Below are 1044848 nucleotides of genomic sequence, written 5' to 3'. Positions count from 1 at the left end.
CTATGCCAAGCCGTGAAAGTGATCGCGATCAAACATCAAAGCGGCCGTGCGGCCCCGAAACCGAAAGTAATCGCGGTAAAGCGCGGCGCGCGCGCACATGCACTGTAGCTCTAGGCTGGCCTGTTAGCACTTTTTGGAGCCCTCTCAATAAGTCTCGACAAACCAGCGCATGCGCTGGGTCAGGCGAGACCTAAAAACTGGCAAACTGAGAGAGCGTGACTGTGACTGGCCTTCAGGTTACTGCAGTTTGAGCCCATGGTTTTCGGTGCTCGGCACCCACACCTGCACTTAAATCTCAACACCAGCACTCGTTACAGTCTGCCACAAGATGGCGCTATCTGGCTAATTTGGAGATGACCAAACAACAGTTCATTGTTATTTCGATATACATTAACCAAATGACCATGACTGCCCTTCAAGACTTTCTTATATCTTCGAAGGCCTGTAAATAATCAGACTTGTCACACTTGTGGGTGTGTAATGGTTAGTAGTTGTGTTGTTATTATCATTGGCAGCATGACAGGGGCAAACTGCAGTGGCCTCCTGACGACAGCCCTGGCACTTATTCTTTTTACAAATTAAGCACTGGTTACTGGCAGTACATACTTGAAGCCACAGAAGACCAGTTCCTGTCTACAAAAGCCCATAAATGCCAACCCTCCGGATTCAGACGGGAAACTATTGATTTCAAGGCTAGTCTCCTGCCTCCCGATTCCCACATGTAAAAACACGATTCCTCAGCAGGCTTCAGATAGTAGGGGCTGGATATGTGTAACTTGGAATATGCACTGCCAATAACCTGCTCCTGCAAGCAAGTGCACAACGATTTTGTCACGCTTTCTCTGCCTGCCATAGCAATTTCACAGTGCTTCTGACAGGTATGGAAATACATTATGATAATTGAATTTCTGATCCTGCAGCAGCACACTTGTCAGTCCCATACACGCCGATAGACCCAATGCAGGCCGTAATAGAAGTAAATGGGAGAAATACATTCTTTGGATTATTTAAAAAAAATATTCCACTGTCCTCTTCCAAAATGTTGGCATGTATGGGAAGCCTGCTGAGGAATCGGGTTTTTGCAGACAGAAATCGGGAGACAGGAGGCTAGCCTTGCAATCAGTAATTTCCCGTCTGAATCGGGAGGGTTAGCATGTATGCGTGCACTGGTGAACGGCTACACACGCTCAAGGATGGGCTTCCATGCCATTTCATGAAAATATGATAACGTTGTGTGCACATGTGTCATGTGAACAAAACTGTGGAAGTGAGAGACTCTAGGGTCTGGGCATGGAGATAGCAGAAGAGTGCATCCAGAATACTGTCTCTGTGACAGCAGGAATACAACATTTTCCAGTTATCGCGACAAGAATTTTAGATTTTATTAAGGACACGGAGGCGAGGATTATGCTTTCTCAATTCCTTTACTGAACTCAGCAGCCAATGAAAAATGAACTACATAAGTAAAAAACATCATATCCCATGAGGCTTTGAACCACACCTCCTCATAACAGCCAATGGCAACCTTTCAAAGTATACAAAGCAGAGAGACACTTCCTTGTCTTCCTCTTTCTTTGCGAAAAACCAGTCTATAAGTCCGAATGAAACATCACACCAATTCGACTCTCAACGGAGAGATAAACAGTTTCCTTAGAATTCTCAATGGAGAATATAGTCACCCAGTCCTGAGATCAACATCTTCTCCCAAGGGGGCTCCATTTCCAGCCAGAGTATTACTCCTGTTCTTGTTACAGTCATTTCTCAGTCCTGAGATCCACCCCTTCTCACACCGGGAAAAGCCATCTCCAGATGGAGTACTACGTCAGTTCTTGTTAGAGTCATTTCCTAAAAATAGAAACAAGGTTGAAAAAAGGGGAACCCACAAACTTGATTCCTTAAGGGTGGGCAATAATCTGTTATGAATATAACAATAATACAATTTAACAGTTGATACAACTGTCCCAACGGGTGGGATAATCCTCGCCTCCGTGTCCTTAATAGAATCTAAAATTCTTGTAGCGATAGCTGGAAAATGTTGTATTCTATGTCAGGACCGGAGGCTTCTGATTATGCTGGTTCAAAGCTCATCAACAACAACAGAAGAAACATGCGATATAGGCTTATAATAAAACATTTTGAACATAAAATCCGTAGACCAGTCAGCCGTTCTCAGGATATCCTCGAACCGAGAGCCCAACAGATACGCTTTAGAAGCCATAGCTCCTCTAGTAGAATGAGCACCATATACAGAGACATTAATACCAGCTTCTGACATGACCCACCTAACCCATCTGGCCAAGGTGGCGGCTGAAACTGGTCTATAAGGCTTTTGGATTGCAATTAACAACTGCCCCAACAGGTCCGACCTATGGGCATGTGTGCGTTCCTCATGACTTTTCATGCAATGCAAAACACATAATTTATTATTATGAGGAAAAGCAGGATACTCTACCGAACGTGACATTGTCTTTGTACGCCTTGTGATGATAAAAGAGACACCCTGTGGAGAAAACATTCTGCCCGCCAGATCCAGAGCTCGCACATCTGAAACTCTGCGACAGGAAATCAGACATAACAGAATAGTGAGCTTGGCCGATAATTGTTTTAAGGAAAGCTCTGGATTATCCGGCCAAGACTCTAATAAAGAGAGTACTTTAGAAACGTCCCACAAGGTCAAGTACCTGGGACACGGGGGATTAGCCACTCTAACTCCTTTAAGAAGCTTGCACACCAGGGGATGCATCCCCACAGGTTTACCATCAATAGAGTCATGGCCCGCCGAGATAGCAGATCTGAAATTATTAACCGACCTGTAAGCAAGTCCCGATTCCGCAAACTCCGATAGAAAATTCAAAATCTCAGTCACATCCGATCCCACGGGATCCACCTGCCGTTGAAGGCACCAACCCACCCATCGCTTCCAGGAAGCTGAATATCGTTTTCTGGTGGACGGAGCCCAAGCTTGTCGTATAAAACTGGCAGCTGCCTGTGAAAGGCCCTCAATGCTCTTGTGTCTCCCGAGAGGGTCCATGCTGCAGATCGGCGCATATAAAATCTCCCTGCTTCCACAGACAGAGTAAATTTACAGTCACACGCACATTCATACATCATACGCTAGGGCCCATCACACTAAAACTTATACTATTTACTCTATCCACGCTGAATAAAGGAATAAACCAATCTGCATCTACAATGAGGTCAATGTAACCATAAGGTTATTGTCCTGAGTCATGATTTTAAACATAGGAAATACATTTGAAAACTCAATAATTGACAAAGAAATAACCACCCGGGAATTCAAACAAATGCTTATTTATCTAAATTAGTTCAGAATGAAAGTCAATCAATATCAAAATCATTATTCTCATAATTACCTATTCTAGCTAAAATGGGTCAGGACAGGTCTCTCGGTAAAGTCTCTCGAGCTGCCGTCCTCAGCATAGGTTCAGGAAGAAGTCCAAACGCAAATGAACGCAATGAACGCGATGGACGCAATGGAAACCCAAAGAATGAACGAACACAGACCCTCTCTAGTCTAACATATTTATAGGAAAAATAACAAATAAAAGTAACAAACAAATGTTGATTATCCGTTGAACCACTGAGCAAAGCGAGCAGGAAAAGAAGTCACTCAGTTACATTTAAGAAACCTCCGCTCAGGAAAAATCACAAAAATAAAAAGACGGAATTAGGAAACTCGAGTTTGCAAATGTATCTTTCGTAAATGTTCTTTCCTTGATATCTTAGCAGAGCCACCGCAGGCTGGTTATTGTCCATTGTGACTTTATCCTAGTCCAAGGGCAGCTGGAATCGTTCCCAGAGCTACTGTCCTCACGGAAAGTTTTCTAACCAGGCAAAGGCTGCGATCAGGTGACTCCCGACCATATTCAGCAAGGCCTTTCATCAAAATTCAATCACTCGAGTGCAGGCTGTAAAAGGCAGCCATCTTGTTTTAGGCCAAACGGACCATCTTAATTAAAAGAAACACAAAACAACGTTACCACAGCATAATGATTAAACAGTGTAAATCCCCACTAATACCCATATGTGTATGTAATTATCTAGCCTTCTGCAACGCAATAAAGCATTAGTACACGTTATTTTAAAAAGCGTTTGTGCTTTAAACAAATAGCACTTTGCAACATTCATTTAATTAGAACCGCACATTATTATTAAGCAACAAATATGCATTCCCACGTGTAGTTTCTCTCATTAGTAATGTTGGTTAAGCTGACCATAACAAGACAAACTATTAATTAGTAATTATAAACTAGTATTTTTAATCAAAACATATAAACGAAACTGGAGCTTAAAACCCGATAAATTTTCAACAGAAAACTCTGCTCCAGCATCCACACCATGAGAGGTAGTTGGTCTTGTAGGACTAACAGGTGCCAAGCCCCTACTGGGTCCTGGAGAATCATCGGGAAGTTCAGGAGTTGGAAGGGAAGATCCACAGACAACTCCAATAGTGTGGGAAAGTGGGAAACCACGACTGAGTCTTCCACAACGGTGTCACCAACACTATTGAAGCCGTCTGACGACGGACAAAAGCCGCCACTCTCGGGATCAAGGCAAACGGAGGGAAGGCATAATTCCTCTGCGGGCCCCAAGGCTGAAGGAACGCGTCCGTTCCCATCGCCATCGGGTCCAGTCTCCAACTGAAGAATAAGGGAATCTGCGCGTTGAGACGGGAGGCAAAAAGGTCTATCCTGCAAGGACCTCGCATACTCATGATCTCCGCAAACAGCGTGGGATGCAGCTTCCAATCGCTGTAATCCCTCAGGAACCTGGAGTTCCAATCCACTACCTGATTGAATTTGCCTGGGAGGTATTCTGCTATGACTGTGATCTTGTGATTTAGACAGAAATGCCAGAACTCCTTCACAATGTTGACCAACATTTGGGACCTCGTCCCTCCTAACCGATTGATATATCTCACTGCCGACACATTGTCCATCCGGAGGAGGATACAACCTTTGCTCTTCAGGGGAGATATTGATCGTATCGCAAACGAGCCTGCTAACAGGCAGTTGATGTGCAGCTTTATCTCGTCGGCAGACCATCGTCCGCCTGTGGCAAAATCTACACATCGAGCGCCCCAGCGACTGGCGTCGGATTCGATAATTACGTCAGGGGAGGCGCCGAAAATCGCTCTCCCGTTCCAGGCCGACATGTGTTCCAGCCACCACAGAAGCTCCTCTCGAGCGTCCGGCGATAAAGGAATGAGTTGGTTGTAATTAAATTTCTTCTGAATGTAGTGTATTTTGAGCCGCTGAAGGGCTCGATAATGCAGGGGACCCGGGAAGATGGCTTAAATAGAGGAAGCTAGTAAGCCCACGATCCTCGCCAGTACTCTCAAGGAGATCATCTGTTTGGACAAGGTGGATTTGATTTCCCGTTTGATAGACCTGATCTTGGGCAGAGGGAGGAGAAGTTGGGCAGAGACCGAATTTATTTGGAAACCTAAAAATTCTATCTGTTGGTTCGGAATCATCATTGACTTCTTGATGTTGATGACGAACCCCAGATCCTGCAATAGGGACATTGTCCACTGCAAGTGAGTGAGTAGAAGATTCCGATCCTGGGCCAGGAGCAACATGTCGTCGAGGTAGACAATCATACGCACCCCCATTTCCCGTAATCGGGAAACCACCGGTTTCAAGAGTTTTGTGAAAACCCATGGGGCTGACGATAGGCCAAAGGGAAGGGTCCGATACCGGTACCATTGACTCTTCCATTGAAATTGAAGAAATTTCTGATGGGAGGGACTAATTGGGACCGTGAGGTAGGCATCTTTCAAGTCCAACCGGACCATCCAGTCCTTTTCCAGCAGGAGATCCCTTAGAAGATGGATGCCATCCATCTTGAAGTGCCTGTAGACTACAAAGGGATTGAAATCTCTGAGGTTCAACACTAGTCTCTGACCCCCTCCTTTCTTTTGCACCAAGAAGACGTTGCTGCAAAACCCTCCGGGAATGAAGGGTCCTACAGCAATAGCCTGTTTGGTCAAAAGCTCTTGAAGTTCGGAGTCTATAAAATTCTGTTCTAGAAGGGAAAAAAGGAGAGGTCGAGGTGGAGTCCGTTGACAAGGGGGGTCTAGAAGCTCTATCTGATAGCCCTGAACTGTCTGCAAGATCCAGACATCTGTGGTGAGACAAGCCCAATTTACAACAAAATGCAACAATCTGCCCCCCAGGGGAATCGTAGGGCACACAGGACTTACCAGAAGAGTGGGACTCAAAGTTTTTGTAGCCTCTGTTGACACCTCAGTTGAAACGGCCTCTGTATCCACACAATCTGGAAGGGTGGAAGCCAGCCTGTTATGGTTCTTGGGTATAACCCCTGCGTCTGGGCGCAAAACCTCTTTGAGGACTGGGGTTGGAGTAGCGGCCGGTCGAGCGTCCTCTGCCACGCCCGGCCCTACCAGAGACCTGATAAAACATTCTCTTCAAGTAGGATTGAGACTTGTCGAGTGAGGCAAAAGTGTTCACAAATTTAGCAATGTCCTTTACGAATTTGTCCCCAAAAAGCTGGCCCTCTGCTAGTGGGCCCGGTTCTGCCATGGTCAGTTCCACCAGTTGCGAATCAATCCTGAGAAGGACAGACTTGCGCCGCTCGGAGGCCAAGGCGCAGTTGGCATTACCCAGCAGACAGATTGCTCACTGGGCCCATCCCGCCAAAACTTCAGGATGGATGGCCGCGCCTGTTTCTTGCGCCTGTAGGGCTAACTCGAGAATTTTTGCTAAACGGCCCGCAAGGTCAATAACCTTATCTTGACACGCCCTCAGGGCGCGATCAATCCCCTTCTTTGGATCCTTTTTGTATTTTTTAAGGAAGGTGGTCATGGAGGAATCTATGTCAGGGGTAACTGCGACCTTATGGGGTAAATCAGGATGCGGGCATTCAGACTTTAGATGGGCTCTCACCTCCTTATCAAAACATTTCCTTAAGTGAGTTTGCATGTACTCGGCCACTGCTGGGGGTGGGACCCAGTCTGCAGAGCGCGGATGGACAATATCAGAGGGGTCAAACAGGAAGGGGGAGGGCTGGACAGGAGACGAAGAGTGTTTGCGCTTCTTCGCACGTTTACAAGGCTTGGACTCCAGAGAAGAGTGGGTGTCAGTGTCGGGGCCTGAAGTGGTGTCCACTACTGGAATAGGAGAGGAAGGTTTAGGTGGGGGGGCTGTGGCGCCCTCATGGCGTGTTCTTGGGATCTATAGAGCTTAGAGTAAGAGTGTGCATGTGGCCAAGGGGTACTAGAGGGCGCGGGAGGGGGAAGGGGAGCCGAAGCAGGACCAGTGCCAGAAGGAGAAGGGCTCGGGGTAACCAGGCGATCTAACTTTTGAGCAATAGGTAATAAGGCGGAGGAGAGCGCCTTATCTAGCTTAACGTCCAGCTTCCTATCGATCATATCCTCCATGGAATCGTCATAGTAGTAATCATCCTCACCCTGGTCCTCACACGCAGCCACCTCCTCTTGGTAGAAATCGCAGTCTGCCATACTTCAGGTGAATAACTGGTATTCAATCAATAAATCCCCAGAGGGAAGCTCAATTATCCAACCCCAACTTCAGCAAGCTAGGGTGTCAGTTGGGAGCAATGCAGAGACAAAAAGAGCCAGTGAGTACATAAAATCCCCACCGGGATTGCAATAGACCGGGCACAAACCGGGACTAAAGGGGGAGGGAATGCTCCCACCAGCCTGGGTGAGCAGGAGTTCCCAAAAATTTGTTTCAGGCCTCCAGGACCTGTAATGGAAGAGTTAGTGCTCTTGAATCACCGAGGACATGAAGCGCTGCTTTAATCTATTTAATTTTTTCCGTACTCAGCTCTAATTTGTCAGCTGCGTTAATCCCCTGTGCAGCCCGGGGCAGGGCGTCTGATCGGCAATCCAAAAGGGAGTCGCGCGCGCATCTGCGCGCGTGCGAGCTCCCAAGGCACACGCCGGAAGCCGCTCTGGCCTCGGCGTGCGTCTCGCTCCCAGGGAAGGGGGGGCCAAACCCCTCCGATCGCGGACCGCGATCAACACAGCCGGCGGCACCGGCAGCAGCGCAAGGACACGGGGGCAGACACGGAGGAAAAAGCAAACAGCGCAACACGCGCTGGAGAAAACCAAAAAGTACCGGTAAATGCTAACACGTCGGAGGACGTAGAGCGCGAACAAAGCAGGCAAATAGGTAGCGCACCGGAAAAACAAAGCAGCAGCGATGCAAAGTGACACAGCCTAGGATAAATCAAGTATCATGAAGCCTAGACAATAAGCATTAACTCGCTAACATTTTGTTTCAGAATCAAGATATTCCAAAGAGAGAGACACTTATCTTGACTGCGGCGCAGCAAAGAAAGAGGAAGACAAGGAAGTGTCTCTCTGCTTTGTATACTTTGAAAGGTTGCCATTGGCTGTTATGAGGTGGTGTGGTTCAAAGCCTCATGGGATGTGATGTTTTTTACTTATGTAGTTCATTTTTCATTGGCTGCTGAGTTCAGTAAAGGAATTGAGAAAGCATAATCAGAAGCCTCGGGTCCTGACATAGAATTGTGCATAGTTGTCTGTGTGCAGAGTACTGTGGTTGTAAGAGTTCAAGGGAGGCCCCCATGTTTGGTATCGGTGGTCTGAAAGCAGGGTCACTGTGTACACACTGTGTGCAGGAAAGGGTTTTCGGAAGAGAGCTCAGGCACTGTTTGGCGCCAGGTCAGAGGTGCTCATTGCAACCAGTTGTGCATAAAAAACGCTATTAGATGGTTGGGACCGACATCGCCCAGATGTGGAGCGCATGCAGCTTAATTGCCATGTGACTGCTTGTAAAAACACACGGACAAGGAATTAGTGCATCAGCATTTCAATTTGAAGTTCCACAGTCAGAAGGAATGACATTCGTTGACTGTTTTTGCTGCATTTTTAACCAAGAATAATTAAAGAATATCGAAACTGGCTTTGTGGACTTTATTGTGTATTGATTACATTGAAAGTGTGCTTTTCCTCAACCATGCTTCAGAAACAAAGTTTAGATTTTTTTTACTTTTAAACAAGAGAATATTTGGGCAATTCCCCATCCTTGCACCAGGGCCCATGATACCCTTGCCCATTCTTGAGAGCAGCTGTGTACACACGTGTGCACGTGACCTTACCCTGTCTCCGAGAGGTCTCAGTGCTCCGTACGGGACTCTTCACGCAGGGCAGCACCTGGAGAGATTCAATCTTGAGGGCTGGTGTTTGCTTCCAGAGCACGCTGTTCAACGACTGCCTGTGAAATGACCGCCTGCGTCTGTGGCTGAGAAAAATGTTGAAGAAAATGCAAATTTATGATAAGCCTGCTCCAAGAAGTGTCAACTACAAGGCGGAGCGTGCTCTGGGAAAGGGAGAGAATGTGTGAGTGAGGAGGGTGGGGTGCTGCGGTGCGCATTCTGTGGGCAGAAGACAGGGGCGGCTGGTGACATTTGAAAGTGGTGAGGCGTAAAATGATTGGCATACTGCACCGTAGCGCGCGAGTGAGCCCAAAGAACCTAAGAGAGGTTCGGGGGGGTTCTCCCCCCGAGAAAATTTTGAAAAAAGAGATGAAAAATGGTGCATTTTCAAGCAAATTTGAGAAAGCAGGAAAGTTAATAAAGCAATTGTGAAAGTGCAGTTATTACATTAATAAAGAGATTGTGACGATCCGTCTCAGACTTGACTCTCCTCAGGATTCAGGCGAAGCTATAGGGGGTCCACCTCTCGATGTCCCCAACTCCTGCACTAAAGGCACGGAAGGTTGGAGCAATCAAGCGAGGGAAGGGAAGGATGGGAACAGCGGGGAGTAGAACCTGTAAAGAAAATAAACATGCAAACAATATGCCAGGTTATAACACAATTGCTACTCTCATGAATTCTCGCTAGTGCAACCACATTCTATGAGAGAGTTCTGCGGATATTGGAAGGCCTTTGTGTCGTTAGCATTATTACATCATACACATACAAACACTCAACCTCAGCCAATACCCCTACCACAGTACCAAGTGAACACTGGCTTCTACCACTTATGCGATATCTTTGATTGCCCCTTGTATCGCAACCACATGCCAATCTTATGACTCTCTCTCAGAGCCCATGGCGTAGAACTCTATAAGTTCCGATTTGGACACTTGGAAGATCTCTCAGGACAATCGTACCGCACATTAATACAGTCATGAGAAGAGAGCCTGAACGCTCTGGTGCTCGATTGGCTAGAAGCTGAAAGGTGCCTTATGCTACCTTGCCTCCATGTGCCATGCCTCACTGTCCTCCTGAGCAACTGGCTCTTCGAGTCTTACTCACCCCTCGTGGGTAAGGAAGGTGGATAGGGTGATAGCTCCCCCCTTGGAGGCTGAATCGGAGAGCGGAATACCCTTTGGGTTTCCTGCGAAGCACCCGTACTCCCGTGACCTGACACCACCAATGCCCGTGTCTGGGTGCGGAATCAGCAGGCCCCTCCGGTCCTTTTGCGGGACTGGGGCCGAGAAATACCTGTGAGTCTTGCTCCTAACCCGAAGCGTGGATTATGTTCGTCAGCCTCTGCACGAGTCCCCCTGGTTGGCTACGGCACCGTAGAAGGGCACACGGTCAGTGCTAGTCCTCACGATCGGAGACCCCGGAATCGGGCTCAGGAATATCGGGTCTCCGGTCCATGAAATAGCCATTCTCCGGAACTCGCCAGCAAACAAACGACGAACCCGCCATCTTGGAATTACGCACAGCGTCCTGCATGCGTCTCGTCCCTTTTCTAATCGAGGCACCGCCCACGCCATTCCCAGGGATTCTGGGGATTGTAGGCTGGGTAGGTGCTTCGCCCGAATCATGACAGTAGGTCCCTGTCCCGGCGCCGCCTAGACCCAGGTTTGTCCGGGTGTCGGCGATAGAACGCTCTGATCTTGGCTGGGGCGTGCACGTTATCACAGGGTACCCAAGAATCCTCTTCGGAGGTATACCCTGTCCAGGATATCAGATACCATAATCTGTTCCCTCGATACTTGGCATCTACCACGCGCCGTACTTCGTACTCTGGTCCCTCTTCGGTGACCAAGGCGGGGGTTGGCTTCCTCACCCCGCCTAGGGCAGGCTTCAACAGGCTACAGTGGAAGACAGGGTGGATCCGCAGAGAGCCTGGAAGCCTCAATTTATAGGCCACCGGATTTATCTTTTTCAGTACTCGATAGGGGCCTATATACAGAGGGTGGAACACGCTACGTAATTTGAAGTGTATGTTCTTTGTTGACAGCCACACTCTATCCCCTTTTTTATACTGGGGACCCTCTACTCGGTGTCTATCAGCCCAGCGTTTATAGGTCAGTTTTGTAACGCCCTGAACGTCTCAGGATCGTTTAACAGACACGATAATGAGAACGCAACCACTTGTGAAGGTTTAGTTATTTTAATGAAGGCAAAAATAATACAAGGAATAACAAAGGTTATAGTCACTGGAATCCTCCAGGCTAAGTACGTTACCAGCCCACAGCACGGATGGTCCTAACCGTCCTCTGCATGTACGCCGATCCCGGCGTATGCCAACAGAGGGCAGAAATGAAATGGCCGACAATGCCAATCGGTAGGCTGTGAGGGGCACGAAGAGTGTTGGGGAGAATCGAGGAGTCAGGGAAACACCCAGCCGGGGTCTCTACCTGAAGGGAGCAGCCGCTCAACCTCTTCCTCAGACTGCACCGGGACGCGGAGTCACCTCCTGGTGATGCGTCACCGATACCCCAATCACAAGCAAAGAAGACTGAACCGAGAGCAGCCGCTCGATCGATCCTGTGGACTTCAGAGTCTGTAACGCGGCAAACACCTCCTGGTGTGCGTTACAGCTGGCAGTCCCTGTATCTCTGGTCGGGCTGGGAGTTACGACTCCAACCAGCAAAAGCGCCACTGCGCTTTGACTCAGCCGAGTCAAAAAGCGAAGCTCAATGGTTATCCGGTAGAGCTTCCGGGTCCTTCACAGGTGACGATGGGGCAAGACACGGCCCAGGGAGTAACGACTCGACCTACCTCCGTTCTTGCCTTACTGGAGCACCACTCCGGAACACTGCTCTTCACTAAGCAGGTACGTCGGTGTAAACACAATATCCGACAGCGTTGTACCTCCCGGTTCCTCCCTTTATAGGGCGTGTTTTCCTTGAGTTATGTAACAGCTCTCCTGTTTACATAAGGGCGTGTTTTCCTTGAGTTATGTAACAGCTCTCCTGTTTACATAAGGGCGTGTTTTCCTTGAGTTATGTAACAGCTCTCCTGTTTACATAACCTCTCAACCGCTAAGCATCCTGGGAGATGTAGTCCGTTTTCGCTGGTACCGTTTTCCTCCCCTCGCATGACAGGAATTCTTGACAAGTTTCGCCTTGGCCAGAAGCCTCCGCACCATAGCGTGCCCGTGGCGTAACTCTCTCATGTGAGCTTGCACTAATGGTTGAGCGGTGATTCGTCTGGGTATGATAATCGGCAGAATCCGGGCATTGTATCCATAGTTGGCTGAAAAGGGAGAGACCCCGATGGAACTATGTGTGGCGTTGTTATAGGCTAATTCAGCCAGCCAAAGCATGGCCACCCAAGATTCTTGAGCCTCTTCAGCATAGCACCGCAAGTATTTTTTCACGGTTTGGTTTAACCGTTCAGTTTGTCCGTCGGTCTGTGGGTGAAAGCTTGACGATACAGCTGATTCAATACGCAGGGACCTGCACCATCCTTTCCAGAAGCGAGCTATGAATTGGGGGCCCCTGTCTGACACGATGACTTGCGGGATGCCGTGTATCCTCACCACATGTTGGAGCAATAACTGGGCTGTCTGTCCAGCCGTGGGTAGCGTTTTACACGGGATGAAATGTCCCATCTTTGTTAGGCTGTCTATCACCACCAAAATAGCGGAACACCCCTGATCCAGCGGAAGGCCCATTACGAAATCTAAGCTGATGTTAAGCCATGGCGTCACCGGCGTGGGCCAGGGAAGGAGCAATCCCCTCTTCGGTGAGTTGTCTGATTTTCCCCTTGCACAATCCTTGCATTTGGATACCCAAGTCCGTACATCCGTGACTAAGGAGGCCCACCAAAAATATCTTTGCACTAATAAGGTTGTTTTCTGTATGCCCGGATGTCCGGCTAACGGTGATCCGTGACACCATGTAAATGCCTTTTGTCTAAGTGCTTTAGTAGGCAGATATAGTCTCTGGTTCCTAAAAGGCAACCCATGCCTTATCGTTCTCTCCGGCTCCTTCTCAGCCCACCGGCTCCAGGCTTGTGGACTCTTGCTTTTCCTGATGCTATTCATATAGTCCTCTGCCTGTAACGCACAAACTACTTTGGAGGAAGGGATGATCGCCTCTTCCACCACTTCTGTGTCCATTTCCGTGGCCAGCACCCGGGACAGTGAATCCGCCTTGCGATTGTCGGTGCCTGGCCTAAAGGTAATGATGAAATTGTACTCCTCGAAGAAGAGCATCCATCTCATTTGTCTGGGGGAAAGCCTGCAGGCCGTCTTTAGATACAGCAGATTCCTATGGTCAGAGTAAACGGTAATGGGGAACTTAGCCCCCCACAAGTATGGACGCCACTCCTGAAAGGCCTTTTTGATGGACAGCAGTTCCTTCTCAGCTATGTTATAGTTCCGTTCCGCTGGGAGAAGCTTTTTGGAAAGATATGCCACTGGGTGGAGCTGCCCAGTGTCTCTATCCCTTTGTGACAATATCGCTCCAATAGCCTCGTTGGAGGCGTCCGCCTCCACCATAAAAGGTGCATCAAGCTGTGGGTGTCGCAACACCGGTGCCGTGGTAAAAGCCCTCTTTAGATATCCGAAAGCCCTGTCCGCTTCTGGGGTCCATTCGAAAGACACGCCCTTCCTGAGAAGTCGCGTGATAGGAACGGCCTTCTGGGAGAACCCTTGGATGAATCTCCTATAATAATTGGTAAAGCCCAGGAAGCATTGTACTTCTCGGACATTGCGGGGAGTCGGCCACTCCAGCACCGCCTGTATTTTACGCTCTGCCATAGATAACCCCTCAGGACGGAGGATCACCCCCAAGAATTCCACCTCAGACACCCCAAACTCGCATTTGCTCAGTTTACAATATAAGCTATGCTTTCGTAATGCCCTCAAGACCTGTAACACATGTTCTGTGTGACTGCTCATGGAATTCGAATAGACCAAGATGTCGTCAATATATACGACCACCGTTCTATCTATGTACTCCTTTAGTACGTCATTCAAGAAATACTGGAATGCCGCCGGGGTGTTGCACAACCCGAACGGCATTACCAGATATTCGAAAAGACCATAGCGGGTTTTAAAAGCGGTCTTCCATTCGTCCCCTTTGCGTATGCGTACCAAATGGTACGCTCCCCTTAGGTCTAGCTTCATATAGACTGTGGCCTCCCTAACCTGGTCCAACAAGACGGGTATCAGAGGCAGCGGATATCGGTTGCGAACTGTGTTTTTGTTCAGCAGCCTATTGTCGCAACAGGCTCTTAGCTCTCCATTGGCTTTTGCTATAAAAAACAAAGGGGACGCCGCTGGGGATCTAGAAGGATGGATAAATCCAAGTTCTAGGAAATGGTCCAGATATTCCCGGAGGTGTTTGGTCTCCGGCTCTGAGAGCGCATAAACCCTACACATAGGGAGGTTCGCTCCTTCCACCAAATCGATCTGGCAGTCGTATGACCTGTGAGGAGGAAGCGACTCTGCCCTTGTTTTACTAAATACATCAGAACAAGAGGAGTATTGTTGGGGTGAGCTGACCTCTTTTTCGGCTGCCGTCGCGACTGTGAACGAGCATGCCAATGCCTCCACCCGGGGATCCCCCACGAGAACCAGGTGCTCCTGACATGCCACAGACAAAAACTGAACGGTCTTTTCCCAATCTATGGTGGGATTATGGAGGCTAAACCAAGGCATTCCCAAGATCACCTCGTACTGGGGGGCCTCTATGATATTCAAAGCCAGTGTTTCTATGTGTCTCATGTCCCCTGTTCTGGTTTCTAACCGTAGAGTCTCTGTTTGGTCAATGAGAAGCCCCGATGTCAGTGGTTTGCCATCGACCGCCAACACCTCTTCGGGTATGTCCCGCGACACCTTCCTTAGGGCTAACCAGTCCACCAATCCTCTATGTATAAAATTACCTGTGGCTCCCGAGTCCAACATGGCTCTAATCTGATAAGAGTGTGATCCCTTCCCTAGCCACATTACCAACTCTATATGTCGTTCGGTGTCCTGCAGTTGAGCAGTAGCCAAAGAGGGGATTCTCCACGTTGGCGACTTCTCCTCTACTGAACTACCCAACAACCCCGGGTCTGAGTTGTTGCTAGCCACTGAGGCTAGTGTCTTTCTATTCTTATTATACCCCCTGTCCTTTTTGGTCGAGAGGGACACTCACGGACATAGTGTCCCTTCTTCCCACAATACATACACAACCCCTGTATTCTCCGGCTTTCCCTTTCCGCCCTAGACAATGGAGCCCTCACAGCTCCTACTTCCATGGGCTCTGGGGGTGTATCTCCACTGTTTGTTTCTTTCCTGCTCCTCTCCTCTCTAAACCTGTCACCCCCTCGGTCTGCGATCCGCCCATCCAACCGTAAGGCTAGGCTCACCAGTGCGGTGCAGGTGCGAGGTTGTGGGTCTATGCGGGCGATGACATCCTTTAATTCATCACAGAGGCCCTGGTAAAACAGGGACATCCTCTTCTCTTCTGGCCAGGCTGCCTCTGCTACCAAGCGATTAAACGAGGTCAAATAAGTCACCAAATTGGTTTTCCCCTGTTTGAGCTCTAGAAGCTCTCTGTCTGCACTAAATGTGGTGCTTCGTCTGTCGAATACCCCTTCCAACGCGGCCCTTAACTCATCCCAATCGGATAACACCGGGTCGTTGTTTCTTACCAACGGTACAGCCCAATTTGCGGCATCTCCAGCTAAATAGGAGATGGCAAAAAGCCACCCTAGAATGGTTATTCGAGAAGGAGGAAGGCCTGCAGGAAAAATGCATCAATATTTGGGTGATGAAAACCTGTATTTTCTGGGGGTCACCGGTATATCGTTCCGGGTTAGCTAGCGGAATAGGTGGAGGCACTGTGACCTGGATTGGAAGCGCCCCTGCACCCGCGTCAAAAGGATTTCTCGACATGCGTTCCACCCTTTCTCGTAGTGCCGCTGTTTCAGCCCTAGAGGCTGCTAACTCCTGCTGCACAGTATAGAACAAAATGGTCCCAGCACAACATGAACAATATAAATCAAACATCAACGAATAAATAGACAGAAAATCTGAAGAAAAAGTTCAAGTGTTATTTAATCACACTGAACTTCAATTTTCATGTATTCAATTCACAATTTAAGTAAAAAACATTCCACAAGACATAGTAGATGTGCCCAAAAAAGGGGGGGTTGGGGAGGGAAGGGTCAGTGAATTAGTGTGACAATTGAGGGATAAGTGAAAGGAACAGTATATACACTTATTGACAGGGATATTTGACGGGAGACGCGGAGAAACACGTGATCTCCGTTACCGTGCCGCCGCTAAATGCCGGTCTTAAAGTATGAAAGGGGAAGGGAAGACAGACTTGGAACTAGCGCTTGGTGCGAGTAAACGCTTTAAGTGTTCACATCCCTAATCTTAAAATCAGTAGGGGAATGGAAACAAAGGGCTATGAAGTCTCTCTTAACAATACATATACAGATGAATGTCAGGTAAGTCATAATACATTAATTTTCCACAATGTAACATCTTGAAGAGTGCTCATGGTAAACAAATGCAATAAAAGAGAATCCAATTTGAAACCTCAGTTACGCAAAGTTGCTGAATTAAGCGCTGAGAGGTTATATTAACATTGATGATGGCTCGGTGAACAACAAATTCACATTACCTCAATACAGATATTACAAAAATATTTTGGAAATACGTTAGGACAGGTCTTAAGAGACAGCATTTATACCAACGTTTTCATATCAGAAAAAACACAGACTCTAGAGACTTCAATGGATGCACATGTTGAAAGGCAGGGGGAAGGGGAGGTTCATTGAATTCATCAGAAACTACAATGGTTAAGAACAGCCCTCAAATGCCCCCTGAGGAATCTACCACCCTAATAGATATGTAAATATGAGCATGTGATGGGATTCAGAGACAAATTCAGGTGTACAGACATGCTAGTTGTGCATTACTGCAGTCGAGTTCGTTTAGCCCATTGGCTATTGTGTCCAAACGTATCATCCATTTCGATTCCCTCAGGTTCAAGATCGCAGACAAATTACCGCCTCTCGGCCCCAACTTGACCTTTTCAAGTACCAACCACTGTAGATCTTCTGGGTTATGGTTCTTCAGACCGCAGTGTTCCACTAATGGGGCCCCTACTACGGTGCATCGAATCCTACTATGGTGCTGAAGAATCCTAGATTTAATCTTCTGTTGCGTTTGACCTATGTAAAGTGACCCGCAGGGACAGATTATGCCATAGATCACATTGACCGAATTACAGTTTGTAAATGAATTGAGAATGATTGTATGTTCCTTGTAGACAAAGGTTTTTGTAGCAATGGTGGTGTCACAGGCCTTGCAATGTCCACATTTAAAGTGTCCAATCACTGGTTGAAGGTTCCAGAGGGATTGAATAGTTGGTTTTTTGACGGTCTCTAGAAAAGAGTGGACCACATGATCCTTGACGCTCATAGCCTTCTTAAAAGAGTGCATTGGTGGATTAGGTTGATCAATATCGTCTGCTACCAAACTCCAGTGCTTGTTTATTACTTTTTTGATTGCATTACTTCTTGTGGAAAAAGTGGTAACGCATATCATTCTCTGTAGTGACATGTCCTTTTTGTCTTTGGGTGTCAGTAGTGTCTCTCGAGGGTTAAACCAGGCTCTTTTCTGTGCCCTCTTTACCAGTCTTCTCGGGTAACCTCTTGTTAGCAATCTGTTGCTTAAGTCCTCGGATTCAACCATGTAGTCCTCCTTCTTGGTGCAATTCCTGCAAATCCTCAGGAATTGGCCCACTGGCAGGTTGTCTCTCAATCCACGTGGGTGATGGCTGTTATATCTGAGAAGAGAGTTACGCTCAGCCGGTTTACGATATAATGTAGTGTGCAATTTATTTTCTTCACAATAGATCTTAATGTCAAGGAAAGCTAGCTCTTTACTGTCCGATTGTACCGTAAATTGGATGTTGTGGTTACATTGGTTAAGCCAGCCGTGGAAAATGGCCAAATCAGTGGAATCGCCGTTCCAAATGATCAGTATATCATCAATATACCGATTCCACAGATTAACCCGGTGGGAAAAGGGATTGTTCTTAAAAACAAACGATGTCTCGAAATGGTCCATGTAAATGATTGCCAGATCTGGGGCGAAGGCTGCTCCCATCGCGACGCCCTTTGTTTGTATGTAGTATTCTCCTTGAAAATAGAAGACATTTTTCTTCATAGCAATCGTCAATAGAGTAATGATAAATTCTGTGGGTACTCTCATAGGTGATGGTCGTGTATTCAGAGCCTCTCTCATTATTGTCAGGGCCGGTTCTTGAGGGATACTTGTATACAGAGATACAATATCACATGTTACAAGTAGTTGACCGCAGGGATTGAAAGGTAGTTGATCTATCAAAGTGATGGTTTGCATGGTATCCCTTAAATATGCGTCAGTGTTCTCTGCCAATGGTTTAAGAAAAAAGTCCATATATTTGCATAGTGGCTCAAGCAAAGTGCCACATCCAGAGACAATAGGGCGTCCCGGTGGATTGCACATGTCCTTGTGGATTTTGGGCAAGGTATATATTGTTGGTAGTCGAGGGTGTTTCTGGTTTAGGTAGTCAAACACCAACTTGCTCAAAACACCTTGTTCATGTGCTTCAGAAGTGATTCTCAGGATTTCATCCGCCAGCTCGTTTGTGGGGTCCGACCTCAGTTTAGAATAGCTCACCCCATCTTGGAGCTGTCTCATAATCTCCGCTCTGTAAGCTGTTGTGTCCTGGATCACGATTGCGCCGCCTTTATCTGCAGCTTTTATGACTATGTCCTTGTTGTTCTTAAGATTTGTCAAGGCTGTCTTCTCCAATTTGCTGGTATTCGGAATCGTGTGTTTGTGCGTTGACAACAGTTTCATCACATCCATCAGTACCATACTTTCATATGCTAGAATCCTATTGGTCATAGTGTTTGTCGGGGGGACAAAGGTGGATGGAACCCTTAATCCTGTCACTGAATGTGATGGATTCGTCGTGGAGTGTTTGAAAAAGTATCTAAGACGGATTTTGCGGAAAAAACTGTGTAGTTCTATCCTTGTAGCAAAATTATTCGGGTAAGACGTGGGTACAAAAGATAAACCGTTAGACAGGATTCTTTGTTCATCTTCCTTCAGGGTATAGGATGAAATATTAACCACAGGGTTATCGTTGGCTCCTACCATCTGTATACCTTGCGTCGTGTCGATATTTCCCCGTGGTTCTCCGGTTGGAAGCGAACCTGTTTCGCCGTGGAGGCCCGGCCCCTCTCCCAGTTCGTAGTAGTGGGTTGACGGCCTCTCTGTGCACCCCTCTGCCAGTTGCCTCGTCCTCTGGGCGGTCTCCATTGGCCCTCGCCTAAAAAAGGAGGATAGTAGCCTTGTGGGGGATACCAGTTGTCCCGGTAACTCTGATCAAAACTGGTGCCTGGTTGTTCCTTATCGCTTTCAGAGCTCAATGATGAATCAGAGAAGGTGGTAAAATTCCTTCTGCCTCTATAGGAGCCCCTACCTCTGCCGGTGAATCTTCCCTTTTTTAGGTGATATTTGGTATACCCAATCCATTTATATATGTTTATATTAAAGCGACTAAATGATAAATGTAATGATTAAAACAGTGTGCTGTGATAAACTAACCAACCTTATTAATCAAGAGAATATACGTGGGAACGCATTTGCATGGCTAAATTAATAGATGAACTAAGACTGTACGCATATTAAAATTATATGTTTAGTTTAAGCAATGTTTATGTGATTTGCGCCTAAATAAACCTGCATTTAACGGCTTTAATTGTCGCATATGGCTAGATAAATGCATACACATAAGGGTATTAGCAAGGGAATAACATTATTTTATTCATTTCCATGTATTAATTACGTTTTGTGTTTCTTTACCTTAAGTTGACTATTTCGGCCTTCTAAAAGATGGCCGCCAACTGAATCCATACTAAAGTACATGACTTCATGCAATTGACAGCAGAGGAGGGCGTCTGGACTGACTACGTAGCAACCTCTCCTTGAACCCCTGTACCAGGTCAATGAAGACTACTCTGGGCGAGATGCCAGTGTCCCTGAACACGGATGAAAATGTTGCTAGTTTGGAACCAAAAGCCACCTTTTCCACAATAGACTGATACATTCCTGACCTGGGAACGATTTTCCCATACGCCTGGTTGAATACATCATCCGAATGTGAACATTAAATATGTTACTTAAATTCTTGGGACGGGGCTGAATTCAGCCAATGAAATGACTAGAAATTATAAAATGTTTCCTTTATATGCAAAATTTCAGTATAAATATTAGTAGTCCAGAGAGGGAAAATACCGCTTACCACCCTACGATCTTGAGACGCGCCCTGATCGATGCTATTCACGACGCTGACAGCAGAGGACGGGACGTTAGACTCTTTGATGATTTTCTGAGGACCCGATTCTGACTTAGAGAACGACAATTAGCCAGAATAGGTAATTATGACAAAAGATAATATTGCATTTATTAGGATTTAACCTGAACTTTAATTAGATAAAGAAATTGATTGTTTAAAGAACTGTGTCGGGTGGTTATTTCTTGAAATGTATATTTTATTAGCATAATAAATTGAAGTGTTTATCATCACCTCCCTAGTCAACTAAATGATCCAATTGGCCTCTGGATGGAAGAAATGTCAGGATAAAATTAAATAGATGTGGTCTCCTCCGTCCAAGGGAAATAAAGCTGTAGTTCGGAAGGGAATTTGAAGACCCAATCTCCACTGTAGGCACGGATAGATTGATGTGAATGAATGTTGGTGTTATGGGCCCCACCAGCGTGTGATGTGTGTATGTGCGTGTGACTGTGAAATCCTTCCGTCCGTGGAAGCAGAAGGAGATTTTGTGTTCTGAACTGCACCAGTTTTCTTGGTAGCACGATGATGGTTTTTATTGTCTAGGATTGATGAGTTGTGTATATATAGTTACCAGTATTTTGGGAAGCAAAGAGATGAGTTATTGTTTTAATTGATGATTTTGGCATGTATATATAGCTTATTGATTATCAAGTGATGTTGATATATGTATTAACACTATATGTTGAAGTTGTATTGAGTTCTATGTAGTCTGTACGGCTTCTGGGATGTAAGAAGTCGGTGACAATTCCGTAGTAGGACAGAGGTAAGCGCTGTTCTCGGGAAAGACGGGATTGTGGTTGCCCGTAGGTACACGGGGAAACGCGTAAAAATTGAAGTTGCGCATCGCATTGTCTGGGTTCGATTCGGTGATATCACTGTATGTCACCATTAGAGACAATTTCTGTGTGAGAGAAGTATATATGATAGCAAAGAGTTATTTGTGAAATTTCAGTCTAAAGTACCAGGAAACCAATAGGTATGCCGATAACGCTTTTTATTGAAAAGGTAGCAGGTGTTCTCTGAGCTTGTTAGAAGGACAGAGTAGAGGTAAGCGCTGCTTTGTTAACGAATGTTATAATTCTGTAGTAGGACAGACTGTACGCTGTTCTCGGGAAAGCAGGATTCTGTGTGAATGAACAGTACTTCTTTGTGTGAAAGTGCGTGAATGAAATAAGCATTTGAATTAATTGCGGAACTCTGGTGTTACTTCTCAGGAGCATTACGTTTCCAACTATGTGTTTTAATTCCGGAGAGAACAGTTTGCCAACGGACGTAATAATTCTGTAGTAGGGCAGAGGTAAGCGCTGCTCTCGGGAATACAGGATTCTCGTGGGAAAGGTCTTTTGCTATTCTTTGGTTAAGCGGAGCAGACAATGGAGATGTTTGTACGTTGTAACTAACCAGTATTGTAAATTTGAAACAAAGTCTACTGAGTAGTTTTGTAAAGGAGGGGTAGACTGAGGACAGGAGTCAGGTGTAAAAGCCGCTGCAGCGACTGTAGACGTCAGAAGGACCGCGCTGGGATTGGACAGCTAGTCAGTGACGTAGACGCTCCAGGATTGGTGCGTTAGTGTGAGTCGCGCAGGGATTGGAAGTTGTGACAACAACATAGACGCTCCAGGATTGGTGCGTTAGTGTGAGTCTCGCAGGGATTGGAAGTTGTGACAGTGACGTAGACGCGCCAGGATTGGTGCGTGAGTAAGAGTTGCGCTACTATTGGATAAAAAATCATACCGAGGTATAGAAGACTAAAAGAGTTCACGGAAGACGGGAAAATGTATTATCATTCACCCGAGAGAAAGAAAAAGTCTGTGTTCAGTAAATTGAAGAATTTGTTTGTGAAAGACAAGAAAATTGTGACGAGGGAAGGACAGTTACTTCCTCCGGCAAAGACCCCCGCATCCTTTATGGTTGCGAAATATGGGTACCATACCTGTATTTGGTTGGACAATTGGGCAAAGTATACCAAGGAAGACGGAGTTCTAGCGTTTCCAGAGGATGGGTCTTTTAATTTGGCCATATTGAGGAACTTGCGGGAAAGGATGATGAATTTAGATCCGCGACCTAGGCCTACGCAGTTTGAGGCATTGACAGAGTGGGAAGATGAGATGCATGAGCGAGAAAAGCAGAGAAATGGATCCAAGTACCGGTACATGTTCGGGCGGCCGAACGATAGAGAAACCCATAGCGATAGAATGAGGAGGTGGCGAAATGCCAGTATGACAGAAGGATTATTTCCACTTAGAACAGAAGGAGAAAGTGGAGGAAGAAAATGTCTAGAAAAAAGAAATCATGTAGAAACCCGGAGGTATGGGGCTAGTGATACAGATGACGATGTTTTAGATGATATGTTTTACAAAAGCCCACCTCCATACAGACAAGAGCCAGAAACGCCCGCTACAGGAACACCAGTGAGGGAGACCCTGAGAATCATTAAAACAGAAGTTATGACCCCAGAAGTAAAACGGAGAAATTCACTTAAAGAGAAGGAGACTAAGGTTGAGAATGAAAAATCTAGAGAACTAGCGGAAACTACCTTAGAATTAACTGAGAAAATAAGGGAACTAACGAAAAATCTGGAAGCAGTTACAGTTCCTGTGACCATAGGTCCTGTTATGCCTATTTTTGAGAAGCAGAAAAACAGTGAGCAGGGACTAATCGGTCCGTATGTGAACCAGAAACAGGCAGAACAGCCCCTGATGAAAACAAAAGAAAATTCCTGGGAACAGGCTATGGGTAAAAGAGAATTACCTGTGTCAAAGAATCCATTTTATTGTTCTGATACTGTTGAGAGAAACCGAAGGGTAGAGGGATCAATGTTAGAACCACAGAGACTGACAGAACCAGGGAATGCAGAAAAGTCAGTGAGCATAACTACTGAAGATTTGAATGATTGGCTAAAGGGTTTGCAGGATAAAGAAAAAGAATCACATACCATTGATGTTGCGAAATTGAGGATGGTGTTAGAAGAATTGATAGTAGGGACAATTCCCACAGATAAGCTGAAAAACTATCAAGATGAGGAACTACTGTTCCTCTGCAAGAGCATCACCTGGAGAGCAAAGAATTTACATGACAGACTAGCAGAAATAGCAAGTAAAATGGGAATTGACATGGACAAGGTAAAGGCATTACAAAAGCCCTACCGAGTGGATTTTACAGAAAAAGACATTGAGAATCTGAACTCTGCAGGACGAATAGGGCAAATTAGGGACATAATCACAGTATTAAGGAAATGGGGAGATGTGGGTAAGTGGAAGAGCAGGTGGTATAGAAAGCGAGATGACAACTCAGACAGAACCTTCCCAGCGTTTCCTGTGAGGGAAAAAGAAAAAGTGGTAATGGAGTTACCTATGAGAGAAATTCCAGGAGGAGGATATGTGCATGTCCCATGGACCAGACAGGACATTTTGTCATTTACCAATGATTTTCCTCGATTACGGGAAAAGCCGGTCGAGTGGTACCGACAGGTAGACAGATTTGTGAAACTGTCAAAAGTGTTGTGGATTGATCTAAATAGCCTGTTTGATATAATAGTGCCAGCAGACTTGTGGACAGAATGTAAGATAGTCATAGACTGGCCCACTAAAGAATACCCGAGAGATCCCAAAACAGGAGCTCCAGACCCGGAGGTCATGAAGAAGTATGAACAGGTCATGGCCTTCTTGAAGAATAAAGTGCCCCCAAAAGAAACAGATTGGGTTAAAATAGATCGAACACATCAAGAAGCGAAAGAGTCAGTCCACGCATATTATGAGAGGCTAATTCTGGCGTTCAAACAGTTTAGTGGGGATGACAGCCTGGGAGAAAAGGACCTGAGTCATTTTGTGTACAGATTTGTGTATGGTCTGCGTCCTGAGATTGGGGACATGATCAGGCAGCACACCGTGGACTGGCAAAGTAAGAAAATAGATGAGATTCTGAGACATGCTAAATATTTTAGTGATGAAATTGAGGCAAAACAGCGAAAACTAAAAGAAAAGGCAATGTGGGCTCAAGTAAAAGTTGCAGAGAGGCAAGAAGCTCAGCTAATAGAACAAGCCAATAATCCAGGCATAAAATCAAAGTTTGGTCCAGGAAAGGGAAAGGGTAACATTGAGGAGGCAAAGAAGAAGTTCCCTTGTCACAACTGTGGCAGGCTAGGGCATTGGAAATCCGAGTGTAAAAATCCACCTCTTGCTAATGATGAAAATCCGTCATTAAATCCACAGGTGCAGTGTGAGGGGAGTGGTCCATCGCCGCAACAGCAGAAGGCTGTCGGTCTACAGAATCAAGTGCCAAAACCGCCCTTACCACAGAGCCGAAGTACACAAAGGTATAGCAAGGAAACGGGATTCTACAATGAAGAACAGGTAAACAAACCGCAACGCGCGAGCGCTGTGTCACAATATTGGATGCACAATGATGAAAGTGAGCCAGAAGAAATCTATTGACGGTGCCGAAAAGAGGAAGCAGAGTGCGTACTTGGCACATCTCTCGAAATAGATCAGACAGTACCATTTGTAGATGGGAAAGTTAATGATGAAAACATTACTTTCTTAGTTGACACTGGAGCTACACGATCCACTGTCAGATCAGCAGATGTGAAAAATCTTCCTCTTTCGGATGAAACAATCCAAGTAGTTGGTGTGTCAAACACCCAGATAAAAACCTACCTTACTGATCCTGTAAAGGTCAGAATAGGGAAATATTCAGACATGCATAGATTTGTGGTGTGTGACACCAGTCCTGTGAATCTATTAGGAAGGGATTTGTTGTGCAAAATGAATTGCACCATATTCTGTACACCAGACGGAATAGCTTTTGAAACACCAGATGAGGATGTCCTGTATAAAATGACCATAGCTAATCGAGAGCGTGAGGTTGCTGGAACCTATGCTGTATTCAATCCAGATGAATTGCCCCCAGAATTGAAACAGACAGTAAAAGCAGCAGTCTGGGACTTCACTGGGGAAGATGTGGGCCTAATGAGAAATGTAGACCCAGTGAGAATTGCTGTAAAAGAGGGAGCTGTTTACCCCAACATTCCACAGTACAGACTGACCCCAGAAATAATAGCAGGGGTAACCCCTTTAATTGAGAAAATGATCCAGCAAGGAGTGCTGAGGGAAATAATGAGAAGTCCATGTAATTCGCCTATCATGGGACTGAAAAAGCCAAGTGGGAAATTCAGGATTGTACAAGATTTGAGAAAGTTTAACAAAATTGTCGTTTCCTGTTGTCCAATTGTTCCAAATCCTTCAGTAATTTTGTATCAGATCCCACATGATGCGGAATGGTATACAGTAATTGATTTGTGTCATGCTTTCTTTTCCATACCTTTGCATCATGACAGCCAGCCACTTTTTGCATTCAGGTTTGGAAACCGTATTTTGGCATGGTGCCGAATCCCACAGGGGTACACAGAAAGCCCTTCCATTTTCAATCAGCTGTTAAAGAAATCTCTGGAAAGCCTTACCATGCCTGAAAATTCAGTTTTGGTACAGTATATTGACGACCTATAGGTGGCGTCAAAGACACGTGAAGCCTGTGAAACAGATACCATAGCTTTGCTAAATCATCTGGCAGATGGAGGACTTAAGGTATCTCCAGCAATACTGCAGTACTGTAAGAAGGAAGTGACATACTTGGGTCATAATATTGAGAAAGGCCTGAGGAAAGTAACCATAGACAGAATCCGAATCATTAGAGGAATGAGAGCTCCAATGACCCAACGAGAAGTAAGAATGTTCCTAGGAATGGTTGGGTACTGTCGTCAGTGGATAAGTAATTTCTCCCTGATTGCCAAGCCATTGGTGAAATTGACAAAAAGTGAGGTGAAAGACCCCCTTGAACCGAACAAAGAAGAACTAGCAGCATTCAAACAGCTGAAGAAAAGTCTTTGTGAAGAACCTGCACTATGTATGCCAGACTATGAAAAGGAGTTTGAGCTATACTGTAGTGAAAGAAATGGGTGTGCACTTTCAGTGTTGATACAGAAACATGGAAGACAAAGAAGGCCAATAGCCTATTTCTCATCAATGTTAGATCCAGTGGCAATAGGTCTTCCAGGATGTCTGAAAGCGGTAGCGGCTACATGCCGAAGCCTGGAACAGAGTGAGGGAATTGTGATGGGGTATCCAGTAAAAGTGTTTGTACCCCATAGTGTGGCGATCCTTTTAACAAGGAGTCGAACACAGTTCATGTCACATAGTCGGCTGACTAAGTATGAAAAGGTCATTCTAGGTGCGAACAATGTGAGTCTGGAAAGATGTGTGAATGTGAATCCAGCTACACTTTTGCCTGATGCAGAGAGAGTGGAGATAAGAGAAGAAGCTGATCATGATTGTCTGGATGTGCTTGATTATTGCACGAAACCTCGTCCTGATATAAAAGACTTACCACTGCCAGAAAGTGATCATGTGTTTTTTGTGGATGGATCCTGTCTGAGAACGGAAGAGGGGTGTTGAGTGCAGCCTATGCAGTTTGTACAGTTGCAGCAGTTATAGAGGCATCACCCTTGAAAGGAGTTAGATCCGCTCAAGTAGCAGAAATAGTGGCATTAACCAAAGCATGCAAGATTGGGAGAAATGCAAGAGTGACTGTGATGACTGACAGCCAGTATGGCTTCGGTGTTGTCCACGATTTTGGCCAACTATGGCTGCAAAGAGGTTTCCTGACCTCAAGTGGAACTCCCATAAGGAATGCAGAAGTGGTGGGAAAATTGCTTGAAGCGATACAGATGCCCAAAGAATTGGCTGTGGTGAAATGTGCGGCTCATGGACAGGGTAGTTATTACATCACTACTGGAAACCGGTTTGCAAATGACATGGCTCAGTATTGTGCCCGAAACAAATATTCAATCAATCGGTCAAAGGAAAAGGAAATGTCTTTTTGCTCCATAATGTTTACTAACGTTGTGGGAACATGGGAAGAAGTGAGGCAACTGCAGGATGAAGCAGGGGATGAGGAAATGAGACAGTGGGTAAAAGCAGGATGTGCCCCCAGAGAAAAGGATCATGTGTGGGTATATCGAGATGGAAGACCAGTAATGCCTGATAGCATGATGTCAACCATGGCACGGATGTATCATGGCCAAGGACATCTGGGAAGGGATGCCATGATAAGAGCCTTTAAACAGACCTGGTATAATCCAAAATTCAGGACAATTGCAGAAAGTCTCTGTCAAAGATGTTTGACATGTCAACAGTACAATCCAGGAAGAAAAACAGTGGTGAGTCTGGGTACCATAGGTAGGGAAGGAGGACCTTTCACTAGAATGCAAGTAGATTTTATTGAAATGCCCCCTTACAACAAACTGAGGTATGTTTTGGTGGTGAACAACCTTTGCAACGCAACTGTTACAACGCACTACACTTACAACGAAATTTTTACAACGCAACATCCACTACAACGCATTCCATTACATAGCATGACACTACAACGCATGTTTAAAAACTACCTTTACAACGCATTCCATTACATCGCATACTACCTTTACAACGCATACCATTACAACGCAATCCAACACTTACCCTACTGTTGCACCCCCTGGAGTTAGAATAGTAATTTTTACCCCTATACTATGCGTTGTAATGGTATGCGTTGTAAAGGTAGTATGCGATGTAATGGAATGCGTTATAAAGGTAGTTTTTAAACATGCGTTGTAGTGTCATGCTATGTAATGGAATGCGTTGTAGTGGATGTTGCGTTGTAAAAAATGCGTTGTAAGTGCATGCATTGTAAAAGTGTGCGTTGTTATGACATACATCCGTTTTGGTGGTAGTTTGTCTGTTCTCTAGGTGGGTGGAAGCATATCCGACCAGAAGAAATGATGGAATCACAGTGGCCAAGCTGTTGTTGAGGGAATTCATCCCAAGGTACGGGTTCCCAATAACCATTGAATCAGACAGAGGAGGACATTTCTACAATGAGATCATGAAACTGATTTGTGAAGCATTAGGTGTACAACAGAAACTCCATTGTGCCTACCGACCAGAGGCTTCTGGTGTGGTCGAGCAAATGAATGGTACCATCAAAAATAGAATTGGAAAAATGTGTTTAGCCACAGGGTTGAAATGGCCTGATGTCTTGCCTCTGGTTTTGATGACCATTAGGTCTACTCCCGATAGAACCACAGGTTTGAGTCCACATGAGATCATCATGGGCCGTGCCATGAGACATGTGTTTGTGCCAGTCAACAAGCTGATGACTATAACTGATGACATGATTTTGGATTACTGTAAAGGCCTGGCTGACGCAGTTCATTCTGTGTTTCACCAGGTTGGAGCGGATGCCACCACTCTTGAAAGAAAACCAGCCCATGATTTGAGCCCAGCGGACTGGGTAAGGATAAAAGTGCACAGAAGAAGAAACTGCCTAGTTCCAAGGTGGGGGAGGCCAAGACAGGTCATCCTGACTACAACAACTGCTGTGAAGTGTGCAGGACTGAAGAACTGGATACATGCTAGTCACACTCTGAGAGTTCCAAATCCAGCAGAAGGCATTGGAAAAGAATACTTTGACGGATCAGAATCAAGTGATGAGTCAAGCAGTGAAAACACAAGAACAAAAGAAAACCCTGAAAGGGGGGAAAATGAGCCAAGACTAGTTCAGACTCCCAGAGAGGAAATTCTGAGAAAAAGATTGCAGATTTCAGACACTTCAGATTCTGGAGACGTGCAAACTGCAAGTGGTGAACACCGAAAGAAGAAAAGAAAAGAAAAGAACATTCAGTCAGAAGTAACATTTACACCAAATGAGAGAGTAGAAGAAATTCCACCTGAGAAAATACTGGAAGAAGAAGAGGAAGGGACGGTTGTAGAAAGAGAGGGACAGATTGCGGAAGATCCCTGAGGAGGTGTAGGGAACTGCAACATACAGACAGGTGAAGGGACAATAAGTCAGCAAGAAGATTGCGTGCCGGAGACCCGAGGAGGGACAGAAGTAGGGCCAACCAAAGAGGTGGAAAAGGAGACTTCTGAAAAAGAAAAATCAAATGAGACAGAATCTGAGGACAGCGAAACAGAGATTCCAGAAGGTCGAGTTCTGAGAAAGAGAACTTGGATCGAGGAAAGAAATGGCAAAGACGGCAAAACAAGAAGGAACGCCAAAGGAGATATTTGGCCAAATAAAATTAAGAAATTAAGATACAGATTGACACGAACTAAACCCTCAGAGGCTGAACAAGTGAATGAAGTAACTAGTCAGCATCCAGAAAAAGAGGGAGAAACAGAAGTGTCAGAAGCAAACAAACGAGCAAGGAAGCCAAATCAGAAATATAAGTCACCTGAATGGACGTACGTGGCCCTGCCTCAACAAGGAGAAGAGGCAGATAGTCAAGGAAATCCAGAGGAGACTTGGCTGAAACTGATAAAAGAAGAAGAGACTGGGGAAATCCTGAGAGTTATCTTATCCGACATCGGAGAAGAAGCAGAAGATCAGGAAATCCTGCATGTGGATGACGAGCAAGAAGTGAAAAACGACGAAAGACCAAGCTGAGTAATTTAGGTGATCTTTGTAGGAATACAGAGGATTGAATAAGAAAAATTGCAATATTTGGACAACCTGTAAAGTTTAGCTTTAAAAAGCTAAAGGAGGCGGAGTAGAAGAGGCTAAGTCAAAAGACACGGTTAGATCTAACAAGATGGCTAACATAGATGATAACAAGAGTAGATGTACCTTCATGAGAAGATGGTGCAAGACATGTTGCTGTTGTACAGGACTATTAATGCTTCTTTGGAGCGTACTCGCTCTTTTGATCTCTTTCAAAGTAACTCTAGATACATTAGCAGGACATACTGAGAATATGACTAATATAGTGAAGAACTCACAAAAAGTAATACCGGTTAGAACAAGCACAGAGCATGTGCATCAAGATAGGTCAATAAATGATTTCTCTAGTAATGTGTTTTGAAAATTGTTGTATGAATATGTTAAAACAATGGAAGTAAGGGATTGCTACGTCTGCATGCAATTACCTGCATCTGTTTCAGAAGGGGTGACTTATCATCACCTCCCAGCAACTTATGGAATAACATGTAGCGTCTTAACTAGTATATTTTATCAAGTAGGAAAATTAGAGTACAATTTGTCTAACTTAGATAATATTCTTGCACGATTGCCCATGAATAAAGAATTAAATCCAGCTAAAGAAGCTAATACATTAGGAGAAATTTTTATAGAAACTAAAGGACTAACACTAGAGTATATTTTTAAGAACAATTTAACTTGTAGTTTGAAACCAGAAGAGAAAACATTCTTGGATATGGTTGAGGAGAGAAGGTTGAAAATACACAAGAATGCAGAAGGACATAAAGAAGGAGAAAACATTTGGGCAATAGATGGGAACAAGGAAACACAAGGTGATGTTAGACCAACCATAGCTATAGATTCACCACAGAAAGGCAAATTATGCATCATGAGAGAAAGATCCCAGTATGATTACATATACATAGGGACAAGTGAGTGTCATAATACATACTTCATTGTATCCGGATGGGGATTTAGAGGTGGAGAAGACCCAGTTTTCCCTGGATTGTATTATATTTGTGGGAACAAGGCTTATTACAGGCTGCCTGACCATTGGTATGGCACATGTTATGTAGGCCTGGTCTTTCCAAAGATCTTTCACATGGATAGAGTAGAAAATAGTGGACCAAATAACCTACTAATGCATAGTAAAAGAGAAACTTGGTTAGAAATTGTAGGTGATATTTTTGGAGCCTTGATACCAGCAGTGGGAATATCTTTGAATGCAAATAATATTCGGAAGCTGTCCACCATAGTGGATCGTTTATCAACAAGCACAGCTGGAGGATTTCTATTGGTAAACACTGAATTGGTTGCCATGCGTGCTATGATTATGCAAAATCGACTTGCCCTTGATATACTATTGGCAAAAGAGGGTGGAGTCTGTGGAATGCTGAAAGTTCAACATTGTTGCACTTACATTCCTGACGAAAGCAGAGATCTAAAATTCTATATCAAAAATATTACAGAATTGCATGACGAAATAAAACCACTGGAGGTTGAAAGTATCTGGACTAGAATTAGTAATAAGATGGCTGCTATAAAAGCTTTCTTAGGTAAATTAGGTAGTACTATAATAGGGAAAATATTATTTCCATTAACCTGTGTGATTTTTGTATTATTACTACTTAGATTAGGATGTATGTGTTGTAGATATAGGAGAAATAAAAAGAAGGTTAAAAGAGAAATTTACAAAAAGAGAGAAAAGAAACCAGAAAAAGATCTCAATGAAATAGAAATGGAAGAATGGAAGGAGAACATGTATGATAGAACCCAAAGAGAAGATGAAAGGGAAACTGAATTTTAATTAAGCAAAAAGACATTTCAAATTTCTGCAAAAGGGGAAACCAAATTGAAATTTGTGAGTTGTTTAGTGGTGATAAAATCACCAAAGGGGGGATTGCTGGAGCGGGTAAAATAAAAATATTTGGTATACCCAATCCATTTATATATGTTTATATTAAAACGACTAAATGATAAATTTAATGATTAAAACAGTGTGCTGTGATAAACTAACCAACCTTATTAATCAAGAGAATATACGTGGGAACGCATTTGCATGGCTAAATTAATAGGTGAATTAAGACTGTACCCATATTAAAATTATATGTTTAGTTTAAGCAATGTTTATGTGATTTGCGCCTAAATAAACCTGCATTTAACAGCTTTAATTGTCGCATATGGCTAGATAAATGCATACACATAAGGGTATTAGCAAGGGAATAACATTATTTTATTCATTTCCATGTATTAATTACGTTTTGTGTTTCTTTACCTTAAGTTGACTATTTCGGCCTGCTAAAAGATGGCCGCCAACTGAATCCATACTAAAGTACATGACTTCATGCAATTGACAGCAGAGGAGGGCGTCTACACTGACTACGTAGCAACCTCTCCTTGAACCCCTGTACCAGGTCCATGAAGACTACTCTGGGCGAGATGCCAGTGTCCCTGAACACGGATGAAAATGTTGCTAGTTTGGAACCAAAAGCCACCTTTTCCACAATAGACTGATACATTCCTGACCTGGGAACGATTTTCCCATACGCCTGGTTGAATACATCATCCGAATGTGAACATTAAATATGTTACTTAAATTCTTGGGACGGGGCTGAATTCAGCCAATGAAATGACTAAAAATTATAAAATGTTTCCTTTATATGCAAAATGTCAGTATAAATATTAGTAGTCCAGAGAGGGAATATACCGCTTACCACCCTACGATCTTGAGACGCGCCCTGATCGATGCTATTCACGACACTGACAGCAGAGGATGGGACGTTAGACTCTTTGATGATTTTCTGAGGACCCGATTCTGACTTAGAGAACGACAATTAGCCAGAATAGGTAATTATGACAAAAGATAATATTGCATTTATTAGGATTTAACCTGAACTTTAATTAGATAAAGAAATTGATTGTTGAAAGAACTGTGTCGGGTGGTTATTTCTTGGAATGTATATTTTATTAGCATAATAAATTGAAGTGTTTATCATCACCTCCCTAGTCAACTAAATGATCCAATTGGCCCCCGGATGGAGGAAATGTCAGGATAAAATTAAACAGATGTGGTCTCCTCTGTCCAAGGGAAATAAAGCTGTAGTTCGGAAGGGAATTTGAAGACCCAATCTCCCCTGTAGGCACGGATAGATTGATGTGAACGAATGTTGGTGTTATGGGCCCCACCAGCGTGTGATGTGTGTATGTGCGTGTGACTGTGAAATCATTCCGTCCGTGGAAGCAGAAGGAGATTTTGTGTTCTGAACTGCACCACTGCACTATAGTGCCGTGCTCACTCAAGCTGCCGCAGCACCCCCCCCCCCCTTTCGGCGCCGTCTGATTGAGCAGGGCTTGTCCTGGTAGCAGTTCAGCAAGACTGCGCTGCAGCGAGATTGCTTTGTTAACTTTCTTACTGAATTAAATGTTAGCGTGACCTATGACCTTCGTCCATATGGCTTAGTGGGGCAAGGCCCCAACGCGCCAATGGACGCACCGCCCCTGGCAGGCAGAAGAGAGGTCAGGTCTCTGCCCTAATCCCTTCCCTGAGGAGATATCCCAGGACAGAGAATGAGAGAAGGCCTGTGAAGGGATTAGGGGATTCCCAGAATGAGGGAATACAAGACGAGAGGGGAAGGAGAGGCGTGCAAAGAAAGAAGGAGGAAAGGTATACCGAGAGAGAAAATATTAAGAGTCAGAGAAGGTGAGGACATCAAAATAAAGAAGAGGCAAGGGGTATTTGGATGGCGAGATATGAATAGGCAAAGGAGGTGGGGCGATGTGAAAAAAGTGGAGAGTGCAAAGATAAGGAAGAGGAGAGGGGAACATATGAAAAGAGTAAAGGGAAGGGACAAATTAAAAGGGAGTAGAGAGAATATGAAGTGAGCAGAGGGAAGAGTTAACGAAAACGGTAGTAAAGATAACAGGGAAGAACGCTAGAAAAGTGATTGAAGAAATGAGAGAAGAGGGTAGAGATAAAATAGGGAAGAGAGATGAGACTTGAGAAGTGTTGACAAAGGATGAGATAAAGAGAGAGAGTGTGTGAAGAGACGAGAGCTGGGACATTGAAAAAGGAGACATAAAATATACACACCGAGTGGAGAGAGAAGACAAAAAGAAAGAAGAGAGAAGGGACACACATAAATAACAGGGAAGATGTAAAGAGAGAAGAGAAAAGGAAAAATAAACAGACGAGAGACATGGAGGATGCATATAGAAAGGACACAAGAAAGAGGAGAACGAGGAACGTGCAGGTGAGTGAAACTGTACTTAATGGTGAAAAGAAGAAAGATTAATCAAAACAGAAAGAATGAAGGAGTGAAGAGATGGAATGCGGGGAGGATGCTCATACTCTTGAGCTGACAGGGAAGACTGGATCCTGGGCTCGGGGGGGACAATAAAGGGAGAGAAGGGGAAGTATAGTGGTCTGGAGAGCACGCAGGTTAGAGGGCGCAATAGCAGGTTGTTGAAGGAAGAAAGCCAAAGATAAGTCAGTGGGTCTGGAGGGAATCATATTTGGGGGGAGAGAGCAGAGGAGTAAATTCTCGGGTTGAGAAATATGTTGGGGGAGAGCATAGCTGGGTAAAGCTCTGTGCGAGGAGGCATACAAGACTGTTTAAGTGCTTGCAGTTCAGGCAGACAAAAGAGATAAGGGTTCATTCAGGTGGGAAAGCAATTTGACCAGGAACACCCAAGTGGTCTAGCGACGAAGCCAATATCTCCTAAGTCTACAATTTAGTCACTGAGAAAAGTGCGTTGTCCAGATGAGGGGATAGGAAGGAATAAGTGATATGGAGGGGAATAGATATAATGAAACTGAAAGAAACAGCGAATGCTAGATGTGATGCGGGGGAAATGGGCACATAGAGTGGGGTTACAAATTAGGAAACTGGGAGGGGGTGTCTGTGGACATGGAAGCGTGAGGACAAGAGGGGTGAATGGAGTGCTGGTGCAGTGAGGGGACAAATGGGGGAGATTTGCAAGAGAGAGGGCGCAGGGAAAAGGAATGTCCAAAGGCAGTGGGTATACAGAGGCGAGTGTAGAGCGAAAAGGGGGGGGCGACCAGATGAATGGAGAAGAAATGAGGGGGGAGTCGCCTGTTTAAAGATGGAGGTAGGGAGAGAGGAGGGGAAGACTAGACGTACGAAGGGAAGTGGAGGAGGTGCAGAGAAATTGGAAAAGGAGAGAAGAGCCACAGAGTAAACAAGATGTACAGATACCCTGGGAGAAGGAGAAAGAGGAGGGGAGGGGCCGCACATGTAGGAAGTGTGTTGGTAGTGGAAGGAAAGAGAAGAGGGAATTGGAAGATACCAAGGAGGGTGGTGGGGAGGGAACAAGGACGGGGTAGGGGTTGGGGTTGGTGCAAAGGGGACAGCTCAAGGAGAAACGGTGGGTGGGAGGGGAAACAAGTAACACTGGTAACAAAGCTGTGTTTGTTTGCCTCTGTCAACCAACAAACAGCCTTCCAAGAGCATAAGCCAAGGCTATAAAAAAATATAGTGCACAAAACAAACTGAAATTAACAGAAGCAAAATGAGACATGTAACAGGGGCATGGAAGGTTCCAAAACACCAAAAGGAGAGACTAATACGTATATTTACCGGACAAAAGCAGGCATTTACAAAGGGCAGTAACAGGCACCAATGAAAAAGATGGGGGTTGCTCTTACCCATATAGTAGATACAGCATGTCTTGAAGAGACAGCGTATCCCTTGCATGCACTGGCTAGGCGAGACTTAAAAATAACTTTATGTAATTTTGCGCTGTGGTGCCATTGGGCCATATACACGCTATATTAAACTGCTATTAAAAAAAACAAGTTACATAAAGGAAGCGAAAGGAATAGCTCCCTCTATTTCCTCAGAACATCCATTCTTGTTTGTGAGGCTCTGGGGTGGCCATCCACAGAGTGCCAGGATCTTGTCCCAGCTTGTTGCTCGTTTGAAGCGGAAATGAAAGACATAAAACGCCTGCTACTCACGACTTCGCTGTAACACGTGTATTGGAAACCCAACATGAGCAAAACCCCTGGGATTTGCCAAATAACTAGAAATAAGCTTTTAAATAAGCTTTATACAGGTAGCACCGTTTGGGGTTCTAGGGAAACACCTGTGCGCAATACCACTGAACAGTTGTTTAAAACTTTTTTTTCCAATCAAACATATCCTCCTCCTTAGTCAAGAACTGAAAACTTCCGTCCTCACCAACTTTTTTACCCCAGAAATTCACGTAAATCGCACTGTGGGTGAGTGCAACTTATTTATGAAAGCAAATCCACAAAAGTGCAATTGCTAAATGAGCATACTAATAGTGATGTTGAGCTTCTTTTTGCCCAATATTAAGAAGGCAGCCATTTCTAAGGTGATGGCCGTGTTAAAATGGCATTTTTTCTTTAAAGCACTAGTCACTTCTGCAGTAAGGAAGGGAAGTGATAATGGCCAGAGCTGCCTATCTTAGAGCTGGAGAACCAGGTTTCAATCTCAGCGTTGGCTTAACACTCTGGGATTCTGGGCAAATCACTGAATCTCCTGTGCTAGAAAATAAGAAAAACTTTTTTTAACTGCAATAATCAAACGTAACATTGCAATGACATCAAGAATCATAGTACAGTATATTGAGAAATTGTCCAGCAATGGGCGAACTGTATCAGTGTCCACACAGTCAATGTATCACCAACTCACCAACATTTCAGAGGTTTCCCGCCCCTTCAAACAGAGTTTCTTCCGACATCCCCACTGGATCAACTCAAGCTACCGATTTGCATCACAATTCTCTATATTCGTTCCACTTTCCCCAAATTTTGGTTCATTTGTTCGGGGAGCCTCTACTCTTGTAAATCACACTCTCTGCCCGCATAGACCAAATTATATCCTCCTTCCACTCCCTCAGGGTAAGGGCGGATAAAGTCCTCCACATCTTGGCTATGTTGCGTTTGGCCACTATAAAGCCAATGTCACCCAGAGGAGATCTATGATATTCAGATCCGTAGCCTCCCATATATTCATAAGACACCACTTTGCCTCTTTTGCCATGTCTCCACCACGCACATTCATGACACAGGACGTCACCGCCTCCCAGTATTCTTGGAGGACCGGGCAATCCCACAGCATATGAAAGAATGCGCCCTTGTGTCCACACCCCATGAGGCACATCGCCGACTCAGCCCTGCTCATCTTAATCAGTGTCGTACAGGCAAAGTATATTCTATGTAGGACTTTGAGCTGTATGAGTATAAAACAGGAATGTATGGCCACGTCCCTGGGGGATGCCAATGCCTGCTGCCATTCGTCACTCTCCAACTGTCCCACATCGCCCTCCTACCTTTCTCAAAGACATGACAAGATATCAGGGAAGTTGTTTAGGATTTTGCGGTAAGTTAGGGAGATTGCCTTCTTCTCCATATAGTCATCATGTAGTCTCTCTTCCAATGGGAGGACTCAGGAAGTTCTTCTCCCCTTTGTAGTGCCCTTCGTAGTGCATGACTGATCTGGAGGCAGCATTACGTGTCAGTGTGTGCTAGCTGATAGTCTCTCTGTAGACCCCCAAAGGGTATCACTCCTCCCCGTGCCTCAGATCTCCCACTCTTGAAAGGCCTATTAGGTCCCACTTGTCTAAGCCCTGATACTCGCAGCTTCCCCAGTTGTGCTGTGTCCCATAGTGGGGTCGCCTGAGTGATCTTACCTAGCCACCCCAATGCCGCCAGCGTAGATTGTAATGTAATGTATTGTAATAGACATTTCTAGAGCACACAGCTACCTCAGATGAGGTGTCCCGGCGCTAACAGCAGACTAACGAGAGGGTCAAGCTGGCAGTTATACCTGAAGAAAGAGCCAGGTTTTTAGAGCCCTCCTGAATTCTAATTCTGTTTCAATCAGAAGAAGGTGGACAGGCACAGAGTTCCAAAGTTTTGCTATTTTTACCGTAAAGGACCTGCCACCTCGCCAGGCTTTTGAGAATTGTGGAACCCGAAGGAGCTACCGGTGGTTGGATCTCAGGGCCCGCTCCTGATGATATAAATGCAACCTCTGCCTGAGCTACCTAGGGCCTGTGTCTCTGATGGCTCTAAAAGCCAAGGTCAATGACTTAAACTCTATCCTCCTGGTTACCGGGAACCTGTAAAGTTGTCTCAAATGAGAGGAAGTATGATGCCGGAGAGGTACGCGCTAGGGTTGGATTGGGATAAAAGATCGGCCCGGGCACACCAAAAAAAAGTGGCCCACATTTGCGTATTGCCTTTCAGCAAAACACTGCTTCAGCAAAGTTTTATGAAAAGAAAGGGGGTGGGTGGCATGTTTTATTAACTTCACTTAGATAAACAAATATGCACAGATAAGCCACACATGAATGCAAGTGAGACCACTTCTGCTGAGGCCCCCTGGCCCCGCTCAATCAGCATACATTATTGGGCCGGCCCAGCAAGAGAAAGGGAGTGATACCTCCGCCCATCTGTCTTTACAAAGGCCCCTCAGGCACCCACTGGGCCGCTGGCAGCACAGACAACCCCCAGGCTGCCCAAAAAAGCAGCCCACAGCTAGAACTCGGCTACCAGTCCTTCGGCCATTTCCTGAGTGCCCGTGTTACCAATCCGACCCTGGTACCCGTTGAATCAGTCTTACCGCAGAATTCTGAATTATTTGTAGCCTGCAAGTCAGGTATAGGGGTAGCCCCAGATAGAGGCTGTTGGCGTAGTCCAGCTGTGAGGTCACCAGAGAATGGACCATAATCTTACGCCATTCCTCCCACAGTAAGTGTATAAATTTCCTAATGGGTCTCAGCTTCCAAAAGCACGTAGAGGAGATGTGACGCACCAGAGTAGTAAAGGATAGGTCCTTATCCAGCCTGATTCCCAGGTTCCTAGCTGAATCTGCCGGGATTGGGGGCAGATTCAGCTCTATAGGCCACCAGAGATTAGATGGAAGCGGTGATGCCTGCCTAAAAAACAAGACTTCTGTCTTGCCATATTTGGATCATTACTGAGGTCGGGTGGGAAATGATTTGTAGCCAGTCCTGCCATAGAGTGCTCTGAGGTAGTCTCCCAGTTGCATGTTACGTCAGTCCATTCTATGCGGAGTAAGTGAACCCAATGGTTGACTGCAGTGAAATGGGCTGCCCAGTAGTACTTTTGAAGGGCCAGGAGTGCTATTCCACCATCTTATCAGCCTCATGCCAGCTTGGGGTGGGATATTCTGAGGGCAACGCCATCTCAAAGAAGTCTACGCACCGCGGCTTGAACTGCAAAAAAGTATGTAGGTGGTACTGGGTATGCGGTGTTATGGAGAAAATATAGAAAACAGGGCAAGGCCATCATTTTATGGTTTAAATCTTTTTATTGATTTTGAAGATGCATAGATTAACATAAGCCGCCACCTACATCCCATGGCCGGTGGGACACAATAGAGAAGGAGTTATGGAAGATAGGATAACAGGAAAGGAACAAGAAGCAAACGTATAAGAGAGGAAAGGTGGGAGTTCTGGTGCCTGGGGAGGGTTTCAGTTTACACAGGGCTGACAGAGAGCCACAGGTGGGATTATTCTTCTATTTGGGCATGATCTCCTGAGTGGGAGGTCATGGTGGGGAGTCGGAGGACTCTGAGGTATGTTCGGCGGGTGAGTTTCATAGATTCGGAGGAGAGGAATTCGATGGTACTGCCCCATGTGTTTTCGAGTGTGGGACAGACCAGCCGTTATCTTTTCCATGCCCAATATTGCTCATACCTTGTATAGCCAGTCTATCTTAGTCGGAACCTCTTCCGTTCCCCAACGGGACAGCAGCACTTGCTTAGGGCGCCCAGTGTTAGAGTGATGGCCCATCCCCGATTTGACTTAAGAGGGTATGTTAGGTGGTTCGGCAGCCCCAGTAGGGTGTAACTGGGAAATCTGGGTATTTCGGTGCGATGAATGGAGTCCACATCCTGCAGGACTGTGTTCCAATAGGCCTGTAATTTTGGGCACTGCCAGAGAATATGGGTAAAGGTGCCCAGTTGCCCACAGTTGCGCCAAAACAAATCGCTTCCCCTGTGTTTCCATTTTTCACTTCTAACCGGTGTAGAGTACAAATAATGTGCGATCTTTAAGAACATTTCTTTACCCAAGGTACTGCAGGAGAAGGCTCTGGCCCTGTGTATTATATCCTGCCACTCTTTGGGGGAAAATTCCCGTTCCATCTCCGATTCCCATCTTCGCTGCAGTGGGGTCTTAACGATATGTTTGGGTCTATTCAAAAAGGAATAAATATCTGAGAGCAAGCGCTTGTCTGAAGTGCCTGTGATGTACCATATGTCAAATTTTGTAAGGGACCGGCCAGCATGGGGTTGCACCTGAGGTTGTCTTACCCAGTGTCGGATCGCCAGATATTGCCAATAGGCGTCGTGGGGAATTCCAAAGCCTGATACCAACTCAGGGAAATTCATAATCCCCTTCTCGTCAAATAAGTCACCTATCCTCTTACAGTTCAGGTAATTATAACAGAATATCGTCCCCTTAGAGGGAGATTCTATCCTCTAATTTCTATGACCATTTTAGTCCCCTAATTAGCAGGTCCCCCCTTATTTAAACTGCAAGTGGTTCTAACACGAAAGCCGTAAAACCGTCGATATAACCCCATTCACCGTTACTTGGGCCAGCAGACCAGAATATAAAAGCTGAATCCAGGCCAAGAATCGCAGGCCCAACCCCTGTTTTTCTAGTACTACATACAAGAAGGGTCATTCCACTGTGTCAAAGGCCTTCCTTGCATCCAACGATATCACCGCTGCATCTTCACTTCACGGATCGTAGCCTACCGACCCAGCACCCCATATAGGCACCTCAAATTGAGTGCTGTGTTCCTGCCTGGCATAAACCGGATTGGTACGGATGGACCAGTGACCGTATGACCTAAGTCAGTCGGGTTGCCAATAGTTTAGCTAAGAATTTTACCTTTGCATTTAGTAGTGAGTTCGGCCTGTAAGAGGCGCAGCTGTCAGGCGGTTTACTGTCTTTATGGATTACTTCTATATTAGGTAGTCTTTGATCTGCAGGTAATATTCCAGCCTCTTGGCTCTCCTGAAACGTATGCAGGAAGTAGGAGGCAATGTTTGCTGCAGTGAGTTGATACAGTTCAATGGGCAGGCCGTTCTGGCTGCCAGCCTTCCCAAGGTTCAGTACACGTATGGCCTGCAAGACCTCCTCCTCTGTGAGGTCCCGTTCAAGAAAGTCCCTGTCGGCTGGTGCAAAGCTTGGTCTGCAGAGGTCTAAAAGCACCTCCTGTGCCTCTTAAATTTTAGCAGCGGAGGACGGTGTGTATTTTTGCGTGTAATAAGCCGAGAATGAGTTGGCTATTCCCTGTCTATCTCTAATTCGGCTGCCCTTCTCCCCACGACTTCAAACACCCATCTCAACGCCATCTCCCGCCTTTCCAGCCATACCAAGAGTTTGCTCGCCCTAACCGCTACTTCATAGAGCCAGTGATGGGTTCCACAGCATCTGACCTTGGACCCTTCTTCAGTGCGTCCTTATACTCCCACCGCTTAAAAGCCAAGCGATGCAGCACTGCGGCGTGGTCGCATGCCCTGCTGGAGTTGGGACCGTTTGTCATTCTCCCGGTCCCGGAGTAGGAGGGAGGGATCACTGGAGGACAAACCGAGACGATGTGGAAGCTTCTCAAGCATCTGGTGCTCGGAATCTACTGGGGAAGCTTATATTATAATGACTACCTCTGCGTGGGGGTCAGGGTAAGAGAGCAGGCCCTAGTGGACTTTGCATCTGGTAGAATGTGTCATCGCAGCTACTAGCACACATATTATTAACAAACAAATAGCATAAACCGCTGTTGCAAACCCCTCTCCCTGCATCTCTGCATGACAGACTTAAAACTACCCCCCAACTGTGCAGAGCGCCTTTTATCACAACTCATGTAACTTACTACGAGGGAGGCATGGAACCATTCTACCACTGCTTCACCATACCCCTCAATATAACATGCATTATTTGTTACTGTTTAGTTGCACTCAGTCCCACAGAAGTTCTTAATGTCCACAAGAGATTACCCTCACCTTAAGTGAGGTAATTAGTAGATTCAGCCTGTGTCACTCAAGGATCAGACCATATAGCTGTGTAGAGAACCAGCTGATGCTTCCCTTGGCGATTCGATGGCCCGTGTCTCTTATATAAGGATCCTTAGGATTCCCGAGTTGTTTATAGTTTGTGGACATTGCAGTGAGCTCTCAGGCCCTTTCCGCGCTTGGTCTGTTTTGGGTGAGATCGCTTATCGCGGACTGTCCACCAGCCAACAAGCCAGCTCCAGACCTCCTCTGCATTGTCTAAGAACCAAGTCTTATCCTCCACCACCACTCGCAATTTTGCAGGGTAGAGCATAGCATATTTCAGCTCACATTGCCTCAAGACTTTTTAGTCTTCCAGAAAGGAGCACTGCTGCTTCTGTACCCGAAGGGTAAATGTTGGAAAAAAGGTTGCGGTACTGTTTTCCCACTTGAGCAGTGATGCACTCCACGCCGTCTGCAGGATGATATGTCTGTGTCTGTAATTTAAAATATGTGCCACAATAGGGTGCAGGGGTTCCCCTGGTCTCGTCGGGCCTCCAGGCACTCAGTGCGCCCACTCTATTGAGAAATAGGTTGATAGGCCACGGAGTTGCAAATGTTTGAGTACTAAATCTTCCACAAATAGGTGCACTGTCGTTCCGGACTTCCAATTATGGGGATATTGTTACAGCTTGATCGCCCTTCAAAGTCCTCCCCTGTAACCTCCAGCACCTCTGTGCTGGCCATCAGTTCCTTGACTTGGGCCTTTAGAGTTTTCGTTTCAGTCTGCAACAAGGTTATAGAGTCCTCCTATTTCTTGACTCCGGTGCCCATATTCCGCAGATCGGCATGCATTAGTGTGACCTTGGTCGTTTCTGAGTCTATTTTACCCTCCAGGGCTGTTCTAATGCCCTAGATCACTGTCATAATGTCCTGCAAAGTTGGGGTCTCCGACCGTTGGAGCCGTCCCTGACAAAGACTGTGGTCCCTCCGATGTTGAGACTGGGGCATCTGGCTTGAGCTGTGCATATTTTTCCATGTTTGTCTGGTGGGCTGTATGAGGTCCCTTGCCCCGACATCTCCTTCCGTAAATTCTAGAAGAGTCACCTCTCGAGTCACACCGCAGGTGCAGAGTCACAGCTGGGGTGGGCTCTGTAATCACCACCACCCACCAGAGTGCAGGGAAAAGCACCTCTGTGGCCTGTCGGGTTTCTATCCACCACCCCACAAGCAACTGTGTGGTACAGTTGAGCTCAGCTCCCTATTAGATGCCTTGAGGTTGTCACAGTGAGGCCCAAATTAGCACTACTCCTCTCTCAGGGATGAGTTTGTGAGGACAGTTGCTGGCAGCAGCTACACATTCTGGCTTATGAAAGAAAATGTGCTCCCCCGCGGGGTTCAGGGGGGCTTCTTCCACACTTCAGGGACAGTTCAGCCAAGAGCTGCTCCCAACTAGAGCTCCGCCAGTTAGGTCCAGTCACAAGGAGGATGTCTTATGAGAGTTGTCTGGCCCACGGCCAGTCCTCCCAGCAGTAGGCCTTGTCAGTAAAGGGCAAAAATTCCCCAGCAGGAGAAATATTGTTCCGAAGAGGCCCCGAGCACCCAGCCGGCAAGGGCGGCACTTTCTCAGACCCCGACTCTCCCCTGAGTCCCCTCACAGGTCTGTCCCGGTTTACCCAGGGCCCCCGCAGGCCTCGGAGACCTGAGCCTCTGCTTCACTGGAATTGGATGCCAGCTCGACTTTTCTTCCACAGTCGGCCTCAGCGGAGCCCCAGGATCACTTTTCCGCCCTTCGCGCAGTGGCTCGAACTCACTTCACTTGCGGCTTTTGTCGCCACTCCTATCAGCCGTCTTCCACTGGATGGAATAGCACGTCAGTCAGGGGTCATGCCGCACAGCATAGGCCTTTACTGTCGACCCCTCCTTAGGGCACTGGAACATGGATTGAGGGGCTTAGCTGATCTCCCCAAAGGGGTAGCGCAGCTCCTCCGCTTTATAATATTAACGGCTTACTGTGATTTAAACGGATATTTGGGGGGAATATGACAGCGACTGCAGGAGCCCCATCAAGAAGCAGCCATTTTGATAGGCAGTTGGCCACGCCCCCTCCAAGCTAGAAAATATGTACCTATCCATGTCTAATGTAAATTCAGTGGATCAGGTACATTTACTTATACTAGCCAAAAGGCAGCATGGTACGGTACATGGTCAAAGGTAAGTACAAGTTCAACGAGTGATAAGAAAGGTTCCTGGGTTGAGGATGTTTAATGCATTTTGATGTAGTGGTCTTTCCCATTTTTGGGTATTTGGGATAGTTCTCCCTTAGGCCTCATGAATGTGGGGATATAAAGGGTTTGTAGGTTTTCCAAGAACACAAGGTACCCAGAGCACATCTTAACTGTAGATTACAATGGTTTTTCATTGTGTACAGGGTATAGAGCAATTCATATGGTAAAATATAAACACTGAAAAATGGGTATCAAGGAAAACTATGTATTTATGAAATCAACATCAGATATGGAGTTTATGAGCAGTGCGTATGTGTACATTTCTGAATTTGTGGGTACACATAATAGCATGAGATTCAGTAAGAATTTTTCAAAATGTCTTCTTTCTTATACACTGGCATACATTTGGAAGGCCCAAATACAGATAAATACAATTGTCAATAACAAACATTCTACTATTCTGTATTACCATATGTCTGCCGATAAAAATAGTACCTCAATTGTGTGGGTAGGCTTAGTATCTGCAACAGTAAAGGGCCCTAAACACAACATGAATACATCACATTTTTTTCATTGAAAAATGTGCCTTTTTTCAATGTAGGTAGCTGTGGAATTTGGGACCTAGGTCAGCCGGTACCAAGAGATACACAACAAACCTATACATTGTTTTAAACTAAACACCTAGGAAAATCCAGAGTAGAGTGACCTGTCTGTCTCCCACCAGGTTGTCCTAACCAGAAGCCCTTGGAAATATCAAACATTGACTTTAAAAACACATATTCCTCCTATTTCTGTGATGGAAAGTTCTGGAATCTGCAGAGCGCAACACATTTACTACCACCTACCATTCCTCCAAGTCTCCAGATAAAAATGTTACCTCACTTGTGTGGGTAGGGCTAAGGGCCGCAATAGAAAAAGTGTGGCAAAACACACTATGGACATATCACATTTTTCCACTGAAAATGTACTCTTTTTTTGTAACGAGTATAACTGTGGATTTTGGGCTCTAGGTCAGCTGGGGTAACTTGCATGGGTCTTACCAGGTTTTATCAGTGGTTCCCAAACTTTCTCAACCAGAGGGTGCCTTGACCTATTTGCTGTTGGCCAGTGCTCCCCCTTTTGTTATCTTTTTTTGGCGAGTGAGGGGGATGTAAGCTTGGCCTTGGGAGCACCTCCATTACTGTAAGAAAGTGGCTCTGTATATACTGCACCAAAGTAAGGTTCAGTGTACACAGATTCCACAGTCCCCAGAGGTTTGGCAGAGGCTAAAGTTAGATATAATCTTACTCTCTAAAGTGGTAGCTTGGTCGAGCAGTAAGGCAGTATCAGAGGACAGTGTAAAGCATTTGTTGTACACACTCAGTCAGCAAATGGTCTCACAAATGGTCTCACACACTCACAAACTGAACTCTAGGCCAATTGTTTTGTATATAAAAATATATTGTTATTTTATTTTAGAACCACAAGTAGGTATTAAAATACTTTCTCAGAATGAGATGCTTTAGTTAAATACTTTCAATAAGCAATAGACTTTTAAATGCAATAGTTACAGTTGTTGCAATAGGCAACACAAGTTAAACACAATTATAACATTGAGCTCAATGGGAATTTTAAAGTAAACGTAATATCAATTACTTTGCATAGGTTTTTCTTACTCAGGGCTGGATCCTAGATTCAGCCCTGGTGCATCTCCTGTCAACAATTGAAAGAAATCGTTTTTGTTAAACAGGCGATTTTTAAGGAATATTAGTATGTTTCACAAATTGACACTTAGAGGAATTTCTGGCAAAAAACAGGCAATGTTATTGATGGAGCGGGTAGTACAAAATGTTGTATACCCCCCTATTCTGCATGAATATACTAATTATCTAATCTATTAATTGTAATATTATTAAATGAATTTGCATGAGTAATTAATCAATATTATTAATATATGAACTACACGTGGGATTTGCATGTTGCATGGCTAAATAACCTTTACGACTAAAATCCGTACGCATACTAGCAATAGTATATGTAGTAAATAGAATACTGCACGCTATATGTTGCTTTTGTGATGTCTTTGTATTGTTGCCCCAGATGACAGCAAATGGGTGAATATGAATGCTTTAAATGTCGCTATACGCTAGATAAATACATACACATAGAGGGATTAGTAAGGGGTTAACATTAGATTCATTACTCCTATGTATTAATTACTTTTTGTGTTTGTTTTGCTTAAGTTATCCTTTGGGCCTAAAATACAAAATGGCCGCCGACGTGACACGAGGTGATGGCCACTGTTCCACGAGGTTTGGGGTGAAGTGCGCCTGTGCGACATTTTGTTCCTGTGACCTCGTCGTGACCTGTGCCTTCGTGTTCCCGAACAAGGCCACGGTGGGACAACAGCCAAGTGGCAGGACAATAGATGTTTACAAAAGAAACCGGAATAAACTGTACTGTGACCTCACCCCTCAAACTGTGCTAAACCCCATCGGATGATCCCAACCCACCAATCACGACTGTACGAAATTATCGAAATGTAACTTTTTACTGTGATTTTGTTATATAGGTACATGGTAGAATAGAGAGAAAAACCTTTCATCGACAAATCTTTGACGAAGACGACGGTGACGCTACGCGACGCTACTACTTAGGGTGACTGCTGCGTTCCTGAATCTTTGACGGACTAAATGCTGCCCATCATCTGATGAACTACGAACTTATCTAAACCTATGGGCATAGGTACATGCTTGCACGTCTCTGGACCTTGCCCATCCTTTGGGTCTGTAGCGTGTTGAGCGAAGAACTCTGATTTGCTATTGACCAATTGACTGCCAATTTGACTACGCTTTGCTAATGACTTAGAGGACCCCCAATAGCCAGATTAGGTAAATATGGTGTTCTGTGATTTATATGAAATTTGATATAAACTTGCTAAATGCTGATTTAAACTTTTCAATAATTATTAGATAAACAGATATTGATTAACAAGAAATGCGTTAGTGTGATTTATTGAGAGAGGTAAGATCAAAATCTTGAAATGTGTTTTAGCTGGTTCTAAATCACCATCAACCAATCCAACTAATTTGATCCATTGATCAGGTGGGAGGAGTGCCTTGATGTTTAGGATTGAGACCTGTAGGCGAATGAATATTAATGGGTAGATATGTAATATAAATTTTCTTTCTATAGGTTATAAGTTATTCCCCAACATGTCAAGCGCCTGAACCATTCATTCCTCCTGAGCTTGCAGACCGGTGTGGAAGTTATGTGTGACTGTTGGTGTTATGGGCCCCACCAATGACTGCATGTGTAAAGAGTTAGTGTGATGGTGGGTCTGTGACGTAGGGAGGATATTGATACGGGTCTTGCCCTTACCTAGGGTTTCGGCGCTGCAACAGTTTTTCTGGTAGCAGAGTTATGGTTTTATTGTTTTGGTTTAGTGATTATTGCTTGTACATTGCTTATTGATTATTGATTGGTATTGGTTTGTGTATTAACACTCTATGTTGAGTTGTGTCGAGTTCTATGTTGTTTGCACGGCTTCTGGGATGAAGGAAGTCGGAAGTTTGTAACAGTTCCGTAGTAGAGCAGAGGTAAGCGCTGCTCTCCGGAAAGACGGAATTGTAGTTGCCCTGTAGGACACAGGGAAAACGTGTGACGACTGGAGTTGCACGACGCATTGTCAGGGTTCGATTCGGTAACACCGTCGTGTGTTGCCATTAGAAGACATTTTCTGTATGAGAGGAGTGCATGGTAGCGAAGGTCAGCTGTGAAATTTTGGTCTTAGGTACCAGGAGTCCAAAAGGAGCTCTGATTACGCTTATCACTGGAAAGGTAATAGGTGTTCCCTAAGCTTGCTAGAAGGATAAAGTAGAGGGAAGTGCTACTTTGTTAACAAGAGTGATAATTCTGTAGTAGGGCAGACTGTTCGCTGCTCTCAGGAAAGACAGAATTCTGTGTGAATGTACTACATTTCTGTGTAAAAGTGCGTGAAAGAAAAGGCATTCCGGTGAATTGTGAAACTCTGGTTTTATTTCTCAGGAGCATTGCGTTTCCAACTAGGTGTCTTAATTCTGGAGAATCCGTTAACTGATGCTTGTTAGAAGGGTAAGGTAGAGGGATGTGTTACTTTATCAACGGAAGTAACGATTCCGTAGTAGGGCAGAGGTAAGCGCTGCTCTCGGGAAAGACGGAATTCTTGTAAGAAAGGTCTTTGACTATCCTTGGTTAGCGGAACAGACAATGGTGGCATCTTTATGTCGTTACTAACAGATTTGTGAATTTGAAGAACGTGAAAAGCTTACCGATAGGGGTCAACAGGAGCAGGAGTAAGAGCCGCGACAGCGAGCAAGGCTGACGTCAGAAAAGCAGCGCTGGGATTGGCTAACAATAAGAGAATTTAGACGCTCCTGGTTGGTGAGTTAGTGTACGCCACGCTAGGATTGGAGAATTACAGGGTGACATCAACGCTCCGAACTGGTGCGTTAGTGTGAGTCGCGCTGAGATTGGATAACTACAGAAGTGACATAGACGCTCCGGATTGGTGCGTTAGTGTGAGTTGCGCTACGATTGGTTGAAACAACAGAATAGTCATAGGAGAAAGCTAACGATACACAGTATAGACAAAATTATGTGTTACGATCCACCAGAAAAAGAAAAAAAGTCCTGGTTTGGAAAAATTAAGAATTTATTTAAAAAGGACAAGCCGATTGTGACTAGGGAAGGACAGTTGCTTACCCCACCGAAAACACCCGCATCCTTTATGGTTGCGAAATATGGATATCATACTTGCATTTGGTTGGACAATTGGGCGAAATACACCAAAGACGACGGAGTCTTGGCATTTCCAGAGCATGGTTCGTTCACTTTAGCGGTTTTGAGAAATTTGAGAGAGAGAATGATGAATCTAGAGCCTAGACCTAGACCAACACAGTTTGAAGCATTGATGGAATGGGAAGATGAAATGCATGACAGAGATAGACAGAGGAGTGGTGGAAGATATAGGTACATGTTTGGTAGATCATATGGACATGAGAATCATGATGATAGACTGAGGCGATGGCGAAATGCGAATATGACTGATGGTTTATTCCCTGTGAGACATGTTGAAGAAACTGGTGGTAGAAAATGTACGGAAAAGAGACACACTATAGAATCACGAAGGTATGGAATGAATGAATCGGAGGATGATATTCTTGATGACAAGTTTTATAAAAGTCCACCCCCGTATCAACCAGAATCTGACATGTTAACTCCATGTGCCCCAATGAGAGAGACTTTGCGAATCATTAAGACTGAACCAGTACCCCAAGAGTTAGGGAAGAGTAATTCTTTCCGAGAAAAAGAGAGAAAACAGGATGATAAAATGAGTGGTGAAAATTCGGCAGAATTAGCAAAAACCACTTTAGAATTAACTGAAAAGATCAGGGAATTAACTAAAAATTTAGAAGCCGTAACTGTTCCAGTAACTATAGGCCCTGTGATGCCTATTTTTGACAAACAAAAGGATAGTGAACATTGCCTAACGGTCCCTTATAACAGTAATAGACAGATTGAGAAGCCAAAGCAAAATTCAGATGAAAACCTACGGAGACAAACAGTGAGTACGATAGAGCCAAATATTCCTAAAAACCTGACAGTAAACCCAAATGTAGTAGAAAAACATACAATGACTATAGAATCTGTATCGGAGACACCGAAAGATTTAGGACAGGGTAATGAGGAAAAACCCGTAGGCCCCACGTCAGAAGAATTAAGTGAATGGCTGAGGAGTTTGCAGAGAAAAGATAGAGAATCACAATCGATAGATGAGGCCAAACTAAGAATGGTCTTGGAAGAATTAATAGTAGGGACCATCCCCACAGAAAAGTTAAAAACATATCAGGATGAAGAATTGCTATTTCTGTGTAAAAGTATAACTTGGAGAGCAAAGAATCTGCACGAAAGATTAGAGGAAGTAGCAAATGAAATGGGTATAGATATTGAAAAAGTAAAAGCTTTACAAAAACCATATCGAGTAGATTTCACTGAGAAAGATATTGAAAATTTGAACACCACAGGACGAATAAGTCAGATTAAGGACATAATTATTTTGTTGAGAAAATGGGTAGATGTGGATAAATGGAGGAGCAGGTGGTACCGAAAATGAGATGATGCTTCAGAAAAGTCCTTTGCAGCTTTCCCTGTAAGAGAAAAAGAAAAGGCAGTAACAGAATGCCCTATGAGAGAAATTCCAGGTGGGGGCTATGTACATGTCCCCTGGACTAGGCAAGATATTTTGTCATTTACGAATGATTTTCCTCGACTACGCGAAAAGCCCGTCGAGTGGTACCGGCAAGTGGAAAGATTGGTTAAACTATCGAAAGTTTTGTGGATTGATCTAAATAGTCTATTTGACATATTAGTACCAGCAGACCTATGGACAGAATGCAAGTTAATGATTAATTGGCCTACACAAGAGTACCCTAGAGATCGAAAGACGGGAGCCCCTGACCCTGAAGTCATGAAGAAATATGAACAGGTTATCGCCTTCCTGAAAAATAAAGTGCCTCCCAAAGAAACTGATTGGGTAAAAATTGACCGAACTCATCAGGAGAGTAAGGAATCGGTACATGCATATTACAAAAGGCTAATACTCGCGTTTAAACAGTTCAGTGGAGACGAAAATTTAAGTGAAAAGGATTTGAGTCATTTTGTATACAGATTTGTATATGGTCTACGTTCAGAAATTAGTGAGATGATTAAGCAACATACTGTGGATTGGCAAAATAAGAAAATAGATGAAGTATTAAGACATGCAAAGTATTTTAGTGATGAGATTGAAGCCAAGCAATGTAAATTAAAAGAAAAAGCCATGTGGGCACAAGTAAAGGTAGCAGAAAGACAGGAAGCTCAGCTAATTGAACAGGCAAATAATACAGGACCAAAACCAAAATTTAACCCTGGAAAAGGAAAAGGACATTTTAATATAGAAGAAGCTAAAAAGAAATTTCCATGTCATAATTGCGGAAAAATAGGGCATTGGAAATCCGAGTGTAAATTTCCCCCAAGTACTAATAATGAAAATGCATCATTGAATCCACAGGTGCAGAATGAGGTGAGTGGTCAACCGCAGCGACAGCAGCAGGTTGTTACCCAACAGAATCAGGTGCCAAAACCGCCTTTTCCGCAGAGTGTAAACTCACAGACAGGATTCTACAACGAAGAACAGGTAACCAAGCTGCTGCGCGCTAGCGCTGTCTCGCAGTATTGGCACAACGCGATGAAAGTGAGTCAGAAGAAGGTTATTGACGGTGCCGAAGGGAGGAAGAAGAGTGCGTACTTGGCGCAACTCTAGAAGTAGACCAGACATGCCCATTTGTGGACGGAAAGGTAAATAATGAAAATATTACTTTCCTTGTAGATACTGGTGCTACTCGATCAACTGTTAGGTCAGCTGATGTTAAAAATCTTCCTCTCTCGGACGAGACAATCCAAGTAGGTGGCGTATCCAACAGGCAGATTAAAACGTATCTTACAGAACCAGTAAAAGTTAGTATAGGGAAATTCTCCAAAATGCACCGCTTTGTTGTGTGTGATTCAAGTCCTGTGAATTTGTTAGGTAGAGATTTGTTGTGCAAAATGAATTGCACAATATTCTGTACCCCTGATGGTATAGCATTTGAGACCCCTGATGAAGACGTGCTATATAAAATAACTATGGCAAATATGGAAAATGAGGTTACTGAAGCCTATGCTGTATTCAACCCTGACAAACTACCAAAAGAATTGAAGCAGACTGTAAAAGCCGAAGTTTGGGATTTCACAGGAGAAGATGTAGGACTAATGAGAAATGTAGATCCAGTAAAAATAACAGTGAAAGAAGGGATAAGCTACCCAAATGTTCCTCAATATAAATTGACACCTGAGATAATTGAAGGAGTTACTCCCATAATCGAGAAAATGGTAAAACAAGGTATTTTGAGAGAAATAATGAGTAGTCCATGTAATTCACCAATAATGGGACTGAAAAAGCCTAATGGGAAGTTCAGTATAGTACAAGATTTGAGAAAGATAAACAAAATTGTTGTGTCACGTTGTCCCATTGTACCAAATCCATCTGTGATTTTGTATCAGATTCCCCATGATGCAGAATGGTATACTGTAATTGACCTATGCCACGCTTTCTTTTCCATTCCATTGCACCATGATAGCCAGCAAATTTTTGCGTTTCGTTTTGGCGAACTTATTTCGGCTTGGTGCCAAATCCCACAGGGCTATACAGAAAGCCCCTCAATATTTAATCAGATACTGAAAAAGTCTTTAGAAAGTTTAGAAATGCCCGAGAATTCAGTACTGGTTCAGTATATCGATGACCTGCTTGTGGCATCGAAAACTTGAGAAGCCAGTGTAATGGACACCATAGCCTTGCTGAATCACTTGGCCGATGGCGGACTTAAAGTGTCACCATCAAAACTACAATTTTGTCAAAAGGAAGTTCACTATTTGGGCCATAACATTGAGAAAGGACTAAGAAAGGTAACGATAAACAGAATCAGGATCATAAAAGGAATGAGAGCCCCAATGACGCAAAGAGAGATGAGAATGTTTCTTGGAATGGTGGGGTATTGTCGTCAGTGGATAAGCAACTTTTCCCTGATTGCAAAGCCTTTGGTACGCTTGACAAGAAGTGATGTGAGAGATCCCATTGAGTTGAATAAAGAGGAATTAGCAGCTTTTAAGCAATTGAGAGATGGGTTGTGTGAAGCACCAGCACTAGGCATGCCTGACTATGACAAGGAATTTGAGTTGTACTGTAGTGAGAGGAATGGATGTGTACTCTCTGTATTAATACAGAAACATGGAAAACTGAGAAGACCAATTGCATATTTTTCATCTATGCTAGACCCGGTAGCTGTAGTTTTACCTGGGTGCTTAAAAGCAGTGGCTGCTACCTGTAGGAGTCTGGAACAGAGTGAAAGAATTGTGATGGGATATCCTGTGAAAGTGTTTGTACCGCATGATGTGGCAATCCTTTTAACAAGGAGTCGCACTCAGTTTATGACACATAGTCGGCTGACTAAATATGAGAAAGTCATATTAGGTGCAACGAATGTGAGCCTTGTGAGATGTGTGAATGCGAATCCTTCAACACTATTGCCTGACGCTGAGAATGTTGCAGTAAGGGACGAAGTGGATCATGATTGTCTGGATGCACTCAATTTCTGTACCAAACCACGTCCTGATATAAAGGATGTACCATTGCCAGAAAGTGATTTTGTGATGTTTGTGGACGGGTCTTGCTTGAGAACAGATGATGGAATGCTGAGTGCAGCATATGCGGTATGCACAGTTGCAGCAGTGATGGAAGCATCCTACCTGAAGGGAATAAAATCAGCCCAGGTAGCGGAACTTGTTGCTTTGACCAGAGTATGCAAGATAGGAAAGAATGTGAGAGTGACTGTGATAACTGATAATCAGTATGGGTTTGGTGTTGTGCATGATTTTGGCCAAATATGGCTACAGAGAGGATTTTTGACTTCGAGTGCAACTCCCATAAAGAATGCTGAAGTGGTTGGGAAGTTGCTTGAGGCGATACAGCTGCCTAAGCAATTGCCCGTTGTCAAGTGTGCTGCACATAGCCAATCAGGAGATTACACTGCAGTTGGCAATTAATATGCCAACGATATGGCTCAATACTGTGCACGAAATCAAAATTCCATAAATCGTGCAAAAGAGAAGGAAATGAATTCTTGCACCCTAATGTTTACTAACATTGTGGGTACCTGGGAGGAAGTGAGAAAATTGCAGGAAGAAGCAGGAGATGAGGAAATGAGACAGTGGGTAAAAGCAGGATGTGCACCAAAAGAAAAAGATCATGTGTGGGTTTATCGGGATGGAAGACCAGTTATGCCTGATAGCATGATGTCTGCCATGGCACGGATGTATCATGGACAGGGACACATAGGGTGGGATGCGATGATTAGCTCCTTCAAACAGACCTGGTACAATGCAAAATTTAGGCTTGTAGCTGAAAGCCTTTGTCAAAGATGCCTTATATGTCAGCAGTACAATCCTGGAAGGAAAACAGTGGTAAGTCTAGGAACGATAGGTCGAGAAGGAGGGCCTTTCACCAGAATGCAGATCGATTTCATTGAAATGCCTCCTTGTAACAGGCTGAGGTATGTTCTAGTAATGGTCTGTTTCTTTTCTAGATGGGTAGAAGAATACCCCACAAGAAGGAGCGATGGAATTACAGTAGCAAAATTGCTTTTGAGGGAATTCATCCCTAGATTCAGGTTCCCAATAACAATTAAGTCAGATAGAGGAAAGCATTTCCATAATGAGATCATGAAATTAATTTGTGAAGCATTGAATGTACAGCAGAAACTACATTGTGCCTATCGCCCAGAGGTTTCTGGTGTGGTGGAACAAATGAATGGCACCATTAAAAACAGAGTGGGAAAAATGTGTTTAGCCACAGGTTTAAAATGGCCTGATGTCTTGCCTCTGGTACTCATGACTATTAGATCCATTCCAGACAGAACCATGGGGTTAAGTCCTCATGAGATTATCATGGGGAGAGCAATGCGTCATGTATTCATACCAGTCAACAAGCTGTTGCCTATAACTGATGACTTGGTGTTGGATTACTGTAAGGGCCTGGCTGACGCAGTTCATTCTGTGTTTCATCAGGTTGGAGCGGATGCCACCACCCTTGAAAAGAAGCAGGCTTATGATCTGAGCCCAGGAGACTGGGTAAGAATCAAAGTACACAGAAGGAGGAACTGTTTGGTCCCACTTTGGGGAAAACCACGACAGGTGATTTTGACCACAACAGCTGTGAAGTGTGCTGGGATCAAGAATTGAATCCATGCTAGCCATACATTGAGAATCCCAAATCCAGTGGATAACAAAGAACAAGAATACTATGAAGAGTCAGAAAGCAGCTCTGAATCAGACACTGAAGAAGTAAGAACAAGGGAAACTCCTGAAAGGGGGGAGACAGAGCCAAATCTGACCATTGCTCCAAGAAGTATCACCTTAAGAAGGAGGTTACAAATTTCTGACACCAGCTCAGACTCAGAGACTGAACAAGTAACTTTACATTCAAGAAAAGAAAAGGACAGTGAAAAGACAATTCGAAAGATTGTTAATAAGGAAATTCCAGATGAGAAACTGAGAGAAATTCCACCCGAAATAACGAAAATAGATGGACAGGTGACAGAGAAAGAGGGAAAGAGTCTTGCGGAAGACCCCCGAGGAGGTGTAGGGAATTCCAACATCCAGTTAGAAGAAGGGACAATTAGTCAGCAGGAAGATATTGTGCAAGAAACACGAGGAGGGACAGAAGTAGGGAAAACAAAGGAAGTAGTGGGAAGAAAAGCTATTGAAAGTAAAAAGCAAGTTGAAACAGAATCAGAAGAGAGTGATGAAGAAGTACCAGAAGGTCGAGTCTTGAGGAAAAGAGCATGGAGAACTGAAAAGAATGATAAAGGAAGCAAACTGAAAAAGGTCAGCAAGAGATGAAATTTGGCCGAACAAGATAAAAAAGTTAAGATATCGACTGACACGAGTAAATTCACCAACAGCTGAACAGGTGAACGAGGTATCTAGTCAAGAAAAATTGAAAGACGAGAAAGTAACTACAGTGGAGGAAAGCAAAAGAACGAGAAAACCTAACCAGAAGTATAAGTCGCCGAAATGGTTGTATGTGTTCCTGCCTGAAATAAAAGAAGAGGCGGATAGCCAAGAAAACCCAGAGGTGACTGTACCAGAAGTGGTTGAGGAAGACAAAGAATTGGAAATCCTGAGAGTGTCCGGTCCCCACAATTCTTACCTTACCGTTGTGGAGAGATCCCACAGGGATGACAAGGACAACCCCCTCCTGCACCCTTTTCCTCTTGGAAGGACCGAGTACACTAACCAGGCCAAAGAGGGAACTGGGGGGAGGCTGCCAGGAAGCCGGTGAGGGTGATGTGTCGTGCTGGGGCACCTCCCGTGGTTTTTGGGGTCTTGGGTCTGGCGCGGATCTCACCTAATGACGACAGAGAGGATAGGGGTAATCGCTGTGCCAAGGAAGAGGAAGAGGAAGAGACACATGCACTGGTGCACAGTCACTAGCAACACTCACTAGCACTCACTGCAATTGTTACCTGAAAGGTGGCGCTCCTGCGCAGGGAGGATGAGGCAAGGCGTCAAGCACTCCAGCGTTTGAAGCGAGAGAAGGCTTCAGCCTGACAGAAACATACGCTCCAGCGCTGTTTCACAAGGTCAATATGGGTGCGGTGAGTCGCGGAATGGGCAGTGGTGAAGCGCTCCTGCGCTGTGAAGGAGGGGCAAGGTGAGTACAACTCCGTGCCGTCGCACGAGTTGTGAGTGACCAAGGGTGGAAGCACTCCTGCGCTGAGGAAGAGGGGTAAGCTGAGCCCGACTACGTGCCGTCGCACGAGTCGCGGAATGGCCAAGGGTGAAAGCACTCCTGCGCTGAAGGGCAAGGAGAGTACGACTCCGTGCCGTCGCACGAGTCGCGGAAAAACCAGGGATGACAGCGCTCCTGCGCTGTGAGAGTAGGACAAAGGAGAGAGAGACTCTACACGAGTCCCGTTAGCAGCAGCTGTAGGCGCCCTTGCGCGGTCCAGACGGAGGGTCTGGTTGCGGTTAGAGCCTTCGCTACGCTCCTGCGTATCCGGCGAAGCTCCGTGGAAGGAATCCGAAGCGCTGGTGTGGGCGTCTTTGGGATTCAAATACGCAATCCGCCGGAAGTGCTGACCGGCCAATGACATCAGCTGGGTCGATCTCAGCCACTAGACCGCTACCCTGTTTGGAGCCTGTAGAGGGGAGGAGTCTCGTACTGGTGGGGAAGCCTCGCTTCCGTTCGTCGGGAGCGAGGAAGCGGACGAGATCATGACAGCACCCACCCCTAAAATAGCCCAACCCGTGTTTCAAAGAGGGATAACAGGACGGGGTTTAAGGGGTTGCCTAGCATTGAAGGCACGAACTAAGGCAGGTGCGTTACAGACATGCAAAAGGGGCTCCCAGGAGCGTTCCTCAGGGCCATACCCCTTCCAATCCACCAGGTAATAGAGTTTCCCCTTTGTTCTACGGGAGTCAAGGATGGCCCGCACCTCGTATTCCACGTGGTCATCCTCAGGAACCGGAGGAGGGGGCTCCGCTATCAAGCAGTCAGGATGGGCAGGACGTAAGAGAGAGACATGAAAGATGGGATGGACTTTCATGTGAGAAGGCAGTGATAGCCTCATGGCCACCGGGTTGATAACCCGTGTTATGGGATAGGGACCTATGTATCGGGGCAATAGTTTCTTAGGCCCCCGCGTGTTAAGGTTCTTGATAGACACCCACACCCTGTCCCCCGCTACGTATGTGGGTTCGGTTTGTCTGTGTTTATCTGCATGTTGTTTGTACGTTTCTTTGGCTTTGGCTAACTCAAATCGGGCTTGCTGCCATATGGTACGGAGGAAGGCATGATGCTCCTGTATGGTAGGAATTCCACAGGTTTGTGCCTCTTCCCAGGGGGTCGTTCTGGGATGGTACCCTTGGAGACAATAGAACGGAGACACCCCAATGGCAGCGTGTTTGTTGTTGTTATAGGCGTATTCCACCATCCACAACACGTTGGACCATTCTGTGTCAAAGGAAAGTAGCAAGCAACGGAGGTATTGTTCCATGGTACGATTTGTTCGCTCTGCCTGTCCATACGTTTGGGGATGATAGGAGGATGACAAACGGGCTTCCATGTGCAAAAGAGAGCAGATTTCCGTCCAGAACCTGGACACGAACTGAGTTCCACGGTCTGTTATCAGTACTGAAGGGATTCCATGTAGTCGTACCACGTTCTGCATAAAAATGGTTGCCAATTCCGCAGCTGAGGGTAGGCGTTGTAGTGGTACGAAATGTGCCATTTTTGTTAGGTGGTCCACGATAGTTAGGATAGTCGTGTATCCCATAGTGGTTTTAGGAAGTTTCACTACGAAGTCCATCGAGACCGTGTGCCACGGGCAGGGGGGAACAGGAATGGGACGTAATAGCCCTACTATGGGTTGTGAGGTCGTCTTTCCTTGAGTGCAGATGGTGCAGCGATCTATGTAGGCCTGTGTGTCATGGTTCAGGGTAGGCCACCAGAATTGTCGTTGCAGCAGGTCTTTGGTCTTCTGGTATCCAGGATGACCGGAGTGGGGGTGATCGTGGCATAGAACTAGAGCTTGTTGTTGGTGGGTAGGTAGAGGTAAATAATACCGACCTTCTTTCAACAGGAGTCCATCTTGTTCTGTAAGGTCTTGGATGTCTCCAATCCAGTCGTTTGGTCTTTTTTGTTGTAAATCGTGGTGCAGCTGGGATAAGAAGGAGGATGAGGTCACCGTCCCCTGGAAGCATCGACTGGGAATGACAGGTACTGGGTCTGTGGTGGGTGCCTGGTCTTCGGTTTCCTCTAGTCTGGACAAGGCGTCAGCCTTGGCATTCTCCCTCCCGGGACGGTAGGTGATCTGGAAATCGTATTCATTGAAGAATAGTGTCCATCGTAGCTTTCTCGCCGTTAAGGCTCTGGCTGATCGAAGGAACCGTAGGTTTCTATGGTCGGTGAATATTGTTACCGTGTGTTTAGCGTCTTTCAGGTAGTGTCGCCATTCTTCAAACGCGGTTTTTATGGCCAAGAGCTCCCTATCTCCAATGGAGTAATTACATTCAGCTGGTTGTAGTTTCCTGGAATAGTAGGCTATTGGGTGGAGCAGATTGGTTTTGCTGTCTTTTTGTGATAGGACACCCCCTACGGCGTTCTGTGAGGCATCAGCCTCCACTATAAAGGGGCAGTTGGGATCAGGGTGCTTCAGTATCGGAGCTGATGTGAACCTGTTTTTTAGGTCCTGGAAAGCCCGTTCTGCTCCGGCGTTCCATTGGAAACGTGTCCCTTTTCGCAACAAACATGTAATGGGGGTAACAATCCGGGAAAAGCCCGCAATAAAACGTCGATAGTAGTTTGCGAATCCAAGGAACCTTTGGACTTGTTTCACGGAGCTTGGGGATGGCCACTGTAATATGGCGTCGACTTTTCTGGAATCCATTTGTACGCCTTCTGGTGTTAGAATGTGTCCCAGGAATTCCACGGTTGTGGTGTGGAATACGCTCTTTTCTAGCTTCACATACAGCCCATGTTGCTGTAGTTGCTGGAGTATCGCCCGTACATGTTGAAGGTGCTCCTTCATATCTGCGGAGTAAATCAGTATATCATCGATATACACGATGCAGCATTTGTCAATGAATTCCCTTAGCACCTCATCAATGAAATATTGAAAGGCGGCTGGGGCGTTGCAGAGTCCGAAGGGCATGACCCGATACTCGAACAGTCCATACCGTGTTCGGAAGGCGGTTTTCCACTCATCCCCTTCACGGACTCTGACAAGATGATAGGCCCCTCGTAGATCCAGCTTAGTATAGATGGCCGCGTCTTTCACTTGATCCAGCAGGTCGGGTATTAACGGTAAGGGATACCTGTTCTTAATGGTTATGGCATTCATCGCCCGAAAGTCAATACACGTGCGTAGATCGCCTTCTTTCTTTGCCACGAAGAAGAGAGGGGAAGAGACAGGAGATTTGGAGTGGCGAATAAACCCATTCTGTAGGTACTGATTGAGATAGGCGCGAAAGTGCTCGTTTTCCTTCTCCGTGAGGGAGTAAACACGGCTGCAGGGAAGCGTGGACCCCGGTATTAAATCAATACGGCAGTCGAAGTGACGATGTGGAGGTAGGGTGTTGGCGCCTTGTTCGTCAAATACGGGAGACAGGTCTTGGTATTCCTTGGGTACTGTCTTGTGTGTAATTATTTCCATTCCATCACGTGGCAGAGTACAAGCCTGGACCTCCCTCGATATGGCTTTCTTCTCCGAGGGGTAGCAATAGCGAATACAATGGACTGAGTCCAAAACGGTTTTGCCAGTTGCCCAATGGATCAGGGGATTGTGCTGGATCAGCCAGGGAAGGCCCAATATGAGCCGAAACTGAGGAGCATCAATGATGTCAAAGGTGATAGTCTCTGTGTGCTGATTTTCCAGCACCATTACCAGATCCTCGGTTTGGTATCGGATTAGTCCTGAGGTTAAATCCGTGCCGTCCACTGCTTTCACCGTTTACGGCTTGCTTTTGGTTCGTTTTTGCATGCCCAGGCCCGTCATGTACTGGGCATCGATGAAGTTTCCGGTTGCTCCTGAGTCAATCAAGGCTACGACGTGCGATGATGGACCTATCGATGAGTGCAAGACAACCGGCAAGCCCATGTGATGGTGGTTGGCACAAAGGGTTGGGGTCTGTTTTTCCTCTGCCAACAGTCCCAGTAGACAGACCCCGTTCACTACTGGGAGGTCCCGTTTCCCAACCCGTCTCCTCGGGTAATCGGGAGAACTGACGAAGTCCTCTCTCTGGGTTGGCGGGGTTTTGCAGGACGCTCCCGCACGAAATGGCCGCTCTTGCCACAATAGAGGCATAGATTCTGTTTCCGTCTTTTTTCCTTTTCTTCTTTTGTCAAGGGGGCACGGATACCCCCGATCTGCATAGGCTCAGGATTATCACGGGGTTTTGGTATGTCTCTATACACAGGGACTCTGGCTTCTCCTCCTTTGTTTTTTTCTGGTCTCCGCTCTTGTAGGCGATAATTCTGTTTTACTACCATGTCCATGAATGGACCAATCTCTTCTGGTGGGTCGGTCATTTGCGAAATGAGGTCTTTTAACTCTTCACGTAGGCCCCTATAGAACAGCGACACTTGTTTTGAGTCTGGCCAACGGGCTTCCACCACCAGACGGTTGAAGGTGGTAATGTAATGTAGTAGGTCGGTGTTGCCCTGTTTTAAATTGAGTAATTCATTATCTGCAGCTTGCACGAATGTATGGCGGGCAAACATACGACGCATGGTTTCCTTAAAAACCGGAAAGTTGTATAGGAGAGGTTCGTCGTTCTCTACCAATGGAATGGACCACTGCGCGGCGTCGCCTCCCAAATACGATAGGACAAAGGCGACCTTGGAGGCGTCATCAGGAAAGGCCGATGCTCTGGCCATGAAGTGCAGATGGCATTGGTTAAGGAATATACTATATTTCGCGCTATCGCCATAGAAATGTTCTGGTGCGGCCAGCTGGGCCGTGGGTTGAGCTATGACCTGAATGGGTGCGGAAGCAGTCGAGAGAGATGGCGGGGGGCCCCCCGGGTTGAATATAGGAGGCCTTAGTATTCCTTCTTGCCGGGGGCGTGTGGAAGAGGGACCCCAAGGTCCTATGTTTCCCGCACCTACTTGCCCTTGTAAGGTGGTTATGTCGTGTCGCAGACTACGATTCTCGGTTTGGATGCTAACTAACATGGCTGCTATGTCCTGCAAGGTAACGTCGGGGTTGTCCATGTTACCCGGGTGGGATATATATACGTGGGCTTCGGATTCTGTCCGGTCCCCACAATTCTTACCTTACCGTTGTGGAGAGATCCCACAGGGATGACAAGGACAACCCCCTCCTGGACCCTTTTCCTCCTGGAAGGACCGAGTACACTAACCAGGCCAAAGAGGGAACTGGGGGAGGCTGCCAGGAAGCCGGTGAGGGTGATGTGTCGTGCTGGGGCACCTCCCGTGGTTTTTGGGGTCTTGGGTCTGGCGCGGATCTCACCTAATGACGACAGAGAGGATAGGGGTAATCGCTGTGCCAAGGAAGAGGAAGAGACACATGCACTGGTGCACAGTCACTAGCAACACTCACTAGCACTCACTGCAATTGTTACCTGAAAGGTGGCGCTCCTGCGCAGGGAGGATGAGGCAAGGCGTCAAGCACTCCAGCGTTTGAAGCGAGAGAAGGCTTCAGCCTGACAGAAACATACGCTCCAGCGCTGTTTCACAAGGTCAATATGGGTGCGGTGAGTCGCGGAATGGGCAGTGGTGAAGCGCTCCTTCGCTGTGAAGGAGGGGCAAGGTGAGTACAACTCCGTGCCGTCGCACGAGTCGTGAGTGACCAAGGGTGGAAGCACTCCTGCGCTGAGGAAGAGGGGTAAGCTGAGCGCGACTACGTGCCGTCACACGAGTCGCGGAATGGCCAAGGGTGAAAGCGCTCCTGCGCTGAAGGGCAAGGAGCGTACGACTCCGTGCCGTCGCACGAGTCGCGGAAAAACCAGGGATGACAGCGCTCCTGCGCTGTGAGAGTAGGACAAAGGAGAGAGAGACTCTACACGAGTCCCGTTAGCAGCAGCTGTAGGCGCCCTTGCGCGGTCCAGACGGAGGGTCTGGTTGCGGTTAGAGCCTTCGCTATGCTCCTGCGTATCCGGCGAAGCTCCGTGGAAGGAATCCGAAGCGCTGGTGTGGGCGTCTTTGGGATTCAAATACGCAATCCGCCGGAAGTGCTGGCCGGCCAATGACATCAGCTGGGTCGATCTCAGCCACTAGACCGCTACCCTGTTTGGAGCCTGTAGGGGGGAGGAGTCTCGTACTGGTGGGGAAGCCTCGCTTCCGTTCCTCGGGAGCGAGGAAGCAGACGAGATCATGACAGAGAGTCATCTTATCCGACATTGGAGAAGAGACGGATGTTCGGGAAGTGCTGTATCCAGATTACGAAGGAAAGGTGAAAGACGATCAAATGCCAAACTGAACAAGACAAAATTGCTGCTAATGGAAAAACAATAAAATATTGGAAAAGACATAACGGATAGAACCAAGTAGGTGCTTAGAGCCTTGGGCTAGACAAACTAGTTGTGAAGTAGAAGAGGCTAAGTCAAAAGACACTGATCATTCTTACAAAATGGCAAACACAGAAAGTAGAAAAGGTAGATGTGTATTTTGAAGAGATGGTTTAAAATGTGTTGTTGTACAGGATTACTAATGCTTTCATGGAGCGTGTTAGCACTGATGATCTCGTTTAAGATTACTATAGACACAATAGAAGGACATAGTGAGAATAAAACTAATATAGAAAAGATTCAAAAGGTATATCCAACTAGAATAGACAGAAATTATCTACACAAAGACAGGTCTATAAATGATTTCTCTAACAATGTGTTTTCGAAGCTTTTGTATGAATATATGTAAAAACAATGGATGTGAGGAACTACTATGTCTGCATGCAGCTACCTGCATCTGTATCAGAGGGAGTGACCTACCATCACCTTCCAGTAACATATGGAATAACATGTAGTGTAATAGTTAGCCTGTTTTACAAAATGGGGAAACTAGAATATTATTTTTCAGATGTAGATAACATATTTTCACAAGTACCTGCAATTAACAAACTAAATAAAGAAAAGCCTGCTAAGGTATTAGGTGAATTTTTCTTAGAGACTAAAGAATTAACATTAGAATCTATATTTAGAAACAATCTGACTTGCAGCTTAAAGAAAGAAGAAAAGATATTTTTAGATATGGTTGAAGAAAGAAGATTAAAAATGCAAAGAAAAGTACATGAGGGAACAGATGAAAAGACAGTGTGGGATGTGGAAGTAGAAAAGCACTTGAAAGGAGAAGCTAGTCCAACTATGGCTTTAGATTGGCCTCAGAAAGGAAAATTGTGTATTAGAAGGAATCAAACTGCACATGATAATTACTTTGTAGGTAACAGTGAGTGCCATGATACATACCGAATCATGGGTGGATGGGGATTTAAAGGAGGAAATTATCCAGTTTTTCCTGGGTTATATTTTATCTGCGGGAACAAGGCATATTATCGTTTGCCAGATCATTGGTATGGCACATGTTATGTAGGTCTGGTTTTCCCAAAGATATTCCACATGGGAAGAGGAGAAGATGGTGTACATAAGTTAGGTAGTTATTTAGCAAGAAGAAAGAGAGAATCTTGGTCAGAAATTGTAGGTGATTTCTTTGGAGCATTGATACCAGCAGTGGGAATATCTCTGAATGCACACAAAATTTGAAAATTATCAACAGTAGTGGATCGCTTGTCAACAAGCACTGCTGGAGGATTTTTATTGGTAAACACCGAAATGGTTGCCATGCGAGCAATGGTGATGCAAAATCGACTTGCCCTTGATATATTATTGGCAAAAGAGGGTGGAGTCTGTGGAATGCTGAAAGTTCAACATTGTTGTACTTACATTCCAGACGAAAGTAAAGATCTAAAAGTCTACATGAAAAATATAACTGATTTGCACGAGGAAATTGCACCACTGGAGGTTGAGAGTGTTTGGGAAAAGATTGGAAAGAAATGCTCTTCTATTAAAGACTTCTTAGTACATTTAGGTAGTACCTTTATAGGTAAGATCCTATTTCCATTAACTTGTGTGATTTTCATAGTATTGATTCTAAGATTAGGATGTCTATGTCATAAAAGGAAGAAAATACAGGAAAAGTTAAAAAGAGAAAATCTGAAAAGAAGACAGAATAAAAGACAAGAGAGGGAATTTGAAGAAGTAGAATTAGAAGAGATGAAAGAGAATATGTATAAGACAGCTAGAAGAGAAGAAATTGAGGAAACTGAGATGTAAATTAACACCCAAGAATTCATTTCATTTCCTTGACAAATTGATACAAATTTGATGGTGTGGTGATAAAATCACCAAAGGGGGGATTGATGGAGCGGGTAGTACAAAATGTTGTAGACCCCCCCTATTCTGCATGAATATACTAATGATATAATCTATTAATTGTAATATTATTAAATGAGTTTGCATGAGTAATTAATCAACATTATTAATATATGAACTACATGTTGGATTTGCATGTTGCATGGCCAAATAACCTTTACGACTAAAATCCGTACGCATATTAGCAATAGTATATGTAGTAAATAGAATACTACATGCTATATGTTGCTTTTGTGATGTCTTTGTATTGTTGCCCCAGATGACAACAAATGGGTGAATATGAACACTTTAAATGTCGCTATACGCTTGATAAATACATACACATAGAGGGATTAGTAAGGGGTTAACATTAGATTCATTACTCCTATGTATTAATAACTTTTTGTGTTTGTTATGCTTAAGTTATCCTTTGGGCCTAAAATACAAAATGGCCGCCGACGCGACACGAGGTGATGGCCACTGTTCCACGAGGTTTGGGGTGAAGTGCACCTGTGCGACATTTTGTTCCCGTGGCCTCGTCATGACCTGTGCCTTAGTGTTCCCGAACAAGGCCACGGTGGGACAACAGCCAAGTGGCAGGACAATAGACGTTTACAAAAGAAACCGGAATAAACTGAACTGTGACCTCACCCCTCAAACTGTGCTAAACCCTATTGGTCATGACTGTACGAAATTATCGAAATGTAACTTTTTACTGTGATTTTGTTACATAAATACATGGTAGAATAGAGAGAAAAACCTTTCATCGACAAATCTTTGACAAAGATGACAGTGACGCTACGCGACGCTACTACTTAGGGTGACTGCTGCGTTCCTGAATCTTTGACGGACTAAATGCTGCCCATCATCTGATGAACTGCGAACTTATCTAAACCTATGGGCATAGGTAAATGCTTGCACATCTCTTGGACCTTGCCCATCCTTTGGGTCTGTAGCGTGCTGAGCGCAGGACTCTGATTTGCTATTGACCAATTGACTGCCAATGTGACTACGCTTTGCGAATGACTTAGAGGACACCCAATAGCCAGATTAGGTAAATATGGTGTTCTATGATTTATATAAAATTTGATATAAACTTGCTAAATGCTGATTTAAACTTTTCAATAATTATTAGATAAACAGATATTGATTAACAAGAAATGCGTTAGTGTGATTTATTGAGGTAAGATCAAAATCTTGAAATGTGTTTTAGCTGGTTCTAAATCACCATCAACCAATCCAACTAATTTGATCCATTGATCAGGTGGGAGTAGTGCCTTGATGTTTAGGATTGAGATCTGTAGGCGAATTAATATTAATGTGTAGATATGTAATATAAATTTTCTTTCTATAGGTTATAAGGTATTCCCCTACATGTCAAGTGCCTGAACCATTCATTCCTCCTGAGCTTGCAGACCGGTGTGGAAGTTATGTGTGACTGTTGGTGTTATGGGCCCCACCAATGACTGCATGTGTAAAGAGTTAGTGTGATGCTGGGTCTGTGACGTAGGGAGGATATTGATACGGGTCTTGCCCTTACCTAGGGTTTCGGCGCTGCAACATTATCCTATGAAGGAAAGTTTGGTTATCGGTAAACAACAGTTGTAATTGCTTTGCAGGGTCAGTGCTGGGTGCAAAGATCCAGCACTGGGATCTCTCCTGATAACAGGTGAGTAATTTCGTTTTCGTTGATCGGGTGATTTTTTGTGAATATTTTAAAGTTTCAAAACTCGTCACTGAGAAGAATTTCCAAGTGAAAATCAGTCAATGTTATCCTATGGAGAAAATGCAAGTTACCGGCTTTCAGGTAAGTACTCGACTGGCAGAGTTAAGGTTCTGGGCATAGACTCAGGGGTCTCCCAGGGTCAGGTAGGTACAGTAGTTACACCCTCAGCGGCACAGGGGCAGCCGGGTGCAGAGAGAGTAGGTTCAATGTTAGCCTATGGCGGGCAGGGGGCCTTTGGTTGGTGGCTGCTTGCAGGCAGGCCACGCAGCTGTGGGAGCTGAGCTCCTGGTCACTTACACAGGGCAAGTGGGGAAGTTAGATAGGATAGATGTTGCACTTCCAGGGGCACTTGGGCAGCTGGGTGCAGGGTGCTTTTGAGCCGTCGGGCGCTCAATGTATTTCAATGGAGAAGCTGCAAGACGAACAAAGGCTGCAAGCTCGGGGACGAAGATTCTTCAGGTGCGACCACCACTTCGAGAGGTAAGTTGGGGAGCTGTAGGTTAGGTAGGCACCCAGGAGTTGGGCACAGGGGGCCGGAGGGCGCCGGGTGCAGGGGTGCCTTTTGGCGTCGGGAAATCTTACCCTCAGCTGGTCGCGGTTGGGGGGGGTCCCCATGTTGTGAGGCTGCAGGCGTCGTCAGGAGCGTCGAGGAGGGTCCTTGGGTGCTGGATTTTTGGTCACAGAAGCCGGGGGGATGTCCTTGTTGTCTTTGTTCAATCAGGCACAGGCCGGGCTCGGCGGGTGCAGAGTGGGCTGGATTCGCAGTTCCTGGCATGGCACCAGGGTTTGTTGCTTGTTTGAGCAGAACCACTGCTCGTGGGAGTCCCAGTCTTTTTAGAGGAACAAGGCAGTCAGGTCCTCCGGGGTTTTCGAGGTTGCTGACCACTGGAGACGCCGGGGTTTAGCAGGTTCGAGGGTCGACAGGCCTGTAGGGCTGGGGACAAGTCAGTTGGTGTCGTCCTCTTGTTAGCAGCTGCACGGCAGGTCTTCTTTCTTCTTGTTTTTCTTGGTAGTTTCGGAATCTGGATCTGAGGAAGGAAGGTTCAGGGTGCCCCTAAATACTAAATTTAGGGGCGTTACAGGTAGGTGAAGGTCAGGGACCAATGGGTCCCTTCCCTGGGGTGGGTACACCCCTTATCCTGACACTCTCCAGTGGGAGGGGGCAGGAGCCTAGTCCTGATTGGGTAGGGCTCCCCATCCTCAAAATGGCGAGAGCCCGGAGTTGTGCCTTACCTCGCCTTCCCTACCTGAGGGGTGGGGTTGGCAGAGGCTGGCACTCACCCTTTCCTCACTTAGGTTTTCCCGCCGATCTTCCCGCCAGAGTGGGGGTCAGAACCGGTAGGGGCCAGTTGCTGAGTACAGCAAGTGGCCTGGAGAAGCTCACAAAGGCGGCAGGCCTTTGAAGCTTCCCCTGCTCATCCTGGGGGAGGAGACCTAGCACCTTGCCCAGGACGTGCATTGTTGCAGACCCACGAGAGTGGATGGCTCTCTACCCAGGGGTCCAACAACATGTCTCCTGGGTGGCAGCCTAGGCAGCCTCTCAGTCAGGACGCTGGTTGTTGGTTAGGTTCAGGGGGCATCTCTAAGATGCCCTCTGTCGTGCATCTTACATTAAATCCCACACTGGCATCAGGTACTCAAATCAGAACAGAGCGGGCTCATCAACTTCCACACAATACTGGCCAATTAGAGGGAAGCAATGTCTGACATTTGTTGATGCTCTCATTTGGACTGAACGGAGCACAGACAACACCCTTCAGAGGTTAATGCACCCAAATGGTGGTACTTATAAAGAGCAGTGTTCACCCAATATAGGCATTTGCAGTGGGCAAGGACCTAATCCGGGACAATGGCACCCAACTCCAGAATAATTCAGTTGACAAACAGATGATCAATCCTATAAGGGTGAGTGATTTAAACATGCAAGTGATTTAAATATGTAATTTCCAAGAGGCGTGGATGAAACATACAGGAAAATCCCCATAGGTGTAGGCAGCACTAAAGGGAATTGTCACTTGTGGAAAGACTGAATATGCAGCGTGCCAGGGCGTGCTCAGGTTCAGGACAGTGAGGAGCTGGTGCACATAAATTAAAATCCCTCTTTTTCCAGGGGCGCACAATGGTTGAACCCGTACCTCCCAGGGCAGGCTGTAAGTGAGTCAAGACAGCAGGGTTACCGTAGGAATGCTCGGAGTAGGTAACACACTGAGATGTGATAAGAGCATCATTCCTGGTGTAGGAGTACAGTGAGACTCACATGCAGACAGGTGGGCAGAAGGCACCCATTAGGCCTGCAGCTGCTCTTGGATGAGCCCCTGCCAGCCCCTGGCATCTTATGCATGTTGGAAGGCTCCATATACCACACTAAACAGATGAACCCTCAGAGGATGACCCCTAAGGCAGGATGCGGGGTCATCCTCTGAGAGTTCAGGCAGGGGCCAGGAGACAGGGCTTCCATTGGTGGACATACATCTATATCAAGGACAGGCAGGGGTGAGCACAACAGTACACTTTACTCTCTAAGTTCTGGACCGCTCCTAAGGCAGCTGAATGGGTACCAGAGCATTGTGCAGAGGGTGGAAGAGGTGCAGTGCAGCAGCCAGGGTTCCTGACTCCGGACCATGGGGTTCACAGTTCGATCGCCGGCAGCAGGTTAGCCGAGCACCATGTGACTCTGGGCAATAGCTCGCTTAATCTTACCGACGGCCCCCAGCGCCAGGACACCTCTCCAGAAGTAGCTGTGCACTTTACAAATGCTGATATTTATTTATTTTCAAGTCAAAGGCATGTGGCACACATCTGTAGACGTGCCAGATAGTGCCCGGTGGAAAGGGGCAGACTCTGTGTTCCTCCAGGGTAGGGGCATACATCTAATTACTGGCCAGGCTCAAGTGTTTGTAAATTAAGAATGTCAATGAAATTATCTATTTCCCTAAGTTGAGAGGTCTGTTTTGGGATTTCAAGAGTTTGAGGCCTGGTTCCCCAGCAGCCACCCTGTGTTATCACGGACTTCTGTCCTTGATTGTCATTCCTCACATAACTATGAGTATTTATATCCAGTCCAAGGAGCCAAAAGTGCTGTTTTTCAAGGACAGATTTACAAAGTTTCTAGAAAGTAAGGTCACCCATTCACCAAGACCACTTCACTAGCAGACCAGTCTCGCCCAGTGCTGCAGTGGAGAGAGAAGTGATGTACATGGTAAAGCAGCAGCGTTCATCAGAATGGCTTTTGAGCGTCGCTTAGTGAAGGAACATGAGTCGCGTCATCATTGCCGATCCAGCTACAAACTACTGAGTCTGATTTAGAAGTTGAGGGAAATGAAAAAGTTCTAATTCCTGGAAGAAGCGGCGAAATCCGTAGTAGAATCCACTGGCGCAATATCATCTTCCATACTAGCTCCATGGGAGAGGTAATTATGCAATCGGGCTTTTTATCAGATTTCGCACTGCAACTATTGAATACCTTTAAAAGACTGTAGACAACTCTTTACCTTCAACCCAGAGGAATGCAAAGTGCAAAGCACATCTGCTTGAGGCGTCCCTAGCTTGTTTTGACGGCGCACCAGAGAGCCATGGTGCACAGATTGGGAACCGCAGCTTTAAGAAAAAACACATTTTCCTCATATTTCTGTGATAGAAAGTCCTGGAATCTGCAGAGAGCAACATATTTATTACCACTTACCATTCTCCAAGTCTCCCAATATAAATGGTACCTCACTTGTGTGGGTAGGGCTAGTGGCCACAAAAGGAGAAGCTCCAAAACCCAACATGGACACATCACATTTTCCACTGAAAACTGACCTTTATTTGCATTGTGGCTAGCTGTAGGTTTTGGGCCCCAGCTCAGACAGCACCTAGGGAAACCTGTCAGACCTGTAAACTTTAAAAAACTGGATACCTAGTGTTCTCCAGGGTGGGTGACTAGTGTGACTCCCACCAGGTTTCCCTACCCAGAAGCCCTTGCAAACCACAAAGTGAGACTATAAACACCCATTTCCTCACATGTCTCCAGATGAAAATGTTTCTCACTTTTTTGGATAGGGTTGGCACCTGCGACGGGAGAGACCCCAAAACACAACATGGAAACATCACATTTTTCTACTGAAAACTGGCCCCTATTTTGTAATGTGGCTAGCTGTGGAATTTTGACCCTAGCTCAGCCGTCACTAATGCAACCCGGAAAACCTGCACATATTTAAAAACTAGACATTCAGGGGAATGCACGGTGGGGTGACTTGGGTGGCTCTCACTAGGTTTTCTTACCCAGAAGCCTTTGCAAACCTCAAACTTTGACTAAAAACACATTTTCCTCAGATTTCCGCAATGGAGAGTTGTGTAATCTGCAGAGAGTCACAAATGTCCTACCATTCCTCCAAGTCTCTTTGTGAGATGCTGGCTTGGTATATGATGCACACTTATGTAAGTGGGCACACTGCACCAAACCAGACAATCCTTATAGTGATTTTAGTGGTCTTAGACAGCCTTAGAAAGCTCTCTAAGTGGTAGCTGTGGAGAGCAGGCTTCAGGCGTAGTCCAGAAGAAGTTTAAAGCTGCTTGTTTTCCCAGAGTATAATCTTATTGGTATATATTAAGTGAAAAAGAACCACACAGTATATTTATAAAAATAGGTATTTATTGTAAGATACTCACTAACACATTCAGATATCTCCTACCCGGAGATATACACAATGCACATAATACTTTGCAATAAAAACAGGTAAGTAGCACGAATACACAGTGGTCGCCAGGGGGAGACCAAACCATATATTAAAATAGTGGCATGCGAACCACAACTTATGTCAAGACTATACCCAGAAGACGTAGAACTGCAGGGGACCCAAGGAACCACCCGAGGTAAGTAACCAGGAACCCTACGGAGGCGACGTGCAGAGTGGGAACACGACCGCGGGCTCAATACAAGTCAATGGGTAAGTCGCAGTTGCAATTTTAAAGAAGAAGGACCCTTCCCAGTGGACCCTGAAGAAACTCTGTGGAGGTTGGAGAGCCACCCCTCCCAGGGATCTCCTAGGAACCAGGATACCTACACCAGGGAAGCCGGGTGCATAGGTGTGAAGTAGCATCGGAAACCAATGTCAAACTCAATGGAGGACTTCAGGAAGATGCCGCTGCTGGGGAAGGTGAAAGTGTCAGGTGGAACCCAAAAGTGGATTAAAGTTCAGACAGTACCTGCAAGCAGAGGGGACAGAGTCTATGCCACTCAGGAGTGACCAGGAGGCACACAAGACAAATGCTTACCAATGTCAAGTGTTGCAGGAGAGCTAACGCTGACCTTGCCGCTGTGTGGACCAGGCAATGCTGTGGCAGACCAGGAGCTATGCACGAGCTGTCCCACATCAGATGTCGAGAGTTGAGGGGTCGGTGTCCGTCAGGAGCACCAAGAAGCCTTGCAAATGCAAGCAACGTGGAAAGTAAAGAAGGTTCATTGTCGGGACCAGCAAGGTCCAGGTGACTCACCACAAGCAGGGGAGTCAGAGCAGACCACGAGCAATCAGGAGAGCCCACTGAATTCAAAGATGATCCTCAGGAGGGCACACAGGCTGGAGGCACTGGAGTCGCGAGAGGACCTTGAGCAGCTCACCAAAGATGCAAGTCCACGATGCAAGAGTTGCAGTGAGGACAAAGATCTTGGTCACTGGAGAGGCTTGCGGTTGGGGCTACTTGGAGCCTGAAGATCTTGGAGGAAGGAAGCCTACAAGCCGCTGCAATGGCAAGTTTACACGGTGTACAGGGGTTCAGTTCCTGTGGTTCCCACAAGGGATTCCGGCCTCAAACTTGGTGAGAGGACTGGGCAGGACTTGAGGGATGTGAAGAACCACCACCTGTGTTGCTGAGCCTTTCGGAGTCTTGGTAGCTTGGATCAGCAGACCGGTCAGCTTCGATGCTGTACCTGCAGATGCAGGGAAGTGACTTCTTCACTTCAAGGGAAATTCCTCAGGTGTCTTGGATGTCCACACAGCTTGGTAGGTTCCTATATGAAGTAAAGGCGCAGAAGTTGTAGCAGACGAGCAGGGCAATGAGACCAGGAGCAGCAGGAGTCTTCCTAGTTGCAGTCTTGATGCCCAGAGCGAAGTCCAGAGTGACCAGATGGTCGAAGAAGAAGTGTTGTCTTGAAATTAATCTTGCCCCATGATGAATCTAGGGACACACCTACAGGCAAGCCCTTAAGTACCCTAAGAAAAGGGTTGAGACGATTCAGGGTTCCCTCCCAGGGGAGGGCTCAGACAGTGGGGAAGATATTTCCATGTTCTCTGTCCAGTTTTGCACCAGAGCAGGAGCCAACAGCTCCCTGAGCCGGTTTGAAGTGGACTATGCAAGGAGGGCACCAAATGTGCCCCTCCAGCAGACTGAGTGGCGCTGGCAAGTGCTCCCACCCAGCCCCAATACACTAAACCCTGTCTGGGAGGTTTACTGGCAGGATAATGTCACGTGTACCTCGGCGGCTTCTCAGGATCGGTTCGTTGCTCAAATGGGTCCACCTATTGACACCCTCAATTCCGATCTGCCATTGTAGCACGGTAGATTAAGGTGGTCAATCGGGTGAAAGAATGGAAGGAAACAGCGGGGAGGGAGATCTGTGGAAAGAAAGACTTGATTATAACACTGACTTTAGAAAACAGTTTAAACAGATCTTACAGTCACTCATAGGTTTCCTAATCCCTTTATACCTGTAAAGGGAAAAAACAAGCTCCTGCAGTAGCCTAAGAAGGACGATTGGAATTCATCGAGCACTTCCAGTTGGCTAAAGCATCTTCTATAGAACCGTAATGTATAGTTCCAAATGACATTCATAGAGTACTGTGAACAGAAACGATATGATTATGCCAAGCTTAACAGGTGGATAACCAAACGATTGATAATCTTTCAAATCAAGTTAGTATGCACCAATGTTTGTGCAATGCCTAACATCACAATGGGAGGAAAGATAAGGCTTGGCTTCAACCTCTCACTGACCCCCTGCTATATTCCGAACAAAAACATACAACATTTAACACATACAAATGGCATATGGTTGTTCACTTTGGGTAAAGCTTCAGGTGGATTATTGGCATCATAACACACCGTCAAGTCAGTAACAGCAGTTGAGTAAGTAGAAAAGGAACTTGGTATAGTCTTTCGAAAGCAGACACTATACCACCTGGTATCTACGAAGGTTTAGCAATTCTTTCTTTTTTTCAGAACGATATGCCAGAAATAACAAACTTGTGGCATATACACTAGCCGTGAAATAAAGGTACTAACTCCTGGATTCCATTGCAGTTCAAAAAAGGTTTGCTACGATAAGGAAATGCAGCTTGCCCCATCTACCGGCCACACAGGAAAGGAACAGGGGAGGCGGTGTCAGAGACACCCTTCCCGCACTGGACACTCTGTAACACCAACTCCTTCGTCCTCAGAGTTCCCACCAAACAGGAATAACATACAATGTTTCCACCATGTGTGCCGGCTTTCATAGCCCTCAGGGTCACGGAGTGACATCATTTCCTTTGTGTGGGCCTTCCCCTGCTCGAGCTTGGCTCAGCAGCAGGAGGGCAGAATCTTGTGTCTGGTCGGCAGCAGCTATTTTGTGCTGTTTGGGTCTAGAAGACTGGTACCGGGAGCACTGAAGGCCTCCCAGAGGACCTTTACAGTGCATGGAATCATACCTTCCACACTGTTTACAGTGTGGGGGTATGATTCCAACATGTTGTGATACCAAACATGACAGGGTTCGTTACAACCAGTTTAGAGTTAGCCATCGCGTAATAATGCATGGCCACCCACTCTATATATGATAATGGCTGATGCACACAAAACCCAGGAGAATGGCCTGCGAAGGTTGTAGGGGTGTCCTTCTCATGCAGGGGCACCCTCACACTTAGAACTGAGCACCCTGCCTTCAGGATTGAAAGGCCTGCCTTAGGGGTGGCTTATAGGTTTTAAGTGCAGTGACCTCAGATATAGGGAAACCTACATCTGTCGTAAGTGGTGCTAGCACCAGCTTACACAGGCTGCAATGGTAGACCCATAGTCACAATGTGAGTGGTCTCTCATGGGTGGCATAATACATGCTGTAGCCCATGGGAGACCCCTGGTGTACCTATGCCATGGGTACCTCAGTACCATATACTTATAATTGTAGACCAGTAGCCAATCTGGGAGGTACTTAAGTACTCACTGTAACCAATTTAGGGGAAAAAGCACAGAGACTGAGGTCCTGATTAGCAGGATCCCAGTAAGACTAGTCAGAAACACCATAGCAACAGGCAAAAAGTGGGGGTACCCATAAAAGAAGATCCTACTTTCCTACAGTCCTGATAAAAATTATATCTTATTTGTGTGGCTGGGCCAAATGCCAGCGACAGGAACGTATCAAACAAAGGTCAATAAGTGTCGCTTTGCGAAGACTCTTATTGACCTTAGTTTGATACATTCCTATCACGGGCACTGGGCCCAGTCACACAAGTGGGGCAGCATTTTTATCAGGACAAGTGGGGGAACTCTGGGTGGTAGGAATTTGGTGGATTCTTTCTAAATCAGGAAGATGATGTCACAGAAATATAAGGAAAACGTGTGATTTTAGGCAAATTGTGAGGATCGACAAGAGACACACCACCCTGTATTTCCCTGTGTGTCTGGTTTTCAGGAAAGCCTGGGTTTAGTAGTTTTCCCTGGGTGGCTGCAGAGCCCAGGCCCAAAAACTGTAGCTACCACTTTTGTTCATGTTGCCACATTGTGTCATGGACCCTGCACATTTGTGGGTGCTAGGCCCACCTACACAAGTGAGGGCCATTTGTATTGTGAAACATGTGCGTACTCATGGTGGCAGGACATTTGTGGGTCCTTGCTGATTTTTTAGAACAGAAATTGGAAGAAAAGTTGTGTTTTTAGCCTATCTTAAAGGATTGCAAGGGTTTCTGGGTAAAACAACACCTTTTTAATCCATCTCTTCCACCTCTGATTGTGTTACTGTCAAGTTTAGCACCAAGAAACTAATCAGTGTTAGCGCGCTTAACAAATGATTTAATAACATAACATAACATAACATTGTGGGGTCCACGCAAGACACACCCTCTTGCAGTCCCCGGTGTCTAGTTTATGGAAATATCTGGGTGGATTAATTTTCCCTAGAGGCAATGTACACCCTGGCATAGAAAGACAGAAAAGACAAATATTACTGCACCACCATCTACTTCTCAGGTACACAATAATATGGTTGGATTTAGCACTAGGGTGATTGAAAAAAGTAAAAAATATATATTTTATTAGCAAAAGAAAACTTAGAAATCACTGTTAATAAGGACATTTTAAATTGGTAAGACTAAACCAGTGACTTAAAGCTCATAAGATGTAAAGCCACAACAAGGCACCAACCCCTCTACAGACCATTGACCATTCACATATTTTTCATGCGTCACACACACAAGATCATTCCAACCAGGGCCGGATCGGCCATAGCAGGCAACGGGCACTTCCCCGGTGGGCCACCAAGGTGGGGGCCGTTTTTATTATAGGGCCATTTTTGCAGCATAGCTGCAATGTCGGCCCTTGTAACAAAATCGGCTGAAACCGGCCCTGGCAAAAAGTTCAGCCGCACCCCCCCCCCGTCCCCGAGCACTTTGCCAGAGCCGGGTTTGGTTCCCAGTCTGGCCCTGATTCCAACTGCTGTTACCCGTCACGCTTCCTGTCTTTGTTCAGTCTTCCCGCTCCCTACACTACATCTCCCATAAAGCCCTGTGTCTGGGGGTGGAGTTGTGCGCCTTCCCATGCTGCCTTGCGCTGCCTGTTTAAACTGAGCGTTTCCCTCGGTTCGGCGCTTGGCTTTCCTCAGCTATGCTGGACCACGCCCTGTGTTGATTTCCTACTACCGGTTACTCGCCTTACTGACCTTGGGGAATACGCTTGTTACGTTCGCCTCCTCCACCGAGAATCCTGCCTGAACGGAACTGAGTATTCTACAACCTTGTACCGAGACCTGATACGGCTTTCTACCTCCCTCCTCCCTTCCTGAAACCTCGCTACCTCGCGGCCTCGTTGTCTCGCTGCCCCGCTGCCTCGTTACCAGAAAAGGAAACCTTCTGAGAGCTCCGCGTACATTTCCAAGAGAAGCCGTCTAGGATTCCACGAATCGTTGCCTGACCCGTGATTCAACGAGGTCTTTCCCTGCCACGTCTCCCTCGCAATAATTCCAGGCTCGCTTCCATGCCACGAAACCTTCACACTGGACGGTAGGAAGAATACCAATATCGTTTGTTTGGTGCTGTTTGTTTTTCTTTTACTTTACAAACATTGACTTTGGCTGGGACATTTGATACACTAGCGCTTTGTTGATTCATAACAGCTCCACGACTTCTTCCCTGTTTCTATTGCAGTAAGGAGACTATTGCTTTGAACATTTATCTTTGGAGACCTTGAGTGATTGCTAACTCTGGGTCTGTGGAACGCTGTCCTATGTTTTACTGTGCACAATTAATAGGAGTCATTGAAGACATGCGCTTGTCGCAATTACGACTATACCTGGCTCTCACCTATATGGACTCCAAATACTTATGTGGTGAGCCTGTCACAACCCCGGATCTGAGTATCTCTTTATATGACAGAGTTCTCTCAGGGATATTTTGAGAAGACCTGCATCCTTGCTTATTCTTATGCGCGCTCTGTGAGTATGGGAATGTGCACAACTGTCCTGGTCATTTCATTTTCATAGTCTTGTCTCTCTACGGCACTAACCAGTATCTCCTCTTTGTCTCTCCAGTTTGTTATTTTCTGTGCTACAGCATTTTCCCACCAGCCCACTGCTGTCGTCCTGGTTACGTGGTCCTATGATCATCTCCTCCCTCCCTAGAGGTATCTTTCTCTGGTCGTGACTCTTACTAGTATCGACCAGTATCGACCAGTAGATCTACCTTACGGGAGAGTTGAGAATTTATCCTCGCTCCTGTGGCCCTGGTTCTTCTCCGGATCTCATTTCCAGACCCGACAACTGCCAGCCATGGACCCAGCACATTGCAACACTCAGTTGAAGGGCAAATCACTATCAAATGCCCACAGGACTGACACCGCAATCACACCGCCTGGCAGCTGGCGGAGTGTGTAGACTGCTGTTTAGATGGCAGTGTGTGTGAGCTGGCGTTTGGCTGACAGTGTGTGCAGGGCCACACTGGGAGCCCAAAGCAGCCTTAGCAATTTTGTTGGACCAGCCTCTACCCCCGGGGGGGGGGGGGGGGGCAAGCGTGAAACACTGCTGCTCAACAAAACCAGCCTCCAGCTCTGTTGCTTTTGTTACTAGGGCCGATATTGCAAAACTGGCCTCAGTAACAGAACTGGCCTCCATCCTTCCAGCTTCCTGAGCAAATGCCTGATGCCTGCTATGGCCAGTCCGGCCCTGAGTGTGTGTGTAGTGACCAGCAGCAAGTAACTATACATAAACACCACCAGCCAGATACTGGTTCACACACATCACCAGCTAGATGACAGACACACACACCATCAGCCAGACGCCAGTTCAGACACAGCAATCACACTACCACCCAGCTTGCTGAATGTGTGGACTGGCATTTCGCTATGTGTATACTGACTTGCTGCTGGTCACTAAACACACACTGGCAGCCAAATGTCAGTCCACACAAACTAGGAATACTTGCCTGCTCAACTGCAACAAGGCTGCCTTTGAGAGACTGCTGAAACTGTACAAAGGTCATCATGGATTCTAGAGAATGATCTTTGAAAACAACGTAAGCATTGAAGGATGCTAAATGAAATAGATGAACAGCCAACTTCTTGTACCAGATACAGGACTTTCAAGAAGCATTGTAAGGCTCCAACCTTTGATCTACTCTGTCTATACCTCCTATGTGCTTGTTGTAGTCTAGAGTTCTCACTAGTTTGTGCAATTCTGCAACATGACCCCAACCAGTAACGGCCCAGTACTTTCATCTTGAATAGTTGTGGCCATGTGGACTTCTCTTCCATCTGAAGAAACACTAGTAGTGCACATCATGAAATTAAATGCATATATACATCTTAATACCAAAATGTGCTCTCTTGCTGGAAATGTATTGTCTGAAAACTAAATGTCCCTTGAACAACACCAGAGACGTATCTATCTCTCCCTGGAACAGAAATCTCTTAGAAACAATCTACTAAATGGTCAAGGACAGGCAGAGGTTTGAAGAGACAGTAACAATCAGGGTGATCTTGTGGAAATTCTGTAGCATTATCCACAAAATGCAGCTCCCACTGCAGAAGCAAATACCTACCTTGACTCATAGTTGCTGAAAATATAACAGTTGCCATCAAGGGACTAGTTAACCAATATAAAGACAGTGATGGCTTCCTTATCAATCCCATCAAAAAAGTTAAAACCCTCATGGAGATTTGTGGTGGTCTACTGGGTAGCTCTGAAATGGGTCTTAAGTGTGGCACTGCTGTCCCTCCCAAACTGTCCTTCATACAAAATAGTCTGCTCAACAATATCATCCAAAAACACATAATCAATAAACAGATGGAAGAAATTGAAAGGCAAAACTTTTTCTGTATTGACAAGCATCAAAGATATCCCACTGAAAAGGAAAAACCACAAACAATGACACACAAAATAATACAATACAGATATTTCACAAATCTAAACATGATTATGAAAAAACAAAATCATAAACTAAAAATGCTACAATTTTTGCAAAAAATAAAAAAAAACATTGAAGCAAGGCAACTATATTCATTTGAAGTAAACATTACAAAACGTTTCCTTACCAAACACATGGAACTACAAAATTGCATATTTACCAGTGCTAAAACCGCAAACAGGAGTTGCCACCAAGGAAATCAAAAGCTTTGCACTACAAAAAAAGGAGAAATAAAACATTAAGATCACAAATGCAAATGATGGAAAGAAATAAAACAGTTAACATTAAAAAATACTACGAAGACTGCCCCTGGGGCAGATCGGCCTCCCAAACGCCTGATGTGCCCCCAAGGAGGGCGCAAAGCAAAAGCAAGAAATAAGTACCCCAGAAGGGAGTGACCTTTAACCTAGCCGCCAGCCAAACACAAGTGAAACACCCGTTCACACACACTACCATACAAATGCCAACCACACACACTGCTGGCTAGCAGCCAGTCCACACACACTCACAGCCAAAAATCCAGTTCAAACACACCATCAAACCAAGTGCCAGCCGCACGCCAGTCTACACACACTGCCATCCAAATACCAGTACACCCACTTCCAGCCAAATGCCAGTTCACACACACACACAGAAACGTATTCCCTGATGTCTAGTTGTTTTCTGCCCCCACCTCCATTCCATGGCTGATCTGCCCCCTGGAAGAGCAGAAAACAAAGGACATGTGTGGGCAATACTGAAGAGCTAATCAACAACATACATAAACAATAAAATTCCTGGTGTCAAGTGATTTTCCACCCCCATGTTGGTGGCAGGTCGGACATTTTAAGGCAGGGGTGGCAGAAAACAGTCTAAACATATCACTGGAAATGGGAAGCAACCATTGCCCAATGGGACACTCTTAAACATTCATAAACAATACACTCCCTGGTGTCTAGTCATGTTACGCCCCATTGAGGCAGATTGGCCTGAAAAATAAGTGAGCTAGATAATGGCCAAAGCATATCACTAAAAATGGGGAGAGACTGTTGCTGAAGGGGCCACTCCCTAATGTTCACAAATTCCACACTCCCTGGTGTCTGGTAGTTTGCCACGCTCTTCGGGAGCAGATCGGCCTACAAAATGGCCGTTCTGCACCCAGAAGGGCGGAAACTGGCCAAAACATGTGCCCAAAGAATGAGGAGTGATCTTTGCCCAAGGGGCCACTCCCTGCAACAAAAAGACATCTCTGATGTCTAGTGGGTGCATTCCTGCTGCACGGTGGTCGGCATCTCACCTGTGATCCTGCAGTTCGATTGCACTGAAGAGAGACACTGGGGGAAAAGGAAAAACTCTTTCCTTTCCCCCGGTGTCTCTCAGCCCTCCTGATCCCTTCTGGGAGAGAAAACTTACCTTCTTTCCTGGAAACGCTGAAAGGAAATGGCATTCAGCACGCCTCTGGCCATGACATTGGCACTGTGCGCACTGACTTCATCAGATCGCATGGGGAGGGATCAGGGGTGGCATCCTTGGTGGGGCATGCGGTGAGGGTCGCACACCAGTGCTTCCCTTGTGGGGGGAAGTGCTCGGAAGTGTTGCAAAAGTCCTTAGCACCCAAGCGCCAAAGCTAAGGACATGTTCAGCACATCCTTAACACCCAAGGGGTTAACTGCGACGTGAGTCTTCAACTCTTTCCTAAATTGGAGTAGTGTTGAAGCAGGACTTGATCGATAGGGGATTTTGTTCCAGCTCCTGGGTGCATTGATGAAAAAGGCTTACTGCCTTTTTTCTTTTTCCCCCTTCTTAATATGCAATCTGGTGCTGCCTTGACTATGGGTATGCCTAGAAGCATCAGAGATGGTGAGCTTGTCTGCAAGATAAGCGAGGTGCTAGGCATGATGGCTTTGTAAATGATGCCGCTAGTTATGAAGATGATGTTGGTTTGCAGTGGGAGCCAATGGAGTTACATCAGAATCAGTGGGCATCAAAGACATTTTTTTTAAATGAGAATTAAGAAAACAGTACAAAGGTCCTCTTAAATAGTTCTAATATCTGGTATACATGGTTATTGTATTGCAGTCAGGACCTTTTGCTTACATGAATCAATTTATTTTATTTGAGGTTCAGTATTGAACAAACTTGACTCAAGGGCCTTAGAATGCTTCTTTAGAGAATGGGTAGATAACATATAAAGGATTGTTTATTTTGCAACAGTTATTGTTCAAAGAAGGCAGAGAAAATAGCCATAGTAAAAACAGAAAAGTCAAATCTCTAAGACCTGGTTTGCTTCATTTAAAGTTTTTCTGAAATAAGAGGATTTTCAGTTCTTTTTTGAAGGAGACATGATGTGCTGTCCTGTGTAAATGTCACACTCCCTGGCTCAGTTCTGTCTTGGACTTGGTTGCCCCTTTTAGAGTGACTCAGAGACATAGGAAGCTGCCAACAGCCCAGTGTTTCTCTGACCACCATTATACTGCTTTTAATCCTTAAAACCCAAAATACTTAAAACTTGCTCACTTGTGCTCTCCCATGCACTGCGGGGGCACTGCCTCTTATTTTGCCTCACTTTTGCTCGCCGGTCGTCCACGGCTTGTCTGATTGTGTGGAGAGAGCAATTGTCCTCTGTCCCACTTCCTGGTTGATGTGTTAGCCGCCATTTTGGGCAAGGCAAGTCCCTCTGCGCCTGTCCATGATTACACCATGCACCAGAAAACCTGGTTGGTTTGCACCAGAAGAGACCCCACGTTAACTTACTTGCGGCGCGCAAGAAATTGTGGTAAAACACTACTAAGCTGCTCTCTGTTTTACATTAACGGACTCTGTCGGAGAGAGGTACTGACCTGCAAATCATGCGGGTTCCCAACCTGGATTGCTCATCCCTCACCTGGTGCGCCCAACCAACCCCACAGTAATCTAGAGAGTGGGCCACTAAAGAAGGGAGTAGCGTCAAAGAAGAGAAGTTTAGAGAGTTCCTGATTAACGCTAGGTCATTTATCAAAAACAATATAGAATTTGTGTCCTACAACCCTCATTGTGTCCTAGTTATGGAAACATGGCCTTGTGACTCTTCTGGCCCTGAGTTGGTGGATGCCATTCCCCCGAGGTATATGACACTCAGACAATGAAGAAGAAATAGACAAAGAGGAGGTCTTGTAATTATCCATAAAGTAAGGTACCACCTCTTTATGAAATCTCTACGGGATTTGATTCCCTGTGAGGTTTTACACTTCACATTAAAAAATCTAGCCCACAAAATCCATTGGCCAATTGACTGAACCATACTTAGAGAAAGCTAATTTCACAATATTAACGATTATAACTTTCATTTAAAGGATGCCACATGCAAAGAATCTGTGTCACTTCTTGACACCGTGTCTTGTTTCGGTCTTTCCCAACTGGTAGATGCTCCCACACATAGCGCAGGGTATATACTGGCTGAAATCTTTGCCAATGGTTCCTGGCTGCAACTTGGTGAAGTGCTCCCTTTTAGCTGGTCGGACCACTATGCTGTTGGTTTTACACTATCTTGGAAGTCTATGTATGAGGACTCGAGCAGAGCCAACAACAGAGTGGTCAACAAGATTGGAAGGGTCTATTAGAAGACACCTTCTCTACTGCCCTTAGAACTAGCAGCAGAATTGAACCTGAGGATGTTGATCTGGTCGCAGTAGAGTTCTCATCCTGGCTTAGTTCTGCCTTGGTCTTGGTTTCCCCTTTTAAGACCACTCAGAGGCATAGGGAGCTGCCAACAGCCCCATGGTTCTCTGACTGGCTCAGGCATCTTAGACAAGCATGTTGGTGGCAAGAATGAGACTGGTGGAAATATTATGGTGCCCAGGAAATAATTGAACATAGAGCCTTCATTAGGGACTACAAATTAACAATTATAAAGGAGTAATCAAACTTTTCCACCAACAAAATGATTACTGCCTTCTCCATTAGAGAACTATTCAAAGCGGTAAACCTTTTGTACTCACCTAAAGATCCTATCAAAATGGATGGATCCCAGGAGTCCTGGGTTAAATTGGCAAACTGTTTTCAAGCGAAGATCCTTACCATCTATTCTGAATTCGATTCACCTATTCATGATACACAAAAGTCTGCAAACTCTGATTCACAGGCAAAGTTAAACTGTAGAGAAAGTAGAGATGGAACTACAGAGAATGAAATGGTCCTCTCTTCCTTCATGCAAATATCAGAAGATCAAACAGAGCTCCACCTTCTTAACGTCAAGTCATGGCCCCCGTTCGAACCGTGCTCACCTAATGCCATCCAGTTATTTGCCAGCACAATTGCCCCACCTTTCACCTCAATCATGAACAGGACCATCACCACAGATCGCTACCCATGCTGGTGGAGAGAAGCAGCAGTTAGGCCCTTGTTGGAAAAAACTAATTTTAGATACCAACGGTTTAAAAAACGATCCCTCTATATCTCTGCTCCCTCCACCCACAAAATTTTTTGAATAACATCTGCATGTCTAGCTATGTCCTTTATCGAGGAGCAGGAACTATTGGACTCCTCCTGTTAGTCAATATGGGTCAGGCTGCGGCACTGATCCTATTGGATCTGTCCGCAGCTTTTGATACCATCTCCCCAACCCTACTGACTGACCGACTACTACATGTAGGTATAAAGGACTCAGCCTTACAGCTTCTGAATCTTCCCTAACAAAGAGATCTCAAATTGTAACCTATAATCAATTTAAATCGAGCTCTTTTACTCTGCCATGTGGGATACCTCAGGCATCATTCCGAAGCCCAGCATTGTTTAATCTGTATCCCTGCTGGCTAAATTAATTCGGTCTTTTGGTTTACAGGCATTCTCATACACAGATGACACACAGATAATTACGTCTATCACAGATGAAGGACATTTTATATCCCCAGCTTCAACAACTGCATGAAGGATGTTGCCAAATGCATGAGGACAAATTGTCTAAAATTAAATGCTGACAAAATGGAAGCCATCATTTTTTTAGGTCAACCATCTATTGGGAATAATAACTGGAGGGAATATATGTTGGAAACCTTGCAGCACTTGCCAATTTGGCAAAAAAAGTGGGTGTTCTTGTAGACCTACATCTTGCTTTTGATCTGAAAATTAACTGAGACATAACAACATACTTAATATGATCATGATTCTCTGCAAAGCTTTTCCTTACAGCCTGGTGTCAGCGCGCAAAGTAGTTTTTTCTGGCCCTGATTTCCTCACGACCTGACTATTGTAATGTGCTTTACTTAAACCTTTGACCAAGCTCCAAACTTGTTGAAATGCAGCAGAGAGACTGATAATGGGTATCCCCAAATGTCAGTCAAACTCAGAGGAATTAATCAAGCTTCATTGGATCCCAGTGAACTAACACATCATGTTCAAGCCCATGTGTATTGCACACAAGGCCTTATAGAACTCAGGGCCTAACGCAATCAGAGCAATGTTTCCCTAGTATTTGCCAACCAGATCTCTTTACTCGTCTACATAACCTGGTGGTGGTCCTCAAATTATGGAAAGCGAAATGGAGCGACAGATCCTTCTCGGTAACCACTAAGTTATGAAACACCCTTCCTCGTCACCTTACGAGCCTGAAAAGCCACATGGCTTTTAGGAAAGCCCTTAAAACTTACCTCTTCACTATATAAGCCTTACTGAGGACTCTAGTTTGATAGTCTGTCCTTTCATCTGGTCTAGCACTGAGGCCTTGAGCCTTCAGGTATTCACATGCATTTTATAAATGTATTTCATTTCATTTAGATTGACCGTAGCTAATGTAGGCCCCATTTTTAAAATGTCTAATTTCTGGTTCCCATCTTGCTTTCTTAACGTGTCTGTTAATTCCAAGAGAAGTCGACTCCACTGGTATTATCTCAGTGTGCCCCTGGTGTTCTGTTCTCATATGAAATGCTTTCTGTTATGCAATCTTAGTATACTGTACTTGCCAGCCGTTGTGATGCACCTGCAGAGCACAGCTTGTTCCAATGTAACACATTATGTTGCAAATAACTGCAAGTTTTAGGGGCAGTCTCATTGTGTAGTAGTTTGAATAACTAATGTGTAGATGTATTAAATGTTGAAATTGTATGATTTAAGCCAATACAATGTAGAATATTCAGCAGCATCTTCTTTGTCTGACTCTTAGATTGATACCCTTTTTCCAGATTTCTCAGCCGAACCTCTCCCTGACTTAACAGAGTAGGGTATCCCATTTATGAGAAAACTGATCTTGCTTAACTTTTCTTTTGTGAGACAACTTTGAAAAGTTTGTCTTTGTCTATTACTTTTGGATTTCTTTGAATATATTGACTAATGCGTTCATGTATTGATTATTGAGCATGACTAATTTGATGATTTGAGTTTGTCACTTTGCTAATCCTTTAATTAACCTTTATGGTTTGAAACTCAACCAATCCCTGTCTTCCTTGTTGAGCCTAAAGTGCTTCACTTTATTTAAATGTATTGGATTTTGATGTTAGTCTCAGTCAGAACTAAAGATTAATCAGAGAGCTCCTCATGAAACTGAATTTGCACCATACTTTGCACATAGCAAAGCGCTCTAGCAAGACTTTAAGCTTCCTGGACAGATAGGAGAACATAAAGTTATGATGTGTCTTGTGAGTGACTCTGTGTAATTTTCTGTGCCTTTTAGCTCTGGTTTAGTCATCAAACAGATATGCGCCACTGGTCGTATGGATCATTGATTACTACCTGAAAGTGTATTCAGTGCAGAACAACAGTTTCAAATTACAGTGAAACCAATTTGTTACACAAGAATGACAAAGAGGATGGCTTCCAACCTTAAATGTTTGTTAACAAATTAGTCAAAGTTACAAGTTTATTCATTCAGTAATCAATTAATCAAATAAGGATGAAAATCCAGGGGGCACTAGGTGGCTCACGAGCAGAATGGCGTGTAAGGCTCCCACAGTTCGGCGCTTAAATCCGTCAATTATCCTGGTTCCAGAGTAGTGATCTGCCCGTGTACTACGGGATCGTGCAGCTCAGCAAGTACGGAGCACTCGGTGCAAGTCTCGGAAATATCCAAGGTGATTTGATGAGGAGCGCTGAATGCCCCCTGGTGAGAGATGTCCTGATATAACCACTAGCCGGAGGAAAAAGTGCTGTCGAGCCGGGTAACTGCTGGCAAACACCGCGCTCAGACAGAATTGGCAGGTACTGGTGCTGCAGATCGGCGCATATAAATTCTCCCTACTTCCACGGACAGAGTAAACCTACAGTCACACGCACATGCACTCATCATACGCTATGGCCCATCACACTAAAATTCACACTATTACTCTATCCACACTGTGTATAAGAGAGAAAACCCAAACCAATCTGCATCTAAAATGAGGTCAATGCGACCATAATGACATTGTCCTGAGTCATGATTTTAAACATAGGAAATACATCTGTAACTCAATAAATGACAAAGAAATGACCACCCGACACTGGAATTCAAACAAATGCTTGTTTATCTAAATTAATTCAAATAAAAATCAATCATTAGCAAAATCATTATTCTCATAGTTACCTATTCTAGCTAAAAGGGTCAGGACAGGTCTCTCAGTAAAGTCTCTCAGATCTCCGTCCTCACGAACAGCATCGGTCCTCACGAACATAGGTTCAGGAAGAAAATGGCCAAAATCGGAAAATGCTAAGCTAAGACCCTCTCTAGTCTAGAAATATTTATACTGAAAATTAGCATACTAAAGTTACAAATAATCTTTTTAACGTCCGTTGTCCATTGAGCAGAGCGAGCAGGAAAGGATGTTGCAACATTTAGAAAACCTCCGCTCAGGAAAAATCACAAAAATAAAAAACACGGAAGAAGGAAACTCGAGTTTGCAAATGTTACTTTCATAAATGCTCTACCTTGGTACCATAGCAGAGCCACCGCAAACTAATCATTGTTCATTGTGGCTTTATCCTTCTCCAAGGACAATTGGAATCATGCCCAGAGCTGCTGGAAACTTTTTATTCAGGCAGAGGCTGTGGTCAGGTGACTTTCAACCATGTTCAGCAAGGCCTCTCGTCAAAAATTCAATCACTCGAGTGCAGGCTGTAAATAGCAGCCATCTTGTTTTAGGCCAAAACGGACCATCTTAATTAAAAGAAACACAAAACAACGTTACCACATCATAATGATTATACAGTGTTATTCCCTACTAATACCCTTATGTGTATGTAATTACCTAGCCGTCTGCAACACAAGGAAGCATTAGCACACGTTATTTTTTAAAGCATAAACACAAAACAAATAGCACCTTTGCGACACTCATTTAGTAAATCCGCTCATTATTATTAAGCAACATATATGCATCCCACGTGTAGTTTCTCTCATTAGTAATGTTGATTACTTTGGACTTTTAACAAAACAAACTATTAATTAATGTTTTAAAATTAGTAATTTTAATCATAACATATTGACAAAACTGGAGCTTAAAACTCGATAAATTTTCAACAGAAAACTCTGCTCCAGCAATCCCCCCTTTGGTGATATCTTATCACCACAAAAACCAACCCAAAAAAAAAAAAATCTAGTCCCAATTTTGAGGAGAAATTGAAAATGTCTTTTATAACACAACATTAAACACCAGACTCTCTCACATCATCCCTCTTTGACTCCAAGTAAACACTCTCCCTCAATTCTTCTAATTCTATTTCTTGTGGGTCTCTTTTTGACCTCTTTTGTTTCTTTGCAGTATTTTGCCCAATTTTCCTCTTTTTCCCTCCCCTGTTTTTACAACACAAACACCCCAATCTTAGCAACAATAAAGCAACAATTACACATGTCAAAGGAAATAATATTTTACCAATAAAGGTACTACCTATCTTAGCAATAAAACTCTTAACAGCAACTATCTTATTAGCTACTTTAGTCCAGATACTTTCAGCTTCCAGTGGTACTAATTCTGCATGCAAATCAGTAATATTTTTGATATAGACCTTTAGGTCTTTGCTTTCGTCAGGAATGTAAGTGCAACAATGTTGAACTTTTAGCATTCCACAAACTCCACCCTCCTTGGCCAATAGAATATCAAGGGCAAGTCGATTTTGCATAGACATGGCACGTACGGCAATCAACTCCGTATTTACCAAAAGAAACCCTCCAGCGGTACTTGTCGATAAGCGATCCACCACTGTTGACAGTTTCCGAATCCCATATGCATTTAAAGAAATTCCCACTGCTGGAATTAAAGCTCCAAAAATATCACCCACAATTTCTGACCAAGTTTCTCTCTTAAAACGTGTTAGAAAATTAATATGTTCTACATCTTCTATCCTATCTATATGAAAAATCTTGGGAAAAACCAGGCCCACATAACACGTGCCATACCAATGGTCAGGCAACTTGTAATAAGCCTTGTTCCCACAAACGTAATACACTCCCGGGAAAACTGGATCTTCTCCACCTTTAAAACCCCATCCTGTTGCAATGAAGTATGTATCATGACACTCACTAGTCCCAACAAAATAAGTATCATATTGGGATTTCCTTCTGGTAATGCATAGTTTACCCTTCTGTGGTGCATCTAAAGCAAAAGTTGGACTAGCCCCATTCCTCAATTCCTTTCCCATCTCAATGTCCCAAATTGTCTCACTCATTTTATATTTCCCTGCCTTCTCATGCATGCTCACCCTTCTTTCCTCTACCATGTTTAGGAAAGCCTTCTCCTCTTCTTTCAAACTGCAAGTTAAATTGTTTCTGAAAATGTAATCTAATCTTAATTCTTCCTTCTCAATAAAAATCTCACCAAAAATGTTAGCTTCTTTAGCTGGATTCAGCTTTTTATTCATAGGCAATTGCCCAAAAATGTTATCCTTGTTAGACATCTCATAATCTATTTTCCCTAACAAATAAAAAACACTACTTAACACACTACATGAAATCCCATACGTAGCTGGTAAATGGTGATAAGTAACACCCTCTGAAACGGATGCAGGTAACTGCATACAGACGTAGCAGTCCCTAACTTCCATTGTCTTTACGTATTCGTACAACAACTTTGAAAAAACATTGCTAGAAAAATCATTAATTGACCTATCTTTATGTACGTAAATGTTACTACTTCTAGTTGGAACTACTGTCTGCGAACTCTTCCCCATATTAGTCATATTCTCAGTGTGTATTCCAAAAGTGTCTATTGTAACTCTAAAAGTAACTAGTAAAGCTAATACACCCCATAATAGCATTAATAATCCAGTACAGCAGCAGCACATTCTACACCATCTTTTCAAAAAGGCACATCTACTTTGATTATTCTCTGTGTTAGCCATTTTACTACTTTGGCAGTGTCTTTTGACTTAGCCTCTTCTACTCCACTACTGAGTTTTGGAACTCTAGATTATCTCACACAGTTAATTTCAGATTTTTCTACTTTTCACTTTTCTCCAAGTGACTCCTTTTGTTCACTCAGTTTGGATTTTCATCACTTTTCACTTCTTCTTCAGCAATATCAAATTGTATCAAATCTTCAACAACATCCTGTGCATCCGACTCTTCTCCAATGTCAGTCAGGATAACTTTTAGGATTCCAACAGATTTTCCCTCTCCCTCAACCACTTTTCTCAAGATCCCCTCCGGATTGACTTGACTCTCTGCCTCTTCTTCTTCTCCTTCAGGCAATGCCACATAAGTCCATTTCGGTGACCTGTACTTTTGGTTGGGTTTTCTAATTCTTTTGATCTCCTCTGGTTCTTTTGATTTCCTTTGCTCCTCTTCCTTCGCTTGATTTTGACTCGACACCTCGTTCACTTGTTCAGCTTTTGATGAATTCACTCGTGTCAGTCGATACCTCAGCCTCTTTATCCTGTTAGGCCAAAGATCTCCTCTTACACTTCTTTTCGATCTCACTTCTTTATTATTTCTTTCTCCGATCCAAGTTCTCTTTCTCAGAACTCGACCCTCTGATTTTTCATTTTCACTCTCATCTGATTCTGTCTCATTTGCCTCTTGTTCTTCAGCAATTTTCTTTCGCTCCACAGTCTTTTCCACCACTGATTGAGACTTCCCTATTTCTGTCCCTCCTCGGGTCTCCGACACGCAATCTTCTTGCTGTCTACTTGTCCCTTCACCTAGCTTATCAGAAGTGTTCCCTACACCTCCTCGGGGGTCTTCCGCAATCTGTCCCTCTCTATCTTCTTCTGTCCCTGCTTCTTCAGGCGTAATCTCAAGTGGATTTTCAACCTCCTCATCTGATTCAGGAGTAGTCTCTGTGGAATTGCTCTTTTCCCTTCTTTCTTCTCCACTGCTCGTTGGAACTTCAGGCACTCTTACAGAATCCGATCTCTCCTCTGAGACTCTCAATGTTTCTCTTGAAACCTCTCTTGGAAAGAAAGAATCACCTGACTCTCTTTCTCCTTCACCTCTTTCAGGATTCTTTTTTCTTCTCACTGGTTCAGTGTCTGGATCATCACTGGAATCTGATTCTTCAAAATACTCCTTACCAGTCCCATCCTTTGGATTTGGAACTCTCAGAGTATGACTCGCATGAACCCAGTTTTTCACACCAGCACACTTTACTGCAGTCGTCGTAGTCAGAATAACTTGTCTTGGCCTTCCCCACCTTGGAACCAAGCAATTTCTTCTTCTGTGTACTTTAATCCTCACCCAGTCTCCTGGACTCAGATCATGAGCTTGCTTCTTCTCAAGTGTGGTAGCGTCTTCTCCAACCTGGTGAAACACAGAATGAACTGCGTCAGCCAGGCCTTTACAGTAATCCAAAATCATGTCATCAGTTATTGTCATCAACTTGTTGACAGGCACAAATGCATGTCTCATTGCACGTCCCATTAAAATTTCGTGCGGACTCAAACCTGTGGTTCTATCTGGAGTAGACCTAATAGTCATAAGCACTAGAGGCAAGACATCAGGCCATTTCATTCCAGTGGCTAAACACATCTTACCAATTCGGTTTTTTATTGTGCCGTTCATCTGTTCAACGACTCCAGAAGCCTCTGGTCTGTATGCACAATGTAGCTTCTGCTGTATGCTCAATGCTTCACAAATTAAACCCATGAGCTCATTATAGAAGTGTCCACCTCTATCAGACTCAATTGTCACTGGGAACCCGTACCTAGGAATCAACTCTCTTAACAGTAACTTTGCAACTGTTATTCCATCATTCCTCCTAGTCGGATAGGCCTCCACCCATCTTGAGAACAAACAGACTACCACTAGAACATACCTCAATCTGTTCACTTGGGGCATTTCAATGAAATCTATTTGCATTCTGGTAAAAGGACCTCCTTCTCTGCCTATTGTTCCTAGACTCACCACTGTTATCTTTCCAGTACTGCTGACAAATCAAACATCTCTGACAGATGCTCTCTGCAATTAACCTGAACTTTGCATTATACCAGGTTTGTTTAAAAGACCTAATCATTGCATCCCTTCCCAGATGTCCCTGGCCATGATACATTCTTGCCATTGTCGACAGCATGGAGTTGGGCATGACTGGTATACCGTCTCTATAGATCCAAACATGATCTGTCTCTCTTGGGGCACAACCTGCCTTGATCCAATCTCTCATTTCCTCATCTCCTGCCTCATCCTGCAACTGTTTCACTTCATCCCACGTTTCTAGGACATTAGTAAACATCACAGAACAAAAAGACATTTCCCTTTCTCGTGCCCTATTAATCGAATGATTGTTCTTTGCACAATACTGTGCTATGTCATTGGCAAAACGATTACCAAGAGTAACAAAATCATCTCCTTGTCCATGAGCAGCACACTTCACAACTGCTAATTCTTTAGGCAGCTGTATCGCCTCAAGCAATTTTCCAATCACTTCAGCATTCTTTATTGGAGTCCCACTCGACGTCCAGAAACCTCTCTGTAGCCAAAGCTGGCCAAAGTCATGAACGACTCCAAATCCGTACTGGCTATCAGTCATCACAGTCACTCTCAGATTCTTCCCAATTTTGCAAGCTTTTGTCAATGCCACCAATTCAGCCACTTGAGCAGATCTCACTCCTTTCAAAGGCGAAGCTTCCATAACTTCTGAAACCTTGCACACTGCATATGCTGCACTCAGCACACCATCATCAGTTCTCAAACATGATCCATCCACAAACAGCACATGATCACTCTCAGGTAACGGCAAATCTCTTATGTCCGGTCTGGGTTTTGTGCAGTAATCAAGCACATCCAAACAATCATGATCAACATCATCTCCCACATTCACATTTTCAGCATCTGGTAACAACGTTGCTGGATTCACATTCACACATCTCTCAAGAGTCACATTTGATGCTCCCAGAATGATTTTCTCATATTTAGTCAACCGACTATGTGACATATACTGAGTCCTATTTCTTGTAAAAGAATTGCCACATCATGAGGTACGAATACCCGTACAGGATATCCCATTATTATACCCTCACTCTGTTCCAAACTTCTGCATGTAGCAGCTACCGCTTTCAGACAACCTGGCAAACCCACAGCTACGGGGTCAAGTGTCGATGAGCAGTACGCAATCGGCCCTCTCAGTTGTCCATGTTTCTGAATTAACACTGAAAGTGCACAACCACACCGTCTGCAACACAAGGAAGCATTAGCACACGTTATTTTTTAAAGCATAAACACAAAACAAATAGCACCTTTGCGACACTCATTTAGTAAATCCGCACATTATTATTAAGCAACATATATGCATCCCACGTGTAGTTTCTCTCATTAGTAATGTTGATTAATTTGGACTTTTAACAAAACAAACTATTAATTAATGTTTTAAAATTAGTAATTTTAATCATAACATATAGACAAAACTGGAGCTTAAAACTCGATAAATTTTCAACAGAAAACTCTGCTCCAGCACTGGCGCCAGGAGCTGCGGCAACTCCGCAATGCAGGCAGGCGGCAGAGCGGCGTTAATTGACAGGCTCCTCATAAGCGGCTCCCTGTAGGTGTGTCGTCGCTAAGGTGGAAACATGAACGGCACAATAATACACTTGGGGGCTAATACCTGAGCAAGGCACCTGGATAACTCGCATCAGTGAAGCCATAAACTGAATTGCTGCAGCGCTGACTGAATCGCAGGGCAGAAGGTGGAGAGGGGGCGAAAGGTGGACGCATTGACAATAACGTGAGGCCAGAGAAGGTGCTTCGCCTACGCCGCCTGCACTAGCACAACAGTGGCGCCTACTGAACTAGCAAATAGAGCAGCATATTTTGTTGCAAGTTCTACTGTGACCACGCCTCATACAGCTGGAGGGGCACATGGTGCAGTTCTACTTATTGCACTAAAAAGGGGATCAGGCCAGGATCTTCAGCCGGTCCGGCAAACTACTACTGCCATCACACCAGGTCGCAAAATATCCGCTACTGCGGACGCGGGCACTACGATGGGGAAGGTGGATGCACGACAGCCGCGGCTCACTTTCGACACCAAAAAATCCACTCGGCAGCAGCAGGCGGAGGCTGACGCTGAGGCTGAAGGGTCGCAGCCGGGATCACAAGTAGCACCAGGAGATGATGTGACATCGATCCTCTCAGAGGTGCGGCAGGGCTTTGCGACCATCGCGGACAAGATGGACATGATGGCATCACGAATGGATGCAATAGTGTGGAAAATTGAGGGTCATGAGACGCGCATAACAGATGCCGAACACCGAATCTCGGGGGTTGAGGACGTCACAACCCAGGTGCAGGGTGCAACGGCACAAATAGAAAAGCTCCTAAAGGTCATAGCGGCCAAAAATGAGGACATGGAGGCGAGAAGTAGAAGGAACAATATTCGCATATTAGGTATTCCAGAGACCCCAATACAGGCAAAAGGGAGGAGTACATTGAAAAGTTGCTAGTAGCGGTTAAGTAGGAACTGAATTCTTGTCTCCTCACTTCATCGTGGAAAGGGCTCACCGCTCCCTTGGACGGCGACCTCCCCCTGGTAGCGCTCCCAGGCCTATTATCGCGCGCCTACTGAATTATAGAGATAGGGATGTGGCTCTGCGGGTGGCCAGGGAGAAAAAACAGTTGCATTACGATGGGGTGCCCTTCACAATGTACCCGGATTTCACAATACAGGTCCAAGAGGAACGTCGCAAATTTCTTGCAGTCAAACAAAAGTTGAGACAAGCCCAAATTGACTATGCTCTTCTTTATCCCGCCCGCCTCCGAATCACGCATCAGGGGACTCAAACGTTCTGCACGAAGCCTCAACAGGCCGAGGAATTCCTCAAGCAACTTAAGAAACAAAAGAAGATGTCGCCTACAATGGAAGATTCGCTTCGAGCAACAACATCAGACGTTGAGTGACAGACGTTATGGAACGCAACTATCTGATTGTAGTTTTTTCTTATGCACCATGAATGCAGTACTGGCTGCAGTGCACCAAACGTCCACGGAATAACCCACCGTGCCCTTGAGAAGTGCGACCCGGAAGATGATGCTGATAGTGAATGGAACACACACTTGGCAGGCAGCCGATCGCCCTCGCAGCCTATTCAGGGACAACGATGCAAGATACCTGGACTGGCGAGAGGTACCCGTGGGCCACCCAGCTGCGTTTCCCCAAACGGGTGTACCCCACTGTTTTTCTTTCATTGTATCTGTTTCTCTTTGATTTTTCTTTAAAGCTGCTCTGGGATGGAGAAGGGTCAATGTTTGTTGCAGTTAAGTTTTGGGGGTCTAGGGAGAGGGGAGGGTTGCGGACAACTGGCATAATTGGGATGCTTCAGTGGGAGGGGGAGGTGGGGAGATGGGCAGATGAATGTTGCAGCAGGAATAACATGTGATTTGTTTTTCAGGTTAATTACTCTCACATTGCATGCATATGGTGCCATACAATCTCGCAATACATCTGTTATGGCTCAATAGGTTGTTGTGATGGTGCTGGACGATAAATCCATACTGAGGGTGCTATCTTGGAATGTCAGGGGCCTTGGCGATCCGAGGAAACCCGGGCAAATTTTGGCCTACCTGTACAGACAGTAGATACAAGTGGCTTTGCTACAAGAGACACACCTTAACCCAAAACCACACTCGACTTGTCCAATGGTTTTTATTGCCATAACATATCCCCTCATAGTTATGAGTGGACCGCTTTTACTTCGGGTGGTAAACAAAAAGTGTTCAAAAGGCTCCCAATGGGCTATAAAAATAGTCCTGGGGTATTTGCTGCCCGTGTGGTCTCTCTCTGAGAGATGGTAGACCCGGAGGCATACTCGTACGTCGATGACATCTACTTAACAGACGACGAGTTGCTTCCACACCTTGCTCGCGTGGACAACATAATTACTATGTTTGCGGACTTTGGTTACAAGTTTAACTTTAAGAAGTCCCACATTGCCGAGTACACAGTTTTATTCTTGGGGTACGAACTCAACAATGAGGGCCGCGGCTTGGCTCCGCAGTTCCTTGAGAAGTGCGCACGCCTTCGTATCCCTGCGACACTGAAACAACTACAATCATTGCTGGGCTTTCTGAATTTCGGCCGGACCTACATTCCTGAATATGCCCAGCGTATCAAGACACTAAATGCCTTGGTGCAACCTACTTTTACCAAATCTTGCTGGCTGCCAGAGCATTCGGCTGCATTGCACTCTTTGCAGTCTGACCTTCTTACTGCGAAATATTTACAAACTCGTGATAACCACACAAACCTGGTCATAAGAATTGTACCGGGTGTGGAGGGGTTCACGTACTTAACATACAATGAAGGTGACACTGTCCCCATACCATAAGTGGGTACTGCATCTCAAAGAGCTTTGGGGTGCTTCGGGACATACAGAGGACAATCAGGAAACTGGAACAGGAGTTGAAGGAATTGGAGGGACGGATGGAACGGGGGAAGCAGGCCAGGTGCAGCAAGCTTTCCCTGAAACGCTATCAGAGTATACAGACACTGCACTGAGGGAGGTGAAATTTAAGGGGCGTTACTGGGTAGCCCGTACGTACGGCGAGGGGGAGCAGCCGGGAAAAGCGTTAGCCGAAGTGACCAGATGTCCACGTTTCACAACACATATATTAGAGATTGAAGGGCCTGGAGGGGAGATAAAGCGTGATTCACTTAATATACTTGAGACGTTCACCACCCACTACAAACAGCTATATACGTCGCATAGACAGGGGATGGTGGATCTGGATGGTTTCATGGGAGATGTGGCACTAGGATGGCTCAGCGACATGCAGAGGGCATTCCTGAGCCTCCCTTTTGAGTTAGATGAAATCAAGTAAGCAATAATGCAATTGAAGAATGGGAAGGCACCGGGATCGGACGGGCTCCCTGCCGAATTTTATAAACAATATATTGATATCATGGCACCGGTGCTTAGAGAGGTGTATGAGGAATCCCTTGAAGTAGGGATACTCCCCCCCTTGATGAGGGAAGCGATGGTCACGTCTTTTCTGAAGCCAGGAAAACCCCCTAGATCATGCGACTCCTACCGGCCCCTGTCATTGATAAATTGCGACACCAAGATATTGGCTAAAGTGCTTGCCAATTACCTGACTCTTATGATGGACAAACTCATACTTCATGACCAACCAGGTTTTGTTCCAGGTAGAGCTACTACCCATAATCTATGCACTCTATTCTCGTTGATTCAGACGGTGGCACCCGAGTTCCCACTTGCTGCAGTATTCCTGGACGCCACCAAGGCGTTCGACTCTGTGGAGTGGGACTATCTTTTCGGAGTGTTGCAGCGTATGGGCTTCCCGCTCCTTTATATATCTTGGATCAGATTATTGTACCATCAACCCACTGCCAAGATATTGATAAATGGCCATTCCTCTCCTCCGTTCTCCATCTCGAGGGGCACCCGGCAGGGATGCCCGCTGTCCCCACTCCTATTCGCCAAAGTGATTGAGTGACTGGCCTCCAGGCTCCGTCATTGCCACCAAGATAAGGCTTTCCGCTGCTGTCTGCGTCAGCTCCTGATTTCGCTGTATGTGGATAACGTGACATTATACATTAGGGACCCCCAGCAGAACATGAATCCCCTATTACGGGAATTTATTGTGTTTGGCAGATTGTCTGGCATCAATATTAATTGGGGCAAATCTCAGGTCTTCCCTCTCACGCCGGCAGTCCCTCAGTTTCAGCTTGACTTTCCTTTGGAGTGCTGTAACACGGATATCCGATATCTTGGTATACAGGTGGCTAGAGACAGAGAGGATACGATACGGCTCAATTATGGCACAGCTATTACGCGTCTGTCTAGTAATGTCACGCGTTGGATATCTCTACCTCTCTCGTTTGCAGGTCGAGCATCACTCATAAAAATGATCATACTGCCGCAGTTCCTCTACTTATTTCTAAATATACCTTATCACCCTGGGTCATATTTGTTTAAGACTCTACGGGCAGAATTACTCAGATTGCTCTGGGGAGGTAAACAGCCACGACTCAAATGGTCTACACTCACGAAGCCATACGATCAAGGTGGCTTTGACATCCCAGATTTTGAGGTCTATTTTATGAGCGCGCAGGTGCACTATGCCTATTATTGGATATACCCCCCCTAGATATATGCCGCACCCTATACCATTGAATGGCATGATACATGGCCCTACTCTTGTCGGGCGACACCACCCACCACGATGACTGGCACGGTTGATGCATGGAACTGGATAAACGAGCTCGTCGCTTCACCCTTCCTATACTCCTCTAGACTCCCACTATCTTATCACCCCAGTATATCGCTACTGCAAGAAAAAGGATTTCTTAATCTATGTAAGCACACACACATTAGCACATGGGGAGATCTCTTCCATTAAGGATTATTTAGCTCCATGGATCATGTCTTCCAGGGGATACAGCCTACACCTCTAGATGTGTTCTTGTACGTACGCCTGAGACAGGGGATACGGTTGGTGATCCCGGACTTTCCACAGGAACCTCCAAATCTCACCCTATTACACCAATTGCTGGGATCCACGGACAGGAAACACCTGGTGTCGGGCCTATACGCACACAACAAGTGGAGGTCACTAGCTCAGCCCGTGCACTGTGGTGGGAAGAGTTGAGACAAGAGATAACGGATGAACAATGGCGATATTGTTGTATCCAAACCGGACAAATCTCTGCCAGTTGTTGACTGCGGGTTATCCATTATAAATTTCTGCAGCGTCTCTATTAATGTCGTAAATAAAGTATTACGCACTCAGAATTTCTATATGTATCAATATGATCATGCATAAAGCAAGAGGCTGAGTCTGTGGTATCAGGTTCAAAAGGGCTTTATTCAAATAACTCGAGTTATAGGGAGAATAGTTCCATCACCACAAGGGATCAGGACGGGTCTGGGATTTCTCAATAATTCTCAATCTTTTATTCACAGAGTACAGTATATATACATTCAATATTATACGTAAGCAGGAGTGCTTCAGGCAGAGCAAGAGAGAATGAGATAAGAGCATGTGGGTGTGTAAGTAGGCGTGAAGGTGGGCGTCCATGTGGGCGTCCACTTGATGATCATAGGTGAATGTCATAGGTGGGTGGATACCTGGAGGGGGTTGCGTGATCAGCTGGAACTTTACTGGAACTTTGCCTTACTTGTGCTAAACTCGAGCATGACGTGTAACTGACGTGGGGAAGGGCTGCTGTGTAATCGGGGAGTCTGGAAGTGAGGCCTTCAGTGTCAGGACGACCAGCACATCTTGTATTATCTGATATCTAAAGTCTGGGGCAGGGACTGATTTGTGACATAGGTTGCCCATCACCAAGAGCCAATGTGGCATCTATTTCTTCATTCACTGCTTAGGCCTTACATGGGGGCTATGGGCTTTTCACTGACGTGAGCTTTGCAATCACACGAAAAGAGACAGAAAGGCTAGGCTCTCTCCTTTGCAGACGGGTCGTGTTTCTTCCTCCTTCTCCAGGCAGGAATGTGGTTCAGTAGGAGTAAGCAGATAACCGTGCTCAATCCTGTCTCAGCACCTCAGACAGGGCCCCTTTGGCTGAGGCCCAAGTGTGCAAGGCCAAGGATACGCAGCTGCAGCTCTCAGAGCGTCTGAGGCCTGAAACCTCTTTTCGGTTCTGGCTGAGCCACAAACATGGGTTTTCATGAAAATGCGGGAAAACATGATGCAAAACGTGTAGGCCTCAGTGCAGATTTGTCGTTTCTCTCATGGGAGACTGGATGATGGCAGGCCACGTTATAGCATAAGCATCATGATAGACAGGCCATACAGGGGAAATGCATGGGTTACATGCATGTGTACATAAAGCGTTGGGGGGCACATAGGGGACACATAGGTCTCACAATTTTTATTTCCTCATTCCCTCCTTGTCCCCTAGTGGACCCTTCATGTCACATCTATTCTCATGAGACAGTCAATCTGTTCTTGCAGCATTATTTTTCCATTTTCAATGCTCTGTAAATGGGGATGTGGAACACATGCAGTAGCACACAGACCGCAAACGGCCGGGCCACACTGCAGACATAGACAACAACTGAATATCATTAGTAGTATTAATCCACAGACGGTCAACACTTTCCATCCCCATGCCGATATTTTTCCCCAGAGCCAACTGGACCAAGTCCACGTGCCTGGGTCTTGATGTATGCTTTGGGCAATCTTGTGGAGCCTTGTTATTGCTTTGTATACAGACGGTGCGTTATTAGGGATGAAAACGCAACAGCTGGAGCCGATGACCCTACAAGCCCCGCCCCTATCCGCCAGGATGACGTCAAGAACAAGACGATTCTGAAGAACGACCATTCTCATAGCAGACTGTTCCTGGGTCAAGTTCCCCAGGGCTGATGCAGTCTCATTTGCAACTGTTTCTAGAATCCTTGTTAGCCTGCGGATAAGTTTACTATTCTGGACGGGACCTATGAAGAAAAAGAATCCTTTGTTGAAATCTGTATATTGCTCCCAAGCTGTCTCAGTCTGGTCAATGCCGGAGGCATCGAGCCCTCGTCTGTGTCTGATAAGTGCTAGTTGGAGATCTTGATGATAGTTCGATGGGGCCAAGAAAACGGGTGGTAAAAGAAATGATATGTAGCACATCCCACCCCAGTCTAAGGGCAGTTGCACATAGGCTGTCTGGCCACAAATAAAGTAGGTGTGTCGTGATGCTCGGAAATAGGACTTTCCTTTGTCTTTAAACACTATTATAGCATTACACTCGCTGTGCCCCAAATGTACTTAGCCTTCTTTTCTGACACACAAGTTCCCTTTTACTGGCAGGACTGTAATTGAGGATGGACCTAAATTGTGTATGGGCTTGACATTCAACACTATAAAGTCGAGGGTCGCATTTCCTTGCAGATACTCTTCATTTTCTAGATCTGTACCTTTCCTTTGGGGAAGACCTTCTTCATCTGGGAAACATGCTTCATTCATGACTTTATTCAAGTTACCCCATACCCAGTCGCCCCTACACTCCTTGTCTTGACATTCTTTGGCATCACCGTTGATGGATGTCATTAAGGCAAACCATGCTCCGCAAGAACCATTATGGGAGAACGGAAAAGGGAAAAGAGGCAACACTCCCTTCACCTTCTGATACGGGGGAAGTCGGCCACAGACCCAGCAGTCTGTAGCATTGCTAGTCTGATGTGAATGGTGCAGCATCTGAATAAAAGTATTGTTGCGTAAGGCAAGTCGATATGATAGCTCTTGGGATGGCAGATCACTAAATGTGTGCTTTATGGTATCATTAGTGGAGGAGTGTAAGAGTGAGGCAATAGGAGGAAAAATAGCATGTAGTATTAAGCTGATATATATTATCGTGATGCACAGAAGAAATAGAAAAATCAAAGTCACTATACATCTACCACGTAATATTTTACAGTATTTGCTTTTCATCTTGCTTTTTTTATCATTATTATTGTCCAAGATCTTATGCAAGCCAGAATACATGTTCAACCGCTTCACCACCTAGTGGACTTAATTGATCAAACGGGTTCTGACTTTTTAGATCTAAGTTTAGCTATGCACTCCTGCTGGGGAGTCTCCTCTAGTAAAGGGGGCTCAAAGTCTGAAAAGTTTGTGTCTTTTTTTAAAAGAATCGTTATTCCCGAAGTAGCGTTTACAATGATGAAGATGAACCCATCCTTTCCGTCCTTCGACTTTAACGGCTGTCCTCGTGGTTAATAACACTAACTTCGGCGCCTTCCACCTCGGCTCAAGAGGGCTCGATCTATCAAAGTTCCTTATTAGGACATAATCCCCAGGAGCGATGGAGTGTTCCTTGACCTGGGTGTTGTCAGGGAAGGCGGCAGCAACCTGCGAACGACAAGAGAGTAGTGCAGACATCAAGGAAGCCAGGTAATCTGTCAGCATGTTACTATCAACATCAGTAATCTTTTTAGGCATTGGAGTGCCCCACATATTCGGTGGTCTACCAAAGACCACTTCATAGGGAGATAAGCCTGTTCTAGAATGGGCTACCATTCGCATGTAAAAGAGGGCAACCGGCAGGGCTACCATCCAATCTACACCTTTGTCTGCGCAAATCTTTGCTAGTTTTATCTTTAAGGTCTGATTGTGTCTTTCTACAAGGCCTGCTGCCTCAGGATGTCGTACACAATGGAACTTCCAGGTATACCCTAACAGAAGGGACACCTGTTTCATGAGTTCAGAGGAGAAAGGCTGACCGTTGTCGGAATATACGACACGCGGTAATCCATAACGTGGGAAAAACTCTCGCACCAATTGTCTGGCGGTAGTTACAGCAGTATAATCAGGAAGTGGATAAGCTTCTGTCCACCTTGTCAGTGAACATACTACTACCAGGACATATTTGTAACCTCTACATCTGTCCATTTGGATATAATCCATCTGGAGGACTTCAAAAGGGTGGTCAGGTGGATGGAATCCACCTTGTTCCATCGGAATGCCTTTACCTGGATTGACTTGGCAACAGATCATACATGTTCTGACCTTTTGTTTCGCTGCTGCACGCAGGTGCTTGTTGAACCATATATTCTGTAAGCTGTCTAGCATTGCTTTCTCTCCTAAGTGTGCAGGACTATGTGCGGTATTTATGATCACTTGTACCATCGAATCAGGAAGAAACCATGTTGTTTTGCCCTTAGTCATCCAACCCTGATCAGTCAGTACCCCTCCTTGTTCCGACCATTTCTTTAATTCGTCTAGAGTAGCATGTGTCTGTATGTCTTGTACATCCCTGGAAGGATCCCTAACTGTCATGGCTTTGGTCATTGATGGTATCTGTGAGTTTGTCATGTCTAGTGGGGTCTGAGCTGTCTGTTTAGCAGTTCGGTCGGCCAGATCATTGCCTTGAGAAATGGTATCTGTGGCTTTAGTATGTGCTTTGCATTTCAGGATAGCTATGGCTGTTGGTAAATGTATCGCTTCCAGAAGGGCTTGTATAAGGGGGCCATGCTGTATCTTGGCCCCGTGAGAGGTCAAGAAACCTCTTTCTCTCCACAGTACTCCGAAGTCATGAACTACCCCGAATGTGTATTGTGAATCGGTGTAAATGTTTACTCTCAAGTGCTTAGCACTTATGCATGCTTTTGTCAGGGCGATGAGCTCTGCTGCTTGTGCTGACAGTATGTCTATTCTTTTAGTCTCTATGATTTCAGTAGTAGTGGTCACTGCATATGCTGCCTCTAATTCTCCCGCCCCCGTCCTCATGCATGAGCCGTCAACATAGAGTGTTAGGTCAGGGTCTGGGAGTGCAACATCTGTCAAGTCTTGTCTTGGTTTAGTCACGGTATGTATCACTTCAACACAGTCATGTGGTGGAATGTTTTCTGTACTGGAGGGCAAAAGAGTAGCAGGATTCAGTATGTTGCACCGTCTGATCTCTATGTGTGGTTGAAATAACGTCAGCTCATAACCTGTCAGTCTCGCTACAGTCAGGTGTTGGGTTTGTGTTCGGTTCAAGAGAACCTCCACTGCGTGTGGTACTTGTACTGTCAAGGGGTGGCCCAGCACTATCGAGTCACTTTGCCTTATGGCTAAGGCCGTTGCTGCAACAGATTTTAGGCACGCAGGCAAAGCCTGTGCTACTGGGTCCAATGTACTAGAAAAATAAGCACAGGGCTTGTGTTTTCCTGCATGATCTTGTGTTAGGACAGATAGTGCTGTTCCATCCCGCTCTGTCACAAAAAGCATAAAAGATTTGTTGTAATCAGGGATCGCTAAAACGGGTGCTTGACAAAAAGCTCTTTTTAATTCTTCAAATGCCACAGTGTGTTCTTGTGTCCAAGGGAGGACATTAGTAGAAGCTGCCTCCTGTGTCGTCAACTGTATTAGGGGCTTGGCTATGTAAGCATACTGGGGGATCCACTGCCTACAATATGAAGTGAGGCCAATGAATGCACGTACCTCCTTTTGTGTCTTGGGCTGTGAAAGGCCAGAAATCAATTGAATACGTTCTGGTGTCAGTCGCCTACCCTCCTTGGATAGCAAGTGCCCAAGGTACGCCACTTGCTGTTCACAGAATTGTAGCTTCGAAGGGGACACTTTGTGCCCCTTGTCAGCCAGGAAGTGTAAAACCGTGAGTGATGCTTTTTCACAGTCAGTTTCCGATCTTGCAGTGATGAGAATGTCATCTACATACTGTATCAGTGCTGTAGTGGTAGGCATATGAATACTGTCTAGTTGTCGTTTGAGTGCCTGACTGTAGATGCTAGGACTTTCCGTGAAGCCCTGTGGTGCTCTTGTGAATCTGAAGCTGCGGCCTTTTAAACTGAAACCAAAAAGATATTGGCTGTCTGGATGTATTGGGATACTGAAAAATGCGTTCTTCAGATCGATAACTGTAAAGAACGTAGCCTTCGCATCAATAGCAGTCAATAATGAAGAAATGTCCGGGACCACAGGGTACTGTGGCACCACACATTTGTTTAATTCTTGCAGGTCCACAACTAATCTATAGACAGGTGTTGTATTGGGATCAGTTCTTTTAAGAATAGGAAGAACAGGTGAGTTGCATATGTTTGAATCCGTCTCTACCACCACCCCTTGTGCAATGAGTTCATCGATTATTCTCAGTAACCCTACTTCAGCCTCAGGTGGGATTTTGTATTGTCTAATCCGTGGCAGCACTACTCCTTCCTTGAGGGTGACCTGGTGTGGTGTAATGTTCATGAAACCTACGTCAGTCGGGCCTTGTGCCCATAGGTGCTGTGGTACATTTCGGAGCCTGATGTCAATATCTTTTATTACAAAATGTCCCTTGAAATCAGGTAAATACAGTCGCACTCCTTCTGGCGAGCAACAGATAATTGCTCCCAGTTCCTTTAATGTCTTTATACCAAGTATGTTTTCTGGACATGATTTAGTAAGCAGTAAGTCTGTTGTATGTATTAGTGGACCAACTCCTAAAGAGACTGGTTCTGAAACCTCATTAATAATAGGCTTTCCTGAAAAGCCCAGGGATCTGCTCTTTGAGCCCGAGAGGGGTGCCCCTGGAACCTCGGAATGACTGATGGTAGTTCTACTCGCCCCAGTGTCAATCAAAAACTTTTTATCTTGTCCTAGTAAACGTGCATGTACATAGGGACCCTCTTGGTCCACAGGAACTGGAATAAGGGGCAAGTCGAATTCCCTCTCTGGGCTGCTTCATGAATATGCTTGGTATTCTGGATAGTTAGTTTGAGCGTGCTCATACATTTGTGTTGTGGCGTGGGCTGGTGCAGGTGCATGGACAGGCGGTGGCGGCGGTGGAAACGTATCTGATGTCTGATGTGTGTTATTTTCCTTGGGAGGATAAGGACGTGGCTTTGTTTTACCTATAGCTATATTGTGTTTCAGGACTGCACATTCATTTACGAAGTGGCCTGGCTTCTTGCAATAATTACAGGTCCCACTAGTTTGTTTCGTGCTATTCTTGTTCGTGTTTGTGTTTGCCGGTGTCGATTGGGCCACCAGCATCTTCATCTTTGTGTCTTTCATGCGTCTCTTTTCCTGGTCGTGCTCTTCTCTAATTCTGTTCTGGTGATATTGTAACATCTGTAACATTTGGGAAGGGCTGTTTGCTTGCCAAGTACTCTCAACCTTCAGTACCCTATACTTTACCTCTGGTAGGGAATTTTCTACTAGTTTGCTCAAGAACAGATGGGGATATGAATCGCTACCGGGCTTAAGGCCACTATTGATAGTAAAACATTTCTCAAACCTAGAGTAAAAATCGCTAGTGTCCTCGTCTGGTTTCTGTTTACAGGCTGAAATAGCATCCCAGTCTTCTTTCTTAGTAACTAATAATCTAGGCAAAATTTGTACAAGGAGTTCAGGTAAGTCTTTAGCTCGGGGACCCAGACCAACCCCCGGGCCTCTTTCTTCTTCCTCTGTTTCCAACAGATCCCAGCTAATCTTTTTCTCTCCCACCTCCCAGTCCTTTCCTTTAAGCTTCTCGTAAATACCAGCAGGCAATAGTACTTTTAATAACTTTAGAATGTCAGCATATGTATATTCTCCTAAGCGGAGAATGTCTTTTAGTTCTCGGTGAAAACCCCCCGGTTTCCAGTATCTCTAATTTTGACAAAGGGGTGTAGACAGGGGTGTAGACATACACCCGTTGCAGCACATTGTTTGCATCCTTTACAGGATGAACCTCTCGTAGGGGGTTCAGCTTGTCGTAAAACTGTCCCTTATCCTGTGGTGGAGCGGGAAGCAGGGACCTAGTCACGTTTACTATATATTTGTGTCGCTGATCCAGGATGACATTAATCAATTCAGTACCCATGTTCATCCACCTGTCTAGTATTATGTCGTCCAGCAACTTATACAATAGACCAGGACCAGAATATTGACTCTCATACAACGTAATCAAATGTTGGACCATGTAAACACCAGCTATGCGCTGTTCGTTTGGTGGGAGGCTCAAGAACGTCTGTGCTACGATATCATTATTATATGTATCATATTGGGATACCCACAGGGTGGCTGACCGTGCTAATTCATTTTCGGTCGGGGTGAGGGGCTGATCGTTACCTAACCATTTATTCACCGCTTTTTCGGTGATTTGGAATAAACTTTCAAGGGAATATTTTTCTTTTATAGCCGTTCCCTGTTTACGGTGATTGAGGCCCTTGGGCCTCTCGAACCGTCGGGCATGGCCCACATATAGTACTCTGTCTTTGTCCCCTGCTTCGTCATCAGAGGCTGACTCAGCCTTTTCGTCCGGTCCTGCTTTGTGTGAGGCTATTATTGCCTTTCGGATTTTTGCCAACATGTTGTCTGTCTGACCTGATTTATCATTTTGACCGGCATCTATGCGATCACTCCAACCAATATAACAACGGTCTACGTCCCCGTCACCTTCGTCTTTTTCCCTGATCAGACAGTTAATCAGGAAGCGAAGGATATAGTTCTTAATAATTACTTTTCTATTTTGTATGGCTTCTGCTATGCACTCAGGACCTTCCCCTGTTCTTATGAATGTGTACATTTTCTTTAGATGTTTATCCATATCTGGTAATTTTTTCAAATCTGCGACTGCTCGTCTAAGCCTTAGTGAAAACACGAGCATTCTGCCCTTTCCTGGATCTGGATCATATATACATTCGGGGATGTCTACTTTTACTGTCGGTCCCCCTCCTGATGTTGTCCCGGATCCTCCCTCCCCGCCGTCCTCGAGCTCCTGGAGCTGGGATTGCGTTGGGGGTGCAGGGAAAGATCCGTCCACGTATGCTGGTGGGGATTCCTCTAGGTAGGTGTTAATAAACTTTTCGGATGCTGTTGGTTTTATTTTTCGGGGTACTTGCGGTGGCACTCTAATGGGTCTTTCTACTGGCGCCACTCTTGCTAGTTCCACTGAAAGGACGGGATAAATACCAGCAACGACAGTATTTCTTTCTCTTTCAGTCTGCTCTCTTTTTACCCGTTCCCCTTCCTCCTGTAATTTCTTTTCTTTGGCTTTTTCGGACTCCTGTTTACTTCTCTCTGCTTTGTGGAACTCTTTCTCTGTTCTTCTATGTGACTCCTTGCGCCAAAACTCAATGGCATCCTTCTGAGCAGGTCTACATTTTCTCTTCCATAGCTCTTCCTCTACCTTCATGATGCATTCCGCATCCCACGTTCCCGTGATAGGCCATCTATACTTTGTCTCTAAATCCTTCGTGTAATCCACCCATAGTTCTAAAAACAACACGGCATCTAAACCATGCTTACAGTACATGAAATTTCCAGGAGTGTCTCTAGGCGGAATGTTAACTGGTTCCTCTAGTACACCTTTTCCGGTACATATCTTACGCAGTTTCGAAAACAACGGCATGTTGGAATGTAACCGAAAACAAAAATCACAATGACACAATGACTCAAAAACAAAAATCACAATGAAACAAACTTACATAAAAACCTGACACATTCAAACCTAACTGAACCTGACTAGGACAATAACATTCATACAGTTATATCGGTGCACCTGAATACTTGGATTACTTTAATTCTTTAATACTTGATGCATGCTCTTGAATACTTGAAAACTTGAAAACATACCGGTCTCACAAGTGAGACACGTCTTTACCGTGTTCAGTAAATGAACCCGTCTTTATGCAACCCCCATAAAAAACTCACCGGGAAGCAGAACTTGAAGGCCTTGGACACTTGACACTGCGCAGGGAATGGCGTATCTTTGGTGGATCTCTAGAAACCTCGGACACAGCTCTCTCGCAGGGTGGGCTCTGGGTCGGGACGATCCGCAATCCTCACCGCCTCGTATGGATGCCTGGTCGCAGTCCGTCTCCTTCGTTGGCCTGAGGGAGTTGGCGGGAAAAATCCGCGACGTGTACACTTGAAGTCCGTCACGGCTGTAGAAGGGGGCAAAACTGGACCTTCATCTCCGGCGTGTGGGGAAGGAGATTTGTCCCTGTTCGGGCGCCATTAATGTCGTAAATAAAGTATTACGCACTCAGAATTTCTATATGTATCAATATGATCATGCATAAAGCAAGAGGCTGAGTCTGTGGTATCAGGTTCAAAAGGGCTTTATTCAAATAACTCGAGTTATAGGGAGAATAGTTCCATCACCACAAGGGATTAGGACGGGTCTGGGATTTCTCAATAATTCTCAATCTTTTATTCACAGAGTACAGTATATATACATTCAATATTATACGTAAGCAGGAGTGCTTCAGGCAGAGCAAGAGAGAATGAGATAAGAGCATGTGGGTGTGTAAGTAGGCGTGAAGGTGGGCGTCCATGTGGGCGTCCACTTGATGATCATAGGTGAATGTCATAGGTGGGTGGATACCTGGAGGGGGTTGCGTGATCAGCTGGAACTTTACTGGAACTTTGCCTTACTTGTGCTAAACTCGAGCATGACGTGTAACTGACGTGGGGAAGGGCTGCTGTGTAATCGGGGAGTCTGGAAGTGAGGCCTTCAGTGTCAGGACGACCAGCACATCTTGTATTATCTGATATCTAAAGTCTGGGGCAGGGACTGATTTGTGAAATAGGTTGCCCATCACCAAGAGCCAATGTGGCATCTATTTCTTCATTCACTGCTTAGGCCTTACATGGGGGCTATGGGCTTTTCACTGACGTGAGCTTTGCAATCACACGAAAAGAGACAGAAAGGCTAGGCTCTCTCCTTTGCAGACGGGTCGTGTTTATTCCTCCTTCTCCAGGCAGGAATGTGGTTCAGTAGGAGTAAGCAGATAACCGTGCTCAATACTGTCTCGGCACCTCGGACAGAGCCCCTTTGGCTGAGGCCCAAGTGTGCAAGGCCAAGGATACGCAGCTGCAGCTCTCAGAGCGTCTGAGGCCTGAAACCTCTTTTCGGTTCTGGCTGAGCCACAAACATGGGTTTTCATGAAAATGCGGGAAAACATGATGCAAAACGTGTAGGCCTCAGTGCAGATTTGTCGTTTCTCTCATGGGAGACTGGATGATGGCAGGCCACGTTATAGCATAAGCATCATGATAGACAGGCCATACAGGGGAAATGCATGGGTTACATGCATGTGTACATAAAGCGTTGGGGGGCACATAGGGGACACATAGGTCTCACAATTTTTATTTCCTCATTACACGCCTGTCAAAAAATACTGGTTTAATCTAGCGGATAACGATAGATGCTAAAGGTGCAGGAGGCCTGGGGCAGGTTTCTTGCATCTGGCGTGGGAATGTCCTGGGGTGCAATAGTTTTGGGAGCGGGTCTTCTGGGCTCTTGAGACAATGACAGACAGCATACTGGTGAGGGATCCCTTGGTGGCGCTTTTGGGATATGCAGCGCAGGTACCCAAATCATACCGGAAATTTCTTGCCCTCTCATTACAATTGGCCAAACGCAGGGTAGCTTGCAGATGGGGAAGGGGAAGGGGTCGTGCCCCAAAATTTATGGTTTGGCTAACAGACTTGATATACTGTCAGGAGCAAACGACTACATATGCTGAGACTCCCGAGACCCTCCAAGCCAAAGGATATATGGGGCCCATTGCAACGGTATCTTCTTCCACAAATCCCCCGGTGAGACAGACTCTATTCCCCGTGATCCTGGGTGATTGCTTTGTGATAATTTATATTGGGTTTATTGTCGCCATCACGCATGTACAGGGTTAATATTAGATGTGCCTGGAAAGGGACGGACTGTGCCCTTTGGGGGTTTTGCCTGAGATAACACTGCATAACAATAGTCATCTGCCCCTGGAACTCCAAATATGTTATGGTAGCACCGTCTATATTTCTCTTTTACAACAATGTATACGAGAGACTACTATTAGACAATTGAAGCTTACTACATGTTTGATACGCTGTACTGTTATTATGTATGACAAAATCATAAATAATAATTATTATTATTTTTTTTAAAAGGATAATAATCCAGTATTGTTGATCAGTCTTCCAAGATATATTCAGTAAAGGACATGCAAATCAATATAAAGTACAACATGTAAAATAGAAGATATATTGTACCATAAAGGAACTGCTCTAACATCTGAAAGTGGAAAATGTGCCAGCCTGCAGTGAACCAAGTAAAGATTCAGGGTAAAAGGCAGAAACATTCAAGAGTCTAACTTGAGAATTTAGGAAAATGGGGTATCCAGTAGCAGAGTTAGGGCAGCCCTTGAAAAATCATAATAATGTTATCAGATCTGCAAGACTAGTGACTTAAATAATCTACTCAACCTAATTTTAGTGCTCTTGACCCATACATTATGTGATCCTAGGCAAACATTTTAATTCATTGAGCCAACATTTCCCTCCTCATCAAATATGATAGCACCTTCAAATATGTTTGTTCAGCATGTCTACTGTAGAAAAACTCTTTTGTTTGATTTAATAGGCTAAACGTTTGTTCCATATATAATACAAATCTAGTAGCATTTAGGATACACATGACACCTGACTTGCCTCTTAGTTTATTAACAGCATTGTCATCAGGACTGGGGCAAGAATGTTTCTCAAATCATGTGTAAAAACTACAACTTTTAATAAATACAACCAACAAACAAATTGCCCTCAAAACGAATCGCACTTCCAGGCAGGTTACAGGCTTTTAATGAGGATTACAGCAGAACCAACATGAGCAAGAAATCCATACTCGGAGGCCTTACGTGTTTCGACTGCCACGCCCTTGTTCACAGGCTTTTCTAGAGTTCAACAGCCAAACGATGTAGTCACCTGTTACATTTTTAAAGGGGGATGTCCCACCTACACTCCCTGCTAGGTGTAGTGCCTTCTGGTATTTATACTGCTACACTTGTGTTACCCCAGTGGGTTTTGGTTTCGCTCGCCTTAAAAGCAAATTTCTACCCTAGTGTGTCGTACTTTAGAATTTGGGACCGCGTAGGAGGCAGGGCCCTACCCCTGTCTATTTCGGTAATAGTGAACCGCGAATGGTTAATGCGGTATGTACAAGTGCTTTGTGTAACGTTTTAGCTATGAATGCACTGTGTATACGCTATTTTACATCACTGAGTGGGTTCCATTTTGTATCGGTGGCCATCTTATGGTTGCCCTCACATAGGCTATATAGCATGAAGCGAATACGGGCCTTTTAGAGCACATGTGCCTTTCTTTGACTTTTCTGTGACCTGGGCAGCTTGGCTCCGCTGCCCCAGGTCAAACTGGTCTCACGAGTTCCCCGTCCTCTGGCCACCTGTGATTAGCATCAGGGCTTGACACACCATAAAGTCCTTTCATCCTACACAAGCCTCCAGCTAATCTCTTTCACACCTGACTGTTCCTGCTTTATGGCTTGTTTCCCAAAACAGGAGATGCTCATGTTTATTGGGGCCTATCGATATCTGATGTGGGATCTGAGCCTTGCTGGGTAAATAATTGCGGGCTGGCTTAACTGGAATGTGGGATGGTCATCATGACCCTGCCTTTTCGTTTGTAATATATACTTTAAATGACCATACCATAAACCTAGGAATGTATGCCTGAGGCAGGAAATTCTGTATTTAAGGAGAAGCCCGTTTCTGTGATTTTCAGCAGTCTCCTGAGAACATACACGCTGTTGTACTTCTAGGACGCCTGTAATTGGTCTGCAGCCAATAAACTGATCTTTGACTTCACCCAGAAGACTCTGTGTTTCTGTAGGTCTGAAACGAAACAGGAAGAACCCCGAAGTCATAGGGTGTGTTCCCCTGCACCGCTGGGCTTAAAATACCCAGTACTTCAGTTGGCGCCCAACGTGGGGCGATTTCAGCGGTACCGGTCCAAGCCAGAGGTTCGTGAGGAGCTTCGTGTGGAAATTCTGGAGGAAGGCCGCCACTTCATCGACCCCTGCATGTCGACGTTGTCCGAAAGTCTTTTCTGCGAGGTTCTCCGCGTCCCGACGGCTACGAAGGACTGCTGCCCTGATTAATCGCCCTGTTTTGGACCCTTGACGATTTTGGTAGAGCGAAACAATCGAGAGAGTCTTCTGGTGACGCCATTGATCATCAATATTCAGTTAAGTATAAGTGGAGCGTCTCCCAGTTTGAATTTGGTATCCTTCGGGATCATTTTGATTTGGTGCTTGCAAGTCCCAAAGCCAGAGGACTCGTGTATTCACGAGGCTATCGTATTCGATAATCCTTTGACGTTTGAAACTAGACTAGTGAGCGAAGATGCCTGGTGCTAGTGTATTTGGTAATTGGTTTTGTTTGAGTTGTAGAAGGGATTTCCAATTAGAGGATTCATGTCCGGTTCCTCCTATTGGAACTCCAACTTATGAGCTTTATGTAAAACATGGCGAGGGCCCCATTGCATATAATGAAGTATGGATCCGATACACCAGAAAGGACGGTGTTTTAAAATGGCCCCAAAATGGTAGTTTCGATACAGATATCTTAGATAATTTGGAAGTTAAATTGTTTAAAAAGAAAGCCCGGCCGGCGATGTTTGATTCTTTCCGCCTATGGCGAAAGGAAGCCAAACAGAAGGAAATTAAGCTAGCGAAAAGAGATAAGAGAGAGAGAGGTATGTCAGTGAAGCAAGCAGCTGTGCAATTTAAAGATAATGAGGAGGAACAAATGGAGGAACAAATGAAGGAACAGTTACAAAGACAGCGCAAACTAGGGATTGATAAATGTTACCCTGTTTTGTCACCCCTTGTGCAAGATGAGACAAAAGAGAATGAGAAGGATTCCCTAATGTCCCATTTGTTAAGTTCGCCACCCCCATATGCGCAAAATGCCACCGCACCTCCACAGCTTGTAAATGTGCAGCCTCTAGTAAATATGCTGCAAGCCTTCCCGCAGCTGCCAGCTCCTCTTCAGCTGGCTCCTATCCCTTTAGTGCAGCCCTCTCAAGGACCGCCAGTTTTGCTACCTGTTACCCCCGCGCTTTCTGCGACTTTGCCTAGCACGCCCAGCGGTCTCCTCTGGCGCTCCTTCCTGCACTACCCCGGTACCTGTATCTGAATATGTTTTTCTTCCCTCTGTCTATCCCCCTGTTTTCGCCTCAACTTCTCCTTCAGCACGACAACGACTAGCTAATGTAGTTACTAGTCTAATGTCGCCTCTTTTTGGATCATCTAGTGCGACTCCCGCCTTACAGCGTAAGCAATTGCGCAGTCAGCTGCCTGGTTCTGACGAGAAAGAGGTGTTAGATCATCTGGCGCGTAGGTGGATTGGTTTCCCTTCACTCTATGATGTGGAATCAGTTGTTAACGTTTTTCACCAATGGGATGCCCCAAAACAGAGGTATGTCTTTGATAAAATGTGTGAATTCCTCTGTGAGGAATTGGAGGATAAGGGTGCAAACCCAAACCCACAGGAATTGTGTCGAGTGCGATTTGATTTCGAAACAGGTGTAATTGTGGGCCCCAAGGTAGATAAAGCAGTCGCGACTTTACTGTCCCTCAGAAATGGCGATTGTCAGCAATCATTGTTTGACCAAGATTTCCCTGTGGGGAGAAAGGGAAAAGCGCGACAATACCCTATGAGAGAAGTCCCTCCGGTATGGAAGGAAGCTGTTGCGGCTGATGCCGCTCATGGTATTGCTGCTATGCCAGCACATTTTCAGCGTGTTTGGGTATATGTTCCATGGAAGCGATCTGAGGTGTTAGCACTTAAACAGACATTGCCTGATCCCCGTAAAAACCCTGCAGGATATTATAAGGAGTTGTCGCAAACTGCAGAATCTTGTGTAATGAATTTGGCCGACATAGATATGCTGTTTGGGAATGTGGTCCCACAGCCTTTATGGGGATCCATTCGTAATATAGATCACGCTGTAGAATTGGGTGACACATGGGCTAATATCGTTGCTGCAGACGCTAGACAAGTTGGTGGTGCAAAACCTGAGCCTTTAGTGGCAGAACTCCCTGGTCGAATTATTACCTACATGAAAACTATAATGCCTGCGATGCGCGTAAATTGGGACAAACTATCCGCATGCAAGCAGAAGAAAGATGAGACAGTGTCTGATTTCTTCACCAGGTTTGAAGAAACGTTTATTGACCACAGTGGCCAAGACATGAGCACTGAAGGTGGCCAACGGTTATTCGTTGATAAATTTGTGCAGAATCTACTTCCCGAGTTGTGTAAGAAATTAAAAGACTCAGAAAGTTCTTGGGCTGTTTCCTCTTCAGCGCAAATACTGGCTACTGCACAGTATTATGAGAATTGAGACAAAGATGAGAAGGATAGAACAGATAAGAAAACGAAAGAACTAAAGACAAAGGTCCTTTTACAGCAGGCCTATCCGCCACGTGGAGGACAGAGTAATTATAGGTAAACACAAGGTATCTATCAGCAGCCCCAACAGTTTCAGAATAGTCAGCAAATGAATGGGTATTATCAACCACGAATCCCTGTAGGTCCCAACCAATGTTCATATTGCAAAGAGGAAGGTCATTTTAAATATAGTTGCCCTAAATTAATGCAGCGTAACAGTAATGCGTATGGAGCAAGAGGTAGAGGTGGTCAGCAAGCTCCTAGGGGTAGAGGGCGTGGAAATGCTCCCCAGAACGCGCGTCCTCTTCCGCCTCAAAATACCATAAATCGCTTTGATCAGCAAGCCAACGCGACTGGTAATACAGCTCAGTATTACAATAATGATTATTATGCAGAAGACGACAATGTAGAAGATAATGATTACTAGGACAGCCGTAGACAGAGAGAGGGAGTTGTTTCAGTGCCAGTGGATCAGAGCGGACCTTATGTTAAAGTAACTACAGCAAATGTAACGGAGCCCTTTCTGCTGGATACTGGTGCTGCAAAGAGTTCAATCATGCATTCAAAATTCCCTGGCGCGCCTTTGTCTGGCGAAATGAATGTCTCAGTAGGTTTTTCTGGCGCCCCAGTTAAGAACCCGATTTCTAGTCCTATGTCACTTTCTGTTGGACCTTGTGAGCTAAAAGCACCCCTCATTCTAACAACAGGTTGGGGTGAAAATTTGCTAGGATTAGATTTGCTAAAAAGATTGCATGCAACGCTATATTGTTCTCCCTCAGGAGTACAACTTACATTAGGTAAGAAAGTGATTTCCCCGATGTATTTGTCTAAAAATGCAATGCCACCTGAATTGTCATCCCTTCCGGATGTCCTTTGGGCTACTGGTCCCAATGATGTGGGTCTTTTGGAAATACCGCCATATGTGGTCACTTTAAAAGCCAATGTCAGATTGCCACGCATTCCCCAGTATAAGATCTCTAATGAAGGTCAGAAAGCGTTGTTAGAAATTGTCAGCGATTTGATCAAGAAGGGTGTGATTGAAGAGACAAGAGGCAACGTTTGCAATAGTCCTGTTTTACCTGTCTTAAAACGAACGGACCCTTCACAGCCACCTGTTTACAGATTTGTGATTGATCTTAGAGAGGTTAATAAGATTGTTGTGCCACAGTTTCCAGTTGTCCCTGATATAACTGCCTTGTTAACCTTGATTACAGCCTCCGCTGCATGGTTCTCAGTAATCGATCTAAAGAATGCTTTCTTTAGCATCCCAATTGCAGAAGAGAGCAGAGACATTTTTGGCTTTAGTTTAGGAGGTCGAAGCTTCCGCTTTAAACGCGCTCCTCAGGGCTACTGTGAAAGTCCATCAATATACAGCCAAGCTTTAAAAGCACAGCTTGATGCACTGGTTTTACCCAGTGGCGCTATCCTCATTCAGTACGTCGACGATTTATTAATCGCCGCGGATACTGAAAAGATTTGCAAAAACGCTACCTTGTCATTGTTGCGTCATTTGTCTGCCTCCCATCACAAAGTGTCTCTCTCAAAGCTGCAATATTGTCGACAAGAGGTGACCTACCTAGGTCATCTCTTATCGAAGGAGGGAAGGAAACTGACCCCAGAAAGAATTCAAGCCATTGCACAGTTGAGTGTGCCAAGAACACAGAGAGAAGTGCGTGCTTTCTTGGGTATTACTTCATACTGTAGGCATTGGATTCCTAATTTTTCTTTGTTGGCAAAACCGTTGTTAGCATTAACATGCAAAGACACACCGAATCCTATCCCATGGTCTGAAGAGTGTCAGAAAAGTTTTTGGGAATTGCATAATGCATTGTGTTCACCTCCTGTATTGGGTACCCCTGACTACAGCAAGCCTTTTACATTGTATGTTCATGAGAAAGATGGTTGCGCATTATCAGTGTTAACACAGCCTTTTGGCGACAGACCGCGTCCATGCGCGTATTTTTCGTCAACCTTGGACCCGGTAGCGAGGGCACTGCCAAGTTGTCTGAGAACCACAGCCGCCGCAGCTATGTCTATTCGACAGTCTGCTGGCCTAGTAATGGATAATACATTGATTGTTATGGTTCCACATGCTGTGGACACATTGTTAAACAGGACTAAGACACAACACTTAACTAGTGCGCGATTATCTGGTTATGAGCTGACACTGTTAGCAAATCATATACACATAAAGAGATGCAACACGTTGAATCCAGCTACATTATTGCCAATTCCAGCAGATCTAGATGAGATTGAGCAACATGATTGTCTGTTCAGAACAGAAGAAGAGACGAAAGGGAGAGTAGATCTCAAAGATACTCCCCTGACTGAGTGTGATGGTGCTTTATGGGTGGATGGTTCGTGTTTCAAGCTTCCAAATGGTGATACAACTGCTGCATATGCTATCACGACTTTGCACACGATTGTTGAAACTGCGCGTGTGCCACAGAATTCGGCTCAAGCAGCAGAATTGATTGCCCTTACGAGAGCATGCGTGTTGTCTGAAGGAATGAAAGTGAACATATATACAGACAGCCAGTACGCCTTTGGCGTGGCTCATAATTTTGGGCGATTGTGGAAAGAACGTGGGTTCCTGACTTCGCATGGAGCTAAGATTCAGAATGGCAAGTTGGTGAATGACCTCCTTGAGTCACTGACCCTACCGTTGCAAGTTGCGATTATGAAATGCAGTGCGCACAAGAAAATCACCGATGATGTTGGTCGTGGTAATGCGTTTGCTGATGAAGTCGCGAAAGAAACAGCAAAAGATGTAAAGACTCGAATGTATGTTGCAGGCCCTGCCAGATGGGTTGGTGATGTTGGAATGTGTGAAAACACAATAGAAAGTGTAAAGTCCCTTCAAGCTGAAGCCACAGAGAAAGAGTTGAGCAAGTGGAGAGAAAGTATGGGTAAGTTGGATGAGAATGGTTGTTGGATTGATTTGTCAGAACATAGGCGATGGTTGCTACCTGATGCATATGTGCTTCCAGTGGTTACTATGGCACATGGAATGGCACACATCAGTACGAAAGGAATCTGTAAGTTGTTGGCTCCAGTATGGCAGAATGCTGGAATTCCTAAGTGTGCAGAGAATGTGGTCAAGAATTGTATGGTATGCTTGAAGTACAACCCTGGTAGGGGAACCCCAACTCCAGCTGGTCATTTTGCGCCTCCATCATATCCATTTGAAGTTTTGCAGCTAGATTTTATCCACATGGAAAGGTGCAACAACCTGAAATATGTATTGGTGGTTGTTTGCGCTTTTTCAAAATGGATTGAGGCCTATCCTCTAAAGGATAACACTGCTCTGTCCACAGCCAAAGCCCTTGTGAAAGAATTTTTCCCTAGGTTTGGAATGCCAAGAATGGTGTGGAGTGATAATGGGAGTACGTTTGTGGGCCAAGTGATGAAGAATGTGTGTGAGGGACTAGGTATAAGGCAGAAATTCCACGCTGCAAATCACCCCCAATCAGCTGGATTAGTTGAGCGCTACAACGGCGCACTAAAACTTAAACTGGCCAAAATCCAAGCGAGCTCAGGTCTTAAATGGCCTGACGCTCTGCCTCTAGCACTCCTATCCACAAGAATGACCGTACACTCACGAGTGGGACTTAGTCCTTATGAGGTTGTTTTTGGCCGCCCGGCCAATGTATGGGGTGTGCCAAGGCCGACGAAATTCAGTGAAATCGAGCATCCAGTACTGTTTGATTACTTGCACGAATTGACAGCTAAACTGCGTGTTTTACACCAACAGGTGCATGATACTCTCCCCCCGGCTTCTGAAGCTCCTGGACACCCTATCGATCCAGGCACGTGGATCCTTGTGAAAAACTTCCAGCGGGAAGCCAACGATGAGCCCAGCTGGATTGGCCCTCACCTCGTGCTACTGTCTACAAGATCAGCTGTTCGAGTAAAGGGGAAAAGGAACTGGATCCACGGCGCCCACGTGAAGAGGATCCCTTTGCCTCTGCCGTATGACCAGTGGGTCCAGGAGGGTATCGCAGACTCTGAAACAGACACTGTACCTCGTTTTGTGCCGTTCAGTGATGCACGCATAAAAGGCACAACTTCAGCGCAGGAAAGTGACGATATTTTGCAAGAAGCTGTGCCACCATCAATTCGATTGGACACTACCGAGCCTGAACTCTTGTTTCAAGATCAGACAGTACCTGGCCGTTCTCGTTACGATCTAAGGCCAAGGCCCATGGACAAATAAATATTCTTTTCCTCACCTTTTTGTTTTTTGATACCATAGCTCTCCCATCTGAAGGACTTTCTTGATTTTTGTTTTTCGAACCACCATCCGGGTTCAGCCGCAGGGTCGCGGTGCCAAGACTTTGCGGTACAGGCCGAAGACGTTAGGTCGACGGTTCTGGTTGGTCTAGGGCGTTCCCTGGACTGACAGGCGTACTCCTTAGCAGAAGATACTCACCCGCCGCGAGCGGCACGATTAGAGGATGGAGTTTTTTAAGATGGAGAGACTCACTGAGGAAATGAACTTTAAAGCAAGAATGTGTAAAATAATGAAGAGCAAACGTTTTGTGTTTTTATGCCTGTTTGTATTATGTAGTATGATAATGTTTACTGTAGGATTTGTATTCTTCTCCTCTCAAGAGCCCATTGCCCCCACTGTACAGCCTATACCTCCTCCTACTATCTCCTCACACTCTTTTCACCCTCTGCCTGAACATGAACAAGTTAGACAATCAGAGTTTGTGAATAACTCGTTTATTCAGCTCCTGCACCAGCACCAGCTAGTCATGAATACAACCAATTGCTGGGTGTGTGGTTTAATGCCACATACCATTAATAAGGGTATTCCTTATCTAGTGCTGCCGTATAGTTACAATGGATCGTCATGGGCATTCCAGACCATGTTTCTCTATGCACTAGATGCGTACTCCCCGCGACAACCACGTTCCATCAGACCTAGCACCAATAATAAAGCTTTAATGAAAGGAGTTGCCGATATGAGTAGAGATATCGATGCATACTCATCCATTCCCAAAGAAGAGCTGAGAGCTTATGTAGGGTGGAACGCGACGGGGTATAGTTTCAGTCTAGGTGAAAGACAGCGGAAAATCTCATCCCCAATCTGGGTCGTACCCCACATAGGTCGGTTCTGTTTGCAAGGTAATGGTCAGAATCCTAGGGCTCAACTGGGAAGAAGTGACTGTACTGAAACGTACACTTTTCCGTCACAATTTTCCCCTGCGTTTTTGGCTGCCAAGGGTACATATTTTATCTGCAATGACCGAGCATATACATGGTTGCCCCCTGATTTCTCGGGCACATGTTATATTGCAAATCTGCTACCGCCAACATTTACTGCCGCCTCTGACTATCACAAGACCAGAGTTGTGAGAGGCGTGATTAGTAAGGAGGATACTGCCGGTCAGGAAGCGGGAGATTTCTTTTTGGGTTTCCTGCCGTTTTGGGGACCTATGGTTAATAGTAGGAACCTGAGACAACTGACTCGTGTGGTTGAATCCACTGTTAATGTTACGGCTGGTGCCCTTGGTAATTTGACAGCTGAGCTCCAAGCGGATCGCCTCATGACTTTGCAGAACCGCATGGTTCTAGACGTCATACTTGCAGACCGTGGTGGGGTATGTAAGGTTATCCAATCCAGTTGTTGCATTTTCATACCAGACAACGCTCCAACAGTTTATCAAGCCATCTCCAAACTACATAAAATATCTGAGTCCATACACGTGGATAAAGGAGATTGGTCACTGGTGGGGTGGTTCTGGGAACTGATATCTGCCTGGGGTTGGAAAGTTCTGATGGTCATTGGAATGATCTTAGCCATCCTTTTCCTGTTCTGTCTGTGCGTACAGTGTGCTCCCGCGATATGTGGCCTCTGTGCTACATTATGTGTAAGGAAACCTGTATCGAGGGACGAGCTAAGTAATAGGATGATGCTACAGCAACATCTCCATGACTTCGTGAATATTGACCTAGACTCGGATTGAAATGAGTATAGTTATTGCCTATGTAAGGGCAAAAGGAGGGTCTGTCGTACTTTAGAATTTGGGACCGCGTAGGAGGCAGGGCCCTACCCCTGTCTATTTCGGTAATAGTGAACCGCGAATGGTTAATGCGGTATGTACAAGTGCTTTGTGTAACGTTTTAGCTACGAATGCACTGTGTATACGCTATTTTACATCACTGAGTGGGTTCCATTTTGTATCGGTGGCCATCTTATGGTTGCCCTCACATAGGCTATATAGCATGAAGCGAATACGGGCCTTTTAGAGCACATGTGCCTTTCTTTGACTTTTCTGTGACCTGGGCAGCTTGGCTCCGCTGCCCCAGGTCAAACTGGTCTCACGAGTTCCCCGTCCTCTGGCCACCTGTGATTAGCATCAGGGCTTGACACACCATAAAGTCCTTTCATCCTACACAAGCCTCCAGCTAATCTCTTTCACACCTGACTGTTCCTGCTTTATGGCCTGTTTCCCAAAACAGGAGATGCTCATGTTTATTGGGGCCTATCGATATCTGATGTGGGATCTGAGCCTTGCTGGGTAAATAATTGCGGGCTGGCTTAACTGGAATGTGGGATGGTCATCATGACCCTGCCTTTTCGTTTGTAATATATACTTTAAATGACCATACCATAAACCTAGGAATGTATGCCTGAGGCAGGAAATTCTGTATTTAAGGAGAAGCCCGTTTCTGTGATTTTCAGCAGTCTCCTGAGAACATACACGCTGTTGTACTTCTAGGACGCCTGTAATTGGTCTGCAGCCAATAAACTGATCTTTGACTTCACCCAGAAGACTCTGTGTTTCTGTAGGTCTGAAACAGGAAGAACCCCGAAGTCATAGGGTGTGTTCCCCTGCACCGCTGGGCTTAAAATACCCAGTACTTCAAGTGGGTTGATTTTCATAACTCACATGCAAATCCGCTGCCAATACTAAATAGTTCATTGAGGCCCCACCAGTCAGAATGTGACAGTCGCTCGTAGTCATCTCAGATCAGCTGTCTCTTGCGGCGGCGCAATTCCCAGACGGACTAGCCGTACACATCCAACAAACAAATTGCCCTCAAAACAAATCGCACTTCCAGGACCGGTGGGGCCGCAATGAATGATTTAGTGTTGGCAGCGGATTCGCATGTCAGTTATGGTCGGTTGCAGGAAGAGGACCAGTCAAGTCCAGGAGACTCACCACAAGCAGGTGAGCCAGGGCTTGCCCAAAGCAATCAGGGGCGCTCATAAAAGACATAGTTGACCCCCAACAGGACCTACAGGTCGAAGACACTAGAGTCGCAGGAGGACCTCCTGCAGCTTTACAAAACAACAGGCCATGGAGCACACGGTGCGAGGTGGTCGAAGATTTTTGCAGGAGAAGTTGCCAGAGGTTGGGGATGCTTGGAGCCTAATGCACTTGCTGCAGAATTGCCAACAAGCATTTGCACTTGTAAAAGTACGCGGTGCATAGGGATTCAGGTATTGCAGCCCGCATGAGGGATATTGGCCTCAAACTCGGTGAGAGGACAGCTCAGGCCTCGAGGGATGTAGAAACCCACCTCCTGTGTTGTTGAACCCTTCAGAGTCCATAGGAGCTCTAGGTCAGCAGACCAGTCAGCAGTGTTGTGGTGCCTGCGAATGCAGGGGAGTGACTCCTTTACTCCAAGAGAGATTACTTCGGTAGTCCTTGATGCTTCACAGGCCTTGGAAGGTTCCTGTATGATGCACGGGTACAGACAATGCAGCAGACTGGAAAGGAGACGAAGTCAGGCCCAAACAAAGTCTGGCGAAGACCGGAGTGCCCAGGCGGTAGAAGTGTAGTGGTATCTGTTCTGAATGTTATTCCATGACAAATCTATGGACCTACGCTGAGGTAAGCCCTCAAGAACCATAAGGAAAGGATTGGAACTATCCAGGGGACCCTCCCTGGGGAGGGTCTAGACAGGGGAGAGTTTACTCCCGTGTCCTTTGTCCAGTTTCGCGCCAGAGCAAGAGCCAACGGCTTCCAGGACTAGTTTGAACTGGACTATGCACAGGGATACCAAATATGTCCCTCATGCAGACTTTCAGGCACTGGCAAGAGCACCCACCCAACCCCAATACACTAAATCGTGTCTGGGAGGTGGTCACAGCTCCCTGTGACAGAATGCCTATTGTTCCACCTTCCTCTGCTCGAGCTTGGCTCAGCAGCAGGAGGGCAGAAATGTGTCTCTGGTTGGCAGCAACCATTTTGTGCTGTCCGGGTCAAGAAGGCTGGTACCGGGAACACTGAAAGCCTAACAGAGGGCTCTTCCAGTGCTTGGAATCATTCCTCTCACACCGTTTATGGTGTGGGGGTATGATTCCAACATGTTTGATACCAAAAATGATAGGATTTGTTGCAGACAGTTTCTAGATGGTTATCACGTAATTACGCGGTGCCCCTCTATATAGTATATGGCTGCTTCACTGACAACCCAGTAAAATGGACTCTGTAGGCTGCAGGGGTGTCCTGCTCATGTAGGGGCACCCTCTCACTTAGAACCAAGCACCCTGCCTTCAGGATTGTAAAGGCCCGCTTTAGGGGGGACTCATACGTTTTCAGTCCAGTGACCCACAGATATAGTAAACATATATCTTTAGTAAGTGGTGCAAGCACCAGCTTACACAGGCTGCAATAGCAGGCCTGTAGGTCCTTTTTGAATGGTCGCTCATGGATGGCATAATACATGCTTCAGCCCATGGTGGACCTCTGGGGTACCTATGCCCTGGGTACATGGGTACCATATACTAGGGACTGACAAGGGTACCCCAGTATCCAATCTGGGATGTACATAGGTACTGAACACAACAGTTTAGGGAGAAAGCAGATATACTGATGTCCTGATTAGAAGGATCCCAGTCAGACTAGTCAAAAACAGCATAGCACCAGTCAAAAAGTGGGGGTACCCATGCAGGACGATTCTACCTTCCTACATAACCCCTTCCCGAATGAAAGGCGATAAGGCTAACCTTGCCTAGTTGAGACTTTATTTCCTAAGTGGCCATATAAGGAAGGGCCTGCATGTCCATGGACACTCTCTGTCTTATGGACCACTGAGAAGTTCCTCCCCTGTAGAGTCATGAATCTTCACAAACGTTTGGGGTGTCTACCTGACATCTGTTGGTGCCAAGAAATAGGGTGGTGGAGTGTCTGATTGGGGAAGTGAGGCCCTAACAGGGTTGGTCTCAGCTTCCTCAGAGCACTGGCCACCATTGAGGCCTTTTTCTTCATGACTGACTTATACATATCCCTAGGGGTCAACCTCTGGCTGCCTATAGCGTTTAGTTGATCCTGTCTGGTTGGAGCAATGGAGGGCCAGTGAAGGTTTGGAACAGCCTTGTCCTATGTTTTACTTTGTCCAACAAAGTCCATATGGGGGATGTCATTTGCTAAGGGTAAGAGGGATCTCTCAGATTGCTGAGGGGTATCCACCTGGCTAGTACTAATAGGATGGGGTCTCTAATCTGTGGATGAGGAAATTCCTCTTGGCAGTGGGCCACTAGGGGTTCACTGACATCCCTAGCGTCTGCAGCTCTAGGCTGACGAGGCTGGGTAGAGAGTGGCAGTATACATGCTCCAGACTGGGTACCTCATTGGAAGGCTTCCCTGCCCTCAGTGGCTCTGCCAGGCAAGCCTGACCTCCTCTGGGGTAGTTACTTCACAAGGGGTAGGGTCAGTTCCCTGAGGAGGCTAACCCTCACCTAAAGTCTGGGGGGAGAAAGACTTGTCTTTCTCCCTTGTGCTATCTGGTAGAGCAGGGTGGGCCATTCCTTCAGGCTCCACTGCTCCTGAATTTCTCTGTGGTTGGACTGGGGCCCTCCGGGTCTCACCAACCTTCTCAGAGAGGCCTAACATTCCTAGATGGGCCTTCAGTTCCTCTTCAGCCCAAGCATAAGTTTCCAAATCATTGCCCAAGAGGAAATCTACAGGCAAGTTTGGAGACACTGCAACCCTTTCCGAACCAGTGACCCCCTCCTCAGCTGAGATTGACTATGGCCATGGGATGATCTGTTCTAACACCATCAGTGTTGGTCACCTGGTACTTGTACTCAGGTAAAAGATGAAGTGGGGGAACCAGGTTCCGTCCCCATGGTGACACTAGCCCCTGTGTCCCTATAGGCCACAGCTTTCTGACCATTAATCAGAGGCTACTGTCTGTGCTTGCCCAAAGTATTGGGACTCTCAGTAAAAGTGGCAAACCCCATGCCACCATCACAGGCTAAGGAGGCTTGTGGGGGGATCTGGCTAAGCCAGTTTCCACCTCTGTACCCCTTGAGAAACCAACTAATCTTTTGGGTGGGTTACTACTACTTGGGGGGTTGCTACTTGGAGCACTTGATGGTGTGCTATAGTATTAGGAGGAATATTTACCTTTATGCTGACCTTGGGGCAATCAGAATAATGTTTCCTGTGGGCTTGCTTTTTACAAACAAAGCAATAAGGTGTCTTCCCAGGGGAAGAAGGAGTTTGGGAACCACCCCAAGAGAATGACTTTTGGGGACCTTCAGAGGACTTCTCTTTAGACTTATCCCCACCTTTATCTTGGGTTTTGGAAGTATCTTTCTTCTGTTCACCACCACCCTGGTTCTTGTGCTTAACCCTGGTTCGGATCCATTTATCTGTCTTCCTTCACAATTCTTGGGGAGAACTCAGATCTGAGTCCACCAGGTACTAGTGCAAAGGCTGGTTTTGACAATTATGAAGGATCTGCTCCCTCATAATCAAATTGTACAATCCTTGGTAGTCCTGCACTTTGCTTCCAAGTAACCAACCTCCCAGAGCCTTCATGGCACTATCCACAAAATCTAGCCAGTCCTGAATCTGTGCCTTCTGGGTGTCTCTAGACGTAATCCTGTATTGCTCAGTGATTAAGCCAAACCCATCAATGAGAGCACTCTTCAAAACTGAGTAATTGTCAGCATCCTTTTCTCTAACATTGAGGAGTTTATCTCTACCTTTGTCAGCAAAGGAGAGCCACACAATATCTGTCCACTGCTCTTGAGGGACCTTCTGCACTTTACACGCCCTCTGTAAAGCAGTTATCCATTTGTAGATGTCATCCTCAACATGGTAGGGAGGGACAATCTTGCTCAGGTTCCAATGGTCAAAGAAATGTTGCTTAATTCTAGGGACACTGTTTCTGCCACCGTGGGACTCTAGTCCCAATTTCTTCCTAGCCTTCTGGACTCTCTGTCAAGGGCCAACTGTTCTTTCATGAGCCTAAGCCTAGTTTTCTCAAGTTCAAGCAGCTTGTACTCCCTATCCAAAGAGTTCACTCCCTTACTAGCAATGGAGGTTCCTACTGACTTTCCTGAGGCATTGGATTCTCTAGAGGAGGATCTAGACCTCCTCTACTCTGCACTCTCCCAGGAGGAACAAAGGGGGCACCTTCTGGGCTCTCTACTGCCTCCTCTGAGAGGTCGGAGTTCTCCAGGTGGAAGCTATCATGCTCCACCTGGTCAGGGTTAGATTCAAGGTCAAAGAGGGGTCCCCCTCCTGCCCTATCTTCAGTCCCCTGCCCACCCACTCTGTCCTGTTCATCTGACCCAGAGGCTTTCCTCAGGTCATCTAACAGTAACACCTCTACAAGGCTTTGAGTGTTGGCACTTCTCCCTGTCTTCAGCTTTCTAGAGGCACACAGTGCTTTCAGTTCTTGGAACGAACGTTCACTGTATCTAGAAGGCAGAGAGCCACTGGCATCTCCTTTAGTAGACATACTAAGTGTGGTGCGGTGTTGCACCTACCTAACCCAGTGTGAACTAAGCTCTCTGAGGTTGGAGAAAGGGTGTGCTAGATCCTTGACTTACCCAACCCTAAGTTCATTATAACTTACTATTCTAAGCTTGTAATTATATGTGCCTAATACTAGTGGTTTTTCACTTAATCAATACAAAGATTTAGTTGATAAAACAATGCAGGCTTGAATCCCAACCGCTACACTCCAATGTGAGAAGTTGGCTTGGTATTTGATGTCCAGTAATGTAAGTGGGTACCTTGCACCAGTCCAGACAACCCTTATGGTGATTTAAGAGGTCTTAGACAACTACAGAAAGCTCTCTAAATGGTAGCTGTGGAGAGCAGCCTTCAGGCTTAGTCTTGAAGGAGTGTAAAGCAGCTTGTTTGACCAGAATGCAATCTTATAGTATGGACTAAATGAAAAAGAACCACACAAAGTATTTATAATAATATGCATTCAGTTTATAACACTCTCTAGTACATTAAAGTATCTCCCACATGGAGATAGACATGAAGCACACAATACTTTAGCAAATAAATCACAATAAATAACATTAATACACTGTGGGCCCCACGGGGGAACCAAACCATATACAAAAAAAAGTGGTATAAGAACCACGACTCGAGTAAGGACAGATGTCGATGACCTTGACTCTGTAACTGTGGGAACAAGGAAATGCTGATGACAACCAGGAGCCGGAAATGAGCTGTCCCACGAAGGATGTCTAGTGCTGAGGGGTCAGTGTCCAGTGGGAGCACTAACAAGCCTTGGCAAAAGCAACCCATGCAGGAGGTCAAGAAGTTGCAGGAAGAGGACCAGCAAGGTCTAGGAGACTCACCATAAGCAGGGGAGTTAGGGCAAGCCCAGGGCAATCAGGGGAGCCCAAAGAAGAGTAGTTGATCCCCCACAGGACCCACATGTCGCAGACACTGGAGTCGCAGGAGCACCTCGTGCAGCTTTACAAAACAACATGTCAGGGAGCACACGGTGCAAAATGTTTGAAGATTTTTGCAGAAGTTGCCAAAGGTTGGGGCTACTTGGAGCCCAATGCACTTGCTGCAGAATTGCCAAAAAGCATTTGCACTTGCAAAAGTACACGGTGCACAGGGGTTCCGGTATTGCAGCCCCCAGGATGGAGACTGGCCTCAAACTTGGTGAGAGGAAAGCTCAGGCCCAGAGAGATATGGAAACCTAGCTCCTGTGTTGTTGAACCCTTCAGAGTCCTTAGGAGCTCGGGATCAGCAGACTGGTCAGCAGTGTTGCGGTGCCTGCGAATGCAGGGGAGTGACTCCTTCACTCCAAGGGAGAATACTTTGGTAGTCCTTGATGCTTCACAGGCCTTGGAAGGTTCATGTATGATGCACAGGCACAGATGATGCAGCAGACTAGAAGGGAGACGAAGTCAGGCCCAAACAAAGTCTGGCGAAGTCCAGAGTGCACAGACGGTAGAAGTGCAGTGGTATCTGTTCTAAATCGTATCCTGCGACAAATCTAGAGACCCACACTCAGGTAAGCTCTTAAGTACCCTAAGTGAAGGGTTGGGACGATTCAGGGGACCCTCCCAGGGGGGGGTCTGGACAGGGGAGAGTTTACTTCCATGTCCTTTCTCCAGTATCGCACCAGGGCGGGAGCCAATGGCTCCCAGGCTGGTTTGAACTGGACTATGCACAGGGACACCAAATGTGCCCCTCATGCAGACTCAAGCGCACCCACCCAGTCCCAATACACGAATTCCTGTCTCGGAGGTGGTCACACCTCCCTGTGACAGGATGCCAATTCCAATTGTTCCACCTTCCTCTGCTCAAGCTTGGCTCAGCAGCAGGAGGGCAGAAATGTGTCTCTGGTCGGCAGCAACCATTTTGTGCTGTCCGGGTCAAGAAGGCTGGTACCGGGAACACTGAGAGCCTAACGGAGGGCTCTTCCAGTGCTTGGAATCATACCTCCCTCACCGTTTATGGTGTGGGGGTGTGACTCCAACATGTTTGATTCCAAACATGATAAGATTTGTTGCAGCCAGTTTCGAGATGGTCATCATGTAATTACACAGTGCCCCTCTCTATAGTATATGGTTGCTTCACTGACAACCCAGGAGAATGGACTCTGTAGGCTGCAGGGGTTTCCTGCTCATGCAGGGGCACCCTCTCACTTAGAACCAAGCACCCTGCCCTCAGGATTGCAAAGGCCTGCTATAGGGGTGACTTATAGGTTTTAAGTGCAGTGACCCTAAGATATAGTAAACCTATATCTTTAATAAGTGGTGCAAGCACCAACTTACACAGGCTACAATGGCAGGCTTGTAGGTCAGTTTTGAATGGTCCCTAGTAGGTGGCATAATACATGATTCAGCCCAAGGGGGACCTCTAGGGAACCTATGCTGGTACATGGGTACCATATATTAGGGACTGACAGGAGTACCCCAGTATCCAATCTGGAATGTACCTAGGTACTGATCACAACAGTTTAGGGAGAAAGCAGATAGACAGAGGTCCTGATTAGCAGGATCCCAGGCAGACTAGTCAAAAACCAGCATAGCACCAGGCAAAAAGTGGGGGTATCCATGCAGACGGATCCTACCTTCCTACACTACTGGTTTATTGTCAGACAGCTCACTTTACACAAAATTATCTAACTGCAGTAAGAGAAAGAAAAGTAAGCACAAGTTTCCAGGACAAGACAAATGAGTCAAGATAAAAACACGATTTAAAGGCATTGTTATTGCTCATTCACTTTCTGAATGAGCAGAACGCCTGTTCCTTTCCAGGTCAAATTTACTCACCAGAACGGAACTGTAGGTCCTAAAAATAGCTAAACGTGATACAATCTGACTCACCATAGCAAGTAGATTTTTCGAGGCCTGTAGGGAAAGGTCTTTACTCAGCAAAGTCAGAATAGAATCTGCCCCCATTAAACTAAGACTCACAGTAAAAATAATACAATTAGTTCAGTGCTCTTTCCCATGAACTCCCAAAAGATGGGGTCAAGCAGGTTACGCTGCCCTCTTGGTGCAGGAAAACTCCCCTTTTTCTCATTGGCAAACAAAGGCGCACACAGCTGCACAACCTTGGAAAACCACAGTCCAGATTGGGTGGTGCAGGACGCTCTTCTAATCCCATATGCACGGTGTAAATCACAGTAGGCTATAATTTAAATGAACTACTCTACAAGAAAAACAATGAGCTACTCTTTTTAGCTATCTAAGGTTATCACATTCATCCAAGGAAAAGAAAAACATGAAAGCACATCTTCAGAAGGAGGGAGATTAACAAAATTCTGAAGAATTTATCTTCCATTAATTTGCATTAAAACTGGGACACTTACGAGCGAGAAACAGCTACATTAAAGCCATTTTGGCTTCAACAACCGTGAGTCTCCCACCTGAATTGGCCTGTTGTCTTATATGGACCATGTAACTAAAATGGCTTCAAATGATAATTAATATTTTAATACATGTTAAATAAATGTAGAAACTTTCAAAGGTGGACAGCTCTTAAATGTACATCACGGTATTTGTAAGCATTTTTATGGTCTGGCTTGACAGCACAGCTGTCACCAGTGATACAGCGCAAGGGTCAAACTGTACATATTCTCCCTATGTCACAGATTCGTAATCACAACAACTCATTCATACACTCATTCATTGGTGGGGCCCATAACACCAACACGCACTCATCATTCAATAATTCTCACTTGAATCCGTACATAGGAGAAAAAGCGCTGGACATGTGGGTACCTTATTACCTATCAGGATTAATTTTCTTTACATTATATACATTTTATACATATGCACCAATAGAATCCTGACCTTAACATCAAGGCACTCCACCACTTGGTCGCTGGACCAATTAGTTGGACTGGTTAATGGTGAATTAGAACCAGCTAAATCACAATTAAAGCCTAGGAAACATTTTATTATTTTCTGTAATCAATTAAAGAACCACAAACTAATTTCTTATTAATTCAATTTTGTTTATCTAATAATATTTCTCTGTGTTAGCATTTATTCACTACAGTTCATAATATAAATTCAGTATTATTTTAAAAGAGAAAACAGAATTTAGTAAATAAGCATAAATTTAGAAAGCGCAATTGATTAACCCCTTCGCTGCCAGGCCTTTTCCCCCCCCGTGCCAAGCCTTTTTTTGGCTATTTGGCGTAGTGCGCGCTTAGGCCCCTGTAACTTTTTGACCACATTAGGTATCCACGCCAAATTTGTGTCATTTTCTTCCAACATCATGGGGATTCTAAAGGTACTCAGGGTTTGTTGATTCCCCTGGAGGGGTAACAGAAATGAGCCAAAATACAGCAAAATTTTGTTTTTTTTCGGAAAAATTGGAAAAACAGGCTGCAAATGAAAGCATCTGAGTTTTTCCCTGCAAATGTTATCAAAAAAGGGTTTATGGGGTTGAAATCACCATTTTCCCAGATTTTCGGGGATACCAGACTTTTGTCAGAAACCCAACATTTTTTACACAGTTTTGGCATTTTTCTGGGACATAGCCTATTTTTGCTATTTTTTGTGCTTTTGACCTCCTTCCAGTTAATGGCAGAAATGGGTACAAAAGCAATAATGGATCCTGGAAAGCTATACATTTTCGAGAAGAAGACAAAATTCTGAATTCACCAAGGGGTCATTTGTGTAGATCCATCAAGGTTTTTTTATAGAAACAAACAGTTAAATATAGGATAAATTGAAAATTAGTTGAAAAAAACAGCCTTTTGTGTCAACGTTTTCACCTGTAACTTCTTCTAATTATGACAGCTCTTTGAAAGCAATATACCATTGCATTTGCTGGACATTACTGGTTGTGGGGATATATAGTACTTGTAGGTTCACCAAGAACCCGACGAGCCCAGAGCCAAAAACTGAGCAGCAACTTGCAATGGTTTTTTATTATGTACCGGGTATATAGTAATTATTCTGTAAAAATGTGTACATGGAAAAATCGGTATGAAAGACACCTATGTATTTCTGAAATGGGAACAAAATATAGAGTTTAGAAACAGTAGATATTTGCACATTTCTGAAATTGGGAATACTCATACTAGCATGAGAATTAGCAGTCATTTTTTAGAATAACTTATTTTTTACACAATGTCTTTCATTTGGAAGGCAGAAATGCATCGAAAGTCAATAGATAATAACAGTTTCTTTACAAATCTGAATTACCCTAAGTCTCCCGATAAAAATGGTACCTCACTTGTGTGTGTAGGCATAGTGCCCGTGACAGCAAACGGCGCAAAACGCAACGTGGTCACAACTCAATATCGCAGTGAAAATGTACCCTTTTTTGGCAAAGTGCCTAGCTCTAGTTTTTTAACCCTAACTCTGCGGGCACCTTGGGACACCTAGCAAACCTATACATTTTTGGAAACTAGACACCCAGGGGAATCCAGGATGGGGTGACTTGACTGCTTCCCACCAGGGTCTGTTACCCAGAATCCCTTGCAAACCTAAAAAATTGTCAAAAAAAACACATTTTCCCCACATTTCTGTCGTGGAAAGTTCCGGAATCTGCGTGGATCCACAAATTTCCACCCACCTCGCGTTCCCCAAAGTCTTAAGAGAAAAACGGTACCTCACTTGTGTGGGTCGGCCTAGTGCCCGCGACAGGAAACGGCGCAAAACGCAACGTGGTCACACCTCAATTTCGCAGTGAAAAATGACCCTTTTTTGGCAAAATGTCTAGCTGTAGTTTTTGAACCCTAGCTCTGCGAGCACCTTGGGAAACCTAGCAAACCTATACATTTTTTAAAACTAGACACCCAGGGGAATCCAGGATGGGGTGACTTGACTGCCTCCCACCAGGGTCTGTTACCCAGAATCCCTTGCAAACCTAAAAAATTGTCAAAAAAAACACATTTTCCCCACATTTCTGTGGTGGAAAGTTCCGGAATCTGCGTGGATCCACAAATTTCCACACACCCCGCATTCCCCAAAGTCTTACGAGAAAAACGGTACCTCACTTGTGTGGGTTGGCCTAGTGCCCGCGACAGGAAACGGCGCAAAACGTAGTGAGGTAACATCAAAATTGCCTATCTCAAAACCACCTGGTTTTGCAAGGGGGGTCACCTGGGTTTTTGGCCCGGTGCTCGGCGGCCATCTAGGGAAACCTACCAAACCCATACATTTCTGAAAACTAGATACCCGGGGGCTTCCAGGGAGGTATGGCTTGCATGGATCCCTCAACGTTTCCTTACTCAGAATCCCCTGCAAACTTCAATGTTAGCTTAAAAAATCACTTTTTTCACACATTTTTGTGTGGGAAAGTTGTGGCATCACCGGGCTCACTCAAATTTCCCACCTCCCAGCATTTCCCTGGGTCTCCCGGTAAAAATGGTGCCTCACTTGTGTGGGAGGCCCAAGTACCCGCGACAGGCAAGGGCCCAAAACGTAGTTAGGTGACATAAAAATTGCCTATCTCAAAACCACCTGGTTTTGCAAGGGGGGTCACCTGGGTTTTTGGCCCGGTGCTCGGCGGCCATCTGGGGAAACCTACCAAACCCATACATTTCTGAAAACTAGACACCCGGGGGCTTCCAGGGAGGTATGGCTTGCGTGGATCCCCCAAAGTTTCCTTACCCAGAATCCCCTGCAAACCTCAATTTTAACTGAAAAAATCACTTTTTTCACACATTTTTGTGTGGGGAAGTTGTGGCATCACCGGGCTCACTCAAATTTCCCACCTCCCAGCATTCCCCTGGGTCTCCTGGTAAAAATGGTGCCTCACTTGTTTGGGAGGCCCAAGTACCCGCGACAGGCAAGGGCCCAAAACGCAGTGAGGTGACATCAAAATTGCCTATCTCAAAACCACCTGGTTTTGCAAGGGGGGTCACCTGGGTTTTTGGCCCGGTGCTCGGCGGCCATCTGGAGAAACCTACCAAACCCATACATTTCAGAAAACTAGACACCCGGGGGCTTCCAGGGAGGTATGGCTTGCATGGATCCCCCAACGTTTCCTTACCCAGAATCCCCTGCAAACATCAATTTTAGCTGAAAAAATCACTTTTTTCACACATTTTTGTGTGGGAAAGTTGTGGCATCACTGGACTCACTCAAATTTCCCACCTCCCAGCGTTCCCCTGGGTCTCCCGGTAAAAATGGTGCCTCACTTGTGTGGGAGGCCCAAGTACCCGCGAAAGGCAAGGGCCCAAAACGCAGTGAGGTGACATCAAAATTGCCTATCTCAAAACCACCTGGTTTTGCAAGGGGGGTCACCTGGGTTTTTGGCCCGGTGCTCGGTGGCCATCTGGGGAAACCTACCAAACCCATACATTTCTGAAAACTAGACACCCGGGGGCTTCCAGGGAGGTATGGCTTGCATGGATCCCCCAACGTTTCCTTACCCAGAATCCCCTGCAAACCTCAATTTTAGCTGAAAAAATCACTTTTTTCACACATTTTTGTGTGGGAAAGTTGTGGCATCACCGGGCTCACTCAAATTTCCCACCTCCCAGCGTTCCCCTGGGTCTCCCGGTAAAAATGGTGCCTCACTTGTGTTGGAGGCCCAAGTACCCGCGACAGGCAAGGGCCCAAAACGTAGTGAGGTGACATCAAAATTGCCTATCTCAAAACCACCTGGTTTTGCAAGGGGGTCACCTGGGTTTTTGGCCCGGTGCTCGGCGGCCATCTAGGGAAACCTACCAAACCCATACATTTCTGAAAACTAGACACCCGGGGGCTTCCAGGGAGGTATGGCTTGCGTGGATCCCCCAACGTTTCCTTACCCAGAATCCCCTGCAAACCTCAATTTTAGCTGAAAAAATCACTTTTTTTACATATTTTTGTGTGGGAAAGTTGTGGCATCACCGGGCTCACTCAAATTTCCCGCCGAGCACCGGGCCAAAAACCCAGGTGACCCCCCCTTGCAAAACCAGGTGGTTTTGTGATAGGCAATTTTGATGTCACCTCACTACATTTTGGGCCCTTGCCTGTCGCGGGTACTTGGGCCTCCCACACAAGTGAGGCACCATTTTTACCGGGAGACCCAGGGGAACGCTGGGAGGTGGGAAATTTGAGATGGACTTCAGTATGGATTGTGGTGGACAGGCCTTCAAGGTTAACCCACAATTGACACCACTAGGGTACACCTGCTTGTGCTAAGACATCAAGCCTTCTAAGGTCTAGTGGGGCCTTCAACGGTCTAGCATGGGAATGTGCTCTCTCAGTACAGTGGTGTGGTGGACTGGTCATGAATGCGGAACCCGGTTCCCAAGTTCCAAATTCCACAGCTCTGGCCATAGTGCCACATCCCTACTGAACACCATACTTGCCCACTGAAACTCGCACTGCCTTCAGCTGTAACCTAATTGTGCCCGCTATAAACACTTGGATGTGGCTCAGTTCAAATTATGCACTTGATAAGAGTAATATGCTGCCTAAAAAAAAAAGAGCAACCACTCATAGGGAATGCAAAGCATGTGAAATGTAAGCAGAAACAACATGGTTACCTAAACGATCTCTCACTAACTATTCAGAAATCAGCGAGTGGTTTCACCTGAAAAGGTATGGACATGACTAGAGGGCCCTGAAGGGAACCGTTTCACTGTCCATTGCTTACATCCTTACAAAACGTAAGCAGTATGGTATAAAAAGACCACATCCATAAACACAGAGCCATGGTACACATTATGTTTTCCAATCCACCCATCAACCAGGTATTGCAGTACCTCCAGGAATGGTACACTCTCCCAATCTGGAAACAACAATGCTATTCAAAGAAAGACGAGAAAATGAAAGTAGCACTTCACTGGCAAACTCTGTAAAGTGATGCTGGTGTATTTGGATGTACAAAAAAACTATCTGGCCCCTTTGCAACCCCTCTGTCTTGCTATTATTCTCATATAAGAAATTCTATTTCTCTACATGCTGCTGCACTTTGGATTTGAAAAAAAGAAGGGCATTTCTCGGCATTTTTGGATCCATTTCACTGGGAAGCAACTAGAAAGACGAGCGCTTTTCAAATTTGGATCCATTTCACAGGGAAGCAACAACAGGCACACAGGAACGAAGCCGAGCCTCGTGGCATGCCTGGGCATACCAAAGTGCCCCCACCCTAACCCAAACCTACCGATGCAAAAATCATGCTGCTGCACTTTGGATTTGAAAAATTACAAAGAAGGGCGTTTCTCGGCATTTTTTAATCCATTTCACAGGGAAGCAACTAGAAAGACGAGCGTTTTTCAAATTTGAATCCATTTCACAGGGAAGTAACAACAGGCACACACGAACGAAGCCGAGCCTCTTGCATGCCTGGGCCTTCCATAGTGCCCCCACCCTAACCCAAACCCACCGATGCAAAAATCCCCCCTCCCCAGCCCCAAAACTCACCTTTACTCTCCGACGCGCAGGAAGCAAATAGCTTCCTGCGCCACGGAGAGCAAACGGGAAACCTCCAATGACGTCAGCGCGGCTCGCGCGCTGATGTCATTGATGACGCGGAGGGGGGCGGGGGAGGCAGGGGAAGGTCTTCCCCTGCCTTTCCAGTAAAAAAAAAAAAGATCGACCACTCACGGGGGGAGCGCCAGCGCTTCCCCCGTGGGTGGGTGCCATGACGAGCTGGACTCGTCATGGGCACAGCGCGACTGTGCTCCATGACGAGTCCAGCTCGTCATGGGCACAGAAGGGGTTAATTACCAATTAGCAAGCGTCGGTGACTTTCTGAGTAAACAGAGAGTTATCCGCATTCTCTGGTACAATCTCCGAGATAGTCTGTCTGACCCACAGCAAAGATCAAACCGTCAGAAGAAATAAATTCCCGAAAACCAATTAATTAATAATTAATTAATTAATTATTCTGCCATGCAATTAGCATCTTAGTCCCACGTGTATCTCGTGTTTATCAAGGAAAAGTTGATTAGTAAAATTTCACTGCAAACCAGTTAGTGCAAGTTAATTTTAGAATGATTACGTAATTAATTTCATGCAAATTAGAGGAGGTATACAACATTTTGTTTTACCTGCTCCATCAATCCCCCCTTTGGTGATTTTTAACATCACCACTATTCACTAAATTTTCGAAATTTCTCTACGGAAATGGTTTTATTCAGTCCCACTTGCATTTGTTAGAATAAATCATAGCGTTCTCCATACTGTTCTCTTTTGTTTTCTTGTACACATTATCTTGCAATTCTTCTAATTCAATGTCTTCTATCTCTCTTTCCCTTATTGCCTTCTCTTTCCTTTTCTTGTTTTCTCTTTTTATCTTATTTTGTAATTTTCTTCTTTTTATGCACACACATCCTAATCTTAATAGTAACACTAAATCAATCACAAAAGTCACAGGTATCAATATTTTTCCCACAAAGGAGCTACCTAGTTTTGTTAATAAAGTCTTAATAGTGGAAAAACCCTTACCAAGTTTCTCTCATACACCTTCAACCTCCAGTGGAACAATTGCTTCATGCAAATCAGTTATATTCTTAATATATTTCTTTAAATTCTGACTTTCGTCAGGAATATAAGTGCAACAATGTTGTACTTTCAGCATTCCACAGACTCCTCCCTCTTTGGCCAATATAATATCAAGGGCAAGTCGATTTTGCATTATCCTCGCTCTCATGGCAACCATTTCGGTATTTACCATTAAGAACCCTCCAGCTGTTTTGTTGATAAACGATCCACAACTGTATTCAATTTTCTAATTTTATGTGCATTCAGAGATATTCCAACTGCTGGTATCAGTGCTCCAAAGATATCCCCTATAATTTCTGACCAACTTTCCCTCCTTCTACGTGTTAGTTGTCTACCTATTTCGTGCAAACCGTCATCTCCTCTTTCCACATGAAATATGTTTGGAAAGACCAGGCCTAGGTAACATGCCCCATACCAGTGGTCCGGTAACCTAGAATTAGCTCTGTTCCCACAGATGTAATATATTCTTGGGAATACTGGATCATTTCCTCCTTTAAATCCCCATCCTCCCTGATTTTGTATAAGTCATGGCATTCACTTGCACCTACAAAATAGTTATCATATACAGTATTATTTCTACTAATGCACAACTTCCCTTTCTGGGGCTAATCTAAAGCCATTGCTGGATTTGTTTCTCCCTTTTAATGATTCTCCTTCCCCACATCCCAAAATGTGGTTTCCATCTTTTCCCTAGACACCTTCTTTTGCATTTTAACTTTCCCCTCCTCCACCATGTTCAGGAAAGTTTTCTCTTCTTTTCCTAAACTCCAAGTAAGGTTATTCTTAAATACTTTTTCTAAAGTTAATTCTTTTGTTTCCAGGAAAAATTCTAGTGTTCTACCAGGAATCACTTTGTTTAGTTCAGGAACTACAGGAATTTGTGAGTAAATATTATCTACATCAGTGTAATAGTATTCTAATTTTCCTGTTTTATAAAACAAACTAGCTAGGACACTACAAGTTATCCCATATGTCAAAGGAAGGTAATGATAAGTGACACCTTCTGATACAGATGCAGGTAACTGCATGCAAACATAACAGTGTCTAACCTCCATTGTTTTCACATATTTGTACAATAATTTTGAAAAAACATTATTAGAAAAATCATTTATGGACTTATCTTTGTGAAGTTCTGTTCTATCTACCAGTTTTGTGACATGACTTTCATCAGTCTTTTCATTATTAGTTCTGTTTACTGTATGTTCATCTATATTTTCAAATGTTACTCTAAATGAAATTGTTATTGCTAATATGATCCAGACAAGCATTAGTAATCCTGTACAACAAAAACCCATTTTACACCATCTTCGGAGAAACCCAATTGTTGGATTTCTATTTTCACTGTTTGCCCATTTCGGTAATGATCAGTGTCTTTTGACTTAGCGTCTTTTCTTCAACAATTTACCTTTGTCTAAACCTAAGGCTTTGGTTGCCTACTTGGTTCTTTTCTGGTCACGTGTCTTGTCCCGGTTTTAATTCCTTTTGATTTTCCTTTGCCACTCAGTCCATGTATGAATCGTCTTTGTCTTTAGGTTCACAGTCTTTGTTCAGAATTTCCTGATCATCCGTTTCTTCTCTGGCGTCAGACAAGATAACTCTCAGGATTTCCGAATCTTTTTCTCCTTTGTCTACTTTCTGCACAGTCACTCTTAGACTTCCTTAGCTATCAGCTTCCTCTTGGATATCAGGAAGTGCCACATATGTCCATTCCGGTGACTTGTACTTCTGGTTTGGTTTCTTTATCCTCTTTGCTCTTTGCAAGTGTTTCTGATCAGTGGCTTTTTGTTTTTCTTGACTAGACACTTCATTCACTTGTTCAGCATTATCAGATCTTATTCTGGTTAGTCGATATCTCAATCTCTTGATTTTGTTGGGCCAAATATCTTCTTTCAAAGGCCTTTTCAATTTCAATCTGTTCCCTTCTCGCTCTGTTTTCCAAGCTCTTTTCCTCAAAGTTCTTCCACCTTTGCTTTCTTCTTCACTTTCTTCAGATTCTGTATCGGTCTGGACTTTACCTTCTTTGGATTTTATCCTCAAGACTTCAGGTTCACTGTCTGTATCTATCCCTCCTCGTGTTTCTTCCACACAATCTTCCTGCTGACTATCCGTCCCTTTTTCTACCTGTGTGTGTTGTGTCCCTACACCTCCCCGGGGTTCTTCCGCAATTATCTCACCCTCCCTTTCTGTATCTAATTCCTCACCTTCTTTCTCTATGATTTTGGGCGGAATTTCTCTTGTGCTGGTACTCGGGATTTCTTTTCCAAAGATTGCTTGTTTAGTTTTTCCAGTGTCCTCATTTATTCTTTCTTGTATTCCCACTGGTTCTGTCTCAGAGTCCGAACTGGTATCAGAAATTTCAAGGTGTCTTCTTAGTGGTATATTTTCTTGTCCAACAATTTGACTTAAACCCGTTTCTCCTGGTTCTGGGGTTTGTCTTGTTCTCGCTTCTTCTGATTCTGATTCGGAACTCGTATCTGATACTTCTCGTTGTTCCTCTTCAGATTGATCTTCTGGATTTGGGACATGAAGAGTGTGACTGGCATGAATCCAGTTCTTCACTCCTGCACACTTCACAGCAGTTGTTGTTGTCAGAATCACTTGTCGTGGTCTTCCCCAGTGTGGAACCAGACAATTTCTTCTTCTGTGTACTTTTGTGCGTACCCAATCTCCAGGACTCAAGTCATGAGCTGGCTTCTTTTCAAGAGTGGTCGCATCTGGTCCAACCTGATGAAACACAGAATGTACCATATCAGCCAATCCTTTGCAATAATCCAAGACGAAGTCATCAGATATAGGCAGGAGTTTGCTGACGGGAATAAAAACATGTCTCATTGCTCTACCCATGATAATTTTGTGAGGGCTCAGACCAGTCTTCCTATCAGGAATTGATCTAATTGTCATGAGAACTAGAGGCAAGACATCTGGCCATTTTTGACCTGTGGCCAAACACATTTTTACTAATCTGTTCTTTATGGTGCCATTTATGTGCTCCACCACTCCAGAAGCCTCTGGTCAGTAGGCACAATGCAGTTTCTGTTGTACATTCAATGCTTCACAAATCAATTTTATAACCTCACTCTGGAAATGTAAATGCACAGGAGGTTCAGCACTATGTACTATGGTTGGATCTCCAAGTACCCAAATTCTTTTGTATCGTTAACAGTAAACGAGTAAAATTCTGATGAAGCACACGACACATTAAACATATAAGTTTTTTTCTCTTTTTCTTCTTTATTAATTTTGTATGCAGATTTCTTCCATGTCATATTTCACATTTTCATAGCCAACGCGTTTCGTCTCCCATGAGACTTCTTCAGGGCTCAATGATATGATGAATCTAATTCCTTTATATCGTGTTGTTCTTTAGGGTATGGTTTCCAAAATTCTAGTATTGTTTTCAGCGATCTAGTAACCACCGACTGCGGACATCATTTCAGCGAAATGTGTTCCTCTATCTGTTTCAATCGTTACCGGGAAACCAAACCTAGGAATGAACTCTCTCAGTAGGAGTTTTGCTACAGTAACTCCATCATTCCTTCGGGTCGGGTAAGCCTCCACCCAATGTGAAAACAGGCAGACAATCACCAGTACATATCTTAGCCTGTTACATGAGGGCATTTCAATTAAATCAAGCTGCATTTGAGTGAAAGGACCTCCCTCCCATCCTATGGTTCCCAAGCTCACCACAGTTTTCCTTCCTGGATTGAATTGCTGGCATATAAGGCATCTCTGACAAAGGCTCTCAGCTATAAGCCGAAACTTTGCATTATACCAGGTCTGTTTAAAAAGTCTAATCATGGCATCCCTGCCTATGTGGGCCTGTCCATGGTACATCCGTGCCATAGTAGAGATCATGCTATTAGGCATCACTGAACTTCCATCTCTGTAAACCCAAACTCTGTCTACTTCTCGTGGTGCATATCCTGATTTTATCCACTGTTTCTTCTCCTCTTCCCCTGCCTTTTCCTGTAACTGTCTCACTTCATCCCATGTACTTACTGTGTTAGTAAAAAGCAAGGGACATAAATCCATTTCCTTCTCCCTGTTACGATTTAATGAAGTTTGGTTTCGTGCACAATACTGTACTAGGTCATTGGCAAACTCATTGCCTGCTGACACGTAGTCACTTCCCTTTCTGTGTGCGCTACATTTTATAAAAGCGATCTGTTTAGGCAGCTGTATTGCCTCAAGTAATTTCCCAACTATTTCTGCATTTCTGATTGGAGTTCCACTCGATGTCAAGAAACCTCTTTGGGACCAGATTTGCCCAAAGTCATGCACCACTCCAAACCCATACTGACTGTCAGTAATCACAGTGACTCGCAAATTCTTTCCCAACTTGCATGCTCTAATCAGTGCAAACAACTCAGCAACTTGAGCAGATCGTACTCTTCTCAAACAAGATGCTTCCAATACAGTTGCTACAGTACACACATCATATGCAGCACTCAAAATCCCTTCTCCAGTTCTTAGGCATGACCCATCCACAAACATCACATAGTCACTCTCTTTCAGAGGCACATCTTTTATGTCAGGACGCGGTTTGGTGCAAAAATCAAGCACTTCCAAACAATCATGATCAACATCATCTTTCACCTCCGCATTCACTGCATCAGGTAGTTATGTCGATGGGTTCACATCAGTGCATCTTACAAGACTCACATTTGTAGCACCCAAAACCACCTTTTTTAGTTAGACGGCTATGTGTCATGAATTGTGTCTTACTTCTTGTCAAAAGGATCTCCACATCATGGGGAACAAACACTCTCACAGGATATCCCATAACAATTCCTTCACTTTGTTCCAAGCTCTTACATGTGGCTGCTACGGCTTTCAGCCAACCAGGCAATGCTACAGCTACTGGATCATTTCATTTCATAAGGCTTTATTCGGAGCTTAAACACAAAGTCCATAAAAGCACATACATACATACATCAAATACAATATCATAATAACCATAAGTTAAATATACAGTACAGGATACAAGATTAAAAAAAACATTTCGGATTCCATACTTCATAAAAATAGGTTTTAAGAAGGCTGAGCGAAAGTTACCATACAATTTACATAACAATAAAAAGTGCATAGTGCTTTGTGCGGATGAATGATCGCATGGACATGGGCCGATCGGATATTTTTTAGTACAGGGGAAGGCCACCAAATGGTGCACAATCCCCAACCTTAATCTAGTTAAAACAAACTGGTGGGAAGCTCTAGTAACATAACTCAAATACGGTTGGTAGCCCACAGTCTCACTATATCTTCCATAGAGCATACATGTGGAAGAATTGCCACCAATCCTCTCCCGCCTCTCTGATTTATGGCTCATAGAGATGATCTTCATCTCACCCTTAGACAAACTGGAAGCAACATACATGTCTTTTCTGATATCAAATTCATAGATCTCTAAAAAACTATTGACAACAAATTTAATCCAGGGAATCTTCAAGTGGTCATCAGTTAAAAAACAGTCTCGGATGATGGCTCTATTTAGGAAAGTCTCTTCCTTCGACCAGATGGCGCGCCATAACATTAATGGTCTTAAGGTAATTTGGTCTGAGAGGTGTTGAATCCCAAGCTCTTTATGCGCCAGATCGTTAGAGGCAGATATGGGCAGACACAAAAGTCTCTTAAGAAAGAGATTTTCCTCCACTTGGAGACTCCGGGCCGAGGAGTGACCCCAAACCCCAGCACCATAAAGGGCAATCGAAAGACATCTCATTTGATAAATTGTTAACATGTCTTTAATCCGTTTATCCCCAATTTTACTAGCAAACTTGAACACCCCATGTGCACATTTAGCCATCTTGGCCCGGACATAGGTAATCTCACTGGACCAGCAACCATTCTTAGTAAAATTGATGCCAAGATAGTTAAAGGAGTTCACTGTTTGCACCTTATGCCCATCAATGAAATAGAATGGGGTTTATTACGCCCCAAACCACATTCCATGATGTGGGTTTTGGATTTGTTGATCAGCAGCTTTCTGTCCTTGATGAACAGAGAAAACCTGTCCATCAGACGTTGAAGGCCAATGGGGGTCCTGGACAGGATCACGGCATCGTCTGCGTAAAGTAATACCGGGACGTAAAAATCATTGATTTTCGGGGCATCTGCCGCCACCGTTTTTAGGGCAGAGTCGACTTCATTAAAAAAAAGGGTAAAGAGTAGGGGGGCAAGAACACACCCTTGTCTTATACCACGCCCAATCTTAAACTTAGGGGTACGCTCCCCACCCGGTCCATAGCGAACACTAGTACTAAGGTTGGAATAAAGTCGTGCCAGGAAATAAACGATGCCCTCAGGTGCCCCCATATCAAGCAGTTTGGCCCATAAAATACTATGGTCCACCATATCGAAGGCACTGCTCAAATCTGCAAAGCAGAGATAGAGAGAGCCTTTCTTAGCCCTCGTATATTTCCCAATTAGGAGGTCGAGGTTAAAACATTGTTCAATGGTCCCTCGTCCCTTCCTAAAACCGTATTGGCAATTGGCCAGAATGTTATTGGAATCTGCCCACTCTTCCAACCTGACCAAGAGCACCCTGCTCATGATCTTCACAGAGGAATCAAGAAGGGAGATTGGGCGATAATTCTTCACGTCACCCCTGTCTCCCTTCTTATAAATAGGAATGATGATGGATTCCTCCCAAGTAGATGGGACTCCATTGCATACTGCAGCGTTAAAAACATTTGTTAACAATGGGCCCCACAGCTCAGGGACTAATTTATACAAATCGATTGGCACCCCATCGGGCCCCTGGGCCTTCCCACCGTTGCTTAAGATAATACTTCCCTGTACTTCAGCTGTAGAAATGTTCAGATGGATGATAGGCCAATCATCTTCATGCACACCCCTCTGTCTATCTGAATCGAATATCACAGAGAAGTGGGAGACACAGTTTTCCTCACTGACGTTAGCCGTCAGTTCGGGCATCTTATCATCCTTTAAGAACGGGCAGTTAACCGTTTCCCAAAATAAAGAGGAATCTGAAGTAGCCGCTGCCTGATCTAGTTTGTCCCAGGCCTCTTGCCTTAGTTCGGACTTCCTGCGTTTAACTGCAGCCTGATAGGTGGCTCTAAGATCTCTAACCATGCTATTATCTCTTTGCTTGGCTGCCAAAGCGGCTTTAAGCCCCTTGAGTGCGATGGTACTAGCATGGTCAAACCACCCCTTTTGTTTAAATGACTTGGCCTTTCCATGTTTGGTAAATTTGTTATCTATAATATGGTTGATGTTGGTAAAGTTATGCACAATTTCATCGGTAACCTCCTCACTTTCTAAAATGGTAGTGATTTCTATCAAGCAACTTGAGACAATGGAATTTGACACAAGCTCCGCTTTATCCCCTTTCCATCTAATTCTGGTTCCATTTGGTCGATACGGTTCAATATTACCAATGGTACAAATGTTAGGGTCATGCTTCGCCTTCCAGAGAAATGTCTCAATGGTGATACAATTGTGATCGATTGTGATCGCTGAGCGCGTTATCCACGACCACAGGGGTCAGACACCATGAACTAAGACTAGAGGATATGCAAATAAAATCTATTACAGTATTTGCATTCCTTCCCGTAAAAGTGGGGATTATTTCTCCAGAGTCATTTTTAGCGTTAACCAAAATTTCCAGATCATAAGTGGTCAGGATTTTATTCAAAGCATCCCCATAGTTGTTATGGGGGAAGTGGAGATCATCATCTCCTAGACTATCATTAGATCCACAGACCCTTTGGGAGGAAAGGGGACAAACAGCAGTATTGAAATCTCCCACCCAAATATAATCAAAATCAATATCAACCTCCAAAATGATGTCAGCCAAAGCGGTCTCAATAGCTAACACTACCTGGTGCCTAGTACTGTCAAAAATATTGTTATAAAAGTTTATTAAAAGAATATTTCTCCCATGCTCCTGATAAAGCTATAGAATCTGGGAATGGACCCCAACCAATACATGTTTTTTAACAATAATGGGAACTTCCACTGAGATCAGAACCAGGAGCCCACCCTTTGCCCTACCCAAGGGTAACGCCACAGCTGGTAATTGATATGAAGCGAACCCATTATAATTGGTTGGATCCGTACACCAGGTCTCTTGGAAACAAATAATGTTAAAAGCATTGATAAACTCCAACCAACCCAAGGAGGCATCCTTAGATGAGAGACCTGCTACATTCCAACTAACAATTGAACATAACCGCGGGTTAGAATTTTTAATGGGCGTAAAGCTCAATGAAATTGGTCCACTGTGACCGTAAGGAACACTAGTAAGGGAAGAATATCCACCCCGATCGTCAGAAACCAACCTCCCGTCTTCACAGCATCTGTTGTCATTAATGGAATCAACAGTAGGGCTACAGTTGGCACTTGGTCCCGCAGGGTCAGAAACCCCCAATGTTACATCGCCTCCCCCACCTCCTAAAGAAACAGCTTCATCCCTTGAGTTCTTCTGGACAGGACCCAGTCAGTCGTTGGAATCCAGTCCATTCAGAGACTGGAATCTATTGGACGTAGCAACATTAAAGGTAGTATGCAGGTTTAAATCTCTTACCCCCGCCCTAATGTAGTCGGAATTAGGCTGATTATATAAATGCCTATAAAAATAACCTAGGGGACGAAGGGAAATCCCTTGGTCTCGGTGGGGGAGAGAAGTGCCTCTTCTCAGAACAGTGGAGGCGAGTTGGGGATTTCTAAAATTAACAACTATACAATCGCCATCACAGTTCTTGCGCGAGCTACCTATCCAATTAATTCTTCTGGTACTTAGAATTTCATCTGCTAGGGCTACTGGGAAACCACACTCCCAAAGAAGCCAGCCCACAGTCTTATTTTTCAAAGAGGCATGGGATTCACTATATGTATTATTGTATCCGGTCTCTCTATCTGGGGGGACATTGGTTAGGACAGCCACATAAGGTTCACAGTCCGGTGGTAAATCAGGCTGTGAGTTGACATTAATTTTGGCTTTTCCAGTACTATGTGCCACCTGGTTCCCTGAGGCTAAATTAGACAAAGAATTTCGACCTGTTCTCAACGGGGGGTTAGACACAATGGGTACCTTCTCACAAAGACCCCCAGGGGAAGGCATAGGGGTATTGGACATAACCGTAGGGGTAATCTCACTAGCGCTCTTGGGAGTATGGCCTCCGGCTTCCTTATCCTTAACTAGGTGACTTATACTGGGATTAATAAATGATTCCAACATACCTCCCAGTCTAACTACTTCTGCATTAACCAAGTCAAGCTTAATCAATAGGGTTTGACAATCAAGTCAAACTTGGCTTCTAGGGTACTGATTAGGAGATCGAATAGCTCACTATCTAAAGTGGCCGAGGTAGAGGCCGATACTAGATTAGGGTCACCCACAGCGCTGGTTAAAGGTGAATCCACTCTCTTATTTGAGCGATTCGTCCCCCGCTTTAGTTGGGCATTCTTGTTATTATTCCTACATGCCCGTGGAACTCTCTGCGATCTCGTGGCCGTTGGACTAGGTAACGGTGGATCTGGATGTCCAACCAAACTTGATTCTAGGTCAGTAACAGCCCCAGGATTTAAACCATCTGAACAAACTTGGTCTGGAAGCACCTCCAAGATGGGGCTATCCAAGTGGTTGGGATTATTGACGGACATGGGAGAGTTAGACGGGGAAATAGATAAAATAGATGGGGGGGAAGAAATATCAAGGGACTCCACACGCCCCAGGGACTTTTGGCGCTCTTGGTTGATTTTATCCACCATTTTAACCAGATAATTGTCCAAGGTGGCCGTCGCAACGGTGTTTTTCGCTTTAGACATAGTAAACTCAACCCAACAGCCTTATTAATCCAGTTACCTAGTACAACAAACAGACAGGCGGGGTACTATACAGTGACGTTTAAACGCAATCCCGCAACCACACCCCCTCTTAAACTGGTGGCTAACCGCTAAAGGTCACAGTTGTTAATACGACGATGGGAGGCACAACAATCTTACCAAGGCAACCGAAGTGGTTGAGTACCTTAGAGCTACACCCACACAACTGGGTCCGGCTCAGCCTCCTCCAGCCCCCTCCTGTCACAGACTGTCCGCCCTTTGTCCGGGCTTCGTCCTGGGCGTCCCGCGCGGGTCCCGCACAGCGGTAAATGAGGATATATGAAGGGGGCAGGAACCAATAGGCGGATGGGCGGGCCTCGTTACAGCTGGGAACACGCACGGACTCCTGGATGCTGGAGTCCCGTGCGGCAACCTTCCTCGACCACAGCAGTGGCGGCAACAGCAAACACAGCCCCTCCAGGGGTAGCGGCAGCACAGTTCACAACTTGCCCCCAAGGACGAAGCGGGACCCGCGCCAGTGGGGTCCGAGAGGTGTTTTAAGTGTTTGTTGGCGGGTGGGCGGGCCTCGTTACAGCTGGGAACACGCACGGACTCCTGGATGCTGGAGTGCCGTGCGGCAACCTTCCTTGACCAAAGCAGTGGCGGCAACAGCAAACACAGCCCCTCCAGGGGTAGCGGCAGCACAGTTCACAACTTGCCCCCAAGGACGAAGCGGGACCCGCGCCAGCGGGTTCCGTGAGGTGTTTTAAGTGTTTGTTGGCAGGTGGGCGGGCCTCGTTACAGCTGGGAACACGCACGGACTCCTGGATGCTGGAGTCCCGTGCGGCAACCTTCCTCGACCACAGCAGTGGCGGCAACAGCAAACACAGCCCCTCCAGGGGTAGCGGCAGCACAGTTCACAACTTGCCCCCAAGGACGAAGCGGGATCCAGTACAGCTGAAAAATAAGCAATCGGTTGTCTCAATCTTCCATGGCTCTGCACTAATACGGAAAGAGCACACCCATCTCTCTCACTGCAATATAGCTTGAATTCTTTTTCATAGTCAGGCATTCCAAGAGCCGGTGCTTTATACAAGCTGTCTCTCAGTTGTTTAAAAGATTTCATCTCTTCCTTATTCAACTCAAGGGGATCTTTCACATCACTCTTTGTTAAACGTACCAGTGGTTTTGTGATCAGTGAGAAGTTGTTGATCCACTGTCGACAATATCCCACCATTCCAAGAAACATTCTGACCTCTCTGTGTCATTAGTGCTCTCATTCCTTTGATTATTTTTATTCTGTCCATTCTTACTTTTCTCAGGCCCTTTTCAATCTTATGACCTAAGTATTGTACTTCTTCCTGACAAAACTGTAATTTTGATGGGGATACCTTATGTCCTCCATCGGCCAAATGATTTAACAGAGCAACTGTGTCAATCACGCATGCTTCTCGCGTCTTCGATGCCACCAATAGGTCATCGATATATTGCACGAGCACTGAACTTTCGGCCATTTTTAAATCTTCCAGTGACTTTTTTAGAATCTGATTAAATATTGATGGACTCTCTGTATACCCTTGAGGGATACGGCACCATGCCAAAATACGCAAACTGAACCGAAACGCAAACATTTGTTGGCTATCAGGGTGCAATGGAATAGAAAAGAAAGCATGACACAAGTCAATGACTGTGTACCATTCTGCATGAAGGGGAATCTGATATAGAATTACCGAAGGGTTTGCCACAATGGGACAGCAAGGAACAACAATTTTATTCACTTTTCTCAAATCCTGTACAATCGTTTTTCAAACCCATGATCGGAGAGTTACATGGACTACTCAATATCTCTCTCAGAATTCCTTGTTCAATCATTCTGTCTATTACAGGTGTTACTCCTGCAATTATCTCTGGTGTTAATTTATACTGAGGAATATTCGGGTAATTGACTCCTTCTTTTACAGTTATTTTCACAGGATCTACCCTTTTCATTAATCCAACATCCTCTCCTGTGAAATCCCACACTTCTGTTTTCACTGTTTCTTTGAACTCTTGAGGCAATCCTTCCGGATCAAATACAACAAATGCCTCAGTAATTTCAGGCCCTAAATTTGCCATTGTCATTCTATACAGTACGTCTTCATCGGGAGTTTCAAAAGCTATACCATCAGGTGTACAAAAGATGGTGCCATTCATTTTGCACAACAAATCTCTCCCCAACAGATTTACAGGACTAGTGTCACATATGACAAATCGATGCAAATCAGTGAATTTCCCTATTTTAACCTTTACAGGATCAGTACGATAAGCTTTTATCAGACTCCAACTACTTGGATTGTTTCACCCGAGAGAGGAAGATTTTTCACTTCAGCTGAACTAACAGTTGAACGAGTAGCACCAGTATCCACTAGGAAAGTAATGTTCACTTCATTCACCTTTCCATCCACAAAGGGTCCTTTCTGGTCTGTCTCTAGAGTTGCGCCAAGCACGCACTCCTCTTCCTCTCCTAGGCACCGTCAATAATTCTCTTCTGACTCGCTCTCATCGCGTTGCAGCCAATACTGCGGAACGGCACCGGCGCGCGGTAGCTTTGTTACCTGTTCTTCGTTGTAGAATCCTGTCTCATTACTGTATCTTTGAGGATTTACGTTCTGTGGAAAAGGTGGCTTTGGCACCTGACACTGTTGGGCGGTTGCCAACTCACCTTATCCTGCACCTGTGGATTCAATGATGAATTATCACCATTAGCTCTCTGTGGCAATTTACACTCGGATTTCCAATGCCCTAATTTTCCGCAATTATGACATGGCCATTTCTTTTTAGCTTCCTCTATGCCGATCTGTCCTTTTCCTTTTCCAATATTAGGCTTTTGTTTTGCTTGCCCCATTCCATTAGCTTGCTCGATTATCTGGGCTTCTTGTCGCTCGGCTACCTTAACCTGTGGCCACTGTCAAGAATTCCTGTCATGCGAGGGGAAGAAAACGGTAACCAGCGAAAACGGACTACATCTCCCAGGATGCTTAGCGGTTGAGAGGTTATGTAAACAGGAGAGCTGTTACATAACTCCAGGAAAACACGCCCTTATGGAAACAGGAGAGCTGTTACATAACTCCAGGAAAACACGCCCTTATGTAAACAGGAGAGCTGTTACATAACTCAAGGAAAACACGCCCTTATGTAAACAGGAGAGCTGTTACATAACTCAAGGAAAGCACGCCCTTATGTAAACAGGAGAGCTGTTACATAACTCAAGGAAAACACGCCCTATAAAGGGAGGAACCGGGAGGTACAACGCTGTCGGATATTGTGTTTACACCGACGTACCTGCTTCGTGAAGAGCAGTGTTCCGGAGTGGTGCTCCAGTAAGGCAAGAACGGAGGTAGGTCGAGTCGTTACTCCCTGGGCCGTGTCTTGCCCCATCGTCACCTGTGAAGGACCCGGAAGCTCTACCGGTCCACCATTGAGCTTCGCTTCTTGACTCGGCTGAGTCAAAGCGCAGTGGCGCTTTTGCTGGTTGGAGTCGTAACTCCCAGCCAGACCAGAGATACAGGGACTGCCAGCTGTAACGCACACCAGGAGGTGTTTGCCGCGTTACAGACTCGGAAGTCCACAGGATCGATCGAGCGGCTGCTCTCGGTTCAGTCTTCTTGCTATTTGATTGGGGTATCGGTGACGCATCACCAGGAGGTGACTCCGCGTCCCGGTGCAGTCTGAGGAAGAGGTTGAGCGGCTGCTCCCTTCAGGTAGAGACCCCGGCTGGGTGTTTCCCTGACTCCTCGATTCTCCCCAACACTCTTCGTGCCCCTCACAGCCTACCGATTGGCATTGTCGGCCATTTCATTTCTGCCCTCTGTTGGCATACGCCGGGATCGGCGTATATGCAGAGGACGGTTAGGACCATCCGTGCGGTGGGCTGGTAACGTACTTAGCCTGGAGGATTCCAGTGACTATAACTTTTGTTTATCTTTGTATTATTTTTGCCTTCATTAAAATAACTAACCCTTCACAAGTGGTTGCGTCCTCATTATCGTGTCTGTTAAACGATCCTGAGGCGTTCAGGGCGTTACAAAATATCCGACCTTAATACACTAACTGTCTCCCGGTCGATAACAGACATGGCAACACTTGATGATGTGCTGGCTGCTTTAGCGACCGTGCAAGTTGAATTGGCTGCCTCTAGGCAAGAAACAGCCGATGTAAAAGCCAGACTGGATGCTATCCACTTGGACCCGCTCACGCCCAGCACCTCCCTCACGGACCAGACCCCTGCTGTAGTAGTGGAAATGCCGGTAGCCGTCCCCTTGGCAACACCGGAGAGGTACAGTGGGGATCCTAACACAGTGCAGGTATTCCTCACACAAGTGGCGCTACATTTATCGTGCAAACCAAAGGCGTTCCCCACGAGTCAGGCTCGTGTGGCTTTCCTTATTTCCTATTTGGCTGGAAACGCGGCACAATGGGCCGTATCTCTGGTGAGCAGGGACGACCCCATCTTATGTGATTGGGGTGCTTTTCGCGAGGAATTCCTGAAGGTATTCGACAGAAGGGCTGACTCGTACACGGCGGACCGTGAAATGCTTGAGTTGAGACAGGGATCCAACGACCTGGTGCAGTATCTCAACGCGTTCCGACGGCTGGTTGCGGAAACCAAGTGGCCTGTTGCTAAACAGACGGCGCTCTTCCATCACGGGCTGTGCGATGAGCTCAAAGACGCCGTGGCTCATATTGACCCTCAACCCAAGACATGTGAGGGCCTTATCAACCTGGTATTACGGCTGGAACATAGGCTAAGTGAAAGAAAAGGGGATCATGGGAGAAAAGGAAAACCCCTTCCATCCTATGTGACGGTGGGAAGTCCTGAAACTTCCACCGAATCCAAGGGAGAACCCATGGACATCGGCGCAATACGAGCGAGCCTCACAGCCACGGAGAAAGAGTCACGCCGTAAACAAGGATTGTGCCTATATTGTGGCAAAAAAGGCCACTACGTACGGGAATGCCCTGCCAAACCGAAGACGTCACGTTATCGGGCCAACCGGTCGGTAACAGCCGTGGTGGACATACCGGCGGAAAACTAGAGGACTCCCAGACCAAAGAAGGGGCATCTCGGAGTCACTCATCCATCCCTTCACTTTCCAACTCGGTCACTAAGGGACACCGACACCTGTTTCTCACGGTGCACGTGGGAGTGCATGACCAGTGGATACCCGTTGTGGGCATGGTGTATTCCGGGGCCACTGGCATGTTTATGGACCACAACGAGGCATGCAGGCTAGGGCTAGTGCTTCTTCCCAAAGCTGTACCCGAAGACGTCTATGCTGTAGACGGAAGGCGATTGGTGACGGGGCCCATCGGGCAGCACACGGGGGTCCTTCCGATGCGATATGGGAGGAACCATTTGGAACAAATCGATTTTAACATCATCCGAGCGCCCCAATATGGCGTCATATTGGGATTGCCGTGGCTACAGAAACACAACCCCTCTGTGGATTGGCCAACACATCGCGTCGAAATGACGTCACCGTATTGCATCCTGCATTGTGGAAAAAGAACGGAATCCCTTGACGCAGATGAGAGCGGGAGTCAGACGGTGGCTACAGCGGCAGAAAAAGATGTGGCTCTCCCCCAGGCTTATCACAGTTTTGAGGATGTATTTGATGAGGTGAAGGCGGAAGTGCTACCACCACATAGACAGTTTGACTGCCAGATCGACCTGGTGCCAGGGGCCAGCGTTCCCAGCGGCAGGCTGTATGCCCTGACGGAGCCTGAAAACGTGCATCTCCGGGGGTACCTGGATAAACTCCTCAAGCTAGGATTCATCCGCCCGTCCAAGTCTCCGGCCGCCTCGCCACTCTTCTTCATCCCGAAAGCTAATGGGGAGCTGAGAGCCTGTGTGGACTTTAGGGCATTGAATGCGATAACCATAAAGAATCGGTACCCCTTGCCTCTCATCAGTGTACTTCTGGAACAGGTCAAGAAAGCTCGTATCTACACCAAGTTGGATTTGAAAGGGGCATACCATCTGGTGCGCATGAGGGACGGAGACGAGTGGAAGACCGCCTTTAAGACCAGGTTCGGCCTTTTTGAGTACCTCGTCATGCCGTTCGGTCTGTGCAACGCCCCGGCAGCCTTTCAGTACTTTTTGAATGAGGTATTCAGAGAGGAGTTGGATATCTACGTGGTCGTATATATCGACGACATCCTCATCTACTCGTCCAGTGTGGAGGAGCACGTACACCACGTCAAAGCGGTGCTCCAAAAGCTGAGGGAAAACAAGCTGTTTTGTAAACTCAGCAAGTGTGACTTCCACGTCACGTCCGTGGAATTCCTCGGAGTGATGCTGAGTCCAGAGGGACAGGAGATGGCAGAACGAAAGATCAAGGCGGTGAAAGAATGGCCGGTGCCCCAAAGCGTGAAGGACGTCCAAAGTTTCATTGGCTTCGCCAACTTTTACAGGCGGTTTATAGATGGATTTTCAGGATTGGTGGCCCCAATCACACAGCTACTGAGGAAGTCCAAGGAGTTTGTCTGGTCCCCTGAAGCGAACACAGCCTTTGAGGCCCTGAAAAGCGCCTTTGGTAAGGCGCCGGTGTTGGCTCACCCCGATCCGGATCTCCCCTACGTGGTGGAAGCGGACGCTTCGGATGTGGCGCTGGGGGCTATCTTGTCCCAACGCAACCACGACACAGGGGTGCTTCATCCCGTTGCGTACATGTCCCGCAAACTCAACGACGCCGAACGCAACTACCATATTGCGGAGAAGGAGCTTCTTGCAATCAAGGACGCCTTCACCGAATGGAGGCATTGGTTGATGGGGGCAAGACATGTGGTATCGGTGTACACGGACCATCGGAATCTACAGTTCATGACGGCCGCAAGACACCTTTCTCCCAGGCAGCTGCGGTGGATGATCTTCTTTGCGGGGTTCAACTTCCGCATCACATATCGGCCGGGGACGGAAAACCGGAAGGCGGACGCCCTGTCCCGTCAATCTGCAGTTAAGGAACCGTTGCCTGCGACCGAGCGTTCCATCATTTCCCCGAGGATGGTATTGGGGGTTATCCAACCGGATACTTTCCTGAGGGGAATAAAGAGAGGGATCAGGTCATTCGCATGGCGGAGGTGGCTCCTCAGTCACAGAGAATGGCAGCTGAAGGACGGGATACCCCTGAAGGGCAGGTGCCTATTGATACCCACGCCTAGGCTAAGGAAACAAGCATTCATCTGGTGCCATGACTCTCCATGCGCAGGTCATTTGGGCTTTGAAAAAACGGTGGCTAGCATGGGACGGCATTTCTGGTGGCCAACCATGAGAGTGGATGTCAGGAGGTGGGGACAGGAGTGTCCTACGTGTGCTACCATGAAGGCCGACCAAGGCCGAACCCAAGGGCTCTTACATCCACTTCCGACCCCGGATAGACCATGGGATAGCATATCACTGGACTTCGTGGTGGGCCTACCGGTAGACCAGGGGATGACGGCAATACTGGTGGTGGTGGATTACTTGACGAAAATGGGGCACTTCATCCCCTGCAAAAGAGTCCCTACGGCCGGGGAATTGGCGTCACTACTACTAAAGAATGTGGTACGACTGCATGGATTACCTGGGGTGATCGTGTCGGACCGGGGGTCGCAGTTTACTGCGCAATTCTGGAAGACTTGGTGCACTGCGCTGCATGTTAAGACCGCCCTGTCCACCAGCTACCACCCTCAAACGGACGGCCAAACCGAGCGCCTGAACCAAACGCTCAAACAGTATCTGCGATGTTTTGTGGACCAGGGCAGGGAAGAATGGGTCGACTTGCTATGGGTTGCAGAGATAGCCTATAACAACGCCACTCACAGCTCCACACAGTCATCTCCGTTCTATAGCAACTATGGCCAACATCCCAGGTTCTTGCCATTTCTACATCCGTTCAGAGAGGACAGGATTCCCGCCACAGCGGACAGGGTGGCACACATAAAAGACACGTTGATGCGCTCAAGGGCTGTCCTAATAGAGACCAAGAGAAAATACAAGGCTGCGGCAGACAGGAAGAGAAGGCCCGGGCCACTGTACCGCACTGGAGACTACGTCTGGATATCCACAAGAAACATGAGGTTTCGAAAGAACAGTGTGTTCCATCCCAAGTACATGGGTCCCTATCGAATTGCCAAGTGTATGGGTCCCGTGAACGTGAAGGTGTGCTTGCCCCAGTCCTTGCGGATTCACCCTGTCTTTCATGTATCATTGCTCAAACCTGCACCCTCCAAGCCGTCTGGGACACCTAGGCCGGTATGCGTGGAGTCGGAGGTGGAGTATGAAGTATCGGGCATACGGGCGTCCAAATGGCGCAGGGGGAAGCTGTGGTACCTGGTTGCGTGGAAAGGCTATGGCCCGGAGGAGCAATCATGGGAACCGGCTGAAGGGGTTCATGCTCCGCGCTTGGTCTCCTTGTTCCATCGGCGTTTTCCTGCCAGCGCTGGACCCGTGGGGAGCCGCTGAGAGGGAGGATGTACTGTCAAGAATTCCTGTCATGCGAGGGGAAGAAAACGGTAACCAGCGAAAACGGACTACATCTCCCAGGATGCTTAGCGGTTGAGAGGTTATGTAAACAGGAGAGCTGTTACATAACTCCAGGAAAACACGCCCTTATGGAAACAGGAGAGCTGTTACATAACTCCAGGAAAACACGCCCTTATGTAAACAGGAGAGCTGTTACATAACTCAAGGAAAACACGCCCTTATGTAAACAGGAGAGCTGTTACATAACTCATGGAAAGCACGCCCTTATGTAAACAGGAGAGCTGTTACATAACTCAAGGAAAACACGCCCTATAAAGGGAGGAACCGGGAGGTACAACGCTGTCGGATATTGTGTTTACACCGACGTACCTGCTTCGTGAAGAGCAGTGTTCCGGAGTGGTGCTCCAGTAAGGCAAGAACGGAGGTAGGTCGAGTCGTTACTCCCTGGGCCGTGTCTTGCCCCATCGTCACCTGTGAAGGACCCAGAAGCTCTACCGGTCCACCATTGAGCTTCGCTTCTTGACTCGGCTGAGTCAAAGCGCAGTGGCGCTTTTGCTGGTTGGAGTCGTAACTCCCAGCCAGACCAGAGATACAGGGACTGCCAGCTGTAACGCACACCAGGAGGTGTTTGCCGCGTTACAGACTCGGAAGTCCACAGGATCGATCGAGCGGCTGCTCTCGGTTCAGTCTTCTTGCTATTTGATTGGGGTATCGGTGACGCATCACCAGGAGGTGACTCCGCGTCCCGGTGCAGTCTGAGGAAGAGGTTGAGCGGCTGCTCCCTTCAGGTAGAGACCCCGGCTGGGTGTTTCCCTGACTCCTCGATTCTCCCCAACACTCTTCGTGCCCCTCACAGCCTACCGATTGGCATTGTCGGCCATTTCATTTCTGCCCTCTGTTGGCATACGCCGGGATCGGCGTATATGCAGAGGACGGTTAGGACCATCCGTGCGGTGGGCTGGTAACGTACTTAGCCTGGAGGATTCCAGTGACTATAACTTTTGTTTATCTTTGTATTATTTTTGCCTTCATTAACTCATTAAAATAACTAACCCTTCACAAGTGGTTGCGTCCTCATTATCGTGTCTGTTAAACGATCCTGAGGCGTTCAGGGCGTTACAGCCACATTGCCTTTTCTTTCAGTTTACGCTGTTTGGCTTCAATTACATCACTAAAATATTTTGCATGTTGTAACACTTCGTCTATCTTTTTGTTCTGCCAATCTACTGTATGCTGTTTAATCATTTCACTAACTTCAAGCCTTAAACCATAAACATATCTGTACACAAAATGACTCAAATCCTTTTCACTTAATTTCTCATCTCCACTGTATTGTTTAAAAGCCAACAATAACCTTTCGTAATACGCATGCACTGATTCTTTAGCCTCCTGGTGAGTTCTGTCAATATTTACCCAGTCAGTCTCGTTCGGAGGTACTTTATTTTTCAAAAAAGTAATTACCTGATCATATTTTTTCATTACTTCTGGATCGGGGGCTCCCGTCTTAGGATCCCTAGGTTATTCTTGTGTTGGCCAATCTATTGTAATTTTACATTCTGCCCATAAATCTGCAGGTACAATTATATCAAAAAGACCAGATCTATCCACAACACCTTTGAAAGTTTGACAAACCTTTCTACCCGTCGGTACCATTCAACTGGGTTTTCTCTTAACCTAGGAAAATCATTGTAAATGACAAAATATCCTGTCTAGTCCATGGAACATGCACACATCTTCCTCTAGGAATTTCTCTCATGGGACATTCTGTTATCACTGGCTCTTTTTCTCTCACTGGGAAAGCTAGAGAGGCCTTATCTGTAATTTCCTCTCTCTTTCTAAACCATCTACTTTTCCATTAATCCACATCACCCCATTTCCTTAACAATGCAATCAGTTCCTTAATTTGGGTCAATCTCACTGCAGTATTCAAGTTTTCAATATCTTTTTCAGAAAAATCTACCCTATATGGCTTCTGTAATGACTTTATTTTCTCAAAATCGATTCCCATTTCACTCGCTGTCTCTTCTAACTTTTCATGCAAAGTCCTCGCTCTCCAAGTAATGCTCTTGCATAAAAACATTAGCTCCTCATCCTGGTATGCTTTTAGTTTTTCAGTAGGAATTGTTCCTACGATTAACTCTTCTAATGTTACTTTTAATTTTCAAAGTCAAAGTCAAAGTAATCTTTATTTCGGTCATAGACCTTAAAAGAAGAGTACATCATAAAAAAGTATTTCATCAGAATAAAAATTCGTATTAAATACAGACATTTATCATACCATCGATTACAGAGACCAAGAATTTAAATAGTTAAAAAAGATAAAACAGTACAAAAAGCTAAAATTTAAATTTTGTCGATATCTATTTAAGAAACCGGTCCTAGGAAGCTTGTTTCCGGTCCAGGGAAGGCATGGCTTGGCAGTTCGGGCTGGACTGTTCCCATGAGGCACAGGGTCAGACTGATTTGCATATGGCCATGTCTGAACTGGGGTGGCAGAGTGGGCTAAAGAATGGTGATGGATCAAACCCAGATCTGTTGACTGGGTGTGAGTGTTTGATTGGCTCTGATGCTCCGTCCGTCACCACCCCCTTTTGTACCGCTTTGTTCGCCATAAGTTGGCAGGGTATGCTCAGACGTGAGTCCCTTGCTCACTTTGCCACTGGATTCAAGCAAGCCTGGCTGAAGACGGCTGTAATGCCAGAAACCGGTCCTAGGAAGCTTGTTTCCGGTCCAGGGAAGGCATGGCTTGGCAGTTCGGGCTGGACTGTTCCCATGAGGCACAGGGTCAGACTGATTTGCATATGGCCATGTCTGAACTGGGGTGGCAGAGTGGGCTAAAGAATGGTGATGGATCAAACCCAGATCTGTTGACTGGGTGTGAGTGTTTGATTGGCTCTGATGCTCCGTCCGTCACCACCCCCTTTTGTACCGCTTTGTTCGCCATAAGTTGGCAGGGTATGCTCAGACGTGAGTCCCTTGCTCACTTTGCCACTGGATTCAAGCAAGCCTGGCTGAAGACGGCTGTAATGCCAGAAACCGGTCCTAGGAAGCTTGTTTCCGGTCCAGGGAAGGCATGGCTTGGCAGTTCGGGCTGGACTGTTCCCATGAGGCACAGGGTCAGACTGATTTGCATATGGCCATGTCTGAACTGGGGTGGCAGAGTGGGCTAAAGAATGGTGATGGATCAAACCCAGATCTGTTGACTGGGTGTGAGTGTTTGATTGGCTCTGATGCTCCGTCCGTCACCACCCCCTTTTGTACCGATATCTATTTAATACCCCCGGTGAGAGGTGCAACGAGGGAGCAGCGCCTCCGCCAAACAGCATGTAAAAAGCGAGACACCGAGAATACTATAGGTGTGGAAGTATCGGTCTTCAGTATTCTATGTGCCTCCTTACAATGGGTGGTACCCAAATTTCTACAAAGTTGTGTAAGCCAACGTTTTCTTATGGACTTATAAGTCGGGCAAAAAAACAGGATGTGGATCTCTGTCTTGTTTACATCACCACAGGTTGGACAATCGGTGATGTTGTTAGTTGACCACTTTCCCGTTAAAGCTCTTATGGGAAGAGTACCATATCTATATTGTGTGTAGAGCTTTCTTGAGGCACATGAATCAATTTCATCAAGAAAGGGTTCTAGTTTAAACTCTTCCTTGATGTTAAGGAAATCTGTGGTCAGTGTCCCCTGCCTATTGTTGGAGAGCATTTTGGCTTTCTTATTTGACCAGAATGTTTTAACCAGGTCAGCTTTGGAGAGTTTTGCGACAGTTGTTGCTGGGTTGTACCAAAGTGCCGGAATTCCCAATGTCGTAAACTCCTTTTTTTTTTTTTTTTTTTTTTGAAAAACCTTTATTGACGTTTCAATCATTTACACGTATGGGCCTACAACCCCCCGGGGCCGGCCGCTAAGCAATCAGAACAATAAAGGCAAATGTAAACACAGGCGGCACCTCGGGGAGCAAAGTCCACAATACAATATAGTCCGGCCAATGAGCCGCACAGGTAGGACACCAGGAGAGAAAGGGTTTTTCATTTTATAATAAAACAAAACAGTAGGATCAGGTGCCAAACAATTTCCCAACAGCGACAAGGGGCAAGGATAAGAGACGTAAGCAGCAAGCAGCAATACATTGAATCAATGGCGCAGACACGGGAAAGTACGGATGGGGAGAAATATCAAAGATAGTTGCGCCTACAGGTCCCCGTACCTAAAGCCCAGCGAACCCCCCGGAAACTGTGGCACACATTAAGAGCAAACGATGCACAATAAGAGAGGTGTACCGCGCTGATCCCAGAAAAAAGCAAAAAGAAACAGAGAAGAAAAAGGAGGCCATGGAAAAAGAGATAAAGACTAAAGAGTCCCCTCCCCCATCCCCCCACCCTGCACCTCTGCGAATGAGTATGGCCCCACCCCCCAGCAGTGTGCCTGTCGCCCTGGAACTAGACCCGAAATACAGAAGAGACAGGGAAAAAAGGAGTAAGAAAGAGCCCCCCCAGACGGGGGGGCGGAGAGAATGTAATAAACTGGAGGAGGGCCTTTAAAACATACCCCCGGCTTCTCCCTCCCGCACGGCGAAGTCTCCCCACAGCAAACAATTAGCAGCACCAAGTTGATCATATCAAAAGAGGGGGGGGGAGTGGGGAGCATTATGCACCAACTATGCGAATAACCATGAGAGCACGCAACCATGAGTCCGCCTGTCTACTAGGTGACCACTCCCGAAGGATCAGCCTCAGCCTTGACCGCTCTTTGCGATTCTGCCCATGCCTGCCCCTCGACCCAGCACCATGTCCAATGTCCCAAGGTACAGGAGTGTCCAAAAACAGTCGGGAAGCGACGCACACAGGTGGGGTGGAAGTCTCTGAGCATCGGTACGGACCGCTTCATGGGGGGGCGTCTTTTCCAGTGCTGCCCCAGGATCTGCACTGCACACAAGGTCCAGACAGGCTGAAGCAGTCAAATGAGACACACGTTGCTGGAATCGTCCCTGGACCGCCGGAGACCGCGCACGGGACAAGGCCACCATCTTCCGCGCAGGTCCAATACCTCCGGAGCAGATCAAGCCCACAATTAGCCGACCACACGGTAGCATACTGTCCGGAGTGTCCGGCTGTACACTAATCGCGGGGGGGGGCCGCAACATCTTCCTCCTGTGTGCAGTGTGGAAAGCCACTGTGTACTTGTAGACCAGCATGCCGCCACTGTCCCAACGCTGATACCACACCATCTAGCTTCCTCCCCAGGACCCCGGCGCCATGAGCCAAGGAGTAATGAAGGGCACCAAGGGCCTCCAGGAGGTCGCCGTACCCTAGAGCAGCTCTCTCCGATCGCTCTGCCACACTCCCGACCGTCACACACCCCCAGTCCCGCTGCGACCCAGCGGACAGGATGGTAGGCTGCATAGTGACAAAATGGCCGCTGGGAAGGCCCGACTCGTATTGGGGCCAGGACCCCGGGACCAACGCCTCAAGGTCCACGTCGCTGAAGACAGGGATCCTGGGGCAGGCACAGATTCAGCCGTTGCGCGGTCACGGGCAACAGTCGTCTCCGCCACGGACCAGCTCCCGCGAAAAGCCGGGAGCAGCCCGCGAGGATCAGGGCGAGCCAGGGACGGCGTCTGGGCAGCTCACCGTCAAAGGCAGGGGCAAACACCACAGAATCCGGGAATTGCACACCCGGGCATGTCCTCGGTCCGCAGCGCTCAGCAGGGGGGAGCGACCACAGCAAAATGCAGGCCGAGGGGAGCACCACTCCGGCGGACCGACTCCACCCAGTCACCACAGGCCGCTGTTGTTAAACTGCCGCCTGGCCAAGGCGTCCACTCGAGGTCCCGGCTTCGGGACCGCACGGGCCGCAAAGTTCAACCGCTGATTTCTCCGGCGGTACGGCAGTCAGAAACCTCAGGGTCACACGATCGGTTGCCACTTTCGTTTACGAACACGATCTCGTAGCGCAGAATAAGGATCTCATGCAGGATATCCGTGCGGGATGCGGAGGTTCACGGAGCCGGGAATCTACGCTGCCATCCCGGTCGCCATCTTGGCTCCTCCCCCCGTAAACTCCTTTTTAATAAAAGCAAGCCAGGGTATTTTGTATGAGCCGGGAAGAGCCAACAAGGCTTTTAGGTCATTCTGATAATTTATCAGCTCCGGTGTTGCCCACACCCTCCGCCAATACATTAGGGGCTTTAGGGAGAGTTCTTCCTGTATAGGTCTAACGTCCAAATCCAGTCTTAAAGGGAGGAGTGGGGTACTAGTGGGTAATGCCAGTAGGGATCTTAAGAATTGGTTTTCCTGGCTAGATATATCTCCAACTGTACAATGGCCCCATAACTCTGCCCCATAGAATATTGTGCCACAGGCTTGCATTTTGTAAATCTCAATAATGGGTGCCACAGGCTTAGAGGTGGAGGCTCTATGCATCTTGAGAACCCCACCACAAATTTGGGTGAGGCGAAGTTTAGCCTTGGAAATTTGTGGGCCCCACTCCATTTTATCGTTGAGGGTAACGCCAAGATATTCAAAGACAGTTACCCTATCCAGTATGACACCATTGAGAGAAGGGTTGGGGCACGTTGCCTTGGGCGGATTATATACCATAAATTTTGTTTTTTGTGAGTTTATCTCGAGCCCCCTTGTAGAGCAGAATTCAGAGAAGCTTTCTAGGGCACGTTGTATCCCCATGGGAGATTTTGACACTAAAAGAGTGTCATCAGCAAACATTAGTGCCACAACCTGCTCGTTATTAAGTTTTGGGGCATCGATATCTTTTACTCCCTTCAGATGGGCCACTAAGGCGTTGACGTACAGGGTAAATAAGGTAGGGGCCAACACGCACCCCTGTCTAACACCTCGATTGACCGGAAATTTAGAAGTTAAGTTTCCCCTTTTGCCGTACCTTACCTGGGCAAAATTGGATATATGAAGTCGCTTGATAATCGCAAGTAGACAAGTTGGCATCCCCATCTCGGCCAATACCGCCCATAATGTCTGGCGTGGGACCAAATCAAAGGCCGCTTTGAGGTCGACGAAGATAAAGTAGAGGCTGCCACCCTCTACTTTCACGGTTTTCCAGTATAGGAGTTGTAGACGAAGGAGCTGGTCTACCGTGGAAGTCTTCACCCTAAATCCTGCCTGGTAAGGAGTCAGTATTGATTGGTCATCCACCCAGGTCTGCACTCGGTCTAAAATTATACGTGCAAACAATTTCTGACTGACATCAATCAAACTTATCGGGCGGTAATTAGTTTGAAGCAGTGGGGAGCCTTTCTTGAATACTGGGATTATTTCAGCGCCTGCCCAGGTGTCCGGAATGGGTGCGCCATGTAATATGGCATTGTATAGGAGGCATAAATAGGGAATCCAGATCTCGGGTTGGTGCCTATACAGGTCCCCAGGGATCTTGTCCAAACCTGGTGCCTTCCCAGTTGGGAGCCTGTTTATTGCCCTTTCTACTTCCTGCTGGGTAATTATATCAAGGTATTCTATCCTCGGCAGAGGTGCCTGTATAATGGCGCTGTCCAAAGAGAGGGGGGCATATAGATTCTGGAAATAATTGTTCCATTGCTCTGGGGCAATATTTGGGTCATCTGCCACAAACCCTTCTTTAATGCCTGACCTAATGATTGCCCAAAATTCTCTCATGTTTTTCTTTGTCAGGGCGTTTTTAACGTCCTCCCATTTACCATTTTCCCAATTTTGTTTAGCCTCTTTTACCATTAGTTTATACTCGTCTCTTTTCTTTGTTACCTTTCTTCTGTCACCAGATTTTATTGATTTAAGAAGGTCTTTTTTAGCCCTTCGACAGTTACTGTCGAACCAGGTTAGAACTTTTGGGTTAGTGGGAGGCTTAGAATTGACTGGGTTAAGCAGGTCGCCCAATGTTATAACTAGTCCTGCATGGATATTAATGATGTCATTTTCCAGTTTTTCTTGCCCCTGTTCAAGGGAATAACTGAGCTCTGAAAGTGCATTGTAAATTGCTATATATAATACGCTCAGTTTTTCAGGACAGTTGAGGATCACAGGCCATTTAAGTCGCCTTCTATTATTTGAGAGGAGACAAGGGCTTGGGTTGCCAATGGTGCTTTGGAGCGATGAAGCCATCGCTGGTAACACGAAGTCCACAACCAGGGCGTTGTGATCGCTATCATGGCGTGGAATAACTACAAAGTCCTTGACCCTATGCCAAGAGTCAACCTGTACCATGATATAGTCAATGCGTGAAGACTGTCCCACTCGGTTGAAGGTATGGGTTCCCTCCAAATCCGATTGAGTACGCCCATTACAGGCTCTCAGGGAATTAGCCAGGGTGAGAGAGTTTATTTGGACTGCTAGAGGTGTACAGGCCTTAATTGGAGGGTATAGGAGGGCTGGTATAAGCCATTGTTCGTCCTCCTCTCTAGTGATGGATTCGATTGTACCGGGCAGGGGCTCATATTGGCAGTTGAAATCACCAGAAACAATTAGGGTACCCTTGTCTGCTACAGTTTGAATTAGATCATTTAGAAGTTCCAGAGTGGGAGATTCTTTCCCCATCGATGTAGGGCGGGAGTATACATTTATTAGGACCAAACTAAGTTTGGAAGGGAAAGTTAAAATGATACATTGTAGGTCTGGGCTACAAGTAATAATTTGTGTTATTGTGCAGCCCAGATGTGAGCCAATAAAAATGACAGTCCCCCATAAGGTCTTCCTCTTACACCAATAAGAGCTAGATGGTTGATAATATGGAAGCCCTTTATTGAAAGTTCCTCAGAAAGCCCAAGTCTCCTGGATACAACAGATATCGTGCTGATCAATAAAGTGGCTCCAATCTGGGCAGAGAAGCTTATTGGTAATACCTGCGACATTCCAGGAGAGGATTTTTAATTTTGCTACATCTAAGGGTTGTGGTTCTGTATCTTTTTTCTGTAAACTTCTTAACCAATCACTTAATTCTTCTGATGTTGGTCCTACAGGGGTTGTCTCTATTCTCATTTTATCTATCATTCTCTCTGGGGTTTCGGTTGCTGATTCTGTTGTCATAGGTGTCTTACTCGCTGGGCTTTGATTTACAGTTACATTTTTAGGGGTACTTAATCCTGATGTTCCTGCCATAATCTTCCATTCATTTTCTCCAGAACCACTCCTTTCTTTCTCCTTTTGCATACCGCAATTATATGGGACTGTTAAGCAATGCTCACTATCTTTTTGTTTATCAAAAACAGGTATCATCGGTCCTATAGTTACCGGTATAGTCACTGCTTTCATATTCTTAGTTAATTCTCTAATTTTCTCAAGTTAATTCCAGTGTAGTTCCAGCTAACTCTGCTGAATTTACATTTTCAGTTCTTACGGTCTGTGACATTTCTGAATCTTTAAATGGATTATTTTCTCCCAAATTAGGTGGCATTTGCTCAAAATTTTTATTCATCACAGTCTCCTTTGCCGGTGCACTCAGCGTCACCAACGTAGAATTCTGTTGATATGGAGGTGGGTTTTTATAAAACATGTCTTCCAGCACCTCATCTTCCGATTCACTCACTCCATATCTGTAACCTTCTGGCCCTGTGTTATTTCTCTTTTGTGTGCATTTTCTGCCACATTTATCTCTCCAGCATTTCTCAGAGGAAACATACTGCTCCAGCGAAAAAGGGCAAATTTACATTTCCTCCCTATGTCACAGACTCGTCACCACACTACTCATTCATACATTCATTCATTGGTGGGGCCCATAACACCAACACACATACGTCTCACTCGAATCTGCACACAGGAGGAAAAGAAGCGCTGGACATGTGGGGGGTACCTTGTTACCTATCTGGAGTAATTTCTTTAAATTATAGACATTATATACACCTGCACCTATAGAATCCTAACTTTAACATCAAGGCACTCCACCACTTGGTCGATGGACCAATTAGTTGGACTGGTTGATGGTGATTTAGAACCACCTAAAACACATTTAAAGCTTCGGAACCTTTCGATTAGCTTTTCAATGCCTTATTAAAGAATCACAAACCCGTTTCTTATTAATTAAAGTTTAGCTTATCTAATTTGGTCACTTTGTGTTGGCATATTCGGGATTACAGTTCAACAATTTCTCTATTGAGCGATTTCCAACCTTTGATCTTTAACATAAATTGACATGACATGTATATTTAACTAAATTTGGACATTGGCGACCACTTTCAGAAAAACCCGTCAACCCACAGCAATAATCAAAATCCCTTCAGATGGAATCGTCCTTTTTTAATCAAAGGAAACCCAGGTAAGTCCAGGAAATCTCCTTCAGCACGACGCAGTCCCCACGATTTAGCCAAGGGATCAGGCGATCGCACCAACGAACCAACAATCCAGCAAATCGACTCTCCACACCAACAGCCTACCCCCTCTTCCCAATCCCCTTCTTTTATACCCTTTTCCTCCTTACTTTTAGGACAATGCGCAACAATTTAGGGGTAGAAAGTGTTCTGATTGGCTAAACCCTCTGAAAATTGTAAGTCTCTTCAATATTTCCATGTTTGCCTGTTTCCCATGAGACCGGGCATGACATCTTCTCAATTGTGTTCTTTTTAGTAGTTTCCCAGGTGAAAGTTCCGAAGTAACAACATGTAAGCCCTCTTGTACAGGTCGTTCATTGTCCTCTCAGTCATTCACACTAGTCTTTGTCTTGGTGGCCACTTCCGAACTCCATTTTAAGTACTGCGGCCTAATAGGCCCGAATGCCAACTTAAGCAAAAACAAACATAACAGTAATTAATATATAGAAATGAAGATTCTAATGTTTAAACCTGCACTAATCCCAAAATATATTAGTATTTTCCTAGCGTGTAGCAACATTTAAAGCAATAATACTCACCATTCTGCAGCACTGGAAGCACAAACCATCACAAAAGCAACATGAATCATGCAATTCCCTATTTCAACACATCCTAAAGTTAGTTTGCATACCACAGTTAATAATTTAATTATTAGCCATGCAATTAGCATTTTAGTGCCACGTGTATCTCGTGTTTATTAAGGTGCAATTGTTGGTTAAGCATACCACTCTATACAAATTAGTACAAGTTGATATTTAGAATGAATTAAATTTCATGCAAAATAGAGGAGGTATACAAAATTTTGCTTTACCTGCTCCATCAATACCATCAGTCATATTCGCATTTCGCCATCTTCTCATCCTGTCATCATACTCTCTTGACCACAATGTCTACCAAACATATAATTATACCTTCTTCCACTTCGATGCCTTTCCCTTTCATACATCTCTTCTTCCCATTCCGTCAAAGCCTCGAATTGGGTAGGTCTGGGTTTTGGTTCTAACCTCATCATCCTTTCTCTTAAGTTTCGTAATACTGCCAAACTAAATGAACCATTTTCTGGAAATGCTAGTACTCCATCATCTTTGGTATACTTTGCCCAATTCTCTAACCAAATACATTTATGATAACCATATTTCGCTACCATAAAAGATGCAGGCGATTTCGATGGAGGAAGTATCTGTCCATCCCTAATCACAATCGGCTTATCCTTTTTAAATAAGTCTTTGATTTTACCAAACCATGATTTTTTCTCTTTCTCAGGTGGATCGTAGTACATCATTTTTAATTTTCAGAGTTCTTAATCAACTAAGCTTTGTAAATCACTTCCTGCACGGCTTCTCCGTATTTTGTCCAATCCCAGCGTGACTCACACTAATGCACCAATCCTGGGCGTCTACGTCACTCCTGAAAATCTCCAATCCTAGTGTGACTCACACTAACGCACCAATCAGTGGAAGCTTCATCTTTCTACAGCTGACCAATCCCAGTGCGGTCTTTCTGACGTCAGCCTTTCTTGCTACTCCTGCTCTTGCTGACTCCTCCTTTACAAAATTTTATCTGCAAACTTTTCATACGTTTTCTTTACTCAAAATCTGTTAGTAACAACATAAAACATCTCCATTGCCTGTTTCACTAAACCAAATAGATAGCTTTGTTCATTTACACAAAAATTCTGTCTTTCCAGTAGGCAGCGCTTACCTCTACCCTACCACAGACTTTTCCGTTACGCCGATAAAGTAGCACTTCCCTCTACCTTACCCTTCTATCAAGCAAAAGGCAAACTGTTTCTCTGGGGATAAAACACATGTGGAGACTACAATGCTCCTGAGAATTAAGGCCAGAGTTTCACTTGAGAACCTATTACAATGCCACTCACACACATTCACACAGAGATTTCCCTAACATAACATAATTCCGTGTTATCACAATTCATGAAACCAGACAATGTTCAATTCTATGTGACTTCTCTTGCCACATAAATCCACTCCCTACTTCCCGGAAGCTTCACATTTCCTACTACATTTAACGTAGACAATACTCAACATAAAGTGTTAAACATAAATCAATAATCACCAAACCAAAACCATCCTCTGCTACCAAGAAATTTGATGCAGGTCAAACTTTACATTTTCTCCCTATGTAACAGATTCGTAATCACAACAACTCATCCATACACTCATTCATTGGTGGGGCCCATAACACCAACACGCACTCGTCATTCAATAATTCTCACTCGAATCCGTACATAGGACAAAAAGCGCTGGACATGTGGGTACCTTATTACCTATCAGGATTAATTTTCTTTACATTATATACATTTTATACATATGCACCTATAGAATCCTGATCTTAACATCAAGGCACTCCACCACTTGGTCGATGGACCAATTAGTTGGATTGGTTGATGGTGAATTAGAACCAGCTAAATCACAATTAAAGCCTAGGAAACATTTAATTATTTTCTGTAATCAATTAAAGAACCACAAACTTATTTCTTATTAATTCAATTTTGTTTATCTAATAATAATTCTCTGTGTTAGCATTTATTCACTACAGTTCATAATATAAATTCAGTTTTACTTTAAAAGAGAAAACAGACATTTAGTAAATAAGCATGAATTTAGAAAGCGCAATTGATTAATTACCAATTAGCAAGCGTCGGTGACTTTCTGAGAGTTATCCGCATTCTCTGGTACAATCTCCGAGATAGTCTGTCCGACCCACAGCAAATATCAAACCGTCAGAAGAAATAAATTCCCGAAAACCAAAGAAACCCAAGGCAAACCATGGAAATCGTCACCAGCTCAATGTAGACCCAACGCCATGAAAGATCAACCCGGTGTGTGCCCCCCTTTGGCAGATGAGGGCATTATATACCCTTTTTCCCTCTTACTTCATCTTAACATGCAACAATTTAAGGGTAGAGAAATGTTCTGATTGGACAGTTCGGGGTTATTTGTCAGTTTTCTAAAAGTTTCCCAGGGTAAATTGGTTCTTCATGAAGACTTGGCATAGGAAAGCGGAAATTGTATATTGTTCATTTTGCTCCCAGGCGAAAGTTGCGATTGTAACATTTAGAGGAAGAGAAGTCATTCCTCCACAGGTTCTGTATTGTCCCTTCCGCTGTTCTCACACCGTCGTCAGTTGGCAGGCAAACCCGGTCCTATCCTTGACAAGGAACATGGTGTCACAGCTCTGGGGTCATTTGGAGATCTCCATAGCCATCCAATTTTGTGCAGAAACCATCGTGCTCACATGGTGGCTTTTTCGGTAGAGACTCCATCTTGGGTACTGCAGCCTAGTAGGCCCGAATGCCAACTTAAGCAAAAACAGACATAACAGTAATTAAAATATAGAAATTGAGATTCTGATGTTTAAACCCACACTAATCCAAATATATATTAGTATTTTCCTAGCTGTAGCAACATTTAAAGCGATAGTACTCACCATTTTGTAGTCTTGGAAGCATAAACAATCACAAAGCAACATAAATCATGCAATTTTCTATTTCACTACAATCTAAAGTTAGTTTGCGTACCATAATTAATTAATTAATTATTCTGCCATGCAATTAGCATCTTAGTCCCACGTGTCTCTCGTGTTTATCAAGGTTCAAACGTTGATTAAAATGTCACTGCAAACCAGTTAGTGCAAGTTAATTTTAGAATGAATACGTAATTAATTTCATGCAAATTAGAGGAGGTATAAAAAATGTTGTTTTACCTGCTCCATCACCAGACAATTATGTGATCATCTCTAGAGAGGAGCGTTGGCACCGCCTATACCTTGGTAGGCAGGAGTACATGCTCTGATTGGGCAGAAGTTGTGTGCTTCCACAAAAAAGTGCTTCCCCTCCAGGCAGTTGTGATCACTTTGATTGTTTATCGATCAGCTTAAGTTTGAACTTATTGCTTCAATAAAAGTCAGTGGGAGAAAGGCATTCTCCCGAATATATTTTAAAATCTTTCACTTTCCTCTTCTAAAATGTTTGCATGAATGATATTCTTACCCATGCTATTTACTTGTAATGCTTCACATTGCCATGAAACATTCCTTTAATGCCAGACCTGTTAGTATTGCCAGTGCTTGTTTGATATTGTTGCAAGGGCAGGAAGCATGCAATGGTTTGGGCTATTTTTAGTAGGGTTACTGCTTGTTTTGTGCTTGTTTCCAGAGGGGATTGCGCTGGTACTGTATTTTTAGAATCTTCAGCAACATTGGCATCCAGGTCCGGAGCAGCTGGGGTTATATCTGCGCATAGTTCTGCCTCCGAAGTCGTACCCTTGTAGTGGGGTAATCTGCATACATGCGCAGTGTTTGTTGGTATAGCCGTCGTCTGCTCGGTGCCCGCAGCAGTCGGAGGGTACACACCGGTGCGTTGAATGCAGGTGAGAGGCTCAGTTTCTTAGTTGGTCCGTATTGCCACCTTTCCTTCAGGGGTCCACTACTAGTGCTAGACCCGCTCTTATGAAGGGGGGCAGATTGTGGTGCCGGAGAATACAACACCAACCAATTAGTAGGTGGAGCACTTTACTGTCATCCTGTGGGTACAGGGCAGAAAGACAGTTTCGCGCTGATGCGGTTCCATCGCAGGGCATCTCGTGCCACAGCACAATGCCAGGGGCCCCTGTTTGGAGTTTCTGCGTGGGTGCGAGTGGTAAAATAGGCTTGATCTCTACGACTTATTCTTCGTCTTTGGTAGACCTTTTTGCATGTGCATTGCATGTAGTAGGCCTCACCAGTCCTTGCAATGTTTTAGGTTGTTAGCAAAAATTGTTGCAGTAGCGAAAGTTTGAGAAGACGGCTCTTAATTAACATGTAAGGTGGGTAATAGTGTTACTCTGGCAACATTGTTTTCCTGGTCGGTGATTGTGAGGAGTGGATGAAGTAATTTTCCAGATAGGTTAGAGACAACTAGATCCGTGCACAGTTCCCTCCGAAGGCCAGTGTATTTTGTTGGTGTGAGAAAATTAGTGGGCTTTACATTTTGCTTTAAATATATTATTAGATTTACTTGTTACTTTTATACATTTAACCATATGAATGCAGTAGTAAAGTGCAGGTGCCATGGGCCTTAGTGAAAGTAAGGAAGGTGCCACCTATTCTCTTGTTGGGCATTAAGAAACAGTAAAAATGTGGATGTACTTGACCCACACCACCCAAAATCCCCGGTCCTTGTGCGACTACATGCTACACCATTGATAGTTACATTATCATCATAACTTTATTTCGATCACAAGGATCTTTAAAAGTACATTGAAAAAGAAACAAGCTAAAAATTCATGAGAACCATTAAAAAATAACATCTCTTCCATATATGGATATAATTAATCCATAGAGCTAACAAAACTGTAGCTAAGTCAAAGGCTAGTACTCTACGGGTTTCTGTAGATAAAATTCTCAGCACATCGAGGTAGTGGCCAGGACCGATCAGCCTACACAATGGAATTATCCGCTTTCTTCTCAAGGTCTTATAAAGGAGGCAGAAGAATAACAGATGGACTCGGGATTCCGGGCTTCCTTTACGAGCTGGATATGGTTCATCAGAGGAATCATTGGTGCACCACTTATTACAAAACAGTCAAGTGGCAAGGGATTTTTATTATTATTATTTCTATCTGAATTGGAGGAATACTTTATGTGCGTGGGGAGGAACAATTTCTTCGATTGTTTCCTCCAAACAATGGAAGAGGTTTAAAGTTCCGAAACTCCTGGGTCAGAGTGCCCACCGGATTTGTCACATCTTTCACCAGGGTGGACTCCCAATAGAGGGTTTTGACCCTGCACTTCGGAATTGAACGCAACTCCTCAGGACTTGACCAATAAACCTCCATCCCTAATTGTCTCAACAGATTTCTCAGAGTACTAAACCAGGGGATTGTTATAACCTTGGACTGTGTCAAAAGGTCACAAATCACCACTTGGTAGGGGGCAAGCTCCTCAATTGTCCATAGGCGATGCCAGAACATTAAATGCTTGTAGACCAGCTTGTGGGCCAATTTTCTTTGGGCTTTGATATTATATGTTGCTAATGCTGGGGCAACTTTCCTAGCCACTGTATTTTTATGAATCTTGTTTATGTGGGCGGTCTGCTGGATTAGGGACAACTGTGCTTTATCTATATGGAATGCCCAGGGTAAGTGTGGAGCCTGTCTGTTTTTTTTTCTTAGTGATGGTGGCTTATGTTTGTCATTCGTAAGAATGCTCTTGTACAGCACTGTGTGTTTGTGGGCAGTGATAGGAAAACTGAAGCATGCAAAAGAAATGACAGTGTGTCTGCAAATCTGCCCTCATCTGGTATCTCTCGGGAGGCAGCATAGCTCAATCCACACCCTTAAGCAGCCATCCATGAATGGCTCAGTGTCCTAGCCAATATTTGTGATCTATGAAGAGTTGTAAATCTTGTTACTATACATAGAGAGAGTTGTCAAAAGTGTAAGAATGTGTAGCCAACCTGATGCTTCCTATTTTGGTCCCCCAACCCCTCCCCTGTCAAAACTTCTTGAAATCTACCTCTTTTAGTCACTTTCCTCATTTTCTGATGTGCCACTGCGCCATTGGAGACACTCTGACTCGAAAATGTACAAAAATCTCTGCTACTTCCTTCATAACAAGTATGTTTGTTTATATTTTGTCAGACTCTGATTTAGTAATCAGTCGGCTAGACCGGGAGACATGTCCCGGCTCCAGGGCATGCCCGTTAAAGTCACAGTCATAACCTGAAACCTAGCAAATTGTAAAAAGTGAACCAAAAGATATAAACAATGCCTCATGGGTCATGCATTTTTGTTTTTAGTGAAACACAGGAATGGAATACTCGTTGTGTAAGGGCATTGCCCTTTCTCCAGCCAATTAATTTACAGCATCTTGCATATTAAAAAATGGTGTTTTCCATTTCAAACTTGATATATTCTCAGTATAAACAAACAAGTTGGGTGGGGGCACGGCAAACAAAGCAGCTGCCCAAAGTAAAACACAAACATGGCTCCTAAAGTAAAAAAAAAAAAACAAGAGCGTGGCGGTCGTGAAGAAAGATCAAGCACAGCAAATAAAGCAGCGGTTACCCTTTCATGAGGCTGGTGCACAAAGTAAACTAAACACTAACACTTAACATGAGCAGGGGCAGGCCAGCAAAAATGGTGCTCTTAAAGTATCCTAAATAACATGAATAGTAAGAACACATGTAACGGGAGCAGTCCTCATCGGAGGATACAAAATTCCAAAAGGAGGGACTACTAAGCGTATTCACTAAACGAAAGCTGGCATTTACAAAGGACAGTATAGGAACCAATAAAAAAGGATAGCCAGTGCTAGAAGCCCGTATTGTACATACAGCATGTCTTGAAGAGACCGCTGCGGTATAGAAATGCTGATTGATAATGCAGGCAAGGGCCACAGGGTTGCATAGCAAAATACACCCATATTTGGGGTGCACTGGGCCCCGGTGCTGCTATACCTACTGCACCAGCAATAGTTTTCCTGTGGATGCTCGTCTGTGCACTGGCTGAACAGCTTGAGCTAACCGCTAAATGACCCATGGACAGTCTGAAAAGCTCAATAACCTGTCTGGAAATGTTAATATAGCAATATCTCCACCAAAAATATGTCCATGTGTTGTTCATATGCTGTTTCACTGGAAGGGCATTATCACCCATGTGCACTGCATAGAATCATGACCATAATTGCGGAACAACACACAGAATAATATGCTGCAAAGTTAAATACTCATAAGGTCCCAAAGGCATGACCTATTGGCTGTGCCACTGCTTGTTACTTTGCGTTTCTCAAGTTTGAGTGGCAATGGGAAAATAACCATCTAAGCGGAGGCATGTCTCCCTCTTCGTCTCCTTTTTCTTCAGGGAAATCTAGATCAGGATGACATTCTGCCTCTCCTTTTAGGTGCTGAAAGGGCAAGACTACCAATGACTGACAAATATTAGAAGAATTACACTAAAGACATTGTCTTTTCTCAAAAGGAAGATGACTGGTAAAAGCGATTTTGATGACACCAGTATTTATTCTGATGTCTTCTTATCTGGTGATTCAGAAAATTTCTAAGCCCCTACACCAAATTTTAAAGGGAAATATATCTCTACAGAAGCATAGCCAGAGAGTTTAAATCATATGAAATAGAACCTGGGATTTCTAGTTGATGAGATTCCTGGCACTTCTAATGACTCTGTTGTGCGTCATTTCATGGCAATTCATGTTTATTTATTTTTTTCACCTTTTTGTTTATTTTTTTTTAACACAAATAACAGTACATTGCAGTCATGGAATTAACACAGCAAAAGGAGTAGGCACAGCTGGCAGGCATATCACATTCCTTCATCAAATCGCATTGTACGGTGTCGATTACATACATAGTGTGCACACTATTTCAAAGCACTGTACCTGATCTATTGTAGCAGTTAATGGAATGTTACACAGGCGAGCATGATGGTTTCTCTGATTTGGTGAACAGATGCTCTGGTGTGGCGCACGATATGTATGTGCTACTTGGCCCTCAGGAGCACTCATATTATGTTTGGACCCCGGGTACGGGCTGCGCTGCGATAGGGGGTTGCGTGCCTATTTCCTCTTGTGGTGTGGGTGTTACATTTTCCTTTTGTGTGTTGGCCCATGTCACAAATGGGGCCAAATTTCTTTTAGCCTGGATGCCGTAGGCATTGGGTCCCAGTAAGATGTAAGCTGTTCCTGGCAGTAGGTAATGTCATGAATCCAAGTATCAACTTGAGGTGTCCTGATTGATCCCCAGTGCATTGGCTAAGAGTATCATCATGGCCGACAGACGGCTAATGCCAGGGGCCGATTCTTTGATATATCCCAATAGGGCTACTGTTGGTGTACGGTCAAGGTGGGATCCAGTTACTTCGTTTATAGCTTCAATTACTTTGTTCCAGAACTGAGATATGGATGGACAGTCATGCAAGGTGGAGGAATAATGCTTGTGTAGATTTGCATCTCCAGCAGTTCGCGTCTAGTCGCAGTCCCATTTTGTGTATTTGTATTGGTGTGCGATATTATTCAGTGTAGAAAGTCTCAGTCTGTAATTAGGGCAGAGGTATTTGAGCTGAGAAGGCCCATTGTTCCTCAGTAGGGGGTGGGTCTATATCCACGCACCATTGCTCTAGCGCTTTAGTCATCGTAGCCGGTGAGGCCATCTGCGTGATATTGTATAGGCGTGTGATAAAATGTTTGGGGGATGGATTGACTAATATGTTCTCTAGCGCCGTCAGTGCCGGTGGTGCAGTGGGAAAGAAAGTATGTATGTGTCTGCAGTTGGCTCTAAGTTGGTAATATAGAAATAGTTCCAGGTTAGGTTTCTGGGAATCATCAGGGCTTTGTGGGTGGAGCAGGAATGAATTCCCCGGATAAAGGTCTCCGAAAGTCGCTAGTCCCATTTGGTGCGCTCGTTGTATAGTTCCTTGGTCGTGTAAAGGGGGAATTAGCGGGTGATATGCTAGCGGCGTTGAAGGTGACTCAAGTATGGGGACGTTTGCACATCGACTGAGTCCCTTCAAAGCCCACCGCATGGTTTCCACTGTATTTATCTCCTCATTTGGTCTTTTGAAGGTATAGTCTATGGGGACCTTTAGCGGAGCAGGCGCAGCAACCTCCTTTTCCACAGCTACATGGGGTTGGAAAGGGATTGGGTGGATCCAGTAGTGGAGGTATTGAGCATGTGCACATAGCGCATATAGCTCGAAATCCGGTGCCCTCATCCCTCCCTGCGAGAGTGGTAACGTCAATAGTTCCTAGGAAATCATGGTTGTTTACCCGTCCATGCGTGGGTCACTAGTAGGAATCTCAATTTCTTTAAAAAAACTTGTGTAAGTGGTAGCGGTTTGTTTGAAAATAGGTATAAGAACTTGGGTAATAGTAAAATTTTTGCACTAGCTATTTTACCTGCCAAGGATAGCGATAATCTAGATCAGGCCGGTATTTTGCCTTCCATCCACTCCATCAGTCAGCCATAATTCAGGCGCCATATTTCTTGCAGGTCTCTACTGAGCCATATCCCCAAATATTTAACTGCTCCCTCGGCCCAGGCTAGTTGGGAATTCAAGGTCCAGCACGATTGGGGTTGCCGATAAGGGTAGGACCCTGATTTGGCCCATTTTACTTGTATACCAGACACACCTACAAATTGGAGGATCTCAAGCCGTGCAGGATTAGGATTCTTCTCGAGTTCTTGTGTGTGTGTATATATATAGAGTAATGTAATCAGCATACATTGATATTATTAACCCTCTATCTGAGAGTCCCAGCCCCCTTGCCGTATGGTGCTATTGCATCCTGGCAGCAAGAGGCTGCATGGCTATTGCAAAGAGCAGGGGTCAAAAGGGACACCCCTGTCTGGTGCGCGTGTAATCTGGAATGAATCAGATATCAAATCGTTGGCGCTAAGTCTGGCAGTGGGCTGGGTGTATAGCAATTGGATTAGCTGCATGAATTTGGGGCTAATTCCCATTCTCAGCAGTATAGTGAATAGATATGGCCATTCTAGTGAGTCAAACGCACCAGAAAGGCTGTGAGTGCTGGCAGTTGCGGGTCTAGTTGATGTAGTATAGAGAAAAAGGTACACAAATGATGTGCTGTGGACCTGCCTGCGATGAATCCTGATTGGTCTGGCCTGGCAATGAGTTGGAGAAGAGGTAGCAGTCTAGCAGCAATCAGCTTGGCAAGAATTTCGGAGTCCATGTTAATAAGTGAGAGTGGGCGGTAAGAGTCGCATTTATTAGCTGGTTTGTCTGGCTTTAGGATCGAAATGATCACTGCTTTGTGCATTGTCAGGGGTAGAGTGCTGCGCTCAAGCGATTCCCGATATACCGCCAGTAGGTGGGGTGCGAGTTCTGTTGCATATGCTTTATAGAATGAAGTTGGCAGTGTGTCTAGTCCCGGGGCTTTGTCTCATGGCATGCCATTTATAACCTGGGTAATGTCTTCCACTGTAAATGGCTCATCAAGATAGGCACGGTGTGTAACACTTAAACACTCCAGCTCAATGGAGTCTAGATATGAGTTCAGTTCGAGGTTCGGGCTGTCTTGTTTGGCAGTGTGACGAGAAGGATAAAAGTCAGTTAGTCTTTCTAGTGTTGCAGTCTGCGCTCTTATTGGATTAATCGTTATCTAGTAGTTCGGTGATATAGGACGAGGTGCGTGATTGCTTGAGTGTACTGGTTAGGGCTCTGCCTGGGTGGTCTTCTTCTTCATACCTGCGGGCGTGGGCCTGCTTCCCCAGAAAGAGTGTCTCCCTAACTGCCTCTTCGTCGTAGTCCGTAATTTTCTCTGGAATGGTTATAAGGTGCTTGGGTGTGCCACTTTGGTAGTATAGAAGTTCGGCAATGCGAATATCTTTTTCTAGCCTTACCAGTGTCGTTCTAATTGATTTTAGTACCCCAGATGGCTTGGCTACGCATGCTATCCTTATAACCACCTTAAAGGCCTCCCATAGTGTGGAGGTAGAGTCCACTGACTTTTCGTTTATGTAAAAATATTGTATGATCTCCGAGCATATCTCTTCCCTGAACGCTTCGTCACTGAGGGTGCCTGGGGGCAGGCGCCAGCAGAAAGACCGCTGGCTGGACTGTGGAATGTTTCGACTGATCAGGACTGGGACATGATCAGACAAAGTGCGTGGCATGTGGCGAATGTCTGTAGTCCAAGTTGCTATATCTCCGGTGACAAGCCAAAAGTCTAGCCTAGACCAAGCGTTGCGGCACAAGGAGATGCACGTACCCTCCCTTGCGCAGTATGATTTTTGACCAGATTGTTTAGAAAAATCCAGGTGCATTTATATTAGGGCAATAGACGGTAACCAGTGTCACTGGGGTAGTGATCAATGTGCCACTTAATATCATGTATCGACCCTCCGGGTCAAGTACCTTGCGAGTGATAGTCCAGCCAACGTCGCGTCTGATCAGTATTGCTGTTCGACGCGCATAATTAGAATATGTCGCTGAGAGTGACTCTAAGGCCCCCCCCCACCCTAGCTTTTCCTGTGGTAATTTAATCTCCTTATGTTCCATGTTAGGAACTTAACTGCTGTCATCTACTTGGATCGGTCATATGGTAGATATGCATGTGATGCTCTGTTACACGCATGACTATTGTCAGGTACTGTGTGCTATTGCAACGATAAAATGCCTTTCCTGAGCTGTGTGTTCTGCCTCTTTGTCTGCGTGCATAGTTGACAAACGAACAACTTTGAACCCTTAACCCCCCCCCCCCCCCCCCACCTTCCCCCAACCTTGCTATCTACCCTGGCCTCTCCTCCACCCACACCGATCCTCCAACTAGGTTGTGATTTCCTCTTCTCCCCCTCCCCGCAGTCCCATAAGAAAAAGCAAACTTATTCAGGCATGGGAGTTCTCCCATCAGGGGCAAGGTTCGCCGGCATACTGCCCTACACTGGTGGGAGGGTGGACGGGTCTGGTTTCCAGTTCAGGGTTTCACGTAGTGTAAAGAGCCATATAGTTAGTTAGCACAAAGTTTGACAGTAATAGCGGGGTATATCTCCCTGCTACGTGTAGAGCATATATTAGTTATGTTAGCATTTATCAAGTATTGTTTCCGTCAATGTCAGTCGGTCATGGTGCATTCAGTCATTATCACTGAGCTCTTGATCAGTTCCAGTCTGTTGGGAGGAGCGGGGCGATTATTTCTTGGTGCTGATATGTTTAGCGAACTTGAGGGCTGATTTGGCGTCCGTGAAGAAGTGGGATTGTCTGCCGTGTGAGATTTTTAGTTTTGCTGGATATAGCATGGCATTAGGGATTTTGGCTTGTTGCAGGAGACGTTTACTGGGAACAAATTCTTTGCGTGCGGCCTGTACCAGCGGGGGTAAAGTCTGGAAAAAAGGAGATGTTGTTTCCTTGGTGGTTGATGGGGCCACGTACTCTGGGCACTCTTAGCACTGAGTCTTGGTCTCGGTAGTGTAGCAAACGCGCAATTATAGGCCTAGGTTTTCACCAACTTTTGGTTTAGGCCCTAACAATTCACAAAGCAGTGATTTGATGTATGGTTCCATTTTGGGTATGGCTGTAGTCTCTGGTATTCCAGCTATTTTTAGATTGTTGTGCCAGGAGCGCTCTTCCAAATCTTTGTTCTTTGCTTTAATTACCGTTAAAATCTTTTCCATGTTAGGGAGATGTTCCTTGGATTGTAGTTGGTAGTCGTGCGCATCTGAGGCGCGATTTCCAAGCACATCCAGGTGGGTCTCATGGGAGTCCACTTGTTGTTTTACCTTGTCTAGTCTGGAGGTGAGAGCCTCTATTTTGGTGTTTATGTATTTTAGGTTGGTGTGGACCTCAAGCATTATCGTGCGCAAGTCTTCTTTCTGTTTTGTCTCCGCTATCCCCATTGTTTATTTCTGTTTCCGGTTCTGAACTTGTTTCTGTGGTGCGGGTGAGGCGCTTGTTCTCAAAAGGGAGTTTGGACTGTTTGGTATCGTTTTCCCCCATGTTTGTGGCGACTGGGGTTCCAGGATGTAGGTCCAGTTTGGTTTCCACTTCTCACAGAGCACACCTCGCCGGTAGTTCTAACAGGCCTTTCAGGTTGTGTATCAGCGTGGGATGGTCTGATGGGAAAGCACACTTGAGTGCCTGTGACTCCTAGCTGGCAAACCACTCTTGAGGTTTTAGAGCTTCCACGAGAGCAGCGGGTCAGCGTCCAGTCTCTGAGGGCACACGGCCGCTCTCTGGACTTTGGCCGAGCCAGCAATGCCGGACCACCTGGGTGCCGGGTGCTCTGAGCTGCATCCCGCCCACGTCAGCACGGCTTTGCTTTCTACCCCATGCCTCACCTCAGGGCCCCTCGGTCTCCCGCCTCAGCCGCTGGTCCACGGGCTCTCCCGTCCACAAGGGGAAGACCGATATACGGTGTCCCGAGTGGGAAGGGAGGCCTGCCTGCCCACGCCAGCAACACCCCAGGCCCTAAGGCGTACTCGTGGGGTCCGCGTCCTGCTGGCTACCTCACTCGCTGTCCGGTAGGTGGTAATGGGTGCCCAGCAGGTCGCAGTGTCTCCGGAGCTCATCTGACTCCAGTCCTGGTGAGTGCCTGGTTGTCCTCCGCCGATCTGCTTGTGACGCAGCACCCCGTGCTCTCAGGCTGGCCCCACGTCGCTCCTGGCCTCAGCCAGACACCGGGTGCTGGGTCCCAGGAGTCTGCTAGCTCAGCGCCTGTATCGCTCGCTCGGTCCTCTCTGTATCCCAGTGCGTACAACACTGCCTGAAAACTTGATCCTGGGATATATCGCAGCGGTTCATCTACGCTGCATTTATTACTGCATGGGCGCTGCAGGGTCAGCTTACCCTGTTCCGTGTGTTGTATCATCACGCCATATTGATTATGAACAAGGGGAACCCATAGCGTAAGAAGGACCTAGGGTATTTAGAAAGACAAACGGTCCAGCACCGCGCATTGCGAGGTTAGTATCTGTGACTGTAACTGGTGTAACCATCACTCGTAATCATCACTCGACTATTCCCGTCAGTCACTCTCCATATGCTTATTCATTTTATATTTCCGTGTCTTCATCACACGTTATGGTACCGGCTTGCGTTTTCACCTTACTCACCTTTACCCGTTTTAATCATCACTCGATTATTCTCGTGAGGCACCCTTTCATATGTTCATTCAGTTTGCATCCCCGTGTCTTCATCACACGTTATGATACCGGCTTGCACTTTCACCTTACTTACCTTTTAGGAATGCATCACACCTTCCTCACTCTGGTTGGCCTCTACAAATTTTAAGTCCTACAAATAGAGGTTTCGTTGCCATCTCCGGTTGGCCTCGACAATGATTAAGCCATACAAATTGAGGCTCTCCGGTTTTATCAAGCTCTGTGATTCTTCAGTGTTAATTCACTTCAGATATGACACGCACCGTCATAATTTGCACTATTCAGGTTAATGTGTGGTACAGTTTTTTCTATGTTTCTTCTATACGTGTTGAGAAATTAATGCCTTCTCCCTCCTGCCTTTCCTCTTGCTCTCTCTATTTTTTACAGGCAGTGCGCTCTCAGGCTTGTCATTAATTTAGTCCTGATGATGATCTATATATTCTTGAAATAGATCGAAACGTCGTCGACCTGTTATACAGCATGCATGTTAAACACATGAGTTAAGAATTGTGCATGACTGTTAACTGTCTTCAAAGCTTGCCCTTCCATTTTCTATCGGCGATAAGCTTGTTTGGTTAGCCTGAAAATGTTTTCTTTTTTTTTAAAAACTATGATTGTCCTTAATTGTTTTGTTTGTTGAAGGTTCACAGGACTGTGGCCCACTCTAATTTGTCGGTTGTATATTCATTTATCACGTATATTATTAAATTATATGTCCGGCTGGACATTTTGTACTAATATAGAGCCGACTCTGGTCTATATTGTTTATACATTGTATCGTTTTTGAAGGACCGTTTGTCTTTCTAAATAGTATCATCACGCCAAGCACCTTATCATAGCCCCCATGTTCTCCTTAATGTGTGCATCGATGGCTTGGGTTCAGATCACCCCAATGTTAGCAGATATATACAGGATTGTGGGCCCGGCCGGCAGAGCCCTCTTAGCGAGCAGCCATCCTGCTGCTCGGCGAAGCCATGTCCCCATGCCAATTCATGATTATGTCATGGAGGTTATTTCAAATAAATGGAAGGATCTTGATAAAATCTCGGAAGATTCTTGGCCAAGTTGTATCCTCTGGAAAAAATGGACGAGAATTTGTCCTATTGTGTACATTTGGACTCAGTTGTGGCAAGCCTGTTTGCCAGATCTTCAGTGGTGGACCACAATATTTTAAAAGATCCTGCAGGAAAATTTAAAACCGCTCTGAAAAAGTCTGTGCTGGTGCATATTTCTCTTTGAGGCCCGGAGTGTTGAGTGCTTACACATCTTCATATTTGCTATCAAATTTTAAATCTTTTTTTTTTTTTTAGAGCTATGTAGGAAGGTCAAGACTCCTTGTTCCTTCTTGATGAAATTGAAGTCCTGGTAGAATTCTTATCCAACAATTCCTTATTTTGTTTTTTTTTTAATCGAACTGGTTATATTGAAATTTCAGGGTTTCAATATCGCACATTACATTCGCAAAACAAAAGTATACAAGATGTGATCAACAGTGCACTAATGATAGATACATTTTATCATAGATACACTTGACAATTTCACTGAGATCATTTAGTAAAAATAACTGTGTAGTGGAGCAGTATGTCTCCAGCCAATAAGGTATCCCTTTTCCAACTAGATTTTAACATGTAAAACAACAAGAATCAACCAAATAATAAAAAAATAAAAGAATATGCACAGTTCGATCAGTAACCGTAAGCTACTTCTATAGGATCGGGGCATTAGGGCTCTTTGTGTTCGAAGCTTAAGAGTCCAATGTCGAAACTTCGAGGACCTGCAGGTAAAATACAAGTTGGTAGACGGAGAGAGGTTCCGATATCTACAACTGAGGCATGCCCTAAGGTGTCATATATGGGAGGGAGAGCGGTTCCCGGACTACTCCCCACTAGAGGACAGGTTGCTGTTGGACCCAATGGTGGGCAAGGCTGTTTCGCTCACATACTGCAAGATTATGAATAACTTACCTGATCCTTGGGCCCATGGGGAGGCGTGGAAGACGGACTTGGGATTGTTGGAGGGCGATGACTGTGCGGAGGCTGTGCAGAGCCCGAGAGAAATTGCTATGAGAGCAAAATTTAGGCTAATCCTGCTCAGGACTTTACATAGGTCATACACTTCCCGTATGCTGCAGCAATGGTAAGGCCGCTGCACCTCCAGTCTATGTGCTAGGAGCTGTGGAGAGGAGGGTAACTTCTTTCACATCCTCTGGGCTTGTCCCAAGTTTCGGCAGTATTGGGAGGGGGTATCTCGAGTGATGACAGATGTGTTGGGTATGCAGGTTCCAATTGAGACACTTTGGCACTTACTGGGGGTGACAGGGGAGCTAACCTGGCCCAAGCATAACAAAACATGGCTAATGTTCGCCTCGGGTGTAGCAAAAAGGAATATTGTGAGAGCATGGGGTGCGACTGATCCACCAAGGGTGGGGGCATGGAAGCAAGACCTAGATTGCAAATAGTCGAAGCCCTCGTGAGTATCATTCATTATATCCGCCATGTGTTCTAGCGCAAGGGCTTGCCAGAGTAGAGTATGCCATTGGGAGATCGACAGCATGTCAGCTTTCTTCCAAGCTGCCGCTATGGTGATTTTAGAAGCCCCCAATCAGAGCCATAGAATTGAACAGTCTCCAAAAGTCGGGTATTTCAATAAAGGGTCTCTTAGGCCTAACAGAACGTATTCCGAGTCGTTAGAAATCGTGTAACCTAAAATTTCCCTTATTTGTGAAAGGATTTCTTTCCAGAATGGCCAAATAGATGGGCAGTCCCCCCATATATGTCAATTGTCTCTGTCATCCCACAACCCCTCCAGCATGTGTTCAACGTGTTTGGGGAAAACATTTTGCATCTTGTTGGGGTATAAATACGAATTGAGAAGGAGTTTATAATGTGCTTTGCCAAACCCCAGGGGCCCGACTATGTTTACAAATGTCTCTATAGAGCATACACCAGTGTTTAACTTCTATTGTGAATCCTAGGATGTTTTCCCAAAATATAACATGGCGGGGAAGGGTATAAGTTTAAGAGTAAATAGAAGATGCGCCAAATATGAAATACAACACCGGGTTGTCCCCGCATTCCAGACAAATCTCTTGAGCCTGGTGGCTGCTAATTTCATGTGAGACTGTAGTACCTAATGTTTTAATTGAATGTAGTGGAATCTTTTGGAGGAAGGAAGTGTAAAATTTACGGCAACAATAATCAAATGTGAGAATATCCTCACCGTGAAGTAGGCCGGAAATGGTGAGACATCGTCCGCCACTTGTCAAAGGGCCCTGGAGATAGTGCAGGTGAAAATGCTGAGTTATAATTGCTTGGAGTTTATGGGGATGTAAAGGACATCAAACCATATCATTTAACCACTGTGCCCCATAGCTTAAGCGTACTTGAAGTCTGTATACTCAGGTATGCGTTTAGATGGCGGTCTCGTTTAGATTTCTATAAGACATCCCAGATAATCTGTCCAACTATAGCTTGCTTCATATGGAGCCAGTGTTTATCCGAGGCTCTAAGAGGCCACACGGATATAACCCTGAGTTGGACAGCTCTATAGTAGGTTAATATATCAGTGAAAGCTAGGCCTCCTGTATCCTTTGGTTGGATTAGAACTTTGTAGGAGATTCCAGCCCATCGGCCGCACCATACAAAGTTTGTAAACCGTGTGCGTAGTTGGGGAAAGAAATCCCTGGGAACCTCAATTGGCAGCCCCTGGAATAGATAAATGATGCGTGGAAGAACTGTCAACTTGATTACGTTTATGTGGCCCTTCCAGGTAAGGTACAACCTAATCGGCTTTGAGTTGTCGTATCGTAGGGGGGAAGTTTGCAGGGGGAAGTTTGCTCTATCTAGATCAGTAGTGTTAGACGTAAGCTTGATCCCCCCCCCCAAGTAAGTAATTTCTTTCCTAGCCTATTGAAATGTAAACGTAGCTGCCAGGGCTTCCATTTCAATTGTGGGGATCATCAAATTTAAGAAAGAGGATTTAGAGAGATTAATTCTTAATCCAGACACTTTTTCAAACGTTTGGAGTTCCTGCTGTAAGGCGGCCAATGAGGTGTGTGGAGAAGGGACGGGAAGGAGTATATCGTCCGCGAATAACGTTACTTTATGCTCAGGGCAAAGGTGACTACCTGGATGTTGCAATTTGCTTTTATCCTAGCTGCTAGGGTTCCTATACCCAGGGCAAAGAGAATGGGAGACGGGCAGCCTTGTCTCGTCCCCCTTGTCAGGTCAGAAAACTCAGAGGTTGTAGATCGGGTCGATGGTATATAGCCTTGACCATATATAGCCATGACCAGATTTATAAATCTTTCTGCAAAACCAAATCGATGAAGTGTTTTTAGTAGAAAGGCACAGTCTACATGGGTTTTTTTTTTTTTTTTTGAAACCGTTTATTACAGAATCCAAAAGATATACAAAGATGGGCCTACAACCTTCAGGCCGGCCGCTAGCAAACAGTAAGAGCATATAATACAATCAGTAAACACACGCTGCGGCGTGAGAGAGGTCACAGGAGTTGAAAGAAGCGTTGGCAGCCACACCGTCTGGACCCCCACATGACGGTTTCATTTTTATATAAGAAACGAAAAACAAATCCACAAGGCAGCCAATAGTCAAAGCAGCAGCATGAGCTCCCCTGGGGAGGACCCTACCGATCCACAGGAATAGCGGGGGGGGGATAGGTCAGGACGGAGACAAAGTGAACTCAATGCCCAGAACCAGGGAGACAAGCAGACTAAGGAGACGGGGCCAGTGACAGATCAGGCGTCAGCGGCGGGGTACAAATTCCGCCACGGTAGGTGTTCCAGGGGCCCCACACTTTCACCCACTTCCCAGGCTTACCTCTCGCAACATACACTACCTTTTCCCGAAACATACACCAATCCATGTTGTCCTTCCACGCCGAGACCGTTGGCAACCTCTGGGAACCCCACAATTGTGCAATATCACGCTTGGCCACCATATATCCCAGAGTCACCCACCACGTCTGCGGCACTGAATAGTCGGTCGGCTCCCACACATTTAGCAGACATCTCCTCGCCTCGGGAAGCAGCGTCACATGCGTGACCGCCTGCAACACCGCATGCACACCACGCCAGAATCGCGCCAACTCGGGCATTCCCACAAAATATGGTGGAAGGTCCCTGAAGAACCACACCCACGCCTACACAACCCGTCCACGGCATAGCCCATACGCATCAGACCCGGACCCGTAACATAGACCCTATGGAGTATCTTGAGCTGGACGAAGCGAAGGCGAGCCGGTATGGCCACCTCTTTCGGGGATGCCACCGCAGACACCCAGTCCTCGTCATCCAGCTCCAATCCATCAGCCCCCCACGCCTCACGAAGGCTAGTCAGCAGTCCCGAGCGATCATTGATGAGCTTTTTGTAAATTAATGAAATCGTGCCGTCCGGTACATGCCCATCCAGCACTCTATCTTCCAGAGGGGAGTACTCCGGGATGGAGGCAACATCCGGGAATACGGAGCACAGCGCGTGATGGACCTGTATATATCGAAAGTACTCCCTGTCCTGCAACTGGAATTCCGTCTGCAGCACCTCGAACGTTTTGAATCCCCCCCTCGTCCAGAGATCGCCCACCTTGCTGATGCCTCTCATGTCCCACTTCTCAAAGCCCTTCGAGGTCCACAGGGAGCCCAGCCGCTCAGATGCATACAGTGGCGTCGCCCGGGTCAACCGATCCTTCCACCCCATCGCCAAGTTTGCCGCGTGCCACACCCGTACCGCGACCCGCGTAGGGCCCGTCAGACGTGCGTCGAGCGACCTAGAATAAAGCGCCCGACTATAGTCGCCACCCGGCAGTAACAGTTTATCCATTTCAAAGGCCGGGTTAAGGGCGGGCCCATAAAGGCCGTGGTTTATCGCAGCCAGCTGGGAGGCCCAGTAATACCGTTTGATGTCTGGGAGGGCGACCCCCCCCGTCGTACCACGGGAGCGTCAGCTTCGCAAGGGCGATACGCGGCCTACCCTCCCAGAACAGGCGTCGCTGCAGACTCTCCACCTCGCGAAAGTAGCGCGCCGGGACAACGTCCATCGTGTACTGTAAAGCGTATAGGAAACGTGGCAGCGACATCATCTTAAACAATGCCGCACGGCCGAGTGGTGAGAGCGGCAAGCGCCTACAACGCACCACGTCATCCTTCAGGCGCTGGAGGGGGGGGAGCAAGTTCTGTTGATATCGGGCCTCAGCGTCCAGGGTAATGAAGATACCCAGGTACTTAAATCCCTGCGGAGCGATCTGGATAGGACAACCCCGCGGAAGGATAGGAGCCTCCCCGGAAAGGACATACACACAATATTTAGCCCAGTTGATGACTAAGCCGGAATTGCGGCCAAATGAGTGCAAAATATCAACTAGTACAATCAGTGATTTACGCGGGGAAGCAAGGTATAAAAGAATATCGTCAGCGTAAAGAGATACGCGATCCTCATACTCGGGGGTCCATCGGAGACCACGGATAGAAGGGTGCCACCGCAGCCACTCCGCCAGGGGCTCCAAGGCAAGCGCGAAGAGGAGCGGTGATAACGGGCAGCCCTGCCGCGTGCCCCTGCCCAGCTCAAACGGAGCCGACACTCTACCGTTCACCGCCACCTGCGCCAGCGGTCCGGAGTACAACAATTTCACCCAACCAATGAATCCCGGGCCAAAACCAAACTTCGCCAGTGTCGCCCAAATATATGGCCACTCAAGCGTGTCGAATGCCATAGTGGCGTCCAGGGACGCCAAAATGGCCGGCTCTCGTATGAACGGGACCCGCGCGAGCACCCCATGCAAACGCCGCAGGTTGAGCGCGGTGTTGCGATGAGGGATAAAGCCGGACTGATCCTGGTGAATCAGATCGCACACCACGCCAACCAGCCGATTAGCCAGCACCTTGGCGAGAATTTTGGGTTCCGCATTCTGCAGCGAAATGGGCCTGTAGGACGTGACCCGATCCCGCGGCCTCCCCTCCTTATGAATAACCACGATAGTGGCCAGACGCTGGTCCAGCGGGAGGGAACCCGCCGAGCGGGCCGCGAGGAACATAGCACGGAGATGCGGCGCCAGCGTATCCGGTCGTAGTTTATACAATTCGATGGGAAGGCCATTAGGACCCATGGCCTTGCCGGAGGCGACCGAGCGTATGGCGAGGGCAATCTCCTCAGATGTTGGGGTCGCGTCCAACAACACTTTATCTTCCTCCGAAAGGGAAGGTAGCGCAATGTCTTTAAGTAAGGCATGGGAGTCCTCTTCCGAGCGGGAAGATACCGGGGAGTACACCCCACGGAAATATTCTGCAAAGCAATCAACAATTTCTCCTGGGTCAGTGACACACACACCATCCAATTTCTCAATCGACGGGACAACTTGACTCGCTCTCTCCTTTTTATCCAGCCACGCAATCAGTTTACCAGCCTGATCACCCACATCATACAGTCTCCCCTGTTGCTCTCTACTGAGGCCCCTGGCTGCCTACGTGACGAGGGCCCTGTAGTCCGCCTGCTTGAGTCGGAGAGCATGCAATTTGTCCTCCGTCACCCCACACTCCAAATCACCCTCCAGCTCAGTTATCTCAGTTTCAACACGGGTCACCTCCTCCCGCTCGCGCCTCCGGGAATGGGAAATAAGGGATAGGGCCTCCCCCCGGAGTACCGTCTTAAACGCCTCCCACAGAGAGACCGCAGATGACACAGACCCCACATTGTCTTCAAAATATCGCTTAAGGGATTTAACCAAATCTGTGCGAATTGTGGGGTCACGCAGGTACCAGGGATTAATCGGGACCACCCTCCCCTCCCCCCTCGGGACAATGTCGAAGTGCAACAGGAGCGGGGAGTGGTCTGAAATACCCCGCGCCAAATGTCGTACCTCCCCAACCCTCCCAGCCTGTGCCGCTGGCATTAAGACCTAATCAAGCCTCGAAAGACTGCCATGAGCCCCGGAATGAAAGGTGTACTGTATCTGCGTAGGGTGTTTCAACTGCCAACAATCCACCAGCCCCAAGGTGTCCAAGAGGCCGGACAACCACGCTTGGGCACGGGGGAGATCCCTAGGGGGGTGACGAGCCTCCGTCCCGGAAACCACAGCGTTAAAATCCCCCCCAACCACTAAAATCCCCTCCGGAAGGCCAAGGAGGAGGCGCCCCAGATCCGCAAAAGTAGTCGTTTGCAACCCTGGCGGGACATAAACAGAGACGAAAACAATCACTCTACCCTCCAATCTACCCACCAGAACCGTGTACCGTCCCCTGTCATCATGGAGCACCTCATCAACTTCCAACGGGAGCGAGGTCTTAGCCATAATGCCCACACCCCTCGAACCAGACGTGAAGCCCGAGTGGGCCATAAGGCGATAGCCCCGTCTGTTCATGGCACGAAAGGAGTTTCCAATGAGGTGTGTTTCCTGCAGAAAGACTATATCAGGTGAAATTCGTTTTAGGAACTGCAGGACCACCCCCCGTTTTATCCTGTCCCCCAGTCCGTTAACATTCCAGGACAAAAGACTCAGTCCCCTACCCCCATCATAGCCGAATTCGATCAATCGCCCCCCAGAGAGCACTTTAGGAATAGCACAACAATACTTTTGCCTTGTGGTACAAATAAACAATACCCAACCCCAACCCAACAGCCCCAACAAAACTCCCCCACCCCTGCATGAGCCCAGACAGCCCCCCCAACTTGCAGTGTGCCTGTCGCCCCTATGTAATTTAAACTACTAAGACCCCCTAGAGGAGGAAGGAGAACCCCCTTGAGACCCCGCACAACCTCCAATGGAGGGGAGACAAGACACAACAGACAAAAGACCCTAAGCTTGGCCGAAAGTGGCATCATCCGGAGTGAGCCCCCGTGTCAGTACCTCAGACCCGGTCCGGTGGGCACTCTCCTCCCGCTGCCCCCCCCCCCCATCATCCCGACCATGACCCCCAGACAAAGTGTCCAGCCAGTCCCCGGCCGTTTCAGGACGGTCAAAAAAGTGAGTGCGACCATCCACCTCCACCCGCAGCCTGGCCGGGAAGAGCATGGCGTATTTTAAGTTCATGCCTCGAAGCCGCCGCTTGACGCCCAGGAAACTCAGTCTCTGCTTCTGGACCGCCTGGGTGAAATCGGGATAAAAGTTCACCTCCATGTTCTCCAGCTTAATCGGCCCTTGCAGTCTGGAAGCTTGCAAAATCGCATCCCTGTCCCGAAAGTTGAAAATACGGGCAATAAGAGGCCGCGGAGGGGCTCCGACCTTCGGTCTGTCTCCGGGAACTCTATGGGCCCTCTCCACAGCAAAGAATTTACTCAGTCCTCGAGGCTGGAGATGGGTAGTGATCAGGTCCTCCACAAAGAGATCCGCCGCCGACTCCTCCCGTCCCTCGGGTACTCCGATGATACGGATATTATTCCTCCGGTCCCGGCTCTCGGAGTCCTCCAGGCGCCGATCCATGAGCGCACTTGCCTGACGGAGCCGGTGCACCTCCGTTTGAAGGGCCGCCACCTCAGTCGTGAGGCCCGACGCGGTGTGGGCCAAAGAGTCGACCCGGTCATTAGTCTTAGAGAGATCAGCTCTCACAAGATTGACATCAATGAGGACCGCGTCGAGTTTGTGTGCCAAAGTGTCGAATTGCTGGCCCACTGAGGCCTTCATCTCAGCAATAGCGCCCATGACGTCTTGCAAAGTCAGATCCGTAGGCAAATCCGGGGCATCCGGGGGGCACTCGGAGGACTTGTGCGATCCGCCGGGAGACCCCTTCGGGAGGGTGTAGCGGTCCATGATGTTGGCCTGATGTGCGGTGCCACGCCGGGTCGACTTGGCCTTCAACCGATCCCCATCCTGCTTCGTTGCCATCGTCGCGTGCCTCGCACTCGCACCAGCCACGCAGTGGAGAGCAAGCAATCAAGGCCGAGAGCCCCGGGGGCCACCCCAGGACGGCAGAGCGGGTCACCGCAGGCAGGCAGGCAGGGTCTCCCAGCGAGGCCACCCCAACACAAAGAAGCGCCGTGATCCCACTTGCGATAATGGCAAGGGGACTCGAAAGTGAAAGTGTGGGGTACGCGACCCGCCAGGCCCAGCCCGTCGTTGTTGTTCACTTCGCCACTGGGTCGCCCCCAAACTCGAATCCGGGGTCAGGAGAGAAGTAGGCCGCAAACTTCAGTCGGTGCTCACTCCGGCACCCGGGGTCCGATTCGAGAACGGAAAACGGGTACCACCTCGGCTCAGGCTCACCGACACAGTCCCCTCAACCGATGCAGGATGAAGACAGGATAAACGTAGGAGGTTGCGGAGGTCCTCGGGAGCCTCGCACCTACGCGGCCATCTTGGTTGCGCGCTAGGCTCCTCCTCACAGTCTACATGATTGAAGACTTTCTCAGCATCTAGTGCCAACAAAACCAAAGGAATTTGCTTCTTATTTACTTTATCTATCAGATGGATGACACTTCTCAGATCATTATGCGTTTGATGGCCTATAATAAATCCTGACTGGGCATGGTGTATTGGATCAGGAAGTACGTCTTCTACTCTAGTAGCCAGTATCATGATGTACAATTTAGCGTCCAAATTAAGCAATGCTACAAGCCTGTAGGAAGCTCAAAGCTGGGGATCTTTTTCCTGGTTTAGGGATGATCGTAATTATTGCTTCCCTCATTGATGGGGTGACCTCTTGAAACGGACGCAGTTTCTTTTATGGAGCGTCTAAATTGTGGAACACCCTTCCTTTTTCCCTCAGAAATGCTAGCTCCTTGACGATTTTCAGGAAACAACTGAAAACTTGGCTCTTTCAGCATTAGGGGCAAGATAGTCTTGTGTCACTGTTATGTCTAGCGCCAAGACACCCCCGGGTATATGTGCGCTCTATAAATTTTCATAACATAACAATATGGCGATGTGATTAAAAAGTTCAGAAGATATAAAAGTGGGCATTAGGTCAGTCGGGCCTGGGGTTTTATGAAGTATGAGCGAGTTTATGGCATCCAATACTAATTCACTTTTAATAGGTGGGGGTGCCCTTGGCAGCATAACTGTCTCCAAAAATGCAGATTGAGTTTCGAAAGGCGAGGAGTTGCAGTGTATAATTGTTAGTAAAAGAGTCTAAATGCTTGGGCTTTCCACTTCAGTCATATGCAGTAGTCCCTCTTCATCTTTAATATGTTTGATATATTTCTGTTGTTGTTTAATTCTCAGTTGTTTAGTAAAGCATGGGGCCAATTTTATTACCCCAGTGTCTAAGTGTAAGAGTGTAGTTTTGCCACTATTAGTATAATTCGCCTGAAACTTCCTTTTCAGTGCAGCTACTTGTCTTCGTAGGATCAATGACAGGTTGGCCTTATGTGCTGCTTCCACTTGAAGTTCTCACTCCAAGTCTTGTCTATCCGCAGATTTTTGATTACTGAGAGTGGAGATGAGCGAAACACATTTACTACGTATGACAGCCTTAAAGGTGTCCCAGGTGTTAGAGTGGGAGGTGTCGCCTGGAACATTTAACTAGAAGAATTCTTTTATCGTTTTATATAATTTGTTGCGAAATAGCCTATCTCGTGTGAGTACATTGGGGGAAAAATCATCTACTACTGCTGGGGGCCGGCCCTGGCCAGTCACAGGTAATCTCCAATGGGGCATGATCTAAGATGACTACAGAATGGATGTCCGCCCTCTCAACTGTGTTAAGTAGCCGTTGACTTAAAAACATGTAATCTATCCTAGAGTAGGACCTATGTGAATGTGAAAAAAAGAACAGCTGTGTGTGGTGGGGTTGAGATTTCTCCACGTATCCAGTAACGTTACTTGATGAAGCACGGATTTAAAATTTTTTTTTTTTTAGAAAACTCCCGTTTGTGACCTCTGGAAATGGGTAGTATCTAGGGTGGTGTCCCAGATCAGGTTAAAGTCCCCCCATTAGGAGTAAATCTCCCTCAGCGAAACCTCCCATTAAGGACAGTATGAATTTCGACTGGCCCATATTGGGGGCATAAATCCCAGCTATGGTCCATACACGGCCATTAAGAGTGCCCTTGACCATCACAAACCTTCCTTACTGTTCTTTTTTGCTATCTTGCTGTTGGAAGTGAGCGGATGAGCGAAACAGCAAAGCCACCCCATTGTGTTTGGTGGTAGCCGAGGACCTATATATAAGGGAATATAGTTTATATAGCAGACGTTGGTCATCTCCCCTCTTCAAATCTGTTTCTTGAACAGCCAATACATCGATATGGTGATCTTTCACATACCTCCAGAGCTGTTGCCTCCTGTTAGGAGAGTTTAGACTTTTGAGTTTCTAGGACCAAAACGTAAGTGTTCTGAATCAATGCTAAAGGACAGTTCCCACAACCCCTTTGCAACCAGCATCCCAAAAGATGCTGACCAACATTTCCATCCACCCTAGTCATCCCTATCTCCCCTCTCACCTCCTCAATGCCGACACCCCTTGTCCCACTGTGAAAACCGCAAATAAAGTAAGAAAAATATTCAAAACAAGTGAATGAATAACCACATGAGCTGATAAATCTAACTTAGTCGAAATCCGTCCTCATATTCCCTGATTGTGACAGGGGTGGACTCACCTCCGCTTTCTCACCCCGCTTAGCAAAAAAAAAATAGTTGACTTTTATATTGGATCAAGATTGATCTCCAACGTTGAAAACAAATAGCCAAAGTGTAAGCAACCCACCCGGTTAGGCATTACAATGTTTCATTGTCAGTTTATAGAACTCCAGTTACCAGCCACCCAAGGAAACCCCTGAATTCACAAGGCTCCATGACTATCTAATTAGATTCAAAGAGATAAGAGTAGCAGTCATAATAAACACTAATACCAGGGTATCCATGCTAGAATTTAAACTGAATACAGAGGGGAACGTCCATTCACTTCTTATGTTGCCTGCCCCCTTTCTTCACAGTTTGCCAGTTCCTGGCGACTCCCCTCCATCAACTGGCAGCAAGCCTGCTGCTTCTGCAAAGTCTGTAAAGTGACAATGTTTATGCTTCTATTCAGAGGCGATGTCAAAAAGGGAATGTCCATCTTTACTTAATATGCTTTGTTTGCAGTACCTCTGACACTGGGAAGAATTGCTGTCTGCGAGCTAGTGTAGCCGGAGCGATGTCTTGGAATAGGGAGCAGGTAGCCCCTTGAAACTCCACCTTATCAAGCTTTCTGGCTTGTTGAAGAACTCTTTCCTTAATTTCAAAGGAGCTTAATTTAGCAAGGATGTCCCTGCCTTCTCCGCGCACCAGTGGGCCCACTCTATGGACTCGCTCCAATTGTACCTCCAGAAGGTCGTCGCCCCGAACGCTTGAGAAGAGGCCAACAATGAAGGTCTGTAAAATCCAGGCCTTCGACTCCCTCCTCCATATCTCTAACTTTGATATTATTGCGCCGGGAGTGATTTTTCCAAATCTCCACATTTGAGGAGGGCGGTCTGCAACTGGAAATGTGGTGTATCCTCTTCCATTGGGGTTAATCGTCGTCCCATGTCTTGAATTTCGTCTAGAGCTTGGGTGCCCACCAAATCCACATCAGACTGAAGGTACACCCTCCGGCAATTGATTTCAGCTTTGAAAGATTCGTGGGAAGCTGTGATATCCACTTTAAGTTCCTCTCTCAGTTCTTTTTTGAAGTCTCAAAGGGATAGGAGGAGGTCCTCTTTTGTGAAGGCCATGGTGCCGTCCACCAGTGAAATGTCACTCACCACTTTCGGCACTGCTGGTCCAAAATAACTAGAAACTCTATTGGTCTACATCTTTCTTCATGACATAGGCGCATACGGAAGTACTCTGCGCTGGACACTCTGTACGATTGGTATCTGATTTAATTGTGGGGATCAGCTTGTTGTTGGAAGACCCTATGAACTCCCGCCTGCGTGCTCAAAAAAGAGGGTCTGGGGGGGCTTGTGTGGAGCCCCACTACCATACACTCATCCTGGCTGTGCTTAAAAACAGCTGACCAGGGCTAAGAAGCAGGCATTCCCGGGGTGGTATCCGGAGCCACACGGCCAGGATGGTTGACCACGCCACCCCTCCCTTTACTTATTAACAGTATATTGATAATATTTTAATGCTTCTATATTATTTTACAACAAATTACCAAACTGGCTCTCTCCTCTCGCTCCAAGACCACTTTCCTTCAGACATTTCTTTTGACGCAGTAGGAACCTCAGCCTTAGCTTGTGTACCCTCTATTGCTTATTGTTGAAACCTTTTCTTAAAGGATTGGAACACACTTTCCTCACGAAGGGCAACTTCTTTAAGAAATACATTTGAAGGGAGTGGGGTGGCCACGTGAATAATGGAGTAGGACGTGTTTCTATCAAGCTCCGTCTACCTGAGGCTGGAGGAGGGGACCTGCAGCCGCTATCTTGATTCCGGCGCCCGCGGCAAGCCCATTCCCTCCGGCTGCACGGAGACACTTTGCTCCTCCCGACCAGCACACCAGAGGTGAGCCCATTCCTGTTCCATCCCGGGGCCCCCCCCAGCTGCTGGTGAAATTGACAGAGGTGGCGCCCGGCATAGCGATGACTGCAGCTGGCGGAGCGGGTTGATGACCGCGCTGCTTGGAGAATAGGCCTCGACTGGGCCCTGACACACCTATCCCCTGCTGGGCACAGCCCGAGACTTCCCCTGCCTACACGCGGGACCGGAGAATCAGATGGCCCCACACCGCCCATTGAGCTGCACGGGAACCCTGGGCCAGAAGAGAATAACCCAGCACAACGACGCATAGAGAGCTGCAAGGTGGTAGGCCTGTGAAGCGGTCTGCCGCAGAGCGGAGATGGTTTGAATTCCATCTGGTTGAACCTGGTTGGACTCCCATCCGGGCCCAGGGAGAACCAGCTGGTGTAGAGCTGACGACCGGTGGGCTGATTTGAAGGTGGGCCTCCCGAAGTGAACTTGGTACGCCCACGCATGGGATGCCCCACTCTAAGACATCTAAGGACCCTTCAGTAATGTCCCTTTAGGGTAAAGCTTCACAATCTGGGCAGCCCCAATTACCCATGGGTATATGGACCACTCTCTCCAGGAGATACAAGCTGATATCTAATCTATCAGAGACTACTTTAAAGCGGGTCTCCGGGACATTTGAAAAGAGGTGTCGGAGATCGGAGACCGGGTGGATGACCTAGAGCAGACTGTTGATATGCGGGCTGAGAATCAGGAGATGATTTGGCACCGCCTCAATGCGCTAGAAGAGCAGCACATTGAACTGCAAATCAAACAGGAGGACTTAGAAAATCGGAGCCACTGTAACAACATCCGCATCCGGGGTGTCCTACTGGGTGCAAAGGGATCGGACATTATGGCCTTTACGGCAGAGTTCCTACAGGCTGTCCGGGGAGATGACGACGCATCCCTTCCTGCCCTAGACTGGGCTCATCGACTCTCTCTGAGAATGGGGAGAGTGAGCGGTGGACCTGATATCCTGACCAGGGTGCACTTTTACACCGAAAAGAGACGATCATGCAAGCGGCAAGGAATAAGGCTGAACTCACTTTTCAGGGCCACAAGATCCAACTCCACCAAGACCTCTCCCCAGTTACACTCCGGAAGCGCCATAACTTCAAGCCTGTTACAGACAAGCTGCGCCAGCGGGGCCACCCCTTCGCTCTCCTATTCAATGGTAGGGCAAACGCCGCTCACTGATTTCGCTGGCAGAGGCCAAGATGCTGTTGAGGCTTTAGGGCTGCCATATGAACTGTCGACCAGTGATGGTCCTCCCTGACCTGACGAGCTGGGGCACGATCTCAAGCCCAAATGGACTACGATCCCGCAGCGCCGTGCCAGCAAACAGCAATTTGGTCACTCCTATCAAGATGCCAAGCAGGACATAATTAATTTCCTTTGAGCGCTTGTCGGAGAGTCCCCTCCTGATCGCTCCACTGCTGGCCCCCTGGGAGTGCACAGTAATCCAAAGGTGGACCCAAACTGACCCTGTAGCTGCATCCTTCCTGTGCTTCTCCAGTGTGGATTGAGGCGGGCCCCGGGGTACCCAGGGAGCTCTGAAGATGTAATCTTATGGTTCCCCTTGGACTGCTGATGGCTGCAGTGCACAAAGTCTCCCTCACTGTTTGTAATGGCGCCACAGACCACGGCCGAGCGGGGTATCAGCCTAGGCTCCACGTGGACACCCCCAGTGGTTGCGTAGTTCGTTACGCCCAATATGCTTTCGGAAGCTACAGATTATTTTGCTGTGTGTGAAGGTAGGCTTGCGGCTTGGCAAGGCTTGTGATCTTTTTTGTTTTCCCCTTCCCTTGTTTTCCTGCCAGCCACGCGTATCCCTGTATTGCAGGAAGTTGTGAGCAGTGGTATATGGTGTGCGCCAGGCTGGAATCGTTAACGGAGTCACAAAGGTCGTGCCGGTATGTTAGGTGCTCCCAGTTGGGATTAGTCACAGCCAGTGATTGTACGCTGACATGCTGGGACAAGGTAGGTGGTTGCATCTGAGCCTGATACAAATGGCGGCGCTACCGGATGCTTGCCTGCGTTTGCGGTGACAAGGGGCAACGCACCGTAGGCAACAGAGAGCAGTGACGGGTCCCTAGATCTCGGGAAGCTGAGCTCGCAGAGGGTGACAGGCATAAGCGGCAGTATGAAAGTTCGGTCACTCACCCTCTGCTATCAAGAACGTCACCGCTGTGCAGGTGTGCGGCCTGGGTGTCACATGGGCACTATGGTGCTCACGTACCTCACGCTGCCTGAGATGGCTCTAGGGACGACAGACCGCCTGTACTGCCCAGTTGGTAAAGGCGTTGGTGCTGCGGAAAGGGGCGTCTAAATTGCTCTGTGCTTACGCCTCACGGACTCCAGGTCTTGCTGATCTACCGGGCATAGCAGCTTATATCCTAGGATCTCCTAGGCAGGATAGTTGAGCGGATTAGTGGACCGAGCTGCAGGAGCCTGACTCTTGTGCAGCCATCCTGCTCGTGCGCCACCTAGCGCCCCCCCCCCCCCCCCGTAGCAAGCATTAATAATGCAATAGGTCTCGCCTTTTATTAAATTAAAGCCATTTGCTTTGCTGTACAATACCATTAGCAAAGCAAATGGCGTTAACTTAATCAAAGGCGAGACCTATTGCATTTTCAATGCTTGTTTATTTCAATGATGGGGTGCAGCCTGTACATATTCTGCATGTGATGTCTCATTATGCGTGGTCTGGTTTTAAGACTTGCTCACTTTTGAAAGCATCAGATTTAATTGTGCATCTCAGCAGTTTACCTTGCAGCAATCTGTGCGCAGATTGCAGGGCACGATTTGAAAGTCTTCAGAAAACCTTTATCCTTATTCGGTAGAGAAAATTGGTGTTGGTGAATGGACAACAGCAGTATTGTTCATTACGAAAAGCTTTGGTAGTTAGTTATTCAACAGTTGTGTCTTATACCTATATCATACAAGTCCCCCTTTCTGCATGTTAATTCACAGACTAGTGCAGTGGGCCTACTATGCAGCCATGTTGGTTGGGGCTTGTGTCACGCTGCCTTTAGCTGCTGTGGAAGTCCTATGAGCTCCATGAATTAGTACACTTGTCCTCAGAGGGGCTTAAACAGGGTCTAGAGTAACGCCTATTAAATGTAAATGGAGGTTTATGCGCCAGATTATGGTTTTATTGGGAGAGCGTTACACATTTACGAGTTAGTGTTGAGGATGCAAAATTGCCAGTAATGTGCAGGACACCAAATATTAGGAGTAAAATTATCAACATTTTTTTTGGTGGACACATTTTTCCGATTTTGAAAGCTAAAAGTCCTGCTTTTTGTTGGGTAAATGTGTTGTGTTGCTGCGCCTCTTTAGGTCTCGCCTGACCCAGCGCATGCGCTGGTCTGGCGAGACTTTTTGTGAGGGCTCAAAAAAGTGCTACCACTGTAGCCTAGAGCTACAGTGCATGTGAGCGGGCGCCTCACTTTCGCGGCCGCTTTGATGTTTGATCGCGATCACTTTCACGGCCGCTTTAATGTTCTCCGTGAGCCAGTGTTTTTTTTTTTCCTATTTATTACTTCTATGTAGTAATGGTGGTACCCGCCCGCCGCCATTACTACAGAGCAGAAATAAACAGAAACAAGCATTGGCATAGCCAATAGGTCTCGCTTTTGGGACCTTATAAGTGTTTAGCCATGCAACAGTTGCATAACTAAATACTTATAAGGTCCCAAAAGCGAGACCTATTGGCTATGCCAATGCTTGTTCTAGGGCAGCCTGGGCCCCAGGTTCACTGATTTCTAGTGCTGGCCTGGACATGAATTTAGATTGACCTCAGGCCCAGTTGTAGGTCAGCCTCGGCACTGACCTGGAACCTCTTTTGCCTAAATTGATGACTTTGAAATCTGGTGTTCATTGCTCTAGCGTGTGCAGGATATTCAGTTAAGAACACTTTGGGGAGCACAGAGTTGGTCGGTAGCATGCTGGACACCAAGCGTTCGGATATCATTTTCAGGATTTGACAGACCGCATTTTGCACCATTTTGAATACCAGATGTGCACTTTTGTGGCTCTTCTTGCAGGTTTAATGATCCCTGTGTGAGAGCAGCAAGATACAGCACAGCTTTTGAACCCACCTGGCACCTAATTTAGAGCGCCGGGAGATTTGCTGTATAGCAGTCTGTAATCAAAATTAGAGCAACCTTGGGCTTAGATTTACAAGAACAGTAGAGCTATTGTCCGATTCAGAGCAGCTTGGGTCCTGGGTTTAGTGTCACCGAGGTTCACATTCAGGAAAACTTGGAGGACGGATTTAGAACACTCTGGGGCTCACGTTTAGAGTTGTTTATGCCCAGAATCTTCCAGGCTTAAATTGGAGCCTCAGTGTGTGACTTTTGTTAAAATAATAGGTAGACCCAGTGCTTAATTTGACCCGGTGGTTACTGATGGGGCCCACCGCCACGCATTTTTGGGGACCACAACCGTACTTTTCCTCAACAGACTTTCATCCATAGCAATTGAGAGAAACACCCAATGGGGGGGGAAAGTATGAAGAGAAAGACAGGAAAAAATATGACAATAGCAGAAAGCAGAGATGAACAAGAAGCTGCAGAGGTCTCATCCAGTGTGTCTCGGGTGAAGTAAAGATGCATGGGGTGAAATCCAGACTACACAGCCTTTCTAATCGGAACCCTGACTTTTGATAGCACTAGCCGCGGCCTTCTGAGCCCAACTTTGGGCCCCGGCACTGCATATTTGACAAATTAAGCACTGGATGGTTCCATGCATTAGCATAGCTCACATGTTTAGGCTGGAGGCCGAGTTTCCATACTGCCCGAACTAGATCCACAAACAAGAACTGTTGCATTTCTAAGTTGTAGGGGCGCTCTTGACTGCAATTACAAGTTTACTAGTCAAAAGTTGGCTTCCCTTTCTCACATACGAAGAACGTGGATTTCTTTCACCACTGACAATAATAGGTAAGGAAGTGTACATCTCGCTGTGATAATGTATTCCCGTGTCTTTGTAACACAACAAAAGGAATGCAAAGGAATACAAAGAGTGACATAAAACAGAAACTTGGAACTTTCTAATGCGACCTGTAATCGAAGATGCAAGAGACACTGGCGGGTCTCCCGAGATGAGGGTCTCGCAAGAGGACTTGACACTTCGCTTTCAGCAGTGGGGATAAAGTGTCATCGGTGGGCCTTCCTACGTAGGGCTACTGCATTTCGGGCAGTCCTGTTTTCTGCATTTCTGGTGCGTACCGGTGGTGGTCCGAGCCAGCCCTCGCTACAGGAAACTCTTATCAGAAGGCAGCAGGAGCCATTCCGCGGCTCTGGGAGGCGTCTGATTAGACGTCGCTTCGAGAGACACATTTTAATCCTCCCGAAAGCCGGCAGTAAAAAGCTGAGCGTCTGCCAACTCTCTCCAATATGTTACACTTGTCCTGTTAATTCCAGGCTCTTGGCATTGTCACTTTGAATGTCGAGACGCGGTGCGAAACTAAAGGGCAAAGGCCTGCTTGCGGCGTCATCGTGTCCCCAGTTTTCAAATCGGCAAGCCTGGCGGCTTCGTATATGGCCCGTTGGTGCCCTTACCTGTCAAGGCCCCGTTTCAGATATTCCTGATTGATAGGAAGCGCGCCCCTTACCTATTCTCCAAACCTCCCATTGGCGCCCAACCGTGCCCTTTCAACAGGACTCAAAATTAACATTGAAGTCTGATTGTACCTTGATGCCACGTGTAGCACTGTTCGTTAAGACCCTCATTACAAGTGCCCCCTTGAACCTCACAGAGCGGCTACCAGACGCTACCGGCACCACCGGGTCTGTAAGATCCGCTGGAACCCCATGAGTGCACAGTTTTTCACCTGGCACCAAGCCTTGTCCGGGTGAAACCTTTTTATTCATTTAGGATAACATTGAAAGCGGGTTTAGATTACTATGGGGCTCACGTTTAAAGTTGCCTATGCCCAGAGACCCAAACACGTCCAGGCTTAAATTTGAGCCACAATGGGTGCATTTTTTTAGAAAAATAAATAGTTCGTTCCGGTGTAAAGGTATCGGAGCGCTTTACATGAGCACCAGTTGCTTTACAGACGGACACACAATGTTTTATTTTGTTAGGTACGGAGATTAAGAGATTTACCCAGAAACACCAGATGTTGAGCGTCCCTGCCGAGACTCAAACCCTGTTCCCCCAGCTTCGAGGTCGACCGCTCTAGCAGTTAGGCCACGTCCAATCCTTGAATAAATGGTGAAAACGTGTGGCAATCTGCGCAGAAACATGGCTTTCAGTATATGTGCTCTCTCTCCCAAATTGTGCCCCAGTGAAAAGGAGCTCGGTTGTGCCTGTGGAATAAGTGACTCTGGTGACTTATGGGGAAATGTGTTTCAACGTCGGTCACTGCTCTGAGGTAATCCGCAGTAGTAATCACAGCAGGAGCAAGGTGAAGGAGGATGACCCGGATAAGGAAAGTGGCAGTGTAAGTCGAAGAAATTGGCCCTCCCTAATTCTTCCATTCGGTACTTGAACCTTTCTCCCCTTTCTGCCTCAGAATGATTCCCCTTCATGTATTTGCAGTCGTCTGGCATTGCACGCTGGCTGACTCCTGCACCCCCATCGACTATTTGTGTCATGAGCTTGTCCGATTCCCTGTGTGGCCCCTTCTGCCGACTATTTTGGGCATTTCGTATTTTGGCACCACAGCTGCGGTCATTGGCAGTGGCCTAGTTCAGTCTCTCTCGGCTGGCATTTAATTCCACTTTCTCCCCGCCTGACCAGTTGTCAAGAGCAGACCATGAAAATGAATGCCTTCCCCCATCTGTCAGGTCTATGATATGGAAATCCAAGTCCACCAGCACGAAGGGCGCAGCCGTGACCGGACAGGCCCTTTATACAACAACATGGAGAGCAGGCTGCAACCTTGAATTCATTCTGTGCCTCTCCTGTTCTGTGCTCCCTCGCCCATCCCCCCCCCCCCTAAACACTTGCAGTACATTACAAGGCTCCCACAAAAGGAAGGCTAATTGAAAACAGATTTCTTTTCGATTACTGCTGGATATTCCGGAGTCTCATTATATACAGAGCTCCCTCGGATGCGATCTCTTACGAAATGGAAATAACAAGCACGGTCCGCTTTCACTTTCGTCCGTCGTGAAAGCTTTCTTGTCATTATGGGGCCATGTGTTTTGAAACACATGGCCCCATAAACATAAGAAAGCTTTCATGGCAGAAGGAAGGCAGACGAGCCTGTCCAAATGGGATGGCTCAGAAAGCCAAACGAAAATGTCACCAACACCTCTTTTCCAATGGCTGGACACTGTTTAGCAAAAACGGTGACGCCGGCCAATGGAAAAGAGGGGCGGGGCTTAATGCCCTTTACAGAAAATACCCCAAATCATTAAATATCGCCAGCAAAACTGCGCATGTGCGCAGCCCACGCCAGGCGAGACCTAAAAAGGAGTTGTGTGTGTGGTTGAAAAGTATGTGTATGCTTTTCCCATAGGGTGCATATGTCGCCAGGTATCTATCCATCCCAATCCCTGTGTCAGCGCGTGGAGTTTTGACTCACGCGTGTCAGTCTGCTGCCCTGCACCCTCTATCCATGGAGGGATGAATAACGTCGTTCCAATCTCCGCCAGCCAGCAGTAGACCCTTTGGAAGCTCAGCCCAAAGGGAGGCAATCCGCTCCACCAAGGACAGCGATTAAAGGAGGGGGGGGGGCATACACACAGACCAGAGTGAGACCTTCACTATAGAGCATGCCTGACACCGCCAAGTACCTGCCCTGAGATTCAAACCAGGACTGGTCATGAACAAATGCCAGTCTTTGGTGGATCAATAGCCCCACCCCTGTGAGCCCCTAGTGAATCCAGAGTGGTAGGTCTGAGCGAATCCAAAGTGCACTAGGCAGTGCGTCTTATTACCTAAGAGGTGTGTCTCTTGCAGCATTAGGATGTCAGCCCCGTTTCGCTTAGCCTGGCGGAGCACCGCACCTCTCTTAATCTTATCCAGTACGCCGTGAACATTCCAACTGATTATGGTCTAGCGCCTAGCCTGCGCGTCCGTCATGTCGGGTATATGTCATGCAACTTGACCAGCAAGCGGATATAATGCGCGGGGAGCCTAAAAAGGATGTATAGCACTGTGACATAAACAGAAAGCTTATGTTTACCCAAACCCCCCCTCCTCACCCCCCATACCTCAATAACGATGAAGCATCTGTCGCAGCATAGCAAGCCTCTCACCCCCAACGGGGGGGTAGGGTCAGCTCCCAGCCAATGGATCCCAATAAAACATAATGTGTACATTGGAGCATCCACAGTCTCACCCCAATGTACAGGAACCTAGGTAGACCACATATGAGTTGCCATTGAGGGAGATATGACACGGGTACGATTCGAGAATGTTTCTTTCTCATGTAGGCGACTGGGATTGGCGACCTTCCGTCGTGCGTCTGTGAGAACTTTTACAAGGTTGCAATTTCCGTCTCGAGTGTGACCTGTGCTGTTACTACACGTTGCGTCAGGACGGGTCCTGGCCGGAACACACCAATGAGGCGTCGGAGTCTGCGCCAGGAGGGGTGTTGGTCTTGCGCGGAATAGATTAGTCCGTCCAGTTGAAGACTTCTTCAGGTGAGTCAAAAAAGTAGGTTTGCAAGTTGGATGAGACATGGAGATGGGCTGGTAATAGTAAGGAGTACTGAATTTTCAGGCTGTGTATGCGTGCCTTGGCCTCAGTGAACGATTGCTGCCACTGTTGAACCAATTTTGTGTAGTCAGGGAAGATCATGATGGGCTGGGAGGCATAGGTAAGGACTCCCTTGAGCCGAGCCTGTTGGATAATCCTATCCCTGTCTCTGTAGTTGAGAAAGCGGGCGATCAGCGGACAGGGACGTGCCCCCGGGGGCGGCTTCTGCTGTAACACACTATGCGCCTGTTCGATGCTGAAGCAAGAAGAGAGGGTGTCAACCGGAAGCCACTCCGTACGCCATTTAGTTAGGAAGGCAGCGGCATCGTTGGTCTCTTAGCCCTCCGCAAAGTCCACGAAGTGGAGGTTGTTTAGTCGAGCTCAGCCTTCCGCGTCCATCACTCTAGCTGCCATGCAGCGCGTCAACGATTCCAGGTTAGATACCTTCTTTTGAAGGGTGGTCACAGTATCCTCCGTGGCGGTGATCCGCATTTCTGCTTCAGTAATTCTTTGAACTGCGTTGCGAAGGTCCTGGCGAAGGAGGATGACCACGGACCCCACTGCGACAATTTTGGCCTCCAACGCATCTCTTGACTGTGTAATAGCAGCCAGGAGTGCGGGGTTGTCAGTCAGGTTCTGCGGCCGTCTCAGGATCCGGTAGCTGGGCAGCAGCCCCCCATGTATTTTTCCATAGTTGACTGCTTAGACGTGGCCCTGGTAGGCTTCTCCTTGGCCATCCTGGAGCAGGCTGAGGGGGAGAGAATTAAGGATGCCAGTCCAGAACAGGTGGTGTGCCAGTAGGTCTCCAGACCTCAACTCGAAGCGCAGGAGAATACCCTAGGGCAACTGGGAGTAGCGACTGGTGGGGGGCCCGACACCCACAAACCACACCAGCATCCATCCATCCATAGGTGGTGATTCCCTCCCTCCCCCCCACCCCCCCCCCCCCCTGTCGTACAGCAGGCCTCAAGCGGGAGTCACCCCCGTCCAAGCAGGTGAGGAAGTCAGTGGGGTGCATAACAAAAAGCTGGACGGTCGTGTTCTCCAGCCCCAAGTGGGCCACCAAACATGTAGGCCAGGAGTCGCCGAGGCAGCACACCAACCGAGAGGCGCCTGGTCTCCCGGAGGTAGAGACAGCAGCAGGGGAAGCACGGAGGCCCAGGGCACTCACCAGAGCCCCACTAGAGAAGCGCAGGGCCCATATCGTGCACACGCTCCACACTGAGCTTCCACCGCAGTAATGACTCACAGAGGGCACTGCCAGGACAGTCCCCGGGGATCCGGAGACGCCACTCGCACCTTCGAGAAGCCCGCAGTCTCAGAAGGGGCCTGCAGGACGGAACTCAGTCAGCGACAGGCCGCACGGTCAGGGCCCCCGTTGCAGGTGAGGAGATGGGAGGTGGGCCTCGCGCACCCAGGCCCACCGCAGCACGTCCAACAGTGGACTCTGCCTCCCGAGGCAAGCCTGCGATTCCGAAATCCACACCCGTAAATGAAGAGGGGGCAGCTGGCTCGTGGTTTGATCTGACAGTCAACGTCGCACAGGCAAGCCCTGGGCTCTGCCGGGCATTGGCGATGCTAGAGGTCCGGCCGGCGGCCCCCACAGCCCAAGAGCAGGCAGTCTCCAATGATCCGTTCAACACGCAGATGGAGCACGGTAGGATCCTCAGCCTGCAGGCAACCACATCCGCAATTAGGGCCGGCTCAGGACAGGCCCAGAGGCAGGTACAGTCCGTGCCAGCCCACCGCTCGCGGGGGCGCAGTATGCACGTAGGCCGGTTCCCGGGCCCATGCCCACAGACCTGGACGTCCGCACTGCGGCGGGAGTGGCACCCAGAGTCAACAGCGCTGGTGTTCCCCAGCTATGCCATGTCTCCTTGATGCTCGGCGTAGTGCATTGGCTGCGGAATGGCAGGATTAATGGAGGATTACTGGTGGGCTACAGGGAGCGACGTTACAGCGCGTCCGCCATGTCGGACCGTTTGGCCGCGTCCCCCGGAATGATATGCTTTTAAGGACTCATTATTACAGTTTGAGAATTGATCTTTCCCTGTATAGCCTTGAGAAAGTTCAAGGTTGGACGAAACGAGTGTCGACTGAATCATCTGTAATTTGTCATAATTGTACCAACTGTATTAAATGTCTGATCATTTCAAGAAAGAAGAAAAAATGATTTACCACTTTTTATTTATCATGGACTTTGAATTCAAGAGGACCGAATAAAGGCCACAAATGTTACTCAATGGCCTTTTTTCTAACTCAACAGGGTGCCAGTTTACAAAATACTTACAAGCATAAATGAGTGCTCCATTATTTATTGTTTTGATCTCAGTAAAATCCTTTTTCACTTGTGAATGGTCAGAAGCAGCAACGAGGGGAGGTCTGTTTTAGTTCCAGCGTTCATTACTGTGTCTGCACTCTAAATGAAAACTCTTCTAGAGTATGTTCTATATATGTGAGAGGAATGTATATATTTCTGTCCACTGGCTGAGGGTCCTCAACACATCCTAATTTTTTCCGAAATTCTACGAGTAGCACAAGTGCCATTCCACCGCTTGAATACCTGTTATGCACATTCCTATCAAATGTAGGCTCCAGCACTAAGAAAGTCAACCTGTCCATATTAGTTAAATTACCATTTTGTTCTTGATCAGATTCAGTGATAAGGCTAATAAATTATCTTGGTTTACATTAGGTGGATATGAGACTGCAAAAGTCACTGATTTCTCCTCCAGGTTACCCCTTGAGGATCACATAGCAGCCCTCCTCATGATCCCTCACCGTCTTTCCCAATGCAAAGTTGACATCCCTATGCATTGCAGCCATGACCCCGCTCCCTTTAAGATTCGAGGATGCAAATGTTAATTCTAGCACAGCCTCTTTAGACTTGTACACTTAACTACGAGGCATGTTTCCTATAAAGAAATATGTGGTGATTTTTAAACTAGTGATCTCTCTATCTTGTGACATTGTGCCACTGAATGTATCTCTTAAAATTTCTATAAGGTCAGTCTTACCATAAATAAGTTTGTATTGGAGTGCTACACAAGGCATCAACTTAAACATCACCCTTTCCTAACCTACCAATGTAGATGAAATTGCTTAGGAGCGAACACTCCTAAATCTTGCCAACTGTCCTCTTAACCCAACCTTTTGTTACAACTGTCATTCCATATTCAGCTAACCTTCCAACCTTGCTACTACTGACGGATCAAAACTGCAAAAAAAAGAGGCCCTAACCCGCCAGATTGACATGAGCGCCAACCTAGCCAAGGAACTCTTTACTATTGTCAAGTAGTTCACCAGCCCGCCAGCCAAAGAAAACGTTATCCCTGCATCACAGAAACTATGCGACGCCCTCGCAATTCCACAACAAGATAGCAACTGTCTATAAAAACATAGACCTTCAACCTCCTCAGTAAACAAACTATCACCTCCGCCGACCCCTCACTTGTCGCATGGGAACAACGCACTATTCTGTACACTAACACTCTGATGAAAACCATCCACTCTGGAGCACCCACCAAGCCGTGTCCCTACCAACTCTTCAACCTGGATGAGCAAAAATGACCTCAAGCTAAACACAGATCAGACGAAAGTCCTTATCTTTGGCAAACACACCACCCCTGGGGACCACCCCTGGTGGCATGCAGAACTCAGACCCACCCCGCAACCTCCGCATCATCGACGACAGCAAACTATGCATGGAATGGCAAGTTGATGCAGTCTTCTCAGCCTGCTTCCTCATGCTCCGCACGTGGCTACCCACCAGCACCAGGAAGACCATAACATAGGCTCTCCTCACCAGCCGACTAGACTACAGCAACACACTTTATGCAGGCACCACCTCCAACTTCATGCAAAGCCTTCTATGTGCTCCAATTAGTGTTTCAAGCTGATCCTCAACCTGCCCAAGAGAACCCACATCACCCAGCACCTGAAGGACCTCCACTGGCTACCAGTTTGGAAGAGATGCAAATTCAAGCTCTTGATCCATGCCTACAAAGTCCTCCACAACATAGGACCTACCTACTTGAACACTGCCTGCCTTTCCACTGACCACCTAGAAACCTCCACTTTGCTCACCTCACCCTCCCAGAGATCCCTCGTATATGCCACAGCCGTACCGTACCGGAGGAAGATCTTTCCGTCGCCCATCTCGCTTCAAAAGCCTGGAACACCCCCACAGGTTCCCTTCCCTTCCACTTTTGCACTGCACCCTCTCTCACCAACTTCAAGAAGGGGCACAAGACCTAGCTTTTCGACTGACCCCAGCAGCAAGTGCCTGGATACCCTCACAGGTGACAAACCGTGCTATACAAATTTCTCTTTATTGATCGATTCCAGCCTCGCTTAGGTCCAGGAAGCGTGTTGATGCAACCCAGAGATATAGAACACTCTGGCTCCCTCCCCCCCCCCCCTTATGTCTTCTCCAGGGTTATTAGAGTCTAGTCTCGCTATAAGAAGCTTAGTGAGTGTTCCAGCTGGCTAAACCGCCACTTGATTGTTGGGTGAGTGTGTGTTGGTGGTAGCAAGTCATTACATGACGTTGCAGGAAGCTCACTGCCTATGCACCATATTCGCTCCAGCCACTCCACACAATTTGCACAAATCTCAGGGTACACATTCAAGAAAAGTTGCATAATGAATCCTACAAATGTTCATGTTAGGTTATTAAGATCATGCTTTCCCGTATATGACAAAAGGTAATCAGAGTTGATATTTGAATCCTTGCATTTCATTCTTTAAATATTGTATTATTTTGCTTTGTGCTTATGAATTTTTAAACATAAACAGTTTAGATCAGAAAACCTAGTATAACAGTAACCCCAAAACATTGCCTGATCCAAGGGAGCGGGAATCCTACTAATGGGAGCAACGGTGGTGTACTTGTTTTGTTAGCCGTTGAATGACCCTAAGGGTGTTGACCACCTGTGCTAAATCCATAAATAGTCAGAACGTTTCTGACTTTCTGAAGGGGTCGCCCTACTAATATTCAAATCTGTAGGTTATTACAGTATTGAATGATATTTGATCAGGTTGAACCCCCTTTATACATTGTGGACAACAGGATTTTTTTTAAATATACCCTCGCTTGCTTTACTTTGCATATGAACTTGACCACTAGATCATGAACAGCTTTTATGTCTATGGGGAAAATCAAGGTAGGCAAAGCTTGACACAGATATTGTAAGTGGGGGAGGAGGTTAATTTTTACTTCATTGATTCTCCCCTTTCAGGAGATGTAGTGGCCCTTCCATATATTTAGATATGACCTTATCTAGGCTTTAGAAAAGGACCAAAAGGACCAATTTACTGTAGTCCATGTTTCTGCTGAGCCTGTAATGTGCACTCACATACATTTTATGAGAAATATTGTCCATTTAATTGGGCAGAGGGTTCGTACTACTACATATCTATTTTTCGTCATCATGATGTTTACAATCTAGGATTTATCTTTATTGATTTTTAACCTTGAGACCCTCTCAAAGTCTTCTGGGCGCTTCGATCTCTGGCAGAGCGGTTTCATGCTTTCTCATTTTCCCCTTTGGAATTTAAATTTGTCAGAGTCAAATCCACTGACTTAATTTTGTGCTATAGTTGTGCATAGTTTAGCAGAATTTTTTTTTCATGATTGGACCGGACCCAATTGTATCCAGTATCGCTTTGAGGAACTGAGGAAATCCCAACTCACTCTGTCAAATGCTTTTTCAGTATTGAGCGAAGCTAGGAATGTCTGGATCCATTTTCGTTTACATTTTTCTATCCGATGAGCCACTTTCCTGACGTTATCAGCATTCTGTCTGTCTCTAACAAAGCCCACTTGGTCTGGCTTGTGTAGTGCCGATAAAACCTTGTGTAATCTACAAGGTAGGATCTTGATACAGAGCTTAATATCAGTAATAAGCAGAGCTATCTGTCTATATGATTTAAAATCAACGCATGTTTTGCCCTTCTTAGGGATTACAACCACTCCACCTCACTCATAGTGGAAGTAATGCCTGGCTCATCTTTAAAGGTGACCTGTTTAGTAAGGAGTTCCATGAGATGGGGTGCAAAATCTCAATAAAAGCCTATTGTGAGCCCAACTGGGCCTGGAATGTTGTTGGGGGTGCATGGGCTTCATAGCTTGTAGGTTTCCCTGTGTTAAGATCGGTTTATCTATTTGTTATCTCTACACTGGTGAGACAGAAGTGAGCTGGGCCCTAGCCATTTAGGCCTGGACGTCCTCCCTACTCTCTGGTTCCATGTTGTGAATATATAGGATTTAAAAAAAAAAACACACACAATTTTCTTTTAAATGGTTGTTTCACATATTTACATGTTTCAGGCACAAGGAGATAAATGATGTGCCTAAAATCTTGTAATGTCCTACTATGTGCTCAAGTTAGCATCCCAAGCTCAATCTGGCTACTTAACCTCCTTTCTTCAGCTTATTTAGCAAGCCTAAAAGTAGTGCCCTTTGTGTTGGTACTTTAGTATGTATATTATTGGTTTATTCACCCTATGTCAATCCTTCTTGCTTTGTCCATTGTCCCATCTTTATAGGGTGAACCTTTGATCAACCTACTTAAGTGTTCGCTTGCAGGCAGGCCTCTGCAATTAGCAAAGCTGACCAGCCTTTGCTCAATTTAGGATCGGTAAATTGAGTAGTGTTAAATCGAGTAATTTTAGCATTTGCTATGTACGCTACTTAGAAAATGTCAGGAGTGAAGTCTGAAGAAATATTCAAAGTGCCTTAATAGTTTTAGCCTTTTATAAGTTTTTCTTGAGACTCTCAGGGGGCGTATCGTACTCCACGTACCTGAATTGAAAGCTTGCTTCATAGTTACTTGGTAGGCAGTTTGCCACCCCTTTCTGTTGTCTTCTAACTTGACCCTTTAGTAGGTAGCTCTGCTTAGTTCACATTAAGGATTGTTTCAAAGTGTACAGCAGTGATGGAACGTTGTTGGCTGGCAGTCGAGAGCATGGGGGAGGGGGCACTTTGTAATAAATTATCAGAGGGAATTAGCCAGCCTATTTCACCCCTAAATTTAAATTAAGTATCTGCTAGTAGTGCTCAAGTTGGTCTTTCCTTTTTAGGCCTCACCTGAGACCGTGCATGCGCTGTCTCATGCAATGATCTGTTTATTTTTATTTAAAAAGGGAGCTTTTAGCCTGCCATTACATATCATTGATTGGCTTTGTTGTCCTTCTATTTTCTTTCTCTTCATTGGTGAGCGTGTGTCAGCTTCACTTTGTCTCAGTGTGTTTGTTTTCTTCCCTGGAGTATGGACCAAGTACTGATTGATTTCTTGTTTGTTTTTTCACGCAGCTTGCGCTCGGATTGTGTTGTACTTACCTGCATGGTAAAGTACTGCATGGTCTGGTAGGACAAATCTTGCACCTCCTTTAAACCCTCTCCTGGCTTCACCCTAGCACTCCTAAATGTTTTGGGGGGGGGGGGGGGGCACTTTTAGTTGTTTTGTCCTGAAATATGTTTGGTGGGCACAATTATGTCTTTGACAGTTTGGTACCCCTTCCCCAAGCCCTATACTTTGGGGGTCACCTGGTGCCATGCATGATGTGCTGTTGCTTGAGACATTTTGTTTACTTACAGGAGGTCTAGAGCCTGCACATTGCTACCATTGTTTGGCTTAATTTTCACTCATTTCTTTGCTACTCTTTGGTCCGCTATTCAGCTATTGCTGGCTTCACTTCTCTTTGTGTGTTTGTTCCTGCACTGGAGCATGATCAAAGTACTGCTTCTCTTGCCCACTGTCATTCCACTACTTGCTGCTTTCAGATGAACTTTTTTCCTGTTACTTGCACCCACTTATTACCCTTGGGCACTGTTGCTTGTTCCACCCCCCCTCTCCCCCGTAGAGGCTTGCCCTTGGCCATCCCACCAGAAAAAAAGCACCCAAAAGTCAGGGCAACAAGTTTGAAGATGTTGAATAATGCAGACGTGGGTCTTGTTCTCACTGTGCCACTGGAACCAAGCTATACCTGACTGATCATCTCTAATAAGGAAGAAACTGGTCTTGGATTGTTTGCGTTCCGGTTCAGGGTGGACCTGGCCTGGCAGTTTAAAGTTTTCAGTTTCACGACTGATTTGCATATGGCTGGGACCAAACTGGAGGCAGCATGGTGGGTGAAAAAAACGATAAACTGGTATGTAGCCACGAGCTCTCGTCCGTGGCTGACATTAATTCAAGTATTCCATCCATCTCCTTGTTACAAAAATGCAGTCAACTGTCCACTCCTTGCTCTGTGTGGAATTTTTGGCACTGTCTTCATGCGGGCCATCAGGACAAATTTCAGCTTGGAGGTAAGATAATTAAACAAAGTAGTTTTTTTTTTTTTTTTTCTTCCTTGTATGCTTTTTCTGTGTTTTGAGTTTGACATCGCAGCCATGCCAGGATCCTTCATGCTTTGGACAACTTCAGACCGCTTTAAGTAGATTGCACGCCTCACACTCATTTATGGATAGGGGTTATCTTTTAGTTTTGTTATTATTGTTTAATATTTGTTTTGCCTAGAACCCTCAGTCATTGGCTCAAGTTTCCTACCCGCATTAAAAGAGAATAATGCATAAATGTGTATTTTAATTTCTTGTTGGATTGCATTTTGGTTTTGCTTCTAAGGTGCTAATTTCTTACTGAAAAGTGTTTATTTTTATTTTTGAATGTAGAATAATCCCATACGAAGAAAACGGATCACTACCCCTCGTGATCAACACTGGCTGCGTCGTAGAGCTTCCCCCCTTAAATTTGAGACATGATGGGCACCATGCTCTGACATTAGCAAAGCCAATAGCTCTTGCGTAGGCAAAACCTATTGGATTTGACAGTGGTTGTTTGTACTGGCTTGCAAGTTTATAAAACAGCTTACCTCTGAGTCTTGGGGTCCTATTGCAGCCATGATTAGGTGCCAGTACTTACTCCTTCCTAATCCCAAGTTGTATATCAAAGCAAGTGTGGCTGAAGTTGGACCACAGAAGCTGGGTGCAGCCATAGATCCTGTGTACATAAAAAAAAAAAAAAGAAAAAAAACAACTAAGCATATTATTGGGAAAACATGCAAGATATAAAACAATTATTATTATTAAAACAGCAAGTCAAAAAAAGCGATAGAAATACATAACTGTCCAGTTGTAGAGTCCAAGAAATTGTCTAAGCGCGGGGTTGGGGGGAGGCGTGGTTACAGGTGATCCTCTTTTACCTTTTGTGTCTGTTGGGGAGCTTGTATTGATGGGTCCGGGCGAACATCTGTGGGGTGGATCATCCATTGTTTCCTTTCAACCACTTTGGTAGTTGAGCACATGGTTGATGTCACTGTGAAGGGCCCTTACAATTTTTGATCGTCCACTTGTGAGCATAGTGGCGAATGTGGACTTGTTGGCCAGTTTTCATGGGGTGGACCTGTTGGTCATTGGTAAGTATCTTTCTCCAGGACACCTGTTTAGGGAAGAACTTAGCAGCCTTTGTTAGTTCACACAAATATGACCTCATTTAATTTCCTAGTACATCTGCTGTGCGTATCTTTGGTGCTTAATCTACAATGGCCTTTTGACACCTGTATCTAAAGCGGCAGAGACATTTGAGATATATATATATATATATATATTACCTACTGGCGGTCGCCAGTAGGTAGTTATAGTTAGAACCCTGTTTCCATAGGAAAACCGCAACATTCTATTTGGAATAACTTTGGCGCCGGTCGACGAATCCTCGCGAAATTTTCAAAACTAATGGGGCGCTACGCTCCGCTCCTACCCTGAAAGTCTCGGGGGGATTCGTCAAGCGGGGGCTGAGAAAAAAGGGGGGTCCCAAAACGCGTTTTTCCCATGCATTTTTCCATAGGACCTTTAGACACAGCTACAGCCCGAACGGCTGAACAGAGTTACTTGAAATTTGGCAGAGAGGTAGTCCTCAGGTCAAGGAAGTGCCTTTTGTAGGTCTGGTGTAAATCTGTTCAGTAGTTCCTGAGAAAATAGCATTTAAATCAATATATATATCTGTGGCAGCTTACGGTGCGCTTACGGTAAGCTTACCGTACGCGTACGGTGCCGTGCGCGAGCGCGCATCTGATTGGCTGTTAGATCTTAGTAAACATTCGAATCGGTCGAAACCAGTAAGTTGCGGCCGCCATTTTCTCTCTCGCACTCTGAGACGGGGTTGAAAAACAAAGGGCAAAAACATGTAAAGGGGCTGTTTAGACAGCTCCCAAGCACCTAGCCATGTTGAGGGAGTCCCCAAAGATCCCCCAAGGCCAAAAAGGGAATTTTAATTTTTTCAAAAATTTCGCCGCTTACGCTTACCGTACGCGTACGGTAAAAAATATTTAAAAAAAAAAAAAATTATCCACACTCTCCCCACCCCATGTGGAAATGCTGCCCGAAGGGCACCATTTGTGCATGGCATGTCACACAAGTGAAAAACTAAAATATTACCTGTCACAACGATGCTCATCATATGTCCTCCATGTGCGCACGGTGCGTGAAGCGCATCGTGCGTTCATGGCCCATCTAGCGTAACGTGGGCACGCGGTGCGCGTAGCGCACCGCGTGCCCACCGTGCGTGCACGGCACTAACTGCGTAAAGTGGGCGCGCGGTGCGCGAAGCGCACCGCGTGCTCACTGTGCGCACACGGTGCGCGAAGCGCACCGTGCGCGCACGGAACGAACTGCGTTAAGTGGGCGCGCACGCCACGAATGGCGTAAAGTAACTTGGCATTTAAAAAACCGTACAAATTCACTGAAAAAACCATAGGTTTCACACACGTTATAGTTAGGAATTAGCATTTAAAAAACCTTGCAAATTCAGTGAAAAAACCATAGGTTTCACACATGTTATAGTTAGCTGGACATTATACTGATAAAAAACCATTGAAATTCCCCCGTTATAGTTAGTGCAGGCAACTATAACTCACGCGACCGCAATCCTCTGCTGATGACATATGTGTCTTTATGAAAAAAAAATAATTGTAATATATGTATAGATAAAATTTAATGGAAGAAGACATGGGCAAATAAGTGTCTAAATACAGTATTAGCATCAGCAGAGGATTGCGGTCGCGTGAGTTATAGTTGCCTGCACTAACTATAACGGGGGAATTTCAATGGTTTTTTTATCAGTAAAATGTTCAGCTAACTATAACATGTGTGAAACCTATGGTTTTTTCACTGAATATATATATATATATATATATATATATATATATACTTAAAAAACCATAGGTTTCACACATGTTATAGTTAGCTGGACATTTCACTCGTGAAAAACCATTGAAATTCCCATGTTATAGTTTGTGCAGGCAACTATAACTCACGCGACCGCAATCCTCTGCTGATGACGATATTACATCACTGTATTTAGACACTTATTTACCCATGTCTTCTTCCATTAATTTTTAGCTATACATATATTACAAATATTCTGTTTTCAGAAAGACACATCTGTCATCAGTGATGTAATATCTGACGTCATCAGCAGAGGATTGCGGTCACGTGAGTTATAGTTGCCTGCACTAACTATAACGGGGGAATTTCAATGGTTTTTCACGAGTGAAATGTCCAGCTAACTATAACGTGTGTAACCTATGGTTTTTTAAGTGAATTTGCAAGGTTTTTTAAATGCTAGTTCTGAACTATAACGTGTGTGAAACCTATGGTTTTTTCAGTGAATTTGTACGGTTTTTTTAAATGCTAAGTTATGTAGTTTTTTTTTATTAAAGTTTTTTCACCGTACGCGCACCGTGCGCGCGCAGTGGGCGCCTGGTGCGCTTCATGCACCAAGCGCCCACGATGCGTTGTTCGTGCCGTGCGCGTACAGTGCCTTTTTACCCTTGGGGGTCCTTCAGCGACCCCCTGACAAAGGCTAGGGGGTCAGGACCTGTCCATCCTGCCCCCTTCTCACGTTTTCCCCCTTTGTTTTTCATTGCCTCAGACTGCGAGAGACAAAATGGCGGCTGACACTTCCTGATTTCGACCGATTCGAATGTTTACTGACATCTAACAACCAATCAGAATTGCGCTCGCGCACGTCAACGTGCGCGTACGGTAAGCTTACCGTACGCGCACGGTGCGCGCTTATAGATATATATATATATATGCTTTTAACTGCAATTTTCTCAGGAACTAATGAACAGATTTACTCCAGACCTGCAAAAGGCACATCCCTGAACTGAGGACTACCTCTCTGCCAAATTTCAAGTAATTCTGTTCAGCCGTTCGGGCTGTAGCTTGGACTAAAGGTCCTATGGAAAAATGCATGGGGAAAACGCGTTTTGGGACCCCCCCCTTTTTCTCAGCCCCCGCTTGACGAATCCCCCCGAGACTTTCAGGGAAGGAGCGGAGCGCCCCACCTATTTTGAAAATTTCACGAGGATTCGTCAATCGGCGCCAAAGTTATTCCAAATAGAATGTTGCGGATTTCCTATGGAAACACGGTCCTAGCTATAACTATCTACTGGCGACCTCCAGTAGGATGGAGATATATATATATATATATATCTCCTACTGGCAGTCTCCAGTAGGTAGTTATAGTTAGGACCTTGTTTCTATTCAAAAAGCGTTTTTTGTTTTATCAATATCTTTTGCGCCGGAAGACAAAACTTTGCGAAATTTTCAAAACTAATGGCCTGCTCCGGTCAGCTCCAGTCTTGAAAGTTTTGGGGTGATTCGTCAAGCGGGGGCTGAGAAAAAAGGGAGGGTCCCAAAATGCATTTTCCCTGTGTTAATTTCCATAAGAAACTTTAGATACAGCTACAGACCGAACTGCTAAACGGAATTACACCAACTTCGGCAAAAAATGAAAGCATGCAAATGGCCAAAGGCAGGTGCATGTCCCACCTCTCTTCCAAAAGTTAACTTCCACAGCCTTTGACTCTCGGGAGCGAGCAGCAGCTCGCAGGCAGCCAGCTGAATTCCTCCCTCGTCGTGGATCATGTTACTAATTGAACACAGCGCGTTTTGTATGTGATATCTTGTTTTATTTCATTTTCCTAAGCCGCTTTTCACGAGGCCGCTAAAGGCCGGGGATCTTTTGTTTGCCAATATTTCCCTGCTGAGAACAGCTTAATAATGCCTATTATTGTGTGTTTTTGTCGGGCACAGCGCTTCGAGGCGAAACCAGCGACCCAGGAAAATAGAGGGCCAATAATGTAGCAGCATCCACTGGATAGGTGCTCTGGAAAATCAATTAGAACTAACTACACTTAATTAGCTTGCACTTTCAGCAGAGGTCTCTGGGTGTGGCGCATGTACATTTTGTCAATTCTGACTGATTGACACACATTTGACCCTGCTTCTATACCCAAGCAGTCGATGTTTTATTCTTTTTCCCTTTGTAGTAATCCGTCGATATTCATGGAATCGGCAGGTTTTCGATGCCAAGTGCTTCCAGCCCCTTCAGGCGCTAGGTCCGTACCATAAGAATACACAAACAATTAAAAACAAATGTGCCCATGCACGCTCAAGCTGTCCAAAACCCATAATTCACCTCGACGACACTATACAATTGAACAAAGTTGCATCATGTCTTTCGGGTAAACTCTAGTTTTATTTTAATTCGACGTTCTACACTCTGGTTCCTTGGGTCCGACTCCCATCTCGCCAGCTAATTAGTCAATAAGCATGACATTGCTATTAAATAGTGCTTTAATGAACATCCCCTCCGTGAAAAAATCTCTGTTGGCAGAACAATGCAGAGAGCAGCTGCAAAACCTGCCAAAACTACGGAGAAGTACTTCACAAGTCAACGCGTCTTTGCTAATGTCCCAGCATTTGATAAAACATAATTAAACATTTTTCTATTTTTCACTGCAAAAAAACAGATGTTAGTTATTAACCTACCTTTTTCCCACCTCGATAAAAGTTATAGAAAGCTACTTTACAAGTTAACTGTGCCTAAAATATGTAATATAAAAGTGCTGATTATGGCTTTAATTATTGTCGAGGAAAGCTGTATCGAGGTCCTGGAGACCTGTACAATAATTGACCTGGTGGTATCATGTTCCCAGAAACCCTTTTATAAGTATTATTGTTCCATAGTACCGAATAGTGCACACCCTCCTTCCAAATATAGTGTCCAGTTATCCAAGCATGTAATGGAATTGATGGCAGGACAGGAAGTTTTATGGAATGTGCTTTTACAATTTTGAATTCATTAAACTAAGTAACTGTCCTTTTCCGAGTTATTCAGCAGTCCTCTTTTTGTTTTAAATATAATTGTACAATTTGCATAAAATAAAATAGTTCGTGTACGCCCCTTGTAAATGTATTGTGCGGTGCAGTGGTCGCCAGCAGTTTTATTAGCCAGAGTAGACGCTTACAACACCGACTAGAGCTTTGCTTTAGCTGGTTCTAATTCCGTTTCTCATAGAGTGCTCGCTTACGCAGATTTTTGGAATTTTGTCGCTATAATTAAGAGTGAGGATGTAAATCGACCTGATGAGCGACTATCAGCATGATTACACTGCAAACTCGAGTGTCTTTTGAAATGCTTCTCCGCCGAGATAAATGCACTGTGTGTTAACGCTTTAACTTGCCAATTTTAATAGTTATTTGTTTGGTGAGAGTTAGCTTTTTCTAATTTAAGCGTTGCACGTCTATCGTTTCAAACGGGACTGATAAGGTACTGCTTGGCTGAAAGACATCCAGAGATTGCTTGATGGTGTATGACTGGCGAAGCACTCATGAGTAAACTTGGAGTAATACTACTGTCTACATACAAATATTGACAGCATTCACTGATATCTGCTAGACTCGCGTCAAAGTGGCTGGAGCTTTAGTAGAAGTGCGAAACTCGGGGTGATTCTTTTAAAGTGACCATAGGTTTTTATTATGTGGCCGGGATGTAGTGTGTGTTGGGAGGTAACGGCCCCCACCCCCACACAATGCAATAGGTCTCGCATTTACGCGAGTTTGAGCTATTCGCATTGTAAATTACAATGTCTTTTTATTTATATTTTGGTTTTTGCCCACTACGCAACCCCAGTTCCAGGGAAGACATGGCTTGGCAGTTCGGGCTGGACTGTTTCCATGAGGCACAGGGTCAAGACTGATGTGCATATGGCCATGTCTAAACTGGGGTGGCGTAGTGGGCAAAAGAAGGATGGATTTAACCCAGATCTCTTGACTGGGGGAGAATGTCTGCATTGTCAGCATTCCGTCCATCATTTGTTTGTTGTACTGCTTTCATGCTGTCAGTAGCATGAGAGCATCATAAGGATTGGCTACAGGGAAGTCTGGGACCCTGTGCTGCAGTGAGTACTCGGGGCTGAAGGGGCAAAGCTTATATTTCCCCCTTTTTTTCGCGTATTTCTTCATCTACTCCTGCCCTGTCACTCCGCCCGCACACCAGCCGCTACTAAGCCACAGTGCAACACCTATTAAAAATTAAATACAACAGGCAGGGAAGACCAAGGTGAAACAGTGTTTTAAATAAATAATTGGCAAAAAAGTAAAGATATCAAAGACCATTATCATTTCAACTGACAGGGGCTCACGCTAGAAAAGCGATCAATGGGCAGTGAGCTAAAACATGCAAATTTCGATCTAGTATGTATACATTTTGGACTATTACAAATCAATGTGATGTGGTCATGTAAAAACTATTTATTAGTTTAAGCAGAAAGGTACATAACATACAAGTGTCTGTAACTTTTCCTCTAAGGAAGCACCTGAATGACCTCGGAAGGAAGATAGTGTGTATATCCACAAATACGGACTCTATTCCTCGAACAAACCCCTGCGTCCCTTTCCAGATTAGAAAATGAGGCTGCTCTTGCTAAAATTTGGAATGTACTTCAAGGGACGTTGTCGGTGAACCCAATACAGTATAAAGCTTAAAATCCGAATGAAATGATTGCCTTGAAGCTGCACACAGGGCGTACATGTATCATAGTGTGATAGGCGTTGACAGACTTCCTTTTATAAATAATATATAGACTGCATTTAATCATTTCTCTTCAGACATATACTGAGTATAAGATAGCTGTTGTGAAAACATATTCTATTATGCTATCTTTTTATTTATTTGGAGGGTTTATTGTGTATGTGTTTATATGAGCGTCTCTACAAGTGAGCAGTGGTATAGCAGGGAGTCTCTACAAGTGAGCAGTGGTATAGCATGACGTCTCTATAATTGAGCAGTGGTGTAGCAGGGCGTTTCTACAAGTGAGCAGTGGTGTAGCAGGGCGTCTCTACAAGTGAGCAGTGGTATAGCAGGGTAGTAAAGGCAGCCTCAATTGAGGTACCGTGGGCACCCCTTGCACGTGGGCCCTGGTGCCATTTGTAGCCATGTCTGCATAGATTTGGTGGAAGAGTGATCATCTTTGCCTGTGCATTTATTTGGATGTTTGTATGTGTGCACCTGTAGTGCCTCTATATTTTAATTATGCATCCATCTGGAGTGTATGTGTACATCAGTATATGTGCAAGTCTGTGTTTCTGGATATTAGTTTTTGGTGTGTCTGGTGTGTGAATGTGTGCTTTCACGTGTGTGTGTGTGTGTGTGTGTGTGTGTATTTTTTGGGGCGCGTTTTGTTTGCATGTTTCTGATGTGCGTCCGGACACCTCTCTTTATGTGTATTTTGCCTGTGTCTCTCTATTCGGTGTGCGCGCATTTCTACTCGTGTGCTTTTTTTGTCATTTATTTTGGTGTGATAGTGTGCAGTAGTATGTGTCTGCGGTGCTGCCTTCTGTATCTGTTAGCGTTTGTAGTGTATTTACGTGTGCAGCTCTGTGAGAAGTGTATATCTGGATGTCTCGTTTTTCCAGGACTCTCACTGAATCCTATATTTATCAGTAATCGAACGCGAGTCAGAAAAGGTGCGTTCCAAATTCACGGGAAATAATAGCGGTTCCACCGAGGCATGAAATGTAATCCATTTCCTTAAGAAAAAATATGTTAATCATAAAAATGCAGTTAGCCTCGCGTGCAATAGTGGGGTACAGTCCTTTCTCCATCGCTACTCAAATTACTGAAAAGACTGCGCTCGGAAATTTTTGAAAAATCCTAAATAGAGGCACGCCACTGTTAACACCCACCGCCCCCTGTACCCTCCCAGTGCAATTCGACCTTGATTTTTAAGTGTTCACGGCCAGTGGCGTGGCAGAGTTGTCTCGGGCCCTAGTGCAAAGAAGGAAATTGGCCGCTGTCTGAACTGTGAAATACAGTCCCAGTTGGGGTTTAGTAGACCTCTCGGCCCAGGGGCTACTGCACCTGTAGCACCAATGGAGGCCAGGCCCCTATGCGCGGGTTGTGCGCTGTTGCTGTATTTGAGCTTCTGCACCCAGGGTGGACCCAACGGGCACTTGTCTTCTCAGAAGGGAGACTCTCCCACAACCAGCGAGAGACGTTCAGAGATACGCCGACTCTGTGTGCACTCAAAGGAGAGCGGCACCCCATAACTGGCTGAGCACATCACTCGTACACGCGTGTGTCTGTTAAGAGTGTAGCTTCTCCTTTTACCTGTAGTGGTGACATTTTGGGCCTAGTGTGGTCAGGAGAGGCCCTTGGATACAGCATTGTAAGGTCAGAGACACCGAGTACTTTAAATGGAACTATAAACACGCTACCCCAGAGCGCATGCCTGCTTCTGAAAAGTGGCAGGACGCTCCCCTTAAAACCATTGCACCAGCAGTACCGAGAAGCGCAGGCACTCTCCCGTTCAAATGAAAAGGGTGCAGGTACTCCGTGCCTGAGGTGCCTGTACATTTAAAGCACCAGAGACGCCCAGGCGGGCATAAGGGGCTCCAACACAGGCCTTGTGGGGTCAGAGTGCTGCCCCTGAACATGCAGACTGTGTCTGCATTCAAGCCATGCAGGCGCTGGTGACCGGGACAGACGGGAGTACAGATGCAGGCGTAAGGCACAGGAGGTTGCAAACAGGCGGGGGGTTGAAGGCAGAAGGTGTACCGATTCAAGTCTTTTAGGGTCAAAGACGCCCAGGATCGGACTGGGACAGAAAATACACCGGTCACTGAAATAAAAGTGGTCCCATTAGCGAATCGGCTGAAAAAGTGGCCCATGTTTGCACATAGGGACAGTTTTGGAAACGTTAAAGACACAAAATGCAATCATTCGTGCTTACTGCAGACGATGTTTGCGGGAATACCAAAGAAATAAAAAGTATAATCTGGCCCAGCAGACCTTAAAACAAGCCCAAAAACAGCCCATACATTGACCTGTCAGAGCCGCCCTTCCCCTATCGCCAGACTGCCCAATAGGCCAGCCCAACCCTGAAGACACCGAAGCGGGCAGAAAGGGGCAATGCAGGCCCTGTGGTGGGGTGATGGGTCATGGGAAATGCAGAAAGGACTGGTATACAAGTGTTGTGGACATGTTGACCGCATACAGATCAAGTGGACGACAAGGGCTGGGACCAGCAGAAGGGGCCTGATACAGGCCTTGTGGAGGTGTGAACGCCCAGGGTCACAGGGTGAGGTAGAGAGGCTTGGCAAGCAGAGACGTCTTAAGGCATAGGCGAAGGGGCTCCGGCCCAGGGCCCCAGTCACCAAGGGTCCACTGATATAGCCAGCTCTGTACTGCAGATAGTCTTGCCCTGATGACGTTGCATAGTTCTTAAAAAGATTGTTTTACATACTTTTTCGTCTTTAATTAATTAATTTTTTTTTTTTTTATAATTCTTTTTATTTGCAAAAATCAACTAGTTCGTCATTACCCATATATAATCACATTTCTTGCATTGTTGCAGACGCAGATTTTTATACAAAAACATATCACTGTAGGTGTCATATTACAAACGCTGTTGGCAGTACAGAGGTCATTACGGCGTTAATGGTTCGTCAAGGGAGGGGGATCATGGGAGGTTCACACAAGTTTCCACGGTATTCATTCCATTTTGACCAAACTGCCACCCATTTCCAGGGACAACCCCGGGCCACATAGACTGTCTTCTCTTGCAGCATACACCAGTCCATATCTTTTTTCCACTCACTGAGCGTTGGAGGTGTGCCCGCTCCCCATAGGCGTGCTATATTGCATTTTGCAATTACCTGTCCGAGCATCGCCTATAGTTTTCCCCTTGCTGATAGGTCCGTGGGCTCCCAGATGTTCAAGAGGCACCTTTTAATTTCGGGTCGCAAGTCAACCTCCCAGACTGTACGCATACAGTCATGCACCCGCTTCCAGTATGCTTGTATTATAGGGCACTCCCAAATTATGTGAAGATACGTCCCCACACTGTCTACAGAGCCCGTCTGCACTCCTCCCCATCAGTACTAGTCGTGTACCTGAGATATAAACTTGGTGCAATATTTTTAGTTCTATCAGCCTCAATTTTGCCGATATCGCTACTTATTTGGGGGAGGAAAGAGCCTCTCCATTCCTCGTCATCACTCTCTAGACCGTCTGCCTCCCATTTCCTTCTAAGTGCCAACAAGGGGTCAGGGGTGTGGTGTATGAGTTTTTTGTACATAAGGGAGATAGCCTTTCCCGGTAGATGACCGTCAAGCAGTCTGTCCTCAAGGGGTGGCGGGGGGAGGACTCCGGGACCGTCGTACCGGGTGGTATGTTAGTCTGGAGTGAGTGCCTGATCTGCATGTACCGAAAGTACTACGTTTACGCTAAATCGTAGGTTTGCTGTAGTGAGGCAAAAGTCACCAATCCCGATGGGCCCCCATAGATCTTTTATATGGGAGATCCCTATCAGATCCCAATTACGAAACCCTTTCGTACGCCCCAACGTACCCAGCCTTTCGGAGATCCAGAGCGGGGTAGCCAATGTGAGTTTGTCATCCCATCCCAGTTTGCGGCTCACAGTATGCCAAAGCTGGACCGAGTTGGTCCTGTGAGTGGGTACTTATTAGGTTTAGAGTAGAGCGCAGCCTCGAAGTTTCCCCCCCCCCCCGGGAGGAGCCACCTGTCCATGCCATACCCGGTATCATCTCCACCACTGTACGTGCCCTGGTTTATGGCCGAGAGATGTGCTGCTCAGTAATATTTCCGAATGTCCGGGAGTGCTATCCCCCATCATACCACCCCAGTGTCAGTTTTTGAAGCGATATGCGCGGCGTTCCCGCCCATAATAGGTCCCTCTGAGTGGCTTCAATATCTGCAAAGTACTTTTGTGGGACTAAATATGGGTAATTTTGCAAGGCATATAAAACACGCGGCAGTGCCATCATCTTAAATAGAGCTGCCCGACCCAGCAGGGACAGCGGGAGCTTCTTCCAAATGGCGGTGTCCCTCTTGAACCTCTGCAGAGGTGGTAGGAGACTCTTCTCGTAGCGAGTCGCCACATCCGTGGAGATAAAGATTTCAAGGTACTGGAAGCCCTCCGTGGCCATCTTAATCGGGCAGTCACGTGCTATTAAAGGGGGGGGCACCATGGAGGACATAGAAGAGTGATTTCCCCCAGTTGATGCTGTAACCCGAGTTTCTCCCATAACTGGCGACAATATCTAGTGCAACTCTGAGGGATTTGGAGGGAGAGGCGAGGTATAAGAGGATGTTGTCTGCATAGAGCGAGATCTGGTCCTCCCACCCATCTGCCCATCTAAGCCCCCGAAATGAGGGGTCTTGTATCCAGGCCGCAAGAGGCTCCAGGGAGAGGGGGAAAAGCAGGGGCGAGAGGGGGCAGCCCCGGCGCGTCCCTCTCTCCAGAGTAAAAACCTCAGAGACCTTGTTATTTACCACCACCTGGGCTAGTGGCTCAGTGTAGAGGAGGCGTACCCACCCAATGAAATTAGGACCGAAGCCCATCTTTTTGAGGACCGCCATCATATAGGGCCACTCGAGCGTGTCGAATGCCATAGCGGCATCCAGCGATACCACAACCGCGTCTTCCTGGATCATATGGCTGCGTCCCAACACTCTGTGGAGTCGTCGTAAGTTGAGCGCTGTGTTTCGGTGCGGCATAAAGCCCAGCTGATCTGGGTGGATCAGTTTGGTGATGATCGGCTTGATCCTATTTGCCAGGAGCTTCGCGAGGATTTTGGGTTCAGCGTTTAATAACGATATTGGCCTATAAGAGGCGCACAGCTCCCTGGGTTTCCCTTCCTTAGGGATGGCCACCAGTGTGGCGATAAGTTGGTCCCTCGACAGTTTCCCCAGAGCTTTACTATCCTCGAACATATTCTTAAGGTGTGGACCCAGGCAGTCGGGTTTGAGCTTGTACAGCTCGATAGGGAGACCGTTGGGTCCTAGAGCTTTCCCAGGCCGGAGGTCCTTGATTGCCTTGGTCAGTTCTTCTGAGGTGAGTACACCTTCCAAGGTCTCCCGGTCGTCATCCGAAAGGGCGGGCAGCCCAATATCTTTAAACAGCTCTGAGGAATCTTCCTCCGGCAGCATAGATCCCTTACTGTATACTTTTTTTAAATGTGATGCAAACTCACTAATTATCTCCTGTGGCTCAGTAAGGAGGACGCCCGCCTCAGTCTGAAGCGCAGATACCACCCTCTGTGATATCTGCTTTTTATCCAACCAGGCTATTAATTTGCCCGCTTTGTCCCCTTAATCATACAGCCGGCCGTCTCTACCCCTTGCTATGGTTTTAGCGGCGTCGGTGGATAGTTCCTTATATTCGGCCGCCTTGAGCTGCATCTTATGCAGAGCCCCCGGATTCCCGCCAACTTGCGCTGCCCCCTCCAGAGCGAGGAGGTCGCGCTCGATGGTAAGCATTTGTGTCTCCTTTTCTTTGCGCTGTCCAGCAATTATTGAGAGGGCTTCACCCCTCAATACGGTCTTAAATGCTTCCCAGAGGACAGCAGGGGATTCCACCGTCCCCACGTTTTCTTGGAAGTATTGGTCTATCAAGCGGTTGATCTTCTTCTTGGTCTCAGGAGTACATCAAAGCCAGGGGTTGATGGGCTCCACACAGCCTACTTTCTGCTCCCCAATAGTGAGGTGTGCTCATATAGGGGAGTGGTCACTTATACCCCATGCCAGATGTTTAATCTCTCGAATGGTAGTGTCGTGCTGCAGCGGTGTAAGGATATAGTCTATCCTAGAAAAAGTTTGGTGTGGTCCAGAGAAGAATGTGTACTGCTGTAGGTGAGGGTGGCGCATACGCCAAAGATTCACTAGTTCGAACGCCTCCTGGAGGTTGGAGAGCCACATATGTCCTGTCGCCATGTCTCGGGGTGGGTGCCTATCTAGTCTTCCCGACACTACTGCATTGAAGTCCCCACCAATTAGAAGCTACCCCTCAGGAAGAGAAAGGAGAAGTTTACCGAGATCGTGGTATGACTGGGTTTGGAGACCTGGTGGAATATAGACCGTCACCAAGTTGAGTATGCGGCCCTCCCACCTCCCCGAGAGCACAGCATAGCGCCCCAGCGGGTCAGTCTCTGAACGTTCGGTGACAAATGGGAAGTTACGGCGCAGCAGAATGCCCACCCCGCGGGATCCTGATGTGAAGCCGGCATGTATAGCCAGTGTATATCCCCATCTGTTGAGTGCGTAACAATTGTTGCCAATGAGGTGTCTCTCTCTTGCAAGAGGACAACATCTGGGAGGTGTCGCTTAACAAATTGAAGAACTATACTCCTCTTGAGCTTGTCCCCTAACCCATTGACTTTCCAACTAAGGATCTTAAGACTATTATCCCACCTTGTAGCCATCACTGGAAGCCATCTGAGTATGCAATCTGTAGCTCCTGCAACACCACACCGTTCCATAATTACATTCCTTGCCATACCAACTTAAGCCCCAACCTCCCCCACGCATAACCAGTCATCCATAAAGAACAATGAAACCGCTGTCACCCCCGCCTCCCCCCACCCTGCAACCCTGCCACGTAGGTTTACAACGACCCACATCCCCAACTAGCAGAGTTTAAATTAATTTCTAATGTTAGTAAGTCTATTACTGACATTTTGCAGAGAAATGTTGTGTTTATGTTGCATGCAACATCCATAAAAAAGTTTCCTTTAGATCAAAACAGGGTCTCACATATGAGAAATGGGAGGGTGTCACACAGATTATTTGCAGTGATATTAGTGAGCTGCTACTGTGTTGCAATATTGAAATACAAGTTATCTTACTATAACAACTTTAGAATTTGGATGAATTCTCTGTGCAGGGTCTGTAACCTTGCCAGAGCGGGCACGAAAGAGCTGAAATTGGATTATAAATTCCCAAAAGGGCCCTCCAAAATACATTCTGCCCCAGGCCCCCCCCCCAAATCCTTAAGATGTCCCTGCTCGCAGGGTCAGCGTGAGAGGTTGAAAGAACCAGCATACAAGCATTGTGGGAGTCGGTGACTGAAACAGGCTGGGAAAAGGTGCCCGGATACAGACCTTGTGGAAGTGTGAAGGGACCAGAGTCACACGGTGAGGCAGAAAGGGCTGGCAGGGTCACCATTAGAGGCAGAAAGTCCTTGCAGCATCACCAGGGAGGGCAGAAAGGACCCGCATACAAGCATTGTGGGCGTTGGTGAATGGGACAGGCAGAAGGGGCCGGTGAAAGACCTCATTGGCATAAGGCTGACGCTGACAAGCACTCTGTGCCCGCAAACAGGTCTTATGGCCATCTGGCACAGGCAAGAGGTCAAACACAGGCCTAGCGGGTCAGAGGCACCAGGAAAGGAAGAAGGTGCCCGGATTCAGTGAGGCAACAAAAAAATGCCAGTACTGCACTTCAATTCAATAGTTTCTGCTAATTGAGTAACAATCCTCAATTCGGAAAGACCAATCTTTTAGTCTGGTTTCTTATGAACATTTCTTTTTATTTTGGATTTTATTCCTAAAGTTTTTTTCTATTTTTTGTTGGACCTTTTTTAAACAAAAATTATTTCACAACAAATAGAGACTTGAAAGGTATATACAAAAAACATCCAATATATACAAAGACATCAAAAAATGTCACAACTCACATATAATGTATATCACTTTACAAAATATTTAGTGGACACATTAAACATTCAAAGGACAACATTAAGTGCACTTAGAGACATGAACATACAAGACTAAACAAATTGACGACACATTAACAAATACAGCCTGTTCAGAAACAAGTGTAAACGCCCTGTGTTAAATAAAGTTTTTTGAGAACAGGTGCGGATACTAGTGATTAGTACAAAATTTGTTTGTTCATATTTTCATATAATAGACCATCAGATAATTCAATTTTTAAGTTGTAATCCTGGGGAGATTGGTCTATTTGAGAGAACGGAGGTAAAGAGAACAGGGGTCGACGCGTTTCGAATCCCTTATGTAGCAGGGATTCTCATCAGGACCGTGAAGATTCAATCTGTATTTATGATTCAGTGGTCGGTCTCCCAACAAAGTGTCTAATCGTGTAGATAGAGATGCGGTATGACCGCGTGGTCAGTTACTTATTGTCAGTTTCTTCAAACAATTCGGTATTAGTTTCTCAAGTCTCCTCCATACGCGTCTACGTCCATCACTGAGGCGCCTCAGTGATGGACGTAGACGCGAGATGAGAATCCCTGCTACATAAGGGATTCGAAACGCGTCGACCCCTGTTCTCTTTACCTCCGTTCTCTCAAATAGACCAATCTCCCCAGGATTACAACTTAAAAATTGAATTATCTGATAGTCTATTATATGAAAATATGAACAAACAAATTTTGTACTAATCACTAGTATCCGCACCTGTTCTCAAAAAACTTTATTTAACACAGGGCGTTTACACTTGTTTCTGAACAGGCTGTATTTGTTAATGTGTCGTCAATTTGTTTAGTCTTGTATGTTCATGTCTCTAAGTGCACTTAATGTTGTCCTTTGAATGTTTAATGTGTCCACTAAATATTTTGTAAAGTGATATACATTATATGTGAGTTGTGACATTTTTTGATGTCTTTGTATATATTGGATGTTTTTTGTATATACCTTTCAAGTCTCTATTTGTTGTGAAATAATTTTTGTTTAAAAAAGGTCCAACAAAAAATAGAAAAAAACTTTAGGAATAAAATCCAAAATAAAAAGAAATGTTCATAAGAAACCAGACTAAAAGATTGGTCTTTACGAATTGAGGATTGTTACTCAATTAGCAGAAACTATTGAATTGAAGTGCAGTACTGACATTTTTTTGTTGACTCTTGTATTGGCGCAGCCTTACTGCGTTGGAGCCAGAACCCCTATTGTTGCCACGGATTCAGTGAGGGGCACTGGGTGGTGTCCGAACTACGGCTGGGACAGTGTGGGATGCCAAGAATCGGCAGTGAGGCGGCAGGGCCTCTGCAGAACTTCGGACATTCGTAGCAGCGTGCATTGTTTGCAGTTTTATAAGCGAACTCAACCCAACGCAAAGATATCGGGGCACTGTGCACGAGCACCAGCCACATTACACAAGGTCACATTATTTTTTAGGCACAGTGAGATTAGGTGAGTTGCCCAAAATCACAGGATGTGAAGCCGACGCGGAGACTCGAACCTGGCCCCCAGCTTCAAAGTCGGCAGCTCTGACCCTAACGCCACTTCTGGACCCTTTATAATGCAAATATTAGTTTCCTAAGAAGGCAGTTAGTTGATATGTATCTTTCGAGAAACATTCTCAAAATACTCTCGAACATTATCTGCACAGAATTGTCCCAGTAACGCGGGGTGCAGGCGCTGTGCTGCTGTTCAAAGACTAGCAACCTGAGGGGGCGACCTGGCCAGCCTCCCGCGCCCCCTTTAAAGAAGTAGAGGCACCCGAGAAGGCTGGCGACTGAACCGCCCCAGGTGCCACAGAGTTGGTATTCGGAACGCCCCAACGCCGTCCTTCACAGATGCACGTACCACCGAAGATAGGGGCCGTGTTTGTAGCGCCCCAGAGTGACCCGTCACAGATGCCCAGGCTCCTGAAACGAGGGGGAGGGGTAACCCCCTCTCTGACGTCTTCACTTTCAGGATCTTGGTTTATCACCGGCCCCAAGTTATAAATGGAAATCCCGATTGCACACCTGAACGTGTAGATTTTCAAAAACCCTCCTTTCCAAAGTGTGTGCAGTTCCAAACACCTGCGTGGTGCTTACCTGGTACGCTCTGAAACACCCGGCTTCCGTAAAAAAGAAGCAACAAACAAGCATCAATCTCTTGTCTTTATGGGGCCATGTGTTTCTAATTAGAAACACATGGCCCCATAAAGATAAGAAACTGCTTTGCGACAGCAGGAAAGCAGGCCACCGAGTCGGGATCGGAGGCGAAAGGGCGTGAACCAAAAACCCTCATTTCCTATGGCAGCCCACCGTTTAGCATAAACGGTGACGCCAGCCAATGGAAATGATGGACGGGGCGTCAAGCCCTCTACTGAAACTCCTCGTTACCAATAAATCTCGCCGAGGCGAGCAGCGCTTTGACCTGCCGCGCAACGCGAGACCTAAACATACCTCCTACTACCCCATTCATTAGTGTGGAGCTTTACAATTATTGTTCAAGTTATACAACCCCCAGAAAACAACCTTCATGCCAGGGGCATGCACAGGGTGAGGGAGGAGCGCACCGAACTCTTCTGGGCCCAATGAACCCCAAGGCAAGGCCAATGAATATTTGTAATATATGGGATGCTCAGGGTGTCCTCATCCCATTCTTCGCGGGGGAGAGGCAGGGGGACGACAACACTGCACATTACTCCGCTGCTTCACACTTAAGACCCAACATTTAAGGTGGAGGTTTAAAAAAAAAAAAGTTCCTTTAATGTCAGTAAGCGGTCTTCATGATACACCATAATTTAAAATGCATCTATCAATCCGTATATTTTTTTTTTACAGTTTCTTATTGCGTAAATGTATTCTCTGCTGCACATCACCTACTGCTCATTAGGAGTGGGTGACCGCAGTCCTCTCTGGAGTGAACCTCAAGTGTCTGCTCAGTTTTTCGTTGCTATCTACCAATTATAAAGGCATCCATTGTCTTTAAACAAATGTGTTCCTCCTTGTTTTATCTAATTTCTGTTCACTGAAACAAAACTTTAATTAAGGTTGATGGAGGATACCGGCTTCGATTTATAAACCCTCCAAAAGACATGAAATGGAGAAGCTAAGGTACAGACTTAACCTAAATTCCAAGCTACAATGGTAAAGGTGTAAGGTGGTACTGCATTGCTAAACACTTATAAGGTCCCAAAGGCGAAATCTATTGGCTATACCAATGCTTGTATATAAATGATGTAAATCCGTTCAGTAGTTGCTGAGAAATAAAAAAAATAAAAAAATTATATATCTGAGCACCGAGTAGGAGTCGCAACTCCTCCTGAGCACGCGCGGACTTCTGATCAACACTCCAAACCAAAATGTGTTGGCAGCCAACTTGTGACTTGGTAACCGAGTGCTAAGGGCTGGTCCCGGGGGATGTGGGGTCCCCGGGGCCAATAGTGGCCCAGAGAAGGTGTGCGGCTCCCCCCCCCCCCCCCCCCCCCCTATACTTCTTTTTTTTTAAAGCAGAAAGCTGGCACTGGGGGATGGGGTCCCCAGGGTCATAATTGGCCTGAGGAGGGGGGCTACGTGGCCACGCAGCGCCCCTCCAAATTTATTTTTGAAAAAAAGTGGTTATTGTTAGGACCTAGTTACTATAGGAAAATGGCAACATTCTATTCGCAATAACTTTGGCGCTGATGGACGAATCCTCGTGAAATTTTCAAAACTAATTCTTTGTTGAGATCAGCTCCTAAGTTGAAAGTTTGGGGGTGATTCGTCAAGGGGGGGCCTTGAAAAAAGGGGGGTCCCAAAACGTGATTTCTCCATGTTAATTTCCATAGGAAACTTTAGACAAGGCTACAGGTCGAACGGGTGAACGGAATTACCCCAAATTTGGCAGGGAGAATGGTCTTGGTCTAGAAAGCACGCTTTTGTTTATTTGGTGTAAATTCGTTCAGTAGTTTTGGAGAAATATTGAAATTTACAGATATCGATATTTGGGAATTCTGCCATCTGATCGGCTGAGGCGTTACGAGCTTGTTGCTGATTGGCTGCAAGCGGTTGCAACTAGGAAGTGTTGGCCGCCATTTTGTGATTCCGTTGAAGCGACTAAGGTGAAAAAAGGGGGAAAAAAGTGGGAAATAGGAAGGTAGGAGCACTGTAACCTCTGTGGGGTGTTTAGGGTGTGCTATAGAGGAGGTGCGAAGCAAAGTATTTACCCCTACTGGTGTGTAAGTGGTGGGCTATGGAAATTAAGTGAGGTATTGGGTAGAGTCTGATGTGGGTAAGGTGAGCTGGTGCGGGACTCGGGGATTAAAGCGTGAGCCCAAATGATGTGTCTTATGCTGTGAAGTCATGTGCCGTGGCTGCTGCACTACAGTTGTGGAAGTAGTGTCCGGATGTGTTTATAACTACTAGGACGAACTACTGACCCGTACTGGTATGAAAGTCCTGGGGTACGGAATATATGTGAGGTATTTTCTAGAGTCTTGTGTTGCTAAGCTAAGCTGAGCTGCTGCTGGAGTCTGGGATTAAAGCGTGAGCCCTAACTGTGTGTCATATGCTGTGAGGTCATGTGCTCTGGTCACTGTGCCACATCTGTGCAAGTAGTGTCAGCATGTAGTTATAGGTACTTGGATGAACTTTTGTTTAGAACGTTGTAGCTTGTGTATGGTGCTTAGGTGGTGTTATATAGGGAGTGCAAAGGTAAATCAATATGGTATTTTTAGAGCGCAAATTACTCACCCCTATGGGTGAGTAGAGCTGGGGATCAAAGCGAGAGGTCTGTGCTGCAAAGTGAGATGGACTGGCCGCTGCGCCTGCGCCACAGCTGTGAGGAGAATACATTTTTGCGAGGGTGCGGGAATTGGCGTTATATGGTCCTAAAATAGGGGGGGCTAAGTCGTAAGTTATAAAAAGAGCCCTTGGGTTCATTAGTTGGAGCTACATATAAGTGCGGATGCACAGCTTCAAGTTATTAAGGAAAACTCGGTTTCCCGGATCTGTGAAGTGTACTCCATCACTTCTGTATATATCCTCCATATCAAAACGTATGATGTTGTATATGGACCCCATTTTGTGGTCTCTGAGGTATGCAGAGACAGCTTTGTTGACTTTTTTCCGAGATTTTTCAATCTGAGGACAAAATTGTTTGGACCATTTCCACTTCTGTCTTTGGCATATATTGGAATATACAAAGACAGTTTGAGGCAAAAGTAACATAAATTGTCCAAAGGTGTCCTTCATAAGCATTTCCAAATCTACCCCAGTCAATGTGCCTAGGTCGTTTCCACCACAGTGCACAATCATGAGGTCTGGGTGTTGGAGATGTAAACAAAGGCAACAATTGGTGTCACTTCAATCCTCTCTGTCTAAACCATTTAATGTCCACATTTTCTAAACCTAGGTCTAAGTCAATACGTCTCTGTTCTGCATACCTCTTGCACCAGAAAACATTGCTGTGTCCTACGATCCACACTAGCATTTTGAAGATATGGCTGGAAGGTATGGAAAGATGTCTGTAGCTCATGCAGTTCCTTCGTAGAATAAGAGATGTTTAAAGATGGGGAACTAGTTTCTTTTCGCATACAAAACGGTACCTGATTGATTGGGAGATGAAAAGCATTGTTTTTTAAAAGTAGGGTGCACATTCGTTTTGTGGAAAAGTATGTTTGTGATTGGTTCAGAAAAAGCAGTTTGCACGTATATATTATAGGATAAAATGTGCTCAACTCAACCACACCTGCTACTTGTATTTGGAAGGCAATGTTCGAACTTAAAACAATCGTGAACTTTTAACCTGCACATGCTGTTAAACGTTCGAGAAAATGTTGCAAAAAAATATTGTTAGGTTTAAAGAAAATTGATGAACTTTTAACTTCCACGTGTTGTAGAATGTTCTAGAAAGTGTGTTGATAGAATACGTTGCATTTCTGACTTCGATGTGTACTTGAATATTAAAAATCTATTTATATGGAAAAGAAGAAAGACAGTAAGAGAGAATTTTGTAAGCTAAAAGAATCAAGGAACTATTGTAATTTGTTCTTGATTACCTACTGGCGATCGCCAGTATGTAGTTATCACTGTTAACGGTCTTCAAGTGCGGTGTTGGTCAGAGTGGCATGCTGGTGATATGATATTGGCGCTACACTCTGGTATAAAACCGAGAGTCTAAACCGTGAGGTCGTTGCTGTAAAGTGATGTGGTCTGGAGTTTGTAGCATACGTGTGCAAGTAGTGTTAGCAGGCGTTTATACCATACAGGGAGTGGGAAGCGAACTACTGACCGCTACTGTGTGTTGATAGTATACCGGAAGCGGAAAGCGAAGTAGTTACGCCTACCGGTGGGAAGACTTGGGGATGAAACCAAGCTGATTGCTGTAAAGTGATGTGCTCTGGGCGCTGTAGCATACTTGTGGAGGAAGTGTTAATTTACGTTTATACAATATAGGGAGCGGGAAGCGAAATTCTTACCCCTACCGGTGTCAAGACTCAGGGATGAAACTATGAGCTCATTGCTGTAAAGTCATGTGCTCTGTGTAGTATTCCATTGTAAGTCATAGTAGAATGTTAGTATGTAATTCTACTAGAATCTAAGGGGCATATTATCAAGGAACGGCGTTAAAATTATCGCCGCTTTAGCGGCAGAAAACTGCAGCTAAAACGTCGATAATGGGCTTGATAATATGCCGTTGAGAATTCCAATAGAAGCCCATGTTAACATGAGAACTCCTGGAACGCTGTATGCAGGCCTTCAACCTAGGTGAAGGGTACATACGGATGGTGATGGCCCTGTACCGGAAGCCATCAGCCAGAATAGTGGTTAACGGTTCACTCTCTGACCCCTTCACACTACAACAGGGCACCAGACAAGGTTGCCCACTGTCCCCCTCACTATTCATACTAGCACTAGAACCTCTCATCCAAGACATCAAACTAAATAAGAACATAAAGGGCATAAATATCAACGGCACTGACCTAAAAGTTGCCGCCTACACTGACGATATTTTAATAGTAACAGAACATAAGTCCTCAGTTGTGGCCTGATGCAATCGATAGCAGAATACTCCGGGCTCTCTGGGTATAAATTAAATAATGACAGATCAGAATGCAAACCTCTAAATATCCACTGCACAAGGGATAGTCTGGGAGAGTCGGGCCTATCATGGCAAGTGGGGTGCATCAAATACCTGGGAATTTGGCAATGATCTAATTGACACACTGCTCCATAACGAGAAAATAATGCTAGAGAAGATTAAGAAACTCCTAGAATCATGGTCCCCAAAATTTATAAAGTGGTGGGGAAGGATAGAAACGATCAAAATGATGATCATGCCAATGGTTAATTATCTGATCAGCATGCTCCCACTCCCACTCACAGAGGATTTCCACCGCAAAATTGATATTATGATCACAAATTTCCTCTGGTGTGGAAAGAAAGCTAGGATAAGCATTAAGAAACTAAGACTGGAGAAAAAACTAGGGGGAGTTAACCTAGCAGACTACAAAACTTTCCAACTAGCTTTCCTAACATAAAAGAAGGATCCTACTGGATAGCGCCTCCGGAGGGCTACACACCGGCATGGTTGCAGGTGGAGAAAGCCAACCTAAACCCACTCGCTCTACTAACAGCAAACCGATACCCTTATACCTCAAAGCCTATCTTTAAAACACCAAAATCGCCCTATTAAAGGTAGATAAAAAGCTAGAAAACATCATTAAAGGGTCAAAAAACAAATCACTTTGGGCCAATAGCAGGATTCTATAGAAGGGGAAAAGTTTAACCTTTGAATCATTGATAGAGAAAGGGATCTACTACCCTTTACAATTTGAAAGCGAAAACTACCCCATCACCTTCGCCACCCTTAAGGAAAAACACAATGTAAATGATATCTAATTTTATAACTTCCTAAAAATCAGATCAGCTTTGTCCAAAACCAAATTTTAATCTCGCAGCCATCTATCTTCCAACTAGTATCTAAAATAATTAAATGGGGCACCAGGTCTCATACCTCTACAAACTCCTCCGCCCTAACTCCACCAAGCTTAACAACAAGACAGCTGCCTACTGGAATAATCAAAGTAAAACCATGTTCAAAGATCAAAAGTGGGCCACACTGTGGTCGTCGGCATCGCGAAGTAAGATTTCCCCAGTACTCTCACAAACTAAGTTTTGGTTGCTGCACAAGGCGTTTTGGATACCTGCATGATTACACTCATTAGGACTCAGGGAGGAGGATGTATGCTGGAATGGTAGCAACGAAAAAGCGGATCTTGGACACCTTATCCTGTACTGCCCAGCTCTTAAAACATTCTGGGGGGAAATCTTTAAGTTTTTTAAACAAAATGTTTGACTGCACTCTAACTAAAGAATTTTCCACTATCACCACGGGATTTATGTGCACTGACCTCAAGTCAGCAGAGGACAGGGACCTTCTGGACTTATTGCTGACATCAGTGAAAATGGTTCTGACAAACTGGAAAGACACTTCCAAGACATCGTACAAAGGATGGTTCAATTGGATCACGCATCTCAGAGGAGCAGACAATTTATCCCTACAGAGTTCACCCTGGAAACCGGCCTCAAGAAGGATGTGGGGGTCCCTGGACACGTTTCTAGACTCTGTTCAGCCGCCATGAAAATGTGTGACCGGGAAGGACACATCCTGGCACCCCAAATGCAGTAACACCCCCAACAAGATTGTGCCCGGGACCTAATGGTCAGATCCAATGTCAGACGAAATGTATATGTTCTACAACTCTCGCGTGCCTGTCTTCTATCTCTTCTTTCATCTCTTAGCTCTTTTGCTCCTTTCTATTTCTCCTTTCTCTCTGGAACATTAACACAAGTAGGGTACGCACAAAACGGTATGATATTAGTAATTTGATGTGGCGTTGTAAACCCTGTTAGAGATCTACTTATGTGTTCCTGTATCTTTTTTTATAAAAAAAAATGTGTAATAAAACTTGTTGAAATGAAAAAAAAGAAAAAAGGAAATTGATCTTATTTTTTGAATTTCTCAAAAACTACTTAATGGATTTACACCATTTAAAAAAAAAAATGTCGCGTTCTGAACCAAGCTCTACCGTTCAGCCAAATTTGGGGTAATTCCGTTCAGCAGTTCAGGCTGTAGCTCGTCGCTAAATTTCCTATGGAAAGTAACATGGGGAAAACGCGTAAACAAATTTTTGCTGTATTTACCCAAGTTATAATTTTGGTTCCCAAATTATTGTTAGTTTTTACTTTTTTTCGCCATATCAGACTTTATCTGGTTGCCGCTATGGGGGCTCCACTATCCGAGGGTTGGGTACAGGAGAAGGTGGCTTTAAGCGTGTGCCCATCTGTCGCCACTTCTCGAACAAGAGCTTGCTATCCTTGGGATCGGTTTTTCCTATTGCTGCTGATGGTCTTGCAGAGTCAATGGCCAAGCAAAAATATGGACGGTCAGTCGAGCGGAACATTGTCACCACGAGCCGCGGCGTCTCAGAGTCATGTCAGGAAATGATTAGCATAGGCTTACACTGTTGCAAAATTCCAGGTGCAGCCAGATGGTGTAGAACTAGGCTACGAGAACCAGTCAGTCGTACGATGCAGCCAGGGGCCCGCCTCCGATGTGGAGCGTGTACTTCCCCCTGCAAAGTAGGAGGCTGGAGTAAAGGCACAGATGAAATTAATTTAAGATGTCATCCAGGACAACCCGGTTGTGAAAGCAGGCCTTAGATCTATAGCCAAGGCTAATGGGATACAGCATCATCCAAGGTATCCAGTTGCCTAGAAAGATTCAGCTTAGGGAGGTGTTTGCATGGCGGGGCTCAAATAAGAGCAGCAAGTATAGGCCCTGGATGGTGAGGGACAAGGCCCAGGACTAACAGTCTGCAGGTCCAGCAGGCTCTAGTAGGATTTGGGCTTTGTCGCACTACCTTGCCAGCCGGCCCGAAGCAGGGGTTATAAGGAGAGGTAGCGGTTCAGGTTCTTCTCCCTCTACGTTTCAAGGCCGTGGGGGTCTCACTGTAAGCCTTCTCTGTCCCTATAGGTAAGCCCAGCAGCAGTTGCCCCACTCAGTTAGGTTGTACGGCACCCTCTGCAGCTCATGTCCAGGCCGGGAGTATGAACTGGGGCTGCTCTCACATGGGTGTCCCAAGGTCTTCGAGGACGACATCATTCAAAATAAACGTAGCAGTAGAATTAGCGCTTCCAGTGGCTAAATTGGCAGGCACCAAGCAATACACACATATATATATATATATATATATATATATATATATATATATATATATATATATATATATATATATATATATATATATATATATATATAAAATGTATATGTGTGTATCTGAAAGAGACACATTAGTGATAGATCCCTTACCTTAGAATATTCTCCAGGCGTCAGTCTGGATCCGGAAAGTTTTCTGCTTAGCAGTACCTCTGCGCGTCAGTAGGTGGCACCGTGCGGCTCCGCCCCCATCACTGGCTTCGTGCGCACCGAGATGACGTCACGGAGGCTACTTAGGCGCCACCCATGCGCGCTGTCAGTTCTTTATTTTTCTGCACCGAAAGCGCAGATCCGGATTGAGCACATACCCCGGTCAATTTCTGACCACTTTTCTGAGACTCTTGTCTCATTCTCTTGTCTCCTGGTGCACGTAGGGATGCCCGGCTTTAAGTCTCGTGGGTCATGCCGCCGTAATATGTCGGTGGCGGACCCCCATCATGTCTGCCTCTACTGCCTGGAGGCTGACCATGACTCCCGGGATTGTCGGGACTGCCGTGCCATGGCGCCGCAAGTTGCTAGAGGTCTGGCACTCCTCTCACCGCCGCTCCCGGTCTAGGGGCCATTCGCGGGACCGGAGCCGTCGCTCCTCGGACTCTTAAGTCTTCGACTTCTTATGGCATCGCATACCAGAATCAGAAGGTGAAGAAGCGTGTTCGCTCTCCGATGTCCCCCCGTCGCTCCCCGGAAGCGGACGAGGGGGACAGGGGCTCTGCCCCCGCGGCTCCTCCGGAGCCTGGGATTCCCGCGGTCTACCCGCTATTCCCAGGTCCGCCGGCGACTCCCGAACAGATGCAAGAGTTTCTTGCTGCCATGGACCTCCTGTTTAGGCCTCGGGCTCCCGCCGCCGCGCCTGCTGGCCCGCGGTCCCGTGTCCAGATCCTGTTGACCCGGTGGCACCGCCTGCGGCACCGGCCCCGGAGCCACTCGATCCAGCGCCCGTAGCTCTGGCGCCACAAGGTGCAGCACCGCTGGCTCCATCCCCGGCGCTGCCCTTGGCTCCGGCCCCAGCGCTGCCCCTGGCTCCGCCACAGGTGCCGCACTGGGTGCTGTTTATCCCGCCCCGGTTCTTGGACCATTTCGTTCCGACTTGGGATGTGGTTCCGTTCGGCCCCGGCCAGCGCTGCTCCCGGCGCCGCTGACCCTCTCCGGCTCCAGTCCTGCCGCCGCGGCAGGCTCCTTCTACCCCAGAGCCGGATGAGGACTGGGACGGCTCCGAGGACCCCCTTGCACGGCAGTGTGACTCTGAGCAGGATTGGGTGGGTGACCTTCAAGATGCGGGTGAACTTGATGTGTCTTCTGACCCGGGGTTTGCCTCCCCTCCGCCTACTATGGAGGAGGGCGCTTCCTACACTATGGTGCTGTGTCGAGCTGCAGGGGCTCTCCATCTCGACCTCCCTACGGTAGCCCTTAAGACCAACCTCCTTATGGAGGTGCTCCAGACGGCGTCTACGTCGTCGGAACCGCTGCTCCCTTTCAATGAGGCCCCTACCTAAGTCCTCTTGGGCACTTGGTTGCAGCCGTCCTTGGGGGCAGCGGTGGATAAGAACGTCGCTAGGCGTCATCGCCCGGCCCCTGGTGACCCTGCCTTCTTGACCACTCACCCCACGCCTGAGAGCCTGGACATTCAGGCCTCGACGTCGCAGAGTGCCTTTCCCACGGCTCCGACGGATAAGGACTCTTAAGAAGCTGGACCACTATGGCAAGAGGTTGTTCTCCTCGGCCAGCTTGGGGTTGCGGTTGGTTAATACCGCCTGCTTGTTGGGCCGTTACTCCCACGCCATGTGGGATACGGTAGCAGAGGTCCTGCCTCAGTGTTCTGAAGAGGTCCAGGCCGTCCTTTCCCAAGCGATTGCGGAGGGCAAGAATGCGGCGAAGTTTGCCATCCGGTGTGGTCTGGACACGGCTGGTTCCTTGGGCAGTGCGATTTCCACGACTGGCGTTGCGGCGTCATGCCTGGTTGCGGTCTACCAGGTTCTCGCTTGATGTCCAGAGCTCGCTCATGGACATGCCCTTTGATGGCTCTTGCCTCTTTGGCGACAAGGCGGAGAGTGCCCTGGAGCGCTTTAATGACTCGCGAGACACGGCTAAGTCTTTGGGTCTTTCCACTAAGAGCCCTGCCACGCCTGGGTTTCGTTCCTGTCGTGGCCTGGGTAAAGGCGCCCAGATGCGCTCCTCCGCAAAGCCTGTGCAGAAACTGTCTCAGCGTGGCCGCGGACATGGCTTCCGCAAGGGCGAGTCTGGTAACCAGCGGGCGGGGCAGTCCACCTCCGCACTCGCTGCTTCCACCTCCAAGCCTTCCTAATCCGAGCTTCAGGGGGCACCCCACGCCGCTAGGAGGCAGGGTCCGTCACCACCTCAACCACTGGCGCGGTATCACTTTGGACAAGTGGGTGCTGCAGATAATCTGCCAAGGTTACTCGCTCCCCTTTCTGTCCTCCCCTCCAGCCATGCCACCTCGGTACCACCGCATGTCGGGGGATCATTTGGCTCTTCATCAAGAAGTCACGGCCCTCCTGGCCAAGGGGGCAATCGAGTACGTTCCCGATCACAAAGTACGGAGTGGTTGCTATTCCCACTACTTTCTGAGAAGGACAATGGGGACCTGCGTCCCATCTTGGACCTCCGAGACGTCAATTGCTTCCCCTGGAAGGAGAAGTTCAAGATGCTGACTCTGGCTCAGGTCCTCTCTGCCCTGGAGACTGGATGGTAGCGTTGGACTTGCAGGACGCTTATTTTCACATTCCCGTCCTGCCGGCCCACCGGCGTTACCTGCGGTTCATGGTAGGCCAAGAGCATTTTCAGTTTGCCGTGCTCCCCTTCGGCCTTACCAGCGCCCCGCGGGTGTTCACGAAAGTGATGGCGTTCGCAGCTCATCTGCGCAGGTCAGGGGTGTCAGTCTTCCCCTACCTCGACGACTGGCTGTTGGAGGTGGGTTCGCCCCAGGCAGTTGTCTCCCACCTCCCGACTACGGCCGACCTCCTGCATCTGCAGGGGTTCTCCATCAATGTGCCGAAGTCGCACCTAAGTCCCTATCAGGAGCTCTCCTTCATCGGCGCGGTTCTGGATCCGATGCTGTTTCGGTTTTATCCTCCCGAACAGCGAGTCCGGGATATTCAGGCTATGGTTCTGCTCTTTCAGCCTCTATCCCGGGTTTCAGTCGGGATGACCCTCCAGCTTCTGGGCCTGATGGCCTCCTGCATCCTGCTGGTGCTGCATGCCAGATGGCATATGCGGGCTCTGCAGTGGGACCGGAAGTTACAGTGGGCACAGCATCCGGGCAACCTGTCCGATCTCGTTCAGATCTCGGAGGGCGCTGCATGACAGTTGCAGTGGTGGCTCACGGATCACGATTGGGTCAGTGGCAGATTCCTCTCCCTTCCCCAACCGGAGCACACAGTAGTGACAGATGCGTCTCTCCTGGGTTGGGGAGGCCACATGGGAGAGGCGGAGATCAGAGGCCTCTGGTCTCCGGCGGAGTCCTGGCTCCATATCAACCTTCTGGAGCTGCGGGCGATCCGGCTTGCACTGAAGGCATTCCTTCCCTCTGTCCGGGGAAGTTAGTGCAGGTGTTCACGGTCAACACCACCGCCATGTGGTATTGCAGCAAACAGGGAGGTGTGGGGTCATGGACCCTATGTCAGGAGGCTCTGCGCTTCTGGACATGGCTGGGACATCAAGGCATTACCTTGGTGGTTCAACACCTGGCAGGTTCTCTGAACGCCAGGGCGGGCGAACTCAGCCGCCGGTGCATGGTGAATAACAAGTGGCATCTGACCTTGGACGTGGCGTAATATCTCTGTTTGAGGCATATGAGCTGCAGATTACACACTTTTGCATATATCGCCATCTGGTGTTGGGCCCGGATGTTTGCAGTTTGTTTTTCCGCTTGGAAAGTCTTTGGAAGTCACAAGGTCGGTGACTTCTCCTTTGGATTGTATTGCGCATGGGCTTCGGCTCCATCCTCAGATTGGTTTTTTCCGCCATCGGGCTCGGATGTAATCTTCGCGCTCCGGTTCCGAACAGCTTCCAGTTCGACGATCCACGCGCAATCCTCACCCCAATTGCTGTATTGTTTTTGATCACGATCTCTTCAATCAACGCGCCTTCCCATCGACGCAAACCTTCGATTCCAGTCGTTGTCGGCGGCCTTCGGGCCTACCCAGGCTCCGGTCCCGGCTCATGGAAAGAACTCCATTTAAAAAGTGCCCTCGATGTGGGTCCAAATTTCCCCACACCGATCTTCATGAGGTATGCAACCTTTGCTTCTCCCCTGAACACGAGATTCGAGACTGTCTGGCCTGTAAGTCTTTCCAGTCCAAAAAGACTATCCGGGACCGAAGAGCCAGAAGGAACATGGCACACTCCTCGACGTCCATTCCAGTCGACATCTTCGGAGACGACATCGACGATCCGGAACATCATCGCATCGAAGAGGACCTCGTCAGCGCTTCCGAGGCCGACGAGTCTGATGTGGAGGATATCACTCCAGCGCAGAGGGTCGTGAGTACCAATCTACCCCCTCCCACACCCGCGCCGACACCCAAAAAGGCTTCGGTCACGCCTTCGCCTCCGGGCCTAGGCAAGACCAGAGACACTGCTTCACACACCCCACCTTCGGGCCCGGTGAAGAAGCCAAGTAAGCCTTCCGGCGGCTCGGGCTCGAGCCAGCCTACCAGCGGTGCCGAGAAACACACTTCGGCACCGAAAAAGAAACCGGCCTCCACCTCGACACCGAGCTCCGCATCGAAGCCCTTGGGGTCAAAACCCAGCTCTTCGGTGCCGACCAAACCACACAAGGCCACCGGCACCGACACTTCCAAGCCGAAGCCCATCTCGGCGCCGACCAAGAGACCGGAGGGTCCCAAGCCGGGTTCTAAACATCAAACCGGCACGGAAAAACCTAAAAAATCATCGTCCCCGACGCCTTCGGCGCCGACGGACCAAATTACCTCAACAGAGCTATTTACACTGGATCCCTTGCAAAAAACTCTTACCAAGGATCCAAAAACTGGACATTTGACACTCTTTACTAAGAAGAGACATTTGGAGAAGCCTGCTCCGCCGCCACCTCCAAAGAGGAAGGACTCTGCCACCTCTCCGTTCAGAATACCTTCCCCTCCCCCTCCACCTCCACCTCCACCCCCTCCGCCCTCTCCACCCCCACCTCATCGTTCTCCTACTCCGTCTCCAGACGATGATGATCAGGGGGACCCATATGATGATACAGGGGATGTGCCACAAGACCCCACCCCTACAGGATCTCCAGATCCATGGGACGATTACAATATACCAGATATCCCCAACGTCCCACAAGATGATATTTACCCTTCTAGACCATCTCCACCAGAGGATTCATTAGGGTTTAACCATCTTCTGCAAAGGGCAGCACATTATCACGGGGTGGACATGCATAATGACCCTGTGGAGGAAGATTTCCTCCTAGACACATTCGATACTTCACATAGGTCCACCTCCATACTGCCCATGCTGAAAGGGGTGGTAAAGCATGCGGCAGAAGTTTTTAAAGACCCAGTTAGAGCCAGGGTCCTTAACCCACGTATTGAAAAGAAATACAAACCTGCTCCCTCAGATCCCTCTTACATCAGAGGACCAGCGCCACTAGATTCCTTAGTGGTTTCTACGGCACGTAAAAGGGCAAACTCACAAGCGTCAGGTGATGCACCACCACCTGACAAGGAATCAAAACTACTAGATGCATCAGGCAAGCGCACAGCATCCCAGGCCGCCAACATATGGCGTATAGCAAACACTCAGGCACTGCTGGCCATTTATGACAGGGCTCATTATGACGAATTAGAAAGCAAAATGCACCATCTCCCTGTAAAACATAGTAGCGCCAACGAGTTAATTCCAGAGGGTAAAACAATCACAAACTCCTCTATACGTTGTGCCCTAGATGCAGCAGACAGTCTCCAGGGCCATTAACACCAGCGTCCTTCTCCGTCGTCATGCTTGGTTAAGGGTAGCTGGGTTTAAACCAGAAGTACGAGCCTCCATCCTTAACCATCCCTTTGACCAGGAACATCTATTCGGGCCAAAGGTGGATGAGGCCTTAGAAAAGATGAAAAAGGACATGGATACCGCAAAATCCATGGGGGCCTTACAGTCTCACCCACCCAGACGCTCCTTTCGCCGCTCCTCGTTTCGGAGTGCGTCCAGAGGCTACTCCTCAGACACAGCGTCCACATCGTACAAATCCCCTACTCAAACCACCTTTACAAAAGGTTACCAAAGAGGCGGTGTGGTATCTCATGTTATGAGGTATTGAGGGGTTGACATTCTCATGACCGAACTTGCTGATGTCATGGACTGGTGTACATTACAATGTTCTGAAAATCTACAGTTATTGGACTGACTGCTGGCTGTTGGATGGGATCTTCTCTATTACAATAAACTTCCTATCTATCATCAACCTGTCTGTCAAGTTTATTGTTCAAGATACTTCACTGGCGTAGTCGGCACTGGAATCGCGAGGAAGATCTCAACACAAGAGTTATTGAAAAGACTCTTTTCCTCAACTTTGTGCGGAAAAAAAAAAAGAAGAGGAAGCCACAAATTTAATTGGATTGTCGTCATCAAGCATTGGATTGTCGCCATGAAGCAGGCATGATTTCAAGGATTATCTGCTATACTTGGATCAAGGATATCATGGTCTAGGCGGATTGAATTGCATCATGCGGGTTCTCCTTAGCGTGTCAGCTGTTTTGTAAGGTGACTTAACAACCGTAACTACAATCAGCCTGCGTTGGATGGTTACCCTCGCTCAATGTGCGAAGCTCAACGCGTGAAGTTTTCACTTGCTGCAAGACCTTCACTTGATGTGGAATCGTTGTGGTGGTCTACCTATCGTGTCTGCTGTGCCATCTTGAGGGAACTAGTTGTACAGTTGGTGAATGGTAATGTGAGGGGAATTCATGTGGAACAATCTGCTGCTTGAGTTTACATCATGGCCATCGTTGTTATTTTAATGGCTATCTCGCGCGGCAGTCATCAGCATGGAATATTTTAAAGATAAACATTGCCTTCCCAACGGCTGAAGAGCGACATACCTGGAACTTGCTTGTTACTTAGAACGAGATCCACAATTAACTTGCTTCTGAACTCCATGTTGCGTCCCCGCATTCGGAGCTTCTTGTTTCCTGGAAGGGGATCTGCAATTGACTCCATCTAGGACTCCGTAGTGCATCACCGCGCGTTACGCTATTGTAAGCGTGCGTGGTGGCCATCTTGTATACGGTTGCATAGCAACCGGGAGTGTTTTTTACATCGCGTCTTTCCGCAACTGGTCGCGCTTCTTTCACATCGTGTCTTTCTGCAGGTAACAACTTTGGATGGATCGGAGCCATAATATTAGACATAGCCCATGACCAGCGGGATTTCAGTGGATTATCGCTGGTTGGTCTCAGTGAACAATATTCTTTCATCGGAAAAAAAAAAAAAATAATAATTTTTAACTGCTGAAAGACTATGGTTTAGATACTATTTTAAAGTAAAGAATTAACTATGTGTAATAACAGTGATACATAGTATTGTGAATGGGGTATACCTGTAAAAACAAGTGGTATTACATTATTTTTGGGCTAAGATTTAGGTGAATCAATTTGAGGGAATTATGGGCATAGCATTCCTTTGAGAGAATACAGGTAAATTTACTAATTGATTCTTGTAGCTATTTAAAGGTTTTTTGTTTTTTTTTGCTGTGCAATCATGCAAAACGTTACTGCAGCACCTTTCTTTTTATTGTGTCCTGGTTCTCCTCCAATTAAATGGAAAAAGTGGAAGGTAGTGTTTGAAAGATATTCCAGGGTCTGTGGTCCGTCATTAAGTGCTGAAAGACGGTCGTCCTTGCTACTCCACTGTTTAGGATCTGAAGGCCAAGATGTGTTTGATAATTTACCGGATCTTTCAGCTGATGAAGCTAGGGGTCTGAATGCTTATGAGATCTGCATTAAGAAGCTTGATAAGCATTATTTGCCCAAAGTTAGCACAATCCTTGAAAGGTATCAGTTTGCAAAGAGGATGCAATCTACCGATGAGTCTATTGAGGATTATATAACTCAATTAAGAAAGCTTGCCTCCTCATGCAAGGTTGAAAATTTAACTGAGAACGCATCAGAGACCAATTTATGTTTGGTTGTAGCATGGAAAAAATTGGAGAAGAGTTGTGGTTGAGAGACAAACCGTCTCTGGATGAGGTTTTGATTGTTGCAAAACGCATTGAACATTCTTTGAAATGTGTTGCTGTAATAAAGAAAGATGCCAAAAAGGGGGCTAATATTGAGGTAGTAAAGATTAAAACAGAAAAACGTGATTTTAATGATAAAACACAATCTGACAAAGTAGGGTTGGAGAGAAAGTGTTATAGATGTGGTAAGACGGGAAATTTGGCTAACGATAAAAAATGTCCGGCTCTCAGTCAAACATGTTCAAAATGCAAATTAAAGGGGCACTTCACTGCTTTCTGTAAAACAAAACCCAAGACAAAGGTCAAAGAAGTGGAAATTTATCAAAGGGATTGGGGGGGAACCTAATTCTGAGAATTTAGTTTGTGGGCAGATTGTGGTGCAGGTTGAAGCAAAAACTGGTAGGAAATCAGGTCCATATGATGAGATTGTAGTAGAAGGAGAACGCACTAAGGTATTATTTGATTCTGGTGCAAAAATTACCATAGTATCAAATGAGTTTTATGCCTCTAAACTCAAGGGAAAGATTACACTTATGAAACCAGATATTATTCCTTTGGCTTATGGGGGGAACCCATAAAGATACATGGATACTTCAATGGTCTTATAGAATATAAAGACCGGCTGATTAATAGGAAAATCTATGTTTCAAAGCATGGAGACAGCATTATTAGTTGGCTACATCAAGGGGATCTGGGGGTGTTTTCTAGGCCCAAATGCGGATTTTCCGATACAGTTGAGAGAAAGGATTCAATCTGTGGATAAGAATGCTGATGACATATATGCTCACATACTTAAATCTGAATTTCCGAATGTATTCAGGGAAACCTTAGGATGTTTGGAGGGGTATCGACATAAGATACAGTTAAAAGCAAATGCAATTCCTGTACAATGTAAGGTGAGGAGTGTTCCTCTATCGGTTAGGGATGACATGAAAAAGGAAATAGAAAAACTGAGCAGTTGTGGAACATCGAGGAGGTTGAGGGATCGGAGTGGTGAGCTCCGGTGGTTGCAGCACGCAAACCCAATGGAAATTTGCGTTTGTGTATCGACTTGAGACCACTTAACAAGTGTGTTGTGGTGGACAGATACCCATTGCCTAATATTACTGAACTGTTGACCTTACTTGATGGAGCAAAGGTTTTTAGTACGTTGGATCTGACCTCGGCGTATCACCAAATTGAACTGGATGAGTCGTCTCGAGACTGTACCTCGTTTATCACCCCATTTGGTACCTTCAGATTTAGAAGAATGCCTTTTGGTTTGGTGTCTGCATCCTCAGTATTCCAAAGGGTAATGGAAAGAATATTAAAGGATCTTCCCGGAGTATGTGTCTACCAAGATGACATATTGGTCTTTGCAAAAAATGACAGGGAACATGACAATAGGTTAAGATCTGTGCTGAAAGGTTTGAGCAGGCATAATCTCAGTCAAGGTTGAGAAATGTAAATTTAGATCTAATACCATCAATTACCTAGGATATAGCATTTCTGGGGAAGGTGTGAAGCCCAAATCTGAGTTAGTTGAAACCATCACAAAAATGAGTTCTCCCACCAATAAATCTGACCTAATGAAATTTTCAGGGATGATTGAATATTACGCCAAATTTGTAAAGGGGTTTGCTATAGCAACTGAATATGAGAAAATTACTGCGAAAGGGTGAAGAATTCTTGTGGTCTGACAAGTGTGAAGATGAGTGTGTGGCTATAAAGGAAAAGCTAGGGCTAGCTCCTTCATTGAAGAGTTTTGACCCTTCTGGTAAATCTATATTGGTGACTGATGCGAGTGAGAAGGGGCTGGGAGCCGTGTTGAAGCAGTGTGGTCTTAACGGCATGCAAACCATTATGTTTCTGTCCAGAAGTCTTAGAGATCCCGAGACTCTGTATTCAGTTGTTGAGAGGGAAGCTTTGGCTGTGTTTTGGGCGGTGAAGAAACTTAAGAAGTTTTTGTGGGGTGTAGATTTTGTGGTGCATACGGATCATAAACCACTAGTTGAGATTTTCAGTAAGAAAGGTTTGGATCTAGTTTCTGGTAGAATAACCAAGTGGGTGATTGGTTTACAGGAGTATAATTTTATGATCAGGTATATTCCTGGTATTGAAAATGGAGTAGCGGATGTCCTTTCGCGTTTGGTGCCTTCTGACAATTTGCATGAGGACAATCCTGAGTATGAAGAGGATGATGAAATCGTTTGTGTAGTGGATCAGGGCATCATTTCGGAAGATAGGTGGTTGGAAGAAATATAGAAGGATGCAACATTGTGTGAGGTGATAACCTTGTTAAAAGTAGGGTGGAACTCAAATAAAGATGTGTCGGAGGATGTAAAATGTTTTTGGGGTGTACGGAATGAATTGTCAGTGGACAGTAATCTTGTTTCGTGGGACAAGACTAATTCCTCCTAGTAGTCTCAGAAAGGAATTAGTGGACTCAGTGCATGTGGCTCATTCGGGGCTGACTAAGTGTAAGGAAAGACTGCGCATGTCTTATTGGTGGCCGGGTATGGACCGAATGGTTGAGCGGGTCATTAGAGATTGTGTGTCGTGTGCCATCAGTGACAAATCTAAGTGTACGCATGAACAACCCATGGTTTTAGGGAAACGTCCAAACGGACCGTGGCAAGAAATTGCTTTGGACATTGTTGGTCCTATTCAAGGGAAAGAATCTCAAACATATCTGCTAGTGGTCATAGATATGTATTCTAGGTGGCCTGAGGTATTCTTCTTATCGTCTGTCAATACTGGTAATGTGATTGAGTGTTTGAAGTGCTTATTTGCCAGGGAAGGTTTACCTATTTCTATTTTGTCGGACAATGGTATCCAGTTAATTTCAAGGGAAATGGAACAATTCTTGTCCTCTAAAGGGATTGTCCATAACACCTCTGCTCTCTATCACCCACAGGCAAATGGGATGGTAGAAAGATTTAACAAAGTTGTTAAAGATACTATTGCTTTGGCGAAGAGTGTTGGAATGGATTGGAAAAAAGAGGTTATTGGGAAAATTGAGGAATATAGATTGGCCCCACATACAACAACTGGGAAGACCCCTTTCTTATTGTTTCGGGGTAGACTTCCTAACACGTGTGTTGAACCATTTTGGGTCAATAAGTATGAATTGTTAAGAGGAAAAGAGAAGGAGTGTGATGGTGAAAAGATGTTGAGAGTTGAAGAGGAAAAAGGGAGAATAAGGAAAGCATACTTTGATTAAAAAAAACATGCTGTTAAGAAAACTATTGTACGCGTTGGAGATTGGGTCAGGATCAAGCGTCCTGGTATGCTAGGCAGCTCTTCGTCCAAGTTCATGAAACCTATTAAGGTGATTAAAATATTCAACAATGCAATTCAAACTCAGGATCATCGCATTTGGAACTTGAATAGGGTAGTTGTGTGTAGTGGGGAGTTGGAACGTGGAGTGAGGATTGATTCAAAGATGGACAATAATATTTCAGTTCATGATGGTGGTGAAGTGGGTGAGAGATTGAATTGTCCTAGGAAATCTTCCAGGGTGGTCATGAGGCCTATTTACTTGGCAGATTTCATTTAACCTTCATTGTTTTGTATTTTGCTGATTTTGTTTAATGGTATTGTTTTCTTCATTTGGGGAAGGGAGATGTGTGGTATCTCATGTTATGAGGTATTGAGGGGTTGACATTCTCATGACAGAACTTGCTGATGTCATGGACTGTTGTACATTACAATGTTCTGAAAATCTACAGTTATTGGACTGACTGCTGGCTGTTGGATGGGATCTTCTCTATTACAATAAACTTCCTATCTATCATCAACCTATCTGTTAAGTTTATTGTTCAAGATACTTCAGGTGGCTACAGGTGTAACAACAACAAGGGCAGAGGCAAAACAAACCACGCCCGTTCTGCCACACCTACTACCCAATGACTTTTCCCCGCTCCCCCCCAGACCATTCCACTCCGGTCAGGGGCAGACTCCAAAATTCCCTTCATGTCTGGGAGACCATCACCTCAGACAAATGGGTGACTCAAATAATTTGGTCCGGCTACTGCCTGGAACTAACATCTACGGCCCCAAACATTCCACCCAGGCAACGCCCAATGTCACAAGAACATTCAACATTACTAAAGCAGGAGGTAATCTCCCTCCTACAAAAACAGGCAATAGAACACGTTCCTGTCAATCAACAAAATTTGGGGGTTTACTCCCTATATTTTCTAATACCAAAAAGGGAAGAGACTCTACGACCTATTCTAGATCTCCGGCCCCTAAACACATACATACACTCAGACCATTTTCACATGGTAACGCTTCAGCAGGTACTTCCGCTCTTCTCCCAGAACGACTTTCTCACCACACTGGACTTGAAAGACGCATACTTCCACATTCCAGTACACCATGCTCACAGAAAGTACCTCAGATTTGTAGTGGACGGACAACACTACCAATTCAAAGTGCTCCCGTTCGGAGTCACAACAGCACCACGGGTATTCACCAAGTGCCTAGCAGTGGTGGCGGCACACCTGAGAAGACAGCACATTCACGTCTTCCCATACTTGGACGATTGGCTGATAAAAGCCACTTCATACAATCAATGTGTACACCACACCGCCACCACAATCCAACTACTTCACCTACTAGGCTTCACGGTGAACCACCAAAAGTCTCAGCTAACACCATCCCACATAAAACAATACCTCGGTGCCACCATAGACACCTCAAAAGCAATAGCCTACCCCAATCCGGCCATGATTGCAAGCATTCAGGCTTAGCGACAAAAATTCATACCTCAACACTCCCTTCCAGCACGAGTGTTCATGCAACTGTTCTGCTTGGGTTTTCGGATCAGATAGAACCCGCTCATCAGAGCCTCTCTAACCCAGCCAGAACGTTACCCTCTCCCTAGGGCCTATTCACAACAAGTAACCACAGATATATATACCACCTAAGGACAGGGAATTCCTACTATATATATATATATATATATATATATATATATATATATATATATATATATATATATATATATATATATATATCTAGACCTCTTATAATACAAGTGGCAGCCTCGCGATCCCAAACGGACCCAGGACTTCCTACCCCCCAGGCGGCAGCCTCAGCCTCGCGATCCCAGACGGACCCAGGACTTCCTACCCAGACGGCAGCCTCAGCCTCGCGATCCCAGACGGACCCAGGACTTCCTACCCAGACGGCAGCCTCAGCCTCGCGATCCCAGACGGACCCAGGACTTCTACCCAGACGGCAGCCTCAGCCTCGCGATCCCAGACGGACCCAGGACTTCCTACCCAGACGGCAGCCTCAGCCTCGCGATCCCAGACGGACCCAGGACTTCCTATCCAGACGGCAGCCTCAGCCTCGCGATCCCAAACGGACCCAGGACTTCCTACCCAGACGGCAGCCTCAGCCTCGCGATCCCAGACGGACCCAGGACTTCCTACCCAGACGGCAGCCTCAGCCTCGCGATCCCAGACGGACCCAGGACTTCCTACCCAGACGGCAGCCTCAGCACAAGTTCATCCTATGATTACCATAACATACAACTATTTATCGGATCACACAAGAACTGCCAGTTTGAGCACAACCTGTTCTCTGGTTCGAGGGGCTCCTCTCTCCCTTATTCAGTTACCACTTACCTGATCAGGGTTAACATCTGTTCATGTCAAGTCACAGCTGACTAGAAGAATAGGCTACCCTCTTATACAAGAACACGCAGCACATGTTGATTCACTACAAACTGGATACTTTATTACTCATTACACATACAATCACATAACATTACGATATAACACATAACCTGCAAGGAAAAGTGTAAGATTAAGTTGTACACTCTAATAAGAAAGGGTCGACATCACCTTAGTAGTATGTAGCCTGCACTCAGTGGTCATCTAGGCTCCCTTCTCGTCTGTGCCTCGGCTCGCCTGGAATCACCCTTCTCCGAGTCACTGGGACCTCTTCCTTATCGGCTACTCTCTCCTCTCTGGCTATTCTGTTAGGAAAGCATCTGTCTCTCGGTTCTTCTCTCCTTCAAGATGGCGTTTGTCTTCCCTGGAATAAGTAGTAGCTCTACTGCTAACGGCTAGATGCCGCCTACGGACTGAACATGTAACTGCCTCAGACTTTCACTAATATAGAGGTGCATTTCCTCATGGAAAATTCCGGCCCGTAACCTGCCGCCCACCAAATTCTTGTACCTCCCCGTACCAAGGACACGTTCCCAGCCGGCCGGCCTGATGTAGTGTCTTCGGCATGAAGAAAAATACAATCCTTCGATAAGGGCCGGCCTGAACCGGTTCTCTCCAAGCGAATAACACCTCATAACTAAAACATAACTCTTGACCTAGAAGAATCCCAAGCTGCCGGAGCAGAAAGAAAGATGGAGTCTCTCCCGTTTGAGGCCTACCAGGCCTGAATTCAGCACGGCTCCATGAAATACCCTCACTACAGGACAGGTTATCCCTAATACTAACGAATCTATCCCCTAGGATATGTGTGCAAGCCCTGATCTATGGGGAAGAACACAGGATCATGTCGAAGTGCTTAGTAAATAGGCTCCATTCACTACTCTAACCCTTAGGCTTGAATGGTAAGAGACTGAAGTCACACTAGTCACCCTTTAACACAAAAAGGCCGGGAAAAATCGAGCAGTACAGCAACTAATAGGGATGATGGCCTCTTGCATTTTTATAGTGCCCCACGCAAGACTCCAGATGCGTCCTCTCCAAGAGTGCTTAGCGCGCCAATGGAACCAGGCCCAGGGGCAACTGACAGATCTGGTGTTGGTAGACGGTCGCACCCATCGCTCTCTGCAGTGGTGGAACACCACAAACCTTTCCAAAGGTCGACCGTTCCTGGACCCGGTTCCCCAGATAATACTAACAACGGACGCATCGCTCTCCGGCTGGGGAGCTCACCTATTACACCTCGCAGTGCAGGGCACATGGACGCCTCAACAAACGTTACTCCATATCAACCATCTGGAGTTACTAGCAATCTTTTTAGCCCTGAAATCTTTTCAAACACGGATTTCAGGCAAGGCAGTCCTCATTCGCACAGACAACATGACGGCCATGTATTATATACAAAAACAAGGCGGCACACACTCTCCACAGCTCTCTCAATTAGCACAGAGCATATGGAGATGGGCAATTCCCCACAAAATCTTTCTCCTAGCTCAACATGTCCCAGGAGTCCAAAACACCGTGGCAGATCTGCTCAGCAGACAGACACAACAAATCCGCGAGTGGGAACTTCACCCACAGGTTCTTCATCCATTCTTTCAAATGTGGGGGCATCCGCAGATAGACCTCTTCGCCACCCACGAAAACACAAAATGCCCAAGCTTTGCCGCCAGATACCCACACCCATTGTCCAAAGGAAATGCGATATGGATGAACTGGTCAGGCAAATTTGCGTACGCTTTTCCGCCTCTCCCACTCGTTCCATGAGTGGTGCGAAAACTACAGCAGCACTCCCTCACACTAATCCTAGTAGCTCCAACGTGGGCCAGACAACCGTGGTACACCATGCTGCTGGAACTCTCGGTAGTACTACATCAAAAGATACACCTCTCACCATGCCTCCTAACCCAGAACCATGGAGAGATCAGGCACCTGGACCCAGCTCAGCTCAACCTTGAGATCTGGCTCCTGAAATCCTAGAATTCGGGTACCTAAATCTTCCCCCTGACTGTATGAACGTCATCGGAGAAGCTAGACGCCCTACCACTAAAGCCTGCTACGCTGCCAAGTGGAAAAGATTTGTTGTTTATTGCCATAACAACACCATCACTCCTCTGGACGTGTCTATCCAACACATCTTAGGCTACCTACAAAAGTGTAATCTAGCCTATACGTCCATTCGACTACACCTCGCAGCAATTGCAGTCTACTTACAAAACAGGCAAGATCTATCACACTTCAGAGTACCTGTCATTAAAGCCTTCATGGAAGGCCTGAAAAGAATAATTCCCCCCAGAGTACCACCCTCACCTGTGTGGAACTTAAATATCGTTCTCACTAGGTTGATGGGGCCTCCCTTCGAACTGTTGCGTAAATGCGAACTGCAATTCCTAACATGGAAAACAGCTTTCCTTGTAGCCATCACTTCCTTTAGAAGGGTCAGTGAGATACAAGCACTTACCATACAACAACCTTTTCTTCAAATGCACCATAACAAGGTTGTTCTCCGTACCAACCCAAAATTCCTACCTAAAGTCATTTCCCCTTTTCACCTAAACCAATCTGTAGAACTACCAGTATTTTTCTCGCAACCTCAGAACGTTGCGGAAAGGGCTCTGCACACGCTAGATGTCAAACAAGCCTTACTTTACTACATCGAGAGAACACAACCTTTCCGAAAGACCAAACAACTGTTTGTCTCTTTCTCTCCACCACACAAGGGCAACCCCATCTCAAAATCGGGGATAGCTAGGTGGATTGTAAAATGCATCCAGATTTGCTACCAAAAAGCAAAACAAACGCTTTCCGTTCCCCCAAAAGCCCATTCTACACGAAAGATAGGGGCTTCCATGGCATTTCTAGGGAACATACCATTAGACGATATCTGCAAAGCAGCTACATGGTCAACACCGCACACTTTCACCAAACACTATTGTGTAGATGTGCAAACTAAGCAACAAGCTAGTGTGGGCCAGGCTGTACTTAAAACACTATTTCAAACCACTGCAACAGATACCAGTGGTCGCCGCTAAGGTTGGGAACTGCTATATAGTCTATGCAAAAGTGTGTAATCTGCAGCTCATATACCTCGAACGGAATATGCTACTTACCAGTATGCCTCTGTTCTTGGCATGTAGAGCTGCAGATCTACACACGCCCACCCGCCTCCCCGGCTACCTGTATCTGTTCTAGTTTATCTTATTTAGATACACACATGGGTTTCTTCACTGTTATTACTACGCTCCATCTTTCCCTGCTGGCGAAAAACAATCTGAGGATGGAGCCGAAACCCATGCGCAATACGATCCAAAGGAGGAGTCCCCGACCTCGTGACTTCCAAAGACTTTCCAAGAGGAAAAACAAACTGCAAACATCCGGGCCCAACACCAGATGGCGATTTATGCAAAAGTGTTTAGATCTGCAGCTCTACATGCCAAGAACTGCATACTGGTAAGTAGAATATTCCTTCTGCGATGGGGAGAGCCTTGGTTATATCTATTCACCACCGAAGAGAACTCGCAATGTCCTCACTTCTGCACGTTGGAATTTCCAAGGCGGCACTTGCTCGGAGACGCTTTTCGTCTCGAGTGGAGCTGCGGTCTGTTGTACGCCTTTCCGCCTATACCACTTCTGCCCAGAGTGCTGAAGAAGATCGGGCGCGACCGGGCCCAAGTTATTCTTGTGGCTCCGGACTGGGCTCGAAGAGTAAGATATCCCGAGCTACTCAGTATGAGCATCGATCCCCCAATCCGTCTGCCTCTTCGGAAGGATCTTCTGTCGCAGCAGCAGGGGACGATCCTCCACCCGAACCTGTCCAGTCTCCACCTTTATGCTTGGAGAGTGAGCGGCGACAGTTGGCACCTTTCGATCTTCCTCCCAAAGTCTTTGATGTCATCCTGGCAGCCAGGCACCCCTCCACTAAAACGGTGTACGCCTGTAGGTGGAACAGATTTGTGGCATGGTGCACTGCTAAGACTGTGGATCTCCTTTCTGCCCCTCTTTCTGAGGTTCTTCTGTTCCTTCTCTCTTTGGCCCAGCAGGGCTCTGCTCTGGGCACTGTTAAAGGTTATCTTTCGGCCATCTCTGCCTTTCTACGGCTTTCAGATCTGCCTTCTCTTTTTAAGTCCTCGGTTGTTAACCGTTTTCTTAAGCGTATTATGCATACGTTCCCACCTGTGCCCTTCAAAATGCCTCAGTGGCACTTGAATCATGTCTTGACTTTTCTGATGTGCACTCCCTTTGAGCCCCTTCATAACTGTCCCTTACGTCATCTTACTCACAAGAAGGCTTTCCTGGTAGCTATCGCCTCTGCCAGGAGAGTGAGTGACCTCCAGGCTCTTTCTTCCAAACCTCCTTTCCTTTCAGTTCATCCGGACAAGGTGGTTCTGAGGACATGCCCTTCTTCCTTGCCAAAGGTTGTCACGCCCTTCCACATCGGGCAGACCATCACTTTGCCCACCTTTTTTTCCGCCTCCGCATCCTTCAAGGGAAGATGAGCGGCTCCACCGTCTGGACCCAAAACGTGTGCTCGCATTCTATCTGCAGCGTACACAGCAGTTTCGGGTGGCTGATCAGCTCTTTGTTGGCTATGTGGGCACCAAAAAAGGTTGGGCGGTGCACAAACGGACCATCTCCCGGTGGGTCGTTCTGTGCATCAAAGCCTGTTACTCCTTGGCCAAGAAGGAGCCTCCCGTGGGACTGCGTGCCCATTCGACCAGGGCAACTGCAGCCACTACTGCCTTGAGACGCGGTGTCCCCTTGTAGTATATTTGTCTGGCAGCTACGTGGGCCTCGCTGCACACGATTACTAAGCACTTCTGCCATGACAGTCTGGGCCGGAGAGACGGCTTCTTTGGCCGTTCTGTGCTCTGTGACTTTCTGGTGTAATCTTGTTCGCGGACCCACCACCGGGGTTGATATTGCTGGGGTATCTATTCTAAGGTAAGGAATCTATCACTAATGTGTCTCTTTCAGATGCACAAGTTACTACTTGTGTAACAATATATCTGTAAGATACATTAGTTAGTGATAGATTCCTTACCGTCCCACCCATCCTCCCAGTTCTGCATACTGATTACTAGGGTTAAGGCCATCTCCTTTTAGGGCCCTAGTTTTATGCACCAAAGGTCAGTTTCTTGCATGGCTCTGCGTTTCGGCGCGGAAAGTTGTGTACAGAACTGACTTCAGCGCGCATGGGTGACGCCTAAGTAGCCTCCGTGACGTCATTCCGGCGCACACGACTCCAGTGACTGGTGTGGAGCCGCACGGCGGCACCTAATAGCGCTCAGGGGTACTTCTAAGCAGAAAACTTTCCGGATCCAGACTGACGCCTGGGGAATATTCTAAGGTAAGCAATCTTTCACTAACTAATGTCTCTTTCAGATTATCGGTACACAAGTAGTAACTTATATATATATTCACTGAAAAAACCATAGGTTTCAGGCACGTTCTAGTTAGGAATTAGCATTTAAAAAACCTTAAAAATTCACTGTAAAAACCATAGGTTTCAGGGGCGTTATAGTTAGCTGGACTTTTCACTCATACAAAACCATCAGTGATGTCATTTGAGATGTCACTGACCATGTCATGAGTGATGTAATATGTGACGTTATCAGCAGTGCATTGCGGGCGCGTGAGTTATAGTTAGCTAAACTAATTATAACGGGGGAATTTCAATGGTTTTGTATGAGTGACAAGTCCAGCTAACTATAAATTGATAACTTGTGTTCAGCATGTTCCATACAAGTTATTAGTCTCTGTAGAAAAAGTTTCCAACAGGGCAAAGATTCTACATACAACATGCAAAGTATTGTAAACAGACTTTAGTTATTCGACCGAACTGCTCAGCATGATAATTTCTACGTAACATAGATGACTGTGCGCCAGGTATTAAGCTATGCACATGTGCTTAATTTACTTCAGAAGATGGTTTATCTGTAAAGTTTTCACCACATTATGAAGGCTGCCGGTAATATAATCACTTGACCGCGAGTTGGTGAGAGACACTCAATACAGTATTTAAGGAGGTTTGTGAAGCAAGCACTGATGGACTTTGGCATCCATACATGACGATCTCTAAGGACTGAATACTTTTGAACCCACTATCCCCTGGAGGCCGAAGAGTACATCCAGAGGGTTACACAGCTAAAGCTTGAAAAGCTGGTTGATTGATAATCCTTGAATAAAAACTCCTTCTGTGCTCAGAGTGAACAGATTTAATCTTGTGAATTCCCAACCACCAAGGGCTGTCGCACTTCCTTCTTTTGTCCTGAAGAAGACCCTACTTGATGTATCTACAAAAACACACACACACCCACCACCACCACCTCCTCCTCCTCGGCTCACGATAGCAATTATTTTATTAAAAAAATAGGACTAGCTAAAGTGAAAAACCTGAAAAGGACAGAGAATTTGTTATTGTCACCCATTTGCACTATATGTCACCACAGTCGCCCATTGAATTGTCTGTGTATTTGTTAGTGTGTGTTCTTTGTCAGACAGCCCTCATTGGTATTATCTGTTTGTATAAAATTGTTTACCCAATTGGCAAGAAAATAGAGAAACAAAACAAATAATTTAATATATATATTTTTGATAATAACTTGCTGAGGCATGGTACATTTTATAAATGTCTAGCACAAAATCACTATTGATTGTTTAAGAAATAAATGGGTTCGGAACCAGTACCCGTGGTACTTACCCAACAGAACCACTTGTAGCTTTATAAAATGTAATCTAATCGTTAACACCTTCAGAGGTTGCTTATTTTAACCGAATTGTGTCTTTTTTGCCAAGTGTTGCATAGAGTGTACAGTGTTCTTAGTAGATACTTTTTAATACTCTGTAATGTATTTCTCATGAGAGTTTCATTGTCTGCAAACAGTGTGGTACAGAGTAAACTCTCTCCATAGAGTGAATACTGTTTACAGTACCCACTTCTCTATTCGTATCCACTTTATTTCTCAATGTAGGTTCAGTGACTGTTAGGGGTTTGATACAGACATTCAGTATTTTTAGGAACCTCATTTTCTCTGTACAGGTTGAACACCATCTGCATTGAGGGTTTCTCCTATATCTATGGTTGATTGTTGACGTGAACTACGCTACCTGTAAAGTGTAGGGTCAATTATGCACATAAGCAGGGCCACTTGAATTGTATCATTATTCAGTTGGCGCATTTTCGAATAGTTAGAGATTTGCCAACATATTCCATTGTTCTAAAAAAAAAAGATTTTGCTTCTAACACAAACTGTTCTAAAGTAACTAAAAATGCAGTAACACTTGCTGCCTCGCCCTAGAAGGCCCTTTGCAAAGGTTGACTGTTTACCTTTCTGTCGCTTATTGCTATAGTTGTGTGTTAAACTGGTACTAATGTGTTGCAACCAATGCTCACAGTGTTAACAACAGTAAAAAAGACAAAATAATGAAGTAATACTGTCACAGTATGTGCCACGTTATGCAGCACAATTTACCTTTTCTTGTCACATAATCTACTCAACCCTGCTGCATAATTTGGCCCTCCACTGCGGCGTAATTCTAGTGGCCCGGCACCTAACCCATGCTTACTAGATTAATGATGCCTCCTATTCTCTTGAGCTGTTTTGTACTTACTTTCAGGACTCTCATTCCATACTAATTTATAGAGCAATATGTGCAGAAACGAAGCTTGGATGATGTCATCAGTGATGTCATGAATTGTAATTTGTGAAGTCATGAGTGATGTAATATGTGAGACCATAAGCAGCACATGGAGGGGGTGCAAGGTATAGTTTTCTATGTAAAGTAATAATATATTACCATACATGAAGTCAACCCCCCTGCCGCGCACGACAGGACCTGTGATAAACTTGCCCACAAAACTTTGTTTTTTAAAGGGGAGGGAGGCCATGTGGCTCCCCTCCCCAAGCCTTATTGGGCCCTGATGATCCCATCTCCCCAGGGCCTTTTAAAAAAAAAATTAAAAGAGGGGCACGTGGCTCCCCTCCCCAAGCCTCATTAGGCCCCAGGGGCCCCAACCCTCAGGGCCTTATGTTTTTTAAGTGGTAGGGGACCAAGTGGCTCTCCTCACAAGGGTTGTGTGATGGAAGATTGCATGCCTCAACAACCCGTGCCTTAACCACACGATCTAAATCCTGACTGGGTCTTTACCACGAAATTGCATGGTAAAGGCATGCGTGGTAAAGACATGCATCCGAACCTGTACATGCTGCACCTCCATGCTTGAAGATTAAGCAGTGACAGTTGAGGGCTTTTGATCTTCCTTCCTGAACCGGCATCCCTCAAGCAAGTCTGTATATGCCTGCCTTTGGGACAAGTTTGTGGCTTGCAGGACAACTACACAGATTGACCCACTTCATACCAAGGTGCCCGAAGGGGTGGTGTTTGTTGTCCCTAGTCCAACAAAAAGTTAGTTTGGGCACTGTTAAAAGTTATCATGTCAGCTGTTTCTGCCTTTTTACTGTTGCTGGACCATCATTTGCTGTGATGTGTTTTCTCAAGGGTTTACAATAGGTTTCCCTGTTCTCTGTTCATTCTGCCCAAATGGGATTTAAAATTTGCTTTTAAATTCCTCATGTGTGCTCACTTTAACCTTATGCACAGCTGTCTTCTCCGGCTGTTTACCCTCAAGACATTATTTCTTGTCGCCATCACATCAGCAGTGCTGTTGAGCGAGCTTGAAGCCCTCAGTTTGTTAACCCAAACCACTTTACACATATGCAAGGAGGTTCTACGAACTCTAGCCTCCTTTCTTCTAAAGGAACAGGCTCCATTTCCTATCTGCCAGAACATCATGCTTCTGGTGTTATTTGCTCCACCTCACCCCTCCAAGGAGGAAGAGTCTGCATCAGTCTGATCCAATGGGACGTTTGTTTCTATATTGATCGTACCAGACAATAGCAGATGGACGATAAGCTCTTTATTGCATTCACCAGAGTGAGAAAAAGCAAGGCAGTGAAGAAGAGCACCATCTCTCACTGGATTGTACTCTGCATTAAGATCTGCTCCGTATTGGCCAAGACGCGGCCTCTGAAAGACATGCAGGCTCACTCCACCAGAGCAAAAGCTGCTACCACTGCATTGGCATACGGGGTGCCTGTCCTGGATATAATTGCCAAATAGATCACTAGTATGGGGGCTTGTGTTTGCTAAGCGCTGTTCACAGGTGTGTAACCAACATTGTTTAAACGTGTATGCACATTTTTTCATTTATTTGCTTATTGAAAAATCATTTCAAACCTTAATTGCAGAATTTTGCATACATTTATATTAGATAACATAAAACTCAATAGTTAGTTGAGAATTACAATGTTCATGTGCTTCAACAGAGATCATCAATACAGTTGCAAATTTACAAAATTATACATTCATGGGTGCTCATGCCCAATGCATTTCGGAACATACAAGTTCCTTCCTCGGGGGCAATTCTGGAATGAAAAAATAAAAAGATAAGGAATAATTTTATATTATGTCTGTCCAAATGGAGGCTCAAAAAGCTGTAGAAATCACAATTTGTTCAAGTGTGTGTTTGCTCAAAGTGTTTTCAGAGCGTATTGATAAGTCATACCTTTAGTAGCCAGTGTATGTCTGCGTAAACCGGTAGTCCTTTACTGGATATAATCTAAAATGCCAAATAACAATGATAATAGCTTAATGCCGCTAAAGGCTTAGAATCGTGAAGCAAACATTTTTGTAAAGGCTTACCTCATAGAGGTTTACCGAACACGTTGTCTAAAATACAGAGCCAGAAGAAATCTGATGTAAAAACCATGTAACTAAAGCAATCCAATCAGCAAGGTAGCATTAAGGCGTTTAAACGACATATCCACTAAGTGAACTGCCTTACCTAAGTGGCACCCATTTCTTCTGATATCTAAACGGAAAAACAACATAAATCGAGGTTGGGTCTTAACCATTCCTCAGTAGATCATACAAAAGCCGCGTGTGATTATGCCTAAGAAACCGGTTGAAAAAATGCCTCATACCTGGGAATGATGTGATCGCGTTCAACGAAGTGACTTCCGTGATGCTAATATGGTATCTCCTTACGTTCACATTTAAATCGCGCGATCAAGGCGCGGACTGTAAACAGTGAAGACGGACCACTGGCGTGAAACTAATCTTGCTACAGTGCGTGCGCGGGCGCCATATTTCAATGTTACCTTGGCCAAGATGTGGCCGCTACCATAGTATTGTTTTTTGAGAAATAGACCGGAATAACGGGAGAAAATAAAATAAAAGAAATCTATGGCTCCTTCTAATGAAACTGGTATTCAAAAAGGAAAACGGTGTAGAAGACATAACAACATGATAACATAATGGCTCGTCAAGCTCAAACGCAATGCATATATAAAAAAAAAAGGCGTTGCAACGTCTCTATGAAATGATAATAAAGAGAACCTGTTTGACCGGGGCTATACGTGAAACGTATCAAGCCTGAAGGTAATGTAGAAGTAAACAATCAGATCTAGTGAAGTGCCTAAAGTTTAAATAAATAGCGCTGTTCTATGGACGAAAGGATAATGATGTGTAATAATTATAATGATGCTAATGGTCAATGCATGGAGACCTGGTATTAATGTAGTGGAAGCCAAGTGATGGTATAGTGAAGGAGTGTACAGAATGACTAAAATGATCAGAATATTTATGTTAGTGCTAGTCATAGCTAAGCAAAGATATGGCATATGGTGCTAAGTGAAGAGAGAAAATTATATGAAAAGATAGTCTATGTTGTAGGTACACCGTGTCTGTAACACTATATGAAGCATGACATATCCAATCTATCATTCATTCCTATTGGAACCATAGTATCCAAGGTCTTAATCCAGTAAACCTCACGTTGAAGTAGTTTGTTTTTGTTATCTACCCCTGGTAGGATTTTGACTCTCTATAATTTGAAAACGTAGTTGGGAAATAGAATGATTTACCTCTATCCAATGAGCAGCCAATGATGAATTCAAATTCTTGGTTCTTATTCGGCTTTTGTGTTCGGTCAGTCTGATTTTAATTTTTCGTTCTGTTTTGCCAATATAAGTTTTCCCACACGGACATGTTATTCCATATATCACATTGCTAGTGTTGCAATCACTCGTGTGTTTTAATGGAATTGCTTTTCCAGTGGTAGGATGAGTAATGTGGTTGCCAAGGATTACATTGTTACAGTGAGAACAGTTGAAGCATCTAAGGGTGCCTTTAGGTATAGTAGGGGTGTCAACAACATGAGTTTGAGATAATAATTCTCTCAAGTTCTTACCCTTGTGTAAGCATGTAAGGGAGGTTCTTTGAATATGTCCTTGAAATCCGCCTCATTGGCCAGTAACTCCCATCTTTTATTAATGATTCTTTTAATTGCTGAAGAGCTGGTTGTGTATTTAGATACAAATACTATGTTATTGCTCTTTACTGGTTTATGCTTATCAAACAAATCACTTCGTTGTTTAGTGGCAACTCTCTGTATGCAGTCTTGAAGAATAGTATCCGGATATCCTCTTTGGATGTATCTTTGTCTGTACTCTTCTGTTTTTTCCAAACATACTTGGGGGTCAGAACATATACGTTTGATCCTTATAAACTGAGAATACGGTAAATTTTTAAAGAGACTTCTTGGATGAGCATTGTTGCGATCCGTAGGTTTAGTGTAGATACAAGTTTCAAGACGTGCATCAACAGGATTTTTAGTGATGGTAACATCCAGATATTCAATCTTATTTTTGTGAATTTTATGGGTGAATTGTATTCTAGGATCAAAAGAGTTAATTGTTAGAATCATGTGCTCCAATGTTTCACTACAATACATCCAAATGAGAAAAATGTTGTCTATGAAGCGACCGTATAATCCAATTTTAAACCACCAATGTGGGTTACTCATGATATCTTGATGTTCGAAAGAAGCCATGAAGATATTAGCATATACTGGTGCCCCAGAAAAACCCATTGATGTACCTGAGAGTTGTGCATAATATGTTTCATCCCATTTGGATATGTCAGGAAGCCGCCATGTGGGCAATGCTCCATATGTTCTTGAAGCACTGCTGTCTGGACAACCAAGTGCGTCGAGAGCGGCACTTTGCCTGCATGGTCAAGCAGGACTTTTCTGTCTGAGCCTGTTCACACAGCCTCCATCTGTGAGGTACTGCTTTGCTATCTATTCAAATCGTGAGGAATCTGTAGTTAAAGGATTAGATGAACAAGTTACTTGCCTTTGGTAGTGGTCTTTCTGGAAAAGACTCTAACCGCAGATTCCTCACCAACCCTCTCAACCTCCCCATTCTGTGATCTGGACTCTCATTAAAAATTGTACCAATTCGAATCCTGCACGCTGTCCCTTCCAATCTGGAGATTGGATTCCGTGTCTGAGGATATGGGCGGTTCAAAAAGAAACTAATGTCCACATGCATGGGTGGCACTTATATAAGGCCCTGCATATCACTACTTGAGTCTTATTCTGTAATTGTTGGGAGTCTTCATGGTCAAGCAATTTTTCTTTAGTGATTGTCATGTGTATGCCTTCTGTACATTTTCTTAGAAGAAACCTGTTGTTAGTGAGTTGTTGATCAGGTTTCTGTTTGGGATGACTGCAGATGTTGCTAAGATGTTTTTGGGGGACATGGTTCAGATGAACAGGCAGTTTGTTTGCTTGATTTGACAAGTTCCTAGCATTTGCTCTTTGACACAATGTGTGGTAACACAGAAGGGGTAATTCTAACACTTAAGGAGGTTTTTCTGAGTATTTTGGGGCACATGGTCGTGTGTTAAGCGTGACTCCAACATATTGTCTGCTATAGTCAATCAATGAATTGTCAGTTAATTACAACTAAGCCCGGGCAGTGTTCGTGTAGCCGCGCTATGCGGAACGCCGTGAAGCGGTAAAAGAACTGGGCCTGCTACGCGGAGTTTCACAAGCATGCGTAGTTGCTTGTTCCGCATGCCCGCAAGAACTTTCTGACGCTCGGAAACGCGGATTGCTTGTTTGAAATATAGCGCGAACTTAACCAAGCAGTTTCACATGGGTGCGGCCATCTTGTTTTTCTTGTCTGGTTATGGGGCCTGTTTTTCAATTCTCCCTATATCTTTCCAATCCTTTGTCCCTAAAACTTTTTTTCTGATCTTTTTTATTTAATATCTATCCCTCTCTCTTCCCAAGTGTATTTTTTATATAAATGCTTCTACTTTTTGTGTGTTTTACTGCGTTTTGTACTACTTTTCTATTACTTGCTTTTTATTTTTATTTTTTACTTCCCTTCTTTTTCTCCCGACTTAATTTTTTACTCTTACATTTTATTTTCTGCCCCTGCCCCCCAGAACCATGGCAAAGACTACGAAGAGTGCTTCCCCAGTCCCCGGGCAAACAGGAGGAGCCACCTTCTGTGCAGCGCACGGAAGGGGTGCAGCCCCGGGCCTTATTTTCCGAGATGGAGGTGGCTGCACTCGATTTTTTTTTTTTCTGTGCAGCGCCACCTCCCCTTAACCCTGGCAGCAGGCATGGTGTGGGGTACGGGATCCAGGAGCATCACCGCCAGTGGACGAGGGTGCGCCCGACAGTGTTTTTTCACTGTGCCACTTGAATCAATCTATCCTGGCTGATGAGGGGTTGAAACCCTGAAACTGGTCTTAGGATGCTTGTTTCCGGTCCAGGGATGACCTGGCTTGGCAGTTCAGCCTGGACTGTTCCCATGTGGCACAGGTTCAAGACTGATTTGCAAATGGCCTGGTCTAAACTGGGATGGCATGGTGAGCAAAAGAGTGATGGATTTAACCCAGATCTCTTGACTGGGGGTGAATGTTTTGATTTGTTCTCCATTCCATCTATCATTTGTGTGTCTTTTGCTCTGAGGTCCGGCGCACTCATAACCAACTGACGCACAGGTGGTCCGACATCCTGGACCGGAAGCAGGACCTGCTGAACCTGCTAGGTGTTGAGGTCATGGGGCTTGGTGAGTAGCTAATTATATTACTATTGTGTGTTCGTTTCTGTGTTATTGCAAATATAATTTTTATCCCAAATAGCAAGAATGCTGCTGCTGCTGCTTACATGCAGGTAAGTTACGTTAAAAAAATCTTATATTATGTGATGGTTACTCTTCTAGACATGTGCTCGGCGCTACTAATCTTACTTGTTTGCAACTTTGCGCTCGCTTGGGTTGATTATGTAAGAGAGGTTAGAGAACTTAACAGGAGTGTGGAATTCCTATAGGTAGACGCCCAGGACATTCTTTGGGGTCAAGGGCAACAAGTTGTAATGTGTATTTTGCCCTTGGGACCAGTAGGCCCAACCCCCTGCAGCTCAAACCCTTCGGCTGCCAGTTTGCAGTACCACATTTTAGATCAGGGAAGGGCATTGTCTACAGTTTAGGTAATGTATGTCCATGTGTTAATGCTGTTCAAACTTGTATTTATGGTTCATTAATTGAATTCCTTTATTATTAGGGTGAGCGCTCCAAGTAAATGTAAGCTCGGACTGCACTACTGACAGTGGTTTCAGTATAAGATTGAACACTCGTTTTCAAAGTTTAGTAATATGAGGCTATGTATAATGCTCCCAGAATGCTCTCTGATTATATGCAAATATTTGCAGAAGCTTGAAAGCAAGAGTGATGATTCTTTGCTTTCAAAATAAAATGTTCACAAAGAAAATGCAAGTAGGAAAAAAACATTTCGATAAACTAATGTAAGATTTTAGGTACCATATTGCTTACCACTATCTTCAGCCCCAGTATGTAGACCTGCAGAAACATGGCAACATAAGGGAATTGCTAGTATTCAAACCCTACTATGGTACGAGCCTTGTCAAAATCAGAGAGGCTATTTCAGAACTCTATTCTGATGAGATTGCTGCCGTAATTTATCACCGCATTGCATGCCACAAAAGGGACAAGTGGATTTTATTACATGACCAGTAGATATATGAAGCAACCTGCCCCATGGACAAGTAGATATTTTATTAAATTCCACACCCCTGACTTAAGTTGGGTAATGCAGACTAGAGAGACTCTTTTCCTATGTCCTGTCACTAAGAAAGTGGTAGGTAGGTAGTTAGTTACTTAGTATTAGTGAGTGAATAATCTAGCAACACAGCATGCAACCAACAATTTGGTGTGTGCTATATGCATGCGTCCATCTACGCATTTTTGAGTACTAAAATAAATGCTGACTTCGTGAATTGGCTCGTCAAAGGGGGTTGATGATTGCGAATTAGATCATATAATTTTTTAGGCAATTCATTCCAAAGTCTTTGGAATAGGCAGGCTAGGTGGTATTTAGGTTTAGGATTCTGGAATCAGAATGGAACTGTTGGATAATAAAGATAGGATGATCTGTGACAGCGATACTAGTCTACTACTAGTCGATCTGATTGGATAGGTCAATTTTATTGCAATGCGTTTCCTGTCAAAATCTTTTTGGAGCGATTTCTTTATTTTAAAAAAATATATATTTATTTCACACCAATCCGTTTTTGTCTCTTTAATTATGTCTTACATGATCAGCATCCAGGGGCAAGAAGAAGACTGGGTCTGTTGAGGCTGGAGCTGTAGGTGCTTCCCAGGATCGCCTCTCTGCAGATGGCTCTGCCGGTCCCAGTTGGTCCTCCTGTTAATATACATTTCCCTAATTTTTACCGCACCTTATTTATTTCTAACTATTAATTCCGTTACCTAATGCTATTTTTTAGCAAATCTTCTTCGATCTATCTTTTTCTAAATTCTTGTTATCCCTGCATTACCTACCAACTTAGTAATTTATATTTCTTGTGTCTTTTTTTTCTTTTTTCTTTTTTCCAAATCAAATCTAACTGCCTCTGGCTCTGTACTATTAGTATGTCTGTAGCTTGCTTTATTCTGGTTTTTCACTCCGCTTTCTCTCTCCCGTTATATTTTGTGGACTGGCTAGTGGTGGTAATACTGTAAGACTCAGAACACATTGGTCCTTACTACTACTACTCTGTGGTGCAGATTGCATGCCCAACTAAGGTATTCTACGCATGTTTGTTGAGATTGGAAGGCTTTCTTTTACTTTCTCTCTCATGCTCAATCAGTAAATAAAATGATGGTCACGTTGGACACCCCAAACCAGTCTATTTTACTTTTGCTCATCTAGGCCTAGTTCTATTATTAGCAGCAGTTGATGGTGAGCAACTGATTACCGTGCACCGTGGCTGGAAGTAAGTATGAGGAGGAGGAGGAGGGCATTATTATATTTTCCAACCAAGAAAGAGGACTTGAGAGACCTCCTATCCTATTGTCTGCCCAGTTGGCTACCCTTTTTCTTTTCAAAACCTCAGATTCACCAATAGTTCTAGCCACTGAGTCCATTCCTTTGGGTTGTCCTCTTCTTGAGAGGCTTTTAGAAACTTTCCACCAACAAAATGCCCAACCAGATATATATTTTTTTATTGGATAGGACATACTGTCTACTCTAGTACCCGATTTGTACTAGTGATGTGTGTGGTTTATGTATTTATTGTATATTCGATCTTGCTGGTGAAAGTAAATAAATGGGTGGAGGCATATATGGCATCTAAAAAATGGCTTTGTTTTTTCAAGGCGAACCGACCTCCAGTGCTGGTGCCAGCAGCGAAGGCGACGCCAGTAAGGAGGGAGCAGCAGATGGGGCAGCTGCAGGAGGTAAGTTGTATTCCTTACTTATTGACAATACATTCGCTGCAAGGGTGTACACTGTACTGTTGAGAGAGTCTAAGTTGTTGTGAATGATTGTTGTAGAAGACACCCTGTACTTAGCATTAGCAATAACTTTAGCGGTGGGAGTTGAGTAACTTATGGCCTCTTCTGACTTCCACTCAACTGGGAAAGTTCTATGAAGAAGTCTAAGAGACAGATGACCTTGATAGATGGGTTGAACGAAAAGGGAAAGAAGGATGGAAGGAGGAAGGGCGGGTGACATGCAATATATGACTGGCAGAGAAGGATGCATGGTTGAAGGAAGACGGCCTGGAAGGCATAGTTGGCTGATCGGATGCATGAGTGGTTGAAGGATAGGTGAAAGAAAGGACGCCTGCCTGGTTGGGTGAAACTGTATGGGTGAAAGGGATCCTCCGGTGGGTTTGATGGGTCAAACGTAAAGGGAAGCAAGGACGCATGGGAGGTGGTTAAGAACAAAAGTCAAATGTATGTTGTTGGTGAAAGGTTTGTTGAGATTAAAAAGAATGATAGCCATGTTTACTTTGAATGGATGGATGCCTGGATGGTATTTAATCATAGCATAAGTGGAGACTGGATTTAGAGAATGTAAAAGAAAAATGAACCGTGCCAGAGAAGCAAAGGGTGAAGATGAGAATAAATAAATAATGCTAGAAAAGCACTGCAATGATAAATGAGAAAATCGTTGGGAAGAAACGAGGACTGTTTTTTGTCAAGATTTTTGATTCAAGGTTGTATTTCAGAATACTCTTTACTCGCAGTAGTTTGCAAGCACAGCATATATATATATATTGTGTGTGTATGTATGTACCCACCCATTATCAATCGCCTCCCTCCGACTCAGAGACCCACTCCCTACCCATGTCATTTCGACCATGTCAGCCATGAGTGGCCTATCGGCTGCATGGTTGCAGAATCAAACAATAGTAGTACCTTTCGTCGTCCTGTATATCATCATTCATATTAGTAATCCGATATCATCCGCCTTGTTGTGGTAGTCCGAGTGAAAGTGAAATTGAGCAGTTGCCATTGAATTAACAGAGTATGGCCAATATGGAAAAATAGATAATTGTGTAGTACAGCTGCCCTACCTGCAGACAGTAGTAAAGTAGCGCGAGTCTGCGACTGCGACACGAGTATGTCTGTCTAGGGCGCAAGCTGACTGAGCTGGCATGCCTTCAAGGTTAATTGAGCTAAACAAGAAAGAGAAGAAGACTTGTCTACTCCATAGTGCCTAGTAATGCCTGAAACTCACACAAATGTTAAGGGCCAATGAAGTGGGTGGATACCACAAATGTTCTGTACTCTGCTTGCTAGTGCTACTGTGCCACTATCATTTTATGTGTATCATTTTGTGTTACTGATTTGCTACGAGTATTGGTTACAATTGTCTTTTTTTCTTCCTTGATATAGCTACTCCTTCCCTACCAAAACAACCCACCAGGCAGGACTTAGCAGCCAGGGCCCGGCAATGGACGCTGGAGGCCATCTGGGACGAATATCAGCGGCTGGTGGTTCTGGCACAGGAGGCAGCAGCTACAGCCTCTTCCAATGCCTCGGACCCCATCCAGGCCCCTCCAGTACCTCTGGTGGTACGGTGCCCTGGTCTGACAGGCAACCGCCGCACTTCAAAAACTGCAGCCCACCCCTGTTGTTCATGAAAGACATTTCAGCTCTGCATGCTTTTCCGGACGGCGCGCCTAGAGGCCAGCATTGAGGAACGGTTAAACACCCTAGAGCGGAAGATCCGGCGAGCTCGCCGCTAGACCTCCATCTTGCCCCTTGCCCCTTTTTTATCTATTTTTTGGTGGGTGGAAATTGGGTTAAACTTGTTTTTTTAATGGATATTTTGATGTTTTAATTTATGGACAATTGGACTTACTGCTGGGCATTGATTGAGCTTTAAGGAGAGGGATGGGTCAGGTGTTGTGTATTTTTTCATTCTAGTTTGTTACGGGAATAAATTATAGTTTACTTATGATGTAAATCTTTTGTGGCGTGTTACTCTTTTACTTTGTACTGTTTCCTTTGCTGCAGAGCTGCAGCCAGTGTCTGATTGAAATCTGCTGATAGTGTAACATACCAACAGATAGATGCGGTACCCTCACGTGTCCTTCTAGTACTGTCAGTCTTTCCTCCTAGTCTATGCAGTCTGCTACTAAAACCCTTATGAACTCGTAAGGGTGTGGGTGTGTAAATTAATAAATTTCAATAGTATATACATTATCCCTCCCCCACACTTCTTCTTTTACCCGTGATTGATGTGTATACTTTATAGGCGAAGCAATGGCTGCATGGTGATAGTTTGGTTTCCCAAGGTGCCATAGTGGTGGTGGTAGTAGAAGTAGTAGTAGTAGACCCTGACAGTAGCATTTGCAAAAATAGAAACTGAGACAGTCCGTCACCTGAGGGAGACTAGTGAACGAGTAGTAGAAGTACAGTACACAAGAAGACTGCCAAACCAGGAACCAGGATGATAAGTAATGTTAAAGTAAAATAAAACAAAATAGAGGGCTAGCCTAGTACAAGTTACAAACTGAAGTCGACTCGAGCTATGAAGTGGACAAGCGGCTGCGTAACATTTAGTGCTGGAACTAGGATGATTGATGACATGATTTTGGCAATTATATTATGATGAAATATGTTCCTCTGGGATTGATTATCGAATACTGTACACGGGTGGCCAATCTAATCTCTATATATATATTGGAAGGCAGTCGAACACTTTAATTAAGATCCATATTGCACAGATCGTGTCCCGTTCAGGGGTGGAGGAAGAAACATTTAAAAATCATGGGCTTATGTGGCCGCCTTACGGCGCTTAATAACTGCTAAGATCAATGAAAAAGCTTTCCAAACCCAAGCCTTGGTCTGTGAAATAGATGAAAAGTCCGGGAAGCTGTTGGCATGTTTAAGCAAGCTTGACCTGCAGAAAACTGCCATCACTCAAATTGGCGACATAGCTGGCTGGGTTTGGACTCGAGGCTCCAATATTCTATTGATGTTTTCTGCATACTATGTTTCACTCGATCAGTGAGCAATCAAAGTCATTCGGTATTTCCTCAGACCTTTAAACTGGAAACTGGGGATAATACTATGCTTAGTGAGGAGTTCTCCAAAAAGAGGTTCTAGATGTAATTTCTAACTTGTCGGCAGGGAAATCCCCCAGGACGAGATAATATTCTGTCCGAAATCTACAGGATTAGGGTATTTATAATTACCCCATTCTTCTTGCAGGTGTTAAAGGAAATTCAGACTTTGGGCTGTACCCCTTCCTCTTGGAAGGAACTCACAATAATAATATTTTTGTAAAAAGATAAGGACCCTGCCGAATGTACCTCTTACTGACCTATTTCACTCCTTAATACCAATTCCAAGATCTTGACAAAGCTGCTGGCTAATCTGATCAATAAGTTTGTTTCTTGGCTTACATCACCCAAAAAATATGGCTTCTTTCATGGCAGGGGACACAACTGCGCTTACAAACCTCATCACTACCCTGATTGACTGACCTGAATCTCTGCAAGAACCTTTGAATATAATACTATTGGATGCTCAGAAAGCATTTGACAAGGTTTCATAGAAGTTTCTCTGGGAACTACTAGCACAATTCAATATTCGCCCAAATTGTATTAAATTGATTCGAGCTATATATCAATAATCTAAGGCCCATATTAATGTTCAACAGGAGCTTACTCCCTGCATTTCTTGTACTCTAGGTGCTCTGCAGGTCTGCCTGCTCTTTCATGCCCGCCCTCTATGACTTCTAAATGGAGCCTCATATTAAGCTCTTACGAAAGTAGATCTCCACTAATCTGAATTTAGCATTGGCTTCGCCTTTGTATATGCAAATGATTTTTTTCCCCACATTGCAATGACCCAACAATTAGCATAATTGAACAGACTGCTTTAGAATTTGGCAAAATCTCTGGTTCTAAACTTAATGCCCACAACTTATTATGGTAGGTGGCACCACTGGTTCTGAAGCCAGGTATCTTGGTATCACTATTGCTCCCACAATCTCATCTGAGTACAATTACATTTCACAACTGTGAGAAGTTGGCCTGGTATATGATGCTCACTAATTAAAGTGATCACCTTGTACCATGCCAAGCAACCCTTATGGTGTGGTTGTAAGTCAACCTTTTCGGACTAGCTGCCCTAGTGGTAGCGTAGGCTAAGCAGTCTTTGAGGCTAAACTCGTGATGCGTGTTAAGCCAGCTGTTTTACCAAATGCAACCCCCTTTTATACCAATGAAAGGACACCACACAGATATATATTCAAAATATATATGTATTTATTTCTCAAAGTAACCCCTAGTCTCTTTATGAGCACAGGAGCACAAATCGTCAAACAAGATTATCACAGAATACACAGAAGTTGCACTTTATATGGATAGGCCCTGGTGGCCACTCGAACCATATACTAAAATAGTGGTATAAGTACCACGAACAGAAAAGGGAAAAGGCCTAGGGCCTCTAGAATCGCTGGGCCTACAAGGAGCTAACTTCAGTTAGTGACCAGGAGGTCCACGGGTGGCGTGTGCAGAGCAAATAGTCACACGCGTGCTCCCATAGGTTTCAATGGGTGCGTAAAAACTACAAAGTTACTGCAAAGAGGATCTTCCGGATGGACTAGGAACTCAAGATTTGGAACACAGGCACTAGAGATGTAATACTACACTTGGGCACAGGTGTGCCAGCTTTACCTCACCCACAGGAAGCGGGTGCATAGGCCTCGAAGTGCGTCGGGTTTCTTCTATCTGTTCCGTGGAGCTTGTAGATGCTGCAGGCGGTCGGTCCGGGAGAGATGCAGTGGATCCAAGAGTGGATCGGAGATGTTGAAGACCTGTAAGCAGAGGGGACAGTGTTCACAGTCACTAGCCAGTGACCAGCGTGGCACCAGGTGGGTACCAGGCAATGTCGGGTGCAAACAGGAAGAAAGGTGTAGCTTGTCTCTGCAGCCACGTGGTCCCTGGAGGTCGACGACGTCCAGGAGTCGGTTCACGAGCTGTCCCACGCAGGCTCTCGCTGTCGGCGGTGTCGGCGACTTGATCGAAGCAAACAAGCCTTGGCAAAAGCAATTGTTGTAGGAGATGAAATAAGCTGATGGTTCTGACCAGCAAGGTCAGAAGGACTGCTCCTTTGGAGGGGAGCAAGGGCCAGTCTGGAGCAACCAGACCAGCGGTGTGTTTCGTAGAGTTCGTCGCCAAGATGGCTACTAGCCAGCGGGCCAGCAACCGGTTAGGCGCGTCGAGTGGCAAAATGCAGAAGGGCCCCACGCAGATCATGGAGATGCTGGAGGGCTCACCTTTGGTGCAGATGCTGCTCGGGTGTTGGGCTTCTCAGATCCCAAAGCACAACTTGGAGGGAGCCTCGGTTGTTGCACTTGTCAGCTTGTCGTAGTCGTTCCAAGATGGCTGGCTCCACGTGTCTCGGTGCCTCCACGGGTCTCCTCTTTTCAGGGACTGTGGATCGGGCGGTGAGAGGTCTGGAGGTCCAGGTCTTGTCAGTCTCTGGGCTCGGGCTCCGGCGGGAGGCGGCGGCAAAGCAGACGTTGATTCGCTGGATGGTGCTTGCGTTAGCAAGGTGGTCACTCCCTGACCACAGGGGAGATTGGCTTCAGTCCTCTGTGCAGCAGAGCGTCGAAGTTCCCGTCTTCCTCTTAGTGTTAAGTTGATTCCAGGATGTCTGAAGTCTTAGGACACAGCTCCTACCTTTAAGCGGATTCTAGGGGCCGGACTACCTGCTAGGTCCCTCCCTATGGGTGGGACCAGGAAGGGGGGTGGTTACACCCCCAATCCTTTGTCCAGCTCGCCCCAGGCCCGGGACTGGTGTGCCCCAGGACCGGTTTGAACTGGCATATGCACCGAGGCTCCTTGTGAGCCACAGGCATGTCTGGTTTCTTTCAAGCCCTACCTGACCAATACACAAAATCCTGTCTGGGGTGGTGCACGCACCTCCCCTGGCAGGAAACCCTTTGTCCACACCTCCCAAGCTGGAAGGACTCCCAGCAGCAGGAGGGCAGACTTGTGTCTGTGGTGGCAGCATCCATTTTGTGGAGCTGAGGCTATGTCTGATTTTACCCGGGTTTCAGGTACTGTACATGTCGTGTCCCTCTAGAAGGGTGGAATGCTAACCCCGTCGCCAGAATTGGCGAGGGGTTAGTATTCCAATTCGTATGACACCTTACTCGACATGTTTTGATAAAGCCAAACCAAAGATAGCATTTAACCGCGAGGTTCATAATGCACTTAAGAGTATATGGTATGACGATATCTGGAAACAGTAGAAGGAAGTTGTTCCGACCACTGCAGACAGGCTCAGCTCCTGCCAGAGCACCATCTCACATGGAACCAAGCACTCTGCCTTCAGGATTGTTAAGGCCTGCCATAGGAGTGACTTATAGGTTACCAGGTGTCCCATTTAAGGTTAGGTATAGGTATACTACACCTAAGTAAGAGGTGATTACACCAACTTACCCCAGCTGAGTGATCAGCCAGTTGTGTCAAATTGTTAGGCCAAGCCTGGGGTGGCATAATACATGCTGCAGCCCCTGGCAGGCCTTGGGTACACCAATGCCCTGGGTACCTAGTGTACACTGGTACAGGGGCTGACAGGGTGATCCACTTCCAATTGGTTATGCACCTAGGGTGCATAGTTTTAATTTAGTAGAGAGAACAGCAGGCTGGGGGTCTGATTGGCAGGCCCACAGCCTCAAAATGTCAAAAACCAGTGAAGCAAAAAGCAAAAATTTGGGGTGACCATAGGATAGCAGACCCTACTCTCCTACAACAACTACAACAGATCAAGGCACAGTTGGTCGAGTGGATGTGTTTGCCCAGTTCTCTAATTGGCCAAATTAACTTGGTTAAGATGAATATCCTTCCACATTTTTTTCTCTTCTACGCACTACCTTTGTATATCCCTCACAAATATTTCAAACAACTGAATTCAACACTAACTCAATTTATTTGGTAAAGGGAGAAAGAATTTGGTGCTCTTAAATTCGTAAAATGACCTACATTCAGGGGTAGATCGCAGTTCCGGATTGGTGTCTTTGTTATTGGGCCAGTATCGCTAATCGGTTTCTATTACTTCACCTCTCTCATTCCAATAACTGGCTCATGGCCATCTTCATCATGAAAAACTAGGAGTAAATTTAACAGGGAGAGATTTTTCAAGGCCAGATTGAAGATGAGCGAGGCTTTTACCAAGATCTGGAAAAATGTTAGTAGGTTCTTGGGGATACTTCTTCTTCATGACCATACTCCACTATTGGATAACCCTGCACTACCGGAGTGCTTTATGACTCCGTATTTTGATACCTGGAGTCAGGCCGAAGTTCTAAATCTTGGGGATTTGTTTGATAAATGTGGGTTGATATGGAATTTTCATTACTTCGAAATAACCTCATCAAATATTTACAAATTAGACCTCTTGGCTTGGTATTACAGCTCACTTGATTCAGTCAGAATTCGCACAATTCATCTTTTATAATCGTCAAGCTAACATCTCTGAGAGGTATAAATGCCTGATGCAACACTGTTCAAGTGACCTGGGATCATGGACTGATAAATGGTCTAGAAGTGTAACTGAGCATGTTACAGACCAAGAGCTGGCTAGTAGCTGTGCTCGCTTTTGTAGGGTTATTACACCAATTACACTATGAGGCCAGGTCTATCGCTTCTTCATCAATTTTTATATATTAGCCCCTCTAAACAAGTGGTACAATTACTGCGCACACTGTTCGAGCACAGCAGCTGACAATCTTCATATGTTTGTAACTTGTCATAAACTTAAAGAATTCTGGTCTTCTATTTTCTCACAAATAGACTCTATACAATATACAGGACCTCATTTTCCCTTAAAATGGTTCTGCTAGGTATAGGAGTAACAGACTGGGCTTTCTATGATTTAACAATTGCCAGGCTGATGATTACAAGAGTTGGAAATCTGCTTCTTCTCCTAATTATGAGTATTGGTGGAAGGAAATTATGGCGGCTTATGAATTAGAATTTCAAATGGCTAAAATCTGAGGATCAATTGGGGTTTTGGATTTCGATATAATGTATGATTTATGTGATGACTTTCAGCTGCCATGATTGATTTTATTTGGTATTTGTATGATGAGTTTAATTTAATGAATTAACTTTCGAGGCAAAACAAGCATTGGCATAGCCAATAGGTCTCTCCTTTGGGACCTTATAAGTGTTTAGTTATCCAGCACAATATCCTTAGTGCAACACTATTAAGTGTTGCATTGCTAAACCCTTATGAGCTCCCAAAGGCGAGACCTATTGGCTATGCCAATGCTTGTTTTGAGTGAGTGACTCGTGCAGGTATGCTACTGTGAGGTAAAGATACTGCGAGTGCTTTTACAGGAACGCCTGTGACATTGCGCCTCTTCAAAATGTATCTTGGGTCTGGTGTAATACTTCTAGCCCCTATTCCCGTCTTCTCGCACCTAATGCATCCTTAAATGTCCCATGTACTTGACACTCCTATTACTCCTGCCCTCCAGTGACACTTTACCTGTCACAGGTGGTGGTGGAGGTCGTGGACATGGTGGTTGGGCACGTGATGGTCGTGGACGTGATGGTGGTGGAGGTGGGCGTGGTGGTAGACGTGGTGGTGGTTGTGGATGTGGTGGTGGCCTTGGTGGTGGACATGGTGGCGGAGGACAAGGTGGCGGAGGACAAGGTGGCGGAGGACAAGGTGGCGGAGGACAAGGTGGCGGAGGACAAGGTGGCGGAGGACAAGGTGGCGGAGGACAAGGTGGCGGAGACAAGGTGGCGGAGACAAGGTGGCGGAGGACAAGGTGGCGGAGGACATGGTGGTGGTGGTGGACTAGGTGGTGGTGGACTAGGTGGTGGTGGACGTGGTGGTGGTGGACGTGGTGGTGGACGTGGTGGTGGTGGTGGTGGACGTGGTGGTGGTGGACGTGGTGGTCGTGGTGGTGGTGGTGGTGGACGTGGTGGTGGTGGACGTGGTGGTGGTGGTGTTGGTGGACGTGCTGGTGTTGGTGGACGTGCTGGTGTTGGTGGACATGCTGGTGTTGGTGGACATGCTGGTGTTGGTGGACATGCTGGTGTTGGTGGACATGCTGGTGTTGGTGGACATGCTGGTGATGGTGGACGTGGTGGTGGTGGACGACATGGTGGTGGTGGATGTGGTGGAGGGCATGGTGGTGGTGGACGTTGTGGTGGTGGACGTTGTGGTGGTGGACGTTGTGGCGGTGGACGTTGTGGCGGAGGACATGGTGGCGGAGGACATGGTGGCGGAGGACATGGTGGCGGAGGACGTGGTGGCGGAGGACGTGGTGGCGGAGGACGTGGTGGCGGAGGACGTGGTGGCGGAGGACGTGGTGGCGGAGGACGTGGTGGCGGAGGACGTGGTGGCGGAGGACGTGGTGGCGGAGGACGTGGTGGCGGAGGACGTGGTGGCGGAGGACGTGGTGGCGGAGGACGTGGTGGCGGAGGACGTGGTGGCGGAGGACGTGGTGGCGGAGGACGTGGTGGTGGTGGTGGTGGTGGACATGGTGGTGGACATTGTGGTGGTGGTGGACATGGTGGTGGTGGACATTGTGGTGGTGGACGTGGTGGTGGTGGTAGACGTTGTGACGGTGTTGGTGGACGTGGTGGTGTTGGTGGACATGGTGTTGTTGGTGGACATGGTGGTGATGGTGGACGTGGTGGTGGTGGTGGAGGACGTGGTGGACGTAGTGGTGGACGTGGTGGACGTGGTGGATGTGGGGGTGGTGGTGGTGGACATGGTGGTGGTGGTGGTGGTGGTGGTGGAAGTGGTGGAAGTGGTGGTGGTGGTGGTGGTGGACCTGGTGACAAATAGTGAGAAAAGGTAAAAGCAAAACACAGTGAATGATAGCTGTGCACAAGTGAATAACTAATGCTGCTATTTTAAAGCACACACTTGCTTGTCACAGTAAAAGTAAAACACACTGCTGGCACTGCAATCCTGTGTTTGCTGGCCCGGGAGTGATGTGTGTGTGTGTGTGTGTGTGTGTGTGTGTGCGTGTGTGTGTGTGTGTGTGTGTGTGTGTGTGTGTGTGTGTGTGTACACGCGTGTGTACGCACGCGTGTGTGTACGCACGCGTGTGTGTGTACGCACGCGTGTGTGTGTACGCACGCGTGTGTGTGTACGCGTGTGCAGGCCGCTCTTTTTGGAAGCACATACTCGTGCTTGTGGGCGTGCCCCTGCTTGCTCCCGCAAGGAGGATGCCGCCACAAGCACGAGTATGTGCTTCCAAAAAGAGCAGAGCGACGGCTAAAGGCCCTCCTATGCAGCGCATATGCGCTGCGTAGGCGAGACCTAAAAAGGAGTTGCTGAAAGCATGAGGCTGTGATCATAGCTTTTGAGGCTAGCAAGGATGTTGGTTAGGTTCGAAATAGAACCATTTAAGTGGTAGAGCGTAAGGTCTAAAACAAATACTAATTAAGAGTCGTACTAGAGTTCAAACAGACCTATTTTGATACACCAAGTTTGTTTAATGGAATCTCCTTATGACAGTACAATTCCGAGGGGGATTCTTTGTGTAACCTCAGGCTACGTTTACCGCTTGAATACATCCAGCAAGTAGAAAGCCAATACCTAGTGAAGCTAGGAATCTGTCTGTTGGTTGCCACTGAAATCAATCGAAAATAGCGTTTTTAAAATGTGCTTGGCAAAATAGGACAGTGAAGTACTAAAATAGGCAAAGATAAAAATGTCCTCCTTTATATGGGGATTCCAAAATGTTTAGTTATATAGTTGCTGCAGAAGTATAAATAAAATGTAGGAACAATTTACACCTGTTCAAATAACATCACGGTTATAGCAGATAGGTAAAATATGTGAAGTTTAAATGGACAGGAGTATGAAGGAAATACCCGACGCAAGTTCACAAGACCAAACTGTTATTATGCTAATTCCAGTGGCTTCAGTTAAAAATAAATAAATAAGAGAAGTAAGGCAATAAAGTGTGCTAGGCCCAGATATCTTGCTAATGTGTCTTGTAATTAAATCTATCATTAGTGTCTATACTACAACCTTTTTCCATAAATACATTTACTGTACCAATGCTTTCTACCAAAGTAGTTCGATCTTGCCTATTTCTTTAAGAAATGGGTAATGTTTATGCTATAGATAAAGAAACCTATTGTGTGGCTGTGCTAGACTGGAGATGGTCTTAACATGAAAGTAGTTTTTGTATGTTGGGGATAAACTCCATAAATTTATATGCCACTGTCTAGCTGAATTATGCTTATATAGTCTTACAACCTTTGTCGACTGTCAAAGGCCTTAAAGCATTTGTTTTGTTACAAAATATCAATAGAACCTTTTAAGATGTTGTACTGTTTAGTAATATTTGTATTTTGTTATTTATAAACCATTTCAATGTATGTCACTTTACTTCTTAATATAATGTGCATTTGGAATTTTAAGTTCTCTTAAAGTGTTTATATACCTCTCAGGACATTCAAAATAGATGCAGTGCTTTCCTAAGCAGCTCTTGTTTCATTCTGGTAATGATTTGCATATTCTCCCATCCAGACTAACAGGGATGCCAAAAGAAAAATATGATCCTCCAGATCCTCGCAGAATTTACACAATTATGTCAGCAGAGGAGGTGGCTGATGGCAAGAAATCGCACTGGGCAGAGTTAGAAATCTCTGGTGAGTAGAGTTTAAAATCTGTAGTTTATCAGGAGCTATTGTTTGGAAAATGGTTATCAAGCATTGAAAAATCAAGGCTGAATGTAGCAATGTTTCTTATCTGCAGTAGTAGGAAAAATATTCTGTTTCTCCTAGTGAAAACTTAGTTGGAATTGATACTGCAAGTGTGTTTCTTTTGTTTTTTGTTGTGAAACCTCAACTTTTATGGGGTGGTTTGGGATGTGGAAGGGATGGGTTGCGGGTTGGAAGGGGTAGGTGTGGGTTTGGGAGGGGTGAGTGTTGTAGGGCTCAGGGCAAGGCCTAACTGAAGACTTTAACTGGGAAAATGGGTAAGATGTTCAGGAGGGGGTTGAGAGGCAGAGGGATGGGAAGTGTCTGTTGTGCATGTGTCTGTTGATGGTGTAGGTGTCTGAGGGTCTGGTGTATGTCGTGATGGTTTGCATGTGCCTTGCTTTGTTGGTGTGTGTTGTATGGGCGAGTGTGAGCATTTCTGTTTTTAGGGTGTGCTGTGGAGGTGCTGGGATGGGTCATGGTCAATGTGGCTGTGATGGTGGTAGTGGTGGATGTGTCTCCGGTAGTGAGTGCAGTGTATATGGTTGTTTAGTGGAGACTGGTTTCTATGTGCACACATTGCTATGTTAGCATAAGCGCGTTAGATGTAAAATGCCATCTTGCCACTTTGTTGCTTTTGCACACGACACTGCAGGTAGCTGTTATTACAAGAAAAGCTGCTTGTTTGGTTTTTCTTCACATGAGAACGATCTGTTGTTCACACCCCTAGATGTGCACCGCGACCTTAGTCTGAACATTGTGTACAGAAGCCGTCAAGGTCAAATAACAATGTATGCTTTTGAATTCAGGTTGACGGCCCACGCTCTAGCCATAACACGCACACAGCTGCAAATATCTGAAACTCTGGTGCCTTTAATATTGCATTTTGCATGCATGATTCAGACACTTGGAGAAAACCTTTTCCAGACACAGAGCAGAGCTGATCCTGTGATATGATTTACCTACGCTAATATTTACGGTATGGGGTTCCCCATTCAAGCCTAGGGACCTTCTACTAGTTTCATAAAACTAGCTTACTAGCGAAGGGAGGGTGGTTGCTTTCCACTATCATTTGTAATGATTTTTCCCTTCATTTTCGATGGTATTGTTACAATGCTGATGATTTTGTTTTTAATCATTTGTCTGCTTATGTTAGCCAAAGTACTGCACCTTAGGACACGTAGTTAAAAATAAACATTTTAAACTTTACCGTGTTGCTGATTACTCTTGTTGTGGACTGATATGAGAATAACAACGAAAAGGTGTTTCTGATTCCCACCATTCCTGAGAGTATTCTAAGTCGCTTGTTCTGGGTTGTCTAATCATTGGTAGCTTCGAAATGATACGGAGAACTAATGAGACACGGATGCTAGTCGGATAGGGGTTCTAGGTACTGAGTTGAGTTTTTGGTACACTGCAATTCACTGAGGTCCTGGTTTCCTGCTCATAGTTCTGTGCATGAGCAGAATCCCTGCAACATGGCGCACCTAACGTTTGGTCTTATGATTGAGACGCCTTAGTAGTGCTTATATTAGTCCACAATACCCTCACTCTTGTTTCTGGTTTGCGGGAGTGACGGTTTCAACCTACCTACTTACTTAATATATAGGTTCTTTCAAGCTTGACAATTAAAAAGGTTTAGTTTTATCTGATACCCTTTTTGTGCTACCGTTTATATAGATTGTTTTTCTTCTCTGTGTCCTTATGGCTGAAGTCGCTAATGCAGCGCATAGTCGCACACCCCTCCGGCATCATTTGACGCAGTTCGGGGTGCCTGACGATGGGATGTCTATTATCTTTGTAGTGAGTGCCGATGCATTGCATCCCTATGAGCTATTTTACTCTTGGGTTATCTTGCCGGATGTGAATGCGGATGATAATACGTTTTACTCATACACTCCTACGGCAGTCCCGGCTAATTACACACCATATAGGACGCAGGAAATCCCAATTTCTGCTTGGCAGCATCGTATTTGGTTCAATAGCGCCCTCCCCCACACGGTTACACCGGTTCGTTTGGGCCCCTTGTCCATTCCAGGGGCCACTTGGCCAGGTTTACACCACATCCACGTTATTTGCAAGCCCCAGTGGATGAGTTATGTCAACTCTATACCGTCCTGATTACGGTACATAGGGCTTTAGTGCAATACGTTTCATGCAATGTCCAGGTGGGGGCACCTGGGGTTGCGACGCAACCAGCTGGCCAGGCTAGGATTACTATTAGTCACGTCATGGTTAATTCGGTAATGGGCAAGCGCCCTCAAAATGAGAACAATATTCCTTATTGGCTTGCTGAGAAATGTGACCAGCTGGAAGCAGTTTTTACAAATTCTACTCCTGTGGAAAAACACAGGATTCTCACCATTAGTTTGCAAAAAGACTTGGTCCCCAAGGTAGCTGATTGTGATAACTGGGGTAAAGTGTTTGCAGCAGTCTACTTTAAGTGCTTCGGCATCCTGTCTGGCTGTACTGCCCTCCGTGATCAAACGTGTTCAAGATCAACACGGTCCGGAGGCGGCGGTCGAGTTATGAATGAGGCTTTTCGGCATAGTTGCCACGCTCATCCTTGCTAATGTCAAGGGAGATGCGGTTAACTTTCAAGTGTCAACTGCGCTGCGCCTTGTCTACAACGTCGATAAACCCCGGCAGTTACCAAAGATTATTGCGGAGGCTTATAAGACCATTGGCCGCAATAGTTTAGGGGTTAAACCTTTTGTTCAGACAACAACTACGCAACCGCAAACTAAGACAGGGACGTCTCCCAAAGATGACCGTCCATCTTTTCCTAAACAAAATTGGAAAGCTAAAAACCAGGGGAAGCGGCTACAGAAACAGGGGTCTCGTCCCGCGTCGCCGGTCCAAGCGACTACTGAACGCACATATGATCTGTGCGATCGCACTAGGATTAGATCTCCTGATAGATTTCAGGTTCCTGAACAACGTTCTCCTTGTTCTTCACAGGAAACATCGGTCTCACATTCCGGTGGAGGAGAACGTGGCAAAGGTCGGGTGTCCAACAAGGACGTGAGCAGCCCCGCCAGACTGACGGTAAAGGCAAGCAGGACGAATTAGCACGACAACGACCCCCGTTTCAAAAGAAAAAAATTGCTGCACTGACAGCGAGGTATGCCACAGATAGTGAGAACGCAGCTTCGGAACCTGACAAAGGCACGAACGCTGCTCGACAGCGCAGCGGAGGTTACAGTAGTGCGGCAAGCACTGCGTCCATATCTGAAGGCGACAGCAACTGACACATTCATTACTGTAGAAACTGCTGATACTAGAGTGGCTCACCCTGACAGACTATATGACATAGTCCTTTTAATAGAAGGTGACATACATCATACCATAAAAGGGATTTTGGGGGAAAATCTGACCTCTACATATGACAGTCTGTTGGCAGAGGCAGACTGCCCCCAGCTTTCGTTTTGGCTGCTCCTAGAAGGGAGGAGGTAACCCTCCCATCTTTCGTGCACACAGTGCTGAAGGATCAGGCTCAGAACTTTGCAGAAGAGTGGGCTCAGGTACTTGCTCCGGCGTTGTACCGTACTCTGGTTGGGTGGAACAAGTTGTCGCCAAGCCATCCGATTCCATTACGGTCTACGCCCCAGCCGGAACCCCAATATCCCATGCGCTGCGAAGCTAGATCTCACGTCTCAGAAATCCTTGAACAATTGGAATATCAAGGTGTTATTGAGACGTGTCACCCATGAATAATCCTCTGTTCACTGTAACTAAACCTGATGGGTCGTACCGCCTAGTTTTGGATTACCGACATTTGAACTCTGTCGGACCTGTGCCGTACAGAATACCCACAGTTCTGCCCTCGTTGATAGTCTCGTGAGAAAACGGTTTAAGACCACACTTGACATCTCCAATGGCTTTTATAGCCATAATCTGTCCTCGATTAGTAGTCAATGGACAGCCTTTACTTCCGACGGCAAGCAAAAACAGTTTAAAATATTGGCCATGGGCTACAAAAACAGTCCAGGCGTCTTTGCCGCTTGTGTTGTCTCTCTGTTGGAGAGCATTGACCCTGATGCGTACTCGTATGTTAATGATATTTCTCTCCCAGACGACGAATTATGGCCGCATCTGTGTCGCATTGAACGCATCATTGTTATATTTGTGGACTTCGGTTACAAATTCAACTTTGCAAACTCACACAGAGTATACAGTTTTGTTTTTGGGCTATGAACTCCACAACGAAGGTTGAGGATTAGCCCCTCACTTCCGTGAGAAGTGCGCATGCTTTCGTGCTTGACAACACTGAAGAAACTACAATCTTTGCTGGGTTTTTTTAAATTTCGGGCGTACTTACATTCCCGATTATGCCCAGCGTATCAAGCCACTATTTTTCCAAATCTGGCTGGCTGCCAGATCATTCTGCTATCCTGCAATCTTTGCAGGCTGATCGTGCTTCAAAATACTTACTGACGCGTGATAACCACACTAACCTGGTAATAAGAATTGTGCCTGGCGCGGTGGGTTTCAAGTACTTAACGTTCAATGAGGGCGACACAAATCGCACTTGTACACATCGGCTGAAATGCGCTTTTCCACTGTCGAAAAAGTTTTGACTGCAGTGCAGATGGCGATTCTGAAGGAGAGAGCGCTGTCTCAAGGGAAACGCATGTTGGTTGTCACACCGTATCCTGCCCTTGAGGCAGTAACGAAAGCCAGTGTACCTAATTCTAAAGCTTTGCATCCACGTTGGATACAATAGACCACTTCTCTGACATCGCCGGATGTCACTTACATCTTCGATGCCTCATTGCAGACTCAGGAGTACTTGCTGTATGAATTTGTTCATCCAGCTCCTCTGTCCTTGCTCCCGCTTGAGGATTAACATTGTGTCATTTACACTGACAGTTCGGCGCAACCGGGGATGGAATCTAAGCATGCTTATTCAGCGGCCTACGCAATAGTGGCTGGTACTTTCGTGAATGGTGAATTCAAATCTGATTTCGTGCACACACAGACGTTGGGTGATTGTACCGCCCAGTTGGCAGAGCTTCGTGCTCTGGTGCTTGCACTGGAGTTTGCTGATCCTCGAGTTACTACTCTTATAGTGAGTGACTCTTTTTACTGTGTTCAGTCTTTCAACGACAATTTATTCTTTTGGTCTCAAAATGAGTATTGTGATTCCAAAGGTAGCACAATCAAGCATAAAATGCTTTTGGTTCGAGTCGCAGACCTTAAACAACATCTGCTGCTCGTGAATGTAATTCATACTCTTGGGCACCAGCGAATAGGTGTCCACGCTGTCGGAAACAGCTTAGCTGACGAAGCAGCGGAAACAGCAGTGGCAACATATCTAGTAGCAGCAGTTACAAGATCCAAAAGTAAGATTGATGATGACATCTTGGCAGCTATTGCTGCAACAGAGAAGGGATGTGATTACCCTAGAGGTTTCCCTTCTCGGTACTCTTATCATTTAAGTCCTGATAAAGTTCCCTATGTGAGAATTAACGACGTTGCTGACAGATTGATTCCCAACGCAGACTGCAGACTTTCCTTGATAACAGCAGCTCACAAAGGTATGGCTTCTGCCCATGCCAGCGTTTCAGCGACTTTTACTCTCTTACAACAACGTTACTGGTGTCGCGGATTGTATAAACAGACTCGTGCTTATGTTCTTAACTGTGACATCTGCCAGCAGATAAAACCTTCAACTGCTGCGCGCCCACCTCAAACACAGTTGTACATATCTAATAAACCACTTGGGTGAATTTATTTAGATCACTGCAGTCCTTTCTCTTCTGATACTGCGTATAAGTACATCTTAGTTGCAGTGGATTCGTGCACACGTTTTCTTTGGGTCTGGCCACAACGGAGTGCTGATGCTCGAACTGTCATCAGGGATTTGCGTGTCTTTGTGGGAATTTTTGCATGTGGTACCCTTCATTCTGACCACGGTCCTGCGTTCGCCTCTAAGGCGTACAAAGATGCCATGAGATCTTTGGGGGTCCAAGTCAATTTTTCGTCCCCATACCGGCCTGAGGGCAATAGTGTTGTGGAGTGAATGAACCATGACTTAAAGCAATCCCTAACAGCAAGGGTTTTAGGTACTGGCAGGAACTGGTTTGCCCATCTGTATAGCGTTCAACGTGCACTTAATAATCTCACTAGAAGGTCGCTGGGTGGGCGGACCCCATATGAAATGCACTTTGGTATAAAGATGTTTGTCCTGGACCTTGATGGTCTAGACATTGCAGCGTCAGCCGCACCCTTTGACGTAAATGAACACTGTGCTGTATTACAGAATCTACAAGAGACCAGAGGCAGTCTTGCAAAGGAACACTTGCCCTCCACAACTGATGCTGTGCTTCAGATTCCGGTAGTTGGTTGGCCACCTCGAGTTGGTGACCTGGTCCGTGAGAAGGTGGAGAACAAGAAGGAGTTTGGCCCCTCTTATCGTGCTCCAGTACCAGTGCTTGGCCTGCAGGGTACAAGAACATTCATTTTACCTCCACTTCCTGGTCGCAAGGATAACGGGTACATCTTCATTGACAATGTCCAACTACAACGGGTGGCCGATTCTTCTTCGTATGACTCCAGCGGTTTCTTGTCCAGCAATGCTGAGAAATTCTGTTTTGGATCCGGCAACTACCAACAGGCCTGACATTGTCATCGAGATGCATACAGTTACTAATCCTTTATTGCCTCCACCGGCTGGTGCTCCAACTGAAGATACTGAATATACTTATCCCACAGATGTGTTGTTGCCTGGTTTACATTCAAGTGCAGTTGACCAGTCTCATTTTTCATTTGACACTAACTCTATGACTTCCAATGCCCCATCGAAAATTTCTATTTTTGCTGCTTGGTTTAAAAGACATTTTTTAATTCCCCCTTGGACTTACATTTGGCTGGTGCCCATAACTGTTTTTTTGTTTATGTCCTTTGGATTTGTGGTTGAATTTTTTTGTCTAGTAAATGGACACTATCTCACCGAAAGATCTACAATTAAATTAATTGATGGAACTTTGGCCCCCCACTCCTCATCACACACCATGAAAAGGGACCAGACTTTTGTGAATATTACTGCCTGGCCTGTGTTGTATGGGATTGTATGGGATGCTGTTAAATTTCAAATTCATGGTCCCACAGAGGTGATTAATTTCCCCAATGTACTTTGTGTTTCTATGGGGGATGTTGTTAAACAAAACATCTGTTCTGATGATTGGGATGTCCAAGCCGTAGGGCTCTTTTTTCTGATTTGAAATATTATGCTGCTTTTGATGCTGAAGATTTGTATTTAGACAGGGCTAATTATGGGGAGTTGTTTTGCTACCAACACTATGGCAATCATTTCCTGCATCAAGCGAATACATTTAGAAATTTTGTCAATTATACACAATGGGAACATTGCCCAGCACCCATTGAAGGCAGCTCCAAAACTCTAGTGAATAAATTCACATATTTTACTGAGTTCAGTGTGACTGAACCTGAAGCCTTTTATTTTAAAGTGGCTGCTGAGTCAGATTCCAAAGTTAGACTGACCAACACTAAATTATTGTATTCTAAGTCCTTTATGGATGAATTGGCTATAGGGGTCTATGAGCTGTGGAAAGATACCATTGATCTTAAATCGGTTTGGGGTTCTAAAGCATGGCAGGTACAAGGTACAGAAGCTCTGCATCGTGCTTGCCTTATCCCAAACCAAATGTTGTTTTTGAATTCTACTATTTTTCAAACAACCTGCTTTGGATTGGCTACTTCTAAACAGATGAATTCCCCCTCTATTCCTGATCTGGGCGCTTAGCCAAATGGAATAATCACACAGATCTGTCCCTTGTTACATTGCAGTCATTGGTTACTAATACATCCTTCAACATTTCCAACCAAGACCCTGAAGGGTGGTTGATATGGCAGGAGAGCTCAGATTCCTGTCAACATCGTTTTCTGGGCCTATACCCTGGCTATACACAGGTTAGAGTGGACCCTGATTAGAATCTTCCCATTCTGTTACTGCTTATTCTATAGGGAAGTTATGTCAGAACTGGCTGCAACATTCCACCTTGGCATCTGTTAAACTTAATTTATCAAAATTGAACGACAAAGTGGATTTGAATGATTTTGTTAAGGGTCCTGTGGGTGGCAGGTCCAAAAGATGGGTGTATGCTATTTATAACGAAGTCTGGAAATTATCTCAAATTGAAGCTGCTTCCAGATTAAGGGCTATTGATCAAGCAAATTTGGAAAAAGTGCTAGCTGTCATCGATAATAGCATTAACACCCTTTCTTCCAGAATTTACACATTTGATAATATTGTTTCATCTTTTGTGGATATTGTACAGGATGATATGTCTGTTTTATACCATGGTCAAAATCAATTGCGTACTATTATGCAGTTTGCATGGACTTTACAAACATTGAAGGCTGGGAAAGTTCCTTGGGACTATATGAATACATCATCTTTATTCCTGCCGTTTAATCTGACTGCAAAACAACAGTTCATGTCCATGAAAGATGCACCATACTCATTATTGCATATTGAAAAGTTGGAACCTTTACCTTTCCCTGTGGCCGAATCGAACTCAGCGGTGTGGCTTATCCATGGTTTAATAACCTTGCCGTTTCCATTGTTTAAGTTCAGTTCATGTATGAAACATTATGCCCTAGGTAGATATGAATCATTGGGTACTGCTTTTCTGCATTTGGTCGCTCCCATTTACATACAGGTGCATGAGAGAGGGTAAAGAAGTTTATTTAAAAGGAGAGGAATGCACTTCCACACCTGATCACTCAGTAGTCTGTAGGAACATGGCGCCTGCAACGTTCAGGCACCAAATTTAGCTTGCATTCTGAAGGGAAATCCTATGCCAGCAATTACACCGACTTTTACATTATTAGCTAACGGTAGCTATTTGCTTTTAAATAATGAGGCATGCTGCGGGATGCTAGTGGGGATTCCGTACATTGTAACTGTCTCACAACGCGTAGTCTGCTGTAAAAATGTCCTTTTCCCGCCCCCGCATGGGAGACTAGATGTATCCATCTGGCCTTCCATCCCAAACTTGAAGGCAGAGTTCAACAAGATGAGCAGAATAAGGGCTCTATTGTCTCAAAAAGAAGTTGCTCTGAGTTTCTCCCGTGAAACATTAGTCCTTCACGTGGCAAACACCCGCACCGAAGTGCATGCGCTTTTAAATACTGATCTCCCCCTTCATTTCGATGCTCTGATTCATACTATATTCAATGCCTCATCAACAACTGGCTTGGTGCATTTTTTCAAAGTTGTGGACTCCGGCCTCGTGACCTCCTTCCAAACAATATTTGGTGGGATACCAGCATTTTTTCATTTTATTTTATCCAGCCTCTTCGGCGGGCTACCATTGATTCTTACCCTGACTGCTGGTGTGTTCCTGTTGGTTTGTTTGCTCTGTAATGGCTGCACGATCTGTATCACATGACAACCCACCGCAGCTGTTTCAGCTGCGCGACCGGATGCTTGAATACTATGGAACAATACCGCTGGCCACTTTAGGCGTGGCCTATGGATTATCCTTACGGTTCTCTTACTTTACTTGCGTGCAACCTGTTTTCCATTGCCTAGATTGTCCATTCGAATGGGCTCTGGATTTGTGCCTCTCAAACACGGTGTCTCCTGCCCCGGATTATGATTGACTAATAAGTCCTTTGGTGGCTCATGATTTGGACTGTTCTGGCATCTGGATTATGGCCTGTGGAGCGGCACATGGAGTCCTAGGGAATTGGGATATATATGCAGCAGCATATGACTTCTTGGTGAGAAGTTATCTTGAAGAACACGCAAGTTGTCCTCTGATTGTGCTAGAGGCTCCAGTTATCGAAGAACAAGTATGTTCATTTACTTTACTTGACTGGATGGCTGAATCTTTTACAGAACATTATAATGACTTCCTCTTAGAGGCAGTTGCTACTCATTGTGCCAACACGTTGATGGATTAACTTGGAAGTTGTCCACCTTCCGCAAGTCCAAACCCATATTTTAAAAAATTTCTTTTTACTCCACATTAGGCTCGTTCATGCCTCTGCGATGTTTTAATTTTTTACTTTTTCGAACAAATTTTTCGAACTGTCACTACCAATTATATGGATTGGCAATACATGAACTTGGTTCTGTCTCAATCGAACTTGAACTCTGGGTTCCTACTTTGCTTCCCTATTTTGTTCGTGGTCCGATCAAGGGAGGATGTAGTGGAGACGGGGTTCTATGTGCACACATTGCTATGTTAGCATAAGCGCGTTAGATGTAAAACACCATCTTGCCACTTTGCTGCTTTTGCACACGACACTGCTGGTAGCTGTTATTACAAGAAAAAGTGCTTCACATGAGAACGGTCTGTTCACATCCCTAGACGTGCACCGTGACCTTAGTCTGAACACTGTGTGCAGAAGCCGTCAAGGTCAAATAACAATGTATGCTTTTGAATTCAGGTTGATCAGCCCACGCTCTAGCCATAACACGCACACAGCTGCAAATATCTGAAACTCGGGTGCCTTTAACCCCTTCAGCGCGGCGGGAATTCCCCCGCGGTGCTGAAGGGTTCGAGCGCGGGCGGGGCCATGACGGAACGGTTCCGTCATGAGCACAGCGCAACCGATGCTCATGACGGAACCGTTCCGTCATGGGCATGGAAGGGGTTAATATTGCATTTTGCATGCATGATTCAGACACTTGGAGAAAACCTATTCCAGACACAGAGCAGAGCTGATCCTGTGATGTGATTCACCTAAGCTGATATTTACGGTATGGGGTTCCCCATTCAAGCCTAGAGACCGTCCATTAGTTTCATGAAACTAGCTTACTAGCGAAGGGAGGGTGGTTGCTTTCCACTATCATTTGTAATATGATTTCTCCCTTCATTTTCTATGGTATTGTAACAATGTTGATGATTTTGTTTTTAATCATTTGTCTGCTTATGTTAGCCAAAGTACTGTACCTTAGGACATGTAGTTAAAATTAAACATTTTAAACTTTACCGTGTCTCTGATTACTTTTGTTGTGGACTGATATGAGAATAATAACGAAAAGGTGTTTATAATTCCCTCCATTCCTGAGAGTACTCTAAGTCGCTTGTTCTGAGTTGTCTAATCATTGGTAGCTTCGAGATGATACGGAGAACGAATGAGACACTGATGCTAGTCTGATAGGGGTTCTGGGTACTGAGGTGAGTTTTTGGTACACCGCAATTCACTGAGGTCCTGGTTTCCTGCGCATAGTTTTTTGCAGGAGTAGAATCCCTGCAACAGTTGTGCTGGTAGTCGTGAATTTGGGTGTGCTGGGGGGGGGGGGGGGGGGGTGGATGTGTCTGGTGGATGTGTCTGGTGGTGGGTGCAGTGTCTGGTTGTGCTGGAGGTTGAAGTGGTGCCAGTGTTTTTTTGTGTTTATGTGTGGGTGTCCTGCTTGTGTCTGTTTGAATGGGTGCTTGCAAAGTTGTGAGTGTGATTGGGAAAGGTCTGGGAATTTGGATGGGGTGGGAGGTAGGGCTTAAGGTTAGGATAGTTGGGAGACTGCAGTCAGTGAGGAGGCTAGACCTTGTAAAGACCTCCGTAGGCCAGACATACCACTGTGAATTCATTCCAAGTAGGCTACAATTTGTTACAATTGGATTGGATGCCAAGCCTCTGGATGGCATTCAGTGGTGCAATCTTGTCTACAGAAATATTCCTGAGGAGGTCAATAGCCTCCTCACTCAACGCAGCTGGGGGAAGGGGCAGAGGGTGAGGTGCTTGTAACGAAGGAGATAACAGGCCTGGGTAGGCTAACTGAGGGGGAAGGGCACGAGGGAGGGTGGAAATGGTATTCTAGGTGGCGGACAAGGATGCAGGTGTAACTGGAGTAGTAGGGTCTGCTACCACCATAGAGTGTTTGCTGGAGGAGGCCTCTGATAAAGATGTTTAGTCACTGGTGGCCTCTGTTGCATTCCCGACTGTGTCCCTTGGTGTCGGTACAGGAATCGCTGTGGCCAGCTGCTTCCCCACCTACATAGCAAAACCAAAGGGGATGATTGATGGAGTGTTGAAAATTGCAAGCACTCGCCCCCAATCAACTGATCTGGGTTTAATCATTCTTTAGCACACTCCACCACCCCAGTTCAGACATGGCCATATGCAAATCAGTCTGACCCTGTGACTCATGGGATCAGTCCAATCCAAACTGCCAAGCCATGTCTTCCCTGGACCGGAGACGAGCATCCTGGGGCCGGTTTCTGGCTAATCAGCCGCCATCAGCCAGGCTAGCTTGAATCCAGTGGCAACGTGAGCAAGGGACCCACGTCTGGGCATACCCTGCCAACTTAGGGCGAACAAAGCAAAAACAAAGGGGGCGATGGACGGATTGTTGAACATTGCAAGCACTCACCCCCAGTCAACTGATCTGGGTTTAATTCATCATCATTCTTTAGCTCACTCCACCATCTACATTGGCAACTTCGGCTGCTCCGGATGATGCTGAAATGACCAATACAATAATGTTATTGGATCTGTGTAAATTGAACAGATCATGAACTTTGACCACAAAACAGTTACCAAGATTTCAGATTTCACCTGCTTCAAGCCTCTCAAACTTTGGTTCTACATTAGCATAAGCAAATGCATGTAGGCAACATTTTCAAAAGACACTTGGTCACAATTATATTCCCCACAAGCACTCCTACATCACTTATGATGTTGTCTCTTATCCATTATTATGTGTCTCCAGTAACTGTTCCACACCTCCAGAATGATTGGCCTTTGTTGCTTAGACTAAGGAACTGATGTCACCAAAAAGTATATACACCAACAATACCTTTGTACTATGTTCAGCAGGCCCTAAAATCTGCATACTTATTAACAATAAGTAAAATATGAATTAATGTCTTTGTACATATACTGCAATGTTGTACCAATATTAGCAAAAACTGAAAACAGATTACCTTTGGACATTTCTTGATGGTAACACTCACTTCAAGTCACTAAATTATATGTCAAGTTAAACCAATTATACATGAATTCTGTACTGAAGTAGCTTAGCAATGTATCACATACGATCTACATACCTATGCTGTTAAAGACAGTCTGAAAGGAATATTTGTGGGGATTGACAAATGACTTTTACAACATAAGTAAATACATAGCCCGTGAAACATTTCTAGCACACTTCAGTACGGAGCAAAAGCATCTTCACATTTAGCTCCTCAATATCTCTATTTGTGTAATGGTTTCACTAAATATGCTGGCTTTCACTTTACTGAAAATGTTGTAGAACATCACACTAATCATTCGTGTTTGATATTTACTTCAAAGACTGAAATGTGAATCGCAACATATTATACCTTTATACACTTCAACATTTGCATAATGATTAATAATGAGTTTGTCCCGAATCTCATCTTTCCTAATGGGATACTCATACATATATGTAATGGATCACTCCATCTTCCAAAATACCTTCAATTTTCTCATTTTCATCTGGACATGACAAAGGACATTGAGGAATAGCTTTGGGTATTTGTTACTTCACCACTATTGTGTATACATTACTGTCTGTTTCCTCAAAAATGGTGTGCATATCAATTATTTGGCTGAAAGCAGACTGCCTTACAGACATTTGTGAAGCAGTAAAACATCATGCAAATCTGTCACTGTTTAACATGTATGAAAGAGTATTTCTGATGCTGAATACAAGTTGGATGTCTTGATACCAATATGTAGCCATCAATTCTGCAGTCACTAGTCATTTTGGATCACATGCTCACTCTGGTTTGCGTAGAATCCCAACTTAACAATGTAACGGTTGATACATCCACTGTATCATAAGTGCCTAGTTTGCGTGTCACCTGTAATAGGCGTAACATTACCCCATCCGCGAAGGAGCAGAACACCTGACGCAATAAAGATTTGCCTGTTTGGTACAACTGTCCCTCATGACATAAAACAGCATGATGTATATGTGGAGTCTAGGCAGCCATGTGTCTGCTCAGAACACTCCATTGGTTGGGGTCAGAAATCAGGTGGGGTAATTATCCAAAAACGAGAGACAAAGCACATCATCATACACCTTGTCCAAAACTTACACCTTGAAGAACTCTTCTTGAGCGTTGGAAATGGGTCACCCTGCCTGATGATGGCAAACTGTCGGATGTCAATGGCATATGCAAGTGATGAGCCACTAACCTCTGAGGATCGTCAGCGGGAACAATGATGAGCAGTATATCCTCCCTCGTCCCCAAAGCACAGCGGCGCATAGGGTATGTACAACTCCTAGGCGACCCTGCACCCCGGGGAAAGGGGAAGTGGATAAAACAAGAAAAAAGGCTGCCGGATGTTCTCCGTCTCCTGTTCTCCCTCTCTGGCCCTGGGGGGATGTGTAGAAGTCGGGGGAGCAGGAAGATTCTGTATGCACACAGGAGAGAGAGTAGGGATTAATACAAGTAATGGTGCGTACCCTCGCCTACTATTCTACCTCGGCAGTTACTCACCAAGAACCATGGCAAGCAGCACTGAGAACAGTGTAGTCCTCACGGGAAATGTTCAGGAAGACTATACTGAATCCGGACACAGAATCAAACAAAACAGCGCAACCGCGCTCAGCTCCAAAAGTAAAATACAACCTAAATACCTGAATAATCCAAAGATGTGCACGGTGTGGGAAAACACCCACTGAGACCAAAAGTACGTGGCTCAAGGAGCTACAGCAGTCCTGCGGGGAATACCATCCGCTCTGCTTGACTCCGGACCACCGCTGCGGTCCCCACTGCCTGTCGTGAAGAATCAAATGAGGAAAAAATGGTAGCGGCTTCCGTACTGGAATTACGAACCGCAGACGTTCAGAGCAGCGGAAAAGCGGGTTGACCCATCCGCTACGAGGCAGCTAACTGGAACGGCGGAGGTTTACTCAGCGACAGGGAATTGTGGCATAGAACGGGAAAGGCTGGAAACTGGCGTCCAGGCAGTTTGCAAAGCCCCGCGCTAAACCAGAGGCGGGGCTTTGTAGCTTCGAAATGCAAGCTTCCCCTTCCGGTGATTCCGCGGTGGGGCTTCTGGGAGTTGTAGTGTTCTATGACCTGAGGGATCCGAACTCGTTCTATGTAGTTCATAATGTCTCTTCCTGGCGCTCCACCTAAGGGAACGCAGGTAGGACCGCCTGCCCCATGTCGAGAAGCCAGTGAGCGCTACAGAACCCCCTCTCAATAACCGCCGTCTCGGTGGTTGACCTGGTTTCCCGGAATTTTCCGCATGAAACCTGTTCAACAAGAGAGGGCAATGCAAATTATCCACGGGTTCCCAGGTTCGATCTTCTACTCCAAACCCCTTCCAATCTACCAGGTACTGCACTTTTCCCCTGACCATGCGAGAGTCTAGAAGTTTGTGTACTTCGTATTCTTTCTCACCATCTATGTTGATGGGAACGGGTTTAGGAGGTAACCGTGTAGTAACCGGGCAAGGCAGAAGTAGGGACACGTGAAAGACAGGATGGATGTGCCATGACGCTGGAAGAGATAGGCGCATTGCTACAGGATTGATTACTTTCTCTACGGTGTAGGGACCAATGTATTTGGGAGCTAATTTACCCACCCCTTTAAGATGGAGGTTCTTTGTGGCCAACCATACCTTATCCCCTACAGCATATGAAGGTGCGGGGGCCCTTTTGGTGTCTGCATGTCGTTTTTGAGCGGTTTGGGCCAAGATCAATTGGTGTTTGGCGTCGATAAGCACCGCTCGTAAGTGAGCGTGATGTTCTTGTATGCTGGGGTGATTGGATCTGACAGGCCAGTCAAAGGGGAGCAGGTTTGGGTGTGAACCATACATACAGAAGAAAGGGGAGCAACCCAGGGTGGAGTGTTTTGCATTGTTGTAGGCGAATTCAGCCATCCAGATAAGGGGAAACCAATCAGAAGTGTTTTGGAGTGTGAAGCATCTAAGGTATTGTTCTAGGGGTTGATTAAGCCGCTCCGTCTTACCATCAGTTTGAGGGTGATAACTGGAAGATAGACGAGCTTCTATGTTTAATGTGCTACACAGCTCTTTCCAAAACCGTGAAGTGAATTGTGTTCCCCTGTCTGTGATAAGTGCTCGGGGTATTCCATGGGCCCTGATGACATGTTGCAAGAACAGAAACGCAAGTTCGTGGGAAGTGGGAAGGTGTGTGAGTGGAATGAAATGTCCCATCTTTGTTAAATGATCGACTATCACTAAGACTGTGGTATACCCCTTGCACGGTGGCATTTCAACTATGAAGTCCATTGATACTGTATGCCATGGAGAAGGGGGAATCGGAATGGGTTGTAGCAAGCCAGCAGGTTTGGTGTGTTTAGCTTTTCCTTGAACACAGATGGCACAATCCTTGACATATCTTTCTTCAACGTGGGCCACCAAAAATGTCTTTCCATCAAGGCGATGGTTTTTGTTTCTCCCAAATGTCCTCCTAGCGACGAATCATGAGCCCAGGCCAGTACTTGTTGTTGCAGGGATGTGATGGGTACATACAAAGCGTGATCGTGGTACGCTAAATCGCCGGTCGTGCTCCGCTGGTCTGGATTGATTTGAACCCATGCAGGGACATCCAGGGTTGTTAGAGCACTTTTCAACTTGTCGAGGAACTCCTGTGAAAGAATGGTTACCAACACTTGTGCAGGGAAGGCAGAGACGGGAAGAATGGCTGGTGGTTCCTTCAGGTCTTCCTCAGGTGGATCTCCAGAATCATTTCTCCGTGATAGGGCATCTGCCTTCCCGTTTTGTGGTCCAGGTCTGTACTTAATGACGAAATCGTAGTCAGAAAAGAATAACGACCATCGTAACTGGCGAGGAGTTAAGGCTTTTGCAGTCTTGAGAAAAAGGAGATTGCGGTGATCAGTGTAAATTTCTACTGTATGAAGTGCTCCCAAGAGATAATGACGCCATTCCTCACATGCCCGTTTAATGGCCAGCAATTCTTTATCTGTGATGGAGTAGTTTATCTCACAAGGTGTGAGTTTCTTTGAAAAGAAAGCAATCGGATGTAGTTGACCGGTTGTAGGATGACGCTGAGATAGAACTCCTCCTAAGGCGTACTGTGAAGCGTCGGTTTCCACCACAAAGGGCGCCCCCGGATCAGGGTGACGTAACATGGGGGCCTGGGTAAACCGTTCTTTGAGCTTTTCGAACGCATGGTCGGCTTCCTTGGACCACACAAACGGGGTGTTTTTCTTCAGCAGACCAGAAATAGGTTGTATGACTTTTGAAAAGTCTTTTATGAACCGCCTGTAGTAATTGGCGAATCCCAAAAATCTCTGAACAGCTTTAACGTTTCCTGGAGCCTTCCATTCCGTGATGGCTGTCACCTTGTTGTTGTCCATTTGAAAACCTTCGGCATTGATGATATAACCCAGGAAGGCAACTTCATTGACGTGGAACAGGCATTTTTCTAACTTGGCGAACAAGGAGTGTTGTTGTAATCGCTTCAATACCTTCTTCACATGGATGATGTGCTCCTGACGGTTAGCAGAGTAAATGAGAATATCGTCTATATAGACAATGCAAATAGTGTCCAATAAGCCTCTGAGCACTTCATCCATGAAAAATTGAAACGCGGCAGGGGCGTTACATAAACCAAAAGGCATTACTTGGTATTCATATAATCCAAATTTTGTCCTGAACGCTGTTTTCCACTCGTCCCCAGCTTTGACCCTTACGAGGTGGTAAGCGCCTCGGAGGTCCAATTTGGTAAAGATACGTGCTCCTTTTAGTTGATCCAGCAACACCGGAATCAATGGTAATGGGTACCGATTTTTAATGGTTACTTTATTTATGGCTCTGTAGTCGATGCATGTTCTGAGCTCATCGCAGTCCTTCTTAGAAATAAAAAAAAGGGGGGATGAAGCCGGCGAAGATGAGTGGCGGATGAATCCGGAGGCAAGGTTTTCTTCGAGATAGGACTTGAGATAACGTGTTTCGGATTCCGTGAGAGCGTATACCCGACTGCACGGTATGTCGGCACCTGGAATGAGATCTATACGGCAATCGTATGGTCTGTGTGGTGGTAACTGGGTAGCTTTCTGTTTGTCAAATACCTCCTGATAATCTGTATACTCCACAGGTAGGGAGGTTGAGCAGCAGAACTTCTTCTCTTCACATCCGGTGGACAGCAACCCAGCTTGGGATGTCATGGTGTTGTCCTGTACCGGGGCACTCCTATAGCAATGCTCTTGACAGAACGGAGAAGTTAAAGAAACAGTACGTTCCGTCCATCTGATGACTGGGTCATGCAGGGTTAGCCAGGGCATTCCCAGAATGAGGCGAAAATCCGGGGCATCTATCAAATCGAATTGAATGAGTTCATAATGGTCCTCGCCCACTCGCATTTTCAAAGGGGTAGTATGAAAACGTACCGGACCCGAAGTCAATGTCTTGCCATCTACCGCTTTAACTACTTCTGGGATGGTTTTACGTTCACACAACACTCCTAGATGTTGGGCGTATTGTTGATCAATAAAGTTCCCGGTGGCTCCGGAGTCAATCAGGGCAGCGACACATAGAGCCGTATCGGTGGACACCCAAACAGTTACGTTCAGATTGATGTGTGCCACGGAGGGCTGAATGGTGTTGGCTAACATAGAGGGGATCTGGTGTGATCCATAACCCAAGGAGGCGATCCCGTCCATACTTGGGTTCATTAGTTTTCCGTCTTCTGAAGGGCAGATTTCTGTGGCTTGGCCTCTGTTCCACGGTCGGGTCCTCTGGTTCGGGCTCTACAGTCCTTGATAAAATGGCCGCTTTTGCCACAATAGAGACATAGCTGACGTTGGCGCCTCTTCTCCCTTTCTTCCGGTGTAAGGGGGCCCCTGATCCCCCCGATCTGCATTGGCTCTGCTCCGTTTGCCGTCTTTGTCTGTTCTTCCTGAAATGCACGAGCCCTGGGTGTAGGGAAACGGGAATCCCCACGGCCTCGATCACCCTTTCTCTCTTGCAGTCGATGATCCAATTGGACGGCTAACTCTATCATTTCCTCACACGTATTTGGTAGTCTTACCACTTGGGAGAGGACGTCTTTCATCTCACTCCGCAGCCCCTGATAGAATAGAGTGGTCCTTTTTTCTTGTGGCCAATCGGTTTCAACAACAAGACGATTGAAGGTGGTAATATAAGTGAGCAAGTCCTGAGACCCTTGTCGAAGGGTAATCAGTTCTTTGTCTAAGGCCATCATGTGCGTCTTTCTATCAAAGAGCTTCCGCATCTCGTTACAAAACTCAGGAAAATTATGGAGCACCGGGTCATTTCGTTCCATTAATGGGATGGTCCAACTTGCAGCGTTACCCCCCATGTAGGACATCATGAATGATGTTTTTGATGCATCGTCCTGGAAGATTATCGGTTTACACAAGAAATGAAGTCTACAGTGATTAAGAAATATCTCAAATTTTTTCGGATCGCCATAATATCGTTCAGGGGGTGCTAAAGGAATACCGGGGTTCTGCACTATGTGTACGGTGGGTGAAGTGCCCTGGGCTGGGGGTAGTGACGTTGGGTCGGGTAGAAAACTAGCTCCCTGTGACGGTACCCCTATAGAAGAGGAAGGAGGGGGAAGAGTACTGTCCTTGATGTAGGGACATTTACCAAAGGCATATGTTTTCCCTGCTCTAGAAATACCCGCTACCTCTCTTCTTAATGACCCTACCTCGTTTTTCAATTCATGGGTTTCAGCCCGGGAAGTGTGTAATTCCTGTTGGAGGGCGGTAAGGCTATCCAACAGGGAGGCAAGAACCACATTGGTATCCATTGTTCAGGCTGACACGTAAACGTGGGCTTTGCAATCTGTCGGATGTCAATGGCATATGCAAGTGATGAGCCACTAACCTCTGAGGATCGTCAGCGGGAACAATGATGAGCAGTATATCCTCCCTCGTCCCCAAAGCACAGCGGCGCATAGGGTATGTACAACTCCTAGGCGACCCTGCACCCCGGGGAAAGGGGAAGTGGATAAAACAAGAAAAAAGGCTGCCGGATGTTCTCCGTCTCCTGTTCTCCCTCTCTGGCCCTGGGGGGATGTGTAGAAGTCGGGGGAGCAGGAAGATTCTGTATGCACACAGGAGAGAGAGTAGGGATTAATACAAGTAATGGTGCGTACCCTCGCCTACTATTCTACCTCGGCAGTTACTCACCAAGAACCATGGCAAGCAGCACTGAGAACAGTGTAGTCCTCACGGGAAATGTTCAGGAAGACTATACTGAATCCGGACACAGAATCAAACAAAACAGCGCAACCGCGCTCAGCTCCAAAAGTAAAATGCAACCTAAATACCTGAATAATCCAAAGATGTGCACGGTGTGGGAAAACACCCACTGAGACCAAAAGTACGTGGCTCAAGGAGCTACAGCAGTCCTGCGGGGAATACCATCCGCTCTGCTTGACTCCGGACCACCGCTGCGGTCCCCACTGCCTGTCGTGAAGAATCAAATGAGGAAAAAATGGTAGCGGCTTCCGTACTGGAATTACGAACCGCAGACGTTCAGAGCAGCGGAAAAGCGGGTTGACCCATCCGCTACGAGGCAGCTAACTGGAACGGCGGAGGTTTACTCAGCGACAGGGAATTGTGGCATAGAACGGGAAAGGCTGGAAACTGGCGTCCAGGCAGTTTGCAAAGCCCCGCGCTAAACCAGAGGCGGGGCTTTGTAGCTTCGAAATGCAAGCTTCCCCTTCCGGTGATTCCGCGGTGGGGCTTCTGGGAGTTGTAGTGTTCTATGACCTGAGGGATCCGAACTCGTTCTATGTAGTTCATAATGTCTCTTCCTGGCGCTCCACCTAAGGGAACGCAGGTAGGACCGCCTGCCCCATGTCGAGAAGCCAGTGAGCGCTACACAAACATCCTGGCTGTAACAAAACACAATGGCTCATGTAAAGTGTAAATCTGATGAGAACTTACCCCCTTGTTGCTGCTGTTGGGCCCTCAAGTGCCAATCAAGCTGCGGATGGGCCACCACAAAAACGTGGGCCATTAGGGTGCGGTGCGCGCCCCTTACACGTTGGGAGGACTTCTTCAGCTGGATTTCAGTAATCATATGGGTCCAGTATCTTGGGTCCTCCCACCTCTTGCGGCAATGGACACTGTGCCGCTTGTAGACTCCCACCTTCCTGGCGATGGCCTTCTACATGTCATGCTTCTGATGGGCTTTGACCTGTATGGACACATGAACGGAAAGAACAAACAATTATATTGTGACTTTTTGTCTGGATTGTGGTCACAAAAATTGTCTACAGCCATCAGTAGCATAACTCTTAAGTTAACGTACAACATGTGTATTGTCACGAGCTGACCTAAGCCAATACCCTCATACACACTTTAATAGTGACCAGTTGCCCATTCTCATCCCATGTCATGATCTAAATACACATATCCAGGCCTGTGACATCATCTAGATCAGTGCAAAAAATTGTGAACTACTAAAGGCTAAACATTCATAATTATAGCACAGTGAATAGTGGTCACTGTGAATATGGAGCCTAAATTTTAGACATGAAATCCTTTGAAGTGTGAGCCAACTGAAAAGAAATGTTAGCTCAAGAAGTTGGAGAACTCTCTCTCTTAAGTGTTGTCCATTTAAAAGTATTTAGGGGCATACTTTAAGAACACCTCAAATTTTGACCTGCAAAGGATATATTTTCTTGACAGCTGTACCTCAGTGCTTTGGTTGTATGACCCTGTGAGTCTGCCTCAGCCTGACCAATAATTCTGAATGAGCACTGCTAAACGACAGGCCTTACAATCTGTAGCCTTATCATGATGTCACATGAACACCACCTTTCCTCAACTTTTACATTACAAGGGTCAATTTGTGCCCATCCAATGAGTGACCTCAAGGCTGTGTGCTACTCTGAAAGGGTCTGGGAGCTACTGGTAGCACCAGAACTACAGTTTGGAGAGCCCTGATCTAGACTGAGAGATTTATGGGACTATACACATAGCTAACGTAATTTTGTATTGTTTTTACACAATACATACATATCTCCAAGTGTAAAGAGTATATAATGTGTTAACTATTTACCATGTTATTTGGCAACTTATCACAAGTAACTTAAAATGTATATATGCAAAGATCTCTACGTACACACCAATTTTAATCTAGGGCATTAAAAACACAACACATATTGATGGTGTTGTTTATTTGAAATTGGCGAATGCTTACAAATCCAGAACATCATTGTCCTATGTAACGACCACATTATGTCACACTTAACATCAATCACTACAGTTCACTATGGAACTCAAAGGGGCATTGTAGCCTGTGTATACAGGAAACAACTTCTTTTGCCAGCAACCATACAGGGAAAGGACCTCCTTTCCCAGCAACTTCAGCAACTCCCGCTCCTCTGGCATGAAGGCTGGGGCCCTCTAACCTGTTGGACTTGACATGGTTGCTCTCAGAGGTAAATAACAGCAGCAAAAGTGGTGGAGGTCTTGATAGCAGCAGTGTTAGGCGTCAAACAAGCTTTTTTTCTAACCGCCATGTACATGTAAGTGACATATGCGATCTTCTACTGAGATGGACATAGCAATTGGTCTTCTGCCTTTATGTTAAGTATTGTTAGCCTATGGCTGTGTCAATCGTTGAGTTTACCGCCCACTGCTCCATTGACTTCTGCTGCTGCTATCGGATTCAAAATGTCCTATCAGCGAGGTCAGGCACCAGGGTACCGAAGTACTTCCCATAACCAATTTACGTGAGAAAGCACAGAGACTGGGGTCCTGATTAGCAGGATCCCGGTCAGACTAGTCAGAAATAGCATAGCACCAGGCAACACGTGGGGGTAACCATAATAGCAGATCCTACAGATTGGTACTATGGACATATTTTATCCTACAGAGAATTGAAATGGAGAAGCCAATTATTTTGCTATGCAGGTATGGTTACTTGAGATGCAACAGTGAGGTGTTGTATGCTGTAGTATAGGGAAGTGTGATGCAAGAGACAGAGAAATGTATGTTTATGCTCTAGTACACACTGCTATCAGCTGCTGTGCACACCTTATTATGTGTGGATGTTGCCATTGAGAGGTGTTTGAAACGGAGGTTAGTTTGCCTCCACAATGAAATATAGACACAAGTTGTCCAAGACACAGTTCGGAACAGAGAGGTTACTCCATTTTATACTCTACTATGGACATTCACCAGTATGGAGAGAGAGATGTGCAGAGAGAACAATTTCTGCCCACAGCCTAGTTTGGACATATGTTACTCTGTGGAGATGACTCCCCTGAAGAGCAGTGTGTTTTCATATCATAGTCTCTGTAGTTGTTATGCAAGACATATTTAAAAGTAATGTCAGCTCTATACTTTACTTGTACATCTGTCATACCATGCTGGGGAGAGCTATGACCGAAAAGGTAAGCTACTTTTCCCACCCTTTATTGCACAAGCATTATCCAAGAGACAGGTCACAGGAGAGAGACCAGCCTCTCCCCACACTATACTACGCAGAGTTATCATGCTATAGACCTGTCAGGAAACAAGGTAGTTTCTCCCCACAGTCTACAATACATACCTGTCAGTATGAAAAGAGGTATGATTATAGAGATGCATTTTTTCTCAAATGCTACTACTGACCCCTCTTACCATGGTAAGATGTGTTAGCAGAGAGGTGACTCCATTCCCAGGCAGCACTGCACATGGCTTTTCTTCTAAGACGAGGTGTGTGCACAGAGGCCTCTGTTTCACTACACCATACTGTACATCCAAGTTGTCCTGGAAATAGGTATTAATACAGAAGACAGTTTTTCCCTACATACTACTGTATATATCTTTGATGTTGGGGAGAGCTGAGAGTGGACAGTGAAATCCTTTTCTGCACACTAATAAATAGGTGTCAGTGGGGAGGCTAGTGCTTATACTTTGTATGGAATAGTGAGGTCTTCTTATATGTGAGGCGAGTACCATCCCCAACCTACTTTGCATACTACTTAACCTGGGGAAAGGTATGAATGGAGAGGCAGTGTCTCTTTTCATCCTACTCTACACACTAGTTATCTTCATGCAAGGTCTCAGTGGAGAGGCCAGTATCTTACCGTAGTCTAGTAGTGGGGATTGTAATAGATAAGTATTGTATTGAAGAAAAATGTAAATTCTTCCTCTAAAGTAATTTTACAATCTCACAAGAATCTTGCAGGAACGTAAAAAAAAAAGATGAATAGCGAAAATCTGGTGCATATAATGTATACATATCACAACAGAATATTTTCAATAAATATACAAGATCCATTATGAAAGTACGCTCTTGTGAAATGCACCCGAGCGTAATGGAGCAAACACTTCCCCTTCGAAGTGGTCACATAGGACTGTGCGCCTGGATCTCCCAAGCCTCTTGCGAGAGTCCCCCATGCTATGTATGAGAGCATCATGGCTCTCACAAGAGTCACCAAGAGGAAAAACAAGCATTTTTAATGCAATAGGTCTCGCATTTGCGAGAGTTAAAGCTATTGGCATTGTAAATGACAATGCCTTTTATTTATCTGTTTTGTGAATTAACACATAAATATAAGGCAATATCATTTACAATGCCAATAGCTCAAACTCTTGTAAATGCGAGACCTATTCAAAGAAGCGTCCGCCTTTGTCCAGGCTGTTTGGAAAGTGAAAGCCCGCATGCCGTGCTGAATGTTGCAGGAAAGCATGTTGTGCCTGCAGTAGGAGAAACTCATTAAAGAAAATATTGCTTCCAGACTAAAAGACATACTGTGTAGCAACGAAGTAAAAGGGCCAGTCCTCATTGGAGGTTACAAATGAAGACAAGCTGGTACTAAGGCGGGATTAACAAGCCTATTTACTAACCGGAAGCTAGCATTTGCGAAGGACAATGACACAATCCAGTAACCAATATGGGCGGAGAGTGGGCGGGGCTTTTATTCCATACTCCAATACAGCATGTCGCAGAGCAGCGCATGCGCTGCCCAGGCTTGACCTACAAAAAGGTAGCATTATACAAACAACATACATAATGAAATTGTGGGTAGCTTTGAAAAGAGTTTTTTTTTTTTAGTAATATTTTTGAACAAAATGTTTTTCTGTTTTTTAACATTTTAATCTTTTTTGTATTTTTTTTTTAAAGAGTACAACTAACAAAAAACTGGGTGTAAAAAAAATCCCTTTCAAAGTAAAGTGGAGAACAAAATGAAAAAAAAAATGTTTAAAAAGGAAAAACACTACTGCTAAAATGAGCAATTATCTTGGACAAGCTTGTCCTGTGTAACCCTGCTTGTCTCAGAAGAAAACCTAATCTGTTTCCATAAGCAGCATAAAAGAGCTTTGTTCAAATAAGCAGGGTTGATATCTGTGTGTGAGTATAGGCAGAGTATTACCAGGTTGAAAAGATGTGGGCACCTCTGCAGTACCGGGTAACTCAGCCCGAGCAGGGCGTTGAGGGTACATAGCCCTCAAATTTTGCTACATCTCAATGGTATTCATGTGGTATTGCTTGTTCCTGCTGAACTTTTTGCAAATTTTGCATATGACATATTTGGCTGATTTGTTTTATTTTGTTTTTCCCCACCAGGCCTCATTCAAAAACAATTGCCACAGCAAGAACTCCTTGGGTGGCTGAGGTAGCTGATTTGTAGGAAGAGCACTGGGCTGTTCATCTGAATCGGAGCTTGACGTTCTAGTGACAGACAATTTGCAATTTCAGAGAGCTAGCCAAAAAGGTCTAATCAGAGCTAAATCCAATTGATTGGTAAATGAAGCAACGAGGAAGGAAACTTTCTTTGCTAAATAAAGACATCCATATAAACCATCATAATCCTTCCTTGGAATGTCTTTCCTCTCCCAAGTGTCTTGCAAGAGGCTCGCAAAAGATCATAAAAACAGAATTTTCTTTATATCTGTAATCCAAAAATACATCAACTTTTTTTTAACTTTAAACAACACTTATCATGTTTTACTTTCTCAAAATTATAAAAGATCATTGTTATAAACTTAATACCAAATGTACGATCTAGCAAGCGAATCGCGAGAGCCGAACAGGAAGTACAGCCTCCTCGTAGTCCCTGCAGTAGACTGTGTGTTTGTCTCTTGCCATCAGCTCACGAGAGCCCTAAGTTTGTAAACCGAAAAATTACTATAATATAAATATTGTAATGACTCCGTTATCAAAAATTAGTATTCAGTAATAACTGACCACATGAAAAAGAACTCTGTACAATAGATTAGAACGAAATGTATAACTCTACAATCAAGATCTATCCCACACCTTAAAAATGGATGTTCATAAAAAAAACAAATAGTTTATAGGTAAAACTGATTTAGTGTCTTTGTGAAATATAGATATGAAGTGTATGTAAATATAGATAATACGACTATGAAAACTGTGCAGAGAACATTACTCAATATGTGAGTTACAGAAACTAAAAAGATAAACATTCTTGGAGCAATTATAATTGGAGGAGTCCAATTCTATCTATATATATATTCACTGGTAAAGCCGAAGGTTGACGTAACGTTATACTTACGTGTTTGATAAAAAGAACTTTAAAAAAAAACTTAGACATTCCCTGACTAACCAAATGTTAAAGTAACGTTATAGTTTGGTGAATTGCTCAGTGACAACTTTAACGTTTTGAACTAAAAAAAGAAAATGGAAATTTACTAGTTATCACTAGCAGCACGAATAACAACTTGTGCCTCCGCCATGACGTGCTTATGACTTCACACATGACCTCACTCATGAAATACCTAGAATTATAGTTATATCCAACAACTATAACTCATGCTTTAAGGTAACTATAACTCACTCCCCAGCCATGCAGTTTTCTGATCAACAATTTCATTGCAAATGTTGCAGTGGTGTGTTACCAATGATGTCATAGAAGATGTACTGAGTGATATAATATGTGGGGTAATTAGCAGTGCCCTATGGCCAATTCCTCCCAAACCCCCCAGCATGCAGCCAACCCCAAGCTGCACACGGCCTTTGCAATTAAGAGGGGGCACGCAGCCCCCCCTCCCCAAGCCTCCTTAGGACCGACGACCCCTTCGCCTATGGCAACATTTAATTAATGAGGGAAGCTGGGGGCTGTCGCCTCCCCTTGCCCCATGGCTAAATTCTTTTTTTCTTAAATTTTTTTTTTATTCGCTTGAAAACACAAAGAATTAATATAATCTTGTTAAAAAACAATAGAATCTATTACAGAGGTTTGGGACAAGCAGTCCCCCGTTATTTAACAATAGTTAAAGAGCAGAAAAAGAAAAACAGTACATTTCATCATTTTTTTTTTTTTCCCCCCTTTTTTTCTTTTTTTTTTTTTTTTTTTTGGCATTAGCAATATTACCAAGAATAGAACAAAGTCAAATTAACGTTACATGGGCCAGTTAAATTTCACTTAGCCTTCCAACCAATGTGTGAATGGGGCCCATGTTAATGTGCCCCTTTCCCGCCTTCTTCTGCCCCCCCCGTGAAAAAACGGCTGACTCCAGCCTATGGAGTGCTAGGATCCTTGCTTTCCAAATCATAAAGGTTGGGGCGGCAGAATTTTTCCAATCTGATGTGATGCATAATCTGATTTGCGACATAGCAATATATATAAAAGCGATGACATGGCTCGTTCTATTCAATGATGTATCAGTTTCACAACCCATGATAACTAATTCAGCTGATAAAACCAATGGGATTTTAAGGCTAACAGTAATAAATGTTTGAACTTCTTGAACGAATTGGGCCAATTTGGGGCAGGAAAAGAACATATGGACATCATCAGCCGCTATTAAACCGCATCTAGGGCAGCTGTGGCCACCGCTACCACCCCATTTATGTATTTTAGCTGGGGTGTAATAAAGGTCGTAAAGGGCCATATAACTTTGGGAACGTAAGCTCCCAGAGATTAGAACCTTGGCAGAGAGATCTAAGGCCAGAGCTATATCAATATCCGGCTTACAAAATTTGACCTCCAGTTTAGCCTTAGATTTCAATAAATCATCAGGAAAGACTAAAAGTAAGTTTCTATAAATTGGTCCAATTCTTGAGTTTTTAAGAATTAAATCCATAAGTGTGTTCCTACAGAATAATGTTGGGGTATTGGATAGAAGTTTAAGCAGACAACTGCGAACCTGCAAGTATTTAAAAAAATGATGAATATCTAGTGAAAACTTTTCTTTCAAGGAAAGAAAAGTGGCCATATTACCTTCGTATGCCATATCCCCTATTGTCTTAATACCTGCGGCCTGCCACCTTATTGTAACGTTATCTTGAAAAATTGACGGAAGCATTCTGGCTGCTGACAAGGGGGTATAAAAATTTATATTAGTAATTGGCCAGCTACGACGAACCTTCCTCCATATTGAATACATGGAGATAATAACTTTGAACTTAGTCTTTTTGTAGTAGCTGGGCTCAAGAATTGAGGTTAATATCCCTTTGGCAGCATGTCCTAGCCCGATCTCAAAAATAGATGGTGACCTACATGGAGGAAGTTTTGCTCTGTCCCCAAACAATGGAACAGCAAGATATTGAATAAACGCTGACCAACTGTATAGAAGCAGGTTGGGAACAGACCACCCCCCTCTATCCATTGGGAGCTGCATCCATTTTGCGGCCCTTCGAGGCTGACGATAACCCCATAAAAACCTGTTACAGCATCTTTCGGCCCGAACGATGCTGAGCTGTGCAAATTCTAGGGGAATAGTCCTAAATAGGTATAAAAATTTCGGGAGTATCAGCATCTTTAAAACATTACGCCTGCCAAACAAGGACAGATGTAACTTATCTAGTCTGCATAACGTAAAATTAACTTTATCAATGATGGGTAAGATATTCTTATCAGGCAAACTTTCAGTTGCGGCTGTGATTTCTATCCCTAGGTAACGAGCACTGTGAACTACCGGTGCAGTAGAGGGGCCCATTGCGGTTGTTTGAACTACCTGAGTTTTCTGGGCGTTAAGCTTGTAGCCCGAGTACTGACCATAGTATTGAGCTGCAGTTTTTATTGCTGAGAATGAAGTGGACACATCTGACGTAACCACTAAAATGTCGTCTGCATATGCTAAAGCTTTAAAATCAACTGTATCGTTTTTAACCCGAGCTATGTTTGGGCAGAGTTCAAGTTTACTGAGAAATGGGTCTATATATAGAGCAAATAGAAGGGGGGAACAGGGACAACCCTGTCGAGTACCCCTACTAATTGGAAAAGAACTAGAGCTCTTTCCAGATATGGATAAACTTGCACAAGGCGTTATATATAAAGATTGCAAAGCATGAGTAAAATTAGGACAGACCCCCTTCCAATGTAGGACCCGCCAGAGAAACCCCCAGGCGACCCTGTCAAACGCCTTTTCGGCGTCCAGCAGGATCGCCCCAAAGGGGGAGCCCGAAGCCTGGGCCCAGTCTAATAGTGCAATAACCCGACGGACGTGATCCGTCGTGTCCCTACCAGGGATAAATCCGTGTTGCCGAATAGAGACTAATGGAGTTATCACCCGTGCTAGCCTTGTTGCCAAAATTTTTGCAAATATTTTGTTATCGGTGTTGATTAATGAGATCGGACGAAACGAAGCAGGATCCAGCTCTGGTTTGTCCTTCTTCTTGAAAAGAATTATGGTTGTATTGCACCAAGAATCTGGTATATGACCTAGTTGTGCCTCTCTTAATACTTTCAGGAAATCATCGCGGATCTCGAGCCGGAATATTTTATAAAATTCCAGCGGAATCCCGTCCGGACCTGCAGCTTTGCCATTTGGAAACTCTATAATCAGGTTCTTCACATCAACTACCTGGAGCTGCTGGACGTCTAGCTAGCACTCAAGTAGTTCCTCATTCAAGCTCAGCACAAGCTAGTTCTCATTCGCACAGACAACATGACTGCCATGTGCTACCTACAGAAGCAGGGATGCACTCTTTCCCCCCCCCCCCCCCCCCCCCCATATGCCCCCCCCCCCTCAGCACCCCACGTTGTCTGAGTTAGCTCTGGGCATTTGACGGTGTGCACTTCATCACACAGTCCATCTACTACCAGAATATCTACCGGCAGTGGACCATGACTATGCAGACCTGCTCAGGAGGATGCAGCAACAAGTTCACAAGTGGGAATTCAACCCATAAATCCTACTCCCATACTTCCGTTGTTGGGGGTTCCTCGATGTAGACCTCTTTGCCACCACCGAAAAAGAGCAGTGCCTAATCTTTGCCTCCAGGTATCCACATCAACAGTGCATGGGCAGTGCACCATGGATGAATCGGTCAGATATTTGCCAATGCTTTTCCCTTCTCTCACTTCCTGCTTTTGTGGTTCGGAGACTTCTGCAAACATCCCTCCCTCTCATCGTAGTGGCATCCTTGCAACTGCCCTACTTTACCATTCTCCTCGACCTCTTTCTTGTGCCTCACACGAAGCTGTCCAAGTGGCCAGAACTCGTGCAGAGCCAGGGCACTCTCAGACACCCCAATCTCAAGCAGTTAAACTTGAGATTTGACAACTAAAGTTTTACAATTTGGCTACCTCAACTTTCCTCCAGAGTGTATGTTTATCCTCAAGGAAGCATGCTTACAACAAGAGCCTGCTATGCAGCCAAAAGGAAAATATGTATGCACTACTGCAGTCCCAGGCACATTAACCCTTTCAAGGTAGTGGTCCAAGATATTGTCTGCCATATGCTTCACCTGCAAAAGTCAGGCCTTGTTTACACTTCAATTAGATGTCCCCTGACCTTCTTTGCTGCCAACCTCCAGAACAGGGAACACACTTCACTTTTTAGAGTCCCAGTCAATAAGGCCTACATGGAGGAACTGAAAAGAGTAATTCCCCCCCCCCCCCCCCCCCCCCCCCCCCAGGGTGCAACCTGCCCCTGTGTGAATTCTCAACATAGTTTTCACCAGACTTATGGGCCCTCCTTTTAAACCACTTCACAGATGCCTTTTGCAGTACCTATCTTGGAGGGTAACCTTCCTAGTGGCCATCATCTGCCTCAGGCTTGTCATTGAACTTCAGGCTCCATGCCTGCAAAGATCCTTCTTCCAAGTTCATACAGATAAGGTCCCATAAGACAAACTCCATTTTTTTTCCCTAGGTGGTCTCTTTTCACCTCAGTCAAACTATTAACTGAGGTGGAAAGAACTAACTCCCAGTGTTCTTCCCACATCCAAAGTTGGTAGCGGAGAGAGCTCTTAAAACACTGGATGTCAGAAGGGCCCTTGTGTTACATTTATCAAACAAAATCTTTCCAAAAGGTACAACAACTCTTCGCCTCAATTTCCTAACCACATAAATCTGTGCTCTCTGTAAAGTGGGATTGTCGCTTTGGTTAATCAAATGTATCCAGACCTATTATGGTAAAGCCAAATCGTCTTTGCCTGTCCCCCCCAGACCCCATTCTACTTGCAAAAAATGGAGTCTCGATGGCTTTCCTGAGGCAGCATTCTTATAGCTGACATCTGCAAAGAAGCTACCTTGTCCACTCCAGACACTTTCACCAAGCATTACTGTGTGGATGTCTTAGCACTCCAATAAGCTAATAGTTGGCCAAGCTTTACCCCGTGCACTCTTTCATTCCTCTGCATCATACTCTGGCTAGCCACCGCTTAGGGGAGAGCTGCTTTACAGTCTATACACAGCTTGTGTATCTAGAGGTACACATGCCAGAAACAGAAAATGTTGCTTAGCCTGTAAGCATCTGTTTGTGGCATGTAGTGCTGTAGATTTGCCTGCACCCACCCTCCTCCCAGGAAGATTTTGGTTGTTGCAGGGGGCATTCTTTCTTCACTCGCTGCATGGTCATTTTATTCTGTATCTCTATGCAAATTAGGTTGCACACATCAGTTCTTATTTTAGGAGGTCAGTAGATGATATTAAAATTAGTTTTTTGTTGTATTTGGAAAAAACTGTAGGATGCATGCTGGATGAAGTAATGAATTGAAGTAGTGATGAAGACATAATGCTTTCAATTTCATTACCTAAAACGTGTAGTGCTTTTCTGCCTGCTGAGTTTCGTTTGTTTTTCAGTCAAGTCAGTCAAATTTAGCTTGCAACAATTCTTTCAGGAGTTATGTTTTGAAAGAAGCTTTGTTGCAAGTAAATTGATTCAGGTGTGTAAAGTAAAGATAATTGAAAGTTCTGAGTAGCTTCTGATGTGTTTAGAAACCTAGTGCTATTATTGTGACATGGACAAAAAATGAAATACTGGTTGTTAGAGAATTTAAGTTGCTGTTAATGTGTTCTTGTAGCTTAACGTGTACTGGAATTGGTTTAGTGATAAAATTGTTTTTAAATTCTTCCTTTTTTTCTTTTTTCTAGGTAGAGTGCGTAGTTTGAGTACATCTCTTTGGACCTTGACACATTTGACTGCTCTCCATCTCAGTGATAATAACCTTTCACGAATTCCATCTGACATTTCAAAGCTTCACAATTTAGTTTACTTGGACCTGTCATCCAACAAGCTCCGAAGTTTACCAGCAGAGCTCGGAAACATGGTGTCACTCAGGTAATATAGTGAAAGCCACGATAGAACTTTCAACGATCTGTGATTATGTGCTCCAAAGGTGTATCTTTGCTCTTACCTTAGTCAAAGTCTCATTTTGAGTATAAAATCAGAGACAGGATTTTTACAAAGGCACAAAAGTTGAATAGTGGGAAATTTCTCCACTGACCAATAACCTGGTAGACCCTTGAAAAAGGCAAAGCAGGTTTTTTTCCTTTGTTTTTTCCTCATAATTAATGTTTTCAAACTAGTTTCTTTGATTTTATTTATTTTTATTTTATTTCACATACTTCAAAATGTGTATTTAAAAAAGAAAATCTTTATATAGATTTTCATGCGGCTAGAAATTGCTTAACTAGTTGAGAAGCAGTACATAGTAATTGATCAGTTACATGCATCTCACATCCCCATTGTCTGTTTTCTTTTTGTTGTTTATTTTTATAAAATTTCTTAGTTTTCAGCTCTGTGTTAACAGATTTTGTGAGCTTCTGTTTTAAAGAGTTGTGATGCAAAAATAGGTCAATGTGTTGATTGTCATTAACGATCCACCTTAGAAATTGAGCTTCCTTTTTTTTATAAAAAAAATCTCTCTCCCAACCACCTCTCACACCGCTCCTCATTTCAACTTAAGAACTTGATATAAATTGTGTATCCAGCATCTCATAAAGTCCAGTGATGAGCTTACCCTAAAACAAAAATAATTTTAAATAAATTACATACACTTCTGTCCTATTGTACTGATTTATCTAGTAATCAAGGAATTTGTTCCATATTTCATCAGGCTACTTCTTAATCTCCTCTTCTAAAAAATCTTCGTCACCTATGCCTTCCATTCCCCTTGTTCATGTTACCAGTCTTATAAAAATCAAGATCATCTTTCTTTTTTCTTATATTTGACCACATAACTAATACTATTAAAAGTATGTAAGTCACAGATGGGTTTCTACAAATCTCTCCTCTATGAGATAGTGAAATATTCTCTTTATTCACTTCTTGTAAACACCTTGCATCCTTGTATCTCACAATTTATCAAACCATTTTCTCTAAACATCCTCTTAAGTAGGGTGGAACACAAATGTATGAGGGAATTTTAGAGCACTGACCAATCTAAAACAAGCTCCTGCTTTCTCGTGCCCAAACATCTGTATTCTGTTGTGGCTCTAATTTAATCTTGAATATAAAATAGTGAGGATTGTTTTGAGATTTGAATGTAAGACAACTTTTTACAGTTTTATAAACTACTTTCCACACTGTACAGTCTCTACCTCATTCCTAACTCTTTCAACCATGTCTGCAATATTATGGTCTTAATTATGTAATTCCAGTCATTGATTAGTAAGTAGAATAAAGCTACATGCCTTTGGTGGTGATCAATAATGATATTCTGTCCTGGAGGGAGAATTTGTAATTAATACCTTAACTAATAAAATGTATTAATTCTATATAGTATTGATCACTTGAAGTATATAGTGTATGGTTGGTTCTTCCTCTCACCTATAGTCTGAGTTGTTGCCAACACTGACTCAACCTGGATAACTAAACAGCACATTTGAATTGTTTACTTTGGTCTCTTAAGTTTGGTTTTCCATATATCCCTGTGCATCATAAAATATTTTCCAGGTGCCAGACTGGATCCCGAAAATTGTGTAGCGATGCTCCAGAACACCTCCATGTGACATCATGTGGCTCCCTGTTGGTGCCATACCAACTTGGAAGTGTTGGAGTAAAGCCACATATAAGAGCCATCCCTGCAGATCCACATGCGTTCCTTTCTTTCTGTACCTATCAACATGGATCTGACGTTATTCTCCCAACCTTATTGGTTGGGCGAAAATACCAAAAGCGATTTCCTAAAGTGCTAGGAAACGATTGTCCCACCAAAAATGACCGACTTAAAGCCCTGCTGTGACTGTGAAAGCAGATGTGTGTCACAGACCCACACAAGGTGAGTCTGGCGCCTGGGCTCCCGACACAACTCCTAGTTGTGTGACAAGTGCTCCCATTGTATCTGATTTGAGACAAAGTTGTATGTCGTTGAACTCAGGAAGTAGTAGCTGCAGACTTGCAGATCCTGCTCCATGTCATGGGTCCTGTCACAGTTATGGTGCCACTCCCATTAATGCTCCACTTTCTGCCCAAAGTCCTACGATAAATTCAGGTCCAAGCACAAGCATAAGACAGGGAAGTGAGAGTTGACCCAATCTCACCCCTCTGACTTTACAGAGAAAGAGCAAGGGCATCAAGATGCAAGTCCCACTCGCTTAAGATCACCATCCATTGAATGGATCCCTGAATTGATCCTGAAGCGCCTCAAATTTCCAAAGTGTCAATGACCTCACGCACATCAAGGCCTTTAAGGAGATCATGCTGCAGATTTTCAATGCGTTCTAGGCTCTGCCTCTGGCTCAGCTTTGGCCCCTGTGAACAGAAGGGCCTTCCAGTTGGGTAACCACAGATGGGTCCCTTTTCGGTATGGTCTGTCTAACTTAGACCAGTTTCTTGGCCTATACCAACTAGAGTACAGATTTAAACTCTGGCCACGAGACCCACTCTCGGGTAGCAGAAGTGTTGGAATTATAGCTGCCGTCCTTTGAGATTAAAACAGATGTTTTGACCAAAATTATACAGCCTGGGACAGCAAAATTTGAGCCCTTCCTTTGAGTTAGTGATACCCTCACAGATACTCTGATGGCTGCTTGGTTGACCCCCATCTTCTTGCTTATCTGTTGCGAAGCTAGACACATGCCATGTAAGACACTGCCAGGTAGATCTTGCCACCAGTCCCGGAGGATCTTTTGGCTTCTTTGGTCTCAAATGATACATGAAGGGCAGATCATGGCGAAGTATGTTATCTGTGCCACTTTGGATACCACAGATTGCATTGGCAGAGGGGTCAGTATTAATACTGTCCTCCGTAGACCTACCTGGCTGATGTCCACCGGTTTCCATGGCAATGAATATGCTTTGCTAATGTATATGCTCCTTCGTGAGTCCAGGCTATTTTGTGGAGTAAGGGGGACTCAAGCTTTGAAACGCTTTAAAGAGAGAAGAGCTATGGCACATTCCTTGGGGCTGTTGTCTTCCACCAAACAGTTTTCACACCAGTTCAGGAAATTTAGGGGCTATTCTAAATGTAGGCAGACCGAGCCTTCCTGGCCAGTGATGCAGTAGGTAACAAAGTCCTTCTGGGGCCATGGATGCTGTACCGGCAGACAGCTTTTTGGCCAATGGGGGCATCAGACCTCTAACTCCTCTTCTCCTGCTAGCATGGATAGCAAACTGCTTTAGTTTTCCCTTAGTGTGCTTGTCCACCCGGTGGAGGCAGGATCCACAACGTCCTCCTGGGTTTGTGATTGAGTACATGTTGCAGATTGTCCTTGTAATTGTTCAGAAATCCTACATCCCACCTTTTTCCTCCTCCCGACCCAATAGTTCTCCCACACTAGAGTTTACAGTTAAGCATTTGTCCATGTTGTTGCATGAGATATGCCTGTTGCTCTTCTCAAGGTGCCATTGAGTGGGTACAGGACTTGGAGGCAGAAAAGAGTTGCTTTTTCTGTTATTTACCTGTCCTGAAGAAAGACAGAGGCCATAGGCCTATCTTGTACTTCCAAACTCTGAACGCGTTCCTGTCTAAGGACAAGTTCAAGGTGCTCACATTGGCCCACATCCTATATGTTATGGACCAAGTTGACTGGATTGTATCCTTGTACTTGCAAGAGGCATATTTTCAGATAACCATCCTGAATTCCCCAGATGTTACGTGTGGTTCAAGCTGGGCCAGAAGCATTTTCGGTTTGCCGTGCTCCCTTTCAGCCTTACCAGTGCCCCTCGCGTATTGACAAAAGTGATTGGGGGGGTGGGATTTGCTGCCCGTTTTCTGAGGTCAGGTGTTCCTGTACCTCGATGGCTGGCTGCTGAAGGTGGGCTCAGCGCAGTCCATCATTGACCGCCTCTGGACGACATCAGAACTTTTCACATAGGTTTCACCATAAATGAGCTGAAGTCTCAACTGACTCCCTCTCATGGCCTTTTATTGATTGGGACGATCCTAGACACAGTAGAGTTAATGTTTTTTTTTCTTCACTGCAACCAGTCCAGGAAATTCGGGTTTTGATCTCAATGTTTCAGGCTCTATGCCGGATCCAGGTGAGGGTGTCTGAGGCTTTTTTTTTAAAAAACAAATTTTATTGTCAGATGCACAATAGACGCAGGGCTCTGCACCCCAGAGACCGCTGCAGCATCAAGTTATACAGTGGCATGACCGCAAAGTCTTTGAGGCTTTTTAGCCTCTTGGCTAAGTGCATCCTCCTTGCCAACTAAGTCAGTTTAAACGTGCCAGGCCTACATTGCAACTTGAAGTCACAGTAGGCCTATCATCAATACCTCCTCCCAACACCACCCAGATCCTGGATGGTACATCTCAAGAATTACAGTGGTAGGTGACTGACTTAATTTTGTCCTGCATCAAGCCACTCTCCCTCCCTGCCACTGTTGAACATGCAGTATGAAGTATTTAGTGTTAGAATTTCCACAAGAACACTCATTAAGAGATGCGTTCCAGCTGCAATGAAATAAGGGGGGGCATTGTACACCTTCCCTCTACTACCACTCCTGTAGCGAGTTCTGAAAATGAGCAAGACCGATCAGGCCCATGTCTGCCTAGTGGCCCTGGATTTTGACCCAGGTGAATCGGCAGCCAGAACTCTTGGTCATGAGCATCTGTCCTATAATAGGCTACCACTACGCCAGGACCTTCTGTCTCAGCAACAAGTCAAGGTCCTCCACCCAAATATATGCAGGTTACACCTCCATCCTGGAGATTTAGTGGGAGCAAGTGACTGCATGCGATTTGGTGCCTTAAGTGGTGTATCTCATCCTCGCCGCCTTATGCCCTCTTTGAAATACATCTTCGCTGGATGTAGGGATAAGTTCATAACTTGGTGTGGCGCCAGCAACACTCGCCCCTTACAAGCAAAGCTTTTGGATTTACTTTTGTTTGCTTTGCTTTTATCTCAGCAAGACTTCGCAGTGAGCACTGTCAAAGGGTATTTGTCAGCTCTTTCGTCCTATCTATATTTGCTGAACAGTCATTGATCAAATCACCTGTTGTGTTTAGATTTATTAAAGGTTTAAGACTCGTGTTCCCCCCCCAAATTTTTGTAATGCCACAGTGAGACGTTATTTTAGTCTCAACGTTCCTCATTTATACATCCTTCGAGACTAAGCATATCTGTTCTCTGCATCTCCTAAACTTTAAAACTGTCTTCCTCATTGTGATTTCATCAGCTTGTTACAGGAGTGAACTGTAGTTAGAACCAGTGCTACCATCCTACACCACGTTTTTCAGCAGACAACTTGGTTCTGAGGACTCCGGTGGCCTTCTTGTCAAAAGTTATGTTGCCCTTCCACATTGGACAGTCGATCACTGTATCAGTTTTCTTTGCTGTGCTTCACACCTTGAAAGCAGAGGAGGGACTACATTGGGTGGATCCTAAAATACAAAGGATTATCAAGTAGAAAATAAACTTTTTGTGGGGTTCTCTGAAGCGAAGAAAGCAAAGGCTGTACAGAAGTCTTTGTCACAGTGAATAGCCCGCTGCATTAAGATCTGCTACACATGGCCAAGAAACAGCCTGCAGTAGATCTGAGAGCCCATTCCTTCAGAGTAAGGCCACTTTACTGTGTTGGCACAAGGAGTGCATATCCTTGGTATCTGCCAGTCTGCAAAGTGGCTGTTGGTTCACATGTTCATGTAATACTACTGTCTTAGCACCCAGGCCAGACGACAAGGTCCCCTCGTCCATTCTGTTCTGCAACCCTTTTTGGTCCAAGACCTTTGAGAGGTACTGCTTTGGTATCTATTTCAAGGTGTAAGGTGAGGAATCTGTAGATAGAAGTACCCATCAAAAGAAAAAGGTACTCTTCTTTGATACTGCTTTTTATCTATAATTATCTAACCACAAATTCCTCACTGCCCTCTTTCTGTGGAGTGACCTCTTTTTAACATTTGAAAGGTCTTAAGTTAGTAGCCTGCACATTGTCTCTAAAAGTTGTTAGCACTCTCCTTCTATGAGCGTGGAAAGGGTAAAGACAAAAAACTTACGTCAGCAGGGGTGCTGCTTATTTTGGGCTCCTTTGTCACTTCAGGGACAGTATGGACCCAGTGAAGAGCTCCTACTGGCATGCAGGAGCACTGCTATAAACTTCTCCAGATCCAGTCAGGCTCCAGAGTGATATTCTAAGGGAGGAATCTGTAGGTAGAGTATCCACCAGAAGGAGTATTACCAAAGGTAATTTACTTCTTCATCTAAGGCCATCGGAATTGGTAGTCCGGAATTCTAGGGTCTTTTCTAGATGAATGTGTATCACCTTGTCACCCACATGCATTTGAAATAGTAGCCCATGTTGGGAGATTCCTTTGAGCAAGAGGCCTATAAATTTGCAAAGTGAAATTGATGGGTATAGCCCTTGGGGAATTCCTCATGTAACGCATTTGTAGAGGAAATTGCGCTAACAATATTATTGTGATGGCTATGCTCAATTTAGGAAGGATTTGATCAAAAGTAGGGCTATCCCATAAATGCCCGCCCCTTAATGCCATTCTTTAGTTTATTGTAGTTAGGTATATGATATACTAAACAGAAAAGAGTAAGGAACAAAAATGCTCGCCAATCTCCCCTAAATACATGTACCAACCAATGAGAACTATCTGAATACTAAATCATTTAACTAGAATCTGGTTAACATGAAGTTGTCTCTCAGAAAAAAAACCTTTAGGTTTTTTAAAGAACCCTCACCCACCAATCTAGTTGGTGGCATACTTTGTCATTAGTTTCCCACCTAGGGGGCCGAGTGCCTCTTAGGTGTGCTGCGATGCCTAATTACAGCAAGCAGGATTTGTCTTAGTGCCCAAGTGAATTTAGTGAGTGTGAATCTTAAAAGTACCTTCAGGATACTCTCCCTGATCAATATGAATTATTTATTTATTTATTTTTTTATTAGCTTTTGAAAGGTATACAAGGTAAATACAACCATAACATTGTGGTCACAGTACAATAGCATCCATCATCCGTGTTAGAGTCTTAATCAAAGGCCCTCCACACCCTTCGAACATCACTGTATTTAGAACATGCATTTAGTTCACCTGATATTGCTGCAAGTATCGGGTCAAGTATTTCCAGTAAGCTCGCGGTTTCGACCTGGTAGGTAATTCTTCTTCATACGTCTTTAGTGTATCCTTACAATACGTTAAATCAGCAATCCAGTCTTTAAGTTTTGGTGTCCTCCTGCCATTCCAGCAGATCTATACTCTCCGTTTGGCCAATAGTAAGGAAATCACACAAAATTTGCGCTTTTGAGCCTTCACACCAGGCAGTAGACCTAACAAACATGTGCTAACATTGCAGCCCACCGCTCCACCCACCATATCCCCCAGCATCTGCGTCACCTGTGTCCAATATTCCATAACCTCCCTACAAGACAATGCTAAATGGATAAAATCCGCCCCTTCCTTATTGCAGCGGCCACACCTAGAATCCGATCGTAGCCCATATCTGTGTAGTCTAGCAGGTGTGTAATACGTCTGGTGTAGGTACTTGAAGTGGAGAATGCGCAGATTGCCATTAGGTGTTAGCATACCGGTCAATGTGCAAGCTATAGCCCAGTCTTCCTCAGTTAATGGAACATCTAGACAGCAATTCCATCTTTCCATAGCTTTATGTGTGTTTGCCGCAATGTCGCTTTGTAGTTTAGCATAGAGCGTGGACACCAAGCTTTTCGCCGTAGGTGTGGTAATTATCCACTGAAGAGCGGACAGTACCGGCGGTTCATCCGGGTATGTTGGGTACAATTTTTTTATGGCATTTTGTATCCTGTGATAATTAAATTGGAACAGTAGTGTCTTATTACTAATAAATGTCAGATTTTCAAGCGTTTTGAAACTACCATCTTCATAAAGATCCCCCAGAGTGTCGATACGAACCTGTCGCAACAGTCCGACCCCCACCGCTTCTTGGGTGACCGAAATCTCTGGATGCCAGTGAAGCCGAAGTGCCGGGGCGTATAGTCGCAGTTTATTAGCTTTTCTGCCCATAATATGCCAGGCTTTGTTTGTGGCATTGATCGTGTTGATGTCATTCTTATGTAATGGTGGTCTACGATGTGTTATAACTGCTTCCAACGGGATCGGTAGGGCGTCCCCTTCCTCAATTGCAGTATGTGTGAGGTATGGGACTTTGTGATACCAAAAATGCGCATATTGCGCTTGCGCACAAAGGTAATACAGCAAAACATCAGGAACACCGAATCCCCCCTGGCAGTATGACAATGTAAGCGTCTGTAAGTCAACCCTAGCCGTTTTACCCGCCCAGATTAGCTGGAGGACCAGCGAGGTGATGCGACGAAAGACCTCAGTGGGGGGCTGGATGGGTATGTTGTTGAAAAGGTACAATAGTTTCGGCAATATCACCATTTTAACAATGGCAATGCGGTCCGCCAGAGACAGCGGTAGTTGAATCCACCTCCGCACTTTCCCTTCCAGCGCATCGATTGACCTTCCATAGTTTGTCCTAATAACGATTTCAGGGTCACGGTGATACCACACACCCAAATATTTCACCGGTTCGGTCTGCCATTCCAAGGGGTATTCCATGGGGTGCGGTTGCGTGCTGTCCGTCAAGGGAATAATCAAAGATTTAGCCCAGTTTATATGTATACCTGAGTGATGTGCAAATTTGATATATTCCCTTAGTAATGGGTTCAGATTTTCCCCGGGGTCCCTCACATATAATAACATATCATCGGCATGCAGTGATATGTGCAGCGGTCTTTGCGCAAATTGAAGAGCCGAGTAATGATGTCCCTGCCTAATTTTACATGCTAGTGGCTCTAGCGCTAGGGCAAACAGTAGCGGGGACAAAGGGCACCCCTGTCTAGTCCCCCTACGGATATCAATGGGCTCTGAGATGTATTTATTCACCCGAACTCTCGCCACTGGTGCATCATATAGCAATTGTATCCATTGGAGAAACATGGGCGGAAAGCCCATCCTCCGTAGCACTGTATTTAGATATGGCCACTCCAGCGAATCAAAGGCCTTGGCCGCGTCTAGAAACACCGCTGCAGCCTTGGTCGTGGGTGTCAGGTAGTGCGACAGTGCAAATAGAGTCCGTGTATTGTGTGCGGTGGAACGCGATGGGATGAACCCAGATTGATCAGGCAATATCAGCTTAGACATTAAGGGGTTCAGCCGCGCAGCAAGCAGTGTGGCCAGTATCTTATTGTCCACGTTTATAAGAGACAAGGGTCTGTACGAGTCACAGAGCTCTGGGTCTTTTTGCGGCTTGAGCAACGCCAGCAGGAGTGCCTCGCGTAGAGTCGGAGGCAAGCTCTGCTGTTCGTGGGCATTACCATACATCTCCACCAAGCGAGGTGCTAGCTTATCCACGAAGGCCTTGTAAAATTCGCACGTAAACCCATCTGGGCCCGGGGCTTTACCATTTGGCAATCTTTTAATAACTTCCGTGACCTCTTCTACCGTGATAGGCAGAGACAGGTATTCCCTATGCGTGTCCGACAGCCACGCTATCGCCACATCTTCTAGATACTCCATTATCTCGTCCGGGTCCGCCGTGGGTCTGGAGGCATATGTTTCACCATATGCAGTCACAAACTCGCTTAATATTTCCTGTGTGCCAAATCTTTTTTCCCCCGGTTTACTGCGTACCACATAAATGTTCTGCGGTACGTGACCTTCACATATTTTAGCTGCCAGGTGTCTGCCCGACCTACCCCCCTCCCCGTAAGCCCTCGCTGTCTGCCGTTTCGCCGTGTATTTAATTTCATCCTCCGCATAGTTTTGATACTCAGATAGTATTTTTCTGATGTCTCCTAATATTTTGGTATCTTGTGTTCTCTCATATTCCCCCTCCAGTATTCGCAGTTTGTCTTCTCTCACCTTTAGCTGTTGCCTTATGTCTTTTAGGATACCAGCGTTCGTGCTGATACAGACACCGCGGATCGTTGCTTTAAAAGCATCCCACAGTACGCCGGGATCTTTCATAGTAGGGGCATTATGATCAAAATATTCCTGTATCGCCTGCTCGATCGTGTCTACATACATTGTATCTAGGAGAGCTTTTGCGTTAAATCTCCAACTGAAGGGAGGCGGCACATAGTGTGGGAATTCCAGGGATAGGAGCACTGGGTTGTGATCAGACAGTGTTCGTGGCAAATGTCTTACCTCCCGAGTCCATAAAGCAATGTCCCCAGATACTAACCAGTAGTCGATGCGGGACCAACTACCGTGCGCTGCCGATGCGTGCGTGGCCTCCCTCCCCTCAGGACTCCTACTTCTCCAAATATCAATAAGTCCCCTATCTACCATTATATCCTTCAATACATGTAGCGCCCGTTTGTGAGGTTCAGTCGTCGACCCAGATCTGTCTAGGTCATCACATAACGCTATTTTGAAGTCTCCACCCCATATCAAGTGCGCAGCTTATAGGTCCCTCAGCTTGCCCCATATGGAATGATAGTATTGCGGACCATCCACATTTGGCCCATATGTGCTCGCAATGGCCAGTCTCTGCCCCCGCAGTATACCTGTAACAATCACATAGCGTCCCAGTTCATCGGCCACAGTATTTTCTATCTTAAACTGTAGTCCCCTTTTAACCAGTATTAAAACCCCTCTGGCATAGGATGAGTACTTAGAGTGATGCACTGACTCAGCCCATCTTCGCCCCACACTAGACTTATGCGTCGGCGCACAATGCGTCTCCTGTATTAGTGCGATATCTATGTGCAGCCTATCTAAGTATGCCAGTGTCTGTCTGATTTTTTGGGGGTTATTAAGCCCCCGCACATTCCACGTCAGCAATTTGAGGCACCCAGCCCCTACCCTTGCGTCCACCATTTATCAATAGTGCTAGTAAGGCATACCCAATACAAGCATTCGATTAGTGTGTTCCAGTGATTATCTGATCGCAAAGTGACCTCATTGTTTCCCAGTATAATTATTCGGATTTCAGCGATGCATCTCATGCACTGCGACCAACAAACCAACTTTCCAACTCCTTTTCCCTTCCCCCCCACCCACTTCAGCACCCCAATGACATGCCAAAGACATACCCCACACAAATAACCTAACCTAAATTAACGGAGGTCGGGGATCACCCGCTTTGGGGTATCGCCCAGAGCACACATCTCCATCCAACTAAATGGATGTGGACGGGAATACAATAGGAGTCGGAGCCTAGAGTTTATCATGCTATTACAGGTAGCGTATTGTCGTATGACATATCTCACAGTGACCATGTAACCAAGTGTTTCCGACCGCCCCACAGTAGTGCACACCCGCTTTTTGGTGGACAACGCCTCATTAACATCCCTGCAGCCAACCCTGTAACCCCACATGCATCAGGGGACCACCGCCCATGGGTGGCGCCCTACCTCCAACATCTGGGCCATCAACTCTCAGTCCCTCAGGCCTATTAGGCCACACACAGGTCAAACAGTGCTTGCCAATAGTGCAGTCCCGAGTCTGTGGTGCGTTACCCCCCAGCAATCATCAAACAACAGTCTCAAGGCCCATCCGATCTGCATGCACGTGGAGGTGCCATAGTTCAGCAGATAGTGCGTAAGGGCAATATAGTTCACACCACTCGTAATTACAGTCTACAGCAGATCAGAGAAGTCCCACAGCCAGTGCAAGGCAGCGTTGCTCTTTCCCCGAGGTTCCGGGACTGGCTTAGGGCCGTCACCTTGCAAAGTGCGGTCATCTCTTCAGCCTCGCACGACTGGCTTTGCCGCCTTCCGAAGCCCGCTCCTTTTCCGCCTTCTAGTCTGCATCCGGATTCTGTTCCTTTCTCTGCCGCTCTTTACGTTTGGCGCCAATTTGTTTGACGAGATCTTGCGCTGCCTTAGGCGTGTGACATATTGCTGCTCGGCCCTAGTGCGTCACTCGGAGCCTGGCTGGGTACAGCATGGCATAATCAATTCCAAAGTCACGCAGCCTTTTCTTAACGGGATTGAATTCCTTCCGCGCCAGTTGGTCCGCTACTGTGAAGTCCGGATAAAATTCCAGCGTATTTCCCTGATGCGTTATCTGCCGCTTTTCTCGCGCCAGCCGTAAGATGTCATCTCGATCCCTATAGTTAAGGACTCTAGCCACTATAGGACGTGGGGGCGCTCCAGGCTTCGGCCGCGGCGCCAATGATCGGTGCGCTCGTTCAATTAAGAACATCGGGGAGAGGTGCTCCGCGCCAAAGACACTGCGAATCAGCTCCTCCACATACGTTTCCATTCGCCCAACGTTGGTGGATTCCGGAACCCCCGTGATTCTTACGTTGTTGCGTCGCGACCGTGCTTCCAAATCCTCCGCCTTATTTTTTAGCACGTCCAGCAGCTGCTCAACCTCCGCACATTTTTGAGCCGTGGCCTGGGAAACCTGTTCCACCACTCCAATGCGATTTTCCGCCTCCACCAGTCTCTCCCCATGTCCATCCAGCTTTGCCGCCATATTGTCAACGCGTAGCGTTATAGTGTCCAGTTTGCCATTTATGTCCTGCAGGCTCTGCTGGATGGCCTGCAGCACCCCCTCCATACCTGTGGCCATCGCCTCTCCAGCATCAAGGGCAGTGTCCGATAGCGTTGCGGCGCCTTTCGCTTGGCGTTTGGATTCAAAAGGGAGCTTAGATTAGGCCTTATCCGGTTTCCCCATGTCGCTCTCCTCCACCGTCGGCCACCAGAAAAAAATCAACTGCAAGGCTCCCCAGTTTAGGCGTCGCAGTCCTCCACCCGCAGTCTCAATGGACCCCGGTCAATCCACGTGCAGGTCTCCGACGCGTTTGCAGCGCCCTGGATGTCCGCGCCCGCACCAACACCCGCCGTGTAGTCCACTCGCCTCCAGCCTCCTCCAGCCACATTAGCCTTGGTGGTGGAAAGTGCACACAGCGCCCCTCTGACTCGTTCAGAATCAAGGAGGCCACACAGCAGGCGTGCAATGTAGTGCAGGACAGCCAGCAATCCAGGCCACTTCCAGTTACCTCGCACGCCCCAGGATCAGTGAACATTCGCAGTAGCCATTCTGGTGCACTCACGTTTTCTAGCAGGCAACGTTGTAAGCGCCGAGGATCAGACCCCCATCTCCGTCGGCGTGACGGCGGCCGTCGAGACCAGTAATCCGCAGGTCACCCTCGCTGCAGCCTCGCCCTCCCGTAGTCATGCTGGTCAGCCCTCAGATCCCCGATACCACAGGGAGTCAGTGCCTCCAGGCAGGCAGGAGCACAAGTGTCACGCGGGCCATGTTCACTTTCGCCGCGCTCATGGAAGCAGTGTGTGGCAGGGTCTTACGTGGTGCCAGTGTCGCCAGATACCGATGTCTCAGACTACATCCGACGCCACTCTCATCCGGATCGGGAGTCCGAGCCGGTCGCCGCCGCCATTTCTTGCCTCACCAGTCGTCAGCAAATATTGCTCCGGAGAGCACGAACCACAATCGCAGTACCAGCGTCCAGAGGCAGTGGCATTCTTACAATCCCCAGTGCACAGGGGCAGCCCGCATCGGTGATTTTATCGGCTCTTCGCCACAGCAGCCCTCGGTCTCTCCGGGCGGCGCCATCTTGCGTTGCAAGAGCCTCGATTCCAGCCAGATGGTCAACAGTTCATCTCCTAGCCTCCAGCGCCGGTAGTCTGTCCTGCACCCCAGCCACGCGTGGACGCTCGTGTCCGATTATTAATACCGCGATTTTCGCTGTTTTTCAGCCCCTCACATGCTCGGTTGTGTCGTTGCTCGTCCCCTTCCGGCGGAGCTGTCTCACAAGGCAGCCATTCCGCTGTGCGCCCTCTAGCGCCCCCGATCAATATGAATTTAATAGTGAGTTCCTGGGGTAGGATTCAAAACAAAGGTAGAGGAGAAAGAGAAAAAATAATCTCACACATCCAGAAATTGTCTTCATCTGTCAGCCAATCCAATCTATGTAAGGTGGCTTTCTTCAGAACCAGTGCTGTTAGGGCTGGCAGCGACCCTAAACAAGCTGTCCCCTACCAGCTGCCACTGTAAATAAGTGAAGTGATGGGACGCACCCTTAGGTGTGCGTAAGTGGGTGGATTTGTAACTTACGATTTGCATCCAAAGTGGTATAACTAAAAGAAAATCAAGAAGAGACATACATCATAGTTTAAAACAACAGTTAGGATGGATGCAGAGTTTGGCGCAGCTTGTGTTTCCAGTGCGCCATAGTCCTTCTGCCACTGGCTGGAGGTCTGTATTGCTACCATGCTCTTGGGCTGAGTTTCTAGCCACATGGTGCCTTTGCCGCCACAGAATTGTGTGTGAAAGAAAATCTGTGCGCCAGTACTACTGTAGTGTAATCCACTCGTATGCATCAGGCGTAATCATGATCAACGAGATCAGAGCTCATGCTCATCACGTGCCATTCTTGGTGACTGAGAGCATAGTTTTGCAGCGTGAATCTTTATGGATTCACTATGCTGTGCATTATTCCGCGATCTGGTGGTTGGGTCCGGATTCGTAGTCTTTCTTCTTCTTTTTTTTAAAATTTTTTTGTAGCCCATGTGGGCGTCGACATCCCACCATTTGGTGCACCTCTCGTGACGTCGTCGTGCTTCCTGCGGAAGTCCCACCTTTGGGGCGCCATCTTCAGATTCTTTTTTCCGCCGTTGGGTCTGGATCGTCATCGAGAAGCTCCAGAGTTTGAGACGAAGGAAGAAGGAAAAATACGCGAGAGTCATTGAAGGAAAACCTTTAGAAGACTACAGAGAGAAAGGTATTACAGCCGGGACGACGAAGAAGGAGGGGATCCTCGAATTCTTCGACGCACATAGGAAAATGCGCACTCAGAGGCTCTGAGCGCAATGGACAAGACACCATTTAAGTTCTGCCCTAACTGCCACCACAAGTACGCGCAGAAGGACCAACATCCGGTCTGCAACCTTTGCCTACCGTTCGACCACGAGAACAAGGACTGCAACGCCTGCTCCGCTTTCACGCCGTAGACTCTCCGGGTGAAAGAACGTCAGATGAGAGCCAACTTCAGCATGGAAGGCAAGGGTAAGGCACTGTCTCTGTACGATCTGGGCCTCTCCACCGACGATGAAGACAACATCGCCGAGGGACCTGATGTCTTCACGGTCGCAGAGACCGATAAGAAAACGTCTGACGAGCTAAGAGACACGTCGAGTTCAAAACCACCGAAAGGGCCCCGAAAATCGGATGGTGACTCTCGAAAAAATGAGTCAAAGTCCTCGAAGGAAACACCGGCGCCGAAAATTTCGACGTCCGCCAGTGGTTCAAAGGACAAAAGGCCGAGCGGATCCTTCGACAAGGACTCCCAGGGGCCGAAGACCGCCGAGAGGCAGAGTTCGTCTAAACAGACCCACGAGGTGGGACGTTCAGCGACGAAAGACAAGACCGCGTTGACGCAAGCTCCGTCGAAGAGACCTGCGGTCGATGCGGAGCACATCTCAAGCATGGAAAAGAAAAAGAGAAGGCTTGAGGCGGAGATGAAGAGCATCCTTCAGAGGAAGAAGGAGTTCGACGAGAGAATGAAACAATTCAAGATCCCAACGGTCCCGTCGACGGATGTCGTGGAGATCGAGGAAGAAGGAGATTTCGACACCGAAGAGCAGTCGAGGGGTCCTGAAGGAAGAAGGCACCTACTATGAGGGAGAAGGTGATGAAGAGGATCAGCAGTCGTTCTACGGCTCGGCGCCGACAACGAGCCAGGAGCTGGAATGGCAGGACATCGACACCGAAAACCCCGAAGAGCCCGTGGACTCGTATCCTTCGAGGCCTTCGCCGCCTGACGACATCGGGGCGTACAACATGGTCGTAAAGAGTGCTGCAGCGGCCTTTGGCGAGAAATTGGATGAGTAGAAGCCGAAAGCAGACTTTCTACTCGAAACTCTGCTTCCCATCCAGACAAGGAGCCAGTTCCTCCCCATGCTCCAAAGCGTGATGAACCAAGGGAAGGAGGCGTTTATGGACCCGGGAACATGCCGGTCTATCACGCCCAGAACGGAAAAGAAGTACAAGCACTCCTCGCAGGATCCTCCTTACATCAAGGGATCGGTCACTGCAGATTCCATCATTGCTTCCACGGCCAGGAAAAGAGCCAATGTGCCGGCGACATCGGGGCCACCTCCTGATAAGGAGAGCAGAAGGATGGACCTCACTGGAAGGAAGGTAGAAAGAAATGCCGCAATGCACTGGCGCATGGCGAACTCAAACGCGCTACTGAACAGACACCAGTACCAGCACTGGGATGAGATGGGGGAACTAGTCAAGCATCTCCCAGAAGAGAGGAAAGGGCTTCCCATCTAGTGGAGGAAGTGAAGAATATCGCCAACTCATGCATCAAGACTGCATTGGACGGGGCGGAAACTTCGAGCAGACTGATGGCCATAGGGATCACTAAAAGGAGACAGGCTTGGCTCAGAATTTCTGGATTCAAGCAGGAAGTCCAGAATAACATACTGAGCACCCCTTTCAACGGTGAAACGCTGTTCGGGGAAACTGTGGACAAGAAGCTCACCCAACTGAAAAAGGAAAATGAGACGGCAAGATCCATGGGGGCCCTGCAATTCAGAGGGATGCGAAGAGGCACCCCAAATCGGAGACCCTACGGAAGGGGAGGAAGCCAGCAGGGTACGTCGCACCAGACATTCCAACATGGGCAGCAGGGTGACAGTCACAGCCAGCAGGGACAGCAGAAGCAGAACTGGCAGTACCAGCCTCGAGGCCAGTCCTTTCGAGGGAGAGGAAACGGACGTGGCCAAAGGAGGAGAGGGGGAGACCAACCCTCATCTAAGTGACTACACATGCAAGAGGATGCTCACCCACAGCATACCCCGAAGGGTGAAGCGCAATGTAAGAACACCAAGGGGGTTACACAAAACAAGCGCCTACGAACATGCAACACCGGTGGGCGGAAGAATGGGCCTCTACCTACAACAATGGCAACAAATAACCTCAGACAAATGGGTTCTCAACGTCATACAGCACGGATACTGCATAGAGTTAGAGAGAAAGCCTCCAAACAAGAAACCAAAGAGAAAACAGCGCTCGGGTCAAGAGCTCGCTCAACTCAGGGAGGAGACACTTCAACTACTAAAAAAGAGAGCCATAGAACCAGTGCCATGCAGAGAAAGGAACAAGGGAGTGTACTCAAACTACTTCCTTGTACCAAAGGTGGACGAAACACTAAGACCCATCCTGGACCTAAGATTCCTAAACAAATTCATAAAGACCCAAAAATTCAAGATGACATCACTACAAGAAGTGCTACCCCAAATGCGAGGCGGAGACTACATGTCCACCGTGGATCTCAAGGACGCCTACCTGCACATCCCAATGAACAGGCGACACAAAAACCTGCTAAGATTCAACATCAACCAGGATCATTACCAGTTTACAACCCTAGCATTCGGCCTAAAGTCAGCCCCAAGGGTTTTCACAAAATGCCTTGCAGCAGTAGCAGCGTACCTACGAAGGGAAGGGATTCATGTGTACCCTTACCTAGACGACTGGCTAGTCATAGCAAGCACTCGCGAAAAGTGCGAGGAGCACGCAGAACGGGTGACCAGAACACTAACAAACCTGGGGTTCTCGATACACTGGGGGAAGTCATCGATAGAACCAGAACAGGTGAAGATCTTCCTGGGGTCGAAGATCAACAGCATAGACGGAACGGTGATGCCCAGCGACAGAAGAACAATAGCCCTGCTGAACGAGACGCGTCTCTACCAGAAGGGGCGAGTTCTGACAGTGAGAGCAGTGAGCAAGATCATGGGGATGATGGCGTCATGCATCCACCTAGTCCCCAATGTACGGCTTCACATGAGACCATTCCAAGAATGGCTGCAACAGCAATGGTCACAAGCAAGCGGGAGTTGGGAGGATCTAGTGGTTGTTACGCACGCAGTGCAGGAGGAGATAACATGGTGGAACAGGGAGAACTTAACTACAGGAAAGACCTTGAAACCACCAAACCCAACTGTGACCATTACCACGGACGCATCACAAATAGGATGGGGAGCACACATGAACAAACTCAGGGTGAGGGGTCTGTGGACTCCGGCAGATGCGGTCAGACACATCAATTACCTGGAATTGAAGACTGTCCTGCTAGCCCTGAAGGCCTTCCAGAAACAGCTATACAACCAGAAAGTTTTGATACAGACGGACAATACCACTACCATGTTCTATATCAACAAGCAGGGAGGGACACAATCGTTCCCCCTTTCCACTCTGGCACAAGAGATTTGGAGATGGGCCATCCCACTCAAGATAGACCTGCTGGCCATACACCTACCAGGGAAGGACAATGTGGAGGCAGACTGGCTCAGCAGACAGACATCGGCATCCCACGAGTGGGAGCTCAATGGACAGGAAACACAGAGGCTATTCCAAAGGTGGGGAACACCGACAATAGACCTGTTTGCAACACGCCTGAATGCAAAATGCCAAAACTTCGCATCCAAACAACCAGAACAGCAATCGCAAGGGAATGCCCTATGGATAAGTTGGTCAAAGACATTTGCCTACGCTTTTCCACCGATACCGCTGTTACACAGGGTGCTCGACAAGTGCAGGACCAGCAACATGACACTGATCCTAGTGGCACCACAGTGGGCAAGGCAAACTTGGTTCTCTCAAATAGTGGAAATGGCACAAGGCACTCCTCACAAATTCACAAGAAGAAAGGACCTGCTCTCCATGCAGAACGGAGAGGTCCTGCACCCAGAACCAGAGAGCCTCAGCCTGGCGGCATGGCTCCTGAAAACTTGGAGTTTGCGCACCTGAACCTACCTCAAAGCACTATGCAAGTGTTGCGGGAGGCAAGGAGACCTACAACACGAAAATGCTATGGGGAAAAATGGAAAAGGTTCACATTATGGTGCAGCAGAAATAAACTACTGAATAAAATGACAACAGAGTCAACGGTGCTTAGATATCTCACACACCTACTAAAAAGTAATCTATGCTCATCCTCCCTAAGGGTACACCTAGCGGCAATCGTAGCTTACACACGAGGGGAGAGAGGAGGAAGTCTCTTTACGTCACAGGTAGTAAAGAGGTTCCTGGAGGGGGCGAAAAGAATTGCGCCTCCAAAGAGGATGCCGCCGCTGGCATGGAACCTCAACGTGGTCCTAACCGAGCTTATGAAGGCGCCCTTTGAGCCCATCCACAAGACCACGCTGCAAATGCTGACAATGAAAACAGCCTTCCTGGTAGCAATAACCTCACTGCGCAGAGTGAGCGAGCTGCAAGCACTGACACTGCAAGAGCCCTACATTCAGATACACAAGGATAGGGTGGTTCTAAGAACGGACCCACACTTCATGCCTAAGGTGGTGTCGGCATTCCATATGAACCAGACAGTTCAGATACCGAGTTTCTTTCAAAACCCCACGACAAGCGCTGAAAGGGCACTGCACACTCTGGACGCTAGAAGGGCAGTGATGCACTACATTGAGAGGACAAAAGAGCACAGGAAGACCAAGCAGCTCTTTGTCTCTTTTGCAACTAGTTTCCTAGGTAGACCCGTGACAAAAGCCACCATTGCACGATGGATTGCACTGACAATACAATTCTACCACAAACAAGCAGGGCAGGCGCTATCGGAGGGGCCACGAGCCCACTCCACAAGGAAGAAGGGAGCAACTATTGCCTTTCTGGCGAATACGCCCATTCAAGACATATGCCTGGCGGCAACATGGGCTTCAGTGCACACGTTCACTAAGCACTATTGCGTGGACGTTCAGATGAACAAGGAAGCACAAGTAGGACAGAAGGTGCTTCAACACATATTCAACAGCCAACACTCATCTACCACCCAGCCGCCACAAAGATAACAAACCGCTACAAAGTCTATGCACAGCATAGTGAATCCAGAAAGATTCACACTGCAAAACGAATAGTTTCTTACCTGTCGGTGTAGTTTTGCAGCTGGAAGATCTTTCTGGATTCACTAGCGAACCCACCCACCTCCGCCAGGAAGATGAGGATGGAGGAAGAGGTGGAAGGTCATGGAAGAACAGAATAATTGAAATACTAAAAGAAATTGGAAAAGGAAAATTAAGACAACGCCTAGGGTAAAAAAAAAAAGGGGAAAAAAGAACCCGAAGGTGGCGCCCCAAAGGTGGGACTTCCGCAGAAAGCACGACGACGTTACGAGAGGTGCACCAAATGGTGGGACGTCGACGCCCACCTGGGCTACAAAAAAAAAAAAAGAAGAAGAAAGACTACGAATCCGGACCCAACCACCAGATCGCGGAATAATGCGCAGCATAGTGAATCCAGAAAGATCTTCAAGCTGCAAAACTACACCGACAGGTAAGAAACTATTCGTTTTATGTTATTGAATTACACATTCTTACAACAAAGTTTCATAGTCCGGCAAAGAGCCATGAGTAATGGTGGCAAAAACACAGTACTCATAGGGGCCTATATGGTGTGGTTTTGACTGGTCGCCCCTTTAATCGAAAAAATGTGATCCGCTTACTTTGGTTGCGATCATTCATGGAACTTGGATCCTGGCGTGAGGCGGTGCCTATTTTCACTCTGTCAGGAGAAAGTCATATGAGTATCTTAAAACCATCAAGATCAAAGCATTATGTGTAAATCGTTGTTGCCGTATTTAAGAGTACGCATATGCGGAAGTCCTCCCCCTGCCCGCTTACTTCATCAAGAGTTTCCGCCTGCTTAGTTACCTACTGCTGCCCTGTACGGTATCCCAGAGATGCTGTGGTCCCGACCGCTGGTGGCTAAGTAGCAGTGCTGGCATTACCGTGACTCAGCGTACCAGTGCGTGGTGATGTCACTACTTTCGGGCGCCTAGCACGGTTGGTCTGTGATGACGAACCCCTAAAAATGTTACCCCTTTAGAGCTGAGGAATACTGCGAATACGACACAGCCTCTGTAGCCGGCATCACCATTATTATATAATCTGTTTATTGGCATTTATCAAGGTTTACAGCACACATTAAAGCCAGGACAACTGAAAGCAATAGCGATGTCAATTACATTAACCCAAGCAGAGATACATGAAGTATCGAAAGGCAGGCATATGTCCAACTCTCGTAGCAGTAGTCATGGCATCTCAGTTACAAGGAACCAAGTAGTCCCTGTCCAACTCCTGCCGCAGAGAAACCTTCCTCCCATAGGGCCCTGGCTACATTCCGGCTGCCTTTCCCAGATGCCTGTCCATAAACAGTGAATGAATCAAGACATAATGGGGTAGAACATCAAATACCCAAGCAAAACAACAACAGCCCCAGCAACATCTGACATATGTTCCATCGTCATGTAACTCAGTCCCCAATCCCATCCCCCCCCCCCCTGTCTCGCCGCCCCTTGTATGACCATTCAGTCAGCAATGTCATATTTGTTGTGTGCCCCCACCCATGTGGCTATTCCCTTGCCACCATTCTGTCTGCCTCATCCCCGGGCCGCTCACTTTCCAGCCCCTCTGGGGGAGCGCTCATCCCGCTCCCGTGACCGAGCCCTGTACTCTCCCCGTCTAGTCTCACCATGGCTTGCAAAAGTGCCTCCCACTGATGTGCTATGGGCGTCTTCCTGTCAAGAATTCCTGTCATACAAGGGAAACACGCCCTTATGTAAACAGGAGAGCTGTTACATAACTCAAGGAAAACACGCCCTTATGTAAACAGGAGAGCTGTTACATAACTCAAGGGAAACACGCCCTTATGTAAACAGGAGAGCTGTTACATAACTCAAGGGAAACACGCCCTTATGTAAACAGGAGAGCTGTTACATAACTCAAGGAAACACGCCCTTATGTAAACAGGAGAGCTGTTACATAACTCAAGGAAAACACGCCCTATAAAGGGAGGAACCGGGAGGTACAACGCTGTCGGATATTGTGTTCACACCGACGTACCTGCTTCGTGAAGAGCAGTGTTCCGGAGTGGTGCTCCAGTAAGGCAAGAACGGAGGTAGGTCGAGTCGTTACTCCCTGGGCCGTGTCTTGCCCCATCGTCACCTGTGAAGGACCCGGAAGCTCTACCGGTCAACCATTGAGCTTCGCTTTTTGACTCGGCTGAGTCCAAGCGCAGTGGCGCTTTTGCTGGTTGGAGTCGTAACTCCCAGCCCGACCAGAGACACAGGGACTGCCAGCTGTAACGCACACCAGGAGGTGTTTGCCGCGTTACAGACTCGGAAGTCCACAGGATCGATCGAGCGGCTGCTCTCGGTTCAGTCTTCTTGCTTGTGATTGGGGTATCGGTGACGCATCACCAGGAGGTGACTCCGCGTCCCGGTGCAGTCTGAGGAAGAGGTTGAGCGGCTGCTCCCTTCAGGTAGAGACCCCGGCTGGGTGTTTCCCTGACTCCTCGATTCTCCCCAACACTCTTCGTGCCCCTCACAGCCTACCGATTGGCATTGTCGGCCATTTCATTTCTGCCCTCTGTTGGCATACGCCGGGACCGGCGTATATGCAGAGGACGGTTAGGACCATCCGTGCTGTGGGCTGGTAACGTACTTAGCCTGGAGGATTCCAGTGACTATAACTTTTGTTTATTCTTTGTATTATATTTGCCTTCATTAAAACAACTAACCCTTCACTAGTGGTTGCGTCCTCATTGTCGTGTCTGTTAAACGATCCTGAGACGTTCAGGGCGTTACACTTCCTGAGGCCCAGTGTCTCCTCCCTTGAAAGTGCCGTACCCTCCGCCTTGGCCCACACTAGGAACGACCTCCGCCATGCGCGCGCATGAGGCGGGTCGGCTGCTTTCCATCACTTAGTAAGCAGTCGCTTCGCCACCACCATCCCCAGGTCGATAAACCTAGAGGCGGTCTTAGTGGAGGGAGTCCTGCGGAAAAGGTGCAGCAAAAAGGTACGCCATTCGAACGGCATGGTATGTTCCGTGCATGCGCAAAGCGCCCCGTGTACCACCCGCCAGTACGAGCTCAGTGCGGGACAGCTCCATAGCATGTGAACCAATCCGGCATCCAATTCTGCACAGTGAGGGCAAGCCGCGTCCGCACGGTGGAAATATCTGTTGATGGACTCGGGCGTAAGGTACGCTCTATGGAGAATAAAAAATTGTATTTGGCGGAAGCGCATTTTCCGGGGAACCGTTGTTGGGCCCTGCAACACTCTGCCCCACTCTTTATCAGCCATAGGACGGGCCAGATCCGCCTCCCACTTACAACGCAGTGGAGTCAGACTGATCGCTGCATGAGCACGCAGGGAGGCCGCGAACCATCTGATCAGATGCCTCCCTCGCCCCATCACATGGAGGTATTGCACCGTGAGGTGTTGTTACGGCTCCTCGTGAACGTCTCCCCACCGACTCGTGAGCGTCTCCACTAGGGACCGGTGACGAAGGAAGTGGCCAGACGGAAGCCCCGTCTCCTCCGCCAGGGAGGCGAACGGGAGAAGGGCACCATCTCGATAAAGGTCCCCCATCGTTTGTATATCTGCCGCGGTCCAGTCCGCCAGTTCCAGGGCACTAAGCGCACTCAGCCCGCTGGGGGAGCCCTCAAGCGGTGTAGCCGGTGCGTAAGGGGTGCGAGCCCAGGTAAGGTAGAGAGCGCGACGGTAGCACTTGTAGGTCACCACCATAAGGAGGGGCACAGGCCGAACTGCTTTCGCAGCCGGATGAAATAGGTTGAGGAGATCAGCCAGAGGGAGGGGAGCCGCAGTGGTCGCCGTATCGTCCCGCCCTCTATCCGCCAGCCATCGGGCTATCCATTGCAGCTGCGCGGCCAGGTAATAATGCTCAAAACACGGCATCGCAAGGCCTCCCTGGTCAGTTGGGAGGTATAGCTTAGGCAACGCAACTCTATGACGGGCATTACCCCATATGAAGTCCCGGAGAGTCCCTGTGAGGGCTGTAAAGAAGGAGGCCGGGATATAGATGGGCAAATTGGCGAAGTAGTACAGAAGCCGGGGTAGAATCACCATTTTGACTAGAGTGATTCGCCCCGTGACTGCCAAGGGGAGGGTGCCCCAGAACCGCATCTGGGCCTTTGACCGCTGTTACTGCTCTGCCCTAGTTGCCCTTCACAAGATCCGCCGGCCGCCTATATATCTGGATACCCAGATAACGGAAGGTGTCCGGCTGCCATTTAACCTGCACACCTCCGAGGTGGTAGCATGATTTAGCAGCGTTCACCCTGAGGCCCGAGAGAGCGGCGAAGTAGAGTAGAATTCGCTCCAGTACGGCCGGAATGTGCGTCACATCCCTGACAAAGACCAGTAGGTCGTCTGCATAGAGCGATACCTGGTGTGTCGCGTCCCCCAGCGGAATTCCATCGGCCAGCTCCCTGCGGAGCGTGGCGGCAAGCGGCTCTATTGCCAGTGCAAACAGGAGGGGTGAGAGCGGGCACCCCTGCCTGGTGCCACGACATATCCGGATGGCGTCAGCTATATATGGCCCTGTTCTCACCCTCACTGTGGGATCCTTGTACAATAGGGCCGCCATTTGAACAAACCCGAGGCCCAGCCCGTAGTGCGACAGTGCCGCTACCAGATATCCCCACTCCAGGCAGTCAAAGTCTTTCTCCAGGTCTAGGACCAGACAGCCCGCCCTAGGCCATTGCTGCGCACTGTCGTGTGCCACCCGAAAAAACCGCCGCAGATTGAGAGAGGTACAACGCTTGGGCACAAAGCCATTTTGGTCCCCATGCACTAGCACCGACACCGTGGGGGCCAGCCGCTCTGTTAGCACCTTAGCCCAAATTTTGTAATCCGCATTAAGCAGAGCAAGCGGCCGGTATGAACCTAGATTGGTGGGGTCCCGTCCAGGCTTAAGCAAGGACACCAAGTGAGCCTCTCGCATAGAGGCGGGCAAGGTGCACTCTTTAAGGGCCACAATGTAAAGAGCGTGCAACCTAGGCACAAGTGACTCTCGATAAGCCTTATAGTATTCTGCGGGGAGCCCGTCAGGCCCCGGCGCCCTCCCAGAAGCCAGGGAGGACACTGCATCCCCGATCTCCTCATCCGTGAGGGGGCCCTCAAGCGTTTCCTGGTGCTCCTCAGGGACCGTAGGCAGGCCGGCATCCTCCAGAAACCTGTCCAGGTCCTGTGCCTGCCGACGCCCCGTCGAACGGTATAGGGCCGCGTAGTGTTCCGTCATTACCGGATGTATTTCCCACTGCGTGTGCACGAGCGACCCATCGGGCCTACCGAGCGCGTCTATCGGCGCGTGAGCAGACTCCTGTCTGAGTAACCAGGCCAGTAACCGCCCCGCCCTGTCAGATGTAGCGTGGACGCGAGTGGGCAGCGTAATTGTGGCAACGCAAACGCTCCAGCAACTCAGCGTGACGTGCCCGAAGCCGCACCAGTCGTGCCGAGTCACGACCCCCACCCTCACCATGAAGCTCACAAGGGAGAAGGCGTGTCTCCAGGCCCGCAAGCGACAGCGCGAGCTTCCGTCGGATGTTCCACGTCGCTCCCAGACAGTGTCCTCGGATGGTGGATTTGTGAGCATCCCACTCTACTAATTCATTACTCGCTGTTTCCTCATTCAGGTCAAAGAATTGCTCAATCGCTGAGCCTAGGGAGGCGCGAAATTCAGCATCCTCCAAAGCCGCCGGTTGGAGCCGCCACGTAAGGACAGGAGGCCGCCCGGAGTCCCACGTAAGACGCAACTTAAGAGGGTTGTGATCTGAGTGGGTCCGACCCAGATACTCCGCCTGGCCCACCAGGGGGGATCAAAGAATGGGAGCCCACCTTCGGTCTATACGAACGTGCAAATCATGCACCACTGAGTAATACGAGTAGACGCGATCGTCAGGGTGTAAAGTGCGCCACATATCGTATAACGCCTAACGCGACAGCCAGTCGGTGAGGGTCCGCGCATTAGAGACCGCCTGCGTGTTGCGGAGGGGCAGAAACGACCTATCCAATCGTGCATCAAGGACAGAATTAAAGTACCCACCCAATAACCAGGGAAAACCCGCATATGGCGCCAGCACTGTGGACAGGTGGGCCAGAAACGACGGCTGGTCGACATTCGGGGCGTAGACTAAGCCTAGTAACCTATGTTGGCCGTTTAGTTTCCCACAAACCAGTGTATATCGCCCAGCTGTGTCAACTACCACCTCCTTGCAGGTAAACGGAATGCCCGCCCTCACCCAGATCAATGTACCACGAGCATGCGCAGAGTATGTGGTTCCAAATAACTGGCCCCTCCAGCGAGCGCGTAGCCGGTCAAGCTCAGGCTGCGTCATGTGGGTCTCTTGAAGAAGGGCAATGGCTGCTTTATGCCGTTGCAAGTAAGCGACAATTGAATATCGGCGTGCAGGGGTGTGCATCCCCCGTTTATTCCATGTGATTACGTCGGTGGCAGCCATCTAGAGCGGTTGAGATCCCCAGCAGTCACTGGGGCGGGAGCAAATCGGACGAAGGGGCAGATGTAGGGTCTATGTGTCATGTCAGTGTGCTGTGGCAGAAACCCCCCGAACAAAAGAACACTTAGGAACTGCTGAGTGCGTGTAATGAGGAACAATAACAATGAAACTACCAGGGCAAACCCCAAAGAAGACATTCGTCCAAACTTCAAGCTAATCGCTTCCTGAGCAAAACTAGGCCAATGGATGCCTAACGGGTGCGCTATGTGACTGTAACTAAGGCAACCTGTCCTATCACAAATGGTGCGAAGTATGTGCGGGTGGCCCCATCGCACCTCCCGACATCGCCTTCCGCCAACCCACCCACCGCATTCAGTCCCCCCCGAGCAGGAGCTCCCCCCTCCTTCCCATCCCCCTAGTAGGACCCAGCAGACATGTATATGCCCACGTCCAACACTGCACCTCATCTTGCAGGAGGAGAGGGCGAGACCTCCCCAGCTATCTCCGCCACATCTTGCCCCAGTTAGTACGGCCCTCGCTCCAACAGTTGCCACTGCCCCAACACCCTGGGCTCACACAATGTGGTCAGCAGTTTGGGGCGTCACCAGCGGGAGGGCCTGGTCATCTGAAAGTACAGTAGACTGGGAAGACGACCTACTAGTTCCAGGCTCACTATGTTCATGAACAGCTGTTGTACCCAGGCTGCTTGTGCACCCCAGAGTTGCCACCGCTTCCAGGGCTTCCTGCCGTTCTTGCCGCATCCTTTCCGGGCTAGGCGCCGCGGCGGGGCCCGGGCCCACCGCCCGCGGGCCTCTTTCCGTCGTCGCCGTCTCGGCTGCCTCTCCTTGCGCCCACTAGCTCCCGGTTCCATAGGTCTCCGGCTCCCACTCAGACCTGCCTCCTCCAGCCAGTCCCAGACGTCAGATGGGTCATCAAAGAACCGGGTCCCGTCTTTCGAAATCACTCTGAGGCGAGACGGGAACAGCAGGGAGTATGGGATCCCCAGGTCCCGCAACTGGTGCTTCACCGCCAGGTAGTTACTTCTCCGTTTTTGGACTGTAGCGGTGTAATCCGGGAACAGCATCATCCTACCTCCGTCCACCGTAATGGCATCCAGTTTCCTGGCCTCACGAAGCACCACATCCCGGTCTCAGAAGTTAAGGAGTCTGAAGAGAAAGGGACGTGGTCGCGCCCCGGGCGGAGGCTTCCGCTCCGGGACCCGGTGTGCATGCTCCACCACGAACTGTTGCGAGAGCACCCCCGGGGGAAGGATGTCGCGGATCCACCCTTCTACAAACTGCTCTGGGTTCCGTCCCTCCGCACCTTCCGGCAGTCCTACCACTCGCACATTGTTGCGGCGAGAGCGCCCTTCCGCGTCCTCAGCACCGTCTTCCAAGGTGTGGACACGGTCAATCAGATCCTGTAGGGCCGCAGTGTGGTGGCGCACCACGGGGTGGACCTCCTGGAGCGCTTGACGCTGCTGGGTGACAGAATCCGCTAACTTACGGTGGTCTGCGTGGAGGAGGGTGAAGTCCACCGTGACTTTATCTATTCGGGACTCCAACGAGGTCCTTGTCTGCTCCATCGCAGGACCCAATCGCTCCACCGCCGCCAAGACTGTGTCCATTTTCGCCTCGAGTGCCGTCGCCAGAAGCGTCATATGGCCATCCGGACGCCCAGGTGTGGTGCCCAGCTTCTCCGCCTGTGGCCGACCCACGAGCAACTTGTTCCGTAGACGGCCCATGGCCAGTTGCTGTGCGGAGGGCATTCGACGCCAACGCCCGTCCCAGACGTACCGTCCAGCCGCCTCCGTCCGCCTCGCCAAGGCACAACAGGGTGTGTACTAATAAACTCTCACAGCTGTGTACTGCCTTAATACACTAAACAAAAAAGAGAGGGAGGAACACAAATGCTCGTTCTTCTCCCCTAAATACTTGTACCAAACAATGAGAACGAGCTGAATACCATTTCATTTAACTAGCTTCCTGCTAACATTAAGTAGTCTTTCAGAAACAAAAAACATTTAGGCTTTTTAAACAACCCTCACTCACCAACCTAGCTGGTGGCATGCTTCATCATCTGGTTTCCACCTAGGCGTCTGCGTGCCTCCTAGGTGTGCTGCGGTGCCTGATTACAGCGGAAAGGGATGTTTCTTAGTGAACAAGTGAATTTAGTGAGTAGGAACCTTTAAACTACCTCCAGGTTACTCTCCCTGATAAGGATGAATTTTAAAAGTGAGTTCCTGGTGTAGGACTAAAAACAAAGGTGAATGAGAAAGAGAAAAAATGATCTCAGACATCCAGAAATGGTCTATGTTTCATCCAATCAAATCTATGTAAGGCAGCTTTCTTCAGGATCAGTGCTGTTGGGGCCTGCGGCGACCCTAAACAAGTGAAGTTAACGCGCACACCCTAAGGTGTGTGTAAGTGGGGTGGATTCGTAACTTACGATTTGCACCTGAATAAGTATATCTGGAAAAAAATCAAGAAGAGACATACATCATAGTTAAAACAACAGTTAGGGTGGATGCAGAGTTTGGCGCAGTGTGTGTTTCCAGTGCATCATAGTCCTTGTGTCACTGGCTGGAGGTCTGTCTTGCTACCATGCAATTGTGCTGAGTTTCTACGTGCATGCAACCTTTGCCTTCACGATCACAGAATTGAGTGTGAAAGAAAAAGCTGTGTGCCTGTATTACTGTACTGCAGTCAACTCTTATTCATTAGGCGTGATCACGATCAACAAGATCAGTGCTCTTGCATGTCACCCGGCATTCTTGGTGACTGCGAGCATAGTTTTATGTTATTGAATCAAACATTCATAAAACAATTTCTCATAGTCGGGCAAAGAACCATGAGTCGTGGCAAAAACACAGTGCTCATAGGGGCGCTTATGGTGTGGTTTTTACTCGTCACCTCTTTAAATGGAAAAATATGTTCCATCTGCTATGGTTGCGATCATTCCTTCAACATGGATCCTGGCGGGAGGTTGTATCTATTGTCACACTCGGTCGGGAGAAAGTCACAAGAGTATCAACAAACCATCAGGGTCAAAGCATTATGTGTAAATTGTCATGGTCATATTGAAAAGATTACGCATACTCTTTTTTTCTGAGAGACTACTTAATGTTAACAGGATGCTAGTTAATTGATCCAGTATTCAGCTCATTCTCATTGTTTTGCTGTATGAAATCCCATAGACAAATCCAAGTGAATGAGAATCTCCGAATGATACGCATCCAGCAGGGTAGGGGCGCCTTCCTTATGTTTGTCAGTGTGTTTTTGATGGTCTTTGCCAGATCTGACATTTGATATCCTATCATAGCATTGTGATTTCTCTCATAATTCTACTTTCTTAACATGTTAGTTTCACAATCTCTATCCATGTCTTCCTGAGTTAGGTATATATCACCTTTCTATGCTTTTCTTTTAATGTTCTCCGGGGAATTACTTTTAAAATTCTAATCTGGTCTCTGTTTTTTTCTGCAGGGAATTACTTTTAAATAACAATCTGTTACGGGTTTTGCCTTATGAACTGGGAAGACTGTTCCAGCTGCAGACACTAGGATTAAAAGGTTAGCATATAAGTAATTCTCCTGTTGCCTAATTTTGTTTTCCTTCTGCATTTCTTGTGCCCTGTTGCCTAATTTTGTTTTCCTTCTGCTTCTCTTGTGCCCTGTTGCCTAATTTTGTTTTCCTTCCGCATCTCTTTTGCCTGGTTTTCCCTTCGCTCCCCCCACCGTACCTCACCCGCTTCTTTCCCGTCCCTGCGGCCCCGCCCCCCTGCTCTCCCATTCGCCACCCCGCTCCCGCATCCCAGCTGCACCTCCCTCCCACCTCCCCTCATATGGAGGCCGCGCAGCGGTGAAAGGAGCGACCTCTGACCCTGCTCGTAGGCAGGCCGCTTCCCACGCTGCGCTGCATTGCTTTGCCAGACTTTGCCTTGTTTACTTTCTTGTGCCCTGTTGCCTAATCTTGTTTACCTTCCGCATTTCTTGTGCCCTGTTGCCTAATTTTGTTTTCCTTCCTCATTTCTTGTGCCCTGTTGCCTAATTTTGTTTTCCTTCTGCATTTATTGTGCCCTGTTGCCTAATTTTGTTTTCCTTCCGGATCTCTTGTGCCCGGTTTTTCCTTAGCTCCCTCCGCAGTCCCTCACCTGCGTCTTTCCCGCTGCTGCGTCCCTGTGGCCCCGCCCCCCTGCTCTCCCATTTGCCACCCCGCTCCCGCCTCCCAGCTGCTCCTCCCTCCCACCTCCCCTCATATGGAGGCCGCGCCGCTGGTGCGCCAAAGGCGCACCTAACGCAAGCCCGTCTGCGCCCGTCCGCGCCTGGACCGCGGCTAGTGCAAGACCCCCTGGCCCCCGCGGACGCCACGACGCCCAACACCGCTACGATGCCAGCACCCTCCACGCACTCAACACCGGACGATCACACACTTGCTTCCTGGCCGCACCGAAAGGCACCCACGGACCTTTCACCTGCCGGAACTACAGCTTCACCAGCATCCGCCCCGCCAAGCTGCCGACCAGGAAAGAACCCATCTACCTCAGATGCATCCTCCTCAACACCCACTCCGCACGCAAACACGCCGTTGAACTCTGGGACCTACTCGACTCAACATCCCCAGACGTCGCCTACCTGACAGACCTGGCTGAACCCCTGCCTCAGCACCCGACATCGCCATAGCCGTCCCGGAAGGCTACAAGATCACCCGCAGGGAGCGCACCAACGGAACAGGAGGAGGAATCGCCTTCGTCCACAGGAACACTCTGAGTCTCGACCAACACCGACGACACCCTCAGCACCGCCGAACACCTGCACTTCCAGATCCACTCCGACCCCACCACCACCCTCAGAGGAACCCTCGTTTACAGACCCCCCGGACCCCGACCACAGTTCAGCGACTCCATCGCCGACTTCGTCAGCGCATACGCCCTCGCCTCCACGGACTACATCCTCCTCAGGGACCTGAACTTTCACCTCGAGAACAACGACGACACCAACTCCACCACCCTGATCGACAACCTAGCTAGCCTCGGACTCAGACAACTCGTCACAACACTAACCCACGCCGCCGGCCACACGCTTGACCCCATCATCTCCGCAAGCCCCCACGCCGCCTTCACTCACACCACCGAACTCCACTGGACTGACCATCGCTACATCCACTTCACCATCAAGAAGCCCACCACGCACCACCGCACCCAACAGATGCCTCGCTGCTGCTGGAGCAAAGTCACCGAAGATCAGCTAACCACCACCCTCGCCCAGAGCCAACCCGCTGACCTCACCTACCCCGGCACCACCGCACGCAACCTCAGACAGTGGATCGACGACTGCGCCAACACCCTCTCCCCGTTCAAGAAACTCTCCAACAGTCACACCAGCAAGAACGCCAGCTGGTTCACTGAAGACCTCCAGGCCTCCAAGCAAACCTGCTGAAAACTGGAGAAGAACTGGCTCCGTGAATGAACACCGGACAGCTACGCAGCCCACAAGAACGCCACCTGCAGACACCATCACCTCATCGGATCCGCCAAAAGGGCCTCCTTCAAAGACCGCCTAGACAACAACGTGCACAACAGCAAAGAGCTCTTCAACATTGTGAATGAACTCTCCAACCCCAACTCCAACCCCAACGACATCCCAACCTCGCAAGACGTGTGAGACTCGCTGGCCACCTTCTTCCATCACAAGATCGCAGACATCCACGACAGCTTCAACACAACGACCGCCCCGACAACCACTGAGACACCCGCTCCCACTACCACCATCCGCACCAGCAGCCTGCTCTCCTGGACCAAGATCATCGACGACAACACCATCAAGATCATGAACACCATCCACTCAGGATCGCCGTCAGACCCACGCCCACACCACATCTTCAACAAAGCCAGCACAGCCATCGCACCCTATCTCTGGAAAGTCATCAACATCAACCTTCCCGGAGAGCTGGAAGCACACAGAGATCAACGCCTTACTCAAGAAACCCAAGGCGGACCCCTAGGACCTCAAGAACTTCTGGCCCATCTCCCTGCTCCTGTTCCCGGCGAAGGTCATCGAGAATACCATCAACAATAAACTGACCTGCTACTGAACTCAGACAAGACGGAGGTCCTCATCCTCGGATCCACCCCTTCGGCCTGGGACGACTCCTGGTGGCCGACCACACTGGGAACAGCTCCAACACTCACCGACCACGCAATCAACCTAGGGGTCATCCTCAACTCCACGCTCTCCATGACTAAGCAGGTCAACGCCTTCTCTTCTTCCTGCTTCAACACCCTCCGCATCCTCCACAGGATCTACAAGTGTATCCCCACCAAAACGAGAAGAACTGTCACCTAGGCCCTCGTGAGCAGCAGGTTGGACTACGGAAACGCCCTCTATGCAGGAGCCTTGGCCAAACTCCTGAGACGGCTGCAACGCATCCAGAACGCCTCTGCACGCCTGATCCTCGACATCCCTCGCTGCAGCCTCATCACACCCCACCTTAGAGACCTGCACTGGCTCCCCGTCAACAAGAGGATAGCCTTCAAGCTCCTCACTCACACAAGGCACTCCACAACACCGGACCAGCGTACCTCAACAGACGACTCAGCTTCTACACTCCCACCCGCCAGCTCCGCTACGCAGGCCTCGCCCTAGCCACTGTTCCCCGCATCCGAAGAGTGACCTCCGGCGGCAGATCTTTCTCCCACATCGCCGTCAAGACCTGGAACACCCTCCCCATCCACCTACGGCAGACCTAAGACCTGCTGACCTTCAGAAGACTCCTCAAGACCTGGCTTTTCGAGCAGTAGCAGTATTCCCCACCCCCAGCGCCTTGAGACCCTCACGCTTTACAAATGATATGATTGATTGATTAATAGTAATTTCGAGGGTTTTCATTATCCATTAGATAGGTGTTGTGTGCATCATTTTATGTAACTTTCAAATAAAAACGTTGTCCTCCATGTCCTAGCCACCCAGACTAGTATTTTCTGTTTATGGTAACGTCTTTTCTTATCTTAAATTACTCTTCATCATTGAATATCACTGTCTATGAGTGGGATCCGAACCACATGACAATATGGCATTTTATTTTTATTAAAACTGTCTTAATGTACTTAATAACAGTATCACTTAGATCAATATGAATCACAACTCGACATTTTTACGGAATTTAGAATAAATAAATAAACTAAAATATAACCCAGCCTACACCTATCCATAGGCAAATAAAGCTTAACCAGTGCCACCCTGCAACAGGTGTTGTGCCAGAAACTCCTGAGTCAGTGTTTTGAGGGATTAAAAAAAGGGTGCCGTGATATAAAAGGGAAAGGTGGTGAAATATTACAACTGAAAGGGCAGCATGAGTAATTTAAGGGTTGCTATGCGGCCCCCCACAGAGTGCGACAGACACCTCCAAAACCTTATCTTTACCCGTAACCATGGCACTGCACAAGTAAGGTTTGCGTTGAAAAGGTGAGCAGGGGTGTGGTAGACGTGTATACCAAGATAGCGAATTATGGTGGGCTGCCAGGTCAGTCGAACACCATTGAGGCAAAAGGAAGGGTCTGGTCTCATGGGGGTAAAAAGAAAGAGGCATGATTTGGCTCAGTTGACCCTAAGGCCCGAAAGGTCAGTTACCCATGTGTTATTGAGTGGAGTGGATGTATGTGGTGTGGAGTGGAATAATGTGGGTTATGTTAGCCCACAGGATTTTGTGCCACAGGCCATGTAATGAGCTTTATAGAAGTTAGTCTCAAGATCCAGGTTATCCATAAATGGGACAAAGTTGTCAATGAGGCCCCTAAGATCACTGAGGGTTCATGATAATAGTACTGCGTCATCATCAGATAATAGAGCCGGAACTGGAGTTGAGTTAACCACAGGCATATTCTTCCCTGAGGAGAGTAGGAAGGCGTTAAGGCCATTTACAAATAGGGGCCAAAATGCAACCTTTGCAACACCCCCACACCACAGAAGCCGCTCCTTCATTTACGAAAATCCGCCATCCATGCAGATTTAGTAGAAGTGTTACTAGTTTAATAAGTTTGATCAGAGCATCAACGATAAGAATAAGGAACAAAAGGAGGTGGCTGACTACGTTTTAATTTTCATTGTGAACTAACTTATCTGCATTTGGATTCACTAAAAGAATGTCCGATCTTATACCTCAGAAATAAGAAAAGACATTGCCACTTTTTAATTCATTTTTTATGTTTTTTATGACAAGAAATGATGTGTTGAATATTATGTACTTTTTTAATAAAATGATGATGTTATTAAGAAGTGATTATTAAATTGGAAATCTATTCCGGACACTTCTCTTTCTGTTGCGATTTACATAATGCAACAACTGCTGATATGAACGATATCAGTCCCAGGATGCATCACTCCATGTGAGATGAAAAATCATCGTACTCAAAGTTTAATCAGTAATCCATAATTTTATTATTTATAAAGTTGGTTGTAGAACGAGGTATTGACAATATTCAAATGCGTGCATAATGCTCAATCGCCTTTAGTGCAGCATGTTGAAATACCCAGTCCCGTTAACAGTGGTGAAAAGTATAATCCAATGTATTTCGGGCCATGACGGCCCTTCGTCAGGGATACTTTTCTGAAAAGATATTAATCAAACGAATTGGCATTAGTATTCTGTGAACATAGGCCCACTTAAGCAATTAAGGAATAATGTGGGAGGGGTTACATCGTCAATATAAGGTCTGTTACACATGAGGGTGAATACCATCAGAGCAAAGTGGGAAGCACTGCGTGTGCATTTGAGCAGCATACGAAGGTATGAGAGACCCGTTTTATTTAACCTTCGGGGAATAGCAGTGTATATCTTTGTAATTTCTATCGGTCTTGAACTTTCCACAATGAGGGAGGGCTACTTGGTAGCACATGTTTAGATCTGTTAATTCAGGTTGAGAGGGAAAGCGTCTGTTAATGTACAATTGGTTTAACATTTATAAAAGGAGCTTTATGGTCTTTGTAATTAGTTCACAGAATACTAATGCCAATTCGTTTGATTAATATCTTTTCAGAAAAGTTAATACCTCGTTCTACAACCAACTTTATAAATAATAAAATTATGGATTACTGATTAAACTTTGAGTACGATGATTTTTCATCTCACATGGAGTGATGCATCCTGGGACTGATATCGTTCATATCAGCAGTTGTTGCTTTGTGTATTCGGCGCTTCAGGACGTAGCGTTAGCCAGGATTGCTTCCCTTTAAGGATTACCATTGGATTAAAATGAACAAAACATGGAGTGCGGGACCAAGATTTGTCTTCATATAATTGCGATTTACATAATGACATTTATTGTGTTCCTTCAAAACTATTCAATTGCCTAGGAGTTACTTTTCTCATACATATTTACCCTGTCTTAAGAATTGGTATATCAATTGTTCAGGGGGTCCTTGTTTTTTTCATTTGTTTCACCCCTTCACTAAAGCCATATTGGACCACTAACAAGGCTTGGTGTCTTCAGCCCATGCTTCTATCTTATGGAGTATAATTCGGCCAACTACTTTAAACGATAAAATCAAGCTGGAAAATTGGTCGATAGCAGCAGCGATCTTTTCTCTTTCCCTTTTTATAGACAGGAACGATAATTGATGTATGCCAAGAGGATGGTGGTTTAGAGCGCTCAGCTGTGTTTAATACATTAGTATTGGCGGGACCCAAAACTCAAATTTTTCTTGTAGTTTCATTGGGAGCCCATCATGGCCAGGGGCCTTTACATGATTGGAGGCTAGTGATGCCTGTGACATCTTCATGTAAATCAAATTTGATTTCAAGTGAGAAGCTGGGGGGCTGTATCAGTGTATGCTCAGTACCCATAAACGGATCTAAAATGTCAGCCTAGATGTTGGTTTACAGGCCATTCGATTTGCCAACATTGATTTTGTTTGAGTTCTTTATCTTCCAGAAGGCCTGTGCACTTTTTCTTGAGCAAGCTGTTAGTAAATTTGTCCAGGTTTCTTTTCAAATTGCACATTTTCACTTCTTTATCTGCAATTTTTACTCAGACCTGGCTCTTGCTATATCTGTCTGAACGCTAGGTATTGTTAAGTGCCACTCGCAGTCATATATTGGCCTCTCTACATTCTTATTAAGCCAGTTTGTGTCAGTAGACTTTTTTTTTTCTTCTTCTTAACAGGGGCCAATAGAGACATAATGGCCTTGTGTAATAAATGTGTCAACCATTAGGGCTTTTGGACAAGTCACAGATAAAAGATAGAACATGGTCATTCATCAAATTCAAGTTGTCTTTGACAATGTTTAAAAATAAACTAGGTGTATGAGCTGTCCACCACCTGATCCTCAGCCCCTTATATGCTATCGCGGGACCAGTTGAACCCTTCTCATACTGTTTATTGGTTATAACTGATTGGGTAAATACTAATTCATTAGGATTGTGATCACTGTAACTGCTGGCACTAGTACCCTCCGCCAGGAAAAATTTGTATTCATGAGTCACGATATATAAATCTAATCAGTAACAGTAGCTTGACCCCATCCACATTAAGGTAACCATTTGACTATCTTGACACACAATATCAGCAACATTACAAAGATTGAAATCCAATACGTTTTAATATAGCCTAACTCCCCTAATATAGCCTACTGTCCATTGTGCGCTTATAACACACTGTATCCTCAGTCAGCAAAGGGTCAGAGAGGGAAGAGGCAGCACCAAACTTGCCGTTAAATTCTCCTCCTAGGATAATATTGAAACACTTAAATGTTGAATAGAGACCTATTCCTTGAAATATCCATAATGAGGAAAAAGGCATTGATGCTGCGGCTTTTAGGCACAAGAATGTACAGCAATCTAAAAATTAATAAGAAAGGAATTTCAATAATTAGAAATGCAGACCCAAATTATTTAGATTCCGGAATGTGTAAGTGCTACAGGTACATTCTTAGGACCTAGGGATGTCCAAAATAGAGTGGCTATGACCGTGGCTCATCCTGAGGGAAAGGGAATTAAAGAAATACAGTGACTAAAATAAACATCTTAAACAATATCCTCTGTGGCCCAGGTTTCCTTCAGCATAATAAAATCTAAAATGTTAACATGGCTGAGCCAGTCATTATCGGGCATCTTGGAATTGATGCCTTAAATGTTCCAACAAATAGATTAATTTGTGTTGGTTGACAGCAGGTCCTGGAGAATGACAGCCTCGACAATGTAACCATATTCACAATAGTATTAGCTCCATCCAACTTCATGTTTTCCATTCTGTGTCAGTCCAACTGAATCATATTAGAGAGGGGATAAAAAACGATGTTTGCCCAACATGTCTCCTGGAAGGGAAGAGGGGTTAATTAGATGGGTCATGCATGTATCACAGGCCACCGTTGCAAATGTTTATAGAAAAAACTCACCGGTAATAGGCTACTGTTCACAGTTGGGACCAGGCCATAAGGATTTTGAGATAGAAGGCAACAAGCTAATGCTGGTTGTTTAAAATTTATAATCACACAATCTTTGGCAAATTGCTTGTGTGTAGGCCATACCCATATGTTATATGCATTTTATCATTGCCATCATGTGGTAATAGATTAGCAGAGCATAAATTAGAAGGATGAGAAGAAACTGTACAGAGGTTGTCAAAGCCATGTTGGCTGGCCCCCTAATGATGGGCATCATGCTTTGAGCAGACAGTTTGGAAATTGGTTGCTCCAAGTTACTCAGAAGCTCCAAGTTACTCAGAAACTCCAAGTTACTCAGACGCTCCATCGGAGCACCTGGCTCCTTTGCTGTTTTTTTTAGCTAAAATCTCTTTAAAGCATCTATCAAACAAACTTTTTATGTTTGATTTGAGGTTATTTATTAAACCAGTTTAAGATTTTTCATATATTTTTTAGCAAAACGTTATTTTCAAAAAGTAGGAAAAGATGATCCACATATATATATCAATAATCAAAAACAATACGTGAAACAATTCACAAAATTACATTCATAGACAAAACATTGAAAAAAGGACATTGGAGAATTGCAACAATCCATAAGAGGAACATTGTGTTCGAGGCATATGAGCTGCAGATTACACAGTTTTGCATAGATCGCCATCTGGTGTTGGGCCCGGATGTTTGCAGTTTGTATTTCCTCTTGGAAAGTCTTTGGAAGTCACGAGGTCGGTGACTCCTCCCTTGGTTCGTATTGCGCATGGGCTTCGGCTCCATCCTCAGATTGTTTTTTTTCCGCCATCGGGCTTGGATGTAATACTTCGCGCTCCAGTTCCGAACATTCCAGTTCGACGATCGAAGTGGAATCCTCGCTCTCCGCGGTATTGTTCAGATACTGATCTCCTCAATCACCTTCTTCTTCGACACACCTTCGATTGCAGTCATCGACGGCGGCCTTCGGGCCTATCCAGGCTCCGGTCCCGGCTGATGGAAAGAACTCCATTCAAGAAGTGCCCTCGATGTGGGTCCAAATTCCCCCACACCGATCTTCATGAGGTGTGCAACCTCTGCCTCTCCCCTGACCATGAGGCTCGAGACTGTCCCGCCTGCAAGTCTCTTAGATCCAAAAAGACTATTCGAGATCGAAGGGCCAGACGAAAAATGGCGCACTCCTCGACTTCCTTTCCAGTCGACATCTTCGGGGGCGACGTCGAAGCTCCGGGACAGCAGCACACCGAAGAGGACCTAGTCAGTGCTTCCGAAGCCGACGACTCTGATGTGGAGGACATCACCCCGGCGCAGAGGGTCGTGAGTAAAATACCCCCTCCCACACCCGCGCCGGCACCCAAAAAGGCTTCGGTCACGCCTTCGCCTCCGGGCCGAGGCACCAAAGCCCTCGGTGTCCAAACCCAGCCTATCGGTGCCGACCAAACATCGTAAGGCCTTCGGCACAGACACTCCCGCGCCAAAGCCTGTCTCGGCACCGAACAAAAAATCGGAGGTTCCAAAAAAGCACGGCACAGACAAGCCTAAAAAGCCATTGGCCCCGAAAACATCGGCGCCGACCGAACAACCAGTGTCCCAAGAACTTTTTACACCGGATGCTTTGCAAAAGAAACTTACCAAGGATCCAAAAACTGGACATTTGGCACTGTCGTCTAAAAAGAGACATTTGGACAAACCAGCTCCAGCTCCACCTCCACCTCCAAAGAGGAAGGACTGTGCTACCTCCCCTTTCAGAGTGCCTTCCCCACTTCCTCCACCTCCTCCACCCTCTCCACCTCCGCCCCCTCCACCTTCTCCACCCCTGCCTCATCGCTCTCCGACCCCGTCTCCAGACCATGATGATCAGGGGGACCCATACTACGACCCAGCATATGTGTTACAAGACCCCACTCCTACAGGATCCCCAGACGTCAGGCGAAGCACCACCGCCTAACAAAGAGTCAAAGCTCCTGGACGCGTCAGGAAAACGCACTGCGTCACAGGCAGCCAATATATGGCGTATCGCCAACACTCAAGCGCTATTGGCCAGATACGACAGAGCGCATTATGATGAACTAGAAACCATCATGCACCATCTCCCAGAAAAATATAAAAATAGGGCCAATTAATTAATTCAAGAGGGTAAGACCATAACTAATACCTCTATACGCTGTGCCTTAGACGCAGCAGACACAGCCTCCAGGGCCATTAACACTAGTGTCCTCCGTCGACACGCTTGGCTGAGAGTTTCAGGCTTTAAACCTGAGGTACAAGCCTCCATATTAAACCATCCATTTGATCAAGAACATTTATTCGGTCCAAAGATAGATGAGGCCCTTGAGAAAATGAAGAAAGACACAGATACGGCGAAATCTATGGGAGCCCTACATTCACACCCTCCTAGGCGCTCCTTTCGCCGCTCTTCCTTTCGGGGCACAGGCAGAGGCTACTCCTCAGATAGCGCGTCCACGTCCTACAAATCCCCTCCTCAGTCCACCTTCACAAAAGGTTATCAAAGAGGCGGCTATAGAGGCAATAACAATAAAGGCAGAGGCAAAACAAATACCGCCCGCTCTGCCACACCGCCTACCCAATGTTTTTCTCCTGCTCCCTCCAGACCATCCCTATCCGGTCGGGGGCAGACTACAAAATTTCCTTCACGTCTGGGAGTCCATCACATCAGACAAATGGGTGACCCAAATTATTAGTTCAGGGTGCTGCCTAGAACTCACATCCACCCCCCCCCCCCAACATTCCACCCAGGCAACGCCCAATGTCACAAGAACACTCCACGTTACTAAAACAGGAGGTAGTCTCCTTCCTACAAAAACACGCAATAGAACAGGTCCCCCACGATCAGCAAAATGTAGGGGTCTACTGCCTATATTTTCTGATACCAAAAAGAGACGAGACTCTACGACCTATCTTAGATCTCCGGCCTCTAAACACATACATACATTCGGACCATTTTCACATGGTAACACTTCAGCAGGTACTTCCGCTCCTCTCCCAGAACGACTTTCTCACCACACTGGACTTGAAAGACGCATACTTTAACATTCCGGTACACCATGCCCACAAAAATTACCTCAGATTCGTAGTGGACGGGCAACACTACCAGTTCAAGATGCTCCCATTCGGGGTCACAACAGCACCACTGGTATTCACCAAGTGCCTAGCGGTAGTGGCGGCACATCTCAGAAGACAGCACATTCACGTCTTCCCGTATCTGGACGACTGGCTGATAAAAGCCGCGTCCTACAACCAATGTGTACACCACACCGCCACTACAATCCAACTACTTCACCAACTAGGCTTCACGGTGAACCACCAAAAGTCCCAGCTAACACCATCCCACATAAAGCAATACCTCTGTGCCACCATAGACACCTCAAAAGCCATAGCCTACCCCAATCCGGCCAGGATTGCAAGCATTCAGGCTTCAACACTCCCTCCCAGCAAGAGTGTTTATGCAACTGATAGGGATGATGGCCTCTTGCATTTTCATAGTGCCACATGCAAGACTCCAGATGCGTCCACTCCAAGAGTGCTTAGCGCGCCAATGGAACCAGGCCCAGGGGCAACTGACAGATCTGGTGTTGGTAGATGGTCGCACCCATCGCTCTCTGCAGTGGTGGAACACCACAAATCTTTCCAAAGGTCGACCATTCCTGGACCCGGTTCCACAAATAATCCTGACAACAGACGCATCGCTCTCCGGCTGGGGAGCTCATCTACTACACCTCACAGTGCAGGGCACATGGACGCCGCAACAAAAGTTACTCCACATCAATCATCTGGAGTTACTGGCAATCTTTCTAGCCCTAAAATCCTTTCACACACAGATTTTAGGCAAGGCAGTCCTTATCCGCACAGACAACATGACCGCCATGTACTACATCCAAAAACAAGGCGGCACACACTCTCCACAGCTCTCTCAACTAGCACAAAGCATATGGAGATGGGCAATTCCCCACAAAATCTTTCTCCTAGCCCAGCATGTCCCAGGAGTCCAAAACACCATGGCAGATTTGCTCAGCAGACAGACGCAGCAGATCCACGAGTGGGAACTTCACCCGCAGGTTCTTCACCCGTTCTTTCAGATGTGGGGGTGTAGGAATGCCGATAGCCTGACACGAGGTATGTATGGAGACCAGGCAGCATATGAGGTATTGTAATCCTTATTTAATAGGAACAAGCCACAGGGTACAGGATTTCCTCCTTTCTTTTAACTACAAATGAACTGAATGACCAAACAGGGGCATCCACAAGTTAGCACCACAGGTTCAGGGCTGAGCCAGCGTATTTCTGCTATCGCTCCTTCTCTCCTCCGATGGTTGCAGTGACCTTCTTGCCCCCTTCTCTGGTTCTTCTCACCCTCTTCGTAGGGGAACCTCCAAAACCTGGGCAGCCCCAAGGGAAAAGAAAGAAACGCTCTGGTTAGGTTCTCCTCACTTCTCCTATTTGCCTGTGCCACCGCCACCAAACGTCGTGAGAGGGGAAAAGGAAAATTAGGGGTCAGGAAGGAACGGTAATGTGAGAGGGGTGAGGGATTCCGATTCTACTCCGACTGTGACTGTGTTGCTTTTTCTATGTACAAGCACCCCAGGTACCCCACCAAAAAGACCCTTTAAGGGGCACTTGCCTGTGGCCACGACCCGGGTACCGGGCCGTGGCAGCTGGACCCGGGGCGTCCTTTCCCTCTCTCGGGCCGCCGGGCTTGTGCGCAGTGTACGCTTCCTCCCTTGAGGGTACGGCTTCCGAGGTTTCCCCGTCTGCTTCACTGGTCGTCACGGGTCCCGCTCTTCTCCGAGTGCCGTCGCTGACGTCTCCGCTGGTCGTCTGTGGCTCCGTTGTTCTCTCTCCCTGGTTCCGCTCTTCCTCCGCGCTGTCCTGGAACAACGCCTTCCGGGTACCGCCCTCCTTATATTCTATTGGCTGCAGTGTGCTGACGATGCGCGTTCCGAGTGCAACTAGACCGCAAACTGTTTCCGGCACTTCCTGGTCGTCGTAGTCCGTTTCACCCACCTTCCGCCTGGCTGCGTCGTCGTCTTCCTCCTCACAGGGGGCATCCACAGATAGACCTATTCGCCACCCACGAAAACAAAAAATGCCCAAGCTTCGCCGCCAGATACCCACACCCATTGTCCAAAGGCAATGCGATATGGATGAACTGGTCAGGCAAATTTGCATACGCCTTTCCACCTCACACTAATTCCATTAGTGCTGCGAAAGCTACAACAGCACTCCCTCACACTCATTCTAGTAGCTCCAACATGGGCCAGACAACCGTGGTACACCACGCTGCTGGAACTCTCAGTAGTGCCACAGCAAAAATTACACCTCTCACCATGCCTCCTAACCCAGAACCATGGAGAGATCAGACACCCGGACCCAGCTCAGCTCAACCTTGCGATCTGTATGAACGTTATCAGAGAAGCTAGACGCCCTACCACTAGAGCCTGCTACGCTGCCAAGTGGAAAAGATTTGTTGTTTATTGCCATAACAACACAATCAACCCTCTAGACGCATCCATACAGCACATCATATGCTACTTACTATATCTACAAAGATGTAACCTAGCATATACATCCATTCGGCTACACCTCGCAGCAATTGCCGCTTACCTACAAAACAGACAGAACCTATCACTTTTCAGAGTGCCTGCCATTAAAGCCTTCATGGAAGGCCTAAAACGAATAATTCCCCCCAGAGTTCCACCCTCACTTGTGTGGAACTTAAATATAGTGCTCACAAGGCTAATGGGACCGCCTTTCGAACCTTTGCATAAATGCGAACTGCAATTCCTCACCTGGAAAACAGCTTTCTTTGTAGCCATCACCTCCCTTAGAAGGGTCAGTGAAATACAAGCACTTACTATACAAGAACCTTTTCTCCAAATGCACCCGAACAAGGTTGTCCTCCGTACCAACCCAAAATTCCTACCCAAAGTCATCTCACCCTTTCATCTAAACCAATCGGTAGAATTACCAGTTTTTTTCTCGCAACCTCAAACTATTGCAGAAATGGCTCTACACACACTGGATGTTAAAAGGGCCTTGCTTTACTATATCCAGAGAACACAACCTTTCAGAAAGACAAAGCAACTGTTTGTTTCTTTCTCTCCACCTCATAAAGGCAACCCCATCTCTAAATCAGGGATAGCTAGGTGGATTGTAAAATGCATACAAATTTGCTACCACAAAGCAAAACGCACGCTATCTATTCCCCCTAAAGCCCACTCTACAAGAAAGATAGGGGCTTCTATGGCTTTTCTAGGGAACATCCCATTAGATAATATCTGCAAGGCAGCTACATGGTCAACACCGCACACTTTCACTAAACATTACTGTGTAGATGTGCAAACCAAGCAACAAGCTAGTGTGGGCCAAGCTGTACTAAAAACACTATTTCAAACCACTGCAACAGATACCGGTGGTCGCCGCTAAGGTTGGGAACTGCTATATAGTCTATGCAAAAGTGTGTAATCTGCAGCTCATATGCCTCGAACGGAATATGCTACTTACCAATATGCATCTGTTCTTGGCATGTAGAGCTGCAGATCTACACACGCCCACCCGCCTCCCCAGCTACCTGTATCTGTTCCAGTCTATCTTATTTAGATACAACACACATGGGTTTTTTCACTGTTAATACTACGCTCCATCTTTCCCTGTTGGCGAAAAACAATCTGAGGATGGAGCCGAAGCCCATGCGCAATACGAACCAAGGGAGGAGTCACCGACCTCGTGACTTCCAAAGACTTTCCAAGAGGAAAAACAAACTGCAAACATCCTGGCCCAACACCAGATGGCGATCTATGCAAAAGTGTGTAGATCTGCAGCTCTACATGCCAAGAACAGATGCATGCTGGTAAGTAGCATATTCCTTTTTAACACCATGTTCATTAAACACATAGTAAGCCTTCTGGCTGTTACTTAAGCCAAAAATGAAGGCAACGCCTAACACATGGAACTTCTTTCTGCATTAAAGGGAGGAGTTTATTTTATAGTCCTATTCCCTCAACTACAAGAAATATTCTTTTGACAGTTCCTCGGTGTTAGTAGATTGCCAACGCATTTCAAAGCAAAGGCATCAAGTACTGTGCATCCTACATCTTCCTCACTGGCTGAGATCAAAAGCAGGCACGTTATGCAGGTTATGCGGCAAAGGGGCAGAAGACATGCTGCACCTGCTATGCTCGTGTGAGGAACTGCACGAAGAAAGGAAGCACCTGCTGAAACGCCATTTCATTCTACAGGGGGTACGCACACGAAGGAATGCAGTGCTAACCTGCTTTTCAGCACAGGACCCTTAGCTGAGCTGTAGATTTGTGAAATTTTTAAAAGTAGTAGAAAAAAAACTACCAAAAATTGATCCATGATTAACCCAGAAAAACAGGACATTGATTTAACTTACACAGATGAATTATTTATGCTGTAGATTTTAATGAATTTTATTATGTGTTATTGTATCGCATTGGTTTTAATTAACTGCGCAATAAATTATAAACTGAAACTGAAAAACTGTGCCTATCTTCAGGGCTTCTTATTCATGATTATTTAGCGAAAATCTGTGGGGACTTGGTTGCACTTATTATGGAAACAAAGTCATGAGTCTGCGTCTGCTTTGAATCAAGACGACAGGGTTTGGTGATTTAAACTAAGGTTGTAGGGGGTATCATATTTCGCTTTCCATGGACGGAAGTTTTTCGCGTCCCTCGCGGGTCTCGATTCAAACGTGTCCTGAATTCTTGTGACACACTTGTTTGAATCTTTCAGTCATCATTCCACCAGCAAGTTACTTGAGTGGGGGCATTTCTCGTCCGAACATATGCGCGTGCCCCCACTCGAGTAACTTGCTGAAAAATTCAAACAAGTTTATCACAAGAATTCAGGACGCGTTTGAATCAAGAACCGCGTTCGCTGCAAAAAACTTCCGTCCATGTAACTCTTGAAGGAGGAGAAAAGAAACGCACGTCTCAACTGAAGTGAGTGTGCATCCAAAATGACAGCTTATATTCAAAAGGGGCATTACCGCGCGCCTTGCAAGTTGAATTGTTACACTAAAACTCAGAGGGACAGGGTTTGAATTAACAAAAATGAAACTCAACTCGCAAATTCCTCACTGGGACTGAGCGTAGGAAACATACCTGACGGCTGCTGGGACAGACAGTGAAACAGCTAACACTGTGGCCGATGTAAGGAACAATGATTAAATAGCAGGATACGGCGTGCACGCTGGGTACATCCGTTGTGAAAGCCAGGGACTTTTATGACCCATTTCCTTCCGGATGGAGTTTGGGGGAAGTCATGCTAAGCCCTTAGTTTGCCCTCAAAATGACGTACTTCATTTCCTGTCTGCACAAAGCAGCTCACAATTTGGCAAAGGGGAAATGAAGAATCATAATACTTTGGCCAGAGCGCAAAAAGGTGGTATTTGGTTATGTTCGAGGCATGTGGGCGGCTGAATTCATATCTGTGCATAGATCGCCGCCTAGTGTTGGGTCCAGATGATTGCACATTGTTGTCCTGGAAGAGTCTTCGAAGTATCACGAGATAGGTGGCTCCTCCCCTGGACTACAGTGCGCATGGGCATCCTCTCCATCCTCAGATTGTTTTTTTCCGCCATTGGGTTCGGATGTGCTTATCTTAGCTCAAGTTAGGAAAACTTTATTTAAGGCCAAAAGCCTTTAGGTATCGTCGGTATTGTTCGCATTCGGTATCGACAAATTATTATACTTGTTCTCGGACTTATTCACACTTCTCGGACCTAGTTTCGGTCCGAACATCGATCGACGCTCGAGGATGGAATCGAGGACTCCCTTCAAGAGATGTCCTTTATGTCATGCGAAATATCCACACATCGATGTCCATCCGGTGTGTAACAAATGTTTATCACCGGATCATGATGAGTCCAGGTGTATGGCCTGCGCCCGGTTCCGGTCAAAGAAGACACTTCGGAATCGACGGGCGGCTAGATTGGAGGCCAAACAATCGGCGCCTAACCCGGTTAACATATTCAGCACCGAGGATGAAGAAGTCAAGAGCGTCGAAGAGATAGACTCGAGCCATGCTTCGGAGCATGAATCCCAATCTGACGAGGATGATGAGGTGATCTTCGAGAACGAAGACGTCGTCGACGAGGTAGGAGACGACGATGAGGCCCTTGGGGCCCGAGGAAGATAGCTCGGGCGAGGAGCTAGGCCAATCCGTCGATGCGGAGGCCGAAGGAGACAGTCTTGATAAGGCTCAGGTCGAGGGATCGCCTGCGGGCCTTACCCAAGATCCCTCGGATCGTTCTACAGCCCCGCCTAAAGGCCCGGCTTCGAACATTTCACAAGAGCCAACAATATAAAAAAAGACTGGATTCGATTCAGTGAAAGCGAAACCAAACACAGCACCGGTCAAATCGAAACCGAAAGTGCAACTGGTTCAGGTCGGACCGAAGGCATCGAAGCCCTCCAATCCGTCGACACAGAAAACGGACATCGGAGCCGACCAAAGAAAGAAGGACTTCGGTACCGAGAAACCAAAAAAGGGCTTCGGCACCGAGACACAGAAGAAGGCCCTCAGTCCCGAGAAGACGCACTGGCCTATGGCACCGTAGGTTGGGGCACCAACCACCAAGGTCACGGTGGTCGATCCGACTACGTCGACACCGAAGAGTGCGGCGACTGCCAAAATATCGGCTCAACAGGGCGTCGATCCCAAACTTCGGATCGAAAACCCGAAGGCTGGGAAGAAACCGGAGACCGCGTCGAGACCGGTCTCCAAAGAGCCTATCGGTTCCAAAGCACCGTCTGCATTCACGTTGCAACAGGTGTCGGAGTCCCTAAAACGCATCAGGGAACGGGCAACCCTCGAACCAAAAACTGGTCCCGAACCACACAAGGTCGCCAAAGCTCACCCGGCGCCGGCACCGATCAAGTTTGGATTGCCGCCACCAGGGGCACCGAAGATGTTCGAACTTAGGAGGAGTGTCGAACAACCACGAACAGTGTCCACGGAAAGAACCGAAAGAACCGATGTCGAGCACTCGCAGGACCAGTTTATCGACAACGACACTGGTAGGTTGTTCCGCAAGCGGAGAATTGTTCCAGAGAAGGCTTTGGACTCATACAAGATTCCACTAAAAAGGATACTATCATCAGGAACCACCATCCTTTTCTCCTACCCACTCGGAGGCGGATGCAGGAGAGGGCTATATTAGGGATGATGCCACTTATCCTGTGGATAATGACCCTGATGACCAACAGCAAGACCAAGATCAAGCATGGGGAGACCCTACTGACCATGGTGACCCACAAGATGCTCCTGACACTCATCTTTATAATATCAAACCATCTCCCACTGAAGATACTGCTGCTTTTAACGCCCTCATTGAAAGGGCAGCTGCCAATCACGGAGTGGAACTCCATTCTGACTCTGTGGAGAAGGATTTCTTGGTGGACACGTTCTCCACATCTGAAAGAACGGTCAAGACTCTACCAATGTTAAAAGGGGTTCTTAAACATGCTAAGGACATCTTTAAGGAAACGACCAGGGCACGGGTATTTAACCCGAGAATAGAGAAGAAATACAAACCAGCACCCGGAAACCCAATGTACATTAGGGGTCAATTGCCGTTGGACTCCATGGTAGTTTCTAATGCTCGCAAGAGAGCTAACTCGCAGACTACGGGTGATGCTCCTCCTCCAGACAAGGAGTCCAAAGTGCTAGAAACATCAGGCAAAAGGGTAGCAGCACAAGCAGCAAACATCTGGCGCATGCCAACACTCAGGCACTCCTGGCCTGATACGACAGGTCACACTACGATACACTAGAAACACTGCTAGAACACCTACCAGATGAATACAAAGAAGGAGCGGAGCTCCTCATCAGAGAGGGACAACTCATTACAAATGCGTCCATCAAATGCGCACTAGATGCAGCTGACACTGCAGCAAGGGCAATCAACACTAGTGTGATGTTGAGGAGGCACGCATGGCTGAGAATATCAGGCTTCAAACCTGAGATTCAAAATAATATCTTGAATCAACCAGTCAACCCAGACTTTTTATTTGGCCCCGAGGTTGACACTACACTGGAAAAGATTAAAAAGGACACAAACTGCGAAATATATGGGGGCTCTACAGTCGCAGCAGTTTCGGAGTGGCTCCTTTTGTTGCCCCGGGAATAGAGGAGTAGCTAGAGGTCAGGGGTCCCAGCAGCAGTACAGTAAAGGAGGTACCCAGAGTACCTATAATAAAAACAATAGGGGTGGATACCGTGGATCCAGCACCAAAGGCAGAGGACGAGGACACAACAACACCAGGTCCTCCGCCAATAACAAACCGTGACGTCTTGTCGCTGCCCCCCGCCCATATAACACCGGTCGGGGGGAGACTCCAACAGTTCCTGCCAGTCTGGAGATCCATCACCACCGACAGGTGGGTCAGAGAAATTGTCCAGTACGGTTATTGTCTGGAATTAACATCCAATCCACCCAACATACCACCAAGACACCGTCCTATGTCCGCAGAGCACTTGACATTATCGCGGCAAGAAGTACTAAATATGCTGCAAAAAGGAGCCATAGAGCTCGTGCCTATGGAACAGCGGGGGTCAGGGGTGTACTCTCTGTACTTCTTAATACCAAAAAAGGACGGGTCTCTACGACCTATACTAGACCTCCGCCCTCTCAACCAATACATTCTGTCAGAGCATTTTCATATGCTCACCCTCCAGCAGGTTCTGCCGTTACTCAGTCAGGGAGACTTCCTAGCAACACTAGATTTAAAGGATGCTTATTTCCACATACCCATACACCCATCACACAAAAAATATCTCCGGTTCACTCTTCAGGATCAGCATTATCAGTTCAAAGTACTCCCTTTCGGAGTAACAACAGCGCCCAGAGTCTTTACCAAGTGCCTAGCGACAGTGGCCGCACACTTAAGGAGACAGCACATTCACGTCTTTCCTTACCTGGACGACTGGCTTGTTCAGGCAAAGTCAGCCCAGCAGTGTGCCAGCCACATATCCCACACCATTCACCTTCTTCACAGTCTGGGATTCTCACTGAATTATCCAAAGTCACATCTCCAACCCGCCCACGTATGGCAGTACCTGGGCGCAACTATAGACACTCTGGCTGCCAAAGCTCAGCCAAATTTTGCGAGAATCAACAGCATGCAACTGCTGATAAAAAAGTTCAGACCACAACACTCCCTTCCAGTGCGAGTGTTCATGCAGTTGATAGGCATGATGGCTTCCTGCATCTTCATAGTCCCGCACGCGAGACTACATATGCGCCCGCTTCAGGAGTGCTTGGCACGTCAATGGAATCCGACTCAGGGACAGTTGAAAGACCTAGTGTTGGTGAGCGGTCGGGCATACAACTCTCTGCATTGGTGGAATCCACAAAACCTTTGCAAGGGCCGACCGTTCCAAGAGCCTGTTCCACAGATAATACTGACGGCGGACGCGTCTCTCCAGGGATGGGGAGCTCATGTACTCAATTACACAGTGCAGGGACTATGGACGACACAGCAACAGAAGATGCACATCAACCTTCTGGAACTGATTGCTATCTTCCTGGCAATGAAGGCATTCAAAGTACACTTGTGCAACAAAGTCGTGTTGATCCGGACGGACAACATGACTGCCATGTACTACATACAGAAGCAGGGAGGAACACACTCTCCACAGTTGTCTCATCTGGCTCAGATCATGTGGAAGTGGGCCATTCAGAGGAACATGTTCCTCATGGCGGAACACCTCCCGGGCAAGGACAACCAGATGGCGGATCTGCTCAGCAGACACAGCCACCAAATGCACGAGTGGGAGCTACATCCATCAGTACTTCAACCGTACTTCCAGCAGTGGGGTCATCCAGAGATAGACCTATTCGCCACAAGGGAAAATGCCAAAGCTTTGCCGCCAGGTTTCCGCATTCACAGTCGCAGGGCAATGCGATATGGATGAACTGGTCAGGCAGATTTGCGTACGCTTTTCCCCCAGCGCCATTAATACCGCTAGTGGCACGCAAACTACGGCAACACTCAGTGACACTCATCCTGGTTGCTCCAATGTGGGCACGCCAGCCATGGTACACCACGTTACTAGAACTGTCCTTGGTGCCGCCTCAAAGACTGCGGCTAACACCCAAACTTTTAACACAGAACCATGGCGAAATTCAGCACCCAGATCCGCAACAGCTGAACCTGGCGATCTGGCTCCTGAAGTCTTAGAGTTTGGCTACCTGAACCTGCCTCCAGAATGTATGAATATCATCAAGGAGGCCAGGAGACCCACGACCAGAGCTTGCTATGCGGCTAAATGGAAAAGATTTGTCATTTACTGTAAAAACAATGACATTAATCCGCTGGATGCATCCATTCAGAACATCATATGTTACTTGTTACACTTATACCGATGCAATCTGGCATACAACTCCATCCATATACATCTAACCGCCATAGTGGCCTATCTTCAGAACAGGCAGCACCTCTCTTTATTCAAAGTGCCTGCCATCAAAGCCTTCTTAGAGGGACTCAAAAGAGTGATTCCTCCAACTCACCCACCGGCACCGGTGTGGAACCTGAATGTGGTCCTCACCAGATTAATGGGTCCACCTTTTGAACCTCTACATTCATGTGAGATTCAATTCCTCACCTAGAAAGTAGCCTTCTTAGTGGCAATCACTTCGTTGAGAAGAGTTAGTGAACTCCAGGCACTAACCATTCAAGAGCCATTCATACAGGTTCACGCAAACAGAGTTTTACTACGTACTAACCCCACTTTCATGCCTAAAGTGATATCGCAGTTCCACATGAATCCAACTATTGAACTGCCTGTTTTCTTTCCAAATCCACAGAATGTCGCGGAGAGAATGCTCCATACACTAGATGTAAAGAGGGCCCTCATGTACTATATAGACAGAACAAAGGATTTTAGGGAAACAAGACAACTGTTCGTTGCCTTTTCTCCACAACACAAGGGCAACGCCATTTCCAAAGCAGGGATGGCCAGATGGATCGTTAAATGTATTCAAATTTGCTATGAAAAAGCTAAACGCACATTAACGATTCCTCCCAGAGCCCACTCAACACGAAAGTTAGGGGGGTCCATGGCTTTCCTAGGGAATATTCCTTTACAGGAAATATGTAGAGCAGCCACATGGTCCACTATACATACATTTACAAAACACTACTGTGTAGATGTACATTCCAAACAGCAGGCAGCTGTAGGACAGGCTGTTCTCCAGACACTTTTTCAGACTGCTGCAGCTGGCACGGGCAGCCGCCGCTAATGGAGGGACTGCTATATAATCTATGCACAGATATGAATTCAGCAGCCCACATGCCTCGAACTGAATATGCTACTTACCAGTATGCATCTGTTCTTGGCATGTAGGGCTGCTGACATTCATATCGCCCACCCTCCTCCCCGGTGCCTGTAGCGGCTGCAGCACTCAGAATTACTTTATAGCATGGTCATCACTTACTGTATCTACTCCATCACTGCCACAATGGCGAAAAACAATCTGAGGATGGAGAGGATGCCCATGCGCACTGTAGTCCAGGGGAGGAGCCACCTATCTCGTGATACTTCGAAGACTCTTCCAGGACAACAATGTGCAATCATCCGGACCCAACACTAGGTGGCTATCTATGCACAGATATGAATGTCAGCAGCCCTACATGCCAAGAACAGATGCATACTGGTAAGTAGCATATTCAACACATATTTCAAATTGAAATTACAGAGAAATGGAGGAAAAGATGTTCAAAATGTTTCAACAATATGTACAAAACTGCCAACATTCTATATACATTTCAGGTTGGTATATGTATTCCAAACGGAGACACTAAAAAGATGTATCTTTCTTATTCACCAACATAGAAAGCATTATGTAAAATATTATGCAAAGCATGTATATTTCAGGGACTCGAGATAAAAACGGTGTATACCATGTAGCTGTCCAGTTCCAAAGGCTGGTGCACAATCTGGGACTGCAGGTCCCTCATATGGTTGGGTAGCATTCACGTCTGACATGAGTTCAGCTGTTAGTGTGTGTATGTTAGTGGATCCTTTAGTCCCTATTTAATGTAGACAGTTGGACATAAGTTACATCAATCTCTTTCAGGCCATTATGGACCGAGTTGAAACGGTCCATCCATTTGCATTCCAGCACATTCAAAATGGAGCTTAGGTCACCACCCCTAACTCCCAGTCTAATTTCTTCAATAACCAACCACTTGATGGATTCTGGAGGGTGATCACAAGTTTGAAAATGTTCGACTAGGGGTGCCCCTGTTGTTCCACACCATATTCTGCTGCAGTCTTGCAGTACACAGGCCTTGACCTTCTGGGTTGTTTGGCCTATATAGACTTTATCGCAGGGGCAGAGAATTGGGTAGATTACATTGGATGTGTTACAGTTGGTGTGGGTTTTGAGATCAGTTGAGCAATTGTTATAGTTGAACTGTTTTGTTTTAATTGTCAGGCCGCAGGCTTTACAGCTCCCACACTTGTAGTGACCTACTACCAACAGAAGTTGCCACATAGATTGAATGGTTGGTTGAGGAGGGGGCTCAAGGAATGACCTGACCACATGATCTCAAATATTTTTACCCTTCTTAAAGGGGTGCATGGGGGGTTTGGCAACTCCAATTCGTCTGCCACCAGTGGCCGGTGTTTGTTAACAATCTGTCTGATTTCATTACTCCTTGTGATAAAAGTTGTCATACAGATAAACCTGTCCATATGGTCATTAGAATGTTCTTTAGGTGTAAGGAGCGATTCCCTCGGGTTATGCCAGACCCTTTTTCTGGCCCGTTTGACCATTCGCTTAGGGTATCCTCGTTCTACCAGTCTGTTGATGAGGTCGTTAGATTCCGTGAAGTAATCTTCTTTTAGTGTGCAATTCCTTCTAATCCTGAGGAATTGCCCAAAGGGCAAGGTTATCGCGTAACTTGTGGGTGGTGGCTGCCATATCGTAATAAAGTGTTCCTTTCTGTAGGTTTCCGGTAGAGAGTGGTGTACAGACAGTTGTTGGCAGCTTTTATAGATATGTCCAGAAAACCGATGGTCCATTTATCCATGTGAATGGTAAACTGGATGTCAGTGAATCTTTCATTCAACCAGCCAAAGAAAGAGAGGAGTTCAGAGTTACTTCCAGTCCAGATCATGAAAACATAGTCTATATAGCGCTTCCAGTATGTAACCTGGTGTTTAAAGGGGTTCAGGTTGTTGTAGATGAATTCTTCTTCAAAGTTATCCATGTACAAAATTGCCAGATCAGGGGCGAAGCTGGCCCCCATGGCAACTCCCTTGGTCTGCACAAAATGGTCCCCCTGGAAATAAAAGAAGTTTTGTGTCATGGCTATTTCCAGCAATTGTAAAATGAACTCCGTCGGGACTAATGCAGGTAGAATCCTCTTGAAGCCTTGTAGCCCTCCTAGCAACTTAGGAGAAACTCGAACATTTTGGTACTGCTCTGTAGTCTAGGCCACTGCCCAAAGTTTGAAAACGTATGAAAAACACACTTGTATGCATACAAACTACTTAGATTCCGGTGAGAGATGGAAACATGGATAGTCATCTCCTGGACCTAGAAAAGGTGCAGCATTGCTCTGCTCGTGGAAAACTGCGTGCTATAAGAGTGCTATTTAATAGATGAAGATCTAACATATGCTGGACATGGTTTAGAAGCACATTTGGTTAATAAAATGAAGGGTTTTATTTAATTTATCTTTGTAGTTTTGTATACTGCGAATAACGTCTAATGGCTATCAAAGCGCATTGGACAGACCAGAAAAATATGAGTCTGAACATAAAATAAAGACAAGCATGGGAAAACAGGAAGAGGAACAGCAATATTTAAAACAAAGTACACATGGAAAATCAACTTTCAAGAGAAGACAGCGAAAACGTGTATGCACCATTTTCAAAATGGTTCGACTAAATATGAAATTGTGGTGCATTCAATCAGGGCTTCTTTCTTTAGATAGTCAGTTATTCACACATTCCTCACATTAATTTACATTACCAGTTACTATTACTAGTCCTTCCATGTGTGACAGAAATCAGCTTCTCTTACTTGAAGCAAGAGCTTTCACTTAACTTTGCTTTTGTTCAGCTGATGATGGTTTTTGGGCAGTGATTATAGTGGAAGCCCCCAGCTCTCAAGCCGCACCTGACAAGCGGGCCACCTGCGAGAGCCGGGCTACCTGCTGCTTCCTGGCTGTTGCTGTTCAGTGTTCCTGGTTGCTGCCGGCCAGATCAGAACCAATGCGGAGCAAGGTCCTGGGAGAGAGGCTGCAGTCGATTCCCCGTCATCTGCTGCCTTCACCTCTCCACCGCCCTCACTGCTGCTGTGCTTGTTGGGCAGGGGCAGACAGCGGCCGACAGCAAGGCCAGAATAGCCCAGCCGGAGCAGAACAGGTTCTGGGATGCCTCCAAGAACGGCCCCATACTGCAGGTGCGGCGCCACAGAGGACCATCCAAAAGTTCTCTGCAGCTGCCTACTCCTGCCAGAGGCAGAACAAGTGGCAATGGATCAGTAGAGGCAGTGCTTAATTTGAGCCGGAGCTTTCCGGTGCTGAGCACCGGCACTTAATTGGTTTCTGGTGCTCGGCACCGGCACCTAATTGTCAACACCACACTTAGGGCAGTCTGCCACAAGGTGGCGCTGCTCATGTAATTTAGAAATGAGCAGTATAATAGTTGTTTTTTTTAAAAACCTAGTTTATTGGTTTTTTGCGCAACCACACATAAAGCCTTACACAATTTGTTTCACCATACTTCCTGAAAATAAAGCACAAGCCCCCCGCCAATCATACAATACCTAACGCAGGGTCATAGAAATCCCTCCCAGTCTATACCACGCATAAACCAATAAGCTACATAACAAAACCTCTACCCCTAAACACTATGAAACTTCTAAATTCCCTCCCCCTCCCTCAGTCCTCATCAGCAACGCATGCGGCCGTCTCTGCCCTCTGATATCATACAGTCCAAGGAATACCAATGTGTCGAGTTATGTGATGTGCCCAGTTTGCTCCGGGGTCATCCCCTGCTCGGTCGTCTCCCTCCCCGCCTGGCTCATAATCTCGCAGTGCCTGCACTAACGCCTCCCACGCAGCTGCCGCCTCCAGCGCCTTATCATCGTTGCGCCTATGAGCCCATTGATATCGCAACGCGCCCTCGCCGGCGGCCCATTTAAGAAATTCGCAGTATAATAGTTGTTTAGGGAAACAACATACATTAAAAAAATTACTAATACCTGCCTCCCCAGCCATTCCTTTAACTTTGGGGACCTGGAATAATCTGAACTGTCACATTTACATACGAGAGAGATGGTAAGTACTAGTTTTGGCAGAGATGACAGGGGGGATGGGTGGTGCAAGCTGCAGTGGCCACCTGGTCAGAATCCTGGCACTTAATATTTTACAAATTAAGCTCTGAGTAGAGGTGAGCGGGCCAGACCTCTGGGAACCCGCTGGTCTGATTGCGATGATGGGCATGCCGTGGCCGGTCAGGTCGTAGATCGAGGCTCTTCCTCTTCCCCTCGGCATCCTCTGCTCCAAGGCATCGATCCTGCAGTGTATCGAGATCCACTCAGCACAGCGTAAGGCGATAGTAAAGATCGCCTACTCACAACTATAGCTGTAAGAGTGACGTAATTAAGAGGCCATTAGGGAACAAACCCAAATTCTGGTTTCATAATCAACACCACCAAGTCGCATGGGAAGGGCGTAGTCTTCGAAAACTGGTTCAGTTGGATAGCAGGCCCAGTAAAATACCTGAGGGTCTAATTTTCAAACACAACAGCAGAACTGTTGGTTAGGCACACAATAAATACAGTGGTTTGTTATAAGAGATATGACCCCAGTAGAATAAATGTTTCATAACTAAAAAAAGAGGCAGGAACTTGTAGGCTTTGCCTTTTTAATTAATGATTTATGGTCCAACTGAAGACGCTTGTACATGGTAGCATGATCTAGCTGTTGAGTTTTCAGAAGAGGTATGGCACAATAAATGGGTAATAGCTTCAAAAAACATCTATTCGTGCTCACCTCAAGGGAAATGCTAAATAACATTTTGCCTGATGATATTTTACTCCAGTAAGATTGAAAGCTATCTTTGGTGGCTTAGATCAATGCTGGTGTGAATGTGGTAAGATCAGAACCAAGGCCCATGTGAGGTGTACATGTTATCAAATCCAGACTTACTATAACCAAATACTATCTATAATAACAAAGGTAACAGGAGTGGAACAATCACTAGAGCCCCCCCATTATACTATTTGAGGCTCGGGGCAAGGACTGTATTTACAGAAACACATCATTGGGTAGAATATTAACTCACCTGCTGCTAGCAGACAGATTGAATATAGCTCACCCTTGGAAGCATCAATTAATGCTGCCACTGGACCAGTAGTGGTTAACAAATTGGAATATTTACGGTATAGAGAATCTGTCAGCATAATTGTGTTATATGTTACATAAATACGCTGGGGTATGGCATCAATTTAAAACCTACATGAAAACCCACATTGGGATGGGGCCAATTAAATGCAGAAAATAGTTCAACTATGTCAATTTTGTTATATGTTGTGATTGCCCGAAGAATAAACTACACCAGACAGACTTTTCATGTGTACGTTTTAAATTCAGTTTAAGGTTTGTAGAAAGGTGGAAGATTTAATAGCTAAATATTTAAGGGAACTACTTGCAGAAGGTAGCTGCATAGGACAATACAAATATAGGCATAGCGTTATGACAATAAATCAAAAACAGATAAGTTTAAGACATTCAACGCTATTAGGTTTATGTTTCAGTATTACCTTAAATGTGCAACTTCTAGCATCGAGGATATAGTATTGAATATAAAATTCTACTTAAGCATGCAGATCATACAAAGTGTAGCAGGGGTAGAATGTTGACCCTCCAAGTAGTCTATAGTCCCAGGCACTAGTGGACGATGACCCAGTTTAACGGGAGTGGGGAGGAGGACAACATGCTTAAATTATTACACTGGGTCGGTTGTATTATCGCCGCACCCCTTTCAGTAGAACTAAGGGGTCTTGCCTGTTGCATACCCATGGCTGTTAGAGTTTAAGGGGTGGGGGGTCATCGTTATTCTTTTTAGGTAAGTTCAATACTGTTGTATCCCTACTAGTTATTTGGGCATGGCTGTGTTTGAGCCTCCATCGAATTGCATCTGTGTAACAACCTGCTTCTTCCCATCTGTGTAGCAACTTATTCCATTGTTCCAACATTGGAGGATCGCTAGCCTTCCATTTCTTCTCAAGGAGTCTTTTGGCTAATGTAATAGCCAGCTGAATAAACCTTGTGTCAAATCTTTTGCTTGAGTTTTTTGGGATGGGGCAATAAACCCAGCAAAAACTTTTTCCTAGATCCCTTTGTGTGTGTATATTGGTTACACTTTGTATTCTTCTTCTTATGCATTCCCAAAAATGTTGTGGTTTGATGCATGTGCAATACATGAGCAGGCGATCTGCTTTGTTTGCATAACTTCTTGAGAATCTATCTGTGACATCTGTTTCCAATGACGCAAAATATTCAATTCAATCAAGCAAGCAATTAGTATTCACAGTGTCTGACATTTTGTTTAATTAGATTAAGGCGGGCATTTCTTGATGCCATTTTGGGGTAACCTAAAGCTTTGCGCCATCCATGCTCCAATTTTTCTGCTTCTAAATAGCGCTCCCAGAATGATCCTTTTTGTAATGGAATTCAGGCTTGGTCATTTGTGTTAGTTGTATGTAGTCAGCCGTCTTAATGCCACCAATTTTCAAATATGATTTTGAGCACTGTGTGTGTCGGAGAGAGTACAGTATGATGTTGTCAGATTTTTCTTGTTGATACTTGATATTGTGTTGAACATCAGCAATTGTCCTGTTTAAATGGAATATTCCATTTGGAGTGTTTGGAAGATGGGAGTACAGTATCAGTATATAGATCTCCTATTTTAGTGTTGTCCGCTTCTGCCCAGATCTGCCTATAGGTGGTTGATATTAGCTTCCTAAGTTTAGGATTACACCATAAAGGTAAGTTAGGAGTGTAGGCTACCATTGTTTTCATTTTATGCAGTGCTCTAAGTCAGCAGTGAATTGCCACTTCTGGCCGAATGTATCCTACCTGTTCACAAACTGGAAGTGGTTTAGCTCCCAGGCTCTCCTAAACTTTTATAGCCTCAAAAGACAGATGTTTATCCATCCAGTGCACCACCCACTGAAGATTTGCAACAAGGTGATATTTTTTTCAGTTGTAACCGCAAGGCTACCCTTGTAGAAAGAGTACTGAAGTTCCTTTGGTCACTCCAGATCATGTCCCTTAGGTCCGCATCAAGTTCCGCTAAGAAGTGAGCTGGAAGATGAACTGGAATTGTTGCAAACAGATAAAGAAAACGGTGCAGTACAACAATTTTAGCAACAACAATCCTTCCCATTACTGATAATGGTAGTTCCCTCCTAAATGTCGTAGATGCTCAAGCGCTTGAAGGAGATTTAGTAAAGCTACACTGTATTAAGACCGATTTCTGTTGCTAAATCCTAACCTCCAAATATTTACCAGAAAGTGGATTTAACAATGTCAAAGACAAAATGCTGTTGATGCTTGATGAATATATGTTATGAATCTCAAAAGCCATGTCCAAAAGTAATTGGAAAGGTTGAAATGTAATTTCTGTAAAATCAAATAAAGGAAGTCGTTACATTTTTTTTTGATGGGTGGCCTTATTTGGTGTGCTATATGAAATTCTAATGGTTTGGGGAATTGCATGTTCAGCTGTCTGGAAATCATTTTCAGTTGAAAGATCGTATCATCAGCTTAAGCTTGCTCTAATACTCTGTTAAAGTGATTTTTGTCCAAGGTGTAGTCCTCTAGGTTGATGGTCTTGCCCTTATGCAGGATCTCCATGCCTCAGGCTGGGCAAGTATTAAAAAACTGTTGAGTCCTTGTCTATATTGCTTAGACTCTTAGGAGGTGAGGCCAGTTCCACTTGCATAGATGTTACTTCTGATGATATTTCTGATATTATACTATTGTTCCTATTCTGTATCATATTGCAGAGATTTCTTCCAGTATTATGCCTTTGATGTCATGGCTTGAATATTTATTTATTCACTGATCGTGTCAAAAAAACACTTTCAGTAGACTTCTGGTATTTTCTTGAAGCGTTTAATAAATCTCAAAATGACCAGTGATAGTATCTAGCTACAAAGTTTCAAGAAGCTCCTCGGTTACACAAATTATGACATTTATATACACTCAGCGGTATATATGTGATCATTACACAGCCAATCAGTGGCAATATTTTGTAATACAAGCATTACTGTAACAGATGCTGTGGAGAAGCTAAATCACGCCTTCTATTGTTTGACATTGGTGCATAGGTAATGAGTTAGTTTAAACCAGCATGGCAACAACACATCCTTCCCATATTTGGGTATCAATTGTACCTTATGAGCGTGTCAGTCTACTGACCAAATTCCATTAAGGCCTACCTGATCCCATGCCCCAGGTCACGGGCGTGCTTCTCATAAAGGGTTTTCTGTTAAACTGCACTCCCTCTTTCTTTCCTAATTCTCACAGGACCATAGTTCTATCACCTTCTGCTCAAACTTGTTTAATGCTACTGTGGACAAACTTAGTAGAGGAGTGTGTGCTGACTACCGCAAAGGTTGGTTAATTGTCGATGTGCAGGTGTTAAAAGGTGGGAGTCAAAGCAGTTCTTCAAGTGGCATTATGAAAAAAATGTGAAGGATAGTTTCCTTGCATCGATCCACGAGTAGTTCTTCAGGACAATGCCCCTACTCAAGTATAGTACTTCTGTGTTGTTGGCAATGCCAGCTGCATTGGGTAAGTATAGACCCACAGCACAATGCATTTTATACCATAGGGGTCTTGCCTTTCTTGGTCGAGCAATTTAGTGTGACAGTTTTAAGTCTTCCCAGTTTTAGGGTACATGTGGCACAGACTGGCTTTCAAGTAAAAATCTCACTAGTGTGTCTCTATGACGAACCGATGTCTCTAGCTGGCTCGCAGCTGCAGCCCAGCCTGCGTGAGAATCAGCGCAGCCTCACCACTAATGCTCAGTGAACCTGCTCTAGGATGGTGCAGGTGGCATTTGCCCTTTAACCCATTCATTAAGCAAACATTACACTAGGTTTTGTTTTGTTTCTGTGCGGAGGCTTCCTTTGTCCTTGGTGTTCTTCATTAGAAATTTGATTGATGTCTTGTTTTTTTCTTCCTGTTTTCTTGTGGTGACTAGTTCCCAAACTTTGGAAATGTGAAGTAGCCACATGCAGGAACAAACATTTGCAATGCAATAGGTCTCGCATTTGCGCGAGTTTAAGCTATTGGCATTGTAAATAACAATGCGTTTTATTTATGTTTCAAAAACCAAAAGATAAATGAAAGGCAGTGTCCTTTACAATGCCAATAGCTGAAACTTGTGTAAATGTGACACATGTTGCATTTCAAATACTTGTTTTTGCTGCTACAAAGAGTATATCTGCTTGCCGAGGCCACCATTCTAGGGCAACTCGCCGTTAATGTGACTATTGTTCATTATGGACCCTCAATAGTCCACTGTGTCTTGATGGAGCATTCACAGGAGGCTGTCTGGTGATCCTATGTCAGTCCTCTGGGGAACTTTGTTCGATGTTGGGTGCAACCGAAAAAAAAATGTGAAAGGAGAGAGTAAAACGGAGGTAGACAGAAGATTCATACGGGGTAAGAAAAAAGAGCGTAAGAATACTTTCCAAGCTGAAAATCGGGATAGGGCCCTGAAATAAATAAAAGAAACAATACAATTTATAGTTAAAATACATTGAAGGTAATCACACCCTAAAACATCCAAAGAAATGAGCTAGGGCAGTTGTCTGAAATAAGGGAGATCTGATAAGAAGGGAGAAATAAGAGCAGGAGATTGGGAAACAAGAAAGGACAGAGAAAGAATGGAGAAAGAGAAGGAGAGATAAGCGATACGGAAAACAGGTTGGACTAAGTGTGTGAGAGAGGATACAGTAAAAGAGATTCAAAAAAGATAATACAAGCACAACATTAATGAATGGAGACAAGAGGTAATTAAAAGAAAGAATGATTCAAGTAAGAGACACAGACACACATTGGACGAGGAACTAGATAGAAAATAGAGGGGGAATTAAATTATAGACTTGGTTTGAATAGGGGAAAATAAAAGGTGAAAAAGAACGAGAAAGGAAAAATGAAACACAAGATGAGAGAAGGTGGAAACCAAAAACAAAATAGGGAGATGTAAAAGGGACATGAGTAAGGTTGTGAAACAGAGGTTTAGCCAAGAGAGTTAGCGAGGGTGAGAGAGGAGATGGCAGGCTTTGGGAGCAGGATATAAAGTGACAGGGAGGAGGGGCTGACTGGAAGGCAGGAGAGAGATGGGACACTAGGTTGTACAGAAAGGATAGGAAAGTAGCGTAAAGAGGGCATGACTTATGAGTGAACTCCTTAGCAAATAATAGGCGAGAGAGGAAGGAGGAAAACGGGGCTTGGGAGGTATGACATCCGAGAAGCGAGTGACTCCTCCTTTTGAGGGGTGACTTCAAGGCTGCGATGGGGGTCAGAGTATCAGAAAGGAAGGACACCGCTTTATCAGGCGCAGTAAAAGGAGGGGGCGGGCACGGAGAAGTGTGAGAAGGGATAAACAGAGGGCGGGGTAAGAAAGGGAGGGGGTGAGAGGGAGTTCAGCTACCGAGGGAAGCCGAGATGAGAGATCCTGGCACCGGAGAGGGGAGCTTGTGGACGCCGGGCTGTGGAGGCGGGCTGAGGTACTACAAGAGCAGACGGCCGGAAGGTGGGAGGCAGAGGACGCGTCAGACAGAAGGGGAGCCACCCCCGACGGGGAAGGCGCTTTGAGCTGGAGAGAGAAGACTTGCGCGAAAGTGACAGAGTGAGGAAGCAGTTCATTAAGAAGATCCCGCTGCAGAAGAGCCGACTGTGGGAGGGCGGGTCGAATAAACAGACGAGGAGGCTGTATATAGGATACCCTTCGGTGACTTTTATTCAAGGCTTTACTTAAAGGGCTCAAGGGAGTTGGCAAGTCTTTAGTGTCCTCGGAGTTCTTTTCTTTTTCCGGGGCGACGTCTCGTCTAATCAGGCCCTCTCCCGGCTGGTCTTCTTCTTCTGGCGAGGTTCTACCACGGAGGCTCATGAGCAAGAAAAAGAAAGAGGAGCCGTCAGTTTTATATGATATCTGACCGTTTTGTCAGGATAGTCCCTTCACCATACCCAGGGGTGAATTAACGCGTCTCTTGTGAGGGGAAGGATGGCTTGTGAGGGTAGTAAACTTAGAAATATCTGTGACTATGAGGAGGGGGAAGGACACAGTGAATATTCGGGGTATTGGCTTCTCCGGCTGGTTTGCAAGTGTAGACGGTCCGTTTACAGGGAGGGGTTGGTGCATGCGGAGTAGGTGCTTTTTACGGCCATCAAGCGTGCCCTCTTTCTCACTCCAGCCCCGATTCCCCTCCTTCCCCTTTTGTGTCTGCCCCACCCTCTCCTGCCCTTCCCAGTTCCGACCCACTCACCGGCTCCTCCGCAACTCTCCCGAGTTGCGGCCGCTCTCCAGCCTCCTCCTCTGGCGACCACCAGTCTTCACACCACCTCTCGTCTTCGGTTTCGTCTTCTTCCTTGGCTTCGGCCGATTCCACGTCTTCTTCGGACTCTCCCTCGCCGTCTCGTCCTCTCCTAGCTTCCTCCTTCCGGCTTCTTCGCGCCGGTCTTCCAGGGATTGGTCCGTTTTCTTCGCGCTTCCATCATCACTTCCGGGATTCTGCCCACCTCCTCTCGCGATGTTCTGTGCGAGTGGTTCCTGTAGGGGCGGAACATAGAAGGAGTTGTTTGTTTCTGAAGGCTGCCTGCCGTATCTTGGGACTCTGGGTCTTAGCGCCGGTAGGTGGGAGTTCGTGAGTAGGCAATATGGGCCAGGGATGTGACACTCTCGGCACTTCCCCACACCGACATTAGGGGAAAGTGGAGCGAAATAAAAGATTATTCCCAACCTGGCACCACAGGGAAGCTGAGACAGAAAACATGTGGATAGCTTGGGCAGGGGCTTGGGGAGTCCTTGGAAGATCCCTGACGACCTGCAACTCCAGAGACAGGCAGGCATCTTTTCGAATGTGCTGCAGCATGGGGAGTACATGAACTCGAATCAAAAGGGGTTATCACACAGGTACCTTACCTCCCATCTTCTTCCTTCGGAGCCTGCGCACAATCTCCTGTCCGAGCAGGCACGGCGCTTCGGGCTCTGAGCAGCACTGGCACACAATGGAAGGAGGAGGGGCCCGACGGGGGGAGGGAGGGAAAGCAAAAGCATGCCATGCACGCGTTGTACTGAAACGCAGCAACCCATATGCGTGCACATCTCCTGTCTGTACGCGTACACATCTCCTGTCCCCCTTCGGAAGAAATATCAACGACAATAGATCTCGCCAAGCGAGCAGCGCATGCGCTGCATCGCTAGGCGAGACCTAAAAAGGAAGCTTTACCTGCCTAGTAAGATTGGGCTTCTAGTTAAGTAGGATCCTTCACAGTAGCAATTGTAGTCTGAGAGCTAATAGACTGGCAAATGTTGGATAGAAAGGTTGCATAGGTACTTGTGTTCCATGTCAAAGTCTTAAATGAGTAGACCAGCTCTTTAACTGTTCTGAGCTAAGTGGTCTTGATGTGAAGGACTCTGAAGGAGTGAGCGTGTGCCAGAGTTTGGCACATGTTCTTTCTGCACTGTGCACTAAGTTTTGCAGTAGTAGTAGTACACACTATAGTATGCTGTACTCCGCATGGAGGATAGAACAGGAAATACGTATGCTACACCTTTTGTTTATCAGCTAAAGAGTACTAAAGAATAAATATGATACTGGGCATTATGTTGTTAGGCATAGCTTAAACATTGCACACCTACCTAGGGTTAACCAGATTGATGCTTAAAAAAAGATGAAAACCTTAATTATAGAATTTTTGTAGCATAAAAAACATGTCAATGAAACTGCCAACTGCACATGCCTACCAGACTCTCAAGTACAAGAATGTTCATGCAAAGTTTATATGGAATTTCAAAATTCAAAATTATTCACACAAGACTGACTCCTGTTTTCCCTTTAAAATAACACAGACGTCTATGTATTCCACGTTTTTGTTTTCTGTGCCTTTCTTTATCTGACATCAAGGAATTTATGAATCTAACATTAGTATAACATTATTCAACAAAAATATGTTTTAGTTTGTTCCCAATTGTATTCTGTTGTTGGCTTCCGTACATGTGTTTTCGAGCATGTAGGAACAGTGTAAACGCCATGAAACTTCACAAAGACAGGTACACCTGCAATGCAAGCAAAACCTGCAAAAGTGAGTATTTGGCTATTTTACGTAGATATGTCTATCATACGGTAAACACTGCTCTAGATCTCAGAAATTGAAACACATGATAATGCCTGTCTTGTGATGGGTTGCTTTATTGTTCATTATAGAGTTTCATATTTGTAAATGCCTGTTTACAGAAAAGTTGAAAAAGTGTGCAAGATGGTGATCTGATGTGATAAGTTGTATAATGTTTCATTCATCTATCTGACAGCAGTTCAGCCTTGGTTAAAGATGTGCTCATGTTCACTATCCACGTGAGAACCAGTGAGCAGCATAATGCCTAAATGATATCTAGGAACTGATAGCTTCTTTTACCGGACAGTGACGAAGAATGAAATGATACACTTGTCAATGATTCAGTCTGCAGGTGTTTTCGCTCTTCGGCGTTTTCTCTGTCATGTCCTTGGTATTTGTTTCGGTTTTGGACATCCTCCTTCAGCCCTCCCTACTACCACTTTTCTTTTTCTGTGTACCTTACAAGTTTTGCTATCCCTGTTTAACTTCTGCTTTTATCTCTACTTCAGGTCTCTCTCTTCCTGTGTCTTGCTTCTCTAACATTAATAATTATTTCCGCCAGATTACCCCATCTCCAGTTCAACCGCTCTCTGTGATAATTCTTTCTCCCTCCGGCACCTCTTTCTTGATCCTGTCATCCTCCTCCTCTCCTGGTTATCTCTTTCTCCTCCTTAATCACAACTCTTGCTATTCCATATTCACTTAGTCTGCAGTTCCCGATTTTGAACCCTTTTGTATTCCACTCCCCACCTTTGTCAGGACCACCTGTACTACTGTTGGCCAGTCAAAAAAGCAATAAACAAGAGCTATGACTAGCAAAAAGAACTGCTTTGTTTGCAGCTGCTAAGCCCCATTTTGGGGGATATTGAAACTCCCTGCTTATCATTTGTTATTTTGACTTCCCCACTTTTTATACCTCTGCCCAACCACTGATTTCATTATCTATATAAATTCCACCAGCCTGTGGTTTTAGGTAGGTATATATTGTAGGAAAGTAGGATCTTTCTTGCATAGATACCCCCACTTTATTCATGGTGTCAGTGTGTTTTCAAAGTAGTTTACTGGGATCCTGCTAACCAGGATCTCAGTGATGGTGCTCTCTCCTCTAAGTTTGATGGTAAGTACTTTGTATATCCCACAGTTGGCATGATGGGGTACCAGTACAAGTCCCTAGTATGTGGTACTGAGGTATCCAGGGCATTGTTACACCAAGGGTCTCATGGGTTGCAGCATGTATTGTGCCACCCATGGTAGTCCATGGAAACTGTCTGCAGGGCGGCTACCGAAGTCTGGGTTAAATGGTGCATGTACCTTTCACTTTAGATATAAGGTTTCCCTTATATCCCGGTCACTGCACTTTTAACCTATAACTCACCCCTAAGGTAGGCCCTTCAGTCCAAGGGCAGGGTGCATGGTTCGAAGTGTGGGCATGAGCAGAAGTACCCCTACAAGCCCCGGACTCCATTATCTGGGTTTTGTAAGTGAGGGGCAGCCATTTTAAGGTATGTAGTGGACAATGGCAAGTCGAGCTGACCAGCAACATAATGGCTACTCCAAACCTGGTAATGTTTGGTATCCAACTTGTTGCAATTATTCAACTACACCGATTCCAGTGTTGCATGATCCCATGTACTGGGGGCTCCCAGCTTCAGACACTGTTCTGTCCCCTGCTGATGAGCCTAACTCGGGCAGGGGAAGTTGAACAAAGGATTTCCTGTGAAGGACAGTGAGGACCACCTCTCCTTTAGACTTAGTTTGTGTGAAGGCGCTTACAGGCGCCACCAGACTGCATTGAAGGGCACATTTGGTGTCCACCTTGCATAAACCTGTTTGGCCCAGTTCAAGAGCTCTGGCCCGAAACTACACGAGGAACAGGGGAGTGTCCACCGCCTGTCCTGCTTCTCCATAGGGATCTGCCCGGAGCTCCTCCAGGTGGCCACTTGATTCTGCCATCTTGGATCTTGGCCCCTGAGAGCATCTGACAGGCTAGGCCAACTGAGTTGCGTCCCTTACCTCCCCAATAGGTGGGTCACCGGAGAAGGTTACCTTCCCCCTTTAAGGGTTCTTCCCCCTTTTATGGTTACTTAACGGCTCCCCTGAGGGTAGGTTCTTGTATTTGTCTCAACTCCACCTTCAAGAACAGACTGCTTGTCTTCTGTAGATCGTCTAAAGACTCTTCTGCTGTTGGACACTGAAACTCTGCTGCTGTATCGAGCCAGGACCAGAGACAAGACTGCTGTGGTGGGAAGTTCCCTGCTGCAACTCCGTCTCTGTGCTCTTCCAAGTTTCTGCAAGTCCGTGGCCATGCATCCTACGAGTCAGCAAGGACTCTGCATCCATCCAAGCAAGAAGGAAGCTACCTTGGAGGTGAAGGAATCAATTCCCTGCATCCACAGGCACCTCACGGTCAACTGCCGGTTTGCTGATCCTGCTGTCCCACGGATACCCCCCAGCTCTGCAACACAGGTGGTGTTTTGTTGGCTCTCCAGAGGCCTGACCAGTCTTCCCAGCAACTTGGAAGATAACACTCCCTCTCCAGCCGACTTGAACCGCATCCCTGTGCACTGTGTCTTGTTGTCGTTGCCAAAGTTTAGACTCTCCTCATTGAAGATCTTCGAGCTCCAAGAAGTCCCAGCCTCTAGCACTGCACAGCTCCAAGAACAACATCCTACCTACATCCTCTGCATCTTCTGTGTATTGCTGAGGCTTCCCTACGACTCCCTGTGCATGTCAGCTGAGGGTCCTCAAGTGGGGTCCAAAAATTCCTGCCGGCTCTTCTGCGTGCTGAGGGCCAGCCCTGACTTACCCTGATGGGTTAGTCCCACAGACCTGGCTTGTCTTCAGCCAAACATATTTTTTCTTTGCCTGACTTTTGTGGTTGCGAAGGCTTGTTGGTGGCCCTGCAGACCACTGACCTTCCTGCATTCTCCATCTGTCGTGGGACAGCTCATTGACATCTCCTGTTCTCCTGCATCATCACCTGGGCTCCTCAGGCGCTTCATCAAGACTGTCGTGCTGTAGCAATTACCTCCGACAAGGGGTGGCATCATACACCTGCGCCTCTTGGACACCTCCAGGTGGTGTGGACTCTGTTCCCTCTGCTTTCATGTACATCTTGTTCAGAATCCATGTTTTTAATTACATTTTGGCAGTCCACACGGCACCCCCTTACACTGACCTGCTGACGAGAGGCAACTACCTCGAAACACGTGTCCAGGGATGGCTAACGCAACACATACTGTTCTTTTTACACATCGTGGCATAGGCGTAACCGCCGTCGCCACTACATTTCCCACAGTCCTTTGGGGCAACTTGCTGGTGTGACGAGCAGTGTGCGACCTACTTTTGCACTTGTTCAGAATCCATGTTTGGGTTCCACCGTCCTGGTGCGTGAGTCGCTGCAGCCGCCCAACTTCCAAGGCCCTCCATTGGACTCTATGGATGGATCCAACACTACTTTGCACATATGCACCTGGGCTCCCTGGTGTAGGTATCCTGGTTCCCTGGGTATCCACTGTTGGGATGGCTCTTCAACTTTCCTTGGTCAAATTGGTGTCTTCGGGGTCCTTTGGGAAGGGTCCTGAAACAAGAAAATACTAACCGTAACGTACCCTGTGTTATCCTGTGTACGTTGACTTGATGTTACCACTCTACACCCGGGTGCCTTGGACTCCCCAGCTATTCACCTTTGGTTGGAACGCCCTCCCGCTCCACCTCAGACAGACAACATTGCTCCCCATCTTCACAAGAAACCTCAAAACCTGGCTCTTCGACAGACCTCCCTCCTTGATGGACTAGAACCTGCACTCGCCCCCAAGCGCCTTGAGACCCTCACGGATGAGTAGTCATGCTTTAACAAACACCTGATTGATTGATTGATTGTGGTTCCTTGCTTCCCCTGGGCTCCTCCAACCTTGGGTATTAGTCTTGTTTTGGTACATACCTCTTATACCACTTTCTTAGTATACGATTTGCCCCCCCCATAGGGCCCCATGTGGTTTTCTATTGTATTTACCTGTTATTGAAGTACTTCTTGTGTATTTTATATCTCTGGTTTGGAGATGTACCAAGTTAGTAGCTTGTGTTGTGTAATAAATACTACATTATTTTTATAACTTCTTGTGTGGTTCTTTCTTGTGTGACTATGTGTTAAATGCACCCGCTTTACACCTTCCTGAATACGCCTTAGCTGCTCTCCACAAGTACCCCTTGAGAGCTTTGGTTATCTGGGACCTAAACTCTATCACTGAGGGTTGCCTGGATTCAGTGCACAGTGCCTCACCATAGGCGGACACTATATACTGAGCCAGCCTCCTAAATGTATATTATACTCTTTAAAGTAAATAAATAGAGTTGAACAATAAAAATTAGGTATCCTGTTGGTGGCCATCACATAGCACTGGGCTGAGTCTATATGTACCAGTGTAAGATAGACTACCTCAGGAGGACCTAGACCACTTTGACACATTCATTTATGGGGAAGAAATAACCTCCCCTTTTAGCATCAAACCTCTTTGTTCCCTCCTTGTTTTTTTTAGTACCTAAGTATGACCAATACCATTCTAAGTGTTCATGTTCTAATTACAAAAAGAAGACGGTCGAGGCATAAGATCAGGGCTGGATCTGTCTTCATAAAACTAAGCCCAGTGTTAATAAATGAAATCTCCACAAAACAAGCATCGAGTCAAAACCATAAGCTTTATTAAACATTAGGTTCATTATAAAAGGTAAAAAGTTGTTAATTAAATCATGGGGACTCAGCAATCATAATAAGTCAAAATCAAATAATGCAAGTAGCAGCCAGGACCAAAGTATACTTAAGCAAGAGGACCAACATTGAGTCTGCCACCAATGAGTACGCCAAGAAGACTAAGCATAAAATAAGTAAACAGATATGCGCAGAGTGTGCTTTCTAAGCAAGTACAAAACATTCAGTGTACAAGCCAAATTACAGAATGTCATAGAGGCTGAACAGTTAGGAAAGCAGGGAATTTCTAAATCTAAATTAATAGACAGACTTACATGGAAATAAAGCAATATACATCAAAAGTAACATAATACACTGGCGAGGACTTGCGTAGAATATTCTTTACAATAAAAACCAAGGAACAATGGGGGTATGACAAAGATGTAACAATATGCTTCACAGTTGACTTAATACACCGGAAGAGACTTGCTAATAGTATACTTTTCAGCGAAAACTAATAAAAGATAGGGGTACAAATTAATGTGAAGGTCTATTAAACATATTTATTAGGGGAGTTTCACCAAAGGTGAGCGACCAAGTGTATGAGGGTGGTGAATAAGCAGACCCGGAGCATGCGATTTGTAAAGACATTTTATGCATGCTGGTGTAGCAAGTTGAATATGCATTAGGAATTATGAGATGTCGCTAATGGGAGTTGAGGATAATAGACGTTCAACTCAACTAAATATCAGGGGGAGAACCGGGTACGGGGTCTACACAGTTTAAAAGGAAGAGAAGGGTCTGGCCCATTTCCCAATTCATCATCTTTCATATGGTTTTAGACCGAGAAAGCCACACACTCAGTATGGTCTAACATGTGCTAAAAGGGATGGATTAAGAAAGGCGCATTCATGTAAATCACTCAATTTTCAATTACACAAGATTCATCAAATACGATACATCTAGTAAACGCCGACTTTGCTGCATATTAATAAAGAGGTGTGCATAGGAAATGAAGGGGATGACATGGCATTTATATAGTGCAGGAATATAATAGAACAGAAACATCCTGGTCATGGCTTCCTCGTGAGAAAGGCACGTAAATACAAATATATTTTGCACAGTAAATACCACCACAAATGAGGCTTCTATTTTGCTGTTTTTCTGAAATGGAAAACACTCCGAGAAGCACATGCAAGATGCTGGTTAGCACCACATTTAAAGTGCACTTTATTTCTGCAAATGTGAAATTATGTCAATGTAAACTGGTTAGGACTTGTCTTGGTAAGATTCACAAATCTAAATTAAGCATTATTTTCTTATTACTAAAAATGGTCTCACACCTCCCTCACCCAATAATTTCTTAAATTATCATATTACACTATACTTCAGTACTTTGTTCAGCATTTTCTGAATCTTCAATTTCATCTCCTGCAAGGGCGTCAAATTATCAGATATCTTTGCTTTAAGGTTATCAAGTTTGAATTCCTCCTTCGTCAGGTCATCTTCTTGACTTCCATAAGTTTCAAGTACAAGGCACGTTATGCTTCATATTATAATCAATAGGCTTAGACTTTACTTTACTTTACTATTCTACAACCAATACTTCCAAACCATTCACCCACCTGACAAAATCCTTCATCAATTTTCCTAAGCCATTCACCAACAGATTCACAAGCACTGGCTTGTCCCAAAGAATAAACCTCTTTCGGAGTGTTAGTTGTATTATCAATATATTTAATAATGGCCATGCTGTTATCAGGGATAAAAGTGCAGCACTGCTGACCCATAACTACTTAGGCAAGTATTAACACATTCAAAACCTGCTATTGAAACAAATGATGTTCAAGAATTCTTCAATTTAATATTTCATAACATTGCATGAATATGATGACAATTCCGAAGTGTGAAAAGGTGCAGTGAAAGCGAAAATAAGTGTAAAAGTGCATATAACCATAGGATATCTTAACGAAGAGGGCAAATGTTTCAGGGTAAAAAAACCTTTTAAGTGAGATAAATAGATTGAAACGGTTTCCCAAAGTCCTGCAATTAATGCAAATTCAGTAAAGATATACAAGTCGACTTTTCCATCCCCAATGATTATTTAACAGGGTCTTCCTCAGGACAGAAAGTGTAGCAACCTGACACAAAAAGATGACTCATGACAATTACTATCAAAAGAGAACCAGACGATTAGTGTCCTACAAAAAGGCATAAATTACGTTAAGCGCATAGATCTTTCAACCGGATTGTTTGAAACACTCCTTATCAACCTTTTTGAAAGAATTTTCTCAGAGCCATTTTCTTTGTCATTTTTGCATCACAACACTCACGACATCACTTTGCATAGGCAAGGATATTATCTAATGATTTTTCTTGCTAACATATTGCACTGAGCTGTATATGTACACTGGCTGTCGGATGTAATACCAACACAAAAGCTGAAAAAAATCCTGGCACACTTTTTATTTTGCTTGATTATCGACTCCACTTTGCTGCCCGTAAATTTGCATCAATCCCTTATAATAATCATGCATGGACTCATCAGAATCTTGTGTCGATCCCATGATTTTCGACCACTTGACTTGTTTCTGAGGCAACTTTCCTTTCAAATGCTCAATAATCTATTTGTTTTCACATGACAATTGGAGAATGCTTAGTACTCCGAACAACTCTCTGGTCTTCCTCGGGCCACTGAACTTTAGTTTTAAACTCTATCTACGAATAAAAAGGTACTACAATGGAAAGCAATGCATCTAAATCCTCCCAAAGCCCTCTTAATTCTTTTCATTTCTGTATACCACTTTTCTAGCTCCTCTGGAAGCTTCAAATATTTCTTGGTAAAAGTCCACAGGTCACTCATTGACCAAGGTACATGCACATATGCTCCTCCAAGCAAGTTCCTTAATGGAAATTATTTTTCAAAAACCACTTCGCATTCAGAATCACTCACACTTGTAACTGTTTTTGATTTATGTTTTTTCAACAACAAAAAATCACTTGCTTTGATCTACTGTCCGTTCATCTTTAGATCTCCTCACATTCTCCCATTCTCTAGTTATGTTTGGTAACTTCTAGATTCTCTTAAAAGTTACCTTTTGTGTTTCTGCAATTCAGTTTTTCTCAGTTAAATTCTAAAATTCTTACAAATTCTTATTTTATTCAAACCCACTTTCAATTCTCCCGCCAATTTTTCAAGCCTTTCAAATGTACGATGAGGACCCTTTCCTGCTTCTGCACTCGTAAATGCCAATTCATCTTTATTATATTTTGATTTTTTTTTAATTAAAGTTACTGTTTCTTCTATGATTTCTAAATCCTCATTTAGTTTGAAAATGTTAATCTCCAAAACGTTTGTCTCTTTGTAATGGCGAGCTAGCGGTTTATTCATCCCTGCTTACTCTCTGTTCTCCTGCTCCTAATTCTCTTTATACAGGATGGTCTTTCATCAGTTAACAGTCTCTGAGCTCGTCCTGTTTCAGAATCACTCTTATTCTCTTCCCTTTCATTCTTTTGATCGTTTTAATTTTACTTCTGTCAACGTTTGATTTCAGAATCACCCGCAAGCCCTGGAAACACACCCACAGTCTCCAGCACATCCTTTCTCCATGCCTTTTTCAGTAAACACAATCTCATATCAAGCCATTGGTTAACCGCTTATCACACTTACTCCCACTCATTCTCAAGCTGGGTCTGGTGACTCAGTGGACTAATGCATCCACTGCAGGGCCTGTGGTTGACCTCATGGTCACAGGTTCAAATCCCAGCAGGTCCACGCAACCTTTCCTCCATCTGAGGTCGATAAAATAGGTACCATTGAGCTGGGTAACAATAAACATCTGTTATTCAGCGCGAAGATACTTACGGTTGAACGTGTGCTTTACAAATACACCTGTTATGTTATTCAGTGCTTCAAACTGTGCTGGTATTGGCTACGGCTTCATTTCAAACATGACATGCCTCAAATTGTCAATATTTTTCACATCATACATAATATTCACTGGAAATTGCAACTTCTTATAATTCACTGTCATTTCATGCCGTTCTTTAATCCACAAATGTGTGCATACCCTGGTCCATCAGCATTTCATAGGCTGGTATATCAGCTGAAGGCTCTGCCTCTCCTCCGCTAGCAAGAATCTTTGACTTATTCAGTAGCGCACTCATTGTAATTTCAACCAAGCCTCACAATATACACAATATTAACACTGGCAATCTCAATATGATTACAGAACAAAACACAATTCAGAAAATGTGATATTAGTTCATCAATGCACTTAAATCTTTGTCTGCCTATTGGGACTTGAGAAGAAAATCAAACACACTACAGAGAGGAATAGTAACTGGTTGCACTACCAATCACATTAGGATAGCTTTTTGACTAGCACCAATCTACCCTTGGAGTCACCATATCTACCCTCCTGTACAGAATAAACACCCCCACTCAAGATTAGTTTTCATTCACAACTAGACTATTACTGATCTGTGTAAGCTAATCAACTCAGGACAACTTACACACTTCTTTATTAAACAGTTTTTGTTATTTTAACTACTCAAAAACGTATTCATGAGGAAACCCATTTTTTTTTCCTGGCACTATCCAGTGAGCCCAGCATTTAATTATTTGACAGGTTGCCAGCCTGTTCCCTCAACGACCCTGGTGCAGTGTTAATGAGTGCAAACAGTGAAACACCAAAAATCTTTAATAAATATTGCTATGGTTATTTTTCTTTTATAAGTATGGAAAGCCTCCATTCTGAATTATCTGCCACAATATATAGGTTGTTTAGAAATATCTTATGACTGATATGGTGCAGGAGTTGAAAGTGTGACAAATGTTGGCCGCTGCCTGGTTGATCACATAATCTTTATACAGTATTTACATTACTTAGAAATGTAGCATTCCTGCTGTAAACTGTTTGTACTTGTTTTGTTTGTATGTTCGAAACTATTAGTTTAACTTGATGTACTGGTTTCTTTAGCTTCAAATACTTGCAGACTTTGAGCAAAGCCTAATGCCTAATTTAATTTAGTTAAGTTTAACATATTATTTTGCAATGCGCACAACTCGACTAGAGTTTATCTAGGAGTTCTTGTTTGTGATAAGTTTTAATTATAGCAAGGACAGTATTTTTCTCTATTGTTGAGTGTCATATAATCTAACTTTTACCCAAATTTTGCGCAGATTAGTGAACTGGTGTAAAAGGCCCCCTTTTCCAACTAAATATTGGTATTAAATTTGCATTGCAAACATTAAACTCATACTAACGCTTCTTTAGTACCAGCAGGATGCATTGCTTGGTACATCAAGGCATATTTAGTATTTTATTGTAATCTGACTTGTATAAAGCACCTTTGACCTCTTACTGCTGAAGACGTCTGAGATTATTTTTTGGGGATGTCGAGTTCAAGACCACCTTTGTGGCAAGAAAAATAGCACAGCTGTTAATGGTATCGACACAAGTTAGTCTCATTGAAGGTGGGACTTTTTACTGACGTCAGAGGAGTGGCTGCATCAGATAAAATTGTTGCTAGTCATAGAGAAACTGACACTTGTGTTGGAGCCACTTGGGGTCCTTTACTAGGGTTCTGGGCCACAGATTTTAAAGAGCACCCGCCTCCAAAATTCTAAGCGTTTTCCAGAACAATTTTTGACGTGATAAGTCAAGGTGTCTTAGAGTAATCCCTGCTTGAAGACGCTTTGAGGTATGATTCTTTATATCCATGATTAAGTGAGCGATGTCAAAAGTGCAGGATATTATATCTGCCTTTAGGCAAGGTGAATGAGAAAACTGGTTAGGTCGGGGAAATGTTAAAATGAGGGAGAAGCTTTTTTTTCTTTAGTGATTTTTATTTTTCACCCTCATATATTGAAATTACAACACAAAATGTAAACTTAAATTGACATGTTACCCTTTCGTTTAAATAATTGAATGCTACCTTTCCGTGGTTAAGTGTTTCAAGTATAATGAATAATTCATTGGATATAAAATGTGATCCACTTTAAAATTTTCTTGGCTGTAAATCTTATTACAAATTAAAAAGTTCCTAGGAGTCTTAACGGAAAGTTTCAAGTCTATTAAGGACACTGAGTCGAGCATTATTCTCTCACTTTCTTCCTTTATTTATTTCAGCAGTGTTCCACTTTAAACTACCTTTCACATCAGTCGCCATAAAGGTCATGTGCATATCCTCGATTAAGTCCTGGTCAGCCTCCTCTTTCTTTCTTTTTTTTCTCATATCTTTTTATTATCTTTACTAACAAGAAAATCAACTCTCGGCAAATCACATATGACAGAGAATAATGACATTCGTTTATGGCAATTCATTTGAGACACAGTACAATTGCAGAAAACAACCTGTGGACAGGATTGAAAAATTAGGGAGACAAAGCTTCGTCGTCATGCGGTAGCATGGGAGCAACACCGATATCCCCTCTAAATGTGTTCCACTTAGCCCAAACTCAGGACCAGTTTTGGGGACACCCTCTTGCCATATAGACTGTTTTCTCCCGAAACATGCCCCAATAAAGATTTCGCTTCCACGCTGCTACAGTAGGGGGTGACAGCCCACCTCGCAATTGAGCAATGTCCCTCTTGGCCACAGCCACACCCTGGGTGACCCACAGCCTCTCCGCCCCTGTCAAGTCCGTAGGCTCCCATACATTAACGAGGCATCTCTTAGCCTCTGGGTGGACAGATTTATGTAGAACCTCCCTCCTAACCGTATGTATCTCCCTCCAGTATGTCTGAATCTGTTCACACTCCCAAATGACGTGCATGAGGGTGGCAACCTGCCCACACCCCTTCCTACAGTCCGAGCTGTCCCCACGCCCCATACGGACCATCTGCGGTCCGTGATATAAACCCTATGTAGGATTTTCAACTGCACTAGTCAGAGACGGCTTCCCTCCACTCCTCGTCGCCGATCAAAAGGCCATCCCCCTCCCACAGCAGACGAAATTTGGCCAAGGGATCCGGTGCGTTATTAGCAAGCTTTTTGTAGGTCAACGAGATTGCCTTCTTCGGTAGTAGCCCATCCAGTCACCTATCTTCTAAGCCTCCTCTTTCTTGAGTGCAACAAAAGCTGCTCCAGAACTGAAATTTACTCCCTTTGAGAAAACTCCAAACCTGGAAAAATAACAACTGTCACTTAGATATCCAAGGTAGAAAACCAGCCAACGTAATCACAACGTCTAACAGTGCATTTGGACAGGTTAAACACAAATCGAATAAGACTCTGAACTTCTAGTCATGAGTGAATACACGCTTAGACCTTAGGCTCACTCAGACTATAGATCATAATTAATGGTCATTGCTTTAGGAGAAATAACCAGAATCCATTGTGTGGAAAGTTTGTGGAAACCTGGGCAGGAATAATCCTCACCTCCGTGTCCTTAATAGAATTGAAACTTTCCATTACGACTGCTAGAAAATGTTTTATTGTGTGTCGGGGCCGGAGGCAAGAATTATGCTCGTTCAAAGCTTGTCAACCACCAGAGATGCTATATCAATCTCCAATTTAAAGTAAACCCGTTTGAACATAGAGTCCAAAGACCAATCAGCCGCATTAAAAATATCCTCTAGTTGAGCCCCTAGAGTAAAGGTAAATGCTTTTGAGGCCATTGCCCCTCTTACGGAATGAGCTCTGAAATGTGACACATCAATGCCCGACTCCTGCATGACCCAACAGATCCACCGTCAATGCTATTAACAGTTCTCGTTCCCCTGGGGAACAGAGTTTCTCCGTCATAATTTAATAAGCCTTTAAGCATTGAACCACACAAAGCTTGAGGGATTTATCAAACTCGGGGTAAGAAATCACTCATGAGTTGGATTTTGTTGTTCGTGAAATGATGAATGTAACTCCCTGAGTGGTAAACACTCGCCCAGTAAAATCGAGCGCTCTCACATCGGAAACCATGCGATAAGAGTTTAAGCACAGCAGCATCTCTAATTTCATGGACAATTCCTTCCGTGACAAAAAGTCATCATGCTGCCAAGTTTAAAAAAGATGTTGCACCTTGTTGACTGTAGACCTCTCACAAGGTTAAGTATCATGGTTCCGGGGGAAGGGCCAGACAAATCCCCCTCATCAACTTACACAACAATGGGTATTTGTCTACATTCACACCTTGAATCGGTATGTAGCCTGCTGAAATAGCCGACGTGCATGAATTAATTTTGTGGCATGGCAGTCCCCTAGAAACCAAGGAGGTCAAAAAGTTTAACACTGGGATAACATCGTTCCCCAAGGGATCTTCACCGAATTGAGTACACCAGCGAACCCATGTAGACCTTGTGGATTTGTATCTCTTCGTGGTGCCCTCTGCCCATGTAATGGCCAACAAGTTCTCAGCTTCTTGTGAACGGCCTGGGACTCACCAGTGTTCCCTGTTATGTACCACACAATGAGAAACCTTCTCTGCTGCAACATGAGTGGGTGACAGTTACCCAAAGGATCCCGGAGGTGATCCGTAGTGTGGGGTAGAAATATTGGAGAATTCCAGGAAAGTTCCAGAAGAACTGAAAAACATACTTGAGATCTCCAATATGGCCTGACCAAACCATGGCCGACTGTTGACGTCGTACTGCACGAGAGGCGCATGATCATCGCTAAGGGGTGAAACCCGTACCCCTGCTCCGTTGACCATTCCTCAAGGAAAGCGTCTGTTGCCACCGCTAGCGAGTTTGGCCACTTGGTAGTCCAGCTTGGACGCAAATAGGTCCACTCTGAATGTGCCCCAGCGTTCTTCCAACCTCTTGAAGACCCTCTGGTCTAATTGCCGCAGACTCGAGTCTTAACATTCTCTCGAGCACCAATCCGCCATACTGTTGGATGCACCGGGGAGGTACTATGCCGTCACTGTCGCATTGTTGGGCAAGCAAAAGACCCAGAAATCTCTGGCTAGGTCCACCAGGGGTTTCGATCTGGAGCCCCCCAGATGGTTGATGTAGCAGAACGCGAAGCGATTGTCCATCTTGAGAAGAACCAACTTGAAAGTTTGTCTTTGGTCCAACATTGGACTGCGAAGGAGCCGGCCATGAGCTCCAGTCAATTTTTGTGTGGTGACTGCTGTTCAGAAGACCAGTTTGTGCCTGCATATGACTCCCGCAGCGAGCGGCCCATCCGGACTTGCTGGTGTTAGATCTATAATCAGTTCCGAACCAAAAATGGCCTGCTTGTTCCATACTTCCATGTGCGCCAGCCACCATCTCATTTCGGCCTTGGCTTCTTCCGTCAATGGGACCTGTTCTGAATATTGGAGGCCCATGTGGAGGTGTAATGCTTTGAGCGGCTGAAGGGCCCTGTAGTGCAGCCATCCCGGAAAGATCACGTGGATCGAGGAAGAGAGGCGGCCTACCACACTTGCGATCTGTCGTAATGAAGTTGTGGGTTTGTACAATGTCTTCCGCAGCTTTTGTCGGATTTTGAAAGTCTTTCGAGAAGAAAGATTTAGGGTCCTCTCCTCGGAGTTGATCACAAACCCCAAAAAGGTGGTCTGCTTTGAGGGGTTCATCAGAGACTTCTTCTCGTTGATAACAAACACTTAGCTTTCCAACAGATGAATTGTGGTCTGCAATTGTTGGGATAAGGTAATTGTACTCCGATCCATCAAATTAAGATCATCCAGATAGATAATCAAACGATAGCCCTGGGCCCTTAGATTCTCTGTGACCGGCTTCAATACCTTGGTGAAGCACCAAGGGGCAGAGGAAAGTCCGAATGGTTTTGTCTTCAACTCGTAAACCTGATCTCACCATTTGAATTGGAGGAGTTTGTAACACAGGGAAAAAATGGTGGCCGTTAAGTACGCGTCCTTGAGATCTAGACGCACCATTCAGTCGTCTGGTCATAGGAGATGGCGCAGAAGATGTATGCTCTCCATCTTGAAGTTGCGATACACTAGTCATCCGTAGAATTCCCTGAGGTTGATCACAGACTGCTGACCCCTGTTGCATTTCTTCACCTAGGAAAGGTTGCTGAGAAAGCTGCGTGGATGAAGAGAAGCAGGGGAAGTCGCCCATTTCCGGAGCAGGTCTGTCACCTCCTCGTCTATCAAAGCTGTATGAGTTTTTTTTTTTTTAAGATCAGTGGGCGTGAATGTGAGACCTGAACGGGGAAACAGTAATACAATATTTTGAAACCTTGTATGCTTTGCAGAACCTTAGTGTCCGAGGTAAGTAGCCTTCCAGATGTGCAAGAAAAGAGCCAAGCAACCTCCCACCATTAACTCTGAAGACTGGAGCACACTCACCTGCTTGAGACGACTGGAATTGTCTACTGGAGGCGCTGCTGTGGTTACGGCCTCTGTATCCTTTCCTGGTGAGGAAAACATCCCCAGAGCGGGTCTGGTCCTGTCCTTTGCGGAAGCCCTTAATTGTGTATAGAAACGACCAGGTGTGTGCCCCCTGCCACGGCCAGCCCCCACAAAAATTAAAGGGGGATAGTTTCTTAATTGAGGCTTGCGCCTTATTGAGGTAGGTAAAGGTGACAACAAATTTACCTAACTCCCTCCCTGTGCCACAGACCCCGCCTCTGTTGTGGCCAAATCTCCCAATTTGGGGTCCACCTTGATTAACAAGGAGTGGTGTCTCTCAGCTGATAGGGCACATTTAGCATTTCCTTGGAAAATGACTGCGGGCTGCGCCCAACCGGATAGGGACTCTGGGGAAATCGCAGAACCAGAAGCCTTGTCCTCCTCTGCTAATGCCAAAATTTTTGTAAGGGGCCGATGACATCCAATAGTTTGTGCTGACAGGACTGTTGATCCCTTTCTTGGGGTCCCAGATACGTTTTTGAAGGAAAGTGGCCATTCTGGTATCAATTTCCGGTGTCCAGGTCACCTTGCCAGCAAGGGTGGGGACCGGACATTCTACCCGAAGGCCGGTGCGCCCTTCCTTCTCAGGGGGCATCCTAAGTCTAGCTGCGACATAATTTTCCCCCTTAGCCCATGGAAACCATTCTGCTGAGCGTGTGTTCACAAGCTCATCAGGATCAAGCATGTTTGACATAACCCCTGTTGGAATGGAGGTTTTCTCATTAGGAGGATCAGGAGAGGGATCCCATGCTCTGGAGGGACCGGTCTCATTGTTTGAATTGAGTCCCCATCCCCCTAATGGGAATGGGTGGGAGAAAGCAGTTCAAGCAGCACGCCAAGGGCATCCTCCATTTCCTCTTCAGGGGGATCTGTGCATTCTAGGAAGGCCTTCTTCAGCCTATCGAACACACTGAAATCCATTGAGGGGTTCCCTTAGTGTTTGTGGGGGTGGAGCTCCATTCGTTGCAGGTCTGGTAGCGCACTGGAGGAATTAACCCTGGTACGAGAGAGGTCTAACGGGCAGGCATATGAATGCGCCATTTGCATTATGCGTCTTTCAAAGGGGCCCATAGCCGCTGACACTTCCAGGTGTATAGAGGCGTCGTTTGCCTCACAAAACTCGTCATCAATGTCGATGGGAGTGACGATTTTGGTGCAGTTGGTGGCCCAGTTGTTGAAGTTTCTGACGTTCTAGTCTAGGTTGTTAGAGGGGATGGGGCGATTAATGTTGAGGGCATTGATCCATGTGTCCTTTGAGAGTTTGCTTTAGCTGTGGTCGGGAGTATTGGAAAGACTTAAAGGCGAAGCTGTAGATGTATAAGTGGACGATGGAGTGGTCGTTCATGGGAAGTTCCGTGGTGTGGCTGCACCTGATGCGGTCGCTGAAAGTGAGGATGGGGTTAAGAGAGTGACTGCTGTGTGTGGGGGTCATGGGCGAGTTGGATAGGTCAGATGTTGTCAAGTAAGTTGGTAGTGTTGGTGTTTTGGCTGTCTAGTTAGAAGTTGAGGTCGCCATGGAAAATGCAGTTGTTGGAGTGGATGAAGTCAGTGATGAAGTTGCAGAAGACCGGACGTGGTCATGGAGGACGGTAGACGAAGATGCCCCTGATGGTAGTTTTGCTGTCTGTTTGGAGTCAGAAGTTGATGTGTTCCATGGCTGGGGTGATGTTGTCCTATTTGGTAGATGTGGTTCAGATTCTATTTTATTATTACTATTTCGTTTCAAGTGTTGTGCTTTATCATTCGATCTCAACTAATACAGCAAGAGGAAGGAGGGCCAGAAAAAGACTGTGGGTCAGGAGAATGCCCAAAGGAAAATGTGCGAGGGGAAGCATAGCAGGAGCATGAGTGAGGATGTAAGAATAGCCTTTATGGGGTAATGTGGAACTGTCAAACTGTAGAATAAAAATAGAGAATTGATGGGGATTCCAACCAAGATACAGCAGTAGAAAAGCCACAAAGGATCGCGAGTAAAAAGAGGGCAATGTAAGGGTCGCCCCAAGTAAATAGCAACAATGGAATTTATGGGGGCAAAGTATGTATTTCTAGAGCTTCACTAGGTTGGATTCAACCAGTTGGTAAAGGATTTATTTTTATTCAGAAGAAGTTCGCATTGCTGTTTGTGCTGAACCAATTTTGTGCGTGATCGATTCTTACATTTTTCCTGCTTTGCTGTACCTGTTCTCTTTGAGGAATGTTCACACTTTAGCTACCAGTGCTGTACCTTTTGATCATTTGGGTGAAGTTTACAGTGCCGTTTTTATTGCTACTTCTATTCCACATACAAAGTGACCTTGCTCTAGAGTGCCTGTATGTTACCTCGTCCCTGTGTGCCTATATGTCTGCCTTTTCGGTAGATGTAGCTGTGTCTGACAGAAGCTTAGTAAAGCGTTTAGTTGAAAAGATTTGCTTGTGAATCAGAAATCTTTATTCGGTTTGTTGAAAATCATACAAGCAATACAAGAGCAATGCCACATATAATTAACTATATAAACTACAACCAGAAGGTCCAGCCTATAATACACTTCACATCAAAATACACTCATTAGGTATGAAACAGGAACGGATGCAGTTAAAGCATAAACTTTGAGCACTTAAATCCTGAAAATCCTAAATTTTAAATACTTAGAAAACCACTCCTTAGGGTCTATCATCCTTCTATTGGTTTCCTGCTACTTACAGTTGATTTAAAAAAACAGAACAGCTAACCCTATAGCACACTTCGAGCAGCCCATGAGCCGTGAATAGGATAAGGCATCAATGCACCTATGAAACACTAAAGGTTTTAGAATGGGTTTAAGAAAATGTATGAAATAAGCCTATACAATTTACAAAAAAACAAAGTGCAACATAGATTGTGCAGATGCCCTATCACAGGAACAAGCAGGTAAACTATCTCCCCAAAGACTAGCAACACCTAGGAAAAATATCTAGTGCCTGCCCTAAAGTGGAAGAGAAGTGGTCCCTCCCACCTCGTTCGTTCCAGGGTAATATAAAACCCAGGTTCTACAGAAGCTAAAGATAAAAGGTAATCTTTGTTGGAGAATTTTCTTGACACCATGTACAATCTTTGAGCAAGACGGTGATATAAAACACAGGATTTCACAAATTCTTTATCAGAGATGGTTAAAGTGACCGTTGCAGAGGATAAGTCTGGCAGGCTAAGTTCATGAAAAGACATTTTTACACATTTTACGCAGGGATTAGGAAAGGCTCTATTTAATTTAAGGTGATCCAAAATCACCTCCCCCTTAAAACTGGTCTCCTTATTGGTCCACGTTCTTACTCAAAGTAGGAGTGGAGCCAACTTTGCCTTTTCAGACATATAGGGTAGATTAGCACGGAGTGTAAGATAGAATGACATCTCGCAGGAGGAAGATTGAAAAAACTCTAAAAATATGTTTTTCTTCTATTAATAAGGGGGAAGTATTGTGGTAACCCCAAACCCTAGCGCCAGATAAAGCTGGTGAGACACACTTCTGATTGTATATTTTAAAGACAAGGAAATAGACCCCTGGCAAGTTGTCTTAGAGAGATTAAGAATTGCTCCGGCCGCCCTGCTAAGTTTCATGCGGGCAATATTGACCTGGGGCTGCCATGAAACCGCTGAATCAAATGTAATCCCAAGAAATTACTCACACAGATAAGGGGTTGCCACTAACTGCCAGAATCACAGTATGCTCCAATTATTTAACAGATCTAAGCCGCCCCTAAAAGAAACAAATATTCCACTAAAATATGCAAGGAATCGTGGCCATTAAAACAGCATCATTGGTGTATAATAACGCCTAGACCAACTGATTAGCAATTTTTAAGACATTGCCGGTGGCTTCTGCCAAATGAGGTTTTAGGTTATTGATATAAATAATAAACTACAGAGGTGCCAAAATGCAACCCTGACGTACCCCTCTGGCTAAAGAAAAGGTATCCAAGATTTTTCCCGCCACTCCATATCGCACCTTTCTGTATAAATTCTCATACAGGCTATACAGAAAGTTCACCAGGGTGACATCAACTCTCAACTCCAGCAATATCAGTCAGAGCTTTGCCCTTTTCACGCAATTGAAAGCAATGGATAGATCCACAAAGGCTAGGTATAGTGGGCTGCGTCTGGCTATCATACGTTTGCCCAAAATCTGATGCAAATTCAGACACTGTTCCATTGTACCCAGCTCTGGCCGCAACCATATTAATGGGGGCATAAAATGCTATTGTCTCTTGACCAGGATCTCCGGCGATTAAAAATCACCCTACCAATAATCTTTACTGTACTATCAATAAGAGAAATGCGGCGATAACATTTTGGTGAGTATCGGTCACCTTTTTTAAAGATAGGGACTTTGATCGAAAGCGCCCTAGGTGCTTGGGATCATGAAGCCCTTTGAACCCAATGGGTGTTGCGCATTCCCTCGTAAGGATGGTGAAGTACGTCCTCATCCTGATAAAACTAGATAATTTTCGCTGCGAAATAATAATTCAACCTTTGTGATTTGATGCCATGTTCATTAAAATTTTTAATTAAGAATGTTTTTCTTTATGTGCAGGCAATCCCTTATCGCAGGATATCCTTGGCTTATATCAGGAGCCAGATGGGACACGAAAGCTACTGAACCACATGCTTGACAATCTTGCAGGTAATAAGTCTTCATACATTTAATTTGATAATATGCCTTTGTGAGGAACTTTGGAAGCCCATAGATTTTAGAAGTGCTCCCAAGCAGAAAACCAATTTAACAGTATTTTTCTATATCTAGTGAATGCTGCATTTGAGTATTTTTAACTAAATGCAAGTGTTTTTGATTTTTTTAAAACAGATTTTATTGAAGGTTTTGACAACAATGCAGCAGCTTACCATTAAGGACACATCACCTCATAGGCCTTTACAGACATCTCCACGTTACATAACCTAACAGATTATAACATAGATAGTTGTCAGAAGCCTAATTCTCTCCCCCACCTCCCTCCATGAGTCACTTCCAACATACACCAAAAGTGTATTGAGGGCGAGCACATCACAGGCCGCTCAGTCTAGTGCTAGGTGCGCACCACTCGTAATTGGAGGGAGATGGTTATAAGATATGGGTCATCTAGAATAAAAGTATAACCAAGGCTCTAAAGGTGGAGGGGGAGTCGGCAAAGGTGAGCCCTCTGGGGTTTGGGCACTCACATCTAGGTCTGGGTCCCTCTGTTGCAGGGATTCTGACCAAAAACAGAACTATGGGTAGGATTACGGGACCTTAGTGCATAGAGACTGAGTCATTCTACCACCTTAGTACCCATGAGCCCAGGACCGACTAGCTATAGTGTCTCACTTGCTCTCCTACTCACTCACAGAGAAAAAATGATTAGACATCCCAGAACACAACAGAGAAACAAATGATTAGATACCCCAGAACACAACACTCCCCAATCTCTCAGGAATCTCTGTTGCAAGACACACCTTTTCACTCGCACTTTTGTACTTGTCCACAATAAGATCTAACAGAGACACAAACAAGTTTTAAATGTTTATTTTAACTAACGTGCTCTAATATGCAGTATACGCGCCACAGCAAGCAGAAAAATGGATAATACAAATACTGTCAGCATAGCAATTAGTCCATAAATCATGAAAGGAGATGTCATTATGAAAAGACTGCATAACCTAACCTCCCTCCCCTTGCATAAAATAAGTATTATTATGTAGTAGAAGATCTTTGGGCTTTGTCTGCAGATCCCATACCTTAGCCTATAAATGGTAGATCTACATCATAGGTGCTGTCTCGCTCTTCTCCCTAGAAAGATCCCTTTCCAAGTGTGTGCTACCTATTCGTGTATTCAAATAAGACCAAAGTATGTTGTTCCAAACAGCAGCTGCATCGGTATGTTTTGTCTAGGTGCTAAGGCCTAATAACAAGGGGCATTGTTATTTGACCCTGCTCACAATGTGCAGACTATATCCCAGGAACCAGCAGAGAGCGAACACAACATTAGGTTCTCATGTGAACACGGCAAAGGAGACATTTGCAAAAATTAAGTCATGTAGTAACATGCGCAAAGCAGCGGACAATCTGCTAACTTAGGTAAAACGACAATGTCCCCATGGGCCATGTGACACCTCAATGACTCCATCAGTGTCTCACAAGCCTGTGTTATGTCAATGGAGCGGATACCCCTCTTAGCTTCCCTTAGTAACACCCCCCTTTTGTAACCTGCCAGTATTATTCTGGGCACCTCCAGGGGCTTTCCAATTTCTCGTGATCTCATGCTTTGCCAGGATAAAAGCCAAGTCCTGGAGCCTGCTAGTTACCTTTTTCCTGGTGGTGTGAGTGAACCAGTGTAATATTCAATGTCCCATTGTGCAGGGGACCTCCCTGGAAATGATGTTCGCTACTACTTCTGTGACCTCTACCCAGTAAAGTACTAATGTAGCAGTCCCAAAACCATGTGCCTGAACTCCATGTCTCGGGCAGGCCGCCTCTAATGTATGAGGAGTATTTATTGATATGTCCTGGGGTCATATATGCTCTATGTAGGGCAAATTTGTTTCTCAATTTAATTCGAGCATTCCTGGAGACTTTTGGTACCCCTGTTAAAATGTTACCCAATCTGTTATTGGAATGAGGGTCCACATGTCCTCCTCCCACTGAGCCTTCAGGGCCTCCAGTGGCTGTAATATATCTCCCGGTATCGCTCTAGACTGGCAAGTGAGTGCCTTTATAGTGCCTGCCGCCCTTATCATGTAATGACATATGTTGTGTAGGTGTGGTCCAGACATAACTGATTTCCAATGCGCTTGAATCGCTCCTGTCACCGCCCTATGCAGTAAAAAGTGGCTCAATGGAGATCAAATTCATTGCAAAACTTGTCAAATGGAAGAAGTACACGTACGCCAAACAGGTCGCCCATCTTCTCTGCTTCTGCCTCCACCCACTCGTTCAGGTCCTCCCAGCTATCAACATGAGGCAGTCAGTGTAGTATCTTCAAGGGGGTAGCCAGTGAGTAGGGGATCACAATGCGTGTATTTTGTAAGTATCATGTCCAGTATCTCTGCACTAGCTTACATTTCTGCATAGCAGGGTTCTCCGGAAGATTCGTATGAGCTTGGGGAGTACTGGGACGAATGGCACTGTGCTGCCTGGGGATGGTCTTCCTGCAAGCCATTGAGGTACCAATGGAATTGGGCTGGCAAATAATAAGTTTCAAATTCTGATACCGCCAGTCCTCCATTATCCAACTGGCACTGTAATTTATCGAATGCCACCCTCCTGCACCCAGAGGCCCTGAGAAACATCGACAAGTCAAACTCCTGGAAGACTGCTCTGGGGATCGAAATCGGCAGTACTATGAAGTAGTACAAGAGCCAAGCGAGGGCCACCATCTTAAGCCGGGCCACTCTGCCCACCATTGAGAGCGGGAGCGTTCTCCAAAACCAAGTATCAGTGCGTAGAGTTCTGACTTCCAGTCCTATGTTACCACCTAGAAGTTTCTGTCTGTCTTGGAATATCAATGATGCGATTTTCTACATGTCTTAATCCACATGTTACATTTTACATTCATCATTTCAACAATCATTGAACGGGTCATCAACATAGTGTGGTAACAGTCACTGCATATTCCTCCTATTTCCTCCCCAAAATCCTTGATAAACCTGCCAGTTCCCCCAAATCTTTTCCCATTTCCTCAGACACCCGCTGCTTAGATATATAATGTGCTCCGCTTGCCAACGCCAGTCTATATCAGTTTTCCAGTCCACCACTTTTGGTAGGGCGGGTGCCCCCAGCTCTTTGCCACTACAGCTGCTAACTTCAGCCACAGTTTCATATATTTAGGCCAGGCCTCATCCCCGGCTCAACTGGGACCTCCACCACTGCCAAAGCAGCCATAATCCTCCCAATTTCGCACCAGTATTGCTGTCTCACTGGACATTCCCACAGCAGTTGGTAGAAGGTCCCCTCCCGCCCACACCCCTTATGACATAAGGCAACCTCCGCGAGGCCCAGTTGATGTAATAACTTTGGGGAATAGTATATTCGATGTAAGATCTTTCATTGAATTAGTTGAAATCGAGAATGGATCTCTACCTCTCTCTGGTCCTGTATGGCCTCCTCCCAATCCTCATAGTCAATGGGGCCCACCTCACCCTCCCATGCTGCTCTCAGCGGTCCAAGGGGGTCTGGGGTATTAGTCACTACTTTCCTGTATATTAATGATATTGCTTTTTCCTCTAACGGGTCAGTCAACAGTTGGTCTTCTGGGGGGTGCTTCTGTATGTTCTCACCCCCTCGCAGATATGGCCCCGAAGCACATGCCCCAACTGCAGAGATCTCAGCAACTCTCCTTTCCCCATATCGTACTCCTGTTGAAGGGTGGCAAATGTAACATATACCTGCCCTCTCCAGACGTCGCTTATTGTTTCCAAACCGAGAAGTTCCAATTTGCCAAAACTATGCAGCCTGCCCACCTTGCCAAGCGGATCGTTATCCCAGATCAGGGTCATCGGTGTTAGCCTACCCTCCCAGCCCAGGTACTTCATCACTACTTTCCACGCCCTTACGACCGTTGGTGTGTGGGCCGGGAGACCCCGCTCCGGTTTTTTGTCAATCAGCAAGCAGAGGTAGCCCCTGGCCCCCATGACCGACCTGTCCACTCTATATGTCGCTCCCCTCGATCCCCATAGACCCAATCATTCACCGTGACCAGTTGAGAGGCCCAGTAATATATCTTTATGCCGGGAATCGCCAGTCCCCCCTCATAGACGCCCCTCTGCAATTTATGTAGTGCTATGCACTGTGTTTTCCCTCTCCACAGTCGGGTCTCCAGCTCGGCATCTGATATCTTTTGACAAATGACTGGGGGAATGTGATAGGGTGTGTTCTGCAAAATATACAGTAGGCGTTGGAGTGTCCACATCTTAAATAGGGCCTCACGGCTCATTAATGTAAGTGGCAATGACCGCCAGCACTGGGCATCCCTTATGAACCTGTCTAGTTGGGTCGCTAAATTCCGCTCATAAAAGTCCCGGGGATCTCTTGTTATGTTTACCCCCAGGTATTTGAAACACTTTGTCTCCAGGGGAACCTCTCATCTGAATGTCAGGCTGGAGGTCCCTCCCACCAATGGGAACAGCAGGGATTTGCCCAAATTTATGCAGTATCCTGAATAGTCTCCAAAGATATGGAAAATTTGAAGTATTCTGTCTATGGACTGCCTTGGTCTCCTCATGTACAGTAACATATCATCCACATGTAAGGAGATGCTCTCATCCCATTCGTCTCCCACCAGGATGTCCCATATCAGGGGTTTCTGTTGTACTAATGCAGCCAGGGACTCCAGGGCCAAGGCAAGTAATATTGGGGGCAAGGGGCACCCCTGTCTAGTCCCTTTCTGTAAAGGAAACACCCAGGACACCGACGAGTTGACCCTCACCCTGGCCAATGGTTGTTCATATAACAGTTTCACCCAACCGATGAAATTCAGTCCAAACCTCAGGCGGTGCAGGACAGCTAATAGGTACCACCACGCTATCAAAGGCCATTCTGGCGTCGAATGAGAGGACGGCCGCAGGGTCCAAGAAACCTGCTTCCGTGACATGTAGGATCCCAGATAATCTACGTAGGTTCAGCCCGGTTCCCCTGTGGGGCTTAAATCCAGATTGGTTTTTGGAGGCCCGGCAGCTTGCTCCGCGTCGTTTGAGGTCCCTGTCAAGAGGAAGGTTTCGGGACCAGTCGCGGAGCCACTGCTACTCGTCATTAAGTCGAAGCACAAGAAGAAGGTGAAGAAGCATTATCGCTGTTCGCCTTCTCCCCATCTGTCAGGTGACACGATGTGGGACCCGGAGCGTCGTCTCTCTCCGGCTCTGTCCAGCTTTTTACGGAGCGCTTCACAGCATCTTTGGGCAGCCTGACTCCGCCGGAGCGCCTTCAGGCCCCGCTGACTTGGCTGAGGGCCCTGGGCCTTCGATGCTGGCGGCTCAGCGCCGGAGGGCCCCAGAAGATCCAAGCCTGGATCCGGATGGGCGTCAGTTGACCTCACGGTACCTTTCCTGGCGCCGATTCCAGTAACGCTCCCCCCCCCCCCCCCCCCAACCCCCCCCCCCCAACCCAGGCCGGTTGAGCCCTCGACCTGTGTCGACTTCAGCCTCACACCCGACTTGGACACGTAGCCGGACCGACGTCACCCGAAGTCTGTTCCGGCGCCGGAGGGTACTTTTGTACCGCTGTTCATCCCTGGCGTTCCCTATCGCCCTGAGTAGCAGCCAGAAGAGGGTGAGGCGGACTGGGAGGGGTCTGGAGACCCCTTAGCCGACCAGCTTGAGGAGCCAGACTGCTGAGAGGAACTGGGTGATGCTAGAGGTTTGGATACCTCACCAGACCTCGGCATGCTCTCCCCCCACTACCGTGGCTGCGGAGGAGGGAGCTTCGTACGCAGTGGTATTGCGTATGGAAGCTGAGGCCTTGGGCCTGGAGCTTCCTACGGTGGCAGTCAGGACTAACCTCCTGACCGAGGTACTTCAACCGGCAGCAGTCTGTTAGGAGCCCCTGCTGCCTTTTAATGAAGCCCACACCGACGTCCTTCTGGGCACTTGGTCCAAGCCCAGCACAGGGTCTCCTGTGGACAGGATGATTGCCCAATGCCACCGCCTGGCCCCGGTCGACCCACTTTTCCTCTCCTGACACCCTACCCCTGAGAGCTTGGTGGTCCAAGCCTCGTCTTTTAAGTGTGCATTCCTCACTGCTCCCCCAGATAGGGAATCTAAGAAGCCGTACCACCTTGGGAAAAATATATTTTCTTTCGCCAGCTTAGCGCTGTGGTCGGTGAACACCGCATGCCTCTTAGGCCGTTATACCCATACGGTGTGGGATACTATTGCGCAAGTGCTGCCACCGCGCCCGGAGGAGGCCCGGGGCAGTGGCAGAGGGTTCGGGCACAGCTAAGTTCACTATTCGGTGTGGGCTGGATACCGCCGAATCTCTGGACGGTTTGCACGTTGGTAGCCTTGAGGCGCTACGCTTGGTTGAGGATGTCTAGTTTCTCTGGGGATGTCCAATCCACACTTTTGGACATGTCCTTTGATGGTTGGCGCCTGTTCGGTGACGAGGTTGACTCAGCGCTTGAGCGCTTAAAGGATTCTAGAGCGCTTAAAGAATTCTAGGGCGGCTGCCTGATCTTTGGGCCTCACTGCAACCTCTCGCCCCACGCAGTCCACCTTTCGCCCCTTTCATAGCTACGAAAGGGGTACCTCGCCACGTTCCACCAAATATGGCCTCAGGGCCACGCAAGCTACCCATTATCTGCGTGGCCGCGAACGTGGGACCCAGCGACGCGGGTTTAGGGACCAGCGGGCAAGCCAATCCACCTATGCACCCCCATACCCCCTGTGCAGGAGCCTTCAAACTCTCCTAGTCCAACTTTTCATGGCCACCATCGGCCGGTGGGTGGCAGGATTTGCCATCACCGCCTTCACTAGCAAAGCTACACATCGGACAGGTGGGTTTTGCAGATAGTCTGAAGGGGCTACTCCCTCCCCTTTGAGACTACTCCTCCCTCCCTGCCACCAGCACTCCCATCGCATTTCGGAGGATCACTTGGCCCTTCTTCACCAGGAAGGTGCAGCTCTCTTGGCCAAGTGAGCTATTGAAAGGGTCCCTGTGCCAGAAGTAGGTTGTGGTTGTTACTCCCACTACTTTCTGGTACCCAAGAAGAACAAAGGCCTGCGTACTATCTTAGACCTCAGGGCCCTTGACCGCTTCTTCCAAAAGGAGAAGTTCAAAATGCTCACGTTGGCTCAGGTCCTGTCAGCCCTTGATCCCGGAGACTGGATGGTAGCGTTGGACTTGCAGGACGCCTATTTCCACATCCCCATCCTGCCAGCCCACAGGCATTACCTACGTTTCACGGTAGGCCACGAGCATCTTCAATTTACCATGCTCCCTTTTGGCCATACCATTGACCCTCGGGTGTTCACGAAAGTGTTGGCAGTGGTCGCAGCTCTTCTGCGCAGATCAGGTGTTCCAGTCTTCCCCTATCTCGACGACTGGCTGTTGAAAGCGAGCACACCCCAGGCTGTCATCTCCCACCTTCAGACTATGACGGACCTCTTGCACTCGCTGGGGTTCACGATCAACGTCCTGAAGTCACACCTGATTTACCCTCCGAAGCTCTTTTTCATCGGAGCAGTTCTGGATACAGTGCAGTTTCAGGCTTATCCTCCAGAGCAGCGAGTCCGGGATATTCGGGCTATGATACTGATGTTTCAGCCTCTATCCCGGATTTCGGTGAGAACGACCCTGAGGCTGCTGGGTCTCATGGCCTCCTGCATCCTGCTGGTGGATCATGCCTGGTGGCATATGCGGGCTCTGCAGTGGGACCTGAAGTTCCAGTGGGTGCAGCATCAAGGGAATCTGTCCGATTGTGTCCAGATTTCGGAGGGCACTGCACAACAACTGCAGTGGTGGCTCATGCACCAGGATTGGGCCAGCGGCAGATCCCTCTCCCTTCCCCTGCCAGAGTTCACAGTAGTGACGGATGCGTCACTCCTGGGATGGGGCGTCTGCCTGGTAGAGGTGGAGATCAGGGGTCTCTGGCGGAGTCCGGTCTTCACATCAACCTTTTGGAGCTCCGGGCGATCAGTCTTGCATTGAAGGCATTGCTTCCTTCTGTCAAAGGAAGAGTAGGGCAGGTGTTCACAGACATCACCACCGCCATGTTGTCCTGCAACAAACCGGGCAGGGTGGGGTCATGGACCCTATGTCAGGAGGCTCTTCGCCTTTGGACATGGCTGGAATATCAGAATGTATCCCTGGTGGTTCAACACCTGGCAGGTTCCCTGAACGCCAGGGTGGACAAACTCAACCACTGGTGCATGATTGATCACGAATGGCATCTTTACTCGTGGAAGGTCTCTTTCGGCAATGGGGAGAGCCTTGGTTAGACCTGTTTGCCACCGAAGAGAACGCGCAATGTCAACAATTCTGCGCGTTAGAGTTTCCAAAGCGGCACTTGCTCGGCAGCGCTTCTCGTCGCGAGTGGAATTGTGGCCTCCTGTACGCCTTTCCGCCTGTACCACTTCTGCCCAGAGTGCTGAAGATCAAGCGCGACCGGGCCCAAGTCTCTCTTGTGGCTCCGGACTGGGCACGAAGAGTCTGATACCCCGCGCTCTTGAGCATGGCCATTGATCTTTCGATCAGACTGCCTCTTCGGAAGGATCTTCTGTCGCTGCAGCAGGGGATGGTCCTCCACCCGAACCTGTCCAGCCTCCACCTCCTTGCGTGGAGATTGAGCGGCAACAGTTGACAGCTTTCGACCTTCCTCCCGAAGACTTGAATGTCATCTTGGCAGCCAGCAGCCCCTCCACCAAAAAAGGTATACGCCTGTAGACGGAACAAATTTATGGCATGGTGCACAGCAAAGGCTGTGGATCCCCTTTTTGCCCCTCTTTCAGAGGTTTTCCTCTTCATTCTATCTTTGGCCCAACAGTGCTATGCTCTGGGCTCTCTTAAAGGCTACCTTTCAGCCATCTCTGCCTTTCTGCGCCTTCCTGATCAGCCTTCTCTTTTTAAGTTTCCGATTGTAAATAGATTTCTAAAGGGCATTACTCGTCTCTTTCCTCCCTCTCCTTTCGTTATACCCCAGTGAGACTTGAATCTTGTTCTTACTTTCCTTATGTGTGCTTCCTTCGAGCCACTACATAATGGTCCTCTTCGTCGTCTTACCTTGAAGATCGCTTTCCTGCTTGCCATCACACCTGCTTACAGGGTGAGTGAGCTTCAGGCTCTTTCCTCCAGGCCTCCTTTTCTTGCAGTTCATCCGGACAAAGTGGTTCTTCGTATTAGGCCCTCTTTTCTGCCCAAAGTGGTTACCTCTTTCCGCATAGATCAGACCATCACTTTGCCCACCTTCTTCTTGCCTTTGCACCCTTCCAAAGAGAAGGAGAGACTCCACTGTCCTGACCCAAAACGTGCACTGTCCTTCTACCTTGACCACACTAATGATTTCCGGGTGGACAATCAACTCTTCATGGTTTATGTTGGTGCCAAGAGAGGTTGGGCCATGCACAAACGTGCCATCTCGCAATGGGTTGTCCTATGCATCAGAATCTGCTATTCTTTGGAGAAAAAGGAACCTCCAGTATGACTGCGCACCCACTCTACCAGGGCGAAGGCAGCCTCTTCTACCTTGGGACTTGGAGTTTTGTTGATTCCTGTTTGGAAAAAGCAGCCAGTTGGATGGATGCCTCCTATCTGAAGCTCAATGGAGCTAAAACAGAAATTATGCTTCTTGGTGAGGTAACCCCTCTGAACATAGACTCCAGGTGGCCTATCAGCCTTCACCCCCCCCCCACATCAAAAAAGTCCATAAAAAGTCAAGGAGTCGTCTTAGATGCCAACCTAGACTTTAAGGAACAGACACGGAAAGTCGAAGGTACCTGCTACGGCCTTCTGCGGATGATCAGGAAAATTCTCCCCATTCTTCCTTTCCTGGCCAGAAGACTGTTGGTACAAGCGCTTATCCTGTCAAGGTTGGACTATGTGAATGCTATATATCTTGGAGCTCCGCTGTCCACCACTAAAGTACTACAGACTGTGCAAAATTGTGCAGCACAGCTTCTATTGAATGTCCCGAAACATACCTCAACCAAATCTGCCTTATCCTCATTGCATTGGCTTCCCATCCAGGAAATGATTCAATTTAAGACCATGTGCATCGCACATAAATCATTGACAGGAAAAGGATCTCGGCTGATCCAGGCTATGGTTCACCCTTATCAGCCTAAAAGAGCTTTAAGATCAGAGGGCAAACATCTGCTAATCGTTCCAAAAGTGAAACGAACCAGATGTGGAGGCCGTATGTTCTCATACTGTATTGCCAAACTCTGGAATAAGGTCCCTCTCCATATTCGTTCTCAACCTAACCACTGTCACTTTCGTAAACCGCTAAAAACCTTTCTTTTCCCGTGATATGTTATGAGTTGGATCTAGTGTCTTCTTAGCGCGGGGATGCCTTCGGGTAACCAGGCGCTTTACAAATGCTTCTTCATTCATTCATTCATTTACATCTGGCAGGCAACCACGTGAGCATCACTGCACACGTTCATAAATCATTACTGCCTGGATAGATAAGTCCAGAGAGATGGCTTTTTTAGCCGTTCTGTTCTCCAGAACTTTCTGGTGTGAACTTAGTTCGCAGACCCTCCTCCGGGGTTGGCATTGCTGGGGTATCTATTCTAAGGTAAGGAATCTATAACTAATGGTCTCTTTCAGATGAACGAGTTACTTGCCTTTGCTAACAATGTATCTGTAAGAGACATACATTAGTTATAAATTCCTTATCCTCGTCACCCTTCCTCCACGTTCTGTGAACTGACTTCTAGGGATAGAGACTCCCTTCCAGGGCTCTAGTTTGGTGCACTAGTGGTCAGTGTCTTGCATGGCTCTGCTCTTCTGGCTTGGAAAGTCGTGTCAAAACTGACGTCAGCGCGCTGGGGCTGCGTCTAAGTAGACACCTTGACGTCATCCCTGTGACCACGATGCTGAAGACGGTTGCAGAGGTGACTGACGCCACCTAACGACGCGCAGGGATACTTCTACAAAAAAATTCTTCGGATCCAGTCTGACGCCTGGAGGTAATTCTAGATCCCTCCTCCTGTCATAACTAATGTATGTCCCTTACAGATACATCGTTACCGAAGGTAAGTAACTTGTTCACCACTCCCGCAAAGCTTCTCTTAGATCCGATCCTCAACTCCTCAATCAAACTTCTTTACTCTGACTGAACTGTCTAGCCCATAACAAGATATTGAATTGATAACTATCTAGAGTCTGTGTTAATTAGTGTACTGTGATTGTTTATGGTAACTGTTGTGTATGTTGCTGTAAAGCGCTCTGATCCCCTCAGGTAGTGTCAGCGCTATATAAAACTCCTAAAATTAAATAAATAAATATAAATGACGACCTTGAAGGCATCCCATATACTCACCGCACTATCTACTGAAAGTTTATTTGTTTCAAAGTAATTAATCTTGGTTCTCACCTCCTCCATAAGAAGCCCATCATGCAGCACAAACAAGGACAAATTCCAGGAGAGTGCTCGATGTTGGAGATAGGATAACTGATGTACAAGGTGCAGTGGGGCACAGTCAGAGAAGGTGTGCAGAAGGAATTCCACTGTTTCGCTCCATGTAAGATACTGCAAGGTAGTTAGAGTCTTAGGCATTATGAGTATGAGTAATCAGTTATCTTGGTTAGCATAATTCATGATTGACTACTTTCTTGATGTATTGGCTGTGTGTGGTGTGGGCATATGTAATTTAAGCAAGGAATACGATTCTCTGTGGGGTCAATGCAGAGTGTAAAACAACGAAATAACAGCCAACTCTCCACACTGATCACCCCAACTTGTCAGTGAAGAAAATACCACCATTTCACCCACCCACCAAAAAAAACCAGAAGAATCCCTCAAGCTCAGTGTGGTGAAGTACATGGGGTGTGTTACAGCACTTTCCAGTGAAAACCGCGAGGGCCAGCGGACCAACACCTCCAACAGGGATGTGCCTGCCGGGGTAGAAAAGTGTTATCACATCGATGAAGCATACTATGTGCAGCTGAGCAACCAGGGTGGGAGCATTTGCCTCCCAGGGTCACAACAGGTTGACAAATCCCATTATGAATCACCAGTATGCAAGCCACCAGTCGTAATAAAGGTGAAATCTATTAGTGAGCGGTCCCAGGTAATGATTGCCCCTGGAGCGCATGGAGGTCAGTCAAGTGCAGCATCCCCAAATACTGACATCAATACATAGTAAGTAGCAACAGGGTCCGTAGATGACCTCACTGCACTTCCATACTGCACCAGTGGTACCTACACAGAGAGTAACAGGAGTTTGGTATTGCAACAAATTAAGTGACAATAAAATTGCAGAAGAACAAGAAGATACATCAGGTAGTCTGAGCGCATTGAAAGGAGGCAGATTCAGGTCGACTAAGTCTCAGGCAGTCACTCACCACTCAAGTTAGTACTCTGCATTGGAGAAGCCAGATGAGGCACCCTTGTCCGTTTACATGATTTGTTTTATAAATGGGTGACATTCTGCGGAGCGCAAAAGATATGCGGATTGTTTCTATAGGTTATATTCAAGGATGTTGGATACAATATGGTGTATGGGATTCTGCCTTGCAACATCTTATGCTTTAAGAGGAAGTATTCAGCGAGTACCCGTTGTGTGACAGTGACTGCTTCTCAAATGCCAGCCGCAGCATCATATCACGGTCTCTAAATTTGAGCTATTATGGGGTGCAGGGCAGCATCCGGTGGCGGATGGGGTCCCAAGGAGTGGTGAGCCTAATTAACTGCAAAAAGGTTGGAAAACTGCTCAGACCCAAACAAATTTGTGAGGAGCTTTTCCATGTAGGTGGCGAGGTCTCCAGTGTTGGTGGACTCTGGGAACCCAATAAAGTACAGGTAGTTAACGACTGGATCTGGCCTCCAAGTCGTCATTCTAAATGCGGATCACACTCTGTCCCTTTCCGATACAGAGCAATTTCTCAGTCGTTACGAGTTATCCTTGAGAGTTGCCATGTGTGATTCTGTTGTTGAAAGACGCCCCTCTTACCTTTCCAAAGTGATTTTCATGATTTCCTCTGAGCAGGCTTTTCTGCATCAATAGAAGAAGCGATTTGATGTCTGTGTGTTCCATGTTCGCCATTACAGCCTGTTATGATTTGGGTGCCCCCTCACCCCCTTAGCAAAGACTAGCAGAAGGTTTGGTGAAGCCCCACCAGTAATGGCACACCAGGCAAAGCTAGCAACATTTCACTCCAGGGGGATACCACACGAGGGTATTGAACAAACAGGCTGCCAGATGTGTAGGAAATCTGTAGTGTCAGTAAGCAGTAATACACGCATGAGGACCTCCAGAACCCGCACCCAAGTGCTAGGCCTCCAGGTCGGCTGCAAAAATGGGAAAGTGTCAGAAGTGGGAGCTGACCAAACCCACCTCCAAAACACATTGCTGCAGGGGCACAAGGATGCCCGTAAGCCCCCGTGCTCAGCTTAAGAGCACTCAACACACCCCGGGGGCCAACCTTGGAACACTGGAAGGTAATTCTCCTCTCGGCATCTGAAGCAAATGTTCTGCACACCATGGGGACACTCCACGGGCACCTGCAGAACCCAGCCATGTCAAAACAAACTGGTCAGGCACTGACTCCCTGGCCGGTGGTTAAGGTGGGGACGGCACTGTCGGGGTGATGTAGCGGGGGGCTACCTGGCAATGTCGCAGTGAGCGGCTGGTGGACATAAGCCAAATTCGGGAAGAGCATCGGGCAGATGATACCTTCCGCTACATGCAAGCTGCACACACTGCTAGGTCACTCCGTGGGCCTCCCCTCCTCAGCAGCCTCACTCAAGCAATATTATTGGGATCCAGGGGCATTGACTGAATGTTGTTAATCTCGCCATGCACATTTTCAACAATGGGTACATATAGGGGGTTTGATAGGCAGATGATGTCCGATTACAAAAAGAAGACATACGATAATGTGGCTATCTTAGTGCCAGGTAGTCTACCCCCTCTTCCCCCCCACCGGTTGCTAATGTATCGGTGGGCAGAGAAACGTTATCATTTTATAAAGTTGTGATACTTTTTATTATTCTGTTGGATGACCAGATGAACTTTAGCATAGTTGCTCTTTGGAGTGAAGACATTCTAGTTGTGGAAAGCATCTAATTGTGGAAGTGAACTAGTTGTTGCTGATGTATAAATTGTACCCCGGAATTATTCTACCCACTGGGCAATAGCCCTCAAATGCCACCAGTGCTATCAGCAGCAACTCCGCCTCTGAACATGATGACATAGCAGACCTCAAAAAATCTAAATTTTGTACTTCTTTATCATGTTTTACATCATATTTGTTGTGTTCTGGCTTTTAGAGCCACACCACACTATTGGCACAGCTCTTGTTTAGCTGTCCCTATTAATTTGAGGGTATGCTCACCTCTTCTGGTATCATACTTGACACGGTTGACTTGACTATGGCAACTGCCCTCTCAGCACCATTGTGGCACGCTTCAGTGGTGGTCTAAGGCCTTCTGTTAAGTTGTTCCCGAATCCTAATGATAATTATCGGGTGGCTAGTAGTACCTCTCTTTAAAGGGAGGTCGGGTGGGGTCTGTGTGTGAGCACGAATTTCCTCCCTTTCTGGGCAGTGCTTATAAAAAATAGTGGAGGTACTAATTTAGATGGGGCGAGTGGTCAGGGCTAGGGGCGGGGCTATGAGGAAGACCTGCTGATACCTATTGACTTTAATACTAGTTGCAGCACATACCAAAACACATGAGAAATGCGTTTCTATAAATAAAACAGCTTAATTTGTTATATAAAAACGAAAGCCATATGCGGTGATGTTTTAACATTTCCTTGTTTTATAATATTTGCAGCTTCCATACTGTTATTTGCTGTTGCTTGGCACAACACTATATATTCTCGAGCGTGCACACACATAAAAAATCAAGCAGACGTGCACACACAAAGCATTCCACGCATTTCCTTCAATATACCTCCCAAGAGTGTATTGGTTCGCTCCCTCTTTCTCTCGATTTTTTTCCTCACACAAAAACGCCTTTAGGCAAACAGACAAACATAAGCAGACACTCACGCAAAAGAATCAGGAAAGATTAAAGCCATTGTAACCTCCTTACCTTTTATGGCTTTCTTAATTGCGCTGTCACCTGGCTGCCTCGATCCTGTGTTTGCAACACAGCTTGATGGCGAACACCAGACGTTATGCAATGAGCCCACGCTGAATTCACCAGTCACTGCTACAGAACTGCCTTGGCTGTCAGAGACAGGTCACCAGCACTAGCAGCCAATGCGCCTACCGTTTATGAGTACCGGTACTCTCCTTGGCAGTAGAAAAGTGCTGGTACTCAGAGTGCTAAAAATAAGATGTGCCGGTACTCAGTACCTGTAATTACCAGCCCATTTAAAGCACTGCTTCTGGGTATGATCTGTGCGGGCGTTACGCTTTTTGTGATGCAGGTGGTTGGTGGAGTACTGTGAACATGCAGCCCCTCTTGGGGCAAGCAGAGAGACCCTCTGCTCTACGCTCTGAATTGGCTGGAGGGCGGAGTAATGGGGAAGGGGATTGACTGTATTCTGTTTTGTGACCCAATAAAGTCTGTTTAAAAAAAATTTAGATCAGGATGTACACTGTATAAAAGCCTGTCTTGTATATTGTTTAATAGATCATAATGTTGCCAATTTATAACCATGAAAGGCCTTGTAGAGGCCGCACAAGACAACTGGCTTTCCTCTTGGATCACTAATAAAATTGTTATCAAGGCAGGAGGGGAACAGAATACGAGACTGTACAATGTCTAATCCGAATGGTATTTAAATCCTGGATTCCAAGCATGACCGAACATTGTGACCCTAGCCAATTACTTTTCTTCACTGTGCCTCCTTTTCCATTAACATCGCATCTGAGGGCACCTTCAAATAATTACTTTCAGATTGCGCACTGTACAAAAATATTTTAGGTATGGTTCAATATGCCATAATGTTTCTCCATCTATAAAAAAATAATAATAATAAAGGCTTGTGTAGGAGAAACAAAGCAAATCTACTTGCCTCTTGAGTCATCAATAAAAAGCAGAAAGGGTGCAGTTTGCTTATTATAATTTAGGCCACTCAATATGGTGATATAATCTTAGCAATCAAAAAGACCCTCTTTTATGTAAAAGTTCTTACCTCATAAATAAATAAAGTGACAATCCGAGACACTTGCAACAGAACAGGATATCTAGGTTAAGCCAGGAGTTGTTACCTTCTGCCTCAACAGTTTCAGTTTTACAAACCGGATGCAATATAGATGGGCCCACAGAGAATATGAGACCCGGGCATCACTGTCTCACTACCACTGAGTTGTTGGTGCTGGTAGCTAGCAAGGAGATGCTTTAGTGCTGGGTGCATGGTTTGTGGTCTCTAGGCCCAGGCACTCTCTTACCACACCCAGACAGCTACAATTGTGGGCTGTCAGTGAGCGCATAGTCTCTTACAAAGCCTCTCCAAGAAGTAGTCCAGAGGACGTTTGCCGTCCCACAAGCCTACCTTCCAAGGCTATTGAACATTACCTTTGAAGCAGGGATTGTTGCACAATATTTGTGCAACACTATATTCCTGGGGAATGTGCCAGACTCCACAGGGTCATTATTTGAGCACCAAAATATGTCCATGTAAAAGAGAAGTTGGATCTACTGCTCAGCCCTCCTGTTTTTAATATTGTGATGAGGAGACACCAATATAAACATTTTAGCTCACCCACATAGGACTTTAATATACATCTAATAATGTCTTCATAAGTGGCATAACCATACCCAAGCCACGGAACCTATAACTAGAGAATTGTACAACCAGTGAACAGTAGTACTCTTAAAAGGCTTCCCAGTATGAAACCCACTAATGAAGCATAAGGTAGGTGAGTGTTCATTATCCTATAAGGGTACATCATTGTCATTAGCTCTTTATTTCGATGAGCATCAGCAATCACAAAAATAAAGCGGTGAGAGGCAAGATGGCGGCTGAGTGAATGCTGTCGAAGCCGCTCTCCCTGCCGCTGGATTAATGCGGGCATATCGCCGGTAAAAAGCGGACATTCACTTGATAGGAAATAGCCTCAGAAAACACGGCTTAAAACCAAGTTAAAACTTACTGTAAGCGATTGAAAAAGGAAGAGAAGTGCCCCTGGGAAGCTGATCAGCCTCGGATGAAGTCGGTGCGTGGGGCCAGTATTCTGTTGGCAGTTGCAGCCAGTGTGGTGAGGCGAGCTTGCCTCTCTGCAGCCAGAGTGAGGCTGGTGTTTTCTCGCTGGGCTTGGAGGACTGCGCAGGCTTTGGTGCCTCTCCGTAGGAGCCGGGGTAGCCTGGATACTCTCAGACGGGGTGATAGCATGCCACTAAGGCTCAAGGTCACTCCGAAGGACTTTGGTGCGGCTGGCGGCAGTCTGAAACGTGCTCCCTCGACCCGACGTGTGCAAGCTACTCCGAAGGTTGCGAACACTGCTCTCCCCGCCGGCCAGAGCGAGGAGGGGCCAAACGCGAGGACGCCTTCGGGGGAGCAATGTCTTGTCGACACAACAACTAGACCGAAGCAGCAGCAGATGCTTCCTGGTATGTTTGCAGGGCATGCTACGGTGGACTATTCAGGGAAAAAGTCTCTGAGCAAAGGCAAATATAAAAATAATTTACCTAAGGCAGCAAATATTTCTGATGTATTGGAACCTACAAGCGGGGATTCAATTAAGGAAGCTCTCACTATAAACGAAACTTCTTCGGTGGCAGTGATAATGTCTAAAGTACCTATCAATATAGAAAACAAAGAACCAGGCTTGGGTGACCCGAATGTTAAATCATGGAACATAAACACAGAAGAAGAGGAAGAAAGGGCTGTTAATACGGAAACTCAAGGAGATATCTCTAATATACCCGGCACTCGCGGCTATCGGGAGTCAAAGTTAAAGAATATGGACTCTTCCCAGATGGATCATAAACACTCTGGGACTCCAGAGGGTGATACATTTTTTTCGCTGACAGATGACTCTGAACTTACTAATAATAGCGAGAGCGAAAGCTCTGATCATGAGTTCTCTGGAGTGGATAGCGGTAGCCCTCCCTTAAAACCTCAAACCCAAAGGCGACTACTAATTCGCACTAAAAGGCGGAGCACCCGTGACAAGGAAAAAACCTTAGAGTCTGATAACAGTCAATTAAAGTGGGATTACTCCACCACTCACTTTAGGATAGAAACTGATGAAGAAACTGGTTTTCAGTCAGATCCTCCTAAAACAACAGGGGAACCAGAAAGCAAAATCAACCTGGAACTGCCTCCATCGATGGAGTTAATTCATTCAACGTTAAAACAAATGCAGACAGAAGCTCGCCACGAGCATAAGAGAGCCCATCTAGCTACTAAGAAGCTCCAAGGAGCTATCCGTAAGGTTAATAAAACATGCTCCGAAATTAATGAACGGACCACAGCACTCGAGGAACGTATCGTCCAACTTGAGGCAGGGGCCGATAATACAGGACAACAAATAGCGTCAAATGAGAGCAGGATGTCCGAAGTGATTTGGAAACTTGAAGATTTTGAAAATCGGCAGCGCCGTAACAATCTCCGCTTACTTGGGATCGCTGAAAAGGCAGAAGGGGATGATATTCGAGGATTTGTCCTTAAACTTTTTAAGAGTGCTGTTCCCGCACTGACTCAGTGGAACTGGGAAGCGGAGATTCAAAGAGTGCATCGATTTCCGCTGATGTTGAAGAAGAGAGCTGGGCAGGAGGAGAAACCCAGAGCCATACTTATATTTTTGGGAAATTTTTTGCTACGTCAATCTATTTTTGAGAAGGCTAGACCGGATGCGAGACGGTCAGCCGAAGGGTACTCCTTCTTTGTTCGCCCTAATTTTTGCCATACCACCGTAGAGAGGAGATGGAGACTTCGGCAGTTAATAACCCCTTTCCAGAAACTGGGCTGCGAGGTCTTCTTAATGAACCCTGCTAGACTTAAGGTTATGTTTAAAGGCACAAGCAGAGTATTTATGTCAGAGATACAAGCCCAGGAGTATATGCATGAACTTTCTCAGAAATAGTGTTTTTTTTTTCCTTCTCTCTATTCTTTCTTCTCTCTTTTCTAGGGGGGCTATTCCGATTCTACTATACGGTTTTGACTTTTTAGTATGTTCTCTTGGCAGGGAGCGGCTAGGGGCACAGCATGACACAGGAGGCATCACAAGGGTCCACGGACCCTTTTTGCCTTTTTGTTTGGGTTGGGGAGGGGGTCAGGGGGGAGGGGGTCCAGAAGGGGGACAGGGGTTTTTTCTATACACATTGGTATTGGTTTTGGTTGGATAATTTTGCGGATGGGTAAAAATATCTTTTAATGAAGAAACTAAGAATAGCAACAATTAATATTTGTGGTTTGAATAATCCCCAAAAGAGACAGAGAATCAGTCTAGGTATTCAATTTCTACAGGCAGATATTCTTTGCCTGCAGGAGACACATATAGAAGCTAGCAGGAGTGGGCTTTTGGAGCTGGCTGGCTATCAGCTGATTTCTTGTACTACACAGGATACTAGGACCAGAGGGGTGGCCATACTGGCGATACAAGGGTTAGCCAGATTTCCACGATCTTATGTTGATAAAATGGGTAGGTGGATAATCATTCAATGTTGTGTGGAAAATACTACTTTTACACTTTGTTCAGTCTACGGATCCGTACTTGATGATTCAGCACTGTATGACTGGCTCAAGATAGAATTGGTACGTTGGCCTCTACCCCTTATAATCTGCGGGGATTTTAATATCAATATGACTTGTCAGATCTCCAATCATTCCGACGCAGTGTATAATGGTCGTAAACCAAAAGTATATAGAGCTATTTTACAATTAAAACTCTTGCATGGGTTAGTAGATGTTTGGGCTAAACAAGAAGCCAATGATCCAGGCTTCACGTATTATTCTGCACCACATAGAACACGTGCTCGGTTGGATTATTTTTTTGCGTCACAGGAGTTCTTACAAGGAAGTAGAGTTAGAAAATTCCCCAGAGTTATGTCTGATCACAACCCGTTGGTGTTAGAAGTAAATACTCAGATAAAAACTCCACTGTCTCGATGGACATTTAATAGGACTTTATTAAGCCAGGAAGATTAAATATCACATATGGAGAAGTGGATTCCTAGGTTTATTGAGGAGAACTTGGGAAGTACTAGTATCTGTATGGTTTGGGACACCCTAAAGGCTGGCATTAGAGGAGAGACATCTAAGTTTTGGTGGGAAACACAATGGAGGGGAAAAAAACTGCTACAGACATTGTATGACGACTTGGCAAGAGCAGAAGTTGATCTGAGTGAGACTCTATCTAGTGGGGGCGACCCGGTGTTAGCTCAGTCTAGGATTAGATCTTTTAGATCAGCTATTATAGAGATTTCGACTCAAAAGGCAGCTGGCAGATATCTGGCCTGGCGGAGCAGGGCGTATGAAAGCAATGAAAGGGTTAGAGACATGCTAGCAGTCCGTACGCGGGAAAAAACGATTCAAACTCGGATCAGCGAAATCAAAGACCCCAGTGTGGGCATGGTCTCGGACCCTGGAGATATTCTCTCTGCTTTTCAAAATTTTTATCAGAATTTGTACACAGATGATATCCAGATAGGGGATCAAGAGTTTAGAGATTATTTTGCTGGGCTAAATACAGAGAAGATTTCCCTAGAGGAGAGAAGAAGACTAGAAGCACCAATCTCTATTGATGAGATAATAAAGGCAATTGATTCTATACCGTCCGGTAAAGCAGTAGGTACGGATTTGATCCCAGGGGAGTTTTATAAAAAGTTTAAAACACAGCTGTTAAGTATTATATCTGAGCTTTTTCTAAATGCACAATTAAGGGAGATGGCTCCGGAATCATGGAAATCCGCCAATATTGTCGTATTTCCAAAGAAAGATAAACCTTTAAATGAATTAGGATCATATCGCCCTATAACGTTGGTTAATAGTGACACAAAAATGTATTCGAAGCTGTTAGCTAATAGACTCGCCTCAGTGATTCAGAAAGTAGTCTCTCCGTATCAACATGGTTTTGTCCCTGGGAGAGGAACGATAGACCATATTCGGCGTACTATTGCCCTATTCGATTCTTCTAAGGTTACAGGAGACCCTATGGCTCTTATACTTTTAGACGCAGAAAAAGCCTTTGATAGGGTCTCCTGGCCTTTTTTATGGGTAGTTATGGAAAAAAAGGGTCTGGGCAATGGATTTATTAGGGCAATCAGCAGCATGTATCACGAACCTGTTGCTAGAATTGCCATGATGGGTGCTACGTCTGAAATAATTCAAATTCGGCGCGGCACGCGACAAGGGTGCCCCTGTTCTCCTCTATTGTTTGCGGTTTATATCGACCCCTTAATAAAGAAAATAGAGGAGAACCATATGATTGAAGCTTTATATACTATCGGAGGGGGCACCAAGATCTTAGCTTACGCGGACGATTTGGCAATTATAACACCAAATCCGAGAGAGGCTCTTATAGAAATAGAAAAGGAAGCAACTTTATTTGGCAAAATCTCAGGGTATCATCTTAATGAAAGTAAGACGCTAATAGTCAAGAATGATAAAGTTGATTTGGACGATGCCAGAGTAGTCGGAAATGCTAGGTATTTAGGGGTTAAAATTAGCGCTAACGTAGATGAAATTGTTAATATTAATCAGGAACCTCTGATTCAGAAATCTAAGATAGAGTTTGACAGGATGAATAATCTTCATTTGACACTACTAGGCAGGTGCAATGTGATCAAAATGTTGTTTTTACCCAAAGTCCTATACTTTTTTAGAGCCATTCCTGTGGAGATAAATAAATCCTGGTTTTTGTTGCTGAATCAGATGATCACTAGATTCTTATGGGCCGGGCAACGCCCTCGAAGGGCATTGAAATATATGACATTGTCTAGAGATCGTGGAGGCTGGTTAGTTCCTAATTGCCAATTGTATTATTGGGCTTCGGCACTTCAGCAGATGTCTGTGTTACTGGGAAGACATAGCGGGACAATAAGAGAAACAGCCAATGTCTCCATATATGAGCTAATATTTGGGACCGAAGCCCGTGGCTGTCTTATGCGACATATTGGTTTTGCTTACTTTAAGAGAGTCAAATTTAAGGTACTGATCGGAGCGTTTAGGGTGTGGACTGCAGCTCGGAAAAAACTGGATATTGGTAGAATCCATAGATACTCCCCCTTAGAAAATAATGATTTGCTCCCACCTATATTTCATGATGGTTATATGAAAGTATGGGTGGATAAAGGTGTTAGACTTATTGGGGATTTAATGGAAGATAAGAAGGTATATTCTTTTGATATTATTAAGGACAGATTTGAGATAGGGAACAATAATTTTTTTAAATATTTACAACTGAGGGATTTCTTAATCAAAAAGTTAGCCATTTGCAGCAAAGTTCCCCTTTTGGAATCACTGCTTGGTGCTTCTCCAACCTTATCCACAATTTATAAATTACTTAATAATGAAATGGATGATGATATAAACAAACATATAACTCGTTGGCAGGAGTCGCTTCAAGCAGACACCGAGGAATGTGAGGTGTCACTTCGGTTTAGCCAGACGGCATTTATCTCGGCCAATCTTCAAGTGCAGTGTTTTAAAACCTGGCATAACCTATATATTACCCCAGCACGGATTTTTAGATGGGGCGGGACGTCGGGAATACACTGTTCTCGCTGTGGTTTTTTAGCCGCCGATAGCGTGCACATGTTTGCCACTTGTCCTAAACTTGATTCCTTGGTAATTACGCTGGATAATTACTTGAGAAATATACTAGGTTTTGAGTTAGAGGTTACACCGCAAGTAATAGTCTTGGGGGTAAGTAAACCGGAAATGGCAGAACCAAATCAGATTTTGTTATTTACTGCTATGACGGTGTTCAGGCTATGTTTAGCCAGTGCATGGCTCGACAAAGAACCCCAGTCTATACATGTTTGGCTGGGGAAACTACTAGCTACATACCGGTGGGAGAGCGCAGTATACAAGCGAAGGGGATTCAGAGCGAAGAAGAAAGGGATTGCTGTATGGGCACCAATATTTAAATGGCTCAACAAGGACGCGGCACCCTTGATGGCAGAATAGCTTTATTATTCTGAAATCGATCTAGTACAAGGGGATGCAGAACGTATTCTCATCTTTTTTTTCTTCTTTTTCTCTTTTTTTTTTTTCTTTATACCTTTAATCTGTTAAATTAAATGTCTTACTTTTTTCGAATGTACCTTCTCTGGACCTGAGGGTGGGGGGTGCGATGTGTAGGGTTGGGGTGGGATTGTGGGTTGGGGGGGGGGGGAACTTTATAAGACATCGAGAGATCATGTATGGGCTAGCACTTGTCGTGCTTTTTTTTTTTTACTCTTTGTTCTGCCTGATGTCGAAATAAAATTTTTAAAAAAAAAAAAGCAATCACAAAAAAACAATTAAAAACGTAAATAAATCCATGACCATAGCATAAAAATCAACAGAATTACAATATCATACACAAGCCTCCCTTCTAAGGCTGTTGAAGGTTCCCTTTGAAGCAGGGATTGTTGCACAATATTTGTGCAACACTAGATTCCTGGGAAATGAGCCAGACTCCACAGGGGCATTATTTGAGCACCAAAATATGTCCATGTAAAAGAGTAGTAGGGTCTGCTGCTCAACCCTCCTGTTATTAATATTGTGATAAGGAGACACAAGTAAAAACATTTTAGCTCGCCCACATACAACTTAAATATATATCCAAGAATGTCTGCATAAGTGACAGAACCATATCCAAGCCAGGGAGCCTATAACTAGGTGATTGTACAACCAGTGAACACTAGTACCCTTAATTGCTTGCCAGTATGGAACCCACTAATGAAGCATAAAGTAGGGGAGTATTCATTATATTATAAGAGTATATGAATGTAGGGTAATTCTGTAAGAGGTTTGGCTGTTTATCCAGGTTTTTTTTACTCTTTGTATGTTTTTGTCTGTTTATAGGAATCTTGGAACAGTCCTTATCAGTGTTTTACCTGTCATATATGTGTGTTAAAAATGTTTGATTTCCCTTTTTGTACTTCCACCTACTACCACCAGTCCTTAACTTATTATTTGCTTTAGGGAAGGTTGCACTGCTAATGTTTGTTATACCTTTATTGTGTTGTGAAGCTTGGTATAAAACTTCATTCTACACATTAGAAAAAATTATTCAAATTGCAAGTGCTTGTTTTAGTGCATAATGTAAGTAAGCGGGTGAATCCTTACAAAATTTGTGAACAGTTTACTTTTGGTCCACACATGGAAAAAAACATTTTTGAAAGGAGTAGATGATTGTGTAAAAATGTAAAACATAACAGATGGGTAGCTTCATGTTATGTATAAACACTTACACTGGAATTATGCAACAAAGGAAATTATGTGGCAAATTATGTGGCTCAAAAAAGCAAGTTATGTGACATAATGTGGCACACTTTCTGGTAGTATTACCTAATTGTTTTGTAATTTGTACTCATTTGTACAGTGGTAACACGGTCTGGGAAAATATGTCACTTTATATTAGCAATTTAACCATGTTGATGTTCATGTTGCAATGAATGCAAACCTTATCCACCATGTTGCAGAACCATCAGATCGCCATGGTTTAGGGGCCGAATTTGGAGGAAGCGCCCTCTGTTTATGAAAACCAAGCAGAGACCATCTAGAGGTGGCACAAGGTCATTCGGCAGCGAGAAGCAAATTAAGTAGTGTCAACAGCATAAACATTTGTGACGCCCAGTAGACTAACCAGGAGAGGTTTAAAAAATACTTTTTTACCACTGTATAAATCAGAGGGCTGCAATGACATATTAATCGTAAAAATATACTGAAGCCTCTAAATTGCTTTGAATTAAAAGATATCAACTCTACATCTTTGTTAAATGTGTGCTTCCTTCAAAATCAGAAAGCTAGGATGACTGGTCAGCGCAATCTACAGTCACAAAAATATGGGCACGGAGAGGAGATCTTGTGGACTGTGGGATCACGGTATCACAACTCAAAAAACCTAAATATCCTTACTTCCTTAAGTATAGACAACTTCATCAAGTAACTTCAATCTCCCCACAACAGATTGCCCCAAATTAAGACCCAACTCAAATATGGCATTTGTAAATTTAAAGATTGCAATAAATGGATTATCATTTCATGAGCCAGCAGTGCTATTACCAGATGATTCCTGGGTGCAAAATCCATTGACAATTTCAACCATCAGTGAGAATTCCTAGTGACACTAGAAGCTGTAAAGGAGATTGTGGTGATCTATCTTTAATCTCCTGGAATATAGCAGGCCTAGATAGATATCTCAATTTAACAAGGAAAAATCTGTTGTCATTTTTTAGGTCTCACCTGACCCAGCGCATGCGCTGGTCTAGCGAGACATTTAGTTGGTGGGTTTAGAAAGTGCTACCCACCTTTTTGTGCTGGCGACAAGCTACAGTGCACAATGGCGTGCACGTGCACAGCTGCTCCCCGCATTCCCCCCTCCCTTCTCGCCCAGCCATCCTGCGCCAGCCTTCAGCACCATACCCCTCCCCCCCGCTGCGCGCGCATCCCTAGTGTGCATCATCGCGATTACTTTCACTTTCACAGTGATCGCGATCGCGATGAGGGATTGTCAGTGTGAGACCTCATGCCAGCACACATAATCTAACCTTCATTTTTGCTCACTTACCTCCAGCACCTCTCAGTCCGACAACCAGCTACGACCCAATACTGCCACAGAGTACACTTTACACTTTGACCGCCATTGCTGCTGTTGTGTCCTACCCACTGATTGGCACCCTGTGGAAGAAGGGCTACACTGCTGTGCCTGTCGATTGTTCCTTCCACTCTTCTTTTCTGTTGGTTCCGTTCTTGAGCAGTCATAACACGTTCGACATATCAGCACTACGCACACCTTTATCCGAATCCACTTCGCCTTCTTTACTTTCCCGATGTTTCCATTGAAACTATTGTCTCGTCAAATTAAATTCCTGTAGTTGCACCTTTTATCTGCATGAAGGTAAGTTTCTAAAGATAAACTGGCATTGTATCTGCCTGCACAATATACATATCAATACAAGGTAACGGAACATTAAAAAGAAGTGATTTGTATATGCCTTTCTCAATATATACTTGAGATTCAGTCAGTACTTAATTTGAGCGGTACTTAATCATCAACACCAGCGATTTTTGTTAGCACCAGCTAAGGATACATTAATTTATGAGGAGATTAAGTGTGACGTTGAACCAACGCCGCAACTCAAACTTGGTTCCCCAGCGCCGAAGTCTGAAGCTCTGGCCATTATGCCACATCTTTCATGGAGAGTAGTTGGGGGCATATTATCAAGGACGGCGTTAAAATTCCTGCCGCTAAAGCGGCGATAATGTTAACGCCGTCCTTGATAATATGCCCCTTGGTTCTGTTTAAGGCTGCGCTAACAGGAGAAATGGAATGGTGCAAGCTGCCTCCTTACGAGAGCCCCGCCACTTATTTATTTACCAATTAACCACTGGATTCAGTGCATGCTATCTGTAACAAACACTTGCTAGAAGTGATCACCACTGACATTTTTAAGCAAATTATTTATCTCTCAAGGCCAGGGCTATATTAATTTATAGAAATCAGTTAACTAAAATGATTTCAACGCTATAGTTAAAAAAAAAAAAAAAAAAAAAAAAAAAAAACAGAAGAGGCATCCACCATTTTTTAATACTGCTTATCTTATATTTGCACTTTCAGACTACCACGAAACTGTATTAAAAAAATAGCACCTTACTGCACGAGAAAACATAAGCAGTGTAATTTGTGAATAGCTATGTAATCACATTTAATCGATTTCCCGCTACTTTTAGCATCCATTTTTTCACATCAAGATCTCTCCTAATTAATTTCCCTCTTTCTCAGAGGGCAATTACAAATTTTGCAAATCACCAATTTATAGCTTCTAAACATAGCTACAGGCACGTGCACAAGCATCACACATTTTCCAAAAGTCGAGGTTTTCCCTTTCAGCAGCTTTTAGCAAAGGACTTACCATACGATGCTACATTGTTAGGCGCATTTCGCTTTTGCATTTAAAACAAGCATTGGCATAGCCAATAGGTCTCGCCTTTGAAACCTTATAAGTGTTTAACCATGCAATAGTTAATGTTGGTGCACCAAGGATATTGTGCTGCATAATTAAATACTTATAAGGTCCCAAAAGCGAGACCTATTGGCTATACAAATGCTTGTTAATAACAAGTGTGTAGTGTGTTTGCAAGAAACATGGAAATCTACAAATATTTCATGCAACCTTAGCAGAACTTTGCTCCCTTTTGGGGAAATTTGGTCACCTGTTTATCATGATAAACAGACTTTAATCAAAATCATCTGTCTCCCGCATTACCAATTTGAGCGCCTGTGGATCCTGTCTCAGCTTATAAAATCCCCTTAGCGCACACACATTTGTCAGTGAAGAATAAGTGTTTGACTCCATTAACAAGATGCACTTAAAGAAGAATAAATAAATAAATAAAAGAATCTTCTGTTTGATTCCGAATATAGGTCACTTAACTTTATTTTTTTTAATTGAAAAAATACCTGTTATATCCAATAATAAATACATTTTCCATTAACATATTAATAATAATCAAATATACATAGTTCTAATACATATACAATCATACAATCACGCAATACATTATACAATGAATAAACTGAGGCATGGCTTTCTAAAATAATTCAAAAAAATTAAAGAATATTTCATTATTACAAAATGGACCTAAGCTGGTATCTCCATACCAAGGATAAAAAATACATATCCGACATCCTTCAGATGGTATCCCTAGGGCTTCTTTACAAACTGGAATCCCTCCAACCCTTAATAGGAGCCCAGATATTTAATCCTAGTTCCCTCATTTTCCTACCCCGATGCCTATATAGAGCGATTCAATATTGTGTATTCCGAGGAGTCTAACCAACCACATATGAAAGGAGGGTGCTACAGTATCCTTCCATCCTGTCGCAAGTGATATCCTGAGGACCGCCGCAGATATAAATACAAAAGCTTCCACCTCATTATTAAGCCCCAAATTACTATCTGTTCCTATTACCAGTAGGGTAGGGGATAGGTTTATTTTAACACCTAGCAGCCCCTTCCAAAATTTCTCAATTTCTCCTCGAATTACACTTAATTTTTCACAGTGATAGAACATATGCAGTAAATCAGCAGGCCCAATCATACACCGCGAGCATCTATCATCCTCCCTTTTGCCCCACACACATAATTTAGCTGGTGTAACATATAAATTAAAAAGAGTCTTATAATGTTGGGCTCTTAAATTCGTGGAGCGGAAGAGTTTCCCCGCTAGTTGCAATGCCTTAACTATATCCACATCAGGATCTCCAAGTTTCGCTGCCCATGGGGCTTCCCCTTTTTACCAAATCATCCTGAATCCCTGATAACAGAGACCCATATATCAATTTAATCCTGGTTCCACCACCTAATAAATCATCCACAATATTAATTCTACCCCCAGGGGTGATCCGTGGTCTAATACCCATCAGAGTCTCATGAATCTGAAAAAACTTAAAGCCTTGATTATCCGGGATGCCGAATTTCTGTTGAATACATTTAAATCTCATCAGGCTACCCTCCTCAAAGATATCACCTATTCTTTTAATTCCATGGTGCTCCCAGAGCCTCTCCAATCTGTCATTACTAAATTGAGGGAACATACTGGAATTCCATAATGGTGTATAGTAGTTAAATTTGGGAATTTTCATTGCTTTCTGCACAAGTTTCCAAATCTCCCAAACACCCTCCAGAACTTTATACCGCATTTTCTTATAGTAACGCCTATCGGTTTTCCGGAGAAGGAGCCCAAGAGCTTCTCTACCCAGCAGTAATTCAAAGATGGAGGGTGGGTTATTATTACCAAATGGAGTGTCCTCTAGATTTGTGGCCGGGTCAAATAAAATCGCCATCTGGCTTAGCAAACAAGCCCAGTGATAGAATCTAATATTGGGGATTGCCAGCCCTCCCTTTTCTTGTGGAAGATACAAATATCTCATAGAACGCCTAATCTTGCCGTATTGCCAGATAAAATTCATAAAAACTGCCTCTATTGATTTTATTAGACCTTCCTCAATCATAAACGGGATGGAACGAAAGAGGTATAATACCTTGGGGAGCATAGTCATTTTAAGTACATTAGCTCTCCCTATTAAAGATAAATGCAAAGCATCTATTCTTCTAAGATCTGTTATCATTGACTTAAGAAGCGGGGTAAAATTATCTTTTATAATTGTTTCTGTTACAGAGATTATCCTGACTCCCAGGTATATCGCTGAATCAGAATATCTAGCATCTCCCCTTCTAATATTATTAGTACATGTTATCTGAGATTTACTTTCGTTCAACAAATACCATGTCCGAATTCCATAGTGATCCCTGTAATAGCGGTCAGTGCCATATCTGGTTCCGGCGTAATTATGGCCAGATCGTCAGCGTATGCCAACAGTTTAGTCTCAAACCGATTAAATACTACCGGCTTGATATTTTTACAACCCAATAATCTCCGTACCAGCGGATCTATATACAGGGCGAAAAGGATTGGTGAACAGGGTCAGCCTTGACGCGTCCCTCTGGAAATATAAATTTCTTCCGAGCTGCCTCCCATTATCTGAATTCTAGCCCTAGAGTCGGGAGTACATGGCTTTAATAGCCCCCATTATTCTAGGTCCAAAACCCCTTCGGTCCAATAGCCCCCACAAATACTTCCACGTTACACGATCAAAAAGCCTTTTCGGCGTCTAGAAGGATCATGGCCATCTGCCCCACGGCGGCAGCTTGCACATCAAACAGTATAATGGCCCGCATAATGTGGTCAGTTGTTCCCCGACCTGGAATAAACCCATGCTGCCATGGAGAGACCAGACCGGCCACGACCCTTCCCAGCCGTCTAGATAGAATCTTGCCATAGATCTTAGTATCTATGTTGATGAGGGATATTGGACGATATGACCCGGGATTCTCCTTCGGCTTCCCTTTCTTATGAAACACAATAATATTTGTTTCCTTCCAGTAGTCTGGAATTAAAATGGAGCATATTATACCATTAAATAAATCCAATAATATCGGGGCAATCTCATTCTGGATACTTTTATATACTTCAAGTGGAATACCATCCGGCCCTGCAGCCTTTCCTGCTGCTAACTCCTGTAATGATTCCACCACTTCACCCATTACCAAGTAGTCCTCCAGCATATCTTTATCCATATTACCCAGCTGGGGGCCTATATCTTCAAACCCCAGACTAGCATCCTCAGAACCATCCTCTTCTTTATACAATATTTGATAAAAGTTTTTAACAACTTTCAGTTTATCGGATGGTTCCGTGTACTCCCGACCTCCTTCTTCTATTTTTGAAATTATATTTCTACTACTTTCTTGCCTGATCCGTAGTGCTAATAACTTGCCCGCTTGTTCACCCGTCTCATTCATTTTACCCCTTTGTGTCTGATACTCATCGGCAGCTTTCTGGGCTAGCCACTTATGCAGCTCTGCTTTAATGGTAAGTATCTTCTGCTGACTCCCAGCGGACTCGCACCCATGCCCAATATCCTTTATATGTTGTTCTTCTGCTGCTGCTAGCTGACAGACCAATCTCTCATTCTCTAGCCGAACCTCTTGTTTTAGCCTAGCCGAAAAGCTAATCGTCTCGCCTCTCAAGGCTGCCTTAAACACATCCCAAACATTATTTCTAGATGAGCTATAACGATTCATATCAAAATACTCCTGAGCCCATTTCCTCAAATGCTCTACAAATCTGGGATCGGCTAATAGTTTCCTCTCAAAAGTCCACCTTGAATAACTTTTAATTACAGTACCTAAATCATATTGCAAAATAAGTGGGCTATGATCGGACAAGACTTTAGGCAATTTTTTAATACTGACTTTCTCTAGTTCAGATAAAGACATCAGACAATAGTCCAACCTAGTATATTTCTTGGCAGGACATGAGTAAAATGTGAAGTCCAGATCAATAGGCTCCTTATACCCCCAAATGTCTGCCAAACCATGCGACTTTAATAATGAGGTCAAAGCTCGAAATACCCTAGGCTTACGGCCTGCATAAACAGCATTATGTGTAAAATTAGCAGAGATATTCAAGTCTCCGCATACCATAATGGGTCTCGGCCAATTCAATAATTCCACTTCAAGATATTCAAATACCTCGGGGTCATCCTGATTAGAACCATATATCGTACATATTGTGAAACCTAAATCATGTTCAGCCAGTGCCCATCTCCCACGGGAATCTGCCAGATGGCGCTTATCCCCTCCCAAAGTGGATCTGGCCAGTATTGCCACCCCTCTAACTGTGGATGTCTGTGAGGAGCAGGCCAAAATCTCAAAACCCCTTGTTCTTAGCAGGTGTTTTTTTACCCATGGTAGATGGGTCTCCTGTACACATAATACATCTATATGATTTGACCTTAGAAAATACCCCATCATTTGCCTCTTCCTCCAATTATTTAGGCCCTAAATATTAACCGTGCATATATTCAGTTTCCCCATTTAGCCTTACTGAGATACCAAATTTCTTTTGTAACAGCCCATACATCTGAATAAGAACAGAAAGCCCTAAACCATTAAAAAAATAAAACCAGGTATTTTTCCTTTTCTCCATTTTCCCCATCTTCTTTCCCCCCCCCCCCCTTTCCAACCCCACCAACCACCATCCTTCCCTCCCCACTCCCACCACCCATAAGAAGCGCTCAGACCTAGGTCTGTGCATATGAAGTCTGCAGCATTAGCGACTGGGTCTTCCTAGGCAAATCACCATAACTTCCTCTTACCCCCTTAATCCTACTAAATCATGAATCTAATACACTAAATTAGCCCCAACCTAAAGTTTATAGAACTCTAACATTTAACATCCCCCATCACCCAACTTCTAGTTGAATCATACAATCACCAAACCCAGGGAGTTTTATTTCCCTTTCCATCTCCCTTTCTGCACCTCCCAGCCGAGCTTTTTATTTATCTACCGCGTCCAGATACTCTCTAGCTTTTATCTCTGAGGTAAAGTAGCATGTACGTCCCTCATGAATCACCTTAAGTTGTGCAGGGTTAATTGGGTATATCTGGATATTCTTTTCCTGGAACGGTTTTATTAACTGTCTCAACCTCCAACGTCTCTTTACCGTTGAATGGCAGAAGTCAGGGCGAACAAAAAATGAGACCCCCCCCACCCTCACTAGATCTCTTTGCTTCTGGTCTGGCCTTCTCTGAAATAGCCTGTCGCAATAGAAAATGCCCTAGAAACACCAGAATTGCTTGTGGTTTATCTCCCTCTTTCACTGGGGCTCGTAATTTAAACTGGGTACGGTGTGCTCTTTGAATTTCGACAGTCCAGTTCCATTCCGGCATTTCAGGAAAGGCGGCCTTAAACAGTTCAATTATATATAGCCTAACGTCCAGCCCTTCCACTCCCTCTGGCACCCCCAATACCCTAAGGTTATTTCTCCTCTGCCTGTTCTCAAATTCTTCAGGCTTCCATTGAATGCCTTTTATCTGTGAGTTTTGAGCCTCCACCTGGGTTGATGCGCTGGCTGCCTCTGCCTCCGTCGCAACTATTCTTTCCTCAAGGTTCGTCACTCTCTCACCTACATTAAAACATGCCTTGGAGAGCTTCCTGACGACCCCTTGCAATTTTCTCATGGCATCCTGCGCCTTGCGATTATCCTGGCGCGTTTCTTCCCTGTGGGAGAGGATTGCCTGATGTATAACCTCCAGCATAGGCGGAATGATGCCAGTTACCGGGGGGAGCTTACCAGAGAGTGGAGTGGCAGATGAGTAGTCCCATCTTAAATCTTTCCCTCCTCGACCTTGTATATCTTGCTGCGCCTTAGGCTTCTTAGTTACTGTAGGGAGGTCTAAATCAGTATCCTCATGGTCTGAGTCCAAATTACTCCCCTCTAGTGATAAATTTCAATCATCATCAGACCACTCAGCCCCTTCGGAGACAGAGAAAAAACAATCACTGGGCTCCTTATCTTTATCCATATCCAACCTGTCCTTGCTTTGAGGAGCTTCAATAGACCTGCCCAGGCTCACCTCTTCATTTCGCTTTCTTCTTGTGTTCTTCCCCGTATTCTGGACCAGCACTGTCCCGTCAAAACCCCCCCCCCCCCCCCCCCCTCCCCCCACCTCCGCCTGTTGCTCCTTGCTCCGCATCAGCATATTGACTACCGAAGGACCAGCTGGACGGGTCTTCCCCGGAGCCCCGCCTTTCCCCTTCCTCAGCTGATCCGGAGTACGCGTCTGCTGCTGGTCACTCGCCGTTCGTTCCAGGACACTCTGCTCCATCGCTGCAGAACCTGCGGCAGGCTCTCCACGCAGCTTCCGTGCCGCTGCCTTGGAGCCAGCGGCATTTCCCGCCATCTTCGGGGCCATCCCTCCGCTATTCCACACGCTCAGGTGAGTCAGGTGAGATAAGAGCTTGGATATAGAGCACGAGTTTTATAACAGGTGCCCAAAGTCCTTCACGAACGTCCCGGATCCCCATAGATGGAAGGAGGGGAATTTTTTCCAAAATCCTTCAGGGGCTAACCGTGTTCTTTAAGCCTGTAGGGGTCGTCACATACCCTGACCCAGAGCAGCTTCGCCAGTGCTGCACTCGGCCTCTAGGCAGTGGCCATCTTGCTTCGCTCAGGTTCGAAAAGGTAGTGAGAGCAGGATATAGGTCATTTAACAGTAAGCTAGTAAACGACCAGCCTGCTAAAGTAAAATTTTGGGGACCGATTGGGCATACCATAATTGACTACACTTTTATTCACTACACCAATTTTCACCTTTGATAGATTTTCGAGATAATAAGGAGATTGAGAAGTGATTACGATCCCCAGAGGATGGTCTTCTATTTCATATTCAACCAATTCAAATCAGCAAAGACTGCCAATAATAGAAAATGATGGTCACAAATTTGAAAACGCTAATATGGAATGTTAAGCTGAAGAATAACGCCTCTAATGTGAGAAACAAGCTCCTTCAGTTATGGCCAGACTTGGAGCTCGACAACATGCCTAATAGAGACTGGATTCTAATCTGGTAACAAGCAGCAGAGAGTATTCTGAATCTTTTAAGGACAACGGTGTAAGTGGGTGGAAATGTAAACCTCATGCACTGATTAATGACTCTGGAAATAGTTAATGTAAAAATGGTTTCGTGATTAATATTAATACGACCATCATCTATGGACTGTGATGCTAAAATTAGCAACAGGGGATCTTCCCAGTGAAATTGGTGCATGAGCTGAGTGTATGTATGCCAGTGGGGAATATGTGAATGAATACAATGTATAGTGCACTCCTTTATAATTTATATTATTCAAAGAAATTCTTTGAAATGAACCTCTTTGTGTGCAGCCTTGGACCATGGTCTGTCAAACACACGTAAACTGATTTGCAAAAATACCCAAGCAACAATTTTGATTGGAAACAATGCGCACTACTAATAAATTTATCGATTATAATATATTCACATTTTCAAGCAATATTTATGCAGTTTCACTGCAATTTTGTTAATATCTAATAATTCGTACAGACACCATTCAAACTGTCTAGAACTTTAAACATTCCTATTTAACTAAAGCACTTTTGAGCCATTGACAAAGAATCCTTGGAAATTTCAATGGTGGACCTTCGGCCAATACATTTCAGGATCAAAACAGTCCCTTCTTAAGGGACAACTGGAAACAAAGATGGACGAGTAAGGATGAAATTCACTGAGTACACTCCAAAACACAAACTCAGTACATACATAAAACGCGTGCAGCATTTGACATAATGTTACTAATAATAAGTTCACACAAAAAATAGAAATCAAACCCTGAGAATTCCATGATGTTTCATGCTTCAATAGAGAAAAGAGAGAAGAAAAGAGATTGCACCCAAAACATGCTGCACCTGTCAAAATATTACTAATAGTGAATTCAAGCAAAAAAAAGAATCCGACCCTAAGGATTCCATAATTCTTCATGCTTCAAAGAAAAAACATTATTGCTCCTAAAGCACACTGTGTTGCAACGAAGTACATTGTTCAAAAAGTTCTGTGAAAAAATGAGAGAACTCCTTGCTGACCCAAAATACAAAACCCTTCGACCGCATGTCATTCCTGTGTGACAACTACCCGAGATGTATAAACGCTATATAGCTGCCATGTGTGAATACAGACTCACTCGTAAAAACATCCAGAAAATATATGTAATCAGGTATTTCTAACAACAACGTCAGGGATCTGGTCACTAATCTGCAATCGCGGAGTATCTGTGGTAATACCAATGAACATACAGAATATTATATCTGCTGACTAGTTGAAAAATAATGTAATCAAATAAAAAAGCCACATACCTAAACATGTACATGTGACCAAATGGTTCCAAGGGATCTGTATCCAATTCTCCAACTCACTTCAAATATCAAGCATCATGCATGTAATCCTTCAGCCATTCAGAATGTAGACTGCACTTCTGCGAAACACATGCAAATAACATAAATAAAATAAATATCAATCATACAACCCCCTCCTCAACCTGCCATCTTTGTAAAAGATCCCTTTGCTGTGTTACTTACCTATTGGCCGTATTCCCAATCGCAGAGCAGCAAAGTACACAAATTGTTACTTCACATTTCGTGTCCGCCGAAACCGCCGATATCCTAGATTAAATGCATGTTGGTTGAAATACACACCGAGCCCAATACTAAACATAGTAAAAGAGACTGCTGCTGTCAAGCCCCCTCCAAATGATTCTCAAAACAGTCGCAATATTGGTGCAATTTTATTGGCGATCAACCCACCAATAATAACAATGCTAAACAAACACCCATCCCTTTTATAATATGAAATATAGTAGCGTAACCGTGCATGCGATGATATAATTTGTTATATGTACCGCTCGAGAACGACCCGAGAAAATAGGATAGCCAAAAACATCATATATAATAAAAGCCAGTTACTTAGAATGAAAATATTGTGTACACAAAAAAAATCTTGTCCTAATTATGTCTACTGATGACCAAACTGAGTATAAGGAAAACTCTTATTCTAACCTAATTGAAAACCCCATATTGCTTATGCTGTTACAAGAGAACTTAATTCCAATTTATCCTTGAGTCCTCGTGGGGTTGACATGTTTAATCGTATAATCCAATATATTTCCTTTTGTGATGGAATTTTTAGATAGTGCATAACCGACTTGATCTCCAGTACTTCAAGAACTTGAAAAATTAGTTGAGCTTGATTGTGTTTCTACGCTATCCAATATGCTGCCAAATTAGAATTCGGTATTTTGTTACAGGTCCTACATTTGTGCTCCCTAATTCAGATCTTACTTTTCGTTTCTATTTTGCCAATATACATAGACCACAAGGACACTTGATCCTATAAATTACATTAGACGTGTTGCAATCAACTGGATGCAAAAGATTCACTGTTTCCCCAGTCCTGGGATGTGTAACTGTCTTCCCTGTGATCACGTTGTTGCAATGAATACAATTGTTGCATCTCTTGGTCCCTGTCTGTTGTTGATTAATAACATTCATGGGTGAAGTCAAGATTTCATTAAGATTCTTAGATCATATTTACGCGAGCAAGGGTTTCATCTGAAATAAACCATGGAAATCTGATTCCAATTGTAACAGCTCCCACCTCTTACAGATCATTCTTTTGATGGTTGTAGACTTTGTTGAGTACCTAGATACAAATACATTGTGATCAGATGTCTTGTCATTGGATTTTACTAACAGATCATTACTATCCAATGACAAGGTTTTACTGGCTGCTTCGTCCAAGAATTTCTTTGGATACCCTCTGGCTTCATATAGTGCTTTTTGCTCTTCCATGCTAGCTTGGCACATGGAAGACTCCAAAGTAATTCACTTGATCCGTAGAAACTGAGAATAAGGCACATTTTGTATCAAAGAAGGAGGCTGGAAACTTTTATACAAAAGGCAATTATTACAATCAGTCGGTTTATGATAAATGCTGGTCTTTTTGCCTTCATTATGAAGTTCTACCATTACATCCAGAAACGTTAGTTTGCACTTATTGATGATGTGAGTGAATTGTAGCCTTGAATTTCTGGAGTTGAGACTGCTTAAGTTTGCTTTCAAATCGTTATGAGTGCTATTCCATATAAAAACAATATAGTCTATGAATTGACAATATGTTATAACATTCTTGTTGCATTCTGATCTCATGAAAATATAGTCATACTCAGATTTCACCATGAACGTGTTTGCATATGCTGCCGCTCCTGAAAAGCACATGAATATCCCATTTTGTTGTAAGTAAAGCCGATCTTCCCAAACAAAATCACTGTGGTTTAAACAAAAAATGTAAAATCTCCAGTAGAAACACTTTATTTGCTCTTAATTATGATTGTTTAAGTAGGGCCTACTCCACCACTTCAAGACCTTCCTGATGGGGACTAGATGTGTATAACGCTGTCACATCTATGGTGCATGTATCCGTTGTTTACCTCTTTCTGTGGAAGCTCTTTCAGGCGTCTCAAAACATCTGTAGTGTCCTGAATGTAAGACTGCCATTGATGCACAAAAGGTTGAAGAAAATGATCAAGATACTTCCCTAATGGTTCATGGAATGAACTACATCCTGAAACCGTTAGTCTAAGTGGTGTGTAAGTTGAATTCTTGTTTATTTTTGGCAACATGTATAGTCGAAGTCTTCATGGAAACTTAACTGTAAGGAATACTTGGGTAGTTGCACTAATCCATTCCAGTTGTACTGCCTTATCTAGAATATTTGATGAAACATTTTTTAGTTTATTGGTAGGAACCTGGTCTAATAGTAAATAGGTTGAAGTATCCGCAACATGTTGACTTTTTAAACATAATAGTTCCGGTTCATCATAACCAATGCCACTCCTTTGTTTGCCATTTGAAACACAACATTAGGATTCTTAGCCAAAGAACTTAAAATGTATTTGTTTTTGGAAACATTTCTCTGTTAAGAAGATTGAAATCTAATAGCTCGAAAATCTTACTTTAGAAGCATTTCAAAAGTATCCAACGTTTTATGGGTAAACCGGAGCTCTAGTGCTTTTATGTTTAAATTCAAGATATTCCGGTTCATTTTTCACGACATCAGAGGGTGCAACATTGACAGAAAAAAATACTTAATCGCAGAGATTTCATAAATCTGTACAGTGCTATTTCGCATTCCAATTCATTCGTATTGTAAGTTGGAACAAAAGATGTTCCTTTGTTTAATATCGCCACTTGTCGTGAGGACAATGTTATTGATGATATGTTGATCGCTAAATGTTATGTTGACTCCTCAAATTTTACCTACCTTTTTCTTTGTCCTTTTCCTCTGTGTGTTCTCCTGTGGATGTGTGCGGTTTCAGGATACCAGTATCTGGCGGTTAGTCTGCATCTGGGCTGATGGACAAAAACTTTGCTGATGTTTGAAGTGGGTTGTCTGGTTTTGTAGATGTTGATGGTTTATCCTGAATTTGTGATGTCACCCTGATAGGATGGTGTGATGGGGCTATATCTTGATCTGATACCACACTTTCCTCAGATGATGATTCTGTTTTTTAAATGTTCGTTTATGGGCATACACCTCTGTGCATGTGTATACTTAGTTCAACTTGTAATAGATTGTATCTCTTTTAAATTTCCTCTCGAAGCTCTCTGCCGTAACACTCTAATTTCACGTATATTTCGTCCAGTATAATCTTCCATGCATCCATCTGGTTTTGTCTGTGAGGCCAATTCTCTTTTTACGTCATGAATTTCTTCGTCCATTTCGCGAAGTGTTAGTGAAAGTTTCTCAATCAATAAAAGGATGAGATCCAATGAACATTTATTGGGTATGGCAAACCATTTTTCCATTATGCTCATATTGTATGGGAATCTAAATAACATAGGTTTGATGGCCAGTCTTAGTACACAAGGGATTCTTTGTGGTATTGTATAAGGGTTGATGCATGGAGTCTTTGGTTTAATGCTCTACTAAATAGATACTCAAGTTGTTTCAGTTGTTGTGTAACTGAGCCTCCTTGTGTTCCATAAGTATTTGTTTCCTGTATTAATTCATATATTTCTAAAGCATGTTCAGATGTATATGCTCTAGTATCAATCCGATTTTCAGTGATATTCGAAATTGGTTCAAGACATTGTGTGAGTGCAGAATACTGATTTGACAGATATGATAATTGAATTAATACAATGTATAGTGCACTCCTTTATATTTTATATTATTCAACATCTTTTGAAATGAACCTCTTTGTGCGCAGCATTGGACCGTGTTCTGTCAAACACTCATAAACTGATTCACCATAATACCCAAAGCGTGGATATTTTTGTGTGGAATATATGACATGAAAGATGTAGTGTGTGTCCAATGAGAATGTTCAACCTGGCATCCTTATGGTATTCTTCCCCCAGACTTTTGCCTTTTACCTCCTATATTTGCTGATTCTTTTTGTTGGCATTTGGACTCTGAGCACGTTTACCACTGCTGACCAGTGCTAAAGTACATGTGCTTCTCCCCTAAACATGGTTAGCTTGGTGTATACACAATTGACATATGTAGTTTACTTGTAAACCCCTTGTAAAGTGGTATACCATATACCCAGGGCCTGTAAATTCAATGCTACTAGTTGGCCTGCAACACTGATTGTGCCCTCCACACCAGTAGCCTCTCAAACCGGTCTCAGGCCTGCTACTACAAGGCCTGTATTGCAGTTTACTGTCACTTTGACTTGGCATTTAAAACCCTTTGCCAAACCTTAAACTACCCTTTTATTACACATAGGTCACCCTTAAGGTAGGCCTTGGGTACCCAGCAGGGCAGGGTTCTATGTAAGTAAAAGGTAGGACATGTACTTTTAGGTTTTGCATGTCCTGGTAGTAAAAAACACCCACATTCGTTTTTCTCTCCTGTGAGATCTACGCCTCTCATAGTTTGACATTTGGAATTCCTTAATCCACTTTTAAGCTGTAATTCCGGATTAGTAAAGAGTAGATGTGTCGTATTTTATATCTTTGGAATGTTAATGATAAATCATCATTACTGGTGAAGTTGAATTTAACATTACTATTTTAAAAACAACACTTTTAGGTGGTGGGCATTTCTACGATCTTACTGCTCTGTGTGCCTGCAGCCTGTCTCCAATATATGTCTAGCATGACAGCGCCACTTTGTGCATTCCCTCTAGACAGCCACAAACACAGTAAGGTTAGGTATGTCTGAGTAGTCATCTGCATTATGATGGCTCTACCGGGCAGGAAGGGAGGGAGGGGCTGACACTCGCATCTGAATAGTTAATGGCCTGACCCCACACAAAGGGCTAATTACCCCCACAGATAGTCTTGGGCCAGGGCTAAAGAAGAAAGGATACTTGTGCAATTCAAAGACCCTTCTTTGGAGTCACCCCCACTTCAAAGGCACATTTGGGTATAATTATTGGGTCTCTTTCCCCACCAAATCAGACACTTCTGGACCTACAACTGTACTATATTAGAAGAACTGCTGTGCCGCATCAAAGAATGACACACTGCTGGACTGCTGACATGGAAGACTTGCTTTTCTGTTGTGCTGTGCTACCCTGCTGCTCTCTGACTATGCTGAGGAGAGCTGGACTCTGCCTTGCATCCAAGTGTTCTCGAAGGGCTTGTTGGCTTTCCTCCTGTTGTTGAGACAAAGGGAATTCAAAGTCTCTCCCCCTGCTCCTGTGCCTAGTTAACTGGACGTGGACTCAGATACTTGCACCGGTGAAATCAATGCATCTCCTGTCTGCTGGAAGCATAACTGACGCATCAACCCTGTTGCGGCAGTAGAATCGTCTCATTTGCATTTGAGGCCTAAGCAGCAGTAACGGGACCGCCTCATTGCCCGACTCATTGTCTCCACCACTGAAGGGTGATCGATGAATTCCTTCGACAAGCATGGAGAAGCCCGGATCATCGGCTTTGGAACTATTGCATCACAACTCTGACACACATCTTCAGACATCAATGCATCACCATAAAAGCGTGTGTGAAATCAACTCATCTCCCTGACTGGGGGAGTAACATCAGCCCCGCATCTCGTGTTTGCGACCAGAATCAAGGTACTCTGTTCCCCGGGCATACGTGGATCCTGGACCCGGCCCGCGCTCTATCGCGGTCAGCTTAAACTGTTGACCTTGACCTTGCCCCGGTCCAGCACAACCCCAAGTAACCCCTAAAGCGATGTTTGCTTCTAAGTGCTATTTTTACACTTAGTGTTTTAAAAATCATATATCGACTTCTACATACTGGATTTTTGTTGTTTTGGTCTAAACCTACTCATAAAGTTGTCTGTTTGTCTAATTCTGTGTAGAGTTTTTCTGTGGTGTTTTCATTGTGTTACTGTGTGTGTGCTGCACAAATACTTTACAAATTGCCTCTTTAGATAAATCTGACTGCTCTGTGCCAAACTACCAGTGGGTGAGCACAGGTTATCTTTTAGTGTGTTTAGTGTGTATCTAGCTCACCCTGACTAGGCTTGTGGTTTCTGCTTAGACTGGTGCATACCTCTGTCAAGCAGAAACACCCAATTTCTAACATTGGTGATCACTGGTGAGAATAGGTCTTGTGTTTGTGCAATACCATATAGTAACTAATTGTTCACTACAACTCTATACTAAGACCAATTTGAACACCTTTAAATTCTCTGATTGGCTTTTTGATTTTTTTCTCCTAAAAACATGTCTCTCTGGAGAAGCATCACCTCTATCAGCAATAATTGATTTTGAGCTGGCTAGTTTAGAGTCTTACACAGTGCCCCAGCCCAAGGATTTCTGTAAGATTTTCAAGTGTCTACTAGGGGTTTCTCCAGGAAGGTGGAGCTACAGAAGTCTCTCAGAGCCTGGGCGGAGACCCAGGTAGCAGGGGATGACAACCCTGGGGAGGAGGAGCGGGAAACTGCTCAGGGGGAGGATGTACTGATTCTGGATACCAATTTGGATTTTGGACTGTAGTGAAGATCGTTATCTACATATGTACAATGCTAAGTTAGCACAACCGTGTTAGATGTTAGAAAGCCATCTTGCCGCTTTTGCTGCTTTTGCACAAGACACTGTAGTCACATGTTATTAAATTGAGAAATGCTTACTCGACTTTGCTTCACATGAGAACTGTCTGTTGTTAACATCCCAAACAGTGAGCAGCGACCTTGGTCTGTACACAGTGTAAAGAAACCGTCTAGGTCGCTAGACGGGGCATGTTGTTGAGTTCAGGTTGATCGGCCCACTAGTTTAGCCATAACACGCAAGCAGCTGCAAATACCTGAAAGTCGGGTGCTTTTAATATTGCAGTGTTACATGTTTTCATTACATTCGGAAGAAGAGCGTTCCCAGGAGCAGAGCATAGCTGATCTGTGATGTGAACTCACTGAGCTGATCTTTACGGTATGGTGTTCCCCATTCAAGCCTAGAGACCTTTTATTAGTCTAATAACACTATTAGTGTGTTAGAGAAAGGAAGGTGGCTTAGATCCACTGTCATTTTAGTACGATTACTCCTTTCATTCTCTATGGTATTGTAACTATGCTGATGGTTTTGATTTTAATCGTTTGTCTGCTTATGTTAGCCAAACTGCTGCATCTTAGGACACGAGGTTTATAAAATAAACTCTTTAAACTTTTACTGTGTCTCTGTTTATTCTGTTGTGGACTGGTACGAGAATAATTACGAAAAGGTATTTCTGTTTCCCACCATTCCTGAGAAATATACTGAGTCGCTTGTTCTGGGTTGTCTATACATTGGGACCGCCGAGCTAAACCTCGGATAACGAATGGGACACTGATGCTGGCCGGATAAGGGGTTCTGGGTTCTGAGGTGAGTTTTTGGTACACCTCAATTCACTGAGGGCCTGGGTTCCTGTGCATAGTTCTGCGCATAAGCAGAATCCCTGCAACATGGCGCACCTAACGTTTGGCCTATTGATTTGAGACGCCTTAGTAGTGCTGGTATTAGTCCACAACACCCTCACTCTGGTTTCCGGATAACGGGAGTGACGGTTTAACCTACCTGTGTTTCGACTAATAGGTTCCTTCAAGCTTGATCATTAAAAAGGTTATTTAATTTGAACCCTTGTGCTACTGCTAGACTACGGTGTAGATTTTCTATTTGTGTCCTAATGGCGGTCGATAATCCGGCTCATAGCCGTGCACCCCTGAAACGTCATTTGACGCAGTATGGGGTGCCGGACGATGGTATGGCTGTGATTTTTGTGGTAAGTGCCGATGCGTTGTTTCCGTTTGAGTTGTTCTACTCTTGGGTTACTTTGCCGGCGGTGAGTGAAGACGATGATACGTTCCACTCCTATACTGCCACGCAGCTACCAGCCAACTATACGCCATATAGGACTCAGGAAATTCCTATTTCTGCCTGGCAGCATAGTATTTGGTTTAATGGCGCCCTTCCCCATGCGGTTATACCGGCGAGAATGGGCCCTTTGTCAATTGCAGGGGCCACATGGCCGGTACTGGCCGGATATACGCCTCATCCCCGCTATCTTCATGTGACGGTGGCTGAGTTGCGTGTACTTCACACAGCCCTTATTACAGTACATAGGGCTTTAGTGCAGTACGTGTCACGCAACTTGCAGGTGGGGGCACCTGCTGTTGCGGGACAACCGACGGACCACCACGCGGTGGTTATTAGTCCTGTTATGGTTAATTCGGTTGTGGGCAAGCGCCCCCAGAATAGAGATGATTTCCCTTATTGGCTTGCTGAGAAATTTGACCAATTGTAAGCGGTGTATCCGCATACGACTCCTGTGGAGAAACACAGGATCCTTACCATTAGTTTGCCGAAAGATTTGGTCCCAGATATGGCAGATTGTGAGAACTGGGGCAAGGTCTTTGCTGCGACATACTCGAAGTGCTTTGGCACTCCGTCTCTGTCGGTACTGCCCTCCGTTATTAAACGTGTTCAAGAGAATCACGGTGCGGAGGCTGCCGTAGAATTGGGAATGTGGCTTGTCGGAGTGTTCGATGTGGTTGCTACCATAATACTGGGCAACCTCAAAGGAGATGCTATGCAATTCCAACTGCTTAATAAATTAGACGCAGTGAACGAAGACGACAAGCCGAGGGAATTCGCGAAAATTATCGCGAATGCCTATAAACAAGTTGGTCGTAGCGCTTTAGGTGTTAAACCAACTGTGAAGAATCCTGATGTAATACAGCAAACAAAGGCAAACTCGTCTGGTAAGGACGAACGCCCTAATTTTCCGAAACAAAATTGGCGGGTGAAGAAACAGGAAAAGCAGCAACAGAAACAGGGGTCTCGTCCTGCCTCTCCAGTACAGTCAGGTAGTGAACACACTTATGATCTGCGCGATCGTGCTACTATTAAGTCACCTGATCGATTTCAGGTTTCTGAACAACGTTCTCCTCGTTCTTCACAGGAAACTTATGCTTCACAGTCCGGTGGCGTAGGCGGTGGCAAAAGTCGGGGTGCCCCGCAAGCACGTGAGCAATCCCGACAGACTGACGGCAAAGGCAAGCAGGAGGAATCTGCACGTCAATGACCCCCGTTTCAGAAGAAGAAAGTTGCTGCGCTGACAGCGAGGTATGCCTCAGATGGTACGGACGCAGCTTCAGAACCAGACATGGGCGCTAACGCTGCTAGACAGCGCGGCGGAAGTTACAGTAGTGCGACAAGCAATGCGTCCATATCTGGTGGCGACAGCAACTGATATATTTGTGAATATTGAAACTGCTGACACTCAGGTGTCTCCCCCTGATAGACTGTATAATATAGTCATTCAAATTGAAAGGGACATACAACGTACAATTCAAGGTATTTTTTGGGATAATCTGACCACTTCCTATGATATTCTATTGGCGGAGGCAGATTGACCCCCGGCTTTCGTTTTGGATGCTCCTAGAGGGGAGGAGGTAATCCTCTCGTCCTTTGCGCACACAGTGCCTAAGTTCCTGGCTAATAAATACGCTGAGGAATGGGCTTGGGTGCAAGCGCCTGCGTTATATCGGAATCAGGTTGGCTGGGATAAATTGTCTCCCGGCCATGAGATTCCGTTGCGGACTACGCCCCAACCTCAACCCCAATACCCCATGCGTCGCGAAGCTAGACCTCACGTCGCGTCGATCCTTGAACAATTGGAATATCAAGAAGTTATCAAAACATGTGCGTCACCTATGAATAATCCCTTGTTCACTGTGACGATGCCTGACGGGTCGTACCGCCTAGTTTTGGATTACCGGCACCTAAACTCTCATTGCCAGACCTGTGCAGTACAGAACACCCACAGTTCGGCTCTCGTCGATAGTCTCGTGAGAAAAAGGTTTAAAACCACACTTGACATATCCAATGGCTTTTACAGCCATAACCTGTCCTCTCTTAGTAGTGAGTGGACGGCGTTCACCTCGGGTGGCAAACAAAAACAATTCAAAAGATTACCAATGGGCTATAAGAACAGCCCGGGAGTCTTTGCCACTCGCGTGGTCTCCCTCTTGGAGGGTATAGACCCTGATGCGTACTCGTATGTGGATGACATTTATCTCGCTGATGACGAGTTGGACCCGCATCTCCGTCGCATTGATCGCATTATTGTTTTGTTTGCTGACTTTGGTTACAAATTCAACTTTGCAAGTCACACATTGCGGAATATACAATGTTGTTCTTGGGGTACGAACTCAACAATGAAGGTCGAGGATTGGCTCCGCACTTTCTAGAGAAGTGCGCATGCCTCCGTGCTCCCACGTCACTGAAGAAATTACAATCTCTGAATTCCGGTCGAACTTACATCCCGGATTATACCCAGCGTATCAAGCCGCTTTATGCCTTGGTACAACCTACTTTTTCCAAATCTTGTTGGCTGCCAGAGCATTCAGCTATATTGCAGTTATTGCAAGCTGATCTTGCTTCTAAATACTTACTGACGCGTGATAACCACAATAACCTGGTCATAAGAATAGTGCCCGGCGCAGTTGGTTTCACATACTTAAAGTTCAATGAGGGCGACACCGTCCCCATTGCTTACAAATCTCACTTGTGCACTTCGGCTGAACTGCGTTTTTCCGCTGTCGAGAAAGTTCTGACGGCGGTGCAGATGGCGATTCTGAAAGAACGAGCGCTGTCGCAAGGAAAACGCATGTTGGTGGTAACACCCTATCCTGCCCTTGAGGCGGTGACAAAAGCAAGTGTACCGAATTCTAAAGCTTTGCATCCAAGGTGGATACAATGGGCCACTTCCTTGACCTCGCCGGACGTCACTTTTATCTTTGATGCGGCACTTCAGACTCAGGAGTTTTTGCAGTATGAATTTGTTCATCCGGCTCCTCTGCCCTTGCGACCGCTCGAGGATTACCATTGGTGTCATATACACTGACGGTTCTGCGCAACCCGCAACTAGGTCAAAGCACACCTATTGTAGTCGGTACTTTCGTAAATGGTGAATTCCACTCCGATGTCGTGCATACGCAGTCATTGGGTGATTGCATCGCACAGTTGGCGGAGCTTCGGGCTCTGGTGCTTGCACTGGAGTTTGCTGATCCCCGAGTCACTACCCTTATAGTGAGTGACTCCTTTTATTGTGTTCAATCTTACAACGACAATCTACATTTTTGGTCTCAAAATGACTACCATGATTCGAAAGGTAGCACGATTAAGCATAAACTGCTTTGGGTTCGAGTGGCAGATCTTAAAGAACGTCTGCCTCTCGTGAATGTAATTCACACTCTTGGTCACCAACGAGTTGGTGTCCATGCTGTCGGCAACAGCCTAGCTGAAGAGGCAGCAAAAACAGCAGTGGCGACATATTTAGTAGCAACAGTTACAAGATCCAAAAGTAAGATCGATCATGACATTTTGGCAGCTATTGCTGCTACAGAGCAGGGAACGAAGCCACCGAGAGGTTTCCCTGCTCGTTACCATTATCGCTTAAGTCCTGATAAAGTCCCATTAGTGAGGATTGATGACGTTGGTGACAGGTTGATTCCCAACTCGGACTGCAGACCTTCTTTGATATTGGCGGCTCACGAGGGCATGGCGTCCGCGCATGCCGGCGTTGCAGCTACTGTATCTCTGTTACAACAACGTTACTGGTGGTGCGGTTTGTATAAACAAGCCAGAGCTTATGTTCTTAATTGCGACATTTGCCAGCAGATTAAGCCTTCAACTGCGGCGCGCCCACCACAAACTCAGTTGTACATATCTAATAAACCAATGGGTTGTGTTTATTTAGATCATTGCGGTCCTTTTACCTCTGATACTGCGTACAAATACATCTTGGTTGCAGTTGATTCGTGCACACGTTTTCTGTAGGTGTGGCCACAAAGGAGTGCTGATTCTCGCACTGTCATAAAAGATTTGCGTATCTTTGTTGGGAGTTTTGCATGTGGTACCTTTCATTCTGATCAGAAATTTGGGGGTCCAAGTCAAATTTTCGTCTCCATACCAGCCTGAGGGTAATAGTGTAGTGGAGTGAATGAACCGTGACTTAAAGCAATCTTTGACAGCCAGAGTTTTGGGTACTGGCCGGAACTGGCTAGCCCACTTGTATGACGTGCAACGTGCACTTAATAATCTCCCTAGAAGGTCTCTGGGTGGGCGGACCCCATACATGATGCTCTTTGGTGTACGAATGTTTGTTACAGTCCTTGATGGTCTAGACATGGCGGCGTCAGCTGCACCCTTTGACGTAGATGAACACTGTGCTGTATTGCAGAATCTTCAAGAAGCCAGAGACAGTCTAGCGAAAGAACACGTACCCTCCTCATCTGATGCTGAGCTTCAGATTCCGGTAGTCGGCTGGCTACCTCGAGTTGGTGATCTGGTCTGTGAGAAGGTGGAGAACAAGGAGGAGTTCGGCCCCTCTTATCGTGCACCAGTTCCGGTGCTTGGAGTACAGGGTACACGTACAGTCATTTTACCTCCATTTCCTGGTCGAAAGGATAACCGGTACATCTCGATTGACAATGTCAAACTACAGCGAGTGGCTGATTCTTCTTAGTATGACTCCGGCAGTTTCCTGCCCTTCGATGCTGAGAAATTCTGTTGTGGCCCGTGCTTCTAACACAGTGCCTGATGTTGCCATCGAGATGCATACCGTTACTGGTCCCTTGTTGCCATCAACACCTAGTGGTATGCTTGAAGAGGTTGAGTATGCTTATCCTGCGGATGTTACCTTGCCTGTTTTACAATCCACCACAGTTGCCCACTCACAAGACTCTTTTGATTCTTGTTCAATGACTTCCATTGCCCCGTCCAAATTTTCGATTTTTGTGGCCTGGTTCAAAAGACATTTTTTAATTCCCCCTTGGACTTACATTTGGCTGGTGCTCATATGTGTTTGTCTGTTTATGTCCATTGGCTTTGTGGTAGTGTTTTTTAGACTTCTCAATGGACACTACCTGAAAGAAAGATCAACGATTCGACTAATTAATGGAACTTTGGCCCCCCATTCTCATCACACATTATGAAGAGGGACCAGACTTTTGTGAACATTACTGCCTGGCCTGTACGTGATGGGATCGCTTGGGATGCTGTAAAATTTTAAATTCATGGCCCCACTGAAGTAATTAATGTGCCAAATGTATTTCGTGTTTCTATGGGTGATGTCGTTAAGCAGAACATCCACTCAGATGACTGGAATGTTCAGGCAATAGAAGCACTGTTTTCTGATTTGAAATATTATGCTGCATTTGATGCTGAGGATTTGTATTTAGATACTGCTAATTATGATGAGCAATTCTGTTATCAACATTATGGCAATCATTTCCTGCATAAAGCAAATACGTTTAGGAATTTTGTGAATTATACGCAATGGGAACACTGCCCCGCCCCTAGGATGGGCAGCTCTGCCACGTTAGTGGAAAAGTTCACCTATTTTTCTGATTTTAGTGTGTCAAATCCGGCCTCCTTTTATTTTAAAGTTGCGCCTGAGTCTGCTTCTAAAATTAGACTGACACACACCAAATATTGTATTCCAAATCCTTTATGGACGAGTTGGCAATTGGCGGGTATGATCTGTGGAAAGCTACAGTCGATCTTAAATCGGTTTGGGGCTCCAAACGATGGCAAGTACAGGGAACAGAAGCTTTGCATCGTGCCTGTCTTATCCCGAATCACATGTTATTTTTAAATTCGTCCATTTTTCAGACAGCCTGTTTTGGATTGGCTACTTCTAAAAGATTAAATTCTCCCTCCGTTCCGGGTCTGGGTGCTTATCCCAATTGAGGTAATCATACGGATCTATCACTTGCTATGTTGCAGACACAGGTTTCCAACACGTCCTTCAATATTTCTGAATTGAATCCGGAAATGTGGTTGGTGTGGCAAACGAGTTCAGACTCCTGTCAACATCGGTTTCTGGATCTGAAGCAGGGGTATACACAGGTTCGTGTGGACCCCCGTTTTGAATCTTCTCACACTGTAACTACCTACTCAGTAGGGAAGTTATGCCAGTCTTGGCTGCAACATTCCACTTTAGCGTCTGTTAAACTTCATTTAGCACGATTAAATGACAAAATAGATTTGAATGATTTTGTTAAGAGTCCTGCTGTTGGCAGGCCCAAGCGATGGGTGTATGCTGTTTATAACAAAGTTTGGAAGTTATCACAAATTGAGGCTGCATCCAGATTACGTGCTATTGATCAAGCCAATATGGAAAAGGTGTTGGCTGTAATAGATAATAGTATTAACACCCTCTCTTCTAGAATTTATACCTTAGATAATATTGTATCGTCTGTGGTAGACATTGTGCAGGATGATTTGTCTGTATTGTATCATGGTCAAAATCAGTTGCGTTCTATTATGCAGTTTGCATGGACGTTGCAAACTTTGAAGGCAGGGAAAGTCCCTTGGGATTACATGAATACTTCATCTTTGTTCCTTCCTTTTAATTTAACTGCAAAACAGCAATTCATGTCCATGAAAGATGCTACGTATTCATTACTACACATTGAAAAGTTAGAACCTTTGCCTTTCTCTGTTGCTGAATTGAATTCTGCTATGTGGCTTGTACATGGGTTGATCACGTTACCGTTCCCCCTGTTTAAGTTTAGTTCGTGCATGAAACATTATGCTCTAGGCAGATATGAACAACTCGGTACTGCCTTCCTGCATGAAGTTTGGTCAATCCCATTCACATATAGATGTGTGAGAGACGGCAAGGAGGTTTACTTGAAAGGTGAAGAGTGCACTTCGACTCCGGATCACTCTGTTGTATGTAGGCACATTCAATTGCATGGTGCATGTAATGTGCACGCCCCTAATTTAGCTTGCGTCCTGAAAGGGATTCCTGTACCAGTTATAACTCCATCTTTTACGCTGCTTGCTAACGGTAGTTATTTGCTATTAGATAATGAAGCTTGCTGTGGGATGTTATTGGGAATTCCCAACATGGTGACCGTATCACAGCGAGTAGTTTGCTGTAATAACGTCCTTTTCCCACCCCCGCATGGCCGGCTCGATGTATCCATCTGGCCTTCCATTCCAACCTTGAAAGCAGAGTTCAACAAAATGAGCAGAATAAGGGCTCTATTGTCTTAAAAAGAAGTCGCGTTGACTTCATCCCGGGAAACATTTGTCCTTCACGTAGCGAACACCCACACTGAGGTGCAAGCGCTTTTGAATACTGATCTCCCACTTCATTTTGGGACCCTGATTCAGACTATCTTCAATGCCTCGTCAACAAGTGGCATGGCTCATTTTTTTTAAATTGTGGGCTCCGGCCTCGTGACCTCTTTTCAAACTATTTTTGGTGTGATCCCTGCCTTTTTTCATTCTATTTTTTCCAGCGTCTTCGGGGGTCTCCCTTTACTTCTCGCCCTCATAGCTGGAATACTGTTGTTGATCTGCGCCCTGCGCTATGGATGCACAACTTGCGTCACACGGCAACATGTCCCGGCTGCTCCATCTTCGTAACCGGATGCTTGAATACTATGGCACTTTACCACTGGCAACTCTAAGCATAGCCTATGGATTGTCCTTCCGGTTTCCCTACTTTACTTGTGTGCAGCCCGTCTTTTATTGCCTAGATTGTCCGTTCCAATGGGCTCTGGATTTGTGTCTGTCAAACTCGGTGTCTCCTGCCCCGGATTTTGATCGGCTAATGAGCCCCTTAGTGGCTCATGAGTTGGACTGTTCTGGCGTCGGGATTATGGCCTGTGGAGTGGCACATGATGTCCTTGGGAATTGGGACATCGGAACGGCTGCGATTGACTTCTTAGCAAGAAGTTATCTTGAAGAACACGCCAGTTGTCCTCGTCTGGTGCTGGAGGCTCCGGTGGTTGAGGAGCATGTATGTTCCTTCCCCTTCCCCGTCCTGAACTGGATGGCAGATAATTTTGCGGAACGTTCCAATGATTTCCTCTTGGAAGCTGTTGCAACTTATTGTGCTTATACATTAATGGATTGACTTTGCACTTCGAGTTTGTCCTACATCTATTAATGAGTTTTTTATTTTTTTTTATTTATCCTCTATATGGGTTTTTTCACTCGTTTTCAAATTCTTTTTTTTTTTTTACTTCGAACTTTTTCACTTACCTTATATGGACTTACAGTTCATGCCCTTGGTTCCGTTCTATCAAACTTGAACTTTGCGTTCTTGCAAGTGCGCCCCTACTGGTTAGTGGTCCGATCAAGGGGGGGTGTAGTGAAGATCGTTATCTACATATGTACAATGCTAAGTTAGCACAACCGCGTTAGATGTTAGAAAGCCATCTTGCCGCTTTTGCTGCTTTTGCACACGACACTGTAGTCACATGTTATTAAATTGAGGAATGCTTACTCGACTTTGCTTCACATGAGAACTGTCTGTTGTTAACATCCCAAACAGTGAGCAGCGACCTTGGTCTGTACACAGTGTAAAGAAACAGTTTGGGTCGCTAGACGGTGCATGTTGTTGAGTTCAGGTTGATCGGCCCACTAGTTTAGCCATAACACGTACGCAGCTGCAAATACCTGAAAGTCGGGTGCTTTTAATATTGCAGTGTTACATGTTTTCATTACATTTGGAAGAAGAGCGTTCCCAGGAGCAGAGCATAGCTGATCCTGTGATGTGAACTCACTGAGCTGATCTTTACGGTATGGGGGTCCCCATTCAAGCCTAGAGACCTTCTCTTAGTCTAATAATACTATTAGTGTGTTAGAGAGAGGAAGGTGGCTTAGATCCACTGTCATTTTAGTATGATTACTCCTTTCATTCTCTATGGTATTGTAACTATGCTGATGGTGTTGATTTTAATCGTTTGTCTGCTTATGTTAGCCAAACTGCTGCATCTTAGGACACGAGGTTTATAAAATAAACTCTTTAAACTTTTACTGTGTCTCTGTTTATTCTGTTGTGGACTGGTACGAGAATAATTACGAAAAGGTATTTCTGTTTCCCACCATTCCTGAGAAATATACTAAGTCGCTTGTTCTGGGTTGTCTATACATTGGGACCGCCGAGCTAAACCTCAGATAACGAATGGGACACTGATGCTGGCCGGATAAGGGGTTCTGGGTTCTGAGGTGAGTTTTTGGTACACCACAATTCACTGAGGGCCTGGGTTCCTGCACATAGTTCTGCGCATAAGCAGAATCCCAGCAACAGGACTACCTTTAGATGGGGCTAACAATGTGCTGGAAGCAGTAGTGGTTCCCAAAGCAGGAAGCAGTGTCTCCTCCAAGAACCTGTTCCCAGAGAAGCTGGCAGACAGGAGGGAGGAAATTCAGCTCAAATTGGAGCTTACAAAGTTGAAACTGGCTCTTGAGGAGAAATATTGCCCCATGAGAGTCTGTATACCCAAGGATTTAGTGCCCAGCTATGTGGTGGGAGATGACATATACTAATGGATTGCAGCCTATGAAGTGGCTCTGAGAGTGCACAAGATCCCAGAGGAGTCCTGGGGTGGTAGCTTGTGGAGGTACATGCCCATAGTGGGGAGGGATACACTTCTACCATTAGAGGTGGGGGACCAGACAGTGCTATGCAAACCATACTAGTCAACAAGTTTGGGCTGACACCTGAGAAATACCGACAGAGGTTCAGAGCCAGTCACAAGATTGCATCACAGAGCTGGTTGGACTGCTTGGACTATGCTAGCAAGGCACTGAAGAGGTAGGTGAGGGGCAGCAAAGCAGATGATTATTCAGGGCTGTACAATTTAATTTTGAAGGAACACCTGCTTGATCTTGGTTTTACAGAGCTGCACCAAATCTGATAGTAAACGTTCTGAATCCAGGAAGCTTGCTGGGGAGAGGGACATCTGGGTCAGCACCAGAGTGTCCAAGAAGGTATCGGAGAGGGAGTGCTCCCAAAAGGGTGGTCAGAGGGCCTGATTTAGATTTCGGTGGACGAGTTACTCCGTCTCAACAGTGACTGATATCCTGTCCACCAAAATATAAATCCCATTATATCCTATGGGATTTATATTTCGGCAGACGGTATATCCGTCACTGCTGTGATGAAGTAACCCATCCACTGAAATCGAAATCCGATCAGAGTTCACTAAAGGTCCCCAAAACAACCCATAAGGGAAATAATCTGGTTCTCATCCCCAATCTGGCCACCAGAAGAAAAGCTACCCTGACAAAAGTCAGCTGCCCAGAACTCTCTAGTGCTATGAGAGCGGAGAGTATGGACACTGCAAGGGGGATCCCAAGTGTCTAAAAAGAGAACAACCTCCCACGGGAGGAAAAGTCCCAGGGGTGGTGAGCATAGTGGTGTCTTAGTTAATGGGGGGGTAGTTTACTCAGGTTAAGCTAGTGTCCCTGAGTGACCAGGGGATGGATTCTAAAATCCATGTGCCAGCAAATGCTGCAAAGTATAGGCAATGGGTTATCATCAATGGGCATGGTGTTGAGGCTCTGAGGGGTACAGGTGCCAGCATGACTATGGTAAGGAGTCTGCTGATGTTCCCAGAGCAGGTGATTCCGAAAGTATTACACCAGGTTGTGGTGGCTGCCAACAGAGAGGATCACTTTCCAGAGGCCCTTGTTCCGTTTGAGTGGGGTGGGGTTTCAGGTCTTCTGACGGTCGCTGTGAGCACTGCCATGCCTGTGGACGGTTTGCTTTGAAATGACCTTGAGAACACTACCTGGAAGGAAGTGGAATGCAAGGCTCTTCTGGGGATGTTGGAGTGATATGACTGGATCTGTGCCACAACAGGGTCCATGGCTGTCTGGGATGGGAGTAAAAAAGGGCTGGAGCCTGAAACATTGACTCAGCCAGCTGCTAAGAAGGGGAAAAGCAGAGTGCATGGGAAACCAGCCCCTGAGTGTCTCCCAGTTTAGGTGGATGGAACACCTCCGATGGCCGTCCCGAAGCCCACTGCGGAGGACATGGCTTCCCTTGGGGATTTGCCTGAGGTTGCTGGATGGCATGTGGAAGGAGGACTCACCAAGGAAGAGTTATGTAGAGCATAGAGAAAATGTCCAAACCTTGACAGCATGATGCAACAGGCTGAAGCACAAACAGCATGTGATGCCTCTTGTATTCATCACATTTACTGGGAGGACAACCTCCTTTAGAGTGAGCCTAAGGCTTCTGTGCATGGGACAACATGGCCATTAGTAGTCTTCCAATGCTACAGGGCCTTCCTACTGGAGCTGGCTCATGGAATTCTTCTGGCAGGACTCCTAGACCAAGACAAGTCCTTTGCAAGGCTTGTCTCCTACTTTTATTGGCCTAGGATCAAGAATGCCTTGGATGCGTTCTGTATGACCTGTATGACCTATCAGGCCAGTGAGAAGATGGAGTAGAGGTCTAAAGTCCCCTTTAATCCCCTGCCTGTCATTATTACACCCTTTGAGAGGGTGGGCATCAACAATGTTGGGCCTATGGATCCCCAGACTGCTTCAGGCAACAGGTTTATACTGGTCTTGGTGGATCATGCCACTAGGTATCCATAGGTAATCTCTCTGAGGACCACAATTGCACCTGCATTCGCAAAGGCCCTGATGGGGATTTTTACTCAAGGGGTGTTCTCCAAGGAAGTTGTGTCTGACAGGGGCATCAACTTCATGTCTGTTTATATTCAGTCAATGTGGAAGGAGTGTGGGGTAACCTACAATTTCTCCGCTCCCTACCATCCACAAACAGACTTGTTGAGAGATTCAACAAGACCCTAAAGGGCATGATCAGAGGCCTGCCTGAGGCCTTGAGGAAAAAGTCGGATACCTTTCTGCCACGCTGATTGTTTGCATACAGAGAGGTGCCACAGAAGGAAGTGGGCTTCAGGAGCCAAATGGCTAAGTTGTGGGAGCAAGCTTTAGACAACTGAGAAGCCAGGCAGGCTGTAATGAAAGAGTGGTATGACCAACATTCTACCACTGTTGCATTGCAGCCTGGGCTGAAAGGGTGGGTTATGGAACCTGTTGAACCCTAGGCCTTCCAGGACCCTTGGAGTGGGCCTTATGAGGTAATTGAGAGAAAGGGGGAGGCCACCTACTGGGTGTACCACAAGACCCCTAGGCAACCCCACAGGGTGCTACATGTCAATTGCCTCAAACCCCAGATTGAGAGGTCTGAGATCGCCATGCTGTTGGTGACAGGTGGAGAAGAGGTGCTTGAATTTCTCCCCGACCTCTTGCACTCCAAGGAGAAAGATGATCTGTGGAGAAAGGGGTTCTCTCCCCAAGTCTGACTCCTGAAACAGCAGAGGGACTGCCCCCAAAGTGTTGGGGCAGTAAGCCTCTGTTCTCCCTCATCCCTGGCACTACCTGCCTATGTACCCATGATGTTGACACAGGAGACCACCTCCCTGTTAAGAATAAGTCTTACAGGTTGTTGGATAAGGTGAGGGCCAGTATTAAGAACATAGTTTTCAAAATGCTGAAATTGGGGGTGATAGAATCCTCCAGTAGCCCCTGGTCCAGCCCTGTTGTACAGGCACCCAAAGCTGCCCCAGCGAACATCACACCTAATCTCCGTTTTTGTGTGGATTATAGAGGGCTAAATTCAGTCACAAAAACAGATGCTCTTCCCATCCTCTGTGCTAATCAGCTGATTGACAGGTTAGAGGCTGCCCAGTACTTAAGTACTTTTGATCTTACATCAGGGTACAGGTAGATCACCCTAACAGAAGGTGCCAAGGAGAGGTCAGCTGTCTCCACTCCAGAGGACCTCTACTAATTTTGTGTAGTGCTTTAGACTCAAAAATGCCCATGCCACCTTTGGGCGTTTGGTGGACCAGGTCCTTGCTGGTATGGAGGCCTTCTCTGCTGCCTATCTGGATGCCATAGCTATCTACAGTAGCAGCTTGAAGGAGTACCTTTTTCACCTCCAGGAAGTGCTTCATACTCTACTAGAGGCAGACCTGACTATCAAGGCCAGAAAGTGCCAGATAGTGCTGTGATCCGTGGTGTATTGGGGACAATTGGTGGGCAGGGGTAAGGTGCAGCCCCTCCGGGTCAAGATAGAGACTAATATGGCCTGGGAGCCCCAAATACTGAGACTGGGGTCAGAGCATTCTTGGGCCTCACTCGGTACTACAGGAGATTCATTGAAGGATATGGCCCCATTGTTGCCCCTTGACAGAGCTGACTTCTAAGAAGCACCCCAGAAATGTGATTTGGACAGATGCATGCCAAAAAAACATTTGATTCCCTTAAGATGCAATGTGCATAGCCCCTCTGCTCAGGGCTCCTGACGTCTCCAAAGATATAGTTCAAACAGATGTCTCAGAACATGGCATAGAGGCAGTACTGTCGCAGCTAAATGAAAAGGGTCTAGACCAATCTGTAGCCTTCATCTCCAGAACGTTACTTCCCGATGGCGTGCAATAGAAAGAGAAGCTTTTGCTGTGGTTGGGGACTGAAGATGTTGAGACCATACCTTTTTGGTACTCACTTCCTGATTCAGACTGACCACAGGACCCTCTGGTGGCTCATGCTAATGAGGGGTGAGAATCCAAAATTGTTGTGGTGGTCCATTTCCCTACATAGTATGGATTTCAGGATGGAACACAAACCAAGGGTAGACCACACCATTGCTGATGGTCTATCCAGGTTTTTCCGCGTTAGTGATGAGAACTCCCTAAAGGTTGGGTAGCTCAACCCACTTTCAGCTGAGGGGGGGGCATGTTAGACCTGGCATCCTTAGGGTGGTCTTCCCCCAGATGTTTAACTTTTACCTCCTGTTTTTGCTGATTCTTTTGGTTGGCCTTAAGACTCTGAACATTTTTACCACTGCTTACCGGTGCTATAGTGCATGTGCTTCTCCCCTAGACTTGATAACATTGGTGTATAGACAATTGGCATATTTAGTTTACGTGTAAGCCCCTTGTAAAGTAGTGTACCATATGCTCAGGGCCTATAAATTAAATGCTACTAGTGAGCATGCAGAACTAATTGTGCAACCCACACAAGTATCCTCTTACACCTATTTTAGGCCTGCCCCTGCAAGGCCTGTGTGTGCAGTTTACTTGCCACTTTGACTTGACATTTAAAACCCTTTGCCAAGCCCTAAACTCTCCTTTTATTACACATAAGTCGCCACCAAGGTAGGCCCTAGGTAACCCACTGGGCAGGGTGCCTTGTAGGTGAAAGGTAGGACATGTGCTTATAAGCTTTGCATATCCTGGTAGTGAAAAAATAGCCACATTTGTTTTTCACTACAGTGAGGCTAACTCCTTTCATAGGTTATTGGAAACTCTTTAATCCACTTTTGGTTAACATTAGGATTTCTTGAATCCACTTTTGCGCTGTGATTCCTGATTAGAAAGGGGTAGTTGTGTCATGTTTTATATCTTTGGATTTGTAATTAAAAATATTCTTTACTGGTGAAGATGGATTTGACATTACTATTTAAGAATTTCCACTTTTTGAAAGTGGGCATTTCTTGGCTTATTGGCTTGCCTTCTGTTGTTGAGACGCAGAAATCAAAATCTCTCCCCCTGCTCCTGTGCCTCGTTCGCTGGAAGTGGACCACAGGTAATTGCATGAGTGAAATCGACGCATCTCCTGTCTGCTGTAAGCAGAACAGACACATCAACCCTGCTGTGGGAGTAGAATCTGCACATCTCATTTGGGGATGAGCAGCATCACCAGAACCACCGCATCAATTGACTCGTCGCTGCCACCACCGAAGGACGATTAATGCATCCTTTTGACAAGCATGGAGAAACCCGGCACATCAACTTAGGAATCAACTCATCGTGGCTCCCACACCCGTCTTCAGAAACCACCCCATTGCCATAAACGTGTGTGAAATCAACGCATCCCCTCGACTGTGGGAGTGACATAGACGCAATGACCCTGCATTTTGTGTTTGCGACCAAGATCAAGGTACTCTGTTCCCTGGGTCTGCGTGGCTCCTGTACCTGGCCTGCACTCCATTGTGGTTGACTTGAACTGTTGACTTTGCCCGGGTCCAGCACAACCTCGGGTAACTGCTAAAGGGCTATTTGTTTCTAAGCGCTATTTTTACACTTATATTGGCATTTTTTGTTGTCTTTTTGTCTGGGTTTACTCATAAAATTGTCTGTTTGTAACCCTATGTGGAGTATTTTTGTGGTATTTCATTGTGTTACTGTGTGTGTTGCACAAATACTTTACACATTGCCTCTTTAGATAAGCCTGACTGCTTTGTGCCAAGCTAGCAGAGGGTGGGCACTGGTTATCTTTTCCTGTGTTTTTATAGTTTACCCTGACTAGGATTATGGTTCCTGCTTGGACAGGGTGCATACCTCTGCCAACCAGAAACCCAATTTTTAACAGAGAGCATGGGCTGGGTGTATGGGGGCATGTACAGTACATGAAAGGTGAAGTGTTGTGAGGCACGCATATGGTGAGTGCGTGTGCTGAAAGTGTGTATGTTTTAAAATAAGCACACGTTTGTTGAATATAGAAAAGCTTTAGTGCTGAACAGTGCACACAGACTAAGTGTGTGTGCTCAATGTATGTGCTTGTTAGGGTACAATGCATAGAAATATTAGAGCAGGACAGTACGTGAGTGTGCACTATGTGAATGTGCCTGCAAAGGTGCATTGTATGTAGGACCCTGGGTTCCTTTGGGGTAAGCCCAGGCCTTCCTGGTTAAGACATAAGGAGCAGAGGAATCCCCCCAGAAAGATTTGTGGATTGCTGCATTCCTGTGAGCTAGAAGGGGGACACGCTGGAGGGAAGGGAGAGACTTTCTTTGCTCTTCAAGAAGTTGCTCTTTAATTCACATCTCAATAAGGGAGATGGGTGTGAATAGGGAATCATGAAGAGTAGAGCTGGGAGCCTGAGATTACCTGCTTTGTCACATATCTCTGTGTCTGACATCCAGGTGTGAACTCTGACTCTAAATCGCATTTGGTGTCTGGAAAAGGACTATAAGAAGGGGAGGTTTAGTCCCCAAAAATTAATCATATGCCTATAATACAGCTGGGCTGTGTGAGGAAAGAAAACTCTGCAAGACTTCTACCTGTGACCAGGACTGGGGCCAAGGCCTGTTAGTCCCCCTGCTAGTTGAAAGGATATGACCCAGGGAAACCAGAACCACCTGCCCTGGAGTACCAGCGCCTGCTTGCTTTTCAAGACCAGTGTACCCTGTGAGGAAGAGGAGAGTGTTGGAGGGAGCGAGGTCCAGTGGAGAGACCTACTGTGAGTAGTCCCTGTGTGAATTGTAAGGATCTGAAAGAAACACGTTAGTTATAGATTCCTTACTTTAGAATTATCCCCAGGCGTCAGACTGGTTCCGGAAAGATTTTTCGTCAGCAGTACCTCTGCGCGTCGGAAGGTGGCGTTAGTCAGCTCCGCGTTCGTCGCCGTGGTCGCTGGGATGATGTCTCGGCGGCTACTTAGACGCCGCCCTCGCGCGCTGACGTTAGTTCTTTCTTTTTCCACGCCAGCCAGCGCAGATCCAGGGAGAGCGGTACCTCAATCATTTTTTGACTACGTTTTTTCTCGACTTTTGTCGACTTCTAGTTTCGAGTCTCCGACTCTGAACAGGTGCACGAGGGATGCCCGGTTTTAAGGCCTGCGATTCCTGTCGGTGACGGATCTGCACTGCATGTGCCTCATTTGCCTGGAGTGCGACCACAACCCCAAGTCGTGCTCTGACTTTCAGTTGTTGCTTGAACGACGGCAGTCTGCTCCATGCCGTTCGAGGTCCCGGTCGAGAGGGAGATCGAGGGACCGCGACTGTCTGGTCGCGGAGCCAGCATAGTCACTCTTCGCCTTGTGCTAGTCGGTCGGCCGACTCGATGAGGCACGCGGGTGGTGCCACTCCCGTGGCTCCGCGCGCAGAGCCTGAAGGGTCGACTCCAAGCTTCCCTCTCTTTCAGGGACCCGGAGCGACCCCCACCCAGCTTCGTACGTTCTACGAGGCGATGCATGCCATCTTTGGGCGGACCGACCCCACCGGTGCGCCTTCGGGCCCCGCGGTCTTGGTTGGGGGACCTAGGTCTTCGCTTCCGACGGCACCACTACCGTGCCCGATGCCGGTCGGCCCCCCGGCCAGCGTCGTCCCCAGCCTCCTTCCTGAGGTGGACACGGCGCCGGACCGGTGTCAACCGACGCGCTGCCGGTCAGGACTAATCTCCTGACTGAAGTGGTTCAACCGGCGGCGGGCTCTTCAGAGCCCCTGCTTCGGTTTAATGAGGACCTCACTGACGTCCTTTTGGGCACCTTGTCCAGGCCCAACACAGGGTGCTCCCATGGACAGAGGCCACCGCCCTACTCCGGGCGACAACACTTTCCTCTCCCAACACCCCACCCCAGAAAGCTTGGTGGTCCAAGCCTCCACCTCCAAAAGCGCCATCCCTACCGCCTTACCGGACAGGGACTCCAAGAAGCTGGACCATCTTGTGAAGAAAATTTTCTCTTCCGCCAGCTTAGGGCTGCTGTCCGTAAACACCGCATGTCTCTTGGGCCGTTATTCGCACTCCGTGTGGGAGACAGTGGCGCTAGTGCTGCCTCAGTGTCCGGAGGAGGCGCAGACAGTGCTCTCCCAGGCTGTTGCCGCCGGGAGAGATGCAGCCAAGTTTGTGATTCGTTGTGGACTGGACACCGCTGACTCTCTGCGCAGGACCATTTCAACGTCAGTAGCGCTTTGCTGCTACGCCTGGATGACGTCCACTGGCTTTTCAGGGGATGTCCAGAACACCTTGATGGACATGCCTTTTGATGGCCGTTGCCTTTTTGGCGACAAAGCAGACCACGCCCTAGAGCGCTTAAAGGACTCACGGGCTATGGCCAAGTCCTTGGACCTCTCCTCCCGTTGGGCGCAGTCTGCTTTTCACCCCTTACTTGGCTACAGAAGGGGTGCCCCGCTACGTCCCACCCAGGGCCACAGGCCGCAGCAAGTTACCCAACCTTTGGTTCCGGGGGCCAGGGGGGCAGGCCAGTCCACCAACCCCCCGTGCAGCAGCCTCTAAACCCTTCTAGTCAGACCTTTCAGTCCCATGAAACGGCAGTGGGCGGCAGAATTCGCCATCACCTACCCCACTGGCACACCATCACTTCGGACAGGTTATTATTATTTATTATTATTTTTTATTTATATGGCGCACGAATCATCCCCAAGGGGCTCTCTCGGCGCCTGGGAGGCGGGCTTCTGCAGCAAAATGTATCCGTTGAATAGCCAGGTTTTTAAGTGCTTCTTAAAAATAGTTAACGAGGGGCAGGAGCGCAGTTCTAGATGCAGCGAATTCCAATGTTTAGGAGCCAGATAGGAAAAGGCACGGCCCCCTGTCTTCACTTTTTTAATTTTCGGCACTAGGAGAAGCTTTCGGCTGCTAGACCTCAAGAGTCGCGATGGAATATACCATTCCAACTTTTCCAAGAGGTATTTAGGTCCCTGTCCCTGTCCATGGAGTGCCTTGAAAGCTAGGCACAAAAGTTTTAAAAGTGCCCTTTTTCTAATGGGCAGCCAATGATGCTCTTTTAGCAGTGGCAAGGATGCCGTCCGCGGGGGTTTGTTTAAGGATTAACGGGCGGCCGTGTTTTGCACGACTTGTAGCCTAGAAAGTAGGTCTTCCCTCAACCCCACCAGGAGAGCATTCCCATAATCCATTCTACTTACCAGAAGTGCCTGGATCAGCGCCCTTCTGGCGGAGAGAGAAATCCACGGGAAGACCTTCCTTAACATACGCATCAGTCCAAAACATTTACCCGATAGGGTTTTAACCTGTTCTTCCATGGATAAATTGTTATCCATTAAGATACCTAGTTTTCTTACCCCTTTTTTGGGGAGGGGAGATGATCCTAATTCCTCCGGCCACCACTCATCTGTCCATGTCTCTGCTGCTTTGCCAAACAATAAGATCTCAGATTTGTTGGAATTTAGCTGCAGATAGTTGTTTTTCATCCATGTGGATATTTTCATCATGCAGCTCTTAAATCTGTCTCTGGTCACCATGGGGTCCTTCTCTATGGGAATGATCACCTGAGTGTCATCCGCATAGGATATGGTTTGGAACCCACAAGATTTTATAATGGTGGCCAGAGACGACACATAGATGTTGAACAGGGTGGGCCTTAAAATAGAGCCCTGAGGAACCCCCTTATCCACAGCCAAGGTCTGCGAGACAAATGAGTCCAGTTGAACACATTGCGATCTATCCGATTGGAAACACTGCAGCCACTCTAATGCCCTTCCAGTGACACCAATCTCTCGCAGTCTATCCAACAGAATTCTGTGAGAGATGGTGTCAAAGGCTACTGACAGATCAAGAAGGACCAGCACCACGGGGTCCCTTTGTCAAGCAGCATTCTGATGGTGTCAGTTACCTCTACCAGAGCGGACTCTGTGCTGTAACCAGCACGGAAACCCGACTGCGAGGGATCCAGGAGGTCATGCCGCTCCAGATGATCTGACAGTTGGCGATTAATCAGAGTTTCCATGATTTTAGTGCAGCCTGGGAGGAGCGAAATCGGTCTATAGTTCTGAAGATCGGCACCATCTGCCGTTGGTTTCTTGGGTAGGGGTTTAATGAAGGCCTTTTTCCAACTAGCCAGAAAAGAGGAGGTAGCTAGGGATAGATTACATATTTCTGTAATGGGATCCGCTAGTTCCATTGCTAACTCCGAGAGCACATATGGGGGAGCTATGTCAGACGGGTAGCCTGACTTAACGCATGTCAAAAGTGGTAGCACCTGCTCCCTAGTGATCAGTGCGAAAGTCTCCAGCTTTACCATGGAGGGATTTAGTGTGAGAGAGATTCTTTCCCCCATTGACTGATCCCTGCTCAAAAGAGTCATATATGTTATCTATTTTATTTTTTAAATGCGTGGCTAGATTATCGCAAAATTCCTGTGAGGAGGGGCAAGTAGGAGCTGCTACTCTGGGGGGTGGTGAATTCCTTAAGAATCCTGAAAAGTTATTTCAATGAGCCCTTTGCCTCCTCGATACGAGTGGCTAGTAAAGTTCTTCTCGATGTATTACAGTTTTTGAGGTACAACCTATGTGCTGAGTTATAGGTCAGTCTGTCTACTTCGGTTTTTGTTTTTCTCCATTTTCGCTCCTTAACCCTGCAAGCAGCTTTCTCCTGCTTTATGCTGACTGAGTACCAGGGTGCCGGCCTCAATCTCTCATAGATTGTAGTTGTTTTACTAGGGGCGATCTTGTCAAAAGCCATTATAACCTCTGACTCAAGTTTTCCTAGGGCTACATTGATGTCTTGGCATTCATTACCCATAGGAGGTGAAAAGACAGTGCTAAACGTTTTGGGAGTTATTTTCCTCCATTGCCTGCGTGTGACTTTCCGCCCTCGTGGTTTTTCCCTGCCTTTAGGCGCAGAGAAAGAAAAACTAAGGGCCATATGGTCCGACCAGTTTACTGTTTGCGGTGGTTCTGCGCTCAAACTGGAAATGTTGGTAAAAATATTATCCAGCTTATGTCCTGCTAAATGGGTTGGACAAACAACTTTAGGCAGCAAGTCTAACAACTCCATTGCTGCTAGCAGGTCGGTAGTGTCCGTATTGGCCTCCATGTCAAAATAAAAATTAATATCTCCTACCAGGAAAAAATCTTTTGTTTGTAAAACAAACGGGACAAGTATTTCTAATAAGGAGGTGCAAAAAGCCTTCTTATTTTCCCCTGGGGGGTGATATACAACTGCTGCTGCTACCTTACAGCCTTTGACCGGTTCTATGGCTAGAATCATCAACTCCAGCCCGGGAGATGATACTGTGTGCAACACTTTGGGATTTAAGGTGGGACGAGTCGCTATGGCTAGCACACCGCCTCTTTTCCCTGTTCTATCTAGCCTTACTACCGAGTACTCTGGCGGAAAAGCAATAGCTAGAGAAGGAGAGGAATGTATGTGTAGCCATGTCTCCGTGAAAAGACAGATGTCGGGTTTGTGATCATCCAACAGGTCTCAGACTTCTGTGGCATGCTTGGATATGGACCTTGCATTGATATATAGCCCTTGAAGGATGCCACTGGCCATCCTATCCTTGATTAGGTCTTCCTTAGGGGTCATGTTAGTCAGAGGTTGACTTCCAGAAGGTGGATATAAAAATTCCAAGAGCCTACTGCTCCTTGGGGCTGACTGACCAATAAGTTACAGCAGGGGCAACAATTTGTAAAGGCTCGAGTCCAGGCAAAACCTGCCATCACACTGCTGGTTAAATCTGTTGGTCCTCATCTCCAGCAGCGACTCCCTTGAGTAAGTTAGGGGCAACATTGTGATGGGCGCAGGAACAGGCAGAGGTTTTTGACAGCTGGCAGCGTGGGTTTTGCAAGTAGGTTTTGCAAATAGTCTGAAGGGCCTACTCCCTCCCCTTCGAGACTACCCCTCCAGCCATGCCACCGCGATACCACCGTATATCGGAGGATCATCTGGCCCTTCTCCAACAGGAAGATACGGCTCTCTTGGCCAAGAGAGCCATCAAGCATGTTCCTGTCCCAGAAGTAGGTTATGGCTGCTACTCCCACTACTTTCTGGTTCCCAAGAAGGACAAGCCTATCAAGGGCTACCTTTATTCCGTCCCTGCTTTTCTTCGGATGCCAGATCAGCCTTCTCTTTTCAAGTCCCCGGTAGTTAGCCGTTTCTTTAAAGGCTTAATGCATCTTTTTCCTCCAATTCCATTTGTTATGCCTCAGTGGGGCTTGAATCTTGTTTTGACTTATTTGATGTGCGCTCCCTTTGAGCCGCTTCATAACTGTCCTTTACGTCTCTTGACTCTCAAGACTGCTTTCCTGGTAGCCATCACTTCTGCTAGAAGGGTGAGTGAGCTCCAGGCTCCTTCCTCCAAACCTCCTTTCCTGTCTGTCCATCCTGATTAGGTGGTTCTCAGGACCCGTCCATCCTTTCTTCCTAAGGTGGTCACTGCCTTCCACATTGGGCAGACCATTACTTTACCCACCTTCTTTCTGCCTCCGCATCCTTCAAAGAAAGAAGTGCAGCTCCACTGTCTGGACCCAAAGCGTGCGCTCTCCTACTATCTGGAAAGCACAAAACAGTTCTGGGTGGATGATCAACTTTTCGTTGGCTACGTGGGTACAAAGAAGGGTCGGGCTGTACACAAACGCACCATTTCTCGATGGATCGTGTTGTGTATTAAGGCTTGTTACTCTCTGGCTAAAAAGGAGCCTCCAGTCGGGCTACGCGCGCACGCCACCAGGGCGACTGCAGCCACTACTGCTTTGGGAAAAGGAGTGCCTCTGAATTACATGTGTCAGGAGGCCATGTGGGCATTGCTGCACACATTTACAAAACATTACTGCCTGGACAGCCAAATCCGGAGAGACGGCTTCTTTGGCCGTTATGTTCTCCAGGACTTTCTGGTGTGATCTTGGTTCGCAGACCCACCTCCAGGGTTGGTATTGCTGGGGTATCTATTCTAAGGTAAGGAATCTATAACTAACGTGTTTCTTTCAGATGCACAAGTTACTTACCTTTGGTAACGATATATCTGTAAGAAACATTAGTTGGTTATAGATTCCTTACCGACCCACTCATCCTCCCCGCTCCGCAAACTGATGTTAGGGTTAAGGACATCCTTTCAGGGCCCTGGTTTTGTGCACCAATGGTCAGTGTCTTGCATGGCTCTGTGTTTCTGGCATGGAAAGTTGTGGATAGAACTGATTTCAGCGCGCAAGGGTGGCGTCTAAGTAGCTGCTGCGACGGCAACCACGACGACGAATGTGGAGCCGACCGACACCACCTTCCGACGTGCATAGGTACTGCTGATGAAAAATGTTTCCAGATCCAGTCTGACGCCTGGGGGTTATTCTAGGGTAAGGAATCTATAACTAACTAATTTTTCTTACAGATATACAGTTACCGAAGGTAAGTAACTTGTGCATTTGGCTGTGCATGAATCGGGCTGTAGTTCTTGTGCAGTACTGTTTTTGTTCGTCCCAGTTTGCCCGGCCACCATAGACTGTGCCAAGTATCGACCGCAGTGCAGAGGGCACGGAGCCCACACAGCTTCGCTGCGGTGACCCCATATGCCAGAAGACGCCACCATTGAAGATGTGTGACCAACATTCCAGGAATCTTGAACGCTTGAGCTGTGACCTCAGTTTGCCAGGAGGTGCTGCTGTGGTGTGGGTGATTGCATCTGAGGAGTCTGCGTTGAGTCCAAAAGGTACCTCTGCATCCCCGTGTGCCAGGAGGGACGGCTGGGATCAAATCCCCAAACTTTGGGCCATCACCCGAGACGGATGTGAGGCTGTGGCCAACGGGTTTAGCCGCACCGATAGATCTGTCCTGACTGACCCCTGAGGACAACAAGTACGCTGAGAAGGATGACCACCCTTGTGGGACTCCAGTCAGGAGCGTACGATCTGAATTCCCCCCTACTGGGGAGAACTTGACTTACAGCATTGATGTGAGCTGGAAGCTGCTCCAATCGCTGGGGAGAGTGTCTGTGCCACTCGGGAGAGTGAACCTGAAGCTGCTGCATGTACTGCAAGTAGTCAGACTTCTCCAAGCAGGGTCTGATCTTGTGAGTGCCCGTGCTGTAACGCTGAATGCTTCTGTGCTGCAGGTTTGGGTAAAACTTGAACTAGGGCTTGTGTTCCCTGAGGGATTCGCTACTGAAGATGCTGTAGCACCATAGACACTTTTGATTAAAATCCTGAAGATGCAAAGTAAACTCTTAAGTACGGCCTAATAGTGTGCATTTCCTGGATGTGGCCACCGTGAATGGGGAATAACCAGAACATGTTACATGAAGGAGGGTGGGACAGGGATTTGCCTGACAACTACTAGAGCCCTGACCTCCGAGACTGTTTCTCATTTGAATGTTGCATTTCTTTGCCAAAGTAGGTGAAGAAAAAGTTCAAGACAGCTCCTGATGATCCAGTAAACCTATGAGGCAAAGTGCCACCTTACTCCCTCGTAGTTCGCACTGGGAGGAAGTGTGCCTCTGTGCATGCACCAGGAGGCACTACCTTCCCCAGAGAAGTAGAGTAAGAGGATTGATGTGGCAGGAAGCGTGTCATGGCGGCGGCTGCTTGGGTTGGTGAAATGCCAACGCTTTTGGCTTTCTCTCAGAAAATGATCACAATCACAGGGAGGAAATGAAGAAATTCATCAAGCACCTTCCCAAGGCCCACAGAAAAAGGGTGCAGAAACTGGTAACTGACGTAAGATGATTTCCAACCCAAACATTAGGTGAGTTGACTGCTGGAGACACTGCCTCCTGGGGAATAAATGTCTGTATCCTTTTGCTGCGTCATGCTTGGCTCTGGTTTTCCTGGTCTAGCCAGAAGTGCAACAACATCTACCTAATGTGTCATTCAATTGGGATCACCTTTTTCAGCTCTGTGTTCGATGAGATGGGAAATATTACGAAGGACACAGAAATGGCCAATGCAATGGATGCTTTTCAGACCCCGGCTCCCAGGTCTACTTTTCGTAAGCACCAGACCACATGGGTGCCAAAACAGCACTAACAGCCCAAAGAGAGAGACGCCCACTCCAGCAGCTCCCCTTCCATGACATGTAACCCTCAAAAATATTTGCTCGAGGTGGATACAGTGTCAATGGGTGAGGCATGGGAAGAGAGTGAGCCAATCGGGGCACCTCTGCCTCTATCCAGCGACTCTCCCTCCTCCCTGGTCACTATAATAAACAAGTAGACAAAAAGTCACCTATTGGTGAATACCCACAGTGAAATTTCTCAACATACAGCCTATGTAATAGACAAATCAACAAAATACAAAAAAAATGTTAACAAAGATTTAAGTTTTATCAAAAGATATATTTATTAAAATTCATACTGCAAAACCCACAGATATCACAATAAAAATGACAATTAAAAATGACTCAATAAAAAAAAAAAAATTGTTACATACAAGGTGAAACAATAATGAATTAAATGAGAATTTTAGTGAGAGCACTATACAATGCAATACAACAAAACCATAAAAAAGAGACAAAACAACAGACAATATACTTAGTCATTTGCAAGTACATATCCATTTACACAAAGTTGTAGCTGAGTCCCGAACCGGCCTAACTTGGGTATCTATGGATCCAGCCACTGATATGGATTTTGACGGCGTGGATGCGTTTCGATGGATTGACTGTTATAGTTCAATCTTTATCAAGACATCAAAATATAGTTCTCTCAATGAATGTCAGCTTTAATCCTTAGTACACCACTATTTGCCCACAGCTTGTTGATCGCTGCCTCAATGGGGATCCAATTAATCAGGGATCTTGATAATTAGAGTATCTTTGCGAGAATCTGCTTAGGGTTACTCCATTGTCAGATTCATAGGTAGCTCTACATAAAGAGGATCCCTTACAAGGTTTATCCTTCTTTTAGAATATGATCTTCTATTTAGGTATATCCCGGTCCAAAGAAAACTGGCTCTGCCCACCGTCAGTAGATCGGTGCTAATACACGGACGTTATGCTGAATGGGGCCAGCTTAAGATTATTGGGCGCTTAATAGTAGCTCCGTGATATTTGGCTGTCCAGCAAAGCGCGATACAGATTCCACCATCAAATCTCATTTCACTGCCGGCGTGTAATTCTTTTTCCGCGCCAGTCAGCGCAGATCCAGAGAGAGCGGTACCTCCAGTCGTTTTTGACTGACTTTTTGCCGACTTTTGTCAACATCGATTTTAAGTCTTTGACTCATGGTGCATGTCAGGGATGCCCGGTTTTAAGGCTTGCGGCTCCTGCAGCTGGCTGATGTTGGTGACGGATCTGCACCACGTGTGCCTGTTTTGCCTGGAGCGCCACCACAACCCCAAGTCGTGCTCCGACTGCCAGACCATGAACCCGAAGTCTTTGCGGGAGCAGTCCCAAAAGCTTCTCTAGGCCCTGCAGTCTGCTCAGTGTCGTTCGAGGTCCCAGTCGCACGGGAGATCGAGGGACCGGTCGCGGAGCCACCACCAGTCTTCTTTAAAGTCTTCGCACTCCTCAGGTAAGTCGAAGCACAAAAAGAAGTCGAATAAGCACCGTCGCTCTTGAACTTCTCCCCGTCAGTCGGCCGACTCAATGAGAAATGTGGGTGGTGCCCCTCCCGTGGCTCCCCGCGCGAAGCCCCAAGGTTCGACTCAGAGTTTCCCCCCCCTTCCCGGGACCCGGAGCGACCCCTACCCCAGCTTCGCACCTTTTACAAAGCAATGCATTTCATCTTTGGACAGACCTACTCCGCCAGCCCGCCTTAGGGCCCTGCAGACTCAGCTGGGGGCTCTGGGCTTTCGACGCCGGCGGCTCCGGCCTTGGCACAGCAGGGCTCCTTTGGATTTGGATCGGCGCTGGTCGACCTTGTAACACCTCCACCGGCGCCGATTCCACCGGCACCATGACCCCAGGCTCCACCCCGATGTAGACATCGACCAACGCCGGATCCGACGCCAATGGGTACTTTTGTGCCCCTGTTCTACCCTGGAACTTTGAGACCAGATTGGCAGCCAGAGGAGGGTGAGGAGGACTGGGAGGGGTCTGGAGACCCTTTGACTGACCAGCTAGGTTACGAACCGGACTGGAGAGAGGAACTGGGGCAAGCCAGTGGTCTGGATAGCTCACGAGACCTTGGCTTGTTGTCTCCTCCTACCATGGCTACGGAGGAGGGAGCGTCTTACGCCGTGGTGTTGCGTAGGGTGGCCGAGGTTCTCAACCTTGAGCTACTTACGGTGGCAGTCAGAACTAATCTCCTGACAGAGGTGCTTCAACCGGCAGCAAGCTCTTCGGAGCCCCTGCTACCGTTTAATGAAGCCCGCACCAACATCCTTTTGTGCACCTGGTCCAGGCCCAACACGGGCTCCTATGGATTGGATGATCGCCCGATGCCACCGCCCGGCCACGGGCGACCCCTCTTTCCTCTCCCACACCCCACCCCTGAGAGCTTCCAAAGGTGCATTCCCTAACGCACCACCTGATAGGGAATCCAAAAAGCTGGACCACCTTGGGAAGAAGATGTTTTCTTCCTCCAGCTTGGGACTGCGGTCGGTAAACACTGCATGTCTGTTGGGCCGTTACACCCACTTTGTGTGGGATACGCTGGCGCAAGTGCTGCCCCAGTTGCCGAAGGAGGTCCGGGTCATACTCTCCCATGCAGTTGCCGAGGGGAGAGACGCAGCAAAGATTACAATTCGCTGTGGCCTGGATTCTGCCGACTCGCTAGGCAGGATGATTTCCACGTCGGTAGCCTTTTGACGCTATGCCTGGCTGAGGTTGACTGATTTTTCAGGGGATGTCCAATCCACTCTTATGGACATTCCTTTTGATGGCCATCGCCTATTCGGCGACAAGGCGGACAACGCGCTAGAGCACTTTAAGGACTCTCGGGCTACGGCCAAGTCCTTGGGCCTTTCCACCACCCAACCTGCGCAGTCTGCTTTTCGCCCCTTTCATGGCTACGGAAGGGGTGCCCCACCATGTCCAACCCAGAGCCACAGGCTGGTGCAAGCTGTCCAACCCCTGATCGGCTGGGGACGTGGGAACGACTGCTGGGGTTCTTGGGGTCAGCGGGCGGGCCAGTCCACCACAGCCCCCTCTGCAGCAGCCTCCAAACCCTCCTAGTCTGACCTTTCAGGGCCACCATTCGCCAGTGGGTGGCAGGATTCACCATCACCTCCCCCACTGGCGCACCATCACGTCGGACAGGTGGGTCCTTCCCCTTTGAGACTAACCCTCCATCCATGCCACCTCAGCACCATCGCATGTCGGAGGATCATCTGGCCCTTCTCCAACAGGAAGTTATGGCTCTCTTGGCCAAGGAAGCTATTGAACAAGTTCCTGCCCCAGAAGTAGGTCGTGGTTGCTACTCCCACTACTTTCTGGTGCCCAAGAAGGAGAAAGGCCTGCGTCCTATCTTGGACCTCAGGAACGTCAACCGCTTCCTTCAGAAGGAGAAGTTCAAAATGTTGATGCTAGCTCAGGTCCTGTCTGTCCTCGACCCTGGAGACTGGATGGTAGCGTTGGACTTGCAGGACGCCTATTTTCACATCCCTGTCCTGCCAGCCCACAGGCGTTACTTACGGGTCATGGTAGGCCACGTGCCTTTTCAGTTTTCTTTGCTCCCCTTCGGCCTTACCAGCGCCCCTCGGGTGTTCACGAAAGTGATGGCGATGGTCGCAGCTCATCTGCGCAGATGAGGGGTACCAGTCTTCCCCTATCTCGACGACTGGCTGTTGAAGGCGGGCTCGCCCCAGGCTGTCATCTCCCACCTCCGGACTGCGGCCGACCTCCTGCATTTGCTAGGGTTTTCCATCAATGTGCTGTAGTCGCACCTGACTTCCTCTCAGAAGCTCCTCTTCATCGGAGAGGTTCTGGACACTACGCATTTGCGGGTCTATCCCCCGAACAGCGAGTCCGGGATATTCGGGCTATGATTCCGATCTTTCAGCCTGTATCCCGGGTTTCGGTCAGCATGACCCTCAGACTACTGGGCCTGATGGCCTTCTGCTGGTGGACCATGCCAGATGGCATATGCAGGGTCTGCAGTGAGACCTGAAGTTCCAGTGGACTCAACATCAGGGGAACCTGTCTGATTGCGTCCAGATCTCGGAGGGCACTGCACACCAATTGCAGTGGTGGCTAACGAGCCAGGATTGGGTCATCAGCAGATCCCTCTCTTTTCCTCAACAAGAGTTCACAGTGGTGAATGATGCATCACTTCTGGGATGGGGCAGTCACATGGGGAGGCGGAGAGCAGAGGCCTCTGGTCTCCGGTGGAGTCCGGGCTCCACATCAACCTTCTGGATCTTCAGGCGATCCGTCTTGCACTAAAAGCATTCCATCCCTCCGTCCGGCGAAGAGTAGTGCAGGTGTTAACGGACAACACCACCGCCATGTGGTACTGCAACAAACAGGGCGGGGTGGGGTCGTGGACCCTATGTCAGGAGGCTCTCCATCTCTGGACATGGCTGGAACATCAGGGCATATCCCTGGTGGTTCAACACCTGGCAGGTTCTCTGAACGCCAGGTGGATGAACTGAGTCGCAGGTGCATGATGGATCACAAATGGTGTCTTCACTTGGAGGTGGCGCAAGGTCTCTTTCAGCAGTGGGGAGAGCCTTGGTTAGATCTCTGCACCACCAAAGAGAATGCGCAATGTCAGCAATTTTGCGCGTTGGAATTTCCAAGGCAGCACCCGCTAGGCGACGCTTTTCGTCGCAAGTGGAATTGTGGTCTTCTATATGCCTTTCCACCTATACCACTTCTGCCCAGAGTGCTAAAGATCAAGCACGATCTGGCCCTAGTCATCCTTGTGGCTCTGGATTGGGCACGAAGAGTCTGGTATCCGAAGCTGTTACACATGGCCATCGATCCTCCAATCCGACTGTCTCTTCGGCAGGATCTTCTGTTGCAGGAGCATGGAACGGTCCTCCACCCAAACCTGTCCAGCCTCCACCTCCTTGCGTGGAGATTGAGCTGCAACAGTTGACAGCCTTTCACCTTCCTCCCGAAGTCTGTGATGTTATCTTGGCAGCCAGGCGTCCCTCCACTAAGACAGTATACGCCTGCAGATGGAACACATTTGTGGCATGGTGCACAGCAAAGGCTGGGGATCCCCCTTTCTGCCCCTCTTTCTGAGGTTCTTTTCTTCCTCCTTTCTTTGGCCCAGCAGGGCTCTGCTCTGGGCACTCTTAAGGGCTATCTCTCAGCCATTTCAGCTTTCTTAGGCTTCTAGATCAGCCTTCTCTTTTCAAGTCCCCTGTTGTAAATCGCTTCCTTAAGTGCATTTCTCATCTTTTTCCTCCTGTTCCCTTCGTAATGCCTCAGGGGGTCTTGAACTTGGTTCTTACCTACCTTATGAGCGCTTCCTTTGAGCTGCTTCATAACTGTCCTCTCAGACTTCTTATTTTAAAGACTGCCTTTCTGGTTGCCATCACCTCTGCTCGCATGGTGAGTGAGCTCCAAGCACTTTCTTTCAACCCTCCTTTTCTGGCTGTTCATCCGGACAAAGCTGTCCTCAGAACCAGACCTTCCTTTCTTCCCAAGGCGTTACTTCTTTCCACATTGGTCTAACCATTACTAAGGAGGTAGAGAGGTTCCACCGTCTGGATCCAAAATGTGCGCTTTCCTTTTATTTAGATCGCACCATGCAATTCTGGGTGGATGACCAGCTCTTTGTGGGCTACATGGGTGCCAAAAAAGGTCGGGCCATGCACAAACGGACCATCTCTAGGTGGGTTGTTTGTGCATTAAAGCTTGCTATTCTTTGGCAAAGTAGGAGCCTCCAATGGGACTGCGTGCCTATTCCACCAGGGCGATGGCAGCTACCACTGCTTTGGGACGGGGAGTTCCCCTCAATGACATCTGTCAGGCAGCTATGTGGGCATCTCTGCACACGTTCACCAAACACTAATGCCTGGACAGCCAAGTCCGGAGAGACTGCTTCTTTGTCTGTTCTGTTCTCCAGGACTTTCTGGTGGGAACTTCGTTCACAGACCCACCTCCGGGGTTGGGATTGCTGGGGTATCTATTCTAAGGTAAGGAATCTATAACTGTCTCTTTCAGATGAACAAGTTACTTACCTTCGGTAACAAAATATCTGTAAGAAACATAGGTTAGTTATAGATTCCTTACCGTCCCACCCATCCTCCCCGTTCTGTGAACTGACTTCTAGGGTCAGTGAATCCCTTTCAGGGCCAAAGTTTTGTGCACCAGTGGTCAGTGTCTTGTATGGCTCTGCGCTTCTGGCGTGGAATGTCATGTAAAAGAACTGATGTCAGCGCGAGGGCGGCATTTAAGTAGCTACCGCAACGTCATCCCGGCGACTACGACGCCAACGATGAACGCGGAGCCGACCAACGCCACCTTTCGAAACGCAAGGAACTGCTTACGAAAAATACTGCGGATCCAGTCTGACGCCTGGGGGTAATTCTAAGGTAAGGAATCTATAACTAATCTATGTCTCTTACAGATATATTGTTACAGACGGTAAGTAACTTGTTCATCAATACATCCTCTCTGAGAACTTCCGAAACATTATTGTGCTTCCCTGACGAGGGTACTTCATGGCTCCACTTGACTTAAAAGACTTCATCTTATAGATCACAATAATCTGGGCCACCACCGGTACCTGTGCTTCATCGTGGGCTGATAAGACTACCAGTTTAAAGTTCTGCTCATTGGAGTCACATACGGGCCAAAGGTTGTCCACAAAGTGTTTGGCTGTAGCCCTACCGCTTCTGTGGAGAAATAGCATTCACCACTTACCATACCTCTACAGCTGCCTGATCATGAGCAGCAGCTGAACACAATGCACACACTCGGACAGCGGTGTTCTTGCTCCACAAGCTAGTGTTCACCATCATTGCCAAAAAGTCCACCTTCAGCGCGAACAGATCCAGCTCTTCTTTGGGTTGATCCTAAATGCTGTCAAGGGGAAGGCATACTGCAACCAAAAGAGGGTGAGCCATTCCAGGAGCTGATGCCTCTTTTTCAGCCAGGGTGACCTCCCACTGTAAGAACGGTACTGGGCTTGTTTCAGATGATGGCTTCGAGTATCTTGGTAGTGCCACATGCTAGACTGCTCATATGTCCACTGCAAGAGTGCCTTGAGAGGCAGTAGTCACAAGCGAAGGGTCACTGGGAAGATCTAGTGTTGGTAAAAGCAACAAGTCAGCACATTCACCTTTGCTTTCACAGCAACAACCTGTTGCTCAGCAGGCATTTCCCCAACTAACATCCGCAGGTGGCCATTGCAGTGGATGCTTCACTTATGGGTTGGGGAAATTCCCACAACCATATGAGTGTTCAGGGTACATAGACCCCACAATAGCAGGGATGCCATGTCCGCTACCTGGAACTCTTGGCCTTCTGTCTAGCCCTCAGAACTTTCTTAACAGTCGTCTTGAAGACCGACAACATGACATCCATGCATTACATCCAGAAGTGGGGGAATCCCTTCGCACCAGCTGTCTTCACTCTCCCAGGAGATATGGTACTGGGTTGGACAACAACTTTGTGGACCTGCTAATCGGGCATATCAACAAGTCCATAGATGGGACTTTCACCCGCCAGTTCTTTAAAGGTATATTTCTGTCAATGAGGCACTCCATCCAACTAGTAGTTTCCCACCCCATAAACGCAAAATTCAAAAAATTGTCTCCAGGTACCCACAGTCAGTGAACAATGCACTATTAATGAATTGGTCCAAGATTTTAGCTTGTTTGTTTCCTTCTCTCTCTCATACTGTATGTGGTGAGAAAAATGAGCCTAGTATCCATGATCCTCACCTAGTGGCACCAATGTGGGTCAGGCACCCCTGGTACTCCATGCTCCTCGAGATGACAGTGTTGCTACACAAGAAACCTTTGCTGAGGCTGGACCGTCTCACTCGGCATCAAGGTCCGCTCAGGCATCTGGATCCCAGACATTTCAAACTAGCAATCTGACTTGTGAGTTCTTCGAGTTTGGTTACTTCAAACTCCTAGAGGAGTGTTTGCAAATCCTGTGTGAGGCATCCCACCACATGCACCTTTTGTGCAGCCGAATAGAATCAGTTTCTCCACTAATGGATCAGCAAATACATCACCCCCTTAAAGTCTCTGTGCAGGACTTAATCTGCCACCTCTTACATTTGCAGAAAGTGAGATTGTCCTTCACTTCCATTTATTTGATATTCATATTTCATATGAATGAAGAAAGACAGATACGCAGAAGCACAGAAAGGAAATGGAGCCAGCTCCCATCATCTCATCTCATCCCCTCATCTAAATCAGCTAAGAAAGATTAGGAAAGCCTACAATAAAAGCGTACTTCAGTCAAAAAAATACTTTTTTAGAAAACTCTTCGATCTATTAAAGGATCAGTCAAACAAATTGGCTAAATCCTCTCAACTAACAGATCAATCGGCTCTGAGCTGCGAAGACTCTTCAGCATTTTTTACGACCAAAGCTAGTTCCATGGAGAATGAACTCAAGGTTATCGTGGATTATCTGGTGACTCAAAAGAGCACTCAAGTGATGCAGACAACCCAGCTTGCCCAAACCATGCCCAAAAATAATGCCCATTGGTCAGCCGTCAAACTTTATGATCAGGAAGACATTGCAAAAACCTTATTAGCCTTAAAACCGAACAACCACTACAATGATCTTCTTCCCGCTAAATGTTGGCCTACGGTCAACCACATGGGCATCCATAGCTGGACTAAAATAATTAATGCTTCGCTTTCCCAAGGTTCTTTTCCCGACTGTCTGAAAACAGGCCAGATCATCCCTCTACTAAAAAAACCTACTAAGAATCCTTCGGACCCTAACAACTTTAGGCCGGTAATAAACATTATCTTACTGGCTAAGGTGTTGGAAAAATGTGCCCAACAACAACTGAACCGTCACATCTCGGAATATAAGCTATCAAATGACTGCCAATCAGGGTTCAGACCAGACCACAGCACGGAAACGGCAATTATGCACATAGCTGATGACGCTTTACTTGCTCTAGAGCATAACGTAACCGCTCTACTAGTCCTCCTCGACCTATCTTCTGCATTTGACACCGTAAACCATGGCAAATTATTAGACCTATGGGAGAATAGGATGGGTTTTTCAGGGACAGTCCTAAAATGGTTTCACTCTTTCTTAGAGAACAGATTGCAAAGGTTCTTAGTGAACCACAATCTATCCCTTCCATCCCCGAGTCATATTGGAGTCACTCAAGGCTCAACTCCATCCCCATCCCTATTATTTCTGTACATTGAGCCACTCCCAGAAATACTGCAGCAGGCGATCATCTCCTTCCACATGTACGCAGATGACACTCAGCTGTATATGAAGATCACATCGCTTGAAGAGATCAAAATAATGAACCAACAAAAGACCGTCCATTGGCCTTCTCTCAATCATCTTAAACTTAACTCACAGAAAACAGAATTCCTTCTGATCTCCCCCCTAAATACTCCGTGATCAAGGAATGGACCAAAAGGATCACGGCTCTAAATGGTACTCCAATTCTAGTTGACTCTACCAAGTCTCTTGGAATCACGCTGGATAAGGATTTAAACATGCGAGCACACAGCAACAACATGGCAAAAACGCCCGATTTCATTTGAGCATCTCAGAAAATTGAACCTTTCATTGACGCTGCCGACCTGAAAACGTCTGTTCAAGCTTTGGTCATCTCGAGGATTGAGTATGAATGCACAACTCTAGCTGGGCTCCCTAAGATCTCAACAGCCCCACTAAAAGCCTGCTTCAATGCTGCAGCGAAACTCGTAACGGGTAGAAGAAAATTGACCACATCACTCCACATCTGAAAGCGCTCAAATGGCTACCGTACGAGGCAAGAATTCAGCTAAAGATGGCGTGTATTACACACAAAGCTTTACACTACAAAACACCGCTTTATCTTGCACAGAAAATCAAGATTTCTGGAGGCCTTAGATCATCAAGGGGGGCCGCAGATTTCCTACTGAAACCAGCAATTTTCCGCAAGAAAAGAACATATGATAAAGCATTCTCGGGAGTGGCACCAAGAATTTGGAATGCGCTTCCACCAAATATTAAAATAATTACTTCGGTCTCGCAAATAAAAAAAGAGGCCAAGACCTTTCTCTTGAGTAAATTTCTCCCGTAACTAACTACGGCCCTTTTGTGACTCTTGTGAGACCTTTAAACATCCCTAAATATACTATTTTCAGATGCCTGAACAGGTGGAGATAAGCAGGATGACTGTACTGCGAATATCAAAGAAATGGCTTCTGGATAGCACAAGTCAGTGTGTTTTCATCGAGTCTCACCCATGGACCTCTGTCAGGCCTGCATGGATTCTCAAATCCATATGCTAGATTCAAGGATGATAGCTAATGAAGATACGCGCGCTAGAGTCAAGGGCTAATGTTGATACTTCTATCAAGCAAGTTGGTTACTGATATGTTGCCAGTAACTGTGCATCCAGTCAGAATCCAGGTTTTCTTTAGAAAGGATATTCATTGTACATTACTTTTTATATGCAAGTATGTCATGACGTGTATTACTATTACCCTAGTGGCCGCCTAGTAAGATTGAATATGTTATTAACGTAAATTTGTCAAATGTGATCAAAACTGTTTGGTGCTGATTTGAAAAGCGTTCTGACACCCAGGAATGGGTCACGTGTGCACTGTAGAAAACACTAAAAATAAAAGAAAATATTTACATTTAGCTGTAGTGGCAGCATACATGCAAAACAGACTGCATTTTTTTCCCCTTTAAAATACCTCTTGTTGGGGGCGTGTCCAGGATGGCGACCGTGCACATAGGAGTTCTGCTTCGCTCCATGGTGCTGACCTGGCAAACTGCACACTGAGTTGCCCAAACTTACCCGAAACCTCGCGGGTGGGTGGCGGAGCCTGCCGAGAGTCGCATCATAGGCAGCGGCTGTCTGGGGGACCGTGGATTTCTAGTGGTGATCGCCGTGATTGCTAACCTTGTGGCCCCACTGCAAAGATGGCGGCCGTCTTGCCTCGCAGCAAGCTGACTCTGCTGTGCTGCTGGAGCTGAGCATGGGGAGATGTAGCCCGGGGGAGCAGCACTCTAACCCTCCAGATGTTGACCGCCCCTTGCGTCCTCCGGGGGCCAGATGAAGTCGCATCGGGGCATAGCAAGACCTTCACTGGCGGCCACAGGGGCTTGGCGGTGTGAATGTGTCTCATCTAGGCCCGGTTTCCTAGCACACACGACTTCTTCACCCGGGGACATTGGTGAGCACCGAAGGCTCTGCCCTACCCAGGCTGCAGAGACCGCACATGCTGACTGCAAAGATCCTAGACAACTACCTGTGGTGGACCACCAAGATAGTGTGGTCTAACCATCGGGGGCACACCATGAGGCGTAAGTGTGACTGGAAGTGGGGAGGACTCGACTGTGCCCAGCCAGTTTGCTACACAACTGTGTGGGGCTACTGCAGGAGGGGTGATGGACAGAGAAGCACTACATAATTTATTGCAATATTCTGCAGCTATCCAGCAGGCTCCCTCCTCCTCTTCCCCCTCCACTACCTTTCCACTCCACATCGGCTGCTGCATCCCTTAGTACCAGACCAAGGTGGCAAGACAATAGCAATGTCGGCCCATAAATCGAAAAAAGACTCCACCCTGAAAGATATGCTGTCTAAGACTGCCACTAGAAAACCGGATCTGCCACCCAGTATGCAGTTTCCCAACTACACCCCTCAAGACCATGGCTGCCGACTGCTGAGCAGGAGACCCCAGATCCACCCATCACTAGCTTCTACCTTGAGTCCGTCTTCAAAAAATTACAGGAAGTCTTTACGACCCTGGGGGATGAAGTGGCGGCAGACATGAAAGAGGTCCGGAGGGAGGTGGCAGACTTAAGCCAAGGAGTAGCCACCTCAGAGGACAGTAGTGACGCCAAAGAAGAAGAACTGGACAACCATAGGCGAGCAATCCTGGGCCGCAGGAACAGAACTTAGTTTTGCACTAACAATTGGAGGGCCAGGAAAGCAGAATGTGCCAATCCAGTATCGGAATTAAAGGCATGCCCCTTAAAGCAGAGAAAGGAGACCGCAAAGGCCTAGTCACACGCCTCTTCAAACCACTCCTTATTCAGCGAAACCGACATAGTCCTTGACCACACCCACAGAGCAGGACAACCTGCTGACTCTCCTGGTATGCCTCATGACATTCTTACTTGCCTCCATTATTATAAGCAGAGAGAGAGAGAGACACTCCAGACTGCAGTGATGACCCACACCCTCCCTCGTGTTCGAGGGCAATCAGGTCCTGGCTCTACCTTTCTCTCACCCTCCACAACGCAGCCGTTGCCTTTGTGGGTTGACCACTTTCCTTTGAGACAAAGCAGTTAAATGTAGATGGGGCCAACCCTTTAGACTTCTCTTTGTCTGGGACAAGGAGACCAGGGCAGTACGCACTATGGAAGAGGTCCAGGCGGTCGTAGGTTTGGATTCAACCTCCCATGACTCAGACCTCAGACCTCAGTGCAGACATGAACAGGCCTCAACCCCGCAGAGTGCATGGGGCATGCTGGCAGTGGTCGCTTAGAAGGAAGGTCTGCGGTCCAACTGACGCAGACTCCTGTAGAGAGCACTCTGAGCTCCTCAACCAGCTTTGCAGTGGAGCCTGCCCAAAGCCTAAGGGCCACCCTCAGGAGACCCTAACCGCTCTCACAGACTCCTCCTGAACCACCCAGGAATAGCAGTCTGCATAGTGTGCGCTAAATAGTACTAGTTCTGGCTTTACATGGGTGCCCACGGAATGTGGGCATTCCCCTCCGAGTTCACCCCATCAGCGAGTTCACCCACCTCAGGACAGTTGTGATGGCTCCCGTTCTGGAAGCATCCAAGTTCTACAATTTCCGATCCAGTTTGAGACCTTCTTGCTACCGGCCCAACCTCCTCTACACTTGCCCATTCAATGCATGCATCTTCCCTTTACGACTAACGAGTCCCAACAAACCCATACTGAAGATCCCAACCTCACAACTTGACTGCTACTCTACCTCATAGAGAAGATAGCCCCAACGTTAGAGGGCTTATTGCACCAGTGAAATGCCTGGCAACACTTTTTTTTACTGCAAAAAGGCTCAGACTGTGACATCTGTATTTTGCAAGAAACCCACCTCCTTAACTGCAATTTGAAAAGACTACGATCATGATGATTCCTGACATAACACTTATCCTCTAGCCCCAGCAAACAGGCCAGAGTAGCCATTCTCTTTGCCAGCAAATCCCAGGGTGCTTGCCATCACTACGAATCACTTTTGGTCAATAGTCCTTTACCTTGGCCTCCTTATTTGCAGCCAGTGCCATCAGGAACAATTTATCACTACAGCATTCAGTCAGGTTCTCCTCTCAACAGATAAGGACCTCCTGGTGGGAGGGGATTTCAATCTGGTCTCGCATTCCCATCAGGACCGTTGAGCCCAAAGAACGGGACTGACTGGGACACTTTCTTCCAACGGGATGGATAGGCTGCAGGAAAAGGGGCTTACGGACATTTGGCTGGGATGCCACCTGACTACAAGCACCTACACCTTTTTCCATGCCGCTCACCAGACGTAAGCCAGATTAGACTACTTCCTGGCAGCCTTCGAGTGGGCACAGCGACCTCTCAGGGTGACATGGGAGTGGGTGCGCTCTCCGACCATTCTGTCTTACCTTCAAAGTCCCCTCACTCCTGGTACCTAGCCCACCGTGGCAACTGACTAGCTAACTAGGGCACAGATAGCACGCTGTCCCACGCGGACTGGCTACAAAAACTGTGGGGACTACTGGGGATGGAAAAACTCAAAGCGGCCATAGAGTCCACCCCGCTGCAGTTTGACAAAATGTGGACACCTTGTGTGCGCTTCTTGGCGCAGGACTTCGAAGAATTTTCTTGCCCTCACTACCTACAGGTCCTTTGACTCAGAGCAACTGAATACTCTCTCCTCCGTGCCTAGAGACTGAGTTGGAGCTCTATCCCGCCTGTGGACGATTATCTCCTGCCCTCTTTAAGGACTTGTCCCTACTGGAGATGTTTGCACATTGACCCTTCCCTACTTCCCGCTTTTCCCCCCACCCGGCCTCCCTTCCCTCCTCCCTGCCTTGGTCCCACCTCTCTCTTGAGTTGATTCTCCCCTCACAGGTTCTCCCCATCACCAGCCTATTGGATGTAGGTGAGGTATATGTTCGTTATCAAACTTTAATTAAAAGTTTTGAACCATAAAATACCTTTTGTTGAGGCCTTCATGGAGAGCCCCCAAAAATTCATACCAGAACACCGGCAGCCTCTTTTTGGAACTTAAATATAGTCCTCACACGGCTCATGTTTCCTCTTTTGAACCACACTATTCCTGTGACATAAAGTAAGTTTTGTCTTGGATTATGACCTTTTTGAGTGGCCATCACCTCTGCAATGGATCAGTTAGATGCAGGTGTTGACCATAGAGGATCCCTTTATTTAGGATAGGTAGTCCTTTGAACTAACCCCACATTCCGTCCCAGAGGCCAACGGTGAGTACAGATGTTTTCCTTTCCACTTCATTAGGTTATGCTTTCTTTGCCTTCGACACTCCACTCCGCTTACACTGCTATCCCACTGAGCAGAAAGCAATCGGATGAGTCGTTTTTAGGTCTCGCCTGACCCAGCGCATGCGCTGGTCTGGCGAGACTTTTTGTGAGGGCTCAAAAAATGCTACCATAGCCAGCCTAGAGCTACAGTGCATGTGCGCGGGCGCGCGCTTAGGAGCAGAGGCTGGCAAACCGCGTCATGCTCATTAAGCGCCCGCGATCACTTTCACATTCGCGCGCGATCACTTGCGCGGCGCCCCTTTGATGTTCTCGTTCAAAGAACATCAAACATCAAAGAACATGTTGTGTTAATGTTTGCTGCGCCCGTTTGACTTACAATGTGCTTTCTCTTTGCAGAAACTCGATGTTTGTGTTCCTTTATTTTGAGATGCTTTTAGTATTACTGTTTTGTGACTTAAAGAACATTAAGGAAATGTTACTGTGAAACTGGACAACGTTCACAGTGTTTATTTCTGATGGCAGCGGCTGCTTCATGTCCGTTGCACCATTCAGGGAGTCCTTTCGTTGGGGCTTTCATGAGGACATGATGAGGAAGCTGGAAACTTTTGTCACATTCTCTTTAAAAGCACAGCATGTTGGCGACTGGTTAATCGATTAGACCTATGTAGCACTTTGGATCTCAAAGTGCTATGGTGGGTGCAGCAGTTACAACTCATGAAATATGGGGTGCAACTCACAAGGAGGGGGCAGGTTTGAGTGCACATTGGCTGCAATCCAACTCTTAAGATGATGGGCTGTGTGTATCCATTATCAGCACTCAGTCTTCACTAAGTGATTTTGTTTTGTTGTGTTAATGCTTTGCTGCACCCGTTTGACTTACAACGTGCTTTTTCTTTCCACAAACTCGATGTTTGTGTTCCTTTATTTTGAGATGCTTTTAGTATTACTGTCACACACACACAACCTCACACACAACCACACATACAGCCACACACACACAACCACACACACACAACCACACACACACACAACCACACACACACAACCGCACACAACCACACACACATGTACAACCACACCCACAACCACACCCACACCCACACCCACACCCACACCCACACCCACACCCAACCACACACCCAACCACACACCCAACCACACACCCAACCACACACCCAACCACACACCCAACCACAACCACAACCACACCCACACACACAACCACATGCACTCAGACAACCACATGCACTCAGACAACCACATGCACTCAGACAACCACATGCACTCAGACAACCACATGCACTCAGACAACCACACACACTCAGACAACCACACACACTCAGACAACCACGCACAACCACACACGCACAACCACACACGCACAACCACACACGCACAACCACACACGCACACCCACACACGCACAGCCACACACCCACACATGCACAGCCACACATGCACAGCCACACACGCACAGCCACACACGCACAGCCACACACGCACAGCCACACACAACCACACACACACACACAACCACACCCACACCCACACCCACACAACCACACACACACACAACCACACACACATACAACCACACACACACAACCAACCACACAACCAACCACACACACAACCAGCCACACACACAACCACACCAAGCTGTGGCATAGCCAATAGGTCTCGCCTTTGGGACCTTATAAGTGTTTACCATGGAACAGTTGATGTGGTTGCACCAAGGATATTGTGCTGCATAACTAAATACTTAGAAGGTCCCAAAAGCGAGACCTATTGTCTATGCCAATGCTTGTTGTTCTAGAGCATTGTGGACTGAGAGTTAAGCTAGAACAACTTTGAAGTGTGAACGTCCAGGCACAAGAATAGCTGACAAGAGTATGCAGAGCACATGATTATACAGCACTACACGCTACGAAAAAATCGTTGCAGGCTAAGTAAAATTTTGCTTTCCAGTCATGATTCTGTGGCATATGTTTTTGTTTGTGTTAGTCTATATATAAACAAACAAAGGATGGAACTGTATATAATCCGATAGATATCACAGTTGCATTCCTCTGAAGGTTAAAGTCAGAGCTATATATTTTTCTAATTGTATTTTTTAAGTTTTTTTTTATTGGTTTCATTCTGAAATATTACATTTTTACAAGAGTAACTTATATCCCCATAGGTCACACATTTATGATGCTTTGTGCTTATTTAGTACAGTTTTGCAATGACAGTTCTGTTACAGACTCATTGTGCTCTTACTTGGTTTGAAGCTACTTCATTCTTCCTTGGTATGAGTTTGTTCTTTCTAACTCGGATAGTACATCCTCCTGATGGTTTGGTTCCCTTCATACTGCTTCTCAAATCATTACTCCATTTGCCTCCCCTGTATGGTGTTGCAACTTTCTCCTCACTCCACATTCCGCAGTTACCCATTTAACTTGGACTGTCTTCCAAGTCTTAGTTCTTGGTTTCACCCCTCTTTTCCACTGTAGCCTGATTCTTATTTTAGCTTGTGTCTCCCCAGATCTGTCACTTTTGACATAGTTAGGTTGCCTTTGCCATACACAAGTCCCCTTTAACCATGTGTTTTGGTCAGGAATCGTTTTGTTTTTGGTCAGTAGTGTGCATGAGTTTGGTTCCATTTTTTTTTTTTTTTTTTTGAAAACCTTTATTGTGCACATTTATGTCGTCTTACAACGCACAGTCACCGTCCAGGTGGTAAAGCAGTTAAATAAAGTGTACATCTCCAGATATGAGAACACAGCCATTTAGCCGACAACCCGGAGGTCCGGCGGCATTATGCAGGATGACATGCGCGCAGAAGAGGGGGTGTGCGCGTTGTGAAGGGAGTAGGCGCGGAATGTTACGTATGTGCTTTTTAGTTTTAGAGGTGTCTCAGGTGCATGCTATCAACGGTAAAGGATGGCGCTGTGATCTAGCCCACTCCACGGCTATGCCGGCTGCCACCCAAGCCCCAAGCCAGTGACCCAACGGACGTCGCCATGTCCCCAGGATGTAGAGGCCTCCGGGTGGCCGAACGCCAGCAGCGCGCTCAGGGTGCGGGCCGAAGCGCGGCAAGGATAACCCAGTATAGCTCACAGCTACACATACGGCAGCGCATAGAGCTGGCGAGCCTGGTATGCAGCATCATAGTCCTTATATGAGTTTGGTTCCATATACATCCATTGTATACATTTACAATTAATCATCTGCAACTCAGCATTTCTGGTTACGTTTTGATAGTTTGTGAAGATCTTTTAATCATTATTCAATGTTTCTTTTGGTCGCTCTATTCTGAGTAAACAGGCCCTGTATAATCTGGTGAATTCTTTTTCCATCTCCTATAATCTGGTGAGTAATTTGTCCCCTTTTCCTCTTTATCTCGTGTATATGCTGTTCCATGGGTAAGTCTGACCAACTTTTCCGATTGTCACTGTTCTCACATACGTATGTAGTTGGCATTTTCAGTCTCCCATCTGGTACAGAAGTTTACAAATCCCCCTCAATCGCCCATCTTCATACGCCTTCTAGTCTCTGAAGCTTCCTGTTGCCGACAGCTATATATTTGGATAGGGTAGGGCACAGGGCTTACCACCATTTTGATGACTGTAGTATGTACATATATTTGTGTTCCTTTTGCACTATTGTTTATTCCAGGCATTTATTATGGTTTCTGTATGTTGGTGTTTTGGTCTGTTGTTTGGTAGCACTGGTAAGGCAGTCACAACTATTGGCTGTATTGTTGTTCTTATTAATATGCAGGTTGTGTCTCGGGCACTATATTGGAACTGTGCAGCTCATTAGTACAGTACAGAAATATATTTTTGTTGTGTGAATCTTGTCTAGATTCCTATTCTGTGCATATTACAATAAATGTTTTATTCTTTCCAGGTGTGCCTGATCTTAACAGAACTGATTGATGCACTTACTTCCACGCCTTCCTTTTGTGGAATATTTGTATTTAAACTATAAACATAGTACACTTTAACCATTCATTCTCATTTTCATAATTATGTAATTTCTTCAACAAAATCCTTTGTTTCTTTGTTTAATGACTCTCTGTGTTTCACTACCTGTTGTGGAGGGGTGAATAAAGATAGCAATAATTTGAATGATCAAATCCGGTCCCAGTACTAACTGTGTAAAGGATAGATCTTGTGTGTATTATCACTGGCATGTAAAATATGACTTTATGATTGCCTTTTAATAAGAATTATTTAGTGCCACTCTTGAGCCATCCGATTTCCTCGGCCGTGCCAATGACCTATGTAATCCTCAATGAGTGGCTTGAGTTGGATCATATTCCAATGTTATGTAAGTTGTTTCATCCGATAAATGTTGAGCAACCTTATGTTCATAGTATTCCCTGTGCATTAGGTGAGTGGTGCCACCTTTCTCAGCTTCTCTGACAATTCATTTCTCACATAATCCTACATTTTTTAGGGTTTGCTGTTCATGTAGTGACATATACGTTATTTGTTTTGACTCCTTTTAACAAATCCATTCACTTTTTTTTGCTGTTCCCCCAAAGTTGAGCGGTTGTTGAGAAGAATAGTTTAATTTTCATCTTCCTGATGAGTTTAACAAAAACTCCTTGATGTTAAATTATGATGTTGAAGAGATCTCTTCCAAGCTCTATACTCTGATGTCGATAAAAGGTGTGATAACACATTTGCTATGAGGTCTTCTTTAATCTCAAATCTTTTATTCTCCTCCCTTCCTTGTTTTTTTTCTTTGATTTTCCTCTAAAAAAAGAAAACTATTACTGATAAGATGTTCTAGTCTTTTTTACACCAGAAGGCCTTGGGTTGTTTAGTGACAAATTCTCATCACATAAATTCACAGGAGAAAGTATCTTGCTTATACGTTGTCTTCTTTAACCTAATGTTCTCCAAGTAATATCTGTCTGACCAACTGTATACTTCATTGTTTAAGGAGTCAAATTGTCACAACTCTATTTATGAATAGTTCTTTGTTCGTCATCATATTTATGGTTATCCAGTCTAATTTTGTTATAATTGTGAGGATTTTATCCCATTTTGAATCATCCAGTTACTTCTATAAAGTATTTTTCAGAGATTTGATTTCATCAGCAAGTTCAGTGCGAGTTTTGCTAATTTCTCTTTGGTTAATAGTACTAAATACAGTGACTTGTTTTTTATACAGTTTATTAAAAAATTCCTTAGGATCTATTCTAAAGGTAGGCTTTAAACTTGAACTTAAACCGCCTGGTATACTTTGCACTAGGGAGTATTCACCAAGAGTACTAAAGTATTGTATTTCTAATCTTTTTTGATGGAAATAATCAATCCATTTCAATTGCTCTTCTGGTTGTGTTTTTTTGATATCGACATATTTTCATCATGTCAAATTGTAGGTGCAGGAAAAAGGGTATGGGGAAACTCCGACCCTGCATATTTCAGTTTGCTTTTTTTCTACACATTTATGGATTTTGAAAATAAACAGTGCTGTTTAGACATAATCTTGCTACAAATATTTAGAATTCTTGGGGAGACGAGTTGGCCTAACGGCTAGGGCTGTCGACCTCGAATCTGGGGAACTGGGTTTGAGTCTTGGCAATGACGCTGAATATACTGATATTCTGGCTAATCACTAAATCTCCCCGTGCCTAACTAAAAATAAATCCCCCAAAAAAATCAATGTGTCCTCATGTAACGCAAATGGTTCTATGTAAAGCGCTCTGTTACCCGATACCTTCGGGTCAAGTTTGCGCTATATAAAACTCGGTAAAATAAAAAAAATGTAGAACCATGTTCTTTGAGGAGCAAGTTATAGTTATATTTTACTTATCTTCAGGCTATGAACGTTTTTGATGAGTCATTTTATTACTAGATGCTAATGATATGACAGCAATGCTCAAGATTTGCTCACATAAAGTAGTTACGACCAATGCATTGACAATTCATGATGTCCACAGTATTCCTGCCTAAAAGCCAAATACATTTGAAAACAAGCACTGATGCTTTTTGTTTAACAGACCTGTTATGTTTATTTATTCAGCCCCTAGCTTGGCCTATTTATACGCTGCTTACTTGTTACTTTAGGAATGTTTGCTTCACAAGTTATATTCCCTTCTACAAACGTGGCTGGTTTTCCTTATTCTATATTAATCTTGTATTTCCTATGCTTCTCTTAGTAAACGTAAGAACATCTAGTCACACATTTACTAATACTTGCAATGTAGGAAATGGAGTGTAAATGTTATCACTCACTATGACCGTGTAAAAAAAACCAGATATTAGTAGCTCAGGATAGTAGCTCAGTAGAGAAATATTGTATGGTAGGGTACACTAGGACGGACTGAAGAGCATCACGCCAATGAACTTGGCATATTGGCAAAAGGCAGGCTGAGTTCTCAGCAGCCAGCAAGAGGAACAGGTATGGGATATTGGGATACATCTTTGAGAAATCAGTAGCATCTACCACAGAATTTTAGAAGCCTCTATCTAAAATTTCTGATGTATACATCTAACCGCTTATTCCTCACCTTGTGAATATTCCCAAGTACCAGACTGGCTCGGGAGATTTTTCCCATGTGCCTGGAGATGCTGTTGTGCGGCTCTGCCTCTAAACGGTCTGGCCACGGTGTTGACTTAGGGGCCCACAGTATAACTACACACACACACTTCACTTTCCTTCTGAGCCTTCTGATGCTGATCCAAAGCTCACTTCCTCGATCTGTCACCTTACAGAAAACTATTCCCAAAAATGTCTAGTTGGCAGGGTACATGTGCCCCCATGCGGTCTCCCCCACCAACACTCTCCTTCAGACAAAAGGCTTCAAACTGTGTGAGGATTGCCACTAACAGATGCCAGTAATAAACCCTCACTAGGTCCGTCCCTGGTGTCTTGGCTCCTCACATAACTCGAAGTCGTGCAACAAATGCACTTGGATGATTCTGAAGGCCATAAGGATCCATAAGGTCAAACTCTACATTGCCGAGCACCTTAGGAAGGCCCAGAAGGCCTAGTAACAGTTGAAGTCGAGGATGCAGACGCATTCCTGGTCTCATGGCCTTTCTGTAGAGAGATAGTCATCCCACTCTGAATCCTCAGGTAAGTCCAAAATAAAAACCTGAGGTCCAAACTTGACTCCCCTTCTTCCCACCATTCTTGTCAGAAGTCACATGGATGTTGGGGTACCTCAAATTATCTGTCCCTATCGCCTACCATGGATCCAACTCTCTCTCTAGTCCTGATCAATCCCGAGTTCCTTGGTTCATCGGCATCACCACAGCAGTTTCTAGCTTTCGAGGAAGCTGTGTTGCATATTTTTTTAACCCTTCTGGGGCCCTTTGTTGTGCCTTGGGCCCAATGGATCCATGGAGACCTTCAGTCTGGTTACTGCTGTCTGATCCGTCTCAGACTGTGCCTCTCAACCTCACTCTGGGGTGTGCCCGACTCTGGGACTGACACCCTCTCTGATTCTACATACAACACTAAAAATGATGTTGGTTTCCCTTGTATCGACGCCAGCAGCAACAATGCGAGAGGAAGAGCCCATAGTCCTTTCAAACTAGTCCGCAAATCTGCTGCAACCGCGAGCAAAGTCTTGCCCTCCTCCACCTCTTGTGCAACCCTTTTCTGATTCTGACACACTTTCTCTAGCTCACCGATTTTCCTGTCCAGAGCCACATGAAGACGATGTTGGAGATGATATATCGCAAATGTATGATGATGAACTCCTTTTTCTAGTCCTCCATGAGGCCAGTGGCCTCAACACTTCACCTGGCACTGCCCTCAATTCTCAACCTGGGCTCTCAGCAGAGAATTTTGCCTCGTTCACTAGGGTTTTTAATAAATTTATTTTACGGAGTTTTATATAGGGCGAACTTGACCCAAAGGTATCGGGTATCACAGCGCTTTACATAGCACCAGTTGCGATCAATGAGGACACATTCATTTTTGGTAGGCATGGGGAGATAAGGTGATTTGCCCAGAATCACAGGATATTCAGCGTCATTGCAGAGACTCGAACCCGGTTCCCCAAATTCGAGGTCGACCGCCCTAGCCGTTAGGCCAACTCCTCTCCCCAGTGATCAGGAAAGGGGCAGATGTTCTTTAGTTTCAGCTTCCCACAGTGGAGGTTAAAGCAAATGTACTTGGTGAGGTTCTGCAGCCAGGGCAGACCTCTTCGGAAGCACTCCTTTCATTTAATGAAGCCCTCCCAGACACTCTTTTGAGCACCTGGGCGAAGCTAGGATCTTACCCTCCTCTTAGCAGACAAATAGTCTGACGACACAGGCTATCTCCCACGGACCCACCTTTCCCCCTGCAGCACCCAACATCAGAGAGTCGCATGGTTCAGGCTTCCATCAATCAGCTGTACCCAACTGTGTTTCTCACCACTCCACCATACAGAGTCGAAACGGTGGACTAATTCGATGAATGGATATTCTTTGCCAGCCTTTCCCTCCGGTCTGTTAATTCAGGTTGCTTTTGGGGTGTGTTGTGGGCCTTGGTGAACGATATCTTGCCTGCAGTGCCAGATGACCTTCAGTCCAACCTTCAAGAAATAATTCTGAATGATTAATCGATATTTTCAGACGGACACTAATTTAGGGGGGGTCAGAGTTACCTCATATGCTGTGGACTTGCGGACATTTGGGAACGTACTGGAAGGAGGTAGTCGAACTGCTTTGTGGAATTACAGAGCGCCACATAGACACTGACATGGGTACCTGTATATTACATTGGTTTCCATATACTCCTAAGACAAAAATCAAGAGCAAGTTTCTGGACCTAGGCCTACTGCTGGCTAAGAGAGAGATCACGGCCCAATGGAAGTCACGACGAAGGCCTACTATAGGGAAGTGGAAATCTGAGCTACTCAAATGGGCCAAAAGTGAGAGTACAGTTTGATTGCAACAGGCTATGCGTGCTAATAATGAGAAGGCGATGGAAGCAGCAAGAGCGTGGGAATCCCTAGTGATAGGATTACAAATACCCGATACTGACTAGGAGGTGGGCCCTGCAGGGGAGGCTTCAGCGGGTTCCCCTTGATCGATCAAGGAGCAGAGATGGTAATAAGGGCCTAGCCCTGTGGTGAGTGAATGGGGAAGTGTGGGATGTACGAAGAGCAGTAGGTATTGTCCCCCAAAATATTCCAAAAAGAGATTTGAAGGAACTGATAAACATATTAGATTATGCGATTAGAAGTCTGGACACACCGGAGGCAGAGGGAGGGGGGAGGGGGTTTGATTGCGATGGCTTGTTGTTAATTTTATGGCTTACATTGCTAAAAAGTTAGCGTAAAAGAACTGACAATGTGATCCTATTAATGCAGGTGTGTGTACATCCAGCTCTCTTCTGTGAAGTGACCTATATTGTATTAGATTGTAAAGAAGGAATGGCTAGTCATGAGAAACTATGGGAGCACAGGGACTGGCGATATGATGTAAGGTACAAATGTTAATCACTGATGTGCGATTGCAATGTGTGGATCTATAAAACAATAAAAACAGATTTTTTTTTTAAAAAAAAGAATAATTCTGAATGCCCAGGATGTGGCAAAGTTTGTGGTTATGTGATTTGGTTGGGCCTTGACACCTCTGACCTCTGTCTGGGTAGGGCAGTTATTACCAGTGTGGTGCTTAGACCCCATGCACGAATAAGGTTCACAGGCTTCTCTAGTGATGTTTAACAATCTCTCATGGATGTGCCATTTGATCACACCAGTCTTTTTGGAGACGAGGTAGACTCCGTATTAGAGCACTTCAAAGACCGCAAATCAACAGTGTACACTCTTGGCCTTGCACCAACTGTACGGAATTTACCGCCAACAGTATTGACCTATTCGAGACTTTGGAAGAGGGATACTGCAGAGGCTGCAACAGATTTTGCCATCGTAACAACAGACCTCCCATTCTTTTCTAGGTAGAGGTCGGCAATGAGGCCAACAGAGTCCAGGTCCCCAGAGGCAACAAGATACCCAATCCCCTGAGCCCCTTCCCCGACCTCTGCCCCTGCACTCCATTTGAGCAAATGCACAGTTGTACTTTAAGTTGACTACCCCTGAAGACCGTGTTCCTCATAGCGATCACATCTGCTCGTCGTATGAGTGAGCTACTGGCACTTTGTCCAGCAGCCAAACACCGCTTCCTTTCCCAATGAGCTAGCACTACAGACTAAGGTGACGTTCCTCCTGAAAGTTACCACACCCTTCCACATTGGACCGTTTATTACTCCACCAGCGTTCTTTGCCCCTCCTCAGCCTTCCAAGGAACAAGAAAGACTCCATTGCTTAAACCCGAAGAGCTCTGAGCTTCTATGTTGATCACACCAGGGGCCATCAGGTAACAATTGCCATTTTAATGGGTTCTCTGGAACAAAGAAGGGTAGAGCAGTACAGAAACCAACCATCTCAATGCGGATTGTCCTTTGTATAAAAATCTGCCACATATTGGCCAAGAAATATGTTCCAGAAGGCCTGCAGTCTCATTCCACCAGAGCCAGGGCTGCCACCTCTTCACTGGTGTGTGGAGTGCCGCTCTTGGACATCTACCAATCTGCTGCATGGGAGTCAGTCCACACGTTCACAAAGCACTACTGCGTGGATAAGCCAAGTCCAGTGGAAAGCACATTTTGCCTGTTCAGTCCTGAAGCTTTTTCTGGTCTGAGCAATTCAAAAGACCCACCTAGGGAGGTGCTGCTTTGGTAACTATTCAGGTAAGGAATGTGCCGTTGGAGGTATCCATCAGAAGAACAAGTTACTTGCCTTTGGTAGTACTCTTTCTGGTGGATACTCTATCTTACTGCTGATTCCTCACAGACTCTCACCTCCCCACTCTATGGAATGGACACCTTTAGTCCATATTAAAAAGATTCATTTTATAGATCCACACAATTGATCATTGAAATCTCTGTGTCTGATGGCGCAGACAGATATCGGAAAGAAACTGACTTTGATGTATGGTGGTGGTGGTTATATTGTGGCCCGATATCACTTTCAGTGCAGGACAGACCCGACACAGAGCCTCACAAAATCTCCTACAAGCGTGCTAAAATCTCCGGATCCAGTGGGGCACCTAGGGGTTTTGACAAGGTGAAGAATCTACAATTGATGGAGTATACACCAGAAAGAGTGTTACAGAAAATAAGTAACTTGCTTGTTTTTTAGGTCTCGGGACCATCCGGTCGGCAGACCGGAAGTCCGGAGATTTAATGTCTTTGAGAAGAGGGGCTTGCACCCGCCCCTCTTCTCTCCTGTTCTCCATTGGCTGGCCTCTTAAATGCTGGCCAGCCACTGGAGAAGAGGTCCAGTCACTCCGATTATGCCCCGTCCTTTTCGGATCGGGGGGGCGTGTTTTTTGCGAGAAGTCTCAGGGAGGAGACAACAGCAAAACACGCCCCCGAATCCGAAAAGGACGCTCCCTTTCTCCGAGGCAGTTCTTCTCAGCCTCGGAGAAAGGCGGTGGTGTCTTCCGGTGCCCTAGCTTGAAAACAGACTCCGTGTCACTGAAAGCCTGTAGTGTTCTGTCCTTTTTTTTTTTTTAAAGATTCTACATTATACATATCCCTTTTTGAAACCCAGGAGTTTACTTTAGTGAGCCCTTACTGTCATTGTATTGGTTTTACGTTACATTTGATGGTTTTATCCATTTACTGAACACTGAAATATCACTTTTTTTGTTGAAGATTTATATCGCGCTAGCTCGACCCGAAGGTTTTGGAGCCCTTTACATGAGCACCAGTTTTGTCACACAAAAACGAATACATTTTTGGTAGGCACAGGGAGGAGATTAAGTGACTTGCCCAGAATGCTGAGCCGACGCCGAGAATGGAAACCGACCCCCCAGCACCAAAGTCAACAGCGCTGATCGTCACGCCACATCCTCTCCCCATTTCACACCAGTGTTGGGCAGAGGCACTACAGGGAAACGAAACTCTGCTGATGCTTAACGCTGCTGCCTGCCATAGGCTAAGAAGCCTGGATTCCATGAACAGATTCAGCCATTGAGGTGCGAGGAGCGGTGCTTTCCCTAACCACAGTGACTGCACCGGTATGCTGGGATTTCCCCTGGTTGGCTGAGGCCAGCTTTTGGTTGTTTACAGCCTACAGTGTCCTCGAGCAATTCGAATAAAAAACAAACCCCCTCCCGGCCTCCCCTTGGATGTGCTTGAAGGAAATGTTTTTGTTTTTTTTTCTACAGGGCGAGCGAGTCTGTGCTGGAAAACAACGTGCCACGGTATTTTTTCTGACCGGTACTTTTGATTCAGTGATTAACCGCATGATTCATAAATAATTACGAGTTGTTGCAAGCACCCTCCCCGCCCTCCCCACTCCCTGTGAAACCCAGGAGTTTACTTTAGTGAGCCCTTAGTGTCATTGTATTGGTTTTACGTTAAATTTGATGGTTTTATCCATTTACTGAACACTGAAATATCACTTTTTTTGTTGAAGATTTATATCGCGCTAGCTCGACCCGAAGGTTTTGGAGCCCTTTACATGAGCACCAGTTATGTCACACAAAAACGAATACATTTTTGGTAGGCACAGGGAGGAGATTAAGTGACTTGCCCAGAATGCTGAGCCGACGCCGAGAATGGAAACCGACCCCCCCAGCACCAAAGTCAACAGCGCTGATCGTCACGCCACATCCTCTCCCCATTTCACACCAGTGTTGGGCAGAGGCACTGCAGGGAAACGAAACTCTGCCTACGATCACACGTTTTCAGGCATGTCCTCTGACCTGGCACGCGTGTTCTCTAAATACAGCTGACTGGCTCTCACGCATGCCTTTATATAGCACCTAAGCCTTTCAGAATAAAAGCGATGTAAATGCAGGTTTATTATTCATGCAATATAATTAGTGCTAATTCTTCCCATTTCGGAGGATTACATACTTTGAAATCCAACGTGCAGATGTGCGGCACCCCCTTTTACAAATGTTGACACCTTAAGCCACCCAGGTTTGGAGGGGGGGGGCATTCTGAAGCTTGTAGTATCTTTGAGTAAAGGCTAAAAGAATTCGATCTAAGAATTTCATTGGTTTTTGGCTAAAAAACCAAACCTTACGAAACGTCTCACTTATGACGTGGAGTCAATTGGCAGCTGTGGTTGAGGTGACTCCTACCACAATTTAAAAGGGTTCTCCCACGGGCTGGGTGGAAGGGTTAGGCATAAACACATTTCCTTTCCGTTCACTGCAGAGCTCTTGTTTACTGACCTCCGCTTCTTTCGAAAGGGGGCTGGCGCTTGCACCCGTCGCATCTTGTAAACAATGCAGGGAGGAGCCTAGAAGGGGCCGATTTTCTGCAGATGTGGTGGAACAGCGGCAGTGATATCCTCACGTTATCGTAACTCTTCGCTTTTGTAACAGATGTGGCACGATGTATTGAGGGGGCCTGAGACCAGCGAGTCACCTCCTAGCTGGTAAGATAGTACAAAGTGGTAAAATGCCCGGCGCTGGCTTCCTTTGCTATTTGACGACTTGCTAGTTAATGTTCCCCCATGACCCTCCAGCTGGTCCGACATAATTGCCAGGCCTACTTTGGGGTTCCAGTTCGGCCCTGTTGTTGAGTATCCTACCCAGGGCTTTAAGTGGGATAAAAAAACATGGGTGGGGGACGGTGTTGCGCCGGGTCGATACGAATTGTATTTTGCTGTCTCTTTTGTCATTGCAACCAGGCATATTGATACAGCAAGTAACATGCTACCTACAACAAGTTAGGACTATTGGCTTTGTCAATCGTTGTTAGTTGCATAAGATAAATTAACAGTAACTGTGGCTTGTATATAATATTGAGAAAGCATCCACTTGAAGCCCTAGTGACACCACGACAATGTTACTGCTCCTGAGTTTCAAAAAGAGACAACAATATAATCATGCAGTGGCTGAACTCGACAGATTAAGAAATATATCCCAAATTATATATAACAGTCGGTAGACGCATGCCTCTACAGTGTTCTATTGTATTTTGAAACCAGAATTGCTCAAGTTCGTATCCTTTCAAAGTTCCCTTTTCAAACAATCATTATCAACGCCAAGTCTGGCCCTGGCACGGTAGTGCGATTTTTGTTTAGTATTAATAAAATTTGACACTTCAGAGAGCAGTTTCAGCAGAGAGGACAAAGAAGGAATGGGCATGGGATCCAAATACTCATCATGCATATTAGTCTGGGCCACGGGCATTTTGCGATGCTGCAGCGTTTTCCTCATAATTATGGGTTTGCCAAACTTCCCAAATAATGCTCGCATAATAAATCTCGCTTTTGAGAGTGATTAAGCTATTGACATTGTAAATAACAATGCCGTTTCTTTAAATGCAACGGTCTCGGCATTGTTAAAGTTAGAGCTATTGGCTCATTGCTCATGACAATGCCGTTTCTTTAAATGTTTTAAAAACAAACACATAAACAAAAATAATGTCATGAGCAATGCCAATAGCTCTAACTTTACCAAGGCCGAGACCATTGCATTGTAAATGCTTGTTAGGGATTGTTTCTTAGTTAACACTCGTAATAATTGCATTAATTAATGATTTATAGGTTACCTGTTATTGTTGTATACTCTAGGTTAGCGTATTTCTAATTGTATTTCATTGTGGTATTACCCGATATTTTTGATGTCAAAGAAGCCCCGGGTATAAAATATAATCCTGTAAGAGTATGTTGCAAATGTGAAGAATTCTCAGTACGTATGTAGCCACCGTGAAACGGTGAGACATAATCTGTTTTTTCAGCTCTGGAGGCTCACATGCTATCTACTCAACTCTGTGGGTCATAGCATATCCATCCGGCTGAGGGTTAATGCACATAAATCCCTTGGCTCGTATCACTTTTTGCAAATGAATTTTTGAAACAAAGATTTCTTTTTCTCTGTACGTTGCACTGATTTTACCTCATTTCCCTCAAAGAAATGTGAAAGTTACCAGATATTTTCATTTTTTTGTCATGGATTAGCTCTGCTTCTACTGATAGAATGTTTCTAATAAAGAAGCCTATTCTGCTCATTGCTGCTGTTCTGGCTAAACTCTGTGTTGGTGAGCTTCACAGGGTAACACAATGAACCTCATTTGACATACTTGTCAAGCGTTTTGCATGGTTACAGGTTACTTAGTGACTCTGAAATATTGGTCTTTATAATCTTAGTTTTTGAGAAGCAAATTGCATGTATATCTGTGATGCTAATCTATGTTTGCACATGTGTGTTTTCTACTGTGTGCAGTAACAGTAGGACTCCAGAGAAGCTTCCGTAAATTGCGGTTTATATAGCAGTGAAGCCTAAATACATAAGTTGAATGTGTAGCTTTAGTGTCTACGTTTTTAACCCATGTTTTCTTATAATAAAAAGCTATTCATCTGTTTTAGTTCACCCAGAACAGCTTCCCCAGAGGCCATGGATTACGTTAAAAGAGCGAGACCAAATTCTGCCTTCAGGTAACTTTGTTTTTTCCCGGTCATTTGTTGCCCTAAAATGCATTCATAGGTTAAAAATAATAAGTGTTTTTCTCTTAAATTCATTTTCTGAATATTGCTTTTGATCTGCTTTTTTGGACTGAATATTGTAACGTTATCTTCATTCTTATAAAGAAATGTGTCAGAAGTAGTCTTTCCTTTTTTTTTTTTTTTTTAAACCTTTTATTGGCTTTAATTCAGATGTAACAAGATAAACAGACCACAAAATTGCAATTTTAATTGAAAGCTGTACCTGCTACATCATTAGTGCCAGCGTAGCACAAATATGAAAAATAACTTGTCCCCCGCTCCCTCAAACCTCGCCATACCCAATTCCTTGGCAAAGATAGGACATCCTGTGCGTGAATAACAGCAGTTCCTTGTATCCCCTTGATTTTCACATCCAAACATGTGTAAATTCTCTTCACATTCCACTAGAGCGATCGCCTCTTGGTCGAAATATTATAATACTCTTAATCTGGATGGGCATATAGTCTGCAGCTACAAAGTCATTGATGTCTTTTATTATGTGGGCTGACAGCCTTTCAGGAATCAATGTCTCCCAAACTCTTCAGCACTTTGCGTGTCACATTTGGCTAGATTGTTGGTTTCATTATGTAGCTATTGTCAGCCTCGCTGGTTGTGTCACACTCAAGTCGCCACTGAACTGTAGATAAATGTATTACTTCGGGAAGGACGTGGAACTGTCAAATCTTCATCCACTTTGACAGAGCTAAACACGTCCAAGACGGGTCGGCGCTGACATCGAAGAGAGGGGAGAGGAATAAGGGTATGAGAAAAGGCACCCAAGAGACACTTCCTGTTCATAGTCGCACAGCTTGCCTGATCAGGTAAATTTTTTCTGTGATTTTCTGCAGTGTCACATATGTGACTGCTTTTCTGTACTGGACAGAAAACAAGACTACTTGTACTCCATGCTCTTACATCAATATAAAATGCTCAGTTTTTCCATTTGCGTGCATTTTGCATGAATGGTAACATTCTAAGGAAATAAGACCTAATCAGAATGTACTCTAGGAACGGATGCACTATGGTAAACATTAGGTCTGTGCGAAATTTAAATTAGGCCTACTTGGCCTGTGACATGTTTCACTGAGTTTGCAAACCCACACTTGTCCAATGGGTGAATCGGCCTTGAGAATAAAATGTCACTGAAAACGCTTATTGTAAAGGAAAAGCCACTGGTGATTTTTAGCCAAGACATGATTTTGAAGTCGTCAAGCTGTGCCTGCCAGCCCTCCGGTCATCTGGTTGGCCACCCAGCAACCATATGACCTGGCGATTGAAGTGTCCAGGTCCACCTTAGGCGCTAACTACCAGAGTGGCCATGCACTCTGAAGTAAGCGCTCAGGAGGCTCCTTCATACAGCCGTCTCCCTGTGAATGTGCTGCTTCTTAGTCATTTAAAGTTTGCGAATAAGTTGAGATCATTTTTTGTCCTAAAACCTCTGAATATTTGTTTTACCAGGTAAAGCTAGGGTTTCCCAGTGCCAACTATTCTGAGGAAAACTTCAAAGGGAACCAGCTTTTAGATGGTTCAATTAGTCTTTTACCCCTACACCTAGGTCGAATGATTGATTTGCACGTCCAGACCACTATGGAACTCCACTTCAGTTTCTTCTGGCTTTGCCCTGCCCAGGCATAGTTCCCACATTTCGTGTCCTATCACACCGTCTCATGCTCCACCGGGATGCCGCCTGCAGGAAAAGAGTGACCCTAGGCAAAGGTCTCACTAAAGGCATCTCCCCTCCTGGGAGACCGACCTTCCTGCTGTGTTTGAATCTTCCAGGCAGACTGCATGTACCTCATCCGTTTACTTTGTGACGGTTTTACACCCTCTTTAACTCTGTTGCAAGTTCTTTGCAACTTTCCCTTACAGTACTTGTTGGTTTTTGGTCTCACACCTATATTTAACCTTAGATGGTTTTTACCACCCGCTTTGGACTGCATTCCTAATAACCTGACTCCGAGAAAGACCGGATTGTGGCGCGTCGAAGACCCTTACTGATTTTAAATCTTTATGCGGCATCCGTGTGATAAGTTGCCAACGACTGTCACATTAAAAATATCTTAAAATAACATTAAAAATGCTTGCAAATTATACAGACACGTGTGTACAACCCAGCAATCACAGTGCTTCATACAATTTAACAGGCATCATGCCAAGGATGTAGGGGACATTATAATCATAAAACTGTTGTCAGTGAATCACATACCAGGTTGACATAATGGTCATAAGCCAAGAGCAAGTCAATTAGGCATGTTGTGACAACATATAATACACTTACATGCATTTTGTCGCTAATCATCCCACTTATAAGGTGGTACAAAACGCAATATCAAGTGCAGGGTTAACATATTAATCTCAAGCCATGAGCGAATCAACTAAGCATGTAGTAGCAGCACATCATATAGTTATATACATTTATTGCTGAACTTCTCTCAAGAAACGAAAAAGGAATTTGTAGTATTAGAGCAGTACTTGAGAAGGAATGGCATTTTTAGGTACAGTCAACCACAAGGAAATTGCTGTGTGGTGCCTAGGTAAAATTTGCACATGTTCAATTAGTTGCAAATGGGTAGGTCAGCTCAATGGAACTATGTTTAAATAATGGTGCAAAAGCGGCAAAGTTTAAAAGTGCAAGGGTTGACAGGTTAGTCTCAGAACTGAACACAAGTTCACTAGATGTATAGTGACCGAAAACATGCGGCTAAACACCTGTCTGACAGCAGAACCTTTTGTTTGAATGAAGCAGCTTAAGATATTCAGACCTTTAAAACTGGTGCAAAGTGCCAATTTTAAAGTGCTAATTAGCCATAAATCAGAACCAAAGATCAAATTGGGAGGATGGGTTAGGAATAGACCAAGTTTGAGGTACTTACTTGTTCTCCAAAAACCTTATTATGGTTTTCTATGTATACTGGCGTGAGATCCCAGGGAAAAGTATGGGGAGAGGATGTAGCCTTATGGCTAAAGCGGTTGACGTTAGGGAACCGGGTTCAAGTCTCGGCAACGATGCTCAACATCCTGTGATTCTGGACAAATCACTTAATCTCCCTGTGCCTAACAAAAATGAATGTGCCCTTGTGTAATGAAACTTTTGCTTTGTAAAGCGCTCTCATACCAGATATCTGCGGGTCTAGTTTGCGCTATATAAGGTGGTGGTGGAAGAGGTGTGGCGCCGCGGCCAGGGCGACTGACTCCAGAATCTGGGGATCACCATGTGACTCTGGGCAATAGCTTGCTTAATCTTCCCAACGGCCCCCAGCGCCTAGAGACCCTTACTGGTGATTGTTCGCGCTTTACAAATGTGGATTATTATTATAAACCTCTTAAAAATAAAACTCCTTCCTTTTCCCCGCAAGTCAACCGCGGTTGCCTTAACCACACAAATGCCTTAACCATGCATATGTGTGGTTAAAGCAGTGCGCAGAGTCAATGCTGGAATGGGCCAGAAGGATCGGGAGAGGATGCGGTCCATGGCGTTTCTTCAGGACCAATGAAGTTAGATTCCCTACCCTCACTCAGGGCGGAGTCTGTGAATTAAAAACTGGGTTAAGTATAATGATCTCTAGTGGTGAAACAGGTTAATAGTACCTAAGAGTTGATCACCCTATTGCGATCTCATCATCCAACCTAAAATAAAAAGAAAAGAAACAGGCAGTTTTAGGCCTCAGGGCAGGAGGGGGGCTGGCTCTGGGTAGTTTACAGGTGTAGAGGACAGTTGTTAGGGCTCTGGGCAGGGGGTGATTGGGTCAGGGTAGTTCCTAGGGATTGGGGTCAATTTTTAGGGCGGGGCACGGAAATGGGACATTTTTTCAGGGCTGGGGCAGGGATGTGTTCTTTACCACACGTCCATTTACCAATCATGTCTTTAAAATGAAATTGTATGGTAAAGGCACGCATGGTAAAGACACGGTCATCGTTGAGACCACGTGGTTCAGGCATGCATTGTACCATCATACAATTGAGATCCCAACTTGTGTGGGTTGGTATATAGAGCACAGTAAGTAGTACTAGTTACTTCCATAGGAGCTTTTGAAGCTGAATAGGCTAAGGATATTAAGAGTGTGTTGCAATCTCTTTACAACTTAGGAGCCACGTTCTTCCCAGGAATTTGGCTACTGCACAGACAAACAATTGGCTAGGATCTGTTCTTAGAATTCTGTAGCCATCAGAAAGTATCCTAGTTCCCATCTGAGAGCAAACTGGTTTGATCCAGGACAGACTCAGTTGAGTATCATTATGGCAAAAAAACACTCCCAGGACCCTTACAAGCCTAACACAGGCAGAGTGAGCCATTACTAGGCTGTCTTGAACCCTTCAAGCAATATCATGGAGTTGGTCTTTTGTATGTCATGTTTTCCATGCCCCCCGCCAGGCGGTGATCCGGCGCTGGGCTCCTCGCTAGCCCTTACTCAGGGAATCTAGGTTTATTTCCTTTACTAAATGTTAATCGGTCACCACATCTGATCTTAAGTCGTAGTTGGATGCTTAAGCATGAGTGAGCCAAACCAATCTCTGTGCTGCAGAGAGGGGTCCCCCTCTTTCGCAAGGGGTGTGGCGGCAGTGCACACTTTCCCAGATCAGAGAGTAAAGCCCACTGGGTACAGCGCTTAAACCAACACCTGTTGATGGACAGCGCCGACTTTCGAAGTGGGCGCTCCGGGCTGTATGCACAGCTAGCCATGGGACACCACAGACAGCCACACACAGAACACATCCAGGTGCCCAGGCTGTGAAAAGAAACGGTTAGTGGAGAAGATGCTCCCATGGCATAACTCTGTCAGGGGGGGCGTCCTGCGACAGGCAACCAGAGCCTGAGCTTGGGGGGGGGGGGGATGGAGCCTCCTGCGGCAGCCTCAGCCACACCTGGGTGATTGACCTTCAAACGAGCCTCAGTGACCTAGCCCCAGGAGGAACCTGCAGTACATAGGTGCGTTCAAAGTGTTGATAATCAACGTGTCCTGCAATTTACACTAATATTCACAGCTAGGTGCGTTTTTCATTGATATTCGAGCCAAGCGATCCACCTCCAAGAGTCATGGGCAACTTTGGCGCACCTATGGGTGCAGGTGAAGTGGAAGGAAGGCAACAATGCTAATTCGCCACCTACGCAGCAAGATGGCCCGCAACCTGTCAGGCCTCCCCTCTGGAAGTCAGCCTCAGCCATTCAACAAGTGTTTAAAGGTGCTCGGCCCTGGAGCCATACCTTGCTGCCGCAGCAGGCAGGCGAGTGAACGGCTCCCACAGCATCAGAGGCGGGCATCTTCACCACTGGTTGTCCCAGACAGGACCTGCCTGGCTTCACAAATATGGGTCACCAAGTAAATGGCAACTAAGGAGGGTCGCTGCACTTGCACATTGGCCATACACAACGCACTAGGGTCGACCGGAGCCAGGGCTAGACCCCCTGCACGACAAGAGTTCCCAGTTTAGGCCACAGCCCGGAGCCATGCAGGTGGGCTGGGGGCCCCTCTTTCCTGGTGGGAGACACAGAGGGGAGAAGAGCCAGGTTACCACACGCCATTAATGCGACTCGCCTTCTTCCCGCTGTGGGCGCATGTGTCGATACCGAAGTAGATGTGGCAGCTTCCCCTCCTACCCCTCTAATCAGTTCTCAATGGCTTAGAGAGGCACGCCATCTCTGTCAACAGGAGTAGAGGTTCCTTGTGGTCCCAGCTCGTTTTCATCCAGGCTGCCCTGCTACCTGAGATGGACCACTCCTCTGGCAACAGGGCCTTTAGGGGTTCCCAGCCAGGGGAGGAACTGCGCTTCAGTTTCTCCCGGGGTCGTGCTGGGTGAATGTGTGTTTAATCTCGGGAGGGCTGCCTCTTGCAACGTGCCCCTGTCGGAGACACTTGGGCCACCCATCCCATTCTCTCATGTGTCGGTAGGGTCCTCCTGGGATGGAGGAGCCCGACCCATGCCCGGTTTGACACCTAAGTGCTCAGCGGCTGTTGACCACTGCTCCGGCCTGTGTGCAAGGTGAGGGCTGAGTTCTTTGGCTGGTAGCATCGCGGGTTCGGACTGGCATGGTCTTGTTGCCTGGGCTGCTCTGTCATTAATGATCCTTCTGCAGGTTCACTTACTTGAATCATGCAACAACTTTTACTTCGTCTAGATAGTTAAGATTGCTTGTCTTTGTATCATATAGATATTGCAAAGTCTGATATGTACTTGTAACTATTGAAGATGTCAACAATAAAAAGAATTATAAAAAAAAAAAAGATTGCTTGTCTTCTCTGTGCTCTACGAGACCTATTGCTAACCCTGGCGGCGCACGAGCTAGGGCCTCACACAACCATCCAATGAGAAGTAGCGACAAGCAGTATGCAAGCTTAAGACCCTCAGCTGCTGGGAATTCGTCTTTCATGGGAAATAATGGCTATCCCCAACTTTATCAGAAGCTGTGTTTAGCGGGTAAACCGGCACCTCTCGATAAAGGTCAAACACATGCTGGTCCATCCAGTGTAGTATGTATGCAACCTCAGGCATCTAAGGCCATGACAGACCTGTTATTGCTCGCTCTTGTGTGGATGAATGTCATTTGTCCCTCTAAGAAGTTGAACTCATGTAACTGCGTATCCTGCAATAGGATGCATCCCCCTGGGCACAAATGAGCCCTGTTGCGGGTTACTTCATGAGTTAAAACTTTTTAGTTTCCATTGTGATAAGAAGAAGTAAGTAGAGGTAATCACTCCAGATGTTTTGTAATCTTTCAGAAGATTTTAATCTGTGATACACAATTTGTCTTGGTATTTCAATAATTATGCGACTGTCCCTTCAGTGTTCCAATGCATTTTGGGTGCTATACCCTTCATCGAGGAACTAGGGATTCTAGTTGCTCTATACTATTATAACCGGTCCAGTGGTGGAACAAAAACCAATTAGCCTCTAAGAAATTGAACATCGACCGCTGGGGGCAGCTTAACTAGTTTGGATGGTGTAGTCTTGTTCATTATTTGAATTAAGCAGACAAATCACTCCACCAACTAAGAACACATGGACCACCATCCACAGAAATGTCAAAGAGCTGTTAATCATTAAATCCTTTCCATGTCATGGTGAGGTTTCCCATGTTGAGTTAAATTAGGCCTCAAGCTCAACTCTTGGTGTGCCCTTCCAGCAAACCCTTTAAGTTTCAGCGTTGTGACCATACTCTCCCGGAACCCAAAAATGTTGGTTTCTAGGAGCTACTTGGTGGGTCATGGGATTAACACCACGGTGGTATCTGATGGTCTTTGAACCTCCGACTTTAGCTTTTGTTTAATAAAATCATTGTAGGACAGTGCTTTTAGCTTTGATTCATCTTGCACCAGTCCAAGCAAGTTTCAAGCAGTAGGTGCAGTCGATGGTCACAAACACACCCTTCACTAGAGAACAATTTGGCTCAGCAGTAGACGACACTCTTGAGCAAATAAAATAGGACAATGAATTGGCAAAAGCCTTAGGGGTCTTTACTATTTCTCGGTCCAATTAAGAGAGGGTGTGCACTGATAAGGAGAGCTGTGTGAAGAGGAAGCTTTCAACGACAAGAAGCATTTGCTATGCAAAACAGCGACCCCCTACCCACCCATAATGGCAATTCTCCACATTGCCACAACATTCCTTCAAGGTAGAGGAGATGACCGATCCCTAAAGTGTCTCAGGGCCCAGGGGCTAGTGACTGTCAAGCCAAAGACGCCCAAGTTAAAGCACCAGTATGGGTGCAAAATAGGGGTTTCTCCGGGAATGTAGACAATCCTCTTCGACAGGTGAATATGAAACATTGTATGACATGCATACTGTATTGGACTGTTACAAAGGCCACCAACAAGGAGGTTCATATCAAAGAAGAATCCGCTTGATTACAGCAAGAAGTGGAAAAACTCTAAAAGCAAACAATAGAATAAGTACCAATGAAGGAGATCAACCAGGGAGGGTACTCTGTCTATTTTATTTCAAGTACCAAAACTGGACGAAACACTAATCTATTCTAGACTTTCAGTTCTGATCAGGTTGAAGATTACTACACTAAAGGAGGGATATCATGTTATGACTGAGAAATGGGGACTAACCTGGTCAATCTAGACCTCAAGGATGCCTGCCTGCAGGCATCAGTGAACAGCAATCACAAGACGTTCCTCAGATTCATCCTGAACCAGGTACTCCAATCCGTTAAGGCTGCTAACGTTTGGGATAAAGTCAGCACCCAGAGTGTTTACAAAATGTCTGACAGAGGTAGCAATGCATGTAAGGCGGCAGGGGTTACATGTGTCCCCTGCCGAGACCATTGGCAGGTAAAGGCAAACTAGCTCATGCAAAGCCAAAAGGGTATTAACACAGAAATGCAAACGCCACACAAATAGGGTTTTTCACTAAACCTACAGAAAAGACATTCTTGGGAGCAAGACTAAATTCCATTGAGGTTTAAGCATTCCAGATAACCAAGCGAATCCTGGCATTGACAGAGCAAACTCTAATATACCTTTAACAGTGAGAACTGATGTGCACGATGGCCTTCCTCATCCTACTAATTCTTCATGCCAGGTTACAATTAAGACCAATCCAAGAGTGTCTCTGGTGCCAGTGGTCGCAAACAACCTGAAGTTGGATCAAGTGGTTGTTAGAGGAGATGCAGAAATGAATACAATGGTGAAACTTTGAGAACATCACAAATACACAGTCTTATTAAACAACCAACTGTCTCTGTGTGCTTTACTACAGATGTGTACCATACTGTTTAGGGAGCACACATGGGAATTCTGAACATCAGGGGTCTGTGTAACCCAAGAAAGGCAGTAAAACAGGTGAAATGTGTTGGAACTAAATACCATTTTCTTGGTATTGAAAGCCTTTCGGGCACCGGTCAGGGGGAAACCAATGTAAATAGAGGTGGAAAACTCAACCACAGTGCCTTACGTCAACAGAGAGGGAAGGAAAAGGTCACATATGCAATCAAATGTATCCCAAGACATTTGGAAATGTGCTGGTCATTGACACCACACTTATTTCCACACTTCTGCCAGGTGTACACAGCATGGAGGCATACCGACTAGACAGACAATCAAGCACCTCACACGGGAGGTAAAACAACAGATAGTAGAAATGATTTACTAGTAGTAGAACCTACCAGAAATAGACCTATTTGCAACACAAGAAAATGCCAAATGCCAAACTTTGCATATAGGCACCCAACCGCCTGTCCCATGAGAATGCTGTGTCAATAGATTGAGGAATACAAAAAAGTGATGGATGGAATGCTTGAATTAATCTCAGCCACTGGTAATTACCAAGGGCCATATCTTAGTCTCAACACTTTTTGCCCACCATGCCATCTCGGATTAAAGCCAGTGATATGCAAATCAGCCTTGCCCCTGCTCCAATAAGAAAAGTCCAGCCTGAACTGCCAAGCCAGGTTCTCTCTGAACAAGAACACAAGCAACCCAAGAATGGTTTTAGCCTAGTTAGGTCTCTTCAGTTGGGTTCCTGTTGGTTCCAGTGGCACAGTGCACAAGGGACACAGTCTGGGCATACCCTTCGCCCCTTACGTTGTCGCACTGAGGAACAGCAATAAAATGGTCAGGGAAATTTGAATTCCATTGATACCACGACTTTTAAACAAGTGCGGACTACCCTGGCTCAGGGCACGGTGATGAGACCACCAACTGCCCAAGACCTATAAACAGCATAGGTAGAGCAGATATACCACAGGACAGGGGCCAGTATGGCTTTCTAGGAAGCATTCCATTGGCACACATTTACAAGCCACTACTTGTTAACGAAACACATGTGTAGCAAATGGGATCAGCCTGTTCAATCCCCCAGGATTTTTTGCACATTTGACCGCCTGTTGTTTGGACTTTTACTTTGTGTGAGCTTCAGCACCTGAGTCTCACTCACAGTAAATTCATGTAAATGGACCAAGAGCACTAATCACCAGTGTCCACCTTTTAAGATGATGCCACTGCTGCGCAGCTAGGGTAAGAGGCTCTGGGCTGGTTACACATGTACACAGTACACACGTGTGAGAGACTTGTGTCTTGTGCAACCAGATATCTGCGCAGAGAAAGCCTTCAAAGATTGGTAGTGACTTGGGAGGGATAGATCTTATAATGTGAGTGAGCTTTTATGGTGTAGGTCTGTAGTGCATACTGAAGATGTGTAGTGCTTAGACTGTATTATACATTATTGGTGAAATCAGCACTTAAGTACACTTTTGCCTCACTTAGACCTGTAGGGTACAGCGAAGTATCAATCTAGGGGTAAACATGCACCCAAAGTGTAGATTCATACTCCTTCACTTTATACGTACCCTCCTTATGACACTTTAAGATTTGTTCTATAGCCTTGGCTCTGATCCTAATCAGATTCTAGGCCTCCCTTCCTCCCAAGTTAATTACTCTGCTTCCCAGTAGGAGTATCAAAATCCTCCCCCACACACACCCACACAGTGGGGCCATTACAGTGCTTGGCTCAGTTCCCTTGAAAAGGAAGGGGTGTAGAGGAAATCAGCAGCTGGTAATTAGCTTGTAACACCGCACCTGGGCTGGTACAGCCCAGACCCCCTGAAACAAATGAGGAGAGACATACCTATGGAGCCAAACACAGGAACATAGGAGGGGCTCACCTTTTATGTTTTGGTGGAAAGGGGCCAGATTGGTGGTTCAGCTAGGGGTGGAGTAAGGCTCTCAGGGAAGCTCCTTCCACATACAACTTGAAGTCGCCATATTGTAATGTCCCAGAAAGCTGTGCAGGTTGGCTTAAGGGAGGAATATTGATGTGGCACTCTAGAATTGACCAAGGTCTGTGGTTCTTAAACTGACTTCGTAATCATAATAACATGTTATTGTACAGTTAATTAAAAACCATAACAATAAGTATAAGATAAACCAACAATCAACAACAATAGTCTAAATTGTCAAATACTTAATTAACACTAAAATCAGTGATATTCCATTATTCAGGTAGTCAGCACAATATACCTTACTACCTTCTCCAGCGGGGAATAACAAACTGCAAAGGTTCCCATAAAAATACCCACCATAATCTTCTTGTAGGGACCTTAAAAGGCCAAATATTCCATCTGAGAAGGTTTAATCCGCGCTATCGGGGAGCATCCATCCTAGGGGGGGCACTTTTCTCCAAATCCGCTCTTACTTACTGTTGAGCAGGTAGCCCAGTACTAATTGTGAATGATGTAATTGTTAACTGACGTTGTTTTAGTGGAAAGGCTATCGCCTGGGCATTTGACAATAATTGATTTAAAATATTCACAAATTTAGGACATCTCCCCAGCCTCCCAGGTGGACTACTGCTAAAGGAAAAGGAAGATGCCTGTGCACAAGAACGAACTCCCTCTAACAATAGTCTCCTTTGATGTTCTAGGGCAGGGCAACAGCATAACAAATGGAGCCATGATTCTCGATAGTTGTGGCATAGCCTTACAATTGATGTCACCCCCTAAGCCAGCCCAACGCGGGTTAAAATCTCCTATTGGTAGCGCAAGCACTCTCATGTAAAGGATTTGATTCCTAGTATTTGCATTAATGAAGTCCGAAAAACATTTTTTGTGGCTTCCCAACATGATATGACTCCATAAGGGGCTGTGCCAGTCCTCGGCACTCAACAGTACGTAAGTCTTGTTCCCAGGAAGCCTCTTTCATTTGCTTGTTAATAGCGGTCTTCCATGCTCTGTGGGACATCACCGTCCCCCAAGGCGGACTCCTCAATCTTAAGTATCCAAATCACCTCATTAAGTTTTCTAGACGTTGGGTTATCAGGTTTTTTCATAAATCAATTTCTAAAGATTTTTTTAGCAAATTCTTGGGAGCCATCCTACACTTAATAAAATATTTTAACATGAATGCCTTGCACTCTCTTGATTGGATTACTGACTTAAAAACTCCTTTATATGAGAGAGACGAATGGGAAGATACTGGGCCATGCAGTAAGAATAATGGAAGAATGCTCAGCTAGAAGGAAGCTAAAGCCATCTGATACCCCTGCAAGGATGAACTTTCTGACTTTAACTTCAGCTGGCCACCAGGACTAGAGTGGTTTTTTTTTTAGTGCCAGTGTTGCTGGCTCCCTTATGCCCCTGAGTAACTGTTAGGGAAATGAACCTGCTGGGGTCCAAGGATGATTCCTCTGGGACTAGCCCTTGACTCTACTGGCATATAAGTGCCCTGCAAGTAACTTGGAGGCTGTGGTGCTTGGGGACTACGTCAGGGAGAATGTTTTGCTGGATGGCGGTGGAGGTGTGTGGAAGACATCCATAAGCAGGAGTGAGCAGTAGGTGCCCAGCAGAGAGCGGGTCTGATGGAGGGAGCAAGAAAACCCAACTTCCAGTAAAAAGTACCCTTTGGAAGCCAGCAAAACAAAAGTAAATGCTCCTGGTGGTTATGACTTGCCACCACTAGCATAGCGAGACCCTGAACAGCAAAATCAGCCCTTCGAGGTCCGTGGTTCGGCATAATTTAATAAATTCCTCTTTGGGAGAAGTGGTGTGTGTAGGGTCTCTTCCCCCAAAATCAGTTGCAACCCTGGCACCCTCATCTCACTGCGGACTGGCGCACTGAAGAGAATGTCCCAGGTACCCGATCCACATTGTCACAGTGACTGGGCGCATAGCCTGCCCCTCTGTTGGGTGATGGGGCCTTCATGCCCAGCAGCACGATTTCTGCCTGTTGTGGGTACCAAAGTACAGCCTGCTCCCACCCATGCTGGAAATCCAGCAGACAAGATGGCAGGATGAGGGTGCCGGATCTTCACAGCATACAATGACTTGCTGGGGTAGAAGCCAGTAGGGGCCGTCAGGGGTATTGGGGCCCGCAGACCCCAACAAGGGAAAGATGCCCCTGGGTACCTCTTGTGGGACTGGGGCACCCGTAACGAAAAAGGAATGTGGTGGGAAGTTGCATCTGTAATCGGACAAAGCACTTCACCCAAGTGTGAGAGCCCCTCCTCTGCTATTCATGGATTGGGCGAAGGAGCACTACATAAGCCCTTGCGAAGGCATCCCTTTGCATGTTTCTCTTTCAGTGGTGCCCCAGAGAAGCTTGGTAGCACAGGAACCTCTGTAGGTGGACCCTACAGAGGTAGTAGCAGCGCACTGAAGTTAAGAGTCTGGGACACTTGATTCATTTTAAGACTTCATAGATAAAGTTGATGATAAACAATGCAGAGTTCCACAATTAATTTAATGTTACTGATTGTAGGTACTACTCCCTATTGACTTTAAAGGTGGGTTTTAGCAGGTATTGCATGATGGGACTGTCCCCATTTATTTCATTGGTGCTGGAATTGTGAAATATAACATGGTGCTGCTTTTACAAATGTGGTGACACCCAGATAAAGCCAGTAGACCTGTCTTATTGATACATTCTTATATTGTGTTATTGTATCAAGTGTAGGTGAAAGGTATTGTTATGAGGTTGAAGACCTACTAGGGGGTTAACGTGGTATGAGGGTGTCACTAAAGGTATTTCCATTTATCTGGTTTTACATATTTGTAATGTAATGAGTAGTATTAGCATAACCCCTTGAGCCGCAAAATATAGTTGGCAAACTTTCGGCTTTCTTGCGAGGAGCAACATGAGAGTAAAGAATATAAACAGAGGGAAAACCACAGAAACTATGTTCAGAAACTAAAGGGCTGAGGGGGATTGAAATACATGTGTGGGATCCAGGTGCACATAAGGTAGGTCTGAATGGATGTATTATTGGGAGCAACAGACATCTAACATCTGAAATGTACTCAGCAAATAAACTAAGGCTATGGGGCATGATAGAAGGACCGAGGGGTCACCCTACAATCTGTTTGGCCTGTTTTGCTCGTAGGAGCTGAGAAGAGTTGATCAGGGTGTCTGGGGAGGAGTGTATGTGGCAACTGAGGAATGGTCTTGTATTTGCTGATAGGCAGCAGCTCTAGAGAGGAAGGTTATCGTCTTTAGAATTGGTGCGAAAAGCTATGAGTATTTCTCCCCAGCCCTTAGAGAGGGGACTTCAACTCTGATCCCTCGCCTTCTCCTTTTGTAGTGCTCTTCTCTCTGCTTCCACCCATATTGCGACTTAACTACACTACATAAAGGCCTGAGGGGCTGCCCTTGCTTCCAATGTAGGGCTAGTAGGTGTTTTGCAAAAAGCGAAGCAAGATGTAGGAAGCGGGCCACGAGCTCAGTCTTCTTTGTATAGCTAAACAGCCCTAAAGCGCTGGCTTCCCAGCTATGCTCTGGGGCATTTCCTGTAGCCAGGTTAAGGTGTGTTATAATCTCTGCCCAGTACTAGGTGCGGGTAGGTTATGACCACAGCATATGTTACAGATCAGCTCCAAGTAGATGACACTGGAGAGAGTCGAAGTCAGTGCCTGCAAAAAATTCACTTTATTATGAGTCAGGTAGGCTCTGTGCACCAGAAAGAACTGAATAACCTGGCGTTTCTAGAGACTGTGGTCTGCTATGCCAATAGCATCCAATTCCTTATCGTTAGGGGCCTTTCCAAAGTCAGTCTTCCATTTATCCTACAGTCCAGTCAACAATACCTGAATATTCTCCATCAGTTCCTTATCTAACCTCCTAATCAGATGTGTGCCAGTGCTCAGAGTGTGAAGAGTCTGCTAGACCACATGTGTGGCTGCTCCATTGAAGTAATGTGCTGATCCAGGCTGGGTGTGTAGGACAGGGCATTATATGTTAAGAATTTACCTCTTTGGACTTCATATTACACAGCTATCTCCTCAAAGGGTAGGGGAAGACCATCTTGGAAAAGGCTGCCCGTAGTCTAGAGGCCAGCAGAGTTCAAGCACTTCAGATTTTCTTCAGTGAAGACTCTCTTGTCGTTCTTTAGGCTTAAGAGAAGGAGGCTGGTGCTTAAGGAGAAGTTTGATAAGTGAGGCACAGTCCACTTTTAAAGCAGTTGAATGCAACTCATAGCAAGCGGGCTGTCCTATGCTTCGCATAGAAGAAGAGCTGTGGCACAGTCCCCCTTCTGCAGCGGGGCTAATAGCGAGGCTGTGTCATTTAGATGCAGTTCTTGTAACCAGAGGAAGACCCAATTTAGCTGGAAAGCCAAACAGTAGTATTCGAGTTTCGGTACTCCTAGGTCTCCGCAGTCAATAGGATACAAGATCTTAGCAAGAGTTCCCCTTACGGTGACTGCCGCCCTGTCCCCCCATGCCCTTAATCAGATCGTAGAGCATTTCAATTTGGGAAACATTTCCCATGAAGGAATGTAGGAAGGTTGAAGAAATAGTATAGGGTCCTGGGAAGCATAATCATTTTTGGAAGACTGGTCTTCCCTATTACTGACAGAGAGTCAGAAGGTCACCTGGCTTCTTAGTGCTACAACTGCTCCTATTTTGTTGACATCAAGTAGGTCGAGGTCCAAGTGATCGATATAGATCCTGAGGTAACAAAATATCATTGGTTGCCAGTGGAGAGGTCCTCTTCACAGCCCAGACTAATCTCTGGGGTATCGGGCAAAAGAGGAAATACGCTGGACTTCTGCCAAATGGCTTTCAAGCCGTACACCCCATGGAAGGTACAAAAGACGTCCTACGCCCTAGTGATCCTCCCTTAAATCTATCAGATAGAACAACATGCTGTTGGCATAAAGGGAAACAATATGGGTTTTATCACCAAGTGGAATACCCCAGGTCTGTCCTCCCCAATGAAAGCGAATAGCAATGGGTTCCATTGCCAGAGCAAAGATAAGAGGAGACAGTGGGCAGTCCTGTCTAGTGCCACAGCTTATTTCAGAAGTGCTAGAAATAAGACGTCCGTCCTTACCTGACCCCGGGAAAAGTGTAAAGCAGTTCAATCATTTGAAGTAAGCGGTCGACAAGGGTTATTCTCCGTAAGACTTCACACAAACCCAATCCAAGGAGTTGAACACCTTCACCAGGTCCGGGTCATGGTATTCGGCTCGAAGATGGATAGGACCTATAAGTGGACTCCATCACCCTATGTAATCTAATGAGATTCATCGTCGACCCCTGTCTGGCACAAATCCATTGTGATCTTAGGGTATTGGGTGGGGGAGCAGGAGGAGTAGATGATCTGATAGAATTTTACTAATCACCTCATAGTTAGAGTTTAGGATCGTGAATGGCCTGTATGAAGAGAGACCAGATGCATTCTTGCCCAATATGAGGACAGACCCAAGTCCTGCCTCCAAAACTGTAGTTAATTTGTGAGAAAAAAAAGTGCCTGGCTCTTGTCAGGAGGCGGCTTGCCCAGCCCATTGCTCCTATCACCGCCTATAACAAACTTAACTACTAACCATGAAACCCTAGTGGGGAGAGAATGTGGCGTTACAGCCAGAGCTGCCAACTTTGTAGCTAGGGAACCAGGTTTGAGTCTTGGTGTAGGCTCAGCATCCTGTGATTCTGGGCAAATCCCTTAACTCCCAGTGCCTAAAAAAAAATTAATGTGTCCTTAACTGGTGCTCATGACTAGCGCTCCAATTCCTTTGAGTCGAGTTTGTGCTATAAGTGCCGGTGTTGACGATTTAAGTGCCCGTTCTGAGCACAGGAAACCACTGGCTCAAATTAACCACTGCTTCCAAAGAGAGGGTGGGAGAGTACCTTCAGCAGCAGCAGCTGCTGCTGCGTTGTTTTGCTCCACCTCTGTGACCAGGAAGTTGGGGTAAGCCCCAAGAAACTCCTACTGCACCCGGTCAGAGGCAGGCGTCTTGCCTGTTGCCAAGAATCGTATTGCTTCTCTGATCTCCACTGAGAAGATAGGAGTATCTAACTCCTGGTGCTGCTTTGGGAAATTTGTGACGGATGTAATCTAACAGAACTGCTAGGCCCTCTTGGGGAGTGCTGAGGGGGCGTGTACAATGCCTGATCATGCCGGAAAAAAGCATTGTGTATTTCATGCTTGTGTGTACTTAAGTGTTGTCTGTAAAGAAGTGATGGGGGTATGAGCATCCTCTTGTCTAACAAGCCAAGCCAATAAGGTTTCCTGTGTCTCGCCACTGGCATAGGTTTTCGCCACACGTGCCATATAGTTGACACATCAGTCATTCAACCAGTGCAGCATGTTTTGTGTGGGCTTCAGTAAGGGATCGGAGATTTGCGGTATGGTAAATGAGCTCAGTTTCAAGTCGGAGCAGGACTTTCTCTGTTTGCAGCGCTGATTTTAGTGTTTGTCTTGCACCCACCACAGCGTTTATGCAGTGCCCTTGCAGAGTGACATTTAAGGCTTCCCATTCTACGGTATTAGAAGTAGCGGTGTTGGTATTAGGCTCTAAGTAATCTGTTTCTTTCATTCAGAGTGGCTTGAAGGGGGTGTCCTCCATGAGAGAAAGCTGCATACGCTCGGTTGCAATTGGAGGGTGTGGTAAACTCCAGCTGAAGTACAGCAAAAGCGAGTTGTGGTCTTACACCTTGCGGCCCAAGTAGTGCATGTGTTGCATAAACTAAGACTCTGGCATAGCTCTACAAGGTTTGGTTTTACAACCACAGGTACCATATGATTACCAATATAAAAGCCAAAACCCCTTTCATAATAGCAGCCACAAGAGATCGCAGAAAAGCTTAAACAAATACGCAATAAAAGTGCAAGTGCTAAACGAAGTCTAGAGAGGCGAGAGACCCCTTTGCCTATCTATACTAGAATTAAAGTGCAAGACATACAGGTTCCCACTAACAATAAGGTCGCCCAGACCATCCAAAGGGGACCATTCACAGCATAGTATTATGGGCTTTGCTCTCAAGATGTAATCTTTTTGAGCATTGACAAGGCGGTTGTCATAAAAGTAATGAATCTTGCTGTCAATTGGCACGAGTCATCTTTCGGGCATTCAGTTACAGCTGTTTTGCAGACTCTTCTGTTAAACTGCCTGAAATTTGGAAGAAGATAATATTGTCTGGTTGAGTTTAAAAAAAGGCAAAAACGTGTAAAAGTGTCTTCTGCTTTTAACCACAGCCCCTACCTTGGAACGTTGGAGGTGCCAGTCAAATGGCCATACTTGTATGCTTTGAGTGGTATCAGGCCAGACCTCAAGTGCAATAGTTGGGACTTTACTGTGTAGTTAATAGGAAGTGACAGCTACTCCAGAAGAGATCAAGGCTGATGTATAGACATCTTTAAATCAGCATGCTTCTTGATGTTAATATACCATAAATCCTCTTGAGCTGACAAGAGCCTTGCTTACTTCATCAGTGCTTTTGCCAGGGTTTTGGGGGCAAAGCAGTCTTCAAAAGGTCTCTGGCAACCAGATGGTCTGTGGCTACCTATATAAGCTTGTGGGTATCAGATTGCTGATCCTGTGTTATGTCCCACAAGAGGTTTTTTCAACGACCCTATATCAGTTAGTGCAAGTTTGGAGCATATGGATAAGAAACTGGTGAACGATGTATAATTTTGTTGAACCAAGTTGAACTCCAGACTAATATGAGCTTGTGCAGAACATGCCAGTAGCTTAAATAAGCACCTTAAGCATTGACGTTGAACCCAGTCAAGCCAACTTGTAATACGATTTAGATGAACAAATGCTCCGTATGCCAATGTGGGCATTAGTTTTATCCAATGACTTAGCGGACTGAAGAGATTTCAAAATTGACGCTAAAAAGCAATGGTAAGGACCTTAGCTGATGTTGCTAGAACCTCGATGTGCGGGTTGGGCAGGCTGCGCTCATTAAACTGCCAGGTACTTGATGCAAGATGCTCTTTCAATTTTCTGGGCTTTTATATACCAAGCAGCTTTTTAAAAAAAAAATTATTCATGAAGACTCCCATCTTAGTTTTTGATGTATTAATACTAAGTTTATTTGTCTCACAATACTCGGCCAGAGATGTTAAGGCCCTTTGAAGACCAACTGCGTTTTGATCCATAAGTATCGTGTCATCGGCATATTGTAATATCTGCACTGTCTTCCCATGGAGTTTTGGTGGAAAGCAGTTCGCTCTGCACCAGCATTTGAATGTGAAAAACCAGGTCCTTAAAGCCGCATTCAACCTCACTGAATACATAGTTGATGTGGATCCATGCTTCCTAGGTTACTAACAGTCCCTAAAGAGGGACTCGTGGAAACAGTGGTAATTTGAAAGCCTAATTTCATTCTTTAGAATATCACACACAAATAATGCACTAAGAAAAGATGCATTATGCTTAAAAGTGTTATTAAAACATCACTAAATCATGTTGTGAACAACAAAAACAATATGAACATTTCCACCATAGTGTAAATATCAACTAGCAACCTAAAACCCTAAAACCTACTTCTTTGTGCTGTACTATGAGAGCACTGAGTAGTGTAATTTGCATCTAGAGTTTATTAGAAAGAACCAACGCACTGCATATCTGTTTACAGCAGAAGGCTGTAGTTATCAGTAGCTGGGAGACCATGTTTCCTCGAAAAGAAAACATGCATCAGCTTCCCTCCTCCCAGAGTTGGCTTGATATCCGCTTTCAGCGCAGAATGGGATGCTGCAGCATGCCAGCAGTCTAGTAGTCTCTGTCTGGATCTTCTGGTAGTATCTTGCATGATAATCTGGGGCGAAGGACCTCTCCTGCCAAGTAGTCACTTGACAGGCCTTTTATGTGGCTTATCTGATATTGGATATTCTGACATAACATTAGGGATGTCTGGCATAATCTGTATGCATAAAGATGCTAGTCTTAGACACATACAAACAGCTAAGGTAAAAAATAGTAAATTCAGTCTACATTGTGGATGGTATTATTATCTGACCTTGAAATAGAGATAACAATGCATTTTTTCGAGACTGATGTCACATCAGGTGTCTTATCAATGTCATTGTTTGTGCATCAGGTGTCCTATTTATGTCATTGTCTGAATGACTTGACATTTTCACAGGTTCCTTGGAAAGACAAGGACAGACTGCATCTGTGTCAAAGGCAGCCATGATGATGATCAGGCGAAAATAGAGAAAATGAAGTCTCAACTTGCTCAATATAGAGTCTAGCCTTAGGGACTTTACGTCACATGAGTGTAAAAGAAGAGCAGATAGGTGCAGAGCAGAGAATGCAGTTGAACCTGAACCCAAATCATGAGGAAGTGAATAAAAGGAGTATGTTTTCGTCTGGGGATTGTGATGCTGCCAGGTATCTATAAGATACCAATGCATAAAGTGCTTAGCTTTGTGTGCTGTCTTTGCCGGGGGAAAGGGGGGCAGGGGCGGAGGGTAGGATCTGTCCCAGGACACATGCAAGATGCAGTTAAAATATCCCCCCCAGTATCCAGGGAATTTTGCTCACTGCGCAAGATGGCCAGAGAGTGCGGATATGAAAGAAGGCGATTCAGAGTTTGGGGCTTTTATGCACCTTAGTACCAACAGGATGACTTCTATGAGCCCTTGTAGTAATACATATCTGCACTCCAAGAATGGTGTTGTCCCAGTGAAACGGGATTGCCACCCTGATCCATAGAGGCACCACAGCAGCAAAAGCCAAAATGTTTGTTGAAAACACATGACCTCACCAGTGCTACTGAAGTCTCAATGCTTCAACCTTGATGAAATTAGATTTTTGTAACATAGCTATGTGCATGTATCTGCACTTGAGGTAGGCAAAGACTGAGTAATGCTTACTGGCAGTTGCCCCTGATATTCTACGTGATAATATTTAAGTCTGTTGGGGGCCTTATGTTGTTACCTGTAGAGTGGTCCGGAGTAATGTATTATGAGCCATAGGCTATGGCCATCTGATAAAGCAGATTGCTCAAGAGCTCTTTGCAGAGTACATAACGGAGACCGTCGCTGAGAAGTAGGAACACTTCAAATATGGTCTAAGAAGTTCGGCCCTGGTAGTGGCAACATAGTTCAAAGCAATTTGTCAGCTTTCTAAGGAGTGACCACCATGGATCCCCCATCTCACACACAGCTGTTGGGAGACAGACCCCGTCTTTCTGGAGGAGTCACTTAGTACAGTGTCTGCTGCTACAGGGGGACCCTCTATCCCGACCTCTTCTCCACCTCAGCCAGTCTCAGCGTTATGGCATGCCTGTGACGATTCCCATTCCACGGATGCTACAGGTTTTCCCCTGCTGTGGTTTCACCCGCTGCCGACTGCTGCTCAACCCAGTCCTAGGCATCAGAAGGGTTATCAAAGAAGTAAGATTTTTGGTTGGATATAATTTTGAGTCTTAATGGAACAGCAAGGATCACGCAGGCCCATCTCACAAAGTTTACACTTAACCCCAAGAAAGGAGGAGCATTTGTGCTGAATCTCAGTAGTGTAGTCTGGACAAAGTATGATACGATTTTTATGGCTTTATAGTGGGTCCATCGAATAAGGCTCCAAGCTGAGGGAGGCCGTCGCGCCAGGACCCTGTGAGTCCTCTGTATTGTGAAGAAAGTGATATGCTTGTGGAGGGTCATATCAAGCCTTTGATCCAGGATTCCAGGTATGTTAAAGGGTCTCAACTCTCCAGTGATATAGCCACAGATATCATCCACGTTCAGTCAAGAGGCAACAAAACAGCGTTGTAACATGTGGAGTAGTTCTACATGGGGGGGGGGGGATCACAGCTGAGCAACGGTCTGTAGCTCACAGGGGAGAGTCAAGTGTTTTGCAAAGCAAGCAAATTCAAGCCGGAGGAAGGAGCAGCTGCCAACAGCAACTATCGGACACCTGGGGCTCCGTGGTAAAAGACACGCAGCTCTGGTCACCTTATAGCCCTCTAGGAGAGTTCCAGACTAGGTCAAGTGGCGAAGAAAGTCCAGGTCTGGGAAAGGTCCATTGCAGGTCGGGCACACCTCTCTTCCAGGGCTACAAGGTGACATGAAGAATATAGGGGAAGAGCCCCCTGAGTTCACAGGCAGCTTGCAAGTCCTTCCTCCAGTTGCAGATCTCTCGGTCAGTGTCTCGAGGCCCAATCAAAGGTCTGACAGTGGACTGTCACAGCACTAAAACTGCTCCAGATGTTCAGCCAAGCACAATATAGAAGAAAAAAAGAGGACTGGTGTGGGAGTGGAGAGCGGGGGGGGGATAATTTGTCCCATCGAGTTATAGCAGTGTTTCAGGGTTACTTGAGAAGGAATGCAGTTAGTGCAAGAATGGGGTAGAGGCATCAATGACACTCACCCGGTCTAGTCTTTGGGGCTGGAGCTTACCTAAACCGTCGTAGACCCATACCAATGGCTCGTCATTGGTTTGGGGAGAGGCAGTGGCAGCACCCATCTGGCAAAGTCTCACAGATCAGGCAGGAGGACTAGGCTGCGGGCATTACCACAGGCAGTCATCACCCTTCATTTGCTGAAGACATCCAAAATCCGGTCTATTCCTTAGGGTGTTGCAGAAGCCATCAGCCCTGCACTCACATCTGCAGCCTGCGGTAATCCAGACTGGAGCCATGGCCACAGTCCCACCCACCAGGAGCTTTGGAAGAATGGCAACACTTGCCTGGAGAGGCCTCTCCAGGCCGCTGGGCCTCCCTGCAGATGAGTATGTTGCGGCAAGGGTTTCGTTCCAAGAGCACTTGCTGGATGTAGGTGCAGCACTGCGGCGATGCCGGTGTGTTCAGGTGATCTACTGTGGAACAGATAAATGTAAGATAAAGGGCCACGGCACTAGAGTAGCCTGGTTATGTCTCATCCAAACAGTTGCTTTCTTCGCCTAGGCTGTGTCCTCTCCAATCTCCATGGATTTCAAACCGAAAAATACAAACAGGAACAGGCTGACTGAATGTACACCCTTCCAATTTTGCCCAAGGTGCAACAAAAAATATACCACAACAGGAGCTGAAGAAGGATAATAAGACAGAGGGGCGCCCTCCTGTCAGTAAATTACAACAACACAGCCCGAATGTCGTTCACCCCACTACTCTTTTAAATGATCACTCTAACTAGAGACAGTACTCTTTAAAAAGACCACTGTAAGTGGAGACCCTATAACACATCAAAATTAGGGCTCAGTACTGCTCCGATGCAACTCCGAGTCAGACCATTTGTCGCGGTGTGATCCTTAAGCAACAGGGTTTGGTGCCTATGGACCCTATACAAACAATATATAAAATTATAGGAAGTGCCTCATAGAAGCGACCACCATGAGCCTCTTGGCTAATGGTGGTCAACTGGCTTGCTGTATCATTATTGGCACTTTCCTACAGTAGCAGGAGGACTTAACAAAATGAGTATCTCTATTTATGCTTGCTGTGTACCATAACTGCTCAATGTTCTCAAAAATATACCACCCTCTTGCATCCATCAATCAGAAAGTCCTCCAAAAAAAAAAGGAGGGATAAATACATCCTCTCTTAAACCTTAAAAATTAATCCAAAAGGTATGTCATACAAGCTCTACTATATTCCCAGGTTCATGATTTAAAACATGGAGAGAGTGCGGTCTACTAGGTGACTTCCAACACATCTGGTGGGATTGCCCTACAAAAAGGCCTTTCTGGGAAGAGATCCTCGTGCAAATTAAAAGCATATTGGGCTACCCCATACCGACATCTGTAGAGGAAGTACTCTTAGGCATTAGGGATCCATCTTTAGAACACCAAACTAAAGCAGACAAAGCCATCATGTGGACCTGCATAGGAGCCGCGAAGGTTGCTATAGCGGCAGCGTGGAAGAAGAAAGCAGCTCCCACCCTCTCGATGTGGCATTCTCGACTCTGGAAGCTACTCTGTCTCGCGAGAATGACGGACGTTTTCCGGGACAATAACACAAATTTTTAATATAAATGGGGTCCACTAGTCACCTATCTCACACGGGGCTTATCATTGGGACTGTATCTGCCCTCTCTCCGAGCTTTGCACCTCTTTCAGTTCTAATACCTCACACGTAGATAGCCTACAGACTACATTGCGAGCCATTCAACACCACCACTTACATGGTTTGTTGGGAGGGGGGTGGGTTTTTAGTTATAGGGTACCTTCCCGGGTGGAAGGATTTGTTTAAAACCTGTCGCAAAAGAAAGATGGGTTGAGCATGTAAGTTTTCCTTTTATGGATGACCTAATACCTTTACAATTTTCGAAACTGTACCTGTTACTATTTATACTTCACAAAGATCGGTCTAGGTTTATGCTATATGTCAAGGCTCAACCTCAGCACAATTCAAAATTTATACTTTGTATAATTGCTGTGTCTCCTCATATGCTGTACCGCTACGAAGTAAATATCAAATGCTAATAAACATAAGTTTGACAAAAAAAAAAAAAAAATCAGACCAGAATGTTTTGAATGGCCAACATGTTTCATTAGCAGGACCAACTTACAGGCAAACTCATCAGGGTATGAGTTCCCATACGTAATTCAACTGTGTGCCATACTTAATTTTAAGTAAACAGACAGAGAGTGCAAAAAAAAGATAACAACAATATCAAAGGAGAATTATGCTCACTTTCAACAGAACCCCTTCCATTGGTAAAAATGTATATTTACCATATCACCACCAGGTGAACGCCTACCAGTGAACCATGGGAGTAACTTCAGGGAGGAAAATCATGAGTGAATGTCAACACAACCCACAGCAAGAGTCGTCTTCCTGTGTCCCACTCAGGACCAAGCTCACATCTACACCTCTATGGCATAGACACACTTGCAAATTGAGTGGAAAAACCACCTAACCATTTTTTTTTATTCCAGAGTTTTATATAGCGCAAAATTGACCCGAATCGGGTATCAGATCGCTTTACATAGCACCAGTTGCATTACATTAGGACACATTCATTTTTTTGTTAGGCACGTAGAGATTGTGATTTGCCCCAGAATCACAGGATGTTCAGGGTCATTGCCGAAACTCGAACCCAGTTCCCCAGATTCGAGGTAGACTGCCCTAGCTGTAGGCCAACTCCTCTTCCCATTACTTAATATCACAAATTTACACACCAAGGATTTCTGTCCAAAAAACCTCCCTTGAGGTAAAGGTCAATCAATGCGATGTCCATAACAATCACCAGAAAGTTACAACACACCCAGAGCACTGCAGTTAAGCAAATAAAGGTTCTGGGGTGAACCACATCATACACTAGTATTCCATTAGACTCCCAACTCTCCGGTCACCATCTTAGAAGGAGGGAAAGTTAAAGATGGTCGGTCAAGAAAGTGTTCGGGATATAAAAAGTCTAAATGTGTGTTTCTGGAGCACTTCCTGTGATCTCCGAGCATCCGTTTTGTGTGTAGCATACTCCTAATAGGGCGCTGTGTCCAGTAGTGCTCTAGTCTATTGGCTAGCTAATTTGGGTCCTATCCCATTCTCTGGATGCTGTGATGGAGGGCATTTGCTCCCCTCCTTGAATTGTTTGATGAGTGGTTATTTATTTCTATGTAAACATTTGTTTAACAAAAAAACAAATACAGTACATGCATTTAGATCAAATTCATCAAAGTGCTCCTGTTTAGTAAATACTGAATACATAGAGTATCATGTTTCTAAGGAAACAAAAATTAAAAGGAATAAGACCAATACAGTACCTACATTGGATGAAATACGACACAGTGCTACTGTGTACTAAATACTGAATACATTAAGTATCACAAAGATATGTTTTTCTAAATTTTTAGCATATGCCAAATAAAAGAGGCGACCATGCAACATATGAAAGGGGTATGAAGTTGCTGTAGGAATAAAAGAGCATTGGTGAAAGACATTTTTTTTTTGGAATAGGCAATAAAATTTTCCGTCAAGCAGTTTGCTGAAAGAAACAGAAAATCATAATATGGGGCGTCGACTGAACCAACTTCCTGTCACGGGCAAAGGCTCAGGTCGAAAAGCGAGAAACAGCTAGGGGGAAAACCGACCATCAGGGGAAACGGATTAAAACGGAACCTGGTGAGCACAAAGCATTGCTGTCTAGTTTGGATATAGGACAGGTATGGTTGAAGGCCATCCTGCTTGCAAACCACATTATGGGATCACACAGTTGGCTTCCAACGGTCACCCCAATCTCTAGACAGCCTTACCTTTTCGTAAAATAAAGGTTTTAATTTTCCTACACTTATAGAAGTGCAAGAAACCGGTGTGGCAAGTAGTCCTGAGGGGCCAGTCTCAAATCAAGATTGCTTCACATAAGCTAGCCATGAAATACGTAGTGCAGATTGTGGGCTAAGACAATAATTTAAGTTTAATTCATATAAAGAGGTCTCCTCCCTTACCCAAACAGAGTGTCAGTGTACAAGGGGTGATAATATAATTCTATCCTCAATATAAGGGATGACTAATTTGATATGACAAATGGAATTAGCTCAGTTACGTGGCATCACCAATAGATAATTTCAAAACGTTTTTCCACTTGTTGCAGAGGTTATATATTGGAGATACCACAAATGCCTGCTCCAAATGTTGTGATTGCCACGTATTTGCTAGTATAGATAATAGCAATCTTCTTTAGTGGTTTTATACCCAGTTATTTACAAAAAGTATTTATACGATTGATGGATTTCTCACATCTGCGAGCTCAGTTTACAATTATGTTTCATGTCAAATAAAATTCTTATGTAGGAGAATTGCATGGTTGAGATATTTTTGGTGTTATTGATAAAATGTGGGGGTTTTAGTTAATCTGTGACCTTAAACCATGGAAAATGTTTTACTCTCGTTCACCCTCAGATCTAACTCATCCATTAATATAATAAAATCATCAATTAAAGTTTGTAGCCCTCTCCTGGTTCTAGCTATTAAAACTGCATCATATGCGTACAGTCAAATGGGTAAAGGACGTACCACAAAGTAAAGGGTGTCCTTCGCTCTCACCTTTAAAAAAAATCTCTACCCTATTTATATAGAAGGTAAATAAGAAAGGGGCCAAGATATATCCTTGTATTAAGCCCCTGTGGATCATAAAAGTGTCTGTGAATTCGCCGTCATTACCATATCAGACACGCGACGGGCCCCTTATAAAGATTTCTTATAAATGATAAGATACCCTGATCAACTCCCATCTCACGCATGGTATCCCATTATTCTGAATGGCTAACACAATCAAAGACTGCTGACCAGTCCATAAAGGACAAGTACAGAGCCCCCTTTTTAATGAGTGTATATTTACCAATAACTAGGTTTAAATTTAGGTACTGATCAATTTTGCCTAGGCCTTTCTTAAAGCTGTACTGGGTATCGGAAAGATGTTGTTCTCAACAGCCCTTTCTTCCAATTTATTTAAGAGGTTACAACCCATAACTTTAGCTATTGCGTCCTTCAGGGAAATCGATCTGTAGTTCATGGGGTGAGCTTTAGCCCCTTTTTAGGTCGAGGACTACCGGTCTGCCGAAAGGCAGAACCGGAAGTCGGAGATTTAATGACTTGGAGAAGAGGGGCTTGAACCAGCCCCTCTTCTCCCCTGTTCTCCATTGGCTGGCCTCGTAAATGCTGGCCAGCCACTGGAGAAGAGGTCAGTCACTCTGATTAGGCCCCGTCCTTTTCGGATCGGGGGGCGTGTTTTTTGCGAGAAGTCTCAGGGAGGAGACAACAGCAAAACACGCCCCCGAATCCGAAAAGGACGCTGCGTTTCTCCGAGGCATTTCTGCTCTGCCTCGGAGAAAGGCAGCGGTGTGCTTGTTCTGGCCTCCCCCGGGCCCTCCCTTGACCTTCGTGGCACGTTTTCCCCACTGCGGCACATCCGCGAATCTTCTGGCACCAGGGAGCCTCGGTAGGTTAATTTCCCGGCCCCTTGTGCCCCCTGCGCGGGCTGGCCTTCGTGATAAAATGAGCAGTTTGGTCACGGCCAGCAGCGTTGCTGGGTAGTGTCGCCAGCTGCGGCCGGTTTATTAGTCATTAAGCCTTCCGACTCCTCTGTATGTTGAAATTCACTTCTAGAGAAAATCAGCAAGGAGTTTGTAAAATGTGCATGGAACTGGAAAATATGTTCTTCGAAGTAATGCTAGGGACATATTTGACTGTTCTTACTGCTTGCTGTGACTGAACCCCCGCCCCCACCTCAAGCGCTTTATCAAACAATTTCCTTCTCTTTCTGTATCACCTGCCCCGTTTCTCCAATCCTCTGCTCCCCTCCTTTCTCTCACGCATCCTGCTCTTAGTTCACTGTTTCCGTCACTCCTCGTTGTTCTTTAGACCCACTCCCCACTTCTGCCCCCAACACAACTCACCCCACGTAACTCCGTCCCCCCCCTCATCTACACCACTTTTCATTCATCAGATCACACCCCGACTTTCCTCCAGTCACCCTCCTACGCCGCGCTCGTGACTCCCCCCCCCCCCCCCCCCCCCCCCCCCACCCCATCACTACTGCAATTTCAGCACATCTGGCCTCCGCCCCAGGAGGGGAAGCTCATTCAGTCCAAGGCTAGAGTGATTGGCGGGAAATCCGGTCTCCTTCCGAACAGAACTCCTCACCGAGCCTGCCGCATCTGAACACCATTTGTCCACCATTCGCTGAACAATTGTCAAAAACAGCTACAACACGATAACGATCAGCAATCCGTGTCTCGACCGGCTGGGAACATAACTATTATTAAATATTACCTAACCGTTTGAGCAGGCAGACAATACGGCGCTTTACACTTTTTGTAGTTAATAATCAAAACGTTGCACTTTAGCCTATTCGCTCACAATCATTTTGCGTAACCACGTCGTGTCGTATCGCCCTCTTCCACAGCTTTAGGTTGGCGTATGCGTCACGGCATGCAGATCTATGCATGGCCAACAACGAGCCGGTGACAACTCGGTGCTGGCAAAATCAAAGCCCGCCCCCTCCCCTCCCCCCCCCCCCCCCACGCCAACCTCCCGCTTTCCTGCCATCCGAACTCCAATGTCTCGCCCCATCTTCCTGAAGTCACGAACAGTCAAACATGGCGCTCATCTCCGACTCTGAATGGAGCTTGGCGCCTGCAATATGAACAATCGGGGGCCGCCTCTTCCAACCCCACGAGTCCAGGAGCACACTAATCTGCGGCCATGAGACACATCTGGCATTACCGATTGTCCACTCGGGGCTGAACTGTGCAGCAATCACGGGGGGCCTAACATCCCTCGCCAGGTCATCCCAAAGCTAACAGACTGGCAAGCTTCAAACATGTGGAAACCTAATCAAAGAGCACAGTGCTCGCTGGGACTTTCCCCCCTCTTTGATGTAGCCCGAATTACCTTTAAATATATTCAGCTTGGTACCTCCTCCCCAAAGCAATGCTTTAATTCCCGAGAAAGCGGATGTCTGCCAATGATATCAACAAATTGCTGCATTGCCACACAGCCCTTTGAAACCCTCTCGTGATCTCCTCCCCCCAACCACTCATCTCCGAAGAATTCTCACCACTGTTATTCTAGTGCCATACCTTCTGCTTCCATGTCGTCCCCATACCATTCCTCTCCACCCAAGTCTCCTGCCACTAACATTCTTCACCAATAACCTCCTGTTTGCACCATTCTTCACCACACTCTCCCTCGCACCATTCCTCACAACTCCAGCCTTTACCTTAAGAGAATTTCTCAACATTCTCATCCTCCAGGCACTCCTTGCGCCTTCCACCATACCCGTGAGCGCGTGTCCATATAAGGCACTTGGAAACATTACTCAATCCCCCCCCCCCCAAAAAAAATCTCCTTGCATAGAGTACAGATCGAATCTAACAGGGCACAGCAGTTAACAGAAAGCAACACCGCACCTACCAGTGAGCAGCAGCGACCCACAAACACCACCGAAATTAAACAGGATACGACTCCACAGCCGAAGGGGTCATAGCGAGATCGCGGACTGCTCTTTACATCTAGCCGAGAAGTTGCACGTGTTATACAGAGTATGTGTCGAAACAGCTGGCTACTCTACAGTGCATGTTATCAACAACACCGCAAGATACGGTCCAGGGAAACTAGACTTAGTTATCCTCGTCCTACATGCAAATTAAGACAACCCTCCCCAGTCTCAGACCCCAAGGCCCGGGTGGACTCGGGGACGAGGGCCAGGATGCGAAGATGTGCAAGCTGCGATAAGCTCGGCTTCAAGGAAAGTAATAAACACGGCTTTATGTTCACAAAAAATCCCCTCACAGTCTCTCTTTGCCGCCTCATTATAGGAACAAAGTGACAGAGCAAAGCGTATTACTTTAAGTTATGAATAATGGGTTTTCAATTAGGTTGAAAGCATTTCTATTGGACACGGACTACATACGGGTCAATAAAGCCATTTCCACCAAGACGGGATTTCGAGAACAAAGCCCTTAACTAAGGAGAAAACAAGCATTTACAATGCAACGGTCTCGGCATTGTTAAAGTTAGAGCTATTGGCATTGCTCATGACAATGCCGTTTGTTTAAATGTTTTAAAAACAAACACACAAACAAAAATAATGTCATGAGCAATGCCAATAGCTCTAACTTTACCAATGCCGAGACCATTGCATTGTAAATGCTTGTTTAGGTCTCGCTGAGTCAGCGCGCATGCGCGGCTCGGAGAGACATTTTGTAGGTAAGTTTTCAAAGTGCTGCTGGCTGGCCTAGCGCTTGTGTTCACGCGAGCGTGCACGCGCGCGCAGCCCGCCAGCCTTCAGCAGCACTTTGAAAACTCACCTACTAAAGCATTTCTTTACTTTTGGTGTAATCGCGGCACCCGCGCTTTACTTTTAATGTTATAAGTAAAGCGCGGGTGCCGCGATTATACCAAAAGTAAGGAAATGGAAAAAAACATATTTTTCTTAACTTTTGCTATAATCACGGCACCCGCGCTTTACATTTAACATTAAAAGTAAAGCACGGGTGCCGCGATTATATCAAAAGTAAAGAAATTGAAAAAAACATCTATTTCTTTACTTTTGATATAATCGCGGCACCCACGCTTTACTTTTAACGTTAAAAGTAAAGCGTCGGTGCCGCGATGCTTGTTTTATTTTTTGGTGAATGCATCTCTTCTATTCACAGTTGAAGCCCCACTGTAACTGTGTGCCAATTTACAGCTTTGGAGACCAGTTGTCGCTCTTTCAACAGCCAATGAAAATGCTGGTAAACAAAGAGCCGCACTGTGGTAGGGCGCACCTCTAACCACTAAACTTACCAACCAACCGAGTGCTGGCTCACGGACTGGAATGCGTTGCCCACAAAAAGAATGTCTAAATTCATGCAGTCAGAAGAAAGCAATTCAAAATAAAAGTGAATTTTTCGCTAACAAACCCCGCTGAAACACCCGTTTATTATGTAAATCCACCCATCTTCTGCATACCCACAGCGCCTATATGCTCTCCAGTGCAGGTTATTTTATTGTTTAGTGAAAACACTTTTAGTGCGCAGTCTGTTCACTAACATCCGCATTTTGCTTCTTTTTGGAATGAAGGAATATTGACTTTGTTGTAGCAAATCACATTAACACCAGTGAAATCATTTAATTCAAAAAGTGCCTTTTCATAAAATGTTCGTACTTAACAGCACCAATGTGTTATGTCCTAACATCTTTGCGTCTCTCGCGTTCCTTGCTGGCTTCAGGAACTTGACACAGCGACAGCTGGAAATGTAACACTTTATTTTCAATGTACACTTAGTTTGAATAGACATCCAGAACCTCTAATAAACTATGCAGTTATAGTATTGTTGGTGCCGCGGTACAAGGACAAACTTGTATTTAACAATATCATGTCAAAGTTTACAAATCCTTTATTGTGTATAACAACCGTTGCTGTTAGAGCTCAAGCGGCATTACTTAAAACGCCTTAAAGACGCGAAAAGCTGCAATCATTTGTGATTTGGTAGCTGTCCGTGATTCTTGATGTACTTATTCTGAACTTTAGTGGCCACTAATTTTTCGAGCACTTTACCCTTCCTTGTAAAATAATCCGTTAAATATTACTAATTGTATCTGCTTTTGTGTTCCATTTTTTTGGGACCGTCAAAAATGAATATTTGGTTCAAATGACACCTTGAAGTAAATGTATTTGAATCAAACATGTGTACACAAACCTAAAGCTTGCGTTGCACAATCAAATAACTGCTAGAGTGAATACTGTTTGAAATACACATTTTCTTACTTCAAGGCGCTGTATTTTCTTTTACTTCTTTGTTTAAATCAGTACGGTTCCAGGAACGATTTTTTCTTTTGTTTTTCATGTTCCTCTTTACTTTTTTAGCAAATAAAGATGTAAACATGTAAAATGTTTGTGTTTTTCTTTTTTTCCCTTTCGAAAGTTTTGTTTCTTCTGTAAACTAATCACACCCACTGAGTCCGGAAAAAAATGTATAAAGCAATGCTTCTGTGTGATAAATAATATAATAACAGCTGGTTTCTAGGTTTCTGGGGCATATGTATTTGGTTAGTTCAGTAAAAGGTCTCACAATTTGGAGTTTGTAAACAGTTAGTTCTTTTCACGAGTATGCCAATGCTAAAGAGACTGCTACCTGGGGTATCATTTATGGATGGCAGGGGGAATCACGTTGCTGCTTTTAACCCTGTTTGACTGTTTTTCAATCTGATTATTGTTGTTTTTTTTTCCAAAGGAAGTGTTCTTTACTATTTGCTATTTTAAGTAAACTTTGTGACACCTGTCAATCGCAAGTTATTATTGTGATACATCCAAGGCTGCCTATTCCTTACTACACCTCTTGCCTACTCCTTCCACCACCTCTCACTTCCTGTTTCTTTATCTCTCTCGTGCAGGTTCTTTTTTTTCCCTGCTTTCTCGTAGTCACTGTTTAGGTCTCGCTGAGTCAGCGCGCATGCACTGCTCGGAGAGACATTTAGTAGGTGAATTTTCAAAGTGTTGCTGGCTGGCCTAGCGCTTCAGTTCATGCGAGCGTGCACACGCGCAGCCGGCAGCATTCAGCGCCCGAGGCGTACCACTCGCGTGTTTGCCTGCGCGCACCCCTTTTATGCTTTTCGCGCGATCACTTTCCTTTTGCTTGTTCTCCTAGTCCCGGGCCTCCTTGCACCACATTTCACTGCACATTATCGGCATCCTGCCCATGGACCTAGTCTGACTTCAAAGGCTCAACAGTAACACGGTTCAGCTCCACATACAAGCCAGGGCGGTGTGGGCTACATGTGGGAACCGGCCACGAGCCAGGGCCAGCTGCGGATGAGATCTGGAGGTGCCGTTGACTGATTTATGATCCCTTTTTCTTCAGGGCACGTGAGTCTTGTGATTTGAATCTCAAATGAAATATTTTCAGTGTTCACTGAGAGCAGCAGTGCTCTTAAATACTTCTCAGTTAGAATCCTCCATCAGGCACTCCATTTTAGGATCCGATCTTTTCTCTCCCCCATGTCCGTTGAAGTTTATCACTGGAATAGCCTTGGAGGTGCCATACCTAGGATCCCAGCGGGTCAGGACCCGATCAAGCCTTCAAAGCTGCTGGGGTTTTAGGTGAGGGATGGGCAGTGGATGCGAGCGTGACTCTGTGCTGTCTCAAGCCAGAGGCCCACAATGCTCTCCATTTTTGCACTGTGCAATCCTGTCACATGGTAGCACAATACCATATGATTTACCAGGAGTTTAATGACACCCTCACCAGGGTAGGAAGCAGAGAGGTAAATATGTTTTGGTATCCTTACAATGTTGGAGAATGCAAAGCAGTCTGGCTCCCACTAACCTCCTTTTGAATCTCGAATGCAGGATTAAAACAAGCCCAAACACGTAGCATGTAATGTTTTGACTAATGCCAGATTTGTGCAGTGAGGTTTTAAATCCTTATAGTAAGAATTTACCTTGCTGCACACACTTAACCCCTTGTTGACCATTAGCGGCTATTCTTTCTTAATTTATGGTCGCTTTGCTGGAACACCAGCCAACTTTAACAAGCATTGGCATAGCCAATAAGTCTCGTCTTTGAAAACTTATAAGTGTTTAGCCATGCAACAGTTGATGTTGTTGCACCAAGGATATTGTGCTGGATAACTAACCACTTATAAGGTCCCAAAGGCGAGACCTATTGGCTATGCCAATGCTTGTTTATAGATGGGGAGGATTACAGAGCTGTTCCAAGTGGGTGAGAGGCCTACCTATGTCACAGCGTTGAACACATTGGTTAGGAGAGGGTCCAAAAGTCAGGATTATCTAAGTAAGCATCAACTGGGGCCCCACTGGACCTGGGGCCTTACCTTTCTTACCTTCCACCAGTGCCCTACAAACCTCAGGGAGTTCAAAAAAGCAAGGATGGGCTAATTGCCTCCGTATTATTCCTTGTTCTATTATCAATCCATGCCCTTTCGGAAGATGAGTGGCAGCACATCAGACCATGCATGGCAGGAGGGAGGAGGCTAGTCCATGGATTCAGACAACAGAGGATAGGGAGGAGGTGGATGGGGCAGCAAGCTAACTGTTTAGAGAAGGCGGGAAGGCCAGTGGCAGAACAACGGCCACACAGGGCTGTAATAAGGGAGCAGGGACATGGACTTGGTCAATGGGTGGCTAGGAGGAGGGAAGGCAGGAGCAGCAAGCTTGGGTGGGGGCAGCACAATGCCAGACCCTGCTTCCAACCCCCCCACCATCCATTGTGATATGCATCTTACTTACCGTTTAAAAAAAAAAAAACTAGAAATTTGCTGAAAAAACAAAGATTACAGGGATGATATAGTTAGACTCAGATTTCACTCATACACAACCAGTGAAATTCCGCCGTTATAGTTACCTGAGCTAACTATAACTTACGCCCCCGCAATGTACTGCTTATGACCGCAGACATTACATCATTCATGACATGGTCAGTTACATCACTCATGACATCTCAAATGAGCTGTGAATGGAATGGAACTATAATCGCTAGAACTTTATTTAGGGATAGTGTGTGTATATTAACACCCTTTTTTAGGTCTCGCCTGACCCAGCGCATGCGCTGGTCTGGCGAGACATTTTTTGAGGGCTCAAAAAAGTGCTACCAGGCCAGCCTAGACTTACAGTGCAAGTGCGCGGGCGCGCGCATCGCGCTTTACCGCTATTACTTTCACTTTCGCTGCCGCTTTGATGTTTGATCGCGATCACTTTTCCGGCCGCTTTCATGTTCTCCGTGAGGCTTTAATAGATTGCAGCAGTTAAAACAAGCATTGGCATAGCCAATAGGTCTCGCTTTTGGGACCTTATAAGTGTTTAGTTATGCAACTGTTGCATGGCTAAACACTTATAAGGTCCCAAAGGCGAGACCTATTGGCCATGCCAATGCTTGTTTTCCTTTTCTTTCGTGTAAGAACCATTATAATACACAACGTGCCCAGATTAATATGGCCGATAGCCTTTCACTTTAAAGTAATGTGTAGCCCATTGTTTATGTTGATGTTTGCAATTCTAAGTATGTTTATTATGAATAAGTCACGTTGACAAACATACAGGTATGGCGGTCACGGGGCAAGATATGCTGAAATGACGTTGTGTGCATATTAACACTTGTTTTCTTTTCTTTATTGTATCAATCATGAATTTTCACATCGTGACCAGGCCAATATGACCGCCAGCTTTTTAGATTAAAGTAATGCACTGCTGATGACGTCACATATTTCATCACTCATGACATGGTCAGTGACATCACTGATGACATCACTGATGACATCTCAAATTACATCACTGATGACATCATCTAAGTGATCATCTGATGCACCTCCTCACACCCTAAAATACAGACTACCATTCTCGAAACCCTAGACACACCAATACTAGTACAGCTACAATATTCTGTGCACTATGCATGCAGACCTCTAATCAGCTACAAAGCTTTGATACAGTCATTTAAACACTCGGCACCTATGCAGTCTAGGAATCCTTCTGTCTGTCCCATGCACTTCTCCATTCGACCATCCAGCACTATCTACGTATCCTATCACTCTGCCAATACCTAAGCACTAATACATTTAGCATGCACTCTCTTTGCAGCACTGAAATTACTCCAGTTATCAGTCTGCTTGACCCAGTGTGTAATAATTGAACAGCTCTCCAATCCCTAATGGCACCCTGTAGGTCTCCCCATGAAGCCACTGTTAAATGCGTCGGCTGATTTTTCCCATTCGTTTCGTACATCACACAGTCTTCCATTCCACAGTCTAGTCCTTCTTGCCCCCTGCTGCCTCTGGGCACATGACTCCGCATCACCTCAGCAAAGCACCAACTCTGCATCACTAAGCACTACCTGAGCACCAGCGCAGCACCACCACCACCGCATCACTCAGCACCACCTCAGTATCACTCAGCATCACCTTCGCACCAGCACTAAATAGTTCTGGCTAAACATTTATAGGGTCCCAAAGGCGAGACCGATTGGCATTGCCAATGCTTGTTCCTAATTGTCCTCAACAGCAAGCTACTTAGCGGCAATGCTGGATATGGGCTGTGCAATGGTATAATTACAAATTTGGAAAGCCCAGGTCCCCCAATTCGTGGTCCATAAATAACACTTCCAACACAACCCTACTTCGCCTGTTAGCCCACACCAGAGACACAAGCTTGCTGTTCAGTTGCTTAAAAAGAGGGGATTCAGGCAGTGTGGCAAAAGGTCCATCTTTTTGACTGCCAGACGTCAAGTGATGGATTGAAGAAGTGTGCTCCAAAATCCCACAGAAGAGTGCAGCCCTTCTAATACACTTCCAGTGTTGTATGAGTATTATCTATCGTCCATCAATGAACGTTGATACCCAAGTATCTAAATCTACCCACTTCCCACCGAAAGTGTAGGTCAGGGAGGTGCTCCTTTACCTATCATACCAGCCCTCCCAAGGGGAACAGTATGCTCTTGGGTTGAAGTGGTACTGAGACTGAGCGCGCCTTTATTCTTTCTCTGCAGTAATTTGCATGCTGTTTTAGAGGCGCCTTCATTTATTCACCCGCCCCCTCCCTCTTTGTGTCCTGATGTTCGTTCTCTTCACCTTAGGAGCATCAATGAGCCCGTCCACCGTATTATGCAGCCTGACTCTCCTCGCTGTTTTCCAAACCGGTAAATAACGCTTTGTTGCACTTTGCATTCACATTCGATCATTAGTCACTTTTTTTACTACAATGGAGTATTCAATTTACTCTAGGGGCTCCCTTTCTGTCCGGATGAAGACCCCATACTAAGGACTTAACAACCTTGAATACTTGAAGGGGCGAAACATTGACTTTTACTCCCTTTTGCAACAAGCTGTGACTGAGATTTGTTATCAGGGTCCTCTACAATGCTATGTATTCTTCTTTTTTTTTTTTTTTTTTTTTTTTTTAAATAACAATTTTATTGAGAACAAAATCCACAACATTGCAGCAGTCATGACACTTAATTAGCACCTACACAGGCAAAGTATGCATTCGGGCATTGGAAACGACAAGTGATACACCCAGGGCAGTAAGCTTTGAAACAAACCAATCAGTGAAGCATTACAAAGGTGGTTACATATACATGTTAGGATCAGGGGCCCCCCCGCACACAGTATACGAGTGGTGGCCTTAAGATTTCAGGTCACCGCGCTTGCCCCCATTTTATCCAGGATAGCCTGTCTCTCCCTTCTAAGTTCCACCGTTGGAGAAATACAGATGTCCCCCCGATATTTATTCCAACGTCCCCACTTGTGGTCCCACTTCCTAGGGCAACCTCGAGTCTTGTAGACAGTTTTCTCCGCCACCATAGCTAGATCCATATCAGTGGCCCAAACGCGCAGCGGCGGCATGGTGGCTACCCCCCACTTCTGGGCAATATTCCTTTTAGCAATGGCCCAACCCACCGCCGACCACTCCTGCTCCGCCTGGGTGAGGTCCGAATCTTCCCACACATTAAGGAGGCAGAGCTGAGGAGAGGGGGCGATGGGCTTACCTATGGACCTCGCCATCTGTCGGGTGACTTCTATCCAGTAGTGGTGAATAAGGGGGCAAGCCCATAGAATATGTAGAAATGTACCTGTCTGGTGACATTGTCGTAGGCAGAGCTCGTCTGGACGTCTTCGCAATTTACACAACAGTGTAGCATCAAAATACACACGGTGCATTACTTTGAGCTGAACTAGGCGGAGTCGCATCGGTATTGCCACCTCCCGAGGGGAAGCTAGCGCTTCAATCCAGTCCTCGTCAGCCATTTCTCCCAAATCCGTCTACCACCTGGCTCGTAATTTCCGCATTGGGTCGGTACGATTATTAATTAACTTCTTATACGTCAAGGAGATAGCCCTGCGGTCCATTGGATCAACAGCCTGTCCTCCAAAGGAGAGGAGTCTGGAAGGGGTGCACCGGCGAGAAGGGCGCCGTCGATAGCATGGCTAATTTGAAGATATCGATAATACTCTGAGGGTGCGAGCTGGTATTTAAGCTGAAGCTCCGCGAATGACGCCTTCTTGCCTTTAATCCATACATCCCCCACCGTAGAGATACCAATAAGGTCCCATTTATCGAAACCTGCGCAGGTGCTCAGCCGCCCCAGACAATCCGGCTCCCAGAGTGGGGTGGCCTTAGTCAGCCGCCCATACCAACCCATGCGTCTCTGAAACATGTGTCAGGTTTCCACCGTCCTTGCCGTAGGGCCAGTCAAGCCCAGATTTTTGGGGCTTGAGTACAATGCCCTGTTATAACCTCCCTTCCCCAAAAGCCAGCGGTCAGTACGGAAGCTAGGCTCATCATAAGACCCGAACACCCGCTGGTTGACTGCGATCAATTGTGCTGCCTGGTAATAAAGGCGTAAGTCCGGCAATCCTATCCCACCGTCGTACCAGCCCATAGTCAGTTTTTGCATTGCGATACGCGGCGGCCCAGTATCCCACAACAAACCTCGCAGTGCTGCCTCAATCTTCAAAAAGGATTCTGGAATCTGGATGGGCGTATTCTGTAGGGCATAGAGAAAACGGGGGAGGGCTAGCATCTTAAAAAGGGCTGCCCGGCCCAGGAGTGTGAGGGGCAATGTCTTCCAGTGGACCACATCTACCCTGAACCGCTGCAATGGGCCCACTAGGTTTCGCTCATGAAATAGGGATGGGTCTGATGTTATGAAGATGCCGAGGTATTGGAAACCCTGTAATGCCACCGGAATGTTATACCCCTTAGGACTATGCGGCGGGTCACCCCAGAGGGGGTACATCTGGGATTTGGACCAGTTGATCTGGTACCCAGAGTGGGCCCCAAAAATATGAAAAATATGAAGTACCCGACGGACCAAGCGCACCGGGGAAGCCAGGTACAACAAAATATAGTCCGCATATAAAGAAATACGGTCTTAATGATCTGCTGTCCATTTAAGGCCCCTGATTTCAGAGTCACTCCTGATCCAGACCGCGAGTGGCTCAAGTGCCAAGGCAAAAAGAAGCGGCGACAGTGGACAGCCCTGTCTCGTGCCACGGCATAGGGAGAAGGAGCTCGAACGGTGGTTGTTAACTGATACATGGGCCGTGGGCGAGTTATATAGCAGTCGGATCCACCCTATCAGCCGGGGACCCAACCCCACACGGGCCAGGACAGCGAAGAGATACTCCCACGCCACCGTATCAAACGCCATTTTGGCATCGAGCGCGAGCAAAAGTGCTTCTTCTTGGAGTGTTGCAGCACGGCCCAGTGCCCCGTGAGCACGGCGCAAATTACGTGCAGAATTACGGCCTGGCATGAATCCCGACTGGTCCGGGTGGATCAGTTCAGTGAGATATGGAAGCGGACAATTGGCCAGCATTTTGGCCAGAATTTTGGCCTCGACTGTGATCAGGGAAATGGGTCGGTACGATGCACACTCGTCCTCTGGTTTACCGGGTTTGCGGATAACCACTATGGTGGCGGTGCGGATATCGGCTGGGAGGACGCCAGTCTCATAACACTCATTATACAAATTCAGCAAGTGGGGCGCAAGTTTCAGAGCCATAGATTTCATGAGTTCTATCGGGATTCCGTTGGGGCCCATGGCCTTGCCGGACCGGATATCTCGAATGGCTTTTTGAATCTCCTCAATTGAAATATCCACCTCCAGAGCCTCCTTATCTTGCTGGGAAACACAGCGCATTTCAATAGTGGCAAGGAGGTCTGCCGCCCATCGTGCCTGCGAGTTCTGCGGCGGAGTATATATTTGCTCATAATACTTTGCAAACGTTTCGGCAATGTTTTGAGGGTCAGTGATCAGCACACCATCCGGCCCTTTGATCGCGCCCACCCACCGCGCAGCCAATTCCTTACGTTCCAGCCATGCCAACAATTTACCGGTGCGTTCACCCGGCTCGTATATTCTGTGCCGGGTGGCAAGGGCGCGTCGGTTGGCATCTTCAAAGAGCAGTTGCCTATAATCCTGTTTCTTAACATTAAGTATGTGTTGGGTCTCGTGGGTAGGGGTATGCGAAACCCCGCGCTCGAGGTGTAGTATCTCCGCCTCCAACTCGCTAACTCGTCGCCTACGTTCAGTCTTGTGTCCCACAATCATGGACAACGCCCGTCCCTTGATAACTGCTCCGTCAGCGCCCCATAGCGTTATCGCCGACGCCACCGACCCCGTGTTTTCTTCAAAATAGTGATCCGTGTCTTGCCGCAAGGAATCTCTAATGTGCGAGATTTTCAGCAACCAGGGCTGAATCATGATGGGGCCAGGTTGCCGTACCCTACTGGCTCCAAAGATAGACTTTACCGGGGAGTGGTTGGAAATCCCCCGTGCTAAGCTCGTGGACTCAGTGAAGTGTTGAATATGTTGCGCCTGTGTGAACAGGTAGTCAAGCCACGAGTGACTGCCATGAACGCCAGATTGAAAAGTGTAAAGTGTGTCTCGGGGGTGTGACCATCTCCAGATGTCTACCAGGCCGAACGCGTCTGTAAAATTGCGCAGTGGCGAGCCTTGCGGAGCTTCCCGTCGGGGCGGAGTGCGATCTATGGCCCCGTCCATCGTCAAGTTAAAGTCGCCGCCCACAACCAGGGCACCCTCCGGCAAGGTCATCAAGAGTGTCCCCACATCAGCTAGGGTCTGGCGTTGAAGGCCCGGTGGCGCATACACTGAGAGCAAATTGAGGACCCTCCCAGCTACCTGAACAAGCAACATACCTACCCTGCGGTTCAGTCCGTGTAGTGTGAATCACATAGGGGCAACCCTTACGTAGGAGGATCCCCACCCCTCTGGATCCCGAGGTAAAGCCAGAATGCGCTACCATACGATACCCCTTTCGGTCCAGGGCCTGACAGGAGTTACCTATGAGGTGTGTTTATTGGAGCAACAACACGTCTAATCGGTGCAGATGAATATATTGTTGCACTATACCCCGTTTGATTTTGTCGCCCAGCCCATTGATGTTCCAGGTCATTAGGCTAAGTGCCTGAGTCATAGCCATAAGACCCCAACAATAATATGTGTGAATGGTCGGAGTGACCATTGCAGAGAGGTCCTTTAGCCACCACCCTAAATACAGCACCAGCCGCCACCACGCCCTTCATGAAGACGAAGGAGAGGAGACCAGGAGCCTGTAGGTGAATACTCCGTGCCACGTATTGATAAAGAATGCCATTTAGTACTGCTGCAAGAAAACAATAAAAAACAACCCCCCAAACAAACCAAATCAAACAAAGCGATACCCCTGAAAAGGCATCTCCCACCCTGCCTCCCTGCATAACGGGACTAGAACCGCCCGCCTCCCCCAACATGCAGAGCGCCTGTGGCCCCCCCGTAAACAATTCGAGGAAACGTGTGCCGCCCCACTCCCATCATATCGACTGACATCGCATAGGATTCGTCCCCTCCCCCCCCGACCACATCCCCACTAGGAAAGAAAATTCTTAGCACTGCTTGGATTGCCAGAGCCCCTCCAAACCAGCCCCATCATAGCTGCAGTTGTCACACCCATATCTATCTAGAAAACCGTTCTGACGAATAAGTACACATTTGAGGAAAGCCACTCTATGATTGTGGAAGCCAGGCTATCGTCCCCCCAATATCTGCAATGGAGGCCCATGGTGACAACGTACCAAAGGGGTGAACACTCCCCACATCTCGGGGCCCACCCATACTAGTCATCCTATCATCGTGAGAATATTAGTCCGCCTTCTGACACATTCCGGGGAGTTCCGATGTGGCCATACAAAACACTATACCAACTTACCAATGTCCAGAGTTAGGGTTACGCAGCAGGGCCCGGGGCATCAGAGTCTGAGTGTGAAGGAGAACGCCTTTGCTGGCGCCAATCTTCGGCCATATCCGCAGCCGATGGTCCCTCTTTCTTCCGTTTGTCCACAGTGCGCCAGCCCTCCAACCAGTCCCAAGCATCCTCCGGGCACGTAAAGAACCATGATTTGCCATCGGCCTTCACCCGCAGCTTTGCAGGGAACATCATTGCGTACTTGACTTCCTGTTCACGAAGAGCCTTTTTTACCTCCAGGAAGCTACGTCTTTGTTTCTGAACTCTTAGGGTAAAATCAGGAAAGAACGTGATTTTGCTGTTCTCAACAGTGACGGGTGGAGCCGCCCTCGCCGTTTGAAGAATAATGTCTCGGTCACGGAAATTAAACACTCGGGCAAGAAGTGGTCGAGGAGGGGCCCCCGGTCGAGGGCGACCACCCGGCACCCGATGGGCTCTTTCAATTGAAAAACACTTTGAGAGCCCTCGAGGCTGTAGGTGTTTGAGGACCAAGTCCTCGACAAAGAGGTCCACTGCCTGTCCCTCCGCCCGTTCCGGGACACCAATAATTCGAACGTTATTCCGACGCATCCTGCCTTCATAGTCATCCAACTGCCGGGCAAGTACCTCATGGGAGGCACGCAGGTCAGCGACCTCTCATTTGAGAAGGCCAGTGTCGCTTGACAGTTCTTTGGTAGCACTTTCCACTGCCCCCACGCGGTCGGCAATCTTTCTCACATCCTCACGAATCAGACCCACATCGGTGGCCACGGTATCGATCCGAGTTTCAAGGGACGCCTTGACAGCAGTGATAGCATCCAGGAGGTCTTTATTCGTCGGTTCTACCTTGCCGTCTGAGGCCGGCATCCCGACCCGATCACCGCCCTGCTGGTGTTGCCATGCGACTTTCTCCAGTTTAGTCTGTGTCGCCGTTTTGCTGCTCTGCCCGGATGGCATGGTCACAATTCAGGGGGCGCTCCCCAGCTTATAGGGCACAGCCGCTATTCCCCGCCGCCTGCGGTGGAGAATTCCACCCGGCCTGTCGGCTTTCGCTGGCTACACCCCACCCTCGGGACACCACACTAGGCCCAGATACCCAGCAATGGAACACGGATATGGCAGGCCTCCGTCCTCTGCACACTCGAGTCGCCTCTTCAGTATTGTTGCGTTCCAGCCGTCAGTGCCAACCCAGGGAAGCCAGGCGTCGCCGTCCGTCGATCCACCTCAGTGCCTAACCGTCTAGAAAGTCGTCTCTCCAGTCCCACGGCCCACTCGCCGTCCATGTACCACCGGCGTCCGAGGCCCACCACACCGCAGGAGCGGGGAATCGAGGACCTCCCAGCCGGTCCCTCACGTTACGTTCAAGCAGCGCTGTGTAGGCGTTGGGCCCCCCCCCCCCCCGGATGCCCTCACTCCCACCGGGTATTATCCAACAACCCGGATCGGACTGCTGGGGCAGAGGAGCCGGAGGATCGCCCCCATCGCTCGGGGCAAGCGCGCCAATCGTGCCGGAACCGCCGTCTTTCACGCCTTAGCGGGACATCCAGCCTCCGGGGAGAACCTCCACAACGTATCAGCCAGGCCACATCAGGGCAGCAGTCCGGTCCCTCTTCTCCCCGCTGGGCCCTCGCCGCAGCCTACAAAATTTATAGATGGTGATCTGGCGGGGCGCCCGTCTGCTCGCACCGGGTCCCACCACAGTATCAACGAAGGCACCAAGCTCCCCGACCCTACCTCCAGGAGCGGTCGATCGCCTCCACAACCTCACTCCGTTCACTCCCCGGTCGGGGCGCATCCTCCACAGGCAGTGTATCGGCCGAAACACCGGGCCAGGAGCGCCGCCGCGGCGTCTCCTCAATTTTGCTGCAGACCGCCCCGTGTAGCAGCTGGAATCCCCGGGGCACAGGGGCGGCCACAGGACCCTGCGGAACAAGCTACCGCAGTGTTGGAGGCACCGAGCCTCAAATCTCCACTCCCCGGAGACACCAGGCCGCGGCCGCGGCCTTGCGTAGTCGTTGTGTCCGTCAGGGCAGCGTCTCACCCAGCCCGGCCACCGTCCAGCACTCGGGGAAAGTAACCCCGTCTCGGCCCCACCTCCGATCAGCCCCAAATTTCGCTGCCGGGTCGGCGGGTGCCTCGGAACCACCAGGGACACCTCACAGCACGGGTCGGGACCTCGGGGCACGAATATTCAGGATATTGCGGGAGTGGCGCTGCAGAGCCTCGCTACTGAGCGGCCATTCCCGTCGGCAGCAAGCCACGCCCCCAATGCTATGTATTCTTATGTAATAGGTTGCCTGTTATAGGCTGGACAGGTTTCATTATGTAAATATAATGTATATATGGCACATTACCTCTCCCTTCCTTACAACCCTCACAAACGCACCTTTTTCCCCTGAGCACTGTATTTTCTCTCCTTATGCTGAGCACCTTTATTTCAAGTGTATAAACAATGATGATGTTTTCTATAATCAGTTGATTTTTTTATAATAAATTGCATCTGTTGCAGACACATGAAAGACATACAGTGATTGCCTTTATCGATTCTCTTTGAAATAGTCGCTACTGTGACCATTTTCCTACTGTACTGCAGTCTTACCCGGGTCTGGTAGCATTTCGGGTTACCCCATTGATACTTAACTCAACAACACTGATAGAGCAGGATAAATCAAAACATCATGTTCAGCCTAGAAACCTGAGACTTAACAGTAGAGTCAGGAGCATGGCCTGGACGGCCTAGATGGTGGGCACAACCTTGTGAGATCCAGAGCCCGCAACTCTCCTGCCGCCTATAACAGGTGCTGGCGTGCCCTAAACACATGTTTTGCCTCGACAGCAGCCCGTCAAGGGGTGCAGAAGCTTTGGACGCTGCAGCAGAAATAGTGATGACTTTGGAGCTGAGCCAACGCAGCTGCAACCCGACTCGTGACTATCCCAAGATGGCAGATCGGGAGTAGCCACGTCAGTTGGACGACCTGTACCGGTGATTGGTAGCACATGCATCCTTCATCCTGCTCCGAGGACTTAAGTTGGGGGTGCTGATCCATGCCACCAGGCGCTCCCTTAGGTCTGCGCTACTTTGCCTGCGAAGACTGGCCTTCCAGGTACGGCGACTGGGTGAGGGTGGCCCCCAGGAGTGTGTCCTCCCCCATATGGGTTGTTGGGCTACCCGCTGTATCTTGCCGGTATTGCGCGCCACAATGGGGGCTCGTTTACTGCATAGTTGGGCAGAGGTGTCCAGAACTGTTTACTTAGGAGGATATGGGTCCAGAGCCTCCCTGAACACAGCATGCTCCTGTAATGTAGAGTGTGGCATCTGCCTGGTGATGGGGCCTGGTCCCCACTCCAGGCATTCAGTATACACTGTCTCCCCCCCACACATCAAGATACCCGGAGGGGGTGAGAGTGCCTGGACTTCAAGGCCTTGTGCAGTCTAAACCCACCATCTGACACCTAATGGCCCACCATCGAGCCTGTGCAATGTAGCCCACGGGGACAGGTGGCAGGAAGAGCGAGGTCAGAGCATCCCTGAGTGAAACCCCCGGGTGCCAAATTATTCTCCCCCACACACATACTCTGAATAATGTATTACACTGCTCATTGGCCTCCACGGTTCAACAGCTACTGCCTGGGGCTAGTGAAGATGGCCTGACACTGACTGAGGTGCTGCCCTGAACTCTATTCGTAGTGCAAGCGGGTCGGCTCCTGCCTACCTTAGAAGTACACCATCATGCAACTCTGCCATTTTAAGGTCACCTGATCAGCATTTCGACGCCCTGTGCCTTCCTTCCTGACAAATCTTTCCCTGGACTTTTGGGGGCTGGCTGGATTGTATGTAGTACGGGCCGGGACAAGAGTGCAGCAGGCAAAGCAAAGATGGACAAATACACAGCATCATTGGGAGGGTCAGATGGGCTTCTGAGAAAGGGACCAAGACTCCTATGCAGGGTGTCATCACCTCTCTCATCTTGCAAGCCATTCACGACTCCAGGGCCAAGACGAGGTAAACGTTTACGTAAACCTACTTCGCCAGGACCTTCGCCAAACTGCTGAGAGGATCTTAGAGGCAGAAGAGAGGATCTCAACCCTAGAGTACACTGTGAAGCACCTATCCTCTGAACTATCCCAGATATCTTGAGACACTAAATCTCTCCAGGACCGTGCAGAGGATGCTGAATACGGTGCCTGCCGCAATAACCTCTGTTTTATCGGCTTTCCTGAGAGCTAGAAAGGCCAAGCGCCTCAAGAATGTTTCAGAAGTAGATTAGATCCTGGCTCGACCCGAAAACACCTTTCTTCTTGCTTCATCATTGAGTGTGCACATCGCTCCCTTGCCCAGAAGCCTTTTCTCGGAGCACCGCCTAGACCAATGATAGCAAGGTTCTTTAATTATAAAGACTGGGACGCTGTTCTCCAGAATGCCCGAATGAAGAAGGATCTTCTTTTTGAATCTGGACTTGTTCTTCTATTTCTAGATTATAACTGCTGGGTACACATGCAGTGCATATCCTTAGAACAAGTCAAACTCAAACTATGCCACATGCATGTTCCCTGCATGCTTGTATAGCCTGCCAAATATCGGATCATCCACCAAGACAAATCCATTTTCTTGGAGTCTCCTAAAGCGTGGACAAGGCTTACAGAGCAACCGCCGCTCATAACTAAATCACCACCCCCATGGGGATCCTCCGGAGCGTCTAATAAATCAGACCTAAACCCTGGAAGGTCGAGAGGTGGGTACCAGCGGAAACAGTCACGTCGCAGACATTTGGGTGGGCAAGAACAGGACTTAACCTAGGACTCCAATGGAGAAAGAAGCCAACAGTCAGCAAGTGCAGATCAGGCAAACCTGGAGTCATCAGACCCCCTATGGACCAGGGTGTGGACTGAACAGTCATAAAGCAGTTTCGTAATTTCTCACACGCCAGCACCAATATGTCCTACTCGGTTATTGATAACTGCAGTTTGGAGGGTTTAGGGAAGGGGGTTCTTGACCTGACTAGGTACACCTACCCCTCATAGTTTTTTAGTTGGTTCTACACAGCCGACAGATGCTTTTGGGGGCAGGAATATAGGGCAGGGGGAGCTGGGGGATAGGGATGTTGGTTTATATGTCTTTTTCTTGGTTTATCTCGGTTTGTAAGGCCTTGGTTGATAATTTATCCAGTGTTGCTTCCCTGTGGTTCGTAACCCTACAGTGGAATGGCTGACCACCCCACCCCTGGGCTGGTCCCCCACCGGGGCTGTCGGGGGGGGGGGGGGTGGGGGTGCACAAGGACTCACATCCCAAGTGTCATGTTTCTTACTACAGCCATGTCTCAATCTTTGACATTAATGACGTGGATTGAATTAAACGTGGAGTGATATTCCTCTTTTTACAACGCCACAGGCCCCCAGTAGTCCTCTCATAAGAATCTCACCTGCGGGGACAGATCTGCCCCTTCCCAAGCCTGTAAGGGGTACAATAGGGTACCATGCAGGGCACACTAGGGGGCCACGGTGGGTTGCTATTCTCCCACATAAGTCACTGCCTTTGGCCATTACCAAGGTCGCACATGACCGCTTAGGACAATATATAATACTCAAGGGCACATTAGAGGGTGCTATACACAATATAGTAAATGTCTATATCCCTCCTGCCCTACACCGGACCATGCTGAAAGTCCTCAGGACACTCATAGTAGTGCTCCCTCAGGGGTAACGATATTGGAAGGGGACTTTACTGATGTCATGGGGGATAGAGATTGGTATGGCCCAAAAGATAGTCACAGCAGAGGCTTGGGAGGCTGGGCACAGGGACTTGGCCTGGGAGATGTGTGCCGATTGTTGCATCCAGAGGCGTTGAAATATATTCAAGTCTCCGTGGCCCACAGGTCCAGATCCCGAATGACCTCCTGTCCCTCCCTGCGGATGATCTCCTCCATAGTTATGAGACTCAAATCCTACCCCGGGGACTGTCAGATCATGCCCCAGTCCTCCTTCGTTTTGATTCCACCCCCATTGACACACGCCCAATATGGCGACTTAACGCCTGTTTCCTTCAAGATGAAAATCTAGTGGCCCACCTGCTAATGGAATGTCAGGTGTTCCTTGAGCAGAACATGGGATCTGTGTTCTGGCAGGGGGGCATGTGAGAAACAGGTAAGACCTTTCTTTAGGTGTGGCCCACTCTTATCAGTGCACTCCAGCAGGACAAACTCAGTCGTGTGGCGGAGTTGGTAGAGTCAATACTTAATAGTGAGCGCAGGGATCCAACTGCTCTGTCCACCTTGGAACAGCATCAGCTGGAGCTGAACAGAGCTACCCTTTGCCAGCTATGTTTATATGCGGCACACCAATGTTGGATGGCGTCCCTACAACAGGTGTATTGATGGGGGGGGGCGCGGCAAGTCCAGAAAATGATTGCACTGGCTCCCCTCACGCCAATCTGAATCCAAGGTTGGATCTGGGGTATGGATCGAGGATTCCCTGGAGATCTTAGCTGCATTTGTCTAATATTATGAGACTCTTTATGCCCCTGTGACCATGCCAGAAAATGACAAGCTCATACAGGGCTGCTCTTGATCAAGCCATCTTCTCGGAGGAGATCAGAGAAGCCTTGTCGGACTTGAACCCTGGCAAAACACTGGGTCCAGGCGTCGTCCTGGTCGAGTTATATCATAAGCTTTGCCCTACCATTATTCCCCCTTTGTTCAACCTGTACTCTGAAGCTATTGACAAGGGCCACTTCCCTGAAAATATTGATCATGCCTCAATTGTGGTCCTGCCCACTCGAGACGCTCACTGGTAGCCTGCACCTCGTTCCGATCAATCTTCCTAATGAATAGCAAAGTTAAACTGTATGCCAAACTGCTGGCCAACCGGCTTACAGATATTCCACACCTTGTTTACCCAGACCAGTGCGGAGTTATCCCTCACCGGGGGACCAGTCATTGTATCCGTAGAGTCCAGATAGCTTTGGCCCGCATAAAAGCTCTATGGGGCCCAGCTTCCCTCCTTTTAATTGACTTCGAAAAGGCATTCGATCCGGTCGAGGAAGTCCTGGTAAAACTGTGTTTTAGGGTCCGATTCCGTGCGTATGTCAGGGTCCTCTACGTCTGACCATGAGCTTGTGTGGGTTAATGGCATTCTCTCCTGCAAAATCCCCATCTATAGGGGCACCAGACGAGGTTGTCCCCTCTCCTGGTTATTAATTATTCTGGCTATAGAGCCTTGGCCGCCTGGATCAGGTGTGAATCCCAGCTGTGGGGCTTTGACGGGGGCCTGGCCATGGAAGACCTAGTGGCACTCTATGCCGATGATATATTGCTATTTACGTATCGTCCGGCTGAAACGTGACCCAGACTCTTCCTGATACTGGGATTGTTTGTGAAGGACTTGGGACTGCGGGTTAATTAGAGCTAGTCCCTCTTGGTCCCACTAAGAGGGGACTGGCAAGATGAGACCTGGCAGTCTCAGATCCGGATATGACGCGTTCACTTTCAATATCTTGGGGTTCACATCTCCTGGGAACCAGAACTCACCTGGAGCCTAAACCTCCATCCTGATACGTGCCGAATGTAGGAAGATCTGACATGCTGGAGCACTCTGCCTCTTAATTTTATGATAAAATGATGGTTCCCCCTAGACTGCTATGTCTCTTGCAAAACTACCCCTACCATATTCTGTGTACATGGTTTGATACACTGCAGGCCTTGGGATGCAAGTGTATCCAGGCTAGTAAGGTTCTTCTGGTGGCCTGAGAGAAATGTACTTGAGCGACATATGATGGTGGGTTGGCAATGGCTGATATGCAACTGTATTACTGGGTGATGCACCTTCTTTTTTTTAATGACTGGCTGCATGGAGGGTGGAACGATCCAGCCTATAGAGGTAAATTAGCACTGCTGGGCCTGGGCAGGATTTTGGGCCTCCTAAACGGAAATCCTGTCCCCTCCTCTCTCTCAGATAACACAAGCTGCTATTGGTGCATAAAGAGGCATGATTCACTGGACTGGCTAGAATCGTAAACTTAAACTAGAAACTCTGCTGTGGGAGGGTAGGTGGTTGGAGCAAGTTTCGTCTCTGAAGGGCTTTCGGGGTTGGGATTCTTTTGGAATCTCAAGAGTGGGTGATATGTAGGAGAAGGATCATATGAAATCCTTTGAAGAGCTAATATCTGAGTTTCAGATGCCAGCTTCCCAGTTTTTTTTTGCTATCTTCATCTTTGCCATGCCATCCCCCCACCTACCAGGCTGAACTGCATTGTGTCCCTGAATACAGCTCCCTAGAATGCAAGATACTGATGGGACATCTGGCAGCGGATGGGATATGTCAAATATACAAATGCCTGGTTATCCACTCACCTACAACGCAAGATGACCTGAGGGTTATATGGGGGAGCTGTGTTGGAGAGCTGGTCGAAACCGATTGGAGAGATGCATGCATGTCCTCGGATCCTGGAGATATCCTGTAGACTCTGTCTCATACAATAGGGTTATCTACATCAATCCTATTTATCACCACGTCGCTCACGGAGGGCCAGCATGCTTGGCTCTCCTGCCTGCCCTAGGTGCCACGACCCAAGGGGTGATTTCTTCCATATGGTTTGGTCGTGAACAGTGATTCTCGCCTATTGGTCTATCATTTTCTGTACCCTCTCTGCAGTGGTGGGGGTTCCCATCCAATTGAATCCATGCATTACACTGTTGGGTATCATGGAGGATGTTGGAGAGCCTAGGGGGGATAGATCTCTCATTGGTCTTGGTACACTCGTAGCAAAACATAACATAGTTCGCAACTGGACATCCCCCCACAGCCCCTGCTGTGTCAGCCTAGACACGAGGCATGGACTAATGTGGCAAATTGGAAGAAGCAACTTATGAAGGGAGGGGCTGCCCTCAGAAGTACATTGGAATATGGAGGAAATGGTGGGACTAATATTGCGTATGTTTGTAAACTGAGCAGAATCATTGTTTGTGATACCTTGTTTTTGAAAACAATAAAATCTCTCTAAAAAAAAAAAAAAAAATCAGTGGAAGAGATGTAGAAAAATATGTAGCTATGTTGTCATCGAACATTCACCTCTACTGAAACGTGGATACAATACTCCGCAGGGCCATAAAATTGAACATTATCCAATGTATCCCACGTTTCAGCTAGGGTATGTTTCATCACCAGCTCTTTCATCTAGGCTTCTGGGTATTCCATTTCTCGCTGCTGAGCCTCGACAAGGTTACTCTCCTGAACCATCACTTCCCTCTGTAGTTAATTTTTTACTCTGTACACCTTATTCAGGCAAATGTCTCATCACTGCCTTCATTGCCGCGCATTCAATCGCCCTTGTGGTCGTGGCGCCCCAATTGGTCCCCAAGTAAGCAGCTAGAGTGATGGAAAGATCATCTGGACACACCTAGTCTGCCACATGTCTGGTGGCATTCTCCAGGTGGAGCTGGACCCCAGTGTTGCACCTCCATTGACATTCCAACAACAACAGGAACTTACCGTTCAAGAATCTACCCAGATATTTGGCAGACTCCAACTGAGACATGCCCACACAGTAACTAGAATATAAGTTGGCTGTATGTGTTGTGTGTTAAGGAGTTCTGCTTATGCCAAGTGGATACAACCAGTTTAATCCAATGGCTATGGGATGTGTCGCTGGAAGATCTGAAATTTAGATCTTGGTGCCCTCACACACCTGTTAGTGTCATGCTTCATCATTGGGCATTCCTTGTCTGGCCGGCGCTGCAATACCTGAAGGGCCTGGGGCCTTCTTTATCAGAGAGTTTTTGATCTGGAGATGCCGTATAGATGAATGCAAGTGACGGTAGATAGGGTTTTTTGAGTGAGTGATAACTAAAATAGACTTAGGTAGTCTAAAGAAATTTTTGTGGTAAAGGAAGGTTACCAGGACTAAAGTAAAAAGAAAGGTGCTATCATGTGGTCTTCAGGTACCAGGATAGCTACTAGTCTAGTGTGGTCACTAGTATGGTGTGGTCAACATGTTTCGTGCTTCGGGTGCCCCAAAATCGGGCGGCACTTCATCAGAATCTGTTTGTGCCCCTTTTCGAGGGCTAGGACTCTATTTTCTAACCAGGATGGCCTATTGTGTTAACCGGTGATCCCGAGGTGGGTGCCGATCAGTGATTCCACCTAAAAGAAGGAGAGACAAGGTGGAAAAGTACCAGCGACACAATCTAGACAAAATTTCATTAGGCTACCAGAGTCTATTTTAGTTATCACTCACTCAAAAAAAAATGATTTCCCCCTCCCTTGTGTTAATCTATACGGCATCTCCTGATCTAAAGATCTCAGATAAAGAAGTCCCCAGACCCGTCCGGCATTGCAATGCCGGCCAGACGAGGAGCACCCAGTGATGAAGCATGACACTCTAACAGGTGTGTGAAGGCACCAAGATCTGAATTTCAGATCTTCCAGCAACACATACCATAGCCATTGGATTAAACTGGTTGTATCCACTTGGCATAGGAGGAACTACCCCTTTTTTGATAACTAATTAACTACTCTCGGGAGGATTTAGGGTGTAGGACTTCTGCAAATGATATTGCTCTTCCTTCCCTCCATTTGATTTATAGTGTGTTAAGGAGTGACCGGAGTATAAAACGCTCCAATTATCCACAAAATCTACATTAGTCATTATGTTGGCTAAAACTACCGTCATTTCTGGTTTAGTGGGCTGCTTCGTGGCATTCTTCCATTGTGACGCAATTGAAATCTCCTGCCCAAATCGTAGGCTCCCCGTGTACTCTATCAATAAGTCCTACATTCTATACTAAAACCTCGCATCAACGGCATTAAGTGCATAGGAATTAAAGATGCATACCTCCCTCCCGTTTAGTGGACCAAAAATGAGTATGTATCTACCTTCTATATCTGTCTTAGCATAATTTATTCTTTTTTAAATATGTTTTCATTGAATGGTCATGATGGATTCATTTCAGGTACAAGTGCGGTCATGTGACATTAACAGCATTGAGATCAGCATCTTATTATGAAAGACCAGATTTTTGCAGATGATGAATTAGACAATCATTAATAGTAATAAATGTGGCAGCCGTCAAGAAGAGAGTATGCATCTATTGTCTGCATGTGTGGCCGGGGGAGTTGTGGGATCAGAGAGGAGGATATCCATCGATATTTAAAGGTGTATGTTTGTCTTGGGGGGGATTTGGTGATGTATATTATGCACCCCTAGGAGTTGCGGTCCATACATTCATGTTCAGATATGTCCCCATGAGTCCCTGGCGAGAGGGGCGCCACCCACAGGGGGTGCATTAACTGTGGAGGGCATAGATAGCTTTTGTAAAGTGTGGTCCACTTGTCTCTACGTGTATCCTCACTGATTTCTCTATCATATGCCCCCTATTCTTCTTATCAGCTTGCAGGTGTGGCTCCCATTGCCCCCTGTCTTTGCATAGTTAAGATGAAAGGGTACCCGTGGAGCTATCTACATGGACACTCAGCACAGTTCCCCAACTTTAAGAGACACCCCAACATTGCAATTATCTCCTGCTCATCTCTTTGACCTCCGAATAAACCGATAGAGACAGGAGTGGAAGCTCTTTCGATGTGACCGAGACCATATTGCCTCCAGGTGACATCAGTGGATCCTCCCCCTGCGAGCCAGAAGGCCCATCAGTTTGAACCCCCCCCCCCCCCCCCCCCCCCCCCCCACACAAAGTCAAATATGGGCGTACACCCCCCCCCCCCCCCCCCCAAAGTCAAATATGGGCTTACACCCCCCCCCCCCCCCCCCCAAAGTCAAATATGGGCTTACAAAGACCGACATCTCCATTATGTTGGAGAGAGTGTCCCTGACCCAAGTTCCCCCAGTAGCCGCCCAACCAACCAGCTACTGTATCTTACGACTGCAGAATAACATTACCATGCACAAACTGGCTCCGTTCAGTATTGCAAAGGTACAAGCAGTTTTCACATTACAGTTCACTGTTGCGGTCTGAGGATGAACGACTCAGAGGAAGACCTCATCAGGTTGCCACGGCTCTGAGCTGGATGGCACCCGCAGGTGTCTCTGATAAGTCAAGCCCATCATCTTGGTAACTGTCGACAGGAGTAATGTTCTTCATAGGAGAGGGCAGCTCCTCATGTCACATAGTACCATCCTTTTGGACCAGCCCACGCGACCCCAGAACTTGTCCCCACTTTGTCCCCTCAACCAATGATCAGTGGCGGAGCCACGAGCCATGCCAAATCCCCGTGCAGCACTCTGTCCCAAAGCTCTAGCCAAGCACAAGTCTCCTCTGGATGATCAAAGAAGTGGGTTTTAAATTTGATATCACAAGCAATCGTGCCAGGTAGAGGAGCATGTAGTTCAAGTTCAGGACTTTGAGATTTTGCTTGACCTCCAGTAACGATTTCCTTAGTACTTTGTGTGAATAGTCCGGATAGATAGTAGATTTATGATTATCATACTGCAATAGCCCAGCCTCTCTGGCAGCCTTTAGGATGCAGTCCCTGTAGTGGAAAATACAGGTGATGAGGGCTTGAAGATAGGCCCCCGGGTGGGCAGTGCCCTATGTGTGCACCCCGCAGAGGACATAGTCGATAAGCCTTGTAGCCACAGAGTCTGGCAGATCCAGTCCTCAATGAAGCGCTTAGCAGAGGGCCCATCCTTACTCTCTGGAAACTCCTGCACGAGGATGTTGTGCCTCAAGCTCCCCTCTGCATCCTCTCCCCTGTTCTTCAATGTTTTGGTCACTGTCTCCATCCTCACAATGCATCCTCTAAGGGCAGTGACTTCCATGTGGAGACTTCAGTCGACTCTTCAGCAGCAGTGTCTGCCACTTACTGGTGGTAAGTCTGAAAAAGGTTCATATCTATAAAGAGAGTCTCTATTTTTCCCTCCAGTGATGTCAGATAGCCCTGTATATCTTCCAGAACCTCTGCCCTCGTGGTTCCCCTCCACAGTCCTCTGCTGCTCTGCAAGGTGAGACCATTTTGAAGCATGAGTCCTAGTGAGGTCTCCTGCAATATGATATATATTTTTTTTTAATAGTCTTTTTATTATACTGTTGAGTGGAAGCCAGTGAGGCCACTTGACATGCACATACAATGGTGACATATCAAATAATTGTTGGATAGAGATCACACACAATCTCCGCAGAACTTTAAGTCAGATCAAGATCCGTGTCCACCTCAGCCCTACGTAATTCCTCAGTTGGGGATACACAGAGATCGCCATGGGACACATTCCATTTAGCCCATTTGTGATCCCATTTCTTATGGCAACCCCTGCGTTTGAAAACATCTTTCTCTGCGATCATCGCATATCCATGTCATTGGACCATTTCTGATATTTGGGCAAATTCCCTGTTCCCCATATTTGAGCTATATTCCTCTTGGCAAGGATAAATCCCAGTGAGGCCCACATGCGCTCAGTTTGGGTCAGATCGGTGGCCTCCCGTATATTTAATATGCAAAGTCGCGTGGAGTTGGCGATGTTTTTCCCAAACACCTCTGTAAGTGTGGAGAGGATTCTTCCCCAGTAAGATGGAATGTGTGGACATTCCCAGAGCGTGTGGATAAAATGTACCCTCCGCGGCGCACCTTCTAAGGCACCCAGCACCTGGCGAACGCCCCATTTTTACCAGTGTCTGTGCAGATAGATAGGTTCTGTGTAGGATTTTGAGCTGGACTAAGCGTAGCCTCATCGGTATAGTGAATTCTTTGGGGGAGTTTTGCTTCCTGCCCGTCGTCGTCTTCCAAATAACCAAGATCCGATTCCCACAACTGCCGGAGATGTACCAGTGGGTCCGGACTTCTGTTGATTAACTTATGATAAGTAAGTGATATTGCTTTGCAGGAAACGGGACCTGCTAATAGTCTATCTTCCAGTGGGGAGGCTTCAGGTAAAGTCTCACCACGTGCCACATTGGTAGTGATTGCATGGCATATTTGTAACTATCGGAACGTCTCTGACCCTGCCAGTTGATATTCCGCTTGTAGGACACTAAAGGGGGCCATCTTGTTGCGATTCCAGAGGTCACCTACGGAAGAGATGCCAATTAAGTCCCACTTTTCGAAGCCCGGGCATTTACTCAGTGTGCCAAGTTGCTCGGATTACCATAGGGGAGTGGCCAGTGTTATTTTTGTGTTCCTCCCGAGTGTTCTTGTTGCACGATGCCAGATTGCAACTGTTTGGGCCGTAGGACCTGTGAGGCGTTGACGTTTAGGATCAGAATAAAGTGCATGCTGATACCCCCCTAGATTCATTATCCTTGTGTCCGTGCGGTATGCCAGTTCGGACAGCGCAATTTGATGTTTTGAGTAATGGTGTTTCCCTGTTGGGACTTGGTTTTATTTCTACCCAAATCGTCTCAGTAGGCACAGGCTAGCCACAGTGCAAATCTCCCCAGTGACATGCTGAGTAGTCCAACCCATGGATCTCAGCTCAGTGGGCCAGTGATCAGACCTGCCTAGTACCAAACATCAGGCATTAGACTAACACATTTTAATGTGGTGGGCATTATCACCGCATTAAGATGCATTAGTCATGTTTTTTACAGCTGGCTTGACCACCTGCGCACTGAGGGTGAAGCAGGTAAAGTGACCATGATCCCTGAAGCTGCATTTACAGCAGTGTAGTGTCGGAGTGCTCAAAGAGAGCTGGGGCAGCCGGCTCCTGCGGCAGAGTGCCTCTGGTATCATGACCGTATTACTAAATTTGTGAGCCAGCCTGTCGGAGTTGAGCAAAACCTTTGGAACGAAAACAGGGAAAGTGTGATTACACACACTCTGGAGCTGGACTGCAGAAACACTCAAGAAGTCACAAGCCTGCAGTTTGTGCAACACATGCCCCACTGATTGAGTCTAACACTATTTCCTTCTCTGCAGAGGCATGTAGCAAACCCACGGCAAGGCTGGGATCTCAGAGGTGGAGCTTCGCGAGTGTCTGAGGGCAGGGCTCTGAAAACTGGTTTGGAACCGGATCCTCCATGTCTGCCCTTTCTCAGGGTTAATGGCACGCAGGTGCTGGGAGGGGAGTTAGTGATATCCAACTTCTGTGATAGTTCTTCAAAACGGAACGAAAATGTTGCATTAACGAAGAAAAGGATCATATGGTACTTGGAGAATGCAATGTAAAATGTATCTATCTTCATGTTTTCAAACTCGACATGTCACATGGATTCACGGTTACTCACTGGAAAATCGATTCCAGGAAGAGAGTTTTGTAGGTGAATCCTCAAGTATGTCCTCCTACCTAAAAGATCAATACAATAATAGTGGATGTTTTAGTCGCTACTGTTCAATTGCAGTTTGGACTTAGGAAGACGGGTCATCAAAAGATATTTGAGAGGTCATCTCACCCTTAATGTATCAAGGAATGCTTCATCATTGGCGACCTCTCACACTGGGTTAGGAATGGTAACTTATGGTTTCAAGATGGCCAGGTGAATGATTGAATTTCACCATATGATGATTTTTGGTGTTTCTCAACGATATCAAGGGTACTCCCCTATAAAAGAAACCTTTGGGTATATGTAGGAGAGTGGCATCGACTGCATAGTTGCCCCCAACTTTTTGCTGATGTTTTGACTGTTTTTATGACTTTAGCCAGGCTGTGGCCCTGCTATCCAGGACCCCAGCCTATCTGCTCCCTCTGGTAAACTATGTGAGTACCCTAGGTACCAACCAATTGGATGCTGGGCATGCCCTACCAGTCCCTTGTAGATGGTACCCTAGGTACCCAGGGCATGGGTCCCCCAGTAGGCCTACCAGGGCTGCAGCACTTATTGTGCCACCCTGGGACAGCCACCCAAACTGACACCACCAGGCCACTACTGTAGCCTGGGTAAGGCGGTGCTAGCACCCCTTACAGGGATGTAGGTACCCTATGTCCCATACCATACAACACATATACTCTCATAGGTCACCCCTATGGCAGGCCCTGGTAATCCTACAGGGCTGGGTGCTGAGGTATGTGTGAGGGGGGACCCCTACGTGAGTAGGACCTCTCTGCAACCTTCGTAAAATCGTTACTGGGTTGTTTGTAGTGTAGCCATACCATATACTCTTAACCGCATTATAAGTTATTGCGTCATCGCTGTAATTTAGGAATGGCTACACAGAACCATATCGTGTTTGGTGTCAAACATGAAGGAATCATACCCCCAGTCCAGCCATGGGCATGGGGGCACGATTCCCCCTTGCTAGGAGGGTGATATGGGAAAAGCGGTAGAATTTGGACACCAATTTAAAAGTGCACATGTACCACAAAATGGCTACTGTTCGCCACCTACACGACTCTGGCTGGCTGTTGCTGGGGAAAACCCCAGCCTCGCCATCTGGACAATAGGGCTCCTGTGGCAGGGAGGTGCCAGCACCTCCCCAGACAGGATATGTGGATTGGAACAGGGTGGGTGCACCAAATGTCCTTTCAGAGTTGCACGTAGGCAGCTGCAGAGCCCCAATTCTGCATACACCGCCTGGAACCGGTTCAGGGGCATCCTGCCCCTCGCCCAGGCGGGAAACACACAAAGGGGAGTGGGTGTAGCCACCCTTTCCCGCCTCTACTCTGATTGGTAGGCTCTCTTTTGGACCATCCCCTAATCTTGGGGATATATGGGAATAACTTTGATTCGTACAGGACTTCACAGAACTGACCTTCGACGAGCTGCTGCCCAGCTGACTGAAGAAATCTCCCTTGGGATAAAGGAGTTATCCCCCTGCTTGGCAGGCACCTAAAAGACTACAAGATACCCGGTTGGAACTTCGTTGCTCTCACGACCTTCGACGCCTTCCAGCAACCTCGAGGTGGGTCTCCAGTGCATCCCAGCGTCCTGTGAGTGTGCCCAGCAAGTCTGAGCACCCTGGACCACGTGGGTGTCGAGACCCCCGCATACCCCGAGACACCGGCCACCTCTTGTCCAGCACACGACCCCGACCAGTGGGGAAGTTGTGCTTTGGCCCATTCTTGAGCCAACCTTCAAGCAGCATTTGTGCCGACCCTCAGCTCCCTGGCCCGCTCCGGTGGCCCGTGGGAGCCCTTTTACGCACTCCATTTTGCTGCCTTCCGCGGTCCCTTGTCCCTCGACTTGTGGGCCCTGACGGAGGACAATCTTCTTTTCTAAGAGTTCCCCTGGTTGCTCCAGGCCTGCTCTACGCTCCCTGCAAAGGAGAGCACCCTCAGACCCCGTGGGTCTGCACCAGCAGCTGCTTTGTCCATCTTGCGTGGGTTGCGGTTGCCAATGCTTAGTGGATCCAATCGGGACACTAACACCGCAGCGACCCTCAGCCGACGTGGGACAGTCGCCCTCCAGAAGCTGGCCTTCCTTGAAGCCTCCCGGAGCCCGTGACTGCAGAGCCCAGCTGTACCTTCCACACCTGAAGCACCCGACATCCACGAGCTCCTTCCTGTGAGCTCCCTGGTCACTGTGCTGTGACCCAGACTCTGTCCCCTCTGCTTTCAGGTTCATCTTTGTCTTTTCTTCAACTTTAATCTTCACGACTTCAGCGACACTTCCAGCTAGCAGCAGTTTGGACTCCTTTTCCATAGAAAATCAGCCCGCGACCCGACACCAGAATCGACCTATGCACCCGGCTTCCCTGGGGCAGGTAACAGTGGTACTTCGGTACTTCCATGGTGGTGGGCTCCCCAAAGCCTTAAGTCTCAAGCCTTAACTTTGTACTGTTGTTAGAAGTGTCCTTAAACCTTAATTATTCAACCGCGACATTCTCCATAGGCTAACATTGCGATCCTGATAGCAACTTCTCGCACTGCACACGCCTCCCGTGGGTCCCCTTCCTCTTAACTGTGGGTGGATTCTTAAGGGGCCAGCGATCCTGAATGCCCTAGGCATTGCCTGTAGAATTGTCGTGGTTCTTATACCACTATTTTAGTATATGGTTTGGTCCCCCCCTGGGGCCCATTGATTTCTGTGCTATTTATTGTGTTTATAAATGCTTGTTTGAAGTGTAACTTTGCCACTAGCCACATAAAGTGACTGTGGGATTCTGTCTAGAATAAATACATATATTTTATATATATACCTGTGTGGGCTACTCTTTCATTTGGTTATTCAAGAGGTTATTATGGTAAAACAATAAGCTTAACACTCCTTCAAGACTTAGCCTGAAGGCTGCTCTCCACAGCTACCACTAGGATAGCTTTCTTTAAAGGTTGTCTTAAACCTATCATCAATAGGAGTCGAATTGGACTGGTGCAAGGTGTCCCTATAACTAGGAACAGCATATGCCAGGCCAACTTCTCACAGTATAACCATAGGTATTTTGTTTTTTAAAGTTAAAACGTTTTTTATTCTCAAAAGTATAGATAAAGAAAACCAAAACGGACTGATACAAAGTAGAAAATATATGCACACTACAGAGTAAGGTTTAGAGCTATATTATAGTTAGTTGGAGAACAGTGTTAAAGTACATAAAGTCCGGTATTTGGAGTAGAAATGACAATAATGGGATGGGTGGCTGAGGGGTTACCCATGGTAGAGGTGAAGTCGAAACATGTCTGGTTGAACCTCATTGGGCAACCCAATGGAAGGGGACAGAAAGGTAAATACCTACTAAGTGTGCATGAGGTTAGAACAGGGAGTAAGACAAAGAAAGATAGAAACTAGAGAGAGAGAGGAGGGTGGGATTGGGGACATTGGGGGAGGGAGGTGCGGGATGGTTTCCTGTTGTGTGTTAGAGGCTGGGTGTGATGGGTGAGGGTAGGTCTGCTAGGCATATAACATGAGGGTATGTTATTAGCTCTGATGTTGGGGACATTAGGATATGATGTTACCACTGGTGCGTTGGGTTTATGGAGGGTCCACTTTTTGGAGATAAAAGTCGAGGCTGGCCCATAGGCTGCACAAGCGTGGGAAATTGTGTATTTCTTTTTATACTTGATGTCAGTGCTTCTGGTTGCACGTAAGATGTTCCACCATCTCTTGAATGAGACTTCCGTGGTGGATTTTGACTCCAGCAGGATAGTTTTTTTACCTAGGGCTAGCATGAGGTCGAGTAGTAGCGAATGTTGGGGTGGTGAACCGCTAGGCCTAGTGTATAAGTCTGTAGGGTTGGGGAGAAGATTATTTTGAAAATGTCTTGTATGGTTTGTTGTATCTTGGACCATAGCAGCTTGGATCATTTTGCATGTGAAGAACATATGTTTGATCCACCCAGGTGATTCCCCACAGCACCAGCATTAGACGGGGTCCAGTAGGATTTTTGCATCTACCAAAATCTGGATTGCTCGGTTGTCGGTGAGATTTTTGCTAGAAAAGGAGAATGCCAGATTTTGTGCCAGGTTGAGTCGGAGAAGTGTAAGATCACATCTTCTGATATATGTGGAAACCATTTATTTTCAATGCTTTTAACGAAGTGTAGTCGCGGGGTCTCTAGGAGTTTATTTATGTGCGATGCAACATGACCTATTCTTTTTAATTGTTTTAGGAGATCGGTAAGGTCTGGATTGGTTTAGGGAGCCTCCTGGTTGCACTTTTGAGTTTTAAGAAACTAAAATTCAATTGGGGGAGCCCTTAACCAAACTTAAGTCCGCACAGTAAATAGGGTTTAGTGTAGTACCTAGGTCTCCATTGGAGTTAATGCCTCTTACAACCCAAACTTCCCAGAATAGGGTTCTGCCTTCTAGTTTGATTCTGTGGTTATGTCATAGAGAAGCTATGGTAGAATCGGCGAGACTGATGGACAAATATTTATCAAGGCGTAGAAGGGTAGCTACAGTTTCTGCCATTATAGTTGAAGAGTGAGCCATGGATTGTAGGGGGAGAGCGGAGAGTAGCTGGAATTCAATTTATAGCTGGGGGGACAGAGCCCATGATCTTGTTAAGCCACCAGTTACCCTGAGTGGCTAGAAAGGCTTGCTGATAGCTATGGAAATCGGATATATTTAGGCCACCACTGGTTTTGTTCAGTTTTAGAGTAGAGCCGGCAATCCTAGCCCTCCTCCCTCTCCATATGAACTTCAAAATCGGCTTGTCTACAGCCTTAAAGAAGTGGTTTGATAAGTTTATAGGGATCACACTTTAGAGAAAGTTGACTGGGGGGGGCTATCATCATTTTTGATTATTCCGCCCTGCCCCACCTAGTTAAAGGTTTGGGGGACCAGGAGGATAGTAGATCTGTAATTTTGGAGAGTGTTTTACTCTCGTTGATTGAGACGGAGGTGTGTAGGCCCTTGCCAAACCAAATGCCTAGATATTTTAGTACCACAGGTTGCCATTTTAGGCCAGAGTCGCCCAGGATTGTGGGAGTACTGTGAATATTCATTGGGAAGATTTCTGTTTTAGAGCGTTTTATAGTGTAGCCAGATACACTGGAGTATTTATCAATTTCAGTCATGATGTGTGGGATGGCTTGGTCTTTGTCTGTCTCTTCAGTAAAGATCAGGACATTGTTGGTATATGCTGCAACTAGTTGCCTGCTTGATTGGAAATGGACGCCTTTGATATCTTTATTCGCTTTTAGGGAGCATAAGAATGGTTCGATAACTGCAAGGAATAAGAGGGGAGAGAGGGAGCATCCCTGTCAGGTGCCTTAGACTAAGAGAAGAGTTGGATAGGCAGCCGTTTATCTTAACCTTTGCCACTGGAGCTGTATAGAGGGGCATTACTATACAGATGAAGCAGTCGCTATGTTGGAATTTGCTGAGATCCTCGTGTAGGAAGGTCCATGAGACCATGTCAAAGGCTTTTTCTAAGTCGAGAGCCAACGCCATGGTGGGCAAGGACGATGGCTGAGCCTTTTCAAGGGCATGGCGGAAGACACAGATGTTATCAGCGGCTAGCCTGCCTTTCAGAATTCCTATTTGGGTTAGGCCAATGAATTTCAGTAGCACTCTCTCTAGTCTTCGTGCCAGGATTTTGGCTTATGATGTACAGTTGACATTGATCAGTGATATCGGCCTGTAATTTTTGACGTCCAGTGTATCCTTCCCTTCTTTCAGGATCACAACTATTATAGGCTCAGCGGTCATGCCAGAGACGCAGCCAAAAGAAGCGTAAGACTGGAACAAGGCAAGTGGGGGTTCTGCTAGAATGGCGGGGAATGTTTTGTAGGTCACTGTGTACTCGTCTGTACCTGAGGCCTTGACTAATTTGAGGGTTTTATTGGCCAAGTGGGTTTCCTCAGCTGAGTTTGGGACGTTAAGCAGGGGTCTGTCCTTTGCTGAAGCTGATGGGAGTGAGCAGGAGTTGAGATACAAAACGCAGACTTTGGGGTTGATTGTATTGTTTGGGGTATAGAGGTATGAGTAGAAGTTATGGAAGACTTCTAAAATCTCAGTAGGAGAGGTTATTGTGCTGTGATTTGTATTTAATGGCAGAGGTGATGTTTTCGTATTTAGATATTTCAGGTAATTGACTAAAACCGTCCCAGCTTTGTTTCTAGTGGTTGATTGTTCCACATTGGCGATGTCCACCCATTTATGCGCTCTGATACAATCGTATTTGATTGTACTCATATTGTAGGTGGCGCAGCTTAGAGATGTGATGGGAGCCAGCGGAGTGTCTGATTGATTCATTTATTGCTTTAATCTCTGACTTGATAAACTTAGGCCAAGGTGATAATCTTTTGGTCTCCGAGTTAAACCTTATTAATCTTTCTTCTAAAGAAGAGTATGACTCACCCATAGCCATCTTGAATTTTAAGGAAAGAAGTAATAATACAACTATTGATTATATTTTGGTATCTGCAAGCCTGCTTCAGTTTTTGGTAGATTTTAAAATAGTATGGAGTATTTTTAGTGAGCACAACCCGATTACGGCAGTATTTGGTTGGTTCAATCCTGCGGCCAAGGCTTCCATTATTTATAAAGACCTGCTTACACTTAAATCTCAAGGGAGGCATATTAGCTGGGGGAAAGTCCTTCCGGAGGACTTTCTAAGGAATTTGGTCCAGAGGTGTAGCCATGAGTTTGAGGTGTGTCTACAATACTGATGCGCATGACCACACCATTTTAGATTATTTTTCTATTATTTGCATTGAGACCCAGCGAGCCCTGACTAGACAGAACATCAAGATAAATGACCCAGGACCTAAATGGTTCAATAATTACTGCTCAAGGGCCTATAAAGATCTAAATTTAGCCCTTAAGTTAAAACCAAAACACAAAGCGGCCAGTAGGGCGTATGTGTTAGCTCGCAGGAATAGATTGGTTTGGTAAGTTGGTTTGATAAGTACACTGAAGAGGGAAGCCTGGGATAAGCTTAAGGAGGCATGTAATACAAGGAATATTGCAGACTTCTGGAGAGTACTTAATCAGCCATTGTTCAAATATCTCTCAGCAGCTCCTGCGTGCCAAAGACATAGATTACATACAGGACAGCTATAAGATTTGGACACCACATTACTTGTAAGTTCATTCTGACAATTGACTGACGACAGTCACACTGTTCTATTTTGTTTGGGACATCGTTTGTCAGTTTGATTTTTATACTTTTCACAGACCACTTGCCCTTAAAATACTGAGAGCAGTAGGCCGTTCTATAATAAGTAAAGGTAAGCTGATATACGCTAGGGCTCAATGATTTAATGAAAAAAGCACAGTTTGGTTTTTAGATTAGAAAGTAAGAGATGGTATCTGTTTGTTTTTCAGCCATTTTGGTCCTGAAGGGAACCCTCAAAAGGAAGGGGGTTCGAAACGCGTCGACCTTGAGTTGTTTGCCAAACAAACGTTTAGTAATAATTTGGCTTTTGTGCACTGTAAATATTTTGTTACTTTGGGAATTTTTGTAAATGTTGTACTTTAGTGCACTAGAAAGACTGGTGTAGAATTTGTGCGGTTGTTTGGCAGTGCCCTCTGGTTTTCAAAAACATTAATTAGGGTTGGTCAACCAGGAAGGGTCTGTGTCGGATGGTTGGATTGTAGTATGGGTTATAAATGGGTTTGAATGCAGATGATTGGATGTGAGAAATAGATGATTAAGTGAGAGTATGGTGTCTGTGGATAGAAAGCTGTTTGAGATTTTGTATATTGTATTTATTTAAAAGTTTGTCCTGAAAAAGAAAAAAAAAAGTTTCATTAAGATAAAAAGAAAACAAGAATTTCAAAATAAATTGTAGAGGTTAACTAGTATTTGAGGCTGTCATAGATTCATTTCTATGGATTGTCTAAATAATAACTAATTGATTATCAGTATTGACATTGTTGGTTGGTTTGGTTAGAAGGGCTCAGCCTTACTGATAGGAGCCAAGACCCATCGTTGTTTTATTGTTCAATGAGGGCACAGTTCCAGATTTAAGTGTTACCATACCTGCGCAAAAATGGGAAGATAATTTTGGTCGCTTATATATAGGTGACAGTGATTTCATTAATATAGCCTGTCCTGCTGAAGGAGCCATAGTCTCTTTTGAAGTGGAGAGGTGAGGTAAAGCATTATGGAACTGTCATTGGGGAAGGCATCAGGCCCAGATGGACTTCCAGGTGACCTTTTTAAATTGTGTATAGATTTGTGGGTCCCATTGATTACCCAACATCTGAATGTGGCAGCACAAGGTCACCTTTTAATTGAAGCAATCGGTGATAGTACCCATTTTCAAAAAACGTAATCGAGCTGATCCAGCGTGCTACCGTCCGATTCTTTGATAGACGCAGAAGTAAAAGTACTGGATAGGGTCTTGTTGAAGCGTCTAACAGACTGGGCTAAGAATAATAATATTTTTTCAGAAATTTAATGTGTGTTCAGGTCCAGACGAGGCACTATAGAACAGAATTTGAATTCATATCTTTTAGTTAATAAATACACTGTGGTTAAAAAAGAAAGCATACATTTTGCCTTCATGGACCTCAGCACAGCCTTTGACACAGTGGTGATATCTAAGCTGTGGGCTGTGCTGAGGGACATGGGGGAGGGTGAGGCCTTAGTGGTGTTTCTGGATAATGTGCATACAGCACTTGAAGCATTGGTAAGATATGGTCCATCAGGGTAATGCACTAAGCACTTTCAGTTAGGGAAGGGGGTCCGGTAGGGTTGTATTTTAGCTCCTTTTCCTTTCATATATAAATCAATTAGCTTGGTTCTTAAGGGCACAATTTAAAGATGTCCTGAGGATAGGACATAGAACGGTCCCCACTTTGTTGTATACAGATATTTCCGTTCTTATCTCCCGCACAGCTAATGGCCTGCAACTTTTATTATGTCGATTTTATGATTTTATGGAAAATGTGGGACTAAAAATCAATTATTCGAATACATATACTATGATCATAGGACCAAGAGGTACCAAGACTAAAACCTATGTAATAAAGGACAACAACATAGGTAAGGAGGACAACTTCAGCTATTTAGGCATTCTGTTGGACGACAAATTGTCTTGGGACCCATTACTGAAAACACAAAATCAATAGTTTACTAGGATTGCCTTTAGCACTGATGCATTTTCCAGTCGTTTAGGCTACAGTCATATAAAGTCTATATGACACCTCTATAATGCTAAGTGTGTTCCAACTGTAGCCTTTGGAGTGTAGATATGGGGCTACAAATCTTTTACTTCTATACAAACGACAGAACATAAGATTTTAAGGAAATTGTTACGAATCCTGCTGAATGTCCCTGCAGAATTAGTACACGATGAGATAGGGGCAGGTTTTATAGCTGATTACATACGTTTGCGCCCTATACTTTTATGGTGTTCAGTATAGACCAAAAAAGATTTAGAATATAACAAATGGACTTTAGCTTGTGTATACCCTGGTTGAGTTACATAAAAACTACCCTGACAAATTTGGGCTTAGCACATCTCTTTAATTCGCCAGAGCTTATGTCCAAATCAGATATTGTAGGAGTTAAAAGAGCATTTAAAACCATATACCCAAGAAGCTAGAATGTCAGACTCACAGTCAAAACATTGCTATACACATTATGCCACAGTGAAATCTATAGATAAAATGGAATTATATTTAACATTGGATATGCCGGTCACTCACAGAAGACTTTTAACATATTTTCGTTTGGATATGTTCCCTCATCTAGTAGCAGGATAGCATAAGCCACTGGACCCTCCCATTTGCACGTGTGATGCATTCTCTGCATTAGACCCTTTAAATATTGTTTTAATTTGCCCCAAAATCGGCCAAGCTGCGACATAAGTATATTCACAAAAATCCAATTGGTCGCACACTGCTCGTCCTACCAGCGTGTTACCCCAAAGCTTTGTGGTCCATGAAGTAAGCATCGGACCTGAGAATATGTTTTGGCAGCCTACGCAGCGACCCTACACACATGCCTATACCCTGCTGATGAGAGGTAACAACCTCGAAACACGTGTCCAGGGATGGCCAACGCGACATTGATTTTTGCTCAAGACTCTGGCAGAGGCGTACTCGCTGATGCCTACTTCATGGACCACAATGCTTTGGGGTAACACGCTGGTAGGACGAGCAGTGTGCGACCAATTAGATTTTTGTTTATATTCAGGCTCCCTTGAGCCGGTGGGGCTGACGAGCTCATGGTTACGCACCTGCGTGCCACGAGCGGTACCGGACCTGAGAATATTTTTGGGCAGCCTACGCAGCGACCCTACACACATGCCTATTCCCTGCTGATGAGAGGTAACAACCTCGAAACACGTGTCCAGGGATGGCCAACGCGACATTGATTTTTGCTCAAGACTCTGGCAGAGGCGTACTCGCTGATGCTTACTTCATGGACCACAATGCTTTGGGGTAACACGCTGGTAGGACGAGCAGTGTGCGACCAATTGGATTTTTATAAGTATATTCACCCTCTACTTGAACCTTTACATTTCAACCAAACAAGACCAGTTCTATTATAACTTCAATTTTTAGACAATTTTACTGTTTGCTGGCATTTATCCAGATTTTTATCAGGCGTGTAATATGCTTAAGTTTGAAACTGAACTTTTTATTGAACTTTATAATATTGAATGATACGTTTTTATGTTTTTATTTTACTTTTATGATTGCTGATGCTAATCGAATAAAAACTGAAACTCCCTCTCCCCCCCCCAATTAGTCCTTTTAACTCTGGGGGTGGACATCAGGTAGGCATTGGCAGAACGAAGCAATCTATTAGAGTACCAGCTTGAAATGGTCCCAAAGAAATTATGGTCCTTCTCTGTGCAAAGCCTTATGTGCAATGCAAAGAGCCTTGAATTTGACTCGCAGACCAACTGGTAGCCAATGCAATTCCTAAATCCCCTCTCTGATAGACTGGTATTTGGGAGCATCCAAGACCAGTCTAGCTGCGGCATTTTGTACTGCCTGCAACCTTCTAAGTACATTGGATTGCAAATTAAGATACAACCCATAACAATAGTCCAGTTTTGATAAAACCAGGGAGGTTAGTACTGTTTTTCTGGTATTTAAGGGGATAAAAGGCAGTATCTTGCGCAAAATTCTAATAGTAAGAAAGGAAGAGGACACTACCTTAGAGACTTGGCACTTAAGATTGAGTTTCATCTATAATGACCCCCAAATTATTTGCCTTGGCTACTGGCATGGGAGGGGGGCCCAGGGTGTCTGGCCACCAAACTAGCGACCACTGAGATGAAAGGTTACCAAACACCTCCTCCGTTTTGCTTGAGTTCAGCTTCAATCAATGCATGCACCATCCAGTTGCTCAGGGTGACTATACAGTCATGAAGTTTGATGGAATAATTAATTACCTTTTCGACTGCTGAGATAACCAACTGAGTATCATCAGCATATGAGGTGGGTATTAAATTAAAACTTCTAATCAGGGGAGCTAATTCGGAGACATAAATATTAAAAAGCGTAGGGCTTAGCGAGGACCTCTGTGGCACCCTGCAAGGTATAGTAAAAGGAGCTGACTTAAAATTGCCCTAGTGCACAGATTGAGTTCTGTCCAAGAGGAATGAAGTGCATGGTCCACGGTATCAAACGCCGCGGACAGATCGAGAAGAACGAGGGCTGCCGACCCTCCACTATCTAGAGCCTTACGGATTTCCTCTGTAGTTTTTATAAGTGCCGTCTCGGTACTATGACCCGTTCAGAAACCAAAGTGACTCTTGTCTAAGATGTTGTTCCCTCTGTAATGAAAATAGAGAGTTGTGTTTAACAGTTTCTCAATGATTTTAGCGGTAAATGGGAGCCTTGCGATAGGACGGCAGTTGGCTGGATCAGTTATGTCGAAATTTATTTTTAGGTCTCGCGCCTAGCGATGCAGTGCGTAGCACTGCCCGCGCGCCGAGAATCCTTTTGTCCGGTGTTCCAAAACAGACCCTGGAATTGTACACGCTTGTGCGTGTGTTTTTACTTTTGTGGCCTGTTATTGGCATTTGTCTGCGTGTTTGTTTTAAAGATAGCACACAATAGGCCAAAGGCAGGCGGATTACTCCGCCCATGGCCTATTGGTGTCTATTAAGCACATTCCTGCCATATGGTTTCAATTATCGTGCCCAGACACGGGCGCGATAATTGAAACCATATGGCTCGCTGTGGCGCACGCACCACTCGCGGGCTTCTTTGTTTTTGAAGCGATCGCAAAAGTGAAAGCGATCGCTTTCCCTGCCGCTTGTTACCAATAGGTGGCGCTCTTACACCCGCTGTAATTCATCTGCACGGTGCTGTCTACTAATGTTCCCTGCGTCAGATTACACTTTATGTAACACAGGACGGCGGAGCTCCCCTCCTGGTACACGCATATATCTACTCACATTGCAAAATCGCCCACCACGTGCAATTGTGTTTAACATGAGCTTAGTGCCTACAAAGGGAGCTTACAAGAGCATCGTGGTGAATTTTAGATATAGGTAGTTGATTAATCTGACGTGAACACGCCGTCCTATTTTGACATTCAGGCTGTAGACGCTGCTTGGCTCCTGCCTGCTCTCGTATATTCCTCAATTACTTAGAGTCCAACCCTTCAGAGCGGCATAAAACGAGGAGCGGGGTATGATTAGATTCCATGTACATTAGGCCTATTCTCAACACCAGTTATTACAGTTGGTACGGAATATTAAAAACAGGATTACGGATGTCTCTCTCGACGGAGGGTGGCGGGCCGCATATCCTGTTTATGACCTGGGCTCGCGCTGAAAAATTCACTTATCACTAAGTCATCGGTCTTACCACTGGTGTACAAAATAACATCTCTTCACGCCGCATAAATGCAGTGATTAAGGGAATGTGAGCTGCAGAGGAAGGAGCAGTAGGCGGAGTGCGTGCACCAGAAGGTGCGGGGGCAGCATACAGCTTTCCGGGCAGCGGGGGTTGAAGCTGGTCCGGCATCACTGCGGTGTCCGCCGGTCTGCGGTTGTATAAGCGTATGTAAGTAGCAACACGACCTACAGTGATGTCATTGTCTTCAGAGACAGGGATGCCCGCAGTGTCTGTGGCAGTATCAATGTCTGCTGTGACAGCGTTCATATGACAGCTTGTCCTGTAGAGACATCACTGCCTTAAGTGACATCACTCTACATTTTGTTTAGTATCTGTGGTGACATAAGGGTATGTCGAGACTCTATTACTTACAGTTTTGGCACTGCTTTCTGCAGTACCTTCAGTATGAACAGAGATATAAGTGTATGTAGCGTCATTACAGTCTATAGTGATGTCACTTTCCGTGTCATCGTCGCCTGCAGTGTCTGTAGCAGTATCATGAGTGTTTATAAGGACACTTTACCTGTAGTCATCACATTATGTCTTCAGTGACTTCCTAGTACGCAGCGATGATCCTGCCTGTAATGGCATCACTTCCTGTTGTAGCATAACTCTCTTCAGTGACGCCATCGCCTACAGTAATGTTATTACCTGTAGTGTGGTATCACTGGCGGCAATGGCACAGATGTCTCTCACAGGTTTAATATGTTCAGAGGCACCATTTTGTAGTGACATCATCGTCAACAATGGCATCACTGTCTGCTCTGACATCTCTGATAACCATGAAATCACTGTATTGCACGAGGGCACCCGTTTGTTGTAACATGGCAGTGGTATCACAAGCTATAGTGACATCATGGCCGCCAGTGTCCTCACAGCCTTCAGTGACATCAGTGTGCATGGGGGTTAGGGGAGCAACGTCACTCTTTGAAATATGATAGAATCAGAAGGTAATGGCAGTCCCTGCAGAGGTGTTACCCGGAGATGAAAAGAGTTAAAACAAGCATTTGCAATGCAATAGGTCTTGCATTTATGCGAGTTTGAGCTATTGACATTCCAACTAACAATGCCTTTTATTTATTTTAAACAATAATAAAAGGCATTGTCATTTACAGTGCCTTTAGCTTAAACTAGGGTAGCTGCGAGACCTATTGCATTGCAAATGCTTGTTTTTAAGAGCGGCAGTATACAGGCTTGTTTCCACCGAGAAGGGAAAGGCCCTTGAGATAGCATCAGATTAAACATGTTAGTTAGCAATAGGCTAATAATATGACTAATGCTTTGAAGGATCCTGGGAAGGCAGGGATCGTCTGGGGGTCCTGATTTGGTTGTTGAAAGGAGAATAGTAAAGAATTGAAACCTTTTTTTTTGTTTTAAGCATTTTCTTATTTTTTTTGATAATCAACGTTATTTCATTTTTAGCACAACAATAAATCGGTAGCAAATCAAACACATCATCGGGACAAATTACAATCACAGTGAGCTGACCGAGACTCCCATAGCACAGATAAAGTAAGTAAGACCTTTGTTTACCAAGATGTAATTCACCGACAAACCCAGACCCCCTCAAGTGTGCAGTAAGTTGAACCACTTGCCCCAAATTCTGCCGAAGAGTTCGGGATGTTTTAAACATTTTTTATTAGCATTTTGTAACTGGTAATCAGCATTACATAGTTAGCAGTTTTAATGGCACATACATGGTGCAATAAAGAACCATAAAACACAGGTCTAGACCATTTCAATCCTTCATCATTTACATGTCTATTCTACATGGGTAACATAGCTAACTTGTGTGATCACAATCATCGTTATAGCTGTTGGGCCCTGATTGGTTAGTCACTGACATCCGATATCCGCTCCTCTCGTGGGGGCTCACATATATTGTCCCAATAAGCATTCCACTCTCCCCATATCCGAGTCCATTTCTTGGGGCACCCTCTATGTGCATAGAATGCTTTCTCTGCCACCATCTCAACGTCTATGTCACAACACCTTCTACGACATGTAGGAGTAATCCCAGTTCCCCAGTGTTTGGCTATATTTCATTTAGCTATTGTCATGCCTAACGTTTCTCACTCTTGAGCCATTTGGTTCAGGTCTGTAAGCTCCCAAATATTGAGAAGACATCTCTTGGGTTCCAGTAACATTTTTAATCTTAAATGTAACTAGTGTTTTCACTTTGACAAATCTGTCTGACTTGATGTTTGTATTCATAAACAGTGTTGTGTTCTTTAACACAGTAATATAGGTTAAGTTGAGTGTATCAGGTACTTACTGTGTATGTAGCCTGCAGATAGAACCTTCTAAATGCATCAAAATATCTCAGGGGGCGGATCAGACATAATCTTATTACCTGTGTCACATACTGTCACAGTGCTGTGTGTGCAGACTATGCTGCAAGTGAAGCTTACTCGTAGCAACTGTCAGCTGTCTGCTTGTGTCTGCACAGTAAGTTTAATTAATAATGACTTACTTCTTAGGCTTTATATAACACCGAGTGGAGTAATTTCTTATATTTAATTGTACGGGGATTTTTTTCATTATTTTATTCGCAATTAGCTTTCTCACAGTGTCACACACAAAGCATGGAATGTCACACATAAACACACTTAAACCATGGTAATGTCACACATCACCAATCTGAAACTTGGCAGCTATGACTGATGCACTGCACCACTTATGAGACTCACATAACACAGACTGGCACCAAAACAGTGGTTTCCACCTTGTAGATGTTATGAGTGCCCAGTCACTCAAAGGAGTCCAAGTCCTCTCCTCCCTCAAGGAGAGATATTAGTAGAAACACGCCTCTCCCCAATAATATACCGCCAGATAAGGGGAGACCCACAGGTGTGGATATCCATTATGGTTGTGTAGTTCACCCTCTGGGTGGTCTGAGAATCCCACTCCCAGGCCTCCCGCTTAAGCACTCCTTACAACCACAGATGCTATCACAGCTGTCGGTGTCAAGTGCATGGTGTCAATCAAAGAGAGGACCAATATCAGCAGTTCCCATTGTATATGGTACTGGTAACTGACCCTGAGCACAAGCTCTCATGCCCTTTTATTACATTCCTACCAAACACCACAGTGTCCATCAGCATTTAGAACCGATCAGCAGTACAGCAGTGGACATGGGGTGATGACACAGACTGGCAAAGGACACCTTCACCTGCATCCATAATTTAACCTGAGGGGTTCAGGACACAAATACTGGCTTGGATACGTCAGCAGCACTCTGCAGCATACCAGTGGAAACGTGTCCATGATCTGAACTGCTCCTCTCCGCTGACGCTGTGGACGATCCGTGGTAGGTCTCAGTAGCTCAGAAACGTGGTGCATCAAGAGTGTGGTCAAAGCCCATTGTAAAGGTTTAGAATAGTGTTGCTTGATCCAATAAAGACAGTCTTGCCATGCTGAAACTAACTGGAGTCTGTGTTGGATGGCCTTGCTGCCTTCCTGGAATCCAACGTTGGGGCAACATGAAGTCCATCTCTCGCCCTTAAAGGGTGGGGGGGGCCTTGGTTGTTTTGTCACATGACTCCTTGTGGGCTGCTCTGGGGCTGTATGTGGCTATGTCGAGGCAGCTGCAAGACCTCCAAGGAGCCGTTGCCTAGTAGCTTGCACAACCTCAGGGGTAGATGGTTCCTTGTCAAGATGTGCTCTCGCTACCGGGATTCGGATGCAAGCCAGGTGAGCAGGTAGTCACCGGTTCTTCAGATTGTCACTGGTGCTTCTTGTCAATTGGCATGACAACGGCGTAGGACTGCAGGTCGATTGTTCGATACTCCAGGGGTGGGAGTGTTGACGCACTTAACTTGGGCTGGCATGATGGCGTTTCCGGCTGCGTGGTGTACCTGGACAACAGATGGTGACGACTCGCCTGGATGATTGCAGGCCTTCTTTCTTGAATCGTCGACAACTGGGAGTGATGGTAGCCAGGGATTTCCTTTCTTCATTAATGGAGGCATTCTGGCGCCTGGAGGTTTCAGGAAGCTTGAGGCGTGAGGCAGAGACTCTGTTCGCGCATGCTTGTGGATTATTCTCAGGTCTCCCGCCATTAGGTTGCCAGGTTGTTCTTGTGTCGTGTCACCTTGGTAGCTTGCTGCTTGTGTGTCTGGATGCGCTCCATCGGCAGCTCAAGTCTTCTTGAGCATGCCTTTCAGTCCCGGCCTCTCACGATTTTCTCTCCTGAACTTGATCGGTCGTGGGGCATGGCCACACAAGCGACGAAGATGGCCGCTTGCTGTTGAAGCTCCGTGGGCCGGCCCAGCAATTCCTACATTATCCCCGACGAAATTGGAGGCTATGGCCCTAAACTCGACTGCTCTGAATTGCTAACGGCGCCCTGACTCCTTCGGGCTGACTCCGTGGACTGACGACCCCGCCATATCCGAGATACCGCCACTGAGGAGTCGAAGCGCGGTGAGACGACGTGCGGCACCCGAGGCTTTGAAGACACCGGCGGGCTGTGCTGCAAAGAGACATGCGGAGGGAGTCGCAGGTGAGTGACGGCTCGCTGAGGTGGCGGTCGGACCGGTCACATGGCGGCGGTGACTGCTCCCTGCTGCCCACCTACACTGCAGCTGCGGTGCCCGATCCCACCACTGATTCCCAGGACTGCGAGAGGCCTGCATTCGACTGCGGAGGTTGCATTGTACTGCGTGAAAACGCCTGCGCCATCACCTATGTCCAGCCTCATACTCTGTCCGCCCGATTAGCCCACCTGCTACATCTGGCCTGCTCCGTTCATCTGGTGAGGACCTGTGATCTCCACGGACTGGTTGTTGCGCCTAGCCCCACCTAACATCGGGACACGGGGTGCTGGCTTGTAGGGTCACCACTAAAATCCACGACTTGGGGCCCCACTGGAGAAGGGCTTTCCCCAGGCCTGTGCTGGGGGCGACAAGGCCTGAGGGAGACGTCGGATCCTGTAACTAGAGCCTGCTCAGGACACTCGAACTACTCTCACTTCGTCAGGGGCCCAGCGACATCCCATTTTTTCTGCCCTGGGTCAGTCCCGGATTGCACCGTTTGCTTCCTTAGCCTTGACGCTTCCTGGCATGCGGTCACTCTGCTCCCTGGAAGTCCAGCCTGGCATTTGCATAGGTCCTTGCTGCGCTTGGCTTCTCCATGGCTGCTATCCCGCAGCGGCCCGAGGTATGGGCAGCAAAGACCCCAAGTAGAAGACCCTGCCATTTGAAAAACTCACAGACAGGCCTTCTGAAGACGGCTCCACCATGGCGGAAAACGCACAGGGTACAGAACATCAAAACGACCTCCCTGCACTGGCAACATCTATGCTTCAAGAGATGAGGGCCGGCTTCAGGGCCCTTGATGGGCGGTTCGACACATTGGATAAGAGCCTGGCAGACATGGGGGGCCAAAATCTAAGCGCGTGATCGGTGCCTTGATGTGGCTGAGGCTCCCATTTCGGATATCGAAGATGGCATGGCTCACTTCCCTGAAACGTTTAGAGCGTGTTGAATGCATACTCAAGGAGGAGGCCATAAAGAACGAAGACCTTGAAGCGTGCAGTAGGCGCAACAACATTCGTATTTTAGGTGTCCCTGAGTCCACGGCTACAGGCCGCATGGACATCCTTGTCGAGACTGTTATCCGACCTGTTTGGGAGAGAGTCTTTCACCCCAGGGTTTGTGATAGAGCGCGCACACCAGGTCCCTGGGGCCACGGCCTAACCCTGGTTGCCTACCCCCCCAGACCCATCATCGCACATGTTATGAACTTCAGGGACCACGATTCAGCATTGCGCTTCGCCAGGGAACGAGGCGACACTATATGGCAAGGCTCTAAATTCTCCTTATACCCAGACTTCACTGTGATGATGCAGGACGCTCGCCGGAAATACAACAGGATCAAGGCCACCCTAAGGAACCTGGGTTTAAAGTATGGCATGTTCTACCCGGCCAGGTTGAAGGTGGATGTGGGAGGCCGGGCCCGCATATTTGACACTACCACAGAGGTGCAAGGATTTTGCCAATACGTACAAGCAAAGTAATAATCTGGCTCTTTTGTGAATACTCTTTTGGATTGGTAGACCACTGAACCGGGATAATGTACATTATATTTCTGTAACATTTCAGATAGATGGCCGACTTACGTGGCGTTGCCATCCCTCACGGTGTATACCTTGGGTTTGTACTTGTTCCTACGAAGGTACCCTTCTTGGGGTTCTTCATTTAACTGTAAAGTCAATTGGTACTTCATATTCTCCTTTGGTTATGGATCTGCCTCTGGGACGTATTGAAGTTGGGTGGGGTAACTACTTATTGTTTCAATGTTTCTAGTTGCATACAGCAGTGGTCACTGTCACGTTTTTCCATTATTCATTGCTACGCAATTACGCCTTGCTTAACACGTACACCTGATGGCCCAGTTAGGGAACGTAGACGGTCCATCCGACATGTCCTTAATGTCTTGGAATTTAAGGGGTCTGAATGACAATCGCAAGCATTGGCAGGGTATTCATTATTTACCGAAACACAATATGGATATAGACTACTTGCAGGAAACGCATTTACCGAAATACGATAAGGCCCGCTTTGCTGCCAGTTGGAGGGCACACAGGTATTTCGCTAACTACAGCAACTACGCCAGGGGCACGCCCATCCATTCACTGGAGGGTTCCTTTCAAGCCCCGCTCAGTGATGGGGGAAAATGAGGGCGGATACATCATTGTCACGGGATCACTCATGAGACCACAGGGCACTGGTATGTGTTTATGGCCCGAACACTGACTCCCCATACTTTTTCCATGCACTACAAGCCCAATTAGTAAGGTTAGAACCAAGCTTTCTTTTGATAGGGTGGGATTTCAGTTTACTCCTTAACCCCAGACTGGACAGCACTGCCACTACTACTGACGCCAAGCCACAAGCGTGCGGCGTGCTGCTAGTGTTATGTGAACACTTATCCCTGCTAGACATCTGGTGCAAACACTACCCCACTCACACGGAATACACCCATTACTCTGGTCAACACAACACTTGGACCAGGATCGACTTTTGGCTAGTTTCCCCAGGCATTGCCGGCTGGTTCCAGTCACTGATGACGCTGCCAAGAACGTATTCTAATCATGCCCCGGTACAACTCCATATATGGGTCCCACGTCCGCAGTGCTTTGATAGACAATAGCGCTTTCCGAGCCGCACCCTGCATGATGACCTTTTTAATACCGAGGTGCGCAACGCCATGGACGACTACTTCTCAATTAATACAGGATCAATAGACACTCAGGCGGTCTTTTGGGAGGACTTCAAGGCATACATCTGCATAGCGAAACACACCGGAGTTCTTAAAGATCTTCGAAACACACTGGCACGTATAGAGCGCGAACTCGCTGAACTAGATGACACATCGGCCCACTCCACAGACCCGGACAGGGAGGGAAGACGTTTGGCTCTCCTCGTTGAATTCTGGGAGGCGGCGGACCGCGAGATATTATACTGGGTACATATCAGGCGGCTCGGCACTATGGCAAGGGAGAACGTCCCGGTCGGGTTTTTGCGCAGATGCTCCGTCCCCCGTATAGCAGAGCTTACATCACCGAACTTCACACCTATACAAATCAAACTCTCACCTCCACCACAGACATTTGTGACAAATTCTTTGACTATTTCAAGGCCTTATACACTACCAAAGTCGGGAACGACTCCTCTGCCCAGGAGGCTTATCTGTCCGAGATTGCGCTGGTGTATCTAGAGAAAGGCATGCAGGATTTTTTTTTTTAGCAGAACACATATCAGAGGCGGCTGTCCTCTATGCCATTGATTCACTACGCGGCTCCTCTGCCTTGGACGGGATCACAGGGGATTTCTATAAGGCATACAAGGACGTACTGGCGCCGCAGCTGATAGAGATGTATGCCGAGGCACTTGAAAGACAAATACTGCCCCCAATGCTACGTGAGGCGGTCATTATTCTTCTTCCCAAACCGAGCAAAGACCTGTCCCATTGCAGCTCATATAGACCCCACTCATTTTTAAACTTAGGTTGTAAAATATTGGCAAAGGTCATCGCTAACCGTCTCTCCCAGCTGATGGAGTTTATCATCTCCCCGGCCCAATCGGGTTTCGTCCCACCCTGCTCCACCTCCTTAAATCTAAGAACGCTTTTCTCGGTACTTCATAGAATTGATACGGAAGTTCCCGCTGCCATTATTCTTTTAGACGCCGAAAAAGCTTTCGATTCGCTGGAATGGTCCTTTTTCATCTCCCTGATGCGCCGTATGGGCGTGCCCATGGGATTCATTGCCACCACCGCTTTATTGTATAGCAAACCAACGGCGAGATTTCACCTGAATGGTACCCTGTCCAGACCCTTTTCCCGTGGTACCCGGCAGGGCTGCCCTTTATTCCCTCTCTTGTTTATCCTGGCCATTGACCCTTTAATTCGCCATTTCCAGGAGAGACATTTGCATAGGGACTGCAGTTTAATACTGGTCCTCTGCTAGTCTCGCTCTATGCGGATGATACTATCTTCTATGTTGGAGATCCTCAGGAAAACTTAGAACCGCAAATTAGAGAAATACTTAGGTTAGGCTGCTTCTCTGGGTTAGGCATTAACTGGCACAAATCAGGGATCTTCCCATTAACTACCAGTACAGCTCCATGGGATTGTGGATTCCCTCTCGAGTGGTGCAGAGACTCATTTAATTACTTGGGCATACATATACATCGGGACACTGCCCAGATCATTAGCTTGAATTATGGACGTGCAGTGTGTGCCTTAGAGGCTCAAGTGGATCGATGGTTGCGTTTACCACTATCAATGGCAGGTAGGGTTGCGATCGTCAAAATAGTAGTACTACCCACATTTTTATATCTTTTTAACAATATCCCCATACTCCTTACAAATGTTTTTTTTTTAACATTGCGCACACACCTCAACAAACTGGTATGGGGGGAAACAGGCGCAGGTCCCCTGGCAGGTTCTGACTCTCCCATATGATAGAGGGGGATTTGGAGTCCCAGACCTACACTTGAATTACTTAGTGGTCCAATGTTGCTACGCATATGCCTGGTTCCATCCTGACGCCCGGATCCCATTTCTGCGCCCTGGGGCAGACTTTGTATTACCCGAAAAGCTGGCCACGGTGCTGCCGAAGGGTGTCCCTAGAGACCTAACCCCCTCTGGTTGCCAATTACAGGCGTAAAGCTGGTGCTATGCACCTTAGCGAAATTCAACATCACCAAAGTGGGATACTTGTATCCGGAAGGGCTTGTCTTCTCAGTGGCAGAGGACGCCCGTTTCCAGGACGTCCCTTCATGGATAATTTCATATTAGGGCGAATTAGTTCGGCCCTGCACACCACACTACGCACTTACCCTGTTGAACCCGACTCTTTCGCGCCGCTAACATTGATCATTGAGGGAGAGACTGGTGCACATCTCATCTCTAAACTATACAAAGCATGCGCAGGCATGCGTCCGGTAAGCGATGATAAGGTCCGCAAGGAATCGGAAAATGACCTGGGTCGAGACATTACTGCTGAACACTGGGTCAAATGCTGTGCGGGTACGAGGGAAGTCTCTCTCAACAGCAGCTGCAAGCTGCCCCACTTCAAGTATTGACGCCGCATTTACTGTACTCCTGCCAAAACACACAGGTTAGACCCCTCTAGGCCACATAACTGCCAGAAATGCAACGCCCTGCATGCCGATTTTGCACACCTAGCATGGACTTGTCCTAGATTGCAAACTTATTGGGAGCAAATACACTCCGTACTGGGAACCATGATTAATTTCTCTCTTATTCCCACGCCTGAAGTGGCGTTGTTAGGGTACACTGTTAATTTCCCCAAGAAAGTCCGAAGGTTCACATCCCTTGATCTATTACTGGCCAAAAGAGAAATAGCTTTGATGTGTGGCCGCAGGACGGCTCCCACTCTGCAGGAATGGCTACGTAGCTTGGCCTACTGTAATGTTAATAGCGATGTTTATGCCAGCATTATGGTGAATTTGTGCCGCCCCCAAATACATATGGGGCCCTTATCGGTCATGTGTGGAATCCTGACGACAAAATACAAACTCACTACTGGTAAGCGGTTTGGTGCCGGAGGGTGTGGGGGGGATGCAACCTGGCCGTTAGATTGGATGCTACATGACTTTAGGACAGATCACTATGGCCATGCAAATACACACTACTTGCATTTTCACGTATATGTTAAAGGTGGACCAAAGACGGGTGAAACCAACAGATGTTGGTTGGAAAATGAGACATTAAGAGACGTAGGGGCTATGGCAGTAATCAGGCGCAGATTCGGAAGCTTCAATATCGAAGATGTGTTAACAGAATATTGTGATAATATGTGACTACATTGAATATTGTTATGTAACTTTGTATGACAGTGAACCAGCACTTCTGTATTGTGGAGATATGAGAAAATGTGGGGGGAAAAAAAACTTGCTCGGTCGTCACGTTCCTTGTGTAGATCAGCAGGTTACACTTCCAGCTCTTCTTCTGGGTGCAGTGGCATGCACCTTCTCCAGGGTTGGCCAAAATAACTTCGCAGTGGTCGACTGTTTACTTTGTCCGGCCACCAGCCCCGGGTGTTGGGCTCTGCCTTAGTGAGGATCATGACAGTTGCAGATCTGGTTGTCCTCTGGTCATGACAGTTGCTGATGCTGTGTGGTGTTGAGCTACATGTCTTGGGTTCCCTTTTCAGCAACCTTCTTGAAACTCCTATTCTAGGTGTTCCCTCTTCAGGGAATTGCTTCCGCAGGTAGTAAGGAGCTGTGGTGGTGGCAGCTTGCCGCTCAGGTGTGAGACTCTCCATTTACCTGTATTGGGCCACTGGCCTCTCCATTTTAATGCAGGAGGACACTCTTGATGCAGTCTCTATCCCACTGTGCGACAGTGCTAGTGCAGTTAGGGTGAACACGATCTCCTTCCTGCGTTCGGGCCACATGGGGCCCCTCCTTTGAGATCTTCTTGGTGCTTCCTTTGTAAAGGGAAGGCAACCTCCCTTCCACCTTCTCTGCGCTCGAGGGCAGACTGCTTCCACCTCGTGATGGCGCCATCATGGCACTTGTTCCTGCATCAGTTCAGGCATGCTTGGCAGGGTATGTCACTCCGTGTGACAGTGCTCAAGGACAGGTCAACAGTGGCCATTAGGTGCTGGAGGCGGCTAGCTGGTGCGGCCTCTTCTCTCTCGGGGCTCTCTGATGCAGTCTTGCATTGTCTCTGAGCCCTTTAAGACCGTGCCAGTAGCTGGCTCCTTGCGTTCCTGCTTTCCTCTTACAGTGGTGTCAGCCAGTCACTGTGGGGCATGCACAGCCTGTGAAGCTCATCACCTGCGGTGGCGGCAAATAGCAGCTTCAAGGTGGGTAAGGTTCACTTCTCTCCGTATCGGGAAATTTAGGGCTTCTTCCTATTTGTCCTTTGCCTTCTGTCCCTGGGCTGGCTGCGGCACCTCCCCCTTTTCCTTGGCTCACTCTAATGTCGGGGTAGGTAGGCGTACGAGTTTACTGCAGGACAGGGGTTTCACAGCGGGCATACAACCCGTTCACCCCCTCCTTCTGGTGCACTTGCCTCGGTTGTGCCGAGAGTGAGTGCGGGGGCACCTCATGCTCCGGCCATCCTGCCCCTCACGAAGCCCCAGTCCCTTGATGAGTAGATAGCACATAGCAAATGAATCTATTACTACAACACACACTGCAAAAACATTGTTTCAATTACGTAAAGCGGTTTCCTGCTGGTTCCTTTATCTTTTCTGTGGCGCCCTTTTTTGCCTTTCTGGGCATAATTCTCGCTAAAGAAATTTCATAATTTATGTATATTTGACCATTTACATAGTTCCGAAATAGGTGAAATGAAAAAGTGCTGTGCAGAGATTGAAGTAAAAGAGTATAGAGAAGATGGACAAGGAAGAGGATGCAGGTTAGACAAGGTGGTTTCAGAAGAGGCAGTTATGTATTGCTTTGAGAAGGAGGGTCTTTGCTTCTTTCCTGAAGATGCAGGAGTGAAGGATCGCAACATGTTTGGTGTCTGGACACTAGGTGCCCAGAAAGAGATGCCGTGGCGGTCTGTCTTCCCCTTATTATGTTTTTTTGTCTCAAGGATGTTTACGTTGGTCCTGCGAGTGCTACAAATCCCGCCATCATAGTCTTGTTGCCACTGTAGGATGCATGATCAACTAACACAAATAATCAATAACTTATCTGCATTTGACCCTGTAATCAAGGCCCAGGGCCAGAAACTCTAGCGTTTAATGCTTTGTAAGTATTATAGTTGACCTTTAAAGTGATGCCATCTACTGGAAGGATAGGAACAAAAATGTGATGGGTGAAATGCTTGAATTAATCTCAGACAGTGGTAACTAATAACCCGGTGCCATTTTCCAGTTCATTCTGTTTTTTTGCTAACTGAGCAATATTTGCGAATTGTGATACTTTACTTGTAAAAATTGCAAAAACGTATAAAAATTTAACCAGCGTTTTAATGTCAACCTTTTAGTATCGATTGTTTCCCTTTCTGCATGTTCGAATTTTGATTATTTTTTACCCCTTTTCTCCCCTCTAGCGTCCTTTACTATCATGTGCTACAATGTACTATGTGATAAATATGCCACCAGGCAGCTGTATGGATACTGCCCGTCCTGGGCGTTAAATTGGGAATACAGGAAAAAGGGCATCATGGAAGAAATAATCCATTGCGATGCAGAAATCATTAGCCTTCAGGTAATGCACATAAAATCCTCCTGAAATGTTACACGGTAACCGAAACAAAAGGTTTGGGCAGTAGCTCATTGTGGTCAAAGTTAGGTTGGGCTTTTTAAAGTGGAGAGGCTTCGATAAAAGTTTTATGATTTGTGAATACTTAAAACCATTATCTGTGTGTATTTCAGTACTACAGTTTAAGAATAACTGATGCACGATCTATGTTATCAATCTGCAGTGTCAAAATACTTGAAGGACGCAAATTTAATGGGATAGATTGGCTTAATTTTAGTGTCTGTTTAGACAAGTATGCCGTGAAAAATGAATGTGACTGTCGATGATAAGTGGTTATATTGTTTGGGTATAGCACCAGTGAGCTTGAGCATGGCATCAACAATATAAAGAAAGGGTTTCTGAGCCAGATCCTTTAGTCATTGCTAACAGTTTGGATCAGCTTATAGTAGTATTGTGTAGATTTATATCTTAAAGTAGTGATTAGCAGAGTAGTTTGTGTGTCGGACATTGTAGGAAGGTAGGATCTGATAGCGTGGTTACCCCCACTCTTTGCCTGGTTTTATGCTGGTTTTTGACTTGTCTGACTGGGATCCCGCTAATCAGGACCCCAGTCTATCTGCTTTCTCCCTAAAATGTTTGATATGTACTTTGGTACACTCCAGATTGGATACTGGGGTACCCTTATAAGTCCCTAGTATATTGTACACATGTACTCAGGGCATAGGTACCTCAGAGGCCTCCCATGGACTGAAGCATGTATTATGCCACCCATGAGAACTAAACTGGAACTACAGGTCTGCTACTACAACCTGTGTAAGCTGGAGCTTGCACCACTTACTTTAGATATAGGTTCACTATCTCTATAGGTCACTACACTTAAATTTAGAAGTCACCCCTATAGCAGGCCTTAACAATCCTGAAGGCAGGGTGCTGGGTTTTACGTGAGAGGCTGCACCTGCTAGAGCAGAGCCCCTCTGCAGCCTTCGGAGACTATTCTCCCAAGTTGTCTGTGACTCAGCCAGACATATAGGTAGAGGTGCATTATAACCTTGTGGTAAATGCTATCTCAAACGGCTGCATAGAAACATTTGTGTTTGGTATCAAACACCTTGGAATCATACCTCCACTCCGGTAACCGGTGTGGGAGGTATGATTCCACCCTTCTGAAGCGAGCTTCGGGGTCACTGGTCTATCCGGTGCCAGCCTCCTTGACCGGGTCAGCACAAAATGGATGCTGCCGACCAGAGACACATTTCTGCCCTCCTGCTGCTGAGCCAAGCTCAAGCAGAGGAAGGCAGCACAATAGGCATCCTGTCACACGGAGGTGTGACCACCTCCCAGACAGGATTTAGTGTATTGGGGCTGGGTGGGTGCACTCTGAGTGCCTGAAAGTCTGCACGTGGGGCACATTTGGTGTCCCTGTGCATAGTCCAGCTCAAACCAGTTCTGGGAGCCGTTGGCTCCTGCTATGGAATGAAACTGGATAAAGGACATGGGTGTCTGTCCTGATCCTCCCCTAGGAGGGTCTCTCAAATCTGTCCAACCCTGTCCCGTGGGTACATTAGGGCTTACGTGACTGTAGCACTTTAGATTTCATGTGGACAAGATTCTACAAGAAGAAACCAATGACCTTCCACCGACTGTCTGGACACTCTGGACTTCGACTGGGCCCGACTTAGTCTCCCTCTCCGTCCAAAGCTTTGTCTGTGCCCTTGCTCCATACAGGCCCCGTGCAGGACCTGTGGTGCACTAAGGACAACCGAAGAATCTCCCTTGGGGTGAAGGAGTCACTCCCATGCATTCGCAGGCACCTCAACGCAGCTGACCAGTCTGCTGCTCCCGAGCTTCTGAGGACTCTGAAGACTCCAACAGCAGTGGGTTTCGAAGGTCCCCGAGTTTGATTTTATTTATTTAGAACCGTATATAGCGCACAGCTACCCCCAATGTGGGTGTTCCGGCGCTGCGAACAGTAAGCAGTTGTGAGTGTCTCTATGCGACTATGGGTTGGTAAACAGCCAGGTTTTTAAATTGCGTCGAAATAGGCATTCCGATTCTGTCATACGGAGTGACAGTGGCAAGCTGTTCCAGGATCGAGCAGTGATAACTGTGAACACTCTGCCCCCCCATTCTAGAACGGCGAAATCGGGGAGTACGTAAGAGGCAAAGATGATTTGATCTGAGAGATCGGTTGGACTGAGCATGTTCAGTCTGGCTTTGAGATAGGCAGGCCCCTGACCCTGCATTGCTCTATATGCTAGGACCAGAGATTTAAACTGAATGCGGCTAGTCACAGGCAGCCAATGTAGCTTTTTTAAGTGAGGAGAGATTGAATGACGATATGGGATGTTACAGATCATTCTTGCCACCGCATTATGCACAATCTGCAGACGTTTGACCAGATAGGCAGGCACTCCGGCATACAGGCTGTTTGCGTAATCCAGGTGTGAATGTTATAAGGGCGTGAATAATGGTTCGGCGAGCATCCAAAGGAAGGAAAGGGAGAATTTTCCAGATCATGCGGAGTTTACCAAAACATGCAGAAGTGACCTTATTTATTTGAGCCTTACAAGATAATTCATTATCAAATAGGAATCCCAGATTTCTGGCATAAACCACCGGCACTGGGGGGGGGGGGGAGGCAGCGTCTGAAGTTCGAAAAACTGACGTCAGAGTGATCTCTAAATGAAAACACTAATTATGTGTCATCAGCGTATGAGATCACTCTGACCCCTCAGAATTCTGCCACCGTGGCCAGCGGCGATACGTACACATTAAAAAACAGTGGGCTCAGGGCAGAGCCCTGGGGAACACCACATTTAAGTGGTTTCTTCTCCGAGACAAAAGGTTGAAGGTAGACCTGTTGGGTATGATTGCTTAAAAAAGATCTAATCCATGCCAAAGGGGTGCCCTGAATCCCAAGACTATACAGTCTTTCAATCAATATGGCATGAGAGACCGTATCGAATGCTGCGGATAGGTCGAGGAGCACTAACATTGCTGCCTCGCCTACATCCACGCATTCGCGAATAGTCTCTGACACCTCCAGAAGTGCAGTCTCGGTACTATAGCTGGATCTAAAACTGGACTGCGAGTCATGAAGTTGCCCGGACTCAAGGTAGTAAGAGAGTTGTTCTTGCACTACTTTCTCCAGGATTTTGGCTGGTTTAGGTAAAAGAGAAATGGGCCTGTAGTTGCTAAATACCGATGGGTCGGCTTCAGGTTTTTTTAGGATGGGGATCAGCATGGCCTGTTTCCAAGACAAGGGGAAATTACCAGTATGTAAGGAGGTGTTCCAAAGCAAGTTCAGCAGAGAGATGGTAAGAGGGGTGAGTGCACTGAATAATTGTGCCGGACAAGGGTCCAAAGGGGAGCCCGATTTGCATGGCAACATCTTTTGAGAAAAGGTATCAATAGAGACAGAATTAAAAGAAGTAAAAGCCTCCTCCTTAGTTACCCTGGAGCCGAGAACTGGGGTATCCACGGACTGGTTGAACGATGAAAAAATGTCTACGATTTTTTCATGAAAAACGTTAGATAAACCATCACAGAGTCCTTGGCTAGGGGGGGTCGAGCTAGATAATGCAGATGGTTTAGAAAACTCTTTCACTATTTTGAACCACGTTTTTGAGGAATTATCAGCGGAGCTGACTTTCTCAATGTAATACTCTCTCATTATGGTACATTTCACTTGTGGAATGTCTTAATGACAGTTCTGTAAGTAACTTTTGCTTCAGGATCATAGGATGGTCTCCAGCTCCGTCCAAATTTTTTACTGTGGCTCTTCTCAGCACACAAAGCGGAGGAGAACCAAGGAGTGGAGGGTTTTAATCTGGAAGAATTTATCGGTTACATTAAGGCAATCACGTTTATGGCTGAGGAAAGCCAGCCATTAAACTGCCCACTCAGCAGGTTTGAGGCCAGTATTCCTCGTGGGGACTGCATAACCCAAACCTGTGTGCACCGCGTCTATTTGCAAGTGCATATGCTTATTGGCGATTGCAGAGCGTGTGCATTGGACTCCGTGTAGTCCTGACCCTAAGCAGTATTTCCACCAAAGAACTCCGGCCTCCTCGCACCGAGTGCTCCATTGGCTGGTACTTTGTGATCTTGTTCGAGGTCCCCTCGCGACTCCTGGTCATTCGGCCTGGTGGGTCCTCCTGAGGGTTATCTTGAATTCTGTTGGACTTTCCTGGTTGCTCCAGACGTGCCCTGACTCCCTATTGTTGAGTCCCCTGGTCCACACCGTAACCTGCTTGACCTTCCTGTGTGGGTTGCTTTTGCCTCAGCTTGCTGGTGCTCCAGCCGGACAGGACCCCTCAGCACCCGACATCCTTTTGGACAGCTCGCATCTGGCTCCTGGTCGTCGTCGACATCTCCTGGTCCTCATGGCTGCAGAGTCAAGCATCCCTTCTTTGCACCTGAAGCACCCGACATCGGTGGGCATTCGTCTCCCGAGCCCCTGGTCACTTTGAAGTGACCTGACTCTGTCCCCTCTGCTTTCAGGTTCTTTTCTTCCAGAATCCCAGCTGGGATTCCACCGGACCCTTTTCACCTTCACTGCAGCAGCACTTCTTCTCAGCCCTCCATTGAGAACGACGGCGGTTTCCGACACCACTCCAGGCTTATGCACCCGGCTCCTCTGGGATAGGTACCTCTGGTACTATGGTATCCACGGGTGGGGTGGCTCTCCAACCTCTTAAGTTCCAAAGGGTTTCCTCGGAGTCCTCCTAGAAGGGTACTTAAACTGTAAAATTGCAACCGCAACTTCCCTATAGAATTGTACGGAGCCCGCGTCATGTTAGCACACTACACCATCCTCCGTGGGGTCCCTATCTACTCACTTTGGGTGGTTACTTGGGGTCCCATGATTCTATGTGGTCCAAACCTTGTCTTGACCCGAGATGTGCGTACTATACCACTATTTTAGTATATGGTTTGGTCTCCCCCTGTGTATTGTGCTACTTACAACTGTTCTATTGATCTCGTATTGTGTGCTTTGTGTTCTATGCTCGGTTAGAGGATACTAGAGAGTTTTATATTAATAAATACATAATTTTATATAACTACTGTGTGGTTCTTCTTTCATTTAATTAATTCAGGAGGTGATATTCTGGCAAGACAGGCTGCTTTAAATTCCTTCAAGATTAAGCCTGAAGGCTGCTCTCCACAGCTACCACTAGGATACCTTTCTAAAAGTTATCTTTGACCTCATACATCATAAAGGTCATTTGGACTTGTGCTAAGTGCCCAATTTAATTAGTGGACAGCATATACAAGGTAAAATTCTCACGGACATCATGTATTTAAAAGGGCCTCAGGCTCTCAGCAGTCAAAATGTGTCTGTTCTCCTCACTGTGTATAGCTTCTGGCCATCCCTGGAGCAACTTCTACTGGCTCTCCGTATCCTCAGCCAGTTGACTTCCTCTAAGAACCCAAGCAAGACTGATATATTTTACTATGCAATTTCACAAAGAGTAAAAGTAGACTTGAATAGGACTACATACTCGTAATATTGCTTAACTATGGACACAACTTCCAGGGGGGATGTCGTTATCACACTCTTATCAGTGGTGATACCTAAAAACTGTCACTAATTTGAGCCCTTGTGACCCATGCCAACAACCTGCCTGGCTGATCCCCTTCCCTAAATTCTCTGTCTCGAGCCTACTTGCTTAATTTAAGTACCTCTTAACCGCCAGCATCTGACCCTCTGAGAAGGGGTGAGATTGACTGACGTGAGCATAACTGGCAAATGGTCCAAGTCCTGGGTAGGGTACCTACCTAACCTCCCGAATGATATTCTCAATTAAAGACTGTGACGCTCACCTGAGATCTAAACGAAAAATAATGTAATGTGCAGTCTAGTAAAATGTGTACTCAGCCGCTGCAGTATGCTTTGAGCGCCAAACGTCAGCTAAATAGTACAATTGCATAATGTAGGATACTGTGACAATTGCTTTAGCGACACCTCCAATAGCGCAGCTCGTCGTTGCAGGTCCTCCACCCATTCCTGCTGTGTAAAATGTACAGTCCTATGTATAAGAATGTCCACCCTTTTTGGAATATGTAGAATGCGCAGATAAATATTTATACCCTCCCCATGTGGAGGCCAAAGTGGATTGTGCCGCTGGTGAGCTATGCATCTTCTGGAGTAAGGTAAACACAAGTCATCTTCGCGGCAGGGCAGAAGTATGCCAGGCTTCCTATTTCATCTTTGCTTATTTTGAGTAAGACAGATGCCGGAGTGTAAGAAAAATACAGCGCAGTGCACACTCCTCACAACTGCCCAGTTGCTTATCCGCCATCCCAGAGGTGTGCATTGCAAGACTGAGGATGAGAGCAGTTGAAAACCACACTCTTAAGAAGGACGACTCACTGCAACCTGGGACTAGAACATTCAAGGAATCACAGGGTGTGCCCTTTCTTTGGACCCACTTCCCAAAAGGAAAGCTGAGAAGTTTGTGTCGAGTCGTTTCTTAAATGATACTCCAGGAACGTAGAAATATACTGCTTTGTTACTTGAATCGGGCACATTTAAAATGTATCAACAACTTCGTATAGTACTTCCCCATGCTATCACAGCGGGGCAGGTAATATGCGGCAGCACAATTTTGTTACATTGAGAACATTTTGTAGTGTTTTGTCCAGAATTCAATCCAGGGGACAGATTATACAAAAGAGATTTATTGTAATCCAGCACAGTACAAACGACTGGTCTGGACCAATGCTCCAGAGAAAACCAAGATATGTAGTAAAATTTACTACACCACGGTAGCAAAGAACAGAAAGACATTTTGAATAGAAACAAGTAGGAAATGAATAAATTAAAGAAACAGCATACATATAAATAAGAATGTAACCCATTTCTTGTAAACATTGCCTCTTTTCCTCCTTAGCCAAGTAAGTGAACCTGTTAAATTGTGTCATTTTATCTGCCGCTTCTCCTTCGCATCCCACTACTCCCCACCCTGCTTTCCCTTTGTTCGGATAATAAAAAGAGCAAGATAAATATTGAGGGTGGGCATTGATTTGGAACTTCTGCTGGGCACTTGGCAGAGTCAACTGAAATACAGCCAGACAGCAGTTTTTTAAACCATGCAGGGTCATGTTGGTACCCAGCCAGCGAATAACATACAGATGAACAGCAGAAGCATCATGGAGAAACCAATAAGCATGCAGAATGACACCATACTCATCTTTGAAGTGCACCTTCCCCATACGTTTTTCACTGTATGGAGAAAATGTCAACATTTTCTCAGTCCTAAATTGGAAATGTGCAGGTACACGTTTCACCAAATGCATTCAACCTGATTGTTTTTATTATTAAAGTTATATCTAGGTAAGGCATGCACCTTCTGTACATTATTTTGCTTTATATCTTCACTTTAACAACAGCGGCCATCGCCGTACAACAGGACATTTTCTGAGCATATCTAACTTTTAAATTAAGCCATGTATTGTAATAGGACAAGGGCAACTGCCAGTATTTAAAACAACACTAGAAAAAGCCATTAGCTCTGACCTGTAACTCAAAGCGTCTCTCCATTATCACATGGGGGCTGGGAGAGTTTATTGATACAAGGGCGAGTAGCTGAATTTTAAGAAACGGTAAATGGGTGAGTATTCTACCCATGCACTCTCATTATATCATCCAATGACTCATCCTTGCACATGATCACTTAACTATGCGCTCATACACCCATTCATACACTCACTCATTGACCTAATCGCCCATTCACAATCTCATTCACACACAAGCTCACCAACTGCCTTTGTCAGTGCTCATGGCGTTTGCCTCTTCCAGACCCTTATCTTTCGTTTTGGCAAGTTTGTAGCCATTTGACAAGGACAGATCTATTTTATTATTTTTGCAGGTTGCTTCATTGCCCCTGTATCCTCTGCTTAAGAACGCCTGAACTAAAGTGTGATTTCCATTGCCAACCTTTTCATATCCACCTTAATTCATCAAAGTTAAGAAATGACTGTGTGTGGAAACTCATGTTTGAGCTTGTTGGGGCCATGTGTGAGAATCCCTGTGATGGAGCAAGGTCTCGTAGAAAAGAGACTTGCCCGGATGCAATCCACTCGTTTAACTTACTAACAAAGTTATTAATGAGTGTCGTGAATAATTAATACGCACCACATGAACACACGGGTTAGTGAAGCTTGCATATGTGTGTACTAATGCGGATAACAATGAAGACAGACTACTACCGCTCTAAACTGGGAACTTTTCTGCGCATGCGTCAACTGTATCTATGCAGTATGACGAACTAACACTTGGAGGGAAATTCTGGCGCATGAGCAGAAGATACTAAAATGGAGTCTTGAAGACTCGCGTGCATGGCATCTGCTTACTTGAAAGGAAAACAAGCTATTATACTAATGCTAATGCGGGGAAATTAATAAGTAAAGGGGAACAGAGTAGAGGTGGGAGGTATACAGTGCGACCACTTTATTTGTGAAATGAATATTTGTCTTTCTGACTTTATCACTAGTGCATATTTGGGCCTCTCTCGTATAACCGAATTAAGCTGAGTAACGTGAAGTCTGAGCATGTCCACTGAAAGTTAACCCGAAATGATGACTGAGAGATTGAATGGGAGCCAAGGATGAGTGTTACACCCTTGGAACGGACGGTGAAGAGTTCAACGATGACGACTATTATTCAAAATGTTATTGTATTGTTTCAAAGTGAAATGTGAAAGCATCTGAGAATCCAATTTAAGGGGATGGGTTTGCGAACAATAGTCTAACTGATTTTAATGACCTGTACGCATGGTGTGATCGAGCTTCCCCCCCATGCCTAACCAATCGCATTTCATATTTTTATGATATTGAAACTTTAGTGGGTGGTTCATGGAGAAACGAAGGTATAATTAAGAAAGCTTTAGTTAGTTAGAGAAGAGAGCGAGCGAGAGCGCTTTGCTGGTGGAGAGCAAGAGTTATGCTGACGGGAGAATTGCTGGGGGAGAAGCTGTTGCTTTCTATCCAACAACAACAGTCAACAACAGTCAACAACAACATCCAAATTAATTGGGTTTGATCAGAAGATCGCGGAAGAATCTCGAGGAGGAAGAGAGTGTCAGAGAGGGGTGTGACGCAATCGTCGATATTCTAGAGAGGTCATCTATCCTATCCTGAATCCTGTCCTGAAGTCTGTGTCTCCTGACCTATCACGGGGGACCCTTACAAGCTCTTTGGCCAGGGGGTTGGTCTTTCACACCATCCTTGGTAAATATAATTTCTAGTTATTTGCTGATGTTCTTTTCTCTCTGTCCTCTCCCTATCTGTGCATTTGATTATTGTATGGGTCCGAAGTATATGCTTGGTGGTTATGAATTGAATTTTCTCTCCTATGAATGTCGGTGACTGCACTGTATTTGGAATGGTTCACATACATTTATTTTAGATAAAGATTTAAAACTCTCCTGAGTCTGTGGTTATTTACTTTAAATAAAAGAACAGTTAGTTTTATGTTATTCTCACCATCAACTAGTTGAACTAATGGCCCATTAACCAGAGGAAAGAACTTCTTGATCAGTGAAGGGTTAGTTAGGAGTATTAGATAACTAATCCTAAACATTGTGTAAATTACAAACTTGACACCAGCGGTTTTACGCACTCTCAGTTTATGGGTCCAGGTGAGTATATGATAGTGGAGTATCTGTTGTTAAACCGCTGGATCACCTGCACCTGTAATGTTTCACCATACTTCCTCCAGCAAGACGTCCATGCTTCCATGCTTGGAGTGATAAACATATGTCCTCTCCACAAAAGAATAAGCTGGTAACATAGTATACTCCCTACCAAATCTGTTACATTTGTTTGTAAAGCATTGCTTGTTAGCTAAAATGTAAATAATTAAGTGTAAGCAGCACCATGCACATTTACTCCCTTTTTTAGGTCGAGCCTAGAGGCTGCACGCATGCTGCTCTGCGCGGTATGATGTAATCCTTCTTTGGCTTTGAACCAGTTTTTGATTGTTTGTTTGTTCTGCCTTTACAAAATCCATTGCTTGTGTTGATGAACAGTCTAAATTGTCCCGCCTTGTGTCTGTTTTGATAACGCCCTGGCGACCACCCTAGCTACATCAATCCTTTCCGCAGTGGCCATATGTGTGCTTTTACTGCACTACTTTTTTTCTTTACACCGTTTCCTTGCCACTTGTGGGTGTACGGTGCTGCTTCCAGAGCCAATTCCCTTGATCTCCTGTGCCTTACCCCAACACCTCCGCTTGTTTCTTCACAAGAATCTGTTCTTAATTGTTCAACATTGCGCACCTTTATTTATAAAGGGCTTTGCATCTTGACTGTTATCCCATCGGGTGCTCATGACGGAATGGTTCCGTCATGAGCACCAGTGGTCCTGTGCTCATGACGGAACCATTCCGTCATGAGAACAGGGACACTAAATCCCTCTGCTGCAGACAGCAGAGGGATTTCCTTTTTAGGTCTCGCCTAGCTATTTCGTTTACGCAATCGCTATGCGAGACTCTAGTAAGAGGGGCATTTCAAAGTGCTCCCAAAAGTGGATAGCATGGCGAGCACGTGCACAATCACGTGCATCGTGCCGCCATGCAATCCGTTTGGGGAAGTGCTTCAGCCCACTGGCGCGTGCACGTGTAGCCACAGCCTCGGCATCATACTTCAAAAGGTCCGCTCCCCCGCCTGGAATGCGCTTCCCCGCCCCAGCATGCCGAGAGATTGTTTCCTCATGGCGCCTCTCACAAACTGTCCCTCCCCCAGCACAGGGCTAGTCTCACGGACGCATTGCCATCCATCGATTTCACTTTCATGCCCGTGACAACTACATAGCACCCCCCAGTTTTTTCATCCCACTTAAAGCCCTGCCCTTGGGGGCTTATTGGAGCTGCGAGGTGTGGCAGATTGAGCCACACCAGATGGATGTGCGAAACATGAACTCCGGGCGCCTGTTCACGAGTCCTCAGCGCTCACGGAAGCTGCAGCGTGTGTCCCACAGCTCCGCTTTCTTTGAAGACTTTCTGGCCAAAGCGGCTATGAACTTAAAATGAGGGCCTGGCAAGTAACTCCCATTAGGAAAGTAATATATATGTGTTCTGTTTCCAGCCCCAAGTTGAGCAGCTGCTGACATCTGGATGCCTTGGTTCAGGATGGCGCAACACAGTGTGGTGTGCCACTTATTCAAGGGGTCTGTTCCACACCACAATCGTCACAGGCTGCGTTACAGCTCAAACAGGAGCATTTTTAGTATCATTTTTTTGCTAATGTAGGCAACTTCCGGGCGATCTGAAGAGTTATCAGAGGCCGGGCACCTTACAATTTCAACTCAATAAAAGACGCACAAATTTAAATTTTCAAACAAGATGGCACTGTGCATTGAGTAGTTCCTTTCATTGGGGTCAGTCACAATAATCAAGTTACTCAATTGTTGGGGGTCATTGGAGTCCTAGTATACAATTTAAGAGTGAAATGGATAAAACAAAGTGAGCTGTCCTATTGCTTAACCAGATAGTATTTCAATGCCCCACCCTACCCCCCAAAGAAAACAAGACTTTCTCCCCCCCCCCCCCCCCCCTCTCCCCCCTCCAGGAGACAGATGGGGGCAATAGCCCCTGATCTGCACCCGGGGGGAAAGAAAGCCCACTAAGCACCAGGTATTTTTTTTTTATATACGTAGCGGTGGGGGCTGCCCAGAATGGGCATATCAATGCTCCCCCCAAAATGCTAGTCTTTCTGCCCCCCGGAAGGCAGATGGAGCATTAGCCCCCAATCTGCCCCCTCCCCCCAGGGGAGGGGCAGAAAGCACCCTAGATGTCAGGGATTTTTTTATAGGCCAGTGGTGGGGGCTCCCCAGAATGGGCATCCCATTGCCCCCACCCTACCCCCCAAAGAAGGCTAAAGACTTTTTGCCCCCCCCCCCGAGGCAGATGGGGGCAATAGCCCCTGGGGGGGGCAAAAAGTCCACTAGGCACCATGTTTCTTTATACGTAGGGGTGGGGGCTGCCCAGAATGGGCATGCCAATGCCCCCACCCAAAATAAAAATGGTAGTCTTTCTGCCTCCTGGGAGGCAGATGGGGCAATAGCCTCTTATCTGCCCTCGGGAAGCCCACTAGATACCAGGGATATTCTTTCTCCGAAGTTCAGGTGGGTGCTGCCCCCCCCCCCCCCCCCCCCCGGGAGGCAGATGGGCAATAACCCCATATCTGCCCCCCACGGGGGGAAGCCCACTAGGCACCAGGGATTATTTTTTATATACTTAGAGGTGGGGCTGCCCGGAATGGGTATGCCAATGCCCCCCCCCTCAAAAAATGCCACAGTCTTTTTGCCCCTCCAGGAGACAGATGGGGGCAGGAGCCCCTGATCTGCACCCCAGGGGGTGTCAAGAGAGCCCACTAGGCGCCAGCGATTACGCTGGATTTTTTTATGCATGGGGGTGAGGGCTACCCAGAATGGGCATACCAATACCCCCCAAACAAATAGCCACAGCCTTTCTGCCCCCCTTGGGGGCATATTGGGGCCACCCCCCTCCCCCCTCCATTCCCCCTCCCTGGGAGTCAGAAAGCCCACTAGGCACAGACTATTGTTTTTAGCAATGGGCCCTAGTGCAGTCCGCACACAGGGAAACCTAGCAAACCTGTAAATTTTTTAAAACTACACACCAAGAGGAATCCAGGATGGGGTGACTTGTGTACCTCTCACCAGGTTCTGTTTCCCAGATTACCTTGCAAACCTCAAACTTTGTAAAAAGAAAACAAATTTTCCTCCTATTTCTGTGATGGAAAGTTCTGGAATCTGTGTGAATCTGCAAAATTCCACCCACCCCGCATTCCTGAAAGTCATCTGAGAAAAATGGTACCGCACTTGTGTAAATAGGCCAAGTGCACGCGACAGGCAAGGGCCCTAAACGTATTGCGGAGACTTCAAAATTAACTATCACAAAACGACCCGGTTTTGCAAGTGGGGGCACCTGGGTTTTTGGCCCCGGGCTCAGCTCCCACTAGGGAAACCTACCAAACCCACGCATTTCTGGAAAGTAGACACCCGGGGGAGTTTAGCGATGTATGGCTTGCGTGGATCCCCCAACGTTTTCCTACCGAGAGTCTTCTGCAGACCTCAAATTCAGCTGAAAAAAACTCATTTTTCACATTCTTGCATGGAATCACTGTGGCGGCACAAACGTCCTACCCCACAGCATTCCCCTCAGTCTCTTGAGTAAAATGATAACTCACTCATGTGGGTGGGGCAAGGGCCTGTGACTGTGAAGAGCCAAAAACATAGGGATTAAGGGTATAGCACCAAGAATTCTAAGCGATGCATTTTTTTTAAAAATACGATTTTAGCCAATTCTGCATTGGACAGCCACACAAGTGAGGTATCATTTTACTCGGGGGACTGAGGGGAACACTGTGGGGTAGGACATTTGTGCAGGCACGGTGTTTCCACACAAAAATATGTGAAAAATGTGGTTTTTTCAGCTACATTTAAGGTTTGCAAGGGATTCTGGGTAGGAAAACGTTGGGGGATCCATGCAAGTCATACCTCACTGGACTCCCCCAGGTTTCTTGTTTTCTGAAATGTGTGGGTTTGGTAGTTTCCCAGATGGCCGCCAAGCCCGGGGCCAAAAATCCAGGTGACCACCCCCTTGCAAAACCAGGTTGTTTTGTGATAGGTAATTTTGATGCCTCCTCAGTACATTTTGGGCCCTTGCCTGTCGCGGATACTTAACCCACCCACGCGAGTGAAAATAACAGATATGCATCTAATCGTAACAAAACTATGGTAGCATTGTATCTGGGACTGCCTTCCGTGCCCGAGGGTTCAAACTCATATCTGGCCGTTGTGACTAACATGCGTCATTGATAAGGATTAGTGCGTTTTAGACTTAATCTCATTCCTTGTATGTTGGGTTTTCCCGCGGGAGTGTACATAAATAGTGAACTGCCAGTATGTCCATGTGATTGTATTTCCCTTCAGTCTAACCTTCATTTAATATTTTTTTGCAATTTTTTTACTTTTGAGCCTAAAAAGTATATTCGCCCAATATTCCAGAAATATAAATTTGCCCAATTTCTCCCAGCCCTCTTCTTCCTTCATGTGTTACCTGACCCTTTTTGTATGTTTTTCCCTTGCGTCTTTTTTATGTCTGTCCCTAGCAAAGCGGAGATGGATCGATTAGCCTATAGTGTGCCCCTAGTGGATGATTGCACTGTTGAGTATGTAGTTTGTATATCTAAAATAATCTATTAGTGTTTTATTAATTGTATTTTTAACCTAACTTTTTATCGTGCTTTTTACTCGTCATTACTGATGATTTATTATGAAAATGAGATATTTTACTTGATTGTATGCTTGACTTTTTATACTTTTATGACCTGAGCTGAATGAGGTACCATTTTTATCGGGAGACCGGAGGGAACGCTGGGTCGTAGGAAATTTGTGGTTTCATGCAGATTCCAAAACTTTCCCACACAGAAATTTGATAAAAATTAGATTTTTTTCCAGCTAAATTTGAGGTTTGCTGGGGATTCTGGGTAGGAAAACATTGGGGGGTCCACGCAAGCCATACCTTGCTGGACTCCCCCGGGTGTCTAGTTTTCAGAAATGTGTGGGTCTGGTAGGTTTCCCAAGATGGCCGTCATGCCCAGGGCCAAAAACTCAGGTGACCCTCAACCCCCCCCCCCCCCGCCCCCGCCCCCCTCCGCAAAACCAGGTTGTTTCAAAATAGGACATTTTGATGTCTCCACAATACGTTTTGGTCCCTTCCCTGCTGCGGGTACTTGTCCCACGCACATAAGTGAGGTACCATTTTTATCGGGAGACTTGGGGAAATGCTCGAGGGTAGGAAATTTGTTGTTTCTTTCTGAAGCGTGAAAATTATGGTACTGTAATACAAGGAATATGTGACGGTCACATTTTGAGGTTTGCAGGACATTGTGGTGAAGAGAACTTGTTGGGATTCACAAGAGAGATATCACCATGTACTCCCCAGAGTGTTTAGTTTACGAGAATATCTAGAGTTGGTAGGTTTATCTTCGATTCAATGTACCCCTAGGCATAGAAAGACAAATATTACTATCCAACCATCTATTTCTAAGCACACACACATACTGGTTGGATTAGGCACAAGGGTGAGTGATGGTTCAGTGTATAACATTCTATTAACAAGAGATTTCACAAAAATGAAATGCACTGTCAGTAATTGAAAGGACAAAATCGGAACCAGTGACTCACAGTTCATGAGCTGTAAAGCCGCATCAAGGCCCCAACCGCTTTACAGGCCATTCACACATCTTTCGAACTTGATACATACAAGACCATTCACACCACCAGGCATGTAACCAACACATTACAACATTCACAAAAAGGGACAAGGTACATCCTGCTTGAGAAAGACAGAGAAGACTAATATTACTACAGAAACCTCTATTCCTCAAGCACACACATATACTGGTTGGATTTGGCACGAGGGTGAGTGGTTCAGTGTATACAATTTTATTAACGTGATTTCACAAAAAATAAATGCACTGTTAATAAGTGAAAGGACAAGAAACTGAACCATTGACTCAACAGATCGTGAGCTGTAAAGCCACGACAAGGCACCAACCTCTTTACAGACCATTCATACACCTTTCATTCCTGTGACACATACAGAACCATTTACACTGCCAGCCGCGGGCCCAACAAATTACAATACTCTTATCAGCAGACGGCGCCATTCAAGGGCCCATCACTTTCACACGCCCACATGCCTGACACAGCAAACACACCAACTGACGGATTGCTTGGACTGACGTTTGGCTACCAGTGTGTTTAGTGACCAGCAGAAAGTCACTTCTCACACACCGCCTGCCAAACGCCAGTCCACGCACACCGCCAGCCAAATGCCAGCCATGCACACCCCCTGCCAAATGTCAGTCCATGCACACTGCTTGCCAAGCGCCAGACCATGCACACACCCAGCCTAGTGCTAGACCACCCATACTGCCAGTCCACGCATACTGCCAGCCAAGCGCCAGTCCACGCACAACGCCAGAAAAGCGCAAGCCTACGCACACTGCCAGCCAAGCACCAGCCTACACACACCGCCATCACATTAAGGGATTTTGTATAGAAAAAAGAGAACACAAACAAATTGCAAATAGATACAAATCTACTAACACCAAATCTGAAACTAAATACATTGCCAACATTTTTAAACAATACAGACAAGGCAGTTCTCTTTACCACTCATGGATGCTCCCAAAAATTATTTTGCGTGTGGTACATTCTAAAACAGGCAGGCACACACAGCACAGGGTTAGGACACTCTGGTCAGTACATATGAGTCTCCTTCCGCATACCTTTTCGCCAACACACTCTACATCTTCTACTGGGAAAGTCTTTTGAGGGCATTGGAGGAATGTGATCAGGAAAGTGGCGATATTTCAATCTAGCCACATCCTCCACCACTCCAACTCTAGGAACACTTGCCTGTTCCACTACAACAAGGCTGCCTATTACAGACTCCTGAACCTTAGCAAAAGTCATATTTGACTCAGGACAACAATCCTTAAATACAACAAAAGCATTAAAGGTTGCCAAGTGGAAAAAATGGATAGCCAACTTCTTAAACCAAATGTAAGCCTTACGAAGAGCAGGTGTAAGGTTCCAACCTCTGATCTACTTTATCAACACCACCCATGTGCCTATTATAGTCTAAAATGCACACAGGTTTGCGCACTTCAGCAACTTGACCCCAAACAGTCACACGTGAAGTGCTTTCATCATGGATGGTAGTCGGCATGTAGACATCTCTCCTCTCTGCAAACTTCTCAGCTAGAAGTTCCTTGTTATGCAACGCACTGCACTGTCCCCACACAAGCTTCTGTCAAACAAGTTCTTTTGGGAAACCTTTACAGTTAGAGCGGATTGTGCCACAAGCAACAGTGCCCACTTTGGCCAATTCCCTGAACAACTAAACCATTATCGACAAATTGCAGCATCCGAAGCAGAAGCAGATACCTATCACGACTCATGTCTACCGGAAATATAGCCGTTGCCATCAAGGTACTAGTAGACCAATATGAAGACATCGATGGCTTCCTTAGCAAGCCCGTCAAAAAAGTTAAACCCAAGAACTTCTTCATCTCTTCCAGCTTGTGTCTACTGGGTATTTCTAGAGTTTGGCCTAAGGCTGGCACTGTTGTCCCCTAAAAAAACTGTTCAGCATACAAAGTAGTCTGCTCAACAATCTCGGCTAACAATACATCGTCCATAAACAACTGAAGAAAATGTATTGGCAAAACGGTTTCAGTATCCACTCTACACCCTGAAACACCAGTAAAGTCTGGCAATGTCAGCTGCACGATGCCTGGGGCAACCCAGAGGTCAGCACTTCCAATGGGAGACCTTGCAGCCCCAGGCTGCAACCCAGATGCTTCTTGCTGCTCTATCGGCAGGCACATCAATGTCCTCCTCTAAAACAGGCACTTCGTCTGCACTGAGTGTCTTCATCATCCGATGATTCCTCCTGGACAGAAAACTCACTGCCAGAATCTTCCACTGCCTCCTCTGCCTCAAATGCAGAGTCAGTCTCTGAACCATGGTCAGAGGAAGGCTCAAAAAGCATACTGTGACGAGACGAGCTGCGAAGACCGACAGGAGTACCCCGGGTGCACCAAGCCGACGCGACTGGTGCTGACTCTGGCAACGGCCAGGGGGTGGAGCTTGGGCGAACAGAAAAACCCGGAAGAAGGAGCAGCCGGTGTGGAATGCCGAGGTAGCGAGGAGCCACACGGAGACCCAAGACGCGAGGAGGAAGGCGAGAGGATACCGGAGGGGGAGACGGAGGAGTCCGGTCCGACGGGAGCTCGAAGCGACGACTGGAGGATCCAGAAGAGAATCAGGATGTACCCCGAGGAAGGTGCCACGGACGAGACGGGTCCCGGTTTCAGGCAAGTGATAGGGAAGACAGGGCGCACGTTGGTAGGGTGGTGGCAAGCGCAGTCCGGCTTCTCCGGTCTGTAAGGAAGAGGGCCGTCCGGACAGCAGGGGAATAGCGTAAAGGGCGGGAGATTTCTTTTCTTTTCCTCTTTAGGGGCGGGCACCAATGGGGGCCAGGGAACACCCACGCTCACCTCCAACGGGAATCTGCCTGAAGAAAGTGCCCGGGGACGGGAGAGAGGGGCTAAAACCCGAAAGGCAACACGGGTTCCACTGGGTGATTGGGGAGGGAGAGAGAAACCTTAAAAATAGCGCAAAGCCTACGCTCATAAGAATATTAACATGGCGAGAAAAGACCCTGACCGTCTCGTACTTTCTTTACCGAGGGGACGCCCGGCAGGACAACCCACGGAAGCGGGAGAGCAGCGGAGACCGACAGCGGTGCACGGAACCGACAGAGCCCAGGGGATACAGACCACGGCTGAGAGCCGACTTCAGCACCGACAAGTTCCACAGTCCCTCATCTGTACACCCCAATAAAGTCTATACATCAAGCTCCTTTGCCTCGTCCGGTCTGTGGGGGCGTGACAGTGGTGTCAGAAGTGGGATCGCCCGGACCACCACGCCCACAACCCAAAGGGACAACCCCATAACAGTTCAGGATGACACAGCCCATCAGCCTGGACGAAATGCTTACGCAGCAGTTGGTGGTGGAGGCCCAGTCCACAGAGGCCAAAAAGGACAGGGAGCATCTCCAAGAGGCCCTTCAAGCCCAAGCAGGCCTCATGGCACAAAACCGAGCAGTTCAGGATACGGCCATTCAGAGACTGACGGACACAATCGCAAGTACAAAGGTACACCCAAATGTGCCGAGCTCGGTGCTCCAGAAATACCGGGCGGGAGAGGATCCGGACTTCTTTTTTACTAATTTTGAAAGCGTGGCAAGCACGGCCCAATGGCCCATGGAACGGTGGGGCCAGTACATTGCCCCTTTGCTGTCTGGTGAGATGCAAACAGCTTATCAAGCGGCTAATCCGGCAGGAACCACCCCTTACGAAACCATAAAGAAGACCATCCTCGAACGTCTTGGGTGTGACCAAGAGCAGTACAGTGCCAGGTTCAGGAAGGAGAAATGGCAGGCTCAGGATAATCCACAAGCCTTTTTCTACCGGATCCAAGACCTCGAGACCCGGTGGCTCCAACCCCATGCATCCAGCATGGAAGAAGTGGTGGATAAGATTCTGCTCGAGCAGTTTGTAGAGGGCCTCCCCGCACCCACCCGGGCGTGGGTAAGACAACACCACAATCTGACAGTAACCACGCCATAGAGCTGGCGTGTGCTCACCAAAGGACCCTGGAGTCACGATCCTTCAGGCCTAGAATTCCTACATCCATTGGCCACCTCTGGAGAGCGTCTGCTCCAGGCCCAATGGCACCTCCCCCCGTCCTCTTATTGATCCACGTTTCCTGCCACGCCCGGGCCGTAAAGACGGCAGCCAGGGACCCCAGTGCTTCAACTGTGCCGAATGGGGTCACATATCGCGCAACTGTCGCCAAAAGACTGCAGGTGCTGAACCCATGGACGTAGGGTATGCAAGAGGAAGGGTCCTATGGGCGGGAGAAGGTAAAGAGGCATACCAGCTGGCTCTTACAGTGAACGATTATGTTACCAGTGTCCTAGTCGACTCCGGGTGCCGACACTCGGTTATCTCCCAAGAACGAGTGCGCACACATCAGTGGCAAGAGGGAGAGAGTGTGTATCACCTGTGTCCATGGGGACCAAAAGAGCTACCCTGTCACCATAGTGAACCTAGGGAATGGAGAACAGACAACCCTGATCCGGGTAGGGGGCATTCCATGAATGGTCGAGGAAATGATCATTGACACTGACTACAATAAGAGAGAAGGAGACACAGGGGTGGTTTAAGGACGCTCCGCTGTCAAACACCGAGATAACCCTGGGTGCGTATAAGAGAAAAAAGACCCATAGGGAGAAAAGAGAACAGAAAACGCTAGCGAATTGAACGGCCAAGCTACTACCCCCCTCTCCCCCCTCCTCAGGTACAGACGGAGGGGCAAAACCCGCACCTAGCTTTAGGGCCGCACAGAAGGAGGATCTGGCGTTGGGACACGCCTGGGCCCGTGCCACAGTCGACGAAGACGGTCAGGTAGGCCCTGTTTTGTTACCATAAAAGGTCTTTTATATAGCAAGATAACAAAACCAGAAGAGACGATACGACAACTCCTGGTCCCTCTGTCGTTTCGTAACCAGGTCCTCTATCTGGCTCATAACCAGGCAGGAGGGGGTCACTATGGACGGTTATAATGGCCTGGGGTCTTCTCAGACGTCCGGAGGTATTGTGCTGCTTGCCCCAGGTGTCAACTGGCCAACCCTCCGCACATACCCAAAGCACATCTGCACCCCCTCCCTATAATCGAGATGCCCTTCTTCCGGGTGGGAATGGACTTGGTTGGGCCCCTGATCACCTCCTCACGGGGCTATCAGTACATTCTGGTTTTGGTTGATTATGCGACCCCGCTACCCCGAGGCCATCCCCCTCACGAGCTTGACCACAACCAGTGTCGCCCAATCCATGAGAGCGTTCTTCAGTAGGGTCGGGTTTCCCAAGGAACTCCTTACTGACCAGGGGACGCCTTTCATGTCTAGGCTTACGGCCCAGATCTGTTCGTTGTTTGGAGTACATCAGATCCGTACTTCAGTATACCACCCACAAACGGACGGCCTCGTAGAAAGGTACAACCAGACCGTGAAAACAATCCTTAAGAAAACGGTCTCTGAAACCGGAAGGTATTGGGACCGACAGCTACCCCTGACCCTGTTCGCTATTAGAACCCACACAAAATCCTCCCCCGGGTTCATCCCCTTTGAGCTGGTGTTCGGTAGAAAGCCCAGAACTTTGGTGGATATGGCAGCTGAGAGATGGGAGGAAGAGGAGGATGAGGGGAAGACACTACTGGAATATGCAACCCAGCTAAAAGATAGGCTAACAACCCTCTGGGATCGGGTCAGGAAAAACCTAGACGCAGCCCAACAAAAGCAAAAAAAGGCATACGACCAGCACACCACCTTGAGACACTTCTCCGTGGGAGACAAGGTCTTACTCCTTCTCCTCTCTTCTGACAATAAACTCTTGGCACACTGGCAAGAGCAGTATGTGGTTCTCGCACAAGTCACGCCGTCACATATAGAAAACCCCCCAGACATCCCCTTTCCGCAAGTGGGCAGCCCAAACACAGCCGGAGTCATCCCCAAAGGTCCCCAGCTAAACCCCGAGCAGAACGCCGCTCTCCTAGGGCTCATCAGCGGTTATCATGACGTTTTCTCAACAACACCCGGAAAAACCCCCCCTTGTACAACACGACATCATAACGGATGGGCCAGACCGATCAGACAGAGGCCGTACCGTATCCCTGAAGCAAGACGACAGATAGTGGAGAACGAGGTGACTGACATGCTTTACGCAGGGATCATCGAACCTTCACACAGCCCATGGTGTTCTCCCATCGTATTGGTGCCAAAACCCAACGGCACTGTGCGTTTTTGTGTAGACTTTAGGCGCATAAACGCCGTGTCTCGTTTCGACTCGTACCCCATGCCTCACGTCGACGAGATGATTGACCGGCTAGGGACTGCCCAATGCATGACAACGCTTGACTTAACAAAAGGGTACTGGCAGATAGCACTGACACCCGACGCCCAAGACAAAACCGCCTTCGCCACCCCCTCGGGCTTATACCAATTCAAGGTTCTCCCCTTTGGGTTACATGGAGCCCCAGCCACCTTCCAACTCCACATGGACATCGTGCTAAGGCCACACCACAAGTACGCGGCCGCGTACCTAGATGACATGGTTATCTTCAGTACCACATGGGTCAAGCACCTCTAACACCTCCGGGCCGTCTTAGACAGCCTCCGAGAGGCCGGTCTAACCGCCAACCCAGACAAATAAGAGGCCGGTCTAACCGCCAACCCAGACAAATACATGCTAGCGACCAATAACATCAAATACCTGGGGTACCACATACAGGACGAACATATTAGACCCCAGATAGATAAAGTGGACGCGATTAAAGCACTGAGGAAACCCACCACAAAAAAGGGCATTAGGGCGTTCTTCGGACTAGTTGGCTATTACCGAAGTTTATACCCCACTTCTCAGAAGAGGCCGCCCCACTCACAGACATGCTGAAGAAAACGTCCCCAAACGCGGTCGGGATATGGACCCCGAAACAAACCCACAGCTTTGAGCGCCTCAAATCGTGGTTATGCAACAACCCTGTACTAACGTGCCCAGACTTTACACGCACCTTCACACTACAAACGGATGCCTCAGACAGGGGCCTAGGGTTGTCCTCTCGCAGACAACAGCTTCAGGTGGTCTACACCCCGTGGTGTACCTCAGCCGCAAGCTCATGCCCAGGGAAGCGCGCTACTCCACTATAGAAAAGGAGTGTTTGGCAATCCGTTGAGCGGTCCAGGCCCTGCAGTACTACCTTTTAGGTCGTCCCTTTACTCTACTGACTGATCATGCCCCGTTAGTATGGCTAGCGAGACATAAAGACACTAACCCCGTGTTCTCCGGTGGTTCTTAGCCCTGCAACTTTTTTCCTTCCAGGTTTCCGATCGGCCGGGGCCTCTGCAGGCGAACGTGGACTTCCTCTCGTGCAGCCCGATTTCCTCATGGCCCGATCGGCCATGCCTGGTGGGGAGGTACTGTGACGGGACGAGCTGCGAAGACCGACAGGAGTACCCCAGGGGCACCGAGCCGAAGCGACTGGTGCTGACTCTGGCGACGGCCAGGGGGCGGAGCTTGGGCAAACAGAAAAACCATGAAGAAGGAGCAGCCGGTGTGGAACGCCGAGGAAGCGAGGAGCTACACAGAGACCCACAACGCGAGGAGGGAGGCGAGAGGATACCGGAGGGAGAGACGGAGGAGTCCGGTCCGACGGGAGCTCGAAGCGACGACGGGAGGATCCAGAAGAGAACCGGTACATACCCCGAGGAAGGCGCCACGGACGAGACAACCGGGACCCCATCATCGGGTCTCGGTTTAAGGCAAGTGATAGGGAAGACAGGGCGCACGTTGGTAGGGTGGTGGCAAGCGCAGTCCAGCTTCTGTAAGGGGGGAGGGCCACCCGGACAGCAGGGGAATAGCGTAAGGGGTGGGAGGTTTTCTTTTTCTTTTCTTTTCCTTTTTAGGGGCGCGCCCGAACTGGGGCCAGGGAACACCCACGCTCACCTCCAACGGGAATCTGCCTGAAGAAAGGGGACGGGAGAGAGGGGCTAAAACCCCAAAGGCAACACAGGTTCCACTGGGTGATTGGGGAGGGGGAGAGCAACTTTAAACATTGCACAAAAGCCTACGCGCGTAAGAATATTAACAGGGAGAGATAAGACCCTGACTGTCTCGTATTTTCTTTACCGAGGGGACGCCCGGCAGGACAACCGACAGAGCCCAGGGGATACGGACCACGGTAGAGAGCCGACTTCAGCACCGACAAGTTCCACAGTCCCTCATCTGTACACCCCAATAAAGTCTATACATCAAGCTCCTTTGCCTCGTCCGGTCTGTGGGGGCGTGACACATACCAACAACCTGCTGAGCAGTAAACCTGTGGCTAGCCATAGGCCTTACAAAGAAAGGAGACTTCACAAACAAGTCAACAACAACAAACACTGTGCAAATAAGTAATAAAGTGTGGCTTTAGCACAGAGATCTATATACTCAAAAACAATATGACTCACTTGCCAAAGATAGCTACACTCACCAGCACCTACTCTGCAGAGACACAGCAAAAAGCAACGATATCCCAACAGTGGTCTTCAAACTTCTAGATGTCGAGACCCCCTTGTCAAACCTTTTTAGGCATAAGGATCCCTTCTGACAAAATTTTCTAGAAACTGGTTCTCCTCATCATTATCATCTATCAACAACTATAAATGCTCCTGTTAAATCTGGCATCTTTTGGCATGTTTCCTATTGTAAACTGTATTATGGATTGGTGTTTCCATGATTGGCATGTTTCACTTACTAGTAAGTCCCTAGTAAAGTGCACTGAGGGTGCCAGGGCCTGTAAATCAAAAGCTGCTGGTGGGTCTGCAGAACTGATTGTGCCACCCACCCACGCAGCACTGAAAAGGGTTTTCAGACCTGCCACTGCATTGTCTGTGCGGGTTGTAACTGCCATGTCGACCTGGCAAGTGCACCCACTTGCCAGGCCCTAATCTTTACTTTTCTTACATGTAAGTCACTCCTAAGCAAAGCCCAAAGTCCCCTGTGGGCAAGGTGCCGTGTATATTAAAGGTAGGACATGTACTGGTGTGTGTGATATGTCCTGGTAGTGAATTACAGTGTGTTTTATTTTTCACTATGGAAAGGCTATCTGTCCCATAGAATAGAATGAGAGTTTACTTATAACATCTTATAAGCATATCTTCCAATTGGGACAACATAGAGAAATGGGGATTAGTATGCCAACACTCAGAATATAAAAATGCTTATTTTAGTAAAGATAATTTTTATGTTCTGTGTTTGAAAATACCACTTTTAGAAAGTAGTTATTTTCTTGCTTAGCCATCCTGTGTGCCTCTGCTGGGTTTGTGGATTTACTGTCTGGCTTTCGAGTGACAGGGACTGGGGATGTGCATTCTCATCAGACAGCCACTGGGGGGGTCAAGGTGTGTCCTGACTTTCCTGGATGATTCAGGGCTGGGCTGAATAGACCTGGGCTGTATTTAGTAGTGGGAGGAGATTTCCTTGCACCTGAATGGGCCTGGTCTGCCTTGGATAATGCTGTCTCCACCTCCTGCCAGGAAAGCTGGGCCATTGAGGATGGAACTGTATCACAGCAACAAATTGGTTATGGTTTAGACTTTGCCTGCACACTGTCTGTCCCAAGTGTCTGAATTGTGCTCACTCTTTGGGTCAAAAGAAAAAACCCAATTTTATCAATACATATAACTACACAAATTGAGGAGCACAAAGTTTAGAAAGTCTAAAGATTTTTTTTTTAACTCTCAAAATGTCTATATTATAAATTACATGACATATGACAGCAAAACCACTACTTCAGGGCAACACTTCATACTGTGGAAATTCTAACTTCAAAGACCAAGTGTATGTTGAACACTCTGAATGGAATCTGTATCAGCTGTTGTATTCTCACGTGCTTCCACTGTGAGTTTAGCACATATTAGTCACGCCGAAAACACTATCCATTTTATTCGCGATTTCTTCATATTTCAAAAGCCAGGCAGTCCATAGGTTTTAAAAATTCATTTTCATACGGCCTCAATTTAAACGGCGCCTTCCTACGCACATCTGCGCTCAAAGAAGCATGTAAGGCCTCCTATTCCTCTCAACGGAGCAGCCATCAACGTATCACGGTCCAAAAAGATGTATGAAGTGTTGCCCTGAAGAAGTCCCATGTGAATAGGGACGAAATGCGTAGGCTGTTTGTTTTGGACATGTCATCCTGTTTTTTCCAAACAATTGAAGATTTTGTGAATAAAGACGATGGAAAAACAATCTGAATGTGAAAAAATCTGGTTATTGTACTTTAAGTAGTGGTTTTGCTGTCATATGTCACGTTATGAATAATATATACATTTTGAGAGTTAAAAAAAAAATACTTTAGACTTTCTAAACTTTGCGCTCCTCAAAGAGAGGATGGAACTGGTTTGGACTGGGCACAGGCACTCTCTGTCCAAAAGCAGAAAGAGAAACTGAGTATAAATATTAGGATCCAGACCCCAGAAATGTAGAACTCGCTGGAATCAAGGAACCTGTCAAGAAGAGCTGAAAGCACTGCCAAGAGGAGTACTGCAACTTTGCGGTGTTGTTGCTTTGTAGGTTTGGTCTGCAGTTGCTTCTTCTGCTTTGGGCAGTGAAAGGACTGGACTGTACTTTCTTTACTTGTTGCTGAGTATCTCCAAGGGCTTGATGTAGAGCTTGCCTCCTGTTCTGAAGTCTCGGGGACCGCAAAGCCTTCCTGACTTCTGGGTACCACCTCTGGAACCATGGTTTCAGTTGCCACAGAGGGGGGGGAATAGCAACTGACTCCATCACTGACTCCTCTGTTGGCTCCGTGTCCTGAAGGCACTGCAGAGGGCACCTCTGCATCTCGCACCGCAACCCTGGTCTCACTGACGACGGCTGCCGAGCTGCTGCTTGCACTGTGACCTGTGGGCACCGCACTCCGCACTGTCTTGCTGTACTTCACCACCCTGGTCTCACCGATGCCGTTGCTGACTTTAACAACCGTGACCATACCATGGCTTGGGGGAACTGCACGGAAGTCTTGCGACACACTGCCCCATCCCTCAACGCAGTCCGGACTGACCAATGCCAGCTCCCCGCAAAGTGAATATTTTTAAGTACTGTATGTTGGATTTTTATAGTTTTGAATATATAAAGTATTGGATATTTTTCTAAAGTGTTGTGGTGTCCTTTTGTAGTATTTTCGCTGTATTACTGTTGGTTATGTGCAAATCCTTTACACACTGCCTCTGAAATCAGTCTGACCGGTCGTGCCAAGCTACCAAGTGGGTGAGCAGGGGTTATTTCAGTAGTGTATCCCTCTTACCCTTACTAGAAGGAAGGGTCCCTACTTGGACAAAGGTGCAAACCATTGCCAACTAGAGACCCCCATTTCTAACAGCCCCCAATTACCACAGCAAATCATTTTTATGGTGGGGAAATGATTTTAAACAGTATTTAGCAAACCAGAGGTGATTGAGCGTAGGGATGTAGCCAAAGGTGTAGCTACAAACAAAGGGCCTCATTTATGAGGAATTGGCATAGGGCAGTGCTGCAAGTCTTCTTGCGGCGCTGCCCTATGCCAATGTGAAAGGGCAGGAATGCACCGTATTTATGAAATACAGTACCTTCCAGTCTTTTTCCCTTCACAAATTGTTGCCTAGCACCAACATACGCAGGATTGTTTTTGTACGGGAAGAGGCTCCTTCCTTCACCAAAACAATCCTGAGGGGCGGTTTCCTATTTCTATGTGAGCTGCAGAATGCAGTACACATGGAAAGAGAAAAAAACAAGGAGAAATGAAAACATTTCTCCTCATTACGCCTCCACTGGAGAGACGTCCGTTTTTTTAGCTGCCCCAGGTTTACGTGGTTTTGTAAATATGGGGCAGCATCAAAATCCATGGCCTTTGCGTGGAAACCCAAACAACGCCCAGTGAATACCTCCTTGACGCAGAGTAAGGCAACGCAGTGACTTGCGCTGCTATGTCTTGCTCCATATCTATGAGGCAATGCAAAGCAATGCAATGTGACTTTGCACTGCCTCATAGGTATGGTTGAGATGCTTGCGCCGCCGGAGCATCAAAAAAGTAATGCTCTGGCGACGCAAGCCTCTCATAAATAAGCCCAAAATATTCTATAAGTTTTTTTTATGTCTTTCACCTTCAGGTATCTACATATAAAATAATGGGCAGCGTAAATGAAAAATAAATTTAAAAAAGTTATTGCACAGTGGGAAATGCACTGTAGTACATTATGAAACCTCTATTAGTTACTGCATTGCAGAGGTCTGTGTGTAACCAGAGAACCACAGAATTCATCTTGATTGGTGCAGTGGAGAATAGTGACGTGCGTTTTTAGTGCTACGAAGTCACAGCCTGTGAAGGAAAGCACTGTGAATATGTAAGTTAATTTTTTATACTCGCATTACACATAGGGTAACAAAGAATGCTGCAAAACGTGCAAATAGTTTTACAATAAAATGGTGCTGTCAAAATGTAGGTTTTCGTAATACCAGAGCGTATGTAATGCAGTTTTCTTTTTATACATAACTGGCCCTTTAACACCTCTTTAGGGGCAGTAAGGGCTGTTTAAATGAGGTTAAAATTAAAAGCAATAACTTCCCAGCCCAGTTGTTAACTCTTTGCACTTCCATTCAAAAAACACATCTTTGTCTTCACAAAGAGCCAGAACTGCTCCCAAGCGTCCTTTAAACTTGCAGATTAACAAATAAGGCACATTTGCCTTTCATTCATGCAAGCAGCTGATAACGATCTCAATTAGCAACAAAATACACATCGAGCTTTAATGCAAAAAGATTTTGACGCTCAAAAAACAGAAGCCAAACTTACTGCTAATATTACATCATTTGCAAATTCATGCAGGGAAATGAAACTCATTTAGAGTAAATAGTACAAAACAAATTCTCTTACCAAACACATGCAACTACACAAACTGCAGAACCACAAGTAACAAAACTGCAATTTGGAACAGTCTAAAGAGCAAAAGCCTTGAACTAGAATAAAAAGGAGACATAAAACATTACAACTGCAATTCACAAAAAATAAAACAATTAGCATTATAACACGCTATGTCACTATACAAATGGTCAATCTGCTAAATGGGCCTTCAAATAGGGCAGAGAAAAATGGGGGGTGATCTTGCCCAAGGGATCTGGTGATCTTTCCTGCCAGGCCGATCTGTTCCCCAGGTGGGGCAGAAAATAGCAGACATAAATTTGCCCCCATTGCAAAAGAAATAGATCCCTGGTGCCTAATAGGGTTTTCTGCCTCCCCCCTCCCGCCTAGGGCAGAAAGGCCAAAAAAAGGGGCAGATCTGTCCCCAGGAGAGGCAGAAAAAACAAACAAATGTTCCCCCCTTGGAAGCAACTTTTGCCCAATGGGTCACTTCCATTACACACAAAATAAAATCCCTGGTGCCTAGTGGGGTTTTCTGCCCCTCCCCCTCCCTGGGGGCAGAAAGGCCAAAAAAGGGCTGATCGGCCAAAAAAACATACACAGGGAAATTAACGCTGTGCTCACCATAGGAACGATGTCCCACAATGCATCAATGAAATCATGCACTATGCAAACACTCACTGTGGGCCGGAATTTGAATAAATAAATGCTGAAAATGAATGGTGAGCTGTTGGTGCGTCATTTTAGCAGCCCATGAAGAAGGGGACTTGAGCCCTGAAACGCGTCGGCAAAATATGCAAATTTTGAAAGATCAAGGCGAGTTGCGCTGGGAGTGCCTTCTCAATGCTTCGGGCATATTGGTTAACATATATATTTGGCGATCGAAACGCGTCCAGGGCGGACACTTGTCTGTTTTTACTACAATGGCTGAATAAACTACGACTAAGAAGCCACCCCTGTTGTTTGAAGCGGTTTTTGTAACATCTTGAAGATTTTAAGTGGTTCGTACCTGTGTGTTGGGACAGTACAGCAACTCAGGCATCAAAACTATATATATATATATATATGGGTGTTAGCGGTGGGGTGAAGGGTCCAGGATAGCCGCTTTTCTTCCACAGCGTAATCCAGGCGAAGGAGGGGAGGAAGCAGTCACCGCCCACATGGGGAGTACTCACGATGATTGTCTGCTTCAGGTGAACTCGGAGTACCGGGTTTTGGATAATTCCCCCCCCCCCCCGATACCTGTCACAGTGCTTCAGCCAATCGTAGAGAGGGTGTCGTGTACCTCACAAGACTCACCTTTGCTTGCGAGGTGATTCCGCAGAGACGACAAGAGCACCCGTCCCTGTACCCACCTGACCTTCGTGAATAGTAGTAACCAACGGAGATGAGATGGACGCAGGGAAGGGAGCCAGAAAGGACGTAGTGGCTGGGTGTGGATGTATCCTGGGGGCCCTATGGAAGACAGGAAGAACTATTCGATAAGGAGTCCTAACCCCTGTTCTACAGCACCCACGCCAACCCACACACAGAAAAGAAAGTCATTCCGGGGACTCACCGATGCTTCTTCGGATCAGGGCAACCAGAATCAGCGCTGCTCAGGGCGAAGAACTCCTGGACACTACTCCTTCCGAAATCAAAGTAAGGCGCTCCTGCGCCGGTGAGTTGAAAGAAAGGTCAAACCATGCGCAAAGATGTTCTTGCGCAATAAGGCGGCAAACTACGGGGGCAAGCTATAACAAAAGGCAATGTAGGTGCTAGAACACAGTTCCAAAATGAAGTGGGTACTTTGTCACAGTAGCGCTCCTGCGCTATGGACACTTCAGTACCCCCAGAAGCACACCCACGCTGAAGTGATGCAAAACCAAGAGTATCCCACCAACGCTCCTGCGTTGTAGGATTGAGGAAAAACCCCCAAGCGCTCCTGCGCTATGTAAACCAACTGTGCTCCCTAAGCGCTCCTGCGCTAAGTAAACTAAAGAGCTCCCTAAGCGCTCCTGCGCCGAATAAACTAAAACACCCCCCCAAGCGCTCCTGCGCTAAACGAACAAACAGGTCTCCAATGATATATACAAGTATCCCATGAGCACTCCGGTGCTCTGGGATTCAGGCAGCCTCAGTGGCCGGAATTCTCGATACCCAGTGGGGCGCTCCAGCGCCGAGGGAAGGAATGCACAAGCACGCCTTCAACTTACTGGAACCAGGTTGCGGGGGTCGGAACTCCGCAGTCACGTCTTCGGGGGATTCAGTAGAATACGAAGCACGGAGCCGGCGGGAAACGCGCAGTGTAAGCGTTTCCCCCGGAAGTGTTCCTTCGACCTCTCGTGCGCCGCAACCACTAGACCGGGACTCACCCTTCCAACCGGAAGTGAGTCTCCCGGCGTTTCTGTGTGCGCGTTTGCGGGGCACCTGACAGAGGGACACTGTGTATAATGTGGACTTTCGTGAACATTTCATTTTGGCGGCATTTGAAAAAGTCATTATCGACGAAACGCGTCATGCCTCAGCCTGTTCATTAAAGCGTTTCTCCTGATGTACCCGTGAGGGCTCGTTCTTTTCAAAAAGGGAACTTGGTTTGATATATATATACTAAAAAAAACTATAGGTTTTAGGGACGTTATAGTTAGTTGAACATTTGACTCTTATAAAACCAGAGAAATTCGCCTGTTATAGTTAACCTCATCCAGTGAATGTGTGTTTCTATAAAATGTAAATGTTTTATATATATATATATATATATATATGCCAAGGTGTATTTAAGAATGAATGCATTTACAAGTGCCTAAAGGAATTATTTTGAATGTGTGTGACTGACTGTATAAGTGAGTGATTGAACATGTCTTACTGAATGCATGGGTTACTGACTAAACTGTGTAACAGTCTGTATTAGTCTCTCCATTGGTGTGTAAGCAACTGCATGGGTTGCTGAATACCTACATGAGTGTCTATATAGGTTATTGATTTGTTGTCTTAGTATCTGTATGGGTCCCTGAATGTCTGTGTGGGTGGGTGGGTGTATGAGTCTGTGCATAGATGTCTGAGTGGGTGATTCAGTGGTTGTATGGATTAAAAAGTGCATCTGGAAAGGGCTGTATGAGTGAGTTAGTGTGTCTATGGGTGTGTTGGTGAGTGAATAAATGTCTCAGTGGTATATCTGTGACTAACTACATATGTTTTAAGCCACTATATGTAAGTGTTGGAGTATATAAATGAGTATATGTGAGACTAAGTTATTTTAAGAGTGGGTGTATAAATAAGTGTCTGCTTCTATCAGTGATTGTATAAGACAGTAAATATGTGTTAGTATCTGTATAAATAAGTGATGTGGTATGTCAAAAAAATAACGAAGTTGGTGTGTATAACTGTATACATGATTAAATGGATATGTGATTCATTCTTTGCATTACTGACTAGGCGTATGAGTAACTCTAGGGATGAGTGGCAGCGTGTGACTGCATGTATAGATGTATAAGTGCATATTATAGTCCTCTATTGATGAGTAACTACATGTATAAGTGACTGGATGTGTGTGTAGACCTAGGAAATAGTGAGTGCTATGTAGTATATGGCATTCTTCTGTGTATGGTTTCAAAAATAGTAGTCAGCATTTTAGAATGGGTGTATCAAAGTTTATATTAGAGCATCAGTATGTGAATCAGATTGTCACGTGGATGATGTCATCAGTGATGTCATTTGAGATGTCATCAGTGATGTCATCAGTTATGTGACTGACCATGTCATGAGTGATGTAATATGTGACATCAGCAGTGCATTGCGGGCGCGCGAGTTATAGTTACCTCAACTAACTATAACAGGCGAATTTCTCTGGTTTTATATAAGTCAAATGTTCAACTAACTATAAGGTCCCTGAAACCTATGGTTTTTTTTGTGAATTTCTAAGGTTTTTTAAAATGCTGATTCCTAACTATAACGTCTGTAAAACCTATAGTTTTTTCAGTGAATTTCGAAGGTTTTTTAAATGTTAATTTCATATTTTAATGTTTATAAAACCTATATTTTTTCTATTATATTTTTACATATTTTGGAACTCTATTATACTTAAAAATTCATGTAATGTTTTATATCTTCCCCCAAAAACATGTATTTTTTTGGGGGGGAGAAAACTGCACTCCCATACTGGTAGCGTACCAAGCTCCATCACCACACAAATCCTATCCGCCATATTGTTAAAATCGTAAAGGACGCGCATTTCGTATCCAACGAGTTTGTGGCACCGCGTCCCGCGTAACATCATATACGCATGAATTCATCCCAGGTACTACTTTGGTATCCGGGTACGCAGTACCAAACCACATGTTACATCATGTACGTATGGGGTCGCGCCTGCTGCGATTTGCGTATTCGACGAGTACACGCTGCCAGGCCCTGTGTTACGTCACAGATGTATAGTATCGCGCCGGGTACGCCATTCCCTTTTTTTTTTGTCTCAAAAGTATATCTAAATAACTTTAAACAGTATATGAGAGTACGCGAAAATCTAAATTATTTAAAACATTTGTATATTTCTAACTGTAATAAACTTATATTATGATAAATATATTTTGTCAAAATGGCGTTGGGTGCGGCCTCCTTGCGCGCTCGGTGCGCGATTGCCGTGTGACCTTAAAAAAAAAAGCATTTGATTGGTTCATAACATTTCCCATTGTAACAGTTGTACGACCCCACCCATTTTACTCATTCTTTCTACAGCGTTTGATGAGAGACACCTCTTCTGCTTAGAAAGCTTTTTTGAAAAGTGTTTTCCTGTATACACATCTTATACTACACACAACATGCAACGATCATCTTGATCAGTATTCATGCTCTGTACATTACCCTCCACGTGTGATTGCCATGCCTCTCAAACGTTCCATCAAAAGACAAATATGTGTTACACGATGCCCTGGTGTGTGTGGCTGCACATTATTGTGCTGCCTTTCGGCCTAGGTATTGCTGGTTCTAAGGAGCATCATCAGCCACGGGCAGACTGCACATCCTAGATCACATGCCATCTGATTAACGATAGTTTCTGCCCTCCCGACACATGCTACACTAATCTAAATTGCACACTCTGCGAGGTCAAAACTACAAAAGAAACACACATAAGTACACTTCCTGGCCAGGCAGGAACTGAACAAGGTCCAAGTCCCTGGAATAATTATTCACACCCCTACGCTAGACTGGCGTACGCACGGAGGCATACAGAGGCGAGGAAAGATCCTTTATCATTGTTTATTCAAGGCATCTTTCCCTCCAGTGCAAGCTCATGAAGCCCGATTATCACTCCAAATAGTATACCAAGTTGGTTATAAAATAGAGGGGTCAATGTACCCTTAATATACCTTCTCCAGACCCACACCGAAGATTGTGAAGAAAGAATCTCACACTCATAAAGGTCATATAAATTTCATGTTTTGATTATCCCGCAGAGAGAAAAATGCGCAGAAACACTAAGCCAGCACAAACAGAGTCCAAACCGGAAGGTTAGAAAGCAAAAAACTCAGGGGAAACACGCCAAAAGATGCCAAGTCTAACAAGGAGAAATTAGGTCCCAGGAGTTCTGACATTGACAACTGTGTTGAAAATCGAGGAGGTGAGTTGAGGTATTTCTTAGGCTCAAATGACCTTGTTGATTTAGTACATTTTTCTTTGGATGCTGGCTCGAGTGTATCTACATTCTGGGGGAGGGGCAGTTTTCCATCATTGATTATATCTTTGTTCCAAGGAGCCTCCTTGAGTGGCTCTCCACGTGTACCATCCTGGAGTCACATTGGAGGGGCTCATAACCCACTATGTTTAGAAGGTGTCTTTTTTCATGAGAAATAATAAACTGCCAGGAACTAGTTTAAGAAGTAAATCATCATACAAGGGATGGGCTTAGGCTGATTTGGTTACTTAAAGACCCTAAGCACACACTCATTCTTAACCTTAAACACTTGCCTGTATTCATTGTTTGTCTTACCGAGACACGGGTGGACGTTCTTTTTGGAGTCTTCCAGCTCCTATGTTCCAGTATTAAAAGCCATTTAATGAAACCTCTCCGTCCATGCTCAGACTGTCTATGTTGGTTTGATGGAGCCTGCTTTGCAGCTTACGGCTGTCTAAGGAAAGCTCTCCCTGAATATCCAAGAGACAGAAAGAAGATGTGGAAGATTATTAGTGTGTAGTATTGTACCATCAAGGACAGGAAAAAATATTTAAATAATAGGGATTGGGAGGAGCTGGCATTGGTTGCCTCACGTAATAACAGTAAAATTCTTTTGGAGATTGTAAACCGGTTCTGCCAGAGGGATGCATCGCCCAGCCACCGTTTGGTCTGTAACATATACGGTGCGAAGTGGGTCGAGCACTTTTCAGCAATCTATCTGTCAGTGGAAGATAAGACTCGTAAAATCCTACTGAGGCTTCGTTTGGAAAATTCCCCTCCCCCTCTCCTGGTCTCTTTGGAAGAAGTAGAATCAGCCATCAGGCAGAGTTCGACAGGTAAAGCCCCTAGGCCAGGTAGGATACCCATGGATCTTATCAAGTGTAGCACCAAGTTCTGTGGCCTCTTGCTCAGTAACATTTTTTTTACCATTCCTTTTGCACTAGGTTACCAAGATCTTGACCACTTTAACGTATTGTTGCTTTCTTCAAAAAAAGGGACAATAGGTCACCAAAGTATTATCGGCCAATGTCGCTTATTTCTTTTTTTTTTTAAAAGATGTTTTTATTAATTTTCACATTAATAAAGGTCACATTCGTATTCTAATCGACAGTTTAGCAAATTACACAGAATTGAAAGCCATTAGGGAAGAACCATCAGTTACAATCCTGGTATAGCCATGTGTCGTTCTCCCAGTGCGCTGCAATTCCATTTCCACTGATGGGAAACGCATAAGTCACCTCGGTAGGCGTTCCACTTGCCCCATTTCTTGTCCCATTTCTTAGGCAACCCTCTTTCTTTAAACACCTCTTTTTCTGCTATCATGCATTTATCATATTCTCTTACCCATAGTTTGAGTGAAGGTCTGTCCGCCACCCCTCACCTCCTCGCGATCTCACGTTTAACCAAAGTGTATCCCAGTGTTGTAAGTTGTTGTTCTAAGTTGAATCTTGTTGGCAGCCCCGAAGGCAGAGCGCACTCGTCCTTGAGCCTATCCTCGCTAGGGTTAGTCCAGTCAGATAAGATCTATGTAAGATTTTGAGTTGGATAAGTCGGTAACAAAGGGTGATGGCAGCCTCCCGGGGGGACATTAGGGCCAGTCGTCGTCGTCAATGGGCCCAACGTCCACCTGCCACTTCTCCCAAAGTTTGTGGAACGAGTCGGGTAGGTTGTTGCATAGTTTTTTGTACGTTAATGATATGGCTTTGGTGAGCAATGGTCCGTCGAGTAGCCTATCCTCTGGGGGGACGAATCTGGTATTTCGGTCATGTCAGGAAGAGCAGGGGTGAGGGCGTGTCAGATTTGTCCCCTTGGGCCATGTCATATTTCTCTCTTAATTCTCCAAATTTAAGGAGTGCACCCTTTTCACCAAGTCTCCTATAGTGGAAATCCCGATGTTATCCCACTTATTTGGTTGGTTGGTGACACAGAAGTCCCAGTCTTTGGGTGAACCACAATGGTGTGGCTTGGGTGAGGACATTTAACCAGCCTAGACGGGAGTTTGCCTTGTGCCATATTGCCACTGTATGGGCTGTGGGGCCGAAATATTGTCCTTTCCGAGCCTTCGAGTACAGTGCTCCCAAGTATCCCGCGCTCCCCATTTGGTACTTGTCCAACAAGTAGGCTGGATCAATTGGGGAGCGATAGATCCAATGATTCACTACCATTAGCTGTGATGCCCAATAATAGAGTCTAATGTCCGGGAGGGCAATGCCTCCGTCCTACCACCCCTTGGTTAACTTGTTCATAGCTATACTAGAGGCTCCACCATCCCATAGTAGCATCCGGACTTCACTCTCCACTCCTGAGAAGTATGCTTCTGGGACCCTGTGAGGACAGTTCTGATGGATATAGAGGAATCGTGGAAGGGCCAACATCTTAAAAAGAGCCGCTTGACCCACTAAAGATAGGGGCAGAGATCGCCAGTGCTTTACATCTGTACGTAGCCGGACAAGAGCAGCGGCAAGATTACGACCATAAAACAGTTGGGAGTCCGGGGTTATAAAGATACCCAAGTATCGAAAACCCTCTGTGGTTGCCACTACCTTGCATCCCGGGGGGGAGCCGGGGCACCTGGCCCTTGAGGACAGACAGTATTGACTTGCTCCAATTTATTGTATAGCCGGGGTATTTCCCAAAGTTTGTGAATATATTTAGTACCCCGTGTATGGATCTATAGGGGGAGGCTAAGTAAAGTAATATATCATCGGCATATAACGATATCCGGTCATCCTGCCCTTCCGTCCACCTCAACCCTCTCACCAGAACGTCCCGTCTGACCCAGGAGGCTAGCGGTTCCAGCACTAAGGAGAAAATTAGGGGGGATAGGGGACAACCCTGTCTAGTGCCCCTTTTTAGTGAGAACATTTGAGACGTGTAGGTATTTACTCAAACTTGCCCCCGAATATCCGTATATAGCAGCCTCACCCAGCCCGTGAATTTCGGACCAAAGTCCATATGTCTCAGAACTTCAGATAAGTATAGCCATTCGATAGAATCGAACACCATTGAGGCATCAAGGGATAGTACCACTGCGTCTTCCTCAATAAACTCTCGGCGCGCGAGCATGTTATGAAGACGTCGGATATTGAGCGCCGTATTTCTCCCCGGCATAAAGCCAGATTGGTCTGGGTGGACTAATGATGAAATGACCATGACCAAGCATAATGCTAGTACTTTTGCTTGGATTTTCGCTTCCTCGTTGATCAGAGAAATGGGCCGGTAGGAGCCGCAATCGTCAGAGTGTTTCCCCGGCTTTCGGATAACGACGATAGATGCTAGTCGCTGATCCTCTGGTAGGATCCCCGTCTCATAGCTCTCGCCATATATGGCCCGCAAATGAGGCGCCGCCTAGGTGGCAACCATTTTCAGGAATTCTATGGGGATCCCATTAGGCCCCATCGCCTTCCCCGATTAAATTTTACTCATAGCCTGTTGGAATTCGTTGTCTGTCAAGTTTTCATCTAATGCTTCTCTGTCACTATCAGAGAGTGTCAGCAGGTCACTATCCGAGAGGAATTGGCAGGAGTTCTTCGTCATGTATGTGGTGGATGGGGTGTAAATTTGTTCTAGGTGGTCATCGAATGCATCCGCTATATCTTTTGGGTGTATGATCTGCGACCCATCCCTAAGAGTCAACCTAGGCACCCACCTCTCACCGTGTTCCCGCTTCTCCAACCATGCTAATAATTTTCCCGCCATGTCTCCCAGTTCTTACAACCTATTTTTAGTGTGGAGGGTTTGGCCTTCATCTGTTCTCTAACCAGGATCTTAAATTCCTCTTGTTTAAGCATCAGGCGATGCATGACCTCCTCCGAGGGGGTATTGATACTTTCGTCTTCTAATTGCTGGAGTTCACCTTCCAAGTGGACTAGTTGTTGCTGCCTTTTTTTGGTATACCCTACCTTAAGGGCCAGGGCTTGACCCTTCACTACCACCTTAAAGGCATCCCATACGATCTGTGCCGAGTCTACTGACCCCACATTTTCTTTGAAGTAGTTGACGGTCTGTGTGAGTAGTTCCTTTTTGATAGCAGGGATCATTAGTAACCAGGGGCTGAGAGTTATTGTAGCCCGCGGTTGGCAGTCAAAATTTGTAAGTTCAACCCTCACTGGAGAGTGGTCTGAAATACCTCTCGGGAGAGCGTGGGGATTGTGGAGGTGACCGATGGATGCCGAATGTGTTAGGAAATAGTCGATGCGGGATGAACTCTTGTGAGCATTGGAGTAATAAGTATGTTGAATTCCATCTGGCTGTATTGTACGCCACACATCAGTGAGACCTATGGCTGTAGTGAACTCCTCTATATATGTATGGGGTCGGGACAGTGGCCGCTGTGGATATCTATTCCTCCGATCGTCCATAGCCATATTAAAGTCCCCTCCCACTATCAGGGTGCCCATGGGAAGGTCAGCTAATATCTTCCCCAAGTCTACCAGCACCTCTTTACCCAGTGCCAGTGGGAGGTACACCGAGACCACATTGAGCACCCTCCCCTCCCATTGCGCCTCCAATACTGCAAACCTGCCTCATGAGTCCGCCCATGTGTGCGTCGATGTGAGTGCCAGGTTCTTTTTGACCAGGATACCCGTCCCATGGGATCCAGAAGTATAATCAGCGTGTATCAGTAGTTTGTATCCCCACCGTGCAATGGCTTTGCATTTATTGCCCACCAAGTGTGCCTCTTGCAATAACACCAGATCGGGGGCCTGTCGTGTTAAGTATTGCTGCACTATACCCCGTTTAATTTTGTCCCCCATGCCATTCACATTCCAAGTAAGCACGGAGAATGACGCTTCCATATTAACCCCCATCATCTGATGTCTGTACAGATGGACCTAAGAGCCCCATAACTCTCCAGGGCTTGGTGCCTGCAACATGAAGGTGTGGCCCCCAAGCATATATTTGCCAGAACAGATGCAGGCATATACAGCAACACAAATTGCGTCTAACTTCCCTTTAAGGTTACTGTTGATGGTAGAAATTAGACACAACATTATTTGACCTGTGACTTGCATACTCAAACAATCAAAAATCCCCAAACCCACCATCCCAAACTTACATCCCTCCCTCCTCCCTGCCCCCCTGCCTGTGGATTTAGAACTACCTAAACCCCAACTAGGCTGAGTGCCTCTTTACCCCCCTGATTACTCGTAGGTGCTGGCTGGCAGCTCTCGCTCCCTCGCCATAGGCGAAATCTACCGTGTTACTCAATACAATATCTGAGGCCTGCTCTCCGGCATCACCCATGTCCCCTCTCAACTCCGCGGTGCTCAGCTATACACATGCAGACAGTTCAATTTTATCTCCTGGCCTGTATTTGTCCTTTGGTCAAGAGAAGCATTCAGAATTCACCCCCATTTCCCCGACCCCAATAGGTCACTTATCTGCGAACAGTACATGTCTGTCCCAATCCAAGGATCAGTCCGTTCCACTGCGCGTCATCTCTTCCATTTCCACCAGGGACGGGCCTTCTCCCTACTCCGTCCGCTAAGTGGAGTTGTTCGGTCGGAGTCCACCATTTCGTCCCCTGCGCAGGCTGCCAACTCTGCGCCAACCTTCCAACCAGTCCCAGGCATCTTCCAGTGAGGGGAAGAACCACGTCTTACCCTCCGATTCGACCCGTAGCTTCGCCGGAAACAGCATGGCATATTTCACTTCATGATCTCGGAGTTCCTTTTTCACTGCCAGAAAGCTACGTCGTTGGGCCTGGACCTTGCCCATGAAGTCAGGGAAGAATGTGATCACACTATTGTCTAGTTTGAGGGGAAGACTAGCTCGTGCCGTCTGTAATACTATGTCTCGGTCACTATAATTGAAGACACGTGTGATGAGGGGACGTGTGGGGCCCTGGCCTAGGACGCCCCCCTGAGACCCGGTGGACTCTTTCAATAGAAAAGTAACTCGAAAGCCTTTTGGGCTGCAGGTATTTCAGGATCAGATCTTCCGCATAGAGGTCCGCCGCAGGCCCCTCTGCGTGTTCCGGCACACCTAGGATGCGTATGTTATTCCTACGTGCCCTTCCTTAATAGTCGTCCAGCTGTTTTGCCATCACTGCTTGTTGGTCTTGCAGTTCTCTTACTTGTTTTTGGAGTTTGGATGTATCTGTCTGTAGTGCAGTCGTCGTGTTCCCCAGGTCTTTGACTTTGGCATCTATTTTGCAGAAATCTGCAATGAGTAGGGACACTTCCACATTTACATGTGGGCTTCCAGGGAGGTACGTAACCCCGTGATGGCTTCCATTATATCGTGGAGAGTGAGATCCTGCTGTGATTGAGGGCGGCGTCTTTTATCCTCTGCTTCCGTCGGCACTTTGTCCTGCTCGTCCCCTGCCTTGAGGCAAATTTGGCCAGCTTATTTTGGGCCGACGCTTTGGGTCCCTTGCCACTCGCTATGATCGGGCTGCAGTACGGCGAATGTAGTCTACTTGCCAAGACCTGCCCCGGTAGTCTCCGCCTCCTGCGCAGTGGAAAGGACAATCCCACTGGCAGCCTGTCGGGTTTCCCAGGCACTGGCCTCGAGAGGATTTTGGGGTGTTTTGTCTTTTATTTCCACCGTTGAACCTCCGCCGTCTTTTACGTGGTGGGCTCGCAGGGTCTTGGATCACGCCAATGTCCAGTTAAATCCCAAGTCACCCCTCTGGCTTGCAGCAGGGCCCTTATGTTGTAAGTGGGGTGCCGAAGCTCCCAGTCTTCCTTTTCACCTCCTCAGTGTGGTTGTGTCTCCAGCAGTAAGGTCGTTAGTGGGGCTTCTCTTCTTCCAGGAGCACCCGGTCTTGCCCAGGGGCCCCCCTCAACTTGTCTTGTGGGATAGCAGCCCTGCAATGGCCACCAGCGCGTCACCTCCCTCACGCTTGCAGATGCAGTCTTGGTGCTCTCGGAGGGAGGTTGGCGTCCCCAGGGTTCCTCCTCAATTGCCCTACCAGTGTCTCACGTGTGCAGGCTTGCAGCGGAATTGCCGTCAGGCGCTCTGGGTCCACAGTGGGATCACGGGGGGAGGGGGGGGACCACGCACAAGGTCCGCGCTACCTTTCACTGGCCTCACAAGCCCTGCAGGCCGCTCCTGCCGGGGCCTCGATTTCTGCCCGCCTCTACTTGTCGTGCGCTGCTCTGCCTCCGGCCTTTCGCCACCTCCCTTGCGCCTTGATTGCTCCTCAGGAGTTTCTGGGAGCCAGCATTGGGCACAGGGGTTCCGGAGCTCCTCCTCTGTGTTACGCTGCCGCCGCTATCTTCACTGCTGGTCCGCTGCAGTCGCTCGTCTCCTCTGCGTTTCTGTGCACCGCGGAGCCTTGCCGCTCAGCTTTTCAGGTCTCATGGGTGCAGAGACCTATAGACCCTGTGAACCCAGGGTCAGTACACGATTTTAAGCAGGATATATGCCAGATTAGTGGCGAGGGCTTGGGAGACTCGCTAGAGAGCCGCCATTCTCCTCGGCTGCTAGCCCCCCTCCCCCCTCCATGTCACTTATTGACAGTTCAGTAAAGATTTTGGGGAGGTTAATTTTTTATTGCATGCAGACTTGGAATAATATTAACAGTGGTACGGTGGACCAGTGCCTGAACCTGTATTTGGTTGTGGGGAAGTATGCCAGCGCTTGGCACTGCTCACTGTACCTGGCCTTTATTGACCTGCCTACGGCTTTCGACAGGATCAGCCGGGCAAAATTGGGCCTGATTTTATTGGAGCAGGGAGTGGAGGTCCCCCTTATGAATTTCATGTATACCCTGCATGAGATTTTTGGGGCCAGGGTATGTTATGGCCGTACAGGGGAAACTACTGAGGGTTTTTCTCCATCCAGCAAGGTTCACCAGGAGTGTATTGTAACTTCTTTACTCTTTATTATTTATGTTAATGAGTTAAGCAGCCATTTGACTGTAGCCACCAGAGATGTGCCAAAAATAGCTATTGTTTTTGTCCCCTCGCTTTTATATGCGGATAATGCTGTTTTAATGCCACGCACCCCAGGCGCACTGTGGATTTTGATAGTATCATTTGTTGCTTTTATGGGAAATTTAGACATGTCGGCCAATTTTGGGAAGCCCCATATCATGGCATGTGACACTGGGAAAAAGAGCATAGGCTCCCTACAGATTGCAGACCAGTCTTTCAGCTCTGTACAGAACTTTAAGCACCTCAGGGTTACTTTTAGTTAATCAGGCTCCTGGCAGCCGCTGGTAAATTCCGCGTTTTTGAAACTGAGCAGTGGCCGGTTCTTTATTTAACCTTGTGCGCGAGCAGGCCATGGTCAAATCTTTTACTGTCTTAAGGTCTGTAACTTGAAGTGTGTCCCCACTGCTACGTATGGGGTTGGGGTGTAGGGTTTTCATAATGTCTCCCCTGTTCAGGTTGAGAAGAATCGAATATGCATACGGATACTGAATCTCCCACCTACCAGCTCCAGTTGTAATCTGCATTCAGAGCATAATTTGCAATATGTTTTGGACTCCATTAAGTTGGCACCACTTTTGCTGTGGGTTAGGATATGGAGCAGTGCTAGCCATCGTTTTAACACGGAGGTTGTTCTGGACTGCCTTAGCCTTGCAAAGGGTTTGTCAGTTCCTTGGGTGAGGTATATTAATAAGGCTTTCAATGATATTGGTCTCCCAGAAATGTTTGCTGCCCTGGCAAATATAAAGAAGTCCGATAAGGGGCTGGTGAAATCTTGTCACACACAAATTTGTTCCTTACAAAGATTGGAGGGGGGCTTTATTAAGTGCCATCAGCATGATCATTTTATGTTTTTAGCCTTAGTAAAAATGGCTCATTATCTTCAGTTGATACTCACAATGGGAAAGGTTACTACTTTTTAGATTTGGGGCTGGCACAGTGTGGCGTTTACTGTGTTTCCCTGAGGAACCTATGGTCTGGAGGAATCCCCCACCAGTCTGCCCTTGTGGTGGGTCTGCAGAACAATCAGTATTGCATTATATCTTTTTTTGTAAATTTTACCCAAATTTTTTCTTGATGTGTCTTAAACACATCCTGAAACCACTGGCATTCTAGAAATGTACTAATGTCTTATTATATTTACAGTCGTTAGGCAGGCCGAACGTCTGTTATGGTGTATGCTGCTTTTTAGAAATGGCTGTTAAACACAGGAATCCTATGGAAGGTTAATGAGTGTTTTTATGTTTTTCTTCTTAAGTGTAACACTTGTACATTTAAGGGGTTGCTTTTAGATGGTGCAGATGTACTCCATCTTTTCACACGCTGCACTTTTTCGGGGATCAAGCTCCTCTGGACAGAACTCTGTTACCATGTAATCATTCATTTTATTTATTTGTTTTAATGGACGCCACTCCTCCAATGTAAGATATCTGTTCTGCATTCAATTTGACTCTTGTATGATTTCATTTTTAAAATCGATTAAAGAACTTTTGATGATGATTAGAGAGATTATGAGTCTACGTCTAGAGCCACACTTCCCTGGACTCCCACAGGAGTCTAGTTTTCAGTTATGTCTGGGTTTGTTATGTTCCCCTAGATGTCTGCAAGCCTGGGACCAAAAACAAAGGTGCCCACCTATCTATCGCAAAACTACATAGTTATGCGTGGGAGTCACCTGCGTTTTCTGTTCTGGGGTCACCGGCCATCTAGGGAAACCTACCCAACCCAGACATTTCTGAAAACTAAACACAAGGGGGGGCCAGGGAGGTGCAGCTTGTGTGGATCTCCCACTATTTTCCTACCCAGAATCCCCTGCAAACCTCAAATTTAGCTAAACAAATCAAATTTTTCTCACATTTCTGTGTGGGATCACGGCCCGGCACAAATTTCCTACCACCCAGTGTTCCCCTCAGTGCCCCGATCAAAATGATACCTCACTTGTGTGGGTTTCCAATGCAGAGCCAGCCTAAAACGTATATAAAAAATATATAGCGCTCGGACCTCGCTCTGCAATTACTTCAATTTCTACGTTTTTGTCCCACCCACATATGGGAGGTATAATTTTATTCGCGAGTCCAGGGGAACGCTGGGTTGTAGGAAAGTTGTGCCGGCGCGGTGACCCCACACAGAAATGTGAGAAAAATTTGATTTGTTTAGCTAAATGTGAGGTTTGCAGGGGATTCTGGGTATGAAAATGTTGGTTGATCCACGCAAGCCGCACATCCCTGAACTCCCCGGGTGTCTAGTTTTTTTTTTAAATGCCTGGGTTTGGTAGGTTTCCCTAGATGGCCAATGAGCCTGGGACTAAAAACACTGGTGACTCCCTCTCAAAACCAGTTATTTTTGCGAATGACAATTTTGAAGTCTCAACAGTACGTTTTGGTCCTTTTCCTGTCGCGGGCGCTAGGCCTACCCACACAAGTGAGGTACCATTTTTATCGGGGGACCTCTGGGAACGCTAGGTGGTAGGAAAATTGTGACGATCCGGTGATCCCACAACTCTGCCACACAGAATAGTGAGTAAAATGTGTTGTTTTTTTTTTTAGCTAAATTTGAGGTTTGCATGTGATTCTGGGTAGGAAAATGTAGGGAGATCCACGCAAGCCGCATCTCCCTGAACTCGCCTGGGTGTCTAGTTTTCAGAAATGTGTGGGTCTGGTAGGTTTCCCTAGATGGCTGCTGAACCCGGGACCAAAAACCCAGGTGACTCCCTCGCAAATCCAGGTAGTTTTGCAATCGATAATTTTGAAGTCTCCACAGTATGTTTTTGGTTATTTCCTGTTGCAGACACTAGGCCTACCCACTAACATGAGGGACCGTTTTTTTTAATGAGACTTGTGAGGAATGCTGGCTGTGTGGGTGGAGGTTTCTGGTTCCCCCCTGATTTCAGAACTTTCCATCACAGAAAAGTGAGGAAAAATAGTTTTTTTTTTTGTTGTTTTACAAAATGGGACGTTTGCAAGGGATTCTGGGTAACAGAACCTGGTGAGAGCCACACAAGTAACCCCATCCTGAATTCACCTGGGTGTTTAGTTTTCAAAAATGTACAGGTTTGCTAGGTTTCCCAAGGTGCCAGCGGAGCAAGGATCCAAAATCCACAGCTAGGCACATTGTGAAAGAAGGGTAATTTTTCATTGGAAAAATGCGATTTGCCCAAGTTGCGTTATGGGCCATTTCCTTTCAAGGGCAGTAGACCTACCCACACTAGTGAGGTACCATTTTTATCGGGAGACTTGGGAGAATGTAGGGTGGGTGAAAGTTTGTGGCTTCCTGCAGATTCCTGAACTTTCCATCACAGAAAAGTGAGGAAAATGTGTTTTTGTTTAAAAAGTTTGAGGTTTGCAGGGGATTCTGGGTAACGGAACCTGGTGAGACCCACAAAAGTCACCACATTCTGGATTTCCCTGGGTGTCTAGTTTTTAAAAATGTACAGGTTTGCTAGGTTTCCCTAGGTGCCAGCAGAGCCAGGGTCCAAAATCCACAGCTAGACACATTGCAAAAAAAAGGGTCTGTTTTCACTGGAAAAATGTGATATGCCCAAGTTGCGTTTTGAGCTGTTTCCAGCCGCAGGCACTAGGCCTACCCAAACAAGTGAGGCACAGTTTTAACAGAAGCGTGTGGTGTCCTGAGCCTTCTTGTCATCCACATTCTACAAACCCTAAAAAATGTAGGACTTAAGGTTAATCCAAACAAAGGCCACTTGGCCAACAAACAAGTAAAATACGTGGGCTACTTATTAGGAAAAGGGCTCATCCAGCCCCAAGCGGAGAAGGTGATGCTATCTTCCAAGTACCTTTCCTCAAAACTAAAAGAGATCTACGAGCATTTTTGCGTTGATGGGTTATTACCAGATGTATATTCCAAGATTTTCCCACTGGGCCACTCCTTTAACTGATCTATTCAAACAAACCAGAGAATCTGAAATAGAGTTAAGGGATTCCTCTCCCAACATCTTAAATGCTTTTTTTTTTCTTCAAAACTCTTTTTATTAAGTCAGGAAATATAGTAATTGTAGACAGTACAAAATCAGTATAGTATACAAGTACCCATTTATCGAATATTGAGCAGGTGACTATTACATGCTTATAGTAAAACAAAAAATTGAACCAGTTGGGCCTGTAAACGACAGCCCTGAACATTTCAAAACCCTGTGTCATATACTGCAAAACAATAACTCAGTCAAGCCCCTCCAGCCCTTCCACCCGCATCATAGCTAACTGTACATTGTAACAACCCAATGTATTTTCGATTTCGGCTGGGTGTGGCGAGGGTGGTTCCAATACAAGGCCCCCTATAGTTGGCCCATCTTTTGCATATCTTAAAGTGTTTCTGAGGGCACCTTTGCGCTTTAAAGATGGGTAGTTCCTGCCCCATACACCAATCAAGACCCTCCCTCCAGGCATGCAATTTGAGTGGAGACGGATCCTTCCACGCCTTCACAATATTCCTCTTGGCCAGGGTAAGACCTAAGAACAATAAATGCCTTTTATAAATGTTGTTCCCAATTTCGTCTGTAATATGCAGGAGAACCAACCTAGGCGAATGAGGTATAACCCAGCCCAACACCTCAGACAAACATCGAAGAACCCCCCCTCCAGGCCCGACCCAGCGAATCACAGCTCCAAACAGTACGCAATAGTGTACCCTCTGCGCCATCATATCTTAAGCACCTGGGGGAGTCGATTAGTCCCGCTCTCCAAAGCCGGTATCAAGTGAAATAAGTATGATGTAAGTACTTGAATTGAATGAACCTAAGACTGGATGCAATTGCCGCGTATCTTGGCGACTCCAGGGCTTCTCTCCAGTTATCACTGTCCAGGGAACCCAAGTCTGTCTGCCATTTCTCACGAAGGGGATAAAAGTGTTGTGGTTAGGTTTGTCACTAGCGTTTGGTAGGTCTTTGTTGTTTTTTGGTCCCCAAAGTCTCCCATAAACACTTTAGCCTCAACAGGGTTGAATTCGGGAAGGGAGTCCAGGTGAGCTATATATGGGGTTAAGACATGTCGCAGATGTAAGTACCTGTAAAATTGCATATGGGGCACATCATATTCATGCCTAAGATCCTGAAACGATTTCAACGTGGTTCCATGCATAACGTCTCCCAGGGTAGATATACCTATAGCGTCCCATTGTTTAAAACCGACCAGCGTGGTTACCTGTGGCATAAGGCCTCTTTGTCAGAGGGGGGGGTCTCCCCCGTCCACCACCACAGCCAACCCATCCACCACAGCGAATCGGTCAACAAACAACTCGAGTAGCAGGCAGTAGCTTGCGTTGCTCCCTCTGCGTGTAGAGCAATTGGTGTGGCAACATGTCCCCCATCAGCCATTTCTCAATCCGGTATGCCGGATCATTGCTAATACCATATCACCAGTCATTTAAAACTAGAAGGTGGTAGGCTGCATGCTATGATTGGATATCCGGTGTCGCGATACGTCCACAATAGGTTGATTGGAAGCATGTCTTAAGACACACCCTAGCAGCTTGATTGTGCCACAAAAATCTGCTGAGCCTAGAGTTCAGCTGTCGGAACCAGGAGGGCGCTATCAGAAAGAGGTGATTCTGTAGTTCGTATAGGAGACGCGGACGGGATACCATTTTAAATATGGCTGATCTGCCCAGTGTAGCGAGGGGCATAGGCAACCACGACTCCATCTCGGCCTGTATGCGCGTCCAGATAGGGGCTATGTTCCTTTCCCATGAAATCGATTGGGTGTCTGAGATGTACACCCCAAGTTATTTGAAACACGTGGTAGCCACCGTAACCTCCACCGTCCAGGCGCCATATCTCGGCCCCCACATATCCGCCACATTATAGATTTCCTAGTGTTCATATATAAGCCCGTATGCTGGCCAAAAATCTGCATTATGCGGAGGATGCGCGGTCCCATCCGATGCGGGTCCGTAAGAAAAAACAGGACTTCGTCACCTTAGAGAGCGATCTGATCCGAGAACCCTCCAGGCCATTCAAAGCCCTTAACCTGGGCATCGATACGAACCCATGCGGCCAATGGTTTCATGGCTAGAGCAAATAAATACGGGGAGAGGGGGAAACCCTGACGGGTACTGCATCCCATGGGGAAAGGAGCAGATACTGCACCATCTATTCGGACAGAGGCCGAAACGTCTGTGTATAGGAGTTTAATATATGACAGTCGAGGGCCAAAGTTCAAACGCTGTAAGGGAGCGAACAAATACGTCCAGCCTAGCAAGTCGAATGCCCTGTTGATATCCGCTGGGAGCAGGGCCGTCGGGCCCTCGAGGTGATCAATGACCGCAATCGCATTATTTACCAGTCTGATGTTGTGACGGGTAGCCCGCTGGGGCATAAAGCCGGCCTGGTCCGGATGAACCAGTTCTGGCATATGCAGGAGAATGCGGTTGGCCATTGCTTTGGCCAAGAGCTTGGCCTCAACATTCAACAAAGAACTTGGACGATATGAGGAGTATAGTTCTGGGGGCGGACCCTGCCTGAGAAAGACTGCGATTTAAGCGTGCCGCCAATCCGGTGGAAGCATCCTATCTTCAAGGTTTGCATGTACCGCTCCCAAGTAGCGAGGGAGGAATTGGGTCTGAAATGACTTTAAAAAACTCACAGTGGAAGCCGTTTGGGCCCGGCGCCTTCCCTGACCGTAGGTCGACCAGTGCCACACTCAACGCGTCCACCGTCAGTGGAGCATCCAAGTCTCCCCTCACAGCGTCCAAGAGGGCCTTGGGAGGCAAGTCGTCAAGGTATTGCTGAATCAGGGGTTCTGGGAGAGCGTCCCTAGGTGCATAGAGCTCCGTATAGTATGTTGCAAAGCTAGCAGCAATTCGCGTGCGGTCCGTGAGCATTTGGCCCTCCCCATCTAGAATCCCCAGTACACTAACTGGGCGAAGAGCGCGCTGGCACAAGCGGTGCAGAAGAGACCTGGATTTGTCACCCTATTGATAAATTCTACTGCGGAATGCCAGCCAAGCCTGTCAGGCCTCGTCATGCAGTGTGTCCGCATAGGTTTGCTGAAGCAGAAGCAGCAGGCCATGGTTGGACACACTGTGCTCGCCCCTACATGTCCAATCTAATAGTATGATCTGGGCCTCGGTGTGGAGCAGGGCCTCCCAGCGTTTTGTCCGCTGAGCGGCACAATATGCAATATCGACCCCCCCTGATGGTGGGCTTCATAGCCTCCCAGAGACGTGGCTGGTGAGTCCAACGTGCCCGAGTTGTCAGCAAAATATGTTGAGTGCCTGATGGAGGTGTGACGTGTATTGCGGGTCCTGGAGATGCCACGGAGACAGGCGCCATTGAAAATGAGGGCGCGCCACCTCTAGACGCAGTGATACGGCCACAGGAGAGTGGTCCGATAAACCTCTAGGTAGGATGTCAGTCACAGCAATTCGGGAATAATAGGAGTGTAGTATGAATATATAATCTAATCTGGAAAAAGAGTCATGGACGGCTGAATACTACGTGTAGCCATGCGTGCCTGGATGCAGATGCCTCCATGTGTCCAACCACCCCATATCCCCCACTAGCATATGTAGCCTCGTATTTCTAGGTACCTCGGGTGCTGTGCTCAACCTCCACCTGTCCTGCGCCACATCATTCCAGTCTCCACCGATGTTGGAGAGACCTAAGGGCATTTCTAATAGTAATGTCGTCTGTCGCTCAACAAATGAGTCAAATGAGAGTTGGGGGGGGGGGGGGGCGTATACGCTGCCCAGGAGAATGGCCTCTCCATGTAATGTCCCTAACACGAAAACGTATCTGCCTTGGGGGTCAGTTCATGTCTTAGAGTGTAGATAAGGCACTCAGTGGTGAACGAGCATGGCCACCCCTCTGGAACCTCTAGCGAAGCCCGCATGATAGACTTGTACATAGCCTTAGCGAGCAAGGCACAGCGCCTTAGTACCCATAAGATGGATCTCCTGTAGTAGGAGAACATTGGCCGATGTGCGTTTGGCCTGCCGGTCTGGCCAGACTCTACTAGCCCATTGGTCTGAGCGGCCGGCAGTAACTGGGAGGCTGGGCATGTTCTCTACTGGGCTGCACAGCCTAGCAGAGAACATGCCAAGTGGGCATGACTGTTTGGACGACCCCAGAGGGCCGACCAAGCCGTCATTTGCACGAAGGGAGGGGGTGTAAACCACTCCTGCTCCCTCTGATGTTGGGGAGCCCCTATCCGCCCTGCCTGACCTGGCTGGAGTCGGAGTCCCACTAAGAAAAATAAAATTATAATACCTTCTTGTTACTATCGTTTTATTTTTATTTTACACTGTTCAAGTGGGATGGAGTGTGAAGCGGAATCTGGATGATGGGGCGGGTGAGGAAGCTGGAGGAGATGAGTGGTGGTTGCAGCCTCTCCATCCGTGGACTCACCTTCCACAACTCGGGAGGGTTGTGGCTATAACGGTGTGTGAACAAACCTAGCCATTCCAATTAGGAAAAGGGGGATGCATGCTAGGGGAGGGAAAGGGTAGATTTCAACTACCCAGAACCTCTGCTAAGACACTTGGGGAAACGCTGGGCTTGGGAAGCGGTAACCACGGTGTGAGGGCACTTGGGACATAACCATAAAATAGGGGCATGTCCATTCACTGTTTATTTTCTTTTTAAATCTCCCAACCACCTCCATTTTAACCTAGCGGTATGAGATTCAACAAAAGGGGAAGAGACGAGTGAGTCTCGATCATATCTCTGTGAGGAAGGGAACAGTAAATGGAGAAATCACAGGCACTAAAAGAAAACGGAGTGCAAATAACAAAAGCCTCCTCGAACAAATAAGGGCATCCCACCTGGTAAGTCCACCAGCATTTAATGGGATGAACAGTGGAGCACAGTGTGGAAGCGGATAACTTAGCTCCCATTTCTTTCCTTTGTTGCTGTAAACAAAATTACTTATTATACGTTATTTCTCCCGCTGCTCCCCATCAAGCCTTACTCGTATGTAAACCCAGTGCTCATGAGAATCCTATATTGCTGCCTTCCTCAAAAGTGTTTTTATCCTGCTTACCTTGACCAAAGTTCTGATAAAAGGATATCCTGTTGCCATTGTACTTGATATCTTGCTACTTGCTTTCCAATAGTCTTCTGGTCTTATTGATTTCATGTTGAGTTGGATCATATTCTTGAAGGTGCACCTGTCATTGTGTTTTGTCAGCATTTAGTGAGCTCGACCAGGTTGTATTTCCACTAGAGCAATGTTTTATGTAAACAGTTTCGATATCAACTTCTCCAGTAAGAGGTCCATTGGATATGTTTGTGAGTCTTCCGACAAGTTCAAGTAGTTAGACATTTTCCTTTTGAATCTGTCCTCGTGATCCATTAACTTCTCTTCCTGCTGTTCCACTGATATTTGTTTCTCTATTTGCCTTTTCTTGGTTATCGTCACATCCTCTACTTGGGATATTCTATATTAGCTTCAGTTGTATACTTTTGCTTCTTGATTATTTATTTCTGTTTCTGTTTTCTGTGATGGCCTAACCATATATTTTCATGTCTTTGTTTGATAACATCCAATAGTATGCCTCAGAATTGCGGGGTGTCTGGGCCTAGTGCAGATTTCCCCATTCATATGTCCTGTCCACTTGAGTGTTTGCCATTTTAGTGTTGCAGTCTTTTACTGTGTTGTGTTTTTTGGAATGGATGTATGATGCCCTTGCATCATCAGCACCCTCGTCTATTATTGTAATCTTATCTCGCTTGGTGCTAAGTTTAAGAAAAATCACCTCTGCAGATTAAACTTGAGTACAATTTTCATTTTTGTAATTTGGTACTATCCCCCACTCCTGGTATGTAACTGCAGTTTCAATTGTGTAGTGTGTATATATACATTGAAGATGTCTTCTAACAACAAGGTCATTTAACACCTCACACCCACTGACCATAGCGGTGCCTCTCAGTGAAGGTGCATTTGTCAAATCTCCCGAAGTTGTAATTGACTTATTGACTTATTTGTTCTATGCCTGAAGCAACTGTCTATTGTTTCTATGCTTCTAGTCCCCAGTGAAACCGTCTGTTTCAGCTTGGCCCTACATGCACCTTGCAGCACTTTGCCAAGACTCTGAAGTCTGATTTTGTTTAGGTGATCTGGTAGATCAGTAACTAGAGAGGGGCTATTCCTCTCAGCTTTTACACCTTTCTAACATGGCCACCGCTTTACTCTTCCCTGCCGGTGGCCATGTTGAGTTCCAGGTCTCACTGCCAAGGTCGGCCCTGTGGTGCTATGCCATCTCTGCATCGCTGCATGCAGGAGTCCAGACCCAAGACCTTCACAGGAGGCTTGCCCACTCCTCTGGGCCTGGAGCCCCTTGTCCTGGCCGCCTTCTCCTTGAGGTCTGTTCTCTCTTTCTTGAGGTAGGGGACGAAGCATTCTCAAACCTGCAGCAGTCTGACCCCACTCCCCAGCAGTGCACCGCCTTCTCACAGCAGTCAGCAATATAGCACTCTTGGCTTCCTTCCCAACTCCGCCTGATTTGGTGGACCAGAGCCTTTCGCTACCCTCCAGTCATCTTGCTGGGATTCAAGATTGTTCCAGTGAATATTAGACTGCTCTATAATGATAAAGGAAGTGGGGTCGGAAAGGCATTTATTGTGGCAGCTGCTACCAGTGCTGTCTGTACCTCTTGTATTTGTACTATTGTGTTTTTCCTCATGCACATCTGTTATTATTTGACAGAGCATCTCTGTTCTTGTGACTCGAGCTGATGACCTGCTGAAAAGTGAATTAAATATGGTTCAACTTTATAAGGTCCATCTTAAATGTAAGCCTTTAATGTAATGTCTCCCCTTCTGTCATCTTCAGGAAGTTGAAACCGAGCAGTACTACGCACTGTTCCTGCCGGCATTAAAAGAACGAGGATATGATGGGTTCTTTTCCCCAAAGTCACGTGCCAAAATCATGTGTGAGCAGGAAAAAAAGCATGTGGATGGCTGTGCAATATTTTTCAAAGTCGAAAAGTGAGTTTTAAATGTAATCATCTTTATTTTTGATATCTGCCTTGTTATAGCTGACATTCATATACTACTGAAAAATATTCTTTTTCACATGAAGCTTATGATTAGGGCTCCCAGTTTTCCGAAAATAGGTCTTCTTTGGTTGATTTTTGTCTACGGTCAATCATGAGTGCCAGGTCAGTAGGTACACAGATTGAGAGGTAGGGGAGATGAGAAAAGACAATATATTTCCTAATTAAGCTGAATTAAGTGCAGATCTACAGTTATTTATGCCATTCCACAATGCAAGTGTTTTCAGATGCTTTTGCACTGTATACTGCTGAAACCTTTCGGACATTCAAATGCGAGTATACGTTCCTCAGTCAAATGTGGAACAATTCCCATTGCAGCTTCATTTATACAGAAAACACAAAATAAAAATGGATAAATACAGAAAAAGATTAGCAAAAAATAAATATGGATACATACAGACGAAATGTTGAAAAAATAAATACCATAAAACTGGGAGCCCTACTTATGATACATACTAGGCTTCCTGTAGATGAATGACTTGTAAATTCGTTGTTAAGAAGCTAAATGGAGGGGGTGTGGCTAGTAGCATCAAGATGGCGGTCTCACTCTAAGAGTGCTCCAGACCCCTCTATCATCCGCTCCGTGATCCGCCGCCATCCGCCCTCATCCAGCCACCCTTATCTGGGGTCAGCGCTCCTGCTTCTGCCGGTGTTGTCAGATGACCGGCGCCGCCAAAGATTGCTGTCGGGGAGGCCTCGCTCGGAGGCAGACTGTGTCTGGGCCCGGGACAAAATGGTGGCTCCTCGCTCCCGGCTTCTGCGGTGGTGACTCCTGGCCCCCTGCCGGCGGGGCAGCGTGACGGACTCTTCAGCGGTGGCGGGGGCCGGTCCCGCCCCTTTCCCGGTGATCTCTGGCGCCGCTTTGCACCGTGCTCCCCAGGTGCGGGCCCTGCTTACTGTTGCCGCTGTGGATCGCGGCCGGGGCCTGCGGCGCCTGGGTCGCGGAGGTGGGGCCCGGGGACCGGCTGCCGGATTGGGCAGCGGGGGCGCCAAGGATGCTGGTGCTCATTTCCCCCCCCCCACCCACCCCTCGGAGACGCGACTTTAGCGACATCCTTGTTGCCTCCTGTGTCGTCGGATGAGGCGGCCCCGTGATCTAAGGCCCGGAGGTGAGCGGGGAGGTGCGGCGGCGTTAGAGGCGGCTAGGCGGGGATCTTCTGCTGCCGATTCGGGCAGCGGCGAGCAGATGCATTCCCCCTCACATGACTCTGGACCCGGGGCCCGCGACGGTGCTCGGGCCTTGTGACTGCTGCAGTCTGGAAGCTGTTCCTTCAGCGCTGGCATCTTTGTGCGCCCTCCAGGGATAGATTTATGGGACTGAGCTACGTGCTGCCTGATAACCTCTGGGTGCTTTCCTGCTGACTTGACCTGGGCTGCGCCGTTGGAGGGGGTGCCATCTTCTCACCCCCTATAGTCTGCTGTGGTGACTGGACCCTTTCTTTCGACCCGGGCGGGGCTGATCCCTGCGTGCCCGGGGCGCCTCGGGTGCTTCTGCCGCGGTTCAATGGGCCCCATCTTCGCCTTGTGGGACTCCCGCGGCCCGGCATCGGCTGACCTGGGGTTCCCCGTTGAGACTTGGCCGGTTGTCCCCCGGACTGAGATCCCTGGTCTCCTTGGACTTGTCTCGCAGTCCCCCGGGTCGCCGCTGGAGTACCGCGCGATCCTGCCCCAGTCGGGACCCTGGACTGCCTTGTTGGGGGTGTGCCCTTGACTCTAGGGGTGCTCCCGGAGCTTTGGACCGGTTGCTCGGGTGGGGGCGCCCCTGAGTTGCAGCTGTGGCCTATTCACCTACGGAGTCACCGAGCTGGGCTTCCGGAGTTGGGGGGGGGGGCCTATTGGGCGCCCGGTCCTGAGCATCGTCGGCCCGGGTGTTGGAGCTCCCCCTCCTCCTCTGCGGACTGGTGGCCCTCCGGGCCTGCGCTGACGGGATCTGACCCCGGTGACCATGGGCACCCAGCAGGCTTCGGCCCCCCCAAACGAAGATGGACCGCTTCACCACGTCAAAAAAGGACCCCGGTGGTGCCCCCGGGAGCGACCTCACCGCCATCCTGCAGGCGATATGTGCCTCGCAAGCATCTGTCGAAAATAAGATCGGAGAGGTGCGCGTTGACATCGCCCTCCTTCGCCAGAATCTGCGTATTGCGACGGCCCGTGTCTCGGAGGCGGATGCCCGTATCTCTACAGCGGAGGACGACATTGGCCAACTTAAGACCCAGGTGGCGCGCCTTCTGTCCCGACCTCGGAGCTCCATCGCCTGCCTGAAGATGCCGAAAATAGGTTGCGACGCAATAACCTCCGCCTCGTGGGCTTTCCGGAGGGAGTGGAGCAGGGTCGAGTGGACACCTTTGTGGAAACCTGTGTGCGTTCCTGGATGCCCAAGGACTCCCTCTTGCCCTGGTTTGTCATCGAGCGGGCCCACCGTTCCCTGGCGCCTAAACCCCTGCCGGGGGGCCCTGCTCGTCCCATAATCCTCATGGTTCTCAATTTCCGGGATAGGGACGCTATCCTAGGGGCGACTAGAGCACGGGGCCCGCTACAGTTTCAAAATACCCGGGTTATGGTCTTCCCGGACTACACCAGGGAGGTGCAGGCTCAGCGGCGAACCTATGACTAGGTAAAACGGAAACTCCGGAGCCTGGGTCTACGTTACGGCCTTCTCTTCCCAGCCCGGCTTAAGGTCCTGTTTCAAAACCAAACTCTCTTCTTAGATACCCCTCAGGCGGCCTGGACCTGGCTCATGGAGGAGTGGCCTCTCTTGGCTTGGTCGGTCCCCTCTCCTGTGCATCGGACCCCTTCACAGCCGCTCCTGCAGGCGCCTCGGCCACAGAGGCATCGGACCAGATCCCGCAAGAAACAGGACCGTCGAGAGGGACCATCTCTGTCGCTGGGTGTGTCGCCCGGGCGGCCATGTGCTCAGACTTCGCCCCCAGGCTCCGGTTCCCCGGGCCCCCATCTGCCGGACCCGAGTGGCGGGCTGGGACCCGTTGAGGCCCTACGCCCTCCGATATCTGACTCTGATTTGTCCAGGAGTCCGGTGCTCCGCGGCTCTGATGACGATGAGGCAAACAGCTCTTGTCGCTTTCTCTTCCCCTTGTGTTGACGGGGGGGGCCTGTTCCCAGGGCTCACACAGGACGTTTATCCTACTTCTTTAACTCCAGGGACCTTCTCGCAACTTCCACCGTAGGTGGTTCTGGATGTATTGGTAGCGGATGGTGTGTCTATATCCGTACAAGAGGTGGGGGGTCCATCTCCACCATGCCATATTCTGCTTATCGTTTTAGCTTAGTCTCTAGTTTGCCTTAGCACTGTTCTTCTTTTTCGGGCGACAGATGCTTCATTTTCAGAAGTGTAGGGTGGGGGGAGTGGAGGGGGGGAGGGCCGTTGTCCTCCACTGGTTTGTTGTTTTTGGCTGCCCACGGGGCCGCCGTTTTTTGTTTTTCTTGGCAGACGCCCATGTACAATTGCCCGCGATGTGGGTAGGAGATCCACCAGCCCCCGCGCCCCCGATATAACGGCCCTAGATGCAGACTCTGCTGTCCCTTGGGATCTGGGGGTGCTCGAGCAACCCCTTTCCCCTGCAAACACTACGCTTAGCGATGGCACCTGCTTTACATAGAGCCCTACACATCCTTTCTTGGAATGTTAATGGTCTACTGGACCGGATCAAGGGCACCGCGGTCCTTCGCAGCGTCCAGCGGCATCCCCCAGACATCTTGCTCCTGCAGGACACGCACCTCCTGGGCTCCCAGTGTAACTTCCTTGCTCGGTACGGTTTTGACAGGGTTTGGCACTCTGGTTTCACACGGGGCTCCAGGGGGTGGCCATACTGCTCCGAAAGGGGCTTCCATTCACCCTGTCGCAGGCTGTTTCTGATTCGCAGGGCCGGTATGTGGCCCTGACGGGCATGATCGAAGGGCATCCCTTTAATCCTCTATGTGTCTAAATTCCTCCCGCCAGCATGGCTTCCACTCTTAGTCAGCTCACTTCGGTGTTCACTTCCCTTCCCAAGGGTCTGACGGTGGTGGGGGGAGACTTTAACGCGGTTTTGCAGCCCTACCCGCGACACGACGGGCACCACGTCGGCGTCTCATCTGCTTCTGGCAGAACGGTTATCTAACTGGGCCTCTGTGACGCCTGGAGAATATGGAACCCTCGTAGGGAACAGTATACGCACACCTCAGCGGCTCACCACACGCACTCTCGTATCGATCTGCTTCTCCTATCTGACATTGACTGTCCGTTGGTGTCCGGGGCCACGATTCTGCCGAGGGGTATCTCCGCTCATTACCCTGTCTCTCTCCGTCTCGGTGCCCCCTCTAATGGTACTCTCACAGTATGGCGGCTGAATGCCTGGTTCTTGCAAGATGCGCATTTTGTTGAATCCCTCGGGCAGGAACTGAAACACTACTTCTCTGCCAACACGGGCTCGGTCTCTTCTCCGGGGACCCTGTGTGATACGGGGGGTGGGTAGCGGTCTGGTTCACGCAAAGCGTGCGGAACAGTCCGCTCGGCTGGCTCAGTTGGAGGCCCTGGCGACGCGTTCGGGAAAGCGCCCAAACGGAGCACGATGCTGCCGATTCCACTCGCCAACTTACCCTGATACGTGACGAGATCTATCAGCTCTCCATGGAGTCCGTCCTGGCGCTCCTCGGACGCGTGTGTATTCGTTTGGGGTGACAAAAACGTCAAACTGCTGCATAATTTGGTGTCTTACCCTAGGGTTAATCGTATTATTCCAGAGGTCCGGGGTGAAGGAGGGGGGCCTCATGCACCACCTCCCTGGCCACTGCCCGCGCGTTCGCCAGCTATTAAGCGAAGCTCTATACTGCTCGGGCCCCTCGGTCTTCCCTAGCATCCCTATTAGTGGACACTGGGACCCACCTACCCCGTCTGTCCCCGACGGACTCCGAATCTCTTGACCGTCCTATCTCAGCAGAGGAGATCCAGGGAGCCATTTCACTGCTGCGTTCTGGCAAAATGCCCGGGCCTGACAGTTACCCCCAAGAGTACTACGCGACAAACCGGGACACTCTGGTTCCATACTTGTTAGAGCTGTTTAATCACGTCATCGAGGTGGGGTCTTTCCTGCCTGAGACAGACATGGCTACTATTGTCGTTCTCCCTAAGACGCAGCCGCCGTCCCTCGCTTGTGCGGATTACCGCCCTATCTCCCTCATCAACATGGAGATCAAGCTCTTTGCGGCGGTGGTGGCTCAGAGACTCTGGCCCCACTTGCACATGCTAGTACACCCGGATCAATGCCGCTTTATGCCAGCCCGGGGTACTAGGCATTGTATACGCCGCCTTCACCTCGCTTTGGCCCACCACCTCACCCCGTATTTGACCCTGCTCTTCGTAGACTTCGAGAAGGACTTTGACACGTTGGATTGGGAGTATTTGGAGGATGTGTTGGAGTGTGTGGGTTTTGGACCCACGTTCCGAGGTCTCGTCCGGGTCCTGTACTCCGCGCCTCGGGCTAGAGTCCTCCTCAATGGTGTGCTCTCTGAACCCTTCCCTGTCCGGAGGGGCACTCGCCAGGGCTGTCCGCTTTCCCCGCTTCTATTTGCCCTGGCAATGGAGCCACTGGCATGCCTCGTCCGGCAGGATCCCTTCATCCGGGGTTGGACCTGGGACCAGACCCATATTGACAAAATAGCTTTATACACGGATGACGTTCTCCTCTTCCTGGCTGACCCCGAGGGCTCTGGCCCGAAATGTCTGCAAGCTCTTGAGGCCTTTGAACAAGTCTCTGGGCTCCGGCTCAACCCGGCCAAATCTACATTGGTCCCCTTGCACCCCTCGCGTGCGTGCTTCGACTGGCTAACATCCATCCCCCTGCGTCGGCAATCCTTTAAATACCTGGGGGTGTGGATCGCCCTACATCCAGAGCTTGAATGGGTCTTGAACATCACACCTTTTGTTACCAGGGCGAAGGCGGACCTTCGGAAGTTGCAATCTCTTCCTCTCAACCCTCTTGGAAGAAGTGCCCTTTTTAAAATGATGGTCCTCCCCCGCTTCCTATACATATTGCAGAATTTTACTTTGAGCTGGTTCCGGGAGCTGGATGGGACCCTTATCTGCTTCTTATGGGGAGGGAAGAGGCCACGGCTGTCTTTGGCGCACTGCCGTATACCACCATACGATGGGGGCATGGGGGGTGATCAATCTGCACCTCTACTACCTGGCTACACGGCTCCTTGTGATCCACGACTGGTTTGCGGGCGGCTGGTCCGACCCGGCGTACCGAGTGGAACTCCGAGCAATGGAGTTTCCACGGCTCCAGGCCTACCTGTACGGAAGTCCGGTGCCGCAGGATCTTCGCCCCTGTTACCCGGGCGGTGCTTGTGGCCTGGCGAGCCGCGCTGCGACATGTAGGGTGGAATCAGAGACTGACCAAGCAGACGCCCCTGTGGAGTGGGACATGGCTGGCGGAGGTCTCCTCTTTACCAGACTTCCGTAGGTGGGATCTCATTGGGATTTCGCTCTTGGGAGACGTTTGGGTGGGGGACCACATTAGATCATTCGCAGACCTGCAGCACCGAAATTCCCTCCACTCTTCCCAATTCTATAAGTACTTACAACTCCGGCATGCCCTCCGGGTCCATATCCCCTCCCCCACATCCCTTCCCGAATTCAGTCCACTGGAGGCCCAAGTGATGATGGGGAACTTGGGTAGAGGGGATTGTCGCGGATTTACCGCTCACTTGTAAACAATGGCCCTGCGACCCTAGACCGTCTTCGCGCTCGCTGGGAGGGGTGACTGGGTCCCCTGGACGAGGCGGACTGGAGAGATGCCCTCATGGCCCCCAAGCTACTGACGACCTCCTCCAAGCTGCGGCTTGTCCAGCTTTTCTACCTGCATGCGGCGTACCTTACTCCAGCGCGTTTGTTTAGAGCTCGCTTGCGGCCCTCCCCATCCTGTACGCACTGCCAACAGGTCACTGCTGATTTCTATCATATGGTATGGCAATGCCCGGCCCTCACGCCCTTTTGGACAGGGGTGGAGCTTGAGCTTGCGCGGGCCCTTGGGTGGGAGATTCCCCACGACCCGCTGCGCTTGATCCTGGGGGTGTTGGACGGCTCCCGGGCTGATAGGCGGTTTTTGGGAACGGCGGTGGCAAAACGTGACATTGCGGCACTTTGGTCCCAGGCTACACCCCCGACAGTTCGGAGGTGGAGACGGGGGGTGGACTGGTGCGGTACCCAAGTGGAGTCCCTTTTTGGGGCTAGAGGTTGCCCCGAACTCTTCGACAAGGTCTGGGGCAAATGGTTTCAGTTAGTGCGGTCATGAGATTGCCGTGGCTAGTGTCTGTGACTGTAGATACGCTGGTGGTCTCTATGCCAAAGAACTTTTATGGATCTCTGTCACTCTTAAGATCTGCATTGTACGTGTCTATCGTGTCTGTAATGTTGTTAATGAATTTATTGCTGTTCTCAATTACAATAAACTTGATTATCAAAAAAAGAAGCTAAATGGAATGTGATTTTCCAAATGAACCACATTAGTATTGTATTGCTGCATTTATATAGCGCTTATAACCCCTTTCTGGGGTGCTGAAGCACTTGCCTACATGCGTAGCGCACTACAATGTGTAGGGTGTGTAGTGGGAAGTGTGTTGTTGTTAATCCTGTGTAGGAAGTGTTTCTGTGCTGTTCGTGATGACAACCGAGGTGTGATTATCGTGTTATGGGATGCAGCTTTTAGTAATGTGATGCATTAAGAAGTGTGAGACAGGTGCACAGTTTATGATTTTTGGTAATCCAGCAGCTTTGAACACTCTTAAAGTGCCTTCATAGTATTTCTTCTTTTCATAGTCTACTTAGCTTGTTACTGCATTGGGTTGACCATACGGTCCTGACCTGGCGTTCGTTAAAGGGTGAAATGGATACATGAGCTCAGATTTACTTGGTTAATATTTTCTTGTATCTGAATGTCATTGTTTGATGTTAAGAAGCGGTTGTAGTGCGTAGCTAGTTGGGACCTACAGTGGTATACTAAATCAAAGTCCAGAGGGGAGAACAGGTAGGCTGAGTGAGAGAATGGGAAGGCCGAGTAGGATTGTGGACAGACTGTGGGGAGAGGAAGAACAAGCAGGCGGTGAAGATCAGGCATACTGGGGAGAGAGCAGACAGGCTATTGGTAGAAGTTGGCAGAATATTATAACATCTAGGAGAGTGGCTAGTGTGAGACAGAAGGCAAGCAGACTAGGAGGGGTGAGCGGGCAGGCAGACAGAGGGGAGAGTGGTTGACTTGAAGAGCAGGCAAGCTGGTAAGAGAGTAGGAAGCGACAGTAGAGGAAATGAGCTCACAGGGAGAAAGAGCAGGGATAGTAGGATTAGACTTGGAATACTGGGAGCAGAGCAGGCAGGCTGAGGGGGGAAGTGGTAGACTGGAGGAGTGCAGGCGCAGTGTGAAATGGCCTGGGATCGTGGTCAGGGTGTGAGGTTGAGCGGTTAGGCTAAGGGCGTGAGCAGGCAGGCTGAGGGGAAAGCGGGCAAGCTTTAGAAGAGCAGGGATAATAATGCAGATTGGATGGGGAGTGGACCTACTGGGAGGAGAGTGAGCAGGAGTCGGTAGTCTGAGCCGGAGCAGACAAGCTGGAAGAGAGCTGCTATAACCAGAAGAGTGGGAGGGCAGGTTGAGGGGCAGTGGGCAGACTGGTTGAAGGAGAAACAGAAGGCTGAGGGGGGTGAGCATGAAGGCAGATCGGGACAGCGGGCTGGCATAGGGAGGTCCGATTAGCTTGGGGGAGAGAGCATGGAGAATAAGACTGGAAGGAGAACAGGCATATCCGGAAGAGAGCGGGCATAGAAAGAGGGAACAGGCAGGATGAAAGGAGAACTGGAAGACAAAGGTAGAGTGGGACAGTGTTATAAGAGCTGGGAGACTGAGCAGACCGATGTGAGATGGCGAGGTTTGGGCAGACAGTATGAGCAAGAGACTTGGCATGCTAAGAGGGTCAGTGGGGAGTTTGAGAGGAGAGCCAGTAGGTTTGGGGGACGAGGAAGACTGAGGGGGGAGTAGGTAGGTTGAGGGAGAGAGGGCTGCTTACTGAAGAAGTGGCGGACTGGAGAAAATGGGCACAGTGTTAGTACCGTTGGAGAGTGGTTTCTCTGAGGGGATCAGTGGGGTGGCTAGGGGGTAAGGCGGCATAATTTGGGGGTCTCACGCACATACGCTGGGGAGAGCGGGCAAGCCTTGGGGTGAATGGGAAGAACACACAAACATGGAAGATAGCAGGCATACTGGGACGAGAGCTGTGGAGAGAAGGGGCAGAGAATGGGTGCAAAGGTAGAAGAGCTGGGATAGCCTGAGGCTGTGAGTGGGCAGTCTGAGGGTAGAGTGAGCCTAATGTTATAATAACTGGCATAGTTATCTAGTTTAGAGGTAAGTGGACTGGTGTCAGAACCAGTCTTGGGCACCAACGGCCAAGAAAGAGTTACCGGGCTACAATTGTGGTGGTTGAGGCTTTTTACAGCTGCTGTCCTGGGACCAGGCCTACTAAAGGGCTGCAAATTGAGCACCATGTTCGCCTTACAACATTTGACCCTCAGAATAGTGGGGTGAGCAGTCCAAGACTTACAGTGCGGCACAGTGAGGTGGGGGGTTAGAGACTCCGAGCTCCGCAATTACCAAATAGCATGCAATAATGGTTTTCCAATTCAGTACTTATGTTTTATAAAAAGAGAAGTACTTTATTAAACCAAAATTAAATACCCTATAAAGGAATATATTCATGGGCATGGGGTTTTCTCTAACTGATACTACAGGGGAAAAAAGCAAAAATGTGTCACAAGTGCAGGCTCTCTGGGATTGTAATACCCCACTCACTGTCATTCCATATTACAGCTTTTCCCACAGCAAAAAGAAGCCAAATATCCGGTGAGCGCAAGTTCTGAGGTGCCAGAATTTCCTCAGTGTAGTTAGTGGCAGCGAGGTCCGCAGAGCAAGACCCTCCCGAAAGGTGTGCCTGTGCCAGAGTCCTATTCAGAAGCTCTGTGCAGACTTGACTAGTCAGTAGGTGTTGTTGCAGATGCCAGAGGGGGAACAGCCCTCCAATGAAAGCCCCTCTCCTAAATAAGAGACCACCCTGGTATAATCTTCATATCATTTCCTTTTAGGTATCCCCTTTTGCGTTATACATGTCCGCTTATTCAAATATACGTTTTCTACATGGAAATGCACGATTGTGAATGACGTGAAAACTTCTGTTTAATTACAACGGGATAATTCGGCTTGCTCGAATATTTTGTTTAATGCCTGCTTTAGCCCGGTTTGATATTTGATTTTCTTGTTATTCTGAGACAATCAACAAGGTTTCGTAGACTCTAATATGGTAATTTCTCTGTTGTTCCTTTTAAACAGTCAATAATGTTTCACGGAACATAATTAGGTGACAGGCAAGAAAGAGTCGGTTCTGTGTTAATTGTTTCTTTCAAAACATTTAGCAATGTTCAAGCAGTGTATAAGCTACGTTAAAGCATTGTTAGCTAGAGACGAATGAATCTTCGATTTAGGGATTACAGACTGAGGGTCACTTGCAGTCTCAGATCATGTTCTTTACTTCCTGGGGCCTGAAGGCCAGCACAACAAGCTTTAGACAGACTTTGCTGGCTTATTTTCCCGTGGGCAGTATAGCTGTGGAGGGAGGCGCAGATACAGAAGCTAAAAACTATAAAAGTTTTGAGACAAATATTCGGGGAGAAATGTTTTGAAGAAGTGTGCATTTTTGTTTTTGAAGATGTTTGATTTAGGGGATTTTTTTCCCTTTCCCCCACCATTATTAGAACATTCTCCCACATTTGGCTATTAAAATAAAAGTTTAATCTTGCCTTCTGTTCTTATTGCTACCCATTATGCCTATATTTACATAGCAAAAAACATTCTAGCTGACTACGTTCACAGCACAAACCTAATGAAACTGCAGGGCTGCTAAGCCATTAAAGAGAAAACTGAGAGACCGCCCCAACTTCTTGAAACCTACTATTATTAAGGTATTTTTTCGTTCTCTCCTCCCACAAACCCCTCCCCCGTCGGGTTATCTTTGATCTATCTCTCGTTCCATTTCTTTGTAAACGTTTTTGCATGGAAAACCTTATGTAAGTGGCAGTCGTTTGATCGTAATCGCCGTTGTGTAAAATTACCTATATAGTCTATATAAATACATTCAATAAAACTAAATGAAATAAGCAGGAGCAAATTTATATTTTAATGTTCTCCTTTGCACAATATTAGCAATATTACTACCAGTCCTGAGCATTTTCTATTGCAGTGAAGGACCTAGAATACAGATGTCTTTGCTTTCTGGTAGTTATGATGTAGGCATTTGATATGCGCTCTGCATGCCATCGGCCTGCTTAAAGGTGTGGGGCATGGCAGTCGGACCTTGAGTCAAAGAACTATTCCTTGAGGAAAATTAAACCAAATTTTCACCACTTATTCTGAGCACCCACCTCAATATATTCTGCTGCATATCCTGGAGACGTTCTGTCTTGTGGCCTCCTTCATAAAGTTTCCTGCTTTTATGGACAATGGGAGTAACTGCCCTGTTCTTGTAGTTTCGCAGACACTTAGCATCTAAATATTAGCCATTGGCAAATGGACCAGGCAAAGGTCTTTGTAATTGAACCCATGCATAAAAAGCAACCAAACTTGTTCCGCAAGGCATCGAGAGATGCTACTTTTCTGTCTCTCTCTGAAAAGACAGTGTTGGACACCATTGCTCCTTCTATTTGTAGGACACATTCCTGTAGAAAATTGATTAATGTTTAGCCATGATAAAATGAGTGCTCAGATCAGCAGCAAGCTATGTGAAATATCTATAGATGGCAGAATGTTTATTGCTAACTTCAGCTGAAAGTTAATTATTCTTGACCTCAAAGTCTTTCTCCATCTAGACCCCCCGATATTTGCCAACAGGTGTTTTTGGGTACATAGCCCAACATTGTAAGTCACGCAAATTAACCTGGGAAGCCCAGCTTAATATTACTGAGTGAGTGAAGTTACATAACATCTGTACCTTGCTCTCAGCAACCTGTATCATACCATGTCTGGATAGTAAGAGTAGGCCAGAGTGAGAGAATGCATGTTATTATTAAGGACCATTTATATAGTGCTCAGTTACCCAGTGGTGGTTTCCCAGTGCCTAAAGGGCAGGTCCTGTCTATCCAGTCTGGCTAACTAAAAACAACCAGGTCTTCAGGTGTTCTCGAAAGGTCGTAAGCGAGGGACAGCTTCTCAAAGGTTCTGGGATGGTGTTCCTGAGCTTAGTGCCCTGATATACAAAAATCCAGCCTACTATATGTGTGTGTGTGTAACTGTGGGGACAACGCACAGGGAAAGTTTGCAGGTGTGAAGGGGACAGGCTGGTTGATGAGATCTAGCAAATTCATGAAGATATCGTGGGCCAACCCCTGATCATGCTCTTTGCACATAGCACAAGGTTTTAAAGTGAATGTGCTTCTCTACTGAAAGCCAGTGGAGCTCTCAGAGGAGACGAGAGACCCAGGCATCATCATATTATCTTTATTTCGACATACATATGTTATAAAAGAATTAAATACAATCTAACAGTAATCATTAACAAATTCGCAATGTGATAGACATTAAATAACATAATTGACCACAATAGTAAAATCATCATTACCTGTGAGAGATACTACTCCATCATTGTTATCATATGCAATGAAAATAATATCATTAGGAGATTAAACTTCTTCTAATGTTCCACATTGCAGCTAAACATTTACTGACAACAAAAACAGTCAATGGAGATAAATCTGATTTTAGAATACGATATGCATCCAGATGTTTCCTGAACCCCCATTTTCTGCATATGGGAACAATCCACTTTTTCCTGGGCCTCATATAAGAGGGACAGAAAAACATTACATGGATATCGTTCTCCAATTTTTCTGAACAGGCAGGACAATTTAAGGTAGTTGGTGGGTGCCATCTACTCGTAAGAGCTCTGATTGGTAGGGAATTGTATCTCCATTGAAGGAACAGTTTCCTGAGACCGATAGGGTTAATGTCATCTAACACTGTCTCCAACTTATAGTAATCTTTCATCAATAAAAATGAGCTTGTCATTGAGCCCGCTTTACCACTTGATAGATGAACAGACAGATTACATTCATAATAGATGCTAGCCAAGTTCTTTCGAGAAATATTCATACAAGCCTCTTCCGGATTGGACCATAATAAAGGACAACCCAATCTCTGAAAGTCATTCTTTTTTTTTTTTTTTTTTTTTTTTAACCGTTTATTACAAAATTCAAAAAATATACAAAGATGGGCCTACAACCTTCAGGCCGGCCGCTAGCAAGCAAGAGGAGCATGTGGTACAAACAATAGCGCGCATGCCGCGGCAAAGGGAAATGCACAGGAGTTAGAAGCGGTGGTAGCCACACCATCCGGGCACACAACGGTTTCATTTTAATATAAATAACAACAAAAGAACAAATCCACAAGGCAACCCACAATCGGAAACAGCAACATGTGCTCCCCTAGCGGGGGGGACCCTACTAATCCATAGGAGTAGCAAGGGGGGGAAAAAGGTCAAGACTGGGATTAGGTGGACTCAGTGCCCGGGACCGGGGGGATAAACTGGCTAAGGGGATGGGGCCGGTGACAGATCGGGCAATAACGGCGGGGTAAAGATTCCCCCGCGGTAGGCGTTCCAGGGGCCCCATACGTTCACCCATGTCCCAGACTTACCTCTCGCAACATACACCACCTTTTCCCGAAACATGCACCAATCCATGTTATCCTTCCATGCCGAGACAGTCGGCGACCTCTGGGAACCCCACAGTTGAGCAATGTCGCGTTTGGCCACCATATATCCCAGAGTCACCCACCGCGTCTGCGGCACCGAGTAGTCGGTTGGCTCCCACACATTCAACAGGCATCTCCTCGCTTCGGGCAGCAGCGACACACGCGTAACCACCCGCAGGACCTCATGCACACCACGCCAGAATCGCTCCACCTCCGGGCATTCCCACAAAATATGGAAAAAGGTCCCCAAAGAACCACACCCACGCTTACACAACCCGTCTACAGCATATCCCATACGCAGTAGCCTTGGCCCCGTAACATAGACCCTATGGAGTATCTTGAGCTGGACGAAGCGAAGGCGGGCCGGTATGGCCACCTCTTTCGGGGAGGCCACCGCCGATACCCAGTCCTCGTCATCCAGCTCCAATCCATCGGCCACCCATGCCTCACGAAGGTTAGTCAGCAGTCCCGAGCGGTCATTGATAAGTTTTTTATAGATCAATGAAATCGTGCTGTCCGGTACATGTCCATCTAGCACTCTATCCTCCAGAGGGGAATACTCCGGGATGGAGGCAACGTCCGGGAATACGGAGCATAGCGCATGATGGATCTGCATATACCGAAAGTACTCCCTGTCCTGCAACTGGAATTCTGTCCGTAGCATCTCGAATGTTTTGAATCCCCCCCTCGTCCAGAGATCACCCACCCTGCTGATGCCTATCATGTCCCACTTTTCAAAGCCCTTCGAGGTCCACAGGGAGCCCAACTGCTCAGATGCGTATAGTGGCGACGCCCGGGTCAAACGACCTTTCCACCCCATCGCCACATTAGCCGCGTGCCACACTCGTACCATGAAACGCTGGGGCCCATCAGACGTGCGTCAAGCGAGCTGGAGTAAAGCGCTCGGTTATAATCACCACCCGGCAGTAACATCTTATCCATTTCAAAGGCCGGGTTTAGAGCGGGCCCGTACAGGCCGCGATTAATCGCAGCCAGCTGGGAGGCCCAATAATGCCGTTTGATATCCGGGAGGGCGATCCCCCCGTCGTACCACGGGAGCGTCAGCTTCGCCAGGGCGATACGCAGTCTACCTTCCCAGAACAGTCGGCGCTGCAAACTCTCCACCTCGCGAAAGTAGCGCGCCGGGACGACGTCCATTGTGTTCTGCAGCGCGTACAGGAAACGCGGCAGCGACATCATCTTAAACAATGCCGAGCGGCGAGAGTGCCAAGCGCCTCCAACGCGCAACATCCTCCTTCAGGCGCTGGAGGGGGGGAAGCAAGTTCTGACTATATCGGACCTCCGCGTCCAGGGTAATGAAGACACCCAGGTACCGGAATCCCCGCGGGGCGATCTGGATAGGACAGCCCCTCGGAAGGATAGGGTCCTCCCCAGAGAGAACATAGACGCACGATTTAGCCCAGTTGATGACAAGGCCGGAGTTAAGACCAAATGAATGCAACACATCAACCAGCACTATCAGTGATTTACGTGGGGAAGCCAGGTACAGGAGAATATCGTCAGCGTATAGAGATACGCGGTCCTCATACTCGGGGGTCCAGCGGAGACCACGAATAGAAGGTTCCACCGCAGCCACTCTGCCAGGGGCTCCAAGGCGAGCGCGAAAAGGAGCGGCGATAACGGGCAGCCCTGCCGCGTACCCCTACCCAGCGCGAACGAAGCCGACACTCTACCGTTTACCACGACCTGCGCCAGCGGGCCAGAGTACAACAATTTTACCCAACTGATGAATCCTGGGCCAAACCCAAACTTCGCGAGCGTCGCCCAAATATAAGGCCATTCAAGCGTGTCAAACGCCATAGTGGCGTCCAAGGACGCCAAAATGGCCGGCTCTCGTATGAACGGGACACGTGCGAGCACCCCATGCAAACGCCGCAGGTTAAGCGCTGTATTGCGATGAGGGATGAAGCCGGTCTGATCCTGGTGAATCAAGTCACACACTACGCCGACCAGCCGATTGGCCAACACCTTGGCGAGGATTTTGGGCTCTGCATTCAATAACGAAATAGGCCGATAGGATGTGACCCGGTCCCGTGGCCTCCCCTCCTTATGGATAACCACGATAGTAGCTAGACGCTGGTCTAGCGGGAGGGAACCCGCCGAGTGGGCCGCGAGGAACATAGCACGGAGATGCGGTGCCAGCGTATCCGGTCGCAGTTTATACAACTCGATGGGAAGACCATTAGGGCCCATGGCCTTGCCGGAAGCGACCGAACGTATGGCGAGGGCAATTTCTTCGGAAGTTGGAGCAGCGTCCAACGACACTCTGTCCTCCTCCGAAAGGGAAGGCAGCGCGATCTCCCTGAGCAGGGCGTGGGAATCCTCTTCAGAGCGGGAGGACACCGGGGAATACACCCCACGGAAATAGTCTGCAAAGCAGGAGACAATTTCTTCTGGTTCAGTGACACACACACCATTCTGTTTCTCAATCAACGGGACAACTCGACTCGCTCTCTCCTTTTTGTTCAACCATGCAATCAATTTACCAGCCTTATCACCCACATCATACAGTCTCCCCTGTTGCTCTCTACTGAGGCCCCTGGCCGCCTCCGTGACGAGGGCCTTTCAAGCAAGTGGCTTATGTCGGAGAACATGTAATTTGTCATCCGTCACCCCACATTCTAGATCACCCTCCAACTCGGTTATCTCAGCTTCAACACGAGTCACCTCCTCCCGCTCGCGCCTCCGGGAATGGGAAATAAGGGACAAGGCCTCTCCCCTGAGTACCGTCTTGAACGCCTCCCACAATGAGATCGCCGATGACACAGACCCCACATTCTCGTCAAAGTAGCGCTTAAGGGATTTAACCAGCTCCGCGCGAATGGTGGGGTCACGCAGGTACCAGGGATTAATCGAGACCACCCTACCCTCTCCCCTCGGAAGAATATCAAAGTGCAACAAGAGTGGAGAGTGGTCCGAAATACCCCGTGCCAAATGGCGCACCTCCCCTATCCTCCCAACGTGCGCCGCCGGAACCAGGACATAATCTAGCCGTGAGAGACTACCATGAGCCCCTGAATGGAAGGTGTACTGCAGCTGCGTGGGATGTTTCAAACGCCAACAATCCACCAGCCCCAAGGTATCCAAGAGGCCAGACAACCATGCCTGGGCACGGGGGAGATCCCTAGGGGGGTGACGATCCACAGTTCCGGAAACCACAGCATTAAAATCCCCCCCCCACCACTAGAATCCCCTCCGGAAGGCCAAGGAGGAGGCGCCCCAGATCCGCAAAGGTGGTCGTCTGCAGCCCCGGCGGGACATAGACAGACACGAAAACGACCACTCTGCCCTCCATTCTACCCACCAAAACCGTGTAGCGTCCCCTGTCGTCATGGTGCACCTCATCAATCTCCAACGGGAGCGAGTTCTTAACCATAATGCCCACACCCCTTGAACCAGACGTGAAGCCCGAATGGGCCACAAGGCGGTAGCCCCGTCGATTCATGGCACAAAAGGAGTTGCCAATGAGGTGTGTCTCCTGCAGAAAAACTATATTGGGCGAAATTCGCTTCAAGAACTGCAGGACCACACCTCGTTTTATCCTGTCCCCCAATCCATTAACATTCCAGGACAACAGACTCAGTCCCCTACCCCCATCGTAAACAGAAGCCATCACTCGTCCCCCAGAGAGCACTTTAGAAATGATACAACAATGCTTTTGCCTTGTGGTAGAAACGAACAACACCCCACCCCAACCCACCCACCCCAATAAAACTCCCCCCTCCCTGCACCCCTGCATGAGCCCAGACAGCCCCCCCCCAACTTGCAGTGTGCCTGTCGCCCCTATATAGTGAAACTAGCTAGACCCCCTAGAGGAGGAAAGAGTACCCCTTCTAGACCCCACACAACCTCCAAGGGAGGGGAAAGAACAAAGACAGAAGCTTGGTCGAAAGTGGCATCATAGTCGTCCAGAGTGAGGCCCAATATCAACCCCTCAGTCCCGATCCTGTGGGCCGTCTCCTCCCGCGGCCCCCCCCCCCCCACCATCTCGATCACTACCCCCAGGCAGAGTGTCCAGCCAGTCCCCGGCCGCTTCGGGACGATCAAAAAAGTGCGTGCGACCATCCACCTCTACCCGCAGCTTGGCCGGGAAGAGCATGGCGTATTTTAAGTTCATGTCCCGGAGCCGGCGCTTAACACCCAGGAAACTCAGTCTCTGTTTCTGGACCGCTTGAGTGAAATCGGGATAAAAGTTCACCTCCATATTTTCCAGCTTAATCGGCCCTTGCAGTCTGGAGGCTTGCAAGATCGCGTCCCTGTCCCGAAAGTTAAAAATCCGGGCAATGAGAGGCCACGGAGGGGCTCCGACCTTCGGCCTTCCCCCGGGAACTCTGTGGGCCCTCTCCACGGCAAAGAATTTACTCAGTCCCCGAGGCTGGAGATGGGTAGCGATCAGGTCCTCTACAAAAAGATCCGCCGCCGCTTCCTCCCGTCCCTCGGGTACTCCGATGATGCGGATGTTATTCCTCCGGGCCCGACTCTCGGAATCTTCCAGGCGCCGATCCATAAGCGCACTCGCCTGACGAAGTCGGTGCACCTCCGTTTGGAGGGCCGCCACCTCAGTCGTGAGGCCCGACGCGGTGTGGGCCAAAGAATCGACCCGGTCGTTGGTCTTGGAGAGATCAGCCCTCACCAGGTTGACGTCAACTAGGACCGCGTCGATTTTATGGGCTAAGGTGTCAAACCGCTGGCCCACCGAGGCCTTCATCTCAGCAATGGCGCACATGACGTCTTGCAGAGTCAACTCTGTGGGCAAATCCGGGGCATCCGGAGGGCACTCAGAGGACTTGTGCGGTCCACCGGGAGATCCTTTCGGGAGGGTGTAGCGGTCCATGATGTTGGCCTGATGTGCGGCGCCACGCCGGGTCGACTTGGCCTTCAACCGATCGCCATCTTGTTTCGTGGCCATCGTCGCTGGTCTCACACCCTCACCAGCCACGCAGTAAAAGGCAAGCAATCAAGGCCACGGGCTCCGGGGGGTCACCCCAGGACGACGGAGCGGGCCACAGCAGGCAGGCAGGCTGGGTCACCCAGTGAGGCCACCCCAACACAAAGAGCGCCGCGATCCCACTTGCAAAGATGGCAAGGGGGCGCGAAAGTGAAAGTGAAAGTGCGGGGTACGCGACTCGCCAGGCCCAGCCCGCCGTTGTTGTTCACTTTGTCACCGGGTCGCCCCCAAACGCGAGTCCGGGGTCAGGAGCGAAGGAGGCCGCAAACTTCAATCGGTGCTCACTCCGGCACCCGAGGTCCGATTCGGAAACGGGTACCACCTCGGCTCAGGCTCACCGACACAGTCCCCTCAACCGATGCAGGATGAAGACAGGATAAACGTAGGAGGTCGCGGAGGTCCTCGGGAGCCTCGCACCTACGCGGCCATCTTGGTTGCGCACTAGGCTCCTCCCCCCCTGAAAGTCATTCTTTATGTAATTTATCCAAGGAAGTTTCTGAATAATTGGATATTTTAATAATTCCGCAAATTCTTGCCGATAGACGGTGAGTTCTGGGGTTACCCATAATCGCCTCCAAAAAGATAGGGGTTTTAAGCCTAGTTCCTCCTTTATCAATCTAATTCCCAAGTCAAGCCTGAGAGGCAAAAGGGGGGAACTGGTAGGAAGGGACAGTAAATTCCTAAGGAACTTGTTTTCCGTTGCAATAATTGCAGGAGCACAGTCGTGTCCCCACAACTCGCCGCCATAGGTTACTGACCCACGAGCCTGGATTTTATAAATCTCAAGTGGGGGACCAATAGGTTTTATCTGGAATTGATTCCAGAGTTTAATAATTCCCCCAACCTTTTGAGATAACTTTAAATGAGATTTAATCTGATGTTGAGTCCAGGCCAAATTTTCATTTAGGGTCAATCCCAGATACTCAAACATCTGGACTCTTTCCAGGGTTACACCATCTATAGTCGGATTTGGGCGAGAGGTCTTGGGAGGATTAAAAAACATAAACTTTGTTTTGGCTGTATTTATTTCCAGCCCCCGTTCATGACAGAATGAGACAAAACCATCCAAGACTCGCTGTATGCCCATAGGTGACTTAGCAAGTAGGAGGGTATCATCAGCAAACATGATCGCTGAGATCCCTGTGCCAGCGAGTCTTGGTGCGTCTCTGTTGGTAACCTTATTCAAATGGGAGATGACCCCATTTACATAGAGACAAAACAGGGTTGGCGCCAGGACACAACCCTGTCTGACACCCCTTTGAACGGGGAAACTAGATGATAAATTTCCATCTCTTCCACATCTGACCCTTGCAAAGTTATTAGTATGAAGTCGTATTATAAAATCCAAGAGTTGTGGTGGGATGCCTAGGTCCCGTAGTACAATCCAGAGCTTCGTACGTGGGACCAAGTCAAAGGCCGCACGAAGATCTACAAAGACGGTATATAGGGAACCACCCTCAACCTTAACCGCCTTCCAAAAAAGCATCATTAATCTAAAGATTTGGTCAGTAGTTGAGACACATTTTCTAAAACCCGCCTGATAGTGGCTGAGAATCTCAAATTCCTCGACCCAATCCAGGAGACTATCTAAAATCAACCTCGCAAAAAGCTTCTGGCCGACATCTATTAAGCTGATGGGCCTATAATTTACCGGGAGCAGAGGCGACCCCTTCTTAAAGATAGGGACTACCTCCGCTCCAAGCCAAGTAAAGGGGATCGACATACCCTCAGCAATTGCGTTGAACATTGCTAAAAGATACGGCGCCCATACCCTGGGCTGGTGTTTATAGAGGTCTCCAGGGACCCTATCCAGCCCTCGAGCTTTGCCAGCAGGAAGCCTAGATATAACGGTCAAAACCTCATCCAAGGTAAAGGTAATCACTGGAGTGTCGGCAACATCAGTCGTCAACAATCGTGCCGATAAAACCTCCCCACAGGAACGGTCCCCCCTATAAAGCATGCTAAAGTGATCTTCCCATACTTCTGGAGCAATATTCGGGTTAATTGCTGGATCGGGTTCAACTGAACCAGTAGTCACGATTTGCCAAAACCTCCTTGAGTCCCTATTAGCTAAGGCAGTTGTAAGAGCAGCCCAGTTCTCATTACCCCATTCAAGCTTGGCGTGGTGAATTCGATATCGATAAGCACGTCTCTTAAGTTGGATGACTTCCTTTTTTGAGTTTTCTTTTAGGGCCTCCAACAATTCACTCTTCGCTAATCTGCATGCCTGGTTATACCAGGAGTGCTTTCTTCGAACAATTCTTCTACTGGGAACTACGGGATTTAAAATATCTATTAGGGTAAGTAATAGTGCCTTGTTAAGTTCACCCAGTTTTCGAAAGAAATCAGACTGAGCTTGTTCCTCCATGAGAGCCACCATATCTTCCAGAGCTAAACTAACCCTAGCCTATATTTTTGCCAAGTCATCTCGGTTACTCTCCAATTTTTCCCATCTTACCCTACGTCTATTGTTAGAGAGAGTAAGACTGCTAGTTTTGTTAGGTTGAAATAGGGCTTCATCCTTGCGCAAAGCTGGTAGTAGAAAGTCCAAGATTAGGGGGTTGTGATCGCTCTCTCCTCTGGGGAGCACCCTAAAGTCCTGGACTCGACTCCACTCCTTGCATTGAACAAAAATGTAATCAAGACGAGCCTCCCTACCAAATTTATTAAAGGTGGGCCTGGGGGGCTTATCAGATTTTGTTCGTCCATTACATGCTCTGATCGAATGAGCCAGTGCTAGAGAAGTAACTTGGACAGCCAAAGGTGCCCAAACTCGTACTGTGGGGCTTGAGACAGATGGAATTTTCCATAGATCATCCTCGTCCTGGTTTATGGCGTCCAACAAGCCTTCGAGTGGTTCAAAGTGAGAGTTAAAGTCTCCACCCACCACTATCAGAGTATCATCCGGAATATTAGTCAATACCGTAGATAACTCTTCAATGGTCCTTGCTTCTGCAGAAAAACTGACCGGTCTTGAATAAACATTAATCGGGGCCATTCGAAGGCCGGAACGCCAGTCCAAGAATACACACTGGACGTCCTCAGACCCTGTATTTAGAACCGTAGGACTACAACCCAGATGGGTAGCGACCCAAATTGTTAAACCCCCAGATGGTCGGCCCCTTCCTCCCCACCTAGCTGGAACTGAGAATGAAGCAAACCCCAAACGATGGTGCTCTTCCCTTGCCCATGTTTCCTGGAAACAGCATATGTCTTGGAGGTCTATAAATGAGCCCCAATCGGGGCAATTAAGCTTGTTAGAGAGACCAGCTATATTCCAGGAAAGGATTTTTAATGGAGGTGGGCAACTATGAATAGCAGGGGACTTTTCAGAGGGAACTTCAATAGTTGGGTTCGGGGTTAGTCTATAATCCCTCGTATCAAGAGGTGAGGCCACCGGGTGCAATTTTATACCATCAAGTTCAACTCTCCCACTCCCGTTCTCCAACTGAAGTCAATCAACCTCCTCAAGGCAACTAAACCTGTTATAACCAGAAAGGTCATCCCAAGTGGGGACATTGTACCTAGTATGCCTATGCCTTCTAATTTGGGAAGTGGATCCCACCCTTGTCCATTCTTTGATATTCCCTGAGTGGGCACCTGTATTTTGTGGTGGATAAAAGAACGATAGCGGGAGAGGTTGGATAACTGAGGCTCCTATATTCCCCACCCAATTAAAAATATATGACACAATCTGTGGATTTCTGAAATTCACCAGGACACAGTCACCCTTGATTTTCTTCGGGGTATTTCCCAGCCAGGTAATCCTCCTAACCATCAGGACATCAGCTCTCATGGTCGGAGGGAGTGGTCTATGAATGTTCAGCCAACTGGTCACTTTGTTTTTAAGTGAATCATGGGTTTCTAGATCTGGTTTAGCAATCTCAGGAACACCACTCAGGACTATTACATAGGGGGCTGCCTCCGGGGGGAGGTTCACAACATTTTTCCAAGTTAGTCTGCCTAAATCTTGGTTGGTGATGCCATAATTCTCATTAGAGACTTTCCCTGGTTCATTTAAATTTAATTTGGGTAAAGAAATAGAGGACCTTGCAGTAGATATTAATTGTTTATGTGGGAGTGGCGGCATGACAACAGTTGTGGATGGTTCATTTGAGGAGGATAGGGGTACATCTATTGGGATGATTTGGGTAGCTATTGTGGGTTTTGACAGCCCTAAAGAATTGGTAGCAATAGGGAAGAAAGGTTCAGCCATGTTCGCTCATGGGACGCTACGTGTACCATTGTCCCTTGGGCAGTTATCAGTAACCCCTAGAGCCTTTGCAACTTCTTTCAATCTGACCTCAAAAGTAGCTAGTCTAGAGATTAGAGGGTCTAAAAGGAGTTTCAGGGCATTTGTGAGAGCATTAATTATACGGTCCTCAACTACACCACTTCCCTTTCCCAATAAAGGAGAGGGAGGCTGCAATTGATAAAGGGTTTGCACAGGAGTTGGGGTAGGTATTACAATTGAATTTTCAATCACTCTTTTATCCACTGAGGATGGAATTAACAATGAGGCGTCAGAAGTACAATCTATTTTAAGCTTTTTCCCCCCCTTAAGCTTCCTTGCACATTTCCTTTTAGATACAGCTCCCTCCCAAGTCCCTCGTGCAGATACTAAATTGAATTCACTCTCCACGATTGGAACAACTTCAGGCAAAGGGACAATTGCACTCTCGAGAATCGGTTGAAGTGAGTCTCGTTGTGATGTTGTACTAGTTCTAAGTTCCTGCAAAACTGATTCGATCGTCTGGTCAATGCTGTCCATTAGGGCAGTATGTGAATCATCCATACCACCCGGGGATCTAACAGTTGCAAGCAAACCGAGGGAGGATCTTCTAGTACTTTCAATACCCTCAGAAAGACGTCTTTCTAGAATATTTAGCTCATTATTCATTACTGAGTTAGCCCTCATAAGAAAACTATCCAGAGTGCCTGACACCAGTGGGGTTTGGGGCACAGTTTTCTTCCGCATACTTTTGGTTGACATTAGCACGTACTAATAACGGAGTGTCGACGGCAGCCAAGAGGGGGGAGCCCGGTCCGGTCTTAACCGTGCTTGAACGGGCTTAAACGGGCCCGCCCTTTGCCCGGTCTGCGCCCCGCATGCGCGAGACTAAGTGTGGGTAAAATAGGCAGAGGGAGGAGTCGGGAAGAGGAACCAGGTGCAGCAGGTGAGTGGTACGCAAGGCGCCCTGGTCCTCGCAGTCCCGAATGTGAAATGTTCAAATTAAAATCACCGTTTCCTCTGAGAGCAGCGTGTCGTCGTCCGCAGCCGCCGATCAGGTCTTCAATTAAAAGCCCCGCCGGTGAAGAACAATGCCAAAGCCTGCGAGCGGCTCCCGCGAAGCGGGGGCCGCGAGGTGTGAAATAGATGACAGGGGAGGAGTCGGGAAGAGGAACCAGGTGCAGCAGGTGAGTGGTACGCAAGGCGCCCTGGTCCTCGCAGTCCCGAATGTGAAATGTTCAAATTAAAATCACCGTTTCCTCTGAGAGCAGCGTGTCGTCGTCCGCAGTCGCCGATCAGGTCCTCAATTAAAAGCCCAGCCGGTGAAGAACAATGTCAAAGCAGGAAATAGGAGTGGTCCAGTGGCTGGAGCTTCCCTCCGTAAGTGCTGAAGTCTTATGCCCCCTAGTGTCCTCGATAGGCTGTGCACTGAGGATCCAGTCGCAGATCAGTCCTAAAGGGATTCTCTAAAGAAAAAGCAGAGCAGAGGGCTGATGACGCATGGATAAATGATATCTCGAAGTGAAGATAGTCCGGGTCCAGGTGTTCTGAATGTAGGCTGATCTGAAAAGAACAAATCTCGTCAGAGCAATAAGGAAGGTCCAGATGAGGCGAGAGCTAATAACTTCAAACACACTCCTAGAGTCGCGTTAAGACTCCAGAAGAGAACATCTCAGGCGATGAAAATGTACGTGCAGCCGTCACAGAGCCAACTACGGACAGACTTGGGCTGACGCAGTGAATTGTCCCAAGAAACGGGAGGGAAACGGCGTTCTCCTTCCCAGGCGGCGGCAGCAATTCGGCGTCCGGAGCTTCCGGGAGTCTATAGAGCATCCTTGCTACCGAGTTCTGGCCCACTTGCACCCATCTGAAGGAGGCTTTATAACCCCCTCCACAGATAAATTACGTTGCCATAATCCAGTTCAAAATGAATGCCTTAATAGCCATCCTTTGAGCTGGGAATGGGAGTAGCAAGGTGATTATCCACAGCAATTTCAGGATGGCGAAACAGGTGGCAGCCACCTATGCCGCCTGAGGCTTAGTGGGCAACTTGTTGTCCAGCAGGAATCCAAGGTTCTTGACCTTGGTTGGCTGGATCCTGAAGAGGGCCCAGGTTTTGTGGCCAATGCTGGGACTTTATGTTGTCTCCATTATGTTTAAGTGAATAGTTGTTCATCTACGCCACGACCAAGCCCAAGCAGGAGTTCGAGGTCGCAAAGTTGTGGTTCTGAGCAGATTACAGGGAAAATATGATTTGCATGTCATCTGCATATGAAAATAAGGTAAGGTCCCAACTTCCTACCAAGTCAGCCAATGGGCACACATAGATGTTAAGCAGTGTTGAACTTAAGAAGGATGTCTTCCAGGAAAGGGTTGTTCCCTGGAGACCTAGATTGGCCAGCATCTTTTAGAGAGTGAGATAAGATAGTGTTGAAGGCCACGCTGAGATTAAGTAGGATCAGCAAGGAAGTCTCGCACACATCAAAGAGCCATCTAAGATGTTCTGTGACTTCTAGAAGTGCTGATTCGGTGTGTCCCATCCTAAACCCAGATTGAAGGACTCCATGAAACTGGAGTTTTGTCTAATAACATGCTTCTCCATGATTTTAGCCATGATGGGAAGAATAGAAATTGATTTAATTAGACCAATTGGCAGGTTCCAGATTAGGGTTCATGAGGAGGGGCAAGACCATGGTATGTTTCCATGCCTGTGGAATATGCCTCTCCATTAGGGAAGAGTTGAGGATTCCCACCAGAAGCTACAGAATGACTGGTTCTAGAGTATTAAGCATCTCTTCTACCATAATGTATTTTTGATGCAGCTTGGGACAGCACTACTCCTTTTTTCATTATTGTATATTAGTATGAGCTTCTTCATTATCTTTTATCTCAAAAGAGGGTAATGTGAAGGACACTGTCAGAATGTTATGGTTATGTATGTAACTGGTGGTGACCCTGCTGTCTGCCTTGTTTTGCAGTACTGGTTATTAGTAGCAAACTGGTATAATTAGGGTTCGTGGGAAATCCAAGGAGTGTGAACGCGGTTTGCAAGATAACTTACTGAGTAAAGATGTAATTGGCCATAAGGTGCAATGGTTATCTGTGTTTTTCTTGTTTATATAGTTTCTTTGTTATGTGCTATGTGGACAAATTAGTAACGAACACTTGTATAATGCATGCTGATGTGTCAGTTATTCATCATCAGAAAAGCTTCATAATCACCAGTATCATAAAAGCACATAAAACACAATAAAATCAACAGTTAATTTTACATAACGGTCATACAAATGAAACAGAAAGGGTAGAACATATACAGTGAGAGTTAATTGATCCTATACAATGCAGTCAATCAGACTTCTAGTACTTTTGGACAAAAAAGCTGTCAAAAAATGTTGATAAAAGACACAGAAGACTGTCTAAAACCGGGATGGTGGGGGCATTGCCAAGATGGCGACTGAGTAGAACGTGCCTACTCGTCGCTCTGGCTCCGATCCCGGGCCCTGGCTCCAAATCTGCTCTTCCGACCCGCAGAGACCACATACTGTCCCGCGTACCTGCCTGAACCCCCCGGGAGCCGGTGAAAGAGCAGAGAAAAGTGCTACGAGCAGTGGTGTGGAGCTCCGGGGACCGCTGGTCCTCCACTGCAGGGCCTATCATCTACAGCAGGGAGTGCCAAGACCTCCCCCGCCTCTATGAAGAGTGAGGCCTGTGGAGAGTGTGGGATGCGGCCGTGACTTGGCTGGGGACGGGGCGGCTGATCTGTCTCCGGCGAGTTGAGCACGGAGCGGTGCGCTGCCGACTGTCCCCCTGACTGCACGGCTCGGAGTTGGAGGCGAGGGGCGTGCGGCCTGAGGACGAGAGGAGGGACGCTGGCAGGAGCTCCCAACTTTTAGCACGGAGCGGAGAGGGGTGCTGTTGATGTTCCTCCCTCTCCCCCACCTGCAACTGCATCGGCATTGGACACTTATGTAGCCCCGAATGGAGACAGTCGACCAGGTGAGGAGGAGTGAGCTATCGCCGGGTGGCAGGCTTTGTGTGCATGGTTCCTGAGCCACCCCAGGCGTCTGGAGAGAGGCTGGAGCAGAGCCTCGGCCTGCGGGCTTCGTGCAGGCGGTGTCGGTGCTCAGCCAGGAGGCCCCCTAGTGTTGCTGGAGTGTTGACCAGGTGGGGCCTGCTTCGCCCGGGGGGCAGCGACTTGGGTCCGGTGGGCACCTACGGGGTCCCCGGAGCGCGGGCCACTCTCGGAGCGGATGCAGGCTGAGCCAGCACGCCCCCACACCTGAACTGGTCTGAGCCAAGCCTTGTCAACTGTGCCTTGAGAGACCCAAGCCATCAGACGGAAACGACTGGGCAGAGCAGCGTGAGGCGCTTTCTAGCCATAGCCGTTGCTGACCACCCGGCGGGTGAAACCAAAGAGCGGGGTTGACTCCCTAGGGGACGGTGGATTGACACACACCCTCCAAGCCCTGCCCAATATTTTCTGAAAACCAGGGGAGCGCCAACCATTACGTCACTTAAATCAAGCGCTGCTCTATCCACCGAACGTTGTCCTCAGCATCCCAACCCCCGGGCTCAGTGGCCGGTGGCCGAGGTGAGGGAGCCACGGGCAGGTCCCACATTGGAGACCCCGAATATGGCAACCTCCAAGGGGGGAAGAAGTACAGGTTCGTTAAGTACCTACTGCTCAAGCCACAGGTGCCTAGCGTATTGGAAAGCACTGACCCGGTGGACTCTGGGGAAGCAGACGCTCCACTCACCCGGGCTTTCATCGAAACTCCCTTTGCGTCACTTCGGAACGACTTCAAGCAGATGACGGCCAAAATTGCGCAGGACATCCGGGACGTCGGAAAAGATGTGGACTCCCTGGGAGACAGGGTTGACACCCTCGAAACTCAAAGCACGAGCAGGGATGAGGGGATCAAGCTCCTCCAACAGGAGGTGCTGCACTTGAAAGATCAGCATCTGAACCTCCAGGCCCACGCGGAAGAGCTGGAGAACCGCTCCAGGCACAACAACATACGCAGCCGCAATATTCTGCATGGAGCGAAAGGTCAGATCATCACAACCTTTGTTGAGAGACTCTTTAGGTCGATCCTTGATGCCCTGGACGACATGGAAATCAAGCTGGACCGCACGCACCGAGTGGGCTTGGGGAGACTTTCCCCTGGCGTTCCCTCCCCCCGGATATTTTCACATGCGTGCACGATTTTCAATTAAAGGAAAGAATCCTCCAACGAGCTAGGGCCTGCGAGTCCTTGCAGTTGCAGGGTCATCGGCCCCTTCTGTTCCGGGACTTAGCGGCATCCACCCTCCAGAAGAGGTGAGACTTCCGACCTGTCACAGCGCACCTCCGGCAAAGTTATATACAGTATTCCTGGGGGCATCCTTTCCGCCTAATCTTCCGCCACAATCTGAAGATTCAGCAAGTGTGATCCGTCAAAGAGGCCTGCCAACTGCTCAGCATATCTGAGGCCGACGCTGACGGTCCACCCACGCCTTCCAGGTCTGGGAAGGGTGTGCGACATGGTAGCTGGAAGTTGGTTGACGCAAAGACTTTGAACTCACACCCGGATCCTGACACAATTGCTAGAGAGAGGCAGGCAGTACTGGCTTCATTGGGAGACAACGCCTCTGGCACAGGCTGAGGGCATAGCTGCTACAAGTCTTCTTCCCGGTCAGGGCCGGGTTTAGTGCTGGTGGCACCCTGTGCAACATTGTTTGTTGGTGCACCCCCCAATGACCACCTCCACCACGGACTCTCTCACTAGCACCCTTTAACAGTGACCAAGTCTCCATAACCACACTCTCTCAGATGCATTGAATTAGTTATATAGCGCCACTCATACCAGTGTAGGGTGTCCGAGCACTTTGCCTCACACGCACATTACACAGAGGCAATCAATCATCTGTTACATAAGCCAAAGGACTAAAAGTGTAGGAGTCACATGTCACCCATACTGGTAGGCAGTATAGTTTAAGAGTGCTTGGGATGGAGAAGCACAAACGCAGAGTCGAAAAATAAACAGCATAGTTGGGAGTTTTCTTTAAAAATCAGAATCGATTTCTAGCCAAATTAACACTTCTTGCAATATTATTCAATGTTCTAATAATGTATACTTTGCAGTGTGTATGCAGTTCTAGGATGAAAGTTAATAGCTCACTATTCTATATTAGGACTTTAACTTATAAATTGCAAGTAACAAAAGGATGTCTCTTTTGAAAGCAGTAACCTGCTGATCTTTTTACATCATACTCACTCTGTAATCTACTTGGTACACGTTCTTTACAGCAGGAATATTAACCCTCTGCACTAACTTCGCATAAGTCAAAACCTTAACTATACAAAACACTGATCTCTCTCCAGGAAGATAATTAATCACACAAGTTATCTTGACATTTATGTGAGGCCTGGTAATTGCCGGGGGAAAGAAACGCTGCAGCAGGTGCTTCAAAAGAATAATAAACTTTCAAACATGGCGCCCCAAGGAAGCCAGCACCCGGTGTGGTGGCACCAGTCGCACCGCCCTAATGCCGGCACTGTTCCCGGTTATGTGTGAGTAGCTGGGTGCACGCTGGTTGACTCATGGGTCCGGGGCCCGGAAGACCGGAGTGTAGTATGGGTTAACCACTCCCTATGTACAACGCTAAGTTAGCATAACCTCGTTGGCTGTTAGAAAGCCAGCTTGCTGCTTTTGCACGCGACACTGTTGTTACATGTTATTCATTCGAGAACTGCTGACTCGACTTTGCTTCACATGAGAACCGTCTGTTGTTTAACATCCTTAACAGTGAGCAGTGACCTTGGTCTGTACACCGTGTAAAGAACGAGTCTGGGTCACTAGACGGTGCGGGTTGTTGTGTTCAGGTTGATCGTACCACTTCTTAGCCATAACATACATACAGCTGCCAATACCTGAAAGACGAGTCCTTTAATATTGCAGAGCAGCATGTTTTCTGTTACATTCGAAACGATGAGCTGTTGCAGGAGAGAGCCTAGCTGATCCTGTGATGTGATTCCACTAAGCTGATCTATAAGGTATGGGGTCCCCCATGCAAGCCTAAGAGACCTTCTATTAGTCTAATAATAACCTATTAGTTGCTAGAGAAAGGAGGGTGGTCGCTTTCCACTGTCATTATTATTATGATTGCTCCTTTCATTTTCTATGGTATTGTATGCTGATGGTTCTGATTTTAACCATTTGTCTGCTTGTGTTAGCCAAAGTACTGCATCTTAGGACGCGAGGTTTATAAAATAAACTCTTTAAACTTTTACCGTGTCTTTGTTATTCTGTTGTGGACTGATATATAGCTACCAACGGGTATTTCAGATTCCCACCACTCCTGAGAGTATCTAAGTCGCTTGTTCTGGGTTGTCTATACATTGGGACCGGCGAGCTAAATCTCGGATAACGAATGTGACACTAAGCTAGTCGGATAGGGGTTCTTGGTTCTGAGGGGAGTTTCTGGTACACCACAATTCTCTGAGGTCCTGGTTTCCTGCGCATAGTTCTGCGCATAAGCAGAATCCCTGCAACATGGCGCACCTAACGTTTGGTCTTTTGATCTGAAACGCCTTAGTAGTGCTTTTATTAGTCCACAACGCCCTCACACTAGTTTACGGACAACTGGAGTGACGGCTTAACCTACGTAGGTTTCGACTAAAGGTTCTTTCAAGCTTGATAATTAAAAAGGTTTTCTTTTTCTTAACCCCAGTGCTACTGTAGAGCTTGTTGTTGTTCTTCTGTGTGTCCCGATGGCGGTCAATGTTGCCGCGCATAGTCGGGTTCCCCTGACCGCACATTTACAGGTCTATGGGGTTCCTGATGATGGGTTGGCTGTTATTTTTGTGGTAGGGGCTGATGCGGCGTTCCCATATGAGTTTTTTTACTCTTGGGTGACGTTCGATGCAGTGGATGCAAACGACAATTTGTTCCACGAATATACTCCCACAGCGATGCCTGCAGCCTATGCCCCTTATCGGACACTTGAAATTCCTCTCACTGCCTGGCAGCATACTATTTGGTTTAATGGCGCCCTTCCCCATGCGGTAGTACCGGTGAGAATGGGCCCGTTGTCTATTGCAGGGGCCACATGGCCGTTGCTGGCCGGTTATACACCCCATCCCCGCTACATGACTGTGGCGGTGGCGGAGTTACATGTGCTACACACTGCCCTGATTACGGTCCATAGGGCGTTAGTGCAGTACGTGTCTCGCAATGTACAGGTGGGGGCACCTGTGGTTGCGGGCCACTCGACTGACCATCACGCGGTGGTCATCAGTCCAGTTATGGTTAATGCGGTTGTCGGCACGCGCCCCCAAAATAAGGATGAATTTCCTTACTGGCTTGCTGAAAAGTTTGATCAATTAGAAGCCGTGTTTCCGCATACTTCTCCTGTGGATAAACACAGGATACTCACTATTACTTTGCCAAAGGACCTGGTCCTGGATATTGTTGACTGTGACAATTGGGGCAAGGTCTTTGCTGCGACCTATGCGAAGTACTATGGCACTCCGTCTATGTCCGTACTACCCTCTGTCATCAAGAAGGTCCAAGACAATCATGGTGCAGAGGCAGCCATTGAGTCGGGAATGAGGCTTGTGGACAGCTTCGATGTGGTGTGTTCCATGGTAATGGGCAACCTCAAAGGAGATGCCATGCAATTCCAAGTGTGCAATATGTTGGCACTTGTGGATCCGGCCGACAGGCCAAAGGAATTCGCTAAAATTATAGCGAAAGCCTACAGAATGGTGGGTCGTAGCGCCTTGGGTGTGAAGCCCACCGTGATCATTCCTACTGTAGTACAGCAACCTAAAGTGAGTTCGTCTACCAAAGACGAAAAGCCCAACTTTCCAAAACAAAGTTGGCGAGCCAAAAAACAGGGGAAGCAGCAAGAGAAACGGAGGTCTCGTTCTGCGTCGCTGGTGCAGATGCAAAGTGAACGCACGTATGATTTGCGCGATCGTTCTAATATTAAGTCACCTGATAGGTTTCAGGTTCCTGAACAACGCTCTCCTCGTTCTTCACAGGAAACATCGGCTTTTCAATCCGGTGGCGGAGATCGTGGGAAAGGAAGGGGTGCTCAAGGTCGTGAGCAGCCCCGTCAGACTGACGGTAAAGGCAAGCAGGACGAATCTGCACGTCGAAGACCCCCGTTTCAGAAGAAAAAGGTTGCTGCTCTAACTGCGAGATATGCCTCAGAAGGTACGGACACAGCTTCTGAACCAGACATGGGCGCTAACGCTGCTAGACAGCGCGGCGGAAGTTACAGTAGTGCGACAAGCGCTGCGTCCATTTCTGGCGGCGACAGCAACTGATACATTTGTAAGTGTTGAAACTGCTGATACTCGCGTATCTCCCCCTGAACGGATGTTTGAAATTGTCCTTATAATTGAGGGTGACATACAACGTAAAATAAAAGTGGTATTTTGGGATAATCTAACCTCCACCTATGATATCCTTTTGGCGGAGGCGGATTGGCCCCCGGCTTTCGTTTTAGATGCTCCTAGAGGGGAGGTAGTGATCCTCCCGTCATTTGGGCACACAGTGCCGCTGGAACATTCTAACAGGTTAGCCCGGGAGTGGGCGCAGGTGCTAGCGCCTGCGTTGTATCGTACTCAGGTAGGCTGGGACAAATTTTCTCCCAACCATACGATTCCGTTGCGGTCAGAACCCCAGCCACAACCCCAATATCCCATGCGTCGCGAGGCTAGGTCTCACGTCGCGTCTATCCTTGAACAATTGGAATATCAGGGAGTAATTAAAATGTGTGTCACCCATGAATAATCCTTTATTCACTGTGACGAAGCCTGACGGATCGTACCGCCTAGTTTTGGATTACCGGCACTTAAATTCGCATTGCCGGACATGCGTGGTACAAAATACTCACAGTTCAGCTTTCGTCGATAGTCTCGTGAGAAAACGGTTTAAAACCACACTTGACATCTCCAATGGCTTTTATAGCCATAATCTGTCCCCTCATAGTTATGAGTGGACGGCGTTTACCTCGGGTGGCAAACAAAAGAAGTTCAAAAGGCTCCCGATGGGCTATAAAAATAGCCCCGGGGTCTTTGCTGCTCGTGTGGTCTATCTCTTGGAGATGGTTGACCCGGAAGCATATTCGTACGTAGATGACATCTACCTAACGGACGACGAGTTGCTTCCACACCTTGCTCGCGTGGATAACATAATTACTATGTTTGCTGACTTCGGTTACAAGTTCAACTTTGCGAAGTCCCACATTGCCGAGTTCACAGTGTTGTTCTTGGGGTACGAACTCAATCATGAGGGTTGAGGCTTGGCTCCGCAGTTCCTTGAGAAATGCGCACGCCTTAGTGCTCCTACGACACTGAAGAAATTACAATCTTTGCTGGGTTTGCTGAATTTCGGTCGTACCTACATTCCTGATTATGCCCAGCGTATCAAGTCGCTTTATGCCTTGGTACAACCTACTTTTACCAAATCTTGCTGGCTGCCTGAGCATTCTGCTGCATTGCAATCTTTGTAGTCTGATCTTCTTGCTTCGAAATTCTTACAAACTCGTGATAACCACACTAACCTGGTCATTAGAATCGTACCGGGTGCAGTGGGTTTCACCTACTTGACGTTCAATGAGGGCGACACCGTCCCCATTGCCTACAAATCTCATCTGTACACTTCGGCTGAGCTGCGCTTTTCCGCTGTCGAAAAAGTACTGACAGCAGTTCAGATGGCGATCCTGAAAGAGAGAGCGCTATCACAGGGGAAGCACATGCTGGTGGTAACACCATACCCTGCCCTTGAGGCGGTCACTAAAGCCAGTGTACCAAATTCTAAGGCTTTGCATCCAAGGTGGATACAATGGGCAACCTCCTTGACCTCGCCTGACGTCACATATATCTTTGACGCGGCATTACAGACACAGGAGTTCTTGGAGTATGAATTTGTTCATCCGGCTCCTCTGACTTTGCGCCCGCTCGAGGAGTACCATTGTGTCATTTACACTGATGGGTCTGCGCAACCCGCGACTGGATCAAAGCACGCCTATTCAGCGGCCTGCGCTATTGTGGTGGGTACTTTCGTGAACGGTGAGTTCCAATCTAATGTCGTGCATACGCAGTCATTGGGTGATTGTACCGCGCAGTTAGCAGAACTGAGGGCTCTAGTGCTTGCACTGGAGTTTGCTGATCCTCGAGTCACTACTCTTATAGTGAGTGACTCGTACTATTGTGTTCAATCATACAACGCGAATCTACACTTTTGAAGTCACAATGACTTTCGTGATTCGAAAGGTAGCACAGTAAAGCACAAAACGGTTTGGGTTAGAGTGGCAGACCTTAAAGAAGGTTTGCCCCTCGTGAATGTAATTCACACTCTTGGTCACCAACGGGTTGGTGTCCATGTTGTTGGTAACAGTTTGGCTGACGAGGCAGCAAAAACCGCGGTGGCAACATATTTAGTAGCAGCAGTTACAAGATCCAAAACTAAGATTGATGATGACATCTTGGCAGCTATTGCTGCGTCCGAGACAGGGACAGCCTTTCCGAAAGGTTTCCCTTCTCGCTACCATTATCGCTTAAGTACTGATAGCGTCCCGTTAGTAAGGATTAACGACGTTGGTGACCGATTGATTCCCAACGCGGACTGCAGACCATCTCTGATTTCAGCTGCCCACGAAGGTGTTGCGTCTGCGCATGCCGGCGTTTCGGCTACTGTATCTCTTTTGCAGCAACGTTTCTGGTGGTACGGTTTGTACAAACAGGCGCGAGCTTATGTCCTTTTATGTGACATTTGCCAGCAGATTAAACCTTCTTCTGCCGCGCGTCCACCACAAACGCAGCTGTATATATCTAATCAACCACTTGTGTGTGTTTATTTAGATCACTGCGGTCCTTTTTCCTCTGATACTGCGTACAAGTACATCTTAGTTGCAGTGGATTTCTGCACACGTTTTCTGTGGGTGTGGCCGCAAAGGAGTGCTGATGCCCGGACTGTCATCAAGGATTTGCGTGTCTTTATTCGGAGTTTTGCATGTGGTACCCTTCATTCTGACCAGGGCCCTGCGTTTGCCTCTAGGGCTTACAAAGAAGCCATGAGAAGTTTGGGGGTCCAAGTCAAATTTTCGTCTCCATACCGGCCTGAGGGCAATAGTGTTGTGGAGAGAATGAACCGTGACCTAAAGCAATCTTTGACAGCAAGGGTTTTAGGTGCAGGCCGAAGCTGGCTAACCCACTTGTATGACGTGCAACGTGCACTTAATAATCTCCCTAGAAGGTGGGCGGACCACATACATGATGCTCTTTGGAGTACGAATGTTTGTTCCGGACCTTGAGGGTCTAGACATGGCGGCGGCTGCCGCGCCTTTTGACCTAGATGATCACTGTGCTGTATTGCAGAATCTTCAAGAAGCCAGAGACACTCTAGCAAAGGAACACGTACCCTCTACATGCGAAGCTGAGCTACAGATTCCGGTAGTCGGCTGGCTACCTCAAGTTGGTGACCTGGTCCGTGAGAAGGTGGAGAACAAGAAAGAGTTTGGCCCCTCTTATCGTGCACCGGTCCCGGTGCTTGGAGTCCAGGGTACACGTACAGTTATTTTACCTCCACTTCCCGCAAGGATAACAGGTACATCTCAATTGACAATGTCAAACTACAGCGGGTGGCCGATTCTCCATAGTATGACACCTTCAGTTTCTTGCCCTTCCATTCTGCGAAATTCTGTTGTGATGCCGCCCTCGAACATCATGCCTGAGGTTGCCGTTGAAATGCATGCAGTTACTGCTCCTTCTGTGCCGCCTACTGCTGGTGGTTTGCCTGATGATTCTGAGTATGCTTATCCTGCAGGTGTCCCGTTGCCTCTGTTACATTCGACAGCGATTAACCAGTCAAGTTCTTCCTTTGACACTGAATCAATGACTTCCACTGCCCCTTCCAAAATTTCTGTATTTTTTGCTTGGTTCAAGAGAGATTTTTTGGTGGCACCATGGACTTACATCTGGCTGGTGCTAATATGTATTTTTTTGTTCATGACAATTGGCTTTGTGGTAGTGTTTTTTAAACTTATCAATGGACACTACCTGACTGAAAGATCTACGATTAGATTAATTGATGGAACTTTGGCCCCCCATTCCTCATCACACATTATGAAAAGGGACCAGACTTTGGTGAACATTACTGCCTGGCCTGTGCGTGATGGGATCGCTTGGGATGCTGTTAAATTTCAAATTCATGGACCTACCGAAGTGATTAATGTGCCTAATGTCTTTCGTGTTTCTATGGGTGATGTAGTTAAACAGAATATCCGATCTGATGATTGGGATGTACAAGCAATAGAAGCACTATTTTCTGATCTAAAATATTATGCTGCATTTGATGCGGAAGATTTGTATTTAAATTCTGCTAATTATGGTGAACAATTTTGTTATCAACATTATGGCACACATTTCCTACACAGAGCAAATACCTTTCGTAATTTTGTTAATTACACACAATGAGAACACTGTCCGGCCCCTTATTATGGCAGTTCTGCCACATTAGTGAACAAGTTAACATATTTTTCGGATTTTAGTGTGTCTAGACCAACCTCCTTTTATTTTAAAGTGGCGGCTGAGACCGCCTCTAAGGTTAGGTTGACACACACCAAATTGTTATATTCCCAGTCCTTTATGGGCGAATTGGCTATCGGAGGTTATGAGCTATGGAAAGCTACTATCGATCTTAAATCGGTTTGGGGTACTAAACCATGGCAGGTTCAGGGAACCGAAGCTTTGCATCGCGCTTGTCTTATCCCAAACCACATTTTGTTTTTGAATTCATCTATTTTTCAGACAACCTGTTTTGGATTGGCAACATCTAAAAAATTGAATTCCCCCTCGATCCCGGATCTGGGTGCTTATCCCGGCTGGGTTAATTACACAGATCTTTCCCTTACTAGGTTGCAGTCCCTCATTTCCAACGCCACCTTTAATGTTTCAGCGTTTAATCCTGATGGGTGGTTGGTATGGCAAACTGGTTCAGATTCCTGTCAACGTCGATTTTTAGCCTTGGCACCTGGGTACACTCAAGTCAGGGTAGATCCTCGTTTTGAATCATCACACACTGTAACTACCTACTCTGTGGGTAAGTTATGCCAGTCATGGCTGCAACATTCCACGTTAGCATCTGTTAAACTTCATTTGTCATGTTTAAACGACAAAATTGATCTGAATGATTTTATTAAGGGTCCTGCAGTAGGCAGGTCCAAAAGATGGGTATATGCTATTTACAACGAAGTTTGGAAAATGTCGCAAATTGAGGCTGCGTTCAGATTACGTGCTATTGACCAGGCCAATATGGAAAAAGTATTGGCTGTGATTGATAATAGAATAAATACCTTGTCTTCTAGAATTTACACTTTAGATAATATTGTTTCATCCGTCGTAGACATTGTGCAGGATGATTTGTCTGTATTGTATCATGCCCAGAATCAGTTGCGTTCTGTTATGCAGTTTGCATGGACTTTACAAACGTTAAAGGAAGGGAAGGTCCCATGGGATTACATGAATGTTTCCTCTTTGTTCCTCCCTTTTAATTTAACTGCAAAACAACAGTTTGTCTATGAAGGATGCTACATATTCATTATTGCACATTGAGAAATTAGAACCGTTGCCTTTCTCTATTGCTGAGTTAAATTCGGCCATGTGGCTTATCCACGGAGTGATCACTTTACCTTTTCCACTTTTTCAGTTTAGTTCGTGCATGAAACATTATGCTCTTGGCAGATATGAACAACTTGGTACTGCATTCCTGTACGAAGTTTGGTCGCTCCCGTTCACATATAGATGTATGCGGGAGGGACAAGAGGTTTATTTGAAGGGTGAGGAATGCACTTCTGCCCCTGATCATTCTGTAGTGTGTAGACACATACAATTACATGGTGCTTGCAATGTACACCCTCCTAATTTGGCTTGCGTCCTGAGAGGTATACCGGTGCCGGTTATAACCCCTTCATTCACGCTGCTTGCTAACGGTAGTTATTTGCTTTTAAATAATGAGGATTGCTGCGGGATGCTAAAGGGCATACCATACATAGTGACTGTTTCACAGCGTGTTGTTTGCTGTAAAAATGTCCTTTTCCCACCCCCGCATGGCTGACTCGATGTTTCTATCTGGCCTTCGATTCCAACCTTGAGCGCAGAGTTCAACCAGATGAGCAGAATAAGGGCTCTTTTGTCTCAAAGGGAGGTCGCATTGACTTCGTCCCGTGAAACCTTTCTTCTTCACGTGGCAAACACCCGCACGGAGGTGCAGGCGCTTTTGAATACTGACCTCCCCTTCCATTTTGGAACATTGATACAGACTATCTTTAATGCCTCGTCTACGACTGGCATAGTTCATTTTTTTAAACTTGTGGGCTCCGGCCTCGTGACCTCCTTTCAAACTATTTTTGGTGTGATTCCCGCATTTTTTCATTCTATTTTTTCCAGCGTCTTTGGAGGTCTCCCTTTGCTTCTCGCCCTTATAGCTGGAATACTTCTATTGGTTTGCGTACTACGCAATGGCTGCGCAACTTGCGTACCGAGACAACATGCCCCGGCTGTTACATCTGCGTAACCGGATGCTTGAATACTATGGCACCTTACCCCTGGCGACCTAAAGTGTCGCGTATGGATTGTCCTTCCGGTTTCCATTCTTTACTTGTGTGCAACCAGTCTTTCACTGCCTGGATTGTCCATTCCAGTGGGCTCTGGATTTATGCCTGTCAAACTCGTTGTCACCTGTCCCGGATTTGGGTCAACTAATGGGCCCCTTAACGGCTCATGAGTTTGAATGTTCTGGTGTCGGGTTTATGGCCTTGGGTGCGGCACATGGAGTCCTTGGAAATTGGGCCATTGAAGAGGCTGCGATTGACTTGCTGGAACGAAGTTATGTCGAGGGACCTTCCTGTTGTCCTCGTGTGGTGCTGGAAGCTCCAATTGTGAGTGAACACGTGTGTTCCTTTCCCTTGCTGGATTGGATGGCAGATAATTTTGCGCAACGCTCCAATGATTTCCTCTTGGAGGCTGTTGCAACTTATTGCGCCTATACCTTGATGGATTGACTTTGTCTTGGTCAACTCATGGTGCATCCATCGATGTCATTTTTCCCCATTTTTTCATGGTTTTTTCCCTGACGACATCATTTTCCATTGTGACATTTTTTTTAAATTTTTTCCTTTCGAACTTTACACTTACCTTATATGGACTTATAGTTCATGCCCTTGGTTCCGTTCTTTCTAACTTGAACTCTGCGTTCTTGATAAGTGCGCCCCTAGTGGTTAGTAGTCCGATCAAGGGGGGGTGTAGTATGGGTTAACCACTCCCTATGTACAACGCTAAGTTAGCATAACCTCGTCGGCTGTTAGAAAGCCAGCTTGCTGCTTTTGCTGCTTTTGCACGCGACACTGTTGTTACATGTTATTTATTCGAGAACTGCTGACTCGACTTTGCTTCACATGAGAACCGTCTGTTGTTTAACATCCTTAACAGTGAGCAGTGACCTTGGTCTGTACACCGTGTAAAGAACGAGTCTGGGTCACTAGACGGTGCAGGTTGTTGTGTTCAGGTTGATCGTACCACTTCTTAGCCATAACATACATACAGCTGCCAATACCTGAAAGACGAGTCCTTTAATATTGCAGAGCAGCATGTTTTCTGTTACATTCGAAACGAAGAGCTGTTGCAGGAGAGAGCCTAACTGATCCTGTGATGTGATTCCACTAAGCTGATCTATAAGGTATGGGGTCCCCCATGCAAGCCTAAAAGACCTTCTATTAGTCTAATAATAACCTATTAGTTGCTAGAGAAAGGAGGGTGGTCGTTTTCCACTGTCATTATTATTATGATTGCTCCTTTCATTTTCTATGGTATTGTAACAATACTGATGGTTCTGATTTTAACCATTTGTCTGCTTGTGTTAGCCAAAGTACTGCATCTTAGGACGCGAGGTTTATAAAATAAACTCTTTAAACTTTACCGTGTCTTTGTTATTCTGTTGTGGACTGATATATAGCTACCAACGGGTATTTCGGATTCCCACCACTCCTGAGAGTATCTAAGTCGCTTGTTCTGGGTTGTCTATACATTGGGACCGCCGAGCTAAATCTCGGATAACGAATGTGACACGAAGCTAGTCGGATAGGGGTTCTTGGTTCTGAGGGGAGTTTCTGGTACACCACAATTCTCTGAGGTCCTGGTTTCCTGCTCATAGTTCTGTGCATAAGCAGAATCCCTGCAACAGGAGCGACTTGGTGAACTGGACCTCTTCCACCCCCATCCCGTGGGAATACATACCCAGGATATTTCACCTTTCTTGTGTTCTGTTTTATTTCTCAGTTGTTTGTTGGGGGGGTGGTTCTTTTAGGTTCGGGACCCTCTGTAGATTTGCTTGTCCGCTTCCCTCACATGGCTGCGAATTGTATTTGGTTGGTATCTCCAGTTAGCTTGTGACCCTCTCAGTAGGGACCTGCCTTGCAGCGCCACAGTCACCTAACCAGAAGTAGTCCCATGACCTGACCTCTTAAGATCTTGACCTTGAACGTGAAGGGGTTATATAATCCGGTCAGGCGCCGAGCCATACTGTCGTATTTAGAACATTCTGAAGTCCATGTATGTTTGTTGCAAGAAAGGTACCTTCTCCCTTGGGACACCCATGGATTTCGCTCCCGTGCATTCCCGCAACAATTTTTCTCTTCACTCTCCATGAAGAAAGCAGGGGTTGCCATTTTGATCGTTAACAAGTTCCCGGGTAGATAAGGGTCTAAGTGCGCTGAACAGAAGGGCAGACTCCTCGCTTACTCCTTCATTCTAGGTCTGCAGTCACTCACCATAGGGTCAGCATACGCACCGAAAGAGGGCCAGGAGAACTTCCTGAAGTCGGTGGTGCAGGATTTAGGTGCATCCTCCGACCGAATGATTCTCTTGGGAGGGGACCTGAGCATAGTCTTTGACGGCACCCTAGACAGATCAGCCCAAAGGCAGGGGCACTCTAAAAAGAAGGGAAACAACTGATAATAAGTGCAGGGCTGACCGACATATGGCGAGAGCAGCACCCAACCTCACAGGAATATTAATTTTACTCACACTCCCACAAAACGCACAGCCGGATTGATCACTTCCTTGGTTCATTGAGCCTATTGCCCTTGGTTACTAGCGTAGATAAACAGCCCCGCACCCTATCCGACCACTCTGCAGTCACATTAGCCCTCCTCCTACCAGGGGAGCGCGCCGCTCCGCGCACGTGGAGGTTTCTGGACACGCTGCTACATAAGCCAGAGGTGGTCCAACAGGTCTCTAAGGCTCTGAGGGACTATCTTGCGGTGAAAGATACCCCTGACATACAAATTTCTACCCTCTGGGATGCCTTTAAGGCGGTGCTGAGGGGCGAATTCATTGCAATCTCGGCCCTAGACAACAGGCAGTGTAGAGACAAGAGAGAGCTCCTGACGCAGCAAACGCAAGAGCTTGAGCGCATCCACCAACGGATTGGAGCCCCGAGGGTCTGAAGGCAACTCGAAGCGACGTGCTCTCAACTTGCTGCACTTGACTTGGATCAGGCAGAATATGCTGCATTGCGACTTCACCATAATATTTATACTGGGGGGGATAGAGCAGGGTGGCTGTTGGCGCATAGACTCAGGCTGCAGAGACAGGCTTCGACAGTAGATGCGGTTCTGGCTCCCGACTGGGAGGAGGTGGCCACTGATCGGCAAATTGCCAATGCTTTTCGTCAATTCTATGCAGATCTATACACCACGCAGAATTTGTCTGCACTGGCCCAGAGTCAATATCTGAGGGGAGTTCCAACAACCACAGTCACTAAGGACCAGGCGGAAAAACTAGCCGCCCCAATTAGGATAGAGGAGGTAGTCGCGGCCATCGCCAGGCTTAAGCCGCTGAAGTCTCCAGGACAGGACGGCTTTTCCGCCGCGTTTTATAAAACCTTTTGTCCCATGTTGGCTCCCATTCTCAGTAGAGTATATAATGCTGTTGGAGATGCATCTGCTCTTCCTCGGTCGATGCTAGAAGCGTTGGTGATCGTTATTCCAAAGGCTGGCAAAGATAAGCATCTTTGCGCCTCGTATCGGCCAATCTCTCTGCTCAACCTCGACTTCAAGCTTTTTACAGGTATTCTCGCATCCCGCTTGTCACCGATACTGCCTGGTCTGATCGACCGTGATCAGTCTGGCTTTGTGCCGGACCGTCAGTGTGCGGACAATACAAATTCATATAATTGACAAATCGCAACGCTTCGATACAGAACGCTTACTCCTGTCTCTAGGTGCTGAGAAACTGGTTGACAGAGTTAACCGGTCATATATGAAAGCTACGCTACAACACTTTGGGCTCCCAGAGCGGTTCATAGCCTGGGTCTTTAGTTACTCAGACCCTGTCGCAACAGTCCGGGTCAGTGGTTACACCTCCACCCCTTTTCCCATACAGAGGAGGACCCGGCAGGGTTGCTCCTCTCCCCCCTGCTCTTTGCTCTTTATATGGAGCCAATGGCCCAACATATTCAGGACAGCCAGTTGATCTCGGGCATTCGCTTTGGGGGGATCTGCATACACTTAGCATGTGTGCCGATGTTGTCATTGTGTCGCTGGAGAACCCTCTGGCCTCAGTCCCGGCGGTCTTGACAGAGCTAGAACCCTTCTCTACGGTTGCCGGTTTCAAGATCAATATCCCTAAATCACAGGCCTTAAATCTTACCCTGCAACTGCAGAAGCTCTCTTCTTTGCAGACTCCACTCCCTTTCCAGTGGGCTTCAGAGACAATTCACTACTTGGGGATACAGCTGGCGGCATCAGTGTCGGACACGGTGAAGCTCAACTATGCAACTTTACTCAGACAGGTCAGAGACTACATACGCTGTTGGAGGCCACATGCGCAGTCTTGGCTAGGCCGGATAGCGTCTTCTAAGATGTCTATATTGCCCAAAATCCTGTTCATCTTTCAAACTCTCCCACTAGAGCCACCTCAAGGAATGCCGAGCACTGTTCTGCAAGAGCTAGAATCTTTTATATGGGCAGGCAGAAAGCCTAGAATGCAGCGAGACCTGAGCTATAGACCTCCAGAGGAAGGGGGCCTGGGAATCCCCAATCTTCAGGATTACTTCTATGTGGCCCAGCTTAGAACCTTCGTGTAGTGGTCGCGCTCGGAATCAGAGAAGCATTGGCTCTTCATAGATAGGGTGCTAGCGGGTAGATCGCTATGGCAGATACCTTTTCTTCCCAAAGAGGCTAGACCAAAAAATGTATAACCATCGTATGTAACGAGGACCCCCCTTACGGGATGGGATAAAATAGCTATTAAAATAAATCTTACCACCTTCCCATCCCCTCTGACTCCAATTGTAGCCTATCCCTCCTTCTCCTTGGAGCTCGACGTCAAAGCTTATGTGCGATGGACAGAAGAGGGTCGCAGATCGTTTGGCCATCTCTTCGACTTTGAGGGCCCGCTTTCTTTCGCGGACTTACGTCGCGAGACTGGGCTCCCTGAGTCGGAACGCTTTCGATACCACCTGATAAGAAACTGGGTCACGCACCCTGAGACTGGACGGCAAGCCCGCCATCTAACCTCCAATGAAAGATGGCTTTTATCGAAGTCAGATGACACCCACCTGATATCACAGCTGTGCGGGCTAATCTGGCAGCCCATCCTGCCCCACAAGTCCCATAGCCAGAAGAGATAGGAAGCGGAGCTAGAACGCACTCTCACCCAAGGAGGATGGCAAGACATATACTATAGGGCCAAACACACGGTGCACAACGTGGCCCGCATCAAGACAGCTACTAAAGTTGCTGCATACTGGTACTACACTCCTGTGCGTCTTCACAAATACAACCCACTTAAGAGCCCTCACTGCTGGCGCGGATGCGGTAAGCTAGGCACACTTACTCACGTTCTGTGGGGCTGCCCTAGGCTGCAATCCTATTGGGATCAGATGCTACGAGATATTAATTCACACTTCGACTCAGAACTGCCTCGGTTTCCAGCTTACATTCTGTTGGGTTTACCTAACACTCTTACATTTCCTTCTAAGTCGCGAAGGGGCCGTCAAATCGCATTGGCACTGGGGGCATCTCTACAAAATATTCTCACACACTGGGGCTCGAACCGCATACCTTCATACACAGGCTGGTTGCACCGCATGTGGTACATTCTGGGCATGGAAAGGATAACCCTCTCATTGGCCGGCAAAGGAGCTTCATTCCCTGACATGTGGGGTCCCTTTCTAGCATTGCTATCCTCTGAATTTATTGAAATGACTTGCCCCAGGTACCTGAGGCCAGTGGTGGCTCGCCGAGGGAGTGTTGCGGTGGGGTGGGGCGGGGGAGGGTCAGGGTGAGGGGTAGTAAACTCCGGCATACGGTGGTACGGAGTTAAGTAAATAAAACAATTTACATAGCGCGCGCTGCAACGCCAACTCTGCAATGTAAATTGTTTTATTTACTTATTTATTTACTTAACTCCGTACCTCCGCATGCCGGAGTTTAATACCCCCCCCCCCCCCGCCCTAACCCTCCCCCGCCTCACCGCCCCGCAGCACTCCCTCAGTGAGCCGCCACTGCCTGAGACTGTTACGCCTTGCCGAACCAGTGCAGGAGACTTCTCAGAACACGCAGTAGCCGGGGTGGATGCGCCTACAAGGGGGCGGCGGGGAGGGGTTGAGTGAACATTGGGAGGGTCCTGGGGTGAGGGGTTGTCAGAAGGGGTGTTTAGCAAGCTTCTATGGCTTATCCCGCCTCGTGGGACATCAGTATGTGTATCTAAATATGCTAAGGTTCGTTGGTTCTTTGTGGAAAAATGTAATAAAGACATTTTAAACCTAAAACCGGCATGGTAATAAATATATGAAAACTGTACATGTCGGAAGCACCTACTAAGGCGTTGTGGAGAAGGGCCAAATAGCCACAAACATATACTCCCTCTAACCCCCATATCTAAGCAAGGTACAGTAGGCTGCATGTTTTACTTATGGACCACAAATGGCTCACATTTAACAGACCTTTTGCTTCTTGTGGCCTTAGGAGCATAAACACAGTGGCAGCAACATAGCATTAAAACACAATTTTCCATATAGGCTCATCCTCATTATTCTGCCATTCCAAGGAGACAGGGTCGTCTTAGGGCAAATTTCAGAAAGGGCCTAGCAAATCATCTAAGACAGGGGTTATTTCCCCATGCTCAATGGTCTACCAACAAATTATTAAAGTGCTAGTTGAATTGAGGTGCATCATTTTATAATTAATAAAGTACAATAGCACACAGTTGGGCTTACAATACAAAGCAGGTGGACAACATAGGCCTCTCTGCAGCAAAATAAAATGCCCATGAAGTTGGACTCAAACAACAAGTGGATGATGGACGGAGCGCTGAAACTTTTCAGACACTCACCCCCAGGCATAGATCTGGGTTGAATCCATCATCGTTCTTTAGCTCACTTTACCACCCCAGTTCAGAGCCAGCCATATGCGAACAATCTTGACCAAAGTACAATCGCACACTATCGAGCTTGCAATGCAAAGCAGGTGGAAAACATAGGCCTCTCTGCAGTGAAACAAAATGCCCATAAAGTTGGAATGCAACATTTAAAGAAATTTAAAGACATGCCTTCGGATACAATCGAGCCAATGGTGCTTCCTGTGAGTACTGAAAATGCACGTGGTATCTCAGCCAAATGCATCCACTTATGTTAACCCAGATTTACATCATTTCCTGTCAGCTTGCTAGTAAACATTTAGAGCGCCAGATCCAAGCAGATAGAAGGTATCTTGTGACTGTGAATACCACCACCCTGGAGCAGTTGGTCCTTAATATCCTAAGAGCCTCCAGGTGTCTCCTAGTACCCAACTTCCTACACAACAGCAAAATCCATTTCTTTAATTGAGTACCATAGGCTGGGCAAAATGATAAAATGTGCGGTAAAGACTCCGATGCGCCCCTGCAATCTGGGCACCTGTCTCCCACAGACTGAGCGTGTGCCCACTTCTTGCAAAATGATCTAGTGGGCAGAGACAGATACCGAAATTGTATATACAGTTTCCGGGCCAAAGGGAGCATGAACTCCTCTATTGAGCTTTCGTACATAGTATTAAAATTGATAAACTTGGTAATTAAAGTGCCTTTACTTCTATGTATGGTTTAAACAGACACACATTCCCAATAAAGTGACTTAATGTCCATTTTTGTAAATGAGTGAGACTCATCGGACGTAACCAGAGCCTCTCCAGCCCCAGGGATCTCAATGCAGTTCTGACGTACATAAGCCATGGGAATTTTTGGTCGGTAGATAGGACCAAAATATCCCTTAACCGTATTGCTGCTCGCAAAATTTCTTTGCTGTGCGGGCGAATTCTGCACATGCGCAAATCGGACGACCCCCAGCTGTCTGATGCACACGCCCACCTTGACGTCAGACGGCCGGGGGCCGTCCAACGCATGGAAGAGGTTAAGGCTTTGCGGTAGGCTCCCAGAGACGCAGAAGTCCATAGCCTATGCCAATAGTGAAATGGTTTATCCTCTGCTTTCGAGGGTATTGTCTTTATTGCCATATCAAGCTGCAGGGAAATCATAGGGGAGCCCTTAGGAAGAGCAAAGAGCGCTCTAATAAATCTATTTCCCACCAGGATAAGTATACTGCAGTTCACGTGTTCCCAAATCTCTGAACCATACAGAACAGCTCCCATTGCCTTCACATTATAATCTTCCATAGCCGGTACACCTCTCTTTGAATATGTATCCTTAAAAGCCTTTAGGAGACTTGTGTAGTGTAGTTCAGGACACGTGACTTTTGGACCCTCAAAGACCAATCCAGACGAGTTAGTCTTAGCCCCAAACAGTCAAAGCTAGAGACCTGTTCTGTAAGGTCACTACCAGTGTGTAACTTACAATTGATCTTTTTACCTTTTGCGGGATTAAAAATAATAAAGTTTTCTTTGTCCTGTCAAGCTCAAGCCCGCGCTCCTTAGAGAATTTATTAAAGTAATTCAGGAGCTGTTGTAGGCCTTTAAGGGATTTGGAATTCCGCAGGGTATCCTCCGCAAACAATAGGGTGGGTACCCTCCTACCTGCCACTTTAGGGGAATAACATCCATCCCTATCCACCCCGACCACTACATCATTTAAAAAACTTTTTTTACATTTTATAACATCTCTTTATTCACTTTATTATATAACGCTCAGTACATCATAACATGACTTGAAGAATATTATACATGTATAGATTGTCACACCTGCTAACACATTTGACCGTGAAATGAGTATGATGCTTTTTATTCCATTTTTATATCAGTTTATAGTCTCACTACCCCACCCCCATGTCCCCAAATTTGCTTACAGACCTCGATATTTTTGCCATGGGCCACATATTTTGTCCCATTTCTTAGGGCAACCTCTTGTTAGATATATTGCCTTCTCCACACTTGCACACCAGTCCATGTCTGCTTCCCAGTCTTTTGATTTTTGCACGCAATTGGACCCCCATAACCTGGCAATATTTTTTTGGGCCACCACTGCTGCTATTTTGAGCCATATTAATGTATATTTAGTCCATTTATCCTCTCCAGTTACACATAGGAGCAACCAACATGGCTCCACTGTGACCTCTCATTTTGTGACTCGTGACATTATTCTGGTTACATCCGTCCAATAGGCATGAACCCTTCCACAATCCCAGATTATATGGAAAAAGGAGCCAACCTCCGCGCAACCCCTCACACTCTAACTGTAAGCACCCAGACCCATGTGTTGTATCCGTCTTCTGGATGTATACGACCTATGCAGGATGAGCAGCTCTATAAGACGAAATCAGGCTCTTATTGCAACCTCTCTTGGACTCTGAATCGCCTCTTCCCAATCATCGTCTTCGAGGAGTCCCACGTCCATCTCCCACGCTCCCCTTAAGGGATCCACCGGGTTAGGTGAGTTATATAGTATTTTTCTCTATGTTAGTGAGGTTGACTTATTTCTCATGGGATCGATTAGCAACCGGTCCTCTAGTGGTGAATACTCTGGAGGAGTTTCCCCCTCTCTGATGTGTCGGCGCAAAACGTGTCCCAATTGGAGATATCTGTATCTTTCTGAGCTGGCCAGGTCAAATTCGGCTTGCACATATTCAAACTTTATTTGCTCGTGTCCTCTCCAAATGTCGCCCAATGTTTCTATCCCCAGCATTTCCCATTGTTTGGAACCAGACAGTGCCCCCACCTCCCGAAACATGTCGCTGTCCCACAAGGGTGTCCTCCCCGTCAATCGGCCCTTCCATCCTAGGTGTCTAGAAGTTTCTCACCAGGCCCGTACCACTGATTACGTGTGTGGTGGAAGCTGTTACTCTCCTCCTTTGCGATAGAGTGCTGCCAAATATCCTGTCTGTCCCATTGCCCAGTGGTCTCCTCAAAAAGCCGGGTTGTTACGATCCATGAATGCCCAGTCATTCATCACTGTCAGTTGTGAAGCCCAGTAATATTTTCTAATGTCTGTAACAGCCAGCCCTCCCTCATAGACCCCTCTTTGTAGTTTGCCTAGAGCAATTCTTGCGCAGCCCCCATCCCCTAGAAGCCTACGCAGCTCGCTGTCAATACCTTGGAACACGGGTGTAGGTATTTTGAATGGGGTGTTTTGCAAAACATAGAGTAGTCTGGGCAGCGACATCATTTTAAAAATTGCGACTCTTCCCATTAATGATATGGGCAACTGTCTCCAGATATCTACGTCGCTTTTTAGACACTGTAGCTGGGAGTGTAAATTATCTGTTAGAAACTCACCCTCATTCAGCGAAATTTGAATTCAAGATATGTGAACTTGCGCTTGGGAGTAAGCGGTATTGTAGCGGTCAGCCGCTGTGTGATACTACCCTTTAATGGAAAGATCAGGTACTTGCTCCAGTTGATCATATAGCCCGAGTAGCTTCCAAACAGCTTAAAAATTTGTAATACCCTGTGCACCGACTTATACAGATTTGTCAGATATAACAGTATGTCGTCCGCATATAGAGATATTCTGTCCTACTAAACACATCCCCCCTTCTATTCCTGAGAGGACTGGATCATTCCTCACCCATGCTGCCAACGGTTCCAGAGCTGAAGCAAAAATCATTGGCGAAAGTGGGCTTCCCTGTCGCGTGCTCCTCCTGAGCGGAAAGGAACGTGAGACTACCGCATTGACCCTTACTCTGGCCTTCGGATCTTGGTCTAGCAGTTTTACCTTTTCACAAAACCTAGGGCCAAACCCCAATCTGTGCAGTGTTTCGAACATGTAATCCCATTCCACGTTATCAAATGCCATTTGCGCATCTAGTGCTAATATCACAGCCTCTTCTTCTTGAGCAGTCTTAGCCCAGTGTAGCGTACCATATAACCTCCTAAGATTCAATATTGTGCTTCTATGGGGCATTAATCCCAATTGGTCCGGGTGGACCAACTCAGGAATCCCTGTCTGGAACCTAGTTACCAGCGCTCTTGCAAGAATTTTCACTTCCACATTCACTAGTAAGATTGGCCTATAAGGTCCACACTCTGTCAGATTTTTCCCATGCTTCGGTTTCGCCACTATTGTGGCCTCCCTGACATCCGCTGGGAGTTCCCCTTTTTTCCTGGACTCTTGATACATATTGAGTATGTGGGGTGCGATCCTACTTGCTACACATTTATGCATCTCAAACCGGTATTCCATTAGGGCCCGCAGCCTTCCCAGATTGTAAATCCATAAGGGCACTGCATATTTCTTCTATCGTTGGGTCCTGTTCTAATGCATCTCTGTCCTCAGTGGTCAGGGATGGCATGTGTATTTCTCTAAGTAGTTCTGCACAGTCTACTGCAGTTTGAGTCGACGAAGGAATATAGTTACTTGTAGTACTGTGGAAAGGCCTCTGCTATCTTTTTCCCTGTATTATATATGTCTCCCTCGGGAGTCTGGATCTCTAATACCCAGTCAAGGTCCTCAGTGTGTTTCTTCTTCTGCATACCTATTTGGGCCTGTATATTTCCCCTAATCACAGTTTTATATGCCTCCCACAGGGTGGACGCCTCCTCCACCGAACCCTAGTTCTCTTGAAAGTATTGTGTAGTGCATTCAAGTAACTTGTCCTTACCCTGTATGTCCCTTAAGTACCACGGGTTCAACCTCGGCAGCAAACCATTGTTTCTCATCTGCCCCCGTAGCTGGAACTCCACTTGGAAATGGTCCGAGATCCCGCGTACCGTATGGACTGCTCCCCTAAACTGGTTCATCTGGGTCTAGAGTGTAAACAAGTAGTCTATCCGGGAGTGTCTGTTACGTGCAGCCGAGGAGTGTGTATATTGTCGAGTCTGAGAATGATGTGCCCTTCATGAGTCTGCAAGCCCATTGTTACAATGAATCCCTCCAGTGGCACTCTACCTCCTGGTCCCGCTGCCCCTGAGAGTTTGTCCATCGCTGGATCCATAACTGAGTTAATGTCACCACCCAGAATCGGTGTTCCCACAGGCATCCCAAGTATAATCTCACCTAGTGTTGGGAGGGTGTCCGTGTGTAATCTTGGGGGGGACATAGACGTAGCATATATTCAATATCCTGCCCTCCCAGCTACCAGATAGGGCGACACATCTGCCCATTTTGTCGCACCAGCTCTGACCTGGTATATATGGGATTGTTGCCTTGATCAGTATCCCCACCCCCCTAGAACCAATAGTGTAGTCCGCATGCGCGAGAAGCTTATACCCCCCCACCCCCCCCCCCCCCCCCCATCTAGTGCCTTACAATGATTAACTTTCTGGTGTGTCTCCTGGGGTAGCACAATGTCAGGGATGTGCCGTTTCAGGTACTGCAGCACCAGCGTACGTTTTATTTTACTACCCAGCCCATTGACATTCCACGTTAAGATTTTTAAAGACATATCTCGTGGAAACTTACAGCTGTTCCTTTCCGGTCATGTGAGAGGTGTCGTCTGCCCAACAGCCCAGACCATTTGCAGTGTCCCCTGCCTACCGAGACTCTCAGTTGTGTGAGCCCATATCGTAGATGTCTAAGCCATAACAACGTAACAAAATGAAAACCTTGCCCAACGTGGCTGTCTATCTCCCGCAACTTGTATCGCCCACCCTGCTGGACAGGTCTAGAACCATCCTCCCCCCCCCCCCCCCCCCCCCCCAACGTGCAGAGAGTCTGTTGTCCTTTTGGAAACTGCGCCATGCTGGGGTGAGCTGGCGCCCTCAACAACAATACTACATCATGCCCAGTTATCACATGTGTGCCCTTTACTATACATCCAGGTGGTGTTTTCCCGTTTTGTACCACCCTCCCTCTCTGGATCCCCACCCCAACTCTCGAACTGTCTCAACGGTTGCACTTAGACCTCTGAAGTCCTCAAAGCTTAGATTCCTCAAAGTTCAGTTCAGTCACCAGTGGCCAAGTGTCTGTCGCCTCCCCCATCTTTCGCTGCACTATTTTTGTCCAGTCTGTTGTCTCCATCCGGCCTCCCGTGGGTTTGTTGTTCTTTTGCTTTCGGAGCCTTGGGGGTCACACGTCTCCAACCCTCCAGCCACTCCCAGACCTCTTCCAGAGTAGCAAAGAGCCAGGATTTCCCTTCTGCCAATATTTTTAACTTTGCCAGATATAACATAACATACTTAATGTCCTGTTTACGCAGCTCTTTTAACAGCCTTTGAAGTTGCACCTCATCTTTTGGACCTGCAGAGTAAAGTCTGGGAGGAAGCGTATCGTCTAATTTTCATGATGCAAGTCTCCATGCAGGCGTGCAGCTTGTAGAATCGTGTCCCGATCTCTGTAGTTTAGGAGTCTTGCGATTATTGTTCGTGGTGGCGCCTCTGGTCTCGGTTTTTGGGATTTGGGCTATGTGTGCTCTTTCCACCGTAAAGTGAGTGGATAATCTTTTAGGGCGCAGGTGATTCAATATGAGGTCCTCCAGCAAGAGGTCCACACTTTGGCCCTCCATTCCCTCCGGTACGCCCACCACTCTTATTTTGTTGCGTCTTGCTCGCCCCTCCTGATCTTCAAGCTTCGCCACCATCACGCTCTGTTGTTGTTTCAGCTGCTTAACCTGCTCCTCAAATTGCTCCATTGCTGTTTGCAGCTGCGCTATATTCCCTTCCACTGATGTTACCTTGTAAGTAGTTTTCCGGAAATCCACTCTCATAAGATTCACTTCAATGGTGACTGTGTCTATCTTCGACTCTATTGTGCCTCTCAGGTCCACTATAGCCGCCATTATAGATGTGAGCGAGGGCTCTTCCATTTTCCTTTCTTCCGTCTGCCCCTCCGGGGCTGTGGCTTGAGTTTTCGTTATTGCATAATTGTCCATCTTATTAGTTTGTGTGGTTGAGGGGATCTATGGTTTCCCCATCGTGTATTATGCAGCTGTTCGGGGGGGGGGGGGGGACGTCCCCCTTGCCTCCTTACCATACCCCTTCTGCTTCCCTTGATTCAATGGTGTTACACTCTTGTTGCACTGTAGGAGCTATTCTCCCCTGTTGTCCCGTTCCCTCTGGTGCCCCACCTTCTGTGTGGGCAGCCCTTTGAACTCCCAGCGCTCCTGGAGACTCGATCTCTCCCAGGCTCTGGGATTAATGGTGACCCTTTCAGTCGGTCGCCTTGAGTCCTGCGCTTGCCTGGACTGTCTCCTCAGTCCTGGGTCCCCTCCTGTTGCCACTGCAGGCTCTTGGCTTCTGGATTAATCTCCCCCTCCCCCCTCCCTCCCCGAGGTTTAGGGCCAGGGGCTCATTTCTCCATCCGGATTATTCGGTGTGGTAGCGTGCTGACGTCTTTCAGATTTACTGCTCGGCGGCCGTCAGTCGGGCCCTCTTGTCTTCCCCCGCCAGGCACTTTTTCTGAGGAGGTATCTTCTCCCCACACTCCTCAGGGACGGGGGTCTTTAGTTTAGTTGCCGTGCTCGGACCGGTGTCGGGCCATCTCTCCACTCTTCACCACTTTCATTCTTGTTCACTGGTCCCAGCGGTTAATATGCTGGAGCCGCTGTTGCCATGCCCCCTATACTGTGGACCGCAGGCAGGCACAGGCTGAACTAGGTCTTCTCCTGTGGTTGGGGGGCCTACGGGTCTTATCTCTGCCCTCTGTCTCCGATCTCATACGCAGCTCTTCGGCTGGCCTCCCGCTGCGCTACGCCTTCGGCGCCCCACACCGCTTATTTCAGTCTGCCGTAGCGGGGCCTGGTGCGAGACTTCCGGGCTGCAACATCACTCTCCTCCGGTCCCTGCCGAAGCCCAGGATGTTCCCTGTCTACTGGTTCTCTGACTGGCGTCCCCGCCTCTCCCTTCTGTACTGGGCGGGCAGCGCACACCCGGCCTACCTCGCGGCGTCTTGCACTTCTGCTCCACACGGTCTTTCGGACTCCAGTTCACCGTCTTTGCAGTCGGGGGGGTTCTTGGAGTGGGGATCCAGTCTTCACAATAGATGCATGTCCATTTTTAGTGACGGATTTCGGGCTATTGATGTGGGCTTTTGCGGAGCTGCACTCAAGCGCGGCCATTTTCGGTGGCTTCTAGCCAAGCCCCCGACCACTACATCATTAATATATAGTGAGAACAGGGTGGGGGGGACCAGGACACATCCTGGTGTGATTCCCCGCAAAATCCTTATTGGACCCGATTGGTTCTGTTAGTTGCCCCCAGTAACCCTACCTGATCCTTGCAGTATCATCCTTATGCAATCAGATAAGAATAGCCAATATGTTAGGCGGCATACCAATCTTGTGCAGAGGGGTGGCTCTTGGGACTAAATCAAAGGCTGCTTGTAGATCAAAAAAGGCAACCAAAGGGCGTCCCTTATTGATTGCTACGATTTTCCAGATAATGCAATTAAATAGAATTACCTGGTCCACCGTACTGATCCCACTCTTGAACTCCGCCTTAAACGCAGATTGAATACTATTCTCCTAATCCAGCCCAAAAGGTGCGCTAGCACTCTTTTGCATCTATTAAACTGATGGAGCGCTAATTATTTGACATATTATGTAAACCCTTTTTATAGATTGGGATGATCTCTGCAGAGAGCCAGGATGCAGGGATATTCATGCCCTTTAAAACTATATTCGAAAGGAGATTAATGCAGGGGCCCAGACTTCCAGGTGGGTCAGGTAAAGCTGAATTGGAATCTTATCGGGCCTGGAGCTTTAGCTAGAAGGCTCAACTTAATTGCCTCCACAGATTCCCTGATTTCAAATTCCAGTGGGCTGTGGTCCTTTAGTTTGTCAGCCAACAAACAATCAATATCATCCCTCTGTAAGTCTAAGTCTTCATTACAGAAGTACAGACTCCTAAAGTGGGATACCCAGTCCTGGGGCTATACAAAGTTTTACACTTCCTTCCTGAAACGATTTTCTCTAAGTGCCAGTCTATTCCAGAGGCTTCTATTATCTCTATTGTTTTTTGTTAAGGTCAGCGCTTCCCATGGCAATTCCTCCCACTCCCTTTTGGCCTTGGCCAATTCTCTTCCATATTAAACCCTGCGCAGCACTTATTGTGCCCTGTTCTTAGATTTAACTGCAGCTAAACGCACCTTCAAGCCACCCTACAGGCTTTGGTATACCATTGCGCTTCTCTTGGTTTCTTGATGGAACACTTCTTATCCTGGGCCCAAAAATCTCTAATCTTGTTAAAGAAGTCTACCTGATTATTCCCCTGAACCCGCCCTCTCTCGTTCGGGCATAGACTGCCTAGGCTTACCAACTGTTCCTTGACTGTACTCACCACCCTCCCCATAGCCTCCAGATGCTTCTCGACCCATCCCCACCTAATGGCTTTCCCTTTATTGGTAAGTGCTACATCCCCAACTTAGGTATTACCTTGGTATTGGTGGCATTTACTAAGGAACCCAGCAGCGTTAGGCTAAGAGCATTGTGGTCGCTGTGGACCCTATCCAAAACCTCCATATGATGTTCAAATTGCCAGAACTTCTAACTAATTAAAAAATAGTCAATCCAACTGGGGTGACCTGGTATTTTAAATGTGTTTCCCCTCAGCATCAGACAAGGTTCTCCCATTTGCTGCGCTTATTCAAATTTTAGGGACACAGCATATAGTTTTGCCGCCTGGGGACCATATCGCTATAGGGAGATTAAGGGTAGGGATTCTCCATTTTGCATCCTGATCAATTAAAAGGTTTAAATGAGTGACCTCAAGTTGTTCGAAGGTAGAGTTAAAATCACCAGCTACTATTACGTCCCCCATGCCATTGTACCCCGAGAAAAAAATTCTCAAGTATACTTTTAGCTTGAATTGCCTCATTCTGCCCCTCCACCCGGTTGTATACTGAAAAAACGTCTGGGAATTACCAGCATTAAAATCTACCCTGATAGCCAACACATCCTTGGACTTGATTGGCAAACTCCTTATTGAGCATTGCAATTCCATCGTAACCCAAATTGCTAGGCCCCCTTACGGTCTTCCCCTGGATGGCTTAGTTGTGTTAATACAAAATGAAGTATATCCATTCCTAATAGCTGGACTAATGCTCCACATTTCTTGGAACAGGCAAATACCATAGCTATTCATATACGACCCCCAGTCCATATCCTTCAGCTTAGGCCCAATCCATCCCACATTCCAGGACATCATTATAAACAAATTACTCATATGGTCTGTGGGTACTTCCTGGGCACATAACACAGCAACCCACTCAATCACACAAATACTATTCAGCACGTCGTTGTTTGTTTCCGGGCTAACCCCCCTTCTGGCCCTCAGGTTGCTGCTAGCAATTAGTCTGGATGCCTGCTGGGAGTCAGCAACAGGCAGGGGAGTCACTCTCTTCGTGAGGATATACTCCATAACTTCAGTCACACTAGGGGAAAGAGTTTTGGGGGGCCCAATCTTGTCCAATGTGCTCAGTCAATCAATTCCACCGGCCTGATACGGGCTCTGCTAATCTTGGGGCACACTTTGTTTCTAATACATCTCTATTTGATCTGGATTTGGGTATTAGTGGTGCAGATTCTACGGGCATGCATGGACAAAAGCCCATCCACCAGAGCTTGGACCTTCAGAGCCTCTCTCACCAAATCGCACGACTCACCAAGGGAGACAATTCTCTCTGCTCTCAGAATGTCACTCCAAATAATTAAACGACATTTTTCAATATTCCGAAACCAGTGGTTGACTTTATTAGTTAGGTCGCCCTATCCTTCTCTATACCCCTGAGTGACTTCAAGGACTTGGGTTTGAAGGGTCTGGCCCTGGATTGGAGATCGTGTGATAAGTAGGTGACTGCCATTGCACATATCCGGGAACACCTTCTTAGTTCTTTTCTTTTGGATAGGGCTGTGAGATACCCTTGCTGAAAACATGGGAGCAGGTGTGGTAGGGGGGTTTAGTATCTCCTCTACTTCCACCAAGAGGTCATCAATTCTATTCATAATGCAGTTCCTCCAGTCGATTTAGAGCCTTTCCTTGCTGTTGGAGGAACTGTGGCTGCTTCCGCAGCCTTCCTCTTGCCCATTAGAACCGGGCAGATAGAGAAATAGTAATAATAACACGGAAGAAAATAACAATGGGGAGCTACAAGCCCACTGGGAGCATTAAACGGGATGTATGAAAAGGGGGGTACCTGGGAAATAATAGGTGCTGATGACAGTACCTTTTTGGCCAGATGTCAGGGGGGTGGCCCAGCCTCCTTCGGACGCTGCCGGGCATGGATGGCCTGACCTTGGCCCGAGTGCAGCCTTCACCGCGGGCAGGGAAGATGCGCTTTATAGCGCTGAAATCAGCTGATTGGGGGCGTCCTCCTAGCTCCTGGGACTTGTGGGCCCCAAAATTGCACCGTTTTTGTCCCGTTCCACAGGCAGGGAAGATGTGCTTTATAGTACCAAAATCGGGAGTAGCTGGTTGGGGCATCCTCCTAACCCCTGGACCTTCAGGGACTCGTGGCCCCCAAAATTGCAGCGTTTTTGTCATTCAGTGCACCTGCAATGTACTAAGAGCAACAAAAAAAACCTAAGAGTACAAGACCTGTCTGGAATCATACAGTATAGTCATGGGTCTCTATGCATATTACGTACAACTGCAGGAATCAGTAGGAAAAGTGTACATAATATCTCGAACTAGCTTATCTACAGAGCATCCTCCTGGGATTGGGGGTTTGGAAACATGGGCGCAAAGGAATGTTTTAGTTTGAACAGCCTGCAAAATATCCGTTGTAGGTGAGCCCTACCGGGGGAAGTAGAAGTTGAGACTTGGGACTGATTTCCCACTTGTTAATGTTCTGATCGAATTTGCTGAGAAAGTAGTCTGTTGCTGGCAGGTGTTGCAACAGCAGGGGAATGTGTGCTTGTGAGTCCAGCACCACACCTTCTGTGCTGTTAAGGAAAGGAGTAGGGAGTGAGCCCCTCCATGCTTCTGAAAGTAGTACACATCTGTCATACTGTATATGAGTAACAGAATAATTTTGTCCTACATGTGTTTAATTTTTGGTTTTGAGGGCGTATATTTGGAGGTTGGTATGTGAACTCGATAGAGTGATTGTTCCACCATGGGCAACACCCACTTGTCAGAGCACTTCAATGGTGAGGTAAATTCCTCATTCATCCCCTGACCTGTGTTTTGTGATAGTGGGAATGCACACAGAGACAGTGTTAGTGCAAATGCGTATTTGGAGACAACAGACCGCCTGGAATGAAATCCTCTTCTGCAGCCTTTGTTGTTTCAGGGGGTACCCGTGCTGCTTCGACCTGCTTTCTTTGAATTGGTAGGATAGCGTTGGGCTTGTGTCATAACTTTAGTTGCTCTCTGAAGGTCCAAATTAATTTGGCTGATGGACCTCCTATATCTTCTTCAGGCTTTAACATCTTGCCAAGGAAGAAATATTCTCCAGTTCTCCACTTGAACAATAATTTTAATTCCTTGTATAGTGTTTCTACAATGTGGAGCTACATGAATGTGATAATTGGTCGCACAGTAATTTAATTTGCCTGGGGTGGAGATTGGCTGAATTTAGAAACTGGTTACATGTAAAATCCAGCCTCAATTGTCTGCTTGTAGTTCTAGGCAACCAAGACATGTGATCATCCTGCTCCACTCCAGTTTGAGGTCATGGTCGCCTGTCCTTCGGAGATTTCTTTTAGCAAACATGTGGGTTGATGGTGCGTTTTCAGAAATAAATAAATTATCTAAAATACTTTGAGTTTACATAAAGTTCAAACAGCTCAATACGTGACTGTTTTATATCGACTTGGAGAGCTAGCTCACTTTGTAACTCGTTTTCTTATGTTGTCAATTTTAGCAGCTAGCTGTTCCTTTCTTTACGACACAGAGACCTCTTTTGGTTGTGCGACACTTGATAACTTGCCTCAAAGTTGCCATGCAATTTGTCAGCCATTGTTATAAAAATATGTAAAGCATCTTACATGGCTTGCATTGGATCAGAATCTTCTTGAAAACTGATAAGTTCAGCATTTAGCCCCTTTTGGCCGTTTTGGGTAGCTGTCACGTTTTACAAGGAACCTATTAATTCATTCAATATTAGTTATGTATGTTTAAAACAGTTATTATTTGGCTTGAAAATTTGTTGTCACTGAAGCCTTTATTTAAAGGCTAGGAACGTTAAACCCACCTAGCGCATGCCAGTGTGTAAGTGGGATCTTAACATTGTCCTAACCAAACTTGTGAGTCCACCTTTTGAACCACTATATTCCAGTTCACTACAGGCGTTCACATAGAAAGTGGTAATATCTGAAAGAAACACGTTGGTTAGATTCCTCACCTTAGAATATCCCCAGGCGTCAGGCTGGATCCGGAAAGATTTTTCGTCAGCAATACCCTTGTGCGTCGCTAGGCGTCGTCTGCAGCTCCGCGTCCGTCATCTGTGTCGGGATGACGTCGTCGGAGTACTTAGACGCTGCCCTCGCGCACTGACGTCAGTTCTTCTTTTTTCCGCGCCAGACAGCGCCGATCCGGGAAGAGCATACCCTTTTAGTAATTTTAGACTAACCTTTTTGGACTCTTTTGGTCTATTCTCGTCAACTCGACTCTGGTGCCGGTAGGATGCCTGGTTTTAAACCTTGTGACTCCTTTCACCGACTGATGTCGGTTACGGACCACCATCGCCGGTGCCTCTACTGCCTTGGGGCCGACCACGATGCCGAGTCGTGCCTCGACTGCCGGGCCTGGACTTCGAAGGCTAGGTGGGAGCGGTCCCGCAAGCTACTTGAGCTCCGGCAGTCGGCTCCGCGCCGTTCACGGTCCCGGTCGAGGAGGAGGTTTAGGGACTGGTCGCGAAGACGCAGCTATCACCACTCGTCTGGTTCCAAGTCTTTGGGTAAGTCGAAGCATAGTAAGAAGTCCAAGAGGCGACATCGTTCTTCGGGCTCCCCTCACCGGTCGCGCGACTCGGCTGAGGGTTCGGGTGGTACCACCCAAGCGGCTCCGTCGGAGCCGCAGGAGTCACGTCCGTCCCCATACCCGCCAGTCCCTGGGACTGACGCGACTCCGGTGGAAATCAGTGCCTTCCTCTCAGGCCATGAGAGGCCTGGCTCCGCCGTCCACGCCTGCCGGCGTGCCTTCGGGCCCCATGGGCTCGACTGGGAGGCCTAGCGAGCCGGCGGCTCCGGCGCCGTCGTCGACTCCGGTCCCGACGCCGCAGGTCCCTGCGGGATCCAGGCATGGATCCCAGTCGTCGCCGGTCGACCTCACGACCCCTCCGCCGGCGCCGATGCTGGTGGTGGCACCAGCACCACCTTCGGACGACTCTGTTCCCCGGTTCAGTCCCGGTCCGGGCCCGGCGTTAGAGCGGCGCCATCCGGCGCCGCACCCGACGCCGATGGGTGGCAATTTAATCTTCCGCCCGGCTCCGATTATTCCACCTGTCTACCAGGAATCGGATGACGGTGACGACTGGGAGGGGTCTGATGACCCTCTGGCCCGGCAGGGCCAGTTATGACAGGACTGGGCAGATGGACTGGGGGATGCTAGTGGCCTTGACACCTCCCCTGACACTGGCTTCATCTCTCCTCCGACCGTGGCTTCAGAGGAAGGTGCTGCATTTTCTGTGGTGCTGCGCAAGGTGGCCGAAGCCCTTGGGCTGGAGCTACCTGCTGTGGCCGTGAGGACTAACCTCCTCACAGAAGTGCTCCAACCGTCAGCAAGCTCCTCGGAGCCTCTGCTGCAGTTTAATGAAGCACTAGTGGGCGTTCTGAAGGGCACCTGGTCCAAGCCCTCCTATGCACCGGAACGTGGCCCAGCGCCACCGCCCTGCACTGGGCGACCCCAGTTTTCTGTCCATGCACCCCACGCCCGAGAGCCTGGTTATCCAGGCCTCTACTTCCCAGACCTCCTTCCCGTCCGCTCCCCCGGATCGGGTATCCAAGAGACTAGAACAGTTTGGTAAGAAGCTGTTCTCCTCCCTTAGTTTGGGATTGCGGTCTATTAACACCGCTTGTCTCTTGGACCGTTACTCCCACTCCCTGTGGGATACGGTGGAGGACGTGCTGCCCCAGTGTCCGGAGGAGGCCCAGACACGGCTCTTGCCGAGGGGCGGGATGCAGCGCGGCATGCCATCCGATGTGGACTGGACACTACGGACTCGCTGCGTAGGGCATTGTCTACCACGGTGGCGCTTTGTCGCCACGCCTGGCTGTGGTCCACGAGTTTTTCTGGGGATGTCCAGAGCACCCTCATGGACATGCCCTTCGATGGCAGTCGCCTTTTTGGCGGCAAAGCGGATAGTGCGCTGGACTGCTTTAAGGACTCCAGGGCTACGGCCAAGTCCTTGGGTCTCTCGGCCCCGCGCCCGCAAACTTCCGCTTTTCGCCCCTTTCGTGGCCAAGGAAGTGGGGCCCCCTCACGTCTGCCTAGCCACAGGCTGCTGAACCAACCTCCACGCGGTTGTGGACGTGGATTCCGCCGAGGCGGTACAGGGGGACAACGTGTCGGTCCGTCCACACCTACCCCAGCAGCATCCGCCTCAAAGCCCTCCTAGTCCGTGCTTTCAGGCCCATTCCACGCCAGTGGGAGGCAGAGTTCGCCATCACCTGCTCCACTGGCGGTCCATCACGTCGGACAGGTGGGTGCTGCAAATCATCCGAAGGGGCTACTCTCTCCCCTTCGAGGCGACCCCTCCAGCCATGCCACCGCAGTGCCACCGAATTTCGGGGGATCACTTGCAACTTCTGCAGGAAGAAGTTACAGCCCTCTTGGCCAAGGGGGACATCGAGCGCATTCCTGGTCCAGAAGTAGGTCGTGGTTATTATTCCTACTACTTTCTGGTTCCCAAGAAGGGCAAAGGGGGCCTTCGCCCTATCTTGGACCTCAGGAACGTCAACACCTTCCTCTGGAAGGAGAAGTTCAAGATGCTCACTGTAGCTCAGGTTCTGAATGCCCTAGACCCTGGAGACTGGATGGTAGCGTTGGACTTGCAGGATGCATACTTCCACATCCCTGTCCTGCCGGCCCACCGGCGTTACCTGCGATTCACGGTGGGCCAGGAGAATTTTCAGTTTAACGTGCTCCCCTTCGGCCTCACCGGTGCCCCTCGGGTGTTCAAGATAGTGATGGCGGTGGTCGCAGCTCATCTGCGCAGATCAGGGGTTTCAGTCTTCCCCTATCTCGACGACTGGTTGTTGAAGGCGGGCTTGCCCCAGGCAGTCGTCTCCCACCTCCAGACTACGGCAGACCTCTTGCATTCACTGGGGTTCTCCATCAACGTGCTGAAGTCGCATCTGAGTCGCTCCCAGCAGCTCCTCTTCATCGGAGCGGTTCTGGACTCGACGCAGTTCCGGGCCTATCCTCCGGAACAGCGGGTCAGGGATATTCAGGCTCTGATTCCAATCTTTCGGCCTCTATCCCAGGTTTCAGTCAGGTTGGTGCAGCGGCTTCTGGGTCTGATGGCCTCCTGCATCCTGTTGGTGCATCATGCCAGGTGGCGAATGCGGGCTCTGCAGTGGGACCTGAAGTTTCAGTGGGCCTGCATCGGGGCAACCTGTCCGACCACGTCCTGATCTTGGAGGGCACTGCGAGACAGTTGCAGTGGTGGCTCACGGATCGCGATTGGGTCAGTGGCAGATCCCTCTCCCTACCCCAACCGGAGCATGCAGTGGTGACGGATGCGTCTGTCCTAGGATGGGGAGGCCACATGGGAGAGGCGGAGATCAGAGGCCTCTGGTCTCCGGCGAAGTCCGGGCTCCATATCAACCTTCTGGAGCTGAGGGCAATCCGGCTTGCACTGAAGGCATTCCTTCCCTCTGTCTGGGGAAGTGTAGTGCAGGTGTTCACGGACAACACAACCGCCATGTGGTATTGCAAACAGGGCGGGGTGGGGTCGTGGACCCTTTGTCAGGAGGCTCTGCGCCTCTGGACATGGCTGGAACATCAGGGCATCACCCTGGTGGTTCAACATCTGGCGGGCTTTCTGAACGCCAGGGCAGAGGAACTCAGCCGCCAGTGCCTGATGGATCACGAATGGCATCTAAACTCGGACGTGGCGCAAGGCCTCTTTCGGCAGTGGGGAGAGCCTTGGTTAGTTCTATTCGCCACCAAAGAGAACGCTCAATGTCAGCAGTTCTGCGTGTTAAAGTTTCCAAGGCGGCACTCGCTCGGGGACGCCTTTCGCCACGAGTGGAATTGCGGTCTGTTGTACGCCTTTCCGCCTATACCACTTCTGCCCAGAGTGCTGAAGAAGATCAAGCACGACCGGACCCAAGTCATCTTGGTGGCTCTGGATTGGGCACGAAGATTTTGGTATCCCGAGCTACTCAGTCTGTCGACCGATCCCCCGATACGACTGCCTCTTCAGGAGGACCTTCTGTCGCAGCAGCAGGGGACGGTACTCCACCCGAACCTGTCCAGCCACCACCTCCATGCGTGGAGATTGAGCGGCGACAGTTGATGCCATTTGCCTTGCCTCCTGAAGTCTGTGATGTGATTCTGGCAGCCAGGCGTCCCTCCACAAAATCGGTATACGCCTGCAGGTGGAACACATTTGTGGCATGGTGCACAGCAAAGGCTGTGGATCCCCTTTCCGCCCCTCTTTCTGAGGTTCTTTATTCTTTCTTTGGCCCAGCAGGGCTCTGCTCTGGGCACCCTCAAAGGTCATCTTTCTGTTATTTCTGCTTTCTTACGGCTTCCTGATCAGCCTTCTCTTTTCAAATCCCCTGTTTCTCGCTTCCTTAAGGGCATTACTCACATGTTTCCTCCTGTCCCTTTCGTAATGCCTCAGTGGGATTTGAATCTGGTCTTGAGGTTTCTGATGTGCGCTCCCTTTGAGCCACTTCATAATTGTCCTCTTCGTCTCTTGACGCTTAAGACTGCTTTCCTGGTAGCCATCACCTCTGCTTGCACGACGCAGACGACGGACGCGGAGCCGCAGACGACGCCTAGCGACGCGCAAGGGTATTGCTGACGAAAAATCTTTCCGGATCCAGCCTGACGCCTGGGGATATTCTAAGGTGAGGAATCTAACTAACTAATGTTCCATACAGATATATCGTTACCGAAGGTAAGTAACTTGTTCTTTAAACACAGTTACTTTCTTTCGTTGTAGGCAAGCTCCATGCCCTAATAGTTTAAGTTGAAAGGAGATTCCTTGAGATACATAGAGATATTGGTCTTCTGCACATATCCTCAACTCCTCCCAAAAGTTACACCTCCTTTTTTTTTTTTTTTACTTTAAGCAAACCATTGAACTCCAAACATTCTTTCAAAATCGTTCAAGCAAAGCATAAAAGGCTCTATATACACTAGACGTTAGTTGAGCAATCATGTATGACATCGAAAGGAACAGCCTTTATGCAAAACAGGCCAAATGTATTGTTTACTTCCACATGCCTTGGCTATCCATTTCATGGGCAGCGTAACAAGTTGAATTGTGTAATGCATTAATGTTTAATAGTGCATGCTCAAACAGACAACTGTCATTCTGCACATGCATTCATTGCGTAAATAAGGGGCCACCCTGGCTTATTTTAGCAACATCCCACTTATGGATAATTTCAAGGCAGCAATAGGTCATCTGTTCAAGCATCCAGAAAACATTACTGTGTTCATATTCATGCAAAGAATAAAGCTCAAGTGGGTGAAACACTTTTAAAAGATTATTTACTATAACGATTACTTCTTAGCTTCTTTTAGCATTAATGGATGTCAGACTTCTATTAAGTCGGTGCACAGTATATGATCTAGAGCAGTGCTACTTTCATGAAACCAACATTTTTCTGCTTGTCGTGTTGTTGTAGATTCACATGCACCACCCACCGTGATCTCCTACTCTAATTACCACACAAAGCACACACACCTATTCCGATAGGGAAACAATGGCAGAGTTTAAATGGAAGTCTGCGGGGGCGTGGCCAAGATGGCGGCAGGATAAGACGTGCCTCGCCGCCTCTCCTCCGACCACCGAGATCCAGAACCGGCCCCTGCACGGAAAGTGACCTGACACTACACACCACCAACCAGGCGAGGTCTGCACTAACCTGGGAGCGGCTCTGGTGCTCTGTGGCCATGCCCCGTGTTTTTGGTCTCCCTCCGGGCCTCGGCGGCGAGGTGGTGACAAAAAAAAACAAGTGGCGCTACTGCGACGGAGGTCGCTGAACCCGGCTCCTCTGATCACCGGGCAGTATCAGCTCGTTGAGGACTCCGTCGGTGACCCGGGACTCTCCCCGCTGCACTGGACCTTAGAGTGGAGTGCTAGGGGCAGCGATTGATCGTGCCAAAGTTGAAGGCGCCATCTTGCCTTGGGCGGAGGACCCTCCGGTTCGGAATCCGGGCCAAACAGGATCACCCATACACTCTGGGATCGGCGGAGAGTGGAGACGACCCGCGGGGACCCGCCTCATCCTTAGCTCAAGGGAGCGCCTGGGAGTGCTTCCGCAGTGAATCTCACCCACCTTTGACCTTGCATTGTCGCTGCCGCAACTCACCCGAGGCTCCCGCGAAGCCGCGCGGGCCTCGCCTGCACACGTGGCACTCCGGCAATGCTTGTAGGACTGCAGCTGGGCCCTACGCCTCGCAGGAGGAGTACTCTGCCTTGGCTTGCCGCGCTGGGGGGCTGCTGCGCTGGTTCTTCCCCATGGTTGCGACCTGTGGTGTGGGCGAGGGGCTGGTCCTGGCGCCGCCGCTCCGCCATCTTGCTGTGCAGCGCTGGTGGTGACCTGTGCTGAGTCATCAAGGGAGCCCTGAAGCTGCTGGCTGTTGTGCAGACTCCTGCTACGTCTACTTGCCCGCCGGGGGGTGGCATTCGACTACGCTCCCCCCTGATACACCGTCGCATCCCCATGAGGTATGGACCCAGACTGATGACAGGCTGCCGGCTTTACCACTCTTCCTTCACCTGGCCTACATGGAGGCGCGGCCTGGGTGGGCTTGGGACTCGGACGGTGAGTGCACCCCCGGTAAACTGCCAGAGGCCCTACTGAGCGAATGCCGATGCGGTGACTTATCACGTGCCGAGAGGGGGCCCACAGCGACCGGAGTGTTCGACACGGCGGGATCTTAGTGGTGAGCTTTGGGACTCTTGAGCCACGCGGTGCTATATTATCGTGGGCCTTTGTGGACCCGACTTCTGGAGACTGGCACCGGCGGTGTAGATGGGCGCTGAGCGTGACCTCCACTCGGGTCAAAAAGGAAAAATCAACCACCAGAGAAAAAGCACTCGAAGACCTCTTCGCGCAGGGTGGGGAAGCAGTGGATCCTGGGCGGCTGGACGCTGCGCACAGATGGCCGTTGCAGCGCTGTGAGACGATCTCCAAACCGTGAAACGCAATCTCATGGCGGAGATCAAAGATATTCGCAAAGATGTAGACGACATAGGGGAACGAGTGGCATCTCTGGAGGACAGGAATGACGCCCGGGACACCAAACTATCAACTATGCAGCAGGAGGTGCTTCGCATCCATGATCAACAGGTAGACGTTTAATCTCATCTAGAGGACCTTGAGAACCGCTCACGCCGCCATAACATCAGAATCCGTGGGGTGCAATCCAACGAAGAGGCTGGCGAAATTTTCACATGCGTGAGGGAGCTTTTTAATCATATCCTGGGTAACGCGCTAGACACTGACCTTTAGCTGGACCGAGCACACAGGGTGGGCCCGGGTGGGCCCACCCAGAGCGGCGACTGCACCCCCGGCGGATATTCTAGTCTGCGTTCAGGACTTCCGCGCTAAAGAGGAGATTCTGCGTAAAGCTAGAGCGCTCCATCCGATCACCTTCTGAGGCCAGTCGCCTATCCTCTACCAAGACTTAGTGGCTCTCACGCTTCACAAACGCAAGACCTTCGCGGAGGCCCTGCGCCAATGTAATATCTCTTACTCCTGGAGACACCCGTTCCGCCTTATCTTCCGCCATGATGGCAAGCTGTACCAAATTCGTTCTCTGTCCAAAGCAAGTTGACTATTGGGAATCACCATTCCGGAAGACTCTGATGATAGTGAGAACTCCGACCATGGGTCCGGGGACGGTCGACCGAGATGAAGGCAGCAGGGGCGATGAAGTCGCACCACTCAACTGGACCCCATGCTTTCAAGAGAGCAACAGGTCGTTATCGAGGCTCTGCCGGGGGCCTTGGCCAAGACGTCGACCATATGACTGAGCCTGCACGACAACCCGTTGGACTCTACTTCTGCTCACCTCTGGGTGACGGACTGATGGCCGAATTGCAGACTTTCTTTGGCGCCTGTTGCGCCTTTTTTTCTTTTTCACTTTTTACGGGTCTCTTATTCACCTCTTCTCTTTACTTAACCTTTCCTTTACTCCTTTTTTTCGGGCGGGGCCTTCGGTCCATGGAGTCTGGCTCCTTTCATGTTTTCCAGCTAGCGCTGTGAGTTCTCCTCTGCTGGTCTTGCCTGGGCTCACGCCTCTCAAGTACTTTAGATCCGCGACATTTTCACCTCCAGGACCTAGATGTCACTGCCCTCAATTAAAATCCTCACACTTAATGTGAGCGGGCTCAATAACCCCCTCAAACGCAGATCCATCCTTTCTTATCTAGAGAGCACGGGGCGGACATCTTCCTCCTCCAAGAGACACACCTGCTCCCCAAAGACTGTCACAGGCTCAGGTCCCGGGCCTTTCCGATACAATTCTTCTCCTCCAGACCCTCAAAGACTGCAGGGGTGGCACTCTTGGTTTCAAGGATTTTTTGGGGGAAGGTGGTACAGAAGGAGGCTGATATAAAAGGTAGATTGCTCACTTACCAATTTGCCATAGGAGACTACACGCTATAGGCTCTATTTATGCACCTAATGAGGGCCAAGAACGGTTCCTACACAAGGCCCTTACTGAGGAGACCGCTACTCAGAAGCACCACATACTGATTGGAGGGGACCTCATTTTGGTATTTGACAATGACCTCGATAGATCTGCACAGCGCTCAGGCCAGGTTGGTGCCCTTTCACGCTCTGGGCTCTCTAGGCTACACAATCTTAGTGTGACAGACCTGTGGAGACAGCACCACCCTCAGACACGAGAGTTCTCTTTCTACTCTAGTGCTCACAAAACTTATGCCAGGCTGGATTATTTTCTAGGCTCGAGGGCCCTTCGTGACATCACACTCTCTACTGACATCCTAGCGGCTGCGCTGTCCGATCACACTCCGGTAATGGTTGCCCTGGCTGTCCCGCAGGTGCAACGGCCAACCAGACATTGGCGCTTCCGCGACACCCTCTTACACCGTCCTGACATGGTGGCTCAGATACAGCGCACCCTGGACGATTATCTGTTGCACAATGATAACACTGATACTTCAGAACCTTGGGGCAAACACTAGAACTGTGTCATCAAACAGCGGAGCCCTCCCTACCTGAACGTACTCATTGCTGGCCAGGTCTCCCTCCCGCCGCCGCCACCGTCACGGCCGCTGTGTGGAGGGGGGACCACAACTCCCAGACTCCTTCGCCCCTAAACTCCGGAAGCTGTCATCCCGACAGTCGCGCCTGGAGGCGCTATAAAATCGACTGCACTCCCCGCGTCGCGGGACCGCGCGCGGGCTAAGCCCGGGCAAAGGGCGGGCCATCTGTGGCCGTCCGGGGCAGGAGGAGGCAGGGCTGGGCCCCTTCTCTTTGTTTTGCCACTCGGGACGATTAGCGTAAGACTCTTATGTAACTACTGTTGTCCTATTAAGCATTTAGTACTTGTGAGTCGGTACTACGGTTTAATTCCCCCTGTATGAGCTTTGCATAGCGATTTATGGTACTTTAAGCAGCACAAGTATATATCATTTTAAGTATGTCGTCCTGCACTTCCCAAAGCAGACCCTCACATTTAGGAGGGTCAGTTCGAGGAACCCTGGATAACTTTATCATAAGGGCTGCTTCAGTACTTGAGAAAGAAATTGCCCTGGTGGAGCGACGCGTTTCGGCTGATCATTTATTGAATAAACGCTCCTCGATCGGATCAATCCAGTTGGCCATTTCCCCGGACATTGCACCACCTTTGTCTTGTTTGGGGAATAACTCATTGAGCGAAGCTAGTATTCCCTTATCCATGCAAGATAGTAACCCTTTGGAAAAAACCCACACTTACTTAACAGGGCCTGTTCCTAACCTACATTTAGATTCTTCCTCTGACCTTATCACTTTAGAGCCACAGACACCTAGTGATGACGTCGTAAATGCTCTGGTCAAGAAGGGCAACGAAAATACCACCTCAGGCCCGCCATCGAAAAAAAGGAAGAGGTGAGGGAAAAAACATAATAATAAAAATAATATAATTAGTAATAATAAAATTAAATCAGTGAAAGCTACTAAAAAGTCTGTTTCCCCAGACGTCACAAAGCCTCAGCGCTCCGAAACTCTTTTGGACCTTCATTATTTTGATCCTTTAATTAATGAGTTAACGGGACGTTTGGAGACACTTGTTAGATCACTTTTACTCCCACTTCTTGAAAGAATGAAGGGAATGTCTAAACAACTTGGGTCACTGGAGGAGTCGATCCTAAGTAATATCGATCAAATTAAAAATCTATCAATTAACAGAGCCATACATCCAAATAGCGTCTCACAAAAAAAACATTCTTTATTGATAGATGACAGACAGACTAAGTCAGTGGCCTTTAAAAGCCTACCCTCTTCATTGAGTCCAAAAAACCCGATACCCCAATTGAAGGATGACACTCAGTTAGGAACTGGGCAGATAAACTCTAGCGCGCAAACCCATGGTTCTGATTTGCATAAACTAAATGAAACCGTATCCATTGTGCCGGGAAAGTCTCAAGGTGCAAATAGGCAACATATAGATTTGCCCCCGGAGGCGGTCCCATATGTTGTGGTCTTAGCAGGAGTCCCAATATTAGAAAAAGGAAAAAAAGAAGGATATTACGATCTAAAGAATAAGGTTGTACATTGGTTAGGACAGAATAGACCTTTACCGCCTAATATTGACGGTGAAATTTTAAATGTACGTAGACTCGGCTGGGTTGGATCCCGGCCGAAGGAAATTAAAGGGGACCTGATCATTGTTAATTTTAGAGATCGCAGGGCAACAACGCACATAATAAATTGGTTCCAAGGGCAAGAGCAGAGCATTATTAAAACTTATGATTTGACCTATTTTTATCTCCAGACACTAGTGAGGAACCCAATACAGCTTAGAGCTTATCCGCGGCACCAACTTGGGGGCTTAAATTTTAACATTCCCATTTCCAATCGCTTCTCATCTCTTAGAGGGCTGGAGGACGTAGATTGACTTCCTATGGTGGGAAATAATCTGGATTCTCCAGAGTGTCGAGACAGGGTACCAGTGAATAGTGATTCCCTCCCCCCCTGTCCAAACCCCACCATAGTTCATCATAGCTTCCATCATTAAACATTATAACTGGCCACAGTCGGGAGACCATTAAGCCAAAAATTGATGCTGTTTTTTGGAACGTAGCTGGTCAACGTTCCAAATTGGGAAACGATGTCTGGACTAATTTTATTTCAAATTTTAACATTCTGTGTTTACAGGAGACATGGTTGACTACAGCGATCCACGTTGATGGCTACAAAACCTATTTCTCACCTGCCCAACCTTCCAAGTCTGGTAGGGCTAAGGGAGGTTTAACTACTTACATATCAAACTTAATTAATACAGATGAGTTGAGGGTAATAAAACTTGACCACAACTTCCAGATTCTTAGCTTTCGTATAAATACGAAGGACACTTTCCTGCTGGTAAATTACTATAACAATCTTCCCGAGACAGAAGCAGTGGAATTAGCAAACTCCATCTGCTCCCTAATATCTTCTTTCATAAAGAAATTAGCCAGGGAGGTAATTACCATATGGGGTGGTGATTTTGATCATACTCCTTGTCAAGTGACTAATCAACTTCTATGTGGCCTAAATGACGAGAGAGATAACTCTATCCCTCATTTTAGCCACACGAGTCTAGGTAGCTCCCTAAATGAAATCATGTTCAAATTAGATCTAGGAATCGCCAATAACTTGGTTAACCCGAACATGGCGATGGCCCCTACTTTTCACGGGAGAGGTTTTCATTCTACCATTGATTTCATTTTGATATCAAATGGAGTAATAAAAAGAGTTTTTTCTACTTACATCAAATTGTTCTGAGTGATCATTATCCTCTGAGCGTCACCATTCAACTCTCCCATAGGTCCAACCCTAATATCCATAGTCTACTGGATCAAAATAATCTAGTATTAGACAGATTTAATGGCTACTCTCTCAAGTGGGCCCTTGTTGACCCAGCTGAAATTATTAAAACTGTGGTAACCAATGCATACTCGTCCATTCAGAAATGTTTAGATTTGGATACCACAGATGTTGACGTTACCATCAACTTTGGCACTGTGATTAAGGCCATAAATGAAGCCTTAATGGTGAAAAGGAATAATACCACAAGGAAAAGACGGGGCTGGTTTAATCACAGGTGCACAGTAGCATATTCAAACCTAAAATCTGCATTACGTATGACAGTTAGTGTTCCCGCCGAGATTTCTAAATTGAGGAGGGCATATAACTCTGCCATAAAAGAAAGAAAATTGGAGTTAAAACAACTCTGGGACCAATTGCACGAGAGCTGTCTATATAAAAACAGTGTTGCATTCTGGAAAGTGGTAAAATCACCTTTTTTGAGTGATAACGGTGGCTTTCCCAAAATAGAGGTCGCTATTGATGAAAAAGACTGGGTAGAGCACTTTTCAAAAAAATTTTATGGATAACCCATCATCTTTTAACAATATCGAAAATGACTCTCGCTATCAATGGTCTTCCCCGTTTCCTATTGACCTGGCCATTTCATTAGACCAGGTCACTCGGGCTCTAAGCACATGTAAGATAGGGAAGGCCCCGGGCCCCGACGGGGTCCCAATAGACTTTTTTAAAATTCATACTGATCTTTGGATCCCTCTTTTGACCAGGGTCCTTAATGCATTGCGCATTGTGGGACTTCCGGAATCCTGGAAAAAATCTATACTGGTACCGATTTTTAAGAAAGGGGATCGAAGCTCAGTATCCTGCTATCGCCCTATTTCCCTATTGTACTCCCTGGGGAAAATGATGGGTCGGATAATTCTTGGCCGTTTGCAGGAGTGGGCGGTGGATAATAATACCCTATCCGATTTACAATATGGGTTTCGTGAAGGTCTGGGTACCATTGACCAAGCCTTGAATCTATCACTTTTGATGGATAAATACGTAAATATCAAGGATGGAGCCCTCCATATGGTCTACGTCGACCTATCAGCCACATTTGATTGTGTCAGTCATGCTAAGCTCTGGTCCATCTTGTTAGAGATGGGGGTCGAGCAGGGTGTAGTTACCTTTGTGAGGGAACTATACGCAAATGCGACTGCCAGGGTGAGGTTTGGGACCAGTGGAGAACTCACCGCGTCATTTGGAGTGGAGAGGGGCGTCAGGCAAGGTTGTGTCTTGGCTCCCTTCCTCTTCTCCCTTTATACCAATGGTTTGGAGAGGGAGATGTTGAAGGGGCCTCCCTATGGAAGCCAATCGTCTAATTCCGGCCATTCTTTACGCGAACGACGCGGTGATACTGGCCCGCACCCCAAACGAACTACAGAGGGCTTTAACCAGGTATTCATCCTTCATGGCCAATCTGGATCTTAAGGTCAATATTGGAAAAACCTTCGTTATGAAGGCGGGGGTTGGTAAAAAAAATAAAACTAGGGCTATTTACTTGAATAATGAAAAACTGGCGACCACAGACAAATATCCCTATTTAGGTGTTATGATTGACCAAAAATTAAGCTGGAATGCGGCAGTCGACGTGAGAAAACTTCAATTTATGAGAACCACCACTGCCCTTGTAAATTTCTCTAGGAAATTAGGCAAAAAAGCTCCCTTGGAAATGGTTAAAATCTACAAAGCCAAATGTATTACAGTGGCTCTATATGGAGCGGGTCTGTGGGGCCACGCAGCTGTTGATCCTATCCAGGGGGTAGAGAACTCTTTTTTGAAGTACCTTCTCGCTTTACCAGGCAGCTCTGCAAATTTCTCTTGCCACTTGGAACTGGGTCTTCCCTATGTGGCAGATCTGGCGAGAATACAGCCATTTTTATTATGGCACCGAATTTGGTCGTCGGAAACATCAGTATTCTCACAAACAATTATTCAAGATTGCAAAATTCTGGAAAATGCACACAGATCTAGTTGGCTAGCCTATGTCAAAAGTTTTCTAATTGATTTAGGGTTAGTAAAATATTTCCATGATCCCTTTTTGATTCGGGAGATGTCAAGGAAGGCTTTTCAGAAACTTTGTTTAAACCACCTCGAAGAATTGCGATTGACCTCAGAGCTCACGAAGCAATCAGTTAGACATAGTTTGATTGTTCAGACGGCATTTGGGATGCAGCCTTACCTAACTTATAGTATTACTTCCTACGAACTGTTTCTTTTGGTCAGGTTTAGGCTAAATTTTTTCCACTGTTTAGTTGTTTTTCAGTTGAGAAATAATTGGGCCAAAAAACGACCTCTTTGTCCTTGTGATGGGACTTCGACCCAATCTACAATGCACACCATCCTCTTTTGTAATTATTACATGGATCAACGAAAAAGACTACTTATCCCATTGTTAAAACGAATGGGTTTTCGAACTTGTCGTCCAGCTTTGCTTTTCTTACAGCTATTGGAGGGGATGGGGCTGGTCTATATTGTTTCCAATTTCCTGCAGTATATTATGCGCCATAGAACGAATTTAGGATGATTTTAATTGGGGTTTTAAACATTTAGGTCATGCTGATGATGGGATGTGAGCGTTTATAACCTATTTTTATAATATATTTGATTTTATTATTCATCAGTTGTTATAATATTATTGATGCTCTTTACCCAGAGACTTTATACGCACTGTCACTTTAGTCGTAATCAACTTCCTGTTTTTATGAGATTGTATGTTTATCTGTATCTTTTATGACCTGTCTTCGGAAGGTCGAATAAAGAAGTTTTTGATTTGATTTGATTTGATAACACTGACACAACTCTATCCGTCAGATAGGAAGCTCTGAAAGCAGTTGTTAGGGTTGAATTCATCACTATCTCCTCTGCAGACAATGCAGAGCATAAAAGGAAGAGGGAGGAATTGACTCAAACTGCGGGAGTTGGAGCAGATGCACTGTCGTACTGGAGCGCCATGCATCTGTCGCCAGCTGACCGCAGCTCGGGGCCATTGACCGTGACAAAGCGGAATACGCCGCACTATGTCTGCGGCACTCCTATGTTGGGGGTGACAAGTGTGGGCGACTGTTAAAGCACAAGCTTAGGGAAGTCCGACAGCGCGAGGGAGTTCATGAACTTAAGGACCACACGGGTGCACTTAGCTCTGACGATGCCGTTATCGCCGAGACCTTTCATTTTTTTTACGCCCACCTTTACAATGAGCAACCTCTAGAGAGGGCGGACATAGATGCCTATCTGACACAGGCACGTCTCCCTGCTTTGACCCCGGAACAGGCGACCCACATGGAGACCGAGATTAGGCTGGAGGAAGTAATAGCGGCCATAGCGCACTTGAAGCTAGCTAATCGCCTGGCCCTGACGGATACACGGCAGCTTTCTACAAGCAATTCTGCTCCACACTTGCCCCCTTGCTCAACCGGCTTAGTCCCAGAGAGTGGGAGGAAGCATGCTTTAGGGCCGTCACACAGCGACTCTAAAAGGTCTTACTGAAACATTTACCACGCTTGTCTACTACTGGTACTAGACCCCGGAGAGACTCCACCATGTTGACACTACACAGAGCCCTGACTGTTGGAGGGGTTGCCGGGAGAGGGGCACACTAGTTCATCTCTTGTGGGAATGCAAACATCTACAGGCCTATTGGACGCAGATACTCGATGTAGATAAACACCTCGATCCGGAGCTTCCCCGGCTTCCTGCTCATGCTCTACTGGGGTACCAAACCCACTTACCCTCTGAAATCCAGGAGAGGGAAGCAGATCGCTATAGCACTAGGTACAGCCATCCAGAACATATTGGTACACTGGAGATCTCCACGCATGCTGCCGTACCGCTATCGTTGGTCCACCCGGAAGACCGCGAGGTTGAGAAACAATTGACGGAGAAGGGACTCTAAAAAAGAAGATGTAACGCGTCCCCGTTTGAAAGACTAACAACATAGCTCTGGATACATTCGATTGGGACATCTATATTACCGTACCGCTATCTTGGGTACATCTATATGGTTTTTGGAGGAAAAGAATTTCTAATATAAAAGTGCTGAGGTGTTGCTAGACACAACAGGATAACGGCTGCAAACTTTGATGATTAACTAATAATGAATACGACTCCGGGATCGAATTAAGAGTTATGAATCCTTTCTATCGAGCGTATGACGAGACATTCTGAACAGAATACCTTTTAAAACAAGTTTTCCCTGGGCTTTATCGTTTCTGAGTACATCTATGGTCCTGATGAAGGTGGCACCTACGCCATCGAAACGTGTCGACCATTGACTTGACACCACTACTCTGCGTCTGCAGTTGATTTGTTAGTCACAGGAGGTTATTGTGTATCTTGTACCTCCAATATTCAATTAACGATAACAAAAAAAATTATGCCTTTTTTCGATGTTTTTATGAGATGTATATGTATGAATGTGGAATGATGTGGGATGTGTGTAGATGTGACTGTGGGATGAGATAGATCCTTCGTGATCTATATTAGGTTGTCCCAGGGACTACTGCTAATCATTAATTAATTTAATGTACATTCACTGTAATGCATTTAGTCAGTGTAATTTAAAAGTTTGAAATTTATTTTTGTGATAAGAAAAAGAAGTATATTGAATTTTTCAAAGAAAAACATAAAATGGTAAATGATAAAAAATAAAAAATAAATAAATTGAAAAATATTTCTTTGTGGTTTGTATCACTATTGTGTAGGCCCTTACGTTTCCCTTTCACAATTAAATTGTCTTCCATTAATAGAGGTCGTGAGGGAGTTTCTCTGCTATGATCTCCACGCATCCCAGCCCACATGGGGTGGCTCCAACGATTGTGGCATGTCCTGGGTCTGGAAAAGATTTCACTGATTCTGGCGGGGAAGGGCTCCACCTTTAGTGACCTTTGGCAGCCATTCTTGAGTCTGCTTGCACAAGAATTCCGGGGGCTGATTAGCCCCAGGTACTTATGCCTCCTGCGTCTCTACGCTGGACCTCTCTACATAACCGAGCCTAACTTCACAAATGATACCTAGTGCCACGCAGCGACACATAGCAGTTAATGGACCAAGTGGGGGGGGGGGGGGGGGGGTCTTCTCTGTGGTTTCCTCTGCTTTCTCTTTCATCCTTTTCTTTGGGAGGCAGGTGGGATTGTGTCAGTTATTCACTCCTTCTTTACTGTATGAATGCAATTGCTAGTACACAAGGTGGGGCCCTGCGTGGTCCGTGCTGATGCTCATTCATTTCTTGCATTACTCAATAAAAAAATTTCAACCATAAGTTCAAGTCTGCATGCTGTTTCATGATGGGCTTTGGGTACATAAACCTGAGTCATTGACAAAACCAATACATGCCTTTGGAAGTAAACCACTTACAATATTCGAAACCCACCTATAGACGTCAGGACAGTGTGCAGCATGTGGCTGTACAACACAGCAAGTCACAAACTGTAGGTTACAGGTAAGTAATATTTTCTGTTCTCTACAGACTCAATTCCGCTGTTTGTATATCTGAATGCCCGTTTGTGCTAGCATTGGCTGTATTACTGTTAATGTAAAATAGTCCCATGTTATCTGAGTTGTGACATCATAACCATATAGAATTCAGAGTAAACATTAAACAATTACTTTGCACATGCACATCTTCCAATTAGCAATTAGAGTAAAAGTAGCAGAGCCGAGACTTTCTTTGGCTTTTGAGGTATCCTTGCTTCATTATATTTGGAGAGTGCTTTCACTGCTGGAAGTTTTAGTTGAGTCTTACACTTAGCAGATTTTTCCGAAAACCCCACCAAGGCAGTGATTGTTTTGCAACTCGTGTTAGCATCAATTTGCCTTTCCAACTGTCATTCATCTGTGACCATTGGTCTCTTTAGCATTGTTGCGAAGGTCTCCTTTTGAGTCTGGGCATTTAGGGCAATGACTATGCATGATGCCATCGACCCCAGGAGGGGATAACCTGTCTTGCTCTAGAACAATTAATAGTCTGAAGATGCTGGACGTCTGAATGATTGATAAAATTGTTTTCCAAAGGAAACACTTTTTTTGTGTGTTTCAGGAGCCACCTGGATATGTCAGGATGTAATTATGGGCCGTAAACTGCAACTATTCCAATATCTTTTTGCATGACTGAAGAAACGCAGGGACTTCCAAACTGTCACAGGCTTCTTGCGTACTCACGAACATCCCATACCAATGAGGTCATTCTTTTAGACTGCAGTTCATGAGACAAGAGAAGGGAACTGCAGTTCAATCCTTGCAAGATGGTTATGAAATCTTGGGCCCAGGTAACGTTTGATCTACTAATGTGGTAGAAAGTCCGACGGAGAAAAACCAGTTGGCCACCATCCAGTATCGTCATTGTAAAAGCAAAAAGAGAGACCCTGCAGCACATCTGCTCCAGAGATGGTGTGCCACATGGAAGACAGAGAAAACTGCCAGCTCAATCCCAGGCCAATCCAGGAAAGAAAACTCAAATGACACCGACTGCTGGTATTCTCAGGAAAGGGAGCAGCTAGTTATTGAGAAGGCTTGGAAGGAGTAAAGAAGTAGGGGGATATATACGGAGTAAGAGAATGAAAGAGAAACAGTGGGATCAGATGACACAGAGGAGGCTGGTATATATACCTGAAATAGGCAAAGGAAAAAGTCAGAGCAAGGTTTTGTGGTTGATGGAAATTAGCGATGGGGTGTCAGACGGATAGGGGTATTAGGGTGGGGTCACTCAGCTTCTTGAAACTTAAACCGTGGATGCCAGTGAGGGGAGAGTGGTGGGATGTACATAACAGAGCAGTAGTGGTAGGGAGAAGATAGGTCTGCAACCATCGGCAATCGATCAGTGTAGCATTCTGGCCAATTGTTTTTCGCACACTGCTACTCTAGGCAAAGACTCACCCTGTGCAAATCAGTGCTGACCTTCCCGTATGGGAATAGTCCATTCTGTACTGCCAAGCAAGGCCTACTCCAAAAGTGAAGGAACACCAGCAACCCCAAAACTGCTTTAGCCTTATTAGACCTTGTCCGTGAGGTATAGCTTCCTGTGGCACAGTGAACAAGGAACCTACTTCTAAACATACCCACCGCTACCTAGGGCGTTACATCAAACACACAAAAGGTGATGGGAAGATTCTTGCAAATAGTCTAACCACCGACAATTGTTCGGATACCATCCCTGTTCATAATTGTTTGCCCACTGTGCCAATCTAGACAAAGGCCCCTCTTATGCAAATCAGTACTGACCCTGCTCCTCATGGAAACAGTTTATCCTGTACTGCCAGTTGAGGCCCCTGATGAAATGCACTAAGTAGTCATTGAGAAGCCCAGACATGGGGCCCGTGCTCAGTGTGCCTCTAGAACCAAGCTTCACCTGACAAAAGAGGCAAAACCACTCTCCGATTGCATCCTATTGCAGCAGGACTAAGGCTAATCTGCTCATTTCTTCATCTAATCTGAGTTGGCATGTAGCCAAAAAAAAGATGGTGTGTTGGAATACTAACCAAAGCAATGCAACTGTTTAGACTATTTGCATGCATTTCTCAATCAACTTTTGTGAGTTTGGCCAACTGTACAAAACATTCTTGGGTGCGAATGACACAGATTACATAAGAGACCTGCTGTGGGATTCTTGAAAGGTCTGCTGTGCTAAGGACACCCTCTGCTTAGGTTTCAAAAACAATTGAATGAGGAAAAAAATCACCACTGTTTTTGTTTTTTATTGGGTCGGTGGGTATTTCCTACTTTAATTTCTACTTGCTTGCAAATTGTTACGAAACAGGTGTGAAATAAGCGGCTGAATCTGGAAGGCTGCGCATTTCTGAAAACAAGATAAAATTCGTAGTTCAGCAGAGGTCACTTGTGAAGGTTGCACTCGTTTTTCCTAAATAAACTAATTGTTGAAATGATAAAATAGTGAATGCAAGTGTGGAAAAACAAATAAGCAACAGTGTCTCATCTTGAACCTTTTTCTCTGGGAATCAATCTACGAAAGTAATATACTGTTAGCCCACTCCGTTTTTTAATTGACAATATTGCAAGATGAGTTTGAGTTTATTTCAGAAAGGCTTTTTGTGGTAAATCATTTACAATGGGAAAATGAAAATATAAAGAAATGTAATAGATGGTGGCAAATGTCTGTCTTCAGTGTTTCCACACTTTGATAAAAACTTGTTTTTTGGGATTTGGGTAATTGTATTTGGGCATGTGCTCAGCCTTCACTTGGGGTAAACTAGAGCCTTGGGTTGTCCAGGGTAGTGTTTTGTATGAATGACACCACATTTTGTTACCCGTAATGCTTAAAAGCTTTGTTTTAAAAACAGAATTGCTTAATTTTTCTGTGACAAAGTTCAGGAATTAAAAATGTCCTAACTAGTAAAGGAAAGTTTCAATTCTATTAAGGACACTGAGGCAAGGATTAGGCTTTACTCTCTTCACTTTAATAACATAAAGTTACTCCAGCAGCCATTTTAAGTTTACAGAAGGAAAAAACACTACAACTACATCTCCCATGAACTCCAGAGAGTGACATTAACATGTTCCATCCAATAGCATTACAGTCCAACGTATAACATCTTGTGAGGATCTTCCATATTCCTCTTTCTTCCTGCGACAGTCGTCAATCGTTATTCTTATTGTTCCTGTTTGTTAGACTCAGTCCCTGAAAGAAAAGGGAAGTCCATTATTTGCCACGGTAAGAGAAACTAAATCATAACACAACAAGATTCCAAATTAGAACAGCGTGATCATAAAGCAACACAGTTTATATCCTGATCCAGGGCATACAGACTTCATATCCTAAATATTCCATAGTTATAACAGTTCATCTCTAATCCAGAGAAAGGGAGAAATTCTTCCCAATAATTCCCAGGGTGGGCGAATCCTTGCCTCCGTGTCCTTAATAGAATTGAAAATTTCCTTTACGTTAGTTAGGAAATTTTTCATTCTATGTCAGGACCCGGAGGCGAGGATTAGGCTAGTTTAAAGCTTCTCCACCACCATGCTTGCCAGAGAGGGAAGTGGTCTGAAATAAAAAGTCTTGAAGGTGGAGTCCGTTGACCAATCTGCCGCGTTGAGGATATCCTAAAGACGGGCTTCCAGACAAAAAGCTTTTGAGGCCATGGCCCCTCTGACTGAGTGGGCTCCAAAACGGGAAGTATCAATCCCTGCCTCTTGCATGACCCACCTGACCCATCTGGCAATCCTAGGGGATGAAACCACTTTGTGAGGTTTGGTAAGAGCTATGAGGATTTGTTTCTGCCAATGAGCACGGAGGTCCTCCGTCATCACCTCATAGGCTTTAATAGCACGGACCACACTTAACTTAGGACTGCCTCGTAAAGCTGGGTAAGAAACAAATGTAGAGTTAGATTTCGTCTTACGAGTAATATGAAACAAAACTCCTTCTGGGGTAAATACTCTACCTGTTATATCCAGGGCTCGGACATTAGAAACCCTGCGACAGGATAAAAGACTTAGGAGCATTGCCAATTTTGCAGACAATTGCTTCCTGGATAGATATTTATTGTGGGGCCAAGACTGAAATAACTCTAAGACCTTATTAACATTCCATAAGGATGTATATTTGGGTTCAGGAGGAACCGAAAGTCTAATCCCCTTCAACAGTTTTCTGACCAATGGATGTTCCCCATCCGGGTGACCATCCACATGCAAATGCCCTGCGGAGATTGCTGACCTATAGGTATTGATAGATCGATAAGCGAAACCTTGGGAAGCCAGATTCGCTAAGAAATTGACCACTTGGGCAACATCTGCCCCCAAGGGATCAATCTGGTGTTTATGACACCAACTTAACCATCGCAACCAGGCGAAATTGTATCGTCTGTTTGTAGCGTCTGCCCAGGCCTTAGCGAGCAAGGACGCAGCTTCTGACGAAAGGCCATGAGACGAAGAGACCCGGCTAGGACCAGCGGGTGAGGATTGTCTTGAGGATCTCGTAGAAGAGTCGGAGACTGGGGTAGAGAGATTGGAAAATGCCAGGAAAGTTCCATCGTCACTGGAAACCAGACCTGAGATCTCTAAACTGGGGTTATCACCACCACCTCTGCCTTCTGCTTGCGTACTTGAGCTGTCACTCTGGTAATCATGTCGAAGGGGGTAAATGCATACGGTTGATCCTTGCTCCAATCCTGCCAGAAGGCATCCAAGGCTGTCGCCTGTGGATCCAATCTCCAGCTGCAATTCCTGCTGAGCTGGAAGTCCAATCTGGATGCAAATATATCTGTGGAAAAGGGACCCCACCTGTCCTGGATTTGCCACAATATCTGTGGATTCAATTTCCACAGGCTGACACCCCTCCAAAGGCGGGAGTGCCGATCGGCTACCTGATTGGAGCTGCCAGGAAGGCGTTCCACTGACAAGAAAATCTGGTTGGTTAGACAATATTCCCAAAGGGTTCGAGCTAGATCTGACAATGTCTTCGATCTTGTCCCTCCTAGGTGATTGACATAGCGTACTGCTGCCACATTGTCCATTTTGAGAAGAACGGAGCCCTTCACTTGTTGTTTGGTCCAACAACGGATCGCGAAGGAACCTGCCATCAACTCTAAACAGTTGATGTGCGGAGATCGTTTGACGGCGGACCATTTTTCGCCTGTGGAGAAATCCCCACGACGTGCGTCCCAACCGGAGCTGCTGGCGTCTGATTCGATAATGAGATCGGGTTGAGATTCGAATATCGCTCTGCCATTCCAGGCTTCCATGTGGCTTAGGCACCAACCCATCTCCTCCCTCGCCTCGAGTGATAGAGGAATCATCTTTGAGTACGACAGAACCTTTCGAAGATGTTCTATTTTCAATCGTTGCAGGGCCCTGTAGTGAATGGGGCCCGGAAAAATTGCCTGGATAGAGGATGACAGAAGGCGGCCTACCCGTTCAACTGTCAGAGCGACACGTGAGTCTTTGATATTGTCCTCCGCAATTCGTGTCGAATTTTGGAAAGTTTCCTCAGCGGTAGAAAGAGCGTTGCTTCGGTTGCATTCACTACGAAACCCAAACTTTCCATCGATTGGGAAGGGGTCAATGCCGACTTGCTCTCGTTGATTACGAAACCCAAAGACTCCAGCAGATCTACTGCTGTCTGTAAGTGTTTGGAGAGCTGAATTGGGCATTGGTCCAAAAACAGGATATCGTCGAGATAGACAAAAAGTTGCGTCCCCTGAGCAAGCAAATGTTCGTTAACCGGTTTCTTCAGCTTGGTGAAACACCAAGGAGCCGAGGAAAAGCCGAATGAAAGGGCGGTGAACTCGTCCCCCAGCACAATTGTAGTTGGGGAAAAATGGGTATCGCCAAATAGGCATCCTTCAAATCCAGTCAGACCATCCAATCTGAAACTTGGAACAGGTCTTGCAGGAATGTGAATATCCTCCATCTTGAAAATGTCGATAGAGAAGCTAAGAGTTGAACTCTTTGAGGTTGATCACCGTGCGTTGAGCCCCGTCTCTCTTTTCCACTAGGAAAATATTGCTGACAAAACCCTGAGGGTGAATCACGGAACGGGTTATTGCCCCTTTCCGCAGAAGGCAGTTCACTCCTGACTCACCATCACTCTCTATTCAGGAAGAAAAAACAGGGGAGTGAGCAGATGGGCTTGGGTCGGGGTCCCGTAAAATTCAATGTGGAAACCAACTATCTTCTGTAACACCCATGCATCTGAGGATAACTTCCTCCAATTCGACTGAAAGCGGGCCAACTGCCCCCGATAGAGATCCCCTTAGAATCTTGAACTCTCACCTTGAGTGGCGTTGAAGTTGCCTTTGTGGCGGCCTCTGCCTCCCCGATGACGGGGATAGGACTTTGTTTGGTAGAAATTTCAGAATTTCCCTGGATCCTGCCACTGGCCACATCTGGAGTCTTCGCCCTTGGAGGCTATTTGGAATGGGTGGCTGGACGAGCGTCCCCTACCTCGTCTGGCTGAGACAAAAATATGGGGGTGAAGATTCTTTTGATTGAGGATTGCGTCTTTGTCCAAAGAATTGAAGGTGTTAACAAATTTGCCAAATTCTTTTATGAACGGGTCACCAAATAAATTTCCCAGGGCCACAGTCCCTGCCTCTGATGTGGAGAGCTCCCCCAGCTTAGGTTCAATCTTAATGAGGAGAGACCTCAGTATCTCTGGGGATATGAGGGAGCCGGAGGCCTTGGCATCTTCCGCCATATCCATGATCTTTGCCAGGGGTCCGGCGACATCAAGTAGTTTATCCTGACACGTTCGCCAGGAACGATCGATCCCTTTTTGGGGATTTCGTACAAACTTAGCAAGGAAAGTGGCCATCTTGCGGTCTGTCTCCGGCGTCGTGGCCACCTGTTCCACTAGGGCAGGACGAGGACACTCTGCCTTGAGGCAGCCCCTCACTTCCTTGTCCAACGACTTCCTAAGCCTATTGGCCATATAAGCTGCCACTTTGGGAGCTGGGCACCACTCTGCTGATCTAGGGTGGAGTAGGTCATCTGGATTTAGCAAGTCCCCTTGGTTGACTAAGGCGGTGTCTGCAGGGAGGTCTGACCCTCCCAGGGAGGTGGCCGTCGGGCGCCATGGTCTAGAACCATCTCCCTCTCTGTCCGAGTTATTAGGTGAATCATCGCCATCCCCTAAATCTGTCTGCGGCGGTGAGAGAGGAGCCACCCCCGAAGGACCTGGTGTTTGGGCGTCTAGGATGGGTTGGGCATCCAGAAAGGCCTTCTTAAGGTGTGCAAACGCATCCAAATCGATGCCAGGGACACTGGCTTACACTTTTCCACACTTTGGGGAGGGACGGAAGGTGGAGAATCCGCATGTCCAGGAGGTGGGGGGGGGGGGGCTAGGGGCCCAATAGGGTTCTTCCCTCGCTTTGAGGGGTTGCTGACACTGTGCCTGGAGTGCCCCTATTATCTCCTCCAGTGGGGCCACCACTTGCGTCACCGCCCTATTTATGAAGGCGTCCATGACCTCACAAAATTGGTCGTCAATAGGAAGGTAGGTAACTTCATCCTCCTCCATGTAGTCCCCAAATTCCTCATACTCCATGAGGGTTAGTGGTAATCAGGGAAAGTTTCCCAAGTAGGTTGAGGGATTTAAGGTCTGCAAGACCAATTAAATATTTCTAGTCTTATAGACCCGAAGAAGTGTAGGGACTGCCCCCTGTGTTTTGTAGGGGTAAAGTGCCTGGGGTGTCCCTTTTTTAATTAAATTAATAGCCTTACCCTGCAGGTTGTTCTCCCTTTAGGCTCCGGCTCGTTGGCCTGGATGAATTCACTACATGAGCACAGAAACCGCTAACTACTATCTATTCCCTGCAGCCAGTGTAGGAATTTGTGTCACTTTCAATGCTTTGGGTGCGCGCACTCCTCGGTCATCCCCCGCATGCGTTGAGGGCCGCAGGAACTATGCGTCCGTTTCAAAGCCAGAAACTGATGTGTTCCAGCCGCCGGGAAGAACAAAGAGCGCGCCGCACACAAAGATCACAACGCGGGTCCCCTGCCAGTCGAAAGACCACACTGTATGACACTAGCCTCATCAGAAGGAACCGCGTAGTAGCGAGGGCTCCCGCGGTGACAATTACCACTACAAAGCCCTAAAACCATTAAGGGAAACACAGTATAATTACAGCATAGCAGATACCAAACAGCAGCGTAGGAGCGAGGGCTCCCGCTGTGATAATTGTCACCAGCATTCAAAACAGCCGCTTAGGAGCGAGGGCTCCCGCTGTGATAATTATGTCAACAGCAATCACTAAGAGCGATCTCGAAGCTGTAAACTCCAGTAGCGCACACCAAAAAAAACAGAATACGGAGCACTTATCTCCTTGCTGCTGGAGCAGCGAAGAAAGCGGAATATGGAAGATCCTCACAAGATGGTATACGTTGGAGTTTAATGCTATTGGATGGAACATGTTGATGTCACTCTCTGGTGTTCATGGGAGATGTAGTTTTTGTGTTTTTTCCTTTTGTAAACTTAAAATGGCTGCTGGAGTAACTTTATGTTATTAAAGTGAAGAGAGTAAAGCCTAATCCTTGCCTCATTGTCCTTAATAGAATTGAAACTTTCCTTTACTAGTTAGGACATTTTTAATTCCTGAACTTTGTCACAGAAAAATTAAGCAATTCTGTTTTTAAAACAAAGCTTTTTAAGCATTACGGGTAACAAAATGTGGTGTCATTCATACAAAACACTACCCTGGACAACCCAAGGCTCTAGTTTACCCCAAGTGAAGGCTGAGCACATGCCCAAATACAATTACCCAAATCCCAAAAAACAAGTTTTTATCAAAGTGTGGAAACACTGAAGACAGACATTTGCCACCATCTATTACATTTCTTTATATTTTCATTTTCCCATTGTAAATGATTTACCACAGAATAGAATTTGTGGTGAACTGCGAATGCCATACCAACCAGCAGTCCCACACCTAATTGATACACATGTGTTTAGGGGACATATTGTCTGAGGGAGGAAAGTCCCAAAACTGTGACCTCTCACAGGTTTTCAAAAATCTTTTTGTGGGGATGTTGGTTGCTACCGTATTTGAGGACTGGGTTGTCCGGCACTCAAGGAAACCTACAAACCCAAGGCATTTCTGAAAAGTAGTAGCTCTTGGGAGCCCATTGTGATGAGCTTCTACAGTGCGTGCAAGTCACACCTCCTTACATTGTCCTGAGATTTTCCTGAGTGCTAAGCTAAACATGGGACAAAATTTATAGATGTGCCATTTTTTAAATCTCATGGATTTAGGTTTTGAGTGTTCATCTCCTCTGTGGCCTGGCATATTCTGTTTGATTTGATGTGTGAGATAGGGGAACAATTTGGGTCAGGCATTAGAATACTGTTAACAGGTCCTGCAAATTTTCCATACGTAGAAAATAAATTATCTATTGTACTTTATAGATCTCATCTCCCCTAGGGACCAGGGCAGGAGTAGCAATGGTGAGCAGAGGCCTGAAATAGGCATGTTTTGTACCAGGAAACTCATTTGTCCACTCAATTTAAATGATTTTAATTTTTTAGTTTTTTGATTGGCCTCAGTAGAGTCATGGCAACAGAAGTATTTCACCCCCAACCACCATACGCAGTGTATGTGCCTTCTATCTTCTTCCCATTCCAAACATTGCAGATTTTCCTGAGTATATAGTTTAGCTTGAACAAGATGGTGACATCTCCTTCTCCCCAATTTGGCTGGCATTTGGCGGGGCAGTGTGACCTTTCAGGGGTATTGAGCTGCCACTCTGGGCTGATCCGCAGCGGATAGTAGCAAAGGGAAGTGAGTGCAAGGACATTGTGGGATGTGATAAAATTCTCATAGAGGCAGCCCGAGTTAAGAAAATGAGAGAAGCATTGCTATTGAGAACAGAGCTGAGAGGCAGAAGAGTGTCACAAATGTACACAATCTCAAATGTTGTGAAAGAAAGTTGTGGCCCCTGCAGGGACAGGTCAGGGTGCTGGAAATAGACTAGGCAACATATAAAAAGAGGCACTAGACAAGGGAGTGCCATTTTGCCCCTCCGATTTGCCATTACTCTGAAACCTCAGCCAGAAAGAATTCGAGCAGGTGGAGTTGTGTGGCCTGGATGAAATGGAAAAATAAGCTGGGGAAGGTTTTTAAAAACAGCCAGGAGGAGCTTTAAACAATTTGATGTATCTTTCTCGCTCTCTCTTTGTAATTGTCGATGACGTTTTGACCCACTCCGAATACGTGGTCTCTTCAGGACAGCGTTTCTGGGGACTATAGAAGTTTGTCTGGATCTTGATCGTATGATCCCACAAGTATGGGGACGGGAACCACTGGACAATACAGGGCTGCAATTGGATCTAGGTACATAGTTAGCAGGAGTACGTTAAGAATTCGGAACCCTCTATTGAGAAGTCCGGCCCAACGACGCTTGATTCGTCACGGGACCCTATTTTACCGCATCCCGCCTCCACCATTGACTGACTCCTAATTCTACCGAGGTACGTTTGCCTTGATGCGCTAATTCTTAACGTGCTCCTGATAACTACGTACCTAGATCCAATTGCAGCCCTGTATTGTCCAGTGGTTCCCGGATTACAGATATTATACATTGTGGTAATTTTGCCGTGACCAAATAGAGTTAAGGTCCTATCTTAAATTGTATATATGTTTTTTGACTAAACCTGATGCAAGTATCTTTAGCTTGCTAAATTAGCAATGTGGCTTGAAATGAGTTCCTTGTCAACATTGTTCTTTGCTTCTATGCAATACCCAGTTCAGAAGGACGTATGGGTTGCTCTTGTTTTTTAAAATACTGGAAGAAATGGAGCAGAGCTGCATACAATGGCCACCCTTGTGCATGATCAGTTTTTTTCTTTCTTCACCCTTCGACACAGATCTTGAACACCACTCCCCACTTTTTCGGTTTTCCGACTGCTTCCAATTCACAAAACCGTGTGCTAGGGCATGATGTCCCCACCGAAAATGACAACATTCAAGTTGTGACAAGATTGCAAAAAGCAGATTTCAATAATGGACCTGCACAAATATAAGTTATGGTTCTGTCCCTGAAGACCTCAGGGCCTCACTAACCCAATAAATACATGATGGCCTGGATGATGCCAAGCATATATTACGAGTTAACTTGAACACTGGCAATTGCACAGGCAGAGCTATTAGAATTATTGTCATGCTCAGAAAGGCACAACTGAATAGAATCAACTGTGTTTTTGAGACTTGCAAGCATCCTTAATGGATATACTTTTTGATGACACTGGATTATTTGAAGAAAAGTCTCATTTGGCATGGGAAAGATTTAAGGGCATTCATGCCACTGCTTGGTCCTTCAGAGTGTTGACGCCAGCACAGCAATTTTCTTGACCATTAAGGAAATTCCAGGGGGTTAGTTTAGAGCTTGTGACTCAGCAACAGACTCAGCAATTTAGAGGCTTAGGGAATGGCAGCAAATGAAACCATTTGTAGAAGCAGGGACCACAGTCCTCCCATTCCTCCTCCCCTCTTGCGACAGCTTCCTAGCCACTTTAGTTTGCCCTTAGACAGTTTTGTCTGCAAGCATGATGCAGAATACAGCATTTCGTCCCTGACTGGTGAGCCATTATGTCAGACAGGTGGATCTTGCAGCTCATTCAAAGAGGCTACGTCTTACCTTTCATTTCTTCCCACCCCATCTTCTTCTCACCCCAGAGTGTCTTTCAGAGGAGCACTCTGTAGTCCAAATGCAGGAAGTCCATCTTTTACTGCCCAAAGATGCCTTGAGCGGGTGCCTGACTCTACGAGAGGAGAAGGCTGCCTTTCTCAGTACTTCTTCTTTGAAGGAAGACGGGGAGCTTCAGGCCTATTCTGGACTTCTGACAGTTGAACGCCTTTCTAAAAAATGACAAATTTAAGATGTTGACTTTGGCTCAGTTCTTTTTGTCTTTGGACCCAGGAGACTCGGTTGTGTCCTTGGGCTTGCAGGGCACATATTTCCTTTATACCCATCCAGTATTCCAACAGGCGTTATCTACTGTTCAAGGCGGGGTCAGATTGCTTCCAGTTTACTGTGCTCCCCTTTGACATTAACGTGTCCCCTTTGGTGTTCACAAAAGTGATAGTGGTGGCAGTGCCCATCTTCTGCAATTGGGGATGCATGTATTTCCATATGTAGACAACTGGCTGCTAAAGGTGTGGTAGCTACAATTTGTCGGGGACCATCGTAAGATGACAGCTACACTCCTGACAACATTGGGTTTCACCATCAATCAGCCAATGTCTGACCTGAGACCCAAGCAGAGACTTTGCAGAGACTTTGCTCCATTTTGGCAGTCCTGGACATATGGCTTTTAAGGCCTTCCCACCACCGTAACGAGTCCAGGTCATTCAGGATATGATCCCAGTGTTTCGGAACTAGGCCTGGGTCTCTGTGAGAGTGGCTCTTAGGCTTCTTGGTCTTTTAACCTCATGCATCCCACTTGTCCCAAACGCCAAGTGGCACATACTGGACCTACAGTGCAACCAGATATCCCAGTGAGCACAACATCAGGACTGCTTCTCCGACTCCATTCAGATCTCGGAGGAGATGGCTCAGGATCTACAGTGGTGGCTTACAAGCACTAGCCCGACCTGCGGCAGGCCACTCTCCCTCCACCACCCAGAATTCACACTTGTGGCAGATGCATCACTGTTGGGTGGGGGGGGGCAACTGTGAGGGATGGAAATAATAGGTCTTGTGTCCATGGCCGAGAGCAGGCTCCATATCAATCTTCTGAAGCTTTGGGAGCTCAGTATGGCCGTGAAAGTGTTCCTAACATCCATCAAGGGGAGGCTGGTGTAGGCCCTCACAGATACCATGACCAGCATGTGGTAATGCAATAAGCAGGCTAGGTGTGGTTCTGGATGATGTGGCAGGACCAGTAGAATTTCTCTCTGGTAACCAATAAGCTAGCAGGATTCCTTAATTCCAGAGTAGGCAAAGTATGCAAATGTAGCCACGCAGATCACAAATGGTGCCTCCATCCCTAGGTAGCACAGGACATCTTCAATTGAGATTCAAGGGGGGGCAGACCCACCTCTGAATGGCACATAAAAGATGGAGTAGATTGAGGGACAGCCAATAGCCGTGACAGAAATTTGTTCTCAACCTGCTGTAGTAGCATGGCACCCTTGTACCCCCAAATACCTGCTCCATATGTCGGTAAAGAAATACACTTACTTTTAAAGATGTTAATAATTTCTCGAAGCAGCTTGTGCCTAAGCTGGTGAGCAAAAGTAAAAACTGACTCCACAGCGACAAACACAGGAAAGATAGGTGTGTCCGAGTATCCATCTACATACATCTGCAATCTGATGGCCCTGCCTGGGCAGGATGGTAGGGAGGGGCTTACATGTCACTGAATAGGTAATGTCCTGTCCCCACACAAAGGGCTGATTTATCCTCCATAGATAACCTGGCAGACAGTGCTGGATTGAAAGGATACACACTTAAAATTGCATAGGGAGCTAATTGGGACAGTAATATGCCAAATTCACAGATAAACATCTAATAATTGAATTTTCATTCTAACTTATTCCAGGCACTTTGCCAAAGAAAATAACAGAAAAACATTATTCAGAAAACAATGTTCGACATCATTACAAAGTGTTTCCACAAATAGTTACAATTGACTTGTTCCTAACATTCAACATTTTCAGCTAACACTTGTTTCACGGGGATACATGCCACTTCTTCAGGGCTGAAATAGCGAAAAACAGGAAAAGAGAACATTGTTTATTGTCGTTCATATACTTTTCATATCAATGATATAACCCACGTGGTTCAAATATAAAAAGAAACAAAATCTTCATATTGTGTAACCATTCGGAAGTCCTCTTTAGTGTTCTCATCAAACTCTTCTCTAATGCATTTCTAACATATTGCATTCCAAAGATATTCAGTTATTATCCTGAAATTGGATATTATCTCTAGTGGTTGTCTCAAACAATTGGCACTAAGTCTCAAAGTACACTCACTCAACAATATTGAGGTGGCACCTATCTTGTTTAGTAGAATCCTAGTATCGCTTGAATGTTAGCCCTCTTTCTGCACACTTGTTTTTTTCAAGGTATCACTAAAGAGAAATATCTCATTTTAGTACTATTTTCCCATTTTCATTTACTCCTGATAACAAGCAACTTTAGTAATACTATTCTTACCAAGTTCTTGTATAGTGTAATATCCTTGTTCTTGAAGTTTTGATATAATCTTCCTCTTAGGTCAATCAAGAAAACATATATGAATGTCTTACTGAATGAAAATACAACAAACGTTAGAAGCACAGAAAAAGGTGAGACACCATCTTGTCTACTCTTAATTACATTCAACCATTTTCAATTTATTTTGAATACCTACCTACTCATATAATATTTTTTTAAATTATCTTGCTGTCTCCAAATATAAACACGTCAAATCCCAAAAAAGGTGTCTATAAATTAACCAAGACTTTACAAAATCCTGAGGTCTATAACATTTCTTCTTCACATTCACTGGTCTTTGCAACTGCCTTGTTCAATCATAATTATGTTATTTTCTTTCAACCTTTTATAAAACTTTATTTAACACATCAATATAGCTCATGAAGGCAGCACATCACTCCAAACAGCCCACTGCCACATTCTACAATAATAATGAGTGATCTCTCACAGATTGCAGACGGTGGCCAGTAGCGGGTAATTGCTTTTGCAGTATATACCGATTTCCCAAAATTAAGCTTTCTCAGCAGTATTCCTTTTCTAGACACAAGAAAAAATCAAATTAAGATATGCTACAAGGTAATCTAGATAGGGCTAAATTATATTGTATTTCACTGGAGCCATGTTTCACTAACGCAAACTCATTGGTGAAGAACACTTAAACTGAAAAACACCAATTCATACTCCACACATAGGTCTCTCAAAAGGCCCTAGTTTACAATATAACCTTTTTTTTTTTAATAAACAGACGGTAAAGCTTAACCAAATTTGAACTCATAAGATTGTGAAACCGATGCAAATAGTACAAAATTCTTTGAGGTGAACCTAACAAAAGCACATTGCTGCTTCCTTATACACCTGACTTCTTAATTTAAATACTGAAACGCACGAAGACCCAATACTGGTTAAATACTATGTAGTATTACCTTATGAACTTACCACCTGAGTTGTAGAAAACATCACATGAAACCCCTCAATTGAAACCAAATTTGAACTGATACCTTTGTAATAAGAGGACCTGCCTAATACCAAGGACAAAATTCAAAACACATACCGAAACTCTTGCCGCTCCCTTGTGCGCTCAATATTTAAATATTCTATTAACCAAAATAAACCAACCCCGAGTGAGTTAGATACAAGGTAAATAGTCTATCTTTGCAGTACATTTAACGACGTTCCCGCCCTGATGTTAAATATACCGTGATCAACTGTGTTGCTGCCTTCCCGTAACCGTGCCGCATGCCACTGATTCCTGAGCACTACTCCCTTTAAATACAATTCAAAAAAATCCTAATATGTTCAATTTGAAATGTTAAGCTGCTTCCAAGAGACAAAACGGATCGTACAATCTACCCTATTTAAAGTAAAAAATCATCCAATTTTTTGTTAACCCTTTAGCAAATTTAGTATTCTAACTTGAAACTCTGCGTACCGCAGTCCCCTCTTTGTTCAAATTTATCAATAGTTTAAAAAAAAAATCATCCAATTGTTTTAGACATTAAGTACACCATTATATATATATATATATATATATATATATATATATATATATATTTTTTTTTTTTTTTTATGTATACCCCCCTATGTTTGGTTCCCTTACTGTGTGGCCCAAGCCATTCTGTGATCCTCATCCCAGCCATCTTAACATAATCAGTATTCGCAGTACTTGATTTGCAAAATAGTAAGTGCCAGGGCCCTGACCAGGAGGCCACTGCAACTTGCACCACCCATCACCCCTGTCATCGCTGCCAAAACAACTGCTAACCATCTCTCTCGCCTGCAAGTGCGACAGTTCAGATTATTCCAGGTCCCCAAAGCTAAAGGAATGGCTGGCATGGTAGGTATTAGTAATTTTTTATGTATATTCTATTCATAAACAATCGTTTTTCTGCTAATATCTAAATTAGATGGCCAGCGCCACCATGTTGCAGACTGTCCTAAGTGCTGTGTTGACAATTAAGTGCCGGTGCCGAGCACCGGAATCCATTTATGTCCCGTGCTGAGCACCGGAACCTACCTGCTAAAATTAAGCAGTGTTCGTAACTTGAAAAACTCCATGTCCAAGGTCAACTCATATAGCACATTCTTAAAAAATATTAAAATAGTGGGGGTTTACATGTGTTTACAACATGTACAGGCCTAAAATTAACCCACTGCGTTTGATTGAAAGGATACTTTTGCACTTTTCTTTGAAGTCACCCTCACTTCAAAGGCAATTTTAGGTATAAGTACTGGGTCTCTTACCCCCTAAAATGAGACCCTACCGGACTTGTAACTGAAGCTCTGCCAGAAGGACTGCTGTGCTGCTTAAAGGACTCAACTGGATCTAGAGAGGCCTGCTTTTCTGCTTGTTGCCTTTCTGCCTGCTGCTCTCCGACTTTGCTTAAGGAGAGGTGGACTTTGCTTTCACTCCAAGTGTGCTCCAAGGGCTTGTTGGCTTGCATTCTGTTGTTTGGAACTCAGGGATATCAAAGTCTCACCCCCTGCTACTGTGCCTGGCTCAATGGAAGTGTCCCAGATACATGTGACACAGACTTTGACACCAACCTGTTGCAAACCAATATATTTGATGTAATTTTGTGTGTTCTTTTCGTTAGCTCGGCAAGGACTTGGGGTGGGCACATTAAAAAGTTATATGTCGTTCCTTTTTGTGTTTGCCTGATGAAACATCTTTGTTTGGGTCTCACCTGGCGTTGGAGCGCACATGCGCTCCTCGCCTGCGAGAGCTATAGTAAACAAGATTTAGAAAGGGAATTGAAACCCGCCCCTCTTTTCGATTGGCTTGCGTCATCCGTGATGGTAAACGGTGACGCGTGATTGGATATCGGGCTTTGTTGTTACAGCCCTTTTGCCTTTTGGGACAGCCCATGGCGACTGGTTCACTCCATCTTTGTTTCGGTAGCTTGTTTTTTTTATCTTGAGGTGCTTTCTTATTTATTTTGTTCTGGGTTGCGTGGAGGAGGAGAGCTTGGAATGCTATTGTCTGTCCCTCGCAACGCAATCATTAAGCAGGCAGGATTGCAGACAGCAGTTGTCCACGGCACGGAAAGAGCTTAGTCACAAACGCTAGGTGGAGAAGGGCCCTGTGAAGCAGCAATGCCATAAAATGGCCTTGCACATGATGAGGGAGCTCTGGCATGAAAGAAGGGGGCAGAGATAAACCACGCTTCCCTTGGCGACGGCACATTCTTCGAAAGGCTGGTGTAGTGCGCGGCGCTGATGTCTATACCCGGTATCACCTTTGCAAAATGATGCACTAGTTGCAGAGTGTGTTCATTGAAGCCCTAACAGGGACTATACCCCCCCCCCCCCCCCCCCCATTCCGCCTTCTGCTCCTGCACCCTCACCTCCCCTTCTCCACTATACCCCTGTCCGCAGTATAAGTGCAGACAGTACCGCCTGCAACACACTCGAAGCCACCCCTTTCCAACCACCCGGATTATACCTAATAATGCATGTGCAACAGTTGGACAATACCCCTCCTTTATTGCTAATATTATTACTAATAACAATGGTAATAATTGTAACAGCAACAATGGGGCCCTTTGAAAAAGCCCCACTGGGAAGTATTGACAGGGAGAAAGAAGTATTAATTTGGTAAACCTTTCAGTACCTGACCGGTGCCAGTCTTCAGAGAATAGCGCTTAATTGACAGATTTGTTTTCTAGCACATTATTTACATGTGCAGACTTACCAACGCACCAGCACATGGAATAACAGAGACACACAACCTGGAGTCCAGGAATACGGACCGACGCACAGCCAGCACCGCTCATAAAAATGCGTTTCCGCATTGAGACTGTCGATTTTTGTCAGTGATGTGCGTTATTACAAAACAATACAGAACCGCTCTGCTCATGTTTATTTATTTTTCACATTTTTATAGCGCACTGTTACCCGGAGGTGTCCTGGCGCTGAATGGCAGAAGTGTGAATGGGCAGAGGGATTAGTGTGTGAAGAGCCACGTGACAGAAATTGTTATTGTGTCATAGAATGGTATGTTGAGTGGACCAGGAAGTATCACCCGAGTTACCCTGCACCCCCCCCATGCCTCTAGATGACCCAGGGTACTCTTCTCCTGTTGTTGCCTGTAATTCAGATGGTGAACGCCTATCTGAGTTTGTATGTTTAATTAGCCATTCTCGCCTGCAATTGGTATATGTGGGTGTGCGAGGTCACCTCTAATGCACATATGGGGCCATGTGTCTGTGCATGCACCTTCTCCTATTTCAGAGTATGTGTGCGCGTGCCTCTTTGCTGACAGGCTGTAATGCACCTATCGATGTATACATTTTTGCTTCTGTATAGTAGGCCCGGTATCTTTTTCCATGACGTATGTTTATGCATGATACACCCATCAATGCAGAATTTACAGTATGTGTTGGTGTTGCTAATGACCATATTGTGTTTTCATTCGTTGGTACTCGTGAGCACATTTGTACTTACTTTTCAAAATCACGAGGGGATTTGCAAGTCTGTTGTACAGCAGGTACAGGGTATGCCTAAGTTAGGGACCGTTTATGGTTGATACATGTCTCTCACTGAGTTATGACATCGTGTTCCTCAGGGCTGTTATTCCTGATTTATGTATGTATTCACACATTTCTCTCTCTCCCACACACGTGCGCAAGCGCGCACAGCCCCTCCCGCCTCAGACTGTTTATGATAATTGAATCTCCAAACAGACTTGCTCCTATAAAGTGAGAGACAGACTGGTGTATCTCGAGCCACGTGTGTTTTTATTTACACTTATTTCACCCACACATACGTCGCTAGTATGTAGCACATTATTGAATTGTAATATTGCAGACTGCTGGGGGGTTCCCACTGTGGTGCCTTCGCGGGCTGCACACAGAACATACTTTGCCACGCCTGGACATGTACGCATGCACCCGGAAGACACACTGTAATTATTATAATTCTAACCAATCGCCTTTTCAATAACCAATAATGCACAGTAATTGATGACAATGGATCTCGGGAAATGGCAACGAGGAATGCATGGACGGAGAGCAAACTGTGCCTCGGGTTACATACCGTTACCTGATTTAGGCTCCTTAACCAACTGAGCCAGGGGCGGACTGACGTATAGGGCAACCAGGCAGGGAGGGCCTCAGAGCTGGTCTGGCAAGGCAGTGTGTGCACTGTTTTTTCTGGCTGTTAGTTGGCCTCTTTTATGGGCTGCTAGGCCAGGTTTTCTGTTGATTTTCCTAGTATTAAAGCAAACATTGCCTGCAGCAAGGTAATATCCATGCAGACTTCCAGGCACTGTGCCTTTCCAAGTTCCAAACTGCCGAATTAGAAAATATGGGCCACTTTTTGAGCCTTCTAATTCACTAACGAGGGGCACTTTTATTTTTGTGCCCAGGCCTATCTTCTGTCCCAGTTTGACCCTGAACTGAGCTATCTTAATGCTCAGTGGTACTGGGAGCTAAATAGGTAGAAGTTGGAAGGGCCATTATAAAACAACAGAGTGTCAGAGAGAACTGCACAGTGATGTACTGGTAACAATGCAGCACGGGTAAAGCCCTGATGTGTAAAAGAGCTAGTAATGCATGGTTTATAGGTCACCCAATATCCCTAAGAAAACGTGTGTAATTGCAATATTTCACCACAACGGTATCCCCTATTTTTAAGTCAAGCATTCAAGATCTGTTGTAAATACTTTAGTCCCGCTTAGGAACTTTTTTTTCTGCTCAACTGCCTCTATTTAACTGCCTTGATAGAAAACGATCAGTAGAGGTCAGTAAAATACCAAAATTGCTTTCTGCTGAGGGACTTTCTTTTTTAAATTTTTCTGGCAACTGCCTTTATTTAACCTTCTTGATAGAAAACAACCAGAAGAGGTCAGTAAAATACCAGAATCACTTTAGTATTCTCTAGATTCCAGTTAATAGAAATTGTCTTCCATGAGCACCCATAGACAATAATATTTTTTCAAATCTTGTATTTTCAGTGATATGACCACCGAAGGCCCTGATTTTATATAAAAAAACTGAGCTTTGGACTATACCATTTCCCGCTGAAAGGCAATATTTCTCTCCATGTGTTCCCATACCTGGCATGTCACACAGTTTGGTGCTTACTTTCCCTCCATGTTAAAGAACAGTAGATGTTTCAGCACCCAGGCTAATGTGTTGCATAGCTAAATACATAAAAGGTCCCAAAGGTGAGACCGATTGCATTGCAAATGCTTGTTATTTACAGTTGTGATGTATTTTTATAAAAGGTTTGACTTGCATGTTTTCTCCCAAACCACTTGTTATACAGGTATGGGACATAAATTTGTTATACATTTTTCTCATGCGTACGCCCTTTGAGAGCATGCACAGCTGCTAATTAGGACTATTTGTGAGAAGTTGGCCTGGTATGCTGTCCACTAATTAAAGTGGGCACCTTGCACCAGTCCAAATGACCCTTATGATGTATGAGCTCAAATATAACCTTTAGAAAGCTATCCTAGTGGTAGCTGTGGAGACAAGCCTTCAGGCTTAATCTTGAAGGAATGTAAAGCAGCTTGTTTTACCAGAATATCACCTCCTGAATGACTAAATGAAGGGGAGCCACACAACACTTATATAAAAGTAGGTATTTATTAATAAAACACTCTCTACTATCCTATACACGAGGATAGAACACAAAGCACAGTTGTAAGTAGCACAATACACAGTGGGCTCCAGGGGGAGACCAAACCATATACTAAAATAGTGGTATAACCGTCACGACTGAGATCAATACAAGGTCTGGAGCACGTAGCATTGCTGGGACCCCAAGGTGAGTAGATGGGGACCCCACGGAGGCCGGGTGCAGTGTGGGAACATGACCGTGGGCTCCGCAAAATTCTATGGGGAAGTCGCGGTTACACTTTTAACGTTTAAGGACCCTTCTAGGAGGACTTCGAGCAAACCCCTTGGAACTTAAGAGTCTGAAGAGCCACCCCACCTGTGGATACCGAGGTACCAGAGTTACCTATCCCAGAGGAGCTGGGTGCATAGGTCTGAAGGAGCGTCGGAAACTTCCATCGTTCTCAATGGAGAGCTGCAAAGAAGCACTGCCTCCATGAAGGTGAAAAGGGTCCGGTGGAAGCCAAGCCTGGATTCTGGAAGGAGCGAACCTGAAAGCAGAGGGGACAGAGTCTGGGTCACTTCAGAGTAACCAGGGGCTCAGTAGACGAATGCCCACCGATGTTGAGTGCTTCCGGTGCGAAGAAGGGATGCTTGATTCTGCAGCCACGAGGACCAGGAGACGTAGAGGACAACCAGAAGCCGGATGTGAGCTGTCCCACGAAGGATGTCAAGTGCTGAGGGATCGGTGTCTGGCTGGAGCACCAACAAGCCTTTGCAAAAGCAACCCACGTAGGAAGGTCAAAAGGGTTAGTGTGTGCAAGGCCCAAGGGACTCACTAAGCAATGGGGAGTCAGGGCACGTCTGAAGCAACCAGGAAAGCCAAGAGAAATCAGGATGACGCTCAGGAGGACCCACAGGCCAAATGACCAGGAGTCGCGTGGGGACCTTGAGCAAGTTTGCAAAGCACCAGGCCACGGAGCACTCTGTGTGGGGAGGCCGGAGTTCTTTGGTGCAGATACTGCTCAGGGTCGGGACTACACGGAGTCCAATGCACAAGCTCGGGAATCACCAACAAGCATATGCAACTGCAAATGAACGCGGTGCACAGGGGTTCGGGTTACGCAGTCCCCACAAGGGATACTGGCCTCAAACTCCGTGAGAGGGCAGATCGATCTCAGGGACCTTCAGAAACCCACCTCCTCTGTTGCTGAAATCTTTAAAGTCCGCAGGTGCTCAGGAGCAGCAGACCGGTCAGTTGCAGTTAGGTGCCTGCGAATGCAGGGGAGTGACTCCTTCACTCCAAGGGAGATTCTTCCGTTGTCTTTAGTGCACCACAGGTCCTGCACGGAGCCTGTATGGAGCAAAGGCACAAACTAAGCTTCGGATGGAAAGGGGGACGAAGTCGAACCCAGTCGAGGTCCAGCGAAGTCCAAAGTGTCCCGACGGTCGAAGGTCAGTGGTTTCTTCTTGTAGAACCTTGTCCTCATAAAATCTAATGTCTTACAGCCAAGTAAGCCCTTTGTACCCACGAGAGAGGGTTGGACAGATTCAGAAGACCCTCCTACGGGAGAGGTAGGGCAGAGGGGTGGTTAAACCCATATCCTTTGTCCAGTTTTCGTGCCAGAGCAGAAGCCAATGGCTCCCAGAACTGGTTTGAGCTGGACTATGTACAGGGACACAAAATGTGCCCAAGGTGCAGACTTTCAGGCACTCTGAGTGCACCCACCCAGCCCCAATACACTAAACCCTGTCTGGTAGATGGTCACAACTCCCTATGACAGGATGCCTATTGTGCTGCCGCCTTCTGCTTGGCTCAGCAGCAGGAGGGCAGAAATGTGTCTCCGGTCGGCATCCATTTTGAGCTGTCCGGGTCTAGAAGGCTGGCACCGGTTAGACCAGTGACCCCATGAAGCTTGCTTCTGAAGGGTGGAATCATATCTCCGACACTAGTTATTGGTGTGGAGGTAGGATTCCAAGGTGTTTGATACCAAACACGATATGTTTCTATGCAGCCGTTTTCGAGAGAGCATTTACCGCAAGGTTATAATGCACCTCTTTATATGTCCGCCAGTGTCACAGACAAACCGGGAGAATGGTCTCCGAAGGCTGCAGAGGGGCTCTGCTCATGCATGGACACCCTCTCGCTAAAAATCCAGCACCCTGCCTTAAGGATTGTTAAGGCCTGCTATAGGGGTGACTTATAAGTTCTAAGTGTTGTGACCAATAGATATAGTGAACCTATATCTGAAGTAAGTTGTGCAAGCACCAGCTTACACAGGTTCCAGTAGCAGACCTGGAGTTCTATTTTGCATGGTCTCTCATGGGTGGCATAATACATGCTTCAGCCCATGGGAGGCCTCTGGGGTACCTATTCCCTGGGTACATGGGTACCATATACTAGGGACTGATAAGGGCACCCCAGTATCCAATCTGGAGTGTACCAAAGTACATGTATGTCAATTTAAGAGCGAAAGCAGATAGACTGGGGTCCTGATTAGCATGATCCCAGTCAGACTTGTCAAAAACCGTGAGACATCAAGCAAAAGAAATGGGGGTAACCATCAGAAGCAGATCCTACTTTCCTACACTATTAACATTGAAAACCTTCCTCCTCGTTGCCAGCATGTTGGCATGCCACAGGAGGGAATTGCAAGCGGATTCAGTGCAACCGCCCTACACTACTTTCTTTCCAGACAAGTTGGTGCTGACGACCTGGATGGCCTTCCAGCCAACATTTGTGACCCCCTTTTTACATTAGCAAATCACTCTGCCACCATTCCTTGCTCCTCCTCACCTCTTGAAAATGAAGGAAAAACCCCATGGGCGTGAACCTTAGATTGGTTTAAGCATTTGCATTAGCTGAATAAAAACCATTGCATTGCGCAGATGATCAGCTTTCTGGGGGTTTCTCTAGACCAAAGAAATGGAAGACAGTGCAAAAGAGGATCATATCAAGGTAGGTAATCCTCTCTAGCTGAATCTGCTATGCACTGGTCAAGAAGCACACCCCTGAGATCCTGTTGGCACACTCCACCAGGGCCTGATCCTCCGGAACTGCTTTGGCGCGAGGAGTACCTATGCTAGATAGATGGCAAGCGCTGACACAGACGTCGGTGCATACGTTCACGAATCACTACTGCCTTGAGAGTTAAGTCCAATGGGAAGTTCACTTTTCCCGAATCAGTTCTAAAGGATGTTTTAATCTGAGTCCATTCCAGAGGCCCTCTATCTAGAGAGATGCGGCTATTGTATCTGTCCTAAAAGTGATTTATCTGTGGTTAAAATTCTCCAGCTGAAGAATAGGTTACTTACCTTTGGTAGCGCTCTATCTTCTGTGGAGTATCCTCTCTAACATCTTACAGGGTCTCAAGTTAAAAGCCAGCACATTGTCATTGTTAATTTGTTCAAACGTCTGCGCCTGAGGGTGTGAAATTATAAATATGAGTGAAACTGAAGTCGGGCGCAAGGGTGGTGCTCATTTTTAGCTCCACTCCGTCACGTTTGAGGCGATAGTCATCACAGTGCTGTATGATGCCATCTACTTGCACACGGGAGCACTACTAAGAAAAATCTCCAGCTCTGGTTGAGTGCTTGGAGATATTTTAAAGATGAGGTCTCTTAGGGTTGATAATTTATCCACCAGAAAGAGTATTACCAAAGGTAAGTAATGTGTTTGATTTGTAACAGCTGCAGCTCAGAGAGCCATTTCCCATAAGTGTACGGTGTTTGGCATGCCAGAAAAAATGGGAAGGAATCACATAAACTCGTTCTTATAATTTTAGCGGTTTTATTTTTTACTTTATAAATGATTGAGGATATCCATTTTTAATATGTTAACAGTGGAGTCCAATCTTAATAACTGGTTGAAATTGAATGGACGCTATACAGGGTGTGGCACAGACAAATGAATACACCACAGTTGGGATGGTGGAATTAGATGTTGATTATGTTTGACGAACGTTGCACTGTGCCCTTTTGAGCTTGTTGTGAATTGCAATGCACACTATTCTTCACTAGTGAGTTAAGGTGTAAATTCTATTAAAACACAGATACATATTCTGAATTAAGCCTCAGTTCTTGTTACTCCAGCAGCAACGATAACCTGTACACAGTAAAAAAGCACGGAGAAAGAAACCATCCTTTCCCAATGTAAACCAATTGGAATACAGGCTACATTTGAAAACAAAAGGGAGCAGCTGAGATGCGTGGAACTTTCTCCCTCCTTACATGAACTATAGTCCTCCTAATAATGGAGAAAAGGGGAAGTATAATATCTGACCATAAGTGAAGGAATACATTCCATGCAACTGTCTTTGGGTCAAGCTTCCTATGGAGATGAGAACGAATATACCTGCATTGGGGCCAAAGAGCATTGTGGCATATTCAGAGAGTTACGCACCGTCTCCCCGAAAGGGTTCTGTGAAATCTGTGATAGTGTGATAGCCAGCCCCAGGGAGCAAGGCATAATCCCGTGAGAGGTCAGCAAGCGGAATAGTAAGGCATTCAGACTGAAAGGAATTTTTATTTTCCAGATGACAGCCAAACCACTTTGCGCAGACTAAGTCAGTTACAGCAAATTAATAACAAAGTATTCCAGCTAGAAATTAGGTGAGCTCTTACAGCCTGCAAAACGAAAGATTTGGTGTAATAAAACGAATATGTTTTCATTCAGATTTGAAGGCACCAAGGTCCTTCTGGCGATAACAAGAGGTGAATTTCTTGTTACCACTGGTACTTTTATTTAGGGTTGCAAATCCCATGTTAGTGTGCATTCTCTTTATTGCCCTCTGTCTATCTGGAATAATGTTTGAGCCGTTTCTTTAGCTGGTGGAGGTAAGAGCTGTCGTTTTCAGACAGGCTAGTTGTACATTCAGATGATTGAGATGAACTACAGTTTTTAATCATTATGTTCGTTACTAGTTTCCCCTCTTCCTACGTTGCCCCAAGTACCAGGAATGGGGTTATTGAATGATACAGTGGAGTGCCTCAGAGCTGTGTTTTTGTTACATTACTTGAAAGTTGACCCGTGTATTTGCTTTAACCAGCGCTTCCACAATAACATGTTTGAAACCAGTCTAGTCAAGTAAACTTTATTTGGCTTATTAAAAACCTTAAATGCACACACAATTTTAAAAAATCTATTCTTAGGCATAGGGCTTAAAACTTCACAATTTCAAATTCAGCAGCACAAGATATAAATCACCAGAAGATCAAAAATACACATGATTACATTGACCCATATCTGTTTCTGATCCCCATCACAGAATGAGCAAAAATTGCCACAGCAATGCACAGATCTTTATTACACAATTACTGCAAGAAGGCTGAGGCCTCCTTGGAGGTCTAATCTTAGATGCACGCAGAATTATGATCATAAAATCTTTCCTTGCATAAGACTATAAGCCTCAAAAAGAATTAAGTGCATTGTGCTTTGTAAGGAACATTAGCATATGGGCATTTTGGCAGGGTTGCCATCCAAACAACTTCTTAGGAAAAGCCACTGACAAATGCAACATATTAAAATAAAATCTTGTAATATAAAACCTCGAATTCACATTGTCAACTGATAACAAATAAAATTCATAACCCAAAGAAGTTTTGATTAAATTATAGTTAACACTGGAACTGAGTTAATCAAAATTCATCTTGATAAAATCTACCTTGCATTTCCTTGAACATCTTTCACCTGTAACACTGCAGATGTTTTTATATTCTCAGGTTTCATAAAGATCTTTGTAAGACCTAGGTCTGTGAAACCCGATTTAATGTACTTGATCCAGGGAATCGCCATAGCATTATCCAGGGAGACAATCTGCCAAAACGTTCCTTGATAAGTGTGCTCCCCAAATTCTGAGCCAAAGGAGTAGGAGTTCCAGCTTTATTTTGTCCTCCAAGGGGGACCTACCTCAGAATGGCACAGAAAAAATGGAGTAGATTGAGGGACTGCCAATAGTCCTGGCAAAAATTTCTTATCAACCTGCTGCAGTGGCCCAGCACCCTTGGACCACAAACACCTATTCCATAGGTCACCAAAGAAATACTTTTAATAGATGTTGATAATTTCTCGAACCGGATTGTGCCTGAGCTGGAAAGGAAAAGGTAAAAACAGATTCCACAGCTCTTTGGCATTGACTAGCCCTAATATTATATAGGCTATGCTAATGTGAAGTATAGTCCAAAGGAAAGCCAAGGTTAGTAAAAGTCTTCACTCTAAGAGTTTCTGTCCCACCCAAATTAAAAACGCCCGTGATTTAACATTTTTGGGACCAAAACTCACTGCATAAGATTTGGCGGGATTAGTTTTAAGATCCACCCCCCATAAAGCTATGAAAAGCATCTAAGAGGAGTTGCAGGCTATTTGCAGGTCTTGAGATTAGCACCGCGTCATTCGCATACAATAATATTGGTATAACACTAGACTTTATTGTGGGTCGATCTTTCCCTATTTTGCCCAAATAGTATTCTAGGTCATTAATATAGATAAGGAACAGTAAGGAGGCCATCACACAACCTTGCCTGACTCCTAATGAATATTTAAGTATAGGGAAATGTTCACTGTCTGTACCATATCTGACCGTGCCGTTGGTATTCCAATGCATCCTTTGGACCAATCCAATTATAACCTGATCAGTTCCCATCCATACCATAATGTTCCAGAGCTTCACTATGTTAAGCAAGTCAAAGGCACCGGAGAGGTCCATAAATGTAAGGTGAATGGAACCCCTCCTGGGCCTAACATACTTGCTGCAGATTTAGGCACGGTTATATCGTGGTATCTGCAATAACATCAGCTGATAATTGGAAGTAAAATAAATTACTCTGGTAGAGAGAACTGTGACTTCACAGAGAGCAAGATGGCTAGACTTCCCTTAGGTCTTCCTGCCCAAAGTGTAGAAAAACATTGACACTAAATTCCTCTATAGACCAAGTTTCTTGGAATAAAATAATTTCTCCATTATGAACTACAGCGAGACAGTTAGGATTGAATAGTTTCGTGTGGATTCCACCACAATTCCATGACAGAATTTTGAGGTCTATTTTATCAACCGTAGTTTCTCTCAAAATGCAACTAGAGACAGCTGAGACCATTGCAGAAACTACAAAGTAGATCTCCCCGCTTTATTTCTTAAGCACAAAGCGCACATGTTTCTAGTTCTAAAGAAGCAATTAATAGAATTGCATGTGCTTAGAAAATATGTAGATTTCGAAAATCGTTTTTAACACTGGGTGCAAAGAATGCCCAAATGTTGGAGATTCTTAGGTGAGGGAGTGGAAACCCAAAAGTGACCTTGTTTCTGTTACTCTTTTTAATTATTTAGATTTACTTTAGTGCAAAAGCACACTGTTGAATTCAACCAAGTGGCAATGGCAAACTCCGACGGTTCAGAAGCCATGTTGAACAGAGTTATGACGAAGGACAACATTGGAGTGGCTGTTTTGTTGGAGGTCCATAAAGATCTGTTTACAGGAGGTGAGCAATCCTGGTTTCTTATTGTTTTGATTGCATTTTTTTAAATAATTGTAGCCAATATATAAAAGTACTCCCCTTGTCACTACAGGCCAATCATTGATTTAGTGCCGAGAGGGAGGCCAGAGTAATTGTTAAATGCTGCGCTATAGAAATACCAGATAATATAACAGCTAATGGTGGGTTAAGATCTTAATACATGTTTAATAGAGATCCTGTCTAAAGAGTGCTTGCTTTATATCCTACGTAAAAATGGACTAGGTAACTAAAGACTGATTCTTTTTTTACGTTTTGGAGTCTTGTGAAGCAGGCCCCGGACATGGATGTTTTATAATAGTGTATGAACATGGCATAGGAAACCTATTGGCTAATGCAGTCAAAGCACACACATTTCTCACAATGTCTGGTTGATAGCGTTCTAGAAGAATACCTTTTTTCCACATATTCTTCACATTATGAATTATCATGTCAAGCTTCTGACTTGTCCGGAAAATCTTTTCCCAGCATTGCTTTCCTTAGCCACCAAATGGTGCAATGCCACCCCAGCCACGTCTCCACACGTGGACATGACGACACCAAAGTATATTGAGTGCCATCTGGAGAGCTGATGTTAGCCCCCATTTTTCTGTGCTTCATTGACACTGATCCACTGCACGCTGTCTCACTGACAAAATTCCTCCACATTAGAAAGTGACTAGGTAAAATGGTTCTTCCAAAACTTTGATGTTGTCACAGAAGCCACATGATGTCCCTTTCGGATTCAAATGACAGCTGCGAGTTGGGCCTCAGATAGAAGTACATCACTGCAGCCTGTACGATTAGTATCTCTGTGCAACTAAAAAGAAGCTGTCAGTATTGAGTCCTAGAAATGTAACAGTGGCAGAGGAAGAAGACAAGTAGCAGAGAGAGAGGAGCTTGTTGAAAAGGTTCGCATGTATGTATGAGCTAGACCATTTCAGTGGTGTGGTGTGCTGAAAATGTAGCTATATCTCTAACTAATGATTCCCTCAGATTTTGCCGAGTTGATTTTTAAAACCCACTACTACTTGGAAGCTATCAGATTCTCTTAATAGGTGTGTTGTGGACGTTGTATTGTCAGGAAAATATCATCTGCAAATAATGCGTATTGAAAGTATCGATTACCAATAGGATTCTTTCAGTACTCCTAATGTATTTAATCCTTCACCCACTTTTTTAATGCACATTGTGAAAAGCAACGAGAATAGTTAGCACCCATGCCTTGTACCTCTGTAGATGTATGTTAGTTTTGGCAATCTCCAATTCAATCTCACTGCAGCACTAAGTGATGTGTATCCCACTAGGACCCAGTTTATTAGCCCTTCCTCAAAGCCCTTTCATGTTAGTACTGCCTTCACTGTATTAACGCTCAATCAACACTAACAAAGGCTTTGTCGATGTGCCAGGAGAGCAGAGCCATTCATTTCTCTTGCTTCTATGCAATGTCCATCAGGTGTAGGGCTTTCTTTGTTATCCCTGGTTTCTCTCCCTTTTATGATGCCGACTTGGTTGGGGTGCGTTGCTCGGATATGAATTTACCTTAAATAAATGAAAAGACAAGAGTCGTTTGGCAAAACAGCAGCAAGTTGGTTTAATTCAACAATGTGGCGTGGAGAGCCTGGACAGAGTTTTGGCCATCAATTTATACAGTTCATGAGGTACAATAAAATTGTCTCTACATTACTTAAGAGCATCTTAGTTGTAAATCAATCGAATGTGTGCCTCTGATAAGGACACAGATGGCTCTCGACTTCAGTGAGAGCTAATGTGGGCCAGTGTGTATGTGTCCAGACGTCCGGCATGAGGAGCGTGTGATCACTATGTTTGATGTGCATGTCGTGTCCTGATTGGTTTAGTGTACCTATCTACATGTGGTATCTAGCTTTGTGGTATTTCTGGGGAATACGAGCCTTTGGCCAAACAAGTTTTATTGGGGCCAATTATCTCTGCTTGTTTGTGGTGCAACTATCCATCTGTGGAACGAATGAACATTTTCCCTGGGTACGCGTGTTTGCCTTTATTTTATGAAGGGCCTCACCAATGACCTGCTACTAAATGGTGTGGTCGCAGGACCAGCCTGCCCACGTTTCTCTGACTCGGGTTGATGGGGAGTTCAGTTTGGGTGAATCCAAAAGCAATGATGTGAGTTCGTTGGAACTCCTAAGAATAATATGGCAGCCACTGGTATCCATTTTATTGACATTATCAACATTGCACATACAGGTGTCATCTTGTACACTGACATCGTTCTTACTGTTATTGACATATGTTTACTTTGGTCTGTGCGTACATTGACATTGTTCTTTTTGGCAACAATAATATTATCGTACAAGCATGGATTTTGACCTACTTTGTTATCATTATTGCTGATGTCGGCGCTGCTCTTCGGGCACAAGTTACGGTATACAGTGACATTGCAATGACGTGGTTATGTGGGCACAGGCTATGGCATACGTTCACACTGCATTTATTGATATTGTCAGGCCTTCACATATCTTGATATGCATTGACCTCGTATTCACCCATTCCAACAGGTGAATCTACTTCAACAGTATATCTAATGTAGCGACTTAAATCCCCACAAATATCTTGTAATTTATGTTCAGCCAGATATTGTCCTGTGGGAGGCATAACAAGTAGAGTATTCTCCAGGTGTCATTAGTAGCGTGACTGCGCATTGATCATATTGGATGTTACAGGGGTTGTTTCTCAAAATGGGTTGACTTACTCCAGGAGTGGTTTTAGTGAGTGTAGAGTAGAGTTTTTATAGAACCTGGCAGGGTATTTGTCCAAGCCTGGAGGTATTCTAGGGTTGAGATTTTTTTATGGCTGCTCAGAACTTCTGCTTATTTATCAGCTATTCAATTTGCCCCTGTCCTCAGTCCTTCACCTTGGCAAGGCCACTCCTCCTAGCTATTCACTTCCGTCTACTGCTCTGCTTTCCTCTTTACTGTAAGGTTTCTGGTAAAAGGATCCAAATACCTCTTTTTTCCCATGTTTTTAGTCTTCCCACCTCCCTTCATGGTCTCGGATCTCCATTATCTGGTTACGGGTACAAGCTGCCCTGAGTTTTAGTAACAGGTGACCCCACCTTATTGCCTCTTTCATAATAATTGTAGTGCAGCGGCTTTTTCCAGTTCTAGGGGCCTAATCTGGCTTCTTTTGCCACTAATTTCCTTCACGGTATTGTGATTAGGTTTACTTGCGTTGCCCCTCTCAAAGCAAGAATTCTTGATTCAAAGCCGCTATTTGTGTGTTCTTTCTCTTTTAAGACTTGCTGCTTCTGCTTTTAAACTACCCCTAAATATAGTCTTCAAAGTACCTTTTCTCGTTGCTGCAAACACTTCCCCAGGTTAATTATGTGTGTAATGATTCCTGATATCTTCCCTAATCTTTTGGGTGATTGTTGCATCTTTGAGTAAATGGCCATTGCACTTCCACCTAATGTTCTTTACCCCGATACTCTCTTTTATATCTTTAAGTGTATTAGTCGCTGACATGTGATTTGACAGTGTAAGGGGTTCTTACTCTGCTTACCAAAGAGTTCCTAACATGCATTTGTCAATTAAAATGTATTGTAAATGAGTATAGGACTTGTTCACATGTGAATTGAGAGTAGTCTAGTGTTAGTGGGTGTTTGTATCTTCAGCTGTCCATTAAGCCCAAGTCCTCCGGAAGTCCCACCCCCTTGCTAAAATGGAATATGTAACCACCAAAGCTCAATTACTTCCATCTCTGCTTGCATAACTTACCATGTTTAGAGCCCCTTCTAGTATAAATGGACCCATAACCTTCTCTATGACTCTCTGTAATGTGTTTCAGATAAACTGATCTACATATGGGGTCTGTTAGACCTGTCAGACTAAGGGTGGTCTTCCCCAAACGTTTATCCCCTTCTCCTCCATTTTGCTAAACTTATTTTTGTTAGCCTTAGGACTCTATGCACTTTACTATTGCTAACCAGTGCTATAGTGCTTGCGCTCAGACCCCTAATACATGATTCAATTGGATTAAGCCAGTTGTCCTACTTAAGTGACTTATAAGTCCCTTGTAGAGTGATATAAGCAGGGACTGTAAATTAAATGCTACCAGTGGGCCTGCAGCACTTATTGTGCCACACACTTAAGTAGTACCTTAAAACATTTACCAGGCCTGCCACTGCAACCTAAATGCAGCTTTAAACTGCCAGGTCGACTTGGCATTAAAACCCCCTTGCCAAACATTAAATTATCCTTTTATTATATATAAGCCACCCCTAAGGTAGGCCCTGGGTAGCTCATAGGGCAGGGTGACTTTTTTATTGAAAGGTTGGGCATGTACTTTGTAGTTTTACATGTTCTGGTACTGAAAAACTCCCAGATTTGTTTTCTACAAATTGAGACCTACCACTCCCCTGGGATGACATTGGTGATTCCTAATTACATTCAATAAGTAATTTCCAATTTGGTGCAGGTAGCTATATCCTGTTTGGCGTCCTTGGAATTGTAACAAAAATCCCTATTTAATGTTGGTCTGTTTTTTTTTTTTTTACTATTGTGAAAATGCCACTTTTAGAAAGTTGACATTGTTCTGCTTTGTAGCCCTCTTGTGCCTGCAGCCGGCCTGGGTCACATGACTAGGTGTAACTGACAGACTTTGTGGACTCCTCCCCGTCACACAATATAGGGATTAGGTGTGCCTGAATGGACCATCTTCTTTCAGGATGAGACGGAGCTGAGCACGGCCTCACTTGCAACTGAATAGGGAGTGCTCTGCCTTTACACAAACGACCTAAGACCTCCACATTGTCATCTCGGCCAGCTTGGTGCCAGGGCAGGGGAGTCCGGAAATTCCTTGAACCTCAAAGCCACTGTCTAGAAGCTTTTTCCACCTTCTAGAAGGAGGGCATCAGGGTATAGAAAAATACCTCAGACACCAGCTCTTCAGTTCACTCTTGGGCCTGTGGAAGGACTCTCAGAGGACTGTCTGCTGCTGTGACCTGCTTTGCACTCTGCCAGACTGCTGCTGCACCTGGAAGGATTGTTTTGCTACCTGAAGCCTACCTTGAACCTTCAGAGGCCAGCCCTGCTGTTGAGCCGTGCATCTTCATCTGGACCCAGGACTACCAGAGTGACTCCAAGGGCTAGTTTCCTGTTAAGAGCTACAGCGACTACCATCTTGAAATAACACCTGGACCTACCCTGAGTGAGCGCTGCACCCCCAAGTGGTGTCCCATCAGTCCTTGGCCTTGGTTGTGTTCTGAAGGTGCCCAGATGGCCAAATCTCAAAACAAAGGACTTAAAAAAATATTCACCTAAGAACTGCTCTGAGAACCAGGAGGAGACTGAGACCAACATGCTCGCCTATTCACTTGAGGTGCATTGCCTGTCAGATTGACTTCACGGCTTTTCCCACCATGTTCTTCTCCACTGTAGAAAATCTTTTTCAGCAGTCTTCCGCAAAAAGTGTATCCAGTATTGTGGAACTGTCTTGGGCTACAGCCCTCCGCTTCGTCCTGCTATAGATTTTATACTTCTAAAAAAGATACCACGTTCAAATGTACAAATCTTCACTGTGAGTCTGACCCATGGCTCCCCTACGATGACACTTCCACCATGGACTTCCTGCAACCTTGCTGGGCTGAATTTTACCTTCTCAGAACATTTTTCTCAATTTCTTGCACTGCCCGGACCCAATCCACTTCTTTTGTATCGGAGCCGTGCTCCATCGCGGTCAGCCATATTTTTCCACTTTGAGCTGGTCTCGCATGACTAGATGTCTGCTGTTGGTCTTTGATCTTTTAAAAGCCATTAAAACATTTTTTTTCAAAGTACAAAATTCATAACTACGTTCTACTGACTGAATTTGTTTAACTTTATTAGGATTTGTGTGTAGCATAAATACTTTACACATCTACTCTAAGTTAAGCCTGACTTCTTTTTGTGCCAAACTACCCTGGGTTAAGCAGAGGTGAATTTAGTGACTTTTTTGTTTTTCATGCTACAAGGGATTGTGGCTGTTAAGTGACCAGGTCTCACACTCAAGTAAAACAGCAACTCAATTTGTTACCGAGTCCTAGTCGATTCTATAGATGGCTGTATCCCAGCAGAGTTGCCCCATTTGGTAATATTCACCTCTCGGCTACGTCTCTAGCAATACTTTAAACTGTAAAAATCACCCACTCTATGATTCATCCCCCTCCTCCCACTTACCGAACCCCACTGAGTTAGAAAATATAAAATAATAAAGACCTAGAGGGTCGAGGTGAAGCGTCCTTCTATGTTGAATACATTGTGCTGTGCTTTTCTGCAATACTGTCCTTTATTTTTCGTAGTCTGTAGTCACTCCTTCGTATGGTATGTAGCTACATAGTCACCTAGTCTGATGTTTGTAAGGATTTGTAGGGTTCACTGTCACCTGACAGTCTATTGCACTGAGTGATCAGAGATGAAGCAGACAGTTATTGTTATATTCTTGTTCTGTTATGTTCTTTGTTGATTGCCTTGACAACATGATGCTGTTCCTCTGCAAGAGGATGCTTCAACTACTGGAATTGAGTCTGGGGTTCCTGAGCAGCTGGAGCAGTCAGTTGCTGAGGATCAGAGGCTTGCTAGGGGTCGTTGTATGTGGTTGACTAAATGCTTATATTCTGCAATTACCGTGTCCTGTCATTCCAAAATTGGCGAGTAGGATGAGATGCTTGTGAAGAGGACACGAAGAGCCCTGCAGTGAAAAGGAAGGTTTTATTTGTTTTAATTGATTTCCTGAATCAGCTGCTTTTGGTATTGAAAGCTTACTCTTTACGACCCCTGGCCTTGAAATACGTCAAAAGCTGAGCGGTTATTCATGCGGGCACATTTGGAGTGTGTACCACTTCCACTTTTGAGGGAACATGGGAGGTGTGGCACAAGCTGGTCTGGGTGAGCAGTGTTTGAATTTGAACTTGGTGGTGACCACGCGTGTGTCTGCGAGCACGTGTGCCTCCCTGCCTGGGGCATGCTGAGCACGAGAGCATACCAGGCCCATAGTGGTTCTAATATTGCACAACTGGTTGGGCATTTTTGTTGGAGCCTGACAACACGTGAAGAACTTCCCGTCCCTTGCGGCAGATCTAGGAGCGTCACAATTGTAACCTTGACTTCTCGTTGAGCATCCAGTGTAACCTGGAACCTAAGTGAGCGCACAGTGATGTATTTGTCTGTGTGTGCCGACTGTTGCCAGCACAACCTGCATGCTACCATTTTGCATGTGTTTTGATGTTGTTCTTGCACATGTTGTCAACTGTCGCCATGGCTGCTCCGTGACGCCTGCATGCTGTGTGTGCCACCATTTTGCACAATCCCCGTCATCAGAAGTGTGTGGTTTATTGAGGATTTGGAAGACAGGCTTACTCCAGTCTCTGAGCAACTAGAGGGAGAATCCGCAGCAACCTACATGCCAGTAAAGGGTTCTTCAGTGACGGGCACACCACCTGTCAACCAGTTCATTTCCCTGAAAGGATCTATGGGTGACAGGCACATCACATCCAGGTTCTGTGCATTCCTGTGTTTTGCTTTGCCTCCAAACCAGTTCTTCAGTGACATGCTCGCTGCCTATCAGCTTGTCCTACTTCTTCAAGGGAATTTCTAGTGTCTGAGAATCTTTTTAAGGTTTATTACCATAGGTTACTAGTACTATTACTTCACTATTTCACTGTGGCATTACAAACCATCCTACCTCCTCTGCATTTTTACTAGAGCCAGCCCCACCACCGTGTATGGGGTGGGAAGAGTGGAAAGGGCCCTTTGTGACGTATTTAGTGGCTATAGGTGGCGATTTGTATGTGGCAAGGACGTAATTGGCAATCCTCAAATGTCCTGAAAACTTTGCCGAAAACTCTGGTAGAAGGTAGTAGTGCAGATGCGGGGTCAGACAGTGAGGAAGATGACGTTTGAGTGTGCTTTCGGAGCACTGGAAGAAAATTATGTGAAAAAAATTAATATTGTGGTGGCGAGACATGCATTTTGTTCCCGTGTCCAAGTGCAAGGCAAAAACATTGTGCAGTATGTAGCTGCTTTGAGAAGATTAGTGGTTATTTATATAAATTTAAGAATCTTAGGGACAAGATCATTAGAGATCAGTTGATAAATAGAACCAACAGCTTGAAGATCCAAGAAAAGTTATTGGACCTAAAGGACCCCTGTTAGATAAGTCTATAGAAGTAGCCAGGCGCATAGAAAACACTTCACGATATATAAAGGAAGTGGGTGGCCCTGGGTCTAAAAGTAACTTGGAGGCTGAAAAAGTGTCAAGTGAATACAAGGAAAAACACCCAATCTGTAGGTGACAAGAATGATGGAAACAAACAAGATAATGGAAAGAAGAGAGGGTGTTTTAGGTGTGGTAGCATTCGGCACACTGCTGTGGCTAGTCATTGTCCTGCAACCAGAAGTAGATGTTTGAAATGGGTAATTTTTCAAGGGTGTAAAATGGATGACTTTTCTAAGGCAAAGAAATTTGAAGGTTCCGGGAGCATACAAGTGTCCAGAGGAGTCAAGTTTCAGTTATGAGGATGATGTTGAAGTACTGGTGGTTAGTAATGTGGATGCTCAAACAAAGAATCACTCTCTGGATATATGCAATGTTTATCACCCTCCAAAATGTACAATATGCATAAATGACAGGGGTGTGCATGTTTGTGCGGATTCTTGTTCGCCTTTCACTCTCCTAGATAAACATATTTGGGAAGGTATAGATATCAATTAATTGAGTACTACTGACGTTGAACCAGAGGGTTATTGTGGCAATAAGTTGCCTGTGTTAGGATATTTTAGAGCAAATTTGGAGTTTCAGAGCGGAAAAGCATGTGGCAAAATGATGTGGTTGAGAAAGGAAGGTCACTTTTGGGGTGGGAAGAACAAAGAGTTTTTGGAATGATGCCTAACCTCAACCATCCTCATCATGTGTTATTGACAGACTCTCAAGGTGGGTGTGACTGTGCCACAATATTTCTCAACCTCTTTAGGAATGAGTTAGGATGTATGAAACAATTTGAGCATCGTATTGTACTCCAAAAGGGTGCTACACCCAAGGTGTGCAATGTGCTGCTAGCCTTTAGAGGGTTGCTAAAAGAGGAACCACAGAGACTGTGTAAAGAAGGTGTGATAGAGCTCACAGAAGTTTCGGAATGGTTAAGTTCCATTGTGATCGCGATAAAACCCAATGAAAACATCCGCATGTGTGTGGATTTGAGGGATTTAAATGAATGTATTTGGCTATACCGGCATCCTCTGCTCCATATTAATGAGATGCCGGCGAGTGTGTCAGAGGGGGACGGGATGCTTTACCACTCAGGAGCTATGCAGTACTTACCACCAGGTACGGTTGCAGGCTGAATTCAGACATCTCAGGTACTTCATTACACCCGAGGGAGTGTATTAGTTTATTCGCATGTCCTTTGGACTGGCTTCCTCATCTGCTGTGTTCCAGTGAGTGATTCAGGGTGTTTTAAAGGACGTCTGACATCTTGGTATTCCAGGATGATGTGTTGATCTGGGGAAAGGGCAAAGGTCAACATGACAAAGTCTTGAGTAAGATGCTGGGTAGAATGGGAAGGGCTGGTCTCACAATTAGTCTGCAAAAATGCAAGTGCAGAAGGCCGGAAGTGGACTATCTGGGGCACACGTTAACTCATAATGGGACAAAACCCAGGTTCAGCTTAGTTTAAACTCAACAGAAAGCTATGCCCCCTCAAGACCAGGACCAACTAAGGTTGTTTCTGGGTCTAGTGGATATTATGACAAGTTTGTGAATCATTTTGCTGAGGGAGTATATCAATTGCGGGAACTAATGACAAAAAGTGCACAATTCCAATGGACTGAGGAGTGTCAGAGGGCTTTTACGGCAGTGAAGAAGGCTATAGTGGGGGCGGTGAGTTTGAGGCCATTTGATCCCAATGATAGAACTATTGTTGTGACTGATGCTAGTGTTTATGGACCAGGAGCTGTGCTTATGCAGGAGCACGAAGGGAAGGAAAGGTTGGTTGCATTTGCGTCGAGCACCCTCAAAGGGGCAGAAAGAACCTTCTCCACTGGGTAGAAGGAGGCACTGGCTTGCTGGTGGGGGATGCAGCATTTTCGTATTTTTGTGTGGGGTGTACATTTCGAGCTTCGAACTGACCATAGGCTGTTGGTGGACTTGTTTTCCATGGCAGGAGCCGGTAGAGCCTCTCCACACATTGCAAAATGGTTGTATCATTTACAGGAGTTTGTTTTCAGGGTAGTATGTATTTGGTGTGAGAAATATAACTGCGGATTGCTTATCCAGATTACCTTTGGAGGGTGAGAACGTTAAGAAAGTACAGAGATCTGGGCCTAAATCCATCGTTTTTTTGCTCACCATGCCATTCCAGTTTGGTACTGGTTACCATTTTTTTGTCGGTGACCCCTTTATCATTTCATTCCTTTCTCGCCTTTCTACTTCTTTTGTTCTGCTCCTTTAGTTTCATACTTTCTTTATGTCCTTAATTTTGATTTGCTTATTCACCCTTCCATCTATCATTTCAAAACTCTTGCCATCTTGACCCCACTGTGCTCTTACTGCTCCCTTTTTGCTTCAGGCATCACCCTTTACTTCTTGGGTCCTTGCCTCATTATTCACATCTCATCATGTACTCCTCCGCTCCCCTTGGGTACCTATACCATGCGTTTCTGTTAGCTTTTTACTCAAATCTTTTCCACTGGTTCTTGCCTAAGGTCATGGGTCTTTGACCATTAGCGCAGTGCACTCAAACATCCCTTTCTCGTTCCCTTTCTACAATTATGCTACTCCTTCTCTTCCCTTAATTTCCCCCTTTTATATATATTTTTTCACTTTACACATTTCTCATTCGCCTCATTCTGGAGCGAATATGCTTTCCTCCTCTTGTTCTGGTCAGTAATACTCCTTTTAATGTACTCCTTTCGGCTTTCATGTGATAATTGCGCCGTTATGACACAATTGCAGTTTTTTAACTCACGTTACGGTCTTGTTTTTCGTGGACTGTTGCTACTTTTTTTGATAAACAAGTTTTTATGGACTGTTGCTACTTAAAGGCACTTCCAGTTCCCCCTCTGTTCACTTCTGATATAGAGGTGACCCAGTGCCTTTGCCTCGCTCTAGCATACCCGCTTCAGGTAAACCGGCTATTCTCACCCTTATTTGACACCCTACCCCTTCTGGCATATCCTCAGATGCTAAGCCCCTGAGCTCTCTATGTTTCAGATATGGTCAACGGCACATCCGCCTCTTAACCGTCGTTTTGCAGTTCTAAGATCGCCGGTGCCCCGGTAAGATCTTTGTCACACTTGTACTCTTTCCACGTGCTGCCTGTTTTGATGTTTCATTCACTGTATGTCACTTATATATTCTTACGCTTTTCTTTAATCCATTGGATTACCAATTCTTTTCTAAACCGAACACAGCCTGTCCGGTTTGGAATTATCACCAGATAGACGGTGAGAAGTTGTCTCTAGTCGCTTTTGTGTAATTATTATTGCTCCTCCCATGAGCGCTTCGCTATACTTATCCTGTGTCACTTTTATCCTTTTCAGGTTGCTCAGAAGGCTCTCTTTGTGCTTTTGCAGGTAGCTCTTTTTCTTACTCTACGCAGTTGTTGTCTGGATTTCTGGTTTTGACTTACTCTCTTATCAGTTCTCGTTGGCATTATTTCACTACTCATGATTTCTACGCTCCTTATTGTATGAGTACAGCTAACAAGAGTTGTTACAGCAGATTTTGAGTTTTCAGGCTGTTTCTGCTTCCGACTTAGACTTTCATTGGCTCCTTTTGGCTGTATTTCATTAGTCATGATTTCTCCGCCACCCTATTGTGCGACAACAATCTTTAAGAGCTGGTTCAGCTTACTTGGACATTTCAGGCCCACGACCCAGGCTATCTTTATACATTACGACTCCGCCTACTTTACGAGGCTTAAAAGTAGGGATTCCTAATCACTATGGTCGCATGAGATGGATAATTTGGAATATTGTTGATAATAATTGTGTGCACTGCTACCCTACCTGACAGCAAGGTTGTTCACTTCACTTTGCACCACACAATTGTTTGCTGTTGTGCTATCATGTGAATATGCATAGAAAATTCTTTCATCTAGGTTAATCAACAGTTATGTTTGTGGTTGCACACAGTCACGCAGCACTCAATTCATTGGCCTGTGTTGTTGTTTTTTCCTTCCCAATTACGAGTCACCATTATATGTTTAAACACTTTTTCTTTTAGTGTTTCCACTACTTAAGGGTGTTCTTTCGTATAACCACCAATGGTACTAGGGTACACTCCAGTGCCTGTTTGCATTGTGGGCTACCCAAGTGCTTATATTATATTTTTTTGTATCCTTCCCAGCCCTGAAGAAGTCACGGGATACTTCCCGGTGTGACAAAACACGTGTTGGCTGGTCGTGCTTTCAATACCTAGGAGTAAAACGATTTGAAAAACGTTCCAAAAGGACTTGAATGGACTAGTTAAGAGGATATTTTGCGATTCATGAAAACTTTGCTACTTAGCACATTTATCCTAATAACGTTTGCCCAGGGTCTTGCTTTTCTCATTAAGTGTGGGTCTTTCCCACACACGTATAGGGGTTACAGGGTACTTTCCCTATCCTGGTAGCACCGTGTTACACTCAAACCACACACAATGCAAACATTGCAGGCGTCACGCTTCCTGGCTCATCACAAACCCTATCTCGCAGACGGATCCGAAAGATGTTCATAGCAGCTCTCCAGTGCATCGGTAAGTAGGGTTGTGCAGCATCATCAGGTCTGTATCATCCGTGATTTGACGTTGGGGCCAACATATACGCGCCACCTCTGTGTACTCACGTTAGTTCCTTTCTTTCTGGGCCTTCCGACTGAGATACGGAGCTCACTCCTCGCTTCTGTCAGAGTTCTGACAATTTTTTTCCTTCAGAATTTTCCAGTGTACACTGAATATATCCCCACCTAAGATGACATGACAGGGTTTAAACTGTGTAAGGATTGCTATAATAAGATGTCAGTGACAGACCCACACAAAATCTGTATCTGGTGTCTAAGCTCCAAGCACAGCTTGGCGTTCTGTGATCGGTATGCAAATATGAAGCTGAAGGCCACCGCGGCATAAAAGTCTATGTTCAGGAACACCAAAAGAATTTAAAGACCGGAGTGATCATAGTCAAGGAGATGGATACACTCAAGAATCTGCTCTTGTGCCCAGTTTTTGTTGCAGTTGTGGTCTTCAGGTAAGTTCAAGAAATCTAAGGAGCATAAGCTGTTCAAGCATGGTTCCACTTCGTCCTTTCACTCCCACCAGGTAGACTTGTGCAGTGGGCTGGGGTACCTCTAGGCCACAAACTCTGTCTCCGACCCCTGAACTGATTCTGACTTTGGTTCAATTGCTCTCTAATATCCCAATCTCCTCTGTGGCGCAGCAGCAAATCTGGGAATTTTGTGAGACCATGGAAAGGATATTCTGTCCCTCTGGCACACCTTCGGGCCTTAAGGATCCGAGGTGGCCTCCAGTTGATCTACCACTGAGAGCTCCATTCTCCGCGCTGACTGTGCCACTTTACCTTTCCCAAAGGTCAAAACAGATGGACTCGACCACACTCCCTACATCTTTAGCAGTGCTGCAACACACATCCCAACCCTAAGCGTTGATGTAGACGCCGGAGGTGAAGCTGATAGTCTTATTGAACTCAGAGGCAGATCCAGAGCGATTTCCATGGACATCGCACCATATTGAGCCATATCCTCTTTCAGACCCTGAATTGCTAACACACCGCTTGCACGTTTATGACGATCACACTCAAACTGACCTCTATAATGACAAAAACCTGTTTATGCACCTTTAGATGCCAGTGGTTTAGACACCTCGCCTGACACTAGCCTCTACTCACCTTTACCTGGTGTAGTCACAGAAGAATCTTCTTCTTTTGCTACATTGCTGATATCGACTATGGGTTGACACTGTGTTCCCCTGACCTGGGCTTCATGCAGTATGCTACAAAATGGTTCTGCCTGATTGACTTTACAAACAACTTTTTTTAACACAAAGGCTAGAATCCAATCCCCTGTCTTCTCAAATCTGACTAAAGGGTCGCACAAAAGAGTAAAAGTCAAAAAAGCACTTTATAACAGATGTATGTTGAAGTATTGATATAATACACAATTGAACTATGAAAGATGCTGCATGTATGGTGCAGATGTGCTTGTGCAGTGTATCAGAAGTACATAAACAAAAGTAAAAGGCAAAACCTCTAAATAGTTTTACAAAAAGCCTGATCACATCAAAGTTTATCAAAGTCTTGTATGTTGGGACTGTCCACTGATCCACAACATTCTTTGCCCAAAATGGTGATTAGATGTAGGTACATTTTAACATTCAAGGACGTTTCGACCCGCCATATAGAAGTGTGAATTGTACATAAAAATGGGGTCTTCATCAGAACAATGGAATAGAGCACCCTGCATGACAAATGAAAATGTGTAAACTCTTGTGTGTATAAAATGCAAAACTAAATCCGAGAGAGACTCCCAGATTCTTCGTGGTCATTGAAAAACTTTAATACATTCATGTCTCCGGGTAAACATCAAAATGTAATCCTGCATTATAAGTGAAAATAGCCTCTCGTAGGGGAGTCCATCAAACCTCTGAGTCAGTGTGGAAATAGGGTTGGGAATACACTCAACATCAGGAGAGATGCACTTGACAAACAGTCACTTCTATCAAAAAGTTGCATCCAAGGTGAGGGCGTGACTTAGCATGGTGAGAGTGGCGGGACGAATTGGATGTAAAGTGAATCTGACAGAACAATTTTGTAGTATCCTTTAGAAAGGTGATCAGGACAGAAGCTGAAGTTTTAGATTTGTCTCACCTCTCGAGTGAGGTTAATACTGATGTTCTTACAGAGTTGCTAAACCCGGGACAAATCTTTCATTGGGGGCATTGACAGACACACTGCTGGGCACCTGGTCCAAACCAGTATCTTGCGTGCAAGTCAAGAGGCAGATTGCAATGCGGCAGAGACCTCCTCCAGGGGGCCCTGCCTTCCTGCTGCAACAACCCTCACCCAAGAGCCTCATAGTGTGGACCTCTTCAAGTCGATTAAGCCCCGAATACGTTTCCGACCACCACGTCATATATAGAGAATCGAAATACGAGAAGAACTTTGCAAAAAGATTGTTCTCCTCAAGTAGCCTTGCTGTGAGGTAAGTCAAATCCAACTGTCTTCTAGGGGAGATACTCACAAGATCTGTAGGACATGGTGAAGGGCATTTTGCCAGCCATCCCAGAGGTGTTAATCCAAACCCTACTATGTCTTATTCAAGATGGCCAAGATGCTGCAAAACTCCATCCTGCCTGGCCTGCTCAAGACCAATTGTTTGGTATGACAGTCAGGGTTAGCGTGGTGCTTAGGTGTCATGCTTGGATCCACTCCACTGGCTTTTCCAGTGATTTCAAGCAGTCCTTGATGGACCTGCCATTTGATGGCACCATTAGTTTTGGAGACAAGCAGATTCTGTGCTAGAGCGCTTCAAGGATAACAAAGTAACAGCATGCTCTCTCAGACTGGCAAAGCCTGTATGACAATTCTCAAGCAGGTTTCAACAGGCCTTCCAACCTTTTTAAGATAGAGGCTGGGTAGCTGGTGGCCAACGTCAAGACCCAGAGGGACAGTGCACTTCCTAATCACACTGCCACCCCAACTCCTACAGCTACCACAAAAACTCTTTCATTTGTACTCTGCGGCGCACGTTCGCTAGGTGGTAGGTCACATTTTACACCCTTGAGTGGAGGAGCATTACTTCTGACTGATGGGTCCAGACTGTGGAGAACAGTTACTCCTTACCATTCCTGTCGCAACCACATGATATGGCTCCTACTTTGCAACACCTCCTGGAGGACGATTTGTCCATACTCTGTGAAGTTCTTTTGGCCAAAAGAGCCATCGAAAGGGTGGCAGCATCAGAGATCACACTGGCTGTTACCCCTGCTATTTGCTGGTGCTGGAATAGGATGGAGGTCTTTGCCCCCATCCTAGATTTTCGCTCTGAACTTCATCCTCCAGAAGGGCTAGTTTAAAATGTTCACCCAGGTGCAAATTCTATCTGCCCTGGATCTAGGAGAATGGATGATGGTGTTGGACCTGCAGAGTACCTATTTCCACATTCCCTTCCTGCAGTCCCCTCGGTCTACTTGCAGTTTCAGGTTGGCTGCAAAAGGAAGCCAATGAATAGCTTGCAGCAGGCACTATAGAGGTATGCAATGGTCCGTACACAGGCGTACAAATCACACCACAGTAACAGTGTTCCCGGGGTATAAACAACTCTTGCTAGGCGTAATGACTCATCAGAACAAGCATTTATAATGCAATAGGTTTTGCATTTACGCGAATTTAAGATATTGGCATTGTAATGACAATGTCTTTTATTTATGTTTTAAAAATAAAAATAAAAGGCATTATCATTTACAATGCCAATAGCTCAAACTTGCGTAATTGGGAGACCGATTGCATTGCAAATGCCTGTTTTATAGAATCAACATGCCACATTTCTGCCCATTCATACTGCCAGTAAACATAGCAAACTTTATAGTTGGTGCTGAATGTAGCACAACATACAGAGCTGCGGACTTTGAGACGGGGGACCGCGTTTCGAGTCTCAGTGTCGGCTCTCCCCTCCTTGATATAACAAATTAAATACTAATTCAAATTAGACATCACCACATAAGAGGAAATGAAACAATGCCGTATTTGTATATAGTTGAACTTGCTGAAGCTGAGACACTCAGGTAAACAAAAGCTGTTAATTTATGCCGTGTCATGGGGAAGCATTATGATGGGATGGCCTAGGAAAGGATGGGCTACATTCCCAGGCGGGAGGATGGCCCATTGTGATGTGAAGGAGCATGAGGAGGTGAGATCGACGCCTGTTGCGACGACCAAAAGAAACAATTTGTGAAATCGCCATGGGGCGGGAACAGACAGAGAATGGAGGGACAAACACCATTGAAATGCCACAGGTACCATCCAATGGCAATTTATGGACGTGCCACAAACTAACATAAGAGATAACAACAGGTCTTTCAGACAGTGCATGCACTGTCTAGGCTCGACCTAAAAACAGAACTGGGGTGCAGAAAGAGAGAACCTATGTGTGAAAACTACATGTGCAGTAAATGGGGGGTGTGGGATTAAAAGTAAGTGTTCTACGTGACCTTTAACGGGGGGGTACAGCAAAGTGCCAGGGTATGTCCCCTGGGTGGGGGCTGTGTATATCCATCTGTCGGTGTGTGGAATCGGAGGGGGAGGAGAGCTCTACCAGGCCAAGTACTTCGGTCCAGGGGTTATGGTTAATCCCTCTCGTATTCTTGTGGAGCATCGAGCTTGTGTGCGTCCAGAAACAAGGCCCATACCTGGGCAAATGTCTCTGTTCCTGTTCTGCATCCTATAAATAAGGTGTTTGTAAGTTGCGTTTTTTATTCATTGCGGTCAGCCATTCCGAATTGGTTGACTTTTGGAGGGAGCGCAAGACAAAAATCTTTACGTCCTTGATGGCCGTCAACAGCAAGCCTCTCACTGGGTTAGTCAGGGCGGCTGTATCATGCAGAAAAGCCAGTTTCAAAGAAAGGTGGGACAGGTATGTCCAGCACTGTAGTCAATATGGTTCGCAGTGCGGACCAGAATGACCTCAGCTGTGGGAAGGACTTCTGTGTTCCCATTAAGAGGCGGTAGCCGATCGTCATTATGCCCTTAAAACACTACTCTTTACAACCTATGGGGCAGTCCCCCACCAGAGTGATTGCATTGTGCCACATCCTAGCACCTTTATGAATGTGGGCATCTGTACAAAACTGTGTGTTGGAGTTCTGCCGTTGGTGGAGGGCTGCGGAATAGTGTATCACGCTTGGAAGACTCAGACATCCAGTGTATCTGTGAGCGAGCAGCTGGACATTCACAGCCTAGGTTTAATGGGTTCCCAGATGAATTGTTTAATCCCATGATAAATGTCCCTCAGGGTCAACGTTTGCATCGCAATTGGAAACATCCCCAGGACATAGGTAAAGCGTGGAACCATAACCATCTTGACCGCTCGTACTCTGCTCCATGGGGATAAATTCAGTGTGGCCCATTTGGAGTCATCCACATCAGTTTTGGCCATCAGTGGGTAAGGGTTAACTACAGTCTTTCTGTCCAGGCTTCTGATTACGTAGTTCCCCGGGTTTTTTAAATGGTCCGGGCACCATTGGAATTGGTACGGCAGGATTGCCACCCTCATTGTGAATCAGGACAGAGGCAACGCTTTACTCTTGTCCCAATTGATTTGATAGCCTGAAAAAGCTAGAAGCGTATTGAAACAAATACAGAAGAATTTGTACTAAAACCACGACCTTTAGTCTTGTATTTAATTTACATAAGTTCAATTGATTTGCATGTGGAATTACAGATAATGAAACAATAATCAACTTAACAAAAGGTGATGTCTAAGTGTTGGTACCCCCTTGAATTTCTTCTGCCATTTATCCTCTGAGTTAGAGGTACACCCAGTACGGGGGCATATCAAAGACTCTACCAAACTTACTTATATTACTTATCGGGCCACTGGAGATTCCACAGGGATGTGAGGTCCAGTCCCCAGTATATACTCTGTGAGAGTGGGTCTGAGGCTTCTTGGCCTCTTTGCTCCTGCATCCTGCTTGTGGACCACAGCAGGTGGTGCTTGCGGACTCTGCAGTGAAATCTTAAGTCTCCGTTGGATCAGCACCAAGGGAACCTTTTTGAATTCCATCCAGGTGTTGGACGAGACTGCAAACAAGCTGTAGGAGTGGCTGATTGACCACAATTACACCGGTGGCAGACTCCTCTACCCATTTGCCCCAGAGCCAACAGTTGACGGATGCATCGTTTCTGGGTGGGGGAGATCACCTACTAGAGATGGAGATCAGAGGACTTTGGTCTCCGGTAGAGACAGGATTCCACATCCACTTACTGCAGGCATAGAAGGTATTCCTCCCAACCATCCGTTGGATGTGGGATGGAATGGGTACAAGTGCTCATGACTGCCATGTGGTATTGCACCAATTGGGGTGTTGCAGAGTAGTGGGTTCTGTGGCAAGAGCCCTTGCCCCTCTAGAAGTGGCTGAATGCTCAAGGCTTCTCCCTGGCCGCACAGCACCCGGCAGGATGTTTAAAAGCTAGGGTGCACGAACTAAACAGACGTTGCCTATTGGATCACACATAGTAATTAGACTTCGAGATGGCACCCTGGATTGATTTATTTGCCACTATAGAGATTGCATAGTGCTTACGTTTTGCCAGTTGGACTTCCCATGGCAGTTTTAGCTTGGGGATGCTTTTCAGCTAAACTTGGGCTTGCAACTCCTGGACACCTTTCCTCCCTACCACCTCTGTCCAGAGTGCTGAAAAAGATCAAGAAAGATCAGGCCCAAGTTATCCTTGTGGTTCCAGACTGGATGAGAAAAGCGTGGTACCCAGAACTTCTGGCCATGTGCAGAAGTCCTCTAGGACCTCCTGTCGCAACATTAGTGCTGGGTCCTCTGCCCGAGCCTGTACAATCTACTCCTCTGTGCATGGAGATTTAACGGCAACAGCTGATGGCTTTCGATCTTCCTCCTGAAGTATTTGATGTTAATCTGGAGGTCAGGCATCCATCCACAAAAATTGTATATGCAGGAGGCTGGGAGAAGTTTCTTGTCTGGTGTTCCTCGCTTACTTTTTCTGAAGGAAGCCGATAAGAAATCTCTTCCTGATAGCATTGTGTCCCATGAGCATGCATTGTCTCGGAATCTGCCCAGTCACCACTATGTATGTCTGTTGTCCAATGTTTACGTCCGCGCTAATTTCATTTTACACCTCCCTGAAACGGTTTCTCCAGAATTAGTCTGAATTTCTTCTTTGACCTGTTGCTTGCTTGACAACCTAGTTACTTTGCAACGGATTACTCCATACGTAAACCATAGACAATCTACAGGGTAATTAATACCACTGCTTAATCTGGACATGCCGTCTCCTGATATTACTCAATATGCATAAATGTGTAAGTTGGTTTACTATTAAGCTACAATTCATAATCATTTAAAGTAGTGCATGCGTGTCTTTTATCAAGGTGCTTGTTAGAATGCAGTGTTTGATTGGAGCTTCCACACTTGTAACAGAGACAAAGCTCTGTAAAATGTCTAGCACTGCCAAACTCATCGCATCCGACAAACCCGTAATCAGGCCCGATGTTATTATGGTGGCATGATAGCTCATAATCGATATTCCGTACAACCTACATCAGGATGCTGCGCCCTTCGTGTAAGTTAAATTTTTTTTTTAGAGTGGGCTCGCAGTGTTGCCCAAGGCTATGTTTTTTTCATAGCTTGACAACTTGACCGAGTTAATGCAGATATGAGAAACATTTGTCCAGCCAAATGGGAACATCTGGAAAATATTGTTAAAAGCCTAATTAAGTATGTCAATGACAAACTGCTGTAACAGGAAGTATTTAGGAAAAGCACATAATTGAGCTCGAATTCCAAAAAACTTGTGTCCCAGAGACTCGCTGTAGTTTTAATAGCCTTGAGGGATTTGTTACGGAGCAATCCCTTTGAGCAGCTCGGGGATCATGTGGCACATATTTGTTTTGTCGCATGAATGGTGCAGAATTCCACTTCCTGCTGTAAGGACGTGAAGCATCCGTCATTCACAGCCACATATCACCTCCTGGCTCTGCTCACGATGGGGCTGCAATATAATGGTGCAAATTCCGCACCCACTAATGAGCTTCAGTGTGTTAGTCCCCAAACTAGCAGAACACAAATTGCGCCTCCTTCCAGGCTTTACGCCATGGAAAGTGAAATAAAGTACCAATAGCAAATGTTATTCCCCATTCCACCATGTGCGACATTTTCTACCAGGTCTTGCACCCACATTGTAATTTTGTTTTGGATGAAAGGTGGAGTTTGAATAGGAAACAGAATTACTGGCCCTATTGTTATTAAGTCCTCTTTCTCACACTTGATGCATCCCACTTAATTTTCGCCCGTTAAAACTTGCTAGAGGAAATGTTTAGTTGTGCCATGCATTCCTAATTTAGGGCCCAACTCAGAAATATTTTTTGTGTATGTTACTCTTACAGTTTCTATAGAATATGTCCTTAGAAATGGCACCCCTGCTTATCATGCAGATAATATCTCCAGTTTGGTGGATCTTGGCGCAGCCGCAGCCAGGACAACACCAGACTGCAGACTGGGAAATGTATGAAAGAAAAACAAGCATTGGCATAGCCAATAGGTCTCGCCTTTGGGACCTTATAAGTGTTTAGTTATCCAGCACAATATCCTTGGTGCAACAACATCAACTGTTGCATAGGTAAACACTTATAAGGTCCCAAAGACGAAACCAATTGGCTATGCCAATGCTTGTTATCTAAGCTAGTAGTTAGCAGCTTGTAGTAAGATTTGTAATCCATATTGTCAGGATCTATCTCGCTAAAAGAACATAAAATATATCTGTGATTGTAGTACTTATGTTTAAGTTTCTTTTTTTTTAATTTTTCAAAACCGTTATTGACAAAGTTAGAATTACCGAAATACAATTCTGCATCAAAACAGAGCATCGTACACATCAGACCATGGATGGAGTACATCAAAAATAGGGAAAATCAAACAGACAGAAGCATTAACTTGTATAACACGGCTATAGCACCATTAAACAATGCATAGCTGTAGGATGTGATGACAGCACAGTAGGGGAAGGAGCAGGTCCGGCCGGGGAAAGGGTGACAGGGAGGGAGGCAACTAATGACCTGCACCGGCGACCGCCGCGGGCGGAGTGCCGGCGAGGAGCGCGGTAGAGTCAGTCTGGCTCGGATGTGATCGGTTATGAAGGTATGTCACTAGGGGGCCCCATATGTCAGGTGGGCGAAATCTCTCAGGCATAAGATCCCAAAATTCAGATAGAGTCTGGCATCTCGAAGCATCTTCAAGCCATTGGGCAAACTTAGGCGCTGGTCTACGATCCCAACACATGGCCAACCTACGTCGCGCAAGGACGAGCAGCAGAGCGACCTATCAGCGAGAGGCATCCGGGCAAAACTTAACAAAGCTCATCAGGCATAACAGAGGGTCGGGCTGAACCAGTGCGGAGGTAATCTCAGAAAAGGCGGCACAGACCCCCCGCCAGAAATCCGACACCCTTGGGCATAAACAAGCTAGATGAGAAAAATCTGCGGCAGGGGCAGAGCAAAGCAAACACCTATCGTTAGGGATGAGTCCCAGTTTATGAAGCTGAACGAGGGTGCAGAATAGCCTGTGCAAATATTTGAAATGTATAAGACGGAGGCGATAGTTGTGAGATAGTTTCTTCGTCTGATTGCAGCAATAGAGCCAGTCGGCTTGAGAAATGTCCATACCAAGATCTTCGCCCCACACAGCACGGGCACGATCAGTGGAGATGGAGGTGGTCGACAGCCTAAGGGCATATAATTTGGTCACCAGCTTGCGGGGAGTGGGGGATGTATATATGAGGTCAAGAGCGGGCATAGATGGTGGAGGTTGGGGGAACGTGGGATGTAACTCCCTACAGATAGCCCGCAGCTGATAAAAGAGCAATGTGTCCATAGGACCAGAGCTAGCAGGAAGAGAATAGAACGTGTTACCGGGGTAGAGATCCGACAGTTGCCACCCCCAGGCGGGCGGCGTGTTTAGACATGCCAGTTGGTTGGAGAGGAGGGAAAGCAGGATGACGCACAATAGGCATAGTATTAGCCGATAACGACGGGGCGTTGGAAAGACGACACAGTCCCAACCAAGCCCAGCGCAAGGTCTCGACCGTGTCCACTTCAGCTCGTGGGTGACCAGCCGGGGCAAACAGGGCTGTGTTCAGCGGCCAAGGGGTAGCAAGGTCAGCTTTAACCGCGATGTGTGGCTGGGAAGGGGTGGAGTGAATCCAGAAATGTCAAAAACTGGCCTGGGCACTCAAGGCATAAAGTTTAAAATTGGGAGCACCCATTCCGCCAACTGACATGGGGAGAGTAAGGATATCGTACGCGATCCTGGGTTGTTTACCAGCCAAGACAAGAGATATGATCAGGAAGCGGATCTTGCGAAACAAATGGACAGTTAGAGGTATCGGGATATTCAAAAAGAGGTAAAGGAATTTCGGGAGGACCACCATCTTGGCAATGGCTATACGCCCAGCCAATGACAAGGGGAGCCGGTTCCAATGAGGTATTTTGGACTCGAGCCAGTCCATCGCACGTCCGACGTTGGCCCTCCAAAGGTCGTCTAAGTCCCTGCTCAGCCAAATACCTAGGTAGCGAGTGGGGCCAGAGGCCCATACAAAAGGAAAGTCCGGGGTGAATGGCCTGGTGGCATCAGTAAGAGGGAACAGGAGTGACTTGCTCCAGTTCACCTGTATGGCAGATAATCCACCAAACCATATTATCTCGCGCACAAGGAGACTGAGGTTTTCTTGAGGGTGGCGGACATACAATGTAATATCATCCGCATACATAGAGACCAAGAGGGAGCGGGCCGAAAAGCTGATGCCCTTCTGAGTATGGTGTTGCCGGAGTCTGGCAGCGAGAGGCTCCATCGCAATGTCGAAGAGCATAGGGGAGAGTTTGCACCCCTGCCGGGTGCCACGTTCAATCGGAATAGGATCTAATATTTGACCATTAATCCAAAGGCGGGCGGGCGAGTGTAGAGGTGAGATATCTTACGAATGAAAATGTTACTAAAGCCTTGGCGCGGTAGAAGAAAAAATAAAAAGGGCCACTCCAGTGTATTGAATGCCTTGGTGGCATCGAGCAGAGCGGCCGCAGCAGGGAGACTGGGATTAATCTGATGAAGGACCGAGAATATGGTCCTGAGGTTATGAGACGTGGCACGGCCAGGGATGAAACCGGACTGCTCAGGGAGGGCAATGAGGGGCATGAGGAGAAGACGGTAGGCCAATAACTTTGCCAAAATGCTATTGTCGATATTAATTAGAGAGAGGGGGGCGATAGGAATCTCGGCAATCAGATGGTTTGTCCGGCTTAAGTAGAAGCGTTATCATTGCCTCGCGAAGTGATTGCGGGAACAAGCCATTGTCAAAGGAGTCATTATACATGGCGGCTAAATGTGGCACGAGAACCGAAGCATAGGTCTTATAGAACGAGGCGGGGAGGCCATCTAGACCAGGGGCCTTATCACTTGGTAAACTATTTATGGCAGAGAGTATGTCCTCCTTAGAGAAGGGCTCATCTAAATTTTACGATGGTAGTCCTCTAGGCAAACCAGCGCGATGGTATCAAAATATTGTTTGAAAGTCTCACGCGAAGGGGTGGAGCCAGCGGTGTAGAGTTGCGAATAGTAGTCCATAAATAGAGCCTTAATTTCTTCGGGGGAGGTGGTTCTGGTAGGGCCGCCATCCCGGAGAGCCGCCACAAATGATGCAGCACGGGGGGGACGAAGGAGGTTGGCCAGGGTCTTTCCAGGCCAACCGCCCTCACTGAAGCGACGAGCACGGGCCTCTCTGTCAAGAAAGGAGAGTTCCCTGTCGGCCTCCTCAGCAAATTCTGTATGCTTCTCACGCAGGCGTGCATGGGTCTCAGACCTGGGGTGAGTTGCATGAGCGGCGTCTAAAGCCTTGATCTCCGAATCTAGTTTGTCCGAAGTGGCATGTATGGAGCGAAGGACACCAGCTTGTTTAGAGATGCACTCGCCGCGGATCACTGTCTTAAAACCTTCCCACAGGATGGATGCTGAGTCCACAAAGCCGACATTTAAGTCAAAGTAGTTGGTGATAAAATGACAAGAAAACCTGGAGAGAAAAAAACACCCCAGCCCAACCCACCACACAAAATGCAGCATGGAAACATGTGCCTGGTATTGTAACAGCAGAAGAAGGACATTCAACCACAAAAACGCCACAAAAGGACGCAGCAACCCAGAACCCAACCACCCGCCACCCACGTCAACGCACCAAACGTGTCGTGCCACCGCCCACCACCACCCCAGGGGACCCCCAACTGGGAAGGGGGAAGGCAATAACAGAGAGTAAGGTCAGAAAAATCACAATATACCACAAAAGTGCCTCCAAAGGAAAACGCAACAACCCCAAACCCCTCCACCGACTGCCCACACAAACCCTCCAAACAGGTCGAGCAACTACCCACACCCACCCCAGGGAACCCCAACCGGGAGGGGAAGAGTCAGCAACAGAGGTGGGAATCATCTCGTGGGGGCATGGCAGCGCCCAGCATACACCCCTGCCAGATACGGCAGGGTGGCCAAGCCAAAACTATCAGCAGACATCAAAGGAAGTCAAAGCTATACATCCAAGGAATAGCCAGTAAGCACACTGAGTACTTGCAGTGGTGAACCACGGGCAATCAAACAGACATAAAGCAACAAAAGGAAAGAGACCAACATTGTGTTCCACAGGCATGTACAGAAAGGTGCAGGACCAAGAGCAATTCAAAAAATACATTTCAGTCATTGTCACTCATGTTTGCTGCAACAGGGTCTTGAGAACTGGCTGGAGTGGTGTGACAAGAACGGTCCAACTGTTTGGCAAAAGCGAGGGCTCCCTTTGGATCTGGGAAAAACAGGGTTTTGGATCCCTGTCTGACCCGCAGCTTGGCCGGGTAGGCTAAGGAGTAGGACACTTCGTGTTTTGCAAAATACGTTTGGCGGGCAAGAATTTGCGGTGGGCAGCCTGCACTGCCACGGTATAGTCGGGGTAGAAAGATAAAGTATTACCTTGATGCCGGAACTCCCCCCTCTCCCTGGCAGCCCGGAGGACCGCAGCTCGGTCCCGGAAATTTAGGAGTTTTGCAATGATCGGACGAGCAGGCAGTCCCGGGGCAGGCCCAGGTCCGAGGGAACGGTGAGCTCTCTCCACGATAAAAACCTAGGAGAGCGCGTCGCCAAACAGTTCTCGTAACAGCTGCTCCACATAATCCTCCATCTTAGATATGTTGGTAGACTCAGGCACTCCAGTGATGCGGAGGTTACTCCTGCGGGAGCGGGCCTCCAAATCTTCGTTCCTAGAGCGAATGAGATAGAGGATTTTGTTCATTTGGAGTAATTTTTGGCGGTCGTGGGTGGCGGAGTCCTCCACGTTAGACAAGCTCAACTCAACGTGAAGTAGGCGGTTGTCATGTGTGTCCACCCTGGACTTGACCACGTCCAGGCGGGAACTCAGCTGCTCGAGCTGGGTGGCGATCCCGGACACCGCCGACTTTACTTCCAACATAATGGCTTTAAGGTCATCTTCCCGTGCAGTTGCCATTGCCGCAAAGGCAGGCTGGTTGCCCCAGTCAGCAGTGGCGCCCTTCTGGCGTGTCTGCCTCTACTGTTCGAAGGTGAGCCGAGGCTGTTTAGGGTCAGCCTTACCCATGGTGGTCTCCAGGAGCAGGAAGTATCAAGAGGGCCCGTAGCATCCAGTACAATAAAATAGTAATCAGGGAGTAGCCACCGCTGGAGATAGGACAGTAAAAGAGGAGATTGACGGCCGAGCCACCTGTTCCGCCATGAAGGTCCAGGAGTAGAGTGCAGCCGGAAGGGGCAGAGGAAGCGGGGGTACGGGGGGGGGGGGGGGGGAGCGACACCCCCCTAACAAGGCCAGTGTACAACTGACGCGAGGCCCGGGCCGCCAGTATGACGGTGGAGGCCACGGGTCCAGGCCTCGTGGTCAGCGCGGGCCCGCCAGCCAAGCGGCCGCTACTTACCCAGGTAGGCGCAGATCACACAAGAGGCCCAGCCCCGGCGTCTGTGTTGGCGCGTAGTTAAGGCCGCAATGTCAGTAGTTCTATGGTGCAGTGCAACGAGGTCCGTAGCAAGATGAAGAGCCGTAGCAGCGAGGAGCTCCGAATGTGCAGGGAGGGCCTGGACAGATAATTGAGGAGGCGGTAACGGGGCGAGCCAAGCCCGCGGCTCGTGGAGGCACTGCGGCAAAGGAAGTAGGCCTCAGCAGCACAGCAGGAGAGGGTCCAGCACCAACAGAAGGATCGTGGAGCCCAACCGGGGATGCAGGCAAACACCAGGTCGCCCCCAAGTCATGCTGGAGCAGAAGGTGATAGGAATGCCGTGGTCGGCAGGCTGGCGCGATCCCCACCGCAAGCCCCCATGAGCCGCTGGTATTCTCACAGGCGGGTGGGAAGGCAACAGGGCAGCCAGATGCACAGCGGCAGCAGGCTGGCACAGCCGGGAGTAGCGAGGGGGAAGCAGCCCGCAGCGGGTGGACGAGGGGAGCTCGTTGCCCGCCTCACCCAGCTCACTAGCGCGAAGAATGAAAACATGCGGGTCGCCCACTCAGGGTCAGGCCGGGCGGTATGGCGAGCGCGATCCTAAGCCCGCCGCGGAGCGCCCCCAAGCAACAGGACTCACCGGCTGTAATATCGATGTTGTGGTTGCAGGAAAGGGACTTAGATATCCGATCTCCGCGCGGCGTAAAGCAGGCAGCGCAGGCCAGCCCCTGACGAGTGAGCAGGATCCAGGGTCCGGTCCTCCAAAGGCGCCGTTAACTGAGCGCAGCCGGGTCGGAGGGCCGCGATGAACGGCTCAGAAGATGTCCCAAGTAAAGGTGAGCCACAGTGATAGGGTTGCAGGCAGTGATGTGCGAGAAGTCTACCGGATAATAAAGAATTAAAGGCTTGGCCGGCAGAGCCCACTCAAGCTGCGGCCATCTTGCAGCCGGCTAAGCCGCGCCACCCTTTATGTTTACATTTCTTAATTGATTTTATGATAACCATACAATAACCACAATATAATGCAATCTGTAAATATTGCTATGAACCCCGACAACGGGGCTAGCTTAAATACTAAGAAGAGGAAAAATTAACAAAACACACCCAGCGCCCCCCCCCCCCCCCCCAGTACCCAGCAACCCCCCCCCCCCCCTGTAATGTGGAACTCCATAGTATACGTCCCCCAGGCCCTCTCCCCGGCTAACAACCTCTAGCCTGTTGTGACTTATAACCTATGTTGTGCCTCTTCTTCTTGTGGTGTTGTATGAGGCGATTATGTTAGGCGCAATAGTCTCAAATACCTTGGGCAGGAAAGTTCTTTAAATTGCGATTGTATTTCTTAAGGGGAGAGGGTTAATTGTTTTTACTTGACCTATGTTCAATTAAATCATGTCTCTTGAAGGGAGGTATGCAGTTAAGTTCACATATGATAAGCACTGGGTCAGAACGTGCCGTGGAAACAGTAGTGGTGGAAAGAATGCAGTTTTCAAGAGCTAATATATTCAATAAATGATCTGCACTTTTCGTAGGCTCTTTCACATGTTGGCTGATATCACAGACCGTGTATAAGAAGAGACAATTGTGAATAGGTTTTCTCAGATGCTGTCTAATGTAGATTGAAATGGCCTAAATAGCTTAGTCAGTGGTTAACCAGTTTATAAATATTTCCTCTAATTGTTTACATAAAAAGTGCCTAATTGCCAGGAGGATGATAAATGATGAGCATGGTTAGTGGTTTAGAGGATGGAGCTGACAGTTTGATTAAAAGACAACCGCAATGGACCGCACTCCGCTAGCTCCTCCTCCGGGTCGCCCCAAGGGAAGCTGGTACATGAAGTTCTTGAGTGGTTCACCCCAGTGGGTGCAAGTAAGTACTTGTTGAACTGATGATCTCTAGAGCCGATACATGTCCCGGGTTTTAAAATATCGCCCGAGACATGGCTCGGGTTTCGGGATAACTTCCCTCCTCAGTAGAGAAAATAGTTAGGGGTGGTAGAGAGGGCCGCCAAGCAACCGTCAAGGGCCTCCGTGCCCGCACAGGCACGCAGGTGCGTCGTCCAGGAGCTCGTCAGCTCAAAGCTCGAGGGAGCCATTTTTATAAACAACCGCAATGGACCGCACTCCACTAGCTCCTCCCCCGGGTCGCCCCAAGGGAAGCTGGTACATGAAGTTCTTGAGTGGTTCACCCCAGTGGGTGCAAGTAAGTACTTGTTGAACTGATGATCTCTGATGGAGTTCTTGAGCGGTTCACCCCAGTGGGTGCAAGTAAGTACTTGTTGAACTGATGATCTCTAGACCCGATACATGTCCCGGGTTTTAAAATATCGCCCGAGACATGGCTCGAGTTTCGGGATAACTTCCCCCCTCAGTAGAGAAAATAGTTAGGGGTGGAAGAGAGGGCCGCCAAGCAACCGTCAAGGGCCTCAGTGCCCGCACAGGCACGCAGGTGCGTCGTCCAGGAGCTCGTCAGCTCAAAGCTCGAGGGAGCCATTTTTATAAACAACCGCAATGGACCGCACTCCGCTAGCTCCTCCTCCGGGTCGCCCCAAGGGAAGCTGGTACATGAAGTTCTTGAGTGGTTCACCCCAGTGGGTGCAAGTAAGTACTTGTTGAACTGATGATCTCTGATGGAGTTCTTGAGTGGCTCACCCCAGTGGGTGCAAGTAAGTACTTGTTGAACTGATGATCTCTAGACCCGATACATGTCCCGGGTTTTAAAATATCGCCCGAGACATGGCTCGGGTTTCGGGATAACTTCCCTCCTCAGTAGAGAAAATAGTTAGGGGTGGAAGAGAGGGCCGCCAAGCAACCGTCAAGGGCCTCAGTGCCCGCACAGGCACGCAGGTGCGTTGTCCAGGAGCTCGTCAGCTCAAAGCTCGAGGGAGCCATTTTTATAAACAACCGCAATGGACCGCACTCCGCTAGCTCCTCCTCCGGGTCGCCCCAAGGGAAGCTGGTACATGAAGTTCTTGAGTGGTTCACCCCAGTGGGTGCAAGTAAGTACTTGTTGAACTGATGATCTCTTATGGAGTTCTTGAGTGGTTCACCCCAGTGGGTGCAAGTAAGTACTTGTTGGACTGATGATCTCTAGACCCGATACATGTCCCGGGTTTTAAAATATCGCCCGAGACATGGCTCGGGTTTCGGGATAACTTCCCTCCTCAGTAGAGAAAATAGTTAGGGGTGGAAGAAAGGCCGCCAAGCAACCGTCAAGGGCCTCAGTGCCCGCACAGGCACGCAGGTGCCCAGGGATGGCTAATGCATACACATACTTTTCTACATACATCGTGGCATAGGCGTACTCGCCGTCGCCACTACATCTACCACAGTTCCTTGGGGCAACTTGCTGGTGTGACGAGCAGAGTGCGACCAACTTTTGAATAGTTTGATTAAAAGAGTCTGTATTATCAAGCGTGGCTGAGTGGGATGGCTTACCAATTACCGCTGCCGAAAAAGTACACATTTATTTGTTTTCCCGAAGAGTGATTAAACAGCTTTTGAACCGTTTGGGCATGGCATTGAGTACTATAGAATTATCATGTTCTTTGATCCTGATTTTAGCGTGTATAAATTATTATAGTTTATAATATGTGATTAAATCATGAATCAATGGCATGTCTAATTAATAAACAAACCGTAGATGTTGACCTGAATGAGAGAGTTTGGGAGAGAAAATGGGTCTAATTGGGTTGCCGGAGTTAGAGATTAAAATTGAGTGGTTCAAGTGCTGGCAGTCTAAAGGAAGTTCCTATCATATTGAAAAATATTTAGATGAATCAGACTTTCTCTGTAAAATTGTCAGACAAGAGGTTGTATGACTGTAGAGAGAAGTCACTCTTTGGAGTACAAGGCTATTCAAGGGAAGGGCTTACCGAAAGTACCATGAAGAATTTTAATGTAAAGAACAGCATTTGTGGACCGGGTGCAGAAAGGCTTAGCTTTGACACGCTGAGTGCACGGATAGGCCTATGTCAGGAAGAAGTGACCCGCCATGTGAGAGGAGTGGGTGTGCCAGTGCGGAAGCCAGGCAGACCTGAGAGACCTCAAGTCATGCAAAAAGGAGCAGCCCGAAGAAATCAATCCGTAGCCCTGCAAGTACCACACATCCGGTATTAGACTAACACATTTCAGTGTGGCGGTCTGAATCATTGCACTGAAATGCAAAATGTCATTCATTATCGTACCTCCTCACCTATCAAAGCAGGAGCGCTACCATGCAACATTACTGACTGAATTTGAGCTAGACTAGCAGCGTGCAGTCACGATGCATGCTTCTCCCTGCAGGTTTGGGGGCTGGGTGGCTGCTCGCACCTCTTGCTGCCGCTACAATGTATAAACACTGATAATAAATTCACTCGACAGCACATGCCATGGCACATTAGTCATGTTACAATTGACGTCAAGAGTCAGCAGCCCAATGGTTAGTACCCGGACAGTGTGTTCAGGACATGAGTTGTCAGACACACACTTATAGGCGGGTCTGTCCTGACGCCTGCAGCGCAAGCATATGGCAGGCGTTCATGATGGGAATATTTGGCTGCTGGCGGCAATGGCAGCGCAGCTCGCACAGTGCAGCCGGAAACCAAAGCACACAACGAGCCCTCTCAGAACAGTGAAACAATCATGCCCGGCATTGGTTGCCGGGGGGCTGGAGAGTCAGTCGATCTGGTTCGTTGCAGCTACCAGGTGGCACATTTTATGGAATTGTCACTGGTTGCCTCGCTCGCTGGCAGCCGCTGCAAGAGCCTGGAGTGAAGGTTACTATAAGCCTAGTTGCTTATGTTGCTATAAATGCGAATAAAATATGCTTTTAGCGCTGTGAGCCCATGATTATTTTACATGTGCTGCCACACCTGTCTGCTCAACAGTTTTCAGCCATTGTTAGTCACAATCTGGACCGAGCCTCACTCAGAGACTTGCCCTGAATCGATGCCTAGTTCTGTTGTCTGCTGCGGCTCGCGTCTACGAGTCACTCAGCTGATTCAGACTGTCAGTGTTGAATTTATGGTATAGTATAAAGCAATGGGATGACCCAGTTATGTGCAGAACCTGGGGATTAGTACATTAAGCGAACAGTGGTTCTGCCACCCATCAGCTTATAAAAAGTGTCCAACTTATTTACTCAATTTGTCCCTCTTCTCAGACGAGACTAACATTTAATGTAAGAAATCAAAATAACGCCCAAAAAAACACATGTACTTCTGAATTATTATGTGATTTTATAACCAATTTGGTGAAAACTTTGCACTCAATGCATTGAGAACAGGACATGTATATGCACACACAGACATATGATGTGTATTTACACTTATTGAAACATAACGTGAAGTGAAAAATAAACCTATTTACATATCAACACAATATATACATAACAAATGAACATATATTCAAGACAAAACATTTAGACACAGTGTGAGAAAAAATGTAAATCTGATTCAACCCGACTTGTTATCGATCTGGTTATTCTCGATTGTTATGGGTGATCAATAGCACTTGAAAGTATGCATCGATGTTTCGACCCCAGATAATATTGCGATAAATTGATCGTCAAAAGGGGTGTCTTCCTCAGGACTATATGTAGAGTCTGTGTGTGGCCTTGAATAAAGATTCCATCTGGATATCAGATTATAGGAACTGTCAGCACCGCAGCTTGAACAGACTTTTTATGATAGACCTGAATCAAAAAAGCTCTCCTTATCAGCTGGTTGTATTTAGGTTCAATGGCACTGCATGCCTGCAACTCTCCGGCGTCTGGCACTGCAGCTTCCTGAGATTAATTTCCATTGACACGAACGGAAAGAGAACTTGTAGGCATTAATTAGCCCGGAGTCTGTCATGAAAGCTTTGCCTGGAGGCGATCAGCCCCGGCATTGTGTGCCCATTTGAGAAGCATTGAATAATTACAGGAGACCCCGTTCGCCAGACGCCGGAGAGTTGCAGGCACGGTTCACGGTAGGCCACGAGCATTTTCAGTTTACTGTGCTCCCCTTTGGCCTTACCAGCGCCCCTCGAGTCTTCACGAAAGTGATGGCGGTGGTCGCAGCTCATCTGCGCAGATCAGGGATTCCAGTCTTCCCCCTATCTCGACGACTGGCTGATGAAGGCGGGCTTGCCCTAGGCTGTCGTCTCCCACCTCCAGACTAGGGCCGACCTCCTGCATTTGCTGGGGTTTTCCATCAACGTGCCGAAGTCAAACCTGATTCCCTGTCAGAAGCTCCTCTTCATCGGAGCGGTTCTGGACATAATGCAGTTTCGGGTCTATCCTCCCGAACAGCGAGTCCGGCTATGATTCTGATCTTTCAGCCTTTATCCGGTGTTTCGGTCAGAATTACCCTCAGACTACTTGGCCTGATGGCCTCCTGCATCCTGCTGGTGAATCATGCCAGATGGCATATGCGGGCTCTGCAGTGGGACCTGAAGTTCCAGTGGGCCCAACATCAGGGGAACCTGTCCGATAGCTTCCAGATCTCGGAAGGCACTGCACACCAGTTGCAGTGGTAGCTAACAAACCAGGATAGGGTCAATGGCAGATCCCTCTTCCTTCCTCAAAAAGAGTTCACAGTGGTAATCGACGCATCACTTCTGGGATGGGGCGGCACATGGGGGAGGCAGAGACCAGAGGCCTCTGGTCTCCCGCAGAGTCCGGGCTCCATATGAACCTTCTGGAGCTTCGGGCGATTCGTCTTGCACTCAAAGCATCCTTCCCTCTGTCTGGGGAAGATTAGTGCAGGTGTTCATGGACAACACCACCGCCATGTGGTACTGCAACAAACAGGGCGGGGTGGGGTCGTGGACCCTATGTCAGGAGGCCCTCCGCCTCTGGACTTGGCTAGGACATCAGGGTATATTCCTGGTGGTTCAACACCTGGCAGGTTCCCTGAACGCCAGGGCGGACAAACTCAGCGGCAGGTGCATGATGGATCATGAATGACGAATGGAGGTGGTGCAAGGTCTCTTTCAGCAGTGGGGAGAGCCTTGGTTAGATCTATTCACCACTGAAGAGAACGCTCAATGCTCGTTGGAATTTCCAACGAGGCACTTGCTAGGCGTCACTTTTCGTCGCAAGTGGAGTTGTCTTCTATACGCCTTTCGGCCTATACCACTTCTGCCCAGAGTGCTGAAGAAGATCAAGTGCGACCGGGCCCAAGTCATTCTTGTGGATCCGGATTGGGCACGAAGAGTCTGGGATCCCGAGCTGCTCAACATGGCCTTCAATCCTCCGATCCGACTGCCTCTTCGCAGGGATCTTCTGTCGCAGCAGCAGGGGATGGTCCTCCACCCGAACCTGTCCAGCCTCCACCTCCTTGCGTGGCAATTAAGTGGCGGAAGTTGACGTTGTTTGAACTGCCTCCCGAAGTTTTCGATGTTATCTTGGCAGCCAGGCGTCCCTCCTCTAAGACGGTATATGCCTGCTGATGGAACAAATTTGTTGCATGGTGCGCAGCAGAGGCTGTGGATCCCCTTTCCGCCACTCTTTCTGACGTTCTCTTGTTCCTCCTGTCTTTGGCCCAGCAGGGCTCTGCTCTGTGCACTCTAAAGGGCTACCTCTCTGCCATTTCAGCCATCCTTAGGCTTCCCGATAAGCCTTCTCTTTTCAAGTCCTCTCTTGTAAATAGATTCCTTAAGGGCATTACTCTTCTTTTTCCTCCTGTTCCCTTCGCAATGCCCAATGGGACTTAAACTTGGTCCTTACATATCTTATGTGCTGCTCCATTTGAGCCACTACATAACTGTCCTCTCAGACTTTTCACTGCCTTTCTGGTGGCCATCACCTCTGCACGCAGGGTGAGTGAGCTACAAGCTCTTTCTTCCAAGCCTCCCTTTCTGGCTGTCCATCCGGACAAGGTCATCTTTAGAACTAGACCTTCCTTTCTTCCCAAGGTGGTTACTTCTTCCCACATTGGCCAAACCATCACTTTGCCCACCTTCTTTCGGCCTCCGCATCCTTCGAAAGAGGAAGAGAGGCTCCACTGTCTGGATCCAAAACGGGCACTTTCCTTGGATCACACCAAACATTTCCTGGGGGATGACCAGCTCTTTGTTGGTTACATGGGTGCTAAGAAAGGTCGGGCCATGCACAAAAGGACCATCTCCAGGTGGGTCGTTTGGTGCATCAAAGCCGGCTATTCTTTGGCAAAGAAGGAGCCTCCAGTGGGACTGCGCACCCATTCCACCAGGGCGATGGCAGCTACCACTGCTGTGGGATGAGGAGTCCCCTTAAATGACATCTGTCAGGCAGCTACGTGGGCATCGCTGCACACGTTCACCAAACAATACTGCCTAGACAGCAAAGTCCGGAGAGCCGTCTTCTTTGGCCGTTCTGTTTTCCAGCACTATCTGGTGTGAACTGGGTTCACAGACCCACCTCCGGGGTTGGTATTGCTGGGGTATCTATTCTAAGGTAAGGAAACTCTAACTAACTGTTTCTCTTGTAGGGGATTTCCATGTATCGTCATAATCATGTGAATAGTCCCGCCTATGTGCGTCGACCCCAGAGCCAATAGTCCCGCCCATGTGCGTGGGCCCCAGAGCACTTCATTAGATCTATCTTCTTAATTTGTCATCGTCTGCCTTTCTTCAGGAAGGCCTGTATAGAAACTTGAGATAAAAAGACAATAATGCAGCCTTACCAACTAGGCTACACTGCAATTTGCTGAGTTTTACACATAGAAAACTCTCCATCACAAAGCTTCTTTTTTCATGATAGAGATGAAAAAGAATGGATAGAGAAGCCCCCATAGGCTGCCATTATGTGTCTGCAAATGAGTACCGTGCCTTTAAGAGTCTCCAGAGACCCCCGGTATCCCATGAGGCACAGCCAGAGGCAGTTACTTTCAGTTCTTTTTTCCGGCTCCTGCTAGCAGGACCCTGGAGCATTGAGCTCTACCTTTTTTGGTATTTCATTCAATATTAGTGATTATATCTGGATTTTTGCAGATTCACTAGACGTCTTTGGCCTTTGTCTGCGTTCTGCTGTAGTTTTTTGGCAGAATTTCTGCTGTTTTCTTGTGAAAATGCCATCTCTATTTAACAAGTGTCCTGACTGTGGTAGGAAAAAGGCCAAGTCTGATGTGCACAGAGTCTGTATCCTGTGTTTGCCTGTGTCTCATGTGCCTGACACCTGTTCTATCTGCAAGACCTTTTCCAGGCGCACCCTGCATGACAGGGAGAAGATTCGGCTCCAAGGGTTGGAGCAGAGAAGTCCGAAGGCAGCTTCTTCAGCCTCTGGGAAAGGAGAGGGTAAGTCCTCTACCAAGTCTCATGCTTTGGCCTCTGGGGGGGCTCCCCAGCCGAAAAACAGAAAAACGACGCCGGTCCCGATCGATGTCAAAGACTGCTACGAAGACGTCGAGAGCAGGTATGACGACGATATGCTCTCCGTCGACCCAGGGCTCTGGGTCGATGCGACATCGACGATCAACGTCGAGGAGAAGAACAGCGAGTTCTCGGACGAGATCAGCGTCGCAGGTTTCCCAGCGTTAGATGTCGACTCCACGGAGACCGCTGTCGAGGCATCATTGGCAAAGATCGGAGAAGTTTGAAGACGATGAGAAGGTCGACGGGTCGTTACCTACGTTCGACGTCGAGGTCCCGTTCTGGGCCTTGCTCCCTTGTGAGCCTATCGTTGTCGACAGGGAGTTCGCGTTCCAGACGACGTCGACGCTCTACTTTGAGCAGAGGATCGACGTCGAGTGGGACGTCTGATGTGGAGTCCTGGGCCCCTTCCTCACGGCCAGCTCATAAGCAGAGAAGGTTGGTCTCTTCGCCAGGTTCGGAGTACTCGCGTAGCTACTCACCAGCTAGGTCGCCTCCTGCTCCTCTTCAACCGGTGGTCCTTCCAATGATACCTCAGCCACCACTGATTCCTCCTCCGCCACCTCCGGCTACTCCTCCTCCTCCTCTGCATCCTCTTCCTCCACCTCCGATTCCTGCACCACCAACGCCGCCGCCTCAGCCTGGGCCCATGGCTCCTCAGCCCAGCCGTCCTGTAGAACCTCGAAGACCAAGAACACGGTCTCGCTCGAGACATCGTTCACATAGACGCCATCGGTCTTCCACAAGATCCCGTCATCACCGTTATGAGTGGTCTCCATCCCGGCATACCAGGGATACATCTTCCACGAGTACGGGGAGATACTCTCCTACTCTCACGACTCTCCCCCTCAGAGGTCTCCCGTATACGATATCTCCACCTTCCAGGAGGTTCTGGTCAGAGGGGCTTCAAAACTGAACATTCCCTTGTCGACTCCTGTACTGTCGACATCGGTGATATTACAAACTCTACAGAAGAGACAAACATCACGGCCATTGCTCCTGTTGGTGCCGGGTTTGGAGAAACCGGCTATGGAGCTGTTCTTGACGCCATCTTCTATCAAATCTGTACCTTCTAGGTTAAAGAAGAAGTATCGCCCACCGGAGTCGGACCCTGCCTTCCTGGGACTGGACCCCACTCCGGACTCTGTCATAGTGGTGGCAGCACGGAAATCGCATGCTACGGCTCCGACTTCCACGGTGCCACCAGGTAAGGAGAGCCGTAAGCTGGATTAGGTGGAGAGAAAGGCTTGGAACACCGCAGCGACTTCCATGAAGGCGGCCAGCTCTACCGCCTTGCTGGGCCATTATGATGGGTCCCTGTGGGAGTCCCTTCAACAATTTGTGGATCTCCTACCCAGAGACAAGCGGAAAGACTTTCAGGAGATGGTGAAATAGGAACTGATGGTCTCGAACCAAGTCATCAGTGCTGCAGCGAATACTTCACTCCTGGCAGCCCACAGGTATTGCCACGGGATATCTCTACGGCGACATGCTTGGCTTCGTCTTGCGTCTCTGAAGCCTGAGGTCGCAACAACGCATTTCCAATCTCCCATTTTCTGGCACGACTCTCTTTAGTTCCCATGTGGACGACGAGATGACCCACATGGAGACTTTGAAGGCTGTAGGTTTGGAGAAACCTAAAGAACAGCGAAAGACCTTCCGCCCTTTCCTGCGGCGTTATTCCTCTCAGAGGTTTCAGCTGTCTCAGGGCCGTCAGTCCAACCAACAGCAGCAGTTTCAGCGGTCTTTTCAGCCATTTCAGAAACGCCAACAGCGAGGACAATCCAACCAGCAGTCTGGACAAGGGAACAAGGCTCCTGCTGGTCCCAAGCCCTGAAGGGTTTCTCCCCCCTCGTCTGTTATCCACTCCGGTGGGGGGGAAGTATCCAAAACCATCTGGCAGAGTGGCAGAAAATAACTCGGGACAATTAGGTGCTGAATGTTGTTCGCAGTGGCTACTCGATACGTTTTACAAGTCCTCCTCCATCGATCCCTCCAACTCGATCACGCTACATGCTACGCGAGTTGCAGACAGAGGCCAAAACCCTCTTACAAAAAAGGGTGATAGAACCGGCTCCTCTGGCACAGAAAGGAACAGGAATGTATTCTTGGTTCTTTCTGGTTCGCAAGAAAGACAAGAACGAGTTCAGACCCATCCTCGACTTGCGACAGGCCACCAAATGGGTTCGCAGAGAAAGGTTTCGGATGTTGTCCTTGCATTAAATCTACCCTCAAATTCACCAGGGAGACTGGCTATGCGCAATAGATCTGCAAGACACATATTTTCACGTTCCCATAGCAAGAAAACATTGCAAGTTCCTGTGTTTCACCGGAAACAACCATTATCAATACTCCGTGCTGCCTTTCGGCCTAAAGTCAGCGCCTCAGACATTTTCTAAATGCATGGCCGTGGTAGCTGCGCATCTGAGAAGAAACAAAGTGTTTGTCTACCTGTATCTGGACGACTGGTTGATCAAGGCTACTAATGGAAATGGCAGCAGGGTTTTCAGGAGGATTGCACTGCCCAGTCTAGTCACTACCCTTCTGGAATATTGCCCACCTCAGATGGCCAGCTGCCACTTGACCATAAAGTTAAACATTCATACAAGGGGTATGAGAGGCAACATGTGTATATACAGTAAATTACAAGGTCTATGTTTTGAAAAAATGAGTCCACGTTGCTGTTTGTAGCCTTGGTGTGTTTATTACAGAAGTGCTGGGTTTTCATAGATGCACAGCCAACGCGTTTCGCCCAACCATGGGCTTCTTCAGGGTGATCAAAGGGTGGTGTACTCTCGCCAGGGTAATAATGTGAGATCCGCAGAATTTCTGGTCCGTGTCAGGACGTAGAATATAAAGAAGTTCCCTCAAAGTCAAGGTAACTAATGGTCCATAAAGTCAGCGACCAAGGTTCTCTGTCTCTGCCGCGAAGGTCTATGTCAGAGGCAAGGGATGGTTGTAAAGGCGATTAAAGCGCGATCCATGTTCGGTGGCGTCAGGTTCTGGCGGGTCGAGGTAAAGAACCTGGTTGAATAGTTGATATAGGCAGCTACGTTTCAGGAAGCGCAACTGCATTTCAATCGGACTTCCATTCTCCTACTTCGATTGGGCCTCCACATCAACCTCACGAAGTTTCTCGACTCGTGTACAATGTCTTCAGTACCTGGGAGCCACCATCGACACACACACAGCAAACGTTTGTCCTTCGGAGGAAGGACGCTTATCGATCCTTCGGAAGGCTCAAGCTCTCATGAGCATGCCCTCCCTGACGGTGATGAAAGTTTTATCTCTCCTGGGCTCGATGACTTCCTGGATCTTCCTCACTCTGTATGCACGCCACCATATGAGACCCATGCAGGAATGTCTGGAGGATCAGTGGGACCAGACGCTGGGGGATTGGGAAGACAGAATTCAACTGTCGCAGCAGGCTCGTCAATCCATCCGATGGTGGTATTCTCCACGCAATCTCCTCCAGGGGATTCCCTTTCACAAAGAGATGTCCACGCAGACAATAGTGACGGATGCTTCTCTCGGATGGGGTGCACATTCCGACCACCTTCAGATACAGGGCACGTGGTCCCCAAAAGAGACCAAGTACCACATCAACTTCCTGGAGCTTCGAGCAGTCCATATGGCGCTGAAAGCCTTCCAGCCGTTGTTTCACACCTGTTCCCTGCTTGTCCAGACGGACAATACGACAACAATGTTCTACCTAAACAAGCAGGGGAGCTCCAGATCTCGAGTGTAATCTCGGGAAACCCAGGCCATCTGGCACTAGTGGTTAGCCAGGAACCTGACCATCACAGCAACTCACCTTCTCGGTGTCCAGAATGCTCAGGCAGACGCGCTCATCAGACTTGTTCAAGAAAACCACAAATAGGTCTTAAATGACAAGGTGGTGCAAGACATCTTCGAAAGATGGGGTACTCCAGAAGTCGAGCTGTTCGCTACCGCAGAAAACAGCAAATGCAGCGACTACGCCTCCAGGTTTTAACAACCGGGGTCTCTTGGGAATGCACTATGGATCAATTGGTCAGGCGGCTTTCTCTATGCTTTTCTGCCAATTCCCCTGATTCCCACAGTACTGATCAAGCTCTCCCAATCACGGGCCAAGATGATCCTCATTGCTCCGGAGTGGCCCCGTCAGTGGTGGTTCACAGACCTACTCCACTGGTCTCTCCTGCCACATCTCCATCTTCCATGCAGGCCGGACCTGCTGAAGAAGTTCGGCGGACAGATGGTGGACCCCAACCTCTTGTCGTTGAATTTGGCGGCATGGCTCCTGAGTTAGTACTATACGGACATTTGAATCTCCCTCAGGACTGAATGGAGATATTGAAGAATGTCAAACGACCATCTACACGCACGTCCTATGCATATAAATGGAAAAGATTTTGCATCTGGTGTGCTTCTAAGAACGTGGATCCTACTTCCTGTAAGGAAGATGTCATCCTTCCTTACTTACTACACTTGGCTCAATCTGGCCTTCAGTCCCATTCGATCAAAGTTCATCTGGCAGCTTTGACTGCTTATAGGAAATGTCCTTCACAAACTTTCTTTTTTTAAATCCCAGTCATCAGAGATTTTCTTGAAGGATTGAAGAAAGTGTTTCCTCCCATTAGGCGTCCTTCACCTCCCTGGGAGCTAAATGTGGTCCTTTCACGACTGATGAAGGAACCGTTTGAACCCATTCATAAGGCTTCTCTTCTGCATCTGTCATGGAAGACGGCTTTCGTTGTGGCCATAACTTCTGCCTGCAGGTTTAGCGAACTTCAGGCATTATGTTGTAAAGAACCTTATGCAGTCTTTCATTCCTCTAAGGTAGTTATGAGGATGCAACCTAAGTTCCTTCCAAAAGTTGTTTCAGAGTTTAATTTTAATCAAACTATTACACCGCCTACAATTTTTAAGAACCCCTCTTCTCCTGCGGAGAGGTCGCTTCATTCCCTTGATGTTAGGAAGGTTTTGAAGTTCTAATTGGACAAAACTAAGGATATCCGTAGATCAGACCAGGTACTTGTATACTATGGCTCGGTCCGAACTGGTCTAGCTACCTCCAAACAATCTATTTCTAGTATTCAGCTGTGTTATCAGAAAGCCAACATGACTTTGGTTAGTAAGCCTAGGGCTCACTTTACCAGAGGTAAAGCAGCTACTGCGGCTTTGCTTCGTAACATACCTATTTCGGAAATTTGTAAGGCTGCCACTTGGAAGTCAGTCTATACATTTACTAAGCATTACTGCCTAGACACTGATGCTAGGGCAGATGTTCAGGTTGGCAGGCTTCTCTTCGAAATGTATTTGCACAATAGTGCAGTTGTTCTCTGTGTCTTCCACCGCCTGTGAGTTGTTTTTGGATGGGCTTGCTAGTCTATTCACATGATTATGACAATACATGGAAATCCCCTACAAGAGAAGGATTTGTTTCTTACCTGTAACTCCAGTTCTCTTGTAGGGGTATTTCGGTGATAGTCATAAGCAACCCGCCCGCCTCCCCGCTGGCAGACACAGATGTTCCCAAGACTCAGCAGGCTCTGCTTCTTTACGCCTTCAAAAAGAACTGAAAGTAACTGCCTCTGGCTGTGCCTCATGGGATACCGGGGGTCTCTGGAGACTCTTAAAGACATGGTACTCATTTGCAGACACATAATGGCAGCCTGTGGGGGCTTCTCTATCCATTCCTTTTCATCTCTATCATGAAAAAAGGAGCTTTGTGAAGGAGAGTTTTCTATGTGTAAAACTCAGCAAATTGCTAAATTTAAAAGTTAAACTGGCTATCTTTTTTCACTTCAAGATGAAGTAATGGCCAGTGTAGTCTAGTTGGTTAGGCTGCATTATTGTCTTTTTATCTCTTAAGTGTCTATACAGGCCTTCCTGAAGAAAGGCAGAAGATGACAACTTAAGAAGATGTATCTAATGAAGTGCTCCGGGGTCCACACACATGGGCGTGACTATTGGCTCTGGGGTTCACGCACATGGGCGGGGACTATTCCATGATTATGACTATCACGGAAATACCCCTACAAGAGAACTGGAGTTACAGGTAAGAAACTACTCCTTCTTTCAGATGAACAAGTTACTTACCTTCGGTAACAATATATCTGTAAGAAACATAGGTTAGTTCTAGATTCCTTACCGCCCCACCCATCCTCCCTGTTCTGTGAACTTACTTCTAGGGTTAAGGATTTCCTTTCAGGGCCCTAGTTTTGTGCACCAGTGGTCAGTGTCTTGCATGGCTCTGCGCTTCTGGCGTGGAAAGTTGTATACAGAACGGACGTCCGCGCGCGAGGGCTGCTTCTAAGTAGCTACCGCAATGTCATCCTGGCGACGACGAATGCGGAGTCGACCAACGCCACCTTCCAACGCACAGGGGTACTGCTGATGAAAAAACTTACCGGATCCAGTCTGACACCTGGGGGTAATTCTAAGATGAACAATCTATAACTAACCTATGTTTCTTACAGATCTATTGTTACCGAAGGTAAGTAACTTGTTCTTCATCCTTCTTCTTCACCTTTAGCTGCAGTTGGGTACCATTTTGGGAAACCGAGACTCCCCTTTCATCTGGGCACTCAGTCAACTCCAGGCTAACCACTATATTGAACTGCAGTTGATTGTGGCTGCTGTCCCTCTGCTTCGATGCTAGGACCAAGCCAGCGGCATGCACATCTGGGGTTGCTGTGCAAAGTTTACAGGCGTGCACCTGGGTTGGAGCTAGAGTCTATGCATCCTATTGCCATCTTCAGCAAAGCTACGCTACCCTTCTAGACAAAGGCTTAAGGGCCTGAGACAACAACCAGCTGCCATCCTTATCCTTAATCCTGTTAGGCACTGCATACCACATGGGACCACAAAAATCAGGCCCACTATCTTGCACTCAGTTTGGGGATTAAGGGGCCTGCCCTTGCATGTTGAAATCGTACCAAAAAAAATAAAAGTGAGTCATTTCAGGTCAGCCATTTTAGACGTAACATGCAAGATACACAAATATACTTATTTATAGCACCTGGTTTTTTAACTGTTATTTCCACTTGCTATCGGATATAATGGATAATTTCAAACTTCTGTTCTAGTGACAACCCACAGAATTATGATATATCTGAGTAAATGCAAGAATGACAGCGCAAACATCAACTCATGCCTCTCAGCAGTTCACGAGTGGATGAGAGCTGGCAAACTGTGCCTAAATTGTTGCAAAGACGGAATCTCTTCTGTTTGACAGACCTGACCCTAGACAAATTACTTTTCACTGACCATTTTCTTTGTGCTTTCACTCCAAACCTGGTACCAGTTACTGTGAGTACTCGGATTGCACCATTCCATCTCAGTATGCTCAGTATAGGAGCTCAGACGCTAAACTTTCAGTATAAAGTGGACCTCATGCATCACTGGTACCCTATCTTTGTTTAGTGTAATTGCATGTATATAGGCAAGCAACTAAACAATCTTCAGATGAGGTTACTGTCACACCTAAAAATCATACCATATTAACCTGGTTCTTAAAAGCCTCCACTTGCGACCTATTAAGCAAACACTGGCATTAAGTTGCTCTTCATCACCCATAGAGCAGCTGGTCTCGAAGCCCCTCATACTTAAGTCCACCATATAAAATCACCAGTCGATGACAAATTCACTCCAAATTTAATTAACAAGAAGGGACATGGGGGAGTATGAGCCCCTAAGCATTGGAGTTCTAAATTCTTGTACAACCTAAACCCATCCCTTAGACAATGATAGGACAAGGTTAGGTTTAGAAAATCCTGAAGATCTTCCTGTTTTGCCAGATCTTCGCTTGTTCTCACAGCCCAATCGTCTAATCTCTCTATTAGGAATGCTGGCACAGTGATCAATGTCGTCAATCGTTCAGAATTCATATCCAGAACAGATTGATGGTGCATACATGCAGGTCCAGGGAATATCCTGAATGTAATAGCTCTGAGCGCATTTTTAAAACTTCTCCTGGTCCTTTGTGTCTTGTGTCTTGGCCAAACCACCTGTTCGAGAAGTTAGGATTTGACACCTGGTCCATTTGTTGATCGCCTTGCTGATTTCAGGTTTTCTTTGGTACTTGTGGACTATCACTCCAAATGTCCAGCGTTGAAATCTGTAATTAGAGTTCCTTCCAAAGTGGTGATTATGTTTTTAAATAAGTGTTTTTTACTAGTTACTTCGTAACTGATAATGGCATTCAACTAAATTCCCAAGAAATGAAAACATTTCTTAAAAATTGTAATGCGGAACACTTTACTACGACACTGTATGAACCCCAATGCAATGGTTAGGTTGAGAGTTTTAAGAGGGAACTCAGTGGGTATATCAAGGATGCAAGATGATCAATGCATTTACAATAGCAGTGATTGTCGAAAATATGTTCAGAAAAGATTATTTATGGAGTTATCAGACTACATCGCACAGCACCACACCAGTAAGACCATTCAGATTACTTAAAGGACGTGAACCTGCTTCAAATTTATGTCCCTGGTGGCTTAAAAGATGTGTAAAAAGGAGAGACATAATAAACATTGTTTCTGGTACACAGGACAACATGATCAAGCTACATGACCGAAATAAGAGAGTGCAGCTGCCATACTTTAATGTAGGTGATTAAGTTTGAGTTCCTAAACATGGGTTTACTGTCAAAACCATTTTAACAGTTTACCAAAATTTGGTAAACTGTTAAAATGGTTGAGTTAATCTCAGAAGTGCTGTGACCCAAGATTTTCGAGTGAATTGTGAAGCGTGTAGCGAAGTGTAACTGTTACTGCTCCAAGGGAAGAACGTTGTGCGACAATGAGTGTGAAGACAACAGTTGTGAGGCATGTGGGCCTAGAGCCCAAGGATTCAACAATGAGTATGGTATGTTACTTGTTCCGTGCAGAGGTACTCAACATAGAAGTAATGACACTCTGATATATGGATGCACTGATGCCCAAACGTGACTGTGAGAATGAAACAGAGACAGTTCGAATATGCAGCACCTGACTCAGTAGCTTCCCGAGTCAATTAGGGTGGTAGAGTTAGAGCACCGTCAATAAGATTAAAAGATTTTGTGTGTACGTAAAACTGTTATAGAACTATTTTGTGCGTGGGTATGCATTCTATATGTACCTTTAGGTTATATAAACAGTTTAATGCTGTTACATTATTCATGGCATTTTTCATACCGATTGTTTTTGATGATGCCACCTATAATTTCACATTCTAAAGTTGTTCCGATATAGGCCCTTGATCTTTTAAATCCTTCCTGTTTTTTCTCCCTTTTTACTTCTTTTTATTTTTGCCTATTTGTATAGCGTTTATTCTGGTAAAAAAAGGGAAACGTCTTAGAAACTTGTTGTGAGGTTGTTTGAAGTGCTTGCACTTGCGGCTTGTGCTCGTATTCATTCTTAAGTACGGGTGCCCATGCAACCCGATTTAAATTCTGGGCGTCAGCTATCATTGCCATTAAGCACTGTACCAGTAAGGCTTACAGTACCACTACTCAATTGAGCGTAGTACTAGTGTACATTATAGTTATGTATGGATGGATAGCTACAACATAACTAATAAAATATGTATGTCCAGAAGAATACGATGAATCAGAACATACTTATTGCTGGAAAATAAAAAAACACAAATTCAAACAAATTCAAACCTGTGAGTTATGGGTCCAACAACAGTGGACTAGCTCGATGCATAGCCGAGTCTATTTACTTATTTCCTTGGTATTTTGAAGCTTCCGTGGGTGTATATTAAGAAAGCTCACTGTGTCTCTGCCCATTAGTGTGCGCTGTGGAGAAGACCCCCGGCTCAGAAAGTATTCAATGCGGGGAAGACCCTGCCTTTGGGAGTAACCAACTTTGCTGTCACTATAGGAAGATGATGTTGGAGATTGCTCGGCTCTCCAAACACAGTGCTCCTGACTCAGTAAGTTGACATCTTAATACACCTTGCCTCTGGAAGTCAACCAAATTGACCAGTGCGCCAGAGATACTCCAGGAACAGCAGTTGGTGAAGTACACCGATGGACGACACCAGTAGATGCGGGGCAGGAATGGAGAAAATATCTTGACAGACCTATTAACGCCTGTGTCTAAAGACTGTAAGTATCGTCGTTCTCTGCCAATGTTTTAGAAATCCTCTCAAATGTAAAGTAGTGTTGCTGTAAGCTTTATTGACGCAGTGCTTATTGTAGGTAATAAACACCCCTCGGAATTCAAATCCGGAAAAGGTTGCTTGGAGTCATCTTAAAAACCACAAGCTTTAAACATTGCGAAGTGACAAAATGGTAATTACTTTGGGTCAGCAGGTGTCTCAACCTACCTTTTGCTCATGCCTGTTGATATTCATACTTATGCTGAACAACAAAGCATTTAAGTACTCTTTCCTAGATAGCATCTTGGCCTATAGTTAACCAAAGCAGTCACTGCTTCCTTAAAGACTGGAGCATTTGGTTTAACCACCCACTCCCAATCCTTCACAGTGAATTTACCAGCCTGCAACCTTAGCCCACCTTATCTTGGTACAAGCACAATCAACTGGACATACTTTTGACACAGTCTTTGCTTCACCATGATTAATCAGAATAACAGGAATCCACGTGAATAGGAGCCACCAACTTCCCATTTATTGTGAATCTCCTCCCAAGAACTATTAGTATCGCAGCAATTATCCACAAACGTATTCACAGATGGAGTATCAAATCTAAACTTTCAGCACTTTATTCTCACCATGCCCCCCCCAAACAAATAACAGAAATAGAACAATTTAACATCTGGCGCCCCGCAAGCTTCAACAAAGTGAAACCTGTGAAGACTTTCAAATGCCCGAGCCTCAGAAACAAGCTCAGTAAATAAGCTAAAGACTGTATTGATTGATACAGAACACCAGTGTAAGGATTAAAAAATGATAAAACGTGCCTCCTACCCTACACCAGGCTATTCAGATCATCCATCTAGAATACAGAGTCCCATCTCCGTAGCAAAATTTTAATAAACTACAGATCTCCGTAGCAAGATCTCCATACGCAGATCTCCGTAGCAAAATTTCAATAAACTACACTGAATTCTCAGATTTTGCATCACAATGCTAACTCCCACCAAAACACGACACTCCTGCAGTGCCATTGAAAACAAACTTGTCACGAAAACAAAGAATCTGGAACAGCCCCTCAGTATCAAATTGTCAGCATTCAGCCTATTGAGACCAAGACAATCAAGAGAAATGGCAAAGACAGACAGCCACCTCTAAGAGCCTGCAAGCAACTGAGTCCCACCAAGTTCAAAAACTGGTCAAGGCAAGCTTGCAAGCTGGATCTCCGGCAGACTCTTATGCAACACAAACCTTGAAAGACATCCTGCTATGCACAACAGCTGCCTCCCCACAAGAATGAATCTCAACTTGCTAACCAAATCTAGACACCTTCCCCTCCAACCTAAAAATATCTTCATTGGACAGTTGATCAAGCAAAAACATAAAATGACCTTGCAGAAGCAAGTTAGATTCACAGAACTAAACAAAGTATTCAGCACCATCAGGCTTCTGACTAGGTAGAGACACTTAATCAGCCCTGATATTAGTCTGGCTTGACCTGAAAACAGTGATAATCATGAATGGAGTCACTGCTCTGCTACTGATCGATCAGTCCAACAGCTTTGACCAGTATGCAACCAGACCATTACTATAGACGCAATAAGAACTTGGCACCTGATGAAGCAGCCTTTTTTTAGATCTCTTTCTACCTATACGGCAGTTATAGCATGGGCTTGATTTCTCTATTCATTACTTTGTTTCACCTTCGACTCTGGAGTGCACCATGGCTCAGTTCCTTCAACACTCCTCTTCAAACTAAAGCTTGCCGTCTTACTTGACCTCAGTAAGTCTTCAAATCAAACCTTCTGCATCGAAGACACATGGATCATATAACTGAAACAGAAGTGGCCTCTGAGATCTGGGCAAAAAGAATCTTTAATAACTACCTATTGTGTAACTCTTCCAAAACTAAGATCCCAACCTGTGAAGAATGGAAGAGCTACCCAAACGAAATCCTTCTGATTCATACATATTGCGACAGATTAATCAACTTCTCCTGTGCCAAGCTGGATTAAAAAAATGTCCTCCAGACTCACCAGGTAGCACCACCCAACAACAGTCTAGGGAGCGATAACACAGACCTATACGTTCCTATTTTACATGTCTTACTATGCCGGTCTGGAGTTCTTTTTCAGTGTTTAGGAAGTTCCTCAAACATTTCAAAAGCAAATTGTCAAATTTCATCTTCTCAGGGCTCTGGTTTGAAGCTCTGTCAGCACCTTCGAATGATGCCTGTCAGATCCACACAACATCTGCACATGCTGTCTGGGGGCTGACCACCACCCTCAACTTGGGAATCCTATACCTACATGCACTTGAAAGTCATCAGGGAGCAGAAAGTCACTCTGTTATTGGCATTGGGCATGGAAGGACACCCCATAAGGTCACTATTTCGCTCACTCTGATAAGTATCACCACATAGAGCGGTCCTCCAAAGGGTCGTCCTGCAAAAACATAAACACCACTGTAAGATGATTGCCCAGCTCCCAGGACCATTCAGAGAGTCAGGGGCGTAAACTACAATTTCTGGCTCCATCTACTAACCAGTCTCTTATTTCATTTGCCTTTCAGCAAGCCATGCTGGATATCTTCAGCACTGTTCCTCGTCCCTTTTAGGTCCTTTTTGCTTCCAAAACCATTCCAGATCCTTCGAGCTTAGCAATTCTGGAACCTGGGACCTCCTGCCTCCCAACTCCGTTCTTCCACAGGCCTTGTCGTTACATCCCACAAAACCTTCTGGCCAAAGCACTGGTTTGATTGGCTTTAACAATGATTCCAATGTAGCCTTCAGTGCAGGTTTTGGATCCACCTAAACTCTAGAATACAAAAGACATTTAGATAGCTAGAGAGGATGTAAAGCCCACCTCTGAGAACCAGCCTCTTGCATACCCTTTGCTCTGTTTTGCTTATTTGCATGCACAGAACAACTCATCTGCTTGGATTGCAGTGTACTGGAAATGTCAAATCTGAAATGGAGGTGCACAGATAGGAATACTGATGATCTCCTACTTTCTTATCACATTCATGATGGGTTCTAGTCTGCCAGTGGCCTAGATTTATCTCCTAAAGTTAATATCATGTTGCCTTTGGACACTCTTCTTGAGAAAGTTTGTATATTCACATCAGTGGTGCGCAAGACAGTGGAGGCACTTGAGTTGCCTCTTCCATTTGTGGAACCAAACTCCAGCATCCTCTTGTAAATCCTGCCACCATGTACAATGTCAACACAAAAAGATGATGGATGGACTGTTGAACATTGTCAAACATTCACCGCCAGTCACATATCTGGGTTTGTTATATTGCTTGCGACACCATTCCAGTTTGGACCCAGTCAAATGCAAATCAGCCTTGACCCTGTTCCCCATGGGAACAGTCCAGCCCTAACTGCTAGACCAGGTCCTCCCTGGACCAGAAAACAAGCATCCTGGGACCGGTTTTGGGGCATCACCCCTCATCAGCCAGGCTAGATTAAAACCGGTGGCATAACAAGCGTGGAACCTAGGTCTGGGCATACCCTTCCCACTTAGGGTGAAAATGCAACAAAACAAATGAGCAAAAGAACGATGGGTTGGGATGCTACCCTGAGCGATCGTCAGTGGTTAGACAAATTGCAAGCATTCCTCCCATTACCTTTTTTGTGTGTTTCATGTACCATGATTGCATCTATAAATAAAATAATCTACTGGTGGTTGCCAGTAGGTAGTTATAGTTAGGACAAAGTTTCCAAAGGAAAAGCATTTTTTGTTTTGCTAGTAACTTTGGCGTCCCTTGATGAATCTTCACTACATTTTCTAAAATTGCACCCTTTTTGGTTCAGTTGCTGGGTTGAAAGTTTTGGGTGATCTATCTAGTGGGAGCCGAGAAATAAGGGGTGTCCCAAAACGCATTTTCCCCATGTTATGTCAATGGGGATTTTTCACTTTTTGAACACGACTACAGCCAGAACCACTGACTGGAATTACATCACATTTGGCAGAAAGCTATAGGTTGGGCCAGAATCCTGCTTTGATGTAAATCCATTCAGTATTTTCAGGGATATTAAATTTAAAAATATAGCTATATGGGGACGCAAGTCCTTGCATTAGACTGCCAGATTATACTAAAATTTGATTGGCTGCCAACACTTCAACCAGCAAGTGCTATCACCCATCTTGGGACTTGGCTTGAAGCAGAGCCCCACAAAAAAAGTAAAAAATTATGAAAATGGGGTAAAGTAGGAACACCCTGACCCCCCAGATATGATGGATTAATTTGACTTTGCTGCACATTCGAGGGTAGACCTAAAGAGCCGCTGCAAAATAAGAAAGCCACGGTGGACCATATCCTGGGGCATGAGGGCTTATAGTGAAGGGTTTACTCATGTTGCCCTCCCCCCCTCCCCCCCCCCCCTAGCCAACTAAAAACTCTCAGCAATCCCGCTGTGTAGGACTTACAGGAGCTAACAGGAGGGGTAGTTGGTCCCCAAGGACCCTCAAGAGCCAAGGGGGCTTCATCCCTCAACTATTTGTGCGCCAGGTACCTCCTGTAAATCCTACACATCGGAATTCCTGAGAGCTGGCTGGCGCCCCCCCCTTTCTCCACCACTCTACAAACGTGACTACTGCTTAAAATAAATATGGGAATTCACTGAAAAAACAAGTTCCAGGGACGTTATAGTTGGGAATTAGTATTTAATAATCCTTAGAAATTCACTGAAAGAAATAAAGGTTACAGGGGAGTTATAGTTAGGCACAGGTTTCACTCGTGCAAAACAAGTGAAATTCAGCTGTTATGGTTAGTGAGCTAACTATAACTCAAGCCCCCGTAATGCACTGCTGATAACTTCACATATTACATCACTCATGACATGGTCAGTGACATCACCGATGACATCACTGATGAGATCATCCACAGAATCTCGGATGCACCCACTCACCCCCCCCATACAACCTTTCATACACCCACTCAAACTTCCACAATACCTTTCTCAAACCCATTTCGACCCCATACCAGTACTTACACAGCGACTCACTGATTCTTAGATCAGCACACATCCACTCATACACCCATACAGCCACTCACACTCTGCATCTGTCACCCATACAGCTACTCACACACCTACTTACTCACCTATATAGTCAATCACACAGCCACTTACCCATACAGTTTCACACACTCACTCATACAGATACCAACACATGCTCATTCACCTATATAGTCACTGACACAAGCACACAGTCACCCATACAGCCACTCTCACATTCCCTCACCCATACACTCGCTCACATACCCCATCACTCACCTATACTGCCTTTCACATATCCAGTTACTCACCCATATTCCATTGACACATGCACTTACTCACCGACATAGCCATATACACACACACTCACTCACTGACATAGCCATATACACAGATCGCCATCTTGTGTATGGCGCGTTCCAGTTGTCAGCGGCTCTGGCTACATAACCTGCACGAAGGGCGGACGCGCAGTGGCTCAGGGGTGAGTGGTGGCGTTGTTTGCTGCTCCCAGGCTGTTCCAAGCACTTTTATTATTTTAAAATTGCTGTTCTTATGTTTTAGATTAACTGCTGCTCTTATTAGACTGCTGCTATTGTCCTTGCTGATTACCAATTTAAACAGGGAATTTTTTCGCTCACTTACCCGCACGTCTCCAGCACGCACATACGGACCTCTGGGGGGGGGACAGTCTAGATCGCCATCTTGTGTACGGCGCGTTCTAGTTGTCAGAGGCTCTGGCTACATGCGCGGAGGGCTGACGCGCAGCGGACGAGCACAGCAGGCGTGCCACCGGCGCGCCAAAAGCAAGCTAATCTGCGCCTGTCCGCCACAGTACGTCGCCTCTCGCCAGGAACGCTGGTCGGGGCTTGCCTGGGCTCTGCAGCTACTCCAGGGAAGAATTATTGGCTGTTAATCCCACAGTTAAGTTCTCCACTAAATTCTTTGGAAGGACCATTTGGTTGTGTATGTTGTAGATATGTCTCTCTTACTTAATCACCCTTTTTAACTCCTTCCATTGTTCAGCCCCAGCGACAGCTGAAAATTCTCCAGCTAAATGTGCGATCGTTGGCCAAACACCACTTAGAAATCCATGACTTAGTCATGGAGGAATCTCCAGATGTATTCTTCCTAATTGAGACCTGGCTTAATGAGGATATGGTGACTGAACCGAATCTAGCAGTACCCGCTGGGTATTCTATCTGCATGGTTAATAGAGAATCTAGGGTTGGTGGTATTGCGGTGATTTTTAAATCATGTTACTCATGTCTTTTTGTGAAAGAAGTTATTGAGGGCTGCGAGTGTGCTCGTTTTAGCATCACCGTGAGTACACATCTGACTCTATCTGGCCTGTTGGTCTATCGTCCACCAGGGTCTGCCTCTAAGTTTAAAACTGCCCTGTTCAAGGCAGTCTGCACGCTTGCTATGGGCACTGCCAATTTTAGTATTTTGGGTGATTTCAGTCTGCACTTTGATTTATTGAAAGATAACGAGATCTGTAGCTTGCTTGCGGACCTGGCTGCGTACCAACTTAACCAACTGGTCCCCGGCCCCACCCATTCTGCTGGCCATTTGCTGGGCCCTATTTTCTCGAATATGATGTCTGCAACTGTGGAGACCCCTAAACCCATGGGTTGGACTGACCATTTGTTGGTAACAATGTTTCTTCCGACCTTAGAACCCCTTAACAAAGCTACTCAATTGCCCGTTTTCAAACGCCTGTGGCGTAAATTGAGGTTGGAGGATTTTCATGCATTTCTCGGCATGAATTCTCTGGGCTTTCTTAATAATGCTGAAATGGGCTATAGTTTGTTTTGCGATTGGATTACCCATGGGCTTGACTCTCTTATTCCGGCTAAGTGGTCTAGGGGCCGTACCTCTGACGCTAGTCCCTGGTATAATGACTCATTGACCACCTTAAGGAAGGCCTGTAAGAGATCAGAGCGTGAGTGGAGAAAGGACTATGACCCCAGGAAAAAAGTATGTTATCTGGCTCAGATTAAACAATATCACAGAACTATCTGCAATGTTCGAGCGGCCTACTATGCCAATGAAATCAAGCTCAACCCTAACCCAGATGAATGTATCTTTAAGATCCTTAAAGACCTTAGGGCTAGAAAAAGCTCGGCATCTGCTATTTCATCTGAACAGCAGTGTGATGACCTGGCCACTTTCTTTGTTGAGAAAGTTCGTACCATCTACCGGTCCTTCTCACAAGTGATCTCTCCTTCTCTTACCGCTCTTCCTAGATCCCTACCACGGCCTTCTTTAACAGCCATCCCTAGAATCTCACAGGATGAATTCATTCGGTTGAGCCGGAAAGTTAAATCTGGCTCTCCGGACGACGCTTTAAAGCCGGTTCAGATTAGGGAGTCATTCTCTCTTTTTTTGACCCCGTTATGCCAAATTGTCAATTTTTCCTTTTCTTCAGCTACTGTTCCCGTGTTGTGGAAGCAGACATGGGTATCCCTCAAACCATTACTTAACTCCGCTAAGCTCGAAACTTTTCGGCCTATATCTCTCCTCCCTTGGGTGGCTAAGATTGCAGAGGCACATTTTAACAACATACTAATGAATTTTTTGAGTACCAATAACATCTTGGATCCTTCTCAGAATGGCTTCCGCCCGGGCCATAGTATGGAAACTGCTCTTCTGGCCATGACTTAACACCTGCGGACCATTCTTGATTCCGGTCAGACGGCGGCATTGATCCTGCTGGATCTTAGTGCCGCCTTTGATACGGTCTCGCATGGCATTCTGCTACAGCGGCTGGAGGAGGTGGGTGTGGCTGGCCTGGCTCTAGAATGGTTTAGATCTTTTCTAACTGATAGATCTTTCAGAGTGTCAGCCCCCCCTTGCCTTTCTCAGGCTCATTCCATCGATCAGGGGGTGCCCCAGGGCTCGCTGCTTAGTCCGTCATTGTTCAATCTGTATGTCCAGCCTCTTGCAGCGGTCGCCAGGCAGTGGGACCTCACCATGGTCTCCTATGGGGATGACACGCAGCTGTTGGTGGCTCTGGCAGAAGGTTCCACACTGAATGCCTCTAGGTTTAGAGGTGGCCTGGCAGCCGTTGCAGATTGAATGACCACCAATTGCTTACAGCTGAACACTAGCAAAACTGAGGTTTTGTTAGTAGGGAAGAACTCGAACCTGTGGAGTGAGCGATGGTGGCCGAGTGTCTTGTGTAGTACTCCTAATCCCAAGGCTGTGGTTAAGAACCTGGGGGTCTGGATGGATTCCTCCCTCAATTTTCAAGACCATACCAAAAAAGTTGCCGGCACATGCTTTGGACTCCTACGGGGTCTTAAACCTCTTTTGAAGTTTTTTGATCCATCAACACGCCAGTTGATTGTCCAGTCAGCTATTTTATCTCGACTGGACGATGCTAGTTCTCTTCTATTAGGGGCAAATCAAGCTGAAATAACTTGGATGTAGAGTGTTCAAAACGCTGCAGCTAGAGCCTTGTTAGGGCTTCCGCGGCTATGCCCCTCTGCTGGTGCCATTCAAAGACTTCATTGGCTTCCCATGGCAGAACGCATTCAATTTAAGACGCTGTGTCTTTCTTTTAAGATTCTGAAGCTGGCTACACCTAGCCTGCTTGGTAACCTGCTTATTCCTTATGTTCCTCCGCGTCAGCTGCGCTCCTTGGGGCAGCATCTGGTTATTGTTCCCCGCGTAAAACGCCTTCGCGCTGGGGCCCGTCTTTTCGCTACTTGGCAGCCAAGTTATGGAACTCCCTGCCTGTCCATATTCGTAGGATGAACTGCTTGTTTGCCTTCAGGAAAGCGATTAAAACTCTTCTTTTTCCCCCAATTTGGTCTTCTCGATCATCCTTCTATTTTTGATGTTCCTCTGCTTTAGTGTTTGGTTCCACACTCTGATGCTGCAGCGCCGGGACGCCCCTTTGCTGGGGCAGCCTTTCGCTATAGAAATCGGAATAACATAACATACACACTCACTCACCCATACAGCCTCTCACACATACACATTCACTAACCCATAAAGCCACTGAGTCACCCAGACTCATCCATACAGTCAGTCACACACCCCCTCACCCATCCACACAGACACTCCTGACAGCCATAGAGGTACTCAGGCAACCAACCACTCACCCATACAGAAACTCATGTACCGACTCACACACCCATACAGCCACTTAGACACCAACTGACAGACATTCACACAACCAGTCACTCACCCATACATTCACTGACACACCTAATCACTCACTTATACAGTCAGTCACGCACCCACTGAATCATCCAAACAGGCACTCATACCCTCACTGATTCACTGATACACCTTGGTATATATATTTAACACTCAACCATTTTAAAAACACTCAGTCTCTGGATGGTGTCATTAGTGATGTCACTGACCATGTCATGAGTGATGTAATATGTAAGATGATAAGCAGTGTATTGTGGGGGGTGTTATAGTTAGCTCATTAACTATAACGGCTGAATTTCACTGGTTTTTGTACAAGTTAACCTGAGCGTAACTATAAAGTACCTGTACCCTTTGGTTTTTTCAGTGAAATATAGCGCACACACACACACACACACACAATAAAGGAGTGTCTGTATATATATAAAGCAGGCCTATTGGCTTTGTCAGGGTTTCGCAACATCATTAAGAGTAACCACATGTTATGATGCAATATCATTTATCAATAAAAAGAATAGCATTAGTCAGAAGCATTCTTTATCATGAGAAACATTGCATTCAATTCAATTTAAGATCCTATGCCTTGTGCATAAAGCAGTACATGGAGGAGGTGCAGATGACATGAAAACGCTATTTCCTCGGTATGTTCCAAGTCGCACACTTCGATCCACGAGTATGGGTCTAGTCGGCATTTCTAAATTCAAAAGGGTCCGTTGGGGAGGTAAGGCCTTCTCTTTCCAGGCAGCAAGCTTATGGAACAGATTACCAACAGAACTACGGTTAACAACAAGTAAGATCCTGTTTAGAAAGGCCGTGAAAACCTGGCTCTTCACCAAACCGTAGATCCTCTCCACATACCCTTTTCCAGCTCAGCGCCAAGACGCCTCGGCATAAGTGTGCTTAATAAATACTTCAGTCAGTCAGTCATTGTCCATATTTGTTTTAAGTAAAGCATTAAAAATCAAAAAACATGATATACAAAAAGCTGATAAACGACCGCTCGGGCCTGTTGACTGCCCTTCGTGCGGCTTGGGTTGCCGACGGGCTGGAGTTGGACGACGAGGACTGGACCTCCGCGGTGGCCTCCCCGAAGGAGGTGGCCATACCGGCTCGCCTTCGCTTCGTCCAGCTCAAGATACTCCACCGGGTCTACATGACGGGGCCAAAGCTTCTGCGTATGGGCTATGCTGGAGATGGGTTGTGTAAGCGTGGGTGTGGTGCTTTGGGGACCTTTCTGCATATTTTATGGGAGTGCCCGGAGGTGGAAGGGTTCTGGCGTGGTGTACATGAGGTGCTGCGACTGGTTACGCATGTGGCGCTGTTGCCTGAAGCGAGGAGATGCCTGTTGAATGTGTGGGAACCGACTGATTACTCGGCGCCGCAGACGTGGTGGGTGACTCTGGGATATATGATAGCCAAGCGTGATATTGATCAACTGTGGGGATCCCAGAGGCCCCCGACGGTCTCGGCCTGGAAAGAACACATGGACTGGTGCATGTTTCGAGAAAAGGTGGTGTATGTGGCGAGGGGTAAGCCTGGGACATGGGTGAAAGTATGGGGCCCCTGGAACGCCTACCGCGGGGGTATCTGTGCACCACCGTTGCTGCCTGATACCTCGCCAGCCCCATCCCCTTAGCCGACTCGTTCCCCCGCTGCCGGGCATTGGGTTCCCCCAGTCCTCGCTCTGTTCTCTTCCCCCTCTTTAGACTTCTGTGGATAGTTGGGATTCCCCCTCTAGGGGAGCACGTGCTGCTATTTTCGATTGTGGGTTGCCTTGTGGGTGTGGTTTTCTTGTTGTTCTTAATTTAAAATGAAACCGCATAATGGGGTCTGGATGATGTGGCTTTGACGTTGTTACCTACTGAGAAATGCTCCTCCGTAACACCACGTGTTCCATAAATGTATGTCGTATGTTCCTATCATTGCTAGCGGCCGGCCGGAAGGTTGTAGGCCCATACTTGTATACTTTTAAGACTTGTAATAAACGGTTTCAAAAAAAAAAAAATAAATCAAAAACATGGGTGTCTATAGTCTTTCCTCACTTTTATTGGATGGCTATTGCAGTCATAGAATTAACACAAATGGTCTGTTTACCCTGGTGCCAAAGAGCAAAAGCTCTAGCTCAGAGTGCTTTAAAAACTCAGCTAAACCTCTCCCAGGATCCGGGAATTAATTCCCTTTGAGATGTTTGGTGACTATAAAAACATGATTCAGGGTGAGGTGTGTGCTGCTGCACTTCTGGAGCCCCCCAAACACTCTTTACAAGCGGTTAGTGGTGCCCACGGCCAAAATGGGGCCACCACAAGGAAGCAGGATATGTAAAAATAAGCCCCTTTTGGGCATTATGAGACACTTCTCACCCATCTCAATGAATATCAGATGGGTGACTGTATGAGGTGAATGTGGCCTTGTGCTGCATTTCTGTTACTACCTTTTGTTTCTTTTATGCTTTTTCTTTATTGCCGGTTCCCCGGTTGCCTTATTTCATGGTGGGGCCTGGGGGGAGATTCTAGGACCCCACACGTGCCTCCTCTCCCAGATATATAAATGAAAAATGTATGTGCAGACCCCAGGGCCCTGGCCTACCTAGGGAGGGCAGTGTGGGGTTTGTTAAGGATACAGGTAGAGCGCTTTGCACTAATTTTCTCAGGTTTTATCTATAAAAGAGACCAGCCGTCTTTGGCCCGTATCTCTAGCTCTGTTGAACTAATTTAGACAGCTTTGGCTCGTTATGCCCCTGGGGACAACCCTAGCCACCGAAACATTTTCTTCAAACCTCCTGGCATCTAAAGGGAGGCATTTTTCGGGGAGTGGGATTTTCTGGCTCCCGCCGTCAGGTCTGCCCTCTGCTTGGCTCATGGCACCTTTTGCCTGCTGTTTGGGGCATCTTGTGCAGTCCTTTCCAACCAGCCCGCAAAGCACCATTACTTCACACTCCGTCAGTCCATGACCCTCCTGGCTTCTTGAATGGCACTGGTGTGTCGGTGGAGTCCAGGGCCAATCCACAGAAGTCCTAGTCATACAGAGTCTTCCAGCAGCTCCTTTCCCCTAACTGTTCCCAAGGGGGCATCCATCATGGGGCCAGTGCCACTGGTGCTTAATCCATCCATTCTTGTCCTGGGGCAACTGGAGTGAAATGCCTTAGTCCATTTTGAAGGGCTTCAGGTGGTTTCACCTTCAAGCTGGTAATCCTTTCACCATTGTTGCTCGCAGGTCTAGGGTCTTCCCATCTCTCTCCTTTGTGTAGGGGATTTTAAGTGAAGGTGGAAAGTTGTAGAGGCCAGACCCCACTGACGAATATTAGGATGTTACTTAATTCCCCCGTCCCAACACTCCCACACAGCATTCTGGAACAAACCAAGATGGTGACTTTAAAGTTGTCTGTGGAAAAATCTTCCCTGAGAGCTTCACCTCCGCCCCTTGAAGACACAGCTGCCTGATGTCTTCCCATCAAAACGTCAAAAGTGAGTCACACATGTGTTAGCTCCCGATCCAGGAATTTGGCCATCCAGTGGCCCTGGGTTGTCTCAGCCCAGCAGCAGTGTGATAAGCTAATTATCAGAGGCAGGTTTCCTCCTCACCTCTTTCCTTCCCACCGAATGGGTCAAGCACTGTAATCGCTCAAATGTATGTGGAGGGCTGTGATCCCTCTGCTGGGGTGAAGAATAATTAACCTGGTCTAGTAGGGGGGATAAAAGGCCAGGAATCTGATGCCGAGCTGAACCAAGAAAATACGACAAACCTTAAAATGCCGTAATTTGTGTGATGTTGGAAAGCTGAAATTCATACTCTGGGTGCAGGCTATACCCCACTTTGGTACTTGGTGGGTCCTATTGGCCTATGTGGAATGAAACTGTACTTTAGTACAGATCTCCCCTTTAATGTGCATACAGTGTAACCATCACAGATATTAACTAGGCACTATGGACCTACAGTATGCATGTCCACTCACATTATAAAGCCCAGGTCAGCACCAATCCCGTAAAAGTCCCTTCTATGACAGCCCAACAGTGCTCAGATACTGGGCTGCTCAAGATGGTAGTCAGGCATGCGCGGGCCACAAGCTTGTGAACACGTATAACCAGTCCATATCCTCTTACCATAGATCCGCAGCAGCAGCCTTTTATTAAACGGCGGACACTGACTGCACGATCAGTCCAATTGCAGTGAATTTACTGTGAGTGAGCCAGAAAACTGAGAGTCAAAAGTGAAACATCCTTGAGAAACTAAATGGGCGGAGCTCACTTGCTACATTTTCCCTACTGTATGCCCAGTTCTTAGGTCGAAATGACTTTATTCTATGGAACACAAACTTTTCACTTCTGGACATCTACATGCTACGACACACCTTGTAGGTCAGTTCTTTTTCATGGTATGAGAAATAGCCTCCTATAACACATTAAAAGTTCATTGATGATAGACAACATAAACACCTAAACAAATCCTCTAACATGGCCTAGACGTGGCTGACTGACACAGTGCCATATTCCATGGCTATGGACTTTACCAAAGGCAATCCTGCCTGGATGCACTCGAAGAGCTTTTCTTGAGACATCCAGGCTGCCCTAATGGGTAGGCTGGTTGATAGATATATTATTTGTCTTGTTGGGAGTGGAGGGGGGGGGGGCTGGCTAAGTAAATTCTTTCCTAGGAACATTTTAAAAACGTCTGCAGTGGATCACTTGCTTGCCTAGCCTCTCCAGTCAAATTCTAAATGCTTACAAAGGATATCACAGCACTTGTGAATGTGATCTAATATTTAAACTTTAGTCCACTGAATCAAGGTCAGGAAATGTTCAATCCAGGTTCTCTCTTCATTGTTAGAGATCTTCATCTGACAAAGTGACCTGAGAAGGTACAGCCAACACATGTTTCGTTGCGTGACTTCAAGGCTGCTAAATTTGTATACTACAATAACGGGCAATAAGAAACTATCTTTATATGCAAAAGTATGTGTCAGGAGGTAGGAACAGACATATTAGTTGAGCATAAATAATTTAAGCCGAAGGAAGAAAACAAAAAAAGTCCTAAAATCCCTTAAGATATACCCGTAGGTATGACACCATAGTGGGTGATTGTTTTCAGGTGAAAGATTGCAGAGATCAAAAGTAAAGATTTTTTAAACTAATGTTCCTGTGTATAGCCAACCGAAAAAGTGAAAACCATCTGTGCTAGTCAAACGCGGTATATTGTGAAACTAAAGGTGTGTAAGACACCCATCGCCCCGAATTTTGTTTTACTAAAGAGCGCAAACCTCTTATAATGGTAGATGTGAAAAGGATTCAGTAAAAACAGTTATGTATCAACGTACGGCGAATCCCCAATTTCTTCTGCAGAAAGGATATCGTCTGGGGGAGGATGAACAGGTAAAACCATTGAGTATATAGAAAGATTGATGTGGTGAAAAACTTCCTACCTACAGTTCCATCGATGTCTTTAAGGGGGAGAAGACATCCACCTGCCAAGTTAGTTAGTTTCCACAAGAGTGAACAATTTATTCATCAGAAGACTTTTCCGTGTTTCACTATATTTTTGAAGAACTCCTGAGCCAATCCATCTAGTCTGAGGAAAGGAACAGAAGTACCAATTAGAAACATCGGCATATGTATGTCCCATAGTTTGAAAGGAGCTTCAGTGTTTACATATAAACCTGGTTGTATTTACCCAGGATGATTATTACCCACCTCTGAGACAAAATATACTATTATTGAAAAGACTGCAGAGAAGTAGTAAATCTCTCCATAGTCTCAGGTATTCAATAATTATCTTCAACGTTCCTCGAATTGGACTGGACTAGAATAAGAATATTGAATTAAGCGTCAGTCAGAGGGCAATATGTTAAAATTAGAACCACTAGGTCCATTGGCCAACTGAAAAAATGCTCACCTGTGGATGTAAATGTAAAGTCCTGAGCCTATAAATCAACGTACAATTTCACTGTATAAGTCCTGTGTAGACAATGGTGAACATGGGGGGAAGAAGGGAGATGTGTTCTAAAAGAGCACAAAAAAGATAATGTAGCAAATTAAATAATTTACTCTAAATACATGAAAAAAGGGCCATGGGTTAACTACCTTTCTTGAGTAAAGAAAGGGGAGGCGGGCCCATAGTGAAATCCAAGAAAATCTATTTTTTCATACGTGGAAACTATCCTCCTCTGTCATGCATGAAGATGTGGTGCCCTGTAACAAACAAACAGCTAGGAGTGGCAGATGATTCTATAATATTCCTTTATGCAAACCTTGTTTAAAAACGGGCAGGGCCCTTAGTGTGTTAGTACATCTACTGTAAGGCTGTATCAGTAATCGTGTCCAACCTCAAACCGCTATGTAGTATGAATAAACTGACCGATTTTCTAAATATACCCAAAAGGACGAAGTTTAGTCAATTCTTGGAAGAAAAGTGGGAAATAAAGGTTATAAAAAACACGTAATGTCCACGGGGCAGACGTTGTAATACCATGCTATAATTAGAATATGTATCAACACCTGTGCTATCTTAGATTAATTTGAAAAAAATCAACATTCCTAAGCTTGTAGGAGATCTGATAAGCTCCTGCAAACCAAAATAAGCAAAATAGATAGCATACCGTGAGTCGATGATTGACAGAAATCTGTCCCTTTCTAGGAAATGAAAAAACATATAAAATGAAAATAAGGATAAAGGTCTAAGGGCACCAGCTCGTGTATGTAGGCTTATCTAGTATCGGCGCGAAGCCAGCTGCAAAAGTGGCGTCCTGTGTCTGTGGTCCGAGAGGGGTGCGTTGTGTGCTTTCCGGAATAGATTGGACGGTTTCCCAAGACTGTAACAGTCCCCTTTCTATTATATACGCCATTCAACTTGCACGCCGGTCCTTTTGAACACACCGCACACAGTTCTCGGGCCGCAAATTTGTTTCTTCAGTCCTTCAGCTGTATTCTCATCAGGCATTGGGGGCAGCTCTATATCGTACCAAGATATCAGTCACAGAAATCCAAAAACCTTAGTATTGGTTGGGAATCGTTTTTTGAGACCATGATTGTGCTTCTTTTTACTCCCTTGAGGTTGGACACCGGGATGAGACCAATCTCGGGAAAAATCGTGGTCCACTCCTAATTTTTTGGAGGAGACTGTGGGCCACACCTGAACTTCCTGAATTATAATGGTCTTTGACTCCTATAAAGCTTACTGTTAAAGAGCCTAATGCTGAGCTTCCGTGAAGGAGAGCAAGTTTTCCTCCCCTATAGCTCCTGATGATTTCATTCCTTGATGTTACAGGACATAACACTGTAGGGTCACTCCACATGCTGATTCTTCCAATGCTCTGGAGTGTGTCCCTAATGTATGTGAGCCAGGGTAATTTCCCTGCCCCAGGGAGACCCATTACCTCTTTTAACTCTGAGCTGTATGCAATCTTTTCCGGAGAACCCCAAATGCGTCGCCAGAAGGTTAGTGGTCTAAGTCATATTTCTTCTGCAATCAGTCTGGCGCCAAAGTCCAGTCAGAGTAGTACAAGTGAGATGCTAAGGGGAAGTCCAAGTAACTGCCTGATAAAGTTATTTTCAATTTTGGTTATGTTTTTCATTGAGCAGTACTCCCAAAGTTCCGCCCTATACATAGCTTGCACTTAATAAATCTCAGTAGTGGGGTTAATAGGTGTGCAGAAGAAGTTCCTGTGCGCTTTGGTCAACCCCCCTGATGTCTGTACTATCCTAAGGCTAGTTTTTGCTATTTGTGTTGACCAGTCCATTTTTTCAGTTAGGGTACCCCTAAATATTCAAAAACGGATACCCTCTCATGTGGGGGGCCTTTCAGGCAGGTATTGGGGCATGTAGAGTTTACTGAATTGAAAACCATATATTTGGTCTTCTGGCTGTTAATTTCTAGCCCTCTATTGCTACAAAAAGCGCCAAAGCGTTCAAGAATTTCCTGAATGCCCATTGGTGACTTGGAGAGCAGGAGGGTGTAGTCAGCAAACATCAATTCTGGTACTTTTTTTCGAGCAATCTTTGGGGCATCGTTATCCTTCTCCTTGGTCAACGTGTCTACCAGTGCATTGATGTATAAACAGAATAGAGTGGGGGCCCGCCAGAAATCCCTGCCTAACACCTCTGTTGACAGTGAGTGGTTTAGAGAGCTCCCCTTGCTTCCCATATCTGATTAAGGCAAAGTTTCCTTTGTGTAATCTTCTGATCATATGGCAGAGATATGGGGGGACCCCAATATCATTTTGTGCAGACCACAACTTGTCCCTGGGTACTAGGTCAAATGCAGTTTTTAAAACGACAAATATTAAAATAAGGCTATCACCCTCTAAGATCACTGTTTTCCAGTATTTGTCTACGGTAGAGGTATTTTTCCTAAATCCTGCTTGGAAAGGACTCGGGATGTTATGATCCTCCATCCAGTCCTGAAGGCGTGCCAGTAATACCCAGGCAAAGACTTTCTGGATCACATCAATTAAACTGATGGGTCTGTAGTTGACAGAAGTGGGGAACCCTTCTTGTAGGCTTAAACAACTTATACCCCAGTCCAGGTTTTAGGGATCGACATTCCCCCCCAACACCGCGTTAAATATTGCCCATAGGTATGGCCCCAAGATTGTTGGATCTGAGAGGAAAAGATCCCCCGGAATTTTGTCTAGTCCTGTTGCTTTATCCGGGGCAATTTTGTTTGTAGCACTTAAGACCTCAGGCAGGGTTATCTCTGGAGACTCCCGAGGTACGCGCTGTTGTAGGTCATTGATTAGGTTTACTGAATTTCCCTCTTCCTCAGGTGTGCATACAGGGCCTGGTAATGATCCTTCCAGGTTTGTGCTGCAGTGTTAGACTCAAAAGCCCCTTTTCCTTCTCTGCAACCTGAGTTGATTGTTCCAAAGAGCCTTCAGATCATTGCCTGTAAGAGCCCTTCGCATAGAATCCCATTATTTCTGCTCCCAATTTTTTTTTTTTTGCTAAAGCAATAGCTTCTCTATATAAGGTCCGCTTAGATTTTATTTCTGGCCTATCATTCGATTTGAGGGCTTCCACCTAGACCAATTTAACCTCTCAACACCGGCGATTAAACCAGGAGTGCAGGGGCTTCCTTTGGCCTCTGGGATGCCCCTCTGGGTAGTATATACCTGCTAGTTTGGTTGTCAGTACTTTCTGGATCTCTGCAACCCCTATTAATGAGGTAATTCTGCCTTCTTCTGTTATAAACTTGTTTACATCCAGTAAAGAGGAGCTTACAACCTCGTATAGGGCAGCCATCATACCATGGGATTGTCGCATTACCGGCCAGAGTATTATTCCCCTGTTAGTGAGTGGTGAGTATTAATCTATCATCTGGGGATGTAATTGCTGAAGATCCAGCTCGCATTACCGGTATCTCCAGCTCCAGTGCGTTCTGGTCACTGTCGTGCCTGGGCCGGACAGCAAAGTCGACAACCCTGGGCCACATCCTGGTTTCTACCAGTATGTAGTCTATCGAGGAAGAACGACCCACCCTATTAAAAGTATGCTTCCAGGTAGTCCAATTTTGTGCGCTCATTACAAGCCCTGACTGGGTAGTTCAAAGTAAGGGATTTGATCTGGAGACCCAGCGGGGTACAGGCCCTCATAGGAGGAATGCTTGGCTCTGGAATGTCCCATAGCCTATCTTCTTCACAGACAGCTCCGCCATTGGGGTAATCCAAAGCCTCGAATTGGCAAGTAAAATCGCACCCAAAGACCATATAGGCACTGTTCGTGATAGCGGACATGAGGGAGGCCAGTTGGTCCACAGTCAAGGATTCTTGTCTTGTCCTTTACAGGTCTAGAGTAGACATTGGCCAATGCTATTTTGACCTTGGGGACAGCAGAAGTAAGTAGAACACACTGGATATCATTGGAGGAAAACTCCATCCTCTTGCCGTACATCCCAAGTGTGTACCTACCCATATACAGAGTCCACTAGGCGGTCTATCCCTTCCCCCTAGTGATGGCTTCCGTTGAGAAGTTCGCAAATCTCATCCACAGCACAATCTCTCTAGACCATGTTTCCTGGGAAAGACATAGGTCATACTGTTCTTCAAAAGACCCCCAGTCATTGGAGTCAAGTTTACTCTTTAGACCAACAACGTTTCAGGATAATACCCTCAGCGATGTCGGTGCCCCTTGCGTAAATTGGGGGCAGTGTTAGAGGACAGTATCTCCTTCTGAGGCTCTAGAGATCCCCTCTCCCCTGGCCCTGACTGCACACTTCCAATGCATGGGGCATTAATTCCAGGGCTAGGGCCTGCTATCTTTACTGGCCTACTGTCCTGTTCTAGCGCCGTTAAGGTATAGGTATGTGGGATGGGTTGACAACCTTTGTGGGACTAACACCTATTTGTTGACCCTTCCCTATCACCTCACTTTTTTGTAGCTGCTTCTGAGGGCTCTATTGGTAGCTCCATTCTTTCTTCCTATAGCCTATAAACACGCTGTGGGCTACACAGTTGTGAATTATGGCTTGCCCTCTCCATTGGACTCCCCTCAGAAGCATTTATTTGATCTAACTCTAGCTGGTCTGATAGTCAATCAACCCCATCCAGGACACCATATAAATAACAAAGGTCTAGGTATCTGGTGTAGAGGTCCAGCTTGCCGTTAAATTGGGTTCAGGGTGCCCAATGTAAGGCTTTTTTGTTCCCTGATTAGTGGTGAGTGTGGTGACTGTAAAGGTATCCAAGTGGGAGGGACTTGATCGCCTTGCCCAGATCCTGGTTGGGATGATTCAATACCATGAGACTATGAACAGTCATTGGATTCGTAAAATTAATCCGGATGAAGTCTCCTAGCCTATCTTTGGGTCTATTTCCTACTCAGTTGACCCTGCGAGTCATATAAATCTCCCCTGCTCTATCATATGGAAATTGCCTATGTCTAGCTAGCCAAAACAGGCATTTGTTAGTTAGTTCATTCTGGGTTTCCCTCTGACTTGTTTCAATCTGGGGGACCCCTGCTAGTACGATAACATATGGGGATGAAGCGGGCGTAGATTAATAGTGGGGACACATGCCCTATCAACTCTTCCAGGCTCATTCCTTTCCCCCTCCCCTCTGCTCCTAGCCTCGCTCGATAAGATGCAATTTCTTGATAGGGCTCTGTTGACATTGTCAAGGCCTGTCATGCCCCCTCAATTAGTGGACATGCGTTATATCATTCCCCTGTACTACAGTTGAGCTAGGGTTAAATGTCTGGCAGATGGCGTCAGTTCTCCTTGATGCGACCTCAGAAGATCTCTATATAGACTTTTCAGCCAATTTTTCGCAGAGTTCTGACACCTTGTCTAGGCGTGCTACCAAGGGAATAAGTTCTTTCCTCACAATGGTTTAATCTGCTCCCATAGATCCATTAGCAGGTTGGCCGCCCATGAAGGATATTCATTGTCTACTCGTGTTCTGGCAATATTGCTAGGGTCTAGATCGTCTGGGCAGGGAGAGTTGTCAAGTATTCCATAGTTCTGCTTCCTTCGTTTAGCCGCCCCTCGAGTTGTTTTTTAGGTCTTGTCGATCTTGAAGAGGCCTGTGGTACCACCCCACTTATGTGGATGCTCTTTTGGAACATCTTTGATTTTAATGTGGTCTCCATGTGGGATCAGAGAAGAATTGGGCTGGTTATAGGGGGTAGCTGAGGGGGGAGGGGGCAGACCTGTCGAAGAGCGTCGGAGGTCCGGGGTTTAGGGACCGCTGTCTCAGTTAGATCAATTTCGGTTGCCACAACCCCTATAGCCCTCTGCAGCATTCTGTCAATTGATGTTGGTGGCAGGGATGAGGTTAGCCTCTGTGCCTGTGACTTTTCTTGGCAGGCCCACTTCCCCATGGTTACCTAGCTGGTAACAAGGGAACCCCCCCCCCCCCCCCTTCAAATGTTGTGCAAAAGAAGCAGTTGGGCAAATAAGAGAAGACAAACAATTGAGTTGAAAGACTAGACAGAACAAGACAGACATAGTCGCGCCACTGTCCAGAGTCTTTTCACGCCGCTGCAGGTGGCAGCCGTACAGGATCCCTGACAGGCCTGGATGTGGTTTGCAGATGAAAGGGACGTGGCCCAGCCAAGCCTTGTCTGGCCGTGGACTGGCGCAGACTAGCCCGCTCTTGGCCCGGTCTTCGCCCGGGTGCAGAGACCAGCAATTGTGGCTTCCTGCCGAAAGAGAGACTGGGTGACGTAGTCCCCCCCCCCCCCCCCCCCGCGTGCAATCCGCGCTGCGGGAGCCCATCTATACGAGAAAAAAAAAAGGCGCCCTCGGGCACAGAGACCAGCAATGGCGGCTTCCTGCTTCAAGAGAAACTGGGAGACGTAGTCCACCCCCACCGGTAACCAACTTCAGACACAGCCCCACCATTTGTTTTTGTTGTTTCAAGATTTTTAATGACCGCTTGGCTTATTAGGAAAAATATGGTTTCCACCTCAACAGATGATAGGCAAGGTCTATTGGAGGCTGTCAGGGCATGTGAGACATTGGTATCACAATTGAAGCACCCAGATTCCTCCTCCCATGAGGAGGCACGAGATACCCCCTGGTATTGTTTGTAACACATCTACTTACTGTGTCTAATTTCGCACTGAAGCCACGTAGTTTTCCTCAGCATGAGACGTCTGAGGGGAGTCAAAAGTACTAGAAAATATAAGCGAGCATAGGTCACTACCCCACACCATCAGTATGTTGCATCTCTTAAAGTGACATTAGACTCAGCCCTGGCACGCCTAGAGGGAGGGAAAGTAGGGGAGGTTAGTTTAACCATTATATTTGGTTTGCAATATATTCCTCAGATATTTATACCTAGCTATAGCTGGAAGGCTACCTACATGTGTGACTACATTTCAATGTAAATGTTATGTATATAAGATGGCCTAACACTTCCTTTCACCCAGCCTAGTCTAAAGGAAGGCAGCTCTGACCATCAAATGATCAGATTCACATATGTATTATTGTTTGATGGTGTATTGCTACATTTGAAACTTGGTCTCGCTTTGTAAACAGTAAAACCTGTTTAAAAAAAAGAACAGATATTATGCAAAACACTTTTATGACATACAATTTCGATATTTATGGAAACCATGACTGGTTGGTATTTTATTGTATTAGATTAAAAAATTTCTTTTTTATTCATGAATCGTGTCTATTTTTTAGCTATGTTTTTAGACTTTGAATGGTATTTTAAAGATTTTAATATTTTATGTTTTAATGTTTTATTTACTTTGTATCTCTTTTATGTTAATTTAACAAAATAAAGATTATGATGATATAGCCTTACAGTGAATGTACCAACACACTAAGGGCTCTTTTAATAAAGTTTGCATGAATGAATATTATAGCATCGTCTGCCACTCCTAGCTGTTTGTTTGCTACTGGGCATCACATCATTATGCATGACAGAGTAGGATAGTTTCCACGCAAATAAAAATGAGATTTTCTTGGATTTCACTATGGGCCTGCCTCCCCTTTCTTTACTTGTGTGAGGTAGTTAAACCATGGCACATTTTACTTATCATTAGAGTGAATTATTTAAGTTGCTACATTATCTTTTTTGTACTTTTCTAGGGCACATTTCCCCCCCCCCCCATCTTCTCTATTTTCATATATTCAAGTTATACGGTGAAATTGTACATTGATTGATAGGATCAGGACTTTACATTTACATCCACAGGTGAGCATTTTTTCAGTTGGTCAGTGGACCTAGTGGTTCTAATTGTAACTTCTTCTTATTCTACTCCAGTCCATTTCGATGAATGTTGAAGATAATTATGTAATACATGGGACTACAGAGAGATTTAATACTTCTCTGCAGTCCTGTCAAGACTAGTACCCTCGTCTCAGAGGTGGGTATTAATCATCCTGGGAAACACAACCAAGCTTATATGTAGACTCTGAAGCTCCTTTCAAACTGTGGAACATACTTATGCTGATGTTTCTAATTGGTACTTCTGATCCTTTCCTCAGACTAGACAGACTGTCTCAGGAGTTCGTCAAAAATATAGTGAAACACGGGAAAGTATTAAAAAAATATTTTTATTATGCATTTTAAAATGTTAATGTGGAACAACTCAAACCCCACGGAGCCACCCCCCACCCAATCCACCCCACCTACTCATTGCTCGGCCTGTCTTAATACAGTACAACATGATTCAAGATCTGTAAAATATAACACATCAATTTATCATAATATTTCATCAGTATAATCATTATAACCTATTTCAGGGTCTTTTGTGGTCTTTTTTTTTTTTTTTTTTAGAAAAGAGACAGTTATTCTTTCCTTCCAAATTGACTGGCCACATTTACATTTTCCACATGGTGCTAACCCCTTTCAAGCCAATTCAGGGGGGGGGGGCATCTCCTCAGCTCTTTCTACCCTGCCCGAGCCCTTTCCCTTTCATATATGGCTTTTTCTAAATTATAAATTGCTAGCACCCAGGCTAGCCCTTTCTGGAATGCTGGAGGGTTTGGATCCAACCAGGCAGAGGCAATGCATAATCGTCAGATTGTCATGGCTATAAATCAGAAAGGTCTATCCCCTTTGTCCCCCCTCCCCTTCTTGTATTCTGAGTTGTATCAATGTTGAGGTTAGTTGAATCTTAAACCGCAAGTGATTATTGCAGAATCTAGAGATCTCCTCTTTCACTCCAGCTAAAACACTGCAAGTAGCACATTTGTGCACTCTATCTGCACCGTGCACCTGACACCTAGGACAGTGAGTGCCTTTACCTTCCCCCCTATTTAATAATCCAGCTGGGTGTATAATATCAATTAAAACAGGTTTTATAATATTGCCCTTGCTGTTTAGATGACAATAAAAGTGTTCTAGCTAGTAAGGATTCCTGGTTAAGCATTTCAGGTACATTACATTTTTTCTTGTCACCTCTGTGAATGCTTATCCACGTAATCACTTGTTTCTGTCCTCAAAAAATGATACATTACTCTGATGGGACATTTTCAATTACTGAAAAGGGTGTCAACTAACTTAACTCTCTGAAGACCCACTGAGCCCCACCACCCCCTTTCCTTAAGAGGAAATCCCGCACCTGGAGATACTTAAAGTCTCTGTTCTACGTTGTAATCGGTCCTGAGATCTGCTAAGGAGACAATCCCATTGATATAAAAAATAAATAAAAAAAAAGCACTAATCTTTTTAGCCCAAGAGTGTTCATCACGATATAGAAATGTCACTGAAAATATTCCATAATGCCTTATGCTTCCATATTGGTGTATAATAGTTTAATCTGCTGATCCCCATCCTCTTGCGTACAGCCAATCAGACCTTTAAAACATTTTGTAGAGTCTTAAAGCGGACCTTTTATGTAATAACTAAATTCAAATTACTGGCACGACATCCCCAAGCGTCATCACCAACTAACAATTCAAACGAGGTGAGAAAATGATCTTCTATATACACCTCTGCAATTTCTCATAGTAAGACTGAGGTATTCAGCATGGTGGTCGCCCAATAATAACGTTTAAGATTAGGAAGGGCCCATCTACCTCTGTCTCTTGGAAGAGTTAATAATGTGAAGGCTCATCTTGGTCTTGCAGTAGACCAAATAAATCGAGAAATTACATCCTCCATTTTTTTTTTTTTAAACCAATGACCTTCAAATTCCATTGGTATCGCATGGAGAAAGTAAAGTATCTTAGGAAAAAACATATTTATACTATTACATCTACCAACTAAGGAAAGATGTAAGTTATTTAATCTATTCAGGTCTCTTAATGTTTTACAGATCAGAGGATTGAAATTCTCCTGAACTATTACCTCAATCTCCGATGATATGTTTACACTAAGGTGCTTTTCACTACTTGCTTATCTGCGAGGGTATTCTTATTGTTAACCACAATTTGAGTCTTTTTATTATTTAATACATATCCTGAGATACTCCCAAAGCAGAGGGCCTCCTGCTCAACTGCTTCTAAAGCCCTAACAGGGTCTGGTGTTACCAATGCAATGTAATCTGCGTAAAGCTAGGGTCTTGGTGTCCCTCCCTTGAAACTGCATAGGATGAATTAAGATGTTGTTCTCCAGTCTGTGAATGAAAGGGTCAATATAGATCACAAACAGCAGTGGAGAGCAGGGGCAACCCTATCTGCGTCCCCTCTTGATTTCAAATGACTGTGACAGGTCCCCTGCTGCATAAACCCTGGCTTCCAGGGTGTTGTATAAAGCCTTAATGGCCGGGCTATAACCTGGACTGATACCCATTCTTTGCATAGCGGCCCACAAAAATTGCCAGAACACTATATCAAAGGCTTTTTCCTCGTCAAAAAATGTAATGGACTTAGGGTCTCCTGACACATGAGCGGCATCAAGCAAGGTAATTGCTCTGCGAATATAATCGATGGTGCCTCTCCACGGGATGAACCTATGAAGTTGTCTAACAACCACCTTATTAATTGTTTGGGAAGGGTGGGTGGCCAGAATTGTTCGGAGGATTAACCCTGTTATAAATTTGACCAAATAGATTTACTAAGCATTCTTTAAAGATAGACACAAATGTTGTATAAAACTCTGTGGGATTCAGTCTGTGCCGGCCGCTTTCCCCTTAGGAAGACTACCCATTGCAAGCACAATTTCTTCCTATTCAAGAGGCCCCTCCAGTCATTTTGTTCATCTTGACATTATTTATCCAGGGAAACTGAGTTCAGATTGTGCATTATATTCCCTTCCTCTCCCGCAGTGCTCTTGGTGTACAGATCTTGATAAAAGTCTTGAGAAGCCACCCTAATACTTATAGGATTAGATACCAACCCCCTCCTTGGGCCTCTTTTTTCCCGAACCTTACGTCGGGCATTTTCCACCCTTGTTCTAATGGCCAATTGGTGCCCTATCTGCTTTCTGCATTCATACACTTTTTCCCTCCATTCCAAATATTTATCTTCAGCTTTCTTCGCAGAGATTTCAACGATTGCAGCTTTAGTAATTGCAACCCCCATTTGACCTTCAGCCATTTTATCGCCCAGCTGTGTTGCAATAACAAGTTTACTTTCTTCTGCAGCTAGCAGTGCATATAGCTCATCCAGTTTGTCTTTCCTTCTTGGTTCTATTTAAAGTAAATTTAAAGAGTCTTCCCCCCCCCCCCCCCCCCCAAATGCCGGCCTTCAAAGTATCACATACGGTAGCGGAGCACTCCCGATATTTTCTTTTAAAAAGATGGGGATCCATTCATTCTAATTTGTACAGTATTAATTAAAAGACTGCTTTTGAAGCTCCAATAGGACTGCTTTCTCCTAAAGTCTCCATCCTTAATTTCTAGCACTAAATGATTATGGTCAGACATGACCTTCAGATAGCTTTCAATGTTACACACCTGAATAAATGCATGGGGAACCAGAAAGAAATCTAAATGTGGGTGGGCGCGATACGGTGCCGAAAAATATGTAAACTCACATTCAGACGATTTCTTAGCCCATCAAACATCCGACAGGCCATGCTCTTTACAAAGACCCCTTAGATTGGAATACTTTAGGCTGCCTGTCGGAATAAACCAAGTGATCATCTAAAGACCAATTCACCGGAAGGTTAATATTCAAATCCCCACCAAAAATAATAGGTGAGGGCCAAAGGACCAGTTCATTCGATAGCAAATCGAAAAACCCTAGATCGTCAGAGATATGATGATACACAGACCATAATGTACATTTTTGTATAATAAACTGGAATTCAGTGATGAGCCACCCCCATATTTATCACTAGGAATTTGTTTTAAGTGGTCATATGAGTTACAAGCTAATACTGCTACTCCACAGGTACGAGTTCCCTGTGATGTCCTCCCAATTAGTTTAAAACCCAGTGTACACAGTAATTGTTGTGAGCCCTCGATATGTGTCTCCTGAAGACATATAATATCATTGTTTAGGCTTTGTATCTCGAACGTTATTATACCTCTTTTCCTCCCATCATTCAGACCACATATATTACCCATTGCTATATGTATTTTACTCATAATTAATATTAGGACTAGCTTTCCTATTGAAGCTTTCCTGCCAGAAACCATCTGATCCAAGCGAGAAACCACATAGTAACACCCTTCGAAAGCTCCTAAGGCTGACCTATACTGTTTTGGACTGTTTAAATGTGTTGTTCCCACCCTGTGGACCCAAGCCAACCCCCCATCACCCCCACCACTAGATGAGCATACAGGCCCCTTGCCTATGAGATAACTCCTAAAGAGAAGACCCACCACCGGTGCCCCCACCCCCCATCAAACAAATAAACAAAGCTAGGACACGACAAAGTCCGTTTTCACTACCATACCATGCACAAATCACTTCCCTTCCCGATATATTTATCTTATGAACATCTCTATCTGTAACTACAAAGTCAGTTTTCACTACCATATATTTTAACTGATGCACCAAAAAATTGCCAAAATATACTTGAGGTTTCTCAGAGGTGTCTGCCGAGTGTTTCCTTACCATTTGGGGAAATCAGTAGGCACATTGGACTTCAGAGTCCCAGTTCCCATTAGGTTTTTCTGGAAATGCCCCTTTCAGCAGAGTAACCATAAGTGATGTTATATCACCCTCCTCTGCCCCCTCTGAATCCCCTGGAATCTTAAATTGTTTCTACGCTATCTATTTTCCTGGTCTTCTAGCTTTGAAAGCATATCTGCAATTAGTGCATCCTGAGAAGATGTCTGATTATTCTAAAGATTAAACTCCGTTTCAAGACTCTCCATCCTTTCTTCTACTTGCATGGTCCTCTCCGCAATATCAGAGCAAGTTTTGTTTAATTTTATAATGGATCTGCGTAATTTTTGGGATTCTAATCTGGCCTGGTGGCCTTCACTTTGGTTTTCTTCCTGCATTTGTTTAACACACTGGAGGATTACTGCAAATGTATATTCAATTGCCAATGTTTCGGGTCTTGTCTCGGTTTTCCCCTCAGCATATACCAATGTGTGGCTGAAAAGTCCCAGTTCAGATTCCCCAAAGAGGTCCCGCTGTACACCTACCCCGGCCATGTCGAAAACATTTCTCTCCCTTTTTCTTCTTTTTCCAAGTTAAAATTGCAGGATTATCGGGGGTACTGCTGGTGGAGGAGTCAGATAGTATGTCGTCTGTAGAGGATGCTGAAATATTACAGGGATTAGAGAAGTCTGACTCATCGGTCAAGGAAAATAATTTCTCCCCCCAGTCGGAGGTCTTAAGCGCCTCAGCAGTTTCTGTGTTCTGAATTTGCTTCTGGACTTTGACCTCTGGGGATCTAAAGATTTTTTCAGCAGAATTAATCAGTTCTTGTTCTTCACTTATATCAATCTCTTGTGCTTTCTGTACTATCTGGTGCACTGCAGGGAATTGGGTTTGCTCCTTCATTATTTCCACCTCTTAGTCCTCTTTGGGCAGGTAACCATCTGGGTTATGTCTCACTCACTCAGAAAAGTTGCATCCCTGATATCAACTCCTGTCATAGAAACAACGCTGCCCTTGTTTGTTACCCCACTTTGGAGTCGGTAGGGGAGAACAGTTGCCTAACGGCTAGGGCGGTCGACCTAGAATCTGGGAACCGGGTTCGAGTCTCGGCAATGACGCTGAACATCCTGTGATTCTGGGCAAATCACTTAATCTCCCATGCCTATCAAAAATGAATGTGTCCTCGTGTAACGCAACTGGTGCTATGTAAAGTGCTCTGATACCAGGTCAAGTTCGTGCTATATAAAACTTGCTTAAAAAAAAAAAACATTCGAGATCAGTGGCTGTAAAATCCCAGTATCTCCACAGCCCTTTGATGGTCTTGTTATAGACTTTTTAGAGGTCTGAGTGCCCTGCTCAGTGTTCTCTTTACTGATGCTCTCTCCGGCTTTCTCCTTCCCCCCCCCCCTAACTCTCTTACCGGGATCATGACCTACAGAGGAAAGGGCGGGCGGAGCTGCCATGTTTGTTGGTGCTGGCCGTTTGACTCCATGGCCCGTCATACGTTCCAGGCAGACTGTCGACGAGGGTGGAAGGGCCCTAGCCAGTCGAATAAAGCTCTGTACAGCTTTAGTGCCCGCGAGGAGTATGATCCTTGCGGCACCACTCCGGCCGCCGGATCTTCGATCGGCTCGGGTGTGTGCGTTGCTTCCACTCCAGCTGACTCGCCATCCTAGATTCACTTCACCACACATTCTTCGTTGCAGGGGGCTAATCGAGTGACCCAAGAGGTAGGGTGGGAGGAACAGCAGCATCTCACTCACACCATCTTCCTCTCTCCAAAATACCTGGACCACGGAAAAATCTTTTGACAAATCAATTGTTCACTTTTGGGGCTACTTACTTACTTAGCAGTTGGGTGTCTTCTCTTCCTTCGAGAAATCAATAGAACTGTAGGTAGGGGGGTTTCACCACATCCATCCTTCTGTATACTCAATGGTATTACCTGTTCCTCCCCCAGGACAATATACTTTATGGAGAGGAAATCAGGGATTTGCAATCCATTGATACATGACTGTTTTTCCTGAATCTTTTTGACATCTACCATAATAGAAGGTTTGTGCTCTTGAGTAACAAACTCACCCCGCTTTTTTTCTTTTTTTTGGGTGATGGGTGTCTGACTCACTTTTAGTTTCAAAATATACCGCGTTTGACTAGCACAGATGGCTTCTACTTTTTCGGTTGGTTATAATAGAGCAACTTTTGTTTCAAACCATCTTTCCTTTTGATCTCTGCAATCTTGACTTGAAAAACAATTACATATATGGTGTCATACCCATGGGTATATCTTAAGAGATTTTGGGACTTCTTGCCAAGAGAGATCTCACCACGACCAAACCATGGATGCCGCAGTGTTTTAAAAATAAGATACCTATTCTTCCTCTTTGTGTCGAGAGGCCAATTGATTTATATTTATTGCTCAAACCTGCAAACTAACTGAAGACTCTTCTGAGAATTTGAATTTTCTCTCATTCAACTAAGGGGTCAAGAAATTTCACACAACTCTTCTTTGTCCTGAAGATGGTCTCACTATTTCGATGCAACGGAGACTGAAACCTCGACGCCTAAGCCAGTCTTCTTTCTTCAGTTACTGTTAATTGATTTGGTTTGAGTTCTGAATCCTGTGCATAGTACAGACTCACTGTTTTGATTCAATGAAGATGGATTTGGTACATTGAGAACCAGGATGTTTTGGTTTGTTTAATATATATGTTGTCTGTTGTCAATGTATTTTTTGATTTGACTGTTATTTCTGTACCCCCCACTTCTGTTCTGTTTGAATATAAAACTAATGAACTTTTTTGATACACCTGTTTTTTTAAATAGTTTTTCTTTGAAAAAAATTGAATTGTTTTGAGTTATCCCATCGGGTGTCATTAGATGTCACCATATTGAAAACAGTTATTTTGAACAATAATCTCTGATTGAATCCCTTGTAAGCACTTTTACGTTCTAATGTTCTAAAAGTGGCTTTTTCAGAATTGTAATTTAAAAACCGGCTTCACTGTAAATTAGGATGTCAAATAAATATTCTATAGACACCAAGCTTGAACCATTTATATCTTCCTATTCAGAAATTGCACTTCTAAAATGTAATAAGGTAATCTCAATTTTATCCTATGGGAGATATAGGCCTTGCAGTAGTGAAAAACGAATTTGTGATTCACAGTACCAGGACATGTAAAACTTTAAAGTACATGTCCTGCTTTTTTAATACATTGCACCCTGCCCTCTGGGCTGCCCAGAACCTACCCTAGGGGTGACTTACATGTATTTAAAACAAAGGTTTTGGCCTGGAAAAGGTTTTATTTTGCCAGGTCGACTTGGCATTATAAAACTGCACACACAGGCTCTGCATTGGCAGGCCAGAGACACGGTTGAAGGGCTTCTTGAGTGGGTGGCACAATCAGTGCTGCAGGCCTACTAGCAGCATTTCATTTAAAGTCCCTGGGCACATGTAGTTCACTTTGCTAGGAACTTAGGAGTACATTAAATATGCCAATTGGGTATGAGATAATATTACCATGTTTAGAGGAGAGAGAACCTGCACGTTAGCACTGGATAGCCATTTCCAAAAAGCTTTATTCGACACATAGTCATAAAAGCACATAAAAATATATATAATATTTACAATAAAAGTGTCAAATAAAATTCTATACAGAAAATCTGTTCGTCCAATGGGCAATTACACATATTTTATGGGCCAACAATGGTTTGTGGTTTCCTAAAGCATTCTCTACTTTAACAGTTAATCAAAGCTAACACGGACATCTCATTTCCTAAAACCGTGTATATAAAAAAATCATAAAGAGCACTATAAAAAGGAATTCATGCTATTGGGGAACACTGTGTTGTGGGGATGGATGTGGCTATCTAAAATCATTAAGCCAGAGAAGTATTTTAACACGATTTTACATACACTTTTTAAATAGAGTTGAATTTCGACCTGATTATCCACAGATATTTAGCAACTGCTAGGAATATTGGGGATGAGGTATCCGTACGCAGGATTCTTTCAGCTGCCAGGCTATGTCTTGTCCCCAAGAGTTTACATATAGGCCTCAACCATATCCTGCAAGGGATTTCATAAGCTGGGCAGGCGAATAACATATGCACAACTGATTCATTACAGGCTGAGCAACTGGGACACTTGCTTTCACGTACTTTATTCCACTTGGATGTAAAAGACCTCAAGGGCAGCATGCCCGCTCTCAGCTGGAAGTAGAGCTTCCTGTCTAGGGGTTTGGTGACAGTGTCCCAATATGGTTTGTATCTCGAAGTAAGTTTAAATTCCAAGAATCGTCCTATTAATGAAGATGCATCACTGACACTAAGAGTATTGAGTGTAACCATCTCCCAGTATTTTTCTTTTAAGACCTTCTTTGTTGGAAAGCAAGCAGTAGTAGTTTCATCCCAGAGCATTGACATTCCAATTTTAGCTAGGATATCTTTAACGCCACGCAGCCAACTTATTTTATGGAAAGTGTCAGCTTTTATAATGTCCATAAAACCCTCGGCATATGGTGCCAGTTCTGGTGTTGTCCGCAATCTGCGCCATTACAACACAGTGCGTAGCTTAGCAGTGTCAGAAATAGATTTCCTCCTAAGGTCATAGAACAGAGGGCGCAATGGTGTACTTGGTGGGAGATTGGTAATGCCCCGCAAGAACTTGTTTTCAGACCGTTTAAACAGGTTCTCTAGCCCCCAGAGTTCAACACCATATATTGCAGAGCTAACCACTTTTTTCATCATATACTTGGACCACTGGTCTGATAGGTTTAGTGAGTGACCTGTTATGCTCAAGACGTAAGGCCCCCGACAGTTGCCGATGTTTCAGTATGGCCATGTCAATCTGATGGTTCCACTTTAGGTCGATCTGTATGTTCACCCCTAAATATGTGAACTCCCTAACTTGCTCCAGGGGACGATTAATCATAAAAATGCCTCCTTTAAAAACTCTATGTTGATTAAAAGTCATGAGTTTCGTTTTTGACACATTAACTTCGAGACCACGAATGGAGAAAAATTCCTCAAATAATTACCGGGCTCGTTGGAGCCCACTCGAGGTCTTCGAAATTATCAATGTGTCGTCTGCGAACATAAGGATCGGGATTTCAGTCCCTGCTGAAATCGGGGGCATCTGTGTTCACACGTGTCATACAATCAACTATTCCATTAATGAACACAGTGAACAAGGTCGGGGCCATAACACTTCCCTGGCGCACCCCTCGCTCAACGGGAAAAGATCAGTCACCTGGCCCTGGGAGCCCCAACGTATTTTTGTGTAGTTGCCCTTGTGCAATCTCTTCAAAAGCGTCCAAAGATCAATAGGCAGCCCTAATTCTTGACGGGTCACCCATAGCTTAGAGCAAGGGACAAAATCGAAAACCGATTTTAAGTCCACAAAGGCAGCGTAGATGCTGCCTTTGCCCAGAACCACCACCTTCCAGTGTAGTAAAACAAAACGGAACACCTGATTGATGGTACTTGTGTATGCGCGGAAACCGGCTTGCAAAGGTGACAATATGCTATGCTCCTCAGCCCAGTCCTGGATTTTATTAAGGATTAGTCTCCTCAGTATTTTTTGTGATGAGTCGATCAGGCTAATGGGCCGATAGTTCCCCGGCGATGATTTATCACCTTTTTTATACACAGGGATTATTTCGACTCCTTTCCAGGAGTCCGGTATTGGGGCTCCTTGCGCAATTGCATTAGCCAATAACATAATATACTTTTCCCATCTGATTTTATTGTGTGAAAACATATCAACAGGGATGCCATCTGGGCGGGGAGCGCTCCCTCCAATAGCACCAAGGGTTGTCTCGACGTCTTTGATATTAAAAGCCTCATCTTCATAAAACACATAGCTTGCCTCACCCACAGTTGACTCTAGTGGGTCACGTGCATATTGTGGTTCAGAGTGTTTGACCCACTCTTCCTGCGAAACATGATTGATTGGAGATTCAGGAATACACTCTCTGTCCCACTTAATAATGCTCCAGAAATGTTTACTATCTTTCTTATTACTGGCCTCTTTAAGATCCTGCCACCTTTTTTCGTCCCAAGAGCATTTAGCTATGGCCATGGAGCTTTTATATGCCTGCCTGGCTACACGTACTGCGGCTGGTTTGCCACCTTTAATGGCCTTCCCAAGAAGAGCTCTTGTCCAACGGCAATCACTATTGTACCAGCGGCAGGAATTGTGATACATTACTTTCTTTGGCTTGTAAGGTTTGATAAAATACGTTCTCAAGTGTGAAAAAAGACTGGGACTGGGTGATGTTCTTCAAGCCTATGCTATTTAAACATATACTATTCAACATTATTAGGGCATGGTCAACCTCCTTAGCAATTTTATCCAAAGCCCCTGGGTTTTCAACTATGCTCGTCCACTTGAGTCATCTCATATCATTCGTGGGGGTTACGTAACGGTAGTGTAATTCTGCCTCTCTACAGGATGCTTACTCAGGCAGACACCATTTTAAAGCTACACACAGAGGATTGTGATCGCTTTCAAGTCAATACCTCACCTCCATGTCATCGATGGTATGCCAGAGTTCCATACTCACAAGTATATAATCAATCCTGCTTTTACTGGACCCATTATTAAATGTGTTGAACCCTAGCTTATCTTGAGGAGTCCTGCCATTTAGTGCCCTGAGCCCCTTCTCTAGACAGACAGAGTTTATCTGCATTACCGACTCTGTCCATTTCTTTATGGGAACTAACTCGAGCTTTGGAAATCCCCACTGAGCATTTTCCTCTAAAGTGAGGAGCCATTCCTCACTGGCGAGTGGCTCAAACGTTGTGTTGAAATCACCTGCTATAACCGTTTTACTTTCTTGAGTGTGGGAATCAAGGAGATCATCTAAAGCCGCTAAAACTTGAGACCTACCACCTCTTGTTCCCCTCACATAAATGTTGAAAATATCAACTTTACCTAGTGATCCCAAGTTTAATCTTAGTGCTTGGATGTCGTTGGTATTGGAAGGGAGTTCCTTAATACTGATGCCTAATGATTGTCGGACCCATATGGTCAAATCACCCGAAGGACGACCTTTTGCCCCTTTTACTGCCGGCACATGATAATGTAGAAAACCAACCCGGTGTTGTGCAGTTAATAGCCACGTTTCTTGAAAGCAACAAATATCAAAACGATCTATGAAAACTAACCATTCTGGAGATAGTAATTTGGAACCGATTCCTGCAATGTTCCACGATAACAGAGTATCCCTTTTAAAATCTTGGATGCTAAATGTTGGAGCTATGTAATTCTCTATGAGGGAATTGCTAGACCTAATTTGCCCCGCGGGTTCAGGTGACTGTAAGTTTAAAATTTGGACCGACTTTGTCGGCCTGTTATGAGCTCTACAAGACCTCATACTGGATAGCAGTAGTAACGTGTGCAGAGTCCTAATGCCAAAAAAACAAGGTTAGAAAAATGGAGGAGGAGGGCAAAACATTGGGGGGAAGACATGTCTGAAGTTTTCGGTGCTGGGAAAAAAAGAAACAAAGCCACATGAGATCAAGGCTTTGTGGCTAAAAGAGGTCAATGTGCTGACGATGCATAAACCATGTGACTCTGCCTTGAAAGAGGATTCAGACCTGAGGTAAGCTAAGGACAAAGTCCAAATCTCTTCATCATAATAAGTAAGAGCTTACTTAGGCCTTCAACTATGAAAACACACTTGATATTATAAACTTGAAGCCAAAATGGCAGATGTTCTGCAAAGAAAGTCTGTAACGGCTTCTTTAAAAATCCCTTGTAAAACAGAACATAGAAGACCACAGAGAGAGAAAAATCATCCTCTTCAGAATCAGATATCCGGGTGATCCAAAAGCAGAAATAAAGGAACAAGACATACATCAGGCCACACAACCAGAAAACACCTGTGATTCAAAAAGCAACTGAGTACCACACAGACACTAAATCGCCACAATAAGAGATAGAGGCATGCACCAAGGGTATGTCGCTAGCGCCAGGCAACATAGCCATATATCATTCTATTATTAATAGTGCAGTGGATACATATGATACAACTTGCAGGAGAAGAGTCCTACTTCCTTTTAGAAAAGTTTAATCCCTTGCAAAGGAAATAGAATTACACCCCAATGCTACCTAGTGTACTGTAGTAGGGATTCAGGAAACCAGACTACTGTAAAGCAGGTACACCTCATGCCAAAATAAAAAAAAAAAGACCATGCACACATGACCCAAATTACATAAAAGCTCACACAGACCCTAATTCTGTAATAGTTTCCCCTGCCAGAACAAGGTCCAGTAATTCTGCTTACGGCACCGATATCATAGCGACCTAAATGTGGACAAAAAATCAGAAAAGGCCGCAACGAAGAGGAGAATTACACACTGCTCTCAAGGTATGGGCACCAGCAATGAAAAAAAATAGAGTAGATAATGCAGAATTTCCCAGAACTGTTGCAAAAAATTGGGGAAAAAATCAGTAGACCTGTTTGTAACAGAATAACATGCAGAATGCCACGGCTTTACATCAATGTTCCATCATCTCCTTCCCAGGCAATGCACTGTTGGTCAATAAGATTTGCCTATGATTTCTCCCAGTATCCGTACTCTCTGTAGTAATTGGCAAATGCTGAGAAGAAAGATGCATATGTTATGAATAGCACAAACGTGGGCAAGACAACTGTTGTATTAACAACTAATTAATATGTCCAAAGACAGGTAAAAAACATTACCAAATATGACAAACGTGTTGACTGTGGGAAGTGTGAAAAAATACCTCAGATAACCACGCCAGCTCTGTTTGGCACTGTATCTCCTGAAAACTTAGAATTCACACACTACAAACAAACAAAATCGTGACTAGAGGGGCTAGAAAGTCCAACCACACGTAAAATGTTACAATGCTAAATGGCAAGGGTTTCTCAACTAAAGCCATCTTTTTGGAGAAAGGAATAAAATGACTGAATGGAGCTGCATACCAAACCAAACCCCCCCACAGTGCATTGAGACCCTCACGGGTGAGTAGTGGGCTTACAATTCCCCTGATTGATTGATTGATTGAATAATATCCAATAACCATGCCCTTGCCGGACTGCAAATTATCAAACACATTGTTAAAAATAAATCTTTCTGTTACTGTGGCATACACCAAAGTCTGGAAAACAGACAACTTTTCAAGCTACCAGCAATTCTGGTTACTTTCCTGAAGGAGGTAGGGAAATATATCCTCCGAGAGAGATTCCACCAACGTTGTGGAACATAAACAGTTCTAACACTGCTAATAAAATCACCATTTTTGTACCTCTACACAGGGCAATAATTAAGCATTTAACAATAAAGACAACCTTTACATAACAGTCACATCTCTACACAGTGTAAGTGAACTACAGGCACTGAATATACAAAAAAAAACATGCCTTCAATTACTTAAGGGTAAAGTTGCTATGAGAATTAACCCAAAATCCATTCCTCAGGTGGTGTCCAGTTTGTATGTGAATCAATTGCCTGCCTTTTCGTAGTGCCAAAAACAGCAGAAAAACACTGGAAGCATCAAATGGCTGATGATTTTTATGTAATATAAAGGACATCTGAAAGACTGAACAGTTATTTGTGGCTCATGCACCACAATCAAGAGGCAAGTGGGTACCATAGGCCTCTATAACCATTCGGGTTGTGCTAACAATACAAATGTGGTATGCTATGACAAGAAAAACACTATGAAGGAAGGTGGAATCTGACTGATGGTTGCCCCCAACTTTTTGCCTGGTATTAGAGTGGTTTTTGACTAGTCTGGCTGGGATCCTGCTATCCAGGACCCTAGCCTATCTGCTTTCTCCCTAAAACTAATGTGAAGTACCCTAGGTACAAACTAATTGGATGTTGAGGATGCCCTGACAGTCCCTTGTAGATGGTACCCTAGGTACCCAGGGCATGGGTCCCTCAGTAGGCCTACCATGGCTGCAGCACTTATTGTGCCACCCTGGGACAGCCATACAAACTGACACCACCAGACCACTACTGTAGTCTGGGTAATGTGGTGCTAGCACCCCTTACTGGGATATAAGTACCCTATATCCCACCCCATTACAACACATATACTCTCATAGGTCACCCCTATAGCAGGCCTTGGTGCTGAGGTATGTGTGAGGGGGGACTCCTACATGAGTAGGGCCTCTCTGCAACCTTCGTAAAATCATTGCTGGGTTGTTTGTAGTGTAGCCGTACCATATACTCTTAACCGCATTATAAGTCTATCGCGATAACATGATAACTTGAGAATGGCTACACAGAACCATATCGTGTTTGGTGTCAAACATGTAGGAATCATACCCCCAGTCCAGCCATGGGCATGAGGGTACGATTCCCCCCTGCTAGAGGGGCGATATGGGAAAAGCGGTAGAATTTAGACACCAATTTAAAAGTGCACAAGTAACACAAAATGGCTACTGCCCGCCACCTACACGACCCTGGCTGGCTGTTGCTGGGGAAAACCCCAGCCTCGCCAGCTGGACAATAGGGCTCCTGTGGCAGGGAGCTGCTAGCATCTCCCCAGACAGGATAATGTGTATTGGAACAGGGTGGGTGCACCAAATGTCCTTTCAGAGTTGCACGTAGGCAGCTGGTGAAGCCTCATTCTGCATGCACCGCTTGGAACCGGTTCAGGGGCATCCTGCCCCTCGCCCAGGTGGGAAACACACAAAGGGGAGAGAGTGTAGCCACCCTTTCCCGCCTCACCTACCATTGGTGGACACTACTCTGGACACTCCCCTAATCTTGGGGATAAAGGTGAATAACGTGGCCCCAGAGCCTCAGATTAATCTTGAACTTTACAGTCTTGACCTTCGACTTGCTGCTGCCCAGCTGATGGAAGAAATCTCCCTTGGGATAAAGGAGTTATCCCCCTGCTTGGCAGGCACCTGAAACACTGCAAGTGACCCGGTTGGAACTTCGCTGCTCTCACGAACTTCGACGACTTCCAGAAACCTTGAGGTGGGTTTCCAGCGCATCCCAGAGGCCAGTGAGTGTGCTCAACGAGTTTGGGCACCGTGGCCCGCGTGGGTGCCGAGATCCCCAATACCCCAGGACACCGGCCACCTCTTGCGTAGCACACAACCCTGACCAGTGGGGAAGTTGTGCTTTGGCCCATTTACGAGCCAACCACTCTACAGCAATTGTGCCAAAGACCAGCACCCTAGCCCCCTCCGGTGGCCCGTGGGTGCCCTTTTACGCACTCCAAATTGCCGCCTCCCGCGGTCCCTTGTCTTTCGACTTGTGGGCCCTAGCGGAGGTCTATCTTTACAATCAAGAGTTCCCCTGGTTGCTCCATGCCTGCTCTACAGTCTCCTCGAAGGAGACCTCTCCCAGAACTCGTGGGTCTGCACTGTAGCAGATTTGTTTATTCTTCGTGGGTTGCGGTTGCCAAGGCTTAGTGGGTCCAATCCGGACACTAACACCGCAGCGACCCTCATCCGACGTAGGAAAGTCGCCCTCCTGAAGCTGGCCTTCCTTGAAGCCTCCCGGAGCCCGTGGCTGCAGATCCAAGCTACACAACTTTCCACCTGAAGCACCCGACATCGAAGGGCTCTTTGCTTTGAGCCTCCTGGTCACTTTGCCGTGACCCAGACTCTGTCCCCTCTGCTTTCAGGTTCTTCTCTACAATCTTCACATCTTTGATCTTCACGGCATCATCGACGCTTTTGGCTAGCAGAACTTTTGACTATTTTCCCATTGAAAATCAGCCCGCGACCCGACAGCAGAAACGACCTATGCACCTGGCTTCCCTGGGGCAGGTAACAGTGGTACCTCGGTACTCTCGTGGTAGTGGGCTCCTCAAAAGCTTAAGTCTGAAGTTTTAACTTTGTACTCCTGCTAGAAGTATTTTTAAACTGTTTATTTCCAACCGCGACATTCTCCATAGGCTGTAATAGAGATCCCGATAGCAGCTACTTGCACTGCACGCACCTCCCGTGGGTCCCCTTCCTCATAACCTGGGGTGGATTCTTAAGGGGCCAGCGATCCTGAATGCCCTAGGCATTGCCTGTAGAATTGTTGTGGTTCTTATACCACTTTTTTAGTATATGGTTTGGTCCCCCCCTGGGGCCCAATGTTATTAGTGCTATTTATTGTGTCTATCAATGCTTGTTTGATATTGTAACTTTGCCACAGCTTCATAAAGAGACTGTGGGATTCTGTCTAGAATAAATACATATATTTTATATATATACCTGTGTGGGCTACTCTTTCATTTGGTTATTCAAGAGGTTATTATGGTAAAACAATAAGCTTAACACTCCTTCAAGACTTAGCCTGAAGGCTGCTCTCCACAGCTACCACTAGGATAGCTTTCTTTAAAGGTTGTCTTAAACCTATCATCAATAAGAGTCGAATTGGACTGGTGCAAGGTGTCCCTATAACTAGGAGACAGCATATGCCAGGCCAACTTCTCACACACTAGAATTCAAGTCCAGGGCCAGACTCAAAAAGAAACCAGCATTGGCATAGCCAATAGGTCTCGCCTTTGGGACCTTATAAGTGTTTAGCCGTGCAGCACATTATCACCCACCGGGCAGATTTCTGTAATGGAACTACTACTTATGTAAAGTGCTTTGATACCTTCATTCGCGCTACATAATGCAAAAAATAAAAAGGAATGAAAGGAGAAGTGCTTGCAGACGTCTGAGGTAGTGGAGCGAAAAGATGCACTCTGTAGAGTTACGCTGTGCCTACCTGCTGTAGATGTTTGGTTTTTCTCCACAACAGTTTGGGTAAAATGCTGATTGCTAACGTTCTTCTGTTTTGTTTAACCAGAAGCATGATCATCCAGTCAACAAATGGTTAAGCGTCACAATGTAGCCATTTACTGAAACTCTACGAGGATCGTTCCTTTCCTCCCCAAGACACGAGTGTTCTTTAAGGAGCTTAATTACTGTTGCAGCTGCTTGTTGCCTTCCAGGGTAGGCTTGTTGGCCAAGGCCCGCTCATTAGACAGTGCTGACAATTCCGCTGAAAAGTAAGATGTCACCGTAATTGATTTAGTTTCTGTTCCTTTGTGTTTTAGAGAAAATGAAAGCGTACTCTTGTGGATGTTGGGTGGAGGGGACGCGTCTTCTAATGAAAGTGGCAAGGTCTGGAAATGAAACCTGACCCAAAACAGATGGCAGCCTACACGCCGCCGCTGCTGACTCCTATTATATAATGCCAGTACCAAATTAGTACCAAATCAGAAAGCGAGCACAGTATAGAAAATCAGGAGCCGAATTGAAAGGAGGCGAAAGTGAGTTATCCAAGTGTGCAAGTGAAGGCGGGGCTGGAGTATGCTGCATCTTGGTGCAGAGTAACAGATGGTTATTGCCAACCAAATGAATGTTAGTTTGTCTGCCTCTAGTAGGATGAAAGGCTGAGCAGACGCGCTGGGGTTCGACCCTTCGGTTGTGAGGTGAAACATAAAATTAATAGGGTGCTTGCCTTGCCTTAAAGTTAAGATTGCATTATATAATGCCAGTACCAAATCAGAAAGCGAGCACAGTAGAGAAAATCCGGAGCCGTGTGTGTAAGCAGAGACCTCGCTACCTCTGACTCGGCCGCCACTGTCAAAACACGATTCTGCTGCCTTCCTTCCTTCTACAATTCAACAGCAGTGGGCCTAGCATGACAGCGAATGCACAAGATTCTCATTGCAAACAGAGCATTGGCAGGGCTGTGCGTGTGCATGTGGCATGTGAAGGGAGGGTTGGTTAAAAAGAATGGCGCGAGAGAAAAGCGGGGGCGTGTGGGCATGGCAAACACGCTAATTAAAAACAGATGGTGACATGACCCCGCTTGCAACCGCAAGCCATAGGCCGTGGGAGGATACATTTCCTGGGAAAGGTGGGACATGCACCCACCTTTGCCCAATTGCGTGCCGTCTTTTTTGAAAGACGCACGCAAAGCCCAATAGAAAGAATGCTAAAAAACAAAACACACGCTCGAGCGTGTGAAAAGTCCAGAGTGATTCCAAGAGGTTGTTTTCCTAGAGCAGCACATACGCGCTGCGCTAGGGTCGACCTAAAAACGGGGAAACCTTGGCTTTTGTGGGAAACATCTCTCAAGGATTTATGCTCAGTTGCAAAATAGTTCTTTAAATGCACCTTTACCAGATTCTACTCTCTAGATATAAATGCAAAAGGAACAAATGATGGACAGGATGCTGAAACAATGTCAAACATTCATCCCAAGTACAGAGATCTGAGCCTGAATCCATCATTTTTATAACCACTCAAAAAGGGGGACCCCTGATATATAGTAAAGGCAGGTAGAGCAGGGGAAATAAGAGAAACCAATACAGAAAGCTACCTGCCACGATCATTCAAGAAGGCACTGTAAAGGGTCCGGGGATAAGAAACCACACACCGTGGGCAGACCAGGACAAACTTCAAGTTAACAGCAATGTCTTTGAATCACTCAACTTTATTAATTTCTTTAGTGTGATCAAACTTTTTTACTTCAATTGATAAACAAACATGTCAAGATTCACAAAATAGAAATAACTCGGTCCCACACATCTCATTCACAAACCACAATCATACTGACACACATTCCACATTGACATCATCATTATAACAAAAACATGTAAAATATAGATTTGTTTCACAAAAATAAAAACACATTAGGATCGTAGGACTGCCATAGGGTGATTAAATAGCAGTTTGATAGTTAACATCCACAAGATGTGGGTAGTGGCGTTTCAGCTATCTAGTGATCTAAGAGGCGCTTCTTAGATCACTGGGTCCTGTCCTTGGTCCGCCCACGGTGTGTGGTTTCTTATCCCCGGACCCTTTACAGGGCCTTCTTGAATGATCGTGGCAGGTAGCTTTATTTATTGGTTCCATCGTTTTTATACCCACTATGCCTTTGCAGTTTTGACCCATAGAAGCACAAATGAGATGTCGATATTAAGACATGTCTAGCATTGGCCACCCTTCGCACACTTCACCTTAAGAGAAAATAAACTACTATACAATTAACGCGAAGCTTATAAATCTACAAAGGGCTCACACTGCATGAGAAATGTTTTACTTATCTGTAGCAATAGTTTTTGCGGCTTGAGATTCTTATTGGATCAAATTGAACCCTCACGCCTCCCCTGAGTGGTGGAAAAGGGCAGTGGTTACTTAACAGTGATTACTCATTTGAATTAGTAATAGTTGAGACCCAGGAAAAATAATATATCTGAAAATGGAGGCAAAACACTGGGGGATTTTGGGTTAAACTTGACATCAACAACTCTGCCTATTGCCAACACCCACTTTTGAATATCTCTGGACCCAAACACTACTAAATTGTGGAATAAAGTAAAGCATGGGAACCTAGAAAAACAACTAGTTTCTTGTAATTTATCAGTGCTTTGTTGGACACAGTGTGCACAAAGCTTTTCCTAAACCTCAGAGGATCTCAGCCATTCAGGGTATGAGCTTGATGTTTGACTATGAATTCTATTTCAGTTTTGCTGGCTCTTTGCCTGACGAATTTCATAGCCTCCTGCAGCTTGTTGGTGCAGCCCATCAGAAGACGTGTAAGGTGCCAGAGGGCAGTTTCTCCAGTTAAGTGCCTGTCTTCTGCTCTGTTTTCACAGATCTCAATTGATGGATGTGCTTCTCCAACCTCTTGAGGGTTTTCTCTTTAGTCTTCCACAGTCACAAGTCATCTTGGTTAAAGACACCACCTCATTGGGCTGGATGGCATGCATCTAGGAGAAATGGCGGTGCTAGTCCTTGGGTCTTTGTGAGAACAATTTAACATAATTGTGCTGGAGTTTAGGGTGTTACTATCATTCATCTACACCATTTGATACCATCCACGCATATCTATCAATAAACGCTTATTAAATTTTTTTCAGCCATGCCTACGCTTTATCCATCCACCTGTTCTCACTTGTGCCGTATTTACCTTCCAGCTACTTACCAAGCTGTCCACTTAGGCACACGCAGGCATCCACACAGGCACCACCACTCTGGATTTCACTTGATCTCTAGTTTTTTTAATTGCCTTGTTTCGTAGTTTCCTGTGTGCTGGTGAATCGCAGGCCCAAATACTGCATTAATTCACCATAGAAAATGAGATTGTTTTAAGCTTAGTCTTCACACGTACATTCTGTTTAGGAAAGCTTGCCGGGGTGGAGTGTGGCCAGTAAGATGGCGGTACACAAGCACTAGAGAGGCGCTCCAGCCCCAATTAAGGCATCTTGCACCCATCCTGCTGCCCAGCAGCTGCGAATTAACCCCACAGGAGCAGCATCGGAAGCGGAGGACAGTGGGGTGCATTTTACACCCCCTCTGGGCGAGTCCCACAAATCGATACGGGGGAAGCAGCCGTGTACGTTTGCAGCCTTTCGGGGAATTGCGATCCCTCATGGCGGCATGCTGAGTTACAGGCTTGGAGCGGGTGCCCAATGAGACAGTCTGGTGCTGTGGGGGCCAATTAATGTAGTGGCACCTGCACTCCCACTGATGATGCCGCCCTAAGATTGTGCAGGTCTGCCTCAGAGAAGGCCAGAAGAGTAGCAGCAGCTGCTGGGAGAGCGGACCAAGTGTCTGGGCCGACCACGCAGCTCCTGAACTGCTGAGCTGGGAGGCTTGAGGAGCCGGTCTGCGACTGCTGCCGTGGGGTCAGAGCTGCGTCCCGAAGCCCCTGAGACACGTCTTACTAGTGGTCACGACTAGGCTGTGGAGCGAATGCGCTGCTGTGGACAGCAGTGACAAGGCCCGGTTGAGGTGAAGAGCTGCGGCTGCTGGACGTGGACCACGAGCGAACTGATTGGTGGCTGGAACTGTGGCTGCGGGTAGGCCGCCTGAGGAGGTGGCTGGGCTGGCCCGTCCGTGAGCCGCACTGCTGTGGTGAGGTGAGCATGGGTATACGCAAGCGATATCCCTGCAGTTTAAGGAAGCCTTGAGGAGCACCGGTGGAGTGGTGCCCGGGCAGAGATTGCATCTCCCCCCCCCCCCCCCCCTCCCCACCCCCACCCCCATCTCCTCCCTCCTGGGGGGCATGGCAGATATATATTGGGACTTTAGATGCTTGCTGCCTGACGCCTGAGGAAAGGCGGGAGATGCGTTTAGGACCCCTCCCCCTTTGAGGGACGAGAGGTCTCCTGCAGGGAAGGAGTAAGAGACTGGAGGAGGCCCAAGAATGTGCTGCAGCTAAGGTGGTGCTAGAAGAGGGAGGTCTCCTGCAGGGAAGGAGTAAGAGACTGGAGGAGGCCCAAGAATGTGCTGCAGCTAAGGTGGTGGTAGCAGAGGTGTGGTTGCTGTGGTGCCGAGGTGCTTCAACTGGGACCCACTTTGTGACGGGGCCCTTGGCTGTGTGTGTTGGGGACCTACTGGAAGCACGGCATGTGGATCTGACGGGCGCTGTTGTGTTGTGGGCCCCAGCCCCACATGCTGCTGAAATCACAACACAGATACCAGATATGTGGTTAGTTAACTGGCCCAGGGCATGTGCGCCCGCCCCTTTTTATTTGCAGGGTCACCTGACTGGTGACGCCTGTGATGGGTGGGTGTTCGTGTGGGTGGAATACAAAGCGAAACACTAGAACGTGTCCAGCAGGACATTACATCCCTCCCAAACTTTATTAAAAATGAAACTAGCAAAAAGTCTAACCTATGAAGAAAACCAAACAGCAATACACAGCACCAATGAGGCTCTTCAGACCATCTGCCGGGCAGTGCTGGTGCTCAGGACCGCATGGTCAGGATGCTTTAGTCCACCTCAGCGATGTAGCTCAGACCAGCCTGGTCTCGTGGTGTCGAAGTCTATTTACACAGTTCCAATAACGGTGCATCTGGAGCGGTGGTGGAGTCCAATTTGGAGTTCCTGCAGGCGCTCAGGCTCTGGTGGACAGCTAACTTGCAAATATGGAGGATAATTTTGGTGGATGAGGGCTTTCCTTGGAGGCGATAGGGCTTTCCTGGGAGGAGATAAAGCTTTCCAGTTCCAGATAGCCGAGCAGCTTCAGACTTGCCTCTCCTGCCTTAACTCCCCTCTCACTGTAGTCTCCTGGAGGGCCTCCCGCCATGGGACAGTGTGGGCCTCCTGTAGGCCACACGAAGGCGTCGCTGAGGAACTGCCAACAGGACCACAGCCAAGTCGCTCATGTAGCCACAAGGGGGGGTGTCTCAGAGTCTGTGTGCTCTCGCCATTAGGACTCTGGTTCTCTGCCTTCCTCAGATGGTCTTTGGGTGATCAGTCTCCATCTGTGACCTCCATGCTTTCCAGTGCCTGACATGGAGCTGCTGCCGACCCATCTCTCTGATCTGGATTTCCCTCTCACAGGAACTCCGTTGAGGCCCTTTCTCCTGGATTGCCACGTGACTGCGCGGGCTGTGCGGGCCTTTCATAGGCCGCGGTGAGGGGTTGCTGCAGAACTCCAGACAAGGCCAAGGCTGAGTGACGTGTAACCCCAAGGGTGGATAGTGCAATGGTCGGGTATGCTCTTCTTCGGCAGGCTTCAGGTTTATGGGGGCACACAGAAGGTTCCTGGGTGGCTAGCCTCTCATGGCGCCAGGAGTGCTTTGTTGACCTCCGGATGTCCTGAGTGTTGGGGTCCACCCTGGTGGCACGATGCTCCTTCGATGTTCTTGGTGATGATGCACCTGGGTGATGAATATGATGATATTTGTGTATTTTTACTTGGGCAAACAACCAGCGATCTCTTGCTTTCGGTGACCTCATGGAGTGAGGAGGACTGGAGGGACTTCGCGCCCACTTGCGGTTGTCTTCTGGCAGGTGCACTTGCTAGATGTGGGGCCACCGATGCTAAGCAGCGGGTGACAGGTAAATAGACGATGGCACTGTGAAGCACGGGGCCTAGACGCAGATCGCGCTCGCTAGCGGCGTACGGTTGGTCCTTCCGTGAAGCTGTCTCCAGTGACGTCTCTGCACCCTAGTAGCTGGCTTGTGCTGATGAAAACCTTCCCCAGTGCTGGCACGAGTCCTCTGTCCTGTTGATATTCTCCTTCTGGTGATGGTTGTTTGCCCTGTGGCATCTTGCTACTCTCCTTTCTTTCTTCACAAAGTGGCATCCTGCCACTCTCTTCTCTTTCACTAAGTGTCGACCAGCCACGTTTTTCTCCTCCTTCCGACCAGGTTCCTCATTCAGGTGTGGCGTCCTGCCACATGTCTCATGTTTGCGCCACATGTACATCTCACTGGTCGTGTCCAGTTTTTAGGACCATCTTTACTTGCTGCGGACCTGTCTCAGGTCTGTCCTGTTGCTAAGACGTGCTTCTTCTCTTTGAGGAACTCTTGCAGGTCCCTTCCCTTTTTTTGGGGTTTCGTAATGCTTCTCTGCACTTCACTCAAGGGCGTCATGCTTGCGCCTCGAGGATACGCCGTTGTGGCGCTTGATCCTGCCTCCGTTCGGACATGATTGGCAGGGTTGGTCACTTCAAGTGACGTGCTCCATGCTTGCGGTGCGAATGTGGCGTCCGGCCACGTGTCGCCTGTCTGAGCATACGTTGTGGTGGCAGCTTGCCACACGGAGTGTGCGACTCTCCTCTTGCCTGTCTTGGACAGTGGATGATCTCCTCGCTGCCTTCAGCATTGCTTCTTCTCTGTGGAGATGTCTCTATCTCCAGGACGACTGCCCATGCTGTCAGGTCAGCTGGTGCGGTCTTCTGGCACCTCTGACATCCTGCTCTTCGTTCTCCTTCTTGGTGCTTTCTTTTGGTGCTTGGCATGCTTGCTCTACTTTCATGCGGTGGTGGCTACTTGCCACTTGGGGCTTGAAATGCCCAGCTTATGATGCTCTCCCCTTTATACTAACCCCACCTTTTCTTATGCTGTGCGGCTTAGTGTTCCTTGGGGGTTCTTTGCTGCTGCTGTAGTTATCTACGGCCACTGGAGGTGTGTGGTGTACTCCGCATCAGTCCTGGCTGTGTCCCTCACAGCTTTCTCCATTCCGTGGGCTTGCTGCTTTGGAGTCTTGCTGGCTGGCTGGCACGGCTTTTCAGTGTTCAGGGCTCCCTTGTTTTGCTGGTGGCTAATGAAGTTAGGCCCCGCTGGAATTTACAGTTTCTCCCCCTACAAAACAACAGGCAGCTACCAGGGGGGCGTGCGATGCTCTTCTCCCAGTCGTAGGAGATCTACTCAGTTTCTCTTCTCTTGGCCCTGGCTGCTGTGTCTGTCCTGCTACCAGTAGGTGTAGTAGCAGTGCAGTGCTCACAGTAATGCTACCGCTCCCCTCTTCCAGCGCTGGCTGTCTTTTCTTCAAATAGGTGGTTCTCTCCCGACTGCAGGAGGAGGTGGTTGCCGTTAGAGCCTCGGTTGCCAGCCTCACAGTGCAAAATAGAAATTGGAGATGTGCACTGATGATCTGCGCAATGTGGGGTTTCCCAAGAGAACCAGAGTTACAGATTTGGAACTCTTTCTTAAGCAATCGGTCCCAAAGACACTACTGGTGGCCAGTCTATCCCCTGAGACACGTCCTACGAGTGGTGAGGACTGGGTTGAATGTTCGCAGCGAAGGGCGTCCTCCGACAGGAGGACCGCCCTAAACAATAATCGCTAAGGTCTTTCATTATAGTGAAAAAGACGGTATCCTGTCCACCAGTGAGGGGATCCTGAATTTGAGGACTGATCTTTTTAAATTTTCACAGACTACACGCATCTGGTGCAGCAACTGAGATAAACATTTGAGGTGGTCCCAAAAAATTGAAAGCCCTAGCCCTAAAATACATGCTCCATTACTCAGGGAAGCTTAAAGTTCTGCATGATAGGAAGTCTAATTTTTTCACAACACCTCAGGATGTGTGGGAATGCCTCAAGGACCAAGGAGATGGCCGAATCCTGGTGCTTGCATCTTGGGACCCCCTGGCTTGTACACCGAAACAACGATAGAATAGGTCAGCGGCGAAGCGGCGTGCCAGGAATAGGGGGGCACTGAACTTGGATACCTGAGTGGTGGTACAACATGATGGTAGTCTGGATGTCGAGAGTCAGAGGTAGGAATGAGAGGCAGTGAGAGCCCTGATGGAGGTGGTCATGTTTGTGAAATCTGGTGAAAGCGGCTCTTAGGTAGTAGAGGACACACTGGAGCTGGCAGTAGCTTAAAGTTGGCTCTGGGATGTGTAGATTTGGTATTGGCACCGAAACCGCGGACAGATTGGACCTGCTGCTCTACATACTCCGCCACGGATACCACCAAGACTGGGTAGAGTGAGTTGGGAGGCGCTGCCCTGGAGGGGTAATACTGAGAGACTGCACTATGAGTAATGCCTCCCTGTTAAACGTGTGCCTTGTTAGGTGATGTGAAATATGCGATTCGGCACAATGTCTTAAGATCAGTGTTGGACCTCTTTGTTCACAACCCCCCCCCCCCCCCCGCCCCCCACTCTGGTTTTTAGAGTTGTTTTGTGTGTATTGGGCAGTGGGGGGTCCATTGTACTGGGCAGGAGTGAGGTGAGGTGCAAGGACCACATTGTGGATTGTGTGTGAGGTACATCCTGCAAAGGACAGTTCAGAGTCTGAATGTGCTTTGGACCGTTCAGTGGTAGGTTGCTTCCGGAGCAGTGCTCACCCCCACAATACATGTTACGTTGAGTGCTAAATAATAGGGGTAGAGGTAGGAGCTTGGTATGTTTGGGAAAACACAATTTTTGTTTACGAGTGTTTACCCGGGGGAGAAGGTTGTGCAGTGTGGAGTTTGTTTTTATGCAAAATGTTCTTGGACAGGACCTGCATTGAGTGTGTACGTGGATTCGTGACCCGGTTAGACCTCTGGAATGCGGGATGGTCGGGGAAGGGGAATACTGATGAAAGATATAGCAGGTCACATGCGAATAACTACTTAGAATGTGTGAGGCCTGAATACCTACATCAAACCTTCTAGACTAAACCCCTTTTGTGCACAATTGGGGTGCACATCGCAATGCTTCAGGAAACGCACCTCATTGAGGGGTAGGTGCAGAAACTGCAGAAGAAAGGAAGGGGCAACTTTTCTCCTTCCCTTATTCAAGCTAAGCAAAAGGGGTTTCCATCTATTTGGCCCCACAAGTCCCCTTCCAACTCTAGGATTTCAAGGTTGACATTGAAGGGTGCTTTGTGCTGGTACACAGTTACCTGGATAGGCAGGAAATGTCTTTCTTTATATGTATGTACCAAATGTTGATGACCAAGACTTTTTTGCCATGCTAGAGGGGGAGCTACTTCCGTATCTTGGGATACCATTTATATGGGTGGAGGACTTCAATTTATGCTGGATCCACTGTTGGATAGACTGGACTTAAGGTAACAATGCATTGTAGGGATGTTTGGATAGAGCTCCACCAAGATGTCCGGGAATTTTCTTGTTTCCTCCTGGCCCAGGTGCCCACAGTAGGTTCGACAGGTTTCTGGTAAGGAAGGATGTTGGACCCGGCCTCGTGGCGTGGTCTTAACCCTCTTGGATTGTGCTCGTCCCCCGCACCGGCCTACACGGGCCGCCCTTTCAGGCCGCCAGGGACCCCTCCTCCCTTCGAGGCCCCCTTTGGATTGTACCCGTTTTTCTACACCTGCCTCAGCGGCCCCCTTTTCCAGGCCGCACAGGGACCCCTCATCCCTTCGGGGTTCCCCCCATGCTTGCTCCACGCACCAGCCCACGCAGCCCGGCTCCCTCCGGCCTCGGCCCCAGCGAAGCCCCGACATCGAGGCACCAAGATCTGGCCAGGGGGCACCGCATGGCCACTTTACCACTCCCGGAGGAGTAGAGTTTCGATGGGACCCCCACCGTCCCTCAACACCTAGGTGCGATCGTCCTCCGGCCTCCCCGGGCCTGGCGCCTCTCCCGCTGGGCGTCTGGCCTCTCCCAGCCCGGCCTCTCCGCCCCCCCAGGCGCAAGGGTCCGGACATCAAAGGGCTCCAGACCTATATCTGGGGCAACCCCGCAATGGGACAGTAGTTGTATCCCAGAGTCAAGAGCCTGCTGACGGAATCGCGGCTGACCCTACGGAGAAGAACTCTTGCTTGATACTATACCACGAGCCCTGCTGACTGCGTCGCGGCTCCTCCTTATTGAGACCAGGAACCTCACGGAACATCGGGGCCCTGCTGACGCTGTCGCGGCCCAACCTCGCTGAAACCTCCACCAGAGCCCTGCTGACGTCGGCTCGAGCTGAACTAAAACACCTTAAGAGCCCTGCTGACCTAGTCGCGGCTCAAGCTCTACGAACTGATCGCCAGAGCCCTGCTGACGCCGTCGCGGCTCGACCACTCCGAGACCCGGAGTCCCTCCAGCTTGAGGATCAAGAACTGGGCCTAAGGTACCCTCGTACCCAGCTGCTACTATAGACTGTCCTGCTACCCCGTCCCTACCAAAGACTTTGAGACTCTTGCGGTTCCCTCGATCCCCCCTTGTATATATCGATAACCGTAACGTCCTAAATGCTGATAAAGAATTGCTCGTCTTGATAAACATCCTCGAGTCCTGTGTGGTGGTGTTACTGTGCTAGTATGGTATAGGAGAAGGACCTCTCCTAGGAGGCTTCTCAGCAGCGCTCGGCTACTTCGTACAGTGTGGGGGGCCCCCTGGGTGGTCTCTCCGACTCCCCCGAGGTCCGCCTTCCAACAAAGGACTGTGTGTCTTCAGTGCAGGGGGCACAGTTGCGGGTTCAGTTTCTTTTGGATCATGCTCCATTGAACTGTGTGATGGAAAGGCAGCGCCCGCAGATACCACTATGGCGACTTCACGGAAAGCGCAGCAGGACCCACTATTTCGGGAAGAGACTCTGGAGTAGGTGGCACTAGGAGACAATTGGATCAAGGCATTCGGGAGGAGGAGCGGGTGCTGAGTTGGTTGCAGCGACAGGAAGGTACTGTACGGGCGAAGAGTAGGGAGCTGCTGGAACTTTGGACAGGCTGGAATGTTAGACGCAGAGCAATTACAGACTGGCTACACAGGGAAGGGGATAAGTTGGGGTGGCTGCTGGTGTGGTTGCTTAAGAGAGAAAGGCCCCCGATGATTCTGCCCTTGCTCCGCCCAGACGGTAGGCTGGTGAGGGGACAAGCTGGATAAATGCTTTGATGTGGGAACATATTGCGGGAGGCTATGGGGACCTGTTGCCGGATCCCTAGACAAAGCTGAGGTCTTCATGGACTGGATTACTTCTCCCAGGCTCACCAGTGCACAGAGGGAGGAGCGAGAGGGGGAGATGCGGGTGGAGGAAGTACTGGCCGCCTCTTTGGTAGATGCCTGGCCCAGGATGATGTTCCGGATGAGTACTATCAGACTTTCTCTGATCTGCTGGCTCCCAGTTTGTTACAGATGTTGCAGGAGGCACGGCGACTGGGTGAGTTGCCCCCACTTATGCAAGGCACTCTGATTGTTATGGTCCCGGGGCCCAACAAGAACCCAATAGACCCAGGGTCCTCCAGACTGCTATTCATGTTGGGAGTGGACACGAAAATACTTTCAAATACTCGTGGCGTGAATTTGACGGTCCGTGCTCCATCTGGTGGACAAGGATCAATTCAGGTTCTTGCCGGGTCCTGGAAACCACATGAATCTGAGATGCCTCTCTCACATGCTGCATTCAGTTCAAGGGACGGAAACAGAAGCTGCTCTCATGGCACTGGATATTGAAAAAGCTTTAACAGCCAAGGTTGGGTGAACCTCCGGGAGGTGCTGAGACATATGGGGCTGGGACAAGACTTTCTGTCCTGTGTATGTCTGTGTACGCTGGACCCACAGCGAGAGTGCGAACAGGGAACACAGTGTTAGGGACGATTCAAATATGGAGGGGTACGAGACATGACTGTTTTGTCACCACTCCTTTTAACATTGGCGATGGAACTACCGCAAATGGGGCATAAAATAGGTAATCCTATGCACATTGTGTCAATGTAAGCAAACAGTAACCCTCGTTTACTTGACCCGACTGGATCGCTCTGTACTGATGTTGCTAGGAGTCCTGAAGGACTTTGCGGGGGCATCAGGACTACAATAATCAAAAGACAATTCGTTTTCTCCTGGGGCACCTGGCAGGACCTCCTATGGGAACTGGTGAAATTACGGTATTGGCATGTACATTGCACATACACGAGTCTCCAATACCATAACATGGGCCAAGTTCTTGCCGGCTTACATGTGTCTTTTGGGTTCTGGAACTCATTGCCGCTCTCAGTAATGAGCAGGGTGGCCATGCGTAAGATGGTCCGTGTGCTGCTGTCTTGTCGATTTGCAGAACTCTATCTGCGACACACTGAGGTCCACATTTACAGTGCTCAACAGCCTAATGGTGTCCCTGGTGTGGGCAGGCAGGAGGAGCAGAGTTAAACTTATCTTTTAAAATTAGACCCAATTGAGGGCAGATTAGGCCTCCCTGACTTGCACACGTACTATATTTCATTTATTTAAAAGTTTTATATAGCTCGAACAAGATCCCGAAGGATATCAGAGTGCTTTACATTAGGAAGGACGTTAATGCAAAATCAACATCAGGTAGGAGTAAAAACAGAAATGATCACAGATTACAAGACAATTGCAACACAGAGGGTTATAAAAAACAGATGTACACGGGCAGCGAAGGGGGGCACAGTATGTGGTAAAGAAGAGTAGTATTAAATGATGGTACCATGGTAGTAGGAACAATGTCATCGAGCAGGAAAGCCTAGCCCACTTACTGTAGGAATTTATTCATAAGGAATCTTTTGACTTTTGAAGACCGTCGTTGAGGAGATTCTGCGTACTTTCGGTGGTAGACAGTTCCATATCTTTGGGGCAGCTCCAGAGAAGGCTCGCTGGCAAGTTCTCTTTTTGCTAAGGATGAGTGGTTTCAAGAGGAAAGTAGTGGCACTTCTTGAGGCTCTTACACCACAAGATAGTTTAAATTTTTGCGCAAGGTACCTGGGAGTATTGATGTGGATTGCTTTGTGCGTTATAACTGCAATCTTTAACTGAATTCGTGCTTCGTAGGGGAGCCAATTAAGAGATTTTAGGACTGAGGATATGTGCTCTTTGCATTTGGTGCCTGTAACCAGACTAGCAGCAGAATTCAATGATGCCCTTAGTGGAGCCAGGGTGTATTTGGGAAGGCCACAGAGGGTAGCGCTGCCATAATCTAGCCTCGGCAGGACAAGCGCTTGGACCACCTGCTTGAAATCATTAAGTAGAAGTAAAGGTTTGATATTTCTGAGTGTCCTCATCAAGTGGTTTGCTTTCTTACATATATTGCTGATATGATTTTTCATATTCAGGTGCTTGTCAATGGTGACTCTCGGGATTTGGTTGAGTCTATGATGAGAGGAGTGCAGTTGAAAGCAGTGAGGTGACTCATCCAAAGGTCTAGCTTGGGGATGTGGTTCGGACAGGAGATGAGCAGGAATTCCGTTTTAAGAGGTGTTGAGCATGAGATGGTTCTCAGTTAAACAGTTTTGAGTAGATGTTAGGGTAGTGTTGAGTGAGATGATGTTTTCCGGGTATACAATTTTCAAATAGAGTTGCGTGTCATCAGCATACATATGGAAAAAATACCCGTGAAGTTTAGTGAGTGACCTTTGCCCCTGCCTGCAGGGCTGGTCGCTCCACGCACCGCGCAGCTCCCTCCTTGAGTGCCGGGACCCCCGACCCCTCCGCTGCTGCCTCGCACAGGCGTGTGCCTAGACTGCTGTTCTCCCGGCTCGTTTCCTGTGTCCATTGTGCCCCTGATCGTGAACTTTGCGTTGTTTCGCCATTGTACACTGTTTGCTGGGTTTTCTTCTGTTTAACTGTACTGTGTTCACTTTTGCCCCTGATTGTGCCTCCTGTGCCGTCCTAGTGTCCTTCCCGCCACTTATCCCCCTCCCCGCCGCTGCTCCCCTGCGGCCCCGCCCCGCTCCTGCTTCCCGCCCATTGCCCACCCCGCTCCCGCCTCCCAGCTGCTCCTCCCTCCCACGGACCATTTAAGGAGGTCGCCGCACGGTGGTGAGCTGTGACCTTTGCCCCTGCCTGCAGGGCTGGTCGCTCCACTCACCGCGCAGCTCCCTCCTTGAGTGCCGGGACCCCCGACCCCTCCGCTGCTACCTCGCACAGGCGTGTGCCTGGACTGCTGTTCTCCCGGCTCGTTTCCTGTCTCCATTGTGCCCCTGATCGTGAACTTTGCGTTGTTTCGCCATTGTACACTGTTTGCTGGGTTTTCTTCTGTTTAACTGTCCTGTGTTCACTTTTGCCCCTGATTGTGCCTCCTGTGCCGTCCTAGTGTCCTTCCCGCCGCTTGTCCCCCTCCCCGCCGCTGCTCGCCTGCGGCCCCGCCCCGTCTCGCTCCTGCTTCCCGCCCATTGGCTACCCCGCTCCCGCCTCCCAGCTGCTGCTCCCTCGCTCCGTCCCCCCACTACGCCATTTATGGCGGAGTCCACGCGTACGCGCAGCGTGCCCGCGCAGCGGGCGCGCCCTATGCGCGCCGAAGGCGTGCCAAAGGTAAGCCCGTCTGCGCCCGTCCGCGCCTGGACTGCGCCCAGTGCCAGAACCCCTGGCCCCCGTAGACACCAGCCCACCCGCCGGACCTACGACGCCACCAAACTCAACGCCCTCAATGCCGGCCGGATCCCTGGATGCTACCGAGCCATCCCGAGACGCACCCACGGACCCTTCAGCTGCCACTCCTGCAAGTTCACCTGCATCCGGACCTGCACGGCACCAGCACCCACCAAACCGAGCACCAGCAGCAACCACCTGAAGTGCATCCTGCTCAACACTCGCTCCGTCCACAGACACGCCGTCCAACTCTGGAACCTGATCGACACTACATCTCCAGACGTCGCCTTCCTCACGGAAACCTGGATGAACGCCTCCTCAGCGCCCGACATCGCCATCGCCATCCCGGACGGATACAAGATCACTCGGAGGGACCGAATCAACCAGACCGGAGGAGGCATCGCCATCGTCCACAAGAACACCATCCGCATCACGACCAACACCGACGACACCCTCACAACTGCCGAACACCTGCACTTCCAGATCCACACCGACTCCAAGACCACCCTCAGAGGCACCCTCATCTACAGACCCCCGGGACCTCGCACACAATTCAGCGAAGACATCGCCGACTTCATCAGCCCGCACGCCCTCCCCTCCGCTGACTACATCCTCCTCGGGGACCTCAACTTTCACCTGGAGAACAACAACGACCGCAACAACACCACCCTGCTGGACAACCTCGACAACCTCGGTCTCAAGCAGCTGGTGACCTCCCCCACCCACTACGCCGGACACACACTCGACCCCATCTTCTCATCCAGCAAGCACGTCGCCTTCAGCCATGCCACCGGACTCCACTGGACAGACCACAGCTGCGTCCACTTCAGCTTCAGAAAGAACACGATCCACCACCACCAGCAACAGGTCGCACGCAGAAACTGGAACAAGATCACAGCCGACCAGCTCGCCGCAGCCCTGAGCCAAGATCCCCCCGCCAGCTCTGCGAACCCCAGCCAGGCCGCCAACAACCTCACGAAGTGGATCAGCAACTGCGCAGACGACCTCGCCCCACTGAGGACCCCGCCCAGCAGACCCGGCAGTAAGAAAGCACCGTGGTTCACCGACGAACTCAAGAGCTCCAAGAAGAACTGCCGTGCCCTCGAGCGAGCCTGGCGCAGAGACCCTACACCAGACAACATGACCACCCTCAAGCTCGCAACCCGAAAACACCACCAACTGATCCATACCACCAAGAGAACCGCATTCAAGGAACGACTGGACAACAACGCACACAACAGCAAGGAACTCTTCAACATCGTCAAAGAGCTCTCCAATCCCAACGCCGGAAGCAATGACATCACCCCATCACAAGACCTCTGCAACTCCCTCGCCTCCTACTTCTACAACAAGATCGCAGACATACACAACAGCTTCAGCACACAACCGACGCACCCTATGACCGCACCAACGACCCCCACCACCACCCTCCGCGCCTGGACCACGATCACCACCGAAGACACCATCCGCACTATGAACTCCATCCACTCCGGATCCCCAACCGACCCCTGCCCCCACCACGTCTTCAACAAAGCCGACGCTGTCATCGCACCCCACCTGCGGGACATCATCAACACCTCCTTCGACACCGCTACCTTCCCAGAGAGCTGGAAGCACGCCGAACTCAGCGCTCTACTGAAGAAACCATCAGCAGACCCCACCGAACTCAAAAACTACCTCCCCATCTCGCTCCTCCCGTTTCCGGCCAAAGTCATCGAGAAGACCGTCAACAAGCAGCTGGCCGCCTTCCTCGAGACGAACGGATCCCTCGACCTCTCGCAGTCCGGCTTCCGGGCCTACCAGAGCACAGAGACCGCCCTCATCGCAGCCACCGATGACATCCGAATCCTGCTCGACAACGGGGAAACTGCGGCCCTCATCCTCCTGGACCTCTCCGCGGCATTCAACACTGTCTGCCACCGCACCCTAGTGCAGCGCCTCAGCAACGTCGGAATCCAAGAGAAGGCACTAGAATGGATCATCTTCTTCCTCGCCGGAAGGACACAGAGAGTCCGCCTCCCCCGTTCAGATCAGAAGCCACCAAAGTCATCTGCGGCGTCCCTCAGGGCTCCTCGCTCAGCCCCACCCTCTTCAACGTCTACATGAGCCCCCTCGCGGCCATCGCACGCCAACACAACCTCAACATCATCTCTTACGCCGACGACACCCAGCTGATCCTCTCCCTCACCAACGACCCCGCCACCGCCAGAGCCAACCTACACCAAGGGATGACAGACGTAGCCGAGTGGATGATGAACAGCCGCCTGAAACTGAACTCGGACAAGACGGAAGTCCTCATCCTGGGCTCTTCACCCTCCGCCTGGGACAACTCCTGGTGGCCCACCGCCCTGGGCAGCGCACCCAAACCCGCAGACCACGCACGCAACCTGGGTTTCATCCTGGACTCCTCCCTCTCCATGACCAGACAAGTCAACGCCGTCTCCTCGTCGTGCTTCAACATCCTGCGCATGCTACGTAAGATCTTCCGGTGGATCCCCACCGAGACCAGGAAGACGGTCACCCAGGCCCTCGTCACCAGCCGCCTGGACTACGGCAACTCCCTCTACGCCAGAACCACCGCCAAACTCCAGAGGAGACTCCAGCGGATCCAGAACGCCTCAGCAAGACTCATCCTCGACATCCCCCGACACAGCCACATTTCCGGACACCTAAGAGACCTGCACTGGCTCCCGGTCAACAAGAGAATCACCTTCCGTCTCCTCACCCACGCACACAAAGCCCTACACAACCAAGGCCCAAGATACCTCAACAGCCGCCTCAACTTCTACACCCCCACACGCCAGCTTCGATCGACCAACCACGCCCTCGCCGCCATCCCCCGCATCCGAAGAGCCACCACAGGAGGAAGGTCCTTCTCCTACCTGGCCGCCAAGACCTGGAACTCCCTCCCGACCCACCTCCGCCTGACCCAAGACCACCTCACCTTCAGGAAACAGCTCAAGACCTGGCTGTTCGAGCAGTAGCGGAACCCCCCCGCCCCAAGCGCCTTGAGACCCTCCGGGTGAGTAGTGCGCTATACAAATGCTTTAATTGATTGATTGATTGAGTGAGTTAGCTAATGGATCCAAGATAAGGTTGAAGAGGATAGGAGATAAGGCAGATCCTTGGGGGACCCCCATGAGTACTGGAGTGGGCTGGGAGAGAGAGTGATTTGCCCTGACTCTTTGAGATCTGTGGTGGAGGAAGGACGATAACCATTGTAGCACCTGATCAGAAAATCCCATCCTGTTTTGCAGAATGGATAGGAGGTTGTCATGATTAACCGTGTCAAATGCAGAGGAAAGGTCAAGGAGGATCAGGAGGCAGGATTAGTTTTGATCGAGCATTTTTAAAATGTCATCCATAACATGAGTGAGAGCCGATTCGGTGCTGTGCCCCTTCGAAAAGCTGGATTGATGCTGGTCAAGGAGTTGGTAGTTCTCTATGTGAGCGCAGACTTCAGATTGTATGCATTTTTCAAGGAGTTTCGCTAGGGTGGGGATGTTGGAGATAGGACGGAAGTTATTGAGATCAGCTTTGTCAACGTTAGTTTTTTTTAGTATAGGTGATACCTGAGCTGCTTTTAGGCAGTCGGGGTTTGTGCATTGTGAGAGAGAAGCGTTTATATAGCAGGCCAACTCCAATAGGCAGCACTGTGGTGCTTGGAGGAAGGAAACAGGGAAAAGAGGCTTCTGGCCAGGTTGGTAGAGGAAACTGACCTCCCCAAACACCCGATGAGTGGCGTATGGGTGTCACTGAACTGCCCATACGTGGTGTGACAGGTGGCAAAGGTCGGGAAATTGGCAGTCCTAGGTTGCTTATGTTCTGGTTCAGGGAGGACCTGGTCTGCCTTTTCAGGCTGAAGTGTTATCATGAGGAGCAGGGTCAAGACTGATATGCATATGACTGGGTCCAAATGGAGGTGGCATGGAGGGCAAAAAATGATGGATTGGGATGTGGTATTGAGTGACTACCAGTGGCTGAGATTAATTTAAGCATTCCATCCATCACGTTGTTTTTTTGTAATGGGAGGAGGGGCATATTGCCCAAGCTTGGGGCACTTCCCTCAGAGAAAATCTACCTCTGGCGGTTTAGTGGGTGGGTCCCTGTTCAGTCTTGTCCCTTCTGTGACAATTCCCAAGCAGGTATCAGCTAGGGAGACGTGCCACAGGAAAGAGTAGAGACTCTAATGAACAATATCTCTCTTACTGATCGTGCTCCCCATCACTGCATTAACTGGAAACTGCCAGAGTAGAAAGCATCTCTGCAAGTTTTCAGTTTAACTCTCATGAAGTCCATGCACTGTGTGTGATGATTGTCATTCAGAAAAACCTACTCAGGCTATAGTGCAAGCAATACGCTTGTAGCCCAAGTGGGAGCATATAGGGGTAAGCCCCTGATGCAGGCACCAGATGGCTTCCAAGCCCTGTGTGTTTGAACATATTGAAGAAGAGGCAATGTTGACTGTTTCCAGCCCGTTCTTACCAAGCGATTAAATTGATTAAAATCTTATATATATATTTTTTTTAAACGGTTTTCATTTGCAAACTGTGACACCATGACATGATGAAGTACAGTAACTGTGGACGACCACAGTGCAAGTAGTCATAGAGCAGTATCAAGCACACAATGTTATGCATTGGGGGAAGCCAGATAGCCTGTGGAAGAGGCTATGTGGAGACGTTTGGGGCAGCCGCGGCGCTGCTGAATCTACCCGCCCAACTGGGGCATAAATCTAAAACCGGGGAAGGAAAATATTGTTTCAGCATGGATGCTAGAGGAATTGCACCCAAGCAGAGTGCTGGGATCATCGGGGGTAAAACTCCTACTAGAGTGAGGGCCGGGCGCCGCTATGGGCGAGCACCAGGGGGGGCATGTGGGTGTCCATGGCTCAAAGTTTGACCCACTTGGTGGCGTGGAGGGGTTGCCTAGGGAGTAGATTGGTGTAAAGACCTATAGAGGCCTAGCCAGGCCTATGAGGGTAAATTGTCACTGCAGGTATATTGCCGGAAGTGGTCATGAAGAGCATCACAGGCGGCAGATATGGGATACTTGCGGAGGTGCCGAACCTCTTTGTAGCGCAGGTCTTCCCCCTCAGACCGCATTGCCCTGTGCCACGCAGCCGTGGGAGGGGCCTGTGTGGCTCACCATTGCAAAGTGAGGACCCTCAAAGGTACTAAACCAATACTGCTCACCGTTCTTAAAAATTATTAGGGCACAGGCCTCCCAGGTGTGGATGTCATTAAGTTCTGTGACCGCCTGCAACGTGTCGTGGATAGAGTGCCAATAAGAAGACGGATCCGGACAGGACCACAGCATACGCTGTAGGTCTGCTGAGGCTGCTCAAAAGCGGTGGCAGCAAAGGTGCGCTGTGGGGATATAACGGTTGAGTTGTTCTGGGGTCGGATAGGCGTGATGGAGGATGAACTGTATGCTCTTAAAGCAAGCTTTCCTAGACACTCGCTGGGAACTCTAAAGCCTGCTCACATTTTGCCATGCAAGAGTGAGAAGGTGGTTACCGATGCAGCCAAAAATCTTTCGTTCCATGCCCTCAATTCTGAGGCGAAGTAGGCTCTGGTCTAAGCTGGACCAACCCTGCATGGGTAACGCTGGGGCATATGGCCTGATGTGACCGATGAGTTGAAAGACCCTGGTTACGCACCTGTGAACAACTGACACCTGCAGCGAAATGTGGATGGGGTTGTAATGTTGGGGAGCAGGAAGCCTCAGAATGCTGCGGGTGTAAGGGGTCCAAATCCATTGCATATGTCTCCCCTGTAGTGTCCAGCCAACCACCACGAGACAGCTGCAGCTTCTTCAGCACGATTCAGTGTCTTATCTCCCTAGATGAGTTCGCCCAGCATGGTATCCAGGTTGCTGAAGAAGCTCCGGGGGTGGGGCTGTGGGGGAGATTTGTGAATGAATAGAGGAGCCGGGGTAAAATTACTATTTTGGAACTATTTTCCCAGTAGTGGCTATGGGTAGATATTTCCAAAACTGCAGTTGTGATTTGAGGGCTGATAGGACCTTCCGTAGGTGACCTACATAGAGGTCGGCAGGAGCATGGTAGAGATAAGTGCCTATGTAACGGAGTGTGGCTCCTCGCCAGGGCTTTCACAGTGTGCGGAGAGAATCAAAGCAGCGGCGGTCTCACCTTGACAAATGTTTGACTTCAGGGAGCCGCTCTCACTCCCACACCTATTTGAGCCATTTCATCTGTGAAACTCGGTTTTACCGCAGTGTGTATAGAAGCCCCCAGACCAGAATGGGTCAGACCTCAATCTACCGGCAAAGGAAGGTAGGATTATAAGGAAATTAGGGGATTTAAGGTCCTGGCGAAAGCTGGAACACCCTCATAGGGCTAAAACAAATTTGTGGAAAATGTTGACAGGCATGCAGAAAGGAGGGGTGTGGGGCCATTAATTTCACCCCCACACCACCATCCTATATACATTTTAATCCTGATCAGTAAGTCCAAGAATAAATTATAGTTGATATTCCTGTGCCAGTTTTTATTCTAATGTCTGCAATATAATTCTTTCTTGATCCCTATAACTTTTTGCTTGCTTTGTCTTCCCTTTCCCTTTTGCTCCATCCCAAGCATTGGTCTGTGCAGGGATGTTGTCAGCAAGCTCAATGAAGAAGCATGCCACAATTTGTGGGTGAGGGCAGTTTTTAAGAACAAAGCGTGTGCCATACACTACCTATGTTTGGTTTCTCAGTTCTTCTACATCTTTTTGAGTGTTTGGATATTTGATGGGGAGGTTGCTGTAGGAGTGATACCTCTTTTCCCTCAGTTGTGTGTGGTTTACTACTCCTATCTGGACCAAAACTCGGAATAAGTAATCCCATATGAGTGAGTGTGTTGAATGCCTTTTCGAGATCCAATATCAGGCACTTGGCATGGGGAAACTGCTGTGTGGCCAAATCCTGTACTTGAAGCAGGTGCCGGATGTTTTGAGACCTGCTGCAACCTGGTACGAAACCACTCTGATCTAGGTGGATGAGCTGAGGTACGATCTGGGCGGATCTGTCAGCCAGGATCTTCCCTAGGATCTTATAGTCTGCACCAAAGATGGCGATTGGGCTGTATCAGGAGAGATGGGCCTGGTCTCTATCAGACTTTGGGAGAGACACCAGGAGGGACTCACGGAGAGACCGAGGCAACTCTCTGTTCCGTAGGGCTTCTTTGAACCCCTCAGCCAGCCGAGGAGCCAAACTCGGAGCAATTGTTCCATAGTACTCTACTGGCAAACTGTCATGGCCTGGGGTTTTGTTTCTCACCAGATCCTGAATGGGCTGCTTGAAGTCTGTGGGAATAATAAGAGTGCCCAGGTGTTCCATTGCTGCATCGGGCATCAGAGAAGTCCCTCCAAAAAAGCGCAGACCATGTCAGCATCATGCGAGGGAGATGCCCCGTAGATGGAGTAGTATGTGAAGAACACCTGCATAATATCACATTACGCGTTAAGGCTATGGCTGTCGGGTGTAGTTATCTCAAGGACATAGCTCGTGATGGAGTCCTGTTGGATCAAGCAAGCGATAAGGCAGCCTGATTTGTCACCCTCTCAGTGTCTTTGCCACGTAGGCATTGGAATTAAAGCAGCGCAGCCACACCAATAAAGTGGTGTGGTAAGTTCGCCAGCTCAGGGCCTCTTGAAAAGTTGCGTATCAAAGCCCTTTCTAATGTGGACAGGAGATTTTCCACCTATCCAATCTCCTTCTCAAGCAGTCGGAGGACTCCTGCCACCTCCTGCAGGCAATCTCTGGAAAACGGGCGGGCCCCTGCAAACGGATAAACCCTAAAAAGGAATTAAACTATTTTGAAAAACAAAAGTACTGGGCACAGTGCGATTTACTTACGAAGGGCATGTAAACTCTAGATACATAATAAGGATCATGACAATTGTAGTATAAATAAATATTTCATTTTTTAATTATTATTCTTTTTATATCTTTGAGGGGAAAAAATATATATACTTTACATATAGATATCTCATATAGATGAATAAATACACAATCCCAATAATATAGTGCAGATTAGAACCACATTTACATATATATTTAGGTGTAGCCTGGAACAACTATCTCTTCAGCAGAAATTCAATACACTGAGCCAGGTCATTCAATGTTGCCTGTTAGTTTTGATGATTCAAAGTATTTATCTAACAGTGTATTCTATACATAATGTTCTATTTTGTCCTTATGCAGCTTTGCACATAATCCAAACCAAACAAGCAGACACTGGTGGTATGTTTTGAACACCAATGCGTTTCGGCAAAGCCTTCTTCAGGATTTCCATACCAGTGGTTACTAAACAGGGAATATACAAACATAATTATGATCTAGAGTTTAGAAGCACTTTCAATCAATTACTCTATATATACATGCATAAAACACATGATTGAATGTCCTAGATAGTTGGTCAAAGGTTACCCAACTTGAGTATTGCAGTGAGATACAATAAACTAATAAGTGAATGACCATGTAACACAGTCGCATTCAAATTTAAAAATGAACTAATACAAATAACAAGAAATAACATAAAATAAAATATAAATAGTACATGCAAGTATCACCAGTTATGTGATCTTAAACTAATATGACTATGCTTCTTATATTGTTAACAATTGCTGAAAGAGGCCTAACTAATTAAGGTCACTCAGTCATTAATACAAAGCAATAATTTCTACCTCATTATATGGGATTTTATTTTGAATGTGAATTACCTCCGCTTACTCCATATGATGTCGATAATTTTTGACAATCCGCATCAATAGATGTTAAGAATTGCGGACAACTGCAGTATAAAAAACTGAACTAAAAAATAGAAATGAACATAAACAACCAGTTGTGAATATGCAATATTCTGAATGTTAAATTAATATCTGCAGTCTAAACCTTTTGACCTATATAAAATGAACTAATAGATACCTACATCAAAATGTGTATCTATGTGGACCTCTATATGGTTCTTAGGCAGCAGGGATAATCTAGAAAGGCTTGTAGTCTCTGAAAACAACATGATATGCAAGATGGTAAGTTACTATTGGGTTTCCTGATATGCAATGAGCAACTGGTTATACTCTAGTGTATCTCACATAACTCTCATTAAAACTTACCTCTCCTCTTATCTTTTATCCCTTAGCTAGCCACTGACTCTGTATCCATTTCTTTCCGTTTGTTGGAGGCCTGGATGGTTTATAATTTCTAGAAAGACACAATATGCTCATAATTAACCCTACTGCTAACTAATTGTGAACCAAACCTTCTGTTAACATTAAAAAAAATAACTTGTGACCACATTAAAGGCGTCCCATTTGAGCGCTCTGGTGGAAGCGGAATTGTGATTTGAGCTGAAGTATTGCCTAATATGTCATTTCTTGGACTTACAAAGTACTGGGTCTACAAAGCAGTCGTGAGGAAGACGCAACATGGGGATTGCGTAGGCAGACACGACATGCCCAAGGTAGTCAGCGTGTGGTTGTGTCGAGTATAGAGCTGGAACAGAAGATAGGGTTGAGGCACACGTACAGGTCATGTGGTATAGAGTGGAAGGAGTAGATGCGGGAACGCGGATGCCTGGTCCTTCAAGCATCCGCAGGTACCTACTGATTGGTTCACCCCGCAAAGCACTCTGACTGGGCCTACAGGGTAGCGGGAGGATGCGAGCGATCGGGCTGGATATCAAGCACACAGGTGTAGTCACCCCCACGCCCCGTATCCACAGCATGTGTGTTCTGTGCACTAGTGTCTCAGAACATGTGGCCCAGAAGGTCCCCTTGTCTGTGTTTGGGGCATAAATGTTTCCCTGGAGGACACAGGACGTGCTAAGCCTGCCATCTATCAACATGTATCTCCTTTACCTATCTACAACCCTGTTGAGCACCTGGAATGAGACACTCGGCCGAACCCAGATCAGAGCGCCGCAGGCATAGGAAGAGTATGTAGTGGCGTACAGATACGCCCTCCACTGCTTCTGAAAGCACTGTAGCTCCATGGTCATGGTGTGTGTCTCCTGAAGGAATATAATGTGCGCGTGTTGACATTTGAGGTAGGAGTAGCTTGAGAGTGTTTTCTCGCCATTTGCATGCCACATACGTTTAGTGTGAGAAACCTAGTCATGGCTGGTGGAGCCATAGTGTGGAGAGATCGGAGTACCTGGTGTGTGTGCTCCGCCCCGCCTAATACCCCCCATTGCCCTGGCGCCTCTATCTGTTCCTTGTGAAGCAAGTAAAAACTGCCTGCCAAGCCGAATCATAGGGTGTTGAGGAACAGGGACATGGAAACAGGTGGGAACAGCAACATGTACAGCCTGCCACAAAAGGTGACGCGACCAAACTATCTAAAGCATTGAACCAATGTGTAGAATGGGGTTGTGGCCGAGTAGCAAGGGCAAAGGTTGAGCACAGGGCAGCCCTACATGACAACATCTGATGGAGCTGTGCTTGGCAGTAGAGTGCAGAGTAGAAGTCTACACTCCCACCCCCTTGCATGGGAAGTCCAAAATATCATGGTTCCTGAGCAACGGAGTGTCACCATGGTGACAGATGAACGTCAAACCACAGGGCCAAGTGCAACTGTGTCTTTGAGGCCTGCTCAGGTGGCCAACATTATATCATGTCATCAGCAGTCTGTGGGGTAACCAGTGATGGGAACTGAGAGTCCTGGGGGCAGCCGTCTGTCAGGGCTGAATCGTCTTCCATGGAGAAGATGTGAGGGCCCCCCTCGCAGTCAGGTGGCAGCTCCGTCTCTTAGAAATGCCACCGCCGGGAGAACCCGACGACAGTCTTCCATGATTTGTTATAGGACTGGGGACTTGGTCGTTGGGGATATTGGAGAGGGGCCCCACTGGGCCACTTACTCCCCTTCCGTGGGGGCCAGACGGAGCCCCCGGTGGACCCAGCATTAGCCACTCCATGATAGCCTTTGGCCAAGACCCATGCCTCCTTGGGATCAGTGAAGAAGAGGGAGTTGCACCCTGCAAGGACCTTGAGGCGCGCTGTGAACAGCAGGGCATATTGGACTTCCTGTTGCCTGAGCCGTTTTTTCACCTCCAAGAAGGAGGCTCACTGACGTGTCACTGCCTGAGTGTAGTCTGGAAATAATATCATGGTCTTCTCCTCTAATTTCAAAGGTCCAGGCAGCCCTCAGGATAGCATCCCGATCTTTGAAGTGAAGAAGCTTGGCCAGTATTAGGTGCGGCAGGGCCCCGTTACAAGCCGGCACCCTGTGTGCCCTCTCCAAGAGAAGGACATGAGTTCAGTTGGTAAAACAAAGGACTTGAACCAGTTCTTCAGGAATGCCGCCCAGCCATGGCCCTCCATTCCCTCTTGGCAGGCTCAGAATGCGGATATTACTCCTACAGGATAGCCCTTCGGCGTCTTCCGCTCTCCCTTCCAGTAGTCACACTTGGTCTTGTAGTTCCTGGATGGCAAGCTGGTTAGTGGTAGATTGCGGCTGCAGTGTGGCTGGCACTTTCTCTCCATCAGCTACCCTGTCTATGAGCTTTGGGTGATCGTAATGAAGCAATCCCAACTCTGTCACTAAAACGGCAAGTTTTGTTTCCATTGAGATCCGTGAGCTTTCTATGGCCACCAGGACTTTGTCCAGTTTTCTGCCACTGGGACCGAAGAGCGCAGAGAGTCCTCTGGCAAAGGGATGTCTGGTACAAAAGTCAGCGGATCATTCGCTCTGGGGCTTCTCAAGGGGCCCATCGCAGTAAGCCCGGGAGTCTCAGAGGGGCTCCAGCCGCACAGAGTGAAAGGGATGGAGGGCCGTCTATGTGGAGTCCTCTCCTGGGGAGGGCCCGGGCACGGCCTCATTGTTCTAAGTCTGCCGGTGGTGAGCAGGTGAAAACGGTCTCAAGGCATCTGTGGCCTCTGTTAGATCTCACCACCCAGGTGTGTTAGGGTTACATCCGGCCCAAAAGGGCTGCTCAAGAGTGTATGGCACTTCCCGAGGTGTGTGGTTCAGTGGTGTCGAACAGGGAGGTCAGGCTCCTGCTACGGATTATGACGCCGCAATCCCTTAGCGAGAGTGCGGCCCTGGGTGGGGAGTGGATGCGGAAGCCGGCTTATCCCAGTTAAGTGAGGGGGTGGATGTAGACTATGCTGTTATGGTCCCCAGAACGTGTGTGTCAGGCCACAATTATGTCCAGCTGTGGGAGGGGAGCACAAAGTAAGGGATAATTTCTGCTATGGACCACTCCTCGTAGCGAGGATCCCCGTGGCATGAATATAGCACATTACAACACAATGTATTACATTCCATGCTTTTACAACGCGGTTGTTACAACGACCACGTTGTTACTACGCAATGCATTTACATCGCAAGTCATTACAACGACTTGCAGTAGGGGGAGCGCTGTATTTAGGCATAGTATTATTTACTATTCCTACTCCAGTTTGCACAACAGAAGGCAAGGTGTTGGAATTCATTTCCAATACCTCAGCGCCCCCTACAGCAAGTCGTTGTAATGACTTGCGATGTAAATGCATCGCGTACTAACAACGCGGTCGTTGTAACAACCGCGTTGTAATAGTACTGCGATGTATTGACAGCATTGTAAATGCGGTTTCCCCGTGGCATACTACCTGACACCTGCAAACCACCTGGTCCTTGCCGCAGCACTGCATGGGGTCCCCTGCAAGACCCCAGGGCCATCGTGTCTGTAGCAATTCCTACGCGGGCGCAGCTTGACTGCTTGCATTTGTCACCGTGAGTGGGACGGGTATGCCCAGATGTGGGTACCATGCTCTAGCTGCCACTGGAGTCAAGCAAGCCTGGCTGATGAGGGGTGATACCCTGAAATCGGTCCCACGGTGATTGTTTCCGGTCCAGGGAGGACCTGGCCTGGCAGTTCGGGCTAGACTGTTCTCACTGAGAGCAGGGTAAAGACTGATTTGCCTATGGCTGGGTTTAAACTGGAATGGCATGTGGAGAAAAAACTGTGGATTTAGGCCCAGATTTCTGTTTTGGGGGAAATGACTGACATTGTTCAGCATTCTGTCCATCCATTGTTCCTTTTGCATTTGTCACCCCGAGTGGGATGGGTATGTCCAGATGTGGGCCCCGTGCTCTCCATTCCACTGGAGTTAAGCTAGTCTGGCTGATGAGGGGCGATACCCTGAAACCGGTCCCAGGATTCTTGGTTCCGACCCGGGGAGGACCTGGCCTGGCAGTTGGAGCTGGACCGTTCCCATGGGGAGCAAGGTCAAGACTGATTTGCACATGGCTGGGTTTAATCTGGAATGGCATGTGGAGCAAAAAAACAATGGGTTTAGGCCCAGATTTCTGTTTTAGGGTAAATGACTGACATTGTTCAGCATTCTGTCCATCCATTGCTCTGTTTGCAGCTTGAGAGCAGCCAGGGCCTGATTCACTTTAGCCTGCTACACTAGGGCGGCCCGATGCACGCTGTGAGCTTCTACGGCCCACTTCGTGTTCTCTCAGGGCAGGTTGAAAGAGGGGAAAGGGAAGAGTATTTTCACATCTGATAACATCTGCATTAAACTTTAGTCCTAGGTGCAAGGGGGATGCGTATGCTGTGTGATATAGACTGTGCTTCCTTAATAAGGTTATATTCTTATCAAGGAATGTGGTATCATTAAGCTAAGCTGAGCAGAAGCTTGATTTGTATTTTGGACTGCCAGTTGCGTGGTGGCTGAGGACAGCAACTGAACATGAAGTAATCTGAGCCTCACAAATTAGAATGAGAGCATTGCAAGAAAGAATATGCAGCAGATTTCGGGGCTACTATTGGGAATATGTTGACCGCAACAACAAGGTTTGCTCTTCTGAGATAGCCTTGGACTTGAAAGGAGAAATCTGTACTCAGTTTTGCAAAGAAAAGTGATTAATGGAAGGGAAAAGTGATGTAATAGATAATTAGAAGTCCTTGAGTTAGTGGTTTGACGAGGTTGAATCGGGTTAATGCAGTGTTAGAAGGGCTGAATTCATACCAAGAGTACAGATGCTTCAGTAAATTCTGTATTCATATATGGGGGCTTTGCAGTCTATTGCCGCAACTTGCAGTTAAAGAGACATTAAAGATGAGATTAGGGACCAATTAATAGAGAAAAACTTTAGCAAAGGGTACAGTATCTACTGAATTTTCAAGTCCAGAATAGGCTGAGACGGCCTGTGCCATTGAACATGCCGCATTATGTATGAGTGCAACGAACACGTAGTGGACAAGGAGAAGCACTGAGCCTTTGTGGAGTTCAGAACAGTACTGAGAATAAGAGAGGCAGGAAGGGGGTGTGTATGTTGAGAATATAGAAAGTGAGTTCTTTAGATGCTGAAGTTTCATGTAGGTAGTGACAAGCATGTAGCACTTTGCTGAAGTTCACATAGCCAGTTTTAAGATGATGAACATCTTGGAAAAGGAGAAATAACGAGGTGGGAGAGAATGGTGATGAGAAAGGGTGTGTACTCAAAGTTGATTGAAGGAATGGTAGTCATCTGCCCGGTTTAGGCCCCATAGGAATTAGTGACATTTTGACATGCACACTGTCCTTAACTAAAGTTGCCTTTTCTGTCAAAACAACATTTGGCACACATTTGCATTGGTGACTCTTAGACTAGTTTGTTGAAAACATTGGCCTTGCTGACATGAAACACTTTGTGAGCACACTATCACACTGTTTTGACATTAGACATGGCCTTCACGTGCTTGACCTAAATGTGCTTTATTATTACGTCCATGTGGCGACTAAGCTATCTGTGAAATTCAATCAATGACAGGCCGATTACAATCTAGGCCCGAGGCAAAGATACCATTTTCTATATATCACCTTTTGTTTCCTTACATAATCAGAGGAGACATTTCTGCTGACTTTGAGAGGTCCCTGCATGCCGAATCTTTTGCCTACCAGCTGACCGACATCTCCTTGAGGGGTGTCCAATTTGTGACCAAGACGGGGTCTTACACTCATACCCATTGGGTAATGGGGTTAGATCATCCAGGAGAGGGCTCATTGTCAAAACGTACATCTGCACCCTAGACACGTAGGTTAGGGTTCGTATTGTAGGAGTGTGCTACACAGTTGTGCTATTGTATACGTATTCATATATAGGTTGTGTCAACAGAATGGCTGTGCTATTCATTTTGCTCACTGTTGTGACATTCAGTATAACTGCTGTCTGCTTCTGTCTATTAATAATTGCAGCTCCTAAATTCTATGCAAGAATCACTACGGTTCAATAAATATTGAAAACGCCCCTTGTGTATTCTTTGTATATTTCTCTAAGCGAAAGAGAGCACGAGCGACTGAGTAATGCAAAAAGTCTGCACAAATCGGGAAGTCAAACAAGGATGTGTATTGGCCTCTCTACTATTTGATCTGTATACCGCGGATCTAGGGACTGCAATTACAGAGGCCAAGTCATGCCCTCTGAAGATTGGCTCACACAAATTCCATGCACTAGAATGCGCTGAAGATTTAGTCATCCTGGACCAAACAAAAAACTCCGGGAGAAAGCAAAGAAAGTTTGGAAACTGGGCCGCCCAAGATTAGAATTCTCCAGAATATACAGTCAGTCAGAAAACTTTATTTCGGCAAAGTTGCCATAAAAGTGCAGACATCACGTTTAAAAAGAATCAACATATATAACCAATAGTCTTAAAACCTCTCATAAAACAATAATTTAGATCGTTGTGTGTACATAAAAAGTAAATGATGTTTAGCACAAAGATACAATAAAAAGATACATGGCTTGGAGAAAATAGGGAAAAGGCGTTACAATGCTAGGTGTTTTCTTGTTACCCACATAGAGAAAAGGTATTTTGCAGTTACTGTGACGAATAGGGGTGAGGTGTCAGATTTCATTATCCTATGTGGGTCTCTATAGTTTCTTACACCAAGATTTTTGGCTAGTTGAATGATCCATTTTTTGCGTGGGTTAATGTAAGCCTTGCAAAAAAATAATACATGGGCCTCAGTTTCTTCATTCAAACTACACCCTGGGCAAGAACGAATTATAGAACCTTGCCATTTATTCGTCGTAGAAAACAAAGGGAGAGATCCATGCCTAAATTGGATGTAAAGTTTCTTGGCAAGTAATGGTTGGATCAAATCCAGTGCGGGCTCAAAGCTGTAGCTTAATTTCATTTAGAGGAATACAGAGGTCATGTTAATGCTAGGCTCTAGGCGTAGTATTTGCAACATTTTGTATTCCTCTATCGCTTTTGCCAACTGTTTTTTTTGTAGGACAACACAGGTCTCCTCTGGATTAAGCCAAAGATCCTCTCTACCAATTGCGCCTAAAAAATTTTTTAATGTATGCAAGCCATGAAATGGTGCCAGCCCCTGGTAGTGTCATGATTGATTTTAATTCCTCCCTAAAGTTGGTGAGTTCTGGTGTGCTCCACAAACGGCGCCAATACATGACCGGGCGGGAAGCAACCAGGTCCGCTATTGGGTGGATTCCAAGATCCATTCTAAGGGGTTGGAGGGGAGTACTCTTGGGTAGAGCTAAAAGTTGTCTCATAAAATGATTTTCTGACCTTACTAAGGAATGGACTGTGCTATGGCCCCAAAGTTCAGCGCCATATGTCGCCACTCCTCTTGCCTGGACCTTATAAACCTCTACAAGCGGGCCAATTAACTTTATCGGGCTGTCCCGGTACATCTTCAGGATTCCCCCAGAGACTTGGGCCCGTTTCAGATTAGCCTTTAGGATCTGGGCTCCCCAATCCATTTTGTTACTTAGTGTGAGCCCCAAATAATCAAAGACCGATACTCGTTCCAGCGGTAAATCGTCAAGCTTTGGGATCGGGCAGTTTGTGGTATCCGCATGCAGAACCATGTATTTGGTCTTGTTGACATTGATGACCAGATTCCTGTTTCTGCAAAATGTTGCAAAACCCTCCAATACTCTTTCCATTCCCATTGCAGTCTTGGACAAGAGCAGAGTATCGTCTGCAAACATTAGTGCGGGTATTTTTCTACCTGCTAGCCTGGGTGCATCGATATCTGTTAGGGCTAGTAGTTCTTCCACGAGGCAGTTTAAAAAAAGGGAGAAGAGGGTCTGAGCAAGCACACAGCCCTGCCTCACTCCTCTTTCGACGGGGAAGGGGGATGTTAGTTCACCATTTTGGCCATACCTTACTCTGGCAAAATTGTCTTTATGGAGGGTTTCCATAAGATGGCATAGGTAAGGAGGGACACCCATTCCCTTTAGGAGGTCCCAAAGCTGTCGTCGGTCGACCATATCAAAGGTGGACTTTAGGTCAACAAAAGATAGGTAAAGACTACCTCCTTCCAATTTAATGGATTTCCAATAAATCATCTGAAATCTAAAGAGTTGGTCTATTGTTGACATTTTAGCTCTAAAGCCCTCCTGGAGTGGAGTCAGAATGTTAGTCTCTTCCATCCATGCTTGGAGCCTCCCCAATAAGACGCGTGCAAAAATCTTCTGTGCCACGTCTATTAGGCTGATCGGCCTATAGTTAGCCGGATCCAGGGGTGAACCCTTTTTATGTATCGGAATGATCTCAGCCCCAGCCCATGTATGAGGCGGTGGCATTCCTAAAAAAATAGCATTAAAAAGATTCTGTAAATAGGGGACCCATACAACCTGTTCACTCTTGTACAGGTCACCCGGGATCCTGTCGAGGCCGGGGGCCTTATTGGGGAGGACTTTTTTCAGGGCCAATTCTACCTCTCCTAAAGAGCATAAAGCGTTATCACCCATGATCGTGAAGGGGGCTTGCCTGGGTCGGGATTCATAATGATCTGAGCCAATTAGGTTACTGGCGTAGAGGGCTTGGAAATGTCGGCGCCATGCATCCTCCCCTAAATTAGGTTGGACTGCAGCTTGGGGGGCTGAGGACCCGGTTTTAACCAGGTTCCAAAAAGCCCTGGAGTTCCTTTTTCTTAATGTAATAGAGATTTCCTCCTATCTGTTGAGCTCCCATTCCTTTTTTGCATCGGTGGTCACTTTCTTATAATGGCCCCTCGCCTCCGTAATCAAATCCTTGTTTCCCCCTTTTAGATTTGCTAGGAGTGATGACTTTGCTTCGCTACAAGTTTTAGTAAACCATAGAGATCTCTCTCTGGGTTTTCGTGGCTGCCTCCTTGTTCCCCGGTGGAAATGTCCCTCTAAGGTTACACATAGCTCTGCTTGAGTTGAGCCAATGATACCCAAATCAGGAGGGGTGATTCCCTCAGCAACGGGAACTAGAGATCGCTCTAGAAGTGGGAGGATCTCCCTGTACATATCACCAAGCTCAGTTTGGGATTGAACTAGCTTATCCCATCTTACTCTCCGACCTCCGCCTGAAGTAACCAAAGCGGAAGGAGAATTAATGGTCCTGGATTGTCTTGGGGAGTTGACGTAACCTTTCAGAGTGAGGGCAAGGGGATTATGGTCGCTTTCGGTGCGATTTATCACCTGGAAATCCAGAACCCCGGACCACATATCCAGTTTAATCAAAATATAATCAATAAGAGAGTTATAGCCATTCCGATGGAACGTAGGTTTGCCAGGATTGTCCACTGGGAACCTCCCATTGCATGCCCTCAAAGAGTGAGTAAGGGTTAGTGTGGTGAGTTGCAGAACCAAGGGTGTCCATCCCTTCGTGGGATATGTGTTACTAGGGGGAATTGCCCATACTTCATCCTCATCTTGGGTGACTAAACTAGGCACACCATTCAGTGGTTCAAAGTGACAATTAAAGTCACCACCTATAAGCAAATGTTCATGACTAGGTAGAATGCACAGCAAGTCGTCTAATTTTGACAGGGTGCTAGATTTTTGGCCATTCTTCACGGGGCGAGAATAGATGTTAATTACATTAACCTCAGGATAATCCCGAAATGTTAGGGCTATACACATAATGTCCAGTGAACCAGTATCAATTACTCGGATTCCACAGTCCAGGTGTGTTTTCACCCACAAGCACAATCCACCTGAGGGTCTCCCTCTTGTGGCCCTTTCTGCCGACACCCAGTACGTGACAAAGCCGAGGCGTTGGCATGCTTGCATTGCCCAGGTTTCCTGGAAAAGGCATATATCGTATCCGTCTATGAACTCCGCCCAGTCCGGACAGTTCAACCGGTTAGCAATGCCTGCCAAATTCCAGGATAGAATTTTTAAGCCAGCTCCATACTCTGAATATACAACTAATTGGGTGTTTGGCTAGGGGAGCATCAGCCAAGGGGTGACAACGATTTTGCAGATCTGCTAAGCAGGATGCTTCAACAATAGATAAGTGGGAGATGAATCTCCAGCTACTCTAGGAGTACTTGAAACAATGGGGAGCATCCATAATTGATCTGTTTGCCACAACAGAAAACATAAAATGCCCAGGTACCCATACTCTTTCCATGTGCAGTGCACTATGGATGAACTGCTCAGGGATATTTGGTTTTGATTCCCTCCACTTCCTCTAATCCCATATGCAATGAGAAAATTGAGACAAATGTTGTGGACGCTCATACTCCTCAATCTGACTTGGGTAAGGCAGTAAGGTATTCTTGCTGTTAATGTCTGTCCCTTCTGACACAGCCTCATGGTCAATTGATACTTCTCAAAGAGGGTATGCATACTTCGTATAAGGCTTGTTGACTTGCTGTCAGAGTGTATTATGCCACAAAATGGAGACACTTTATCCACTACTATATGAGTAAGCATACACAATCTTTTTAAAGCTTCATTTTAAGAAATCATTTACTTTTGGTTACATTTGCGAAAGTCAGGGCCTATTAGTCTTCATTTAGCAGCATTTGTTGTTTGTATGCAAAACAGAAAACATGCTTCTTTGTTTAAGATTACAATAATTGAAGCATTTATGAAGAGGCTTAAAATGAGCCATTCCTCCACGGACACCAATGATCGTACACTGGGACCTTAATGAGTTCTTCTCAAGACGTATGGGACTTTCATTGGAGCCCTTACATTTGAAATGGAGTATCTTTCATACATAGTAGCATTTCTAATCGCATTCACTTCATTGTGTACAGTCTTTGTTCTGCAGACCTTGACAGAATATCCTTTCGTTAAGATTCATAAAGATTGGGTTGCCTTAAGGACAAATCTGCTTTTCTTGCTAAAGGTGATCTCCCCTTTCCATGCTAATCAATCCATTGAGTTGCCAATTTTCTTACCTCCACTGGCTGAACAAACATTACAAAATAGAAAAGAAATTGAAGAGGGGAGCTACCCCAATGTGCAACACACAACGGGACGGGGGGTAAATGGTGGAAAATTTACAAAATGTCCCTATTAAGACAAATTAGAATTGCTTATAGACAGAGTACTATTGTTGTTGTAACAAATTATTCGGGTTTATACAAACACTGTACACAATAAAAGCACTTTAGGAAAACTCTATGTGAGACAAAATTATTAAAATTTCCATTCATATAGTGACAAATAGACAGATACCTATAACTTCCAATACTGGGTTACAATCTATAATCCTTATAAAATGAGTTAATTCAATACATTTAAAACACAAGAATTAAAAGTCGACGCAGCGTTTCGGTGTTGTGTGCAATATTTCACCTTCTTCAGGACTAAAAAAAACAGTTTATTTCATCTAAAACAAAAGAGAAAATTATCCATTTAAACATTTTTATGTAAAAAAGTGCAAATTAACAAAGTAAAATGACAGTGTAACCCTATTCTTTCACAACATCCTCTGTATTTTTTTTTGATAAACAAATTTTTATTGTGTTTTGCAGCATAGAGAACAGTATCAAGAATGATATACAGCAGTGCATTGAACAAGGCATCAGTAACTGCATTCGGATAAGCATCAATAAACCATTGCAAAGACCCTCCCACCCTCCCCCATCCTCCATCCCCACCTTCTGCGCCCCCACCCTTCAAACCATGCCCCCCAGCCATTTCCCCCATATCTTGCGGAATTTTTTGGGGCAGCCCCGTGCAGCACACAACGACCGCTCCTGGGCCGCACACCAATCCACCCCTCTACTCCAGTTAGCCACTCTGGGCGAGTCCGGTTGTGACCACACTGCCGCTATATCTCTCTTAGCCACCATAAGGGCAGTGGTGAGGAAGTACTTCTCGTTACGGGACCCGTCCATCCCGTCTATGATGCCCAGCAGGGCCATTCTAGGCTCATGGGGAACCTCCCAACCCAAGACCTCCGCTAGCTCGGTTTCGATCGCTGCCCAGTAATCTTCTAGACGGGAACAAGACCACACCATGTGGAAAAAGTCTGCCGGAGCCACCCCACAGCGGGTGCAGGAGGCGTCCACATGGAGGCCCGCCCGATACAGGCGGTCCGGAGTCAGATAGGCGGTGTGGAGGTAGTAGATTTGGATGAGCCGCAGCCTAGCGGAGGTGGTAAGCGACCGAGGGCCCATAAGGGCGTCCCTCCAGTCCGCCTCATCCAGGGGTCCCACCCAGGCCTCCCATCGCTGTTTGAGCCCGCTCCAGTCCACCGGGGTATTGTTAATCAGGGATTTGTAAATGCGGGATATACCCCCCTTTCCCAGATACCCCATCATCACCTGAGCCTCAGGTGGGCTATGGGAAGGCAGCCTGGAGTCTAGAGGGACGTGAGCCCGGACCGCGTGGCGCAATTGAAGGTAGCGGTAGAATTGGGAGGGCTGCAGCGAGAAGCGGGTCTGAAGCTCCTGGAAGGAACACATGCGGCTCCCACGCCATAAATCGCCCAGACAGGAGATACCAAGAAGATCCCACTGCCGATAGCCCTCTAGTCCCACCACCTCCCGCAGCCATGTCCCGTGCCAAAGCGGAGTGAGTTGCGTGGACGTCCCCGACCATCTAGTGTGCCGCAGGGCCGCGCGCCACGCGAGGAAGGGAGCCCGCACGACGTCGGGGAGTGATAGGGGGACCGTTGTGCCGTAGAGCATGTTTTGGATGGAGGAGAACCCAAGGCATTGCACCTCGAGTCGATAAGCCGGGTCGCCCCAGCCTCCCGAGAACCAGTCATGGATCACCAGTAACTGGGTGGCCAGGTAATAAAGATATAGGTTGGTCATGCTCAGGCCGCCGTCATAAGAGGGGACCCTGCATCGATCCAAGGCCAGCCGAGGCCTACCGCCGCCCCAAAGGAATTTGGTCACCATTTTATCCAGGTCTCGGAACCACGGGCGCGGAAAAGGGCATGGAGTATTTTGTAGTATGTAAAGAAACTTGGGGAGGATCATCATCTTATATAGAGCGACTCTCCCTAGCGGATTCAATGGAAGGGACTGCCACCGGAGCATGTCTGACCTGGTTTTGTTGACTACTGGAGCCACATTGAGGGCCCAGCAGAGTTCCGGAAGGAGGGTGACCCAGATCCCCAGGTACTTAAAGGAGAGTCTCCGGAGGGGAATGTCCGACTGCCAGTCGAAGCATTCCCGCGACGGGTGTAGCGGGACTAGAACGGATTTTTTGGGGTTCAGATGAAGACCCGACGCTTGGCCAAACCGAGGTCGCTGGGTCCGAGAGATAGAGGAGGACGTCGTCCGCGTATAGGGCGATCTTGTCGGGGGCCACATCTGGCCATTCCCATCCGCGAAGAACGGGATCCGCGCGAATCAGCACCGCCAGGGGTTCCATCGCCAGAGCGAAAAGGAGGGGCGAGAGCGGACAACCCTGGCGCGTCCCCCGACCTATGGGAAACGGGCGAGATAGTGCCCCATTGACCAACACACGGGCCCGCGGGTGCGCATAGAGGACCATTACCATGGCTCGGAACCGGGGACCGAAGCCCATACGCTCCAGGACATCACCCAAGTACGCCCATCCCACGGAATCGAAGGACTTTTCAAAATCGACCAAGAGGAGGGCCAGATAGGGGGAAAGGCGGCCGCGGTGCGCCATCGCGAGGTGGAGGCGCCGTAGACAGTGTCTGGTCCCCCGCTCCGGCATAAAGCCACATTGATCCGGGTGGACCAGGGAGGCGAGCGATGGGCGTAACCGCTGTGCCAGGACCGTGGCATAGATTTTGAGTTCGGTATTAATAAGGGATATTGGCCGGTAGTCGGAGCAGGACCGCGAGGGAGGTTGTGTCTTGGGGAGGGCAACTATGGTTGCTGTGTCCGTTTCGGGCCGGAACGAACCCGTTTCCGCCACGGCCGCAAAGAGGTCCCGAAGCCTCGGGCCAGAGTCTCACGATAGTGAGTGTAGTACTCCTGGGGGAACCCGTCGGGTCCCGGGGACTTCCCAGGTGCCAGGCGGCCGATCGCCTCTTCAATCTCCTGCAGCTCGATCGGCGAATCAAGGGTCTCGGAAATCTCAGGCTGCAGCCGCGCAAGCGTCGCCCCGTTTGTCCCCAGCAACTCCTCCAGGGAGAGCGTGGACGGACGGAGACGGTACAGCTGGGAATAATAGTCAGTGAATGCCTGGGCTATCGCCACTGAGACCGTTTGGACGCCACCTGCAGGGTCCGCGATGGCTGGAATGATCCTGCCCGCCCGGGGATAGGTCGCCAGGCGGTGGAGAAGAGTGCCGTTTTTGTCTCCCCAACCGTACACCCGGGCCACCGAGGAGCGCCATAGGATCTTCGCCGCCTCCAGGGAGTGCAGGCGAATCTCTTCCCGCAGGAAGGCCAAGCGACGAGACCGTGTGGCATCATCTAAGTCTCCCAGACTACGCTCCAGTTCTAAGGCCTGGGCCTCACATTCTGCGAGCTTCTGGGATTGAGCCCGCCGTTGGCGTTGCAGGTGCCCTTTCGCGGCGCCCCGAACAGTCGCCTTGCCGGCCTCCCATAGGACGGCGGGGGAGATGACAGAGCCCTCATTATGAGAATAGTAGTCGGCTATCTCGCCCCCGACCGCCTTCCGAAAAGCCTTGTCGTGGAGGAACCAGGCGTTCAGACGCCATACCGGACGGGCGGAGAGGGGGGGGGCCGAGAGCGAGGAGCACCGGCGAGTGGTCCGAAAGGCCCCTCGGGAGAATGCGTACGTCCCGCACCCCCGCGCAGTCGGTGGAGGGCACGAAGATGAGGTCGATCCGGGCATGGGAGTGATGGGCCGCCGACGTGTGGGTGTATTGGCGCGTCTGCGGGTGCCAGATCCTCCAGACATCGCAGAGGCCCTGTGATTCCGCCCAAGATGAGAGCTGTTTTGCACGGGCGACGCGGGTCAAGGAGACCGGACCCGTCGAGTCCAGGTGGGGCGAGTAGACAGCGTTAAAGTCCCCGCCGAGTATGAGGGCACCCGCAGGAAGTGTCGGGAGGATACCCGCTGCGTGGGAGAAGGCCGACGGCAGGAGGGACGGCGCCGCGTAGAGGGACATCAGGGTAAGGGGTCGGCCCTCCAGAGTGCCACACACCACCACTACCATACCCTGGGGGTCCAAAAGCACCCGGGTCAGGACAAAGGGAAAGGACTTGCGAAGTAATATGGCCACCCCCCGGGATCCCCGAGCAAAACCTGAGTGCCATACCCTGTCATAACCGTAACGGCCAAGGAAGGGGCAGTTGTTACCCAACAAGTGAGTCTCCTGGAGGAGGAGCACATCGATCTCTGCCCGTTGTGCATATTTGAGGACCGCCATGCGCTTGAAACGGTCCAGGAGGCCATTGACGTTCCAGGAAAGTATGCGCATGGCGGCCCTAGGGACAGGTGGGTCATCCATAGTCGAGGACAGAAGAGGGGGCCAGTGGAGGCGCGTCTGAGCAGGCTCCTAGAAAGGAAGGACAGCGGAGCATCGGGTGAGAGAGCGGGACAAACAGTACATGATACCTTAGCACAACAGATAAGAGGGAGTCATCCCCCACCAACAAAATCCCCCCAACGAGGAAGAAACAACCCCAAACCAGCCCCAACCCCCCACCCCCCGCCCTATACTTCAAAAACGGAAGCATCTGTCGCCCGAACCAAATGGAAGAACCACCAAACTAAAACGCTTGGGCTTGAGCGCTAGTGGACCCCTGATACATCAAAAGTCAAGCCTGATTTACCTGCCCTGGCCCAGAGCAACACTGACAACGGAGCATTCCACCCCCGCCCAGGCATCTCCCACCCCCCCCCACCCCAAAGGTAGGCAAAGAAAGTCAAATGTTAAGGCTGCGAGAGAGGTCTGAAGTGTCCACCAACTCGACCGGGTGGGTTGCAGGGCCTGTGAGCCGAGGTGACGCGGCCCGCTGCCCATCCGCCACGGGACTGGCGTGTGCGGCCGATGAGGCCGAGGAGGTTCTCGATCGCTGGCGTGGCCGGCCCCTAGAGCGCGTGGTGATCGCCTCCCCCGTCGTGCGCTCCCGGGGTAAAGTGCGATGCCGCCGACGGGTCTTCGATGTCCGGGGTCTCCCCCGTCTCCCCCGTGCACCCGGAGGCGATCCGCGCCCAGAGCGCTGCAGGGGGTACTCCTCCGCCAACCAGGTCCAGGCCGCCGCGGTGTATCGAAGAAGAGTCTTTTGCTGGAAGACGACCCGGAGGCGGGCCGGGAACTGGAGCTGGTATTGGAGTCCCAGGGAGCGCAGCTTTTGTTTCATTTCAGTGTAGGAGCGACGCAGCTCTTGGACTTCGCGGGTGTAGTCTGGGAAGACCATGATTCTGTGGTTCTGATAGTGGAGGGCATCCGTGCGCCGGGCTTCGCGGAGAATGGCATCTCGGTCACGGAAGTTCAAGAGCTTGAGGATGAAAGGCCGGGGTGGAGCCCCTGGGGGCCTGGGGGCCAGGGAGCGGTGGGCTCTCTCCACCACGAACAAAGCCGACAGGCTGTCCGCCGGCATCCAGGATCGGAACCAGCGCTCCATGAAGTCGTCCGCCCGGCCCGATTCAACTCCCTCCGGGAATCCCACTAAGCGCAGGTTGCTGCGTCGAGCGCGGTTTTCTGCGTCCTCGACCCGGCGGTGCAACTCCTTAGAGTGGGTGGTCAGCTCCCGAACCTGATCTTGCAGATGGCGGATGTCATCCTCAGCCGTGGATATCCGGGACTCGGCTTCCGAAATGCGGGCGGTGGCATTCCTCAGATCTTGCCGGAGAAGAGCGACGTCCACTTGGACCTCTCCCACCATGCCCTCGAGCGAGGCGCGGGACGAGTTGATGGCCTGCAGGATGGCAGCCAGGTCTGCAGCGGGGGCCGGGGCCTGTTCGCCCGTGGGGCCGGGCCCCTTGTCGGAGGTCGTGAATTTGTCCATCCTGGTTTGGGTGGCCCCGGACGCCGGCTTGGCGGCCCTATCCTTACCCATTTCCGGGGCGGCCGTCAGCGGAGGAGGGCAACGGGCTGGCGATACACCTGCGTGACGGCAATGGGCAGTCGGGCTGTCGTGGGACCAGCAGGAGGCCCGTCCGGAAGGACCCCCGGCTGGGAACGGCTGGGTAGCACCAGCCTCAACGGTCAGGCCCCGCCGGGCATCTCAGTGGGACCGCCCGTCCCACCCCTGGTCGCAAGGGCGTCCGCAGGCTCCTCTCAACAAAGCGGGGTCCAGCAATGTAGTTCCCAGTTCCAGGCCCCTGGTCCGCCACTCGGGGCCCCCCCAGCCGGCAGTCGCAGGGCCGCAGCCCACGTCTCCAAGGGGACAGTTCGCCAGGTCCGTCTCCCCGCAGTCCCCAGGGGGGGCACGGTGCCACTCGTCGGGGTCCGCAGCCGGGAGTCCAAGCGATGGAGGGGGGGGGAGGAGAGGGGGGGGGACAGCACACACACCCCCCCCGGCCGCCGGTATGCGGCCCGAATCAGTGAGAGCCCCCCCACACCCGGAGTCCGCAGTCAGTCTGGGGCCGATGGAGCCGGTTCCGCGCTGCAGCCAGGAGGAGAAGGGAGGGAGAAGGGGGGGGGGGGCTGGGGGCCCAGGCCCCCCGGCCGCCGACACACGGCCCGATGGGGGGGGGACTCCCCTGCACAACCAACCCCACAGTTGCCCCGGAGAAGCGGTCGCGGCCAGCCACACTCACCGCCTGATTTGCCGCTCTGCGCCACGTGGGGGGGTCCGATCCAGCACTCCCGGGGCTCCGGACAGAGTCACCGGAGCAGGGCAGCACCCGGCCAGTGCCAGCAGCACCCGCGGCAGCCCCGCGGCCACCGCGTCTTCCACTCCAACAGTTTCAGGCCTGCACCCCTCGTGGGCGCCGCGGGCTAAATTTCTCAGCTCGCCCGAGCCGCGGCTCCACAGCCGCCACTTCCCGCCGTCGGTCTGGTTCCGCGACGGCTAGGGAGGCTCCCAGAGCTCGCAGCGCCCCAGGATTCGGTGTGGGGCGGCAGGGCAGCTTCGCGGACCCCCGCACTCAGAGTGAGCCGGCCAGGGCAGTCCAGGAGAGGAGTCAGCAGGATTTGCCGGGACCGATGCCGGGAGCCTCAGTGACAGGCGTCCATGCCGGTCAGGCGCCACCTAGCGCTTAACATCCTCTGTATTTTATCAAAAACTACCACGTGGTCATCTTTGGTAGCATTTTATGTGTCTTCTGGTATTGACACTGAATATTCTATCTCGCATGTCTCTTGTAAATTACAATATAATCAAAACTGCATACCTCATCTTAAATTTGAGAGTGTATTAGGAAGTGGAGGATGACCTTCCAGTTTTGAATTCCTGCCAGGTTAAATAATTTCGCCTATATTATAAACAGAAATCACTTTTAGATAGGACTAACCATTTCATTTGTTCTATTTATTTATTGTAAACGAAGGTTGGCATACCTGAATCATATATAAAATTCTTTCTTTTTGTACCACGAGAAGCCACCAATAATTGAGTATTTTTTCCTTTTATTCCCGGACACCAGAACTACTTAAAAATAATCGGTTTTTGTTGTCTCTGTTGGGAGTCAAATGAAGAACCTTGTTAGCTCAACCACCCCCTAGTGACACGTTTATGTATCTGGAATCATGCTAAAATCTCTCACCTCAGTTTCGAGAGCAGATCAGACTTTATAGTCCTTGTTATAAATTCTTTAGGACGGTACCCTTGCATCTGGTAGAAGAAGTTTCAATTTTTTTCAGTCTCATAGACTGCCTAAATATATAAGATGCGTATCATATAATCGCTCACATGACATATAATCACCATTATATAATTGCTATACAAAGGCACTCAATGTTTTTATCTCGATTAGCACCCTTAGTACCGGGTTATTATTATTGATTGCCAAAATCCCTTGTTCTTTAAATATGCATCTTCCGGGTTTTTGTCCTCCTGTACCTTTATCGTTTCTTACATTAAATTGCATATTGGTTGAGTTATCTGCAATGTGTCTTATATAGGGCAGATAAAGTCAGCTAAATTAGAACAAATATTGACTATTGTTAGGACTAAAAACATAGAGCAGGGCAGATTAAAGAAGAACGCCTCATGCATGCTAAATGCTATAATCTAGCTACAGCCTTGTGGAATTTGTTGCCGCTTACCTCGTCAAGTTAATTCGGCCTCCCTGCTCTCGTGGTACATCCAAATCGGGTTTACAAAAGGATTGCAATTTCCATTTGTTTTAAACCCGTTTAACCGGATGTGTCATTGACGTCATATCCTTACGGATCGGCTGCTCGCACTGTCTGTATACCTATCTTGTTTCTAAGTGACAGCGGCGGCCATTTTGTAGAGGACAAGGGCTAATGCAGGGGATAGTATAAAACGGAGGAAACTGAGCATTAACCGCTTTTTAAGAATTTCTAATGTTGTGTATTGTTAAATCGTTATTCTATTCGTCCTGTCTTTGTTGGGTTATATATATGGGGATATATTTATGATAACGATATATAATGTTTTAGTACAACAACAATTATATTTGCCACATGGGTGCTAGAGCCTCGTTGCAGTCTAAAATTAAAAAGTAATCATACGTGGTACATTTTATTTATTTGTCCATACAATGGATTACAAGGTAATGCTTGAAAGTAAAGGAAGCCTAAAGGATATCGAGCGGCCATCTTGGAGTACCTAAAATGATAATCACATAATGGAGTACTTAAAATGATAATCACATAATGGTTTATCTAAGATTGAAGGAGATAGTATCCACTTCTGTATTTAACCTAATCCTATAGGGCTCCAAAATTCTAGCTCGTAGTGGCCCCAGTTGGAGCGTAGGGCCACAAATGGTGGATTTCAATGACCCCTCATTCATTAATTGCTTGGCTCAAGATGAATAGAAACGGAATAGGGACATAAGGGTAAAGTTTATTCTAAAGAAATCACAATAATCTCTCCCAGTCCTCCCTATTATTTAATCCATTTTTGTAAGTATCAAAACGTGACATGAAATATTGTTCACGTTTCTTTCTTTTTGGAGCTACATCGCCGCCTCGTGTGTCACAAAACACAGTTTCTATGCCACACCATTCCAGATCTTCTATTGAATGGTCGGCCTCTAACCAATGTTCCACAAGTGGAGCTGTCATTCTTTTGGTTCTAATTGCAGATTTGTGTTCAGTGATCCTTGTTCTAATTTCACGTGAAGTTTCTCCAATATATGCTTTCTTGCATGGACAGACTATCATATAGATGATGTTACGAGTTCTGCAATTTATCAAGCTTCTTGTGTGGTGCTTATAACCATTATGAGTTATACAGCTGCCGCTCCCCCGAGGCGCTGCCCTACCTAGCGCGCTCTATGTAGCACTGATGAGGCAGCACTGGCGTACACTACGCGCAGACGGCGGCTATGCCTGGCAAACGTGGAATGATCCACTCGAAATGTGCAGAGTTCCACGCCAGGCTTGCACAGGCACTCGGCGGCCCGGGGAGCGCACTGCTGAAGGGATAATAGAGCGACATGCGCCGCGCGCATAGGGCTGGGCTGCGAAACGGCACACTGGGCTCGTCGGATGTACACGCTGCTATGTGCGTCTTTGTGAGCTATACTGCAACCTCCTCGTCGCGCTCCAGCTTACGCCAAGAGTAGGCCACCGGGACTCCGTTGCCCGGAGACCAGGGCATTTGGTGGGAGACCTGGTGCCTAGCGCGATTCCCCCTACGAGTCTAGGGGCTAATTGACGGCGCCGCACTGAGGGCTGGCACACAGCGCTCTCCTCTCTTGCAGGCAATACGCTTCAGATGAGACACGACGAAATACAGAAAAGCACCATCGACCCACTTACACACAATGTACATACCTGATTCCTATGCATATGTTCAACTGTTTACCGCCGCCGGACCTCCGGGTTGTCGGCTAAATGGCTGTGTCTCACCATCTGAACGTTTGTATTTTTGTATTGCTGAATCGATGCCTTGGCAAAGGACAGTACATTGTCAATTGATGCAACTGCGGTTAATAAAGGTTTTCAAAAAAAAAAAAAAAAATGAGTTATACAGCTGCCGCTCTTAATGTTGCCACAACTCTTACAGGAGTTACAAGGAAAAGTACCGACAGGAAATGGAGTATTATTAATGGTACTTTGTTTGGGTGTCCTATTCTCTCTATATGTATGTACTAATTTGTTCCGGATAGTACAGTTTCTTCGGAAGGAAAACATTGGTCTTGTTAGATTAGTATTATTTCTATCTCTAAGTAACGGCCAATTCCTGTTGATAATGTTTTTAACCTTATTGCTAATGTTACTAAAGTTTGTTACAAAAATTAAGGGTAAATTTTGAGAATCCGTATTTTTATTCTCTTTTTCTCTGAATAACGAATCTCGATTGAAATATTTCGCTCTTTTATAGGCCTTGCGTATAAGATTTTTAGGGTATCCTCTATCTCTCAGTTTTTGTGATAGTGCATCCGAATGTCTGTTAAAATCATTAATATCAGTGCAATTGCGGCGTATTCTTAAAAATTGTCCAAACAGGATATTGTCCCTTTGGCACATGGGATGGTTACTTTGGTAGTGTAACATGGTGTTACGGTCTGTTGGTTTAGTAAAAAGCTCTACTTTGAGTTTACCATCCAAATGTTTTATTGTAATGTCTAAAAAATCGCACTGTGTCCTATCCATAGTGGATGTAAATTTAAGATTGGCATCTCCTAAGTTTAACCAGGTGATAAAATCCTCTAGTGATTCGATGGCACCGCTCCATATGAAGAAAACATCGTCGATATAACGTGACCAATAGGAGATGTTTTCATAGAACGGTGCCGCCGAGTTGAAGATATGTTTCTCTTCAAAATTGGCTACATATAAACAGGCCAGACTGGGAGCACAGGTGGCCCCCATGCTGGTACCTTTGATTTGTTTATATAATTCTGTACCAACTAGGAAAATATTGTTTTTCAAGATGACTTCCACACAATCAATGATAAACGATGAATGGGTTGATAAATCACCGTTTTCATCTTGTAACAGACCCTCAAGCATTTGTACTGTGTCGTTTTGGGGTATATTTGTATAGAGGGCTTCTATATCAAGCGTCACAAGCCATTGGTTGACTGGATGGTATGCAATACCTTCAACTTTGTTGATGATGGAGGTTGTATCCTTAATATAGGCCCTCTGCTTCACTACCAATGGCTGTAGAAATGTATCCACGTATTTGCTAAGAGGTTCCGTTAAGGAATCAATACTGGATACTATTGGTCTCATGGGGGGGTTTTTTAGATCTTTATGCACTTTAGGCAAACCGTATAGTGCCGGTATTTTTGGATTAGAGTTTCTGAGGAAATTATATTCCTCTGAACAAATGATCTCATCTTCTTTCGCAAAATCTAAAAGTCTGCCTACTTTTTCCATTAGTGCCTTCCATTCTACTTTGTTAGATTTCTCATAATGTAGGGGATTATTGAGCATACTAGGAATCTTGTTGTTATAATCTGTGGTGTCCATCACTACAATACTCCCTCCTTTATCGCCAGGTTTAATAGTTAAATCCTGGCGACGTTCCAAATTAGTTAAGGCTATACGTTCACTTTTGTTAAGATTGTTTTGCCACCGTACCTTTTTTGTGAACAAAGCATCAATATTATTCTCTACGACTTTCTCAAAGAGATCAACTTTTTTATTCACTTGACTTAGAGACGGGGTTCAGTGGGACTTGGGTTTAAGGCCAGATTTATTATCTACAACAGTTCGACTATCCTCTTTATCTTTAAAAAATTCATTTAGTCTAATCTTTCTGAAAAAGTTTTGTAGGTCTCTTTCTAAAGCAAACTTATCTACAGGTGTACAAATGGCATAGCCTAACCCTTTTTCTAATAGGGAAATCTCAGGTTCACTCAGGGTTGTGCTGGATAGGTTGATAATAGGGGCTTTTGTGAGACTCTCTATTCCCAATGAACCTGACTCCTGGTTCTCATATAGGGACGTCTCTGTTGGGAATTGTGGGGATATGTATTCCCCCGGCCCCGTCCTTGCCCTCGCCCTCGCACTCGAATCGGACCAGAGTTTTGATGTCGTTGGTCCAAAAAAGACAGCGAGTCTCTGCTAGTACTTGGTGCGATGTCCCCACCTCTCTTGGAATTATCTGGTTGATCCCCTTCGGACTCAGAGCTGGTATACGAGGTATCAAAAAAAGTTACTTTTTTCCTAGGGAAGTTTCTTTTTGGTTGTTGCCAATTTGATCTATTATATGAGTCTTCCCTCGGTCGCTCGTAATAATCTTTTTGTAAGTAGGGATAAACGTATTCTAAATTGTATTTCAGAACATCTTTCCTTAATTTATTCGCTTTTTTGTTAAGTAAATAGTCTCTAACTTGACACATCGGTTTGGATTTCCTCTAGTTTCTTTTTAGCTTCTTCTAATGAGTTGTCTTCTTTTAATTTGTTTTCCATTGCTTCGATTTCACCCTTTTCAATAATAAGTATCTCATGTGCTGTCTCTATAATCAACAGCATCCAATCTCGACTACAGCGATTGGCAATAAATGTCCAATTCTCTATAAATTTTGAATGTTTAATAAAAATACCGGGTTCATTTTTAACTTGTAGACCTCTTGGTATAATTCCTTTCCTACAATATTCAATAAGGAAGTCTGCATGTAATTCCGTTCTAACGGTCTTTTTCTTACTATTCCAAAGATCCCTCCATTTATCTTCATTGCCATTATTTGTATTGATTGTCGAGAATTCTTTTGAGGTACCATTAATGATTTTGTTAAATTGCTCTTCTGAGAAACTATACGTTTTTAGAGCATCCATATTTAATTTTTGATTAAGCTAGATTGCTGTGTGTCATTATTCACAGATTAAAGACAAAACTCCCCAGCTCACTAGCTGTACAAAATAGAAAAGAAATTGAAGAGGGGAGCTACCCCAATGTGCAACACACAACGGGACGGGGGGTAAATGGTGGAAAATTTACAAAATGTCCCTATTAAGACAAATTAGAATTGCTTATAGACAGAGTACTATTGTTGTTGGAACAAATTATTCGGGTTGGATGGTAAACTCAAAGTAGAGCTTTTTACTAAACCAACAGACCGTAACACCATGTTACACTACCAAAGTAACCATCCCATGTGCCAAAGGGACAATATCCCGTTTGGACAATTTTTAAGAATACGCTGCAATTGCACTGATATTAATGATTTTAACAGACATTCGGATGCACTATCACAAAAACTGAGAGATAGAGGATACCCTAAAAATCTTATACGCAAGGCCTATAAAAGAGCGAAATATTTAAATCGAGATTCGTTATTCAGAGAAAAAGAGAATAAAAATACGGATTCTCAAAATTTACCCTTAATTTTTGTAACAAACTTTAGTAACATTAGCAATAAGGTTAAAAACATTATCAACAGGAATTGGCCGTTACTTAGAGATAGAAATGATACTAATCTAACAAGACCAATGTTTTCCTTCCGAAGAAACTGTACTATCCGGAACAAATTAGTACATACATATAGAGAGAATAGGACACCCAAACAAAGTACCATTAATAATACTCCATTTCCTGTCGGTACTTTTCCTTGTAACTCCTGTAAGAGTTGTGGCAACATTAAGAGCGGCAGCTGTATAACTCATAATGGTTATAAGCACCACACAAGAAGCTTGATAAATTGCAGAACTCGTAACATCATCTATACGATAGTCTGTCCATGCAAGAAAGCATATATTGGAGAAACTTCACGTGAAATTAGAACAAGGATCACTGAACACAAATCTGCAATTAGAACCAAAAGAATGACAGCTCCACTTGTGGAACATTGGTTAGAGGCCGACCATTCAATAGAAGATCTGGAATGGTGTGGCATAGAAACTGTGTTTTGTGACACACGAGGCGGCGATGTAGCTCCAAAAAGAAAGAAACGTGAACAATATTTCATGTCACGTATTGATACTTACAAAAATGGATTAAATAATAGGGAGGACTGGGAGAGATTATTGTGATTTCTTTAGAATAAACTTTACCCTTATATCCCTATTCCGTTTCTATTCATCTTGAGCCAAGCAATTAATGAATGAGGGGTAATTGAAATCCACCATTTGTGGCCCTACGCTCCAACTGGGGCCACTACGAGCTAGAATTTTGGAGCCCTATAGGATTAGGTTAAATACAGAAGTGGATACTATCTCCTTCAATCTTAGATAAACCATTATGTGATTATCATTTTAAGTACTCCATTATGTGATTATCATTTTAGGTACTCCAAGATGGCCGCTCGATCTCCTTTAGGCTTCCTTTACTTTCAAGCATTACCTTGTAATCCATTGTATGGACAAATAAATAAAATGTACCACGTATGATTAATTTTTAATTCTAGACTGCAACGAGGCTCTAGCACCCATGTGGCAAATATAATTGTTGTTGTACTAAAACATTATATATCGTTATCATAAATATATCCCCATATATATAACCCAACAAAGACAGGACGAATAGAATAACGATTTAACAATACGTAACATTAGAAATTCTTAAAAAGCGGTTAATGCTCAGTTTCCTCCGTTTTATACTATCCCCTGCATTAGCCCTTGTCCTCTACAAAATGACCGCCGCTGTCACTTAGAAACAAGATAGGTATACAGACACAGTGCGAGCAGCCGATCCGTCAGGATATGACGTCAATGACACATCCGGTTAAACGGGTTTAAAACAAATGGAAATTGCAATCCTTTCGTAAACCCGATTTGGATGTACCACGAGAGCAGGGAGGCCGAATTAACTTGACGAGGTAAGCGGCAACAAATTCCACATGGCTGTAGCTAGATTATAGCATTTAGCATGCATGAGGCGTTCTTCTTTAATCTGCCCTGCTCTATGTTTTTAGTCCTAACAATAGTCAATATTTGTTCTACTTTAGCTGACTTTATCTGCCCTATATAAGACACATTGCAGATAACTCAACCAATATGCAATTTAATTTAAGAAACGATAAAGGTACACGAGGACAAAAACCCGGAAGATGCATATTTAAAGAACAAGGGATTTTGGCAATCAATAATAATAACCCGGTACTAAGGGTGCTAATCGAGATAAAAACATTGAGTGCCTTTGTATAGCAATTATATAATGGTGATTATATGTCATGTGAGCGATTATATGATACGCATCTTATATATTTAGGCAGTCTATGAGACTGAAGAAAATTGAAACTTCTTCTACCAGATGCAAGGGTACCGTCCTAAAGAATTTATAACAAGGACTATAAAGTCTGATCTGCTCTCAAAACTGAGGTGAGAGATTTTAGCATGATTCCAGATACATAAACGTGTCACTAGGGGGTGGTTGAGCTAACAAGGTTCTTCATTTGACTCCCAACAGAGACTACAAAAACCGATTATTTTTAAGTAGTTCTGGTGTCCGGGAATAAAAGGAAAAAATACTCAATTATTGGTGGCTTCTCGTGGTACAAAAAGAAAGAATTTTATATATGATTCAGGTATGCCAACCTTCGTTTACAATAAATAAATAGAACAAATGAAATGGTTAGAGATTTCTGTTTATAATGTAGGCGAAATTATTTAACCTGGCAGGAATTCAAAACTGGAAGGTCATCCTCCACTTCCTAATACACTCTCAAATTTAAGATGAGGTATGCAGTTTTGATTATATTGTAATTTACAAGAGACATGTGAGAGAGAATATTCAGTGTCAATACCAGAAGACACATAAAATGCTACCAAAGATGACCACGTGGTAGTTTTTGATAAAATACAGAGGATGTTGTGAAAGAATAGGGTTACACTGTCATTTTACTTTGTTAATTTGCACTTTTTTACATAAAAATGTTTAAATGGATAATTTTCTCTTTTGTTTTAGATGAAATACAGTTTTTTTTTTAGTCCTGAAGAAGGTGAAATATTGCACACAACACCGAAACGCTGCGTCGACTTTTAATTCTTGTGTTCTAAATGTATTGAATTAACTCATTTTATAAGGATTATAGATTGTAACCCAGTATTGGGAGTTATAGGTATCTGTCTATTTGTCACTATATGAATGGAAATAAATGATAATTTTTAATAATTTTGTCTCACATAGAGTTTTCCTAAAGTGCTTTTATTGTGTACAGTGTTTGTATAAACCCGAATAATTTGTTCCAACAACAATAGTACTCTGTCTATAAGCAATTCTAATTTGTCTTAATAGGGACATTTTGTAAATTTTCCAACAAACATTACATACATTAGATATAAAGAGGGATCTTGTGTATTACATTGACCGTATCAAATCATTCAAAAGATCAAACAACTGGTAGTTGCTCTCCCAAAATACACTTGGGAAACCCATCTCGGAGTCGGGCCTTGCTAGATGGAAAAACAAATACAAATAAGCATACTTTACATACAGTGCCTAGAGCATATTCTACTCATAAAAATGTAGCCACGGCGGCCTTCATAGGTAACATACCATGAGCAGATATTTGCAAAGATGCTATGTGATTCACACCATTGACTCTCACAAAACATTACTATATAGACATTCATGATCCCCGAAAACCACAGGTCAGCCAGACAGTACTTAACTATCTACGTCACCTGCTCAGATGCCTTGCTTTTTAGTCTAAGTAGAACATGTGATCTACAGCAGCACATGCTACAAAAAGATATTTTTTACCTTGTAACCATCAATTTGTAGAGCTTATAGTGTTGTAAATTCCCATGCATGCTCCCATCTCCCCAGATGTGCTGTAAAAACATCTGAAGCATGCTGCTTGCATGCTTCAGATGTTTTTACAGCACATACATTACATGTTATCTTTCACAATCCATTCTTACATTGTAAATGGCTACTTCACTCTGATCCTCTTACTTCAGTTTCTAATTGGATACTTCACTTTCTCATTGGAGGGAAAAGACAATCAGAGGTGAAATCTTTGTCTTGGTGCCTTGTGAGTCTGGGGGGTAAAGTCACAAATTATCACAAGACTATAATCATCTTTAAAGAAAAACAACGTGTACAGGTTGCACCCAACACTAGTTGGCAGGAGTATGCAGAGCATGTGAATTTGCAGCACCACAGGCTACAAACCGATAGTTACAAGAGAAGTCAAATTTTTCCTAATATTTGCTAAACAACTTGCCACAACTTAATGTGCAATGAGAATGTGATATATGAATTCTTGCTCCATTATATCGGATAAATTGTACCATTACACCAACCTGTGGAATGTAACTGTGGCTGTATCAATCATGTACACTTCTGTCCGACATTTTATTTTGCCCGTTTGATTTTTTTCCAGTATACTGCTTTTAATGAATACTGTGTCAATGTGAAAATTGTCAATCCACATATATTTCGTTGATAATGTTTTTATTCATTTTGCACAGGAGTGAAGCCTCTTAATAGTGCGGATAAACAACTACTGTTAGTAGCAAATGCACACATGCACTGGGACCCGGAATTTTCAGATGTGAAGCTGATTCAGACAATGATGTTTATCTCTGAGCTGAAAATGATCCTAGAGAAGTCTGCCATTAGACCAAGCAGCCCCCCAATGGATCTAAATGCCATTCCGCTGGTTTTGTGCGCGGATCTCAATTCTTTGCCAGATTCAGGTGAGTCTACAGATGTTGTTCCAAAAGTCAGTATGATTTTTTTTTTGACTCACCTCATAATCATACCAGTGCTTAATTTGAGCTGGTGGTTTCCGTTGCTCGGCACTGGCACTTAATTGTCAACTCCAGCACTTATGACGGTCTGCCACATGGTGGCGCTGTCTGTGTAATTTAGATATGAGCACAACAACAGTTGTACATTAAAAATTACTGATACCTGCCACCCAAGCCATTCTTATAGCTTTGGGGGTCTGGAATAGTCTGAATTATCACACTTGCAAGAGTCATTGGCAGTGCTGGCAGGGGCAGTGGGTGGTGCAAACTTCAGTGGCCTCCTGATAAGGGCCCTTGCACTCATTTTTTGTGATAAATTAAGCAATGGCTCATACTTGCTTCTTGTCAATTGAGTTTGATATTAGTTGCAAAATTTACGACGTTAATTGCAACTTGCTGCTGAAGTGACTTATTTAAAGTCATTTTATTTTCTGTCAGATCTATATGTCTTGAATTTGCCGCTTTAGAAGCAGCAAAGTAATAATCAATCTTACAATGTAATTTATTGAAATTATGACATATGAGGCTGGAGCCTTTAAACTTTTTATGTCCGTTACCAGAAACTAAATTCCATCTTTCCCCTAGATGCTTATTTATTGATATGCTAACATGTCACTTTAACCCCTTAACTACCTATCATTATTTGTACTGTCAACCTACTTCCTTTTTGTGCGGGAAACCAGTGTGAAACCCATGGGTGATCCAGGAAAGCTATAGATTTCTGGAAAGTAGACACAATTCTGTGTTCAGCAAGCGCTCATATGCGTAGATCCCTCAAGGATTCCCCCAAAGAACCTAACTGTTTGAATAAAGAAATATTGAAAATGAGTTGGAAAAGACTATTTGTGACGTTTTCATCTGTAACCTTTTGTCACAATGGCCGATTTACAAAAGCAATATATCCTTACGTTCACTAGACCCTTCTAGTTTCGGGGATAAATAGGTTTTGTAGATTCCCCAAGAACGAAAGGTACACAACAAATGAGTTGCACAGTACAATGGCTTTTCATTGTGTACCAAGACTATACAATGGATTTTCATTGTGTACCGAGAATAGACCAGTTCATATTGTGAAATCTGTAGAGTAAAAAATGGGTATCAAGAAAACCTATTTATTTCTGAAATTGGCACAAAATATGGAGTTTAGGAGTATTAGTTATTTGTGCATCTCTGAATTAGTGGGTTCATGTACTAGCATATGATTTAGAGGGCATCTTACGCACTGGTTTACATTTGTTGGGTACAAATGCAGCAAAGTCCAATTGCTAATAACAAATGTTCTACTATTGTATGCTTCCACATGTCTTATGATAGAAGTGGTACCTTACTGGTGCGGGTAGGTCTAGTGCACACAACAGGAAACTGCCCAAAACGCAGCAAAGATTAATAACATTTTTCCAATCAAAACTGACCCTTTTTTTGTTGCAAAGTGGGTAGCTGTGGATTATGGGCCATAGCTCAGCCAGCACCAAGAACAACTTCAAACTTGCAATATTTTGAAAACTGGACTACTGAGGGAATCTAGAGTGAGGTGACTTACATGGCTCTCAACAAGTGTTTTTTTACCCAGAAGCCCTTGGAAACGTCAAACTTTGGTTAAAAAAACAATCACTTTCTTCACATTTCTGTGACGGAAAGTGCTGAAATCTGTGGGGAGCCACAAACTTTCTACAAACCAGAGTGCTCACATGTCCCCCCCCCCCATAACGTACCCTACTTGTGTGGGTGGGCCAAGAGACCACCACACAAAAGGCCCTAAAGAGCTACTTTGATAAATAAGCAGTAGCTTCTGTATTTGGGGCTGTGATGTGGTGCCACCCATGAAAACCTATAAACCACAGACATTTTTGAAAACTAGACAACCAGGGGATTTCAGGGTGGTGTGCCTTGTGTGAATCCCATATGGCTTTCTTACCCACAATGATCTGCAAGCCTCAAACTTTGCCTCAAATCACGCATTTTCCTAACATTGTTGTAATGTAAGCTTCAGGAATCTACAAAATTTCTACCACCCAGTGTGCCGATTAAAAACGCTCCACTTGTGTGGCTGGGCCTAGTACCCGCTACAGGAACGGAAAAAGCCAAGGTCAATTGGAGTCCTTGCAAAGGGACTCCTATTGACCTGGGTTTGATCTGTTCCTGTCAGTCACTAGGCCCAGAAACATATCTCTTCAGAAGCAGCCAGTGGTTAAAATAAAATAAAGGACTACCTGCTTTGCAGAGTACCAGAGGTGCCTTTATACAGTTCTGCGGTGTCAGCTAGTGGTGGACACTCATTGGGGAGGTAGTGCGGTTGTCTGCCAGTGGCCGACACTCGTAGTAAAGGGATCAATAGCAGAGCTAAACTTTACAAACATACCTTTAGGTCAACGGCTACATTCAGTACCCTTTGCCCCAGACTCCTGTGATGTCAGGGACCGAAGGCCATGGTATAGATAACTTTTTGCCAACACTTGATTATTTTAAAAACCAACACCAGGACTCTGCCTCAAGATGGTGGGGCAATAGAATCATCTGTATTGCTCCATGTGCCAGAATCAATCATATTCCTCCTGCAGGGAATGACTAAGGCGGAGAAAGTGAATGTCTGATGCCTAAAACACAGCAAAGCCACCTATGCATTGGATAGACCAGCATGGCATCAAAGAAGCAAAGCACACTGGCCTGCAGTGGTGGAGACAGCTGCAGTCCAATGAGGCCACAGTGCGAATAACTGACTTGTGGAGAAATGTTTTCCTACAACTTCTTCATTGTTTCAGCTTTATAAAAGCATCAAGCAATAACTGGTTACAAATTTTTAAAAAATCAAATAGAACAAAACAAAAGCAAGAGTATTATAACTATACAAAGAATATCTATAATTCAACATTTTACAAGTCTATTTTTATCTTTATAAGTGTTCTTATTATTAAAAAACAAGAAAATATCTCCCTCATGATCATCACCGATTATAAGAAACTACCAGACAGACCAAGTGACTTTCCTGAATGGGATGGCGTAAGGGGAAGACCCAAGAAAATGTTAGTTATCATCAGCCATATGGATGGCTCGTGAAGTGCAATGCTTATAAGTAATGCAACATGATATTATGATTAAAGAAGGATTACATTAAATCTATAAAATATCTCATCTTAGAAAATGAGGCCGGGGCGTGGCCATGAGAGCAATGGATTGAGACATGTCTCCCGCGAGCTCCATCTCCCTGAGGCCCGCTATATTGCAGCACAGCGCACCGTATGAGTGTTGTTGGTCAGAGGCACTCGGGACCACTCCCGGAACCTGCGGGGTCTCACCTGACTGCTGATTGCTGACCGAGTGGCTGGATCCTCGGATCGTTTGAATCCACGGCGATGAGTGGAGGTCGGCGGCCGCCATCTTAGTGCCACAGTCAGCAGCCGGATCCTAGGGGTTGTTGATTGCCCCTAAAGCCTGAGACAGCCTGTTCAGGGAGTGCCCAAGCCCCCAATGACTTTGCCAGACAGCACCTCTTCCTCCTGGGGCGGCAAGGACGGGCCCATAACACGAAAGTACAGCGGCAGGGAACCACGATCGGTGTCCGCCATTTTGTAGTTTAACCAGCAGACCGCAAGCAGACTCCAGGGATCAGAAACCGCTCTGTGGGCCTGTAGGCTAGTGGGGGCCCGTGCCCCCCTTGGTAGGCAACACCCGGCACCCCTGGGCCACTGAAACCTACGGAGTATTAGGTGTCTGCTGCGGATCTGCCCCACACCACCATAAGCACACAGGGCCTCGCTTGACCGGAAGTGGATTCCAGCCCGATCACCCAGGGGGGGGCCCTGGCAGCCGGAGAGACGGTAGGTGGAGGCTTGTGGCTGTGCCTTGTGTGGAACTAGACGCCCCCGCTGGTGCAGCGCAGCGCAGGGTGGGGTGCCCTTGGTTGCAGTACGACGCCCAGAGCCCTGAGGGAACGTCACCACTGCATACCCCACGCTACTGCTTGGACCGCCTGGACTGGGGTGCCCCTTCATGCAGACGCACGCAAAGCGGTGGGGTGGCGGACCTTCGGGGAGGCTGCCGGTTGAAAAGGTAAGCCGAAGCTGGGTGGCGTGGAGGGAGCCTGCTACGACAGCACACATTTGACATGTGGCGACCCCTGGTGTGCCTGCAGCGGCCGGGGGGGGAGCTGCCCTCTCGACAACCATTCCTGTGGAGCTGCGAAGCACAAATCCCCTACCCTGAAGCACAGTACTGGGCAGTGGCAGTCCAGAAGAGTGCCATGGGACTTTGACTAGAAAGGTTGGGACGCTCCAGGGTGCTATTGAGGTCAAGGTTGCCCCTCTGTCTACTCACAACGCAGCTACCCCAGCTGTTGGGCAGCAACTATAGGGGGGTAGTGGTCCTATACGTGGAGTCATGTGCCGTAGTGCTGGCAGTCGCTTGCTATGACACGCTCTAAGACACTCCAATGCAATCCGGGAACATCCCTGTGGAACAAGGCCCCACAGACAATACAGACCTCAAACTCGACACCGGCGGGAGGCGAACCCTCGGAGCCCATCACGCAGGGGTATATGGACCGCTTCCTTCAAGAGATACGGACGGTCCTAGGATGCTTGTTTCCAGTCCAGGGAGGACCTGGCTTGGCAGTTCGGGCTGGACTGTTCCCATGAGGCACAGGGTCAAGACTGATTTGCATATGGCTGGGTTCAAACTGGAACGGCATGGTGAGCAAAAAAACGATGGATTTAGGCCCAGATCTCTGTACTGGGGTGAATGTATGACATTGTTCTGCATTCTGTCCATCATTTGTTGTGTTTGCATGTGGAAAGGAGGAAGGCACTCTACATCACATATGATGGTCCTGCCAGGTGATGACCACCTTTTGAAAGGAGGTCCTGGGACATATTAAGGGCATTGTGGGGTACCCGATCCCACATTTGCAACACATGGTAATACTAGGTATATGTCCCTCAACCCTGGCGGCAATGCCGGGGCGGACTGGGTCCTCATACACCACTTGCTCCAAGCAGTGCTCCAGCCTATAGCATGTACATGGAAACAGACCTCGTCCCCCTCAGTGGCCCAATGGTTCGTCAGACTGTGGCACATATTGGCAATGGAGAGACTCTCTCATAATATTGCGAACACTGAAAAGAAATTCCAACGCATCTGGCAGCCACTGATTTCTTACTTAATGTGCATTGAGTTTACTTGCTTAAGCCCCCAAGGCTGAGGGCCCTTTAGCTCTTTCCCAACAATTGAAAGGTACCTCCGCGAAAGGCTCCGGAGACACCGGACACTGATCCCTCCCCCTCAATCCCACCACACGTTTTAGTGCACAGATCATGCTAGACACCCCACGCCACATACCACACTGCAGCTTACTCCGCCTCTGTTTAATTGTTATTAGTTTTTCTCTTTTTCCTTTTTCCTTAACGCTGCCCTGGCCACAGGAGCGCTCACACATTCTAATGCATAGTACATCTGACATAGTGGGCTAAGAAACACACCAAGGGATGCTTGGGGCAGATACCCCCGTAGGGGTGCGACCACGCTTCTTGATCCCTCACTCCTGATTGCACCTTTCTGGGGCCCCTGAACATCAAACTTACATGTTCCTGACTATATCACATAATCACATGCCTCGCTCAGCTAGAAGCCCCTTCTGCAGCTTGTTTAGCCTGCGTGCAATGTTTGACTTTACGCGACCGGCCCAAAGTGGTTGTAGGCGACTTGCTGTGTATTCCCATGCTGATTACCCTGATGGCTCTGTCAGTCTCTACGCTGCCGGCCCGGCCAGGTTTGTAGACGCCACGCTGTGTTCACTATTGATTACCTTAAATAAAGGTTTTTGAAAATAAAATAAAAAAATAAAATGAGGCCTGATTGCTGTAACCTGGCTACTAAAAGATGACAGAGATAAACATAATAACTCATTGTACAGAGGGTTATAAAAGATAGGCTCATATGGCTCATTAGTATCCTCAACTCTGAAAATCGGCTAATAAAGTCCTACCTATTGGAATTAAATAAAACATGCCCAGAGCTTGCTCTCTACCTTAGCAAGATTGGTCCGAATACTGCTTAGCACTCCCAAATGTCTTGAGATACAGATTCCTCTCACAAAGGCCTTAAAGGCCTCCCACGGGGTAGAGGGGCTCACCACAGAGCCAACGTTGGTGGAGAAAAATTCAATAATGATTTCCTGGACTTCCAAATGGAAGACCGTGTCGTATAGTGCATTAGAGGGAAAACGCTAGTGATGGACCATAGGGACATGTATGGGTACGTGTAAGGTGGTCATCACAGGAGCGTGGTCTGATAGCGTGTGGGGAAAATGTGCGATAGTATGCAGCCACTGCAGAGCACCTTGGGACATTTACCAGTGATCAATGCGAGTTCACACGTTATGTGAGGCAGAGTAAAAAGTGTAATCACGCTGACTCAGGTATTTGACTCCTTGGCTTGATAAATGAAATGTGTCAAGCAGATCAGTTAGCGTCTGTAGGGAATGAGGCTTAGTAACTGCTGTGGAGCCAGTGGAATCAAGCTCTGGCTGTAGGGTAAGATTTAGGTCGCCGCCCAGTATGATATAGTCATTTTGATATTGGCTGATTGGAGAAGATAAGTCAGTAAAGAAATCAGGAGAGTCAGTGTTTGGTGCATGTACATTAACAAGCAAGACTGACCGACCTGCTATCCTCCCCAATACAAAGAAATAACGACCATCAGGGTCCGTATCAGCTGAAATTGGACACTGCATTGTATCACGATGCACACCCCACGTGGATAAGAACTATAGTGAGATAAGTGACAATGAGTATACAATGAGGATGCATAATTGCAATCTGGTCGGGGAGCTAGGTGTGTTTCCTGGAGGAAGGCCACCTGTACCCCGTGACAGTGTAAATAAGCGAGGACCTGTTTACCTTTTCTGGGATTATTCAAACCTCTGATGTTCCATGTCATGCAGGAGATTGAAAGTACTGAGTCTCTACCAGTGGTAGAAGTCATAACATCTGAGATCAATATAGCATACAAATAAAGATTGTGAGGGTAAACCTGCTACGTACCATGACATTAGAAAAGCTTCAACGAGAAATAGTGGAAAACAACAGACAACTGTATCCCACTCTAGCTGAAACAGAGACTGGAGAACCCAAATAACTCTAAGAGAAAATAAAACTACAGTCATAGTGGTATACACCATAGGGGCTGACAACGCCCCGGGGAGCAAAGCCCAAAAAGAGCAATAGCATGCAATAATAACGGTAATCAAACAAGTGAGCAATGAAACATCATACAGCACAAAAACAATACATTGCTATCTGGACCAAAAGGCATTTATCAATGAAGTGACAACACATCTAGAAGACTGTTGAAGGGCGACCAGATTCATGAGTCAGCAAAATGTGCAGAGCAAGCTACGGCGGAGCGCATCAGGTGAAGAAGGTGACAGGACAGCAGAGAAGGCAGCATCCGTACCCCGCCAGGTAAAGACTTGTCAGAGGAGTGCTTCTTATAGAATTGTACAGCCTCTGCAGGGGTGTAGAAAACACGGTGACGGCCATCAAGTTCCATCTGAAGATGGGCAGGATAGAGCATTCCATATTTTAGCCCCATCTTTTGGAGAGTGTGTTTAACGACTGTGAATTTGCTACAGGCCTCTTGAACCATTGGAGTATAGTCTGCAAAGAGCGAAATTGCGGATCCTTGATATTGCAGTGAACCTTTGTCTTGGGCCAATCATAATGCATTATCGCGATCTCTGAAATTTAGGAGCCTAGCAATAATCTGCTGCGGTGGCGCCCTTGGAATAGGCTGGAGACCTTGTGTTCGATGTGCCCTTTCCGACCACAAAGGTGTCAGTAAAAGACGTCTTGTGTTAGTATAGTCCGATATGCCAGCTATACGGATATCATTACGGCGGGACCTCGCCTCAAAGTCCTCGTTTTTAGCTGCTGTGGTCTTGAGAATTTGTTCAGGGCGCTTCACTGTTTCGGCATTGCCGTCCTCGATCGCTGAAATTCTGCCCTCGGCACCATCGAGCCTCACACCATGATGGTTGAATCGTTCAGACTTGGCACCAAAACGTTGAGTCGGAATATCAAATCTGGAGTCCATCACCTTAAAGGCGGCTCAGAGTTCAGCCATAATCATTGCAGTGCCACCCGAGGGTGGGGGGGAGGGTATGGGGGTCCATCATTTCCTTTGGTTTTTGCTTTGTTTGCCATAAGTTGGCAGGGTATGCTCAGACGTGAGTCCCTTTCTCACTTTGCCACTGGATTCAAGCCTGCCTGGCTGAAGACGGCTGAAATGCCAGAAACCGGCCCTAGGAAGCTTGTTTCCGGTCCAGGGAAGACATGGCTTGGCAGTTCGGGCTGGACTGTTCCCATGAGGCACAGGGTCAGACTGATTTGCATATGGCCATGTCTGAACTGGGGTGGCAGAGTGGGCTAAAGAATGATGATGGATTAAACCCAGATCAGTTGACAGGGGGTGAGTGCTTGCAATGTTCAACACTCCGTCCATCATTTCCTTTGGTTTTTGCTTTGTTCGCCATAAACTGGCAGGGTATGCTCAGACGTGAGTCCCTTTCTCACTTTGCCACTGGATTCAAGCAAGCCTGGCTGAAGACGGCTGAAATGCCAGAAACCGGTCCTAGGAAGCCAGAGTGATACATTGTGTTTGTGTATGCGCTTCCGGGTGAGAGTCCAAAAGGAGATGGGCGTTGAATAGACTAGACCGCTACATCCCATCCCAAATCAGTTCTTTAACTAGAAGTACTTCAATAAGACTAACACACAAAATCAGCAAATCTTTGGTTCAGTCTGGGGTTAGGGTTATATCGATGTTGACAACCACTCTGGATCTCCTTTGGACTGGTCGCTTCATGTCCGCCACTCGAGGCTCTGGAGCTGGTGTCTGGAGCTGGTGTCGATGCTGCACGACTTGGAACTAGGTCATCAACGGAGCTGGGATCTGTTTCTGTACACGTGGCTCCTCCGCTCATTGATTGTTCTGAGTCTTGCCCTTCGACCGCTGCCACAGGGACTCTTTTGAACCATGAGATATTCCGGGTTATCACCTCTCCATTTCACTCGGCAGTGATGGCTGTTCCTCGGACTGTTCGAACACTCCATAATCCTGACTCATAAGGGGTGCGGACTTCCCCCCGCTCCTGCGGTTCCTTACCAGGACGGTACATCCTGTCGTCAAAGTTCGAGGTTGTGCTCTCCTCTGTTCACTGGCTTTCTTGTTTGTGGATAACCTCCTCTCTTGGGTGTCTGCTGGGTCATACGGTTCTTGCTCCCAGTTGTCTGCCTTGGGGAGAGTGTCACGCCTGGGCCCTGCCAGCATCAACGACCACGGAGAACTCTGCGTTGTGCAGTGAGGGGTACTTCGGTATTCCCGCAGGAATCTCTGGAGGGTGACTTCTGGGTCTGTTTGTTCAGCCACTGCTATGCGCAGGATTTTGTTCACGGTCTGCATGAAATGTTCTGCTTCACCATTGGCCTGTGACCACTGCGGAGTGATGCGATGATGCTTAACTCCTAGCTGGGTTAGGAAGTCTTTGAACTCACTGCCCTGGAACGGAGGACCGTTGTCTGTCTTGACTACATGTGGTAGATCGAAAAGCGCAAATGTCTTTTCCAGAACTGGCTGCAGGTGTTTAAACACCGTGGATGGCAGGACTTCCACGATGGGGTACTTCGTGTAGCTATCAACTAAGACAGCCGTGACTCGTCCATCTGGGAAGCTCCCAAAGTCGAGGATCTCACACACTACCAGGGCGACAGAGCCAGATCCTCGGTTATCACGGGAGCAGGTGCCTCTGGACTCCCGGTGAGCTGACAGGCTCTGCAAATCCTGCACGACAGTGTGTACTGCTTCTTCTAGCCCAGGGAACCACACTTTTTCCCTCATTCTGGACTTCATTCTTCCTGCTCCCTGATGGCCTTCGTGTGCTAAGACGGTCGCCCGTTCTTGGAGGCTTTGTGGCATGACGATGCGTGATCCTCTCAGTATTACACCATTTTCAGCGGCGCTTAGTTCGTCTCGGACTCTCCATACTCTTCCCAACCGGGCTCAGTCAGGCTTATTCCATCCATGGACGTCGTGGAGAAACCTTTCCCACGAACCCTTCTGTAGAGCGTGTCACTCTTTAGAGGACCATGTCAGTACACGTGTGGGCCTTGATTTCTTCTATGGAGAGGGCTTGTGGGAACGACCACTAAGAAACTATGTTGATAAAGTCTTCCGTTCTCTTCTCTTGGTCAGAGTTCTCATCTGCAGGGTGTGCGGGATGGCACGATAACAAGTCGGCTGGGTTCTTCGCACCAGGCCTATATACCAGTTCTAGTTGATAGTGTAGAAGTTGGATCGCCCACCGCTCAATCCTGGGTGGTGGGTGAGGTGCAGTTCCTTTGAATAGCGGGAGCAGAGGCTGATGGTCTGTTACTACTCTGAAGGGATGTCCACTGACGTACAGATGGAGGTGGTTACATTCCCACTTGATAGCAAGTGCTTCCTGCTTAATCTGAGAGTAGCGGGTTTTGGTCGCAAAGGCCAGCGGAACCCAAGTTCCTGGTTCGGCTTCCTGTGTCGGCAGGGCTCCTAGTCCTACCGGACTGGCGTCTACTATCAGTTCTGTTGGTCGATCTGTGTTGAAGTAGGCCATGGTCGTGCTTTCCAGCAGCGCCGACTTTACTTTGCAGAATGCGTCTTCTTCTGCATGAATCCACCGGCAGATGGTCTCCTTCTTGGTTAGGTTCCGCAGTGGCTCTGCGATGGTGGCAAGGTTCGGACTGAATCTTCGGCAATATGTTGCCATGCCTTAGAAGTTCCTGACTTCTGATGCGGTCGTGGGATGGGGAGCGAGCTGGATCGCTTGTGACTTCTTGGGGTCCACCTTCACACCTTCCTGACTGAATACATATCCGAAGAACTCGATGTTTTTTTTGAAGAACTGGCATTTCTCTTTGTGGAGAGTCACTCTGTGATCTGCGAGGCATTTGAGGGTGGCTCGGAGCCGACGATGATGGTCTTCTATTGTTCTTACAGCATTCTGGAAGATCGCCGCCGCTGACGATATTCCGAAGTGTAACCTCTTGTATCGTCGGAGTCCCAGATGTGTATAAAATATGGTATTATACCTGCTTTTTTTCGCTAGTTTTAGCTGGTGGTAACCAGCGTTGAGGTCCAGTTTGGAAAACCACTGGGAACCGTTAAGGTCAGCCGTATGTCGTCGACCGTCGGTGTCAGATGCCTCTCTTTTTATCGCTTAGTTGGGCATTCTCATATCAATGCAAATCCTGATTTTCCCCGGTTGCCTAGGCTTTTCGGCTATGACCATGGGAGATACCCAGGGAGTCGGTCCCGTCACTTTTTCTATTACTCCCTGCTGCTCAGGCTTTAGTACCTCTTGTTCTACTAGCGGTCGTAGGTGAAACGGTATCCGCCGATGCCGTAGGGCGATGGACTTCACTGCTGTGTTAATATGTAGTTTCACCGGCGACCTCTTCATGCACCCCAGATCTTCAGATAACTGCGGAAATAGCTCCTATTTGGAGTGACTTCGCGGCATTTGCAAATGTTACCAGACTCAGGTCTTCAGCGTTGTGGCTTCCAGCTAATATGTCTGCTTCCCTGTCGACTACATGAAATGTAGTTGTGACTTTGTGGTTTTCCGATTTTACTTGAACAGACATTTTCCCTTTCAAGGGAAGTGGTGTTTGACTTCCGTATGATTCTGACTTTGGATGGCATGAGTGCAGGCTTCGGGTTTAACTTCTTGTAGTGGTGACACCCCTTGACATTCACTGACGCACCGGTGTCGATGAGAGCCGTGACGGTTGATCTGCCGATCTCGATGGCGCATGTTGGCTGTGGCCGTCACCTTCGTTTGAGGTCGTTCGCGAAGGTTATGAGGTGGCATTCTTCTTCCTCATCCGTGGATGAGTCTTCAAGACACTGTTTGCGGTGTGTCGTTGACGTTGGTGTTCTCGAGGTGACGGGTTCTTCCAGTGAGAGGTGTCTCACAGCTCTGGATGGTGGCCCCCGCCCGGTAGTCCCTTTGCTTCGCAGTCCACCTCTGCATACACTTGCAAAATGGTTGGGGATACCACATTTTGTACAGGTTTTGCCCCTGGCCGGGCATTCCTCTCGGGTGTGTTCTTCCTCACCACAGTACCCGCACTGCGATCGTTGCGAGTTTCTATTTGGCCATCTTCCTCGTCCACCGCAAGCTGGTGTGCGAACGGCATCCACTCGCTCTGTCTTGACGGTCACGGCTTGTTCTGCTGTTTGGTTGAGAGCGGCTTCCATGGCAGTTGATCTGACATCGGACAGTTCATGTGAACGTGCTAGAATAAGTATGTCCTCTAGAGAGATTTGTGGCTGTCGAAGAATGAGGGTCCGCAGGGTCTTGTTGCAGCATCCTTGGATGGCTTGCGCTTTACTTCTTTGGCTTGATCGTCTTCGGTACACGTGCTGGCCAACTCTCTTAGACGCGCATGAAACATGTCCATGGACTCTCCTTCCCTCTGGCGGGCTTGTCGGAGTTTAAAACGTTCGTAATCGGGATTGAGTTGGGGGTCAAAATGGGTGTTCAGGGCTCTGACCGCGGCATCATAGTCTGTGTGTGCTCCTGTGTTCGGCAGATGCGCAAACAACTTGAATATTTAATCTCCTGCGAAGTGCAACAACAGCGACCTCTTACCAGCACCGTCTGTTTCCCTTGCTGCTATGTAGTACTTATCGAGACGGCCAATCCATACTTTCCATGACGCAGTGGCAGGATCAATTAATTCGCTGAAAGGAGGGAGTGTGCTGATCTGGGAGTGCAGGTGGGGTGGTGGTGCTGCAGGAGGCACTAGTTGCTGGGCTGTGGCTACTGCTTGATCGGTCATGGTAGGTCCCTACCTTGTGGCCCTCTTCAACTGTGACTTTTTCCTCTTTGTGGTTGTCGGGTGTTGTGATTGTTGTGGCCAATGCTTGTTTCTTGGAGCTGCACTTGATTTTGCCAGTGTTTGTTTCGCCCTTCACATGTACATGCTGTTTCTGGGGAGGCGTTGTTCCTGGCATGTGTGTGTGTTTCAGCGCACTGGCAGCGTGTCTCTGAGCTCGTCTTCTCGAGCTTGGTGGCGGCAAGAGGGTGCTGCGCATGCGCACACGATTCACGGTAGCGCAAGCTCAACCGGATCGCCGCCGGGAGCACCAGCGTATCGCGTCTAGTTGGCTCGGCTCAGTAGGGCAGGCGGGTGCTGAGGGAACAGCTCCTTTCCTCACTCACTGGCCAGTGATGCTTGGATCTTCTCCCCGCACGGCAGGCACACGCTGACCCTCTGTGTTTTTTGTTGCGTGCTGGGGCGCCGGCTGCGTTTCCCGGCTCCGGCGTTGTCGTGGCAGGCCGACGGGCCAAAAGCAGTTCAGCCTTCTTTCGGGACACCGCTTTGGGGACACAGACATCCCACCCTCGTCGCCAGTGTCGCGGGGTCACAGGTACGCCCTCACATCTGATGTAATGCAATGGGCCTATGCTGCTGAGCTACAATGAATAGACAACCACTCAATCTTACTTGGTGTTGGCCGGAAGTCCCGAGCGACCCCGGCCCCTTTATTTATTTAGAAGGTGGTTCTACTACTGTTGTCAATGCAATGTTTTTATTTTAAGTTTACCCTCACTTCTCACGTCACTTATTGTTACTTATTGTGTGAGCACCTGAACTCCATCAATGTGTAATAAATACTTTTCTTACATTGACCCACATGTCCCTCCTTATATTAACTACTGCTCTCTTCTGAGAATTAAGTTCCTATACCTCTATGGACCTCATTGGCCTTTACAGGGTCAATTCTCCCTGGACCTTTTTAGGCCAACTAGAACCACTGTTCCTATTTACAACGTATCACCCCAGGTTCGCATATTGGGGCGCCCTTGTCCTCCTAAAACACATCACGTTGGGCTGCGGCAGGGGGATCATCGGGAAAAGGGTCTGACAGGAGCTGTACCGAGGCACGATCCGGCGGACCCGGTCCTCCGTATGGGTTAAGTAGGTCTGGCGTCATTGTGCTGAGCCCAGGTAAACACCTTATACCCGCAGTCTTAACAACGCATGGCTTGATGACGCAGTTGGAACCACGGACGTCTAAACCACACATATGCCTTTACCACGCGTATGCGTGGTTTAGACATCCGTGGTAGTTAGCACTCTGGAGGAGGACTGGGCAGAGGGTTGGAGGTGACTTCCTACCCGCCGAGGAACTTTGTGAGGGCTCGGTGAGTACGATTTTTTTATTCCGTTCTTTTGGCTGGGGCTGTTTTAGGGCTAAGGGTGGGGGCTGGGTAGTTAAGATAGGGGATAGGGTACTTTTTACACATGGGGTGGTTTTAGGGCTCGGTGCAGGGCTGGGTAGTTGCAATGGGGAATACTGTACTTTTTATGGCTGGGGGTGTTTTTAAGTAATGGGGTTAAGGTTTTAGTGCTCGGGTTAGAGGGAGGGGTGGTGGGTCAGGGTTCAGTTCTGGGGTAAAGGATTTAGAGCTAAGAGGCAGGGGGTCGGGTCGATTTCAAATAAGGGGGATGTGTTTTAGGGCTCAGGGCGCAGAGGGGCTAGGGTGGGCTTCCGCTATCAAGGTTCAGGTCGGAATGCTGGGGTGTTTTTAGGGAAGGGTTCGCATGTGGACTATGTTTTGGCGCTAGGGCAGAACCTTAACCGTGCATATTCCTTTACTAAATATGTCATTACAACAAAATTCATTGTAAAGGCATGTGTGGTTAAAATGGCATCGTTGTTAAGACCGCATTGTTCCACCATGCGTGGTTAAGGGTTGTGTGGTTGGAACATACAGCCCTGAGCTCATAAAGGTAGAGTGTTCGATGAGAAAGATGTTGCGGGCAGTCAGAGGAGCATCAGTGCCGTGCAGACATCTTGATCACGCGCCCTATTTAATATAGATGCAGGGCTTTAAGTGGGCTGGGTCTCACTGGTGCTGAACACCAGCAGTTTTTTAAAGGGGGCCTCCAAACGGGTCTCTAACGGGCTCTGTTTTGTGGAGAAGTTACGGCATGACATCATGCCAGGTGAGCGTTGTTGGGGAAGGGAAATGCTTTAAAGAGTCATTTTCTCTCAGGATTTCTTTTCTCTTTTTGAAACTCAGGAGCAGCAACATTGTCGTGGTGTCGCCAGGGCCTTAAGTGGAAGCGTTTTCAATCTTAAGTACAACAAGCCATATTTGCGGCTTATTGATCTTGTGCAACTAACTACCATTGACAAAGCCAATCGTCCTGACTTGTTGTAGGTATGATGTTACTAGTTGTATCATATATCTGGATGCGATAACAGAAACAACCAAATACAAGTCGGGTGGCACACTATGCTAAACACAGATTTTTAGTTTACGTGTTTTAAGCCACGCCCCGGATTACATTGACCACGCCCCTTTGAGAGACCCCCTAGTTTCTTCATCCCACTTAAAGCCCTGTATAGATGGTTAATCCCAGTGGGGCTGCAATTCTCCTAATAAGTGTGGAAAGGCCAGTTTGAACCCTGAAGATGGCATGAAGCTGACTGGAAACAGAAGCATCTGTCTTGATAGAAGACACAAGAACTCCAGTCCAAGGAACGATGGGACTGAAGAGAGAGTGGCCATGGCAGTTCCAAAATGCCAGAGGGACAGTTCGGCTACAAGAAAATGAGGTATCATGGATAACGCCTAACACTCTGCTGTCAAAGATAACCATGAAACTGTGTCCACTGTCGAGCACATACAAAGGCTATCACAGGAACATAGGAAAGGCCTAGTAATGCCTGAACATTTCATATGATAATGGATTCAAAATACACCTGAGCACACCCAAAAAAAAATATAGTGTTCGAGGCATGTGGGCTGCTGAATTCATATCTGTGCAAAGATCGCCGCCTAGTGTTGGGTCCGGATGTTTGCACGTTGTTGTCCTGGAAGAGTCTTCGAAGTATCCTGGGATAGGTGACTCCTCCCCTGGACTACAGTGCGCATGGGCATCCTCTCCATCCTCAGATTGTTTTTTTCCGCCATTGGGTTCGGATGTGCTATCTTAACTCAAGTTAGGAAAAACTTTGTCGAGGCCAAAAGGCCTTTAGTTCGCGTCGGTACTGTTTTCTCGATCGGTTTCGATACTACCTTTGTTAGTTTACTAACTTTCAGAACCGACTTTTCGCATCTTACCTGCCCATCGACGACATCGACGATGGAATCGAGGACACCATTCAAGAGGTGTCCGGTATGCAATGCGAAATATCCCCACATCGACGTCCATCCGGTGTGCAACAAATGCCTTTCGCCGGATCACGACGAATCTACATGCATGGCCTGTGCCCGGTTCCGTTCCAAGAAGACTCTACGGAATCGACGAGCGGCGAGACTCGAAGCGCAGCACGCGGCACCGGCCCCAGCAGACATCTTCAGCGCCGAGTTCGAAGATGTCGAAGAATTGGAGATCCTACCCTCCAGTCCCGTTTCCGAACATGACTCCGGATCGGACGACGTCGACGAATCGCTCTTTCGCAGAGATGAAGATGACACCGAGGTAGGAGACTACGATGAGGCCTTAGGGGCCGAAGAGAGTAGCCCCAATGACGAGCAAGGCCTACCCGTTCAGACTGAAGAGAGCCCAGTGCCACAGTCTATGGCTCCGGTCGAGGGATCGCCTTCGGGCCTTACCCGAGACCTATCCCGCAGTTCTTCGGCCCCGCCCTCGGGCCCGGCCTCGGACATTCAGCGGCAGCCATTATTACCTGAACCGGCTGGTTTCCCTTCTTCCAAACCGAAACCGAAAGCTGCACTGGTTCAATTGAAACCGAAACCAAAAGTGGCGCTGGTCGGATCGAGGCCTTCCACACCTTCGACGCCAGCGAAACGCGTCGGCACCGAGCGCACCAAGCGAGACTTCGGTGCCGAACTTGAAGCGGCCGACGTCGGAGTCGGCATACGGAAAAAGGCCTTCGGTGCCACCAAACCTGCTCGGCTCCCGGCGCCGACGCCATCTACTCCGACACCAAAGGTCACACTGCCTGCTGCGTCTCACATCGCTTCCACGGCAACACCAAAGCCTCATGCATCGAAGACGTCGACGGCCATTCCCGCCCCTCGACTCGATGACCCACCGGCGCCGAAAAAGTCCACGGCCGCCTCTACAGACCTGGTCGGCGCTAAAGCCTCAAAGGCGCTCCAAGTGCGACCTGTTGCGGCACAAAGCAGCAAAACCAAAACGGTCCTCCTGTGGTAAATAATTTAATTACCGGGACTTAATTTGATGCGGAAAATCTATAACAATAGCTCAGTAAAATAAGAGGCAGAATCCGTGGTATTAGAGGTTCGGAACGGGCTTTATTCCATAATCAATTTAAATCGATGAGCTCCATATTCCATCACCACGAAGGTTCAGGAAGTGAAGACCCAACTTTATTGACAGGTAATCATTTTTATACAATAGGCATTACAGTGAAACAGATGGAGGAGGCGTAACAATTGATAGCAAAGATAAGACATACATGCGTAGCAAAAAATGGGTGTAACTGGGTGTAACTAAAGAACGTCATTGGATATGACGTCATAAATGGGTGGTTCCATGAAAGAATTTCGCAATGTCAGCAGAAATACTTGGCAGAGATGCGCACGCAGCAGCATGACGTGTGACTGACGTGTAACTGACGTGTAACTAGGGGGTGAAGGGGACTTGACATTTAGCTCTACATGTGGCGACAGAAGTCTGGGGTTATGTCAACCTAATCCCAAATCATATCTAATATCCTATGTTTAAAGAACTGTGTTATCCAAAAAGAAAGGTCTTCTTAGGATAGAATCTTATTCTATACTGACTATACTGACTGTTAATGCGTGTACAAGCGTCTAAGTGTCTATACTAGATGCGAGGGCCGAAATCTTTCATATTAACAGGGCTATGAATTACTTGCATAAAGACAGAGAAGCCGGGCCTTTTGCTCGGTAGCTGAAAGAATGTTTACTTAAACTACTAGACAGGAATGTATTGGATAGGGAGCGGAGCAAAGCAGATAATCTTGAAGGTGAAATACAGTTTTTGGCAGGCAACAGGCTGGAGTCAGGCACCGTTAGCCGCGCAGGGAGTAGGACAAAGTTCATGGGTACAGATGCGAGCTCGGACTGGAGCTTTCAGAGGCAGAAGGCAGAAAAGACTTGATGGCAGAATCAGGGCCTACTCGTCTGAACTGAAAAATGGGATAAGTGAACCATATAAAGCCGGTGGCCTTTCATACTTAGGGATAGAATATCCAGCCCATTCATGGCGGATCTGAAAGAGGACATGCTGGCGGTGGACGCACATGTGTTTGCGTCTTCATAACTGGAACTGGAGGAAACATACATGTACTTGTGATTTATACATGAAACCGTTGGGGTCCAAGATAGGGGACATAACTGACCAGAAAAATCCATATTTCCACATTCCCTCCTTGTCCCCTACTTGCCCGTCAAGAGATATCAATCTTCATTAATCCATCGATCTGTTCATATAGCATCATTTGTTCTTCTTTCTTCTTCCGTGATGAATGAAATCTTGGTGGTGGAATACACGATGTGGCACACAGACCACAGATCGCTGGTCCACATTGTAGGCATAAGCAGCAACTGAATAGTATGAGAAAGCCAATACCTAGGAAGGATAGGACCTTCCATCCAAAGGTAGATAATACACTCCAAAACCAACCGGACCAAGTCCAGGTGCCTGGATTCTGGTGTATCTGGCTTACAATCTTATGAAGGCGAGTTATGGCTTTATATACAGATGGCGAATTTTCTGGTATGAAAATGCAACAGCTTGATCCAATGACCCTACAAGCTCCGCCCCTATCGGCCAGGATGACGTCAAGGACAAGACGATTTTGAAGCACAACAATCCGCATAGCAGACTGTTCTTCTGTTAAATTGCCTAAGGCGGAGATAGTTTCGTTCACTACTGCTTCAAGGGTTCTGGTTAATCTACGTATCAGCTTACTATTGGTAACTGTACCTATATAGGGAAAGAGACCTTTATTGAAATCTGTGTATTTTTCCCATGCTGTCTCAGTGTAATCGACTATTGGGAGATCTCTCCGTTCTCTATTGTGTACTAAATGAGTATTTCTATGATAATCAGGAGGAGCTAGAAAAACAGGTGGCAAAAGGAATCCAATGTAGCAGGTACCATCCCAATCTAGAGGCAAACGTATATATGCAGTCTGACCACATACAAAGTAGGAATGGCGAGAAGCTTTAAATGTATACTTGCCTTGATCACTGAATTCTATTACAGTGGTGCATTTACTGTGGCCCATGTGTATAGAGCCATTCTTTCTTATACATAATTCACCTTTAACTGGAAATACTGACATAGCGGGCAAAATTGGGGCAGCTTCGGATTCGACATTCAGGATCATGAGGTTAAGCGTGAAATTACCTAATCCATATACTTCATTTTCTAGATCAGTTCCTGTTCTTTTGGGAAGTCCCTCCTTGTCAGGGTAGCAGACTTTAAGTAAAACTAAGTGCAAGTATCCCCATACCCAGTTGTCTTGATAAACTGCGGAATTCGAATCTAGAGAATTAATTAAACTAAACCATGCTCCACAGGAGCCATTGTGTGTGAACGGATATGGGAAGAGAGGCAGAATTCCTTGATAGTTCTGATAGGGAGGGAGTCGGCCACATATCCAACAATTTGTAGCATTGCTAACCTGATGGGAATGATGTAACATACTAATAAAAGTGTTGTTGCGCAGCGCAAATCTATATGATAACTCATGCGGGGGAAATTCACTAAAAGAATGTTCAGCAGTAACATTATGAACATGTTTAGAAATAGGATAATATGTGTGCAACAATATACTTGCAGTAATTATTAAAAGACTTAGGAAAAACAAAATTAATAACGTCATTGTGCAATGACTACGCAGTGATTTACAGTACGCATGTCGTTTCAACTTGATCCTTCTGTTTCTTTCTCTATACAGGTCTAATTGATACATGTCAGAGACAAATTCGACCGATTCACCTTGGAGAGGACTTAAACAATCAAATTGCCTGACTTGTTAGACCTAAGTTTTAGTCTATATTGTTCTGAGTTATTTTGTTCAACCAAAGGAAGTTTTGAGTCTGTCTTTGAGGTAATACAGGGTTTAGTCTCTATATCGGATGGTAGTCCATGAAATTTCTTGATATGACTTGAATGTATCCAGCCTTTTCGACCTTCGATCTTCACGGCTGTCCTCGTTGTTAACAATACGAGCTGAGGCGACTTCCACCTAGGATCCAGCTGAGACTTCCGATCAAAGTTCCTCACTAATACCAGATCCCCTGGAATTACGTCATGGGGTTTCACCTCAGTGTTGTCGGGAAAGGCTGCAGCTACCTGTGAACGACAAGATTGTAGTGCAGACATCAAGGAAGCCAAGTAATCTGTCAGCATGTTACAGTCAACATCAGTTATTTTGCGTGGTATAGGCGTCCCCCACATATTTGGTGGTCTACCAAAGACCACTTCATAAGGGGATAGCCCTGTTCGAGAGTGCGCTACCATTCTCATGTAAAAAAGTGCAACGGGTAAGGCTACTACCCAGTCGACACCTTTCTCTCTACATATTTTGGACAATCTAATTTTCAGAGTTTGATTATGTCGTTCCACGAGACCTGCTGCCTCGGGGTGTCGGACACAGTGGAATCTCCACTGATAGCCTAACAAGAGTGAAACGTGTTTCATTAGTTCGGAGGAGAACGGCTGGCCGTTATCTGAGTAGACAGCACGTGGTAAACCGTACCGTGGGAAGAATTCTCGAACTAACTGTTTGGCAGTAGTCGGGGCAGTGTAATCTGAAACCGGGTATGCCTCTGTCCAACGGGAAAGAGCACAGACAACTACGAGAACATATTTGAATCCTCGACATCGTTCCATCTGGATATAATCCATCTGGAGGACTTCAAAAGAGTGATCAGGAGGCCGAAATCCACCCTGTTCTACGGGAATGCTTTTACCTGGGTTAAACTGACAACAGATCATACAGGTACGGACTTTTTGTTTAGCTGCTGCTCGTAAATGTTTGTTGAACCAAATGTGTTGAATGCTGTCTAGCATAGCTTTTTCTCCTAGGTGCGCTGGACTATGTACAGTGTTAATGATAACTTGGACCATTGAATCAGGAAGGAACCACACAGATTTTTCCCTCGTCATCCATCCTTGATCCGTTTGGGTCCCTCCTAATTCAGTCCATTTCTTTATTTCATCTGGTGTAGCATGTGTCTGTATGTCGATTACATCAAGAGCGGGATCCTTAACTGTCATGCAATGTGTTGGTGTCGGAACTATTGTCTTTGTCATGTCAGACGTGTGGGTTTGAGCAGTCTGTTTAGCTGTTCTGTCAGCTAAATCATTGCCTTGGGAAATGATATCAGTAACTTTCGTATGAGCTTTACATTTCATAATTGATATTGCAGTAGGTAGATGTATTGCATCTAGTAAGGCATGAATAAGGGGTCCGTGCTGGATGTGGGTACCGTGGGAAGTTAAATAACCTCTCTCTCGCCACAGCACGCCGAAGTCATGTACAACTCCGAATGCATAACGTGAATCAGTATATATGTTGACTTTCTTATTCGTAGCTTGAATACAGGCTTGTGTCAGAGCGATGAGCTCTGCTGCTTGAGCTGACAAGGTATTAATACGATTTGTTTCAATGACTTCAGTGTCTGTTGTGACTGCATACGCGGCCACTAACTCTCCTGTACTTGTTCTCATACATGAACCATCTACATACAACGTCAGGTCTGGATCTGACAATGGGACATCTGTCAAGTCTTGTCTAGGTTTCGTCGTGATAGTGATAACTTCAATACAATCATGTGCAAGTGGGTCTGTTCCGTTTACTGGTAACAGTGTAGCAGGATTCAATGTACTACAACGTCTGATTTCTATATGTGGCTGAAACAATGTTAACTCGTAACCAGTGAGTCGTGCTATAGTCAAGTGTTGTGTCTGTGTGCGGTTCAAGAGAACCTCTACTGCATGTGGTACTTGTACTGTCAATTGGTGTCCTAACACTATGGCATCGCTTTGTCTAATTGCTAAAGCTGTTGCTGCCACTGATTTCAGGCACGCAGGCAGAGCCTGAGCTACGGGATCTAATGTACTAGAAAAATAAGCACACGGTTTGTGTGATCCTGCTTGTTCCTGTGTGAGTACTGACAAAGCAGTACCTTCGCGTTCTGTAACAAAGAGCGTAAATTGTTTGCTGTAACATGGTGTTGCTAAAACGGGTGCTTGACATAAAGCTTTCTTTAGGCTTTCAGAAGTGTGTGTATGTTCCTGAGTCCAAGGGAGGACAGTCGATGTGGCTGCCTCCTGTGTTGTCAACTGAATGAGTGGTTTTGCTAGAAATGCATACTGAGGGATCCACTGCCTACAATATGAAGTGAGGCCTATAAAAGCCCGCACCTCCTTTTGTGTCTTGGGTATTGGCATGTTAGCTATTAACTGGATGCGATCTGGTGTAAGCTGCCTTCCCTCCTTGGACAGCGAGTGACCAAGATAAACAACTCGCTGGACACAGAATTGCAGCTTAGAAGGGGACACCTTGTGCCCCTTTTCGGCCAAAAAATGTAAAACCGTCAGTGAGGCTTTTTCACATTCAGGTTCGCTTCTAGCGGTGATCAGCAGATCATCGACGTATTGAAGCAGTGCAGTGTTAACTGGCATGTGGATACTGTCAAGTTCTCGTTTCAGTGCTTGGCTATAGATGCTGGGGCTTTCTGTGAATCCTTGAGGTGCGCGTGTGAATTTAAAGCTTCGTCCATTTAAACTAAATCCGAACAAGTATTGGCTTTCCGGATCTATTGGGACGCTGAAAAAGGCATTCTTGAGATCAATTACAGTAAAGAATGTTGCTTCGGAATCAATAGCTGTCAGTAATGAAGAAATGTCTGGAACTACGGGGTATTGTGGTACAATACATTTATTTAATTCGCGCAGATCAATAACCAATCGATATACTGGCGGAGCCTTTGGATCAGTTCGTTTAAGAATCGGAATTATCGGTGAATTACATACATTGGAGTCGGTCTCCACAACCACTCCTTGGCCAATAAGCTCGTCAATGATTTGCAGTAAAGCCACTACAGCATCTGGGGGTAACTTATATTGTCGCATTCGTGGTAGTACCACTCCTGCCTTTAGTGTGACTCGATATGGTGTAATGTTCATGCAACCAACATCTGTAGGGCCTTGTGCCCATAAATGTGTAGGTAAAGTCTGTAGTCGGGAATCCATGTCTCGGGACACATAGTGCCCTTTGAAATCACGTAAAAACAATCTTACTCCTTCCGGAGAACAACATATTATAGCTCCTAGAGCTTTCAAAGTTTTTATACCTAACAAGTTTTCTGGGCATGATTTAGTAAGCAATAAATCTGTAGTTCGTGTCAAAGGACCAATCGTAAGGGGAAGAGGCTGTGATACTTCGTTAACGATAGGTTTTCCTGAAAACCCAAGGGAAATATTCTGTGAGCCTGAGAGGGGTGCCCCTGGAACTTCACTACGTTTTATGGTTGTTCGGCTTGCCCCTGTATCAAGTAAAAATTTTCTATCTTGGCCTAATAGTTCACTGTGTACATAAGGTCCTTCTTGATCTACAGGGACCTCAATAAGGGGTAAGCCAAGTTCCCTCTCTAGGCTGTTTCATGAGTATCGTTGATAATCAGGATAGTCATACTGTGCGGTCTGGTACATCTGTCGTGTCGTTGTTTGTGTGGCAGCAATAGGCTGCTGTGGTGGAGCTGGCATGGACTGTTGCGGAGCTGGCATGGACTGTGCATGCTGCGGAGCTCCTTGTGTGTTCTGATCCTGTCTAGGTGGCCGTGGTCTTTCTTTAGTATTACCTATGGCGATATTATGTTTTAAAACTGGACAATCGTGTACATAATGACCTGGCTGTTTACAATAGTTGCACATTCCTTTTACAGGACCTGTTGGAACACTGGACTGTGTCATACCCTTTTTATGACCGTCAGCTGGAACTGTCTGGGAAACTAGCATTTTCATTTTCGTGTCTTTCATGCGTCTTTGTTCATGTTCTTGTTCCTCTCTAATTCTATTGTGATGGTACTGTAGCATCTGTAACATTTGTGACGGAGTGTTACCTTGCCAGGTACTCTCGAATTTCAATACTCTATTCTTAACTTGGGGCAAAGAATTTTCAACTAACTTTGTCACAAACAGATGTGGATAAGATTAGCTACTTGCTTTTATTCCACTATTTATACCAAAACATTTTTCGAATCGGGCATAGAAATCACTAGTGTCTTCATCTTGCTTTTGTTTACAGGCTGATATTGCACCCCAGTCTTCCTTTTTCGTAGTTAATAAACGTGGCAGTACCTGTACTAGTAAACCTGGTAGTGTTTTGGTCTTCTCCCCAAGCCCTGCACCTGGACCTCGAGCTTTTTCTTCGTTTTCTAATGCTGTCCAATCTATCTTTTGGTCTCCCACCTCCCAATCCTTTTCCTTGAGTTTTTCATAAATGCCCGCAGGCATTAATACCTTCAGTATTGTCATAATGTCTGGATAGGTATACTCTCCCATGAGCAACATGTCTTTAATTTCACGGTGGAAACCTGCTGGGTCTTTGTCATGACTTGGTACCACCTTCTTCATTTCCAATAGTTCTATTTTAGATATGGGTGTGTATACAAACACACGTTTAAACTGATTGTCGTCACCTTTTATCGGGTGCACTTCGCGTAAGGGATTCTGTCTATCCATATAGTACGTCGTTCTTTCCTTGATGGGCAGTGAAACATGTTCGGGACATACAAAAAGAATGTACTGCTTTCTGGATTCTAGTATTTCTCTAATTAACTCAGTACCTGAACCTCTCCATTTATTCGTGAGTAATTTAGTCAATATATCAGGATCGGAGTGTTGGCCTTTATATAATATAAGGAGTTGTTGAATCATATAGGTACCAGCTAAACGCTGTTCATCTGGAGCGAGGTTCAAAAACGTGTGTGCTAATGTATCATCACTATATTTTCCGGGACTGTCAACCCAATGAACGGCTGACCTGGCTAATTCTTGTTCGTCCATAGAATCGAGTATATGATAACCCCTTCGTTCTCGGAGTAGGTTGTCAGCGGCTTGGAACGAATGTTCGGGGTACCTTATATTTATTATAGGAGTTTGGAAATTTCTGCTATTATCTGGACGTACCGGACGTATCGGATCAGTGAAGCATCTAGTATTATTGCAAGATCTTCCTCTACCTACATAGGCCATGGTTTCTAACTGTCCTGTGGGTAGTTCTAATTCTTTCTCCTCCTCGGTTTGCTCAGGTTCGTCTACTGCTAATCTGTCTTCGTGTATTCGTTCTATTTCTTTGCGGATTTTTCGGCACATAGCTACTATACATGATCGTTTATCGTGTCTCCCCTCTGATATATTCTGACTCCATGTGGTAAGAATTTGCATTTCTTTCGGATTTACCCCTGGTCGGTCTTGATTTCTAATCACACAATTTATGAGGAAACGTAACAGTTCCCCCTGTATTTCCACTTTTTGGTACTCCATGGCTCTGTCAATACTTTCGGAATCTCGTCCTGACTGGACAAAGTGATATATATTTTCTAAGTGCGTAGTCATTCCTGGTAGCTTCCCTAAATATATAGCAGCTCGTCGGATACGTAATGATGCTAGCACCATTTCGTCCCCTTTTCCGGGCACCGGGTCATATCTACAGTCTATTAGAAGTTCCTTGAGCGTGTTGGGAGTTACTAGTTTGGGCGTACGTTGGTGAGCTAATTCTTGAAAGGAAAGTTTATTTACTCTGGGTGGCGTGGAAAAAATGTTTGATGCACCTCCGGTAGCCCCACCTGGGGTGCTGGATGCGAAAGGATTCGTCGAACGTGATATAGCAACTATAGGTGTGGATACAGATGTCGAAGCAGATGTGCTTGCCTGAACTTGTGTCAGAGTTTGCTGTTGCGGAGGTACAGACGGAAGAGGGTCTTGGCGTTGAACCCCCTCTGCAGGCGGTCTATGTGGCGCAGCATTAGCATACTCGGGAGCTGCGTCGTCTAAATAAGAGGAAAGAAAAACATCTTCTGCGGTTCTGGGATGTCCTTTGGGATGTACCTTTATCGGAAACAATGGGGGTGGCAAGTCTTTCGGTATCTCCGGCGTAGCCTTAGGTAATCCTTCGGCCAGGAGAGGATACATACCATTCATAAGGGTATTTCGTTGTCTGTCTACTTGTTCTGATTTTACTCGAATACCTTCTTCAATTAATATATTTTCTCGAACTTTATTTGAATTTTCCTTACTCTTCTCTTCCTGTCTACGTGCTTTTTCTGTACGTCTATACGATTCTTTACGCCATAATTCAATGGCGTCTTTCTGTGATTGTCTAGCTTTCTTTTTCCATAATTCTTCCTCTACTTTTACGATGCACTCTGCATCCCAGGTCCCAGCTGCGGGCCACCTCTGACTTTCTGGTAATTCCTTGGTGTAGTCTACCCATAAATCAAGAAATAATATGGCGTCTAGGCCATGTTTATGATACATAAAGTACCCTGGAGTGTCCCTAGGAGGAATGCGAACAGCTTCTTCAAGTAACCCTTTTCTAGTTTTGATCCGTCTTAATTCCGAAAAGAGCGGCATTTTGAGAACTGATCTGATCTGATACCTAATTTTGAACACGTTTAATACAACGAAAACACAATAATGAACAGTCATTCACACCACAATATGCAGAACATATTTAAAACATTTAACATTTAATGAACAACAATGATGGCCGTTCACTAAGCATAATACTCGATACTAACTAGATAATTCTGACTTCATATATTAGACATACTTGATATACTGCTAAACAGTACAGATACACTGCTGAAACAGTGCAGACCGGATTTGTGTACCCAAATCCGTCTTGACCGGCACAACCTATGTGCACGTCAGAACGCCTCCCCGACAATGGTACTCACCGGGTAGCTCGGAACGGAAGGCCTTGGAACTGAACTGAACTGGACTCGGACCGGACTAGACTCGACTCGATACTTCGGAACTTCGGAATTTCGGAACTGGTGGGCCTCTGTATACCTCGGATCTTGCTCTCTCAGCTAGGCTCTGGTCGGGATACTTCGCACTTCTCACCGCCTCGTCTGGGTGTTGATCGCAGCCTCAGTTACCCCCGCTCGGCAGGAGGGAGATACAGGAAATCCTGTGGGTACGCGTTGTTGTCCGTCCAGCTGTGACAGGAGACCGGGCCTGCAACGCACCTCCGGCGCGTGAGATGAGAAAGTGTCCCTGTGCGGGCGCCATTCATGTGGTAAATAATTTAATTACCGGGACTTAATTTGATGCGGAAAATCTATAACAATAGCTCAGTAAAATAAGAGGCAGAATCCGTGGTATTAGAGGTTCGGAACGGGCTTTATTCCATAATCAATTTAAATCAATGAGCTCCATATTCCATCACCACGAAGGTTCAGGAAGTGAAGACCCAACTTTATTGACAGGTAATCATTTTTATACAATAGGCATTACAGTGAAACAGATGGAGGAGGCGTAACAATTGATAGCAAAGATAAGACATACATGCATAGCAAAAAATGGGTGTAACTGGGTGTAACTAAAGAACGTCATTGGATATGACGTCATAAATGGGTGGTTCCATGAAAGAATTTCGCAATGTCAGCAGAAATACTTGGCAGAGATGCGCACGCAGCAGCATGACGTGTGACTGACGTGTAACTGACGTGTAACTAGGGGGTGAAGGGGACTTGACATTTAGCTCTACATGTGGCGACAGAAGTCTGGGGTTATGTCAACCTAATCCCAAATCATATCTAATATCCTATGTTTAAAGAACTGTGTTATCCAAAAAGAAAGGTCTTCTTAGGATAGAATCTTATTCTATACTGACTATACTGACTGTTAATGCGTGTACAAGCGTCTAAGTGTCTATACTAGATGCGAGGGCCGAAATCTTTCATATTAACAGGGCTATGAATTACTTGCATAAAGACAGAGAAGCCGGGCCTTTTGCTCGGTAGCTGAAAGAATGTTTACTTAAACTACTAGACAGGAATGTATTGGATAGGGAGCGGAGCAAAGCAGATAATCTTGAAGGTGAAATACAGTTTTTGGCAGGCAACAGGCTGGAGTCAGGCACCGTTAGCCGCGCAGGGAGTAGGACAAAGTTCATGGGTACAGATGCGAGCTCGGACTGGAGCTTTCAGAGGCAGAAGGCAGAAAAGACTTGATGGCAGAATCAGGGCCTACTCGTCTGAACTGAAAAATGGGATAAGTGAACCATATAAAGCCGGTGGCCTTTCATACTTAGGGATAGAATATCCAGCCCATTCATGGCGGATCTGAAAGAGGACATGCTGGCGGTGGACGCACATGTGTTTGCGTCTTCATAACTGGAACTGGAGGAAACATACATGTACTTGTGATTTATACATGAAACCGTTGGGGTCCAAGATAGGGGACATAACTGACCAGAAAAATCCATATTTCCACACTCCAGGACACGTCGGGCTCCAGCCCAATAAAAGCTCCAGCAGCCTCTTCGGCGCCAGCCAACATTACTTTTGGCCTGCCTCCATCCACGGTCCCGAAAATGTTCCAACTCAGGACACGGGTCACCCACACCACGATTACACCTGCTGAGACGTCTCCGTCACATCTCATCGACGCCAACACCGGCAGGATGGTTATCCACGAACGGAGGATAACTTCGGAGCCACCTTTGGACCCTTTTCGGATCCCACTAAAAAGAAAGCTGCCTGTGGACTCAGAACCTGTCCTTTGCGAATCTTTCCACTCGCCCTACCAGGATCCACAATCATTCTCTCCCACACACTCCGACACGGATGCGTTGGAGGACTACATGGGTGACCAAGTCCCCTACCACGGAGACATAGACCCTGATGACCAACAGGACCCTGATCAAACTTGGGGCGACCCTGTAGACCCAGGTGCACCTCTAGATGCACAGGACCCACAACTCTATGGGGCGAAAACATCTCCCACAGAGGACACTGCAGCGTTCAACGCTCTTATTGAACGTGCTGCGAATAATCATGGAGTGCAGCTTCACTCTGACACCGTCGAGGACGACTTTCTTATGGACACCTTCGCATCCTCAGAAAGGCATGTAAAAACTCTGCCCATGTTGAAAGGGATCCTCAAACCAGCCAAGGACATCTTCAAAGAACCCACCAGGGCACGGGTGATAAACCCCAGGATCGATAAGAAATACAGATCGGCGCCTGGGGACCCTACTTACATCAGAGGCCAATTACCACTAGACTCCATTGTCGTAGCGAATGCTCGCAAGAGGGCACACTCGCAAACGACAGGTGACGCTCCTCCCCCGGACAAAGAGTCCAAGGTGTTAGAGACCTCTGGCAAGCGAGTTGCCGCCCAGGCTGCCAACATATGGCGCATAGCCAACACTCAAGCGCTCCTCGCTCGCTACGATAGAGCGCACTATGACACATTGGAGCAACTACTCCAACATCTCCCTGACCAGTTCAAAGAAGGTGCAGAAATTCTTATCAGAGAGGGACAGCTACTCACAAATGCTTCCATCAAGTGTGCACTAGATGCCGCAGACACGGCTGCCAGGGCCATAAACACAAGCGTCATGCTGCGACGACATGCCTGGTTGCGAATCTCCGGATTCAAACCTGAGGTGCAAAATAATATACTCAACCAGCCTGTCAACCCCGACTATTTATTCGGACCGGAGGTTGACACCACCCTTGAGAAAATAAAAAAGGACACGGACACCGCAAAGTCCATGGGGGCTCTCCAGACTCAGTCCTTTCGGAGCAGCTCCTTTCGTCGCCCCGGAAATAGAGGAGCAGGTAGAGGACAGGGGTCACAGCAGACATACAACAAGGGCAATACACAAACCACCTACGATAAAAACACCCGGGGTGGATATCGTGGCTCCAGTACAAAGGGAAGAGGACGCGGCTACGGCAACACCAGGTCCTCCCCCAAGAACAAGCAGTGACGCCCTCTACCTTCCTCCCGACCACATAACACCTGTCGGGGGAAGGCTACAAAGGTTCCTGTCCACGTGGAACTCCATCACCATGGACAGGTGGGTCAAAGATATTGTCAAATACGGTTACTGTCTAGAGCTAACCTCCACTCCACCCACAATTCCTCCAAGAAACCGTCCTATGTCCTCAGAGCACTTAACGCTCTTACAGCAGGAGGTGCAAAGTATGCTTCTAAAAGGCGCTATAGAGGTCGTACCCGTCCACGAGCAGGGTACGGGAGTGTACTCCCTCTACTTTTTAATACCGAAAAAGGACGGGTCACTCAGACCTATACTAGACCTAAGACCCCTGAACCGGTACATTCTTTCCGAGCACTTTCACATGCTCACTCTCCAGCAAGTCCTTCCGCTTCTCAAGCAGGGAGACTTCCTAGCCACGCTGGACCTCAAGGATGCGTATTTCCACATACCCATTCACCCCTCACACAAAAAATACCTCAGGTTCACTGTTCAGGGGCAGCACTACCAATTCAAAGTCCTTCCCTTCGGCGTGACAACAGCACCCAGGGTTTTCACGAAGTGCCTAGCTACTGTGGCGGCACATCTACGGAGGCAGCACGTACACGTCTACCCCTACCTGGACGACTGGCTCGTTCAAGCACAATCAGCCCAGCAATGTGCCAACCACATATCCCGCACCATTCACCTCCTTCACAGTCTGGGATTCTCACTAAATTACCCGAAATCCCATCTCCAGCCCGCACACGTACAACAGTACCTAGGTGCGACTATAGACACTCTGGCGGCCACAGCTCAGCCAAATTTAGTGAGGATCAACAGCATGCAAATGCTGATCTCCAGGTTCAAACCCCAACACTCACTTCCAGCGCGAGTGTTCATGCAGTTGATAGGCATGATGGCCTCCTGCATTTTCATAGTCCCACACGCGAGATTACATATGCGCCCGCTTCAGGAGTGCTTAGCACGTCAGTGGAATCAGGCTCAAGGACAGTTGAAAGACCTAGTGTTGGTGAGCGGTCGGGCATACAACTCTCTGCATTGGTGAAATCCACAAAACCTTTGCAAGGGCCGACCGTTCCAAGAGCCTGTTCCACAAATAGTACTGACAGCGGACGCGTCTCTCCAGGGATGGGGAGCTCATGTACTCCACTACACAGTGCAGGGACTATGGACGACACAACAGAAGAAGATGCACATCAACCTTCTGGAACTGATGGCAATCTTCCTGGCCATGAAGGCATTCAAAGTACATCTGTGCAACAAAGTCGTGTTGATCCGGACGGACAACATGACTGCCATGTACTACATACAGAAGCAGGGAGGAACACACTCTCCACAGTTGTCTCATCTGGCTCAGAGCATGTGGAAGTGGGCCATTCAGAGGAACATGTTCCTCATGGCAGAGCACCTCCCGGGCAAGGACAACCAGATGGCGGATCTGCTCAGCAGACACAGCCACCAGATGCACGAGTGGGAGCTACACCCTTCAGTACTCCAACCGTACTTCCAGCAGTGGGGTCATCCAGAGATAGACCTCTTCGCCACAAGCGAAAACGCAAAATGCCAAAGCTTTGCCGCCAGGTTCCTACATCCGCAGTCGCAGGGCAATGCGATATGGATGAACTGGTCCGGCAGATTTGCGTACGCTTTTCCCCCAGCGCCGTTGATACCGCTGGTGGCTCGCAAACTCAGACAACACTCCCTGACACTCGTCCTAGTTGCTCCTACGTGGGCACGCCAGCCATGGTACACCACCTTCCTCGAACTTTCCGTGGTGCCGCATCAAAGGCTGCCGGATCAAACCCGCGCATTTGACGCAGAACCATGGAGAGATTCAGCACCCAGATCCGCAACAGCTGAACCTGGCAATCTGGCTCCTGAAGTCCTAGAGTTTGGCTACCTCAACCTGCCACCTGACTGTATGGACATCATCAAGGAGGCCAGGAGACCCACTACAAGAGCTTGCTATGCAGCCAAATGGAAAAGGTTCGTCATTTATTGCAGTAATAATGACATTAACCCGCTGGACGCATCCATCCAAAACATCATTTGTTACCTCTTACACCTATACCGATGCAATCTGGCGTACACCTCTATACGTGTCCATTTGACCGCAATATCAGCCCATCTGCAGACCAGGCAGCACCTCTCTCTATTCAGAGTGCCTGCCATCAAAGCATTCTTGGAAGGACTCAAACGAGTCATTCCACCAAGCCACCCACCGGCTCCAATGTGGAACCTCAACCTGGTCCTCACACGCCTGATGGGTCCAACCTTTGAACCTCTCCACTCAAGCGAGATTCAATTCCTCACCTGGAAAGTAGCTTTCCTGGTAGCGATCACTTCTTTAAGAAGAGTTAGTGAACTCCAGGCACTAACAGTTCAAGAGCCATTTATACAGGTTCACGCCAACAGGGTCGTACTACGTACCAACCCCAAATTCATGCCCAAGGTAATATCGCAGTTCCACATGAATCAAACTATTGAACTGCCCGTTTTCTTCCAAAACCCACAAACTGTCGCGGAAAGAGCGCTCCATACACTAGATGTAAGGAGGGCCCTCATGTACTACATCGACAGGACTAAACCCTTTAGGAAGACAAAACAACTGTTCGTTGCCTTTGCCCCACACCACAAAGGTAACGCCATCTCCAAAGCAGGGATAGCCAGATGGATAGTTATGTGTATTCAAATTTGTTATCAAAAGGCAAAACGCACATTAACTATTCCCCCACGAGCCCACTCAACACGTAAGTTAGGGGCCTCCATGGCTTTTCTAGGAAATATTCCCCTGCATGATATATGTAGAGCAGCCACCTGGTCCACTACACACACATTTACCAAACACTATTGTGTAGATGTGCAATCAAAACAGCAGGCAGCTGTAGGACAGGCTGTTCTCAAAACCCTTTTTCAGACCGCTGCAGCTGGCACTGGTAGCCGCCGCTAATAGAGGGCACTGCTATACATTCTATGCACAGATATGAATTCAGCAGCCCACATGCCTCGAACTGAATATGCTACTTACCAGTATGCATCTGTTCTTGGCATGTAGGGCTGCTGACATTCATATCGCCCTCCCTCCTCCCCGGCGCCTGTAGCAGCTGCAGCTCTCAGAATTACTGTAAGCATGGTCATCACTTTCTGTATCTACTCCATCACTGCCACAATGGCGAAAAACAATCTGAGGATGGAGAGGATGCCCATGCGCACTGTAGTCCAGGGGAGGAGTCACCTATCCCAGGATACTTCGAAGACTCTTCCAGGACAACAACGTGCAAACATCCGGACCCAACACTAGGCGGCGATCTATGCACAGATATGAATGTCAGCAGCCCTACATGCCAAGAACAGATGCATACTGGTAAGTAGCATATTCAATCTGTGATCCAAAGGTATAGTTAAGACCTGAGCGACAGGACCTGATTGGAAAGCCTTTTTCTATGTCATTATGACAAAGGACATTTGAATAACTGATTATTTTACATGTTGCTCAGGTCTTAACTATACCTTTGGATCACAGATACTATATTTTTTTTTTGGGTGTGCTCATTTGTATTTTGAATCCATATGCTGTTGTAGGACTTGTCCTACTGTATCTATACCCTGATGGGAGGGTATTGTCTACACCATTGTAGCACCCCTAAAAGAAAGATATGATTCTATATATTTTGATGTGCAATTGACTGGTTATATGGATGTGCAGATCCTTAAGTCAATACCCATCTTGTTGTGATTATATTTCATATGATAATAAACTCAAATGAAGGGGGGTAGATGGAGAAATTGAGCAATGCCCGAATATTTAGAGAGATGAATGGCCTAAGACCTCATTCATTTAATGTCCGATGTTTTGAAGATTGTGTGACTCCCCCGTCCACTATTTGATGGTAGGGACAGGCAAGTGCGCGCTACCATTAGCCATCCCCATCAAGCAATGACAACGAATATACTGACAGGGAGCTGCCACAAAACAAGCAACATTCAAACTACTTTTACTTAACGGAAAAGGCTTAAACTCCCCGTGTAAAAGGCAGAAAATCCTGCTATCTATACTACACCATGACCCTGATATACATTTCTTGTTAGAAAATCACCTTGGACTCAAGAACAAGTTTGGAACGCACCTCAAAGAATACTCAGTACAGTTTTGGGCTCCGGTCTGCACGAAAACATCGGGGCTTTCCATATTATGCACACAAGACACTAGAGGGTACCGGTCTAGTGCAAAGAACGAGAGGGACTTTTTCTTAGAGCTTCCCTAGGACTACAGCTCATTCACCCTAAGAAATGTTCATGCACAAAACAAGTGCAGGAATCCTTCGTCAATAACTTAATAGACAACACAGTAAATCAAGAAAAAGGAAAGGTTATCAAGGTGAGAGGATGTGGCCTAAGGGCTAGAGCGGTCGACCTCGAAGCTGGGGAACCGGGTTCGAGTCTAGGCAGGGATGCTCAACATCCTGTCATTCTGGGCACATCACTTAATCTCCCGAGCCTAACAAAATGAATGTGTCCGTCTGTAACGCGACTAGTGCCCATGTAAAGAGCTGGGATACCTTCGGGTCGAATTCGCTGTTGATAAAACTCCCCCAAAAAGGAAGAAACAAGGGTTGGGAAGAACTTGGTACAGGATCCCCAGATGGACAGAACAGTAAACGTAGGGCACTCAGAAGGATCTAAAGATGGAGAAATGTAAGGAACAGAGACTGCAGGATATTTGTCACATGTTAAATTCCGAGGATAACTGTTATGTAATATGTTAAATGTACCCTCCCGATTAAGAAAAACAAACCACTATTTGTGCAACCTTTGGTAATCGTATTTTGAAAGACTTGGCTTGCTAAGTGGAATGTTTAATGCATACACAATCACAAAGACGAACGAATGATCACTACATCGTTTACTTAGGGCACATTCCACTCACAGGGGGAGTCTCAGTGGCTTCCTAGGTAATATCCTGCTAGCAGATATACATACAACTGCTACATAATCATCTTTACACACTTTCACTAAGCATGTAGACATTCAGGCCTGACAAAAATCACAAGTTGGCCAACCTGTACTAAAAGTACTGTTATTCAAGTCTCCTGCTTTAGCTCACGAGCTACCCCTTCAGGGATGTAGGGACTGTTCATTCCATGCACAGCAAATGAACTAGAGCATCAGATGCTGCAAAAGAAAATGTTGCCTACCTGGTATAATCGGTTTGCAGGTCATGGTGCTGTAGATTCATATGCGCCCTACCTGGCTCCCCGGATGCGAGTTGCGGGTTACACAAGTGGTAGCATCATTAATACTCACACAATTATTACAGGTTTCTTCTCTAGATTCCAAGACCATATAATTCTTTGCTCCTCTAAATATACTCTTAACGGTCCAGGGAGAAAAGAGCGCTGAGGTGGGGAGTCTCTGGCCTGGTGTAATACAGGTTACAGGGGAGATATCACAAGAAACTGAAAACCCTATTCAAATAAAAGCAACTTTTATCATTCGAGGCCAACACTAGATGGCAGGTGTTTGAAAAACAAGCTGCATACGGACTGGTATAGATAAGAAACATTTTCCTTCTGGTGGGTACCTAATTTTGTTGCAGATTCCACTCTGCCCTCTCTTCTTCCCTGAGAGATAGTTCTGTGATTAACAAGATCTCAAGGTATGAAAAATATTATTTTTTGTATTTGTCGTGGTTGTTGCTACTTTATTTACCCTTCTTCACTCTTCGATGGGGCGCAGAAAACATTTTGGCAACTGACGCCAGCATGCCAGTTGACACCTAATATATTCCAGTGTCATCACATTCTGCTTTAGATTTGTGGCTGAAGACGAAAGGCGCCACATTTCGGTGCTGGAACGGTACTCTTGAGGTAAAGTTTTTTGGACCAGTCGGAAACCTGGTTGGATAATTTATAATTTGATGAAAGCGGGAAGATTAGGTATGAACTAGAAATATCTTTATCAAAAGTAAAATTTTCTTTTATGGTTGACTTATTTCTGAGTTCTAGAATATCAAGATGTTCCTTAGTGTGGTTTTGATGGCAGTGGTGTTTCCCAAAAATGTGGAGTGGCAATAATATATTGCTCACTTTATTGAGTTGGTAATCTTTAAGGTGTTTTGGTTTGGCCCTGTCTCTATTGGATTGAGGTCTTAATTAACATCAAACTATTCTTTATATATTGTCAATCTCAAGTTGAATCTTCTTCGTTAGTATATGAGTAGAATTGGAGGTTGGCATGTTAGGATCAGAGGGAAGACGGGAAGGAGGCGTTGGAAGGTAAGTGTATGCGTTAGAAGTATGTGAACTCTGATGCACAATTTTTCCAGTAGATTACTCACCGTTTTAACAGACATAGGTATCAGACTGTAGCCAGAAAATTTCAGAGCAATAACTTTGTGACACCAGGTAGCCCCAACCGCAGCTCTTTTACCCACTTCCCTGTACATGACAACACATACGCTTTATAAAGCACATCTCTACTGTCCCAATTTTTTCTTTTTGTCAAGTGTATTGAGCATTTCTCCTCCTAAGATGACAGGTTTTGTCAGTTCTGCTATTAGCAGATGTCTTTCTCTGGCCCTCTCGATATCTGCAAATAAAGTATGACCCTTCAGTAGTACTTGCTACTTGTGATCAGCGTTCTCCGATTTACCTTAAAGTGATCAGGAAATGGGAAGCCAAGCTTTTTCGACCAAGGCCTGCTGTGCCACACAGTCCCTGTCTCCCTTTCCCCCAGCAGATAAGTCTCCTGGTCCCGTCACCATAAAAAGCCCTAGAATTTTAGGTCCTCCTATTTGTCTTGTAGAGAGAGGTCCAGCTTATGGGATGGTTCTAGGAGTCTGTTGTCATTCCCCAATGATTGGATCTTCCTTTTTCATCTTCTTTTGAACCAGACTTTATTCAAAAGTTGCTATTGGAATTTCTGGTGCCTTCAGCTGCAAACAGGCTGTGATTTTGCCATTCAACAAGACCACAGCTGGTTTCTACAGGTTGCCTCCGCCTCTTTCAGGCTTGCATTTGGCTCCTAATGTTGTTCTAAAGCTTACAACTCGAAAATCATGGACCTGGGAGAAGTCGATCCCTATGTGAAACCATGCTACTTACCCAGCACTGCCGCTAAAGGCTGAAAACTATATGAGGGTGCCATGCGTCGATTAAGCATTGCCCTGTGCTCCAGCATTGCTGATCTTAACCTAGTTAATGCACTAAAAGCATGACACAGTTTTGACAATGGTGTTAAAAACTTTTTGATCCCATGGTAAGCAAGTATCCTGCCTGTTTCCTTGAGCTGGATGCAGGCACAAATAAGGGGAGATGCCAGGAGAGCGATTGAAAAAATATGAACATTAACCCGCCACTGGTTCAGTTCTAAGGGGCACCACAAAGGAAAGTCGACTCCTGGAAATTATGGAAGAGACATTAAGAATTACGGTAAGCAGATCTGGTGAAGGCCGCCATTGTATATAGTCCAATATTCCGCGCTAAAGGATTCGTTGTGGCTATCAAGTTCTTTAAATTCCCGCTCCTAGTTCATGGCCCCAAAATATTACAAACCAGAAAACAGGGTCCTGTCTGTAAATCTGCTCATGGAATATAAGAGGACTAACTGACTCAACAGTTTTTTATTTTTTTATTTCTCTTTATTGAAGATATAGGTCAGTACAGTCTGGAGAATGCAGTAATACAGCATCATCGTAGTATTGTTTGAAGAAACTGAACTCCTTACAAAGTCATCTAAAACAAGAACACTATATCATCACGTCATACATATATAAGGCAAATCTTGATTCCATAGCTCTAAAACTAGGAAATTAGAGGGGCACAAAGGAAGTGAACGAGAGGGTAAGAAAGATGGAGGGGAAGGGAAAGGGCTGACCTCCTCAGCTTACTTTGCATACACAGAGCGACAACAACGTCCATCATCACATAGTATTGGCATCAGGTCAGCACACATGAGGGAAGGTGGGAGGGGGGATTGCGTCTTCTCTTGGGCCCACGATTGCAGGTAGGTCTGCAAAGGGCCCCAGCTATCTCTGGGTCGCGCCTGGACGGGCATTAGATCCCAGTGGGCTGCCAGCTGCTCCTGACAAAATGCTGCGTTCCTAAGCCAATCCTCCACATGAGCGATCGAGCGACAGCCCCAACACATCGCTACTCCCTGTTTACCAAGCAGCAGGAGCAGCAAAATTAATTTCCTGCTCCTATTTCCAGAGAATAGCACCTCCAGCCGTGCCCTCTGGCCCAGCTCGTGCTATGCCCATAGCTTGCTGCTGATTGTGTCCACGCTGGGCCGTGACCTAGTTTGCGCCTTATAGAGGGCCATATGCAAGGGAAGTGGCGCAGCCTGATCTTTTTCCTGGTACAGTGTGCGCAATGAATTGTGTAGGGTATACCCAGTGAGACCCAAATTGTGCCTGTGTACAGTTATAATAAATGTCCATGTCTGGTTCACCCAGTTCACCCTGCTAAAAAAAACCATCATTGTCCCCCAGGAGGCTGTGAGTTGTTTGCCCGCCCATGCCAATGAGATCATGTTCGAACGCCTACGCCTGAAGCTGCTGGATAAGCGGGAGGGGGAGATTAATGAATAAGTAAAGAAATGTGGACACTATAACCATTTTGGCAATGCGCAGGCGTCCCACCAAGGACAGTGTCAGCCTTACCCATTGTTCTAGATGGCTCTCCAGCCAGTCCATCAGGCGACCATAATTCGATCTCCATAGCACATCAACTTCTCGGCTTAGCCATATGCCAAAATACTTCACTGGGCCTTTCACCCAGTGAAGGGGCAACTCTGATCGAAACTGCACAGTGGCCCCCGTAAGCGGGAAAATCACTGACCTTGCCCAAATGATGAATATGCCCGATAGTCCACAGAATCTAATGAAATCTCTAATCAGTGTGTCAAGATTTCACATATACAGTAACATCATCTGTATACAAGGAGTCCAGTATCAGCCGGGGCATGAAGGCCAAACCTCGGTGGGCATGGTGCTGCCTAAGGTGGGGTGTCAAAGGCTCCATGGCGAAGAGGATGGGGAAGAGCGGGCACCACTGCCTCATCCATTGAGAGACCTGTAACGGGGGGAGAACACCCCATTGATTCGGAACCTCGCAGTAGGCCGAGAATAGAGGAGACCAACTAGCTGGATGAATTTAGGGCTTATCCTCAGCAACGCAAATAGGTTCAGCCATTCAAGAGAATCAAACACCTTGGTGGCGTCTAGGAAATAGCTGCTGCCTTCAGCGTAGTCTCTGTCTCATGAAGGATGGCAAAAAAGGTGCACAGGTTGTGTGTTGTGGCTCTACCCAGGACAAAACCGGGTTGATCTGGCCGCATATGAGAGGAGGCAGATTGGGGAGTTGCAAAGCAATTAGTTTGGCTAAGATTTTGTTGTCCACATTGATCATGGACAGCAGCCTGTAGAATTCATAGCTCTGTGTATCCTTATCAGGCTTTAATATTGTAATGATAAGTGCTTCTCTCATGCATGAAGAGTTCGATAAGCACCGTGGAATGGTCTGCAAGGGTTCTAGGTAAGTGTGCAACAACAAAAACCCAAGCCTCCGCATCCCAGGAAGCGCGCAAGAAATCAATCCTCAGCCAGCGGAAGTGATGCACGTACCCTCCTCTCTGTCTCCATTCTTATTCCTCCAAATGTCTACCAGCTCATTGTCTACTATAATGGAGTGGAGTTGCGCTGCCACTCTGGTATGTGGGGACTGCCCGGCCTGTCTCTCCTAGGGTCACGAACTGCATTGTAGTCACCTCCCCATAGTAGTACGCCTCCAAATCACTGCAATAATCTCAGGGTCATCTACGTTAGGGCCATAAATGGAGACGAGCCTGAGTGGGCACCCCCAAGCTGCCAGCCAGCATCACATACCTTCCTTGTGTGTCACATAAGGCCATTTGCGTGCGCCAGGGCAAGCTCTTCCTGATAAGGATAGCAACCCGAATGCGTAATTCGAGTAGCACGCCATGTGTTCTTCCCCAATCCACCCCAGTCGCAAGAGCATGCTGGTGTGCTCAGTCAAATGCAATTCCTGTAAAAAGCAGATATCTGCCCAATGACAATTCAGATGAGTGGCTGCTAATCTCGCCTTGCACCTATCGTTCAGGCCACTGATATTCCAAGTTATTGTTGATTGTACTCTGATTGGTTACAATGGCACAGGTTCTGTTGCTTGATCTGGACTGTTAGCCATGATCGCTTCATTCATGATTGCAGGAGCTGACGAACATCGAGGTAGGTCCTTAAAGTGTGACGGGTCCCATGTGATGGACTTTCCAAGATGATGTGCCATCACCATGTGTCCTTTGCACGTCACAGCCCTCAGAAGATAAACAACAGTGTCTGTTTTCTGCTTTTGTTTCTGCTTGACCAGGACCCAGTCATCTTGATCGAAGACTGTTTCCTGAGCACGTCGATGCGAATGTCATACGTTTTCATGTTGCACTTTTGCGAATTTTTTGTTACACGGTCCTTCTCAGTATTCAAGGACTGGCCTACAATCCACTGTGGCAGTTTGGTTCTGATGGCTCTCCCAAATAGCAAAGTGGCAGGACTTTGGATTAAGAAGTTGAACGATACGCTTGGAGGGCTTGACACAGGGCCTGGTTTAACTTGATTCCCTCCATCGATGCTTGTTGAATCACCCTTTAGTGGTTACCCATGAATCGTTCCACAACACCATTGGAGTTGGGGCCACAGAGGTGAGCTCTTTTGATGCTTGACATTTAGTCTGACGAGAAACTCATTGAATTCTTTGCTGTTGAACGTAGGACCATTGTCAGATTGGAGAATGGCAGGGATACCCCATTCTGCAAAGAAATTTGTCCAGACGCTCATTGACCTTGTCATGGGTTGCAGATGATAACTCGTCTACTAAAGGAAAGCGTGAATATGCATCAGTGACTACCATGAGATGATGTATGTTTCCTAAAGGCCCAAAGAATCAACTGCAATTCTTTCCCAAAAATGTGCAGGAAGGTCAGACCTTGTCAATGGGCTACGTCACTTTGGGGGAAAGGCAGTTGCAAAGATGGCACTCTTTTAGTTCCCTCTTAATTCACTCCTCTAAACATGGTAACCACACTCGGTCTTTTAGGGCTCCTTTGGTGGCTACAATGCCCCAATGTTCTTCATGGCCTAGTTCAATGACTTAGTCTTAAACTCTCAGGTATGACGCTTCTCGGGCCTCTCAATACAAAACCTTCCTTGCTAACAGACATTTTATTTTGTACATTTTTGAATTTTTTTAATTCAACATTGTCTGCAAAAGGTTGAGCATTCTTCCACGACTGAGTTGGAATTATGTCTTTGAGGATAAGTAGATTCTTATCAGCGTTAGTAGCAGCAAAAACCTGTCCAAAGGATAGGGCTGCTGCCGTGCTGGACCTCACGATGAAGTTAATGTTCTCCTCAGCCGTTTCCGATGTCAAACTGTGACAATGTAGCAGTACTCATGAAAAGTAATCAGCAGGGTTCTAATCTTTACCTGGCTTGTGTACAGTTGCATCATCATACTCTAGCAGTCTTAACCCCCACTTCCCAATGCCAGGGGGCATCTTGGCTTTTGGGTTTCCAAAAATAGTGAGCAGCGCTTGGTGGTCTGTAATGATAGTGAAACATTTTCAATTTACAAACACATGAAAATGTAAGCAGGCCCACACTAAGAGCCAGACTCCTCCTCTGGCTGAGAATAGGCATGTTCTGTGTCAGACAGGCATAGAATGGTATAGGCCAGAATGTGTATCTGAGCAATTGGATGACGTTCTGTTGAGCAAGTCAACTGTTGACTTTTATTACAATCTTGGGGCAGTGTCCAAATGTATTCAGTTGTTTCGTTTGGTGGTTTGCCTTTGTCTTTTGTTCTCCCTGGCAAGCAGTCAAACCTATATGTGCCTGTCGTTACTCAGTTGATACCATAATCGCACATCCACCTGGTCCAAGCTCACCAAAGAGGCTTCTGTGAGCAAGACAGTAGTCTACGCCCACCGAAGGTGACCCCAAATTCGTCACAGAACACCCTACCGCAGAGAGCTTGGTGATCCAAGCCTCCACTTCCCACTTAAATCCTAGCACATTCCCAAGCACCCCAAGGATTGGGAGTCTAAGAAGCCGGACAACTTAGGCAAGAAAATGTTCTCTTCCACCAGCCTGGCATTGCGGTCTGTGAACACTGCATGATGCAGTGGGATACGGTTGCGCAGGTGCTGCAAAGGGGTTTCAGGCGTTGCGCCTTGCACGCTTAAGATAGTTCCTGGTGGATGATCACCCTTTGTGGGGTATGTTCGAGCGCAGAAAGGACGGGCTGTACAGATGAGGACCATCTCACAATGGGTCATGCTCTGTATCAAAACTTGCTACGCAGTGGCTCAGAAGCAACTCCCAGATGAGGTGCGTGCTCATTCCACCAGACCTAAGCTGCTGCCAGTGCGTTAGCATCCAGAGTTCGGGACCTGGACATCTGTCAGGCAGTAACGGAGGCTTCCTTCCACACGTTTACCAAGCACTACTACCTGGTCAGTCAGGTCTGCAGGGATGGGCATTTTGCCCACTCAGTCTTGCAGGATTTCTCGTGTGAAATTGGTCCGCAGACCCACCACTGGGGAGGTATTGTTTGGGTATGTATTCTAAAGTTAGGAATCTGTGGCTAGAAGTCTCTATCAGTTGAACAAGTTACTTACCTTCAGTAACACCTTATCTGGTAGAGAATCTATCTGGATGCAGATTCCTTACCTTAGAATTAAGAGTGCTGACGTCATCAGATCTCCAGGGGGGTGCAGGAGTGGCAGTGGAAGTGCTTCGGCTGCCATCCCCGGTTGGGGCCCATAGATGGCCAGGCACGAAGGGAGCGCCAGCGCTTCTCCTGTGGGTGGGTGCTAAGACAGAATGGTTCCGTCTTTAGCACACAAGCACCGTGGCTGAGGATGGAACCGTTCAGTCCATAGAACCCAACAGGTTAAGTCTATGGTGCCTTAGTTTCAAACATGCATGTAAGTTCTTTGACAAAATCTACCTCATCCGAAAGGCCATCAGGTGGTGTTGAGCCAAGCTTTGTCGCCAGCATCAGAAGTGGGCCCGGTCCTCACCGATGTCTCGAAACCAATCCAAGCCGCTGTACTCTGGTAAGTCCTAGATAAAGTAGAAAGACAAGTGGCAGTGGTTGCATGAGAAGGTCGAACAGATTAAATCCTTCCTGCTGTTTCCATTCCACGGACCATTGCACAATCAGCATTCAAAAGTTCTGACTCCGGCAACAGCATCGATTTGGAATAAATGTCAGAATTAGTCAATGTGCTAACAACTACTGTGCTACAGAATAGGGCCTTTAAGTTGGCGGTTCTGCAGTCATTCTGGATGGGTCCAGGTCCTCTGGTGAGGCTTGTTGCCCCATAAATCCATCTGGCCCTCCAGTATGACTCCAGCTGACCTCTTTTGGTCTCTGCTGGTGCCATGCTGCAGCTAATCACATTTGCTGAGTGCCCCTCCTCCTTCAAAGGAGCAGTGTCATCATATCAGCCTTTGGAGATGTGTGCCATGAGCCTAAGCCTCAAAGCCTTTGTGTCTTCCATGCCTTCCTTGACACACTGTGTATTACCTGATGTGTCATTCGCACCACTCGCTCTATTCATTTTTAAAATTCTGCTGTTTTAACTTCACTACTCCTACTTGTATTACTTTCACCTCATTCCTTCTGCTCTCCGTTCTGTTGCGGCCTAGCTGTTTGTTGCAGAGAGAGCCTCCCTGGACATTTCCCTACTTTCTGTCGGCCACTAAACCTCTGCCATCTTGGGTAGGTGGGTGATCTAGACTCTTGGGCTGTCAGCAGGGTACTGCATTTAAGCAGCTGCAGGACGCTGATGCGCCAAAGGCGCGCCCATCTATGCCCGACCGTGCCTAGATGAGGCCAGACGCCAGGATCCCTGCACCTTTCCTTATTTCTCCCCTGCCCCTTAGCCTATGGTAAGCATAGCTATAAATCTAACTCTGCAGTTTCCCCCCAGTGATCTAAACCAAATTCACATGGTTCTCATAAGAGCTAATAAACAGATGATATGCTGCACTCATCCCTTTCCCGGCTCTAGACGAACCAGCAGCATGTTCACAATGTAGATTACCCTGCTTAGACTCCCTGCCCGTGTCGGAGATTAATAATTTGCTAAACTCAACACGTTTGTCTTCCATCCTTCCTGCATTGCCTCCCCCGAAGGCTCATATGCAGAAGAGCCACTCCTCCTCCTCTCCACATAGTAACACTACGAAAATAGATGGCCTTTATTGCAATGTTAGATCCATGGTAAAGCACGCGATAGAAATATGGGACCTTATCTCCAACCTCTGCCCTAAACTCTGTTTTTTTTAACAGAGACCTGGCTCTGCAGCACACCTCTCCCTACATCTCCTTGCCATACCTGAACACCACTCTCTGGTCAAACTAGACAGAGAAGAGCGTTTGGGAGGGGGAATCACTATTGTCTTTCATGACTTTTTAAAGTCAAACTAGTTGACACCCTTTTCGCAGCATGGAGAGAAATGTCTTTTTAAAATCACAATCTCTGCCACTTAGGTCTGGAGAGGTGCTCTGATCTGTTGTCCGCCAGGCACCAGGAAAGATTTTTCCCAGACTAATTGATTATATTGCACCTCATATTCTGGCCACCGATACATTTCTACTGCTGGGTGATTTTAACTATCACACCTAGGACAATGATGTCCCTGGTGTGACACAGCTTGTAGCTGACACAAAGACTGTTGGGCTCAAACAAATTGTGATGGGCCCAACACACAGATCTGGAAACACTCTCAATGTTATTATTACAAACATACTGGAAACAAACGTAATCCTCCCTTACCCATCACTTGGTCTGACCATCACCAGATTACTTCATCTGTTGCATGCAAGAATGCCTTAAGTAAGTCTAACAAAGAGGACCTTACACCGCCCAGCTCTTGGAAGATGGTCTCCTCTACCACTTTCTCTGAGACTTTTAAGGCCCTCACTCGGTCAGCTGATTTAGACATGAATACTGCCCTTGCTGTCTACGACAACCTGCTTATCGGTAACTTTGAGCATCTAGCCCCTATCAAAAAATTTACATCTATTGCACCTAGAAACTACGCTCCCTGGTACACAGAAAACCTATGGCTAGAAAAATCCAAATGTAAGTGCCTGGAGCACAGATGGCGTTCCTCAAACAACCCTCACTAAAAAAAAATAGCATACCAGGCTATACTCAGAAGCTATCATAATTCGATTAAAATGGCACGAAGAACGAACCTAACTTCCATCAAAGCGTATGCGGGCAACTCCTCTAAGGACTTCTATAAAGTGCTAAACTCTTTACTGAAACCATGCGCCTGCATAACCACTATCCCAGTTTATCAAATACTCTACAACTCTTTCGCAATTTTTTTTAAAGACATGGAAACTGATTGGAACCATCCACACCCCAGTGCTACTGCCAACTTACGTGACTTTGATCGCTGTTCCATGGAACAATTGTTGAAGGTGTTAGCGCTCGCAAAATCCAGCTCGCCTTATGATCTTTGCCTTCCCAGTGTCGGGACTAGTCTTGCACATTATCTAGCACCATCCATAATGATACTATTCATCCTTTCTCAAGACTCTGCAAAAGTGCCAACTGAATGCAAGTGTGTCCAAGTATCTCCTCTCCTTGAAAAACCCTTACTTAATCATGAGGTCAGCTTGCAAAAATGTTAGAAAGTTTTATTAACAAACAACTGATATCCTGTTAGCCCCGACACTTGACTTGGTTGTATATCTTGATGGCTGTGACATTGATGTCCCCAAACTAGCAAACATGAGGGTTTGCTGATGATATTGTTCCCTTAGCAAAAACTCCGATGGGGATCCAGAAAATATTGGACCAATTTAACATTGTTGTGTGTGCTCAGAGGGCAAGACATTAATATTAATAAAAGGAAGTATCTGGTTTTTAACCCATGTCATACAACACACCCAAATCCCACTTTGGATGGTATCCCTCTTGATAAAGTTCACTTATTTGAATACTTTGGAAATACACTTGATGAGAAGTTGGATTGGGCCCACCACATTGCCAAACGGAGGCTTAAAATGGAGAAACATGTTGTTGGGCTCCGAAAGTTGCAAAAGGGTCTCATTGCAAGTTTGTCTCTCCGGTCCTCCAGTTGTGCTCTTACCAGGCATTGGGAGCAGTTCTATATGAAGGGTCGAGATTTGGGTGCACATAGATCCAAAAACATTGACAATCGGCTTTTGCGGCAATTGTGCCTCCCAGCTAGCACTCCTTTGACTCCTTAGAGGTTGAACACAGAAATAAGTCCTACCTTTAATTGGTGGGCCACACCTGAACTGTCACATTATCGCGGTGGGATGGAGAAAATACTTAAACACCCTAGTGCTATTAATTTTCCTTGGATTACATTTATAAAAGAAATACTTGAGGGGATCGGCTTAGCCGATTTGTGGCACAATACTGAGGGATCTTGTCCAGGTATTAGTCCAAAGGACTTAAAAAGTCAGTATAAGTCCTATTAGCTTAACATTCATTTAGCAACACTTCAACAGGGCACTCTAACAACTTCCCTTTTCATGTTCAAGGATATATATATAATGCTGCATCTTTGTTAGATGAAATGTAACCTAATTTGGCAAAGAAGCAATATGTGCAGTTTCGATATGGAACACTGCCACTTTGTGCATTCACCTCAGGCTTGGCAGGATCTGCTATCCCTACAGAGCTGGGTTGCCCGTCATGTGGCCACATGAAGAAAACAGTACCCCGCATGTTGTTCTTCTGCCCGTCCTATAGAAGGGCAACGTCAAAATGGCTGATCCCTATATGTAGGAACCATGGCACCACAAAAAATTAGGTGGCATGTAGAATTTTACCAACAGACCCAGCCCCACCATTGGTCTTTGCAGTCTCAAGATTTATATTAATACTGCTTGGCTCAATAGGAAAACAATGGTTTCTATTTCAACAGATAGCAAAGCCGCTTTTATCGCACAAAATGTATGATTTTATATTCATGGAAACCTTTATCAGTGGTATTTTATTGCATCAGACTTAATGCGTTGTTTTTGATTCATACATTATGCCTATTTTTTAGATATATTGTGGATTTTGAATGTTTTTTAGATTTTCAAGTCCAAGGGCCTCATGTAGGTAGCCAAATACCGGTCGGTAACGGCCGAAATTCGGTAAAAAACCCGTTACCGACCGGTATTTAGATAGTTGAGATGTAGGAGGCCAAAAACCCATATTCGGTAAATATGAATCGGTAAATACCGATTCAAATTTACCGACTTCAAAAATACCGCTTCAAATTTACCGAATACATATTTTCCGAATCGGTAAATATGAAGTGGTAAATATGAAGTGGTAATACGGAAAAATGATATGTATGTAAATTCGGTAATTAAGAAATCCTTCAAAATCGGTAAATAAGAGTCGGTAATTAACACTGATAGAAAGCAGGTGGTAATTTTCAACAGTGCATTTAAGCAATCCCAAAATGCAACAGCATGGACAACATGGCCGCTCTGTATGTCATTGCAAGGCGGCTACGTCTACAGGCTGCAGGACTGAGGATATGGAGACGGGAGGAACGCATCTACAGACAGCGCATCACACTCTTCCAACTGACTGACGCAGAGATACATGAAAGGTACAGGCTACACCCCCAAACCATCATGGACCTGATAAGGGACCTGCACCCACTCCTGGACCAGCCAACAAGAAGGGCGCATGCCATACCACCACATGTGCAGGTGCTCTGCAGCCTACACCTACTTGCATCTGGCAGTTACCAGGGGGTGATAGCTGCGGTGGGCGGTGTATCCCAGAGTTGCCTGTCCCGTTTCTTCAGGAAGTTCCTGGATGCCATGATGCAGAGAATGCACCACTACATCAGCTTTCCAAACACACAGGCTGAACTGCAGAAAACTAAAACTGACTTTTATCACATGGCACAGTTCCCCCATGTCATTGGCTGTATAGATGGCACACACATCCCAATCTGCCCACCAGCTGCCACTGAGCACATTTACAGAAACAGAAAGTCCACCCACTCCATCAATGTGCAGGTAATCTGCGATGCAGGGAACATCATCACTGATATCGTTGCCAAATTCCCTGGGAGCACCCATGACTCCTACATCTTCCAGAACAGTGGGATCTACACACGACTGCTTGCGGAAGAATTTGGAGAAGGATACCTGCTAGGTAAGTAACAGTGACGCTACATAGTACTCAGTGCAAATCATAGTGTATTGAGGCATGTGACTGATGTCTCCCTTTTACTCACCTAGGGGACAGTGCATATGCCGTGCGGTCATTCATCCTCACTCCCTACCTACACCCATCAACCCAGAGTGAGAGACGATATAATGTGGCACACAAATCTACTCGCAATGTGGTGGAGCGCACGTTTGGACTACTGAAGAGCAGGTTTCGCTGCCTCCATAAGAGTGGAGGTGCACGCCAGTACACACCCATCCTCTGCTGCAAGATTATTGCCACTTGTGCAATGCTGCACAACCTTGCCACAAAGAGAGGCACAGAGGTCGAAATTACATATATTGAGGACAATGATGATGAGTCTGCACATGCAGAGGCCAACGCAGCAGGAGTACAAACAGCAACAGATGGAAGAGTGAGACGGGCAGAGATCACATCCAACTATTTCTGAATGAGTAAGGGGACACAGCCTGTAGTTGGATGCCATAACGTAGTTTAATCAGGCAGCACTACGCCACAACACAAAGGAAATTGTATTCCAACAACAATGAAAAATAACATTTTGTGAGTTAAGGGTTACTTCACCCAAATGTGTCATTGTTTCGCATGACGCATTAATGTTTGCGCCCACGCGCAGCAGTGCGGGATGGAATTGAGGGGGCGTCCTCACTGGCTGGGGTACCAGTGGCACCACGTTGACGCCTGTTGCTCCGACGAGTGTCTGGGACAGGGGGGGTTATGCTGCTCCTGCTGGTCGTGTCTTCTGTGTCGCCAGCATCCAAAGCGCCAGCTGCTGCAGACTGGCTGGTGAGCAGCACTTCTAGTGCACTTGTGACCCTAACCATCCCCCTGGACACATCTGTGCTGCACTGTGCAAGGCCCTCCTGCATCGCCACAGAGCGCCTGCAGATCAGCGATGTGGCAGTCGCCAGCCGGTTCACTGCCCTCGAGGTCTGATCCTTCCTCTGATGTCCCCTGCGCCGTGTGGCCCTGTCCTCATCGAACTTTGAGCACAGCAGCATGATGGATTGGGACATGTCCCGCATGCCCGCTGCCATATCAGCAATGCCCCCTGCCATGGTGGTGATGCCCTTTTCAATGTTGCCAAAGGTGTTGTTGAGGCCACGCATCTGTCGCTGTACGGACACCATTGCCCTTGCCTGGACGCGTTGTATTTTCACAATGGTGCCCTCAAGACCTGAGAACACTCCATGGCCCTGCCCAAGGGGAGGTGGACTCTGCGGCCGAGCCCTGCGGCGCCGTCTGCCAACTGTGTGTTCTCCCTCAGACTCGGAAGGCACACTGGCATGGGTTACATCCTGGGGTACAGTGGACGTTTCCGGGCCCCTCGACTCCTCGGATGATGAGTCGGTCACATCCAACCTGGCTGCAGGACGCCTCCTCAACCTGTGCAATGCAGGAGGTGAAGATGGTGGTGAAACCTGCAGGACTGGGGATGCTGGCAGGAGCGGCGATGCTGGCTGGGGTGGTGTAACTGCCTGTGGTGCCGTTCCCTGGGCGGAACTGGTGGTGGCCTTCTCTGTGCTGGGTGTGTGGTGTGCCCTCTCTCCCTTCTCATGGCCAGTTCTGTGCGCAGTAGTGCCTGTGGACAGAAAAGCAACAGCAGCTAAGTGTACCTGAAGCTTTTTCTTGATGACATGACAATACAATTTCTAGACAGTATCTCAATGTCCTCGTATCATGTTTGGCCTTTCAGGGACTACATCTCCCATGATGCATTGCAGGCATGCACTAATACCTGTACTGGAGTGGGATTCTCATGGCACATTTTGGGAGTTGGGATAGGGGTAGGGGGGGGGCACATTGCTGTGCAAGCGTCTTACCTTGTTTGGAGGTGCCTCTGGCGGAGCTGTCAGCGTCCCCAATCCTCACGATGCTTTCTGGCTCAATCGTTGTCTCCACTAGCTCCTCCAGTTCTGTCAGGGCTGGTGCTCTGTTGCGTCCACCTCCTGTCTGGCTGGCCTCTTTTTTTAATTCTGCCACCTTCCTCTTTGTGATGATGCGGATGTCATACCACCGCTTCTTCAGGACATCGATGTCCCGGGGGGTCACTCCCATGGCATTCACCTGTGCCTGGATTCCAAGCCAGATCTTTCGTTTTTCTGACTCAGGCACTTGCTGTGACAGTTTCCCAAATAGTTTCTGGTGCTGCTTCACGACCTCCTCCACCAGAACTTGCAGCTCCTTTGGGCTGAATTTGAGCTTTCGCTTCCTCTCCCCTCCTTCCCTCTCTGTGTCCTGGCTGGCCATTCTTGCAGTCTCCAGGTCTGAATCTGGCAGTTGCTCTCTTCCTCTCCTCAGCACTCCCAGCCTCTCCAGAGTCTGCTAATTGTGTGCACCTGCCTGGGTGTGGCCACTCCCTGGTTGGGTGGGGTTGAGGTTGCACAGGATTGGCTGCTTGAAGTGATGTTTTTTTGAACTGCCGATTCGGTATTTACCGAATCGGAATATACCACGTCGGTATTTACCGATTCGGAAAATACCGCTTCGGTATTTACCGATTCGGAAAAAACCGCTTCGGTATTTACCGATTCGGTAAATTCCGATTCATGTTTACCGAATTTTACCGATTCTGTAATGTTTACCGATTGTTGACCTACATATAACTTACCGATTCTTAAATACCGATTCGGTAAAATTCGGTATTTAGGAATCGGTAAAAATAATTAACCTACATATGGCCCCTAATGTTTTATTAATCTTGTACCTCTTTTATGGTAATTTACCGAAATAGAGTATTATGAGAAGGGATATCTTTTTTCAAATTCCACAAGACCTTTGATTTGTCTCAATCAGGTTTTAGAGTACTACATAACATGCATAACATGGAGATGACCCTACTGACAGTCACAGACAGCATCCGCCTCTCCTTGTACATAGGACCTCCAGTCATGCTTGTATCACTGGATCTTTCGGCCATGTTTTACACAGTCTCCCACTCCATTCTAATTCGCAGACTACATGAAGCAGGCTTCCATGGCAAAGTGCTGCACTGGCTTAGGGACTTCCATGACAATCGCACACAAAACATTTGTTTCAGCTCTTTTAAATTGAGAAAAATGTACATTAATAAAGGAGTCCCTCAGGGCTCATGTTTGTGGCCAACTCTGTTTAATGTCTATGTGGCTCCTTTGGCCCAGATTGTGAGTGCATGTGGAGTGGAGATCGTGTCATACGAAGACAACACCAAAATCCTTACTTTCTTTAGTCCTGTTCTTGACAAAGTGAAAACTCAATTTGCACACTATATGTCTGAAATTGCCAGTTAGACAGCCAACAATCACCTCCAACTAAACAGTGAAAAAAACTGAGATTGTGCATTTTGGCAAAACACTAGAGCTATGGTCAGCAGACTGGTGGCCCCCCGATCTTGGCCCAGCTCCCTCCCCTAAGCCGGTGGTGAAGAACCTGGGAGTAAAGATTGACCACACACTGTCCATGAGGGATAAAGTTAACACCATATGTGGCATGTGCTTTGCCACAATAGGGTCATTAAAGAAAGTATTCCCCATGGCTTCATTCTACCGCTAGGAAAACCCTCGTCCAGGCCCTTATAATGAGTCACTTGGATTATGGAAATGCCCTATTGGTATCTGCCAATGACAACCTGCTGGCCATACTGCAAGTTGCGTAGAATACAGCCACTTGGCTTATCGGCAGTCTTCCTGCATGGACTCTATCTGGCCCCTTATAAAAGAAATTGCATTGGATGCCCATCAGGAAACATAGCGTCTTCAAGCAATGAGATCTCACACAGAAAGCCTTCTATAAATCCTCTCCTGCTCTCCTCCAGACTCAGATACTATTGCCCTCTAGACATTTAAGGTCTTTCAATAAAGCCCTTCTCCAGACCCCTCGCATCCGCTTGGTTAGATATGGTGGCAGGTCATTTTCGTACCTAGCTGCCCTTTTATGTCTGTACCTGCCCCAACTTCCCGAATGTTAAGAAGTTGCTGAAAATATGGCTGTTCTAAATATCACACTGCTATAGCCTTCAGCGCAGGCATCGAGATACTCCTTCGGGAGCGATTTGTGTACTATACTAAGCACAAATGATGAATAAATAAATGGCAGATCCCTCCAGGTTCTAAGGACAACATGATTGCTTTGTGGTACTGACACAAGCAAGGCTGTTTGTGGGACTCATTCTCTCGTTCCTTCAGAGTGTTGAGTGTGGCAGGGTATTCACTAGATCCCTCTAATGGACAATCACCTGGTGGATTCCCTGAATGCCAGCGTGGACTAACACAGAGGCATCCTGTGCTCCTGGAGGGGACTTAGGGCATCTTACCTCAGTGGAGTTTGCCCTTAACAGATTTTTATGCTACCACTGTGAAGCTTCCATGTCCATCCTTTTGCACCTTAGAGTTTTCTCCTCAGTGGTCTTTTGCAGATGTTTTCTACCTTCAGTGAAACTACTTTATGCATTTCCTCATCTGCTGCTTCTGATCCCCTGGGTCCCGAAGAAAGTCTGGAGGGATGGGGCCTAGATAGTCCCAGATTGGGCTCAGAGAGTCTGGTATCCCAACCTGTTTATTCTGTGCATCTGCCCTCTACTTCAATCAATCAATCAATCAATCACGGAACTTATATCGCGCACTACTCACCCGTAAGGGTCTCAAGGCGCTTGGGGAAGGGGGTCTGCTACTGCTCGAACAGCCAGGTCTTGAGCTGTTTCCTGAAGGCCAGGTGGTCCTGTGTCATCCGCAGGTGGACGGGTAGGGAGTTCCAAGTCTTAGCTGCCAGGTAGGAGAATGACCTTCCTCCAGCGGTGGCTCTCTGGATGCGAGGGACAACGGCGAGGGCGAGGTTAGCGGAACGTAGCTGGCGGGTGGGCGTGTAGAAGGTGAGGCGGCTGTTGAGGTACCCTGGGCCTAGGTCGTGGAGGGACTTGTGTGCGTGGGTGAGGAGTCTGAACGTGATCCTCTTGTTGACAGGGAGCCAGTGCAGGTCTCTCAGGTGGCATGAGATGTGGCTGCGTCGGGGGACGTCCAGGATGAGTCGGGCGGAGGCGTTCTGGATACGCTGAAGTCTTTTCTGAAGCTTGGCTGTAGTACCGGCGTAGAGGGTGTTTCCGTAGTCTAGTCTGCTGGTGATGAGAGCCTGGGTGACCGTCTTCCTGGTCTCGGTCGGGATCCATCGGAAGATCTTTCGGAGCATGCGGAGGTTGTGGAAGCAAGCTGAGGAGACGGTGTTGACTTGTCTGGTCATCGATAGGGAGGAGTCCAGTATGACGCCCAAGTTGCGTGCGTGGTCCGTCGGTTCAGGTGCGGTGCCTAGTGCCGGGGGCCACCAGGAGTTGTCCCATGCGGAGGGTGATGGTCCCAGGATGAGGACTTCTGTCTTGTCCGTGTTCAGTTTCAGGCGGCTGGTGTTCATCCATTCAGCGCTTCATACTTCAGTGCTTCCGCAGTAGGGCCTTCTGTCTCAAAAGAAAGGTAGACTCCTGCACTGCAGTCTAGAGCCACAATCTACATTTCCATCCATGGAGATTGAATAGAACTTACTAAGGGGGTTTGCCCTTGTTCTAAAGGTGGTGAATCTGATTTTAGGGTGCTCGCCTTCTTTCTATCCACGTAGTCAGTCAGTCAGAAAACTTTATTTCGGCGAGAATGCCATAAAAGTACAAACATCAGCTTTAAAAGCGATATACATTTATAAGCAATAATCTTAAAACCTCTCATATAAGAATAATTTGGTACAATTTATATTCATAAAAAATAAATAATGTTTGAGACAAAGATAGAATAAAAAGAGACTTGGCTTGCAAGAAAAGAGAAAAACATTACAGTATTAGGTGTTTTCTTATGACCCACATTGAGAATAAGTATTTAGCAGTAACTATGGCAAAAAGGGGAGAAGTATCATATTTCCTTACCCTGTGTAGGTCTCTATAGTTACTTACACCAAGGTTTTTAGCTAATTGGATGATCCATTTTTTGCGTGGATTTGTATAAGCCTTACAAAAAAATAATACATGGACCTCAGATTCTTCATACAAGCTGCACCCTGGACAGAATCGAACTATAGAACCTTCCCATTTGTTCGTCCTGCAAAATAGGGGAAGAGATCCATGCCTGAACTGTATATAAAGTTTCTTGGCAAGCGATGATTGGATCAAGTCCAGCGCTAGCTCAAAACTGTAACTTATTTTCATTTCGAGAAATACAGAGTTCAAATTAGTACTGGACTCTAAGCGTAATATTTGGGTCAATTTATGATCCTCTATCGCTTTGGCCAGCGATTTTTTTGGTAGGGCAACGCATGTCTCCTCTGGATTAAGCCAAAGGTCTTCCCTTCCAATATCGCCTAAGAACTTTTTAATATATGCAAGCCACGGGATGGTACCAGCCCTTGGGAGTGTCATAATTGATTTTAATTCCTCCCTGAAATTGTTAAGTTCTGGTGTGCACCACAGTCGGCGCCAGTACATAACCGGGCCTGAGGCAACCAGATCTACAATTGGCTGGATGCCAAAATCCATCCTAAGAGGCTGAAGAGGAGTACTCTTAGGTAATGCTAAAAGTTGCCTCATAAAATGGTTTTCTGACTTTGCTAAAAACTGGGTTGCACTATGGCCCCAAAGTTCAGCGCCATAGGCCGCCACCCCTCTTGCCTGGACCTTATAAACCTCTACAAGCGGGCTGATTAGCTTTATCGGGCTGTCCCTATACATCTTCAGGATACCCCCAGAGACTTGGACCAGTTTCAAATTGGCCTTCGATATCTGGGCTCCCCAATCCATTTTATTGCTTAGTGTTAACCCCAAATAATCAAAGACAGTTACTCGCTCCAACGGCAGATTGTCCAATTTTGGAATGGGACAAATTGTTGTGTCCGCATGCAGAACCATATATTTGGTCTTGTTAACATTAATAACCAGGTTCCTATTTCTGCAGAATGTGGCGAAGCCCTCCAAGACTCTTTCCATCCCCATGGCGGTCTTGGACAGGAGCAGAGTATCGTCTGCGAACATTAGTGCAGGTATTTTCCTTCCAGCTAGCCTGGGTGCATCAATATCTGTTAAAGCTAGCAATTTTTCCACAAGACCGTTTAAGAAAAGAGAGAAGAGGGTCGGTGCAAGCACACAACCCTGCCTCACACCTCTTTCAACGGGGAAGGGGGATGTTTAATTCGCCATTTTGGCCATAGCTTACCCTGGCAAAGGTGTCTTTGTGTAAAGTTTCCAAGAGATAACATAGGTATGGGGGGACACCCATTCCCTTCAAAAGGTCCCACAACTGTCGTCGGTCTACCATATCAAAGGCAGACTTTAGATCAACATAGGAAAGGTAAAGACTACCTCCTTCCAGTTTGATAACTTTCCAATAGATCATCTGCAATCTAAACAGTTGATCTATTTGTGAGAAGTTGGCCTGGTATATGATGCTCACTAGTTAAAGTGATCACCTTGTACCATGCCAAGCAACCCTTATGGTGTGGTTGTAAGTCAACCTTTTCGGCCTAGCTGCCCTAGTGGTAGCGTAGGCTAAGCAGTCTTTGAGGCTAAACTCGTGAAGCGTGTTAAGCCAGCTGTTTCACCAAATGCAACCCCCTTTTATACCAATGAAAGGACACCACACAGATATATATTCAAAATATATATGTATTTATTTCTCAAAGTAACCCCTAGTCTCTTTATGAGCACAGGAGCACAAATCGTCAAACAAGATTACAGTAGAATACACAGAAGTTGCACTTTATATGGATAGGCCCCGGTGGCCACTCGAACCATATACTAAAATAGTGGTATAAGTACCACGAACAGAAAAGGGAAAAGGCCTAGGGCCTCTAGAATCGCTGGGCCTACAAGGAGCTAACTTCAGTTAGTGACCAGGAGGTCCACGGGTGGCGCGTGCAGAGCAAATAGTCACACGCGTGCTCCCATAGGTTTCAATGGGTGCGTAAAAAGTACAAAGTTACTGCAAAGAGGATCTTCCGGATGGACTAGGAACTCAAGATTTGGAACACAGGCACTAGAGATGTATTACTACACTTGGGCACAGGTGTGCCAGCTTTACCTCACCCACAGGAAGCGGGTGCATAGGCCTCGAAGTGCGTTGGGTTTCTTCTATCTGTTCCGTGGAGCTTGAAGACAAAGATGCTGCAGGCGGTCGGTCCGGGAGAGATGCAGTGGATCCAAGAGTGGATCGGAGATGTTGAAGACCTGTAAGCAGAGGGGACAGTGTTCACAGTCACTAGCCAGTGACCAGCGTGGCACCAGGTGGGTACCAGGCGATGTCGGGTGCAAACAGGAAGAAAGGTGTAGCTTGTCTCTGCAGCCACGTGGTCCCTGGAGGTCGACGACGTCCAGGAGTCGGTTCACGAGCTGTCCCACGCAGGCTCTCGCTGTCGGCGGTGTCGGCGGCTTGATCGAAGCAACCAAGCCTTGGCAAAAGCAATTGTTGTAGGAGATGAAATAAGCTGATGGTTCTGACCAGCAAGGTCAGAAGGACTGCTCCTTTGGAGGGGAGCAAGGGCCAGTCTGGAGCAACCAGACCAGCGGTGTATTTCGTAGAGTTCGTTGCCAAGATGGCTACTAGCCAGCGGGCCAGCAACCGGTTAGGCGCGTCGAGTGGCAAAATGCAGAAGGGCCCCACGCAGATCGTGGAGATGCTGGAGGGCTCACCTTTGGTGCAGATGCTGCTCGGGTGTTGGGCTTCTCAGATCCCAAAGCACAACTTGGAGGGAGCCTCGGTTGTTGCACTTGTCAGCTTGTCGTAGTCGTTCCAAGATGGCTGGCTCCACGTGTCTCGGTGCCTCCACGGGTCTCCTCTTTTCAGGGACTGTGGATCGGGCGGTGAGAGGTCTGGAGGTCCAGGTCTTGTCAGTCTCTGGGCTCGGGCTCCGGCGGGAGGCGGCGGCAAAGCAGACGTTGATTCGCTGGATGGTGCTTGCGTTAGCAAGGTGGTCACTCCCTGACCACAGGGGAGATTGGCTTCAGTCCTCTGTGCAGCAGAGCGTCGAAGTTCCCGTCTTCTTCTTAGTGTTAAGTTGATTCCAGGATGTCTGAAGTCTTAGGACACAGCTCCTACCTTTAAGCGGATTCTAGGGGCCGGACTACCTGCTAGGTCCCTCCCTATGGGTGGGACCAGGAAGGTGGGTGGTTACACCCCCAATCCTTTGTCCAGCTCGCCCCAGGCCCGGGACTGGTGTGCCCCAGGACCGGTTTGAACTGGCATATGCACCGAGGCTCCTTGTGAGCCACAGGCATGTCTGGTTTCTTTCAAGCCCTACCTGACCAATACACAAAATCCTGTCTGGGGTGGTGCACGCACCTCCCCTGGCAGGAAACCCTTTGTCCACACCTCCCAAGCTGGAAGGACTCCCAGCAGCAGGAGGGCAGACTTGTGTCTGTGGTGGCAGCATCCATTTTGTGGAGCTGAGGCTATGTCTGATTTTACCCGGGTTTCAGGTACTGTACATGTCGTGTCCCTCTAGAAGGGTGGAATGCTAACCCCGTCGCCAGAATTGGCGAGGGGTTAGTATTCCAATTCGTATGACACCTTACTCGACATGTTTTGATAAAGCCAAACCAAAGATAGCATTTAACCGCGAGGTTCATAATGCACTTAAGAGTATATGGTATGACGATATCTGGAAACAGTAGAAGGAAGTTGTTCCGACCACTGCAGACAGGCTCAGCTCATGCCAGAGCACCATCTCACATGGAACCAAGCACTCTGCCTTCAGGATTGTTAAGGCCTGCCATAGGAGTGACTTATAGGTTACCAGGTGTCCCATTTAAGGTTAGGTATAGGTATACTACACCTTAGTAAGAGGTGATTACACCAACTTACCCCAGCTGAGTGATCAGCCAGTTGTGTCAAATTGTTAGGCCAAGCCTGGGGTGGCATAATACATGCTTCAGCCCTTGGCAGGCCTTGGGTACACCAATGCCCTGGGTACCTAGTGTACACTGGTACAGGGGCTGACAGGGTGATCCACTTCCAATTGGTTATGCACCTAGGGTGCATAGTTTTAATTTAGTAGAGAGGACAGCAGGCTGGGGGTCTGATTGGCAGGCCCACAGCCTCAATATGTCAAAAACCAGTGAAGCAAAAAGCAAAAATTTGGGGTGACCATAGGATAGCAGACCCTACTCTCCTACACTATTGTTGACATTTTTGATCTAAAGCCCACCTGTAAGGGGGTCAGGATGTTAAACTCATCCATCCATGCTTGGAGCCTCCCCAATAGAACGCGTGCAAAGATCTTCTGTGCCACGTCTATTAGGCTAATCGGCCTGTAGTTTGCCGGGTCCAGGGGCGAACCATTTTTATGTATCGGGATGATCTCAGCACCGGCCCAAGTATGAGGCAGTGGCATTCCTAAAAAAATTGCATTAAAAAGATTTTGTAGATAGGGAGCCCATACAACCTGTTCGCTCTTATACAGGTCGCCCGGTATCCTGTCTAGTCCGGGTGCTTTATTAGGGAGGACTTTTTTCAGGGCTAATTTAACCTCTTCCAGTGAGCATAGATCGTCATCACACATAGTCAAAAAAGGGGCTTGCCTGGATAGTGATTCATGGGGTTCTGGGGCTATTGGATTACTGGCATAAAGGGCTTGATAGTGCCGGCGCCAAACGTCCTCCCCTAAATTAGGTTGGACTGCTACTTGGGAGACAGAGGACCCAGTTTTAACCAAATTCCAGAAAGCCGTGGAATCCTTTTTCCTTAATGTGATAGAGATTTCCTCCCATCTATTATACTCCCATTCTTTTTTTGCGTCTGTAATCACTTTCTTATAGTGACCCCTCGCCTCCTTAATCAATACCTTATTCCCCCCTTTTAGTTTTACTAGGAGTGATGACTTAGCTTCTCTACAAGTTTTGGTAAACCATAAAGATCTCTCTCAAATTTTGGGAGTTCCTCCTTGTTCCCCGATAAAAGTACCCCTCTAAGATTGCGCATAGCTCTGCATGAGTAGAGCCTATATTACCCTGATGAAAAGGGGTAATTCCCGCTACAGCAGGATCCAGAGCTTGCTCTAAAAGCGGATAAATCTCCCTGTACATATCTCCAAGCTCAGTTTGGGATTGGGCAATCTTTTCCCATCTATCTCTCCGACCTCCACATGATGTAACCAGAGGGGGTAAATGATTAGTGTCCCTAGGTTGATATAGGGAATTATCATAGCCTTCCAGAATAGATACAAGGGGATTATGATAGCTTTCACTGCGATTTACTACCTGAAAATCCATGACCCTGGACCACATATCCAATTTAATCATTATATAATCTATAATGGAGGCATAACTATTCCGTTGGAATGTGACTTTGCCAGAATTGTCTGCTGGGTGCCTTCCATTACATGCCCTCAGGGAATGGGTAAGGGTTAGTGTGGTGAGTTGAAGAACCAGGGGTGTCCATCCCTTCGTAGGATATGAATTACAAGGGGGAATTACCCATACTTGATCCTCTTCTTGAGTAACTGAACTGGACACACCATTCAATGGTTCGAAATGGCAGTTGAAGTCACCACCTATAAACAAATGTTCCTGCGTGGGTAATATACACAGGAAATCTTCTAGTTTTAACAAGGTACTAGATTTTTGACCATACTTCACGGGGCGAGAATAAATGTTAATTAGATTCAGCTCGGGGTGATCCCCAAATATTAAGGCTATACACATAATATCCACGAGCCAGTATCAATTACTCTGATTGCGCACCCCAAATGTGTTTTTACCCAAATGCACAATCCATCTGATGGTCTCCCCCTTAGGGCCCTTACTGCCGAAACCCAGTACATAACAAACCCAAGGCGATGACATGCTTTCATTGCCCAGGTTTCTTGAAAAAGGCATATGTCGTGACCATCTATGAACTCTCCCCAGTCCGGGGAGTCCAGCAATGGGCCGATACCTGCCAAGTTCCAGGATAGGATTTTTAGGCCCGCTCCATGCTCTGGTTTTTGGGTATTGTTAGCTCTTATTTGTGGGCCCATGTGGAGCTGTGTGGATTGTCCAGATGTGTCCCCCCCATTCTCTGTTACCTCTGCAGATAGGGGGAGACTAACAGTCATTAATTGAGTGGGAGCGATACTAGTCTCAATTCTATTAGGCTCTTGAGCACATTCCAAAGCCAAATCAAATTGCTGAAGTAGCCCCTGTGAAGCAGTGGGTACTACCCTTAGGCATACTTGTTTGTCATGTGCCTTACTCTGTCCAGAAAGAGTTTCCTGTCTTCCCACCGGAGTGTGACCCACCCCCTGAGGTCTGATGTTTTTAGTGGCCTCACCTACAGGATGCAGTCAATCAACAAGATCGAGGGTACTGAACCTATTGTGACAATGGATAGGGGGGCATGGATCATGATGATGGGCCACTCTAGTCCCAAAGGGGCCCCTACCCCTTTCCCTCATGACCCCAGTTTGGTCCACAGGACCTAATACAAGGTTGGGTACTTTGATTGGATAAAAAAAAGAAAGGGGAAGAGATTGGATTCCATCCGAGGGGTTAGCCCATCCTCCATCCCCCAGAAACTTAGTCACCCTTTTGTCCCTGAAAGTTACGAGGATACAGTCACCCCTTATATTTTTCACACTCCTGCCCACCCATTCCACTCTGCGCACCATCATAATTTCCCCGTCAAGATTAGGTGGCAGGGGTCTATTTACACGGAGCCAATACATGACCTTATTCTTCAGGGCCATGTATGGTTCAATTTTATCAGCAGGAAGTTCAGGGACGCCAGTTAGAACCACTACATGGGGGCTACACGCTGGGGGGAGATCTGGTCTTGGTGATTTTATTTTAAGACCAAGATGATGATTGTTGCTACAATCAGTGGGAGGCACTATTTTGTGCAATTGGGGAAAGTTCCTATCCACCCTAGCATCAGTAAAGGCCTGGGGGATTTGGAGAGGATGGGTGGGGGCAACAATTCTCTCACTACTTAGCAGTTGGTCCCTATCGGATACCATTGTATTACTAGATCAGAGGTCTTCAAACTTTTGGATGCCGAGACCCCCCTGTCAACATTTTGAGGCGTAAGGACCCCCTCTTGACAAAAATGTCTAAACCTGTTGACTAAATTGCGTGGGATGAAAATGTAAATGAGGTTATGTGATGCCGCGTATTTTGGGATAGCATTGCTTCATTATTTTGATATTTGTTACACACAGTAACGCTGAGGAAAGATTTCACCCAATCAGTACCCATTTATAACCAAAATACAGCAATTATCATCAGAAAGATTTCAAGTCAACCTTTGTGAAGGGCCTTCCACTCTGCAGCAATACGTGCTGCCACATTAGAAGCTCACCTGGCCCTGACCGTAAGAAGCAGGGGTCCCTTAAAACCCTGGCGGTTTTGTGTAGAGTTAAGCCTTTTACCCATGCAGCTTTCCTCTCACCCCCTCCCTTCCATCCCTCTCTCCTCTCCTAACCCTGGATCCCTCTCTCACTTTGCAGGTCAATTTCTTTCACCCCTTTTTACAACTTCTGAACTCTCCCCATTCAACCTCTCACTTCACCTTTAATCACCTCTTGCCATTCTGTCCTTTCACTGCCCTCATCTCTAACAGTCTCTCATATGTATCTCATGGCCTCTCTGGCCCTGTCACCTCCCGTGCCCCTCAGCACTTCTCATTCACCTCGTCTCTTCATTCAAATTTTTGTCTATTTGTATCTTACACCTCTCCAGTCCCCCCATTCCTCTTTCACATCTCCCCTTTGTTCTAACAGAAGCCCTCACCTTTGGATCACACTCACTTCTTGCGTGTCCACTCTTCTCTTCGGCAATTCACATTTCTCCTCATCCCTGACCTCTTCAATCAAATTCTCTCACTCCCTTGCTGTCCTCTCTCATTTTGGGTGCGGATGCAAGTTCAGAATGGGATGAATGAATGTATGATTACTGATGGGCTTGTTTGAGTGAGTTGCATATTGAGTAGTGAGGGGGACAGGTGAGTGAAGTGTCACATGAGTAGTGTACTCGTGTGACTGCAGGTTGAGGTATAGTGTGAGCAGGACAAGTGCATTTTGAGAGCAGAGTGATCACTGTGAGTGCAAGGTGAGCGGGTGAATGGTGCAAGTGCATGGTGATCAGTGTGAGTGCATTGTGATCACTGTGAGTGCAAGGTGAGCGGGTGAATGGTGCAAGTGCATGGTGATCAGTGTGAGTGCATTGTGATCACTGTGAGTGCAAGGTGAGCAGGTGAATGGTGCAAGTGCATGGTGATCAGTGTGAGTGCATTGTGATCGCTGTGAGTGCAAGGTGAGCGTGACAATGAAGGGCGAGAATGAGGAATGAGTTGTCTGAATGCAGGGTGCATTCCCAGACCCATGAAGTAACTCAGCATGTTATTGACGGGGGCGTAGACTTTAATTTCTAAGTTAAACTATTGCAGCATTAATCGGGGATCGAGGGTGAAGGAAATAAATAATGTGCTGATCCTGCAACAAACTTCCAGTCCTATGGTTAGGGTTGCCAGCAGATTATTTTGGTGGCCCAGTCGGTACAAAAAAAAGCAGTCACCTAAAGCGGTATCTTCAGCGCTTATCTGTGCATACTTCCCAGGGCCGGCTTTAGTGCTGGTGGTGCCCTGTGCGACAATGTTTGTTGGTGCCCCCCACAATGACCACCCCCACCACGGATTCTCTCACTAGCACCCTTTAACAGTGACCAAGTCTCCATAACCCCACACTCTCAGATGCATTGAATTAGTTATATAGTGCCACTCATACCAGTGTAGGGTGTCCGAGCACTTTGCATCACACACACATTACACAGAGACAATCAATCATAAGTGTGTAAATCAGTGTATAGGAAATGTTACATAAGCCAAAGGACTAAAAGTATAGGAGTCACATGTCATCCATACTGGTAGGCAGTATAGTTCAAGAGTGCTTGGTGTGGAGAAGCACAAACTCAGAGTCGAAAAAGAAACAGCATAGTTGGGAGTTTCCTTTAATAATAAGAATTGATTTCTAGCCAAATTAACCCTTTTTGCAACATTAATCAATGGTCTAATAATGTATACTTTGCAGTGTGTATGCAGTTCTAGGATGAAAGTTAATCGCTCACTATTCTCTATTAGGACTTTAAGTTATAAATTGCAAGTAATAAAAGGATGCCTCTTTTAAAGCAGTAACCTGCTGATCTCTTCACATCATACGCACTCTGTAATCTACTTGGTACACGTTCTTTGCAGCAGGCATATTAACCCTCTGCACTAACATCACCTAAGTCAAAACCTCAACTATACAACATTCTGATCTCTCTCCAGGAAGATAATTAATCACACAAGTTATCTTGACATTTATGTGAGGCCTGGTAATTGCCGGGGAAAGAAACGCTGCAGCAGGTGCTTCAAAAGCACAATAAACTTTCACTCACGGCGCCCCCAGGAAGCCAACTTTGTATTCCTTTCCATGAAATGCATTCTCACACTACGGCAGTGAATGTAAAATCCAAATGTAAGGAATAGGCACAGTGGGGACCCAGGGGGTACTGGAACCAGCAAAAAAACCTAAGCCTCTGTAAGCAGTTTAGCAAAGGCATGTTAAATGGTCTTTAAAGACCTGTGAAAAAACACGGGGTGCCGGAGATAGGACTCCAGACACTGCCCAGCTGAGCCCCCAGCAGCTCAAGTTTCACTGCAGCAGCCGACACAGGACGGGGGAAGTGTGGGGGGGGGGCTGAAGCCCTTGGGCCTGGGCAGAAGTGTGACTGGGAAGGCGCGACCCCCTTTGCATCACTCCACGGCCCCCCTGGGGGTCGCGCCCCACAGTTTGAAGACCCCTGTACTAGATGGATCTATCTCATTCTCTCTTGCAACCGGCAAGGGAGCTTGTTGTAGGGGTGTTAATAAACAAGGTCCTTTCTTAGTTTGGTGAGCCAACTCGCTGCGATTTGGGTCTGCGGCAATGAGAATCAGCCTTAGTTTTTCTTCTACGATGGCTAATCGCTTGGTTAGTGGAGATAAGCTCCCTGAGATTAATAACTCCATCTTTACCCAAAAAGCATCATCAATTGAACATTTAGAACATTTAGGGGGCTCTTTCAAAATAACTTCAGGTGACATAGGCGGTATGATCTCCAATCCTGAAGTTATAGATAAACTTTCCTGCTCAGGTGGGTCGCTATGTCCATTGTTCGAATTGAGTGTTTTTAGATTTTTTATTATTGTTGTGTCTCGTCGGTCCTCCCTCGCGCTTCTTCCCCTTCGATGGATTTGTCCTTGGACCTTTACTCCTCACGGACTGCTCCGTCTTTGACCTTGTTGTGATAGTATTTATAAAGATGGGGGCGGGTGGCAATGGCTCTCTCCTTTGGGCTGGTGACTCATTTAGCCCTGGCTCGATAGGCCTTGATACCACTAACACCCGTTGTGTTGCTGTTACATCGGGAGGTGCCTCGGTGTGTTTAGCCCCATAGAGAACGATTGGACCTTTATTGGGAGAGCAAGCTGACATGATGCCTCCTAAGGAGGAACGTTTTCCTGATAGTGGCTCTAATGATAGCCGGCGTTCAGTGGCAGCTATTTCATATGCCAGAACGTTACTGGCTCTGGTAATAAAGTTCCCTAAAGTCTCGGCCATGCTGCCGCCTTTACTCATCTCCCAGTGGAAGTGGATGACTAAAAAATGAATCAGACCACTCAGGCCAAAATAGATGTTTGGTGATGTTGCAAAGGGGTTAAAACTCTTACCAAATTGCAGGTGCAGCTCCCTCGTTTTGCAGGTGGGACGTCGAACATAGGGGGGGGGGCCGGCCTGGCCTCCGCCGTTCTCGAACCTGCTCAAACGGGCCCGCTCTTGGCCCGGGCTTCGCCCGGCGCCCGCCCGCTTCCCGCAACGCGGGGGTTGGGTGTGCCTCTTAAGCGCCTCCGGGCGCGCAAACGGCGTCGGCGGCTTCCTGCCGCAGGGGACACTGGGAGCCGTAGTCCTGGCTTCACTCGCGGCCGCTATAGGTGTTAGAGCGGCGGCGGCGGAAAGCGGGACGAAGCAAGGACCGGAACACTGCTGCACACAGGAGGATTATCACTGCCACAAACCCACAGGTACTGCACAAAGGCCCACGTAGTCCAACTACTCTTGCCTCTTTTCTAGGTTTGTTACCTATTGTGAGGACAGACAGGCCAGTTGTCTTCATGCCAAGCTGCCTGATGTTCTTTTGTTTCTTTGGTTTGGCAAAGATTTGCTGGACACAGTCAAAGATTACTTATCAGTCCTTTTGACATTTCTTATTTTGCTTGATAGCCCTTTTTATTTAAGTCACCCTCTGTGATGCATTTATTAAATGGCTTTCATGTGTTTCCACCTGCTCCTCTTATTATTCTGAAGCTGGACCTTAATTTGGTCTTTATCCTTTTTAGGTGGAGCCTAGCGCAGCGCACATGCGCAGCACTATGGAAGGGCTTCATGTGAGCACTTCAAATTTTTCCGTGTGGGTCTCACTCCGCCCACACACCTCCCACACATTGGATTGGCCTTTGCGTGTGGCTTTCAATAATGAAAGCATGCAAGTGGTCAAAGGCGGGGGGTGCATGTCCCACCTCCTTTACAATGTGTCACTCCCACAATCTTTTGCTTGCGGGAGCGAGCAGCGGTGCGCAGGGTGGCAGCTGCATTCCTCGTTTTTTTCTTCCTTGCAGTGCACGCGCACCACTCACGGGCACCCTTATAGCGTGCGCACATCGCACACCACTAGCAGGACGTCGTACGCGGGACGTTGTTCTTTGTACAATTCTTCATTCATATGGAACCTCTGTTTATTTATTGGAAGATATTAATAAAAACGTTTAAAAAGGACTGCTCCCCATCAAAGAAGCATCTGACAAATTGAAATGTTATATCTGAGTCCTCGATTTTGAAGAGGTAAATCAATTGATTCTTCTTACGTAAAACCATTCAGTGATCTGAAAAAGAAATACAACACAATAAACAGCACTAGTTGGGTACAACACCCCATTCACCACACGTTGGAACAGTTGTACGCATTACTCGTACAACTTAAAACAGGAGCCTTGTCAGTCATAATGCTCATGCGCTCTACTTCCTACCAAGATTAGGGAACTGACATCATTTTGTTTCTATGCACAAGTGGGCTTGTGGGGGAAGGACCATGAGGCACTTCTTCCCTTTGAAGTGGTCGCACGATAGAGCGGCTAACACTCGGACATTATGTGAGATGAGGTTATCTGGCTCTTCTTAAAGTCTCAAGTTAGGGCACCATCATCCACTGGGGCGTCGGCCGTGCCCGGCGCCTGCGCCCTTTGCTCGTGTCACCCGGCTGTTTACAGAGGCTCCGCGCTGCTGGCCAGACGTACCGGGCACTCATTCACAGCCACTTCTCACCCCTATCTGGGCTCCCGAAACACAGACATTATATCGCAGAAAACTCTTGCTCGCCCCTTTGATCTACTCAATAAAAACAGCTTGCAGATAAGAAAGACGCACTTATTATTGTCACAGTATAAGCATTGACGTAAAATATGAGTTTGCAAGATACAGCAGTGTATCACAAAGATGTATGCAAGTTCTTTATTTTTTTGAGGACTTTTATAGCACTGACCTCTTATTGTACACGTCAGAACAGTTTACACCGTTGAAAACGTAATAGTAATATACAATTTGCGATCAAAGCTATGCGTAAGATATTACAATGTATCTCACAAAAAGTAATGGGATGCTAGTAACCAGATATGGTCACTACTGTGTCTATCAGCCAAAGTCATCGAGAAGACCGTCAACAAGCAGATGGCCGCCTTCCTCGAGACGAACGGATCCCTCGACCCCTCACAGTCCGGCTTCCGAGCCAATCACAGCACCGAGACCGCCCTCATCGCCGCCACCGATGACATCCGAGCCCTGATGGACAATGGAGAAACAGCGGCCCTCATCCTCCTAGACCTCTCCGCGGCATTCGACACGGTCTGCCACCGCACCCTAGTACGGCGCCTCAGCAACATCGGAATCCAGGACAAGGCGCTGGAATGGATCATCTCCTTCCTCGACAGAAGAACACAGAGAGTCTGCCTAACACCGTACAAGTCAGAGGCCTCCGAAGTCATCTACGGCGTCCCTCAAGGATCATCTCTGAGCCCCACCCTCTTCAACGTCTACATGAGCCCCCTCGCGGCCATCGTACGCAAACACAACCTCAGCATAATCTCCTACGCCGACGACACCCAGCTGATCCTCTCCCTGACCAACGACCCCACCGCCGCCAGAGCCAACCTGCACGAAGGGATGAAAGAGGTAGCCGAGTGGATGACAACCAGCCGCCTGAAACTGAACTCGGACAAGACGGAGGTCCTCATCCTGGGCCCCTCACCCTCCGCCTGGGACGACTCCTGGTGGCCTCCCGCCCTGGGCACCGCACCCAAACCGACAGACCATGCACGCAACCTGGGCTTCATCCTGGACTCCTCCCTCTCCATGACCAGGCAAGTCAACAACGTCTCCTCGGCGTGCTTCAACATCCTACGCATGCTACGGAAGATCTTCTGGTGGATCCCCACCGAGACCAGGAAAACCGTCACCCAGGCCCTCGTCACCAGCCGACTGGACTACGGCAACGCCCTCTACGCCGGTACCACCGCCAAGCTCCAGAAGAGACTCCAGCGGATCCAGAACGCCTCAGCCAGACTCATCCTCGACATCCCACGAACCAGCCACATCTCCGGACATCTGAGAGACCTTCACTGGCTCCCCGTCAACAAAAGAATCACCTTCCGCCTCCTCACCCACGCACACAAAGCCCTACACGACCAAGGCCCGAGCTACCTCAACAGCCGAGTCAACTTCTACGCTCCCAAACGCCACCTCCGATCAGCCAACCACGCCCTCGCCGCCGTCCCCCGCATCCGAAGAGCGACTACAGGAGGAAGGTCCTTCTCCTACCTGGCCGCCAAGACCTGAAACTCCCTCCCGACCGACCTGCGCCTGACCCAAGACCACCTCTCCTTCAGGAAGACGCTGAAGACCTGGCTGTTCGAGCAGTAGCGGCACCCCCCCCCCCCCCCCAGCGCCTTGAGACCCTACGGGTATGTAGCGCGCTTTATAAGTGTCATTGATTGATTGATTGATTATCAGCAGGAAACAATAAAGAGAAAAATTCTTCATTTATAAAGACGAGAACCCTCACTCACCCAAGGGTGACATGCTTCATCATTCGGTCCCCTCTTACACACTGCAACCGCAAGGTATACAGTGTGGGCTACAACTCTCCAAAAAAAGGGAATGAGAGGAGCGTGAGGTGTTTTGCAAGGTTACCAATTTAGGAAATGGGAGTGAGGGGCAGAGTGCAAAATACGAAACAGAAAAGGTGCATTAAAAATAGCTCCTGGGTGGCACAAGAAGTTTAATGATTGTCCCCATGGGCTAAGGTTAAAAGCAGGTGATAAAGGACTGAAATAATGTCCTATTTGTCAATGGTCAAGGCTATTACAATCACAGAAAAATCACAGTTAAATTTGAATATCATGATTCTTAACCACCTTTACACTGTCATAATTTTTTTAATTGGGTCATTCAGTTGTACATAATATCTTCTTGTTAATATACAAGGTAACAAAAATACTTATAATACTTTTTTATTATAACTTTTAAACATGCTGCACAGCAGCCACAATGCTCTATAACATAGCTTAAAAATATTGGCAACGCCAAGAGCACTGGCTGAACACTTATAAGGACCCAAAGGCGAGACCTATTGGCTATGCCAATGCTTGTTATGCATGCTTTGTGTGAGCCTATGCAGAGTTTGGAATTCTCTATTGATAAACTGACACCTGTCTATATTTGGATTTAAAAGGTAAGGAATCGGTGGTTAGAGTAGTCATCAGAAAGAACATTACTGACGTTGGCTAATTGTTCTTTAGAACTATTGGTACATCTGCATGTAACACTTCAGTGTTGACAGAATGATAATGTCTTACTTTTTGACAAAGTTAGAGCATAATAAGGTGAGGAGCTACCTACGCCTTACCAAAATAGTGGCTGAATAACATACACCACCAGACTTGGCTTTCCACTACAAATAATCTGTGTTTTGAAGCAACATTTTTTTCTTTCAGATCACTTAATTAAATTCTGTCTTTTTTATTTTGATGCATAGGTGTTGTGGAATATTTGAGCAGTGGAGTAGTTGCGGACAATCACAAAGACTTTAAGGAACTTCGATACAATGAATGCCTCATGAACTTTCACAACAATGGAAAGAATGGCCCTATCTCAGATGGGAGAATATCTCATGGCTTTCAGTTAAGGAGCGCATATGAAAACAACTTGATGCCTTACACCAATTATACCTTTGATTTCAAAGTAAGTATCATTCTGATGGATCTTTCTAATCACAGATTCATCTAATTCTGCCTCTTCTCAAGTGAAACAGACTGGATCCGGAAACATGTGCATAGCATCTGCATGCTGACAGATTGGACCTTTGGACTCCGTCTAGCCTTTGTACGTGATGACACGGAGCGGTATGTAAGAGTGATGTCAGTTCTTCAGCTCTGGAGTTTAGTTACTTCAATTTTTCAAACTTCTTTCTGAAGTGTTGTTAATTAAACTTTTTTGACAGTGTGCAGGGTCGTTGTGAGCCAAAACTCAATTGTTTAAATTTTGCTGAAAGCTGATGTTATTTAAGGACCCTAAAGCCATCTATTTTGATGCTGAAGTACCAAGCCTGTCCTGTGACAAATGCTCACTGATGCAGGGAATGTGAAGTGGGAACAAGAAGCTACATTCTAGATCATTGAGCATAAGAAACAGGGTCAGTCCCACTCAGTTTGGGACTGTTCCAGGTCTATTCCCATTCACCATCTTGAGGCAAGTCCAAAACAAAGTTGTAAGACGAGTCAGAAAGGGAACACAAGTTCCAAGCTGGGGAGATTCACCTCTTCTATGCTCTCATTCTAAGGAAAGGGTTTATAGGCAACACTCAAAAAGCCAGACTCTGATCTGATTTTTGTTCCGAGCCGATGCGCCACAAGTTCTCCTGACCATTGTTGAATCTGTAGCAAACTGCAGGTATTAAGGAAGCCATGTTGTTTACAGCTCTTCAGGATGGTACTGGATTCCTCATGTGAACCTCCTGGCTTCACAAATCTGTCAGGGCCTTCAGGTGGTGGATCCTCTCCTGACGCAGTATGACCCTGTACTAATACAAACTGTGTCAGGCCATGACTCAACAGTTGTTTGATTACTTGCACAACCCCGGCTCCAGAGATGCCAGTACAGGATTCCACTCCTAATCTGATCGCAGATGCTGAACTGACTTCAGCTAGGGTGCACCAATGTTGCACTATACAAGAAACAAGACTTAAACTCAGTATGAGGAAAACTCTCCTATTCCCTAGCCTCAGTGGTAGTGTTTCAGGAAGCTAAAAAAACAACACCTATTTTGCTCTGATTGGCATGGTCTTTGATCTTGAGCATGTTCCCCACAATGAAGATGATGTTGAAGAGGCAGATCTCTTGCTCTCCTCTCATTACAATGATGCAACCTTTGCTAGAGACAGAATTGTATTTACCCTTAGGGATCCCTACAAAATAGTATGCTTCTTTTGCGGTGCTGGTATGAAGAGCTGTGAGGTGCTAAATCAGCAGTTTCCTACAACAGAGACGAAGGCCAACCATCCAGCCAAAATGTTGTGGTCTAGCCTTTGGAGCCCTCATTACAATTTAATGAAACCTGGACTGAATCCCTTGTGGTGGCTTAGTCAAGCCTTGCTCCAGTCGGCCAGTAAGTCAGTCGATTTCTGTATGGCCCAAGCTCAGATACAGGTGATCCAACTTTCCTAACACAGTATCCTACTTCTGAGATTCTTCTATTTCATGCCTCTAGAAGCAAAGTAAATCCAAAATATTTTCCTACTGATTCACTAGACAGAGTATTGAAGAGAAAAGGCATTTTGGGCTAAAGAGTCTTTTCATCTCGTAGCTTAGTGCACAGTTCTTTGAATGATGTTTGTCTCTTGGCTCCTGTCACTTATGCCCTGTGGACATTGGGAGTGAGATTTTTCATGCTTTGCTTGAAAACTCATGGAATTCCTTTGCAGAGACAGTCCAAGGATGGCCACGCCTCTGTAAAATCTATTTTGTTGTCCCACCTGGATACCACTGATTGTGTTGCACGGGCTGTAGGAACCAGATGCCACGCTTGGATGTGTGCCACTGGGTTTTCTGAAGACATCTAAGCCTCACTTATGGATATGCCCTTTTATAGGGCTCATTTGTTTGGCGAAAGGCTAATTGTTTCCTGAAACACATTTAAGGACAGCAGTTTCCTTTTAGTTGCCTACCCTTGTTTGCCAGTTCCATCAACAGTATTGGAAGTTTCTGAGGCTATTCCAGAGGCCTTACCTAACGGTAGAGGTAGCTGTCAAATCCAGTTTACCTTTTTCCTGCCTCCAGGGACAGGGGCGGTTGAAGGGGATAAAATCATAAACAGCAGCCCTCCCCTTCTCTCTCAGCACGTCTGCCACTAAGCTCTTTTAGTATTTCCTCCATCAGCCATCAATGGCCCCCAGGAAGGTCTTATCAAGCAATGTGTAACCCACTGGCACTCGCTTATGTCAGACTAGTGGGTTCTTCAGTATTGTTTAACAAGGTTATCCCTTTCCCTTTTGTGCCTACCACCTCACTCTCCTCCATACTTTGCTCAAACATTTGCAGATTATGTTGCTCTTCTGTTCCAAGAGGTGATGATGTTGGTCGCCAAGGGAGCAATCAGTATTGTACCCAAGGAAGAGAGGCACTTATTGGTCCCCAAAGAAAGATGAGGGTCTGAGACCGATATTGAACCTCAGAAAATAGAACTTGTTCCTCAAGAAGAAGTTTTTCAGAATGATGACACATTCTCAGGTTTGCTGGCCTTGGATCCTAAGGACTGGGTGATATCCCTAGAACTGCAGGATGTCAATTTTAATGTTCTGGACCTGCATGCCCACAGAAACTATCTTTGCTTTGTAGTGGGGTCGGACTACTTCTAATTTACAGTCCTATCTATGGCCTGATATTGGCCCCTTAGGTCTTTACATCAGTCATTTGGGAGGTAGGAGCCCATATTTGTTCAAAGCCAAAGACTTTCAGTAGTGGGAGGTGTATGCCAACCTGAAAAGCATGTCCCCTCCTTCTCCCAAAGTTTCAGTGGTGATTGATGCTTCCACTGACGGTTGAGGTGGTCACCTGGTGACCTGGAGATCAGAGGTTTCTGGTCTCCCACGTAGCAGCTCCATCACATCAGTATTTTGGAGGTGCATGGTAATCTGCCTGGCCCTCAAGGCATTTATCCTTCTGTCAAAGCAGGTTGACCCCACTGCTAAAAGACAACACAGTTGCCATTTGGTACTGCAGCAAGTATGGCAGTTCTGTCTGAATGATGTGGAACTGTACAGTAGCAGAACTACACAAGGTGTCCCTGACAGTAAAATCTCCTGGTGGGGTCCCTCAACATCAGATGGATGAGCTCAGCAGGCTTCATCTTCCAAGTCACGAGTTGCATCTGGAGTTGACAAAGGGGATCTTCACATGGTGGGACATTCACTCTGTAGATCTTTTTGCTACAATGTCAAGAAAGAGGGGGGACCAGGAGCTCATTATTAGTCCAGTGTCCGTGCTCCAAACTAGTTATGAAGTCAGCAAAAGGGGGGACACTGTTCCAGAGTGAGTTCCGTCAGAAGTCAGACACTCACTGTAGGAAAGGTAGAAAGAGGGAACGGAGTGCTAGGTCAAGGACTCAGTAGAAGTGGAGGCGGGGTAGACAAATCTAGTCTCTTGTAGCCCTCACACACCCCGAAGGATGTCATGCTTCATCATTGGGCAGTTGCTCCTTGTCGGGCCGGCGGTGCAATGCCCTACGGGTCCCCCAAAGGGTCACTTTGGCGGAGATCTTTTGAGAACTGCCGTTTGGTGCATGTGGGTGTGTGAACAGAGTCCTAAGTGAAGGGAGATGTTTGTGTGTGCAGAGAGTTAAAACTGTCTAAGGGTTGCCGAAAAAGGGAATTTAATGAAAAGGTACCCTTGGCAGAGTAAAAAACACGTAGGTTGAGGGTTACCAACAAAGGCATAATGTGCCTGGGTAACTGTCTGGTCGACATGTTTCACGCCTCAAGCGGTCATAAAGATCCCTGGCGTTGCATCAGGACCATAAGGAACTGTGATATTGTGCATGAAAGTAGAAAAAGAGTAGAGGGATAACATTAGCCCTCTAACCGATCAGTGCGCGCCACCACCTTATGTACTGTTGGTTGTGGCTTAAGCTAATTAGTTGAGAGATGCCCTCATGATCGTGACCTAAAAGGGAGGAGAACAGTGCTCCATAGGCTAAAGGCGTAGGGTGCCTACACCTTTCTGGGGTATTTGCTCGGGTGTCTGCTCCTGAAGACCTGCCCCGTCCTGACGCCTTGCTACCTCAGAAAACACTTAATGTTCAACATTTTTAACTCAACAATTTCCTCCTGGAGGATCTCCTAGGGAAAGCATTCCATCTTCAGTGGGCATTCCAGCCTCCTATATGCATTTCAGTCTCTGCCGCTAATCCAATCCGTCCTGAAGAAAGTCAGGTGGTACTGAGCGCAGCTAATACTGGTGGCCCTACATTGATACCTGAACCTGGTGACCCTCCGTGACTACCCTCCCCTTCAGCTTCCTCTTCAGAGAAGATCTTCTGTTCCTTCTGTGATCTTCAGTCAAAAGTGGCGGATGTCAACCGGATTACCTGCCACTCTTCCATAAAGTCAGTCTAATTAGGCCATTGTTCCACGTTTGTTGTGTGATGTGAGGGAAATCAGGTGGATCCTTCTGTAGGCTATGTTTTCTTTTGTATTTTTGTTTGTATTCTCTTTTGCCTGACAAGGCTTTGTTGTGGGAAGTATTAAAGGATATTTGTCGGACCTTTCAGCCTTTTTTTTATTTACCTGATTAGCCCTTTTTATTCAAGTTGTTTATTTTTCCCTGCCTCCTTTATTATGCTGCAGTAGAATCTAGCATCTACTCCTTTCGAGTTTCTATATAGTTCTATCTTAGGGCTTCTAACTAAGACTGTTTTAGTCATTTTGGTTTGTCGTTTCAGTGAGCTGCAGACATTGTCAGTCCAGCCGCTGTATACCAATTTCCTCCCTGACAATCCGGTATTTAAGGCATATGCATAATTTCTTCAAAAACTGGTGTCATCCTTTCATGTGTGGCAGTCCATTTAGCTCCCACATTCTCTCAACCACATCTCTTAACCCGTTCCCCGCTCATGACGGAACCACTCCGTCATGAGCCACGGGTGCGCTGTGCTCATGACGGAGTGGTTCCGTCATGCTGCGGCCGTTGGCGGCCGCTCCTCCCACGCGGCGCTAATTCCCCGCCTGTGCGGGCGATTAGCGCAGTGGGTGGAGTCATGACGGAACCACGCCGTCATGAGCACAGCTCGCCCGTGACTCAAGACGGCGTGGATCCGTCATGAGCACAGCGGCGCCGTCAACCCCCCAAACCCCCCAGCGCTGCGGCGGAATTCGCGCCGCAGCGAAGGGGTTAAAGGACAGGAGAGGCTACACTGGTTGGATCCACAGCAGGCCTTTATATTCTACATTGATTTAGCAAAAATGGTTTAAACAATATACATTTTGCGGTAGATTGTTCTCTGCATCAGATAGTTGTTTTTCCGGAAGGCTTTATGGCCCCTTTTTATCAAGGCAAAAACCACAGCCCAAATCTCGCTTTGGGGTCACTGTTTTGGACATCTGCCAGGCAGTTGCATGGTGATCCCGTTCATACTTTCTCCATACAGTACGTATATCACAATAGCAGGGCGTGTCATTTTGCCCACTTAGTCCTTTAGTACTTCATCGTGTGAAGTCTGCTCCTCAGACTGACCTTCCTGGAGGGGGCATTGCCTTGTTATCGATTCACAAGCTGAGGAAACTGCAGTTAGAAGTATCGATCAGAAGAATGAGTTATTTCTCTTCGGTGATGTGGTTCCTAGTGTATGCTTCATATTAGCTGCAGATTCCTCACCGGCCCCTTCCCATTCTGTGGAGTAGACTATAGGGAGTTATTAAGGCTCTAAATTAAATTTTGCACATTGTCACTGATCTCAGTCTTTCCAACATACTCTGCATTTGAAAGTGCAGGAAAGACTAAAAAAGAACCTATGTAATTGCGCCTGTTACAGCTCTGTGACATAATGTCCAGAGGCAGGACATAGTTGCGACAGAGGCTTATGGTGACTCCTGACAGTGCATAGGAGCTATTGCAGGAGTTTCCAGATCCAGTCTGCCTGCTTGGTAGATTCAGAAGGTGAAGATTCTGTGGTTAGATAAAATAGCTATCCAAAAGGTTATTACCGAAGGTAAGTAGCTTATTGCTTAGCTCTTGTATGCGAGTTTCAAAATAGATGTGTGGCAACTTTGAGTTCGGTTTACGATTGTTAACTTAATTCTAGCAGTCCTGTGAATCTAGATATATTTTAAGAGCTTACACGTTTGTTTATAGCCCTTGGATGCCTAAATGTGTTTTATTTCCATATTTATTTTTCCAATTACATGCCATTCTGTCCCAGACTTCTGTTTGGGAATATAATGTACACATTGAACAGCATAGCATTGGGGAATACGTACACAAATAAGCAGCTAATCACTATGGAATAGGGAAATGAAACTGAGCACTGACCAAGTCAGAAAATCCCTCTTTAAGTAGTTCTGGAGACAGAAGATTTTCACCCCAATTCTGATAAATCTTGGTTAAGTGGAGTTTAATGGATAATTTGCACTTCATTGAGCATTTGCTCCACCCAATATTGAAATTGTGCGCAAGTAATGTATGTTATTTACCCCTTTAAAAGGTGCAAACAGCACATGATTAGCATTTACCTGCTGTATAGTGTGAGGTTTTATCTTGGGAGAATCATGTAGGCAAACCCCTCAGGCACAAGTTACATACAGTTTGTAATCCAGTTTAAAGAGAAACTGAGCGTCCACACCCTAAATAAGAGTATTGCATGATTAGGGTCTTAGAATTAAGATCTCATATGGCTAATTGAGAATATAGTTCCTGAATTTGTCGATTGATTTGAGGCTGAAAAAGATGTGCAGCTCTATTTCTCAAGATAGTACAAGCATTTTTTTTTACTAAAGCCAGGAATGCCAGAGGGTTCTCCATATGGCTTGCTCTATTTTTAGGACTTAAAAAGCCTAATCTTGCACCGGATCAGTTTGAAACATGTTTATTGTGAACTTTAACCAATTGGTTAAGAGACACTCTAAAACCCACTAATGGATACTTGTGAACTGGTTATCAGTTAAGGTATTGGGATGACCATCTTGGCTAGGAAATTATTAGTCAAAAGCTAAGTACATGGTTTAACTACTTACAATGGCAAAGTTGGCTCTAACATTGGTTATTTACTTCCATTTGTTTTTTAATATGAAGGGCCTGAAACATATCAAGCTGATTTCTGTTTTAAGACAAATTGGTTACATAAATACTGGAGCGTACATTGGTTGCCAACTGAAAACACTGTTGTTTAAAAGCGGTCTACTAGTTAGTAACACCCATTTTTCCTGTGAGTCTGACTATGTAAGGGCAAGTTATCTGCATCCACAATGAACTGGGTTTTTTAAACTCCTAACTTTCTTTATAATAGAGTGTAAATTATCGCCATATCTTTGGTTCAGTGGGGATTGCTTTTACTTCTGATTAATTTTAGCGAGAAGCATTGAAGAATCTGAAGCTGGACATTCTTTGTACACTATTTTCACTATTGTGGCTAGGTGCTTCGGGTGCGTTGGACTCTGGGTCCACCCATAGTATAAGTACACTTCAGTTCTTGAGGGTAATGCTGAGAAACAGGTGAACTGAATGAAATGCATGTCCCTATACCCCATCCCGTTTGGCTACTTCTTTCTAAGCCAATCAAGTTTTCTTTTTCTACCTGGTTATTTCCCTGCTGTGCTCAGAATTTGATTTTTTGGAGATTAACTTGACTTGAATCATTCCCCGCCGTCAAGCGGGGAAGCCCTGATAACATTTGAAAATAGCAGTATTAACATGTATTTCTTTAGTCGCCATTCGCCTCATTGTCAGTGGGTACATTTAAGTCAATGAGTTTGATTCTCGGAGCAGAGCTCTAGTTTTCACAGCAAAATCTTTAACGGTGAATAACTTTTTACTGCAAAATCTGCGGTAAGCGTGCATCTTTAGTTTCAGCTATAGATAATGAATGTTTTAAAAACGTATTGTAATAGGAATATCATTATATTGTTATAATAAATATTTTAAACCCTTGAGGACAGTCTTCTTGTCTTCCATCATATATGATCTGATTCATAACCATAGGCATATCCAAGTTCCTCCATTGAGCCTGTAGCTGGGTCCAAGAGGAAAAAAGTCTTCTCTTTTTTCCTTACTTAAGATAATGGCTGATTCTCCTGTAAATGGAATGATGTTCATTCGAGGGCTTGTTCTTTAGACTTGAAAAGTATCTTCATGTGATCCTCATACTGAATACGTTTGTTGCCACTACCCCACCACATGCTTAAACATTATTCTGTATATCAGTTTCCTCCAAGATCATGTATGTTAGTCACTGTTGAACCTGAATACCTCCACCTACGCAATTTCTATGATTTAAACCTCACAACAATACACCAAAATACAGAAACAAGAGTACATCCAAAATGACATCAGGAGAAGGTTTCAGCGTTTCAAAATGTAATTTTATTTCTAAACAATGAAGCGGTATGCTGGACACTTGCACATCATTTTATCTTTTTCTGCTCTGAATGCATGCTTTTGTCAGCGTATACCAGGGCTACAATTGAGATCACCAATCATCCACACTAGATCTTTCTTTTTTTTCCCTTGAGCTGCCCCACCAAGTCAAGATGAGGATACCAACATAATTTTAAGCCTCCAATTGCAATTGCCTTAAAATTTACAGAGCATTTAAATTTTTTTTTGCTGTTTTATCTGTATATATAATTTATTTACTGGAAAAATCCAAAGGTTAAATTAACGTTTCAGTTAGGTGAATTTGTGAGTTTGAACGTTAACGTTTTGAACTAAAAGAAAAAAACACGGAAATTCACCAGTTAAAGTTAGTAACACTAACTATGACTTGCACCGCTTATGACCTCACATATGAAATCATTCATGACGTTTTATGACATCACTCATGACATCTCAAATGACGTCAATCATGACATCACTGATGACATTATCCAGGGTATACGCTAGTTTGTTTTATAGTTTACATAGCAACTGGTAAGTACCATATTACTTGTCTACCTAATTGTGTACAGCATGGGTCCAGCTAATGGGTGTAAGTGTTTACAAAACAAATTTGCTCCTAATGAACCATAGGTGTGTAGAGGTATTGAACATGTTGTATATCTTTGTACTCAAGAGTAATTCTGTGTGCAGGTGACAGTTGACGACTTGTGTTCATTATGTTACACACAAGTTTTAGGTACTGCAGGAAACGTTTTCAACAGGGCTACGTTTTTACGTAGTTGATGCTAACTTTTGTAAGCAGCCTTGAATTATTAGACAGAATCATGTCAGCATGACAATTTCTACACAACTTAAAAGACTGTGTGCACCAGGTACTACTCTATATACGTGTGCTTGTTTGGTTGAGTAGCTGGGCTATCTGTAAAGGTTTCACTGCAGCATAAAGGGTGCAGTTAATAGGATGTTTAGCACCTTCAGATTTTGGCTATTTTTAAGCAAATAGTGTCTTTTTTGACAATTGTTGAATAGAGTGCATCTTGGTAGATTCTTTATAATATTTTTTGGTATGTTTCTTATGAAAGTGTCATTATTTGCAAACAGTGTGGTATAAAGTAAACTCTCTCCATAGAGTAAGCACTGTTTGCAGGACCCAGTTCTCTACTGATATCAACTTAATTTTTCAGTGTAGGTTCAGTGAGTTTCAGGTATTTGATACAGCTAAAAGATGTTCACAGTAGGTTATTTGTTTTGAAACTGACACTCGCTATTTTTAGGAACTTGGCTTAAAGTCGTGAATATAATTTGGAAAGAGTTATCTTTTTTTTAAATATTATATAGTATTACAGAAATCTATTTTTTAAGTGTTTGATTATTGATTAGAGTTCTATATTTTGTTTTAATCTACTGTTTAGAGTTTTTTCATGGGTCACTTATTATGTAATCTGTAAAAAAAAAAAAAAAAGGGCATTAAATGCGTGGACTCCGAAGGGGATGTGGTTCCTGGTCTGCTCTTCCAACCCTCTCACGAGATCGTGCATTTGAAATTAAGTTAAAACCAGAAGTTGATTACATTACTAAAATTGATTATGATTTGTTTAATTAAATATATAAAGCAATAATATTTTTACGATCTTTCAAGATGCTTGCGAGAGTTGAACACACAATTCCCTGTGTGGACTCTGACTGGGCTGTACTTTCTGTTCGGCTCTCGCGATCTACCAGCAAGAGTGTGCATTTGGAATTAAGTTAATAAAAGTGGTTTATTGTAATTCTGAACAAATTAAGACAGAGGTATTGATTAGCTTGAAAAATTGATTATGGATTGTTCCATTAAATATATAAAGCAACAATAATGGTTTACCCATTTCTCAGCCTTATACCAAGAAGAGGCACCACTTCTGGATGAGGAATTATTGGTACCTCCCATAGTTAGTTTTATGTTACCACCTTTCTGCATGTAGGATGTTTCAAATTTGCTGGAAACATTCTCTTATAGGAGAGTGGCAGGCCTTGACAGTGTGCCTGTAGAGGTTTTTTTTGCATGATATAAATGTGTGGGCCCAATATATACTGGTTATAGTGAATGAGATAGTACTGGGAGCCCCTATATCGGCATGGTGCGGAGGTGTTTTGCCGTATGGTTCTGACCCAGATTCTGCATTGGGTGGATAGTAATGATATATGAATCTATCTGCAGGCCGGGTTTAGACCCAAGACCTCAACGATTGACCAGGTCTTGTGTTTTGCTATCATCTACTGAAAGACGGTCCTAATCGGCAAGGGTGACCTTTCTGTCACCTTTGTCGATCTAAAATCTGCTTTTGATCTTGTACCATGAGGCAAGCTGTGGGCGACATTAGAAGAAATGAGTATGTTCTCTGATATATTATCTCTGCTGGTCAGACTACATGAAAATTATTTTGCCAGGATACAAGGACAATTGACTGAAAATATTTTAGTACTAAAGGGTGTCCACCAGGGGTGTGTTCTAGCTCCTACCTTAATTTCTTTTTATGTGAAGAGGCTGGCTCATCATCTTTTAAATGTTGGGGCTGAGGCCCCAAGCTTGGTGAATGGCAAAGTTCTGCTGCTTACAGATGCCACTCTGTTAATTTCAAAAACACTGAGTAGCCTCCAAAAACATTTAGCTAGCTTTAGCAATTTTTGTGTGAAGCTTGGCTTGAAGATTAATGTTGACAAGACTAAATTTATACCTTTCAGTAATCGCAGGGAAACCCCTAGGTAGTGAGTTTATAGAACAGGTAGACTCTTTTACAAATCTGGGGATCAAACTTACATCCAACTTATCCTGGGTTCAACAGATTGATGTAGCTATGCTAAAACATATAGAAAGAGCTGGAGTCATTTTAAAGGAACTGTATACTAGCTACACTAGGCCCATTGCTCCTGCTCTGAAAATCCATGAAGCCAAGGCTCTGGTGCTGCACTGTATGGGGCTGAGCTTTGGGGGTATGGCGATATAACAGGGTTGGCAAAATCTGCTAGAGAGCTGGCTGAGCTCCCAGTGAGTATCCCGTTATTACCCTTATGGATGTGGGCATGAAAAAGGTAACCTTGAAGGCTCATTGTGCCCCTTATTATAGTGCCGTAGTGTGAGAAGTTGGCCTGGCATATGCTGGTCACTAGTTATAGTGGCCACCTTGCACCAGTCCAATTCGACTCTTATGGTAGATAGGTTTAGGACAACCTTTTAAAGAAAGCTATCCTAGTGGTAGCTGTGGAGAGCAGCCTTCAGGCTAAGTCTCAGAGGCATGTAAAGCAGCTTGTTTTACCTTATAATCTCTTGAATTACCAAATGAAAGGTCACCACACAGGTATATATATCAAATATATATGTATTTATTTCTAGACACACTCTACTAATCTCTTTGAGATTAGAAGCCAGTAACCATATACTAAAAAAATGGGTTAGGAAAGTCAACTTGCAAAATGACAAGGCCTAAGGCCAGTAGAATCGCTGGAGCTTCACTACTGCAGTGAAAGCAGGTAAGTAACAGACCCACGGGAGACGCATGCAGTGTGTGAACACAGCCACGGGTTCCCTATTGATTACAATGGAGCAAGTCACGGTTTGATTTTTAAAGTTTTAGGGTACTTTGAGGAAGTCTTCAAGCAAGCCACTTACAAGGTAAGTAATTTGAGGGCCAACACACACTAGGGCACCGGGGTGTACGAATTATCTCACCCAGGGAAGCCGGGTGCATAGGTGTCTTTTGGTGCCGGGTTGCGTCGCTGTTTTCTATGGAGACCAAAGAAGACTTGCTGCTTGCGGCGACTGAAGAAGTGTCCGGTGGAATCCAAGGGTGGATTCAAGACGCTGAATACCTGAAAATTGAAGGGACAGTGTTCACAGCCACTTGCCAGTGACCCGGGGCCAGGAAGATGGATGCCCACGGATGTTGGGTGATTTCAGGTGATCAAGGGTGTTTTGACTCTTCGCTCACGAGGTCCAGGAGGGATCGACGATGACCAGCAGCTGGATTCGGAGTGTCCCACGACGTCTGCAGCTGATGGCGGTGTCGGCAACCGGATTGGAGCCAACAAGCCTTGGCAACAGCAAGTCTCGTGTAGAGTGAAGAAAGTCGATGGTGCAGACCACCAAGGTCTGAGGGACTCACCCAGCGAGTGTAAGTGAGGGCAGGCCTGGAGCAACCAGGGGAGCCCTTTGAGTCGATAAGAAAGTCTTCGGGGGACCCACAAGCCAACGTGCAAGGGATCCCGAAGACGCCTCTTGAGGAAATGCTTCCCAGGAGCCCATGGTAACTCGGGACGGGGTAGGCCTCTGATTTTCGCTGCAAAACCTGCTGGAGGCTTGGGCCACAAATGGTCCAATGCACAAGTTCGTAGAACGTCGTGAAGGGGTTGCACTCGACAATAGTGCACGGTACCCGGGTATTGCTGTTCCTCATCACTCGTGGGGTCCACTCGCCTCAGCTCTGCTGGGGACTCACAATGGCCGTCGAGAAGTCAGGAAATCCACTTCCGGGGCTGCAGGGACTTCGGACTCCGGGGGGAGCGGGAAGGTTTGCGACCGTTGATTCAAGTCTTTGGTGCCTGCCAAGAAGGGGAGTCACTCCTTGACTCCAAGGAAGATTCTTCTGTCTTCCAAAGGTAGTGGAACGTCAAAGGGCCAGGATTCTTCTCTGTAGAGCGTCGTCCAGGGTTATGTGTTTTGCAATGGCAAGGTTGGCTATATTATACTGAAGATAGGGGAGGGACTAGCTCTATGACCACTCCTCTAGGAGGGTCAGGGTAGGGGGTGGTTACACCCACTTCCCTTTGTCCAGTTTCACACCAGAGCAGGGTCAGGTAGCCCCTGAACCGGTTTGAGCTGGCATATGCACAGAGGAGCCTACTGCTCCCCCAGTGCAGGACTTCAAAGCACTCTAGGAGTGCACCCACCCAGCCCCAATACACTAAATCTTGTCTGGAAGGTGGTGACACCGCCCTGTGACAGGATGCCTTTTGTTGGGCTTCCTCCACTGCGAGTTTCAGTCAGCAGCAAGAGGGCAGCCCAGTGTCTGTGCTGGTGGCATCCATTTTGTGATGCCAAGGCTCTTTCAGATTTCTGTCGTTTTACTACAGTGGTTACATGTCGTCCCCTCTAGAAGGGTGGGATCATGCTCCCACATCATGGACTGATGTGGGGGTATGATTCCAAGTTGTTTGACACCAAACACGACATGTTTTGATGCACTCATTCCAAAGTTAGCATTTACCGCTAGGTTATAATGCACTTAAGAGTATATGGTTTAACCGCATCCACAAACAGCCATAGAGAATAGACTCTGGTAGCTGCAGAGGTGCCCTGCTCATGCAGAGGCACCCCCTCACATTGTAAACCAAGCATCCTGCCCTCAGGATTGATAGGGCCTGCCATAGGGGTGACTGATAGGTTTATATGTGTGTGTATGGTGAGAGATAGGAACCTATACCTCTGTGAGGAGTGCTAACACTACCTCACCCAGGCTGCAGTAGCAGGCCTGTGGTGTCAGATTTAGTCTGCTTCCCAGGGGTGGCATAATACATGCTTCAGCCCCAGGTAGGCCTGTGAAGTGCCTATGCCCTTGGTATCTAGGGTACCATATACTAGGGGCTCATAAGGTACCACAGTATCCAATCACTAGTGCATGTTGTATGCACTCAAAGCCTGACTACAGCCAGAAACCAGTGTATACATCAGGAAAAAAAGTGGGGGCAACATAAGTGCAGATCCTACTCGTAGGATTTGTGTTACATCGGAGCTAGCGCATTATGCACTGGCATTGATAGAATTGTCTAAATTGGATAAATCAAATAAAGTACCCAGGCTGATCTCAATAAAGCAGTCATTGAAGGCGATTGACCTTGGTAAGCTTGGTCTGCACCTGGGGATTGGAAACATTTCATTAAAGGATCTATGAAAAAATATTATCTGAAAGAGACTCGTTAGTGATAGATTCCTTACCTTAGAATTACCCCCAGGCATCAGACTGGATCCGTAAAGTTTTCTTCAGCAGTACCTCTGCGCGTCGGTAGGTGGCGTTGTGCGGCTCCGTGTCGGTCGTTGGCATCGTGGTCGCCGGGATGACGTCGCGGGCGCTACTTAGATGCCGCCCACACGCGCTGATGTCAGTTCTTTTTTTTTTTTTTTTTTTTTTTCACGCCAGCAAGTGCAGATCCGGGAAGAGCGGTACCCCCAGTCATGTTTTTTACTGACTTTTTGGGGATTTTTGTCTCATTCTTTTCGAGTTGATCGACTCCTGGTGCAGTTAGGGATGGCCGGGTTTAAATGTTGCAGGGACTGTCATTGCATGATGTCCGTGACAGACCCGCACCACGTGTGTCTCTTCTGCCTGGGGCGCAACCACGACCCCAAGTCGTGCCCTGACTGCCGGGCCATGGCTCCGAAGCTGCTTGAAGCCCAGCAGTCGGCTCCACGCCGTTCAAGGTCCCGGTCTTGAGGGAGGTCGAGGGACCGGTCGCGGAGCCACCGTCATGGAAAATCTTTGGAAACGAAGTCTTCACACTCGGGGTCAGGTAAGGCGAAGCGTCACAAGAAGTCGAAGAGACGTCATCGTTCTCGGGCTTCCCCTCACCAGTCGCACAACACTGCTGAGGGTGCGGGTGGTGCCACCCCACAGCTGCGGCGGAGCCTACGAAGTCGCTGGCGGCCTACCCGCCCTTTCCGGGTTCGTCGGTGACTCCGGCCAAGGTATAGGAATTCCTGGCTGCTATTGCTCACCTCTTTGGGTCGTCGGGCCCCTCCGGTGTGCCTTCGGGCAGCGCTGGCCCGGCTGGTAGTCCTTGCCCTTTGACGCTGGTGGCTCCGGCCCTGACGTCGCCGTTGGCTCCGGCCTCAGCGCTGCAGGACTCCCATGGATCCCGGTCGACGCCGGTTGACCTCGTGACACCTCCACCGACGTCGACCCCGCCGGCGCGCCGGACGACGTCGACCCCGGTTTCAGCCCCGACGTGGATACGGTGCCAGAAGGGTGTCGACCGACGCCGATTCCGACGCTGTTTGGGAATTTCTTTCCCTATATCCATCCTCCTCCTTTTAGGCCTGTGGAACAGCATCAGGAGGAAGGGGAGGAGTGGGAGGGGTCTGAGGACTCACTCGCAGCTCAGTGCGAGTATGACCCGGACTGGGCAGAGGAGTTGGGGGAAGCCAGTAATCTGGACACCTCTCCAGACCTTGGCATGCTGTCTCCTCCTACCGTTGATACGGAGGAGGGTGCGAGTTTTTCTGTGGTGTTGCGTAGGGCAGCCGAGGCTCTCTACCTCGTGCTCCCTACTGTGGGCGTCAGGACTTATCTCCTGACTGAAGAGCTTCAGCCAGCAGTTACCTCTGCGAAACCACTGCTGCCCTTTAATGACGCACTTTCTGACGTTCTTTTGGGCACCTGGTTCAGGCCCACCACGGGGGCTCCTGTGGACAGGAACGTGGCCCGATGCCACCGTCCGGCCTGGGCAACCCCATTTTCCTCTCCCAACACCCCACCCCTGAGAGCTTGTTTGTCCAAGCCTCTGCATCCCCGAACGCATTCCCTTCCGCACCCCGGTCAGGGAATCCAAGAGACTGGATCAGTTTGGGCAGAATATTTTTTCTTCCGACAGTCTTGGGCTGCTGTCTGTGAACACTGCATGCCTCTTGGGCTGTTATTCCCACTCTCTGTGGGATACGGTGACGCAGGTGCTGCCCCAGTGTCCAGAGGAGGCCCTGACCGTACTCTCTCAGGCTATTGCTGAAGGAAGAGATGTAGCCAAGTTCATGATTCGTTGACGCCTTGACACTGCCGACTCGCTGGGCAGGGCGATTTCCACGACAGTGGCGCTTCGCCGCCACGCCTGGCTGAGGACAACTGGCTTTCCTGAGGATGTCCAGAACACCCCGATGGACATGCCCTTTGATGGCATTCGCCTCTTTGGCAACAAGGCAGACAGTGCTTTGGCACGATTTAAGGACTCTCGGGCTACGGCCAAGACCTTGGGTCTTTCGGCCACGCGGCCTCGTCAGCCTTTCGCTCCTTTCGTGCTCGCGAAGGGGCAACCCACATTGTTCGCATCAGAGCCACTGGCCGGTACAACAGTCCACGCATGGTTGCGGACGTGGGAACCGCCGCGGCGGTTCAGCGGGCCAGGGGCAGGATCAGTCTACCTCTACCCCCGCCACCACTGCCTCCAAACCTTCCTAGTCCAAGCATTCAGGCCCAATCCAACGCCAGTGGGCAGCAGGATTCGCCATCACCTCCCCCACTGGCGCACCATCACATCGGACAGGTGGGTTTTAGAGATAGTCCGTAAGGTCCTCTCCCTTCCCTTCAAGACTACCCCTCCCAGCCATGCCACCCCAATACCACTGCATGTCGGGGGATCACTTGGCACTTCTCCAGCAGGAAGTTTCGGCCCTCTTGGCCAAGGGGGCCATCGAGCGAGTTCCGACGCCTGAAGTGGGTCGTGGTTGTTATTCCCACTACTTCGTGGTTCCAAAGAAGGACAAGGGCCTGCGTCCTATCTTAGACCCTCAGAACGTCAACCGCTTCCTCCAGAACATAATTTGTTTAGTATTTTATTTTGTTGGGGACCCACTAAAAACATTATTTTTTAATACTAACCTCCCTTTACCTCTTTCCTACCCTGAACCCTAAATTTACCCTTACCTCTCTGTGTAAAGTGCCCCTTTTTAACATGGCCAGGCCTTCATTTTTGCCCACTGGTACTGATCTTCTTGACTGAATGTGCACTTGGTCCCTAAAAACTGTACGTGTTAAATTGTAACCCAATTAGCAAGGTCTTTAGCACCATTGTAAGTCCCTGGTAAATGGTACCTATAAAGAGAGTCCCTGTGGGCTGCAGCATGTATTATGCCACCCAAATGGACCCCCACAAAAACTGCAAAAGGGCGCAATTCCTTCTGAAAACATGACATTGCACACTTGCCGTGTGCAATGCCCAAGTACACTGCATGTCTTATATATGTCACCCCTGCAACAAGCCGTAGAGCCCTAAGGTAAGTACGTTATAATTAAGGCTCCCTGTTTTCCGTTTTTACAGATAAATACAGACAGAAAACCATTTATTTTTCTTGTCTGTATTTATTTTTATATGTGGATAAAAACGGAAATTGGGTGCTTTTTGAGTGATTCTAAATACACTTTGCCATGACTGCCAGGCCAATAACTGTGTAGATTGATAGGTAAAGGGGTTAAAAAAGAAAGGGATTTTAATAGAGACTTAAACAGTAGTAGCTATGCACAAGGCTGATATTGAAATGTGCATATTTTCATATAAGTGCATTGATTTATCTTCTGGGGGTGTTCATATCATTGAAACTTGGCAGGCATTCAAGCATAACTGCATATTTATTGGTTAAATAAATGTGGAAATATACCAGTTTCGGCTTTACTTTTTTTCACAAAACCCATAATAAATAAGGATAAATACAGACTGAAATGACAACAAAAAAAATACCATAAAACTGGGAGCCCTAATTATGATACATGTGAGAGCATATCTGCATGAGCAGGGAATGCCCCTAAGATGCCTAGTACCCCTACTAGGGCTTTGCAAGTGAGCAGGCAGCCATGTTAAAGGTATGTACTGGGAATGGTCATCACGAGTTACCTAGCTGCAAAATGGCTGCACTGAAAACAATGATGATTGGTATCAAACACCTCGTCTCAATAAATCTATACTGATGCCAGTATTCGATTTATTGTGACATTCAGCCAAAGTGCACCTCAGAGGTGCCCCCTAAAAACCTACTAGTCCTATAGTGTGCTGGCTGACTGGCATCATCCAGCCTGCCACCACAGACAAGTATATGACCCCCTGTAGGTGAGAGCACACGTTCTCAAAGACCAGGAACAATGACTGCTCATGAGGAAAGTGTTCACACCTCCTCCAGCAAGATGGCTAGTGATTTAGCATGTCAATGCCAGAGGCTTCAAAGCCTCTGTTGACTTTGATATGTGACCCTGAACTTCCCCCCCAGACCTAGGGAATGCCACCCCTTGCCTTGGGACCCATTTGGCACCAGAGCATGCAGAAAATTAGCTAGTCAGACATGTTGCATTTTCAGGCTAGGCACACCCTTAAGATGGCCACCTGAAGTGGACAACTGAGAAAGGGTTGTTTCACCATTTTGAATTTGGTGAATCTAGGAACTCTGGGTCAAGATTATGCCCACTCAACAGGTAGTGGTCATATAGGGAGTGTAAACACCCCAGGGGTAAGTAGCCTATTGACTACTAACCTACACGCCCCTAAACACCCCTAAATTCAGTATTTAGGGCTCCCCCTGACACCAGGAACTCAGATTTGTCTAACTGGGAATTGAAGAAGGACTAAGAAAAGGTGACATCGCAAGAACTGTGGACCTGCTCTGAAATTGGTACCAAACCCTGCCTGGCTGCTGCTGTCCTCACATCTGCAAAGACCCAACTTATGCAGAAGCTGTGCATCCTCCTAAAGTCTGGGAAGACTGTCCAGCGCTTCAACAACATCGCAGCATCTCCCTTGAGTAGGAGGAGCTACTTACCTACAACTGCAGGCACCAACCTCACTTGTCTGGTACTCCGTTTACCTGACCACCAGGTCCACAGAGGGAGCATTTCGCTAGGAGGAGGTCACTGTGTTTTCAGGATGTCAGTTCTGGCTTTCCAGTGAGTTTCAAGATGCTTGACTCACCACAAGCCTCCCAGCACCAGTACCCTGGGTACTGGAGCATTTCTTGCAACCAAGACTTGTTGAGTGTCCAGCCCAGACACCACTGATGCGAAAACAGACCTGCCGACGAGGGATTCCAGGATCAGCGAGGCCTGCACCAAGAGTGGCGCTGCTGTTCTGTTTTCTTCCCCTCTCCAAGTCATCCAAGGAAAGTGAGAGCCTTCAACGCAAGCGACCTGCTTGACAAAACACCTCTGCACCCGAGCCCCACAGCCCGAGTTCACATAAGCCAAATGGTGTCTCCTTGCCCCAGAAACCCTCAAGAGCTGTGCCCCCCCCCCCTTTTGTGTTAGACCCTCGAGGAGCCCCATGCAATACCCTGGGTATATGAGCCCTTGAAGCAGCCAATGCTTGTCAAGTGTCCAGTCAGGCCACCAACCTTGCCAAGACAGACGTACAGACTAGGGACATCCGCATCACTGAGGCCAACCCAGAGAGTGGCACTGCTGTCCTGTTTGCCCTCCGTCACCAAGTCGACCCCAAGAAGTGAAAGCCTCTAACCCAAGCGACCCGCCAGACAAAATACCTCGGCACCTGAGCCCCACAGCACAAGTCTTAGCCAACCGCCGGTGCCCCCTTGCTCCAGAGACCCTCAAGAGCTGAGCTGCCCTTTGGGTTCTGCCATACTTTTCCCCAAGTCCCTACTTGTAGCCTTTCTTTGACAGGTACCCTTCCGTTGACTTTACTGCGTAGCTCTGGAGGGTACCAACGCAACCAGCACCTCTGCGCTTGGACTTACCAGGGCAGGTAATATTGAATTGCTGGTGGTTTTTTGGACTTTGGCCTCTAAGCACTTTTAAGTCCCAAAAGGCACCCTCCAGAAACGCTTGCAGGTATATGTATGCAATGTATGTTTCTCCCCTAGGATAACATTACCGCGTTTAAAGCTCCTACCTGAAAAACTATTATTTGAGCAATTTTCTGTTTTACTGTAAAAATCCTATCTCCGAAAGTACTTACTTGATTCAGATAATCTTGGTATCTAAAATTATATAAAAATCAATGGCATTATTCTAAATTGGTCTCTGATTTTTCTTCTTGAGTGTGTTTTTCATTTATTAACTCTTTGTGTACAACAAATGCTTAACACTACCCTCTGATAAGCCTAAACTGCTCAACCACACTACCACAAACAGAGCAGTTGGGATTATTAATTTAAGCACTGCAAACCAATAAGGATCGTCTGTACTCTTTGCATGGTGTGCCCTTGCATTGGCACTACCATGTAAAATGGCAGCTTCCTACCCTCTTTACCTCTACTCTCCATTAAACCCTAAAATTACCCTTACCTCTACCCATCCCCAAACCCTAAAATTACCCTCCCCTTTGCCAGTGCAAAGCTCAAGCCCTGAATTTATCCTACCCTACCCTCCCTTTATGCCTACCCTCCACTAAACCATAAAATTACTCCTACCTACCCTTAACTCTACCCATCCCTGAAATCACCCTAACCTCTCTTTATCTCTACCCGCATCTTTATTTTAAATACCATAAAAAATTATTTTAAAAAACAAATCCTTACCTGCGAGGATAGATTCAGCATGGTAACGGTAAAAAAAAACTATATATATTTTGTTACAAATTTTATTGAGTTTGCCAAGGAACATCAAAATTCATCAATAAGACATAATGTAAGGTTTCATAATATGAAAGGACAGTTTATGATGCAACATTTTCTTGTACACTGTTCTGGTGTCCATCATACGAAAGCGTATATGGTACAGATATCAGCTTTGAAATTGGGCGGTAGGTCGTAGCACCTTTCTGAAGGTCATTGACTGTTGTAGTGCGTGCTTGCTTCTAACATCCCATTGTTCGAACTCCCCCCCCCCCCCCCCCACCCCCTTAAGAGCTAACTAACTGGGCATCATCACTCTGTTATTTGTGCAGTAAGTCTAGGGCTGATTCTTCCTATCTTAGTGTTGAATATACACTTTATGTGCACTTCCATTTAATATATTGGGTTGCTGTAAGGAAAGCGGGTGCTCTATCTATACCCTGTCTACTCCTGTGCCATACACCTCGCCGCCAGTGTGTATATGTTCTGCGGCGTGGCTTATTTGGTGTTACTACATGTGAATTGGGCACATTCTCGTGGGGTTCTTCCCAGTCTTGGGCTTTGAATGCCTCCAATAATAAATTCCTGGACATGGAAATTGGTATTTTCTGTAACCCTCGTTTTTCTTCCCTACTTTTCGCCCTGCTTACAGCCAGGCCCCAATGTTCCCTTTCTTACCTCCGAGTGGTGAGCGATGGTGATCTTGCTGATTTATATTGTCTGGTTATGAGATACTTTGCGAGTATAAGCGACAGGTCTGCAAATCGCGCCTGTTCTTTCTATCTATATATATATATATATATATACATTTTCCTTAGGAGGGGAACTTGGTTTGGATATTTTGTGTGCATGGCCACAGCACACTAGAGCCCCCACCCCACAAGCAGTTCGGCGGCCAGTGGCAATACTTTGGATTTACCTCATGGACTGGGGAGACCGCCGAACCACCGCATCTCGCAGCTGTGAACCTACCATTTGTTTGGACCGTGACTGCACGAGGGAGCGTCTCACACTGAGGTGATGCTCCAGGGATTGAGCTGTGTCCTGCGGGGGGGTGAATGTTCCAAGTCACCCGCTTTTTCCACAAAGATCTGGGTGCAAGGTGAGAGGAGGCAGTCATCACCCACTTGGGGGAGTACCTACAATGTATAACTGCCTCTTTTGGAAACTTGGAGTGCCAAGTTTTCATGACGCTCCCTAGTACCTGCCTGAAGGCTTCACCCAATCGTAGCGAGGCTAACGGATTTTAAATAAAAGGTGGACTTTTCAAGCATCTCCGAATCTTTTGGGCATTTGAAAAAGTCATTCGACGAAACGCGTCATGCCTGGAATGCTGAATAAAGCGCATTTTTGACTCGCTGGACTGGTACGGCTCGTTCTTTTCCTTAGGAGGGGAACTTGGTTTGGATATATACATATATATATATATTGAACCAGCATTATTCTTGCATAGAATATATGCGCTGCGATAATCAGTAAACAGTGAAAGTGATTACAAGCACCAAAAGAGTAAATAACAGATCTAGTTCCACCATGGTGCTGGGACATTTTATATATGGCATTTAAAACAATGTAGTAATCGGGCATACTTCTATTATGCAATCCCTACACTGTGTATGTCTAGAGTGTGTGTAGGTGTAGAGCCAAGAATCCCCCCACAGGATGATCCAACCCCATTACCTGGCGGGAGAGAATGTAGGACCCCGTCCTGGTCACAAACTTGAAACCCCTCACGGAGATGTCAGACGCTGCGCTGTGAAGTCTCAACATGCAGGGACCCTCAGTGTCAGCTGACGTACATTGTGCGTAAAGGCCTTGTACTTGATGTTCGAGGCATTGTGATAATAATGTGCTAAGCCAGATGTGTGAACAGAAGAGAAACTAATCCAACATTGTCATACACACAAATATGTGCAAAAGCAGCAGTAATGTTATTGTGCATAAGTGGATAATGTAAGAAAATGTGCAGCTTTGTTACATGTGCCTAACTCGGGCACATAACAGAGCAAACCACTATTAGAAAATGAGGCTGGCTACGTTAAAACGAGAACTAAAATGGAAGCTAAATGCAATCTGCATAGCACCCACCTGCTGGTCAGATGAGGCACAACTCTAAGAGAAATAAACAATAATATATAAACTATATCAAAACAGTGTTATGTATCTTTAAAAAGCCTTGTGTTTCACATACAAACTTTAACACAATAAACAGATGCTATAGGCTATTAAAAAAAGGCCCATTTAAAACCATGCAAATTAATAAAAATAAATAAAAATACATCCGGGATGTCATCTGGGCCCTCAACAGAACACGCGTCCGTAGAGACCACATCAACAGAGGCCGGTGCAACAAGATCCAAGTGGCAAAGAGTCACCTCCAGCCCAGTCAACAGAAGTCGAAGGTATCTGTTGCAGGAGTGCAGCCTCTGCAGAGGAACCAGAAGTTGAAAGAGCATCTGCTATAGGCTCATAAGTGCCATCTTGCCGCAAAGGGAGCAGAATCACAGGACAACACAACTGGTGCAACCCGCAAAGGGCTCACAAGCCGATTTATGCCCGGAAACTGGGACAATTGCATGGAAAGTCGTAAGTCAATTGCACAATTGAAAGTGCACCATAGGCAGTGTAACACGGGCTCCACTCTCTGAAACCATACGGGCTGGAAGGACAGAATCCAGTTCTCGTTCAGTTCTAACAACAAGGACTCTCCGAAATACTGTATCATGTGTTAAAGAAATAGGAGTACGTGTTGTGGGATAGCCATTGCAAATCAACAGAAAATAGAACCAAAGTAGTGACCAGAAGAAACTGCACTATTGGAATGCCTCCAAAATTGTTTGAAAATATTGAACGTACAGAGGACAGAATAACTCCAATCACAGTCTGAAATGTATAAACAAATGACTCAATCAATTTTCAAAAGTATGCCACTCCAGTGGTGTTAGAAGCATTAAAAATACGGTGTATCAGTTCACCAAAATGCTGTGGTAATAGAGTGCACCACAGTAGTTGTACCTCATCTGAGGAATGGGCTCCTTGGAGATCCAAAGTTTTTCGGGCAGATGTTAAAGCCACATCTTTTTGAAACAAGAAGGCTTTTGGTCTGCTCAATTTATCAAAGTTAATTTGTGAAAGAGCGACTTCTGGCCACAAAGTAAGTTCCCCCAGAGAATGTGTAGGAGGAAATGAGACATTCATGCAGCAATTCACAACCTTTGAAACAGTGACTACATAAGGGGCACCTGGTTACATCCCGCAGCAGCTCTGATCATTGAAATGTAACTAACTGCAGTTTGAAAGTCACAAAAAATCAGGCTTTATTAGTGACACCGGAACAACCTTTAGATAACACCCAAGGTTAGCCATTGAGGCATTACAGACACCATGAAGTATTATATCCCTGCAACGTAGGAGTGTCCCAAAGAAGTTTCACAGTCTTGTAGATTAACAAAAACCTCTGTTGTGCATACATTTATACTGAAAGGGCAAAAACCAGCTTGATGTAAAAAATGTGCATCTATTACTTCATACCTGCCTACAGGAAACTGTTTTAGACATGAGGTGAAATGAAACGTTGATATAGGTAAAGAAATGAATCTGTAAATCCCCCATGTGGCTGATGGGGTTTTAGCTACAGCAAAAACTAATGCTTCTAACCTTTCTATATTATGCATCGGGTAAGTCGATTCCTTCTTTGCCACGATTTTCTACCTACGTGTCAAATTATAAGGCAAAAAAATTCAGTTGCATTTAAATATATCCATGGCTCTCAATTTGATCAAAACCTTCAATGTCCAACTAATTGTAAAGTCAATCTTAACTGACTTTGTCCATGTTGAAGCATAGACATGTCATTCTGTTTAATATCAAACTCAGATGAAACAATATTATTCAAAGAATAAATGCATGTGGACATGGTGGTCATCCCATTATTGAGAACTGCCATGCTTTTTCTAGATTTTCCTGATCAATTTGTCTTAATCTTACAGCAGTTTCTTGTTGAGAAATTTTCCAAATTTCATTGTATGTGACATAAATGAAACATTGATGATGAGGGGCTCGGGACCTAAAAACAGTCTTATGGGGGGGCGTGGCTAGCAGCCAACGAAAATGGCCGCAGCCTAAGAGAGCTCTGCGATTTACGGTGATCTCCCCGCATCATCCTGCCAGTAATCTCGCGGCTGTGCCCAAGCCGAACGATGGGCATTACTCCGGAAGCACCGGAGCACAATTACTCCAAGTTTCAGCTCGCTGCGTGAAACCGGCAGAGATCACCATCGAGGAAAGGCGCCGCGGCCCACGAAGTAAAAGTAAGCCAGGGCCTTGCGTACACCGGGCGCCGGCCGTGACGGAGTGGTGCTCGGCTTCAATCAATCAATCAATCATGGAACTTATATCGCGCACTACTCACCCGTAAGGGTCTCAAGGCGCTTGGGGAAGGGGGTCTGCTACTGCTCGAACAGCCAGGTCTTGAGCTGTTTCCTGAAGGCCAGGTGGTCCTGGGTCATCCGCAGGTGGACGGGTAGGGAGTTCCAAGTCTTAGCTGCCAGGTAGGAGAATGACCTTCCTCCAGCGGTGGCTCTCTGGATGCGAGGGACGACGGCGAGGGCGAGGTTAGCGGAACGTAGCCGGCGGGTGGGCGTGTAGAAGGTGAGGCGGCTGTTGAGGTACCCTGGGCCTAGGTCGTGGAGGGACTTGTGTGCATGGGTGAGGAGTCTGAACGTGATCCTCTTGTTGACCGGGAGCCAGTGCAGGTCTCTCAGGTGGCACGAGATGTGGCTGCGTCGGGGGACGTCCAGGATGAGTCGGGCGGAGGCGTTCTGAATACGCTGAAGTCTTTTCTGAAGCTTGGCCGTAGTACCGGCGTAGAGGGTGTTTCCGTAGTCTAGTCTGCTGGTGACGAGAGCGTGGGTGACCGTCTTCCTGGTCTCGGTTGGGATCCATCGGAAGATCTTTCGGAGCATGCGGAGGTTGTGGAAGCAAGCTGAGGAGACGGCGTTGACTTGTCTGGTCATCGATAGGGAGGAGTCCAGTATGACGCCCAAGTTGCGTGCGTGGTCCGTCGGTTCAGGTGCGGTGCCTAGTGCCGGGGGCCACCAGGAGTCGTCCCATGCGGAGGGTGATGGTCCCAGGATGAGGACTTCTGTCTTGTCCGTGTTCAGTTTCAGGCGGCTGATGTTCATCCATTCAGCGACGTCTGTCATCCCTTCGTGCAGGCTGGCTTTGGCGGTGTCGGGGTCTCTGGTGAGGGAGAGAATTAGCTGGGTGTCATCGGCGTAGGAAATGATGTTGAGGTTGTGTTGGCGTGCGATGGCAGCGAGGGGTTTCATGTAGATGTTGAAGAGAGTGGGGCTGAGCGACGATCCTTGCGGGACGCCGCAGATGACTTCGGTGGCCTCGGAGCGGAACGGAGGGAGGCGTACTCTCTGTGTTCTGCCGGAGAGGTATGAGATGATCCATTCCAGAGCCTTCCCTTGGATGCCGGTGTCGTTGAGGCGTTGGACTAGTGTGCGGTGGCAGACAGTGTCAAATGCTGCGGAGAGGTCTAGGAGGATGAGTGCCGCTGTTTCGCCGTTGTCGAGCAGGGCTCGGATGTCGTCGGTGGCTGCGATGAGGGCGGTCTCGGTGCTGTGGTTGGCTCTGAATCCGGACTGTGATGGGTCGAGGGATCCGTTCGTCTCGAGGAAGGCTGCCAGTTGCTTGTTGACGACCTTCTCGATGACTTTGGCGGGGAAAGGAAGGAGCGAGATGGGGCGGAAGTTCTTGAGGTCGGTCGGGTCCGCTGTTGGTTTCTTCAGCAGAAGGCTGAGTTCGGCGTGCTTCCAGCTCTCCGGGAAAGTTGCTGTGTTGAAGGAGGTGTTGATGATGTCTCGGAGCTGGGGTGCGATGGTAGAGGCTGCCTTGTTGAAAACATGATGGGGGCACGGGTCGGTCGGAGATCCGGAGTGGATGGTGTTCATCATGCGTGACGTGTCTTCGGGGGTCACCTCGGTCCATGTCTGGAGGGTGGCGGCGGGGTGCGAAGGTACGACCGATGGGTGCGGGGGTGAAATGTCGAAGCTGTTGTGGATGTTGGCGATCTTGCGGTGGAAGTACGAGGCGAGGGAGTCGCAGAGGTCCTGTGAGGGAGTGATGTCGTTGTTGCCGGTGCTGGGGTCGGAGAACTCCTTGACGATGTTGAAGAGCTCCTTGCTGTCATGGGCGTTCTTGTCCAGTCGTTCCCGCAGAGATTTCTTCTTGGTGGTGCGGATGAGCTGGTGATGTCTGCGAGTGGCGAGTTTCAGTGCTGTTCTGTTGTCGGCGGTCTTGTTGAGGAGCCAGGCCTTCTCGAGGGTGCGGCAGGCCTTCTTGGAGTCCTTAAGTTCGTCGGTGAACCAGGGGGCCTTCTTGCTTCTGGGCCTGGTGAGGGGGTTCTTCAGTGGCGCGAGGTCGTCGGCGCAGGAGGTCAGCCACTGCGTGAGGTCGAGGGCAGCTGTGTTAGGGTCCGTGGTCCTGACAGGTGGGCTCTGGCTGAGGGAGGTGGCGAGCTGGTCGGCGGTGATCTTGCTCCAGTTTCTGTGGGGAGCCTGCTTCGGGTGATGGTGGACCGTGTTCTTTCTGAAGCTGAAATGGACGCAGCTGTGGTCGGTCCAGTGAAGTCCGGTGGAGTGGCTGAAGGTGACGTGCTTGCTGGACGAGAAGAGTGGGTCGAGCGTGTGGCCGGCGAAGTGGGTGGGGGTGTTGACCAGTTGCTGAAGTCCGAGGTTGGCGAGGTTATCCAGCAGGGCGGTGGTGTTGCGGTCATTGTTGCTCTCCAGGTGGAAGTTGAGGTCCCCGAGGAGGATGTAGTCGGCGGAGGGGAGGGCGTGAGGGCTGATGAAGTCGGCGATGTCTTCGCAGAACTGTGCGCGTGGTCCCGGGGGTCTGTAGATGAGGGTGCCTCTGAGGGTAGTCTTGGGGTCGGTGTGGATCTGGAAGTGCAGGTATTCGGCGGCGTTGAATACGTCGATGGAGTCAGTCGAGATGCGAATGGTGCTCTTGTGTACGATGGCGATGCCTCCTCCGGTCTGGTTGACGCGATCCTTCCTGATGATCTTGTAGCCGTCCGGGATGGCAATGGCGATGTCGGGGGCTGAAGAGTCGTTCATCCAGGTTTCCGTGAGGAAGGCGACGTCTGGAGATGCAGTGTCGAGGAGGTTCCAGAGTTCCACGGCGTGTCTGTGGACGGAGCGGGTGTTGAGCAGGATGCACTTGAGGTGGTTGCTGTTGTCCGTCTTGGTGGGCGTGGTGCTTGTTTGGAGGCAAGAGAAGTTGCAGGATCGGCAGGCGAAGGGTCCATGGGTGCGTCGCGGGGACGCTCGGTAGCAACCGGGGGCTCGGGCGGTTTTGAGTGCGATGAGCGTAGCGAAGTCGTAGGTCCTGCGGGGGGCTGGCGGGCGCGGGGACCAGGGGGTCTGGCGCTGGGCGCGGTCCAGGCGCGGACGGGCGCAGACGGGCTTACCTTTGGCGCACCTTCGGCGCTCAGTCGGCGCTCCCGCTGCGCGCGTCCGCTGCGCGGTCGCTGAGGGGGCGTCATCAATAAGGAGCCGGGAGGGAGGGTCAGCGGGAGGCGGGAGCGGGGTGGCCAATGGGCAGGGAGGGGGGGCGGGACTGAAGGAGGAGGCGGGAGTGGGAGTGTGCGCCTGGGGCAGCGGCGCCGAGAAAACGGCGGGAAAATCGGCGGGAAGCGACGGAGCCCAAGGAGTGACCAGGTAAGTGGCGGTGGTCAGCGGGCGTGAGGAGTGAAGGTAGCGGCGTGGGTGGCGACCAGGAAGCAGCAGGCGGTACCTGGGAGGCGGCGGAGGCGAGATGCAGGCAGCGGCATCAGGTAGGTGGTGAGGAGCGGCAAACAGGCGTCAGGCAGCGGAGGCAGGTAGGTAGCAGCAGTGGGAGGGAGCGTCCGTCTGTGCAGGCACAGGGGGTCGCACTGACCAGCCCGCGGGGTCCCCTTAAATAAGGAGCCGGGAGGGAGGGTCAGCAGGAGGCGGGAGCGGGGTGGCCAATGGGCAGGGAGGGGGGGCGGGACTGAAGGAGGAGGCGGGAGTGGGAGTGTGCGCCTGGGGCAGCGGCGCCGAGAAAACGGCGGGAAAATCGGCGGGAAGCGACGGAGCCCAAGGAGTGACCAGGTAAGTGGCGGTGGTCAGCAGGCGTGAGGAGTGAAGGTAGCGGCGTGGGTGGCGACCAGGAAGCAGCAGGCGGTACCTGGGAGGCGGCGGAGGCGAGATGCACGACAGATGTAGAGATCGAGAAGCGCATACGGCCACACAACCCGCGGCACGACAAGCCCTGCGGGGCACCACCCAAGAGCGACAGGGTAAAGGTGAGGCGCTCGCCGGCAGGACGCAACAGGGCAGAGAGAGTGCTGCATGCGAGCCCGGGCTGGGGACTATCGTTGCGGCCCACGCCGCCAACGCAGCACGACTTTAAGCGCCTTACCCGGAGCAACTGCCCGGCCGGCGGAGGACTCCCACATCGCCACATTTTTGTGAATTACCGGCCATACGCGGGGGACATCCCCGGTTGTTACAAGTGTACAGAGGAGGCAGCAGACCCGGTGGTGGGGAAGGGCCCGCCTGCGTGGGAATTACACTGAAAGACTTGCCAGGGATGATTGCACAGAGTTTCCACGTAACCCAGTAATGCCCTCCTGACTGGACCGGTTTATGGTGGTGCAGAACACTCGACTGGCCAGGACGTAGTACCTACTTGTAACCCACACTTCCGTGGGACTGCAGACAATTAAATGCACAACACCTCAGCAAGAAACAGACCGCCAGACCTGAACAGTGACAGACTTGAACGTCACTAACTCGACGACAGTGCACAATAAACCCTTACAATGGGTCCGGATTGTCTGGTGATAACAACAAGGCGCGAATCACATATCAGAGCAGTGGCAAAGCAAATGGGTTGACAACCACTGGGGAAGAGGCACGGAAGGAACGCAGGAAACTCGGAAGACCGCACATGGAAGAACTCCCGTGGATAGGTAGCAGCGATTACTGTTTTCCACCCCCCAGTGCCCTACTGTGACGTCTAGTGTTAAAGACGACATGGGTGGCCGAGGACAACGTACAGTCCAAAGTAATAAACTGGATAAATATACATTCCACAAAGAGCAGCTGGACATACCAGCTATACTTGCAGAAAGTGGTGGCGGCCAACAGCTTGACAAACCTAAAGAAATCACTCTGCAGGACATAATGATTACCCTGACCCAGGTACAATCATCTATCGGTACGATCTCCACTGATATTACCCTACTCCACACCAATGTCTTGAAAAGGAACTCTAGGATTACAGAGGTAGAGAATACCACGGTGGTTCTCTCCACAGACACAGCAGCTTTACAAAGACAGGTACGACAACTGGAACTTACAACTAAACAAATGGCTGACAAGCTTGATGACCAGGAAGGCAGATCGAGGTGCAACAATATACGCCTGGTCAGAGGCCCGGAGAGCATCAGGGGGCCGGCCTTGGACCTCTTCGTGGAAGATCTAGTCAAAACTCAACTGCAACCACGTGGACTTTCCAGCTTTTTCTCAGTGGAAATTGCCCACCACGTACCAGGGGGAGGCGCCCGACCAGGACCACCCCCCCAGACCCATACTAGCACGTGTATTTAACTTCCGGGATCGGTATACAATTCTGCAGGCAGCCAGAGTCACCCCCCCCCACCGCACGTGGACAACTGTACAGTGTCCTTTTACCCTGACTACACAGCAGCGATGACCAAGCAGCGCTGCAATTTTATAGACTTAAAGAAGGAGCTGAGACATCGAGAACTTAAATACGCAATGCTATTCCCGGCAAAGCTGAGGGTGGAGGCTGAAGGAAAGAGCTGGTTCTTCGCGACCCGGGAGGAGGCCCACGACTGGCTCGAAGGATGGCGCCCGGCTAAGGGACCCAGAGGACAAGGACCGACACAGAAACTCCAACCCACAAAAGCAGTAACGTCAATGTCAAGAGAGACTGAAACATCTGGAAGCCCGCAATCACACGCTGATGAAAACTCAGACTAACACCATGCCTACGTACAATGGAACTTACAGAGAAATAAACTAGCAACACTGCAGCATGGAATCACAGCTAGGTACAACGTGGCCCAAATAGAAGGATCATCTTGCACGAAGAACCTAGAGACAATGATGACCGGAACACAGACACTCTGATTTGAGCGCACAGCCGATGACGGCAGAAGAGACATGTACAGGGAGTACTTACATGGATTGCTATGTAGCTCTTGCCCTTACGCAAGTATAAAGTTATGGGGTATAAGCACTCTGCTGAGTTGGGTAGTTCTAAACCCACAATGCAGCAAGACAGGGAGGGGGGTTAAGGGTAAGGTTTTGTTCAATGTTATTGTTTATTATGGTACAGAAACAGAGTGTGAAAATTGACGACTCACAGGGTAGCACCGGAAAATACAGCTCACGCGATGCACGTCACTCCCGCCCGTGGGATGGCACGTGAAACACACCTAGCTGCGCCGACAGGCGATCCCACTACATCCATATTGACCCTTGAGACGACACACCTCCCTTTCACTGTGATATCATGGAATGTAAATGGTCTGGGTGACAAAATAAAAAGGGGGCTGGTTCTCCAATACATTAAACGTAAGGGCCCGGCTGTAGCGCTGATACAGGAATCACACTTGGTGGGCTCGGCATGCAAGACCCTGGATAGAATTTACCTCCGGCTCCTGGGGTGTAGGGATTTTAGTTAATAAGCATTTCCCACTAATACTGAAGGGCTCTTGGACTGATAAAATGGGCGATTAGTGGCAATAACTTGCCAATGGGAGGGACGATCCTATAACCTAGTATCCATCTACATCCTACTGACACTACATCAGACATCCTTCCCGGCTCTGGGAATATTCCTATTGTCACTCCCACAGGGCGAACTTATTATGGGAGGAGACTTTAATGCCACGATGGACGCTTCCATTGACAGACAACCCCCCAGAGATCCCAGCAGCGCACACCTCAAACTACTAGAATTTGCTGGGGCCTTAGGCCTCATCGATTTCTGGCGCACCCAACACCCACAAGAGCGACAATATACCTTTCACTCGAGGGTGCATAACAGCCTTTCCAGGATTTACTATATATTTACATTGGCAACGGGACTTGAGAGGGTGACAGAAAATCTCACACTTACCCAGGGGCATCTCAGATCACTCACAAGTACTTATTACATATACATCACATACCCCGGGACGCCGCCGTACATTTCCTATCTACCCGGGCTATCTTAAAAAGATTGGGAACGGCCTAATCAAGACAACAGAGCAATATTTTGTGGAAAATAGACACAGTCTCATCTTCGACGACTCTATGGGAGGAATATAAAACAGTACAGCGAGGACAGGCTATCTCCCTAATTACAGGACATAAAAAGCTCCAGCGGCAGCAGATAGAGGCCTTGAAACAGTAAGTATTTCAGGCATAACTTGCCCACGCTACAGACACCAATGAAAGCAGGACACATAAGCTACACTTACTGCAACAAGAATACAGGGCGTATGCATGGGAAGATGCTAAATCTAGAATTCCCAGTAGACAACACACTATGTATGAACTAAGTGACAAAGCGGGCAAACTTCTGGCTTGGCTGGACAGAAAGATGGCGAACAGATGGGTGGCACAGCTTCAGATGGAGAATGGAACTATAACCACAGACTCCCACCAAATAGTACAACCATTAGCGACCCACTTTAAACAAGTATATACACCAATGGCCACAGCTACAATAGAAGAAAACCTAGCTTTCATTAAAGACATAAAAATGACCACATTACCACAGGAGGTGGCACACGCACTAGAGGCTGATCTAACAAGTGACGAACTCGCACTCGCCATAGGTGCACTTCATACGGGTAAAGCTCTGGGGCCAAATGGCATCCCTGTCAAACTTTATAAGAGAGCGGCGACACAGCTCACATCGCACCTGCTCAATATGTATGAAGATAGTTTAGAGAAGGGAGAACTATCAAGGGACCAGCGCCTAGCGACGATAGTTACAAAATACAAACCGGGCGAACCGCCGCAGGAATGCAGACTAATTTCCTTGATAAATGCGGATGCCAAGATACTTATTAAAGCATTGGCCATGCAGCTACAACCATATCTCACAACACTAATTCACCCGGATCAATCCAGATTTCTGCTAAACCGCAATACAGCACTGATTCTCAGACGATTGTACAGCGTCATGGCGCGCAGAGACGCTATTGTGGAAGACTCAGTCATACTGTCCCTAGACGTCCGTATGGCGTTTGACTTGGTTGAATGTGGTACTCCACCACTTGGGATTCAGCCCAAAATTCTGCGTGTGGGTGCAGCTGCTATACACGAAATCCCTGGCGCAGGTGGTGGTAAATGGCCGCATATCGGCAGACTTCTCCCTGGGTAGAGGGACGAGACAGGGCTGCCCCCTCTCACCACTCCTCTTTGCATTGGTGTTGGAACCCTTAGCGGCATGGATACGACAAGACCCGGTCATCCGTGGTCTGAGATGGGTGGTGGGATAGGAAGACCGTATTTCACTATATGCGGACGATATATTGCTATATCTAGCATCCCCAGCACGCTCCATTAATAGCCTACTGGATATATGTTCTGCATATGGACGAGTCTCTGGTTACACCATAAACTGGGCAAAAACACTCCTCTATATACTGCATGGGCAACTGCCGAAGCTCCCACACCACTGCGAAATACAGGGTGCCGTTGAGGGATTTAAATACCTAGGCATATATATAACACATCGTACAGCACGCTTTGTCGCCGAGAACCTTACACAGCCTCTGGCGCGGTTTAGCCGTGATGTCAAACACTGGGGATCTCTACCGCTCACGTTGTTGGGAAGAGCTGTCCTCTTTAAAATGATGGCTCTTCCCAGATTCCTATATGCCCTGCAGAATACACTGTTCCCGGTCTCCCCGGCATACTTTACAGCATTAAACACCGAAGTTACTAATCTATTATGGTACGGAAGGTCAGCTCGTATAGCCAAACACAAACTAGTAAGAGGCTGGTATGATAGAGGTATTGCCCTCCCAAATATAAAAACCTACTACTGGGCATCGCAGCACACCGTAATAAACCAGTGGCTGCACACCCCACAATACAAACCAGCGTTTCGAATGGATAGACACCTCCTAGAGGCTGAGGGTTTACTAGGGACACTATATAATAAATCTAGACGGACGGTGCTCACAGGACCAACAGCACACACCGTCCGGATCTGGTTTGAGGCACAACGAGCATTGGGATGGGACAGAGTCATAACACGAGCCACGCCCTTATGGGAGACCAGACCCCTGGGTAAATTACGAAAAACAAAGGGTTTCCGCCAGTGGGATCTGATAGGCATCTTGAGGGTGGGAGATATCTGGAAGAAAGGTGAAGTTATCCCATTTGCCCAATTACAGACTAACTACGATTTGGTGACAACAGAAGACTTTCGATACATACAGATTAGACATGCGTTAATGGGATTGATACCACCAGGCACACAATTGCCAGAGGCCTCGCCGCTAGAAGACAGACTCCTAACTGAACACTTAAGTAAAAAACCCATCTCCCAAACCTTCTGCAAAATAATAATCTACCAACCGGACCCAACAATAGCTCTCAAGGACCGTTGGGAAACAGAGCTGGGTACACTGGACGAAACAGACCGGCAGGAGGCAATTGCGTCCCCCAAAGTGGTAGCGATTCCGTTGAAACTGATACAATGAAAAATTCTGCATCGCATTTACTACACCCAAACAGTTCTGCATAAACTGGGCGCTACAGACACACCACTCTGTCTGAGACAATGTGGCACACCAGGCACCTTTTTTCACACTTTCTGGGACTGTCCAAAACTCACACCATATTGGGAGGCGGTTATGCATACTATCGCGTAGATAACGGGAGTTGTGGTTCTGCCAGAACCCAAAAGATGCCTTCTCAACATCTGGGAACCTACAGACCTTATTCATACAATTCGAGACTGGGCATTGCTAGGGATGACATTGGCAAAGCGTAATTTAGCACAGCATTGGGGATCGAAGCAGACTCCTAGCCATCACCAATGGTGTTGCGATATGGATAATGCAATGGTGACAGAAAAATCTGTCTTTATACGCAGGGAGTGCCCCAAAAAATGGACAAGAATATGGGGAAAATGGAATGCTTTCCGAGGTTATATCTGTGAGCCCCCACTAGAGGAATCATTGTCAGATGTCAGCAACTGATAGACCAAAAAGCGGGAAATATGTGATAAGTGTGACCCGTATAGCAGTATGGTAGGTAGGTAAAGCTTTATTCGATATAAAATATCATAAAAGCACAACATACAATAATAAAAAAAGGATCAAGATAGACATAAAAACAACAACAATGATCGTGGACATCCTAAAAAGTTATAAAAACGGTTAAGAACAGCATATAGGAAACAGAGACAAAGTGCTAATTGACTTAAAGTTCGTTAAAGTGCAGATAGTGGTCGATCACAAAAGTGGATCAATGCAGTTGCGCTGAAATTTTTTCTTACGCAATAGCCAAGCACAGCCCAAGTACTTGGCAATGCCGCAGACAATAGTAAGGGACGAGGTATCAGTCTGCAGAATGCGTAGCACAGTACGATAGTCACGGCATCCCAACATTCTACAGATCGGACGTAACCATTTGGCTCTTGGCCTTCGATAATGGTAGCAAGCAAATAAGAAATGAGGGGTAGACTCACTAGGTGCTGTGCAGCTCGGACAACCAGCAAATGAAGGTAAGGATCCCTTCCAGCCAGCAGTCACACAATTAAGGGGGAGGGACCCTAGTCTGAAACGTACATATAGGGATCTGTCCAGTGGGGACTGGATGAAGTCAAGGTATACCTCCAGTTTACAAAAGGGCTTATGTTCGAAGAAGGCCTCACTCAGTTTCCCCAATTTGGGATTATTCAGATCTCTTGTATTTACCCAACTCCAATAAGCTTCCTTAAGATCCTGTTTCGGAGGGGGTACCTGGGATACCCAGGAGTCTTCATAGCCAATAAATTTCAGTGTTTGCTTTATGTGAGTGAACCATTTTAACCTCCGCCCAGTGTCTGCTAATAAGAGATCATTTAAACCTGCTGCATATTTAGCAGTATGGACAAAGATACTAGAAACGCACGGAGGTGATTGTATATTGATGAACAAGTTATGTATAATCGCATGTCTCAACATAGATGCTTCCTAGAACAATGATGCACTGTACCGTTTATTGTTCAACAAAATGCTAATAAGAAGTTAAAAAAAAAAGTCTTATAAATCCATATCAGAGAGTAGTGATAAGTGATCTTTACCTGCTGACAAGTTGAGTGTTCGAACCATTGATGGCATAACTTCAAGCTTTAGGTAGTAATCACTCCTGAGGGATGTTGCTGAATATACCGGGGGTATGGCCTGCTTGCTGGAAACCCAGTGGAAGAGTTTAAAAAACGGGAATTGCAGTCATTGGTGTCAACTGGCCATAATGGCCACCCACCTGAACTAGAAAAGGACGAATTGTATGTACCTTTCTGCACCATCTCATTGAGCTTTGTTTCCGTGAAGTTAATAAACTGTTGGCAAACATCACTTTTTGCAACAGAGGTAATGCTTGGCGTATTTACGTTTTTAATATTAGCCAAACAAAGACATACCTGTTGTACTCGTTTGTTTAGAAAAAAAATATTTTGGCGAAGTATCTTACAAGCCAGAAATACAGCATCAGTGCCCTTGACCTGCCAGTTTCCGTTTTCCCCAAACAGATTTAAGCTTAACATTGTTCTTCCAATATTCATAATTGTGTATGGCTAGTTGTAAAATAAATTAATTAGAATACATAAATTTGGTTTGTGTGAGGAAATTATTCTTTTCAGGCGAAGGTGTAAGGTTATAATAATACAAAACAGTATCTGTAGGGACATGACCAGAAAAATAAGGAAACTTTTTCAAATATGTTTTAGGACTACCCACAGGTGATTTCTGTGTTCCCACTGTGTACAGTTAAAAACAGCACGTGGAGCACTAGCTCTTTCCAAGTAGTGATGTCCATAATGATGGTAACAAAATATTTCACCATAACTTGCAGAATTCAACTACAAATCCTTATTCTCAAATACAGTGTGTGATTCTAATAAACATTCATAACATCCCATTCTTCGGCAGTAGAACCGGGGGAGAGAAAGTCCCCATAGCAACTTTAAAAACATATGGAATTTGCAAAGTTTCTGTTGAACCAAAAATGTCATAGAGAACTTTATCCCAGACAATACCATAGTGTACCGGAAATGCAATAATGTTCACCAGGGACAAGTCTCTTTGGATCACATGTGAAGAAGAATTGGGCGGAAGAACCGCCGCTACAAGTTCTGGTGAAGCACGAACTGGAAGATAGTGTTCATTTAAAAGTAGAAAGAAAACTGTGATAAATCCAATCTAAAGAAAAAATTATGATAGAAAAATCCAACAATAGGACCATGGAGGAATCAGATAAGTCTGTTTCAGCCAAAGAAAAAAATGCAAGTCTACCACGTACAGAGGTATAGGAATAATCAGAAGAACAATCCTCCATGTCGACAACATAACGAAAGGCAGTCTAAGTAAAAATAGGAACCCAGCGTGCAAAGGAGATCAGGTAGGTTCCTCCAAAGGTGGTTGAGAATAAACAACTTCATTGCAAGGAGCAGCAGTGACAAACGGCAAACTCACATTAGGAACACATCCTGCATTAGCGTTATTTATTGGTATGATAAAAGGTTCAGTATCTGTAGACCCCAGCCAGGCTGCAGAAAGTTTTGGACTGCTTAATGCATGTAAAGGGATTTTGTGCAGGGTAGGGAGAGGTGTGAAGGAACTACTCAGAAACCCATGTGACCTGCAGTGTAGGAATAACCACTTGGTGTAACTTGATAAAATCCATTGAAACGCCGCTGTTGTATTTACTAGAGAGCAGTGGCAAAATCACAGTTTGAGTACCTTTAACAGGAAGCACAGGCATGGTAGGATGGGCCATCCCGGGTGGGTACCTTGGCGAATCAACGGCATGCCTGGGAAGGGGGGTGCTTGGGATATGGGGTTCGAGTTGGGGGGGTTTGGGGACTGGGAGGGGCGGGGATAGGGATTCTCATTTGATACTCTCTGTTAGACTGTATTGAGTGCGGAGAATTGATAACCTGAGGGTTGTATTGACAACTGGGAGGGAGAGGGGCCAACTGTCAGTTCTCAAGGGCCTTGCGGGAACCTGTCTTAGACTGGGCATGTGAGGACTTTAGGAGCATTGAGGATAGTATTTGCAACATATATTGTCTACCTAACTGCTTCTTTGCATTGCCCATGAGATTGTTCCCCCCCCCCTTTGTTATTTTCCTTGAAAGTCAATAAAATCTGTTATGAAAAAATGGTAGGATGGGCCATGCTTTTTAAAAAACAATTATTTGCAATATTATCTCAAATTAGTTCCCCAGCTTTAGGAATCCAGCCTGAAACTGCTGGTTGCTCCTTCACGTCTTCAGTGGCAGAACATTTAGAATTGGAGTGCTCATATTGGAAGTTGTGTAATTCCTTTAAGAAACATTCATTGATGTCAAAAGGCGCATCTCCAGCCACTGTGCTAGAGTTATCAAGATGTGGAACATTCATCTGGACCCCAAAGAGAATTTTGTAAGGAATTTGGTAACCCAGAGAACTTCAAGGTAGAAGTTTTTATGCTCTTTGGACTTCATACAGGCGATGGATCCAACTACGACCTGAACCTAATACTGTAGCTGTTAGGGACTGCTTTAATTCATGGTTTTTCCATTCCACTCGGGATGATAGAGGGCAGAATTATGCACAGCAGCACCCAGAGTGCCCATAGTGTTTCAGTAAGCCTTACATGGAAAAGCAGGTCCCTGTTCAGAGTGGAATGCCGCTGCATATGTACAGCCAAATAATAGTAAATTCTAGCTCTCTCACTATATGTACATGAGAAAATGTATTCTGGTAAGAGAAATGTGAGTTAGAAAGGGATTATGTCCTAGCGAATATGAGACTAAATTTGTCACTAACCCCTTGCATTGAGCAGAATTTATTGTACTGTCTACTTTTTTTTTTTTTTTTTTTAAACCGTTTATTACAGAATCCAAAAAATATACAAAGATGGGCCTACAACCTTCAGGCCGGCCGCTAGCAAACAGAAGGAGCATATAATACAGACAGTAGAACGCACGCTGCGGCAGAAGGGAATTCACAGGAGTTGAAAGAGGCGTTGGCGGCCACACCATCCGGACCCCACACGACTGTTTCATTTTTATATAAATAACAACAAGAAACAGGTCCACAAGGCAACCCACAATCGGAAACAACAGCATGTGCTCCCCTAGGGGGGGGACCCCACCGATCCACAGGAATATCGAGGGGGGGAATAGGTCAGGACGGGGACTAAGTAGACTCATTGCCCAGAACCGGGAAGACAAACAGGCTAAGGAGACGGGGCCGGTGACGGATCAGGCAGTAGCGGCGGGGTACAGATTCCCCCACGGTAGGCGTTCCAGGGGCCCCATACTTTCACCCATGTCCCAGGCTTACCTCTCGCAACATACACCACCTTTTCCCGAAACATACACCAATCCATGTTGTCCTTCCACGCCGAGACAGTCGGCGACCTCTGGGAACCCCACAGTTGCGCAATGTCACGTTTGGCCACCATATACCCCAGAGTCGCCCACCACGTCTGCAGCACTGAGTAGTCGGTTGGCTCCCATACATTCAAAAGACATCTCCTCGCCTCAGGCAACAGCGGCACATGCGTAACTACCTGCAAAACCTCATGCACACCACGCCAGAATCGCACCACCTCCGGGCATTCCCACAAAATATGGAGAAAGGTCCCCAAAGAACCACACCCACGCTTGCACAACCCGTCCACAGCATAGCCCATACGTATCAGCCTCGGCCCCGTAACATAGACCCTATGGAGTATCTTGAGCTGGACGAAGCGAAGGCGGGCCGGTATGGCCACCTCTTTCGGGGAGGCCACCGCAGACACCCAGTCCTCGTCATCCAGCTCCAATCCATCAGCCCCCCACGCCTCACGAAGGCCTGTCAGCAGTCCCGAACGGTCATTGATGAGCTTTTTGTAAATTAATGAAATCGCGCCGTCCGGGACATGCCCATCTAGCACTCTATCCTCCAGAGGGGAGTACTCCGGGATGGAGGCAACGTCCGGAAATACGGAGCACAACGCATGACGGATCTGCATATATCGAAAGTACTCCCTGTCCTGCAGCTGGAATTCTGTCTGCAGCACATCGAACGTTTTGAATCCCCCCCTCGTCCAGAGATCGCCCACTCTGCTGATGCCTATCATGTCCCACTTCTCAAAGCCCTTCGAGGTCCACAGGGAGCCCAGCCGCTCAGATGCGTATAGTGGCGTCGCCCGGGTCAAGCGATCCTTCCACCCCATCGCCACGTTAGCCGCGTGCCACACCTGTACCATGACCCTCGTGGGGCCCGTCAGCCGCGCGTCATGCGAGCTAGAATAAAGCGCCCGATTATAGTCACCACCCGGCAGTAACATTTTATCCATCTCAAAGGCCGGGTTTAGGGCGGGCCCGTAAAGGCCGTGATTGATCGCAGCCAGCTGGGAGGCCCAGTAATATCGCTTGATATCTGGGAGGGCAACCCCCCCGTCGTACCACGGGAGCGTCAGCTTCGCCAGGGCGATACGCGGCCTACCCTCCCAGAACAGTCGGCGCTGCAAACTCTCCACCTCGCGAAAGTAGCGCGCCGGGACAACGTCCATTGTATTCTGCAAAGCGTACAGGAAACGTGGCAGCGACATCATCTTAAACAATGCCGCCCGGCCGAGCGGCGAGAGCGGCAAGCGCCTCCAACGCGCGACGTCCTCCTTCAGGCGCTGGAGGGGGGGAAGCAAGTTCTGTTTATATCGGGCCTCCGCGTCCAGGGTAATGAAGACACCCAGGTACCTAAATCCCCGCGGGGCGATCTGGATAGGACAACCCCGCGGAAGGATAGGATCCTCCCCAGAGAGGACATACACACACGATTTAGCCCAGTTGATGACCAGGCCGGAGTTGAGGCCAAATGAGTGCAATACATCAACCAGTACTATCAGTGATTTACGCGGGGAAGCCAGGTACAGAAGAATATCATCAGCGTAAAGAGATACGCGGTCCTCATACTCGGGGGTCCATCGGAGACCACGAATAGAAGGATGCCACCGCAGCCACTCCGCCAGGGGCTCCAAGGCAAGCGCGAAGAGGAGCGGCGATAATGGGCAGCCCTGGCGCGTGCCCCTGCCCAGCTCAAACGGAGCCGACACTCTACCGTTCACAACCACCTGCGCCAGCGGTCCAGAGTACAACAATTTCACCCAACCGATGAATCCCGGGCCAAACCCAAACTTCGCCAGTGTCGCCCAAATATATGGCCACTCAAGTGTGTCAAACGCCATAGTGGCGTCCAGGGACGCCAAAATGGCCGGTTCCCGTATAAACGGGACACGCGCGAGCACCCCATGCAAGCGCCGCAGGTTAAGCGCAGTGTTGCGATGAGGGATAAAGCCGGACTGATCCTGGTGAATCAAATCGCACACCACGCCAACCAGCCGATTAGCCAACACCTTGGCGAGAATTTTGGGCTCCGCATTCAGCAGCGAAATAGGCCGGTAGGACGTGACCCGGTCCCGCGGCCTCCCCTCCTTGTGAATAACCACGATAGTAGCCAGACGCTGGTCTAGCGGGAGGGAACCCGCCGAACGGGCCGCGAGGAACATCGCACGGAGATGCGGCGCCAGCGTATCCGGTCGCAGCTTGTACAATTCGATGGGAAGACCATTAGGACCCATGGCCTTGCCGGAAGCGACCGAGCGTATGGCGAGGGCAATTTCCTCAGAGGTTGGGGCGGCGTCCAACAACACTCTGTCCTCCTCCGAAAGGGAAGGCAGCGCGATATCCCTAAGCAGGGCATGGGAATCCTCTTCCGAGCAGGAGGACACCGGGGAATACACCCCACGGAAATATTCTGCAAAGCAATCGACAATTTCTTCCGGTTCAGTGACACACACACCATCCAGTTTCTCAATCGACGGGACAACTCGACTCGCTCTCTCCTTTTTATCCAGCCACGCAATCAATTTCCCAGCCTTATCACCCACATCATACAGTCTCCCCTGTTGCTCTCTACTGAGGCCCCTGGCCGCCTCCGTGACGAGGGCCTTATAGGCCGCCTGCTTGAGTCGGAGAACATGTAATTTGTCATCCGTCACCCCACATTCGAGGTCGCCCTCCAACTCAGTTATTTCAGTTTCAACACGGGTCACCTCCTCCCGCTCACGCCTCCGGGAATGGGAAATAAGGGACAGGGCATCCCCCCGAATCACCGTCTTAAATGCCTCCCATAGCGAGACCGCCGATGACACCGACCCCACATTATCGTCAAAATATCGCTTAAGGGACTTAACCAACTCTGTGCGAATGGTGGGGTCACGCAGGTACCAGGGATTAATCGGGAGCACCCTACCCTCTCCCCTCGGGAGAATATCGAAGTGCAATAAGAGCGGGGAGTGGTCTGAAATACCCCGCGCCAAATGGCGCACCTCCCCGATCCTCCCCGCATGCGCCGCCGGCACCAGGACATAGTCTAGCCTTGAGAGACTGCCATGGGCCCCGGAATGAAAGGTGTACTGTTTCTGCGTGGGATGTTTCAAACGCCAACAATCCACCAGCCCCAAGGTATCCAAGAGGCCAGACAACCACGCTTGGGCACGGGGGAGATCCCTAGGGGGGTGACGGTCCTCAGTTCCGGAAACCACAGCGTTAAAATCCCCCCCAACCACCAGAATCCCCTCCGGAAGGCCAAGGAGGAGGCGCCCCAGATCCGCAAAGGTGGTCGTCTGCAACCCTGGCGGGACATAGACAGAAACAAAAATAATCACTCTGCCCTCCATTCTACCCACCAGAACCGTGTAACGTCCCCTGTCATCATGGAGCACCTCATCAACTTCCAACGGGAGCGAGGTCTTGACCATGATGCCCACACCCCTTGAACCAGACGTGAAGCCCGAATGGGCCAGGAGGCGGTAGCCCCGTCGGTTCATAGCACGAAAGGAGTTGCCAATGAGGTGCGTCTCCTGCAGAAAAACTATGTCAGGTGAAATTCGTTTCAGGAACTGCAGGACCACACCTCGTTTTATCCTGTCCCCCAGTCCATTAACGTTCCAGGACAAAAGACTCAGTCCCCTACCCCCATCATAAACGAAAGCAATCACTCGTCCCCCCGAGAGCACTTTGGGAATAACACAACGATACTTTTGCCTTGTGGTACAAATGAACAACACCCCACCCCAACCCAACCGCCCCAACAAAACTCCCCCCTCCCTGCACCCCTGCATGAGCCCAAACAGCCCCCCCAACTTGCAGTGTGCCTGTCGCCCCTATATAGTTGAAACTAGGTAAACCCCCTAGAGGAGGAAAGAGTACCCCTTCGAGACCCCGCACCACCTACAAAGGAGGGGGAACGAGTACAAAAAACGAGAGACCCTAAGCCTGGCCGAAAGCGGCAGCATCTTCGTCCAGAGTGAGTCCCAGTATCAGCACCTCAGTCCCGGTCCAGTGGGCCTTCTCCTCCCGCAGCCCCCCCCCCCCCCCCCCCGCCATCCCGATCCCGACCCCCAGACAAAGTGTCCAGCCAGTCCCCGGCCGTTTCAGGACGGTCAAAAAAGTGAGTGCGACCATCCACCTCCACTCGCAGCCTGGCCGGGAAGAGTATGGCGTATTTTAAGTTCATGTCCCGAAGCCGCCGCTTGACGCCCAAGAAGCTCAGTCTCTGCTTCTGGACCGCTTGGGTGAAGTCAGGATAAAAGTTCACCTCCATGTTCTCCAGCTTGATCGGCCCTTGCAGTCTGGAGGCTTGCAGAATCGCATCCCTGTCCCGAAAATTAAAAATACGGGCAATGAGAGGCCGCGGAGGGGCTCCGACCTTCGGCCTTCCCCCGGGAACTCTATGAGCCCTCTCCACGGCAAAAAACTTACTCAGTCCCCGAGGCTGGAGATGGGTAGTGATCAGGTCCTCCACAAAAAGATCCGCCGCCGACTCCTCCCGTCCCTCAGGTACTCCGATGATGCGAATATTATTCCTCCGGGCCCGGCTCTCGCCTGACGAAGCCGGTGTACCTCCGTTTGAAGGGCCGCCACCTCAGTCGTGAGGCCCGACGCGGTGTGGGCCAAAGAATCGACCCGGTCGTTAGTCTTCGAGAGATCAACTCTCACCAGGTTGACATCAACGAGGACCGCGTCGATTTTATGCGCTAAAGTATCAAACCGCTGGCCCACCGAGGCCTTCATCTCAGCAATGGCGCCCATGACGTCTTGCAGAGTCAGATCTGTGGGCAAATCCGGGGCATCCGGGGGACACTCAGAGGACTTGTGGGGTCCACCGGGAGATCCCTTCGGGAGGGTGTAGCGGTCCATGATGTTGGCCTGATGTGCGGCGCCACGCCGGGTCGAGTTGGCCTTCAACCGATCTCCATCTTGTTTCGTGGCCATCGTCGCGGGTCTCACACCCTCACCAGCCACGCAGTAAAAAGCAAGCAATCAAGGCCACGAGCTCCGGGGGGCCACCCCAGAATGGCGGAGCGGGCCACTGCAGGCAGGCAGGCAGGGTCTCCCAGCGAGGCCACCCCAACACAAAGAGCGCCGCGATCCCACTTGCAAAGACAGCAAGGGGGCGCGAAAGTGAAAGTGCGGGGTACGCGACTCGCCAGGCCCAGCCCGCCGTTGTTGTTCACTTTGCCACCGGGTCGCCCCCAAACGCGAATCCGGGGTCAGGAGAGAAGTAGGCCGCAAACTTCAATCGGTGCTCACTCCGGCACCCGAGGTCCGATTCGAAAACGGGAAACGGGTACCACCTCGGCTCAGGCTCACCGACACAGTCCCCTCAACCGATGCAGGATGAAGACAGGATAAACGTAGGAGGTTGCGGAGGTCCTCGGGAGCCTCGCACCTACGCGGCCATCTTGGTTGCGCGCTAGGCTCCTCCCTCTACTTTTGTTTTTTTATTATTACTAATTAAACTTTATTATTAGTATCAGCATTAATTGGCTGATAATACTTAGTAACAGTTTGAATTGGGGTGTGGGAAACATATGTGATTGGAACCTACTCATTGGTTATAAGTTGCCTGTTACTTTACTTGCTTTTAAACGTTACTGGTATATTCAAAGATGGCCACCGCATTAGAGGCATGTAAATTGCAGGATGATCTTGGTATGTAACTGGGTGAGTAAGTGGCTGTGTGATTGACTGTATGGGTGAGTGTCTAGGTGTGTGAGTAGTTCTATGGGTGACTCACTCAGTGTGTAAGTGCCTGTATGGGTGTATGAGTGGATATGTCAATGGCTGTATTAGTGAGTGAGTGGGTCTATGAGTAGCAGTATGGGTGAGCGAGTGGATGGGTGTATAGATCAATGAATCAGTGAGTGGGTGTGTAAGTACTTGTATGGCTCTGTGAATGAGTTTGTGAATGGTTATGTGGGAATGGCAGTGGGTGTATAAAAGATTCTTTAGGGGTGTGAGTGGGTGGGTGAAAGATGTCAATGATGTCATCACTGATGTCATTTGAGAGCTCATCAGTGATGTCGCTGACCATGTCATGAGTGATGTAATATGTGAGGTCATAGGCAGTGCACTGCGGGTGCGCGAGTTATAGTTAACTCAGCTAACTATAATGGCTGAATTTATCTGGTTTTGTATGAGTGAAATCTGACCCTCACTATAACGTCTCTGTAACCTTTGTGTTTTTTTGTGAATTTCTAAGGTTTTTAAATTCTATTTGCTAACTATAACGGTATTGTAACCTTTTAAATGAAGCTTTGAAATCGAGCCCTGACACTTCGTTGGTGAAAGTCTGCTGGCGCCCTCACTCACCTGCTGTCCTGCTGCCGCTCCTGGGTTCTTTTACAGTGTGTCTCCCCTGCTGCCGCTACCCTACCGTGCGGCCGAAGAGCGGGGAGACTACATCTCCCAGGCGCCCTAGCGCCCGCTTCACGCCAATCACGCGCCCGGAGGCGCACAAATGGCCGCAGCTCCCTCGGGGGAGCGGGAAGCTTTGAAATCGAGCCCTGACACTTCGTTGGTGAAAGTCTGCTGGCGCCCTCACTCACCTGCTGTCCTGCTGCCGCTCCTGGGTTCTTTTACAGCGTGTCTCCCCTGCTGCCGCTACCCTACCGTGCGGCCGAAGAGCGGGGAGACTACATCTCCCAGGCGCCCTAGCGCCCGCTTCACGCCAATCACGCGCCCGGAGGCGCACAAAAGGCCGCAGCTCCTTCCGCGTCCCGGGCCGCGCGCGGGCCGCGCCGGGCTGAGCCTGGGCAGAGGGCGGGCCGTCTGTAGCCGTCAGGGGCCAGAAGAGGCCGGGCTGGGCATGTTCTCTGCGATCTTCTTAAATACAAGGTATTGTGTGTAGTGGCGCCCGTTAATTGTAATCATGGTGAAAAAGAAGTGCACAGGAACTAAACCAAATGCGATGGACTCATATTTGGTTAGAGCTGCTAGTGTTCTGACTGAGGAAATAGAAAGAACGGAAAGGCGCTTGTCAATGGGGGTAGGGAATAAGACATCAGCCCTCATTCATGAGAATCCTGATACCCCAGTCTTAATCACACCGCAGCAATCACCTGGTATTCCCAGGGATCTAGTAGACCAGCTGGAACACATGCCGTCTCCTCCATACACTACTGAACACTGTGTGTCCACCTCCCTATCACCCATGCAAGAGCCCCCGGTTGTAGAGGCCTCCTTATCCCCCCCGATCTCAATCCAGACACGACGCACAAGAGCGGGGGGCCTGGCTCCAGCTGGACGACCAAAGAAACAGCCTGCGGGACGATCTGCTAAAACAGGCTCGGGTCCCTTGTCTCAGGTGGAGGTTTTACCTAATAAACTCTGGGTAGCAATTAGGAAAAAACTAGATGTTATACTGGCCCCTATCATTGACAGATTGACATCTATTGAGGATAGATTTTCCTCATTCGAAGTGAAGCTTAATGCCATGACAACAATCGTGCAACCTTCTACCCTGGAGTTGTCAGGAAAAAGCATTCATGATCAAACACAGTGCTCGGTGCCGGTGTTAATGAAGGAAGCTCCCTCGAATGCCGATCATTTGCCCCTTCCAGTGGTGGCAGGCTTTTCTTCTCACATCCTGATTTCAACATCAACTTTGCCTACCCAAAACTCCCAGACTGATATTGAAACGGACACATGTTTTGACTTGCTGACATTATTTAGGTCTGGGTTTTGCAAGTACATTTGTCTTCCTTATGGGATGTATATATAAGTGGTAGATGTGTGTGTGATACTAGTATTTCTGTTATAATCATACATGTATTGAATATCTTTTTAGTGTGTAATTTATGTTGTAGCCCTGATGAAGTCAGTGGTTTATATAATGAATGACAAAACACATGTTGGCTACGAAATTGTTATTGGAGACATTTAAACATATGTGAAGAAGAAAGAATAAAAGACAAAGAAGGAATTGCATTGACTTTTTGAAATACAATTGGTTGCTCAAGAGATTTATTTATTTATGTGCATGTCAACACATTGATGACTCAATGTGTGAATAACATGAGCCTGTGGCAAATCATCCTTAAGTGCGGCCACCTTGCCTCAAAGGAATTAATTCTTGATTGCCTTTCCTTTACAATCAGTGACGCTATTCAAGCAACTCTAAGATAAGTTATCTTAGAGGCTTGGACACAATAAGAGGAATCACACATTATTAGTGTGGGAAATTCAGGATATGTATTCTGTAGTGCCAGAACCAAAGCTTTCAATTCAGACTGCTGAGCGGTACAGTCACCCAAAGTTTCTCTATATGTTTTTTGTGCCTCAAATACACCATCTTTCATAGCACCTTTCAGTGCAGCACATGGTGCTGAATGTTTGTACTTAGTACCAACTGCGGGCTGGCCTGAACCATCCCATCAGTATAGATTATAAAATCATAATGATCTAGAAGTAGAATTTCATTAGATTTAGGGTATTCTTGTTTGTCCTGGAGGTATTGCTGTGTTTGTAAGGTAGAGTCAAAAACATGATCTACATCAGTAGCTGTCAAGGAAATGGCCCACTGTATCCATCTTGGATGTAAGGCTTTTGCACTAGGAACACTGGCCTTGATGACAGCCTCTAAAGCTGGAACACGTGCTACCACAATATTGTGTTTCCCTTGGGCCAATATACGTCCCAACAGGACAGCTGTTTGAACTGCAGTCAAAAAAAATTCTGTTGATGCAAAACTCATTTCGCATTGGAATATAAATGTGATTTATAAGCAGTCTTTACTGTTTCACCTTCATTGAATAAAACATATGTGTATCCAGTGGACCCCGCAATTAGGCGTTTTGCCTTCATTTGACAACCCATATCCCAGAAACAGGACATTAAGAAAGGTAATTTTAGATTTGGGAAGATTGAATTTAAAGCAATTGTTCAGCGAACCCAGAATTATGCAATCAACCCTGGCTAAATGTGTGTTTAAATCATCTTTATTTGTGAGGTAAATGTCTTCAACATGAGACAATGCTTCTGTGTCAATTTCTTGTAGAATTGATTTTACTCAGGCAGCAAACAGACCTGGACTGTTCTTTTACCCTTGTGAGAGTATACAGAATCTTCTCTTGGCGCCCAGCGCTGTGAAGGCGGGTAAATCACATCTTTCAGGTGCTATATTTTGACAGAAAAAGCTTTGGAAATATCCAATGTAGTTTTGTATTTTTTACGAACAATGTTGTTTTTCAGTCCTATGCTATGTGCATTATGAATCGCAAAAGTGCATGTCTGTAGTCTAAGACTATACAAATGGATTGATCTGGTTTAAGCACAGGAAACAATGGATTATTCATAGGGGATACACAGGGCTCAATCACACCTTGATAATCTAATTGTGATAGAATGTCAGGGTGTTTAGCCTCATGTTTAATAAGGTATTGTTCTTGTACTTGCGGGCTGGACCGTATAGGTATAATATGAGAAAGAGATTCCTTATCCCAGCCTTCCTGGTTACAATATAATTTTGGGGCTTGAGCAAGACCCCATTCTGTAGCGTATGCTGTTTCAACATCTTCAATAAAACAGTGTGTACTGTGGGTGGGAGGATTCCTTGGAACCTATTATAATGTTCCTGGTATGTTAAGGACATTTCTAAATATTCATATGGTCTAAATGCAGATGGACCTGCTGTCTCATTGTATGTGTGAAACGTTTGTGTATTGGCTTTGATTGCAGGAAAATCAAGCCAGGCATAAAAAAAAAAACTCACATCTGTATGCTTTGTGTGCCTGAACCATGAAGGTAACTTCCTCACCGCCAGTGGGGAGCCCTTGTGTATCATCACGTACGTCTCAGAAAAGAGGTGAGAAAGGTGCTTTGGGCACGTGCAAGTAAACTACCCAGGAGACCCATTAAGTAGGTACCAGACCTAGAATGTTGGTGGTGTCTTGAGCTGCATAGCAGTGGAATCTTTAAGTGCTAGGGAGAACGAGTTCAGCAGGTGACGACTTGCAGATCGCAAATGGCTGGTGCATCCTGAGGTGGCACAGGACATCATCTGACAGTAGGAAAAGCCCCAACTGGATCCATTTAGCACCATCAAGAACACACAATATCAAAATTGTCTGCAGGATGTAATTCCCAAGAACTCTCTCTAGGAGACCCATTTAGGCTGGAGTGGTGCATGAGGCTAGAGTAGAGCACGAAGCTCCTGTATGCTTTTTTGCCACTGGCTCTCTTGCCCTGGTTTTGAAGAAGATCATGAACAACCCTGCCTTAGTCATCATAGCGCCTCTAGTTTTGGCCTGGAGAGTGTGGTACCCGATACTTCTGGGCATGCCACCATTTTCTCTGACAAACTGATGTTAAGGGCTAGGGTGGCCTTTATGTCTGAAGTTGTTACCTCTTTTCACGATGGGCAGTCCATCATTCTTCCAGCATTCTGTGCCCCTCCACACCACTCAAAAGAGGAGGAGATATTTTATTTATTGAACCCTAAAAGAGCTTTGAGTTTCAACATCAATCACATCAAAGACCATTGGGTGGACAACCAGCCTTTTGGGTGTCATGCCATGCAGAAAAGGACTTTGTCATGGTGGCTAATCCTCTGTTTTAAGATCTTCTGCTATTAGCCAAGCAGTAGCATCCAAAAGGGCTAAGGGCCCATTCCGCCAAGGCTGCTACCACTGCATGGGTAGGCGAAGGGCCTTTTCTTGACATCTAATAGCCTTGACAAGGGCACAAGTTCACAAAGCACTACTGCTTTGACGGGAAGGGGATTTCGCTCATGTAGGACTTTCGGTTCTGAGCCCACTTCACAGACCCTCCTCCTTGGGAGGTACTGCTTTTGAATCTATTTTAAAGGAATGGTAATGTTCCTTCTGGTGGATACACTAGTAGACTCCTCATTGCTCTCCCACCTCCTTTTTCTTTGGAGTGGTCTCGTTTTACGATCTAAAAAGGTTCTAAATTATTGATTTGCACACTCGTACCTCCAATTGTTTTGTGCTCTGCGTCCAAGGTCATGTAAGGATTCAAGTAAGAAACTTAAATTGACGTGCAAGGGTGGTAGCTATAGTCAGCTCTTTTATCTCCAGGGCCAAATGAGGTCAACGTGAAACTGCCTGTCACCAGCAAGTGGCACACGGGAGTACTGCTGTGAAACGTTCAGGTCCAGTATGGTCCTGGGCAATGTTCCAAAGCTGAAGAGTCTGCAGTTAGAGGGAATATTTACCAGAAAGTGTTACCGAAGGTAAGTATCTTATTCGTTAGGACCAGGGTCCTGGTGTCTTTTTGCGTTTTGGGCTTCAGCCATTCAGTGAGTGTTCAGCTTTGGGGCATTGATGGTGGTGACAGCAACTCTAATTGCTTGTATGATTTCAGGGGCATTCCAGCCTGTCGGTACCAGTAACAGATTTCAGAGAAAATATTTGTTTTCAGTTTTCCATTTTGAATAGTTTTGTAATATTTAAATGAAATACAGTAAATTAGTTCTTTGATATATTTTGAATTTAGCAAGTGTTTTCACTTTATCTATCAGTCACTGTTTGAATGGTACAGACTATTTTCAATGATTCTATTTCTCTTTGATGACTTGACATTTGGCTAGACACTGTGAACGCATTTTAGCAAATTGGCTGTTAAGCTGTGACAAATTTAAAACTGATGCTATCCACTTGTAACACACAAAGTACAACATGCATGTTACCTCATGCAAGACTGGTAGAAGTGCATGGACTATGTAGCAACACCACCCCCTATATCAAAATGGCAGAGAACAGATTTGATATAGCTAGTCCTTCAGGTTTTTCATTTATGTGTAGTCCTTTGTCTGTGTTTATTAATATTTATTTTGTAGTCATAATGTAAGATGTGTTTTTCAGCAGTTTTTGCTGTTGAAATAAGGTAAATACATAGTCATCATTTTAATGCAGAAATTAGAACTTCATACTTTCTTTGCATCATGAAAGCTGATATGGACTAGAGATTGTTGTAATTGCCTGGAATAACGGATTGCACCATTATTGTGTCAGTATTAATCATGACCCCAAATGGAAAATAATTAAGGGTACTAATTACGATACACCTTGGCACTGGCAAGCGCGATTGGTAATTGGACCATTGACAACTTCAGCAAGGCATGAGTAACTAGGAAACTCCTTGGCTCGCTCTTTTACCAACAATCAAGAGCAAGAAATAATATTTTAATAGCAGGGTATGTAATTGGGTAGTTTGGCAACTACTTTTTTGATAAGTTGGTTAGGGATATTTGGCTGTTCCTTTTCTCCAATTCACTTGAACGTGTGAGTACAACTAAGATGTTGAGATTGAGGTTGACATTCATAACCCCTGCGTGGTTAAGGTAATTTAGGTACACAAATCTTGAGCCATTTATGTTCATGGTTCATCCAGCATTACTGATAAAGGGGGTAACGTGGGGAGGAGTACTGCATCACAGCCCAGCATCTTTACACTTAAGTTTGTCTCATAAATAGTTAGTGCTGGGTGCATTAGAAGATCTTGCGTTCTAGAAGAACATTTGTCTGGCAGTTAGGGCATCTTTACAGCTTGTATGCCCTAAAGTGAACACAGGTCTGCCACATTCAAATATAAAAATGTGCCTTCTCTAGTTCCATGCCCATCTGTCGCGCCCAGGATGGCTCTTCAGTGGTGCCTCCAGCCAGAGTGACTTCAGACATCATCTGAATACCCCTAGACACGGTGATAGATTTGCTGTCGTGGTCTTGTAAGATACCTTTGTAAGATACCTTTGTACAATAGAAACCTTTTTCCACCACCATCAGTGGCCACAATAGTAATGGATACATTTTCCCTGGGACGTGGTGCTCAGCTGCAGATCTAAGGTCTCCAGGGGACCTGGCATTACTCATAAACCTGCTCAGGCTAAGGGTGATTCCCTTGGCCTTGAATGCTATCCTGCCCACCCTTTGAGTTTGGACAGACAAAATGACCACAATGTGGTAATTCAATAAGCAGGGAGGCATAGGGCTCCAATCTCTGAAGCTGTGGGCCTGGTTGCAAGTGCATGGGCACTAACCATCTAGCAGTCTTCCTGAACACTAGAGCCAACTGCCTGAGTTGGTGCCATATTGCTGACCATGAGTGGCATCTTCATTCGAATTTGATCCAGAACGTCATCTTCTAGTGATGTACTCTACAGGTGGATTACTTAGTGTTAAACCTGGTACCATTGGCATGAGTCTCCCTTCCATTTTTCTGATTGCCTCCTCTGTTTTTTATATGTTTTGTTGGTTTAGATGCTTTGGGCACTGTGCCACTGCTTTTAGTGCCACCGTGCAAGTGCTCCCTATGTAAATTAATGTATTGATTAGTGACTCCATGATTGGATTATTTGATTTACTTGTCAGACCCTGGTACAGGGCACCTTGTGTGCCCAGGGCTTGTAAATCAAATGTTGCTGGTGGGCTTGCAGCACTGGTTGTGCCACCCACAGAAGCAGCTTGTAAAGTGTGTCTCAGGTCTGCCATTGCAGAGCCTATGTTCAGTCTGGTACTGCCATGCTGACTGACCAAGTGCACCCACTTGCCAGTCCCTAAACGTTCCCTTCCCTTTTCTTCATATCAGACACCCCTATGGTAGACCCAAGGGCAGGGTGCATTGTAAGTATAAGGTAGGACATGCCCTGGTGTGTGTGACATGTCCTAATAGTGAATTACAGCCATTTTTCTTTTTCACTATTGCAAGGCTACTTAGGCTAGAATGGGCAGTTTGATTATTACATCTTATAATCCTAACTGACTCAGGGAACATGGTAGAAATTCGAATTTAGTATGCCTGAACTCAGAATGATAAAATATATCTTTTAGTAAAGTTGGTTTTAACATTCTGTGTTTGAAAATACCACTTTTAGAAAGTAGGTATTTCCTTGCTTAACTGTCCAAGCCTGCCTCTGCTAAGTTGTGTATTGTGTGTCTGGTTCTGTGAGTGACAGGGGCTGGGGATTCCAGGGGAGAGGTTGAGTCAGCACAGGGCTGAATAGGAAGATCTGCATGTAGATGGGTGGGAGGTGTTGCACCTGGGACCTGAATAGGGCTGTGCCTTCCTTCCACAATGCTGGTTCCACCTCCTGTGGTGTGTCTGATGTTTCTGCCCTGCACTCTTAAAGGAAAGGAGTCAGGTAAACAAAGTGCTCCAGGACTGACCAGAACTGTTTTGGACTAGGCAAGGGCCTCTCTGCCTTCAGAGAACAAAGAGAAAAGTAGTATAAATATGGGGACCCAAGACTTTAGATCACTTCTGGAACAAGAAGAAGAAACCTCTGCCAAGGAGAAGAACCAAAGGAAGCTGTAGGAGTAGACTGCCCCCCTGCAGTGTGCTGTGTTGCTGGGTTGGCCTACAGTGGTGTCTTCAGTGCCAAGGAGAGGAGAAGGAACTGTTTGTGTACTTCATCATCTTGAAGAATATTTCTCCAAGGGCTTGAACTTGTGCTTGCCTCCTGCTGAAGTCTCAGGGACAACAGACTTCACTACCAGCTCCCCTCTGAATTTCCTTGCTGGGAATTCTATCTGCAGAAGCCTGCATGTCGCTGGAAGCGCGACTCAACAAGAAGCGTCTCGCCGCCGCAGCTGTAGTCATCACATCGCCGGAGAAGCGTGCCGCCACTGCCTCTCCCAGAAGCGTGCCTTCGTCACAGCTGTCTGCTGTCGCATCACCGGAGAAGCGCGTCGCAACTGTGAGGGCCGCCATTGCATCATCGGAGAAGTGTGTCGCAGGGCCTGTTGCGGCTCCAAAGTACAGAGTCGCCGCAAGGCTGCCAGGGCATGTCGCATCGTCTCAACGTCGTCGCATCAAGGGTGCCATCTTATCGCAATGCACCGGATTGTCGCATCGAGGCGCCATCTTGCCGCATCGCAACCGGGCTGCAGCATGAGAATCTACGCATCACCTCCTCTCCGGTAAGGATCAAGACGCATCCCCAACTCTGTGCAAGCATTGAGGCACAACGCATCGTCTCCCCAAAAGCAAGGAACCGACGCATCTCCAACGCTGCAAGACTTTTGTTTATTCTGTGTTAAGCATCCAGGTACTTTTGTGAGAACTGAGTCGTATTTACCATCAACTTGAACTAAGCTAATTCTACCATCTTTAAGTCAATTTTGAGTACAGTTTTGTGGATTTTTGTCGTTTGTGGTCTTGTGTTAAATCTATATAAAGAATACTTATTTTTATAAAACTAGTGTGGTGTCCATCTGTAGTGTTTTCACTGTATTACTGTATGTGTTCACAAATGCTTAACACACTGCCTCTGAGATAAGCCTGTCTGCTCGTGCCAAGCTACCAAGGGGGTGAGCAGGGGTTATCCAGTAGTGTAATCCCCTTTCCCTGACTTAGAAGAAAGGGTCCCTATTTGGTCAAAGGTACCTACTTTTGCCAACTAGAGACCCCCCAGTTCTAACATTGGTGGTCAGCGGTGAGGATTTGAACCTTCATTTGTGACTCATATACAGTGATTGGTGTACACTACTAGTGAGTGCAGACCAAACGCAGCCACATACTTTTCTGGTCGAATTTTTTTTCCTTGGGCTATTAATTCTTTCCTGAGAACTGCCAAATCTTACTGCCATGAGTAGACCAGCATCTGTTGCATCTATGGATCTAGATTTTGAGGAAGATAGATTGCAAACCTACACTGTGAAACAGCTCAAGCATCTCTGCAAGAAATTGAAAGTTGCTACACCAGGCATTTCTAAAAAGGATGACTACCAAAAGGCGCTGAGGGCCTGGGTAGAAGCAAGAAATGCCCCTGAGTCCGTGGTGGAGCCAGCTGGGGATGCAGAGGTTCAACTAAATAGGCCAGTGTTTCCAGCCAGAGGAGGGGTGCCGTCCCCACCTGGCAGTAGTGTCTCCTCCAAAGACCTGTCTCCCAGAGAGTTGGAAGACAGGGAGAGAAATAGGGCATACAAGCTGGAGATGACTAAGCTTATGATGGAAGGTCAGAGGGAAATGGAGGATAACCAGTTGTCCTTGGAGAGAGAGAGAATGAGAATGGAGCATGAGAGGATGTTGAGGGAGTTAGAGATCAAGGCAAAGGGCTTAGAGATCAATCCCTCTGGTGGCAGCGCACCATCTGTGCCTTTAGAGAGCAGAGTGTATATTCCCAAGGATGTCATCAAAGATTTCCACAAGCATAAGGATATTGGGCAGTGGTTTGCAGCCTATGAGATAGCAATGTTGGCCCACCGGGTCCCTGAGAAGGATGGGGGAGCTGGGTTGTGGGGCTGCTTTGTGAGTGAGGGGAGGGATACTTTGATAGACCTGCCCAGTGAGAATAGGATGTCTTATGCCCACATGAAGGAAGCCCTGATGACAAGGTATGGTTTGACCCCAGAACTCCATAGACAGAAATTCAGGAATTGGAGGGAACCACTTGGGTAGAATATGTCTTTCTTTTGCAGAGCTATGGATGGTTGGGTGAAGGGTAGCAAAGTGGATACTTTTGAAGCTCTCAATGATTTGTTTGCCAGGGAGCACATGTCTGCTAATTGTTTTCCAGAGCTACGCCAGCACCTTATTGATAGCAAGTTAACTAACCCTAGGAAGCTTGCTGAGGAGGCGGACCGCTGGGTCAGTACCAGGGTCCACAAGGTCATGTGGGAGATTCCGTCAAAGGTGGGCAGGGTCCCCAGCAGAAGAGTGGGGGGGACAAGGGTAAACCGAGGGAGTTCCAGAAAGGGCCCCAAAGTAATTCCCAAGGGAACCAAGGGAAGGGTTCCCAGCCTCCCCCTGAGAAGAAGCAAGAGGCCCCAATAGGTAAACCTGTTCAGAGGGGCCCCTACAAGTGCTTTACGTGTGGTCAAATGGGCCACTGTTGGTTTGATCCACAGTGTCCCATGAATGATTCCAGAGTGCCACCACGTGCACCACCCTGTCAGATGGCGAGTGTAGCCCTGTGAGGGGAGGAGAAGGGTGCCCAAGGAGGGTGGGGTCCCACAGAAACGTCCCTTGTCTCATTAGAAGACTTTGAGATGGTCCCTCAAGCTCAGCTGCCTGATAACACTAAGAAATACAGGCAGTGGGTGACCATCAATGGCCATAGAGTGGAGGCTCTTAGAGACACAGGAGCCAGTGTGACAGCTGTCAAGTGTCACCTGGTGTCTCAAGAGCAGGATGTCCCCAATGCCTTTTACCCAGTTGTTGCTGCTGACAACACAGAGAGCCACTGCAAGGTGGCTCAGGTTCCCTTTGAGTGGGGTGGGGTCTCAGGTACTCTTCAGGTAGCTGTGAAGCCAGCCATGCCTGTGATTTGTCTGTTGGGCAATGATTTGGAGAGCTCCCCTTGGGCTAAGGTGGAGAAGAAGGCTCATTGGCGATTTTGGGTCTGCCTGAGTGGGTGTGTGTTAGCACTCGGTCTATGGCAGCCAGTAAGGCTGGTGAAGAGGTCCTGGAGCCTCAAAGTATGGTCCAGGGACCTGCCTTAAAGAGAAGAGGTAGGGGGCACGGGAAACCAGCCCCCATTGTTCCCACGGTCCAGGAGGAGGCAGACCTTGAGGGGGATGCCCTGGAACCTACAGGGGAACAGGTTGCTGAACTGGGGGGCCTGCCTGAGCTGACACATTGGCAGCAAGAAGGAGGACCTTCCAGGGAGGAATTTTGTGCAGAACAGAAGAAGTGCCCTTCTCTTGTGAGTTTGCGGCTACAGGCCACAGACCAGGCAGGAGGTGATCAGTCTGGATCACATTGGATCTACTGGGAGAACGACCTCCTGTATAGAGAGCCTAAGGTTGCTGAGCCTGAGTCAGCCCGTGTGCTGGTGGTACCCCAGCGCTTCAGAGCCTTCCAACTGGGGTTGGCTCATGATGTACCTTTAGCTGGACATCTGGGGCAGGACAAGACCTTTGAAAGGCTTGTCACCCACTTTTATTAGCCCCAGATGCGGAAGAGTTCAGATACTCATTGTAGGACCTGTCAAACGTGCGAGGCAAGTGGGAAAAGTGGAAGGAAGCAAAAGGCTCCTCTCCAACCACTCCCGGTAGTCAGTACCCCCTTTGAACAGGTGGGCATTGACATTGTGTGGCCACTGGACCCCAAGACAGCCATGGGCAACAGATTTATCCTGGTCTTGGTGGACCATGCCACACGGCACCTGGAAGCCATCCCGCTCAGGACAGTGACGGCCCGTGTGGTGGGACGTGCACTGATGGGGATTTTCTCCCGTGTGGGGTTCCCCAGAGAGGTGGTGTCAAACCGTGGTACCAATTTCATATCTAGTTATATGAAGTCCCTGTGGAAGGAGTATGGTGTTACCTACAAGTTCACCACTCCTTACCACCCCCAAGGTAATGGGCTGGTTAAAAGGTTCAACCGGACCCTTAAAGGCATGATCATGGGTCTTGAAGAACCAATGAGGCGTACGTGGGACATCCTCTTGCCATGCCTTCTGTTTTCTTACCGTGAGGTGCCACAAAAGTCCCTAGGGTTCAGTCCCTTTGAACAGTTGTATGGACACCTGGTAAGAGGACCTTTGAGTCAGGTCAAGGAAGGCTGGGAGCAATCTCCCAGGAATCCTCCCCAGGATGTATACAGATACATGCTGGCCTTCAGGAACCAGACTCTCCGATTCAGGGAGCTCGCTCAGGCGAATCTGGAAGCCAGCCAGGAAGAGATGAAGCGGTGGTACGATCAGAATGCCACTCTGATTGAGCTTCAACCTGGACAGAAAGTTTGGGTCATGGCCCCTGAAGAGCCTTGTGCGCTCCAGGACCGGTGGACCGGTCCATTTGAGGTTGTGGAGCGCAAAAGTGATGTCACCTACTTGGTGAGTTTGCGGTCTCCAAGGAACCCTTTGCGGGTCCTACGTGTTAACCGCCTGAAGCTCCACTTCGAAAGGTCCGAAGTGGGCATGCTCCTAGCAACGGATGATGGAATGGAGGAGGAGACAGAGCCTCTTTCTGACCTCCTGTCTGCAACAGAGCAAGATGGGTCAGTGGATGGGGTCAGCCTCTCTGCCACACTGACCCCTGATCAGCAGCTAGATTGTCGCCAACTGTTGGGACAATTCCCAGATTTGTTTTCCTTGGTTCCTGGTGTCACTGAGTGGTGTGTCCATGATGTGGACACTGGGGACAGTCCTCCTGTGAAGTACAAGGCTTACAGATTGACTGACAAGGTCAGGACTTACATAAAGGATGTTTGCCTTGGGGTGATTGAGTCCTCCAACAGTCCTTGGGCCAGCCCAGTGGTCTTGGTCCCAAAGGCTGCCTCGCCTTGTGCCACACCTGAAATCTGGTTCTGTGTGGACTACCGAGGACTCAATTCAGTCACCAGGACTGACGCGCACCCCATCCCCAGAGCTGATGAGCTCATTGATCGGTTAGGGGCTGCACTGTACCTCAGCACGTTTGATTTGACGTCTGGGTACTGGCAGATCGCCTTAACTGATGGGGCCAAAGAGAGGTCAGCATTCTCCACACAAGATGGGCACTACCAATTCCGGGTTATGCCCTTTGGGATGAAGAATGCCCCTGCCACCTTTCAGAGGTTGGTCAACCAGGTGTTGGCTGGACTGGAAGATTTCAGTCCAGCCTACCTGGATGACATTGCAGTGTTAAGCACCAGTTGGGAAGAATATCTGCGCCACCTCTGGGAAGTGTTGATGGCACTGCGCAAGGCAGACCTTACGATCAAGGCAAGTAGGTGCCAGATCGGGCAGGGTTCCGTGGTGTACTCGGGGCACCAGGTAGGGAGTGGCCAGGTGGCGCCCCTGCAACCCAAGATTGATACCATCCGGGCATGGGAACCCCAAAGACTCAGACACAGGTGAGAGCCTTTTTAGGACTTACGGGGTACTACAGGAGGTTTGTCAAGGGGTATGGCAACGTTTCTGCACCCTTGACTAAGCTGACTTCCAGGAAGCAGCCCAAAAAAGTGAACTGGACTGACACCTGTCAGAAGGCTTTTGACGCCCTGAAGATTGCCATGTGCACAGCACCCGTGCTTCAGGCGCCCAACTTCTCAAAATAATTAATTGTTCAAACTGACGCTTCAGAGCATGGTGTGGGGGCTGTTCTATCACAGATTAATGAAGAGGGCCTAGACCAACCTGTAGCCTTCATCAGTAGGAGGTTACTTCCAAGGGAACAGAGGTGGAGTGCAATTGAGCGTGAGGCATTTGTTTTGGTCTGGGCACTGAAGAAGTTAAGACCATACCTGTTTGGGGCTCACTTCCGGGTTCAGACAGACCACAGGCCCCTCAGATGGTCGATGCAGATGAGGAGTGAGAACCCAAAGTCGTTGACGTGGTCCATTTCCCTACAGGGGATGTACTTTACGGTGGAACACCGCCCTGGTACAGAACACGCCAATGCTGATGGTCTGTCCAGATTTCTCCGCCTTAGTGATGAGAACTCCCAAGGGGAAGGGTAGTTCTCCCCACATTTCAGCTGGAGAGGACACGTGTTAGACCTGGTACCATTGGTGTGAGTCTCCCTTCAATTTTTCCGATTGCCTCTTCTGTTTTTGTTATGTTTTGCTGGTTTAGATGCTTTGGGCACTGTGCCTCTGCTGTTCAGTGCCACCGTGCAAGTGCTCCCTATGTAAATTGATGTATTGATTAGTGACTCCATGATTGGGTTATTTTATTAACTTGTCAGACCCTAGTACAGTGCACCTTGTGTGCCCAGGGCTTGTAAATCAAATTCTGCTGGTGGGCTTGCAGCACTGGTTGTGCCACCCACATAAGCATCTTGTAAAGTGTGTCTCAGGTCTGCCATTACAGTCTGGTACTGCCATGCTGACTGACCAAGTGCACCCACTTGCCAGTCCCTAAACCTTCCCTTTTCTTCATATCAGACACCCCTATGGTAGGCCCAAGGGCAGGGTGCATTGTAAGTATAAGATAGGACATGCCCTGGTGTGTGTGGCATGTCTTAATAGTGATTTCCAGCCATTTTCGTTTTTCAGTATTGCAAGGCTACCTGTTCCCCATAGGCTAGAAGGGGCAGTTTGATTATTACATCTTATAATCCTAACTGACTCGGGGAACATGGAAGAAATTTGAATTTAGTATGCCTGAACTCAGAATGATAAAAAACATCTTTTAATAAAGTTGGTTTTAACATTCTGTGTTTGAAAATACCACTTTTAGAAAGAAGGTATTTTCTTGCTTAACTATCCAAGCCTGCCTCTGCTAGGTTGTGTATTGTTTGTCTTGTTCTGTGAGTGACAGGGGCTGGGGATTCCAGGGGAGAGGGTGAGTCAGCACAGGGCTGAATAGGAAGATCTGCATGTAGCTGGGTGGGAGGAGTTGCACCTGGACCTGAATAGGGCTGTGCCTTCCCTCCACAATGCTGGCTCCACCTCCTGTGGTGTGTCTGATGTCTCTGCCCTGCACTCTGAAAGGAAAGGAGAAGTCAGGTAAACAAAGTGCTCCAGGACTGACCAGAACTGGTTTGGACAAGGCAAAGGCCTCTCTGCCTTCAGAAAACAAAGAGAAAAGTAGTATAAATATGGGTACCCAAACCCCAAGGCATGAGATCACTTCTGGAACAACAAGAAGAAACCTCTGCCAAGGAGAAGAACCAAAGGAAGCTGTAGGAGTGGACTGCCCCCCTACCAGTGTGCTGTGTATCTGGGTTGGCCTACAGTGGTGTCTTCAGTGCCAAGAAGAAGAGAAGGAACTTTGTGTGTACTTCATCATCTTGCAGAATATTTCTCCAAGGGCTTGAACTTGTGCTTGCCTCCTGCTGAAGTCTCAGGGACAACAGACTTCACCACCAGCTCCCCTCTGAATTTCCTTGCTGGGAATTCTATCTGCAGAGGCCTTGGTGTCGCTGGGTGCTGGAAGCGCGACGCACCGAGAAGAAGCGTGTTGCCGCCGCAGCTGTAGTCATCGCATCGACGGAGAAGCGTGCCACTGCCTCTCCCAGAAGCGTGCCTTCGTCGCAGCTGTCTGCTGTCGCATCACCGGAGAAGCGCGTCGCAATCGTGAGGGTCGCCATCGCATCATCGGAGAAGCATGTCACAGGGCCTGTCGCCGCTCCAAAGTACAGAGTCGCCGCAAGGCTGCCAGGGCGTGTCGCATCGTCTCAAAGTCGTCGCATCAAGGGTGCCATCTTATCGCATCGGATTGTTGCATTGCATCGAGGCGCCATCTTGCCACATCGCAACCGGGCTGCAGCATGAGAATCTACGCATCACCTCCTCTCCGGTGAGGATCAAGGCGCATCCCCTACTCTGCACAAGCATTGAGGAGCGACGCATCGTCTCCCCCGAAGCAAGGAACCGACGCATCTCAAACACTGCGAACCTTTTGTTTATTTTGCGTTACGCATCCAGGTACTTTTGTGAGTACTGTCGCATTTACCATCAACTTGAACTAAGCTAATTCTACCATCTTTAAGTCAATTTTGAGTACAGTATTGTTGATTTTTGTCTTTTGTGGTCTTGTGTTAAGTCTATATAAAGAATACTTATTTTTTTAAAAACTGGTGTGGTGTCCATCTGTAGTGTTTTCACTGTATTACTGTATGTGTTCACAAATGCTTAACACACTACCTCTGAGATAAACCTGTCTGCTCATGTCAAGCTACCAAGGGGATGAGCAGGGGTTATCCAGTAGTCCCTATTTGGCCAAAGGTACCAACCTCTGCCAACTAGAGACCCCCAGTTCTAACACTTAGCTACTTGGGAGAATGCACACTGCTCTTAGTTCTGTGCCCTTTAGTTTTTATTGCATTGAGCTTGAAGGGATACATTTTGGTTGTTGTGGAATTTTCTGCTTCACTATACATTTTCCCCTTACTATTGATTTCTCGGGGGTTGAGAAAATTGTTACAAAACCAGGCCAATTCATTCCAATTACCTCAGCCTGACCAAGTAGTGTGTGATATACCGACCTTTTGTGTTTTTTCCAGTCTTTCCTGTCAAACTATCTTTCAAAGTGGATCTCCTCTCCCAGTCGGGTAGGGGGACTGCTAGTTGTGCACCCCAACTTCCAAAGTCTCTAGTCTCATGCCAAAAGACCTGAGCTCCTTTCTCCAGCCACCGGATGTGGACAATGTTATTCTTTCAATTTAACTTGCTTTCATGTACTTTGTGTACACTGTACAGTGGAACCACTACATTACATGGTGTGCAGTTGAGAATTTGAATCATTTGAAGGCAGACCTCTCAGATGTATTAGATTCTCTTTCATTTCATCCCTGCAAGTTCTACAGTAGGCATAGCTAAAGATTGCATTGACGCCTTGTCGATGTTCATTTACCTTCCTGATCAACATTTCCTGCTTAAGCCCCTGTTTGTTTTAAGAATTTTGAAAGGGCTTACATATGTTTCCCCCTTGCCTCTATTGTCATGCCCCACTGGGACCTAAATTTGTTTTTGACATTCTCGATGGAGGTCTTATTTGAACCCCTACACAGTTGCCATTTTTACCCGTTGACCCTTGAAACTGTTTTTTGTTGCCGTCACTTAAGCATGACGTGTCTGCAAGTTGCAAGGGGTTTGTTTATCCACCTTCCACCTGTTTCTACTGAGACAGATGGGTTCTGAGGACTCTCATTCTTTTCAGAGCCAGTTATACCATTTCATGTGTGGCAGTCTGTTGCTCGTGACACTTTTTTCACCCCACCCCATCCCATTAAAGTAAAAGAGAGATTACATTGACTGTACTGTCATCGAGTAGCCCATTATTTCACCTACCAAAGATATATCATGTTTGACAATGGCTATTTGTACGATATGTAGGCAGCAAGTAGGGTAGCACAGTCCAGAAGAGGACCTTGTCACGTTGGATCATCCCAGAGCATTAAAATGTGATATGCTCTTGTTAAAAGGAACCTCTAGAGGAATAACCACTAACTCATACCATACTGAAAGCTTCAACATAGGCACTGGCCATGTGAGATCCTGTGGCAGATATTTGGTTTGCAGCCACATTGGCTTCCCTTCACATTTTTAAAAAGCACTATTGCTTGGACTTGGCAGTAGAAAGGATGGCCCTTTCTCTCGTTCCATGCTGCAGGATGTCGTCGTCTGACCGCTCCTTCCGACCCACCAGCTAGGAGCAGTTAATGCTCTGGTATCCTTTCAAAAGATGATGAATCTACAGGTAGAAGTAGTACTGCAAGTAGAAGTAGTAATCATAAAATAATGTTGCACTGAACACATATGTTATTCAGATGCTGTCCCGGTCTCTGACTCAAAGGGCTCATAATAATGGAGGAGGGCCTGATATCAGCGCACCAGGTTGATGCTGTATGGCTCCATTGATGCTATACATGCACTACATCGAGCAGCTAGATTGTGGGAATGTTTTGCAAACGTTCCAGCTTCAGCTTGGTGTCTGGGGATTTTCAAAAAGGTGAGGAATCAACAGGTTGATAAATGATCCACCAGAAGATCTTTACCAAAGATAAGTAACTTTTTCATTTGAGTGTCAGGTTGTTTATGTAAGGTGTCAGCCTGTCTAGTGAAATTAATCAAATTGCAACAAACTATTTTTATCTCAATGCATTTCTTCTCTATCCCCAGGGCGTGATTGACTACATTTTCTATTCCAAGACTCACATGAAAGTACTCGGTGTCCTTGGACCTCTGGATCCGCATTGGATGGAAGAGAACAAGATCACTGGATGTCCACACCCTCACATCCCCTCTGACCACTTCTCACTGTTAGCGCAGCTTGAACTTCATGCTCCGCTCTTGCCTCTTGTAAATGGTGTCCACTTGCCGAGCCGGAGGTAGTGACACCATGCCCCTCGTGGGCCACCTCCTTTTTGTTATGGACATGTACAGTTGTAAAATCAAATTTTGACAGGAGTGAAGTATGGCCATCCTCTATGCTGTTTCTTCAAGGCTCCTTCCTGTGCGTGTTTGCTGTGAAAATATGCACATTTTTGGTGCGTTTTGGTCTAACTTGACACTAGGGCTGGAACCAAAGTATTATTTGCATGCTGGTTTTAAATTAGTACATCTTTTAATTGTTGTACCTTGGGGGCGGGGTTGTGGGTTTTTTTTAGCTTTTGAGGGGGAAAGAGGGTTCGCAAGAGAATGAGGAGAGCTTTAAAAAGTGACACAAGACCAATATGTAGCTCTTGATTTGCCCATTTTCCAAACTACGTTTTCTCGGGCTAGCATTTATTGCTTTTAAGTATTTTATAGCAACGATTTGAAATCCGTTAAATATAAACATTTACTGTTTCAAACTAGCATTCCTTAGTGGTCAAAATGAATTGTAATTTAAATTTAGTAACTCCATTGCAAATTTTCAGTAGCTTACTTAAATGTGACATGAAGTGCCATAACCTTTTCCCAGTACTGCGAGGCAATATTTCAAAACCAAAGAGGGGTTCTACTCTAAGGACCTAAGTTAGAATTTGGTGACGAGTTACTCTGTCACAAATGAGACAGATATCCTGTCCACCTTTCTACAAGTGCCATAGGATATGATGCCCTACTAAGGAAGCGGACGGGATATCAGTTGCGTTTATGACAGAGTAACCATCCACCAAACTCTAAATCAGGCCCAAAAATATAACTTTTGATTAAAGAATAGTTTGTTCCGCTAGGGCAGGTTTGAAAAAAAAAAATGGTTTTGTCTTTCTTGATGCATCTTCAGAATCTCTTGTTGAATTTGGCCGGTAAATTAACCAGCAATTTTTATTAAAATGTAAAAGCACCAGTTGCTGTGTTGGGCCAACATTACTTCCTGACTAAGGTGAACACCTTTACGGTCAAGGCATCTATTTAAATATCTTGCTCACTGAACGTATTCCATAGCATCTCAGGCTTCAATAAACAAATCTAGTAAATCTGCAATTTGCATCTTAGTCGTTAGTGATAACTAAGTTGATTGGAGGAATGAGTCAACTAAAAAGGTATCCTCAACATATGTGCTACCAGAAACCTAATCCACAGCATATCATGGCAATTTACATTAAGCCATTTTGAGTGACACAAATTTACTTTTTTATTTCCATCAAGATTATACATTGCAAAACATGTCTAGACCTGGCAGAGCTAGACACAGGAAATATATACAAGGAGAATGTTTTATGGTGCATTGTTGACTGATACCAAAGCTTCGAGAGGTTCCGCAATAATGTTCAAGTTTGTTTTATACCTCTTGTTGAATTGGAGAAAAAAATAATGCTTGCCCCTTTAATACATATGAGGTACCCATTTTCGCCAGCCACTTTTCAAAGCTGTAACAAAGGATTGTATTGGCAAGGAAGAGAAATGCGTTTAAGAATCTGGCAATTACTTACCATCCGAGTTACTGACTTTAAGTACCAGAAATCTTGTTCATTAACTATCAAATTCTGAGATGCAGATAAGGAACCGTAGAATTAGTTTTTTCATAATATTTCTTTATGTAGATCATAGGCCAACTCAGTATCAATGAAACAGTGCCTGAAAAGCTCAGTGTTGAGGACTGACTAGCTCAAGGGGCTGCTAAGTCGGTTTTTACTCCCTTACTTCATTATCACTAAGTCAAACAGCTCTCATTTGGTACTAGTGCTATATAAGAATTTATTTTACTGAAGTACAAGGAAACTTTAATTTATTTGCCCTACTTGCATGCTGATTTGTACCAGCTCATGTTGTCATTTCAGTGGCCTCGTCTCAGGAAATGGAAAAACGTTTGGCAGAGAAATTGCATTGTTGCAGTTTTTAAAGATAAATACACGCTGGATTAGATGCAACATATTTTGTAATATCAACGTATAGGATGAACTGAGATTGGCACCAGTAAGCAAACTGATTACAGCAGATGGAAAGTAATTTTGCCACTATTTGAGACTTAATCCTGCTGCCTTTATGCAGGGTACCTTCTGGTTCTTAGTTTTGCCTGTGGGTGAGCAGTTACTGGTTTGCAATCCTGTAGAAAGTCTCAGCCAATTGCCTTTGTGGTTATTGTTGTTGGCACCATCCCCAATGTGCAAGGGAAACACCAGCTGAAAATGCGCAATGCTGCTGTATCTGATTTTTTAGTTCGGGGGTAATCGGTGGGTACTGTTATAAGCCTTGAGATAATTATTTTCCTGACCATCACACGCTTTTATAAGGTTCTCATTGTGTAGCTGGATGTGCAAAGAACATGTGGGCTAATTTGAAATCTTGTTGGTTTGTGACTGGACTGTGCTTGGACATTTTGATTAAGTACTCTGTAGTTACAGATGGCCTCAGTACTCCATTAAGTGGTGGCTACCAATGTTAACCGTTTTCCCCTTTATTATGCTTCTTTTGCTGCAACGGGATTTTATCTGCAATACATCTTAATAATATTTTACACACTTCTTTCCTCAATAGCTGATAAACGTAACCTAACGTGAAAAGTAGACATTCAGTTAAAAGAAGTTGATCAAACAAATATTTAGCTTGTTATCTATCAAATGAAATCACACTGACGGGCAAAGCAAATTCTATTCTATCCATTAAATGTATATTATTGCTGAAAGAACACATTTCAGTCTTTGATTTGCATAATTGTCAGCCCGCAGTCGTTTCTTATGGATAAATTCTTTTGCTATCCGTTTGTGTATTTAGTGGAGAATATTCCTTGCATGAGTTTAATTATTGGCCCAGCAGATAATAGACTGTCGAAATGCAGCAGAGACTGCCAAAAAGTGCCTACTATCACACTTGTCCATAAGAATAAAAAATTAGTTGGGTGTTATTTTGCAGTGATGCATAGCACTGAGCATCTAGTAATAAGATGTGTTCTCTTAAAGGTATCCCTTTAACAATACCTCTCTACACATCTGTATAGAAGTGTGTTTATGTTGATATAAACTATATACAGAGAGTTGTGTGAATGTGTACAGTGCTAGACATAGACTTCTATGTAAACACATGAATTTATATTGAGGTCCACAGTAGAGTAAAATAACATTGGAAAAATATTTTATGTAGACAATACCTTTGTTATTTCTGGGTGGATTGGAATAAATTTTGCTCTGGAGGGCTGCGCTAACAGAATGCTCCTCCTTTGCCTACATTTATCAAGCAACAAGAGCAATAGTTCCAACCATACTTCACTCCCAATATTTTTTTAATCTGTTTGTATAAAATGGAATTTAAGTTTCACCTGTAATGATTGTATAGGAACCACGCAGATTAAGCTTCACTGGTCCATTTTGTACTTTTGGATATGCACAAGTCAGTCTGAAAGGTGTTGCTTTGGATTTTCTCGGCTTCCAAACGCACCCTTTATAATGTCCATTGTCTTGTATATTTTTAAATTGTTTTTATAAATAATAATTTTGTCAGTCCTCATTTTAAGTGATTTAATGCTGCACGCCAGCTGACGCACTAGGACATCGAGAGAAGTATAGAGACGAGGTTTAGTTGCATGGCGCTCTTTTACATAATGTTACTATGTGTGAAAGGAGCAGTATTCGTTTGGTGCTGCCATTTCAGGTGATTAGTAATGCTGCAGTCGCAAAACTGGGAGTGCGGAGTTTTCAAAGCAGTGAAACTGGTGAAATTGAAGGATGACACCTTTGTTTCTGACCTGAAGTTCAAAGCGGCATGAAAGGGGCGTGTGCAAATAAGCACTCTAATTATTCAATCTGAATAATTGTATCTTTTTAGCACATTCCATTCAAACGGGGGCCCCTTCTACTTTTCAATTGCCTTTTACATCATCGAGTGAAGAAAGGGGCACCTGGTCGAGCCTGAATCCTTGAAATCTTTTGCACAGTATGATGGGCGAACAAATCCTACACACCATAATTTATTTCGTGTCAAAATTGTGTTACATTTTCGAAGCAAGGCAGCTTCCTCAGGGCTGACACCTGCAAACAGCTTAAACTTTAATACTGCTCCTTGTAATGTTCACTTTGTGTTCTACTCTTTGTCTCCTCTCATCTCTGTAAGAAGCAGTGCTGCCTAAGTAAGCAGAGGAAAAAACAAAACCTTAACACCTTTCTTAAAACAACTTTTTGAAACGGAGTAGTTTGACTGTAAAGATTTGTGAAGCTTTATGTAAAAAGGAAAAAGAAAAAAAAAATTGTACAAAGGATCTGAATATTTTTTTTTTGTTCTGACATTTTTCAATAGAGCCTATGGATATTTGAAAACCAATGCTGTAAATGTGGATATGGCACAGTGTGGTTCCAAGACCAGATTTTCTTCATGTTTGCTTTGGTGTGTACGTTACTTCTACCCACTTTAGTTCTTGGTATCCAACAGGAAAATATTTGTTTACTGATTTCATTTTTTAAGGGGAGTGTGCAGATGAATTTAAGCATTGTGGTCTGTCAGTTTGCCTGTCTGAATAACCGAGTTTCAAATAAAGTTGCATCCTATGTAATCCTGGTTTGGTATGGGCTGGAAGAGTAACAGAAACAACACCCAGTGACCTTGATGTAATTAGCTGTTTTCTGGTTATATCTTTCAGTTGACATGACTAAGTGAGAATAAGCATGGATCCTCTTCGAATGATCACCTATAGACACTAAAGAGTGTTCTATTTTATTTAGCCTTCTAAAAGAAATTGATTTAGCTAATTGTAAAAATAACTTGGAGGCTGTGTCCACTGTGGTTTCCAACTCACCTAGTCCTAGATGTATGTGTGTTGCTAAAACCTGAAAGAAATATCAGCACTGAGGGCCTCATGTAGGTGGGCTTGCATTTACCACTTCATAAATACCGAATCATACCGATTCGGTATTTATGCGGTGGTAAATGCAATGTAGGTAATGAGTCGGTAAATATTACTGATTCGGAAAAATTCGGTAATTACCGAATCGGTATTTACCGATTCGGTAATGAGGCATACCTTCCCATTGATGGGAAGGTATGCCTCATTACCGAATCGGTAAATACCGATTCGGTAATGGGGGAGCACATGCAAGGGTGGCAGGGTGTCACATTGACACCCTGTTGCACCCCTGATTCGGCCATGTGTGCACATGTGGCACACATACATGCCCTAAGGGCATGTATGTCTGCCACATTGCACACTTCTAAGCGCTATAAAATGCATTTACACATCCATTCATTATTTACCACCAACTATTAGTTGGTGGTAAATACCGACTCCAAACAACACCCACACACTCCCCCTACATCTCATTTCTGTATTCGGAATTTACCGAATCGGTAAAATTACCGATTCGGTAATTTTACCGATTCGGTAATTTACCGAATACAGAAATGAGCCCCCTACATGTCACAAGCCTAAATACCGGTCGGTAACGGTATAATTACCGAAAATCGGACGTTACCGACCGGTATTCGGCTACGTACATGAGGCCCTGAGTATTTTTTACATTGAATATTGTATCTACCATCTTATATTTGTTTTACCATCCAAGTGCAAACTTAAAAATACTTTTCTGATAGCAGTTTACTTTGATGCCGATCACAGAAATTTTCATTCTGAAATGCCAGATTTCCAAGCTCTTAAACTTCCATAAAGCTCACAAATGTACTTCACGCCACAAGTGTGGTTTGTTTTGAAAGTACTGGAATGTAATGTAAGTAAGCAGGATTTGATATTTGTTCTTCCAGGGTACCTCTAAAGCTTTCTTCCTTTTTGTAGTGCAAAGAAACGTGATTTGGAGATCTAAGGAAGGCGTGTATTATTTTTTCCTCTCCCAAGTATATGGAATTACAATTGCGCCATTGTGGGCAGATGATTATGAAATGGTTTGGGCAGTTTCTATCCAACCTTAAATCACTAATGACTAGGTCATTGCCTCAGATCTTATTTAACATCTGCTTTCCTGAAATTCTCCGTATAGAGATAGTGTCGGACACCAATTTCACACCCTATAAGCCTCAAGAACAGAAGTAATTTGAGTGGTAAAAGTGTTGTCATGGTTAGGACAATTACAATTTCAGGTCTCTTTTTTGTAGGCATACAAAGTATGAGCCAAAGACATTTTTATGTGAACTGTTCTGTTGGTAATGTTCTTGAAAGTGTCAGACTTCTCTAGTTCTGCCATTTTAACGAATTGTCAGTCATCAGAATTGAAACAAGCATCTGTATGTTTACTTATTTCGCTCCATGCAGAGGAAGCGCACCCATCATTGACATACTTCACAGTCTCAGTGCCCCTGCTCAACTCGCTTTAACTACTCCGAAATATTATAGTCCAAATCTAAGCAAAAGGCTGATTTATTGAAAATTCTATCCCAGTACAAGTCTATTTAAAAAAAATGCAAAACTACAAGAAATGCAAGCACAACATGAATGGCACATGTTAATCAATTTCAATCTACATCCAGTGCTGAATGCAATTTGGCAGTGACACTTCTGAGGCAGCTGGCTTAGGAGGCAAGCCATTATGCTTTTTCTCTTATTTACCACAGAATGAATTTTGACAGGATTGTTTGTATATATTTGATTTGATATGCATTTGTAATGTTTTTATATTTTGAATTTTGGAGATTGCAATTGTTGTGCATTTCTCAACCATAAATGCCTTCCCTTTCATTAGGAAATAACATTTGGCGGGGACTCAGTCAAAGAATGTGTGTTTGAAATCTGGCTGTAGCTAGGTTCACAATGAAAAGGTTATCTCTTTAAGCTCTGTTAAATTAGAAAATTCTGAGCTACATATTTCAGGTCAGGCATACTCTATTTGAAAGCGAAGTCATAAATGAAGGTTTCTCATCTTTCATGCCTTTTTGTGTACTTACTATGGTTTAAGCAACTTTTGGCCATAAGGTCTTAGCCTTTTTTTTTATTTGTTGTTGTTCTTCTTTTTGATAGTTAACACAAAGCCAATGAAGGGGTAAATTGTCAAGAGCATAGGCTCAGAGGTACCCTTAGAAGAGTTTAGCTGTGGTAGAAGAAATGTTATGATTTCTGATATGTCTTAATAAATGAACTGATACAGAAGCCTGCTGTTTTGGTAATTGTATCCTAATGTTGCTCTCCAATCCCCAACTCATACATGCATAATGTGATATAGGCTTGGGTGGAAGAAAAATGCTCTTTTAAACTTTTAAAATCTTACTTCAAAAAAAAAAAATGTTGCAGTATGTTTACTGCATACCTGTGACAGTAATAGGGAAAGCAATTTAGGTTGAGAATTGATATGGAAGGAAATGGCAAAGACCACAGGGTCTTAAACACTTCTGAACACCATTGGTAGAACGCATTTATTTAACCTGCCTTAATGTTTGGTTGGCAAAACTAGGCACATTTCCATGCAAGCCTCCTTTGAAATGCCACAGGCTATTCCGACATTCTAACTCTTAATGTTTTAACATCCTCATTGTTGGTTTGGATATATAGAACACCTGGGACTAGTATGTAACAGTTGTTAAATGTTTGCTTAGATTTTTGGACGACATTTCTCAGAGGCAGCTATACAAATTTTGTATTGTGTTAAAGCAAGTGTTGAGGTCAATAATTTGAAAACTGTAAATCACGCTGAAGTAATATTGTTAGAGGTACGAATGTCTGTTTTTCTAAAAATGATTTAATTAAGTGCCATGTTATTGTAACTCGTTAGGTTGCGTAGTCTACATTATTGAGCAAAATTAACTTATTGATCTTTGTCTATTTTTTTATTTTTCATGATAAGAATCTTTGAGTATTTCCAAAACACCAGCCATTTATTTGTCACATTTGATACAAAGACAGGGGGTCCCTGGATTGAACAGCTCAACTCGGGGGTTTTGCACACTGTGCAGAGTAGCAGTGAATGTGCAAGACATCCAGAGTTCCAAAGATCTGAATTAAAAACAGTAAGGTCAACTCATCTAGTAATAGTCTCGCCTTTTCAACGACATGGCAGCTCAAAAGGGACGTATTGTAGGATCTGAACTCCTGTTAAATGTCAAAATACATTTCCCCACTATGGAAATTCAGTACTGCTCACACAAGATGTACAGGACTAAATGGTATGTGCTTGTTTTCTTGCACTTGTGATCTTCCCTCTTTCCCATAACCCTTGTAGGCAATAAATGACCATTTTGCAATTGCATCTCTTTGTGTTGTGATATTTTACGTACTGTAGGTCCTTGGCTACATTTGGTAGGAATTTACTTAACATCTTCCTTACATTCATGAATCAATATTGATACATTAAACCTGGCTTCTTGTTTTGTTGCAATTATGGGATCGTATTTAGCACTGTGGTTTTTTGGCTTTTTATAAAAATTGTCTAAATAAGTATATCGGTTTGTTTACTGTTACTGTATAGTTTTTACTAAACAAAAAAAACCATTTCAATACCATACTAAGGTGGTAAGTATATTCAATAAGTAGTAACTGAGCAGGCTACTCACCACAGTACCCCTTGTATATTCTTGGTCCATTTGGCTTATAACTAAACTGCTCCGGAAACACTTGCCATTCACCAAAGAGACAGAGTATATGCCCCAGCAAAAAAAGGGGGGAAAACTGCATATACTACCAGCCTCAAAACCCTGATAAGGTCAGTGGTGGTTGGGGCTTGGGGGCTGGGCAGGAGAATGCAACAGAGAGAATAAGGAGTTAGGGATAGCATGCACTACGACACCTTCAGACACAGCTTATTCATAGCAAAGGCTGGTAACCACATTCTCTCAAGGTACTACTGGCTCATTATTTGGTAGTTGAGCCATTCAAAATGATTGGGCACCGCAAGGGTTGATGGGTATATAAGATATAGTACATCATAAATGAAATTTGTTAAACCTAAATAACAATGTCCAAAAGATAGAATTTGTTACTAAACATTACTCTTGGCAAAATAAAGCAGTGCCGACGCTAACAGGCTATGATATACACATCCAGTAAACAGAAATTTAGGGCTGCTACCTTAAAATAAAATATCTGCAACATTTTTAGCAAGCAGAAATGGATTATTTGAATGGGGCACTGTGTATTTCGTTTTGCATTCACTCATATGTCATGACTGCTGCAAATCCTTGCCTCTTTAGTTCTAAAACCTTTGTATTCTAGACAGTGTGTGTGCTACCTTTACGTTTCAGGTATTAATTACATCAGGAGTCTCAGGTAAGTTTTGCTGAATGCACATAAGGTGTCATTACTTCGCAGGTAAATGCCATTAAGTTATTAACGTGCTGAAATGTACTTTACCTTTAATATATATGGTTCAGTACAGTTAAATAAGTGAAAAAATAAAAACAGTAAGGAAAATGCTACTTTTAGTATTATTAATTGCTGATTATGAAAATTACACTTTTTAAATGTAACATTTCAACAAAAAATATTATTGTAATAATGGAAAAATTGGAAACAAAAGGGTGTGTATATAGTTTTATATATTTAAATGTATGTCTGTAAATATATATGTGTGTGTGTGTGTGTGTGTGTGTGTAGGTGTGAACATATTTTGATTCCTCAGAACATTCAGCTTCCCGCCGAAACAGCTGATTGCCGCTCCACCTATATATATTTGCATTGCACAGTGTGGGTATGTGCGAGTGATAGTTTCTATAGAAAGAGCGTATTTTGTTTTGCTAATAACTTTGGGACCTATCATGAATCTTCACTAAACTTTTCTCAAAAAATATTCCATTTCCGCTCCTTCCGGGAAAGTTTCTGAGTGATCCGTAAAGCGGGGTCGAGAAAAAGGCAGGTCCCCAAAAACGTTTTTCCCCTATACAATTTCCACAGGAAAAATGAGACAATGATACAGTAAAATCGGCTGAAAAGAATTACATACAGATCTTCACTTTGAAAACCTGCTTTTTGGTGTAAATCTGTGCAGCTGTTCTCAAGAAAGAAAGCTTTAAAAATTAGAGGTATCTGGAGTGTTGGTCCTGCAGGAGCACAAAAAAAAATAGAGGGATCTGATTGAACGTGGGGGCTTTTTTTCCCCCCCTTTCTCAACTGGTTTTATACATGGGACCCAGCAGTACCGAACAATGTCATTGGCTAGCCAAAACATGAAAGAAAATGTTGTGGGCTCCATAACAGGACAAGATGAATCGGCCCTTGTGTCTTGAAACTTTTTTTAAAAATTGAAAAGTAGGAGAAAGAGTAAGGCACCCTGAGACCTGAACGTTATACGGGGTGCCGCAGAGGTGGCCCACATTGGGGCCCAGAAAGATTAACATTTGGTGAGTCAGTCCCACGGGACTCTGACAAGAGCCTGTGTGGGCCCCTGCACTCTCGCGGTAACTGGCAAACAAAAAGGAAGATGAGGGTCCATGGATGGTTGCCACTCTGCGACAGGGTGTTGGCTGCAGGAATCAACCCCCTCCATCAAGCACGTCCTCTGGCTCGGTGCGGCGGGGTTGACCACAGATGCTGCATAGGCAGATATTACTTTAGGTTAATCAATGGATATTCACTGAAAAAACAAAGATTACAGTGGAGATATACTTAAATAGGGTAGTAATATTTTAATTTACTTTAAATAAATCTTAAGGAATTCACTGGAAAAAAAAAAACAAAGGTTAACTTGGAGTTATATGTTGGTCTTCTAATAACAAGAATCCTTCGGTTTTAAATTAAAAACACAATTCACCAGTTATATGTAATTGGCATAAGAATAACTTGCACTGCTATGGTAAACTGCTATGACTGCACATATTACATCACTAATGACGTCTGAAATCTATGGCAATACATGTTATACTTACTACTTGATCTTGCCATTGTTTTGGAAAAAAATGCTTCAAAAGAGATTTTTTATGGAAAGATAAATGTGCTTCCATTTAAATTACTGATCAAATAAAATGTCAGACTTACTCTTCTGCCATTGTTTTAATATCAATAAGCATAAGTATGATGACGTGTGAACAAGTTGTTACAATATTTTAATCAATAGTATTGATCAAAATGTGATTTTACATAAACAGATTGTTCATTTCTATGATACAAGCAAAGATGGAGATTTCGGAAAAAATAAGTCTGAGACATGTATTTTCCCTTTTGACTTACTGTAAAGTGAAAGCAATTTTAAGTGGAAAACCACAAAAATACAGGTGCTTTTAGCTCTTAAAATTGAGTCGTCCCTTAAAATTGTGTATTTTGGCATCTATGACAGCTTTCTCAGCTTTAAAAAATTACACCCTGAAAATAATGACCCCATTAAATAATTTCTGAAAAAAATGTCAGCACATCAATACTGCCTTTGTGTGAGAGGTGGGAAAGTATAAAATAGTTGTTCTTGAGTCATTCTATAGTTTTTAGGTCGAGCCTAGACAGTGCTTGGGCTGTCTCTTAGCGACCCGTTGTATATGTTTTGTGGAGTTCAACTTTGCCCATTGCTTTTCATTTTTCTCTTTCCTTTAAAAATCCGTCCTTGCTATTGGTCAGTCCTGCTTCTTTGTCACTCCTTTTTCCCTTCCTTCCCTCTGACAGAGCAGGGACTAAGTACTTTATCATTATGCTATGGTTCTAGATCTGTTCTTCTATTCTTTGGAGGACTATTCTTTTCATGGTTTCCTGCTCTGTTAGACTGTGTTCAGCTTTGGCGCCATAGCTGCTTACATTTTAATATAGCATTCCTCCTTCCCATCTCCCCTTAATGCCACAGTTGTGTAGGGCTGCCTCCTGTCCATTGCTTGTTTTTTCAAACTTGTTTTGTTTTTACTTGTATTGCAATTTTCAGTGTGGACCGTCAGTAGGGCTTATTTGGTAGGATATTGGTTTGGTTTTGGGCATTCTTTTAAGGGGGATAGGGCTTGTTGAAGTCTTGATCTGAAAGAAACCCGTTAGTTAGATTCCTCACCTTAGAATATCCCCAGGCTGGATCCGGGAAGATTTTTGTAGCAATACCCCTTGCGCGTCGGTAGGCGTCATCTGTGGCTCCGCGTCCGTCGTCGGCGTCGTGCGCCAGAATGACGTCGTCGGAGTTCTTAGACCCTGCACTCGCGCGCTGACGTCAGTTCTTCTTTTTTCCGCGTCAGTAAGCGCCGATCCGGGAAGAGCTTACCCCTAGTCATTTTTTGACTAACTTTTTTGACTTCTTTTGGTCTATCGACTCGACTCTGGTGCCGGTAGGATGCCTGGTTTCAAGGCCTGTGACGCCTGTCATCGCCTGATGTCGGTGACGGATCACCATTGCCGGTGCCTTTATTGCCTGGGGGCCGACCATCGTGTCGTGCCTCGATTGCCAGGCCTTGACGTTGAAAGCTAGGCGGGAGCGGTCCCGTAAGCTTCTCGAGCTTCGGCACTCGGCTCCGCGCCGCTCTCGGTCCCGGTCCAGGAGGAGGTCCAAGGACCGATCGCGGAGCCGTAGCCATCATCATCGCTCGTCGGGGTCTTCGGGTAAGTCGAAGCACTCCAAGAAGTCCAAGAGATGACATCGCTCTTCGGACTCCCCTCGCCGGTCGCGCGACTCGGCTGAGGGTCAGGGTGGTCCCACCCAGTGGCTCCGTCGGACCTGCAGGAGCCGCGTCCGTCCCCATACCCGCCGGTCCCTGGGACTGACGCGACTCCGGCGGAGGTAAGCGCCTTCCTCTCGGCCATGAGGGGCCTGGCTCCGCCGTCGGCCCCACAGGTTCGACTGGGCGACCTCGCGTGCCGGCGGCTCCGGCGCCATCGAATGCCAGAGCAGACGAACTCAGCCGCCGGTGCATGATGGATCACGAATGGCGCCTGAACTCGGACGTGGCGCAAGGTCTCTTTGTGCAGTGGGGAGAGCCTTGGTTAGATCTATTCGCCACCGAAGAGAGCGCGCAATGTCAGCAGTTCTGCGCGTTGGAATTTCCAAGGCGGCACTCGCTCGGAGACGCTTTTCGTCGCGAGTGGAGTTGCGGTCTGTTGTACGCCTTTCCGCCTATTCCACTTCTGCCCAGAGTGCTGAAGAAGATCAGGCGCAACCGGGCCCAAGTCATCTTGGTGGCTCCGGATTGGGCACGAAGGTACTGGTATCCCGAGCTACTCAGTATGTCCATCGATCCCCCGATACGACTGCCTCTTCAGGAGGACCTTCTGTCGCAGCAACAGGGGACGGTCCTCCACCCGAACCTGTCCAGCCTCCACCTCCATGCGTGGATATTGAGCGGCGACAGTTGATGCCATTTGACTTGCCTCCTGAAGTCTGTGCTGTAATTCTGGCAGCCAGGCGTCCCTCCACAAAGACGGTATACGCCTGCCGGTGGAACAAATTTGTGGCATGGTGCACAGTAAAGGCTGTGGATCCCCTTTCTGCCCCTCTTTCTGAGGTTCTCCTCTTTCTTCTTTCTTTGTCCCAGCAGGCTCTGCTCTGGGCACCTTGAAGGGTTATCTTGCTGCAATCTCTGCTTTCTTAAGGCTTCCTGATCAGCCTTCTCTTTTCAAGTCCCCTGTTTCACGTTTTCTCAAGGGCATTACTCATATGTTCCCTCCTGTTCCATTCGTAATGCCTCAGTGGGAATTGAACCTTGTTCTCACTTTTCTGATGTGCGCTCCCTTTGAGCCCCTTCACAACTGTCCCATTCGTCTACTAACTCTGAAAACTGCCTTCCTGGTGGCTATCACCTCCGCTAGGCAGGAGAGTGAGCTCCAGGCTCTGTCGGCTAAGCCTCCCTTCATTTCGGTTCATCCGGATAAGGTTGTCCTCCGGACACGTCCTTCTTTTCTTCCTAAAGTCGTGGCTCCCTTTCACATCGGGCAATCTGTCACGCTGCCCACCTTCTTTCCGCCTCTGCATCCTTCAAAAGATGAAGAGAGGCTCCACCGTCTGGACCCAAAACGTGCGCTGTCCCTTTATTTGGACCGCACAAAACAGTTCCGGGTGGACGACCAACTTTTTGTTGGATATGTAGGTGCTAAGAAGGGTAAAGCTGTGCACAAGTGAACCATCTCGCGATTGGTCGTGTTGTGTATTATTCCTTGGCGAAAAAGATCCCTCCTTTTGGGCTGAGAGCCCATTCCACCCGGGCCACAGCAGCGACAACTGCCCTGGGACGGGGAGTCCCCTTGCAGGACATCTGTCAGGCGGCGACGTGGGCGTCACTGCACACATTCGCCAAGCACTATTGCCTGGATAGCCAAGTCCGGAGAGATGGCCGCTTTGGCCATTCTGTTCTCCAGGACTTTCTGGTGTGATCTTGGTTCGCAGACCCACCTCCGGGGTTGGTATTGCTGGGGTATCTATTCTAAGGTGAGGAATCTAACTAACGTGTTTCTTTCAGATGAACAAGTTACTTACCTTCGGTAACGATGTATGTATCTGTAAGAAACATTAGTTAGTTAGATTCCTCACCGACCCACCCAGCCTCCCCGTTCTGCACACCGACATCTAGGGTTAAGGTTCTCTCTTTCAAGGCCATAGATTTTTTGGCACCAGTGTCGGTCTCTTGCATGGCTCAGCGTCCCTGGCGTGGAAAGCTATGTACAAGAACTGACGTCAGTGCGCGAGGGCGGCGTCTAAGTACTCCGATGTCATTCCGGCGCACGACGCCGACGACGGACGCGGAGCCGCAGACGACGCCGACCGACGCGCAAGGGGTATTGCTACAAAAATCTTTCCGGATCCAGCCTGACGCCTGGGGATATTCTAAGGCGAGGAATCTAACTAACTAATGCTTCTTACAGATACATCGTTACCGAAGGTAAGTAACTTGTTCTTTTAGGTGTGACTGACACAATCGTAAAAGGGAGGCCATGTTGCCGCAGGAAATTTTCACTAACGGCTATGATAACATTGTGCCTTACCTCAACACAATAGTATTTAAACTTTACTCCACCTAAGACGTTTATTTATATAAGTTGTGTTGATGGGCGCCGCGCTTCATGTTACAACACGGCGCCCCCTTACATGTTTTCAATGTTAGTTATTGTTCCCTGTAACAGGTACATTTGCCGTTCACATATTGGCTTCCCTCAGCGTGCACTGACTGTCACAAAGCATACACATCATTAATATCGCTCATCAGCCACAAGACCGTTTATTTGTCTTTTTGCAATTTTCGATATCGACCAGCAGCTGGGCTTTTTTTGATAGGATATGTGTTTGGTTTTGGGCTTCCTTTTGAAGGGGATTGGGTATTGTTTTTCACTTTTGGATGTGGACCATCACACTAGTGTCAAGCTTCTTTTGGTGAGGTATTTGTTTAGGGATACCTTTTAAGGCAGATTAGTCTTATTTATTGTCAGTGTTCTGTCAGAAGACTGTGGGCTGCCTTCGAAACTTTTCCCTGCAGTCTCGGGACTCTGGAGGGTCAACGAATTTCACAAACTTTACTATCTCACAACTCCCCATGTTTTCCACTAAACATGTTGGTTTCCATTTCTAGTATGGTTAACCTGCCCAGCAGATGTTGCGTTATTTAGTTACTCATTTTCCTACTCCTTCTTTAAGGTCTTGTAATTAACTCTTTCTTTCATTTTGCATGTGGCGTATGCAGCCGTTTAGGGTTAGCCGCTACTGGGGGTAGAAAAGGGGGGACACATATGTGCCTCATTATCAATTTCTTTAATATGTCAGTTTTGAAAAGTAAGTCAGACAGTTTGGGAGTTTATATTTTAGGATTTATCTGCAATTACATTCATTATAAGCTTATTTTCACTACTACCTTCCATCACTTCTGATTTCGCTTGAGTGACTTCTAAGTTTTGCAGACGCTTCACTTGCTCAGTTAAAAGGAGTTAATATTAAGGACGGAACGTGTGGTCTAATTTCAATTAAACTAATTACATTTTCCTTCCTGGTTGTTTCATACAAGCATAATAAAACCGTTTTCTTGTGTTACACAATGTTTATGCAACTGAATGCATGACACTTTTTAATCCACATATTCAAGCCCAGGACAAACATGTACATATTTTTGGTGTGGCGCTCTTCAACCTCTCAAAGTGTTTTTGGTTTTAAAAATATAGGATTTTATGTGGGCTTTAAAGCTTGCCTGTACTGATAAAGATTCCTACTCGTACTGTGGCATTCGGCTTTCCGCGCTCACTTAATACATGTTTTTTATCCGTGTGTGATAAAGTTCCTTACTGAAATAAGACCCAGTAGCATAGCAAGGGTGTCATAGGGCCTAATGTAAGCAAGAACAATTTTTACCCCATGTCGGCATTAAAAGATAGTCTTAACTCAATACCACATAATTATTATCCACATTATTCCACTAGACAACTCCACTCCACACAACACAATTCCACAACTAACAATTCCTATCCAACCCTTATAATTCGACTACAATTCCACTACACACCACATACATACAGACCATAACACATGGGTAAAAGACATGGTCATTTACAATGCCAATAGCTCTAACTCAAGCCAATGTGAGACCTATTGTACTTACAATGCTTGTTTAAGCTGCAGCTGCCTCTTTTGCGTCTAGTGTGAATAATGTCTGCAAACACTGTTGGAGAAGGCATGAATATCCAGTTTTCTCCACAGTATCTTTCAAATAAATAGAAATTAACATCCACACACTTTTACTGCTCATACTCTATGCAGCGATTGATGAATGTTTTAGCACACATTCACAATTATTAGATACACTTGGTTGTCAACACACAGTTTTGATTAGTAATTATCACCTCCAACAAAAGACATGGATCATCAGATTTACTGCACAGTAAAGGGCACTGTTGCTTTTACCACAAAACAGTCCATATGCTGGAAGAGGCACCCAGTATCATTCGCACTGTCTTTTAAATCTTATTGTTTACATCCTGCATTGGTTACCATCTCTTTGTGTTGTAGTAACTGTAAGTATGGAACTATAGGCATAAAGGATACCTTGTGTTCAGGTACAAGTTGAAGCCTGCATCTGTGGTTCATTGACAACACTAGGAAAAGCATATTTTTTGTGACCCTGCTTTTAGTGCAGAGCGGGGTTCCAAAAGGCACCTCTGTGATTTTGTTAAACTCTTTGCATCTGGGCCTCCATCGCTCTTCAGAGTATGTTCCCTTATCTGCTGCTCTAGTTACTGTCCATTGAATGTTTAGTAATGTGGTATGAAAACCAAGTTGGCCTCTGGGACTGTTTTCACCAATTTCCCTAGTGGATTCCTTGGTATGTTCCCCTTCTTATAAAGAACTTTATAACTTATTTAAGTTGCCAGGTCTATACCGAAAGTGTGATGGTGAAGTACAGTGGCGCATAGAATATGCATAAGAACAATGCTGCTGTGAAAATGCTTGCAAGTTTCTTCTTGCCCATTACTGTGACGTGAAATTTAACTGTGCTGTTAGATTCTGGTACTGATGCGGCCACAATTTATTTTTCCATGAAACCAAAACTGATATAGGAGAGGCAGCAAATTGAGGACTCCATAAGCAGGGTGAGACATTCATAGCACATCTACAATGCTCTTAAATGCTGCTTTTATGGAGCAGATTAATTTGCTCAAACAGACACCTGACAGTGTTTTATTTCTTTGTTATGTTATGTTAGAAATTTGTAAAGTTCCTGGGTACTCCAATATAGAGTGTTCCAGCACTGGACACCACTCCCCAATGAAACTTTCCCCTGGCTCTCTGCAAATTTGGTCCGTCAGTTCTGGCATTCCTGCCCCACTGCTCCCAGTCTCCTTTGTCCATGGGCAGTGCCTGATTTACCAGTCGGAACCCTTCTGTTTAGAGCATCTCATGAATCAAGGGAATGTAAAAACAATAATTAAGGGGCAGCTGAGAAACCTCAGAAGGCCCCACAGGATGTCCCTTGTTGAGGTTTGGACTCTGAGTGAGAAAGGCTGACAAGAGGGGGTATGTGAGGTGCCATTGCCTGTTAATTATCAATATAAAAGGAAAATATAATTTTGTGATTTTTGGCATCTATCTTCCATCACTTCAATACATGATGGAAGTTTTAGATTTCAGCGCATCTTTATTGTAATTGTAATATAAAAGCATCAAGAGCACTAAACTAACTTGTGTGTTACAATATCTCGTTAATCAGCAATAGCAGTGGTCATCTATCAGGTAGGCACAGGGAAAACATTTGCTCAAGATCAAACAATTGAATCAAGTAGGACAAACAAGAATATAACGTTTTAATGACAATAACTTTCTCGCTATAACCTTTTAGTGAGCAGGCTGTGACAATGGGCACTGCCTCCATCTGACTAATATTTGGTATTCAATGTTTACAGGGTTCCTGCTGATTTCCTTATCACCCACTCACTGCTATTGTCAACTGTGATTCTAAGTGCATTCAATATTTGTAAAATCCGAATGAAAAAAATGACTTCTTGTTCCGCATTTTCCTACTTGCCTGTTTCACCTTAGCTGGTGTGGGGTAGTTCCAAATAGAGCTTGTTTCTACACCTTCCTAATTCTTGCAGATGGAGAAATAAAGGTTTTCTGAACCTAAGATTACCAGGCAGTTACTGGGCAGTACAGGATGCTGATGCTCATCACTGGTGTCCCTGGTTCAATAACCAAGAGAGACTTCAGGTTAGAGATGACCCTGCTATAGTGAAAACACTGTAGACGAAGTCTGCTGCATTGTCTACTTTCAACACTCCAAAAACATTGTCCCCATCAAAATTTTGGTGAGTTGAAAATAAAAACACTGATTACCTTTTAGTTTTAGAAGGTGAAAAATCACTGAAACATACCCTCTGTAATTCACTATGGGGCCTAAAGTCCAAACAGCTTGTTCTACGTGCTGCAACGTGTTTGCCTTGGGCTATTTAGCTAGGCACTCTGCAAACGCAAAATGCCTCTTACGATGGTACATGCATTGTGGGATTTTGTAATGCTAGTTGTAGTTATCCTTTCAGCTTACATGAAGTAACCAGTTTCTGAATTTGTAAATGATGGTCTGGGTGCCTCTAAACAATGTAGCCCATTCTTTGGCCATGGAGGTTGTTACTCCCTGCCGGTAGACCTGTGTGCTCCACCGATTTATTTGGGATTGCTCAAGCAGTCCTAATGGATGTACCCTTAGAGGGCAAGAGGCTCTTCAGTGAGTGAGTGGACGTCTTGGACAGTTCAAAAACAGATGTGGTACAGCACACCCAGTGGGGCAAGCCTCTCCAAATAGTGCTATCAACAATTTTTTGTCACTTTTGCATCTTTTCCTGGGCATAGTCTTCCCGGTCGGTCTAGACCCTGTAACCATACTGCTCTTTTTGCAGTAGAGATAGACCTGAGGGAAGTCAGCAGCAGTAGCTCCAATCTACCCTACCTGCAATCTTCCACGGACTCCGCAGATTCAAAACTGTTTTGAGTTGTCTTCCTTCCACCATCAGCTTCTGGTGTTGGAGTGGATCTCACTGTCTTGCCAATTGGATGTCTATCACGACAGATCACTGGGTGTTGTAGCTCATCTGCAAGGACAATGCCCTCTCTTTTCTAGCCACTCTCTCGAAATGCCCAATGTCTGCCTTGAGCTTGAAAGTCGTAGTTCTCACCCTTTTGCTCAAGGGTTGCATAGAAGTGATGTTCACAGGCATTATTTTGCTTTTCAGTAGGGGCCCAGCACTATCAATTTCCAATTCTCCTACTATTTGGTATTGGGACTGGTCTCTAGTCTTCATTAAGGTTATGTCTGTAGACACAGTCTTCTCCAGGAGGTCAGGAGTCCATGTGTTTCCATAATTGAAAGATGTGTTGGTGAAGGACGGATCTTCGACACTGATCTTAAACGTCTGGAGTACACTTTAGAACTACTGAATCCCCTAGGTTTTCTATCAACGAATAGAAGTCCCACCTTGCCCCTACACAAAGAGTAAACTTCACTGAAGTGGCCCTGAATGCAAGCTGTACGAGTGTTTTTTCATCTGCCTCAAAAAACCTCAAGTACTCTATATCTCAGTGTGATGTTTCAGGTTCTGAAACCCATCCCAACTGTGGAGATTCTTCGCCCTTTGGGCTTGATGCCATTGTGCATTCTGTTGGTACCATATGTCAGAAGAGGTCCTTCCATTGGTGCCTTAGGAGGCAGTCAGCCTCAGAGTGAGTCATCGCTTCAGTTTTGCCCCATAGGCACACTTATCATATTCTGCAATCCTGGAAGATACAACTACCATGGCGATACCAAATGAATGTGAAGTGACAGGACTGCCGAAGATCACCTGGAAAATGACGCAGAATGAACGGAGCAAGAAGGCGAGGACCACGGTAGCAGGGAAACAGAAATGAAGGGAGCAACAGATAAGTTCAGCATGATATTGCAAACCACCCATTAAGCAAGAAATGTGCTAAAAGTGAAAATAGAGACTTGCAGTAGATGTCAGTCTTCTGAGGGCAGACCAGAAGAAACTGACAAAGAAGACTACCAGGACTGAGACAATACTTACTATACTACAACCCTCAGTCAATTAATTAATGACTGAGCTGCAGGGTCTACAGCACAGTATGTACAACCTAAAGTGTAAGGCAAAAGATGCTGATGGATGCTCACAGCGTAATAATATAAAAATGATGGGAGTCCAGGAGAAGATGGACATGCCCAGTACAGAGATTTTCTTAAAAGAATGACTGAGTACTATAGTTGCATTGAAGAGGCTTTTGAAGTTGTTCTCTGTGGAGAGGTCACACAGGGTGCATGTTAAACTGCCACCAGGAGCCCACCGAGACTAAGAGTAGTGCTCCTGCAAAATTTCTGAGACCAAGACAACATTATACAGGTTGCCAAGTAGCAGGGCACATGAATAATGCAAAACAACTAAGTCCTAATTTTCCCAGATTGTACGGTGGCTATGCAACGTAAACACAGCTCATTCTTGCCAAAGAACAGTTACATCAACTGAATCTGAAATATGTCCTTATGTTCCCAGCAATACAAAATAATGGAAAAAGTTGCAGCATACGTCTTCACAGAGGCGGCAGAGGCCTGGACCAGAATAGAAGAAAACATTGGTGTACAGAAGCCTCTAAGGACAAAGAATGAGTACCCCAACAACTCTGGTGACCGAAATGAAAAAAAAAGAACCAACATGTGCGAGGACCAATGAAAGAACAAGCTACAACTGCAAAGCTCGACTCGTGGCAGAGGTCTCAAATCGTTGGTACTCACAACTTGCACATTCCAGAGAAAACTAAAGAACATCAATTAAGAACCCAGAATCTGTTTCAGAAGTCTCCAAATGCACAAACTGATGCCTGTACTCACCCCATGATAGCTGAAGATATTGTCTTGAGAAGGCAGAATGCTGAGCAACCCAAAGGCCAGAATGTGACTTGTACAGTTGAATCAACAAGAACTGAAATTCTGAAGCACGCTTGACACTTGGGAAGCATGGCCAAAAAGCAGACCCAGGAAGACTTGTCCCTTCTGAACTCAATGCTTTGGGCTTCCACTGAGATCGAGCTGGCGGTACCAGGCAACAGCACTCAAGAAAGGAGGCTCCCAGGAGCCATGAGGCAATTTCTCCTACCACTATGTGCAGAAATAAAAGGCTAAGGACAATGAATCCAACTGTGCTGGGGCCAGTGCAAGAAATCCAAGATGACAGCTGCAATCTGGGCCATAGCAAGCTCAAAGCCTATGCCATCCCGGCACGAATGGGATGAGATACACTGGCCTCAGTGGGATAACAGAGTGAAGGCTGGCACTAGTTTCTTGTGTTGGTGACTCACAGCACATGCAGGGAGGGGCACAAGTCGGGGGGGGGGGGGGGGGGACATCTCCTGACTTTGGAAACCACACAGCACGTCCAAGAACTGGGTGAAGGTCGGGCAGCACCAAGGTTACTATCCTGGATCCTCATCACGGGACTCTTCACATCACACTAGACCTGACCAACAACCTCAACTGCTGGGGCCTCAGGCTTGGTGCACATCTCCCACCTACTGCATCACCTGAAACCAAATAGAGTGCATGGATTACGTCTACACTTGTTGTCAATCTGCAACATGCCACAAGCCCAACATGCAAAGACTGGCCAAGGGCAGGAGACCCAATGGATATTTCTGATACCAATTGTTGTATTTGCATTTTCTTTGCTTGTTTTCTCTCCCTGTCCCCTTCCATTTTTCTCTTTTATATGCGTCTTACAATTTTAACACCAATGCACTAGCCCCAGCAGCTAAAGGGGATATCCAGGCATTCCGAACAGAATTCCGCAAACACATTTCAGCATGTCGTCAAGATATCAGCAGAGTTATCTCAGACTTAGATCACTCCATCCATAGAGCAGAAACCTGCATCGACCAAGTAGAAAACAACATAGTGGCCCACACTATGAGCAATACAAAATCTCACAGAGGCTATCCACCTTGGAAACCGACCACAATGATCTCACCAATAAAATGGGCAATATTGAAAAACGCTCCAAAAGGAACAATATACGCATCAGAGACATTCCTAAACATATACACAGCAAAGACATTGAGTACTATGTGCTGGCCCTTTTCTAACAGATCTTACCAAACCAACCATCAGATACTATCTGCCTAGATCGTTTCCACAGAGTGCTGTCAGCGTTTCAACAAAAGAGTAACCTAACACCAGATGTGCTCACAAGGGTAAATTTCTTCAAAGGTAAAGAAGCAATCTTACAAGCCACTCACTGACAAGAATTGATCATCTTTGGGATATTCTACACAGTCACTATTCCAAGATCTTGCCCACAAACAGAACTTAGACCCATTGGCACAATGGGCCCAGTGTCTTTGACTTCTTCTGGCTGAACACCGCCTCCCTCGGGAAGCCATTAGCTTCAGCAGCAACCTATCAAAGGAGACTCTCTGCCCTACTCATTACAGCTAAAAAGAACCAGAACCACGCTTTGCAGCTACTGCGAAGCAGATCAAACTTGAGAAGCCAGTTTTGCCTAAATTGAGAACCCTCTACTGAAACGTCACGTGAGAGTTAGCTAAGGAGGAATCACACCAGTATTGGCAAAAAATGTTTGCAGCCACTAGAAGGAAAGATGCTAGGTAGTTTGTGCGACTGGTCAATTTTGCCTAAGGTCCTCGGGTGCCCTCTCTATCCTTCAACATCCTGGAAGCCTGTTGGTTGTCATACATACAGAAGATGTATGTGGGCTCCCCAACAAGCCAGGGATTGCATGAAATAAAGTTAAGAAAAAGCCAGGGATCCCCTGAAATTAAGTTACGAACTTCGCTGGCTGATGTTCCCCACAAACTTACCAGCGGACGTAGAAAAAATAATCATCTTTGGGAGACGAGATGCTGCTGTGGGCCCCAAACGGGCTCCCACAAGCCATCCTTAAAGAGAATTCCCAATATTGAACCATGCATTTGTCCTCCCTGTATAACCACATTGTTCTTAACAAAGTTATTCCTGACATCTAGCTGGGGTTTATTATAGCCCCGATTTACAAAGCTGGGAATAAATCTGCACCCTCAAATTCCTGGCTGATTGCCCTCCTAGATGGGGAGGCAAAATATTTTGGCAAGCTGTTACTGGCCAACCTAACAACATGGGCCGATGCTGCCTCATTGATTCCATTAAATCGAACGGGATTCATCAAGAACACAGGCACTATAAGCAACATTCTAATGCCCGCTCTGTTAATAGACCAAGCCAGACGCCTTTCTGTGAATTTACACTTGTGCTTTGAATTTCCATTCCGCTTTTGATGCAGTCCCGTGTAACACCCTGTGGTCTAAACTACTAATTTGGGGAATTCCCCCAACGCTCCTCGGCTGCATTCAAGACCCAGCTTAGTCCAGCGATTCTGGGCTGGCTAAGACGCATCACAGCCAGTCAGAACCCACTGTTCCAAATAGAATGAGTACGATACACTTGTCCGATAACCTGTGCTCAGCCCCTGGTAGCTTGGCACCAAGCAGTCAGGCTTATCCTCAGGGCTCGAGTGTAAACTGTTGGCACAGCACCCCTCTTAACAACACACTCCGTTTGTCACAAAAAGACCCCACACCATATGCATAAAAACACTTGTCTTTATATTACACACACACACACACACACACACTGAAATCAAAAGTAGATATACACTGTACAGTTCTCCACAATTGTCAGGCACCTCTATTGCAATCAAAACAAAGCACACATTGTACATACACTTCACAGTTATATGCAATTGTCAGACTTTCCCATTGCAGAAAAGTTAAACAGTCACGAGTCTCCGACTACGCCTCGTGACCACTGTTGCCAAAAACGTGCGCGCACCTCTGTTGTGTGTAGCACGCAGTGCTGTGTGTGGAGCGCGCACACACAGCACATCAAACGAGAACGTTCACGCCGCTGCTTTTAAAAATCGAGCGGCGCGAAAAACTGGTGTTTCTTTCAGGCTGCGGTGCATACTCTGTGCTTTTGTTTAAGTATTCATGTTAATTGCAGCGCCGTCACGAACTGCAATTAACATGAATACTTTAAACAAAAGCACACAATCTGCCCATCACCCTGCAGCTGCGGTGCTCTATTAAGAAAAGAAATTCAGCAAGTCTACAAACACGGCGTGAAAAGCACACATTGTGTTTGTAGACTTGCTGAATTTCTCCTCTTACCAGAGCTGGGCTGCAGGGTGATTGGGTGACTTTGTTAAAGTTTTCAGGTTAATTGCAACTCCAGACGGGCGCTGCGATTAACCTGAAATCTTTAACAAAGGCCCACAATCACCCCACAGCCCAGCTCTGTTAAGAAAAGAAATGCAGCAACTCTACAAACACGGCGTGAAAAGCACACGTCATGTTTGTAGACTTGCTGAATTTCTCTTAACTGGGCTGGGCTACATCTCACCCCAGAATGGCAAATTTACGTTTCCCCGAGGTACAGAGTAGGACCTTGAGAAAAAGGAATAAGAACTCATCAGTAGTTTTGATTTTAATAAGCAAATGACATGACTACAGTTTTTCATAACTTATAACAGCTGAGTTGTGATGTCACAATGTATCCTATCGAACCAGCAGATGGCACAGCACGAGTAGTTTTTCAGAGCGCTTTCTTTCATGCAACATGCACAATCATTGGCTGAAATTTATGGGGGCGCATTCACTTGTTGCATTGCAGAAGTTCAGTACAACTCAGAGGTATTTATCTATACATTACTACTCAATTTAAAATACACAGTTGGCTTTAAAAGTAACTTACACGAATTCCATTAAAACATGTGTGCAACAGATTTCAAGCTGTTGGTGCGGTGTTTGTTTCCTCAATACCGATTCCACATTTACAACCAGATGGTGTTTTACAATGAGGGAGCATGCCATCAAGTCAATAGAGTTAGTGGAAATTATTGAAGTGAACATGAAAAAATACATCTAACAAATCTAAAACGAATTTTTCAAGCCATCTTGGAGTTGGACACCCTTATAGAGAAACCCAGCCTTTACCTCATTCATTCATCAAGTTCTTGGTCACTTGCTATGTTCATATTAGAGGTACTTTGCCCCATATATTATGACCCTGCTATCCCATTTAGGGATTTTGAAGGCATGATAAACTGTTAGGACTGGTACACCCAGACCAAAGTGGGTCTGTGCCTGATCGGAACCCATCCTCCAGCATCAGGTGTCTGTCCTGTGTGCTCAAACTCCCACCGACCCCTCATCCCTCGGTCTCACAGTCATGAAAAGCTTTTGGCGTGGTGAGTTGCATTTATATATTTGCAGTACTACTAAAGCTGGGTGTTGGAGATAAACTATTGGGGTGGATGAAAATACTATAAACCCTCCATACGACAACAGTCAGCACAAGTTAAGTGATATCCAATTCATTTTAGATCCAGGAGAGAACCTGTAAAGAGGTATCACTGTCCACTTTAATGTTCGCTCTGGCTGTGGTGCTGTCAGCTTGTATGTTAGAGATAACATGGGACTCATGGGCTTGACAGAGGAGTGTGTCCCCTTGAGGAGTTTGTCTGAGTCTCTGGACATCAGGATAATTGACCCAATTTTATTTTAAAAGTTTTATGTAGCGCAAACAACACCACATATGGGTATTGGAGCGCTTTACATCTTGGCTGCTCAGAAGGTACAAGCTGTGGAAACCATATCACCAACAGAACAAGAATTGAACATAACAGATGATGACCAACATAACAGATCTATAAAGAACAAATGTAAACAAGATCTACATGATCCCGGTCAGGCCTTATGGGAGAGCAGTCCTGTATCTGGATCTGGTTCACACTATGAGGAGGGAGTCACAGATGTTCCACTACTTTAGTACTCAGATTTATCACTCACTGATCTCATTCAGGGCAATGCAAGTGCGGTAATCAGCCCCTTCAGAATATTACTTTTTGGAAAACACTCCATATCACAGTCATCAGCAGGATAGTGCTATCATAAATGGTGGCACTACCACGCTTTCAGAATTTACTTTGCAAACCAACCTTTCTCTCTGACCACTATTAACTTCAAGGAGCTAGATACCTTATTGCTACCATAAATTTGGAATGGTTTCTCTATGCACAACAGGCTTCCTACATCGGAGGCAGGCAGGGGCTCCCCAATTATGAACTTTGTTATATACCAGTGCAATTACACTGGGTCACTAAGGGGCATATGCATCAACCAAACGAATACCGATTCCTTAATAGCGAAAAATAAGGAATCGCCATTAAGGAATCGGTAAATGGCATGCATCAACAGATTCGGTAAAATTTAGCGATTCCTTAAAAATCGCTAAATTTACCGATTCCTACATAGCGGGGCACGCAAACTCCCCCTAGCAAATAGCGAGTTCGGTAATACCGAATTAGCTAATAGCGAGTTCGGTAATACCGAGTTAGCTATTACCGAATCGGTATTAGCGAAATCGCAATTTGCCGCGTCGCTCCGGGAACGTGCAGATGACATCACCAACCAGGAAATACTGCTGCCCCACCCACATTGCCTCGACAGAGGAGCAGACAGGAGCTGGGAAGGAGGACTGCCTGTGCAGAGTGAGGCCACACCGACTCTGCAAATCCAAAGTCACACACATCATGGTGCAGGAAGTGCCATCCAGCGCAGTCTGCACGCAAACGAAAGCGTAAATTTTCAGACAGGGAGCTCGAGTACCTAATCGAGGGAGTCTCCAGCAAACACGACCGCCTCTTTGGCAAGCTGTCCCTCAAGGTGCCTGAGCAGGAGAAGCGGCGCATATGGCTGCGCATCCGTGAGAGGGTGAATGCAGTTGGCGTCACGACCCGCAGCATCGACGACCTCAAAAAAAGGTGGTACGACCTGCGGAAGCGTGCCAAAGAGAGGATTGCGGAGAGGCTCCGGGAGGCGAGCAGGACTGGAGGCGGAGCATCCACAGCACCAGCCAACACAGCCCTGGAGGACCTTGTGGAAGGGACGATAGAGCGGGAAGCCGTCGTGGGGGTGACCCAGATGGACACGTCCGGCGCAGCCACAAGTGCCCAAGGTAAGATGCATGCCTGTGCCCACACCCAGCATTGCGTAAATCCATTTCCATGCCCCCAGCCCGATCTCAGTGTGTCTGCAGCTCTGGCACAGACAGCTTAACACATGACACCAGTGCATCTTGTGAGTTGTAGTCTAGTCAGCCCAGTGTGCATGTACAGGCGTAAATCCAATGACCATACACCACATCAGTTGAACATGGATGGAGACTGTTCATGTAGTGGACCACAGAGGGAGATTAATGTGTACAACACTTGTAGTTGTAATTATCCCACTAACCATGCACTGTTTCACACACAGATGCATCACCTGGGGATTCGGACGACAGCAGCCAGCTGGTCATATCGGAAACACCCGTCGAGTTAGACCAGGAGACAGCGCAGGACGCGCATGCATCGCCAACACCTGCCACCCCAACAGCACCACCGCCACCAGCGCCACTAGCTACGGCACCTCCACCAGCGCCACAAGCTACGGCACCTGCACCAGCGCCACAAGCAACGGCACCAGCCAAACAGGCTGCAGCTACTACAGCCTCAATAGCGCAGAGGCGCAGGTCCCAAGTTGCGCCCTTGCAGGAGATGGAAACACCCACCTCGCAATTGGCACCCAGGCAGAGCACATACACACCACCTGATGCACCACCTGGAGGTGCTAGACGCGCACGGCGGCACAGGGCTCGTCGCAGTTCCGTCTCCTCAGCCGAACAGGATGTCCCAACAACCTCTGCAATTGAGGAGAGGATGCTGCGTACACAGCGCATGCAGGGGCGACATTTGGCTAACATTAGCTGCAATATTGTGCGCCTTGCTAGGGAGATGCGCGCCATGACTGCAGCAGTCACGGACATGAGCAAGGCGGTCAGGGACATGACCACAGCGGTTGCAGAGGGCAATGCTCAGCTCAGGGAGGAGGTACATGAGCTCACCCGTGCCACGAGGGAGGGCCATGAGTGCCATAAGAGGAGTCACCGGCAGCAAATGTTGCGTACCTCCGCCGCTACCTAGGCCATCACACGGCACAGCAACAGCACCGCTGTGTTGGCACGCCGCTCAGTCGCCCTGCAGGTGGAACTTGGGCACTTCTGCGGGGATGTCGCAAAGTCACTAGGACACATCACCACTGCTGTGGAACACCTTCAGAGCAGCACATGCAGTGCTGCTGCATTGGGAGGGGATGACACAAGTGAGGCTGCCTCCAGTGTCAGCAGCGTGTCACTGGCAGAGGCCAGCACCAGGCGCCGCAGTTCGCGTGCCTCCGCGGGGACAGGCCGTGGTGAGGCATTGGATACACCTGAGCGGAGGCTTGGGGTACGTGGGAAGCGCCACTAGACAGTTGGACATGCATGCAGGACCATGGTGGGGCAACCATGGCCATCCAATCACTGTGTATGCACAGGCGTGACTTTAAGGCACCTTTTATTTACAATGATCTAATTGGAGCATGATTTACAATGCTAGTTTTGTTGCACAATCCTCAGTGCTACTGTGCATTAAACAGTTGCACCCCAAACCAACTTGTAATGTCTCATTTCCCCATGTTTCAAAAATTATGTTGCATAATGTATGTCCGCCTCCTATGGCCCTCTGCTGTGTTTGGGATGTGTGCCTGTCGTTGTTGGGCGGGTGGTTGGTCAGCCCGGTGGTCGTCATCCCTGTCCACCTCTATTGGTATCCCCCTTCTGGTGGCAATGTTGTGCAGCATTGCACATACAGCAATTATCCGACAGCATGTTTCTGGTTGGTATAACATGGCGCCGCCAGTCTTGTGGAGGATACGGAAGCGGCTCTTGAGAATCCCAAAAGTCCTCTCTATCACATTCCTCGTGCTGATGTGTGCAGCGTTGTAGCGATGTTCCTGCGGGGTTGCTGGATTTAAGTATGGGGTGAGTAAGTATTCCCGCAGGGCGTAGGCACTGTCACCTAGAAGATAGAAGCATAGACTTAGCATTGGTGATGTACATACATGTGTGGTGTTGGTGTGGGGAAGCGTATTTCTACGTACCTAGCAGGAGTCCCTCTCCAAATTCTCCGTTGATTAGTCGCCTGTGCATTCCACTGTTGCGGAAGATGTATGAGTCGTGTGTGCTCCCCGGGAATTGTGCCACTAGGTCCGTTATGATGTTCTTGGCATCGCACACAACCTGCACGTTGATCGAGTGGTATGACTTGCGGTTCCGGAATATGTACTCATTTGCAGATGGAGGGCATATGGGAATATGCGTGCAGTCGATGCATCCAATCACATGTGGGAATTGTGCCACCTGGTAGAAAGCCTGTTTGGTGCGGTCCAACTGCTGTGGGGAAGCTGATGTGTGTGTGGAGCATTGTCAGCATGGCATCTAGGAATTTCTTGAAGGCGTGGCTTGGCAGCCGACGGGCATGGACGCGTGAGCGACGAGCTCCGCATCCAGCCCAGCAATTGATCCTGTACCGAGTGTCCCCCCCGGCGGTTTGACGCTCCCGGAGGGCTCCCCCTGCCACCTCGGGACCCCTGGAGCAGTCGGACGGGGTGGATCGCAGCGCAGAGGGCTGACGCGGCGACAGAGAAGCGGCGGAGGCGGGCAGCCGCCGGCCATCTTGGGCGGCCTCTGAGAGGACGGGAGGCAGCGGTCCACAGTGCTGGAGGAGCGGGCCGGAAGTGAGGCTGCATCGGCCGCGGGCACCGGAAGTGCCGGCCTGGCCCTGCTGATCGGAGGGTGGCTACAGGGATCGCCCTCCATGCGGAGCCCGGGGCTGGGATGCCCGCAATAGAGTGACCTAGCGGCGGTGGCTGAGCTGCAGGGAAGCGGCGACACGGCGGACAGCACTGGGCTTGTGTCGGTGGAGGAGGGCCTGGACCTGGAGCGTCCGCAGTGAGACGCCACGTGTTTCGTGGGCCAACGAGGTGGGTGACCGGCGCAGCGACCCCTTGGAGGTGGCGGCTTGACTGGCCACAGGCGGCGGACGTGAGGACCTGGCCTCCGGGTGGTGCGACAGTCCCGGCGTCCCTCGGAGGACAACGGAGAGGGTCGGACGAGGCCCCCGGACACAGCAGCTCTAGAGAAGGCTAGAGGCCCCCACCCGTCGAGGCGCCCGGTGAGAAGCAGGAGGGCGCTGGTTCCCTTGTGGACCGAAGGCACGGTGGAGCAGGCCCCTGAGGCCGGTGAGGGGGCGCACTGCCCGCAGATCTGGTGAGCGGGCCTGGAGGCCGTTTGGGGAGGGCCTCCCTGACGCACCGCCTGGCCGGTAGAATGGGCAAGCCGCGACTCAAGCCGGGAGGGAATCCGGTGGAATCGGCGGGGGACCCTACCGATGGCTGCAAGGGTGGCACTGGCGCCGACTCTGCGGCGGGCCTACAGCAGCGACAGCTCGACCAAATCTTACAGGCCATAGCGGACACAAAAACGGCGCTGCAAAATGATATCGCCCAGGTATCCTCGGACCTGGGACTGCTCCGGGCGGACCACAGGAAGTTGGTGGACAGGGTCAAGACCACGGAGGACAGGATGGACCTGGTGGAGCCAGCGCAGAAGGTATTGGAGGATCAGACAGCGGATCTCCTGCGGCGGGTGGTGACTCTGGAAAAGAGGGCCGAGGACGCTGAAGGGCGCAACCGCCGCAATAACATTCGCGTAGTCGGGCTGCCGGAAAAGATCGAAGGGGGAGATATGCTAACTTACCTGGAGACCTGGCTGCAAGAGGTGGTGGCGCCCGAGGGACTTGCGCGGTTCTTTACTTTGGAGAGGGCGCATAGGGTTCCGGCCCGTCCCCCGGACCCGGGCCGGCCGCCCCGGCCGGTGGTGGCCCGCTTGCTGCATTACAAGGACCGGGACATTATCCTTCAGAGGGCCAGAGCTTCGGGACCCTACCAGGTGGAGAACGCTCGGGTCTCTATTTACCCGGATTACCCCATGGAGGTTCAGCGCAGACGTACCTCATTCCTGGCGGTGAAGAGAGCACTGCGGGAAGAGGGGCTGCAATACTCTTTGTTGTTCCCGGCCCGTCTCCGAGTGGTGATGGATGAGGCGGCTTTCTTCTTCACTGACCCCGCGGCAGCCTGGAGTTGGCTGGAGTCGGCCAGGCCCCGAGCGGCGGCACATGCTGCTGAGGAGGGGCCGCAGGGTACCCCAACGAAGGCCCGTCGCAACAGACGCAACAGGGTGAGGACGGCGGGGGCCCGATCACCGGGTGCATCCCAGACGGCTCTGGAGAGGCGAGCTGCGCTGCGGGCGGTCTCTGTGATTTCCGGGGCCACGGCCTCCCAGCCCAGCGAGGATTCGGGCTCTAGGAAGGGCACGGAGGACTCCCATTCGGACGGCGCTATCGACGAAGCGGAGGTGCTGCCAGATGTTACCCCGGGGACGGCGGATGGACTGTTGGACGCTTGAAGGTTTGGGGAGTGCTCGGGCCATGAACTGAGGGACTTGGGCAGGGAGGACTGGATACATGTGGAGAGGGACGTTGATTCGGGCCTGATGGGGCTAAGGGAGAGCCGGGTACCAGGTGGTGTCCATGGATGGAGGTTCTGGAGAGTCTTGGGGGCCCCGGGGGTGGGGGTGGGGGAGCCTGCGGGGGGTGGACCGCTGGGGGGGATTGACATTGACGGAGATTGGGCATGGATGCTTTGGGGAGGACTGCCGTCAAACCCGTCAGGCGTAGAGCCACCACCTCAACCTCACGGACATAGTGAGACTCTGGTGGCTACCAGAGTATTTGGTTTCTGTTTGGGGGAATATTTGGATGGGTGACTGTGGTTTAGAGCCTGTTCTGGGGAGGGGTGGGGAATCGGGGAGTTGGGGTGTTTTAGGGTTTCAGGGGGTTGTCAGTGTGCCTTGGAGGGGTGGGAAGGGATGGTTGGTTCGACGATGAGATGGGGACCCCCCCTGAATTGAGAATTGTGACTTGGAATGTGAGGGGGCTCACCTCTATGGTGAAGAGACATAAAATCCATGCCTACTTAGTGCGGAGAGGGGTTCAGGTAGCCTTCCTTCAAGAGACCCACTTGGATAGAGAGGAGGGGAAGGCACTGCAGAGGCGCTGGCGGGGTCAATTGTACTACACCACCTTTTCGAGGTTTGCCCGGGGGGCTCTGATCTGGGTGAGAGCGGGTGTCCCTTTCCAACCCCTGATGACATTGGTAGACCCAGAGGGCAGGTTCGTAGCAGTGCAGGGGCGGCTGGATGGAAGGGATTTGAGCATGTGTAGTGTATATGCCCCTAATATGGACCAGGCGGCGTTTTTCTCCAGGCTGTCGGGGCAGCTGGCGGCGTATTTGACGGGGCCGGTGGTGCTGGGAGGGGACTTTAATTCGGTGACGGATGTGGAGTTGGATAGGTCCCACCCTCCCCTGGCACAGTCGGCGGTGCGTCGGGTGGCCAATACTTGACGTAGCTGGCAGGACACCTGGGGTCTGGTAGACCCTTGGCGTACTCATCACCCGCTGGACAGGGATTACTCCTTCTATTCTGCCCCCCATGAGCTGTATGTCAGATTAGATGGTATACTGTGTTCTCCGGACGTCCACTCGCTGATGCGACATAGTGAATATTTAGCGAAGACTCTCTCGGACCATAACCCCTGTATGGGGGTGCTGCAGTGGTCCAGGCAGCGGCAAGTTATTCCCACGTGGCGTCTTAACCCTCTGCTTCTGGAGGACCCGGTCTTCCGGGCTGAGGTTAGCGACTGCTTAACACAATATTTCGAGCGAAACTCGGGTACGACGGCAAGCCGGGCGACGGAATGGGACGCGCTCAAGGCGGTTGTTCGGGGGGTTTGTATCTCGTCCACAACCTGAGTAAGGAAGTCGCTATTGAAGGAGGTAGATGGGGCGGAGGCTCTGCTGCGGGCGGCGGAACGGGCGCATCAGACGGGAGGCGGTGAGTTGGCTGCGGTTGCTGAGGCGCGCGAGGGTGTGGCGGTGCAGGTGGAGAAGCTCCGCTGCTTTGACCATAAAAGCTACCTAATGCGAGCGCACGCGGAGCGCGATAAGGTGGGATCCCTTTTGGCGTGGTTGGCGAACCCGGCGGCCCGGGGGGAACCGATACTTTCCCTGGCCGAAGCGGGGGGTGCCCCGGTTTACTCCCAGAAGGGGATAAATCAGCAGTTTGCCGGATACTACGCTGGGCTATACGATAGCACCATGGAGGGGGAACCTGAGGGCCTAGCGAACTTCTTGCTGGAGGCCCGCCTACCTCGACTGGACCCGGTGATTGGGAAAGAACTTGGCGGTGCCATATCGCTGGGCGAAATTCGTGCGGCGATTAGACACATGGCACGTCGGAAAACCCCGGGGGCAGATGGGTTGCCTGTCGAGTTCTATGCGGCGTTTCCGGATCTGTTGGCCCCACAACTGCAGGCCCTCTACAGCGAAGCCTGGCGACGTGGGTGCTTACCCGCCTCTGCTCGGGAGGCGATTGTGATACCCTTATTAAAGCCCGGAGGGAAGGCCGACGCGCGCACGGCGTATCGGCCGCTCTCCATGTTGACGGTGGACTATAAGATATTGAGTAAGGTACTGGCGTCGCGCCTTTTGGGTCATATGGCCGCCTTAATCCACCCGGATCAGGCGGGCTTTATTCCTCGACGCAGCACTGCCACTTCCGTGCGAAGGTTAATGTGAGTGATGGAACTGCACCGGGAGGTCTTCCCGGAGGCCTGCACGCTGTCGGTCGACATAGAAAAGGCCTTCGATAGTGTGGAATGGCCTTATTTGTATCGAGTGTTGCGGGAGTTCGGCTTGGGGGAGGGCTTTGTGCGCTGGACCACGTTGCTTTATAGCGAGGCTACGGCCCGAGTGAAGACGGGGGTCACCATATCGGCCTCCTACCATGTCCGGAGGGGGACGAGACAGGGGTGTTCCCTCTCCCCCCTGCTGTTTGCGCTGGCTATTGAACCATTGGCGGCGCATGCCCGACGAGGGGGTGCGTATGTAGGGGTTTCCTTGCGGGAGGATACGCATTATATCTCCCTCTATGCGGATGATCTGCTGATGTTCTTGGCAGATGCGGCGGGTGCACTGGAGGGAGCGGTTGCCCTTTTGGAGGTGTTTGGTCGGCTGTCTGGGCTTAAAGTCAACTGGCGTAAAACATGTTTGTTCCCGTTGTCGCGAGGGGGACAGCCCCCGCAGGCGTTGGGTCATATCCGCTGGGAAGGCAGATGTCTCCGTTATCTGGGGGTTAACATTTACCATACCCAGGCTGATTTGCTGGAAGGGAATGTGAGTAGAGCGCTTCGAGGCCTAAGGAGTAGTATGGGGTTTTGGAAAACGCTCCCGCTCTCGTGTGCTGGGAGGGTGGCGCTGCTGAAAATGGTGGCGCTGCCGCGGCTCCTTTACTATTTTCGCACCCTTCCAATATGGATCCCGGCGTCGTTCTTTGCGACGCTGCGGGTATTAACCACGAGCTTCATTTGGGGTTCGGGAAGGCGTCGAGTGGCGCTGACCACCTTGCGGCGGCCACGGGCGGAGGGGGGCCTGGCGGCTCCGGATTTCGAATGGTACTATCTGGCGGCCCAGCTTCAGTGGCTCACGCAGGCGGTGGCCAGGGAGTACAGGGGCCCGGAAGGCCCCCAGGGCAGACTAATCCCGCGCCACGTGCTGGCCTTTATAGTCCTCCACCAGAGGTTGGACCTCGCCCAGCTCACCATGGAGGAACGTACCCTCCGGTTATGCTGGAACAGATGCCAAAGAAGGGCTGCCATAGTTCACCCCTATGCCCCGGAGATCCCCCTGGGGATGTGTACGGCGTTCCCGCATGGAGGAGATTGGTCGGGATTAGCGGTCTGGGAGGAACTGGGGGTACAGATGGTGGGGGACTTATTTAGAGAGGGAGTACTGCTGCCTTTCCAAGACTTGCAGGACTCTTATGGGCTTCCGCGGGGGGACTTCCTGCTGCATGCGGCCTTGGTGGCGAGCCTCCAGAGGCATTGGAACGTGGGGCTGTCGGAGCCCCCGACTGCCGCGGGTTGCCAATATGTAGTGATGGCGGCGGGGATGGCTAAGGCCATCACATGCCTTTATCGCCGGCTATCGACGGAGAGCCTCCTCCCCTTGGGCGCCTTGAGGGAAAAGTGGGAGGCGGACCTAGGGAAAGAGATCCCTGAGTCTACATGGTCCACACTGGTGCGGAGGGCATGGAAGGGGACGAGGAATGCCAGGTTCCAGTTAGTCAAGTTTTTCACGTTACACAGAGCATACCTGACACCGGCCAAGATACTGCAATATTTCGGGGGTGTGCACTCTCAGTGCCCGCGGTGCGGGGTGGACGGTGCAGACTTTCGACACATGTTTTGGTCCTGTAGGCAGTTGGGTGACTACTGGGAAGCGGTGGTAGATTGCTTGAACCAGGTCACGGATAACTCCATTGCTCCGGAGATGGGGACCTGCTTGCTGCTTTGGTTCCCCCACACTCGTCACACGAAGGTCACTAGCAAATTTTATGATCTAGGGCTGATAATGGCCAAGAGGGAATTGACTCTGCACTGGAAATCCCGGGGGGGACCCAACTTCCTGCGCTGGAGATCAGCGCTGGCGCGTTGGGCGGGGGCTGAGGGCACGCTCAGGGTGCAACTGGCCCTCCGGCGAGATGACGAAAAAGCGCTAGCGACGGCCCGGGCATGGGAAGCGTTGGTGGTAGAGCTCCAGGGGTTGATGTCCGAGTCGGGGGAGGAGGGGAGTGGGTCTGATGGGGAAGTGGTAGTGGGGAGCGGGGAGTAGTCGAGGCGAGACGGCGGGCCCTGACCGCCTACACTTTGGGCTGGGCTAGCGGGAAGGTCCTGTTGGTTTAGGGAGAGGCTGGGCCCCTGTATTGCATTGACCAGAGGGAGGGGACACATCGAGAGTGGGACCGGGGTAGAAGATGGGGGCACACTGACAGGGGGAGGGGGGGGAAGGGACCGGGTGGGAAGGTTGAGCGGAGATGCTGGTATATGTGGGGTATTTCCTGAATGGGCGGGGATTGAGAGTTGATTGTTGTATTGATGTGTTGGAAAACAATAAAAAATGTTTCAACAAAAAAAAATCTAGGAATTTCTTGAAGAAGCGTGACAGTGCGCTTTGCGAAACACCTCCGGCCACCGCAATTACACCCTGGAAACTCCCTGAGGCCAGTAGGTGCAGGCTGCATAGGACCTGAACGTGCGCAGGGATTGCATTTGTCCGGTGTGTCTGGTGCTGCAGCAATGGTTCCAGGTCTGCAATCAGGCGCATGATCATAGCGCGATTGAGGCGATACTTCTGGTACACCTCGTCCTCATTCTGCCCGAGCAAGGTTATGCGCAGTCTGAAAACTCGCTCCTGGACCCTTCTCCTGCGCTGTCCTGCTGCATTGATCCGCATCCTCCTTGCAAGCACGTAGAGGGCAGCCATTTTGTGGGAGCCAACAGGGTCTCCTGGGCCACCTTTAAGGGATTAGTGATTGCCTCAATCATTTGCACATGTAGGAACATTTTTTGCATTGTCTTTTTTTTTCTTTTGTAACTTTACCTCCAGGTTTTGATTCCCCTTATTTAGCTCTTGCTAAATAGCGATTTTAGGCATTTTCGTTATTAGCGAGTTTTGTTGCATTGGGGTGCGATTCGTTATTTGCTATTGGCACCTTCCGGGAGCTAATAGTGATTTCGGTAACTGCTAATTCGGTATTTAGCGATTCGGTAACTTAGCATTTTTGGTATTACCGATTCGGTATGTTAGCGGATATTTATTTAGCGATTCGTTATTTGCTCACGTTTTGGGTTGATGCATTGGGATTGGGTATTTGGGACTCGCTACTGGGAGCTAATAAGGAATCGGTATTTTACCGACTGGATTTTGGCTTGATGCATGAGGCTGTTTATGGTTTACAGAGTCGCCCAGAAATGAGTCCTGTGTGAAGGCAGTGCTCTTCCTATCAGACGTCTTGGCACGGCTGGTAGCTTCTGGACACACCAAGTTGTGACTCCTGCAGTTACTAACTATAGCCAGATGCAGTTGAGAGAAGTACCTTTGCAAGACACGCAATACAGTTGCATGTGCTCCTGGAGTGAGCTGGGGGCTCACCCAGCTAGGAGGCTTGTGGTAGCTGGATTATACGAGACCTGTACAATTCTTTATCATTAAGGTGTGTGCTGAATCAGTCGTAGAGCTCTCTAACATGTGCGGATGCAAGTGCACAGGGCCTTCAACTTATACATTTACTTTTTTTAAACTGCAGCAAAGAAATTGGCAACGAGGACAAATGTGACAGTAAATTTGTTCTGATGTAATTGATTACAAAGGTTGCATTTTAAAATATCTTATGGGGTTAAGACAGCCTCTGCAGAGATCTTTGTGTGCTCAGGAAATCTTAGGGAATAATAGTGATGGTCAGTTATCTCTGGTGGTTTGTGCAGTTGCTGGAGAGATGTGTGGTTTGTCTATTTACAGTTTTAACTCATAAGGCTGCATAGAGGGTTAATGCATCTTCTGTAAAACACACTGTGTAACATGCAACTCACAAATTAAAACATTTTTGTAGCTAGGTAAGTGGGTTACTACTTTCGACGCATATCCTTCATTACTGGAAGTACATAAATTACAATCCTAATGTAGCACAGTGAGCTATCAACCAGCATTAACAAGCCTTTTGCAAACTGCAAGGCATGGGATTAGAACCTCATTGTTTTCTTTCTCAATTTGTTGTATAGTGCTGCTAATATGATTGCTTTGCATAGTAATACATTTTTATAAATACAGACTGCCCCAGCACCATTATATTTTAAATCCATACTTTTTGTATTAACATATGCCTACCGTCTTAGAATACATGCGTGTAGCTTGTATAGAAAGGGAAAACAAACTCAAAAACTTGCCTCAAATGTTTCTTTTAAGTACTTGACTTGTAAAGGGATACTTGTGTGCCTTTGCATACCCTCCATTATGTTGGAGTCTAGATATTAGACTCTGTGTAACTTCCAGTCAGGATCATTCTTGAAGAAAAATAGGGCTGTTGTCCATTTAAATGAGGGCTTTGTTTTGGGCCAGCTTGAATCGTAAATAAGAAGAAAGCCCCTTCACAGCCTGCAGATTCCTGTTCAGAACTGAAAGCAGACATCCTGTGGGCCCAGCTCAATGTGTTCCGGTGGTGGTAAATTACATTGGGAAAAATGTTAGCATATTTCACTTGGTCCAGCCCGGATCCCGGTTCAAGCTTAATTATAACTGCCTCATTCTTCTGACTGCTTGCTTCAACCCTGCTGTTCAGTAAATACTTATAATGGTAGCATCTTCTGTGTCCTGTCCTTTTCTAAACCGGGGTTGTAAGTGCTCTAGGAGTAAACAATTCATGTCATGAGGGTGTGCATCTACATTGCAAAAATGTCTCATGACCTTATTAAATAGAGCTATATGTGTGTGTAATGCACCTGTTTCACACTCTTTATAAACAGAGGTTTGGAGTGGTGATTTCCACAGATTTATGTTGCTGAGCGAATCACTCAAATGCATGATCAGTTGCTTGGTGCACATAGCCTTGGTTGCAGCGCACAGAGATCTTGAACTGCCGCACACAGAGGAAACAAATTAGAGGGAACATTGCTCGTGACCCAGCCCCTCAGTCTTGCAACTCCACCAGCCAACCATACACGTGTCCCCTGCTGGCACCCTGTTGACTAGACA

At 46.6% G+C, this 1044848-nt stretch overlaps 1 protein-coding gene and 1 pseudogene across 1 annotated transcript; one reads left to right on the top strand and one right to left on the bottom strand.

Moving 5' to 3' along the window:
* Window positions 1-169096: 169096 nt before the first annotated feature.
* Window positions 169097-1014083, top strand: CNOT6L (CCR4-NOT transcription complex subunit 6 like). Its single transcript, XM_085640943.1, has 12 exons — window positions 169097-169302; window positions 278781-278902; window positions 311166-311352; window positions 341183-341268; window positions 396080-396169; window positions 493771-493839; window positions 576324-576481; window positions 628894-629048; window positions 733190-733341; window positions 871989-872216; window positions 941665-941870; window positions 1005667-1014083. Exons 2-12 carry the CDS (start codon window positions 278791-278793, stop codon window positions 1005877-1005879), a joined length of 1656 nt encoding a protein of 551 aa, XP_085497069.1. The 5' UTR covers window positions 169097-169302; window positions 278781-278790; the 3' UTR covers window positions 1005880-1014083.
* On the bottom strand, window positions 498771-498922 carry LOC146861763 (5.8S ribosomal RNA; annotated as a pseudogene).
* Window positions 1014084-1044848: the final 30765 nt, after the last annotated feature.

The sequence above is a fragment of the Triturus cristatus genome, chromosome 2_2 (genome assembly GCF_964204655.1).
Source record: "Triturus cristatus chromosome 2_2, aTriCri1.1, whole genome shotgun sequence".
NCBI lineage: Eukaryota > Metazoa > Chordata > Amphibia > Caudata > Salamandridae > Triturus > Triturus cristatus.
This window is presented reverse-complemented; position numbering and strand designations above follow the sequence as displayed.

Coding starts and splice junctions, on each gene's coding strand:
- CNOT6L (XM_085640943.1), top strand. CDS start 278,791: ATGCCAAAAGAAAAATATGATCCTCCAGATCCTCGCAGAATTTACACA. Junction 493,840..576,323: donor AGACCAAATTCTGCCTTCAG/GTAACTTTGTTT, acceptor TCTCCCCTCTAG/CGTCCTTTACTATCATGTGC. Junction 872,217..941,664: donor CAATTCTTTGCCAGATTCAG/GTGAGTCTACAG, acceptor TTTGATGCATAG/GTGTTGTGGAATATTTGAGC.